Source organism: Peromyscus maniculatus, chromosome X (assembly GCF_049852395.1).
Source record: "Peromyscus maniculatus bairdii isolate BWxNUB_F1_BW_parent chromosome X, HU_Pman_BW_mat_3.1, whole genome shotgun sequence".
NCBI classification, from domain to species: domain Eukaryota; kingdom Metazoa; phylum Chordata; class Mammalia; order Rodentia; family Cricetidae; genus Peromyscus; species Peromyscus maniculatus.
The window spans coordinates 139,561,647-140,687,474 of record NC_134875.1 but is presented as its reverse complement, the minus strand read 5'-3'; the positions used below and the strand labels follow the sequence as shown (position 1 = coordinate 140,687,474).

General features: G+C 43.0%; 14 protein-coding genes, 4 long non-coding RNA genes, 2 other non-coding genes and 2 pseudogenes across 48 annotated transcripts; 16 read left to right on the top strand and 6 right to left on the bottom strand.

Annotated features, from left to right (window-relative positions):
• The first annotated feature begins 35,683 nt into the window (after window positions 1-35,683).
• On the top strand, window positions 35,684-68,457 carry Gnl3l (G protein nucleolar 3 like). Its single transcript, XM_076561802.1, has 16 exons — window positions 35,684-35,807; window positions 38,007-38,076; window positions 46,900-46,940; window positions 47,525-47,632; window positions 48,830-48,946; window positions 50,078-50,161; window positions 50,467-50,602; window positions 51,428-51,528; window positions 53,331-53,475; window positions 55,927-56,014; window positions 56,436-56,610; window positions 56,702-56,844; window positions 57,097-57,233; window positions 59,804-59,931; window positions 62,926-63,148; window positions 65,444-68,457. Exons 2-16 carry the CDS (start codon window positions 38,058-38,060, stop codon window positions 65,524-65,526), a joined length of 1,728 nt encoding a protein of 575 aa, XP_076417917.1. The 5' UTR covers window positions 35,684-35,807; window positions 38,007-38,057; the 3' UTR covers window positions 65,527-68,457.
• A 42,945-nt stretch (window positions 68,458-111,402) lies between these two features.
• On the top strand, window positions 111,403-158,154 carry LOC143270778 (uncharacterized). The gene is made up of 3 exons (XR_013048020.1): window positions 111,403-111,798; window positions 155,538-155,615; window positions 156,973-158,154. It is a non-coding gene; the product is annotated as an uncharacterized LOC143270778 (long non-coding RNA).
• A 25,128-nt stretch (window positions 158,155-183,282) lies between these two features.
• Window positions 183,283-218,251, bottom strand: Itih6 (inter-alpha-trypsin inhibitor heavy chain family member 6). The gene is given in 14 exon segments (XM_006995637.3): window positions 183,283-184,350; window positions 185,541-185,918; window positions 187,359-187,472; window positions 187,839-187,874; window positions 189,085-189,177; window positions 190,947-191,118; window positions 191,120-192,993; window positions 193,737-193,908; window positions 195,495-195,611; window positions 200,084-200,253; window positions 202,622-202,869; window positions 206,517-206,627; window positions 215,837-215,991; window positions 217,065-218,251. Coding segments are annotated over 14 exon segments (3,954 nt in total). The 5' UTR covers window positions 217,167-218,251; the 3' UTR covers window positions 183,283-184,138.
• A 2,991-nt stretch (window positions 218,252-221,242) lies between these two features.
• LOC121825638 (uncharacterized) lies at window positions 221,243-230,822 on the bottom strand. The gene is made up of 3 exons (XR_006067939.2): window positions 230,533-230,822; window positions 224,301-224,440; window positions 221,243-221,381 (listed from the first exon to the last, which is right to left on the bottom strand). It is a non-coding gene; the product is annotated as an uncharacterized LOC121825638 (long non-coding RNA).
• On the top strand, window positions 229,747-237,965 carry Maged2 (MAGE family member D2). The gene is made up of 13 exons (XM_006995636.4): window positions 229,747-229,811; window positions 231,314-231,379; window positions 231,751-232,242; window positions 232,851-233,159; window positions 233,279-233,342; window positions 233,576-233,655; window positions 234,129-234,223; window positions 234,864-234,943; window positions 235,027-235,069; window positions 235,397-235,459; window positions 236,698-236,812; window positions 237,217-237,682; window positions 237,829-237,965. The coding sequence occupies exons 2-12, from the start codon at window positions 231,335-231,337 to the stop codon at window positions 237,673-237,675; spliced, it is 1,845 nt and encodes a 614-aa protein (XP_006995698.1). The 5' UTR covers window positions 229,747-229,811; window positions 231,314-231,334; the 3' UTR covers window positions 237,676-237,682; window positions 237,829-237,965.
• On the top strand, window positions 236,399-236,525 carry LOC121825948 (small nucleolar RNA SNORA11). The gene has a single exon (XR_006068309.1). It is a non-coding gene; the product is annotated as a small nucleolar RNA SNORA11 (small nucleolar RNA).
• Window positions 237,966-239,251: 1,286 nt separating the features above from the next.
• On the bottom strand, window positions 239,252-440,801 carry Pfkfb1 (6-phosphofructo-2-kinase/fructose-2,6-biphosphatase 1). Of its 13 annotated transcripts, XM_076562062.1 has the most exons (19): window positions 440,129-440,229; window positions 439,142-439,273; window positions 410,537-410,662; window positions 405,342-405,435; window positions 404,292-404,358; window positions 403,047-403,121; window positions 402,566-402,622; window positions 399,908-400,029; window positions 396,081-396,288; window positions 392,787-392,933; window positions 390,524-390,628; window positions 384,690-384,819; window positions 381,451-381,513; window positions 380,233-380,297; window positions 353,214-353,307; window positions 309,472-309,580; window positions 306,782-306,962; window positions 270,850-270,931; window positions 239,253-239,406 (listed from the first exon to the last, which is right to left on the bottom strand). In XM_076562062.1, exons 2-17 carry the CDS (start codon window positions 439,167-439,169, stop codon window positions 306,938-306,940), a joined length of 1,515 nt encoding a protein of 504 aa, XP_076418177.1. In that variant the 5' UTR covers window positions 439,170-439,273; window positions 440,129-440,229; the 3' UTR covers window positions 239,253-239,406; window positions 270,850-270,931; window positions 306,782-306,937. The 13 variants fall into 13 exon arrangements, with proteins under 13 accessions (XP_042124702.2, XP_076418177.1, XP_076418175.1 ...); XM_042268768.2 differs by lacking the exon at window positions 439,142-439,273 and having other exon boundaries at window positions 239,252-239,406; XM_076562060.1 differs by lacking the exons at window positions 439,142-439,273; window positions 440,129-440,229 and adding an exon at window positions 434,512-435,600 and having other exon boundaries at window positions 239,254-239,406.
• Window positions 367,318-378,399, top strand: Tro (trophinin). 9 transcript variants are annotated; one of them, XM_006995642.4, is made up of 13 exons: window positions 367,318-367,575; window positions 368,943-369,012; window positions 369,309-370,463; window positions 371,111-371,215; window positions 371,314-371,377; window positions 371,571-371,650; window positions 372,101-372,192; window positions 372,834-372,913; window positions 372,992-373,034; window positions 373,438-373,500; window positions 373,972-374,086; window positions 374,909-378,024; window positions 378,184-378,399. In XM_006995642.4, the coding sequence occupies exons 2-12, from the start codon at window positions 368,968-368,970 to the stop codon at window positions 378,011-378,013; spliced, it is 4,947 nt and encodes a 1,648-aa protein (XP_006995704.1). In that variant the 5' UTR covers window positions 367,318-367,575; window positions 368,943-368,967; the 3' UTR covers window positions 378,014-378,024; window positions 378,184-378,399. The 9 variants fall into 9 exon arrangements, with proteins under 9 accessions (XP_006995704.1, XP_076418172.1, XP_015844539.1 ...); XM_076562057.1 differs by having other exon boundaries at window positions 367,344-367,367; window positions 371,090-371,215; XM_015989053.3 differs by having other exon boundaries at window positions 367,470-367,575; window positions 371,090-371,215.
• On the top strand, window positions 373,675-373,797 carry LOC121825950 (small nucleolar RNA SNORA11). Its single transcript, XR_006068311.1, has one exon. It is a non-coding gene; the product is annotated as a small nucleolar RNA SNORA11 (small nucleolar RNA).
• LOC102904322 (large ribosomal subunit protein eL8 pseudogene) lies at window positions 424,968-425,802 on the top strand (annotated as a pseudogene).
• Window positions 432,802-458,530, top strand: Apex2 (apurinic/apyrimidinic endodeoxyribonuclease 2). 4 transcript variants are annotated; one of them, XM_015989061.3, is made up of 6 exons: window positions 441,092-441,263; window positions 442,077-442,160; window positions 443,343-443,523; window positions 444,054-444,200; window positions 444,903-444,972; window positions 457,349-458,530. In XM_015989061.3, the coding sequence occupies exons 1-6, from the start codon at window positions 441,110-441,112 to the stop codon at window positions 458,264-458,266; spliced, it is 1,554 nt and encodes a 517-aa protein (XP_015844547.1). In that variant the 5' UTR covers window positions 441,092-441,109; the 3' UTR covers window positions 458,267-458,530. The 4 variants fall into 4 exon arrangements, with proteins under 4 accessions (XP_042124698.1, XP_042124699.1, XP_015844547.1 ...); XM_042268765.2 differs by lacking the exons at window positions 441,092-441,263; window positions 442,077-442,160 and adding an exon at window positions 432,927-433,089; XM_042268764.2 differs by lacking the exons at window positions 441,092-441,263; window positions 442,077-442,160; window positions 443,343-443,523 and adding an exon at window positions 432,802-433,089.
• Window positions 458,531-459,428: 898 nt separating this feature from the next.
• Alas2 (5'-aminolevulinate synthase 2) lies at window positions 459,429-478,183 on the bottom strand. Its single transcript, XM_006995631.3, has 10 exons — window positions 478,003-478,183; window positions 476,713-476,835; window positions 475,693-475,803; window positions 472,202-472,424; window positions 471,143-471,327; window positions 469,106-469,285; window positions 465,951-466,115; window positions 464,708-464,976; window positions 463,260-463,422; window positions 459,429-459,716 (listed from the first exon to the last, which is right to left on the bottom strand). The coding sequence occupies exons 1-10, from the start codon at window positions 478,181-478,183 to the stop codon at window positions 459,553-459,555; spliced, it is 1,764 nt and encodes a 587-aa protein (XP_006995693.1). The 3' UTR covers window positions 459,429-459,552.
• A 12-nt stretch (window positions 478,184-478,195) lies between these two features.
• Window positions 478,196-571,045, top strand: LOC107399813 (uncharacterized). Its single transcript, XR_013048070.1, has 8 exons — window positions 478,196-478,948; window positions 485,988-486,103; window positions 505,606-505,713; window positions 506,375-506,576; window positions 508,160-519,352; window positions 523,095-523,809; window positions 540,529-540,734; window positions 570,325-571,045. It is a non-coding gene; the product is annotated as an uncharacterized LOC107399813 (long non-coding RNA).
• A 15,230-nt stretch (window positions 571,046-586,275) lies between these two features.
• On the bottom strand, window positions 586,276-596,709 carry LOC102907407 (pyruvate dehydrogenase E1 component subunit alpha, somatic form, mitochondrial-like; annotated as a pseudogene).
• An 11,961-nt stretch (window positions 596,710-608,670) lies between these two features.
• LOC143266776 (protein VCF1-like) lies at window positions 608,671-1,072,397 on the top strand. Of its 2 annotated transcripts, XM_076562435.1 has the most exons (4): window positions 608,671-608,805; window positions 614,607-614,718; window positions 1,063,636-1,063,732; window positions 1,072,111-1,072,397. In XM_076562435.1, exons 1-4 carry the CDS (start codon window positions 608,754-608,756, stop codon window positions 1,072,342-1,072,344), a joined length of 495 nt encoding a protein of 164 aa, XP_076418550.1. In that variant the 5' UTR covers window positions 608,671-608,753; the 3' UTR covers window positions 1,072,345-1,072,397. The 2 variants fall into 2 exon arrangements, with proteins under 2 accessions (XP_076418550.1, XP_076418551.1); XM_076562436.1 differs by lacking the exons at window positions 608,671-608,805; window positions 614,607-614,718 and adding an exon at window positions 1,063,163-1,063,328.
• LOC102903077 (protein VCF1-like) lies at window positions 636,827-669,315 on the top strand. Of its 3 annotated transcripts, none has more exons than XM_015989069.3 (3): window positions 636,827-638,670; window positions 657,915-658,011; window positions 669,029-669,315. In XM_015989069.3, the coding sequence occupies exons 1-3, from the start codon at window positions 638,666-638,668 to the stop codon at window positions 669,260-669,262; spliced, it is 336 nt and encodes a 111-aa protein (XP_015844555.1). In that variant the 5' UTR covers window positions 636,827-638,665; the 3' UTR covers window positions 669,263-669,315. The 3 variants fall into 3 exon arrangements, with proteins under 3 accessions (XP_015844555.1, XP_076418549.1, XP_006995692.1); XM_076562434.1 differs by lacking the exon at window positions 636,827-638,670 and adding an exon at window positions 638,686-638,883; XM_006995630.4 differs by lacking the exon at window positions 636,827-638,670 and adding an exon at window positions 655,783-657,607.
• On the top strand, window positions 657,913-682,551 carry LOC143266722 (protein FAM156A/FAM156B-like). 2 transcript variants are annotated; one of them, XM_076562433.1, is made up of 2 exons: window positions 657,913-658,011; window positions 679,832-682,551. In XM_076562433.1, exon 2 carries the CDS (start codon window positions 679,955-679,957, stop codon window positions 680,567-680,569), a length of 615 nt encoding a protein of 204 aa, XP_076418548.1. In that variant the 5' UTR covers window positions 657,913-658,011; window positions 679,832-679,954; the 3' UTR covers window positions 680,570-682,551. The 2 variants fall into 2 exon arrangements, with proteins under 2 accessions (XP_076418548.1, XP_076418547.1); XM_076562432.1 differs by lacking the exon at window positions 657,913-658,011 and adding an exon at window positions 676,805-676,827.
• LOC143270804 (uncharacterized) lies at window positions 702,213-782,009 on the top strand. 2 transcript variants are annotated; one of them, XR_013048033.1, is made up of 3 exons: window positions 702,213-702,388; window positions 702,497-702,730; window positions 781,216-782,009. It is a non-coding gene; the product is annotated as an uncharacterized LOC143270804 (long non-coding RNA). The 2 variants fall into 2 exon arrangements; XR_013048034.1 differs by having other exon boundaries at window positions 702,214-702,388; window positions 702,497-702,725.
• LOC143270928 (uncharacterized) lies at window positions 823,168-823,940 on the top strand. Its single transcript, XM_076562286.1, has one exon. The coding sequence runs from the start codon at window positions 823,168-823,170 to the stop codon at window positions 823,828-823,830; it is 663 nt and encodes a 220-aa protein (XP_076418401.1). The 3' UTR covers window positions 823,831-823,940.
• On the top strand, window positions 860,767-863,128 carry LOC143270852 (uncharacterized). Its single transcript, XM_076562023.1, has 2 exons — window positions 860,767-860,872; window positions 862,345-863,128. Exons 1-2 carry the CDS (start codon window positions 860,844-860,846, stop codon window positions 863,015-863,017), a joined length of 702 nt encoding a protein of 233 aa, XP_076418138.1. The 5' UTR covers window positions 860,767-860,843; the 3' UTR covers window positions 863,018-863,128.
• LOC143270810 (protein FAM156A/FAM156B-like) lies at window positions 923,718-929,752 on the top strand. Its single transcript, XM_076561931.1, has 2 exons — window positions 923,718-923,806; window positions 928,959-929,752. Exon 2 carries the CDS (start codon window positions 928,960-928,962, stop codon window positions 929,377-929,379), a length of 420 nt encoding a protein of 139 aa, XP_076418046.1. The 5' UTR covers window positions 923,718-923,806; window position 928,959; the 3' UTR covers window positions 929,380-929,752.
• LOC143270898 (protein VCF1-like) lies at window positions 1,005,995-1,018,076 on the bottom strand. The gene is made up of 3 exons (XM_076562197.1): window positions 1,017,922-1,018,076; window positions 1,017,518-1,017,614; window positions 1,005,995-1,006,281 (listed from the first exon to the last, which is right to left on the bottom strand). The coding sequence occupies exons 1-3, from the start codon at window positions 1,017,933-1,017,935 to the stop codon at window positions 1,006,048-1,006,050; spliced, it is 345 nt and encodes a 114-aa protein (XP_076418312.1). The 5' UTR covers window positions 1,017,936-1,018,076; the 3' UTR covers window positions 1,005,995-1,006,047.
• Window positions 1,072,398-1,125,828: the final 53,431 nt, after the last annotated feature.

The following is a 1,125,828-nucleotide window of genomic DNA, read 5'->3' as shown; positions in this document are numbered from 1 at the left end:
TCTTGTTCCCTGGAATCTATTCTTAATTATTTTTCACCTCTGGACATCAAACTCAGGCTCTCATGCAAGCTAGGCAAAATGCACTCACTTGTAAAGCAAGTGGACCCTGGAATCTATTCTCTATACTATATGCAGAGAATTTATTGAAAGGGAAAGAGGGGAGAGAGACAGCCAGGCCTGGGGGAGGGAGCAGAGAAGGAACAGAGAGAGGAAACACAGGAAGAGAGTGCAGAGAGGAAACACAGAAAGACAGCAGTCTGTATTTTTTTTTTTAAGATTTATTTATTTGGGCTGGAGAGGTGGCTCAGGGGTTAAGAGCGCTGACTCTTCTTCCAGAGGATGTGAGTTCAATTCCCAGCACCCACATGGCAGTTCACACCTGTCTGTAACTCCAGTTTCAGGGGACCCTGACATGCATGGCAAAAACACAAATGCACATAAAAATAAAATAAAATATATTTTTTAAAAGATTTATTTATTCATGTATTTTATGTACATGACTGCTCTATTTGCATGTATGCCTGCAGGCCAGAAGAGGACACCAGATCTCATTACGGATGGTTGTGAGCCACCATGTGGTTGCTGGGAATTGAACTTAGGATCTCTGGAAGAGCAGCCATCTCTCCAGCCCTCACCCCCTTTTTGAGACAAGGTCTCACTATGTATCCCAGGCAAGCCTTGAACTTGTGATCCTTCTGCGGCCTGAATGCTGAGATTAAAGGCCTGTGCCACCACACCTGGCCAGTCTCTATCTTTTGAAATGAAATCACATCATTCACATGTTTGGAATCTTTCAAGTCCCCATGGGTTCAAAAGAACATTAAGTCTCCTGAACATGGGAGGTTCAGCGGAGCTCTTTGTGAGCTGGCTTTCCACCAGCCTTTCTAAACCCGGTGCTTGAGTCAAAGTTGAAACAATTCTAAGACTGTTGCTTAGCCTACTGAGCCTCGGGAGGTTTGGGGTTCTGTTTTGTTTTGTTTCTCCTTTTAACAATATTCTCTGCCGATTTCATACGTGCACATAGCCTCTGAAGGATCTGGGTTGCTAGGTTTTGCTGGTCTGGTTTGTGGAGACAGCCTCACCCTGCAGTCCAGGCTGACCTGGAGCTTGCATCAATCTTCTTGCTCCAGGCTCCTGAGTGTTAGATCATAGCTGAGCTTTTGCACGTTATGTTCCTTTCGCACGGAGCTCTCTTCACCTTTCCCTAATTCCACTTCATTTATCTGCGTTTCAGCTGACTCCATGAGTGTCTCCTGAGCATGTAGTCTGGGCTCCATGTGAGGCTCGAGCTATGCAGCAGTGCGAATCACAAACCAGACAGTGTTGGACAAACCCCACCCTCACAAAGAACAGTCCAGTACTGGAGATGATAGGACATAAATGAACACAAGATCACAACACATAAACACGGACAATTGCAAACTGCAAAAGCTATGAATGAACAGAACAGAGAGCTAGGAAAAGAATATGGGGATTGCTGGTGTTTAGCTTTAGGGGTGTGGTAAAGCTTGAAACTGAAGTTAAGACTAAAAGAATGGAAATCAGCCAATGAAGAAAGGAGGTGAAAATGTCCCAGGGGAAGGGTTCAGTAAGTAGAAAGACCCTTTGGAGAACTGGCATTCACCGATTCAACCAACCTCAAGTCAAAAAGACTTGGAAAAAGGCTCGGTGTGGTGGCACATGACTATAATCCTAGTCCTTGGGAGTCAGAGGCAAGCAGATCTCTGAGTTTAAGTCCAGCCTGGTCTACAGAGCAAGTTCCAGGACAGCCGGAGCTACATAGAGAAAACCTGTATCAAAAAAAAAGAAGAAGAAGAAGCACCACCAGGCAGTGGTGGCACACGCCTTTGATTCCAGCACCTGGGCGACAAAGCCAGGCAGATCTCTGTTCTAGGCCAGCCTGGGCTACAGAGTGAGTTCTAGGACAGGCTCCAAAACTACACAGAGAAATCCTGTCTCAAAAAGCCAAAGAGAGAGAGAAAGAGAGAGAGAGAGAGAGAGAGAGAGAGAGAGAGAGAGAGAGAGAGAGAGAGAGAGAGAGAGAGAGAGAGAGAAAGTTGTGTCGTCGATAAGTTCCAGGGGATTAGAGCTCCAGCCGCAATGATTGAGGAGGTTTGCAACGACCGGCTAGGAAGGAAAGTCTGCGTCAAGTGCAACACCGATGACACCTTCGGGGACTTGAAGAAACTGATAGCAGCCTAAACTGGCACCCGTTGGAATAAGATCGATCTTAAAAAGTGGTACACGATTTTTATTTTTTTTTTTTTTTTTGGTTTTTCGAGACAGGGTTTCTCTGCGTAGTTTTGCGCCTTTCCTGGAGCTCACTTGGTAGCCCAGGCTGGCCTCGAACTCACAGCGATCCACCTGGCTCTGCCTCCCGAGTGCTGGGATTAAAGGCGTGCGCCACCACCGCCCGGCATGGTACACGATTTTTAAGGACCACGTGTCTCTGGGAGATTATGAAATCCATGATGGGATGAACCTGGAGCTTTATTACCAATAGATGGAAATTCCTTCTTGTCTACCCTGCCTTCCTCTCCCACCCTCGTTTGACACTGGTCTAGATGCCCATTTTTAATGATTCACATGAATAAAAACTTCAGTGCTGGAAAAAAAAAGCATATAGGATGATATGTACAGTTTAGTTACAAATGCTATGACAGTTTTGCTTTTTGAGGATGGATCCATGCTATGTTCCACAGACTTTGCCATTTTAATATAAGGGATTTGAATATCTTCAGTTTGCTATCCATTGGGTGGACAACTTTAGTTAGGAGCCATGGGAAGGCTACAGTGTAGTGAGTCAAAGGAAGAATATTGGGACATGAGGTCAAAGTAGACAGAAGTGAATTATGTAGGGCTTTTTAGACCATGCTAAGGACAATGAATTCCATTCTAAAAACAATGCAAATGTATTAAGGTAGTAATTTTATTTTTAATTATTATTGTTTTTTTGAGACAGGGTTTCTTTGTGTAGTTTTGGAGCCTGTCCTGCATCTGTAGCCCAGGCTGGCCTCGAACTCACAGAGATCCACCTGCCTCTGCCTCCCAAGTGCTGGGATTAAAGGTGTGAGAGGCATCTGCAGCCGCCGCCGCCGCCGCTGCCGCCACCACCACCACCACCACCACCCAGCATTTTTAATTAATTTTAAAAACTATTTCTTAATTATTTTTATTTCATGTGCATTGGTGTTTTGCCTGCATGTATGTCTGATGAGAATGTCGGATTCCCTAGAAATGGAGTTACAGACAGTTGTGAGCTGCCATGTGCTTGCTGGGAACTGAACCTGGGTCCTATACAAGAGCAGCCAGTGCCCTTAACCACTGAGCCATCTCCTCAGCCCGTAATTAATTTTTAATAGTAGTACTATTATTATTGCTGTGGGGGGGGCGTACTCTCTAGTACATATATGGAGGTCAGAGGACAACTTGTAAGAGCTGGTCTCCTTCTACCTTCATGTGAGTTCTAGGGATCAAACTGAGTTCGTCCATCAGGCTTGTGTAAAGTGTGTACCTTTACCAACTGAGCCATCTCCCTGGCCCATGAAGTAGTCATTTCAGTTGTGGATCAAACTTGGGGAAACACGAAAGCCAATTTGAGAAATGAGTAGAGAATATAGTGGAGCTAGGCATGATGGCACAGGCCTGTAACCTCGACTTCTGGGGAAGCTGAGGTAGAAGGATCACACGTTCAAGGCCTGCCTGGGTTATGTTCAGTTCAAGGCCAGCTTGTACCATTTAGTGAAATCTTGTCTCAAAATAAAAAAAGTAAAAATAGACAGTAGTGGCTGCCTAGGATGTACAAGGCCCTGAGTTCAATCCTCAGTACTAAGAAACAAACAAAAGCCCAAAGAAAATATAGTATATCATAGTTTTTATTGAAAAAATAATTTTTACTATTTACCTTCATTTATTACCTTGTTTTGTTGACACAGGGTCTTACTCTGTAGCCCTGGCTGGCCTAGAATTCACTCTGTAGACCAGGCTGGAATTGAACTCAAATAGATCCACCTTGCCTCTGCCTCCCTTGTGCTAGGATTAAACCCATGTGCCACCATACTCAGCTGGTTTTATTATTATTATTATTATTATTATGTATTTGAAATAACAGAAGGAGGAACAGGTTTTCAAGGGGAGATCAATAATTTAGCTGTGGTAGAGGCAGGCGGATCTCTGAGTCAGAGGCCAGCCTCAAACTCGTCTACAGACTGAGTGAGTTCAGGGAGAGCTATAGTTGTTACACAGAGAAACTCTATCTCAAAAAAACTAAAAAAAGGAAAAAAAATATTTACAAAAAAACAAGTGTAAACCAGGAGCCTGGAGAGATGGCTCAGCAGTTATGAGTGCTTGCTGCTCTTTCAGGGGATCTGAGTTCAGTTCCCAGCTCCCCATTCAATTCTCTTGGACAGCTCACAGCTGCCTGTAATTCTGGTTCTAGAAGATCCAATACCTCCAGCCTCCATGAGCACCTTCACTCATGTGGCACACACACAGACACACATACTCACACAAATAAATATGAATCTTCTTAAAACGGGAACCAGGCATGGTGGTACACAACATTTCCCTGCTAGCCAGAGACAGGCAGATAGATCAGTGCAGCTGGAGCGTTCCATGCCAGCTTGGACAGCACAGCAAAGCCCTCTCTCAAAAATGGGAAGTGAACCTAGGGACCAAGAGTTTGAGAAATGTCCCCTACAGTATTCCTTGCACATACATACTGAGAGTACATAATAAGGTTCACAAAAGCCTATTTATTACAGCAAGAAACTGGAAAGGCAAGTACAAAATGAATACAGTGAGACACTTTTATATATTAGAACACAGAAAGGAAATAAAAAAAATAATGAAGTGTAGCTACATGTACCAACATTGGCAAGATTTGAAAATCTAATGCTGATTTTAAAAGTTACCGGAAATATATTTAAAGAAATACATGCAAATTAAACCATCCATGAATGCAGCAATATGTTCTAAAAGCATACAGAAGAGGAAGGGAAAGGGAAAATTCCAGGACAGTAGTTACCTTTCAAATAGGAGAGAGAGATGCAATCAGGGAAGGTTCCAAAGGGGGTTTTGTCATTAGTAAATAATCTGGTTTTGAAGCTTGGTGGGAAGGGTAATTGTTTTATTGTGTATTCAAATTGTACATATAATGGTATTCTAAACTTTATAAAGTATATCATGAAAAACAAATGTAGCTTCGGCTGGCCTGGAATTCACTTCACTATATACAACAGGCTGGCCTTGAAGTTATAGAGATCTGTCTGCTTTTGCCTTGAAAGTGCTGGGATTAAAGGTGTGAGCTACCACACCCAGTTTAATATGCATTATATTTTACAAACAGGACTGATGGACTACAGTGCTTGTTGTCGAGAAGTTTGACCCAGAATTCTCACTGGGGTCAAAGAAACAGAACCCCTTCCCTCCTGCTCACTGAAGTGGGGCTAGCTATGTAGACAACCCCCCTGAGAAACTATGCTGTAAAAGAAAACAGAGTCAAGAAACAGGGTGTCATATTAGGAGATAGGTAAATAATTATTTTTTTTCTGTTTGACAGGGTCTCAGTATGTAGATCAGGCTAGCCTTGATTTCATAATCCCCCAACCTCAACCTCCTGAATGTTCCAACATGCCCAACCCAAGAGTGATCTATCTATCTATCTATCTATCTATCTATCTATCTATCTATCTATCTATCTATCTATCTATCTATATTTGAGACAGGGTCTCACTATGTAACCTTGGCTATCCAGGAACTCAATGTAGACGAGGCTAGCCTCTAACTTACTTCTGCCTGCTCTGCCTGCTTCTGCCTCCTGAGTGTTAGGATTAAAAGCATGAGCCATCATGCACAGCAAGAGTGATTTTTTTTTTCTAAGACAGGAGATGCCAGGTTGTTTTGTGCTGGGAATGATCCAGTAGAAAGAAAGAGAAATGGAACTAGGGATGTAGCTCACTTGGGAGAGTATTTGCTTAGTGTGCACAATGCCCTGGGTTTGAACCCCAGCACTGCATAGACTGGGTGTGGTGGCACATGCCTGGAATCTGCACTAAGGAGGTAGAGACAGTTCACGCTTGTGCTCAGCTACATAGGGAGATTGAGGCCAGCCCAGACTACATGACACCCAGTGGGGGTGTGTGTGGGAGAAAAGGTAGAGGCTGGGATCTGAGGCACTGGGCTTGACATGGGTGGTGGTGGGGGAGGTGAGATTTGGGGCACTGGGCCTAAGAAAGGAGAACCCACCCTCTGTCTTTCTTGCCCTACTTGATAGTCCCTGAAAAGGATAAACATGTAAATTGATGGAGTTAGCAGGCGTCTGTAGATTCACTGCTAAGCTTGCCTGCTTTCTGAGTTGGAACTCAGCCTTGTTATCTCCCTTCGAGCAGACACTAAGATCCTAACTCTCCTTGTAGGACACTGCATTCTCTCTCCCTCTCTCCTTCTCTCCCTCGCTCCCTCCCTCCCTCCGGTTCTGTCTCTCTCTGTCTCTCTCCCCATCTCTGTCTCTCTGTCTCTGTCTCTCTGTCTCTGTCTCTGTCTCTGTCTCTGTCTCTGTCTCTCTCTCTCTCTCTCTCTCTCTCTCAACACCACAGCCATGCAGCGACTCTCAGACATCTACTGCTGAGCCTGGCCGCGTTCCTGGCTTCTAGCTTCAAAAGCATTACTTTGTCTCTTTATCTTTTTTTTCATCTCCCTCCTCCTGGGCAGCTGTAGATATAGCTTCAGCTTCAGGAAGAAAATCAAGATCTTTTCCTCTTCCACCTGTTGCAATGTTAAGACTTGTTCATCTTCTCCTGAGAGAATTCGGTGTTCAGGGGGCCAGCTTGCAAGCTCAGAGCAGACCCTTACCCACCAGCCAAGGGGTCCGATTTTATCCTGGACTCCTGGCTTCCCAGAATGGAATGCTGAAGCCTATGGAGCCTAGCTTCGGCCACATACCCATGGGGTTTCCAGCCCTGTCTCACAGGAGCTGGAGAATGGCTTGTGGAGAGGGGGCACTGGAGTGAAGGCCATACAAAATAATTCAAGACATGTTGGGAGGTAGCATGTGCTTAAAGGTGCAAGTTCAGATCATCTTCTTCAGCCCAAATTCCAAGAGCACTTTATCCCTCGGGCCAGCATACCCTCCTCTCAGATGGGACTGCTGGTCTCCTCTTTTCTCCCCAGCAAAAGAGCCCTGGAGGGCAACTCCATATCTGATTCTTCTTTGAGCCCCATGGAGCCCAGCCCAGACCAGATGGACAAGGGGACAAGAAAATACTTGTCACTGGAATCCAGAGAGGACCCCAGAGAATAAGTTTCAGATGTGAAGAGGATGAGATGAGTTTCTATGAATATTATCACTTTGGGCAAAAAGATTTAAAGCAAGCAATAAATGTGAGGAGATAGTTAAAAAAAAAAAAACCAAATAGGAGATGGTGGGAAGATGAAGGTCCTGTAGCTTTTTTTGGTGGTGGTGGTGGGGGGAGGGTTCGAGACAGGGTTTCTCTGTGTAGCTTTGCGCCTTTCCTGGAACTCACTCTGGAGACCAGGCTGGCCTCAAACTCACAGAGAGCCACCTGCCTCTGCCTCCTGAGTGCTGGGATTAAAGGCGTGCGCCACCACCATCTGGCAGCTTTTTTATTTTTATTTTTTGAGACAGTCTTTCTTTGTAGCGCTGGCTGTCCCGGAACTCCCTACGTAGACCAGGCTGGCCTCAAACTCACAGTGATCTTCGTGCCTCTGCCTTCGAAATGCTCGGGTTAAAGCTCTGTAAGAATTCTTAGGATCTGATTGATGGTTTCTATTTTGCCACCAAAGCATGAGATGATAAGGTCATTTTCTACAGAGACTAAAAATAGTATTCAGTCCTGAATACTGTAGTTGACAGAAAATTGTTTTTTAATTGATTTTTAAACTTTACCTTTCTGTGTATGGGGCGGCAGAGGGTGGGGGGTTGGGGGAGTGGATATATATGAGTGGAGGTCGGGGAACAAATTACAGAAGTCACTCAGATCCTCAGACTTGGTGGCTTGTGGGTTACCTGCTGAACTCCCTCACTGGACCCAGAAATTTGTATTTTTAATATTAGTAGTTTAAAAAGTTTCAGTTTCACCACCACTGGGCAGTAGTGCCTTTAATCCCAGCAGTCGGGAGGCAGAGGCAGGTGGATCTCTGAGTTGGAGGCCAGCCAGGGCTGTTACACATAGAAACCCTGTCGCAAAAAAAAAAAAAAAAAAAAAAAAAAAAAAAAAAAAAAACCCAAAACAAAACAAGTTTGTTTTACAATAGCAATCTGTACATTTTAGAACTGGTGTCAAATTTGATAGAACTTGTTTTGTTTCTTTTACATATGAAGTGTAAGATTTAGGGCATTTTAATCTATTTTTGAGACAGAGTCTTGCTTGCTATGTACCCATGGCTGGGCTTGAACTTGTGGAGATCCTTCTCTCTCAGCCTCCCAGGTGCTGGGATTACAGGTATAAGCTCACGTGACCAGCTGAGACTTCACTTTTCTTTTTTAAAAATTACTTTCTTATCTTTCATGTTTATGTGTATGTGGTTGTGTGAGCATATGTGCCTCACATGCACACAGGATCCTGTGGAGCAGAAAAGGGTATCAGATCCCTTGGAACAGGAGTTATGGACAATTGTGAGCCCCCATGTAGATGCTGGGAATTAAAACCAGGTCCTCTGGAAGAGCAGACAATGCTCTTAAGCCCTGAGCTACCTCTCCAGCCCTGAGATTTCACTTTTCTTGTAAGATAAGTTAGTACTCTAGATTTTTCACTGTTCATTAATCAAAGCCCTGAAGAGATCCATGGAAACAAGAGGTCACTAACTGTCATGTAAATCTGCCCCTCAACTATCCTACTTAAGGAAGCTTTCTTTGCTTTCTCTAGGCAACTTTATCTCACAGAGGGTTATTTCTGCAATTCATAGGACTTTCCCACTCTGATATAACCAAGTCTGTCCTTTCCAGTAGATGGTGGAGGCTCCAGAGGACCAAGACCACTTACTTGTTTTAGAGGCCCTGAAGTCTCCAACAAGCCTTCACTGAAACAGAATGCCCCGGCCAAACATGTAGGCCTTAGAAGCAGGCTGACTGGAACCTGGCTTTTTATACCTTGTGACCTTTTGCACTTATTCATCATTTGGAGTGTCAGTTTCTGCATCTGGAGATGATAATAATACCTTCTATACCAGTTATGAGGATTTCATGACTGTGGTGGTTTGGAAGAAAATTGCCCCATAGGCCCATAGGGAGTGGCCCTATTAAGAAGTGTGGCCTTGATGGAATAGGTGTGGCTCTGTTGGAGGAAGTATGTCACTGGGGGTGGGCTTTGAGGTTTCAGATGCTCAAGCCAGGCCCATTCTCTCTCTCTCTCTCTCTTCTAGTTACCTGTGGATCCAGATGTAGAACTCGCAGCTCCTCTCCAGCACCATGTCTGCCTGAGTGCCACTGTGCTTCCCGCCATGAGGATAATGAACTTATCCTCTGAACTGTATGTAAGCCGGCCCAAGTTAAATGTCTTCCTTCATAAGAGTTGCCATGGTGATGGTGTCTCTTCACAGCAATAGAAACCCTAACTAAGACAAGGACATAATAACAATCAATGCATGCACAGTCCCCAATCCTAATGTTGAGAGCTTTCCCCATGACTAGTATTCTGTTATATGGATGGAGGACACAGCCATGAATAACAGGCCCCTACTCTTAACCTCAGTGCCATGTCTGCAGCCCCTCCGCTCTTTTTCCAAGATTTTCCCCAGCTTGTTCTTTCTCGCTTACTTTCTCTAGCTATGTTTTGGGCCACTTGTCTGTGTCCTGTCCCTAACACGTGGTCTTCATCTAGGTCTGTCTCTCTGTCCTTATGCAGGGACTCATCTGCATTCCAGAATGCCTGTCTTGTTTCTCTTTCATTTTCCATTGGTTCCTTGACTTCTCTCACAGCCTGTCCCTACACTTTATTCTCATTTCTCTCCTCTCTGGTTATCTCCAACTCTTCTGCCTGATTGTGTCGCTGCATCCATCTATTTACTTCCTCCTGTCTTTCTCTAGTCTAACTTTTCTGTTCCAGTTTCCATACCTGTCTTCACCTCCGCCCTCCCCCATTCGGATTCTTCGTCCCTGTCAACGTGTTCATGTCATCAACATGACAGAGCAGTTAAATGCATGTTCCCTGTGCCAGACTGTTTGCATTCAGCCTTAGCACTGCCACTGCCTTGCTGTGGTCTCCTTATCTGTAAAAAAGGACTAATGCCGGGAGTGGGGGGTAGCTTTGGTGCCTGTCCCTCTGGAACTCGCTCTGTAGCCCAGGCTGGCCTCGAACTCACAGAGATCCACCTGGTTCTGCCCCCCCCCCCCAGTGCTGGGATTAAAGGCGTGCGCCACCACCGCTGGCCGCTCTCATTGCTCTTCTGACTGCACTCTCCGTGTTCATCCCTCTGAGTGTGTCTCTTCTTACTTTTAGTCTCATCTAAGCTAGGTCCTCTTTCACACAAGCTTAACTTGATCTCTCTGTGGATCCTTCTCCGCCTGTCTATTGTTTTGTGCTCCATTTCTGATTGTCTGCTCCAATCTTTCAAAGCCTATTTCTTGGTCTCTGTTTCCTATCTTTCTATCTGTCTCTTATCCCCGTCTTCCTATATGTATTTACTAGAAACAAAAATCAACACAGAAACCTGGCTCTGTGCATTTGTCCCATCTTCCTGTGTCTTCGTCTGACCACTCTGAACAGTTTACACTGGAATTAGTCTGCTAGATAAAGTGAAGCTATAAAAGGCTCCAGGAGGAAGAAGTAGGCCTGGCAAGAGGCAAGTGGCAGGGTGTGGAATTTCATGGTTCTGCCAAAACCTCCTGAAAGGCATGGCCTCTGAGGTCAAGGTTAGCATAAACCCCCTCAACTCAGCCTCTTGAAGAAAGACAAAGAATGCTGCATTTATTGAGAGGTCTGGGAAGGGGTAGTTTTCAGAGTGAAATTCCATCCGGAAGCTGGAATCTAGAGTATTTCCTGTTGTAATGTTTCTTCCAGACGTGGAGAGTCTAAACTTGCCACGTAGCACGTGCACTCCATATATATATATATATATATATATATATATATATATATATATATATGCAGTGAAACTCAGAGTTGCATTCGGAACCCACCATTATTAGCGAGCCACACCCCGGCAGAGGCATGACAATACTTAGAATCACTGATTTTCACAGATGCAGAAACTCAGAGGCATGGAAAAGCACACAGGATTAATCATTTGCTGGCAGAGATGCAAGAATACACAGGGACATTGAAAACCCATGGAATTGCCCCTTCCAGCTCAGAGACCTGTGCAAACTGATACAGAAGAATAGCTACACAGAGGCACCCCACTGACTTCCCTTTGAAAACTCTTTTAGTCTTATATTGTTGTCTACTCAGGAGGACAGCAGAACATCGTGTATAAACACACGCATTCACAGATGAGTATATGCAATCATGAAATCACAAATATTCAAAGTCATGGAATTACACATAGCCAATTTCTGGAAGTGCAAGGGAGCCAAACTCCCTCCAGCCCCCAAATGACAGGCAGACTGTCCCCCTGATGCCTCCACCCTGCTTTTGTGAAGGCACTGCCAGGCATTCCAGCCAGAAATCCTGACTTTTAGGAACTAGACAGAAATAATCTGAAATTTTGAATATGATAGAGAAACATAAAATAATAAAAATGTTATAAAGTATTATAAAAAAGAATTTGAGCAGATTAACAAAATTGAAATGTAATTCATGAGCTGGGGACATAACTCAGTTGGTAGAGTGCTTGCCCAGCATGTACAAAGCTTTGGGTTTGTGGTTCATGCCTATGGTTTTAGCCTTTGGGAGGTGGAGGCGGGAGAATCAGGAGTTCAAGGACATCCTTGACCACATAGGGAGTTCAAGGTCAGCCTAAGCTATGTGAGAGACTATCTCAAAAAAATCCAATCTAAAATGGTAGTCAGAGACCTCCCTTCTCCATCATCCCAGGCTCAGAAGGTTTTACAGGTGCTCTGCAGTAGACTTTCAAGAAACACTTTATTATCTTCTTGTTTAGGGGGCTAGCCACTGAGGGCCTCATATGCAGGGCCTCATGCACATTAGACTACTAGGCAATAATGTTCTCACTGTGTTACACTCTTGGCCAATTATTTTTATTTTTAATTAATTATTTTATGCTTGGGGGATGTATGGTGTATGTGTGTACTGTGTATATGTGAATGTGGGTGCATGTGGGCCGCTGAATTCATGTAGATAACACTTAGGAGCTAGAGGCAGGTAGAGCTCTGAATTTGAGGTCATTCTGGGCTAGATAGTGAGTTCTAGACTAGCCAGTGCTACATAATGAGACCTTGTCTCAAAACAAAATAAAACAAACAAAAAACCATCCTGAGCAAATGGTTCCAATGGAGTTTTGGTTCCAGTTGTGGAAATGGCCAAAAGCTCAATTTACAACTGGAGAAAAACAATTGCTAGCTGCGGATGAGAAGTGCAACAGGTGGAATCCCGCACTGGTTCCACTTTGTAACAATTAAAACAGCGCATCCAATTAAAGGTTGGGTTGGAGGCCATTTAGTAAGCGTCTTTCTGGGGGTGCTGTGCTGGCTAGTTTTATGTCAACTTGACAAAAGCTAGAGACAGCAGAGTCGAAGGAGCCTCAGTTGAAAAAATGCCTCCGTAAGATCATGCTGTAGCCAAGCCTGTAGGGCATTTTCTCAATTAGTGATTAATGGGGAGGGCCCAGCTCATTGTGAGTGGTGCCATCCCTGAGCTGGTGGTCTTGGTTTCGATAAGAGAGCAGGTTGAGTAAGCCACGAGGAGCAAGCCGCTAAGTAACACTCCTCCATGACCTCTGCACCAGCTCCTGCCTCCAGGTTCCTGCCCTGCGTGAGTTCCCACCCTCACTGCTTTTGATGGTGGACTGTGAGTGAAATAAACCCTTTCCTCCCCAGGTTGGTTTTGGTGTTTCATCACAGCAATGGTAACCCTAAGACAGGTGGCACAGAACTAAACTCTGCAAAGGTGGCATGCATAGTTATAGCAACTTCAATGGGGTGTCTGCAAGCCCTGTCACCAATGTCATGTAGACTGTGCCGAGACCAGTGTCATTTCAAGGCACCAAGCCCTCTCCAATAACTGAAGAACTGATACAGTTTTGGAAGGGACATCACACATTCCTGTCTGGTACATAGATGGTATAAGTAGGGGCACTACTAACAGGGCTGGATTGCTGTGGTGGTCTGAATGAGGAGTAGTCCAAATAGGCTCAATATTTACATACTTGCTCACCAGTTAGTGGTGGTGTTTGGGGAGGCTTTGGAACCTTTGGGAAGTGGAGCCCTGCTAGAGGAAGGAAGTACACATGTCACTGGGGGCAGCTTTGAGCGTTGGAGCCTCAGCCAACTCCCCACCCCCATCTCCTGTGTGTGGATGAAAATGTGATGGGCCTGCTCTGTAGCTGGAGTTTTTTTCTTAAGCCCTGTTTGGCCCACGGTCAGGACAAATCTCTCTCACCCGCCAGTCCCGCAGCCGCTCAGACCCAACCAAGTAAACACACAGAGACTTATATTGTTTACAAACTGTATGGCTGCAGCAGGCTTCTTGTTATTTATTCTTTTATCTTAAATTAACCCATTTTTATAAATCTATACCTTGTCACATGGCTCATGGCTTACCGGTATTTTACATGTTGTTACTCCAGGTGGCAGCTGGCAGTGTCTCTTTGTTTCAGCCTTTTACTTCCCAGATTTTTTTTTCTCTTTGTCCCACCTATACTTTTTGTCTGGCTACTGACCAATCAGTGATTTATTTATTAACCAATCAGAGCAACACATGTGACATACAGAACATCCCACGGCAATACAATATATCCTGATTATAGCCTTGACAGATGGAGGCCCCGATGGGACAAGCACATAAGTCAACCTGTCCTGTGCAGGTGGACATCCTAGGACCTATGCCTGCCAGTGAGGGATGGGAATATGGCCTCATTTGTGTGGCAGCTGCCTTTGAGTCAGCCACGTTCCTGTAAGGACCCTTGCTTGGTAAACCCACTGGTTCGCTAAGCTAGACTCAGATGTGGCTGTTTCTTTGGTTTCTTGTTGGTGCCCTGTCTGGTATACAATAGATACTGTTCATGACTCTCCAGGAAAAGTCACCGACAGCAACAATCCCGAAAATGGAAACCACAAATCAATACTAACCCCTAAGAAAATCTCAGTGAGTTCCAAAAAGCAACACTAAGAGAGACAATCTTCTTTGCTCACAACTGGATAAAACAAGCAATCAATACTAAATGTATCTTCCATTTGAATATGGAAAAAAACTCAGTTTTGGGGTCAAAGGAGAAACTCAACTAGAATGCTGAATTTCTAGACAATGACAGGGCAACACCACTGTGGTGATTTGAATGAGAAGTACCCTCCCATAGGTTCCAGTATTTGAATACTTGGTCCCCAGTTGGTGGCACAGTTTGGGGAGGTTTAGGAAGTATGGCTGTCTTTGCTGGAGGAAGTATGTCACCAGGGGTAGGATTTGAGAGCTTAAACCCTCCTCCTAAGCTCTACTTCAAGTGTGCCCCCTCTGCTTTAAACAGAGGATGTGAGTTCTCAGCTATACACACTTAAATTAAAAACCAGGGAAGTCAGGCCTGGTGACAGGCCTATACTCCCAGCACCTGGGAGGCTGAGGCATGAGGAAGATTCCAAGTTCAAGGCCAGTCTGGACAACTTAGTGAGACCTTGTTTCAAAACAAGGGATATATAGCTCAACAGTAATGTGTTTGCCCAGTACCAAATAAAAAGGAAAAATCACAGTGAACAAATATTAGACTCAAAAAGTTACAGAAGCTGGGCAGTGGTGGCTCACGCCTTTAATCCCAGCACTCAGGAGGCAGAGCCAGGCAGCTCTCTGTGAATTCGAGGCCAGCCTGGTCTACAGAGAAAGTTCCAGGACAGGCTCCAAAGCTACACAGAGTAGCTTAAAAAAAAGAAGAAGAAAAAAGTAGTTACAGGAAAAAATTATTAAAGGGAAACAAAGAATTAAGAAAGGTAAAAGTTTATTTAATTCTTTCTTTTTTTCGTGTTTTTTTTTTTTTTTGAGACAAGGTTTCTCTGTGTAGCTTTGTGCCTTTCCTGGAACTCGCTTTGGAGACCAGGCTGGCCTCGAACTCACAGAGATCCGACTGCCTCTGCCTCCCGAGTGCTGGGATTAGAGGCGTGCGCCACCACTGCCCGGCAATTCTTTCTTTTTTTCTAAGACAGGGTGTCTCTGTGTAACAGCTCTGGCCACCATCACCTGGCTTCTCTTTCTTTCTTTCTTTTTAAAGGCAGGCTCTCATACAGTATAGGGTGATTTCCAACTTGCTACATAGTCCAGGCTGGCCTTCAATTTCTGATTCTCTTGCCTCTATTTCCCAAGTGCTGGGATTCAGGACAGGTACCACCACACTGGACAACAAAGGTAAGAGGATAAATAAAGCTTTAGACAGCAATGGTACTAATAAACAAGTAAATCAATGAGCTGATTCTGTTTTTAAAAGCTATTAAATTTGAAAAGCTATTAAATAAAATAGCTCATATATTCAAGAAGAGGAAAAAGCACAAATCACAAAGTAAGAAATGAAAAGGTTTTTTTTTTGTTGTTGTTGTTGTTGTTTTTGAGACAGGGTTTCTCTGTGTAGCTTTTGGTGCCTGTCCTGGAACTCACTCTGTAGCCCAGGCTGGCCTCGAACACACAGAGATCCACCTGGCTCTGCCTCCTGAGTGCTGGGATCAAAGGTTTGCGCCACCACTGCCCAGCAAAATGAAAAGTTTGGATATGGCTACAGTAAGAAGATTTTTTTAAACATCATAAAGTTTTTTTTTTTTTTGAGAGTCTTCCTATGGTTGGCCTCAGTCTTGCTATGTTGTCCAAACTGGTTTGAACAAGCTGAGACTTTCCAGCCTCAGACTCCTGAGTTCTGAGATTACAGAAATGTAGCACTTTGCCCACCCATAAAGCCTTTACATAACTCTGTGCAAAAGGTTTTAAAGGCCAGGAAGAAATGAATAATGTCACAGGAAAATGTCACTTACCAAAACTGGCCCTAAAGAGACAAAATTTCCATATGGAACAATGTCCTTGGAAGACACAGAGATGTTGAAGGAGCTGCCTGCCCCCTGGCAGTACTAGTCTGAGATCTTTTCAAGCAGGGGGAAATGAACACCAAAAGCAGATAAACCCAATGCTAATTTGATTTTTCTAAGCCTAAAGAAGGAATGGTTTTTGTTCTATGTGGCTCTGGCGGGGGGTGGGGGGGATGGGGGGGATCAAGCCCTGGGCCTCATTCATGTTGGGAAAGTACTTTGCCACTATGCCGCAGTCCTAGCCCAAGGAACCATTTTAAATCTTTTGTTTGTTTCTGTTTTTTCAATAGGATCTTACTGTGTATCTCTGGCTGTCCTGGAACTCACTATGTAGGCCAGGCTGGCCTTGAACTCACAGAGATCCACCTGCCTCTGCCTCCTGAGTGCTGGGGTCAAAGGCCTGAGACACCACCATCTACAATGGTGTAGATCATTTTATGGAGTAAATATAACAAGATCTGACAAAGATCCCATGAGTAAAGGTAATCATGTAGACCTAGCCTCACTTATGATTACTGGTCCAGAATCCTAAATAATGGAATTCATGACTCTGTGGAGTTTATTCCAGGAATGTAAGAATCATTTCAATACTAAGAAATCTACTAATAGAATCTAACATATTATTTAATTCAAATAGAATATATATTTATTTATTTATTTATTTATTTATTTATTTATTTATTTATTTTATTATTTTTTTTTTTTTTTGGTTTTTCGAGACAGGGTTTCTCTGTGTAGCTTTGCACCTTTCCTGGAACTCACTTGGTTGCCCAGGCTGGCCTCGAACTCACAGAGATCTGCCTGCCTCTGCCTCCCGAGTGCTGGGATTAAAGGCCGCCGCCGCCGCCACCACCGCCGCCACCAGCCGGCCAAATAGAATAATTATATTATCACTTCGAGAGTATACAGAGTCATTTGAAAACAAAAACCAAAAAAGATGTAATCTCTCCACTTGGGAATCGGAGTGTGTGTGTGGGGAGTTTGAGGAAGGAGTGGGCTACATAATAAAACCTTGTCTCAAAAAAAAATCCAGTACAAAATTCAATAAAAGGAGTTGGAGAGGTGACGATGGTTAAGAGCTCTTGCTCCTCTCAAAGAGCTGGGTTCAGTTCCCAGCACCCACATGGCTCACAACCATCCTTAACTCCAGTTCCAAAGGATCTGATAACCTCTACTGGCCTCAGTGGGCACCCGGCATGCATATGGCACACATACATACATGCAGGTATAACACCCATCTGCATAAAACAAAAATAAATAAGTCTTTAAACAGTCAATAAAAGAGAAATATATGGTTTCTTCCTTTAAAAATTTTATTATTTAAAAAACTTGCAAATAAAACACCAAACAATCAGACCCAAAGTCTATACATCTCAGTGAATTTATATACAGTTAGAATAGGCATTTGGAGGGGGCTGGAGAGATAGAGGTTAAGAGCACTGGCTGCTCTTCCAAAGGACCCAGATTCAATTCCCAACACCCACATGGCAGCTCACAACCATCTGTATCTCCACCAGTTCCAGGGCTCCTGACACCCTAAAAGAGACATACATGCAGGCAAAACATAATGCACATAAAATAAAAAAGAATGACACAGAAACTATGAAAATATTATTAAAAAAGGATAGGCATTTGGAATAGAAGCTGTGGAGCTTCTCATTAAAATGTATACTTCCAGTATCAACTGTATTTTACACACTAATCTACTACTAAAACAACAAAAAAAATCACAACAGAATTAGAGCTAGAAAAACAGCCAGGCAGTGGTAGCACACACCTTTAATGCCAGCACTTGGGAGGCAGGGGCAGGTGGATCTCTGAGGTATAATAAGTTCGAGTCCAGCCTGGTCTACAGAGCTCCACGACAGCCAGGGCTACATAGTGAAACCCTGTTTAAAAAAAACAAAAACAAAAAACCCAAAAAACAAAGACTACAACAACAAACTAGAGAAACAGTTAGCTTTATAGTATCTTTCATAACACTGTCCGTTACCTGCATTCAGGTCTTCCTCATGCCCTAATTAGCTATTCTTGTTCTCTTTCATGTTATATTGCACCCACATGTACATTTGCTTACACACAGACACATAACACACTATTGGCTAAATTCCACATGAGAGAGAACATGTAGTTGTTTTTTTTTTTCTGAGTGTGTAACTTCACTTAAAATTATACATTTTAAGTCCATCCATTTTCCTGCAAATTTAAAAAAATTTCTGAGACAGAGTTTCTCTGTGTAGTCCTGGCTGTCCTGGAACTCTGTAGATCATAGTGGCCTCAAAAGCACAGAGATCCACCTGCCCCTGCTTTCTGAGTGCTGGAATTAAAGGCATGCACCACTGCTGTCCAGCTTTTCCTACAAATCTTTAAATTTCATTTTGTTTTAGACCTGAGCAGTCATTGTCCATCTTTTTTTTTAAATTTTATTTATTTTTATTTTATGTGCATTGGTGTTCTGACTGCATGGATGTCTGTGTGAAGGTGTCAGATCTTGGAGTTAGAGACAGTTATTAGCTGTCATGTGGGTGCTGGGAACTGAACCTGGGTCCTCTGGAAGGGCAGTCAGTGTTCTTAACCACTGAGCCATCTCTCCGGCCCCCATAGTCCATCTTATACATATACCAAGTTCTCATTATCCATTCATTTGTTGGTGGACAAGTAGGTTGATTTCAATTCTTTGCTAAGTGAATAAAGCAGCAATAATATGAAGGTGCAAATATCTCTATGATAGGGGTATGGAGGCCTCTGAGTATGTGTCTCCAGTGAAATAGCTGTGGGCTATGTTATAGTCTGTATTGGTTACTCTGATCTTGAATTTCAGGATTCAAGCAATCCTGTCTTAGCCACCAGATTAGCTGGGACTACATATATGTATCACCTCTCTCTCTCTCTCTCTCTCTCTCTATATATATATATATATATATATATATATATATATATATATATATATATATATATATACTTCCTTGATATAATGCATTCTTTCTCTATAGAGATAAATAGATTGTGCAAATCCTACACTTTATTTAATCAGGAAATACCAAACAACACTCATGTTAAAAATTACAAACAACATTCACCAGTGGTGCATGCCTTTAATGCCAGCACTCGGGAGGCAGAACCAGGTGGATCTCTGTGAGTTCGAGGCCAGCCTGGATGGACTACAGAGTGAGTTCTAGGACAGCCTGGACAGTTGCACAGAGAAACCCTGTCTTGAAAAAAATCACAAACAAGGTAAAGTGATCTACTTTCTCCACTATAATTTACCAATTTACCATTTGATTGAAGACAGCAATCATTGCAATTAAAAAAGAGACATCAGAAGCCAGGCATGGTGACTTACACCTGTAACCCCAGTACTTGGGGGTCTGGGACAGACCATGAGTTCAAAACTAACATGGACTACACAACTTCAGGTTAGTATGTATGGCAGATTGAGACCATGCCTCAAAAACATAAACAAGAATGTATGTGGTATGTGACTCAAACTTGTAATCCCAGAGCTGATGGGAGGCTGATGCAGGAAAATAGCCAGGAGTTTGAGGTGAGTCCTGGCTACATAGTGAGTTCCAAGATAGCCTGGGCTATAGAATAAGACTGTATCTCAAGAAACAAAAGTAGGGGCTGGAGAGACGGCTCAGTATTTAAGAACACTGGCTGATCTTCCATAGGACCCGGGTTCAATTCCCAGCACCCACATGGCAGCTCACAACTGTCTTTAACTCCAGTTCCAGGGGATCTGACACCCTCATGCCAATGCACATGAAATAAAATTTAATAAATGATAAAAAGGAAACAAAAGTAGGGGCTGAAGAGATGAGTCAGTGGTTAAAAGCATTTGTTGCTCCTACAGAGGACCTGGGTTTGATTCCCTGAACTGATGTCAGGTTCCTCACCACCATCTGTAATTCTAGCGCCAGGGAATTCATGCCTCTGGCATCTGCAGGACCTGCAACCATGTGCATGTAATCACATGCACTTGAGTGCACACACACACACACTAAAAAATAGTAAAAATAAATATTAAAAAGAACCAAAAATGAACAAGAAAAAAGAAAAATAAAAACTTAAAATTGGAATACAGGAAGTAAAGCTATCACTGTTTATAGATGATTAGATTATATGGGCAGAAAATATGACCAATCAATAGACTATTAAAATCAGAAAACTCACTAAGGTATTATGATAAAAAAATTTATGTCCGGGGGGTGGTGGTGGTGGTGGTGGTGGTGGTGGTGGTGGTGGTGGTGGTGGTGGTGGTACACGCCTTTAATCCCAGCACTCGGGAGGCAGAGGCAGGCGGATCTCTGTGAGTTCGAGGCCAGCCTGGACTACAGAGTGAGTTCCAGGAAAGACACATTAAACCAAAAAAAAAAAAGATTATGTATATCAGTTATGAGATATATAGAAGAGAAGGCTCCATTTATTATGACACTAGAAAGATAAAGTACCTAGAAACAACTTTAAAAAGAAATGCCCCAAACCTTTATGAGAAACATTGATTTAACACCTCAGAGAAACAAACAGAAAGGTGTCTTAGAGAGAAGACTCACAATTATACAAATGCCAAATGAATTTTTCTTTTCTTTTTGTTATTACAATTACATCATTTCTCTCCTTCAAACCCTCCTTTCAAGGAGTTGGGGGGGGGGTTGTGATCAAAACAGATAGTGTGAAAAAAACTTTCAGTTAAAAAAATGTAAAAAACTCATCTTTATCCTTGGATTAACTGTCTTCTCTCCCTTTTTTCTGTTGGGGTTGTTGGCTTTTCTTTTGTTTCTAGAACCTTGTTAAATACCTAGAAAGAAAATACTTGTCAGTGAAGACAGCTGTCAGTTTTGGTTTTGTTTTGGTTTTTGAGGCAGGGTTTTGTGCACTCAGGCTGGCCTGGAACTTGCTATGTAGCTAAGGATGACTTTGAACTCCTGATGCTCTTACCTCCACCTCCCAAATGCTGTGTTTACTGGTGCCCATATTTTTTGGTTGCCATTTTTTTTTTTTACTTTGCTAATGGCTGTTTGCAATCAAATTTCTTAAGATTTAAAAAAAGATTTTTTATGTATGTATATGAGTGCTCTGTCTAAATGTTTGTCTGCATACCATAACAGGGCATAAGTTTCCATTATAGATGGTTGTGAGCCACCATGTGGTTGCTGGGAGTTGAACTCAGGACCTCTGGAGAAGCAGCCAGTGTTATTAACTGCTGAGCCATCTCTCCAGCCCAAGATTTGTTTTTTAATTTTCCTTTATGAGTGTTATTTTATGTGTACTATGTGCATGCCTGGTGCACAGAGAGGTTAGAAGAAGACATAGGATCCCCTGTAACTGGTGTTATGAAAGGTTGTGAGCCACCATATGGGTGCTGGGAATTGAACCCTGGTCCTCTGCAAGAGCAACATATGCTCTAAACTATGAGCCATCTCTAGCCCCAGATTTATTTGTATTTTCAAGTGTGTGTGTGTGTGTGTGTGTGTGTGTGCGCGCGCGCGCGCGCGCGCACTTGCTTGAGCGCGTGCATGTGTGTGCTTGTGTGTGTGCCCATAAGTGAAGATGTCTTAGGAGGGCAAAGGTACCAGATCCTCCCTTGAGTTGGTATTACAGGCAGTTGTTGTGACCTCCCAAAATTTGGTCCTCTGCAAAAGCAACAGACATGCTTAACCACTGAGCAATCTCCAATCAGCTTTTTGTATCTATTGAGGTGATTTATTTTATTCTTCCTTATCTGTTTTTCTTTTCTACTGCTACTTATTTTATTCAGTTAGTTTAATAGGAATCTTACCATGTAGCCCAAAAGTAGTTTTGAGCTCCTTGGATCAAGGATCTTCCTGTGTCAGCCTCTTGAATATCTCACACTACAGCTGTGTGTCACAGTAGGTTTTCTTTTACAGGCTCTAGATTTATTTATTTATTTATTTATTTATTTATTTATTTATTTATTTATTTATTTATGTCAAATGCTGTTTATTGAAGGAGGGAAGACGTCTTAAATACAGGCTTACAGCACAATGGGAGAACCCCAGAGGGCAGAAGTTCACTACCAATGTTTTACAATCTTGCATCTAAGCTGTTAATGCCCATTATGCAAGATACACAGACAAGGAACTTCCCTTAAGCATTCGGGAGGGTGGAACCTGGCAGGAAATTAGCATAGGGAGGATATCAAGGTCAAGGTCCGCAAGCAAGGCAACAGTTACCCAAAATGGGGGCCAGGGCCCTACAGGTCCCCCTTTTACTAAAAAATTAGCTTCTGACTTGGGTTGTGTGGGACATCAGCAGGTCACCTTACCTGTCATGGAGACACCTGCCCAGGCCACACAGGTGCTCTGTCTTAGGTTGGTGAGTGCCCCCCAGGAATTACCCGTCTCTGAATACTCATTATCATACAGGCTCAATCGTGTGTGAGCTGCAGAGTTAACTGCTGCCAAAGATCTCAAAGTGGCACTGGGCTTGCAATCTGTGTGTTCAACACAGAAAAGACCAACAGAGGTCCTATCCCACCCATAGCCAGTAGGCTAAAGGCAACTGGGGCTCTAGATTTTGATTCATATATTTTATGATGTATTGTATATTTGTATTTTTAATTATGTGCATATGTGCACCTGAGTGCAGGTGTGCCATGTTTATTAATTTTTTTCTTTTTTTTTTCTGAGACAGGATTTCTCTGTGTAGTCCTGGCTGTCCTGGGACTTGCTCTGTAGACCAGGCTGGCCTTGAACTCACAGAGGTCCTCCTGCCTCTGCCTCATTAAAGGCGTGTGCCACCACCACCTGGCCCTTTGCCCACCTCTTGCCATTCCTTTCCTTTCTCCAGTAGCCACTTGTGGTGGTTTGAATGAGAATGTCCAACATGGGCTCATATATATTAACACTTGTTCCCCACTTAGAATTGTTAGGGATTGATTAGGAGTATGGTATTGTTGAAGGAGATGAGTCACGGGCAGTGGGATTTGAGGTTTTCAAAAGGCCACACCATTTCCCGTTAGCTCTTTATGTCTTATGCTTGTGGATCAGACATAAGCTCTCTAGGGTCATGCCTGCTTGCCTGCTGGCCTGCTCTCCACCATGATGGTCATGGACTCACTTTCTGAAACTGTAACCCCTAATAAATACTTTCTTTTATAAGTTGCTTTGGTCATGGTGTTTTGTCAAGCAATTGAAAAGTAACTAAGATACCCCCTCTTCTGCCTTCATGAATGACCCCCATTTTTTATCTACTTATGTATTCACAATGCTTGGTAATACCTTCCCACACTGACTGACTTTAGTCATGTGATTTGCCACACCAATGGAAGAGTAGTAGCAAACTTGATATAAAAAGAAATTTCAAAAAGCTGTTTGATATTTTCTTTTCTCTTTGGACATCAGCCAAAGCCATGAGAATATACCCAGGCTAGCCCACTAGGGAGTTGTAGAACTAAGTGTAGACATCCCAGTTTATGTTTTCTACAAGATCCAACCTCTAGCACACTCAATGGAGTGCAGACATGAGTTAGCCCAGTTGAGATGAACAAGAGCCTGACCCAAAACATAGAAACTTCTCACTGACACACAGATTCTAAGTTTGGGTACATAAACATTCATTTCAGTACAGGCTGGTCTTGAATTAGGAGATTCACCTGCTTCTGCCTCCCAAGTGCTAGGATTATTGGTGTGTCCCACCACTGCATGGCTCTTCCTTTCATTTTTTAAGGTTTACTTTTAATTATGTGTATTTGTATGGGTCTGTGTTTGGGGGTATGTGCACGTGAGTGCTGGGATCTGCAGAGGCTAGAGGCATTGGATACCCTGGGGTTAGAGTTACAGGCAGTTGTTGAGACAACTCATATGGGTGCTGGAAATTGAAGTCTGGTCTTCTGCAATAACTGTATGCACAGCCAAGGATAAACAAACTGTCTCAAAAAACAAACAAACAAAAACCAAAAAAGAAAACAGCAACAACAAAAAGGTGTATACCATCATGCCCAGCTCCATAGTGATTTCATATAAACCAGTGGCTGGACTAATTTTTTTTTCTGGAACTGAGGACCAAACCCAGGGCCTTGCACTTGCTAGGCAAGTGCTCTACCACTGAGCTAAATCCCCAACTCACGGACTAATTTATAAAGAGAAAAATGTTAAAGTCTAATAAAGAATAGAGTTAGGTAAAGGTGTATTGAACAGTCCATAGTCATTGTTCTTGGATGGAGTGAGTTGTTACAATGATGCCAACTATTTTTTTGGTGTGTGTGTGTGTGTGTATGTGTGTGTACCAGAGGTCAACATCAGGAGACTTCCTCTATTGCTCCCCACCTTATTTTCTGAGACAGGGTCTTCCACTGAATCTGGAGCTCCCAGATTCAGCTAGACTAGCTGGCCAGTGAGCTCCAGGGGGGCTACAGACACACCTAGTTTTGAAATGGGTGCTAGGGATCCAGATTCTGGTCTTTATACTTACACAGCAACCAACTGAGTCGTTTCTCCAGCCTTCAATCCTCTTCAAATAATTAATAAATTCAAGCCAGGCGGTGGTGGCGCACACCTTTAATCCCAGCACTCAGGAGGCAGAGCCAGGCAGATCTTTGTGAGTTCAAGACCAGCCTGGTCTACAGAGCAAGATCCAGAAAGGCACAAAGCTACACAGAGAAACACTGTCTTGAAAAAACAAACAACAACAAAAAATAATAATTCATAAATTCAGCAAAACTTCCCTAAAATCCCAATTGAATTTTTGAAATTTATGGGGTAACATATAACATAATTTTAAAAGAAGACTAAAGGGAAGGAACTGCTCTATCAGACACTAAGTTATATTACAAAACATTAAAATCAAAGTGACATTAATGTAGCAACATAGATCTCTATATGTGTGTCATGGTATATACATGTATACATAGACACACATATATATGTATATATATACACACATATGTAAGTATGTATATATGAATGATAAAAGTGGCATGGGAAGTTAATGATAAAAAAGAAGGAACTGTTTTGCATTTGATGGCAGGAAATCTGGTTCATTACATGAAAAGAAAGAAAACTGCATCCCTTGTAACTAGAGTTTTTCTGCCTTGCTCACAGTCAGGACAAATCTTTGTCACCCGCCAGTCCCACAGCCGCTCAGACCCAACCAAGTAAACACAGAGGCTTATATTGCTTACAAACTGTATGACCATGGCAGACTTCTTGCTAACTTTTCTTACAGCTTAAATTAATCCATTTCCATAAATCTATACCTTGCCACGTGGCCCATGGCTTACAAGCATCTTCACATGCTGCTTGTGCTGGCGGCGGCTGGCAGTGACTCCTTCCGCCTTCCTGTTCTTTCTTTTCTTCTCTGTTAGTCCCGCCTATACTTCCTGCCTAGCCACTGGCCAATCCGTGGTTGGTTTTTTTTTTTTTTTTTTTTTTTTTTTTTTGGTTTTTTCGAGACAGGGTTTCTTTGTGTAGCTTTGCGCCTTTTCTGGAACTCACTTGGTAGACCAGGCTGGCCTCGAACTCACAGAGATCCGCCTGCCTCTGCCTCCCGAGTGCTGGGATTAAAGGCGTGCACCACCACCACCACCACCACCACCACCACCACCACCACCACCACCACCCGGCTCCAATCAGTGTTTTATTTATTGACCAATCAGAGCAATTTGACATACAGACTATCCCATAGCAATCCCTACCTATTACTACTCATAAGAGTGGATTCTAGCTTAAGGGAAGTTCCTTGTCTGTGTATCCTGCATAATGGGCGTTAACAGCTTAGATGCAAGATTATAAAACATCGGTAGCGAACTTCTGCCCTCCAGGGTTCTCCCACTGTGCTGTAAGCCTGTATTTAAGACCTCTTCCCTCCTTCAATAAACAGCATTCGGCATTTAAAAAAAAAGGCCTGGAGAGGTGGCTCAGAGGTTATGAGCACAGACTCCTCTTCCAGAGGTCCTGAATTCAATTCCTAGCAACCACATGGTGACTCACAACCATCTGTAATGAGATCTGGCACCCTCTTCTGACCTGTTGTCATACAGGCTATATACAAAATAAACAAATCTTAAAAAAAAAAAAGTGGATTCTAACATACCAGGCGTGGAGGCACAGGCTTTTAATCCCACATTTGGGAGGCAGAGGCAGGCAGATCTCTGTGAGTTCCAGGCCCCTCCGGTCTACCTAATGAGTTTCAGGATAGACACAGAGAGCTACACAGTGAGACCTTGTCTCAAAACAAAAATGTGGAACCCACATAGATAGAAATATAAATTTAACCATCAAAACCATATTAACAGAAAAAAAGGGAGAATACCTTTGCAACCTACAAGGGAACTACTTTAAAAATAAAATTTCCAACCTAAATCTGCAAAGAAAATGCAGTGAAGGCTTTCTGCAGTTGCCAACAGCAGTTAGATGCAAAGGATATTCTCTATGTTCTCCTATGTTCTATCTTGCTGGAAATATTTAATCTTAATATAATCTCATAGAACAAGAAGATACATCTAGAACTTGGGACATTCTACAAAACATGTAGACTGGACTCTTCAAAACTATCAATATATTCAAAACAAGAAGTGGGCATGGTGACACACATCTGTAATTCCAATAGTTAGGGGTTGAGGCAGAAGAATCAGGAGTTCAAATTGGGGGTGGTGGTGGTGGTGGTGGTGGTGGTGGTGGTGGTGGTGCAGCACACCTTTAATCCCAGTACTTGGGAGGCAGAGGCAGGCAGATCTCTCTGTGTTTGAGGCCAGCACCGTCTACAGAGTAAGTTCCAGGACTGCCAGGGTTACACAGAGAAATTCTGTCTCAAAAAACAAAAACAAACAAACAACAAAAAACTCCTACAAAAATCTTACCAACCAACCAACCAACCCAGGTTAAATGTAATACATACATCTTGATGAGATACTGGGATCAAAAAATGAAGTAGTTTTAAAATATTATTTAAAAATATTTTGAGGATAATTGCGTAATTTGAGACCGTGACATGCATATATTTGTATACTGAAGAGCTATTCATGCTTTAGATATATACGTTAATCTGCATTAACTTTTTTTTTTTTTGGCCGCATTGGGAATGGAATCCAGGGCCTTGCTAGGCAAATATTCTGCCACTGAGCTACAGTCCCAGCCCTGGACCATATTTAACTGCATTATTTAAGTACTGGGGTTATCTGTAGTATGAGGGATTGAATTCTGAGCCTTACACATGCTAGTCAAGTGCTCTCTCATGGAGCTATATCATCAGCCTGCTTTTTGACTTTTTAAAAATTGAGACAGGGTCTCATTCAGTTGCCCAGGCTGGTCTTGAACTCACTCTGTATCTCACACTGCAGGACTAGGGGTGAGGTTAGCTCAGTGGTAAAATGCTTGTTTTTCTTTCTTTCTTTATTCTATGTGTTTTTCACATCATGTATCTCGATCCCATTCATTCCCGTCCTTTCAGATATACCCTCTGCCCCTGTAACCCCCTCCCCTAATAAAACAAAATTCAAAAAAAGGAAGAAAATAATATGAGAAAAATTTTAAAAAGGAAGGAATTAAAAATCTAGTCATGGAAGATGCAGTGAGCCCCAACAAGTCACACCATATACCCCTTTGTCCATATAGCTCTACTTGCAAGTGTTCATTGCAAAGAGTCTGGTCTGAGTCTCTGGTCTCCCCTACACGGTCGATGCTAGGTCCCCACTAGGACTCTTCCTGAACATCCCACTGCTGCCCTGTGTTGTGGAGATCCTGCAGCTTTGGGTCTGTGGGTCAGGTCCCTTCCCATGGTCCAGCAGATCATAGATGGGGTGGATGTTGGGGCAGGCCAAGTCACAACTCTGGGTCTGGGCCTAGACAGTTGTAGGGTTGGTCTGCCAGGTGGGAAATGGGGACAACTCTCCCATGCTCACAACTTCAGGGTTGGCTCGTCCATACCTGCGCTCACAGTTTTGGCTCTGTCGTGTTGTCCTGGTCAGGTGTGCAGGGCTTGCTCCCCTGAATGTTGCAGCTGGTGGGGGTCAGGGATAGCTCTCCTGTTCTTTTAGATAAATTTTTTAAAAATTTTCCTTAAAATTTTTTACGTGTATTGATGTTTTGCCTGCATATATGTCGGTGTGAAGGTGTCCGATCTTGGAGTTACAAACAGTTGTGAGCTGCCATGTGGGTGCTGGGAATTGAACTCAGGACCTCTGGAAGAGCAGTCAGTGCTCTTAACCGCTGAGCCATCTCTCCAGCCCAGCTCTCCTATTCTTATGACCACAGGGCAAGCTCTCCTATTTGCTCCAAGTGTTGATGGGGGGCAGGTAGAATGCTTGTAAACATGCATTAGTCTAAATTCAAACCTGGTACTAAAAAATAGTACAAGGGGCTGGAGATTTAGCTCACCAGTTAAGAGTACTGGTAACTTTTTAGAGGACTGGGTTTCAATTTCTAGCAGTCACAAGGTGGCTTACAACTGAATAACTCCAGTTCCAGGGGATCTGACCCCTTCTTCTGGCCTCTCTGGGCACACACATAGTGCACAGACATATATTAAGGCAAAACTCCTTTTTGAAAAAGAAAAAAGAAAAGCAGCCAGGTGAGGTGGTGCACGTATTTAATCTTAGCACACAGGAGGCAGAGGCAGGTGGATCTTTGTATGTTTGAGGCCAGCCTGGTCTACCCAGTGATTTGCAGGGTGGTTAGGGCTGCACAGAAAAACTCTGTCTCGAAAGAAAAAAAAAGAGAGAAAGAAAGGAAGGAAGGAAGAAAGGAAGGAAGGAAGGAAGGAAGGAGGAAGGAAGGAAGGAAGGAAGGAAGGAAGGAAGGAAGGAAGGAAGGAAGGAAGGAAGAAAAGAAAGAAAGGCGAAACACCTATACACATAAAATAAATAAAATTAAAAATACTGGTAATTAAAGTGGCTTATAGGTGTTGCAGCTGGGTAGAGCTGTTTAATTGCTTCCCTCCCTTGGCAGCTTGTATAGTATTTTCTAGAAGCATGGACGCTAGACCACAGGAAAGAGGCTTTCAGGTTAGACCCATCTCAAATCATCTGAGTGTGTCCTAAGTGTACAGTGCCTTCAGCAATAGGGGCTTACCCTCAAGCTCTGAGAGGCAACCAAGAGCTACATCAACAATCTATATTGTTTTCAGAGTCACTTGGACTACCCTGGCCAATCATTTGAAAGGAGGTTTCCAGTGCCTGGTACTGGGGTTTTGTTAGTCTATGGTTTTTGTGGGGAGCATTGTCAGCTTAGGTGGCTTACCTTCCTTTAGGATATAATAAATACCATCATATATACAGTATATAATTTTAGGTAAATATAAACTAATGACTCCCGGATGCTGTATCAAATAACCTTGGTGTTGTCCATGGTCCTTCCTCTCCTGCACTGACTGTCCTCTTCCCTTCCCAGCAGCAGCCCACTCCCCTTCTTCCTTTCCTCCCTTTGTCTCACCTGTCTCACCTGCTGGTCCCCTCCCAAGCCCCACCCCCGCCCCCACCTATGGTCTTTTATACCTTCTTGGTTTCCGTGCTTACTCCATACTCCATGTTGTATACATCTGAGGCTTTCGAGCTAGGAACCACAGGTGGGAGGAAAAACAGGGCATCTGTCCAGGCCTATGCCATTTCATGCAATGCAAGCTTTTCTACACCTGTCCATTTACCTGAACATTTCATGAGTTCATTCTTCTTTGCAGCTCAATAGCATTACACTGCATGTATGTATCACACTTACCAGCATGGCAAGACATGCATAAGCGGCACTCAAATGTTGTTGGCACTCAACAGGAGGAAAATCATGCCTGGTATTGGAAACATACCCAGCCTCCCAGGATAGTGAGGTCAAGGAATGTAGAAAAGAATCTACTACTGTTACCTTGCTAGACCACCATAATTCCTTACTATATCCTAAATTCTCTCTCTCTCTCTCTCTCTCTCTCTCTCTCTCTCTCTCTCTCTCTCTCTCTCTCATTTTTTTTTGAGACAGGGTTTCTCTGTGTAATTTTGGTTCCTGTCCTGGATCTCTATCTGCAGCCCAGGCTGGCTTTGAACTCACAGAGATCCGCCTGGCCCTGCCTTCTGAGTGCTGGGATTAAAGGTGTGCACCACCACTGCCCATCAAAGAAGCCTCTCTACAGAAAATGGAGACCATCACAGCAAACTACAACTGGACACAGTGCAGAGATCACTGGATTGTGGGGAACCCAGCCCCAATGGATACACAATTCCAGCATCCATGGTTCAAGGAACGTGACAGAAGGGGGGCAGAGAGTTTGTGAGAGCCAGAGGACCAAGAAGTCTGCTGTGAGACAGTCTCTCCTAGAAAGGGCTGCATAAACAATGGACATGTTAGCATGGAAGGGGGGAAATTTCTCAGGGTTCACTCCTAGACAAAGAACTACAGACAACTAATAACTGCTGGGAGATGACTTAGTCTCTCCCAGGGATGAGGCCTCTCACCGGCTGTCTACTGAAACCACATACACACAACCAATAAAAAATGGACTCAGCTGGCTAGATTTAGATATACAGACACACAAAAATGTTTGTAACAATAACTATCAAAGAAAAAGAGGCTCTCAACTTGAAAGTGGGGGACAGTTTTGAGGTAAGGTGGCTAAGAGGGGCTGGAGGGAGGAAGTGAGGGGGAAAGGTGGTATAATTCTATTTCAATAAAAACATTAAAGTAAGCTGGGCAGTGGTGGCACATGCCTTTGATCCTGGCACTTTGATCCCAGTGGAGGCAGAGGCAGGTGGATCTCTGTGAGTTTGAGGCCAGCCTGGTCTACAAAGTGACAGCCACGGTTGTTACATAGAGAAACCCTGTCCTGAAACTCCCCCTCCCAAAAATATTAAAATAAAATAATAAAATTAAATAGTACAAGTTGTAAAATGATATGTGAAACATGAGAACTTTTTTTTGAGACAAGGTCTCACTATATGTTGAGCCTTAATCTCATGGCAATCTTCATGACTCAATGTATAATTTAAAAAAATTTAGGGGTTGGGGATTTAGCTCAGTGGTAGAGCCCTTGCCTAGAAAGCACAAGGCCCTGAGTTCGATCCTCAGCTCTGGAAAAAGAAAAAGAAAAAAGAAAAAAGAAAAAAGAAAAAAGAAAAAAAATCTAGAAAACATTACATGATATATATATATATATATCTCACATATATAAGCAATATACACACATACATACATACACACACATATGGAGATCTACAAGCAATATCTTTAAAGGAGAACCACCAACCAGGCATAGGACCATCTAGCTACAATCCTGGCACTCAAAAGACTGAGGTAGGGGTGATCAAAGCAAGAGGCCAGCCTGGGCAACATAATGTGTGCTGGCTAGTTCATGTCAACTTGACATAAGCTGAAGTCAGGTATCTATGAGGAGGGAACCTCAGTTAAGAAAATGTCTCGGGCTGGAGAGATGGCTCAGTGGTTAAGGGCACTGACTGCTTTTCCAGAGGACCAGGCTTGGATTCCCAGCACCTGCACGGCAGCTCATACCCATACCTGTCTGTAACTCCAGTTCCAGAGGATCTGACACTCAAGGCAAAACACCAATGTATATAAAATAGAAATAATTAAAAAGAAATGAAAATGCCTCAAGTCAGGTGTGGTGGCATATGTCTTTAACCCCAGCACTTGAGGCCTGCCTGGTTTACAGAGAGAATTCCAGGACAGAAAGGACTACTAAACCCTGTCTCACAAAACCCAAACCCAAAACAAAACAAACAAAAAAAGGGAAAGAAAAGAAAAAAGAAAAAGCCTCCTGAGGTCAGGCTGGAGGCAAGCCTCTAGGGCATTTTCTCAATTAGTGACTGATGGGGAAGGGCCCAGCCCATGGTAGTGATACTATCCCTGGGCTGCTGGTCCTGGGTTCTATAAGAAAGCATGCTGAGCAAGCCATAGGAAGCAAGCCATAGGAAGCAGCTCCCCTCCAAGGCCTCTGCATCTGCTCCTGCCTCCAGGTTCCTGCCCTGTCTTAATTCTGTCCTGATTTTCCTCAGTCTTGTGATATAGAAGTATAAGCCAAATAAACCCTTTCCTCCCCTAACTTGCTTTTGGTCATGGTGTTTCAATCACAGCAATAGGAACCCTAACCAAGACATAGTGAGAGCCTGTTTCAAAAAAAGAAAAAAAAAAAAACAATCAGGTTGGGCAGTGGTGGTGCACGCCTTTAATCCCAGCACTTGGGAGGCAGAGGCAGGAGGATATCTGTGAGTTTGAGGCCAGCCTGGGCTACCAAGTGAGTTCCAGGACAGCCAGGGCTACACAGAGAAATCCTGTCTTGAAACAAACAAAAAATCAGGAGAGAACAAACAAATACAGGATGTTGATTACCTCTAGAAATACATAGGAGGCTTCATTTTTTGTCTAATATTTTATCTTCTAAACTGGATGGTAAATATGTGGGTGTTTGCTACACATTTTCAATGGTTTGTGGGCCTGAAATAAATAATTCATATTTTTATTTATAATTTTAAAGTCAAAGATATACAACAAAATATTAATAATAGTTAAATTTATATCAGCAGTGGCTTATTAGGGTTTTTTTTGGGGGGGAGGCTTTCAAGACAGAGTTTCTCTGTGTAGACTTGGCTGTCCTGGAACTCACTCTGTAGACCAGGCTGGCCTCGAACTCACATTGATTCACCTGCCTCTGAGTGCTGGGATTAAGGGCATGTGCCACCAGCTGCCTGGTTAGTTAGGCTTGGCTGTGATAAAACACCATGACCAAAACTAACGTGTTATCTGAAAGGGTTTATTTCAGTTTACACTTTCGGGTAACTGTCCATCACTGAGGGAAGTCAGAGCAGGAACTCAAATAGGGTAAGGAACCTGGAGGCAGCTGCTGAAGCAGAGACCATGGAGGAGCGAGTGCTGCTTACTGGCTTGCTCACCACGGTTTGCTTGCTCAGCCTGCTTTCTTATTATCCCCATCCCAGGAACTCTTGCACCACCTGTCCAGAGTGACACCTCCCACAATGGGCTGGGCTCTCCCACACCAATCACTAATTAAGAAATTTGCGCCCCCTCCACACACCTACAGGCCAATCTTGTGGAGGCATTTCCTCAACTGTGGTTCCCTCTTCTCAGATGACTCCAGCTTGTGTCAGGTTGACAAAAACCCCAACCCAACCAACCAATCAACCAAACTCCCAGAAAAAATAAAACTACCAGCCTAGACAAATAACTTTCTAATTCTGACCAGCATCAGAGTCATTGGGCTGGCTTATTAAAATATTAGTAATGGGGCCCCATGGCCAGAATTTTAATTAAGAAAATTAGGTTTGACTCATGAATTTGCATTTCCAACAAATTCCAGAATGGTCATGTCCTCTGGTAGTCCAAGCACCACATTTTGAGAACTACTAATGGAAAAAATAAGATTATTTTCGAATTTTATCCTCCTTACATTTCTGTGTTTTTCATGTACCCAAGAAGCATGCATTACATTACAGGTTTTGTTGTATCCTAAACTCACTTTCATCTAGACTCCGCACTTTCATGTTCTTTCTGGAGACAACCATTGAAGATCCACGACTGAACTGGAGATGGGAACTGGAGATGTAGTTCAGATGCTAGAGTGCTTGCCTAGCATGCTAGAGGCAATGGGTTGGATCCACTGCAGGGCACAAATTTAAATCGGGTGTGCTGGTACATATTTACAATCTGATTACTCCAGAAGTGCATGGAGAAGGAGTTCAAGGCCATCTTTGCTACACAGAAATTCTGAGGCCATACTGGACTACAAGATATTCTGTCTCAAAACCAAGAATTTCCTTTTTAAGACATTCTGGCTGTGCAAAGCAGGCTCTTCTTCAATTCCTGATCCTCCTGTCTTAGACTCTTGTAGTCCTGAGGATTCCAGGTATGCACTAACATACCTGACACTTATTTTTCTCTTTATCCTGACCCATTTTTCCCAATGCTATCTACTAAATTGTTCAATCCCCATTTATTTGCAGTGCAGGTCTTAATTTCACTTAACAAATTTGCTTGAAGCCTGTATTGTACTGAGTGTCCTTGAGAGTTCAAAGACAAATTGTCCCTGCTCTAAGGAGTCCTCTCTCCCGTGCTAATGAAGCCATGTTAAGTATAGTATAGGGACTGGAGAGATGGCTCAGGGGTTAGGCGTGCTTCTTGCTCTCTTGCTGAGGTCCTGGGTTTGATTGCAAGCATTCATATGGTGGCTCACAACCATCAGCAACTCCAGTTTCAAGGGATCCAACGCTTTCTTATCTCTTCAGGCATCAGGCACTTATGTGGTGTACATACACACATAAAGGCAAACACTTGCACACATAAAATAAAACGAATCTATTAAAAAACTTTAATAAAAAATTACTATAGTGTAGCCAGGCGGTGGTGGCACACGCCTTTAATCCCAGCACTCGGGAGGCAGAGGCAGGTGGATCTCTGTGAGTTCGAGGCCAGCCTGGGCTACCAAGTGAGTTCCAGGAAAAGCGCAAAGCTACACAAGAGAAACCCTGTCTTGAAAACCAAAAAAAAAAAAAAAAAAATTACTATAGTGTAGTATTGTGCTAAATCCCAGACAGGTAAAGGCAAGGACTGCTATGATTCTTACTCAACTGGGAGCCAGGGAAAGTGTCATAAAAACAATTGCATAGAAACTTCATATAAGTGTCAGGAGTTAGGCTTTAGAGAAATAGAACCTGCAAATGTTCTGACGACTTTGGGGGTTCGGAGGAATCTGGTCTAGGGTGAAAGATAGCAGTGAATCCTATACTGTAAGAGGAAGGCGGGCAAAAGGGTTATTTTCAGCAGGGATGGGTTGAAAGGGAAGAAACACTCCTTCAGGGTGTGTCTTACCTAGCCCAACCCCAGCCCTAAGGTTTAGGCTTGAGGAGGGAGAAAGGACTGGAATTAAATGACCAGGAAAGATGTAAATTAATAGTTACTTTTTTTTTTGAGGGACATCTCACTCCCCAGTCAAGTCAGGAGTCTCTTGAAATGCTTTTTAAAGGCATCCTTACCTACCCTCGCTTTACAGATACGTTTAGTTTCTGCAGACATAGGAATCATACATGAGGGAGAGGAGAGAGTAAACCGGTGGATGAAAATCCCAATAGTTTAGGTTCCTGCTCCGGGTGAGCTTTGCTATGTTTCAGGGTCCTATGAGACTGGAAGGCTGCTGAGAACAGCTAACTAACTCACTTCAGGTGGGAAATACTCGTCCAGACAGACACGTGATCCCGGCGGCCATTTTCTCGCACCCGGCCTGTCGCCATCGCCATCTTCCAGAAGGACAAACGATTGCCCCCTACCCTCTTCTATCGCCGCCAGTGATTTCTTTGACGTCTAAGACTGGAGATCATGTATCTTTTTTTTTTTTTTTTTTGGTTTTTCGAGACTATGTATCTTTAACCCTAGCCAGGAGGTCGCACAAAAGAGCTCGTTTTACAAATAGCTTTTGTGGCCACACGAGTTTATACACACACACACACCCCGCCCTCACCATCGCCCCGCTGCCGCCCCCCCTTTGCTATTTCTTTACCCGCGGGCAGCCAGGAGGCGGGGCCAGCGTGGGAGCCGGGGCGGGACTGCGCGGAAGCAGCAATTATCGCGAAACTCCGCCCCCGCGCAGTACGCAAAAGAGGCGGAGCCACTAGCTGGGCTGGGATCCGGAAGTCCGGGCGGAGCCTAGCTGCGCGGTCGTCGTCAGGCAGCGTTGTGCTTCCAGCAGCTCTCGGAGGTCCCTGCCGGAAGTGTAGGTAAGAGACTACTCTTCTTTTTTCCCCCTCGTTAGCGCTCACCTAGCCAGCAGTGCAGTAAGGATCGTTTTTTTTTAAAGGTGAAACCAGAGAGGTACGCCATCCAGGAATAGAGAGGTGAACCGCTGGCTCGCTTCTGAGGTAGAAGGGCCCAGAAGAGGGATACGGATAGCTCCACGTGTGGAGATGCGCTGAACTGCATTCTGGCGGCCCCAGAGGGAGCCTACAGAGATGCACTCGGGGCCATATGCGTGATACAAAATGTCGGTTGCCTTCTGCCTTTCAGGATATTTGGCGTCATTTCGCTTTCCTGCCATTACTCTCTTGTAGACAGACGCCCCCTTCCATGTAGGAGCAGACCTATTACGTTTATATCGCATTACCTAATTTGTAGACAGGTGTCAACCCATCAAAATGGTGGCGGTGACATCGGCCCTGACGTATCAGCAAATAATTTCCAATACAAAGCTGAACAGTAGAGACTTCTGGCTGATTAAGGCACGGATCTTCATCGAGGCATCTCCTTGTCCACCTCCATACTGGTATAGAGGAGCTCAGAAATACGTAATATCTAGAGGAAGAGAACTCCTGATATAGAGACCTGCCCTTCCCGTGTTTACCCTTCTCCTGTAGAGTAACTAATTGACACCGTCATTCTGAATATCAAAATGATTAGAGACACATGCCTATGGGCAGCTACACAGACTTATTCCCCCCCCTCCATGGAGATTCCTCACCGTGGAAAATCAGACGCCATACTTACCCCATAATGAATGGCTGTTTTACTGACTTTGTAAAGGCCCACCCCCAAACTGGCTCACAGTACATGGGAATAGACTTTAGTCCATTGAGAGGAAGTTATTATGTCTGTCAAGGAGATCTCAGGGTGAGTGACTCAGATTTATTCTCCCTCCTTTTGAGGTAGACACAGACTGCACCCTCCAAATGATTAATAATCACCAAATTGACCAAGAGAGAGGCATCTGTGCACTAGAGATGCAGATCGTCCCCCCCTCATTTAGCCTTGACAGCTAGTGATATCACTGATTACCCTACAATATAGCGCATTTGAACTCTCCTTTTTTTCCCCCAGAGCTAAGGACCGAACCCAGGGCCTTGTGTCTACCACTGAGCTAAATCCTCAACCCCTAACTCTCTCCTTATCTAAAGTATAGGAGCTTAGATTTCTTCTCACCTAGGGTAAAATGAGAGATGCATACTTCCCAAGGTAGGAGCAGATTCATTGAGTTTATAATTGCATGGCCTTATGCCTTCCTATTTCTTAGCCATATAGAGAACCGGAGGCCCTATTCCCTTCACTACTAATATGTACTGCTGACTTTAACCCACATGAAATGTACACACACCATTCCAGTCCACCACCTATGGAAGGATTCAGAATAGCCTCCATTAGGCAAAAGTGTGTGGACCCTCCTCATTCAAAGCTGCAGGATTTCCTTCATGCTACCTCTTCATAGAAATAAGCATAGTAGCCTTGCTCCTTATTGACAGATGAGTAAAGAGAACTAGGCTCTTCCTTTTCCAACATTAAGAAGTGCCTGGATCAGTGCTCTCTCATGTAGCAGAGACACACACAGCCACTGTGTTGATTTCTTAAGTCAGTGACCCAAGAATAGAGGGACAAATGACTAATCCTTTCTATTGTCAGGGTACAGACCCCAGCTACATATGCAGGTGAGATTTGCCCCTCCCCCCACAAGCCCCGAGATTTGGCATTGACTTCAACCTATGCAGACATAAGTAAGAATTCTAAGAACCTAATTCTCTAGGGTAGAATCCTGGGATTTGTTCCCTTCCACATCTCTAAGGGTAGGTGACTCACAGAAGCCCCCTTTGAAAAAGCACACTATCAGTCCACTTCATGAAATAACAAGTCATTTGCTCTTCTCCCCAGTGTGGAGGGGCTTAGCACTAGTCTTTTACCTATGATATGACATGACAAGTATTCATTCAATGTATTGGAGGAATGGACTCCATCCAGGAAGAGAGATTCTGATCTACTCTCTTGAAGTGATACAATACTCCTTTCCTTGCGTGTACTCAGCCATATCAGGCCCTAGGTCCAATTGGTCCTTCCTGATCATGTTCTGTGATGTGCTATTTTGCCTTTAAGAGGCTTAAAAGGGAGTAGTTGTGTGTCCTAGGTCTGTCTTAAAGTCGCTGCCTTTATTCCAACAGGAAGAAAGTGGCAGATTTGAACGTTTCTCTTGGCAAGCTTGTCTGATCATCATGATGAAGCTTAGACACAGTGAGTTTCCTCTACCACCCTCTCCCAGTCCTATACATTCAGTATTCATGTTATTTCACAACAACTTTGCTGTTTTTCTTTTTTATTTGTTTTGAGGTTGGCCTTGAATTTGCTGTGTATCTGAGGCTAGTCTTGAACTCTTGATCCTCCTGCCTGAACCTCCCAAGTGCTGGATTTGCAGGCATGCTCCACCACATGTGTTTTTTTGTTTGTTTGTTTTTTAGACTAGCCTCAAGTTCTTTAAGTAGTCCATTGTGGCCTTAAACTCCCCTTTTATCCTGCATCAGCCTCTCAAGTATTGAGGCTGTAGGAATGTGGTGCTAGGCTTAGCTCACAACTTCAAAATTACTCAGTATGTCCCTGCTCTCTCAGTCCGAGTCTTTTACATATGGTACCTTTGTAATTCTCATAACTTCTTGTAAGGTTGTTAGTTCTTCCTTTCTCCCCATTCTCATTTCATAGATGAGAAAATGGAGGCTCAGCAAGGGGAAGTGGCTGAATCTGAGGTAAACAGCAGTAAATAGTATATGATGCTGCATAATAGCCCCCAGCATATCTGTCTTTATAACTTACATCTTTCAGCTGATACCATAAGTTGTACTGGTTTTATGCTGGAGCCACATTGAGTTTCAATCTCACCTCTGTTTTTCTTTTTTTAATTAGCTCTGTAGCCTTGGCCAAGTCATTTAACTCCACTTTCCTTATTTACAACACAGAGGTCATTAATTATGATGTCTCCCTATTTGTATTGTTTTGGGGATTTTGTTTGTCTTGACATAGGGTCTTTCCAGGTAGCCTATGCTGGCTTTGTCATCTTTCTGCCTGACTCCATCCCTGAATTGCTGGCATTGCTGTCATGAGGCACCACACCTGTCAGGAGGAATTTCTTTTTCAGTCGGTGCTCATGTAGACCAACCTGGCCTTAAACTCACTATGTAGTTGAGGATGACTTTGAACTTTTTCTTTCTTTTTCTAGACAGGGTTTTTCTGTGTAACAGCCCTGGCTGTCCTGGAACTTGATTTGTAGACCAAGCTGGCCTCCAACTCGCAAAGATCCACCTGCCTCTGCCTTCTGAGTGCTGGGATGAAAGGAGTGCACCACCCGGCAACCTTGAATTTCTAATGTTCCTGTTTCCATTTCCTTAGTCCTAGGGCTACCGGTTTATGAAACCATGCTCAGAATAGGATTAAAAACTATTTATTCATTTGTGTGTGTGTGCGCGCGCGTGCGCGAGTGCGAATGCACGCTTGTATTGGCATGGCACATATGTGGAGGTCAGAGACAACTTGTGGGAGTCACTTCTCTCCCTCTGCCATGTGAGCCAACGGGATTGAATTTAGGTTGTCAGGCTTGCTGACAAGCAGCCTTTTACCCACTGAATCATTTTGCTGGTTCCAGGGTAGTTTTTTGAGATTGTGTCTCACAGTATTTCTCATAATGGTCTCAAATGCTGGGCACAAGGCATCCTCTCATCCTAGTCTCCTGAGTATCTGGAATTATGAAGAATTAATGACTTTAAAGAGATGAAATGGTTAGAACAGTGCCTGGTACTTTGTAAGCACTTTTATAAGTACAATCATTTCTCTGTTTCCATAGGAGACCATTTTTCAAGATCTTTGGCAGATTAAAAAAAAATCAGTGAATATTCAATTCCCTCTGTAAAACAGCATGGCATTTGCATCTAGTCTACACATATCTTCCCCTGTGTTTTAAAACTTTTCAAGGCTACTTGTAATGATCTAATAGAATGTAGATCATATGTAAATGGTTGTTAGACTTGTTTAGGAAATGATGACAAATAATATCCAGTACACATACAGTTCCTTAATCTAGTCTGTTTGTTCATATGCATGCCATGGTACATGTGTGAAGGTCAGAGGACATCTTTCAGGAGTGAGATCCTTCCATTATGTGGGCCCCAGGGATCGAATTCAATTCATGAAGCTTAGTGGCAAGTTCCTTTACCCACTGAGCCATCTTGCTGGCCTCTAGATGCAGTTATTGTTTCAGTTAATTGAGTCTGTGGATGTATCACCCATAGATATGCAGAGCCTTATAACTGTGTTATAAGTATTGGATTAAATATTTCAGACAGGTATAGTGGCATATACCTTTAATCCCAGCAGAGACAGACAGATCTCTGAGTTCTAGGCCAGCCTGGAACTTGAAAATCCTTGTCTCAATATATATGTATATATAAATATATATATATATATATTTCATTCCCCAGTCTTATTAGTCATGGCCATGCATCCTTATAATCCTAGCACTCAGGAGACATAAGTAGGAGAATTGTTGCAAGTTTAAGACCAGTCTTAACTGCATAGGGAATTCCAACCAGCGTAGATTATATAGCAAGACCTTGTTTCAAACCACTCTGCCAACATTCAGACTCTATTGATCCTTGGAATTTAGCATTGCCTGATTTCTGAATGTTAAATTTTTTCTTAACTAAAACAGACCATGTGGACGAATTGCTGGTCTTTCAGCCTTCAAAAAGACCCCCCCCCTTTTTTTATGAGACAGGTTTTCTCTGTGTAGCCCTGACTGCTGGGATTAAAGGCATGAGCCTTTAATAAATAATTTTTTATTTTCAGTGCTTTCATCGAGGTAGGGTTTCACTCTGTAGCCCAGGCAGCCCCAACTCACAATGTAAATAGCCTGGAACTTATAGCATCTCTCCTACCTCTGCCTCCCAAGGGCTGAGATTACAGGCATGAGCCACCATACTCTGCTGGGGGAGTCTTACCGAGTATTTAGCTACATTTTCTGTGGTGCTGTGTATTAAAACCCAGGACCTTGTGTGTACTAGGTAAATGATCTATACCTGAACTTTACCCCCATGCAATTTTAGTTGATCAGTTTTGAATGGTCACTTAAAGGAGGTTGTGCTTTATAATTTAAAAAGTTTACAGTGACCAAGCATAGTGATTCTTACTTCTAATCCCAGCATGCTGGAGACAGAAGCAGGATTTCTGCAAGTTTTAGGCCAATCTGAGTTGTATATTGAGATGCATCTCAAAAGAGAAAAAAAAATCTAGCCTGGAGAGATGGCTTATTAGATAAAGTGCCTTCCATGTAAGCATGAGGACTAGAGTTCGAATCCCCAGGACCCACATAAAAGCTGGGCAGGCATGGCAGCCTCTTGTTATCCCTGTACTCCAGAGGCAGAGATAGCAGTCCCCATGGGCAAGCCAGCTAGGTAAGGCTACCCAAATCAGTGAGCTCTGGGTTCAATTGAGAGACCCTGAGAGAGCAATTGAAGAAGACATGTTGTGAACTTTGGGCCTCAACAGCCACGTGTGCTTCCATACCTACATGTGCCCCACACATGCAAACACACACGTGCAGCACATGCATCACATCCACACCCACATGCAAGATAAAAAAGCAAACTGTTAGCTGGATGTAGAGATTAATATCTATAATCCCACCACTTGGGATGCTGAAACAGGAGGACTGCTGTGAGTCTGAGGCCAGCCTGGTATAACAGTGAGACCCTATCTCAAAAACTCAAACAAGTCCCAAACCCAAAAGCTTATAATTGCAAGTGTTGGTGGCAGAGGTTTATAAGCTGGAAGCAGCCTGCTTGCTGAGCAGTTGATTAATAAGCACTAGTAAAGGTGTCCCGGTGGCGCAACAGAGGGGAAAGGAGCTGGACAGGATGTGGCTGGATGAATAAGGACCGAGTAAAAGGTTTGTGTATCTGGGAGACTGGACACGTAAACCTGAAGATGGGAGAGTGGTGTCTGAGACTACTTTCAGAAGTCCAGGACACTAGGTGGTGTCCCCTTCAGTGTAGTCATAGGCATGGATGCTTGGGTGGCTGAGATGGAGTGGAGATCCTTAGAGGTGAGGATATCAAGGAAGTGGGAAACCCAGGTTATTGAAGGGCTACCCGGTGACCTCCAAGTGGATGGTGACTGAACTTGTTTGGAAAACAAAGCTGTGAGCCGTGCATTTCCGTAAATGAGGAAAGGGGACTCTTCAGTGACAGACACAGCAGAATGATGGGGACCCCAGAAGAGCAGCAGGGATTTTGTTGTATTTTTTTCCTTTCTAACAAGAGGGGACATATGGTTCCAGTCTGACAGTGGTGAGTCTGAGGTACATCTGTGCCTTCTGGTTTTAAGATTAATGTGCTAGAAAGAACATCCATCTTTTGAAAAATCTTCAAAGTAAAGCTTTCTGGTTGGGAGAGCCAAGACCGAGGGCAGGAGGTTGGCCAGTTGTTCCTGAGGAGAGGTTAACGGCATCTGAAGAGTGCTGACCTCCTATGTACAGGACTTCCAGAGGACATCAAGGTAGTTAGCTGCCAGGGAAGAGGAGGAAGGGGCCAGATGAAGTCAGTGCAACTGTGCATATACCAGGGAGATTTGGGTGTGGAGAGTATGGAAGAGAGAGGTAATTAAGGGGTGGATCTGTGCTGGACACTGATAGGAGAGTTGATGATTTTAGGCCTACATGTTAATTAGTAGATGCAGGCAATGGGCCTTAGGAATTAAAAAAAAATTTTTTTAGTTGTGTAGCTCCAGCTACTGGGGAGACTGAGGCAGGTGAATTGCTTGAGCCAGAGTTTGAAACCAGTCTGGATAAAATAGTATGACTCACCTCTCTAAAACAAAAAGAGTTCTTCAAATTGTATAGCTAGGTAGGTGTTGAGTCAGAATAAGAACTCTGACCTGCCAGCTACATAGTGGTAGATGTTTCCCCTTAGGAACTGTAGTAAAGCCAATGAATGACCAGAGGATCCCGAGTGTTGTAGTGCTGAGTAGTGACTGACTATCCCTTTCTCCCGTTTCTGTTCCCACTCTTCCTTCTCCTTTTTGAAGTAGAGGCTTTCCTTTAAGTGATGTCTTTTCCATGCTTATATCAATGCTAGGGTTCTGTCACCAAAGAAGTTAGGGAGATGGAAATTGTTGAGTAAAAATACTGAGACCTAGTTCATTCTAGCTATCACATTCCTTTTGTTGCAGCTAAGTGCTTTGGAAGTAAAGGAGACTTGAGTTCTATTTTGTTGTTTTCAGATAGGGAAATTGCCTGTATTCCCAGCACTTGGGAGGCTGAGGCAGGAAGATTGCTACAAGTTCAAGGCAAGCCTGGGCTACATTATGAGACTGTGTTGTCATCCCGCCCGCAAGGAAATTTGATACATTCACATTTGTTATGGCAACTATATTCTGGTCAAATTTCTACCATCTTATTATACATTTATTGTTTTCTTTTCCCACTTTTTGCTAAACTAATAGCATGATTAAACTTGTCTTTTTCTACTGTGTTGCCAACGTTAAATACTAGCTTTTTTGATCCTACCATCCAGAGTGAGACTTGTAGCACATTTCATGCATTTGCTTTTCCAGTGTCCATCTCTTGATTCTTGGAGTTTGTTGAAATTGATGTCTTAGATCTGAGCTAGTTCCTTGGGTTATTCTTCTTGGTTTTAAATTACAGTTCTCAGTCATATCACCAATTTTCTTAAATCTATTAATAAGTTCTAATCTATTTCCTGTCTAATCATATTTTGTTTTCTTTACTTTGCATCCTTTATTCTGATTTAATTTTGGTTTTTATCTCCTTCTACTCTCCCATTTTCCTCTTCTTTCTACCCCACTCTCACCTGGACCTTGAACATATTGAATACATTGTCTACCATATCCTGTAAGTTCTATTTTTGGCAGTAGTTTTGCCAGAAAGGAAATACTTTTACATAAGAGTGATCAGATAGAGGATTTTGGCTTGAGACACAATCAGTCCCTTTCCCCAGGTCTTATTGAACATCCTAATCTAATGCTCTAATGCTTTAACCTTGAAACTTTTTACATGCCCACATGATATCTCAAGTAAAAAATTCTGTACTGTGAAATTTTAGTGTGAAGTGAAATTGTAGTGTACTGTGAAAATTACATGCATAGAATTATTGAAAATTAACTTTAGCTTTTGTGTTTAAGGTATGTATGAAACATAAATTAATTTCATAGTTTAACTTGGCTCACTTCCCCCAAGAGTAGCCTAGACTGGTCTTGAACTCACTACATAGCCAAGGAGTTACATTGAATTTCTAGTTCTCCTGCCTCCACCTCCCAAGCACTGATATTACAGATGTGTACCACCATGCTGGTTTTTGGGGGTGTAGATAAAGAACCCAAGGCTTTGTACGAGTACTGTATCAACTGAGCCACATCCCCAGCTCTTCCCTCATGATAGCTCATTGTTTATAATGTAAACATTCCAAACTCAAAAAATCAAAAGCTGAGACACCTCTGATGAAAAGTGTTTTGGATGACAGGTACTCAACCCCTCAACTGGACTGGCTTCTCTGTCAACCATACTGACTTCTCTATTAAGTGTTCAGAGTCTGCTTTTCTTTTGTTTCTTGGGAACCTTTATTTGGATACTTGTTCTTTTTTTTTTTTTTTTTTTTTTTTGGTTTTTTGAGACAGGGTTTCTCTGTGTAGCTTTGCACCTTTCCTGGAACTCACTTGGTAGACCAGGCTGGCCTCGAACTTACAGAGATTCGCCTGGCTCTGTCTCCTGAGTGCTGGGACTAAAGGTGTGCGACACCACCGCCCGGCTTGGATACTTGTTCTTGTAAAACTTTTCTCTCTCCTTTTTTTTCTTTTGGGTTTTTTTTAAGTAAATTTTTTTTAAAAAATTATTTTATGTGCATTGGTGTGAGGGTGTCAGATCCCCTGGAACTGGAATTACAGACAGTTGTGAGCTGCCATGTGTGTGTGCTGGGAATTGAACCTGGGTCCTCTGGAAGAACAACCAGTGCTCTTAACCGCTGGGCCATCTCTCCAGCCCCCTCTTTTGTTTTTTTTGTTTTTTTTTTGAGACAGAGTTTCTCAGTGTAACCTTGACTGTCCTGGAACTTGCTATGTAGACCAGGCTGGCTTCAAACTCAGACATCTGCCTGCCTCTGCCTCCTGAGTACTTGGATTAAAGGCGTGGGCCACCACTATGCCCAGCCTAAAACTTTTCTCTTTATCCATGGAGTTCACAAATTTTATCAGGATATGCTAGGATGAAAGTTTTTTGTTGTTAATCTTTTTCTTTTTTGGCACTACTGGGGCTAGAACCCAGATCTTTGTATGCTGAGCATTTAATTGACTACTGAACTAAATCCCCAAACCCAGTGTCTTTGGTTTCTATTGCTGTGATAAAATGCCATTACCAAAAGCAACATGGGAAGGAAAAGGTTTATTTCAGCTTATATGTTCCATTCACGAAGTCATCATTGAAATAAATAAGTCAGGACAGGAACTCAAGCAGGCAGGAACCTCGAGGAAGGAGCTAAACTAAAGCAGAGGCCATGGAGGAGTGCTGCTTACTGACTTGTTCCACATGGCTTGCTCAGCCTGCTTTCTTGTAGAACCCAGGACCATGAGCGTAGGGGTGGCACCACCCACAATGGACTGGGCCTTCCTTATAGATCCCTAATTAAGAAAATGCCTTACAGCCAGATCTTGAGACATTTTCTCAGTTGTAGTTTCCTTTTCTCCAGCTTGTCTTAATTTGGCCAGAAAATCAACCAGGGCACCCATATTTTAATCTTGATGCCCCATGTACCTTTCCAATCTAAAACCTTAAGCCTATCTTCAAGGTAAAGAATTTTCATCAGTTATTTTTTAAAAAAAAATATTGGATATGCCTAGTGTTCCTTTTTTTATTTTTTTTTTGAGACAGGATTTCCAGGACAGCCTTGGCTGTCCTGGAACTCGCTCTGTAGACCAGGCTGGCCTTGAACTCACAGAGATCTGCCTGCCTTTGCCTCTTGAATGCTGGGATTAAAGCACTACTACCCAGCTGGATGTACCTCGTCTTATTGTAACTTGATATGCCATGTTTGGCTGACATCCCTGAGAGACCTGCCCTTTTCTTTCTTTCTTTTTTTCCTTTTTTTTGAGCTGAGGATCGAACCCAGGGCCTTGCGCTTGCTAGGCAAGTGCTCTACCATTGACCTAAATCCCCAACCCATGCCCTTTTCTTAAGGGAAACAGAAGAAGTCAATCTGGGGGAGGGGATGTTGGGGGGACTAGGAGGAGAGGAAGGAGGGGAAACTGCAATCAGGATATACTATATAAGAGAAGAATAAATAAAAGTTATTTGCTTCTTTATTTGTACCCTTTCTTTTTCAAGAATTCTCTTATTTGAAGATTAGTTTCTACATTTTCCAGTTTTGTCCTCATTTATACTTTTTCATTCCAAATAAGCTCCCTCCCTTGGTCTTCTAGATTATCAATTTGGTTGTTGCTGATGTCCTTAATGAAGAGTTTATTTTGACTCGTTATTCGAGGGGTTACATTTCATAATGACAGGGAAGTCATGGAGGGGAGGCAGCTGGTCACATTGCAGCCATGGTTGGGAAGTAGGGAGAGATGAATGCTGGGACTCAGAATGCTGGCTTCTGTTTTTTTTCCCCTTTGATTCAGGCTGGGATTCTAGTCCATGGGATGATACTACTACCCACATTTCAGCCTCTAAGAAACACCCCTAGAGACCTGCCGAGAGGTGTGTTTCACAGGTGTCCTAAGCAGGACTTTGGGAGTGGTGAGGAGAGGTAGCTACAAATACATGTTTGGGTCGCTCAATAGAATTCCATTAGTAATTTATGGAGTTTGCACGGAAATAATTCTCCAAGTGTTATACCTAGTTACTTCCTCTTGGCACTGACTTTACCATCTGTAGCTCGCTGGATCTGGACAGACATGGCTTCCAAGGCCTCTAAATTTCCTAGTTAGTCTGCCTTATGATTAAAGCTTAACAAACATTGGGTAAGTGGCTGATAGCTCTTATTTCTCTTCTCTCTCTTTTTTTTGCAGAAAACAAAAAACCAGGTAAAGGTTCCAAAGGCTGTAAGAAGGTAAGTGGGCCTTACCTTCAGGTGATGTATGTGTATTGTTGGAGGTCGGTTCAGTAGTTATTGGGTGACTCTGGATAAAGTACCTCATTGGGATGAACAGATCTGGCTTTTTCTGCCACTCAAGGCTGCAGCAGTCACCTGCATATATGAAGTTCCTTCCAAAAGCTATAGACTGCTTTGTGCTTGGGTTACTTGTTAGGGATTATTGCCATCCCTGTGTGTTTTGGTATCAAATTCAGGGCCTTGAACATACCAGGCAAGTGCTCTACCAATGAGCCACACACCCTCAGCCTCCAAATTTGTATTTTTGACAAGTTCTCAGGTCTTGTGCTGTGGGTCCCAAGACCTATTTGTCAGGAAAGGGTTCCCTTTGGCTTTGGGAAACCATCCTGGCTGCCCTTGTCCCCACCACTTACCTATCAGTCCCTGCCTGGCTAGTGGAGAACGGTCTTGTCCTAGCTAGACAAGCAAATTTCTGGGAAGAACCCCCATCCAGGCTATATTCCCCTGCTCCTCTGACTGTAAGGTGTTTTCCATAGATTCATGAACTATGCTTATTTTTTCTTTTCTTGTTTGGTAATCAGCCTGCAAGGCAGAATGGGAAGAAAGTAACATCCAGACCATCATCTGCTCCCCAGTTGGTTCATGGCAATGATCACGCCAGTCGGGAGGCTGAGTTAAAGAAGAAAAGGGTGAGCCTTTTGTCTTTGGGGAGCAATGCCTGGTCTGAATATGTGATCTGCATAAGTGTTGGGCCGAAGGGCAGAGCTTCTTGATGCTCTTTGTGTTGGGGGTTGGCGGAGTGAGGCAGGTTACATTGATACTGCTTTTAAGTTTTCCATTTGCTCACCTTGTTCCACCCTCCCAGTTCATTGCTGTCTGGCTTGTGTTTCCAGTGTTCCACTGAAACCCCTACTGCTGGCCTCCCCTCTACACCCCCCGTGTCCCATTTGAGACCATGCTTTCCTTAAAGCTCTCTCATCTGACTCTGTCATCTCCCGTTCTTGGGTGTCTCCTTCCTCTGTGACTAGCCCTTGCGGTCTCTTGCTGCCTTTTCCCTGTTTTCTTGGTTGGTTGAGGCACGATCTTGCTTTGCTGCCCAGGCTGGTCTTGGATGCTTGGGCTCATGAAATCCTTCCCCCTCAAACCCTGAGTAGTAGTATGTGCCAGTGTGGCAGCTCCCTTTCTGCTCGGTACATCCTATGACCTTGTCCTTCTCTGGACTCGATTGTTTTCCGTTCAGAATGCTTCTCTCTCTGCTTCTCAGGTACTCTTTTATTTTTCTTTCTTTTATTCTTTTCAACTCTTAGTAATTTTAATTACTATACTTTTTTTCTTATTTGTGGTGGAGGTGGTGGTGGGAGGGAGCAAGTGTGGGCCCCCTCCCCGCCCGCGCCCCCCCCCCCCCCCCCCCGGCCGTTATGGTGCATATGTAGAGGTCAGAGGACAATTTTTGGAGTCAGTTCTCTCCTTCCACCATAGATTCCAGGAATTGAACTCATGTTGTCAGGCTTGCATGGCAAGACTTTTTACCCCTGGAGCCACCTTGCCTAGTCCTTTTTTATATTTCTTGAGACTGGCTTGAATGATACAGGGTCTTGCTATATAGCTCTGGCTGGCCTGGTGGCCTAGAGTCCAGTATGTGGTCCTGGCTGGCCTAGACCTAATGGCAATTCTCCTGCCTTAGCCTCTCAAGTTGACAGTTGTGGGCCACTACACCCAGCTCTTCTTGTCATTTTTCTCCACCACTCTCCTTCCCCTAGTTTCTCTGTCTTTTTCTTCCCAAATATTCTGTTCTCCTCTCTGTCCTTTTCCTGTATCCCCATTCCTTCTCTCCTGTGGACGGCAGAGCTACTCAGTTCCAGTCACAGTGCGTGTTTATTTGTTAGGTTGAGGAGATGAGGGAGAAGCAGCAGGTTGCCCGGGAGCAAGAGAGACAAAGACACAGGACCATTGAGAGCTATTGCCAGGATGTCCTGAAACGTCAGGAGGAGTTTGAGCACAAGGTAAGAGAGCACCTCGCGCTGCTGGGTGGGATTGGAGTGGAGTGCTGCTCTGCTGTAGAGGAAGAAATGAAAATGGCTGTATAGTGAAACTTGTCTCAAGGGGGAAAAGAGAAAGAGAGAGAAGGAAAACAGTTGGGAGAGAGAGGAAGGAGAAGAGGGAGAAAAGGGGCTGTTTGCAGCATGCCTGGGAGCACACGTCGGTGGAGAATGCCTCTCCCAGGCTTGAGCCTAAACATGGAGTGGCAGTGGGGCTAGGGACCAGGAGAGGAATAGCTGGGGAGCGCTCTAGGAGGGAGCATATGAAGGAAGACTGAGACATAGAGGAGCAGATGCAGAGTGTATCCCTGTGGGTGTCCTTCTTCCCTTTCTGGCGTCTGGCGTCTCACAAGCACGGTATGCACTTGCAGCTCTGACAGCCTCGATGACTTCAGTAAAGGTTTTGTTTCCTGGTTCCATGTGCCTCATAGATTATTTTTTCATACCTTCCCCCTTTATCCTGCCTTTTCCACACTCTTGTGACCAAGCAGACATTTGGCTGGTGCTCAAATGCACATGCACACATAGGAATACACACAGATCCCATGGATCTGTCTACTTTTCTAGTTTCCCAGCACTTTTGGTTGTTGGCAGTCCTACTTTAAAAAAAATAAAACTTATTTAGTATTATAGTGTGTGTGTGTGTGAGAGAGAGAGGGAGGGGAGAGGGAGGGAGGGAGGGAGGGAGGGAGGGAAGGAGGGAGAGAGAGAGAGAGAGAGAGAGAGAGAGAGAGAGAGAGAGAGAGAGAGAGAGAGAGAGAGAGAGAGAGAGAAAATGCAATTGTATAGAGGTCACCAAACACCTCTCTGGAGTCAATTGTGTCTTTCTACCATGGTTCCAGGAATTGAACTCAGATCAGCAGACTTCCCAGTGAGCACTTTGAGTGGCTGAGCCTTTGTGGTGGCCCATTCAGTGCTACTTTTAAGTGGTCTGGGACTCACATGTATCCTCCAGTTTCCTGTGTTCTTCAAAAGCCTTGTTGGTTCTCGTGTATCTTCCCTTCTTCCTTCTCGTCCCTTCTTTCTTTTTCCTCCCTTTTTGCATCTACTTGCCCTTTTCCCCATAGATTATTATGCTTTTTCCCCCTCTTTTAGGAGGAAGTTTTGCAGGAATTAAATATGTTTCCTCAGTTGGATGATGAGGCTACACGGAAGGCCTATTACAAGGAGTTTCGTAAGGTAGGAGGATTCATTTTTTTCTTCTTTCTTTGTTTTCTTTTTAGATAGGTCTTATTCTGTAGCCTAGGCTTACCTAGAACTCACTATGTATTCCAAGCCTTGAACTCCTTGCAGGCCCTTTGTCTCATCATCACAAGTATTGGGAGTATAGACTTAAGCTACATAACAAGTATCCATTTCTTAAAGCCTTTTGGCGGGGACCTCAGTGCATTTTCATGTCTTCATTTCTGATTTTTTCTTACTGAAATGGAGACTACTACCTAGTCCATTCTCAGCCTTCTTCCTTTGTATTTTCTGTCCTGCAGGTAGTAGAGTACTCTGATGTGATTCTGGAAGTCTTGGATGCCAGAGACCCATTGGGCTGCCGCTGTTTCCAGATGGAGGAGACTGTCCTTCGAGCAGAAGGCAACAAGAAGCTGGTCTTGGTCTTGAATAAGATTGGTAGGTTTTGGAAAGACTGGGTAAGGCAGGGAAGGGTTAAGCTAAGGCTAGCTCAGATTAGGCACTGAGACAGCAACTCAGTGGCTTTCAGAATAGCCATTCAGAGGAAATCTTGTTCAGATTTCCAAAGGCAGAAATATTGTCTGGTATCCACACACACACATACAGAATGTAGCACGGATTGGGGGTAGAATCTGAGCCTGTTTGCCTCTCAGCCCTTTTCCTTGCAATGTTGAGCAGGTTCTGTGCCTGGTCATTCTTGGAGCCCTGTCCCCACAAACTGGAACTCAAAGATTGGGACAAGAGAGCACATGGCTTGGGACTCACTGAGGTGTTAGTCTTATCCTACTTTTGCTGTTTTCTTCGTGATAGCTGGTAGCTCATGTCACTCATGAGGACTTCTATTTCTCTAGTAGTAAACAGGACATGACCATCGCAGTCCCACAGCTTTGTTGTGAGAATTAATGAAGAGCTTGGTGTATCACCAGCACTTCACAAATCATAGCCATTCTTGACACTTAACCCAGCGTGGGGTGATTAGGAAAGGGAATGGGAATAAGATATTTGGGCACTTTGCAATGGAAGGGGGATGTCTGGGACAAACTGCTTCTTTACATATTTTCTTCAAGAGAGTAAGCCTTCTCAGGGACGGCCAACTTGTCCTGCAGGTCGAATTGTCCTTTGTAACTCCATCCCGGGGACTAGGCAGGGACAGTTAGGGCAAGAGGGGAGATCTGTTAGTAGGAGGTAGGCCTAGACATAGGTGTGTGGCTTGGAGGAAGCCATGGGAATAATGTTCTTACAAGTCCCACCTGTTTTTCCCAGACCTGGTTCCCAAGGAGATTGTGGAAAAATGGCTGGAGTACCTTCAGAATGAGTTGCCAACCGTGGCTTTCAAAGCCAGCACCCAGCATCAGATCAAATTGGTAAGCCTGGCCTCTTTCATTGTGGTCTGGGGCCAAGGTTGCAGCTGTTATGATTCGGACTGAAGTGATTCCTCTAGTGGGTGACTTGTTAATTTTTATTTTACTTTACTTCTTCCCGTATTACTGCTCTTCAGAAAGCATGCTTTTTTCTGGCTGTGAGGAAACAGTAGTGTATACTGTCTATAGGAGAGCTGGGAAATAGAGTTAACTACTTGTTAACTCTTCAAAAAACTATTCCCTTCCCTTCCTTCTTTAAAACAAGACATAGGAGGCTGGAGAGATGATGGCTCGGGGGTTAAGAGCACTCGTTTCCAGAGGACCCAGGTTCAGTACCCAGCACCTACATGGCAGCTCACAAGCATCTGTAACTCCAGTTCCAGGGGATTTGGCATCCTCTCCTGACCTCTCCAGATAATAGGCATGCATGTGGTGCACAGACATACATACAGGCAAAACACTCATACACATAAAGTAAATAAATCTTTTTTGTTTTGTTTTCTTTTCTTTTCAAGGCAGGGTTTCTCTGTGTAGCCCTGGCTGTTCTGGAACTCTCTCTGTAGACCAGGCTGGTCTCAAACTCAGAGATACTCCTGCCTCTGCCTCCTGAGTGCTGGGATTAAAGGCATGTGCCACCACCACAACTTTAGTAACTAAATAAATTTTAAATAAATCTTTTAAAAGGAACCCAAATACGGCAAAATACTTCCGATTGATATCAATATAGAATACTTACAAATACTGAAGTATTACAGTAATGTTGGTTGTTTTGGGGGAGGTAAAGTGGTTATTGGGGGACAAGGTTTTCAGTTTTGCACTCTGTTTTTTTACAATGCTAAGAATGGAACATAGAGCATCTTGCCTGTGTAGACAGACATTCTACCACCGAGCCCCTATTTTCCAGTTTTTTTTTATTATTATTTAAGCAGTGTTTGTTAATCTATTTGCATGTATCTCCTTGGCATGTAGACAAGTGTCGGTGTAAGCTAAGTACTGGGCTATGGTGTGGCTTGGTCATACATAGGCCTTATGCTTTTGATATTTTCTCAGACACTGACAAATGATCCTTTATAATAGCTATGCCAAGTAATCCTCTTCCCACTTGGGTAGATGGATGTGTGAAGAGGGCCTCTTTCCCTACACTCTTGCCAACATAGTATGTCTAACATAATTTTGTGGCTCCACCCCGCCCCCCCCCCATCAACAATAAAAGTAGGGAGGTTGGGATGGTCTTGTCCGGTGTGAGAGGTCAAGGAAAGATCAGCTTTGGGCCAGGCATGTCTGCACAGGTAGAGAGGCAGGCTTTCCTTTTGGGCGTATGAGACACAAAGGCCCCGGGAAGGGAAGCAGGCTTTTCCTCATAGTCTTGGGAATGAGAGAGCTAGAAATGAAACCTTTCTTGCCTCAAGCTAGGATGTCTTCATGTTTCTGCTATGGGAAGGCAAAAGTCATGTATGTGGAGGCAGGAGAAGGAACAGAGAAAATTGGAGAAATAAAGACAGAACAACTTAATCCCAGCACTTGGGGGGGGGGCAGAAGCAGATGGATCTCTCTGAGTCCGAGGCCAGCCTGATCTACAGAGCGAGTTCCAGGACAGCCAAGGCTACACAGAGAAACCCTGTCTCAAAAAACAAACAAACAAACAAACAAAAAAAGATACACCAACTAGAAGCAAGGAAGAGCTGGAATGTAGCTGCTGATTCGTGATTCCAGAGTGGTTCTGAATATTCCACTGCAGGTTGGCAATTTGAGCATAGAATCTGTCTCCCACCTGATGCCCATTTTGTAATATACCTCATTTTCAGACTCGGTGTAAAGTTCCAGTGGACCAGGCTTCTGAGTCACTGTTGAAAAGCAAAGCCTGTTTTGGAGCTGAAAACCTCATGAGGGTCCTGGGGAACTATTGCCGCCTGGGGGAAGTGCGTACCCACATTCGAGTGGGGGTTGTCGGTAAGGCTGCGCAAATTAGCATGGGGCACACTCCTTCCTTGGACAAGGAAGGAGGGACAGGGTTTGGAATTCTGTGTTGTTTCTTTGGGGAAGAGAAGAGGGGTTCAGGAGTGGCTTTGCAATTTGCAGTTTGGCTAGTGGGCGTGGGAAGGCATATTCAGATTCACCACCGTTAGAACCAAATAAGATCCGAAAACACTACAGTCTGTCAGAGCTATGGGAGGAAAGTGTGGTCCACCCACCTCTTACAGATGAGAACAGTGAGACCCACCAAAGGAAATAAGGTGGAGCAGAGGCTTAAGTGTGGTCTTTCTGAAACCCACAGTACTGTAGAAGGGGGTGAAAGGGGATTGGGGCAATTGAGAGGCAGGCAGAGATCATCAGGGAAGGAAAGAGTCTCAGCTCGAGATACTGAAGAGAACCAGACAGAAAATGTGTAGTTATACACCATACACTTGAAAAGACAGCACGCCAAAAGAACAGGGAGGCCAGATTACAAAGTGGATGGGCAATGAAAAAGACAAATTGAAGTGACAGTCATAAAGAGAGTGAAGGATATATCACCCCAGAGAAATGCCAGAGGGACATTAAAAACAATTATGTGGCCAGACCTGTAATGCTAGCTGCTTTGGAAGATGGAAAGTTTGAGTTCAAGGCCAGCTTTAAGTAACTTAGTGAGACCTTGATTCATAAAAAAGCAAAAGAAGCTGAGAGTGTTCCTCAGTTGTGGAAGGTTTCCCTAGTATGTGTGAGACCCTGGGTTCAGTCCCCCGGTGTTAAAAATAACAGGAAACAAAGTGTGTACAGAGACCTGTAGAAGGCATGGTAAAGAAGAACAGACATGGGGCTGGAGAGATGAACCAGGTTCCAGAGGACCTGGGTTCAATTCCCATCACCCACATGACAACCCACAATTGTCTGTAACTCCAGTTCTAGGGGATCTGACACCTTCACACAGATATATATATATATATATGCAGGCGAAACACCAATGCACATAAAATAAAAATAAATTATTTAAAAAAAAGAACAGACACTGGGGATATGTACTTGTGTAGATACGCATATCAAATAAACATTACAGGAATGACGCCAAGTTTGAAAGAAAGAGATAGTTATGACACAAAAGAATATACAACATAGGCCCCCACACACATACAGATCCTTAAGAACATGTAAATCCCTATGCATGGAGTCATGTACAGGCCTGGAAGGGATACATCTACAGGCACAGACAGACTCAGGCAAAATGTCCAGACCAAATTCTTCCACACTCACACTACTGTCTCTGTTTCCTCAGAGCAAATAAGCCACAGGGATACTACATGTGCCCAGATACACTGTAACCGTCCGATGCAACCTAGAATCATGGAGAAACAAACGGACATGTCTGTAATGAGACAGAAACGTTTGCATAGAGAGAATTAAAGACAGTTAGAACAACAAGGCCATAATGAAACACAGATGGGCACGTTTCTGTAGACGAACTCCAGAGAGAAGGAACATAGTAACCATGTGGTCAGACATGGAATTGGTGGGGTGGAGAGGATCAGAACAGATAGTGTCCAGAATGGGAAAGGGCCTTTTAGATGCCTAGAGCTGTGAGAGCAGTTCAGTGAGAGGTCCAATGAAAGGGAAAAGCAGCCGGGCGGCAGTGGCGCACGCCTTTAATCCCAGCACTCCGGAGGCAGAGCTAGGCAGATCGCTGAGTTCAAGGCCAGTCTGGTCTACAGAGTGAGTTCTAGGACAGGCACAAAGCTACACAGAGAAACCCTGTCTCGAAAAACCAAAAAAAGAAGAAAAAAAAAAAGGGAAAATCAATCATATTTGAAATGAAAATGACCAAGAGACACATAGAGGTATATAGACTTCCTGGTAAGTGCCCAGATCTTCCCAGGCACATATGTGAGAGAGTTGAACGTACTGGTATACTTTAGTGCACATAGAGGACAGTAAGAATGACATCCAGGGAGAGAGAAAGTCACAACGACAGCCCTAGCCTGAGAGTGGTGCACAGGTGTTCGACTACAAAGATTCCCCAGGCCTAGACAGCTGTGTAGAGAGGGGGCATCTGGAGAGTAGTCCCTTCTCCCCGGGGGAATTGCATGTCAGAACAGGTGGTCTGTTTCAACACTAGACTCCACCTTCCGTTGGGTCATGTCTATGAGGCCTTCCTTATATGGAGCACCTCTCCAGGCTGGTTGTGGTGGGAGGTAGACTGCACATCTAGAGAGAGGGCCCTGTGTGCCTAGAATGCCAGAAGAGGAGGAGAGAACTAGAAATACCCTGTAGAGGCTTGGCCAGGGTCTGGGGTGGGGAGACAGGAGGCCAGACTCTACTTTTGGCTTGTCCGTGACCTGGTTACTGCCTCTGCCAGGCCCTTTCTTAAGCAAGCTGGCCTGAATTCCTGTGAGCACTTCCTGCCCTGAGTATTCTGTTCCTACTTCGCAGGCCTTCCCAATGTGGGAAAGAGCAGTCTGATCAACAGCCTGAAGCGCAGCCGTGCGTGTAGTGTGGGAGCTGTTCCTGGTGTCACAAAGTAAGATCTGCCCATTTCCCTGCTTCACAAAACCTTGACATTACCATTCCATCACAGCTCATGTGCCTTCAGCCCCTGCCCATTTCCCAATTGTGGACCATCCTCTGCTTCATACCGCGGGTTTAGGAATCCTAATAGCCCTCATTTACCTAGCCCATCCCAGGTGTTGGCTGCTGGGTCTTTTATAACAACTGCAAATATTGAAGCAACTGAGACCCAGCGAGTCAGAAACTTGCCTGAGCTCCTAAGTCCCCAGTGAAAGAGATTGGCTCTATAGCACCTCAGATCCCCCTGGTCCTATATTTCTCCACTTCATCTGAATTATACCTTCCCTCTCTTCTTTACCTCTCTCCAACCTCTCCAGGCCCAACATTTGTGACTAGCTCTCGGGTACAGCTGGGCCTTGTTTTTCTCTCTCTAGATTCATGCAGGAGGTCTACTTAGACAAGTTCATCAGGCTGTTAGATGCTCCAGGCATTGTCCCAGGACCCAATTCAGAGGTGGGCACCATCCTGCGTAATTGCGTCCATGTGCAGAAGTTGGCAGACCCGGTGACCCCGGTGGAGACCATCCTTCAGCGCTGCAACCTGGAGGAGGTATGGAGCAGGGTCCTCAGTGGATGCCCTATCCCACTACTTCAGAGGCCCTTCACTTGTTCTCATGACTTTTCTCCTTCAATTTTGCTAGATTTCCAACTACTATGGTGTCTCTGGATTCCAGACTACTGAGCACTTTTTGACTGCAGTGGCCCACCGCTTGGGAAAGAAGAAGAAGGGAGGTGTATATAGTCAAGAGCAGGCTGCCAAAGCTGTCCTGGCTGACTGGGTGAGGTGAGGAAGGGGTAGAGGAAGAGGTGGCGTTCACTGATGCCAGTGGGACAGCCTGAATTCCTGGGTCCCAAGGTAGGGGACAGCTGAAGAGCTGGTCATGCCTTTCTTGGTACTCTGTGCCTAGTGGTTATGGAGCAGTTCAACACATTGTTCGGAAAGCCATTGCGTGGATTTCTCATCCTATGTCCTCTTTTGATAGGTTATTTGTTCTCAGCGACATCACCACTGACCTCCCCTTCTCTCCCAATATAGTGGGAAGATCAGCTTCTATACCCCACCACCACCTACTCACACTCTGCCCACCCATCTCAGTGCCGAGATTGTTAAGGAGATGACTGAGGTCTTTGATATCGAAGATACTGAGCAGGCCAATGAAGACACCATGGAATGTAAGTGTGGATGGGCGGGGGGACTAGTTTTGTTCTATTAGACCCCAGACCCCATGTCAGATTACACATGTGATCTCTCCTTCCCTGGGGCTACTTGGGGCTTGGTGTTAAATTTTATTCACTGTCTTGCAAGGTAGAAAATTCTAGTTTGGGCTATGAGGGTAGGGGTGGTGGTAAACATTTGGTAGATTGGCACCCCCTTTAGGTTCTTTGCAAGTGAGACTCCATTTCTTTCTTTCTTTTTTTTTTCTTGGTTTTTCGAGACAGGGTTTCTCTGCGTAGCTTTGTGCCTTTCCTGGATCTCACTCTGTAGACCAGGCTGGCCTCGAACTCACAGAGATCCACCTGGCTCTGCCTCCCGAGTGCTGGGATTAAAGGCGTGTGTTACCATGGGCCGCCTGAGACTCCATTTCTTTCTTTTAGGTTGAAATAGCCCTTTAAGCTGGGTGGTTGTGGCACACGCCTTTAATCCCAGCACTCTGGAGGCAGAGGCAGGCGGATCTTTGTGAGTTCAAGGCTAGTCTGGGCTACAGAGTGAGTTCCAGGAAAGGCGCAAAGCTACACAGAGAAACCGTGTCTCGAAAAACCAAAAAAAAAAAAAAAAGCCCTTTTTATGTGTGGAGGGACATGTTTTTGAGACAGGGTCTCACTATGTAGCCCTTGGCTGACTATAACTCATTATGTAGACCAGGCTGGCCATGAACTCAGTGATCTGACTACCTACCTGTACCTCCTGAGTGCTGGATTAAAGGCTCAAAAATTCCTTCTTAGGTGTGTATGTTTGCATGGGTCTGAAATTCCAGCCAAATCAAATGACCAAATGGTCCTTCTCCCTATTCTCCTCCTTCCTATTGCCTTAGGCTTAAAATAAAAAAAAGCGATGTTCAGGATTAAACCCAGGGCCTTGTGTAGGCCAGACAGGCACGCTACCACTGAGCTACACCTACAGGTACTCTAGGCTTTTTTAGACAGGATTTTATTATGTAGCCTTGATTGACCTGGTGCTCACTGTATAGCCTAGGCTGGCTTTGAACTTAGGTAATTCTGTCCCATCAGGTTCTTGAGTATTAGTATATGCCACCATATCTGGCTACCCTAGGATCTTCTCAGCATTCTTAGATTTTCTTATCACCATTGGCTAGTGAGATAGCTGAGTGGATAAAAGATATGAGCTGCCTGCAATTAAATAAATCTAAGTTTTGTTTCTCATTAGCTGTATGATACTAAACAAGTCTGTTCACTTCACCCTGTCTCAGTGATATCTTTTGTAAAGTAAGAACAGTAGCCTCACTCCATAAGGGTATTGTGTAGATTTACCTAATTTGTAAAAGAGGACCGGGGTATAGGTCAGTGGTACAGCTCATGCATAGCATTCACAAGGCCCTGGTTTGACTCTCAGCACCCCAAAAGGAGGAAAAGATATAGAGGAGTAGAACCTGGCATATAGTAAATCTATGCTCTGTAGATGCTGTCTGGGGTATATGGAGGTAGGACTTGCTACAACTGGTGAGTAGGCTTCTGCTCTTAGATACTATTTGTAGCCTTGGCCTGTGGTTCCTACTTCATTCTCTACTCTGCCCAGGGCTCTCTGGTCATACACTTGGGAACAGCTGAGAAAGCTCTGCTTGGCCCAGAGTCTTGTTTCTGTTTTTCTTGAAGGCCATTCATTTTCTTCTCTGGGTCCTCTAAAGTCCTGGATTACAAAAGAGGACAAGAAGACTTGCCTGATTTCTAGTTTATTCCATGTGTGGCTTCAGGCAAGTCAGCCTTCTTGTTGAATTTAATTTCTGATTCTGTCAAGTGGGCAGTTGAGAGGGATTTGAACTCATGTTCTAATGGTGATGCTCGACCCTGGCTGGATTTGTAAGGACAAGAGGAGTGTCCTCACTACAGGGAGTTGAGATGAGGGTGGAGAAGGGGAGAGGGGTAAAAAGCATTTGGAGGAGTTGGTCCTAGTGTTGGATCTGAAGAGTGAATAGGAATTAGGACATTGGGTGAAGTGGGTGGGATAGAGTTGATAGATGTAAATATGAGGGTAATGTGGCACAAAGCAATGGGCATGTCTGAGGGCAGGGGGCAGGAGGGAGGAGAAGAGAGGCCTGGTCCTAGGAAGGGAATCCTCATGGCTCTCTTCATCACATTTGAGCCAGAGTACATACAGTAGGTGTCCTCTGCTGGGTTTTACCTTAATCCTATGAATAAGAGTTGTGGAATTCCCTTTTCTCACATGAGCAAGCTGAAACCTCAAGGCTAACTCCCAGCAGGTGATTGTCCTATAATATTCGTTCTTTTGTTTTGTTTTTATTTTGAGACAGGGTCTCGACATACAGCCCAGGCTGGCCTTGAACTCATGATCCTCCTGTTTTACCCTCCCAAGTGCTGGGATTACAGGTATGCACCACCTGGATTAGTATTCCTGCTTTTCAATCTTTGTTGTGTATCCTCTCAGCAGAAACAGCCTCACTCACCCCCACTCCCCTCGTGTCCTTTTTGCCGATCAGCAAAGGCCTGATCAGCGGGCTGGCAGCAAAGGGGCAGCCAGGATCCTAACAATGGTGTTTGCGTTTAAGGCTTGGCCGTGGGAGAATCCGATGAGCTTTTGGGTGACATGGACCCACAAGAAATGGAGGTCAAGTGGCTCCATTCTCCGCTGGTGAAAATAGCAAATGCCATTGAAGATAAAACCACCGTATATAAGGTACCTCTCCACATCCTCATGACAGTTGTCTCCTGCTGGGTTCTGGGAAGCAGTCAGTTCCTTCCACATATAGCTCAGGGGGAATTGAGGTCTGAGTTGCTCACACACTTCCTATGGACTTGTGCATGCTTGACCTGGTGTGTTCTTTGCCAGACAATAACATGTCTAAGGAGTTCTTTCAAGCAGCTTTCGCAGCCCTGGTTCCAGTCCATAGAACAGGTGTCACCATCTTGGCCACCCAGTTATTCAGTTAGCAGATGATTCTCCCTTCCCTGACTAGTATCCGGGATCTCATATGCTGGTAGTCACCAAATCCCATAGCTATTCTTTGCCATATTTCTTGAGACATGGTCGAAATTTCTCATCTCTGTGATTCCTGTAATCCTAGAGTATGCTTCTAGTCTTCAACTTACCTGGATATATGCTTCATGATTTCTTTTGTTGCTGTTTGAGACAGGGTCTCATGTAGCCAAGGCTGGCTTTGAACACCCAATCCTCCTGCCTTCCACCTGCCCAGTGCTGAGATTACAGGCATGCACCATCATGCCTGGGTATTCTGTGGTTCCTAATAACCTAGTGTGACCCTGTCACTTTCCTTCCTAAACACTTCTCCATGGCTTGCTGTACAAGATCTTCATGGCATCGTATGACTGACTGTTTTCCCACCATCTTTTTTTTTCAGTCGCCCTGGCTCTGTCCTCCAGAGAGTTCATTTCAGACTCAGAGGAGGAGTGATTAGGGGCGGGTGATAGTAAGGAACAGCCTGGATCTAAGGGCCCTAAACTAGACTACTGGTTAGGTGCTAGGGAACCGTTAAGCTGCATCTTGAAGGCTGAGTTCTCTGGGCACCGGCATAAGAGCTGGGCAGGCCCTTTACCAGTGAGCCACAGCCAGTCCCAAGTGACTAGTTAAAATAGAGGATGCTTTTCCTATTGTTCCGGGCTCATCTCACTTAAAATTGGTTTAGAGATCGTGTCACATGATTACTTACTTCAAGAGCTGTCCTTTATTTTTCATGGTGATATAATATCTAGAAAGATTTATTAACAAAAATGTCTTGTTGCCATGCTAATGAGAATAGTCATTCAGGAAGAAACGGGCTCAGGTTGGCCAGCGAGGAAACTCACCTTTAGTCAATACATAGTAGAAGGTAAGGTCTGAACTTGTGCAGTGCCAGGAGTCACACTCTTCCCATCTTCACATACTTCTAGAAGTTTCCTATTGCCTAAAGAAAAAAAATCTGGGGCTGGAGAGATGGCTCAGAGGTTAAGAGCACCGACTGCCCTTCCAGAGGTCCTGAGTTCAATTTCCAGCACCCACATAGTGACTCACACCCATCTGTAATGAGATCTGGTGTCCTCTCCTGTATACATAATAAATAAACTTTTAAAAAAAATCTATAATGATACTGTTCACTGAGCCATAAGTCCCTGGACATAGTGCATTTCTTAGAAACTGACAGTAGTCCCCCATTTTTGTACTACAAATTCCAGACTCAATCCAGGGTCCTCAGCAGGCCGCCTTGTTACACAACTCCCAAGAAGTACTGTATGGGCGTACTGTGTAGTGAATGCTATCTCCATCACCAGCCTTAGTAGCTTGGCTCAAACCACCCCATCTTACTTTACTATAGGGCAGTGGGTGGTTATACTCACAAGCTATAGAGCCAGGCTATTAGGGTCTTAATTTACCCCGCTGCTTACTTGCTAGCTCTGTGACTTCAGGTGCATCCCCACCCCCACCCCCAGACAGGGTTTCTCTGTGTAGTTTTGGTTCCTGTCTTGGATCTCACTCTGTAGACCAGGCTGGCCTCTAACTCACAGAGATCTGCCTGGCTCTGCCTCCCAAGTGCTGAGATTAAAGGCGTGAGCCACCACTGCCCACCTGGCCTCAGGTGCATTCTTAACAGGAATTAAATTAGTAATACATATAAAAGGAGTTAATATAGTCACATAGTGCTGCTTAACAGCAAGGCTATGTTCTAAGAAGTACAGTGTTTTAGGATTTTTGAGACAGTCTTATGTAGCCTAGCTATCTTCAAAACTCAATGTCACTGAGATTGGCTTTGAACTTCTGTTCTCCCTGCCTCTACCTCCTGAGTGCTGAGACGATGAGTATGTTACCATGCCTACCTTGATAGGATCTTCATTGTGGAAATATCCTAGAGTGTACTTATATAAACTAAGATGTTTGTGGCAGGCCACCGTCACAATGTGGCCCATCGTTGCTTGACCCATGTTTATGTGAATACATATTTCCTTAGGTATGTGCATTTTTGTATGTTAGATTGGTACGTGATACATAGTAAATGCTTTGTTAATATTTCCTTTTACTACTCACATGTACCTGCCACACGGATACCCTTTACAGTAGCCCATAGGTAGACAACATGCTCTGAGTTAGGTTTAGCCTGCTTACTTACTGAAGGTAGAACTAAATCTGACTTACTTCTTTGTTCCCAGGATTGTCCCCCATAGCCGGGTATGAAGTGGGTGTTAAAAATACTAGCTGTATTGGAAAAGAATACTAGCTGAGTAAGGCCTTGGGTTATTTCAACAAAGGATCATAATATGAATTGTTACTAATGGAGTGACTCCTTTTGTTTTTGTTTTTTTGTTGTTTTTTTTTTTTTGTTTTGTTTTTTGACAATCTTACTCGGTAGCCCAAACTAACCTAGAACTAAACCATGTAGTCCAGACTGACCTTACGCTTATGGCAATCTTGCCTCAGCCTCTTGACTGCTAGATTACAGGTGTGAGCTATTACTGCTTCCTTTTCCTTTTCAAATTATTCTTATAAAAAGCCTTGCAAGCTATCCAGTGTTCACTGCTGTTTGACACATGAACAAATTGAGTCTCGTAGGCTAACTAAGCACCAGTTAGGATTGGTGGAGTCATCACTGGCTCCAGATTGCTTCTTACTCAAGCCTATCCTTAGTTTCTCTGCAGGAGTGTTTGGAGATCAAGACCCCATCATTATTCTTTTTCTCCCCAGATTGGAAACCTCACTGGGTATTGTACCAAACCAAACCGTCAACAGATGGGGTGGCCTAAACGCAATGTGGACCACCATTGCCCCCAAAACAATCGCATAGTGGAAGTCAGTTCAGTGGATCGCCGCCCAATGTTGCAGAGGATCCTGGAGACAGACCCACTTCAACAAGGCCAGGCTCTGGCATCTGCCTTGAAGAATAAGAAAAAAATGCAGAAGCGTTCAGGTAGGGGTACCTGGCCATTCCTATGCTCTGAAAATGCATGATTGGAGGCAGAGTTCGGGTCTTCTTGAATAAGCATCTTAGAAAGCCTGGAGGGATGGGGTTAGGAACTTCATGGACTGGCACCATGCTGGGCAGAATGTGTATTTTCATTTGTATTGTATCAGTAGGAAATGCATTTGGAATCCCAGAGGATACAAAGTCAAATCTCTTAAGGCTTCCCACCATAGGCAGCTGGTTAATTTCTTGCCCTTCTCCTTTTTTTCTTGAGACAGAGTTTTCACTGTGTAGCCCTGGCTGTCCTGGAACTCACTCTGTAGACCAGGCTGGCTTTGAACTCATAACGATCTGTCTGCCTCTGCCTCTCAAGTGTTGGAATCAAAGGTGTATGCCACCACTGCCCAGCTATTTTCTTGCCCTTCTTAAGACAGATGTATTCAGAAGTCTTACATTCTGTGTCTTCTTTTCCATACCAATGCTTGTCACTGAGCATACAATTTTTGCTTCATAATTTCTCCATTCTGTGTCTATGGAATATTTCCACATTAAGACACAAAAGAATTCCTTTTTGTATAAATGGTGGTCCTTTGTGCAGCTGACTCATTCAGGTTTTCAGAATATATATAGTTGGTCCTCCATATCTGTGGCTTCTGTCCTACAGAATCAGTCAAGTGAAAATAAATATTTGGAAGCAACTGCATCTCTAGGTGCTAGAAAGATGACTCTTTCCCTCTTAAGAGCACTTGTTCTTACAGAAGACCCAGGTTTGGTTCCCAGCACCCACATAATGACTCACAACTGTCTGTAACTCCAGTTTCAGGGTATCCAATGCCTCTTCTGACCTCTCCAGGAATTAGCATGCAGGTGGTGCACATACATAATCTCAGGCACACACACACACACACACACACACACACACACACACACACACACAGACACACACACACAGACACACACACACACGCACACACACACATATATATGCATAGAATAATTTTTTGATTTTTTTTTTCAAGACAGGGTCTCATTATGTAGCTCTGTCCTGGAACTCACTATGTAGACCAAGTTGGCCTTGAACTCAGAGATCTGCCTGCCTCTGCCTCTGCAAGTGCTAGGATTAAAGGCATGCGCCACTATGCCTGGCTAATAAAAATTTAAAGTTAAGATAGGTGCAGGCTATGTTTCTTGTCCCTATTTCTTGAACAACACAGCATAGCAGCCATTTCACAGTATTTGTATTGGATTGGATATAAGAAATCTTAATGTACAGGAGGATGTGTGTAGGTTATGTGAAGAAACTACATTGTTTTTAGTAAAGCTGTGGGTTTGTTATCCTCTGTGGATACTGAGGAGCGAGAAAACAGTTTTTTAGTGAATTAATAAAGGTAAGTATGTTTACTCTTCAGTATCTGTGGTTACAAAATACAAATGTAGCCACGTTGTGGTGGTGGTGGTGCATGTTTTTAATCTCAGCACTCGGGAGGCAGAGGCAAGCAGGTTTCTGTGAGTTCGAGGCCAGCCTGGTCTACAGAGCAAGTTCCAGGACAGCCAGGGCTCTTACACAAAGAAACCCGGGTTCAAAACAACAAAATACAAATGTTGGTAGGGTTGATTGACTCTGTGACATCTCCTCTTTTTAACTAGGCCATATTTTATAGCCATCTTCTGGCTCTACAGAGTCCTAGGAATCCAGGGATGGATTGCCCTTAAATTCCAAGTCTTGTTAGGGAGTAGAGAGGAGACAGAACAGACACTGACAGTGTCGAATCATCACCCTGACGGCACATATAGCAAGCACTTCAAGGGAGCTTAACCTAGCTTGGAGATAGGTGGAGTCAGCAGAGGCTTCCTGGAGAAGTCTCAGGGAATCCTGAGGAACATGTATGTCTGGTGGATGAGAGCTGTGAGTGGTAAGCAGTCAGGCTCAAAGCCAGTACTGCCGGGCGCTCCTTTGCTATGAATGCTCATTTGGGGGTGGGTCGGGTAATGGAGGAGTGTTAAGTTCACACAGTAGGAGGAAGTTACTATTTTGGTACTTAGACACAAAAATACTTAAAATCCTGTGAGTCTGAAACCCTGAGTTGAAGCTATGCTGGGGTGATCACTTCACAGTGAATGGGTCTACCTGTGAGGTTGAATGACAGTTTGAATGGCCCATCAGTTTTGCTGAATGATTAGATGGGCAACTGAGCCTGTGGGAAGGTTGGGATAGGCCAAGCTAGTGATAAGCTGGCTGTGGCAGGCCTTCTGTTGGCCAAGCCAGCCACCCAAAGATTGCCTGTTTTTCTCCATCTACAGATAAAATCGCCAATAAGTTGTCGGATTCCATGATGTCGATCCTCGACCTCTCTGGCAACAGCGACGACACTGCTGGAGACTGATGAGCTGATCTTCCCCTCACACTGCAAACACTGTTTCCTACGGGATGGGAGACTACAGGTGTCGTTCCATTCTCCCTGATGTACCTACATAGTAGAAGAACACCTCCCACACCATGTATCTTGTGCCACAGTGCCCTCCATTCTCCTCAGTTAAGAGTCTTAAAGGTCTGGAACTGCCAATCCCCAATACCCGCTATTTAATTCTTGCTGTCTTGGAAAATGACTTTTTGTTTGTTTTTGTGGTGCCAAGGATTGAACCTAATAGGTTGTCACACATGTTAGACAAACAATCTATTGCCAAGCTGTATTATTATTATCATTATCACCATCTCTTATTGTCATTGGAGAAAGAGCCTTGCTTTGGATCCCACTTTGCTTACTCAGCCTCCATTCTGAGTAGTGGATTACGTGCTTCTGTCACCACTCCCAGCTCCCACTGTGTTTTACAAGATAAAATATCAGCAGAGTCTTGGCATGGTAGTTACATACCTGAAATCCTGACACTTGGGAGACTGGAACTTGGAGAATTGCAAGTTACAGGACAGCCCGGACTATCTGGCAAGACCCTTTCTCAATAAAACAAACAACCCAAAACAAGTAAGAGTCCAGGCAGTGGTGGTCCGTGCCTTTAATCCCAGCACTCAGGAGGCAGAGGCAGGCGGATCTCGGAGTTCTGGGCCAGCCTGGTCCAGGACTACAGGGAGAGACTCTGTCTTGAAATACCAATAGTAAATAAATAAATGAAATTGTAATTATTAAAAAATACAAATAAGCAAAGTCCAAGTGTTAGCAGTGTAACCTGTACTCTCAGTTCCTGTGTCCTACCTTGTGGGTTAGGCTGATAAGGGTTGACCTCTTAGGGAAGGTCAATCTTCTAAAGGATGGACTGCTGAGAAACCTGGTGGCAGTGATGGTGGGGTTGTCCCCGGATGGGTGATCCTTTCTGTTTTTATCACCCCACAAGATCTCAGTGCCTAGGCATCCCTAAGGCTCTTGGCTACTCATTTTCCAAATTAATAGGTAGGTCCTCATTTGGGTAGCGTAGGCGTAGAGAAGCACAGTGGTGAGTCTTCTGTGTTTCTGCAAGTGTCTGGGGATAGGGAAAAGGGTTGAAGATTCTAGAAGGGGTATAGATACCCTATCATAGTGAGCTGGAAAGCCATTGGCTGCAGGATGTTCAGGGAATGCAGCCCTTATCCATGTTTTTCAGACAGAATTAGATACTGGCTGAGCATAAACTACCAGTCTCTGAGAATCAGTTAGCTCCTTTAACTTGCAGCTCATCCCTACCGGGAAGGGATAAGGCTCGGAAAGCTGACTGCATGTGCTCAAACCAACATTAAATGGCGGTATGCTAGGTTTAAAAGGAGTGTAATTATAATCCTATGCTAACCTTTTCTGCTGTATTATATTGCCTTCTCAACATAGGAACATTGGTCAGGCATCTACCTGTGGTGTTTCCTGTTGTCAAAACTTCTAAGTGTATTTTCTCTACTCTGCTTTTAAAAACTGGTAACATTTTATGAAAACTGCTTTCCAAGTCTCTTTAAATGGTGTTCAACTTAGTTTACTGATTTCATTGAAGTTTTGGTAGATAATAATATATTAGAAATAAAAGCATCTAGACCCTTGGGAACACAATCTATCCAAAATAAAATAGAACTAAAATTATTGTGACAGGATAAGAATTTTGGACTCTGACCAGGTGGGTGGCTCACACCAGTAATCCCAACACTGAGGATGCTGAGGCGGGAAGATGTCTGTGAATCTGAGTCCAGCCTGGACTGCAAAGTAAGAGACTGTCTCAAAGCAAACCAAAATAACAATATTCTAACTCTGTTGTATCTTAACGGGAGTGTGTGTGTGTGTGTGTGTGTGTGTGTGTGTGTGTGTGTGTGTGTGTGTGTGAATGTGTATGCGCGCGCGTGCGTGAGCAGAGGGTCTTCCCCATGTAACCCAGGGTGGCCTTGAACTCCAGAGCCTTCTGGTCAGCTTCCCAAGTGCTGGGTTTACAGGGGTTTGCCATCATGCCTGGTTGTGTCTTAACTCTTAAAGCAATTTCTTGGATCTTTATTCTCACTTTAAAAAATAATTTTTCTACAATAAATTTCATCCTTTATAATCTTAAGTTCTGTAAGTTTGGATACTTGTTAATAGGGGTGGTCTGCCACCATTATCAAGATACAGAATTTTTAGTCAGGCAGTGGTGGTACATGCCTCTGATCCCAGCACTTGGGAGGCAGAGGCAGGTGGATCTCTGAGTTCGAGGCCAGCCTGATCTACAAAGTGAGTTCCTGGACAGCCAGAACTGTTACATAGAGAAACCATGTCTTGGAAAACAAACAAACAAAAACCAACAATAACAGAAAAAAGTATACAGAATTGTTGTGGTGTTCCCCCCAAACTTACCATGTCTCCTTGTAATATAGCCTGCCCCCATCCACAGATACTGTTCCTTAGTATGGATGTCATAAGTCACACAGGGGCTTACTTTATGCCATTAAGCTTTTAGCTTTGTACTTTGAAACTTTACATTCGAGTAAAATACAGTTGCATCAGCACTGATAACTGGATAAAGAGTAACCGTGAACACAAGAGCAGAAAGATTCTGTTAGCCTCCCCAGCCATCTCATGCTGTGATAGTCAAATCCAGTTCTCTAGACCCAGCCCATGGCAATCACTGACATGTGCTTTCACTTTCTGCTTTGTCTCTTGAAAAGAGTTGTAAGTGGAATTTAACAGTATGTAACTTGTGCGTATAACTTGCTGTGAATTTTAGATTTGAGATCCGTATTACTGGGTGTATCAATAGTTCTGATTTCTATTTCATACTCCATTGTGTGGATGTACTGCTGCTTATTCAATCCCAAGTTGGAAGACATTCTTTACAGTTGAGGAGGAAGTTATGAATAAAGCTGCTATAAGAACTTGTGTGAGACTGTGTTCATTCATTTCTTTGGCATTACTACCTAGACTTGGATTGCTGGAATATATGGTAAGCATATGATTAACATTGTAAGAAACTGCTAAACTTGGTTCGTTTAATGTTCATTAAAAAAACTTTACTATTATTTTGCCTGCACATATGTCTGTGTACTATATGCATGGCTTGGTGTCCACAGAGGCCAGAAAAGGGTATCAGATCCCATGGAACTGAAATTATAGGCAGTTGTTTGTGAGCCACTGTGTGGGTGCTGGGAACTGAACTTGGGTCCTCTGCAAAAGCAGCAAGTACTCTTAACTGCTGAGCCATCTCTCGGCTCTGACGTACATATTAAGTTCACTTTGTAAATTCATTGGTTTTCATTCTCTCTCTCTCTCTCTCTCTCTCTCTCTCTCTCTCTCTCTCTCTCTCTCTCTCTCTCTCTCTCTCTCTCTCTCTCTTTGGTTTTTTTGAGACAGGGTTTCTCTGTGTAGTTTTAGAGCCTGTCCTGGATCTTTCCTGTGCTCTAGGACCTTTCCTGAAGGTCCTTGTCTATGCCTGTACTTTGTTTCCTCCATGTTTCTTTCTTTCTTTTTCTTTTTTTTCTTTCTTTCTTTCTTTTTTTTTTTTGGTTTTTCGAGACAGGGTTTCTCTGTGTAGCTTTGCGCCTTTCCTGGAACTCTGTAGCCCAGGCTGGCCTTGAACTCACAGAAATTTGCCTGGCTCTGCCTCCCGAGTGTGCCACCACTGCTCAGCTTAATTAATTTTTGTGCAGGGGAGAGATGATGGATCTTGTTTCGTTCTTCTGCAGGCTACCATCAGCACCATTTTGAAAAGGCTGGCTTTTCCCCAGTGTATATTTTGACAGCTTTGTCAAAGATTAGGTGCGTGGGTTTATTTCTGGATCCTCTTCTATTCTGCTTGTGTGTCTTTGATAAACTGTTTCCAACGTGACACTACCATTCACCTCCCATCAGGATGTGGAAGATTCAGTTCTGTGCTGGCGGTGGTGGGGCACACCTTTAATCCCAGCACCCAGAAGGCAGAGACAGGTGGATCTCTGTGAGTTTGAGGCCAGCCTGGTCTACAGAATGAGTTCCAGGACAGGCTCCAACGCTACAGAGAAACCCTGTCTCAAAAAAAAAAAAAATCCAACCCCCCCCCCCCCAAAAAAATAGATTCAGTTCTGTATCCTCTAGCACTTGGCTGCGCCACCCCACCCCACCCCGCAGCTAGGCAAAGGCTTTACCACTTAAACTGACTTCTCTAGTTCCTGCTAGAGAACCCTGTTGGTATCCTGCTAGGTTCAGTAGCATCTCATTGTGGTTTTGATTTGTATTTCCTAGTAACTAATGATTTGGTCCTATTTCCATCTATCTATTCATTTCCCATTCATCTATTCTCTTTGTCAGAGTGTTCAGATCTGTTGATCATTTATTTGCAAGGACGAGCATCAAACCGAGGGTGATCTTGCATGCTACACAAGTACTCTGCCATTAGCCATGCCCCAAATCTCCCTTGCACATCTTGTATTTGTTTTATTGTTTGGAAGGTTTTATGCTGAATACAAATTATCAGATACATGCTTTGTAAAGAAACTTCCAGTTTGTGTCTTATCTTGCCTTTTTTTTTTTAAATAAACAGTGTGTTTTTTAAAATAGAAACAAATATAATTAAGCTCAGAGGAAAACCCTATTGGCAGATTTAGTTTAAAAGTTGTAGTAAAATAGACATAAAATTACTGCCTTAATCATTTTAAGTGTACATTTCAGTGGCATTCTATGTTCACATTATTGTAAAATCACCAGTCAATTTTAGAATTCTTTTCATATCATATACCCAGAACTCTACACCTGTTATTACATAATGCTCCCGTGTTTCTTCCCTGCAACTGCAATTCTATTTTTTTGTGACTCTGAACTATAACCTCACATATGCAGAATCACGCAACATTTATGCTTATGTGACCTGCCTGTTTGACCTCACTTGGTATAATGTCTTCAAGGTTTATCCATGTGGTTTACAAATTTCTTTTTTAATTTTTTGGTTTTTGAGGCAATGTAGCCTTGGGTGGCCTGGAACTCACTAGGCTAGTCTAGCCTCAAACTCATAGTAATCTGCTTACCTTTGCCTCCTAAGAGCTCAGATTAAAGGCATGCATGTGCTACTGTATACAGCCTGTAATTTCTTTTGTAAGGTGCTGTGTATTTTTCAGCATTTGAAGTGTAATTGATAAAAGTTATCTGTTTAAGGTGCTTTTTTAAAATTTTGTTTACTTTTTTTGAGATAGTATCTCATGTAACCCAAGTGGCCTTGAACCTTAGAGATGGTATATCTTTTGGACATAATACCATCCAAGAGGGATTGAGTCATCTCACGAGAGCTCTATTTTTAATTTTGGGGCAACCATCATACTGTTCCTGTAAATAGTTGTACTAATTTATGTTCCCACTAATAGTGTATGAGGTCCTCTTGGGTTGGGCAGTGGTGGCACACGCTTTTAATCCCAACACTTGGGAGGTAGAGGCAGGGGGATCGTTGAGTTGACGCCAGCCTGGTCTACAGAGAAACCCTGTCTGTAAAAACAAAACAAAACAAAAATAAAATAAAACAAAGAGGTCCTCTCGGGCTGGAAAAAGGGTTCAGCCGTTAAGAGGTCCTACTCTTCCAAAGGGTCTGAGTTTCATTCTCAGAACTTCCACTGGGAAGCACATCCACTCCTGCTCCAGGGGATCTGATGCCCTCTTCTGGCCTCAGGCATCTGCAATCATGTGGACCCCCAACACAACACAATTTAAACAATAAGAATAAATCTTAGTTTGAAAAAGAGCTCTTCTTTCTCTGTATCCTCTCTAAAGCGTGTCTTTTTACTTTGTTTTCATTCTTGGTGTTGAGATAAGATCTTGTTATGTAGCCCAGGCTCATCTCAAATCCTTAAGAATCCTGCTGCCTCTGCTCTGATTACATGGCTACGGCACTATGCCTGACTTCTCTTGCCATGTTTATAGTATACATCCTGATGTGATGTGCCGATGGGATTTTGACTTGGTGTGTCTTCATTGTAAATATTAATATACTTGGCCAGTTTTTCTTCAATGAAAGTTAGTGAGCAGTGAGTATAGCCCTAGCATGGAGTTAGGCATGTTACATAAAGATGAAAAGCATCTTTCCTTCTCTCAAGAAGCTCTTGGTCTACAGTGAAAATACCAATATGGTTGTTGCTACAGCAGAGGTTTCTGCAGAGAGTCTTTGTCGCCTGGGATACGGAAGGCCTAATTTGGCAAGGAGAGGGTTCACGGAGGGGTGAGCTTTTCAGCTGAGACTTGAAGGGTGAGGGCAAGCCCTGCTAGGCAAATGGAGAGCAGATTCGAGTCAACAGCTCAGTTCTTGAGCAAGGAATAGCATTTTTCAAAGAAAAGGTCTTTTCTTCCTTGTTTGTTCTTAACAATTTTGTTCAAAATGGATCTAGATGTGGGGATTTATGCCAGTACCAGACTGTTTTTTAATTAGGCATGTAATAGAATTTGAAATTAAGAAGTCTGATGCTTCCAGCTTTATCTATTAAGGACTGTTTTGAATTTTAAGATTTTTTTTTCTAGAATTTTCATAGTGATTACATTGAACTTGTAGCTTACTTTGGGTAGTGTGGACATTTTAACAAGACTAATTTCCATGCTACCTGAACATGGGTGTCTTTCCATTTATTTGTATCTTTCATTTTTTTTCTTTCCCCGTGTCTTTCTTTCCCCTTTTCTCTTTCTTTACATTGATTTTATTATTATTATGACCAGTTAAATGTTTTTAAAAGATTTTTAAAATGTTAGGTGTATGAGTGTTTTGCCCGAATGAATGTATGTATACCGCCTGTGTGTATAGTGCCTAGTGCTCAGAGAGGTCAGAAGAGGGTGTTGGATCCCCTGGACCTGGAGTTATGAATGGCTGTAGACCATCATGTTTGTGCTGGGAACTGAACTCTGGTCCTCTGTGAGAGCAGCAAGTGGTCTTGATGGCTGAGCCATCTCCCCACCTCCATGCTGTTTTTCTTAAATTTATTTTATATTATTTTATGTGTATGATTGTTTTGCCTGCATGTTTGTTTGTGTACTACTTGTGTTCCTAGTGCCTGTGGAGACCAAAAGAGGGTGTCAGGTTCCCCTGGAACTGGAGTTACAGACAGTTGTGAGTCACTCTATGGGCGCTGGGAATCGAACCTGGGTTCTCTGGAAGGACAGCCAGTGCTCTTCAATGATATATATGTTTTTTTCAATTCAAATTTGTTTCTCTTTATTTCCAAGTTGCTATTACACTGTTTGATACTCAAAGGAAAAAATGTTCAGATGAAACACTTCCAGGCAGCCGTTTAAATCAAGCAGCAATAACAACGAGTCCTTGGAACCACCAAGGGGAGTTGACCCTTTGTTCCTCTGGCATGGAGAGTCCTAGTACATTTAAAATCGGTCTAACTTCCTGGAGAGCATAGGGGTAGATTTCCTTATTAGGTCCTGCTTTGTCCTTAACAGCTTCCAAGATATGAACCATGCTAGCAAAATCACTTAACGGTCTGCATACCTGTGAGCATTGTTAATGATTTTGGGCTCAGGAAGCAGATCATAGCCAACAAGGGTGTTCATCCCTTTACGCCGTTCCCGGGTATCTATGTCTGGCTTTCTGAAGCATGTCACTCACCGAGGATCAAACTCCTTAGCTGTCCCATGTGACCTGGAAGAACACCAGCAAGTGGACTGGTTTTGGTGGCAGCAGGGTGTGGGGGATGGGTGGGAGGTGAGGCAGGGTGCAGGGGGCCTCAGCTGGTTGTGTAGCAATGGGGGGCAGCATCGAGCATGAAGGCTACCAAGGTCCCGGGCCCTGAGGCTGAAGAGAAGCCCCTGTGAGCTCCTGGGCAGTCCAGAGCTCCCGGGATCTGGGCTCATGCACCCTTTACAATATTTTCATTAATTTTTGGAGAATTTCATGCAATGTATATTGAACATTTTCATCTCCCCTCCCCTAGCTTTTCCCATGACCACATTCTTCAGCCTCCTATCCCTTCCCACCCAAGTTTGAAATTTCTTCTTTTCTTTTCTCTCTCCCTATTGAGTCCAGTTTGTGTTGGGAACCTTCTGAGCAAGGCCTGCTCTGACAGGGCGTCAACCTACCAGAGGTCGCAGGTCACATAGTTAAACGAAACCGACTTTCCCAGAAGCAATCAAATGTCAATAGCTTCTCCGCTAGTTGTGGGATTTTGTGGCCTCCTCCGGGTCTCCATTCTGGGCTTTTATCTGGCTTAAGCTTGAGCAGGTCTTACACATGCTGTTACAATCACTATGAGGTCAAATGTGCAACTACCATGTTGTGTCTGGAAAACACTGTTCCCTTTGAAGTTATCCAGCACCTCTGGCTCTTAGAATCTTTCTGCTTCCTCTTCCTCCAAGATCCCTGAGGCTTGGGGGGAGGGGTATAGTGTGATATGTATGTCCTGCTTAAGGCTGATTACTCCAGTCCCAGTGTCTGCATATTGACCACTTGAGGGTCTCTGTTAATTGCCATCTACTGCAAGAAGGAACTTCTCTGATGCGGCTTGAGAGATGCTTTGATGTATGATGTGATGGTCTTTCTTGATTGTCAATTTGACTACATCTGTAATTAACCCAAGTCACCTGGGTACACCTGTGAGGGATTTTTTTCTTAAAACATTTGAAGACCCACTTTTAATCCAGATCTTTTGAAGTGGGAGGATACACCTTTAATCCAGATTTTTGTTGTTGTTGTTGTTGTTGTTTTTTCAGACAGTGTTTCTCTGTGTAACAGTCCTGGCTGTCTCGAAACTGTATAGACCAGGCTGATCTCAGACTCACAGAGCTCTACCTGTCTCTGCCTCCCCAGTGCTGGGATCACAGGTGTGTGCCAACTGCCACCCAGCTAACCCCGATCTTTGAGGTGGGAAGCTCCACCTTTAATGTGGAGCACACGTTGTGCTGGCCGCCAGTCTGGAAGACATGGAAGCAAGCTTGTTTTCTTTGTCTGTCTGCTCTCGCTCTCGCTCTTAAGTTCATCCATCCCTTCACTGGCATTAGAGCGTTCTTCATGATTCTAACATACACTGAAGAGCAGCTGAGACATCCAGCCTGTGAACGGAACAACTACTAAATTCTTAGACCTTCTGTAGGTAGACAGCCATTTTCTGCTAGCTGGCCACAGCCTAAGCCATTCTAATCACCTTTATATATACATATGTGTGTATCATTCTATAAGTTCTGTTCCCCTAGAGAATCCTGACTAATATATATATGTATAACCATAAGTCCTTCGGAGTAGCTTTTTTTTTTTTTTTTTTTTTGAGCTGAGGATCGAACCCAAGGCCTTGCGCTTGCTAGGCAAGCGCTCCACCACTGAGCTAAATCCCCAACCCCTCGGAGTAGCTTTAATACTATGCTCACTTAGCAGAATGATAGTATTGGGTTCTGGCCCCTTTAATAGTGTCGGGTATGGGCTCCGTCTCATGGAGCAGGCCTTCGATCCGATCAGAACGTTCCTCTGGCTGCTCTCAGGCTATCCACGCCACTATTGTGCCAGCGGGCCCGTCTTGTCAGGTCTGCCACGGTAGTTTGCAAGGTTCACAGCTAGGGGAGATGGATGTTGCTTTTTTCTTTCAATGGTATACATAGCACCTTTTGGCACCGTGAATGCTAGCCAGTTGGGAGGAAGCTCCCATGTGAGTACCAGCTTGATTCCTTCATGTCCTGTGACTCCACTATGTGATGCTCCAGCAACAGAGTCCTAACCAGGAAGTCCTAGAGTGTAGCCAAGAGTATTGGCTACAGTAGCCTGTAATGCTTAGGGGAGGTTGTCTGTGTTGACCCTATTGACTAACAACTCACAAAGGGATAACCCAATCCTAGTGTTGGGTTTCATTTGCTAGCACAAGGTATCTAGTTGGGGTGTTGTCCACCTCCACCATTGCAGGGTAACCCCATTAAACTTTTTGTATAAGTATATATTTTAGAAGGCATGCATAGTATTAGCTTCTATATGGCGTTTTCAAAAGATTCTTAGTATTAGTTATCTCACCCCATTTTTCCTCCTCTGCCCTGCCCTCACGCCTACCCCCATTTAACCATGCCTATTCCATTCCCCCTTTAATTCTTTATACCACCATGTTCTATCTATCTTCCCTTGCAAGCCCCCCTTGGCCATGTACTCTTACTGGTTTTCATACCTCTAGGGTATGAAATTCTAAATTGAGCACATATATCTGAAGATTCTGAGGTAAGATCCACAAATGAGAGAAAACGTCTAATGTTTATCTTTCTGGGTCTGGGGTTACCTCACTCAGAATGATTTTTTTTTTTCTGGTTCCATCCATTTACCTGAGAATTTCATAGTTCTTGACAGCTGAATGTAAATGGACCACATTTCCATTATTCATTCACCAGTTGATGGGCAAATAGGCTGTTGCCATTTCCTAGCTATTGTGAATAAAGCATTAGTAAACATAGAGGAGCAAGAATTCCTGTAGCGAGATACAGAGTCTTTTAAGGTGGGTATCTGCCTACCCTAAAAAATGTATGTTGCTGGACTAGGTAGGATATGTCTGTTTTCAGTTTTAGTGAGGAGGCTCCACGCTGATGTCCATGGTGGTGGATCAGGTTGCGCTCTCACCAGCAGTGAATACCCCCCCCACCACCACCCGCTTTCCCCACATCCATTGTCATTTGCTTCTTTGACCTTGGACTCTTTGACTGAGGTAAGACGAAATCTCAAAGTAGTTTTAATTGGCATTTCCCTGGTGGCTAAAGATGTTGAACATTAAAAACGATTCCTCAGCCATTTGTATCTCATTTTGTCAGAACTCTCCGTTTAGTTCCTTGCCCCTCCCCTTTTTTATTGATTTTTTTTTTTTTTGAGACAAGGTTTCCAGGACAGCCACACAGAGAAACTGAAGACCCAGCCCTAAGGACACCTGAATTTTTACAAAGAAGCCAGAAAAACACACTGGGGGGAAAAAGGCAGCATCTTCAATGAATGGCGCTGGTCAAACTGGGCGTCTGCATGCAGAAGAATGCAGATAGATCCGCATCTATCACCCTGCACAAAACTCAATTCGAAACGGATCAAGGACCTCAACAGAAATATAGCCTGCCTCCCTCCCAGTTCCCACAGATTGCTTTTTTTCCTGCCTAGGGAACATACTTTCTTACTTATTTTAGACCTTATAATTTTGTGTTGAAAACTGCAATTTAAAAAATATGCCGGGCGGTGGTGGCACACATCCTTAATCCCAGCACTGCACTTGGGAGGCAGAGACAAGCTGATCTTTGTGAGTTCGAGGCCAGCCTGGTCTACAGAGGGAGTTCCAGGAAAGGTGCAAAGCTATACAGAGAAACCCTATCTAAAAAAACCAAAAAAACAAAAACAAAAACATAATATGCTGGGCATGCTGGTGTGTGCATTTCATACACTTTTTTTTTTTTTTTTTTACAAAATATGTGACAGTTCTGATAATCTGATTTTTCTCTTTCTGGTGTATTTTCGTTGGATTTATTTATTTATTTATTTATTTATTTATTTATTTATTTATTTATTTATTTTGAGACAGGGTTTCTCTGTGTAACAGAACCCTTCGCTGTCCTGAACTCACTCTGTAGACCAGGCTGGCCTCAAACTCACAGAGATCCACCTGCCTCTGCCTCCTGAGTGCTGGGATTAAAGGTGTACGCCAGTGCCTGATTTATTGGATTTTGTTTGTTTACTACCTTTACTGAATTTTGTTTGTTTGTTTGTTTCCCAAGACAGGTTTTCTCTGTGTAACAGTCCTAGCTGTACTGAAACTCACTTTGTAGACTAGGCTAGCCTTGAACTCACAGAGAACTCACTGGCCTCTGCCTCCTGAGTGCTGGAACTATTTTTTTGGGGGGAGAGGGGGTCAAGAAAAGGTTTCTCTGTGTAACAGCTCTGGCTGTCCTGGAACTCGCTCTGTAGACCAGGCTGGCCTTGAACTCACAGAGATCCACCTGCCTCTGCCTCCCGAGTGCTGGGATTAAAGGTGTGTACCACCACCACCTGGCTTTTGAACTAATTTTGTAAACTCTTATTTGTCATGTGTGGCCGCTGAAGATTTTCATTGGTGAGCGTAATGGTCAGCCAATGGCTGCCCATAGGTTTCCTTAAATGCCTGTAACCAGTGACTGGCATTTCCAAGCGCGCCTGTCTTTTGTTGGGGGCACAGCTCTGCCTCAGGTCGTACTTCTTTGGTGTCAGCCATAGGGGAGGCTTTATGGTGCCTTCATTGTTTTCATCAGTGTGCACATCCCTATGTGTGAACACAGCCGGCCGTAGCCGGAAATATGTTGCAGTTTTTCAGCGATCCTATGGACCTCTCATTTATCAGCATTTCCCATACGTTTCGGAATCCGCTTACTTGCTTCCTTAAAACCTTCTTAGGAATTTCACCCTTCGGTAGAAATAACACTAAGCAAATGTAGTCGTTTTAGGTGGTTGCATTTTTCAGACCCAAGATCAAAGCCACCTTCTCCACCCTGCCACGGCCTCAGCTGTTTGTTTTGTATGTCGGTGCTTACAAAGCCTTCCTGTCCAGCAGTCTGCCTCCTCCAGCCTAATTTAGTCTGTGGAGATGGAGGATTGTGACAACTGGCGCCGAAAGCCTGGCTGAGCAGGCCACAAAGGACGGACGGACGGATGGACGAGTCCTCACGTCCTCGGGCTTGACGTAAAAGAATACTCATCATCTCCAGCCCTGGCCTTTTGTCTGGAATCTAGAGTCCTGCCTGTTTTCTACCCTTTCCCCACTCCGCAGGAAAGTGAGTGGCTTGTATCCATAGCAACCCAGTGACACAGAGCACCATGAGCCTAAGGCCTGGTAGGAAATTTACAGATGACATTTGTCCAAGGCAATGTCCAAATAAGCTGATAAGCCAGGTAGAATGGAACATTTCATCATCTACCGGGTGACAGTTGCTCCCCAAGCTACGAATTTCCTTTCCTTTTAGGGATGCAGTGGCCTCTAGGTGTGCCTCACTTGCCTGGTTTCTAGATGTCTTACAGAAGGTCTTAAGGGACCTTTACATTTTAAGCTTTCATCGATTTTATTACTAAGCAGCCCTGGCCTTGAATTTGTGGTCCCTCTGCCCCAACCTCTGAAGTAATGGGGTTATAGGCATGTGCTATCATGTCTGGCATCATTTTGCTTTGTTTGTTTGGTTTGGTTTTTTTGAGACAGGGTTTCTCTGTGTAACAGCTCTGGCTCTCCTGGAACTCACTCTGTAGACCAGGCTGGCCTCGAACTCACAGAGATCCACCTGTCTCTGCCTCCCCAGTGCTGGGATTAAAGGTGTGTGCCACTACACCTGGCACATTTTGTGGTTTAAAGCATACAAACCCTGTACATGTTTTGTTAGATTCATTTCTAAGTATTTAATTTCTTTGAGCTGAAGTAAAGATTATGATTTCATTTTAGTTTCCACTCTTTCATTGCTGGCATAAAGAAACATAGTTAATTTATGTATATGTTTTTCTTGAGTCTTGGTAAGGCCTGTTTTGTGAGCTGTTCCTTTAGCACTTGACAATAATGCATGTTCTACACTTGTTGGATGGAGTAGCCTATGTTTATTCTTTCTTGTTGATTGATAGACTACTGGGTTCTTCTATATCACTTATAGCATAGAGAGAGACTACACATGCTCTAATTATCTTATCAACTGTTCAAAGAAGGGCGTCGGACTATTCAACTCTGGCTGTGGAAATGGCTCAGCAGGTAAAGGGGCCTGACCTCAAGATGGATGACTGGAGAATGCATCATGGAAGGGGAGAGGCAGCTCAGGCAAGTTGTCCTCTATACACATGCCATGGTGTGTGTGTGTGTGTGTGTGTGTGTGTGTGTGTGTGTGTGTGTACGTAATAAATGTAAAAAAAAAAAGAATGCTCAATTCTCACTGCAGATTGTCTACTTCAATTTTGAATTCTGACAGTTTTCCCTTCATATCTTTTACGGTTCTGTTGTTTGCTGCACACATTTGTAGGATTGTTATATCTTTTTATGAATTGGTTTTTGGGAGATTTAAGAATGATAGACATTTTATTTTACGTGTCTGTGTGTGGGTGTGTGTGTGTGCACACACGCGCATGCGTACACGGTGAGGCCAGAGGTCAGTCAGTCACCTTGGTCATCGCTCAGGAATCACTCATCTTGTTTTTCCAGACGGGATCTCTCACTAGGACCTGGGGCTCACCAAATTAGATTAGGCTGGCCAGGAAGATCCAGCCATAGGATACATGTTTTTACTTTATTTGTGAAAGCCTTTAGATGTCTAGAAAGGTTGCAAAAACAGCAGTTCCCATGGACTGCATAGCCTGTCCTTGTGTAAGGTCCCTGGCATGAGGGAGAGCTAGGAAAATAAGGTGAGTAGCATCACAACAGTCCAGGCTCTCCTCAGCTTTCAGCAGTTGTCTCCATCAATGCCCCGTCCCCTCCAGAATCTGCCGTTACACTGATGAAGCCTTGAAGGGCCAACCAGGTCTCGATGTCCAGTTTTGTGCTGCCTTGGGTTCCTTATAATCTGATAAGGGCTATGGGTTTCAACGAAAGTCACAGAAGCATGGGCCTGCCTCTGTAGCCACTAAATTCGCCCTTAACATGCCACGTGTGGTCTACCTCCAAAGCTTTTTCTCTGCTGCCCCCAAGCCTGAGTCTGTCTTTTTTCTACTCACTTTTTTTTCAAGCCAGGGTTTCTCTGTGTAACAAGCCCTGGCTGTCCTGAAACTCACTCTGTAGACCAGGCTGGCCTCGAACTCACAGAGATCCGCCTGTCTCTGCCTCCCGAGTGCTGGGACTAAAGGCGTGCGACCACCCAGCAGCAAACAACTTTATATGGACAGTGGAAACACTGACGTTTATGATATATGAGAGTCTTCACTCTGAGCCAGAGTGTTTCAGGCCATGTTCACTGGTGTGCGGCACAAGGGCTTGTGCGGTGTGCAAAATGTGCATGCTTGTGTTAAGTGTAGCATGATCGAGCACGTCCAGAAACACCTTGGATTCATTACCCATTTGATTTTTAAAATTGATTTATTTTTTTGAGATTATAATATGATGACGTCATTTCCCCCTCCCCCCTCCAAACCCTGACGTATACCCCTCCTTGCTTTTTTCCAAATTCATGGCCTCTTTTTCAGGAATTGTCACACACACATATGTATATACACATTCCTAAATACATAACTACAACCCGCTCCGTCTGTGTAACGGTCCTTATGTGTCTGCTTTGGGGGCGACCGTTAAGTACTGCACCAGCAGCTGGCGTGCTCTTCCCTGGGGAAAACTGTCTCCCACTTTCCGTGCTCTTTCTTGCCTGTAGTTCTGTGCAGGGCTGAGGCCTCCGGGCCTTTCCCCTGCCCGTGTTAGCATGTCTGTTGCTGTGGTCCTTGTTCATCTCAAAGCCATAAGCCACAGGGTAAGAGAGCTTCTTAATGACGACTATATGGCTGGGTGTCTCTTTGGGAATAAGGCAGGACACCCAGAACACCCAGAGATCCTGCCTGCTAAGTGATAGGATTAAGGGCGTGGCTACTGCTGCCTGACTTCTTTGTTTACTTAAAATGGCTTCCCATTTCCTCTGATCTCCAGGCAATCTTTATTTAATTACCACATTTCAGTACAAATAAGATGTCCCCACAAGTTGGAGGGAGGAAAGGGGGTGGAAATGATGTAATGTCATACTCATGAAATCCCGAAAGGGCAGACGGCTTCTCTTTGGCTTATTATCTCATCTCTTGAGCTTCTTGTGGAGCAGATCATTTCTGACCAGCTCTGCTAGCACAGGGGACTCATATGAAGATGAAGTCATCTTCATGAAGTCATGAAGATTTGCTTCCTCTGTATTGAAAGTGTTACAGGTTTATTGCTTAGCTCCCTGATTTGAAGATCTGGTAAAGACCTGTGGCACACTTTTATTGAAACTAGACCGCACCACAGTGAAAGTTCTGCAAACTGTTTGAAAAAACTTCTGAAGATTGTTCATTTGCTTTTCCCTTGCTTTGTACATATTGCTCATTTCTTGTCATCAGTTGAGAAAAACTTGTCCTAAAGCATTGGGTCTAGAAATGTGGTGTGGGCAAGAAAAAAACATCATCAGGCATGGTACATACAGCCTTATAAACTCAGCACTCAAGACATGGGGACAGGTGGGTCAGGAGTTCACGGTCTTCGAGACAGGGTTTCTCTGTGTAGTTTTGGTGCCTGTCTTGGATCTTGCTCTGTAGACCAGGCTGGCCTCGAACTCACAGAGATCCACCTGCCTCTGCCTCCCCAGTGCTGGAATTAAAGGCGTGCGTCACCACCGCCCAGCTCAGGAGTTCAAGGTCCTATGCTACATAGTGAATTTGAGTTTCAGGCCAGCATGGGCTACGTGAGATTCTGTCTTAACTACCATCCCTTCAAAAACATTGTAGGGAAATTCTCTGTGAACTTCCATCTACATTACAGGTTTTACCACATGCACATTAGTTACACAGTCTGCCCTGGGGTAAGATGATTGGAATCTTGTAGGAAATTCTTGTCTGGTTTCTTTCCGAACAGTTTCTGTTGTGGGCGTACATATATATTTATGCTTTAAGCGGTGGGATTTTAATAAAGGAAACAAAATGAGGACTGGAGAGATGACTCAGTGGTTAAGATCACTTGTTGCTCTTGCAAAGGACCAGCTTTGATTCCCAGTAGCCTTGTGGCAGCCTGAAACCATCCATCCACTCCAGTTCCAGGGCATCTGAAGGCCTCTTCTGACTTTCAAGGGCATCAAGCATGCACACGGTACTACATGCAGGCAAAATACTCAGACATGTAAAATAAAAGGAAAAAGAAAACAAAACAGGATGAGGGTTGGGACTGTAGCTCAGTGTGTTTGATGGCCTGGATTCCCTCCAAGCACCACCACCACTAATGCGTACAAAAGCTGTGTTTTGAGATAGTATCTTCTGCCCACACCCCCAGTCAAGAAAATCTTTTATTAGGCATGAGGGAACAAATATGAAAAAAGAAAAGACCCTTGACAAAGTAGAGGGGAGCGAGCCCTGGGAAGCTAAAGCGAAGCATCTCCGTGGACATTTCTTTAAAGCCCTTGAAATGTCTTCTTCCCTGAATTTAGGGTTGGAAAGTTTGAAGAAAGACAGGGTGGCTGACTGGCCCACAACTGTTGTATAAACATGTCCTGATTTGCTCTTGACTTTGTTGAGACAGTCCATCAGCAGGGGTCCTACCAGCAGGAGGAAAGCCCACAAGCCTTTGCTTTAAGTGGTCAGGCTTTTTCGTCTCAGGTGAGGAGGGTGAGGAGTAAGCCTGCCATGTTGGAATTTCACCATCTTTATTCCGTTGCCATGACCCCTCTCCTGTCTGCCTACCAGGGAGGCAGTCTAACTCCTGGTCCCACCTTCCCCACTCTTAGAGGTCACCCTAACTGCTGTTCATGGCTTTGGGCACAGACTCCTAACTGCTTCTGAGCTGGTAAAGCAGACGGTGTAGAAGAGGTAGCAGTTCAGATGCCTCAGAAGAGGCCAATGGTAAAATTTACCAGAACAGAAGAAAGCTCTGTGATGCTGACATACATCCTTGGCATGTGATATGTGCATGAGACAGCATCTATAACATACAAAAAGTGAGACTGTTAGTGGCACTCTAATCCTAGAAAAAGAGTTGAGGAAGAGAACAAACAGGCAATGAAACCATCCAAAGAAGCCTTGGCAGTTTTTGTCATAGGCATTTGCAAGATTGGTGATTTTTTTTTGGTTACCACTCTGCACAAGATCTACAGCATGGAGTAGGCCATGGCTTTGGAACAAGACCTCAAGATGCTTTTTACTGGCTAGTGTAAATTCAGAGGTCAGCCGTCCGGTCTCTTTGATTACAACCTCATGGGAAACACTGATACAAAATTAATAAGGAAAATTCTTGACATTATTATTACCTTAACTCCTGATAAGTAAGGTGAAGTGAAATTGGGCAGCAGAGCCCTGTAAAAGGACAAGGTTGAGAAATGGTTTTCTCTTTCATTAAGATTGACAAAAGTTGCCGGGCGGTGGTGGCGCACGCCTTTAATCCCAGCACTCGGGAGGCAGAGGCAGGCGGATCTCTGAGTTCGAGGCCAGCCTGAGCTACCAAGTGAGTTCCAGGAAAGGCGCAAAGCTACACAGAGAAACCCTGTCTCGAAAAACCAAGAAAAAAAAAAAAAGATTGACAAAAGTTGTGGTTGAACTGGACAATCAGCTGTGTGTTACATCAGACTCCCACATAAGGAGGGAATGCCTGGAAACTGGCTAAGTTGTTTAAATAGCCTTTCATTCTCAGAAAGGTGCTCTGCCTGTATGCACATGTGATGTCCCCTCCTCTGCCTGTGTACACATGTGATGTCCTCTCCTCTGCCTGTGTACACATGTGATGTCCTCTCCTCTGTCTGTGTACACATGTGATGTACTCTCCTCTGCCTGTGTGTGTGGTGGTAATCTAATTATACTGAAATGTGATTTTGATTGTATGTTAATAAATAAAGTTGCCCGGGGGTCAGAGCTATTAGAGCCATAGCAAGAGTGTGGCGGTGGTGACACACGCCTTTAATCCCAGAAAGCCAGCCTTTAATCCCAGGGAGAGGTGGTAGAAAGCAAAAAGAAATATAGGGCGTGAGGACCAGGAACTAGAAGCATTTGGCTGGTTAAGCTTTCAGGCTTTGGAGCAACACAGTTCAGCTGAGAGCTATTGGGATGAGGACACAGAAGCTTCCAGTCTGAGGAAACAGGACCAGCTGAGGAACTGGTGAGGTGAGATAGCTGTGGCTTGTTCTGTCTCTTTAAATAGACTAACAGACAGGAAAAGGAGCCCTCATTCGGGAAGCTGGGACACCGCAGGCGGAAGGGTGAGATTTTGGCTCTAAGCTCTGACCTCTCGGCTTTCTCTTTTGCATTGTTTCTGTGTTTCTTATTTAATAAAACAGTTGGTTACATCTATATGTGTGCACAAGTGATGTCCTCTTCTTTGGCTGTGTGCACATGTGATGTCCCCTCCTCTACCTGTGTGCACATGTGATGTCCTCCCTTCTGCCTGTGTGCACATGTGATGTCCTCTCCTCTGCATGTGTGTTCATGTGATGTGTGCTCCTCTGCCTCTGAGGACATGTGATGTCCGCTCCTCTGCCTGTGTACACATGTGAGGTCCTCTCCTCTGCCTGTGTGCACATGTGATGTTCTCTCCTCTGCCTGTATACACATATGCATTACTCTCCTCTGCCTGTGTGCACATATGATGTCCTCTCTTCTGCCTGTGTGCACATGTTATGTCCTCTCCTCTGCATGTGTACACATGTGATGTTTTCTCCTCTACCTGTTCACACATGTGATGTCCTCCCCTCTGGTTGTGTGTTCATGTGATGTCCTCTTCTCTGCCTGTGTAAACATGTGATGTCCTCTCCTCTGCTTGTACACACATGTGATGTACGGTCCTCTGCCTGTGTACTGATGTGATGTCCTCTCCTCTGCCTGATGTCACATATGATGTCCTCTCCTCTGCCTGTGTGCTCATGTGATGTCCCCTTTTCTGCCTGTGTGCACATGTGATATCCTCTCCGCTCCCTGTATACACCTGTGATATCCTCTCCTCTTCCTGTATACACATGTGATGTCTTCTCCTCTGCCTGTGTGCACATGTGATGTCCTATCCTCTGCCTGTATGTTCATGTGATTTGTGCTCCTCTGCCTGTGAGCACATGTGATGTCCTCTCCTCTGCACGTGTGTACATGTGATGTCCTCTCCTCTCGCTGTGTGCACATGTGATGTCCTCTCATCTGCCTGTGTGCACATGTGATGCTGCTCCTCTGCCTGTGTGTTCATGTGATGTCCTATCTTCTGAATGTGTGCACATGTGATATCCTCTCCTCTGCCTGTGTGCACATGTGATGTCCTCTCCTCTACCTGTGTGCACATGGGATTTCCTCTCCTCTGCATGTATACACATGTGATGCCCCCTAATCTGCCTGTGTGCACAAGTGAGGTCCTCTCCTTTGCCTGTATACACAAGTGATGTCCTCTCCTCTGCCTGTGTGTTCATGTGATGTCCCTTCCTCTTCCTGTATACACATGCGATGTCATCTCTCTGCCTGTGTGTACATGAGATGTCCTCTCTTCTGCCCGTGTGTACATGTGATGTCTGCTCCTCTGTCTGTGTGCACATGTGATGTCCTCTCCTCTGCCTGTGTGCACATGAGATGTCCTCTCTTCTGCCCGTGTGTACATGTGATGTCTGCTCCTCTGTCTGTGTGTCCAGGTGATTTGGTCTCCTCTGCCTGTGTGTTCAAGTGATTTCTTCTCCTCTATATGTGTGCACATGTGATGTCCTTTCCTCTGCATTTATACACATGTGATGCCCCTCCTCCGCCTGTATACACATGAGATGTCCTACCCTCTGCCTGTGTGCATATGTGATGTCCTCTCCTCTGCCTGTGTGCACATGTGATGTCCTCTCCTCTGCCTGTGTGCACATGTGATGTCCTCTCCTCTGCCTGTGTGCTCATGTGATGTCCTCTTCTCTGCCTGTGTGCACATGTGATGTCCTCTCATCTGCCTGTGTGCACATGTGATGCTGTTCCTCTGTCTGTGTGTTCATGTGATGTCCTCTACTTTGCCGGTATACACATGTGATGTCCTCTCCTCTGCATTTATACACATGTGATGTCCTCCCCTCTGCCGGTTTGCACATGTGATGTCCTCTCCTCTGACTGTGTGCATATGTGATGTCCCCTCCTATGCCTGTGGGCACATGTGATGTCCTCCCCTCTTCCTGTGTGCACATGTGATGTCCTCTCCTCTGACTGTGTGCACATGTGATTTCCTCTCCTCTGCATGTATACACATGTGATGCCCTCTACTCTGCCTGTGTGCACATGTGATGTCCTCTCCTCTCCTCCTGTGTATATGTGATGCCCTCTCCTCTGCCTGTGTGCACATGTGATGTCCTCTTCTCTGCCTGTGTGCACATGTGATGTGCTCTCCTCTGCCTGTGTGTACATGTATGTCTTCTCCTCTGCCTGTGTGCACATGTGATGTCCTCTCCTCTGCCTGTGTGTTCATGTGATGTCCCTTCCTCTGCCTGTATACACATGTAATGTCTTCTCCTCTGCATGTGTTCACATGTGATGTACTCCCTTCCGCTTGTGTGTTCATGTGATGTCTGCTCGTCTGCCTGTGTGTACACATGATTTTGTCTCCTCTGCCTATGTGCACATGTGATGTCCTCTCCTCTGCCTGTGTGCACATGTGATGTCCTCTCATCTGCCTGTGTGTACATTGGATGCTGCTCCTCTGCCTCTGTGTTCATGTGATGTCCTCTTCTCTGCCTGTGTGCACATGTGATGTCCTCTCTTCTCCTCCTGTGTACATGTGATGTCCCTTCCTCTGCCTGTGTGCATATGCGATTTAATCTGCTCTGCCTGTATACACATGTGATGTCCCCTCTCTGCCTGTGTGCACATGTGATGTCCTCTCCTCTGCCTGTGTGCACATGTAATGTCCCTTCCTCTACCTGTGTGTACATGTGATGTCCTCTCCTCTGCCTGTGTGCACATGAGATGTCCCTTCCTCTACCTGTGTGTACATGTGATGTCCTCTCCTCTGCCTGTGTACACATGTGATGCTGCTCCTCTGCCTGTGTTTTCATGTGATGTCCTCTCATGACTGTGTGCACATGTGATGTCCTCTCATCTGCCTGTGTGTACATTTGATGCTGCTCCTCTGCCTGTGTGTACTTGTGATGTCCTTCCTCTGCCTGTGTGCACATGTGATGTCCTCTCCTCTCCTCCTGTGTACATGTGATGTCCCTTCCTCTGCCTGTGTGTATATGCGATTTAATCTGCTATGCCTGTATACCCATGTGATGTCCCCTCTCTGCCTGTGTGCACATGTGATGTCCTCTCCTCTGCCTGTGTGCACATGTGATGTCCTCTCCTCTGCCTGTGTGTTCATGTGATGTCCCTTCCTCTGCCTGTATACACATGTAATGTCTTCTCCTCTGCCTGTGTTCACATGTGATGTACTCTCTTCCACTTGTGTGTTCATGTGATGTCTGCTCGTCTGCCTGTGTGTACATGTGATTTTGTCTCCTCTGCATGTGTGTTCATGTGATTTCCTCTCCTCTGCCTGTGTGCACATGTGATGTCCTCTCATCTGCCTGTGTGTACATTTGATGCTGCTCCTCTGACTGTGTATTCATGTGATGTCCTCTCTTCTGACTGTATACACTAGTGATGGACTCGCATCCGCCTGTATACACATGTAATGTTCTTTCCCCTGCCTGTGTGCACATGTGATGTCCTCTCCTCTACCTGTGTGCACATGTGATGTCCTCTTTTCTGCCTGTGTGTACATTTGATGCTGCTCCTCTGCCTGTGTATTCATGTGAGGTCCTCTTCTCTGCCTGTGTGCACATGTGATGTTCTCACCTCTGTCTGTGTACACATTTGATCTCCTGTCCTCTCGCTGTTTACATGTGATGTCCCCTCCTCTGCCTGTGTGCACATATGACTTCCTCTCCTCTGCATGTATACACATGTGATGTCCCCTACTTTGCCTGTGTGCACATGTGAGGTCCTCTCCTTTGCCTGTATACACATGTGCTGTCCTCTCCTCTGCCTGTGTGTTCATGTGATGTCACTTTGTGTGCCCGTATACACATGTGATTTCTTCTCCTCTGCCTGTATGCACATGAGATGTCCTCTCCTTTGCCTCTGTGCACATGTGATGCTGCTCCTCTGCTGTGTGTTCATGTGATGTCCTCTCCTCTGCCTGTGTACACATGCGATGTCCTCTCCTCTGCCTGTATGCACATCAGATGTCCTCTCCTCTACCTCTGTGCACATGTGATGTCCTCCCTTCTGCCTGTGTGCACATGTGATGTCCTCTCCTCTCGCTGTGTGAACATGTGCTGTCCTCTCCTCTGCCTGTGTGTTCATGTGATGTCACTTTGTCTGCTCATATACACATGTGATTTCTTCTCCTCTGCCTGTATGCACATGAGATGTCCTCTCCTCTGCCTCTGTGCACATGTGATGCTGCTCCTCTGCTGTGTGTTCATGTGATGTCCTCTCCTCTGCTGTGTGTTCATGTGATGTCCTCTCCTCTGCCTGTATACACATGTGATGCCCTCTCTTTTGCTGGTATACACATGGGATGTCCTCTCCTCTGCTTGTGCACATGTGATGTCCTCTCCTTTGCATGTATACACATGTGATGTCCTCCCCTCTGCCCGTTTGCACATGTGATCTCTTCTCCCCTGCCTGTGTGCACATGTGATGCACCGTCCTATGCCTGTGTGCACATGTGATTTCCTCCCCTCTTCCTGTGTGCATATTTGATGTCCTCTCCTCTGCCTGTGTGCACATGTGATGGCCTCTCCTCTGCCTGTGTGCTCATGTGATGTCCTCTGCTCTACCTGTGTGTACATGTGATGTCCTCTCCTCTGTCTGTGTGCACATGTGATGTCCTCTGCACTGCCTGTGTGTACATGTTCTGTCCTCTCCTCTGTCTGTGTACACATGCGAAGTCCCCTCTGCATGTGTGTACATGTGACTTACTCTCCTCTACCTGTGTGCACATGTCATGTCCTCTCCTCTCCCTGTGTAAATGTGATGTCCCTTCCTTTGCCTGTGTGCACATGCGATTAAATCTGCTCTGCCTGTATACACATGTGATGTCCCCTCTTTGGCTGTGTGCACATGTGATGTCCTCTCCTCTGCCTGTGTGCACATGTGATGTGCTCTCCTCTTCCTGTGGGCACATTTGATGTCCCTTCTGCTTCATGTATGCACATGTGATGTCCCCTCCTCTGCCTGTTTGCACATGTGATGTCCTCTCCTCTGCCTGTGTGTATATTTCATGTCCTCTCCTCCCCCTTTGAGTACATGTGATGTCCTCTCCTCAGCCTGTATACACATGTGAATTCCTCTTCTCTGCCTGTGGGCACATGTGATGTCTTCTCTGCTTGTGTGCACATGTGATGTCCTCTTCTCTGCCTGTGTGTTCATGTGATATCCTGTCCTCTGCCTGTATACACATGTGATGTTCTGGCTTCTGCCTGTGTGCTCATGTGATGTCCTCTCTTCTGCCTGTGTGTACATATGATGTCCTCTCCTCTGCCTGTGTATATCTGTGATTTCCTCTCCTCCGCGTGTGTGTACATGTGATGTTCACTCCTCTGCCTATATGCACATGTGATGTCCTCTCCTCTCCCTGTATACACCTGTGATATCCTCTCCTCTTCCTGTATACACATGTTATGTCCCTTCCTCTGCCTGTGTGCACATGTGATGTCCTCTACTCTGCCTGTATACACAGGTGATGTCTCTCTTCTGCCTGTGTGTTCATGTGATATCCCTTCCTCGACCTTTATACACATGTGATGTCCAATCTTCTGCCTGTGTGCATATGTGATATCCATTCTTCTGCCTGTGTGTTAATGTGATGTCTGCTTCTCTTTTTCTGTGTACATGTGATTTCCTCTCCTCTTCCTGTGTGTTCATAAGATTTCCTCTCCTTTGCCTGTGTGCACATGTGATGTCCTCTCAATTGCCTGTGGGCACATGTGATGCTGCTCCTCTGCCTGTGTGTTCATGTGATGTCCTCTCTTCTGACTGTGTGCACATGTAATGTCCTCCCCTCTGCCTGTGTGCACATGTGATGTCCTCACCTTTGCCTTTGTACACATTTGATGTCCCCTCCTCTGCCTGTGTGCACATGTGATGTGCTCTCCTCTGTCTGTGTGTTCATGTGATGTCCCCTTCTCTGCCTGTGTGCACATGTGATTTCCTCTCCTCTGCATGTGTACACATGTGATGCTGCTCCTCTGCCTGTGTGTTCATATGATGTCCCCTCCTCTGCCTGTGTACAAATGTGATGTCCTCTCCTCGGCCTGTGTGCTCAGCTGATATCCTCTCCTCTGCCATTATACACATGTCATGTCCTCTCCTTTGCGGGTATACACATGTGATGTCCTCTTCTCTGCATGTGCACATATGATGTCCTCTCCTCTGCATGTATACATATGTGATGTACTCCCCTCTGCCGGTTTGCACATGTGATATCCTCTCCTCTGCCTGTGTGTACATGTGATGTCCCTTACTCTGCCTGTATACACATGTGCTGTCTTCTTCACTGCCTGTGTGCACATGTGATGTCCTCTCTTCTGCCTGTGTGTTCATCTGATATCTGCTCCTCTGCCTGTGTGTACAAGTAATTTCATCTCCTCTGCTTGTGTGTTCATGTGATGTCCTCTCCTCTGCCTTTGTAAACATTTGATGTCCACTCCTCTGCCTGTGTACTCATGTGATATCCTCTCCTCTGCCTGTATACACAAGTGATATCCTCTCCTCTGCAGGTATACACATGTGATGTCCTCTTCCCTGCCTGTGTGCACATGTGATGTCCTCTCCTCTGCCTGTGTGTGCTGTGGGATGTTCTGTATGTCCTGTGGGAGCCCGTTCTTGAGTTCCTCGTGGCTTTACCCAGCAGGTCTGCATAGAGGATGATTAGGACCATGGGCCTGAGTGCAGGTGTCTGAGATGGTCTGCACTTGGCTGTGCTGGGGGATGGTCTGTATGTCAAGTTGTTCTGATTGATCAATAAATAAAACCTGATCGGCTGTGGCTAGGCAGGAAGGATAGGCGGGACTAACAGAGAGGAGAAATAAAAGGACAGGAAGGCAGAAGGACTGACTGCAGCCGCCGCCATGACCAGCAGCATGTGAAGATGCTGGTAGGCCACCAGCCACATGGCAAGGTATAGATTTATGGAAATGGACTAATTTAAGCTATAAGCACAGTTAGCAAGAAGCCTGCCACAGCCATACAGTTTGTATGCAATATAAGTCTCTGTGTTTACTTGGTTGGGTCTGAGCGGCTGTGGGACTGGCGGGTGACAGAGATTTGTCCTGACTGTGGGCAAGGTGGAAAACTCTAGCAACATGTGTGCACATGTAATGTCCTCTCCTCTGCGTGTCTGTACATGTGATGTCCTCTCCTTTGCCTGTGTGCACATGTGATGTCCTCTCCTCTGCCTGTGTGCACATGTGATGTCCACTCCTCTACCTGTATGTACATGTGATGTCCTCTCCTCTCCCTGTGTGCACATGTGATGTCCACTCCTCTACCTGTGTGTACATGTGATGTCCTCTCCTCTGCCTGTGTGCACATGTGATGATGTTCCTCTGCCTGTGTTTTCATGTGATGTCCTCTCTTCTGACTGTGTGCACATGTGATTTCCTCCCCTCTGCCTGTGTGCACATGTGATGTCCTCACCTCTGTCTTTGTACGCATTTGATGTTCCCTCTTTGCCTGTGTGTACATGTGATATCCTCTCCTCTCCCCGTGTGCACATGTGATGTCCTCTCCTCTCCTCCTGTGTATATGTGATGTCCCCTACTCTGCCTGTGTGCACATGTGAGGTCCTCTCCTCTGCCTGTGTGTTCATATAATGTCCCTTCCTCTGCCTGTATACACATGTGATGTCTTCTCCTCTGCCTGTGTGCACATGAGATGTCTTCTCTTCTGCCTGTGTGTTCATGTGATGTCTGCTCCTCTGCCTGTGTGTCCAGTTGATTTCCTCTCCTCTGCCTGTGTGTTCATGTGATTTTCTCTCCTCTGCCTGTGTGCACATGTGATGTCCTCTCCTCTGCCTGTGTGTTCATGTGATGTGTGCTCCTCTGCGTGTGAGCACATGTGATGTCCTCTCTTCTGCCTGTTTGCACATGTGATGTCCTCTCCTCTGCCTGTATACACATGTTATGTCCTCTCCTCTGCCTGTTTTTTTTCATGTGATGTCCCTTCCTCTGCCTGTTATCACATGTGATGTCTTCTCCTCTGCCTGTGTGTTCATGTGGTGTCTGCTCCTTTGCCTGTGTGTACAGGTGATTTCGTCTTCACTGCCTGTGTGTTCATGTGATTTCCTCTCCTCTGCCTGTGTGCACATGTGATGTCCTCTCCTCTGCCTGTATGCACATTTGATGCTGCTCCTCTGCTTGTGTGTTCATGTGATGTCCTCTCCTCTGCCTGTGTGCACATTTGATGTCCACTCCTCTGCCTCTGTGCTCATGTGATATCCTCCTCTCTGCCTGTATACACAAGTGATGTCCTCTCCTCTGCCGGTATACACATGTGATGTCCTCTCCCCTGCCTGTGTGCACATGTGATGTCCTCTCCTATGCCTGTGAGTACATGTGATGTCCTCTTCTCTGTCTGTGTACACATGTGATGTCCTCTTCTCTGCCTGTGTGCACATGTGATGTCCTCTCCTCTGCTTTTGTACACATGTGATGTCATCTCCTCTGCCTGTGTGCTCATATGATGTCATCCAGGAGTGGACACTATTTACTGAACCTGAGTGAAATGCAGATTCCATTTGTGGAGGTTACAACCAGACATCAGCATCTAATTGTAATTCTAAAAGAAAATAAAAATATAATCCAGTAGGTCTTTTTGTTTGTTTGTTTGTTTGTTTTTTCAAGACAGGGTCTATCTGTGTAACCACCATGGCTGTCCTGGAACTCACTCTGTAGACCAGGCTGGCCTGGAACTATAGAGATCCTCCTGCCTCTGCCTCCCAAGTGCTGGCTCTCAGCTACCTCACCTGCCTTAAGATTTTCGTTCCAGCTTCCCCTCCAAATGCTTCCTTGTGTTAGGATGGGATGATGCTGTGTGTTGCTGGGTGTGGTGTTTCTCTCCTGTAACCCACTGGGGAGGTGGTGGCAGGAGGGTCATGAATTCCAGGCCAGCTTCAGCTGTATAGCAAGTTTGAGGTTAGCCTGGGTTATATGTGACCCAGTCCCCCCAACACAAAACAAAAGACCAAACCGAGTGACTCCCTGGCTTGTATTAATAACATGGTTGTGTTGTTTAATTTTATGACAACTGGTCACTTAGACATTTAGCAATGTCAGAAATAATCTTGAGATCCTCATGTGGTTTTCCAGCTTTCCAGAGGCCATCTCTGGTCCTTTATACATTTCAGACACTCTTCTGTGCATTGAGGACAAAATGGTCAACCAGATAGATACAGATTAGTAGAACACAATTGTCCCTTGTTATCCATGGGGAACAGATCCAGGGCTCTCCACCAATACCAAAATCTATAGAGATTGGATGGATGATATATTTATATAGACTTTACATGTCCTGCTGCACACTTTGCTATTATTTAGTTAGGGTACAAAACAATGGGTTTAGTTATGACATTGTCATATATGTATACAATCGTACTTTGCTCATATCTGCTCCCACTGCTCTGCTTTGTTCCCTCTTTCTGCCCCTCTACTCTTTCCCTTCTCTGTCCAAATAGTTCCCGTTTGGTTTTCATGTCATAGAAACCAAGATTTTCCATATAAAGCATGGCATACATTATTTTTATTGTATTTCCTTGTGCATGCTAGGCAAGTGCCTCTTTTGACTTTCTGTATTGAGACAGGGGCTCACTGAAGTTACCCAGGCTGAACTTGAACTCACTATAACCCAGGCCGGCTTTGAATTTGGGGTCCTTCTGCAGCAACTTCCTAAATTGCTGAGATTACAGGTCTGTGTTACCAGCCATGATGAATTTATTTTTGAGACAAGGTCTTGCCAAGGGTAGTCTCAAAGTCATACGCTCAAGGGATCTTCGTGCCTTGCCCTCCTAGGTTGCTGGGACCACAGACCTGTGCTATCCTTCCTGGCTCTTCTGTGTACTTTAAATCATTTTAAAGTTACTTATAACAGTTAGCCCAATGTAAATACCATAAAATAGCGCTTGTACTGTACTGTTTAGGGTGACAGATCTATACATGAACAGTATCAAAGCATTCCTTCAAATGTTTTCAGTCTGTGGTTGGTTGAACTTGTGGATGCAGAAACTGCAGATATAGAGGGCTGACTTGATAATACTGTGTAAGGCAGAAATAAAGCAAGGTAAGGGGATAGAATATGCTATGTGTACTATTTTAACTGGGGTATTTGAAGCCTGGAGTATGCTGAATGAATAGAAGATCACCAAATCTTCACCTCCAGATACTCTCACTAAATCTAGTCCATTTTGCCTATTTAAGGGCTTGCAAACTGTACCCCTTTTATTTATCCTCATATCCTAACCACCTTGGGGTTTCTTCTTCATCTGTGACTTAGATAGCCAGCCTGCTTTTCATAGTAGCTGATGTGGGGTGGTTCTAACATCCGAGACATGACCGAATCCCTCCCATGCTCAGAATTCTGCAATTCCCTGTTGCCTCTGATATAGATAGTAGGCTTCTATGGCTGGAATTTGAAGTCTGTTTTGATCGGTATCTGTGACCTCCTGACTCATTTCTCACATCTTGTCTACCTCTGCCTTAACCTCAGGGCCATTCAGCTACGTGCTGCTTTGCTTAAAAACGTTACAAAAGCAAGTATTATCATCTCTCACCACATTCTCAACTATTGCGTTGGCCAGAGCCCCATCCTTTTCCGGCTGAATTTCTGCAGGAAGCCTTAGGATCTTCTGTGTTTTCTACCACTCAATGTCTGCTCTTGATCACAGGGTTCCAACTCTGTTAAAACGGGAATCAAACCCTGTCTTCCTTCTCAAATACTTTTGTGACTCCCAACTCCTTCAATTAAAAAGTTGCAGCCCTCCCACAGACAACAAACTTCTGCGTGGTTTGGCCTCTACTGCCTCAGTGACCTTTCTCCCTGCTCACTATCCCTCTGGAAACAGGCCAAGTCCATTGCCACCTCCTCCTTTGCTGCCTCCACCTACAGGGCCCTTTCCCTATTAGGGTAGTTAATTCAGATTGCTATGCTCAAAGCGCTCTTCCTTGAGATGCTTTCCCCAAATGTGATCTGTAATAATACCATGTTGAAGGAATTGTAATAGATTATATGAATCTGGAGATCTCTTGGGATAAGGTTGGCATCTTAAGAATAGTAAGTTTGAGGCTGGAGAGATGGTTCAGTGGTTAAGAGCATGGGCTGCTCTTCCAGAGAACCAGGGTTCAATTTCCAGCATCCACATGGCAGCTCAGAACTGTCTATAAGTCCAACCAATTTCAGGTGATCCGACACCCTCACATAGACATACATATAGGTGAAACACAAACGCACATAAAATAAAAATCAAAAATAAATAAACTTGCCGGGCGGTGGTGGTGCATGCCTTTGATCCCAGCACTTGGGAGGCAGAGGCAGGCGGATCTCTGTGAGTTCAAGGCCAGCCTGATCTACAGAGTGAGTTCCACACAGCCAGGGCTGCATAGAGAAACCCTGTCTTGGAAAACCAAACCAAACAACAACAACAACAAGAAGAATAGTAAGTTTGCTGGGTGTGGTGTCACATGCCTTCAATTCCAGCGTTTGAGACGTTGGGGCAGAAGGGTTGCTCGGAGTTCATAGTGAATACCATAACAGCCATGGCTCCATAGCAAGACCTTGTCTCAAAACAAAGAAACCAACACCTGGAAGAGCAGTAAGTCTTCCTTAACATAGGATATTATTTCATTTCTTTCAGTAACGCTTTGTAGTTTCTACCATACGAGTCTTTCATATCCTTGGTTAAATTCGTTCCTGAGTATTTAGGTCTTTTTTACTTTATGAGTATTTTGCTTGCATGCACAAGTGTGCACTGTATGAATGCCTGGTGCCTACAATGGCCAGAAGAGGAACAGATGCCCTGGAACTGGAGTTACATACAGATGGTTGTGGGCTGCCATGTGGGTGCTGGAAATCAAACCTCAGTCCTCTGGAAGAGCAGCCAGTACTTGTTAACCGCTGAGCCATCTCTCCAGCCCCAACTATTTTATTCTTTAGATGCGGTTGTGAATGAAATTGTTTTCTTAAACTTCATGCATTATAGGCATGGAGAAACAGCACATGTGCATGCGTGTGTGTGTGTGTGTGTGTGTGTGTGTGTGTGTACTTGAACTTAGTCATTTTATTGAATTTGTTCACTCTAATAGGTTTCTTAAGAATTCTTTATAGAAAACAATGTCATTTATAAATAGAGATAATTCATTTCCTCCTTTCTGCCTTGGTTTCCCAAAGAGCCACAGGATAGGGCTCTTGAAGAGCTGACATTGATTTTCTCACAATTCATGAGGCTGAGATCCAAGATCATGGTGCCAGAAGAGATCATTCCATCTGAAGCAAGCTTCTGTCCTTCAGCATCTTCTTCCTACATCTTCTGTGGTCTTGCCTCTCTTGTGTATCTGGATTGTCTTACGATAAGGCTATCAGTCTGTTAGATGGAAGCAACTCAAGGGGTTAAATTTGCTTCATATTTTCTGAGATTTCAGTCCATCATGGGGGAGGTATGGTGGAGTTCATGTTGCCTAGCATGTACGGCCCCTGGCTCCATAGATGACGCCCAGGAGGGGGCTCTGCTGGAAGGAGCACGTCACTGGCTGCAGGCCTTGAAGCTGATATCGGCCTCTGGTCCAGTCTGCGGTTTGTGCTTTACTGTTCTGGATACCATTCCTTTCTTGGAGCGATGGACTGGGATTCCTGAAGTCATGAGGTAACACAAGCCCTTTCTCCCTTAAATGGCTTCTCTCAGGTCTTTTGTCATAGCAGCGAGAAAGACACCTAAATATAGAGGAATTGGTCCTGAGGTCCTTTGCTGTGATTGAGCCTGACCATGAGATTCACAGGCCTTTGACACGTTAATACGTGTCCTAATGCAGGAGGAATGCGCAAGAGTTTGGAGCTGGAGGCTAGAGAAGCCCTGGAGAGTATTAGCAGAGATGAACAGGCCATCTTGGTTGGGAGGACAAAAGACCAGAATGCTTAAACAAATGGTGATAGCAAACGTTGTGCTCCTGAGGGTTCCGATGGGAATGAGAACTCTATCAGGAACTGGACCCGAGGCCATTGGGCTTATGTTCTGGCAAAGAATTTGGCTACATTCTGCTTATGCTCTCAAAACTGGTGTGAAGTTGAATTAACTGCATGAATATGCCACACACACATACACGAGTGGAAACACTTACATACATAAAATAAAAAAAAAAACAATATCAAAACAGACAGTTTCAAAAAGTAATGGACGGGCCGGGTGGTGGTGGTGGTGGTGGTGGTGGTGGTGGTGGCGGCGGCGGCGGCGGCGGCGGCGGCGGCGGCGGCGGCAGCAGCAGCAGCGGCGCACGCCTTTAATCCCAGCACTCAGGAGGCAGAGGCAGGTGGAGCTCTGTGAGTTCGAGGCCAGCCTGGTCTCCAAAGTGAGTTCTAGGAAAGGCGCAAAGCTACACAGAGAAACCCTGTCTCAAAAAACCAAGCCAACCAAACAAAAAAGTCAAAAATAATGGACTGATATATTTGGGAGAGGGCATTTGACCACATTATACCGCTCAAGCGGGGCCATCGCGAGCTTGCTTGCTGAACACACTCAGCTTCACAGTGAGAAAAGGCGGGGTTGATTTTGGCTCACGCTTTCAGATGTTTCACTTCATTTTAGTCAAAAAGGCATGGGGCGCAGCAAGAAACAGAAGCACAGATCAGAACCAGAGCTGTATAGAACCTTCAAGCCTGTTCCCAGTGACCCACTTCTGGCAGGCTGCAACCCTGGCTCTAACCCCCCTAACCCTAACCCCTAACCTGGCCCCATGTCCTGAAGCCGCTCCGAAGAGACTACCAGCTGAGAACCACGTGTTCAAGCACGTGAGTCTGTGGGGAGCATTTCATATTAACATTCCATCCTTGTGTGGCTAAGGAGCACTTACAATTTGGTCAACGTCTTTAGCCATCAGGAAATGCAGACTAAAATTCCTTTGAGATTCCATCTCACATAGTCAGAACGGCCATTGTCAGAAATACAAATGACAGCGAATGCTGGCAGGGATGTGGGGGAAAAGGAAAGCCTTATCCATTGTTTGTGAGAGTCAAGGCTGGAGGAGCCACTTAGGATTGCCATATGACCAGCTAGACCACTCTTTTTTTTTTTTTTTTTTTTTGGTTTTTCGAGACAGGGTTTCTCTGCGTAGTTTTGCGCCTTTCCTGGAGCTCACTTGGTAGCCCAGGCTGGCCTCGAACTCACAGCGATCCGCCTGGCTCTGCCTCCCGAGTGCTGGGGTTAAAGGCGTGCGCCACCACCGCCCGGCCCTAGACCACTCTTGAACGACATATGCCCAAAGGACTCGACGTCCTGCTACAGAGGAACTCGCACATCCATGTTCACTGCTGTTTTATTCACGATACCTAGGAAATGGACTCAATCTTCATGTCCATCATCAACTCATGAATGAATAAGGAAAAATAAATGCAATGGAATTTTATTCATCTCTAAAGAAAACTAAGATTATTAAGTTTTTAGGGAAGTGGATGAAATAAAATAGTATATTGGATGAGGTAAGCCAGACTCAGACAGACAAATGCTACATGTTCTCTCATACGTTTAATACTAGTTTTGAATTGTTAGGGGTTTTTTTTGTATTTAACTCAAAGTACATATAGAAAAAAACATAGAAAGGGGCCTTTGGGAGGGGTGCATTAAGGTAAAATGAAAGAAGAGGGGGGATACTGGAGAAAGAACGCTTTAAACAGCAAAGGGGTGGAGGGATTCGGAAACAAGGAGGTGGGAGGCAGGGAGGGTTAATCAAAATGAACGGTTCAGGAAAAGCCATTGGAACCTGCTGTCTCTCAACTCAATTCAAAAACAGAGTCGGGCGGGATAGCAGAACACATGATCTCTGAAAGAAGATGGAAGACTACGGGGGGGGGTGGGTTTAAGATTTAAATGAGGATGGGCAAGAGAGGATGAGGGAGAGGAGAAAGCAGGGGTGATTTAACCAAAACTAAGGATGTATGAAAAGCATTATGGAGGGTCTGGAGAGGTGGTTAAGAGCACACTGGCTGTTCTTCCAAAGGACCCAGGTTTCATTCCCAGGACATCTGACGGCTAATAACCACCTGTAACTCAAGTTCTGGGGGATCAGACATCCTCTTCTGGTCTCTGTGAGCACATGGTGCATAGATAGGCATTCATACAAAATACCCATACACATGAAATAATAATTAAAAAATAAAAGAAGAAAAAGCCTTATGAAAATGCATCACTTTTCAAACTAATTTTAAAAAATTAAATATGATTAAAGGAGGTCGTGAAGGGGGCTGGAAGAATGGCTCAGCGGTTAAGAGCACTGACTACTCTTCCAGAGGACGCAGGTTCAATTCCCAGCACCCACATGGCAGCTCACAACTTTCTGTAGCTCCCATTCCAGGGGACCTGACACCCATGGCAAAAAACACCAATGCAGATAAAATAAAAATTAAAAAAAGAAGGCGGTGAGATTGTTCAGTGGGTAAAAGTGCCTGCTGTCAAGTCTGATGTATGGCCTGAGTTTGATGTCTCAACTCACACAGTGGAAGGGGAGAATGGTTGTCCTCTGACCTCTACTTATGCCACGGCATGTGCGTGCATGCACACGCGTGCATGCACACCCATGCGGGCGTACGCGCGCGCGCGCGCGCGCGTGCGCGCACACACACACACACACACACACACACACACACGCATGCATGCATAAATGTATACAAAACAAATCAAACATCATTTAAATTATTAAAAATAGCATTAAAATAGTTTGTACAGAGGTACTGTGCATGGATGGATGGTGATGCTCCCAAAACACATAGGCTATTAAATGAAAATCCCAGTGGCAGGCATTGTAGTGATGTCTTGTGTCCCCCAATATACTGTGTCCCCCAATAAAACTTGCCTGGAGATCAGAGGAAAAAGCCAGCCACTATATAGAAGTCAGGCAATGGTAGCACACGCCTTTAATCCTATCACTTGGCAGGCAGGGATCTGTCTGGATTTCTGTGAGTTCAAAGCCACCCTGGAAATAGAGCCAGGTGTGGTGGCACACACCTTAAATTACAACAGTAGTTAACTGCGGAGGTCTGGAGGTCTGTACAGACAGACAGGCAGTGACAGAGCTGAGCAGAGAGAGGAAGCGATATAGCTGGCCTGAGAGAGTAAATGAGAGAACAGACCAGAAAGGCACATAGGTGTGGGTAGACAGGAAGTAGCTCGCCTTTGGAAGCTGTGGAGTTGGTGAGGTGAGGCTAGCTGTGGCTTTTCCTATTCTTCTGATCTCTCTCAGGCTTTAACCCCAGTTTCTGGCTTCAAGTTTTTATTTAATAAGACCACTTAGAAATTCATCTACAAGGCATGTGATATCTCCCTATGAGTTCTTGTTCAGGGAGACCTCAGAGGCCACTCCCCAAACAACTTAGGCTATTGCCATTGCTCTTGGCTGCCTACCATAGCAAGATGGTAAAGACCCTATAGCTGAAGACACCACACACTTTTGTTTCAGGACAGAGAGAAGAACTCCATCTTGAACTGACCAGGTGGCTTCTTCCCTGTTGGCCAGCTTTTATAGTGCCAGAAGGTACTGTGCAGGCAGCCAGGGGAGAAAAACATCAATGTTCTTACCCAAGGCTGGACCCTGCATGCTACAATACCCATATTCCAGGCATGATGAATATCCAGTCCACTAGTGAGATTGTAACATGACTGTTTTACTGTTGTGTGAAAGCCTTATCTTGGGGTGACGCAACACACACACACACACACACACACACACACACACACACACACACACACACACACACAAGGGAGCCCACAACAGACCAAAATAACAATTGCACCAATGTCCAATTTGGTGAACCAATGTGCTTTTTTTAAAAAATCAGGGTTACTAACAGTAGTATGAGTGAGGGGCTACATACAAGGATCAGGGGTTAACTCAAAAGCAGCTGCATCACCAGAATGCCAACCCCAACATGGGTGAGTACTCCCCAAAACAGCAACTCTGGAGCTCTCTATGTAGTTACAGGCAGCTCCATGTTTTTTAAATGAATTATTTATTTTTATTTGACGTACGTTGATTGATGTTTTGCCTGCATGCATGTCTGTGTGGGGTGTCAGATCCTCCGGAACTATAGTTACAGACAGCTGTGAGTTGCCATGTGGGTGCTGGGAATTGAACCTGGGTCCTCTAGAAGAGCAGCCAGTGCTCTTAATCACCGAGCTATCTCTCCAGCCCCAAGCGACATGGTTTTTTTTTATTTATTCTCCTGCGTATGTGACCTTTTGTTTACCTCCCAAGGCTCCTTAGCCTCAACTTCCCCACTGTGCCACACGTTTCAGTTTGGAAAGAATGTTGAAGTTGGAGGAACAGGCCATACAGCAGGTTGCTGGGGGATAAGCCACCACTTTCGGGTGGGATTTGAGACCTGCTCTACAGGAGGGAATAAAGGCGTAGTACTGTAAACCTGGTCAAAAGCCCACGGCTGGGGAGAACGTAGGACCTACCATAGGCCCTAGGGTGGAGCCTATTGTTGTTACTTTGCTAAATGGCCATGATGTCAATTTGCCTTCGAAATGCTCATGTTTATTTCCATAGATTTGTGCTACTCTCAACCATGGTCAGAGGCGCTTGTTTTTGCAGTGGGCAGTGGTTAACTTAGAGACCCAGAACTGGTTAAAAGGCTGTTAATGCGGGACTGTGAGTGCTTAGCTCTGATTGGCTCTCTCTCTCTTTTGAGACAGATTCTCTGTGTAGTCCTGGCTGTCCTGAAGCTCTCTATGTAGCCCAGGCTGGCCTTGAACTCACAGAGATCCAGCTGCCTCTGCCTCCGAGTACTGTGATAAAAGGCGTGCGCCACCACTGCCTGGCTTCTTTCTTTGGTTGTTTTTATTATTATTAATTATTATTATTCATTATTTTACATCCCGACTGTAGCTTCTCTTCTTTCCTCTCCTCCCAGTTCTCCGCCCCCTGCCCCTAGCTTCTTTCTTTTTTAAAGAAATGTATTTATTTTATGTGTATGGGTGTTTTGCCTGTATGTATGACTGTGTATCATGTACAGGCCTGGGGCCCAAGGAGGCTAGAAGAGGGTGTTGGATTCTCTGGGATTGGAGATACAGAAGGTTATGGGCTGCCTGTGGGTGCTGGGCACTGAATCTGGGTCCTAGGGAAGAGCTGCCAGTGCTCTTAAATGCCGAGTCATCCCTCCAGCTCCTGGATACATGTTTCAACTTCCTCCCTGAGGCTCAGGGAACATTGTGGAAGGGGGGATGCAATGATGGTAAGAGCCAGAGGCTGGGAGGAGAGCCGTGAAATGCCGTCTTCTGAATGTGACAGGACCCTTGCACTCCTGAGCCCACAGAAGTGTGGTAACCTGCACATGACCTGCCCCACATCAGGCCAGTTAAAACCCCAGCCGGGATGAAATGCGGCCATGAAGCTGAGGAGCTGTTGGTGGTTAATGGCTGCTAGAAGATACCAAGTCATTTTTCTTTGGAAATGTGGCCACGGGTAAGTTGCCTTTGCTCCCTTGGATGGCCTTTCACCCATGCAGACAGGCAGCACTAATTGGACTCAGTGGGCTATTTATACAACAATGAAATAAAAAGGAAAAGAATAGGACTTGAGGGCTGGAGAGATGGCTCAGAGGTTAAGAACACTGGCTGCTCTTCCAGAGGTCCTGAGTTCAATTCCCAGTAACCACATGGTGGCTCACAACCACCTAATGAGATCTGGTGCCCTCTTCTGGAGTGCAGGCATACATGCAGGCAGAACACTGTATACATAATAAATAAATCTTAAAAAAAAAAGAATAGGACTTGAAGTAGGGTGGAGGATGTGTTTGGAGATCTTGGGGAAGTTGGAGGGGGAAGTAAAGGATGGATATGTATACATGTATTACATTCTCAAAGAATAAATTATTATTAAAATTATACCTCCCCCAGTAAACCTGAATATACAATAGGAATTACCATAGGTTACAAAGAGCTATGCAGTGCAGTGTGGTTAAAGGCAAGGTTGCATTGCAACAGGGCCCCAGACCTTAGCACAACTGACTCCATGATTGGAAGTTCCATCCAGGCTGTAAAACTCAGCATGTAGACAGCACCAGCTGCCAAACTAAAAAGACGTGCAGAGGTGATCCAGCATGGGGAACAGGTTCCCCAAAGCCAGCTAGGCACCAGGGACAGGTCCTGATCTCACTGCTAGCAGCCTTACAAACAGACCAAGCTACACAACTCTCACACACATGCACAGGGCCTAGGTTGGTCCCATGCAGGCTCCCTAACTGTTGGTCCAGAGTCCAGTTGTGGGTTTCTGTGTTAATCATCATCTACTGCTAATAGATGCTTAACGTTTCTTTCTTTTTGGAATGATTTAAAAGGTATTGCTATTATTATTATTATAATTATTATTATTATGTGTGTGTATACATGCTGTAGTGTGCATGTGAAGGTCAAAGGATGTTCAGATGTTGGCTCCCTCCTTCCGCCATGTGGCCCTTGAAGATTGCACTTAGGTCTGCAGTCTTAACAGTAGGAGGAGCCTTCAGCCTCTGAGCCAAGTCACCAGTTCTGGTATGGATTCTTATTGGAAAGTTTGGTAGAATTCAGCTGTAAAATCACCTTGTCCTGGGCTTTTTGAGGATGTGGGAGGTTTGTAATTACTAATTACGATTACAATCTGTGTTATTGATCTGTTCTTGCTATTTCTTCCCGATCCAACCTTAGGAAGTTGACTTTTTCTTCAGAGATTTATCAATGTTGTTTTTTTTTGGGTGGGGGGAGGGAGGGGTTTCAAGACAGGGTTTCTCTGTGGGAGCCTGTCCTGGATCTCACTCTGTAGACCAGGCTGGCCTTGAACTCACAGAGATCCGCCTGGCTCTGCCTCCCGAGTGCTGGGATTAAAGGCATGTGCCACTACTGCCCCTCTTAATATATTCTGGATATCAGCCCTCTGTCAGATGTGGGTGTGGTGAAGATCTTTTCCCACTCTGTAGGCTGTCCTTTTCTCTTATTTACTGTGTCCTTTGCCTTACAGAAGTTTCTCAGTTTCAAGAGGTCCCATTTATTAATTGTTTCTCTCAGTGTCTGTGCTACTGGTGTTATATTTAGGAAGTGATCTCCTATGCCAATGCGTTCAAGACTACTTCCTACTTTCTCTTTTATCAGGTTCAGAGTAACCGGATTTATGTTGAGGTCTTTGATCCACTTGGACTTAAGTTTTGTGCACGGTGACAGATATGGATCTATTTGCAGCCTTCTACATGTTGACATCCAGTTATGCCAGCACCATTTGTTGAAGATGTTTTCTTTTTTCCATTGTATAGTTTTGGCTTCTTTGTGAAAAATTATATGTTCATAGGTGTGCAGATTAATGTCAGAGTCTTCAGTTCGATTCCATTGGTCCACATGTTGGTTTTTATGCCAGTACCAAGCTGTTTTTATTACTGTAGCTCTATAGTAGAGCTTGAAGTCAGGGATTGTGATGCCTCCAGAGGTTGTTTTATTGTACAGGATTCTTTTGGCTATCCTGGGTTTTTTTGTTTTTCCATATGAAGTTGAGTGTTGTTCTTTCCAGGTCTGTGAAGAAATGTGTTGGGATTTTGATGGGAATTGCATTGAATCTGTAGATTGCTTTTGGTAAGATTGCCATTTTTACTATGTTAATCCTACCTATCCATGAGCATGGGACACTCCTCCACTGTTGGAGTACAACACTGTTGTTGTACAAGTGCAAACTTGTACAGCCACTTTGGAAATCAATATGGCACTTTCTTAGAAAATTGGGAATTAAACTCCCTCAAGACCCAGCTATACCACTTTTGGGCACATCCCCAAGGAATGCTCAATCATACCACAAGGACACATGCTCAACTATGTTCATAGCAGCATTATTTGTAATAGCCAGAACCTGGAAACAAACTAGATGCCCTTCAACTGAAGAATGGATAAATAAAGTGTGGTACATATACACAATGGAGTACTACTTAGCAGAGAAAAACAATGACATCATGAGGTTTGCAGGCAAATGGATGGAACTAGAAAATATCCTCAGTGAGGTAACCCAGACTCAGAAAGACAAACGTGGTATGTACTCACTCATAAGTGGATACTAGATGTAAAGCAAAGGATAACCAGACTGCAACTCACAATTCCAGTGAGGCTACCTAGTAAAGAGGACTCTAAGAAAGACACAAGGATCGCCCAGCAACAGAGAAATGGATGAGACCTATACGAGCAAACTGGGGGTGGGGTGGGGGTAATGGAGGGCAAGGGTCGGGGAAAAGAGAGCTTAGGGGAGCGGGAGGTCCTAGCTGGATCAGGAACAGAGTGGGAGAACAAGGAAAGGGACACCATGATAAATGAAGACCCCATGGGAATAGGAAGAGGCAAAGTGCTAGAGAGGTTCACAGAAATCCACAAAGATACCTCCACAATAGACTACTGGCAATGGTCAAGAGGGTGCCTGAGCTGACCTCCTCTGGTGATGGGATGGCCGAACACCCTAACTGTCATGATAGAACTCTCATCCAGTGACTGATGGAAGCAGATGCAGAAACCCACGGCCAAGCCCCAGGTGGAGCTCCAGGAGTCCAATCAGTGAGAGAGAAGAGGGATTATATGAGCAAGAGATATTGAGACCATGATTGCAAAAAGCACAGGGACAAATAGCCAAACTAGTGGAAACACATGAACTGTGAACCAATAGCTGAGGAGCCCCCAACTGGACCAGTCCCTCTGGATAAGTGAGGCAGTTGATTCGCTTGAACTGTTTAGGAGGCCCCTAGGCAGTGGAACCCGGAACTGTCCTTGGTGCATGAGCTGGTTTTTTGGAACATAAGGCCTATGCTGAGACACTTTGCTCAGCCTTGGTGTAGGGAGGAGGGGACTGGACCTGCCTCAACTGAATCTACCAGTCTGGGCTGACTCCCCAGGGGAGACCTTGCCTCAGAGGAGGTGGGAATGGGGGGTGGATTGGGGGGAAAGGCTGGGAGGTGGGAGGAGGGAGGACAGGGGAATCCGTGGCTAATATGTAAAATTAAATTAATTATAAAATAAAAATATTTTTAAAAAGGAATGTGTCTGGATAGTGACTTTTCCAAACTAATTTTGTGAACACTCTATTCCGTATGAGTACCCACTGAAGTCTCTGTTTCTTAGTTGGCATTTTAATAGAGATTTCCTATACATACATCCAAAACACACATCCACTCCCCCCAAAACCAAAAACCAAATTTACAAAAAATGTCAAAGGTAAAAGAGAAAATTTATCTTCTTAGTTTGCAAAAACTGTTGTATTTAGGAAACTTTTAGCCTAGGAATCAGTTCATGGCGATAGATTAGGGTCTGCTCAGGTTTTTTTCTGAGCACATTTTCGGAATTCTGCCATTAATGCTTTTTCTTTTAAATATTCTTTTTTGTTGTTTTTTTTTTTGAGATAGGGTTTTTCTGTTATGTAGCCCTGACTGTCCTGGAACTCACGCTGTAGACCAGGCTGGCCTCGAACTCACAGAGAATTGGGTGCTGGGATCAAGGAGTATGCCACCACTACCCAGCTTCTTTGGGATATTCCATTCTCCCAAAGAAACCCTCCTCAGCTTTCAGTGGTCTAGTTTACATTTTGGCTCAGTCTTTTACCCCAGAAAAACTATACACTAATTTTGGATAATCCAATTCTTTTTTTAAATAAAAATTTTATTCATTCTTTGAAATTTCATATATGTGTATAATGGTGATGGGCTTTTTACTGTTCTTCTTTTGCAGTACTTTATCTATCCCTCATCATTAGACTATTTCATCAATTCTGATAATTTTCTAAAAGCATACAATGTATTTTGATCACATTCACCCTCAACTCTTCCCCTTAACTCCTTCCAGATATACTCCTCCCCCCTCTCAACGTCATGTCCTTTTTTTTGAGTCTAATTTGTACTGTTCATACTTACAGATGTGGGCCGTCTACTGGAGCAGCTCACGGTTTTTTGTTTTTTGTTTTTTGTTTTGACATGACATTATACAGTCTTAGTTGTCCTGGAACTCACTCTGTAGACCAGGCTGGCCCCGAACTCACAGAGATCCACCTGCCTCTGCCTCCTGAGTGCTGGGGTCAAAGGCATGCACCACCACACCTGGCTTACACAATTTTAAAACACGTTCTTTGGCCTGTGGAGTCCTTGAGTTTGGAAGTGACGTGTTCTGTCATTCACTCAGTTTGCTTGAAATAGCCTTTTCTTCATGTTCTGCAAGTACCTACTTGCCTTCCCGGTCTCACTTCTGCCCAGAAGTCTGCCCAGCCTCTACTTTTGAGCTTCTACAACCTTCTTTTGTATTTATTTGTTTAGGTTAAGAATATGTTTGTGGTGTCTGGAGAGATGGCTCAGAGGTTAAGAGCACTGACTGCTGTTCTTCCAGAGGTCCTGAGTTCAATTCCCAGCATCCACATGGTGACTCAGCCATCCAAATGAGATCTGGTGCCCTCTTCTGGCATGCAGGCATGCATGCAGGCAGAATGTTGCATTCATAATAAATAAATAAATCTTAAAAAAAATATGTTTGTGTATCCAGAAATGGCCTAGGACTTGATATGTAGATGAGGCTGGCCTCAAATTTGCCGCAATTCTCCTGCCTGTCTCTCAAGTGCTGGGATTATAGGCATGTACTATCTGGCCTCGCTTGCCTGAATTTTTGTTTGCTTCACCAAATTGGGAGTAGTTCTGATTAAAAACAAAACAAAATAAAAAACTACATAAACCAGTCATGGTGGTGCATGGCTGTAATCCTATGCCTCAGGAGATGGAGGCAGGATGGAGGTAGGAGTCAGGAGGATCACGAGGTCAAGGCCAGCCTGGGCTACATAACAGCACCGACAAAATAACCAACAGAAACCCCAAATGAATGAAAGAATGAATCAATAAAACAAACGAGACAATTGAAGCCACAAATACTTACTGACAAGATCCTGGGTGCCACATCCTGTTATGGACTAGAGTATGGCTAGGTCTGACCCATACATACTCCTGAATGTTACTGAGAGAATGACCAGCAAAGCAAAGTGCTCTCCGCAATGCCTGACGCTCTGAGGTGTCCATTATCACTGAGTATCTTTTCATATCAATTTGTAAGTGTGTAGCATATTTTAAATTCATAAACCAACGTTGTTTACCCCCCAGTGATGTTTTCAGTTTCTTATTAATGAAAGTTAGCAAGGTTTATACTTGTTCGTAGATTTTTTTTTTTTTTTGACACAGCATCCACACTGGCCTCAAACCGGTGATCCTCCTGCCCAGATACCGCTTTTTCTTTTTTTTAACCACTTGATTTTTTTTTAAAAAACAAAAAACCTCTGAGCCGGGCGGTGGTGGCGCACACTTTTAATCCCAGCAATCGGGAGGCAGAGGCAGGCGGATCTTTGTGAGTTCAAGGCCAGCCTGGTCTACAGAGCAAGATCCAGGAAAGGCGCAAAGCTACACAGAGAAACCCTGTCTCAAAAACCAAACCAAACCAAACCAAACCCAAAACACCTCTGCATCAGAGGTTTTTATAGTGTAGTCCATGAACCAGGCCTTGGAACTGTTAGAAATGCAGTTTCTCAGGTCTCATTTTAATCTATGGACAAGAATCCCTGACAGTTCATGACTCCCAACAATCTTTGTTTTGACAAACCCTCTAGGCGATGCTGACGCGTTACCTTAGGTAGGCGTCTGGGGTTTGTATGCATCTATAGAAATGGGGCTACTGAGGGGAGAGCTACCGCACGAACCCTTTCCCTTCCCAGCATCCCTTTCACCACATGCTGCCCACTAGCTTCCAGATTGCATCAGCCTCGCCTTAGGCCCTCCCTGGAGTGCTAGCACTTGCCAGCTGCTTGGCCTGCTAGCTGCAAGGAAGGCGGGGCCTCATCTGGATGTCTGGAGGAGGGGGGCGGCGGGCTCAGCCAAGAGTGGGCGTTCTGTGCTGCAGAGCAGCGGGTACAATGGCCAAACGAGGAGTTTTGGGGATTGTAGCTTTTCATGTATGCCACTGTCTTTTAGAAGCCCGAGTTTGGAGGCATCACCTTCTTAGTACTAGGTTTTCTCCATTTTTTTTTCCAATCGCGGGAAAAATCAGAGGGGGACCCTTGGGGCCTGTGGCAGTGAAGCTCCATCATTGGTCGATGGCGAGGGCGCATGCGAACCAGTGACAAAGACGTCATTGCAGCTGGAGGAGGCTTTGGGGAGGGGAGGTGTGAGAGCGCAACCTGGTGGGGAGTTTGGGCCAAGGCTGCAGAATGCTGAGAGTTAGGGGAGCCAGAAGGACAGAAAGGGAGGAGTCTTGGACGCCAGGAAGAAGAGCTGGGGTTGGGCCCCGCGGAGATGAACTGGTTGTCCTGGCGGCCATAGAGCCACTCGAGGGTGGCCAGGCGAGTGGCCGCCAGGGGGTGACCGTGCCTGCAAAAGACTGCAAATGGGCTCCATGTCGCCTGCAACATATGTTTTGAAAGCGTTTATTTTTGTATCTATTACCTTTCCTCCCTTGACACACGAGAGAAAATGGATACTGGGTGACTCGCCTTTATCAGAACAGCACGGAGCGAAGAACTAACTGATAGAAAACTGACATATGATAAGACCCTTGACTGAAAGATGAGACATAAATCAACAGCTGGAGGATAATTCACAAGTGACACCGTTTGCATCTTTATCCTTTAACTTCATAGCGAAGAAATTTTAAATGTCCTCCAGCTAATCCTAAGCCCCCACACTTTTTACATTGTTGCAATCATAGTATACACATAACCCTGTATCCTTAGTTACAGCATAATAAATTTTCCCTGTTGCTATAGAATCCCCACAGCTTTCGTCCCTAGGTAATAGTTGTAGAATGTTCCATCAGACAGCTGTGCTTAACCCGTTTACTTTTGTTGGATGTCAAGACGACTTCCCAGCACTTGATCAGGAAAAAAAGACACTGCAAGGGAGAATCTTGTGTTTAGAATTTTTGCTTCTTGGGAATGTACACAGATATATGGGCATTGATTTTGAAGCAGAATCTCTGGGAAAATACCATGAACATTTTTTTAAGGCTTTTGTCAAGTCGCTTTCCCAAAAGGGATCACACGGGTTGACATCAGAGGTCAAATCAGGAATCGACTCTGGTGACGCTGGGTCTGGTCTGTCTCCAAGCTGAGTTTAATTTTCCTCCCCTGCAGCCGCGCTCAACTTTATTATTAGTCTTGACCTTTGGGGCAAGGCAAGCACACACCAAAGGTTCAGGGACAGCTTGAGCAACTGCGGCAGCTGACATGGTGAGCCACTGCAGCTCGTGTTTCAGGCTTGAGCAAGTGGCTAGGATGAATTTGCCCCGTTGAGAGGGAATCTGAGATGAGGAACAGGTTTGGGAGGGAGGAGATGAGATCAGTTTTAAATATGTTTAGTTCTAAGTGCCTTTGGGACATCTAAGGGGAGGTAGCTAGGAGACAGGCGTACATATGGATAAACAACAGCCTGCCCTTCTCTGAACTCCTGGGGCCCCCTGTCTGGATCTCTGTGGCTCATGTTGCCTTTTACCTTGCAGTGAGTGCCCCTTGAGTTCCTTCAGGCCTGCTTTGTGTGTGTGCGCGTGTGCGCGTGCGTGTGTACGTGTGTACATGTGTGTTTGTGTGTGTGTCTTTTCTTCTCAGGACTCAGCACAGTGTTTTCTATCTTGAAAGCTTTGGATGACTCCTGTCTTTAGGGCTCTGACCTGAGGAGGAAAGTTTAGAAAGATTGACAAAATTCTGGGAAGGCTTCCTGTAAGAGGCGGCATAATGTTACTGTTAATAATCATGACCATATGTTGCATAGTTACCACATACCAGTCACTCTGTTACCTACATACATCAGAGATGCTACTTCTTGCCTGCCATTCTTACATCTCTTTGTGTGTGGAGTCTGGAAGTTCTACTTACAGACAGCTCTTGCTAAATGGTCCAGCAAGGAGTAACTAGGTACTACATCTTCTACTTTAGGGCACAAGCACCTGATCCAAGTCCAGTCCCACCACCTGTGAGTGAATGGCCCAGCTTTAGTAGATGAGGTGGGCCAATCCGATCTGCTCTCCTTGGGAATGTGAAATAAGAGATGCAGAGTGATGTTGCCAGTTAGTTGTGGGGAGCTGAGCTGAGAGGTCCAGTACACCAAGATGCTGGTTGGGTTGGGAGTGCTATGGACTAGGTCAAGTGCCTGTTGAACAGCTAAATGTGGTTGGCTAAGCAAGGAGCATGGGGCAGTTGTGCAGAGAGAAGCAGACATGTAACATGGATGAGTCATTAACGACAAACCTCCAGAGCAGAGGTTCATGCAACGTCTAGACATTTCCCGAAGCTCCAGGCACAATGAGCTGTATTTGTACTTGACTTCCTACCCTTGGATTTCTGCTTCCTGATCTTGCTTCATTTGGTGTCTGTTTCTTGCATCCAAAAGAGGCCCAACCCAAGCAACCCTTTACATAGATTCCATTTAATTTGTGCTTCATCCCCTCCGAGGTGAGTGTTCTTTTCTTCGTTTTACAAATGAAGAAACTGAGGCTTAATGAGATTAACTTGACTAAGTGATTTACCCAGTCTAGCTGATTCTCTGAATTTATTTTTTAAGCATTAATGTAGCATTGTTATTTAAAATTGCTACCAGTATTTTATTTATTAAAAAAAAAAAACTGAAAGAAAATACAGGCTTAATCGCATCTGATCTTACCCAATCCGACTGTCAGTCAACAGCTACTCCATTCTCCCTTCCTCGTCTACTTAGGCTGCTTTTCCTCTCGATTTTCTGGTGGTTGGCTCCTTCATGTCACTTAAGTCTCAAATTGTTTGTCAACTCCTCAGAGAGGCCTTTGGTCACCCTCGCACCATGAAATCACCACCCAAGCTGTCTCCCCACTGCGCTCTGTCATATTGTTTTCTCCTCTCTTCCACATAGACCTTTCACTGCCTGAAATTTTCTTGTTCTTTTGTATAATTTGCTTATGGTCTAGCTCCCCTTCAAAAATAGCAACCGAAGCATCACCTATATCCTCAGGACCTAAAAGATCCTCCATAGAACAAATTAAATTGCTATTTTGTGAACGAATAGATATATAAACTAAAAAGAAAGTCCTAACCAACCCTTCTCTTCCAATGTCAATCCCCAGAGGCACTGTAAATAATTTCTTCCATATCTTCCAAGACATTTTCTATGACTCTACAATCATGCATATATCTCTATATAAAGATAACTATGATCATATACATTTTTAAACCCATGGAAATTCTGCAACTTGGTTTTTCTTTTTATACACAATACATAACAGTTTATTGGTAACATCTTTATGTACCAGAACCTTATTAAGATGATAACACCATATAGTATGGCGGTGTTTGCATATACCAGAAATTATGTAACCAGATTTTTCTTAGTGGGTGTTATTTTCTCTTGTTATTGTAAGAAGTAATGTTGCATAAATATTCTTGTCAAATACATATTTTCCAGAATGTTTCCCATACCCTATTTGTTGTCTCTTGACTTTGTCATATATGCGACGACCAACTTTATTTAAAGTTATAAATGGTCATGTTTGTTGGTCATTTCTTTTATGGAATTTGGGGTTCATTTTATGCTTTACAAAGATGTTACTAGTTTCAAATATTAATATTAAAAATGATTTATCCAACCTTTCTGGTAGTACTTTCATGGTTTCAGTTTTACAGTTAAGCCTTTGATCTATGTGGAATTTATTTTGGGATAGAGTTGGAAGAGGGGTACGGTTTCTTTGTCCTTCAAATGCTATGTCTCCTGTTTTGGTGTTGTCTATTGAGTAATTTCTTGGACCCAGAGAATAGAAACATTGTTCTTATCATTGAGTTTTTACATGTGCTGTGTTTATTTCTATCCCTTGTCTTCTACTCCATCACTGAGTGTCTATATCTGACAAGTGCCATTCTGTTTTTTATTAATTAATTAATTAATTTGGTTTTTTAAGACAGGGTTTCTCTGTGTAGCTTTGCGCCTTTCCTGGAACTCGCTCTGTAGCCCAGGCTGGCCTCGAACTCACAGAGATCCGCCTGCCTCTGCCTCCCGAGTGCTGGGATTAAAGGCGTGTGCCACCACTGCCCAGCCCGCTATCCTGTTTTAATCAATGTAACTTTATAATACATTTTCATATTTTGTAGGTTAACAGTCCTTTGATTCCAGTTTTTTTTTTGTGTATTTCCACATATTTTCATGTGAACTTTATCATTCCCAAATACCTGTTGAGATTATGATAGAGATTATATTGAGTTTGTCTGTCAATTTGGAGAAGATTGTCATCTGGAGAGTGATCCATTGAGTCTTCCCAGCCCAAAGGAAGGGCTGTTTTTCTAATTATTCAGGTGCTTTCTGTTTTTTCAGCCCCATTTTCAAGTTTTCTAGATCTTCTGACTAGTTCCTAGCTTTGGTTGTTGCTGTGTGGGAATTCTACCTCATTATAGTCTGTACTTGCTATGGAATAATGATTATTAGCACATTACTACACTCTGTTAGTGCTTCGAATATGTTTTCTACAGATGCTATCATGCTTTCAAATTATATGGCCATGCCATTCACAAATAAGATTGTTGTCTATTTAGACTTTTATGTCTCCTTCAATTCTTTGGTCTGTTGTATTATGTAGTGTTTTCAGAATAGTCTTAGTGGTGATGATGCAGATTTACCCCCTTTCCTGGCTTCATTAGAAATTCTCACATTTCCTTATTTACCATGATACTGGTGTTCAGTTAGAAATACATTCTTTCAAAATCAGGTTTTTGTTTGGGAATATGTACTTTGTACAAGGCTCTTTGATGTTTTGAGAAGCCACTTTTGAAATTACTGAATAGCATTTGTGCTCGAATCTGCTCATTAAAGGGAATTTTGATTTCTTTCAAGATGTAACACTTATGAGTAAAGCCTCTCTAAGTGTTTGTGTACAGACGACTTCTGCACAAATACACGTTTCATCTCATTGGAGTAAGCACCAGGGGTCTAATTATGGGATCAGAAGGTAAACACATGCTTAGTTTTGTAAGAAATAGCTAAAGGTCTTCTGAGGGGACTGGGCCACTTTGTGTTCCTCCTGGCTGAGAGTTCTGTTGTTCTGAATTCACACTGCCACTTGGTGCTTTTGGAACTTTGGATTTGGATAATTCTAACAGTGTAGTGGCAGTTCATTATTGCTTGAACTTTTGGTACTCTACCGAAATAAACAGACTAAGCTCGGCGGCAAACTAGCATGGCATGTTGTCTCTCAGATGTGACAGCGAATCTGAATCTAGAGACTGGGAGACAGGCAAGGGGGCAAAAGGAAGATGGCTAGCATGCACCGAAGGGGACAGAAATTTGCTACTTGAATATCTTCTTTGATAATGTGTTTTTCAGCCATTCTGTCAGTTACAATTTTATGTATTTAGTTCGTTTATGTGTTTGGAGGGTGTTCATGCATGTGCAGGTGCTCATAACGGCAAAGACGGGAAGAAGTCACTGGAAAGCCTCCACTAATCTCCATCTATTCCTTTTAAGCATGGTCTCCCTTTGAACCTGTGGCTCATGTTTTTTTCAGCAAGGTAGAAACTAGCAAAGCACTAGCCATTCTCCTGTCTCTGCCTTGCTAGAAGCTGGGGATGCAGGCATGCTTGGGACATCCAGGTTGTTATGTGAGTGTTGGAATCCAAACTCCAGTCCTCACGATTGTCCAGCAACTACTCAACCACTGAGCCATCTCTCAAGCTCCATTTGTTACATTTATTATTTGTGTGTGTGTGTGTGTGTGTGTGTGTGTGTGTGTGTGTGTGTGTGTGTGAATGTAGGTGGATGTATGTGTGTGGTCAAGCATGTGGAGGTCAGAGGACAATTTGCAGGTATCAGTTCTCTCCTTCCCCTGTGTGGATTTTGGAGATCAAACTCAGGTTGTCAGGCTTGGAGGCAAGTACCTTTATCCAATGAGCCATTTTGCCTGCCCAACATTTTGTCAGTTTTAAAAGATTCAGTCTTATTATTGGGGATTTGCCTTGGTGTAGAACACTTGCAAGTAATCACATTGTCCAAGAGAAAGAAAGTTTATTTTCTCATAATTTCGTTAAATGAGGTCTTTTTCTTGATTTTCAATAGCTGTTCTTTATCAAATTTTGTGAGTATTTTTTTTTCTCATCCTAGGACATCTCTTTCATTCCCTGGACAATGTCTTCCACAGAACAGAGCAGAGGGTTTTGCTGTTGTTGTTTGTTGTTTACTCGTTTCTGTTTTTTTTTTGAGACAGGGATCTGCCCATGTAGCCTGACTTAGATTGTAGTTTGTGATCCTCCCGCCTCAGTCTCCTGAGTGCTGGCATTACAGGCATGTGCCCTATTCCTGCGTTCCTGTGTACTTACACTCATATTTGTTATTTGAAGATTTTAAAAAAGATTTATTTATGTTTATGTGCATTAACGTTTTACCTGTGTGAGGGTGTGGGATCCTCTGGAACTGGAGTTACAGACAGTTGTGAGTTGTCATGTGGGTGCTGAGAATTGAACCTGGGTCCTCTGGAAGAGCAGCCCGTGCTCTTAACCATTGAGTCATCTCTCCAGCCCCCTATTTGAAGATTTTTTTTTTAAAAGAACACCATTTTTGATGCATCTATAGTTTAAAAACTTTGTATGGTGGCACAAGCTTCTAATGCCAACACATGGGAGGCAGAGGCAGGAAAATTGGCATAAATTCAATGCCAGCCTGTTCTGCATAGCCAGAACTGTATAGTGAGACCCTGTCTCAACCAAACCAAACCAAACCAAACCAAATCAAACAAGTTAAAAAGTTTTAGTTATATAGGGGCTGGAGGGATGGCTCAGTGGTTAAGAGTACTTGCTACTTTTAACAGAGGACCTGGATTTGGTTCTCGGCTCCAACACAGTGGCTCACAACCTTGCATAACTCCAGTTTCAGCAGATCCAATGCTTTCTTCTGTCTCTATACAGTGCACAGACACACGTGTAGGCAAATCACCATACACATACTAAATAAAAATTGAAAAATTCAATTACACATAACAGGATATAATGTGATGTTTTGCTGTTAAATCAGGGCAGTTAACATTTTCTTCCTTAACCATCATTTCATCTCTTTGTAGAAAGAGCATTCAAACTCCTTTCTTCTAGCTGTTTTGAAATATACAATTATTATTGAACAATAGACAATCAATTGTGCAATAGAGCACTAGAATTTGTTCTCTCTTTTATTTTATTATTATCATTATTGGTTTTTCTTTTTTTAAATATATTTTATTTTATTTTGTGTGCATTTGTGTTTTTGCCATGGGTGTCGGGGTCCCCTGAAACTGGAGTTTCAGACAGGTGTGGGCTGCCATGTGGGTGCTGGGAATTGAACTCAGGTCCTCTGGAGGAGAGTCAGCACTCTTAACCCCTGAGCCATCTCTTCAGCCCTTTTTAAAATATTTTTTTTATTTTATGTGCACTGGTGATTTACCTACATGCATGTCTGTGTGAGGGTGCCAGATCCCCTGGAACTGGAGCCACAGACAGTTGTGAGCTGCCATGAGGGTGCTGGAAATTGAACCCCAGTACTCTGGAAGAGCAACCGGTGCTCTTACCCTCTGAGCCATCTCCCCAGCCCCTATTTTTGGTTTTTTTGAGTCAGGGTTTCTCTATGTAGCTTTGCGCTAATTCCTGGATCTCACTCTGTAGATCAGGCTGGCCTCGAACTCACAGAGATCCGCCTGCCTCTGCCTCCCTAGTGCTGGGATTAAAGGCGTGCGCCACCATACATGGCTCCAGAATTCATTCTATCCAGCTGTGGCATCGTACCTGCTATTGCTCTTTTGCCAGCTACTTCAACCTGTTAACCACTGTTCTAGAAAACCAATCTTTAAAGTGGTCTCTGATGTGAATGTGGTATTTTCCCCCAGTGCCTGTTTGATTTCACTTAGCCTAATGTCCTCTTCTTATTCATGTGATTGCAAATGGTGGGATTTCATTATTTTTATGGGCAAATGGTACTCCACTATGTATATACAGCATATTTTTTATGCATTCATCTGTTTATGAAAATTTAGACTAATTGTATATTTTGGTTATTATGAACAGTGTGACAATAGACACAAGGCTGGTAGGATTGTTGTATTACACATTAATTGTATTTTTAATTTTTCATAAATTGCCACACTCATTTCCACATGACTATGCTAATTTATGTTCACACCAAAAATGTGAAAGCCTTCCTCTTTCACCATATCCTTTCTAGCAATTAATATTTTTTGTCTTTTTATTTTTATTAATTTTTCCATACAATATATATTTTGATCATATTCTCTCACCCCCCCCCCCAATTCCTTCCAGGTCTTCCCCATCTTCCTACCCAGCCAGCTTCATCAAGTTTCCCTCCTCTCTGTCTATCTAAAAAAAAAAAAAAGACTCTCTAAACAGCAGCAAAAAAACCCCAAAATGCAAACAAACAAAAAGCCAATAAGACAAAAAAAATACCCAAAATAAAAAGCACAGGAAAATCACAGAGTGGAAGAGGAAGGAGGCAGAAAGACCGTAAGGGTCAGAGGTGGTGGATGATTCCAAGGAAACTCTACAGACGTAAGTCTGGCACATAGATGAGCTCACAGAGACTGGGACAGCATGTGTGCACAAGACCTGCACAGGGTTAAACCAAACAAAATCCCAGCACTGGGAAGAAGTGGACATGAAGAAACTCTGATAACAGCCATTGCAGCTGAAATGGGATGGTATTGCACTATGGTTTTGATTTGTATTTCTCTGGTGGTTAGTATTGAGCATTTTCTTATATGCTTGGCCATTTGTATGTCTTCGTTTCAGAAATGTTTGATCATGCCCTTCACCTATTCTAGAACTAGATATCAATCCTTATATTAGTCATTTTTTGCATGTATAGTTTGAAAATATGTTTTCATATTTTATTGACTGTGTCTTTACTGTTGATGAAGGTTCTTTACTCTCCAGGAAATTTTTAGTTTGCAATACTCCACTTCATCTGTTTGTGCTGTTATCGACTGTACTTTTGGGGTTTCCTTTCAAAAACATCCTTGACCAGACCAATAACATATAGCATTTCCTCTGTGTCTTCTTGGAGTTGTTTGAAGGGTTTAGGACTTCCATTCTGAGTTGATTTTTAGGTATGGTGAGAGACAATGTCTAATTTTACTCCTTTGTCTGTGGATATTCAGTTCCCCATTTGAAAATATGCTTTCCTGATGGTGTGTCATTGACACACATTTATAAAAACTAGTTAGCTAGAAATGTGCAGGTTCACTTCTGGGCGATCTGTACTGTTCTATACTTCTACCTGACTGTTCCCAAAGCCATTGCCACACTAGTTTGCTAGTGTATGTGTATAGTTGTAAAGAAGTTTCTTTGATCCAGGTGTGGTGGCACACACCTTTAATCTCAGCACCCTGGAGGCAGAAGGCAGATGGATCTCTGAGTTCAAGTCCAGCCTGTTCTACAGAGTGAGTTCCAGGACAGCCAAGACTACACAGTGAAACCTTGTCTCAAAAAGTAAAAGTTAAAAAAAGGTTGTTGTGAAAAGAGCAACACACACACACACACACACACACACACACACACACACGCACGCACGCACGCACGCACGCACACACGCACACACAGACACAGACACAGACACAGACACAGACACAGACACAGACACAGACACAGACACAGACACAGACTGACTGTGGGTGTCGAAATACCTTATTCAAGATCTACTATTAAGTTTTAGTACCAAAATAGCACAATCTTGGCATGAAACAGAAACAAAGCAAAGTAACAGAATAAAGAACACAGGAAAAAATGAACTAGTTTACAACCAGGTGATTCTGGATGAACTTTGGTAAAAACAGATATTGCAGAAGGACATCCTCTTTCAGAAATGGGGCTGGGAAAGCTGAAAACCACCATGCATACAACAGGCACACTGAGTTTTAATTCTCTAGATAAACTAGCCTCTAGACATATTCTAGGCTTTAATATAAGACCTGAAATTCTGAAACTATTAGAAGAAAGCCTAAACAAAATACTTCAAGATATAGATACAGGCAATGTTTTTTCTAGATAGGACTATCTAGATATTTTTCTAGATAGTAGAAGCAAAACTCAATAAATGAGATTGCTTCAGGCCAAAACACTTCTGCACAGCAAAGGAACAAGAGAGGGAGCAGACAATCTGCAGAACAGAAGAGAATATCTATCTGGTATTTATTTATCTGTCAGGATTTATATCCTCAAAACACTGAACAAAAAAACAAGCAATTTAATGCAAAGATTGGCAAATAGTCTCAATAGTAACTTCTCAGATGAAGAAATATGAATGAGCAACTGACAAATATATGAAAAATTCCTTAATATCATTAGCTTTCATGGAAACACAAATCAAATGCACAAAGCGTTCTCCTTGTAACCACAGTTAGAATGGCTGTTATAAATAGTCCCATCACCACACAATGCGGGTGAGAGAACTGGGAACCCGTATCCTGCCTGCAGGCATGTAAATTAATACAGCCATTAAAGTAGGGCCATGAATATACCAGGGGCATGCTTTGACACTAGTACGTCACCCATTTAATTTATGCCCATTGGCATTTTGGGGGTCTTCTCCAGAGAACAACTGAGAGACAGACACAGAGAAGGCCCCAAATGCCAATGGGCATAAATTAAAAAGCTGCCGTAATTTAATCTCATTGTGAATGCCTTGCTCAAAAAAAGTCAGATGAATACCTGGCAACCATTTTCTGTTCTCTATTATATTTAATGGCTGAACAGTGTTCCGTTGTATGATTACATCATATTTTGTTTACCCACTTGTCAATTTATGGACACTTGAGTCCACAGTTTTGCCATTATAGATATTTATGTATTTGTCTTACTGCTTGTTCCTTTGTTATCTATGTAGGATTGGAATTTCTTGGTCACGCAGCTGTCTAAGTTTTTAGGCAACTGCCAACATATTTTCAAAGTGGCTGCACTGTTTTACAGTTGCCATTTCTGTACCTTCTGACCAGCATCAGTCACTGTCCATTCTTTGTATTATAGCCATCCTAGTGAAGGAGAATTACTCGCTCTGTGAGTTTTATTTCTTTTCTCTGGTGTTTTATGATGTCGAGTGGTTTTTCACGTGCCTGTAGGCCTTTTGCATATCTTCCTGTATATTCCTTAGTATGCTTTATATATTCTTTACATACATTTCTTTTTTTAAAGATTTATTTATTTATTTATTTATTTATTTATTTATTTATTTATTTATTTATTTATTTATTTATTTATTATGTATACAACATTCTGCCTCTAGGTATCCCTGCACACCAGAAGAGGGCACCAGATCTCATTACAGATGGTTGTGAGCCACCATGTGGGTGCCGGGAATTGAACCCAGGTCCTCTGGAAGAGCAGTCAGTGCTCTTAACCTCTGAGCCATCTCTCCAGCCCCTACATATATTTCTTATATATGATTTACAAATATTTTTCTCATTGGTGTACTGTCTTTTCAATTTCTTGTTAGTATTCTTTGAACCACACACTATTTATTTGAAATGAGTCTTGTTATGCTGTCCAGGCTAGTTCTAAATCTGTAAATCTTCTGCCTCACCCTCTTAAGTACCTGGGATTATAGGTTCATATCACCATGCCTTACTTGAATCAAAACCATGCATTTTTTGATATGATGTGCCAATCTGGAGAACCATCTCCTCCAGATCTAGAAAAATTATATATAATAATTATATATATAATTTTTCTAGATTTTAGATTGTCCTTTGCTCTAATTTCTTGGGGTCTCTTTTTCTGGATGTTTGTTAGTTAACTGATGTACTCTATGTACACAATTTTATTTCCTTCCATTTCCCTTATTATTTTCCATTTAAGAGTTTTATCCATTTGAGCTGGAGTCACCGCTCAGAGGTTAAGGGCACTTGCTACTTTGCAGAGGACACGTGTTCAGGTTCCAGTACCCACATAGGGACTCATGACCACCCATAACAGCAGTTCCAGGGAATTGGATGCCCTCTTTTTTCCTCTGTGGGCACCAGACACGCACATGATGCACAAGCATACATGCAGGGAACCCCCCCCCCCACACACACACATAAAGAATATAAGTAAATAAGCCTTAGAAAATAGTTTTTCTGGTTTCTGAAACATTTTCTTCTGTTTTGATAACACCACTTCTATTCTTCTCGGGTTTGTTTATTATTTGAGGATGTGACCGGATCTAGTTTTGGAGGCACAGTGTTTTCCCTCTATGTAGATACTTACTAAAGATTAGGAAAATTTTCTGCTGCCACTTTCTGAATTTATGCTGTCTCCCCCTGCCTTCATTTTGTCTGCATTTGTCTCTCATTTTAGGAGAACCTTAGCATGTCATTTCCGTAGGAAGACGTGTTGAAAAGTTGACTGAAAGTTCCATGTGGGTGACAAGGAATTGTCAGATATCTTTTTGACCCCTGGGCAATGTGCTGTTGGCATGATAGCTTTGGCAGCAAGAGAATACTCAGATCTTTGTAACTGGAAGTCTTTTGTTTGATGATTTTTGTTTGTTCGTTTGTTTTCAAGACAAGTTTTCTCTATGTAGCCCTGGCTGTTTTGGATCTCACTCTGTAGACCAGACTAGCCTCGAACTCACAGAGATCCTCCTGCCTCTGCCTCCTGAGTGCTGAGATTAAAGGTGCAAACCACCAGCACACATTTGTTTGATGTCTTTAATGTTACCAACTGAAAAATCTCTGGACTCTCTTATGTTGTTTCTCCTCTGTCTGATGTCTACCTGTCTAGGGTCTCCCAGCTTCACTTTGTTCAGAGACTAACCCCAGGACTGTTGTGGAATGGGGGAATAGTAGTTGTTAATTTGCCAGGTAGGTTTTGATCGTCCACTTGACAAGCTCTAGAATCACCCTAAGGGGCAAACCTCTGAGAGTGTCTGGGGAAAATTTCTAGATTGTGTTAACTGAGGGGAAAGACCCAACTTAAATGTGGGCAGCACCATCCCGAGGGCGGGGATCCCAGACTAAATAACCCAGTCTGGGTTAGCTTATGCGATTTTTAATACCCTCATATCTAAAATGCATATTTCTTAGAGGAACCTCTGGGCTTTGTGAAAACGAGTAGATTCTCTTTTATTTATTTCTCGATTTATTTTATTTTGTCTTATTTATTTAATTTCCTAATATTTATTTATTATCTAACTTGTAGGAACTGAATCACCATTCAGTGAGTAGATGTAGACTCCAGAAAGGAGATGTGGATCTGTTATCCCTTTAGCCTGCTTCATTTCTCACTTGCTTCTCACAACACTAGGGTAGTTATAATGTTTAAACATTGACATTTTCTTACACATTATGGTGCCTCACACTTACATAAAGAAATAGGCATCTTTCATGATAATGAGCTTGTGTTTTTCTCCACACCACCATAACTCATGGAAGGTAAGTTTAACACTGTGATGGTAGTCTTCTTCTTCTTCTTCTTCTTCTTCTTCTTCTTCTTCTTCTTCTTCTTCTTCTTCTTCTTCTTCTTCTTCTTCTTCTTCTCCTCCTCCTCCTCCTCCTCCTCCTCCTCCTCCTCCTCCTCCTCCTCCTCCTCCTCCTCCTCTTCTTCTTCTTCTTCTTCTTCTTCTTCTTCTATATTATACTCGATTTAGAACCCAGCTTCTGGAAAACAGATTTCATTTTATAGGGATGGTCATAAAGTAGAAATATATACATACAAATTTTAGTCTATGTTTAGAAAGTTGTTGCGTTGGAGTGATTATTTAGTTTTGTTTTTCTAGGGATAGTACTCTTGTTCACATCCTGTTTTGTTTCCTGCCCCTGCTAGTTGTAGCAATTTAGACAAAAGACAAGGAAGATAAACTGTCCTTTTAGGAAGGAGCTATTGTTTATGTCATCAAGAAGAATGACGACATTCTTGGTGTGTGAGGGAGTGATTGGGCTTGTATTCCTTATTTTTCTGTAATAAATCCGTCTAAAAATAAAAACTAAAAAGAAAAGAAACTAGATCTTCTGCAAAGGAAGATTAGAAGGATTGGACTATCCTCCATTTTCATCCCTTCCCCTTATTCCTTATCTTGTCTCTGGCATTTCTGTGATTTTGCTTTGCTTAATGGGCCCTATACCATCAACAGGTGCCAAAGATTTCTTCCACTTTGTCTTGAGGGTAGAACCTTTTGTAAAACACTGGGACACTTCCCACTTAACCTTACCTCTTCATTTTGACTTCCTTGGACCTGAGTTCCCAAGGGGATCTTGAAAGACCCACCCAACATTCAATAAGTTTCCAACTCTCAGACTACTTTTCAAGTGCGAATTATTTGATGTGGTACATCTTTCCTCATTTCTTGGGGCTAAAATCTAGGTGTGTGTTGGGCATGAGGAGGTGAGAGGACATGATGAGGAGGAAGTTTTCATTTAGTTTTACATGGCTGAGAGTTTTTCCCCCCATAATTAAATGTTTGATTTCCTCTAATCTGTTATGCACCAATCAATCTGATGGTTATGTTGTTTGACTTATTTAGAATACTAATGTTGTGGATTGCATTGATTACTTTGAGACTATTAAACCAGCTTTGTGTTCCCAGAATAATCTCTGCTTGTGAGATTACTATTGTTGTATATTACTGTATGTGATTAGCTACTGTTTGTCAGAGAAGTGTTTCTCACATGGGCATGAGGACTTGAGTTCAAATCACCAGCACCCACATAAAAAGCCAGGCACAGCATACCTGTTATCTCAGTGCTGAGGTGGAGAGACAGGGGGACTTGCCTACCAGCCAGCGTAGAGGCCAAAGAGAGGCCTGTGCTGGATGTCTTTCTGATTGCTCTCCACCGCAGTTTTTGGAAGAGGGTCTTTCACTGATTGGCTGGACTGGCTGGCCAGTGGGCTCCAGTGACTCTCCTGTCTCTGCCTCCCCAGCATGAGGATAACAGGCACACACCGCTAGCATGGGTGCTTCAGCTTGATTTCTCTATTCCCTGCTTCCAAAATAGACAGTGTCTCCAGTAATAGGGTCTTACCATCTGTAGCAGTCAGGGTTCTCTAGAATAACAAAACTTATAGAATGAATCTCTCTCTCTCTCACACACACACACACACACACACACACACACACATACACACACACCTCCTGGGCTCAAGTGGGCTTTTGAATATATTTAAAGGACTAAAGCAGTGGTCCTCAAACTGTGGGTCACAACCACTTTGGATGTCATCCTGCACATCAGATATTTACATTACAATTCATCACTGTAGTAAAATTATAGTTATGAAGTAGCAACGAAAATAATTTCATAGTTGGGGGTCACCACAACATGAGGAACTGGATTAAAGGGTCACAGCATTAGGAAGGTTGAGCACCACTGGACTAAAGTAAGACATATTTTTTAAAGCAAAGGAAAAAAGTTTGACAAAAATATCTTGTCAGGTGGTGTGGCTCAGAGCTTCCGGTTTTCTTGAGACATGGTCTCACAGTGTGGCTTGGCTGGCTTGGAGCTCACTCTGACTTCCTGAGTAGCTGGGATGTAAGTGCCCATCGTTCCCCTTGCCTTCTTTACAGCTGGAAGCCTTGCTTTGGAAGGTTATCCATGTAAAATACAGCTTGCGGGGAGCAATCCTCAATCAGAAGCTGTGCTTCAGCAATGTGTCTATTAAGACTCCCATCATTTACCGTTGATTTGTGTACAGCTTTGGGAATATGTTAAAAGTTCTAAGTTTGCAAGTCTTCCCTGGATTTCACTTTCTTCCTGTGCAAGGTCCTCCTTAGGTAATTTAACCAGTACACACATTCACAAAAATATTTTCATAAATAGAATGAGCTGTTCTATTTGAATTCATTTGTTGTGACCTTGACTATACAACTTTGTAGTGTTTTAAGCGGTTATTTTATGAGTTACAAAATGCATGCTTCCCTTAAACTTGACTGGTGTACAAGTCTGTTTTTCCTGCTCTGTGCTATACATATTACATATTGTGATGGTTAATCTTGGTTGTCAACTTTAATAGATGTGAAATTAAATCTGAGATTAATTCCTCTTTTTTTTTGGAGTGTCTGGGAGGATGTTTCCTGGAAGGATTAAGGAAGGTTAGAAACACCCTCCCCAGGGTAGGCTGCCCTTCCTGCAGTGGCACACATGGAAAGAGGGATGAGGAAGATGTGCCTGCTTCTATCTCCCTGCCTCTACCTCCTGATGCTCATCCCATCTACCCTGTTGCTGCTGCCATCTTTGGCTACAATGGGAACTCAGTTTATTTGGCCTTCCTCTGTACACTGAAGGAAGATCAGCAGCTCTTTTGGAATCTTCTGGTCCTTCTACAGCACCAGATTGGAACTGCTAAGGCATCCAGCCCCATGGATTGAACAGCTGCTAGGTCCTCAGTCTCTCCAGCATGCAGATAGCCATCAGTAGACCCATTCATTGAGGTTTTTATTTTGGTTATAATATTTTTCATTCTAAAGTTACTATTTTCCAAGAAGAAATCAAGCTATAATTCCCCTCTGTTCTCAACTCGAGGCATGGTTGCATGCAGTTGGGAGGCTAAGAAAGGAGGATAATGAATTTGAACTCAGTCTGGGTTACACAGTGTGTCGAGTAAAGAGGAAGTCCAGAGAATGGGAATCTTTGCCAGCTCTACATCTGACAGAGGATTAATAGAGTATATAAAGAACTCAAAAAAACAAAACAAAACAAAACCACAGAGTCAAATAAACCCATTCAAAATATCAGCTACACATCTGAATAAAGAGGTCTCAAAAGAAGACAAAATGGCCAAGAAATTATCTAAAAATATTCCATGTCCCTAGCAATTAGGGAAATCCAAATAAAGACAACTTTGAGATTTCACCTCACCCCAGTCAGTATGGCAAAGATCAACAGCACAGCTGCTCTTCATTGCCTGCTTAGAGGTTGAATGGAAGTCCCTGTTGCTGAAGACGCCACACACTTCAGCAAAGACCCTGAAGAATCTGAGCTGGGTCTGACCTGAAATCGTCCTACCTGTGGACCAGCTTTTGTGGCACCAGAAGGTCCTATATGAGCTTTGGAGGGAAGGGAACAACCAGTAGTCCAACCCAGCTAGGATACCTACAAACAAAAACAATGACCAACGTGGCACAATCCACATCAGGGTGTACGAGTGGTACTCATATCTCAGCGGTGACAATCGCCTTTCTAATTGGCCTTAAGGCCAGTTCAACAGGAGGGAAATCATGCCTGCTATGGGGAACTTGGCTAACTACTTGAGGCTAGTGAGATCCTGAATCTTAGAGCAGAACCTACTGCTGTCACTTTACTAACCCAGCAACAGTTCCTAACTACATCCCAAAAATTCATCTGCACATGCATAGATACGTGTAGCTCCTACCCCCTTGTCTTAGTCATTGTTCTAGTGCTGTGGAGAGACACCATGACCATGACAACTCTTATAAAGAAAAACATTTAATTGGAACTGGCTTATAGTTTCAGAGGTATAATTCATTATTGTCATGGTGGGAAGTGTGGTGGCACACAGGCAGACACGGTGTTAGAGAGGTAGCTGAGAGTTCTACATCCTGATGGGCAGGCAGCAAGAAAAGAGAGACATTGGGCCTAGCTTGAGGATTTGAAATTCCAAAGCCTACCACCCCTAGAGACTCACTTCCTCCAACAAAGCCACACCTACTTCAACAAGACCACGCCTCCTAGTCCCTATCAAGTAGTGCCACTCCCTAATGACCACACATTTAAATATATGAGCCTATGGGGGCCATTCTTATTCAATCAAGGAAACTTCTCTTTGCAGCAGAGAGAAATTATTCAGAAAACCACAACTGGTTAAAATGAAGAGAACAAGTGATTGTGGGGTACCCAGACACAATTGATACATCTAGAACACAACTCCTGCATCCATGGCTTAGGGATCATGGCAGAAGAAGGGGCAGGAAGAGTGTAAGAGCTGGAGGACCAGGGAATCTGCTGTGAGATTGTGTCTCTAAGAAATTACAGGAAAGCTTTACCCATGATACCTCAACAATGTGACTTCTTAAGCAAGACCTGAACAAAATACCACTAATAGACATGCTAACATGGAAGGGGAAATCTCATGGGACCCCATCCATAGACAAGGACCTACAGGCAACCAAGAACTGCTGACGGTGGGAGAGATGGTCTTCCCCAAGGATGAGCCCACGGATTGGTTACCCAACACCGAGTGATCAGCCCTGATATTCTATACACACAAGTAACAGGGAGCAGACTGTGCAGGTTGGATTCATATATTTAGATCTTTATCCGCATCTGCAAACAAGATGATTAAAGAAAGAGAGCGGGCAAGGAGGGATATGAGAGGGACTGGAGGGAGGAAAGGGAGGAGGAAAATGATGAAATATTTTAATTTTAAAAATTAAAAATGAATTTAAAATTGCAACTTGGTTTTCTTTAACATCTTCTATGTATTTGTTAAGACATTTAATCTTATCATTTGCTGCACACTTAAAGAATATTTCAAAGTATGGGAACTTTTCTCCTAAGACATTTGCAATTAAGTTGTCAACATGATATTCTATAATTTTGAATACTTTTATTTTGTAGCATAGTTTCATTTACATGAGAGCCTAAAACAGAAAAATCAACTCTCAGGCTAAAAATGAGATTAGCAATAATCTGTCTGGAGGTAGAGCTCAGTGATGGAGCATTTGTCTAGCATTCACAAGGCCCTGGGTTCCATTCCCAGAACTAAAAAATAGGGAAGAGCTAGTCATTGTCTTGGAAGGACAATGAAATGAATGCTACTCTGTGATACTCAAAGTGTTCTATATCTTATTTGTTTTAATTTTTAATAAATAAATAAAAATTTTGTATGTTTATGGTATATTGACATATTTTGAAATATGCACACATCATAGAATGACTAAATAGAACTATCATTTATTTATTATTTATTAGTTGTGTTGAGAACATAGAACACTATTCTCAACAATTTTAAGTATATATTTAGTAATTATAGTATTTATGTAAAATAAATGTCTTGAAATTATTCCTACTAAAATCATATGACATCTCTCCAATTCTGCATAAATACTTTAATATAGATTTTCTTCAATTAGGATAGTCTTCTATACAACACAAATGCAATCACTGAAGAAAATAAATTATTGTGTTATCACTATGTAATTCTCACTCATTAAGTTTCACACACTGCCACGATAATATTCTTCACATAGAGAGGATTTAGTTAAAATTATGTATTACACAATTAGTTTTTTATTTATCTTGTGTTTAACAGTTGGGAATAATTCCATTGTCTTTCTTTGACTTTTATAGTCTCAACACTTTTGAACATATAGGCTAATTGTTTTGTAAAGTATGCCTTAGTTTTGGTTTGCTCATCATCAAGGTCAAGTTGTGAATTCTTGGCAGGGATATTATAGGCATGCTGTACTTTTGTGATTGCACTTATCAGCTGGTATACTGTTAAATACTTCCTAATACTGCTGATGTTACTTGGATCATATACATGGAATATACCAGGATTTTCTATGGTAATTTTTGCAATCATTAAGAGTTTGGGGGCACAGCCCGGTGGTGGCACATGCCTTTAATCCCAGCACTCAGGTAGGTGGAGGCAAGTGGATCTCTGTGAATTCGAGGCCAGCCTGGTCTACAGAGCGAGATCCAGGACAGCCAGAACTAGGCAGAGAAACTCTGTCTCAAAAAAACAAAAACAAAAGCAGTGAGTTTGGGGGTTGGTGAGATGGCTCAGTGAGGAAAGGCATTTGCCTCAAAGCCTAACCCCTTGAGTTTGATCCCCAGGCCCCATATGCTAGAAGGAGAGGACCACCTTGCACAATGTCCCCTGATTTCAACACTTGTGCCACGGCACGTGCACACCCACTACCCTCCCCCAACACAAAATAAATAAATACATGGAAGCATTTTCTTGGAGGATATTTGAAGCTATGGTTTCATAAAAAACTTGTGTTTATTTATATTGATTTGTGGTTTATTGTTTTGTTAAATGTGATATAATTGGATTCTATCACCATATATTTTGATGCTTTGATTTTCCAGACCTGGTAAACGGGAGACCCTTCAAATTAGTTCCTGTGGTCCTTTCACATGCTTCCATTATTTTCTGAGTACTTCCTGCAACTCCCATTTTGTCTAGCATAAAATAGTATTTGTAAGCACTAGTACTCCAGGTATGGTGGCACTTTCTTGTTAGCCCAGCAGTTGGGAGATGGAGGCAGGAAGATCAGGAGTTCAAGGCTAGTCATGACCACATAACAAATTCCAGGCCAGCCTGGACTAAATGAGACCCTGTCTCAAAAACAAAGCAAAATACAAAACTCTACAAATACTAGTACCAGTACTAGGTACATGTTGTGGGGTGCCATTGCTTCAAGCTCTATAAGGAGAATCCACGTGCATCTTCATCTCTGTTTCTGTCATTTTCTCTGCTGGGTTACACCAGTAACTCCAATTCTGAGTCAATCTTCTATTGCAATACATACACAGTGAATCCCTCCCTTGATTATGAGAAACTTGCTTCTTCTAGAACAATTATGCTGCTTACTGAAATGTAATTTGGTTATAAATAACTACACATCTTTCAAGTATACCATTTGTGGTTTTAACATTTGTATATATTCATAAAAATCCATCATCACAATCAAGATCATGAAAATATCCTTCACTTCCAAAAGCATCTTTCTAGAGTAAGATCTAATCAGATTTCTGGGCATCCTTTGTTCCCATCAAAGTTGGTATGCACAACTGACTGTCAAAACTTATTAGTTATAAATGTCTTCAATTTCTGGTTTAACAATACCAACATCTTTCCCATATCCGAGTCTGTTTCTTAAATTTCCTGTCTCTTCAATGTGCGTTTCTCTTTTTGTTTCAGTGTGCCTTGTAAAACTGGGTATAACTTCTGTAAACAGTCCTTCAGGGTTGTGGTGGTCAAGTGGGGAGCGGGGAGGACACACGTAGTCAATTCCTATGATTAGATTTCAGTCTTTTTGTGAGCCTGTCTTTAAACTTTGAAGTTTGACATTTCCTTCCTCACAAAGGGAACAGGAGTTGGGCATTTTCCTTCCTTCAGGTTGCTGGACCCTTGTGAAACATCAATAGCTTGGGCTCTGGTAAAAAAACAGTTTGACTTTCTGGAAATCCCTGTTAAGAACAGAATGCTCTGGCACATTCCAAAATGTCTTCTCTTCTGTTCTCCTTGCCAGAAACACAGGGGGATTTACCCCTGATGATCACTGTGAGAATCATCCTTCGCTCCTACAGGTAAAACACAAGTATGGAACCTCTGCTGCATAATTCTGTTTACGTCGGCAAATTTGTACTTGAAATTCTTATTGTCCCACTGACAGACAAATCATATTATTTTATAGAAGAATGACATATTCTATGGAAAATTCATATTCCAAATAACTAACCTAGAAACTAGAGGAAAGTCAAGCTGGTGTGCAGGGTCAAAAGCACACTTTTACCAAGTACAGTTAGCATACAGAAAAACTACACATCTGTTAGAAAAAGTCTATGGATGAGTGAGTAAAATAATATAATAATATTGCACTGACACTCTGAGGAACAGAAAATACAGTTCCTTCAAGACAACTTAGGAGCTCACTCATAGGAGGATACTTGATGTGGAACAAGGATGACTGGACTGCTACTCACATCACCAAGGAGGCTACCTGGAAAACAGGACCCCAAGAAAGACACAGGGATCGCCCAATGACGGAGAAATGGCTGAGATCTACATGAACAGCCAGGACATGAGTGGGGGTAATGAAGGGCGAGGGTCGAGGGAAAGAGAGCCTGTAGGAGAGGGAGATCCCAGCTGGATCAAGAACAGAGAGGGAGAACAAGGAATAGGAGACCGTGGTAAATGAAGACCACATGAGAAAAGGAAGAAGCAAAGTGCTAGAGAGGTCCCCAGAAATCCACAAAGATACCTCCACAATAGACTGCTGGCAATGGTCGAGAGACAGCCCGAACTGACCTACTCTGGTGATGGGATGGCCAAACACCCTAATTGTCATGCTAGAAACCCCATCCAACGACTGAGGGATCTGGATGCAGAGATTCACGGCTAGGCCCCGGGTGGAGCTCCAGGAGTCTAATTAGTGAGAAAGAGGAGGGTTTATATGAGCGAGAATTGTTGAAACCAAGGTTGGATAAAGCACAGGGACAAATAGCCAAACGAATGGAAACACATGAACTATGAACCAGTGGCTGAGGGGCCCCCAACTGGATCAGGCCCTCTGAATGGGTGAGACAGTTGATTGGCTTGATCTGTTTGGGAGGCATCTAGGCAGTGGGACTGGGTCCTGTGCTCATTGCATGAGTTGGCTGTTTGAAACCTGGGACTTATGCAGGGTCGCTAGGCTCGGCTTGGGAGGAGGGGACTGGACCTGCCTGGACTGAGTCTACCAGGTTGATCACAGTCCTCGGGGGAGGCTTTGCCCTAGAGGAGGTGTGAATTGGGGGTAGTTTGGGGGAAAGGGGAGGGGGCGGGAGGGGGGAGAACAAGGGAATCCGTGGCTGATATGTAGAACTGAATGGTATTGTAAAATAAAATATAATTTAAAAAAAAAAAGGCAACTTAGGAGATGGCAGGCATGAAGAATCCCTGTTGAGTAACCGGAAGTTGAATCCATGTGTACTTGTATCTTCTTCCTTATGTCTAGAATATTATTATACAGCTAGCCATCTTCAGTCTATCATGTCAATGACATAACCACATGTAGATATTTCATGCTGCTTCCCATCTCAAGCTAAACGTAACAAGGCCTGAGCTAGGCAAAACAATAAGAACATCCCCACCCCGAGAAACCACTAGCAACAATGACAGGAGCTTTAGACATCTTTCTTGGTCTTTTTCAGACAGGGTCTCATGTAGTCCAGGTTGGCCTCCAACTTCCTATGTAGCTCTGCTTGGCCTGGAACTCCTGACATTGTTACCTTCACCTCTCCAGTCATCTTCATTCAAAACTTGACTGAACCCAACACTCTTCTCATTTCCTTGAGAAACAAGCTATGAAAAAATGAGGGCAGCTGTTACAATTATTTAATTTAAGGCAAAACAATTTCATTTTATGTAAATATGTTAAAAAAGATACCATGAACAAAATATTGTCAAATAAGCTCAAACAAAATTAATTTTCAGAATTGTTTCCTAAAAAGATACCTTTTAAGCACTTTTTTGACAATTGTGAATCATAGATGATCATGAGAATTCGGTCATCCTGGTTATTGGAAATTTTTGGGTCAGCTTTGTCTCTGAAGCTGGATTTTGCTCAGATTATAGCTTTTAAACAAGGAAATAGTGGATCTCTCATGATGAAATAAAAACTCAAATAATTTAGGGCCATGCATGAAACTTACTTTAAATATTCAAAAATTACATATAGTGTAACCTTAGGACAGAAGCTATCTTATCCTGGTTTAATATTGAATTGTTTCTTGTGTGGGTTGCTTTTTTGAGAGAAGATGTAGTTGAGGATGACTTTGAAATCCTAACGCCCCTGCCTCTGCCTCCCAAGTGGGGGGATTGTAGCTCTGCACCACCACACCCAACACTGCTGTTTGGGAAGCTCACCAGCCTTCTCATACTGAAGGGGAAGAACCGTTCACGGAGATGCCCACGCAGGAAACTGCCAACACCATGATCAATTACTGCCAACACCATGATCAATTACTGCCAACACCATGATCAATTACTGCCAACACCATGATCAATTACTGCCAACACGATGATCAATTACACATCGGTGGTGTGCTGCAGCCGACTCCGTCTAGTTCTCCAACCACAAGGTGCTCAGGAACAACAGCGCCCCAAACAATGTGCATGCCCAGGTGGCCCTGCAGGCGGTGAACTTGGTACACTTGGGAAACTTGGCCTTCATGACCTCTACTAGGCCATGGACACCAAGATGGTGATGGCTGACCAGAGCCTCATACTCAGAATCATCATGGGAAAGTCTCTGCTACCCAGTGACCCTGGGTGGTCCTGTGTTGTATAAGAAAGCAGGCTGAGAAAGCCATGAAAGCAGGCCAGTAAGCAGCGTTTCTCCATAGCCTTCGCTTCAGTTTCTGTCTCCGTGTTCCTGCCCTGACTGCCCTTTGTGATGGAGATGGAGATGTGTAAGCCTTTTCCCTCGGCATTGCTTTTGGTCATGCTGTTTTATCACAACATCAGAATCGCAACTAAGACACCATCTGCAACATTAAGTCCAAGAGTCATGACTACACTCTCCAAGGCCTGCCTTGGGGAGCGGGGGGGGGGGGGGGGCGGGGGGGGAACGACGGGGGACGACGACGACGACAGACAGACAGACAACGCTTCTGGACCAGGCCATGGCTACAGCCTTGTCCTTTTTTACGCTAAGGTCTGCTGATTGCCTCCCCTTCAACCTCCACCAGGTATGCCGTTGGCAGTAGTCGTAGTGTGGAGTAGGCTGCATTGCGATTTCAAGTCTGCCTGATGCCAGGGATTCAATCCTGCTGGTCCTGAACACTGAGAGTCACACACCCCTTTATTTGCTTCCGTATCTATGGTTACGTGAAGCAGGTGAAGATCTTGTTCAACAAGGCAGAGAATATACTGGTGCAGAGGGAAGACGGCAGCCAGGCCCAGCTGGCCATGAGCCATCTTGAAGAAGCACAAGCTGAATGGGAAGCCAGTGTACATTGCAACATCCGAGCGCCAAAGTATGTTGCTGCCTCATGAAGGCCGGGAAGACTGGGCTTCATCAAGGATTCTGATGCTCACCACTGCACTGCTTGAAGAAGCTGGCCTCCAAATACTAAAAGCACTTCTCTCTGCTCTCTTCTGTACCTCTCCAACATCCCTCCCTGAGTGTCAGAAGGAAGTCCTCAAGAACCTCTTCTCAAGCAACAGGGACATGACCAAGGGCTTAAAAATCTTCCAGTGATTGCAGTCCCTGATCCTTGCTCTCTGCCTCATCCACTACATCCAGAACTCTCTGACCCATCACCTCCACCAGAAGGACCACTAGATGGCTCTGATCCAGATGAGTTTGTTGGAGGAGGCCGTGAAAGCAGAAACCAAGCTGTACACCCACAACCTGGGCAAGAACCCCTGCCCACGAGTACCCTTCAAGTCCACCATCTGGTTGCTGGTGGGTATACAACAGCTTCTGTCATTCCAAGTCACTTTAAAAAGCATCTGAATTTTCAGATGATGACATTGTACACAAGGGATTCCCAAATTCCACCAGAAAACTTCTAGAAACCACCAACGATTTTAGCAAATTGGCAGGGTATGATATCAACTTACAAAAACCAATATTAAGCTTTCTATAGATCAAAAACAAATCCACCGAGAATAAAATCATGGACACACCCCCATTTACAACAGCATCAAAGAAATAAAATATCTTGGAATAAACCTAGCCAAGGATGTGAAAGATTTTTATAATAAGATTTAAAGTGTCTGAAGAATGAGATTGAGAAAGACACTAGGAAGTGGAAAGAGACACTGTGTTTATGGATTGGTAGAATTAATAGTGTAAAAAACGACAATCCTACCAAAAGCAATTTACAGATTCAGTGAAATTTCTATCAAAATCCCCACAACATTCTTCACAGAAATAGAAAAAAAAATTCTAAAATTCATATGGAACCAGGAAACACTCTGGATAACCAAAGCAATCCTGAACAAAAAGAACGACTGCTCTTCCAGAAGTCAAGATATGTTAGAGATGTATAGTAACAAAAACAATATGGTACTGCCATCAAGACAGACGTGTTTGCTAATGGAACCAAATAGAAGAGCCAAACATGAGTACTGATAACTACAGCCATCTGATATTTGATAAAGAGGAAAAAAACCACCCTGGAGAAAGGACAGCATCTTCAACAAGTGGTGCTTGAAAGAAAATGGTCCGACCACATGAAGATGAATGGAATTAGACTCTTATCTATCACCCTGCACAAAAATTAGATCCAAGTGTACCAAGAACTTCAATTTGAAACCTGACACATCGAAATTGTTAGAAGTAAACATATGTAGTGCTCTACAAAGGACTTTCTGAACAGGACTGCATTTGCTTGGGGATCAAGGTCAGCAGCTGACCACAGGGACCTTATAAAACTAAAAAGCTTCTGTTCAGCTAAGGAAACAATAAAGTGAACAGGAAGGCCACAGAATGGGAGAGAATCTCTGTCAGATACACATCTGACGGAGGATCAATACCTAGAATACAGGAGGAACTTAAAGAACAAAGAGTTAAGGAAACAAACAACCCAATTAAAAAGTGGGCTGGGGATGAAGATAGGGAGTTTCAACAGAAGAAGAAAACATAGCTAAATACCTCAAAACATGTGCATTGTCCTTAGCAACTAGGGAAATACAAATTAAAACAACTTGGACATTTCATCTCACCCCGGTCAGAATGGGTAAGGTTAACCAAAGCGTCCACAACAAATGCTGGTGAGGGTGTGTAGAATCCCCAAAAAGCTAAAACCAAGTCTACCAAACAACCCAGCTATACCACCCCTTAGGCATCTGCCCAAGGGGCATCCTACTCCACAGATCCTTGCTCAGCCATGGTCACTGTTTCTCTATAGCTAACAAATGGAAACAAACTCAATATCCTTTAACTGACGAATAGTGAAGATGTGGTCCAAAAAGGTCCAAGAATCCGGTAGTTGCTCAGTCCACAAGGCTGGATGTCTCAGCTGGTCTTCAGCATATCCTAGAATCCTGAAGAAGTGGGCTCTAGTGCCGGTGATGAAATGGACTTGCCAGTGAGAGTGAGAACAAACAGGCAAAGAGAGCAAGCTTCCTTCTCCCATGTCTTTCATATAGGCTGCCAGCAGAAGGTGTGGCCCAGATTAAAGGTGGATCTTCCCATCTCAAAAGATCTAGATTAGAACTCAGCCTTCTCACTTCAAATGATTTAATTAAGACAAAAATCCTGCCTGGCAGTGGTGGCACACACTTTTAATCCCAGTACTCGGGAGGCAGAGGCAGGCAGATTTCTGAGTTCAAGGCCAGCCTGGTCTACAGAGCTAGTTCCAGGACAGCCAAAGATACACAGAAACCCTGTCTCAAAAAACCAGACCAAACCAACAAATAACAAACAGAAAAAACTCCTCACAGATATTCCCAGTCATTTGGGTTTTAATTAATTCCAGATGCAGTCAAATTGACAAGAATAGACATCACACCATAGGTGGAGTGGGTAGGTGGGGTGCGTGCTTGTGACCCCAACACTGTGGAAGTGTAGATAGGTGGATCCCTGGCTTACTGGCCAGCTAGTCTAGTGGTGAGCCCAAGGTTCCAGGGAAAGAGCTTTTCTGAGGAAAAGAAGGTGGGCAGCTCCTGAAGAATGACACCCAAGGTTGACCTCTGGCCCCTACATGCACCCTCACATCCACATCCACATGCGTACTCATTCTCTCTCACAAAACTGTGTCCACTACATGTGGGTACATGTAAACACACAGACAAACAAGGAAAAGAATTCTACATCCAGACATTGTTGGTCTATGCTGTCACATCTCTAAGGGACTCATCTCCACGCCAGTAAATCTTTTAAATTGGATTATTACTGACAACACATTTCATATTCAGACAAAAGCCATAAAAGCACCACTATTTTTAGTGTAAAAGTTCAAATCTTCACTCACTTTGGTAAATCCATACCAGAATATGGACCAGTACTCTTCAGGTTAAGGTTGACCCAACCAGCTTCCATTTGTATTAAGACCTCCTACTCTGGGCCCCTCCTAATATTCCATAAAACCTTCAGTTTTTCCCACATTATAGCCTTTAAACTCTTAAAACTCTCAAGCAACCCCTAGACTATAAAAAGACTGGAAGACCACAGTCAGGGACAGCTACCTTTACAAACACAACAATTTAACCCATTTGAGTTGTGAACAATGTAAAAACATATTGTCCCACAACTCCAAGTCTGACGGGTTTTTATGATAGTACCTTCTTTTTCCAACCAGACAGTACAGCCTACTAATGGCAAGAAATAGTGTAGAAGAGAAGCTAACTCATGCTTGGGACCAGATGTCACCAGAGGGTTTTTCCTCCCTCTTTCTACCCAGACTCTTAAATCTAACATAGCACCTCCAATGTCCCTCCACTGGAGCTACAGCCATGGGAGAACTTGATTTCTTATTCCAAAGCCTTTCCCATCACCCTCTGCCCACGCAGGGTACTGCTAATCTCTTCTTGGCTTGATTTACCCCCTTGAGTCTACTTTCTCTGTGGAACTGAGGTATTTTGTGTCTCTCTACCACTTGTCAGGGACTCTGAACACTGCTTTATCTCATACCTGCCTTACCTAACTGCCCCTTCACAAACCCTTGAAGGAAAACCAATGCCTGATGGTCTCTGGAAGCAAATGAGCTAGGTCTCAGTACTCTTCTCAGAGGCGCTGTCAGGCTTGGGTCTCAGCACTCAGTCCAAACAAAACTTTCCCTGTCTACAAGCCAACACGTAAGAAAGCTCACTTTGTCAGCACAAGTAATACAAAGACAGCTGAACACAAAGTCTGCTAGGGATGGTACTTCAAAACCAACTGGCCCTAGATTTGCCAACAGCCAACAAAGGTAGGGTCAGGGTAGTGCTACAAGGAGATGTTTTTATGTCAGGGAAACTGGGCAGGAACTGCGGAGCTTTGATACCATCATTTAAAAGGCCAATAATCTAGAAAACTACAAAAATTGGGGTTCATCCTGGTTCAAGTGGAAGACAAATATTTGGTCTTGGTTTTCTTGGTTAACTCCCTTCCTGGGCCTTATTCCTGTCTTGTTCCTTATCCTGCCTTTTATCCTTTTGGCTTTCATAAGGAAAAATTCAAAGTCTTTCAGGGGTCTATAACATTGAGGGTTAAACACCAGCACCACAGTCCAGTATTAACTCTTCTCTCCAAAATTTCCCCTATGTGCATGGGGAGGAGAGCCCTACATCCCTGGTCATCAGAAAGCAGCCAGAGAAGGTTAATCTTCGGCCTCACACCCCAATTAAGGTGAATTTCCAAATCCAAGAGCAGGATTGAAAGGACCAAACAATATCTTTGTTAACTAAAAATGCTTCCCCTTGCCTTGACCCTGTCTTTGAGTCTTGGCTAAGTGGAAAAGTACTGGGTCCCAAAGAACATTTGCAAGTGAAGTTGTTTGCATGAAAGGGTCTACTGCATTGATCCACCACAGCTCCCAGGGCCACTAAGACGAATGAAAAGGCAATGGAGAGGTGGGAAAGCGAAGTGGGTTTATTTATTTATTTTTTAATTAATATTTCTTCTTTGTATTTTATTTTTACTATTTCTTTTTAAGTTTTCCTTTGTGCGGGGACACTACAAGGGTGAAGGGCAGATACAGATGGACTGGGACGTGATTGGGATTGAGATGCATGATATGAAATTCCTAAAGAATCACTACAAATTATATTAAAATAAAAAAGTGCTGTGTCCATCCTGTGACATGTGTCTGCTGAGCCAGCTAAGGGACAAATAAGGGAAAGTCCTCTGTCTTGTGCACCATTCCTGGGGTAGCTTTGTAACTACTCTGTAGATAACTCCTTGGAGGCAGCCCCATAATTACCTTACGAGTTCTTGCAATCAGCCTCATAGCTGCCCTATAGGTAAGTTCTTATAAGTAGCCCCCAACTACCCCATGGCTCACCCCATGGAAGCAGCCCTGTAACCGTCCTGTGGGCAACTTCTAGAAAGCAGTTCCTCGCTTCGCCCCACCCTCTATGGCCTACAGTCCTGGTAAGATGTCTGCCTGCCTTACTGTTCGGTCTCAGCCTATGGAGAGTGAGTAAATTTCTTGGCTTGTGTGATCATGGTATAAACCTTCCCTCCCTCAAACTCCAGGCTCAGTTTCCACCTACTAATGTGCATACAATAAAAATGAGATGGGAATATTCCCCAAAGACCTCTGTATCACTTAGCAGTACAGTCTCATTTCTTGTGTACACAGATGCCTTTGTTTGTTTGTTTGTTTGTTTGTTTGTTTGCTTATTGTTTTAGTTTTTTCCAAGGTTCTCTGTGTAACTACCCTGACTATCCTGGAACTCGCTCTGTAGACCAGGCTGGCCTTAAACCTCACAGAGATTCGCCTGCCTCTGCCTCCTGAGTGCTGGGATCCAAGGCATGCGCCACCACTGTCTAGCGACAACAGTTCTTTTAACAATGGCTGCCAGCTGAAGTTGTCACTGCTTTGGCAGATGGAGTGGGAGCCTAGAGTGGTTGCAAAGATGACCATTCCTGTGAGAACAAACGTTCAAGCTTCCCAGTCAAATGTACTTTGTCAAAATCAACAGGGAGTCCAGAAGCTGAGACAATAATGCCTGCCACCCACTGATTACATTTCTCTGCAGTGTGGAATAGATAAAAGGGTGTTTTAAAAAAGCTAGTCGTTGTCAACCCCGAGGTAGAAGACATTGAGGAAGAAGTCATGGTGGAGGACCACAAGGAGTGGTCCAAGAAATGCAGAGAGGAGCTGAGTGAGTGTGTGTGGGAGTCTCGTGACAGCGAGCCCAAACCAGAGATCCAAGGGTGCCAGTGCAGCCTTTATTATTATGACCCTGGCTGCAAGTACAACTGGGGGAGAGTTGCCCCTGCGCCTGCGCCGCCGAGCCTGGAAAGTCCGCCCAGGCCAAAGCTGTCCTTAACAGGGCGTAGTTGTCGCGTCAGCCTGCTGTATTGGGAGATGAAAAATATGTCCGCGGGACCCTACTTCTTCCTTAATCCTCGGCAAGTCTTGAAAGAGCAGGAGAGCCCCGGGCTCTCTGAAACTTTGGAAGACTTGGAGGAGCTCAACACCTCTTCTGAGGATCTCTGAGAGTGTGTCATGGTTTGGCCGGGGATCACAGCCTTATTAATACCTCGGCCTCTACTTCAGCCATTTTTGCGAGTCTTTTCATTGTGGATGTTTTGTCTCTGCCCTGGGACTTTTACCTCACAGTTGCCATGCTTCCAAATGTTGTGATTTGGAGGCTTTGGGTTTTTTAACACTTTGTTTGTTTTACTTTTTTTTTTCTCCCCGTATTAAGAAAGTGGTTCTTTTTATTAAATGTTATTCAGCTTGCTTGTTGGTAGGGGTGTTGGGCTTTGTCTCTGTATTAGATTGATAATAAAGCTTCATGGAAATTAAAAAAAAAAAAAAAAAAAAAAAAGCTAGTCGTGGTGACATATGCCTGCAATACATGTATGTGTATATGTATATGTACACATGCTGCTGTAATGAATGGGAAAATGGCTGATTCATGAATGAGGAAGGCCTAAGTATGTAGTCTCCAATTGGAGATTCAGAGTTAGGCTGTGATTAAAATGGTCTCACCCTCAACTCTATGACTTGCTTACAGGAGGGAATCCTGTCTGAATCATCTGTGCCCCTTATATTTCCCAAATGCTGCCTAAAACTAAACTGACGTTAGTGAGTGTATATGAAGGAATGGCGAGCCATCTTAGACCTTCATCTGAAAACCAAGGACTTGACTTGGTGATACTTCGCAACTTTGACATCCTATATCTCTATGGCAACCCAGACATACTGATTTCTGAAAAATTTTCCAATACAACATCTTCCTTAAGCTGCGCAGGGTGGCACATGTCTGTAATCCAGCACATGGGAAACTGAGGCAGGAGTCACCACAAATTCAATACCTGTTGGACTACATAGAGAAGCACATCTCAGAAAACAAATCTTTTTCCTTGAAACTTGATCCCTGAGCAAGCCCACACTAACTCAAATCTCACCCTGAAGTTCTGCGTGCATGTAGCAAGCAGGCCACCACATACTCATCTCAAGAGCCCTTTGCTTCTGTTCTGCTCATTTTGGGGACTGTTCAAGTACACCCAGAGACACACACTTTCTGTTCTGGCCTGGCCCATTACAAGTCCACTACTCTACCCAGTACATATGAGGATATCTCTCAATCTGATTCTGCTTCGTCCAACCAGGCCTTGACAACTCAGCTTGCTACTCTGCACCTATCTGATCAGGAACTCCAGTCCACAGCCTAGGCTTTCCTTTGTTCATTTCAAACTTGTGGTCATCCTTACTTTGGCTCAAGTCCCTCACTGCTCCACAGGCAGAATAGAAACAAATCTAGTTATCTTGGTCCACACTAGGATCCTTGAAAGCCAGCCAGGCTTGGACAAGGACCTTCCTCTAATGCACACAGTTACACAGTAACAGTCGGAGGTCAGAGATGGCATCCTGCGGTCAGTGAGGCAGTTACATATTTGGTATTGCCTCTACCACTGATCACTACAATGCCTTTACCAGCGTTTCTCATAACAGATGGACCTCTCTTCTCTAGTTCCATATCTACGTACCCAATAGCCTTCTGCATCTCTCTCTCTCTGAGTGCCCCCGCGTGCATTTTTAATTTGATAGAAGATGTCATCCTCATTCAAAACCCGCTTCTCTTGTCTTTTGTTCCTTATCCCTCCCTGCTCTGCATGGAGCCAGTGACTTTCTCAACCCTCCTCAAACTTGCGATTTCTTCTAGTCTTGCTCACCCCGGAGTTTTCCCATCATTTCATTCAAGCATGGCTCCACAAAGGTGTTTCTTTTCAATTAAAGCAAACTCTTGAATTCCTTAAAGTCAAGCCTGCTACATTCATGCTCTGTGTTCATTGTGACCCTAAATCGCTTTCATAATTCCAAGAGGGTAAAGAAAGGAATTTCTCAGAGCTACATTTATCCCAAAGTTCTTCGAGTGTGTGCTCTCTGTTTTGACTACTAGATTGGGACACATTCTCATTATGAATGGGATTGTTGAATTTATTGAATAAAAATACAAATGATCCTGTTAAATTTGGCTTCTTATTGCTTATGCATGTCTGTATTAATATAAAAGAAAAATGCTTGCATGGGATGCACTTACATGAAAAATTATTTGTTGATTATCTAAGTTAATTACATACATCTAAAGTGCATAATTCTTTAACTATTTTTCTGCAATGGCTTGTTTTATTTATTTGTTTATTTTTTTAAATTACACTCATGATATTAATCACATTTGTGGTATTCATAGATTACATTCGCAGTATTCATTCAATTAATTTAATTTTAAATGTCGAGTGTCATTTCTTGAAGGGGGTAGGAGGTCTTAATTACAGGCTTACAGCACAATGGGAGGACCCCGGAGGGCAGAAGTTCGCTACTGATGTTTTACAATCTTGCATCTAAGCTGTTAACGGCAATGGTTTGTTTTTAATAGTTTTAGTTTTGAAGAATGTGCTTGTAAAATGCCTTGCAGTTATAGCCCGTGTTCCATTCACCTTGTGAAATAACCGCTACCTTGGTCATATCTAATTAATTTTGTCATTTTATTCAATTGACATTTCTAAGTGAGAAAACATGCTAGATTTTAGTAGCATCATGAATTATTATACTGGACACGAATTTCCATAAAGGTAACAGCTCTGACAATTCTTCATAAAATTTCCTTTAGTAAAGTGCACAGTAATATCCTTGGTTTTCCATTTCTCAGGATTGCATCATTTCTCCCCTCCCTCCCTCCCTCCCTCCCTCCCTCCCTCCCTCCCTCCCTCCCTCCCTCCCTCCCTCCCTCCCTTCCTTCCTTCCTTCTTTCCGTCTTTCCTTCTCCCCCTCCTTCTCTTTGAGACAGGCTTTCATGTAGCCCATTGGCTTGGAACTTGCTGTGTAGCCAAGGATGACTTTGACTTTCTTACTCTCCTGTCTCCAGCCCTGGGATTACAGGCAAGTGCATCACTCTAGGTTTAGGCAGTGTTGAGGATCAACTGCAGGGCTTTATGTGCTGGTCAAGTGCTCTATGAACTGAGCTGTATTTCCAGCCCCTGTTTGCTTGAGACAGAATTTCATGTAGCCCAGGCTTGCTTTAAATTCCCAATTCTCCTGCTTTCATCTGCTGAACTTGGTTGGAGATGATAGGCACATACCACCATGCCTGACTTTTACATTGCATTATTTATTTATTTATTTATTTATTTATTTATTTATTTATTTATTTATTTATTTATTTATTTATTTTCTATCTATCTATCTATCTATCTATCTATCTATCTATCTATCTATCTATCTATCTAGTTTTTCAAGACAGGGTTTCTCTGTGTAGTTTTGGTGCCTGTCCTAGATCTCGCTCTGTAGATCAGGCTGGCCTCAAACTCAGAGATCTGCCTGCCAAATGCTGGGATTAAAGGTGTGTGCCACTACTGCCCAGTTTACATTGCATTTCTTGATCAATGTTGTTTATTTTTTATATGTTGCCCATTCGTGAAACAGCAGCATGATCTGTTATGGTTCATAACTGTGGCAAAATTATGCCTTTCCTCATCACTGCACATGATGATGCCACTTGCTCAGGAATATTTAGTAATATCCATGTGGAAGTATCAAATTCTTCAAGACATGAAATCTCCCTTAAAAGATAGTCATGTCAAGTGCCAAAACACTTACCCACTTCAAGTCACATTTTTTCCTGTTTGTAAGAAATGTTTCTTCCAAGAATAGCTTTGACACATAAATGAATAAATTTTTCATTGTTTTTTAAAAATGTGATCAAGCTCTTCTGGCAAGAATTACTTAAATGACATGTCTTCTTCCATTTGCAATTCTATTGTTAAAGAGATATTGACAAGAACATGACATAAGTAGGCAATGCTTAATGGATTTTTAAAAATAGTCCGGAATTTTGGAGTCCTCAGTTTCAGAATTGAAGTATTAAGCTGTTTCAGATAAACTAAGGATTTTCTCAACTCCATTTGTTAAAAAAAAAGCCAGCCGATTTTTGAATGTATGAGAAATGAATAATACCAGATGCCAACAAAAATTTTAAAATCCTTTAATTGCTCAATTTAACTTGCATAGATGCCAAAGGAAGAGAACAATTGTGTGACAATTATTTCAACGTTAACAGAAGGAACGTCGGATGCTATCTGAGGGTTATTATGAAGAATACAGACAGGCCCTCTGCCTGAGATGCCTGTGTGCTTTGCTCTGCCTTTGGTTATTGTCTGCATCTTCAAACAAGCATCCACAAAGTTTGTAGTTACACGATTTATGCTAAAAGGAGAGCATTTCCCTCATTAATCCTAGCTGAACAAGAAGGTCTCTGCAACAATTGGTTCTTGTTCTTGAAGTCTGAGCTGGAAGAGATTTCCCTTATAGGCTTTTATCCCAAGAAAAGGCTTGCACAAGTGAAGGTAAAACTTTGTCTGCGTCATGGGAGTGCTTCAGGGGTTTGCTGTTAAGGACCTGTGATGTTTAGAGGTCTGGCAGTCTTTACAGTATCAAATGGAGCGGTTACATTGTAGACCAGTGGTTCTCAACAAGAATTACATATCAGATGTCCTGCATATCAGATATTTATGTTATGGTTCATAACTGTGGCAAAATTATAGTTATGAAGTAACAATGAAAACCAATTTTGTGGTTGAGGTCACCACAACAGGAGGAACTGTACTGAAGGGTTTCAAGTGTTAGGAAAGTTGAGAAGCACTGTTGTAGATGACTGAGGTAGATTTCATTCTGCCACTTGGGAAACTGCTTTCAATTTGGGAATCAGAAAAGAATTCTGCTAGTGATATTTTCAAATTGTCATTTGAGACTGAAGGCTGATGTGACAAACAGGGTCAAAGGCCACTATAGTGCCTGCTGTGATAAGTTGTTTTCATTGGAATGTATATCAATCAAATATTTGGTATTTTATCATTTTCTTTGGTTCTAGTTTGGGAAATTGTATCTCCCACTGAGCTGTTAGACATTTGTTTATGTCTATTCCACTATCATTTTGATATTAAATGAACAATTGCCCATTGTACTAAGATCCTTAAAAGAATGTTTCCATATGTAAGAAATGTGGACTGTTGAGAACATTTATCATGACATTTAAACTTGTGTTTTGACATTTTAAGATTCAAATATATGAAAATAAAAAACAACAACCATCACATAAAATGAAAAGCAAACTGCTAAGACAGTAGACTCCGTCTTCTCCTTACCAACACAATGGGGTTCCATAGGTGAGAGTTAGCCCCTCTTCACCATTCGTGATGTGCACATATTTCTTCATTGAATTTTTCATTGTGAAGCCTATATAGGACATGCATAGACAGCAAGAGCCATATTAGGAAGTAAATTAGTATATCTATTCCCTAACACAATTAATCTCTCTGTGTGTGTGTGTGTGTGTGTGTGTGTGTGTGTGTGTGTGTGTGTGTAGACTGCAGGAGACCTCTCATTTATCATGAAAAAAAAATCCTAACTCTTACTTAACTGTAGATAAAGACTCTTGAAAGGGCTGTGAACTGGTCAATTGATCTTGATACCTCATACAAACAAGTTGAACATGCTGTTTGTCCGCAAGGAAAGCTGTTCTTATAATGCACAGCCTTCTAGAACACAGGAGCTCTAGGAAGATTTGAGAAGGGACTGATAGACACTGATGAGTGAGAGCACTGAGGGACTGACGTTGTTGTTGTTGTTTGTGTTTGTTGAGACAAGGTCTCACTCTGTAGCTCTGGTTGTCCTGGAACTCACTCTGTAGACCGGAGTGGCTTCAAACTCAGAGATCCGCCTGCCTCTGCCTCTCTAGTGCTGGGGTTAAAGGTGTGCACCACTGCATTTGGGTTGAGGACTGACTCTTAACATGTTCTGGTACTGGCCAAAAGGCAAATTAGAGTGGCCCTACAATCGCTGACCCTGAAAACAGGGAACTGGATTATTGGCTGAAATGTTTTCAACCAACCACCCTTTTCTGTTTGGTCACAGGGTTTTTAGCTACCACTGACCATCAGTCTTACCACCCAGGAATACTTCTCTTAATAGTGGCAAGAAATGCAGGAGAGAACATTCTGGAAGATCAAGTGTACTTTTGATGTCAGTTTATTGGCCATCTGGGAATTACACTAAGTGTATTGAGAACATAGCCACACACACACACACACACACACACACACACACACACACACACACACACACACGATATAAAATGTCTGATGGTGTTTACAAGATGTGGCAGTTGTTTTGAAATGTTTATGTATATGTATATATATATATATATCCATATAGTTCACGGGAATATGGGATTCATTTTAAGGAAATCAATTTCTGTGTTTTCGAACTTCTGTGTTTATTATTTCCTAAACCTGTTCTCCTTCATCACCACACATTTTACAACCTGTTTTCTTTTTATAAAATAAAAGCAAACCTTATAGCAATCCCAAATTTGATAAGCGTTCACTACCCTGTTGTGTCAAAACCTTCCAGCTGGACAGTTGACAGTGAGGAAATGCAGAGACTGGGGTCAATGTTGAGAAAGTGAGGGATTGTATCCCTAGGAAAGAAACCCTTTTGTGAGACACATCCTTTCCAAATCTTTGCTTTTGACAAAATGGAAGAAAGGAGCCCAGTGTATTTGGCAGCCGCTAAGTCATGAGAAATTCTGATGATGGACAAGCACGTGAATTTTAGGATGATAACAAAATGCTCTTCACTCTCATAGACTTATTTATTTCCCAGTGCTGAAATCTATGAATGAAAACAAAATCAGCGCTGCTAATTGCTGTCTTACTATAGTAGAAGATCACAGTGCTCCATGGATTCATTAACTGTTCTTTCAAAACAGCTGTTTATCTCATTAAGGATTATATTTCCAATAACAGTTTTATACTACATTCTGTAAATTATTAATCTATGTTGTTTTGATCAATTTCACACAATAATTATCACAGGAATTATTTACTCTTGAAGAAAACCTTGCTACTTGGAGCCTTTTAGTATATATATTTCTGTTGCAGAGACTATGATAGGGAGGCAAGAAATGATATCACACATAAAGAAATCCACGAAGATAAAATTCTTTGGGGAAAGTGTAATGTAAATCAAGTTCAAGAAGAAATTGTATAAAATGTCTGATGGTGTTTACAAGATGTGGCAGTTGTTTTGAAATGTTTACCATGGGCTGCAACTAATTAAACGTCAAGAAAAATTTGAGATGTCAGTTAAAACACACACAAGATTACACACAGTTTTCCAAAATCCTTTTAGATGATATGTAAGTGAAAAGTTCCAGAACATCATGTCTGCTTGGGGCTTATGGGTCTCTTAAATGTCAGAGTCAGGCGCATAGTAAGCTCTCCTCAGGAGACTGGATTTCTTAACTCTTGGAGACTGTCCCACGCCTCTTCAAACAGAAAACTGCCTCCATGGCCCCCATTAAATGTAAGCTTCCCACAACACATTTTGAATAGATTGCTGGCTCTACTTTCCTTCTGAAATAACAAGTTTACGATTTCCTGGCTCTTGTCAGCACAGCAGCAGTGGACACGCCCAGCAAGTATCAGTGGGTCGGGACTTCAAGCCTTTCGCATGTGTCAAGGGGTGCTACGGCTTGGTCATACTTAGTTTCTGCAGTTTGAGAATTCTCCACACTGGTTCCCACAGTGGCTCCACCAGTTTGCCATCCCACCAACAGCTGAGCGAAGCTTCCCTTTTCCTGATATCCCCTCCAGCATTTTCTTAACCTTAGCCACCGGCTGGGGTAAATTTACACTTCTCTAATTGCTAAGGATGTTAAACACTTTTTAAAGATATTTCTTAACCATTTTTTATTTCTTCTTTTGAGAACCCTTTGCTCAGATCTGTAGCCCATTCTTTTAAAACATTTCACTTTAATGAAGTTGACATAGCCATATATGATGAGTAGATGCTGAACTGGACCGTAAAGCGCTGAATAAAAAAGAACAGTGAGTTGTCTAGTGCCGGGTAAAGGTTTAGCCTCATGAACAACTAAGTTGCAATAAGCAAGCACTCCAACTGCAAAGTACCTGGTTTGTGGGAGGATTGGGTCCCACGTTTCAATTTCCAGGCCTTCTGCTTAGAGTGTTGGGATTAGAGGGCTCCCTGAAGACAGAGGTCTGGCTTACTTCTTCCCACACCAGCACAGTGCTCATGGGGCACCGAGGTCAGCAGCGCTGAGTGTGTAGAGAGGAGCAGGGTCCCAGGGCTGCCCTTTCCCAGCTGTGCCAGCAAAGACTGGGAAGCCTCAGCCTCACAGCTGGTGATGGGGTGATGGGCTACGAGGAGCTGATGGTGCAGAGGACCGTGCAGGGTTCTCGATGCTGTGCTTAGGTGTGGGTGGAGTCCATGGTGAGGATTCCAGCCATTGTACATGTACTGCAGTACCTAGGCCTGGCTTCTACGAGTGCCTCCAGCGGGAATTCCCCAAATCAAAGGAAGGTCCTCTGATTCCGCTCAATGCAAGCAACCTCCTTGTAGTCGGCGGGTCTCAGTTTGTCCACGTGTGATTCAGAACGGGACTGAATCAGCTCTGGTGCAGCAGACCCATGCAGGTTCCCTGACTGCTGCTTCTGTCTCTGTGAGCCCCTTCGGGACCTGCTTAGTTGATTGTGGGGGCCATGTTCTCCTGGTGTCCTCCTGGAGCCCATTTTTAAAGTTGATCACTTTAAAAGTCTTTGTTGTTTGAGTTCTTTGTGTGTTCTGGATATTAATCCCCTACCAGATGCACAGCTGGCAGAGATTCTCTCCCATGTGGTGGGCTTACTCTTCACCCAGGTGATTGCTCCCTTTGCTGTATTGAAGCTTTTAGTTTTACGAGTTCCCATTTGGCAATTGCTGGCCTTAATTCCCAAGTACATGGTGTCCTAGTTGGAAAATCCTTTCCTGCACCTATATCTTATAGGATATTGCCTAGACATTTTTTTATATATAGCATTTTCAGCATTTCGGGCTTTAAATTGAGGTCTCCCTCCATCTGGACCTGATTTTTGTGCATGGTTACAGATATGGGTCTAATTTAATCCTTTTACATGTGGACACTCATTTTCCCCAGCACCATTGGTTGAAGATGCAGTCTTTCCTCCAGTGTGTAATTTTGGAATCTTTGTCAAATATCAGATGGCTACAATTTTGTCCACTCACGTTTGAGTTTTTTCCCCATTGATCTACATGTGTATTTTCGTGTCCGCACCACATTGTTTTTAGTATTACAGTTATATAATGCAGCTTGAAATCTGGTATGATGATCCTTCCAGAACTGTTTTCTTATTCTCCCCCCCCCCCCCTTAGGATTGCTTCGGCTATCCAGAGTCTTTTGTGCTTCAGTTTGAATTTTAGGATTCTTTTCTATTTACGTAAAGAGTGTCATGGGATTTTGATAGGCATTACATGGAATCTGTAAATTGCTTTTGGTAGGGTAGCCATTTTCACAATGTTAATTGAACATGGGATGGTGTTCCATTTTCTATTTGCCTTTCTCAATCTCTTTCTTTAGCGATTTAAAGGTTTCCTTGTAGATGTCTTTGACCATGTTGGTTATATTTATTCCTATGTTTTTGATGGTATTGTGATTGGGAGTGCTTTCATGATCTCTTTCTCAGCATGCTTGGTGAGTGACTTTTGGAAATTGATTTTATGTCCTTCCACTTGGCCAAAAGAGTTGGACATTTCTGAGGTTTTATGATGGAATTTTTTGGATCTCTTATGTTTAATACCCCATCATCTGCAAACAGGGATAATTTGACTTCTTTTCCTATTTGTATCCCTTTAAAATCCTTCTCTTGTATAATGGTACTGTCTAGTTCTTCAAACATTATATTGAAAGGAAGTGGGGTCAGTAGGCAGCCCTGCCTTGTTCCTGTGTTTAATGGAATTGCTTCAAGTTATATGTGTTGGCTCATATATAGCCTTTATCATGTGGAGACATGTTCCCTCAGTCTTACCGTCTCTAGGATTTTTTTTATCAAGAAGTCATGTTAGATTTTATTAAATCCTTTTCTAAATTTATTGAGATGATTATGTAATTTTCATCTTTAAGTCTATATGATTTATTGGCTTACATAGGTTGACTCATGCCTGCATCACTGTGATAAAGCCAATTTCTTAATGGATCATATTTTTTATTGTGCCTGTATTTGAAATGACTTATTGATACAACTCAAGAATTCAGAAAAACAAGAACAAACCTAATCCAAATTTGGCAGACAGGATGAAATAATAAAAGTTAGAGCAGAAATTAGTGAAATATAAACTAAGAACCAATGGATCTAATAGCTGCTTCTTTGTAAAGATAAATAAGAGTGACTTCCTTTAGCATAGTTAGCCAAAAAATTGAGGAGAAGAGACCCAAATTAATTACATTAATTGACAGAATCAGAGATGAATAGGGAAACATTACAACAGATGCTAGAAATTCAGAATATTCCAAGAGAATACTTGAAAAACCTATACTCTATTAAATTAGAAAATCTTAAAGAAATGGACGAATTTCTAGATCCATCTAAACCTCCAAAGTCACAAGAAGAGATCAACAACTTAAATAGACCTGTGGTAAATAAGGAGATTGAAACAGCAACAACAGCCTTTAGGTTAAAACAAAACTAGGCCCAGATAGATTTACAGAAGGATTATATTAGAATTTCAAAGAAGAACTACAACCAATACTTCATAAATTATTTAAAAAAAATAAGAAACAGAAGGAACATTTCCAAACTCCTTCAATAAAGTAAGTATAAATCTAATACCAAAGCCAAGTAAAGACATGAGTAACAAAAATTACTGGCCAATATCCCTAATTATAATAGATAAAAAAATTGTCAATAGATATAGTTTCTTAAGCTAGCCAATTTAGGCCATTTGTGGCTATGAGGAAATCAAGAGCATCTGAGAGAACTGAGCCAGTAGGGACAGGGACAGGGACAGGAACAGGGACAGGGACAGGGACAGGTAGTCTGTCAGTGTGTGAATTTGAGCCTCCACATTTCTAATTCAGGGTCTCTAAGGGCCTCCCGTTCATGTAGGCTGTGTAGGTAATTTGGGAAACAATAGCAAGAAGACTGAGCCGAGTGGGACTGGGCTATGTGGACAAGTTGGAAGTGTGCGAGGTACTTGAAACCCTCCTGCCTTTGCTTCCATTTAATTTGAGGATCTCTCTCCTAAACTCAGCAGATGCTGTCTGAGAGCCACATGGAAAACACGGGGGCTGCAGCCCAAGAGCGGAACTGTCGAGCGATGAAGAAAGCAGCTGAGATCATGGCCCACTTCCTCCCTGGGGTCGGAGCTCTAGAGATGCTTATTGTAGCTAGAGGCCTCCGCTTCAGTGCAAAACTCCAAGAAGGGAACACTTGTAGCCAGAGATAGGAGAAGATCGTCAACACCGCCTCCATGTCCTTCTTTGGGTCTGGTAGCCTATCTAAGCCAAATGAAAGGAAATAGAATGCCAGTTTTCAAGAGAAGTGGTGCACAGGGAAAAATTTATTTGACAGGACTATGTACAGAAAATCCAAGGTTTATTTTTTTCTGAGACTTTATAAGCTTGGTGCATTTTAAATATGTTTTAGCTGGAGACTTCTGGATAAGAATGGTTGATCAAAAGCCCCATTGATTTGACTTGGTGAAAGAAAACAAGTTAGAATAACACACACTATTATTTATTCCTGCACAAGATAATAGGTGCAAATACATTTATCAAGTCAGGTGATGTCTTCATGGAGAAGTGCATAGGAGCAGACATGAGATAGTGCCCATGTACCAAGCAGTAGGTTGAGACAGATGGAAACTCCAGGGGAAGTGATGCCCAGCACACATTGCCATTGAAGAAACAATTCACTGATGGCCAAGGATTGAACACACTGATGATTATCCTTCAGAACTGAAGATGTTGAAGCAACAGTTCAGCCTCAGCATGTAGGGTTCCCCCTGAAGTCAATGGCAAGAGCAAGACAATGGCTTGCATCCTCTCCTCTGCAGTCTTAGTTGAGTTTCTATTGCTGTGACAAAACACCACGACCAAAAAGCAAGTTGGGGATGAAAGGGTTTATTCAGTTTACACTTCCACATTGCTGTTCATCACTGAAGGAAGTCAACACAGGAACTCAAACAGGGCAGGACCCTGGAGGCAGGAACTGATGCAGAGGCCATGGAGAGGTGCTGCTTACTGACTTGCTTGCTCTGACTTGCTCAGTCTGCTTTCTTATAGAAGCCAGGACCAACAGCCCAGGGATGGCACCACCCACCATGTTCTAGGCCCTTCCCCATCAATCACTAATTAAGAAAATGCCTTATAGCTGGACTGCATGGAGGCATTTCCTCAACCGAGGCTCCTTCCTCTCTGATGATTCTAGCTTGTGTCAAGTTGATGCACAAAACCAGCCAGTACATCCTCCAACACTTCTATGGCAGTCAGAGGGGAGTGTTGCTGCAGAATCTGGGAGAAACCAACAGTCCAATACATCTCCATGGATAGAGAACCTGGGGTTCAGTCTTGGTGCGGACCTGGGGCTGAAGTGTGACATGCAGTCTCCCAGCAAAAACTCTTGCTGAGGTCAGCAGGAGCCTCAGTAAGGTTCTCCTTCCTTCCTAATACCAGTGCTGCTGCCAACCTATGGAGAACATCAATGACGGAATGAAGAACTCCGTTACTTAGCTCTGCACAGTTGTACTAGACACCAGATCTAAAGAGCAATGTGTGTAAACATCATCGCAGCAACACACTCTCCGAAACCGGTTTTCTAGGTTTGAACTGGGATTGCAAATTCCACCCTCCTCATCTGCACACTCTGCTTTATCAGCTGTCACAGATGTAGATGGCTGTGCTGTTCAAATCCACTGTTCTTTTAGTAAACTTGGTCTTTTGGATATTGTTGAATTTTTTTGTTATTTTCTTACTTAAAATTTTTAATCTTCACTTTCGTATAAGTATCTCATAATAATCTTGTTTTAGTCCGTATATTGTTCAGCTGGTTTGGATTGGTCTGTACCCATTCGGATGTGTACTTGCTACTGTTCTTCCTACATGGAGCCCATATGCTTTCCTCTCATTTGTGCTCCATTAACTCTCTCCATCTTCCCTGTGTTCTCTTTTCACTTGTTGATTTAATACTCCGTAGCTTTAATAATCTTTAAACCCTGTAGACCCTAATCATAGCCCAACCTCTCCCCTCCCAGCTATTTATTGGCTTAGTTTTTTGTCAGTCAATTTAACGCTAACCCCTGTCTTACTCAACCTACTTGAAATACGTACGAAAACCCTTCCACTACTTAGCACTATTTGAAAACCACTTTCAACTGAAAAAAAAAAGGCAGATGGTCAAAAAATTCTAGTCAGTGAAATGATCTAAAGGCCAAAATATAAGAAACACAAAAAAGTCAAGGCAGTATGGCTACCCCTAAAAATACCAATTTCACAGTAATGGATACTAATGGGAATGAATTAGACAAGGAATTCAAAAGAATGATCATAAGAATATTTGATAAAGTCAAATAGGATACAATTAAACTTCTAAATGAATTAAAATAGAGTATTAACACATAGTCAAGTAAATAAATACAGGAGATGAAACAGGAATTCAACTAAAATATCAAATTGACATTTTAAAAATGAAAAACTTAGTACTTCAAGTAAAAAACTCTGTAGAAAACCTCACTTATGGAATGGATAAAGTAGAAGATATCATATTATCAAGGTCAGAGAAGGTTGAACACTCAAACATCAACAAAGATAAATGATAAGAAAATATGAACACAATAGAAGAGCTCTATGGGGCACCATTAAAAAACGGAAATATAAGAATCATAGGAATAAAAGAAGGCGAAGAACTTCAGGCTAAAGGCTTAAACAGTATATTAAGCTAAACAATAGCTGAAAAAATTCCTAAATTTAGAGGAAGAGATGACAATCCAGATTGAGGAGGAATTTAGAACATCAAACACACAAGACCAGAAAAGAACCTCCCCATATCATAATGTGACTAAAACACCGAGCATAGAGAACAAAGGAAAACACTGACGGTTACAAGAAAGAAGCACCAAGTCGCATATAAAGACTAGACTCTTAGGGTTTCTATTGCTGCGGCCAAACACCATGACCAAAAAGCAAGTTGGGGAGGAAAGGGTTCTTGGCTCACACTTCAGCATTGCTGTTCATTACTGAAGAAAGTCAGGACAGGAACTCAAACAGAGCAGGATCCTGGAGGCAGGAACTAATGCAGAGGCCACAGAGGGGTGTGGCCTCTGCTTATTGGCTTGCTTCCCCTGGCTTGCACAGCCTGCTTTCTTATAAAACCCAGGACCAACAGCCCAGGGATGGCACCACCCACAATGGGCTGGGCCCTCCCCCCATGGATCACTAATTGAGAAAATGATATAATTTTATATCTGGATTGATGTTCCACATTTGCTACAAATGTGGAACATCCATTATAGCTGGATGTCATGGAGGCATTTCCTCAACTGAGGCTCCTTCCTCTCTGATGACTCTAGCTTGTGTCAAATTGACACACAAAACCAGCCAGGACACTGGAGGTAGGGCTTGAGGTTTCCAAAGCCCATGCCAAGGCCAGAGTCTCTCTCTTTGCCTAAGGATCGGGGTGTAGCTCAGTACTGCTCCAGTGCCTGTCTGCACGCCTCTGTGCTCCCTGCCTTGACAGTCAGGGACTAACCTTCTGAAACCATAAGCAAGCCCCAGTTAATGCTTTCTTTTCATAAGAGTTGCTGTGATCAAGATGTCTCTTCCTAGCAAAAGAACACTGACTAAGACACGGTTCCAGAAGGCTAATAGTCCATCGTGGCGGGGAAGCAGCAGCCAGCAAGGAGGACTGCAGGAGCAGGAAGCTGAGCTCACATCTTGAAGGGCAAGCAGAAGCAGAGAGAGGAAACTGAAGAGGAAGGGGATTTTTGTTGTCAGGGTCGGCCCAAGCTACCTACTTCACCCAGCAAGGCCACACTTTCTAAACCTCCCCCAAAGCACTGCCAACCCCCCCCCCCCCCAAGCACCGCCAACTTGGGTCCAGGTATTCAAATACAGGAGCCTAAGGGAGACATTCTCATTCAAATGCCAATTTGAGGGTCATTGTGGAGCTGACTTTGTTAGGTAGCATACAAGTTTCTCCCAGCCCCTCCATGCTGTCATTTGTAATGTTTGAGAGAATCATTGGGATTAAAGTTCTGGTTACGAATGATTTAACTTGAAAGCCTCGTGTTCTTTGCAAACTCAAATCTGCCAGCTTGGTACCAAGACCAGGAATCGCATTCCTATTGGAAGCCATACTTACATTTTCTCACAAAGTGCTTTTGAATTAATGAAGTACTAGCACAATTGCATAATTATCAGCTGAACGTGTTGTTGCCGCGGTTCTTATCCTACAGAAATGCAAACTGAGGAGCACAGGCATTGCTCTTTTTGAGGGGAGCACAATTTGGTTGTCACCTAAATGATTGTTAGTTGTAACTCTTTTTTAGGAGCTGAAGCTACTTCACGGTCTGCAATCCCCAGTGATTTCACAGTTTAAAATAAGCAGAAACCTGACATAACTCGAAGTAAGTTGCCTATAGGCTTTTTTTTTTATCTTTAGCATAAAGAATTTTGGAAAGTTTTAAATGTCGCTTCCATTTCTGTATGGCATAGGGGATACCTAGATTTTCACCATGATGTAAAGCCCACAGTGTGGTTCCAATATAATGGCGCACAATGGGATATCAAGGCACACATAGTCTGCCCCTGAGAAATCTGGAGGAGTTATGACTTCAGGTGGTTTTGCTGTTGTTGTTGAATTAGATTAAGTCATAACTTGGCCCTTTGCCCTGCAGATCCCCTTTGTGCATACATTCAGCATTAAAAAAAATCACCAAACCTTTCTGTATTAATTAGTGAGCAGATGACAGAAAGGGGGAGAAAAAGCAGCAGTGGCAGCATTTCAGGCTTGATCCCGCAGTCCCAGGAGAACCTCCCATACACCTAAGCATTCCCATTCCCAGTGGTCCCATTCCCAGTGGCCGTGTATCCTAATGATGTTCTGTATAAGATCGATCAATTGGCCCAAGTAGGAGAGAATACGTAAGATAAGGGAGTTAGATGCTACAAATGTGGAACATCAAAGACACAGAAGTACAAATTCAAGATGGAAACTTAGAGTTAAAGCAATCAAAGGTCCAGAGATAACAATGTTCAAACTTGTCCTTGATAATAGTATATACACTGCTCTACCAAGAATACAGCAATTGTATGATAGTAGCTTCCAACACCATAGAGCTTTGGAGACGATCCGAGATCTAGTCTCTATAATGATGGTGACATGCAGTTTGAGTTATGTGAAACTAGATAGAATGTTAGTCTAAAAATACACATGTTTATTTTCGATTTTATTATTTGATTCATGTTCATTTTACAAAGTAATGGCCTCTGCTATGTCATCTTCATACATGTGTGTATCACACATTGAATGGCCAACCTTCATTCTATGCTATCGTTGAAGCCCCTGCCACCTCCTGAATCCCCCCTGTCCCTACTAGTCTCTCCTCTTGTTTCAGGTCATTTTTGACCTGGGGCTGGAGTTACAGATAACTGTGAACCATCCTATAGGTGCTGGGAATTGAACATGGGTTCTCTGAAGGAGCAGCAAATGCTCAACCACCGAACTAGCTCCTCCTCCTCCAGCCATTTATTCACTTATTTTTATTTATTCTTCGTGTCTTTCACATCATGCCCCCCTGTCCCACTCATGTTCACATCATGTCCCTCTCTCCCCACCCCAAAATAAAACAAAATAAAATTTAAGAGGAAAAGGGGGAAAAAAAGAAAGAAAAAAGGAAGAGGGGAAAACCTGGTCATGGAAGCTGCGGTGTGGCACAGTGAGTCACACAGTAAACCCCTTTATCCATATATTTTTACATGCAGGTGTTTATCAAAAAGAATCATTGGTCTGGTTCGAGGCCCCTGGTCTCTGCTGGACCATCGATGCTGGGCCCTCACTAAGATTCTTCTTGAACATCCCATTCCTGCCCTGTGTCTCGGAGATTCTGCAGCCCTGGCTGGGTCCACAGGACTGTTCCTCCAGCCCCACCATGCTCCAGCACGTCACAGATGGGATAGATGTTTCCTCCAATAATTTTTAAGAACAAATATAAGTTGCTTGTTCAATGAAAAGCATGTAAACATATGTGGGAGATAAAGATGTTTGACTAGGGGCATGTGGTATGCCACTGTGGGAGAAGCACAGAATTTCCAATATACAGCTTTTAGACACTATAAGACAATTACCAAAAGAAAGTAGTGTTGAACAGGCCTGTGACTAGAGGAATAGGAATGAGAGAGGAGTACAATCAAAACATTTGTGCGTTGCCTTCTGAATGAGCATGAAACACGAGTGTGAATATGAATTATTAGTGATGCAAGAGTGATCTGGGAAGGAGCATCCTCTGGAGTCTCTTTCATGTAGCCATTATTAAGTGTCCTGACTGATGCTAGCCCACAAAGGGCCAGTAGGAAGCAAAAGGGCACATTATGAGCCCCGCCAGGAGTACAGCTCAAAGCCACATGAATCAAGTGTTTGTGGGAGCAGGTGCCAGCCTAGGAATGGAATGAAGAGTGACCAACCAACTGGCTAGAGAAAATGAAAAATTCCTGGGAAATACAGTGGGAGAAGAAATGCTGAATTTTTGAGGAGATGAAACATCAAAGATTAGCAGAATGTCTTCTTTTCTTCTCATTCATGTTTTTGTCTTGTTCAATTAAATGTTCACAAAACAGGGAATAGCACTGCACCCACTTCTGCCCTCAGACTCATCAAGTTTACTTCTTTTTGGTTTTTCAAGACAGGGTTTCTCTGTGCAGCCCTGGCGGTCCTGGAACTCACTCTGTAGACCAGGCTGGCCTTGAACTCACAGAGCTCTGCCTGTTTCTGCCTCCTGAGTGCTGGGATTAAAGGTGTGCCACCACTGCCAGAATGTTCCTAATTCTTTTCTTTCACACGTGTGAAATTCAGTACCCTGAACTTGTTTTTTTCTTATAAGTTTTATATTTTCATTGCACATTAATATATCCATAAGTAATACTGTGTATTATTCTCCAATTAAATACAAATAGTATCATGTAATTTTATCATTCTATAACTCAAGATTATACTTTCATCTGTAATAGTGTCTGTCCTTTTCATTCATTACTACCACTGAACAGATAATAAATACTTTATTAATAGTCATCGCTCTGGTTTCTTATTTTTCCCAGTGAGCATTCCTTTGCATTTCTCCCTATACACGCAAGAGCAAGAATTTCTTTCAGAAATATACTTCAGAGTGTAATTACAAGAAGGAACATTTTTATAAGCATGGTTGACATAAGAATGTGTCACTAATTTATTTAAAAGCCATTTATTGAGCACCTGATAGGCACTTGAAATATGATGGTTAATGAGAGTCCTGATGTTAGTGCTTTCTACTGCTAATGTGCATATGACTCACCTAGGAGTCTTGTTGAAATGCAGATTTTAGTTCATCATAGCTGAGTGGGACATGAGATTCTACATTTTTTTCAGTCTCCCAAGTAATTTTAATGCTGCTGGTATAGAGACCACGCTTTGAAAAGCCAGATATCTGAGGATGCCTCCATGCATAATGTACCAAGGAGTATGGGTAGTATGTGCAGTACATGCAACAGCATTGTCTGAGGACTGTGTGGCCTCTGAGTAAGTATGAATGTGTGACATTTAGGTGATCAGAGCTGACAGCTGGATAAGGGAGACATGAAACTTGATGACTAAATCTGAATGAATGTGTGTGACATTTCAATAAGTGTGGGTAGCATGTAAGAGTGTGTGTGTGTGTGTGTGTGTGTGTGTGTGTGTGTGTGTGTGTGTGAGAGAGAGAGAGAGAGAGAGAGAGAGAGAGAGAGAGAGAGAGAGAGAGAGAGAGAGAGAGATTGAGTGAGTGAGCTGAAGGAATGTGCATGATACCTGAGGGAATGTATGACAGTGGACTAACTGAAGATTCTGTGAATATTATAAGTATGTTATTGTAGTGAGCTGTAATGTAGATAGGTCCAGTAAATTATGCATCTCCTATACGAATTCTCATTTATAGCTGAGAATCCCCTCCAATATTTAGCATATGGATGTAGTATGTGACTTTATCTAATCTTTAAGTGACCCTAGACATAAATAGCCGACCATTTCTTAGGCTGAAGTTGATTCCATGTCTTGGCTGGAGAAGATGACAAATATTCAGCTGCCTTTTGGGGGTGTTTTCAGGTGGCAGTTCAAGCAGGCTCCAAGTAGATCAGTTCTCCAGCCCCGACCCACCCTTCCCAGTTCTGGTGAAGCAGAGGTGCATCACAGCCGCCTTTCTGTGCAGCCGATCGCCATAGAGTTCCATTGCTCACTTTCTCCAGTCTCCGCTCAATGCAGATGAGCAGCGTCAGATGCTAGAATGGTAGCAGATGGTGTTGTAAGATGATTAGGGGCCTAGGTAAGGTATTGACCAGGGGGAATAAGCAGCCTGAGTCAGCTGCTTCAGGTTCATAGATGCCATCAGGATAAAGAATAGAAATTCCAGTGAGTTTTGGAGGTAGCCAGGAGGGAAGGACTCATTACTATCGTCCTTAATCTAGTACGTCAGGACTGGAAAAGACACTGGAATTCATCTGAAATCAACTCTTCATTCCAAGAAACATCACTTCCCACTCTCTGTCAAAATGCTTGTCAAGGAAGAATCCATCTTTGTACAGCTCTGTGTTTGGAAAACTCATTCTAATTTAGTGGGTTGACAACCAAACCCCCAACCTAAAATAAAACTTTCTCTTACCGTCCTTTTTCCTGGTGTCTAAAATACCACCATTGGTGAGAGGCATTTCTCTGGTTAAGAGACGAATCTCTCACAGACACAGCACTCGTCAGCCTCCTAGTGAGCCGAGTTTCTCAAATGATTCTTTTCCAGGAGGTCAAGTTCTGGAAAGAAGGTAAAGGTACCTATTGAACTTCAGATTGGTAGGTTTCCTCCGTCTGGAGAGTGTCTTCTCGAGTGTTCTATCATTCTAGGGCACAAAGCCCCAGATGAATCCAAACTGAATTGAGAGCTCCTTCCCATAGACCTTCCGCGGTGATTCCTGCTCTCCAAGCCTTAGCTTCCTCCCTCCTGTCCTCTATAGCACCACCTGATTTCCTGAAACCCCACTCTGACACCATAGCCTGCCTCTTCTCAGAACTGTTCAGCAGTGATTCGTCGCTAACAGTGCAAGCCTGGCAATCAGGAAAGAGTTAGCAAAGAGAGAATGTAGATCTATGGACACAAATTCACGGTCGATATCCCCAGCGACACTCTATTGGAGAAAGTTTGAGATTTCCTTTCCCAGCAGGTATCAATTGCAAATACCTTCTTGATTAGGGGTGGCAGTTTTTTGAGGGGGCCTATTGCTTCCAACACTTAGGATGGTACCTGACCCATATAAAGCAATCAATACTTATTTTTGCATGACATTCATATGCGTTGCTTCTAGAATGCTTGAAGTTATTTTATTTCATCCTTGAACTCCAAGGGTCACTTGCAATCACTTACTCTTCCAGGTAGCCTATGAACAGTCTTCGATCTGTTCCTTAGTTACAACTGGTGAGGGTCTATTGTGCTGTTTTAGAAGCCATTGTTTATCCTTAAAAATCTTTGGATTCATTTCTTCCTCAACACCCATTACCCTCGCCCTAGATCAGGCTTCATCACATTGCAGCATTCTCTCTCTCTCTCTCTCTCTCTCTCTCTCTCTCTCTCTCTCTCTCTCCCTCCCTCCCTCCCTCCCTCCCTCCCTCCCTCCCTCCTTTCTTTTCTTTTGTTTGTTTTCTGAGACAGGGTTTCTCTGTGTGACAGCCTGGCTGTCCTGGAACTCCCGCTGCAGACCCGTTGGCCCTGACGATGCTGACGGAGCACTGACTCTCGTAACGTCAAACTTGTCCTTCTCCAATATGCTTCCAGCTTAGAGCTATGCTTTAGTCTTTCTCTCTTGCCGAGAACATTCTTACTCCAGATATGCCTTTTTTGTTGAAAACATTTTTTCATACAATACATCCTTCTGATCATGATTTCCTTTCCCTCATCTCTTCCTGGTACTCCCTACTTCCCCGCCCATTCAGCTGAATGCCTTTTATCTCTCTCTCTTTAGAACACAGACAAATAAAAAATAATAGAATAAAATAAAAATAACAAAGAAAATATAGACACAGACACAGACAGACAGGCACACACACACACACACACACACACACACACACACACAGCACAGCACAGCATACCCATGTATGCATACATACACACATACACAAAAACCCAAAACCCATAAAAAACAAAATCAAAAACCACAATATATAAGCAAAAGACCAGTAATGTAAAAAAAATGCCCAATCAAAGCAATATGAGACCAAAAAGTAATCTATGAAAATACCATTTCATTTGTTTTGTGTTGACCACCTACTGCTGGGTGTGGGGCCTGCCCTTAAGTGTGATTTATATACCCAGTGAGACTCCATTGGAGAAAACTCAATTTTTCCTTTGTAAGCAGGTATCATCAAATGGAGGTAGCTTCTTGGGTAGAGATGAGAGTTCGTGTCCACTTCCTCCTCTCAATGCTGGGACTTGTCTGGCTTGAAACTGTGCAGGCCCTCCCTTACGTGCTGTCTCAGACTCTATGAGTTCACACATGCGTCAATCCTGGTGTGTCTGGACGACACGGGTTATCTGGTGTCATCCATCCCCTCTGGCTCTTACAGCCTTTCCACCTCATCACCGGCATAGCTCCCTGAGCCCTGAGGGGCAGGATTTGATGGAGACATCTGATTTAGTCTCTCATTCTCGGCACATTGTCCAGCTGCGGACCTCTGTATTGGTTCTCATCTACTGCAGGCAGAAGCTTCTCTGATGATGGCTGCGTGGGACATGGATCTATGTGTATGGAAGAACGTCATTAAGAGTCATTTTATTGCTATGTTCCTTTAGCACAGTCCTCAACCTTCCTAATGCTGTGACCCTTTAATACAGTTCCTCATGCTGTGGTGATCCCAACCATAAACTTATTTTTGTTGCTACTTCAGAACTATAGTTTTTCTACTGTTATGAATCATAATGTAAGTATCTGTGTTTTCTGATGGTCTTAGGTGACCCCTGTAAAAGGGTCATTTGAATCTCAAGGGGTCACGACCCACAAGTTGAGAACATCTGCTTTAGCAGAACAAAGTATTTGGTTTTCCTCTAGGCCCATACCTATCCAGTCTCAGGTTTATGGCCACCCAAGTATCTAATACTTTCTTAAATATTTTTTTTGAGATAAGGTTTCATATAATCCAGGCTGTTCTTAAGCCCTGCTCATCCTGCTCCCACCTCCCAAGTTCTGGGCTTACTGACATGTGCCGCCACGCCTGGTTTATGGATTCACACATGTTAGACGATAACTATACCCAACTGGCCTACACTTTCAGTTCTTGTTTTGCTGCTTTAGAAATTTGTATCTTTAGTGGCTGAAGAGATTGTTCAGTGGTTAAAGGTACTTACGGCTCTCATAGAGGACCTGAGTCCAGTTCCCAGGACACAACTGCCTGTAACTCTGGCTCCAGGTGGATCCCATGGATCTGGGCCTCTTTAGGCACCTACATTCATGTGTACATACCTGTCCCACAAGAACACATAATTAAAAATCATAAAAATCAATATGAAAAAGTGATGTTTATGTTGTATATTTTGTCTCTGTCTCTCTGTCTCTCTCTGTCCCTGTCTCTCTCTCTCTTTCTCTTTTTCTGGTTTCTCTGTGTAGCCTGGCTCTCCTGGAACTCACTTTGTAGACCAGGCTGGCCTCGAACTCACAAAGCTCCTCCTGTCTCTGTCTCCCAAGTGCTGGGATCAAAGGCGTGCACCACCATGCCCTGCTTCATTGTCTCTTTAAAGCCTGCTTTTAAGAAAAGATGGCTTCCTGGCAGCTTGGCTTGTTTCTGCACACCTGTTGGTGAGTCAACGTCTTCCTTTTACTGCTAATAGACCCGTGTATGTGTTCAGAAGTGAATTCAAGTTTAGATTGTTCTAAAGACTGCTGCAGGTTTTCTTTTGTTCTAGGTACTGCACACAACCTAAGGACTGGACAAGAAGCTTCTGCCCTCTCAAGCTCCACCCAGAACTATGCTTGTCACAATTACGGCTGTAACCTCGGAATAGGAGAGTCTGACCTAGAACGTCTCATTCACTTGGCCAGTGTTAAACGGCTACTTCCAGTGACAGTGCAGTGGTCCTGGGCTGTCCCCACCGCTGCACATCCGCTGAGTTCCCTTGACAGGGGCAGAGGACCTGCTCGTGCTCATGACTTCATTTGTCTGCATGGTGAGCCATCACCCTAAGGTCAGCATGCCATCGATTTCTTCTGTTCCAACTCCAGTTCACTGGTTTTTTTTAAATGAAACATTTCCAAAATAGTTGATGACTTTAGGCTTTGAAAAACCTCATTAAAAAAAAAACACCCAGCTTTATAGTGACTGTTGGTGGGAAGATTTGGTGATCTTTTCATTCAGTTGTACCTGGAAACTTCTCAAGAATATTGTCACACTTTACATAAGATCAAGAATCTAATTATTCATACCAAAAAACAAGATTTGCATTCAACTCACGTGGGGTAGATAGAGGGGTTTATGGAGTTTGTACTGGGGAGGTTAATACCCTTCTAGCCGGGCAGTGGTGGCGCACGCCTTTAATCCCAGCACTCCGGAGGCAGAGCCAGGTGGATCTTTGTGAGTTCGAGGCCAGCCTGGTCTATAGAGCAAGTTCCAGGAAAGGCACAAAGCTACACAGAGAAACCCTGTCTCAAAAAAACCAAAAAAAAAAAAAAAAGTAAAAAATAAAAAAATACCCTTCTAAAGCTGCTTTAATCACCTCCACTGCTTGGCACATACGTATATTTCGGCTTCAATCTTTTCAACTTTCTTTTTATTTATTCTTTGTGTCTTTTACATCATGTCTCCACATCATGTCTCTTGGTCTCACCCATCTCCACTCCCCTCAAATAAAACAAAATGCAATTAAGAGAAGAAAGGGGGAAAGGAAGAAAGGGAGACTCTCGTCACGGAAGCTGCAATGTGATATAGTGAGTCATACAGTAAACTCCTTTATCCATAGACTTTTACAGGCAGGCATTCATCCCAAAGAATCCTTTGCCAGGTTGGAGGCCCCGGTCTCTGCTACACCATTGACACCGGGCCCTCACTGGAACTCTTCCTGGACATCCCGCTGCTGCCCGGTGTCATGGAGATCTTGCAGCTCTGCATCCTCAGGACCGACCCCAACTCCCGTGCTCCAGGAGACCACAGATGGGGTGGATGTTGGGGTGGGACAACACATAACGCCGGTTCTGGGCCTGGGTGGTTGCAGGGTTGGTCAGCCAACCTCTGCTTTGAAATTTTAGTTGTGTTTATATGGGTCAGGTTGAAGTGTTCTCTAGTTTCCAAATTTGTCCAGCAGCAGCTTGGCACAGAAGTTTTTGTATGTGTGTGTATGTGTGTGTAGTGGGTTGTTTTGTTTTGTTGAGACAGGGCCTTTCTACAAATCCCTGGTGTCTTAGAACTCACTGTGTAGACCAGGCTGGCCTCCAACTCACAGAGATCTGCCCATTTCTGGGATTAAAGGCATGCGCCACTACACCTGGCACAGAGAAGTTTCTGTTGCGTGTAACGACTCTAACAACTACAGAAGATTGGTCCATTGACTTTCCTCTCAGTGTGAATTGCCCCTGACGTGAATAGACAAAATGAAAAGCAGTCTTGGAGAAGGACTTACCAATAATGGATCCTAGTTCTTTCTCCACCATTAACTTTCTTTGAGATATCAAGGAAAGATTTCCCCCTTTCTGGGACTAACAACTGTATCTGAATTGTTAGAGTCAATAGTAAAAGGTCTTCCTAGCTCTGGTTTTCTGCAAAGAACAATAATATCAAATGTATGTATATACTAAACCTTAATGTAGGTACCACAAATACATGTATTTCACCATACTGTAAACTTGCAAAATAGGATAGATTTTCTACATTCTACAGAGGAGAGAGTAAAACTCAAAGGAAGGAAAAGACTGACCTGAGGTTCCACAGAAAAGAAGAAAATGGGGGTCTGGAGAGATTGCTCAAAGGACCCAGGTTTGATCCTCAGCACCCACACGGCGCCTCACAACTGCCTGTAACCTCAATTCCAGGAAATATGATGCCTTCTTCTGGCTTCTGTGGGCAGCAGGCAAAACAGGTGATTCATAGACACACATGCAGGCAAAACGCCTGTACACACAAAATAAACTGAAAAGAATAAAAATGAAAATTTAAATAAGAATAAAAGGACGTGTGTGTCCACCCGCTCAAGTCAGTGATAGTGGAAGAGGCCATGGCTGGTGCGATGCTGCTTTATATCAATAGCCCTTAAAAACCATGAGTTTGTTTGCTGTTGGTCCCAGAGTAGCTCCTGGTATCTAGTCCTGGGACCCTGACAACACTAGTTTAACCAGGCTCTAGGTGTCCCAAGAGTTTTACGGCTCCAACAAGACTATATTCTCAAAGAGCCAATGACCAGGTATGGACCATGTTAGGAAGAAACGAGTTGAGGATAATATTCTACTTTGCTTTGTGTTGCTGTGATAAAATACTCTGACTAAAAGCAAGTTAGTGAGGAATGGGTTTATTTGGTTTATGTTTCTGGCTCACAATCCATCACTGATGAAAGTCAAGACAGAAACTCAAGCAGGAACCTGGGTGCAAAAATCGGGAGGAACACTGCTTGCCAGTTCACTAACTGACTGGCTCACCTCCCTTTCTTAAATATTCCAAGACTATCTGCCTAGAGATGGTGCTGACCATAGTGGGATGAGCCCATCCGCATCCATCAGTGATTAAGATAGCCACCCTCAGACATGCCCACAAGACCATCGAATGTAGATAATTCTTCAATTAAGGCTCTCCTCTCGGATGACTGTAGGATACATGTCAAGTTGACAATTAATGCTAACAAGGATATCAAACCTGTTTCACAAGATGAAACCCAAGATGGATCCATACTTGGGGCCAAGAGACTGTGGTTAGACAGGTCATAGACCCGAGGGGAGAGCTATCATTTTGATTTTTCTGCTAAACAGACATAGTATTAAATCAATTCCTAATGACTTATTGTTACACCTATAGATTAATACATTCTCAATCCTTATCAGAAAAGTTTCTTCTGGCAGCAGATGGTGAGTAACACAGAGACCCACAACTAGTAAATGCAGAGAATAAGAGACTGGAATGTTCAGCCCCAAATGGGACATCTATAGCCCAGCCTCTCCTCCCAAGGCTCAAGGATCGTTGTGAAAGATGGGATAGAAAGATGGTAAGAGCCGGAGGTAGAGCTTGGCTGCAAGTGAACAGTCTTTTCCAGACACGGCGGGGCAGAAGCACACACAAACTCACAGCCATTGTGGCAGCATGGCTTAACAGGCTAAAGCCAGAAGCCCTGAATGGGAATCATTCTCCACCTCTGGCCAAGGAGCTGTTGGCATCTGGTAGCTGGAAGAAGAGGGAGAGACCATTTTCCTTAGGTCGGTAGGTCCACCATGCTCCAGCATTTGGTCACATATCCAAGAGTATGTGGGCAGCACAAATTGGACATGATTCTTTTTGTTTGTTCATTTAAAAAAGTGACGACACGCCTGGCGGTGGTGGCGCAGGTCTTTAATCCCAGCACTCATGAGGCAGAGGCAGGCGGATCTCTGTGAATTCGAGGCCAGCCTGGTCTACAGAGCGAGATCTAGGACAGGCTCCAAAGTTATACAGAGAAATCCTGTCTCGAAAAACAAAACAAAACAAAACAAAACAAAACAAAACAAAACAAAACAAAACATCCCAAAAAACAAAACAAACAAACAAACAAACAAAAAAAGCGAGGACACAAAGTTGAGGGGATAGGGAACAGGGATGGAGCTAGGAGGAGTTAGGGGAGGGGTGGATATGATCAAAATACATTGTATGAGATTAGCTTGGGGGAACTTTCCAGACAAGGGGATGTATGGTGATATTTTATTTGTGCTGAAATGCAATTTTATTTGTATGTTAATAAAGTTGCCTGGAGATCAGAAGTCACAGCCAGCCATAAGCAGGAATCAGGCGGTGGTAGCACACACCCTTAATCTGATCACATGGCAGGCAGAGTCTTTGTGGTCAAGGACACATTCAAAGCAAGATGACCTGAACTTTTAATCCCAGTACGAACCATGGAGACCTGGAGGTCTGTATAGACAGGCAGCGATGAGGAAGTCATGTGGGGGTTTAGAGCCAATGAGAAGGCAGAACAGAAAGACAATAAAAAGACAGGACACAGGAAGAAGGTCTCTCTCTCAGGGGAAGGACGAGTGAGTGGTAAGATAAGGTGGTATTAGCTCTTGGCTACTGCTCTGATCTCTGGGCTTTTAACTCTTTATTTGGCTCTGTGTTTCTTATTTAATGAGGTAGGTTCAGAATTTGGTCTACAGGGGTGGGGGGATTTAAGAACCTGAGAACCAGGACCAGGACATCTGCAGCAATACAGTCTCTTCTAACAGCAACAAAAGAGGACACAAGTGGGGAAGAGGTTGGATCTGAGAGGAGGTGGGGGGAGGATAGAGAGCTCCGTGCAAGGCAGAAGGGAGAGAGGGCAGGAAGAAGCTGGGTCCATGGTGACACTAAGCAGGTAGACTGGCTCAGCGTTCATTGAGGCTCCCTACACTTTTGGGTTCCTTTCCAGTCATAGAACCAGTGAATTCCCTTATTAACACAGTCTGAATAGGATTTTCTGCCGTTTGTGTTTGCAACTATAATAATTCTATCAAAGAGAGCTATAAAATCTCAGAAGATTTGGGGGAAGAGGTGAGAAGCCCCCAGATACTGTAATGTGCTCCCTTCATTAAGGTCTACATCTCCTGTGCTCCTGTGTCTCAGGAAATGGCTTCATCATTGCCCACGCGCCTAAGCTACCAATAACCACGGCAATCCCATTGGACTCTTTTCTTCCCGACCGCCAATCAAATCTCCCACCATGGTAGCTCCAGCTTACTACCTCTGCAGTTCTTCCTCATCTCTCAAGCCTATAGCCTCTGCCCTGCTGTAAATACCATGGCCACAAGAGCATCCGTACTTGACTCCATCTTCTCTTCCATATGCTCATCCCCTTCCACCCTTGCTTTCTCTGTTCCTGTCACAATGAACCATTATCTATAAAGAAATTGGCAGCTTTGTCTATTCTCTTGCAGACAAAAAACTCCATAAGCACATGGAGGTACACAGTGCTTTACTTCCAAATTCGCGGTATGTAGCTCACACCCACTACTATTAGTAAAGTGAATGACTGACGAAAAGAATGGGTCTTTCATCCTATTCTCTAGACAACCTCTGTATTGAATGTTCCTCCTTGCCATGTTCCCTGACTAATTCTTCTTTACCACTTTAGACTAGACTTTGATCTTGTCACTTCTGGAAAGGCTGCCCTTCTGGTTATACTGTATCACCATTATCTGTTTCAGTGTCCATATCCTCAAGTATGGTCAGCATTACTGGGACAAGGGCCCCACGTTACATCACTGTTTTATTCCTAAGGCCCAGCACAGAGTCAGGCACAGAGAAAGCCTGTGATGAATGTTTGCTGAATGAATGAATGCAAGGTATGCATGAGAGGCAAAGATGGAGTCTTTGTGTTGTTTATTGTCATCTGCTGACACCTCAGAAGGACCTACTCTTTTCTGCCCTCCCCACTCCTTTCTGTCATCTGGTTTCAAAGAGGCTGCTGTGATTGTTTGGCCTTAGGAGAAAGCTCACACTTCCCAGCCACGTTCTCTTCTCCCAGCACTCACTTTCCCCTGCTGTGACATTAGTCACATCTTCACACACAGAGCTGGCACACCCCATTGTTTCTCTGGAGCCATCATGAGGCCCCTTCCTCCCTAATTCGCTCGTTTCTTCTTCAGGTTCTTCAGTGTGTAGAATCAGGAAGAGCTCACTCTGTTCCACTGTCTTCACACCTTCCTACTTGCATGTCCCGTTGTTTGTGTTTGTCTCAGTGACTCGAGTGTTACAATGTTTGGGTGTATCCCAGTGACTGTGTATCTAAGGATCATATGTTTCAGTCTCTGAGAGTCTTGCTGTCTTTACATCCCAGTGGCTTTGTATTTATTTCAGTGTCCCAGTACTCCAGTGATTATATGCCCTGTTGGCCTCTATATCCAAGTGTCTGGGAATCTTCCAGTCCGTGTTTGCACATCCTGGCATCTGTCATTTCTGGCACTGGTATTCACCTTTGTGTGTAGGTACCATCCTCTCTATATTCCAGTGTCTGTACCTGCCTTAGTAATATACTGGGCAGTATCTTAATGGTGTAGATAATGGTGTCTTTTATTTTCCTGTCTCAAATTGTGGTTATGCATCTCAATGTCTGTTTTCTAGAGTTTGTATGTCACATGGTTTGCATACATTCCAATATTTATTTGCCTCAATCTGTGTGTTCTGGTGTTGTGTGTTGCAGGTGTCTCTATGTGTCTATTCACTACAAATGTTTGAATTTGTGTCTCAGTCAATGTGTCCCATTGTCTATACAGCCCAATGCCTGTTTCTCAGTGTCCTTATGTCATTGCATGTTCTATCTGTTCCAGAGCTGTGTGTTTCCCAGTGTCTCTGTGTTTTGAGGTCTTTATGGATGCAAGTGTGTGTTTACATGTGTGTGTGTTTCAGTGTTAGGGCTTGGTGACAGTACAATCCATTGCTTATTTACCTTAGTGTCTGTGTGTCCTAGCATATCTATGTTCAATAGTCTATTGATGCATGTGTGAATGTGATAGTGTATTTATGACCCACGGTGTGTGTGTGTGTGTGTGTGTGTGTGTGTGTGTGTGTGTGTGTGTGTGTGTTAATGAATGCATATCCCTGTGCCTACATTTCTCGGTGTATTTATGCCCAGATGTCTGTCTTCCTCAGATTCTATTGGCTCAGAACCACACTGAGTATTTTTTATTGACCATTCATGCCTGGGTCAAACACAAGATTTGTGTTTTCCTGGATTTCTTTGTGTCAGATATCTGCGGTTTTCTTTATCAGCATGATCCTGTGTTGACATGTACCTCCATCCGTCTATCCTGAGAACCTACTGGCTATGTGTCTCAGGACCTAATATGCCTCAGATATGTATCTCTCAATATTGATTTGACTCTGTATCTTTATCATTGTCTATTCCCAGTGCTTCTGTCACAGTGTCTTCAAATGTGTCATGCTGATAATGTTCACTGTCTGTGTGACCTAATATCTCTTTCCCTCTTGGCTTTTCAAGACATAGTTTCTCTGTGTAGTCCTGGCTGTCATGGAACTCACTATGTAGATCAGTCGGCTTCAAACTCAGAGATCCACTTGCCTCTGCCTCCCAAGTGCTGGGATTAGACCTAGTATCTTTATATACTAGTGTCTCTATATATCAGTGTCTATGTACCCCAGTGTCTATGTTTAAGATTGTCTTTCTTATGTCTCAGAGTCTGTGGATCTTTGAATCTGTGTATGTTTCCATGGTTTTCAGTGTCAGTGTGTTCCACTGTCTGTTTTGGCAGAATGTTGCACTGTGTCTCTAGTTGAGTAGTTTCCTGTCCCCTTGCCTACATCTCTGTGTCTCTACATGTATCTGTGTGGTACGCATATATGAATCAGTGTTCAATTTTTAAGCCACTGTCTGCACGTCTCAGTGTGTGGAACCCCAGATATGTGTATCTTCCTGTCTCTGTGTCCAAGTGTCTGTTTCTCAGATTCTGCCTATCCCTTTCCTATTTACTCTAGTTTCTATATACCCAGTGTTTGTGTGTCTCAGAATTAGCTTTTGGTGTTCCAGCGTGCCTTGGTTTATTTGTGCTTGTTTCTGCATGTCCTGATTTCTACAGCTTCCTATGTTTGTGTGTTTCAGTGACTATATATTCCAGTGTCTGTGTTATGTTTCAGTTTCTGAGCACTCTCATTGTGTGTTCCTGTATCTGAGTGCCAGAATGTCTGTATTTCATTATTTATATCTTAGTACCTGTGTGTCCCAGCATTTGTTGGTCATGTGAGTACTGGGTTCCAAGTACTCACACAAATAAGCCTATGTGGGCCCTTCTCTTTCAAACCACCGTTTTGCTCTTATTAAGAACCTGAATTCTATTCCTAGCATGTATGTCAGGTGGCTCACAACCGTCTGTAACTCTAGCTCCAGGGGATCTGACATCCTATTCTGCCCTCCAAGGGCACCTGCACTCACATTCACTGACACACACAGAGACACATAATTAAAAATAGAATAAGTATTTTAAAAAGATGCTGGGAGGGTTGAAAGTTGTGTTCCATGAATTTTATTTCATTTTAAGAAATAATTAATGAAATGCCCTCCATAGGTTGCATAATTAATACAGAAAATAGCTTGATATTTATAACTCGTACAGGTGGCATGTATTTTTCTTTTTATTTATTTTTCTTTTATTCTATTTTTATTATTCAAAATAATTTTAAATGTAAATATATTTTGATCATATTATTGCCCTCCCCCAAGTCCTTCCAGATCTTCTCCCCTAGCTACCCACCCAACTTTAAGTTCTTTCTTAGAAAACATAAAGAAGCCCAACACAACAACAAAAATCTCCCCCAAACCAAGAAAACAAAATAAAATCACACCCCCTCAAAACCCACACAAAATGAAACACCAAACTGTAACCAAATAAAAACACACACACACAAAGCTGTGGAGTTCATTACATGTTGGTTAAGTATTCCTGAGCATGAGGCCTGCCCTGAAGTGGTTGACATACCCCTTGACACTGGATTGGAGAAAACTGAGTTTGCCTCTCCCAGCAACCTACTACCTTTACTGTAGTAGCTAGGTTGGCAGTGATTCATTGATTCATTGGTTCATTCACTTAAAAAAATAACAAAATAAATACAGTAAGATAAAAACCATCACATCAAAGTTGGACAAGGCAAACCAGCAGAAGGAAAAAAAAAACCCAAGAGAAGGCAAAAGAACCAGAGACCCACGAGTTCACACATTCAGGAGTCCCATAAAAACACTAAACTGGAAGTCATGATATATACATAGAGGACCTGATATATACATGCAGACCCATGTACATGCTGCTTCAGTCTCTGAGTTCATATGAGCTTTGCTCAGTTGATTTAGAGGGCCTTGTTCTCCTGGTGTCCTCCATCCCCTCTGGCTCTTACACTTTTTCTGCTCCCCTTTCCACAGGGTTTCCTGAGCTCTGAGGGGAGGGTTTTGATGGGGACATCCCATTTAGGGCTGAGTGTTCGAATATCTCTCACTCTCTGCATAATGCCTCTGTAATTGTTCCCATGTGCTGTAGAGGAAGCTTCTCTGATGATAGTTGAATAAGGCACTATCTATTCTCTGGTTCTTGGTCACCCAAGCAGTGTTGGGTATGGGTTCCATTTCATGGAGTGGGCCTTCAGTCCAATAGCCCTGTTGGATACGCAGTTGGGAAAAAAAATTTCCTATTCTATAGGCTGACACTTTTTCTGAATGATGGTGTCCTTTGCCAGGCAGAATCTTCTTGGTTCATGAGGTCCCATGTATTAATTGTTGATCTTAGTACCTGTGCTAATGGTGTTCTGCTCAGAATGTCTTCTCCTGGGCCAATGAGTTCAAGACTATTACCCACTTTCTCTTCTATCAGGATCAGTGTATGTGGTTTTATGTTGAGATCTTTGATCCACTTGGACTTGAGTTTTGTGCAGGGTGATATGCATGGATCTATCTGGATTCTTCTACACATAGCCAACTATTTTGACCAGCACCATTTGTTGAAGAGACTGTCTTTTATCCAAGTGTATTTCTGGCCTATTTATCAAAACTCAGGTGTCTGGATCTTCAATTCAATTCCATTGATTGACATATCTGCTTTTGTGCCAATACCATGATGTTTTTATTAGTATAGCTTTGTAGTACAACTTGAAATCAGGGATGGTGAGAACTCCAGCAGTTCTTTTATTATTCAGGATTGTTTAAGCTATCCTGGGTCCTTTGTGTTTACATATGAAGCCAAAAACTGTCCTTTCAAGATATGTGAAGAATTGTATTGAATTTTGATGGGGATTTCATTGAGCCTGTAGATTGTTTTTGGTAGAATGGCCATCTTTACAGTATTAATCCAACTGATTCAAGTGAATGGGAGATCTTTTCATCTTCTAATATCTTCTTCAATGTCTTAAAGTTTTTTTTATTTTTTTTTACCATATAAGTCTTTCATTTGCTTAGTTAGGTTATCCCAATATATTTTATGTTATTTAAGGTTGTTGTGAAAGGTGTTGTTTCCCTGATTTCTTTCTCAGCCCATTTGTCATTTGCATAAAGGAGGCCTACTGACTTTTGTGAGTTAATTTTGTATCCAGCTATTTTGCTGAAAGTGTTTAACAGCTGTATGAGTTCCCTGACAGGATTCTTAGGGTCACTTATGTATACTGTCATTTCATCTGCAAGTAAGAATACTTTGACTTCTTCCTTTCCAGTTTGTACCCCCTTGATCTCCTTCAGGTGTCTTATTGCTCTAGCTAAGACTTTGAGTACTATATTGAATAGATATGGAGAGAGTGGAAAGCCTTGTCTTGCTCCTAATTTTAGTGGAATTGCTTTGAGTTTCTCTTCCTTTAAGTTGATGTTGGCTATGGGCTTGCTGTAAAGTGCCTTTATTATGTTTAGGTAAGTACTTTGTATTACTACTTTCCCCAGGACTTTTATCATGAAGGGGTATTGGATTTTGTCAATGGACTTTTCTGCATCTAATGAGATGATCATGTGGATATTGTCTTTCAGTTTGTTTATATGGTGGATTACATTGATCAGTTTACATATGGTGAATCATCCCTGAATCTCTGGGATGAAGCCGATTTGATCATGGTGGACAATCTTTTTATGTGTTCTTGCATTCTGTTTGCAAGTATTTTATTGAATATTTTTGCATTTGTATTCATAAGGGAAATTGTTCTGTAATTGTCTTTCTTTGTTGGGTCTTTATGTGGTTTAGGTGTCAGGGTAATTGTGGCCTTATAAAATGAACTGGGCAATGTCCCTTCTGTTGCTATTTTGTGGAAGAATTTGAGGAGTATCAATGTTAACTCTTCGTTGAAATTCTGGTAGAATTTTGCACTAAAACTACCTAGCCTTGTGCTTTTTTTGGTTGGGAGACATTTAATGACCCTGTCTATTTCACTGGTGGTTATAGGTCTATTTGAATTTCTTATCTGATCTTCATTTAGCTTTGGTAAGTGGTACCTATTGAGAAAATTATCCAATTCTTTTCAATTTTACTCTTTGGTGGAGTACAGGTTTTTTGTCGTTGTTGTTGTTTGTTTGTTTGTTTTTGGTTTTTTTTGTTTGTTTTTTGAGACAGGGTTTCTCTGTGCAGCTTTGCCCCTTTCCTGGATCTCACTCTGTAGACCAGGCTGGCCTTGAACTCACAAAGATCCGCCTGCCTCTGCCTCCCAAGTGCTGGGATTAAAGGCATGTACCACCACCACCCGGGAGTACAGGTTTTTAATCTATGTCCTTATGATTCTCTAGATTTCCTCATTGTCTGTTGTTCTGTCCACCTTTGATTTCTGATTTTGTTAATTGGGATATCCTCTCTCTGCCCTTTAGTTAATTTGGATAAGGTTTTATCTATGTTGATTTTCTCAAAGAACCAACTCTTCATTTTCATTGATTCTTTGTATTGTTCTCTTTGTTTCTATGTTATTGATTTCAGCCCTCAGTTTGTCTATTTCTTGCCATCTACTCCTCTTGGGTGTGCATACTTTTTTCATTCTAGAGCTTTCAGGCATTGCTAGTATGAGATCTCTCCATTTTTTTTTATGTAGGCACATATTGCTATGAACTTGCCTCCTAGCACTGCTTTCATTGCATCTCATAAGTTTGGGTATGATGTGTATTCGTTTTCATAAAATTTTAGGAAGTATCTCTTATGTCTTGACCCATTTTTCATTCAGTAGTGAGTTGTTCAGTTTCCATGAGTTTGTAATGTTTCTGTTGTCGTTGATATCCAGCTTTAATCCATGGTGGTTAGATACGATGCAGGGTGTTTGTCTTAGTTGGGTTTCTATTGCTGTGAAGAGACACCATGGTAACCGTTCTAAAAGAAAACATTTAATTGAGGTGGCCCACTTACAGTTTCAGAGGTTCACTCCATTATCATCATGATAATGGTGGTGTGCAGGTAGACATGGTGCCAGAGCTGAGAGTATTATGTCTTTCAGGCAACAGGAAATGGTCTCTGACACTGGGCAGTATCTTGAACATATATGAGACCTTAATGCCTGCCCCCATAGTGGAACACTTCCTCAGTAAGACCACACCTATTCCTCAAGGCCACACCTCCTAATAGTGCCACCCCCTTTGGGGGCCATTTTCTTTCAAACAACCACAGTGTTATTTCAATTTTCTTGTATCTGTTGAGACTTGCTTTGTGTCCATATATGTGGTCAATTTTGGAGAAAGTTCTATGAGGTGCTGAGAAGAAGGTAAATTCTTTTGTGTTTTGGTGAAATGTTCTGTAAAAATGTGTTAGGTCAATTTGGTTTATAATGTCAGTTAGCTCCAGCAGTTCTCTGTTTAGTTTTTGTCTGGATGACCTGTTCTGGCGAGAGTGGGGTACTGAAGTCTCCCACTATCAATGTGTGAGGGTCAATGTGTGATTTAACATGTAGTAGTGTTTCTTTTACAAACTTAGGGGCATTTGTTTTGGGGGCATAGATGTTAAAAATTGAAATGTCCTCTGACTTAGGCCAGCTCCCCACGATGAAATCCATACCTCACACTGCTTGGGTCACCAAGAGCCAGAGACTAGATAGCCCAGAGACCTAGGGTAAAACCCAATACTACCAGACTTAAAGAAAGAAAGTAGTGATAAAAAGACTCCTAATGATGTTCTGCTACACTCACATACCAGTGCCTTACTCAGCCATCATCATGCAGCAGATGGGAAAAGATACAGAGCTCCAGACATATCTGTCTCTGTCTCTGTCTCTGTCTCTGTCTCTGTCTCTCTCTCTCACATGCACACACACACACACACACACACACACACACACACACACACACACACGGAGGGGGGGCAGGGGGAGAAAGAGACCTTGGAACACACAGTTGTAAATGGGATGTCTCCATCAAATCTCTCCCCTCAGAGCTCAGAGGTCCTCAGAGAAGAGGAGGCAGAAAGAGTGTAAGAGCCAGATTGGATGGAGGACACCAGGAGAACAAGGCCCTCTAAATTAACATGAGTAAAACTCATTTGAACTCACAGAGACTGAAGCAGCACACACAGGTCTGCACCAGGTCCTCTGTGTCTATATTTATGGCCTTCAGTTTAGTGTTTTTATGGGACTCCTGAGTGTGTGAACTCATGGGTCTCTGATCCTTGTGCCTTCTCTTGGGCTCTTTTCCTTCTGTTTGTTTGTCTTGTTGAATTTTAATGTGATGGTTTTTGTTTTATCTTATATTTTATTTTGTTATGTTTTGTTATCTCTTAGAAGCCTGCTTTTTTCTAATGAGAGACAGAAAGGAGTGGATCCAGATGGGAGAAGAGGTGGGGAGGAACTGGGAGGAGTAGAGACAGGAGAAACTGCAATCAGGATATATTGTATGAGAAAAGAATCTTTTCTTTTTTTATGATAATTTATGTTAAATTAGAACAAGTGAAGGCATGAGCTAAAAGTGGCTCATCTACTTTATCTTCTATAAGGTACATTTCTCCTTAATAAGCATCAAGAATCCCCCAACACATTTCAATAAAGATGAAAAACAAAAAAGAATTGTAATGTCATCTAGGATTTTTTTTTTTTTTGTTTGGTTTTTCGAGACAGGGTTTCTCTGCGTAGCTTTGCGCCTTTCCTGGAGCTCACTTGGTAGCCCAGGCTGGCCTCGAACTCACAGAGATCCGCCTAGCTCTGCCTCCCGAGTGCTGGGATTAAAGGCGTGCGCCACCACCGCCCGGCTGGATTTTTCTTTTGATGAGTATGTAGTATCCTTCTCTATCTCTTCTGATTAGTTTTGGTTTGAAGTTTATTTTATCAGTATCAAAATGGCTACACCAGCCTGTTTCTTAGGTCAACTTGCTTGGAATATTTTCCCATCCTTTTACCCTGTAGTGATGTCTACCCTTGATGTTAAGATATGTTTCTTGGTTCCAGCAGAAGGATGGATCCTGTTTGCAAATACATTCTGGTACTCTGAGTCTTTTTACTGGGGAATTGAGACCATTGACATTGAGAGATACCAATGACTAATGGTTGTTGATTCCTGTTATTTTGTTGTTGGTAGTGGTGGTATTAGCGGTGGTGGTGGTGGTGGTGGTGGTGGTGGTGGTGTGTGTGTGTGTGTGTGTGTGTGTGTGTGTGTGTGAGAGAGAGAGAGAGAGAGAGAGAGAGAGAGAGAGAGAGAGAGAGAGAGAGAGAGAGAGAGATGTGCTTCTCTTCTTTTGACTTTTCTGATCTTGGATTATTTATTTCCTGTATTTTCTTAGGTATAGTAAACTCCTTGAGGTTGGAGTTTTCCTAACACCTTCTGTAGGGCTGGATTTGTAGATGGATATTGCTTAAATTTGGTGTCATCACAGAATGTCTATTTTCTCTATCTATAGTGTTTGAAGGTTTGCTAGGTGTAGTAGTCTGGGCTGGCATCTGTGGCTTCTTAGAGTCTGTAGCACATCTGTCCTGGCCCTTCTGCATTGAGAAGTTGGGTGTAATTCTAATAGCTCTGCCTCTATATGCTACTTGGTCTTTTCCCCTTGCAGCTTTTAACATTCTTTCTTTGTTCTGTATATTTAGTGCTTTGATTGTTATGGCCTGGGGGGGGGGGAGACTTTCTTTTTCTGCTCCAATCTATTTGGTATTCTGTATGCTTCTTGTACCTTAATAGGCATCTCCCCCTTTAGGTTAGGGAGATTTTCTTCTATGATTTTGTTGAAAACATTTTCTGTGCCTTTAACCTGGGTTTCTTCTCCTTCCACTATTCCTATTATTCTTAGGTTTGGTCTTTTCATAGCATCCTGGATTTCCTGGGTGTTTTGTGTCAGAATTTTTTTAGATTTAACATTTTCTTTGATGGAGATACCCATTTCTTCTATTGTTTCTTCAATGTGTGAGATTCTGTCTTCCATCTCTTGTATTCTGTTGGTGAAGCTTGCCTCTATGGTTCCTGTTTGAATATCTAAAATTTTTATTTTCAGAATTCCCTCAGTTTGGGTTTCCATTATTGATTCTACTTCTACTTTGGTCCTAAATGTTTTTATTCATTTCTTGTCACTGTTTTTGTGTTTTCATAGATTTCTTTTTTTCAAGACAGAGTTTCTCTGTGTAGCTTTGGAGCCTGTCCTGAATCTCACTCTGAAAACCAGGCTGGCCTCAAAATCACAGAGATCCACCTGCCTCTGCCTCCTGGGTGCTGGGACTAAAGGCGTGCGCCATCGCCACCCAGCTCATAGATTTCTTTAAGGGATTTGTTCATTCCTTCTTTAAGAACTCTATCATATACATAAAGGCTGTTTTAAGGTCTTTTACTTGTGCTCCAACTATGTTGGAATTCTCTGCTGTGGTAGGGCTACTGGGCTGTAATGAAGACATATTATCCTGGCTGTTGTTGATTGTGTTTTTACACTGGGTCTAGGCATCTGGGATTAGGAAGATTTTAATTCTAGGTGCTGATATCTGGTCTTGTCTTTGTTTGGTGGGTATTTTATTCTGTGGTTTCTGTTGCCCTCTCTAGTTCTTAGGAAGAGTGCGGTCACTCTGTGTTGCCTGGTAGGAAAATCTTCTGGTGTCCTGATAGGTGTTGACACTGGATGTTCCAGATAAAATGTGTTTCTGGGTAGGGACCTACTCACAACTCCAGGGAGGCTACCTAGAAAACAGGACCCTAAGAAAGACACAGGGATCCCCCAACGACAGAGAAATGGATGAGATCTACATGAGCAAACTGGACGTGAGGAGGGGTAATGAAGGGCAAGGATTGAGGGAAAGAGAGCTTAGGGGAGCGGGAGATCCCAGCTGGATCAAGAACAGAGAGGGAGAACAAGGAAAAAGAGACCATGGTAAATGAAGACCACATGAGAAAAGGAAGAAACCAAGTGCTAGAGTCCCACAGAAATCCACAAAGATACCCCCACAATAGACTACTGGCAATGGTCCAGAGAAAGCCCGAACTGACCTACTCTGGTGATAGGACGGCCAAACACCCTGTATGCTAGAAACCCCATTCAATGACTGATGGAAGCGGATGCAGGGATCCACGGCCAGGCCCCTGGTGGAGCTCCGGGAGTCCAATCGGTGAGAAAGAGGAGGGATTGTATGATTGAGAATTGTTGACACTATTATTGGAAAAAGCACAGGGACAAATAGCCAAACTAGTGGAAAAACATGAACTATGAACCAATAGCTGAGGAGCCAACAACTGGATCAGGCCCTCTGGATAAGTGAGACAGTTGATTAGCTTGAACTGTTTAGGAGGTCCCCAGTCAGTGGAACCCGGACCTGTCCTTAGTGCTTGAGCTGGCTGTTTGGAACCTGGGGCCTATGCAGGGACACTTTGCTCAGCCTGGGAGGAGGGGACTGGACCTGCCTTGACTGAATCTACCAGGTTGAGCTGAATCCCCAGGGGTGTCCCTGCCCTGGAGGAGATGGGAATGGGGGGGTGGCTTGGGGAGAAGGGGGGCGGGAGGAGGGAGGACAGGGAAATCCATAGCTGATATGTAAAATTAAATTAAATTATAAAAAAACTTAGGAATGGGCGTGGGCTGAGGTGGTGTAGGGGCTTCGGAGGAATGAGGAAAGGAGGGGGTTCCACCCGGATTTGTTTAGTTAGTCCCCTGGGAATGAGGGCGCAGAGTGTGAAGAGGCTACAGCAGGAGGTCTGCTACAGAGCTGGGGATGAGACTGGGGGATTGCATTTGGAGAAATAGAAGGAGAAGTGAAGATCTTCAGTCAGCCTACCTGCTTCCATGGTCAGAGTGGCCTGTGGTGTTGGAGTTGGGGGCTGGTATCAAGCAATGAGTGGAGGTAAGGAAGGTTGGAGGGGGAAGATCTGTGTGATCCCCTGGAGATGGGTACAGGAGGGGGGAGGCTGCCGCAGGTGGTCTGCTGCAGATCTGGGGATGAGACTGGGGTACTGGACTTGGAGGAGCAGAGGGAGAGGTGAAGATGTACAGTTAGCTTACGTATTTTCCTGACCAGAGTGCATCTCTTAGTTTTCTGACATTTCTACAGCTGTGTCTCTGTGTTCTAGTGTCATCGTCGCAGTGTCTGTAAAGACCAGTTCTATGTAACTCTGTGTCTGTGTGTGCATGCCTCATCATTGACTCTATTCTTTGCGCCAGCTTTCCTGTGTCTCACTGCCAGTTTACCTTGGCATATGTGTATCCCAGGGTTTACTTTTTCCAATGTATCCTTGTGTCTCAGAGGTATCTTAAAGCCTCCTGTCTCTACACCGCCGCATTTCTTTGTTCTAGTGTTAGTACTTTGTTTCGGCTCCGAGATTAGTTTCCCATATGTTTCATTTTTTTGTGCCAGCTCTTTGTGTTGTAGTATCTCAGGTACTGTGTGTTCCTTTGTGTACATATACCAGTGTCTCTGTGTACCAGCATTTGGTACTATCTATTGCCTCTGTAGTTCTGTGTATCTGACACCTGTCATAGAGCTTATGTGTGTTAAATATTTATTCATGCCAGTGTGTCTGTGTGTTTTAGTGGCTATGTATGTTTTCCTTTGTCTGTATGAATCATAATATTTGTATGACAAGCACTTGAATTTTGTCTACATAATTCAGTTTCCTAAGATTTATGTATACCAAGGTTTCTGTGTCCTGGTGTCTGTGGTTTCTATGGTATGCTGTGATCTATAATCTGTATGTCCTTGGTTGTCAGTAAGTCTATGAGTGTCTGTTTCGAACTCTTAATACTTCTCCATGCCATAAATTCTATCAGTCTCTGTGTACCAACAATGGCCTCTCTCTGGGTATCACTATGACACTATATTCTTTACTTCTGCCCTTGTCTCCACATGCTCTGGCTGTATGTTTCAATGCTTCTGTATCCTTACCCTTGAATGTACCTGAGATTTAGCATGTCCCAAGCTTCTTTGCTAGTGTCTGTGTCTTCCTGTCTCTGTGTGCCCACAAAGCTCATGTCTCACTGCCTGCTTCTCTAGTGAGTTGCTATTGTTGCAGTGCACGTGTGTGTGTGTGTGTGTGTGTGTCCCCTTTTCTGTGTAGCACTTAGTTTTTGTGTATTCCCGATTATCCACCAGTGATTCTTTACATGTTTCCCAATTTCTGTATATTCATAATTCTTCATATGTCTTTGAATCTTTGTGCATCCCTGAGTCTGTATATGCAGAACCTTTACATGGCTTGAGTGTGTTTTCATGCTACCTACTGGCTACACAAGGTGACTGGGTACCCAGCAGCCTCTGTATTCCACTCTCAATTTGTTCCTATCTCTGTGTGGCCCTGACTCTTTGCATATACTGGACACTCTGTGATCCAGCACGTGTTCCTGTCTTCTTGTGTCTGTGTGTCCCTGAGTTCCTTTATTCCGGTGTCCACATGCTCATGGTCTGCATATGCTGCCTTCCATGTGCCCGATAACAAAGAGTCCCCAAGTCTGTACATCTCCAGAACTTCCTCTCTCATGTCTAAACCTCTGTGCTCTGCTAGTTCTGTTCTCCATCTCTCTCCCCCACACTTTGTCAATGTCTCTGTGTGACTACTTATAGTACTGAACCTGTGCTCTCCTAGTCCTCGAGTCTTTGTCGTGGGTCCCACGTGAGAGTAGTCCTGTTTCTGTGAATTTATTTGTCTCAGTATTTCTCTGCATCTCTTTCTTTTTGTCTCATTGTCCTTGGTTCCACGTCTTTGCCTCCCTATTTTGTCTAGGGTCTGGAGCCATGCTTTTGAATCATAACCTACTACCTTTATGTGCTTAGGTTGAAGTCACTGTTCTTATCCCTTCATTTGTAGCCTTGGTTTGCCACCTGATATATGTCTCTGCTATAGGTGTCCTCAGGTTTATCCTGATTCAATGTCATCGCATCCCTACCCTTCTCATCATCCTCTGCCTCCTGACCTATATTCTGTGTCTAGTTTTCTTTCTTTCTATCTCCACCTTTCCAGGCATATCTATCTATTTCTGTTTCCAAATCGGCCCTACGTTCACGTGACTAGATTTGTGGGTTCACATTCCCGTCTACTACTTCTCTGTCTCTGAGTCTGCTGTCTGTGCATCACAGTGCCCCATGGTCCCTGTGCTGGTAGCTGCCTCCCCTTCTGTCTGTGCTGTCTGGCCTGATGGCTATCTCTTTCCCGTAGTTTTCATTGTTCAGGGGTTTTCTCCCTTTGTTTCTAGATCTTGGAGTATGCGGATCTCTGATGTTGACTCATTCTTCTTCCGCAGGTGCTGATATCACTGGATCTTTGCCATTGCATCTGGGACTCCGCAATGTCTGTTTCCACATCTTGCGTGTGTGTCTCTGGGTTATCATTTCATCCCTACCTATGTCTGCAAATCAGATTGTCAGTATATTTCCGTGTTTCTACTTTTTCCATCCTTGGCTGGTTTTTGGACTGTGATCCTGCCAGTGTCTTCCTGGTTATCTTTGTATCTTTGTGTTTCTGTGATCTTAATATCTTTGCTCCAGTCTGGATCTCTGTGCCGGTTCGTTTGTAATTTGTCATGTCTCGTTCTTCACATTTGCCACTGTGCCAAAGTCATCTCTTCTTTTTGTCTCTTTGCATTTCTGTGAAGGGACAGTAACTTAAAGTCACAGGAACATTGAACCCCAGCAAGAAAACATATGTTTCTGTCTCTGATACAGTCACTCTGGCACTCTGGCCTCTTTATCTCTTTGTGTCCGTATATTCATGTTTTTCTTTTTATTGCTGCTGCTGTTGTTGCTTGAGACAGGTCCTTGTCACGGAGCTCAGGTTGGCCTCAAACTCACTATGTAGCTCAGATTGGCCTTGAAATTAAAGCCACCTTCCTGCCCCAGCCTGCCAAATGCTGAGATTACAGGCATGTGGCCCCACGCCCAGCTGTCCATGTTTCATTGTTCTGCGTCCCTGTACTTTCGGTGACCATGTCTCCTCTGTCACTGTACTTCCATATTCGTGTCTTTGTGGCTGGTGACCTATGTCTTTGGTTGCATGCTTACTGCGATTCAATGGCTATTCTTGTACATTCATTTATTCTACACATATTTATTAAGCACCTGCCATGTGCCATGAACTGTGGCTACAGAGGATCCAGAACAGATTCTTGCTCTCAGAGAGCTTACAGGCTTAGCCAGGATCCAGATGAGGAAACAGATGATTACTAGACAGTATGAAAACTGCTATGAGATCAGGCAGGACATAAAGCAGGTGCCACGCTCACCTCATGGAAGGCCCAGGGAATGCCTTCTAGGAGAGGGGGTAACTAAGACTTGAAAGATGAATTGAGTTTACCTAGATGGGGGAAGAGTGTCCCACACAGAAGGTGGAATACACATAGAAGTGCAGTGGTGGGGACCATCATAGCTTACTAGGGAAATCCCAAGAGCTAGGAGTACATCGTAGGCATAAGGGAACGCCGTGAGCAGGACTCATGACTCAGTGAGACTTTGGCTTTAGGAAAGGCAGTCTGTGGGCTATGAAAAGAGAAAATGAAGTTGGGAAGGTGAGGTGGAGGTAGGGTGGGGGATTCTGAGAGGAACAGATGGGGGTATGGAGGGGTTGATGAGGTCAAAGTCCATTGTACACATGTGCGGAATTCTCAAGGAATGAAAAAAAAGGAAAGTCACTTCCAGGGCTAATGTGAATTTGGAGGGGGCAGAGAGTATAAAGAAGAACCACGAGGTGAGCATACTAAAGCTTTTAGGCCTGAAGTTCTGCTTAGCTCTATATTTGTCCCTTAGCACATGTATAGGCGGCCTTTATGTGCACTTCCATGTACCCAGGCCTGTGTCCTGGTTGACTCCATGCCCTAGCCTCTGGATCTACAAATTTAGACCCCCTGGCTCTAGGTCCAGGAGCCATCACAGAACATAGGCAAGGTAGGGCCGACCCAGCAGCCGTTCCACATGAGAGCGTTTCACCAGCCAGCAGGAAGTCCAGCGGGGATGAAGCCTTGGTGACACTTTCAGCAGCTTCTTGCCTAGTACCGCTGGCACATCTGGGCCCTGGTGCTTCTGTATGTAGGACCCAGTAGGTCCTGTTACCAGCCGGATATCTGTGTGCTGAAACTGTCCTGAGGGAGAGAAGATGGAGCAGCAGTTAGAGCTCCGAGGAGGCCTGAAAGCAAGGAATCTAGGAGGAACGTGGCAGGGTGGAGCATCTGGCCTGCAGGAGGGGAGAGGCTGGACACCATGGAAACCATGGAAGAGCCCGATGGGACAGGGCTGTGGTGTGGACGTGGACAGTCAAGATAGCAGAGATAAAGAGAGCAGCTGGGCTTGGAGAAGACAGGAAGATACAGGGGAAGAAGAGGTTCAAGGAACCTCAGGGAGGTGAAGATATCTGTCTGACTGATGGTCGCTGGCCTCAGGTGCTGCCAGGGTCTTCAGACTTCTTATAGTCTGGCTCCCTACAGCCCGCTTTCACAGAAGGCTCAAGATGCAGATGGTGCTTTATAATACTAAGAGCTTGCTGTGTCTTTCTCTGTTTAGAACCTTTCATGGCTTCCCCCTCCCATGGTGCCTTTGAGATAAAGTAAAATTCCTCAACTTGACGCTCAGCTTGATCATGCCGGCAGGCAGGCGCTAGCTCCTCCCAGTCTCCATTCCTTTCCCCCACGCTGCTCCTGCTTAGCTTGCTTAGCCGCGCGGCTGCAATGCCCTCCCTCTTCAGGGAGGTCTTTCTTGAGCTCCGAGACCCCGTGGGATATTGTAGCTTCCTGTGCAGCTCACTGGACACTCGCCACTCCTGGTGATCACTATTCTATGGCTGACTCTTTCCTTTTCCCGTGTCAGGAGCATCCCAAAGGCAGAGTTTGGTTTTCATTTCTCTTCAGAGTTGAGAGCACTGAATGTGAGGGGCCCACTAGACCTTCATCCTAAAAAAGGTTTCTGGGCTGGAGAAAAGGCTCAGAGGTTAAGGGCACTTGCTGTCCTTGCAGAAGTCCTGAGTTTGGTTGCCAGCACCCACATAGGCTCACAAACTTCTTCAGCTCAGGGAATCTGAGAAGGCCCTCTTTTGGCCTCTGAGGTTACCCAGCATACACACGGTGCACACACACACATATGTGCAGGCAAAACATTTATATACATAAAAATAAAAAGAAAGAAGGAAAGAAAGAAAGAAAGAAAGAAAGAAAGAAAGAAAGAAAGAAAGAAAGAAAGAAAGAAAGAAAGAAAGAAAGAAAGAAAGAAAGAAAGAAAGAAAAGAGGTTTCCGTTAGGACTGGTACACCATAGTTCCTTTCAACCTCAGCAGCACTTACCCATCAGGCCACGGGCTGAGGGGCTGAGGCCTGAGCCATTGGCCACATAGAACCCCAAATGGGGTAGTTGTAGTGTGCTGGGGTGTCTGTAGTGGTGACGAAGGATGAGGAAGTTGAGGTGGGGCCCAAGTTGGAGGGTGAGATGGTCTGCAGAAGCGACATGGAGCTCCAGTTGGGGCTTCTTCACCAGGGCAGGTTGGTCCCAGCGTAAGTTCAAGGTACCCTCACCTTGCACAGATATGGAACTGCGGCTTATTGTAATAGTGTAGGCCCGGGGTTTATCTGAAGTGATTGTGATGATCTGGAAGTATGTACGGGTCTGGTCCTCATGGCCTGGCCTTGGTGGTGCTCCAAGCAACTTCCCACTCACATGCAACCCTGTAAGGGGGAGATGCAACATAGAGCACACAGGCTTCCATCCCAGCATGCACATGGTGACCCACTGCACAGGCAGGTGTGAGGTCTTAGGTCCCAGGGTTTAGATGATATAATTCAGATTTGTGGCTAGAATGCTCTCTCTCACGTGGAAATGCTTCCACCATGGTCCATCCTGAGCTGTGTGTAAGGGGAGCATGTACACAATGCTTATCCTAATGTGACTATTTACATGTATATGTGAATATTTGCCCATTGCTGTATAAATCTGTGTGTTTGGTTATATTCTGATGAAGATCTCTGGGAATATCAGTGCATCCACATGTTTGAAGAAGATGGCATGTTACAATGTGTATTTTTGGTTGCATGATTATATGTGCCTCTGGATATGTTGATGGTCTATGTCTTGGCTGGTTGTAAGATATGTTGGCATGTATGAAGTGTCAGAACGCATGCACCTAGATGCATGCCAGTGTGTATCAGGTGACTATTTCTGTGCACTAGTGTATTTCATGTGTCTGATGTGGCAGGGAGTATGTGCTACTTCTATGCATTTGATTCCTGGAAATCGGGATGAATCTGGAAGCAACAGGGCTTCTATGTCTGAATGTGTTGATGTGTGTGGGTTACTGTGTGGTACATATTTGCATATTTTTGGGTGGGTATGTGGAATGTCAAAATAATTTACCATATACCCTGGTATGTATCTCTGACTATCTTAGTGTTTTTACAAATGTGCTTGTTTTCATTTTTTTGTACTTTTACATGTTATTTATTTCATTTTTGATTTATTTATTTTTGAGACAGCCTCTCACTATGTAGCCCTGGCTGTCCTGGTACTCACTATATAGACCGGGCTGACCTCGAACTCACAGAGAATCCTTCTGCCTCTGCCTCCTGACAACTGGGATTTAAGGCATGTACCACTATGCCTAGCTTTAGATTTATCTATGTATTTTTTATGTGTGTGAATATTTTGCCAGCATGTATGTATGCATACCATGTGCATGTCTGGTGCCTATGGAGGTCAGAAGAGGGTGTGAGATCCCCTGGAACTGGAGTTACAGATGTTTGTGAGTCATATGTTTGCTTTCCTATGTATTCTTGTATATTACAAGGTACTATACATAATTATTATTTTATGTTATAAAATACAAATATATAGAGCATATAATATTTATATTATACATATATGCATTATACACATATTATATCATCTGTGCATATATGTGTGTATGTATATATGTACATACTCTGGGCCTCCAGAATTGTAAGCCAACACAAATTCTCTTTATAAAATAGTGCCCCAGTATATAAAATATACCATTATTTTATATACTCTACTATAAGGTATATATAGTAAAGTGCTAAATGTCTAGGGTTGTTAACATGAGAACACCCAGCTGTGGTCTTGTGTGGGAATGGAGTCCTTGGGGTTCTCACCTGCCTTAGGGTCCTCTATAAGCTGCAATAGGTCCCCTGGGCGCCCATCCAGTGTGAAGCAGATCTTCTCTCCTGAGTGAGGAATGTGGATCACAAAGTGGGGGTCCCCATCCACTGTAAGGCAGGATATGGAACTCTGAAGTTATGAGTCTTGAAGGAATGGGAGAAAGGAGAGTGAAGGAGAAGAGGAGAATGGAAGAGTGTCTGTTTTCAAGAAAGAGGAAGAGGGGAGAAGAAGAGGGAGAGGGAAAAAGAAAGAGAGGGAGAGGAAGGGAAGAAGGGAAGAAGGGAGGGAGGGAGAGGGAGAGGGAGAGGGAGAGGGAGAGGGAGAGGGAGAGGGAGAGGGAGAGGGAGAGGGAGAGGGAGAGGGAGAGGGAGAGAGAGAGAGAGAGAGAGAGAGAGAGAGAGAGAGAGAGAGAGAGAGAGAGAGCCCAGTGTCAGTCCAGTGTACAGAGTGGTGGGGGGTTGGGAGTGGATTACCAGAGGACGAGAAGGTGAAGATGCCTGGTAATGTGCCTGCAAAGGACAGAGGACATACATCAATAAAGAATTGATTTAACATCCCCAACAACCCTGGGACCCTCTGGCTTCTGAGTCCTAGGTAAGGGCCAAATTCCTGGGCTCTGTATTCAAACTTTTTCTGGAATTTATTTCTCCAATCTTTTCTTTATGCTTTATGCTATACTAGTCAAATTGACTTATTTGTTATTGTTTGTTTTTTTAAGTCAGGGTCTCACTGTATAGCCCAGGCTGGACTTGAACTCTTAATCCTCCTTCCCTCAGCCTCTGGAGTGCCGGGATCACACATGACCATCACACTTGACCCTGAACTGACTGTTGTTATGAGTGCCTTGCCTTTTTTGTTGTTGTTATTGCTGCTGCTGCTTCCTGTTTTTCTTGCCATTTGGAATGTTTTCCGTTCCTTTTCTTACTCAAAGTCAATTTCTGGTTATCCTTCAAGGTCAGACCAATTGATGGATTAATGGATTATTAGAGAGTGATTGTTCTAAAAGCTACCTCTTTGGGCTAGCTTGCTCTGGCTTGCTGAGTGATGACTTGCACTGCTTTGAGATTCTTTGAGTTCCTATCATCAAGGAGACTTTCAAGAGATGCAGCCAACTCTACTTTGGACCTCGAAGAATCTCTTCTTTGTGAATTACCCATTCTGTAGCATTCCATTACAGCAGGAGGAGAACACGGTGATGGGAATGGAGGTTGTCTTATTTTTAGTTGAAAAACATTTTCATATAATATACTTTAATTATGTTTCCCTTTCCCCAATTCCTCCCAGATCCTCCTCACCTCCTTACATACCCAACTTTATATTCTCTCTCTTTCAAAACAAACAAACAAAAAACAAAAACAAAAAAGAAACAGAAAAACACAAAAATGAAAATAAAAAACAAGCAAAGGACCAATAAGATAAAAAACTGTTCAAAGAAAGCAGTATGAGACAAAAGGTCTACAAAAACACCATTGAATTCATTCTGTGTTGGCTAACATGGGCATAGGACCTGCCCTGGTGTGTGGCTGAACCACTCAGTAAGAATCCATTGGAGAAAACTAATTCTACAGTGAGTGTTCTTCTAAACTGCTCAATTCATGGTAATTTGTTACATGATGATGGAAAATGAATATCTTGCCCCTCCTCTAGGCTCCCACACTGTCAACATTGAATAGAGACGAGGGCTTAGAGGGGTCTTGGCCAGAGGAGCTCCTTGTTTACCTTTTGCTAGCTCCACGGAACTTTCCTTGGAGTCCATATCATGTTCAGTTCCTCCCAGGATCCTCTCAGAATTGCCATCCCAGTGTGGACTTCCTGCCAAACACAAAGGAATAAAAGGAATCCTCCCCACGCCTGGGTCAAAGAGAAGACAGGGTCTCACTGTGCAGTCCAGACTTGCCTCCAACTACTGATCCTAATGCTGCAGTTTCCCAAGTACCAGGATTCTATGTGACCTCCATATCTGGTCCTTTCTTCCTTCTGACTGGGAGAGTCCTCACCGGCTACCCAAACTAACCCGTGTCTATATTCGTCACAGCCCCTTTCAAGCTCAGATACATTCAAATTTCTTACTCATAACACCTATATATTCATCTGTTCATTCACTCTTTTATTCTTCCAGGCACTGCTTAGGTAGGCATCAGGATATGATGGTGAGAAAGACATGTGTGGCTTCTTACCTGGTGAAATATCATAGTCAAGATTATCAATGGTGGTGGATGTTATACAAAAAAAAAATTGGACTGATCAAGGAAGTAAAGGCCTAAAGTGGCCTGTGGAGGAGGAAGGTGGGTAAGAAAGCTGATCTGAGATCCAAGGCACCGGCTGGAGTTTTAGGACTAGAGGAAAGGGTGAATCAAGGAGAAGCAGTAAGAAAGACATACTTGAGTTGTGGTTGGGGAGGGTCCAGTGGGAGGGGCAGGGATAAAACCAGGGGTCTAGAGTTCAGAGGACAAGTGGGAGCGTGGGAGAAGGTGAAGTCAGTGTGGTGTGGGCATGCAGAGCACTCCATGCAGGCCTTGCAGGCCACAAAGGAGACTTTGAACTGTACTCCAGGTGTGAGGGGAAATCCTTGAGGAGCATTATGTAAGAAAGGGACATGAATTGATTTGTTTCTTTGAAAAATTTCTTGGCCTACAAGAGGGCAAGAGGAGACTGGTATGGAGACAAGAAGAGCCATTTGAGATGAGATGGTAGAGTTTGTCTGATCTGTGATAGTGGCAGTTGGGATCGTGGGAAGTCAGTGGATTTGGGAGATAGATTGGAGGCAATATCACCAGGATGTAGAGGTAGGTGGGATATTGAGGGAAGTGAGGGACATGGTACGTTAAAGATGTGGTCCAAATTTGTGTTCCTGTGAATTATTGCTACCCCCTAACCCTTTCTAACCCTCTGTTATAAAGTAACTCAAGAAATTTTTCTTTAAAAAAAGCTGAATAGTGGCATGGTGAGACACATTTCTTTCAGGAGCAGAAAGTATGGGTTCTAGTCCCCGACTAGCTGTGTGACATTAAACAAGTTGTTTCACCTCTCTGTGCTTCAGTTTCCCTGTGTATAAAATGCATTATCAATAGTTTCTCATGGGGAATTAAATGGTAGATTAAAAACATGATATGCAGAGAAGTACCTGTACATAGGGAGAGCTAGAAATTATAATTTAATAGTCTTTGGGAAATGTAATGGTAATTACCACTATTTTCCATAAAATTTATATCCCTTTTATTAAGTGGGACTGTTCACAGAGTACAGAACAACCAAGCAGACCTGCCTTACCTAGTGATGTTCCAATTTAGACTACCACATTCCTCCCCTGCTTGGGAGTCAGCAACCATTCTTTTTCAACAAGACAAATGTCAACTCTAGTTTAGCCAGTTTGCTTCTGTTTAACCTTTCCAGTCTTATCTGCCAAGGCCTCTGATTCTGTGCCTATGTACCAAGGTCTAGAAATGTTAACTAGTCCAAAGTCCCAAAGCAACCAAGGAAGCTTCTGGAGCATTACTAGAAATCATGCATACCTCCTACACTCAGCTCTCTCCATTCCCACCTCCCCGGCTCTGCCTTGGTCTCTTGCCAGCAGCACTTACCATCTCTGTCAGGAGTGAGAAACGTATAGAAGACTGGTGGGTTCAAGGACTCCACGAACTTGGACTCTACCACTGACTCTGGCAGCAGCTGGAACTTCTCTGGGAGAAGATGAAGACTGATAGCCTCAGGGGGAGTGCTGGAAGGCAGCAAGATTGGGAGGTTTTGGGGAGATGCCCCCTGGCATAGGACCAGAGCTGCTGGTTAGGGCCATTATTAGAATCCCTGGCAGAGATGGTCCCAGAACTTGCCTGGTGCTCTTGGGTCCTAGTGGCGGCTCTTGCTGATGCCAGAGTCTTGCAGTGGGCAGCAGAGAGATCGGAGTAGGGTTAAAGGAAGAAGGGAGAGGCTCGCCAGGACTAGATGTGGGCACAGTACTGCTGGGACTTGTGGAACTCGAGAGTGTGTTCGAAAATGTGCCGAGACTCTGAGGAACTAGTGGCCTGGGCCTGGCAGGTAGTGGGATTTGGGCGTTATAGGGAGTTGGGGTTCTGGACTTGGAAAGTGGTAAGCTAGTAGAAGTTTGGTGAGATGAGACACTAGATTTAGGAGATGAAGGAATTTTAGGAGACTTGGGCAAGACAATCCCTGATCTAGAGTGTGGTAAATTTGGGGGAGTCTTGGGAACAAGACCCTTGGAGCTGAGGTGCAATGGGTGTTTGGATATCTGAAATGTGGAGATAGATTTGGGCCGTGGCAGGCTTTGGAGTGTCTGTGATATGGATTCCCCAGGTTGAGGGTATGATGGGGTATCTGGTGTAGGTTGGGCATCTGATGAAGCAGGAAGTTTGGAAGGAGTAAATGGATTAAAATGTTTCATAGTGCTACCTTTGGGCTGGGCAGGGGTGACAGGATTCAGAGGTAGGACATGTGTCCTAGAATTAACAAGTGATATCACACCAGGATTCTGGTGTGATGAAGTGTTGGGCTGCAGAGGCAATGGGACATTAGAACTTGAAGGCACAGGGGCAAGAGGTTTCATCTTCAAAGTTGGCAGTGCCAAGGTACTGGAATCTTGTGCTGGAATTTGGGACTTTGGTTGTACTGAAGTTGGTAGGCTATTAGAACACTGACCCAGTGCCCCCTGCTCCTTGGAACTGGGCACTTTCTTTTTAGGGGCAGTAATAGTTGAGGTTGGTTTCATGGGCCTGGATTTAGAAGAGGCCTCAAGGACTGAGGCTGGTTGAGCTGTGCCTGCTCCTAGGCCAAGGCTTTTGCTGGATGAGGGTGTGCTTGTCTCAGCTGTAGTGGATGGCTGGCTCATGGATTTCTCATTGGTCTTCTCGAGGTGCACCACGACCAGTGAGGTCAGAGGTGTGACAAAGTTGTATTGAAGGGATAGGTTGAGGGCTTTGGCAGCCAGCAGACGGCGAGTGGTAGTGTCCCGGGCTTGGAAGCGTGCCTCCAGCAGCTCCCCAATCGTGACATAAGCCCACAGGCGGCGGATAAAATGTGCCACACTGAGGGCAGGTTTCCCTGGGCAACCAAAGGCTTTCTGGCTGCTGTTGGTGGCTTCTTCACTACGGCGGGCCACAAGAAGCTGACCACTGTGGCCACGGGCTGCTAGGTGGATGCCCAGTTCCTGCTCACCTGGTTGCAACTTGCCAGCTACCACCAACTCTGAGCCACAAAAATAGTTAGGGAAATGGGCCCTAGGGGAGGCCCCAACCAAGCCCCCCAAATAGTCCAAGTGTACATCTGCCAGCAGAGGCTTGGAAATCTCGTCATAGAAGCCCTCTAGTTGCAGAGCAGCATCACTGTCCTCATATATGCGTCTTGCTTCTCCCTGGTTCTCCAGGGACAAACGGCGCAGCAGTGAGAAGTCAGCATCATCCCCAAAGGCCAAGCTGAAAAGAGATACCCTGTGGCCCAATGCCTGACGGATGTTGGAAAGGATCACACTGGGAGTTGTCACGCCGGCTGTGGGCTCCCCATCTGTCAGGAACATGATAAGAGGAATCTGCCCCACACCACGGCCCTTTCCAGGCTCCTGGTTGCTATGGTTCAGCACTGAAGCAGCTGCCAGCAGAGCTGCGTTGATGTCGGTCCCTAATTGGGGAGCAGACTGTGAGATCATTTTCTCAGGCCATTTCTTACCCCCACTGCAGACACACCATGCTCCCAGGCTCATCCTCCCCACTTTATCTTTTCTCACGATGTTCCCACTGCCTGTCCCTCCTAACTCCTTCACGCTCACCCTGGCTCACGTGACCTGATAGTGGCGCCCATATGTCCTTGCCTTTTATCACTCCTGGTCTCAAACCATTCTCTGATTATTTCCCAGGGTGTGTGTGGGGTGGGGGCCAGGATTGTTTCCTTCTCTAGTCAGATGAGAGCCACCCAAAGAGAGCACCACCACCTTCTTACCACAGGGGAGAAGATGGCTTAGGTGACAGAGGCAGAAATCTGGGGAAATGGAGTAAGTATTTGAGATGCAGGATTTAACAAAAGTCAGAACTGGGGCAAATGCTTGGAAAGAAAATCTACAATATTGAGTTTAAAAGTCTTAGCAACATTGTGTTTGCTTTAAGGAAGATGAAACTGAGGTCCAAAGAGAAATATGCTAAGATCCAGGGGAAATCAACCATGTTCTTTCTATCAGGAGACGGAGATGGGGGGAACCAAGAAGAGGATGAAAAGGTATGGTTATATATGCAAAATGTGAAAGTGATGTTTCTGGCAGTGTGATAAATGAGAGGCATGGGTAAATGAAGAGAAGGGCTCAGAAATGGCCTGTCACCACAGCCTATCACCACAGCCTGTCCATTTGGGTAGGCAGGTGTAACACTTACAACCATCTGCTTCCATGCGACTCAGGTAGTTTTTAGCACTGTGGATATTCTGGACAGTGGCTTGGATGGAGCCTTCAGCTTTCCAGATGTTAACTTTGTCAGAAAAGGAAATGATATTGAAGTAGTCACTAGCTTGCATGTCACTGAGGATCGTGTCCATGGCCTTTTTAGTCTGTGGGATACGGGTGAAAGAGACGAGAGAAAATTTGTGCTCCATGAATTTGAAAGGCTCTTTTCACAAGACACTTAGCTCTGAGTGCTTTATGGTTTTAACTGTATTTGACCCTTTCTTTCTGTGAGTTGAGGATGTCAGGTCAAAATGTTTGTCAGGCTTTATGGTAGGTTTAGAAGTTCACTGTCTAATAGAGAAAAAATTCAGTTCTTAATTTACAAGAGTCACATTTCAAGTGTTCAATGACCACATGTGGCCAGTGGCTACTTGTACTAGATAGTACAGAATTTGAGATTATCATCAAGAAAGTTCCAATGGAACCATATATGGTGGTGCATGGCTGTAAACACCACTCAAGAGGCTGAAGTTGAAGGATTGCAAGTTCTAAGACAGCCTGTGATACATAGACTATCTCAAAAAAACAAAACAAAATGAATAAACACAAGAAAAGTCTACTGGACAGCTTCACTTTCAAGTTTTCAGCTCTGTCCTTCCCAGAGCTCTACAGTCTGCATGGTCAATGGTTTCTGAGCCCGTGATTCTGGGAAGAATGATGTCAATCCTTTCAAGTTGGAGGACCTCATGATTACAGAGCTGGCTAGCTGGCTGCTGGAATTTGGTATGCTTTGCTTCCGCTCAGATCTGCTTCTGATCCTCAGTCCCCTCTGTTTCCTCCAGGATTACTGTCTCGTCAGACCCTGGATAACCCAGATTCCATTTCAACTGCATAACTTTGCCCTTGTGCCCTTCAGATAGCACACCATTTCTCCTTTATTTGTTCATATCTTCAATGGGCTTTTACTTGCCGCTTCTCTGGAAAGCACTTTCCTGAGTTGTCTGCTTTCAACCTTCTCACCCAGATAGTCTTTACCCCAGACTGCTCACTAACACCCTTCCATGGAATATTTTCACTCTCCAGTCACATATCCAGTACTCTGATAACAAGTCACAGAATGCTTCTTCCTCTCTCTTTTCCCCATGACAATATTTAACATGGAGCTAGGCATGTAGGAGGTTCCATAGAAAGTAGATTCTAGTATTAGGTACCATTTATAGGACAGCTCCTATGTTCCAGACATTGTTGAATATCTTGGCTGTATCAGTTCCTATAAGCTTTACAGAAGCATAGTGAAGAAGACTAATATGATCCCCATTTCTAGGTAATGGCACTGAGACTTACAAAGATAGACACAGTCATTGGCTCAGAGTCACAAAATTAGTAGTTGATGGATCAGAGACACAAAACAAACATTGAGAGGTGTTAAGGGATGGCAATAGAGCTCAGTCAGTATTGCACTTCTTAGAATGCAGGAAGCCCTGTATTCGATCTCAGCACCACATAAACTGGGCATGGTTGTGCATACCTATAATTCCAGCACTTAGAATTTAGAGGGAAGAGGATCAAATTTCAAGGTCACCCTCAGCTACATGTTGAGATTGAGGGCAGCCAGGGCCATTACAAGAAACAGTGATTCAGAAAAGGAGCAGCAAGTGTTAAAAAAAAAAAGAGTAAAAACAATCATGTTACACTATCAAAAGGGGAGACAGTTATGGATTTCAGAGGCCCCAGGAAAAGGCCTTGTTACCTGCTGCAACTTGGTTCCAAACATGGAGCCGCTCACATCTATAACAAATACCACATTCTTCTCCACTGGCGGGAGGCCTCTGGGGGCAAAGTAGTGAATAAAATAGCCACCATAGATCTGGACAAAGAGAAGGGGAGCCAAGAAGAACAACGCTGAGAGCCAATCCGAATCGGGCCCCTCACACTCCCTGCATCACAGCCTGCTCTCCCCTGCCCAGGCCAGCTCCCTCTCCCAGGCTGGCTGTTGGCTCAGCCTTGCTCTGCACACCAGAACTGAACCTCTGCGCCTGAGCCCTTCATCGCAGGCCTTGCCAGGAGCAGCAGAGGGGAGAGGAGAGGCTTGGGGCCCAGGCCTACAAGGGTCAGCATCTCTGTACTGTGTGAGTTCCTGTCCCTGGGACAGGCGGACTTGCACAGGCTTGGGGGTCCCCGGGGACGTTTGTCTGGGCTCCAGGAACGGAAAGTATTGTTTTAACCTCCCTCAACAGAGTGAGCCCGGGGCCCAGCTCACTGCTGCCAAGGGCTGGGAGCTTGCAGGGCCTCCTTCTCCTCCTAAACACTCCTTTCTGCTGTTGCTGGGCAGAGCAGGGAGGGGAGGAGGAAGCAGAGGCCAACAGAGCTGTCTGTGCAGAGGGGATTGGTTAGCACCAGGTACAGATGCCTTGGGCTGTCCTGATGTGATTGGCTGCCGGCCCCTGCCCCCACACTCCATCTTTCCCTCTGCAGAGCCTGAGGGCTGGGTCTGTGCAGGGATGGGAAGGAGATGGGCCTGGAGGCCCTCAGGACCAGTGTCCTCTCCAGCCCAGGGAGGCCTAGGCTGCCTAGGGGTCTAGGCTGTCCTGGAGCCTGCAGTTCGAGGCCTGAGGCCTGAGGGCTGCCCAGGGCAAGCAGTATTTGCTCCTGCCTGCCCTCAATCACACTGGGAGCCCCCTTTTTCCAGAGGAGAGGGAATGGGAAGAGGAAATGCTTTCCCCCTGCATCCCTGCCTCTGAATTAATTCACACAGAATGGGGGGCCTATTCCACACAATCCTGGCTCCTTGTCCCACGTCCCCAAGGCTTCTATCACTCACCCACCCTGTCACTGTCAAGCCATGGGCAGAATCCTTGGGGGGCTCCAATGTACCTGGTATACCTGCGGGGGGGGGGGAGGGGGAGAGAATGTGCCCACCAATCCTGGACTGCATTCTAACCAGATTTCTAGTGGCTAGCTTGTAGCCTGGGTGCCAGAAACTGCCCAGCAAGCTCCCACAGCCCTTTTAGTCAGTCACCACATAGTCTCAGTCCCTGAGCCCACTGAAGGGCACCAAGTCATATGCACTGGCACAACCCACCTTGACTGGGGAGGGGTTCATATGCCTCCCGCTGAGGGCCATGCCTTCTTGCCATGGACCCTGTATGAGATCAACCACCTTATTTCTGTGTCAGCAGCTCTCCCAGGAAGCCCCATACTAGGTCTTCCTTACAGCGTGGGCAAGCATGTGCTTTCCACTCACTGACACATCCCCCTGCTCCCAGTTGCCCTGGGACTTCTAACCAGCTTCTTTCCCCCTGGGAGCATCCCAGCTAAAGACATGGGCAGCTGCGAGAGTCCCTACCAGTGTTCATTCCCGTTGAACCCACAGCACGTGCTGCTCCCAGACTCACGGCCTCCAACACTAAAGGCATCTAGGACAAGCTTGGTTCCTAAGCCAGCAGAAGTCTTTGGTCTCTGAGCAGACCCCACCTCCCTGGTGCCTTTCCCTCTTACAAGAGGGATTCTGAGACCCTGAGCTCTCCTCCTGCCATCACAGGCCACCTCTTCAGAGCACTTTCTCTGTCCCTTTGCCCCCACACCCATCCTCCCACCCCAGCCAAGACAGCACGTGCAAAGTTTTCCAGGTCATTGTCTGCACTGGGAAAGCTTAAGAGAGTTAGGCAAGCTGGTGGGGCTGAGTGGCTCTGAGCAGGCCCTTCGATTTGGGTCCCGGTACCCCGAGCCATTTGGACAGTGTAGACAGCTCAATGTAAGATTCCCTGTCTTACTGCAGTCCTTCCAGCCCTGCCTCGTGGCAATAGCCATCACTGTCCTGAGTCTCTCTATGCGTCCCCGCCATAATTCTGCATATTCTATCATGCCCCACCCCGCCCCTGTGCCGGGTCCTTCACTCCAGGCCAGATCTATTCACTTTGCCATAGGAAGGTAGTTGTTACCATCTCTCACGAAGACTGTCCTAATGCCTCCATGCCTGGCATCACACACACACACACACACACACACACACACACACACACACACACTCACTGCTTATCTCAGCACCTATGGTGTATTTGATCTCTGATGCCAACATGGATTTGTCTGCTTCACAACCAGGAGTTAGCCAAGGGAGAGATTGGGAGGTTAGTCCAATCCCTCCTGAGTTTCTAGCACCAAGGAGTTGGGCCCTAGGCTGGACTAGTTCTGCTGGAGGATGTGTCAAGATAGGGATGAAGGAGCAGTCTTGTCAACAACACTGTATGGGGTGGGATAGAGGAGAGCAAGTGTGGGTGGATTGTGGAGGAGATGTAGATGGGTGAGAAGTGGAGGGGATGTGGATGGTGAGATGTGGAGGGGATATAGACAGGTGAGATGTGGAGGGGATGTAGATGGTGAGATGTGGAGGGGATGTAGATGGTGAGATGTGGAGGGGATGTAGACAGGTGAGATGTAGAGGGGATGTAGATGGTGAGATGTGGAGGGGATGTACACAGGTGAGATGTAGAGGGGATGTAGATGGTGAGATGTGGAGGGGATGTACACAGGTGAGATGTGGAGGGGATGTGGATGGTGAGATGTGGAGGGGATGTAGATGGTGAGATGTGGAGGGGATGTAGATGGTGAGATGTGGAGGGATGTAGATGGGTGAGATGTGGAGGGGATGTAGATGATGAGATTTGAAGGGGATGTAGATGGGTGAGATGTGGAGGGGATGTAGAGAGGTGAGACATGGAGGGGATGTAGATGGGTGAGATGTGGAGGGGATGTAGAGAGGTGAGACATGGAGGGGATGTAGATAGCTGGTATGTGGAGGGCATGTAGATGGGTGAGATGTGGATGGTGAGGTGTGGAGGGGATGTAGATGGTGAGATGTGGAGGGAATGTAGATGATGAGATGTGGAGGGGATGTAGATGATGAGATGTGGAGGGGATGTAGATAGCTGGTATATGGAGAGCATGTAGATGGGTGAGATGTGGATGGTGAGGTGTGGAGGGGATGTGGATGGTGAGATGTGGAGTAGATGTAGATAGCTGGTATGTGGAGGTCATGTAGATGGGTGAGATGTGGATGGTGAGGTGTGGAGAGGATGTGGATGGTGAGATGTGGAGTAGATGTAGATAGCTGGTATGTGGAGGGCATGTAGATGGGTGAGATGTGGATGGTGAGGTGTGGAGGGGATGTGGATGGTGAGATGTGAAGGGGATGTAGATGGTGAGATGTGGAGGGGATGTAGATGATGAGATGTGGAGGGGATGTAGATGGTGAGATGTGGAGGGATGTAGATGGATGAGATGTGGAGGGGATGTAGATGGTGAGAAGTGGAGGGGATGTAGATGATGAGATTTGGAGGAGATGTAGATGGTGAGATGTGGAGGGGATGTAGATGATGAGATTTGGAGGGGATGTAGATGGGTGAGATGTGGAGGGGATGTAGAGAGGTGAGACATGGAGGGGATGTAGATGGGTGAGATGTGGATGGTGAGGTGTGGAGGGGATGTAGATGGGTGAGATGTGGAGGGGATGTAGAGAGGTGAGACATGGAGGGGATATAGATGGCGAGAAGTGGAGGAGATGTAGATAGCTGGTATGTGGAGGGCATGCAGATAGGAAGGAGTTTACCAAGGAATCGGGGTGGAGAGGCAGATGCTCAGCAGTGGAGGAGAGGGAGGAAGACACACCAGTTCAGCAGTGAGCCTGAACAAGTCTTTGCTCCTGTACTCTTTGGGCCTGGCTCAGGTGGGGGTGGAGAAAGGTGCTTGGTGGCCTTAGGCCTTTTCAGCAGGGTGGCTTGTGTGCTGGGCAGGAGCAGGGAGGCAGGAAAAGCCTTTTGGGGACTGACTTCCCAGTCTTTGGCCAACCTCACCAGCAAGCCCAAGGGGTCTTGGGTCAGGGCTGCCCTCCTCAGCTGGAGCACAGGAGCTCCCCCTGTCTCTCCAGGGGTGTTCAGGCTCAGAGTTGACACATCCCTGTGCAGGAAAGGGCCTCATGATGGGGAACAAGTGTTCAGAAGCCAACCCCAGCGAGAAAGCCAAGGACAACAGGATACTCTGAGAGCTACAGAAGCATGAAAACCTAACACTCAGCAATGCCTTGCTTTGCAAAAGGGCTGCTTCAGAGCAGGCTAGGGACTGGCACGACTCGGTGGGTCCATTCAGGCCCTGCTTCAAGTCCTCCAGTTTGTGTCTGTGAGGTGCAGACATGATTCCCAAGGAGTGAAGCCACTTACCTTGTCCCTGATGGCTAGCTCTCACATGTCCCTAGGAACACTCAGAGGGACAGCTCCTATAGCCTAGAGAGTGACCCTGGCCCGAGTGATGGTGTGCCCGAGACCTGCATCTCTGGGGTCCGGGTACCTGCACGTCTCCAATGATGTCCTCCATGGCCACGTCATAGTGGACCGTGAAGTCGGCCATGATGCCTGATCTGGAGAAGGCAGACTGGTCTTGCAGTGTTGGGGAGAAGGTGATGCGGACACAGGTCTCTCCCCTCTGTATCCTGGTGGATGGGGGCGCGTCCCCCTCACCTGTATGGGTGTTGAGGTGGGAGGGAGGCTCAGTGGAGAGAAAAGCCATGGATGGAGACAGTGAGGGGGCCATGTGTGGGGAGAGGGAGAAGTGCATTCCCTGCACTCCCAGCTGCTCCACCAGCCTAGCATGCCCTTCCAGCTGCCCCACCAGCCTAGCATGCCCTTCCAGCTGCCCCATGGCCACTCTGTCGGGAGCCCTGTGGCAGCTCCCGCTCTGCCCCACTCATCACACCCTGTGCCAGACCCCGTCCTCCCTCAGCTCCCCGCACTGGAGGAGAGGGTCTGTCCTTCACTCATGACCCCACCCTGCCTCACTTCCCACCCAACCCATGGCCTGTCTCTGGGGACTCGCATGTCCCCAGCTCCCCCAGGAGCCTCAGTGTCCTCCTGCAGAGGGGCAGTGTAGTGGGTGGTGAGGACAGAGACAGACACAGTGGCAGGGCTGGGCTCCTCTCCTGTCCTTCCTGCTGTGGGACAGGCCAGGCTAGCAGGGATCTCCTCTGGGACACAACCGCCTGGCTCTTCTTCTCCCTCTTCCCCCTGTCACCCAGAATCATGAGAGTGAATGAGCCCTTCAGAGTCTCGTGAAATCACTCACGACTTTTGCTTCTGGACATTTGCTGAACCGGCTGCAAGATCAACTCCTCTGGAATTTTAGTCCAAGACAAGTGTCCATTTAGAAATGTCTCGGGGTCTCCTTTTCTCCAGAAAATGGAGACCTGGGAATTCTGCTCCCCCCTCCTTCCTGCTACAGCTGTCAGGAAGCTTAGGGGCAAACCAAGCCCCCATGCTCTGAGGCGCCTGCTCACATACATTCCCTGGGCTTCCTTCCTTCCAGGGCTCTTTGTTTTGTTTTATCCCCACAGGACTCCTTCTATCCTCTGTTTTAACCTTTAAGGAGAAGGGGGAGGGAGCTGCCATTTTTAGCTTGGGGCTTAAGCATGCAGGGCTGCTAGATTCAGCTGCCCTGTGGGCTCAGGTCCCTGATAGTGCCCTGTGTGCCTGGGCCCTTGTTCCCTTTCTGTGAGCTCTGGTCTCCATAGAAACAGCACAGTGGAGGGGGGGCAGTAGCTCCTAGGTCAGAGGAGGTTGTTTTGGGGGTCAACTGTGAGCTTATGGGAAAAGGCATTTGGGAGCACACCTGGACCCCCATGAGTGTCAAATGAAGGGAAATGATTGCATCACCACCAGTATTCATTATGATGCTCTATGTCCCGTGGAGGGAGAATGGTCCCGTTTTGTTTTGTTTTTTTTTTTTTTTTTTAATGGGTCTTAGGGTGTAGCTCTGTGAGAGAATGACCACTGACATGAACCAGGCCCTAGGATCCATTCTCAGCTCTGGGAAATCAAACCTCTCCTTGTGGTCTTGTGTCATAGTTTTTCTCTCTTTCATCTGACAGATCAACAAAGGGAAGCCTTGCACATTTGGCCCATCTTATGGCAAAGTCAATCCTGGCTGGAACCCAGCTTGCACCACATGCATCATGCTGTCTTTCTGGCTGGGCAGGTTCCCATCAGCCGTAGTCTCTAGTGCTGACAATCTCTGCCAGGGTAGCCACTAGAGCTATGTAATTTCCCTGTTTCTGTCTACTCAATTCTCAGGGAAGTGTTTAAATTGGTTTAGTGGTCCCCGAGTTTGGATGGATATCCCGTTCACTTGAGACTGGTTTAACATGGAAATTTGTGGTCCTAACTCAAGCCTACGGTACCAGGCTCCAGTATGGCAAGGTCCTGGATTCTGTGTTTCCTTCAGATTATATCATGATCGCACTGCAGCCAGTTCTCATATCACACTCCTCCGGATGGGCTTGAGTGCAAGTCAAGATCGTTTGTTGCCCTGCATCTGGCATCACCTCTGCTACCTTTCTGCTTTCCTTCTTCTCTTTGTGGTCATTTGGAAAAGCAGGACTCATCCCCCATGATTCCCACAGCCTTCAACACTGTTAATACAGTACTTCATGATCCACTATACTTTTGCCTGTCAAACGTTAGTTCTTTTTTTTTTTTTTGAGATAGGGTCTCACTGTTTAGACCTGTAAGTCACTATGTAGTCTAAGCTAGCCTTGAAATCACAGAGGTACCTGATTTTGCCTTTTTGTGCCTGGGTTATAGACATGTGCCACCAAGCATGGTTCATTAATTACTTTTAGTAATTGAATCTATACTTTCAGAAGCTTCTATTTCATGCCAAGTTCATATTGACTTCAAGAATTGGGCAGGTAGTGGAGTGCAAATATCTTGAACTCTAAGCAAGTCCCCCTCTCTCTGCTTTGGGAAGGAAATTGGTATAGGTACATTTCTGAAGGATCGGTTTCCATTCAAAGAATGGCATTGTCTTTAGTATCTCATAGCACTGCCCACATACTTGTTTGGTTGTTGGTGCACACTCGGCTGGTCCTCAGTGGAGGTATGTGCACATAGGCAATGCCTGTCCTTTCAGACACCGTGATTTCTACATTCAGCTTCCTCACCAACTGTCCAGGCCTCAGGCTTACCACCAACTGGTACCGGCCCTGATGTCGTTGTAGAAGTTCTTCATACGCGAGGGCAAAAGTTACCTCTGTGCCTGCTGCCAGCCTAGTGGAGATTCGAAATTTTTCTGACTCCCGGTCCCTGGACAAGAAGTAGAAATGGATGGAAAGGGTATTGGATTTCCTGTGGCATAGGGGAATCATTAGATGGCATGCTTCTGCTAAGCCTCATCCTTAACCAACTGGACCTGATCAGGCTTCTGTCTCAATCAAGTCCCTGGGCTGCAGTCAATCATCCAGTCATCTACTCACCAACCTCCTTTCCTTCTTCCTCCTCTTCCTCCTGAACATTCTACCCGGAAAGTGATCTCAAAGGTAGCTTTCTCCCTTACAGAAACATGGTTGATAAAAATCTGAATCCAGAACAGAACAATTAGGGGCTAATGCTTTGTTTAACAAAAAAAAAAAAGGTTTCAATTTACACAAACAATGCTTCTCTCCCTTTAATAATCTCCAAACCTGCCTGATCCTTGTGTTAAACAGAGCTTCTTTATATGGCAACAACTCAGTTTTCAGTAGTAAAATCTAAAGCATTCCTGTAAGATGAAACTCTCCTAGAAGTTGAGAGGAATCCATAAAAAATACAATATTTACACCAGACGAATGGGACTCATTTAAGAAGTAAGTCAATCTAGGCAAGCCTCACTTGTTAACCCAGGCCAGAAAGACAAATACTGCATTTTATTTCTCACATGTGGATCCTAACTTCAAACTTTTAGACATCTATGTTTAACTTGAAGTGTCTGTCCAAGTCAGGAAGCCAGAAAGGGCCCGTGAATGTAGGAGAGGAGTCAAGGCCTTAACGGGATGAGTAGGGCATATGTCCTTTTTTTTTTTTTTTTTTTTTTTTTTTTTGGTTTTTTCGAGACAGGGTTTCTCTGTGTAGCTTTGCGCCTTTCCTGGAACTCACTTGGTAGCCCAGGCTGGCCTCGAACTCACAAAGATCCGCCTGCCTCTGCCTCCCAAGTGCTGGGATTAAAGGCGTGCGCCACCACCGCCCGGCCAGGGCATATGTCCTTTAAAGGAAGGAGGGATATTTGAATCTAAAGGTTTTTTTTCTTTTTGTGTAGATGGGATAGAATTAGGTTCCACAGGAGGGATGATTGTTGGTCTTGTTTCTGAAGAAAGGACACCATTTGAATGATTATGGGAGAATGCTAAGGGGACCCTCAGAACAGGGCTTTACGGTGCCAAAGCTCCAGGGGGAGCTGAGGACGCCTGGGTTCCATTTAGCCACAGTCAATATGATGATGTTGGAAGGAAGCAAAGCTAATGGGGAAATGGAACCCAGAGAGCCTTAGGTACCGGAAAAAGTGAAGAACCCGCTCTTCTCATGACTGTGCTGCTCTTGAGCTGCCTGGGTGACGCAATTACAGCTGTGTTCATATCTGAGGGAAGAACATTTGGGAGGTGGGGGACAAAGGGGGTGTGGCCCGATTAAGAGAACTGCTGAAGTAAGGTTTGTCCATGGCCAGGACCCATACAGGGAAGCAGAGATGGACAGGAATCGTAGTATATGTGCTGGGAGTCTGAAGTTGTAAATACTGATGGGAGTTGCGTATGGGGAGATGAGGATATGAGATATGGGTTAACCAAAATTAAGAAGGTATGAAAAAGCCTGTGTATGCAAACCTACTACTTTGTCAGATAATTTAAAATAGCATTTCAAAAAGTAGTTTTAATGGAGGTACCCTCCATAGGTGGAAATGCTATTCCCAGAAGCCAAGGGTTATTAAACTAAAATCCTAATGTGAGGTGTGGGATACCTCCTTATGAATTATTTTTCAAAGAGTCCCCGGAAGCTCCCAAATAATATAGGCCATTAACATTTTTCTAGCTTTCCCACTATAGAAAGATGGTTAAACCTTATTGTTGAAGATACCACACACTTTGGTTGCAAGGAATAGATAAATCAGTCTTGAACTGACCAGGAAACTTCTTTCCTGCTAGCTAGCTTCCCTAGTGCTGGACAGTTTTATGTAGGCTGCTTGGGGAGAAGATTTATTAGTGGTCTTTTCCAGAGCTGTATCTACCATACTACAGTATCAGATTACCAGGCAAGATAGGTAATAGCAGAGTGACTGTCACAGGGATAGCCAGCTACTCTCTGATTGGATTTGAGGCATTCTTCACAAGAAGAATTTCATGCCTGGTACTGAAAACCTAGTCAAAAGTCTATGGCTAAGGAAGTCCCAGGCCCAAAGAAAGAACCTACTATTGTTGTTTTACTAAATGGTCATATTGTTAAAATGCTCTCCACCTTGATTAGAAAAGCTTCTTTTTACACTCAACAGTGATTAGTTAAGAGACTCATAACTGATCAAAATGCTGAGAATAAGTGACCCAGCCCTAAATAAGATGTCCATATGATCCCCTCTGATGTCCAGGTAACATCATGGGATAGGGAGCAGAAAGAATGCAAAAGCTGAAGAATTTGAAGAAATACTATGAAACAATCTCTTCTGTATATGACATGGATTTTGTATTCATGGACTCACAGCAGCTGTAATTACCTGCATAAGACCTGCACAAGATCAAGCCAATCAAAATTCCGGCAGGAATGGGAGAAGAGCCCATGAAATCCTGCTCTTTACTAAAGAATTAGTTGGTGGCTTCTGTGGAGGAGGGAAAGTCATCTTTATTTGGAAGATGTGGTCACTGGTAGGTTGCCCATGCTCCAGTGAATGGCCCATACCCATTTGTAAATGTGCAGCACTGATTGGACTTAGAGCATTATAAAGAACAAAAGAAGAGGATATGAAGTTGGAAGAGGGATGCATTGAGGGGGTATGTGGTGATATTTTATTTGTGCTCGAATAAATAAAGCTTGCCTGGAGATCAGAGGAAAACTCCAGCCATTATAAGTAAACACAAAAGTCACACAATGTTAACACATGCCTTTAATCCTATCACTTGGAAGGCAGGGATCTGTCTGGAGCTATGTGAGTTCAAGGCCATACTGGAAACAGAGCCAGGTGTGGTGGCACACACCTTAAATTCTAATACTAGTTAACCATGGAGGTCTGGAGGTCTGTACAAACAGACAGAAAGTGACAGAGCTGGGCAGGAAGAAGAAGTGATGTAGCTGAATGAAGAGAGCAAATCAGATGGCAGAACAGCAAGGCATATAGGCATGGATAGACAGGAAGTATCTTGCACTTTTGGAAGCTGCAGAGTTGGTGAGGTAAGGTTGGCTGGTAGCTTGTCCTATTCCTTTGATCCTTTGATCTCTCTCAGGCTTTAACCCCAATTTCTGGCTCCGAGGTTTTTTTTTTTTTTTTTTTATAAGACCATTTAGAAATTCACTATAGGGGTATATGAGGACTTGGATGGAGGATGATAGTTGGATATGATCAAAATACATTGTATACATATATGAAAGTTTCAAAGAATAAATAAATAAAATATCACATTAAAAATAAAAACAAGGAAAGAAGAGAAAAACTCACTTGCACATAATTTTCCCCCAAAGTACCACTTATTAAATAAGCTACATTTTACTAGCAGAAGAAAGCTGGAATTAGGGAAGAAGTAAACTCCCACTTATTAAACATCTACTGTTATAGACATTGATATTTACTGACTCACATAATCTTAATGTAATTCTGTGAAGTAGAAATTATTGTCTGCATTTTACTGAAGTAGAGGATGAGATCCAGAGAGAAGGAATATCATTCCTGGTCACACCACTAAGATAGTTAGTCACATTTCAGACCAATGGAGCCTTACCTGATGCCTACATGAGCAGCTGTCTTTCCTTGCTGATAGGCTTTGTCATAGATTTTCTTTGCCTGGTGTTTTTCCTTGATTTCTGCAACATAGACTTTATTGTCGATGGTCCTGATGGGGCAGAAAACAAGAAGAGGTAGCAGAGACAGAAAAGAAAAAAGGTGGTCCAAAACATAGATACAAATAAGAGGGAGAAGAAGGGGGATAGGAAAAAGAAAGAAAAAAATCTGTCATTAAGATTGAGTGGGAAGAATTAATGACAGCAAGAGAGGAAGAGGAAAATATTCTCTTGAAATTTATTTGTCAACTGGGGAAAGAGAGACCACATAACATATGGTAGACCTGTTGGAGTTTTGTGTTTCTCAAAGTGTTGAATACTTGCCTTTTAAGACACAATATTTTTAGTTGTAACATTTTTATTTTAATTGCTGAATATTTGCTAGAACATTTATTTTTAAATAAACACACCAAGCTAAGCATGGTGGTACAGTCCTATAATCCCAGTACTCAGGAATCTGAGGCAGGAGAATCACAAATTCAAGGCCATTATGGGCTATATAGTGAGTTCCAGGACAAGCTAGGCAATTTAATGAGATTCCATCTCAAGTTTCACACACACACACACACACACACACACACACACACACACACACACAATTTACTTCAGTAACTCACAGGCACTGTTGCTTGGGATATGAATAACAACCTAAAATGTGTCTTTTTAAAGAAAACACATTAGGTAAATAATATCGTGATTGGTATAAGTGGTAAAAATTGTCAGTGATGCAGGCCCTAAAGGACCTGAGCTGGATCTGACATGAATGGTCCCTCCCTCACAACTGGTGTTCATAGTACCCCATAATGCACCCTACAAACTTCCAAAGTAGGGAAGCAACCAACAGTCCTACCCAGCTTTGATGCCTGTGAGCCACAGCAACAAGCAGCATGGCACAATAACCCTAAGGGTGCAGTAGTGGCACACATACCTTGGTGGTAACCAACAGCTCTCTAATTGGAGTTAAGATATTCTCAACTAGAGAGAAATGCCTGATACTGGAAACTTAGCCACCTATCCAGGCTAATGAAGTCATGGTTCTTGGAGGAGAACCTACAATGGCCACTTTACTAAACGAGCATAATCCCTAAGTACAGTCTAAATATTTATTCTTATACTCACATATAAGTGTAGTTCTAACCCCTAATCAAGGAAACTTCTCTTTGTAACAAACAGAGATTATTACAGAAAACCACAACCAATCAAAATGCAGAGTTGTGCAGCCCATTCCCAGCTGGTCCATCTACAACACAATGCCTGCACCTAAAGTTCAGGGATCATTGCAGAAGAGGAGATGGAAAGATTATAAGAGCCAGAGGACCAGGAAGTTTGCTGTGAGATTGTGTCTCCTAGAATGTCAGAGAAACTACACCCATGAAGTCTCAACAATATGGCTGTCTTAGCATGACCTGAACAAAGAAGACACCAATAGGTACTTTAACATGGGAGGACAGGTCATGAGGCCTCAACCCTACTACAGGAAACTAAGGAATACTGAAAGTGGAAGAAACAGAAAGGGTTTATTTAAGCTTGCAATTCTTAGGTCACTCTCCATCAATGAGTGAAGTCGGGGCAGGAATTCAAGAAGGGCAGAAAACTGGCGGTAATAGCTGATGCAGAAGCCATGGAGGGGTGCTGCTTATTGGTTTGGTCCTCATGGATTGCTCAGCCTGTTTTCTTATAGAATACAGGACCACCAGCCCAGAGATGTTACCACCTACAATGCCCTGGGCCATACCCACCATCAATCACTAATTAAAAAAATGCCCTTACAGGCTTGCCTTTAGGCCAATCTGATGGGGGCACTTTCTCAGTTCAACTACCTCTTCCCAGATGACTGTAGCTTGTATCAGGTTGACAAAAAACTAATCAGCACAAGTGATCCCTTGTCAACATGACACACAAATACATCCCTATGAAACTGTAACATTTCTATCTTGTTTATCCCCAAGATCTCATGTTAATATCACAGTGTAAAACAGAACAACTTTAAAAGTCTCACACTCTTTAAAAAATCCAAACACTTTAAAAAAGTTCAGCCTCTTTAAGATAGCCAAAGTCTCTCTAAAAATTCAAAGTCCCTAACTATGAGCTCTTGTAAAATAGGGGAAAAAAAGTTACATACTTCTTATCCCAAGAGGAAAGAATCAGGGCACAGCTACAATCAAAGCAAAACCAAACTCCAACAGTGTAAGAAGTCCAGTGTTGGGAATTTACTAACAATCTCCTGGGCTTCAGAGTGCTTGGGCAGTTCCACTTCTTCAGCTCTGCCATCTACAACACACACAGCTGGTCTCCTAGGCTCAGGCCAGCTCCACACCACACTTACCACTGTCTTTAGTTGTCATCCCATAGTTCTGGCACCTGCATGCTGGATCTGCACTGCCACTGAGGCTGCACCTTCACCAGTGGCCTCTCCTGGCCTCTCACAGTGCCAAGCCTCAGCTGCTCTCCATGACCCTTTCACAAGTTCAAAAACAACACTATATAGGAGACTCTTGCACATTTCCAAGTTCAGCTACCAGCTTGAGATGCAACCTTGGTGTTCCTGGACCACAGCTTCTGTATGCTAACCTCCAGGAATCACTTTCCACAAGATTTCACCTTAATGATGCTGGTCTCTTATTAATCACAGCTGATTCTTCAGCCCCAGCTAATCAGCATCGATTGTTCCAGAAAAGCAAAAATTCCACTTTAGTGATACTGGTCTCTTGTTAATCAGTTGATTTTTCAGCCCCAGCTGACCAGAAACCAAGGATTCTCAATTCAAAATGTCATAAGAACAGTCTGATCAAGTCTTTGCTTCCCTAGGAAACTTGACCGTCCAGGTCTCTATCATCTACATTGCTCTCAGCATTCTTATCTTTCACGCTCCCACAGAACAGCTCATCTAATCACTCAACAGCGTTTCTAGTCCAGAGTTTCAAAATCATCCACAGTCCTCCCCAAAGCATCAAGGCCAGGTCTGTCACAGCAATACCCCATGGACCCAGTACCAATTTCCGTCCCAGATTGCCTTTTGATTTTGTGATAAACACTATAACCAAATGCAGTTTGTGGAGGAAAGGGTTTATTTTCTTTCAGCTTGTGTCTTATCATCATCATGAAGGGAAGTCAGGACAGGGACTTAAACAGGGCAGGATCCTAGAGGCAGGAGCTGCTGCAGAGGCCATGGAGGGGCGCTGCTTACTGGCTTGCTCCCCATGGCTTGCTCAGCCTGCTTCCTTATACAATTCAGGACCACCAGCCCAGGGGTGGGACCATCCACAGAGGGATGGGTCCTTCCATATCAATCACGAATCAAGAAAAGAACCCAAATACTTCCTTATAGGCCGATCTGATGGAGGCATTTTCTCAGTTGAGGTTTCATCTTCCCAGATGAGTCTAGCTTATGTCAAGTTGACAAAAAACTACTAATCACACTTACTAACTGGTCTCCCTTTTAAACTCTTGCTCTTTATAGATTGATCTCATAGCAGTAGAAACATCTCTTGATCATTGGTTTATTTGAGATAGGGTCTTACTACATACTACAGGCTGGCCTGAACTCACTGTGTAGACCAGGCTGGCCTAGAGCAACAGAAATCTACCTGCATCTGCATCCAGAGAGCTGAGATTAAAGGCATTCGCCATGATGCCTGGCATATATTGTTAATCTTAAATCAAGCCACTTTATTTCTACTGCTTAAATTCTCTGTAGCTTCTATCTCAACTGAGAATAAAAATGAAACTCTTCACTAGGCACTATGCAGTCTACACATTATGGCTATTACCTCTTCAATCCCATGACTATTTCTGCCACTCACCCTGCTCTGGTCATGGTGCTACTTTTTTCCCCTCCCTCCCTCCCCTCCCTCCCCTCTTTCCTTCTTTCTTTCTTTCTTTCTTTCTTTCTTTCTTTCTTTCTTTCTTTCTTTCTTTCCTTCCTTCCTTCCTTCCTTCCTTCCTTCCTTCCTTCCTTCCTTCCTTCCTTCCTTCCTTTCTTTCTTTCTTTCTTTCTTTCTTTCTTTCCTTCTTCCCTCTCATTCCTTCTCCTTCTCTTCCTCTCTCCATCTTTCCTCTTCTCCTCCCCCTCCCCTCTCTCTTTTGGCAAAGCTGGGAGTGGAACTTAGGTTCGTGCACATGCTGGGTAAATTCTATGTGACTAAACGATATCATTAACTTTTTGAGACAATGTTTCACTCTGTAGCTTAAGCTAGCCTTGAACTCAACCATGTAGCCTTTTTTCTCCTTCACTTTTCTTGGTTTTTGTTTTGTTTGAACAGGGCTTACTCTGCAACTCAAAAGCCTTGAACTTGATATTCTTGCCTCTGTCTCTCAATAATTTTAAAAATTAAAATTATTTTTAACTTAAAAGTATATAAGGTGGTGGCTGGGAGATAGCTTAACCAATAAAATGCTTACCTTGTAAGTACAAGACCCGAGTTTAATCCCTAAAACCGATGCTAAAAAAAGACAGGGCATGTATAGTGGGGACATTTTTGGACTATCAGCATTGGGGAGATAGAGAGAAGTGGATTCTTGGGGTTCACTGGCCAGCCAGCCTAGCTTACTGGCGGGTTCCAAGCCAGTGAGAGAGCTTATCTCACAAAACAGGTAGATGGTGCCTGAGAGACACCTAAAATTAACCTCTGGACTCCATAACATATGCAAATTGCATATATATACATACACATGCATGTTAAAAACCCTCATAAAAGTTGTATGTACTAACGAGTATTTAATGTTTGATACCTGTATGATACATGTATGCCTTGTGTAATGTTTAAATCAGAATAACCACGTATATCCTCAAACATTTATCACCTGTGGTCAAACTTTCCAAATCCTTCTTTTACCCTTTGAAGTACGGTGCACAATTGTCACCTGTGCTGACAACAGTGCCTTGGAGCTTGTTGTCCCTGTCTCATCGTGATCAGATTTCCCCACCTCTCCTGACCCCTTCCTCCTACCAGCCTTGAGAACTCATCATTGCACCCTCAAATTCTATGAGCTTAACCATCTAGATTCCACATGTGAGGATATCATGGGTCACTTGCCTTTCAAGGCCTGACATCCTTCACTTAGCATAATGACCATTCCATCCACTTGGCAAGGTTTGAGAGTTTGAAAAGAATTACATGTATCATTTTATTTTATGTGCATGGATGTTTTGCCTGCATATATGACCGTACACTATGTACATGATTGGTACCTGCAGAGACAAGGGAGGATGTTGAATCCCCTGGAACTAGAGTTACAGGTTGTTGTGATCTGTCTTGTGGGTGCTGGCAATTGGACCCAGGACTTCTGGAAGTGCAGACAGCGGTCTTAGGTGCCAAGTCATCTTTCTAACCAAAATTTGAGGGGGGGGTGTTTTGCTGTTGTTTTTGAAATAGAGTTTTGTTCTGCCTTAGGCTGGTCTTGGACTCCCAATCCTGTTGCCTCAGTATCCCAAATGCTGGTATTATAGGCATGAGCAACTACACCCAACTCAAAACCAGATTAAAAACAAATAAACAAACAAAAGACAAACCCAAACCAACCAAAAAAACAACTGTTTGGAAACAGGGTTTTTGTATGTGGTCTAAGCTGCTTTGAGCTCCCAATAGTCTAGCCACAACCTTTTCTATGCTGGGATTAGAGGCATGGACTACCATGTCTAGCCCATTTTTGTTATCACAAGTAACAGGACTTTGCCGGGTGGTAGTGGCTCACACCTTTAATCCCAGCACTCAGGAAGCAGAGCCAGGAGGATCTCTGTGAGTTAAGGCCAGCCTGGTCTACAGAGCAAGATCCAGGACAGGCATCAAAACTACACAAAGAAACCCTGTCTCAGAAAAAAAAAACCCAAACCAAAGCAACAACAACAAAAAATAAAAAAATAAAAAACCAAGTAACAGGACTTCATTCCCTTTTTAGTATGGTGCATTTAGGTATCTAATTAATCAATTAGACCCTTGGGTTGTCTGTATTTTTAGCTGTTGTGTATAGTGTTCCTTGACCTTTTTTTCCCCTGAACTTGTCCAGCACTCCTGTCCCAGAGTGCTTTGTAGTTATTTTTCTATTTGCCTAGACCATTCCTCTTCCAGATCATTGTAAGTCTTCACACTTCTGTCTTCAGGTCTCTGCTTAATGTCACCTGGTCTTTGATCACTCTAAGCTGATACCTCTACCCAGTCTCTGTCTCCTTTGCTCTATTTGCTACTCTCTTTTTTGTAGTCTTTCTCATAGACAAACTGATGCATATTAGTTTAAGTTTTCCATGTCATATCTTCTCTAGGCGACTATGAGCTCCTTGAGGGCAAAGGCATGTCTGCCAGGTTTGCTGCTAATGCCTGGCATGCAGTACTCACTCCATCATCTCATGAGTGTCCCAGGATGACAGTAAGAAAAGCCAGTGTGCATTTCATGGAATAGTGGATCAAAGAGAAGGGAGCTATAGAAAGAAGGCTAGAGAATCCAGGACTTTGAACTCAAGACTCCATGAGCTCATGTTGCAGCAAGGAATGTGAAGTGTTGGATAAATCTCAAACTGGGAAGAAATGGATGGGGTCAAAGCTACCTTTGAGCTGTGAGAATTTGGTGTCCTAGAGGACATGAATATACCTCCGTGGGAGGTAAGAACAGCTGTCTCCATTTCACAAACGGAGTAACTAGGGCACAGATAGTAGCAGCTTCCAGGAATGCGAAGGGAAGATATGCAGCTGGCAGAGGAGACTACTTAGACAAGGAGTGTTTCAAGGCAGCTGAAACAGGATTGCTGAGGCTGGGCTAGTGTGGGGGTGGACAGAGCTGGCTGGGCCTCAAGGTCTCCTGGGGGCTGGGGTGGTAGGGTGGGGCGACTCTGGCAGTAGCACACTGGGGCCTCTGTGTGTGAGCTGCCTCCAGCCAGCATACTTTCCACAGAGTCTGCCCAGGAACATTTCTCCGGCCTGCTTTGCTAAAATTTTAAAAAATCCTTTCGGTGTTTTTTCCCCCCTATTGAAATGAACCCCCATTCTGCCTACTGCTTGGTCTTTACATCAACGGACTGCCAACCTCTCAGGTTGGCCCCCCACTTCATAGCATGCCTGGGGTTGGTTGGTTTGTCTGGGGGACTGATTTTATTCTCATATTTGGTTCATTTGGTCCTCTACTTGCAATGATCTTGCTTGCTTCAAGTCTTACCCACTTAGAAATCCTGTTCCAGGGAAGTTCCCTCTCATTATCTCAGTTCTTCTTCCCTATACAGACTTCTCACCAAGCACCTCTTCCAAGCTAGCCATTCTCCAACGTGCAGCCTGGAGGTTCTCGATGGCAGGACATGGGCTTAGGGCTGTAAGATTGTTTATAGCACAAGAGCCTTCTCTGCAGTCATGGGGTGGGAGTGACCAAGCAAGGACAGAAAGTCTGTTTGGCTAGGACTCCCTAATCCACTAACTCAGAGAATGTCTCCACTCCAAGACAGAAGTCCCCTTTCTGTGGGAGCCCGTTCTGGGGTTCCTCGTGGCTTTACCCAGCAGGTCTGAATAGAGGATGATCAGGACCACGGGCCTGAGTGCAGGTGTCTGAAATGGTCTGCACTTGGCTTTGCTGGGGGAGGAGGTCTTTTGCTCCACCCCTTGGTGTCTCTATAAAAACCCTGGGCCAGAGACAGTCGGGGCCCATTGGAATAGGTTCCAGGCCCTCTCGAGGCTATCCTTTATTTTCTATCTGTTTATCTCCACAAGATTCTCCGCTATAAATCCTTCTATCTAATATTTCCTGCTGCTCGCACTCAAGAAAACTCTGGGAAGCTGTGGGGGTGGTGGGTAAACGCCACACACCTTTCCTTTTGTCCTTTTAAAGCAGGGTCTCATGTAGCTGAGGATGATCATCATGAACTTCTGAGCTTCCTGCTTCCACCTCCCCAGTGCTTGTATGACAGGCGTGTGCCACCATGGCAGTTTTATCTGGTGATGGGAACTGGATCCAAGGTTTTGGGCATACTAGGAAAACATCTGACCTAGCTACATCTCCAACTCCAGAAGCCTTTTCATAACTCTCACTGTGATATATGTGGGCTAATGCAACCCCACTAAGCTTTCCTTTCATCGACTCCCCTCATTCTTCATCTCATCCATGGCCTACCATCTAACAAACAAAACAGAAAAGGGGCAATCACCATTCAGATTCCCCCCATGAGCAGGTTCTTCCTCTCTCCAGTGGTCTCTCCAATACCACCGTCATGTTCTCCTTCCATGCTCTAGCACAGGGCACTTCCCAGCCTCCCAGCTTCTTAGCTGGCTCTCCCAGCTCAGCCCTGCCTCGCTATTGTCACTGCTCGCTTACCACATTGCCATGTCTCTTTGCTAAGGGGCCCCACTATCTCTACAATGGGGTGTACAGGTCCCTGGGGATGCTGGGGACAAAGAAAAGGGAATGGAAGATGATTAGTGCTCTATTTATAGAGATTCCCATTATTCTTTGATGGCTTAGATGTATACTCCTCATAATACATATTTGTCCTTTAGTATATTTAATATGTGTGTGCTCCATGAACTTGCGTTCACACTAGAAGCCCCTAAGAGCCTAGTCTTTTCCTACCTCTCAGTTCTCGTTTCTGATCACACTTCTACACTCTGCCTATCGTCCAGACTTCAGTGACATAGAAGTACATGCACTCTCTCCTCATGAGGGAACACTTGTGTCTTAATTCCTTGGCCTTGAGTTTCCAGGCTTGCTTCCATAGTGCTTGGCTAGTGAGCATCTCATAATTTAAGGTCTGCTCTAAGTGTCATTATCTAAGGGTTTCTTCCACTGACGGGAATTCAGAATTGATCACTGTCTCCTGCTGGGCCTCGGGGTTTCCACCATTTTGCATTCAGATTTCTTTTTCCTCCTCCATTATTTATTTCAATTACCTGATTCCTTTTTTGTGTTCCCCACTAGACAGTAGACTGAGAGCAGCTAACCAGAACCATGTAAGTCATGCCTTCGGTATCAGGAAAAGGAGTTTTTTTTTGAAAAAGCTAACTTTTTCAAGTATTTATCATACACCAGACACTGATGTTAGCATAGATTTTCACATGTTAATCCTTGCAAGTGCTTTCTAATTTTATCTGCATTTTACAGGTGTGTAAAATAAGACTCAAAAGTTAGGTAGCATGTCCTGAGTCCCACAGCTGGCAGAGGCAGGATTCAAAATCAAGGAGTCTGATTTTCCAATCTGTCCTCTTAACTGCTCTGCACTTGTGAAAGAGCAAACAGACTGAATGAATGCATGCACAAATGAATGAAGCCATGAGTTTGGAAGCAGACTTACATCGTGAAATTGGAGATAAAGGCGACTCGAGGTAGATCCAGGTCAAAGGTGGCTTCATGGGCCTCATCATGGGGATTGCAGAGGATAGAGGTGACCAAAGTGTGTGCATAACGAGACACCACAGTGGAATGTACGGAATAGCTCGTCATCAATAACTGGAAGAGAATACAAGTGAGGTGACTTAGAGAGAGTCCTTTATTGGCCAAGATGGGCTGGTACGTGGGAGCTCAAGGTTCCTGAACTGGAGGAGGAGAAACTGAGGCACCTCGAGAAAGTGACCTCTGTTATACCTGGATGTGCCTGAGAGTGCAGCAAGTGAATCTCAAAGTAAAGCTTCCCAGATGACTCCAAATCAAAGCGCTTCTGGACAAGCACGTCTCTGATTTTACTGAACTCAGATCTCACTAAACATGGGTTCTAATTTAGCAACCCTGGGGCAGGGAGAGGGTGATTAATGTCTTCCTTGCTCCCAAATTCCCTGAAGCTGCCACCGCTGCTGCTGGTGATCCACAGATTTCACTTTAGAATGAACATAACATTTTAGCAAAAGCTTTCGAATGGAACAGAAAAGATGGAGTCACCGGGCCCTACATTATTACAAGGCAGTGGGATAAATATTTAGGTTTTTATGATTGCAGCTATAAAGATTGAGCTTGATAAGTACAGTAAAATACTGCAATCATGATAAGTGTTCAGCACTCATGATCCTATTTAATCCTCACAGTCTGAGGAGTTAAGTTCTAGTATTTTCCACATCTGACAGATACGTTGACTGAGGCTCAGACACTGAGGTCACGCAGTAGTGAGATAACTATCTTCTTCCCTGTCTTCCCTGAAGTTATGACCCCTCCCTCCACCCACACATCACGTACATCTCGTCTGTTCTTAGTGTGGGGAAGTGGGACAAAGAGGCAATCTGGAATCAGTTGGGTGTAGGTTCAAGCTCTGGCTCTGCTGCTTCCTGTCTTAACCTCTGAGCCTGTGTTTCCCCTCTCTCTAATGGGAATAACAAGAGAGTGTGGCTTACAGGGGCGCTGGGAGGACTAACTGAAACCATAACCAAGGCTACTGGCACACCACCTGACTGGCACTTAGCAATCAGCAACTCTTTTCTCTGGCCCTAGCTTCTCGGCCCTGCAGAAGCAGACCAAGAAACCTCTGTTCCTCCCGCCCCAAGGCGCTATTTCTCTCAGCTTCCAGAGCATTGTCTTCTCATGCTAGAACTGACCTTGCTGTTGGACGAGGCAGAGCCATGGGGTCCCTGGTGTGTTAGGTCTAGGAGGATGGTCAGGAAAACTCTGACACAGCTGAGGCACCTCCATGCAGACATGGTGCCACTTCTGGCCCGGGCCTGCTGTTCTCATCCACAATGTCTGGCCCTGGTCTCCAAGGCCTCCCTCTTTTAAACTTCCAGGTATCCCTTCTCTTGAGAGGGAGGGACCATGCTAAAGGGTGGGGAAGTCTCTGAATGTGGCATTGAGGCCTACACAAACCAGGATTGTCCAAGAGCTGAGGCTGGCATCGTGCCTGGAGAAGGGCCAGTTCTGTGCCTCCTTTTCCCCTTCATCCAGCTGTAAGATGAATGGAAACTAAACATACCAGAGTGCTGGGTCTGTCTGTTTGCTATGTTGGCTCAGGGTGGGGTTTTTCTTTCCTATAAACATCCACTGGCGCTCAATAACTGGAGCCAGAGAAAGGTCACTGAGCACTGATCATCTTAAAAAGGTAGCAGCCTTTAAAGAGGCTTGGAGAGGCAAGTCCCCAGCATCGGTCTTTTCCGTTGCTCACTTTAGTCTTGACACAGGAGGAGGGACTCTAGCAGTGTAGAGATTCCACAGACCTGAGGTTTCTAGTCTCAAGAATACCCAGAGGTTAAGATGGGCTGCAGTTGAGATGAGAAAGAGCATAATTCAGTCATTTAAAGTATAGGCTCAGGACCGAGAACATCTGGATTGGAACTGCAGTTCACTGCTCACTGGCTGCATGATATTCAGTGAGGACACTTACCACTCTGCTGCCTCAGTTCCCTCATCTGTGAAATGGGGATAACAATAGCATTTAGTTATCAACATTGGGCCTGTACTTTTGGAATGCTTGACCTCTGGTAGGTATTCAGTAAATGCATACTGGGATGAGGTATATGTTCATATCAGCATTGTTTGTAATAGCCAAAACCTGGAAACAACCTAGATGCCTTTCAACTGAAGAATGGATAAAGAAAATGTGGCACATATACACAATGGAATACTACTCAGCAGAGAAAAACAATGACATCATGAGGTTTGCAGGCAAATGGATGGATCTAGAAAAAATCATCCTGAGTGAGGTAACCCAGACTCAGAAAGACAAATATGGTATGTACTCACTCATAGGAGGATACTAGATGTGGAACAAGGATGACTGGACTGCTACTCACATCACCAGTGAGGCTACCTGGAAAACAGGACCCCAAGAAAGACACGAGGATCACCCAATGATGGAGAAATGGCTGAGATCTACATGAACAGCCTGGACATGAGTGGGAGCAATGAAGGGCGAGGGTCGAGGGAAAGAGAGTGGGAGATCTCAGCTGGATCAAGAACAGAGAGGGAGAACAAGGAATAGGAGACCATGGTAAATGAAGACCACACGAGAAAAGGAAGAAACAAAGTGCTAAAGAGGCAAAAATCAAAGTATGGCGACCAGGCATAGTACTACACATTTATAATCCCAGCATCTGGGAGACTGGTGCAGGAGAACTATGAATTTGATGCCAGCCTGTGCTGCATGGTGAGTTCCATGCCAGGTTGGAGTACACAGTGAAATCCTGCCTCGAAAACACCAACAAAAGAGCATGGGGAGCCCCCATCACACTGGAGACATGAAAGGGGCAGAAAGATGAACAGTTGGGATGCTCTGAGCCTAGTGTCTGAAGGTCCTGTGGAAGATGGATTGAGGAATGTGCCCGCACAGGGGCCATTAGCACGAATCAGAACCTTTATCGCACTTATATGAACACAGATTGCATTCACAAGACTTCCAGCATCTAGCAACAAGGGAAAAACTCTCGGAGGACTTTTGATAAATTGGCACAAAGATGGCAAAGGATTTGCCCTAGGCATTAAGCACTACACAACAAAGTCTCATTCTAGCCTTTGGGGGTTCCGAATCTTACTAGTTGCCACCTGCCCTAAGGACACTCAAAGCTTCCCATTGCTGTCTCTTCAGTGGAGGTGCAGACACTAGGGATGTCAGAAGGCTTGCCGACGCTTATGAAGTGCTGGGCTGAGTCTTCAGTACTGTGTAAATGGGATGGGGTGCAGCTTGTCTGTAATCTCAGCACTCAGGAGGTAGAGGCTGGAGGATCAGAAGCTCAAGGTCATCCTCAGCCACATAGGGAGTTTAAGGACAGTCTAGAATATGTGAGCCCATGTCTTTAAAAAATGAAGAGTGAAAAAAAAGAATTTCCTCATAGGGGACAGTCCTAGCTTGAGAAAAGCTTTGTTTATATACCGACAGAGAAAACTCCATCAGGTGCCCACTCTCTCTCGTAAAGACAAACAGATAACCAGGGGTTCCCAGGCAAAGAAAGCCTGTACCATGAAAGCAAGAAGCCAAAACAAATGGAACAAATGAACCCAGAGCAGGTTGGGAATTTGAGTAACAAAAGAGAACTTCAGGAGAAAAATTATACATGTCAATCACTCAAACAAACATGCATGCGTGAAACAAGAATTAGATGCTACCAAACAAGAACAATCGGAGAACAGAAAGACACCTCAGAAATGGAAAAGAAGTTGCTGGAAATAAAAGGGTCAACAGAAAGATTGGAAAATAACATAGAGGAAATCTCTTGGAATGTAAGGTGAAACAACAAAACAAACAGGAAATATGAAAAAATGTCAAAGATACAGATCAACACAGCAGACCCATTTAGAGAAACGAGTTACAGACTCAAAGAAAAATAATGAAATATTTTGTGTGTTTTTTGGTTTTGTTTTGGTATATTTGTCATATTGATTTTTCCTTTTTTAGAATTAGTTTTAAAAAGAAATGTTTCCCCTAGGTTTTATAAGGGAGGGAGGGAGGGAGGGAGAGAAACAGAGAGAGAGAGAGAGAGAGAGAGAGAGAGAGAGAGAGAGAGAGAGAGAGAGAGAGAACATGAAATTGGGTGGGTAGCAGAGTGGGGAGGATCTGGGAGGAGCTTGGGGAAGGGAAAGAATGTGATCAAAATATATTATATGGAAAAAAGTTTTTTAAATTATTATTTTTATATCCTGACCGCTGTTTCCCCTCCCTTCTCTCCTCCCAGTCCCTCCCCCTCCTTTCTGCCCCCACCCCATCCACTCCTCCTCTGTTTCTGTTCAGGAAAGGGCCGGCCTCCCATGGATATTAACCAAACATGGCATATCAAGTTGCAGTAAGACTAGGCATCTTCCCTCATATTATGGCTGGACAAGGCAACCCAGTAGGAGGAAAAGGGATGGAAAAAATTTTAAACAAAAGTTTTTAAAAAATGAATCAGGAACTGGGCATGATGGTGCATACCTGTCATCCCAGCACTGGCAAGGCTGGGGCAGGAGGATTGCTGCAACTCAGAGACCAGTCTGGTCTACATAGTGAGTGTCAACCTAGCCAGAGCTACATAGTGAGAAACTGTATCCATAAACCAAAATAAAAATGTATTAGAAGTTAATTTCCTACAGCTAAAGAAAGATCTCTAGAGTAGGTGCCAGAAGAGTGAACCCAGAAGCCTGTGACTCCATCTCAGTCACTGCAACAGATTGCACACCAGTTCTCTTCCACGTTATCATCCTTCCTTCTGTCCTCCATCAGCATGTTTCCAGGTCCCTTTAAAACCCAATCCACCTTCTTTCTTCTCTCTGTTAAAATGGTGGAAACCACCAAGGCTCACTTACAGAGCCTTATGTGAGACGAGCTAGTGTGGCAAGCCCTCAATACTATTCTCATCACACAGCCCATTACTTCTCTCTCTTCTTCTTCCACTACTCTAGCAACCCTAGAGTTCTTCATGTTCTTCCCAAATGCCAAGGATGGGAAAAGACGCCATGGGTAGGTTTTTGCACCATCCTTTCTGCTTGGAAAATCTATTACCAGATGTCCACTTAGCTCTCTCACCTCATGCAAGCATTTGTTCACATCCTGCCATTTCATTGAGTTACTTCTTGAGCAACCTATTTAAAACTGAAATAACCTCCTTTCTTCGCTGCTATTCTCTCTCTTTTACCCTGTTGGTTTTTTTTTTTTTTTGGTTTTTTTTTTTTTTTTTTTTTTTAAGTTCCTCTCTGTCCCCTTGCACCTTGTCTCTATGTGACAGAGCTTCACTATGTAACTCAGACTGGTCTCAAACTCCAGATCTCCCTTCCCTAGGCTTCTGAACGCTGGGATTAAGGAGTGCACCACTTTATTAAGTTGTTACAGATCTCATTTCTTGAGCCGATTGTTTCTTCTCCTCCCCTTACTAGAATCAGCTCCATGAGGAACAGGCATTGCTATCCGTCTTCTCCACTGTTATGTCTTCAGCTCCCAGAACAGCATCCAGAACCTAGCAGACACTCAATAAGTATTTGTTCAATGAGTTGACATAATAAAGGCATATCATTTATGGAAGAATAAAACCTGTTACAAAGTCTACATATATGCAAGAAAGCAGTGGTTCAAATATAAAACAAAATAAAATATGGTTATAATCAACTAATGGAGTATAAGACAGGCCTTAATGCTAGAAAAAAATCTCCTTTAAGAGGCCCAAGGCTTATGACATTGGACTTGCAAAGGAGGAAGTGTATTCTTGGCTCACTACTTAACTGGATTTTGGAAAAAATATTTACATAGTCAAGACAATGTAAATACTGTTTATTGGTTTTTATGTTTAAGAGCTACCCTGGAAAGACAAAGAGAGGAAGATCTCGTTAATACTGCAGAACAGAACATAAATGTCAATAATATGTATAACGTCAAAGGAAAGATCACAGAGATAATGTAGGACATTGACAGGCAACGTGCAGCTAATATCTTTGTTTTTCAAAGCAGGCAGCTAGGAATAATGCTGGCTTTGTAAAGTGGTAGTTGTAGGTTCTCCTCCAAGATCCACGACTTCACTAGCCCTGGTAGTTGGCGAGGTTTCCAGTACCAGGCATGCTTTCCCCAGAGAGAGGTTGGTTACTGCCAACCGTATCCAGCTCCCATTGCACCCTCATGGCTGTAGTGCCATGCCAGCTGTTGTTGTGTCCATGGCCATCATGGCTGTGCAGTAAGTAGTACTGGTGGCCCCCCTCCCTTTGAAACTGCCATTGCACCTTCTGGTACTTATACTTGCAGATAAGCATAGGTCTCACCCCTCCTCAAGGAAGCCTTGCAACAGAGAGAAAGACCATTACAGAAAATCACAACCAATCCAACTGCAGAGATGTGCAGTCCCAACTGACACACCTACAAGACATCTCCTCCACTTAAGGCTCAAGGCTCATTGCAGACGAGGGAACAGAAAGACTGTAGGAACCAGAGAAACAGGAAGTTCCCTGTGAGACTTTGTCTCCTAGAAATGTCAGAGAAGTTAGACCCATAAAGTCTCTCAACAACAGGGCTGCCTAAACATGATCTGAACAAGGAAGATCCCAATAGACATACTTCCATAGAAGGTGGAAAGGTCAAAGAAGTCCAGGCAATTAAGGAATGCTGAGAGTGGGAGAAAGAGTCCTGACCAAGGAAGAGCACACTGATTATTCCATACCAATGGTCATCTCTGAAAACACAGAAATACGACTCAGCAGCTTATATTTATATATTTAGGGATATATATGTAACACACATATACATTTATAGAAAATTGTAACCCCAATTTTTAAAAAGAGGCAATGCATTTGACAGGAAAGTGAGGGAGGGGTACATGGGAGGGATTGGAGGGAGGAAAGCGGGGAAGGATGTAGTAATAATCTCAAAAAAATAAAAAAAATTAAAATAAAAAGCAAGCAGTTGAAATCCTTGTAAAAGAATTGGCAAAATATTAAATAGAGGCCTACATTTTTTTCAGGCTACAAATTAAGCAATAACAAAAAAGCATTGATGCTAGCCTTTGCAGGGGAGCAGAGAGAAAAGCAGGACACTCTGGCCATGAAGAGCATCTTCACTGCCATCTTAGGGAGTTATTTAATGGGATATTGTCTCAATTTTATGAACTAAGAAGTAGCATTATCAAGAGCTTTAGAGACCCAATGGTGGATGGGAAAAGTGGCTTTGAGAACAAAGTTACTTTGTTTCTAGGAAAACAGATCCAACTGGAGATGATCATTTTATTAGTCAAATTAAGCTTGTCTCAGAAAGACATACATGTTTTCTCTTCTTTGTGGTTCTTGGACTGTATATAGATACATACAATCATGTCGATGAAAGCAGAAGTCAAAGTGCCTGGGAGAGCGAAGAGGGCTAAGGGGAAGAGGGATGAGAAAAGGGGGAAGCCGGGTGGTGGCCGCACACGCCTTTAATTCCAGCACTCGGGAGGCAGAGGCAGGCGGATCTCTGTGAGTTCGAGGCCAGCCTGGTCTACAGAGTGAGTTCCAGGAAAGGCGCAAAGCTACACAGAGAAACCCTGTCTTGAAAAACCAGAAAAGAAAAAGAAAAGGGGGAGGGTGAAATATGGGCAGCAATGCAATATCTACTTGCATGAAAACTGAAAAAACATTTCAAAAGGTGGCTTCAGAAGTGTAGAATGGAGATGTGGAGGGTTGAGGCACAGAACCATTTTTTTTATTTCTTTTTTTTTTCTTTTTTTTCTCTGTGTAGCTTTGCACCTTTCCTGGAACTCACTCTGTAGCCCAGGCTGGCCTCAAACTCACAGAGATCCGCCTGCCTCTGCCTCCCGAGTGCTGGGATTAAAGGTGTGTGCCACCACTGCTGGGCACATTTTTATAATATTCTTTTGTTTGAGTTGTTATCTCGTACACTTCAGAATTTAATAAAAAATATTTAAAACATTATGCTGACCTCACAAACAAAATAAAATGCTTTCTCCCATGAATCAGGGTCGGTCTCACACTGTAGGTCTTGGCTGGCCTGGAACTCACTATGTAAACCAGGCTGGCCTGGAACGTGTGGCAATCATCCTGCTTCTGCCTCCCAAGCATGGTCATTACTGGTTTCCACCAGCAAACCTGGCTCGAAATGTCTATGTCTTGACACTTTCTAAATGGGAATATCCGGTTAGACTTGCCTCCACAGATGAAAATCATACTGCAATCTCCTTCACATACTTAGGAAGGGTGCTGGTGTTTTATTTTGTTTTCTATTGCTATAGCAAAGTGCCTGAGGCTGCATGTTCAAAGTCCAAGATTAGTTGGTCCCATCTCCTGCAGCCTTGCCTGAATTTCAACAAGACTAATAGCATCATGGTGGAAGCACAAACAAGGAGAGGTCCAATGGTGAGGTGTGAGTCTTTTACTAACAATTCACAACTATAGAAACTTACCTGAGTCCCAAGAGAATGACATCAATCTCTCTCAACAGTGATTGGCCCAGGGACCTTGTCACTCTTCCCTGGCCCCATCTCTGAAAGATTCCACCAATTCAAATCAGTCCACCGAGTCTTCAGCTTTCAGCACATGAACCCTTAGGAGAGAAACAACATCCAAACCAAACCATAGTACTTGGAAAGCTTATGGGTCTTAACACCTCACAGGCAATGTAGTATTGTGGTTAAAACGCTGGTATTGGACATCCATTGAGCTAGGCTCAAATCCCTTTTTGCTGTATACCCATTAGACGAAAGCTTGCCTCTGGTAAGTTATCTTTCTTATCCCCTAGTGTCTTCCATCCCATGAGGCTGGTACTCCCACTATAGAAATGTAAGCCTTTCTGCTTTCGCAAAGTTTACTGGGGAGTAGAGGAAACAGCTCCCTGTAGCCAGAAGAGGACTTGAAAATGAGTTGTTCAAATCTAAGCCTTTTATGAGCAAGAGCCACCTTTGTGATGGTGCTTGGTAGACAGTTGGTCCCCATTTTCTTCTCAGTGGCCCAATCCTTTCTCACAGGTTTGTTTTTAGGAGGCTTCTTTGTACAAAGAACGTGGTACAAGTGGTATTAGTCCAGAAGTATGTATCAGGATTTTATATATATATGGGGAACCTGCCTTTTCTTTAACAAAAGGTAGTCTCTCTCTCTCCCCGCCCCTCTCTCTCTGTCTCCCCTTTTGAACAGATAGCCCTCAGAGTCTGGAGTAACACAGAGTGAGTTAAATTGCCTTACAACAGGGTTCTACCAGTAGATCAAATGAGAAAACAGCCGGTGTGGTGCCACCTTTAATCCCAGCACTCCAGTAGATACAGGCAGAGGTGTCTGTGAGTTCAAGACCAGCCTGGTCTACTGAGTGAGTTCCAGGAAAGCCAGAGCTACATAGTGAAACCTTATCAGGAGGTGGGGAAGAGAGAGAAGGAGAAAGAGAGACGTTGAAGTGGAAAGGAGGAGGCTGCCAATAAGGGTAGAAGATGCCCACCAAGAATGAGGCACAGGTGTTTGAAACCAGGAACTTATGCAGGGACACTTGGCTTAGTCTGGGAGGAAGGGACTGGACCTCCCTGGACTGAGTCTACCAAGTTGATCACAGTCCTCGGGGGAGGACTTGTCCTGGAGGAGGTGGGAATGGAGGGTGGGCTGGGGGTAAGGGGAGGGCGTGGGAGGGGGGAGAATAGGGGAACCCATGGCTGATATGTAGAACTGAATGGTATTGTAAAATAAAAAATATATATCACAAAAAAAAAAAGAATGAGGCACAGGGCTTTTCCCGGTACTGAGAAAGGCTGTGGGGTTTGAAGAATGAGAAAGTCCGATCGACAATTCATAATCTGCTGTGCTGGGCAGCTCAGGTGTCAAAAGGAATGACAAGTAGCCCTGGAAGGAATTTTTGCCACTCTTTTCCAGCTTTGTCTCTGACTTTTTCAAAATCCTCAACATTGGTTCTCTGTAGTCCAGGGGAAGAGAAGTTTGCTAGGCAGGATTGGGGGTAGGCTCTCTTGCACTCTGTCTTTCAGTTTCAGGGGTCTGGAATCTCAGTGTTCCTACGTAAGACAGTTTCATCCAGCTCTTCTATGCTAAGCAATATTTAGCCAGGCCTCTCTATTTCCTTAATTGCAATGTCTAACAGAAACTCAGCTTTTCATGTTTCCCCCAAGTTGGTATGTGGGACCTATGTAATCTCTTTTCTTTTAAAACACTTTTATTACACATTGTATGTGTGTGTGTGTGTGTGTGTGTGTGTGTGTGTGTGTGTGTGTGCGCGCGCCATGGTGTATATGTAGAAGTCAGAAGACAACTCTCTGGAGTCCATTCTCTCCACCACGTGGGACCCTGGGACCAAACTCAGGTCATCATGTTCTAGGGCAAGCACATGCACCTGCTGACCATAATCTCAGGTATTTTTCTGATGGTTTATGGTTATCGGAAACAGGCCTTGGGCATAATGACTGAGGCTCTTCAGATTTTGTAGATTAATGCTGATGATCAAAAGATTCTACAGTACATAAGAAGAAAATGGAAGGAAATTTCTCTAGTCAAAGGGCAAAGACTCTGAGCTAATTGTTTTTTTCTTTTCACATAAGGTTGCCGCCCCTTCTCTGGTCTCCAGGTCCTAAGATAAGGATATTTATGACATTGTGTTAGGAAGGCAGTAAAAGTGCGGAAGGGCATTATCTTTCTGATGAACTTGGACTGAGATTTAGCTTACTTCACTGAATTTGATAATATTCAAGGTTCTAATTTTGTTCCTCCAGAGACCACGAGTGAAACAATGTGGGACTCTAAATGTTGGAAACTGTGAGAGAGGGTAGACAGAGAACAAGGGAAGCAGTTGCATGAGAAGCGGTTTCCAGGCAAGAGGAAGTGCCAGCTGATAGTGAAATGCTCTGTTTAACCGGAATATAGGCAACTACATCTACTTTTCAAAAGAAAAACAACAACAACAACAACAACAACAACAACAACAACAAACCAGCAGAAAAAAGGCTGGCAAATAGGGCTAGATGGTAAACTCAGGTGTTTCTTGAAAATCTACTCACTGTCACGAATACGACGGATGACATTCAGAACCACAAGGGAACTGTTGCATGGCAGAGACTCCGAAATAACAATGGCTAAACAAGACATACACTTATTCATCTCATTAAAAGAAAGCCTGAGGTGGGCAGCCCATTCCACCAAGTTGTCAGGAATAAGGTTCTTTTCATTTACTGTGATGGTGTCCTAAAGGATAACTGTAGTCTTCTCCGCCTTATCCAGGGCAGAGCTTATGTATCCTAAAAATGAGATGTTCTATGACTAGAGAAAACGAAGAGAGTGGATATCAGGTTAAGTAATTAGCAATGGACTCTGCAAATGTCTGCACTGAAGATATTCCTTCCAAGCTCACCAGAGATTTACCTGCAAACATGCCCAAACTTTTTTCTGTGCTTTGCTTTTTTAGACTTCAGCAATATTTAACATCATAAATGCATTTATTCCTTCCCCTCCTTTTCTCTCTTCTTCTCCCTGCCTGCTGTCCTCCCCTATGTATCCCAGGTTAGTTAATCCTGCTGTCTTTGGCCCCTAAATGCTGGAATTGTCACTGTATGCCCAGCCATTAAAAAAAATCAGCACTATGTGTATTTTTTTAAACCAGTGACAAGAGATCAACGCCAGGGCTCATACATGCTCGACATGTGCTCTCACACTTAAACTGGTTCCCCAGCCCAACCTCTCTATCTTGTAGAACCGGTTCTCAACCTTCCTAATGCTGCGACCCTTTAATACAGTCCTCATGTTGGGACTCTCCCAACCACAAACTTATTTTCACTGCTACTTCATAACTAATTTTGCTACTGTTATGAATCGTAATGTAAATGTCTGATATGCAGGATACTGATATGCAATCCCTGTGAAAGGATCGTTCAACCCTCTCGACCCACAGGTTGAGAACTACGTCTTAAAAATTCTTTTCAAATCCTGTCTTGTCTTTGGTCACTCCTTGCACCTTCTTGTCTTTTATTTCATCCATACTATCCATACATGTTTCTGGTCTCTAGGGCTCATTTCTAGGTCCAGTATCTTCCAACCTGATGAATTCCTTCCTCCTGGGTGTACTTTCCTGTGAATTAAAGACTCATTTATATAATGACAGTTTCTAGATTGACAGCCTTTACTTTGGCCTTTTTCTTAAGTTTCCAACGTGCTTATTCAATTGCCAATGCAGCATTTCCACTTGGATGTACCACAGGTGCCTCAAAATCAACATTCATTTCCTCTTAAATCCATTCTTCCGTGTCTCAGTGAAAGAGTCACCATCCACACACTCTATCAAATAAAGATTCAAGATTCGAGTATGTTCCTCCTTCCAATCCATCCCTACAAAATCCAATTACTCAAGTCCTGATGTGCACCCCCCCCAGCCATCTCCTTACTATCTCTCCTGCTAACAACTCTAGGACAAACCACAAGCACTGCTCACTTGGACGGCCACCAAGGTCATAGCTATGCTCTCTATTTCCAAGAAGACACTTAATCTCCACACAACACCCAAGACCTTCTCACTAAAACACACACCTACAACATCCATGCTGTCTTCAGCTGTAGGCTCTTTAACAGACCTTCAGTACACTCAGGTTTGGGTACTTTATTATCTTGATATCGAAGATTTGTCATAACTTGGAAGGGAGAGGAATTTGGGGTGCCCAAATTGGAAGAAAAGTGAGAGACTAGTCTAATGTGATCAGCAGAGACAGCTAGGAGGTAAGAAAGTGGTAGTGTGACATTACAAACTTTGGGGAAGTAACCGTTCGCAGAAGGTGAAACAGGAGTGCGTAAACCTGCCTTGATGATGTGTGAAATGTATGTGAGTCAAATGTCTGTGGAGCATAGAGCATAGGGATTCGTCATACTTCCTTTGTTGAGTAAAGGGAAAGGTGACCTCATGAAGCAGACTAGCGACCATTTGTGAATAAGAAAGATCTTGACTTTTATAACTGTCATGTATTACATTATAGTTTCTAATAAACTTTTCTGGGTCTGCATTCATATGCTCTATTGCTAATAATGGTTTTGTCTACTTCTCTTTGTTTTTATATTTTATCTTGTTCTCTTGAAGAGACCTGATTCTTTATGTGAATTTATTAGGTAACAGAAGTGCCCTCTCAAATTAGTGAGAAACCTTAATGAGGGCGAGTATGTAAATGCCATAATAAAACTCATTACTTTGTACAATTAACTTATGCTGAAAATGGAAGTCTTTTTTCAAACGATATGAGTCAGCAAAAACATTATAAAGTAACGAAAGAGTCCAATATAGACACCAGGATGTTCCTTGTAGCATTGTTTGTAATAGTGCGGGAAAGGGGGAAACAATCCAAAAGTACATGCAAGCTGAACCAAGCAAATAAATTATAGGACATTGATACATGAAAACATTATGCACTACTAAGAAAAATACACACTAAGGAAGAGAAGTTTGAATATATAACTGAAAAAAGCAGTTATAAGAACAGTACGTATAGTATGTAGCCTGTGTGGAGAGAAAGCACAAATAATCAGACTATGAATAGAAAAAAATGTCCTAATCATGACTATTTCTGGGGAATGAGATTAAAGGTAGCCTTTCATTATCTGTTACATATTTCTGCATTTTTCTGATTTTCATACAACACACTACCTTTGTAGTATGAGAAAATAACGATATAAAATAAATAAATTCAATGAATGAATCGTTTTCGTGGGGCAGTTTGGCTTGGAAGGGCTTCAGACCGAGCCTGGTACAGTGGCATAAACATGGGCTTTGGCGTCAGACAGCATTGAGCAGGGCCCCATTGCCCCACCCCCGAGGAAGGGGGGCGGGGGTAGGGGGCTGCGGAAAGGGGCTGGGCTGGGCTGGGCTGGGCTGTCTGCAGCACTAGTCCAGGAGGCTGAGACTTCAAGAGGGACTGAGAGCAGGCACACGCATCCCAGACTCGCTAGAGGACAAGGTGAGAGGACAAGACTGGGCTTTCCTGGTGACCAGACACTGGTTCTAACCCCCTGAAATCTACAGCTGGGCAGGTGGACAATTCTTATTTCACTACTGTAGCTGGAGAAGAGGTGCTGCATTTAATGTGGTGTGGGAAAGAGAACGACCAAGAAAGTAGTAGGCTGTATATGGACTGGACAGCAGAGACTGGTGGAAGTGGAGGCGAGAAAAGGGGGGAACTGTGCATGTTGGGAGGAGAACGAGGAATACGGGGGAATGTGAAGGGGAAGACGAGATCCAGAGAGGAGAATAGGGGTTTGCAGAGAAGGGTTAAGGAACATTGGGGTGTGTGTGTGTGCATAGGTAATACAGAAGAGGATGTAAGGAATGGGAAGAGATTTTGTAGAGTAAATAGGAAATGCGATGGGAAATAGGGAGTCCGGAGTCAGGCAGAGGGAATAAGGAGGTGGGGGGGAGGATAAGGAGTGATGGGGGGGGGGGAAGGGCAGACGGGCTGGGACGGAGGCCCCCTAGGGAGGCGGAAAGGGGCGGGACCACTTCCGGCCTTTAGTGGGGAGGGCAGTATCTGAGTTTCGGAGGGGCTTGGAGAGAGTGGACACACTCGGGAATTGTAGGAGGACGAGGTGAGCCATGGGCCCCAGCTTTGGATGAGAGCCTGCTAGGGGTCAGCCCCACCCTCTGGGATCTGGAGAAAACCTGCCTCAAGAGCCAAATCTTACCGAATCCATCCAGTTAGGAAGGGAGGGGACTGGACCCCGTTTAGCTGGGCCCAAGATGGAATCACTAGTTCAGTCCTGAGTTGAGGAGGGGGTGTTACAGGGAAGGAGCCAAACCCAATTTGGGTTTTACCGTTTGGAGGGGGGCGTGTTAGGATAAAGGGCGGGACCTGGAGGCTCTGTGAAATTGATAGGGTGGATGTGAGTAGGGGAGGGGCTAGGACCACCAGACACTGCGACAGTTTGGAAGGAAGGCTAGTTGAGGAGGGGGCGGGGCCGAACAGCATTGCGGACCTAGAAAGGGGCGTGTGTAGGGGCTGGGTGCTGGACTGAGACCGTGGCCACTGCGCATGCGCTTTATGTATAGCGAGAAAGGGGCGTGTTGAGAAGGGCTAGCACGGAGACAGGGCCAGCTGCTGAATGCGCATGTGCACGGTGAACTTCAAAGAACGGGTTTGTACTGGGAAAGCAGGCGGGGTTGAAAGGGCGCTGCAGCAGACGCGCATGCGCATTCCAGGCCTGCGGCTGGGGGGGGGGGTGCGCTGGGAAAAGGGGGCGGGGTCCTCAGAGCTGCCGCGCTGGCACATCTTCCTGGAGGAGGGGAGGGTGCGGCTGCAGAGAACTGAGACCTTGAGACAGAATTTCTGTATCTGAGAACCTACTGGTTGGGGCTCGGGGAGGGGCTGGGCATTGGGGCCCTAGAGAAGGTGAGGATCAGCTTCTAGGCAGAACGAGGGATACGACGTTCAGCAGGCTCTCCACTTGACCCAGGCCTTCTCTTCAGACTCAGCTTTGAACTTGAGACATGTCTGAATCAAGCGAGAGTGGTGCAGGTCCAACTAGCTTTCAGGTAAGACCGATTTTTGGCCCCTCTTTCTTTATGCTTTGCCTTTGCAGCCCATTCTGCTATTCGAAATCCTTGGAGCTTCTCCTGCCATCCCTGTCATTGCCCACCCACTTCTTTGCCAGGGTGCATCCCCTCTCCCCAGTGGATGGGAGGCCAGGAGGCCAGGAGGAAGGGAGAGAGGGTGGGCGGGCCCTTGTTCTGTCATTACTTTTTGCTAAAGGGAATGGGAGGCGTTTTTAGGATGAGATGGTCAGAGCACACTGCAGGTAGGAGTCTTTACAGGTTAGAGAAGTGTTGCCTCGGAATTTGGGGGGATCATTTGCATAGTTGAGGGTGGGGAGAAGGTCAGTGAAGTTCCCTGTTTCCCCTTGCAGGGCAAAGCTTCAGAAAAGGACAGCGGTTCCACGATGCAGGACCTGTTGACCGTGACCCAGAACTTGGAGGTCTCAGAGAAACCAAAGGCTGAAAAGGCACCAGAGGTCTCAGAGGCTGCAGAGGTCCCCAAAGCCTCTGGAAAGCCGAAGGCTCCAGAGGTCTCAAAGGCTCCAGAGGCTCCTGAGGCAGCTGACACCAAGGCCTCACCTACCACACAGCCGACTGACACCCAGGTTCTAGCAGCTGAAACCAAGAGCCCAGCAGCTGACACCAAAACGCAGAAGGCTGACCTGCAGGCTGTGACAGTGCCTGCAACCCAGACCAAAAAGGTCAGCTCTGTTACTGATCCGAAGGTCAATACAAAGGCCCCTGAGACTGAGGCTGCTGCCTCTCAGGCTGGAGCAGATGAACCAGAGCCTGAGGGTGCAGCTGCCCAGGTCCAGGAGAATCAGGATACTCGGCCCAAGGTCAAAGCCAAGAATACCCAAAAGGTAAGGCCTCTGCCTTAACTGCCCTTGCTTCTCCACAGTCATCGTGTCATTTGGTTCATTTGTTCTGCAAGCATTAAAAGGATTCCTGTCCTCATGAAAGACACAGGGAACACTAAGAGGAATGTATTATAGTGCTTGTATCCACAGAGCTCAGAGGCTGGTGGGGAGCTGAGACAGGAATACACATAGCTGCAATCTGACTGTGATCAGTTTATATTTACACAGTAGCTGTCCACTTTAGGCCTCGAGTTGGCCATATGCACATGTGTAGTCTCATATCTGAACGTACCTCCTATGGTTTCCTTCTCTAGAGAAAGAAACTCATGTCCAGAGACAGGACTAGTCCAGGGTGGTATAAGCAGAGTCAGTGGTGGACACAGGGAGAAGAAAAGCTTCGAGCTTCATTTTTGAGTTGTTCCTGATCCACTCAAGGAGGAAATTCCCAACTGGTACTCATTGATAAGCCCATGACTCAGGACGGCTAGTGTCCAGTGAGGCAGACTATTACTACAAGGGCAGGCTTAGGGGATACATCCCAGAAGAGACTGAGTTAGGAGAAAGAACTACCTGTTTCACCTGCTGGTGTTGACCCTCCTCTGTTGATGCAGGTGAAACATCTGGATGGGGAAGAGGATGGCAACAGTGATCAGAGTCAGGCTTCGGAAACCACAGGTGGTCGGAGGGTCTCAAAGGCCCTAATGGCCTCCATGGCCCGCAGAGCTTCAAGGGGACCCATAGCCTTTTGGGCTCGCAGGGCATCAAGGACTCGGTTGGCTGCTTGGGCTCGGAGAGCTTTGCTTTCTCTGAGGTCACCTAGAGCTCGGAGAGGCAAGGCCCGAAGAAGAGCTGCCAAGCTGCAGTCATCCCAAGAACCTGAGGCACCCCCACCTAGAGATGTGGCCCTTTTACAAGGAAGGGTATGAACTCCATCCTCTGCAGCCCACCTTTCCCACTGCCTTGTCCGACTTCTTCTCTGTTGTGCTTTGAAGTTTTCTGCAGACTTTTTTAGTCTTTTCACCATTTCCTTCTCCCCTAGGCAAATGACTTGGTGAAGTACCTGTTGGCTAAAGATCAGACAAAGATTCCCATCAGGCGCTCAGGTACAGTCCTACAAACACTTTCCCTCTCTTGAGCTTTGCCTTCTCTCCAGTGTTCCGGGGACATCTGTCCCTGTCTCTTCTCCCAGAGTTCTCCCAGTACTGGCATCTTTATTGATAAGCCCCTAACCTGACTATACCACCCATGGCATGGACAAGAATGGGTCTGTAGGTCGGGCGTGAGGGTCACCTGGTATCTCTACAGCACAGATGTTTACAACACTCTCCTTTTGCAGATATGCTGAAGGACATCATAAAAGAATATACTGATGTATACCCTGAAATCATAGAACGAGCCGGCTATTCCTTGGAGAAGGTGACGGGGCAGCCCTGGGGGATGGGTGCACTGGGGAAACCTTAAACAGAAGAAAGGTATATGATCACCCTCCTGGGGGGAAGCACAGAGACCTAATACATTCTCATTACTGTGCTGATGAGCACACAGTGGCCTAGGGAGGGGCAGCCACTGATCACTCAGCAAGTCAGCGGTGGAAACACAGCCAGTACTAAAGCTATGTAGCTCAGTCCTAGCTTGTGTCTGTTGCTGGATACACCGTCTCATGTATTGCAGATGCACACCTCTCTGTCTCCCTAAATTTCCACTGATCACAAAGATGCTATAGATGACCACCCTATGTTTGTTACATGTATAATATGCACTTAACGATGTGCTTTATATACAATATTATATTAGTTTCTCTCACACAAAAAATCTTTAGCTGCTATAAGGAGCCACGGGATGCCTTGGAAGCTGCGTTTTATAAATTTATAAGCTATTCTCATCCACAGGTATTTGGAATCCAACTGAAGGAAATCGACAAGAGTGACCACTTGTATATTCTTCTCAGTACCCTAGAGCCCACTGATGCAGGCATACTGGGAACGTAAGCTGGGAAAGTGCTAGGGTGGGAAGGGGCTTCTGCTTCCTCTGAGCAGCTCAGGAAAGATGGTCTAAATGCCCATGTCCCAGCTCCCACACATGACTGGATCCCTGTGAGCATCAGTGGTACTAGATTATGACAGAAGGGCTTCAGAGCCTGGACTGGGGCATTCCTGCCTTCACGTTTGCTTTCTCACAGGCTCCCAGGAAATCAGCCTCTTGTTACTTGTCTCTTCTACTGGGTGCCTGGCCTGGCTGTGGAAGGGTGGCTCTCAGAGGGACTTCTGGTGTGGATCACGATGCTTGAGGGCAGGGGTGTCACTGGGGTTCCATCTAGAACTTCTCGGGGCCAGGGGCTTTAGGAGAGGAAGAAAGACTCCCAATAACTGAGCGCCTGTGTGGCTGACAGGGATTCGTCCATGTCCTGCTAACCCTGGGTAGGGATAGTATGTGGCTTCCCATTTTACTGGAGACCTTGACTCAAGAGTGAAAGCACCTTGCCTTGGGTCATAGATAGCTGGGACCACAGAGTAGGCTGAATTCTCTGTATCTGAGGAATCTAGGAGAGGCTGGCCTAATGAACTGTGTTGGATAGATGATGACTTATGATCATAAACTTTCTCTTTGTCTTGTTATCCTCTTAGGACCAAGGACTCACCTAAGCTGGGCCTCCTCATGGTGCTTCTTAGCATCATTTTCATGAATGGAAATCGGTCCAGTGAGGGTGAGTGGCTGGGCATGCAGTTGAATAGGTGGCTGTTGTCTGAATTCCAGATGCTCATTTTCTCTCCTTGCCTCCTCTTACAGCTGTCATCTGGGAGGTGCTGCGCAAGTTGGGGCTGCGTCCTGGGTATGATTGGGCTCTCTCAGCGCTTGCTGTCCGTGTTGTCTTTTGGCAAGAGAGGACGGTCCCAGGATTGCATCAACCTGGTGGTCTGGTGGAGCGTGGGGTGGGGGTGGGGAATACTAAGCTGGGTAGTGGGTCGAGGGGTCTGACCTGTGTGGATGGGGAAATGTCTCTCATCTCTGCTCACCTTCTCACTGTCTCTTGAGCTTCCATAGAGCTTTCTCTGTACTGTACATCTGTTTTCTCTTGTGAAAATGCCTCTACCAGCATCTGGGGGGTGTGACAGATTTGATTATATTTATTTGTTTATTCAGCTTTCTATGTTCTCAGGATACATCACTCACTCTTTGGGGATGTGAAGAAGCTCATTACTGATGAGTTTGTGAAGCAGAAGTAAGTGCCTATGTCTGTTATTGGTGTGTTCCATGCATTTTGTTTCTTTTGATAATGGATACGTTCTGTGCAAGTCTCTGCATGTGTGGTCTGAATGTGTGCATGTGCGTATGCTATTGGCAGGTTATTTCTGAGAGCAGTCACAGATTTCTGTTTCATATGTGGCTTCAGAATAGCTCTGTGAGGGAGATGGAAACAGTCTTAATGAATTAATGCCATTTGCTCAGAATAAAAGTTGTGTTTAGAACATGGCTTTTTTACTCTGCTAAGTAGTGCTTTGTAAAAATTAATTTTCATTAAAATGGCATCAAGTGGTACCCTTAGGCAACCCAGAACAGTGCTGGATACTCTAGACTTGTGCATTTGATTTCATTTACATAATTGTGTACCATTCACGGGTAAGGGATATGATCCCTAAGAGGGAATGGTTGAGCCTGGCCCACAGGTGATTAAAAAAAGGCTCATTTGGGTTTGGAGTCCTAACCTGTTAACTTTGTAACTAGGAGTCTACCTTGTATCATTAGGTGTCAGAGAAGAATATGCATGCTTTCACATAGAGAAACAGGTGTGTTTAGGAGCATGAGCACACACACACACACACACACACACACACACACACACACACACACAAAGACAGAGGGGGGAGTCTATAAAGAAAGGAATAGCCAATCAAGAACAGCTCGCTCTCTCTCTCTCTCTCTCTCTCTCTCTCTCTCTCTCTCTCTCTCTCTCTCTCTCTCTCTTTCTCTCTCTCTCTCTCTCCTTCCTCATGTACACCAGACTGGCCTCAAATTTACGCAGCTAAGGATGACTGTTAATTCCTGCTTCACCCTCCCGAGAGCTGGAATTAAAGGCATGTGCCACCATGCCTGGCTAGTTTTTTTTTTTTTTAATGTGGATCTTTCCAGAGCTTGGCCAGTCCTTCCAAATCCTTGCAGTGTGGTGTCCTCAGAGCAGGGACCCTGAAGAATGGCTTCTCTGTTTACAACACACCCAACAAGAATCTGGGGCCATTGTAACAAGGAGTACAACACTTTGTTCTCCTGTGAGCAAGTGCCCTACATGTTTCTCTCCAGTTCTTCCATGTGGTTTCTGGGCATAACCAATACCATAAGGTTCAATATTGGGGAAGGACTGAAGTATTTAGTTGAGAATGTGTGCATCTACAGCCTATGTAGTCCATTCATGAGTGGTTCACATTTGACCCTAGAAATAGACTTTGAATCTCTCTTTCATAGGTACTTGGACTACGCCAGAGTACCCAATAGCAATCCTCCTGAGTATGAGTTCTTCTGGGGCCTGCGCTCTTACTATGAAACCAGCAAGATGAAGGTTCTCAAGTTTGCTTGTAAGGTAATTGGAGAGCCATTTGTACTTGGAATATGAAGTTTATGGGGTGCCCTGGGATGGGGCATTCTATGTTCAGAGTGTCCAGATATTCATATGTGGACATTTTAAAGCTTCTGAGATATCAAACACTGTGACAAGCACTGTATCTAGATCATTTAATCCTTACAGCTTGTATGGCTTTGTTGTATTGCACATAGGAAAACAGCCTCAGAGTAGTTGGCGGGTAATGTAGCCAAATCATAGAGCCAGTTAAGTGTCGATGAAGGGATGGACTGGTCAGTGCAGGATTACTTAGAGTACTAACTGCATTGTTATATGACATACAGTGTATAGTATGCTGCCTTGCAAACAGTGGATTTTAAATTCTCTGATTGTGAACTTTCTGAAGGTTATTATTTCCATTTCAGGTGCAAAAGAAGGATCCCAAGGAATGGGCAGCTCAGTACCGAGAGGCGATGGAAGCAGATTTGAAGGCTGCAGCTGAGGCTGCTGCTGAAGCCAAGGCGAGGGCTGAGATTAGAGCTCAGATGGGCATTGGCCTCGGCTCTGAGAATGCCGCTGGGCCCTGCAACTGGGACGAAGCTGATATTGGGCCCTGGGCAAAGGCCCGGATCCAGGCAGGAGCTGAAACTAAAGCCAAGGCCCAAGAAAGTGGTGGTGCCAGTGCCAGTGCCAGTGCCGGTGCCAGTACCGGTGCCAGTGTTGGTACTGGTGCCAGTGCTGGTGCCAGTGCTGGTGCCAGTGGTGGCTTCAGTACCAGCTCCAACCTGACTGCCACTCTCACATTTGGGCTCTTCGCTGGCCTTAGTGGAGCTGGGGCCAGTACCAGCGGCAGCTCTGGTGCCTGTGGTTTCTCCTACAAGTGAGATGCAGGTATCTGTCTTGGGGGCCCATGGGGGTGGGATGGGGAGCTGAGGCCTGGGTTGGAGATAAGCATGAAGCACGTGGAAACTCTTCTGTGACTTTACTGTGTCCTGTTTGCTAGATCCTGACTGATTTTCCTTTACTTGTGTTTACAGATATTGCTAATAATCGCAGCATCTTCCTCTCAAGCCAGGGTGCGCTCCCAGAAATCTACTCAACGCAGCACTCTAGGCAGCCACTATCTTATCAATTGAAGTCGACACTCTATATTAAATCTATTTGCCATTTCTGAGTTTATTGCCTTTTTGGGGGTAGGTTGTCACATCCTAAAAACAATTGGCAAAGTTTCCATCTCAGTGGTTGGATTCCTGAGAATGAGAATGAGCACATCTCTCTGGAATAGGTCAGGCATTTCTCTCCTCTAGAGTAGGGAGGCTTTCTGTGGGGTAGAAACATGGGGATTGTAGTCTCAGAAGACACTGTTTCAAAAAGAGGCCTGACTCTCCTTTTGAGAAATGGGAGTGGTTAGACCCAAACGAAAGAACGTTTTCTCGGGGAAGAAGAGTGTAATATATTACAGTGGAGAGGGAAAAATTGACCACAGATCCATGCATTCCAGTCCCTGAGGAGATGAAAGGCCTGGACTGCTGCAAAGCCTGGGAGAATGCACTGTGCAGACAGGACTTAGGAGACATCAAGCAGTGGAAGATCCTGATAGTGCATAGAGCTCATGATTAGGGCAGGGAAGGGCTGGAGCCATAACAGTATGAATGGCAATCTGGGTACAGCAACCAAGAAAATGAGTATTGGTTTACTCCCAGGATTGGGTTTTTGACATTTGGGTTTAGAATAAAAACACAGGACCAAGGGGAGTGAGCATGAATCTAGATCTTAGCTACTGTGTTCTGGTGCCTGACTTAAAACAGTGCTTACAAAGACTGACAGAAGAGACTAGACAATGGAACAGATGTGGAGAAAGATTCATAGATGAGGTAGATTAAGGACTGGTGTGTGGGGTCTGTGGCTAGGAGTCTTAAGCCCAAGAATGGGGCACCAAGCTAAATTAATATCCTTGGTGGATGCTGTATGTCTGATGGTGTTCCAGGTGTCTGGGGGAAGGGTAGAGAGAAAAGTTAAGTTTTAGTCACACAGTAGGGTAGTTGTATGTAAGGAGATGATGGCTTGGAAGCCAGAATGTTAGTTGATCTATCCATATGGGTGTCAAAGCACCTGTATAGACAGAAGCAAGAATGGGGATGGAGGGGCCCACTATGAGCCAGGGAACCCAGAGTCCTCTCCTGGGATTAAAGGCGTTCCTGCCGTTGCTCACTAAGGGACATAGCACAAAGGCTACCAGACATTGCCTTGAGTGTATGTGGGAAGTTTTGCTCTTTTCTTTGTGGGAAGACTTACCATCTCTAATTCCTGTGATAATAGGTTCCCCGTCACTGAGAAAGTCTTGTGGGTAATGAGGCCCTTGTAATGGCCACCTCTTCCACTCGATATGCAATTAAAGCAACATTTATTGCTTAGGAAAAATGATTGGGGGGAAAAACAACCACAAAGCAGCCAGACAGGCTGTTACCTCTTACCTATGGCCAACAATTCAGATCTACATGCACTCCCACGGAGGTCTTCACTAGAAGCAGGTCTTTCTATTGGGGTGCAAGCCATGGTCTCCTCAGGAGGCTGGATGGTACCTATGCTATCCAGTCAGAGTCAGCTTTGGCATCCTAGGAAGGAGTCAGTGGATACTGTGTCAAAGGTTACCTCATTGCCAGGTGACGCATATGTAAAAAATGGGGACTAGGAGATAATGGAGGGTCCTGAAGAACTTGAGGACTGTAGGTCTAATAAAACTGGAGTTTCAAGTGCTTGGCAGAGGTAAGAGCGAATCGGTCATAAAGACCTCCACCCTTGCTGTGTGTCCTCCACAGGCCACTGGGTTTATAGAGTTCCCCACTTCTCAGGAAACCAAGTGTCAGGCCTTGAAGGCAGGTGGGGCAGGGAGAAAAAAATCATCCCTGGCAAGTGGGGTTACAGCATGGCAGAGGGCGTGGCCGAGAAGATCACAGAAGACCTTGTTTCTGCCACCTCTTCAGCCTAGGTGCCATTATTGTAACAAATGGACACTGCAGTTTCTAGGCCTTCCTTTAGGATGTCATTAGCTAAATCCAAATAATTCTGCATTATAGCATGTATCTTCTCCTTGGCTAGGAGTAGGAAGAGCCCTTTGAACAATCTCACCTTCCAAAAAGCCTATAGATATTTTTTTGTCTAAATTGTTCCCTTCCCTTGACATTTGTTTTCCCTAAGTGGACTATAATAATGCGACATAGTTATGATTCATGTATAAAGAAAAGCATGGCCTGCAGTCCCAGCTACTTAGGAGGCTGGGGTAGGAGGATTGTAAGTTCAAGGGCTGTCTGGTTTACAGAGTGAGTTCACGGCCAGCCTGGGCAAATTACTGAGAACCTGTGTCAAGAAGTAAAAAGAGAGAAGAGAACGTAGTTCAGTGGTGGAGTGCTTGCCTACCATCTACAAGGCCCTTGCTTCAATCCCCAGCATCACTTAAAAAAATCCAACACAAGGTTAATAATGACTAGATAACGTGTTTTAAGCTAAAAGTTAAATGTGAAAGGCAACACATATAGAAATTACACATAGCAACTATTGTTGCCCTGGGGCAATTTGTACACTAGTTCATTGAACAAGCACTGAGTTGTGTGAAGAAAGCTGTTGGTAAGTTAATAGGGCATAAATATTCCCACACAGCCTGTTCTGGGAGAGCTGTTCGCTTACTACTCAAAATATCTACAGGCAAAGCAATTAGAACTGGGCCTGGTACATGATGTGTGCCTTTGTAGTATTTTATTCCAATATCGCTATCACAATCAGTTCTACCTATTTTCTGGCCCTCTAGCATGACTCAATTAACATTGATTAGGGCTTCTGACCAGGTTGCTGCCATCTCTTGGTTTTGTGATAGTTTTTGAGACCGAGTCTCAAGTAGCCCAGGCTGGTCTCAAACACCCCTATGTAGCTTAGACTGCCCTTAACTTCCTGACACTTTTGCCTCTGACACCCTTCAAAGTGCTGGGATGACAGGGTGCTTTCCAGATGGAGATGAAGCAGATGCATGACCCCCAGAGGGACTGTTCCTTCGTGCTTCCTAGCAGGGTCACATCTGAGCAGGGCTGTAACAGCTCAACCTCCAGCTAGGTCCTCCTTATCATGTATCATGTTCCCAGCTTCTTTTCTCCCAGAAGCTGGTTATCAGGAGTTCTGAATTAGGCCCTAGGGGTGAGCTACGCAATGCAATGCACGGGTACGTGTTACAGGGAGCATGAGCCTAGTGTAATTCACAAGCGCGTTTGGGGCCTACTCCAGTCCAATCTCATATGCACCACTACTCTGTGGCAGTGGTCACTGCCTGCCGAATTTATGTTTGATGGATTAGAGAAGAAAATCAGTATGTGCTGTCTATAGTACACGGTCACTTGGGGGCTCCCGCATTAGGCATTTGAAGCATAGTAGGATCCAGTGATTTAAACTGGTTAGGTAATTTTCAAGTTAAATTCAAACAGAAGAACCATTATATGATGAAGAAAGCATGAACTGTGGGATCCCAGAGAAGGAGGGGATCTGCTCTCCTGTGTCCAGGGTATTATTAAGCAAAGGTGGCATGTGCTAGGTACATCTATACAAGTACACAGAGACAGATTTGTGTGATACACGGCTGGTGCTGCTTAACTGCGAACTATACAGATGAAGATGATAGGCCTTTGAAATTCGAGGCAGTGGAGATGGCTCTGGGGAAGTGTGAGATCTGCAGTTAGGAGCCTTAGCAGCCTCATAAAGAGCCTAATGGGGATGAGAACCCATCTCTAATCACAATGCTTCAAGAAGTAGACACAGAAGATCCTCTGGGCAAGCTGGCTATCGAGTTGAATTGGTAAACGTTGGGTTCAGCAAGAGACCCTGGATCAGTAAATAAAGTGGAGAGCAACTGACAAATACACCTGCCATCAACCTCTAGCCCCCACACATGTGAACAGACATGTATGCACATTCCACACACACAAAAGAAACCAGGAGGAGTGTGAAGACTTAGATCTGGTGTATACACACACGCACCCATTTGTATGTTACAGGAGGCACTCATATGAACACGACCAGCCATCAAATGGAAGTCTGAGTTGCACAGGCAGGGCAGGGTCAGCTCCAGTGAGGAGACCTGGCCGGGAGAGGAAGGAAGTGCCATGGTGTAGGCTGATGCATGAAGTGGTTTCTTTCTCTGCTTTAGAGAGTGCGGGAGCTGAGAATCAAGTCGGAGGACACCGCCAGTGTGGAAGATAAAGAAGGATAGCATAGAAGGGACTTCAGAGGGCAGTCCCAGTCTGGGACATCCCCCGCCTATCCAGTGGAAGTGCCGAGGTCAAGCAAGAAGGCTTGCTTTTCAGCCCTGCATCTGTTGCCAGGTACTGGTCACGTGACCCGGGGCTGCTTTCTGCTCCTCCCTGGCTCAGCCTCCTCATCCACAAACTATGATAGTTATGCCCAGTTCACATTGCCATTGTCAGTCAAGTGGGGTCGCACATGTGAATGCTGATGGTACTGTGGCTGTGCATAGGTGTCTGAAAAAAAAAAAATAAGGGCGATGAATGCCTTTCCTGAAAGTCATTTCCAACCTGTGCAACATGGACAGAGTTTTTTCAAGCAATGTGTAAGCTAACAAGCCCAGGCAAAGGAACAGATGCTGAGAAATGAATGCCTTTATGAAACTAGTGTCTAAAATTTACAAGTTACTAAACTGGGTGAGGGGATAGGGAGACTCACGACATAAGAGAATCAGAAACAGACCAGAAAAGGAAGAGATGTCCAGAGGCCAGTGACCCCTGAGATAAGGAACAAATAGGGAGGACTTCCTGGAGAACTGTATCTTGGAGCAGAAGCTTGGCCTTAGAAGGAAATGGAGTGAGTAAGAGGCAGTAGGGTGGGGACCACAGACTTCTAAAATAGGGTAGGGGAGAACATCAACACTGAGTCATAAAGAAGAGGGATTCAGGCTGAGACCCTCAGGTCACCTATCTATGTTTTTTTTTTTTTCTTTTGGTTTTCCGAGACAGGGTTTCTCTGTGTAGCTTTGCGTCTTTCCTGGAACTCACTTGGTAGCCCAGGCTGGCCTCGAACTCACAGAGATCCGCCTGGCTCTGCCTCCCGAGTGCTGGGACTAAAGGCGTGCGCCACCACTGCCCGGCCTTCACCTATCTATGTACTTTATAGTTACCAGCTGACAGAAGGACCAAAAGGGACAGCAAGGTGAACATGAGCAAAGGACAGAGTGGTGACGATGATGAGGGGAGGCATCAAGTATGGGAAGGGTGGTAACTGTGATGGAGCTCAAGAAGCAGTCAGATTTGGCCAGCTCTGGAGCACCATGCAACTGGTCTTGCAGAAGCAATAGGTATGTGGGAGCTGGCAATGGGTATCTCAACACTGGAGCTGGCATTGTAAAGACCAATGACCTCGAACTGCTTTTACCACATCATGGGGGCACCTGACTTAATAATTTCCATGTTTAATCATGTCCTAGTAACTTGATTTTCAGGCAAGCTGGGAGATCACTAAACCAATTTAAACACTTCCCTGTGAGTTGAGAAGACAGAAACAGGGAAATTACATAGCTCTAGTGGCTACCCTGGCAGAGATTGTCAGCACTAGAGACTACGGCTGATGGGAACCTGCCCAGCCAGAAAGGCAGCATGATGCATGTGGTGCAAGCTGGGTTCCAGCCAGGATTGACTTTGCCATAAGATGGGGCCAAATGAGCAAGGCTTCCCTTTGTTGATCTGTCAGATGAAAAAGAGAAAAACTATGACACAAGACCACAAGGAGAGGTTTGATTTCCCAGAGCTGAGAATGGATTCTAGGGCCTGGTTCATGTCAGTGGTCATTCTCTCACAGAGCTACACCCTAAGACCCATAAAAAAAAAAGGGACCATTCTCCCTCCACGGGACATAGAGCATCATAATGAATACTGGTGGTGATGCAATCATTTCCCTTCATTTGACACTCATGGGGGTCCAGGTGTGCTCCCAAATGCCTTTTCCCATAAGCTCACAGTTGACCCCCAAAACAACCTCCTCTGACCTAGGAGCTACTCCCCCCCCCCCCCCGCCCCGTGCTGTTTCTATGGAGACCAGAGCTCACAGAAAGGGAACAAGGGCCCAGGCACACAGGGCACTATCAGGGACCTGAGCCCACAGGGCAGCTGAATCTAGCAGCCCTGCATGCTTAAGCCCCAAGCTAAAAATGGCAGCTCCCTCCCCCTTCTCCTTAAAGGTTAAAACAGAGGATAGAAGGAGTCCTGTGGGGATAAAACAAAACAAAGAGCCCTGGAAGGAAGGAAGCCCAGGGAATGTATGTGAGCAGGCGCCTTAGAGCATGGGGGCTTGGTTTGCCCCTAAGCTTCCTGACAGCTGTAGCAGGAAGGAGGGGGGAGCAGAATTCCCAGGTCTCCATTTTCTGGAGAAAAGGAGGCCCCGAGACATTTCTAAATGGACACTTGTCTTGGACTAAAATTCCAGAGGAGTTGATCTTGCAGCCGGTTCAGCAAATGTCCAGAAGCAAAAGTCGTGAGTGATTTCAGGAGACTCTGAAGGGCTCATTCACTGGCATGATTCTGGGTGACAGGGGGAAGAGGGAGAAGAAGAGCCAGGCGGTTGTGTCCCAGAGGAGATCCCTGCTAGGCTGGCCTGTCCCACAGCAGGAAGGACAGGAGAGGAGCCCAGCCCTGCCACTGTGTCTGTCTCTGTCCTCACCACCCACTACACTGCCCCTCTGCAGGAGGACACTGAGGCTCCTGGGGGAGCTGGGGACATGCGAGTCCCCAGAGACAGGCCATGGGTTGGGTGGGAAGTGAGGCAGGGTGGGGTCATGAGTGAAGGACAGACCCTCTCCTCCAGTGCGGGGAGCTGAGGGAGGACGGGGTCTGGCACAGGGTGTGATGAGTGGGGCAGAGCGGGAGCTGCCACAGGGCTCCTGACAGAGTGGCCATGGGGCAGCTGGAAGGGCATGCTAGGCTGGTGGGGCAGCTGGAAGGGCATGCTAGGCTGGTGGAGCAGCTGGGAGTGCAGGGAATGCACTTCTCACTCTCCCCACACATGGCCCCCTCACTGTCTCCATCCATGGCTTTTCTCTCCACTGAGCCTCCCTCCCACCCAAACACCCATACAGGTGAGAGGGACGCGCCCCCATCCACCAGGATACAGAGGGGAGAGACCTGTGTCCGCATCACCTTCTCCCCAACACTGCAAGACCAGTCTGCCTTCTCCAGATCAGGCATCATGGCCGACTTCACGGTCCACTATGACGTGGCCATGGAGGACATCATTGGAGACGTGCAGGTACCCGGACCCCAGAGATGCAGGTCTTGGGCACACCATCACTCGGGCCAGGGTCACACTCTAGGCTATAGGAGCTGTCCCTCTGAGTGTTCCTAGGGACATGTGAGAGCTAGCCATCAGGGACAAGGTAAGTGGCTTCACTCCTTGGGAATCATGTCTGCACCTCACAGACACAAACTGGAGGACTTGAAGCAGGGCCTGAATGGACCCACCTAGTCGTGCCAGTCCCTAGCCTGCTCTGAAGCAGCCCTTTTGCAAAGCAAGGCATTGCTGAGTGTTAGGTTTTCATGCTTCTGTAGCTCTCAGAGTATCCTGTTGTCCTTGGCTTTCTTGCTGGGGTTGGCTTCTGAACACTTGTTCCCCATCATGAGGCCCTTTCCTGCACAGGAATGTGTCAACTCTGAGCCTGAACACCCCTGGAGAGACGGGGGGAGCTCCTGTGCTCCAGCTGAGTAGGGCAGCCCTGACCCAAGACCCCTTGGGCTTGCTGGTGAGGTTGGCCAAAGACTGGGAAGTCAGTCCCCAAAAGGCTTTTCCTGCCTCCCTGCTCCTGCCCAGCACACAAGCCACCCTGCTGAAAGGCCTCAGGCCACCTTTCTCCACCCCCACCTGAGCCAGGCCCAAAGAGCACAGGAGCAAAGATTTGCTCAGGCTCACTGCTGAACTGGTGTGTCTTCCTCCCTCTCCTCCACTGCTGAGCATCTGCCTCTCCACCCCGATTCCTTGGTAAACTCCTTCCTATCTGCATGCCCTCCACATACCAGCTATCTACATCTCCTCCACTTCTCGCCATCTACATCCCCTCCATGTCTCACCTCTCTACATCCCCTCCACACCTCACCCATCTACATCCCCTCCAAATCTCATCATCTACATCCCCTCCACATCTCACTCATCTACATCCCTCCACATCTCATCATCTACATCCCCTCCACATCTCACCATCTACATCCCCTCCACATCTCACCATCTACATCCCCTCCACATCTCATCATCTACATCCTCTCCACATCTCACCATCTATATCCCCTCCACATCTCACCTGTCTACATCCCCTCCACATCTCACCATCTACATCCCCTCCACATCTCACCATCCACATCCCCTCCACTTCTCACCCATCTACATCTCCTCCACAATCCACCCACACTTGCTCTCCTCTATCCCACCCCATACAGTGTTGTTGACAAGACTGCTCCTTCATCCCTATCTTGACACATCCTCCAGCAGAACTAGTCCAGCCTAGGGCCCAACTCCTTGGTGCTAGAAACTCAGGAGGGATTGGACTAACCTCCCAATCTCTCCCTTGGCTAACTCCTGGTTGTGAAGCAGACAAATCCATGTTGGCATCAGAGATCAAATACACCATAGGTGCTGAGATAAGCAGTGAGTGTGTGTGTGTGTGTGTGTGTGTGTGTGTGTGTGTGTGTGTGTGTGTGTGATGCCAGGCATGGAGGCATTAGGACAGTCTTCGTGAGAGATGGTAACAACTACCTTCCTATGGCAAAGTGAATAGATCTGGCCTGGAGTGAATGAAGGACCCGGCACAGGGGTGGGGTGGGGCATGACAGAATATGCAGAATTATGGCAGGGACGCATAGAGAGACTCAGGACAGTGATGGCTATTGCCACGAGGCAGGGCTGGAAGGACTGCAGTAAGACAGGGAATCTTACATTGAGCTGTCTACACTGTCCAAATGGCTCGGGGTACCGGGACCCAAATCGAAGGGCCTGCTCAGAGCCACTCAGCCCCACCAGCTTGCTTCACTCTCTTAAGCTTTCCCAGTGCAGACAATGACCTGGAAAACTTTGCACGTGCTGTCTTGGCTGGGGTGGGAGGATGGGTGTGGGGGCAAAGGGACAGAGAAAGTGCTCTGAAGAGGTGGCCTGTGATGGCAGGAGGACAGCTCAGGGTGTCAGAATCCCTCTTGTAAGAGGGAAAGGCACCGGGGAGGTGGGGTCTGCTCAGAGACCAAAGACTTCTGCTGGCTTAGGAACCAAGCTTGTCCTAGATGCCTTTAGTGTTGGAGGCCGTGAGTCTGGGAGCAGCACGTGCTGTGGGTTCAACAGGAATGAACACTGGTAGGGGACTCTCGCAGCTGCCCATGTCTTTAGTTGGGATGCTCCCAGGGGGAAAGAAGCTGGGTAGAAGTCCCAGGGCAACTGGGAGCAGGGGGATGTGTCTGTGAGTGGAAAGCACATGCTTGCCCACGCTGTAAGGAAGACCTAGTATGGGGCTTCCTGGGACAGTTGCTGACACAGAAATAAGGTGGTTGATCTCATACAGGGTCCATGGCAAGAAGGCATGGCCCTCAGCGGGAGGCATATGAACCCCTCCCCAGTCAAGGTGGGTTGTGCAAGTGCATATGACTTGGTGCCCTTCAGTGGGCTCAGGGACTGAGACTATGTGGTGACTGACTAAAAGGGCTGTGGGAGCTTGCTGGGCAGTTTCTGGCACCCAGGCTACAAGCTAGCCACTAGAAATCTGGTTAGAATGCAGCTCAGGATTTGTGGGCACATCCCCCCCCCCCGCAGGTATACCAGGTACATAGGAGCCCCCAAGGATTCTGCCCATGGCTTGACAGTGACAGGGTGGGTGAGTGATAGAAGCCTTGGGGAAGTGGGACAAGGAGCCGGGATTGTGTGGAATAGGCCCCCCATTCTGTGTGAATTCATTCAGAGGCAGAGATGCAGGGGGAAAGCATTTCCTCTTCCCATTCCCTCTCCTCTGGAAAAAGGGGGCTCCCAGGGTGATTGAGGGCAGGCAGGAGCAAATACTGCTTGCCCTGGGCAGCCCTCAGGCCTCAGGCCTCGAACTGCAGGCTCCAGGACAGCCTAGACCCCTAGGCAGCCTAGGCCTCCCTGGGCTGGAGAGGACACTGGTCCTGAGGGCCTCCAGACCCATCTCCTTCCCATCCCTGCACAGACCCAGCCCTCAGGCTCTGCAGAGGGAAAGATGGAGTGTGGGGGCAGGGGCCGGCAGCCAATCACATCAGGACAGCCCAAGGCATCTGTACCTGGTGCTAACCAATCCCCTCTGCACAGACAGCTCTGTTGGCCTCTGCTTCCTCCTCCCCTCCCTGCTCTGCCCAGCAACAGCAGAAAGGAGTGTTTAGGAGGAGAAGGAGGCCCTGCAAGCTCCCAGCCCTTGGCAGCAATGAGCTGGGCCCCCGGCTCACTCTGTTGAGGGAGGTTAAAACAATACTTTCCGTTCCTGGAGCCCAGACAAACGTCCCCGGGGACCCCCAAGCCTGTGCAAGTCCGCCTGTCCCAGGGACAGGAACTCACACAGTACAGAGATGCTGACCCTTGTAGGCCTGGGCCCCAAGCCTCTCCTCTCCCCTCTGCTGCTCCTGGCAAGGCCTGTGATGAAGGGCTCAGGCGCAGAGGTTCAGTTCTGGTGTGCAGAGCAAGGCTGAGCCAACAGACAGCCTGGGAGAGGGAGCTGGCCTGGGCAGGGGAGAGCAGGCTGTGATGCAGGGAGTGTGAGGGGCCTGATTCGGATTGGCTCTCAGCGTTGTTCTTCTTGGCTCCCCTTCTCTTTGTCCAGATCTATGGTGGCTATTTTATTCACTACTTTGCCCCCAGAGGCCTCCCGCCAGTGGAGAAGAATGTGGTATTATAGATGTGAGCGGCTCCATGTTTGGAACCAAGTTGCAGCAGGTAACAAGGCCTTTTCCTGGGGCCTCTGAAATCCATAACTGTCTCCCTTTTTGATAGTGTAAGATGATTGTTTTTACTCTTTTTTTTTTTATAACACTTGCTGCTCCTTTTCTGAATCACTGTTTCTTGTAATAGCTCTGGCTGCCCTCAATCTCAACATGTAGCTGAGGGTGACCTTGAAATTTGATCCTCTTCCCTCTAAATTCTAAGTGCTGGAATTATAGGTATGCACAACCATGCCCAGTTTATGTGGTGCTGAGATCGAATACAGGGCTATTTTATTCACTCCTTTGCCGTTAGAGACCTGCAGCTGGTGCAGAAGGATGTGTTTGTTTTTATAGATGTGAGCAGCTCCATATTTGGACTAAGTTAATGCAGATGATGAGGGTCCTGTTCGTGTTTCTTAGTTCATGCATTAGAGGGTCCAGAAAAAGGCTTGGCTAGGACAATGTGACCCTGAACCAGACACCCTCTTTCTCCACCATCCTGGGGTTTATGTGTCCCCTCTTAGGCCCTGATACTTTCCATGATAGGAACCCTATAGTTCTTTAGCCACAGAACCCTAGAACACTGGCCCAGCGATCTCTAGGCCTGACACTGGTCAGTGCCGCCTCCATCTTGCTCCATGCCCTTAGTTCACAGATCCCGCAACCTTCAATGTCCTGCCATCACCGGGGTTTCTTCCAATGCAACGTTAACTATGAAGCCTGTGATTCTTCCCGAGGGCGTGGGTTTTAGTGTCTTTGATTTTTTAATCTCCAGATCTAATGGTTTGCTATGCTACCATTATTGTGCTAAAAGCTGTCGAGTTTCAGGGCCATATGTTTTTATATTTGCTACCATACCTGCCACCCTTGAATTAGTACATTAGACCACAGATCAAAGAAAACTGCACTAATACCTCCTTTTTGTAGTGTTCAGGAAGTGGTATTTCAGACCATTATGCTTATATCCCTAGAGAGAAATTTTTAGTGTCCTGAGACATAGATCCTTGGTACCTTAAAACTTTTGGGTACAGAGTCTGGGAGGTATAAGGAATATTTTTTTTTAGCAGACTCAACCAAGCTGTGGGAAGGAAGAATCAAAGTACAGGAAGGTATATGCCCAGTTCCAGCCTCCTTTTCCTACTTGGACAGTTCAGGGGTCTGAAGCACTGGTGAAGGTCTTATCTCAGAGTCACTAGCTGCCTGAAAAGCTGAGTCCTAACCACAGAATTACTTCCTGTCCCCACAAGCTGGTATAGCACACCAGCTGGGCTCCTGTGATTAGCTTACAGAACTGTCATTCTTGGGTCTTTTTCACGAAACAGTCCTGGGGTGAGAAAGATGGAACAGTTCAGAGTCCACGATGACCTTGCAGAGGGTAGGAGTTCTGTTCCCAGCATCCATGTAGGGCGGCTCCTAACTGTCCATTCTCCCGGCTCTCTTTTCTGCTGCTGAACCCACATAAACATGCCCATACATGTGCACACACAAGTACACATAAATATAAAAAATGTTTAAAAGGCATCAGTCATTAGAAAGGGCAAAATCAAAGGTAGATACAAACCAATTGACATTGAAATAGGTTTTAGCTTCTGACTTGTACAACTACCGCAACATATAACCCCTATAATTTAACCCCTAGCCAAAGATAGACGCGGCTTCACATTAAAAGTCTGTTTTCCCCACTTTCTTTGACCTGATACACTAGGTCTACTTTCAATGGAAAATTATGAAGGTGTACTGAAAGGCATAAGAAAAAACCCTGCAATATAAAGAGATAAATGTAGCAATATCAGCATTCTCCAAAAAGTGAAAGAGCTTGGGATTTTCAGAGCAAGAATTTATTTATTTTTTTAAAAGATTTATTTATTTATTTATTTATTTATTTATTTATTTATTTATTTATTTATTTATTTATTTATTTATTTATTTATTTATTTTACATAGTGTTCTGTCTGCATGTGTCCTTGCAGGCCAGAAGAGGGCGCCAGATCTCATTACAGATGGTTGTGAGCCACCATGTGGTTGCTGGGAATTGAACTCAGAACTTCTGGAAGAGCAGTCAGTGCTCTTAACCTCTGAGCCATCTCTCCAGCCCCAATAATTTATTTTTTATCTGCTATATTTTTTATGACAGGAACCAAAAACATTTCTGACAATCTTCCTCATGAAAGTATTATTATCAGTTTGTAACCTTTGTCTATTCTATCATAGCTGAAAAAATTTATTTTATTTAGGGTGTTATGCCATTTATTGTTTATAAGTCAATTACTCAGTATATTCAGACATATAATTTTACCAGCTCACTTAAATATTACTAACATTATCATAGCTAACATAAATGTATAATTAAAATATAATTCCATCACTTTCCCCCTTTCCTTTCCTCCCTGCAGCTCCTCCCAAGTCCCCTCCTTCCAAATCCTTCCAAGTCCCCTGCCTCACTCTCAGTTTGATAGCCTCTTTTTCTTTGATTATTATCATTATATGTATGTTTGTAACAATTCATACAAACATACATGTATAAGTATTCACAGATATATAAACACAACCCTCTGACTCTGTTCTCTTTGTTGTTGTTGTTTGTATGTATATGTTTCAGGCTGACCACTCTGTATCGGATAACTAATTAGGGGGCCCATCCATTGGAGAGACTAATGCTGCCTCTCAGTAGTCTTTAGTTGCCTGTAGTTCTTTGTCTAGGGGTGGAACCCAGTGAGATTTCCCTGCTCAGTGGTAGCATGTCTATTGATATGACTATTGGTCCAGTCTTGTTTGTGCAACCATTTACAGGAGAGGCTGTTTCACAGCAGACTTCCTGGTGTTCTACCTCTTCCAATCTTTTTACCCCCTCTTCTACAATATTCTAGGTCATATATGCAGGAGCTAGGGTTTAGATGTATCTACTGGGCCTGGGGTCCCCACATTCCATTGATCTGTGCCTTGTGTCCAGTTGTGGTTTCCTGTGATGGTCTCCATTTTCTGTAAAGGGAGGCTTCTTTGAAGAGGGGTGGCAGATATACTTATCAGTGGGTACACAAGTTGGAATGTAGCAAGAATTATCTTCTTGCTTTAATTTGAAAGGTTATATGTATTTAGGAATTTATTCATTTCTTCTTGATTTTCTAAGTTTTAAAATACAAGTTTTTTTTAACATGCTTCCTAATGGCTGTCTGTATTTCTTCAGATATATAATAACATCCTCTTTTTATGTATAATTTGATGGGAGAATAATTATATTAATTTGAGCCCTTCTTGTCTTTTTTTGATTAGGTAGGTTGACAAGAAGTCTTTCGGTTCTGCTTATTTTTTCAAAGAATCAATCATTTGTTTGACTTATTCTATGTATTTTTCTTCAAGTCTCCATTTTCATCAATTTCTGCCCTGATCTTTATTATTTCTTCACACCTACTGCTTTGAGATTTAGGATGCACTTGTTTTTCAAGGACCTTCAAGTTCATCATTAGGTTATTTATTTGGCATCTTTCTCAATATTTTTTGTCTTTGTGAGACAAGGCTCTCTATTATGCAACTATGGATGTCCTGGAACTGGCTTAGTAGTAGACAGGCTGGCCTTGAACTCACAGAGATCAGCCTGCCTCTACCTGCTCAGTACCAGAATTAAAGGCATGTGCCACCATGCCCAGTATCTCATTTCTTAATGTAAAGACTCATACTATAAAAAAACCTCTTAGAACTGGCTTGGCAGTATCCCTTTGGTTCTTGTAAGCCATGCTTTCATTTTTATTAGCTTCCAGGAATTTTTAAGTTTCCGCTGTGGTTTCATGTTCAGTCTCCATGTGTTTGTGTTGTTTTTATAGTTTAGTTGGTGTCATATTGCATATCATTTCATATGGTACAAGAGATTCTTTCAATTCATTTGTATTTGGTGGGACTTCATTGTGGACTATAATGTGGTTTATTTTTAGAGAAGTTTCAATGCTCTTCTGAGAATATATGTTCTGGATCTGTTAGATACAATGTTTTGTACATGTCTGTTAAGTCCATTTGGTCTGTGAGGTAGTTTAAGTAATAGTTTTGTTTTTTATTTACTGACTTTAATTTGAATGACCTATTTAGAGATGAGAATCAGCTATTTAAAGCATCCAATATTATTATATTAGAGCCAATCAAGATTGTATATCCATTGGTTCTATGAAACCAGGAGGTCCTCTTGCTTAGCTAGTTGCCAGGTATTTTATCATAGCAACAAAAAATATAACTTCTATAGAGGCTTAGAGAAACTATCAAAAATAGAGGGCATTGGAGTTAGATATTTCAAGAATTTAAGGAAAAATACCATCAAATTAACATTCTTTATACTTCAAGATTATCCTTACAATACCAAGGAATAATAATGTCCTTATTATATGAATAAAATAATTAAAATGATTAAGAAATACATTATTCTCTAAGAAATAGTATGTGTTCATCAGATAAAAGGAGAGTGATATAACTTAGATACTTGGCTGTAAATAGTAGAAAAATGTTTAAAAATTAACTGTTGACTTCCTAGTAAGATGGCAGACTAATGCCTGCCTCCGAATGAGCTGATAAAGGAGACAGAATTAAAAAACAAAACAAAACAAAAACAAACAAACAAAAAAACAGGCACAGGAAGAGCTTTGAAAACTTGACCAAAAGGGCTGGCAAGATGACCCAGCAAGGACAGGTTCTTGACACACAAGCCTAATGACCTGAGTTCCTTCCCCAGAATCCATGTAAAGGTGGAAAGAGTGAGCCAGCTTCACAAAGTAGTCCTCTGACCTTCACTACATCATGCATACAGCCACCCTGATATTGTATTTCGTGCAACACACACACACATACACACACACACACACACACACACACACACACACACACACACACACAGAGAGAGAGAGAGAGAGAGAGAGAGAGAGAGAGAGAGAGAGAGAGATACTTTAAATTTAAAAATGAAAGAAATCAACACAGAAAGTGAAAGAATAATTTAAAAGAGCAGAAAAAATAAGAAATACCTCCAGAAGTGTTCACCACCCTTAGAAATTAGTGAAATGCAAATTTAAACTTTGAGATTTCATCTTACCCCAGTAAGAATGCTAAGATCAACAAAACAGCCTAGGTCATGATGCAAAACCCTCATTCACTGTTGGCAAGAATAAAAATTGGTGCAGCCACTCTAGAAATCAGTATGGAGAATCCTCAAAAAAATAAATAACCCAAGCTGGGCAGTGGTGGCACATGCACCCAGGAGGCAGAGTATAAAAGAGGCAGGCAGATCTCTGAGTTCAAGGCCAGCAGGGTCTACAGAGTGTGAGTTTCAGGACAGCCTTCGCTGTTACACAGAGAAACCTTGTCTAAAAAAGCCCAAAAAAAGCTCCTCCCCCCCCCCCCCCGAAAAAAAAAACAACCTACATTTGACCCAGCTATACCACTCCTTGGCATATGTCCAAAGGATTCAACCTCCTACTCTACAGATACTTGCCCAGACTTGTTCATTGCCACTCTATTCACAGTAGCCAGGAAATGGAAACAATCTAAATGTCCTTCTATAGTTGAACGGATAATGAAAAGATGGTACATGTACAATATGGAATACTATTCAGCTCTAAAGAAAAATGAAATCATGAAATTTAAGGTAAATGGATGGAACTAGAAACTAGTTCCATGGAACTAGTGAGGTAACCCAGACCCAGAAAGACAAACACCCCATGTTCTCTCTCATCTGCAATTCCTAGCTTCAAATTCTCAGATGTGAGTTTACAACATAGAGTAACCACAAAAACCAGGAAATTATAAAGGAACTGTCAGTGGGTGTTGAGAGGAACGGTAGCAGGATACAGGTAATATGAAGAAGGGGTAGGGGGCTCCAACTTGGAAGGGAAGAGGGCCAAATAACACTAAATTTGATTGATAAAGTCTCAAGGAATCTTATTATTTTATGTTTACCTAAAATCATACACAATGCATATATATATATATATATATATATATATATATATATATATATATATATATATATAAAGAAGTTATGCTACTAGAGCTGACAGTGCTCCCCACAAGAACCATACCTCCTTTAGAATGGTTTGTCAGGATACAAGTGACTCACAAACAATATGGCCTTTGGCCATATCTCAGAGGTAGACTCTAAGTCCCTATTGCTGAAAATGCCACACACTTAGGACACAGAACTCAGATGATTCAAGCTGGATCTAATGTGAAAGCCCCCTTCCTGCTTCTAATGTAAAAACATCTTTCTGATGTCTGGCTTCCATGGTATTAGAAAGTACTATGCAAGCTGCCAAGGGAGGGAATCAATTAATAGTCCTACCCAGCTGTGACACCTATGAACCACAACAATGATTACATAGAAGATATCAAAAAAGGTGCATAGTGGTTCTCACTATGGTAGTGGTAACAAAAAAACTGCCAATTTGGACTTAAGGCCCACTCAATCAGAGGGAAACCATGCCTGGTACTAGAACCTAGCCAACTTCCCAGGGCTGGTGAGTTCATGGATCTTAGAAGAGAATCTACTACTACCACTTTGCTAGACCAACATAATTCCTAATTACATTCTAAATCTTAACCTATACCCACAGATAAGTGTAGCTATCACACTCTTCAAAGAAGCTTCTCTTTATAGCAAATGAAGACTATTGCAGGAAATCATAGCTGGACACAAGGCAGATTGCAAACTACACATACCTATATATGCACATACCAAAACAGAGATCAACTGATCATGGGGAAACCAGCCCCAGTGGATATATCTGAAGCTCAACTCCTGTATCTATGGTTCAGGGAACATCATGGAAGAAGGGATAAAAACAACAACAACAACAACAACAACAACAACAACAAACCTGAAAGAGCCAGAATACAAGGATATATGCTGTGAATCAGTTTTTCCTAGAAATGGCTATATAAACAAGACCTAAAAAATGGTGGTATCGATAGTCCTGCTAATGCAGAAGGGGGAAAATCTCATTGGGTTCCATGTCTAGACAAAGAACTACAGGTAACTAATGACTGTTGAGAGAGGGGGAATTTACTTTTCTGGGATGAGTGCCTTTATTAGTTATGCAATAAAAATGATTAGCACTGCCGGGCGGTGGTGGCGCACGCCTTTAATCCCAGCACTCGGGAGGCAGAGCCAGGCGGATCTCTGTGAGTTCAAGGCCAGCCTGGGCTACCAAGTGAGTTCCAGGAAAGGCGCAAAGCTACACAGAGAAACCCTGTCTCGAAAAAGCAAAAAAAAAAAAAAAAAAAATGATTAGCACTAAAACCACATACTCACAAACAACAAAAACTGACTCAGCAGGTTGTATTTAAATGTTTGTGCATATACAATATAACAATAATTATCAAAGGAAAATTTGAGGAGGAGGATGGATGGATTAGAGGGAGCAGATATGGGAGAGGCTGGATGGAGGAAAGTGAAAGGTCGAAGTGATGTGACCACATTTTAATAAACATGTACTAAAATGTATATAAAACATCATGAATAAATCAATATACTTAGGCAGGCCATAATTTCTGAATAAAGATCTTGGCTTTCAAGAAAATTAAAAAAGAAAAGAAACAAAAGGGATGTAAATGGGAAAGGAAGAATTCATTTTATTTCTATTTGCAGACAACATGATTATACACAAACACTTCATGTACTCCACCAGAAAACTCATTGATCTCATAAACATTTTTTTATCAAAATAGCAGCATATATAATCAACATTTTCTATATACTAATAACCAACATGATGAGAAAGAAGCTGGGGGAAAAGCCCATCACACTAGTTTCAAAAAATAAAATAGCTAAGAACAAACCTAAAGAAATGATGGACTTCTAAAATGAAAATTTTCAGACACCGAATAAAGAAATAGAAGAAAACACTAGATGAAAAAACCTGTGCTCATGAAATTGTAGAATTAATATTGTGAAAATGGCTATATTACCAAAAATGATCTACAGATTCAATGCAAACTCCATCACAAGGTAGATTTTTATTATTTCTTGCCATCTACTTCATTTGGGCTGGGTTTGTTCTTGTTTTTCTAAATTTTTGAGTTTTATGCTTGTTCTTTGACCCATTCATTATTCAATAATGTGTTGTTTAATCTTCATGAGTTTGTGTAATTACTAGAGATTCATTTGCTGTTGCCTTTAAGCTTTATTGCACTATCAAACAGGATATATGGCGTTATTCCAACTGTCTGAGTTTGTTAAGATTTTCTTTGTGTCTCAGTATGTGGTCTATTTTAGAGAAGCTTATTTGGTGTATGTGTAGAATATTGTGTAGGTAACTGTTAGTTCCACTTGATGCCATTTAATTCTGATATTTCTGTTCATTTTCTGTCCATATAATCCCTCTATTAAAGAAAGAGGAGTATTGAAATTACCCACTCTTATTGAGTTGGAAGTAATCTGTGTCTTTGAGTTCAGTAGTGAAATTTTTATAAAATTGGTTGCATCAGAGTTTGGTGCATGTATATTTAGGATTGTAATGCTTTCTGGGTTAATTGTTCCTTTATTAAAATGAGGCAGCCTTTTAAAAAAATCTCTTCTGATTACTTTTATTTGAAGTCTATTTTGTCTGACGTCAGGATAATGACACCTTGGTTTGCTTCCTGTTTTCATTTGCTTGGGATAGTTTTTTTTTTTTTTAACCATCCTTTTTTTTTCAATTTAAGGTTGTGCCTATCTTTGAAGGTAAGGTGAGTTTCTTGTAGACAACAGAAGTAAGGATTTTGTTTCTTAATCCATTCAACTAACCTCTGTCTTTCAATTCAGGAATTGAGGCCATTAATATTTAAAGTTATTATTGAAAGGTGTATTGATTGTAGTCATTTTGTTGTTTTTACTGTTTGTGTTCTTAGTCCTATTTTGTGCTTCAATGGTTACAGCTTCATTTGCTTCTAGAATCTTCTTGGCTATCCTTATTCCTCTTTTAGTCCAATGTATTGACTCCAGCATTCTCTGTAGGGCTGAATTGGTGAAGATGAATTCTTTTATAGCTTCTTTATATCATAGTAAGGTTTTCATTTTTTTCAACTATGGCAGATGGTGTTCTGGGTACAGTAGTACTGGTTGGCATTCATGGTCTTTCAGAACTTGATACATATTGCTTCAGGCTCTTCAGACTTTTAAATTTCCCATTGAAAAATCAGCTATTATTCCCATGGATGGAGAATATATATATTGGTTTTTCTCTCACAGCTTTCAATATGCTTTCCTTGTTCTGTATAACTAGTTTGTGTTTTAACTATGGTGTGGATTATACACATTAGTGATTAACTCTGAGTTACCAAAATGTATTGGTGTCAGATTAAGTGAAGAAATAAAAGCACTTCTTGGAATCCTTAAGAACAAGACTAGATTTGAATTCTTTGCTTCGTACTCTCTGTGTCTTCCATCTGCTGTCTGCCTATGAGTCTGAATCTGTGCCTGACTGAAGAAGGCTGTCTTGTGAATTGTGTCTGTGTCTTCTGTATATGTGTATCTGTCCCTAACAAGGGGTTTCATTCTGTATTTATTGAACAGCACAGAAATTATCACATAGGGGAAGGAATGGGATACTTTACAGAAATCTTTAACAGTTTTACAAGGGATTAAGTCACTGGCTCCAACTAATCCCAACTGATCCAGATAACAAACACCATTGTTTATCAACAAATAGCCACAAATGGTGGCTTTCAAACTTTAGGGTAGATTTTAGGAAGTTGTTTTCAACTTCTTATTTGCTGCTTTCAGCAAGTGATACACATGCATTACTCTGGGTTAGGGGCAATGAAAGTAAGTACATAACTTAAGATTGCAGCTAGGTATTGCCTTAGGTTGTAAAAGTTGATTACATTGGAAATCCAAGGTAAATAAGGTTGGTTCTTACATTGCTCTCTTAAAGGCAGGTTAAATAAACAGTTTGAGTACACAGTAGGATAGCAGTCTTAAGTCTTGAGTGACCTCAAGGTGAATTATTAACTTCGAATGTGAGGCCCAGCAAAAGTTCTAGTCTTTTAGAATGTAAGAGATACTTTTTATCATAATACATTACCACAAATTGTAATATGGGGAGTTTCTTTTTCTGTTCCTGTCTGTGTAGTGTTCTGGATGCTTCTTGTATCTATATGGGTGTCTTTCCTTAATTTGTGGAAGCTTTCTTCTATGATCCAGTTGAAGAGCTGGTCTATACCATTAACCTTAGATTCTTCTTTTTATTCTACATGTACAATTTGAAGATTGGGTCTTTTCATGGTATCACATAGTTTCTGCATGCTTATGTGCTTAACTTCTTTTTTTATGACTGTTCTTTGAGTGGATCAGTTCCTCTACTTTATCTTCAAGTCTTGATATTCTAGCTTCTACTTGATCCATTCTACTGGTATGGCTTTCCCTAGAGTTTTCTAATTTGATTAATATTTTTTGGGAGGGTTCCACCTTCATTTCAGCTTAAATTCTCTTCGATATTTTTAACTCTTCATTGAAGTCAGTTTTTAAATCCTGAATATTTGTCATTTCCTTCAGCCATATATAAATACATATATTTGTGGTTTCTTGGCCCTCACTCAAACATCTATTTCTACTCTCTCTATACTCACTGAGCTGATTGGTCATATCCTCTTTAAGTTCCTTGCATTATTTGATCAAGTTTATGATTATTTAAAGTCTGTGACCTGGAGTCCATCTAGGTACTTCTCATTGGAGACTATTTATATAGAAGTAGTGGGTTGGCAGAAGGAGCATATTGCCTTGTTTTTTCATGTTGGTGTTTTCGCAGTATGAGCTGGGCATATAGACTTCTTTCCTTGGGTGCGTGTCTTGTGTGAGAGTCTAGCCTGCCTCAGGCGGGGCCATTGCAGGAGCTGTGTGATCAGAGCTAGACTTGACAGTGTGGGGGTGGTCAGGGCAAGCTTAGCTCTGGGTTATTCTCAGGATCTGTCTCTGCCTTCACAGCTTTTCTTGCAAAGGAAAGTTTCTCTTACTAAGAATCAAAACACAAATTGTCTAGGTATAAACAAGGTAGATAGAAGCTAGCTTGGCACTATTTCAATGTAGCTAAACTATAATTGTAAGTACCTCCTAGGACTCAAGACCTCCTCAGTCATGGGATGTTAGCCAGCCTTTCCATACCACGCAGGCATTCCCTCTTGTGAATTTCACCTCAGAACCACTCAGAGAGTGCTTGACTGCCCCTTGACAGCCATAGCACTATTGCACCAGTGGGTACACCTTGCCTGGCAGACCTGTATTATGGTCCACAAGGTTCTCACCTGGATAAGACCACTGATGCATTGTCGCTCCTGGCAGACCACATAGCCTGTGTTGTTTTGGGAGTCACTGGGGCTCCTGACTTAGAACTCAGAAGGAGGTATCCTGAAGCTGGCACTGAAGATTATTTCTCGTAGACAGGGAAGAAATGGATTCTGTGATCTGACCCAATCAGCTAGTCAGTGTGTTTTGATAGGGTAATTGAGAACATTGATATTTAGACTTATTATAGAAAGGTGTGTCATACTGTTCTTGTCATATTGTTGATTGTCTAATGTTATTTTCTTGGTCCTCATTTGTTTAACAACTTTCTTAGAATATTTCTGGCCCACCTACATTGAGTAGGTTTGTGGATATGTGTTACCTCAGCTTGGCTAGTTTTGGATCAGCTAGGTAATGCTTTAAGTTTAGTCATGAAAATACTCAGTACTGATTTATGAGTGGGGTTACTGTATTGGTTCCTGTTTACCTAGTGGGTGTACAATCTCTGACTTCATGAGCGTCTCATTCTGTGTCAGATGTCCAGGGTCAGTAAAGTGTGGTTTCTGACCTGAGGAGAAGGCAGGAGTTCCAGTGGGGTATTTTGCTTATAGTCATGGAGGTTGAAGTGCCATGGGCCATCAAGGGTATAGTTCTGATCTGGGGAGCAGACAAGTGCTTTGCATGTCCTAGGTGTCACTGAAGGTGTGTGGTCTCTGACCTAGGGGGTGGGTAGCACTCTATAGGACCCTGTGCTTGGTCTAAAATGGGAGTTGGAATGCTGGGCATTGGTGGGGTTGTGGTCTCTGACCTGGAGAATATGATCTTTTTGATGTGTTATTAAATTTGATTTGTTGGTATTTTATTGAGATTTTTGTTGAGTTTATGTTCATCAATTAAATTTGCCTATAATTTTGTTGTTATATCTTTACCCTATCTCTCCAGCCCTGGTTCTATTCTTATACATATTTTGTAGTGTTTGATAGTATTTTATAATGTTAAAAATGGGAAAAGATCTAATATTGATTCTGTGTGTTTTTAACTATCTACAATAGAGCCAGTGAGATTTTTCATTGGGTAAAAGACACTTATAAGTCAGGCCTCAAGATTCAAGTTTGATCCCCAGAAACCACATGATGGAAGGAAAGAACCGATTCCAAAGAACTGTCCTCTTATCTCCACATGTGTGCTGTAGATCATGCATGTGTGCACATATGTACACACATATACACATACATATAAATGAATGCAATTAAACATTTTTAATTAAAAATCTATAATAACTCCCAATTATTATATGGCATGATACTTTAGCTAATATAATTTTTTTCTTCTTCAGGGTGTGGTAAACATGAAACCAAGAATCAGTGCCTTTTTGTTTTTTATTGCTAAGGAAATTGTCAAAAGCGACTGATAAGGTTTTTTACAGTATAGCTTAGGAACATATTTTTCCTCTAGTTTTTGCTCTCAAACAAAATCTTCAGTTACCAATCATGTGATAGTTACTTTGGTCTCTTCAGAGAATTTATCCTGTTGTGCAGGAACTATTTAATTCTAATCAGAGAATCTATATGTATAGGTGGCTTATGACTATTATAATGAATTACACTTATATCCTATGCAATCTATGCTACACTGGGATACTATTTCTTATGTGGGCATATAAACATGTACTTGTCTATGAACCCTAATTTACCCTCCATATTCAGGGGAGGGTAGAATCTTTTAGATATCTAAACTCATTGTCTTTCTAGTAGATTATATAGCCTTCAAAAGGCTGTTTAAAAGTGTCCAGAGCAAAGCTAGCATTTATTCTTTAGGGGAACTTTTAGGATTCATGACTGATTCTCTTTCTTGTATACTCTCCAAACTGCAATTCCCACACTGGCTAATGTAACTAGAAGAGGGGGCTCAAACTTCTAAGAGTACTGTAAGATATAAATAATACTATGTCTGCTCTTGAAGCTCAACAAACTAACATAGTTATATTGTCATTTAGCTCTTTAGTCCCAGCATAAGCAGCCAGGAAGGAATTTGGTCTGTATCAAATACTTTTTATAACATGTGTATAAAATTTCCTAGTAAAGTAGGATAATCTGTGAGTAGGTGAAATGAAAAAAAAAATGGGATCTCTAAATTACAGATGGATACTGTGACAATTTTCATTGCCTATGTTTTGTAATTTAGATACATGATTTAGAAACCAATTACAAAGGCTAATACTTTTGTTTCCCATGGCTCTCTTACCAATAGCAGTCTACAGATTTGATACAACCCTTACAAAATTCCAGTGACATATTTTCAGAACAAGAAAAAAAAACACTTAAAATTCATATATAAACTCAAAAGATCCAAAATACTCAAAGTAATCCTAAGCAGAAAGAACAATGCTGGAGGTATCACAATATCTAAGTTCAAATTAAACTACAGATCCATAGAGACAAAGACATTATAGTACTGGCACATGAATTCATACTCAAGTTAAATAGAAATAGAAGACCTAGAAATAAATGTACACACCTACAGCTTTCTAATTTTTTATAAAGATGGTGTTAGGGTTACTATTGCTGTGATAAAACACCATGACCAAGGAAACTTGGGGAAGAAAGTGTTAACTCAGCTTATGCTTCCACATCAAAGTTCATAATCACAGTCAAGACAGAGACCCAGACAGGGCAGGATCCTGGAGATAGGAGCCAATGCAGAGGCCATGGAGGGGTGCTGCTTACTGCCTTATTTATCATGGCTTGCTCAGCCTGCTTTCTTATAGAACCCAGGATCATCAGCTCAGGGATGGCACCACCCACAATGGGCTGGGCCTTCCCAAATCAATCACCAATTAAATAAATATCCTATTGGTTTGCTGACATCTCTACCTTAAGGAGGCATTTTCTCAATTGAGGCTCCTTCCTCTCTGATGTCTCTAGATTGTGCCAAAATGACATAAAACTATCTAGTACAGGTGTCAAAAATGCATACTAGACAAAGACAGTCTCAACAAATGTTGTTGACAAAACTGGCTATTTACACGCCAAACAATGAAATTGCATCCCTATATCTCAACTAAAACTGGATCAGAGACTTCAATATAAAAGCCCAAACAGTAAAACTGTTTAGACTAAAACAGTGAAACACTTCGAGATATATGCATGGCATTCTCTGGGAACCCAGAGGCCACTCCAGCCAGGGAAGCAGGTAGGGTAACTACAGATCTTCACCTCTCCTTCTGCTCCTCCAAATATAATCCCTCAGGTTTATCCCCAGCCATTATCCCCTCTATTACCACACCTACCTAACCCCCAGTTGGCTCATGTAGATCTCATCTATTTTTTCTTCGTTGGGCATCCCTTCTATGGTACTCCTTGCTAGCTAGCCTCCCCAGAGCTGTGGGTTGCAGTCTAGTTATCCTTTGTTTTACATCTAGTATTCACTTATGAGTGAGTACATACCATGTTTGTCCTTCTGAGTCTGGGTTACCTCACTCAGGATGATATTTTCTAGTTCCATCCATTTGCCTGCAAATTTCATGATATCATTATTTTTTACTGCTGAGTAGTACTCCATTGTGCCACATTTTCTTTATCCATTCTTTGGTTGAGGGGCATCTAGGTTGTTTCCAGGTTCTGGCTATGATGAATAATGCTCCTATGAACATAATTGAGCATGTGTCCTTGTGGTATGATTGAGCATTCCTTGGGGATATGCCCAAGAGTGGTATAGCTGGGTCTTAAGGTAAATCGATTACCAATTTTCTGAGAAAGCGCCATACTGATTTCCAAAGTGGCTGTACAAGTTTGTACTCCCACCAACAGTGGAGGAGTGTTCCCCTTGCTCCACATCCTCTCCAACATAAACTGTCATCAGTGTTTCTGATCTTAGCCCTTCTGACAGGTGTAAGATGGTATCTTAGTGTCGTTTTGATTTGCATTTCCCTGATGACTAAGGATGTTGAACAATTCCTTAAATGTCTTTTGGCCATTTGAAATTCTTCTGTTGAGAATTCTCTGTTTAGCTCTGTAGCCCATTTTTTAATTGAATTGTTTGGTATTTTTATGCCTAGTTTCTTGAATTCTTTATATATTTTGAAGATCAACCCTCTGTCAGATGTGGGGTTGGTGAAGATCTTTTCCCATTCTGTAGGCTGTCGTTTTGTTTTATTGACTGTGTCTTTTGCCCTACAAAAGCTTCTCAGTTTTAGGAGGTCCCATTTATTAATTGTTGCTCTCAGTGTCTGTACTGCTTGTGTTACATTTAGGAAGTGGTCTCCTGTGCCAATGCTTTCAAGAGTGCTTCCTACTTTCTCTTCTGTCAAGTTCAGTATAACTAGATTTATGTTGAGGTGTTTGATCCACTTGGACTTGAGTTTCATGCATGGCAACAGTTATGGATCTATTTGCAATCTTCTACATGTTGACATCCAGTTATGCCAGCACCATTTGTTGAGGATGCTTTCTGGAAAAACTCCAATCTTAAGAAGATAACCACATCCAAGAAAACACAAGGAATAAATAACTCCAGACCAGCAACTCAAAAGAGGGCACACACACACCACCACCACTACCACCAACACCACCATCACCAAAATAACAGAAATCAATAAAGAGTGTTTATTGATATTATTCATCCCAATTTCCCAATAAAAAAGACACAGAATAACAGAATGGATGGGAAAACAGGATCCATAATTCTGTTGCATCCAAAAAACACACTTTAACCTCAAGGATAGACATCACCTCAGGGTAAAGGATTGGAAAAAGATTCCAAACAGATTGGATTCCAGGTCCATTCCAAGCAACAGGACCTGGGGTACAAGCTAGTGTAGCCATTAAACCAAACCAAAACTAATCAGAAGAGATAGGGAAGGACTAATTCTTATCAAAGGAAAAATCCACCAACATGAAATTGCAATTCTTAACATCTATGCCCAAACACAAGGGCAGCCAAGTTCATAAAAGAAAGACTGCTACAGCTTAAATCACATATTGACCCTCACACAATGGGAGTCTATTGCTGTTGCCAATAGAGAGGTCATGCAGACAAAAACTAAACAGAGAAATGCTGGAGCTAACTGAGTTATAAACCAAATGGACCTAACTGATATTTACAGAACATTTCACCAAAACACAAAAGAATACACCTTCTTCCCACCTCATAGAACTTTCTCCAAAATTGACCACTCACTCTGTCACAAAGCAAGTCTCAATAGATACAAGAAAATTGAAATAACTCCCTGCATCCTATCTGACCACCACAAATTAAAGCTGGATATCAACAACAACAGAAACAACAGAAAGCTTACAAACTCATGGAAATGGAACAACTCTACTGAATGAAAAATGGGTCAAGACAGAAATTAAGAAAGAAATGAAAGTCTTTCTAGAATTGAATGGAATGTATAGACAACATACCCAAAATTATGGGACACAATGAAAGCTGTTCTAAGAGGCAAGTTCATAACATTAAGTGCTAACATAAAATACTTGGAGAGATTTCATACTAGCAATTTAACAGCACACCTGAAAGCTCTGGAACAAAAAGAAGAAACCATACCCAAGAGGAGTAGATGGCAAGAAATAATGAAATTAGGGACTGAAAATCAATAAAACACAAACAAACAAACAAAAACCAAAGAATTAATAAAACAAAGAGTTGGTTCTTTGAGAAAATAAATAAGATGGATAAACTCTTATCCACATTAACTAAATGGTGGAGAGAGATTATCCAAATTAACAAAATTAGAAATAAAAAGGGGGAACATAACAAAATACAGCAAAAAAATCCAGAGAATTATAAGGACATACTTTAGAAACCTGTACTCCACCAAATTAGAAAATATGGATGATTTTCTCAATGCATACTACTTGCCAAAGTTAAACCAAGAACTGTAACACAAAGCTTTAAAGGTCTGACTAAATAAGTAAAAAAAATAAAAAACATGGAGCCAAATATAGATGAGGGAAATAGGGAAAGCCACCAGCCAACCTTACCTCACCAACTCTGTAGATTCCAAATGTGAGTTACTTCCTGTCTACCCAGGCTTTACATGCCTTGCTTTTCTGCCCTCTCATTAGCTCTCTTAGCCCAGCTACCTCACTTCCTCTTCCTACACAGCTCTGTCACTTTCTGTCTGTCTGTACAAACCTCCAGGTCTCTATGGTTGGTACTGGGATTAAAGGTGTCATCATGCTTGGCTCTGTTCCCTACTGTGGCCTTGAACACACAGAGACCTGCCTGCTAAGGGATTAAGGGCGTGTGATGCCTGACTTTTGTGTTTACTGTAGTGGCTGGCTTTTATTTTATTAATGCACAAATAAAATATCACCACATTTCAGCACAAATAAAATATCACCACAAAGAACAGATAAGCAAATTAAACAGACTCATAACTCCAGGTGAAAAACCCAGAGAAGTGGCAATGAAAAGTCTCCCAACAGAAATAGAAAACCCAGTGTAAGATGCATTCAGCACATTGTTCTACCAAACATTCAAAGAAGAATTAATGCCAACACTCCTGAAATTATTCCACAAAATTGAAACAGAAGGGACATTGCCTAATTCTTTTTAAGAGGCCACAATTACCTTGACACCTAAACCACATTAAGATCCAGCAAAGGCCCAGTGGCAGTGGTGCATGCCTTTAATCCCAGCACTCGGGAGGCAGAGCCAGGTGGATCTCTGTGAGTTTGAGGCCAGCCTGGGCTACCAAGTGAGATCCAGGACAGGAACCAAAACTATACAGAGAAACCATGTCTCAAAACAAAACAAAACCAAATAAAAAAAATCCAACAAAGAAAGAAATTACAGACCAGTTTTCTTTATGAACATAGATGTAAAAATTCTCAATAAAATAAATTCAAAGTGAATTCAAGAATGCATCAAAAAATCATACTTCATGGTCAAGTAGGTTTCAAGCCAGAGATGCAGGGGTGGTTCAAAATATGTAAATTGATAAATATATTCAATAATAATTAATCTGTCAATTTAAATTAAATAAAAAGACCTGGAGAGATTAGGGATACAAGAGACTGTAGCTACAGTTTTCCTGCCTTGTCCACAGTCAGGACAAATCTTTGTCACCCACCAGTCCCACAGCCGCTCAGACCCAACCAAGTAAACACAGACTTGGTTACATATGTATGTATGTATGTAACTGTATGGCCGTGGCAGGCTTCTTGCTAACTGTTCTTATAGCTCGAATTAATCCATTTCCACAAATCTATACCCTGCCACGAGGCTCGTGGCTTACCGGCATCTTTTCATGCTGGTTGTCTGGGTGGCGGCTGGCAGTGACTCCTTCTGCCTTCCTGTTCTTTTATTTCTCCTCTCTGTTAGTCCCGCCTATACTTCCTGCCTAGCCACGGGCCAATCAGTGTTTTATTTATTGACCAATCAGAGCAACTTGACATACAGACCATCCCCCAGCAGAGCCAAGTACAGACCATCTCAGACACCTGCACTCAGGCCCGTGGTCCTAATCATCCTCTATGCAGACCTGCTGGGTAAAGCCACGAGGAACCCAAGAACGGGCTCCCACACAACATACAGAACATCCCATAGACTTGATGTCTTAGCTAGAGTAAAAAGACAACTAAAGGAGATAAAGAGGATACAAATCGGAAAGGAAGAAGTCAAAGTATCTTGACTTGCACATGATATGATAGTATACATAAGTAACACTAAAAATACCACTGGGAACACCTATGGGTGATAAACACTTTCAGTAATGTAGCTGGATACAAAATTAACTCACAAAAATCAGTAGCTCCTCTATATACAAATGAAAATCAGATTGAGAAAGAAATCATGGAAACAACACATTTTACAATAGCCTCAAATAATACAAAATATCTTGGGGTAACTCTAACCAAGCAAGTAAAAGAATTGTGTGATAAAAATTTCAAGTTGAAATATATGAACTTGTGTAGGAGTAAGTTCAGGTAATAGAGAGGAAGTGGAAGGCAGAAATAGGGGGAGCTAGATAAGATCATATTTTATTGTATACGTGTATGGGATTATGAAAAATGTTAAAGTGAAATATAAAATATAAAAATAAGTAAAATAAAATCATGGATCCGAATAAAATTAAGACTAGGGTAAAGAAAAATTACATTAAAATTCATTATGACTTTAAAAAAAAAAGACCCGAGATTCAGATGTGCTGGGTCTCTTGGTTCCTTGTGATCCTGCATGCTGGATGGTAGATCGATCAGAGTTCTTCAAAGAACACCGCTGGACTGAATGCCACCTCTTCCAGATCCTGTAACCAACCCCTTTACTGTAAGTTACCCCCAAATAAACCTCCTTTTTAACTATGAAAAATAAACTTCAAGTCATTGAAGAAAGAAATTGAAGAAGAGATCAGAAGATGGAAAGATCTCCCATGCTCATGTATCAAAGGATTAACATAGTAAAAATGACCATCCTACCAAAAGCAATCTATAGACTCAATGCAATCCCTATAAAAATTCCAACAGAATTCTTCACAAATTTTGAAAGGACAAATTTTAGCTGCACATGGAAATGGAAAAAAAAACCCTGGGATAGCTAAAACAAACCTTAATAATAAAAGAATTGCTGAAGGTATCACCATCTCTGATTTCAAGTGGCACCATAGAGCTATTGTAATTAAAACAGCATGGTATTGGTACAAAATAGACAGGTTTATAAACTGAATCAAATTGAAGATACAGACATAAATCCACTCACCAATGGACATCTGAGTTTTTTTTTTTTTTATAAAGGAGCAAGAAATAGATAATGGAGAAAAGACAGTATATTCAATAACTTGTGTTAGTCAAACTGAATGGCTACATTTAGAAAAATCCAAATAGACCCATAGGTATCACCTTCACACAACTCAATTCCTATTGGATCAAAATCCTCAACATAAAACCTGATAGAAGAGAAAGTGGGGAATATCTTTGAACTCATTGGCACTGGAAACGTCTTCTGAACAGAACACTGTTGTTACTGGCACTAATCAACAATTAATAAACAGGACTTCATGATACTGAAAAGCTTCTGTATGGTAAAGGACACTGTCATTCAGACAAAGCAAAATGCAGCAAGTGTGTCACTTTGGAGAGGGCAGGGGACTGAGAGAGGAGGACAAAACAAACAAAATCCAAAGCATGTATGAAACTGCCATAATGAAACTGATTACTCTGTATACTAATCCATAAAGAGAATAAAAATTTTATTTATGATAATTACCTATTCTGCAGTTGGTTGACTTATCCTGTCCAAAGACTTAAATGCTACATGTGTCCACTGTGATATCAGAATAGCCAGCAAATGATCCTATAGCAGGAGCAGGAAAGACCGACCTTGAATCAACTCCAGGAGACATTCAAGGGGATAGCCTTCTGATCTTAATTAGCCAAATCTTGGAAATGGCAAAATCTTGATACCCTTTATCCTATGGTCTGACTTTGTCCTTCAATGAAAGTGGCAGCAAGCCAGAAGGAAGAGAGCAGCTACTGACATCCAGAAACTGTTCTAGCTCTAAGGCCACATTATTCTTTTACTAGACATAAATAATTCTGCTAAATTTTGAATCTACTTTGATATTATAAGAAAACAAGACATAGCTTATAAGTAACAGAAATGTGCTTTTCACAGTTCTGGTGGCTGGAAATACTCATTGGAATGTACTGGAATATTTGGTATCTAGTAATGGCAGGCTTACTGGTTTGTATGGGGCCATCTTTTTGGTGTATCCTTACACTGTAAAAAGGGCAAGCAGAATTTCCTGGTGTATTATTCATAAGGGAACAAATTTCATTCATAAAGGCCCTATGCTATGAACTAACTACCTTCCAAAGACTTCACCTAAATTGGCATGTTGGGAATTAGGATTCTAACATACAAATTTTAGGGGCCACAGATACTAAGTCCAAGACAGAGATATTGTTATAAGTTCATGTGTTTCCAGATAGATTCATAGTTACAAACATAAATGCATACATATACCAGGGAAGTAAGTGAAAGGTAGAAGCATAAAATAAAATAAAAATCTATGAATCTATTCTGATAAATTAAACAAGTGAGTAAATAAATACAGGCTGCTGGGCGGTGGTGGCGCACGCTTTTAATCCCAGCACTCGGGAGGCAGAGGCAGGTGGATCTCTGTGAGTTCGAGGCCAGCCTGGGCTACAAAGTGAGTTCCAGGACAGGCACCAAAACTACACAGAGAAACCCTGTCTCGAAAAACAAAACAAAACAACAACAAAAATAAATAAATACAGTCTAAGGGAAAACTTTTTGCTTTAGTAAACTGTTGACTAATAAACATAGACTAATAATGAAATTCTAAAATTACTGTTTGGAAGCTACCATGACCTTAAATGTGGATCATCAATGGATACTAAAATGATTAGACAAAAAGTTGATGAGCAACAAGATTTTATATACTCAAACAGCTTCACAAAAGATACTTAAAATGTTGAGAATTGCAGCTCAGAAGGGAGGAAGCAGGCAGACATATTAACCAAGCAGTGAAATGACACTGAAATGGGACAAAAGTGTTCCTTTTGAAAAAGCAACAAGGACACAGCATTTCTTATGTGATACTCCAGAGGAACATGAATCTACTTGCAAGTAAGCAAATAAGTGAAAATTGTTTGTGTCCCCCCACAAAGGAAGCCTAATGTGGCTGTATGGAACCTCAAAAGAAGTAAATAAGGCTAAATGGTATCATAAGAGGGTCCTGATTTAATAAGATCACAGGCCTAACAAAATGAGATACTAGAGAACTCTCTCTCTCTCTCTCTCTCTCTCTCTCTCTCTCTCTCTCCTTGTCTGTCTTAGTCACTGCTGTATCGCTGTGAAGAAACACCATGACCCAGGCAACTCTTATAAAAAAAAAACAACATTTAATTGGGGTGACTTACAGTTTCAGATGTTTAGTCCATTATCATCCTGACAGGAGGCAGGCAGGCGCTGGAGCAATAGCTGAGAGTTCTACATCAGGATCTGCAGGCAGCAAGAAAGAAAGAGCCATTAGGCCTGGTTTGGTCTTTTTGAAAAACTCAAAGGCCACCTCCAGTGACACCCTTCCCCCAACAAGACCACACCTCCTAATCCTTTCAAATACTGCCACTCCTTGGTGACTAAGTATTCAAATCTATGAGCCTGTGGGGGCCATTCCCATTCAAACCACTATACTATTTGTCTTTCTCTTTTTAAAACGCACGCACGCACGCACGCACGCACGCACGCACGCACGCACGCATGCACACTATGGCACATGTGTGGAGAATGTTTTGAGGTAATTCCACTGGAGAATACGAGGACACTCTTAAAGCCTGGAAAGTCTGTATTGCTGCATGGGCAACTTGCCGAAATCAGGCAGCCCTGAGCTTGACTATCTTTTATGCACAAAACTCACATCATGGTTGACACAATTTGGTTAGCAAGAAAAGTTAGCAAGAAGCAAAACTACAGAAGCTGTAAAGCAATGTAAAGTTAGTACATTTAGGGACTTTCCTGGATCCTGGAACTATGGACTAGGTCTTGTAGCATGAACCTTAAAAGTTCTTATTAATAAAATCAAACCTGTGAGCCAGGTATTGGGGTGAAGCTGGAAGATCAGAGATACAGAACAAGCCACAGCTACCTCACCTTGCCGGATCCTCAGCTGGTCTTGTTTCCTCAGACTGGAAGGCCTCTGAGTCCTCATCCAGAATGAATCTCAGCTGAACTGCTGCTCAAAAGCCTGAATGCTTAACCAGGCCAAATGCTTATCCAGGCCAAATGCTTCTAGTTTCTGGTCCTCACACCTTATATACCTTTCTGCTTTCTACCATCACTCCCTGGGATTAAAGGCTCGCTTTCTGGGATTAAAGGCGTGAGTCACCATGCTTGGCTGTATCCATGAACACATAGATTTCTGCCTCTGGAATGCTAGGATTAAAGGCGTGTGCTATCATTGCCTATCTTAAGTATCTAGTAGCTTTTCTGTTCTCTGACCCCAGATAAGTTTATTAAGGTATACAATATTTTGGGGGAACACAGTACCACCACAAGGTCTTTGATAGATTAGGTCTTTGCTCTTGTTTCGGCAGGTGTTAGAGCCTTATGTGCTGGATTCTAAGATCGGAATGGTGCCTCCAACATGGCATCAAATGTGCTAAGGCCTCAGGGCCTGTTACAAGAATGCAAACTGTGGAAATCAGTTCTCTCCTTCTATCATGTGGTTCCTGGAATCAAACTCATGTCATCAAACTGGGTGCCAGACATTACCCACTGTGCCATCTCACCAGCTCAAGACACATGGTTTCTTTTTTTCTTTAAACATTTTATAAAATGTTTTATTGACAAATAATTCACATAGTATACAATTTGCCTGTTTGTACAATTTGATAGACTTTAGTCCAGCATCCTCATAGGCCCATGACACCATCACCACTTTCTATTTTAGAACATCGCTGTCTTCAATTTCATACACACATATAATGTATGGTGATTACATTCCACCTTATTTTTTAAATGAACATAATATTTACAAATGTAACCATTTTTAAGTTCACAATTCAGTGGCAAGAATTCAATTTAAGATATTAATTGCACTCATGATATTCATTAATTACACTCATGATATTAATTGCATTTGTGGTATTCATTGATTACCTTCATAGTATTCATTCAATAACTATATTTATGATATGATTTATTACATTCATGATATTATGTCCTGATACTACTGTCCATTTGTGGGGCTTTTCCATCACAAAAAACAGAAACTCTGTACTTAGGAAATCATTGCTCTACATTCCTTTCTTTTCCATCTTGAGATAACATCTAATCTTTCTGTCTCTATGAATTTGTATATGCTATATATTTCATGTAATGCAATTCTATAGTATTTGTTCTTTTTAATATAAAAACATTTTATGTATAACTGTAGGAGAAATAATACACAGACAACTTGAACATAAAAACAGGTTATAATTCAAAAGTCCAGGGTTATTTGAAACTGGAAAATATTTTCTCTGTAGAAAATAGTAAAAATGATAACATTTCACAATAAGCCCTTTTAAGCCAAATAATAGCTGAATTATACATATAAATATTGATTAGATTCTGGGATATAGAAGAAACCTATCTTCATCTGTTCAGAGAGCTATGTTTTACTTAAGTTGTGTGAGATTCCTATTCATCTTCCCCTTCACTGTTTGATGTACAGCAGATGTACAGCAGATATTTTTCTATAGGCTAATCCATAGTCTAAAAAGATTTTAGCCTCCCCCCTGAAAATACAGCCAGCACATTCTTTCATCAGCTTGATATGGTACAAATTCCTATCCTAATAGTGAAATAAGTTAGAGGTCTGATCTCCAAAGTATATAAAGAACTCAAGAAACTAGACATCAGAATACCAAACAATCCAATTAAAAAATGGGCTACATTTCTCATGTGGTGTTCATTTACCATGGTCTCCTATTCCTTGTTCTCCCTCTCTGTTCTTGATCCAGCTGGGATCTCCCGCTCTCTTTCCCTCAACCCTCACTGTTCATTGCTCCCACTCATGTCCAGGCTGTTCATGTAGATCTCATCCATTTCTCCGTCATTGGGTGAACCCCATGTCTTTCTTGGAGTCCTGTTTTCCAGGTAGCCTCACTGGTGATGTAAGTAGCAGTCCAGTCATCCTTGTTCCACATCTAGTATCCTCCTATGAGTGAGTACATACCATATTTGTCTTTCTGAGTCTGGGTTACCTCACTCAGGATGATTTTTTTCTAGATCCATCCATTTGCCTGCAAACCTCATGATGTCATTGTTTTTCTCTGCTGAGTAGTATTCCATTGTGTATATGTGCCACAATTTATTTATCCATTCTTCAGTTGAAGGGCATCTAGGTTGTTTCCAGGTTTTGGCTATTACAAACAATGCTGATATAAACATAGCTGAGCAAGTGCTCGTGTGGTATGATTGAGCATTTCTTGGGTATATGCCCAAGAGTGGTATAGCTGGATCTTGGGGGAGATTGATTCCCAATTTTCTAAGAAAGCGCCATATTGATTTCCAAAGTGGTTGTACAAGCTTGCATTCCCACCAGCAGTGGAGGAGAGTTCCCCGAGTTCCACATCCTCTCCAGCATAAAGTGTCCTCAGTGTTTTTGATCTTAGCCATTCTGACAGGCGTAAGTGGTATCTCAGAGTTGTTTTGATTTGCATTTCCCTGATGACTAGGAATGTTGAGCAATTCCTTAAATGTCTTTCAGCCATTTGAGTTTCCTCTGTTGAGAATTCTCTGTTTAGTTCTATGGCCCATTTCTTAATTGGACTGTTGGTCATTTTGATGTCTAATTTCTTGAGTTTCTTATATAGTCTGGATATCAGTCCTCTGTCAGATGTGGGGTTGGTGAAGATCTTTTCCCATTCTGTAGGCTGTCGCTTTGCCTTGTTGACTATCCTTTGCTCTACAAAAGCTTCTCAGTTTCAAGAGGTCCCGTTGATTGATTGTTTCTTTCAGTGCCTGTGCTACTGGTGTTATATTTAGGAAGTGATCTCCTATGCCAATGCGTTCAAGACTACTTCCTACTTTCTCTTCTAGCAGGTTCAGAGTAGCTGGATTTATGTTGAGGTCCTTGATCCACTTGGACTTAAGTTTTGTGCACAGTGACAGATATGGATCTATTTGCAGCCTTCTACATGTTGATATCCAGTTATGCCAGCACCATTTGTTGAAGATGCTTTCTTTTTTCCATTGTACACTTTTGGCTTCTTTGTCAAAAATTATATGTTCATAGGTGTGTGGGTTAATGTCAGGGTCTTCAATTCGATTCCATTGGTCCACATGTCGGTTTTTATGCCAATACCAAGCTGTTTTTATTACTGTAGCTCTATAGTAGAGCTTGAAGTCAGGGATTGTGATGCCTCCAGAGGTTGTTTTATTGTACAGGATTCTTTTGGCTATCCTGGGTTTTTTGTTTTTCCATATGAAGTTGAGTATTATTCTTTCCAGGTCTGTGAAGAATTGTGTTGGTATGAAACAAAGTGCTAAAGAGGCCCACAGAAATCCACAAAGATACCCCCACAAAAGACTGCTGGCAATGGCCGAGAGACAGCCGGGACTGACCTACTCTGGTGATGGGATGGCCAAACACCCTAATAGTTGTGCCAGAAACCCCATCCAAGGACTGAGGAATCTGGATGCAGACATCCACGGCTAGGCCCCGGGTGGAGCGCTGTGAGTCTAATTAGTAAGAAAGAGGAGGGTTTATATGAGCGAGAATTGTTGAAACCAAGGTTGGATAAAGCACAGGGACAAATAACCAAATGAACTATGAACCAAAGGCTGAGGGGCCCCCAGCTGGATCAGGCCCTCTGAATAGGTGAGACAGTTGATTGGCTTGATCTGTTTGGGAGGCATCTAGGCAGTGGTACCAAGTCTGGGCTCATTGCATGAGTTAGCTGTTTGAAACCTGGGACTTATACAGGAACGCTTGGCTCAATCTGGGAGGAGGGGACTGGACCTGCCTGGACTGAGTCTATCATGTCAATGTCAGTCCTCGGGGGTGGCCTTGATCTGGAGGTGGTGGGAATGGGGGGGTGTGCTGGGGGGAAGGGGAGGGGGGCAGGAAGGGGTAGAACAAGGGAATCTGTGGCTGTTATGTAGAACTGAATAGTATTGTAAAATAAAAAAAATGGGCTACAGATTTAAATGGAATTCTCAACAGAAGAATCTCAAATGGCTGAAAGACATTTAAGGAAATGCTCAAATCCTTAGTCATAACAGAAATGCAAATCAAAATAACTCTGAGATACCACCTTACACCTGTCAGAATGGCTATGATCAAAAACACTAATGACAGTTTATGTTGGAGAGGATGTGGAGCAAGGGGAACACTCCTCCACTGTTGGTGGGAGTGCAAACTTGTACAACCACTGTGGAAATCAATATGGTGCTTTCTCAGACAACTGGGAATCGGTCTACCTCAGGACCCAGCCATATCACTATTGGGAATATCCCCAAGGAATGCTCAATCATACCACAATGACACATGCTCATCTATGTTCACAGCAGCATTATTCATAATAGTCAGAACCTGGAAACAACCTAGATGCCCCTCAACCAAAGAATGGATTAAGAAAATGTGGCACATATACACAATGGACTACTACTCAGCAGAGAAAAACAATGATATCATGAAATTTGCAGGCAAATGGATGAAACTAGAAAATATATTCTAGAAAATACAAACATGGTATGTACTCATTTATAAGTGGATACTAGATGTAAAGTAAAGGACAATCAGACTGCAACCCACAGATCCAGGGATGCTATCTAGCAGGGAGGACCCTAGGATGACTGTGACTTATAATAAGTTTTGGTTTTGCCCAATCACTGGACATATGGTTTCTATTCACACTTAGATCTCAGATCTGTTTGGAATTTATCCTTGTGCCAGCTAATTTTCCACTTGACAAAAACTAGAGTCACCTGAGAAGAGGGAATCTCAATTGAGGGATTGCCTCCATCAGATTTTCCTGTGGGCATAACTGAACAGCTATCTCTCACTGGGTGTTGTTTTAATCTTCACCTTAATCTACTGCTTTCTGTTCCTGCAAGCACTGGCTCAGCCACCGCTGGTAAAGGTAGCTTTAACTAAATCTTGATCATTCTATTTATAAATAAAACTAGAGATTCAAAGGCTGGGGTGAAAATCTGCCTTCTCAGAGAGGTTGAGTAGCACCTAGCTAACCTTCTCTCCTTGCTGGCATCTCCCCAAGAGAGCATCCTTTCATTCCACCAAACAAAAAAGAAAGCCTCGCCACTCCAAATCCCTCCCTTCCAGTATGTCTCTCTATCTCTTCCAGATGCCCTCTGATGCTCTATGATTACTTTCTGTTAACTAGTTGCCAACTCAGCCTCCTGACCCAATGTTAATTTTATTTAATTAATGCAAATGCAAACTCAAGGTTCACAGTATGATCCAATATCCCTCAACAACTGGGGGCTGGGGAAGTGATGACCTAAGGTAGTCATCAGTCCACAAGGGGTGCCTCAGTAGCACCAATATTTCGCCAGGAACCTCGGAAGTTCCTGGAAAGCTGCTGGTCCCTATTACACGATGAAATCTTGGAATCTATGATTCTGCTGTCATTGAAGGAATCAGCAGTGGCAGCAGTCAGACATCAACTCAGAGGCAAGACAGAAGGCCAAACCAGTAAAAGGTGAGCATAAACTTCCTTCTGAGTAACCCTTTTATCTGGCTTCCTACCAGAAGGTGCTTCTCTTAATCCAAATGGGCCTTCCCACATAATCAGGACAATTCTTCAGGTGTGGCTCCCTACTCAGGTGATACTAAATTGTGTCAAGCTGACACTAAAACCAACCATAATACTAGGTCAATCCTTCTGCACGGTGTGGAAAATGGATCAAGCTTTGTTCACACACACACACACACACACACACACACACACACACACACACATTAAGTCTGAACATCATTTACTGAAAAAGTTTTGCAGGAGTAGCTTGAAATGGTTTGTGTGTACACTAAATTTCTGTATGTGCTTGCATATTTCTCTGAACTTGCTATTGTTTATCTTTTGCTTTTCGTCTCCTCATGTGCCAGTAGCACAAGGTTTTATTTTCTTAAGTAGTATATGACTTCAATTGTAAGGGCTTTATAGTATTTTTAAATGTTTTGTAGGATTTGTAGTTCTCATTATCTATCTATCTATCTATCTATCTATCTATCTATCTATCTATCTATCTATCTATCTATCTATCTATCTAATCTATCTATATCTCTCTCCCCCATCCTTCTCTTTTTTGACTAAAAGAATCTACTGAATGCATATCAATTTTCACCAATTGCTAAGTAGAAAATTTGAAAATTTAACCACATTAAGTCAGGTATGCTCGTTTTAATTTGAGGGGAGGTTGATTTACATCTTTTTAAATTTTTTTAAACTTTATTCTCAACAGGTAATGGGACCAATGATTTCTTCATTATCACAAAGCACCTGTAAATTCTGAGGAGCTAGCTCAAAATGAAAACTGGAAGGTGCCTTCTTTAAAATTATTGGTAATGTCAAGACCTCCAACAATAAAGATTTAAACCACTGTGAGGCATTTATAATTCTGGAGCCCTGTGTAAATGTGTGGCGCATACACCTGGGGAACTGCCCTGGTTATCTGTGGTATAAAGAAATCACTCCTTTTCTTTTTCTTCAGACTAACGGAATTACATCTTTATAGTGTTTGGTCATCCTATACAGAAAAAGAGAGTCATGTTTGATGAGTTCATTTCATTAATGTTCAGGATCCTGTAGAATAAACAACAGAATTTCATTTTTTTATACTTTTGGAGTCTAAGAAGCCCAAGCTTAAAGTTCTGATGACTTTTGTACCTGATGGGGGCTCAGTTTCTGGTTTTCAGATGGTGCCTTTTCATTGTGACGTCTTGTGATGGAAGGGTGAAGGAAACTTTGTTGAAGGGCAGAATCCCAAACACCCACTACTGTGCTCATGGATTAAAGACCTCTCCACAGGCCCCAGCTCCTAAGAATGAAACCTCAAGGGGAAATATTTCTTTTTTTTCTGGTTGAAAAAGATTTTTTTCGTAGACTATATTTTGATCAAGGTTTCCCCTCCCCCAACCCCTCCCCCAGGTCTTTCCCACATCTCCATCGACCCAACTTCACACTTCTCTCTCTTCAGAAAACAAAGGCAAGCAAAAAAACCCCACAAATTAAAAGCACTCAAAGAGAAAGCACAAGAAACACATATACTGATACACACACACACACACACACAGAGAGAGAGAGAGAGAGAGAGAGAAAGAGAGAGAGAGAGAGAGAGAGAGAGAGAGAGAGAGAGAGAGAGAGAGAGAGTTAGTTCAGAAAAATACAAACTGGAAACCATTATATGCAAGCAAATGACCAGTAAAATAAAAATGCCCAAAGTAACATGAGGCAAAAAGGCTACAAAAATACCTTAGGGTTTGTTTTGTGTTGGCCATCTACTGATAGATATGGGGCCTACCTTAAGTGTGATTTATATGTCTACTGGAGAAAACTAATTTTTCCTTTGCAAGTCAATTGGAGAAAGCTTCCTATAGTAGAGTTAGGAGCCTGTGTCCATGTCACCCTGTTAGTGCTGGGACTTGAGGGGAACTGTTTCAATAGATGAATTTTGGAAGGACATAGACACTCAGACCACAACATCAGTGTTTTGAATGTTCTATTGTGTACATTGAACAAGAAATGTAAGATTTGGGTTCTATCATGAGAAATCAATATTTATAATACACAATGTGAACAGGGCACTAAAATGCTTAAACTACTTCAGGTAATAAAGATTTACCACATTTAAAACTCTCATAATATTTATACCATGGGGTTGAGGATTTAGCTCAGTGGTAGAGCACTTGCCTAGCAAGCACAAGGCCCTGGGTTTGGTCCTCAGCTCCGGAAAAAATTTAAAAAAATGTACACCAGCTTAATAATGGAACAATAAGGAGCTCCATTATCCATTTATTTGGAAGACAATAAGAATGCTTCATAGAAGTTATGTTGACACAATCAGAAAGCCATTTAAGATTCAAGGCTATCTGTATGTTGGCCCCATGGATCATGGCATATTGGAAAGAGACAGCACAGAATTGGGTGCAAATTCTGCCTTTGATATTAATTTTCTGATTCTCAGACAGAGCTGGTGTGAACTGCATTTCTGTCTACAAAGGAAGAGAGATCAGCAAAGATCACTGGGAAACTGAGCAACAATATCTGCAAAGCATTTTACTGTAGCAAAAGAAAGACAATAGTACACAATCCCAGCATATACTTAGCATGTGCGTTCTATGAACTAGGTCCTGTGCAAATGCTTTACTCATTAAAACCCTGTAATTGCTTTCTTGTATGAATATGTCTAGTTTCCCCAGAAATAAAATTCTGAATCCTTTGTGTAGTATATGTATTGAATATAATTTGCCTGATCTCTTTATCTGTTTCAGATAATAAATATTTCTCCACTCAAAAGAAGGAAAATAGACCAGTTGACAAGTGGGTGAGTCCCTTGCCTGCCAGCTGGACTGCCCTCACCCGCTGGATTCCATTTCCCTAAGACTTACTCTGCTACCCAATCCCTCCCACCTCATCATCCGCCCTGCGACCATCCCTTCCCCACAACTCTGGCAAACTCCAAAGGCCCAGGTATAGTTCATACCAGTTGGAAGAACAGGTGAGTGACCTGCCTCCCAGACGAGCTGCCCTACTCCCTAGACACTGATGCCCAGGGCACATCCGTGGCTCTCCCCTTCCCCCACAGCCTTGGCAGCTTTACTGGAGACCAGGCTGTTCCTAGAGATCCCAGGGAAGACACCCCCCACTACGCTCTAACACTCCTTAAAGCCTGCCCCAAACCCCAAGACTGTACCGTCTCCCCTGAACTCCATATTCCTGCCTACAACTTTAGAAGAAGATAGGCTTTACTGGACGCGAGGTCAGGCCTGATCTAGGGATCCAAGGCAAGACTGCCCACCATCTGTCGAAACTCCTTAAAGCCTGCTCAACATCTCCCAATAGTACAACATCTCCTGAGCTCCATACCCCAGCCCACAGCCCCAGCAGCTTTACCAGAGGCCAGGCTGGTCCTAGGGACTCAGATAAGAAACTACCCACTAACACTCATAAAACCCACCCAACAACCCAAGACTGCACCCCTACCCCTGGGCTCCATATTCTGGTCTACAACTTCAGAAGACTTCAGCTTTATCAGAGGTCAGGCTGGATCTAGGGACTTAAGGCCCCCAAAACCCCAGCAGATACACCCTAGTGGACCTGAAGACTTGCCAATCACCAGAACCCTTGGCCACTTAGGCCAGAAGACCAGAGAAGAAATAGAAACCAAGGAACACAATACCTATCCAACAAAGACAAAAGCATGAATCACCCTATGATCATTCTAAATCTAGATGCCTAAATGTCAGTGTAAGAACACAGTCAATAACCGAAAGGGTAATATGGCACCACCAGAACCCAGCTGTCCTATGGCAGCAAGACCTGAACATTCTATCACATCTGAAGCACAAGAAAATGACCTTTAGAATAATTTTATGAAGAAGATAGAGGTCCTTAAAGATGAAATGAAAAAAAAAATCCCTTAAAGAAGTTGAGGAAAAGACAAAAAATTGGAAGAAATCAATAAATCCCTCAAAGAAAATCAAGAAAAAAACCCAAACAGTTGAAGGCGATGGTTCAAGACCTGAAAATGGAAATAGAAGCAATAAAGAAAACACAAACCAAGGGAATTCTGGAAATGGAAAATCTGGGTAGGCGAACAGGAATTATAGATGCAAGATCACCAACAGAATGCAAGAGATAGAAGAGAGAATCTCAGGCACTAAAGATACAATAGAGGAAATAGATTCATCAGTTAAAGATAATGTTAAATCTAAAAAAAATCCTAATACAAAACATCCTGGAAATCTGGGACACTATGAAAAGACCAAACCTAAGAAAAATAGGAATAGAAGAAGGAGATGAATCCCAGCTCAAAGACCCAGAAAATACATTCAACAAAATCATAGAAGAAAATGTTCCCAACCTAAAGAAGGGCATGCTTATAAAGGTACAAGAAGCTTACAGAACACCAAATAGACTGGATCAGAAAAACATCCCCTTACCATATAATAGCCAAAACACTAAACATACATAATAAAGAAAGAATATTAAAAGCTGCAAAGGAAAAATGCCAAGTAACATATAGAGGCAAACATATCAGAATAATACTCAACTACACAATGGAGACTCTAAAAGCTAGAAGAGCCTGGACAGACATCTTGCAAACTTTAAGAGACCATGGATGCCAGCCCAGACTACGATATCCAGCAAAGCTTCCTTTTTTTAAAAAAATTTTTCTTTATTAAGAAATTTTCTACTCACTCCACATACCACCCACAGATCCCATCTCCTCCCTCCTCCAACCCCCAGCCCTTTCTCCCAAGCCACTCCACATCCCCATATCCTCCAAATCAAGGTCTCCCATGGGGAGTCAGCAGAGCCTGGCACACTGAGCCTAGGCAGGTCCAAGCCCCTTCCCACTGCACCAAGGCTGTGCAAGGTGTCACACCACAGGCACCAGATACCCAGAAGCCTGCCCATGCACCAGGGATGGATCCCGATCCCCCTACCTGGGTGCCCCCCAAACAGTTCGAGCCAAACAACCATCTTCCGTATCCAGAGGGCCTAGTCCAGTCCCATGGGGGCTCCACAGCCACCACTCCACAGTTCATGGGCCAGTTATCTCCCCAGCAAAACTTTCAATCACTGTAGATGGAGAAAACAAGATATTCCATGACAAAACCAGATTTAAACAATACCTATCCACAAAGTCAGCCCTACAGAAGGTACTAGTAGGAAAACTCCAACACAAGGTAGTTAGCTACACCCATGAAATTACAGGAAATAATTTCACACTATCAAAACTCAAAGGGAAACACACACACACACAAACACACACACACACACACACACACACACACACACACACAATCACCAACCAAAAATAATAGGAATTAAAAAATCACTGGTCATTAATATCTCTCAGTATCAATGGACTCAATTTGCTAATAAAAAGACACAGGGTAAGAGAATGGATACAAAAACAGGATCCATCCTTCTGCTGCATACAAGAAACACTCCTCAACTTCAAAGACAGACACTACCTCAGAGTAAAAGCTTGGGAAAAGACATTCCAATCAAATGGACTTAAGAAGCAAGCTAGTGCAGCTATCCTAATATCTAACAATATAGACTTCAAACTAAAAAGACTTTAATCAAAAAGATAGAGAAGAACATTTCATATTCATGAAAGGAAAAATACACCAAGATGAAATCCCAATTCTGAACATCTATGCCCCAAATATAAGGGCACCCACATTTGTAAAAGAAACAGTACTAAAGCTTAATTACACATTAAATCCCACACATTAATAGTGGGAAACTTCAACACTCCACTCTCATCATGTAATTTCGGACCGAAATTACAGAGAAATAATGGAACTAACAGATGTCATGACTCAAACGGACTTAATAGACATCTACAGAATATTTCACCAAACACAAAAGAATATACTTTCTTCTCAGCTCCTCATTGAACCTTCTCCAAAATTGACCACAGACTTGGTCACAAAGCAAGTCTCAACAGATACAAAAAATCTGGAATAACCCCCTGTATCTTATCAGATCCCCATGGAGTAACGGAGTTCAACAGCAACACAAACTACAGAAGTCCTGCAAACTCATGGAAACTGAACAATTCCCTACTGAATTACAACTGGCTAAAGGAAGAAATAAAGAAATAAATTAAAAACTTCCTAGAATTCAATGAAAAAGAATGCACAACATACTCAAACTTATGGGACACAATGAAAGCAGTGCTAAGAGGAAAGTTCATAGAACTTAGTGTCTGCATAAAGAATTTGGAGAAGCTGGGCGGTGGTGGCACACGCCTTTAATCTCAGCACTTGGGAGGCAGAGGCAGGTGGATCTCTGAGTTCGAGGCCAGCGTGAACTACAGAGTGAGTTCCAGGACAGGTTCCAAAGCTACACAGAGAAACCCTGTCTTAAAAAGCCAAAACAAGAAAGAATTTGTAGAAATCTTATATTATCGACTTAAGAGCACACCTGAAAGCTCTAGAAGAAAAATAAAGCAAACTCACCCAAGAAGAATAGATGCCAGGAAATAATCAAATTGAGGGCCGAAATCAGTAAAATAGAATCAAAGAAAACAATACAAAGAATCAATAAAACAAAACTGATTCTTTGGGAAAATCAACAAGATAGACAAACTTTTATCCAAACTAAATAAAAAGCAGAGAGAAGAATATCCAAATTAACAAAATCAGAAACAGAAAGGGGGCCATAACAACAGACACTGAAGAAAACCAGAGAATCATTAGGTCATACTTCAAAACCCTGTACTCCACAAATTGGAAAATAAAAAAGAAATGGGCAAATTTCTTGATAGATACTACACACAAAAATTAAATCAAGATCATATAAACAATTTAACAGACCAGCCAATAACTCCTTAGAAAATAGAAGCAGCCATTAAAAGTCTCCCAAACAAAAAAAGCCCAGGGCCAGATGGTTTCAGTGCAGAATTCTACCACACATTCAAAGAGGAGCTAATACCAATACTCCTCAAATTGTTCCACACAATGGAAAAAGAAGGAACATTACCAAATTCTTTTTATGAGGCCACAGTCACCTTGATACCCAAACCACACAAAGAGTCAACAAAGAAAGATAATTATAGACCAATTTCCCTCATGAATATTAAAGCAAAAATACTCAATAAAATACTGGCTAACCTGAATCCAAGAACACATGCAAAAGATCATCCATCCACTATGATCAAGTAGGCTTCATCCCAAAGATACAGGGGTGATTCAATATGTGAAAATCTGTCAAAGTGATCCACCGCACAAACAAACTGAAAGAAAAAAACCCACATGATCATCTCATTAGATGCTGAAAAAGCCTGTGACAAAATCCAACACACCTTCATGATAAAGGTCTTGGAGAGATCAGGAATACAAGGAACATACCTAAATATAATAAAAGCAATATTAAGCAAGCTGACAGCCAACATCAAACTAAATGGAGAGAAACTCAAAGTAATTCCTCTAAAATCAGGAGCAAGACAAGGCTTTCCACTCTCTCCATATCATTTCAATATAGTACTCGAATTTCTGTCTAGAGCAGTAAGAAAACAAAAGGAGATCAAGGGCATACGAATTGGAAAGAAGTCAAAAGTATCACTATTTGCAGATGATATGATAGTATACATAAGCAAGCCCAAAATTTTGCCAGGGACCTCCTACAGGTGATAGACACTTTTAGTGAAGTGGCAGGATACAAGATTAACTAAAAAAATCACTAACCATCTTATATTCAAATGATAAATGGACTGAGAAAGAAACAACACTCTTCACAGTTGACACAATAATATAATATACCTTGGAGTAGCTCTAACCAAGCAAGTGAAAGGCCTGTATGACAAGAACTTCAAGTCTTTGTAGCAAGAAATTGGAGAAGATCTCAGAAGATGGAAATATAGCCCATGCTCATTGATTGGTAGGATTAACCTAGTAAAAATGGCCATTTTACCAAAAGCAATTTATAGATTCAATGCAATCCCCATAAAAATTCCAACACAATTCTTTACAGACTTTGAATGAACATTACTCAACTTTATATGGAAAAACAAAAAGCTCAGGATAGGTAAAACAATCCTGTACAATAAAAGAACTTCTATAAGTATCACCATCCCTGATTTCAAGTTCTACTACAGAGCTATAGTAATAAAAACAGCATGGTATTAGCATAAAAACAGACAGGTGGATCAATAGATTGAGTTGAAGACCCAGACATAAATCCACACAACTGTGGACACCTGATTTTTGACAAAAGAAGACAAAATTATACAATGGAGACAACAAAGGATCTTCAACAAATGGTGCTGGTATAACTGGATGTTGGCATGTAGAAGAATGCAAATAGATCCATATCTACCACCAAGTGTATCAAAGGTGCCAACATAAATCCAGTTATACTTAACCTGATAGAAGAGGAAGTGGGAAATAGCCTTGAACACATTGGCACAGGAGAACACCAGTAGCTCAGACATAAGATTGATAATTAATAAATGGAACCTCATGAAACTGAGAAGCTTCTATAAGGCAAAGAACACTGTCAATCAGATAAAATGGGATCCCATAGAATGGGAAAATATAGTCACCAACTCCACATCTGACAGCGGGCTAATTTCAAAAATATATAAAGAACTCCAGAAACTAGACATCGACAAACCAAATAATCCAATTAAAAAATGGAGTAAAGATTTAAACACAGAATTCTCAACAGAAGAATTTCAAATGACTGAGAAACAAATAAATTTTCAATATCTTAGTTATCAAGGAAATGGAAACCTAAATGACTCGGAGAATCTATCTTATACCTGTCAGAATGGCTGAGATAAAAAACACATGCTGGAGAAGATGTGGAACAAGGGAAACATTCTTCCATTGCTGGTGGAAGTGCAAACTTGTACAGTCACATTGGAAATCAGTATGGTGGTTTCTCAGAAAATTGATAATCTATCCACCTCAAGACCCAGCTATACCACTCTTGGGCATATACCAAAAGATGCTCAATCATACCACAAGGACACATGCTCAACTATGTTCATAGCAGCATTATTTGTAATAGCCAGAACCTGAAAATAACCTAGATGCCCCTCAACCGAAGAATGGATAAAGAAAATGTGGTACATATACACAATGGAGTATTACTCAACTATTTAAAAATAATGACATCATGAAATATGCAGGCAAATAGATGGAACTACAGAAAATCATCCTGAGTGAGGTAACCCAGACTCAGAAAGACAAACATGGTATGTACTCACTCATAAGTGAATATTAGCTGTAAAGTAAAGGATAACCAAGCTACAATCCACAGACCTAGAGAGGCTAGATAACAAGGAGAGTCCAATGGTGGAATCATGCATCTCCCTGGGAAGGGGAAATAGAAGAGATCTCATGGGTGGACTGGGGGGTGGGGTGGGGATGGGAACATGAGGGATTGGGTTTGGGGGGTGGATGGATGAGGAGAGTACTGAAAGAGATGACTTGAAACGGGGTCATTTCAGGGTCAGGTAGAAACTCCCAGCAATCTACAAGGATGATCCCAGCTAAGACTCAGCAATAGTGGATGCATAGTCTGAACTGGCCATCTCCTATGACCAGGCAAGACTTCCAGTGGAGGGATTGGGACACCAACACAGACACACAACCTTTGACCTAGAGTCTGTCCTGCCTATAGACTGTGTGGGGGTAAAGGTGGTGCAGAGGTTATGGGAGTGGCCAATCAATGACTAGTCCAACCTGAAACCCATGCCATGAGAGTGAGCCCACCACTCACACTGCCTGGAGTGCCAGAACCCACAGGCTGGATGGTCCAGAGACACAGGATAGAATCAAACACAACTAGAGAAAAAAAGTCAATGTAGTGATGCCTAACAATATTCTGCTATATTCACAGATTGGAGACTACCCCAATTGTCATTAGAGAGGCTTCATCCAGCACCTGATGGAAACAGATGTAGAAAACCATAGCCAAACATTAGGCTGAGCTTGGGGAATCCTGCTGAAGAGAGGGAGGAAGGATTGTAGGAGGCAGAGGGCTCAAGGACATCACAAGAAAACCCACAGCATCAACTCACCTGGGCTCATAGGAACTCAGAGTCTGAACTGTACACCAGGGAGCCTACATGGGACTGAGTCAGGTCCTCTATTTATATGTGACAGTTGTGTAGCTTGGTCTGCTTGTGGGACTCGTAACTGTGGGAGCAGGCCTGTACCTATTGCTTTGGCTGGCTTTTGGTAACCTATTCCTCATCCTGGGTTGTTTTTCCCAGCCTTAATAAAAAGGGAGGTGCTTAGTCTTACTGCAACTTGATATGCCATGCTTTGTTGATACCCATGGGAGCCCTGCCCCTTTCTGAACAGAAACAGAGGAGTGAATTGGGGGGTGGGTGGAAGAGGGGAAGTGGAGGGGCAGATGGGAGGAGATGAGGGAGGGGAGACTGTCGTCAGGATGTAAAATAAATTTAATAAGAAAAAAACCACAAAACAGGAAAGTAGCTAGTTCCCATATTGTGTTGCATGGAAGAAGACTGATGCTTAAATAGTGGGAATAATTTGCTGAAAGTCACAAAGCTGCAGTATCTTGGGTCTTCTAGGCCACCAAGTCCAAATTAACTGTATTTCTTATTTTTCAAAACAGCCATATAGAGACAAACTTGGCATAAGACAACTTTGATACATATTGGCCCTGGATTTGAACCTCAACACATTTGAACCTCAACACAAAAGAAAAGCTGGAGGTAGACTGAGCAGAGTTCTCCAGAGAACACGGCTGGACTGCATTTCACCTTTCCCAGACCCTGTAACCTATCCCTTCACTTGTAAGTACCCCACAAAATAAACCTCCCTTTTAAATAAAAAAAAGAAAGAGAAAAAGAAAAAGAAAAGTAAAACTTTACAGAAAGATGTGTATTGAAGCATTATCAGGACACATATAGACCTAAGAAGCCATTATCATAGTCCAGGTAATGAAAATATTCATTAGCTCTAGAGCTTTCCTCTAGCTCTTCTGTAATTTTTCTTTTTATTCTTTATCTATGACATTAATTTCATGGCTCAGGTAGCCACTGATGTTTCTTCTAACTAAATGTTTGTTTTCATTTCCTAGAACTTTATAAAAAAAAAAGGGACATATCATTTCACTGAAGGATGCTTTCTTGAGTTGTCTGGATTTTGTAAATCCAGCTAAATTATTCTGAAAGTGTTCCATGTCGAAGCATGGCTGACAGCTCATTCTTTTATATTGGTGAGCACTGTCTCACTTTGTGGGTATTTGGCTTTCTATTTATGTACTGATAAAAGATATTTGTGTGTAAACCAGGTCTTAGTTATCACAAACAAATGTGCCGGCAGTGGCCAGAAGAGGGTGATGGATCTCCTGGAGCTGGAGTTACATGTGGTTGTGAACCACCGAAGCGATACTAGAGATTGAACTCCAGTCCTCTGCAAGAGCAGCAAGTGCTAGTTAACCGTGGAAACCATCTTTCCAGCCCCTCAAATAATTTTTAAGTAAGGGGAGAATTACTCCTTTTTCTGCCTTGAAATAACTGTTGTACATATTCCCACTAGGTGAATAATACACTAAGTAAGCATATTTCATTACAAGTAGTACTTATTATTAGTCTGACAATAAATACTAGTAAACAATCTATATGAATATTTCATTATCACTCAAACTTTGACTTCTTGTTATAAACCAGACATCAGAATATATCTTAGATAAATTTGATCACAAATAATATTTGTATTCATCCACCTTCTGCATTGCTGATGTTCCACAGCACAGTACTTTATGAAGAGTTAGAAGGAATGGAGAGCTAGAAGGGAGTTGTTAAAAGGTTCCAAACATTAAGAAATAACGAGAAAATCCAGGCCTGCTAACTTGTGTTGTGGTGGTATTGTGTTCCCCAAAATATTGTGTACTCTAATAAATTTATCTGGGGTCAGAGAATAGACAGCCACTAGATACAAAGGCTAGAAAATGGTGGCACTCACACCTTTAATCCTAGCGTTCCAGAGATAGAAATCCCTCTGGATCTCTGTGAGTTCAAGGCCACATTGGAAATAGCCAAGCATGGTGACACACGCCTTTAATCCCAGAAAGCCAGCCTTTAATCCCAGAGAGTGGTGGTAGAAAGCAGAAAGATATATAAGGCGTGAGGACCAGAAACTAGAAGCATTTTGGCTGGTTAAGCTTCAGGCTTTCCAGCAGCATTTCAGCTGAAAGCCATTGGGATGAGGACACAGAAGCTTCCATTCTGAGGAAACATGACCAGCTGAGAAGTTGACCAGGTGAAGTTAGCTGTGGCTTGTTCTGTCTCTCTGATCTACCAACATGGACCCCAATAACTTGCCTCGGGTTTGATTTTATTAATAAGAACTTTTAAGATTCATGCTACATTGTGTCTATAATATCAAGACTTGGGGAATGAAGGAAGGAGGATTACTGTAAGTCTGAGTTTCAGGCCACTTTGTGATGCAAAGTAGGACTGTTTCAAAAACACTAAAAAACAAACAAAAAGTAAATGCTATTGTTTTGATTTGATTAGTATATGCCATGTGCACACTTTGAATTATCACCATACAAATGAGTATAGTGATTACATAACTTCAAGGAGGCTACCTAGAAAACAGGACCCTAAGAAAGACACAGGGATCGCCCAATGACAGAGAAATGTATGAGATCTACATGAGCAAACTGGACGTGAGTGGGGGTAATGAAGGTCAAGGGTCGAGGGAAAAAGAGCTTAGGGGAGCGGGAGATCCCAGCTTGATCAAGAACAGAGAGGGAGAACAAGGAAAAAGAGACCATGATAAATGAAGACCCCATGGGAATAGGAAGAAGCAACGTGCTAGAGAGGTCCCCAGAAATCCACAAAGATACCTCCACAATAGACTACTGGCAATGGTCGAGAGAAAGCTCAAACTGACCTACTCTGGTGATAGGATGGCCAAACACCCTAACTGTCATGCTAGAAATCTCATCCAATGACTGATGGAAGCAGATGCAGAGATCTACGGCCAGGCCCCAGGTGGAGCTCCAGGAATCCAATCCTCAAGAAAGAGGAGGGATTGTATGAGCAAGAATTGTTGAGACCATGATTGGAAAAAGCACAGGGACAAATAGCCAAACTAGTGGAAACACATGAACTATGAACCAATAGCTGAGGAGCCCCCAACTGGATCAGGCCCTCTGGATAAGTGAGACAGTTGATTGGCTTGAACTGTTTGGGGAGGCACCCAGGCAGTGGGACCTGGACCTGTCCTTGGTGCATGAGCTGGCTGTTTAGAGCCTAGGGCCTATGTGGAGACACTTTGCTCAGCCTGGGAGGAGGGGACTGGAACTGCCTGGACTAAGTCTACCAGGCTGAGCTGAATCCCCAGGGGAGTCCTTGCCCTGGAGGAGATGGGAATGGAGGGTGGGGTGGGGGGAGGGCGGGAGGAGGAAGGACAGGGGAATCCGTGACTGATACGTAAAATTAAATCAAATTATAAAATTAAAAAACAAAACAAAACAAACAAGCAAACAAACAATAAATAAATAAATCTAAATGCAGAGTTGTGGAGTCACGCATCTACTGCTCAGGGATCACTGTGAAAGAGGGATCAGAAAGATTTTAAGGGCAAGAGGATAAGGTACTTCACTGTGAGACTGTGTCTCCTAGAAATGTCAGAAGCTACACCCATAAAGTCTCCCCAACATGACAGCCTAGACATCAGCTGAACACAACAATAGATGTGTGTGTGACAATAATAAATGAAAAATGAGGCCATGAATTTGAGAGAGAGCAAGGAGGGGGAGGGGTATATGGGAGGATATGAAAGGAGCAAAGGGGGAAATAATGTAATTAGTTTTATGCTAACTTGACACAAGCTAAAGTCATCTGAGAGGAGAGAACCTCAATTGAGAAAATGCCTCCATAAGATCAGGCTGTAGGCAAGACTGTAGGGCATTTTCTTAATTAGTGATTCATAGGGGAGGGCTCAGCCCATTGTGGGTGGTGCCATCCCTGGGCTGGTGGTCCTGGGTTCTATAAGAAAGCAGGCTGAGCAAGTCATGGAGAGCCAACCAGTAAGCAGCACTCCTCTGTGGCCTCTGCATCAGTCCCTGCCTCTAGGTTCCTGCTTTGAGTTCCTGCCTTGACTTCCCTGGATGATGGAGTACAAGTTGTGAGATGATACCCCCCCCCCACCATGGTCATGGTGTTCTACCATAGAAAAATATATACAACTAAGCCAGGCAGTGGTGGCCCACACCTTTAATCCCAGCACTTGGGAGGCAGAGGCAGACAGATCTCTGTGAGTTCAAGGCCAGCCTGGTCTACAACAGAGCAAGTACCAGGGCAGGCTCCAAAGCTACAGAGAAACCTTGTCTTGAAAAACCAAAAAGAAAAAAGAAAGAAATACAACTAAGACAGTTTTCTTCTGAAGTTATATAATTTTAGGTCTTATATGTAGGTCTATGATCTACTTTGAGGTAGTATTTATACAATACATGGTGTGAAATAGATATCAATACTCTTTTATTTGTATTCATTTGTTCCATTACCTTTTAAGGGCTTTTGTTTATTTGTTTGTGTGTTTTGTGGCTCTGGGGATTTAATATAGGACCAATGCTAGGCAAGCTCTACCAATAAGCTATATCCCAAGCTCTGTACCATTATTAAAAAAAATTTATTGTATCATAGTGAATAAACATAACATGAGATCTACTGCCACAACAAAATTTCAAGTGTAATGTTGGTGACCTTAGGTCTAGAATTTAATTATCTTTGATTAACAAACTTTGTACTCATTGGTTACCAGTTCCTTTTTTTACTCTCCATCATCCAGCAACCACTATTCTACTCTTTGTTTCTATAAATTTGTTTCAGATATCACCTATACATGAAAATATGAGGTATCTGCCTTTTTGTAACTGCTATTCTTTCCTGCTATTTATTTTTTAATTTATCTAATTTTTATTAGTTCTTTGAGAATTTCATATAATGTATTTTGATCATATTCACCCCTCTCCCAACTTATCCCAGATTCATCCTCCCTTCTTAACACACCCAATTGTGTCCTTATTTGGAAATCCCATGAAGTCCAATTTGTGCTGTCTTTATTCTCTGTTGCTAGAGTTTTCCTGCCTTGCCCACAGTCAGGACAAATCTTTGTCACCCGCCAGTCCCACAGCCGCTCAGACCCAACCAAGTAAACACAGAGACTTATATTGCTTACAAACTGTATGGCCGTGGCAGGCTTCTTGCTAACTGTGCTTATAGCTTAAATTAGTCCATTTCCATAAATCTATACCTTGCCACGTGGCTGGTGGCCCACCGGCATCTTCACATGCTGCTGGTCATGGCGGCATCTGGCTGCAGCCAGTCCTTCTGCCTTCCTGTCCTTTTATTTCTCCTCTCTGTTAGTCCCGCCTATCCTTCCTGCCTAGCCACAGCCGATCAGGTTTTATTTATTGATCAATCAGAACAACTTGACATACAGACCATCCCCCAGCACAGCCAAGTGCAGACCATCTCAGACACCTGCACTCAGGCCCATGGTCCTAATCATCCTCTATGCGGACCTGCTGGGTAACGCCACAAAGAACCCAAGAAGGGCTCCCACAGGACATACAGAATATCCCACAGCACTTCCCCTTTTCTTTTTTTTAAAAAGGAAGGTTTTAACTTTTACACATCTTTAAAGCCAGCTTGGTATATTTGGGAATTTGGGCGTAGCTTCTCTTACTACTTCCTGCTGGAGGGGGGCGCAGTATCTTATGGGGATACGAAGAAAATTTTAGGTTCATGGAGTAGTCCGTGAGACTGTATCGTCTGAGCCAGTTGCCTTGAAACGATTCTGGATGTTGGATCATCTGGGCCATGGTGTCATCGGAGACCTTCAGGGGGTCTTGGCTGGTCAAATCTGATGTATCTTAATCTGGAACAAATCCATAGCCTCTGGCTTTCTGTAGAGACAAAAACAGAGCCTCTTTTCCAAAGCAACATATCCTTACATCTAAATTTTGAAGTCAAGGTACCTTTAAAATATACATTTTGGCATAACTCAACAGCCTTTGCAATCAAATGTTTTTCTTCAGCTACAAATATCAAAGAGAACATAATCCAGATTCTCTGTGTGATAGCCATCTTTATGTGGCTTATTTTTTATATTACTTTTACTTTCTCTTTAAAGACTTTATTTTTTTTTTTTTTTTTTTTTTTGGGGTCCATGCTGGTAGATCAGAGAGACAGAACAAGCCACAGCTATCTCACCTCACCAGTTCCTCAGCTGGTCTTGTCTCTTCAGACTGGAAGCTTCTGTGTCCTCATCCCAATGGCTCTCAGCTGAATTACTGCTCAAAAGCCTGAATGCTTAACCAGCCAAATGCTGAACCAGCCAAATACTTCTAGTTTCTGGTCCTCACGCCTTATATATCTTTCTGCATTCTACCACCACTCTCTGGGATTAAAGGCTGGCTTTCTGGGATTAAAGGCGTGTGTCACCATGCTTGGCTTTTTCCAATGTGGCCTTGAACTCACAGAGATCCAGAGGGATTTCTATCTCTGGAATGCTAGGATTAAAGGCGTGTGCTATCACCGCCTAACTAGTGGCTTGTCTGTTCTCTGACCCCAGGTAAGTTTATTAAGGTACACAATATTTTGGGGAACACAATACCACCACATCTCCTCTCTTTTTGTCTAAAATTAAAAAAGCTTGTAACTAATACAAGAAAAACTATCCAATAAGCATATACAATATATACAGCCAAAAATTACATTAATGATGTCTAGTCCATTAACATTTGACAGATTCAGATAAAAACTCCATTATATATATTAACAATGTCCAGTCCAGTAACATCTGATAAACTCAGACTAAAAATATTTTCATTACTTATCTTTTTTTTTTTTTTTTTTGGTTTTTTTATTATTATTATTATTATTATTTTACAACACCATTCAGTTCAACATAATAGCCACAGAATCCCCTGTTCTCCCCCTCTCGCCCACCCCTCCCCTCAGCCCACCCCCCATTCCCACCTCCTCCAGATCAAGGTCTCCCCCGAGGACCGGGGTTGACCTGGTAGACTCAGTCCAGGCAGGTCCATTCCCCCCTCCCAGACCGAGCCAAGTGTCCCTGCATAAGTCCCAGGATTCAAACAGCCAACTCATGCAACGAGCCCAGGACCTGGCACCAATGCACAGCTGCCTCCCAAACAGATCAAGCCAACTGACTGTCTCACCCGTTCAGGTGGCCTGATCCAGTTGGGGGCCCCTCAGCCTTTGGTTCATAGATCCTGTGCTTCCATTCATTTGGTTATTTGTCCCGGTGCTTTATCCAACCTTGGCTTCAACAATTCTCGCTCATATAAATCCTCTTCTTACTCACTAATTAGACTCCCAGTGCTCCACCAGGGGCCCAGCCGTGGAGGTCTGCCTTCAGATTCCTCAGTCCTTGGATGGGGTTTATGGCACCACTATTTGGGTGTCTGGCCATCCCATCACCAGAGTAGGTCAGTTCCTGCCGTCTCGCGACCATTGCCAGCAGTCTTTTGAGGGGGTATCTTTGTGGATCTCCGTGGGCCTCCCTAGCTCTCTGCTTCCTCCCCTTCTCACCTTCTCATGTGGTCTTCATTTACCATGGTCTCCTATTCCTTGTTCTCCCTCTCTTTTCTTGATCCAGCTAGGATCTCCCACTCTTTCCCTCGACTGTCGCCCTTCATTGTTCCCACTCATGACCAGGCTATTCATGTAGATCTTGTCCATTTCTCCGTGTCTTTTTTTGGGGTCCCGTTTTCCAGGTAGCCTCACTGGTGATGTGAGTAGCAGTCTAGTCATCCTTGTTCCACATCTAGCATCTTCCTATGAGTGAGTACATACCATATTTGTCTTTCTGAGTCTGGGTTACCTCACTCAGGATGATTTTTTCTAGATCCATCCATTTGCCTGCAAACCGTGTGATGTTGTTGTTTTTCTCTGCTGAGTAGTATTCCATTGTGTATATGTGCCACAATTTATTTATCCATTCTTCAGTTGAAGGGCATCTAGGTTGTTTCCAGGTTTTGGCTATTACAAACAATGCTGATATGAACATAGCTGAGCAAGTGCTCTTGTGGTATGATTGAGCATTTCTTGGGTATATGCCCAGGAGTGGTATAGCTGGATCTTGGGGGAGATTGATTCCCAATTTTCTAAGAAAGCGCCATATTGATTTCCAAAGTGGTTGTACAAGCTTGCATTCCCACCAGCAGTGGAGGAGAGTTCCCCTAGTTCCACATCCTCTCCAGCATAAAGTGTCTTCAGTGTTTTTGATCTTAGCCACTCTGACAGGCGTAAGGTGGTATCTCAGAGTTGTCTTGATTTGCATTTCCCTGATGATTAGGGAAGTTGAGCAATTCCTTAAATGTCTTTCAGCCATTTGGGATTCCTCTGTTGAGAATTCTCTGTTTAGTTCTAAAGCCCATTTCTCAATTGGACTGTTGGTCCTTTTGATGTCTAATTTCTTGAGTTTCTTGAGTTTCTTATATAGTCTGGATATCAGTCCTCTGTCAGATGTGGGGTTGGTCAGGGTGGTATGGTCTACGGCCATACCACCCTGAACGCGCCCGATCTCGTCTGATCTCGGAAGCTAAGCAGGGTCGGGCCTGGTTAGTACTTGGATGGAAGACTTTATTTTTTTAAACTTTCTATTTCTTTATATAACTGTCTATGTTCCTTTTCCTTTCTCTTCCAAGCCTATGTACATTTTTACACACATTGTAAAGCATTTAAAGTCTTGTTCCATCTGAATCTGTCTTATTGCAAACTTATTGCTTTAAACTGTAGCCTTCTAAGCCTGAAACGGCTCTGTGGCTGCTGGCTCCGCCCCCTTCAATTTCCCAACTTGGCGGTGGTACGTTTTCCACCAGCTCTGGGAGCCATCAAGTCTCAGAAATAGTGGGTCTACACTTTTATCCAAGCAGCGTGTAGCCCAGAAACCTCTTTTTTTTTTTGTTTTGTACTAGCAAAGGCTAAATCCACCACGCAGCTTAATGTTCCATTTGCAGAGGCCTCATTCCCGCCATACTGCAAGTCAAGCGCACACGCCAGGAACCCGCCAGTAACTCAAACCGGCAGCTGCTGCTCATTTGAGAGAGACAATTAAGAAGCTGTTTTTAGTTCCGTTTTAGAATCTTTTTTTCTCAGGTTTTAGGTACAAACTCTTGCCCCATGTTGGGCGACAATTCTCTTAGATGTGTGGCCTTCACTGAAGGGTGACTGACCCATCAAGCCTCATCTTTTTAAGAAAACTGACTCTTGCTCTCTCAGTAGCTGTCAATTGCCAACATCTCCTTGGAAAAGGGTGGGACTTAATTCCTGCCTCCCCTTTCCACCCTGGGATTTTGTCTGGTTTGAGTTTACTCAGGTCTTGTGTATGCTGTCACAACCACTGTGAGTTAATATGTGTAACTAATATACTGTGTTGAAAAACACTGTTTCCTTATATCCATTCACCCACTGTGTCTCTTAAAAATCTTTCTACTGCCCCTTCTTCATTGATTCATGAGTCAGGGGAGGAAGGTGTGGTATAGATGTCTTATTTAGGGCTGAACATTATACAGTCATGGAAAGAGTTGTAAGCAGAAGTTTCTGTCCTGCCAGCAACTCCCAAATACCCAGCAGCCACTTCCAAATTACCACACAGAGGCTTTATATTAATTATTAATGCTTGACCAGTAGCTCAGGCTTATTACTAACTATCTCTTACACTTAAATTAACCATAATTCTTATCTATATTTAGCCATGTGGTTTGGTACCTTTTCTCAGTACAACATCTCATCTTGCTTCCTCTGCATCTGACTAATGATTCTGCCCCTCCTCTCCTCAGCATTCTTTGGTTGCTTTGCCTATACTTTCTGCCTGGCTACTAGCCAATAAGTGCTTTATTAAATCAATTTGAGTAACAAATCTTTACAGTGTACAAGAAGGTTATTCCACAGCAGAGAGTGGACAAACTTGTCTTGTTCCTGATTTTAGTGGTGATGCTTTGAGTTGTGTCTGAATATATGTTCGATTTTGGAGAAAGTTCCATGAGTTGCTGAGAAAAAGGTATATTCCTTTGTGTTTGGGTTAAATGTTCTATACATATGTGTTAGGTCCATTTGGTTTATAACACCTGTTAGGCCCAGTATTTCTCTGTTTAGTTTTTGTCTGCATGATACTGATGTCTCCCACTATCAATGTGTAAAGGTCAATACATGCTTTAAGCTGTAGTAGTGTTTCTTTTATGAACTTGTGTTTTGGGCATCAATGTTAAGAACATCGCAATGTCCATTTGGTGGATTTTTGTCTTTGATGCATATGTAGTGTTTTACCCTATCTCTTTTGATTAGTTTTGGTTTGAAGTCTGTTTTGTTAGATATTAAAATGGTTACACCAGCTTGCTTATTAGGTCTACCAGCTTGGAATATCTTTTACAACCCTTTTCCCTGAGGTAATATCTATCCTTGATATTGAAGTGTGCATGTTTCTTGCATGCAACAGAAGGATGGTTCCTGTTTTTGCGTCCATTCTATTACTCTGTGTCTTTGTATTGGGCAATTGAGATAATGGATATTGAGAGATATCAATGACCAATGATTGTTGATTCCTGGTATTTTGTTGTTAGTAGTGGTGTTGGTGGTTGTGGTTGTGGTTGTGGTGGTGGTGGTGGTGGTGTGTGTGTGTGTATATGTGTGTGTGTACACACATGTGCTCATGGGCATTTCATTTCTTTCAATTTTGCTGGTGTTCAATTATTTATTTAATGTGTTTTCATGGGTGTAGTTTGTTGGTTGTTTTTACTCTTTATTCTTTTGCCTCTTACTCTTTGGGGGCCCACCACCCAGCTCCTAAATAAATACATAGAGACTTATTATTGCTTATAAATGCCTGGCCTTAGCTTGGCTTGTTTCTAGCCAGCCTTTCTTAACTTAAATTATCCCATCTATCTTTTGTCTCTGGGCTTTTATCTTTCTCTATTTCTGTATTTTCTTTACTTCTTACTCCATGGCTTGCTGTGTAGTTGGGTGGCTGGACCCTCATAACCTCCTCTCCTCCTTTTCTTATTCCTTGAACTTTTTCTCCCAGATTTCTCCTCCTATTTATTCTCTCTGCCTGCCAACCCTGCCTATCCTTTGTTTAGCTCTTTTTTAAAAAAAGGCTATTATATTTTTGCTTTTTTTTAAATTAAGAGAATTTCTATTCATTTTATATACTAACCACAGATTCCCCTGTCCTCCCTCCTCCCATCCCCCAGCCTTCCCCCACCAACCCACCCCCCATTCTCACCTCCTCCAAGGCAAGGTCTCCCATGAGGAGTCAGCAGAGCCTGGTACATTCAGTTGAGGCAGGTCCAAGCCCCTCCTCCCTGCACCAAGGCTGTGCAAAGTGTCTCACTCACTAGGCTCCAAAATGCTGGCTCATGCACTAGAGCAGGTCTCGGTTCCACTGCCTGGGGGCCCCCTATACAGTTCAAGCTAAACAACTGTCTTGCTTATCCAGAGGGCCTAGTCCAGTACCATGGGGGCTCCTCAGTTACTGGTCCACAGTTCATGCGTTTCCACTAGTTTGACTAGTTGTCTCTGTACTTTTCCCATCATGATCTCGATGTCCCTTGCTCATAGAATCCCTCCTCTTTTTCATTAATTGGACTCCTGGAGCTCCGCCTGGGATGTGGCTATGGATCTCTGCATCTGCTTCCATCAGTCACTGGATGAAGGTTCTATGATGACAGGGTATTCAGCCATCCAATCACCACAGTAGGCCAGCTCAGGCACTCTCTCGACTATTGCCAGTAGTCTATGGTGGAATCATCCTTGTAGATTCCTGGGAACCTCCCTAGCACTCTGCTACTCCCTATTCCCATGGTATCTTCATTTATCATGGTATCGCTATTCTTGCTATCCCACTCTGTTCCCATTCTAGCTAGAACCTCCCACTCTCCTAAGCTCTCATCCCCTGTCCCTTGCCCTCCACTACCTCCCCTCACCCCCAGTTTGCTCATGTAGATCTCATCCATTTATCAATCACTAGGCAATCCATGCATCCTTCCTAGGGTCCTCCTTACTATCTAGCCTCCCTGGAGCTGTGGGTTGCAGTCTGGTTATCTTTTGCTTTATATCTAGTATCCACTTATGATTAGACCAATCAGATGTTTTAGAAAGGCAAAGTAACACAGCTTCACAGAGTTAAACAAATGCAACATAAGAGTGCAGCACATCTTTGCATCATTAAACAAATGTTCCACAGCATAAACAAATGTAACACATCTTAAAATAATATTCTACAACAGTAGTTAGCCTCCTTAGGTTGGAGTTTTCCTTTTAGTATCTTCTAGAGGGCTAGATTTGTAGAGATATATTGTTTAAATTTGACTTTATTGTGGAATGTCTTGTTTTCTCTATGGTGATTAAAGTTTTGCTGGGTATAGTAGTCTGGGTGGGCATCTGTGGTCTATTAGAGTCAGCAGCACATCTGTCTAGGTCCTTCTGGCTTTTAGAGTCTTCATTGAGAAATCAGGTATAATTCTAATAGGTCTGCCTTTATATGTTATTTGGCCTTTTTCCCTTTAAGCTTTTAATATTCTTTCTTTGTTCTGTATGTTTAGTGTTTTGATTATTATGTGGCAAGGGGCTTTCTTTCTGGTCCAATATTTCTGGGCTTCTGTATGTTTTTTTGTACCTTTACAGGCATCTCCTTCTTTAGATTATGAAATATTTCTTCTGTGATTTTGTTGAAAGCATTTTCTGGTCCTTTGACCTGGTTTTTTTCTCTTCCCTCTATTCCTATTATTCTTAGGTTTGGTGTTTTCATAGTGTCCCAGATTTCCTGGATGTTTTGTGTCAGGAGTTTTTTTTTTTTTAAATTTAACATTTCTTTGATTGACTTATCTATTTCTTCTATAGTATCTTTAGTGCCTGAGATTCTTCTATCTCTTGTATTCTGTTGGTGAAGCTTATATCTGTTGTTCTTGTTGGAATTTCTAAATGTTTCATTTCCAGAATTCCCTCAGTTTGTTTTCTTTATTGTTTCTATTTCCAATTTCAGGCCTCAAACAGATTTATTTATTTATTTATTTATTTATTTATTTATTTATTTATTTATTTATTTATTTATTTATGTATATATTTAGTTGTTTATTTATTTAATTAATTACTTATTTATTGCCTTACATTGTTTGTATTTTCCTGGGTTTCTTTTGGGATTTATTGATTTCCTCTTTAAAGGCTTCTCTTATATTCATAAAGGTTTTTTAAGGCCTTATTCTTGTGCATCAGTTATGTTTGAATAGTCAGGGCCTGTTGTGGAAGGACAGCTGGCTCTAGTGGAGACATATTGTCCTGGTTGTTATTGATTATGTTTTTGTGCTGGCATATAGGCATTTGGATTTGGGAAGACTGCAATTCTAGATGCTGACGTCTGGTTTTGTCTTTATTGAGTGGGTATTTTTTCTTCTTTGTTTCTGTGTCCTCTCTGGATTTTCAGAGTGTGATGGCTCTGTGTATTACCTAATTTCCTGGCCTGTTCAGATGGTGTGTTCCCAGGGAATGCCTGCTGGTGTTGGAGGCTGGGATACTGGATGAGTTGGGGGAAGGAATGTTGGAGGATAAGGTCTTTATGATCAGTTGGGGATGGGTCAGAGAGGAAAGGAAGACAACAGCAGGTTTCATGCTACAGAGTTGAGGCTGATACTCGGGGGACTGGATCTCAGCAGTAGTTAGAAGATGTGTGGGTCTGCCTTCAGGATTCTAGCTGCCCTAAGTGGCACTTGGTTATCAGGAGGCACCTGCTGGAATTGAAGTCTGGAAGACAGCAACAAGTGGGGGTGGGGGAGAGGGAGATTAGGAGGGGATGGTTTGTGGCAACTACATAAGATATGGGCAGTGGTGAGGGAAAGCTACAGCTCGTGTTCTGTTGCAGTGCTAGGCATGAGCAATTGTACTATATTTTCATCATCCATTCACCAGTTGATGGACATCTACACTATTTCTATTTCCTAGCCATTGTGAATAGAGCAGAAATGAACATGAATGGACAGGTACCTCTATAGTAGGACAGAGAGTCCTTTGGGTATATACCCAAGACTGGTGGATCATGTGATAGAGCTCTTTCTTTTTCTTTCTTTCTTTCTTTCTTTCTTTCTTTCTTTCTTTCTTTCTTTCTTTCTTTCTTTCTTTCTTTCTTTCTTTCTTTCTTTCTCTCTCTCTCTCTCTCTCTCTCTCTCTCTCTCTCTCTCTCTCTCTCTCTCTCTCTTTCTTTCTTTCTTTCTTTCTTCTTTTTTTGGTTTTTCCAGATGGGGTTTCTCTGTGTAGTTTTGGAGCCTGTCCTGGAACTCGCTTTGTAGACCAGGCTGAACTCACAGAGATCTGCCTGCCTCTGCCTCCCGAGTGCTGGGATTGAAGGCGTGTGCCACCACTGTCTGGCCTATTTCTAGCTTATAGTGGAACTGTCACACTGATTTCCACAGTGGTTGTACCAGTTTGCACTCCCTCTAGCAGCAGCAAATAAGTTTCTTTCCCCACATCCATGCCAACATTGGCCATCATTTTTTTGGACTTAGCCATTGTGATTTATGTTAGATGAAATCTCAAAGTAGTTTTAATTTGCAGTTTCTTGATAGCTGGGGGAATTGAATATTCTTATATATTTCTTGGCTGTTTTTTTAAATTAACTTTATGACCACCACACACTATGTCTTGGCACACACACAATAACTGAATTAATAAATGCGATTTTTAGAAAAATGGTATAACTTTTTTATTTCATCTTTTGAGAACTCTGTTAGTTTCATGCCCTAGCTGTTTTTCAGTTCTTTGTATATTCTAGGTACTAACTCTTTATTGGATGTGTATCTGGTAAATATTTTTCCCATTCTGTAGACTGTTTCTTCACTCAAATGATAGTATTCTTTGCAATGTAGAAGCTTTTCAGCTTTTTCAGAGCCCATTTATTAATTATTGGTCTTTTTTTTTTTGTCGGAGCTGAGGACTGAACCCAGGGCCTTGTGCTTGCTAGGCAAGCACTCTACCACTGAGCTAAATCCCCAACCCCCTAATTATTGGTCTTAATGCCTGTGTTCTTGGTGTCCTGTTCAGAAAGTCCTTTCCTGTGCCAATGAGTCTTTTGTGTTTCTATATAAAATTTAATATTTTTTTCAATTTCATTGGACTTTTGATGAGGATTTCATTGAATCTGTAGACTGCTTTAATATGGCCATTTTCACAATATAATTCTGATAATCCATGATCATGGGAGGTCTTCTGTCTTTTGGTATCTTCCTCTATTTCTTCTTCAGAGTTGTAAAGTTTTCATTTCAAAAGTCTTTGACTTCCTTGACTTATTGGAAGACTTTTCAGGGGGAGCTATTGTGAATGAAATTGTTTCCCTTTCTTTCACAGTATGCTTATCTTTTGTGTTTAAGAAGGCTACTGATTAATGTGTTCATTTTGTATCCTACTAATTCTCTAAATGTATTTACTGGTGTAGGAGATTTCTGGACTCTTTAAGGTCTTTCTTGTACAGAATCAAATATGCAAATGAGAATACTTTGACTTTTCCCTTTCATATTTGTATCCCCTTTATCTCTTTCTCTTGTTTTATTGCTCTAAGTTTTCAAAGGGAAATAGTGGATGGAAATAATGGATGGAAACCCTTGTGTTGTTCCTGCTTTTAATGGAAATACTTTTTGAGTTTTTCTCCATTTAATGAGATGTTGGCTGTAGTCTTGCTGTAGATTGCCTTCATTATGTGGAGATATATCCCCTGTGTTCCTAGATTCTATAGGAATTTTATCACTAAGGGAAGCTAGACTTTTGTCACAGACCTTTTCTGTTCTAATGAGCTGACCATATGGTTTCTGTCTGTGACTCTATTCATGTGGTGGATTACCCTTGTGGATTTATATATGTTGAATCACCCCTGCATCTCTGGGATGAAGCTGACTTGATCATTGTGGTAGTTTGAATGAGAATGTCCCCCATAGGCTCATATGTTTGAATGACTGGCTCCCAGTTAATGGAACTGTTTGGGAAGGATTAGGAAGTGTGGCCCCATTAGAGTATGAGTGGCCTTGTTAGAGGAAGTGTGTCAATAGGGGTGGGCTTTGAGGATTCAAAAGCCCAGGCCAGCCCCAGTCTTTCTCTCATACTTGAGTTTGAGAATCAGGATGTAAGTTCTTGACCACTGTTCCAGTGCCATGTCTGTCTACGGCCATGCTCCCCTCCATGATGGCGATGGATTAACTCTTTGAAACTGCAAGCAAGGCCCCAATTAAATGCTTTCTTTTATAAGTTGCTTTGCTGTCTCTTCACAGCAAGAGAACAGTGACTAAGACAATAATGATGAATTATTTTTTCATGTGTTCTTGAATTGTGTTTGCAAGTATTTTATTAAGAACTTTTTCATTCATGTTTATCAGAGATATTGACCAATAATTTTCTTTTTTTTGTTGGGTCTTTGTCTTGTTTTTATATCAGGGTGATACTAGCTTCATAAAAATAATTTAGAAATGTCATATTTTTTCTATTTTGTGAAATAATTTGAGGAGTATTTGTGTTAGTTCTCTGAAGGTCTGGTAGAATTCTGTGCTGGATCTATCTGGCCCTGTGCCCTTTTTTTGGTTAGAAGATTTTAAATTGCTGCTTCTATTTCATTGGATGACACAGGCCTATTCAAATTATTTATTTCATCTTGATTTAGCTTTGATTGTCCATATAAGTCTAGAGGTTTATACATTTCTTTTATTTTTCCAAGTTTGGTTTGGTGGAGTATGGATTTTAAAGTATGTCCTTATGATTCTTTGAATTTCTTCAGTGTCTGTTGTAATATCTAACTTTTTGTCTTTAATGTTATAAATTTGGATCAATTTCCTCTTTCTTATGGCTAATTTGGTTAAATATTTGAGAAGCTTGTTAATCTTTTCAAAGAAGAAACTCTATTCCATTGAGTTTTTCTTATATTTTTTCATTTCTATTTCATTAATTTCAACCTTTATTTTGATTATTTGCTCCTATCTACTTTGGGGAGTGTTGTTTTCTCTTATTTTTCCAAGGCCTCAGGTGTGTCATTGATTTATCTATTTGAGATCCTTAAATCATTTTGAAGCAGGCACTCAGTCATATGAGAAAGTTTACAGCAGTGTTTTTATTGTGATTTTGGTATGTTGTATTTTCATTTTCTTTCGATTCTTAATAAAATTCTTGATTTTATTATTGATCCAATTATTATCCAGTAGTGTGTTGTTTAGTTTGCATGAGTTTATATACTTTCTATAGATTCTGTTGCTGTTGAAATTAAGCTTTATTCAATTGTGGTCAGTTAGAATGCAGGATGTGATTATAATTTTCCTATATTTGTTGCTTTTTGTTCTAATATGTGGTCTATTTTGGAGAAAGATCCATGGGCTAATTAGAAGCATGTGCATTCTTCAATACTTGGGTGAAATGTTCTGTAGATAACTGTTATGTACATGTGATTTGTGAGGATTTTTATTCTAGGGTGTCATTGTATATTGCTGGATGACCTATCTATTGTTGAGAGAGAGTTAACTGAAATCATTGTGCTGGGATCAATCTTGGATTGACTTCCTTATTTCATTCATCTTTTTGTCTTCTTTGTTTGACTATAGTTATGTTGAATTCATTTACATTAGAGGTCGTTACTATGGGATTTGCATTTTTGGAAGGTGATGTATCTGTTTTTTGTGTTTACTTCTGTATTGGAATTTGTGCATTTCAAGTTACTTTGTTGCTTGAATTTTTTCCCTGTCTGTTAAAGTCTCCTTTCCTCTTTCAGCAGAGGTGTTTACAATGTTCATAATGAGATTAATTCATAGTCTGGATGAAATTTTGACTTCCTCTGTCTAGTACTTGGAGATGTATCCTGATTTTCTGTTTCTCTGCTACAGCCTGATGTCATCAGCAATTTGGTCAAGAAGCCCTGGAACAAGTTTCTCCTGGCATTGTGGACTGGTTTTGGGTCTCAAAGATGGACAAGGCAACTGGAGAATCCCAGTTGGGCAACTAGCAGGGCTGTAGGACTCTGGGTCATGTGTGATGGCTGGAGGGTCCACAGTGGAGCTTAGGCTGGGATGAGGTGAGCCTTGGAGGAAGAACCTAGAGGAGGTGTGCTGTGGAATAATACTGTTGTATACTGGAAAGATTTGTCACTTAAATTGGTTTAATAAAACACTCATGGGCCAGGCAGGAAGTATAGGTAGAGCGACCAAACTAAGAATGCTGGGAAGAGGAAGGGCAGAGTCAGTAATCATTAGTCAGATGCAGAGGAAGCAAGATGAGAATGTTGTACTTAGAAAAGTTACCAAGCCACATGGCTAAACATAGATAAGAATTACACGTTAATTTAAGTGTAAGAGCTAGTTAGTAGTAAGCTTAAGCCATCAGCCAAGCATTTATAATTAATATAAACCTCTGAGTGATTATTTGGAAGTGGCTATGGGACAGGGCAGGACAGAGAATCTCTGGTTACAGAGGTATGCATCCCTGAATAGTAGTCAAGGGAATTGGCAACCTGAATGGAGGGTGGCAGTGCAGGAGAGTGCTGGGTAGTTTACCTGGGTCTACAACATGTGTGGTGGCTACAGGATCCCTGATAGAAAATGGGACTGGTATAAGGAGAGTCCCAGAAGGAGGGAGACTTGCTGAGATGATGTATGTGTTTCTGGCAAGCAGCAATGTACTTGGATAACCCAAATGAAGGGTGGTATAGAAGGGGAGTTGTAACACAAATTTCTAAAATGGTCTTTTAATAAAGAACCTGTTGCCTGATATGGGGGTAATTGCTGAAAGATCAGAGAGACAAAAGAACAAGCCACTGCCACCTCTTACCTCTAGGACTCCTCAGCCTGAAAAAAAAATTAGTTCCTGTCTCCTTATGCTTTATATACCTTTCCTCTTCCAGCCATCACTTCCTTCCTAGTGCTGGGATTAATGGTGTGTGTGCTTCCCAAATACTGGGATTAAAGGCATGTGATTCCCAAGTAGTGGGATTAAAGGTGTGTGCCACCACTGCCTGGCTTCTGTGTTTAATCTAGTGGCTTATTCTTTAGGCAGATTTTATTGGGGCACACAATATATCACCACATTTCCCCCTTTTGTCTAAAATAATAAAAGAAGATTATAACTAATATAAGTAAAACTATTAAATAAGTATATACAATATATACAGTCAAGAATTACATTAACAATGTCCAGTTGACAGATTTGACAGATTCATAGAAAATACTCCATTATTTATCCTATTTTGGTGATTCCAAAATGTACCTAATTCATTTTCTATCCTAATGTATATTACTAACCCCAAACTATTTTTGATGTCTTTCAAACTTATACACTTTACACTTTCTTTAGTGAGATTCTTTTCTGAATTTGTTAACAAGGAAAATTATAACTATAACTATCTAATCTGAAACTCCCTCAAAGACCTGAGTAGGAAATAATATTTACTGAAAAGGCAGGAAGTGCAAACAAGCAACTTCCAAAAAATGTGAGAAATGAAATAAACAGCTGGCTTCTTAGACAGTCACCCAAGGTTCCTCTGCAATGTTGGGGCATCTGTTTTCAGCCTATGTGCTTAGCATATTTGACAGACTCATCTGTGAAGCAGGATTTTCTAAAGGGACTCCTTACCTTGTCTTGGCAAAGTTCGACGGTTCTTTCTTTTGTGTCCTGCTTCTCCATTTAGACAGCATACTGTCAGCAGTCGAGGCAAGTGCACTTTCTCGCCCAGTGGCTAACTTTTGCCACAAAGAAAGTAAACTCTATAAGGAGTTTCTTTGATGCCCATCATCTTCTCTGAAGTAGATTGGTGCTGCCAGAAGCAGATATGTATCATTATAAAAAATAACCTATGTTATTAAAACATTTTAAATGCCATATTCTGTAGATCTCTGAAGTGTTTGAAGATGACTGTTTATATAAAATATATATGTTTAAACTTGAAATATGCCTAACCTGACAAGTTCCATTGTAATAGGTGACTAACAACTAACCTGCATTTCTTTATAATCCTAAATATTTGGTAATAATATTTTTCAAGAACTAGCAATTTACATTACATTGTTAAATGAGTTATATAGGTACAATACCTTGAACAAGATTTGAAACATATGTACAGTATGTTCTAATAAATTTAATCTCAAATTTGTATCAACATACAAAATTTGTATACAATATACAAAAATATTTAAAACTAGTAGTTGCTTTTTAAAATTAGATTCAATAATCTACCTTTTAAAATTACCATATCTATATCCTTTTTTTCTTTTCAGAGCAGATTCAATAATCTACCCTTTTATCCTATTATTTATATATAGTATATTTCTATATCATATCCCCCTTTCTCTTTCTTCTTTTAGAAAGAGATTGACTATGCCCAATAACAATTTTTAACCAACCCTTAAACAAAGACAAACATCCATAATCCATTTTTTGGTAATGTGAGTATAGCTTTCTAGGCTACTTCCTGCTGATTGGGGGTACTGGTAGTTTTATGGGGACACAAAGAAAATTTATGATTATGGTCAAGTCCTGATTTGAGTAGTCTGTGAGGCTGTATCATCTCATATAGCCATCACGATATTGTCCTGAGCAGTTTGTAGTCCAAAGGTGATCTTTGTGTGGTGTTTGTCGGCTTTGTGGCTCTATCATAGTCCATGTGGAGACATCCTTGTGGGATTGCATCATCTTTTTGGAAACTTCAAAGTCACTGTTAGTCATGGTCATGGTTCACTGCAGAAAATCTTTTTTGTGGGAAATTTTTTTTCAGGATGATTTGTCCTTTTTCTTCAGATGTCTCATTTGTACAGTGTTCTTCATATTCCTGAGACTTTATTCTCCTGAAAGTCAAAAACAAAACCCTTCCCTAACCCTAACTTTGGGGAGGTTTCCAAATCTAATCTTTATCATATTTGGAGTTATGGTTTCTCCTGATTTTTTTGTTTTCTCTTCTATTTTGTTCTATCATCTAGAGCAGTATGGTCCATAGGCATTAGGTTTTTAATTGCTCTGAGAAGTAGTTTCTTCCATGATTACAGAAGGACTAAACAGAATTTGACATGGGGGCTGGCAAGAGACCCCTCAGGGAATTTTCTGACAGCAAAGGAAAGGGATTACCTTGTCTGTCCCTTGTTGATCTACATTCATTAGTCCAATGTCTGCCTTTGCCATAACTTCTGCGTAATTCAGAAGGGAGGAGTGTTCTGTTGGGATTATTCCTTGAAAAAATATTGTTTCTAGGAATGCCCTGTATACAATACCTTCTTAGGTGACCTTGTTTACTGCAATTGAAACATCTGACATTACTATTTTGCTTCAAACCTTTGGAAATCAGCTCTCCTATCCAAGCATCATCATGGTCATGAGATTCAATATTAATTGTATCCCAGCTGCATTCCTCCAAGGGTGCTAATCTTGCCTTTAATGGCCTAATTACCCTTTTGCATTCTACATTAGCCTTTTAAAAAGGCAGAGATTCAATTATTATCTGTCTAGCTTCTGAATTTGGTATCATTCTATTTACTGCTGAAGTCAGTATTTGTAAGAAATCAGCGAAGGTTTCTTTTGGACCCTATTACAAGTTGACCAGGAGTTTAAGATCTGCTTCACAAAAGATGAGTGGATGCCATATGAGATTACTGCTTCTTTGAATTTCCTCAAATATAACATTTGCACAGGAGTACACTATCAGCTCACACACAGCCTTGAGGATATCTATCATTTGGTAGTTCCCGGATAAGTTAAGGTTGGCTGTTTGAAAACCTTAGGCTGTTTCTCTGTAACTTTATAATGCAATGTTGAGATTGAGTCTCCCTTAGATTCTTCTGTCTGGTTCTGAATATCTCTATGATCTGTTTTCACAGGTTTTCCTAAAACTTTTATCTTGGCACTAATATTAACCAATTTTTTAAATAATAAAAACAGACATGATCAAAAATAACATTTATAATTGACATTACATAAATCCCATCAACATTAATTATCCTCTCATTTAACTGTTCCATTTTCAGACTGTCAATCATATTATCAAACAGAGACCAATTTCCATCCATTGTAGAAATGTTTCCCATTTTTTCTTTTTTTTAAATTTTATTTTCTAATTTTTCATTGGTGTTTTGCCATGGGTGCTGGGTCTCAGGAACTGGAGTTACAGACAGTTGTGAGCTGCCATGTGGGTGCTGGGAATTGAACCTGGGTCCTCTGGAAGAGCAGTCAGTGCTCTTAACCACTAAGCCATCTCTCCAGCCCCCCCCATTTTTTAATATGAGAAAAAATCCCTCTTTTAAATAATTTCTTCCTTTAAGATATCCCAATTGACTTACAAAATCTGCTGACTGACAATTCTGATGATGATGTGGCAGCAGCCCAAGAAGGGGGCCCACAGAAAGCCAAAACTCATCAGGAGAGGAAAGAAGTAAAATATCCAGCGGTCTGCACAGGGCAACATATGAAAGTGGTTAACTCCTGTGGGTTTGGGAGCCCCAAAGCCTATGGAGTTTGCTGCAGAGAAGCTGCAACAAACACTTAGCCAGCAGGTTAGGGAGTCCGGCTCAGGCTGGGTGGAGATTCGGGACATGTGTAGCTCCAGCATGAGCAACAGGCAAGCAGCTTCTTCATGAATTTGTGCCCCATGTTGGGCCCAGATGTAACAAGAATTTCTAAAATGGTCTTTTAATAAAAAAAAAAAAAAACCTGTTGCCTGATATGGGGGTAATCGCTAAAAGTTCAGAGACAGAAGAACAAGCCACTGCTACCTCTTACCTCTAGGACTCCTCAGCCTGAAAAGCTTCAGTTCCTGTCTCCTCACGCCTTATATACCTTTCTCTGCCCAGCCATCACTTCCTTCCTAGTGCTGGGATTAACGGTGTGTGTGTTTCCCAAACACTGGAATTAAAGGTGTGAGATTTCAAGTGCTGGGATTAAAGGCATGTGATTCCCAAGTACTGGGATTAAAGGTGTGTGCCACCACTGTCTGGTTTCTATGTTTAATCTAGTGGCTTGTTCTGTCCTCTGATTTTCAGGCAAATTTTATTAAGGTACACAATATATCACCACACAGAGTGCTGGGGATCAGGATATAAACTCTCAGCTACTGCCCCCTGGGTCTCTACCACATGTGGTGCCCACCCTGACTTATTTAACACAATATTCTCAACATTTTATCTATATTGTTACATATCTTACTATAGTTATTAATACCTTTCTCATTGCTGTGAAAAAATACTTGACCAAACCAACTTAGAGGATGAAGGGGTTCTTTTGGCTTACAGGCCATCAGGGCTATGAAAGCAGCTCTACAAGTGGCAGCAGGTGTGTGAGGAGGCTGAGCACACTTTGTATGCAGTGAGGAAACAGAGAGACGGATTCCACACCATTTAGTATCCACACAAAAGGTGCAACTGGGGTTCCAGTTTTTGAAGGTCTGCAGCAATGCTGCTTGCCTTTCGGTTTCTGGTTAATGGCTATCCTGACCAAGGTGAGGCAGTATTTCATTGTGGTTTTGATTTGCATTTCTCTGTGGTGATTTTGAGCATCTCTTCCCATATCTGCTGGTCATTTCTGAAGAAATGTCCCCTCGAATTCTTAGAGCAGTAAGAATTAACGTATTACTTTGTTTTGCTACTGAATTATAGGAGGTGCTTATGTGTTAAATGTATCATGTCAGTTCCGGTTCAGTTATCACTGAGTGATACTTCTTTTCATTATCTATCATATACAATATTATTTTTGGATTACCAGTTATTTGGGTGCTGATACCTTTTATTCCTGTGTATATAATTTATCTTTATTCTGGGAGAAAGTTAATAAGGAAATGCTTAATTATTTGAACTGTAGAACATACCTCATTTGTTGCTCATTTTTGAGGATACTTGTCTTTTGCTGCCTGATAACTGAGATCTTCAAACCTGTTGTTCCATTAATTTTGACCTTTGGGGTCTTCATTCAGGTGGTAGAACAGATCAAATTATTGCTTTTTCATGTTTTCCAGAAGCAATACCATGAACAAGTATTCTTAAACCCTGAGTTATAAATGGAAACTCCTATTAAAATCTAAAAGCTAAGGATAGAAACTATCCTATAGGAATAAAACAACAAAGACTTCTGGAAGGAAGGAAGCCCAGGGAATGTATGTGAGCAGGCAATTCAGAGCATGAGGGCTCGGTTTGCCCCTAAGCTTCCTGACAGCTGTAGCAGGAAGGAGGGGGAGCAGAATTCCCAGGTCTCCATTTTCTGGAGAAAAGGAGGCCCTGAGACATTTCTAAATGGACACTTGTCTTGGACTAAAATTCCAGAGGAGTTGATCTTGCAGCCGGTTCAGCAAATGTCCAGAAGCAAAAGTCGTGAGTGATTTCATGAGACTCTGAAGGGCTCATTCACATGCTTGATTCTGAGTGACAGGGGGAAGAGGGAGAAGAAGAGCCAGGCAGTTGTGTCCCAGAGGAGATCCCTGCTAGCCTGGCCTGTCCCACAGCAGGAAGGACAGGAGAGGAGCCCAGCCCTGCCACTGTGTCTGTCTCTGTCCTCACCACCCACTACACTGCCCCTCTGCGGGACACTGAGGCTCCTGGGGGAGCTGGGGACATGCGAGTCCCCAGAGACAGGCCATGGGTTGGGTGGGAAGTGAGGCAGGGTGAGGTCATGAGTGAAGGACAGACCCTCTCCTCCAGTGCGGGGAGCTGAGGGAGGACGGGGTCTGGCACAGGGTGTGATGAGTGGGGCAGGGCGGGAGCTGCCACAGGGCTCCTGACAGAGTGGCCATGGGGCAGCTGGAAGGGCATGCTAGGTGGTGGAGCCCCTGGGAGTGCGGGGGACTGCACTTCTCACTCTCCTCACACATGGCCCCGTCACTGTCTCCATCCATGGTTTTTCTCTCCACTGAGCCTCCCTCCCACCTCAACACCCATACAGGTGAGGGGGACGCGCCCCCATCCACCAGGATACAGAGGGGAGAGACCTGTGTCCGCATCACCTTCTCCCCAACACTGCAAGACCAGTCTGCCTTCTCCAGATCAGGCATCATGGTCCACTATGTGGGAGGCAACAAGCAGTGCTGTGGGATGTCTTTCTGTATGCTGTGAATATGTGTGGCTCCCACTGGATAATAAAAAAGCTATTTTGGCCTATGGCAAGAAAGCTTACAGCCAGTCAGTAAATCCAAGCAGAGATATAGAGAGAAGAAGACAGAGTCGGGAGAGAAACTAGCTGCTGCCCAAGGACAACAACATGCCAGCAGACCAATAATGCAATGGCCACATCGCAACATATAGATTAATAGGAATGGGCTAATTTAAGATGAAAGAGCTAGCTAGCCAAAAGCTGAGGCCATAGGACATACAGTTTATAATTAATATAAACCTCTGAGTAATTATTTTATGTGACTGTGGGACTGCAGGGCCAGGTGGGACCAAGAAATTTCTGGTTACATCTGGCATTCCAATGTGGGGCAAGAATTTCCACCTAAAACCTGAGAGGGCTTTACAAAGGGGTTCTAAAATGGAGCCAAGAGCATCTTTCTAGCTGTGTCTCTCATGTGAGCCATGATATAGAGATGCCTCAGCATGTGGGCTTGAGCTACAGCATGGCAGATTCCCACCACAGTACACAGAGGCATCTCAAAGCAACAAAGCAAGCTATGTGGTGGATTCAGCTTTTCCTAATACAGACAAAGAAAGGTTTCTGGGCTACATGCTGCCTAATGGAGACATAGACCCACTGCTTCCCAGAGTTGGTGGTGAGCATGGCTCCCAGAGCTGGCAGTCAACATACCTCCATCATGTTGGTAAGCTGAATGGGGTGGAGCCAGCAGCCAAAGCTACAGATTTGATCCTAGCCATGCAGCTTAACAATTTAAAATCTCTCCTGGCCAGAAAAGGATTATAGATACACAATAAGACAGATTCAGATGGAATAAAGATTTCATAACTGGATGTCAATATGTAAAAGATTACAAATAGATCCATATCTGTCATCATGCACAAAACTCAAGTCCAAGTGGGTCAAAGACCTCACCATAAATCCAGGGACACTAAACTTAATAGAAGAGCAAATAGAAAGTACTCTGGAACGCATCGGCACACCAGCAGCACAGACACTGAGCACAATTGATAAATGGGACCTCTTGAAACCGAGAAGCAAAAGACACAGTCAGTAAGACAAAAAGACAGCCAACAGAATGGGAAAAGATCTTCACCAACCCCACATCTGACAGAGGATTGATCTCCAAAGTATATAAAGAACTCAAGAAACTAGACATCAAAATACTGAGCAGTCCAATTAAAAAATGGGCTAAAGATCTAAACAGAGAATTCAAAAAACAAGAATCACAAATGGCTGAAAGACATTGAAAGAAATGCTCAACATCCTTAGGTGGATCTCTGTGAGTTCGAGGCCAGCCTGGTCTACAGAGCTAGTCCGGGACAGGCTCCAGAGCTACAGAGAAACCCTGTCTCGAAAAACCCAAAAAAGTCAATCAAGAAATCAAAAAAATGAAATAAAATAAAACTCCAGGAGCAACATTTTTCTCTCTGTCTATTTTTAATTTCTTCTCCTGTTAACTTCATTTTACATTTAGTTTAATTTCAAAATGTATTTATGTGTCTCTGGCTGTGCATCTCTGTGTGCATGGATGCTGGGGGTGGGGTGGTGATCATAGTTCTAAACTTTTCAGGTACTGCTCTTTTCTTGGCTATTGACCTCACCAACATGGAAGCATTCACAATGATGGCAGCCATCTTGGCCAGGGACCTCACCATGATGGAAGCTACCATGTGACATGCTAGGCAAGGTACTTTTTGTTCTCTTTGTTTCCTAGCCTCTAGAGGGCCAGAACTGAAAACAGAAGGTCACTCAGCCCCTCTCTCTGCCTCCTGAATGCTGGGATGAAAGGCATTCACCACCACCTCCCTGCAGGAAAGAAATGCATATTTACAGACCAGGGAAAGCAACAACAACAACAACAACAACAACAACAACAACACACACACACACACACACAAAACCAAACGAAGCAGATCCAGAGACCCTAAGGAGCTGAAAAGATGGAGATCAGCCTCACTCCCAACCACCAGCAGTTTTCCAGCTACTAAAAGAGTCTTGCAAACCGTGGCTAAATATGATTCTCTGCTCATTTCATGTGCCCTCCGTGTCCTGTCTTTTTCTTTCATGATGACAGAACTCAACTTAGGAACTTATTATACATGCAGACAGACAGACAGACAAATACACACAGAGGGACACACAGACACACACACACACACACACACACACACACACACACACACACACACTCACACGGAGAGAGACAGAGACATCCAGAAGAATCAGGGTGACACAGCTAGACCCTGTCTCTCAAAAAAACAGCAACAACCACCAAAAAGTTAAAATTCAATAAATATACATAAACACAAATATGTCACTTGGGATCAAACAAACAACAGACAGTAGTGCTGGGGAACTGATTTATGAGGGGAAGGGTAAGCCCCGGGCTCCAGGCTACTTCATGCCATTCAGGCCTCTTTTTTTTTTTTAAACTCAGAGATCCAGCAAGTTGCTGGGGAGGTGGCTTGAGAGGGTTAGGGTTAGGGTTAGGGTTAGGCTGCTTTCCCAGAGGTCTTTCTTGAGTCAATTCCCAGCAACCACACAGTGTCTCACAACCAACTATACTTTTTTAAAAATACACAATGAGTCCAACATTCCTTACACAAGAGACTCAGCACCCATCTATATAAAATGCCCCCACCCCCATTCCCCACCAGAGAAGTCCCCTTTGTTCTTTGAGAAAGCAGCGTTTTTGTGCTTGTCTCCCTGTTTGTGGTATGTAATAACAGCAGCAGCAGTTTACATTGTGAACAGTTTACATTGTGTGTAAAACTCTGAACAGTTTACATTGTGTGTAAAATGGTATATAGGCTTGAAAGAGACATGAGAACGGATATAGATAGTCATAAAAGAGTTGGCTTGCATTGTCTTTGGGATTTTTAACTTGAGAGGGACATGTGATTGTAAAGGCTGTGAGCTAAACCAATAGAGATATTTTAAAGTTATCTTGACTTCAAAATTTGGGTATATAGTGGCTGTGGAGCCCCCATGGGACTGGACTAGGCCCTCTGGATACGGAAGATGGTTGTTTGGCTTGAACTGTTTGGGGGGCACCCAGGCAGGGGGATCGGGATCTGTCCCTGGTGCATGAGCAGGCTTCTGGGAATCCGGTGCCTGTGGTGTGACACCTTGCACAGCCTTGGTGCAGTGGGAAGGGGCTTGGACCTGCCTAGGCTCAGTGTGCTGGGCTCTGCTGAGTCCCCATGGGAGTCCTCGATTTGGGGGATGTGGGGATGCGCAGTGGTTTGGGAGGGAGGGCTGGGGGTGGGAGGAGGGAGGACGGGGGATCTATGGATGGTGTGTGGAGTGAGTAGAAAATTTCTTAATAAACAAAAGTGAAAAAAAGAACTAGCTGCAACACAGATGAAAAACCTCATCCTAGCATGATGGCTTTCTGTGACGACAGATAAATTTCGCCTTCAGTTAACCTTCTACCTCCTATATACATGGGTCCCTTCCATGAAGAACATTTCAATAAAGGCACAAATTAAGTCATTTCATAAGCACTGAAGAACACACTTAATGGGATACACACAGGAGAAAGATATTCTTGATTATGATAGTACAGAGCCTTCATCCAGTAACTGATGGAAGCAGATGAAGAGATCCATAGCCAAGCACCAGGCTGAACTAAGGGAGTTCAGTTGAAGAGAGGGAAGAGGGATTATATGAGCAAGGGGAGTCAAGATCATGATGGGAGAAACCTACAGAGACAACTGAACGAAGCTCGTGGGAACTCACAAACTATAAACCCACAGCAACAGCTATGGAGCATGCATGGGACTGGACTAGGCCCTCTGCATACACAAGACAATTGTGTAGCTTGGTTTGTTTAAGTGGCCCCTGGCAGTAGGATCAGTATTAACCCTGGTGCATGAGCTGGCTTTTTGGAGCCCATTCCCTATGGTGGGATGCCTTGCTCAGTCTTGAGGGAGGCATCTGCAGGAGGGAGGGGCTTATTCCTGCCTCAACTGAATGTACTAGGCTTTGCTGACTCCCCATGGGAGGCCTTATCCTCTCCAAGGAGGGGATGGGGGTGGGCCAAGGGGGGGCAGAAAGGCTGTGGGGGGAGCAGGAGAAGGGATGAGAGGGGGATCTGTGGTTTGTATGTAAAATGAATAAAAAAATTCTTAAATAAAAAAAGAAAAGACAAAAAAATTTGCGTCTAAGGATATGTTGCTTTAGAAAGGAGGCTCTGCTTTTATTTCCACAGGAAACAAGTGGATGTGGATTTTTTCCAGGTTATGATGGATCGGATTTGATCAAGCAAGCCCTCCTGAACTTTGACAGATGGTATTTATCAATAAAAGTTATAGCTGGTCTTCCCAGGCCTTGACCATTATCTTGAATTTTCTCAGGATCACCATAAGATTAAAAGTGTCCCCAATCAGCATTAAGTAGCCTTGAACACTAAACCCAAATTCCCCAAAATGGATTATGGATATTTGTCTTTTGTAGCCAGAAGTTATTCTGTGTTCTGCCCGGTCCACAGCCGCTCAGACCCAAGGAAACACAGAGGCTTATATTAATTAAAACTGCTTAGCCATTAGCTTAGGCTTACTACTGATTAGCTCTTACACTTAAACTCAGCCCATTTCTGTTAATCTGTATGTTGCCACATGTTCCATGGTTTTACCTATGTGCCATTATATGCTGCTCCCTGGATGGCAGGCTGGCATCTCCTGACTTAGCCTTCCTCTTCCCAGAATTCTCCTTGTCTGCTTATCCTCCCTATACTTCCTGCCTGGCTACTGGCCAATCAGCATTTTATTTATCAACCAATCAGAGCAACACATATTCACAGCATACAGAACATCCCACAGCAGTCTTTGTTTAGGGTGTTGGTTACAAATTCTTATTGGTCATAGTCAATCTCTTTCTAAAAGAAGGGGGATATGATATAGAAATGAAGGATATAGATATGACAGGATAAAAGGGTAGATTATTAAATCTACTTTTAAGAAGCAATAACTCATTTGAAATATTTTACATTGCTATAGATTTTAGTTTATTGATACAAATGTAAGGTTAATTGTTATACTGTATGTATATTTCTACTCTTGTTTAAGGTATTTTGTTTATGTAATTCATTTAAAATTGTAAAATATAATTAAGAAATACAAATTAATAGTCATCTATGATAATCAAAATTACAGTCATGTTAAGTTTTTTAGGTATACAGAGGTATAGTTCAATTAGGTAGGTAATCTTCAAACACTTCAAAGACCTACAGAATATGGCATTTAAAATGTTTTAAGAACTTATACTTTTCTGGACAGTGAGACTCCTGGCAGTACCAATTACTCCAAAGAGGATGATGGGCATTGAAGAAACTCATTATGGAGTTTGCTTCCTTTGTGGCAAGGGTTGGCCACTGGGCAAAAAAGTGCCCTTGCCTTGACTGCTTGACAGGATGCTATATAAACTGGACATGCAGGACCCACAGGAAGGTGACCACTAAACTTTGCAAGGCAAGATGGTCCTTCAGGTTCCTGCTTCGCAGAACAAACTGCCAGACATTCTACAGGACACAGAGAAGTGACTGATGAATTTTTTCAGAATGGGCAGAACAGTTCTTAACATTTCGTGCTTCACTGAAAGCTATACCAAGAGTCTAGGCTTGTAGGCTGAAGATAGATGCCCCAATGTTACAGAGAAAATTTGGATGACTGTCCAGGCAGCCAGATATCTCTGACATTTCTAGAATTATGGAAGTTGTTTGCACTGCACTTCCTGTTTACTCAGGTAATATATTCTTCTGGGGTCTTTGATGGAGTTGAAGACTAGATAGTTATAATTATAGTTTTCCTTAGTTATGATAAAAGGTAAATTAGATACGAAACATTAGACTCACAAAAATAGGATAAATGATAGAATATTTTCTTTAATTTTGCCAAATATAAATAGACTAGATATTGTAACTATAATTCTTGCTTGATAACTGTTTTGTCATATATAATTTTACTATGTTAAAATTAAAACCTTCCTTTTTGATTAGAAAAGAGGAAGTACAGTGGGATGTCTTTTTGTATGCTGTGAATATGTATTTCTTCCATTGGATAATAAATAAAGCTGTTTTGGCCTATGGCAAGAAAGCTTACATTCAGTCAGGAAATCCAAGCAGAGATACAGAGAGAAGAAGGACAGAGTTGGGAGAGATGTCAGCCACCCAAGGAGCAACAAGATGCCAGCAGACCAGTAATGCCATGGCCACATGGCAACATATAGATTAGTAGGAATGGGTTAATTTAAGATGAAAGAGCTAGCTAGCCAAAAGCTGAAGCCATAGGCCATACATTTTGTAATTAATATAAGTCTATGAGTGATTATTTTATAAGTGGCTGTGGGATCTCAGGGCTGGGCCAGACCGAGATATTTCCAGCTACAGTCAGGATTCAACTTCTCACCATCTCATATATTATTCCTCTTGCTGTTTCTATTTCTGCCTTTATAAAAATCTATACATAAAAACAAAAAATCTGTACTTATTATTAACAGGATATCATCTAATGTTTCAATAGGTACACACTCTATAATACTTAATATATCTTAAAAATTTATCACTTCTTCATGATAAAACATTTCAAAATTCTTTCTTTCCTCTTATAGAAATGTCTTGTATATTATCTCTGTTCACCCACCTGTTGCATGATTTTTAAATGGTCTTTTAAATTAAAAAAAAAACGGCAACTAGTTATTGGGGTATATGCTGAAAGATCAGAAAGACAAAGGAACAGGCCACTGCCACATCTCACCTCACCTACTCCACAAATCCTCTGACTGAATGTCTCTATGTCCTCAGCCCAAAAGGGCTTCTGCCAAAAATGTTTCTCAGCTGGAAAGGGCTTTAGTTCCTGTCTCCTCACACCTTATATACCTCTCTCTGCCCAGCCATCTTACTTCCTTCTTAGTGCTGGGATTAAAGGCATGTGATTCCCAAGTACTGAGATTAAAGGTGTGTGCCACCACTGCCTGGCCCCTATGTTTACTCTAGTGGCTTGTTTTGTCCTCTGATCTTCAGGCAAATTTTATTAGGATTCACAATATATCACCCACCATGTTTCTTGCTCTAGTCTACCTATATGTTAAGATTCCCTTCCCTCCACACCCCCTTTCCTTGTCTTTTGTGTCTACTGGGTCCTCCCTTCACAATCGCTCTAACCACCACTACATGCAGCTGAAACTGACTGGCTCCCATCTAGTAAGATTGGGAAGGGAGAAGCCTATATTTATATCATCTACCATTTACCATTTCAAGGCTCATGACTTTCACCAAATGAGACATCTTGGAAAACTTTAAGGTCCATCATTGGAGATATGTAGTTGAAGAGATCTGGAGAAATAGTGAGAGAATGGGCTCCGGAATTGATGTTTGTTCTCTGTTCTCTAGCTACATAAGTATAGCCAAGTCCCATAAAGGTCTCTAGATTCACGGGTGATTGGAATATTTAACATGAAAAGAAAACATATATTTGGTTGTGAGCCTAGCCTTTAACGGCTGAGCCATCTCTCCAGCCCAAATATATAGTGGTGGCACACGCCTTTAATCCCAGCACTTGAGAGGCAGAGACAGGCTGATCTCTGTGAGTTCAAGGCCAGCCTGGACTACAGAGTGAGATCCAGGACAGGCTCCAAAACTACACAGAGAAACCCTGTCTTGAAAAACCAAAGGAAAAAAAAGAAAACATATAAAGCCACATTTGTACTAAACAAAGTGTAAGCTTCATATTACTGAATGGTATGAAGAATGTTGCCAATGATGACATCACGTTCCATTTTTTTTCTGGCGGAATTATAGTAACATAAGGGCCAAATTCCTACCACCACAAGCATTAGAACAGAAAGTAGAAACATGCATTTATTGTAGACATTTACATTCTGTTATATCAAAACAGAGCACATCTAGCAGGAGAAATAGAATTGAATTAACCTTTATGTATCAAGTATAAATATATAAGTACATCTTTCTAATAAAGGACATTGGTTTTTCTTTACATATCCATAAAAACATGTTCGTGAACAATCCTTGAGCTTTCGAAATCTTCCTGGCCTCTGCTTTCTAATTTGGAAACCTCAAGATTAGTTGGACTTAACTTCATGCCCTTGATGAGCTAACCGGTTGTCTTTGAGAAGGCAGATATGGAAAACCAAGTGACAGCAATATTTGATCTGGATGACACTAAGACACCAATGTTAACTTAATAGAATACAAGGGAGAAATTGTACCCACGCTGAAGGTGTGGAACCATAGATGGGGAAACAAAAGGGGTCTCACTTTCATTCGATGGACGTAATTCTTCAAGGATGGTTCTAGTCAGAAAGGTTAATATATGAGAAACGTACCACTTATAGAGGACCATGAAACAACATGGCAAGTAGAAAGAAGCCTTCCACCCCTCAAAACCCAACAGAGTATACTGCCACCAGGTGGCTGGAAGAGTCTTTTTCTTTCTCTCAGGCACATGTGATTATTCAACCTAGAAATGTTTGAGCTTCACCCCTGGCACTGCCTGGAGTGCCAGGATCCAGAGGCTGGATGACCCAGAGACCTAGGATACAACCAAGCATGACTGGAGAAAAAAAAGTCATTGTACTGATGCCTAATGATATTCTGCCATACTCATTGATTGTGCCTAGCTAATTGTCACCAGAGAGGCTTCGTCTAGCAACTGATGGAAATAGATGCAGACCCACAGCCAAACATTAGACTGAACTTGGGGCATCCTGCTGAAGAGAGGAAGGAAGGATTGTAGGATCCAGAGTGGTCAAGAATATCACAAGAAAACCCACAGAATCAACTACCCTGGGCTCATAGGAGCTCGCCATGACTGAACCAACAACTAGGGATCCTGCATGGGACTGACCTAGGCACTCTACATACACGTGACAGTTGTGTAGCTTGGTCTTCTTATGAGACTCCTAACAGTGGGAGCAGGGGCTGTCCCTAATGCTTTGGTTGGCTTTTGGAAACCTATTCCTCATACTGAGTTGCCTTGCTCAACCTTAATACATGGGGAGGTGCCTAGTCCTACGATAACTTGATATGCCATATTTTGTTGATATCCATGGAAGGCCTGCCCCTTTCTGACGAGAAACAGAGGAGAAGTGGATGGAGCGGGGCGGGGGGGGGGGCATAAGGGAAGTGGGAAGGAGGGAATGGGAGGAGAGGAGGGAACAGAAACTATGGTTGGGATGTAAAATAAATATTATTTAAAAAGTAAAAAGAAAGAAATATTTGGGCTTTTCCATTTATAACCATTTCTAAACTTACTTCTATCAACACTATTTCTAAACTTACCTATATTAACAGTACAAAATCATATCCATCATGTTTAAGGTATAAGATGTACTTCCTTTTCTTTCTAATGCTGATCCTTTCTTTTACTATCACAATGGATGGCAGACACTTAATTGTATCTACTTGTTGACCCTCGGCTGTTCATATTTAAAATCTGGAGTGGAAGTGTGGAGTTGAGGATCTAATAATCCATGTTCTTTATCTGCCAATGCTGGCATCATTGAGATATTTTCTTATGTGGCTTTTGGTCATTTGTTTGTGCTAGTCTCTCATGTATCTTCTTTTTCTGATCATAGACTTCAGTTTCCTTTCCTAGGAAATATACCATTGTTTGTGTGCTGCTCTCAACTACAGGAAATATGAATAGGTTTTTTTTTCCTGAAATCCTACACAGACAATTCTTTACTCTTGTAAAATATGTTGCAACCGGATTTTGGAAACTTGCCAGATACTTGTGCTATATACTTGGGGGTGGGGTGGGAAAGGACTGTATTTTATTCTCTTTTCTGACTTTCAGACCAATATATAAGCTTGACATCTCAGCCCAGATTTTACCAAGCTTATCGTTTCTCTCTTCAGAATCCATAGTGACACATAAGCATTCTCTCTCTCCCTCTCCCTCTCCCTCTCCCTCCCTCCCTCCCTCCCTCCCTCCCTCCCTCCCTCCCTCTCTCTCTCTCTCTCTCTCTCTCTCTCTCTCTGTACAGTTTTGTTATGAATTAACAAGGATTAAATTATTTTAAATAGTCTACCTCTCTCTACTTTCTATCATTTTTCTAAATCTAAATGTTTCTTGGCTTCTTGGCTAAAATATGGCTTAAATCTATATCCCCCTTCTTACACTAAAAAAAATGTAATCCAATGTTAAAGGAAAAGTGACTGACTGTAGGGGAGAGGATGCCTCACTGCTGGATCAAGGCTTTCCAGAATCAGAATTCAATAATTGACTTTGCTATTTTCTTACTTCATCTTTAACATACTGGCTGAGATACAGCAAAGGCAGAATACATTCTAAATAGGGATATATCTAATAGAGCTATGTATCAGAATGGGACAAAAAGAAATCAAAAGAGAGGTATGGATGTGGAGAATATAAGGAGTTGTTAAGCAAAGAATTACTACTAAATTCCAGGGCATGCATGTGAGGCCTCAGGAAAGTCTGAGACAATGGATAGGCATTGGAGTCATTCCAGGGAGGTGAGTGGTTCCAGGCAAAAGAATTGAGGGACAGCTAGCTGAAGAACTAGTATAAGATTGGGCTGTTTGGGGGGTATTTGTAAGGCCTATGGAGAATACTGCTAACATTATTGAAGACAGAGTACAGTAATATATGTTTATCTTCAGAACAATGAGCCAGTTCAGATTCAAGCTGTTTATTATTTATATGGGCAATAAATGGAAGCATAATAAAACATGCCAATTCCTCACAGTTCTTGTCTCCTACATTAAGAAGAATGATATCACCACAAAAGAGGTCAGATTATGACAACACAAAGTGTGGTATACCCCAGGACTGAGGGGCCAGTTTTATACTTGAGCTACACAGTTTTCTTCATTACAGTTCTGAAGAAGGCAATGCCAGACACTCCACACCTTATCAGAACCAGGAGAAAAGCAATTATTTCATGCACAGCCTCTCAGAGAGTCAGGAAAGCACGTGGGAAATGGCTTTGTTTTATGCACCTCATAGGCCTCCGATCAGTTCATATTTGGGAAAGATGGCTATTCAACCAAGACTCAGATTCAATAAAGTTAGACAGATATGTGGCATATTGGTTTGAGGCCAGTCTGAGCTTCATAGGGAGCCCCAGTTTCAAACACCTACAATCTAAGCCTTTGCTTATATGAAAGGATGTCAGAGTGCCATGGCAGAGACTCTTCCCTACTGTCCTTCCATCTGTTTTCCTCTGAAAAAGAAAAAAGCAAGATCTAGCTCTGAAGTCACAGAGTACCCAAGAGCAGGGAATAACATGGAGTACTTTCCCAAGGAAGTCCTAGGACTTCCGGCCTCAGACTTAACACTCCAGGGTAGTCTCAGCCATCAGTTAGCCGCGGATCCCCTGGCCTGAGTAGGTAGTGGACCTCAGAGGCAGCAGGGATGGTAGTGCTGCTGGCCCTTTCCCTCTCCCTTCCCTCCACTAACCTAGCCCTCTGGCACTGCAGAGGGAGAGATGGAGGGAGACCAGAGACCAGCAGCCAATCATATCAGGACAGCCCAAGGCATCCACACTTTATACAACCAATCCCTCCAGCACAGACAACTCACTTGGCCTTGGCTGTCTCCCCAACCCCTGCTCTGTCCTGGAACTGCAGGAAGTGGGAAAAGGGATCTCTGCAGACTCCTAGCCCCTGCTAAAGACTCGAGTTGTACTCAAGACATATTTTTCTTTTAGTCAAATCTTGCTGTGTAGCCCGGCCTGTCCTCAAACTCACAATCTTTGGCCTTAGTCTCCTGAGTAGAATTACAGGTATATGCCACTATGTATGGCTTCCAGGCTCATTCCTTGGCAGAAAGAACATATTTGCTAGTAGTTCCTAGAGCCCAAGATCATTGTGATTACATATTCATGGGGACAGTCGTGCATTCTTAACTCTGATAGCTTGTAGGAAGGACTGAAGACTAGTGGGAAGAGTGACGCATAAAAGAACCTCTATTCAAGGCCCACTAGCCTCCACGTAGCTGGAGAGACAGGAGTGTAAAACTGGAGAGGAACACATTTTCCATGTAGAGCCCTTGCCTTGCCTCAAAGAGTGACGATACTTCTCCACTACTGTGGTGACCTGTACACTTAATCTCATTTCACCATTATAGCTCCAACTTGGGTTTGTAATAGAGAACATGTGCTATCAAAGGATAAGACAACCGGGAGGTGGTGCCACACACCTTTAATCCCAGCACTCGAGAGGCAGAGGCAGGTGGATCTCTGAGTTTGAGGCCAGCCTGGTGGTCTACAGAGTGAGTCCCAGGACAGTCAGGGTTGTTACATAAAGAAACCCAGTCTCAGAAAGGCTTAGAAATATGTCAAAATGTGTTCATCATCCATCAAAATTAGGAAAATGCAAATTAAAACTACCTTGAACAGGGAGGGCCTGGGAGGAGAGGAGAGGGAAAACTGTGGTCAGGACATAGTATATGAAAGAATTAAATAAATAAAAATTTCACCAGGTGGTGGTGGTGGTGGTGGTGGTGGTGGTGGCGGCGGCGGCGGCGGCGGCGGCGGCGGCGGCGGCGGCGGCGGCGCACGCCTTTAATCCCAGCACTCATGAGGCAGAGGCAGGCAGATCTCTGAGGTTGAGGCCAGCCTGGGCTACAGAGAGAGTTCCAGGACAGTCAGGGCTACACAGAGAAACCCTCTCTCAAACAAACAAACAATAAAAACAAACAATAAAAACAAAGAAAAAAGGACAAGACAGCCACACAGGGCCTTATGCAATGGGTTTTTTAGTTGGCACCACCAGGCTAGAAGGGATAATAAAATCTCTTGTGCCCCTGAGATGGCCCCTAGAAAGTACTTAGTTTGGGAGAAACACACTTCCAGAATGGGAGCCTGGATACAGGACTAGGAAAAAGTACCTTGGGATAAAGAAGAAAATGATACCAATTAAAGGTTCTGTGGACTTGCCTACTGTACAAGAGGGTCCCAAAGATATATTGATAATTTTTCCATGAGAAAAAGAAAAGGCATGTCTTATTGTCAGGCCAGGAAAGGGCTAAAAAATGGAAAGCAGAATCCCTGGCGAGCTTTTGTATTTACTATGGACAAATGGGGAACTAAGAGGAACCAGAACCTCTCACTGAGGTCTGTGATAGTAACACTGTGATAGTATTTACTGATTTCAATGCAGTCTTGACCTAGATCCTCCCCCTTCAAGAAAAAGAAAAATCAGGACACTCTAGTCAGGAATTGTTAGGGATTTTATAACTACATCATCAAAATTTCTCATCTTTGGGGCTAGAGGCTCAGAAGTTAAGAAAACTTGTTCTTGCAGAGGACCCGGGTTCAATTCCCAGCAGCCACATACTTCTCAAAACTGACAATTAACTACAGTTCCAGGAGACTTGATCCCCTGACCTCCAGGAGCACCAGACACCCACGTGGTGGTTCACAGACATACATTTGAGCAAAACACTCATACACATAAAATAAATAAATCCAACAACAACACCTCAGTTCTTTTGGAAATTGAGAAACAAACTACTCTGGTGTTGAGCTAAACCCATGGGCATGCTGGGAAAATGACTTTAACTAGATTTGGAACTGACTCAGAATGTACAATGGAATGATGTAATTTTTGAGTAGGTCCTCTGGGGCCAATGCATGTTCAAGTGCTCCTAAATGAACTAATGCTGCTAAATGAATTGCAGGAAGAGATGTGTTAAGTATGTATAATACTTCTCTTGCTTCTTGGGGATATTCCAAATGGGGAGCATTCACAATTATAATAGCGCTAGACGGATAAGTACACCATTGAGAGCCTACCTAGCTTCCCCAGCCCAGTCACACAGTATCAGTAAAACAGGTTAGGATAGCCAAAAAATGTAAGGTAATAGGGAGACACATCTCAGTCCATGGGCAAGAGCTAGCAGAGGCAGCAATTTCCAATCCCAATTCTGTTGTCTCCCTCAAAGAATAATGACTCAACCACAAAATTGAGAGTCACAATGAAGGAAAGGTTATTCTTTGGACAGAGAATAAGGAGAAACTTGGAGGATTGGCTCACAGGTCAACTTCTAATCTGAACAAAGAACAAAAGTCCTTTTAAGAGCAGGGGGTTAGAGGGAAACACCCAGGAATCTACAAGGATGACCCCAGCTAAGACTCCTAGCAATAGTGGATACATAGGCTGAACTGGCCACCTCCTATGACCAGGAAAGACTTCCAGTGGAGGGATTAGGATACCAACCCAGATATATAACCTTTGACCTACAGTCTATCCTGACTATGGGATGTGCTGGGGTAAAGGTGGAGCAGAAATCATGGGAATGGCCAACCAATGACTGGTCCAGCCTGAGACCCATGCTATGTGAGTGAGCCCACTTCTGACACTGCCTGAAGTGCCAGAACCCACAGGCTGGATGGATAGAACCAAATATGATTGGAAAAAAATGTCAATGTGATGATGCCTAACAATATTCTGCTATACTCATAGATTGATGCCTAGCCCAGTTATCATCAGAGAGGCTTCATCCAGCACCTAATGGAAACAGATGCAGACCCACAGCCAAACATTAGGCCGAGCTTGGGGAATCCTGCTGAGGAGAGGGAGGAAGGATTGTAGGAGGCAGAGGGATCAAGGACATCACAAGAAAACCCACAGAAACAACTAACCTGGGCTCATAGGAACTCAGAGTCTGAACTGTACACCAAGGAGCCTACATGGGACTGAGTCAGGTCCTCTATTTATATGTGACAGTTGTGTAGTTTGGTCTACTTGTGGGACTCCCAACAGTGGGAGCAAGAGCTGTCCCTAATGCTTTGGCTGGCTCTTAGAACCCTATTCCTTATACTGGGTCGCCTTGCCCAACCTTAATTTAAGGAGAGGTGCTTAGTCTTACTGCAACTCGATATGCCATGTTTTCTTGATATCCATGGGAGGCCTGTGCTTTTCTGAATAGAAATAGAGGAGGAGTGGATGTGGGCGGAGATGGAGAGAGGGGATGGGAGGAGAGGAGGAATCAGTTGAGATGTAAAATAAATAAATTTTATAAAAAGTTATAAAAATACAGCAAGGGGTCGGTAATAAGGGAGAGGGTTATACATGACTTCTTCATGGAAGGTGTGAATAGAAGGTCAATTTGGCATTTTCATGTCTCAAGTCCATTTTGTCTGGCTCAATTCAGCATCTGGCTTTGCAGCAGTAGCAGCAGCAGCAGCAGACACAGCTCCAAATGCCTGTTTGGCTGGCTAGGTAGTATCTTGTCAGAAACAGAACACTGGTTAGTAAAAGGGATTGTCCCTCAGGGTTTGAGAGGGTGTTTTTCTAGTGACAGCAGAGCAAACATACTTAATAAAATGCTTCTGCAGACTGCATAGACTATCTTCCAAGTTGCATCCATCATCCTCAAGGGGCCATTTAAGCTCCCAGTGTCAGTGACTAAAATGGTGACAATACCTTGTGGCCAGTAGGCTATAGTGCTTCCTGGAGTACTGGACACAGAACCTGTCATATATGACCACATTATATACATCTCATTTAGCAGACCACTACTAGTTGTCATTAGAAGATATAAGACTATAGAATCTAACAAAGTAATAACCAGTATTGTGACCCTTAGATAGTACTACCATAACATAAGTCATAAATGAGAACACCAACAAAGTGGTGGCTGCCCAGCAAGTGATTGTTATTAAGCAGAAGTGACATATCGAGAAAGAAAGGTGGGTGTCTTAGGGTTTCTATTACTGTAAAGAGACACCATGACTATGGCAACTCTTATAAAGGAAAACATTTGAGGTGGCAGCTTACATTACAGTTCAGAAGGTCAGTCCATTATCGTCATGATGGGGAGCATGGCAGTGTGCAGGTAGAGATGATGCTGGCTACGTCATGATCAGAAGGCAACAGGAAGTGGACTCAGTATGTGAAATAGAGACCTCTGTTCAGCTGTGTAATTTCCATGGTTTTTATCCTAGACAGTGAGCCGGGTTGCACCTTCACTGATTCATGGGCAGAAGTGCAGAGGCTGACAGTGTAGTGCTTGGTAGTAAGAAGCATAAATGATGAAGCATCTTCCTGCATGGATGCACACATTACTGCAGAAAATTACACAAGACCCACAACCTCTGGTTAGGACCTGCATGAACATCCAGTACAAAGGACTCTTTAAGGATGAGCATCAAGGGCAATAACATGATAATCAAATCAGCACTACACAGGAGAGGACATCTGGACATGGCATACACAAGATATGGTAATTGATCTGAAATTCAGAACTGGGCCCCCAAACCAAGATGTAGTGATTCCAGAACACAAAGCCCGAAAGTCTGGCAAATACATCTAGACTAATAGCACATAGCCAGGTGAGAAAGGGAGAGTGAGGACACATATTCAAAGGTACAAGACCTAGCCAGTTATGGAAAACGGGGTAGCTATTCACAGCCTACTCTTTGGTTTTGTGGTGCTGGAGTTGGAACCCAGGACCTCATATATGCTAAGCAAATGCTTAGCCACACGGAGCCACACCCCCAGCCTCCCTGCCTCTTGAAGATACTACTAGCTTCTACACTGACTAGTACAGATAACTTTTAATGGTACATTGCTGCCATCTCCATCTGCTTAGCAAATGTATATGATAGTATATGATGAGTCTTGGATTATGTTACACATTTGAATTGTTCTAAACATAAGGTCAGACACTGGCACTGCCTTTATAGCAAAAGCTGTTCAATAGAAAGAAGGACCACAGATATGTTTTCATCTTTTAATACTGTGTATCATCCTAAGTAGAACTTAAAGACAGGGTAGACTATGGTGGTATTCTATTTGTACTGAAATGTGATTTTAATTGTATGTTAATAAATAAAGTTGCCCGGGGGTCAGAGCTATTAGAGCCATAGAAAGAGCGTGGCAGTGGTGGTGCATGCCTTTAATCCCATAGATCTCTCTGTGTTCAGGGATACAGCCAGCATTGGAGACCTTGGAGACCTTTAAGACCTAGAGGGCTGTACTTACAGTCAGTGACGAGGCAGTCATGTGTTTGGGTTTACAACCAATGAGAAGGCAGAACAGAAAGATAATTTAAAGATATACACACAGGAAGTAGGTCTCTTTCGGGAAGCTAGGAGCACCACAGGAGGAAGGGTAAGATTTTAGCTCTGAGCTCTGACCTCTCGGCTTTCTCTTTTACATTGGTTCTGTGTTTCTTTTTTTTTTTTTTTTTTTTTTTGGTTTTTCGAGACAGGGTTTCTCTGTGTAGCTTTGCGCCTTTCCTGGGACTCACTTGGTAGCCCAGGCTGGCCTCGAACTCACAGAGATCCGCCTGGCTCTGCCTCCCGAGTGCTGGGATTAAAGGCGTGCGCCACCACCGCCCGGCGGTTCTGTGTTTCTTATTTAATAAGACGGTTGGTTACATCTACAGTAGACACTTTTTAAAAATTGTGTATATAGTATGTGTGCACCTGAGTTCAGTGCACCCTGAGACCAGAAGAGGATATTGGCTTCCCTGCAGCTGGAGTTAAAGGCAGTTGTGAGCTACCTGACATGGATGCTGGGAACTGAACTCTGGTCCTTTATAAGAGCAACAAAAGTCTTAACCACTGACCCATCTCTCCAGCTCCTAGGTAAACTCTTAAAGGAGAAAATCAAACCTTGAGGATGACCATGACATATCCATCAGTGGAACATACTCTCAATAGAAACAGTTTGGTTTGTGACCCAATAGGGGACATGCATTTAAATTGAATGTTAAATTATGAAATTAGGCAGAGTGAAAAGGTCCAGACTATTTTCAAGAGAATGAATTCTTCCTCTAGTTTTCCCTGCCATATCTACCCATGTGGAAAATGGCCACTGAAATTTGCAAACATCAGACACAAGTTATGAACAAGTAGGTGATACTTCTAATTTTTTTAAAATATTTTTATCAACACACATTAATAGGGGTTCTATGTAATATTTGACACATTCATATAATGTACACTTATCAAATCTTGTGTTTATCAACTATCTGCCTACCTTCCTAACCTCTACTGAGGACCATTCTACAGTAGAATACTTGTCTTCTTGTTTCTGATTTGTTTAATAAAACTTAGAGTTTTCCAGTTCCATTTGGCTGCAAATATCAGAATTTCATTCTCTTATGGCTAATATATCTATGTCTATATGATCACATTTTTCATTACGCATTCATCCAAACACCTAGATTAATGCCATTTTCTTAGCTATTGTGAATAGTGCTGGAATAAACATATAGGTAGCACTTATAGCATCATTTGATGAATACTTACTAGTTCTTATACAAAAACAATGCAGATAAAACCTTATATATTTATTACAGTGTATTATTCTTATATAAATGGGAAAAATAAGCTTAACATTTCTAAACCAAAATGGCTACTTACTTTTATACAATACCAACTCCATACAAGAAACTGGGATATTTTCCTAAAGTCGATAGTATAGATAAATTTTCTTCCTAAATCAAACTATATGCATATATGCCATTTGTATGTATATAAATATATTTTAATGTTTTTATTTATTCTTTGATAATTTCACATAATATATTTGGATCATATTCTGTTCTCTCCCCAGCTCCTCTCAGATCCTGCACTGCAGGGTTCTCTAGAGGAACAGAATTACTGAGGCATACAGGGATAACATCAGAGAATCAGTAGATGCAAGACATGGGAAGATTACAAAAAGCAATGAAGTGACTGCTATGGGGACTAATCATATTGATCATGTGAGTGTAGAAAGAGAAAAGCATCTTTGAATAACATTAAGAGAACATTTCAGTGGGCGGTGGTGGCGCATGCCTTTAATCCCAGCACTCAGGAGGCAGAGACAGGCGGATCTCTGTGAGTTCGAGGTCAGCCTGGGCTACCAAGTGAGTCCCAGGAAAGGCACAAAGCTACACAGAGAAACCCTGTCTCAAAAAAACCAGAGAGAGAGAGAGAGAGAGAGAGAGAGAGAGAGAGAGAGAGAGAGAGAGAGAGAGAGAACATTTCTTTAGCTTGGGGTGATGGAGGGTCCATTTATGAGTTCATAGATGTTTGCACCATTAGGAAATGTGACCTAGTTAGAGGAATATGTCACTAGATACATCCTTGGCTCTTTTTTCTCTCCATCTCTGGTCATCCATAAGGACTACAAGCACTCACTATCATGACTTGCCTTGCATCAAGTCTAAAAGAAATGGAGCCATCTGATAATGGACTAAAACTACTGAAAACATGAGCCGAAATAAATGTCTCCTCCTTTGAGTTGTTTTTCTACAATGTTTTGTCACAGTGATAAAAACTAAGGGCAGAGAATAAGTGTCAATGGAGTGCTCAGCCACAAATGGGACATCTATATTACCCCCTTCCAAGGCTCAGGACCATCACAGAAAGGAGACAGAAAGATTTTAAGAGCCAGAGGCAAGGGAGGACTGGAGTGAAATAGTGTGTTTGTTGTGCTCATGAACTCACAGCAGCTGAGGTGATCTGCATGAGACCTGTACAAGATCAAGCCAATCAAGATTCTAGCATAGGGAGGGGAGGGAGCATCCCCTCATAACTGAAGGGCTATTGATGGTTAATGGCCTCTGGGGGAGGTAGAGTCTATTTTCTTTAAGGGTGTGACCCCTAGTAGGTTGACCAAACTCCAGATGATGGCCTTACACCCATGAATAGGTATACAAATTGGACTTCATTTTTTTTAAAAAGAAGAATGTAAGAAATCACAGGTAGATCTGGGAGGAGTTGCAAGGAAGAGAAAGAAGTAAATATGATAAAAAATATTGTGTGAAATTCTCAAAGAATTAATAAAATATTACATCACACACTCCTTTAATCCCAGCACTCAAGAGGCAAAGGCAGATGGATCTCTGTGAGGTCAAGACTAACTTGGTCTCCATTTAGAGAGCTTTAGGCCAGCTAGGGCAATATAGTGATACTCTGTTTCAAAATACAAATAAACAACTATCTCATTAATACAGTTAGTTACCCACAGGTTAGCATTAAAAAAAAAAACAACTCAATACTAACTTTCAATAAGGATTAACCTCTAGCTAAAACAACAGAACAACTATATATAAAACAACTGAATTTCTGAACATTGATATATTATCTTTAGCCTTATGCTGTTGTCAGATACTTTTGTTTACATAACATTATTTTAAAGTCTTTAGAATAACAACAGAAATTATATTGCTAAAGAGGGCTTTGATCAAGATGGGGAGTATGCAATTTTCAATTCTTGCTGTGCCTAGGTGACATACATAACAATCCTGGTTCTGATTTATTTACCAAGTAGACCTGAGTGTCCTAAGGAGGGATCTAAGGGATCTAATCTAGTTACCCTATGCAATATATATATATATATATATATATATATATATATATATATATATATATATATATGTAAAACCTAGGGCCTAGTGTATGCTACACTGTATTTTGAATTATTAACAATTTGCACCGAGTGTAGGTAAAGAAATATAGTACTAGCTCAGGCTATACTACAGTTATTGATCAATCTACTGCCCCTTGTAGTATACTCAATAAACGATTATTCCTTAAAAAATAAGGAAGAAAAAGATAGTACATATTTTTGGGGGATTATGATTGATACAGTAAATTGTTTTTTTTAATGAATCTAAATGTTTACCGTGGTTAAAAACACAAGCCTGTGTTGCTCATTAAAAATATAGTGGTGCACTCTTTCCTAGGGAGGACTATTTCTTCCATTCTCAACATTCCTTAGTTGCTTATAGTTTATTGTCTAGGCTCCAAGAGCTTTCCCCCATCCATACTAGCATGTCTATTGGTGTCTGGCCTTGTTCTGGTTGGGGAGACTTGCATTGGTTATGCAATACCAAATGGTCATCCCTGAAAGTATTTACATACAAGTAACATCATATAGACTTAACAGGATGTGTGTGTGTGTGTGTGTGTGTGTGTGTGTGTGTGTGTGTGTGTGTGTGTGTGTGTAAAACAACAATGAAAGAAAAAGAAGCCATGAATTTGAAGGAGAGTAAGGGAGTTGGTACATAGAAGGGGTTGGAAGAAGGAAAGGGAAGGGGGAAAATGATGTAATTATATTAAAATTTCAAAAATATATTTAAATTTAGGGAAAGAACACATAGTGCTATTTTTTAATGTATCCAAATGGTTAAAAACAGAGGCCTGTGGGAATGGAGAAATGAATGGCTCAGCAATTCAAAAATACATACCATTTTTGCAAAGGACCTGAGTTTGGTTTCCTGCACTCATGTCAGACAGCTTACAAACACCTGTAACTCCAAGTGCAAGGGATCTGATGCCCTCTTGTGGCCTACAAAGGCACTATATTCATATACGTGTGCGTGCACATGCATACACACACATTCAAATAAAATCTTTGAAAAATGTGACTAGGACTCACTTAAAAGCTGGACCTTCTGTTTGCTGAATTCAGGCTAATCAAATTTAACTTCATCTTTTTTTTTTTTTTTTTTGATACAGGATTTCTCTGTGTAACAGTCCTTGCTGTCCTGGAACTCAATCTGTAGACTAGCCTGACCTCAAACTCACAGAGATCTGCCTGTTTCTGCCTTCCGAGTGTTGGGATTAAAGGTGTGCACCACCATGCCCAGCTTAACTTAATCTTTAAGTTGTAGGAAAAATATCTTTTATAAGATTGGATTTCACGTTGGGGATTTAACTCAGTGGTAGAGCGCTTGCCTAGCAAGCGCAAGGCCCTGGGTTCGATCCTCAGCTAAAAAAAAAAAAGATTGGATTTCAAAGTGATTATCTATGTGAAAAGTGAAGTTACTTTACCAGAAGCAAATCTGTATCAATGTTTAGTGCAGTATTATAATTTTTCATGATACAAAATTGTCAGCTGTGGTGGGTGGTTCATGCCTTTAATCCAGCACTCAGGAGGTAGAGACAGGTGGATCTCTGTGAGTTCAAGGCCCCCCTGATCTACATGGTGATTTCCAGGACTATACAGTGAAGATTTTGTCTCAAAACAAAACAAACAACCCAAAGCACAAACTTGAATTGATTATGTTGGCAAAGGTTAGTTTGGAGGACCATGCTAAGATGTTTAAGAGTGAATAAATTTATCTTACTATTTGGGTGAACAATATTCCAGTTCCTGATTTTTTTCCTGATAGATGTCTAGACCGAATAGGATGAAGACTGGTAATCATACCTATAAGCTACATTTCTAGCTGGAGTTGTTGTTTGTTAATATTATTTCCATGTCTATAATTTTTAGATGTGATTTTTTTCCTTTTTTTAATTGAAAAATTTTCATGCAACATATTCTGACCATAGTTTCCCCTCCTCCAACTCTTTCCAGATCCACCCCCAACTCCCTATCCACCCAACTCCATGCCTCTTCTTTCTGGATGTCTATAATTTTTAATGGAGCAACTCCTGCATTATGGTATTCAATTTTTAAAACACATAACATCTCTAAATATTTTTACTTCAAGAATGTAAATATTTATCTTATTGGGATGGGCATAATAAAACGCCTGAGGCTGAATGTTTTTCTTACCATAACTTATTTAATTTCGAGTATTTTGTATAAGTACAAGAAAAGGCTTTTACCTATAGCTTAGTCTTGGTTGAACGTCTCTCAGAATGCAAGATGATGGAAGGTCTATAGAAGACTTTCATAAGGCCATATCACATGCCACACAGCCAGGCTTTATAAACTGCTCAGCTGAACTCTCAAGTTGGTTCTCAACACTGGTGTGTCTCATAATTTGTGATATAATGATCTGCCCCCTTTGTTTTGATATTCTTTTTAGTATACAGGACTAGGTGCATACTGAGCTGGTACCTTTGGGTCTTCTTCCTACCATTGTCTGTGTGTTTAATCATAAATCTAAAAGTAGCTATTTCAATCTATTGGTCAAATAAATCAGGCCTTTGCTTAGGCTCTTGTCTTCTGTTTTCTTTATCATTTTTCTGACAGCACTGAAGGATTAGGGGCAGCTGGTTCTTTATCACATTCCATTCTAGCACTGTTTTCTGTGGGTGGCTCTTATATGTTCTGGCCCTGGACTGCTAGGAATGTATGTTTATGTTTTAGTAAAATGTAGCACACTTGCAACCTTTTAGTGCCTCCAGAACAACTGATCTAGACACGCCTCACCTCAGTGAGAAAATCAGGTAACAGGAAAACCCATTCATCTCACAAGGACCCTGTGAGGCAATATTCAGTGACTGAAAAATATTTGGTAGTAAAATGGTAAGAAATATCTGTATACTTTACACAGTAGCAATTCTATGCCTAATTCCAATATAATAGATTTTTTTTTTTTTTTTGGTTTTTCGAGACAGGGTTTCTCTGTGTAGCTTTGTGCCTTTTCCTGGAACTCACTTGGTAGCCCAGGCTGACCTCGAACTCACAGAGATCCGCCTGTCTCTGCCTCCCGGGTGCTGGGATTAAAGGCGTGCGCCACCACCGCCCGGCTAATAATAGGATTTTTATGCATCCCATCATAACAAGAATATTACAGCAGTATTATTTTGGAATAGCAGAAAGAAATGCAAATAGCAGAAAGAATGTAAAAAATGTAGTGTTTTCACATAATACGAATTTCAATTCTTTTTTTTTCTTTTTAAGAAATATTTATTCATTTTACATACTAACCACAGAGCTCCCTCTCATCCCTCCTCCCGCTCCCCTCCCCAGGCTTCCTCCACCCACCCATCCCTCATCCCCTCCTCAGAAAGGGTAAGGCTTCCCATGGGTATCAGCAAGACCTGGTATGTTCAGTTGAGGCAGGACCAAGCTCCTCCCCCTGTATCAAGGCTGGAATTTCAATTCTTACTGCCAATTCTGAAGTTTGAATCCCTATGAGTATTAATTTTCTATGGAATATGTAAGATTGTAATAATATGTATATAAACATATTTTAAAAACAAAGAACACACATGTGAGGGCAGATTACCCTGAGCTTGAAATTTTGTAATTTTTTGAAAGACTTTGTATTTTGGGATGAGTTCAGATTTACAGGAAAGTTGCAAAGACAGTACAGATAATTCCTGTATACCCTTCACTAAATTGTGACTAATATTATTACTTTGTATCACCAGGATGCATTTGTGAAAGCTAAGAAACCAACACAGGTATATATTTTATGGTGGTTTGAAAGAAAATGGCCCTCAAAGGGAGTGGCACTATTAGGAGGTGTGGCCTTGTTGGAGTAGGTGTGGTCTTCTTGGAGGAAGTGTGTCACTGTGGGGGTGGGCTTTGAAGTCTCATACATGTTCAAGCCACACCCAGTGTCTCAGACCACTTCCTGTTGCCTGTAAGTCAAGATGTAAGAACTCTCAGCTTCTTCTCTAGCACTATGTCTGCCTGCATGCTGCCTTGCTTCCCACCACGATGATAATGGACTAAACCTCTGAAACTGTAAGCAAGCAACCACAATTAAATATTTTCCTTTATAAGAGCTGCTGTGGTCCTGGTGTCTCTTCACAGCAATAGAAACCCTAACTAAAAATATCCCTAATTAAATTCTAGCCTTTTGTTTTTGCCAATTAGTGTGTTTTTCATGTTTTAGAACCCAAACCAGGATATCATATTGTATTTATTAGCTATGTCTCCCAGTTTCCTTATGTCTGTAACTGTCTTTCCTTGTTCCTCATGATACTGACAATTATGAAGAGTACTAGACTTAAGAGTTATGAAGAGTTTGTTGACTGCCCTTTGATTTGGGTTTATCTGATTTCTTTCTTAGTTAATTAGACTATGGTTAAGAGATTTCATATTGGAAGTGCATGGTAGCTATATTAGTGGTGTTAGCCTTGTTCACTTGTGGTAGTATTTGTTAAGTTTATGTATTGTAAAGTTATTATTTTCCTTTTTTGGTGTATTCTTTTTAGAGTGAGCTCACTAAATGCAACCCAATTTTAAATGTGGGGGTGAGATTAGCACCACTTCCTGTAAGAGGGGACATCTGCATATTTTACTTTAAATTCTTCACCAAGAAGGGCTTCTACATTTAGTCATTCAGTTATTTACTTTCTATTGGTAAGGACATGTGGATGTTTGAAACTTTGTATATGCGTTTTTTATAATCTAATACTGCATCATTTACTTTCTCACTAAGAGATCTTGTGGATAGGCTGTAGTGTTCTTCTGATGTAACCCTTTTTGTGTTATAGTTTGGGTGGTGGAGGAAAGCATTTTAAACAGCTTTATTGAGATTTAAGCCCCATTTCACATTTTTTCCCTCTTCCCACCTATTTTTCCCTCCTTACCTTTGACAAAAATAATTATTTATTTACATTTTGCCTATTCAGGCTCATTGTTTATATATATATATATATTTTTTTTTCCTGTTCTGAACTTTTTTTCTTTTTTATATAACTGTCATTGTATATTCTTGGACCAACATCTCTTTCCCAACTACATAACCCTTTAGAAACCATCATTGTATACTATCCTATAAGAACAGCTAATTTAGTTTCCACATGAGTGACATTATGTGGTACTTATTTTTTTATGCCTGGCTAATTTCATTTAATGTAATATCTTCCATTTTCACCTATGTTGTTTCACATGACAGAATTTTATTTCATGTTGATATATGTATGTATTTATGCATGTGTATGCATATATGTATACACATATTTCCTTATCTATTCATCTGTTGCTAAATACCAAAATTAATTCTCTGCCTTGGCTATTGTGAATCGCATGGTAATGAACATGGGAGTATGAGTATCTCTTCAACATGCTGATTTCATTTTCTTTGGCTATATAAACCTTAGTTTATATAGCCAAATGGGTTATAAAGTAGCTCTATTTTTAATTATGCAAGAAATCTCCATATTTGTTGTTCTTGATACTATGCTGATTTATAATCCTATTAACTGGCTATGAGAGTTCCTTTACTCCACACATCATTGCCAGCATTTTTTTAAAAAGTACTGTTGTAGTAAGTACAGGATTAAAACTTACTCTGGTTTAATTTCCCTGATGATTAGTGATATTCAGCATTTTATTATATACCTGTTGGCCATTTGTGTGTTTTCCTTTCAGAAATGTCTATTCAGATCTTTTAGCCAATATAATACAGCTGTTTGATTTCTTACTATTGAGTGGTTGGAGTTCATTATATATTGTGGAAATTAACCCCTAATCATATGTATAGTTGGCAAATTCTGTCTTCCATTTCTAAGGTTGTATCTTTACTCTGTTAATTGCTTCCTTCGCTGAACAGAACCTTTTCTGTTTCAAGTAATTCCATTTGTCTATTTGTCTTTTTGTCTACTCTTTGGAGGCAATATTCCCCCCTCCAAAATCATTACTCAGACCAATAGCACAGACCATTCTATCATATTTTCTTCTAGTAATTTCAGCATTTAATCCATTTTGAGTTGTTTTCTCTATATGATAGTAGATGTGTCTAATTTTATTATTCTGTGTGTAGATATCTAGCTTTACAATATTATTTATTAATGAGATTATTTTTCCTCATCGTGTGTTCCTGTTATCAAGGTCAAACATCAGTTTTCTAAATGTTGTTTATGTATGGCATGAAAGTAGAAGGGAGAAAGAAGTGGTCTAAAAGGATGGGGAACAAGAGAGTTATAGGGGTAAGAAAGACAAATATCACATTTGTTTTTTGCTGAGTCTGAGTCTATACTATCTATGACATGGAAGCAGAGGAGAGGTTGTTTCATGAAGGAAGGGACCTAACAGGAGATGGGGGAACAGGCAAGGAAAATGAGGGTGAATATGAGCAAATGACATATGTGTGTGGAAATATCAGAATGAAACCCACTATTTTGCATAAGCAGAAGTTAAATAAAAAGCATTTGGCTATAGAGGTGTGGGTTTATTTCTAAGCTTTTTATATTGTTTAAAATTTGTTCTATGTTTTATACCAGTACCATGCTGTCTTGCTCTATGTTACTTTGTAGTATATTTTGAAATCAGGTAAGAGTAATGTCTACAATTTTGTTAAACAGTGTTTGACTATTTAGGGCATTTTGTGGTTTAAAACAATTTTGGTTTTCTTTTTTCTATTTTTTATGGAAAACACATTTGGCATTTTAATTGGGGTTATATTGAATATGTACATTACTTTGGTTAGTATGGACAGTTTAGTAATCTTGGCTCTTCCAAATGTTGAGCAACAAACAATCTGTTTATTTTCTGCAATTTCTTTCATTCATGTTTGAGAGTTTTCAGTTCTTACATATAGTATGATATATAGTTTCTGATATTACATCTCTTCAGTCAGCTTTATCCTTAATTATTTTATTTTTATAGTTATTGTGAATGGGATTTTCAAACTTTTTCATTAATTCGTGTTGATCTTGAAGCCTGCAGCCATCTCTATTTATCTATTAGATCTAGCCATTTCAACAGATTCTTAGGGTTTTTTTCTATAAGATCATGTTGTCTACAATCATGAACAATTTAAAATTTTCATTTCTAATTTGAAAGTCTTTTATTTTTCTCTCTTGCTTAATTACTCCGGCTAGTACATCCAGTAGTACGGTGTTAAATAAAGTCGCAAAAATGAGCATGGCTGTGTTATTCCTCATAGGAAAGACAAAACATCTCCCCATTCAGTTTTCCCCCACTGGTATAATATTGACAGTGGGTTTTGTTATACATGGCCTTTATTTTGTTGAGGTGTATTTCTTGTGTCATGTTTTGAATATGGTTTGTTCCCCTAAACGTGTGTGCTTAGGATGTTTGGTTCCAAGGTAATAGTATTGAGAAGTCTTCAGGGGTGTGGTCTAGTGGAAAGTTCTCATCACTTTTGGAGTAACTTAATATAGTTACTTTCCATGAGAGCATGTTCCTGTAAAGTGAGATTATTCCTTATGTATGTTCTATTTTTTCTTATCTTCAGTTCCCTACCCGCTTCCACACTATGTTGTAACACAGTCATTATACTCATCAAGATGATAGCACCACACTACTTAGGCTCTCCAGCCATCATAATCATAAACCAAATAAATCTCTTTACTTTACAAGTTACTCAGATTAGGGTACTTGGTTGAAACAATGCAAAGCTGACTAAAATGAAAAATTGGTATTGAGAGGTGGAATGATGTTATGAAACTTGAAATTATAAAGACAGATTTGGAAGTGGATAATGATCAGAGACTGGAAGAATTTAAAGGAAGAGGCTTCAAAAGACATCTATTGCTTTACATGGGGAATTATAACAATTATGATGAGAACTCAGAAAATGAAATACCTAGAATTTCTTAGAGATTGGCTAAGTCACTGTTATCAAAGTGATGAACGGAATTCAGACAGTAAGTGAAAATGAGGACTATCTTGTCGGAAATTGGAGGTAAAGCCATTCTTAGCACATCTTTGTAAAGAACACAGTGCATGTACTAGTCCATGTCCTGGAAGACTGAATTTTAAAATGATGAAAGTTCTGAACATCAAAGCACTCAGGCTGTTACTTAGTTACCTTTACCCAGAAAAAAAAAGAAGAGAAAGAATACAAGGAGAAACTTTTAATAAAAGAGTAGCAGAACATTTGAATTTGAAAAATTCACAGCCTCTCTAGAGAAATAACAAAAGGTACCTAGTGGTGTGGTTTGGTGACTAAATGCAAAAAAAATCATTAATAAAAGGGAGACAGGTGAAAAGGAAAGGACTTAGGTCATGGGGACCATCCACATGTATGGACCTTCTTTCATGTAGCCAGTTTCTTCTCTGCTTCAGTAGTATTTGTGGTGCAGTTTGGGGACCATTGTTACAATGAAGGTTTCATGCTACTTGGGCCCTCCAACCATCAAGAATCATGAGCCAAAAACAGTCTTTCCTCTTTAAGTTATCTAGCCTCTTGTGTAATAGAATCACAAAACAAAGTCACATTATATATGTGATTTGCTAGGAACATACACACAACAATGAAGGGGTAGAGAATTTTGTAAACTGCCTTTTCCACATCTATTGAAGAGATAGAAAACATTTTAATCCTTCATTTTGTTGATATGCTGTCGAATCATCCTTGTATGCCCAACATGCATCCTACTGAATTGTGCTGAATAATCTTTTTACATCTGGTTGAATTTGATTTACTAGTAGTTTGTCAAGGCATTTTGTAAATATGTTGATCGGACTGTGTCCTAGTAGTTTCCATTTTTGTTACTGCTGTGTCCTTAACTGGTTGAACTTATAAACATAATGCTGTCACTTTCAAGTGACTTTGGAATTATTTTTACCTCTTCAGTTCTTTGAAATAGTTTGAGAATAATTTGTATTAACTTCCTAAATATTAGGTAGAACTCAGCAGTGAAACCCTGAGGTCACAGACATTTCTTTAATGAATGACTTTTTATTACTGACTTAATATCTTTCATTACTAATCTGTTCAGATTCTCTGTCTCTCTCTGTCTCTCTCTGTCTCTCTCTCTCTGTCTCTCTCTCTGTCTCTCTCTGTCTCTCTCTCTCTCTCTCTCTCTCTCTCTCTCTCTCTCTCTCTCTCTCTCTCTCTCTCTCTCTCTCCAGGGTAGTTTTGGTGTGTAGTTTTTTTGGTGCCTGTCCTGGATCTCACTCTGTAGACCAGGCTGGCCTCGAACTCACAGAGATCTGCCTGGCTCTGCCTCCCGAGTGCTGGGATTAAAGGCGTGTGCCACTGCCGCCCGGCAGATTTTCTCTTTCTTAATAATAAAATCTTAGTAGGTGTGTCCAGAAATGTCTTCGATGTTATCCAACTTGTTGGCATATAATTGTTTGCTTTAGTGTCCTATGTTCCTTTCTCTTTCTGTGGTTACAGTTGTAATGTCTCATTTTCCACCTCTGATTTGATTTGGCCCTGAGTCTACCTAAAGATTTGTCAGTTTTGTTTAATTTTTCAAAACCCATAGTGGTAGTTTGTAATCGGCCCCCATAATCACACAGAGAGTGGCACTATTAGGAGGTATGGCTTTATTGGAGTGGGTATGACCTTGTTAGAGAAAGTGTGTCATTGTGGGGGTGGACTTTGAAGTTTTCTATGCTCGGGATACCACCCAGTGTCTCAGTTGACTTCCTGTTGCCTGCAAAATGTGGCACTCTCTCTCCAGCACATGTGCCTGAACACTGCCATGCTCCCCACCATAGTGATAATGGACTAAACCTCTGAAACTGTAAGTCAGACCCAATTAAATGTTTTCTTTATAAGAGTTGCCGTGGTCATGGTGTCTCTTCACAGCAATGAAAATCCTAACTAAGACACCCACTCTTTAACAGCTCACTTGAGTTCATGATGAGACTGTGAGACAGCAGCTTGGATCAGAGCACCTCACTGTGGGTTTTTCCTCTTAAGTAAAGCAGCTTTGTGCAGTCCAGACAATTCTATAAATTATGCTCAAGACCTATGAGGACATCAGAGGTGTACCTTGGCAGAGACCATAGGTGTCCACAGCAATAAAGAAGACTTCAGCGAGTCTCCTTTTTACCTTTTCCCTCTCAGAGAGAAGCCATTTGCACCCATGTTTCACCTGTGAAGACAGGGAAAAAGGCAGGCTGTTTTGATCCCGGATTCACATTGATGTGCTTTGTGGAGTTCCTGCTGCTGCAGTCTCCTTTCACTTTCACTAGTGTAGTCAACCTGTAGTTGTTTATTCATTGTTTCTTAATCATTTTTGTGTATGAGCAATGAGTGTTAGGCATATTTAGTTAGCCATCTTGTTAGTGATATTTTTTTGGGGGGGGGGGAGTGTTGAGACAGGGTTTCTCTGTAGCTTTGGTGCCTGTCCTGGATCTCGCTCTATAGACCAGGCTGGCCTTGAACTCACAGAGATCCACCTGCCTCTGCCTCCTGAGTGCTGGGATTAAAGGCGTGTGCCACTACCACCCGGCTTGTGAATGATATTTCCTTGGTGTATTTTTGTTATTTTGTTCTCATTATTTTATTCTTCTTTTTAAAAGGCGTACAAAGCAGGGTCAGCCAGTTAAAAGTGCCTGCTGCCAACTCTGACCACTTGAGTTTGAGCCTACATGGTGGAAGGATAGAACCAGCTTTCACAAATGGATCTCCAACCTACCTGCATGCTGTGGCACTTTCACACACACACACACACACACACACACACACACACACACACACACACACACACACACTTAACAATTTTTAGAATTAATTTACAAAGTAACAGTTTCCTATGACATTTCTATACATATTCAGCTTCGTTGATTCCCCTACTGGTTTCCTCCCATTTTGCTGTCCCCTTCCTTTCACACATGTATCCATCTGGCCTCAGTAATCCTCCCTGCAGTTTCATATTTTATGTGCTCTATGATCCTTCCCATCACCTTCCCTAACAGTTCATTTTTCCAGCCACATGGTGCCCTTCCTAGATTCCTAGTCTTTACTTATATTTACTGCCACCTAGATACATATATTTAATAATTAGAAGTTAGAATCCACACATGAGAGACAACATGGATTAGCATTATTTGTCTTTCTGAGCCTCACATAATAAAATGTTTTCCAGTTCCATCAATTTTCTTGAAAATTTCATTTTTCTTTATAAATGAATAAAATTCCATTGTGTTTATGTGCCACATTTTCACTCTTGTTCATGTGTTGATGGATACCTAAACTTAATTCCCTTTCATTGTAACTGGGAAAATAGTAGCAACAACTATGGGTGTGTGAGTATCTCTGTGCTAAGATGTAGAGTTCTCTGGGTAGAGAAAGTGTTAACAGAATGTACAGCAGCCTACAGAATGGTAGAAAATCTTTGCCACATTTCCCTCAGACAAGGGGTTAATATCTAGAATACATAAAGAACTTTAAAAAATAAACATGCACACACAAACCAGTGCCAACTAATAAAAAGGGGCCAATGTACTGAACAGTTGTCAAAAGAAAAACACAAATGGCTATAGATATTTTTTTAAGTATTCAACATCTTTAGCCATTAAAGAAATGAAAATTAAAACTACTTTGAGATTTCATCTCACCCTGGTCAGAATGACTATAGTCAGGAATCAAATGACAACAAATGCTGGAGGATGTGAGAAAAGGGGAAGCTTTATACATTGCTTTTGGGAGAATAAGCCATTGTAGCCACTACAGAAATTAGGGTGAAAGCATCTTAAAAATTAAAAACTATTGTCTTCCCAATCCATAGCCCCCTCCCTCACCACATCTAACATCTCCACCCAGCCAGATCCTGTATATCCTTCTCAAGGGTCTAGCCTGTTGACTCTGCCTGACCCTCCCAACCCACCAGATCTAGTCCAGGTCCCACAGCCAGCAACCTAGCCAAGGTAGGTCACCCCTGCCTTCACCATAGCCAATATTTAGGCTTTGGCCAGGATCTACCCTACCTACTCCCCCAACCCATGGGCCCCTTTTATGCCACATACAACCTATCAACCCAAATCCATCACCACCAGCACGGTCCCCTCTGTCCACCAGACTTCATTCCACATAAGCCATTTCCAACTCAGAGGTCCAAAATGCCCACACATCTTCTCTTCTGCAATAACCTGCTCTGTCCATATCAGACACAGAACTAAAATAAGACCTCCACATGCCTAGACTGCATCACAAAAATACGAACCATATGAAAGGTCAAGCCAGTATTTCCTCTCTAAAGCATACCAATTCCTTAGAAATTTTTGTCAATGAGAACTACTTAGACTAACACTAGGACATGGCATTTAAAAGAAAACCATAAACTTCATCAAGTAATTCAATGAGTTTAAAGAAGATGTAAAGAAACATCATAATAAAATCAAAGAGAAAGAGCTGCTCTCTCAAGTTCCTATTCTGCCATCCTGCCCCACCCCCACCCCCAGTTTACACAGGAGATCTTTTCTATCTCCTCTTCCCAGGAAAATTCACGCATCCCTCTTTGGGCCCTCTTTGTTATCTAGTCTCTCTGAAGCTGTGGATTGTAGGTTGGTTATCCTGTACTTTATTCCTAATATCCACTTATGAGTGAGTATATACCATGACTGTCTTTGTGTGTATGTGTTACCTCACTCAGAATGATTTTTTTCTAGATCCATCCATTTGGCTGCAAATTTCATGAGGTCATTGTTTTTTACAGCTGAGTAGTACTCCATTGTGTAAATGTACCACATTTTCCTTATCCACTCTTCAGTTGAGGGGCATCTAGGTTGTTTCCAGGTTCTGGCTATTATGAATAAAATGGCTATGAACATAGTTGAGCAAGTGTCCATGTGATATGATTGAGCACCTTTGGGATTATGCCCAAGACTGGTATTGCTGGGTCGTCAGGTAGATTGATTCCCATTTTTCTGAGAAACCACCATATTGATTTCCAATGTAGCTGTACAAGTTTGCACTCCCACTAGCAGTGGAAGAGTGTTCCCCTTACCATACATTCTCTTCAACATAGGCTGTCATTGGTATTTCTGATCTTAGCCATTCTGACAGGTGTAAGATGGTATCTCCGAGTCAGTTTGATTTACATTTCCTGATGACTAAGAATGTTCAACAATTGCTTAAATGTCTTTTGCCATTTGAAATTCTTCTGTTGAGAATTATCTGTTTAGATCTGTATGCCATTTTTAATTGGATTACTTGGTATTTTGATGTCTAGTTTCTTGAGTTCTTTATATATTTTGGAAATCAGTCCTCTGTCAGATGGGGGGGTTGGTGAAGATCTTTTTTTCCATTCTGTAGGCTACCATTTTGTCTTGCTAACAGTATCCTTTGCCTTATAGAAGTCTTTCAGTTTCAAGAGGTCCCATTTACTGATCGACAATCCCAGTGTCTGTGCTATTGGTGTTATATTCAGGAAGTAGTCTCCTGTGCCAATGTGTTCAAGGCTACTTCTCATTTTCTCTTCTGAATCAGGTTCAGTGTAACTGGATTTATGTTGAGGTCTTTGATCCACTTGGGCTTCAGTTTTGTGCATGGATATATATATATGGGTCTATTTGCATTCTTCTACATGTCAACATCTAGTGATGCCAGCAAATTTGTTGAAGACACTTTATTTTTCCCATTGTATATTTTGGCTTCTTTGTAAAAAATCAGGTGTTCATAGGTATGTGGATTTATGTAAAGGTATTCACTTTGATTCCATTAATCCACATGTCTGTTTTTATTACTATGGCTCTATAGTAGAGCTTGATGTCTGGGATGGTGATACCTCCATAAGTTCCTTTATTGTACAGGATTGTTTTAGTTATCCTGGTTTTTCTCCATGTAAAATGGAGACTTTCTTTTGAGGTTTTTGTAGAACTGTGTTGGGATTTTGATGGGGATTGCATTGAATCTGTAGCTTGCTATTGGTAAGATTGCCATTTTTACTATGTTAATCCTACCTATCCATGAGCATGGGAGATCTTTCCATTTTCTGATATCTTTTTCAATTTCTTTCTTCAGAGACTTAAAGTTCTTGTCATATAGGTCTTTCACCTGCTTAGTTAGAGCTACCCCAAGGTATTTTATATTATTTGTGGCTACTGTAAAGGGTGATGTTTCTCTGATTTCCTTCTCAGCCTGTTTATCATTTATATACAGGAGGGCTATTGCTTTTTTTAAGTTAGTCGTGTATCCTGCCACATTACTGAAGGTGTTTATCAGCTGTAGGAGTGCCCTGGTGGAATTTTTGGGGTCACTTATGTATACTATCATATCATCTGCAAATAGTGAAAGTTTGACTTCTTCCTTTCCAATTTGTATACCCTTGGTCTCCTTTTGTTGTCTTATTGCTCTAGCTAGAACTTTGAGTAGTATATTGAATAAATATGAGGAGAGTGGACAGCCTTATCTTATTCCTGATTTTAGTAGAATAACTTTGAATTTCTCTCTATTTAATTTGATGTTGGCTGTTGCCTTGCTGTAAATTGCCTTTATTATGTTTAGGTATGTTCCTTGTATTCCTGATCTCTTTAAGTCCTTTATCATGACGGGGTGTTGGACTTTGTCACCGGCTTTTTCAGCATCTAATGAGACAATCATGTGTTTTTTTTCTTTCAGTTAGTTTATATGGTGGATTACATCGACAGATTTTCATATGTTGAACCATCATTGCATCTCTAGGATGAAGCCTACTTGGTCATGGTGGATAATTTTTTTTGATGTGTTCTTGGATTAGGTTTGCCAATATTTTATTGAGTATTTTTGCAATAGTGTTCATGAGAGAGATTGGTCTGTAATTCTCATTCTTTGTTGAGTCTTTGTGTGGTTTGGGTATGAGGGTAACAGTAGCCTCATAGAAGGAGTTTGGTAATGTCCCTTCTGTTTCTATTGTGTGGAACAATTTGAAGAGCATTAGTATTATCTCTTCTTTGAAAATCTGGTAGAATTCTGTGCTGAAACCATCTGGTCCTGGGCTTTTTTTGGTTGGGAGACTTTTAATGAATGTTTCTATTTCCTTAGGGGTTATTGGTCAATTGAAATAGTTTATCTGGTCTTGATTTAACTTTGGTATGTGGTACTTATCCAGAAAAGTGTCCATTTCCCTTAGATTTTCCAATTTTCTGGAGTAGAGGTTTTTGAAGTATGACCTGATGATTCTCTGGATTTCCTCATTGTCTGTTGTTATGTCTCCCTTTTCATTTCTGATTTTGTTACTTTGGATGCTCTCTCTCTGCCTTTTGGTTAGTTTGGATAAGGGCTTCTCTATCTTGTTAATTTTCATTGAATTCCAGGAAAACTTTAATTTCTTTATTTTTCTTACTTGACCCATTGGTGATTCAGTTGAGCATTATTCAGTTTCCATGAGATTGTAGGGTCTCTGTAATTTTTGTTGTTGAAATCTAACTTTAAGCCATGGTGGTCTGATAAAATATAAGAGATTATTCCAGGTTTATTTATTTATTTATTTATTTATTTATTTATTTATTTATTTATTTATTTATTTATTTATTTATTTATTTATTTATTTTTGTATCTGTTGAGGTTTGCTTTGTGATTGAGTATGTGGTCGATTTTAGAGACGGTCCATGGGGTGCTGAGAAGGTATATTCTTTTGTGTTAGAATGGAATATTCTGTGGGTATCTATTAAGTTCATTTGAGTCATAACTTCTCTTAGGTCTCTTATTTCTCTGTTAAGTTCCAGTCTGGCAGACCAGTCCAGTGGTGACAGTTGGGTGTTGAAGTCTCCCACTACTAGTGTGTGGGGTTTGATGTGTGATTTAAGCTTTAGTAATGTTTCTTTTACAAATGTGGGTGCCCTTGTATTTGGGGCATAGATGTTCAAAACTGAGACTTTATCTTGGTGGATTTTCCACGTGATGAATATGTAATGTCCTTCCCGACCTCTTTTAATTGATTTCAGTTTGAAGTCTATTTTGTTAGATATTAGGATAGCTACACCAGCTTGCTTCTTAAATCCATTTGATTGGAAAGTCTTTTCCCAGCCTTTTATTCTGAGGTAGCGTCTTTCTTTGAAGTTGAGGTGTGTTTCTTGTATGCAGCAGAAGGATGGATTCTGTTTCGTATCCATTCTGTTAGCCTGCGCTTTTTTATAGGCGAATTGAGTCCATTGATATTAATGGATATTAATGACCAGTGATTGTTAATTCCTGTTATTTTTTGTTGGTAGTGTTGTGTGTTTCTCTTCTTTGGTATTTGTTGGTGTAGGACTATCTATTGCCTGTGTTTTCATGGGTGTATCTAACTTCCTTAGGTTGGATTTTTTTCCTTCTACTGCTTTCTGTAGGGCTGGATTTGTGGATAGGTATTGTTTAAATCTGGTTTTATCATGGAATATTTTGTTTACTTCATCTATAGTGATTGAGAGTTTTGCTGGATATAATAGCCCAGGTTGGCATCCATGGTCTCTTAGTGTCTGCATAACATCTGTCCAGGACCTTCTCGCTTTCAGAGTCTCCACTGAGAAGTCAGGTGTTATTCTGATGGGTCTGCCTTTATATGTTACTTGGCCTTTTTCCTTTGCAGCTCTTAATATTCTTTCTTTATTCTGCTTAGTGGTTTGATTGTTATGTGGTGATGGGACTTTATTTTGGAGTCCAGTCTATTTAGTGTTCTGTAAGCTTTTTGTATCTTTATAGGCATTTCTTTCATTATGTTAGGAAAGTTTTCTTCTATGATTTTGTTGAGTATATTCTCTGTGCCTTTGAGCTGGTATTCTTCTTCTTCTATCCCTATTATTCTTACGTTTGGTCTTTTCATTTTTCCCAGATCTCCTGGACATTTTGTGTTATGACTTTGTCAGCTTTAATGTTTTCTTTGACTAATGAATCCATTTCCTCTATCATATCTTCAGTGCCAGAGATTGTCTCTTCCATCTCTTGCATTCTATTGGTTATGCTTGCATCTGTTCATTTACTCATAGTTTCCATTTCCAGCATTCCCTGTTTCTGTCTTCTTTATTGCCTCTATTTCAGTTTTCAAGTCTTGAACTGTTTCCTTCACCTGTTTGATTGCTTTTTCTTGGTTTTCTTTAAGGGATTTATTGATTTCTTCCAAATTTTTTATGTCTTTTTCTCGAATTCTTTAAGGGAATTTTTCATTTCCTCTTTTAAGTCTGCTATCATCTTATTAACATCATTTTTTAACGATTTATTTATTTGTTTATTTATTCATTTATTATGTAAACATTGTTCTGCCTGTTCACCAAAAGAGGGAGCCAGATCTCAGTACAGATATTTGTGAGCTGCCATGTGGTTGCTGGGAATTGAACTCAGGACCTCTGGAAGAACAGCCAGTGCTCTTAACCTCTGAGCCATCTCTCCAGTCCCTTAATGTCATTTTTAAGGTCGATTTCTTCTGCTTCTTCAGTGTTGGGATTTTCAGGTCTTGCTGATGTAGAACCACTAGGTTCTGGTGGTACCATATTGCTCTTTATGTTGTTAAATGTATTTTTGCACTGGCATCTGCCCATCTCTTCCTCCAATGGGTGCAAATGGTGTCTGTGTCTGAGGGAGCCTCTTTAGGTCCAATCGGCACTCTAGTTCCAACTAGAGTTCTTGGTCCAGTTGGAGCTCTTGGTCCACTCAGAGCTGGCAGAGTCTGTGTCTCAGGGAGCAGCTGTGATCTTGGAGGATGGGTAGGTTTGGAGGGTGGGGTTGGGCTTGTGGTTACAGGGTCTGGTGGATGATGGTAGTAGTCCGGCCTGCCTGGAGAAGTCCTGCCTGCTGGCCTGCAACTGAGACTGCAGTGGGTGGGGTGTGAGGGCACAGGTTGTGCCCCTGGGCCTAAAGACTAGAGGCTGGGGATATCAGCTAGAAGAACAAAGACTCACCTCTTATTCCACTTGGAGCTGGCAGAGTCTGTTCAAATTCTTTATGTAGGTATTTAGTGCTATGAACTTTCCTTTTAGCAATGCTTCCATAGTGTTCCATAAGTTTGGGTATGTTATGCATTAATTTTCATTGAAATCTAGGAAGTCTTTAATTCCTTTCTTTATTTTTTTTCCTTGTCCTACTGGTAATTCAGTTGAGACTTGTTCAGTTTCCATGAGTTTGTAGGTTTTCTGTAGTTTGTGTTGTTGAATTCTAACTTTAAGCCATGGTGATCTGATAAGATACAGGGGGTTATTCCAATTTTTTTTTTGTATCTGTTGAGATTTGCTTTTTGAACTGAGTATGTGGTCAATTTTAGAGAAGGTTCCATGAGGTGCTGCGAAGGTATATTCTTTTGTGTTTGGATAAAATGTTATATAGATGTCTGTTGAGTCCATTTGAGTCACAACATCTGTTAGTTCCCTTATTTATTTGTTAAGTTTCTGTCTGGCAGACCTGTCCATTGGTGAGAGTGGGGTATTGAAGTCTCTATTAATGTGTGGGGTTTTATGTGTGATTTAAGCTTTAGTAATGTTTCTTTTACAAATGTGGGTGCTCTTGTATTTGGGGCACAGATGTTCAGAATTGAGACTTCATCTTGATGGATTTTTTTTTTCCTTTGATGAATGTGAAATGTTCTTCTCCATCTTTTTGATTAATTTTAGTTTGAAGTCTATTTTGTTAGATATTAGGATAGCTATACCAGCTTGTTTCTTAAGTCCATTTGATTGGAAAATCTTTTCCCAAACCTTTACTCTGAGGTAATGCCTGTCTTTGAAGTTGAGGTGTGTTTCTTGTGTGCAGCAGAAGGATGGACCCTGTGTCTTTTTTTTTTTTAAAGATTTTATTATGTATACAGTGTTCTGCCTGCATGCCAGAAGAGGGCACCAGATCTCATTACAGATGGTTGGGAGCCACCATGTGGTTGCTGGGAATTGAACTCAGGACCTCTAGAAGAACAGCCAGTGCTCTTATCTACTGAGCCATCTCTCCAGCCTGACCCTGTGTCTTTTTATAGGTGAATTGAGTCCATTGATATTAAGGGATATTAATGACCAGTGATTGATAATTCCTGTTATTTTTTTATTTTATTGTTGTTGTTGGTAGTGTGTGTTTCCCTTCTTTGGGTTTTGCTGGTGTGAAATTATCTATTGCCTGTGTTTTCATGGGTGCAGCTAACTTCCTTGGGTAGGAGTTTTCTTTCTAGCACTTATTGTAGGGCTGGATTTGTGGATAGATATTGTTTAAATGTGGTTTTGTCATGGAATATCTGTTTTCTTGGTGTATGGTGATTGAAAGTTTTGCTGGGTATAGTAGTCTGGGCTGGTATCTGTGGTCTCTTAGTGTCTGCAAAACATCTGTCTAGGACCTTCTGACCGTCAGAGTCTCCATTGAAAAATCCGGTGTAGGCCTGGCAGTGGTGGCGCATGCCTTTAATCCCAGCACTCGGGAGGCAGAGGCAGGCAGATCTTTGTGAGTTCAAGGCCAGCCTGGGTTACAGAGCAAGATCCAGGAAAGGCACAAAGCTACACAGAGAAACCCTGTCTCTAAAACCCAAAAACCAAAACCAAACAAACAAAAAAAGTCAAAAAAAAATCAGGTGTAATTCTGATAGTTCTGCCTTTATATATTATTTGGCCTTTTTCCTTTGCAGCTCTTAATATTATTTCTTTATTGTTTGTGTTTGATGTTTTGATTATTATGTGGCTAGGGGACTTTTTTCTGGTCCAGTCTATTTGATGTTCTTTAAGCTTCTTGTACCTTCATTAGCATATCTTTCTTTAGGTTGGGAAAGTTTTTCTTCTATGATTTTGTTTAATATATTTCCTGTGCCTTTGAGCTGGAATTCTCCTTTTTCTATCCCTATTATTCTTAGATTTGGTCTTTTCATAGTGTTCCAGATTTCTTTGATGTTTTATGTTATGAATTTTTTGAATTTAACATTATCTTTTTACCGATGAATCTATTTCCTCTATCATATCTTCAATGCCTGATATTCTCTCTTCTGTCTCTTGTAATTTATTGGAGATGCTTGCATCTGTAGCTCCTGTTCACTTACCCAGATTTTCCATTTCTAGAATTCCCTAGGTTTCTGTTTTCTTTATTGCCTCTATTTCAATTTTGAAGTCATGAACTATTACTTTCACCTGTTTTTTCTTTGCTTTCTTTAAATGATTCATTGATTTCTTCCAATTTTTTTGTTTATCTTTTCCTCAATTTCTTTAAAGAAATTTTTCATTTCCTCTGTAAGGGCCTCTATCATCTTCATAAAGTTATTTTTAAGGTCATTTTCTTCTGCTTCATCTGCGTTGGGATGTTCAGGTCTTGCTGTTGTAGGATTACTGGGTTCTGGTGGTGTCATATTGACTTTTATGTTGTTGAATGTATTCTTATATTGGCATTTACTCATCTGTTCTTCCAACTAGTGTAGATGGTGCTTGTGCCTATAGGGGCTGCTGTTCTTCCAATTGGTGTGGGTGGCACTTGTGCTTATAGGGTCTGCTGATGTTGCTGGAGAGGGCTGTCCATGGGGAGGATGCTGGGGTAGGTGTGGTTGGGTGGTGGAATGGGTCTTGTGGGAACAGAGTCCAGTAGGTGGCAGTGGTGGTGGTGCAGCCTCCCTGCAGGTCTCTCACCTGCTGGCCTGCTGCTGGGGTCTGCACCAGAGCAGTGGAGTTCCACCTGAGTTGGGGTCAGGGCCCAGCTGCCTTGCTGGGGCTGAGATGGGAGGGGGGTCATGGGATGTACCCTGGGGTTTAGGGTCTAGAGATCAGGGCAGTTTATCTTGGAGACCAGTCACTTACCTGTTCTTCCAACTGGTATAGGTGGTGCTTGTCTAAACTTTTTAAAGAAACAGAATGCATACTCCAAAACTCCTTCGATGAAGCCAGGATCACTCTAATGCCAAAACCAGATAAAGAAATCTGTAAGTCAATATCCCTATTAAGCATAGAGTTAAAAAGGCTCAATAAAATACTTGCAAACAGAATACAGACATACACCAAAAAGATTATACACCATGACCAAGTTGGTTTTATCTCTGAAACGCAGGAATGGTTTGCTAACATATGCAAATGAAAAAATGCAATAAACCACACGATTATTTCAATAGATGCAAAAATGCCTTTGTCAAAATCCAACATGATAAAAATCCTAGGGAATGTTGGACTAGTGGGAATATACCTTAACATAAAAAAGGCTATATATGTGAAACAAACAGCCAAAATAATCCTAAATGTGGAAAAAATGAAGGAATTCCTTTGACATCAGGAAGGAAACAGGACTGTCTGTTAGCACCACTTCTTTTCAATACTGTGATCAAAGCAGGAGCTGGAGCAATAAGGCAAGAGAAAGAAATTACAGGGATATAAATAGGGAAAAAATAAATAAAATTATCCCTATATGCAGATGGCATTATACTTTATAAATGTCAAAAATTCAACCAGGAAACTTTTAGGAATGTTAAAAAAAATTCAGCAAAGTGGTAGGATACACAATCAACCTGCACAAATCAATATCTTTTCTATATACCAAAAACAAATATACTGAGAAGGAGACCATAAGCACTCACATTCACAACAGCCTTAAGGAAAATAAAATATATTAAGAATGTATCTAACAAAGGAAGTGATGGCCCTCTAGAATAAAAACTTTAACCCTCTGAAGAAAGATATAAAGACATTAGAGAGTCGAAAGACAGCACATGTTCATGAACTGATAGAATTAGTATTATGAAAATGACCATTTTACCAAAAGCCATTTATAGATCCAATGGAATCACAACCAAAATCTCTATTTCATTCTTCACAGACACATATTTAAAAAAAAACAACTATCCTAGAATTCATATGGAACCACCAAAACAAAGCAAAAACAAAACAAAACAAAACAAAACAAAAAGCTTAGGTAGCCAAACAGTTCTGAGCAAAAAGAACAATGGTGGAAAGGTTACCATTCCAGATCTTAATATTTATTATAGAGCCATGGTAATAAAAACAATACATTACTGGCATAAAAACAAAAACATAGACCAATGGAACAAAATTGAAGATCCAGTCAGGTATGGTGACACATGACTTTAGTACCAGCACAGGAGGCAGAGCAGGAGAATCTCTGTGAGTTTGAGGTCAACTTGGCCATGTAGTGAGAATTTGTCTCCAAGAATAAGAATAAGGAGGAGGAGGAGGAGAAAAATAAGCAAAAACAGTGTTTGCAGATAACAAGACTCTGTAAATGGAGATTACCCCCAATTTCATATGGTTAATTTCAGCAACATTTCAGGATATGTAAGATAGACATGTAAGATAACCTTGTATTTTTTTAAATTGAAGATCTAAACATGAGTATTCAGCCACTTAATATTTGAAAGATGCCAAAAACATAAGCTGAAGAAAAGTATCAAAACTGGATGTCCACATGCAGAATGAAATTAAACCCCTTATATGTAACCTTGCACAAAAATTAACTCCAAATGGATCAAAGACTTAAATGTGAAACCCAAAACACTGAACTGCTAGAAGAAAACATAGGCTGCACCCTACATAATATAGGTGTAAGAAAGGACTTCCTAAACAGGACTCCATTTGTCCCAAAATTAAGGCCAACAATAGACAGTGGGACTTCATAAAACTAAAAAGATTCTGTATAGAAACAACCAATTGGGTGAAGAGGAATCCCACATAATGAAAGAAAATCTTGTCCTCTATGTATCTGTCAGAATATTAGTATCTAGACTATATAAAGAACTCAAAAAAAAAAGAAGAAGAAAACCCCTAACAACCCATTTGAAGAATGGGCCTGAACAGAGAGTTCTCAAAAGAAGAAAAACAATGGCTAAGAAATATCTCAAAAAAATGTTCATTGTAGCAATTAGGAACATGCAAATCAAAACAACTTTGAGATTTCATCTTAGCCCAATAAGAATGGCAAAGATCAATGGAACAACTGACAACAAATACTGGAGGGGGTTGAGGAAAATGTAATCCTCATTAACTGTTTGTGTGATTGCCAACGGGTACAGCCACTCTGGAAATCAGTGTGGAGACTTCTCAAAGAGCTAAAAATAAATCTACCACATAACCCAGCCATACCCTTCCTTGGCATATGTCTGAAGGACTTGATATCCTATTCCACAGATACTTGCTTAGCCATGTTCATTGTTGCCCTGTTCACAACAGCTAGGAAATGAAAACAACCTAAACGTCCTTTGACTGATGACTGGATAAAGAAAATGTGGTACATATATACTATGGGATACTACTTGAATTGCTGTAAGGAAAAATGAAATCATGAATTTTGTAGGTAAAAGGATGGAACTAGAAAATATCATATTGAGTGAGAAAACACAGACCCTGAAAGACAAACGTCACATGTTCTCTTCTATTTGAGGTCCCCTAACTATGAATTGTCAGATGTGAGTACATAGCCTGGGGTAACTGCAGAAACTAGGAAAGTGAAAAGGGACCATTGCCAGGATATGGAGGGCTGGAGATCAATAGAGAAGGGAATAGATGGGTACAAGATGGGTACATGAGAATGGAAATGGGGGCTCTAATTAAGGAGGATGTAGGAAGATAAATATAGAAGAAGGAGACAAGGGTAACACACCAGTAAGGATGTCTGAAAAACTCATAAGGAATAATACTACTAAAAAGAACTAAAATACACATTTGTCACTATATAAATATAGCTATATAGTTTAAATGCAATTTTTCCATCTGGGTAGACAATGCTCCTTTCAAACAACACTAACAAAACTGCAACACCAGGCATGAGAAGTCCTCTTTTGGGTTGTTGGTCAGACTTGTCCAAGAGATTCCCCAAGCATACAGGCTATTGCTATTGCCCTTAGGTGCTCCCAGAGGTAGAAGGTAAGTCCCTATTGCTGAAGACACCAGGCACTTCAGATGCAGGGTCCAGAGGCTCCTGAGCTAGAATTGGCTTGAAATCCTCCTCCTTGAAGACTAGCTTTCATGGTACCAGAAGGCACCATGCAAGTTCCCAAAGGAGGGAAGCAACCAACAGTAATAACCAGCTATAATGCTGATGAACCACAACAGAAACCAGCATATACCATAACTCTAAGGTGCAGTCATGGCACACATACCTTGGTGGTAGCCAACAGCTCTTTAATTGAACTTAAGACCCTCTCAACAAGAGGGAAACCATGGCTGGTACTAGAAACCTAGCCAACTACATAGAAAGGTTATAAGATCAGGGAGTTTGCTGTGATTTTTTTGTCTCTTAGTAATGTCAGAAGCCACACTGATAAAGTCTCACCAATTGGCTGCCTAAACATGAGCTGAACTGTGGAGGCCCACAGAGGCTTCCTAGAAAGACCTTATTCAAGGTCAGAGAATCTGAGCTTGCCTTACCCAGCAGGGCTGCATAAAAATAGGATGATTGACCACGGGCATGGTTACCAGGTATTTTGAAGGGTCTGCACTTGACTATATGTTGTGCTTTGATATTGAAAGGGGGAGGTCTTTTGCCTCTCCCCTTGGCATTGTATAAAAAGCCCTTTGGAATAAACCTTGAGGCGACTGGGTATTGACCCAGGGCCCTCCCCAAGTTTCCCTGTGTCTCTGTCTTTCTTATTGTCTCTTTCTACCTTTCTATCATTTCCTCATTCCTCTCTCCTCCCCCCCAAGAATCCTTCGACAGGTAGGAGCTGGACTCTGGCAGACTCCCACACTGAACGAGGACAGAAATGGCAAAGTGGACAGTGGAAAGCCCATAAGATCTCAACCTACACAAAGAACTACAGGCAAATAAGGAACATTGAAAGTGGGAAAACTGTCCTCCCCAGTTAAAAGCACAGGGATTAGTTATCCAATACTAACGGTCAACTCTGAAAACATACATACAAGTAACATTATGCAGACTGAGCAGCATATATTTAGGAATGTGTGTGTGTGTGTGTGTGTGTGTGTGTGTGTGTGTGTGTATACACATATATATGCATGTAGCAACAATAAATGAATAAAGAGGCCATGCATTTGAAAGAGAGCAAAGGAGGGTGGGAGGGGGGAAAGGGAAGGTGAAAATGATATAATTATAAAGTGAAAAAATAAAAGCAATATTTTTTTTGGTTTTTTCAAGACAGGGTTTCTCTGTGTAGTTTTGGTGCCTGTCCTGGATCTCGGTCTGTAGCCCAGGCTGGCCTCGAACTCACAGAGATCCACCTGGCTCTGCCTCCTGAGTGCTGGGATTAAAGGCATGCGCCACCACCACCCGGCTAAAAGCAATATTTTTAATATAAAACAAGAACTACCATATATCCAAGCTATACCACTCCCTTTATTTTTTGAGCAGTTCCTTACTTTCTAGTACTCTAAGTTGCCTCAGGGTCATACTACGTTTTTCTCAGATGATCCCTGGAATTAGTGATTTCTCCACAATTTTGGCTCTTTTATTGGAGATTATTATTTAAGAACCAAGATCTAGATATCAGGGTTGTTTAATATTATGAACTTATCTTGAGAGAAAGATCAAGAAAATGCATTTTATGAATTAACTTGTATATATACACATATCATTGTTTTTATTCATACATCTTTGTATGAAGTAAGGTAAGCATGATTTCTTCTGGAAGTTCCTAATTCCAATTCAAGAATACATTTACATCTGTCTTTCTTGATTATCTGTAATTTCCCTTTCTGATGGCTTTCAGAAAGTTTGACCATCATCCACCACTCATTTCTTCATTTGTTCCATCCTAGCATGTTTGGATCGGGGCTTCTGTTAACTGTTAATCCATGTTGTGATAATAAAGAAATGTATACTCTCTGTTCTCCCAGACCCAATACCACAGTCTCATCCCTAGCAGTGTAGCCTTCCCTTACCACTGCCCATATCTCCTGTGGATCCCACAAACCATTTCCTCCTAACTCCTTCCCCCTACTACTGCTTTGTCCCAGACCCCAACTCCAGCAGGAACCCCTGCTAAACCCAAGGGCACCTCTTCCCAGGGCAACAAGTAGGCTGAAGTCAGACCCAGACCTCTCTTACTGCTTGCTCCCGAGATCCAATTTCCCCAGTCTCATCCCCAGCTCTGTAGCTGGAAACCTGCTGTGGTCTCCCTTTCCTTTCTGACCTCATCCCCAAGGGATCACAAAGACATCCTCCTCCTCCTCTAACCTTCCTGCCCCAAACTCACTGCAGTACCCCAGCCTCCAACACCAGCAGGCTTTCCCTGTGGACACACCAGCTGAACAGGCCAGAAAAACAGGTAACACACTGCAACCACACCCTTGGAAAATCCAGAGAGGAAACAGAAACAAAGGAACAAAACACTCACCCAACAAAGACCAATATAGAAATCAGCACCTAGACCTTTAATCATCCCAAGCCCAGATGCTAGTGTAAAAACACAATCAACAAAAGCCAGGGTAATATGTCTCCACTAGAGCCCAGATACCCTACAATAGTAGGACTTGAATATAAGAACATAGCTGAAGCACAAGAAAAAGACCTTAAAACCAGCTATATGAAGATGATAGACGTACTTAAATAGGAAATTAATAAGTCCCTTAAAGAAATCCAGGAAAACACAAACAATTGGAGGAAATGAATGAATCTCTTAAAGAAAGCCAAGAAAACACAAGCAAACAGTTGAAGAAGATAAATAAAACTGTGCAAGACTGAAAATTGAAATAGAAGTAACAAAGAAAACCCAAACTAAGATAAAACTGGAAATAAAAAATTTAGGAGCTCAAACAGGAATGACATCTTCACCAACAAAATACAAGAGATGGAAGAGAGAATCTCAGGTGCTGATGACACATTAGAAGAAATGAATACATTGATTAAAAAATGTTAAATCTAAAAAACTCCTGACACAAAACACCAAGGAAATCTGGGACACTATTACAAGACCAAACTTTAGAATAATAGATATAGAAGAGGGAGAAGAAACTCAGATCAAAGTCCCAGAAAATGTTATCAACAAAACCATGGAAGAAAAATTTCCTAACCCAAAGAAGGAGATGCCTGTAAGGTACAAGAAGCATTCAGGACACCAAATAGGTTGAAAGTAGAAAAGAAAGTCCCCTCACCACATAATAATCAAACACTAAAAGTATAGAACAAAGAAAGCATATTAAAAATTGCAAGGGAAAGAGACCCAGTAACATATGAAAGTAAACCTATTAGAATTATACCTGACTTCCCAATGGAGACTCTAAAAGCCAAAAGGGCCTGAACAGATGTGCTGCAGACTCTAAGAGACCTCAGATGCCAGGTCAAACTATTATACCCAACAAAATTTTAATAACCACAGATGGAGAAAAAGAGATTACATGATAAACTCAAATTTAAACAACATCTGTCTACAAATCAAGCCCTACAGAAGGTGATAAAAGGAAAATTCCAACCTAAGGAGGTTAACTATATACATTAAAACACAGGAAATAAATAATCTCACACCAGAAAAATTAAAAGAAGGGAAGCACATACCCACCACCACCACCACCACCACCACCACCACCACCACCACCACCACCACCAATACTGCCACTACCAACAACAAAATAACAGGAATCAACAATCATTGGTCATTGATATCTCTCAATATCAATGGTCCCAATTCCCCAATAAAAAGACACAGACTAACAGAATGAATGCAAAACAGGATCTATTCTGATGCATGCAAGAAACACACCTAAACATCAAAGACAGACATTACCTCAGGCTCAGTAGTTGGAAAAAGATAGCCCAAGCAAATGGACCTAAGAAGCAAGATGGTGTAGCCACTTTAATATCTGACCAAATAGACATCAAACCAAAACTAATCAGAAGAGATAGGGAAGCACACTACATACATATCAAACAAAAAAATCCACCAGGAGGACATTGCATTTTTTAAACCTATACCCAAACATCATGGCACCAAAGTTTGTGAAAGAAACACTACCACAGCGTAAATCACATATTGACTCTCACACCCTGACAGTGATGGACTTGAATACCTCACTCTCACCAACAGACAAGTCATCTAGACAAAACCAGAGAAATACTGTATCTAACAAATGTTATAAAACAATGGACTTAACATATATTTACAGGACATATTACCCAAACACAAAAGAATATACCCTCTTCTCGGCACCACATGGAACTTTATCCAAAATTGATCACATACTCAGACACAAAACTAGTCTCAACAGATACAAGAAAATTGAAATAACTCCCTGCATTCTGTCTGACCACCACAGACAAAAGATGGATATCAACAACAGAAACAACAGAAAGCTGACAAACTCATAGAAACCAAGCAACTCTCTACTGAATGAAAAATGGGTCAAGACAAAATAAAGAAAAAATAAGACTGTCAAGAATTCAAAGAAAATGAATACACAACATACCCAATCTTATGGGACACAATGGAAAACAGTGTTAAGAGGAAAGGTCATAGCACTAGTCACTAGTTACTTAACAGCACACCTGAAAGCTCTAGAACAAAAAGAAAAAAAATCACACCCAAGAGTAGACGGCAAGAAATGACCAAACTCAAGGCTGAAATCAATAAAATAGAAACAAAGAACAATACAAAGAATCAATGAAACAAAGAGTTGGTTCTTTGAGAAATCAACAAGATAAATAAACCCTTATCCAAACTACCTAGAAGGCAGAGAGAATAGCCAATTTAACAAAACCAGAAATGAAAAAGAATGCATGACAACAGATACTGAGGAAATCCAGAGAATCATCAGGTCATACTTCAGAAACCTGTACTCCTACAAATTGGAAAATCTAAAAAAAAAAAAAAGGATAATTTTCTGGATACATACCACTTAGTAAATTTAAAGAAACTTATAACCCCTAGTAAAATAGAAACAGTCATTAAAAGTCTCCCAACCAGTCTGGAGAGATGGCTCAGAGGTTAAGAGCACTGGCTGCTCTTCCAGAGGTCCTGAGTTCAATTCCCAGCAACCACATGTTGGCTTACAACCATCTGTAATGAGATCTGGTGCCCTCTTCTAACCTGCAGGGATACATGCAGACAGAACACTGTATACATAATAAATAAATAAATAAATAAATAAATAAATAAATAAATAAATCTTTTAAAAAAGTCTCCTAACCAAAAAAGTCCAGGGCCAGATGGTTTTATGGCAAAATTCTACCAGACTTTTAAAGATGACTTAAGGCCAATACTCCTCAAATTATTCCACAAAATAGAAACAGAAGGAAGATTGCTCAATTTATTTTATGAGGCCACATTCACACTGATATCCAAACCACATAATGACTCAACAAAGAAAATTACAGCCCAATTTCCCTTATGATTACAGACGCAAAAATACTCAATGTAATACTTGCAAACAGAATCCAAGAACTCATTCAAGAGATCATCTACCATGATCAAGTAGACTTCATCCCAGAGATGCAGGGATGGTACACTATATGAAAATCAGTCAATGTAATCCACCATATAAACAAACTGAAAGAAAACCTCATTAGATGCTGAAAAAATGTTAATGACAACATCCAACACTCCTTCATGATAAAAGTTCTGGAGAGAATAGGGATACAAGGGACATACCTCAACCTAATAAAGGCTACTTACAGCAAACCTATCACCAATATCAAATTAAATGAAGAGAAACTCCAAGTATTTACACTAAAATCAGAGACAAAAGGTTATCCACTCACTTCATATCTATTCAATATAGTACTTAAAATTTTATCTAGAGCAACAAGACCACTGAAGGAGATCAAGGGGATACAAATTGGAAAGTAAGAAATCAAAGTATTGTATTTTACAGATAATATGATAATATACATAAGTGAACCTAAAAATTCCACCAGGGAACTCCTACAGCTGATCGGCACTTTCAGCAAAAAGGCTAGGTACAAGATTAACTCAAAATATCAGTAGCCCTCCTATATACAAATAGAAACAGACTGAGAAAGAAATCAGGGAAACAGCACCTTTCATAAAAGTCCCCTATAATATAAAGTATCCTGGGGTAACTCTAACCAAGCAAGTGAAGGACTTTTATGATTAAAAACTTCAAGTCTTTGAAGAAAGAAACTGAAGAAGATATCAGAAGATGGAAAGATCTCCCATGCTCATGGATCGGTAGGATTAGCATAGTAAAAATGACCATCCCACCAAAAGCAATCTACAGATCCAATGCAGTCCCCATCATAGTTCTAACACAATTTTTTAAAGACCTTGAAAGGACTATTCTCAGCTTCATATGGAAAATCAAAAAAACAATCCTGAATAATAAAAAAAATTCCAGAAGTATCACCATCCATGATTTCAAGGTGTACTACAGAGATATAGTAATAAAAACAGCATGATATTGGTATAAAAACAGACATGTTGTCAATGTAATTGAATTGAAGACCCAGGCATAAATCAACATATATATGTTTTTGATAAACAGTCCAGAAATACACATTGGAAAAAAACATAGCATCTTCAACAAATGGTGCTGGTCAAACTGGATGTCTGAATGTAGAAGAATGCAAATAGATCCATATTTAACAGCCTGCACAAAACTCAAGTCCAACTGGGTCAAGAGAACTCAACATAAAACCAGATACCTGATAGAAGAGAAAGTGGGGAATAGTCTTGCACTCTTTGGCACAGGAGAAGACTTTCTGAACAGAACACTGTTAGCACAGACACTAAGATCAACAACAAATGAATGGGACCTCATGAAACTGAGAAGCTTCTGTATGGCAAAGGTAAATGTCATTTGGATAAAACAGCAGCCTACAGAATGGGAAAAGTTTTTTTTTTACCCACTCCACTTCCAATAGAGGACTAATATCCAAAATACATAAAGAAGTCAAGAAACTAGATATAAAAATACTATAAATAATCCAATTTAAACATGGGGAATAGATAACCCCAAGTAAAAAATGGGGTATAGATCCAAACAGAGAATTTTAATAGAGGAATCTCAAATGGGTGAGAAGCACTTAAAGTAATGTTCAACATCCTTAGCCATCAGGGAAATGTAAATAAAAAAGGCTGAGATTTCATCTGTAAGAATGGCTAAGATCAACATAACGTGATATAGCTCATGCTGGTGAGGATGTGAAATAAGGGAATACTCCTCCATTGCTGGTGGGAGTGAAAACTTGTACAGCCACTATGGAAATTAATACAGTGGTTCCTCAGAAAGTTGGGAATTGATCTACCTCAAGACACAGCTATACTACCCCTGGGTATATACTCCAAAGACATTCCATCCTACCACAAGTATACTTGCTCAACTATGTTCAGTCTGGCTTTATTCATAATAGCCAGAAACTGAAAACAACTTAGATGTCACTCAATAGAAGAATGAATGAAAAAGTGGTACATTTACATAATGAAGTATCACTCAATTGTTAAAACAATGACATCATGAAATTTGCAGGCAAATGGATGGGACTAGAAAAAATAATCCAAAATGAGGTAACCCAGACCCAGAAAGACAAATATTGTATGTACTCACTTATAAGTGGATATTAGCTGTTAAGTAAATGATAACCAAGCTACAATTCATAGACCCAGAGAGGTTAGGTAACAAGGAGGGGTTTAGGGTTGATGTAGAGATCTCCCTGGGAGGGATAAATAGATTTCATGGGCAAACTCTAGGCAGATGGGGATAGGAGAGATAGGTGGGGTGTATGGCATCAAAGGAGTGTGGGGAGTGCCAGCTGGAATTGAGGGGGTCATTTGGGGTGGTATGGAAACCTAGTGCAGTGGAAACTTCCTGGAATCTATGAAGATGATTCTAATAAAAACTCCTAGTAATGGGGGATAGAGAGTCTCAACTAGCCATCCGTTGTCACCAGGAGAGGCTTCCAGTGGCAGGACTAGGTTGCAGTCAATTGAGTTGTTGGCCAAATGGGGTCCCATGGAAATTCCCAAACAACCCAGGCTGTTGCTAAGACAGAAGATTGCTCTCTGCAAACTAACAGCAGGGCCTCATTGCTGAGGACAACAACCACACAGCTCACTGTGAAACCCTCACCCTATGTTCTAGTCTCCTTGGTGTGGGAAGGTATTCTGCAGGCTACCACAAATAGAAATATAGACAGCAACTGAGACACAAAAGCTCTGACCTACAATATGTCCTGCCTGGAAAACAGAGTAGGGCAATGGTAGCACAGATCATGTGGGAGTAACCACCCAATGTCTGATTAGATCTAAGGTCTCCTTCATGAGAAGGAACTCACACCCAGCACTGCTTTGGTAACCAAGAACCAGAGACTAGATAGCCCAGAGACCTATGGTAAAACCAAATACTACTGGTCAAAAAATTAATGAAATGATTTCTAATGATATTCTGCTATACTCATAGATCAGTGCCTTATCCAGTCATCATAAGAGAGGCTTCCTCTGGCAGCAGATGGGAACAGATGTAGAGACCCACAGCCAGACATTATTCAGAGTCTAAGTTCGATGTTTCCATCATATCCCTCCCCCTAGAGCTCAGGGAATCCCACGGAAGAGAAGGTTGAAGATTGTAAGAGCCACAGGAGATGGAGGACACCAGCAGACTAAGTCCTCTGAATCAATTAAGAAAGGTGAATATGAGCTCACAGAGACTGAGGCAGCAAGCCTAGGGCCTACACAGGTCTGCACCAGATCCTCTCTGTATATATTATAGCTATTAGCTTATTATATTTATGGGACTCTTGAATGAGTGAAGGAATGGGTCTCTGATTCTTGTATGTATAATTGGGAGTCTCTTCCTTTTGTTAGCTTGCTGTGTCCAGCTTCAATGTGATATTTTTTTTGTTTTATCTTGTTATATTTTATTCGTTATGTTTGGTTATCTCTTAGGAGCCCATTCTTTTGTAATGAAAGACACAAATGGAGTGGATCCGGAGGGCAGGGAAAGTCAGGAGGAACTGGGTAGAGGGAGGGGAAACTATAATCAGGATATATTGTGTGAGAAAAAAAATCTATTTTCAATAAAAGAACAATAAGGGAAAAAGTAAAGAAATGTCCTACCTAGAGGACAGTATTTAGAGGGTTTCCTTCGCCCTCATTTTATAGTTTCCAGTCAATCAGTTGTCCAATATAGTAAGGTAAATTGTTCCTTTTTTTTTTTTTTTTTTTTTTTTTTTGGTTTTTCGAGACAGGGTTTCTCTGTGTAGCTTTGCGCCTTTCCTGGAGCTCACTTGGTAGCCCAGGCTGGCCTCGAACTCACAGAGATCCGCCTGGCTCTGCCTCCCGAGTGCTGGGATTAAAGGCGTGCGCCACCAACGCCCGGCAATTGTTCCTTTTTTCACCTTTTGCAACATTACTTAGGTTCTTTCAATCTTCAGTTCCTTTTTCCTTTTTCATCATAAAAATGTGTAATTTCAGGATACTTTTGTAATAAAGTTAGATTTACTAGTCACAGATTTTATTTCACCAAGGGATCACTGTATGCTGTGGCTAATTTTGTTGTATATATTAAAGTTCACATTTTGTGATGTTCAGTTCTATGTGTTTTGACAAATACTCTCTTCTTAGATTTGTTAAGACTTCATTTGTGGCCCTACTTAGGATTTGCACTGGAGAATGCTGCATGTATATTTGAGAAGAATGTGTGTTCTGCAGCTGTTGGTTGGAATGTTCTGTAGATGTCTGTTAAGTTCATTTAGCCTAAAGTGAAATTCAAATCCTTCTCTTCTTTACTGATTTTCCATCCAGATAATCCCTACATCGTTGGAAGATGGGTATTGAAGTTCTTTACTATTCTTCTACTGCACTCCATCCCTCCATTCATTATTAACATTGTTTCACATATCCAGGTAATTCAATGTGAATTCATATATATTTGTAATTTTTATGTGATCCTTGTGAAATGTCTCTTATTATATAGTCTTTTGTTGTTGTTTTGGTTTTTTGTTGTTTTTTTTTTTGTTTTGTTTTGATAGAGGATCTCACTATGTAGCCCTGGCTAGGCTCTGAACTCGCAGAGTTCTGCCTGTCTCTGCCTCTGAGTACTGGGATTAAAAGCATGGACCACCATCCCCAAGCTGTAATGTCATTCTTTTTATAATGTGTCATTTTAGTTTTTGACTTCATATCTTTTTTATCTGACATAATCATCTCTACTCACTTTAACATAATTGAATGAAAAAGTGAATGCCACAAAATGTTTCTTGTACTGGGAATAGTGCACTATATCACAAGAGACAGCCTAAGTCCTTGCTCAGTGCATCAGTAAAAGAAGAACATGAAAAAAAAAGACATTCATGTATATCTGTATGTGTATACAATACAGATGTACATGTGTATATATGCATTACATGTATACAATTTTTATATATAGTTTCACTGTAGAAGGCTATACTTGAAATCAAGATCCTTCCACATCTTCCTCCCAAGTAGTTCTGGAATTACATCAGTGCTTTGTTAAATGCCCACTCCAATATTTTTCAAATAATTTGCTTTTTAAAAAGGCATCAATGCAATTATTTTGAAATAAATTGAAACATCCACGGATTTTATTACATTTTTATTTGTAATAAATAATGTGTTTGTGTGCAAACAGAACTGCGAGGACAACTTGTGGGAGTAAGGTTCTCTCCCTCTACCATGTGGGTTCAGGGAATAGAATTCATGTCCTCAGGCTTAGTGGCAAGTGCTTTTACCCGCCGAATCATCTGACTGGCCCTAATTGATTTTTCTTACATCTACTTTAAAAAATATATATGAAATATATATTTAATTTATATATTATATAATATATATGAATTATTTGGGAGCATCCTGTTAATGTTTAGAGGCTCTAAATATCTTAATCTGGTCGTTTTTGAAAGTCAGCAATGAATGTGACATAATCCTCTGTTCTCACCGTGTATTATGCTATGTAATTAGTGTTGTCGGGGCAGGCGTGGGAGCTCTGAAGTCATTCTCTTCAGGAGAAACAGAAAAATCAAATAGAGCAGGGACACAGAATGGGGAACAGAGAAATGAAATGGAGAATAGGTGTGATGCTGAACAAGAGGTAGTAAACAGAAAAGAGGAGCTGCACTGAGGAGATCGGGAAGTCCTTAAGCAGGGAGGGGGTGGGGCGGGCCGGTAGGGACGGAGACCCCCCTCTGGAGGCGGAAAGAGGCAGGACCACTTCCGGCCAGGCGAGGGGGGGGGTAACAAGCTCAGACCTGAGCAGAGGCTTGGAGAGAGCAGACGTCCTCTGGACTCACGAGGGCGAGGTGAGCTGAGGTGGCTAGCTTTGGTAAAGACCCTGTGGGGCCTTCAAGGCTGCGGCTTCGGGGTGACTGGCTTCACACAACATTAAGGTTTGAAGAAAACCTGCCGGGGTTTGGGATCTAGCGGTTTCGATGTGGTGGGTGTAGAGGTGCCTGGACCCAATTCTCTGGGGGAAAGGCGGAGGCGGGATCTCTGGGCTACGGGAAGGTCTGGACTCAGTTTGGGGATGGAAAGAAGGGATGCAGACCTGTTTGGGGTTGTGGAAAGGAAACGTTGAGAAGTCGTTCTGGCTGTAGCAAAAAGGGAGGAGTACCAAGTTCAAGAGGGAGGTAAGGGACGGATTAAGGACCCGGATTAAGCTGAAGAAAGACCCCCTTTGGGCTACGGAGGATGGATCGGATCGGGACCAAGAAAGGAGCGACAGAAGCCTTTTTAAACGGCCAAAGGACCAGGCTTGGAATGGAGAAAGGGCGGGCTAGGATCCGGTTGGCACTGGTTTGAAAGGGGGAATGACCTGGTAGGGTTAGGGAGCTGGGAATCCACCAAGGGTATCCCTGTTGAATTTGGGGGTGGGGTATCCATGTTGCAGAAAGGGCGGGGCTGGGCCCTTGCGGACGTGGACCAAGGTGGGGGGGCAGTGTCAGCAGAGGCGACTGCGGCGCGGGGGGAGGGGGCTTGCGGAGGGGTGGGAGGTGCGGAGGACTGCGGAACCACAGCGAGGGTGAGTGGCTGACAGGCAGCGCGGACGCAAAGGAATGGGGGGGCTGCTGGGGGAGGGAGGAAGAGGGGGAGGCGCGAAGTGACCCTGCGAAGCCTGAGCCACTTCTGAAGGGAAAGGGTGGACTAGAAATGGTGTAGTTAGGAGGCGGCGGGTGGGACCGAGATGTTCTTTAGCTCAGAGGGGGAGGGTGGGCATAAGTGGAAACGAGATGGTGAGAGATGGTCCTGTCCACCAAAGCGCATGCGTACTGAGGGCCCTTAGGACCAAGCTCATTTGGGAAACCTGTGAGCATGCGGCATGCGTGTTGTGTGTGTGTGTGTGTGTGTGTGTGTGTGTGTGTGTGTGTGTGTGTGTGTGTGTGTGTGTGTGTGTGTGTGTGTGTGTGTGTGTGTGTGTGTGTTCTGTGCGCATGCGCACTGTCAGGTTGCGGTGTGGTTGAGGGTATTTAGGTGTAGGTCGTAGAACTGATTTGCCATCTTGGAAGTGCTGGAACTCAGAAACCAGATACCCTGAGCTTCTAGATAGGCAAACCCAGAAGGGTTTGATGCCCAAAATTAGGTAAATTCTTTCACCATTCAGATTTAGCGAGACTTCTGATGAATCTCCCTGCTTCCTTATTTTCCTCTAACTCAGCCCTATTTCTTTCAGGCTCAGCTACTAGCCTCTCAGGAAGATGGATAGAAGAAATGACTATGGTTATCGGATGCCCACATTCCAGGTGAGACCTCTCTGTATTCTTACCAGACCATCTGCCCTGCCCCAAATTCACTTACCACTCTGGAGTCCACTACCACTGTGTAGTTCCACAATTCCCTACCTAACCTCCCTACCTAACCTGGCTCAATCTTCCTTTGCATGGGGCTGGGAAGAGGGAAATTTGCCCGATTATCTCCTGCTTCCTCCTTGTTTTCCCACCCCCTTTCAATCAAACTGCCCAGGAGGAGAGTCCACTGTAAAGAGGGGTGGTTGTAGGGAGGCCAGATGGCCCATAGGATCATAATCCTAAGTATGTAGGGCCCTCTGCCTCCCTCTGGGAGCCTAGGGCTTCCTTTCTCTCCAGATGTACAGACTGAGACCACAGAGAAGGACAATGTCCTGATGATGCATACCATGTTGTCGGCATCCAAGGACCCCCCTGTTGCCAGCCGGCCTAAGAAAAACAAGACCAAGAAGACTTCTATTAAAGCTATTACTAAGACCACACCCACTCCCCCTCCAGTCCCATCTGCCAATGACATTGCTAGCAACAAGCCTAAAGTAACTCTGCAGGCTTTAAACCTACCAATGTTCTCCCAGATCAGCCAGGCTTCAACTACTACTGAGGCAGCCAATATCCAGGCTTCAGTTACTGCTCAGACCAAGAAAGCCAAGACAAAGAGAGTTACACCTAAGGTATCCCTAACTGGCACTGAGGATGTCACTACACAGCTCAAGTCACCCTTACATGCCCTAAACCTACCAGGTACCTCACCTGCTATCCAGTCACCAATTGCCAATGAGTCAGCTAATTCCCTGGCCTTGATAGCTGTCAGCAAACCCAAGAAAGCTTCTAAGGCTAAGAAGGCTGCCAATAAGACCATACCTAGTGCCACTGAGATCTCACTGGCTTCGACTGCTACACACACAGCTACAACCCAAGGCCAAACTGCTAAGGAGACAGCTAGTATCCAGGCCACAGCAGCTACTATCCGAACCAAGAAAACTTGCAAAGCTAAAAGAACAACTGCTAAGACCACTAATACTGACACTGAATATGTAGAGTCCTCAAATGCTGTTGAGGGATCTGGCAGACAGATTGAGGCCTCAACTGTAGTTCTAAGGCCCAAAAAGCCCAAGGGGAAGAAGGTTGCCAATAAAGGCCCAACTTCTGCTTCTGAGTTCTCTGAGGCTCCACCTGCCATTCAAATGGTCACAAACCATGCCCTATCAGTCACTGTACGGATCAGGAGAGGGTCCAGGGCTCGAAAGGCTGCCACTAAGACTCGGGCAACTGAAAGCCATGCTCAAATCACTGAACAAGGAGCTCAGGCCAAGATGGCTACCTCTCAGGCCAGCATTAGTGCCCTTGAGACTCAGGTTGCTGCTGCTGTCCAGGCCTTGGCAGATGACTATCTGGCTCAGTTGAGTTTAGAGCCCACAACCAGAACCCGGGGCAAAAGGAATCGCAAGGTGAGATCTCTGACATTATCCTTAACTTTTTGCTGCTTTCTCATTCCTATACTGGGTTGTTCATTTGTCTTATTTTTCCTGAGTCATTTAACTTCAAGAGTGACCCTGTGTTCATATAGGGTATAGGATAATGCTGAGAAGAATGTGATACAGTTGTGTCCACTAGTAGTTCATAGATTGGTAGGGAAATACATTTGTGTATTTGGTCAAGACCTATGTGTAACTCACTTTGTATTTACATCATATTTAACCATGTGTCATACTTTGTGTCATATACATTTACCCAGGTTATATGTGGATTTTTTGAAAAGAACTCTTACTAACTGGGGACTGTAAGTCCCAGTTTTACAGAGAAGAAAACAAAGTCCTGGAATGAAGTGATCCATCTAAGGCCTATAGATAGCGGAGTATGGTGGTGGCCAAATAAAAGGGAAAACCCCCAGGCCATGTCCTTGTTTGGCTGTGCCCTTGAGGTTGAAATACAATGTTACCTAGAAGCCAGTGAAAGAAAAGAGTGGGAGTCAGGGTAGCCAGTGTTAGGGCCACACCCCTCTGTAGGAGGCTTGCTAGACTCCAGGGGGATTTTTCTGGAAGAAACAGCAATCTTTTTCATTTGGTAACTCCAGAAATTTTGTCCATTGATAAAGTCTAAGCATCTCAATGGAGAAGAAAGAACTGGGAATAATTTCAGGCGGATCCCATGGGGCCGGAGGCCTCCACCACCCCGAGATGTGGCCATTTTGCAGGAAAGGGTAAGAATCCAATTTGCTCATGTCCTGCTTTTCTTTCTCTTCATTCTTCCAAGTGGTTTGCCACTGTATCGATACCTCCCCAACTGTTCCTTTTTTAGGCAAATAAGTTGGTGAAATACCTGTTGGTTAAGGACCAGACAAAGATCCCCATCAAGCGCTCAGGTAGCCTTCCTGAGCTCTCTTCACTTCTCTTTCCCCATGGCCTGTGGCTGTTTACTCATCACCTCCTCTCATACCGCCCCAGCAGCCACACTCATATTTCACCATAGCTACCCTGACCACATCGGGCTTGTAAAAGACCACAGTCATCTGGCCTCTGTACAGTTTAGCATCTTCTGTCTCCCCTTTCTTGCAGACATGCTGAAGGATGTCATCCAAGAATATGATGAGTATTTCCCAGAGATCATTGAACGAGCAAGCTATGCTCTGGAGAAGGTGACGGGGCAGCCCTGGGGGATGGGTGCACTGGGGAAACCTTAAACAGAAGAAAGGTATATGATCACCCTCCTGGGAGGAAGCACAGAGACCTAATACATTCTCATTACTGTGCTGATGAGCACACAGTGGCCTAGGGAGGGGCAGCCACTGATCACTCAGCAAGTCAGCGGTGGAAACACAGCCAGTACTAAAGCTATGTAGCTCAGTCCTAGCTTGTGTCTGTTGCTGGATACACCGTCTCATGTATTGCAGATGCTCAATATCACAAAGATGCTGTGGATGACTATCTTATGTTTGTTATATGTTTAATATGTGCTTGGTACTGAACTATGTGCTTTACAGTCATTTTCTATTTCATACAAAACTCTTTTCTGCAGAATGCCCAACATGCTAATTGATACCTAAGATATATTTTGCAATCTCACAGGCTATTCTTTTACTTGGCAGATGTTTCGAGTCAATCTGAAGGAAATTGATAAGCAAAGTAGCTTGTATATTCTTATCAGCACTCAGGAGTCCTCTGCAGGCATACTGGGAACGTAAGCTGGGAAAGTGCTAGGGTGGGAAGGGGCTTCTGCTTCCTCTGAGCAGCTCAGGAAAGATGGTCTAAATGCCCATGTCCCAGCTCCCACACATGACTGGATCCCTGTGAGCATCAGTGGTACTAGATTATGACAGAAGGGCTTCAGAGCCTGGACTGGGGCATTCCTGCCTTCACGTTTGCTTTCTCACAGGCTCCCAGGAAATCAGCCTCTTGTTACTTTTGTCTCTTCTACTGGGTGCCTGGCCTGGCTGTGGAAGGGTGGCTCTCAGAGGGACTTCTGGTGTGGATCACGATGCTTGAGGGAGGGGTGTCACTGGGGTTCCATCTAGAACTTCTTGGGGCCAGGGGCTTTAGGAGAGGAAGAAAGACTCCCAATAACTGAGTGCCTGTGTGGTTGACAGGGATTCGTCCATGTCCTGCTAACCCTGGGTAGGGATATTATGTGGCTTCCCATTTTACTGGAGACCTTGACTCAAGAGTGAAAGCACCTTGCCTTGGGCCATAGATAGCTGGGACCACAGAATAGGCTGAATTCTCTGTATCTGAGGAATCTAGGAGAGGCTGGCCTAATGAACTGTGTTGGATAGATGATGACTTATGATCATAAACTTTCTCTTTGTCCTGTTATCCTCTTAGGACCAAGGACACACCTAAGCTCGGCCTCCTCATGGTGATTCTGAGTGTCATTTTCATGAATGGCAACAAGGCCAGTGAGGGTGAGTGGCATGCAGTTGAATAGGTGGCTGTTGTCTGAATTCCAGATGCTCATTTTCTCTCCTTGCCTCCTCTTACAGCTGTCATCTGGGAGGTGCTGCGCAAGTTGGGGCTGCGTCCTGGGTATGATTGGGCTCTCTCAGCGCTTGCTGTCCGTGTTGTCTTTTGGCAAGAGAGGATGGTCCCAGGATTGCATCAACCTGGTGGTCTGGGGAGCGTGGGGTGGGGGTGGGGATTGAGGGGTTTCTTACCCGGATGAATGACGAAATTGTTCTGAACTCTGCTTCTTTTCTCCTTTATGTCTTCTGTCTGTTCTGAGATGAGGTGTAAGGTGGACCTTCAGGCATCCCTGACAAAGTGCCATCTGGCCTCCACCGTTTTCTTCTAGTGGCCATATGCTCACTACTATCTTCACTTCGTTGAGACTGCCTCATTGGCTATAGAATCTGTTCCATGTTGGGAAATACCTCTACCTTCATCTGGGAAGTTCTGATCTGTATTCACTGATTATGTTTTCCTTTGCTAGGGTAAGACATTCACTTTTTGGAGAAGTGAGGAAACTCATCACAGATGAATTCGTGAAGCAGAAGTAAGTAGTGTTCAAGGTTTTGTGTACCTCTGAAGTGCTCTGGGTGTGGCAATTTGGTTCAAAAAATACTTAATGCCTTTCTCACACTCTTTATAGACAGATGGGCATCCTGTGGCCTAGACTCAAGTCCTATAAAAAATTCTTGTGGCCAAGCCCCATTAGGACCCTTGCAATGGTGTGTACTCATAGCAGGGGCCCAAAATGGCCCATTTATTAACAGCATACCCAAAAGCAATCTGGGGTTAGTCTTCATAGCAGACAAAACACATGTCTTTTGTGGTATCATGTCCTGTATATGAATCACCATGGCTTTACATGGAACCATGTTTCCATGGGAATGAGTCTGGGGAGGGGGGGGCTTGAAAATTTTTCTCCAGATTGTTGGTTTAGAGGAAATTGCTTCATCTGAGGCCTAGTGGTTAAACAATAGTTTTGCTTGTTTAGAAGCAAGTTTCATTTCCTTTCTCCAAGGTATCTGGAATACAAAAGGGTCCCCAACAGCAGACCACCTGAATATGAATTCTTCTGGGGCCTGCGGTCTTACCATGAGACTAGCAAGATGAAAGTCCTAAAATTTGCATGCAAGGTAATGAACTGCCTGAGCTTGGCACATTAAGGGAATGGGATTCTCCAGGCTGAGGTGGGCTGTGTGCAGTGAGACAGGTATGGGGCAACATATGCTTTGTATATAAATATATAAATCTACATTAATGTTCCAGATATATACTGCAAGATATACATCTTTCATTGTCTAGTTAATTTTTACATTGCATCATCAGTCAGTTCAGGCTGCCATTAGAAAATATTATTAATAACTGGATGGCTTTAGATACAGAAATTGATACACTCCCAAAATGTATCAGAGATAAAAAAAACCTGAAAATAAAAACCCTATATCAACATCTAGTACAGTCAGTTTCTGGTGTAGGCTTTTTCTGACTTACAGATGCTAACTTTTTCTGCAACTTCACATAGCATAGAGCAAGTCTGAATTCATTTTCATGCCTTTTCTTATAAGGGCATTAATCCTATTTGATCAAGGCCTCACTCATTTCACTTAAGTTATACCCATAAAAGACCCTGTCTGCAAATACAGTCATGATTAGGGGGCGGGTGTTCAACATAAGAATTCTGGGAAAATACAGTGTATAACATACTTAGTCTCTTATCGTTTCCCGCATTACAAATGGGGACATTTAGGCTCAGTGATATAAAGTAACTTGTCCAAGGACATAACTTGGGTGCCTGAGTTATCAGAGCTCAAGTTTGATATCAAGCCTTACTCATTAGAATTCTAGAAAGATTTTTTTTAAAATTTACCCTTTTAGTTTTGTGTGGATCCCATAAATGGGTGCTTCACATATAACTATAAAGGCTATTTTTCTTATAATTATAATTTCCATTTTAGGTACAGAAGAAAGATCCTAAAGACTGGGCTGCTCAGTACCGGGAGGCAGTAGAGATGGACGTTCAGGCTGCAGCTGTGGCTGTGGCTGAGGCTGAGGCCAGGGCTGAGGCAAGAGCCCAAATGGGGATTGGAGAGGAAGCTGTGGCTGGGCCCTGGAATTGGGATGACATGGATATTGACTGCTTAACAAGGGAAGAGTTGGGTGATGATGCTCAGGCTTGGAGCAGATTTTCCTTTGAAATTGACTCCAGAGCCCAAGAAAATGCAGATCCCACCAATAATGTCAACTTCAATCAAGGAGCTAGTACCAGAAATAGCTTCAGTGATGGTGCTAGTATTAGCTTTGGTGGTATAACCAACCCCAGTGGTGGCTTTGGTGGCATGCCCAGCCCCAGTGGTGGCTTTGGTGGCATGCCCAGCCCCAGTGGTGGCTTTGGTGGCAGAAATGGCATTACCTTTGGTAGTGTACCCAACACCTCTGCCAACTTCAGCAGTGCAGCCAGCATCAGCTTTGGTGATACATCCAACACTAGCACTAGTTTCAGTGGTGGAGCCAGCATTAGCTTCAGTGGTACACCCAGTACTAGTGCCACTTTTTGCAACACAGCCAGCATCAGCTTCGGTGGTGCACCCAACACTAGCACTAGTTTCAGCAGCGGAGCCAGCATCAGCTTTGGTGGTGCACCCAACACCAGCACCAGTTTCAACAGCACAGCCAGCATCAGCTTTGGTGGCGCATCCAGCATTGGCAGTAGTTTCAGTGGTGGATCCAGCATTAGCTTTGGTGGTTCTCCTACCACGAGTACCAGTTTCAGTGGTGGAGCCAGTATTAGTTTTGGTGGTGCACCTTGTACCAGTGCCAGTTTCAATGGTGGAGCCAGCTGTGGCTTTGGAGGCACACTTAGCAGTACCACAGCTAGCTTTAGTGGTGCGCTCAGCACCAGCACCAGCTTTGGCAGCGCACCTACCACAAGCACTGTCTTCAGTGGTGCAATTAGCACCACCACTGGTTTTGGAGGCACACTTAGCACCAGTGTCTGCTTTGGTAGCTCTCCCTGCTCTGGTGCCGGCTTTGGAGGCACACTCAGTACCAGTATCTGCTTTGGTGGTTCTCCTAGCACCAATACTGGTTTTGGTGGTACACTCAGCACCAGTGTTTCCTTTGGTGCTTCTTCTAGCACCAGCTCTGACTTTGGTGGCACACTAAGCACTAGTGTCAGTTTTGGTGGCTCTTCTGGCACCAGTGCTGGCTTTGGCGGTACACTCAACAGCAGTACCGGCTTTGGTGGTGCCATCAGCACCAATGCTGGCTTCAGCAATGCACTCAACAGCAGTGCCAGCTTTGGTGGTGCCATAAATACTGGCTTCGGCAATGCACTCAACAGCAGTGCCAGCTTTGGCGGTGCCATCAACACCAGCACCGGCTTCGGCAATGCACTCAACAGCAGTGCCAGCTTTGGTGGTGCCATTAGCACCAGTTCTGGCTTTGGCAGTGCACTCAGCACCAGTGCCAGCTTTGGTAGTGTACTCAATGGCAGTGCTGGCTTCGGCAGTGCCATCAGCACCAGTGCCAGCTTTGGTGGTGCGCTCAGTAATAGTGCTGGTTTTGGCGGTGCCATCAGCACCAGTGCCAGCTTCGGTGGTGCGCTCAATGGCAGTGCTGGCTTTGGCGGTGCCATCAGCACCAGTGCCAGCTTTGATGGTGCACTCAGTGGCAGTGCCGGCTTTGGCGGTGCCATCAGCACCAGTGCCAGCTTTAGTGGTACACTCAATGGCAGTGCTGGCTTCGGCGGTGCCATCAGCACCAGTGCTAGCTTTGATGGTGCGCTCAGTGGCAGTGCCGGCTTTGGCGGTGCCATCAGCACCAGTGCCAGCTTTGGCGGTGCCATCAGCACCAACCCCGACTTTGGTGGTGCATTCAGTACCAGCGTTGGCTTTGGTGGGGCACTTAGTACCACTGACTTTGGTAGTACGCATAGCAACAGTATTAGCTTTGGCAGTGCTCCCACTACCAGCGGCAGCTTTGGTGGTTCTCACAGCACTAATCTCTGTTTTGGTGGAGCACCCAGCACCAGTCTCTGTTTTGGCAGTGCATCTAACACCAACCTATGCTTTGGAGGCTCTTCCAGCACCAACTCCTGCTTTAGTGGTGCTACCAGTGCCAATTACAGTGAGGGGCACAGCACCAGTGCCATTTTCAGTTTTGGGAATGGGCTAAGTACCAGTGCTGGCTTTGGAAATGGATTGGGCACCAGTACTGGCTTTGGCAGCAGCCTAGGTACCAGCACCGGCTTTGGTGGAAGCTTAGGCCCCAGTGCTAGCTTCAATGGTGGCCTGGGCACCAGCACTGGCTTTGGTGGTGGACTAGGCACCAGCACTGATTTTGGTGGTGGACTAAATTCTAATGCTGACTTCAGTGCGGGACTGGGTACCAGTGCTGGCTTCGATGGTGGACTAAACACTAGCACTGATTTTGGTGGTGGACTGGGCACTGGCGCTGGCTTTGGTGATGGACTTGGCAGCAGCACTGGCTTTGGCGGTGGACTGGTCACTAATGGCTTTGCTGGTGACCTGAGTACCAATAATGGTTTTGGCGGCACACTTGGCACTGGTGCAGGCTTTAGTGTAAGCCTCAGCACTGGCGATGGCTTTGGCAGTGGGCCTAATGCCAGCTTCGACAGAGGACTGAATACCATCATTGGCTTTGGCAGTGATTCCAACACCAGCAGTGGCTTTACTGGTGAGCCCAGCGCCGGCTCCAGCTTCAGTAATGGACCCAGTTCTATTGTTGGCTTTAGTGGTGGACCAAGCACTGGTGCTGGCTTCTGCAGTGGACCAAGCACTGGTGGCTTTGGTGGTGGACCAAGTACAGGAGCTGGCTTCGGCGGACCAAGCACTGGAGGTGGCTTCGGAGGACCAAGCACTGCACCTGGCTTCGGTGGGGGACTGAGTACCAGTACTGGCTTTGGTGGTGGACTGAGCAGCAGTGCCGGCTTTGGTGGTGGGCTGAACAGCAGTGCTGGATTCGGCGGTGGACCAAGCACCGGTACTGGCTTCGGTGGTGGAGCCACTAACCTGGGTGCCTGTGGCTTCTCTTACGGCTAATGAAGTTTCAGGTAACTGCAATATTCCCATAGCCAGGACCCACGGGGAAGCCAGGATAGTTGGGAGCTACTAGACAGGAGGACCAAGGGAGAAGATGAAGACAAGAAGGGAAATGGGAGGAAATGGGCTTGGCGCTAACATGTCTCTGGGTATTCTGCTCTGTTTTTCAGGTTTGTTACCCATGTTTACAGATACCGCTAACGCAGCAGTACTTCCCATGGAGCCAATGTGCAGCTTTGGAATCTCTGTCCACACAGCAGCCTAAGCAGCTACTACCCATTAGCTGAGTGAAACACTATGAAAAATCTGCTGTTCCTGCTTTGTGTTTGCTTCCTGTGTTGTTGTCATATTTTGGTATCAGAGTTACATTAAATTTGCCAAAGGAATCTGAGTTTATTCCATCTTTTGATATGGCTAGATGTGATGTTCAGGGTTTGTAGAACAACTAGAGTTCAAGTTAGCTTTTTGGGGACTCTGGGGCTCCAGCTAAAAGGCAGGTATTTCTCAGGGTCAGAGAGCTCTGGGAAAGAATGGCAGGCCAATGGATAATAGCTTGAGCAAAGATATAGAAGGGGAAAGCCCAAGGTAGAATGCAAACAGAAAGAGCTATGGATAGTAAATTCACACTAACTTGGTGTAATTGTATAAGAATAGAGGGTAAGATGGGAAGGAATTAGGAGTTGACGTGGGAGCAAGAAGACATTCTCTTGGGATAGGAAAGAAAAATAAAAATGGACTGTAGGGACAAAGCCAAATGAGAGGCAGGGGATTGATATGTAAGAGTCAGGAATTGACTGAAGTAGTATTAGACAGTGGAAAGGGACAGGGTGCCAGAAAATACAGGGTGACCCCGACTTAGAACAGGATTCAAGGGTGGCTGTGATGAAAGGACCAGGGAACAAAGGCGGCAGCAGCCAGGTTATGAGTCTGTTTATCACACGGACACTAGAACCTGGCCCATAATGATTAGTGTATGGCTAGTGGCTGAAGAAGTAGGTCCAAGTTGGTTAGGGATTACAAGAATATTGAGAGACTAAAGAACTAGGAGACAAAGGAGAGCTCAAAGGAACATACTGATGAACCAGGGCAGATATTGTTCATTTAGGAAATACTACATGAATGCCTATGGTGTGGAGGCATACTGCTAAAGTCTTAAGGATGATAACATTTTACAGACTTGAATAAACCGGAAGCTTCCAGCTAGTAAGTTAGCCCAGAGAGAGGATCCCACAAATGAAAACAGATAACCACTGAAGTTGAGGGGGTCATATGCCTGGGAGGGAGAGAGGGTGTTAATGGCATCATTACCATAGGCAATGAAATTACTCAGGATAGTAGCAAGAGTTGGAGGAGACTGAAGCTCTTTGCCCAAGTGCTAGATTCTTCTCTGAGTATAATGATGAATACATCTTGTCCCTGAGTACCTTGACTGCCAAGGAACAAAACCAACAGGAACTCACAAGGACCTATCTTTTTCATCTTTGAGAAGTGCTACCCCAGGACTCTTTGATCTCAGACGTCCTCACCCATTCTTCACCAACAGTACCAGAGTTGGGTTAGAATCAAGCTCTTGAGAACAATGGGAGAAGCCATATAGCCTCTTCCTGTCCTATAGGCGGGAAGACATGTCTTTATTCATTAGAAAATAGTTATTTAAGAAGAACTTTGTCCACGACTAAGTAGGCTCCTTAGGAATTGAGACTTGTTTGGGAGCTGCTACGGACTTCTTCACTGGAGGTAGGGCACTCTCAGGACAAAGCCAGAGTCTGCTTAGGGAGAACAAGGGCAGCAGTTCCTACAGGAGGAAAGCAACGAGGACAGAGGCAATCTGACCACTTGGAAAGGATTCAGTAATGGGCAGGGACAGTGTCCAGGGCTTCCTCAGGTTCACGGGTGATGTCCACATTCTAAGGAGAGAGCCCAGGGTTAGTAGGAGGTATAGGGTCCCAGTTCCTGCCAGGCATCCCTCTTTCAGCAGGGGATGGGTCCTGGTACTCTCCTTAGGCATGCCTGGGGAATCATGCCTGAGGCCTGTTTAGCAGGGATTGTCACAGCCCTGGGTCTCTATAGGCCTAGACTATGGTTCTTGCCATTTCTGAGTGCTGATTGATTTGAAACATCTGGGATGTCTGGGGCTGCAGACAGCCTTTCCCTGTGTGAGGGTATTTTCAGAATGTACCTTGTTAACAGTCAGCTTGGGTACAGAGCACTCCACCTACCTCAGGCTTGTCCCGGTGTGTGTTCACAGCTTCCACATTCAGGTAGATGGACTCCACTCTGCAGCCTCAGAAAAGAATAACTCATGTGTCCATCAACACTCAGGATAAGCACAGGTCTTCCCTAAGGTGTTATTTTCCCCTTTCCCGTCATCACTGCCCATACCCCAGGCCCATACTCTCTAGATCAGCAGTTCTCAATCTATGGGTCACGACCTTTTGGGGGGTTGCATATCAGGATCCTGAATATCAGGTATTGACATTACGATTCATAACAGTAGCAAAATTAGTTATGAAGTAGTGACAATAATTTTATGGTTGGAGGTCACCACAACATGAGGAACTGTATTAAAGGGTCACAGCATTAGGAAGGTTGAGAACCACTGCCCTAGATTATATCTCCCCTGAAGACAGGGGAGTTCAGAGGAGCTGTAGGATGTGTGGGAAAGATTTCGGGGCCAAAGCCCAGTTCTTTGTGTGTCTGTTTGCTTGGCTTCAATTGCTCATTTGTATATGGGGAAAGAAATGAGAGGAGATGATCTTTGTGATCTCCCCCAACTTCTGCGACCTATAAGCCAGTGGTCTTAATCCATGTATGACTGACAGAGTCCTGTGAGTCCTCCAAGCCATGCTAAGTGGAAGAGCCCTAGGCTGTGTACTGGGTACTCAAACCCAGGCAAGGTTTATTCAGAAGACAATTATAGCAATACTAAAGTTGTGATTCCTGGGAAGTTCTCGGGAACCCGAAGAAGAAGGTGCGTGGGGCTGACACAGGAGCTCCACTGTTCAGTGGTAACCCCTTCAGCACCATTCCTGTAGACTACCCTATCACAGGTCTCAGTTGGTCCTTTTATCCTGTTCACATCCTGGATTACATTTGATTTCCTTTCCTTGCTTATGAACCTTTCATAAGTAACTAATGCCCCCATTCTTCCATATGGCCTCAACCTATAATTTTCCTGAGGTATCTGTTGGGGACACAGATAGAACAATGTTCTGTACTCAGTACCCAAGCAGAGACAGAAAGGGCCAGGCTCTGGATCTGGATGCTAGTCTCCTCCTTCCCTCTTACCCTACTGTCACCAGCTGCACCTTTACCAGGACATCCTGCCAGCCACATAGGGAACCTCACCCAGGAACCTTCTAGAGCAAATGGTAGGCACTGGAGGCATAGTCCTGGCTTCTATGTGCCCTTCCTTAGATGAGAGTGAGGGTACTTACCATAAGCCACAGGTGTGAGTTTGAGCACTGTGTGCAGAGGACACTTGAGATAGGGCAGCTCATCTGGAAAGGAGGAAGAAACAGCCTTGAGAGGCGCAGTACTGGGCAGAGGACCACATCCAGGCTGCTGGGTGCTCCTTCTTCTACCTCTGCTTCCTACTTGAGTCCCAGTACAGACTTACAGCTGGTATTCTATAGGGTGGGTAGTCACAAGAGCAAGCTAAGCAGGGCGAAAGAGAGCAACCTAGCTGCCTGGAAACAGGAGAAAGACAGCCTTGGGAAAGGTGGACAGAGTGTGAGTCCCATGGTACGGCTAGATACCCACCTAGGGGCCTCAGTTCTTTACTCAGAATCAGCAGGAGATGAAAGCAAGCCTCCCTCCTGCCCTAGGTCACCTTTCCACAGCCTCTTTACACCCTCTACCCCCACCAGAGTCCACAAATCTGACACCTTTCTAAGTACTACTTCTGTGGCAGAGGCACATGTACTATTTGACTACTCCTATACTTTCCTCCAGCTCAGGCAGCAACCCCCCACTTCCCATCTGTCTCCCTGTTTTTGTCTCTCCCTCTTTCTCTGTGCGATTCCTACAACTTGTTTATAGACAATAACTGTGATTCACTGGTTTCCTGTTATTGACGATTACGCAGAAAGTGACTCTGAACATTTATGTACAATTTCCTTTCAAGACCAGTGTTTCTACTTTTCAGACAGACAGAAAGGAAGGGTGATCTGGCTCATTCCATAGATAAGGAAATGGGCTTCAAGGGGAAATGTACCATGGCTAGGAAGGGTACTCTGAAGACAAGATGCCTACTCTGCCCTTGCAGTTTCTAACTACCACCATGGAGAGCCTCACAGAGTACTGGGGATGTCCACTTTTTGGGGCACTTTGTCTTGATATCCACCTCACCACTCTCCAGACTGCATTACATATCCTTACTTCCCTTGTTTAGCTGGAGTACCATCTCTGGAAATGACTTCTTGTCCCTTAGGTTAAGTATAGGCTTTAAAGCATGCCACCATCCTCTCAATCTCCTGATATATCAAAAGAGGGCATTTTCCTGGAAATTGACTCTCTTCCTCCTCACTGTCAATCATTATAATTAAGCTCTGGGCCAGCGACATTTTTTGTGTGTATGAACACACTGTACCCTCATTGATGCTCTGAGTCCTGTCCACTGTTACTTTCCATATGAACAAACAGCTTTGGAGAACAGAAGTAACTTATCTACAGTCTCTGACCCAGCTCTACCACTGCCTCCTCTCTCTGGCTCTCAGTGTCCCCATTTTACAGAACAAGATTAGATTAGGTACAATCTGAAGATGCCCTGGCCCTGCAGTCTGCTGGTATGCATTCTAACTCATATAATTTCTCTGCGCATTCTTTATCTCTCTCCTGACTAAGGGTAAAACTATCTGCCTAGCTCTGTGTAACCTTGCTCCCAGGAGAAGTTGTGAACAGCTAGAATGGCCTCTGTGTGAAAGATGGTAAGAAATGGAGACATTGGGAAGTAACTGCAAGGCCCCTGTGTATATTTGAGAGGGCAGGGCCTCTGATAAGCATCTGGAATTAACTCCTATACCATGAACTTGGGCAAGTCATTTCACTGCTCCAAGCCTTGGTTTTCTCATCTGAGCAATGGGAACAGTGCTCACAATATCAAAGAAATGCTCTGAAAAGCAGAGATGTAAACATATCAGAATTCTAAGACTAAAAGGACCTCCATCACATAGTCCATCACCTATTTCAAGTAAGGACATTTTTAAGGGAGGATGTTGAAGACTAGGTAGAAAATAGGACTTATCCAATGCCAAGTTCTCAAGTTCCTTGGATTCCAATCTTGAATTATTCCATAGTTTACATATTCCTTACTTTGAAATTAGCATAACAGAATTGACTCAAGAATTTGGGACACTGTAGGCATTAAAAAATAGCATTTATGAGGGGCCCCTAGTTGGATCAGGCCCTCTGAATAGGTGAGACAGTTGATTGGCTTGATCAGTTTGGGAGGCAACTAGGCAGTGGGACCAAGTCCTGTGCTCGTTGCATGAGTTGGCTGATTGAAACCTGGAGCTTATGCAGGGACACTTGGCTCAGTCTGGGAGGAAGGGACTGGACCTGCCTGGACTGAGTCTACCAGGTTGATTGCAGTCCTGGGGGGGGGAGGATTTGCCCTGGGGGGGTAGGCTGGGGGTAAGGGGAGGGTGTGGGAGGGGGGAGAATAGGGGAACCCATGGCTGATATGTAGAACTCAATGGTATTGTAAAATAAAATAAAATAAAGTAAAATAAAATAAAATAAATAGCATTTAGCATTGCTCCCAAATATTTTCAAAATATTTTGGAAATGCCAACATTTCAGCATCCACATTAGAAATGGATTGTCATATGAAGGTGGTGCCAAACCACCTGAGAATTAGATGTAATATATATATATATATTATACATATATATGGCAGGATTTGAAGTCTGTGTATACATATGTATGGCAGCATATGTAGTCTCTCTCTCTCTCTCTCTTTCTCTCTCTCTCTCTCCACACACACACACACACACACACATGGCTGTATATGAAGTCTGTATGGTAATATATGAAGTCTTAGTGTGTGTGTGTACATATATTATATATATTAAGTATATACACACACATATGGCAGTATATGAAGCCTGTGTATATATGTATGACAGCATAGCATAAGTAGTCTGTGTATATATATATATGTATAGCAATATATAAAGTTTGTGTATACATACTTTCATAAATACAGGGTCTAGATAGTTTTTAAAAATAAATTACCACTTGAAAAAATTAAATTATAGACATTGCTATCTTGGAAAAATTATTCCTGAGTGTGCTTCAGAGACATACTGGCTCAGCATGTGAAGCTGTGGCAGACTGTTTCTGCTGGCTTTCAGTATGCAGATTCTACAGATTAGCTAAGAGTATACTAATAATGGCAATATAGCCCATAAATGCATCATCTGTTATTGGCTTTTAACATGTTTATTTCAATTTTACCATTAATTCTTTCCATTTTATAGTTGAGAAAACAGGCTGTTTCAACAAGGATAATAATACTTACTGAAGGTAGCACAGACACGTGTAACAAGCCTGAACCTAGATATCCTTGTTTTAAATATTGTGCTTTTAACCACTAAGATATAAACTAATTGCTGACATCAGCATCTCAAATCATATCCAGCTCTTCACCCAGGAACGGGGGGTGGAGTGTTACCTGAACTTTTATCCAGGAAGTATGCCAGGAGACACCGCATGACAGCCTGGTGACAGATCACTAGTACATTTTCTTGTCGTTCTAGCTCCATTATAACTGGCTCAAGACGCTGAACCAGATCCTCATAGGACTAAACAAAAAAGAAATACTTGGTGAGAAGTGGGAGTGGGGGTGAAGCATATTTACCCAGAGAAAAAAACTTGGTTTGGGAGCCAGTTGAATTGTTGACCCAACAGTATGACTAAGGCAAATCACTTGTTTCCTAGGGTTTTAGTTTCTTGTCTGTTAAATGAACCAATCAATAAGTGTGGGCTAAAAGACAACACTATACCCCTCACTATGAAATGTGTACTTAACTGTACAACTGGCATTTCAAAAAAATAAGGAAAATTCTGACCTGTAGTATTCCAAAATGAAAACAAAATAAGTGGGTGTAGACGCCACAGCTCAACTGGGATATTTGGCAATCTCATTAAGAAGAAGCTGGGATTTCAAAAACCTTATAGAAATAGCAGTTAAGCTAGGAGTTGGGACTCAACACAAATCTGAGACTCTCCGAGGACAAATCCTTATATTGCTGCAAGCCGCAGGAAAATGTAATGGAATTCGGCTATTATCACAAAAGCTACTACTAAAGTCAAGCCATGGCTTAAGAAGTCTTGGTGATATTTTAGCTTTTGTATAGATATTGTCCGATTCCCACAATGATGTTCTTGTATGCTATGTGTGGTTCCAAGAACTCCTAACAGTGCATTTATCTAAAATACCTATCAAACATCCAAGGCCAAACGATTTCCTGAACTAAGGTAACACCCTTGTGGAAAGTGCCTGTCTCCTAGGTCAGGCAATAAATAGCTTTATTTCTTGTGCAATTTAAGGTGAGACCCTCCTTTCTTATATAGCCTTACTAACATTATAGACTCCTGACTTCTTACCTAACAACTTCCAGGGATGTAGACTGAGCACATAAATTCCCCTCTTGATATACTAACCGATCATTAGTTCTCAGTTGACCTCTTCCTTTACCACTCCCTTATGGGGTGGTAAAAGAAAGCCTGGTGGTTATTGCCTGAGGAAAACTCTTATCTGCCTTTATGACCCTGTAAGAATTCAAGCCTGGTGACCTTGCTCTGCCAGAGGATTGCTATTGCTTGAGTTTATAGCTGAATAGCTTAGAGAACTTGAGGATGGAGAACAGAGAGGTATAAGGACACTTAGAGGAGGATTTGACATATAGAACTTGAGGATGAGATGAAGAAGACAAAAAGAACGGAAGAACTAGATAGGTAAGAACTGGAGAGGAACTAGATTGAAGGGCTAGAAGAGAGTACTAGAGGAACAAGATGGAAGATGAAGGAGAGCCAGATGGGGAAGAACAAGATGAAGAAGATCAAGATGAGAAAGAAGGAGATGAGAGAAGAGCTAAAATGGGAAAGAACTAGACGGATGAGAACCTACAAGGGACAGAACTAAGATGAGAGAATTATGATAGAACATAGAGGGGACAGCACATAAATGTAGAGAGAAATCAGGCAAGAAAGGAGCTAGGCACGAGAGCAGACTAGAAGCTGTGTAGAGAGCGAACTGACACAGAAGAATAAAGGGTATGGACTAAGGAGTTTTGTGTACATAGATTCGTTTCTTTTCATCAAGGATTAAATTATCAGCTGGTTGTAGATTCTTCCCGGACCCCCATAGTTCTCAATATTATAGCCTCAGTAAAAGTTTAAATAGAAAAAGTCCATCCACAGGAAAAAGGGAAATAGTAAGAAAATGTATCTGCCTCTCTGATTCTGATGGGAAAACATGAAAAGCTTCCTATAACAATTTATTTTAAAAGGCTGCTGGCATAAAGAACATGTAGGAAGTTTTGTAACCTCAGTACCAGAAAAGAAGAAAGAAAGAAAGAAAGAAAGAAAGAAAGAAAGAAAGAAAGAAAGAAAGAAAGAAAGAAAGAAAGAAAGAAAGAAAGAAAGAAAGAAAGGAAAAGGGAGGAATGGAGGGATGTTGAGGAAAGGGGAGGAGAGTGAAAAGGAAAAGGGGGACTAAGGAAATGGAGGAGAGAAGTGGAGGGGAGAGTGGGAAGGAGAGAAGAAAAGGGGAGAAAGAAGAGGAGAGGAAAGGAGAGGAGGGGAGAGAGATGAAGGGAAGTGAGGGGAGGAGGTGGGGAGGGTAAATCAAGTAAGTATCTAGACATAGAAGAGTGAAGCTTAAAGGTAACAAAGATATAAAGCTTTTTTCATTTAGCCAATGAGCAAAGAAACAATAGTGAAACTGAACAATTTCTTAGCCATACTGGAAACAATAAAACAATGAGAGAAATATCTTTAAAGTGCTGAGGAAATGATAATCAACTGGGAGTTTCATATGTAACCAATTAACATTGAGGATTGAGGATCCACTCCCAAGATAGTTTTAGATAATAGGAAGGGTGAAAGTACTAATGACAGAATTTCAATAGAGAAACTTCCATAACAAGATGGAAAAATGGAACTTGAGATAGAAGCAAAAATGATCAAAGGATCAGTAAATATTTAGTTAAATGACTTATAAAGTAATAATAACAGTTACAATGACAGCAGGGATTAAGAGATTGAGGCTACATGAAAATATAAGACACATAAGTAAGGAGAGGAAGTTACTGAAGTTTGAAAGATCCTATACTACTTAGGGGGATAGCAGAGACATTGGTTTTTAGATCATTAGTCATGTATATTCAAATACTTAATGCTCCTATTCTAGTTTCACCTTTGTGTCTCCCTAACACTATGTTCTATTTCCTCTTCCTTGGGGAGGGGTATGAGAGAGTAGGGTAAAGGAGGGAATATGGGGAGGGACAACTAACTATAAAGGCCTTTTGAAAAGTTTTGAAAAAACCTTCTACTGTGGAAGCTTCCTAAAATATACACATACATGAAAGGAATTTAAATGGAGTTGCCGTATAATAAGATAGACAATGTCTCAATTAGACATCTTATGTTACCAAGTAAAAACTCCAGTCCCAGGAATGGGTTACATCTTGTTGAATCATTGGCCAAAGGGGTCCCACAGAAGGCCACAAAACAATGCAGGCTATTGGTTTTTCTCTACAATCTGATAGTAAGGCCCTATTTCTGAAGACAAAACTTACTTATGTCATCAAACACAGAGAAGTTGAATTGGTGCCCAACTAAGCTTTACCCCTACTGACTAGCATTCATGGTGCTGGAAGGTACTCTGCCCACTACCAGAGGAGAAAGGTAACTGTCAATATTATTCAGCTACAAAACCTGTGCCTTATAACAGTGACCTACCCGCAAGATATACTAGTGCAATGGTGGCACAAACAAGGGAATAGCAAACCAGTTTTTAATTGGATTTAAGCCTAATTCTATGAAATGAAACCTATACCTGACACTGCTAAAGTGTCCAAGAACCTGACACTAGATAGGTCATTGGCCTATGGGGAAAAAAATCTAACACTATTATTCTGCTAAAGGGGCATAACTATAAATGACTCCTAATGACATATTGCTATACTCATAGATCAGTACCTCACTCAACTCTCATCAGAGACGCTTCCTCTTGTAGTAGATGGAAATAAACACAGAGACCCACAACTGAACAATGTGTGGGGGTGAGAGACTTTGGAACACTCAATCCTCAATGGGATGTCTTCATCTAACCCCTCCCTTCAAGACTCAGGGATCTTATGTTGAAGAGGAGGCAGAGAGATTGTTAAGAGTCAGGGGTGATGGATGACTTCCAGAAAACAGTGTCTCCCAGATACAACAGGACTGATGCACATATCAATCTATGGTAGCATGCACAAGACCTACATGGATTCAAGTCACTCAGGGTCTCAGCACTGAGAGGAGGAAGTGGAAACAGAGTCCCACCTCCTAACCAAGAAGCTATTTGCAACTGATACCCATGGGCAAAATCGAAAATCAATTTTCTCCAATGTATTGTCATTGGTATATCAAGCACACTTCGGAGCAGACCCTATGCTCAAGAGTATTTGGCCAATGCAAAATTAACTCCATGTTTTATTTGTTTTGTTTTTGTGAGCTTTTTGTTTTGTTTTGGCATTTTCTGTCTCACTGGTTTTTTGTTTGATTTTCATTTTTGTGTTTTTTTTTTTCTGAAAGAGACAGAGAGGAGAGAGATAGAATGAACAACATAAAGTTGGGCAAGAGGGAAGGTAGGGAGGATCTGGGAGGAGTTGGGGGAACATAATCAAAATATATTATATGAAAAAATTAATTAAAAAAGAAATATAAGGCTGGGCGGTGGTGGTGCACGCCTTTAATCCCAGCACTTGGGAGGCAGAGCCAGGCGGATCTCTGTGAGTTCGAGGTCAGCCTGGGCTACCAAGTGAGTCCCAGGAAAGGCGCAAAGCTACACAGAGAAACCCTGTCTCGAAAAAAACCAAAAAAAAAAAAAAAAAAAAAAAAAAGAAAGAAATATAACAAGTTAAATGTTCAAGTTGATTGTATAGCAATACACAACAGATTATTCGGAGTGACTTTAAAGTACAATATTTTGACCTCATACCCTTAGTGGGATATCTTCAAAAACAGAAAGAACCATGATGGATTTTTTTTAAAGTTAGCGTAACCTCCATAAGAATCTGGAAACAGATTATAACACATACTGATGAAAAACTCAATCCTAAGGAAAGCAAGAGAAAAATAAAGTAAGCATAGAAAGTTCAAGATAATAGAAACAAATGTTAAAAAGTCAGTAATACCAAGGAAAATATTCAAAAGACATATTTCAGTTTGGATTAAAAACAAAATTCAACTATAAACTGCTTATAAGAGACATAAATAAAAATACTCAGAGAAGTTGAAAGTGAATAAATAAAGATAAGCTCAGAAAATGGTTAGAAGATACCATGTAGAGCTAGATTTGTGTTAGGTAAATAGCATTAATAAAAATATGTAATTCAGTGAGAAGACAACACTGCTTTTAATTTGTATGCCTCTAATAACACAGCCTAAAATATATATAAAGGAAATGAGAACAAATTAACATTAACTTAATAAAGTCCCTTCTGAGAATGAAGATGAAAATACTAAAGTGATTTGTGACTGAACATAACAACTACTGTTTCATCTTCCCAGATGTCCATATTTTCAGATAACTGTTCATAGGGTTTTGGATCAGAGATGGAGTATGACTAATAATAAATTAAAATGCAGAACTGGCTAAGTAGAGGCTGTACTGAAAGCAATAAGCATTCATCTCATATAGAGACAGGAAAATTATGGTCTGGCTCACATGGTAGCCAAGAAGTTGATTAAACTAATAGCTTTTGTTCCTTGCCAACTGCTGAGAGAGCCTGGAACTTTAGGCAAGTTGGCAATAAAATATTACAGAATTAGAGTATATTGAGCTACTTCAAGTTGTCCAATGAGGACATGACAAATACAAGGCATTGGATAAAGTGTATTCTTCTACAAGTATATAATACCTATAAGCTTTAAAAAAAAAGGAGTAGCAGGTCATAGCAACTATCACTGAGCCTGACGACCTGAGTTTGATCCTCAGAATCACATGGTAGAAGGAGAGAATTGAGTCCCATGGGTTCTCTGACCTTCACAAGTATGCAGGGCATGGCATGCATGCACGCACACACTGAATGAATGAATGAATGAATGAATGAATATTTTTAAAAGAGAGCTAGGTTGCCTAACCGCTAAGGATCAGATGATCATGTACGTTGACAAGTGGCAGCTACTGAAAAACATGCTTTGCCTTGCTTTTCTAAAGCTATTTACAAAACTCTGGCAATTGGAATGAAGATACGGGGAAGAATCCTAGGAGTGAGACCACCCCTTCAACTTTACCTCTCCCTTTGGATAGCGGTAACGATATTTATCTTGGTCCCGTAGTGCAAATTCTTCAGGGTAGTGTTCTTGGATTTCTTCATAGGTCATCTCCTCACAGACACCCTATTAAAAAGTATTTGTGAACAATATAATCACCAAGGGAAATCCACATAGCTTTTCACACAGTTCATAGACCAATGATTATAGAATAATATAACACCTGGGTTTCTGTGAGTGTAGCTCTTGAGTTGTACCTGTTGCCTGTGAGGTATGTTGGCATGTGTGTGTGAAGACAAATGGAAGGGTGTGTTCAGACTAAGTATATGGTATTTTCCTATGACTGCCTCAACAGTTCTATATGTGTACATTATATATAGGTATATATACAATAGGGACTTGCTACTGTGTTTGTAAGCATGTGCAGCATGCTTATTCTGTGTGCTGTTGTGTAATATTGTGATCGCATTCTGATGATAAAGTTTGCTTTGAGTCAGAGGGCGGAGCTAGCCACTAGCTGACCAAATTAACCAGGGAGGTCTTCGACTGAGGACAGAGAGGAGACAGGAAGTAGTAAGGTGGGGCTGAGAGAGGATCTCAGGCCTTTTGGATGGAGGAACTGAGGAGAGAGGAGGTGACTGGTGGCTTCTCTGCTTCTCTGATCACTCAAGTTCTTACCCCGATATCTGACTCCTGATTTTTTTATTGATAATTAGATAAACACATCAGTGTGCTTGAGATATGTTCAAAGCCTTGTGTTTGTGTATATATTGTATATCTATTTTTTGTAGTGCACTTGTATTCTCTGTGTGTATGTACAGAGTGTCTAAGTATATGAGAATATGCCCATGTGGGTGATTCTGTGGCATGTGTCTTCATGTGTATTGTTGGCATATATCCATGAATATGTGCATTCTGCATTATATTTCTGCTATATATTTATATCTGTGTGACTATGTCTGACGTCTATGAATTTGGGTACTATGCCTGAAGCTATGTATTAGTGCTGTGTACATGTCAATGGCTTGCTCATCTGTATCCATATGAAATGCATATATGTATATGATGTGCCTCTATTTATTTCTAGATGTGTGTGCATATATGGTGCAGACATGATTGGCAGAAGAGGGTTGCTGTGACTGTGAAGTATATGTGTATACCTGTAAGCATACTTGTGGCAGATGTCTGAAACTCTGTATGCAAGTACACGATACAGTGCAACTCTCCCATTGGATAGCCTTCCTTAACCTTCCTGTCCTGCCCTCTATTTTAATATCTCTGGGAAAAATCTATCCACAGATACTTCAAAAGGCAAAAACTAGGAAATTTTTAATGGTTTCAGAGTGGGTCTAGGAAGATAAATTCTGCGAGTTTCCAAGTCTACTGAGAAATCCCCATAGGCAAGGCTGCTGGTGCTGGTGGTAAAAAGTGATATTGTTTCTGACATTTCCTTCAAAGTGTGTGAGTTTTAATTAAACTCTGTTTGTTTGGTACCTGGGGTCACCAGACTCGGCTGTTGTCGTTTTGGACTATCTACCAGGCTTCCTTCAGGGACAGGGAATAGAACACTTACAAATTACAAACAGCTCTGCAGTGTCAGGCTTTCTGAATGGACATTACTCACAGGAAATAAAGTGCACAAAGATCCTTTTAGACTGTTTTAAGCTTCTATTCTGAGGCTTATTGTGAGGCTTTTGCCTATGGACATGACCACTGCCTTCTTATTTTGATTTTAGGCAACATGTTTAACCTCTCTGACTTTCATTTTCCTTATCTGCAAAATGTAGAAAATAACAACTACCTTATCTAAGTTGTCTATTTGGTTCTCTTGCCATGATAAATAATGACCAAAAGCATTTGGGGTAGGATGACAGTCCATCATCAAGGGAAGTCAGGGCAAGAACTCAAGCAGGAACAGAGGCAAGAACCATGGAGAAAACATGATTACTTGCTTGCTGCCTTTAGGCTCACATTAATATGCCTTTCTTATACAGCCCAGATCTACCTGCATAGGGATGATACTGCCCATGTGAGCTGGCCCCCCTACATAAATTAAAAATCATGAAAATGCCCCACAGACGTCCCCACAGGCCAATCCCATGCTGAACTTCACAAGATCTCCAAGACACAAAATGCTCTCTTATACATGGCTGGTTGACAAAACACAAAACAAGGTTTGATGAACTAATTAGCTCCCTGGAATAGAGGTAACCCATGAGATAATCTTAGAATTAATTACCACCTCCATACATACATGCCAGGACATTAACCCTTTCCATCTTACCGCATCAATCTCATTCAGGGCTTTCCACTGTTCATAGGGGACACCTAGGGCCTCAGCAGTCTGAATGGTCCTCTTCATATGGCTAGTCCACACCTTCAGGGAGCTGATGCCTTGAGACTGAATGAAGTTGGCCAGGGCATAGGCATACTAGGGGTACAAAGGAAAGAAAGGAAAAAAGAAGTGAGAAGGGAAAGACCATGGGAGCCATAAGAACAAGTTTAAATCTCTCGTGAATGGTGAAGTACTGAAGGACAAGCAAGAAAACGAGGATTAAATTTATATAAAGATAAGCCTGGGATTATAGCTCAGAGGTAGAACATTTGCCTAACAGATATTGAGGTGCTGGGTTCTATTCTTAGCACCACAAAAAAAAATTACACAAAGACATACTCTTGAGAAGATGTGATACAGAGAGGCTGATCAAAGGATACAAAGTTATGGTTAGAGAGTGATCAATGGGTACAAAGTTATAGTTAAGAGAAGAAGTTCTAATATTCCAATGCACAGTAAGGTGGCTATTGCTAAAAATTGGTGTTGTATATATCCAAACCCTTAGAAGATTTTGAACATTCTCATCACATACAATATTAAACACATAAGATGATGGGCCAATATACAATTACCTTGGAAATAGTAAATTGTATCTAACAAATATGTGCAGTCATAAAGGGTCAAAAATAAAAGCCCTATCTTTTCCTGAACCACTAAGGATAAAAGAAAGTGAAAAAGAGTATCTAAGCTTAGGGTAGGGGACACTGATGCTTGTTCATTGAGTCCCCTAATAGGTGAATCATTCATTCAAAGAGGCCCACCTCTAACATGTGGAGGCTAAGAACAAATGGAACACCCTGTGGTCTGAATCCTTTCTCTTTCCATTTCTGATGACATCCAGCACTTCTAGGTATCTTTACTACATGTCTGAGGTTAATCAAATCACATCACGGAGTTCTGGTTATGCTCCATCTCCAGTGGTCCTCTTCCACACAAAGAGTAACCTTGGGGCTACACTTGGGCCTGAAAGTTAATATTCCTGTGACCATAGCCTGTCCTCAGTTGGAGACTGGAGGAAACTATCAGCTAGTTGCACTGAAGCAGATTTCAGGCCATTACAATGGGGTTCTAAGGTTATAAGTGCCCACAATACAGTCTGGAAGTATGGATTGAAGGATCTGAAAGACAGTGCTCTGATGCTGTGAATTCCTATTGCTTGAATGGGGATCCTGGTACCCAGCTAAAAGGCATTTACACATGCATTGAGTATTCATAGCCCTGTTTTGGATGCTGGAGTGTTAATCCCTCCAGATCCAGCCACTTAGGGAGAGAAACAATGGCAGTGCAGAAGGGAACCACAAAGGGCCATGGGAGCCCTGTGTACAAGGTGCTAATCAAACATGGCATGTCCTAGGTAAATCTGCACAAATGGTCATAGGCACAAATTTGTATGATAGATGCAAGTCAGCAGTCAGTGTTTATGGGTAGAAGAAGCCCTTGCCTGAGAGAGTAAGAGAAAGGCAAATCCCTAATAGCTCCCTTACAGAGTGCCCATCTCTGACCTCATATCATACCTATATACTGTAAACATCATGCACTTATCCAGCCTTGTCTCTGAGCTGTGTGGAAAGCAAACTATTTCCTGGTACACAGTAGGTACTAGTTAAGTGAAAGTTATAGAGATTAGGGTGGCTGGCCTTTAAAACCAGGCCTGGTGCAGGTGGGCTGAAGAATGTAAAGGTTTAGGTCTGACGTGTGCATACACACACACACACACACACACACACACACACATTTGTGTGTGCAGGAGGTACTCATGTGGACATGGCCACTTTTCCAATGAGCTGTGCAAGTAAGAAATGGACTAACTATAGCAAAGAAGTCCTGGAGATGAAAAAATACCTCAAGTGATATCAACCTCTGTTCTGGAGAGCATGAGAAATAAGAGTCAGGTCAGAGGCAACTTCCAGAGGGAAGTTTCCAGTCCACAGGGATCAGAAAGGTTCTCTGAGGACAGGGCTTCAGGGACAGTCCCAGTTTAGGACATCTCCCACCTATTCAAGTGGGGGTGCTGAAGCAAGGCAGGAAGGCCTTGTTTTCAGTCCTGCCTATGTTATCTTGTACTGACCACGTGACCTGAGGCTGCTTTCTGTCTCTGTTGCTCAGCTTCCTCATCCATAAACAATGACAGTTACGCTCAGTTCACACTGCTGATGGTATTCAAAAAATACATGTGGAAGTTGATGATACTGTGGCTGTATATAGGTGTCTAATAAAAAACAGTAAGGGGCTGTAGAGTTGGCTCAGCAGTTAAGAGCACTGGCTGTTATTGCTCCCAGCACCCATATGATGGCTCACAACAATCTATAACTCCAGGGGATCTGATGCCCTCTTCTGGCCTTTTTGGACACCAGGCATGCACAGGGAATTCAGACACACATGCAGGCAAAACATATATACACATAAAATAAAAGTAAATAAAACTTAAAAAAAAAGACACTAAGAACCACTAATGCCTCTCCTGTACTTCATTTCCTCCCTATGCTATCCCTAAGTGGTTTTCCCCAGCAACATGTGTGATAACAAGCCTGGGTAAAGGACCAGAAGCTGAGAAGTAAATCCCTTTATAAAACCAGTACCCATAATAGAAAGGTTTCTATATCAGGCTGGGAACAGGGAGAGTAATGACCAGAGAGAGTCAGTAATAGACCACAATTAGGAGAGATGTTCCCAAAGGCCAGTGACCCATGAGATAAGGAACAAATAGGGAGGACTTCCTGGAGAACTGTATCTTGGAGCAGAAGCTGGGCCTTAGAAGGAAATGGAGTGAGTAAGAGGCAGTAGGGTGGGGACCACAGACTTCTAAAATAGGGTAGGGGAGAACATCAACACTGAGTCATAAAGAAGAGGGATTCAGGCTGAGACCCTCAGGTCACCTATCTATGTACTTTACAGTTACCAGCTGACAGAAGGACCAAAAGGGACAGCAAGGTGAGCATGAGCAAAGGACAGAGTGGTGAGGATGATGAGGGGAGGCATCAAGTATGGGAAGGGTGGTCTCTGTGATAGAGCTTGAGAAGCAGCTAGATTTGAGCAGCCTTGGAGGACCATGCTACTGATTTTGCAGAAGCAGTAGGCATATGGGAACCATTCAATGTCTGTGACAGGATTCAGTGACTAATGGTAGAAGAAAAGGATCGATCATAATTTGCTCCTTTCCCACCAAAGGATACTTCTCTTCAAAACCCAGGCATTGGCCACCCCACCTAGTCTACCCACCTGAGTCTTTGGAGCCCTCCTTACCTGTTTGCCCCGAGCGGAGAGGCCAGAGTCACCTCCAATGCGGCCTCTGAGGTTGAGTTCACTCTCACCATGCCGGCATAGGTAGATGGATCGAGGTGTGACATGGATGTTCATGAGGTAGTAGGCTGTGCGGCTCTGAACATGGTCCTGCACTCGATTTACCATGTAGCGTGTGCCCACATCGAAGATCTTGATGTAGGACAGATGACTGGGCCAGACCCAAGCAGAAACAAACATCTTAGGTGCTGATGGTAGGGAGAGCTGATCTCAAGAGAAATTCCCACTCACACATCCTGCTTTCAATCTTCCTCTGGAGTTCAGCTTCTACTTAACAAGATGTTTTATCTAGTCTTGTTCTAGGTATATGTCCTAGAGATTTTGTTCCTGACAACCCCAAGGACCTCATCACTGTGGGCTACCATCTCCTTTCTTCAGCTTGAGCCAACTTGCTGTTTTACCTTTCCTAATCACAATGCAATTGGCTGAGGTTCTTCTCTATAGTCTACACCTGCAATTCACAAGTACTTTCATCTGAATTTAGGCACTGTGCTTTGGGTAGAAGTTATCTGCCCTTTGGGAACACTTAGAGCAGTCAGAAACATACACTTGAAAACACGTGGATAATAGTCAACATTCTTGTCACAAACAGCACAGTATGTCAAGTATTGGTGTGAAGGGATACAGAAATGGTGCAGAACATCATTAGCAAACTTGTGGTCACGGCCCCAAGTTCCTGGTGGTCCCCTTAGTTATGTGTTCAGCTCTAGTAACTATATACTGAGTAATAATCAAACACAACAACCTATCTGGGAGTCAGGGTGAAGATCCAACAGATTGGAAGACTTAGAGCCATGAAGTAAGACTTCTACAGCTTCTGTACAGCCATAAATTTGACTGTAAGAATCTGAGAGAGCTCCATGGGAAGAGAGAGGTGTGGAAAATGGAGTCATAGGGTGACACAAACAACCCCGGGCCCATAAGGCTGCTGATGGTTTTGGTTTCAGAGAGCTGCTTCCTTGATCCTCTAGAGAAGTCATTTACATCTACAGTCTCATCCTTCACAGCTCTGGGATCCATATGCAGTGGCTCCCACAGAACACTTGCATTTGTTGAATATTTTCTGTGTATCTTGCAGAGACTGGGAGATTTTAAGATGTATGAATCCTCACAGCCACCATTCAGAGAAGAGATCATCATGTAGAAAACTAAAGCACACAGAGAAGCAATTTGCCACAGAATGTGTCCCACTTCAGTGATCTCTTTAGGATCCTCAGAGCCTAAAAGCAGAAGATCTCTGATGTAATCATGTTGCCTGGCTATTGTCTGTTCCTAATACTAGACTCTATGTATTTCGAAGGGAATTCTCAAATTCCATAGCTTTGTCTGTCTGACATCCTAAGTGATTTTACATGCTATCTACTATTGGTCTCACCACTCTCAGCATCACACTTTACCCATGACTTTTTAATTCTTGTACTGCTGTTGTACTTGGAATACTCTCAGTACTCCTCTCCTCTTTTCATACTAAGAGCTAATTAGGCCAGCTGTCTCAAAATACTTTTCGTTTTGCTTGAAATGATGTACCCTGCTGATTTCCAAAGTTGAGCTCCTATGCATACATCTTTCAAAAGCTAGGACATTTACTCTCTCCAAGAAATCTTGGAGTTTAGAGCTATATAAAGTTATTTATAATTGCTCCATAACAAATTATTATAAAAGTTCATGTCCATCTCCTAACATGTGCAATTTAATATAAAATACATAAACTATACTAATGAGGAGGCCTTGGTTTTATTTTTGCCTACTTTTTGTTGCTGCTTTTAAATACTAATTGTCAAATGGTTGTAGAATAGTTTTCTTTTTATTTTTGCAAGATCCAACATTGCTGATGCCCGGAACACATGGTTAGCTTGCCTACTGAATAATCCAGTTCTTCCAGGCATTCTTCCTTCAAGGTGGGCCAAGTTCCCTGTTCTGAGTTCTTTCAATCATCTGGCTTACTGTTCCCACACCTGGGGTCAACTGTATATACACCACCTTCTCCACATTACTGGGCATTAAAGCAAAACAGGGACAGCCTTGCTTCTTTGTCTTCCTTAGGCACTGCTAAAGCCGGTCATGATGCATGAGCTATAAATGTCTATTAATTACATAAATTAATAACTAATTTTATTAACAATAATTAAACAAAACTGGCCTTCTACATCTATCTTCTTCAGGCTCAATGGGCTTATCAAAAGAATAACAGAAACAGACAAAACCCAACAGTGCCCCTCTAGGTGTCTAGACTTAGGTATATGGGTTACCTTAATGTCATTCTTTCCCTTCAGCCCCCTCTCTGCTTATGATGTTAGCCTACACAGTGCCTTTGTGGAATCTGAAAAAGCCCCTTTTCTCAAAGCATAAACAACCAAGTTCCATTACATGTCTTCCTGAGAGAAACAAGTGTGTCTTTGATTCTGGGAGCATGAACAGTGAGTAATCTGTAAAATTACACATGAAGGCCATGCCCCTTACACTGAATTTTTAAGTCCCGTTTGATATTTCTTGTAATAGAAGGATGTGGAGGGGTGAAAGCAGGCTGAAATTTGGGAAATACAGGCTTCATTCAGTATAGACTGTATTGCTGACAGTATAGACTATACAGCCTCAGGCAAGTGTTTGACCTGATCAATCCCTAGTTGTCAGTTTCCCAAACTACAAAGTGATAATACCCATTTTTCTTACATTTTCATTGGATAAGACTGAAAGGATGCTTTTAAACTTCTTAGAGTAATAATGACCATTTACAGCCTTTTTACACTTCATACTTGGGTCTCAAAGAGTATGGGTAGCCAGAGTCTCTTTTCTTTTTTTTTTTCTTCTGGTTTTTTGAGACAGGGTTTCTCTGTGTAGCTTTGTGCCTTTCCTGGAACTCACTTGGTAGCCCAGGCTGGCCTCGAACTCACAGAAATCCGCCTGGCTCTGCCTCCCGAGTGCTGGGATTAAAGGAGTGCGCCACCACCACCCGGCCAGAGTCTCTTTTCATAAGAACCCATTTTGAAAGAGTTTCTTTGAACATTTTATATCTAAACTCACATCTGCTTTAAACTGCGAACCAATACTTCCCTATCTGTAGCTGGTATTATGAAAGCAAATTTTCTTATTTTATTGCTTTATAGACTTTTCATATGTTGAGTCTCTGTAAAAGCTACCTAAGGACAGAATCTGTCTCATTTGGCTCTATTTACACCTTCAACATGCAAAGTTTCCAAAGACTTGCTGATTTAAGAGATATATGATAGTTATGAGAGGAGAAACAATAGGAGACAGACTATGTGATTAGACTTCTAGCCTCACCTATGACTTATGGTAACAGCTTGGGAAGTAGCTTCAGCTCCCTAAGACTCAGTTTCCTCTTTTTGGAAATTTATGATCTCAGCTCTTTACCACAGCCTCTTTTAAGGAGGTACTATGGGAATGTGATGGAAGAAAAAAGCAAATCTGTTTAGATACTGAGGTGACAGTCATGTGACTAGTATTTCTGCAATAACAACACAATATCCACAGAAGGGAGGCATTTGTTCTGGGAGCAAGTCTCGATCTGTGCCTATTACATAGGAAGGCACAACTTTAGACACCTCATGAATACATCCCACATCAAGGAATCACTGCTTCATGGAAAATTGGACTACAGGGGGTCATAAAGACATATCAAGTCCCACTTCTGATATTATGGATAGAAAAATTAAGGTCCCCAAAAGGTGGACATTTCCTTAGGTCCCATAAGACATCAAAACTGGGCTAAGGCTCTAGTCCTTGACTTTGGGGTGTTGTTGGGTTCTTACCTGTCCAATTCCTCATCCAAGGGTTGGTAGTTGATCTCATAGCACTCGATTCTCTTAAGAAAGTCTTCCAAAACCTTTTCTTGATCACAGTCAATATAATCAGGACTGCCTAGTTTCACTTGCTGTGAGAAGGTGGGAAGAAGATAAATGTGGAGAAACAGAGACCCTAACATTGTACTTGGAAAGGGCTCTTACATACAACTGACTACCACACCCCATTATAAAGGCATGGAAACTTAGAGTTTGACAAAATTAGGCAACCAAAGAGAAGCTGGGCTATATTTTACCATGTATTTACTCCCAGAGCACACACTGCTTAAAAACATCTGTAAGAGAACAGGAAACTGTGATGCAGAAGAGTTGCTTGCTTGCTATCTTGACTGGCTATCATAAAGGCTGTCCTGTATTTAGTCACTGCTGAGAAAATAGGCATATGTTGTCATTGGCTTTCTCAAAGACTGGCACTTCCTAATCCTCCAGTATCCATCTTCTCCTCCTTTATTCCCCACCCCTCCACTGAATCACTTGAGCCTCCATGGAATCTCACTCACTAGCAGAAACTAAGCCTCTCTAATCTCTTTTCTAAATAGCCAATCTCTTTGGCCTATGCTCACTAGAGCTTTGTGACTGATTGCTGGTAGTCAGAAAGGCATTCCTTTTTAAATTTGACATCATTATTTTATTATAATTATTGTGTGCATGTATATGTGTATGATGTGGCATTGGGGGACAAATGCATGCCATGGTGAGTGTGAGGACAACTTTGTGGAGTTGGTTCTCTCCTTTCACCTTTATGTGAGTTCTGGGGATTGAATTCAGGTCATCCAGCTTGTGTGCTGAGCATTTTGACCCATTGAGCCATCTCACTATTCCCAGAAGGATATTTATTTATTTATTTATTTATTTATTTATTTATTTATTTATTTATTTATTTATTTATTTATTTTTCCCAAAAGGATATTTATAACATGCACATTTGACAATGGGACTCTCCTATTTCTTCACCATTTCCAAGTGTCTTTTAGGACAAAGTATAAACTATTTTAGCAAGTGGATTGTGACAGATCCAATTGCCTTTTCACTACCATCCCTTACTGCTCTCCTATTTGGACACACATTTTGCTTTATCAGATTTAGTTCCCTGGATGTATCATATTTAGTATATGTTATTCCTCATTTCAATTCTTTACCTGTAAAAACTCCTGTGCACACATCAGGATATTGCTGTTATCTCTACTAGGAGGCTTTCCATTGCATCCCCTGACATGCAGGATTGGCCCTTACCACTGTGTTCCTACAACCCCTTTCTCCTTACCTCATCTCTAATCTCAAGGGCTCTATCTATATATCTGTCAGTGTCCCTAACTAGACTGTGAGTTCAAGAGAAGGGTTTTCACTGTTTCTATATTTTTAATGCCCACAATGGCTATCCAGGTGTACAGTTTCTCCCGAATCAATACATGGATGGATAATTGTGTGGATGAAGAGGATAAAGATTTGAACATACTATATATCCCAAGAGATAAAAATAGGACAAATGTGTAGCAGTTACAGGGAGATAAATTTCACTTTGATTGGGCTACATTTTTTAAGGACAATGACTATTGCAACTATAGGTGTGAACAGAAATGTAGACAAATACTCAGCTGAAAATTTAAGTACTTGATGAAAGGTTGAAAGAGATGGCCTTTAAGGTCTCTTATGCTCCTGAGCACCAATAATTTGAAGGGGCAGGGAACAACAAAAGTTTGTTAGTGATCTAATTCTAGACCATGCAGTTAAGAGGTTAAAAGTAGCAATGATTCTGATGTGCAATGTGGGGCACAATACAGAATATGGGTCTGTGAAAAAGACAGCCAAGCTGGGGTGCAGTCTTACTTCCATTTTTTTTTTGAGTTGTACCAGTTTTTGCCAACTCAAATTTGCCAAAACAAACATGTAGGTTTGTTGTGAAAAAAAAAAAAAAAAAACAAAACTGAGAGAGTCAAGCTTAGTGCTTGATGCATTCTAAGGGCTCTATAGATGCTGGCTTCATCTAACTTTACAGGAACACTGTGGGCAAGGATGGTCAGGGGAGTGCTTCTTATGCAAAGTGGAAGGAGCATCTCGGAGAGGAATGCTTTCTTTAAGTTTATCGTGGTCTAGGTATGAGACAAGCCTAAGACAGAATCAGGAGGATTGAGGGTTAGGGAGATGACTTAATGGGTAGTTTGCCACACAGGATGAATACCTAAGTTTGGATCACCAAAACCCACTGGATGAAGTGGTATGCATCTGTATTCCCAGTGCTTCTATTGTGAAATGAGAAGTGGAGACAGGAGGATGCCTTAAAAGCTTAAGGGCCAGCTAGCTTGGAAAATGCAACAGAGAACAAGAAGAGACCCTATCTCAAATAAGGTAGAAGGTGAAGACTGACACCTGAAATTATTTTCTGACCTCCACATATACACCACAGCATGTGCATTCCACATTTCACACATTTCACACACACACACACACACACACACACACACACACACACACGCGCGCGCGCGCACACACACGCTTGTATAATGTATGCGTGCATATATAGAGATACATACATGTGGATTTAAATGTAAATTAAATTAAAACTTTTTAAAAAAAGACTAAGGAAGAAAGGTAATTGGTGTTCCTTACCTTGATGTTTTCTGCAATGATGTCAGGGTCATTACAAATAGACTCAATAAAGAAGACCTAGAAGAGAAAAAGAGAGCTTTTTGGTGAGCCAAATAAGCATACCCATTCTTGATATCCCTGAGTCATCCCTAAGGACATTTCTAAAAAGAATGCTTTCACACAATGGTGCTTACAGGATTCTGACTCCTATGAGGCAGCCTGGCTCTAACTGAATCGCCACAGATTTCTGCTGGGTTTTGGTTCTTACACGTTTCTCATGACTCCTTCATCATTGCCACCTCACTATCCCCAGTATCAGCCTGTCAGTAACCAGCCACCACTGCCTAACCTGGATATCCCCCTGTTCTGTACTGCTCTGTTGTTTCTGAATTTACCAGGAAACTTGGATGTTGAGCCCACGGGTCCAGACTGGCTGCTCTAAGAGCCCTAATTCGTACTTCCCTGGGATTGGCTCTAGGTAAGCAGGGCTATGTCACTCTACCTTGTAACCATGCTCTTTAGCAAACTGCAGAATCAATGAGCGTCGCTCTCTGGTAGTGTTGGTGGCATCAAAAACCTAGAGACATGTAATAAGATTGGTTTACTCTCAATCTAGTGCTGATAGAATACCATTCTTCATTCACCTTTGTTCCAAGTGGAGGGCTTCCAGAAGGGGGCAGAACTTAAAGAGAGTCTTAAAGAAAAAGAAGGGGTTGGAATTGGCTTGTGTCGCTTTCAAAAGCATTCATTGAGCCCTTACTGTCGGCTCAGAAATGTCCTCCACCCTACACATGTAATAAGGCACGAGAAAAGTTTGGGGATTTTTCTTAGGATCATGTTACAGGTGAAGTAACAGGCCTAGAAGAAGGACTTGCTCTGATAACAGCCATGAATTAGCGATAGAGCAATTATACAGCTGCTTCTCCAGTTGAGACCCGTCCTTCCTAAAAAGCCTTAGAAAAGCTCAGGAACAGGAAAATTTCCCTATCCTTAGCATCCACATATTTGAGGACCTCTAACCCAAGGATTTAAGTAAGACATTAAGTTGCTGAGATGTTTGGGCAAATCTCTCTGTAAAAAAAGAAAAGAAAAAACAACAACAACAACAACAACAAAAGACATACTTCACAGCTTATGTTCTACACTGTATGGAAGTCCATGGAGTTGTATAGACTTTGGGTCTTGTTATTTTGGTATGGTATGTTTGTAATTGTTTGCAAGGATTTTTAATAAGAAAGTTTATAAAATTTTGATAGAAGAAAAGACAGTAATGTTTGTACTGCAGTCTAAAATTTTTTTTTTTTTTTGGTTTTTCGAGACAGGGTTTCTCTGTGTAGCTTTGCGCCTTTCCTGGGACTCACTTGGTAGCCCAGGCTGGCCTCGAACTCACAGAGATCCGCCTGCCTCTGCCTCCCAAGTGCTGGGATTAAAGGCGTGCGCCACCACCGCCCGGCCTAAAATTTTTATACTGCTAAATCTTGAGGACAAATCAATGAAGCATGGGGCTTAAGAGTATGGATTCTACAAATACTGCACCAACCTGGGAAACAACTGAATCTTTCTATGGTAATTCTTTTGGAATCTAAAATAGAGCATAATAATGACAACTCTCTCATGGAGCAATGTGAATTAAATTATTAATATAAACAAAATACTTGGAATAATGTATGGCATAAATAAATGCTTAGTACATATTATCTATTTTCCATAATGACAGCTTGAGGGGGAAAAATGGAAGATTATTTACCGCAACATGACCCTCCTCACGGCTGAGATATTTATGGACGTCCTTTAGGGCAGCCAGAGCACACTGCCTGAAAAACAGAGAAAGAAGCAGACAATCCCTATTCTCAGGATGAGTTCCCCTCACCACTGTTCTCTTATGGACCATCTCTCATATGTTTTACACTAAATTATTCATCTGTTAAACATCTACATAGCCCCTTTTGTTCTAGGCATCATGTTAAGTACAGAGGGGTCACAGTTGAAACTGACTCTGTGTGTACAGCTTAAGATGATGTATAAGACGACATGCACAAGAAAAGTTGAACAATCAAAGCATCCTAGTTTTAGGGCTCTAACTGTGTGCTACTGGAGCTCAAATTGAATTGGTTGATGAACACAGGTAGGCCTAGGGATGTGGTATTTGAGTTAATGAATTTCCAGCATAGGCAACATTGTAAACACAGGTATGATAGGCATAACATAATATACTTAGGCTTTCAGCAAAAAATCTCTTTACTGGTTATTGGTTACTGGGTCTATAGTGCGGACTCAGTTGAGAGCCAGGTTGCACCTAGGAGTATTTACATCCATATAGGTAAAAGAGACTTTAAAGTTGAAATGATGACACTGAAGAGACTGAAGAGGGCTGAGCTACTGAAACATTCAATCTCAGATGCTAGGGTAAGAATTTCTATGTTCTCTTACCAGAAACAGAAGACTGTAAATGCTTCTTGATAGAGAATGGCTATTACTAGAGCAGACTTCAAGTAGGCTGGCAGAAAGACTGGACACAAGGGTGTTCAACTCATGGCATAGGATAATTATGAGATGTGGCCCAACACAAATTGTAAACTTACCTAAAACACTGAAACTGCATTTTTTCCTATTTTTCATAACTTGACTGAGTAATTCTCAAGCATGAACATTGTAGATGACCACACTATGCTGCAATATCAAAAGCTTGGACACCCATGGAAGAGCAGGTTACTCTATCCTACTCCCCTAGAAGGATATGAAGAAAGGTCCCCCTCAGGTGAAGGGCAGCACAGGTCCTTAAATGTTGGGCACTTACTTCCTGATAAGCTGGGCCTCCATGTTGTCTGGGAGAAAGAATTCATAGTTCCTGTAGCTCACTGCCTCTCGTCGATACTGGCCTAAATTAAACACTGAAAACAGGAAACCCTAGTGAAGAGGTTGGGAAGATTGGAGTGGCCAAAAATATGTTCTTGCTGGAAGGAACCTCAGAGGTAGATGGCAGAATTTATAGGAAATTGTACATATAAAAGGAAAATATACATATAAAACTTCAAATTATGGGTACCAACTCATTTTCTCCCTCATATTAGTCCTGCAAAGTAGGGTTAAACATTTCATCTTTACAAATGAGGAAAGTAAAGCTCAGAGGTACAAACCAGCTTTCAAGTTAATAACTGGCAATCTGGAATTGAAACTCAAGTCTGTTTGATTATAAGCTATGTTACTTTATTATAAATTCCAATGTTTAAATGTCCTATTCAATAGGGAAGATAAAGAAGTGAGATACAGAGAATAAAATCAGTTATCCAAGGTCAAACCAAGAGTGAATTGATAACATATACAGACTGGGTCTCCTGACTCCCAGTTACCAAGGTTATTTTACCATTTTATATCATAAGGGATAATCTAAATGTAAATCTCTAAAAAGCACTTTCCCACTTGTGATGGGGAAAAAAACAGAGAAGGAATGGAGAAAGAGGATAAACAGCTAAAGAAATCACATTTCATTAATTCATGCATCCAAGAAATAAATTTAGGATACTGTGGTGGTTTGAATAAAAGTGGCTCCAATAAGCTCATATATTTGATTGATTAGTCATCAGGGAGTGGCACTATTTGAGAAGGATTAGGAGGTATGGCCTTGTTGTAGGAGGTGTGACCATACTGGAGGGAGTATGTCACTGGGGATGGGCTTTGAGGTTTCAGAAGCCCATGCCAAGCCCATAGTCACTTTCTCTTCTACCTGCTTGTCGATCCAGATGTAGAACTCTCAGCTACTATTCCAGGCCATGTCTGCCTGCATGCTGCCATGCTTCCCACCATGATGATAATGGACTAAACCTCTGAACCTGTACGCCAGCCACAATTAAAAGTTTTCCTTTATAAGAGTGCCTTGGTCATAGTGTCTCTTCACAGGAATAGAACAGTGACAAAGAAAGGGAGCCTAGTATTGCTATGATGGGCCAAATCATGTTGTTATTTGGAGGATTATGAAAGATTCTGTGTCTTTGAACTAGAAAAGTGGTTAGATGCTTTAAGCAAGGCTTAATGGGCCAGCCTAGCAGAAGTATAGAAGGCAGTGCTGAGGGTGATTTGAATTGTTGAGACCCAGCTCAAGTTTCAGAGGGGAAGATATTTAGCAAGTGACATAGAGACCATTCTTGTGATATTTTGGCAAAGAAATGTGGTGGGTTTTTGCCCTTGTCCTAAAAATCTGCCTGTGGAGGCATACAGAGGTTTCCTAGTGAGATCTGAGCTTGCTTTACCGAGCAGGGCTGCATTAGAGGATGGATTGACCTCGTGCATGTTTACAGGTGACTGGAAGGATCTGCACTTGGTCATGCTAGGGGGAGGTCTTTTGCTCCACCCCTTGGCATTCCTATAAAAAGCCCTTTAGAAGAGACAGAAGGGGCCAGTGAATATTGCCCTAGGCCCTCCTGAGGCTATCCTGTGTTTCTATCGGTTTCTCTCTCCTCTATCTTTCTATCTAAATATTTCTCCCTCTTCCCTCCTCAAGAGTACCCTGGGGAAAAGCAGGAGTGGGCCTCCCACAGAGAAATGGGTAGGTCTCTCACATCTGCCTCAGGCTAAACTGAAGAATTTTAGATTAATGGACCCAGCAGAGGAGATTTCAAGGCAGGCTAGTATTGACTGTGTCATGTAGTTATTACTAATTAGTCTTATGTAAATCTATAATGAAAAGGAACAAACTGAGCAAGGAAAATCACAAAATGTATAGTTTGAGGAGAAAGGGGGCACCAGGAAGTGTAATGGAGCTAAGTTTTGTGCTCAAAGAGATAAAAAGTTTAAAGAAAAGCCTGATGCTAGATGAAATAAAGGGAGTGGTGACCTCAGGGAAAGGCACCAGCAAGTTAAGCTTCCAAATTGTGAAAAGGAATTAAGAAAAGCTTAAGCAGTGGAGAAAATGATCAAAAATAGAAAGAAAATGAAAATGTATTTGAATGAGGGACCATGTTCCAGCTCCAATAAGCATAAAAACTTGGCAGCTTTGGCCACGTGGTTCTGGCTATAGAGTCCAGGATACAAGAAAAGGGATCTAGAATTTATTTCCCTTTGTGGCTAAGGAAAGTAGCTCAGGGTAGGCCTGTAGCAGGAGAGCCCCGGCATGGAAGCCCAGAGAGGCCGTTGTGTAAAGCTGTAAAGGTGAAGCAAGGATTGTACTGCGAACCCCAAGATGTTGGTGATGTCACAGTTGTAGGATACCTGCTAACGAGAACTGCAGAGCAGGTATGGAACCAGCCCAAGGGAGAGAGAGAGGGAGGTGTTACAGTTGACAGGAATTGGAGATGTGAAGAACACTTTGACATTAGACATGTTGATGTAGAATCTGGAGTTTGCCCTGCTACGTTTTGGTCTTGCTTTGGTCCAGTACTTCCTCACTATGCTCTCTTTTGAAATGACAATACATAGTCTATGCCACAGTACACTGGAATTACATGATCTGCTTTTTTATTCTGATTTTACAGGAGGTTAAAGTTAAGAGATTACCATGAGTCACAGAAGTCTTTGAATTTTGAACTTTTAAACAGTGTTGAGACTGTGATAGATATGGGGACTTTTGAATTTGGACTGAATGCACTTTTGCATTATGATATGTCTACAAGGCTATGGGGACCAGGGAATGGAATATGGTGGTATGAATAAGAATAACCCCCATAAGCTCATATATTTGAAAGCTTAGTCATCAGGGATTAGGAGGTATGGAATTTGTTGGAGTAGGTATGGCCTTGTTGGAAGAAGTGTGTTACTGGGGTGGGCTTTGAGATTTCAAAATTTAAGCCAGGCTCAGTCTCTCTATCTCTGTACCTGTGGATCAAAATGTAGAATTCTCAGCTACTTCTCCAGTGCCATGTCTGCCTGCATGCTGCCATGCTCCTTGCCATGATGATAATGGACCAAACCTCTGAAACTGTAAGCCAGCCCCAATTAAATGTTTTGTCTTATAATAGTTGTCGTGGGCATTGTGTCTCTTCACAGCAATAGAACAGTGACCAAGACAGACACCTACTCTGTAAAGAGTGGTATGACTTTTGGGACAGACGGACGGAGGGATAGGGACACACACACACACACACACACACACACACACACACACACACACACAAACACACACACACACACCTAGATTTTTGTGTTTGGGCTCTCAAGCAGCTTATAAACTAAAAAGTTAGACAGTAACCAAATCAGGCAACAGTGGAGCTCCTACAGAATCCTTTAAGTGCCCCAACAGAGACAATACTGAACTATGCAGAAGAGTGAGGGGAAGGAAAAGGTTACATTTGGGGTTAGCTTAGAGTATTGAAGAGAAAGCACTATTTGAACAAGGCCTTTTGGGGTAGGTATCTTTTACTGGTGGGTAAGAGGGTGATGGTAGAGAGCAAGGACATTATAGGTAGATTACAAGTAGTTAGACACTCCTCCAAAAAAGGTATAACATTTGCAGAAAGCAAAGTATGTTTGGGGGAAAGGGGTCAACCACTGTGGCTGGGGCCTGAAAATCTGAAATAGGTGAAGTGTGGATGGTCTTGAACAGAAGTAAAAGGACTTGGTTTCAAAACTGCAGACCAAGGAGAACTTTGGAGATCACAAGTGTTATCAGTCTTGTACTTTGGAATATGACTCTGAAGACCTATGTGAGCAGTTAAGTTGAAGAAACAGAATAAAAGGGGGATCAGGACAGAGGCACATCTGCCACTATGTCATGTGCTTCTTCATTCAGTAGAAGCTCCTCAGGCTTGCAATTCTGTAGACAATGGCTCTTTCCTACCTTCCTTGCCTCATCAAAGTTTCCCCTCCTCCCACAGGACCCATGTTAGATATATTCTTACCCATGAAGGTTTTGATGCCTGTCAGTCAGCAATTCCCTCTGTGAGCACCCTCAGCATGCATCTGAGAAGCCCTAGTCCAGCCTAGGACTTGTTATGTATACCATTCAGGGTTAGAATTCTTCAAGGACAGGACTTGAGTCTCACCCATTTTTATTTCTTTCCTAATGCTTGGCATGGGTTTTGGCACATGGAAAACTTTAGTGAATTAATTAGAGAAAGTGGATGAAAGGCAAGGAAGGATAAATGGGGGGTGGGGTGGGGAAGAGAAGATTTGGTGCCAGGTATAACTTGGTAGTAGAGTATATGCTTATTATAAACAAAGCTCTGAGTTCAATCCCTAGCACACAAAAAAGAGGAGAAACAGAGAGAAGGCTTGATGGGAATGAGGGAAGGGTGACTGGATAGATGGAGTAGACACAATGATGGGACAAACGAGAGAAAGGATAAGAGGAAAATCATGATTGAAAGGAGAGTACAGGATCCCTCTCTTCCCTTCAATAGAGTCATGCATTAGACCTAGCAGAGAATGTCAGATTTGAAATCAATTGTATCTTGATCCTGTCACTTATAACTGTGTCCCTTTAGAAAGGGTATTTCACCTCTTTGGCCTTATTTTTTTAACTATGAAATAGTGAAAAACTATAATGATAAAAAGTGTTATAGGGGACTGGAGAGATGGCTCAATGGTTAAGAGAACTGACTGCTCTTCTCAGAAGATCTGGGTTCATTCCCAGCACCCACATGGCAGCTCACAACTATTTTTAACTCCAGTTCCAGGGGACCCGACATCCATGGCAAAACACCAATTCACATAAAACAATAGTAATATTGATGGGATAATGTAGTTGTGATAAAAAAAAATACTTGCAGTACTCAGAGGATTGCTTTGAGTTTGCGAGCCTTCTGAAGAGCAGATTTAGTCTTAATACTAGTTTTTCTATGCCTAAATCCCAGCATAGTATTAGGCACAAAACATAGTTTCATGAAATGATATAATTTATAAGACTGTTGTGACAGTGGTAATAGCAGTGGTAGAAGTTCTAATCCTGGAAACAAGGGTGTGCAGCATTTTCTGTACTGAAAGGTATGGCCTTCTACCTTCTTCAGTTTTCAGTTAGTGGCCTGTGTTGGGGATGTATAGCAAATGATTTCTGAGACATACCTTTAGTTGGTGTTCCTATCCAGTTGAGATAGCGTGTGAGCTTCGTAGAGATGTAGGTCTTGCCTCGAGCTGGTAAACCCACCATGATCACCATTGTGGGAGAATTGGTGAACTGTGGTATGGATGCTGTAAGACAAACAGATCCTCAAAAGCTTATCCCTACACTTAGAGGCTCATCTGCTATTAGCTTAGAGATGTAGAGTTGGAAACCACACTACTTTCATCATTATGAGAAAAAAAGGGGGTGTTTAAATGGGCATCGCAACTTTTCTTAGAATCATCAGAAAATTGAGGTTGCAGTGCAGATAGTCAACTTAAACTTGTAAAAAAAAGGCATCTGCAGAGGGCAATAGAACTCTGGCATTTCTTAGTTGATACAGACACTGCTGAACAACATACAAACTCATAAGAAGATCCAGATAAAATGACTAACGAATTGCTAGGGCATTGCTAATGTGACATTCATAAGGACTGCAGACAAACAGCTTTAAATATTTTTTTCAATTTTCCTCTAGGTGCTGGCAGAGAAGAGTGAGAAAAATCCTGAGAAAAGTATTGTATAGTTCTGGCTTGGGGAAGACAACAGAACAATAACCATTGCTCACATTCTGCCCAAAATATTTGCTCCATATTCCTGTGGGGAAAGCCTTACTATTCTAAGGGAAAGGCAAGAGAAACTGTAGCTTGAGAGCACTGGTGGTAACTTACTGAACCTGAAAGCCAATCCTGATCAATCTACCCCTTCTCTCCTGGAACTTGGGCCAGACCAATTTACCTTCTCTTACCTGGGAGGGAAAATATTTCAATCTGCAGAAGGAGGCGAAACAAAAGTTAAGGGCACCGATGAAACTCTCTGAAGTGGGAAGAAATACAGAAAATATACCTGCCAAGCAGGGTGCTAGGCCTACTCATTACATTGGGAGTGCAAAAACACTTGTGATGGTCACACCTTCCATACTCAAGGGAAGCCTGCCTAGGACTGAGACTTAATAACAGAACATCTTAGTTCCCCATTCTTCACTACCAAACTAAATAGCTTCAGGAAAAGTAGTAGTGAAGGGGGCTGGAGAGATGGTTCAGCAGTTGAGAGCGTTTGCTGCTCTTGCAGAAGCCCCAGGTTTAGTTCCTAGCAACCATGTGTCAGCCAAAACCCACCTGTAATTCCAGTTCCAGGGACTCTATTGCCCTCTGCTGCCCTCTGCTGCCCTCCACAAGCACATACACATGCAGCAAAGCACGCATACATGACACAGCCATATCTGAATGGAATGGCAGAAGTCATAAAGCCAGCACAGCTGACAAAGATCCAGCAAAGCTGAGTCACATGATGGCCGTCATGCCACCTATGGTTTCATCCCCACCTGTTGCATACTTGAGGGACTTTTAATACTTGTACAATTTGGGGATGTTGGATTGATGGAAAACTTCTTATGAATCATTTATGCCTTCTCCCAGGAATGCTGCTTCTAAGCTTCCCCAGGACAGCCCTGAACATACTATTCCCCCCACTTTTAAAAAGATATCCTTATCTACTCGAAGGTCTTCCTTACGCCTTGGAGATAATGACATCTAAAGAAGCCAGAGGTCTCTTCATGAAGCTATGAGACATTCTTGAAACATCTGTCCGTGTACTTACACAGGAACAAGATATCAAAACAAAGTAAACTCAAAAAGTCAACAAGATTTGGTGGGCTAAAGAAGTTGGCCACAGTTCAGATTACAAGCCTCTTCCCACTATACAACTCAGACACTTATGTGGCATATACCTCTGCCCTACACAGAGACATATTGAGCAAAGTATGAAGTGGGAAGATGATGAAAGAATGAGATGTCAAAACCTCCCTCTCTTAGGACAGTTAGCACATGCAGAGCCACTGTGGTGGAATATGACCAAGGAACAACAGAATGCCAGGATTAGACATATAGACAAATTCTATAAAGATATAAAATATAAACATTGTATTACGTAAGAATTTGAATGATAACTGCAGCAGCTTTAGCCTGAGGATTTTTCCTGGGCACTCTGACCATTAAGAGTTAATAATATACCGGGTGGTGATGGCGCACGCCTTTAATCACAGCACTTGGGAGACAGAGCCAGGTGGATCTCTGTGAGTTTGAGGCCAGCCAGAGTGAGATCCAGGACAGGCACCAAAACAACAAAGAAAAACCCTGTCTCGAAAAACAAAAACAAAAACAAACAAAAAAGGAGTCAATAATACACTGCTTGGGGCATGGCAATATGCCTGGCTGTTTTGAAGATTTTGTTTTGGTCTAGCATCCTGGAAACAACCAAAGCTACCAGCCGGAGAACAGGCTGTCATATGCCTCTACATTCTTAAAAATTGGGTTATAGGGTTAATACATAAACTCTGTTTATTAGTGATGTCAAAACTTGAGGAAAAATGTTTGGAAATGATAACTGTTCTGTCATAGTTTATTAATGATGACTAAAAGATGAGCAAAAGGAAGTGAAACACATGTCTAAAACAAAAAATGATATGATCTATGTTTTGGAACATCATGAATGTATCCCTGCTTACTAAATCCTGTATAAATAAAGAAGCACCCTGGCTGCTAGTCAGTCAGGCTGCAAGATTCTTCTGATCACCATGGCCTGGCTCACCACCTTCCCTCACCAACTCCTTACATCCTCCCTGGGACCTGTCCTGCAGGGGATGGTTCCTGTCAGAGTAGGACAAGCCATACCGAGATGTGCCTCCTCTCTGTCCATGTCTCCTAAAGTGAAACTAAGAAGTGTCCTGCATCTGATTCCTCCCATTGCCGGCCACTCTTGCATCTACCCATCTTCAGACCCTGCAGTCATCTGGAGCTGGACTCTGGCACATACACATAAAATGTTTAAAGAAATCTAAAAAAAAAAAAAACCCAAAAAAACAGAAAAAAACCAACAAAACAAAAAAAAAAAACAAGATGAAACAGTAGTGAAAATATCTTTATGAGATAAAAGAGGTGGACTGTCTCTAGGGGGCAACACAAAAGGACAAGAATCAAGACCAAATAAAAAGTCTGAAGAGAGAGAAAGCATCAGAAACAGTTATGACACTGATGCTGGAATCATCAGACTGAGGATTTAAACTGGCTATGACATCATGTTAAATGCTTTATTTGAAAGGTAATCACACAAGATGAGAGAGCTATCTACCACTACTTTACTATACCAGCATAATCTCTAACAACAATCTAAACATTTGTCCTTATATTCACAGGTAAGTACAGTCCTCTCCCTTCATCAAGGGAGCTTATCTCTGCAACATACAAAGACCACTACAGAAAAACACAACCAACCAAAATGTAGAGTTGTGGACCCCAGTTCCAATGAATACAGCTACAAAGTAACTCTCACTCAAGGCTTGGGAAACATTGAGGAAAAGGGGGCAGAAAGAATGTAAGAGCCAGAGGATCAGGATGTCTGCAGTGAGACTGTGCCTCCTAGTAATGTCAGGAGCTATACTCATTGTATGTCTCCATTACAACCCAGTAAACCAATCACAGCAGAGAATTCCAACATAGTTGGAGCACAAGTAAAAGACCTTAAAACAGGCTTTATGCATATGATAGAGTTCTTAAAGAAGGAATGAACAAATCCCTTGAAACCCGAAAGTAGAAATAGAATCAATAAGAAAAATCCAAGCTGGAGGAAATCTGCAAAAGAAAACTTCAGGTATTCAAACAGGAACCATAAAGGCAAAATTTACCAAAGAGTGAAAGAAAGAATCTGAGGCACTGGAGCCACAATCAAAGAAATGGATACCTCAGTCAAAGAAAAGATTAAATATAAAAAACTCGGCACAAAACACCCAGGAAATCTAGAATACCATGAAAAGACCACATCTATGTATAATAGGAATAGAAGAAGGAGAAACAGCCCAATTCAAAGGCACAGAAAATACTTTTAACAAAATCATAGAAGAAAGTTCCCCTAACTTAAAGAAGGAGTTTCCTACCAAAGTACAAAAAGCATACAGAACACCAAATAGACTGGACCAGAAAAGAATGTTCCCTCAGAATAAAATAATCAGAACACTAAACATACAGAACAAAGAAAGAATATTAAAAGCTGAAAGGGAAAAGACCAAGTAACATATAAAGGCAGAGCTATTAGAATCACTCCCGACTTCTCAATGGAGACCTTAAAGCCAAAGGAGCCTGGACAGATGTGATGCAGACTCTGAGACCACTGATGCCAGCTGAGAATACTGTACCCAATAAAACTTTCAATCACCATAGATGTAGAAAATAAGGCAGTCCTGAAAAAAAACAAATTTAAGCAATATCTATCTACAAATCCTACAGAAAGGGGGCTAGAAGGTAAACTCCAATCTAAGAGGGTAACTACATCCAAGAAAACAGAGGGAATAAATAATTCCAGACCAGCAAATCAAAAGAGGGGAAACATGCAGGCAAGCGCGTGTACACATATACACCCCCCCCACCACCACTAAATAACAGAAATCAAAAATCACTGGTCATTGATCTCTCTCAGCACCAATGGTCTCAATTCCCTAATAAAATGACATGGACTACCAGGATGGATGTGAAAAACAGGTCCATCCTTCTGATGCATCAAGGAAACACATGTTAACATCAAGGACAGACATCACTTCAGGGTAAAGGGTTGGAAAAATACATTTCAAGCAACTGGACCTAATACACAGGCTGGTGGAGCCATTTTCATATCTGGCAAAATAGACTTCAAACAAAAACTAATCAGAAGAGATAGGAAAGCACACTACATATTCATCAAAGGAAAAATCCACCTAGAGGACATTGCAATCCTTAACATCTATGCACCAAACACAAGGGCACCCAAATTTGTAAAAGAAACACTTCTAAAGCTTAAATCATATATTGACCCTCACACACTAAGGGGGAGAATTCAATACACCACTCATACCAATAGACAGGTCATCCAGACAAAACATAAAGCATAGAAATGCTAGAGCTAACTGACACCATAAACAAAATGGATGTAACAGATCTATACAGAACATTTCACCCAAACACAAAAGAATATAACTTCTACTCAGTACCTCATGGAACTTTCTCCAAAACTGCCACATACTCGGACACAAAGCAAGTCTCAACATATACAAAAGAACTGAAATAACACCCTGATTCCTATCTGACTACCACGGATTAAAGCTGGATGTTAAAAACAACAGAAAGCTTACAAACTCATGGAAACTGAATAACTCTCTACTGAATGAAAATGGGTCAAGAAATAAAGAAAAGAAACAAGACTTTCTAGAATCCAATGAAAATGAATACACAAAATATCCAAACTTATGGGACACAATGAAAGCAGTGCTAAGAGGAAAGTTCACAGCACTAAGTGGTGACATAAAAAAAAAAAAATCAGAGAGATCTCCAACTAGCCACTTAACAGCATACATGAAATCTCCAGAACAAAAAGAATCCAACACACACAGGAGTAGTAGACAGCAGGAAATGATCAAACTCGGGGCTGAAATCAATAAAATAGAAACAAAGAGAACAATACAAAGAATCAATGAAACAAAGAGTTGATTCTTTGATAAATCAACAAGATAAACAAACCCTTATCCAAACTAACTAAAAGGCCGAGAGAGAATATCCAAATTAACAAAATTAGAAATGAAAATGGGGACGTAACAGGAGACACTGAGGAAATCCAGAAAATCATAAGGACATACTTTAAAACCTCTACTCCAACAAAATTGGAAACTCTAAAAGAAATGGATACTTTTCTCAATACATACCACCTACCAAAGTTAAATCAAGACAAAATAAACAATTTAAACATTTATAACTCATAGTAAAATAGAAGCAGTCACATGTCTGCCAACCAGGAAAAAAAGATCTCAGGGCCAGGTTTTAGCACATAATTCTACCAGACTTTTATAGGAGAGTGTCTTAGTTAGGGTTTCTATTGCTGCAACAAAACACCAAGACCAAAAGGCAAGTTGGGGAGGAAATGGTTTATTTGGCTTACACATTGCTGTTCATCACTGAAGGAAGTCAGAAAAGGAATTCAAACAGGGCAGGGTCCCGGAGGCAGAAGCTTATGCAGAGGCCATGAAGGGGAGCTGCTTACTGGCTTGCTCAGCCCACCTTCTTATAGAACCCAGGACCAGCAGCCCAGAGATGGCACCACCACCATGGGCTGGATCCTCCCCCACTGATCACTAATTAAGAAAATGCCTTACAGCTGGATCTCATGGAGGCATTTCCTCAGTAGAGGCTCCTCCCTCTCTGATGACTCTAGCTTGTGTCAAGTTGACACAAAAAAAACCCAGCCAGTACAAAGAGTTAATACTCCTCAAATTGTTAAAAAAAAACAAAACAAAACCCGGAAGGGACATTCCTCAATTCATTTACAAGGCCACAGTTACCCTGACATCTAAACCACATAAACACCCAAGAACACATCACAGAGATCATCCACCATGATCAAGTAGGCTTCACCTCAGAGATGCAGGGATGGTTCAACATATTTAAATCTATAACTGTAATCCACCATATAAAAAACTGAAAGGTGAAAACCACATGATCTGAGATACCATCTTACATCTGTCAGAATGGCTAAGATCAGAAACACTGAAGACAGCTTATGTTGGAGAGGATGTGGCATAATTCCACTGTTGGTGCGAGTGCAAACTTGTACAGCTATTTTGGAAATCAGTATGGCGGTTTCTCAGAAAATTGGGAATCAATCTACCTCAAGACCCAGCAATACCACTCATGGGCATATACCCAAGGAATGCTCAATCATACCACAAGGACACATGCTCAACTATGTTCATAGTAGCATTATTTGTCATAGCTAGAACCTGGAAACAACCTAGATGCCCCTCAACTGAAGAATGGATTAAGAATATGTGGTATATACACACAATGGAGTACTACTCAGCAGAGGAAAACAATGACATCATGAAATTTGAAGGCAAATGGATGGAACTAGAAAATATCATCCTGAGTGAAGTGTGGGAGCCCATTCTCAGGTTCCTCATGGCTTTACCCAGCAGGTCCGAATAGAGGATGATTAGGACCACGGGCCTGAGTGCAGGTGTCTGAGATGGTCTGCACTTGGCTGTGCTGGGGCAGAAGGTCTTTTGCTCCACCCCTTGGCGTCTCTATAAAAATCCTGGGCCAGAGACAGTCCGGGCCCGTTGGAATAGGTTCCAGGCCCTCTCGAGGCTATCCTTTATTTTCTATCTGTTTATCTCCACAAGATTCTCCGCTGTAAATCCTTCTATCTAATATTTCCTGCTGATCGCACTCAAGAAAACTCTGGGAAGCTGTGGGGGTGGCGGGTAAACGCCCCACAGTGAAGTAACCCAGACTCAGAAGGACAAACATGATATGTACCCACTCATAAGTGGATACTAGAAGTAAAGCAAAGGATAACCAGACAACAACACACAACTCCAAAGAAGCTAGCTAACAATGAAGATCCAAAGAGGGACTCATGGATCACCCTGGGAAGGGGAAATAGATAAGATCTCCATGAGTGAACTGGGGGTGAAGGGGTGGGCAATGAAGGGTAGAGGATGGGGGATGAGAACATAAGGGAGTGGGATGGTCAAGCTGGAACAGAGATGGAGTAGGAAAGCAATGAGATATCATGGGCATAGAGAGAAACCTGGTGCTAGCTAAGCTACCAGGAATCCCCAAGGATGACCCCAGCTTGGACTACTAGAAATAGTGGAGAGGGTATCTGAACTAAACTGGCTTGTCCCAGAGATCAGATTGGTAAATACCCTAACTTTCATCACAGAACTTTTCTCCAATGACTGATGGAGGCAGATGCAGAGATCCACAGCCAAACACCAGGCTGAGCTCCAGGAGTCCAGTAGGAGACAGAGAAGTTATTCTATGAGCAAGTGCATCAGGATCATAATGGGGAAACCTGCAGAGACAACCAAAGCAAACTGGTGGGAACTCATGAAAGTTGGATCAGTGGCTGTGGAGCCTGCATGGGACTGGACTAGGCCCTCTGCATGGCAAGACAATTGTATAGCTTGATATGCTTCGGGGGGCCCTCAGCATTAGAATCAGAATCCATCTCTGGTACATGAGAGGGCTTTTTGGAGCCCATTATCTATGATGGGACACCTCATGCAGACTTGAGGCAAGGGGAAGGGCTTGCACTTGCCTCTACTGGATGTGCCTCCCCATGGGAGGCCTTGCCTTCTTGTTGGGGGGAGTGGGGAGTGAGTTGGGGGGAGGCTGGGAGATGGGAGGAGGGAAGAGGGGGATCTTTGATTGGTGTGTAAAATGAATGAAAAAATTTTCTTAATAAAAATTTAAGTAGTTAAATATAATAAGGAAAAGTAGGAAAATAGAAAAACAAAAACAAACATGTGAATAGGAAATGTAATACATGTATACTTAATATGTACATATGGAAGAATGGGCAGAAGAAATATTTGAAGACATAATGAAGAAAAGTGAATATATACTATGAACAGGAAATAGCAAGAACAAATACAATGAACAGACAATGCTTCATAAGATGCGAGGATTTTGTAAAGAAAGTTATGTATATTTTGAAATAGGTTCTTACTAGGTACCCCAGGCTGGCCTGAAACTTATGAAACTCTTGCCCTAGACTTCTGGGTGTTGGCTTTGCATGCAGGCAACCCAATATCCATCAAGATGGTAAGTTTTAATCCAAGTATATGAATAATGAGTTTCAATATAAATTGCCTACCTACATCAAAGAGAGAGATTCCAATATCAGATAAAGAAATAATAACCAAATATGTGCTTTCTACAAAACACATACAGCCCCGTCTTATTTGGAATCTTTTATCTATCAGTAACTAAAATATAAAACCCTAAAAGAATGCCTGAACCTCTGCAAGAATATTGAAAAGTAAACATAGGCATAGAAAGTAAATTAGGAAAAAATACCAGAGTTTGAAGGAATAATTAAACATGTCTAATGGCACATATCTGTAATACCAGCACTTGATAACTAAGGAAGGAAGATCATGATCTTGAGACTTGCCTGTCTCAAGACTTCACTTGGGCTACACAGTGAAACCCTGTCTCAAACAAGGGTTAGTGAGAGGGCTGAGCAAAGAGACACTTGTCATCAAGTTCAATTCTGACCTGAATTCAAACCCCAAAGCCACATGGTGAATGAAAAGAACTCTCACTAGATGTTGTCTTACTTCCCCTTCCAGACCATGGTATACATCTCACCCCTAAATAAACAAATGAAAAAACAAACAAACAAACGAACAAACAAGCAGGGACATCTAGAGAGTTACACAATTAACACTATTTTTATAGCCTTCACTATCCTGAGCCTGAATTCAATATCACATGAAACACAGAAATGGGCACTGTTTAATGGACAGAGTAAGTCATAGAATAAAGCTTGTAGTTTGGGCTTGTGCAAAGAATCCCATAACTTTGTATAAATAAATACATATTAACATACTTTTAAAAAAAAGAAACAGAAGTGAGAAATAATGTTCAGAGACAATGGGAGAAATCCTTTGAGGTTATTTTCTTTTTTCTTTTTTATGTTTTGAGATAGGGTTTCTCTGTGTAGCTTTGCGCCTTTCCTAGAACTCACTCTGTAGCCCAGGCTGGCCTCGAACTCGAAGAGATCCATTTGCCTCTGCCTCCTGAGTGCTGGGATTAAAGTTGTGCACCACCACTGCCCGGCGAGGTTATTTTGTGTGTGTGTTGGGGGGTAGTGGGGGGTTAGCTACTAGAGATTGAAGCAAGTGCTCCATCACTGAGCTACATCCCAGCCTCCTTTGGGTTTTTATTTACTCTATTGTTGTAGAATATTATTTTAAGGGGTGTTACTTTTGTTTATTTTGCATTTGTTTAACTCTGTGAAGCTGTGTTACTTTGCCTATCTAAAACATCTGACTAGTATAATAAAGAGCTGAACAGCCAATAGCAAGGCAGGAGAGAGATAGGCAGGGCTGGCAGGCAGAGAATATAAATAGAAGGAGAAATCTGGGAGGAGAGAGAAAAAGATGGAAGAGTGAAGGGAGCAGCCAGAGAAGGAGGAGGACTCCAGGCCAGCCACCCAGTTACATAAACAGCAAGCCACAGAGTAAGAATAAGGTAAGAGAAAGATAAAAATCCAGAGGCACAAGGTAGTTGGGATAATTTAAGTTAAGAAAAGCTGGCTACAAACTAAGGCAAGTTAAGGTTGGGCATTTATAATTAAGCATAAGCCTCTGTGTGTGCTTTATTTGGGAGCTTGGTGGCAGGCCCCCTAAAAGAGCAGAAATAAACAACAAGACTCTACAATTTAGTTCTATAGTGAGGGAAGCAACCTCAAAGGCATCTCAGAAGCAGAAGTGGCCCAGAATGGGAGCTTATAGGAATCAAAATGCTATGGGTTGAGAATCTTTCTGGAGTTTGAGACAGTGTCAGCAGGACACAAGCAGATTTCGTTGCTGTGGGATGTCTTTCTGTATGCTGTGAATATGTGTTGCTATGATTGGTTAATAAAGAAGCTGCTCTGGCCTATGGTGAGTCAGGATATAGCCAGGCAAGAAATCCAAGAGAGAGACAGGAAGAAGAAAGGCAGAGGCAGAGGAAATGCCATCCCGCTGTCCAGGGAACAGCATGTAATGGCACACAGTAAAGCCATGAAACATGTGACAACATACAGATTAATAGAAATGGGCTGAGTATAGTTATAAGAGCTAGCTAGCAAGAAGCTTGAGCCATAGGCCATGGCCATACAGTTCATTATTAATATAAGCCTGTGTATGTTTACTTGGGTCTGAGCGGCTGCGGGACTGGGCAGGACACAGGAAAACTTCTAACTACACTTCATAGGCGTTTTTTCCCTCTTTCCTTTCCTTCTACATTGCTTCTAGAAGGAGTACAACCATTACAGTGAGTAGTTTCTGAACAGAGGACAGAAAATGGTAGCCTAAGAAACTGGAAAGCATTGAAAAGAAACAAAAGAAGAAAGAGTTTATTTAAGACTTGCTAGTGTTTTGGTGCTAATTAGGATACCAATTCAGAAGCTCAACTAACTACCTTTTAAGACTTCTATCCAAGACCCAGACAGACCACTGGAGGGGTACACAGAAGACAGGTCTAAATAGTATTTCTGAAAAAGCTCTGAAAATATTATATATAGAAAACTAAGAGAAAAACATTAATATTTCCCAAAAGAGTTAAATAAGATTTGGAATATCTAAACAACTTTTAAGAGATCCACTACACAAAACCCTATGAGAAACAAATTCACCAATGACAGTAGTATCTATGCATTGATACTTTCTGTTATTAGTCTTATAGAATCAATCAATCCATTAACAATAGTTGTTTATTTCTAGCTCCATCCCATTTGGTAAGGTTGTTCTATATACTTGTAATACAGTTCAGATTTGTATGTCACAAACTATATTCAATGCTAGATTATCCAAATACCTTACATGATTTGTTTAAAAAAAACAAAACACAAATTCAGCCCTCTGAGTTTTTACAAGTATATAAAGTCAAATATTCACTTCCATAACACCATACAGAACAATTCCATTCCTATAATTTTCCCTTACATAGCTGATTATAATTAGAACTAATGACATCCCACCCTCAAGCCCAGATAACTATGATCTATATTCTATTCCGATAACCTTGCTTTTCCCAGGATTTCAAATAGATTGAATTATATTCTATGTCAACCTTTGATTCAGGCTTTTTTTTCTTAGCACAATAGATTTTAGTTTGTAAGGCATTTGAGATATATTCTAATTGTTGTATGACTCAACAGTTCTCTTCATTCCTGAGTGGTATTTTAGTTTGTTAATCCAGCATCAATTGAAGGCATCTTGGTTATTTCTAGTTTTTTCATGAATTTTTAATAAAGCTATATATTCTAATATATATTTGGTATAAACATTTTTTCAATTTTCTTTATGAGAAATGAAGTGAATTGTTATACCTAGGAGTAAAAGTGCTAGATCCTATGTCAAATGTATAGTAAATAAAAGTACTAATTGAACTGTTTTCTGATTTCTAAAATGCTGTTGGGAGGCAAGGTCTACTGGGAGATCCCTCGGTCAAACAGAGCACATGCAGTAGTTTGTATGGTAGTTCTCATGTGAACTCTTGTGCTTTGTAAATAGATTATGACCCTTGTCTCAATCTTGCTGGTTCTCTCTTGCTCTCTACTTGGTTCACTTTATTAAAAGCCAGTTGTCCCATTGGGAACTCAGGGACAACAAATGAAGGCCCTAGATGCCAAAAGCTAGTAAGAATTCTTCAATAATGATTTTGACAAACTTTAGCACAAGAGTAAGAAGGCCCTATAGGAACCTTTGGAACTCTTTGGAGTCGCCACACTTTTATTAAATATTTTTACAGGAATCTCACATGCTTTTTACAGAGCAGTTAAAAGGGCACTGGACAGAAGAACATGTGGCACTGGACAGAAGAACATAAGCATAGCGACTGTGAGTCTCTCTAGCTCTTTTATCTAACAGAGGTCTGAGATCGAAAAGGAAGGACTTTGTAACGTTAGCATTTTTGAACAGTTAGAGGAAGGTAAATTTGTCCCATAACAATCCTGTTCCAGCCTTCATGTCTCATCTAAGGAAAAAATTAAAGTCTATCATCAGTGGGAAAGAGAGTTTTAAGAAAATAGGTTGCAAATGCTTTGGACAGAGAAGGGAGAGGAATACTCATGATGGCCAGAGCTGCAAGAAACAGGCCCACTGCGCTAATCAATTATATAATTTTAACTTATAGGACAAGAGAACAGTCATCTGTCCCCATACCCTAGCAATATGCCAATAAACATTCAGTGCTGTGATTACAACTGGGAAAGCTACAAGAGAGAGAAGAGACTCTCTCTGAAATGTGACCAAAAGGGAAGCCCAAAGTAAGTGACTGAACAATTTTCCAATCTTTGGCAATTATAATTCTAACTAATTTCACAAAAAGCAAGAAAAAGATAATCTTGAAGGAGGTCATAAAGAGAGTAAGGAGAGGCCCTTAATCAATAAAAGAACAATGATGGAGGCTTCAGAGACTTATCAGAAAACAGTGAAAGGGAATTAAAAAAATAAACTGTCAACCTAGAATTCAATATTTAGCAATATGTTCTTAAAAATAAATTCAGTATTAACAGGTCTGTCCTATAATCAACACTGAGGGTGCTTTAGACAATGCTGAAGGCTCTTTAGCTCATTAGATAGAGCTCAGAAATCTGGATCTATATAAAAAAGGAAAAGAGTTGGAAAAGAATTTAATAAAGGGATTTTTCACAGTTTTAATGAAGGAAAAGAGAATTCTATGTTTTAAAATTTGGGCTATTCTAATAGGCATATAGTAATATATCACTATTCTTATGATTTGTATTTTCCTGAAGACTAATCCCTTTGAACAGAGGTCTTTTTTACGCGCGCGTGTGTGTGTGTGTGTGTGTGTGTGTGTGTGTGTGTGTGTGTATGAGTATGCCTATGCCTGTGCATATGGAAGTTAGAGTACAATGTATTGGGTGATTATAGCATATAGATAAATGGAATGATTAATGATTAATGGCAAAATCCCAAGGGTAAAGTCAGAGGAATTAGGAATCCTTGGGCAAAAGGTATCTATGCTATGCATGAAGTGATATTTGAAGATAAACTTGTTATTTGAATATAAACTTAAATATTTAAATGTACACTGTAAATCCTAGGGCAAATGCTACAACTTGAATATGCTGCTTCCAAAACTGACACATTGAAATTGTGTGGCCAGTGGGATGGAATAAAAAGAAATGAAAATATTTCTGAAATACCAAAGCCAGACAAAGATATTCGAAGAAAATTACAGATCAATATGTGACCTCGACAAAATACTAGCAAATTGGACCCAGAGAAGCATTAAAAAATATTACATACTGTGACCAAATTTGATTTTTTATAGTAATGCAAAGTTGGTATAATTTCTGAAAATTGGTAAAAGTAATACTGCATAACAAAAATTGAAAATGAAAAGCCACACAATCATGCCACGTGACAAAGAACAGAAGGAAAAAGCTTCAGTTTCATAAAGGATATTGTGTTGATCAGACTTCCTGTTCCTGTAGCAAATACCTGAGGAAAACGACTAAGATAGGAGAGACTGACTTTGGCTCACGGGTTCAGTCCATCATGGCAGAGAGCATAGGGAAGAGCAAAGCAGCTCACACTATAATATGAAGCAGAGAGAGGTCTGAACTAGGGAGCTTCTCCTCTACCTTTTATTCTACCTGGGTCCTTAGCCTATGGGATGGTGTCATCCCCATTCAGGGAAGAACTCTAATTGGTTAATCCTCCCTGCATGTGCTCTCACATCCAGACCCAATGTTGTACTTTATTAATCTCCCAGGTGTTTTTCAATCCAATCCAGTCGCCAATCAAGGTAATCATCACAGGCTTCTATAAAAAGATTCACAATAGCTTTTCTCTCTCCTCCAGCCGAGCAAGATGCCCAAGGTAAAGAAGGCCAAGGGGAAGAAGGTGGCCCCGGCCCCCGCCGTCGTGAAGAAACAGGAGGCCAAAAAGTTGGTGAACCCTTTGTTTGAGAAAAGGCCTAAGAACTTCGGCATTGGGCAGGACATCCAGCCCAAAAGAGATCTCACACGCTTCGTCAAATGGCCCCGCTACATTAGGCTGCAGCGGCAAAGAGCCATCCTCTATAAGCGGCTCAAGGTACCTCCTGCCATTAACCAGTTCACACAGGGCCCTGGACCGGCAAAGAGCTACCCAGCTGCTTAAGCTTGCTCACAAGTGCAGGCCAGAGACAAAGCAGGAGAAGAAGCAAAGGCTGCTGGCCCGTGCTGAGAAGAAAGCTGCTGGCAAAGGGGACATCCCAACTAAGAGACCACCTGTCCTTTGAGTGGGGGTCAATACACCACCTTGGTGGAGAACGAGAAGGCTCAGCTGGTGGTGATTGCCCACGATGTAGACCCCATTGAGCTGGTGGTCTTCCTGCCTGCCCTGTGCCGAAAGATGGGGGTCCCCTACTGCATCATCAAGGGAAAGGCCTGGCTGGGGCGGCTGGTCCACAGGAAGACATGCACCACTGTTGCCTTCACACAGGTTAACTCGGAAGACAAGGGTGCTCTGGCTAAGCTGGTGGAACCTATTAGGACCAATTACAATGACAGATATGATGAGATCTGCTGCCACTGGGGAGGCAATGTCCTGGGTCCTAAATCTGTGGCTCGGATTGCCAAGCTGGAAAAGGCAAAGGCCAAAGAACTCGCCTCTAAATTGGGTTAAATGTACACTGCTAAGTTTTCTGTACATAAATATAATTACAAACTTCAAAAAAAATCACAATAATATCACACTTAATGGTGAATGATTGAATATTTAGTTACCTAAGATTAGGGCAGAGTGTTTGTTTTAACCTCATCTGTTTCTCTCTTTCAAAAAGTAAGATAAATTTATTTTCTCACAGTTCTGGAGGCTAGACATATGAAGAGGATACATTTTTTCCCTCTTCTAGAATGTGGTGGCTGCTGACATAGTTGGACTTGAGCCTGCATTACCCCAGTCTCTGTGTCAGTGGCCACACGTTTCTGTCTTAACATCCAACTAGAGGTTCTAGACAACATAATTACCCAAGAAAAATAAATTTTAGTAATCCAGATTGAAAGGAAGAAATAAAACTATCTCTGTTGCAGATAACATAATCTTATATACAAAAAAGCTAAAGGAATACAATAAACTATGGAACATGATTACTTCAGCAATGTCACAGGAAACAAGATCAGTACATAAAAATCAGTTACACTTCAATAAAGTAGAAATGAGGTAAAAAAAATTTTTAGGTAAATGGGTGGAACTAGAAAAGATCATCTGGTTGCATGAGGCAACCCAGACTCAGAAATAGAAAAATCACATGCTCTTATCCATGGTCCCTAACTCCAAATCTTCATATACGATCACATAACCTAGAGCAAATGCAGAAATCAGAAACATAATAATGGGCCATTGCTGGTGTTTGGGAGCAATAGAGAGGGGAACAGCAGAGTACAATTGATCTGACTGTGAAAAGTGAGAAAAATGGGGGGGGGCTTTCCTTAGGGACTAAGAGGGAGATAAATACAAAAGAAGGTAGGAAGAGGATAAACTAACAGTAAGGATGTTGGAAGAGTCATAAGGAATCATACTATTAACTACCTAAAAATACTAGAATATACATAAGTTGGTATATAAACATACATATATAGTTTAAATGAAAATTTCCCATTTTGACTGGCAATGCTCCTGCCAAGACCCAAAGACCATCTATCAAAACCCCAACACCAGGCATGAGAAACCCTCTTTTAAGTTATTCATCAAGACTGTCCAAGGGACTCCCAAAACATTATAGGGTATTGTTAATACCGTTGGTTGCCCTCATAAGTGGGCATACACACTTCTGTTGAAGATGCCATGCACTTCAGAAAAAGTACCCAGAAGCTTCTGGGCTGGAACTTATCCAAACGCCTCTTCACTGAGGACTAGCTTTTATGGTATCAGAAGAAGGGAAGCAACCAACAATCTTACCCACCTATGATGCCTATGAACCACAACAATGGCCAGCATGGCACAATAACCCTAAGGGTGCAGTAGTGATACTCATACCTTGGTGGTAACCAACAGCTCTCTAATTGGACCTACGTCCCAAACAATGAGAGGGAAATCATGCCTGGTACTGGAAACTTAGCCAACTACACAGAGCTAGTGAAGTCATGGATCTTAGAGGAGAACCTATAAAGTGTCACTTTACTAAACCAGTACAATCCCTAAGTACATAATAAATATCTGTCCTTACACCAATAGATAAGTGTAGTTCTCATCCCTCATCAGGGAAACTTACCTTTGCAATAGAGACCATTACAAAAAACCACAACCAAATAAAAAAGAGCTGTGGCGCCCAGTCTACACCTACAATAAAAAATCCCACAGCTAAGGCTCAGAGATTGTTGAGAAAGAGGGGTGGGAAAAAGATTGTAAAAGTATGAGGAATAGAGTTTTCTCTGAGATTGTGTCTCTTAGGGATGACAGAAGGTATACCATAAAGTCTTACCAACACAACAGGATTAGCTGTGAACTAACCTCTTGTATACTGTAAAGATGTCACTCAAACTGGTTTAATAAAATGCTGATTGGCCAGTAGCCAGGCGGGAAGTATAGGCGGGGTGACTAAACTAAGAATGCTGAGAAGAGGAAGGGCAGAGTCAGGAGTCACCAGCCAGACACAGAGGAAACAAGATAAGAATGCCATACTGAGAAAAGGTACCAAGCCACGTGGCTAAACATAGATAAGAATTACGGGTTAATTTAAGGTAAGAGCCAGTTAGTAAGAAGCTTGAGCATTTATAATTAATATAAGCCTCTGTGTGGTGATTTGGGAAGTGGCTGCTGGGTATTTGGGAGTTGCTGCTGGGACAGAAACTTCCGCCTATATAACAGCCTAAACATGAGCTGAATATGGACAACAGCAGATATGCTAACATGGATGAGGGGAAGCCCACAAGACCTCAACCCCACACAAAGGACTACAGGCAAATAAAGAAAGCTGAGAGTGGTAAAAAACAGTCTTCCCCAGGAAAGATCACATCAATTGACTGTCCAGTAGCAAAAGTTCAGCCCTGAAAACATATACAGAAGTAACAATATACAGAGTGAGCAGATTGTATTAATGTATTTAGGAATATATATGTATATACATACATATATGCATATATATCAATTAATGAAAAAGGAGACCATGAATTTGAAAGAGAGCAAGGAGGGGTACATGGGAGGGTTTGAAGGGAGGAAAGGGAAGGAGGAAATGATGTAATTATAATCTAAAAAATAAAATAAATATTTTTAAATGTAGCAATAAGAAAAAAATTGAAATTAAGAAAATCAATTCCATTTATTCTGCCATAAAAATTAAATCTATAAACATGAAAGTGTACTTTGAAAATTACAAAGAAGTTCAAAACAACCCAAGTAAATGAAACAGCTCAAAAGCCAAGATTCAATATTGTTAAGATGGCAATACTCCCAGGCTGATCTACAGATCAAAGGCAGCCCCTTTGCAGAAATAGACCAATGCATCCCCAAAATACATATGAAAATGCAAAATATGTATAAAGTAGCCAAAATGATTTTGAAGAACAAAATTGAAGGACTCATGTTTCAAAGTTTCAAAATTTATTATATGTAAATTTTACTATGTGCTAAAAGTATAGTAATGAAGACTGTGTAATTAATGGGGGCTCAGCATAATTAAAAGCCCAGAAATAAATCCTTTCTTTAATTTATGGTCAACTGAATTTCATTAATGGTCTCAAAATAATTCAGTGTGGAAAGAAATCTTTTCAGTAAATGCAGTTGGGATGACCAGGCATTCACATGTAAAGACAAAATGAAGTTATGTTACTGTTTCATTCCATATGACAAAATTATTCAAAATAGACTAAAGATCTAAATATAGGAACCAAAACTACAAAATTCTTAAAGTAAAACCTAGGTATAAATCTTTATAGCATTCAATTAGTTTCTTAGAAATGATACTTAAACTACTAGCAAGAAAAGAAAGTAAGTATGTTGGACTTATCAAAATTAAAACAATTGTATTTTTGAGACACAGTATTATAACCAAGACTGACCTGAAAGATGCTATGTAGCCAAAGCTAGCCTCAAACTTGTGATCTTTCTGCTTCTATACTGTTCAAAATTAAAAATGTTTGTACTTACAAAGACACTGTAAAAGCTAGGCATGGTGGTACATACCTGTCAACCTAGCACTAGGAAGGTAGAGACAGAAGGATCAGAAATTCAAGGCCAGTCTAAACTACCTGACACCTTATCTCATTAAAGAGAGAGTGAGGAAGGAAGGATACTATAAAAGAAGTGAAGAAGCCAGGCAGTGGTGGTGCATGTCTTTAATCCCAGGACTCGGGAGGCAGAAGCAGGTAGATCCTGTGAGTTCGAGGCCAGCCTGGTCTACATAGTGAATTCCAAGACAGTCAAAGCTACTTAATAGAGACACTCTGTCTCAAACAAAATAAAACAAATTTTAAAAAGGAAAATATACCTGGCATATATTAAACTTAGAACAACTGAGTGTAGGTATATTAATATCAAAGGAAAATAAGATTGTAGGGCAATATGACAACAATAATCAACTATTTGATATTACCAAAGATATAGTAGTTTAAAAAAAAAGAAATAAAGAGGAAAGAAAAGGATATGGCTGCTCCTAGGTATGGTGGAGAAGAAAGTTTATTATAGATATGTGGGAAAGCATAGTCAGAGGCAGGAATATCTGGAGGAATCTAGAGTGGACATGACCAGACCAAGCTGGGCTATGCGGGAGAAGAGGAAGATAAGGGAAAAGGGAGAGAGGGGAACCAGGTTCAGCAGCCAGGAGGCCAAACGTACAAAAGGGTAGGTAACCAAAATGTCTAGATCATATAGAGAAAAGCCTCTGGGGGAAGGGTAGCCCATCCCCGGGGCTGGAGAGTTCAGGGCAGAGGGCAGGGTATGCTAACCATACCCTGTAACAAGTCTGGACTGAGGGATGCTAGGAGAACCTGGCTGTCAGGTCCAGCTTTGATATGTTAAAGGCACCTCAGCCATTTGTCCAAGGTTGGAAACTTAACCAGCAGTCTAAATATATTTGTAACTATCAAAATTATTTGTAACAAGCTGGCAAATTTGGCAAATTATTAGGATACTTTAACAAATTTTCTACAATGATAGGCAGCCCAAACTCCAGTAGAATAGTGGGACATTTCAACCATATTAACAAGCAAGATTTTAATTAAGAGAAACACAACACAAAGGTAAAATATACAGTCTTCTCAAGTGCTCAAAGAACCGTCACCAAATGCTCCATAAAGTATATCTCAAGGACCTGGGATCATCCAAAGTTTTCTGGCAGGAATGGAATTTGAGTGGATATGACCTATCTAAACAGAAGCTGTCTCAAGGGCTGGCACTAAGTAGAAGAGGTGTCCTGCTGTTCTAGCAGTCCTGAAATAGAGACTAAGGCAATGAGGGCAACTGGTAAGTGATAGACTAAGCAAATCTATGGTAGTGTCTGGTTATCAAATGGTCTAGAAAGATTTATGTATACATAGAACACAAGCCCTGTTTAGTAGGCCAAGTATAGATCAGAAAAGAAAAAAGCCTGAAAATAAATGAGACGAACATCTAACTCAGTTTAAAAAATATTCAAAGAGAGTAAGATATGAATTGCTACTAGAAAGCTGATTAAGCAAAAGATAAAGATACAGAAGGAGCAAACAAAAAAATGAAGCTTAAAAAACAAAACCCAAAGCTGATTTTTTATTTTAAAAGAACCATACAGCTTATAAACTGTTCACAAGATTTGTCAAGGGAAAAAAACACAAAGGTACAAGTAAACAATGTTGTTAGAGAATACAGTGTGTGAAAAAAAGGTTTTTAAATACCGAAATAATAAATGAATCTTAGAAAAAAAGAACATATAAAAAGAAAACACCTTTTAAAAGATGCACACATACAAACTTTCAATAAACTTGAAAACATGTGAAAGGAAAAATTCCCAGAAAACTGTAACTTAGCAAGTCTCACACAAGGACAGCAGCAAGCAAAACAAACACCATAACTTTCACAGAAACTGGAGCCGTTGAAAGGTTTAAAAGACACACGAGGACTAGACTGTTTGATCTGGAAGTTCTGCCAAATATTTGAGGAACAGATAGTTCGGGGACAAACTCTGTCAGAGATGGAATGAAAGAAAATAGTTCTCACCTCATTGCATGATGTTAGTATAACCTTGACACCAAAACCAGAAAACGACAACATGAAAACAGAATCTCTCCTGAAGAAAATACTAAAGTACTGAACAAAATTTTACTGAACTAAATTTAGAAGTACTTTTATGTCCTAGGACTGCAAGATTAGCTCATAATAAGAAAAAACATGTAGCACAAAAAAGTTAAAATTAAAATAATCATGCTGTATTTCAATAGATACAGAAATACAACTCATAAATTTCAACACCAACTCACTTTTAAAGAACTATGTCGTTAGGAATAAAAAAGAACGTCCTTACCTTCTTAATAGGTATCTGCCAAAAAAACAACATTTAATTACTCGATGGTCAAACTTTCAAAAACAGTCCCTTTAAAAACAGGATCAACCTATAAATGCACATTATTAACATACTTTTTAACATTGCACTGTGTTGTATGTGTGTTTGTATGTTTTGGAGGTAGGGAGGGTCTTAGCAAATTATTAATATAAAAAAGATATTTAAGAATCATAAGGATAAGGATTGCTTGGGGAAAAAATGAAAGCTGTAATTTGTACAAAAATTGCCAAAACTAGTAAGAAAACTTAGTAGGTTTGTCAGTTATAAATTCACCATATAAAACTAATTGTGTGTGTGTGTATATATATATATATATATATATATATATATATATATATATAAAACTATTATATATATATATCATCAAACTACTATAAAACACAACTTTCTACAAAGGTACTCTTTATAGTAACAATAAAAATAAACAAGAAAAAATCCTTAAAATGATGTGCAAACCCTTCCTAGAATAAATTATAAAATGTCACTCCAAATAACATGGAAAAAGTCAAAATTTGTCAAGAGATATAGCATGTTCAAGGATAATTAAATATTACAAGATGATTATTCTCCCCATATTGATTTACAGATTGAGTGTGATTCCAAACAAATCTTTAAAATATTGCCTCTCTGTGTGTATAACTTGAAAAGATGATTCCAAAGTTTATGAGAAGAGCAGTTGGCCAAGAATAGCCAAGATACTCCCTAAGAAGGGCAAGATACAAGAATTTACTAAGATAAATGACCATTTCACTATTGTTTAAAGCTAAAATTTCAAAATTATCTAATGGGCATCAATAGTAAAATAGGTTAACTACAAGATAGTCAGTCACAAAATATAATCGCACACAAAAAGGAAAAATAAGCAAGCTAGGAAGACACAACAATAATATGTGTGGCTCATCTACATATAATGTTGGTAAGAAAGTGCAGCTATCTAAGGACTCTATACATGGCTATACATTTAATAGTCAGGACAAAATTATTGATTCTATCTTCTAGAGAGGATGCTATAAGCAAAAGGTGAGTCAGACCTTTCTGGGGACAATAGCCTGCCTACCTAGCCTGGGAGGAAAGGCGGACATTGCTGAAGGCCCTGGCCACAAAATTCAGTTAATCATTAAGGAGTGTCTTGTGAAAACGGCAATGATAAAAGTAAAAGTAAAAAGCTAAGTGATCACTTAGAGAGCATCTGTCCTGGGCCAGGCTCAGGATTTAACACAGGGTATGATATTGAATAAGAGCAGGCAACCATGTTTTTGTTTAATAACATTTACTGAGTGCATACTATGTGCTGGACATTCTTCTAAGCACGTTACCCACTTCAGCTTATCTAACCTTTGCAACAGCACTGTTAGCAACATCAGTCTACAGGTGAGAGAACAGAAGCAAAAAGAGGCTTGTCTACATTTACAAACACAGGAGGTGGGACTCAATGCTACACAGCCTTGCATCTGGTAAGTGTTACTCTTATGAAAAATTAAGGAATGTGGAGCTCATAATTAAAATAAACACATATTTTTCTGTTTTGTGCGGGGTTTGTTCTCACATTGTTTTGGAGATGGAGTTTTTGAGATATAGTTCTGGCTGGTTAAGAACTTACAATGTAGCTAAGACTAGCTCTCAAATTTACAGCAATCCTCCTGAATCTGCCTCCTGAGTATTGGTCAGATTTCTTAGGAATATAAGGGTTTTCACTCTGGAAGAGTTTTGTATGCAGAATGGCTTCACTGTTTTTCAGCTAAACCCAACAGGATCAAGAGTGGCTGGATGGGTAAGGATGGAATGAGGTTCTATCTCATATAGACTCCTACATTGCCAGATGAGTAATTGGGATTGCTGATGGAGAGACCAATGGAGATCATGACACTGGGTTTTATTCTCCAGTCTGCTTCTTGTATACATATCCTACATCCTATGCACTAATCTAATATTGTACATCTTCCTGGAACTGCTATGATGAAGTATTGCCCCTAGTATGCCTTAGGCCTACCCTCCTCTAACATTAAGAGTCTGGAAGCTTCCTCAGTGGCTGCTTGAGCTGTCCGAGTCCTGCAGTTCACAGATGTCTTATCTCTAACCCCCTTCTGCTCTCTCAAGCTGGGCTGCAAACACCTTGTTGCATGATTATCCTTGGTTATCTATGAGAAATGGCATACTCGGTTTCAAAGCTTATTTCCAAGCTTTGCTTACTTTCCCTTAGTCCCTGTTCCTTAAAATTTCAAAGTGAATAATACACCAGCAGACTTGACATTGCAATACTGTCTTTCCCCTCAACTCCTGAAAACAGCAAGACTGTCTAGACATGTCAAGGCCAGAGAGGCACTACAGGAGCCCAGTGTTCGGTCTTTCCTAGTGCAGGCAGGTACAGACTTATTTCGAAAAGGACAGTGAAAGAGGAAGGGCAATGCTGGCCAGTGACATGGTAGTGCTGTGGACTCAGCACCTCTCCTCTGAGACACCATGCCAGGAACCGTCACCTTAGTTCACCCTGGCATGGATTAAACAAAATTCATTTCCAGATCCTTCATAAAAGACGCCAAAATAAAATATTCTGAATAGTACTATACTAGAATGCTCGTATTCTAAACAAGAAGCGTTCTAAACAAGCTCCCGATTCAAGGGGGAAAGCCCTTAGTCAGGGGTCCCTGTAGTTTCGGTGCTCTTTATCTAATCCTCATTCTTTGTCTTCTTCTCTACCTGCCTTTCTCTCTTACCTCCTTACCCTTTCTCATATGAGCCTCTTGTTATGCTCTAGCTATTTTATTCCATTGCTCATCTATTCCAACTTCTATGTGGGGGCAGGAGTGGACAGGGAGCAGCGTTTGTTCTTCTAACCCCACCTACCCCCACCACCCACAAATGTAAACCCCACTTACAGCCCCTTCGCCGTTGCAGCCCGCTGCTACTGCTGCTGTGTGGAATCCAGATCTTCTGCAACCTGGTTTGAGTGAGTTCTCCCATCTCTTGAGCCATCTTAGTCGTTGCAGCTAATGATAGCACTGCCCACAAGGTATTGGACCTCTCTTCCTAGGTTCCTAGTTGTCCTTTCTGTTGTGGCCACAGCAGCAGGTGGCAGGGCTGGGCCAGGGGGATGCACTGGGTTTCTAAGCCTCTCACAGACTATCTCCAGCTCCCTCTTTTCCTTCTGCTCCTGTATGTGCAAGTGGGGACGTGGGTGCTGAAAGCCAGAGGCTAGGCAGAAGTCAGCAGAGGCCTCTGGACTCTAAGGGCTATGTACATAGAAGATAAGTTGGAGCCCAGCAAGGAAGGCAGCCAGCAAGACAGCCCAGGTCTGACCAGCTACTTCCCGCCAATGAAGACAGGACTAGTAGAGTATGCAAATGAAAAACCAAAGATCATGTGCTTACATCCTGTGTGGTGTGGCATGGCAAAGGTGATGGAGATAGGTCTCAGCTTTGAAATAAAAAAGCAGGCGTAATTAAAATGTGAAGCTCCAACTCAGAAACAGACTCAGGGCCCACAAAACAAACACACAAACATAATGTCCCTAATTCAAAATGCAATGTTTGGAGCTAACAATTTAAGACCTAAACTGGAAGCAGACTTTCACTACCTCACTGCTCACCCTACTTAACAAGACATTGCAAAACTGTCCTTCCCTGGAGTCTGCTGCCTCCCTCTCCACAGGCCCTCTCCCTCTTAAAATGAGCTGTCCAGGGCACTCCAAAGAGATTGGCACTATCTGATCATCTTTATACTCTCCAGCCAAGGTTAAATAAATCAGAGTAAATCTGACACCTTGGGAATAGGAGTGAGTGCAGCCATTGCTAGGCAGAGAGCCGATAAATAAGCACCGTTCACATGGCTGCCAATGCTATGAGATGATCCAGCAATAAAGGCAACACAATCTAATCCAAACCCCAGCTAAAGCTCTTCATGCCAAGATGTTGGGATGGGGGCTTAGGAGAGTGGAAACTGCACTGAGGACAGTATGTATGAGGGACAAGAGGCAATGGCCTCTAGCTAACTAGCACACATCCACAGGCCAGGGCCACCTCATCCGCATGTCTCCCTTTCACTTGTCCCCACTCTTCTTGCCATTCCCCTGGTTATTTTGAGACTTTTATCTGTAGAATTCATGCAGCTGCACAGCTTGCCTGGAAGATGTCCAAGTGCCCTTTTACTTCATTCTTTGTAACCTTCCCACCCCCAACAAACCTCCAGTGATTGGGTATTAGGACGCTCAACTTTCTTCCACTGAGCTGGACTACGACAGGGCAATCTCTCAGGAAAAGAAATCTCTAGGTCCTGCCCTCAAATGCTCCCAGCTCCACTCTGCCATTTAAGAAGCTTCCTAAAATATCTTCTCAGAACCTTAGTCTATACAAGGGTTAGAGTCACTCCAGTTGCTGTGTATACATCATATAAGACTTTCAATACCAAAGCCTACTATGTCAATGCACCTACTGTGGCAATGGATCACAACAGTTAAGAACAATGGAATCGGAAGCCACACTGCCTGGATGGAATCTCACTTTGCCCATTGCTGGATCTGAGAAACTGGGCAGAAGGCTAACTTTCCAATGACTCAGTTGTTTCTGTTTTGTTTTGCTCTTTCATTTGGTATATAGGGAAGGAAAGTAGTGTCTATTCCTTCAGCGTTAGTGAAGATCCAATGTATTGATATACATAAAGAAACCCAGGGAATGCTGAATATATATATATATATATATATATATATATATATATATATATATATATATATATATATATAAAATCGAACATTGATGTTTCCTTTGTGCAGTAAATGAGTTGTCTTTTTTTTTTTTCAAGTAATCTATAAGCTCTATCATGATATTATGATGCCGAATTAACACTTACACTGTAAGGAGTTCCTGAGAATCAATTAGAGAGGTAAACTTACTTTTGGTTTCTGTTAACTAAGTCTGGCATAGAAAGTCAAATACTACATGTGGTCACTTACTGCAGAACCTAGAAGATGTTGGTAAGAAGCTGAGTATAGACTAGTGGGGAAGGGAGAGGGGAAGAGAGAACAACAGGTATGGGATTCAGGTAAATAGGAGGAATAACTTGGGATGTTCTAGAGCACAGCAGGATAACTACGGTTGACAACAGATAATTAGATACTTCAAAGTAGCTGGCAGAGAGGAGAAATGATAAATATTTGAGGTGATACATATGCCAATTAATCACTGTACATTATATGCATGTAATAACATGTCATACAGTACCACACAAGTATGTACAATTATGTGTCAATTTAAAGTTAAAAAATACTAGGTCTTTCAGATTAGCAGAGAACCCCTAGAGTCTCAGAAATAGACTTTGCAAGACATAAGTTTCTTAACCTTAACAAGTCACATGAGTAGTGAAAGTCTGTCTGAAGCATCTTACCACGTCTCTGTGGTTTCCAATTCCCACAAAGTACTATTTCATTTATCTCACTTGTTCCTTGCAAACATCCACAGTAAGAACACAGGGAAATGAGGCTGAGGAGGGGATGGCTTGTCCAAGGTAATCTAGCCAATAACATGAACGTATCTTTTGTGTTTACAAATCTGTCCTTATGACACTGCCAAGTATCAAGAAGATAATTTTAGTAGCAGGAAATCTGAGCTAGGTGGCTAGAGGGCCTCTGACAAGGTCTGAAGGGGTAAAACTCAGGTCTGGGTTTGATAACCTAATTTAAATCTGCCTATGAAACTTTTTACCACTGTTATCAATTCTGAGCCCAGAAACAGAAAAAAAAAATCAAATCTTATAGAAATGCCTCAGACTAGCATTCAAACTTCTTCTAAATCAGTCTCAATCTACCTATTCAGTCTCCTATCCCCAGCCCCCCATGTTTAACTGCACTGCCTGATTCACAGGGCCCCAAACCGCAGCATTTTCCTGTCTTTGGGCTTTTGCTCATTCTGGAGCATCCTCTATTCTTACTGAGCTCTGTCTTGCTCATTAAGACCCGTTTTAGGGTTTACCATCTCTGAAAGTCAGCCTTGTAGCCTTGAGAGAGGCTTTGCCTTTGGTTCTCATGTTGCCCACATGCCTCCATGCGAGCAAGGGTTTCTCTTTACCTAACTAGAATGTGGGATCCTTGAAGGTGGGGCCTGTGATCTACTGACTCTTCATCTCAGGCTCTGGTATGGAGGACACTTGTTCAGTGACCATGTTCACAGTCTATATCTCTCTGCTGCAGATGAGATAAACATGCAATAAGAAATCCCAGTTCACTGTGGTAGTTATTATAACAGCTTTCAGGGAAATGGATGGGGGAGCTGATTTGTCTGAGGTAAAGAGTGGCATCTAAGAAAGTTTTAAAATTTTGGGATAGAATAGAATAAATAAAATTATGAAATTCCCTGAGAAGGTTTAATGTATTGGTTATAGACACGGGGTTCACTCAGCATCAGATTCATATTCAAGGCTAAAGGTTGAAGCATAAATTTTAAACTGGGACTATTTCTAGGGAAGAAAACTATGAATTTTGTCTTTTGAAGACCTGTAGAGCTTGCTCCTACCTCCAAGTACTGAGTGTGGAGAGGAATCACATTTAAAGCATCAAAGTAGTACATATGGGCAATAAAATCATAAATGGGATCTTATTGGTAAGCCTTGAAATGCGTGGTTGTGAATGCATTTGTGACAGGCTAGAAGGCTGACAGATGGTTGATCATATGCTTACTGGCTAGATTCATGGATGAGCACATATCAGGACTTCTCTGACAGCAGCCACCCTGGCCTATTGTTCCACTATTTTCAGGCTCATGTCTGGTCTGCAAAGCTCACTGTATTCTAGTCATAGGAGTGGCTCTTCATTAACCATAGTCAGTCAGGAAGGAGTGCATGTGGGTGGTACTACCTGTGGATGCCACATAAAAGCCAAGAGTACTAATCTCAGACACAGCAGAAAAGTCCTGAAGTGTCTCCAGAGAGCTCTGGATTCTGCCTCCCCCACCCGCACCCTTGCTTGATCATCAGGTTAGACCTCTGTGGGAAGTAGGCTAGGGTCTTTAATTTATATTTTACTAAGGTGTCTATTGACACCCAGAGAAACTAAAGAACTTGTCAAAATTTCATAGCAGATCAACCCTACTTTATACACTAGAGGAGAGGTCAGAGATCTGGTCTCTATTGTATACTGAATTAAAAATATACTACGTAGCTGGAAGGTAGGCTGGGAGGATCACACAATCACAGCCAGTCTGGGATACACAAAAAGTTTCAGGCCAGCATGGGAAACATAGTTAGACCCTGTTTCCAAAATTAAAGAAAATAAAATGAAAATTGGAATTTCAAAGATAGCAGGGGATTGTCCTTTAGGCCAGTATCCTACAAAGTCAAGTACAACTGGATTTTAAAATACTGACAGATAGATTAGATATACATATCATCTTTTCCCAATTCTCCCACACCCTTTAATATAGCTCAATCAAACTCCTATGCAAAGAAAACTTTCCCAAGAGCCTGAAGCAAGGATTTTGACCTGTGAAAAACCTGTCTACTTTTCCTTTTTTTCTCACCTACCTGTTCTCTTAGAGGCTTTTTCTTCCATCGCTAATTATCCGATGGCTCTCCTGCATTTACAGACCCCCAAAGCAGGTCCAGTGGGTGGCATCAAATAGGAAACCCGGAGACATCCGTTGGTTCCTGGGAAGGCTGAGGAAGCGCCCTTGTTAAGGGGTGTGTGCAGTGTTGAAATGTTAGCTGCTGTATCTGCCAAAGAAGTTCCTGAGCCACCCAGAGCCTTTTCTCTTCAGTCCAACCATGTGTTCACCTTGCCCCAAAGGTCAGTACTAATATTAACAAGTCACTGGAGAATGAGGAAATTAAAACCAGCTATTGAGGTGAGCAAGACCTGGATTTCCTTGGAGCTGAGCTCCATATCTGACTTCAGTGCAGGATGGGCAAAATCTCTTGTTTAAAAGAAATCTGGCAACATGAAGAAAAATGTTCATTTCCCTTGTCCTAGTTAACCCACTCCTGGGATTCAATCCTTAGCCAGCAACTCCCAAAGCATGGAAAAGCTCAAGGCACAGACTTTTCTTAATTACAGAGCTATTTTCTGCTGGCACTAACTAGCAACCTTTAAGTCCCCTGGGAGTGGGGGAGCAGCCCACTGTGGCTCTTTCTGTAGCCATAGAGAATGCTGGCTCTAAGGCTGTGAAATTCTGAGGGTGTCTGTGCTTGCGTGCAAATAACTTTGCAGCCATTTCCAGTGAAAAACCTTAGGGTGGAAAGTTATACTTTCCCCTGGAAATTGGCCTATGCCTGTTAATTCTGTTTCTGTGCACTCATCTGCTAAATACTTACTCCCTTATCGTATATGCTAGGCAGAGATGGCCACTGAGGCTGTTGGCAGTCTAGTGACAACAGAAATCAATGGGAGTTGTGCGTTGTGGTAAATGCTATGACAGACTGGATCATAAAGTACAGCGGTGCCCACAGGAAAATACCTTAAATGCAGAGGTGCGTGGACAGAAAATATTAACTCACAATAAATCAATCGTTTACCTGATTAAGAAGGGTTTAAATCTTGGCTCTACCACTTCTGTGAGACTGAGACGAATTTACTCAACTTCTACTTAGCTTCAGCGCCTTTTCCTGGTTTTTCCTAAGAATGAAATGACACAATGTAGACCGGAACACCACAGCTGCATCGGGAGACAATAATACTATTCTGAAGTAAATTCTCCAGGCCTCAATTTTGCTCATCTGAGAAATGGAGCCAAATGCCAAGTTATGTTTTCTGTCTCATCTTTTACATGCTATGAGAGCCAAGACAAATATGGCTATACAGGGAGGATTTGAGGCAGTCTCCTGCCTCCAGACTCAATCTTAACTGCTCTATCTTTCGACTGAGAAAGTTCCCTTTGCCATTGCCCAAAGGATTCCGGGGACAGAGGCCCCTCAACCACCGCCAGAGGCCGCTCACTTAAACTGGAGTTCGGTCTCCATGTGGGGGAGGGGAGGGCAGGGCTTGGGCAGTTTCTTTCCCCAGCGGTCCAACCCTTGGCAAAGTGACAAAATCCCATTTGTAAGTAACCTGACGCATCACGGGGACTTTTGTGTCGACAAAAGGAGTCAGAATCGGGCGTCCAGGCCAGCGTGCGGCCAGAAGAAAAGGAGCCCAACCAGGGACGCGCTTCTCACCAGTCACTCTTCCCAGGTTATGGACTGGGTCTCGTTATGTAGCCCAGGCTGGACATGAATTCATGACTGCCCCTGCCTCAGTTGCCTGAGTACTGGGGTTGCAAGCGTGTACCACCACGCCCGATTTTCCTACAGCTTCTCCACCTCAGTTCCGTCTCCCGCCTGTGAGAACTGAACTCGAAGCCCCGCCCTGCGTGCGTCCCGCACGTCCGAGGGGGCGGAGGAACCAGATGAGAGGACGCCTGCGCAAACGCGTGAGGAAGGCGGGGAGCTAGCTCACTTCCGGGCGGCGCTGAATTTCCGCGCCTAAGCTTGCTTCCTGAAACCGGCCCGCTTACCAAAATGTTGCGCGTGGTAAGCTGGAACATCAATGGGATCCGGAGTCCCCTGCAGGGGCTGACATGCCAGGAACCCAGCAGCGGTCCCACGGCCTTGCGACGCATTTTGGACAAGTTGAATGCCGATATTGTCTGTCTCCAGGAGACCAAAGTGACCAGTAAGCGTTTGAGAATCCAACATCTCTACCGTGTTTTCCTTCTGCTAACTTTCGTTCCCTGCTCCACCTCCTTTCACTTTTCCGTTTACCCGTACTTAGAATCCTGCCCCTTATACCCACCTGAAAGTACTGATCCCTTTACTCTTAAACACCCCCACCCCAGCTAGAGCCCCCAATTCCCACTCCTGGCCTGCTTTCCCAGTTGAAACCCGCAGTTATAGATTCCCGCCCATTCTACCGCCCCAACTCGGTGCCTTGAACTTGCTCCTAGGCCAGATTCCTCAGTTCTCCATCTCTGCTCCCACTTCAGTCCTTTAGTTCCCACCTAATCTTTGTCCTCAACCCAGACTCCCAATTTCTCTTTTCCATATCCCCAATTCCTCTTTATTCTTCCACCTCAGAGCCCCAGATTCCTGTTTCGTGTCTTACCCCAAACTTGGAACTCCTAATTTCTTCTCCTATCATCCCCAACTCATATTCCTAATTCCCTCTCCTGCCTCCTACCCTCACTTCAGATCCCCGGTCCACTGCCGCCATCCTCCCACCAGTCCTCTCATCACCTGGACCACAAGACTCAGCTCTGATTCGCTCTCCTCAGCTTTCCCTGCTTCCCCTTTTAATTTGAATATCAGTTCCCGTTCTGACCTTTCCATCTTTCTAGCTCCTGTCACCATAAATACTTCTCTCTCCCCTCCCCCTGCTAGTTATGGCTCTGATGTATGCCAGTAATTAGCCTATAACTGTAATTCCAGTCTGTCATGGGTCCACAGTACTAGTTTTACCTCTAACTTTCTATTACATTTTTTCCCCCAGGAGATGCACTGACAGAGCCCCTGGCTGTTGTTGAGGGCTATAACTCCTATTTCAGCTTCAGCCGCAGCCGTAGTGGCTATTCTGGTAAATGGGGTCTTCTGGGGTATTTAAGTTAGTACTGGTGATGGAGGCAAGTAGCAGAAAAGTGTTTTGGTACTTAATGAGAAGGTAATATAGTCCAACTTTTCATCTCCGAAGCTAAAGCTGCATAATCTGAGGTTATATAAAACCTAATATTTATGTACCAAATTATCCGTTTGGCCCTCAGAAGTACAGTAATGTCATGGTTAATTGTGTGAGCTTTGGGGCTGAAGTGCTAGGGTTCAAGACAAGGCTCACTTCCTAGCTATGTGTTCTCTGGCAAGTTACTTGACCTTTGTATCTCAGGTTTGTCACCGCTAAAATGAGGATAATGCTTACTTTCTAGGTTCTTACAAGACTTTAGATATTCATGCATGTGATAATACTAATAGCCAATATTTTATCAGCATTTGTCATGTATCTGTGGAACATACATTATTAATGTTGTTATTATTATTATTGTTCTTTTTAGATGAAACTGAGGCCTCAGGGTATGGGTTTACTTGTTTTAGGAATTTAGCAGAGTTGCTGTATCTGGGGTAGACATTAGAATGAATAGTTATTTTCTAGAAGTACTTTGACCTTGAAGAATCATTGTGCAATACAGTAAAGAATCTTTGTGGAAATCAGTGATTGTTTTCCATGATTTGTAGACTTGTTTTTCTGAAGGGGTGTTGCAGCTTTGCAGGATTTTGGTCACAAGATGTCTCTGGCACACCTGAGGCTCTTGGAGTGTTGTGTATTGCAAATGATACACAATAAAGGAAAGTCAGGAGGGCATGTGATGCTTTCCTTTAGTGAGACATGTAGATTAGATTATGGACCTTGGTATGAGGAAATGCTTTACCCCCAAAACAACTTTGTGTAACACTCAGTAAATATGCCTTTGTATGGCTGTTCAAGGTTCAGTCCATCAGAGAGGCTGGACCTTCCTCCTGCCATATAGACCTTAAAAGTTCATCTTGGAGTACCTTCTTTCTGCAACTGACCCACGCTACACAGAACACCCCGACATTTCGCACCCAAGTTGCTTTATGGTCCATGAATTAGGAGGATTGTTCAAAACAGTTACATTTAACAAAGATAACCAAAACTATTCCTTGTATGGGGATATTTGGAGTGGAACAGGCTGTCCAGTAGTGTTTGGGCTGCCAATCCCATTCAGGATACTTTGTCTGTCCCCAGGTGTGGCTACCTTTTGTAAGGATAGTGCTACCCCAGTAGCCGCTGAAGAAGGCCTGAGTGGTGTCTTTGCCACCCTAAATGGGGATGTTGGTTGCTATGGAAACACGGATGAGTTCACCCAAGAAGAACTCCGGGTTCTGGATAGTGAGGGCCGGGCCCTCCTTACACAGCATAAGATCCGGTAATAGCCCATATCCTCCTCCTACAGACCATCTCTAGTTCTAGTTTTAGTGTCCAGAATATAAGGCCCTTCTTATGGGTATTCAATTGCTATAGAAAAGTTCCCAAACTTGCCTTCCTGGCCTCTAGTACTGGCTGGGCTAAGTGATGCTGGCAAATCATGAATCCTTCTGAGCATTGTGTTCCCCTTTCTACTGTGGGAGACTAGCCTGGGAGTACAGCTCTCTAATTACCACAGGCTACTCAAAAGCAGCTTAGCCAGCACAGAACTCATGGCCCCAATTTGCTTTCTTTCTGGGTAACTTATCTTCATGAATAGCAGCATTATCACCCAGTTTCCCTGGGTCCTATGCTCTCCTTGCCTCACCTAGAGTCCATTCCTAAGACCTGCTTGTGCCTGCTCATTGGTGTCTCCCAAACCCTTTTTCTTCCATCCCGTGAACAACCATTAACTGGAAGCTGCATGGTGTGAATATGGAAGGGGAGTCTTGAAACTGACCTCTTTTGGGGGGGGTGCTCTTTTCTCCCCAGCACATTGGAAGGGAAGGAGAAGACCTTGACCCTGATCAACGTGTACTGTCCACATGTGGATCCTGGGAAGCCTGAGCGATTGACTTTCAAGATGCGTTTCTATCGCCTGCTGCAGATCCGAGCAGAAGCACTCTTGGCAGCTGGCAGGTATTGTTAAGTCTAGGCAGCCAGGCTGGTTGAGCTCATCTTGGTGACTAACCTTATGTCGTGCTCCATAAAAGAACATAGAATTTTGTCTTTGAGTTCCTTGACAGTCTAGTTTCGAACATTGTCGTCCTGACCTGAACAAGCCTTGCTGGCTTAAGAGGTATGAGGACAGAGTAAAGTGACATGAACACAGGCTTTGTACTCTGAGCACGTTTCAGGCTCTTCGCTTACCATAAGCCTCAAGGGCAGCTCTGCTCCATGTTCTCTTTTGTCAAATGCCTGTGTGAATCCCTACCCCATAGAAGAGTTTTGAGGACAAAATGAGGCGAGGGTGGTAAAGTGCCTAGTTCCAAGGACAGACAGGAAAAAAGTGGGAGTAACCATGGAGCGCTTCCTCTCGGGAGGGCTGTCCGAGGTCAGCTTTGAAGGATGAGAATGATGGATTAGATAGAGGTCATGGAAGCATTCATAACATACGGAGCAGTGTCAACTTTGCCACTCAGATTTTGGTTCCTACTGTATGAGAAGCATCCAGAATGTGTCAAAATGGGAGAATGGAAGAGGCAAACTGCTATGAGTAATTGGTAGCAAGGGCTCTAGCTGGGAGGTTGCCCCTCTGAGCTCTCGGTCTGGGGAAGATAAAGTATATGGGACTCCTCATTCTGGAATGTCCAGCTGACAGTCCCACATTGTGTTTTTCAGTCATGTGATAATCCTGGGAGACCTAAATACAGCCCATCGACCCATTGACCACTGTGATGCAGGCAGTCTGGTAAGGCTCCCTCTAAACCCTACACCCCACTCTGGTTCTGGTTACCCAGCCGGCCAGTACTGGAAGGTTGGCACTGGAGGTCACTTCCTTTATGGAAAAATAGTGCTTGGTTTGAATATATTTTTTTTCATTTTGAAATTACATGTAATAATTGTACGTATTTATGGAGTATGATGTAATATTTTGACATGTATAATGGTCAAATGGGGTAAATTACCTTATCTGTCACTTCAAACATTTGTCTTTCTGTGTGGGCAAACATTCAAAATACTACCTGGTTTGAAATATAAAATAATTTCTTGCTAGTTATTACTATATTATAGAACACTAGGCCTTTATCTTCCTGTCACACTGTTCACATTAAGCAACCACTCTATCCCTTTCTTCCTCCCTCTCCTGGACTCTGGTAACAACTGTTCTACTCTGCTCCATGACATCAGCCTTTCAGACTTCCATACATGAGTGAGATCACATGACATCTATCTTTCTGGGCTTGCCTTGTTTTCATGTCTTCCAGTTCCATTCATTTTGCTGCGAATGCCTTATATATAGTCTTCTTTCTGGCTAAGTCGTATTATATTCTGTATGTGTGTTATATTTTCCTTATTTGTTCATTAATGAATGTGTAGGTTGCCTGTGTATCTTGGTTGTTGTAAATGCTACTGTAGTGAACATGGTAGGTTATCTGGATCACGTGGTTGTTTCATTTTAAACGTTTTCAGGAACTTTCATACTAGTTTACATTCGTACCATCAGTGTATGAGAGTTCTCCTTTCCCTGTATCCTTGCCAGCATTTATTTCTTGTCTTTGATAATAGCCATTCTAACAAGACTGAGAGGGAGATGCTATCTATTACACTGGATTTGGTTCACATTTCTCTGACAGTTATGTTCAACATTTTGTCATATATATATTCGCCACTTCCATATCTTTTTGAAAATAATTTATTCAGATTATTTGCCAGTTTTTCTTTTTGGTTGGTTGGTTGTTTCTTTTCTTTTCTTTTTTTTTTTTTTGAGACAGGGTTTCTCTGTATAGCCCTGGCTAGTCTGAAACTCACTCTAGAGACTAGGCTGGCCTCAAACTTAGAGATCCACCTGCCTGTGCCTCCCAGAATCCCTTAGGTGTAGACCCGTGGTAATGGTTTGTTTGAAAAGTCGTACAGGAGACTTTATTATACGCACAAGCTTGAGAAGCACTACCTTAGAATGTATATGAAACTTCTCATCTTGACCATCCTCACAGAAAGGACTGCTGTGCTAGAAAAGCAAGCTGCCTGTTTTTCCTCTGCTCTCATACTCTGATAACCAACAGAAGACTCCTGTGAGCTAAAAGATGTGGGGATTTCTCTTTACCTCCATGCAAGCAAGCTGCTCTTCATATGTGTGTATCAGCTAGTTGTCCTTTAATGCTGTTCAGTTATGACTTGTCTGCCCCAAACATGGTCAGATTCCACATGTTGAGGACTACTCTCCAAGACTGTCACTTCAGACCCAGTCACAGTTGGAGCTTCTGAGCTAGAAATTGAGGTTCACACGACCTCATCCATGGGTTAAGTTAATTTGCTAGAGCAAAGCAAGTATTCAGGCAGCCACTATAACTTATGTCCAATGATTAGCCATAAAGAATATTGGAAATGATGTAAATAGACAGATGAAGAAGTACATGCGGAGGAAGGTCTGGAAGGGTCATCAGCGCCAAGCTTCCATTGCTGTGGAGGTGGGTGGGCCATTCTGCCAACACATGGATGAGCCATCCTTTGCTGCCTTGTGCCTCCAAGGCATGTTGAGCTGTCCAGAAGGTCTCCGAACCTTGCTTTGGGGTTTCATGGAGACTTCACTGCATGAGCATAAATGCCGCAAGTGGGATAGGGAAACCATGAAGGCCTGTGGCAGGTTTTCATCCTTCCTCAGTGGTTCAGACGCGGATCCTCTGGAAGGAAGCGCTTTTATTTTATTAAATAGATTTGTTTATGCAATATATTCTGATCATGATTTCCCCTCCTTCATCTCCCAGATAACCTCCCCTCTTCCCCACCCATTCAAATCCACACCTTCCTTCTTTCTCTCTCTCTTCAGAAAACAAAAAAATAGAATAGAACAAAACAAAACAAAGAGCTGTAGAAGCTCACGCGCGTGTACACACACACACACACACACACACACACACAGAAAGAGAGAAAGAGAGAGAGAGGAACCATAAAAACACAAAATTGGAAACCATAATATGTAAGCAAAGGACCAGTAAGGTAAAAAAAAAAAAAAAAGGCTTAGACAAAGAGCTACAAAAGTACCATGGTGTTTATTTTGTATTGGCTACCCGCTGCTTGGCATATGGTTAACATATCCATTGGAGAAAACTAATTTTCCCTTTGTGAGCAATTGTCTGTTGTAAGTAGCTTTGTGTTAGGGTTGGGAGATCATGTCCATTTCCCACTTTCAGTGTTGGACACCATCAGGCTCAGACCTGTGTTGGCCCTGTGCAAGGTGCTTCAGTGTCCAGGAATTCGTGCGTGTGTCTGGATGGCATTGTTTTCTTGCTGTCTTCCATCCCCTCTGGCTCTTATAGTCTTTCCTCTCCCTCCTCCACATTATCTCCCTGAGCCCCAGGGGAAGAGTTTGATGAAGACACCCCCTTTAGGATTGAGTGTTCCAAGGTCTGTCACTCTCTATACATTGTCCAGATGTGGGTCTCTATATTTGCTTCCATTTTCTGCAGGTGGAAGCTCCTCTGATGATGGCTGAGCAAGGCACTGATGGGTATAACAGAATATAGGAGTCATTATATTGCTACATTCCTTTAGCCAACAATGGTATTTGGTTTTCCCTAAGTCCCTGACCATCTAGTCGCAGGTTCTTGGCCACCAAGGTAGTGTCAGGCATGGGTTCCATCTCATAGAGTGTAACTGAAATCCAGTCAGAGTGGTTGCTCCCTCCCAGGACTTTGGTGCCACTTGAGCACACGTCTATCATGCATTCAGGTTACCACTGTTTACCAAAGGGTTTATAGCTGAGTTGATGATTATCTTTGTCCTTTGGTATTGTGTGGAGTACTGGCTCTGGTTAGGCACCAGCTTGACTTTTTTTTGTGTTCAATAAGATATGTTTGTGTTATCTTTGGCAATAGGGCTTTACCATCAATTTGTAGAGAGCAATCAATAGCCTTGGAAATAGCATGAATTGTTTGAGGGTTTCCATGGGGCTCCTTTGGCCAACAATTCAATTATATGTAACTTATTCCTGGTACTGGAGGTTTCAGTTGGTAGCAAGAGATGTCTAGTTGGAGCTTTGTTTCCCCCATTATTTGGTGATTTCATTTATATTTCTTTCAGTTGTGTGTATATATATTAATAAGCTTCTACTTTAGTAGGTTTAATATGGCCCCTTGGATGGCCTTTAGTTTTAGCTGTCACCGTATTCTTTCTTATCCTCCTCTTCCCTCCCTGTCTCTATTTAATCCTCTCATTTCAGGTCCCACCCACCCCCACCTCCCACCCATCACTGCATAGCCGTAATTGTATTCTATTTCCCCTTCCTCAGGAAATCCTCCCATCCCTCCTAGTCCCTTACTCTATATCTATCATGGACATTGAAAGCTTTAAAACTAACATACACATATAAGTGAATACCTGCTGTATTTGTCTTTTTAGGTCTGGGTTACTTTGCTCCAAATGACCTTTTTTCTAGCTTCATGCATTTAACTGCGAATTTTATGATTTCATTTTTTAAATATCTGAGTAATATTCCATTGTGTGAATGTATCACATTTTCATTATCCATTCATCTGTTGATGGACATTAGGCTGTTTCCAATTTCTGACTGTTATGAATTGAGCAAAATTGAGCATGGATAAGCAGTGTCTCTGTAGTAGGGTGTAGAGTACTTTGGGTATATTCCCAAGAGTGATGTAGCTGGATCTTTTTTTTTTTTAATTTTTATTTAACTTTATTTTATGTGCATTAGTGTAAAGTATCAGATCCCTTGGAACTGGAGTTACAGACAGGGATAAACTGCCATGTGGGTGCTGGGAATTGAACCCGGGTCCTCTAGAAGAACAGCCAGTGCTTTTAACCGCTGAGCCATCTCTCCAGCCCCTGTAGCTGGATCTTGATGTAGATCTATTCCCAATTTCCCGAGGAACTGCCACACTAATTTCCATAGTGACTGGACAAGTTTGCAAACCTACCAGCCATGGATGAGTCTTCCCCTTTTTCATACCTCTCCAGCATGAGCTGTCATTTGTTTTATTCATTTAGGCCATCCTGACTAGTGTAAGATGGAATCTCAAAATGGTTTGGATTTGCGTTTCCTTAATGACTAAGGATGTTGAACATTTCTTTAAGTGTTTCTCGGCCATTTGTATTTCATCTTTTTGAGAACTCTCTGTTTAAGTCTGTACCCCATTTTTTAAATGGGTTATTTTCTTGACGTCCACTTTTTTTTTAGTTCTTTATATATTTAAGCTATTTGCCCCTTGTTGATTATGTATTTGGTAAAGGTCTTTTCCCGTTTTATAGGCTACCACTTTGTCAGAATGATGGTATCCATACAGAAGCTTTCAGTTTGATGAGTTCCTATTTATTAATTGTTCTTAGTTCCTGTGCTGTTGGTGTTCTGTTTAGAAAGTCTTCTCCTGTGCCATTGAGTTCAGAGCTGTTCCCCACTTTATCTTCTATGACAGTGATGGTTTCTGGCCTTATATTAAGGTCTTTGATTCATTTGGAGTTGAGTTTTATGCAGGTTGATAAGTATGGATCTATTTGTATCTTCTACATGCAGCCATCCAGTTTGATCAGCATTTGTTGAAGATGTTCTTTTTTTCTGGTGTGCATTTCTGGCTTCTTTATCAAAGATCAGATGTCCATTGGTGTGTGGATTTATGTCAGGGTCTTAAATTCTATTCCATTGATCAACATGCCTGTTTTAATGCCGATGCCATGCTGATTTTATTACAATAGTACAATTTGAGATCAGGAGTGGGCGAGTCCTTCAGTAGTTTTTTTTTTTTTTTTTTTTTTTTTTTGTTATTCAGGATTGTTTTAGCTATCCTGGGTGTTTTGTATTTCCATATGAAGCTGAATATTGTAGTTATAATTTCTACAAAAAATTTATTTGGAATTTTGATGAAAGTGCATTGAATCTGTAGATTGCTTTTGGTAACATAGCCATTTTTACTATATTAATCCTATTGATCCATGAGCATGGGAAATCTAATAATCTTCAGTTTCTTCAGTGACTGGAAGTTTTTATCACACAATACTTTCACTTGCTTGTTTAGAGTTACCCCAAGATACTTTACATTATTTGAGGCTATTATGAAAGGTATTGTTTCCCTGGTTTCTTTCTCAGTCCATTTGACATTTGGATATAGGAGGGCTACTGATTTTTGTCTGTTGATTTTATATCCTGACACTTTTCTGAAAGTATTTATCAGCTGTAGAATTTTTCTGGTGGAATTTTTAGGGTTACTTATGTATACTATCGTATCATCTGCAAATAAAGATACTTTGACTTCTTCCTTTCTTATTTACATGCCCTTGATCTCCTTCAGTTGTCTTATTGTTCTAGCTAAGACTTTAGGTACTATATTGAATAGGTATGGAGAGAGTAGACAGGCTTGTCTTGTTCCTGATTCATTAGAATTGCTTTGAGTTTCATTCTGTTGAGGTTGGTGTTGGCTATGGACTTGCTGTAAACTGTCTTTATTGTGTTTAGGTATGTCTCTTGTATTCCTGATCTCTCCAATACTTTTATTATGAAGGGGTATTGAATTTTGTTAGTGACCTTTTCTGCATCTAATGAGATGATTATGTGGTTTTTGTCTTTCAGCCTGTTTATGTGGTGGATTACATTTATTGACTTACATATATTGAATCATCCCTTCATCTCTGGGCTGAAGTTCACTTGATCGTGGTGGATAATCTTTTCGATTATCTTGGATTCACTTTGAAAATATTTTATTGAGAATTTTTGCATCTGTGTTCATAAGCGAAAATGGCCTGTGTAATTTTCTTTCTTTGTTGGATCTTTGTGTGGTTTAGGTGTCAGAATAACTGTGACTCTCAAAAAGAATTAGGCATTGTTCCTTCTGTTTCAATATTGTAGAATAATATAAGAAGTATTTACACTAATTCTTTGAATATCTGGTAGAATTCTATGCTGAATCCATCTTGCCCTGGGCTTGCCTTGGTTTGGGAACTTTGAATTGCTGCTTCTATAGGTTTCACCAGAGGTTATGTGTATGTTTAAATTGCTTATCTAGTTTAGATTTAACTTTGGTAAGTGGTATATATCAAGAAATTTATCTGTTTCTTTTATGTTTTCCAGTTTGGTCCAGTATAGATTTATGTCCTTATGATTCTCTAGATATCCTCAGTATCTGTTGTTATATCCCCATTTTCATCTATAATTTTATTTATTTAGATTTTCTTGCTCATCTTTTGGTTAACTTGGGTAATGGTTTCTCAGTCTTACTGATTTTCTCAAAGAACCCACTCTTTGTTTTATTTGTTCTTTGTTTTCTTTGTTTCTATTGATTCCGTCCTTGGTTTGGTTATTTCTTGCCATCTATTCCCTTTATGTGTGCTTTCTTTATTCTTGAGCTTTCAGGTACGCTGCTAAGTTATTAGTATGAGATCTCTCCAGTTTTTGTTTGTTTGTTTGATGTAGGCAGTTAGTGCTATGAACTTGCCTCTTAGAAACACATTCATTGTGTCCCATAAGTTTGGGCATATTATGTATTCATTTTCATCCAATTTTAGAATTTTTAAATTTTTTTAAAAAATTTTCTCTCTTGACCCATTTTTTTATTCAATAGAGAGATGTTCAGTTTCCATAAGTTTGTAAGCTTCCTGCTGTTTCTATTTATTGGTATCCAGCTTTACTTCATGGTAGTCTGATAAGATGCAGGATATTATTTCAATTTTCATGTTTCTGTTGATACTTGCTTTGTGTCTGAAAATGTGGTCAGCTTTGGAGAAAGTCCCATGAGATGCTGAGAAGGTATATTCTTTTGTGTTTGGATGAAATGTTCTGTAAATGTCTGTTAGGTCCATTTGATTGTGATGTTATTTAGCGCCAGCATTATTTTTCTGTTTAGTTATTGTGTGGATGACGTGTCTGCTGGTAAGAGTATGGTATTGAAGTTTCCCACTATCACTGTGCGAGGATCAGTACATGATTTAAGCTGTAGTTGCATTTCTTTTATGAACTTGGGCACCTTTGTGTTTGATGCATAAATGTTTAGAATTGCATTACCCTCTCAGTGCATTTTTCCTTTGAGTATGTAGCTCCCTTCACTATCACTTCTGATTAGTTTTGATTTGAGGTCTGTTTTGTCAGCCAATCAAATAGCTCTACCTGTTTGCTTCTTCGGTCCATTTGCTTAGACTCTTTTCCAACCCTTTCCCTGAGGCGATGTCTATCCTTGATGGTAAAGTATGTTTCTTGGATACAGCAAAAAGATGGATTGAGTTTTCAAATCCAATCAGTTAGTCTGTTTTTTTTTTTTTTATTGTAGAATTGAGACCAATAATGTTGAGAGTTACCGATGAGCAATTAGTTACCAGTGGTTATTGATTCCTGTTATTTTGTTGCTATGGTGTGGGTCCCCCCCCTTTGATTTACTGGTCAGGGATTATGTATTCCTTATGTTTTCGTGGGTGTAGTTAGCCTCTTAAGATTTCAAGATTTCCTTTTAACAGTGTCTGTTGTGTTAGTTTGTTGATACATACTTTTTAAATTTGGTTTTATTATAGAATGTCTTTATCTGTTGTGAGTGAAAGTTTTGCTGAGTATAGTAGTTTGGGCTGACATCTGTGATCTCTCAGAGTTTGTAGAACATCTGTCCAGGTTCTTCTGGTTTTAGAGTCTCCCTTGAGAAGTCAGGTGTAATTTTAATGGGTCTGCCTTTATATATTACTTGGTCTTTTTCCCTTGCAACTTATTTTTTTTTTCTTTTCGAGAGGTTTTCTCTGTTGTTTTGGTCCCCGTCCTGGATCTCACTATGTAGACCAGGCTGGCCTCGAACTCACAGAGATCTGCCTGGCTCTGCTTCCCGAGTGCTGGGATTAAGCATGTGCTACCGCTAGCCACAAATTTCTTTATTTTATTTACCCTGAAACTAGATCTCTGTAACTTTGATCCTGGGATTAAAGGCATGCACCACCACTGCCCGGCTCTCTTGCAACTTTTAATAGTCTTTCTTTGTTCTATATGTTTAGTGTTTTGATTATTACGTGTTGAGGGGACTTTCTTTCTTTCTTTCTTTTTTTTTTTTTTGATTTTTTTGATTTTTTGAGACAAGGTTTCTCTATGTAGCTTTGCGCCTTTCCTGGAACTCACTCTGTAGCCCAGGCTGGCCTCGAACTCACAGAGATCCGCCTGCCTCTGCCTCCTGAGTGCTGGGATTAAAGGCATGTGCCACCACTGCCCGGCGAGGGGACTTTCTTTTCTGGTCTAGTCTATTTGGTATTCTATATGCTTCTTGGACTTTGGGCATCTCTTTCTTTAGGATGGGGAAAATTTTTTCTATGATTTTGTTGATAATCTTTTCTGTGCCCCTGATCTGGGTTTCTTCAAACCCTTCTCTAGTCCTGTTATTCTTAGATTTGGTTTTTTCATAGTGTCCCATATTTCCTGGATATTTTGTGTCAGGAGTTTTGTTTGTTTGTTTGTTTTTTGTTTTTCGAGACAAAGTTTCTCTGTGTAGCTTTGCGCCTTTCCTGGAACTCACTCTGTGGCCCAGGCTGGCCTCGAACTCAGAGAGATCCGCCTGCCTCTGCCTCTTGAGTGCTGGGATTAAAGTCGTGCGCCACTACTGCCCCTGTCAGGAGTTTTTTAGATTTACCTTTTTTTTTTTTCCCAGAGCTGAGGACCGAACCCAGGGGCCTTGCGCTTGCTAGGCAAGCGCTCTACCACTGAGCTAAATCCCCAACCCCTGGAATTAACTCTTTTTTTGACTGAGGTATCCATTACAATGGAAATTATATCTTCAGTGCCTGAGATTCTCTCTTCCATCTCTTGTATTCTGTTGGTGAGGTTTGTTTCTGTGTTTCCTGTTGGAGTTCCTAAGTTTTTCATTTCCAGTTTTATCTCAGTTTGGCTTTCTTTAGTGATTCTAGTTCTACTTTCAGGTCTATATTCATTATTTGATTTCATTGTTTGTTTGTGTTTTCACAGACTTTAGTAGGGGATTGATTTATACCTTTTTTAAGGTCCTTGGACATATTCATAATAGCTATTTTGAAGTCTTTGTTTGGTTTGTGCTTCAGTTATATTACATTTCTCAGGGTCTACTGTAGTAGGGTTGCTGGATTCTGGTGGAGCCACACTGTCCTGGCTGTTATTGATTGTGTGGTTATGTTGGTGTCTAGGCACCTAGGATTAGGAAGATTGTAATTCTGTGTGCTGCTATCTGGTCTTGTCTTTGTTGGGTGGGTGTTCCATTCCTTGGTTTCCGTTGCCATTTCTGGATCTTCGGAAAGTGTGGTGGCTGTGCATTGCCTGATAGAGTTTCCTCAGGCACTCTGCCACAGTGGGTGGCAGAGAGGTGTAGTGGTGGGCTAGGAGAAAAGACAGAGAGCCTTCAGGAAAGAGCCAGGGGATGCTAGCCACACTCCACAAGTAGAGTTCACAGGGAGTTAGGAGGTGTGGTGCGAAGAGGCGATCTATCAAGTAGGTTGCAGTACAGCAAAGAATTATCTAGAAAGACAGGCATGAGTGGGCTCGCTTGACTCTGGGTCTGAACCAAGAGTTGGAGTCTCCAGTGGATGGAGTTGAAGTAAGAGGAGGAGCACTGTCAGCAGGTTGTTCCAGACTAATGCTGAGAATGAAGCGCTCGCAGTGGAGGACAGGAACTACAGAGTGGGTCACCTAATTGAGTCCCTCCCAAGTGTGGCCACTGCAGTTTCCAGTAGAAGGTGCGTTTAGGTATTGGGGGCTGACACATAGGAAGGGGTGATGAAAGGGTCCACAGGAAGGAGACAAACTGGGTCTGCAGCAAGGTTTGGTGGAGTCCCCAGGGACCTGAGGCAGAGTGGGAGGATAGACCCCTGCAGGTGGTCTGCTACAGGGCTGAGGATGGGAATTGCAGTGGAGGACAGGATGGAGGGAAGATGGCCTACCTGCTTCCCAGGCCAGTGCGGACTCTGGGTTACCAAGTAGAGAGTGTTTGGAGGTATGTATCAGCAGTTGATACAAAGGAGCGGTAATGGGTTTGAAGGGGTGGGGAGCTGAGAGGGTCCACAGGAAGTAGTAAAGCTAGGATGGCCTTGAGGTTTGCTGGAGTCTACAGGGAATGAAAGTAGGGTGGGAGGACCATCCCCTGCAAGCACTCTGCCACAGGGCTGGGGATGAGGCTGAGGATTGCAGTGTAGGACAGGAAGGAGAATGAAGATGGCCTACCTGCTTCCTGGGCCAGCATGGCCACTGGGTTCCCAGGTGGAGAGTCTGGAGTGAGGGTCTTGTGCCCTGAGATAATACAAAGGTCAGTTTCATTGGCTACCTAAAATGTGGGGAAGGGTTAGTTTATGTGGTCTGCCTTCCTGGGAAGAAAAGTTGTAGTTTCTAGGATTTTCTGTGAGGAGGAATTATGATCTAGAAAGCATGGATGAAAACAAAAACTGTATATCAACATCAAAGGCATGGTCAGTGTTGACACAGTACTACTCATCCCTGGAGGTGCTTCAGAAGGGGGGCAGGGCAGGGCTCCTTGATTGGTGTTTAGGAGAGCCCCAGAAGTGTAGGTGTGGCTCCTAGCAGAACTTGGCTACTCTGAAGTGGTGGCAGTGTGTGGAAGATGATAAACTCCATGACATGCAAGCTTCTCACCAGAGCTCTTCTAATCTTCTTGTCCTTCTCTACCCTTCCCCAGAGCCAGCCAGGCAGCAGTGTTTGTTCTAGCTCCGCATTATCTCATGTTTGCATCTTATGGCCTCTTTGGCACCATGCTAGTCAGAGTAGCCATCACCTTTTACTTGATTGACAGTGGCAGTCTTACCCTACTGGAATCTTCAGTGTGGTGTCCCTTCGGGTCATTTAGCTATTTTGCACAAACCCATAACAAAAGCTGTTATTTGGTTTGGAGTGTCCTCTCCTGAAGTTAGTACCACATGGGCTTCACATCTTGTTCCCAAATCATTTCCCCAAAGTAAGCATCCTTTGTTCCCAAGACTGTATCTACTTGGCCCCAGCATCAGTTCTGTCACAGAACAGGTGTTGTGTGAATATGTTGTTGCACTAAATCAATGGGTGTGCAAGTAGGTGAACTGGATAAAGACATGGGTGGATGGATCAGGGATCGGAGACAAAGGCCACACAGACTTGTATGCTCGAATTCTCCAACCTCCTAAGGAAGGAGGGATGTCACTGAGGACATTGACACACCTGAGATAAACCAATCAGCATGGAGTGGGGATCTTAAAGGAAAAGTAGCATTCTTCCAACTCCTGATTTTGGCTTACTACTCTGTAGAGGCAACCACTTTTCTTGTTTATTTATTGCAATGGGGTCTTACAATATACCCAAGGTAGCAATCATCTTGCCTCAGCCTCCCAAGTACTGGAATTCCAGGTGTAACTACCATGCTTAGTTTTTTTTTTTGAATCTTTTGTAAAGCATTTCTGGGAATTACTTTGATTAAGCAAACAACAGGCCTTTAGATTTGGCATTTATGTCAAGGTAAGCATAATGTGGGATAGAGAGAGACAAATAGGAACTTCTTTAAAGATTTATTTTTATTTTAAATTATATGCTTGTGTGAGGGGATCTGCACATGAGTGCAGGTGTCCACAGAGGCCATGGGGCACTGGATTCCCCTGAGTTACAGTGGTTTTGAGATGTCTGTATGGGTGCTGGAACCAAACTCAAATCCTCTGCAAGAGTAGTACACATTTTAACCACTGAGCCTTCTCTCCAACCCCAGGCTTTGGTTTCTAACACTATTTATTTCAAAGCTCATGCTTGTCAGAGCTGGAGAGATGGTTCAGCTGTGATGAGTGCTTTAGTCCTCTTGCAGTGGACCTGGCTTAGATTCCCAGCACCCACATGGCAGCTAAGAACCATCTTTAACACCAGTTTCTGAGAACCTGACGACTTCTGACCTCCGTGGGTACTGCATGCACATGATACACAGATACACAGGGAGGCAAAACACCCTTTCACAAAAATAAATAAAGGAAGGAAGGAAGGGAAGGGAAGAAAAGAAAAGAATAGAACATCAAAACCTAATTCTGCATGGCCTGGGTTATATGGCCTTGAACAGGAATCTTCTTTAGAACAACCAAATTTTCTTACTTGTAAAATGAAGCAGTTAGTCTCAATTTCTTCCTGTTCTAAGGATCTAGTTTTGGCTTTTCATTCCCTTTCCCTTCCCCAGGAGTGCTTTGAAGAGGACCCAGGGCGTAAGTGGATGGATGACTTGCTCAGTAACCCGGGGATGGAGGCTGGATCCCACACAGGGCTCTTCATGGATAGCTACCGCTACTTCCATCCAAAACAGGAAAGGGCCTTCACCTGCTGGTCAGTGGTCAGTGGTGCACGCCCTCTCAACTATGGCACTCGAATTGACTATGTACTGGGGGATAGGACCTTGGTCGTGGACACCTTCCAGTCATCCTTCCTACTCCCCGAAGTGATGGGCTCTGACCATTGCCCTGTGGGAGCTGTCTTGAATGTATCCTGTGTGCCGGCAAAACAGTGCCCAGCTCTGTGTACCCGCTTCCTCCCTGAGTTTGCAGGCACCCAGCTCAAGATTCTTCGCTTCCTAGTTCCTCTTGAACAAGAACCTGTACGAGTTCAGCCAGTACTGCAGCCCAGCCATCAAATCCAGGTACAGAAACACCCAAGTAAAGCTCGCATGCATTCCACCAGGCCTCGGAAAAGTCAAGGTGGCTCCAGAAGAAACCAGAAAAACCTGATGAGTTACTTCCAGCCTTCCTCTAACCTTCCCCAACCAGCTCCTGTTGTGGAACTACCTAGCGTGCCTCTGGTGGGCACTCTTACCATCCCAGAGACTCCAGAAGAGGTCACAGTGGCCACAGTGGTGGAAGAGAAGGCCAAGGTTTCAGAGGCCAAAGATGAGAAAGAACTACGGACCTCCTTCTGGAAGTCTATGCTGAGTGGGCCCTCACCCATGCCCCTCTGTGGAGGCCATAAGGAGCCATGTGTGATGCGTACTGTGAAAAAGGCAGGACCCAACTTGGGCCGCCATTTCTACATGTGTGCTAGGCCCCGAGGTCCTCCCAGCGACCCCTCTTCCCGCTGTAACTTTTTCCTCTGGAGCAGGCCCAGCTGAAACAACTGAGTCCTAGGGATGTCTGGCATGGTTACCTCATGCACGGGGTCTGATGCCAGGTCCTTGCCTCTGAATTTGCCTTCTCCCCTGAGGCTTCCTTTCTTTCTCTGCTTTCTCTTCTCTCATTTCCCTCCCTTTCTTCCCTTCTTCTCACATCTCTGTTCCTTCCTCTTTGTGTGCATAGGAGCCAGGAACTAGTTTAAATCCCTTCTGCCCTTGCTGAACACTGTATTCGTTCATAAATAAAGTCCAGCCTTTGTTTCAGTGTGCTGTATTGAGTAGATATTTTGATGCCCTCTAGAAAGTTGAGTCAGGCTTTCTCAGTACTAGGCTTTCTAGCCTCCCATAGCCTAGTGTCATACTGCCAAGGCAGCATGTTGGAGGGAGGAGCTGTGTGCCTCATGAAGGAGTCTGCTGAGCTCCAGGGATTATCCGAGACTCTGAGACTGGATCAGTGAGGAAGGTGGGTGTGGTGTGGGTGTGTATATTTAAACACACTTCCCAAGTTGTGGGTTCTTCAGATGTAACAAGTGGCTCATCAGAGAGAGAGAGAAGTGGTGTTTTAGCCCTCCGAGTCACAGGGCCTGAGGTACCTTAAGTCTCGGAAGATGACCACCTCAGCCAGTAGAGTTATAGATAGTTCCCTGTTGGAAACCTTGTGTGAAGACATTGTGTACTATAGCCAAGCCTCTTCCTTTACCTTGAGAAAGGCTTGTAAATCCTGTAACGTGCTTTTGGAAGAAAAGAGGATAGTGGATCAAGAAAGAAATTTGTTCCTCGTTCTGGAAGATTTCTTGGTGTGGGAAAGCCATCATTTCTAAAGGACAGTCCATCTTTAGTTGAGACCTCCTCGGTGTTCTGATACCAGAGGCTACCTGCGGCTAACTTTCCAGGTGGACCAGTGAAGGGGAGAGCCCTGTATTGTTGTTGAAACCATTGAGAAAGCCACTTCAAGTCTGCTAAGGGCCTTAGCTCTTTGTACAACTTCCAGTGCTGTTTAGGAGCATTTCTCTCCTCTTCCTAAATGTGGCTTTTTCTGTCAGTAAAATAGAGTGGTCAGACCACCAAGTAATCTGTGGTTTCCTTGTGGGGCTGGGACTTGTCTGAATGAGTCAGTATAGTACAGTTCCCTGTTTTTTGTCCACCAAAGGGCTACGAATGCTTCAGGTTGCTCTTTATTTTCAAAATCAAACCAGCTAGAAGCACACAACAAAGCAGAGACTAGAAGAAGCCCAGCCCTAAATGGAGTGCAGGTGGTATGGGCATCCAAGGCAGCTAGCTGCTTCTTAGGCATAGGTGGTAACATATTGGGGCCCCATGTTCCCAAAGTAGGATCGCTCCCACTCACTCATAAGCTCAAAGTGTACAGGGCGATGACAGAAATTGCATGCAGCCACAGACACATCCTGGAGGGGCAGCCCCACCTCAGTCCAGGCTAGCAGCAGCTTCTCTGCAAGGGGATAAAAGAAGAGGGAAAGAATTAGTTAAACGTGGTCTGCCAAAACCCTTGTTGCTACAAAATGCACCAAGATCTTGACTCCCACAATCCTTTGAGGGAACTTGGGTCCAGAAGTGAATTTGTTTGTTTGTTTCAGTGTGACTCATGAATGCCACCATTTGTCTGTTGATGCTGAGATGTATAAAAGACAGGAAGTCGTGCCTATGACAGAATTTAAAACCATGCTGTACTAGCCTGTACCACTCCCTACATAAAGGACACGTATAAGCTCAACAGTGAATCTCTTTGCTTAGAAAATCCTAACCTGATTAAGATGGCACTAAAAGTAATCATACTGTGATATCGATGTTGTGAGGCAGGGTAGGGGCCGCATTCCTGGGGTGTGTAGGGACCCAGAGGAGGGACTGTGACCCAACTGTAGGAAGTACTTAAGGTGTGTGACTGGTCTCTGTTTTAAACCCCCTTTTTTCCCCATCCCTTGCTGGTACGATCTAGTCTTAGGTCCTTAAACACCGTCTGTGTGCTGATGGTTCTGAAATTTTTATTTCCAGCTTTCCTAGAACTCTGTGTCAGTTTCCAGACTTGTATATCCAATAGCATTTCTGCATTTCTGCTTGGCTGCCTAATAGCTATATCTAACAACATGGACACACCTGAACTATTCATATCTCTGCCCTCCATATGACTGTTCTGCTCACTTTTTGGCTCACTTACCTATACTATCCATCCACACCCATCTTCTTGTTCCCCCAATACAGGAGGACTATTTCTGTCTTTGGGTATTTGCCTTGGACTGTTCTCTGGGATGTCCATTGGATATTTACCCAGCTAACCTCTTTGTCTCCATCAAATCTTTGCTCTAGTGTCACCTCAATGTTTTCTGCCCTTGCCATTTCAAATCTATGGCGCTTCTCTGAGCCAGTGCCTGCCTGCAGGACATATTGTCACCCTTTTCTGCTTTTTGTTTTCCCTAAACACTTTGAACTAGAGTGCTGGTTGATTCATTGATTTTTTTTTTTTTAATTAAACATCCCTTTCGACTCGAGTTAAGCTCTGGAAGGGTAGAATTTTGTGTTTTGTCTATTAGTAGGTCCCTAGCACAATGTCTAGCCCATAGTAAGTACACAATAGATATCTGTTGACAGGATAAATTAAGACTAGAAGATGCAGAGAAAGAAGCCACTGCTTCTTGACTAAGTCAAGAGAGCAAAGCCCAGTAGGGGAACTTGAATTTATTGGACGTAGCTAGAGAAGTAAAATGCACATAGCAGGAGAAGAGAGGACAGGACGGCACAAACAGCACCATGTACAAAGCCCTGACTGTCATACTGAGGAGCTTCAACCGTGGTCTGTAGTCTAGGGGTCTCTACAAATGTGGGGCTACACATCCTCAGCAGTATAAATGGTTTAGCAGGTCCCTCCAACCTGTATTTATTTGTATATTATGGACATTTGTTGTTGTCATCTTGCATATTAAATGGTGATATATTTTCTCAGCCTGTGGGTCATCTCGAGTCCCTTACTTTAGATAGAGGTCACTGTTCCAGAGGATAGATTCTAAGAGCTTAGGAAATGTTAACAACAGGCAATGAAGAGGTTTAGGAAGTGGAGCAATATTTTGGGGTTTTAGAAAAACCCCAAAGAGACACAAGGAAATGGGGGGGGGAGTATATTGATATATTTTTAAGAAATAGCAACAGAGAAAGGAAACTAGGCTTGAAAGAAGTTAAAGAGAAGATGTGCAGGATTTCAGGATGAGTTGGCTATGAGATTGAGTAGTGGAAGACGTGTCTAGTGTGTCTTTCCTGCAAAAGTGAGCACTCAGAGACCGAAGCACTGAGAGCTCTCTGACTAAATCCCAGAGCTAGAGAAGAGACTGAAGCATCCATTCATAGAAGCCTAGTAGCAGCCAGGTGGTGGTGGTGGTGCCCACCTTTAATCCCAGCACTCGGGAGGCAGAGGCAGGTGGATCTCTGTGAGTTCGAGGCCAGCCTGGGCTACAGAGTGAGTTCCAGGACAGGCTCCAAAACTACACAGAAGACACCCTGTCTCGAAAAATTAAAAAAAAAAAAAAGAAGCCTAGTAGCTATGACCACAGAGGTAAGTCAGGACCCTAGTGTCTATGTGACCACGAACCAGTAACTTTTCATACTTCAACTTGTACATAGTACAAAATAAAAACTATAAAAGTATCTCTAGCCTGTGTATTAAGTGGGTTAATACATTTAAAACAGTGCTTGGCATAGGTTAATAATGGATATTAGGCAGCTTTATTTGATGTTTTTAAGTGAATGAATGAATTAATAATACCTAACTATCTTCTTCAGATTATCCTGCCTATGTGCTAGACAGAATGACTTGTCAGTACATGCCCTCTGCTTTCCTATCTACTTAGTGCTCCTGGAATTCTTTTATTCTAGAATCTTAGCACTGTGTTCACATGTAGTTCAATGTGGACCACAATGACTTGCTCAACTATAAATCCTTTGTAGTTTTGCTTGTATTCCATAGCCCCCCAGCTCATATCAGACTAGTCTGTATCTGTCTCTTCTGCCATTGATTGCCTGCATATATTTCACAGAGCAACTTGTATGTGCTAGGTTCTATGTTAAAAAATACACCCTGCCAGCATGCATACAAGTAACATTATATGGAATCAACAGGTTGTATTTAAGAATATATATGTATATGTATATACATATATGTATGCAGTAACAATTGATGAAAAAGGAGGCCATGAATTTGAAGGACAGTGAGGAAGGGTAAATGGGAGGGTGTGTAGGGGGGAAATGGAAGGGAGAAATGTCGTAATTAAATTGCAGTCTCAAAAATACACCCCAAAGAAATACAGTAAACATTGGGTGAATATACCAAAATGTCATCTTTCAGGATAAAACCCAAAGTACTCAGCTCAGCTCTACCAGCCTCTAAACCTAGTCCTTGTTTATGTTGTCTTTGTAGCTCATACATCAACACCCTCTCATCCTACTATCCTTCATTCCAGCAATTCCTTTTTTCATTGGTGCTTTTGAGACCTGGCCTTCTTAGTCCATACACTGGCCTCAAACTAGCTGTGGTCAAGAATGACCTCGAACTCTTGATCTTTCTACTTCCAGCTCCACAGTGCTGGAGTTTGGGGCATGTTCAGGCAAGCTCAGCTCATGAGGCGCCTCCTCACCTTCCTCCTTGCCTTTCTTTGTGTTCCTTCCTCCTCTAGGAATACTCCTTATCAACCCTCTTGGTTCAAAATTACTCACTAGTAAGGTTCGGCTCAGAGGTCCTGTCCCCTAGGAAGTCTATCTTGAATCCTGGCGGTTAGGTTAGTGCCCTCCTCTTTGCTTCCACAATTTCCCCAGGTACTCTGTTTCTTAATCTTTGATGTCACCTGATATCATTGTTTGTGTCCACTATTATTTGTGTCTCTATGATCTCCCCAACCAAACTAGAACCCAGTGAATCTATGGACTGTTTCCCACTCGTGACCCTGGTATAGAGCCTGGTAGGAAAATGTAGACACCCATGCTGCCTACTTACCCACAAAGTTTTCCATCATCTGAGGGCTGTGGTGGGGGGAGGGTGCCAAGCGCAGCAGCTCCTCACCCCGAGGCACAGTTGGGTAGTTGATGGCCTGCACATAGATGCTGTGCTTGGAGAGCAGGAGATCACAGATCTTGCTGTTGAGTGCTGCATCACCTACCTGGGCTCAAAAGAAAGGCCTTTCAGTACCACTCACCCTGGGCCACCATTGCACACTAGCTCCATTAAGGAGGTGGAGGGAACCAGATCAAGGAACACCACTGAATTTGGGGACAGATTGTTTTTTCATAAAGGGCTTAGGCAGTGACAGCTCCAGAATCTCTATCACAGGGAGACCAGAGCCAGCAATGAGATTTGAAGGAGGGGTAGACCTGGTGTCTTTGTCTTGATACTCTTTGTACAACAAGCATGTTGGTTAAATTGGGGTGGTTGGAAAGCCAGGGTACCTCTGGGCTGCTGTCACTAGGTTAATTTAAAAATTAGACAGTTAAACAGAGTGACTCCAGTTGGTCCTCTGTATCTCTGTGTTCTTCATTCAAGTATTCACCCAGCCTCAGATTAAAAAGAAAAAATTCAAATATCTAATTTATGGATTCTCCTTGTTGATACTTCCCGGACAATACAGTTTAGTGGCTAAGTAGTGTTTGTTTGAATTTGGTATTATTGGTGATCTAGAGAAGATTAAATGTATCTTGGAGGACTGAGTAGACTATATGGAAATGTAACACTGTTTTATACAAACTGATGAGAACATTTGTGGATTATGATATGGGCCGTGGACAAGGCTGGAACCAATCCTTCATGGATACTAAGAGGTTACTATTCTTTCCTTCTCATCCACAAAATTGTCACAAGAAGTGTCCTTCTTACACCCTGACTTAACATGGAAGGACATAAATAGATGTCCTTTAAGAAAGGAGCAGTGGTTGATTTTAGAAGTAGGAAACATTTAAACACAGCTAGGGATCCAAAGTACCAGCTATTTCTGTGGCTGTTTTTTTTTTTTAACCTCAATTGTTAGTAACAAGTATGTTTTACAGTATAATCAGGGGTGAGTATATATAAACCTGAACAAATTGGCAATCTTTACTGTGTGTTGTATGCTCCAACATTTTCTATTCTGTATGTCCCTATTTTTAGTGCTAAGTATAACCCACTAAACTGATTTTATGATCCACTAACAGTTTTTATAAGCAACTTAAAAAACACTAAATTAATATTGTGAGGATCAGAGCAGTTTAGTAATAGTGGGGCAATGATTGATGCAAAAAAGACAGGTTATAATCTATAATGGCTAAGTTTTCAAAACGGAGCAAAGTGTATTTGTCGGGGAGGGTCATAAGAAAGCAAAGTGTTGATTGAAGGGGTAGGAAGCAGTCTATTGGAAATAGGAAGGCTCCAGGAAAGGGAGGTGAGGAAGGCAGGGGGCATGATGGGTTTCTTACCCTGATGGGGATGATGTGGCTGGGGCAGGGGATGACGGGAAAGCCCCTGTCCATTAGTAGCTGGCGCATATGCTTGACATTGCGCTGGTGTGCCCGCCTCAGGGCTTGCCCCTCCTCTCCCTTGAGTAGACGCACAGATTCTAGAGCCCCAGAGAGCACCATTGGAGGCAGTGAAGTGGTGAAGATGAAGCCTGCCGCATAGGAGCGCACCATGTCCACCAAGTCCCGAGTGCTGGCGATATAGCCACCGACGCAGCCGAAGGCCTTGCCTACAAACAAGCAATACACGTTAGGCATAGACCGGATGATGAGACCCCAGAGAGGCAGGGTAAGGCCCCAGGTAACACAGGCAGGTACATCATAAGCTGGGGCTCTCAACTCCCTTCCCAGTCCACTGTGCATCTCTCCTGTGCGTGTCAGAGTTGATAGTTCTGTGGTCTGAGATAGGACTGCCACATACAGCCATATGTGGTGATGAGATAGGCAGGAGCAGGGTGGGGACCTTTAGTTGGTTAGGGCCTGGAGACTAACTAGGATGAGACTTAGGGCTGGTGTTGGGAGGGAAACAGTTTTCTTCTTATTCTAGCTGAGTCCAGCTGTTTGGTCCATTTCAGGAACCTTTTAGAAAAACTTTTCCAGAATTTCTCAGTGACTGTACAATGCAATGGGAAAGAGATGATTTGGTAGGATAAAAGCCTGGGGTAATAAATTCTTTCCATACAACCCCTGTAGCTGTAAACAGGAAGAAGTAGGTCTGCTGGAGGCCACTTCTCTAGATTGCATCTAAGGGAGGCCCATATTTGCTCACTGCTGGCTAGTTTTATGTCAACTTGACGCAAGCAAGAGTCATCTGAGAGGAGGGGCCCTCAATTGAGAAAATGCCTCCATAAGACTGGGCTGCAGGCAAGTCTGTAGGGCAGTTTCTTAATCAGTGATTGATGTGGGAGGACCCAGCCCATTTTGGGTAATGCTACCCTGGGCTAGTGGTCCCGGGTGAGAAAGCAGGCTAAGGAAGCCATGAGGAGCAAGCCAGTAAGCAGCACCCCTCCATGGCTTCTGCATGAGCTCCTGCCTCTAGGTTTTCACCTGGTTTGAGTTCCTGCTCTGGCTTCCCTCTTCCTGCCTTGGCCTGCCTCAGTGGACTGATTCGGGATATGTAAGCCCAGTAAACCCTTTCCTCCCCAACTTGCTTTTGGTCATGGTGTTTCATCACAGCAACAGTAACCCTGACTAAGACACTCACCAAGAGTTCCAGAGATGATGTCAAGCTTGTGCATAATTCCATCACGCTCCCCAATCCCTGCACCCCGGGTTCCATACAGTCCTACAGCATGGACTTCATCCACGAAGGTCAGGGCCCCATACTGGTGGGCCACATCACACAGTTCCTCCAGAGGACAGATGGCACCTGAGAAAGGCCCAGGGAAAGGAGTGGGAAATCATAACCCTTTCCCAGCTCCATTTCCTATATGGAATTAATTGTCTTCTCATTTAAGCCTACTTTAACTACGGAAAAGGTGTTGTAGACAAGGAGGAAGGTGTCTGCCCTCATTTGGGAGTATTCCAAGCATCAACCATTTGAACCCCACTCACACCCCAGTTCTTCGTGATTGTGTTCACCCCCACCCTGTGTATTTCCCCATTCTGTCATTATTTTTACTTCATTTTGAAAATTTTGTTTCTATCATTTGTAGCCTCTCTGCTGCCCGCATCACTTCCGGGATTATACATTTCTATCTAGAGGTAGCAGTCACCTATATTATACCTGTGTTTAACTTGAAAAACACCATGTTCTGCTCGAATTTACCACAGCCTTCCCTTCAGAGCCGCTCGCCCCCTTGGCCAGCTACAGTTGATAACCTATCAACATTAGTATTCGTCACTGGCCCTCTTTCTGTCTGTTTGGATTTCTGTCACTGTCTTCTTTTGTGTCCATGCTTGTTTCTGTGTCTCTGTCTCTCCCTCTGCTCTATCTCCTTACTTTCTCATCTTTTCCTCACTGTGTTCCTTTCTTCTGCATGCTTTCTCTGTACCCTTGTGTTTCATTCCAAGTTCCTTTATCGTTCTGCTTCATTGAGTTTTTTGGGTCTCTGTGAGGGTGGTTTTTCTCCAAGGAACCTCTTCCTCAGGTTCTGTCACAATGTATCAAATTAAAAGCTACGTCATACTCTTCCATTTTCCATACCTATTTAGTATTTTTCATGCTATTTTAGATGTCATCTGAATAGACTTTGTGGCCATTTTAAGACCATACAACTTCTGCTATCCCTCTGCTCCCTGGAAATTGCTGAGGTAAAGAAAATTGGAATATAGAAGAAACTTTTTCAGATGGAAACAGGGGCCCTGGACCAGAATAAAACCTATAATGGGGGAAAAGGTAGCAAACGATAAGGACAACCAACAACAGGAGATGGAACTTGAGACAAGACAGTTGTGATGATTCTGGTATCATTTCAGAAGCAGAAATCCACCTCTAGACTTGACAGGTTAGGCACTTTCCACCAGGAAAATAAGGAGCGGTTCATTTGCAAGCAGAACTAGTGTGAGTGCAGCCATAACTTCCACTAGGAAAACTAATAGTTGTTCCATGTTAAAAATATGCAGGTGTGCTGGTTTCCCTTTCCTTATGATTGTAGAAGTGTGCTGATGGGCACGACAGTGAGTACCTTATGTGTGTGAATTCATGTAGTGTTCAGGGATATTCTAACATTAATACCAGCATTTTGCAAATCACCTAACTGCAACATAAGGCAGCTTTAAAAACTCGCACTAGGAGCTATAAAGTAGCTGAGCAGGCGACAGTGCCTACAGCACAGCCTGGTGACATTGCCAGAACCTGATAGATTTCCACAGCCAAGATGAAAGGAGTGAACCAACTTCACAGAGTAGTGCTGTGTCATGGGTGCCCACATACAAATCATACATTATAATAGATACGTCTTTTTTAAAACTTGCCCAAGCTAATAGTTATGCTAGTATTTGAACATGGACAGTTTGTGATTGCATGGTATTTATGGTGCTTGTGGTTATATAAATCAGGGAATACCAAGGATCCTCTTGGAAAAGTATCACCTTGACGCAAAATGAGGACCTCTTCCCTTAAGTAAATCCAGAAACAAATAGCTAAACACATGACTTCTGATGCACAGAACCATTAATAGACAGCTCTGGGCATCATTTCAGTTGTATAAGAAAGGAGGGGAGAATAAAGTCATTCATTTCTGTCAAAGTGTAATAAATGGAATGACTTTCATCACCTATAATTCTACAACCAGACATTTTACCCTGGAGAAAACTGGGGCTCAGAGAGTTTAAAAATTCCCCAAGTTCACACAGATAATATATATCAAAGGTGGGAGTTAAATCCAAATCTGTCTGGCTTGAAAACCTGTTTTGACTCCAGTGTTTCCTAGTGGACCATGGAATCCTAGGCAGGAGTTTGTAAACTTTGCCACTGTAGAGAGCAGACACTGCCATGACTAACTTGCATGTCCCTCCTTATGGAAAGAGTGTCATGCAGGGAAATAGAGTTATTTATGTAGCCTACTAAGAAAAGAATCATTTTGCCATCAACTTGATAAGGCACTAAAACAAACTTGGATGCTCTTTGTGGACTTCAGTTTCTTTGTGTATAAGAATGTAATAGCTTGTACAATCCTTCCTCCCAAAAGAAAACCCACAGAATCAACTAACCTGGCCTCATAGGAGCTCACAGAGACTGAACCAACATCCAGGGAGCCTGCATAGGACTGAATTAGGCATTCTGCATGTATGTGACAAGTTATGTAGCTTGCTCTACTTGTAGGACTCCTAAGAGTGGGAGAAGGGGCTGTCTGTAATGCTTTGACTGGCTTTTGGGAACCTATTTCTCATACTGGGTTGCCTTGCCCAGCCTTAATACAAGGGGAGGTGCTTAGTCTTACTGCAACTTGATATGCCATGTCTTGTTGATAACCATGGAAGGCCTGCCTCTTTCTGATCAGAAATGGAGGAGGAGTAGATTGGCGGAGGCAGAGGGAAAGTAAAAGGAGGGAATGAGAGGAGAGGGGGGTGGGAAACTGTGGTTGGGATGTAAAATAAATAAATAAATTTAATTAATAAAAAAAGAATGTAATAACTGCCTCTCCTTTGGCATTTGCTACATGTATGACCTATGACTCCACTTGTTCATGTCTGTTTCTTCATGTAATAATAATAATAATAATAATAATAATAATAATAATAATAATAGAACCTACTTCATAGACTCATCATGAGGATTTAGTGAATTAATACATGTAAACTAATGAATAATTGCATAGCATACTAAACATTATATAAATGTTAGTTGTTATTATCTTCATGGTTTTGTGAGATATCAATACTGGTCAACATGCACTCAAACACATACATACGTACCATCCATGGAGTGAACAGTCTCAAAGGCCACAATTTTGGGTGTCTTGGGATTAGATTTCTCAAGAAGTTTCTTCAGGTGGTCTGGGTCATTGTGCCTGAAGACAAACTTGGCTACACCACTATTGCGAATACCTTGGATCATGGAAGCATGATTGCCTGCATCAGAGTAGATCTCGCACCCTGAGGAAACAGAGGTGTAATTGTAAGCTTCTGTCTCAGTACTCCCACTTTACACTCCGGGTGTGGCCTGGCTGGAGAAGAAAGACTAACCCCTTTCCCCTCCGAAGACCTGCTCTTCTTCCTCCTCCTGTGTTAACCTTTGTGACACACCTCTTCCTCCCTTGTCTGTCACAACTCCCCTGCCCAGGCACTCTTATACTCCTCCTTCCAAGGACGCCTAGCCATGACCTCTGACTATCTTTAGGGGAAAGAAAATTAAATTTCCCAGGCTTCTTAAGTTTCTCAGTGACAGGGTTTAGGGTCATTCTCCTCGACACTTGGAAAGTCAAAGCTTGGAAAAGGATTCACAGAGAAAGCTTATAGACTTGGACTGACGTTGCTAGGTTCTCCCTGGACTCCTTGACACTCCATCTTTTCCAGGTAGCACCCATGTGTTTATATTACAGGGAAGGATGCTTATCAGGTTTCACTGGTAGACTCATTCACAGCAAAAAGAGCAGAGAATGACCAATGACAAGCTCAGCACCACAAAAGGGTTTTCTTCAGGACAGGAGTGCAGAGATTCTCATGAGGCTACACTGGGAGGGTAGGAAGGTCTGGAATGTGGGGAAGGGTTTTATCTGTACCATAGAACCTTCAAATTTCACAGACACCAAGGATCTGTGGTCTTTAATAAAATAAGGAACAACTCCTATTTGAGAAAAATGAATCATAGTTTCTTCCAGGACTTGGCTTGCCTAGCTAGAAGTTACTTGAGAGCAAAGCCCAAACATTTTTATCTTTATATCCCTTGTTCCCAGTATAAGGTACATATAATGCTGAGGAAACATTTTTAATGAGTGAATGCATAAACAAATGAATAATTTATAAATGGGTGAAAGAGTAAGAGAGGGATGTCAAAAGATGAGATTTAAAAGATATATGTGTAATAGAATTCAGTTTTTGAGTTAGAGTCTCATTCTGTAACCCAGACTAGCCTGTAATCCACTATGTAGTCCTTTGGACTCAGCCTTCCAAGTACCATGATTACAGATGTAGATCCATGCCCTTCTTAAGATTTGGGTTAGTTAGAAGCCATCATGTAGAGTTTACATTTCATCCTAGGGGCAAGAGGGATCCATTAAAGAATTTTAAACAGGGAAAGGACAGAGATAGATTTATATAATGAAACATTGTTCTGAAGGTGACTTGGCAAAATTGTCCCAGAGACTTGAAAAGCTCCGAGTAGAGGTTAAGGAATGTGGCAATTTAGTGGCCTCTCTCTGAGCACTTAGATGAGCCCAGGATTGACATAGATGTGGAGCATTGGGTCCATCTGAGATTCAGACTGATGGAAGGCATATGACGGGATGACATTAACTGGAGAGTTGAAAAATGGGAAGAAGGGCTCTAGTGCATAGTTGAAGGGATGCCTTTAGCAAAAGGGAGTATTTCACGGTAAAGGGAAACAGTGAAGAAATGTCGATGAGCAGATAGATTCAGAGGTTGCATGTCAATAAGTAAGGAAAAGCTATCCAGTGGTTTCTGTAGTATTTGTGTAAGACCTGGGTTTTTTGTTAAGAGAGAAGGATGCAGGTAAAGGTTTCGGAGAAAAGTATTTTTAGATCTCATGGAGACAAAAGACTGTGTATTAGAAATGAGGAAATTATGGTGTTACCATTCTGTGAGGTTAGGCGCTGTTCCCTTGGTGCTGGCCCTCAGCCTAGTGTGGTAAGAGTGAAAGCAGAGGAATGTACTCATCCACTGTTTAGAATATGCATGGCAAGCAAAAGGGAAGAGCAGAGGGAGCAAGTGAACTCAATAGAGGGGCCGCAAGTGAGGCTGGAGGCTCTATTGCAGGAAACCAGCCTTGCTCACCTGGCAGAAGCTTGGCCAGTGTGAAGAGAGTAGAATCGTTGGCCACAAAACAGGAGGAGAAGAGCAGGGCTGAGTCCTTCTGGTGCAGTTCAGCCAGCTCCTGTTCAAGTTCGACATGAAACTTGCTGGTACCTGAGATATTGCGAGTACCACCAGCTCCAGCTCCATGATTCTGCAGGGTCTCCCTGGCCCCAAGAAGACAGAAGACAAGGAAGAACAAAAACAAAAACAAAACCTTGTTAGGCACTGAGCGAATATGAAACCCCTCCTTAATGTGATCAGTGCTAACTTAAGTCGTCCTGTGTAAATGGTGTCCTGGGTAATGGGTTCTTAACCTTCTTAATGCTGAGACCTCTTAATACCCAACCAGAAAATTATTTTCATTCCTTCATAACTGTAATTTTGCTGCTGTTATAAATTGCAATATAAATATCTGATATGGAGGATGGTTATAGGTGAAACCTGTAAAAGGGTCGTTCAAGCCCCAAAGGAGTCATGACCCACAGGTTGAGAAGCACAGAAGTAGGGGAAAAAATGAGAAAGGTAGAGATGGAAGTAGAAACTAGATATAGCCTGGTGGGGATGGTGCATGCCTTTAACCCCAGCACTCGGGAGGCAGAGGCAGGCGGATCTCTGTGAGTTCGAGGCCAACCTGATCTACAGAACAAGATCCAGGACAGCCAGGGCTGTTACACAGAGAAACCCTGGCCAACCCCTCTCCCCCCAAAAATCAAACTAGATATAGCTTGAGTAGTTTGGAAAAGCTAAAGGACGTCCTGACTCTCTTGCCCCCCGCCCCCCTCCCACACCATTCTATACTTTGGTTTCTGGCCCATGGAATCAGGGGGCCTTCCTTGATTTCCATTATCATCGTGCACAGCAAACACAGTAGTTGAGAAACTGTGATGTGTTGACTGATTTAGTTTGCATCTGAGGACTAGATATATTGGGGAGACCTTGTACAGAAGAGATGGTGGTCGGGCTAAGGAGTCCACTGCTAGCGTGGCTCTCGATCTTTAGATGTGCCCCACAGCTCATAGTGCACACTCTACTACTCACTGTATGGCCTGCAAGACACGAGGGTGCCTGCTTATGCCCAAATAGTCATTACTACACCAGACTGAAACATCCTTGGAGGCCATAGATGCCTCGGAGAAGTGTTGGGCAAAGGGGTAGGCATCAGCCCAGCGATTCACAGTCTTGAACACACGGTAGGTGTGGTCCTTTTTCTTCTCCATGATCTTGTCTCTGAAAAATTGATCATAACCAAAGGCCTGGCTTTCTGCAGGAATAGAAATAGAGATAATAATTCAATTCAAATCTCTTCCTGACTAGTCTTTATTTTACTCATGTTGTTGATTTTGAGTTTTCTAATTCTCTTCCCATGTATTATCATTTATTTGCTCAACAAATACCTTACTGGTTCTCATTAATTCTCCTTTTTCTTTTATTGTTTAATATGATATACGTATATGCCTGTGTATATGCAAACCTTCAGGTGTGTTCATGCCATGGTGCATGTGTGGAATTCAGAACAGTTGTAGACGTCAGTCCCCCTTTCCACTCTGTTTGAGACAGGGTTTCCGGTTCACAATGGCATGCAGCAGCCTAGCTGGTCCTTCAGCTTCTAAGGATTTTCCTGTCTCTGCCTTCCATCTCTCCCCAGGACCGTGCAGAGATTATTATGGGTTGTGGGTACTCAAATGCAGGTTGTTGTGCTTGCACAGCAGGCATTTTACCCATGGAGCTATCACCCAGCCCTGGTTCCCACTATTTCATTCAACCATCCCTTTGCTTACTCACTCATTGACTCAATAAGTCATTCACAGATTTAGTCATGCTTTCCACTCTTAGCTTAGCCTCATCTTTCTTTCCAGAGTTAGTGTGGAAGATGCCTTCCAGGAGTGACTATTTCAGTCTCAGAGAAGGAAATATTGCTAGATCTAGTTTTTACTCATGTCTCCTCACCTGATAGCTATGTGACTCTAAGCCAGCAAAGGATCTTCTCTACTGAAAAAATTAAACACAAAAAACCCCCACAAATCTTCCAGTTGGCAAATGGCCTGGTAAACTGAATAGACAATTCTCAAAAGAAAAATTCAAATGGATACTAAATGCTTCCCATCCTTAGCCACAGGAAGATGCAGATTTACCCTACTTTTCAATTCCATCTCACTTCAATCAGAATGGCTATTGTCAGGAAAACAAATGACAACAAATTTTGGCAAGTGTGCAGTCAAAGAGGAACTCTTATACACTAAGGGTGGGCATATAAGCTGGTACAGCAACTATGGAAATCAGTGTGGAAGTTTCTTTGAAAAGTAACAGAGGTTAGAGAGATGACTCAGCAGCTCATGCTGCTCTTGTAGAGGACCCTACATCAAGTGTTCAGCAACCACATCAAAAGTGGCTCACAACTTCCTGTAACTCCAGCTCCAGGGGATCCCACATATCTGGCTTCCAAGGGCACTATCACACAGGTGCATGAACATGCAAATGCATGCATGGTTTAAAAATGATAAAAATAAAACTTCAAAAGAATCAATTAAAAATAGGACTACTATATGACTTATCACTCCTGAGCATAAACCCAAATGACTCTAAGTCAGCATACCACAAACATCCTTGCACATCCATGTTATAGCTACACTGTGCACAATCACTAGCAAATAGAACCAGCCATCAACAAATGAATGGATAATGAAGATGTGGTACATATAAAACTATATAATTTTGTGCAGCTATAAAAAATGAAATTATGATATTTGCTGGAAAATCGATAGAGCTGAAAATCATTATGTTAAACAATATAAGCCAGACAGAATGAAAAATGTTCCATATGTTCTCTCATATATATGTGGGCCCTAAATTTAAAATTGTACATATAGTGTATGTGTTTGTATATGTGTATTTGTACGTCAAAAGCTGGAAAGGAGACCATAGGTGGAGGAACAGATCTTAAAGGAAGTAGGAAGTAGAGAAGGCAATAGAATACATGTAATAGGAAAGCAAAAAGAGAGGGCCAACTAGTAAAAAGGGGAACCTGGTAAGGGAGGAACAAAGGAGAATGAAATATAATAACACATATGTATGATGATGCCATGCGAAACCCATTACTTGGTATGCCAGCCAAAAGAACTCAATTTTAAAAAATCTTTTTGAAAGAATCCTTTTTTGTTTTAATATCTTCATATGTAGAATGGAGCTTAGAATTCTTTTCTTGCTTAGTTGTGAGAATCCTATGACAACACTATTTTGTATATGGTAATAATTGTATCAAAAGTATAATAATACTGGTTGTAATTAAAAATAGCTAGTATTATATTATCATATTATTATATTATTATTATATTATCATAGCCAGCATGAATGGATGCCTAAAACATGTAAAACTTACTTCCAGGAGCCTTAAAGATGTTATTTCGTTGATTTCTCATATCAACACTATATGGAAAGTTCTAATAGTCTGTCTATTTTCCATTTGAAGAAACTCAGGTATGAAAAGATCAGCTAAATTGACCAAGGTTATATAGCAATTAAATGCCCAGCAAGTAAGTGATGCATTGGTTTAAATAATGAAAAAGGTAAAACCATGAATTGTCTTTGGGTATATTCATATGGATGTAAAATTAGCATGCAGTCTAATTGGAAGAATACAAAAGCAATAGAAACAACCTGAATTATAGGTTCTTGATGAAATGAATAATGATACAGCCACATTACAAAACACACTTCAGCCACTAATAATTGTTATGCAGCTCTGTGTTGATGGCCATGAAGTAATAAGTGATATGAAGTCACATAGTTAAGTGAACAGAGCAGCACAATACACTCTGGAGGTAATAAGGCCATATTTCTGAAAAATCACGATTGTGATTAAGAGAGTGCATGGGAAATTCTCTCTCTCTTTCTCTCTGTCTCTGTCATTCTTTCTATCTGTCTCTCTGTCTCTCTTTCTGTGTCTGTGTTTGTGTACGCGTGTGTGCGTGCGTGCGTGCGTGCGTGCGTGTGTGTGTGTGTGTGTGTGTGTGTGTGTGTGTGTGTGTGTGTATGTATGTGTAGCCATAGGAAGGTGTGCCTGGGAGAAAATACAACAAAAGGTAATGGGAGATGGTAATTTACTCTTTATTTTCCTATATCACTTAAAGATAATTCCTTATTCCTATATTAGAAAAATGAATCAAATTCCATTATGAAAAAATGGATATTGGAGATGGAAAGGGAATCTGTGAAGGGTGAGAAACTTTGAGGGAAATATGGAAAAGAAATAATGGAGGTAAGCCCAATTTTTAATGAGACCTCATACTAAACTAGAAATACTACATTACTATAAGTGTAATTTTATTTTTCCTTATAAACAATTGAGGTAAATGTTGAATGAAGTGACTTAGTTATGAAAGCCATGGATCCAGCAACAGCAGCACTGAAGCTTAATTTTAAAGTCTCTTTGGTTTAAAATCTTCCCATTTCCTATCCTGTCCTGTGCCATACACCCTTTCAGTGGCTACTTCCTTTTCCCAAGCCCTTTATTTCCATCTTGGCAAACTCACCAGTCATGTTGTTCTGAATCAGGTGTGTAATCGCCCCTTCAATCTGCTCTGGATCCTGGAAACTAGGCAATGGTTGGCTTGGGATGGTTGAATCCAAGGAGCTCAGCAGGTCTGAGAGGGAATATGGAATTCATTGGCATGAAGAGAGAAAAAAGATAGTATTTGTTGTCCTCTTTAGGTTCAGTGTGATGTATAGAAATTCAAGTTTAGGAAGTATTGATGCCTCCTGGAGAATGTTTCTACAGAGTAAGCTTTCACTCATCTCTACAAGTAGCAACGCCTAGAATGTCCAGAACCTTCTATAAGGTGACTCACACTTGCCACTGAGAGTTCCCTTTGCATAAGGTAACCAGGAAAGGCCCCCTGGGCCCTGCACTTGAAAGATTGGTGCATTTTGGTCTTCTGAACATCATTCAGTTTTCATCTTGAACTTTGTTGTTCTTAGTGATAACTCGAAGTGGCCTGTGAAAGATGTCAATAGGACGGCCGTCCCTTAAGTGTGATTGTCTTTGATGCTCTCTCTGGCCAGGTTGTCCTTGAACTCTATACCCTTACAAAGAATAACTTATTGGCAACCAAAGTTTATTTGAATTTGTTTTAATAAAATTGATAATTCAAAATACTTTTCAGGGAATAAAAGCTAATTACTGGTCTACGTTGTGTGAAAGCTAAAGGATGTATCTATTCTCTAGCCCTTTCCTTCATAGGACTCTCATAATATGGTCCTTCTAAATTTGGGATTCCAGCCTTTTGGATTCCATTTAGCTGCCTGGGAGAGAGGAGGGCCCATTTTAGACTGACAGCTAAAAGTTATGGGAGTTTACATGTGTATGTGTTGAGGTAGATGCACTTCAGTGCCTGGTCTAATCAACTGCCTGTTACAGCTCCCATGCCAAAGGCTCAGAGTGCCCATCCTAGAATGTCTACTAGCTTCCCTTGGATTTGCTTAGCTCAGGAGTATGATAAAGTGGGATCAGTATTTGGGAACAGAGGTTGGATAGGGTGGAGGTTGACTCCAACCTGTCTTGAAAGTCTTGACATCCTCTTGGACTTCTGGAGCTGCCTTCTGCACGATCTTGCTCTTCCCATCTTGGAGTTCTGACATCATGAAAGGACAATGGCTCTTGGCCCAAGATGGAGAGTCTAACAAAGGTAAGAGAGTAATTGGAGGTTCATTCTTAGCTATACATTGTACTTAGCAATGATTCCTGGGACTTACTGAATCCCAGAGTTCTATTACAGGCAAGGTTATTAGAGACAAGGAGTTAAATAAATCTGGTCTTATTGCTGGCAAAATTCCTAAGCAGGGAGAAGTAGCACACACTAACAGCACCTTGGGAACTGTGGAATGGGAGAAAAGGCAGGACAAATGAAATCCAGACCATATAAAGGATGAGACCAAGAGTTGGTACTGGATAGGCTGGGGGTCTAGGCAGGCTTTGCAGAAGCAATGATGCCCAAATTCAGTTTTAAATGAGAGGTATGAGAGGAGATAATAGTATAGGAGAAGGTCATATGTCAAATGCAAACTCAAGGAATCATAGGCCAAGAAAATTGATTTGAGCAATTTTAATCTCTTTCAGCATGGATGAAGTATAGTGTGTGAAGAACATGGAAATAAGATTCTAGCAGTGGTTCTCAACCTGTGGGTCACAACCCTTTGTGGGCATATCAGATATCCTGTATATAGGGTATTTACATTATAATTCATTGGCACTTTTGTGTGACTCCTAACAGTGGGAACAGGGGCTCTCTGACTCTTACTGGCTTTTGGGACCTACTCCTCATCCTGGGTCACCTTGTCTTAGTCTTACTGCAACTTGATATGTCATGCTTTATTTATATCCATGCGAGACCTGCCCTTTCCTAAACAGAAACAGGGAGGAGGAGGAGATTGAGGGTGGGAACAGAGGGGTGTGGGGGGGAGGGACATGGAGGAGAAGAGGGAGGGGAAACTGCAGCTGGGATTTAAAATAAATTTATTAATAAAAATTCATAACAGTAATAAAATTATAGTTATGAAGTAGCAACAAAGATAATTTTATGATTGGGGTTATCACGACATGTTATAGTTGGGGGTTACCATGACATCAGGAGCTGTATTAAAGGGTCACAGCATTAGGAAGGTTGCGAACCCCTGCTCTAGAAAGACCCTGGCAGAAGACACAGCCTGGGTATCTTTTTTTAGGTCTATTCATTCTGTCTTGACATTTTTCACACTAACTCTCCAAGCTCTTAAGGAATGATATCAGACCTGGACCCTTGTCTTTATGACCCATACATTCGCTTTCGCCAATAACCTCTTCTTACCTCCTCCAGCCTTGGTTGCCTTAAGGTGGATTTGAGAGCAGGTTGGTCCATGGGTGGCCAGGATGGGGCAGCGTCCAATACCAAATAGAAACTGGTAAGTCTTAGCCGCTTTGCCTAGGACGCCTGTGGGGCCCCGAGAGAGCACTGGGCAGGACCGTAGCAACACAGCTGCTGCCACCATCTTGAGCCCAAAGTCCTGTAGAAATTGTGGAAGAGATGAGATTTCGTCATGAGGGCCTGGCCAAAAGCCAGGTAACTAACTCATGCCTGTGGTTAATTCTTTGCTTTAGTTTCCCACTCAAAGTTTGCTGCCTTCCTCAGAGGCCTTCTTGTTATCCTTCTCAGAAAGGACCCCTGCTGTTAAAATGGGAGGGAGAAATGAGAAACACCCTAGATAAAGGGGCAAGGGAGAGACTTCTAAACAGAGGCCAGAAAGCCTGGATTCTGACTCACTCTGCCACCAGCTGCTCAGGGATCCTGAGCATCATTGACATGCCTCTGGGAATGGCAGAATGACATCTGACAATCAACCTTTGATCCACACTTGAAGCCACTGTCTTCCTAAGAATATTATCCTCAGCAAGGTGTGGTGGCACACACCTTTAATCCCAGAACTCGGGAGGCAGAGGCAGGCCCATCTCTGTGACTTCAAGACCAGCATGATCTACAGATTGGGTTCCAGGACAGCCAGGGCGACACAGAAAAACCCTTTCAAAACATAAAACAAACAAGCAAACAAAAGACTATTATCCTGAACCAAATCAAACTTTGGCCTGCTAATGCAAACAGATCCCATTCACCAGAGCTCCTGAGGATGGATATTCCTGCTGTGTCCTGAGAATATTCTACCAGCGAGGGAGAAGGAGCTTGAAGCCAGCTGTCAACTTAAGGAGATCCAGGAAACAGGAAAGTGCAGGCATGCACCCAACGGGTTGTGTACCACCAGGTTGGTATTTTTATATATTTGAATTTTCTCCAGACTTTTGGTTAAACACAGATAAAGGTAGAGGTGAAAATAAGACCCAAGAAGGTTGAAAGACATAATCTGTATAGGTCAATGAAGAAGACAGAGGCCAAGATAAAGAAAGATAGGGGGAAGTGAATAGAAAAAGACAAAGCAAGTGACATGTAACTGTCAGGGAGCATTGTCTGAATTTTGGAGTAAGTTAATGAACAGGTATGATCTTCAGTAGAGAGAGAAGGGAAGTAGGGACGAATCAAGACAACTTCAGAAAGATAGACGAAGAAAGAAAGGTGGTGGAGGAGGAAGGCCAGAAACTGAGCAAGAGAAAGCCTTCAAAGCTTGAAGGAAGGACACAGGGTAGAGATAAAAACAATGGAGATGAAGACTGATACTGAAAGACAAGACAAGAGGATGATGGGCAATTCAGGAAACAGGGAGCAATAAGAAGACAAGAGAAAGAGAAGCAGGGAATGTACCCGTAGGGACAAACAGGGACACAAAGGGGCGGTCACGTAGCAGGAGAGGGGAACCGAGCAAGGGCAGAGTGGGACACCAAGATAAAGGCGGAGGGTTAGACAATACAGACTTAGGGGAAGGAAGGGGACCATGGCCCTACTGGGGATGGGGGGAGAAAGTGAATGAAAAAGAGAAGTGGGCTTGTTAAAAACTCCAAAGATCAAGAGACAGCGGTAGAGGCAGAAGAGACGCCTCAGTGCTTAAGAGGGAGTACTCTTCTTCCAGGTTTGACCCTCAACACTCATGTGTGGCTCACAACTGCCTGTCACTCCAGCTCCAGGAAGTCTGATGCCTCTGGCTTCCACAGGCCTGGCATTCACATATACACACCTCTGCACAGATGCACACGTGCACACATCGAAAATAATAAATCTATATTTAAAAAGGAAACAGGTAGGTATAGGGGAGGAAGAAGCCTATAAGGAGGTAAGATTGAGAGATCCCAAAATGAAAGACAGAGAACAAGAGTGAGAAATAGATTGAAAGAAAAAGGCCAGTTGGAGAGCCAGGATCAAAGGGTGGACAAGATGAAGACCAGAACAATAGGAGACATAGGAGGGAAAGTGGGCAGCCTGAGGCCCAGCTCTGCCAAGAAAGCTACTGAGTACAACCCAGCAGCCCCTGCAGTGTATAGAGCCTTACTATGTGAGGGACAAGGGAGTACGAGGAACTCATGGCCTAGCCTGTCGGTAACTTCCTTCATCTCCCAAATCTCACAGAGCAAGCACCCACCTCTAGCAACCCAGTCATCTTATTCCACCTTGGAACATCCTCCCTGTCTCCCAGACTTGTCACGGCAGCCTGAGTTAGTCTGTGGGCCTGGGCATATGGGCCCGGGAGTGGTAAAAAGCAGGAAGCTGCTTGGAAGGATTAAATGAAAAAACAAAAACTAAACTAAGTACATGTGAACCCTTGAGCATAAAAAGTTTGATTTTCTTATTTAAATTCTGGCTTCCTAGCTTCTTTGTTCAATGTTTTGGGGAAAGGCACTCCTCCTTTCTAGGTCTTGGCTTTGATGAGTTGTCAAATGTGAGGTAATTATGCCTACATCATATGGTAGACCATTGATTGGATCCAGTGCCTACCTCATATCTGGAAATAAGAGTCTCCCTTCTGCCTGCCTGCCAGTGCAGGCTAAAGCACCCAAGCCTGAGCCTGCAGGGCATAGATAAAGCCCCCAGAGTTTATCGCCTCTGGGGTCTGGCCACTCCCTAAGATGAGCCCAGGGCGTGGGAGAGGAGAAGAAACCCTTCCTGGAATCACGTCTGAGCATCTGGCCAAGGCTGGCTCTGGCAATCTGTAGTGAGTAAAGATGGATGGCCTAGGTCCTTGCAAGTTCCTACAAATGTCTCCGACATCTATACTGACAACAGCAATTGCAACAATGTTGAAGTATGTAATAAGAAGGAAAGCCCTTGAGATTAGAGGCCAAGTACAGTCCTGCCCTGAAATGGTGGTGGATTGAGGCCTGCTTCCCATGTAAAAAAAACTGAAAAGGTCAAGAATACTTATCATCTCTATGGAGCTATTGGCCATAATGTACTGAGGGTCCTGGGGAAAATACAGAGTCCTTCTTGACGTGGATTGAATTCTTGATTTATTTTAAAGCTTCAATTACAACTTCTCTTGTCCCATCCTGATCTTCCTGAACATCATTATGACTTATAACTTTGTAGTGCAGTTACTTTGGACTCTGTGTCCACTGCAGAATACTACTTAATATGAAATGGGAATGACTGAAATTAAATGGAGAAAGCATTTTAAACCATTGAGAGTATTAGGAACATAGACTCTTAGCTGGGCATCTTGACACACACAGGAAGCTGAGACAGGAGGATCCTGAATCCCATGCCAGCCTGGGCTGCATAGTTCCAAGCCAGTAAGGACTTCATAGCAGATCTTTTCTCAATAGCAAAACATATACTGTGGAGCCAAGGAGTCACATCATGAATATATCAGTCACATCATGCATATATAAGGCCAAGAATGGAAAGTTGGAGATGAGATTTCTCACTCTTAATACAATTTACTGTGTGTAAACTTGGGCTCCCGCTTCGACCTCCCCGACACCTTCTGAACCTTAGTTTCTCCACAGACATTGGATTAGATAGGAAATTTCATAATTTCCCTTCTGGCTCTGATATTCAAATATTAACAGAGCTCTCACTGTTACAAATGCCCTACATACATTGACTTATTCAGTCCTCAGGACAGTGCTGTGAAACTGAGGCCCCCAAAGGGCTAATGACTCATCCAGGTCCCAGAACTGGTCAATGAAAGAAGCAGACTTTCAACCTAGGCAGTCTTCCTCAAGAGAACCCTAGCTTAGCCACTGTGGATCTGCGATCCAGACATTACATATTTTCTTAGCTGAAGGCTCGACTCTAGACACCAAGCCACGCTGCTACACCAGTACGGCTCCTTTACTGTGCATTTACCTTTTATGACAAATGCTTTCCTCAAATGTTCTAAAGTAGAATTTGAGGTACTATTGAACATTTATTATTCATTCCATCATTTAATGATTTCTACAACCCACTGCATAGAAAAAATTGCCAAGTATTCTTAAAACAAAATCAAAGAGATTATGATGAATTTTCAGGCCAAGTGGCATCGTTATTCAAAGGTTTTCCCTGCATGTCTCCAATTCTACAATTTTATGTCAGCACTCCATTTACAGCCCCATAGGCCAGAAAGACCAGCTACAACTCTGTCCCTGTGGAAAGGCAGAAGCCACTCATGAGCTTTTCTTTCCTGTCTCCCATTACTTGTGGCCTGCTTTTAAGATCATTTCATCTGAAGGAAAGTCCGCTACTTCTTCCAGGAGCTGGAAGCATCAGGCTTTGCCTCCCCTCTTTCCTACCACTGGAGAGTCAGAAGAGAATAGAAACCGAATTTAGATCATAAAGCAAAGCCAAGAGATTGGTGGAAATTGTGGGCAGCCCCTTTGGTGAATGATAGCCGACTTGCCTGGGGTCTCACAGTGAAGTAAGACTGAGGCAATCCAGGTCTCTTGCCTTTCTACACACTGACAGCGTTCCTCTTCCACCTTCTTCCCTTTATTTCTGCTGATTAGTCAGCCTCTCAGTTTCTCCCATCCTGCCTTACCATTCTTAACCACCGCCACCAAACCCTCCATTTTTCCTTCCCTAGGTCTGACCCCCCCCCCCAAGGCTCTGAAACCTTGAGCTCTGCTCTAGGGAAAGCAGACAGAAAAGGGTCAAGTGGGGGGGGGGTAGGTGGAGAATTTTGGAAGAAATGTTAAGATGCCTTCTAGAGAGACAGGAGAGGAAGAGAAAGAAAAGACAGAAACAGAAGGAGACTAATCGGGAGAGTTGAGGAAGGAGACAGAAAGGAGTGGGTACAGAGAAAAGTCCATTGACGAGAAAGTAGAAAGCATGAATGTCAAGGAGTAAGTGAAGTGAGATGAATGATACTGAAGACTAACAGAAGAGAGAGGGGAAGGAAGAAAGCCCAAACCAGAAGAGAGAGTTTGAGTGAAACTCCAGAGTCAGGTCTAGTCAACCAAAGTCACCATGCGCAGTGTGGGTGGGAGCCCTGCAAGCCCTGCACGCAGCTCTTACCTGTTGCCCTGCACTGAGGACGAAGCAAAGACGGTGAGTGCTGTGGGCTAGGACGCCCGCCCGGTTTACCCCAGCCTCTGCCTCGGCCCCGCCCACCCCGCCTTCTGCCTTGGCCCTAAGGTGTCTGGTCTCTGCTAAAGATAAAAAACCAAGTAGTCTCCTTTCACTTTCTCACTCCCGGTATCCTTTCCCCTTTCCATTTTCTTCCTCTTCTCCCTCATACAGAGCCATACAGAGCCAGGGCACCTTCAGCAGAATCACACCTCTGAACCTTCCCTTCCCTCAGCCATAGAGTGCGGCAGTAAAGGCCAGAAAGGCTAGTAAGTGGAGAGGGTCCTGAAGTCAGACCTGAAATACATTGGCCCTTAACAGTTCTAGCTGCCAGCCTCCGTGGGAAGCCATGTCAATTCAAAAGATGTTGCATCACTTCAATATATGTATGAACATTTGGCACAGTGCCTAGTCACTAATAACAGCCAGTGTTGATTTAGTGCCATTACTCTGTACCCCACGCTGTTAATTGCTTTACATCGATTACGTAGCCACATAAGAACCTTAAGACAGAGGCACTGTTATCTCTATGTTACAGATAAGAAACTAAGGCTTGGGAGGGGGAAGAAAACCTACTGATAATTACCCAACCAGCAAGTACATAGCCCAGCTACCAACTCAGAATGTACAGTTAAAATTTTGGACTTCTCTGTTTCCTAGTACCTCTTCCTTATCCCTTTTAATTTTTTCTCTCATTTCTTATTCTCCATTCCTTTCTCAAGCCTAGAGCAATGGGACTATGTTATAACTAGGTAATTTCATCTCTGTAGCAAGTTGTTATCATTAATAGTATATACATAAATAAGACGATGTTCAACATATTATGTGCCATTTCCTTTTTCCACATGGCCATACGCCAATAAACAATGGAGGTCTTTCCATATAACTCCACTGTTTAGTGGAGTTGTCATACTAAGGCATCCAAAGGTGTGGTAATTCATTTAAACATTCCCTCATTGATGGAAATGTAGAACAGTCCTAGGGATTCCCCCTCTGCTTTAGGAATAACATTGCAATACATAACTTGGAACATTGATGAAACTGTTCTACCTGGGCCTGTGAAACGGCGCAGCAAGTAAAAGTGCTTGCAACGCAAGCCTGCTCACCTGAGTCCAGTTCCGGGAAACCATGTCAAGTTGGAGGAGAGAACCAACTCCACAAAGTCTCCTATGACCTCCACATGTTCTGTGTTGCCCCTCTCCTACACACATATAAAATAAATAGAATTTTAAATAATTTCTGCTACAAAAGCATAAAGAGATTTCAATGTTGATATGACAGTTTGCCCTATACATACGGTATATTTCCCCACCAAGTGGTCATCAGGGAAGGAGAGGGATGTATACGCGCGTGCGCGCGCACACACACACACATACACACACACACACACACACACACACACACACACACACACACACACACATGGGACAGGGAGAAAATTTACCAGTTCTATTATCAGATGCATAAATCATTGTTAAAACTATACATACTAGAAGTACCTATTATCTCTGTGTTACTTTAATTGTTTTTCTTTGATTATTAATGAGATTGGACATCTTTTCACACATTTCTTGTTCATTTGCCTGTTCCCCATCTGAACCACTCAATTTACTTTTTACCCATTTTGGGGATGACTTGGCAGTATAAATTATGTGTGCTGGAGTCAGACTCACCCACATTATAGATTATTAGCTAAAGCAGTCCTGTATGTAGTAAGTATATTGTCTTAATTAGGGTTTCTGTTGCTGTGATAAAACCCAAAGGCAACTTGGGAAGGAAAGGATTTATTTCATCTTACACTTCCACATCACAGTCCATCACTGAGGGAAGTCAGGAAAGGAACCCAAGACAGAAACTGATGCAGAGGTCATGGAGGAGCACTGATTACTGGCTTATTCCTCGTGGCTTGCTCAGCCTGCTTTCTTACGGCACCCAGAACCACCAGCTCAGGAGTGGCACTGCCCACATTGAGCTCCACCCTCCATCAATCATCAGTCAGAAAATATACCACAGGTTTTCCCACAGGCCAGTCTGGTAGCATTTTCTCAGTTGAGGTTCCCTCTTTCAGAATGACTCTAGCTTATGTCAAATTGTCATAAAACTAGCCAGTACATCTATTAAACCTTTTTTCGGTGCTATTTGTTACCCAGTCTGGATTCATTCATTCATTCATTCATTCATTCATTCATTCATTCAGTAAATGTTTATTGATTGCCAACTAGTGTAACATTGTGGAGTTGGTGTGCTAAGTGCTGAAAATCATGTTGCATAGAATTGGAAAATGTGGGTATGTTGTGGTCTAGTTAACCATCTTTTAACAATTGAAGATGGTTCCCAATTCTTCTACAAAGTATCTAAAATAGAGATACAGTGGGCAGGTTAAGTGGGTAAAGGTGCTAGCCACCAAGCCTGACGTCCTGAGTTCAATCCTTGAGAACCCTATGGTAGAAAGAGAAAAACAACTCCTGCAAATTCTCCTCCCTCCTCCTCCCATGTGCTGGGTCACACATACTCTTTCCCCACACAAAATCAATCAGTCAGTCAATGTACTAAGCAGAACTATAGTAACTCCAAACTCCAGTGCTTTATCTAGCCAACCATTTGCTGCATTGGCTATTGAGTTCAGATTATCACCCTTGAGAAACCCTCCCTAACCCCACACAGGATATGGTCCCTCTTTTGTAATATCTCCCCTTCCAGAATTTTATCACATTGTGTACTAGTTAAATTACTTTATGTCTTTCCCCCCATCAGACCCTAAGAAACTAGAGAGGGATCTAAAATTATTAACTAAAGTGTCTCATAGAAGAGTTTGTTGTATTCAGTTGCATTTTTTTCTAATCTTCTCACCCTATTCTGCCCCTGCTCAGGAAAGGACTGGGAGAATAAAACCCACCCAGACTGGCATACCTCCAGTAGAGAAGAGGAAGAATGTTAAGTGACCTCGCGGGAGAACTGGAGCTTCCCAGGTTATTGGGAAGGATGCGTAAGTTGAAACTAAGGTGTTGTGTGGCAGGCTGAGAAAGAATACTTTCTGTTGTAATTTATATACCTAATGAAATATCTTACAAGCCCAGTATGGTAGTGCATGCCTCTAATCCCAGAACTCAGGAGACACAGGCAGGAAGACCTCTCTGAGTTCAAAGCCAGCCTGGTCTACATAGCAAGTTTCCGGATATCTAGTCCTATGTAGTAATACCATGTCTCATATAAAGATATTGGGGGCCTAGAGCAATGGTTCTGTGGGTCAGGTCACTTAATGCTCTGGAAGAGGACCCAGATTAAATTCCCAGCACCCACAGGGTAGCTCAAGACCTCCTTTGTACTTTTCCTGCTTCATGCGAGTGCTTGCTTGAGAATGGGTGGCTTCCTCCCTCCCCTCGTTTCCCCTCTCACTCCCTCTCCTCCTTTTTGTCCTCCTTCTCTGGTGGTTATGTGATTCTCATCTCCCTCAGAGACCAGGCTATTTGGGAAACAGACCCCATTCTAGTCCCAGATCTCTGTGTGCCAGGTGCTCAGGGAATGCTTCTCTAACTCCTTTCCACAATTCCTGCTCTACTTGAATTAACTTGTTCTGTGTTTTGGTTGATGTCCCACCAGCCTGGGAATTCCTCCAGATTCAGAGTCAGGGTGCCATTCCCGGCTGCATTTCTGGTACCAGCATGACAAACAGTAGCTCTTCAGATGATGTGTAGTTGAATAGACTTTAGTGATCTGGCTCTTGCAACTCTTCATAGTGCAGTTAGCTGTGCAGCAGTGACTATCATAGTACTCAAAGCATCGTCTGCATTTTATGTTATTTTACTATGAAATTTCCATAGTTCATGAACCATAAAGTAAACTCATGATAGAGAAAAGGAGGCTTCAAGAGGTGGGTTGTAGAACAAGACAAGAGAACACGTGAGATAGTAAAGTGGAAGGTGAATATTGAGAGGAAAAGGATACAGTGGGGAAACAGAGGGTCAGAGAGATGGGCAGGAGTGGAGAATCAATCAAAACAAAGTCTTGTGTTAATGAATAAGCTAATTTAAAAAACTTTAACTCTTGTTAAATACACAATTCAATGATTATTTGTATATTTACACAGTTGCACGATCACTGCCTCCAATGCACAACTGTTACTGTTGGTTTTTAGAAATGGTGTTATTTGTTTAAGGTATATGAACAGTTCAGAAATGAAATTCGTTCTTTAGCAATTTCATACATATATGCCATGCATTCTGACTGCTCTCAGCCCCTGCACTCTTATCTCCCTCCCTCCCCCGTCCACCCCTGCTTCACAACTAATCTCCTTCCCACATTCATGTCTTTGTTTTGTGTCCCTCTGGATATTAACTTCTTCAAGAATCTTATACACGTTATCTGCTATTTCTTTTAAGAACTGCAGCAGTTAATGATAGTCACTATAGTATATGACAAATCAGAGTTGAGAAAGATACATGGAGCTTTGTTGAGCACTCTGGTGGGTCAGACTCACCATTATCTTTCTCTTGTGTTGGCTGGAATGCCTACCCAGATTCTAGAGTGAATGTCAGCAAGTAGTCGCTATCCTCATGATTCCTTATGATCTTGTTTCAGATGTGCTATAGTTTCTGATTCTTGTGAAGTTAGTCTGTGGTTTCTAGGTGAATTTAAATAATATACTTGTAAGATTTGATAGAACAAGCCATTTGGTAGTGGCAGTTAGGTCACTTTTTAACAGCTTTCCCCGTGAGTCCCTTGATTGTTTATGTATTTACCTCTTTACTTATAAGTTTTGGCAATTGATGTTCTTAAAGTGCTATGGAGTAATATTGGGAGTTCATTTTTGATATTTGGTTAGGTATATATGGCATTTCAGAGTACAGCACTCCCACTCAAAGTATTGTAAATATTGTTTCATGAGTATATAAACTTGATATTGCAGCTAAAGTGTTCTATGACATGCTAAGAATGAATAATTTCTTCTGTAAGTAATTTATATACCTAATAAAAATATCAGCCAGGCTTGGTGGCCCATACCTTTAATGCCAGCACTCAGGAGGCAGAGGCAGGCAGAGCTCTAAGTTTGAGGCCAGCCTGGTCTACAAAACAGCATCTAGGACAGCTAGGCTGTTACACAGAGAAACCTTGTCTAGAAGAAAATAACAAAACTGAAAACAATTTACCTAGTCCATTGTAGTGACACATGCCTTTAATCCCAGAACATGTGAGGCAGAGGCAGGAAGATGTCTCTGTGTCCAAGGCCAGCCTGGTCTACATAGCAAGTTTCGGGATGTCTGGCGTTACGTTGTGAGATCATGTCTCATAAAAATATGGGGGGCTAAAGAGATGGTTCAGTGGTTAAGGGCACTTGTTGCTCTTATACAGGACCCAGATTCAGTCCCCACGTGATAGCTCAAGACAGTCTGTATCTACAGTTCCAGAGGATCCAATGCCACCTTCTGACCTCCACAGGCATTGCACACATGTGATAGGCAGACATACTTGCAGGCAAAACACCTATACACATAAAATAAAAATAAATCTAAAACTCATTTTTAAAAACTGTTACTATCAAGCCAGAGATAGCTCAGTGGGCAAAGACATTAGCTGTGCAAGCTGAATGATTGGAGTTTGATTCCATATGTGTGTGTGTGTGTGTGTGTGTGTGTGTGTGTGTGTGTGTGTGTGTGTGTATCTGCTTTGCCAGCACCATGATATTTTTTTTTAAAGATTTATTTATTATGTATACAGAAGAAGGCGCCAGATCTCATTACAGATGGTTGTGAGCCACCACGTGGTTGCTGGGAATTGAACTCAGGACCTCTAGAAGAACAGTCGGTCCTCTTAACCTCTGAGCCATCTCTCCAGCCCGCACCGTGATATTTTTATCACAATAGATCTATAATATAACTTGAAGGCTGGTATGGTAATCCCTCAAGTACAGCCATCTGATATTTGATAAAGATGCCAAAAATATACACTGGAGGAAAGAGTGCATCTCAACAAATGGTATGGCAAAAGGTTTAATTCCAGCACTCGGGAGGCAGAGGCAGGCGGATCTCTGTGAGTTTGAGACCTGCCTGATGTACAGAGTGTAGTGCCCTTCCTGTGGAAATCCTTCCCTCTCCTACTCACTAACTATACCCAACCTTTCTGGATATGCAGATTGAGCATGCCCATCAAAGCCTTAAAAGCTAATACTCAGATATAATACGAGAATAAATATAATTTTAAAATATCTTAACATTATGGGAAGTCAGAAGTATGTCTGTCCAATATAGATGTTAAGTATGGTTTTTAACTTTTCATAAGTAAGGGTATGTTTTCTTTCTTTTTGAGGTTTATATTTTCATTATTTAGAATAGTTTTTAAAATTAGATGTTTTTAGCATATTTCCCTCCCACAAGTCCTTCCAGATCCTCTTCCTGTCCCTACCCACCAAACTTTAAGTTCTTTCTCAAAAAACAAACAAAACAATACAACAACAAAACTAAAAAAACAAAATAAAACAACACCCAAAACCAAAAAACAAACAAAAAAGATAACACCAAACTGTAACCAAATAAAAGCACACACAGAACACAAACTGTGAAGTCCATTACATGTTGGTCTACTACTCCTGAACAAAAGGCCTGCTCCGGGTATACACAGTGCCACTCCACTGGGGTAAATGGTTCTCCTCCTCTCTCAGCAGGTAAAAGTGATAGTTGAGTTGTTAACCTTTGCCCTAGTGGTTAGCTTTTTATTCATTCATTCTCAAAAATATAACAAAGTAAGTATAAGATAAAACAAAAGCTATCACATTGAAGTTGGACAAAAAGAACCAACAGAAGGAAAAGGTTCCATCTCCTAGAGTGCCCCGTAAGTCAAATCAGTTCTTAGTTGGTTTCTCCCACAAGCTTTGTGCCTCCATTGCACTAGCACATCTGCAGGCAGGACACCATTGTAGACAGAGGGTTTGTGGCTGGCTTGGAGCTTACGTTTCTCTTTTGAGATCATGCAGAGTACACTCCTGTACCACAGATGCTGGAATGTTGTGGGGAAGGCTCCATGTAAGCAGCAGCTTGACTTCTCCGTGTTCAGTGAGTTGTGTGGGTGTTGTCTTCAGCAACGGGGCCTTGCTGTCAGGATGTGGAGAGCAACCTATAGTCCTGGCAACAGCCTGGGTTGTTTGGGGATTCTCATGGGTCCCCTTTAGCCAATAACTCAATTAGATGTAACTCAGTCTCAGTACTGGAAGCTTTGTTCTGTGACAACAGATGTCCAGTTGAGACTCTTGTCTCTCCCATTATTTGGTGATTCCATTTCATTATAAGTAAATATTTTAGGAAGTTTCTACCATATTAGATTTCAATACTATCCCTCAAATGCCCTTTAATTTTAGCTGTCTCTCCTGTATTCTCTCCTCCCACCTCTTCTTCCCTCCCAAGCCCCACTTGATCCTCCCATTCAAGCACCCCCTGATTGATCCATAACCATCTATTCTGTTCCCTTTCCTAATGAGATCTGTATGTTCCTTCTAGTCCCTTATTCTATACCTACTGTCTGTGGTTCTATGGATTATAGCTTGGTTATCATTGACTTAACAGTTAACATCCACATACAAGCTATCACATACCATATTTGCCCTTCTGAACCTGGTATACCACACTCAGAATAATTTATTCTAGTTTTATCCATTTCTCTGCAAATTTAATTGTCTTTTTTTTTTTTTTTTGGTTTCTCGAGACAGGGTTTCTCTGTGTAGCTTTGCACCTTTCCTGGAACTCACTTGGTAGCCTAGGCTGGCCTCAAACTCACAGAGATCCGCCTGCCTCTGCCTCCTGAGTGCTGGGATTAAAGGCGTGCACCACCACTGCCCAGCTTATATCATTTTTTAACAGCTAAATAATATGGCATTGTATACATGTAACAAATTTTATTTATTTGTTCTTCTCTTGAGGGACAACTAGGGTGTTTCCAATCTGGCTATTATGAATAGAGTAGCAAAGAACATGGTTGAACAAGTATCTCTGTGGTAGGAAGAAGCATCCTCTAGGTATATGCCCAAGAGTGGTATAGCTGGATTTTCCTAAGCAATTGTCATACTGATTTCTATAGTGACTTTGCAAGTTTAGACTCCCACCAACAAAATTTGAGTGTTCCTCTTACTCCACATCCTCAGCAGCATGAGCTATTATGAATTTTGTTGGTCTTACCCATTCTGATAAGTTTAAAATGAAATCTCAAAGTGGTTTGGATTTGTATTTCCCTGATGGCTAAGAACGAGCATTTTGTTGAATGTTTATTAGCCATTTGAGTTTCCTCTATTTAGAATTCTCTGTTTAGGGGTTGGGGATTTAGCTCGGTGGTAGAGCGCTTGCTTAGCAAGCTCAAGGCCCTGGGTTTGGTCTTCAGCTCTGAAAAAAAAAAAGAATTCTCTGTTTAGATCTGTACCTATATTTTAAATAGGTTATTTGTTTTCATAATATGTAGTTTCTTGAGTTCTTTATCTATTTTCGAATTTAACCCTCTGTCAGATGTATTCTTGGTAAAAATATTTTCCTGTAGGCTGCCATTTTGTCTGAATGACAGTGTCCATTGCCGTAGAGAAGCTTCTCAGTTTCATGAGGTCCCATTTTTTTAAAAGATTTATTTATTTGTTATGTATACAATGTTCTGCCTGCATGTATGCCTGCAGTCCAGAAGAGGGTACCAGATCTCATTACAGATGGTTGTGAGTCACTAAGTAGTTGCTGGGAATTGAACTCAGGACCTCTGAAAGTGCAGCCAGTGCTCTTAACCTCTGAGCCATCTCTCCAGCCCAGAGGTCCCATTTATTAATTGTTGATCTTAGTGCCTGTGTTAATGATGTTCTGTTCAGAAAGTCTTTTCCTGTGCCAGTGTGTTCAAGGCCATTGCCTACTTTCTATGTGGTTCACTGTATCTGGTTTTATGCTCTAGTCTCTGATACATTTGGAGTTGAGTTTTGTGCAGGATTATAAGTATGAAACTATTTGGATTCTTCTACATGCAGCCACCAAGTTTGACAAGATTCATTTATTGAAGATGCTGTCTTTTTTACTGGCTTCTATATCAAAATTCAGGTGTCATAGGTATGTGGATTTATGTCTGTGTCTTCTATTTGATTGATCAACATGTCTGTTTTTGTGCTGATACAATGCTGTTTTTATTACTATAGCTTTGTAGTACAACTTAAATTGGGGCAGGTAACACCTCCTGCAGATGTTTTATTATTTAGGATTCTTTTAATTGTCCTGTTTTTTTGTTTGTTTCTGTATGAAGATGAAAACTTCTTTTCAAGGTCTGTGAAGAATTGTGTTGGAATTTGGGTGGATATTGCATTGAATCTGTAGATTGCTTTTGGTAAGCTAGCCATTTTTACTATGTTAATTCTACTGATCCATGAGCTTGGGAGATCTTTCCATCTTTTGATATCTTCTCCAATTTCTTACTTCAAAGACTTGAAGGTTATCATACAAATCTTTCACTTGCTTGGTTAGAGCAAGATACTTTATAGTATTTCGGGATATTGTAAAAGTTATTTATTTCCCTAATTTCTTTCTCAATCCATTTGTCATTTGAATATAGGAGGGCTACTGATTTTTGTGGGTTAATTTTGTGTCCAGCTACTTTGCTGAAAGTGTTTATTAGCTGTAGACATTTCCTGTTGGAATTGTTCAGGTCACTTATGTATACTATCATGTCATCTGCATACAAAGACTCTTTGACTTCTTTCTTCCCAATTTGTATCTCCTTGATGTCCTTCAGTCATCTTACTGCGCTATCTAAGACTTCAAGCAGCACACTGAATCAGTATGGGAAATGTGGACAACCTTGTCTTAGTCCTGATTTTATTGGGATTGTGCTGAGTTTGGTTCCATTTAAGTTGATGTTATCTATGGGCTTGCTTTAAGCTGCTTCCTCAGTTAGGGTTTCATTGCCATGAAGAGACACCATGGCCACAGTAACTCTTAGAAAGGAAAACATTTCATTGGGGCTGGCCTACAGTTTCAGAGGTTTAGTCCATTATCATCATGGTGGGAAGCATGGCAGCATGCAGGCAGACATGGTGCTGGAGAGGTAGCAGAGAGTTCTACATCTGGACCCACAGACAGCAAGAAGAGACAGGGACACGGGGCCTGGCTTGGACATTTGAAGCCTCAAACCCCATCCCCAGTGTCACATGTCCTCCAACAAGGCCATACCTCCTATTAGTGCCACTTTCTAAGGGCATATGGGGCCATTTTCATTGAAACAATCATAGCTGCCTTTATTTTTGTCCTTTTTACTGAATATAGATTCTTTTCTCAAACAATATATCCTGGTTACAGTTTTCCCCTCCTTCTATTCCTCCCAGTTCCTCCCCACCTCCCCTGCCATCTGGATCCACTCCCTTTCTGTCTCTCATTAGAGAAGAACAGGCTGCTAAGAGATAAAAAACCAAACATGACAAAAGAAAATATAACAAGATAAAACAAAAACCATCACATTGAGGCTGGAAAAGGCAACCCAACACAAGGAAAAAAGCAGGGCCTGAGAATCAGAGACATACTCCTTCACACACTCAGGAGTCCCATGAAAGTACTGAACTGAAAGCTTTAATGTACATGGAGGACCTGGTGCAGACCCGTGCAGGCCCTGTGCTTGCTGCTTCAGTCTCTGTGAGTTCATATGAGCTTTGCTCAGTTGATTCAGAGGGCCATGTTCTTCTGGTGTCCTCCATCCCCTCTGGCTCTTACATCACACTCTTTCTGCCTCCTCTTCTCTGGGGTTCCCTGAACCCTGTGTAATGTCTGGCTGTGGGTCTCTGTATTTGTTCCCATCTGCTGCAGGAAGAAGCTTCTCTGATGATGGCTGGATAACGCACTGATCTATGAGTATAGCAGAATATCATAGGAGTCATTTTATTGATACCCTTTTTTTAGACCAGAAGTGTTTGGTTTTATCCTAACACTTTTATCCCAATACTGGGCTGTCTAGTCTCAGGTTTCTGGTCACCCGCGCAGTGTCAGGTCTGGGTTCTGTCTGGTGGAGTGAGCCTTAAGTCACAGCAGACATTGGTTGGCTACTCTCGCATGGTCTCTACCACCATTGCCCTGGCATATTTGTGGGCAGGACAGGTTGTAGGTCAAAGGGTTTGTGGCTGGGCTGGTGTTTACATTTCTCATTTGGGAGCCTGCAAACTACCTTCCTCCACTAAAGACACTCGACTGTAGTGGTGAAGGCGTCCTGTAGTCACGAGCTCCAATTCTCCATGTTCAGTGAGTTGTGTGGGTGTTGTCTTCAGCAGTGGGGCCCCACTGTGAGATTACAGAGAGCAACCCAATTGTCTCGGCAACAGCCTAGATTGTATAGGGATTTCCATGGGACCCCTTTGGATGACAACTCAATTGGACATAACCCAGTCCTGGTACTGGAAGCTTCCATTGTGATAAGAGATGGCCAGTTGGGACTCTGTCTCCTCCATTATTAGGAGACCTCATATATTCTAGGAACTTTCCACTGGACTCGATTTCCTTAAAAATCCCTCAAATTCCCTGCAATTCTCTCCCCACATTCCCTCTGTCAACCCTATCTCCCCACTTCCTCCCCACCTGATCCCGCCATTTCGATCCCTCCAGCCCCTAGTTCTCCTGTAAAATCGATTTCTCTCTCCCAGGAAGATCCATAAGATCCTAGTCCCTTCCCCTATACCTAACCTCTCTTGGTCTCTGAATTTTAGGTGGGTTATCACTTATTTAATGGATAATATCCACATATGAGTGAATACATACCTTATTAATCTTTCTGGGTTCAGGTTACCTCACTCAGGATGATTTTCTTTTCTAGTTCCATCCATTTACCTACAAATTTCATGATTTTATTTTTTAAACAGCTGGGTAATACCTCATTGTGTAAATGTACCAGTTTCCTTGTCCATTCTTTAGTTGAGGAACATCTAGGTTGTTTCCAGTTCCTGGCAATATTATGAATAGACCACCAATGAACATGCTTGAGTAAGTGTCTTTGTGGTAGGTGGAAGGTGTATGCCCAAATGTGTTATAGCTGGATCTTGAGGTAGATCGATTCCCAACTGTCTGAGGAACCACCTATTGATTTCCATGGGGGCTGTACAAGTTTGCAACCCCCACAAGCAATAGATGAATGTTTCCTCACTCCCCACCATCACCAGCATGAGCTGTCTTATAAAACTTACATTTTTTTTAACTTAGCCATTCTGACAGGTATAAGAGGGAATCTCAAAGTGCTTTTGATTTTAATTTCCTTGATGGCTAAGGATGACGAACATTTGTTTAAGTGTTTCTCAGCCATTTGAGTGTCCTCTATTGAGAATTCTATTTAGATCTGTTCCCCACTCTTCATTGGATTATTTGTTTTTTTGCTATCTAGTTTTTTTGAGTTCTTTATATATTTTGGATATTAGTCTTCTATTAGATGTGTAATTGGTAAAAATATTTTCCCATTCTGTAGACTGGGGCTTTTTCCAAATAACAGCATCCTTTGCCTTCCAGAAGCTTTTCAGTTTCATGAGGTCCCATTTATTAATTCTTACTCTTTTTTAAATATTTTTATTTTATAATTAATTTAACTTTACATATCAGCCACAGATTCCCCTGTCCTCCCACCCCCCAGCCTTCCCTCCCAATCCACCCCCCATTCCCACCTCCTCCAAGGCAAGGTCTCCCCTGGGGAGTCAGCCCAGCCTGGTAGACTCAGTTGAGGCAGGTCCAGTCCCCTCCTCCCTGCACCAAGGCTGAGCAAAGTGTCTCAGCATAGGCCCTAGGTTCCAAAAAGCCAGCTCATGCACCAAGGGCAGGTCCCAGTTCCACTGTCTAGGGGCCTCCTAAACAGTTCAAGCTAATTAACTGTCTCACTTAGCCATAGGGACTGGTCTACTTCCATGGGGGCTCCTCAGCTTTTGGTTCACAGTTCATGTGTTTCCACTAGTTTGGCTGTTTGTCCCTGTCCTTTTTCCTATCATGGTCTCAATATCTCTTGCTCATATAATCCCTCCTCTCTCTTGCCGAGTGGCTGTGCTATCAGTGTCCTGTTTAGGAAGTCTCCTGTGCTATTGAGTTCAGAGATATTTCCCACTTTCTCTTCTATCAGGTTCAGTGTATCTGGTTTTATGTTGAGATCTTTGATCCATTTGTACTTGACTTTGTGCAGTGTGTAAATATGGATCTATTTATATTCTTAAACATGCAGACATCCAGTTTGACCAGCACCACTTGTCGAAGATGTTGTCTTTTTTGGATTGTTTATCAAAATCAGGTGTCCATAATGAGCGTAGATCTGTGTCCAAGACTTCAGTTTGATTCCATTGATCAATATGTCTGTTTTTGTGCCAATATCACAATGTTTTTATTACTATATGTCTGTAGTACAATTGAAATTGGGAATGGTGAGACATCAACAGTTCTTTTGTTCAGGATTGTTTTAATTATCATGGGTTTTTGTGTGTGTGTGTATGTGTGTTTCCATATGAAGCTGAAATTTTCTTTTCAAGATCTGTGATGAGTTGTGTCGGAATTTGGGTGGGTATTGCATTGAATCTGTAGATTGTTTTTGGTAGCCTGTCCATTTTTACTATATCAATCCTACCGATCCATGAGCATGGAAAATCTTTTCATCTTCTGATATTGTCTTCAATTTCTTTCTTCAAAGGCTTTAAGTTTTTATCGTACAAGTCTTTCACTCGCTTGGCTACCCCAAGATATTTTATATTATTTGAGGCCATTGTGAAAGGTGGTTTTCTCTGATTTCTTCCTCAGTCCATTTGCCATTTGAATATAGGAGGGCTACTGATTTTTGTAAGTTAATTTTTACCCAGCCACTGTGCTAAAAGTATTTATCAGCTGTAGGAGTTTCCTGGTTGGATTCTAGGGTCAATTATGTATGCTATCATACCATCTGCAAATAAAGATACTTCAACTTCTTTCTTCCCAATTTGTATCCCCTTGATGTTATTGCTTTAGCTAAGACTAAATAGTATATTGAATAGATTTGGAGAGTGTGGACAGCCTTGTGTTGTTCCTGATTTCAGTGGATTTGCATTGAATTTCTCTCCATTTAATCTGATGTTGGCTCTGACTTTGCTGTATGCTGCCTTTACTGTGTTTAGGTATGTCAGTCATTTCTCTTATCTCTTTTATCATGAAAGGCTGTTGGATTTTGTTCATGACCTTTTCTGCATCTAATGAGATGATCATGTAGATTTTGTCTTTCAGTTTATTTTTATGGTACATTACATTTTCAATTTACGTATGTTGAACGAGCCCAGCATCTCTGGAATGAACCCTGCATGATGATGGATGATCTTTTTTTATATGTTCTTGCATATGGTTTGCAAATATTTTATTGAGTATTTTTGCATGTGTGGTCATGAAGTAAATTGTTCTGTAATTCTCTTTCTTTGGTGGGCCTTTATATGTTTTGGTACCAGAGTCCCTGTGGCCTAGCAAAATGAATTGGGCAGTATTCCCTCTGTTTCTATTTTGTGGAATAATTTGAAAGCCTGGTATGGAGATTTTAATGACTGCTATTTCACAGGGGGCTATAGGTCTATTTCAATTATTTATTTGATCTTGATTTAACTTTAGTAAGTGGTATGTACCAAGAAAATTATCTGAGAGTGTGGCTAGGTGGCTCGGAGCAAGCAAGACTCTCCTTACCAGTGGATTGTGGAGGGTGCACGGCCAGTCTCTTGTCTTCTGTCCGACATGGCATCTTCTGATACTCAGGTGAAAGAACTGGAGAAGCGTGCTTCAGGCCAGGCTTTTGAGCTGATTCTCAGCCCTCAGTCAAAGAATCTGTCCCCGATTTCCCCCTTTCCCTCCCAAAGAAGAAGGATCTTTCCCTGGAGGAAATTCAGAAGAAATTAGAAGCTGCAGAGGAAAGATGCAAGTCTCGTGAAGCAGAAGTCCTAAAGCAGCTGGCTGAGAAGCTGGAGCATGAGAAAGAAGTGCTTCAGAAAGCCATTCAGGAGAACAACAGCTTCAGGAAAGTGGCAGAGGAGACGCTGACCCACAAAATGGAAGCTAACAAAGAGAACCGGGAGGCGTAGATGGCTGCCAAGCTGGAGCCTTTGCGAGAGAAGGACAAGCACGTAGAATCCAAAGACCATGTGGATGAGACCGAGGCCAACTAACTTGTTCCGAGAACTGACTTTCTCTCCACCCCTTCCTAAATATCCAAAGACTGTACTGGCCAGTGTCATTTTACTTTTTCCCTCCTGACAAATACTCTAGAAGCTGATGTAGGACCGTATAGGTAGATCCAGACCGTGAGATGTTTTAGGGGCTCAAGGGGAGAAACTGGAAGCGTTTTACTCTTTTTAAAGTGTTGGTCTTTCTAATGTAGCTATTTTTCTTGTTACATCTTTTCCACTTAGCACCCTGGTGTGCTGGGTTAATGGCTAGTACTGTATTGACTCTGGAAGACATTTGTGAAGAATGTAGTGGCTTCTTCCAACCTGTTAGATGCTGAATATCTGTTCACTTTGTGATCCCAATTATGTCCCAATCTTATCAGATGCTACTGAACTTGAATGGTTAATAAACTACACAGTGCTGTTGGTAAAAAATAAAATAAAATAAAATTATCCATTTCTTTTAGATTTTCCAATTTGGTGGAATACAGGTTTTTAAATATGTCCTTATGATTCTGTGGTTTTCCTGGGTGTCTGTTGTTATGTCCCCCTTTTCATTTCTAATTTTGTTAAGGTGGATATTCTCTTTCCACCTTTTAGTTAATGTGGATAAAGATTTGTCAATCTTTCTGATTTTCTCAAAGAATAAACTCTTTGTTTCATTCTTTGTATGGTTTTTTGGCTCTTTGTTTTTATTTTACTGATTTCAGCTCTCAGTATGATCATGTCTTGCCATCTACTCCTCTTGTGTATGATTTCTTATTTTGTTCCAGAGCTTTTAGGTGTGCTGTTAAGTCACTAGTATGAGATCTCTCCATTTTTAATGTGGGCATTCAGTGTTATGAACTTGCCTCTTAGCACTGCCTTCATTGTGTCCTTTAAGTTTGGTATGCTGTGTATTCATTTTCATTCAATTCTAGAAAGTCCTTCATTTCTTTTGTGATGTCTGTCTTAACCCAGTTATCAGTAAGTAGTAAATTGTTCAGTTTTCATGAGTTTGTATTGTTTCTGTTGTTGATATCCAGCTTTCATCCATGGTGGTCTGATAGGATGCAGGGAGTTATTTTCTTGTATCTCTTGAGACTTGTTTTGTCTCCCGAGTATGTGGTCAATTTGGAGATAGTTCCATGAGGTGCTAAGAAGAAGGTATATTCTTTTGTGTTTGAATGAAATGTTCTGTACATATCTGTTACGTCCATTTGGTTTATAGTGGCTGTTATTTCTAGCATATCTCTGTTTAGTTTTTGTCTGGATGGCTTGTCTATTAGTGAGAGTTGAGTATTGAAGTCTCCCACTCTGACTGTGTGAGGGTCAATGTGTGCTCTAGGCTGTAGTAGCGTTTCTTTTACAAACATGGGTGTTTGGGACATAGATGATAAGAATTGCAGTGTCCTTTTGGTGGATTTTTCCTTTGATGACTATGTAGTATCCTTCCCTAACTCTTCTGACTAGTTTTGGTTTGAAGCTTATTTTGTTAAATATTAAAATGGCTACACCAGCTTGCTTCTTAGGTCCATTTGCTTTGAATAACTTTTCCCAGCCCTTTTCCCTGAGGTAATGTATATCCATGAAGTTTAGGTGTGTTTCTTGGATGCAGTAGAAGGATATATCCTGGTTTTGCATCCATTCTGGTAGTCTGTGTCTTTTTATTGGGGAATTGAGACCACTGATGCTGAGAGATCAACGACCAATGGTTTTTGATTCCTGTTATTTTGTTGTTGTTGTTTGTGTGTGTGTGTATGTGTGTGTTTCTCTTCTTTTGACTTTTCTGGTTTGGAATTATTTATTTCATGTGTTTTCTTGGATGTAGTTAACCTTTTTAGGTTGGAGTTTTCCTTCTAGCACCTTCTGTAGGGCTTGATTTGTGGATAAGTATTGATTAAATTTGGTTTTTATTATGGAATATTTTATTTTCTACATCTATGGAGATTGAAGATTTCCTTGGGATAGTAGACTGGGCTGGCATCTGTGGTCACTTTGAGTCTGTAGCACACCTGTCCAGGCCTTTCTAGCTTTTAGAGTCTCCATTGAGAAGTCAGGCATAATCCTTATTGGTCCGCATTTATATGTGGCTTGGTCTTTTTTCCATGCAGATTTTAATATTATTCCTTTGTTCTGTATGTTTAGTGTTTGATTATTATGTGCTGATGGAACTTCCTTTTCTGATCCAGTCTATTTTGTTTTCTGTATGCTTCTTGTACTTTGATGTGCATATCCTCCTTTAGGTTAAGGAAATTTTCTTCTATGATTTTGTTGAAAACATTTTCTGTGACTTTGACCTGGATTTCTTCTCCTTCCTCTATTCCTATTTCTCTTAGATATTGTCTTTTTAGTGTGTTTCAGATTTCCTTGATGTTTTGTGCTAGGAGTTTTTTGGATTTAGCGTTTTTCTTTGACCAATGTATTCATTTCTTCTAATGTGTCTTCAACATCTGAGATTCTCTCTTCCATCTCTTGTATTCTGTTGATAAAGTGCAGTGATATGTAAGCCTTTATGTAAAGCCTTTACATAAAAGTGTCACAGAAAAGTGACACATAAAAATGATATGTAAAAGTGACACATAAAAGTGATATGTAAAGCCTTTAAGTCTGGCTTTAATTGAAATGTATAGTAAAGCCTTTATGTCTGGCTTTAAGTGAAATATATAAAGCCTTTGTGTCTGGCTTTGAGAGAAATATTTCAGCAAAGCCTTTGTTATGTTTGGGTTAATCAGTAGAGGCTGAGAAATTGTTTTGAGACTGTTCAGATCTTGAAGAAATGTCTCTGGAAAATCTGCACTTGGTGCTACTGCTATGTGAGAGCTTGCAGATACATTGACCTTGGTCCTAAGATACTCCTGGCAAGCCTGGAGTTCTTACATTTGATTATGGCTTGCCATGATCAAAAGGGACTGAGATTTGTTTGGGTTGTCTGCTCTCATGGGCAGCAGGAACAAGATGGCTTTGGTGGTTGGATCCTTTCCCAGCCCCAGTTAACCTTGTATATGTTTGCTTAAAGGAACTGGAGTGAGCTAGCTGGGTGTCAGTCTTTTCCAAGAAGGCTGTGTCCCTCTGCTCCTTCGGAAGATGAAGACTTGACATCTTGGTGAGCTCCTAAAGTTTTCATTTCCAGTTTGATCTCAGTTTGGGTTTTCTTTATTGATTCTATTTCCACTTTCAAGTCTTACACAGTTTCCTTCCTTTCCTCCCACTGTGTTTCCCTGGGTTTCTTTAAGCAATTTATTATTGTTCTCTTTAAGGACCTCTATCATATTCATAAAGGCTGTTTGAAGGTCTTCCTTCTGTGCTTCAGCTATGTGGAATATTTGGGGCCTGCTGCAATAGGCGTGCTGGGTGGGCTCTGTTGGAGACATGTTGTCCTAGATGTTATTGATTGTATTTTTATGCTGGCGTCTAGGCATCTGGGCTTTTGAAGATTGTAATTCTAGGTGCTAAATTGTCTTTGTTGAATTTTCTTGTTTTTGTCGGATGAGTGTTTCATTCCTTGGTTTCTGTTTCCTCTCTGGTTCTTGGAGAAGTGTGGTGGCTGTGTATTGCCTGTAAGAAAATATTCTGGGGTCCTGATAGATATCGACACTGGGGGTTCCAGGTAAAGTGAGTTTCTGGATATTGTACTCAGAGACTTAGCGATGGGGATGGATTTGGGTTGGTGGAGGAACTTCACAAGAAGCAGGGTGTTCCACTAGGATCGTCTTAGTTTGTCCCCTGGGAATGAGAACAGAGTGTGAGGAGTGGCTACAGCAGCAGTCTGCTAGGGAGCTGGGCATGAGACTGGGGAACTGGCCTTGGAGGAGTGGAGGGAGAAGTGAGGATCTGCAGTTAGTGGACTTGCTTCCCTGGTTGGAGTGGTCTGTATGTTCCCAGGGAGTGCCTGCTGGAGTTTGGGGCTGAGACAGAGCAGTGTTTGGTGGAAGGAAGGTTGAAGACGATCTGTGTGATCTGTGTTGATGGGGGCAGGGGGAAAGGAGCCTGCAGCAGTTCTTCTACAGAGCTGGGGATGAGACTGGGGGATTAGACTTGGGGGAGCAGAGGAAGAGGTGAAGACCTGCAGTCAGCCCACCTGTTTTCCTGCCCAGTGTGGCCTGTGACTTCCCAGAGAGTGCCTGCTGGAGGTGGGGGTGTTGACAAAGCAAAAGAAGGGGGGATCTAAGGGGGGTCCACTGGAGATGGGGACAGAGTGAGAAGGGAGGTTGCAGCAGGTGCTCTGCTGCAGAGCTGGGGATGAGACTGGGGCATTGGATTTGGAGGAGCTGAGGGAGGGGTGGAGATCTGACCTTAGCCTACCTGCTTTCTTGGCCAGTGTTGTCTGTGGCTTTACAGGGAGTGCCTGCTGGATTTGGAGGCTGGGGCAACGCAGTGAGTTGGAGGAGTGAGGTTTGAAGATCTGTGGAACCCACTAGAGATGAGATAGGGTCAGGCTGCCACAGGTTGGTTGGTTTGTTTGTTTTCTGCAGAGGTGAGGATGAGAATGGGGGTTGAACTTGCAGAAATGGAGGGAGAGGTGAAGATCTGCAGTCAGCCTACCTGCTTCCCTAGCAGGAGCATGTTTTCTTTCTCCATTCCATATTGAACAAGCAGGGGAAAACATATGGATACATGAAAATGTTGAAAAGCACTTGCTGCTCTCCAGGAAACACAGCAGAGGACAGATGACATTTCAAATGGGGTTTAAAGCATGAATGTACCAGACAGCGAAGGGGGAAGTGGGCAATCCAGGTAGAGTGTGTTACATCAATACAATCAAAGAGGGATGGTCCAGGAGCCTTGAGTTCCCTAGATGTTGAAAAGGAAAGAAGGTCTGTGATTACCTGCTAATTCACTTTCTGGTGGGTGATCTGGGTCCTTAGTCACTGTCAGATGAACATTTGCCAAGAACTTGGCATCTGCAGTCCAACTTGCCCACGTGAGGCATACAAGGCTGAATCATTGCAAAACTTAAATTGTCCTTGCTATAGTTTAGGCTTCATCATCTATACCCTCCCTACTAGCTGTGGGTACCTTTCTGTCTCAGAAATCTGAACGTAAAAATCTACTGTAGATGCCTTCTCTAGTGGTCAGAAAACAACCTTTGTGAACTTTTTGGAGTTTCTTATATCTTACCTGTTGTCCTGAATCCACCTATACTTCTTTTTCTACTATTTTTATACTTCTATTTCTATTGTTTTTTATAGTTTCTTCCTACTTAGAACTGCTTATTCCAATCTTTTTTAAAAGTCATTGTCATTTTGGTCGGTTAAATGTCACTTTAATACTCAATTCAGATATCATTTTGTTTTGGGGTGGGTTTTTTTGCCCTTCTAGTGTTTCTTATTTATATTAGTTCTTTCAGGATTTCACAAATACATTTTGATAATATTCACTGCCCTCTGCCAACATCTCCCAGATTACCCCCTCATACCCACCCAACTTTGTGTATTCTCTTTAAAAATATCAAGTCTCATTTTTGCTACTCATGTATTCTCAGATATGTGGCCTTACAGTGAAACCTGCTTAACCTACCCAAGGCCATACCCTTACCATGCTTTGTTCAAGCCCATGGGAGGCCTGCCCCTTTCTGAATGGAGACAGGAGGAGTGGATGGGGAGGGGTAGATGAGAGGTAGTGGGGAAGAGGAGGTAGGGGAAGGGAACAGAGGGAGAGGAGAGAGAGAGGAAAGTGGTCTGTATGTAAAATAAATGAAAAAAATGTTAATGAAATTAAAGAAAAGAAAACTGACTCTCCCTCTGATTATCCATTGCCAGTAGCTTCTCAGCTGGGGGTGGGTGTTCGTGCCCACCTCCCCTCTCCATGCTGGGATTTTATGTCTTGAGCTCGTGCAGGCTCTGTGCATACTCTCACAGCTGCTATGAGTTCATATGGGAACTCAGTTACATATGTGAGTTCAATTACCCTGCTATGTCTCAAAAACACTCCTCCCTTGCGGTCATGCATCACGTCTGGGCCTTACAGTCTTTGTCCCACCAAAGCCATATCTGCTGTCTTAAAAGACTTGGAGCCTTTCAAGAACTGGACTCCTGTGTTATTTGTCCTTTTTTGTATTCTTAGCCATCTAAAACATACTAAGCTTTCAATGCATGTCTGTTAAAATAATGTATATAAAAAAGAAAATAAAATATTTATGACAATGGTTATCTATCTGATACTTATCTCTTATCAGGGTTCACAGAATTTTTTGAATGGGACACTGCTTTAAGCATCCCAGACTTAGAATTCTGTCTTCAGTCCCTAATACATGTTCATACCCCTATTCTCTAAGTTCTTAAAAGTCTCTAGTCTATCTCTGTTTTTCTATATCTATATATTCCATATAGACAGAACTGACGTTTTTACAATTTTTTTTTATTTTTTGAAATTATAATTACATCATTTCTCCCTTCCCTTCCTCCAGTCCCTCCCATGAACCCCTTGATCTTTCTTTACATCTTGGCCTCTTTTTAGTTGTTCATACACACACACACACACACACACATTCATATATTCCCAAATATATAAATACAACTTGATCAGCCCGTATAATTTTACTTGGATATGTGTTTTCAGGGATGACCATTTGGTGTTGGATAATCAGTTGGTATAATCTTCCCTGGAAAAGACTCTTTCTCAGCATTCCTTATTTGCCTGTAGTTCTTTATGTAGGCCTGGGGACTCATGGTATTTTTCAAACCATTCCATTTTGGAATGTCTATTGTCCTGATTCAGCTCATGTTTAGGCAGTCATGTCTCCTATCTCAATAAATGGTCCAGTCATCCAAGCCTGGGTAAGAAGCTTCCTGACTCTATTTTACCAACATTCACATTTATTCTTGTCCAAAATGCCACGGAAATGTCTATGATAATCTCTGTGCCCTTGAAATTAAGGGCTTAGTTGAGAAGAAAAGCAGATGCATGAAAATTACATATGCATGTATGATAATTGCTAAGAAGTAGAGCATAGGATACAGTCAGCACAAGGAAAAAGGAGCATCTAGCAAAGGCCACATCCAGCAAAATTGGGAATGATTTACGGAGTGCTAGATTCTACACTAGCTCTACTCAGCAAATGGTGGAAACTTACCACTCACTACGAAGGAATGCACACCCCTTTCTAAAGCCTGATCTAGTCATAGCTTATTTATTGTGCTTACATTATACACACTATTATTATTTTCAAAGAGAACATTCTGATGATAACAAAAAGTAGAAATTTCAGGTGAAGAAACCAGTGAAGAGTTTGTACCCTCCCACCCCAAAAAAAATACATGAGGCTTGAATTAGTAGAAACCAATACTCGTACTATCTCTTCAGTGACTTACTTCAGGGATGTTCTGGTCATTCATAAGCTTGTCCTTCTGATTAAGGCTCACCACAGTTCACAGTTTTTTCTGTTACAGATTGCTGATGCTTAATCAAGGCCTGAGACCTTTCAGCGCACAGATCCTGCTCAGGAAGGCTTCTTCACACCTACGAAGTTTCTGAGGTTTATGAAGTCTGACCCTTAGGTAAGAGCCCCACCTCCCAGATACTGTGTTCCTAAGATAGGACTCCACTGTTGGTTCTTTTACGTTTGGCAAGAATAAATGCTCTTGCTCACTTAAAGAACTTTTCATGGTTATGAATGTTTGGTAGAGAATGAGAACTGAGTCCCAGTAGTTTCTACCACTTGCTGGGTAAAGCTAGTGTAGAATTCAATACTCGGTAAGTCATTCCTAATTGTGCTGACCTCAGCCTTGGTTAGATGTTCTTTTTCCTTGTGCTGTAGATGTATATCATTGGTTTCATGAAGGAAAAACCTGGACTGGGGCTGGAGTTCAGTTGGGAGAGGTCTCACCTAGCATGGAAAGCCCTGAGCTAAGTCCTCGGTATTGAGTAAATGAGGTGGGGTGGTACATGTCTGTGATCCCAGCACTTGGGAGGCAGAGGCTGAAAGATCAGAAGTTCAAGGTCATTTTCAGTTATATACCAAGTCCGGAGCCAGCCTGGGCTACAGGAGATTTTTGTCTCAAATGATCATAAAATAAATTAGAACGAACTGCAGGATTGTAATAGAGAATGAAGGCATACAAATTCAGGAAAGACACCACATCCATCCTTATTTTATAATTATATTATAATTTAGATCTTTAGCTATATGGATACTGAACTTCTTAATTTTATTTTGAGCCAAGAGTATCTCTAGAAAGTTGTGCCAGGAAAGGAGGCAACTGACAATCATCTTAAAATGTCAGACTCTGATATGAATCCAGTGCCTCTGGGCTCCAGGCTGCCTCTCGGTCCCTCTTTGGCAGCAATACCTGTCCTTCCCAAGGACAGACAGACGGCAAGGACATCCAGAAGGAAGCAGCTGGCAACTGATCAACAGCAGGTGAGAGAGACTTATTTTTTTGCTTTTAAAAGCCAAACAGTCCCAGGCAACACACACACATACTGGCAAGGAAAGCTGTGGGGTGGGGGTGGGGGGAGCAGAGGAGGGAAACCCAGGGAACCCTGCATGCCCTGCATGAGCACAGCTCTGTATTGACATATGAGTCCCTAACTGTGTAATCATCAGCACCGTAATGTGCTAGGCCTATTCTGGGATACACACCCCAGCTGCTGGAAAGGCTAACACACCTGCTACTCACTGGGCATGCTGTTCCCTTTCGATCCTTATGGATGAGGAGTTCTTGAATTCATCCACCGGTGCCCTATCATCTAAGACACTGGAGCCCCCAGTAGGGATGACTTAGGCATCAGTGATTACTGTTGCTGCCACTGTATTTTTTTCTCCTCCAAGGAATCTCATGTCAATTAAGAGCTTTTATATCCTTTGTAGAAGGCAGTGGGGTTGGGAACAAGACATGTCAGCTTCATTTATAAAATAGTTTTAAGAAATATAAACTACAATAATATGCAGCTTGTGCTTTTCTTTTAGTATTTCCGGTTAGGACACAAACTGGATTGTGATTTAGGAGTTTTACAGGATTTCATTATTGTTGTTTGATTTTTTGTTTATTTGTTTTTCTTGATGGATTTTGGTTGCTATTGTTCTGAGAGAGAGTCTCCTGAGGCCCAAGCTGACCTATGTCAATATGACCAACTCAAGGATAGTCTTGAACTCGTGATCCTCCTGTCTCTGCTTCTGCTGGGATTACAGGTGTGCACCACCACACCTTGCAGTGCATTTTTTTTTTTTACAATTTTCATTAACTTAATGGAGTCCAAACATAACTATCTCACATAATCCTACATTGACAGGTTGGATTTTACTGCAGAGCGAAATGTGATCCTCCATGTACTAGTTACTTTTTTGCTGCTGTGATAAAATACTGTGACCAAAAGCAATTCAAGGGACAAATAGTTCATTTGGCCTTACAGTTCCAAAGGGCTAGAGCTCTTTCTTGATGGTGGGGAAAGCATGGCATGTCACGAGGCATTCCAGCAGGAGCAGGAAGCTGGATGACCACATTTGAAAAATCACAAATAAAATCCAAATCAATCTTCTGTTTTTCTACAACTGCCTTTTGACATTCTCTTGTCTGGAAGTCATCTTCAATGTGTGAAAATTCATTTGCCTCCACCATCCCTAATAATATTGAGTTTGTCACCAAGTCATGTCTCCTGTAGCCCAACCTTCCCCTCCATCAAGGGGCTCCTTTTTCTTTGACCTGAAGTGTTTCTTGGTGGAGAATGACCTGAGCCTCCTGCTTCCACTTCCTAGGTGCTGAGATCACAGGCATGCCCAACGTGTCCGATTTCAGGTGATGCTGGGAATTAAACCTAGGGCTTCATGTATGCTAGGGAAACACTCTATTGACTGAGCTATATATCCTCAGTCCAAACTTGGGAGTGTGTTTTGTTAGAACTCAGACCTGACCCCACCCAACCCCTGTAGCCTCTCTCCCTTCCCAGCTGCTTTGAAAAGCTGACCTTCCACATCTAGTTCCTGAAGCCTTTCCCCCTTCTCAGCTGTCACAAAGATCCAAGTCCCCAACAAGACCCAAGTCCCCAACCCCACCTACTGCCAGAATGAGAAGCAGCCTGATTTTGGTAACACAGAGCAAGTCACATATTAGGTAAGCCTGCTTTCTCCTGATGTGGGACCTGAAGATGACAGGTGTGTGTGTGTGTGTGTGTGTGTGTGTGTGTGTGTGTGTGTTTTAACAATATGCCAAAGATAAGAGAAATCAGTTCTACAAATGTCTTTTAGGAGAATGATTATTAGTGAAGAAAAGATATCTTGCCAGCCATGGTGGCACACCTTTTAATCACAGCACTCAGGAGACAGAGGCAGGTGGATCTCTATGAGTAGGAGGCCAGCCTGGTCTAACCTAGCAAGTCTCAGGCCAGCCAGGGTGACATAGTGAGACCCTGTCTAAAAACAAAGACTGAGAAAGAGAGATGTCCTATATAACCTGTACCTATACCAATGGGGCAGGGATAGTGAGGCAATATGCGTTTATTTCTAATTAATCTGGCTGGGGATGTTCTATTAAAATGTGGCCTTTCTTGTTCTAATAAAAATTACCTTTGTTTTTTATATAAATTATTCCATAAAACCTAAAGGCATTCTTAACATTGTCACCATTTCTTGTTAACTACAAAAGCCTCTTTCATTTAATAATGTAAAAATGTTTGAATAAATATTATCAGTGTATTCAGTGAACATAAGACATGATTTATATCAATCATAAAATCTGTATGGGAATAGACCTGTGCAGTCCCACACCTAGTATGTTATATGTACTCATTAAATCATATCCATAAGGACGAGGGGGTCAAACAAGTTTGCATGAAAATCTGGAAGAAGCCAGAATGACTGTTGAGCATCTAGCATGGGAACAGTGTACCCTGGGTAGGATATGGCATTCTGGGTTGTCTGGTGCCACTCCTCATTTTGTCTGCGTTAATTGTGATAGCTGAGAGTGGTACAAAACAAGTTTTGCTCATAGATACATGACTACAACTAAAGCGGGCACTTAGAAGAAGCTGCTTTTGCTAAAAAGGCAATGGCGCACCTCACTTGGGCCCACAAGGTAATAAAAGCCAGATGGGAAGCCAGCCCTCTGCTTTCATTTGGGGTCCGTCTCCTTTACTTTGTGTTAGATTCCTGCTGCATGCTGCAGACATGATAAGACTCAAAGATGGTCTTCTGTCTAACCCATCTCATCAAAAATAAGTCCTGGTCATAAACCTGTAGCACCCTAGATGCCAAGAACAAGGAGGACCTGGCAGGAAGGACCACACTCCCACACGAGGGCAATTGTCTATGACAGGAGGCTGCACCCCGGAGCAGGACTTGATTATCTCAGAAGAATCGGATCAATCCCCTCCAGATATGGATAGGATAATGTCTTAGATCACCTGGCTGAACCAGAGCTAATATAATGATTAACTGGGCCACACTTTGACCAGGGCTGTTTAATTATACAGACCTCTTGTTCCTTGCCTCAGACCTTCCTCTCTTTAAACCTAAAGCTCTTGTCAGTCTCCTGAAGCAGACTTGAGAGTCACTGAACCCCTTTATTTGTTTGTCCCCACTGCAGCCACATTGAATAAAACTCCACTCTGCTTTTCACCATTTCTCATCCCTTTAATTGGCATATTGAGATGATTGCCTGAGCCTCCCTTGTCAGAAATGCAGGAAACTGGGGCTTTTACATTAAAACACTGGTTACGAAATCTGCCTGGTAGCATTTCAATTGATCCTTCAACCATACCTCTGGGGGGCAGGGCTGTCACCAGTTTGTGTAAATTCACCTCAATAATCTTTACTCTACAGAAGTCAGTGCTTCATTAACTCTACTTGAACTGGCTGTAGTATGGTTTGATTAATGAGTTTCATCAAATATTTTATGAGCTCATTTTAGATTTGCATGAGATGCATGGATTTGCCCTTTGTTTAAAAGCTATCTTTTAGGGCTGGGAATACAGTTCAGGCAGCAGAGTGCTTGCCTAGGATGCAGAAAGCTGTAGGTTCAATCCCAAACACCATGCAATGAATGTGATGTAGAACCCTTGTAATCCCAGCATGTTAGAGGTGGAGGCAGGAGGATCAGGGGTTCAAGGTCATTCTCAACTCCAAAGTGAGTTCAAAACCAGCCTAGGGCAGGGGAACAGACAAGAGAAGAAAAGATACTTTAAATTTTACTCAGGAAGCTGTGACTATTCAAGAGATCCATAGACTGATGATACCAAAAGTGGAATTCACCTAGATCTTTCTGGTGACTCACCAAATCACCAAATCCCACAGTCTTTCTAGAAAGGAAGAGTGGGCTATGCAGTTAAAGCAAGTATTCAAATGTTCTTGAAGATGTCAGTGTAAACAAATAAACTGCTGCTGTGTTCATAGAGCAGTCTCTTGGGAGTGGGGTAAGGCTTCACATGTGGGCTGACTGTCTCAGAGCAACACACACAGTCAGGTTACAGAGAGAGAGAGAGAGAGAGAGAGAGAGAGAGAGAGAGAGAGAGAGAGAGAGAGAGAGAGAGAGAGAGAGAGAGAATATGAATGAGAATCTACACTGCAAACCTGTGAATGAGATCCTGCAGCATATGTTAGTATCGAGCCTCCTGCTTTCTGTGAAATTCTATCTCAGTTCGAATTTTAAGGTGGAAAAAAATCTTAATGCTCTGAAAATGTTCCAAGTTTATTTAGTGAAAGGCCAAGGATGAAAAGGAGAAAGAATAAAGATGCTATTTAAAACCAGTGCAGAGGCATGTTGCAAAGAATTCTCTAAGCCAAGAGGCATGTGAAGGCCATAGGAATTGCCAACAAACAATAAAATACTAGGCAGTTCTAAAGGCTCGTTTTAGTTATTCATTTATTCAAGTTTTCTCAAAGCCATCCATAAATTCCAAGTCCTTCTCCCCCCACCGCTCCAGAACAGGGATCATAGGTGTATGCTACCATGCCTGGTATGCTGTGCCAGTAAAGGAACTCGGGGCCCCATGCATGATAGGCAAGCACTCTTCCAACTGAGGTCCAGTTCCAGCCCTAGAGGCTAATTTTTAAAGAGCATGTATTTATCATGGGATCATAGCACCCAAAATCCCAGCAAGGGTAACCTAGTTGTATGCTGACTGTGGTGTGAGCACCTTCATTATTGTATTGGTGTCTTTTATGACTGATTTTATGTATGAGACTAATTCATGTTCTATAAAGAAGTGGTCTCTTTGCCAATCTTCAGATACATTGTTAACTGATTTGATCATAATGCTCCCTTTTGGAAATCAAGAACACGGTGGAGAGAGTCATGGTAATGTCCAGCCTGGGCCAGGCATGCAATAGAGAAACAGAAGATGCAAGTACCAAGTCAGAGCCCTGTGGGGATGTGAGACTTAGAGACAGCTCCATTGTGGTGGACGCATCAGAGATCAAGCACACACTGATAAGAAATTTAGAGCTGTTTTTCCAGGGACCGTTCTGCTTGCCTGCCTGCTTGCTTGCCTGCTTGCTTGCCTGCTTGCCTCCCTGTCCACCTGCTTGCTTGACTGCTTGCTTGCCTGCCCGCCTGCCTGTCCACCTGCTTGCTTGACTGCTTGCCTGCCTGCCCGCCTGCCTGTCCACCTGCTTGCTTGACTGCTTGCCCGCCTACCTGCCTGCCTGTCCACCTGCTTGCTTGACTGCTTGCTTGACTGCCCGCCTGCCTGTCCACCTGCTTGCTTGACTGCTTGCCCGCCTACCTGCCTGCCTGTCCACCTGCTTGCTTGACTGCTTGCTAACCTGTGTCAGAACTGACTCCATAACTTAGCAGAGATGAGCATGAAAGGCAAAATCATGTAGTCCATACTTCAGAGATGCTGGAATCAGAAATCTATCCGTGCAAAATGGGACTCCATTGTTCACTGTGCATTTTAGACATTTCCTAAAATGATTGGATTTGCCGGGCGGTGGTGGCGCACGCCTTTAATCCCAGCACTCGGGAGGCAGAGCCAGGCGGATCGCTGTGAGTTCGAGGCCAGCCTGGGCTACCAAGTGAGCTCCAGGAAAGGCGCAAAGCTACACAGAGAAACCCTGTCTCGAAAAAAAAAAAAAAATGATTGGATTTAACCTTAAATAAAATCAACCTAATAAGGTACATTGGGGCTGCAGAGATGGCTCAGTTGGTAGGAGTGCTTACTATGCAAGTATGAGGACCTGAGTTCAAAGCCTTATCACCTATATAAAATCGGGGCACGGCCACACATGTCTGTAATCCCAGCATTGGGTAGGTAAAGACAGGTAGATCCTGGTAACATGCCGGCTAGCTAGCCTTGCCAAATTGATGAACTTCAGATTCAGTGAGAGATCCTGTCTCAAAGCAACAAGGCAGACAGCAGTAGAGAATGATACCCAATGTCTTCCTCGTGCACACACAGGTACACAAATCTGCACACCATTCCTAAAGAAGAATTTGCCGTTTGTATAACCAACTTGTGGTCCTATAGTGTAGGACACAATGATAAAGAATAATAGCACAAAACTATCTAACACTGCAGCAAGATCCCAGGATAACATTAGAAAGCATTTATTTATTTTTATGTGTGTACTGGCTGGTTTTCTGCATTTCTATCAGTTGTGCTTGTCAGTAATGATCTCCAGATATGTTACATATATGCATGCAATAACAATTAATGGAAAAAAGGTCATAAATTTGAAAGAGAAAGGAGAGGTATGGGGGGGTTGGAGGGAGGAAAGAGAAGAGAGAAATGATGTAATTATCAAAGCCTTTCAGGAGGTATCCTGGCTTTGGTCCACTGGTGACATCTCTCTTCCACTCTCCTTGGTGTTGCAGTGCTTATTCCACAAAGAATCATGCAACATATGTACGCATGTATAGGTGCATATGCATTTGCATACCCCTGTTTGCTCATAAATGTGGAGGCCTGAAGTTCACATTAGCTGTCTTCCTCCACTGCTCTTACTCTCTCTTTACTGAGGCAGAACCTGAGGATTTAAAGTACAGTTCACCAAGTTAGCTAGTCTGGCTTGCCCTGGGCATCCCATCTCTGCCTCTCAAGTGCTGGTAATGCCAGCAGGACTGCTCAGCTGTTACTTGAAACTTTGGGATCCATACTCCCATCTCAAGCTTATGGGCAAAGCACTTTATCCAGTGAACCATCTCCCCAGCCCTGAAAGCTTAACTTGCCCCCTCTCTTTCTTTTCTTGTCTTCGTTTTTTGAGACAAGTTCTCCTTATATAATTGTCTTTGTTGGTTCATTTTTTGTTTTTACATTCTAATCCAAGTTTCCCTTCCCTCCCCTCTTCTTAGTTCTTCCCCACCTACTCCCCTCTCCCCACTCCCACCCCCATCCCCATCCCATCTACTCCTCCTCCTCTGTTTCTCTTCAAGTACAGGCTGGCCTCCCATGGATATCAGCCAGCCATGGTGTATCAAGTTGAAGTGAGACTAGGCACCTCCTCTTCTCTGAAGGCTGGATGAGGCAATCCAGGAGGAGGAATGGGTCCCCAAAGCAGGCAGCACAGTAACAGACAGTCCTGCTCTCACTGTTAGGAGTGTCGCATGAAGACCAAGCTCTACAACTGTCACATATATGCAGAGGGCCTAGGTCAGTCCCATGCAGGCTCCATGGTTGTCAGTTCAGTCTCTGTGAGCCTTTTTGAACCCAGGTTAGTTGATTCTCTGGGTTTTCTTGTGATACCCTTGGTATCACTGGGTCATACAATCCTTCCTCCCCGTTTTCCACAGGTTTCGCTGAGCTCTGCCTAATGTTTGGCTGTGGGTTTCTGCTTCTGTTTCCATCAATTGCTGGGTGAAGGCTCTCTGATGACAGATGGTATAGGCATCAGTCTATGAGTACAGCAGAATAACACAAATCATTTCATTTCTCCGGGCATCCCACCTCTGGGTCCTGGTCATCAGGGATGGGCTCCCTCTCAGGGTCTCCAGATGGACCAGTCATTGGTTGGTCACTCCCACAATCTCTGCACCATCTGTACTCCAGCATCTCTTGTAGGCAGGACAAATTGTAGGTCAAAAAAGTTTGTGGTTGGGTTAGTGTCCCAATCCCTCCACTGGAAGTCTTGACTGGTTACAGGAAATGGTTGGTTCAGGCTCCATATTCCCTTTGCTAGGAGTCTTATCTAGGGTCACCCTTATAGATTCCTGGGAGTTTCCATTGCTCTAGGTTTCTAGCTCATCGCAGAGATGCCCCCAGATTTCAGTTGTCTCTTCTAGTACTCTCTCCCTCCATCCTCCCCCACATCTGATCCCTCCTGTTCCCATCCCCATCCCACCTTACAGGCCCCTCACCCCTTCCAATGTCAGTGTTCATTCTATTTCCCCTTCATAGTGAACTTTATGCGTGCGCGCGCGCACACACACACACGCACACACACACACACACACACACACACACACACACACACACGCCGCTTGAGCCCTCTTTGTTACTTAGCTTCTCTAGGTGTGTGGGTTGTAGCATGGTTATCCTTTACTTTATTTTATTTTACTTTACTTTACTCATATTCACTTATGAGTAAGTACATACCATGTTTGTCTTTCTGGGTCTGGGTTACCTCACTCAGGATTATCTTTCCTAGTCCCACCCATTTTCCTGCAAATTTCCTGATATCATTTTTAATATTTATTTATTATGTATATAGAGTTCTGCCTGCTTGTATGTCTGCACACCAGAAGAGGGCACCAGATCTCATTACGGATGGTTGTGAGCTACCATGTGGTTGCTGGGAATTGAACTGAGGACCTCTGGAAGAGCAGTCAGTGCTCTTAACCTCTCAGCCATCTCTCCAGCCCCTGGTATCATTGTTTTTCACAGCTGAGTAATACTCCACTGTGTAAACATACAACATGTTATTTATCTATTCTTCAGTTGAGGGACATCTAGGTTGTTTCCAGATTCTGGCTATTATGAATAATTCTGCTGTGAACATAGTTGAGCAAGCATCTTTGTGGTATGATTAAGCATCCTTTGGGTATATGCCCAGGAGTGGTATAGCTGGGTCTTGAGGTAGATCTATTTCCAACTTTCTGAGAAATTGCCATGTTGATTTCCAAATTGGCTGTACAAGTTTACACTCCCACAAGCAGTGGAGAAGTGTGCACCTTGTTTAACATCTTCTCCATCATGAGCTATTATTGTGACTTCTTTTATAGCTTTATTAAAAAAACCCTAGGGAGTTAAATATTAAAACCTGAGAGATCCATGGAAGATGGAGAAATGATCACCTTCTCTCTTCTCCACCTTCCCTGCCCAAAAAGGCCCTCACATCTTCACTAGCTCCTCCTTCTTTGTGTCCCTCTAGCTTCTTTCAGTCAGCCAGAAAAATCTGTGGTCCATTCCAGCCAGCTTAGTGTGGACTCCACCCTTTAAACCAAGGTCTGACTCCATTGGCAGTCTCAGAGCAGCAGCACAAACAAATCTCCTGCAACATTTACCTCTTTTTGTCCAAATAAAAAGGAAAGGCTTTAACTCTAACATAGTAAAACACTATACAATAAGAACAATTACCAAGTGGGAATTATATTCACAATATCCAGTCCATTTGTATTTGGCAAATTCGAAGAAAATACTCTATTATCTATCCTATATTATAATATCTATCTTGGTGAGTCCCAAGTTTTGTACCTGATTTACTTTCTATCATAACTATGTAAAACTGCAACTATAACTATCTAATGTTCAACCCCATCAGAGACCTGACAAGGATATGATATTACCTGAGTAAACAGGAAGTGCTTAGCAAGCAACTTCCAAAACTATGAAACGACAGACACATCTGGCTGCCTGGATAGTCACCCCAGGTTCCTCTGCAACATTGGGGCATTCATCTTCAGCCTATGGGACTAGAATATTTGACAGACTTTTCTGTGAAGCAGGGATTTTGAAGGACTATCCTAGCTTGTCTTGGCAAAGTTCAGTAGTTGCCTTCTTTTATGTCCTGCTTGTCCAATTTGGACAGCACATTGTCAGCAAAGTCAAGGGCAGTTTCTGTGCCCAGTGACTAACTTTGCCACAAATGAAAACAAACTACATATGGAGGTTCTTGGATGCCCATCATCCACATTTGAAGTAAGTCGGTGCTACCAGTAGCAGACGTGTCTCACTATCGTGAAAAGTCTTATGTTATTTAAACCTTTTAAATGCCATGTTCTGTAGGTTTGTGAAGTGTTTGAATACCCTCTATCTATTTAAAATATGTCTCTGTTTGACCTTGAAAGCATACCTAATGTGACTGTAAGTTTGATTGTTACAGATGACTAATTGTATTTCTCAATAATCCTAAATAGCTTTCAAGGAATAGAACTTTATATTTGTAAATGGGCTTCATAAGTACAATACCTTAAAAAAAGAAATAAAAATATATTATACAACAACAAATATAACTTTAAATTTGTACAATATACAATAATTCATACCAGTGTGGTTGGGTTTTGAGACTAGTAGCTGTTTTTTTAGTTTGAAAGTAGATTCAACAATCTACCCTTTTATCCCCCTTTTTTCAGAATGAGATCCCTGAATCTATTTTCCTTTGCTTAGTTTCCTCCCTGACCATGACCAATAACAACATGTAACCAACGTCCCTAAACAATAACAAATATCCATTGAACAACCGAAAACCATATGCCCCATCTCTTGGGAATGTGGGTATCGTGTTCTTAAAATCACTTCCTGCTGTCTGGGGACACGATCATTAGGGGACCCTGAAATAGTTGAGATAAAGATCAAGTCCTCAGAAAGTTAGCTTTCACTTGTGTTTTTTATCCTAGCCATTCTGACAAGTGTAAGATAAAATCTCATTTTATTTGCATTTTCCTGATGGCTAAGTGTGGTGATATATTGTGTGCCCCAATAAACTTGCCTGAGGATCAGAGGGACAGAGCCAGCCACTGGATTAGACATAGAGGTCAGGCAGTGGTGGCACATACCTTTAATCCCAGCACTTGAGATCTCATGCCTTTGCTTGGGAAGCACACACACCTTTAATCCCAGGAAGTAATATGGGAGGGCAGAGAAAGGTAGATAAGGTGTGAGGAAACAGGAACTTGTTGTTTTGAGGCTGAGGATTTTGTAGCTAGTGGCTGGCTGTTCTGCTTCTCTGATCCTTTAGCTTTCACCCTGATATCTGGCTCTGTTTTTTTTTTTTTTTAATTAAAAATCCATCTAGATTCAAACAACAGCTTAACATTTTAAACATTTATTTAAATTCTTCTTGGCCATTTGAGATTCTTCTATTGAGAATTCTGTTTAGATCTGTACCCCATTTTTTTAAGTGTTTTATTTGATTTTTTTGATGTCTAGTTTCTTGAGTTCATTATATATTTTGGATATTAGCCCTCTTTCAGATATGCATTTGGTGAAGATCTTTTCCCATTCTGTGGGCTTCCGATTAATGGTTTCTTTTGCCTCACAGAAACTTTTCATTTTCATGAGATCCCATTTATTATGATCTTAGTGCCTGTGTGATTGGTGTTCTATTCAGGAAGTAGTCTCCTGTGCCAATGCATTCAAGGCTATCCCCTCTCTCTCTTCTATCAGATTCAGTATATCTGGATTTATGTGGAGGTCTTTGATCCACTTGAACTTGAGTTTTGTGCAATGTGATAGATATGGATCTATTTACATTCTTCTACATGTCAACGTCTAGTTAGACCAGCACAGTGGTTATTTATTGAAGATGCTTTCTTTTTTCCATTCTATAATTTTGGTTTGGTGTCAAAAATCAAATGTCCAAAGGTGTGGTAGTTTGTTTGAATGTAATTGGCCCCCCCATAAGCTCATAGGGAGTGGCACTTTTAGGAGGTGTGGCCTTTTTGGAGTAGTTGTGGCCCTGTTGGAGGAAGTATGTCACTGTGGGAGCAGGCTTTGAGGTCTCTTGCTTAAGCTTTGTTCAGTGTCACAATTGATGTCCTGTTGCCTTCTGATAGAGATATAGCCAGCATCATGTCTGCTTGCATGCTGCCATGATCTCTGCCATGATGATAATGGTCTGAACCTCTGAAACGCTAAGCCACCCCAACTAAATGTTTTCCTTACAAGAGTTGTTGTGGTCAGTGTCTTTTCACAGCAATAGAAACCCTAACTAAAATAGAAGTTGGTACCAGGGGATGGGGCATTGCTGTAATAGGCCTGAGCATGTTTTTGTTTAAGGGAATATGGACATTGAGACTGTGGATTAGAAAAGCAGCGGAATGCTTTAAGCACTGCTTAATGGGCCATACTCATAGGAGCATGGAAGACAGTGGTGCTAAGAGTTATTTGAACAGTTGAGGGCTGGCTCAAGAGGTTTCAGAGGAGAAGAATTTTATTATGTGGCCTAGAGATTGTTCTTATGATGTTTTGGTGAAGAATATGGCTGCTCTTTGCCCTTGTCTGAAAAGTCTGTCTGAGACTAAAGTGAAGAGTTTTGGATTAATTCTTCTGGTAGAGGAATTAACTAATCACTCTGTCCTGTGGTTATTAGTGGTAACTCTAATGAAGATTTATAATGAAAATGAGCAAGCTGAGCAAATAAAAATACAAAATGTACAGATTGAGAAAAGGAGCACCAGGAAGTAGAATGCAGCTAAATCCTGTGTTCAAGGAGATAAACAGATTAAGAAATGGAATAAAGGGAGTGATGTCCTCAGAGCAACATCCCACCTAGCTAAATTTCCAATTTGTGAAAAGTAACTAAAGAAAAGCTTAGAGCCAGGTGTGGTGGTACACACCTTAATCCCAGCACTTGGAAGGAAAAGGATGGTAGATCTCTGAATTTGAGGCCACCTTGGTCTACAGAGCAAGTTTCAGGACAGCCAAGCTTAGGCAGTGAAGGACAGAAAGCTGATGAAGATGTAATTGAACAAGGGGGCCATGTTCCAGTGCCAGCAAGCAGCAGAACTTGGCAGCTTTGGCCACGTGGTTGTGGCTTTAAAGTTAAGGATAGAAGAAATAGGTCATGGAATTTGCCTTTATTATGATTAGGTAGGTCCCTTGTATCCCTGATCTCTCCAAGACTTTTATCAGGTAGGGGTGTTGGATTTTTGTCAAAGGCTTTTTCAGCATCTAATGAGATGATCATGTGAATTTTTTTCTTTCAGTTTGTTTATATGATGGATTACATTGACAGGTTTTCATACGTTGAACTATCCCCTCATCTCCGGGCTGAAGCTTACTTGATCATGGTTGATGATCTTTTTCATGTGTTCTTGGATTCAGTATGTGAGTATTTTATTGAGTATTTTTGCATCTATGTTCATGAGGGAAATTGGTCTGCAATTACCTTTCTGTGTTATCTTTGTGTGGTTTGGGTATCAGGGTGATTGCCTCATAAAATGAATTTGGAAATGTTCCTTCTCTTTCTATTTTGTGGAATAATTTAAAGGCCCTGGGCTTTTTTTTTTGTTTTTGTTTTGGTTGGGAGACTTTCAATGACTGCTTCTATTATTTCCTTGGGAGTTATGTATCTATTTAAATTGTTTATCTAATCTTGATTTAATTTTGGTAAGTGGTGTCTATTGAGAAAAATTTCCATTTCTTTTAGATTTTCCAATTTTCTGGAGGACAGGTTTTTGAAGTAGGACCTAATGATTCTCTGGATTTCCTCAGTGTCTGTTGTTATGTTCCCCTTTTTGTTTCTGTTTTTGTTAATTTGGATGCTCTCTCTGAATTTTAGTTAGTTTGGATAAGGATTTATCTATCTTGTTGATTTCCTCAAAGAACCAACCATTTGTTTCATTGATTCTTTGTGTTATTGTCTTTGTTCCTTTTTATTGATTTCAGCCCTCAATTTGATTATTTCCTTGTGTCAGTTTCTCCTGGGTGAGTTTGCTTCTTCTTGTTCTAGAGCTCTCAGTTGTGCTGTTAAGTCACTAGTGTGAGATTTCTCCAACTTCTTTATGTAGGCACTTCGTGCTTTCAATTTTCCTCAGCACCACTTATTTTGTCCCATAAGTTTGGGTATGTTAGGCCTGATTTTCATTGAATTTTAGGAAGTCTTTAATTTCTTTCTTATGTCTTCCTTGGCCCAGTGCTGGAGAGTTCTTCAGTTTCCATGAGTTTGCAGGCTTTCTGTTGTTTTATTGTTGAAATCCAACCTTAATCCATATTGGTCTGATATTCTGCAGGAGGCTATTTCAATTTTCTTGTATCTGTTGAGACTTGGCTTTGTGACTGAGTATGTGGTCAATTTTGGAGAATGTTCCATAAGGTGATGAGAAGAAGGTATATTCTTTTGTGTTTGGGTGAAATGTTCTGTAGATATCTGTTAAGTCCATTTGAGTCATAACATCTGTTAGTTCCATTATTTCTCTGTTTAGTTTCTGTCTGGATGACCTGTCCAATGGTGAGAATGGGGTGTTGAAGTCTCCTGCTATTAACGTGTGGGTTTGGTGTGTGATTTAAGCTTAAAAGCTTAATAATGTTTCTTTTACAAATGTGGGTGCCCTTGCATTTGGGGCATAGATGTTCAGAATTGAGATGTCATCCTGGTGGATTTTTTTCCTTTAATGAGTATGAAATGTTCTTCTCCCTCTTTTTTAATTAATTTTGGTTTGAAGTCTATTTTTTTTAGATATTAGAATAGCTACACCAGCTTGCTTGTTAGGTCCATATTTTTGCGACCCTTTACTCTGAGGTCATGTCTATCTTTGATGTTGAAGTTTGTTTCTTGTATGTGGCAAAAGAGCAGATCCTGTTTTCATATCCGTTTTGTTAGCCTGTGTCTTTTTATTGTTAAAAGATATTAATGACCACTGATTGTTAATTCCTGTTAATATGTTGGTGATGAGCGTGCGTGCGTGCGTGCGTGCGTGCGTGCGTGCGTATGTTTCCCTTCTTTGGATTTTGCTGGGTGAGATTATCCATGTTTTTATGGGTGTAGTTAACTTGCTTGAGTTGTAGTTTTCCTTCTAGTACCTTCTGTAGGGCAGGATTTGTGGATAGATATTTTCTAAATTTGACTTTCTATGTGGAATATTGTTTAACTATGTAAAGATGTGTTGCATTTGTTTAATTATGTAAAAATGTGTTGCTCTTTTACCTTGCCTGCCTAAGGCACCTGATAGGTATAATAAAAAGCTGAATGGCCAACAGTGAGGGAGGAGATATAGGTGTGACTTCTGGGAGGGGACAGTAAGGAAGAGGGGGAATTTAGGCTTGAGGGAAGAAGAAAAAGAATGAGAGCCCAGGAAGATGCCTGGGGCCAGCCAGCCAGACAAGGCAAAAGCAGGAAAGTAGGACATACAGAATTAAATAAAGGTAAAAAGCCCCAAGGCAAAATGTAGATGAATATAAACAGGTTAAATTAATTAATTTAAAAGAGCTAGTGGGATAAACCTAAGCTAGACCAAGAATTTTTTTTCCTTAAAAACTTTTTTTAAAATTTATTTATTTTTTAATGTTTTTTTTCAGTTTACATACCAACCCCAGTTCACTCTCCCTCCCCTTCTCCTGCCCCCCCACCTCCCCCATCCCAACCCCCATCCATTCCTCAGAGAGGGTGAGTCCTCCCTTGGGGCTCAACAAAGTCTGGCATACTAAGTTGAGGCAGGATCAATCCTTTCCCCACTGTATCAAGGTTGAGCAAGGTATCCCACCCTAGGGAATATGTTCCAAAAAGCCATTTCATGCACCTGGGATAAGTCTTGGTCCCGCTTCCAGGGACTTCCCAAACCGATCTAGCCACATAACTGTCAAGCACATTCAGAGGGCCTAGTTCGGTCCCATGCATGTTCCCCAGCTGACAGGCCAGAGTCCATGAACTCCCACCAGCTTGGGTCAGCTGTCTCTGTGGTTTTCCCCATCATGATCTTGTCCTCACTTGCTTCTGTGATCCCTCATCCCTCTCTCTTCAACTGTAGTCTAGGAGCTCAGACCAGTGCTTGGTTGTGGATCACTGCATATGTTTCCATCAGTTACTGGATGTAGCTTTTATGATGACAATTAAGGTAGTCACTAATCTGATCATAGGGGAGGGTAAATTCAGTTACCATCTCCATTATTGCCTGGCATCTTAGCTGTGTCATCCTTGTGGATTCCTGGGATTTCCCTAGTACCAGGTTTCTTCCTAACCCCCAAATGGCTCCCTCTACCAAGATCTCTTTCATTGCTCTCCCTCTCTGTCCCTCCCTCCATTTGTAGGCCAAGTATTTATAATTAATAATAAGTCTCTGTGTCTTTATTTGGGAGCTGGTTGGCAGCCCAAAGAAAATTCCAACTACAAATGGCGCCAAACATGGGGCACGAATTTCCACATAGGGCCTGAGAAAGATGATTTTAGAAAAGGATATGGCTCTTTAAGAGGCACTACTGTGCAGCAGAGCACTTGAGAAACAGAAAGCTAAGTAAAAATGCCTGCCATAGTGCAGGCACCAACTTCCTAGTGCCCGGGCAGTTAAATACAGCTCTTAGTTAAACACAGCTCCAGGCCAGAGCTGCAGGCTTAAGGCTTGGTTCTCAGGGACCTGAGGAGGGGGTGGAGTCAACCACCAAAGCTGCAAAGTAGAGGGGCCTAGCTACCACTTAGCAGTTTAAGGTTTGGCTCATGTGGTCAGAGAACTCTACAGGTGCACAGTAAAACAGGTCCAGACTGAAAAAAACCTTTAAACACGTTACAGTATGTGTAGGTGCTTAAGGAAAGGAAAGAAAATGGGTTTAGACAATCATAGGAAAAATTAGCTTAAAAATAATTAAGTAAAGTCTTTAAAGAAAGAGTAAAGTAATATAAAAAGAATAAGCCATGTAATGATGAGAAATCCATGGGGAGTCTGGATTCTATATGGTGTTTTGTTGAGTTTGAATTTTTTGAATGCTTCTGAATGAACGGCAGCTGCTGAGAAACATAGGATTGTAAAAGGAACTGCTGAATTAAGCCAGCCTAGATACTTTAGGGATGTATTAACTTTAAAATGGAATTCAGAAGATGTATTGCATTGGTTGAGAGCTTATGCTTTTGTTTCCACAGGAAATGACAGGCTGTGAATTACTTCAAAATTAATAGAGACCAGATTTGGTTGGGGAAGACACCCTGAAAATCTTGGCTACAGACATAATGAAATAAACCTAGAAAAACTACAAGACAGGTGATGTATATGCTGATCCCTTGACATGGGAACAGCTGTGAGAACAGATGAGACATGATCAATATTGTTGGCTACAGAGTCCCCATGCCTTTTATCACATGCCATCCTTTCATATGGCATGGATAGTGGTTTGGTTATACAGTTTAAACAAACTTATAAAGTTGACGGATGTCTTTTACCTACTCAAACATAAAACAAAAAATTACCTTTGGCAGGCTTATTTATAACATGCAGTCCATACTTGTGTTAATACAGATATGTATGTTACCTTTGAAAGTTTATGTGTTTTCAGAGCAAGGGAACCAGACACCAATGAAAATGGTTGGCCCAGGTGATGCAGCCTTTCAGAGTGCCTTTGCTGCAGTTTCCTCAGAGTTCTGCATTCAGAAATGGTTCAGCCTCATGGATTATTCTAGCCAGGACTTTACATAAGCCTTACAATTTCCCATTACAAAGAGACTGGACAACAAACGTTACAGCTAGTTTTCATAGGACTTGACCATTATCTCAATTTTCTCAGGGTCTATTGTGGATGCCATCAACCCCAGACAACAGGAAGCAGTCTAGAGAACACAATGCCCACATTCCCAAGATGGGGTAGGTCATTTTTTGGTCATTTGGTGGGTTATGGATGTTTGTCATCATTTAATGGGTATATAGGAATATAGGATAAAAAGACAACTATTCATCTCAAACCTTTTATATTGGTATGGATTTTTGTATATTGATACAAACTTAAGGTTATTTTTATTATGCATTATATGTTTCTTCTCTTGTTTAAGATAGTGTACCTATGCAGCTCTTTTTAAAATGTAATATAAAGACCTAGTCCTTGAAAGCTATTATTACAAACTGTTTAAGATAATTAAGAAATGCAGGTTGGTAGTCATCTATAACAATCATACTTATAATCAATCATGTTAGGCATGTTTTTAAGGTTAAACAAGTATAGTTTAGATAGACAGGAGATCATCAAACACCTCATAGCTCTACAGAATATGGCTTTTAAGATGTTCAATACCTAAGGCTTTTCATGAAGGTAAGACACATCTGCTCCTGGCAGCACTACTTCATAAAAGGATGATGATGGGAATCCATAAACCTCCATATTGAGTTTGCTTTCATTGTGGCAAAGTTAGCCATTAGGGTAAGAAACTGCCCTGTCTCAACTGCTGACAGTATACTGGACAAACTAGACAAACAGAACACAAAAGAAAAAGACTGCCGAACTTTGCTAAGACAAGGTGATACAGTCCTTCAAAATTGCTATTACACAGAAAAATCTGTCAGATATTCTAGGCCTGTAGGCCGAAGATGGATGCTCTAACATTGCAGAGGAACCTTGGGTCCAGGCAGCCAGATGTCTTTGTCATTTATATAGTTTAGGAAGTTTCTTGCTCTGCATTTACTGTTTACTCAGGTAATATTATATCCTTCTTGGGTCTCTGATGGAGTTGAAAAATGGGATAGTTGTAGTTTTCCTTGTTACCAAATTTAGGGAAGAAACTTACATAAGAGATGTAACGTGTATAAGGTTGAAAAACATAAAAGCTTAAATTGTTTATCTAAAAAATGTTTTGCGGTCTAAAAGATAATTTGGGGTTGGTAGTACGGGTTAGGATAGAAAGTAAATTAGGCATAACACTTTGGACTCACCAAGATAGGATAGATAATGGAATATTTTCTCTGAATTTGTCAAATGTAATGGACTGGATATTGTAAATGTAATTCTTACTTAATAATTGTTCTTGTGTATATCATCTTACTATGTTAAAGCTAAACTTTTTTTATTTAAACAAAAGGGGGAAATGTTGTGGAATATTGTTTAACTATGCAAAGATGAATTGCATTTGTTTAATTATGTAAAGATGTGTTTCTATTTTACCTTGCCTTCCTAAAGGCACCTGATTGGTCTAATAAAAAGCTGAATAGCCAACAGCAAGGGAGGAGGAGGAGGAGGTATAGGTAGGACTTCTGGGCCAGGACAGTAAGTAGGAGGAAGAATCTAGGTTTGGGGGTGGGTGGGAGAAAAAAAGACGCGAGGGAAGCACCAGGGGCCAGACAGAGAGACAAGGAGGAAGCAGGAAAGTAGAACATACAGAATTAAATACAGGTAAAAAGCTCCAAAGCAAAACATAGATGAATAGAAACAGGTTAAATTAAGTTAAAAGAGCTAGTGGGATAAGCCTAAGCTAGGCTGAGTATTTATAATTAGTGATGAGTCTCTGTGTCCTTATTTGGGCGCTGATTGATTGTGCAAAGAAAATTCCAAACTACAGACTTTGTCATGAAATATGTTATTTTCTCCATTTATGGTGTTTGAAGATTTTGCTGGGTACAGTAGTCTAGGATAGCATCTGTGGTCTCTTAGTATCTGCAAAACGTCTATCCAGGGCCTTTCTGGCTTTTAGCATCTCCATTGAGAAGTCAGGTGTAATTCTAATAACTCTACCTTTATATGTTACTTAGCCTTTTTTCTTGCAGCTTTTAATATTCTTTATTCTGTATGTTTAGTGTTTGGTTATTAAGTGACTCAGGACTTTCTTTTCTGATCCAGTCTATTTGGTGTTCTGTGAGCTTCTTGTACCTTTATAGGCATCTCTTTCTTTAGGCTAGGAAAATTTTCTTCTGTGATTTTGTTGAGTATATTTCTGGGGTTTTGTGCTGAGATTCTTCTCCTTCTTCTATACCTATCATTCTTAGTTTTTGGTCTTTTCATGGTGTTCCAGATTTCCTGGATGTTTTGTGTTAAGAGTTTTTTTGGATTAACATTTTCTTTAACTGATGAATCTATTTCATCAATTGTATCTTCAATGCCTGAGATTCTCTCTTCTATTTCTTTCTCTTCACTTACCCAGATTTTCCATTTCCTAAATTTGCTCACTTTGTGTTTTCTTTATTGCTTCTATTTCTATTTTCATGTCGTGAATGGATCCATGTCTATTTCTATTTTCATATCCTTCACCTGTTTTTTTTTCCTGGCTTTCTTTAAAGGATTTGTGGGGTGGGCTGGGGGGAAGGGGAGGGGGCAGGAAGGGAGAGAATAAGGGAATCTGTGGCTGTTATGTAGTACTGAATAGTATTGTAAAATAAATACACAAAAAAAGGATTTGTGATTTCCTCTACTTTTTGTTTGTTTTTTCCTCGATTTCTTTAAGGGAGTTTTTCATTTCCTCTTTAAGGACTTCTATCATCTTCATAAAGTTGTTTTTAAGCTCATTTTCTTGTGCTTCAGCTGTGTTGGAATGTTCAGGTCTTGCTATTGTAGGATAGCTTGCTATTGGTGGTGACATATTGCCCTGGCTGTTGTTGATTGTATTTTTACACTGTTGTTTAGGTATCTGGGTTTGAGATGCTTTGAGTCCTTGATTTCTGAGTTTGTCTTTGTTGGATAAGTGTTCTGTTCCTTGATTTCTGTTTCCTCTTTGGTTTTCTCTTCTTCGTTGCCCAGATTTCTAGTGGCTGGCATAACCTCTGGTCTAGTTGGGAATTTCTATCTAAGTTGGGATTTGGCCTTCTAGTGGTTAATTTGGCCTTTGGTCTCTATACTTCAGATTGGTATGGCCTGCATCCTTTTTCTGACTGATATGACCTACACCTGAGCAGCTGGAGCCTGATCAAGCTGGTGTTTCTTGTGCCTGTCCTGACTGGTGTGGCTTGCACCTGAGTGGTGGAAGTCCATGGGTTGGGGCTAGAGACCAGCAGAGGGACCAGCGATGAGCTGGGATAGAGTGGGCTGTGGGAAAGGTCTTGGGATACAGAATTTAGGGAATGGTGCAGTTTTTTCAGGTCACTCACTGATTCTGTTCTGACTGGTGTGGCCTGCCCCTGAGTGGCAAAAGTCCACTGGGTTGGGGGCAGGGCCCAGCAGTGGGACCAGTGACAAGCTGGGATTACCTTAGGTCCCTAGATCAGGCCTGGCAGCTGAAGGTTTGGGCAGGGATATGGACCCCAGGGGATGGGATGCAGTCTGGGGTTGTTATTCAGGCTTAAAAATAAGCGTTAGCAGGTGGTGGGTGGTGTCTTATCTTGGGTCACTAGATCCAGCCTGGCCTCTGGTAAAACATAAGTCTTCTGCCAAAGTTGTTTGCCAGAATATGGAGCCGAGGGGAATGGAGTGCAGTCTGGGGTTGTTGGGCGGGCTTATGTGGTGTTAGCAGGCTGCAGGCCAAGTCTTACCTGGAGTCTCTAGGGCCCACCTGGCCTCTGGTAAAGCACCAGGAGGTGTGGGCCTTCTTATATAGTCTTGCCTGGCCTGAAACTTGCTATGTAAACCAGGCTGGCTTTGAAGTCGTAGAGAGCCACCTGCCTCTTCCTCTGCCTCCCAAGTGCGGGGATTAAAGGTGTTTGCCACTACACCCAGCCTAACGTGTCTATTTTAATGAGAATTAGAAATTATAAAAATAAAACAGTTATTTAAGTCTTTATCATCCAACAAAAGTTACTGAACACTTAATAAGGTTAAGGCTCTGAGGGCAACACTGTGTACAGAGACCCTGATATTCTGATTGGATAAATAACATTAAATACTGTTTCACCATGTAGGAACTAAAGGCAGTTAAATAGAAACTCCCAAAGTACATAGAACATCACAGTACTCACATTAGATTTAGAGTTTTGAAAAAAATCGCAAACCAATCTTATAGAATTTTACGTAGGTATTGTTACTTCTCATTATTATGATAAAGCACACATAATTAAAAATTTTGCCATATTAGCCACTTTGAGACATACATTGCAACTGTTGCAACCATCCATTCCATTTCCCAACTTTTTCATTTTTCCAAACTGAAAACTATACCCCTAAAATGATAATCCCCCAGTCTTCCTTCTACTTTCTGATGATTACAGCAGACACCTCCCTCATGCATATGGAATCAGATAGTATTTCCCCTCAACATAATGCTTTCCAGGCTCATCCACTTAGCATGCTCAGAATTACTTACGTGATTGTCCCCTTTTACCTATACAATTTTTAAAATTTAACACTTTGATCTCTTGTTTAGTCTTTATTTTTCAGAGAAGATGGCAGTCCTCTTGTCTGAGCCTCCTACGTGCTACTATTACAATAACATGATGATTCTAAGTATATATTCCATTGTGGAAAAATTAAATCTAGTTCATCACAGGCTATCTGTGGTATGTATGTGTAATGTTTTCCTTAACTGCATATCCTTCAATGGCTCCCTGGGCCAGCTTAAAATAATTTACAGAGGAATTTACTAGGTATTATTAAGTACTCCAACAGCTGTCTGACTCCAGAAAATTACTGTTTTCATTTTTCTAGGATGAAGTCCTCTTTTCCAGGGCCTGAAGGGATGGCTCAGTGGTTAAGAACACTTGTTCTTTCAGGGGATCCAGGTTCAATTCCCAGCACCCATATGGTGACTCATAGCCATCTGTAACTCTAGTTCCAAATGATCCAGTGTCCTCTTCTAACCTGCAAAGGCAAATGGCACACACATGTACATACATACATACATGTAGAAAAAACACTCATACAATGAAATCTATAATAACAATCCTATTTTCCTGAATGTGGTACTAGGTGACATACTAGAGAACCCTATTAAAACCAATTTTTCTCTTCAAAAGGGACCCGCAGAGCTGAGTGCTGGGATTAAAGCATGATCTGATATGTCCAACTTACTTTTAATCTTTAAAATCTTTCATAGATGGCTAGAGAAATGGTTCAGCAATTAAGAATGCTTATTGTTCTTGCCGGGGACCAGAGTTCAGTTTCAAACACTCGTTGTTGGGTGCCTCACAACTGCCTATATTCCAGCTCCAGGGAACCCAACCCTCTTTTGGTCTTAGCACATACACACACACACACACACAGAGAGAGAGAGAGAGAGAGAGAGAGAGAGAGAGAGAGAGAGAGAGAGAGAGAGAGAGAGAGAAACAGAGAGAGAGAGAGAGAGAGAGAGAGAGAGAGAAACAGAGAGAGAGGGAGGGAGGGAGGGAGAGAGAGAGAGAGGGAGGGAGGGAGAGAGAGAGAAACAGAGAGAGAGAAAGAGACGGAGATGGAGAGATAGAGGGAGAGACAGAGAGGCCAGACGTTGACATCTTTCTCAGTGTCTTTCCTGCATTATTTTTGTGGGCTCTTACCTGTCTGGCTGGTTGCTTAGCCAGCCCGTCCCAGGGATCTAGCCATCTCCACCTCCCGAGCACCGGATGACAAGCAGGAACCAGCATGCCTGCCATTGACACAGGTGCTAGAACTCCCAAATCAGGTCAGCATGCTCACGCAGCAAGTGCTGCACCAACTGAGCCGTCTCCACAGCCCCCACATGGCAGATTTTTAAGGTTCACCCATGTTGTCGAATGTATCATCATTTTACTTCTTTTTTAGACTCAGCATTATCTTTATCTGTCTGTCTGCCTGCCTGCCTGCCTATGTCACATTTTCTTTCTCCATTCATTTCCTGGTGGACATTTGGATTATTTCTACTTCACATATCAAGACCCTGCTTATGTCCAGTAATGAACTTTATGAATCATACTATAATTCTACATTTAATCTTTTGAGAAAAGCCAAAGTATTTTCTACAATGGTTACAGTATTTTATATTCACACCAGATTTAGAATGGATCTTCCCCACTCAGATTATCCACTCAACAAATATTCCTCACAGGTGTGCTCAGCTGCTTGGGTTTTTAGTTGATTCCAGTTGTGGTCAAGTGGACAACCAAGATTAGCCATCACAGTAATTTTCTGTGTACAAGTTTTTGCACATTCTTTTTGTTTTTGCTCTTTCACATTTATTTACTTAGTACATTGCAGCCTCAAGTAACTACCTGACAACCTTTCATTCAGCCTTTACCATTTCATGTAGGAGAAGACAGTTCTCGTATTTTTTTTAAAAAAATATGGAAATGTCTTTGTTTGTTTGTTTGTTTGTTTGTTTGTTTGTTTTGCTTTCAAAAGTACTGTCTGTTTTCCTGGATATAAAACTGTCTCTTTGCCGGGTGGTGGTGGTACATACCTTGAATCCCAGCACTCAGAAGGCAGAGGGAGGCGGATCTCTGAGTTCCAGGCCAGCCTGGTCTACAGAGTGAGTTCCAGGACAGCCAGGGCTATTACACAAAGAAACCCTGTCTCAGAAAAACCAACCAACAAACAAAACAAACAAAAACTGTCTCTTCTTAGACTTTTTTTTTCAGCACTTCAAATGTCACCTCTTGTCTTTTTGCCTCTAAGATTTCTTTGAGATCAGTGATGGTTTCGTCTGTCTATGGGGTCTTTCTTCTCTCTGGTTGATATCAGTATTGTTTCTTTTGTTTGTCTTTCTAGGGCTCTGTGGTCTCCAGTAAGACTCTCTTATCCCTGGGTGATGGGTCACCTTCACATTTGTGGTCTTCTTTCCCTTTTGTGAGCAGTGCCCACCACTTTTGCACCTCTTCTGACTTATGTGAGATAAAGATGGGCGAGCATGTTCCTTGAGTATCTAAGGTTAGGATGTATACGTAGAATGATTTGTTGAACTAAGGTCTGTTCTGCTACTGTTCCTTTGATGAGAAATACTAGAAATAACCAGGCTGCCATTGCCCAATATTATGACTGCTGGCACTTCTGGAGAGAAATGGGCAAGACTGAGTTGAAAGTATCCAAACCTTTCTTTCTGTTGGAAGACTTCTTTTTCTTCATTAGGCTTATAGAAAACAGAACATATAAATCTATACACAGAGTGGCTTTCTTGAATCATTATCCATGTGGGTGGACTTTTCAGTGATGCAGCTGCCTCTGAGACATCCCTTCAATGGTTAGTGTGGTAGTTTGAATGTGATTGGCCCCCATAAACTCATAGGGAGTGGCATTATTAGGAGGTGTGGCTGTTGTTGTTGTTGGTGGTGGTGGTGTGTATGTGTGTGTGTGTGTTTCTTTTTAGGGGGGCCCATCACCCAGCTCCTACATAAATCACACATGGAGTCTTACTATTACTTATGAATGCCCGGCCTTAGCTTAGCTTGTTTCTTGCCAGCTTTTATTAACTTAAATTATCCCTTCTATCTTTTGCCTCTGGGATTTTCCTTTTCTCTTACTTCTGTAAATCTTACCCTTACTTGTGGCTTGCAGTGTAGCCGGGTGGCTGGCCCCTGGAGTCCTCTTCCTTCTCTGGATACTTCTTCCTCTCCTCAGATTTCCCCTTCTATATATTCTCTCTGCTTGCCAGCCCTGCCTGTCTCTCTCTCCTGCCTTGCTATTGGCCGTTCAGTTCTTTATTAGACCATCAGGTGTTTTAGACAGGCACAGTAACACAGCTTCACACAGTTAAACAAATGCAACATAAACAAAAGTAACACACCTTAAAATAATATTCTACAACATGTGGCCTTGTTGGAGTAGGTGTGGCCTTGTTGAAGGAAGTGTGTCTCTGTGTGGGGTGGGCTTTAAGGTCTCCTTTATTCAAGCTGTTCTCAGTGTGGTGCTCAGTTTACTTCCTGTTGCCTTTAGATCAAGATACAGGACTCTCTGCTCCTTCTCCAGCACTATGCCTGCCTGCATGCCACCATGTACCACCATGATGATAACAGACTCTGAACTATATGTCAGTCCCAATGAAATGTTTTCCTTATAAGAGTTGTCACAGTCATGATATGTCTTCACATCAATAGAAACCTAACTAAGACAGTATCCCAATAAAAAGTCATTGGTTCACCAAATTGGACTTTGGTATAAGCATTACTTTGTCTGTCATGGGCTCCCTTTCTGAGGTGAGTAAACCTGTGTGTGTTTCATCTTCCCAGGACAAGTCTCTCACAAAACATGTAGCATCAATCTTATGTATCATAGTTTATTATAGACTGAATTCTTGGGTTTCATGCCAAGAAATTCATATACTGAAGCCCTGACTGGGAATGTAGCTGTAATTAGCAGACAAGGCTTCTACAGTTATGCTATAATTTGAATGTTTCTGCCTTCTACCAAATTTCTGTTGAAACTTGCTATTCAATGCAACAGTGTTATGAGGTGAAGCCTTTAGAAGATGATCAGACCATGAAGGCTCCACCTTCATTAATGGTAAAAAAAAAAAAAGTCTTGAGGAGTGGAAATATGATTCTGCAGATAAAAACACATGGTGCTCTTGCAGAGAACCTCAGTTCAGTTTCTAGCACCCACAGCCATCTGTAACTCCAGTTCCAGGGATCAGATGCCTCTAGCCTCTGTGGGCACTTACATTCACATGTGCATACCCACACACAAATTCACACACAACACATGCACATAGTTAAGATAAAAATAATGCTGAGTGCCGGGCGTGGTGGTGCACGCCTTTAATCCCAGCACTCGGGAGGCAAAGGCAGGCCGATCTTTGTAAATTTGAGGCCAGCCTGGGCTACAGAGCGAGTTCCAGGAAAGGCGCAAAGCTACACAGAGAAACCCTGTCTCAAAAAACCAAAAAAAAAAAAAAAAAAAAAGCTGAGTCATTTCCCCCCCCCTCCCCCGGCTGCCATTGTCCTGCAGCTGCCTAAGTAGGGGGCAGCTACTAGCATGCCCACTGTTCTTGCCTCTATGGGGCTTTTATACCTAGGGAAACATTCCCCTCCCCTCTGGGCCTCCTTTGACTCTGAGCTGTGAATATTTTTAACCCTGTAAATAGGACCAGCTTGTTGAACACAGAGACTGTTTTATCAGCGATCAGTCCCTTCCTTGTTCGATGACTCCACAGCCCATTCCCACTCAGGTTCCAACGACCAAATAAAAGGTTTTGTTTTGTAAAAATTAATTAATTAATTAATAAGGAAGATAATAAAATCTTTAAAAATAAAAGAAGTTAAAAGGCTTGCAATGCTGTATTTGTCCCTTTAATCCCCTCTACCTTGTGATGTTCCCCTCTAGAAGATGAGGCACTAAGACACTATCTTAAAAGTCGTCAGCAGCCCTCATCACACAGCAAACCTGATGGAACCTTTATATCGCCTTTACCGCCTCTAGAACTGTGAGAAATCACTCACTTCTGTTTATCTCTGTTGTTTACAAATGACTCAGTCTCTGTTACAGAAAGAAAGCCGTGCTCTGTCATATCAAATAGCTGAAAATGTGGCTTCAGCTTTAGAACTGGGAAAGCTAAGGGCTGGAGTAGCTTGTAGGAGCAGCTTAAAGATCTGTATTTTGGTGAACAGACTAGAGAGGTTGATTCTGGAAAGGGCTCAAAAGTTGAGAACTAAAGAAATCACCTCGAATTTCTCAAGGCTTTTTTGTGTGATGATGATTAGTATATTGGTAGAAATATGAAGAGCAAAAGGCCATTTTGATGAGGTTTTAGTTGGAAATGAATATTTTATTATTGTAAACAAGAAGAATAATCATCCTAACTGCAAAGTGAATAAGAACTTTGCTGAATTATGTCTGTGGTCTAATGTTTTATGGAAGACAGACTTAATTATGATGAACATAGAAATGAATGCTATGAACATTAGCACATAGATTCTTTTTTCAATTTAATTTAATTTTATTTTACAATATAATTTAATTCTACATATCAGCCACAGATGCCCTTGTTCTCCCCCTCCCATTTTTTCTTTTTTTTTAAGTATTTTTATTAAGAAATTTTCTATTCATTTTACATACCAACCACAGATCCCCCCTCCCTCCTCTCACCCCCCAGCCTTCCCCGCCCCCCCCCCACATCCCAACCCCCATTCCCACCTCCTCCAAGGCAAGACCTTCTATGGGGAGTCAGTAGAGCCTGGTACACTCAGTGGAGGCAGGTCCAAGCCCCTCCCCCTGCACCAAGGCTGCCTAAGTTGTCCCACCATAGACAGTAGACTCCAAAAAGCCCATTCATGTCCTAGGGATGGATCCTGATCCCACTGCCAGGGGGCCCCTTAAGCAGATCAAGCTACATAAATGTCTCACTTATACAGAGGGCCTACTCCAGTCCCATTGAGGCTCCACAGCTATTGGTCCATAGTTCATGGGTTCCCACTAGTTTGGTTAGGTTGTCTTTGTAGGTTTCCCCATCATGATCTTGATGCCCCTTGCTCATAGCATCCCTCTCCTCTCTCTCTTCGACTGGACTCCTGGAGCTCAGCCTGGTGTTTGTCTGTGGATCTCTGCATCTGCTTCCATCAGTTACTGGATGAAGACTCTATGATTGCAGTTAGGGTACTCACTGATCTGATTAGCAGGGTAAGCTAGTTCAGGCACCCTCTCCGCTATAGCTAGTACTCTAAGGTGGGGTCATCCTTGTAGATTTCTTGGAACTTCCCTAGCACCCAGTTTCTCCTTATCCCTATGGTGTCTCCCTCTATTGTGGTATCTCTTTCATTGCTCTTCCATTCTGTCCCTGTTCCAGCTTGACCATCCTGTCCCCTTATGTTCTCATCCCCCATCCCCTACCCTCCATTACCCACTCCTCATCCCCAGTTTACTCATGGAGATCTCATCTATTTCCCCTTCCCAGGGTGATCCATGCGTCGCTCCTTGGGTCCTTCTTGTTACCTAACTTCTCTGGAACTGTGGGTTGTAGTCTGATTATCCTTTGCTTTACATCCAGTATACACTTATGAGTGAGTACATACCATGCTTGTCCTTCAGTCTCCACCCTTGGGAGACAGAGTGAGGTGGATCTCTATGAGTTTGAGGCCAACCTGGTCCACATATCCACTCCCATGACTATCAGAGCTGCATTGTGAGACACTTCCCATTATTCTAATGAAGAGGCAGCATACAGAATGGGAAAACATTTGCCAAATATATGACTGACAGAGAATTAGTGTCTAGAATATACAAAGGACTCAAAAAATTAAACAAGAAAAACAACCCTTGAACAAGGGGCTTGCAGATCAGAGGCATTTTTGTTTCATGAATCTCTTAGGCATAGTAATTAAAACTTAAACTGTAACTTTGCTCTCACATTTCCCCCATGAGTTGTATCCTGAGTCAAATCCTTGACTCTGCGATGGGTACCTGTTTATCCTGGGATCTAATAACCATCAGCTTAATGGTACCCAGAAAGGAATTATCATTTAGTTAAAGCATCAATGATGCAAGAGCCAACAGTAATTAGCAGAAAGGCATAAGCCCTGTGATGCATGATGAGAGATAACATGCCACATGTTTTCACTCCTCTAAACAAGTTTGTTTGACCAAGCTGTACCAGATGTGCCTGATCATACATGGGCAGGAAATATGTCAGGATGTGCCCCTGCCCCTGATTGGATGTAGGCAGGAAGTACATACATCAGGATATATGCTTGCCCCTGATTAGACCTACTAGGAAATATGGTGAATTATGGGTTTTGCCTTGTTATGTCGCTGCAAAATGTGACTTGGGGCCATTTTCTAGTAAATCAGAGATGGACCAGGCTGGAGAGTCCATCAATCTGGCCAGTATTTAATTAAACCTTACTTCAAATTTTACTTACCAAAAAAAAAAAAAAAAGAAGAAGAAGAAAAGAAAGACAGAAAAACAACCCGATTTCAAAATGGGGCATGAAACGAAACAGAGTTCTCAAAAGATGAAATACAAGTGGGTGAACATTTTTAAATGTTTAATATCCTTAGCCATTAGGGAAATGTACTTAAAACTGTTTTGAGATTTCATCTTACTCCAATCAGAATTGTTAATTTTTTAATTACAATAAGTGTTGGTATGGATATGGGAAAGGGGGAAATACTTATTCATTGCTGATTGGAATGCAGGCTTGTGCAGCCACTATGGAAATCAGTGTAGGGGCTCCCCTAACAGCTATAAATAGATCAGCCACATGATCCAGCTACACCGCTCATGGTCACATACCCAAAGGACTCTATTCTACCACAGAGATACTTACTCATCCATGTTCATTGCTGCTCTAGTCACAACCGTCAGGATATGGAAACAGCCTAGGTGTCCATCACTTGATAAATAGATAATGAAAATGGGGTACATTTGCATAATGAACTTTTAGTCAGCTGTTTAAAAAAATTATGAAAATTTCAGGTAAATGGATGGAGCTAGAAACCATCATTCTGAGTTAAGTAACCCAGACCCAGAAAAACAAACATTGCATTTTCTGTCATTTGTAGATGTTAGCATTGAATCATTAAATATTTGTGCCTCAATTGAAATACCCATAAAGATAAAAATTAGTAAGGGGACATGGGTTGGGGGGGTGGTTTTCAAGGAAGATGGGCTATAGCTCAATAATGTAAGAGGCTAAATGAGAATAAATAGGAAGGATTAAAGTGGGGTGGAGTGGGAAGGCAGGGTAGAGGAAGAAATATAAGTAGAGAGAAATAATGTAAAGAGCCTTGGAAAAGGTCATATGGAAAACCACTGCTATCTATCTATCTATTTATCTATGTATCTATCTATCTACCTATCTACCTACCTACCATACATACATACATACATACATACATACGTACATACGTACATCTATCTATCTATTGTTAAAACAGAGTTATAACAGGGTAACAACACCCTTACTAGACACTACAAGCTTACAAAAATGCCAGTGCCAGGTAACAGTTACCTCTTTTAGAGTTGCTGTCCAGTGAGGTCCCATAGACTCCCAAACATGTCAGAATATTGCCAAGTCCCTATTGCTAAAGACACTATAGACTTGAATCATAGAACATGGAGAAATCAATTTGCTAGTGTTCACTTGGAAGCTTAAACTATACTAGCTAGCTGTCATAGTGCTGGAAGATGCTATGTTCCCTACTGGAGGAGAAAAATAATCACTAAGCTTATATGACTGTGAACCCTGCAAGCTATAATAATCCCTGACCTAGCAAGACATACTCACCAGTTCAATAGTGGCATGAACATCGTAGTAATAATCAACCACGTTCTGATGGGATCTAAGGTCTGCTCCACAAGTTAAAGCCCATACCTGGCCCTGTTATGTGAACCAGGGCAATTGCCAGCATGGAAGGATATGTATGAAGGTGCATTAAGTGGCACTCACATGTCGGTGGCAACAGGTCATAGGCCCAGGGGAGAACCTACTAGTGTTATCCTGCTAAGTGGAAATAGTAGTAAACTGATTCCTAATGACTTATTGGTATGTCCATAGGTTAATCTATATCTCAACCCTCTTCAGAGAAGTGTACTTGTAGTAGATGGCAATTAACAGGGACCCACAACCGGTCCTGGTACAGAAAATAAGAGACTGCAGAATGTTCAGCACTAAATGGAACATGTGTGCCACCACCCCTCCTCCCAAGGCTCAGGGATCCTTGCAGAGGAAAGATCAGAAATACTGTAAGAGCTGTAATACTGTAATACTGTAAGAGGTGGTGAATAACTCCGAGGAGATTGTGATTTGTGGACACAGTAAGACAGCTGTGCAAAAGAACTGGCAAAGGTTGTGGCAGCATGCTGTGCGAGCTCAATTCAGCCCTGCTAGCTGCGAAGCTATTGGCAATTGGTAGCAGTTGCAAGAGGGAGAGACAGTTTGCTTCACAGGTGTGGCCTCTGATAGGTCAACCAGGCTCCCATGGAAGGTGACACACCCAAGAATATATGGGCAGCACAAATGGGACTTGATGGGTGTGGTGGTTTGAAAGAAAATGGCCCCCAAAAGGAGTGGCACTATTAGGAGGCGTGACTTTGTTGGAGTAGGTGTGGTCTTGTATGAGAAAGTGTTTCACTGTGGGCGTTGAGGTCTCCTTTGCTCAAGCTTTGCTCAGTATGGTAGACAGTTCACTTCCTGTTGCCCACAGATCAAGATGTAGAACTCTCAACTCCTTCTCTAGTACCATGTCTGCCTGCATTCCATCCTGTTTCCACCATGATGATAACGGACTAAACCTCTGAACTGTAAGCCAGCCAATTGACTATTTTCCTTTATAAAAGCTGTCCTGATGTCTCTTCACAGTAATTGAAACCCTAACTAAGACAATGGGTTTTAAAACAGGAGGACAGCTGGGCGGTGGTGGCGCACGCCTTTAATCCCAGCACTCGGGAGGCAGAGCCAGGTGGATCTCTGTGAGTTCGAGTGAGTCCCAGGAAAGGCACAAAGCTACACATAGAAACCCTGTCTCGAAAAACAAAAAAAACAACAAAAAAAACAAAACAAAACAGGAGGACATAAAGTTGGATAGGTAGGGAAAGGAGTGGATCTGGGAGAGTAGGAGTTAATATGATCAAAACACATGTTACAAACATCTCAAGGAACTTATAAAAAGAAGAAATAAAATTTAAAAGGAAAGACTTGTTTGCTGTACAATTTTTATACATTTATTCATGTGTGTACATGCACACACGTGCATGCACATGTATGTTATGACACGTGTGTGGAGGTCCAAGAGGACCTTTTGGAAGTTGGTTCTCTCCTTCCACCACATGGATGCCAGGAACAGGATGCAGGTCTCAGGCTTGAGGTCGTGTTCCTTCGCCCATTGACCCATCTCACTGGCCCTTGCTGTATTGCTACACAGTTTTTAAAATGCAGTTTATTTATTTTTCCTTTTTCTTATTTAAAAATAAAATTCCTGAAGATGTAAATTAAGCGGAGTATAGACTTGGATGCTTCACTTAATTCTGGGGTGTTTTTTTTTTTTATTGACACTGATTCAAATTAATACATAGAGAAAAGTGACTCCTGCAATTTGTCCTACACACACACACACACACACACACACACACACACACACACACACACAACCAGCTGCCATGCACACATGAAGTAAATGTAAATGTAGTATTAAAAAGCTTTTCATGTTTATCCCAGGATAATTTAAGGAAAGTTAGTTGTTAGTATCTGTGAGAACGGATGGAGGTTGTTGATATGGCGTACACTCTGGGGTCTCAGCACCAGAATAGGAATATGGACATTGGAGCCTCTGAAAAGCAAAGCAGGAATAGGTTTGGATGAGTAGAGGTGCCTGGCTCATTTGGAATTTGGGGTGGGGAGGAAATTGGGGACACGTTGTCAAGCTTTACCCCCACACAAGCTTTCTCCTCTCCCCTGCCTCTTCCCTGAGGCCTTATGGATGGTGGGACCTGGAGAACTTGGGGAACAGAATACGTAAGAGAGAGGTGACAAAAGATGTGGGAATTCTGAAATCCGGGTCCCTCCAGGAATGAGACGGGAGAGACAGGTTTTCTTTACAGGTGTGCTCTCAGGCTACACAGGAGAAAAGGAGCCTTTTTGCAGTAGTAATTTAGACCAATAAAGAGAGGGCCCGAGGGTTTCCTGTGGCAGCTGAGGATTAGATCCCAGAAATGTAGAGCCATGACAACAACATACTTGCTAGCACTGAGGCATATCCTGATAAGTTAGATTTGTTGTGTGTGTTTTGCTGAGACAAAAGCTTGCTGTGTATCCCAAGTAGACCTCAAGTCATAATCCTCCTTCTATCTTGCAAGTGCTGGGATGAAAGTTATGTACCATCACACCAAGGTTTTAATTTGAGGGGGTGGGCAGTGAGTAGGTGTGGCAGGGTCTCATTGTGTAGTCCAGGCTCGTCTTGACCTTGTAATCCCCATGCTTCCATCTCTCCAGTGCTGGGATTACAGTGGTGTACCACTGTACCCAGCTAGAAAGTTGGGTTTCTATGAAAGCCTCAGTGGATATCATAAACACCGCAGAGAGGACAGTTGTGGGCAGGGTGGTGATGAGCCTAGAGGAGTGGAAGGGTAGGGCAGGAGAGGGGAGGAGAGGGGAGAGGGGAGAGAGAGAGAGAGAGAACAAGGTTGTCTCAAATCATAAGATTCTATAATTATGTAAAAATTATACAGAAGAGTATATGTAAGTGTGTGCGTGTATGTGTATTAAAGAAAGTTAAGCCACTTTGCTTTCCACAAGAAGCATGGACTAATAAATACCCCAGTACCAAGTATGAGAAACCTCCTTTCAAATAGTTGGCCAGGGTAGGCCAACTGACTCCCAAAATAATACAAATTATAGATGTAGCGCTTGATTGCCTCTAAGGGATTAGAGGGTGCACCCCTGTTGCCGAAGACACCACACACTTAGGACACAAGACTCAGATGACTTGAGCTGGATGTGACCTGAGAGCCTCTTTCCTGCATCTAGCTGTCGCTGTTCCAGAATTACTATGCAAGCTGCCAAGGTAGGGAATCAATTAAACAAACCTACCCAGCTGCCCCACCTATGAACCAGGGCAATTACAGCATGGAAGGATATGCATGAAGGTGTAGTAAGTGGCACTCACATGTCAGTGGCAACCAATAGCCGTCTAATTGGACTTAAGGTCCACTGAGCAGTAGAGAAACCATGTCTGGTACTGGAAACCTACCCTGCTTCTCCAAGCTAATGAGGTCATGAACCTTAGAAAAGAATCCACTACCACCACTTAGCTAGACCAGCATAATTCCTTCTACATTGTAAATCTTACCCTTCTATCCACAGCCAAGTGCAGCCACCACCCCTCATCAAAGAAGCCTCTCTACAGCAAATGGAGACCATCACGGCAAACCACAACTGGACACAGTGCAGAGGTCAATAGACCATGGGGAGCCCAGCCCCACAGATACCCCTCTTCACAGCTCCTGCATCTATGGCTCAGGGAACATCAAGGAAGAGGGGCTGTAAAGATGTTAAGAGCCAGGATACTAGTAAGTCTGCTGTCAACCTCTCCTAGAAATGACCACATAACCAGAACAATGGCGTTTTCAGTGGACATGTTAACATGGAAGGGGGAAATTTCGCAGACAATCTTATTCGGATTTATTAGACACGGTGCATGTGTGTGTACCCTTCAGAGTTCAATGAGGATGTAGTAGTGGGAGTCCCCAAAGCATGGCTTTTAGAAAGCCACCACCCAGAGATCCCATGAGTAGTAGCTGCCTCTGTCTCTTCTATGGCTCATGTCTCTTCTCTCCTTCACTTATTTCATTAAGACAGAAAGGGAAGAGGCAGGAGAGGAAAAAAATGATGGAGGATCATGCTTGTGACTGATCACGAGAATAATATATTCCAGAAATAAAGAGAGGCGAGGTGGAGCACAAAGAAAGACATCTGTTTTGCTGAGGATTTGACTAGCTAGGACCAAACTGATGCAGAAATGAAGGCAAAGATACATACAGGTGGATGTCATCTCACTGGACCTCACCAACAGCCTTTGCTGATTTTTTTTGGTGGTGGGGGTGGGGTGATGAGAAAGGCAGAGAAATAGACTGCAGTAAGAAGTTGGGGGGGGCGTAGAAGAGATGACATTTTCTAGCCTGCTCGCTATAGTCCTGTATTTTTCCTTTTCTCTCTTATGACCAGAAGTCTAGACAGCAAGCAGAGGTCGGTTACCAAGGAAACTGAAGCTGAGTGTGTTTGATTGGTTAACTTTGAGATAAAGACAAAATTGCTATTCAGAATGCAAGCTCTGTGGAGGATGGGCATTAAGCATCTAGACATCTATTAATCCTTACAATTATTTTTTCACGAGTGAGCGCACACAAAAACAGACAGTCACAAATACATAAATGATAAAACCAGATTTTCCTTCGTTAGTTGGGACTCTTCAGAAAGGTCTTGAATTCTACTCCTGGTGCCTTCTGTTCTTTCTTCTGGCCCCACACTATTACTTCTCATTGTGTCCCACGCCTGAGTCTGATGAAATCCTAATAAGACTGTCTCATCATGGAGTCAGCTAGAGGGGAGGGAGCTAAGGGAAGAAGAATTATTTCTTTTAGCTTTAAAAACAACAAAGATATGAATTCCGGCACCAAAACATTTCCCAAAAAAATCTTCTTAAAATGAGGAAATATAACCAAATTATTGATCTTTCATATGTCTAATTAATAGGTGAGCTAGCAGAGTTCTATGCAAACATAATTGAAATGCTTACTTTGCCATTCCTTATACACTGCTGCCCCTAGTGGAACAAATAGTTACTGCAGCCTTGGACTGCTGAAGGCCATTAAAGCTGTTTTTTTTTTTTTTTCTTCCCCACTTGAATGTTCTATACTGAGCTTTAGACTTGTATCTGTGTTTTTCGACGTGGTTGAATATCTCTGTTTATAGTTTTTATTATGAAAGACCAAAAAGAGGCATTCATCCAGGGTCTTACAATTCTTCTGATGGGAAAATAATATATGACAACTACTTTCTGATATGAACAGATGTAAACATTGTTTCTGTATGAGAAACAATGTTCCATTTTGTCAAGCCATCCTTTGTATACTCTGAAATGACGTCAGAAAATTCATGCTGATGTCAAATGTGTTCTAATATTGTGATTCCCTGGGAATTTGGAAGTTAATGTGAAGCCTTCTTTAAAGTTTTAGGCAAACAGGGTCTGTTCATATCTGACTACAGTGTCTTCTGAGACTGGGGGACTTTCCCTTGTAAACCAAAAGCTTAGCTTTGAGTAGGCGTGCGTGCGTGCGTGCGTGCGTGCGTGCGTGCATGCGTGCATGCAGGTGTGTGTGTGCGTGTGTGAAGAGCATAAACTTATAGTGATGAGAATGTGTTTTGTTCCACTAGCTTTGCTAGAACTCGCATTATTTTATGTGACTATTATAATCAGGAAATGAGTTGGGTATCTTAACTAAGTTGGCTCTTACAAAGAAAATTGCTTGCTTTTCTGAGGCTGACTTCTTGTGAATGGCAAGGTGAACAGAATTGTTACTGATGCTAAGACCTCTCGGATACTTCTAGTTTGGGGGAAATTATGGTAGGGAAATTAATTTTCATGGGTCAAGGTCAATTACTATGCAGTAATTTCCCTACCAATTGTCTAATTTAGACATTTATCTTCCTCAATTTGCAGATGAGTTACCACCTGAAAATAGGAACCCAACCCAGGTCTTCCCATCTCTGAAGTGTGTGCTTTGAAACCACACCTTACTGTGTCTGCCAGTCCAGTTCCTCCACTTGCCTCTTGTAATAAGACCTGGAGTGTTAATCTTAAAACATTATATCGATACCTTTTACAAGATTTACCTAAAACACTAGGGAGGCCTTCACATGTCTCAGTCCTTTATCAAAAAGAGCATTCTATAGTGATGGTTAACAATAGGAATATGTTTTGAAAAGTGTGCTGTTTGGTGATTTCATCACTATGGAAACACCGGAGTGGACTATGACATCACCAGATGTTGTACTCTTATGGAACTACCATCACATATGTGGTCTGTTGTTGAAAGAGAGGTCCTTATGCACGGCATGAAACACATATGTAAATTAACGGACCTGGACCCAGCAGTAGCAGGCTCACTTCTTCATTCAACCCTTTCATCACTGGGGGTGGTTATTGAATGCGTATAGGATTCCTAAGTTAATCCGGATGAAAATCTAGGATACTGGTGTAGTCAGTATATTCCTGCTAAGGATGCTGTAATGAAATAGCACACAACAGATGTATGTTAGACTTTTCATCACTGAGAAGTACCAGACAGAAACAGTTCAAAGAGGGATTTAGTTTGGCTCATGATAAGACACAGACACAGGGACATTCCCCTTATAGCATACTTCTGGATGGATATATATATATATATACATATATATATATATATATATATATATATATATATATATATATGTGTGTGTGTGTATGTATGTATGTGTGTGTGTGTGTATATATATATTGAACTTAAGGCCTCACATGTTAGGCAAGTGTTGAACCTGGAGCTATGTCCTCAGACCATTTTGTTGTTGTTTTTGAGACAGTGTCTCACTAAATTATCCATGCTGGCCTTGAACTTGTGATCTTTCTGCCTTAGCCTCTGAGTATTTAGGATGACAGGCCTGGAATATGGAGTCCAGCTACTTCAGAACTTTTGAGGAAGCCCCACACTGTTTTCCATAATGGCTTTGCTAATTGACATTCCCAGAACCACTGTGCAAGAGTTCACTTTTTCTAATCCTCCTCAACACTTGTTCTGTCTTTTTGACCATGGCCTTTCTAACAAATATGAATCTCTATGTCACAGTGGCTTGAATTTGCATTTCCCCCTCATGATTAATGATGGTAAGCACATTTTCATACACGTTGACAATGTAGAGGTCATCGTTTTACTTTTCTCATCACTGTCAGCAAATCCCTGAGAAGATGAAGAGGCATCTATCTGCTTTGGTTCACGGTTTGAGGATGTAGTGCGTTACTCAGTGGAAGACATGACCGCCAGAGTGGTAGTGTGGCTGTAGTAATAAGGGTGCCAGACTGTGTGCCTGCAGCCCAGTGCACCAAGAAGGAAGGGGGACAGGAGACAGACAGACAGACAGACAGAGACAAAGAGAGAGATGCATAGGGCTGGGCTTATAACCCTCAAGACCCGATCCCCAATGAACCGCTTCCTCCAGCAAGGCTCTGCCTTCTAAAGGTTCCACAACCCAAGTATGAGCACCAGCTGCAGATTCAGTGTGCAAACACATGAGTCTGTGGGCTGTATTTCACATTCAGCCTTAACAGTCTTCTCCGGAAAAATATTCATTCAAATCTGTTGCTTCCTTTTTTTTTTTTTCTGCACTGGGGATTGAACCTAGGCTTCACCCACATGCTAAGTAGGTGAGCTATCACTGAGCTATTAATGTGCCCTCGGGCCCCTCTGCTCACTTTTAATCAGGTTCTTTTATCACTATTGAGTTGTCTAAACCCCTTACATATTTAGGATATTGATGCTGTATGCGGTATATGGTATATGACAGATGTTCTCTAAGAACATTTCTGATGGACTCTGAGGCAGTGATCAGGTACTGAATGTTCTAACCTAGTCAATAAATAACTGCTTGGGTTTATAGTATGATGGTATTATTAGGAGATGGGCATATTTGGAGGAAGTAGGGTTTTGAGGGATACCCTTCTTCACTGCCCCTGCCCTGCCCCTGCCACCCACCCCTACTCCTGGCTGCTATGAAATGAGCAGCTTTGCTCTGCCCCATGTTCTCTGGTAGTGTAGACTGTTTTCGCACTGCGTTGATTGTTCATCATTTAGAAACTCTTTGGTTTGGTACCATTTTGTTTGTATAGTTTTGCTTCTGTTGCCAGTGACTTGGGGGGCACATCAAAAAAATCTGCCAAACCCAATGTCCAAAGGCTTTTCTATAGGTTTTCTTCTATTACTTCTGTGTCTTAAGTATGAGTCTTTATAATCGATTTGAATTGGGTTTTGTATATGGGGTAGGAAGATTCATTCTGCATGCTTTCCCAATTTATGGTAGAGACTCTCCCTTTCTAATCCGTTCTTGGCATCTAGGATGTGCAGATTTATTTCTGTGATTTTTTTTAATAATGCTGCATTAGTCTGTCTGTATGTTTGTACCATGCTGACACCTTTGGAGGGGGATATTTGGGATTGAACCCAGTACCTTGTGCAGCACTCTCCCATTAAGCTAGATCCTCAGCCCACTTTGTATTTTATTTTATTTTTTTTACTGTGTGTGCATGTGTGGTAGCTGCCATTTTGCTTTCCACACACAGAATTTTAAACTGGTGCTGGCCTGTATTCTGTACAGGAGGTGCCACTTTGCTATGCAATAAAGGCAGAGCTACCAAAAAGTATCATAGGTTCCTGGGGCTCAGCTATGTCCCAATGTGAATTATTATAAACAAAAAGAAAAGAAGCTGTATTTTCTTTTAGGTAAGGCTTGCTTGATAATCCTATATAAATGTGGATTAAAGTAGGACATGGATGTCAGAATGAGTCTTAAAAGGAAATACATGATCTTTTTAAAATGATATTTCTCCTATTTACTGTCTGGTTCCTCTGCTTTTCCTGTGTCACTCTCTCTGACCTTCAATGTGCCCTTGTGGTTATGTGTACAGAAAGAAACACTTGTATGTACACAACAAAACCCTTCAAATGAACACAGAAGAGTCTCAATCTATGATTGTAGGAGGATGAAAATGGACCTACCATCCATTTTGTATTATACTTGACATTTTCTCCCTCATGGCCTTGATAGATTCTGCTTTGGTTTCCCTGGCAACATTCATTATCTTTTTGTTTCAGCCTCTTAGCACTGAACAACAAAGAGGAAGGTAGGCTATTACCTGCTCCTGGTTGCCAAGCACAATGTCCCTGCCTGGGCTGAATCACTCACTAGAGATGGGAAGCAGAGCTGTTACTAAGACAACAGATCACGGATCCATCTCCTCTGTGAGGCCCCTTTTCTTCCTCTTCTCTCATATCAAGTAAGAAAGGGAGAACTCTGGGATAAAAATACTGGCAGTGAACAATGGAATGATGCTTTTCTACATTTCAGTAATAGAGGGATTACTTTAGAATAACATTTAAAAAGAAAAAAACCTTTAAAATGAAAATTTCTTTATAAAACATACGATAATTGATGTATACTTGCATGATAACAAATATAATATAAAATCAGACTGTCAAAAATAATGACAATATAAATGGAGAGAGTGCTTTGATCTATCATAATCTCCAATAGGGCATCATGGAAAAGTGATGTCTGAGCCCCATCCTCCGAGATACCTTTTAAGTGCATATGGGATGTGGCCATGCAGTAAGGAACACCAGTTTAAAATTCTGTGTGTGGAAAGCAAAGTGGCAGCTACCAGCTAGAAGAAAAACCAGCCTTTAAGAATGTTGTGGGGTATCCACCAGAGAAGACTGATTGGACATGGGTTTAAGTCAATAGAAAGTCTTTTATCCGGTCTGTGACTACACTGAGTTTCAGGATCCCAGTGTACCCCAAACCTTTTTCAGGAGGAGCTTTTAAGCACAAAAACTGTGTTCTAGGTTGACATACTTCAGTTAACAAGAACAGTTAGTCAGAAGCAGAACTACAGAAGCTAAAAAGCAAGGTTAGTACATTTAGAGACTTTCCCAGAACTATGGACTTTGATGGATTAGGTCTTTGTTTTAGTTTGGCAGATGATGCTGTGTTTTAAAGCCTGAAGAGCACTTCCATCATGGAGTCAGTTTTGCTAAACTATGGGGGTGTTATAAAGAAGATGAATTATATCTGACTGATATTAAGTATCAGGTTAGGTAGGGCATAGTGGTGCACACCTTTAAATCCCAGCACTCACAAGGCAGAGAGGCAGGTGAATATCTGAGTTCAAGGCCAGCCTGGTCTATGTGGTGAGTTCCATGTCACCCAGGGCTGGATAGTGAGATTCTCTCTCAAATAAATAAATAAATAAATATCAGATTAGGCACACTTGAGAACAATTTCCAGTCTGACCCCCACCCCCCCACACACACATATATTGAACTTGATGTCCTCTAAGTCCCTAAAACCCAAGATCTAGAAAATACAAATTCATTAGGAATGAAATGTGACACTTTCTTTTCTTATGTAGGCCTCTTGTACTGGGTAATTTCAAGGTTTGTCACACATTGAATAGATAGGTGTGTTCAATCTAAAACACCAATTAGCCTGGAAATTAAAACTCCAAATTATATTACATGATTAAGATGAATTACTGTTTATGCTAATGCTTATTAATTCTCTTTTTTGTTTTGAGATGGAGATCTGGCTATGTAGCCCAAGTGGCCTGTATTAGTCAGGGTTCTCTAGAATAACAGAACATATATATATATCACATACATATATTCATTGTGTATGTGATTTCTTATAGTGGTTTACAATCTATAGTCTAATTATTCTAATAATGGCTGTCTCCTGGTAGAAAGTCCAAGAATGAATGTCTTAGCTGGTCTTTGTTGGGGGTATCCATCAGAGAAGACTGTATAGTCTCCTTTCTCTCATGAGAAGTGCGTTTAAACCTCTCTTATTTGTAGGACCATTCTGTAATTAAATCTAAATATTAATTTAGAAATGGTAACTGTTAATATTTCTATGTATGATCAACCTGTCTGCTTAGTTTGGAAAGTATCAGAAGAGGCACATTTAGTCAAACCATTAGTATATGCCACCAAGTAGTCTCAGGGGCTCGGTAATATTGCTGTTGTCCAGATGAATTAACCCATAAGTCAGAACAGCGGGCATCAGAATAAGGGCAAGTGCCTAAGTTAAAGGTTTTGGATATTATACAAGTTTCATCCCCTTGTAAGTCCTCTCACATTAATTTGGGCTGCCCCAGTCATGATGAGTTTTGTCAGTCAATGGGCTGACAGTCTGCTTAGGTCCTATCCTATGTAGTACGGGAGGGCCAAGTATATAAGCATAATCAGCAATACATGCTGCTTCCTGGCTGTGAGTGATTAACTCTACCCCTAGGGACCTTTCCTGTGGCATGGAGTCTGATTTCCCAGGTTTTTCCTGTTTCCCAAAGGCCAGAATGTTTTCTAAGGAATTTTTCTGGTAGCCTCAGTTATACAATCCCAATTTTTGCAGTGGAAACTCCCTTGTTTCTGGCCTGCTAGCGGCCCAGCTGCAGGGCGTGCATAGAACTGTAAACTCTTTATTCCTATCTCAAAAGATAAACTCCCACATTGTTCATCTAACCAGATACTTAAAGTAGGCATCAGTGAACAAAGGTCAAGATGGAATACATGTTGCTGGTCTGTAGTCACACTAGCTTATACCTTCCCTGTACCAGTTTTCCTCAGTTTCCAGTCCAGGCCTGAGGGCAGTGGGGGTTGGACCATGACCCTGTATTCATATCTGTAGTATAGAACACAAGACTCAGGAGGAGGTGGAGGGGCAGGGGGTGGAAGAACCCAGGCCCAGTGAAACCTTAATTTCAATGGGACTGTAGTCCAGAGACAGTCAGTCCATTGACAGTAGTGTTTGTGGCTTCTGCTCTCTTGACCTGGGTGTGTGGATCCATGGTGTGGTGCCCGCTACCATCACTGCCTTAGGAGTGGAGAGGATCACCTGGTAGGGTCCTTTCCAGGTTAGTTTCTGTGCCCCTTTGTCTACCCACTTGACCCAGATGGTATCACTGGACTTGAGCAGTGGGAAACTGGTGATGAACTCTCTGGTGGGTAAATCTCTCCCTATATGGGGTTCAGTGGGCCAAAGCAAAGTAAATGAAGGAGGCCTATCCATCCTTTGTTGGACTTTAATGAGAGTTTTGTTAGACTTTCTTTTAACGCCCTGTTTATTCTTTTTACCTGGCCAGAACTCTGAAGTCTATGTGCATAGTTAAGTTTTCAATCTATGTATAAAGCTATACTCATTAATTGAGAGGCTTTGACTATGAAAGCTGGGCCATTATTGGACCCATTGCTAGGGGGAGGCCAAATCAGGGACCAGTTCCTGGAGGAGATTTTAAGCTACTATTTAAGCAGTTTCAGTTCAAAAAAGGTATCTATAAAAACTGGCAAATACTTTCATCCTCTCCCAGAAGACCAGATCTTGGTTGAAGTCAGTTTTCCCAGAGTTCACCAGGGTGTTGGTCTCTCGTTTGTACCCCTTCCTGGGTAAGGTCTCTGTTTTAGATTCACTTGAGCACAAACCTGGCATCTGGCTGAGACATCCCACAATAGCCTCTCCGATCTAGGTATAACATACCTTGGTCTGATCAACTCAGAAAGTTTTGTGGACTCCAGATGAGTAGCCTAGTGAAGGTCAGTTACCAGAGTCCTGCCACTTGTTTCTGGGAGAATGGTCTTTCTCTCTGGTGTCCTCCATCATCCTGTGGGTTTGAGCTGTCTGTTTTTTCTTTAACATAGAGTCTCGGGCAGCACTGAGTCAGGGGTATGTCATCAAAAAATCAGTAGTTTACTGGACAACCAGGTCAGTGGCAGGCATGGAGGACAGCAATTTGGGGAAAGCCAAATAGCCTCTAGGAGGGCCAGGATCTTCTAGTGTTCTTTTTCCCAGCAGTGAGAAACCTTCTTGCTCTATAGATCATATGGCCATGCATGGTAGTAAAAGCATAGTGATGGTCCATGCATATGGTGGTGGACTTTCCTTTTCCCCAACTGAAAGCCTGGGTCAGATCAATCAGTTCTCTTTGCACTGTGGTACCTGGCTTGGGCCCAAATCAATTCAGTTAAAGTAGCTGCCGCAGCTTCCACGTATCTGGTTTCATCTTTCACCTCATGATAGTTAGTGATGAGCACCTGCAGGTTGTCATCAGGCAAGAGGGCAACAGGATTGATGGTGGTGGATTTCTCAAACCAGACTCGAGGATGGTCCAGGAGTAGGGCCTGGTCCTGAGTCACACAGTCATTAGACAGACAGACAGCATTGGTGCTCGTCAGAGGAGGGCCTCAGTTGCATGGGGTGTTGCGTGTATAGGATCTTGACTCAGAGATAGCTTGTTTTTGTTTGCTTGCTTGCTTTTTCATCAGACTAGCAGTAGCTGCCACATCTCTTAGGCAGGTGGGCCATCTGGTGGCTACAGGGTCCAATTGTTTGGACAGGTATATCACAGGGCATTTCCATGACTCCAAAGTTTGGGTTAAAATTCCTTTTGTAATGTCTTTTGTTTCATGGGCAAACCAATGCAAAAGTTTTGATTCATCTGGAAATTCTAGGACTGGTGCAGAAGTCAGAGCTTCTTTTAAAGCCTCAAATGCCTTTGTTTAGTCTCAGTCCAGATCAGGAGCTTAGTGTCTCCCTCTGTGCTGGCAAATAGAAGCCTTGCTATTTCCACAAACTCTGGTACCCAGAGGCAGCAATATCCAGCTGCACCTAGGATCTCTGGAACCTGTCTCTTAGTCTTTGGAGTTGGGATCTGAGGATGGCAACAACCCTACTCTGAGACAGGCTCCTTTGGTCTCCCTTCAGCTGGTAGCCACGATAGGTAGCCGTCTACAAAGTTGGGCTTTCTTAGCTGACATTCTGTAATCCAAGGTCTGTAACTCTTACAGCAGTCCCTCCATGGCCCTTTTATAATCTGTTTTTCCAGGAAACCTCTGACAGAAGGGCAGGAAGTCTGTATTTTGTGTCTTTAAATCCTGGGACAACCTGGTCTAGGTATGTTGTCTACTGTGACCTCCCACTGGGTCTGTCCATTTAAAAGCAAAGATGGGTTGACTCACCTCTGCCAATGGGAGGCTGAAGAATGCATCTTTCAGGTCCAAGACAGTGTACACCTGTTTCTCTGGAAGAATCAGACTCATGAGAATCAGAGGTCCCAGGTTTCTTCACAGATGGGAGAGCTGTATTCCAAGGTGACTGACAGGGCACCAGGATGCCTATCTCTTCAAGCCAGGCAATATGGACTGCAATTTCCCTTTTGTATCCAGGGCCATTGGGTATTGTTTAATCTGGCTGGGATAGCTTAACTGGTTAGTTGAACAATTATAAGAACTTGGTATTGGGCCAGTCCCGGAGTTGGTTTTTGCCCATACCCCAGCAATCTTTATTGTTAATCTGAGAGACAGTCCAACTGTATTTTTTGATTTGAGGTAGAACTTTCAACTAGGTGATACCTGTAGCGAGTCTTTCTCTTTCCCACCAGCCATCTCCCAAATCACTACATCGAGACTTATTATTAAATATAAAAGCTCAGCTGAACTGGGAGGTGGTGGCGCAAGCTTTTAATCCCAGCACTCAGGAGGCAGAGCCAGGTGGAGCTCTCTGAGTTCAAGGCCAGCCTGGTCTACAGAGCAAGATCCAGGACAGGCACAAAAAAATTACACATAGAAACCCTATCTCAAAAAAAAAAAAAAAAGGAAAGCTCAGCTGATTAAGCTTGTTTCTAACTAGTGCTTAAAACTTAAATTAACCCATTTTTATTAATTTACTTTCTGCCCCATGGCTTTATTACCTCATCTCTGTAGTACCCGTCCTGCTTTCTGTGCATCTCCTGGTGTCTTCTGTTCTTCTTCTCAGCCTCCTCTCTGCCCCAAAAGTCCTGCCTAGCTATTGGCCTCTCAGCTTTTTATTAAACCAATTCAAGTGACACATCTTGACAGTGTACAAAAAGAATATGCCACAACACATATTCGTCTGACAGAAGGAATTTTTGTCACCAAAATTTTGCTGGGTATCTGTAAGTCCGACTGCATCTCTTCATCAGAATGTGAAGTGGTTTCAGTTAGGCAAAATGCCTTGTCCCAGTCAGTTCTCTGTTGTTAAACACCCTTTACGTTACCTCAAGCAACTGGGACCTACATACACATTTAAAATTTTAAACGTTATAACTTTTAATATCTGGGGCCCAACTGGGTGACAAAGGAAATCTTTTTAGCAGCTGTCTTTAATCCTTCTTAAAAGGGCCTAGCAAAAGTTGTCTCCTTGGTCTGTATTGGACAGAAGACAGATCTGTTCTATACAGGCTGCATTGTCTGGCAGTGATTGCCCTGCCTGACCTGGTGATAGTTTCTCTTTTTTCTTTTTTCAGAGAATGATGGGTTTTGAATTTTTCAATTATTCAAATTACTGGTTGAAATGGAGATATAAAACATGAAAGAGGAAGGAGTGAAACTTTCTTTTTTCCTTTGGGCTCAGCCCAGGGGAACTGTTACCCCCTACCTTGGGGCTTCTTAGGAGGGTATGTGTATCTTAGGAATCTATTCCCCCCCCCCGTGTGCATTCTGCTTAGATGTCAGGGTACCCTCAGAATGACAGGCCTGACCCTTCTTCACTTCCATCTGGGGACCAGGACCAACCCTGACTATGAGCAAGAGTCAAGTGATGAAACTAGTGAGCACTCTGCAAATGGAGCAAGCAGAGCCTTTTTCCCTTTCTGGGCAACTTGGCAGAGCCAAAAGGATTTGAGTCCCCAACAGGAGGGAGCACAGGTCTTATGCTGGTTGAAGGGAGGAGTTTCTCACACTAGAGAAAGCCACTGGATACAGGGAAACAGAACTGACAGAAACACATAGAAAGATATGTATTTGGGTAGCTGTTCCATTTTTGACCTTGAAGCACTGCCCCTAGTGAGGCAGAAAGTAACTCCCACACCTGCCTATGACCTGCCCCTGAGGTGGGGCTAAAATGGGACCCCTTAAGACCTGAGATGCATATGGGCCCACTCTCTTGGCTCCTTGTGATCCTGGATGCTGGATTATAGATTAAGTTAGAGTTCTCCAGAGAACCACACTGGACTGCACCTCACCTCTCCCGGATCCTGTAACTGGCCCCTTTACTAGTTGTAAGTTATCCTGAAATAAACCTCTTTAATTACCAGATAAACTACGTGGAATTGCCTCGTTAATTGCCACTTTATCTGGTGCCTGATGTGGGTGGGAGGTGACAGACCAAGTGACTTTCTAATTTATTTTGGGGTGGAGGTGTCAGGCTCCTCTGTGGGAGCCCATTCTTGAGTTCCTCGTGGCTTTATCCAGCAGGTCCGAATAGAGGATGATCAGGACCACGGGCCTGAGTGCAGGTGTCTGAGATGGTCTGCACTTGGCTGTGCTGGGGGAGGAGGTCTTTTGCTCCACCCCTTGGTGTCTTTATAAAAACCCTGGGCCAGAGACAGTCGGGGCCCATTGGAATAGGTTCCAGGCCCGCTCGAGGTTATTCTTTATTTCTATCTGTTTATCTCCGCAACATTCTCCGCAATAAATCCTTCTATCTAATATTTCCTGCTGATTGCACTCAAGAAAACTCTGGGGAACTGTGGGGGTGGTGGGTAAACGCCCCACACTCCTCCAAAGCATTAGACACCAATTGATCAAATGGAATCTTAGGGATGTGGAACTCAGGTTGTGTACCCCCTAGGAGTCCCTAGACCACCACACTCTTCCCTGCTCCAAGGGGCTCTGAGACTCCTTCCCCAGTGTCTCAAGGTTTGGTCTCTGGAGATCTCAGTGGAACCTCCAGGAATGTTGTGGGGTATCCTCCAGAGAAGACTGCTTGGACATGGGTTTAAGCTAACAGAAAGTCTTTATTAGTTGGCCAGTGACTAAACTTCGTGTTTGGGATCCCAGTGTAGCACTGAGCCTTTCTCAGGGTGAGCTTTTAAGCACAAAAACTATGTTCTGAGTTGACATAATTTAGATAACAAGAACAGTTTAGCCAGAACTAAAATTACAGAAGCTAAAAAGCAAGGTTAGTACATTTAGAGATTTTCCCAGAACTGTGGATTTTGATGGATTAGGCCTTTGTTTTAGTTTTGACATCTAGTGCTGTCCATGTACTTAGTTTTACAGCTTGAATGGCACTTCCATCATGGAGTCAGTTTTGCTAAGGTCTGGGGGCTTACTAAGGTCTGGGGCCAGTAAAGTTACCAGTAAGCCACGAGCTGTGTTTTAAGGTATAGATTTATAGAAATGGGTTAATTTAAGATATAAGAATTAGATAGCAAGAAGCCTGCCATGGCCATACAGTTTATAAGTAATATAAGTCTCTGTGTGTTTACTTGGGCCTGAGCAGCTTCAGGAGCCAGGTGGACACAGGAAAACTCCAACTACAAATGGTGCCAGAACATGGGGCAAGAGATTCCACCTAAAACCTGAGAAAACTTAATTTTTAAAAAAAGATTCTAAAATGGAGCTAAAAACAGCTTCCTAGTTGTCTCTCTCAAGTTAGCCACAGCCTGCAGGCTTGAGCTACTCTGTGACGGGTTCGTGGCATGTGAGCTTGACCTACAGCATGGCGGGAATGAGGCATCTGCAATCCACGCATTACACTGCATGGTGGATTTAGCCTTTTGCTAGTATAGACAAAAAAAAAGAGGTTTCTGGGCTACACACTGCTTTGATAGAAGCATAGACCTACTGCTTCTGAGAGTTGATGGTACACATGGCTTCAGATCCAGAACTGATGGTAAATGTACCACTGCCATGTTGGGAAACTGAGGTGAGCAGAAAATGCTGCAGTTTAAAGCAATAGATTCACAATAAGACAGATTCAGATGGGATAAACCTCTAAACCATTTACAATGTGTGAAAAATGTACTTGGGCTTGGAAGAGAGAAAAAAGTAATATGTGCAGTTATATAAAGAAATAGTTTTGCCGGGCGTTGGTGGCGCACGCCTTTAATCCCAGCACTCGGGAGGCAGAGCCAGGTGGATCTCTGTGAGTTCGAGGCCAACCTGGGCTACCAAGTGAGCTCCAGGAAAGGCGCAAAGCTACACAGAGAAACCCTGTCTCGAAAAACCAAAAAAAAAAAAAAAAAAAAAAAAAAAAAAAAAAAAAAAAAGAAATAGTTTTAAAAAATAAAGTCTTTAAAGAGAAAGTAAAAGTAATATAAAAAATAAGCCACATAAAGATGGATATCACACAGAGAATATAGATTGTGTTGTCTTTGGTATTTTTAACTGCAGAGAGACATTTGATTGTAAAGGCTGCTCAGTTAAACCAATATGTATATTTTAAAGGTACCTTGACTTCAAAATTTGGATCTAAGGATACGTTGCTTTGGAAAAGAGGCTCTGCTTTTGTTTCCACAGAAAGCAAGAGGCTATGGATTTGTTCCAGATTAAGATACATCAGGTCTGACCAGCCAAGACCCTCTGAAAGGTCTCCGATGACACCATGGCACAGGTGATCCATCATCCAGAACGGTTTCAAGGCAACTGGCTCAGACAATACAGTCTCACAGACTACCCCATAATCCTAAAATTTTCTTTATGTCCCCATAAGAATACAGCACCCTCATCCAGCAGGAAGTAGTATGAGAAGCTATGCCCAAATTCCCAAATATACCAAGCTGGCTTTGGAGATGGAATTGGCTCACTCCTTCTCTAAACCCAAGCATATTGCTAAAATAAAAGGTTGAGAGATTCTCCTGTCCCATATCAGAAGAGCCCTCTGGTGTGGGACAGAGAAAAACCAATATTTTTATTTAAAACAGGTTGATTATAAATAGAATCTCTTTCTAAAGAAGAAAAGGGGATAATATAGATATGATAGGATGAAAGGGTAGATTAATGAGCCTACTTTTATAGAACAACTTGTTTAGAAATGTTTTGTGGAGCTGGAGAGATGGCTCAGAGGTTAAGAGCACTGACAGCTCTTCCAGAGGTCCTGAGTTCAATTCCCAGCAACCACGTGGTGGCTCACAATCACCTGTAATGAGATCTGGTGCCCTCTTCTGGTGCATAGACATGCATGCAAGCAGAACACTGCATACATAATAAATCTTAAAAAAATAGAAATGTTTTGCATTGCTATGGATTTTAGTTTATTGATACAAGTATAAACTTAATTTTGTTGTACTGTGTATATATACATATACATACACACACACACACACACACACACACACACATATATATATATATATATATATATATATATATATATATATATATATATATATCAGGAATCTTAGAAGGTCTAATTAATAAAATCAAACCTGAGGCTAGGTATTGGGGTGAATGCTAGAAGATCAGAGAAGTAGAACAAGCCACAGCCACCTCACCTCGCCAGTTCCTCAGCTGATCCTGTTTCCTCATACTGGAAGCCTCTGAGTCCTCATATCTGAATGGATCTCAGCTGAACTGCTGCTAGAAGCCTAAAAGCTTAACCAACCAAATGCTTCTAGTTTCTGGTCTTCACACCTTATATATCTTTCCCTTCTATCATCACTCCCTGGGATTAAAGGCTCGCTTTCTGGGATTAAAGGTGTGAGTCACCATGCCTGGCTGTATCCTTGAACAGATGGATTTCTGCCTCTTGGAATGCTAGGATTAAAGGTGTGTGCTACCACTTCCTATCCTCTATGTTTAATATTGTGGCTATTCTGTCTCTGACCCCAGAGAAGTTTATTAGGGTACACAATATTTTGGGGAACACAGTACCTACACACACACACACACACACACACACACACACACACACACACACACACACACTGGTTTGAAGTATTATGTTTATGTAGCTCATTTAGATTGTAATGGATAATTAAAAACACAGATTAATAATTAGTCTTCTATGATAGTCAAACTTATAGTCATGTTAGGTTTTCTAGGTATACATAGATATAATTCAATTAGGTAGGTAGTTTTCAAACACTTCAAAGACCTACAGAATATGGCATTTAAAGTGTTTTAAAAATTTAGACTTTTGCCGGGCGTTGGTGGCGCACGCCTTTAATCCCAGCACTCGGGAGGCAGAGCCAGGCGGATCTCTGTGAGTTCGAGGCCAGCCTGGGCTACCAAGTGAGCTCCAGGAAAGGCGCAAAGCTGCTGTGGGATGTTAATGTATGTCCTGTGGGAGCCCTTCTTGGGTTCCTTGTGGCGTTACCCAGCAGGTTTGCATAGAGGATAATTAGGACCATGGGCCTGAGTGCAGGTGTCTGAGATGGTCTGCACTTGGCTGTACTGGGGGATGGTCTGTATGTCAAGTTGCTCTGATTGGTCAATAAATAAAACCTGATTGGTCGTGGCTAGGCAGGAAGTATAGGCGGGACTAACAGAGAGGAGAAATAAAAGAACAGGAAGGCAGAAGGAGACGCTGCCAGCCACTGCCAGGACAAGCAGCATGTGAAGATGCTGGTAAGCCACGAGCCGCGTGGCAAGGTATAGATTTGTAGAAATGCATTACTTTAAGATATAGGAACAGTTAACAGGAGACCTGCCACGGCCATACAGTTTGTAAGCAATATAAGTCTCTGTGTTTGCTTGGTTGGGTCTGAGCGGCTGTGGGACTGGCGGGTGACAGAGATTTGTCCTGACTGTGGGCAAGGCAGGAAAACTCTAGCTACACAAAGCTACGCAGAGAAACCCTGTCTCGAAAAACAAAAAACAAAACAAAACAAAACAAAAAATTTAGACTTTCTGGACAGTGAGACATGTCTGTTCCTGGCAGCACCAATTTACTTCAGAGAGGACGATGGGCATTGAAGACAGTCTATATGGAGTTTATCTTCTTCTTGGCAAAAATAGCCATTTGGGCAAGAAACTGTTCTTGCCTGGACTGCTTTCCAAAATGATGTATCAGCTGGACATGCAGGACCCATAGGAAGGTAACCACTGAACTTTGCTTGGTGAAATGGTCCTTCAGGTTCCTGCTTCACAGAGGAAACTGCCAGACATTCTACAAGACACAGAGAGAAGTGACTGAGAGACTCTAGGCCTGTGGGCTGAAGACAGATGCCCCAACTTTACAGAGGAACTTTGGATGACTGTCCAGGCTGCCAGCTGTCTCTGTCTACTCTCGCAAGACTCCCAAAAGTTGCTTGTGTCCTTCTCCTATTTCTCAGGTAATATTATATCCTTCTGAGGTCTTTGATGTAGTTGAAGACTAGATAGTTATAATTTCCTTAGTTATGATAAAAGATAAGTTAGATATAAAACCTTAGACTCACAAATATAGGACAGAAAGGATATCTTCTTTAATTTTTCCAAATACAGATAGACTAGATATTATAACTATAATTCTTGCTTGATAATTGTTTTGTTATATGTAATTTTACTATGTTAAAGTTAAAACCTTCCTTTTTGAAAAAAAGAAATGGGGAAGTGCTGGGGATGTCTTTCTGTATGCTGTGAATGTGTTGCTCTAATTGATAAATATAATGCTGATTGGCCAGTAGCCAGGCAGGAAGTATAGTATAAGCAGGATAAGCAGAGAGGAGAATTCTGGGAAGTGGAAGGCTGAGTCAGGATATGCTGCCAGTCACAGCCACCATGAGATATAAGATGTAAAGATACCGGTAAGCCATGAGGCACATGGCAAGGTATAGATTTATAGAAATGGGTTAATTTAAGATATAAGAACTAGATAGCAAGAAGCCTGTCACGGCCATACAGTTTATAAGTGCTATAAGTCTCTGTGTGTTACGTGGGTCTGAGTGGCTGCAGGAGCTGGGTAGACACAGGAAAACTCCAGCTCCAGGGACCCTGTTACATTCTTCTGTATATGTCAGAATCCCAAAGAAGTAGGCTCTAATACAAGTGGAGAATTGAACTTGCCAGTGAGAGTGAGGGCAAGCAGGCAAAGAACAAAAGCTTATTTCTTCTATGTCCTTTATGTAGGCTACCACGTGAAGGTGTGGCCCAGATTGAACATGGGTCTTCCAACCTCAAATGATGCAATCAAGAAAAACTCTTTACCCTTATACCCAGCAGCTTAGGCTTTAGTTTATTCCAAATATAGTCAAGTTGACAACCAAGAATAGCCATCACAAATTCATCCCTTGTCAGCTTGGCACACAATTGTATCTACTTATGTTATGCTTATTTTCTAAGTGAAAATAATAACCAGGTTATAATTATGCCTGATTTGATATAACTGTCCCATGTACAACTGCAAACACATTTTATATTTTAGAATGTCCCTTGAGGGACATTCTTTTAGTATCTCAAAGCTTAAATATGAATATGAACCACTGATATTCTCTTCATTGATGTTATATAAGGAAAAGAAAACACAAATAACTTCACATATATATTCTCAACAAAATATGACAGAAACACTTGCGTCAGTTATAATCCTTGTTTTTGCAACTGGTCATGTGGCCTTAGATGATATTTATAACTACTTTCCTCTACTGCCCATTCTGTATTTCCTCCACCCTTGGCAAGTACCTCAGCAGCTCTTGGTCTTTTCCTGGAGTGACCCATACCTTCATTCCTGAAGGGTCTGTGTCCTTTGTCATCCTGCCTGGATTAGGGTGTTTTAGTTTCCTGTTGACTTTAATCACAGGGCATGGTAGCACCAAGAGACTCCCTAAAAGATCTGCTTACTCCAAGCATAATCCTTCTTACCTCCATTGTGAAGAGGTAGTCCTTTCTTAGCAGGTTGGCTTAAGGGCATCAGAAGCCCGAAGAGGAAGTCTGAGCATCCAGTTCAATGAAATGTTTGTTGTGGCTCCTGGTAAGAGTGCGCCCCCCTCTGGAACCAAAACTTCTAGGCCAGCAGAAGTTAAGGTCCTGGGAACAGGGAGCAAAAGTATTCCTTCCTAGTGGGTCACTATGGGTGACAGTGAGTGGAACTACTCCCTTTTCCACCCCTTGGTTCCTAGATCCTGGCTATGGGAGAAAACGTGTCATGTATTGGATGCTGATTCAAAGCATATACTGCCATATGGAGAACCCTGCCCCAGCCCTCCAGGCTGCTGCTACTTAATTGGCACTGTAACTGTCTTCAAAGGGTCATTCCATCTTTCTGTCAGGCCAGCTGCTTCAGGACTACATAGTGAACTCCAGGTCAGCCAGGGCTACATAGTGAGATCCTATCTCAAATAAATAAATACATAAATATATGTCATGTTAGACACATTTGGGATTTGGGAAACGTCTCAGGTTGATAGTCCCGTCCCGTCCCCGTCCCCCCCCCCCCCCCGTCCCCACTTAATTATATTGAACTTAATGTCTGCAAACTCCCTAAAACCTAAAGTCTGGAAAGTAAAAATTCTTAACTTTTGGAATGAAAGTGACATTCTCCTTTTTTATGTAGACTCCTAGTACCTGCGTAGCTGTCAGGTTTTGGTAAACATTGAATACACAGTTGCATTTGACCTAAAACATCAATTACCCTGTAAGTTGAAGACTAAAGATGGATTATGTGGTAAAGATGAATTAGTGTTTATGCTAATTCTTACTAATTCTCTTCTGTTTTGTTTTGTTTTGTTTTGTTTTGTTTTGTTTTGTTTTGTGATGGAGGTCTGACCTGAGTTTCTTGAGTGACTGAGATTCTAGGTATGTGCCATCACACCTGGCTTAATTCTTCTTACTAATCTTAAGTGATGTTGTGGAATGTTAATTAAAGATGTGTTACATTGGTTTATGCTGTGGAACATTAGTTTAACAATGCAAAGATGTGTTGCATTCTTTTATGTTGTATTTGTTTAACTCTGTGAAGCTGTTACTGTGCCTAAAATACCTGATGGTCTAATAAAGATCTGAATGGCCATTAGTAAGGCAGGCGAAGGGATAGGTGGGCTGGCAGGCAGAGAGAATAAATAGGAGGAGAAATCTGGGAGAAAAAGATCAAGGAACGAGAAAAGGAGAAGAGGATGTGAGGGACCAGCCACCCAGCTGTACAGCCAGCCATGGAGTAAGAGGGAAAGGTATACAGAAGTAGAGAAAAGTAAAAGCCCAGAGACAAAAGATAGACAGGATAATTTAAGGTAAGAAAAGCTGGCTAGAAATAAGCTAAGGCCAGGCATTCCTAAGGAAGAATAAGACTCCATGTGATTTATTTGGGATCTAGGTGGCAGGCCCCCAAAGAGTAAAAAGAGAGAGGGAAAAAAAACAATAACTACACATAACTGATAGGATTAGTAGAGTGAAAACTACCATCCAAACAAAAGCAATCTACAGATTCAATGGAATCTTTATCAAAATTCCCACAAAATTCTTCACAGAAATCTAAACTCACTGGGTAGACCAGGCTAGCCTTGAACTCACAAGGCCCAGCTGCCTTTCAAGTGCTGATGTTGAATGTGTGGACCAACATGTTCAATATGCCCAGCCCACTGTATGTCTTTAGACTTAGTATGATTGCCTTCCTAGCGGTGGTCCGCCTGTCCTCGTCCCTTGGCCAGATGATTGACATGCTCAGCTGGAATGTAAGTCTACCCAAGCCAGAGATTCTGTTCTCTTGACCAGAACTTTTCCTTTAATGGGCTTTTATTGCTGCTCTAATATTCCTTTTCAAAAGAGATAACCCCAACATCATTTAGGAAGTAGATCAGGGACCAGAGCCACCAAATATTAACTTGTGTTTTTTACTATTTAAAACAATTAAAGTTTAAATTTATTTTGATGGCTGGGTGGTGGTGGTACACATCTTTATTTTTTATAAATATTTTTATTTTATAATTAATTTAATTTTATATATCAGCCACGGATTCCCCTGTCCTCCCTCCTCCCACCCCCAGCCTTCCCCCCCCAAACCACCCCCATTCCCACCTCCTCCAAAGCAAGGTCTCCCCTGGGGAGTCAGCCCAGCCTGGTAGATTCAGTTGAGGCAGGTCCAGTCCCCTCCTCCCTACACCAAGGCTGAGCAAAGTGTCTCAGCATAGGCCCTAGGTTCCAAAAAGCCAGCTTACGCACCAAGAACAGGTCCCGGTTCCACTGTTTGGGGGCCTCCTAAACAGTTAACGCTAATCAACTGTCTCACTTATCCAGAGGGCCTGGTCCAGTTCCATGGGAGCTCCTCAGCTATTGGTTCATAGTTAATGGGTTTCCACTAGTTTGGCTATTTGTCCCTGTGCTTTTTCCAATCATGGTCTCAATATCTCTTGCTCATATAATCCCTCCTCTCTCTCACTGATTGGACTCCTGGAGCTCCACCTGGGGCTTGGCCGTGGATCTCTGCATCCGCTTCCATCAGTCACTGGATGAGAGTTCTATCATGACAGTTAGGGTGTTCGGCCATTCCATCACCAGAGGAGGTCAGCTCAGGCATCCTCTTGACCATTGCCAGTAGTCTATTGTGGAGGTATCTTTGTGGATTTCTGGGGACCTCTCTAGCACTTTCCCTCTTCCTATTCCCATGGTGTCTTCATTTATCATGGTATCTCTTTCCTTGTTCTCCCACTCTGTTCCTGATCCAGCTGGGACCTCCCGCTCCCCTAAGCTCTCTTCCCCCGACCCTTGCCCTCCATTACCCCCACCCCACCCCCAGTTTGCTTATGTAGATCTCATACATTTCTCTGTTGTTGGGTGATCCTTGTGTCTTTCTTAGGGTCCTATTTACTAGGTAGCCTCCCAGCATTTGGGAGGCAGAGGCAGGCAGATCTCTGTGAGTTAGTTTGAGGCCAGCCTGGGCTACATAGTGAGTTTCAGGACAGCTAGGGCTGTTACACAGAGAAACCCTGGCTTGAAAACCCCCCAAAAAAGTATTTTGATCATATTCTTACCCTCCCCCAAGTCCATCCAGATCCTCTCTGCCTCCCTAACCACCCAATTTTAAGTTATTTCTTAGAAAACAAACAAAACCCCAAAACCAAGAAAACAAAATAAAACAACAGTCAAAAAGAAAAAAAGCAGACACTTAACTGTAACCAAATATAAGTATACACACACACACACACACACATACACACACAATGTGGAGTCCATTATATGTTAATCAACTTCTCCTGAACATGAGGCATGCCCTGAAGTGGTTGCTATACCCAGGTCACTCCATTTGGGAAAATTAATTTTTCCTCTCCCAGAAGATATAAATGACTGTTTGGTTGTTAACTTTAACCCAGGAGCTAGATTTTTATTCATTTTTTTAAAATATGATAGCCGGGCGGTGGTGGCACATGCCTTTAATCCCAGCACTCAGGAGGCAGAGGCAGGCAGATCTCTGTGAGTTCGAGGCCAGCCTGGTCTACAGAGCGAGATCCAGGAAAGACGCAAAGCTACACAGAGAAACCCTGTCTCGAAAAACCATATATATATATATATATATATATATATATGTATATATATATATATATACATATATATATATATACATATATATATATATATATATATGATAAAGCAAAAGCTCTCACATTGAAGTTGGACAAAAGAAACCAACAGAAGGATCAGAGCCCATGAAAAGGCACAAGGATCAGAGACCCAGTCGTTCACACACTCAACAGTCCCATGAAAACACTAACCTGGAAGCCATGATATACACTCAGAGGACCTGGTGCAGACCATGCAGGCCCTGTGCATGCTGCTTCAGTCTATGTGAGTTCCTATGAGCTTTACTTGTGTTGATTTAGAGGGCTTTGTTTTCTTACTGTCCTCCATGCCCTCTGGCTTTTTCCACTTCCTCTTCCTTGGGGTTCCCTGAAATCTGAGGGAAGGGATATGATGGAGACATTCCCATTTAGGGCTGAGTGTTCCAAGGCCTCTCAGTCTATGCATAACATCTGGCTGTGGGTCTCTGTATTTGTTCCTGTCTGCTGCAGGAGGAAGCTTCTCTGATGATGGCTGAACAAGGCACTGACCTATGAGTATAGCAGAATGTCATTAGGAGTCCTTTTATTGTTTTATTGTTTTTAAGAACAGTGGTGTTTGGTTTGACCCTAGGTCCCTGGGCTATGTAGTCTCATGTTCTTGGTTACCCAAGCAGTGTAGGATATGGGTTCCATCTCATGTATTGGACCTTAAGTCAAATGGGACATTGGTTGGTTTCTCCCACAAGCTTTGTGCCTCCATTGCACTAGCACATCTTGCAGGCAGTACACCATTGTAGACAGAGGGTTTGTGGCTGGCTTGGAGCTTACGTTTCTCTTTTGAGAGCCTGCAGAGTACATCCCTGTACCACAGATGCTGGAACGTAGTGGTGAAGGCTCCATGTAAGCACCAGCTTGACTTCTCCGTGTTCAGTGAGTTGTGTGGGTGTTGTCTTCAGCAGTGGGGCCTTGCTGTCAGTTTATCAATTGTCTTGGCAACAGCCTGAATTGTTTGGGGGATCCCCATGGGGCCCCTTTGGCCAACAACTCAATTAGATGTAACCCAATCCCTGTACTGACAAGGGATGTCCATTATTTAGCAATTTCATTTAGATCACCTTTGTATAGGTATATACAGGTATATATTTTAATAAGTTTCTTCTGTATTACATTTCCATACTACCCTTTCAAGATGTTCCATGATTATAACTCTCTCTCTCTGTATTTCCCCCCACTCCTCCTTTCCCCTTTTTCACTTGATCCTCCCATTCCAGATCCTCTTTCATAGCAAGGTCTATCTGTTCCTTCTAATCCCTTACTCTATACTTAAGCTCTGTGGCTCTATGGATTGTAGCTTATTTACCATTGACTTCACAGCTAATATCCACATATAAGTGAGTGTAGCATGAATCTTAAAAGTTCTTATTAATAAGATCAAACCTGAGCCAGTTATTGGGGTGAATGCTGGAAGATCAGAGAAGCAGAACAAACCACAGCTACCTCACCTCACCAGTTCCTCAGCTGATCCTGTTTCCTCAGACTGGAAGCCTCTGAGTCCTCATATCCCAATGGCTCTCAGCTGAATTGCTGCTCGAAAGCCTGAAGCTTAACCAGTCAAAAGCCTCTAGTTCTTGGTCCTCACTCTTTATATACCTTTCTGATTTCTGCCATCACTTTCTGGGATTAAAGGCATGAGTCACCATGCCTGGCTGTTTCCAATGTGACCTTGAACTCACAGAGATCCCAGATGGATTTCTGCCAATACCACTACAAGTGAGTGCATACCACATTCATCTTTCTGGGTCTGGGTTACCTTGCTCAGGATGATACTTTTTTCTAGTTCCATCCATTTTCCTGCAAATTTCATGAAGTCATTTTTTAAGGACTGAGTAATACTCAGTTGTGGAAATGTACCACACCACATTTTCATTACCCATTCTTCTATTGATGGACATCTAGGTTTCCAATTTTTGGCTGTTATTTGGAGAGCTGCAAGGATCATGATTGAACAAGTTTCTCTGGGGAAGGATGAAACGTCCTTTGGATATTTGCCCAAGAGTGGTATAGCTACTCTTGAGGTAGATTGATTCCTATCTTACCGAGGAACTACCACACTGATTTCCTTAGTGGCTGTACAAGTTTGCACTCCCACCAGGAATGAATGAATGCTCCCCTTACTCCACATCCTTGTCAGCATGAACAGTCACATGTTGTGTTGATCTTAGCCATTCTGACACATGAAATCTCAGAGTATTTTTGATTTGCATTTCCCTGCTGAGGATGTTGAACATTTCTTAAGTGCTTCTTAGCATTTTGAGATTCCTCTATTAAAATTCTGTTTAGATCTATACCCCATTTTTAACTTGGGTTATTTGTTTTCATGATACCTGGTTTCTCGAATTCTTTATATATTATTGGATGTGACATTGGTGAAAATCTTTTCCCATTCTATAGGATGCTGCTTTGGCCATACAGAAGCTTCTCAGTTTCATGAGGTCCCATGACTAATCATTAATCTTAGTGCCTGGGCTAATGGTGGTCCGTTCAGAAAGTCTTTTCCTGTGTGAATGAGTTCGAGGCTATCCCCCACTTTCTGTTCTGTCAGGTTCACCATAAGTGGTTTTATGTTGAGTTCTTTGCAAACTCTTAGACTTGAGTTTTGTGCAGGGTGGTGAGTATTGATCTATTTGGATTCTTTTACATTCAGACATACAGGTTGACTATCACCATTTGTTGAAGATGCTGTGTTTTTTTGAGAGTGTATTTCTGGATTGATTATAAAAAATCAGGTATACATATACGTGTGTGTGTGTGTGTGTGTGTGTGTGTGTGTGTGTGTGTGTGTGTATTTATGCCTGGGTCTTCAATTCGAATTCATGTCGGTCTTTGTGCCAATAGCATGCTGTTTTTATTACTATACCTCTGTAGTACAACTTGAAATCAGAGATGGTGAAACCTCCAGCAGTTCTTTTGCTTGTTTGTTTGTTTGTTTGTTTGTTTTTCGAGACAAAGTTTCTCTGTAGTCTTGGCTGTCCTGGAACTCTGTAGCCCAGGCTTGCCTCAATCTCACAGAGATCTGCCTGGCTCTGCCTCCTGAGTTCTGGGATTAAAGGCGTGCACCACCACCCGGCTTCCAGCAGTTCTTTTATTGTTCAGGATTATTTTAGCTATACCGGGTTTTTGTGTTTCCATATGAAGCTGAAAATTTTCTTTCAAGATCTGTGAATAATTGTGTTGTAACTTTGATGTGAATTTTCCTGAATCTATAGATTGTTTTTGGTAGGATGGCCATTTTTACTATTAATTCTACCACTCCATGAGCATTGGAGATCTTTCCATATTATGATACCTTCAATTTCTTCAATGACTTGAAGTTTTTAATCATAGAAGTGTTTCACTTGCTAGGTTAGAGATACCCCAAGATATTTTATATTATCTGAGGCTATTGTGAAAGGTGGTCTTTCCCTGTTAGCATTCTCAGTCTGTTTGTCATTTGTATATTTCAGAGGGTTAATCATTTTTTAATTAATTTTGTATCCAGCTACTTTGCTGAAAGTGGTTATCAACCGTGTTTCCTGATGGAATTTTTAGGGTCACTTATGTATACTATCATATCATCTGCAAATAAAGGTACTTTGACTTCTTCCTTTCCAGTTTGTACCCTCTTGATCTCCTTCAGTTGTCTTGTTGCTCTAGCTAAGACTTTAGGTACTCTATTGATTAGATATGGAGAGAGTGGACAGCCTGTCTTGTTCCTGATTTTAGTGGAATTGCTTTGAGTTTCTTACCGTTTAATTTGATGTGGGCAGTAGGCTTGCTGTAAATTGCCTTTATTATGTTGAGGATTCCCTGTATCTCTAATCTCTCCATGACTTTTATCATGAAGGGGTGTTTGATTTTGTCAAAGGCCTTTTCTGAATCTAATGAGATGATCATGTGATTTTTGTTTTTCACTTTGTTTATATGCTGGATTACATTTATCAATTTACATATGTTGAACCATGCCTGCATCTCTGGGATGCAGCCTACATGATGATGGTGTATGATCTTCTTGATGTGTTCTTGGATTCTGTTTCCAAGTATTTTTTTAGTATTTTTGTGTCTATGGCCATAAGTGAAATAGTTCTGTAAATTTGTTTTTTGGGGTCTTTATGTGGTTTGGGTATCTGAGTAACCATGGCCTTATAAAATTAATGAATTACCATCATGGTGAAACATGGCTGTGTGCAGGTAGACATGATGCTGGAGAAGTAGCTGAGAGTCCTACATCTTGCAGGCAACAGGAGGTAGTGGTCTATATATTACATGAGTGAAGTTGAGCAAAGGAGACCTCGAAGCCCGCCCCCACAGTGACACATTTTCTCCAACAAGGCCACACCTCCTAATAGTGCCACTCCCTTTTGTAGTTGGACTTTCTTTTTACCACCAGTCCCCAAATAATGACACTGAGACTTATTATTATTTATGAAAGCTGGGCCTTAGCTTAGGCTTGTTTCCAACCAGCTGTCATACCTTAAGTTAATCCATTTCTATTAATCTATGTTCTCGTTATCTCATCTGCATTCTCTACATCCAACTCCCTCCATGTCTGGCTGGTGAAATCCACGCACCTCAGATTATTCCCCAAGTTGCTGTCCCGCCTATTCTCTCCTGCCTACCTATTGGCCATTTGGCTCTTTATTAAACCAATCAGAAGGTACCTTGGCAAAGACACATCTTCACAATGTACAAAAGGATTATCCCACAACACGCTTTGGGAGCCATTTTCTTTCAAAATATGGGATGCAGGGTGTTATTTTGATTTTCTTATATCTCTTGAGACTTGCTTTGGGTTGGAATATGTGGTCAATTTGGAGATAGTTCCATGAGGTCTGAAGAAGAAGCTATATTCTTTTGTGTTTAGGTAAAATGTCCTGTAAATATCTGTTAGGTCCATTTGGTTTATAAGTCTGTTAGCTTCAGCATTTCTCTGTTTATTTTTTTGTCTGCATATCCTCTCTGTTGATGAGAGTCAGGTTTTGAAGTCTCCCACTCTCACTGTGTGAGGGTCAATGTGTGCTCTAGGCTGTAGTAGTATTTCTTTTACAAACTTGGGTGCCCTTGTTTGTCTCATAGATGGTAAGAATTGCATTGTCCTTTTGGTGTATTTTTCCTTTGATGAGTATGTAGTGTCCTTCCCTAACTCTTCTGATTAGTTTTTGTTTGAAGCCTATTTTGTTAGATATTAAAATGGCTACACCAGCTTGCTTGTTAGGTCTTTTTGCTTGGAATATTGTTTCCTCAGTCTTTACCCTGAGGTCATGTCTATCTTTGATGTTAAGGTGTGTTTCTTGGATACAGCAGAAGGATGGTTCCTGATTTCAGATCCATTCTGGCAGTCTGACTTTTTATTGGGGAATTGAGACCACTGATTCTGACATATCAATGACCAATGATATTTTATTTCTCTTCTTTGTTGTTGTTGTTGTTGTTGTTGGTGGTGGTGGTGGTGGTGGTGTGTTTGTGTGTGTACTTCTTTTCTTTTGATATTGCTGGTCTGGGATTATTTATTTCCTGTTTTCTTAGATGTAGTTAACCCCTTTAGGTTGGAGTTTTCCTTCTAGCACCTTCTGTAGGGCTGAATTTTTAGGCAGAAGTTGCTTCAGTTTGGTTTTATCATGGAGTGTTATTTTCTCTATGTATGGTGGTTGAAGGTTTCTCTGGATATAGTAGTCTGGGCTGGCATCTGTGGTCTCCTAGAGTCTGCAGCACATCCATCCAGGTCCTTCTGGCTTTTAGAGTCTCCTTTGGGAAGTCAGGTGTGATTCTAGTAGGTCTACCAAATATGTTACTTGGTCTTTTTCTCTTGTGGTTTTTAATAATCTTTCTTTTATTGTGTACATTTAGTGTTTTGAGTATTACGTGTTGCGGGCACTTTCTTTTCTGGTCCAGTGCATTTGGTGTTCTCTAAGTTTCTTGAACTTTGAGAGGCATCTCCTTCTTTAGGTTAGGGAAGTTTTCTTCCATGATTTTGTTGGAAATATTTTCTGTGCCTTTGACCTGGCTTTCTTTTCTTTTCTCTTTTCCTATTATTTTTAGATTTATTTTCATAGTGTCCCAGATTTCCTGTGTATCTTGTTTCAGGAATTTTTTACATTCAGCACTTTCTTTGACTCATGTATCCATTTCTTCTATTGTATCTTCAATGCCTGAGATTCTCTCTTCTATCTCTTGTATTGTATTGGTGAGTCTTGCCTATGTAGTTCCTGTTTGAATCCCTAAATTTTTAGTTTCAAATTTTCCCTCAGGTTTAATTTCTTGCTAGGTAAGTAGGCTTGCTGGGCTCTAGTGGAGACAGATACATTGTCCTGGCTGTTACTGATTGTGTTTTTACACTCGTGTCCTGGCATCTGTGTTTGGGAAGATTGTAATTCTAGGTGTTGATATCTGGTCTTGTCTTTGTTGGGTGGATGTTTTGTTTCTTGGTTTCTGTTTCCTCTCTGGTTTTTAGGAGTATGTGGTGTCTCTGTGTTGCCTGCTAGGAAAATCTTCCGGGGTCCTGATAGGTGTGGGCACCGAGGGTTCCATGTAAAACGTGTTCCTGGGTATTGGTACCTAAGACTTAGGAATGGGGTTGGGCTGCGGTCGGTGAGAGGGTTCACAGGAGTTAGGGAAAGCAGGGTGTTCCACCAGGATCTGCTTAAGTAGTCCCCTGGGAATGAGGGCAGAGAGTGAGGAGAGGCCACAGCAGGTGGTTTGCTACAGAGCTGGGGATGGGACTGGGGGATTGGCCTTGGAGGAGAGAAGATCTGCAGTCAGCCTTCCTGCTTCCCTGGTCAGAGTGGCCTGTGGGTTCCCAGGGAGTGCCTGCCGGAGTTGGGGGCTGGGATCAAGCGATGAGTGGGGGGAGGGCAGTTATAAGGGGAAAATCTGTGTGACCCACCAGAGATGAGGGTGTGGGGGGAGGAGGGTGCAGCAGGTGTTCTGCCAGAGAGCTGGGAATGAGACTGGGGGATTTGATTTGGAGGATCAGAAGAAGATGTGAAGGTTTGCAGTCAGCCGACCTGCTTCCCAGGATGGAGTTAAGTTGTGCTTTTAAATAGTATATTCATGTCACCACCTATGTATTTGTATATAGTTTACAAATAAGATGTTACTGCATCTTTACTTTGCAGGGAAGATACCATGATGAAGAAAGCGGAGAGATTTTCCGTCACACTCTGCTGACCCTGCACTTTCTCTAAATAGAGGAAACTCCACTCACTACACATTCTGTGGTAATGGAGACTTGCATTGACACTCTTCCTGCAAAAGGGAAATGTTACCACATAGTGAGGGATGTGTTGAAAAGATTGGTTTCCCCTCCTTTTGAGTTGTGAGTCAGGGGAGTCCAAGCAACACCCTTCCCCAAATCATATAAAATATTGCCGTTTGTCTTGGTAGCATCTCGGGATCTGAAGAAAATGCAAACTTCAGATCCAGGACTTAGAGGAGCTGAGCTTGATGCCCTGAAAGCCTCTTCCCCAGGGCTGGCTCTCACAAGAACTGCCATGGGAGAAAGTCCTCCCCACATGTAAAGCCTACAAAGTACCATGGCCAGCATGGCAAGATGTGCCCAAAGATGCACTAGTGGCACTTATATCTTGGGGGTAACAGAATGCCACCTAATTGGACTTAAGGCCAGCTCAATAGAAGGGATTTCATGCCTGGTTCTACAGACTTAGCCAACTGCCCTGGGCTGATGAACCTCGAGGAACTACTACTGCCCCTTTCTTAAACTAGTTTAATATTTAACTGCATTCGAAATATTTATCTATATACACACAGACAAATGTAGACCTCACTCCTCATCAAAGACACTTCTTTTTACAGCATATAAAAACTATTACAAAGATCTGTAATGCTGTGGAATGCTCTTGTATACTGTAAAGAGTTATCACTGGAATGGGTTTAATAAAATGCTGAGGGAGCCCGCTAGCGCCGATTGGACTAAGAGGTGAGTCTTTGTTTTTATAGCTAAATACCCCAGCCTCAAGGCTTATGCCCCCACACCACCACCCATTGCTGTCTCAGGCCAGTAGGCAGGTCTCCTGCAGACAGACGGATTACAGCCATCCCCCACTAGATCCTGTAACCCTCAAGCCCCACCTCCTTCAACCCCCCCCCCCCCCCCGAGACTGCAACTGCTCCCTGAGACAGAGCCTCCCAGCGCCAACTGGACTAAGAGCTGCTCCCTGAGACATAGAGTCCATCAGCACTGATTGGACCAAGAGCCCTAATTAGACCAAGAGTATCGATTGGACCAAGAGAGGCTCCCTCAGACACAGACACCACTTGTACCAAGTGAAGGAAGAGATGGGTAGACGCCAGTGCAAAAATACGGTCAACAACATAAAAACCAATATGGCTCCACCAGAACCTAGTGGTTCTACGTCAGCAAGACCTGAACATCCCAATGCAGAAGAAACAGAAGAAATTGACCTTAAAAATGACTTTAAGAAGATGGTGGAATAAACTATGAACCAAAGGCTGAGGGGCTCCCAGCTGGATCAGGCCCTCTGAATAGGTGAGACAGTTGATTGGCTTCATCTGTTTGGGAGGCATCTAGGCAGTGGGACCAAGTCCTGTGCTCATTGCATGAGTTGGCTGTTTAAAACCTGGAGCTTATGCAGGACCACTTGGCTCAGTCTGGGAGGAAGGGACTGGACCTGCCTGGACTGAGTCTACCAGGTTGATGGCAGTCCTCGGGGGAGGATTTGCCCTGGAGGAGGTGGGAATGGGGGGTAGGCTGGGGGTAAGGGGAGGGTGTGGGAGGGGAGAGAATAGGGGAACCTGTGGCTGATATGTAGAACTGAATGGTATTGTAAAATAAAATAAAATAAAATAAAAGATGGTGGAGGCCTTTAAAGAGGAAATGAAAATTCCCTTAAATCAAAGAAAAGACAATAAAAAAAATGGAAGAAATCAATAAAGAAGTTGAGGAAAAGACAAACAAAAATTGGAAGGAATCAATAAACCCCTTAAAGAAAGCCAAGAAAAAGCAATTAAACAGGTGAAGGAAACAGTTGAAGATTTAAAAACTGAGATAGAGGCAATAAAGAAGACACAAACTGAGGTAATGCTGGAAATGGAAAATCTGAGTAAATGAAGAGGAACTACAGATGCAAGCATAACCAACAGAATACAAGAGATGGAAGAGAGAATCTCTGGCATTGAAGATATGATAGAGGAAATAGATTCATCAGTCAAAGAAAACACTAAAGCCAAAAAAGGTCATAGCACAAAACATCCAGGAAATTTGGGACACCATGAAAAGACCAAACCTAAAAATAGTAGGGATAGAAGAAGGAGAGGAATACCAACTCAAAGGCACAGAAAATATATTCAACAAAATCACAGAAGAAAACTTTCCCAACCTAAAGAAGGAAATGCCTATGAAGATACAAGAAGCTTACAGAACACCAGATAGACTGGATGCAAAAAATAAAGTCCCCTCGCCACATAATAATCAAACCACTAAACATACAGAATAAAGTAAAGTATTAAGACCTGCAAAGGAAAAAGGCCAGGTAACATAAAGGCAGACCCATCAGAATAATACCTGACTTCTCAGTGGAGACTCTGAAAGCGAGAAGGTCCTGGACAGACATTATGCAGACACTAAGAGACCATGGATGCCAACCCAGACTATTATATCCAGCAAAATTCTCAGTCACCATAGATGAAGTAAACAAAATATTCCATGATAAAACCAGATTTAAACAATACCTATCCACAAATCCAGCCCTACAGAAAGCTCTATAAGGAAAAAATTCCAACCTAAGGAACTTAGATGTACCCATGAAAACACAGGCAATAGATAGTCCCACTCCAACAAATACCAAAGAAGAGAAACATACAACACTACCAACAACAAAAAATAGGAATTAATAATCACTGGTCATTAATATCCATTAATATCAATGGTCTCAATTTGCCTACAAAAAGACACAGGCTGACAGAATGGATACAAAAACAGGATCCATTCTTCTGCTGCATACAAGAAACACACCTCAACTTTAATGACAGACGCTACCTCAGAATAAAAGGCTGGGAAAAGACTTTTCAATCAAATGGATTTAAGAAGCAAGCTGGTGTAGCTATCCTAATACTTAATAAAATAGACTTCAAACTAAAATCAATCAAAAGAGATCGGGAAGGACATTAGATACTTATCACATGGAAACCCCACCAATATGAAGTCTCAATTCTGAAGATTTGTGCCCCAAATACATTTGTGCCCACATTTGTAAAAGAAACATTACTAAAGCTTAAATCACACATCAAACCCCACACATTAATAGTGGGAGACTTCAAAACCCCTCTCTCACCAATGGACAGATCTGCCAGTCAGAAGCTTAACAGAGAAATAAGGGATCTAACAGACATTATGACTCAAATAGACTTAATAGATATCTATAGAACATTTCACCAAAACACAAAAGAATACACCGTCTTCTCAGCACCCCATGGAACCTTCTCTAAAATTGACAACATGCTAGGTCAGAAAGCAAATCTCAACAAATAGTAAAAAACTTGAAATAACCACAAGGTACTGGACTAGGACCTCTGGATAGGTGAGACAGTTGTTTCGCTTGAACTGTTTAGGGGGGCCCCCAGGCAGGCAGTGGGATCAGGACCCAACCCTGGTGCATGAACTGACTTTTTGGAGCCCAGTGCCTATGCTGAGACACTTTGCGCAGTCTTGGTGCAGGGAGGAGGGGCTTGGACCTGCCTCAACTGAATGTACCAGGCTGGGCTGACTCCCCAGGGGAGACCTTGCCTTGGAGGAGGTGGAAATGGGGGGTGGGTAGGGCGGGAAGCCTGGGGAATGGGAGCAGGGAGGATGGGGGAATCTGTGGTTGGTATGTAAAATGAATAGAAAATTTAATAATAATATAGAAAAAAGAAAAAAAATTAAAAAAAGTCTCCCAGCCAAAGAAAGCCGAGGGCCAGGAATTTTGATGCAAAATTCTAGTAGAATTTTAAAGAAGAGCTAATAACAATACTTCTCAAATTATTCCTCAAAATAGAAACAGAAGGAACATTCTTAAATTATTCCACAAAATAGAAACAGAAGGAGCATTGCCTTTTTTTTTTTTTTTTTGGTTTTTCGAGACAGGGTTTCTCTGTGTAGTTTTGGTGCCTGTCCTAGAACTCGCTCTAGTAGACCAGGCTGGCCTCCAACTCACAGAGATCTGCCTGGTCTGCCTCCTGAGTGTTGGGATTAAAGGCGTGTGCCACCTCCACCAGGCTTGCCAAATTCATTTTATGAGGCCATAGTCACCCTGATACCAAACCACACAGATTCAACAAAGAAAGATAATTACAGACCAATTTCCCTCATGAACATTGCTGTGAAAATACTCAATAAAAGACTCACAAACTGAATCCAAGAACACATCAAAAAAATCATCCACCATGATCAAGAAGGCTTCACCCTAGAGATACAGGGATGGTTCTACATATGAAAATCTGATAGAGCAACTAAAGGAGATCAAAGGTATACAAATAGGAACAGGAAAAGACAAAAGTATCACTATTTGCAGATAATATGATAGTATACACAAGCAACCCAAAGAATTCTATCAAGGAATTCCTACAGCCAATAAGCCCCTTCAGTGAAGTGACTGGATACAAGATGAACTCAAAACAATCAATAGCCCTACTGTATACAAACAATAAATGAAATGGGCTGAGAAAGAAATCAGGAAAACAACACCCTTCACAATAGCCACAGATAATATAACTTAGGGTAGCTCTAACAAAGCAAATGAAAGACTTGTATGACAACTCCAAGTCTTTGAAGAAGATATCAGAAAATGGAAAGATCTCTCATGCTCACCTATGGATAGGATTAACATGGGATAAAAACAGCCACCCTACCAAAAGCAATCTACAGATTAAAATAATCCTCATCAAAATTCCAGTTCTTTACAGACCTTGAACAATATTTAACTTCATATGAAAAAATAAAAAACCCAGCTAACACAATCCTGTACAATAAAAGAACTTCCAGAAGTATCACCATCCCTGATGTCAAGATGTACTACAGAGATGATGTAATAAAAACTGTTTGGTATTGGCATAAAAGCAGGCAGATTAACCAATAGAATTGAATCAAAGACCCTCAGGTAAATCCAGACACCTATCAACATTTGATTTTTTATAAAGAAGCCAGAAATATACAATGGAAAAAAGAATGCATCTTCAACAAATGGTGGTAGTCTAAGTTGATGTCAGCATACAGAAGAATTCAAATAGATCCTTATCCATCACCATGCACAAAATTCAAGTCCAAGTGGATCAAAGATCTCAACATAAAGCACTGAACCCAATAGAAGAGAAAGTGGGGAAAAGCCTTGAATGTATTGAACAGGAGACAACTTCCTGAACAGAACACCAGTAGCATAGGCACTTAGATAAATAAATGGAACCCCACATCTAACAGAGCGCTAACTAACATCTGAAATACATAAGGAACTTAAGAAACTAGACATCAACAAACTAAATTATTCAATTAAAAAATGAGGTACAGATCTGAACAACAAATTAGCAACAAAGGAAACATAAATGGCTGAAAAACACTTAAAGAAATGTGCAACATCCTTAACCATCAGGGAAATGTATACCAAAATGGCGCTGAGATACCATCTTACACGTGTCAGAATGGCTAAGATCAAAAATGTAAATGACAGCTTATGCTGGCAAGGATGTGGAACAAGAGGAACACCACTCCATTGCTAGTGGGAGTGCAAACATGTTCATCCACTTTGGAAATCAATATCAATATAGTGGTTTCTCAGAACATTGGGAATCAGTCTACCTCAAGACCCAGTTACACCCTCTTGAGCATATACCCAAAGGATGCTACATCATACCACAGGGACACATGCCCAACCATGTTCATAGCAGCACTATTTGTAATAGCCAGAATCTGGAAACAACCTAGATGCCCCTCAACTGAAGAATGGATAAAGAAAATGTGGTACGTTTACACAATGGAGTATTACTTAGCTATTATAAAAAATCATGAAATTTGCAGGCAAATGAATCAAACTTGAAAAAAATCATCCTGAGTGAGGTAACCCAGACCCAATAAGACGAACATGATATGTACTCACTTATAAGTGGATATTAGCTGTTAAGTAAAGGATAATCATGCTACAACCCACAGACCCAGAGAAGCTAAGTAACAAGGAGGGCTCAAGGGGGGATGCATGGATCTCCCTGGGAAGAAAATCTATAGTAGATATTGCTGATGAACAGGGGGCAGGTGGGGTTGGGAACAGGAGATATCAACTGGAGGTGGGGGAGTAAATGCTGGGAAAAACTAATGAAAATGGATGGCATTTTGGGGGTGAGGTGGAAACCCAGTCCAACAAAAACTCCATGGAATCCATGCGAGTAACCTTAGCAAAGACTCCTTGTAGTGGGGGGCACAGAGCCTGAACCAGCAATCTTCTGTAACCAGGCAAGGCCTCAAACAAAGGGAATGGGACACCAACCCAGCCACAAAGCCTTTGACCTGCAGTCTGTCCTGCCTGCAGAGTGTTCTGTGATCAGAGCCTAGCAGAATCATCATCAAAGAGATGATAGGGACTTCATCCAACAACTGATGGGAGCAGATGCAGAGTCCCACAAGCAAACTTTAGGCAATTGGCTGGGACTCATGGGGTTGGACCTAGGTCCTCTGCATATAAGCTATGGCTGAGTAGCTTGGTATTCTTGTGGGACTCCTAACTGTGTGGGGGGGTGCGGGGGTTGTCTCTGACTCTTTTGCCTACTTATGGGACTCTTTTCCTTCTACTGGGTTGCCCCATCTAGCCTTGATGTAACAGTGTGTCCCTGGTCTTATCGTAGCATACTATACCGTGTTTGGTTATGTCCCCAAGTGTACGAGCCAGAGGAGCAGGAAGTCAGCTGTGAGATAGTGCCTTCTATGTATGACTGGGAAGTTGCACCCATGAACTCTCAATAATATGATCACCCAAACAAGACCCAAACAAAGACAACAACACCTACATGCCAATGTGAAAGGGGAAAATCTCACGAGGCCCCAAATTTAATGGAGAGCTACAAGCAATTTGCTGACTGCTGAGAGAAGAATCAGTCTTTCCCAGGGATGAGCTCCCCACCCCAGTTCCTTATCCACTCACTATCAAATGATCATTCTTAAAAATGCACATTTGAGCAGCACTAAGTGAACTCACTGATTGTATTTATGTATGTGTGTGGTTATATGTATATATGTATTATGTGTGTATATAACAATAATAAAGGAAATAAAATAAATAAAAGTAAAAAAAAATTATATCCCTCTGGTCACTGGTATCTCCTCCCTAAACTTTTAGATATTTCTTACTTGCCTCTTCCACTGCCCTCCCCTATCCCCATCCTCCTCCTTCTCTCATGATGTGTGTGTGTGTGTGTGTGTGTGTGTGTGTGTTCCATTATCCACTCCTTCCCTCTCCCCCACCCCTTACACCTGTTCCTCCACTTTCATAGACCCCCTTTATACTTTTGCGTCATATACACATGTATGTATGTGTGTACATACGTATGTATATGTATGTATATTTAAATCTAGTTTCCACGTAGGAGAGGAAATGTGATATTTGTTTTTCTGTGTCTGACTTAATTTGCTTAACATTTATTATCTCCAGTCTGATCCATTTTCCTGAAAATGTCATGATTTCACTTTTCTTCACAGCTGAGTGAAATTCCATTTGGTGTGTGTATGTGTGTACCACATTTCCATTGTCTGCTCAGGTTGGGGAACAGCTAGGCTGATTCCATTTTCTCAGCTCCTGTGAATAGCGCCGTGGGAGACAGGGCTAGGCTAGTGTCTCTGTTGCATCCTGACTTGGTGGCTCAGCCCCCATGGGTGTGTAAGTGTCTCTTTGTTCGCTGCCTTTGATCCCTTTAGAGTATACAGCCTTCTGTGGTGTATCTGGATCATGTTGTAGTTGTCGGGTTCTGAGGAACATCCACACTAATCCCCACTGGTATCTATGGGGATAAGACTAATTTACATTCTCACAATCAATGCATAAGGCTGTCTGTTCCCGACAGCCTTGCTGGCATTGGTTTTTCTAGTCATTCTGGTGGGACAGCCATAATTTACATTTTCCTCTAGCAGCTTTGAATGTTGTCCCTTCGTGTTTTCGACATGTTGACCATAGTAAGCCATGGAGAGGCTCTTCTCTGGCCATGTCCCTGTTTGGGTACCTAACTCTTTCTATACATTTCATTGAGCATTGAGCGTACTTTAGTCTTTATCTCTGCTGCTTCTATCTCTTGGGTTCTTAGGCTTCTTCTGTTGATCATATTTTGATGTTTTTAGATGACGTGGTCTGCTTATTCATAGATTGATTTTTATTGTACAGTTCTTGAGAGTGAACCTAGTGCCCCATACAGACATACTAGGCAAGCAATTTACTACTGAGCTACATCCTCATTTCTTTGTTTGGGGGTTTTTGTTTGGTTTGCGACCAAGTCACACTCTGTAGTCTAAACTGGCCTGTAACTGTAATAATCCTACCACAGCCTCCAGAGTGCTGGGATTACAGGTATGAGTAACCTACCTGACATTTTTTTCTACTTCTGTCTCTGGAAAACTTTCTTGATCAGTGTTGCATTCCCCTGTATATTATTTGATTCACTGACTTTTTTTTTTCATTGCCAACATTTCCATTCACTTATCATTTTTCAAATTTCAATTTCCTTGCTGAATTTCTGCTTCATGTTGCTGGCTTTTTTTGTCCATATTACTGACGTTCTCATTCATTTAGTAGGTTTTCTTGTCGGTGTTGATGGCTTCCCTCCTTGAGAGACTTGTCCTCAGCCCTGGTGGGATTCCAGGAGTGCACCATGAAGCCCTCACGACGCCTTCTGTGAACACTCGTGGGTTAAATGACACTCACTGCAATAACATTAGCCACAAACCCATATCCATAAACCATAAGCCCATAAGTTCAGGACAAATTTGAAAAAAAATAGTACTTACAGAGAAATGGAAATAAATGTAGCTGGGGTGCTTAGGTGGGCCCATAAGAAAAATTGCCAATATGAAAAGCAAAGAAGTTTGTATGGAGGCAAATGAGCAGAATGTGGTTTATTTTACCCTCAGTTTGAGGCTGGGCCCCACAGAACAGTGGCAAAGAGGAGAAAAAGAAAAAAGCGCTCTATGGAGTTTTTTTCAAACACAAAGGGCGGGGGAAGAGGACGCAGTAGTCGCTGCCTTGTGCAACACTGCCACCTAATGGCCAGAGAAACTGAAAAACGCTTACACCCTAATAAAACTGCTTCTGTGGCTTTTACAGATAAAGCCCAGAGGAAAAGCTCCAACAGCCAAGCAGGATGAAAGTTTGGAGCCTCGAAAAGGATATCTAGCTCGGAAAGAAAGCGAGAATCGCGCCGCACTCCCACTATCCATTAGTAATGTTTAGTTGTAATTTTCCCACGGGCTTTTTAAATCTATAAAGTGGCCACACAAAATACAACTCTTCCCTCAAAGCAAATAAAAGAGTTTGTTCTTAAGCAAAATGTAAGCAACTGTTTTATGGGTATGTGGTATTCAGGGCATCCTGACTCCAACGTGGAAACACTTCATGAAGTTTCTATAGTTATGAAACAAAAGAAAACCACAAAGCATTTTAAAAATAAGTAGGTGGATTGCAACCGCTTTGGTTTAAGTAAGTGAAACTTTCGGGAAGATGGGGGTCCTGTCCTATTCAGATAAGTCTGGCGACTGTCCACTACTGGACTTCACAGAAAGGCGTGGTACCTGTGCTGCCCAGGGCGTGACCGCGGGTGGGGAGACCTTTCAGAGAAAGAGCACAAGACCCCTGAGAAGGAAAGATGAGGTGGCAGCCTTCTCAGCCCCGTGGGCACGGAGTTGGGCTGTTAGGGTCAGTGGACATGGTGGGGGAGGGGGCTTCGAGGAACACAGTGATCCTGAGCCTGCAGAAGATTGGGTGCACGGATCGAAAGTGGGGCGACGCGGGCATTAGGTCAGCATGTCACCTGCCCTACCCCCTAGGCTACAAGTAAAAACTCATAGAGAGGACAACGGCACAAGCAAAAGGCAGGAAAATGCCCACGATCTCACTGCGGACCTATGCGCCCACCCGCCGCCTGCCAAGCCAAGGACTTGCTAGCCTTGTCTGTCCTTTGTGTCCCGGCTTCTGGCTGCTATTGTTATAACTCCGAGGTCGGGACTAAGGAAGGCAGCCTGGCCCGGGCTTGTTCCCCGGGCGCACTTAGTGCCTACGAGGCTGTGTTCTGTGGTCACTCTTATTTCTCCTGTTTGGCTACCTGAGTCCTAGCCTTTCTGGCGGTGACTGGAAGAACGGAACAAAATGTCGACTTCCTTTGTGTGCCGGTAAATTTAGGTTTCTCTGACCAGTAGATGGCAGTGTAGCTCCGGATTAGTGCCGTGTTCTCGGTGCTCCCCCGCCCTTCCTGCTTGAAAAAAATTGGCTGGAATTTTTTTTTTTTTTTTTTTCTTCTTTCCTCTTCCCTGCCTGGGTAAGGCCTGCTAGACTTAGACAATTGTTTTCTCTTTGTGAACTGTCTCCGGCCTAAAACCCAAGGCCTATGCTTTTGAATGTTTTTTTTTCCACTAGTTGGGTGGTCTGGGCACCCCACCTCCTCGGGTTTAGGCTTCTCTGAAAGGCCTTTGCCAATCTTCCCACAGCTTGTCCTTTGTTCTAGGGTCAGTTATTAAGAAATAATTTCAATGTAGGCTTCACTTAATCTCTTCACGTTTCTACAGAAGCATATTGATGAAAATTCTTACAGTCTCATTACCGCATGGTTGGCATTAATTATATCTTATTATAATTGTTTCCCTTTTTTTCACTTATACAATACATGGAAAATACATGGACGTCAGTATTTGCCCCATTGCTTTATCATATTTTTGAAATCATTACACCGAATACCATTGATATGAGTAATTGCTATGTGTAACTTTAAATTTTTCACATATTATATTTTATGTGGTTCCTTGTCTTAGTAATCATTTTGAAAGAGTGGACATTTTTTTCTTCTAATATGACAAAATTGTTTAATAATTGATATGAAAAACAGAAATAAACCTTAACTTCCTATCTCAATGACAGGTATCTTAAAGTGTTGCTTTGCTTTCTCGCTCATCTGTAAAAAAATTATTTCTACCACACCAACAGAACAGTGCCTAACAATTCTCTCTCCCAATTTCTGTCTCTCTCGCCTTAAGAAGCATCGGTCTGGCAGAGATGGCCCATTTGGTAAAAACTCTTTGTGGGAGCATGAGGACCTGAGCTCAGATTTCCAGCACACTCTCATGTAAAAGACCGGCACTGTAGCATGTGGATAAACTGAGGCCATGACTTTCCACCAAGGTCTGGTTGAAGGGAAGGCTTTCAGTGTGTATATGAGGAAGAAGACAGCCAGAGAAGATTCCAGAGCACCGAGAGAAAGTCCCAGACTAAATATGGCCAGCAGAATGGACAGGGCGATGAGGGGTTGGGGGAGCAGAGAGGAGGACCCAAAGAGGAGACAAAAAAGACCAAGAGAGAGGGGGCCAAGAGAATGGCGGCTGAAATGGCGGGTTATATAGGAAGTGGCGCGGGGAAGCCCTTGAGCTGGAGAAGTTTAGGTAGGAGTCAAGATGAGAAGAGCCGAGAAGAGCCATGCTCCACAGTGATACTGAGAGTCTGGAGAGCAGCAGGCTCTTTGCTACACTACTAGACACCACAGGCAGCCATTTCTGAGTTTCTTTTGGACCTGACAGCATGGATCTGAAGCCCTAGTCCTGGGTGAGTGGAGACAAACACCCCTGGGGGTTTCTGGCCAGTGACTTCCAGGTTCAGTTAGAGACCCTGGGGACTCACCAATCGAAGTAGCCGGTGGTGAGTGCAGAATCCCGCGGCCAGGCAAATGGACAGTGGGCTGTCGTGGATGGAGCAGACCCCCCCACCCCCTCCCAACCCCACCCCCCCAACTCCACCCACCCCCACCCCTGGTATAGTGCGGGGAGGGCCTGCTGTGCAGGGCACCAATGATGGTTTTTCGCAGTGCTTTTACCCTGGGAGGAAAAGTCACTGAACATGACAAACCCACTAACAAGAGTTTAATAAGGAAAGGAGAAGGGACAGATGTGTTCAGGCCTGCTGAAAGGACACGTGAGAAAGGGCAGGGCAGGGTGGACATGGGATTTGACTTTTAAGGTCCACCTGCACATGACCACACAGGCCCACACGGCTACTCCACACAAGCCCATAGATCACATGGTCAGGCTGCACGCGATTTACATGACCACTCAGCCCATGGGTTACATAGGATGTATGACCCAGAAATGACTAAGTGTCGGCCCAGGGCATCCATGATCATGGGGGCGAGGCTGGAATCCCGATCATCCTGGACTCTTTGTTTTTATAAAAGATGGAGGATGAGCGGGTATGGGGCATCGTTTCTCCTGAAAACTGCTTCCAGCTGACTTGGTAGGCGTTGATTGGCTCTTGGGGGGGATAAGGAAGGGAGGCTTCTAAGGTACACAGGTGTCCTGGGATGGTGGGCTATTGTCTGCTGCCCTGGAGTTGCCCATCTTTTCTGTCTTGGAACTAACTCTTTGGCTGCTCCCGTCTGACAGGATACTGGTGTGCCAGAGAAAAGCTTAGGAAAAAAATCATTATTATTATTTTTATTTTTTCCTCTGGAGGGTTCCCAGGGTGATAGAAGGGGCCCCAGGACTGGGAAAGGTTGGATTTGGCAGTTATCTTGAAGTAGCTCTCACCTGTCCAGACGGAGTTAAGCTGGTTTCTGAAGCTTGGGAAAAACTTTGAACATATTAAGGAGCAGCCATGAGAAAATTAGTCTTGGGCTGGTGACCATTGTAGTGTTTTAGAATTCTGCTTAATTTTTACCTGAGACGAGCTTTATTAGAGACAGATTATTTTAAGGCACCTGTTTCCTTCCATAGTTTAGCATCCGGGAGACACAGGTGATCAATTGCTGAGAGCATTCAACAGTGATAGATTGTTATATTAAAATCTGTTCCTGCAGAGCCCACTTACTTTTGGGTCTGGGGGTGTAAATACCTTTTGATTGTTACGGTTTTGTTTTGTTTTTTTTTCCTAACTGCCTGGATATATCAGATGGTCCTTGGCCTCCAGCTCTGTGGTGGTCCTATAACAATTAGCTGAGTAATTTATTAGGAAAGGAAGAGCTTATGGGGTGAGACCTCGTTCCTCTGGAATTGGTGACAAGGCAGTGGATCCCTGTGTCCTCTAGAACTTGAGAGAGCAGGGCCCTGTCGGTGTCACTGTGTATGAAGAGAGATTTTTCTGGGATGGAGGTGAGATAAAAGGTTTCAGGTGAGACAGGTGGACCCGGTGAGGAAAGCCCTCGATCTTAGCAACTGTGGGGATTACAAGAATTACCTTGAAGGGTCCTTGCCATTTAGGGGAAAGGGATGAGGGGTGCTGGCCTGGAAGGGAAAGAAAAACCTGATCCCCAATGTGGATTGGGGCTGGGCAAGGACTGTCACATGGCTGAGGTAAGGAATGGTCTGCAAAGTTCCACAGGATAGACCTTAGGTGACACAGCAGGGGGGTTAACAGGCTGTCTGGAATGGGTGGAGGATTGGATAGAAGGCCTGGTGTTAGAGCTGGTCTCACAGCATTAGTTCAAATGGAGAAATTGAAAGAGGCTTTTTAGGAAGAGCCCTGAGCCTGAAAAGAGCTAGAGGCAATAATCTTACCCAATTGAGGGGAAGTTCCTGTGACATCTTAGTAAGAATAGATTTTAAAGACCAGTTGGTCTGCTCTGCCTTTCCTCAGGACAGAGGACGGTATGGGATATGAGAGTGCTAAGGGATGTTAAGAGCCTTAGCTAGTGTCTGGGAAACTGGGAGGTGAACTCTGGACAGTTGTCAGACTGAAGAGAGGCAGGAATCCCAAACCGAGGAATAATTTCTTGGAGAAGGAGATCTGCAACTGTCTGGGCCTGCTTATTAGAAACCAGGTATGTCTCCACCCAATTTGAAAATGAGTCCACCATCACGAGGAGATATTTAATTCTCCTGACGGTGGGCATGTGGCTAAAACCGAGCTGCCAGTCAGTCCCTGGGAGGAAACCTCCAGCCTGGTCAATGGGAAAAGACTGCCTTGGGGTTTGTTTTTTTGGCAGATCTCAGAGAGGCAGTAATAGTTCTCAAGAACTCTAAGTCCTCAGAGGTGGGCTGCAGGTGAGCTTTTACAAATCGAGACAGAGGCAGACTATTAGGATGAAAGAGCTGGTTTAGATAGGAAAGTATTTGCCTAGTGTCAGGAGTTCCCTGTGAGGGTGTAAGCTGTACTGTATGGATTCCCTGTGGTGGGTGTGGTGAGACTTGGCCCTGGAAGGCCGCTGTCCTGGCTGCCTGGTCAGCCAGATTGTTTCCCTTAGGGATGATGGAGCTATCGGTCTGATGAGACCAGCAGTGGAAAATTCCTATAGTCTTGGGGAGGTGGGAAGCCTTTAGCATGGCCATTATTTGGCCTGAGTTAAATATGGATCCTCCTTTTGCTGTGAGGAGGCCATGCTCTCTCCAAATAGCAGCATGGGACAGGAGGATATGAAAAGCATATTTGGAGTCTGTGTAAACATTTAGAGATTATCCCTGTGCCAATTAGAAGGCACGGGTGAGGGCTATCAGTTCAGCCTGTTGGTTAGTGGTGTGTGTGGGTAATGCCTGTGCCTCTATTACCTCAGTATCTGACACTATGGCATGGCCTGCTTTACGGGTCCCCTCATGGTAAAAGGAGCTGCCATCTGTGTACGAGGTATAAGTAGCCTGAGGCAATGTGCCCCCCCTGCATGTGTGGAGGCTGTGGTAATAGTTCCTCCAAGGTTTCAGTGCAGGAATGAGAAGGGGAATAGTCAGCATTAGGTTGAGGGAAGAGGCTTGAAATATTAAGGGGTGGACAGGTCTGGAAAGTAAGTGTGGCATCCTCTAGAAATGCCACCTGGAGAGAAAGAACCCAGGAGGGAGGTAAAGTTTGTAAGCTTTTATAAATTAAGAGATGGGACAGGTTATGATGAAAGAAGACAGTAATAGGTGACCCAAAGCTTAGCTTCTTTGATTCCCGAATAAGGAACTCAGCAGCTGCTAAGGCATGAATACAACAGGGTGCCCATCCCTCAGTGGTGAGGTCTAGTTCCTTTGACAGATATGCCACAGGTGCAAAGAAAGGTCCCAGCTGATGCCCTAGGTTTCCAAGGGCAAATGCCTCCTTCTCTGCTACATAGAGGGAGAAGGGATGGGTGATGTCTGGGAGGTGAAGTGCTGGGGCCTGGAGGAGAGCCTGTTGGAGTTTCTGGAAAGGTTTAGTAACAGAGTGAAGAAGAGGATTGTGTGGGGAACCCTGGGCTGCCTGGTATAAGAGGCGAACAAGGAGAGAAAAAGATGGAACCCAAGACTGTAGGAAGTCAGTATTCCTAGGAAAGACAGGATCTCCTGTTTAGTAGAAGGGACTGCAAGAGACTGGATTAGATGCTTTCTATCTACAGTAATAGCCTTGTGGGTTGGAGTAATGGTTAGACCCAAACAGGTGACCTGGGGAGTGGACAGCTCAATTTTAGAAGGTGATACCCTGTAAATCAGGGCTGGATAAGAAATTTAGGAGAGCAGAGGTGCTAGTTTGGCTAACTTGTAAGGACATGCTGCAGAGTAGAATGTCATCTACATACTGTATTAATTTAGAGCCAGGGAGAAACAGAGAGAGCAGGTCAGAGGCCAGAGCCTGACCAAATAGGTGTGGACTGTCCCTGAATCCTTGTGGCAAAACAGTCCAGGTCAGCTGTGTGGACAGATGAGTGTCAGGGTCAGTCCAGGTGAAAGCAAAGATATTTTGAGACTGAGGACTGAGAGGAATAGAAAAGAAGGCATCCTTGAGATCTAGAACTGAGAAGTGAGAGGTTCCTGAGGGGATAGTGGACAGGAGAGTATAAGGGTTAGGCACTACAGGATGGAGAGGGACCACTGCAGAGTTAATGAGCCGGAGGTCTTGAACCAGGCGGTGGGTTCCATTAGACTTCTTATCTGCAAGTATGGAGTGTTAAAAGGTGAAGAGGTTGGGCAGGGCAAGTTTTTCCTGAGGAGGTCAGAAGTGATAGGCTTAAGTCCTCTCAGGCTCTGGAGTGAGAGAGGGTACCGAGCTTCGGTGATATATCTGGTAGGGTGCTGTAGCTGGATAGTAATAGGCTGATGGTGCCTAGTGATAGAAGGGTTCTGGGTGTCCCAGACTTTTGGGTCCACCTGAGAGGCTGGCAAGGGAAAGGAACTGTTAGAGTTCTTAGGGTGGGTGGCTAGGAGAAGAAGGAGAGGAGCTGGTGGTGTGTCTGGGGTGAGGTGAATGTGGGCAGTGAAAGAAATGGACGCTCCTACCTTAGCTAGAAACTCCCTTTCCATTAGAGGCATAGGGCAGCTTGGCACCACTAAGAATGTGTGTGTGAGAGGGATGCCCCTGAAAATACCATTAAGTGGTGGGGTCTGGTGAAGTAGGTAAGGCTGTCCCCCAACCCTGACAATAGGGGGAAGAGAAGAAGTAGGGCTCCAGTAGTCTCTCAGGACAGAATAGGTAGGAGATGGGTCACACAGATATTATTATCACTACCCTGGGTTCCTTGTGTGAGATGGGAGTGGCCGGGGCATGACCCGGGCAGCATCCATCATCATTGAAAGCCAAGCCTAGAATGTCAGCTGGAGGGTGGTCCTGATCTGGCGTCCTATGCTGCTAGCCTATTCGGACAATCAGCTGACCAGTGGTCCTTTTGGCACCATTTTGGACAAGGCCCTATGGGTGCCCCCTGTGGGGTGGTGGTGCAAGCCTGGGCCCAATGGCTGTCTTTCCCACACTTGAAACAGGGACCTGGTGGCTTTCCAGGAACTGGTCAGAGAGCATGTCCTAGCATCTGGCAGTTTCTTTTTTGGGCTTTTTTTTTTCATCTCTTCCATGGTTCACCTTAAATGCCACCATTAACACTTCTGCCTGTGGGGTCAGAGGTCCTTTCTTCAAGCGTTTAAGTTTTGCCCCTATATCGGGGAAGCTCTGTGAGACAAAGTGGGTCATAAGGAGCTGCCTGCCCTCTGGGCTTTCAGGATCTAGGCTACTATATTGAAGGAGAGCCTTAGTGAGCTGTTCTAAGAAATGAGATGGATTTTTATCCTTATCTTGAATAATCATTTTCAGTTTTTCATAGTTTGCTGGTTTTAGGGCTGCCTTATGGAGGCCTGCCAGGAAGCAGGTAATAAAGCTATCCCTGGCTAGAGACCCACCTTGAGTGTTATAATCCCAGTGTGGGTCCTGATCAGGAACCACCTCAGCCCCTGGAGGGTGTGCGGGGTTAGTTTGGTGAACCTCATCTGCATGCATCCTAGCCTGCTCCCAAACCCGCCTGTGTTCCTCAGGAAGTAGATTATTAGCAAGTATCATATATATGTCATGAAAGGTGAGACTATAAGATTGGGTAATATATTGAAATTGTTTAATAAAGGAAGCAGAATTAGAGGTATAAGAACCCAGTTTCTTTTCTATGTGAGAGAGCTCTGCAAGAGAGAATGGGACATGGACCTTAACCAGTCCATCCACTCCAGGCACCTCTTGCAAAAGGAGAATTCTTGGCGGGTTTGAATTGCTGGGGTCAGACCCTTTAGCTGTCTGAGAGCGGGTAGTAGGAGGTGTGAAGGTTGGAGTCAGAGCTGGGCCTTTGGAAATGCCCTTTGTTGAAGAGGAGGAGGAAGCCAGAGGAAGAGTCGAAGGGACAGGCGCCCTGGGAGCAGGAGTGAGAGCGAGAGGTCAGATAGGCAGAGGTTCATTTGCAGGATCTAGAGTTAGAGGATCCGGAGTCGGAGATTCGTCCTGTTCAGGCATAGCTAAGAGCATATGGGCAGGAGAGAAGGAATCCAGAAGAGAAGGTTTAGAAATTAAATAGAAAAAAAAAGCTATAATATAGGGTAACTCCTTCCATTTGCCTGTTCGCTGGCAGAAGTTAGACAATTCCCGTAAAATATCGGGCTCTAAGGAGCCGCTCAGCGGCCATTTTTTGTTGTTTTCTAAGGCATATTTGGGCCACCTCTTAGTACAGAGATGGCCAAGCTTAGGAATCTTTAAATAAGGCATTAAGCTGAGAGGTTTTAGAGATTCCAGAAGGTATCCTAGGGGAGAGGTGGGACTGATAGGATTGGAAGCCTTATTTCCCATGTCTGCAGCAGACAGGCAGGGAAAAAAATGTGATCGAAAGCCAAGGCCCCAGGTGTCCCTAAGGCCAAGGACAGATCCATACCAGGCACAGGACACCAGGCATCTCGTTAGACATAAGGCGGGGGCTTAAGGCGTGTGAAGGCAAGGACTCCTGGGGAGTCCAACATCATTTACTGCTTCTTCAAGCTAGAAAAATGTGTTGGCCTTACACAGCCTGAGGACGCACCTGAGGACGGGGGTCTGACTGTAAGAATTATATCTCAAACTGCAGACATGGGAGATGACTAGAAATTTTAGCCTGCGATAGGGACCAGCCGTAGCCAGTGAAGACCGTGGCCAGGGTACCCCGAGTCTGAGGGACACCAGAGGGGTGCTGGACACTCGACAGTCCTTCCCATGGGTCTAAGAGACTGTTTACACGGCTGAAAAGTGGGGCACTCACCAACCGAAGTAGCCAGTGGTGAGTGCCGGATCCGGGGGCCAGGCAAATGTACAGTGTCGTGGATGGAGCAGACGCTCCCGCCCCTCCGATATAGGTTCCTGAGCGCAAAGTGCCAGGAGGGCCTGCTGTGCACAGTACCAATAATGGTTTTTAGTGGTGCTCTTAGCCTGCGAGGAACATGACAAACCCACTAACAAGAGCTTTATTAAGGAAAGGAGAAAGGGATAGATGTGATCAGGCTTGCTGAAGGACATGTGTGGGAGAAGAGGGCAGGGGGACGGACATGGGGCCTGCCTTTTTAAGGGTCAGCTTGTACCTGTGCACACAGGCCCACGTGGCTACTCCTCACATGCGCATAGATCATGTGGTCACGCTGCATGATTATGTGACCACGCAGCACATGGGGGCATGGGTTACACAGGACATAAGACCTGGAAATGACTAGGTGGGAATGACTAAGTGTCCCGCCTGAGCATGCGCAACCAGGGGGGCGTGGTTGGGATTTCTATCAGAGATAGCCTCGTGTAAAGTGCTTTATCTCCAGTATTAGCTATTATATGGATAGTATACATGTGTGGGGATGGTGAGGGTGGTATGTGTGGTCATGTGTATAACTGTGTGTGTGTGCATGTGAAGGTTAGAAGAGAACACTGGGTGTCCTGCTCTATCCCCTCTACCTTATTCCCTTGAAAGAGAGTCTCTCACTGGACCAGCAGCCAGGTGGGCAGTGGAAAAGGCCAGCAATTCTCCTCCCTCCCTCTGCGCTCGCCCTTAGAGCTGCAGTTACCGGTGTTCGTTGTGGATGCTGGGGATTTTATCTCAGTTCCTTGTACTTGCACAGAAAGCTCTCTTGCCCTCTGAATGTCAAGGTTTGCAAGCCTGTTTTGTTTTAGAGCGAATGTTGATGCAATTTATTCTTTAAAAACAGTCACAGCAGACGGGGAAGACGAGATAACTCAGTGGTTAAGAGCACTGGCTGCTCTTCCAGAGGACCCAGGTTCAGTTCCCAGCACACATGTGGTGGCTCATAGCCATCTGTAACATCAGTCCCAGGGGACCCAGTGTCTTCTTCTGGACTCCATGGGCACCACTATGCACATGGTACACAGACATATATGCAGACAAAGCCCTCAACAGAAAATTAAAAATAAAATAAACTTAACAAATAGTCACAACAGATATGCCCTCTCTTCCAGTTTCTGTCTTCCTTCTAGAAAGGCGTCACTCCACCTCTAGTGAGATCAGTCAAGAAACTGTGATAAACTGCTCAAGGACAACTCCTCTTCAAAACGAAAAGAACATTCCGTACCTATGTATTTAAAAATCAAAACCACAGCCGGGCAGCGGTGGTGCACACCTTTATTCCCAGCACTTGGGAGGCAGAGCCAGGCGGATCTCTGTGAGTTTGAGGCCAGCCTGGGCTACAGAGCAAGATCCAGGACAGGCACCAAAACTACACAGAGAAACCCTGTCTCAAAAAACCAACCAACCAACCAACCAATCAATGAATCAATCAATCAATAATTGATAATTCCTGACTAAGATTCTGAATGCCATTCTGGGTCCGTTGGAGTCAATAAAGTAACCTCTACCCCTGGAAAACTGTGGAGTTTTCTGTAAGGTATTGCTCATCTCTTTCCCACACCATGTCTTCTGTGCCGTTCAATAACTACAGAGCAAAGCCCTTTGTTCCAGAGAGATAAAGAACAGGACAGACATCCGATACACACCACAGACAGACAACAGACAGACAGAAGACGCAGAAAGAGAAGTGGAGAATTCAGTTTTGGACTTACTCTTGGTTTAAACTACTTCATGAGGAAGACTCTGGATTCTTCTTTTTTTTAATCTAACATAATTTCTTTATTGATTCTTTGGGAATTTCACACCATGAACAGGCAGTTAAAAAGTGCTTTTCTCACCAACTACTTGGGAAAAAAATATCTGAGGGCTTCCCATTACTTCCAAGGCTTTCTAACTTTCCAGGATTCTAATATACCTTACTTTATGTTCATGCACTTGTACTAATTTAGCACATTTACACTTTCCTCTGTTACTCTCACTCCATTTTGGCCTTAGCCTTCTCATCCGAAACATATGAGACCCCACAGATTCTGATTTAGTAAGCCACCCAGACAAGACCATTCTTTCAGTCTTCGGTTATGAGATGGGTGGGACAGCAGCTGTGAGAACAGACCTCTTCTTCAGAAGAGATGGAGGGACCAAGAGTTGCTGGCGGTGGGACGGCAGACATGGCATGGCAGAGGCAAGGAAGGATGGTGTTGCCCTTGAAGGAAGAGATGAGATGTGGGTGGGGGTAGTGGGGATGCTAGGCTGGAAGAAAGGGGAATGAAAAGGACCATTCTGCTCCCAGCTGCTTCCCAGATGCCATTTGGGACACATGAATATCTGTGGTGGTATTGTGTTCCCCAAAATATTATGCACACTAATAAACTTATCTGGGGTCAGAGACAGAAAAGCCACTATATACAGAGGCTAGAAAATGGTGGCACTCACACCTTTAATCTTAGCATTCCAGAGGTAGAAATCCCTCTGGATCTCTGTGAGTTCAAGGCCATATTGGAAACAGCCAGGCATGGTGACACACTCCTTTAATCCCAAGAAGTGAGCCTTTAATTCCAGGAAGTGATGTCAGAAAGCAGAAAGGTATATAAGGCGTGAAAACCAGGAACTAGAAGCTTTTAGCTGGTTAAGGTTTCAGGCTTTGGAGCAGCAATTCAGCTGAGATTCATTCTGGATGAGGACTCAGAGGCCTCCAGTCTGAGGAAACAGGATCAGCTGAGGAACTGACAGGGTGAGGTGGCTGTGGCTTGTTCTGTTTCTCTGATCTTCCAGTGTTCACCCCAATAACTGGCCTCAGGTTTGATATTATTAATAAGATCTTTTTATTAATAAGATCTTATTATTAATAAGAACTTTTAAGATGCCTACTACAAATATCTTTGTCTTCATCAACGTCTGTTGCACACGACACAATCCATGGCCGATACCATCAGACTGTAGGCAGGTGGGAGCCCTTCCTGGTCAGGCTCTTTTTCTTTTATGTACATTGGTATTTTGCCTGCAGGTACATCTGTGTGAGGGCATCGGTTCTCCTGGAACTGGAACAGTTGTTATTTCTCATGTGGGTACTGAGAATTGAACCTAGGTCCTCTGGAAGAGCAGCCAGTGCTCTTAACCACTGAGCCATCTCTCCAGCTCCCTCTTTGGAAACATGTGAATGGTTGATAGTCAGTAATCACCTATACTAATAGTTTGTTCAAATGGCTTATGATATAAAAACAGCAGGTATTTCCCTTGTCCAAATGGCCACAGAGATTTCTTGAGCTAAGGAGAAAAATCTTGTTTTATTACCCAAAGAAGACCAACCTAAAGCAGAGCATGAAAGAAATATGATACACCCAAAGGAAAGCTAAGAAAATAGAAGGAAAATTGTCTCCTTCATTAGCTATTGTGCTGGGTTTTTGTTTGCTTTTTTTTTTTTTTTTTTTTTTTTTTGTCAACTTAACACATGGAATTTTCTGGGAAGAGGGAATCTTAACTAAGAAAACCTGTACCAGATTGGACTATGAGAAAACCCAGCCCGTGGTATAAAAAGCAAACTGAGCAAGCCACAGGAACAAGCCATGGGAGCAAGCCACGGGAACAAGCCACAGGAACAAGCCACGAGAGCAGCATCCCTCCGTATTCTCTGCTTCAGTTGCTGCCACCAGGTTTCTGCCTTGAGTTCTTGCCTTGACTTTCATCAATAATGTACTGTAGATTGCAAGCTGAAACAACCCCCTTCCTCTCTGAATTTCTTTTGGTCATGGAGTTTGATCACGGCAATAGAAAGGCAAACTAAGACAGCTATGAGATGATATACCCCAGAAGTCCCTCCCTCCAGTCAGTTGCTTGCATACCCTCACTGCTAAGGCAGGATGCTTTCTGAATTTAAACCTCCTCCCTCCTGCTCCTGCCGTCTGCCTTCTCCAGAAACTGGTCCAAAGCCTGCTTGCTCCGCAGACACCCACCCCAAGCCGTCGCTAAACCTCCCTGCTCCCGGAATTTCTAAATTAGAAAGTGTAAGTTCCTTTTTTTCCCCTTCTTTCTATCTCTCAATTCTGGAGATCTCCAGCTTGGCTGGCTGCTGATTTCTCTGTCAGCCTCCAATGACATTATCCTGGATTTTCCTTCTGGGTTTGTTCCTAATTTGTTTAAGACAGGGTCTCACGTGGCCCGGGTTGTTCTCCAGCTTGCTTTACAGCCAAGGCCTGCCTGACTTGAACTGGGGATCTTCCTGCCACTGTCTTCTCAGTGCTTGCATTCCAGGCATGTGCCACCACACTTTTTGTTGTTGTTCTTTTTCTTTTCTTTTCTTTTTTTTTTTTTCCGAGATAGGGTTTCTCAGTGTAACAACTCTGGTTGTCCTGGAACTCTCTCGGAAGACCACGCTGTCCTCGAATTCACAGAGATCTGCATCCTTTGCCTCCTAAGTGCTGGGATTAAAGGTGTGTGGTTTTTAAATTCTTTTAGCTGAGGCCAAGAACCTGCAGAAGGCATCCTGGGTCCCCCAGTAGCAGCAGTGGCTTCATTAACCGGTCTTTCTACTATTCCCATAGGAAAAAGGAAGTCAGTTTTGCTTGAATACCTGGGTGAGTTTTACTTGCTTTGTCTGTCCTTTGACAAACCAACTTCATTGTCCTGTGAAGAGGGCTCCCTTGATTCTGTCCAGAGGGCCTGGAGACTTCCATGGCAAGGTGAGAACTCTTTGCAGACTTTCACTGTATTGTTTATCATGTACTCTAGAAAGCCAACTCATTTTGTAGCTGTTTTGTTTGGGGTGGTTCTGTTTAGTTTTGTTCTGTTCAGTTAAGAAAGAGTCTCGGGCTGGAGAGATGGCTCAGAGGTTAAGAACACTGACTGCCCTTCCAGAGGTCCTGAGTTCAATTCCCAGCAACCACATGACAGCTCACAATCATCTGTAATGAGATCTGGTGCCCTCTTCTGGCCTGTAGTTATACATGCTGTATACATAATAAATAAACAAACAAGTAAATAAGTCTTAAAAAAAAAGTCTCGCCAGTAGCTTGATCTGCTTAAGGGGCCCCTGGCAGTGGGATCAGGATCCATCCCTAGTACATGAGCAGGCTTTTTGGAACCCACTACCTATGGTGGGACACCTTGCACAGTTTTGAGGCAGGGGGAGGGGCTTGGACCTGCCTCTACTGAATGTACCAGGCTCTGCTGACTCCCCATGGGAGGCCTTACCTTCTTGTAGGAGGGAATGGGAGGTGGATGGGTGGGTGAAGGCTGGAGGGGTGGGAGGAAGGAAGAGGGGGATCTGTGATTGGTATGTAAAATGAATAATAAAATGTAGCATAAATGTTAAAAGGTCTTATTAATAAAAACAAACCTGGAGTCAGGTATTGGGGTAAATGCTGAAAGATCAGAGAAACAGAGCAAGCCACAGTCAACCTCACCTCACCAACTCCTCAGCTGATCCTGTTTCCTCAAACTGGAAGCCTCTGTGTCCTCATCTGAATGGATCTCAGCTGAACTGCTGCTCAAAAGCCTAAAAGCTTAACAGACCTAGTTCCTTGTCCTCACGCCTTATATACCTTTCTGCTTCCTGCCATCACTTCCTGGGATTAAAGGCAGGTGGCACCATACCTGGCTGTTTCCAGTGTGGCTTTGAACCTCACAGAGATCCAGACGGATCTCTGCCTTTGGAATGCTAGGATTAAAGGGGTGTATATGTGTGTGTGTGTGCGCGCGCAGGCCATCATTTTCTGGCCTCTATATCTAGTGGCTGTTCTGTTCTCTGCCCCCAGATAAGTTTATTAGGGTGAACAATATTTTGGGGAACACAATATCACTACAATAAAATTCCTTAATAAAAAAAAAGTCTCACTTTGTAGAGACTGGTCTGGAGCCTACAATTTCTGGGCTCAGCTTTGTGAATGCTAGGTTTATAGGCTTGGACCTTGCCTGGCAATTCATTTGTATTGTAGACTGTTTGCAATATACAGGAAAGTTAAATAAAAAGAGTCAGATGTAGCCAGTCTTTCTTTTTGGACTTTCTTTGGGGACTGCCAGCCCCCAAATAATGACAAGGAGACTTCTTATTATGAAAACTTGGACTTTAGCTTAGGATTGTTCCCAACTAGCTCTTATAACTTAATTAACCTGTTTCTATTAATCTAGGTTCTGCCAGGTGGCCCTTTACTTCTCCTCCATCCTATATATCAAACTCCCTCCGTGTCCCATCTAACCTCTCCTGCCTAGCTATTGGCCATTCAGCTCTTTATTAAACCAGTCAGGTGCCTTAGGCAGGCAAGGTAAAATAGTAACACATCTTTACATAATTTCTCAAATATCCCACAACAGTCATAACTCAAGCATTCATACACATCCATTTAAAAGTAATGTGACTACCATTTTTCATATTTGAGATAGTATATTGTCTGATATTGAATTCCGAAATTGTGTTGTGTAACATTAGGTATTTGATATATTTTTTGGAAATTTAAATTTTGCCAATTGTCCATAATATAAATTGTGGTGGTTTGAATACGAATGGACCCTATAGGCTCATATATTTGAATGCTTAGTCATGGGGGGTGGCACTACTTGAGAAGGATCAGGAGGTGTGGCCTTGTAGGTGGCAGTTTCGCTGAGGTGGGTTTGAGGTGTCAAAAGCCCATGCCAGTGGTTGGTACCACGCACTTCAAAGGGAGCATCACTGCTGTAGATGTGATAGCCTAGTTCCTCCAAGGGTGGCTCTGGATCAGCTGTAGCAAACTGGGCAGCATTCTCAATTTCTTTCCTCACTTCCACATCAATCTTTAATTCTGCAACACTCACAATATTGCTGTTCATCATCCTATCCTTAAGAAGCGTAATAGAGTCGCTCTTACTTCTTCCTGGATTTCTTCTCGAGTGCGGTAACTGACTCCAGGGTTGCTCATACTATGTCCATGGTAACAATAAGTCTGTAGTTCCATCAGAATGGGCCCCTACCAAGACCTACAATAGGCAGCTGCAAACTTTGTTGCCTCTCAGACATACAAGATATCCATTCCATCTACCCTCAGTCCAGGAATAAAATCTCCTCTTTCGTAGTAATCTGTGCTGGCCGCTGCTCTCTCATCAGATGTCCCCATGCCATAGCAGTTATTTTCACAGATGAAAATACAAGGTAATTTCCACAATGCTGCCATATTGTAAGCTTCACATATTTGACCCTGATTAGCAGCACCAACACCATATAAAGTCAAACAGACCTCATCTTTTCCATTATACTTGAAGGCCAGAGCAATCCCTGCTCCTAGGGGCACCTGAGCTCCAACGATGCCATTGACCCCATAGAAGTTCTTGGCGTACATGTGCATCGATCCGCCTTTCCCTTTAGCACAACCTCCTCTTTTTCCTGTTAGCTCTGAAAGAATTGCTCAGACAGTCAGGCCCCGAGTGAAGGTGAAGTCATGCGCTCGATTGGCTGTGATGAGATGGTCAGTGAGGTTTATGCCAGCCTCGAGGCCCACACAGTGGCTTCCTGACCATCACACAAGAGAAAGAAACCACAAATAATCTTCTGTTTATACAGCTGATCTGCCTTTAGCTCCATTCGCCGCACAGTCTGCATCATCCTGTAGTACTTGAGCCTATCCTCTCTGGTGAGCACTGTGGTGACTGGAGGGCTCTCTTCTAGCCGATGAAGGTCACATTTCTTAATGTCAAATATAGCATCATTTGCAAAATTAGGGGAAGCTACTAGCACTCTGCTTGCTGGCTTCTGAGCAGCACCTGCCAACACGCGGGACACGGGCGAGCATCTTCCTCATGGAGTGCAGCAAACCCACGCAGTGGCCACCAGTTAATGGGAGACTTTAAAATGGATGGTCGCTCATCATCCACTGTAAGAACTCTGTGATTTCAACTTTAAGAACATGAAATACCCAGACAAAAAGTCTTGAAAACATGTAAATTGAGGAAGAATAAGTTGCATGCAGTTTATACGTTGTTGTACGCAGTGTATCCATGTGAATAAGAGTGTATTGGATTTGTATAGGATTTGAAATGGGTAATGCAGAGTTTATAACTTCCCCTCATCATATCCTACACCAGTTACTACATGGAACAACTCTGCCATTTTCTGTGGTGTGAGGCATGCTGGGATTAATGCGATTCACAGGTAGAGTGGCAGCCACTCTGTATTGTAGAGGCTAACATCTGTTGGCAAAGGCTCTACATAATCATGTATTTAAAAAAAAAGCTACTTCAAAGGTAAAACAATTTAATTTTCTCTATTTAGACATTTAACAAACATGAACTTGTAATCCCATTGCAAGGCACACTTTTTATTCCTTTTGCATTTAAGTATTATGCTTTACCTTTCTAGCAGTTGCTATAAGGTATGCTAACTTTTAAAATGACATATAATCCTAAGAATTTAATAAATTAGATCATGGTTGATGTTACATACAATCCTGTTTATAAACAAGGATGGTCTAAATTTTTACATGCTTGGATTAAATGAACAAGGGTCCTTCTGTGTAAAGGCAGGATTTGTGTGTACACGAACAGATGAGGGGAAGTTATAAACTCTGCATTACCCATTTCAAATCCTATACAAATCCAATACACTTTGACCATAAGTAGGCAGGATATTTGCTTATTTGTTCAGCTGGGTTCAGTGTGAGGACTCCTGCGTTTGTCTTCTGTGCTGGGAGACTGCATGCCAGAGCCTACAGAGGACACCACCGCTGCAAAGCAGGAGTTTCCAGAAGAAAAGCAAACTTAGAAACAGCAACCTCCCAAGCAGGAGAAGCAAGCATTTGATCTACAGGATTACATTTGCCAGCTACTCTTTCCAATATAATCTCTAACTTATTCAAGTGTGTTGTCTTTGTCTGGACCTGGTGCCATAGGAGTGTTGGTGGCTCTGTGTAGGGTGTGGGCATTTTAAACAAGAGTGAAAAGAGGATTTCATTAAGATCGGAGGAAGCTACCAGCATTTTGTTTTTGTACTTCATTTAAAAATATTCACTAAGACCTATTATTCAAACCATTTGGAAGCTCTTACCGTAGTCTGAGGCACCTTAGGTCTTCCTTAGTAATGTTGTTGAGAATATCAGAAAGTGTATTGTCCTCTTCAACAATCTGCAACAATGATTCAGTGTATGAGATAAGCAGCTTCTCAACAGTATCATAGGAATACTTGGATTTAGAAATTTACCTTTTCTATTGTACTGGCATCCACTCCTTGTAGTTGCAACCAGTCTATAAATTCTCTGTCTGTCCCCAGTTCATCCAGGGGTGCCGGATTCTCCGTACCACCTAGAATGATTCCAGTTTTGTTTTATTGTATAGTAATGTATAACCATAAACTGCTTCAAAAGTAACAAAGCAGATGTAATGACATATCCAAATAGAACATAAATGTGATGTAAAAAGGAAATGAATTAAACTGTTTTGATTTAAAAAAAAAAAAGCCCATGCCAGGCCCAGTGTCTCTAGTTCTCTCTGCCTGTGGATCAGGCTGCAGGTCCTGCTGCAGCCCCATGTGTGCGGCCATGCTTCCCACTATGATAATAACGGACTAAACCTCTGACACTGGAAGCCGGCGCCGATGAAGTGCTTTCTTTAGAAGAGTTGCATTTGGCCATTGCGTTTCTTCACAGCAGTAGAACGGTGACTAGGACATAGACATCTATCTTCTGCATCACGTCTAAGTATAAAAAACCAATGCTACAACTCTTTTTTTCCTTTCCTTCTTATTAGAAAGAGTCTCTCTAAGTACTCCTGGCTATCCTGGAGCCTGCTGTGCACACCAGGCTGGCCTTTGCCTCTTGAGTGCTGGTATTAAAGGTGTGGGCCACCATGCCTGGTACTCTATAACGCTCTTAGCAAACCATTCCCATACTCTGGATGACCTGCCTTATGTGGAGAGCTTAGGTTACAGAGCCTTGAGCTGCTCTCGCCTCCAAACTGGGCCACACTCCCTGTAGCCTTTCTCTGAGAGTGGATGTGGTGGAATCATTTCCTTCCTCCAGACAGTTGCAAACTAAACAGAAAAACGAGGCCTCTGTGGAGTCTTACCTAGTGCCCATTTCCCCAATAATTCCCAGGCTCAAAGTGACCTTGAACTAAAGCCCTAATTCTTATCAGGTGCTTTGCTTGTCTTCATATCTTATGGCGTGTATGTTAAGTCACATGGCATGGGATATCCTTTCCCCAACCCTAAACCAACAGGAGGAAGACATTCCCTTTGTTCTTTGGAACTGAAGGCTTTTCCTTCAGTATCTCATCAAGGTTGCCCATGGCCTGATGCTTTTAACTCTCCAAATAAAACTCTTTTAAAGGGTGGTAAATCATCTTGGTTTTCTTTCTTTCAAACCTAAAACATACTTTTCTTTCTTTCTCTCTTTCTCTCTCTCTCTCTCTCTCTCTCTCTCTCTCTCTCTCCTTCCTTCCTTCCTTCCTTCCTTCCTTCCTTCCTTCCTTCCTTCCTTCCTTCCTTCCTTCCTTCCTTTCTTTCTTTCTTTCTTTCTTTCTTTCTTTCTTTCTTGACAGGGTTTATCTGTGTAACATCCCTGGTTGTCCTGGAACTTGCTTTGTAAACCAGGCTGGCCTTGCTCTCACAGAGATCCCCCTGCCTCTGCCTCACAAGTGCTGGGATTAAAGAGTACACCAACTACTTCTTCCTGGCTTTTGTTGTTGTTGTTGTTTTTTTTTTTTTTTTTTTTTTCCAGACAGGGTTTCTCTGTGTTGTTTTGGTGACTGTCCTGGACCTCACTCTGTAGACCAGGCTGGCCTCAAACTCACAGAGATCCTCCTGGCTCTGCCTCTGGAGTGCTGGGATTAAAGGCGTGCGCCACCAAGCCTGGCCTGGCTTTTTTTTTTTTTTTTCAATGTTATCTTTTCAATGTTTCATGGTAGCAAAGTACCTTCAACAGTGTTAGGTCAGACCCTAACAAGAGGATCTAGAAGGCTGCTGTACTGCAGAAGTGAGCTGAGAAGACAGGCCACAGTGGACAAGCATCAGATTTCTCACAGCGACAGACTCGTCTAACGCGTGTAGTTTGCATGTGCCTGCCTGACTTTTCAGCCAAGGCAATTTTTTAAAAACGGTTATATTTATTTTTATTTTTTCCTGCATGTATGTCTATGTGAGGGTTCCAAATCTCCTGGAACTGGAGTTACAGACAGCTGTGAGTTGTCATGTGGGTGCTGGGAATTGAACCCTGGGTCCTCTGGAAGAGCAGCCCATGCTCTTAACCACTGAGCCCTCTCTACAACCCCCTAGAACATTTTTATTATTATTTGTCTAAAAGAACTGTAGACACAAAATTCCAAGTTCTTTGATAACATTTTCCATTGTCCGTATCATTGTAACATGTACCCATCTATGAATTTGTAAATGTTGCTAAACTGAGAAGGAATTGTTGGGTTTTTTGATATAACATCATTTAAATTGTTTTTTAGGTTTACTATCATTTAATACCTTTAATACCCACTTTTATATTCTCTCTGTGTACAATGAATCCATAAGGTTCATATATTATTAGTTTTAAAAAATGTATTCTGTGGGAGTGCAATTGCAATTACATGTGAGGCTATGGGTTTGGCCATTGGCACCATCAAAAATAAGTAAATAAATGAACAAACATCAGTAAAGAAAAACATCTCTCAAAGGACAATTCTAACCACCATAAACTCCCAATGTTTCCCATCATAGATTTTGGAAGCTCGGACTAACCAGTGCATGGGAACTCCAATGCTGCTTCAGTTGTACAGTTATCTGACCTCACCATCCCTGAGGGTTCAGTGGGAGTGAGAGCATGAAAGGCCATCTCAAAAGTGCAAGTCTTGTTTTGCCTTTGGCACTGTGGTGCCTTGTCTGGGATAGGTCTGAACCACCTGTCAACTCTAAGATTTCACAAAAGGACTCAGCAGACTGATCCCCCTTTTGGAAACCACTGAGAGGTGGAAAGGTGAATTCTCCTCCTGCCCATGTGTTCCTGTGTTTCTTTCACTTCAGAAGCTGGTTAGTTCTGATGCTTAGACGCACATGCTCAGTCTTAGCCACGTGATTCTTTTATTAAGAAAATTTGTTCATTTTACACATCAATCAAAGATCCCGCCATGTAATTTTTTTTAATAGAAAAGAACACAAACTCTGGAATCCAGATTTTAGCGTGAGTTAGGAGTTCCCTCCAGCTTCTAATGCTGTAACAAAGCAATATAATCTAAGATGCCAGTAGGAATTACATATAGACAAAAGCCCAAGATGCTATTTGGTAAAGTTAGGTCTTCAAAATCCATTCACTTGAAGGTGAATACAAGGACTCAAAGATTTCCAGAGGTCAGTTTTCAGTGAGTCTTTATGGAGTCCATATGCTCCTATATGGGTTACACTATGTAATAAGGTGGTAGCAATAAATTAGCTTTATATTTTATTCACTTATTTATTTATTTTTAGTTTTGAGACAAGGTCTCACTATGTAGTTCTGGCTGGCTTGAAACTTGCTGTGTAGACCAAACTGCCCTCAAATTCACAGAAATCCACCTGCCCCTGCTTCCTGGGTACTATGGTTAAAAGCATGTGCCATCATACTCAACTAATAAATTAGTTTTAAAAAGAAAATTTGTTGACAAATAATGTCTTAAGGTTTGCTTTAGTAGCTTACAACGTTGCAGACCTAACTATGTTTACATATGTTACTTTTGGGTGTATGATACACCTAAGGAAGACCAAGTTTACTCATTTTCTAACTTCCTTTTCCTCCCATTCTACTTTCCTGTCTGGGACACCAAGTAGAGGAAAGTCAAGAGAGCACGTAGACCAGTGGATTTCGTACAGTTGACATAAAATCCACAGCTCTCATCCTAAAGGAAACAGGAGCTAGTTTCTTCTGGAGCCATTCTGAGTGACCTTGGCCCAGGAGCACAGATTTAGGTTACCCCAATTCAATTTTCCAAAGTGGAAGCAGTTTCACAGAGTTTTTTTTTTTTTAATAGTTTTACAAAACAAAGAAAGTCATAAATCAAGGCAAGTTTAAAATGTGTTGATAGGTATACCGGAGAGGTGTGTGCAACAAGATAGACCTGTTCTATAGGCCTAAGATACTATTTCATGACATTCTTAGCTCTGGGATTGGCAGAAGGCAGTGCTCTGCTAAGTTAATAGCTTCTCAGAGGTTTTTATTTATTATCGTTAGATACTAGTTCTAAATTAATAGTTTCTAAGAGATTTTTATTTATTATTACAGAATGTTAGTGCCAAGTTAATAGCTTTCAAGAGGTTTTTATTTATTATCACAAGATGTTATTTCAGATACAGAGTGGGGCAAGGAAGCCTAAAACTACCCCATGATAAAGCAATTAGCCTCTGAACCGGCAAAATTCTAATCTCTCCATAATACTCAAATTCCAATTGCTCCACCAGTCTCTGCAGAGATAAACACAAGCAGACACAGCTTCTTTTCATGAATTTTCACCACAATACTCTTTGTTTAAATAAAAGAAACTTCAGAGAAAAAAAGTGTAGTGCAAGGAAGAGTTACTGGGCCCGACACAGATCTCGGCTGCCTGGATGCTACTCCATCTGGCTTCTAGTCATTACTGTTAAGGAAACAGCCTGTCCAGAGAACAAAGGGACTTACTCCAGGAAAATAACAAAGGCAGGAATAGTTATGACTGGAAGAAAAGTTCTTCTAAGTCCTGACCTCAAGGTTGGCCTCTCCATTATAAAACCCTATGAGAAGTAAAAACTAATAAACTGCACATCCAAACAAAAGTCCCGATGCTAAAGCAACTGTCAGTAAGAATTCATTCCCATTGCCAAACTTGGTCTGTAATCCCAGCATTCTGGAGGTGGAGGGATGAGGATCACGAGTTCAAATCTGGCCTTGGTGAAATAGCAAGTTCGGGACCAGGTGGGATTACAGGAGACCCTGGCTCAAACACACACACAAAAACAAATAAAAACGAAAGAAAAAGAAAAAAAATTCAGATCATTTGTGTACAATACTGTTCAAAATATACTTTCTTTTGGTAAAGGATGTGATTTTTTTTTCCAGTGTTTTTAGGGTACAGGTAAAATCATCCCAAAAGATTATGAGCAGAGTGGTGAGGGCTGCGAGGAAGACAGTTATTCAAGGCAAGGCTGAGTGGGAGAAGCATGTCCTAGAGACCAGGATCTCGGCTTGAACATGGGGCGACCCTGGCTGTCTCCAGCGCTGTGCTTTATCCTAAAGTAAAAGATTCAAAGAAACATCCGGGCAACTCTTAGGGAGACTGGCAACGACCTCATTGCCATCACTGCGCAAGCTCTGAATCAGCCAATCCTAGACCACGCCTGGCAGCTTCCTTCCGGTGAGGGAGGGACTTCTGCTGATGTTTCGCTAGGGCGAGGATGGGCGTACAGGCTTTCGTCGCGGAGACGGTTCGCCGCTCTCTCTTAGGTAAGTAGGAGAGACTTCGGTGGTCTTCCCCATTCCGCTTACCTTCCCCAGCCTTCATTTCTACAGCTGTTGACTGGAAAACAGCGGAAAATTTTCAGTCCTGTGTGGGTGAGTCGCACTTTCCGAGGCCGCTAGATGGCAGTGTAAACGCGCTATTGTAACCCTTCCTGCTCCACCCCGCCCTTTGTGCTTAAAAAAAAAAAAGGTTTTCTAAATCATGCTTCCTCTGCCAGGTCCTTTTTTTTTTTTTTTTTTTTTTTTTTTTTTTTGCTTGTCAGTGGAGGAATCTTTGCTGTTCAAATTGGCGCCTTTTTTTTTCTTTTCCTGTTGGCAGCCTAGACACCCAAGCTACTTGTATTTTGGCTTTTCCAAAAGTCGTTCTCTTTAACTTGTCATTATTTAAGGATCTTTGTAAGCATCCTTGTTCTTTCATTTAACCATTTGTATTGAGTATTAATGATAACAGTTCTTACCCACTATCACCCAGTACTCACTATTTATAGTTTATGATAGCTGGTTCAGGTTTTTTTTTCTCTTTTAATCCATATGGGTATATATTTTAAACACGCAGAGATGAGTATTCGCGTTATTGCTTTTAACAACTTTTAAAAAAATCACATTGAACCCCTCTGACATGTATAATTACTATGTGTTATTTAATGATTTGAAAAAGACACGAGGGACTAGAGAGACAGCTCAGCAGTTAAAAGCTAGTACTGCTCTTACAGAAGACCCTTTCCAGCACCTACCTTGGCTCTAGGGGATCAGACACCTCTGGTCTCACTGAGCATCTGGACCCACATTCACAGACAGACACGTATAATTAAAAAGTGATAAAAATGAATCATTTTAAGACTTGAACATTTTTTCCAAATGTGACAAAATCATCTAATAACCAATTTCCCACTTATGTCAGTGGCATGCATCATAAAGTAGTGTACCTAAGGGTTGTACTATAGTTGCTTTGCTTTCTGCTTGCTCACCATTATAGTTCAGCTCACCATCATCAGAACAGTGGCTAGCTGTGTATTCTCAACATTGGTATCTCTTGAACAGATGACCAAGTAAGTGCCTGAGTTCTTCAGGGTACCATTTTCTTTTTCTTTTTTTCTTTTTGTTTTGTTGAGACAGGGTTTCTCTGTGTAGCTTTGCGCCTTTCCTGGAACTCACTCTGTATGTAGCCCAGGCTGGCCTCGAACTCACAGAGATCCGCCTGGCTCTGCCTCCAGATGCTGGGATTAAAGGCGTGCGCCACCACCGCCCGGCCAGGGTTCCATTTTCTATACATACAACATGACTGAGTAGGAGCAGGCCTGGTGGTTCAGGCCTGGTGGTACAGGCCTGTAATATAGCTACTGGGAAGCCTGAAGTAGGAAGGGTTGCATTTCAAAGTCTGCCTGTGCTACAGAATGAGTTGAAGGTCAGCTAGGACTATTTAGTGAGACCCTGTCCTGAAATTAAAAAAAAAATCAGGAGAGCTGGAGATACTGCTCCATAGTAGGCCGCTTGCCTAGCATGTCAGTTATCATCCTTGTATTTAATGCAGCAAAGCATTTTACAAAGCAGGCAAGTGATTAGACAGTGATGGACCAGGTATGTTGGCAAATATTGGTACTCGTTACTCATCTGGATACCCTTGGTTACCATGTCTATATCTGTGTACCACAGTTGCCATAAACTAAGAGTGGTGGCGGAGCCTGCTTCGGGGGGTTGGCCTGCATAGGCCAGCAGGGTTTTAGCCTGTGCTCTAGTAGTCATGGATACTGTTTTGATTTTGACTTTTTCCTTTGAGCAGGGTTTTTATTTTTATTTTTTTATTTTTTTTATTTATTATTTTTTTTAGCAGGTTCTTTAGCCCAGAGTAGCATTGAAATGGCTAGTCTAGCTGAGGATGACCTTAGTTCCTGATCCTCCTGTCTCCACATTCTCAAGTGCGATGATTAGGGGTGTAGTGTCAGGGGAAAGCATATCAGTATATTTCTTAAAGATAATTCCTCCAGAAAGTGAAAAGAATATTTTTGTACTGACATACTATTTCAACATCTCCCAATTATCCACAGTTTGCATTTTTGGAAATAGATTTATTAGTTCATTCACTCTTTGAAGAAAGTTTCAATACTCATTCTATGAGGATTCTTGTTTACCATGCCTTTACTATGATTTATATATATTAAATTATTATAAATATTATAAACTAACATTTAAATAGTAGCTATTATCTTGTATAACTATGTTAAATATTAATTTATTAGATATTTATTAAATTGTTTTGACTTTAAAATATTGGATATTTATGCTTATATGTGGCTAATAAAATTTAGTTTAGTAGCATTTAATTATTAAATATAAATATATATTAATAATAATTGTTATTGTTGTGGTACTGTGCATTGAACCTAGGACCTCATACATGCTAGGCAAATGCTCTACCACTAAGCTATAGCCCAAACCCTAATTTTTAAAGTAGTTATTTTATTGATTTTAATAGTTGTAGGTATAGAAATTAGCTACCATTTGTCATCTGCATTGCAATTCTCTCTTTTTTTTTTAATGTGAACTATGTTAATTTAAACAAGCTTTTCCCCCACGTGGTAAGGTTGATTTAAAAAAAATATAGGATGATGCCAGGCGTTGGTGGCGCACGCCTTTAATCCCAGCACTCGGGAGGCAGAGCCAGGCACATCTCTGTGAGTTCGAGGCCAGCCTGGGCTACCAAGTGAGCTCCAGGAAAGGCGCAAAGCTACACAGAGAAACCCTGTCTCGAAAAACCAAATATATATATATATATATATATATATATATATATATATATATATATGATGTTTCACAAATTTGGATGTTTTCTTATGCATAGGGACCATCCATGCGTTTCTGGATTATTCCAGTTTTAAGATAGGTGCTGCTGAAGCAAACACTGAACTGTAAATCCTTGACTTTTTTAAACTTTGCAGTTATGTTTGTCATTTTCAGCTGTATAATTTTTTTTCTGTAACCAAATTTATTGATTTTTGCCCCTATGCTGGGATAAATTCAGTGTTCAGACTTTATAAGCAGAGCGCCACTGATCACTTAGCATTCATTCATGCCTTGTTTTCAGGGATTTAGTCTTTGGTAGAAAGCTGAAAACATCCCCTCTGATTTACCTCTCTTGTCACTTTTTTTGTCTTTTTTCTTCTTTTGAGTTTCAACTTACCCTGCCTAATCTCCCCCCTAAAAAGAAAACCCACAGTAATTATATAGGAATGCCCACCCATAAGTACTTGTTGAATTTTGAGAGGATGTCCCAATTAGATGTTCTTAAATAATCTCCTTTTGTCTTTCCCTTCTCCAAAGTGTCAGACCTGTCCAATTCTGGTTCAGTAACTCGCCCAAGCATGCACATTGTTTTTTGCTCCCTACCAGCAGAGGTGGCCACTGTGGAATAGGCCTCTTCCTCAGAATAGATGGAAGGGCCGCAGTAGCTGTTGGAGAGGCCTGTGGGGGATGATTGGGGGATGCTTTTGCTATTAAGGGAGAGCTGAGAGGATATGCAGATGAGAGTAGTGACTTCATTAATCTGTGTTGTTCTCCCATTCCCCAGGGCTTCAGGGCTCCACCTGCTTTCTCTGTCCTTTGACAATGCGACTTCATTGCTTCTTCAAAAGAGAACCCTGACTAAAAGCAACTTAGGGAAGAAGGGACTTACTTGGTTAACAATTTTAGGTTACAGTTCATTATTGTAGGGAAGTCCAGGGAGGAAGTTAAAGCATCCACAGTCAAATACAGGGAGAACAAACATGGATCCTTACTTGCTTGCTCTGGCTAGGGAATGGTGCTGCTCACAGCGGGCTGGGTCTTCCTATGTCAATTAACAGTCAAGACAATTTCCTATAGGTGTGCTCACCCAACCTGATCTAGATAATCCCTCATTGAGAGTCTCTTCCCAGGTGATTGACTGTAGACTGTGGTAAGTTGACAGTTAAAACTAACCATCACAGTGCTAGAAACTGAGTTTAAAGTTTTAATTTCCTTGTTTGTTACTAATATATAAAAGCTGTTGAGTATAACAAGTACTATGTAACTTGTTAAATCCGCTTAAGTTCTAGTATTTTTTCTTAGATTTTAAAAAATTATTTGGTTTTATTTTATGTGCATGGGTGTTTTCCTTGCATGTCTGTCTGTCTGTCTGTCTGAGGGTATCGGATCCTCTGGAAGTAGAGATACAGACAGTTGTGAGCTGCTGTGTGGTGCTAGGAATTGAACCCAGGTCCTCTTCAAGAGCAGCCAGTGCTCTTAACTACTGAGCTATCTCTCCAGCCCTTTTCTTAGATTTTTGTATGTCAATAATCATGACATTTTAAATAGAGACTCATTTACTTCTTTACGAAGATTACATATCCAGGTATTTTAAAATGAGTACACTGAACATGCAAAGCCTGGGTTCATCTCAGAAAAACAAACCCTACAGCATAAGTAAATACATAGCAGTAAAGAAGAGGGTTCTTTCTCTAGGATCATTCTGGAAACCATAGCTGTCTAACTTACCTGTTGGTATTTGGAACTTAGTGTTACTGGTGTTAGGGTCACAGCCTGGACCCTGACAGCCATAACAAGCTATGCTTTGTCACCTATCCTTAGTAGGCTAATGAAAGAGACAAGTAAATAGTGAAAAGCAGAGCAAAGATATTTAGTCTATGTGGGCACACTGGGAAGAGGGACAGCTTTGTTGACGCTCTTCCTCCCAAGTCCATCTTCTGGGTGCTGGCATGAGATGTAGGTTTATAAAGAGGGCAAGAGGTATGTGTTAACTGCAGTCCTGGTTAAGAGGTGGTCTCACTCATCTTTGGCATATCATTAGCTTAGATTCCATCTCTCTTCCAGGGCAGTCTGTTGTCAGAACCATGTGAAATCCATCCCTGGAAGACAAGTTCCTCCTCTGGCTGGCATCAGGCCTTTCAGCCTTTACTTTGTTTGAGCATAAGATTCTTGAGTAAAGTCCAGTTTCTCTGGGGCTGACCGCACTCACGTGGACTTCTCCTTGCTCCAGAGCAGTGGTTCTCAACCCCTGGGTTTGAGTGACCCTTTCACAGGGGTTGCCTATCTGATATCCTGCATATCAGACAGATACTTACATTAGGATTCATAGCAGTAGCAAAATTGCAGTTATGAAGTAGCAATGAAAATAAGTTTATGGTTAGGAAGGTTGGGAACCAGTGCTCTAGAGGAATTTCAGTCCTGCTTTAGCTGTGGAGTTAGCGGTCTCCCCATCATCATTGGTGTGCTTCAGCTGAATAAACTAAGTATAAATCAATGATTATTTTTCTCATTCATATTGTGGTACCTTGGCTTGGACAGGTTGAACAACCCCTCAAAACTAAGATTTCAGACAAGCGCAGAGAACACAAGGTCTGGAGCACCACTGTGAAAAGGAAAGTTCAGCTATGTGGTCTGGTGTTCCTGTATCCTGCAGTTTGAAGGCTTTGATTCCTCCAAGTAAGTACTCAGTCTTAGCCATGTGATTTTATAATATCTAAGACCATCATTTCTAGAATCATGATTTCATGGGGAATACAGAGTTCCTTTGTATCTTCAAAATGGAAACCAAGGGTTGTTAGTTTTTAAAATGAGTAACAGGTTTTATTATGGCATTTTATACTACTTTGTGTTGATCCTTGGCCCACTCCCCTTCACCATTGCCTTTCTCTTCCTGCTGGTCTCTGTCTTCACCCCAGCTAGCAGCCTTTCTGCTTTCAAAATGGGTCTGTAACAAAACAACACGACTTCCTATGCCAGTGCTAGTTAAGTATAGGGAAGGTAGGATGTGCTATTTGGTAAAGTTTTGTCATGAAAATCTGACGAATTTGAAATAAAAACTCAAGTTTCTATAGGTTTTCCGTGTCGCTGATAGACCATGCCAGGCAGGAAGAAAGAATGAAAGGGCCCTCTGCAGCCAATGAGACACTGGGTTATCAATGTCAGCTTCCTTGGAGACAAATGGATCTTCAGTTCCTGGTCTGAAGTACCAGGTCTCCCCCTGCAGGCTGCTCACTCCAGTTTTTCTCTTTTTTAAAACCGAGGCTAAACTGGCTTAGAGACAGACAGACAGACAGACAGACAGACAGATGAGATGGGAAGGAAATTCTCTGGGGTCTAAGACCTGCCTTTCAGAAAACCATGTCTGCCTATGATAATGTCTGCCTATGATAGTGCTTAAAATGGAAGCTTGTTTTGGTACAGTATGTGATTTTTTTTTCCTGTTATGCAGGGAATAGAGGCAAATAATTCAGAAAGAGTATGGTTTTCTTATCTCTGTCCAGGAGCTCAGGTACATCCAGAGCACCTGTCCATTATTGTCTGTGACAGAAAGGCAAAAGCTTTCTTGCCACCTAGGACATGATAAAGGATGGGCATAGTAAGGAGAAGCCAGAAGGCTTTTGAGGAGGAGAGTCCAGTGGCCGCCTGTTCTGTGTCCTTGGCTCTGTGGTGGATAGTTAGTGTGAGGATTAAGAGAAAGTCGGTGAGTGCTCCTCCAGAGGAATGAGTTCCAAGGCTGGCTGGAGTGGGTGTAGTATCCGAAGGACAGGTATTTGTTGGTGGGTAGGGCAGCTGTTCTGGAGATGAGCAGTCCCATCCATTAGCCTAGAGGCAGCTATGACGTTGGGAAGGTATGTCTTGGTGGGCCCCAGGAGGGAGAGTTGTGGAGACCTCACTGGCTATCTCCGCAGAGACTCAGAGCCTGCTGGAGACCTCACTGGCTGTTTCTGCACAGGCTCAGATCCTGCTCATTCTTGGGTAGGGACAGCTGAGTTCTTCTGGGGAGGGGAATCAAGAACTTCTGTTTCTTTGGTTCTGAGGGCCGCAGCAGAGAAGGCTTTTGTGCTGGAGGTCATTTTCTGGGTCCACCTGGCAAAATAAGGGCCTTTTTGGAAAGGTTTCGGTCATCCTGCCGTTTTCTTGCCATGTCATTTTCAGTGATTCCAGCTGGCAGCCAGGTTAAGGAAAGCATTTCTTAGGCGTGCGAATTGGGTGTTTTGACCAGTAGGTGCCAGTATTACTCTAAGATGTGAGCCTGCTCATAGTTTCCCCCACCTTTCGTGCTTGAAAAAAAATGGATTTGGAATTTTTGTCTGCTGGGATTATGGGATTGATTTGCTGAGTTCTGGAGGTTCCCTCCCAACAGTTCAGGGTCTGTGAATTTGGAATGCTTTGGTTTTTAAGTTGCAATTTCTCCTGTGGTGGCATTCTAGGCACCCAGGCAGGCTTCTTAGTGTTTCTTCTCCTCTGAAAGGTCTGGTCAGTTTCTCTTACTGACCCTGGGGCTTATGGACTTTTTTGGGTACGTTTTTGCAATAAAGACTAAATTCAATTTTTGGTCTAAAAATTTCTGTAAAGTGTAATGAAAACAGTTCTTACCACAATCTTATCACCCTGTGGTCATCATTACTTATATTTTATGATAATTACCTTGTGGGTTTTATCTTCCATAAAGGTACATTTTAAACATACTGTGATCCATATCTGCCTTGGTGTGTTTAACATCTTTTTACATACATCTATGTCAACTCAAAAAAACCACAGCTTTCCATCTTAAAGGAAATAAGAGATAGTTTATTTTGGAGCCATTTGAATGACAATGGCCCAGGAACGAACCCAGATTTAGGTTACTCCAAATTCCATGTTCCCACCTGGAAGCAGTTTCATGGAGTTTTATAGTTTTAGAGAATTAAGAAAGTCGTGAATCAAGGCAAGTTTAAAATACATTGGAGGATACATCAAAGAGACAGGTACGCTGAGATGAGGGAAGTTTTCCTATAGGCCCAAGATGCTAGCTGACAGGCTTTTGGGTAGCTGGAAGCTAGTGCTCTGCTAAGTTGATAGATTCCAAAGGCTTCTATGAGTCACAAGGTATTCTAACATAGAGGTGGGCAAGGAATGGCTATTTTTCCTTAGGGCTAGAACTAGCCAAAGATAAGGTAAGTAGCCTCTGTACCTGCACCATCCCAACCTCTCCACAGTTCTCTAGCAATGAGTCTCTGCAGACACAGCTTCTTTGCAGTTTTCTTTCATACACACACATGCAGGGTCATCACAATAAACTTCATATACTTGTTTTAAGCTAGGGGCTCAGTAAAGAAACCACCACGTTGGCTGCTCCATGGTTAGTGGGGAAGGTTTGGTTATAGGGAAGAGTGACTAGCCAAAGGCATCTGGGGGAAATGTGCCATGGCTACCTCCCCTGGACAGAGATGAGCAGACTGGCAATTGCCAGGGCTGTGAGAGCAGAGGAGATAGCAAACTGGTGGGAGAGGCCTGCCAGTTCTAAGGGGTTATGTTGTTTGGGAGAACGGCAGGTTAGCTGAGACAGCCCGCGAACCAGCTTGTGGCTCTGGTCTGTTGGAGGCTTGTTTGACTTCATGGAGAACTAGATGTCCTTTTCAGAGGTTGGGGAGCTGTAGGAACAGATAAGAAAGCAGTGGTTTTTCCTGGCAAGCAGAAACTCACTTTACAAGGTTTCTGAAGATGCTGAGCCCAGACTGCCATTATTGGGGGTTGGGACCTGACACATGTATTACCCAATCTCATATTTAATATAAATCACCTTAACCAAATAATTGTTTGAAAAGGTATGAACATTTTTCTACATGAAACATTGCTCCTGCTGGGCGTGGTGGCGCATGCCTTTAATCCCAGCACTCAGGAGGCAGAGGCAGGGGATCTCTGAGTTTGAGGCCAGCCTGGTTTACAGAGTGAGTTCCAGGACAACCAAGGCTGTTGTTACACAGAGAAACCCTTTCTCAGAAAACCAAAAGAAAAGACAACCCCAAAACAAAACATGATTCCTATTCTATTTGCTTTCTTTTTGCTCACCATTGTTTTCCCAGCACACCAAAAAAAGTGCCCAGAACTGTGCCCTCACAAAATAGGTATATTTTGTTCAATGTGTATAGAGTGACGATTTCTTCAGAGTAACTTTTAGAAGACTACATTGTAAAGATTGATTTTTAATTGTATGTGTGCATGTATGTGTGAGTGCATGTGTATGTGCACATGAGTGCAAGTGTCCACAGAGCTAAGAGGCATTTGATCCCCTGGGGCTAGAGTAACAGGCTGTTGTGTGCCACCAAACATAGGTGCTAGGAACTGAACTCAGGTCCTCTGAAAGAACATTACTTGCTCTTAACTGCTAAGTCATCATGCCAACTTTTTTTTTTTTGGTAATTTTGTTTATAAATATAAAATATTTCATAGTACTCTAGTATTTGAACACTTACCTAATGTGACTTTTCTTTCTACTTAACACCTTATTCTAATCTTTTGTGGCTAGAGAGATGACTCGGTGTTTAATAGCACTTGTTGCTTGCTTTTGAAGAGTATCCAGGTTCAAGTTCTAGTACCTGCATGGTGGCTCACAACCATCTATAACTCTAATCTCAGGGGATTCTCCCTTGCCTTCTTCTGACCTCCATGGGCACCAGACACACACATGGTACATAGAAATAGATTCAGGCAAAATGTTCACATACAAATACACCTTTAAAAATGTAAAAGTACAATTCTTCACCTGTGTATTTAGCCACAGGAAAGCATTTTGCAAAGCCATAGACAGTGTCGAGTGGAAGAGATCAGGGGCATTGATGAACATGCCTCTTTTCCTTGCTGTGTCCTGAGACTCTTGATGCTTGGCTCCATATCTGTATGGCATCTTTCCCACAAAGAGAATTCATCAGTAGATGGCAGAAGGACCTGCTTCAGGAAGTGATGGCCTACATAGTAGCCTAATGGGCTCTTAGTGTATGTCTTGCTAATGTTACATGGCATGCTATTGTTATTTCTCATATTTGTTAAAATGTGGAATAGACACTTCTTAGAAAATTGAAACTGTGATAAAATTACCTTAATAAAAAAGATAGCCAGGCAGTGGTGGCACACACCTTTAATCCCAGCACTCAGGGGGCAAAGGCAGGTAGATCTCTATGGGTTCAAGGCCAGCCTGGTCTACAGGGCTGTTACACAGAGAAACTCTGTCTCAAAAAAAAAAAACCAGAGAGAGAGAGAGACTCAGAGACTCAGAGAGAGAGAGAGAGACTCAGACTCTTATGCAGCTCAAGCTAGCTGTAGCTGAGAATGATCTGATCTTCCTGTCTCCACTTCTTAAGTGCTGGGATAACAGCTCTGAACCTCCATACTCAGTTCATATGTGGTTTGGAATCAAGCCTAGAGCTTTGTGTATGCCAGGTAAGCATCCTACCAACTGTGCTTGATGATCCTCAGCCCCAAATACACTCTTTAAATGTCACAGCTCATGTATGTTATATATATATATTGAGCTTTTTGCTTTCTAATACAAAAAGAAGTGTCATCTGTAGGGAAATCCATGAAAGAAATGTGAATCAGGAAAGCACATTTATACATTTCTTAAAGATGTCCTTTCTATAAAATGAATTTTTATGTATTGATTTTTACTATATTGAATTGTTTGTAATATATTTCTTGAAGTAGACTTATTGTATTAAAAACCTAGACTCTTTATACTTTGGGTGTATACTGAAGGAAAGGTAATACCCAGTATATACCCTCACTATCATTTATGAATTTTAAAGTATCACGGTATTACATAATTAATAGCTGCAAGTATAGAAATGAATCCCAGATGTCACAAATGTTGTGACTACTTTCCTTGAGATTTGCTCTTTAATTGTGCTTCTGGTTTGAGGATGAATATAAAATTTCATTTTCCTGTAGCTAAGTCCATGACAGTTTCTGTTGACCATGAAACCCAGTCCATGGAGAATGTTAAGTGAGCATTCTATCATTGAGACATACCCACAACACTGTCCCTTTTTTGCAAGGCTTCATACTGAAAATGTCATCCTGATCTGACCTTTTCTGTCACTTTCCCCCTATTTTTCCTTTCTGTTTCCCACTGTAGTGATAAAGTCTCCCTGAACTACCGAGAAAGACTCCAAACAAAATTCACACTTGTGATTTCTCTAACTCCTAGCTGTTAGCATTCAGGCATCTGTGCTGGCCTGCCCTCAGGGTCCTGACAGGATAGACCTCAGCTGCAGCCACGACAACTGCATTCGCTACATTTCCTTACAAAAGGCGGGCCTTGCCCACCTCCAGTCCTTTTTTCTTTCCCTTCCTTGTCCCCAGGGACCGAACCCTGCCCACTTCTCTCCCCCTTCTCTCTCCCCTCCATTCAGTAAATCTCCTCTGTGGGCCCTGGTGTATGGTGTGACTCCTTCCTGTGCCGTTTTTTAAAATACAACGTTGGTTCCCTGACCAGGAAGGCTCTCCCAGCAGTCTGAAACATGCTGGGACCCTGGAACCTGGTCTGCCTGCAACAGCCCTACTTCCCCACCTAACGGATTGCTGGGACTCTCCATCTAACACCGACGATTGGTAAGCCACCCCTTCTCCACCTCTGGCCATTTCCCACGAATGAGGCGTCATTTCTCTAGCACAGTCCTCACCTTCTGGCTTTTCTTGAAGTCCTGGTACCAGGCAACTGTATCTCACTCGGGCTCCTAGTCCATCGGCCCCTGCTTTTTTGAATGAGGGTCCCCTGAGCAGCTTGTGCCTTCTTGTGGGTCCTCGATGAATCTCATAGAGATTCCAGCCCTTGGACCTTTTCTACCTCACTCATGGAAAATGTGCCTACCACCATAAGGGCTTAACTTATCCGCCTTTGTAGTCGGACTGGGTAAATGACCGCTTACCAGTACTCCATATCCTGCCTGGTATTTTACAGGGCCTTTGCAACTTCTGCCAGCGACCCGATAGATGGAGGGGGTACCCTGCTTTCAAGCTTTCTCTTATTAAGTCCCTACTCCAATGCAGCTTTTCACTCTTTCACTCTTTTGCGCTCCCCCTCCCTTACACCTGCAACACATCTGCTTTCTGATCCATCCTCTTCCACCTGCAACACATCTGCTTTCTGATCCATTCTCTTCCACCTGCAACACATCTGCTTTCTGATTTGTCCTCTTCCACCTGCAACAAATCTGCTTTCTCATTCACCAACAGCTTTGCCTCCCATTCAGTACCACCAGTTGGGTCTCTGGTGGGGCCACCCGCCTCTGACCGGAATATTCCCCTAGATGTGTGGCTTCATTTCCTGAGCACAGTCCTCCCCTCGCCTTCTGGCTTTTCTCGAAGTCCTGGCACCAGGCGACTGTGTGTCTCTTGGGCTCTTAGCCCTCGGCTCCTGTTCTTGCGTGACAGCATACTGAACAGCTTGTGCCCACTTAATCTGACCCTCCCAGGATCCCTGCAACGCCAGAACATTCAGGCTTTTGGACTTTCTTTCTGCCTCATCCTTGGGAACTGTCATACACCTCCTCCCTCCATTGGGATGTCTTTTGGAGACCCACTGACCATTCTTTGGACCAGGCAGTTGGGGAACTGAGAAAGAATTCTCCACTTTCTTCCCCCCCCTTTTTTTTTTGCTCCAAGACCTGCTAGTGTCTGTCTGCTCTCCCGCCCTAAATGTTCTGTTTGCTGCAACATGTGAATCAGATGGAGAAACCAGCTTCGTCTTGCTCAGCACACACTGGTTCTCCCTTTCTATTTACTCAACTCCTGTTTAATTCTGTGTGGATGTGCATGTAACTATTAACAGCAACCACGTGGCTCTCCTCCATCTTGGCTGTGACCTCATCATGATTTCTTGTGAGCTCCAGGGAGTTGACTTGGATCCATCTGAACAGCATCTTTCCAGGTCCAAGTGGTGCTGGACGGTTCCACAGAGCCTGGACAGTAAAGTGAAACAGCCAGCTTCCCCAGGACATGGTCAGCATCCCAGCTCTCTCAGGTCCCCCAGAGATGATCGACGTCCCCCAGGCCAGCAGGAAGCAGTCTTGAGCATATGGTGACCTCATCCCCACCGCACCTGCTACCCCTTTCTAACTCCTCCCCTTTTTATAATAAACAAAAGGAGGAATGTTAGCATTTAGGCATCTGTGCTGGCCTGCCCTTAGGGTCCTGACAGGATAGACCTCAGCGGCAGCCACTAAGAACACCCCTGTGCGCATTCGCTACATTTCCTTACAAAAGGCAGGCCTTGCCCACCTCTTGTCTTTTTTCTCTTTCTTTTCCTTGTCTCCAAGGATCAGTCCTTGCCCCCTTTTCTGCCCCTTCTCTCCCCGCTTCCCCTCAATAAACCTCCCACGTGGGCCCTGTTGTATGGTGTGACTCCTTCCAGCTGTTTTTAGAATATAACATTGGTGTGAACAGCAGTTGAACATGGGTCAGTTGATCCTGAGAGATGGGGGCTCCAGTCTCTTGTAACTGCTTCCAGCTGACTTGGTGGGTGTTGGTTAATTTCTTGGGGGGTGGGAGAGGGGCTTTTCTTGAGGTAGTCGGACATTCTGAGGTAGCTGATGGTCTTCCTGCTGTTTTGAGCCCTGTGGAATCATCTAGTGCTGCTTGGATCTGACAGCTTGGACCCCACAAGCTGAAGTGGATCTGACCTTTCTGGGTGGGTTCAAGCCAACTCCCTGGAGCTCAGAAGAATTTTTAAGTTCGTGAAGGAGACAGATTTTAGACATAAGAAGCAACTGAAGAGAATTTCAAATCCTGAGCTGGTAGCTATGATACTATGGTGTTTAGTACTCTGCTATCAGAATTTTATTGGTTAGTGCTAAAGTTATGGAGTCATATAGTGAAAGAAGGAGAGGGAGAGGTACATGCTACCTCTGGTGAGAGAGAGAGGGAGAGGGAGGGGGGAAAGGGAGTGGGTAGAGCCTGCTTTTTTATAGGTCACTGTGCACATGTATATGTGGGCTCACGTAGCTACTTATGCATGTGCATAGATCATGTGATTACGCTCCTGATAACTTTTAAGCCTCCTGAAGGCCTCTCCACCTTGCAACAAACCGAATCAGACCAAATTGGAAAGCCCAGGTTTAATGGGTGAAGTGTTCCCAGGTGATTCCCCAGCCCCACAGAGAGAAGAAGGGGACGAGACTGGAAGAACCTCAGTATGTTTTTTGGGATGCCACTTATGTATCCCCTGTGGGAGCTCCTGAGCCTCTCTGGGGGAGGAGCTGTGTTTGGTGGGCTTTGAAAGGGTGGGATTGGGGAGGATCTGTGTTTGGTGGGCTCTGAAGGGGTGGGTTTGGGGAGGATCTGTGTTTGGTGGGCTCTGAAGGGGTGGGTTTGGGGAGGATCTGTGTTTGGTGGGCTCTGAAGGGGTGGGTTTGGGGAGGATCTGTGTTTGGTGGGCTCTGAAGGGGTGGGTTTGGGGAGGATCTGTGTTTGGTGGGCTCTGAAGGGGTGGGTTTGGGGAGGATCTGTGTTTGGTGGGCTCTGAAGGGGTGGGTTTGGGGAGGATCTGTGTTTGGTGGGCTCTGAAGGGGTGGGTTTGGGGAGGATCTGTGTTTGGTGGGCTCTGAAGGGGTGGGTTTGGGGAGGATCTGTGTTTGGTGGGCTCTGAAGGGGTGGGTTTGGGGAGGATCTGTGTTTGGTGGGCTCTGAAGGGGTGGGTTTGGGGAGGAGCTGTGTTTGGTGGGCTCTGAAGGGGTGGGTTTGGGGAGGATCTGTGTTTGGTGGGCTCTGAAGGGGTGGGTTTGGGGAGGATCTGTGTTTGGTGGGCTCTGAAGGGGTGGGTTTGGGGAGGATCTGTGTTTGGTGGGCTCTGAAGGGGTGGGTTTGGGGAGGATCTGTGTTTGGTGGGCTCTGAAGGGGTGGGTTTGGGGAGGATCTGTGTTTGGTGGGCTCTGAAGGGGTGGGTTTGGGGAGGATCTGTGTTTGGTGGGCTCTGAAGGGGTGGGTTTGGGGAGGAGCTGTGTTTGGTGGGCTCTGAAGGGGTGGGTTTGAGGAGGATCTGTGTGAGGTGGAGCTCCCACCCAAACATTCCAGACACTTTGGGTATAGGGACACCGGTTCAAGTGTGACTACTTCCTGCAGGCATGGGGCAACGTGGGGAAGAGGAGTCGGGAATTGGTGAGCTCACATTCAGCAGGAGGTGTGAGTGGAGGAGCATCTGGTTAATTGTCATCCTGGGGACCTCAGGCATCTGCTTCTGAGTTCAATGAAGAGTTTGATGAGTCCATTGGCCTCAACCTCCTGGCTGGTGTCCTCGAAGCTGGTGCAGAGGCTGACATATCTGGAGGGCCTCCTGTGAATGGACCTGTGAAATACTCAGGAGAGTGTGGGGGCCAAGGTGAGTATGGCCCCCAAAAGGCTGAGAACATTGCAACCAAGCAGAGGTGCAGGGCAAGCAGGTATGACCGACTAAAAAAAAGAGTGTGAGAAGAATCGCCCTGCAAGAATGCAGGGAAGTGTCAGGGTCTTAAGTGGGAAGGAAGGGGTCCCGTCCACCCCCATGACAGAAATTGGTGAGGGAACTGTAGGACCTAAGTGAGATGTCAAAACAGAATAGGTAGCTCCCATGTCCAAAAGAAAGTCAATGGACTTACCCGTTACCTGCAGCGTCGCCCTAGACTAAGAGAGGGCAATGGGAGTCAGCAGGTCTAGGCTGTGTCAGTTCTCCACCAGGCTTAGGAGTTCCCAGTTGCCAGAGTTGGTGAGACCTCCATGGCATGGCATAGAGGATGAGCCTGCACAGGGGCATTCTGATTTCCAGTGCCCAGCCTGTTGGCAGACAGGGCATGACCTTCTGGGTGGCTGGGGGTCAGGGTAATACCATGACCAGTGGCCCTGCTTTCCACATTTGAAGCAAGGTTTTGGAGGAGTTGACTTGGGCTGAGCTCTGGTGGGATGGAGCCTTGTGGCCAACTTCCCTTGGACCCCTTGTTGGGGCCCCTGGCGGCCTCTGAGCAGCTGCTAAGGCTTGGCCTTGGAGTGTATTCTGTTGCAGCCTTGTCTGTTGGGTTGACTTGGCTGTCGTTCTCGAGCATTAAAAACTTTAGGAGCCATTTTCACCAATTCCTATAGGGGAGTTTGGGGATCCTCCTCAGCCTTTACATTTTTTTTTTCTTTTTTCTCTTTTTGTAATTTCTGGTGCTGACTGAGAAATGAAATGGGTGGGAAGGTAGGAGTCCGTGAGACCAAGTATGAGAAGAAACTGGGGAAGATTTGGGGGTGTTAGGCCAGTGTGTAGGTTGAGGCATTGGGAGACAGGGGGAAGTAGTGGGAGGGGTGGGGAGGACAGGAAGGAGGATGAGGGAGGAATTTGGTCTTAGATTCTTGGCCCCAGAGGAGGGGGTTGGGTAGGTAGAGTTTGGGGGAAGTGGAGGAGGGGTCAGTGTCTCCAGCAGTGAATAGGTCAGTGCTGTAAGACACTGTAGGGAGGGCGGGAACACAGAACCCAAAAACCATGGACATAGGGCAGTTCTGTAGCCCCAATTTGAATAAATTTTGTAAGACCCAACAGGGTCTTTGGGGATCAGGCTTTGAATGGCAAGTGCCCTTTCTCAAGTCTATGCCTGGGACCTGAAGCCTAACACAATGCATCCACTGTGGTAAGTCTTGGGTCAAAAAAACTCGGGTGTGTGTGAAATTCCCTTCAACAGAACATCTTCTGGAGAAGGGGTCCCATGAAACAGAGGCAGCCCTTTGCTCTGGAACTGGTCGGGTGAGGTGAAGGCAGCCCTCCAAACTGGAACAGGTCGGGTGGAGTGGAGGCAGCCCTCCACAGCACCAGAACGGTCCGGGTAGAGCGGAGGCATCCATCTGTACCTGAAAGGGTCAGGTGGAGCCGAGGCAGCCCTCCGCACCGGAAAGGGTTGGGTGGAGTGGAGGCAGCCCTCTGCACTGGAAAGGGTTGGGGGCCTGGCGTGGCCACATCTCTGGCAAGACACCCCGAAAAAAAAAAAAAGAGGCCCTGAGCCTCCTAGACAAGGACTTGAAAGGGGCAACTTACCCAACCAAGAGCCAATCTAAGTCTGGCAGAAAGCAGATGTGGGGGAGAGGTCTGTTTTCCCACCAAGTGGCCCTGGGCCAATGGGGAAAAATCAACCTCCCCCTCCGTGGAACCTCCAAATGATAAGTTTTAGGCCTGTGGAAGGAAGGCCTCTCCACCTTTGCAAAAAACCAAATCAGACCGAGTTGGAAAGCCCAGGTTTAATGGGTGAAGCATTCCCTGGTGATTCACTGGCCCTGCAGAAAGGAGAAAGGGACAAGACTGGAAGAACCAGGAGTCCACTTATATATCCCCAGTGGGTGTCGTCCTTAGCCTCAATGGGGGAGGAGCTGTGTTTGGCAGGCTCTGAAGGGGTGGGGTTGGGGAGGAGCTGTGTGGTGGAGATCCCACCCAAACAGCTCTGTGCAGATTACATGATCACATTGTGCACAGATTATATGAGTGACTAAGCATTTTGTCTGACTGCTGACAGCGCATACGCAGACATGTGACTCCAGAAGTGCCTAGGAATAATACTAGCTATTTTTCTTTTCTTTCTTTTTCTTGTTTTTTTTTTTTTTTTTAAAACAGCTTTGCTCAGTTCTGGCTGTCAAGGAACTTGCTTTGTAGACCAGGCTGGCCTCGAATTCAGAGATCCACCTGCCAAAGCCTCCAAGAGCTGGGACTAAAGGTGTGTGCCACCATTGCCCGGCTCCCAGTTGTTTTTTCTTTCTTTCTTTTTTTTTTCAAGACAGGATTTCTCAGTGTAATAGCCCTGGCTGTCTTGGAACTCACTGTGTAGACCAGGCTGGCCTCGAACTCTCAGAGATCCTCCTGACTCTGCCTCCTGAGTGCTGGGATTACAGGTATGCCCCACTGTAGCTGGAGTTTTCCTGTGTCCACCTGGCTCCTGCAGCCACTCAGGCCCAAGTAAATACACAGAGACTTTATATTACTTATAAACTGTATGACTGTGGCAGGCTTCTTGTTATCTAGTTCTTATATCTTAAATTAACCCATTTCTACTATTCTATAAGTTACCACATGGCCCGTGGCTTACTGGTACTTTTACATCTTGCTTCCTCTGTGTCTGGCTGGTGACTCCTGACTCAGCCTTCTTGTTCTCAGATTTCTCTTCTCTCTTTGTGCTGCCTGTATTTCCTGCCTGGCTACTGGCCAATCAGTACTTTATTTATTAACCAATCAGAGCAACACATTCACAGCATACAAAGCAATATCCACAGCACTTCCCCTTCTCTCTTTTTTTTCAAAAAGGAGAGTTTTAACTTTAACATAGTAAAATTACATATAACAAAACAAGAATTATAACTACAATACCTAGTCTTTATAATATCTAGTCTATTTGTATTTGGCAAAATTAAAGAAGATATCCTTTTTATCCTATATTTGTGAGTCTAAAGTTTCATATCTAACTTATCTCTTATCATAACTAAGGTAATTATAACTATCTAGTCTTCAACTACATCAAAGACCTCAGAAGGATATAATATTACCTGAGAAGTGGGAGAAGGACACAAGCAACTTTCAGGAGTCTTGTGAGAGTAGACAGAGACAGCTGGCAGCCTGGACAGTTATCCAAAGTTCCTCTGTAAAGTTGGGGCATCTGTGTTCAGCCCACAGGCCTAGAGTCTCTCAGTCACTTCTTTCTGTGTCCTGTAGAATGTCTGGCAGTTTCCTCTGCAAAGCAGGAACCTGAAGGACCAGTTTGCAAAGCAAAGTTTAGTGGTCACCTTCCTATAGGTCCTGCATGTCCAGTTGATCAGGCAGTCCAGTCAAGGACAGTTTCTTTCCCAAATGAATATTTTTGCCAAGAAGAGGATAAACTCTATATAGAGTATCTTCAGTGCCCATCTTCCTTTTTGAAGTAAATTGGTGCTTCCAGGAGCAGACATGTCTCACTGTCCAGAAAGTCTAAATTTTTAAAACATTTTAAATGCCGTATTCTGTAGGTCTTTGAAGTATTTGAAGATTACCCACTTAATTGAATTATATCTATGTATACTTAGAAAAATTAACATGACTATAAGTTTGACTGCCATAGAAGACTAATTATTAATCTGTATTTTTTTTTTTTTTTTTTTGGTTTTTCGAGACAGGGTTTCTCTGTGTAGCTTTGCGCCTTTCCTGGGACTCACTTGGTAGCCCAGGCTGGCCTTGAACTCACAGAGATCCACCTGGCTCTGCCTCCCGAGTGCTGGGATTAAAGGCGTGCGCCACCACTGCCCGGCTAATCTGTATTTTTAATTATCCATACACTCTAAATGAGTTACACATAAACATAATACCTCCAATGAGAGTAGAAATATATATATATAGTATAACAAAATTAAGTTTATATTTGTATCAATAAACAAAAATCCATAGCAATGTAAAACATTTCTAAACAAGTTCTTTAAAAGTAGGCTCATTAATCTACCCTTTCATCCTATTATATCTATACTATCCCCTTTTCTTCTTTAGAAAGAGATTGTATTTATAATCAAACTGCTTTAAATAAAAATAGTGTTTTTTCTCGTCCCACACCAGAGGGCTCTTCTGATATGGGACAGGAGAATCTCTCAACCTTTTATTTTAGCAATATGCTTGGGTTTAGAGAAGGAGTGAGCCAATTCCATCTCCAAAGCCAGCTTGGTATATTTGGGAATTTGAGCATACCTTCTCATACTACTTCCTGCTGGATGAGGGTGCTGTATTCTTATGGGGACATAAAGAAAATTTTAGGATTATGGAGTAGTCCATGAGGCTGTATTGTCTGGGCCAGTTGCCTTTAAACCGTTCTGGATGTTGGATCATCTGTGCCATGGTGTCATCGGAGACCTTTCAGGGGGTCTTGGCTGGTCCAACCTGATGTATCTTAATCTTGAACAAATCCACAGCCTCTTGCTTTCTGTGGAAACAAAAGCAGAGCCTCCTTTCCAAAACAACGTATCCTTAGATCCACATTTTGAAGTCAAGGTACCTTTAAAATATACATATTGGTTTAACTGAACAGCCTTTACAATCAAATGTCTTTCTGCAGTTCAAAATGCCAAAGACAACACAATCCATATTCTCTGTGTGATATCCATCTTTATGTGGCTTATTTTTATATTACTTTTACTTTCTCTTTAAAGACTTTATTTTTTAAAACTTATCTATTTCTTTATATAACTGAATATATTACATTTTTTCTCTCTTCCAAGCCTACATACATAAAAACACATTGTAAATGGTTTAGAGGTTTATCCCATCTTAATCTGTCTTTTTTTTTAAAAGATTTATTTATTTATTATGTATACAGTATTCTGTCTGCACATATCCCTGCAGGCCAGAAGAGGGAGCTAGATCTCATTTCAGATGGTTGTGAGCCACCATGTGGGTGCTGGGAATTGAACTCAGGACCTTTGGAAGAACAGCCAGTGTTCTTAACCTCTGAGCCATCTCTCCAGCCCCTTAATCTGTCTTATTGTGATCTATTGCTTTAAACTGTAGCATTTTCTGCCCACCTCAGCTTCCCAACATGGCAGTGGTATGTTTACCACCAGCTCTGGGTCTGGGAGCCATGTGTACCATCAACTCTCAGAAACAGTGGGTCTATGCTTCTGTCAAAGCTGCATGTAGCTCAGAAACCTTTTTTTTTTTTTTTTTTGAGGGGGGAGGGGTCCTGTACTAGCAAAGGCTAAATCCACCAAGCAATGTAATGTGCAGTTTGCAGATGCCTCATTCCCACCATACTGCAGGTGAAGTGTGCACGCCAGGAACCTGCCATATAGTAGTTCAAGCATGCAGGCTGTGGCTAACCTGAGAGAGACAACTAGAAAGCCGTTTTTAGCTCTGTTTTAGAATCTTTTTCTTTTAGGCTTTCTCAGGTTTTAGGTGGAAACTCTTGCCCCATGTTCTGGCGCCATTTGTGGCTGGAGTTTTCCTGTGTCCACATGGCTCCTGCAGCCGCTCAGGCCCAAGTAAATACACAGACTTTATATTATTTATAAACTGTATGGCCGTGGCAGGCTTTTTGCTATCTAGTTCTTATATCTTAAATTAACCCAAATGTATAAGTTGCTACATGGCTTGTGGCTTACTGGTACTTTTACATCTTGCTTCCTCTGTGTCTGGCTGGTGACTCCTGACTCAGCCTTCTTATTCCCAGATTTCTCCTCTTTCTTTGTGCTACCTATATTTCCTGCCTGGCTACTGGCCAATCAGTACTTTATTTACCAATTAGAGCAACATATTCACAGCATACAAAGTAATATCCACAGCACCCCTCCACTGCACAGACCAACTGTTTTTCTAAACTCGCTACCTGTGAAGGTGAATACTTCTGGGACTCTTACAAAATGCGTATTATGCCGGGTGGCAGTAGCGCACGCCTTTAGTCCCAGCACTCCGGAGGCAGAGCCAGGCGGATCTCTGAATTCGATCCCAGCCTGGTCTACAATGTGAGATCCAGGACAGGCTCCAAAGCTACACAGAGAAACCCTGTCTCGAAAAAAAAAATGTATGTATGTATTATTTACGTGTGTATGTTTGTGCCTGAATGTATGTGTACTTGTGCATGCAGTTCCTCTAGGAGCTAGAAGAGGATATTGAATCTCCTAGAACTGCAATTATGAACAGTTGTAGGGCACTTGCTGTGGGTGTTAGGTACTGAAACTGGGTCCTCTGGAAGACTAGCAAGTGCTTTTAACCACTGAGCCATCTCTATCGCCTTGGGCCCTTAATATCTATTTTCCTTATAATCATTGAATTTGTGCTAATGAAGCCCAATTAGACCCTGTCCAATAATTTCAATAGAAATGTTGGACCCCACGTATTCTGATTTAGTAAGCTTCTTGAACATGTACATTGTTTTAAATTCCACCCAGAGGAAGGCAGAGTGACAGCTGTGGAAATTGGCCTCTTTATTGGAATATTGTTGCTGGGGGTGGGATGCTGAGAGCAAGGAGGAGATTCTGCTGCTGAGAGAGAGAGAGAGAGAGAGAGAGAGAGAGAGAGAGAGAGAGAGAGAGAGAGAGAGAGAGAGAGAGAGAGAGAGAGAGAGCTGACCTTTACTTTCAGGACAGACTCCTGTATTAATGTTCCTTCAAGGTGTTTTTTCATTTACTTTCTGCTAGAATTTTATGGTATAAGCTGAGCCTGCCCAGAGAAAAGCATTCCTGCTCATCACTTTAATCTCCTTAGACATGTGCTCTCTGACCTTAAGCTGAACATTCTTAGGAATGGGTCCACCCCTTATGAATATGTATAGATCCCTGAATAAAATGCCCATGCTTCTTTGTTCCAGGAGAGCTTTGCTTTGAAAATAGCCCTTGTGCTCTCCTTGCATGTTGCAGATAATAAGTCTTTCTTCACTCTTATGTTTTGGTTTTGCTTATTTTAGCCATTGTGAATCCTTTTGTATTCGTTAACAACGGGATCCTTGGCTTCACTCACCACAGTTGTCCTATCATTTCCACATTAAAGGGGTTATCGGTTTTGCAGAGAAGACCAGCATAAATTATACCTCTTTTATATGTCCACTGACATATCATGAAGAGGCCTAACTGCTCCTTTAAGTCTGTCCAGTGGGTTGTAGTTTACAAAGTCTGGTGAAGCCATGTACTCATACTCTCACACCATCATTAATCCCTTACTCTAAAATGGCATTTTATATTGTTTGGTATATTATTTTGAGAGGTCTGGCTATGCAGCCCAGTTGGCCTGGAAGTCTGATTATCCTGATAGTCTTTTTTGACCTATAATTTTGAGCTTGTGTCATCATGTCAGCCTAACAGTTAATTTCTATTGTAGTCATTTTGGAATACACAGACAAGATAGAAGGGAAAAAAATAACTGTGGCTCAGCTACTCACATACATCCCTTTTAACAGGTCCCCACTTCCAACACATTTTGTATGTCACATTTATTTTTCTGTATTTGAGATAATATATTGCCCCATGCTGAATTCTGAAGTTGTTTAGTTTATTATTAGACAATTAGTATATTTTGTTTAAACCCAGAATCTCAATAATTCAGCATAAGTATCTGCCATAAAATGCTTAAAATTTCCTCCATTTTCTCTGAAATAGAAAATATATGCTACTGATGCAGGAGAAATTTGAAGTAGTAAAATTGATACTATAAAGGATTTATTTTATTAATTAAACTTATTTATTTATTTTACATCTCAACCATAGTTTCTGTTTCCTCCTCTCCTCTTATTCCCTCCTACCACCTCCCCTCTGCTCCCTCCATCCACTCCTCCATTTCTTTTCAGGAAAGGGCGTGCCTTCCATGAATATCAACAAAGCATGCCATATCAAGTTGACATAAGACTAGACACCTCCTGTTGTATTAAGGCTGGGCAAGGTGACCCAGTATGAGGAATAGGTTCCCAAAAGCCAGAAAATGAGTCAGAGGGACAGCCCCTGCTCCCACTGTTTGGATTCCCACAAGTAGACCAAGCTAGACAACTGTCACATATATGTAGAAGGCCTACGTCAGTCCCATGCAGGCTCCCTGGTTGTTGGTTCAGACTCTCTGAGCTCCTATGAGCCCAGGTTAGATGATTCTGTGGGTTTTCTTGTGATGTCCTTGAGCCCTCTGGCTGGTACAGTTCTTCCACCCTCTCTTCAGCAGGATTCCCCAAGCTCAGCCTAATGTTTGACTGTAGCATGTAGTCTTATTAATAAACTCAGAGCCAATTATGGGGATGAAAGCTGAAAGATCAGAGAAGCAGAACAAGCCAGCCACAATCTCTACCTCGAGGAAATCCTCAGTCTCTAGACAGTGAGTTCCTGTTTCCTCATACTTTATATACCTTTTTATGCCCTGCCATCTTACTTCCTGGGGTTAAAGGCGTGTGTGCTATTACTGTCTGGCCTCTATGTCTAATCTAGTGGCTGGCTCTGTCCTCTGATCCCCAGATAAATTTTATTGGGGTGCACAATATATCATCACATTTCCCCCTTTTTCTCTAAAATAATAAAAGGTTATAACTATGTAAGAAAAACTATATACAATAAGTACAATAAGGATATGCAATATATATAGTCAAGAATTACATTAACAATGTCCAGTCCATTAACATTTAACAGATTCAGACAGAAAACTCCTTTATTTAGCCTATTTTGGTGATTCCAAAATTTTGCACCTAATACACTTTCTATCCTAACTTGTTTTGCCAACTGAAAACTATCTTTTGATGTCTTTCAAATTTATACACTTATGCACCTTAGTGAGTTTCTTTTCTGAATATGTTAACAAAGAAAACTATAACTATCTAATTTTCAACTCCCTCAGAACCTGAGAAGGGAATAATATTTACTGAATAAGCAGGAAGTGACTTCCAAAATGTGTGAGAAATGACAGAAACATCTGACTGCCTGGACAATCACCCAAGATTTCTCTACAACATTGGGACATCCATCTTCAGCCTACAGGCCTAGCATATCTGACAGACTCATCTGTGAAGCAGGATTTTTTAAAGGGTCTCCTTACCTTGTCTTGGCAAGGATCAGCATTCCTTTGTTTTGTGTCCTGCTTGTCCATTTTGGACAGCATACCGTCAGCAGTCGACATACATTTTCTTGCTCAGTGGCTAATTTGCAACAAAAAAAGTAAACTCATTAAGGAGTTTCTTCAATGCACAACATCTTCTCTGAAGTAGATTGGTGCTGCCAGCAGCAGACATGTCTCATAGTAATAAAAAATAGAATCTATTTTACTAAAACATCTTAAATGCCATATTCTATAGATCTCTGAAGTGTTTCAGGATGACCTGTCTATCTAAAATGTATTTCTGTTTAACCTTGAAAACATACCTAATATGACTACAAGTTTGATTGTAATGACTATTAACTTTCATTTCTTTATATCCCAATTAGTTGGTAATAATAACTTTTGCAGGGCAGTGGTGGCGCACGCCTTTAATCCCGGCACTTGGGAGGCAGAGGCAGGTGGATCTCTGTGAGTTCGAGGCCAGCCTGGGCTACCAAGTGAGTTCCAGGAAAAGGCGCAAAGCTACACAGAGAAACCCTGTCTTGAAAAACAAAAAAACAAACAAACAAAAAATAACTTTCAAGGACTAGCAATTTGCATTACATTGTTAAATGAACTGTATATGTACAATACCTTGAACAAGATCAGAAATATATGTACAGTATTTTCTAACAAAATCAATCTCAAATTTGTATCAATATACATAATTTGTATATAATATATAAAAATCTAGTCCAATGTAAAATATTTAAAACTAGTAGTTGCTTTTTAAAAGTTGATTCATTAATTTATCTTTTTATCTTATCATATCCATATTCTCTTTTTTCAGAGTAGATTCAATAATCTACCTTTTATCCATCATTTCTATACTTTTTTTTCAGAGTAGATTAAATAATCTACCTTTTATCTTATCATATATATCCTTTTTTTCTTTTCAGCATAGATTCAATAATCTATCCTTTATCCTGTCATTTCTATATCTTACATTTCTATATCATATCCCCCTTTCTTTTAGAGATTGACTATGACCAATAACAATTTATAACCAACAATCTAAACAAACACAAACATCAATAATCCTTTTTTTTGGGAATGTGGGCATAGTGGTCTAGGCTACTTCCTTCTGATTGGGGCACTGGCAAATGTAGTCGTCAGTTTTCTCAGGTCCTGCCCCGCCCCACGGTCCCTCAGCTACTTATATAAATAATCATTCAGCCCCATGTTGGGCACCAAATGTAACATGAATCTTATTAATAAAAAAAGTTCAGAGCCAAATATTGGGGTGAAAGCTGAAAGATCAGAGAAGCAGAATAAGCCAGCCACAAGCTCTTACCTCTAGGAAATCCTCAGTCTCAAGACAGTGAGTTCCTCTTTCCTCACACTTTATATACCTTTTTATGCCCTGCCATCTTACTTCCTGGGATTAAAGGTGTGTGTGCTTCCTAAGCAAAGGCATGAGATCTCAAGTGTTGGGATTAAAGGTGTGTGCCACCAAACCTGGCTCTGTTTCCAGTGTGCCCTTGAACTCACAGAGATCCAGATCTGTCTCCCGAGTGATAGGATTAAGGGTGTGTGCTATCGCTGTCTTGTCTTTATGTCTAATCTAGTGGCTGGCTCTGTCCTCTCATCACCAGATAAGTTTTATTGGGGTGCATAGTATATCACCACATTTGACTGTGGGTCTTCATCTGTTTCCATCAGTTGCTTGGTGAAGAGTATCTGATGACAACTGGGTTAGACACAAGTCTATGAGTTTTTTTTTTTTTTTTGCCAATTATGTTTGGTTTTATCATAGGTCTCTGGGCTATATGCTTCTGGGTCCTTGTGCTCGAAACAGTGTCAGAGGTTGGCTCCCCCTTGTGGCATGGTTCTCAGGCTGGACCACTCACTGTTTGGCCATTCCCACAATCTCTGTGTCTTCCTTACCTCAGTACATCCATGGGCAGGACAGACTGTAAGTTGAAGGTTTTGTGGCTGGGTGTTGGTGTCCCAATCCCTCCATTGGAAGTTTTGCATGGTCACAGGAGATGGCCAGTTCAGGCTATGTATCTGCTATTGCTAGGAGTCTTAGCTGTGGTCATCCTTGTAGGTCATCCTTGTAGATTCCTGGGAGTTTCCCTTGCACCAGGTTTCTATCTGACCGTGAAATGCACCTCTTTTCCAGTCATCTCTTTCAGTACTCTCCCCCTCCAACCCACCCAATCTGATTCCCTATGTTCCCACCCCAGTCTACCCAGGAGATCTCTTCTATTTTCCCTTCCCAGGGAGATACTAGAGTCACCCTTTGGGTCCTCCTTGTTACTTAGCCTCTCTGGGTCTGTGGATTGTAGCCTGGTTATCCTTTGCTTTAGAGCTAATATCCACTTATGTGTGAGTACATACCATGTTTGTATTTCTAGGTCTGGGTTACCTCACTCAGGATGATTTTTTTCTAGTTTTATTTGCCTGCAAATTTCATTATATTGTTTTTAATAGCTGAGTAGTACTCCATTGTGTAAATGTACCATGTTTTCTTTATCCATTCTTCAGTTGAAGGACATCTAGGTTGTTCCCAGGTTCTGGATATTATGAATAAAACTGCTGTGAACATAGTTGAGCAAGTGTCCTTGTGGTATGATTGAGCATTCCTTGGGTATATGTCCAAGATTGGTTGTAGCTAGAGTTTTCCTGCTTTGCCCACAGTCAGGACAAATCTTTGTCACCCGCCAGTCCCACAGCCGCTCAGACCCAACCAAGTAAACACAGAGACTTATATTGCTTACAAACTGTATGGCCGTGGCAGGCTTCTTGCTAACTGTTCTTTTATCTTAAATTAACCATTCCCATAAATCTATACCTTGCCACGTGGCTGGTGGCTTACCGGCGTCTTCACATGCTGCTGGTCATGGCGGCGGCTGCAGTGACTCTCCGCCTCAGCCTTCTGCTTCCCACAATTCTCCTCTCTCCTTGTCCCACCTACTTCCTGCCTGGCCACTGGCCAATCAGTGTTTTATTTATTGACCAATCAGAGCAATTTGACATACAGACTGTCCCACAGCACTTCCCCTTTCTTTTTTTTAAAAGGAAGGTTTTAACTTTTACACATCTCCAAAGTCAGCTTGGTATATTTGGGAATTTGGGCGTAGCTTCTCTTACTACTTCCTGCTGGAGGGGGGCGCTGTATCTTATGGGGACACAAAGAAAATTTTAGGATCATGGAGTAGTCCGTGAGACAGTATCGTCTGAGCCAGTTGCCTTGAAACGATTCTGGATGTTGGATCATCTGGGCCATGGTGTCATTGGAGACCTTTCAGGTGGTCTTGGCTGGTCAAACCTGATGTATCTTAATCTGGAACAAATCCATAGCCTCTGGCTTTCTGTGGAAACAAAAGCAGAGCCTCCTTTCCAAAGCAACATATCCTTACATCCAAATTTTGAAGTTAAGGTACCTTTAAAACACACATTTTGGCATAACTCAACAGCTTTTGCAATCATATGTTTCTCTTCAGTTACGAATATCAAAGAGAACATAATCCAGATTCTCTGTGTGGTAGCCATCTTTATGTGGCTTATGTTTTATATTACCTTGAGCCTATTACTTTAAACTGCAGCCTTCTAAGCCTGAAACGGCGCTGTGGCTGCTGGCTCCACCCACTTCAGCTTCCCAACATGGCGGTGGTACGTTTTCCGCCAGCTCTGGGAGCCATCGTGGGTCTGTGCTTTTATCCAAGCAGCGTGTAGCCCAGAAACCTCTTTTTGTTTTGTACTAGTAAAGGCTAAATCCACCACGCAGCTTAATGTGCCACTTGCAGAGGCCTCATTCCCGCCATACTGCAGACCGAGCTCACACGCTAGGAACCCGCCAGTAGCTCAAACTGGCAGGCTGCCGCTCATTTGAGAGAGACAATTAGGAAACTGTTTTTAGCTCCATTTTAGAATCTTTTCTCAGGTTTTAGGTGGAAACTCTTGCCAACACGTTGGGCGCCATTTGTAGCTAGAGTTTTCCTGCTTTGCCCACAGTCAGGACAAATCTTTGTCACCCGCCAGTCCCACAGCCGCTCAGACCCAACCAAGTAAACACAGAGACTTATATTGCTTACAAACTGTATGGCCGTGGCAGGCTTCTTGCTAACTGTTCTTTTATCTTAAATTAACCATTCCCATAAATCTATACCTTGCCACGTGGCTGGTGGCTTACCGGCGTCTTCACATGCTGCTGGTCATGGCGGCGGCTGCAGTGACTCTCCGCCTCAGCCTTCTGCTTCCCACAATTCTCCTCTCTCCTTGTCCCACCTACTTCCTGCCTGGCCACTGGCCAATCAGTGTTTTATTTATTGACCAATCAGAGCAATTTGACATACAGACTGTCCCACAGCAATTGGTATAGCTGTGTCTTGAGGTAGTTTTATTCCCAAATTTCTGAGAAACAGCCATACTGATTTACAAAGTTGATGTACAAGTTTGCACTCCCACCAACAATGGAGGAGTGTTCCCCTTGCTTTACATCCTCTCCAACATAAGCTGTCTTAAGTGTTTTTGATCATAGCCATTTTGACACGTGTAAGATGGTATCTCAGAGTTGTTTTGATTTGCATTTCCCTGATGGATAAAGGATGTTTAGCAATTCCTTAAATGTCTTTCAGTCATTTGAGATTCTTCTGTTGAGAATTTTCTGTTTAGATCTGTATTCCATTTTAATTGGATTATTTATTTATTTATTTATTGGTTTTGGAGACAGGGTCTGTAGCTAGAGTTTTCCGCCTTGCCCACAGTCAGGACAAATCTTTGTCACCCGCCAGTCCCACAGCCGCTCAGACCCAACCAAATAAACACAGACACTTATATTGCTTGCAAACTGCATGGCCGTGGCAGGCTTCCTGCTAACTGTCCTTATCTTGCTAACTGTGCTTTTATCTTAAATTGATCCATTTCCATACATCTATACCTTGCCATGTGGCTGGTGGCTTACTGGCGTCTTCACATGCTGCTAGTCATGGCGGCGGCTGCAGCCTCTCTGGTCATTGCGGCGGCTGCAGCGTCTCCTTCTGCCTTTCTGTCCTTTTATCCTGCCTAGCCACGGCCGATCAGGTTTTATTTATTAACCAATCAGAGCAACTTGACATACAGACCATCCCCCAGCACAGCCAAGTGCAGACCATCTCAAACACCTGCACTCAGGCCCATGGTCCTAATCATCCTCTATGCGGACCTGCTGGGTAACGCCACAAAGAACCTGAGAATGGGCTCCCACAGGACATACAGAACATCCCACAGCAAGGGTCTTTCTGTGTAGCTCTGGCTGTCCTGGAACTCACTCTGTAGACCAGGCTGGCCTCTAACTCAGAGATGTGCCTGCTTCTGCCTCCTGAGTGCTGGGATTAAAGGCATGCACCACCACCGCCTATTTGATTATTTGGTTTTTTGATGTCTAGTTTCTTGAGTCCTTTATATTTTTTGGAGATTAGCCCTCTGTCAGATGTGGGGTTGGTCAAGATCTTTTCCCATTCTGTAGGCTGCTGTTTTTCCTTTGCGTTAACAGAAACTTTTCAGTTTCATGAGGTCATATTTATTAATTGTTGATCTTACTTTCTGTGCTACTGGTGTTTTATTCGGGAAGTTTTCTCCTGTGCTGATGCAATCAAGGCTATTTCCCACTTTCTCTTCTATCAGGTTCAGTGTATCTGGTTTTATGTTGAGGTCTTTGATTGACTTGGACTTCAGTTTTGTGCATGGTAATAGATATGAATCTATTTGCATTCTTCTACATGACGACATTTTGCAAGCACCATTTGTTGATGATGCTTTATTTCCATTGTATAATTTTGGCTTCCTTGTCAAAAATATAAAGGATTTTTAAATAAGCTTGCTTAGAAACCATTCAACTATACAAAGTAGAATTTAGCTAAAGGATTGCTACTTCCAAGAAGGCTGGAAGATAAGACTGGATGGTGGTGGCACACGCCTTTAATCCCAGCCTTGGGTGGCAGAGGCAGATGAATCTCTGAGTTTGAGGGTAGCCTGGACTACATAGTGCATTTCAGGACAGCCAAAGCTTCACAGGGAAACCCCATCTCTACCCTCTCCCCTAAAAAAAGAAAGACAGGAAGAGAAGTAGTGCACTAACAAGACTTGTTAGAAACTGAGAAAGCCAAGTCTGTGCCACAATTGAAGTTTAAGGTTGTTGGGAAAGTTTCTGCTGATGTTTACTCAGCAAGATTATCCTCCAATTAGGCTCCATCCTGTAACAAAAGGAAATAACCCTGACTTACAACCAGCCATTATCAAAGAACATGCCTCTAAGGGGCAATGCTAGGGGGCAGTGCAGGGTCACAGGCACCATTAAGTCCTGGTCTGCCATTAACTCCCCTTCCTCTTCTCAGTAAAAGCATAATTCTGCCAGGTGGGCAAAATGAACCCAGGTAACAACTAAGTGAAAAGAACAACACAGGTGTACTTAAAAAATTCTGGCGATTTCTCTGCTATATAACTCTCCCATCTGCCCAAGTGGCCAGACATGAGTCTGCTGCCTGTTTAAATTGCTCAAAGTGTAACCTGGGGCTGAGATCTAAAAGAGATTTAAGGATGACCGAATGTGTGGAATTTGTAAGCCTGAAGTGTACTTAAGCTAGTGAAATCTTCTGTTTTTGGCCATCTCCTCTTTGAGCATTAGCCAGAGCTAGACAAGTGCTAGAAAGAGCTTTTTTCTTCATTAATCTCTTAATTATGTAGTATGCATAATTAAAATGTTCAGTGTGCAGAGCAATTTCTCACTGGGAAGGCGTATTATTTCTATTACAACAAATATTGTTAATAAATCCTTGTCGACATTTGAGAGGATAATTCTCCTGTTGATTTCTACAAGTTGACATGTTTCTGGAATTGCTGGGTTTCAGCAGCCTGGTCCTGGCAGTCCTCACAAGATAGGCTCTGCCATCCATTCATCATCAATAAGCCAGTTAGAGAGATGGTTAATAGTGAAGAGCAGAAAAAGGAGATTTCAGTGTGTCCACACTGGGAAGAGGAACCAATGAAAAGGGCCAGCTACCTCCATTTTGGGTCCTGACATCTGGGTTAGGAGTCAGCAGGGGTTGACACTTAGGTATGACTAAGCAGTCCTGGTCAGGATGTGATCTATCCAGCAACTGATATTTCACTGTCAGCCCTGCAGGGTCAGCCATATAGTTGTCAGCAGTCTGTGAAATCTCTTTCCAGGAGACAAGCTCCCCTCTGACTGGCACCTGGGCCCAGCCTTTTCCTTCCCAGAATGGGACTCTTGGGATAAATTCCTATTTCTTAGGGTCCATTGTCTCTCAATAATTTGATAGCCCAAGGCAGGGGCACAAATGTCTCTCTTTAGAATATCTTGGCTCCTGCTGAGACTGTTAGAGATACATTTTGCAAAATTCCTTTGAGAACATTTATCAAGTGTCTTCATTACTACTTCATTACTTGAGATTATTGCTGACCTTTTAAATGTTACTAAATTCAGACATTGCTATATTGTTTTTGTTTTAAAATAAATTCTCTTAAATTGCATCAAAGGTCTACATTTTCAGTTAAGACCTATACATTTGTTTCTCATACTTTTTGTATAAAAATGAGCTTAAAAGATTTCATATAAGATACTGTTCATTTAAAATGAGTACCTTGGGGCTGGAGAGATGTTCTTCCAGAGGTCCTAAATTCAATTCCCAGCAACCACACAGTAGCTCACGAACATCTATAATAGGATCTGATGCCCTCTTCTGGCAGCATGCAGGTATACATGCAGAGAACTCATACATAAAATATAAATAAATAAAAATTAAAAAAAAATAATTAAAAAAAGTTAAATGAGTACTTTGTGATCAGGACTATACATTCAGTATTAGAGCATTTGCTTAACACTTGCAAGCTTTGAGTTCAATCCCCAGTTCAGCAAAAAGTAAAAACAAAAGAGTAATAACAAAAAAGAAAGAGAACTTCGTAAGTACATGTTTAAAAGGGGGTGGAAAACAGCTCACAGAAACCACAAGTTTTGGAACCTGAGGTGGAACATAGTCACCAACCACAAACTCTGTTCCCTGTCCTAGATAAACTACCATCTGCCTCAGCTTTGAAGTTGTCTAGCCTCCTTGTTACCTTCATGCATATCAGTTGAATAGGCATTATATTTGAATCACAGCTGGGCACGGTGCTGCAGATTTGTAATCCCAGCATTTAGGAGGTAGAGTCAGGACGATCAGGAGTTCAAGATCGCCTCATTTATATAGCTAGTTGGAGGTCAGCATGGTCTACTTAAGACCCTGATTCACAAAAATTACTAAATTTAAGTCATGTGTTTATTTTTTACCTTATGATACCTTGCCTTGGATGTATTTGAACAATCTCTCCACACTAAGATTACAGACAAGGATAGAGCACATAGGCTTTCCTCTGGGAAATAGCAAGTCCTGTTCTTGACTGTGTTATCTGCTATTTCCTTGTGTAAGTGTCCAGGCAGGAATGAAGATGTCCTAAAGAGATACTTAAATATTTTCTCCTTTGGCTATCTGTTCAACAGTGGACCTCAAGGAATTGGAAATTTCCCCAGGATTTTCACTTTGGGGAACTAAAATCCTGAATCCTGTGCCAGGACAGGGAGAAGCTGCTCTTAAAGAGATTGCACATAGTTCTGATACCTTGGCATACCTTGTAAGAGACTGGAGTCTAAAATATGATGGCTAGGACTACACCTTGAGTAAGACAGCTTAGTTCTGCATACTTTATTCTGCCCTCTATTTAAAACTAAAAGTCATCAGATGCAGAGATCCATGGCCAGGCCGAGCTCCAGGAGTCCAATCGATGAGAGAGAGGAGAAATTTGCCACCGCCCGGCTGAGAGGAGGGAGGGATTCTGTGAGCACGGGACATTGAGATCATGATGGGAAAATGTACAGAGATGACCAGCCAAACTATTGGAAACACATGAACTGTGGACCAATAGCTGAGGAGCCCCCATGGTACTGGACTAGGCCCTCTGGATAGGCAAGACAGTTGTTTAGCTTGATTTGTTTAGGGGGCCCCCAGGCAGTGGGATCTGGACCCATCCCTGGTGCATGAGCCTAGTGCCTATGGTGGGACACCTTGTGCATCCTTGGTGCAGGGAGGAGGGCCTTGGACCTGCCTCAACTGAATGCTGACTCCCCATGGGAGACCTTGCCTTGGAGGAGGTGGGGGGGGGAGGTTGGGGGACTGGAGGAGGGAGAGGAGGGGAATCTGGTTGGTGATGTAAAATGAATAGAAAAATCTCTTAATTAAAAAAACAAACAAAACTAAGCTGGGCGGGCGGTGGTGGCGCATGCCTTTAATTCCAGCACTCAAGAGCCAGAGCCAGGTGGATCTCTGAGTTCAAGGCCAGCCTGGGCTACAGAGTGAGTTTCAGGAAAGGCTCAAAGCTACACAGAGAAACCCTGTCTCGAAAAACCAAAAACAAAACAAAAAAAAAAACAAAAACAAAAACAAAAAACAATAACAAAAAAAACAAAACCCAAAAAACTAAAAGTCACTTCTGTATAGTGGAAAATGGTCTTTGGGACAGATCACTGGAGTTCTATGCTCCTGTGCCCACTGTGGCTGCAGTAAACAAATCTTTCCACTTTTTACCATTACTTTGTTTAATTGGCTTATTGAGGATAGGTGGTCTGCCAGGGCCTAGGCTCTGGCTGTAGTAACACTTGCAACCTGAAGTTTGTAGGCTTTGATTCTTAAGTGTATACTCAAATCGTACATGATTTTCTAACAGACCACAAGCTCTGGAGTCACGACTTTAGAAGTAAAGGGTTCCTCATGCACCTTCAAATCAGAAAAGATGCTGTAACAGAACAACATAACCTACATTGTCACAGGAACTACGTACTGGCAAAAAAGCTTACTATTTGAAAAAGTTCATTAAAAAAAAAAAACCTCACCTGAAATAGAAGGACTCAAATAGCTATGGAGTTTAGTAGTTGCTATTGTTGTCCATGCACCTCATACTCTTTAGGTAGGACACAGTAGGGCACTAAAAAAAAATATCTTAAGAATGAAAATTTCTCTTAATTCAGAAGCTTGTCATTGATGTAGCCCTAAGCTTAGAGGTTACTTTTGGGTGTCTGGGTACTCTTCAGGATGACAAGGTTTACTCATTCTTGTCATTTCTTATTTCTCTTATTTTTCTGTCTGTATGGGATATTGAGTAGAAAGGAAATTTAGAGATCCCGTAGACCAATGGATTTTAAATTTTAAGAGATAGAAACTCCCAGGAGAGGGGAAAGTGCTGTGCATGGCGGAGCTACAGCAGAAGCAGGCCCTTTCTTCCCAGCTCCTTGCCTGAATACAGAATTCTCTGGCTTCTTATCCTTACAGTTGAGGAAACAGCATCCCCAGAAAATAAGGCAGTATACTTCAGGGAAATAGCGGAACTCAGATGAAAGGGAGTTCTTTTAGTCTCTGGCCCACCCGGAGACCCTGTGAAACGTTAAAGAACTGCCTGTCTGTCTTTATGGCAAACCTACTGTCATTAAAACGATGGTGTACAGTTCCATTAAAAAAAAAATCAAACCTGTTTTTATGAAATAAGATTTTTTTTCAGTTATGTTTAGATAGAGCTAAAATAACTCAGAAGGCTTTTTGCGATTTTTCTTGTCATTGCCTGGGAGCTCAGTAACAGCTAGGGCATCTATGCATTATTGGACCAATAGGCACACTGTTCCTTGATGCTCATGTGTGACCTAAGAGGCCCCAAAGGATGAGAGGCCCCAGTAGCGGGTTGCTTGGCTTGCTGCTGTGAGCAGTTAGATTCAGATTAGGTGAGGGCCTGGAGGACAGTGAGTGCGTCAGAAGTGGGTTCGAGGCTGGGGTGAGTGGGAGGAGCGTGTCCTTGTACACGTCTTGAGCGTGAGGCGCAGGGGGCTGTCGGGAACAGGTTCTGGACATCACCAACCACGTCTCTTAGGCAACAGGCAGCTACAGCGTTGGAAGGAAAGTGCAGGAGCCTCCCAGCCAGACTAGCAGCAACCTCGCCAGCATATGCTTGCAGACTCTGAACCAGCCAATCCTACACTAAGAAGAGCTCATCTTTCCAATGTGGTAGGGACTTCCTGTTGCTGTTGCCATGGTTCCGCGGGCGGGACTTAAGAGAAGCTTCCTTTGTTTGAATGGTTCTCTAGTCCCCTTGCTCAGGTTTGAATGCGTTGTGTGTTGTTCATCCCACCTGTCTTTCCTAGCCTTCATCTTATGGGCTGTGGGCAGAAAAGCAGCGGAAAAGATGGATGATCCTCCGAAGATGGACGATCCTCCGATGTGGGTGCCTGTCTGTTTCTTTAAAGTCTTAGATGGCAGTGTTGCGCCATACAGCCCCTTCTCCTCTGCCCTATGTGTTTGAAAAAATACTGTGAGTCTTTTTAAACTAAAAAGGCTTTTTTTCCTTTCCTTTTCCCCTTTTCTTCCCTTTCTCCTCCCCTCCCCTTCCTTTTCCTCTAGTAAGATTTGTGCCTGCCTGGAACTGGCAATTGAGTTAATAAATTCTAGACTTACTTTGTTAATATTCACAGCCTTAGAACAAAACCCTTTATTTTTCAAGTTGACTTTACTATTGTAGGGCAGCCTAGACACTACAGCTACTTGTATTTTGGCTTCCCTGAAAGGCCTTATTATTCTACCCCCTGCTTGTCCTGGGGTTTGTGTTCTTTCAATGTAGAATTTGTTTCACTTCCGTCTGGAAAATTTCTGTAAAGTGTGAATGAAAACAAGTTTTTTCCTGCAGTCCCATCGCCTCATGGTCACCATTAATTGTATTTTATGGTAATTGCCTTAGTGACTTTATAATCCATACGGGTCTTTTAAACATACTAGGATGCATATTTGTGCCTTTGCTTTAGCATCTTAAAAACCCTTTTATAGAATCAGACCAAATTCTATTGATATATGTAATTGCTATATGTCACATTAAAAATCTCATATATTTAGCTTGAGTTATTTGTCACTTGAACATTTTCTTCAGTGTGACAAAAGTATTTAAAAACTAATATGAAAAATACAAACAACCCATAACCCCATCTTATTATCAAATATTTTAAAAGTATTGTTGCTAAGGACAAGATTTGTACTAGTTTGCTTCCTTTTTGCTCACCATTTATATTTAAGCACATAAAAAAGTGGCTAACAGTGTGTTCTGAATAGATAGGTTGTGTGTAAGAATTAGTGTTTGATTTCTGCGGGGTAATTTTGTTTGTAAATATGGTGTGACATTTTGTAATACCCTGTAGTGTTTAGTTTCCTACATGCTTTTTCTTTCCATTTAAACAATGTGAGTAATAAGTATATTATTAGAACGTAAAACCACCTTTGTTACCAGGTTTACATTCCTTTCCAGAGTATCTTGTTTTTTTCTTGTATTTAGCACAAAAAGGTGTTCTACAAGAGTGTATAATTTAGAATGTAATCCCACGTCTGTGTGTCACAGTTGCCATGAATATAAAAGGTGGTGACTGCAGTATCTGCTTCAGTGTTGATAGCCTGCATACATAGCTCAACAGGTTCTTTACTTGGGTCCTCACTGCTAGATGTCACATTATTGCTGTCTGTCCTGGTGGCCATGACATATGTAGCAGGGAGAGAGTTTAAACTAGCTTTTTATTTTTTTTTATTTGAGTCTGGGTGTGATGAAATCTTTTTAAATGTAACCTCTTGAGATTCCCATTTCTACCTTCTAGTAGGAAAAACATTATGTAATTTTGAGTGAACTGAGTCAAGGAGAAAAATATTAATACATTACTCAACGATATTGCTTCTTTAATTTACAAAGAATATTTTCATACATTCTTACTGTATTTCTACAAGTAGATTCATTGACTTTACAAGTCCAAACTTTTTTATTAATGAAATTTGTTTTTGACGATATTATATATAAGTCCAAACTTTTATTCTATGGGTACATGCATGAAAGTTAATTCCCATTCTATGTGAACTTTGGGTTTTTGTGCGCTCATAATCATTTATAAATTTTGAAAAATAGTATTGATTTTATGTTGCAAATGTAGAAATTAACCCCACTGTAACATATGTATTATAAACGTTTTCCTTTTTAATGATGTTTGTGGTCTTTAGCTATATAATGATTAGTACTCCCCCACCCCACCTCTCTGTCTGGGGTGGAACTTAGAACTTGGAGACTTGATGGACACACTACCACTGAACTACTGCTCTGCCTTCCTCCCAGCGCTGAATCCCATTGTCTACCGCTTTATTCTTTCGTACGGAGCTGAAAGTCCCATCTGCCCCTACCTCCCCTGCCACTTATTTTTAGCCTAATCTGTTTAGTTTTTCACTGTCCTGATGAAGTCCCCATCACAATGCTTTGAAAACCTCAAATAAATACAAATTCCAAGTGACTACATGTTTAAGGTTTTCCCTAACAACTTGCTAAAATTACTACCCTCTAGGACTCCAATATATGTCTATTCTGTATATCCCTGAACTTGTAGTCATTTAGCACAATTACATGCTTTTTAAACTCTCACTAGAAGTACTAGATCCCACAGCTTCTGAGTCATTAAAGCTGCCCATGCAGGTACCTAAATTTAACCTTCACTGACGAGGGCAGAGCTGGTAGTTGTGGAAGCAGTTTTCTCCCTCCTTCAGTGTGGCTGAAAGGGCGAAGAATTGCTGCTAGTGAGAGTAGGCAATGATGGTGTTACCAAAGCAAGAGACGAGTGTGGCTGGGAGTGGTAGCTTCACTAACCATGACTCTCCTACCATTTCCACCTTAGAAGGAATGTCAGCGATGAGAGAAGACCTACAGGAACTCCACTTGCTTTCTCTGTCCTCTGGCAGTCTTACTTTATTGTTTCCATGGAGAAGGCTGACTACTCCTTTGATCCTGTCCAGTGGGTGTGGGAGTTTACAAACCTGCTGAAGAAATTGTTTCACACATTCACTGTTAGTCTATCATGAATTCCATATGATGACATGGCAGTCTCTTTTGTTTGCTTGTTTTGTTGGTTATTTTTGAGATAGATACGGTATGCCTATGCAGTCCAATGTATTTCTGTTCTTCTGCCTCAGTCTTCCATGTTCTGGGATAACAAGTGTGTCGCAAGCCTGACTTTCAGATTCATTTCTATTGTAGTCGCCTTAGAATATATGGGAGAGAATAAATGAAAAAGTGTGATCTTTTCTTAATGTGTTTTAAATATTACATTCATTTTTTCGTAGTTGTGGTAATATATTGTTCAATATTAGATTATGAAGTAGTTTTTTTCCTACTAGGTAATAAGAATATTTTCTTAAAATTCAAATTTCCCAATAGTCTATCATATATATCTTCTACAATATGGTTAGAATTAGTTCCTTCATTATTTCTGAAAATGAAAAAATAATGCTACAATAAACATTGTTAGTACGTCATTGCCCTCATTTAAACAATGTGCCTACTGTGGTTTCTGCCAAGTGGATACATACTGCAAAACTCCTCTGACCAAGAAAACGTGCCAGTATCTGCACCATTGCCTTTTGAGATTACTGCTAACCTTCAGAATGTTACTATGCTGAGATTTGAGTTTGCTGTCTTAGTTTTTAAAAATATCTTTTATATTATTTGTGATTCAGTGCTCTTTCATACATTTTTATATACTCTGTGAAAATGACTTTAAGATTTCATATGTGATATTGGTTTTAAAAGGAACATATTGTGGCATGGGAGTATGTCTCAGCAGTACTGAGCTTTCATAGCAAGTGGGCAAGTAAATCCAATTACACAAAAAAAGAACCAAAACAACAAACAAACAAACAAACAAACAATAAATAAACATTAAACCAATCCAAACATTTCTCGAGGAACATTCTGTCAGCCATGCACCCCAAACATTTCCATATGCAGATTTACAATCTGAGAAAGATCATAGTCACAGACGGCCTACCCTGCATAAACTGTCATCGTGGTTCAGTTCTAGAGTTGGTCCATCTTAGGATTCTCCCCGGTGTCTACCAGTTAAAGAAACAGGGTAACGTGTATCACTTTCCTCCCATTTCACATCCCAGTATCTTGAGCTACCTGCCATACTGAGATTGCAGAGGACAGAACATATCTTCCTTTGTGGGAACCACTGGTCATGTTATAAGACAGGACCCAATCCTAACCATATGTTGTGGTGTCTTGTTGCAGCAGAAGCTTTTGGGCTTTGATTCTCAGAAGCTTATAGCCACATAAGACCACAAACTCTGGAGGCACAAATTTTAAGGGGTGGGGTGGGGGACACAAAATTTCCTTACATCTTCAAAATGGCAGACAGTTCTGCAACAAAGTGTTAAAACCTGTGATACTAGATAATTAAATTGAGGAAAAAGTACCTTGTGCTATTTGGAAAAGATATGATGCACACAATCACATGAAGAAGGAGGACCCAACTCTGTAGAGAGGTGTTCAATGGTGGATGTGGATAGGGCACAAGAAGGTAGCAAAGATACACTACCTTGGAAAAAAGTTTTTTTTTTTTTTTTTTTTTTTTTTATATCATTTGATTAGTTTATCCCTGGCTAACAGCTTACCAGTGTTGCAGACCTAAGCATAGGGTTACTTCTGGGTGCCTGGTATTAAGGATGGTTAAGTTTACTCAATTTCTTACTTCCCTTTGTCACATCCTTTGACACCAGGAGGAAAGCTTAGAGAGATTGAAACCAGTAGATTTCAAACTGTTTAAGTGTAAGAAACTTTGTTAGGGAGGGGTGTAGATGAAGAGGTTCTTCTCTTACACTCTCCTGCCTGGTTGCTGCTACCCTCAGCTTCTGGTTCTTTTTTTTCTTAAAGTTGAAGAAACAGCCTGCCCAGAGAACAAATTGTTTTCCTTGTCAGGTTACTTTTTTTCCCCCAGTAAAGCAGGAGAGGCTGATGGATCTTAGACTGGAAGGGGTGATCTCTTGAGCCCTGGCCAAGGCCTGTCTTACCCTGCTCACAGTACTGTTTAACTCCCTCTCCCCTTTTGAGTAAATATGTGTCCCCCCCCCCGACCTTTGACTTCTCTGAGGATTGAGTTAAAATAATTAAGACGGGAGCAGAGAGGTGCAAGCAGGATAAGATAGAACATCACAGAAGGGCATAGTCTTCTTTGCTGCCCAGGGCATGACCATGAGTAGGAGACTTTGGAGGGGAAGAGAAGGGTCCCCAAGAGGAAAGAAAGGCTCTTTGCTGCCCAGGGCATGACCATGAGTAGGAGACTTTGGAGGGGAAGAGAAGGGTCCCCAAGAGGAGAGAAAGGCTCCATTGGCTGCCTGCTATGTGTCATGGGGCCAGGAGGTAGGGAGTTAGGATTAGAGGGGATGAGTGCTGCAAGGAAGACAGTGAGGGCAGCCACTTGAGAAGCAGGATCAAAGGCTGGGAGGAGTGGGAGGAGTGTGTCCAGGGACTGGCATCCATCCCACGTGGTGCTGCGTGGTGCGCAGGGCAAGAGGGCCTCCTTATCAGCGGTCCCATTCTACATCAGCGATTGCATTCCTTGGTCAGCAGAGAACTACAGCACTGGAGGGAAGTGCAGGCCTGCCTCAGGACAGAGCCGCCAAGGCCTCTTGGGAGGACACTTGTGCTCAGGCTGCAGTTCACCACCACTACTACAAGGAGCAGCATCTTTGCAATGTGGTAGGGATTTCCTCTTGCTGTTGCTGTGGTCCAAGAGCAGAACTAAGGGAGGCTTCCTTGGTTGGTGTAGACCGATTAGCTACTTGGGCAGGTGTGAGGTGTAAGTTTCCTGTATCATCTGTCTGGTCAGTCATCTCAGTAGGTTGGCTTTTTTTTTCATCTTCATTTAATGGGCTGGGGGGCAGAAAATTCCCAGAAAAGATGAACATTTCTCTGATACTGGTGCTTTACGGCTCTCTGACCCTTAGATGGCAGTATTTCTCAGTGCAGTGGGCCTCTCTGCACCATCCTCCCTCCCTTCTTGTGTCGAAAAAAAAAATCCCCTGCTGTGGAGCACTTTTTCTAATGTAGAGGCTTAAAAAAAAAGTCTTGGAGCAGGAGATTAAGTTACCAGCTTCCTCTGAGGTTCCCTCCCAACTCCCTACCTCTTGGACAAAGCTCTTTTCTTTTCTCCTTGGCCTTGCTTTAGTGGGGCAGCCTAGGAACTCATTTTTTCCCCCTTCTGGCCTTGGAGTTTATGCACCTTTGCGAATATTTTCTTCCAGTATAGATTGTATTTCACTGCATTCTGGACATTTTCTGGGAGTATTAATGAAAACAATTTTTACTCACAGTCCTATCACCCAGGAATCACCATTAATTCCACTTGGTGATCCTTGCTTCAGAGGTTTTCCATACAGGTGCATTTAAAGCATACTGAGATCCATATTTGCACATTACAAAAACCAGTGTGGAATTATTGCTGTGAGTCTCATTACCTGTACAGTTACTGTGCGTTACCTTCAAAGCCCACATATCTAGCAACCTATGATAGCTTTATCCTTGTAATGAGCTACAGCTATGACACAGTTCTTTCAGAACTCACATGGAAAACAAAAGGAGCCCTTGAATTCCTATGTAAATGTTAAACAACAAAGGACTTGTCCCTGGGATAGGAGCTTTACTGGTTATACCCATCCCCCACTCCCTCCCCACCAGGACACTAACAGAACAGCTCTAGTAGCCTGCCCTCCACACCAGCATCTGTTGAACTCAGGAGCATCTCTTCAGGTTAATTGATTTTGTTTATGCACGTGTCATTTCATAAAACTCTGTAATGTCTACAGTTCCTTTTTTGTTCTTTTTTTGGGGGAGATGTTTGAAGACAGAGTTTCTGTGTGTACCAGCCCTGGCTGTCCTGGAACTCACTTTGTAGACCAGGCTGGCCTGGAACTCACAGAGATCCACCTGCCTGTGTCTCCCTAGTGCTAGGATTAAAGGAGTGTGCCACCACTGCCTGGCATATTTGCAGTTTGTTAAATGATCTTTCCTTCCACTTTCTTGTGGGGATGTGTTTGTTATTACAATTGACCAAAATAGTCTTTGCTGTTTGACATTCTCACTTGGTATGTCTTTTACTCGTTTTTTGGATTACAGGACAGAAAAGCTCAAAGCCACTGTGTTGGCTAGAGACTTGATAGACGAGGGCCATTGGTAAACCTTTATGCTTGCCTTCAAGTTTCCTGATGTATTGATAACTGACTCCACGCGTGTATTGTGCTGTCTTTGGAAGCATACATTAAAAGTAGTAAATAATTACCTGTTTCAGGGAGATGATGCTTTGCATAATAGTCAAGAGATGTTTATAGCTTGTCTCCTGGCAAGGGCAGATTCACTATTATTCTTGTTATCTACTGTATTTGCTACAGTATGTAGTAATGACCCTTTATTTTTTATGAGACATGTCTTGCTATGTATATGTAGCCTTGACTAATCTGATACTTGCTATACAGCCCAGGCTAACCTTGAACTCCTGGGAATCCTCAGTCTCCCCAAGTGCTGAGATTACATGCACCTGTGATATCAGCAGATATTGGGGTTTTGTGGACATCTATTGAGATTTCTGGGTTCTTATGACTCAGAACAAGGAGCTAGACAAAGAAATGTAGATAACAGCAGAAATAGACACAATTTATCAGAAAGGAATGCACTTCCAAGGGAGGAAGTGGGGAGTTGGGAGGAAGGTTAGAAGCATGGAGGACTGGCACATTTATAGGTCATTTGCATAGTGCAGGCTTTTTTGCTCATACTGTTTTTTAACATGTAGGCCTTGGTAGTATGTATAGGGCATACTGTTCTAGTCTTCCTCTCTGCCAGCTCTTTTATTCTGGATGAGAGAGAGCAATGGCTTCACTAATCACAGTTGTTCTACCATTTCCACACTTAAAGAGGGCATCCATTTTTGCATGGTGAAATTGTTTTAAATCTGCTTCCTTTCTTTGATGTATGGCAAGCTGACTTCATTGTTTAGATGGAGAGGGCTGGCTGCTCCCTGCTTAATCTGCCAAGGAGATTCATGCATTCACTCTTACTTTAAAAATGAAATTCATTTATATAAATTCTTGTTTAATGGACTGGAGAGATGGCTTACTGGTTAAGAGCACTGGTTGCTCTTCCAAAGGACCCAGGTTTGATTCCTGGCTCCCCACAGGATAGCTCACTACTGTCTGTAACTCCAGTTCTGAGATATCCAGTGCCATCTTCTGGCCTCCATTGGAACCAGGAATGCATACAGTGAATAAACTATATGCTGGGAAAGCATCCATATGCATAAAATAAATTTTTAAAAAAATTAAAAGTGTGTGTGTGTGTGTGTGTGTGTGTGTGTGTGAGAGAGAGAGAGAGAGAGAGAGAGAGAGAGAGAGAGAGAGAGAGAGAGAGAGAGAGAGAGAGTTGTGATATACGCATATGGAATTCAGAGGACAGCTTTTGGGAATTGGTTCTCTCCTTCCATCATGTGGATCCTGGAAATTGAATTCAGGTCCACAGGCTTGGAGGCAGACAGCTTTAACTGCTGAGGCATCTTGCTGGCCTGACAATTCATTTCCATTATGCTTTTGGAACACACAGAAAATAATAAGGCAAATAATCATTACTGAAAATCGCATAAACGTCTTATTTCAATGTGTTTTGTATATCACATTAATTTTTCCACATTTTCAAACACTAAATATACTCTCTCAAAGTATGTTATCCAATACTGAATTGTAAAGTTTTCATATTAAATAATACATTTTTGGAAATTTAAATTCAGTATTCTAGCATTTTGAAATTCCTATATTTTTTTCTGAATTAGAAAAATTGCACAAATACCATTAATATGTCATTTCTCTAATTTCAGACAATATACCTTTTGTGGATTGCTAAAGTAGAGATGAAAATAATATCTTTTAAATTATTTTGAGATTTGGTATCTTTTCATGCCTTTAATATCCATGCATGTGGGTTTTTTGTTTTATTTTTTACTTTTTTTTTCCAGTTCTGGGGAGTGAACCAAAGATTGATGCATTTAGGCAAGCACCTGGACACTGAGCCCAGGCCCTCTTTTAAAAATATTTGTATATTTGATGTAAGTGATGATTGTCTTGCAGATATCTTCTCAGTGTCTGAGAAATGTAACACTTATTAATTTCACAGTGAGTACCTGACAGACACAGTGCATTTAAAACATTCAGAACATCTCCTGCAAAGTTATGTATTTTTGGGAGCCTTGTGTGAAAATTGCTTTGTATCAAGCACGTCCTATCACTTGTATTTGTGCCACTCCACTACATAAGGAATTTGCCCAGGTTTCCGACATTGTTACAGATGACAGATTTATCTTGCACTTATGTGGTTTTGATCCATTGTGTATTCATTCTCTATTGGTAAACTAATGATTTTTGTGTATCTCTTCTAATCAAGATTTCTCACCAAGGTGTTATTTTATGTTTACTAATTGAGTTGACATGACCAAAGATGCTCCCAGGTGTTTAACATTGATGAGTTTTGTTTATTATGTGCTGCCATCCTGGGATAATGGAACCTTCTCATATTCTGTCTCTCTTCTGTGAACTTATATATTTTCACAGGGAACGAGAACAGCTGAAGGCTTTCCCATTTTGTATATTTTCACAGTTTCTGTATAATGTGAATCCTTACATTGAGAAGAAGCGAAGACATGTCCATGTTCTTTACATTCACCCTATTTCTTTTTCTGTTCCTAATACTAGTTTGTTTCTTTTCTGAGATGTGATGTGAACATTTGGGGATGAATGAACATCAAGGATGTCTCCATCTCCACACACCTGCTTTTCATATGATTTGACTCTACAAGGATTTTCTTGTTCACAGTGGGATCTAGAATCCAGCTGAATTTTTTGCCACATGGATTATCTTTATTATGTTCAAAATCTCTCTGTGACTTGATGTCTTAAGATTTCTCCTGGAATTTCTGTAGTCATCTTCAAAGTTCTGGTCTTTCTGTTGTTACCATGTTCCTGAAGGTTTCCTGCATCACATATCCATGGAGCTTATATGGGGGAAAATCCTGCAAAACACATTCCTCTAAGAGGAAGTTCACAGCTACATCTTCACAGGGCACACACTTCATATCTGCTTCCCAACTCTCCTGCTCCCATCACAACAGCTTCTGGGGTCAGTTGTCACAAAGTGACAGAAATTGGGTCACCTGAATCCTCTCTTAGCAATCAAGATAATGCCCTTTCAGACTACTTTTTTCTTTTCAGATACTGTCTTCTTTTGTTTCTTGCTGCCCAGGGTCTCACTAGGCTGGCCAGGCTGAACTTGAATTCTGTAGCCCAGGCAGGCCTTGACCTTGAGATCTACTGCCTCTTACTTGCTCTCTACCTTATTTATTTATTTGTTTGTTTGTTTGTTTATTATTTTGAGATAGGGTCTCTCAATGAACCTGGATCTGAACACCTGGCTAAACTGGCTGGCCAGTAAGTTCCAGGAATCTACCTGTCTCCCCTATTATCCTCTCTGGGTTACAAAGTATGCTTACTGGGTGCTAAGGATACAAACCCAGGTCCTTATGCTTGGTAGGGCAAGCAACTGAACCATTTAGCTAGACCCTAGTCAAGGAATGATTGGTGAACGGCATGAGAAGAGTTGGTGTTGGTGCTCTTGGAAGGCTACTGTAAGCCAAGGAGCGAGAACATAGACATTGTCTAAGATTGGAGCATTTGCAGATTAAAGAGGACAGAAGGAGTATCGGAAATAGTTTTGAGGGGTTCATAGCTACAGGTCTTGTATATGGTAAGAAACAGTGTGGCCAGTAGAGTGGAGCCTCCAGGAAGTTGAAGGCTGTAGATATGATGTGGAACCGTTAGGGAGTTAGAAGGTCAGGAGATGGTACTACTGGTGATGAGAGAGGAGAATGAAAGAACAGGACACCATGGAAAGGCATAGTCTGCCCATGGCTGCCCATGGCATGGCCACAGGCAGGGAGGCTTAGCAAGAGAAAATGAGAATGTCCCCAGGGAGAGGACCCACTGGTGGCCTTCGGAGTGTTGTGGACACCAAGGTGGGCAGTTAAGGTTGAGGGCTGCAAAGAAGACAGTGCAGTCACCGGAGTGGGCAGAGTATGTCCAGGGAATTGGCCCTTGTCGCAGTTCCGGCACAGCAGGAATAATGGGGCAGTGTGTTTCTTCTGTCAGTGCGCTCTAAACTCTTAGCCTGCAGTTCACAACAGCTTTAGAAGGAATATTTAGGCAAACCCCAGGCTGGAGACTAGAGGTGACCTCTGGGTTCCTAGACAGCCCTAGAACCTGCCAGTCTTAGGGTAGACTTCCTCTCCTGTCTCTCCCACTTCATTCATGCTTCCTGTGGCTCATATACTCCCTGTTGCTGTTGCCATGGTTCCGAAGGCAGGACTAACGTTTCTGTGATGGCGTATTTGCTGGTACCAGTTCATTCATTATCTTCCCTTTCATAGTACTTGGTTTCCTCAGCCAAGTCTCTTGCGTTTTCCACAGAAAAGTAGCTGCAAAGATAGATTTTCCTCTGATTTAGAGATGGCAGTGACAGTGCCTTGCCACAGCTACTCCGCCTTTTACCCTGCGCTTCACCTTGGAAAAAGCCACGCCTTTTGCTGGAGAAGCCCTTCCTATTGTGGTGGGGCTGCTGCCTTCTGGACAAAAAGTCATCATTTAGTGATACAACCCTTTAGAGTTTCAGACATTCGGTTCTCCCTTGGAATTGCAAAGATCCCTTAGCAACTTGGCATTTCTGCTTCTCTGAAAGATCTTTCTGATTTCTTGGACCCATTGATGTCCTGGGATTCACAGGCCTTTCTCAACATACTCATCCTTTATAGTAACTATTCTTTCTCATTGTAGAAAATTCAGAAGGCTGATATACAATACAGAAAGCTAATCTTCTGCATAGTCCCCTTGCTGAAAGATTAAGCTTTCATAATGAACTGTGATAATTTTCCTAGATATTTTCATTCATGAAGTATATTTAAACTGAGGGCATGGGTTTTTTGTTTGTTTGTTTGTTTTTGAGACAGGGTTTCTCTATGTAGTTTTTGGTTCTTATCCTGGATCTCACTCTGTAGACCAGGTTAGACTCAAACTCACAGAGACCTTCCGGGCTCTGCCTCCTGGGTGCTGGGATTAAAGGTGTATGCCACCACTGCCCAGCTCATGTTTTATTACAACTTAAACATACTGCTTTTTAGAGCTCAGTTTTAGATTTTTGAAAAATACCTTTTTTTTTTTTTTACATTATACACATTTTTTGTTTAAGAACTAAAATGTAAAGTAGTAAAAGCTTCAGTTAAATAGGAGATCAGAATATCTGAACTCATGGTTCAAGGACAGTCATTAGCACGCAGTGTTGTGAGGATAGGAGCTGAGATTTATGCTTAATCAGAACGCAGCACCTGGAGGAATGTCTTTACTGTAGTCTGTGTTCAGTGAGTGGTGCGAAATAAAACATATGCATTTTTCATTGTGTATATATGTGCCACTGTACTCATAGCATTGTGTTGTAAAGAGTTTTCTACATAATTTTTTCTATTTAGTATTTTGTTTGGGATTTTGATGGGGATTGCATTGAATCTGTAGATTGCTTTTGGTAAGATTGCCATTTTTACTATGTTAATCCTACCTATCCATGAGCATGGGAGATCCTTCCATTTTCTGATATCTTCTTCAATTTCTTTCTTTAGAGATTTAAAGTTCTTATCAAAAAGGTCTTTCACTTGTTTAGTTAGTGTTATCCCAAGGTATTTTATATTATTTGTGGCTATTGTAAAGGGTGATGTTTCTCTGACTTCTTTCTCAGCCCTTTTATCATTTGTGTATAGGAGGGCTACTGATTTTTTTGAGTTGATCTTGTATCCTGCCACTTTACTGAAGGAGTTTATCAGCTGTAGAAGTTCCCTGGTAGAGTTTTTGGGGTCACTTATGTATACTATCATATCATCTGCAAATAGTGAAAGTTTGACTTCTTCCTTGCCAATTTGTATCCCTTTGATCTCCTTTTGTTGTCTTATTGCTCTAGCTAGAACTTCTAGTACTATATTGAATAAATATGGGGAGAGTGGACAGCCTTGTCTTGTTCCTGAATTTAGTGGTATCGCTTTGAGTTTCTCTCCATTTAATTTGATGTTTGCTGTTGGCTTGCTATAAATTGCTTTTATTATGTTTAGAAATGTTCCTTGTATTCCTATTCTTTCTAAGACCTTTATCATGAAGGGGTGTTGGATTTTGTCAAAGGCTTTTTCAGCATCTAGGGAGATGATCATGTGGTTTTTTTCTTTCAGTTTGTTTATATGGTGTATTACATTGACTGATTTCCGTATGTTGAACCATCCTTGCATCCCTGGGATGAATCCTACTTGGTCGTGATGGATGATTGTTTTGATGTATTCTTGGATTCGGTTTGCCAATATTTTGTTGAGTATTTTTGCATCAATGTTCATGAGGGAGATTGGTCTGTAGTTCTCTTTCTTTGTTGCATCTTTGTGTGGTTTGGGTATCAGGGTAATTGTAGCCTCATAAAAAGAGTTTGGTAGTGTTCCTTCTGTTTCTATTGTGTGGAACACTTTGAAGAGGATTGGTATTAGTTCTTCTTTGAAAGTCAGGTAGAATTCTGCACTGAAACCATCTGGTCCTGGGCTTTTTTTAGTTGGGAGACTTTTGATGACTGTTTCTATTTCTTTAGGGGTTATTGGTCTATTTAAATGATTTATCTGGTCTTGATTTAATTTTGGTATTTGGTATTTATCCAGAAAATTGTCCATTTCTTCCTGGTTTTCCATTTTTGTGGAGTACAGGTTTTTGAAGTATGATCTGATGATTCTCTGGATTTCCTCATTGTCTGTTGTTATGTCTCCCTTTTCATTTCTGATTTTGTGAATTTGGGTGTTCTCTCTTTGCCTTTTGGTTAATTTGGCTAGTGGTTTGTCTATCTTGTTGATTTTTTCAAAGAACCAACTCTTTGTTTCATTGATTTTTTGTATTGTTCTCTTGTTTTCTATTTCGTTGATTTCAGCCCTCAATTTGATTATTTCCTGGCGTCTATTTCTCCTGGGTGAGTTTGTTTCTTTTTGTTCTAGAGCTTTCAGTTGTGCTGTTAATTCATTGGTATGGGATTGCTCCATCTTCTTTATGTGTGCATTTAGAGCTATGAATTTTCCTCTTAGCACTGCTTTCATAGTGTCCCATAAGTTTGGGTATGTTGTACTTTCATTTTCATTGAATTCTAGGAACTCTTTAATTTCTGTCTTTATTTCTTCCTTGACCCATTGATGTTTCAGGTGGGTATTATTCAGTTTCCATGAGTTTGTGGGTTTTCTATAATTTTTGTTGTTATTGAGTTCTAACTTTAAGGCTTGGTGGTCTGATAAAATACAGGAGGTTATTCCAATTTTTTTGTATCTGTTGAGATTTGTTTTGTGTCCAAGCATGTGGTCAATTTTTGAGAAGGTTCCATGGGGTGCTGAGAAGAAGGTATATTCTTTTGTGTTAGGATGGAATATTCTGTATATATCTATTAGGTCCATTTGAGTCATAACATCTGTTAGGTCCTTTATTTCTTTGTTAAGTTTCAGTCTGGTAGATCTATCTTTTGGTGAGAGTGGTGTGTTAAAATCTCCCACTACTAATGTGTGGGGTTTGATGTGCGTTTTAAACTTTAGTAGTGTTTCTTTTATGAATGTGGGTGCTTTTGTATTTGGAGCATAAATGTTTAGAATCGAGACTTCATCTTGGTGGATTTTTCCTGTGATGAATATGTAATGTCCATCCTGGTCTCTTTTGATTGATTTTAGTTTGAAGTCTATTTTATTAGATATTAGGATAGCTACACCAGCTTGTTTCTTAGGTCCATTTGCTTGGAAAACCTTTTCCCAGCCCTTTACTCGGAGGTAGTGTCTGTCTTTGGAGTTAAGGTGTGTTTCTTGTATGCAGCATATGGATGGGTCCTGTTTTCTAATCCATTCTGTTAGTCTGTGTCTTTTTATAGGTGAGTTGAGACCATTGATATTGATGGATATTAATGACCAGTGATTGTTAATTCCTGTTATTTTTTTGGTTGTGTTGTGTTGTCCTTCTGTGGTGTATGTTGGTGTAGGATTATCTATTGCTTGATTTTTCATGGATGTGTTTAGCTTCTTTGGGTTGAATTTTCCCTTCTAGTGCTTTCTGTAGGGCTGGGTTTGTGGACAGGTATTGATTAAATCTGGTTTTATCCTGGAATATTTTGTTTACTCCGCCTATGGTGATTAAGAGTTTTGCTGGGTATAATAGTCTGGGTTGGCATCCATGGTCTCTTAGTGTCTGCATGAGGTTTGTCCATGATCTTCTATCTTTCATAGTCTCTATTGAGTAGTCTGGTGTTATTCTGATGGGTTTGCCTTTATATGTTACTTGGTCCTTTTCCTTTGCAGCTCTTAATATTTTTTCTTTATTCTGTGTGTTTAGTGTTTTGATTATTATGTGGCGAGGGGACTTTTTTTTTGGATCCAGCCTATTCGGTGTTCTGTAAGCTTCTTGTATCTTCATAGGTATTTCTTTCTTTAGGTTAGGAAAGTTTTCTTCTATGATTTTGTTGAATATATTTTCTGTGCCTTTGAGTTGGTATTCTTCTCCTTCTTCTATCCCTATTATTCTTAGGTTTGGTCTTTTCATGGTGTCCCAAATTTCCTGGACGTTTTGTGTTAGGACTTTTTTGTCTTTATTGTTTTCTTTGACTGACGAATCTATTTTCTCTATCGTGTCTTCAGTGTCAGAGATTCTCTGTTCCATCTCTTGCAATCGGCTGGTTATGCTTGTTTCTGTAGTTCCTGTTCGTTTTGTCAGGATTTCTATTTCCAGCATTCCCTCAGCATGTGTTTTCTTTATTGTCTCAAATTCATTTTTCAGATCTTGGAATGTTTCTTTCATCTGTTTAATTGCTTTTTCTTGGCTTTCTTTGATTTCTTCCCATTTTTTGTTCGTTTTTTCTTCCATTTCTTTAAGGGAGTTTTTTATTTCCTCTTTAATGGAGTTTTTCATTTCCTCTTTAAGGGAAGTTTTTATTTCCTCTTTAAGGGAGTTCTTTATTTCCTCTTTAAGGAAAGTTTTTATTTCCTCTTTAAGGTAGTTTTTCAATTCCTCTTTAAGGAAAGTTTTTATTTCCTCATTGAGGGAATGTTTTATTTCTTCTTTAAGGGCCTCTATCATCTTCTTAATGTCATTTTTAGGGTTGATTTCTTCTGTTTCTTCTGTCATGGTATGTTTAGGTCTTGCAGGTGTAGAATCACTAGGTTCTGATGTTGCCATATAGGTCTTTATGTTGTTGCCTGTATTTTTGCACTGGCGCCTACTCATCTCTTCCTCTGTGAGGTGCAGGTGGTGTCTGTGTCTGAGAGTGCCTCTCTTGTTCTAATTTTTAGTCTTGGTTTAGTAGGGGTTCTTGGTTAAATTGGTGCTTTTGGGCTATTTCTTCAGGGGCAGCTGATTTCGATCGGTGAATTATATACTTATGATTCTGGTGATCTGGTTTGGTGTCTGGGTAGCGCCTTCTTCTGTGTTCTCAGGTCACTTTTTGTTCATTTGTCAACTCCTCAGCTGATCTTGTTTCTTCAGACTTTAAACTGTAGGCATCTGAATCCTCTCCCAGATGGGTTTCAGCTGAGCAGGGTAGTCTCACCAACACCTCCAAGTTGTTGGGTTTCACAGGATCAGCAGCTGGGCCCTGGGTTGTCCTCAGACGGAGTGTTCAGATTCGTTCTGGTTCTGACCCACGGAGATAGCTTCTTCCCCAGATGTTGGGGTTAGGGGCGTCCCTGTTCCAAGCTGTGTCTGCTTGTCTCCGTCCCTGGGCCTGTTTACCTCTGCGGTCCGCCGCCGGGCCTGTATGTCCCTGTCAGCTGCCGCTGGGTCTGTCTGCCTCTGGGGGCCGCCACCGGGCCTGAATGTCCCTGTCGGCCGCTGCACGTCTACCTCAGCGGGCTGCCGCTGGGCCCGTCTTCCTCCACAGGCCGCCGCCACAGGCCTACCTGCGTCTGCTTGTCTTCGCCGCCGGGCCTGTCTACCTCTGTGGACCACCGCTGGGCCTGAATGTCTCTGCCTGCTGCCGCCGGGCCTGAATATCTCTGTCGGCTGCCGCCGCTGGGCCCGTCTACCTCAGCGGGCTGCTGCTGGGCCCGTCTACCCCCGCGGGCCGCCGCCACAGGCCTACCTTCGTCTGCTTGTCTCTGCCGCCGGGCCTGTCTACCTCTGTGGGCCGCTGCTGGGCCTGAATGTCTCTGCCGGCTGCCTCCGGGCCTGAATAAGTATTTTGTTTTGAAAATCAATTTTATTAGCTTGAGCCTGGTTAGTTCACTCAAGGGAAACCATTTAGCTAGCTGGTAACAAACAGAGCCCTGATCTTTCTAAGTTCAAAGTGCTTTCCTTTATTCTGTGAGGTTTAACTAGATGCTATATATCACAGAATTTCTTTGGGTAATGGGATGGACTTATTGTTGCTCCATGAGTTGATTTGATTAGATCTCACTATATTTCCTGTATTTCAAGGACACTGTTCTGTATCATAGGCAAGTCATAGCAACTAAGATTTTGGAAATTATCTCAAGGTTAACTGAGAAAGAGTTAAAAATCTGTAATTAGCTTAAATTGTTACATTGGATTTTTATTTGCATCATTATGAAGTAGGGGGGCTCAGAAAAATATAGAATTTAGAAATACAAATTTAGGGGACAAACTGCCAATGTACTCTTGTAATTAAGAACACAATTATTTCACAGGAAACAATGTGTTTGAAGGAAAGCTAGTCTTATTGAAATATTTCTTATTCTCTAAGACCAGCTACTGGTTTTGATGTTGCTTTGGCATGCCTGACATACCTGGAAAAAAAATCATGTATTTGCTACTGAGAATTTTCTTCTTAAATACCACTCTATACAAATAATATAACTTTAGCTACACTATCAAATTCTTTGCCATAAAAACAAAACAACCCCCCCCCAAAAAACCAAAAAATGTTTGAATAGCTATCCAATTATGCACTAATTTTTTCCCTTCCTGTAGAAGAGGGGATGGGGTGATTACTCAAGAAAATTTGTCTCCAGTTACTTTTGTCCTTCTTCCTTATTTTATTATCTAGTCACTTCATTTCTCTAGAATGTTTCCCCAATTTTGAGAGGATAGCACTTGACAAAGGAAAGTAGATCCAAGGAGGGATGTCCTTAAACATCCATGTTCTCAGTAGTCCCCATTTCTCTATTACACACTGCTTATGGAAACAGAAAAGAGGGGGAAGGTGTTTGAAAAAGAGTCTGATAGCATTTCAAGTCTCAGAGATGAATGGAAGACTGAAGACGAAAGAAATAATGGACATCGTTAGAATTAACAGTACTAAGGAGTGCCAAACTGTTCAGACTGGTTTCTAATTAAGTGGTTAAAAAGAATATCTGTCTAATCAGCTCTAGGATTTCTGTGGGAATTTTAAGACCAGGCAAGGCTTCTAGCACTCTTGAAGCAGAAGCAGGAAAATTGCAGCAAGTTAAAGAACAGCTAAGCCATGATAGTGGGTTTCATGACAGAATGGGCTATACAGTGAGACCCTGAACAATAAAAGAAAACAGAACGATATGAATTATAATGGAAAACACCACAACAAAATTGGTGATTAAATGGTGTGGAATATACTTTTCCCCCCCCCTGAAACAGTGTCTTACCATATATTTTATATAAAGCTCAGGCTGGCTTGAAACATACTTGTAGTCCAAGTAGCAATGGAACTAGAGATCTTTATGCCCCAGCCTCCCTGGGGCTTGGAGTACAGGCATACATCACTATATATAGTTTCATTAAAACACTTCTAGACACAGTTTCAGGGAAGTAATCAGCCACAGTGTCATGATGGCAGTGAAGTAGCTACAGTGACATAATAGTTGTCGCCATAGCAACAGGAATAATCTGACAGTACATAGGAAGTGTCTGTTCCTAGCCACTGGCTGAACAGACATAAGAGCAAATAGGCTCTAGAAGCCGCACCTGTCTTGAGATCTGCCCTATGGCAGAGCTGAGAACCATATAATCTGGAACGGTTATTTCAGTGGACAATGGGCCTGGTCAGGTAGAGTTTCAACATTTGATTATAACATCTTTATGTTTTTGGTTCCAAGCAGTGGTTCACATTAAGATTCTGATTGGGGAACTTGAACTTGGGCTTTGGGTATACGTAGAATTCCTGTTTGACATGTTCCCTCCACTGCCTAGTGCCATCTGCCTGCAGAATCTGAATCCATCAGAGCAGCTCTGACTGCTGGATCCCCAGACAAGGCTGTGGATTTGGGTATTAGTACGGGGCTGAAAGTTAAGCACCCGAGAGATCAGTTGCTGAATGATGACAGATGTTCCTCTCCCTTTAAAACCCTTTTCAGGAAAAGGAGAAGAGATGACAAGGAGGAAGACACCCACCTTCCCCGTCATTCGAAGAGGAATAAGAAGGACCAGGCCCAGGACCCGCGTGCTATAGAGGTAGGAACTATGGCCACCCAGCTTCTCCACTTGACTCCTTGCCCGCTCTGTGGTCTTCATTTCCATCTCCATGAGACTAGAGAACCCTCCCAGATGTCCTCGGGAAGTCTTCTCCTTGGCTGCAATGGCTTTGAGGCAGAGGAGGATTTTCAGTATTGACAGAATCGTGATTTCACTGTGCATCACAACAGAGACAGGGCTGTCAGAGAGGCTTTCCTAGGCACAACCAGGAGGAATGGGGTTCCAGAAATTCCTCCACCTTGCAAATGAGGAGGGAGACTCGAACCCCTTCTGCAGTTAGGATAGAAATAAACTGCAAGAACAGAGAGGCATGCTACTAGCTACACTGCTTTCTTGCTTTCTCCCTGAAAAACCTAAGAGCCAAGTGGGGGTTGTGTGAAGGGATTTGGGAAAGCTTTAGTGATGCTTGTGCTGAAGAGCTGGCATTTCAACCTCAACAGACTTCACTTTAACAACCAGTAAGTGGTAATGCAGCATGGTTTGAATGGAAGCATAACTTAGTGAGGAGGGAGCATTGTAAAGGGTTGCTGGACAAGTCTCATCAGGTAATGAGTAAGTATGGCTCAATTTTTCCTTTCCCGAACAAGAGATAAAAGGCCTATCAACAGGTGCCTTCCTCTGGGACACAAACACAGGTAGGTTTTGGATAAAATGTACCCAGACTTACCCTAGTCAAGCAAGGAGTGTTCTTGACCCACTGAGTTTTCTGTTGCATACAGTCACCTAAATATGAATACTGGCCTTTGTTTCCAGGTTAGCATCCTTAGACCTCCATGTGTAAATCTGCTCCCTGGAACAAAGGTATGAGACATGGTAGTGCAGACATAAGACAGAAAGCTTTGGTACATGTCTGTCTTCCTGATAAAGAACAATGGCTTCACAGTGTTTTCCTGATGGCTGAGTAAAAGAAGAAATGGACAGTGTGGATCATTAGTACAGATGCCAGACCTTCACTCTGCTATTGATCACATGGGAACTGATGCTTAAGTTCCAAGGAAAAGAGCAGTTAAGACAAATGGGAAAAATGCATTAAGGGCCTCTCACCTATTCTGGTTAGACTTCTGAGCATCCTTGATTTTCCCCAACTGTTGGGACTACAGCTCTTAGTGATACCACTGTTTTATGCAGGGTGAGTTAGGTGTCTGCTGGAATGTTTGGTAGCCTCTTACATTTCTTTCTGGTGTTAGCAGTTTGTGGTCCATGCTGGTTAGTTTAACTACCAGCCTCACAGGACATGGAACCACCTGAGAGGAGCATCTCTTTTTAATACTCTTCTGTATTCTTTGAAAGGTCATGCATGGATATGATATTTCTTGATCATCTTCACCTACAATCTCTCCCTGCAGCTCTACCCTGGACTCCCCCAACCAATATTGGTCTAAATGTCAGAGCCTCCTTTTCACTGTGTGTGCATGTACCTGTTTAACCCACTCTGTCCAGCTAGTGCTTCTGAAGTGTACAGAGCCTTGGGGTGATCCACTGAGTCCAAGGTAACTGACCAGGGGCCATCTACCAAGAGAGAAGTGACTCTTACTTTTCCAGCAGCCATCAGTGGCCAATAGCTCCTTAGCTGGAGGTACAGCCACAACAGCACCTCCCAGGGGATTAACCTGGCTTCATCATGTTCAGATCTTGTGCAGATAACCACAGCTACCATGGGTTCCCATGTGCAAGAGCCATACCATAACCAAGGGACAGTGTTTCACAGCACTCCTTCCTGTAATCTGGCCCTTACATTCCTTCTGCCTCCTCATCTGCAATATTCCCTGAGCCCAATGGCAGGGGCAGGTGGCTGTAGATGTCCTATCTGTGGCTCAGCACTCACAGCTGCTTAGTGTCAGCACTTTGAACAGTTATGTGTTTCCACATTGACCACTACTCATTGCAACAAGAAGCTTCTGAAACCAGTGTTGAGAGCAGTGCAGACCTATGCATGCAAACATAAATATTCAGAAGGCAGTTTAACAACATAGCCATTTAGCAGATCAACAGTAAGTCCACCCCCAGCACTTTGGAGGAACTGTGGGCTCACTAATAATAGGTTTTGACTATGTTTACAGTGCCAGGCATACACTCACTCATGTGGAGCAGGCCTCAGATCCAATCAGGAGAAGAATTGGTTAGCCCCAGGCACAGAATTGCAACTATTCCACCAGTAGATGCATCATGCCTGGCGGGCCAGTATTATACCATACAGGGTCCAGCAATGGGTAAGATCACTTATGTCTTTTCCCTCATGACAGCCAGCATATATACCTTCTCGGGACTATGGACGCTGGCCAGCTGGGAGAGTTTCTTGGTGAATTCAAGACTGATTTCCCTGTGACCTGTAACAGAAGTGTATAGTGTTTTGGCTACAGGGTCCTACCATCTTGTTCTGTTGGGCAACCAGGAGCAATGGCAATAGCCTTCATTATTTGGTCACCTCTGAGGCTGGCCAGACAATAGGGAGGTAATTTATGTGCCATGCGGAGATTTTACTTAATGACCTTCGGCTTTTGGGAATACCATTGTTCATCCACATGCAGTATCCTTGTTCAGAATAGCATGCATGGGGGCTGGAGAGATGGCTCAGTCATTAGTATTGTCTGCTCTTCCAGGAGACCTGGGATCATTCCCAGATCTACATGGCACATCTGTCTGTAACTCAAGTTCCAGGAGATCTGACACCTTCACAGACATACATGCAGGCAAAACACCAATACACATAGGATAAACGAATCATTAAAAAATAGTATGTATGAGCTCATTTACCATCTAGTGTATCTCCATAAAGCTTGTTCATACATCCTTAGTTTTCCTTAGCATGTCCACATCCTGCCTTCTAATCTCCACTCCTTTCCCCTATTCTCACTTAAACTTTAACCCCTCCTATTCCCCTCACATTCTTTCATATCACATGCCTTCCACAACCTCCTCTTGTTACATATATTTTACCTGGGGTCTAAGGCCATGGGTTCTCATGTAGCTTCTCTCTGCACACTTCATTTTGGTTAGCCCTTACCCCAACCCCTGCTTTTCCCATTCCCATCACTCCAGAAACTACAAGAGCCCTTCAAACTCTAGGATTTCTGCTCTCTCCATTCATTTTGCAAGTATTCTGCTATTTCCCGTCTCTGCAAGCAGACGTCCCCCAATGCAATGGCCTGTTTCTAGTTTCTTGGGTTCAAAATGGACACCACGATAAGCACACAAAACAAAATATTCGAAGCCTGGACCCACATAGGAGTGAAAAGATGTGGTATTTTTCCTTTTGGGGATTGGGTGACCTTACTCAGTCTAATTTTTTCCAAGGTTGTTCGTTGACTTTCATATAGTCCTCCTGAGGAATTATTTCAATCAGTTTGGGGTGCGTGTGTGGGGTATGTCTTGATTGTTGGTGAATGTAGAGTCAACCCATTGTAGGTGGTGCCACTCCCTGGGCAAGGCACCCAGAATGTATAGGAGAAAAGGAAAGCCAGGTATAAGCAAACAATCAAGCAAGCAAGGATCCCTGTGCTTTCTCTCTCTGCTCTTGACTGGAGGTGAGATGCTGCTCTTAAATTCCTGCTTTGACTTCCCTGAAGTAAGGGATGAAAGCCTGGATCTGTAAGTCAAAGAAAAACTTTCCACCCTGAGTTGCTGTGGGTCAGGGTGTTTTATCACAGCAACAGAAATGAACTGAGTAGGGGCCATTTACATCGCTCTTGATTTCTTTGTATGATCTGGAAGACAGAACATTAGAGGGTTCTGAGTCTCTAATTGAGCCAAAGAGATGTCATTAGTTGTGTTGTCAAAGCCTAAGCAAAGTGGGTATCCCTGAAATGACCTTCTTGCAAGATACATTCATTGAATGGGTGTGCATGGGGTGGGAGAGCCTGGCCATTGATGGCCCAAAAGCTTGTAGACACTTTAAGAACCCTTGTCCATGGAGCATGCCCAAGTATGGCAAGAACTCTCATGTGCAAGTTCACGTTAGAAGCTGAGTTGTGGATTGAAGATAATCATGTCCACGTGTTTTCTGCAGGTGAGGCTTTCCTAGTCATCTCTTGTTTGCTTTGTTGCAATCCATTCCCTTCTTTCACACAGATGAGGTGAAATAGCTTGTATCAGAGGTTGAATTTTTCATTTGAAATACAGCTTAGAACTCAAGGTCTGGCCCAATTTTACCTTCTGATCTTCAGAGAGCCTGGATTAGACTACCTGCCCACAGAACTTCGGACATGAACGTCCTTCATTCCCTTACTCATTAACAGAGTAGCAGTGATTCTACAGTCTTCTGACTCAAGAGAGTGTGCATCCTTCTGGAGGGATCAGAGAAGGTCGGCCGCCAGTGCAAATGTGAGGAGCCTCGGGAGTTCTAGTCTAAAGACTTCAGTGGGCATGGTTGGGCTTGTCAGTTTCAGTTGTAAAAAACAGCATCTAATTCCGGAGGTGCAGTAGGTTTAAGGGTGAATTTTGTTACACTATTGGGGTTCAGAAACAAATGTCTCTCAGGTATACAGGAATGGAATTGCACAGAGAGCTGGGGTTGAAGGTAGAAAGATCTTGGATTCACTTGCTTTTCACTTAGGAAGCATTTTCCAGTTCTATATCATGAATACACGTGGATTTCCATTCAGTGTTTGTGATGCTGTTCCATGATCACATTGTTCCTATGGCTTCCGTTTCCATTTTCCCGTCATTTGTATCATTAGCCAATTGAAGGTCTCTTTCCACCTCCTGCAGAGCCTGGAGACCTGACATCCTCCTTCCAGGTGCTGTCTTCCTTCTCTCCTGTGATTCTAAGCTGCTGTCTGCATCCCTGCCACCATTTCTCTGGCAGTTCCTTTTCTACAGCTGCTCACTGCACCCTACTTTCTGCAGCTGCCCCTTCCTTGGCCATTGATTACACTGGAGAACTCAACCTGGGGAGCATGCTAAACTCAATCCCGGGAATGTATGTTTACCCAGCCAGGAGTCCTCTGCAGTGGCTGGGATGTTCTTGTGTGTATGTACAGAGCTCTCAGCGACTCTTTCCTCCTCCACTCTCTGGGTACCAGTGCATGTTCCATGTGTTTCTGCCAACATCATCAAGATGAGCACAACCTGTTTGGGGATACTTAGAAAAACTGTGTGGGTGGCCTCCGTGTTCTTTGTCCTCTTTCCCATCCGTCCATTAGAATATCTGTCTGTTCAGCTCAATGGAGTTCTCAGCATGAAAGCCCAGGCCTCCACATGTTCTTGCCATGACGGCTCTTGTGCTTTCTATGGCTGGAGAAATTCTGTAGGGGTCACACACCCTCATCTTATCATCATGTGTCTGCCTCTCAAAATCTTCCTCACACACCTGAGCTCTTGTTCTGCCTGTTAATATTCGCCTGTCCTACACTGGCTGGCGCAGGCGCCTTTTATCCTTTCCTTCAGTCATTTATAGAATTCTTTCAGATCATAATATAATTATGTCATCTCCCCCTCCCTTTGTCCCCTGAGACCCTTTCATACACCCCTCCTTCTTGCTCACTGTCAAATTTTTGGCCTCTCTTTCTTTAATGTGATTACACACACACACACACACACACACACACACACACACACACACACACACACACACACACGCAGTGACTGAAAAATAAAGTCACTATAATCTTACTAAAGTCAGTATAACCTTACTTTTATGCATGTCTTCTGGACTGAGCATTTCGTATTGGATAAGCAGATGGTGTGCTCTTTTCTCTCACTGTCCCCTTAGATGCCTATAGGTTTTATTTTTGTTTCCTTTTGTTTTGTTTTTGAAGCATTGAGTGACTCAGGCCTTCCTTGTCCACTCTGGCACATCTGTTACAGTTGTTCTTCTGTTCATGCTTAGGCCCTCTTGGTGGTGAGACTTTATGGGTGCAGTTCTGTCATTCCTAGAAGACAGGCTCACTGTAAACTCCATGATTCTCTGTTCTAACAATCTTTCTTCCCTTCTTCCACTATTTTCCTCGTGTCCATTGTGAGGTGGCTCCACAATTCTGCATTTTCATTAGTTGTGCTTTTTCTTTCATGGTTCTGTCTGTTGCAAAAGGAAGTTTCCATCATGATGCATGGAGACCACACTTCTCTGTGGGTATAAGATAAATGTAGTTAGGGAATACGCTGTCTTGGTAAAGTGGCAGTTACTGTTTCTCCAGATTCCATTACTACTTCTACCCTTGGGTAGTTGGCTAGGTTTCCTGTTCCAGGTATGATTTCCCTCCTACTGATCAGGGCTGAAGGCTGATTAAGGGTCTGCAGGTTACCACTGATGTTTGTGCCACAGTTGCACCCTTAGGGTTATCTGACCGTGTTGGTTGTTGTGGTTCACAGGCTTCATAGCTGGGTAGGACTGCTGGATGCATCCCTCTTTTGCAAGCTTGTACTCAACAATGTAGTCAGCCATGATAGCTAGTCCACAGGGAGGAGGCTTTCGGGTCAGTTCCAGCTTAGAGGCCTCTGGGGACAGGATGAGATTCCTGCTCCATTAGTAAATACACAAGCATGTGTTTGGGTAGATTGGGCATCCCAAGGGCATGTGTCTACCCAGGCATTCTCTCACAAGTGCAGCCCAAGTGAGTATGGCTCTGAGCCTACTGAGAAAAAAGCACCACAGGTGATTCTCTGTCCTGTCCTCAAATAGAGCTCTACCTGTTCTCTGCTGGCCACACAGCTTCTTTGGCTCTGAGGCAAACATGCAGACTTTATTAAGGCCTTGAACAAAGTATAACATTGCCCATGCACATGCACCTGGGCCACATCATCATTGTTTAGCACACCTGGAATCTTTAAATGGTGAGGTGTTCTTCCCCAGATTCCTATTAAATATGATTTTATTTTATAGAGTCTGTGGACCTGCAAGTGTGTGCCCAAAACAAGTCCTATGTATGTGGAGAGTGCAGATAAACAACAGTGGACTTTGTGTGGCTGGAGAGATGGCTGAGCAGTTGGGAACAGTAGCCTATCTTTCAGAGGACATGGACATCCATCCATACTGAGGGGTTTCCTTCCACGTGTAACTCCAGTTGGAGGGCATGCATCCCCCTGTTCTGACCTGCACAAGCACCTAAGTACTCATGGTGCACATAGCATATACTCAAGAACACATGAATCAATCAATCGTTTTTTTGTTTTCAAGACAGGGTTTTTGTGTAGGCCTGGCTGTCCTGAAACTCATTCTGTAGATAGGTCTTGCTTTAAACTCACAGAAATCCAACTTCCTCATGCTCCAGGTGCTGGAATTAAAGGCATGTGCCACTACAACCCAGCCAATAAATCTTTTTTCCTAAAGGATTGGGTTTTGTACTTGAATGGGTGTTCTGAAGAGACATTTCTGGGACCAGTCAGTACATGCTATGAAGCATTCATAGTCAATAAAATTTTGGACAGTCTTGAAGCACTTCAGGTCTTTTATGTTCTGGGAAAAGAAGTCCCCTCTGAAACTGAGGTGTAGGAAGGTGAAAATATTTCTGCTATGAAGAGCAGTTTGGGCTGTCAATAGGGCAAGCCGAACAAGCAGTAAACCAATTCACAGTTGGTCCTGCATCATAACTATTTCTTAATTCAAAGATTCCTGCTCAAGGTCATTCTCACAGCACGAGTGTTACATTGTCCAGGCCCTGTAAGTGGGAGGACTCCTGATTAGATGACTAGCCACTGTGGATGGAGAAAGCACTGCTGGGGAGTGGGAGGTTAGTCTGTCTTCACCACAGAGGAGCACACTGAGCACTCTTCCCAAGGTCTCTTCTCCAGCACTACACTTCATTTCTCTAATGTCTTGTTGGAAGTCAGGAGGAACTGAGTCTCACTTAGATTTTCATTGGCAGTGTGGTAGCATTCTGTGATTCAGTTACTTACAAAGTGAATCTTTGTCTATAAACCTCTTGCTATAGATGAGATGGAAAGTAAAGATATCCCAAACATAGAAATTATGTTTTCCTGTCTCAAGCTGTATAAGTGTGTGGTAGTTTGAATAATAATGGCTCCAATAGCTCATATATATAAATGCTTGATCCTCAGTAGCTAAATCCATTTGGGAAGGATTAGGAGGTGTGGCCTTGTTGGAGGAGGTGTGTCACTATGAGGGTGGGCTTCTTGAGGTTTCAAACCCCCATTCCATGCCATTCACAGTTTGCACTTGCTGTCTGTCTGTCTGTCTGTCTCTTTCTCTTTTTTTTTTTTTTGCCTCGTTGTTGTTTGTCCAATTATAAGCTCCCATGCCTGCCTTCCTGCTGCCATGCAGCCTCCATGGTGGTCACAGACTCTAACTACCCTCTGAAACAGTAGGTCTCCAAGAGCGCTTCTGTAAGCCACCTTAGTCATGGTGTCTTCACAACAATAGAAAGTAACTAAGACAACATTAGTGTGTTTCCGACTAAATTTTAGTGTTGAGTTTTATTACCAACCCATTAATGCTTTGAAACGACTTGAGAATTAGACATCCCATAAGAAATCATGAACATCTTCTATATCACCAAAAACACAACTGTACCCTCCTTGTTACCAGAAATGGGCCGGAAGACTCTATTTAACTACTAGAAATAATATCATTTAGATGAATTAGATTTTTTTCAGACTTCTTTCTGTTGTTCATTCTTTTTACTTGTCTTCCTGCCTCTCTACCTGTCTGGCTTGCTATTTTGGCAGATTCTCAATACACAGCTAGGACTGGCCTGGAACTCACTTTGTAATCCAGACTGACCTCCAGATCCTCCTACCTCTGCCTCCCAAGTGGTGGTACATCAGGTATGTGCTAATATGCCCTGCCAGTTACTTCCCTTATAAAAACTGTTCAGTGATTTCTGGTTGTTAATATTTGGAACACTGATGTTGTAAAACCCATCAATGACCATTATTTTAATAATGATGCCTGTATACAACTGAGGTAAAAATTTTATGTCAACTAGAAATGAGAGGTTGGTCATCTATTGTTTTCTTCTCAATGGCTCTGAAGAATTCCATTCAGGGCTGTGAATTTTTCTTTATGTTCTCCTAGGCAGGATCTCAGGTGGATAAAGTTCACCTCAACATGACTATTTTGCTGAAGATGATCATAACCTTGACATTCTGATCCTCCAAAGTCCACCTGGTTCTACACCAGTGCTTCTCAGCACCTGGTGTGTTAAACTGGGCTTCAACCCAGTATTTCCTGTGTGCTAGGTGATCTCTCTACCCATGTCACCGTATCCTCAGCCCCTTAATGTACTATAACCCCTCTACATATGATACTATAAAATTCATGTCACAAGAGTGTAAACCAAATATGCTCCTGTTTCTGATGGTTCCCCTACTTGCCATATTGTTCAGAATATAGTGCAGCAGAGAAAAAGTAAGAAAAAGGAAGAAAGAAAGAAAGAAAAGAAAAGAAAAGAAAGAGAAGAAGGAACCCACACCAAATAACCAAGATAGGAAATTACCTAAGGGAAACCAGAGTGTGTACTGCGTGATTTTAATCAATGTGATAGGTTACATGGCTTTTGAGTGTTTATAAGCAAACCATACAGTAGAATTGCTACATCTAGATTTTTACACTGGAGGCCTTTAAGCGGTATAGTTTGTCTGGGTTCCTCTGAGACCTCTTTCACAAGCATAGCCCTTAAATCCATGGAAAGCTATTTGACAGTCACACGCAGAATCACTTGCCTTCTGTGTCTCTTACAGTCTTTGAATGCATGAATCTCATTGCACATATACTGCCATTGGCTACCTGTGGGTGATGTAGTGAGATGAGGAGATCCACATGACCTGAGAATGACGACACATGTTGATGTCTGTCATTCTTACAGCTACAATCATGAAAAATAGCCTTATAAGACATAGAATACCACTGAGCGGTAGTGGATCACACCTTTAATCCCAGCACGCAGGCGGATCTCTGTAAGTTTGAAGCCAGCCTGGTCTACAAAGCGAGTTCCAGGATAGGCTCCAAAGGTACACAAACAAAACAAAACACCAAAACAAACAAACAAACAAACAAACAAACAAACAAACCCACATACAATACCAATATTGTTCACCATTTCTATTCAGATAAGGGTCATTGTGATCACCTCCTCCCCCTTTGAAGTTCTTAAGATTAAAGGCAAGCAGTCCATGAGTGTGTGCATAAGTGTGTGTTCCTGTACTCAAGGTGTTGTTACCCAAGGTCCCATGCATGTGAGGACAGTGCTGTACCACTGAGTTACATTCCTAATCTACAGAATTTCAAAATAAGTCTTTTTTTTTTTGTTGGGGGGATCTCACAAGATATCATCAATATGACAAAGTGAAGTTATTTCTGTGAAAGACAACATTAAGAGCAAACACACAGTATAGAAAGCACACTGAACCACAAACAGGAAACCAAGGGGTGTTAGTCATTAGATGACTAACAATGCTGAGTGTTGGCATACAGCTGTCATTTAAAACTATCAAGGCATTTGGAGATATGAGTGGAGCCTTGAATTGCTATAGGAAGAACAGTTATGTCCACTCTTGAGGACAGGTACGGAAAGATCCTGTTATTTGTGTGTGTACCTGTGCAGCATGTGTATATATATATATATATGTAAATGGAGCTTTTCCCATCATTTCTTTGCCACATTGGAACATGGACCTGCATTCCATCTTAGTTGTTTCATCAAATCCCTATCACAGTCTGCAGCATTGATTGCTGCTTTCTCCTGGAGGTTGGGAGCACACTTCCCTGGTGCAGGTAATTGGAATGCACGGTACAAACAGGGCCAGAGGATATGTGGACGCATTTGGAGTGAGAAAGCCTGTGTTTGAACCCTCTCCCTGACATTCCCAGAGACTGGCCTTTGGGCCTGTGGGACATCTCTTTCCTGTTCTGTCAAATGGGTACCATTAACCACCAGCTTGAGCTATAGTGCTGCTGTGAGAAAGGAATGAGCTACCCAAGTGATTGCACTTTATAGACTGTGAAGCCTTTTGTAGAGTGTGATGCCAGTATTCTTCAAGCTGACCAGGAAATATTGACAGTATCATAATAGCCATCCTCCTTCTGTCTTTCTCCTTCCAGTCGTCAAGCAGTGATAATGAAAGGATCCACAGCAGCATCAATAACCCCAACAGAGAAAGTGTACCAGAGAGCAGCTTAAACCAGAACATTGCCGAACTTAACTCCAATATCCCTGAGTTCTCCCACGAGGACTATGCATTGTTCCAAGGTCATGGTCCTTACTCCCACATTAACCAGATCTTGAAGGAGGCTCACTTCTACAGCCTACAGCAGAGAGGACAATCTCCGACATGATCACCTAGGCGTCCTCCTCCCTTGTTTATAAAAAACAATGGCATTCACATAAAGCAGTCTTGGCTTTTGTCTGTATTTTCAGTAAGAGGTCAATGGGCATTTGTAATCTTTTGCTGTTTGCTCCACCACTGCGATTTCAAAAGGTCCTTCATGACAGTTTGATATGTTTTCTGTCAAGTCTGGTGTCCAGTTCATGTTAAAATAGCAACATGAGGACTTTTCCTGATACTGAACGACTTATATATCCAATTCGGGTTGGGTTCCGAGTCACTCATCTAGGGTCTCTGTGTTAAATGTTGTTTTAAAATGTGACTCCTTCTGAAAAGCTAAGTGGCCCAAAAATGAATGTGTGGTTTTCATTAAAACTTGAAAGAAGAAACAGCAACAAGAGACAAGCCAACACCAACCGGTGATGAGCATTGTGTAGGAGGGAGAATGTGACTGGTTCTCATTCTGAAATGAATGACAGGGCCGCTCCTCAGAAGGGAGATGTTCTACAGAAATCAATCTCTACTTACAATGGTGCCAATGTCAGCCCATGCAGTTGTAAATGTGAAGCCTGTGTCTAGTAACTGCACTCTTTGTATTCCAAGGGAGAAGCCTTCTTCCTTTAATGCTCCTGTGTGTGCCCTTCATACCTTGTGCAAAGGACTTGTAATTCTGTCCGAAAAGTGCATAGCAATGCCGTGGCTTAAGTGCAAAATCTACTTGTGAACTGCTTATGTATTGTTCCTTACAGTTCCATCTATTATGTCTAATGTTGATAAAGTCTAAGCTACTGGACATGATATCTGACTCAGAAGTCTTGTAAAGCTGGGTGGGATGAGTGTCCGTTGTATAACAAGTCTTTCATGCGGAAGAGGGCATGTCACATCATCAAAATCCATACAGTTGTTTGGGGCAGGGTGGGCTAGTGGAACAGTGCCTGTTTACCCTGTGGCCGACCCCAGTAATGGTATAAATATCAGCACAATTCCTGTGGCTTGTGATGAGTGAACTGAGGCACCATTAGAAGAAACAGGCAATGCCACTTAGTGATGGATCTATCCCTGAGTTCAGTCATATCTAGCTACCAATCCAACCTGTGCATGGACTCACTTCTTTAATGCTTACACTTTTTCAGTGGTCAGGTAGATGATCAAGGAATCAGAAGGTCTCATACAACCTGCCCTATATCTGTGAGGGCTACAACTTGTTTTAACATTTAATGGGAATAGCCTTACTCTGTTTGCTAAGCAAGCTCTCTATAAAGGGAACTACATGCCATGCAAAGGACATTTTTGTTTCTCATGACATTTTTTTATTCATTTCACATACCAATCACAGATTCCCCCTCTTCCCCCTCCCTCCCCTCCAACATTCCCCCTAACCCACCCCCATTCCTTCCTCTGAAAAGGTAAGGCCTCCCCTATGGGGAGTCAGCAGAGCCTGGTACAGTCAGTTGAGGAAGGTCCAAGCCCTCCCCTCTGCATCAAGGCTCAGCAAGGTGTCCCACCATAGGCAATGGGCTCCAAAAAGCCACCCTATGCACCAGGGATGGATCCTGATCCCACTGCCAGGGGTTCCCTAACAGAGACCAAACAAAGGACATTTTTTTTTTTTGGTTTTTCGAGACAGGGTTTCTCTATGTAGCTTTGCGCCTTTCCTGGAACTCACTCAGTAGCCCAGGCTGGCCTCGAACTCACAGAGATCCGCCTGCCTCTGCCTCCCAAGTGCTGGAATTAAAGGCGTGCGCCACCACCGCCCGGCCAACAAAGGACATTTTTTAATGGCTCCTGTTTCCAAAGTTGGAGAAGCAGGTCTTCAGGAGAAGACCCTAGTGTTTTTGGCAGGCAGCAGTTAACAGATACTTGGTTAACATTTCCTCTGTAAGAGTAACGCAAACAATCCAATAATAAAGAGGAGAAGGAATCTGAAATCTGAAACTGCATACGTGCAGCACAGTTCCAGAACACCTAAGGAGAATACCGCAGGGTGAAGTCTACAGCAGGCTGCTCTCCATCAGTAGGCAGCTCTAACAGACATGCAGCTGAGATCTCTTGGGGGATAAAGGTGCTTTTAACCTAGCCTGACACCCTGAGTGCAATGTCTCACAGCCACGTGATGTGGAGAGAATGGACTCCAGAAAGTGGTCCTCTGCCCTCTTGAAAGCAAGTTTTCTCTGTCTATCCCTCCCTCCCTCTGTCTTCCTCTCTCCCTCTCTCCCTTTCTTCTCTCTTCCTCTTCTCCTCATATTTCACCAGGGTTAGCCTGGAACTCTCCATGTCAACCAGGCTGTCATGGAACAGAGGTGGACAGCCTGCCTCTGCTTCCAGTGTGCTAGGATTCACTGTTTGTGCCATCATGTCTGATCTTTCTAAAACATTTATTTGTGTTTGTTTTTAAAGTCAGGCTCTGACCATGTGACCAAGCTGGGACTGGAATGACTGTGTACCTCCAGCTGGACTCAAAGTCCTGGAAATCTGCCTGCTTCATCTCTTGTCCTGTGACAACACCTTACTGTCTTTTGCAAGTTATTTAACTGGTTATTACCAGCCTATGTCCCAACAGATCCCAAGTCCTTATTGGAATGGTGTAACCTCATCCTCCACAACGGTCCCTCATGTAAAGTACAATTATTTTGTAAGTAACCAGCAGGCAAGAGAAGGGATCCTTTTCCACTGAAGAATCAAGTAGCTGGAACAAGGAAAGAAGGCTTTGCCAAGTGTGGTATGAGGCTTGTTTTTAGGGAGTAAGGACCTAACTGGCCTCTAGGCACAACCTAGTATGGGCTACACCCCAGTGAGTTCCTCCCAACACCCCTTGAGACAGAAGTAGGGTGAGGTTTAGAAGTCAGAGGCAGGGAAGGAAACTTGACACAAGTTGTCCATCCATGGAATCAGATTCTGAAGAATGTGGCAGGAGTCCATGAGCAGCTTAAGACATAAAACTGCAGAGAAAGAACACAAGAGTTGAAAACCAGGTCTTTTCAACTTATTACAAGCTCCCTCTCCTCTAATGTAGGTGGGCTGTTGTAGGCAAGGCCGGGTGATTCTAGACACTTCATCAGGAGATGCCCACTCATGGCATTGTGCAACTAGACAGTATTTAAGCCTAGTGATGCCATCCATGATGTGTACAGTGGACCAGAGACTGAGAACAGTCTCGCTCTTCCTTTCTTCTGCTCTCTGCTTCTCTGTCTGCCCCACCTGCCTCTCTCTCACACACACTGTCTCCCTCCATCTCTGATCTTCACTCTCTCTCTAGCTCTCCCTCCCTCCCTCTCTCCCTGACTTTACTCCCTCCATCTCCAAATCAAGAACTTTGACCTGAAACCCACATCCTCTGGTGGTTCTTCATACACAACTACTATTAGATGCATGGAGGAATTCAATGTCTTTAGTCGGGGTGGGCTTGTCTATTCATGGCCACAGACAAGAGGGTATCTTGACTCAAGTTATGCAAGAAGGAATTTGAGGGACAAACTTTATGGTGGCCTTGTTTGTACCCATTGAATGATGCCTGGACAAGTCCTAATGGGCAGAGGAGTTTCTCATGTATTCCTTCCTGGATGTCTTATCACCAGCATTATTGTGAAGTTCCTCGGTTGGGCCACTGGCAGATGGCACTGGCTTCACTTTGTGATTTTTCACATGGGAGACATGACAGTCACCTGCATATTACAGTCTTCATTCTATCCTTTCTACCTACTCTCACATGGTCCCTGCTGCAGATTAACGTGATCATTAGATCATTTCCTCTGCAGAATCCTTTTCTGTCTACTTGACCACAACACAGAACAGACTGAAACAAAGGTCACTTTGAGCTCTCCATCAAACCCTAACTTACAGGATTTTCTGAACTCTTGTGCCATTCTCTATATTATCACCATTTTCCCATATCCTGTAAGATCTGTGTAATAACATCATTTGTATTCCCACCAATTGAGGCAGATTTCAGAGCTGACTCTAATTAACAACTGTTGTCCTGTAATGCTTGGGAGCAGTTGTGTGTAATTTTGGCTAGGTTGTTTTCTAAAAAGAAGTAATGGTTAAAATTATGAACCAAGACAAGAGCGGGGGCCAGGGGAGATCCAGAATTCTTCACAAGGTGAACCCCTCAGTCTGTCTTTCCGTGTGTGTGTGTGTGTGTGTGTGTGTGTGTGTGTGTGTGTGTTTCTTTAAAGTAAGAGAGTTTGATAGGGACCATGTGCATAAGCATGGCACACCTTCTTGACCTTTGTGAGAGGTCCAGTACGGTTACAATTCTGATTGGCTGGCCTTTGCCACACTTTCGGCCACTGTATTTTGATATGCTGAGATTTCCTGTTGAGCAATCAAATTTAGTTGTCAATTGTCAAAACACCATAGCACATACGGGATAAATGTAGCTAAAAAGGACGAGCCGATAATTGACGGCCCTCTGGAGAGAAACAGTACTGGTCATTTTTTCTCTTGGAAGAGGAAAGTTGTCCAAGGACTTGCCTTCAAATAGAAATGAAAACACAAGCCTGCTGGTGGATGCCTGTAATCCCAGATAGCTGGGAGGCTGTGGCAGGAGGATGACAGGCTCTAAGGCAGAGCGACAGACTGAGTTCAAGCATAGCCTGTGTAGAGCAAGTGAGACTTTGTGTCAAAAGAAAATTTCAAGAGAAGGCTATAAATATAGCCCAGTGGTATCTTATGCCTACTATATATCAGGCCCTAGGTTCAATACCATGTACAGACAAAGCAAGCACACACAAATAAATAAAACCCAGTAAAGTGTCCATAAGTTTTATGGAATTATTTCCTATGTAGGCATCTCTCAGGAGTCAATGTAAGTATGAGATCAGATGGATCTTCTTTCCTGCTAGTGGAAAGTTACAAAGAGATGATGTAGCACACAGGACAACATGCTGGTAAGTTACTCAACAAATAGGACTGGATGGATGCAATCATAACCTCCATTGCCACTCTCTTTTACAATGCTTGATCTGGTGGTATCCATGTGACCCAGCACTGGACATTAACTTCCTACTGCTCATCTTAAGCATAGACTGGAGTCTCCTTTATGTTCTGATGGCCTTCATTGTTGACGTTGACTTGACACAAGCTTGGTGATTTCTCAACTCTCTGAGTGGCCTCGGATGCATATACTTAAAAGCTAACAGTCTCGTATAGACTGGCAGCATCTAGTCATGAACAGGACTGTGTTTACTTTGATACTGTTGTGGTTATGTGGTGGTCCTTGGGTATGCTCTATAGCATACTGAGGTTAGGCCCATGTTCGTTATGTGATATGCTTCCCTAATGCCTTAGACTGATTGCATGGCATTTTTATGCAGAGTCCATGCCTCTAGGTGTGTCAAAGACAGAGACTGAATCTCCACAGTGAGGAACTATTGAGTCTGTGGGCCTCATCAAAGGAAAGATGAATCAGAAAGGCAATAGTCCAGTTGAACCTACAATTTAAACTCTAATTTCCAAAGCAGTTGACCCACAAGGTCTGAAGCTGAAACACTACCTGGGGAGCCACTATTGGCAAATGGACCATGCCACATTCCACTGATGCAGGCAATAATAGGAGCCATGTGGTGTAGGTTCTCAATCTGGATGGAGAGTGACATGCTTGATCTGTTTGCTAGGATCTGGTCATCTGGAGGGGACTGGCTGTTGCTGAGAACCTACAAGGGTAAAACTCGGGAGCACATTGTGTGGAACTACTGGAGATCAACTTTAGGAATCTTTTATCAAAGTTTAAAGAAGAATGCTCAAGTCAAGTGTAGTGAGGGCAGGATTTCCCCCATCAATCAGAATGCCCCCATTCCCACTGAGAAACGTGTAATTGAGGCAGAGAACTAAGAATCCAGTAGTGAGCAATGGGGATTTATTTCCATACACTGGGAGAGCCATGTTCTCCATTTTCAGCTTAAGAACCTAGATGCCTTGGTAAGTGGTAGAGATAGGCAGATTGGTGTCAGCAAGTCTCTCAGGCAGGATCTTGGGAGGCAGAGGCAAAAGCATCAGGACTTGGAGGCATGCCTTGGTTGGCTGCCTAATGAGATCCAGGCCAAGTGGCAAACATTGCACACACGTAGCTTTCATGTGAGAGTGGGTTTATAAGCGTGGAAGACACAGACACATCCACACATATTCATTAAGCACAGTGGCCAATTCCTATAATCCCAGAGGGGGCAGAGCAGGAAGATGGCCAGGAATTTGAGATCATTCTGTGCCACATAGTGAGTTTCTGGCCAAACTACACTACAAGTGAGATCTGAAATAAAAAATTAAAAATAAAGAATACATTCATAAAAGCGTTTAAAATGAATGCATAAACCTGTGTGTTCTGAAAACGGAACTTTAGTAAGTTAATAAGGACATATTCGGCTTTCAGAATGGAGCAGCTACAGTGGGTAGTGGAGCCGTTGTCCTAGTCTCCTTGCTTTCATGTAAAGGACACCCGCATACACCCCAGGGCCACCGATATCCTGTTACCTGACTTGATGATTGTCTGCCAGCACAGAGCTTCCAGGACAGGGTAGCTACTGTTGTAGGTGGGAGCACCAGGGTGACTTGTGGTGATACTTCATTTGTATGTTAATAAATAAAGTTTGCCTGGAGATCAAAGGGAATAGCAATGCATTTTAAGGTAAACACAAAAGTCAGGCAGTGGTAGAACATGCCTTTAATTCGAACACATGGCAGGAAGGGTCTCTGTGTGTTGAAGGAGACACTGGGAAACAGCCAAGCATGGTGCCACATATCTTTAATCCCAGTGCTAACCATAGAGACTCGGAAGTCTGTATAGACATGCAGTAACAGGAAGTGAGGTAGCTGTGCTAAGAGCCAATGAGAGGGCAGAACAGCAAGGCAATAAAAGCCTGGGTAGACAGGAAGTAGCTCTCTTGGGAAGCTAAGGTGGCATGGTGAGGTTAAGGTTTGCTGGTGGCTCTCAGTATTTCCCTAATATCTAAGGCTTTCACCCCTATTTTTGGCTCTGTGTTTCTTATTTAATAGGACCATTTAGAAATTCGTCTAGAGAGACTCAGTCATCAGGACGTGTTTCCTGAAAGAAGGGGGACAGCAGGACTGACATGAGACTATGCTGCCACTTTGCTGTCCTTAAACGATGGTGTGGCTATGTCACCCACTGTATTTCATTTCCTTTTGCCTTCTGCTTCTTAGTTTAGCCACACCACCAAACCTGACATTTGCATTGTGGCATTTTCAAGGCCTAGTTTTTGGTGATCTCATCTCACTAGTGCTGTCCACTAGCCCTGAGTGATATGTCTATGCCAAGGGGCTTCAAATGCATCTGCCTGGCTGGCCTGGAACTTCTCTTCTGCCACATCATTAATATCCCCTCCCAGCAGGTAGAGACCTTGCTGGTTTCAAGCTTGCCAGTCTAGAGCATGTCCCACTTGCCAGTTTCAAACATGATCTTACTGTCCAATAGGTATGGAGCTCTCAGGCTTGCTCTTCCTTTTCATCCAACCTCAACACCAGGACCCCAACAAGTCCTCTCTTCAGTCCTCCACCTGGAATTTGTCCAGTAAGCTGCAGCTTCACTAGTGTCCCATCAGCCTGTCTCAGCTGGACTTGGTAAGATTCCCACCCTGGCTGTTGGCATCACTTTTAACCCCATCAAGACATTTTGAGGTCCCATTGAATTCTTAAACGAGTAGTTTAAGGGCTTTATTCTCTTGTTCGAATCTGTAGAATTCTCTGTATGATTGGGCGTATCTATAGAAATACTTCTTCGAACACAGTTAATGAATGGTGCTAAGTACCGGTGGCAGTGCAGGGATACAGTGAGGGACTGGCATGCTCTCAGCAGACACAGCAACCTAGCCACTGCTTTAAAGGTCATGTGCCCACACCCTTGCCCTTGCCCCACAACGTTTGCTTCATGAATCCGTGTTAGCCGCTACATCTTTAGATTCATCTTGTGACACCTTGCTTCCCACTTCAAAACCCTCAACCACACTGTCCTTGTACCCAGAATCTGTTCCAAACCCCCACCAGCCCTTCACACTATCCCAGAGGATTCCTAGTCCTCCCATAACTGGCAATGCAAATGTTATTACCTGCTCAGGTATCCTGGGGTTGCTTTGTTTGGTTTGTTTTTTGTGCCACCTGGTCCTGAGATAGATAGGAGTTTTGTTCATGCATCAAGACCAAAGCCAAATAATATTTATTTTTTGAGTGTAATATCTGCCACCCCCAAATACTCTGCCTCCCGGATAAAAGGATCCATATGAGTTCACAGCTCAGCTCCTAGAGCACCTGTAAGTTCCCCATGAATATCACTTACTGAGCAGTAGACAGAATGTGAGTGTCCTCACCAGAAACCTGGTCTCCAGTATAGACTAGAGCTAGTCACACTGCAGGGATGGAGGTGTCAGCAGCCTTCGGCAAAGATGAGCCTTCACATGGGTGCCCACAAAAAACATGGCCCCACTCCTCCAGTTTCTTGTGGGATAGCTAAATGAGAACAGTGTGCACTCTGCATCCCTCATTCCCGCCCAGCCAAGCCTGCCTCTTCCTCTGTTGGAGGTGGAAACATGAGAGCCCCTGACAACACATGGTGTGTCAGGTTGAGCTGTGGAATGGCTGTCTTTCTGACGGATGGGCCCTCATAGGCCTGGTAAGGAGGGCTCCTCTGCGGTAGGGACATAATGCATGTGCAGAGATCCATGCCTTGGTGAAGGGAAAGTTCGTGTTTGAGGAGTAACTTGGTTTCCTGTGAAACCATTGTGTCCAGGGAAGAACCAGGAACGGACATGTTGGGTGAGAAAGGTACGCATAGCGTTCTGAATATCTTGAGAGGAGGACCTTGATCATCAAGAGGGAGGACATAGTCCAGAAACCCGCTGTGCTGAAGATGGGCTGTCACCATTAAGCCAACCATGTTGGCAGTGATGATGGCTGCCGTTCGCAGTTGGATGAGCAGAGGGAAGTGGAGTGGAAAGGACAATGACCTTGGAGCTGTGCCAGGGACCTTCTCCAGTGACTGCGTAGAAGAGCAAAAATCAAGTCCAGAGGAGGTGAAAATGCAGTGGTCTGTTTTCTGATGACTTCCATGAACAATGTGGGACTAGTTTTTCTCTACTAGTCTCTACTAGTCTCTCCCTCACTTTCGTTCCTTCTCCCGCACCCCTCCCTTCTTGACATCCCTGGTGTCTTTGAATTTCCTGAAGCTCGTGCTCAGGAGGCTGCAAGATTGAATGGCAGCTGACTAGCAGTGCTGCCCGGTGACATTATTCAGTATCTCCTTCCTGGGAGCAGTTTCGTCCCTTCCATGCAGGAGCAAGCTTAACTTGATCTCTCTCTCTCTCTCTCTCTCTCTCTCTCTCTCTCTCTCTCTCTCTCTCTCTCTCTCTCTCTCTCTCTCTCACACACACACACACACACACAGTTGAAAAAATACTCAGAATGTCTTTCTCCAGTTATCTCTCATGCCTTAGCATGGGGAGCCTTCCTGAAGGCTGCCTTCCTCAGCTTCCACAGTTCTCTGTCTTTCCTGAAGTGTGCAGAACACGCAGTCACTTGGGACAGAGCATGGCCACCTCTGCCTTGCTGCTATCTGCAGGCAGAGGTGTGACTCCCATGTCCGAATCTATGAGCCACGAAGCAAACTTTGCCCTCTTTCACTGATGGCACCTTTTCCCAGGTCGTTCAATGCCCCTTTGGTTTTACTTCCTGCCTTTCACGGTCCTTGCTTTTCCCCTGGGTGAGCAGATTCTTCTGTGTAACGCAACAGTTTGCAGCTCTCAGACATGGTTCGGGGAAGCAGTTTGCATGCCCAAGTGAAAGGACAAAAACCCTGGCCTTGCAGAGTGCAAGAATGGAGTTTGGCTATGGTCATCACAGGTCAGCTGATGCGTAGGTGTAGGAATACAGGAGGTAAAGGCAAGACCATATTCATGCAGTTGAGCAGTAGCTGGCTCTGAGCGCTACATAAGGACATCTGTGGCTGAAACTTAATGCTAGGCAACGTTTACTTTTAGGCTTTTGTCTAAGGTCACATGTTGCTACACAGGAAAGAGCCACCTCAGAGTCAATGAAAGGCCCTTGCCAAGATTCTGTCATTCTCATCACAAGGAGGGAAATTTGGCTATGATCTCAGTACATGCCATGGAAGTCTTCACAGAGGCCACTGAGCAGGTTCTAGGAGAGCATGGCAAGCCAATGATGTGTGGGGTGAAAATCAGAGAATGGTGAGGTACTAGGTCTCAAAACCTTGTAAGCTCATAAAAAAATCAGCCCTATGGATTCATGTAGACACATCTGGGAAGAATGGCGATCGTTGTCCATTCATTGAGGTTGAGTTGCCTTTGAGAAAGGGGCGGGGAGTGAGGCAAGAATCCATGTGGTTCACCATATGATCCCTTCCTCATGAGCTGTCAGGCATGAGAAAGTACCAGCTGCCATCCCGGAATGCTGTTGATGTACCATGACCTGTGCTAAGCTCTCTGGACATGTGTCATCTTGTGTAACCCTCGGAAGAAGCCTGGGAGGTGGCCCTATGTTGAAGATGAGGGACAGACAAAGTGAGGTGAATAATCATGGGCTTTCTTTCTTCTCTTCTCACCTCTTGTTACAGTCTGGATTTTCCCGGCTGCACCCATTCCTCCTGGCTATCGCCTAGTTATTCCACAAGTCTCCACCTTCACTTTTCCTCCTGGAACCAGGGCTCAGGGTGGCCTCTGCCTCAGACTAGAGCCCCATGGATCCGCTGCAGAAATGGGATCCAATGTCGATTTCCATGCCCTCCCGCATGGCCACTGTGACAAGCTCCCAAGAGGCCTCAGCAGGCTCTCAGCCTTCCTCCTCAGAAAAGCTAAGCCTGGGCCTCAGTGGCCTGAGCCTCTGCCGCAGGCCTGCCTCAGTTGCCTCTGCTCCTTTGTCAGAGGGACTGCTCCAGCAACAGACCCGAGAGAAGGCGGCCCTGTGGCAGCAATACTGGGAAAAGCAGGGCTTTCCTCAGAGGAAGAAAGTCTTCCTGAGACACTCGAGACGCTGGCACCGCGATCACATGGCACCTTACCTGCTCGAAAGGGATCTCAGAGGCTCTCCCTCAGGTGACAGAGCTCAGAATCAGCTCCGGTGCCAGGGCCACGTGCCGAACATTGCTGGGATGAGCGGAGACAGGAACAAGGCTCCCAACCCCCCGTCCTGGGAAACGCTGGTACAGGGCCTCAGTGGCCTCACCCTCAGCCTAGGAGCCAACAGAGCGAGCCCCCTGCCTGAAGCGCCTGGGGAGCAGCAGGACCCAGAGCAGATGCTCCAGCTGGAGAGGCAGCAGGAAAGCATGAGGATGTTCCAGAGGATGCTCAAGTAGAGGATGGAAGAAGGCTGCCGAGCTGGCTCCCAGAGGACAGAGGTGAAAACGGATTCAGACAGTGCGGCACAGCCAGCTCAGGGGCCCAGACCCTGTGAGATCAAGGCAGTCAGTTGCCTTTGGATGAGCCCCAACACTGTGCTATGATGGGAGTTGTCCTAGGAAAGGCTTCAACTTCCCTGCTTATGTCTTTAAGCATGCCTTTGTGGGTATGGTGGTGTGTGTTAGCCGATACAAAAGAAAACTGGGGACCAGGGATCCCTGAACTGCCATGTTGTGATTCACACACAGAGAGTTTTCACTCATTTTTCTGGGAACTCAGTGCCCCCCATCTTCCTTTTAAAAAGAACCAACATCGTCTCTGTGTGTATATGTATATATGTATATGTATATATGATGTATATATAAGACATATATATGTCTTCTATATGCCTTCTTGATCTCAGTTTATTGAGTGCCCCAGAAAAGGGCTTACAGATAGGATGGGATGCATGTTCTGGATAGCAGGGGCAGATCAACTTGCAGCTTCTAGAAGTTGAAGCAAGGGAATGAAGCTTAAAGCAGCTAGCTACCGAACGCACTGTATTGGGTGAAATACCCAGGGTTTGAACCTACATGGAACAGGGAAGAGTCCCTCCTTAGCCATACCCATTTCTGGATCTCTGCAGGAATTCCCTGTTGTTCACTCAATTATTGCCATAGCAGAGGCTGACTTGGAATTTCATAACTGCATCACAATCAACCCCCTGCCTCTTCATCTGCTCAATGAAATCATTTAAAGACATGCAGCCAGGTCAAGAGAGACGTAGTCTCATGTAGACGAGGAGACAAAGAGATGCTAAGGTCAAGTGTGCATGCTGGGGTCAGCATGGACAGTCTGGGGAATGGGCAAGGACTGTACTGAAGGAAGGATTGGGTGGCATCATTATAGTGCCGGACATTGGTGTACATAGCATTATCACCAGAAATTGGTGATAAGTGGCGAATGTCATAAGGACTGTCTTCACGAGTCCCATGTTTTCCAGTAATGACAGTATAAATAACCGTGGCCTGGGTATACACGTATTATAGAGAGGAAGCTGGGAAGGTCAGTTTGCCCTTAAGTTTTCTCTTATAGGTCAAGGGCCAGCATTGGAAAGTATTCCATGGGTTTGTTAGTGGTAGTGTTGGGGATCTGTGTGTGCTCTGTATCTCTTAGCTGCTAAAAGACCCTGATGATTCAAGAAAGCAGATGGGAGGGCAGAATGCACCCCTCGAAGAATTGACAAGAGGCCCAGCCTGTGACCTGCCTATAGGCCACACAGGTGGGGTGGGCTGGCACCTTATTCAAGTGAGGGGGTTGGCCATTGCTCCGGGTGGCTGCTTAGCAACCGCTGTGCAGTGCTCAGTGTATAACTTCTCAGTGCTAGAGGGAGCTGTTGGAAGCTCGGAAACACATCCCTGCCAGCCATTACGGGTGCCTCGATAGCTCTGAGTGTGACGGCATCCTGTCAGGATAAACCTTGTCTACTGGGCTACAAGGGGAGCCTGTGAGACATGTTCCTCACTGTGCTCTCTGTAGCCCTGACTTCTCACGTGCCCCCTGACCTGCAGTCACTGGACAGGGCACCTGGACCTCTGTCTCATCAGTGGTGTCAGGGCCTACAAGTGGGTTTTACCTCCCCCAACATTGGAATGATTTGCTCTTTTCAAGGCTGTAGTGTCCTGTGCTTGCACCAGACGCCGTGAAATGCCCTGTTCCAAATGTGAAAACATGTTCTCTTCTGTGACCAACTGCCTCCTGTTGTTAATGTGGACTGGAATGTCATCATGTCGTTTTGTCAGGGATTTGGGGAGGTGAGGAAATTGTGTAGTGGTCTCCACCCTAATCCAGGAGTCAACTTGTTTGTTCAACACATTTTGAGTTTTGTAACACATGGTCTAAGCCACACTACTGATATGTGATGAGTTAAATTTCCAGTACAATTAAGTTTTCTGTGTTACTTTACGACATCCCTTCCTTGATTCGGCAATGCTTACTTTTGTCCTTTTCAACAGTGGATCTCTTGTAGTAGGTGGTTTCTTCCTGTCACATCTTCCCCTACCAGATTCTTCACCTGCCTGATGGTCTTCCTGATGGTATCTTCATGCAGTATGACCACGTGGCCCTCGTCAGAATACACATTGTAAAGTTTCAGAGAGAGATGACAGAGTAGGAGGAGGTCACTGAACCATGTGGCCTAAGGTCCATGTCCCTGGATAGTCAAGTGAGCCACCTCAACCAACAACAGGATCCGCTGTGACTCTGTTGGCATGGTGGATGCAGGAACTTTGGGCAGGACGATCCAGGCTCAGCTGCCAGCTCCACTGCCCCCCACCCCCCCGGAAAACTCCATGTCTTCTATAGATGACAACACTGAGGGATTGGCCAAGAACTCCGCCCCAGGCATCTTAGTGGTCACTGGAGCCCTCACGCACGCTCCCTGCATCCCCTATGGGGTGGTCTTCTCTTTGGACGAGGTAGTCACCTTCCTTTGTCCTCGGTTGTTTGAGACCCATTGACGCTCTCCCTTGACCATGACTACTGACCCATCATCTTAACTCCTTTCATTTCATTTCTTCGTCCTGCTCCAGGGGTTGAGCTGTACAATTACACATGTGTGCTGTATGATTGAGTGCCTGCAGGAGTGTGCAAGTGTGGGCCCTCATGCCTGTGTGGCTGGCGGTCTGAGGTTGACTCTGCGTGTGTTGCTCTATTCCTCTCCATCATGTGTTCTGAGACAGATCTTCAAGATCCTGGAAGTCCCCAGTGAGGCTTGATCAGGTAGACAGTGAGTCCCAGGGATCCTCTTCTATCTGCCTAGCAGCCCTAGGATTAGGGGTGTTCCTGCCAGGCCTGGGTTTTGACTGAGTGCTTGGGGATCCAACCTCAGGGCCTCTTGCATATGAGCGAGACACTTTACCATCCACCTGGCTCCCCAGCCCTGAGCTGTACACTTTGAATCAATTGCAATCTACCTTCAAGCAACACCAGCTCTTTCCTGACTCGAAAAGCCCCCAGGCACAGTGGGCTCCCACTTCCTGCCTCACAGTCTTCGGTGGGGTGTTTCTTGGATGAGAAGACCAGGATGTGTTCCTCACACTCACACGACAGCAGGCAGCATCTTCCCGAGCACTTTCCAGTGCCTTAGGTGTGTTTCTGCAGCTCTCAAAACCTCAAGCACGTTTCAAAAGCTGGTGCTACAAGAGAGACTCTAATTATGCCTTGATTGGAGTTGTCATGGTGATGCCATTGGAATACCTTTCATCGTGCAACATGATTTACCTCTATGACTGTGTTGTGCCAACCCCTCCCAGCCCTTTTGAAATGGACAGACATTCCCCCAGTGCCCCATTCTGATTTTCTCTCATGAAAGGTTGGAGATACGTGTTCCTTAAATGTCGTGACTCAGTGTGAGGCCCTGTGAGGACTCTGGACAGGAGGCTGTGGCAGAGGTGTGGGTTGGTAATTTCATCCCGACACCTCTGTGCCAGAGGAAATCAATAACCTGGGAGAAAAAGATTTTTCTGAAAGGATGGAGTGCGGGTGGTTGCCTAGGTTACCAGGAGAGAGAGCCAGAGCTCATGGAGACTGCCACGTGACCAGCCTCATTCTGCAGGACCCAGACCTGAAGCAAGAGTGTGGGAGAGCATGCTCAGTATTTCAGAGCCTTCTCAACATTAGGAGTTTCCTGAAGGTGCTCTGAGCCTGTTTGTGAGAAGCAAAGTCAGAGAGGACAAGAACAGGGTCTCGGGCACTAGCTGTACAGGGCCCATTGGATTAGCAGTGAGAGCGTCCAGATGGGGCAGTTCCCTTCCTCCTGCTGGCAACCCGGAGCGGGTCTGGGAACACCTGTGCAGCCCTGGTCCCAGGGCCACAGATGCTCTGCTCTCTGTGCCGACCGCCCTGTTGGGCTGCATGGGCGGGTGCTTTCACAAAGGGGCCGCAATGGAACAAGCTCAGAATCCATGGTCTGATGGGTGCACAAAGGAATTCTCAAGATTACAGAAAGAACCTCTCCCTCACCTTCCCCCCTCCATCTCTCCCTCTCTCTCAGTCGCTCCGTTAGGACACAGAACAGAGGAAAGTGTCATATGTTCCACACCATATATTCACCCACAGGGTGTAATTCTGAGGTAAATGAGCTTGACTATATGTACACATGTATACTGCGTGACCCCACTGTGTGTGGGACCAAAAATGGTCATATCGTTTTCATAATGATGAAATAAGTTGTTTGTTATGGTGAGGTGCATGTTGATGAAGTTTGCAGAGCTGTATGCCAAGTAAAATCGCTAACACATGTGCCCTGACTGAGACTTGACTTCAAAAGCGTGAACAACAGACTCCAAGCAGAATCCCACCATGGAGTTTGAGGCTAACAATTCCCATTCATGTTTGTCCCCAAAATCAAGGGGAAAAAAGAAAATATAAGGAATGAGCTGCCATTGCTCTATCGCACTGACTCAGGTGGAAGTCAAGACTGGGATGGACAGACACTGTGCAGGTGCCTCTCAAGGAAAGGGTCGAACACATGATGAATGCCCCTAAGGTGCAATGTTTCATCCTGCCTGTCTAGTACCATGGGCCAAATCCCACCGCGTTCATATGTCTGATCTACTCAAACTTACAGAAACGCACTGCATGTGGGTACCACCGGAGTTTACATGAGACCCAGTGTGAATATCCAGCTCTGCGAGAAAAGAAGTTGGAACAAGATTAGAGGACATGAAAGTTAGTGGGATGATATAGGAGAAGCAGGCATTCTGCCTTCAGTCTCCATTATGTTTTGTTTTTGTTTTGAGCAACACTGTGTAGCTGTAGCTGTCCCAGAACTCTATAAATATCCCAGTGAGGAAGAAAATTCACAGAGATCTCTCTGCCTCTGGGTGTTGCATGCTGGGGTTAAAGGTGAGACCTACCACGCCCAGCTCAGTCTCCATTCCTAATGACTTCCTTGTCCTTCGAATGAAAACAGTCATGAGTATGTCCATTCAATGGGTGCTATGCCTACTGTGGTAGTCTGAATGCCACCTCACAAGGGGTGGCATTATTGGAGGTGTGGCCTTGTTGAAGGAAGTGTGTCACTGGCAGGTGGGCTTTGAGGTCTCAGAAGCTCAAGCCAGGCCTAGTGGCTCACTCACTATCTCTTCCTGCTGTCTGTGAATCCAGATGTAGAACTCTCTGCTACCTCTCCAGAACCATGTCTACCTGCATGCCGCCATGCTTCCCACCATGATGATAATGGACTAAACCTCTGAACTGTAAGCCTGCCAGAGGTAACGGTTTTCCTTTGTAAGGGTGGCCATGGTCATGGTGTCTCTTCACATCAAGAAAACCCTAACTAAGCCACCTACAGACTCTCACCTCTACGTGAGACTGTCCCCATTTATAGTGAGGTCTCGTGGTAAGCCCTGTGCCACAGAGCACATGCAACACAGGACGAGACATGGAGAACTGAGTGCTGTGCAGGTGGGGGTGGTGAGGTGTTGGTAATGACCTCAGAAAGGGCATCCTCATGGGTTTATAGATTTGCTTGCTTTCTTGATGGTGGCCCTCAACATTTCTGTTCATTGCTCTATACTGAGCCTGGTCTGAGGTTTGGCCTCCAGATATGTTGATGCTGGGGGCTGGATGCTGAAATTGCTGAACAGACTTCAGACTTCAATGGATGTCCTTGCTTTGTGGTGTTTGGGTACATAAGACAGATGAAACTGTGGGAGGGGGAAGCCTCTCCTTCCTGAAGTCAGTGGATAGTCTATAGGGCTTCAGGGCAATGTGAGCAGTAGGAACTGAAAACACGGATACCAGGAGAAAGGACAGAGAAAGAAACTCTGCTTTGAGTCCTTCAAAACACCTACCCTGCTGCCCTTCTAGCAAGACAGTGAATCCCCACCCATACACCTTCAGTAATATTAATGACATTCTGAGCTCCTATACTCACCGTCCAAATGGGACTGCTGCTTGCCTGATTGGCATCTTTTCCTAGCAGCTACTAAGGGGAGTCCTGTGGGAAGAGGGAGGGACACACTCATCTAATAGGCAGGCTTGTTCCCTTCGGTCCACACAATGTAGAGCTGAATTCCAAATAGTCTGGAGAACAAAGAAAGACAGCTTTAGAGAGAGGACCCCAACAGCTGTGGTCCGGTCCAGGTCTCTTGCATGTGAGGGCCATGGAATGCGTTGTCTCTTTCAGCTGGGACCATTGAGGGGTCCAGGGAGGAAGGTCATGTTTTAGGGGAAAGTGCACGTGCATAGGAAGAAGGGGCTCACCAGCAGCAGTTCACGGGTTCTGTCTGCATCACCATTTTGTTCTCCATTCCCTCCGTGCTTGGCTGAGGACAGGCATTGGGGAGAGCAAGCAACAGTGTCCAAACTGACTTTCTCATGTTCCTAGGCACCTGGACACCAGAAGACGGTGTCTTTCCTGGGTGTCGTGAGCCCAAGTGCTTTCCAGAATATAATTTCCAATTTTTCTGATTATATTCTTACATTTCAAAAGTGTGTGTGTGTGTATGTGTGTGTGTGTGTGTGTGTGTGTGTGTGTGTGTGTGTTCACAGATGTGCACGCCATAGCACACATCTGTGAATATTAAAGAACAACACGGGGAGTCTGTTCTCTCCTTCCACCACATGGGGTCAAGGAACTCTACTCAGGTCAGAAGGCTTGCTTACACATTGGTTTATCATCTTGCTCTTCCCTGGTCTCAGATCTTCATGTCTTCTGTGTCCTAGAATTCCTCTGCTTGGTAAACATCACAGGAAACCTTTACACTGTGGACTTAAGAAATATACTGTGGCATGCTTTTAATCCTAGCACTTGGGAGGCAGAGGCAGATGGATATCTGCGAGTTCAAGGCCAGCCTGGTCTACAGAGTGTGTTCCAGGACAGGCTCCAAAGCTACACAGAGAAACTCTGTCTTGAATCCCCCCACCCCCCACTCCTCACCCCCAAAAGAAATATACTGTGACTGGAAATGTGCTGGCATTATTACCCGCTGGATGAAGAGACTCACGGCTACTGAAACTCCACTTCCGGTAATGGATGAGTACACCACACACCTCATTCAAATGTTTATTTCGGTCACAGTTTGGGGGCTGAGTGCCCAATCAGTAAAGCCTCAGCTCCTTGTAGGGTACATAGGACAGGGTGACAGGACACTCAGTTGAGACAGGAAATGAGAGAGAATCTGAGGGGCCATGACCTCTATCACATACCTTTAAAATTACCGTTACTAGTTCTTTGTGGTTTTCGTACACTTTGTTTTCATCATCCCCAGTCCCTTGCCCCCAAATCTTCCCAGATCCACCCAACTTTCCATGTTCACCTAAATCTGAAGACTTCTTTTTGTTGAAGATCACTACGTGCTACAAGAATTTTCTTGGATGTGTGCATATCCAAGAGCAGCTGCAGGAATGAACTCACAGCAGTCCAGACATTAAGAACCAACCCTGTGCGGGTTCACACGAGATCTGTGAAACGCCATTTTGAAAAGTCTGGGGGTTAGCTCTGACACTAATGGTGCTTGCAGCACAAACATGAGTGCCTGAGTTCAGTGGGAAAAACCAGGCATGGCTGCTTGCCCTCAGAATCCTAGATCTGGTGAGGCACAGACTGGTGGGTAGATTGGTTTGGATCACTGCCCAGCAAGGCCAGGCTAATCATGAGCTTCAATCCACCAGAAAGATTGTCTCCACGAACAAGGAAGCCAATGCCTGAATCATGTGTGGGTGTCATGACCAAAACACACTTCCCCTTGGGTACATATCCCCCCACAAACATGTATCTGTTCACATACGACATCCACAGAAACAACACAGACATACGTCAAAGATCTTCTGGAGGCAAACTGGCCTTCACTTCACTTCTTCCTCCACTGCCCCACCTCTAAGCATCCCACCAACTCCTCTCCTGCTCCTTAGAGGACAAAGCTTCTTTTCTGTGAGCCTTAGGGGACACGCTCAACCTCAGCCACCACTTCTGTGTGGTGTAGGATGTTCATGGAGAGCATGGCAAAGAGATGGAGACAGAAAGGCAGAAAAAAAGGCAAAGCCTGCCACTCTCCAACCACGAGACTCTCCTTTGAAGTGACCCAATGGCTTGTGGCATCCTATTTAAACAATTTAGAGGCTCATTCCTAATGACTCCTGGAACCACTCTCCAAATGGTCAGTCTCAGGAGGGAGCACTGATCTTTTCAGATCCAATAATCCAGATCACAGTCACTGTACCTCAAGACAGAGCTCTGGAGTTCCTTTTGGCTCTTTGTACAAAGAAGGACTTCCCATTGGCAGTGGACAGGTCCTGGCCATGCTGACACTTTGGTGGGACCTGAAGCCAATGACAAAGGAGGATAATCCACTAGAGTCCCCCAGGGTAAGGAGCTGCTCTTCTTCTTACCGGAAGCTGCTCCCACGTTAGAGTATGGTGTGGGGACGGTGACAGCTCATCCAGGACAAAGGGACATGTGCCTTCAGAACTCCCTCTCCCATTCTTGCCTCACTCCTTTTCACAGGCTAGCCAGCCTTTTCTTCAGAAGGGGGGGGGCAGCAGAATTCATGGCTAGGATGCTCGGTTCCCCTGCCACTTTCTCTTCCCAGCCAGGCTTCGTGATCCAAGAGACTCATAGCCAACTACCACGTTTTTCCCTTTGCCTCCGCCATCGGGTGCCCGTTCCCTCTTATCTAATCTGTGGCTGAGAGGGTCCTCTTCCTGAGAATCCCCAGAAAGTTGTAGACCTTCAGGAGTCTGTGTGGTAAGACTGATTCTCACCCCTACCAAACAGGGAGATCCTGTATTGTCCTGATGGCCCCTCAGCTAGAGGATATTGTAGTTCTGGTAGGAAACAGTTGGTTCTTGAAACCTCTGCCTACCCTGCCCAGGTTATAGTCTCCAATTCTGGTCTCAATTTGATGCCCCCAGTCTGAGGAAAGAAAAGAGAAGTACTTTCCTTTTGGCCAAAGTTTGTCTGTTATACCTGCTCCCAGCCCAAGAACACTGACCTTCGAGTAACACACTGATCTCTAATTGTGTCTCAATTCCACTTCCTCTGTGGTAATTTATGATGTGAACATGAGATTTCCCATATTCACACTCCATAGCCTAGGAGAAAGACTCACAAGAATGAGAGACCCCATATATACCGTACCAGGTTCCTCACACAGTCACCCCTCTGTCTGTGTCGTCCCCAGAGGACATCCTTCATGACCCATTCCTTGTGAACTCATGACTCCCTGTTCAACATGAAATTATTCTGGCATACCTCGCCCTTGCCCAACAATTCTCTTGCCCAGCAGCCTCTGGATTCCCTCCTCTGTCTTGCCTCCCTGCCCCTCCCCCACAGAGCTCACATACTACTCCCCCTTCCTACACTAGTCAACACCTTCCCTCACAAACTTGCTCAGAAGCATGGGGAACTCAGGGAAGACTTAAATCCCCCATGAACACACCTTCTCCTTTGCCCGGTGGCTAAAGGGGTTCTTGGCACCCTCTAGGTACAGGATGCTGTGACTGACCTGTTACCAAGAGCATCCATGCTAGGATCTCTCCACATTCTCCAATGAATCCCCAGAGCTCACTGTGGCGTTTAAGCAAATATAACAAGCCTTGTACACCATCCTGAGTATTTGTTGCACACACGATGAAGGGTCCCTTGCCTTGCCTTCAGAATGTACCTGGGCTGCTGTGAGTCACACTACAACTGGGCAGGCTCCAGTGCTGTGCTTGATAGAAAGTCCCATGGGTGATATCTGGCCACTGAGGGGAGCAGAATGGAGAAAGGACCCCCTGACAGTATCTGACTATGTATCCATTAGATGGATTCCACCAGCTTGCACATTTATAGTCCAAAGCCTTTCAAACTCAATGGAGCCTCATTTCCCAGTCATGATTTCTTCGGATCTTCCTTGTGTTCCATTAACAAAGCTTGTCCCACTTTCTGTCAGGCCGATACTGAGGAAGTGCAGTGTGCCTGTAGTAATGGTAAAGAAATCAAAAGGATGCCCAAGAAGTTCTGTGAACATAATAAAATGCAGATGGTCTGACAATGGACAGCAGCATGTGCTGTTCTTGCACTGGACTGGGAATTGGTTCCAGAAAACCTTGTGGGGCACCCCACAAATGCAAAGAAGCCTATCCCTCCAGGGAATCCCATGCCCTATTATGGCCTCCACAGGCACTGTACTTAAATGCAGATCTAGTCCCTTACACACACATACACACACACACACACATACACACACACACACACACATACACACACACACACAGACCTACACACACACAAATTGAAATAAGAGGTTTTTAAGAAACTGGTATTCTCTTGATTCAGTTAGTGTCCAATATACTCCAAACATCAATATCTTTATTCACAGTTTTTTTCTTTTATGGAAAATAAATTTGTTTCTCATATAATATATCCTGATTATGGTTTCCTCTTCCTCTACTCTTCCCAATTCCTCCTGACCTTCCCTCTCCTCTGGATCCACTCTCTTTCTACACCTCATTAGAAAAGAACAGGCTTCTAAGAGATAACAACCAAACAACAAAATAAATAAAATACGATGAAGTCAAAACTATCATATCAAATTGGGCATGGTGTTCCTACAGGAGGGGAAGAGTCCCACCAGCAGGCACAAGAGTCAGAGACCCTCCATGTCCTCCTAGTCAGGAGTCCCATATCAATACTAGGCCAGTAGGTGTAATACCTATGCGGAGGACCTGGTGTAGACCCAGGTAGACCCTGTGCTTGCTGTTTCATCTCTGTGAGCTCCTATGTGCCTTGCTTAGTTGATTCAAAGGGCCTTGTTCTGCTGGTGTCCTCCAGCACCTCTGGCTCTTACAATCTTTAGCCTCCTGGGATTTGCTGAGCTTTGTTGGTAGAGATTTGATAGAGACCTCCAATGTGGACTCTCTCCTCATAACATGTTGTTGTGGATGTCTGCACCTGTTCTCATCTGCTGCTGGAAGAAACCTCTCTGATGATGACTGAGTCAGGCACTGATCTATGTGCATAGCAGATCATTAGAAAATATTTTATGGATATTTTTAGACCAGCAGTGTTTGGTTTTACCCTAGGTCTGTGGGCTCTCTAGTCTCTGGTTGTTGGTTATCCAAATAATGTCATGTGTGAATTCCTTCTTGAGTAGTTGGTCTTAAGTCAAATCAGACATTGGTTGGCTACTCTGACATTTTCTGTACCACCACTGCTCCAGCACATTTTGCAAGCAGGACAGATTATAGGTCAGTAGTTTTGTGGCTGTGTTGGCATCCACATTTGTCTTTAGTTGGCCTGCAGAGTACCTTCCCACACCAAAGAGACCAGAACACAGGGGTGAATGTTTCTTGTAGGCAGTTCACCTTCTCCATATTCGATGAGTTTTGTGTCCTCAGCAATGGGTTCCAACTGTCAGTTTTCAGAGTGCAACTCTTTGTCTTAAACACAGCCTGGGTTGAGGATTTCCATGGGCTCCCCTTGGCCCCAAACTCAATTGAATGCAACCCAGTCCCTCCAGTGAAAGTCTTGGCTGGCTTCAAGAGATGGTCAGTTGTGACTCAGTGTCCATCCTCCATTACTAGGAGTTTTCATTAGGATCATCTCCATAGATTTTAGGAAGTTTTCAATGCACTAGGTTTCTATACCACTCCCCAAGTGTCCCCCAAATCCAGCCTTCCCTCCCACACTCTCTCCCTCCAACACACCCCCCACTTAATTCCTCACCTCCTTACTGTTCCCCCCTGCCCCCAGCCCTATCTTAAAATCTATATTTCCTCCTTCCAAAAGATCCATGCATCCCCACCTAGACCTCACCTCTCTACCTAACCTCTCTGGGTCTAAGGATTGAAGCTTGGTTATCATTTACTTTTGTTTCTTTTGTTTTTTTTCGAGACAGGATCTTACTGTGTAGCTCTGACTGTCCTAGAACTTACGCTGTAGACCAGGCTGGCCTGGAATGCATAGAGATTTGCCTCCCACGAGCAGGGATTCAAGGCTTGTACCACCACTTCCCGGTGGTTATCACTTACTTAAAGGCTAACTCACAGTTATAAGTGAGTGCATAAGTATTTGTCTTTCTGTGTCTGTGTTACCTCACTCAGAATGATTTTTTTTCTATTTCCATCCACTGCCAGCAAATTTCATGTCATTTCTAAAAGTTGCATTCTGTTCCAATGTGTAATTGTACCATGTTTTCATTATCTATTCTTCTTTTGACAGACTTCTATGTTGTTTCCCGTTTCTGGCTATTATGAATAGAGCAGCAATGAACATGGTTGAACAAGTGTCCCTGAAGTAGGATGAAGAATCCTTTGCACATATGCCCAAGAGTGTTATAGCTGGAACTTGAGGTTGATTGATTCCTAATTATTTGAGGACCTGATGTACTAATTCCCATAGTGGTCATAAGTCCTGATCCCACTGCTAGGATCCCCACAAACAGACCAAGCTACATAACTGTCACCCACATGCAAAGGGTTTAGGTTGATCCCCTGCATGCTCCCTAGCTGTTGATCCAGAGTCTGTGAGATCCCAGGAGCTCAGGTGAGCTGTGTCTGTGGGTTCCCACCATACTTCATGACCTTGACCCCCCTGGTTTGTACAACCCCTCCTCCCTTTCTTCAACAGAGTGCTTGGCTGTGGATCTCTGCGTCAACCTCCCTCAGTTACTGGATGAATGCTCTCTCATAACAATCCGATTACAGTAGAAGGCCAGTTCAGGCACCCTCTCCACCTTTGCTAGGAGTCTTAGCTTGGTCATCCTTGTGGATTCCTGGGAGTTTCCCTGGCACCAGGTTTCTCCCTAACTCCAAAATTCTCCCCTATTAAATTATCTGTTTCATTTCTCTCTCTCTCTCTCTCTCTCTCTCTCTCTCTCTCTCTCTCTCTCTCTCTCTCTCTCTCTCTCTCTCTCTCTCTCCATCATGCTCCCAACCAGCACAACCCTATTTCTCCTGTTCCTATCCTCCCATCCCCAGCCCCTGCCCCCAATTTACCCAGAAGATCTCTTCTATTTCTGATTCCCAGGGAAATTCATGCATCCCTCTTAGGACCCTTTTTGTTACCTAGCTTCTCTGGAGCTATGGACTGTAGCCTGGTTATCCTTTACTTTATAGCTAATGTCCACTGATGAGTGAGTACATAGCATGTTTGCCCTTTTGAGTCTGGGTTACCTCACTCAGGATGACATTTTCTAATTCCATCCATTTGCCTGCAAATTTCATGATGTCACTGTTTTTCTCTTCTGACCATTACTCCATTGTGTATATGTACCACATTTTCTTAATCCATTCTTCAGTTGAAGGGCATCTAGGTTGTTGCTGGAGGGCTTCTCTCCAGTGATATCCACAGCACTAGGTTGTTTCCAGGTTCTGGCTATTACAAATAATAATGCTATGTCCATAGTTGAGCGTGTGTCCTTCTGGTATAATTGGGCATTCCTTGGGTATATGTCCAAGAGTGGTATTGCTGGGTCCTGAGGTAGATGATTCCCAATTTTCTGAGAAACAGCCATACTGATTTCTAAAGTGACTGTATAAAGTTTGCACTTCCACCAACAGTGAAGGAGTGTTCCACTTTCTCCACATTCTCTCCAACATAAGCTGTCTTCAGTGTTTTTGATCTTAGCCATTCTAACAGGTGTAAGATTGTATTTCATATTTGTTTTGATCTGCATTTCCCTGATGACTAAGGATGTTGAACAATTCTTTAAGTGTAACCCTGCCATTTGAGATTCTTCTGTTGAGAATTCTCTGTTGAGATCTGTACCCCATTTCTTAATTGGATTGTTTGGTGTTTTGGTGACTAGTTCATTGAGTTCTTTATATATTTTGGAGATCGGCACTCTGTCAGTTGTGGGGTTGGTGCATATCTTTTCCATTCTGTAGGCTGTTGTTTCGTCTTATTGTCAGTGACCTTTGCCTTACAGAAACTTTTCAATCCAGGAGGTCCCATTTATTAATTATTGCTCTCAGTGTCTGTGTTACTGGCATTCTATTCAGAACAAAAGTGGTCTCCTGTGCCAATGCATTCAAGGCTTCCCACTTTCTCTTCTATCAGGTTCAGTGTAACTGGATGTGTATTGAGGTCTCTGATCCACTGGGACTTGACTTTTGCCCTTGGCGATAGGTATGGATCTATTTGCATTCTTCTATATGCTGACATCCAGTTATGCGATCACCATTTATTGGAGATGCTTTCTTTTTTCCATTGCATAATTTTGGCTTCTTTGTCAACAATCAGGTGTTCATAGGTGTGTGGAGTTAGGTCAGTGTTTTTGATTTGATTCCATTGATCCACCTGTTTTTTTTTTTTTTTTTTGTGTGTGTGTATGTGTGTGTGTGTTTGCCAACACCATACTGTTTTTATTACTATGGCTGTATAGCAGAGCTTGAATTCAGGGATTGTGATACTTCCAGAATTTCCTTTATTATTCAAGATTGTTTTGGCGATCCTGGGTTATTTGTTTTTCTATAGGAAGTTGAGCATTGTTCTTTTGAGGTCTGTGCAGAATTGTTTTGGAATTTTGATGGGGATGACATTGAATCTGTAGATAGCTTTTGATAAGGTTGCCATTTTTTACTATGTTAATCCTACCTATCTATGAGCATTGGAGATCTTACCATTTTCTGCTATCTTCTCCAATATCGTTCTTCAAAGACTTAAGTTCTTGTAATACAGGTCTTTCACATGTTTAGTTAGAGTTTCCCTAGGATATTTAATATTTGTGGCTATTCTAAAGTGTGATGTTTTTCTAATTTCTTTCTTGGCCAGTTTATCATTTATATATAGGAGGACTACTGATTTTTTTGAGTTAATCTTGTACCCAGTCACGATACTGATGGTGTTTATCAGCTGTAGGAGTTCCCTGGTAGAACTTTTGGGGTCACTTATGTATACTATCATATTATCTGCAAACAGCAAAAGTTTGACTTCTTCCTAACCAATTTGTATCCCCTTGATCTCCTTTTGTTGTCTTATTGCTCTAGATAGCACTTCGATTACTGTACTAAATAGAGAAGAAGAGAGTGGACAGCCTTGTCTTGTTCCTGGTTTTAGTGGAGTCGCTTTGAGTTTCTCTCCATTTAGTTTATGTTGGCTGTCTGCTTGCTGTATATTGTTTTTATTATGTATAGGTATGTTCCTTGAATCCCTGATCTCTCTAAGACCTTTATGACCAAAGGGTATTGGATTTTGTCAAAGGCTTTTTTCAGCGTCTAATGGGATGATCATGTGATTTTTGTTCTTTCTATTTATTTATATGGTAGATTACATTGACAGATTTTCATAAGGTGAACCATTCCTGCATCTTTGGGATGAAGCCTACTTGATCATACTGGATGTTTTTTTATGTGTTCTTGGATTTGGTTTGCCAGTATTTTATTGAGTATTTTTACATCAATATTCATGAGGGAGATTGGTCTGTAATTCTTTTTTTGATGCATCTATGTGTGGGTTGGGAATCAGAGTCACTGTAGCCTCATAAAAAGAGTTTGTTAATGTCCCTTCTGTTTCTATTGTGTGGAACAATTTGAAGAGTATTGGAATTAGCTCTTCTTTGAAATTCTAGTAGAATTCTGTGCTGAAACCATCTGGTCCTGGGCTTGTTTTTTGCTGCTTCTATTTCCTTAGGGGATATAGGTCTCTTTAAATTGTTTATATGGTCTTGATTTAATTTTGGTGTGTGGTACCTATCAAGATAACTGTCCATTACTTTTAGATTTTCTAATTTTATGGAGTATAGGCTTTTGAAGTATGACCTAGTGTGTCTCTGGATTTCTTGTTATTATGTCTCCCTTTTCATTTCTGATTTTGTTAATTGGGATAGTCTCTCTCTCTGCCTTTTGCATAATTTGGATAAGGGTTTGTCTATCATGTTGATTTTTCAAAGAACCAACTCTTTGTTTCATTGATTCTTTGTATTGTGCTGTTTGCTTCTGTTTTCCTGGCATGAGTTTATATTTCCCGTATTTTCATGGATGTGGTCAGCCTCCTTGCGTGTGGGATGTTTCCTTCTAGCACCTCCTGTAGTGCTATATTTGTAGATAGATGTTGTTTAAATTTAACTTTATCGCGGAATATCTTCCTGTCTTTATGCATGGTGATTGAAAGTTTTGCTGGGTATAGTAGTCTGACCTGGCATCTGTGGTCTCTTAAGAGTCTGTAGCACATCTGCCTAGGCCCTTCTGGCTGTCAGAGTCTCTATTGAGAAGTCGGGTGTAATTCTAACAAGTCTGCCTTTATATGCTACTTGGTCATTTTCCCTTGAGGCTTTTATTATTCTTCCTTTGTTCTGTACAATTATTGTATTGATTATTATGTAGTGGGTTCATTTTCTTTCTCACTATAACCTATTTGGTATTCTGTATGCTTCTTGTGCCATAATAGGCATCTCCCTATTTCCACGTTAGGAAAATTTTTCTATGACTTTGTTAAAACAATTTCTGGGCCTCTGAGCTGGGTTTCTTCTCCTTCCTAACTACCACAAATTCTCAACCTGTGAGTCACAACACCTTTGGGGAGGGTCAAAAGATCCTTTCACAGGGGTCACATATCAGATGTCCTGCACATCAGATATTTACACTATGATACCTAATAGTAGCCAAATCACACAAATGAAATAGCAACGACATAATTTCATGGTTGGGGTTCACCACAACATGAGAGACTGTATTAAGGTGCCACAGTTTTAGGAAGTTTGAGAGCCACTGCTCTATACCTATTATTCTTAGGTTTAGTCTTTGCCTAGTGTACCAGACTTTCTGCATGTCTTATGTCAGAAGTTTGTTTACAGACAATGTTTTCTTTGGCCAATGTATCCATTTCTTCTATAATATCTTACATGCCTGAGATTCAGTCTTCCATCTCTTGTCTTCTGATGGTAAAGCTAGTTTGTCTCTGTAGTTCCTATTGGATTTCCTGAACTTTTCATTTGTAGAATTACCTCAGTTTGGGTTTTCTTTCCTGATTCTTTCCCCAGTTTCAGGTCTTGCACAGTTTTATTCATTTCCTTCCACTATTTGTGTTTTCCTGGATTTCTTTAAGGTATTTCTTTATTTTCTCTTTAAGGACCTCGGTCATCTTCACACAAGCTGTCTTAAGGTCTTTTTCTTGTGATTCAGTTATGTTGGAATATTCAGGGCCTGTATGGAAGGACAGCAGGGCTCCAGTGGTGACATGTTGTCTGGGTGCTATTGGTTGTGTTTATACACTGGCATCTAGGCATCTGCGTTTGGGAAGTTTGCAATTCCAGATGCTGATATCTGGTGTTGTCTTCATTGGGTGGGTGTTTTGTTCCTTGGTGTCTGTTTCCTCTCTGATTTTCAGAGTGTGTTATGGCCATGTGTTGCCTGTTCTCCTGGCCTGCTCAATCGATGTGTTTACAGGGAAAGCCTGCTGGTGTTGGAGGCTGGGATACTGGATGAGCTGGGGGAAGGACGGTTGGAGGAGGAAGTCTTTGTGATCCATTGGGGATGGGGTCAGAGAGGAAAGGAAGACAACAGCAGGTTTCCCCCCACAGAGCTGGGGATGAGACTGGGGGATTTTATCTCAGGAGCAGTAGGAGAGGTATGGGTCTGCCTTCAGCCTACTTGTTGACCTGGAAGGAGTTGCCCTTGGGTTAGCAGGGGTGCCTGCTGGAGTTGGTTTCTGGACCAAAGCAACAAGTGTGGGGGGTGATGTAGGAAGGGGAAGGAAGCTCTGTGGGAAAGCCAGTAGATGGAGGCAGGGGGCAGGGAAGGCAGTCATGGGTACTCTGATGCAGAGCTGGGGAAGAGACTGGGGATTGCATCTGGATGAACATAGAGAGAGGAGAAATCTGCAGGCAGCTTTCCTGCTACCTTGTTTTCTGACAGCCATGGCCCATGGTTTAGCAGAGGCTGCCTGCTGGGGGTGGGAGCCTGGATACAGCCATGTGTGGGGGGAGGAAGACTAGGCAGGGAGGGTCTGTGGGATCCATGGGAGTTCTAGGGGGAGAGGGGGAGGCTCCAGGTGGTGTCCTGTAGCAGCACCAGGGACCAGACTGGGAGGTTGAATCTGGGGGAACAGAGACAGGAGAAGGCCCTCAGGCAGCCTAGCTGGTTTTCTCCTATGTCACAGTTTTTGAGTCAAAAGGAATGTAAATGTCCTCTTGCCTGCCTGGGAAACAACATTCTTCCAAGCACTCCAAACACACTTCCAGCCTTCCTAGTCTAGACAGCTTTGGGTTGGGGCAGGGGCAGGCGGTGTCTAATCGAGAGTTTGAGAGAACCATTTTCGTATTGGCCTGTGCTTCCTGTATGTGGTGATCCACCTGTCAGGACGCATTGAGAGCCCGAGACCTAATTTTCCTCCTCACCCTCTCTCTGCAATGAGAGGCATGGAGATATAACATCCCTGCTGTCATCAGAGTTCAGAGAAATCCCTCCAGCCTCAGCTACTTCAAAATTTAGGCTACCTCCCCAGCCCGGGACCTCTTAAGAGATGAGAGTTGATCCAGCGTGAGATGGGCACATGGATTGGTGGCCGCAAGGTCATTCTGCTGATCCTGACATATGCTTTCAGCTTAAGGAGAGAAAGAACTTGGGAAAACAGTCAAGGAATGTCCATAACAAAGATATCCAGAGCAAAGGTCAAGGTGAGCTTGTCTTGCCCAGGTCCGGTTCTGTAAGAGTACCTGCAGAAATCGTTATACAGCACCCCACCAGGACGTGGATCTGGCTCCTGCAGGATGTGTAGCCTCGCCATCATGGATAACTGGTCTCAAGGGAGTGTAATCGTCCCTCTGCTGAGGGGCTCTGCTCTTCCTAGAATCCAGGGTGACTACAGGTTTAGGAGGATGACTCCACTTGGGCCTTCAGTCTGGATGGGAGTGAGGACAGGGTTACGTACAAATGGCTCTTTAGACGGTCCTTGAGTGACTGTTGCAGGTATGCAGGGTGAGGCAGGGGTCTGACAAAGGAAAGGAGACCCACAGGAAAGGGATGCCAGACTTTTGTCCTTCACCGTAGTTAGTTACCTTGTGGGCCCAAGTGAGGATCTGATGCTTTCTTTCTTCATTCAGAATCCAAAGCAGCTTCTCAGGGCCTGTTATACCCCCAGGCCCTGAGACAGACAGCGGCCTCCAAGGAGGAGAAGGATGTGACACAGGCATGGAGTTCTGGATTACCTGTGACCAGGGAAAAGGGCATCACTGTAAGTACAGCATCTGTGCCTGTCCCTACTTTTGATTCTCTATAGCTCCGCACTTTTAGGCGTCGTGTGCTAAGTGGTTTAAAATGACAGACCGTGAGTGAAGCTGCCACAGAAGGCTTTCCATGTCCATCACTGGAAATGAGATTTTCGCTGTCATGAGTGGGTCGTGCATTCAGAGGACACAAGTGTAATGGCTGAGGCCTCCTCATGTCTCTGAATGGCACTCCAGAAGCTGTCAGGCAGATGGTTCTCTCCTTCCTGGAAACGCATGTCGAACAGGCCCCCAGCCACTCCGGCAGAATGAGAATTCTCAGATGGGCAGCTCCATTTGCCTGAAGATACCATCTGGACTGGGGGCCGATTCAAACCATGACGGCCGAAGATGATGTGGTGTCCGTGCACAGAGTTTTTCTCCGGTCATTTAAATCACATCTGGTGGTGCTGTTCTTCCCTCTCCACCCATTCCCTTGCCACCTTGTTCATGCAGAGCAATGGGAAGTGGAAAGCGTGATGTGGCTGACGTGGAGCCGATTCTTCACTGCACATTTCACTCTGAGAGCAAGGGATGCATTCCCAGAAACCAGCAGGCTCTGCTGATACTAAGACCGAGTCCTATCTTACGTCCAGTGAAGGGAAGGGAGACTCCCCAGCAGTCTGCTCCGTCAAGATTTCACATCCTTCTTCCCCTTTGTCCTTCACCCAGTCTTGACCACCTTTGTGTAAGGTGCGAAATTAGATTTAGTTTTCCTGTCTGCACGTAATGCCGCTGCTTCTCAGCACCTGATTTCCAACTGCGATAAAGCATATTTAACCTCCTACACACTGCTGCAGTCTGGGGATTCCAGGTTACTGTGCACATGCATCTGCTAGGCTCTTGGAGAATGCATTCACACACACACACACACACACACACACACACACACACACACACACAGCCATTCACATGTGCACAGGCACACCACACATGCTAACATACTCACCATGCATGCTTACATACAGTCCAAGTAACAATGACGTGACGACCTGAGAAGAGATCTCTGTGTAGTAGGCACCCTCTGTGTCGCTGCATCACTCCTTGCATGGTTATGAGTGAGGCAGGGGAAGAGGACAATGAGTGGATGAGAGAGGAATTGGCAGGTCGTCTAGACAGTCTGGATGTCTCAGGGACAGTGGGGGCAGTGGAGGACTGTGAGGGAGTGGGCCAGTCCGGTAGATGGTGGAGGCTTTCAAAGATTGCCGAGACTAGAGGAGACAGAGGTTCACAAATGTTTGGCCATAGTGAGTTCAAGTCGGTGCACAGAGAGTCCAGGATCCCTGGGACTATCAGGTAAGAGTGGACTGGGAGGACACTAGAAACTGAGGACCATCTCCAAGATGGAGGTGCAGCTGTGGAGCTGGGAGTCATCAGTAGATGGCGACACAGCACAGCAGTTAGGACCCAACATGCCTAGGTTTACATGGGGGCTCCAGGACCCGTTAAATCTTTCACTGGGTACAGCATGTCAAAGCCCTCTGTGCCTCCCCCATTTCACAGTCTCAACGAGAGGGATGGGAACAAAAAGGTGACGGTAACAATGAAATTCTGCCGCCTTCATTTAGTGAACGATAATGTTGCCTTTGTAGATGACGATCGGCTCTACAGAGATGCTGTTTTGTCGAGGAAGGGGCTAAGCAGAAGGGCAGAGGGGACCAGTGAGGCCTGTGGAGCAGGTGAGCATAGGCTGGGTACAATGGTGTTCATGTGTGCACTGCTTTGAAGAAACCCATTATTTCTGTTCTTACAAACCCTTTATGGGGCTGGGACTGCATTTCATTTGCCAGAGGTGCCTATGATGCAGGAAGCCTTTGGTTTGATCAAAGCCTCACATAAAATGGGTGTGGTGGCACAGGCCTCCAATCCTGGCACTTGGGATATGGAGGCTGGAGGATCAGAAACTCAAGATCATCCTGGTTAGAAAGGGAATTTGAGGCCGGGCGTTGGTGGTGCATGCCTTTAATCACAGCACTTGGGAGGCAGAGCCAGGCGGATCTCTGTGAGTTCGAGGCCAACCTGGGCTACCAAATTACCAAGTGAGCTCCAGGAAAGGCACAAAGCTACACAGAGAAACCCTGTCTCGAAAAACCAAAAAATAAAAATAAAATAAAATAAAATAAATTAAAAAAAAGGGGGAATTTGAGGCCAGACTCAGCTACATGAGCCCCTGACCTCCAAACCCTGAAAAATATCCAATTTCAACTCATTTCAATAAATACATAAGTGTTCACATTGAATCCCTCCTTTCCTTGGACTCTAACAGAAAGGCAATCCCAGCCTGTCACAGTGGTTTTCCCTCCTTTGCAATGGGCGGGCCTAACCATGGACACTTCCCCCTTCACCACCACCCTGAGGACAGTGTTTGGGACCAGTTTTCCCTCCCTCCACTGTTAGGTCACTCTCAGCACCTTGGAAACTCTTCTTTGGTCACAATGAGTCCCAGCAAGGCCACAGCGCCTCTGGCAGGTCTCCTCCAGGGCTGCCACACTGTCCACATGGGCTGGGGGTGGTGTGGGGGGCTGATGGTCTCAGGGCCCTCAATCAGGGAGTGGAACTTGATTTCACATGAAAAGAAAAAAGAAATCTAGCTGGCTCCGAAAGGTAAGAAGCTGATCACCAATTCGACCTAGTCCTGTCTCCTTTCCCCAACTTACCCTCTCCCTTCAGGGACAGAGCCAATCTTCCTGAGAAAGAATCTTGTTTCCCCAGAGAGGCTCTGGACACAGCCAGGCTCCAGTTCCGAAGAGACCTCGGCAAGGAGGGCCCAGCTTCTCCGCACTGTCTTGTAGGCCTTCAGCTCTGGAACTTCAGCTCTGTATCCCGTAAGGCCACTCTCCAGTGTACAACATCCAGTAGCAGGAAGAACTGAAGGGGAGTTTGACATCCAGGCAGTGTGGACTCGGTCCAGAGACAGAGGAAGGTGATCTGCTACGATCAGGTGAGGTGAGATTGGGTGTTGCCACCAGACTGGGCACATATATATGATCTTTGTTTATTAACCCCAATGGGCTTCCCAAGTAAGGGATTGTAACCTGTTTCTAGATCATGGCTATGATCTAATGATCTAAAACCCTGTTCAGAATATTTTTGGTCCCTTTCTGGTTGGAGAAACTGGACCTCCATAGGTTGTATGTCAATCGGGAGCCAATTAGACCTGAATGACTGACAGAAGAGACTCCATTTTCAGGCTTTGGGCCACATGACTTACAACAACCCCAAACCCCATTTTTTCCCAGAATTTACAGGGCATGATAGCCCATCCCAGGTAACAGGACGCAGAAGCAGGCACTTCTGAGTGAGTTCTTGGATGGTGTGCTCTATAGAGTGAGTTTCAGGCCAGCCACAGTTACATAGTGAGACTCTCACTCAATAAAATAAAATAAAATAAACGTGAACAACAACAACAAAAATACATGCCCACTGAAGATGACCAGGTCTGCCACAAATATATACCAAAGAAACCACTTAGTATGTAGAGGAAGGTGTGTATAAAACGATGTTTGTTGAGCACTCCATAACTGTCAGGGTTGGAAATGTCTTAGATGTCTGATGTTAGGGCTAATTAAAGTATGATGTATCCCATATCTGGCATTTTGGCTGATATGAAGTCTTCTGTGGCGTAGTACTAAGTGAATATTGAATGCTAAGGAGGGTCACCACAGTAGCGGTGAGGTAAATGACTCAAGAGCTTGTGTGCATAGTCAGGAGAAGGGAATGCCCTCATGACCCTCCCGGAAGTTGTGCCAGCACCTCTCTTGTGCTCCTGTTGGACCTTGGAAGCAACAGGTGACAGGACCTGGGCATAGAGAGAGAGGGCTTTGTCTCGGGAGCAGGCTGCTGGAGGAGGCCGAAGGGGAGCACAGGAGGGAGCTGAGGCAGCCTCTCCAGCAGCACCTGACTGTGCTCAGCTGCTGGGCAGCAAGGGTGCAGGGGTCTTGTCGCCCACGTGTCGAAGGAGCTAAATTCCCACAGCAGCTGAAGTGAGCCTGGACCCGACAGCTCCTTCAGGACCTCCTGTACTGAGAGCAGCACTAGGGACATCTGGCTTGGGGCCTGTTAACCCCCAAGGCAGGGCATATGGCCAACCCTACATGGCCTTGTGAAGCTTGGATTCGATCGCATAAGAAATTTCAGTACCCTGAAGCCACAGCTTTGGTGGCTGATTGGCAGAGCATTGTCGGAAAACCAATTGGCTTGGGTAAGGCATATTACCCTGGATGTAAGCAATCAGAGAGCCCTTGTCCTGGAATGCTTAAGGTGTTGGCAGAGGATTTATGAAGCAAGCGTTTGCATTCCTGCACTGGCTATTGTTTAACCAAGCTTGTACAGAATATCTAGTGAGTGCCACACCGTAGATAACCAGACTCCTGCATGGTGGTGACCACTGGAACTGCAATGTGACTAGAAATCTGAGTGACCTGAGTGAAGTGTCCAAACAATCAGGTGTTCCCAGCTTTCCTTGGCTTCATTGCCCAGTCATTAGTAATGAAGACAATAAGATGGGAAAGTTACAAGGGTTGGCCAGCAACACATACACACACACACACACACACACACACACACACACACACACACACACACACACACAGAGTTTTTCTTTTTTTTCTTTAGTCTTTTCTTGCTCTTCTCTCATACAATAAATCCTGACCACAGCAGAGCAGTCCCCCTTCCATCCACTGCTCCCTGGACCCTCCCACACCTGCCCTCTGCCCCAGATCCTCTCTTCCTGTTTCCCTTCAGAAAACAGCAGGCTCCAGGAGATATCAACAGAACACAGCCTAACAATTTACAATAAGACTAGGCACAAACCCGCTCATCAGGGCTGGACAAGGAAAAACAGTAGGAGCACAAGGGTCTAACGAGTCAGAGATATGCCCACTTACACTGATAGGATTTCCATAAGAATCCCGAGCTGACAACCACAACATACACGTAGAGGACCTAGGACAGAACCATGCAGGCTCTCTGAACGTTTCTTCAGTCTCGGTGAGCTCCCAAGAGCCCTGCTCAATAGATTCTGTGGGTCCTGTTCTCCTAGTTTTCTTGACAGCACCCTGGCTCCCACAGATCTTCCCACCTCCCACCCTGCTCTTCTGAGGAAGTTTTCTGAGCACCCAGGCGAGGAAACCGATGCAGATCTCCAATTTGGGCTCCTTCTGTGTATACTTGTTTGGCTGTGTGTCTCTGCATCCAGATGAGAAGTATTTTAAACCAAGTCCAGCAGCTGCCGTGCACAAGTGGGAAAATTAGGAGACATCATTATCTGGTGCATGGCCACTTCGGGCATTCTATGAACTCCTACCATAGCATGTTGTGTGCAGACTTGCAGGAGCTGTGGGTGTCCAGTTGGTGGTTGCATGTGGACAGGATTTTTAAAGGACTGGTATTGATACTCAGCAGAGAATTCTGGTTCAGTCCATGCCAGATGTGGGGCAAGGTCACACGCATGGCATCCTTTAGGTGGTTGGAGGGCTCCTAAATTAGATACTGAGAAGGACTGAAGAGTGTAGAAGAGTGTGACAGGGAGCAAAGATGCCTGTGAGTGAGAATGAAAAGAGATGAAGAGTTGCGGGTGGGGCGATTGCTTACAGTCTCCCAGGGTAAATGAAGGCTATGCATTTAAACAGACATAGTTTTAAGATGCTCTCCTGCCATCGCACGCACACCCACCCACCCACCCACCGACCCACCACACACACACACACACACACACACACACACACACACACACACACACCTCTTGTGAGAGTTACCGAACGCTCTGGGCATGGGCTGTTGTTAAGTAGCACATTGGAGGGCAGAAGAAAACAACACAGCATGTCTTACAAATGTTGGAGTATGACACAGACACAAGCACACAGAAGCTGAGGTGGGACACAGACACAAGCTCACAGATGGTTGTGTGTGACACAGACACAAGCTCATAGATGCTGGAATGTTATACAGACACAAGCTCACAGATGCTACAGTGTGACACAGACACACACTCACAAATCGTGATGTGGGACACAGACAAAAGTTTACAAATATTGGAGTGTGACACAGAACAAGCTCACAGATGCTGGAGTGTGACACTGAGACAAGCTCACAAATGGTGATTCTGGGCAGAGACACAAGCTCATGGATACTTCTGTGAGACACACACAAAAGCTCACTAATGCTGGAGTGGGACACAGACACAAGCTCAAAAATTGTGGAGTGTGACACAGACACAAGCTCACAAATGGTGGTGTGGGACACAGACACAAACTCACAAATGTTGGTGTAGGACACAGACACAAGCTCACAAATTGTGGTGTGGTACACAGACACAAGCTCGCAGACAGTGGAGTGTGACACAGACACAAGTCCACAATTGATGGTGTGTGACACAGATACAAGCTCACAGATAGTGGACAGTGACAAAGACACAAGCTCACAAATGCTGGAGTGTGACACAGACACAAGTTCACAAAAGCTGTAGTGTGACACAGACACAAGCACACAGATGCTGAGGTGGGACACAGACACAATCTCACAAATGGTGGAGTGGGACACAGACACAAGTTCACAAATGATGGTGTGGGACAAAAAAACACGCACACAGATGCTGGAGTTTGACACAGACAAGTTCAAAAATCGTGGAGTGGGACACAGACACAAGCTCACAAATTGTGGAGTGTAACACAGACAAGCTCACAAATGCTGGAGTGGGACACAGACACAAGCTCATAAATGGTGGAGTGGGACACAGACACAAGCTCACAAATGATGGTGTGTGATACAGACACAAGCTCACAGATGCTGGAGTGTGACACAGACACAAGCTCACAAAAGGTGGAGTGTGACAAAGACACAAGCTCACAAATGGTGGAGTAGGCACAGTCACATGCTCACAATGCTGGAGTGTGACAGACACAAGCTCACAAATGGTTGTGTGTGACACAGACACAAGCTCATAGATGATGGAATGTTATACAGACACAAGCTCACAGATGCTACAGTGTGACACAGACACACACTCACAAATCGTGATGTGGGACACAGACACAAGTTTACAAATATTGGAGTGTGACACAGAACAAGCTCACAGATGCTGGAGTGTGACACTGAGACAAGCTCACAAATGGTGATTCTGGGCACAGACACAAGCTCATGGATGCTTCTGTGAGACACACACAAAAGCTCACTAATGCTGGAGTGGGACACAGACACAACCTCACAAATGTTGTAATGTGAAACAGACACAAACTCACAGATGGTGGAGTATGACACAGACACAAGCTCACAAATGATTTGGGACACAGACAAAAGGTCACAAATGGTGGTGTGGGTCACAGACACAAGCTCACAAATGCTGGAGATGGACAAAGACACAAGTTCACAAATGATGCTGTGTTACACAGACACAAGCTCACATTTGGTGGTGTGTGACACAGACACAAGCTCACAAATGGAGGTGTGTGACACAGACACAAGCTCACAAATGATGGTGTGGGACACAGATACAAACTCACAAATGCTGGAATGGGACACAGACACAAGCTAACAGATGGTGGAGTGGGACACAGACACAAGCTCACAAATGATGGAGTGTGACACAGACACAAGCTCTCAAATTGTGGAGTGTGACAAATTCACTAGCTCACAAATGCTAGATTATGACACAGACACAAGCTCACAAATGGTGGAGTGTGAAACAGACACAGGCTCAGAAATGGTGGTGTGGGACACAGACACAAGCTCACAAATGGTGGAGTGAGACACAGACACAATCTCAGAGATGCTGCTGTGTGACACACACAGAAGCTCAAAAAGCTGCAGTGAGACACAGACACAAGCTCACAGATGCTGGAGTGTGACACAGACACATGCTCACATATGGTGGTGTGAGACACAGACACAAGCTCACAGATGTTGTTGTGGGACACGGACTCAAGCTGACCAATAAAGGAATGTGACACAGACACAAGCTCTCCAATGGTGGAGTGTGACACAGACACAAGCCAACTCATGTTGGTGTGTGACACAGACACAAGTTCACAGATGGTGGAGTGTTACACAGGAGCAAACTCAAAAATGGTGTGTGACACAGACACAAGATCACAATTGGTGGAGTGTGACACAAACACAAGCTTACAAATGATGGACTGGGACACAGACACAAGCTAGCATATGCTGAAGTGGGACACAGACCCAAGCTCACAAATGCTGGAGTGGGACACAGACGCAAACTCACAAATTGTGGTGTGTGACACGGACACAAGCTCATGAAACTTGGTGTGTGACACAGACACAACCTCACAAATGGTGGTGTTGGACACAGTCACAAAATCACAGATGTTGGAGTGTGACACCGACACAAGCTAAGAGACGGTGGTGTGGGACACAGACACAAGCTCACAAATGATGGAATGTAACACAGACACAAGCTCTCAATTTGTGGATTGTGACAAAGACACTAGCTCCCAAATGCTGGATTATGACACAGACACATGCTCACAAATGGTGGAGTGTGACACAGACACAAGCTAACAAAAGATGGTGTGTGACACAGAAAAGCTCACAAATGGCGTTGTGTGACACAGACACAAACTCCCAAATGCTGGTGTGTGACAAAGAGACAAGCTCAAAGATGCTGGAGTGGGATACAGACACAAGATCACAAATGCTGTTGTGTGACACAGACCTAGGCTCACAGATGCTGGAGTATGACACAGTCACAAGCTCACAAATGGTGTAGTGGGACACAGACATAATCTCACAAATGGTGGAGGGGGACACAAACACAAGCTCACAAATGATGGAGTGGGACAGAGACCCAAGCTCACAGTTGCTGGAGTGCGATACAGACACAAGCTCACAAATAGTGGTGTGTGACACACACACATGATCACAAAACGTGGTGTGTGACAGAGACATAACCTCAAAAATGATGGTTTGGGACACAGACACAAGCTCACAGGTGCTGGAGTTGGACACAGACACAAGCTCACTAATGGTGAAGTGGAACACATACACAAGCTCACAAATGATGGAATGTGACACAGACACAAGCTCTCAAATTGTGGAGTGTGACAAAGACACTAGCTCACAAATGCTGGATTATGACACAGACACAAGCTCACAAATGGTGGAGTGTGACACAGACACAAGCTCAGAAATTATTTGGGACACAGACACAAGCTCACAAATGGAGGTGTGTGACACAGTCCCAAAATCACAAATGCTTGAGTCGGACACATACACAAGCTCACAGATGCTGGAGTGTGATATAGACACAAGCTTACAGATGCTGGAGTGTGACACAGACACAAGCTCACAAACTTGGTGTGTCTCACAGACACAAGCTCACAGATGCTTTAGTGTGATACAGTCATAAGTTCAGAAATACTGGAGTGTGACACAGACAGACACTCACAAATGGTTTTGTGTGACACAGACACAAGCTCACAGATGCTGGAGTATGAAACAGACACAAGCTCACAAATGTTGTTTGACAGAAAAAGCTCCCAAATGGTGTAGTGGGACACAGACACAATCTCACAAATGGTGGAGTGTGACACAAATACAAGCTCACAAATGATGGAGTGGGATATAGACACAAGCTAACCGATGCTGTATTGTGACACAGATAAAAGCTCAAAAGTGTGGAGTGTGACACAGACACAAGCTCACAAACGCTGTAGTGGGACACAGACACAAATTCACAAATTGTGGAGTGTGACACAAACACAAGCTCATAAAACGTGGTGTGTGACACAGACACAAGCTCACAAATGATGGTTGCTGATACAGACACAAGCTCAGAGATGTTGGAGCTGGACACAGACACAAGCTCACAAATGGTGGATTCTGACACAGACACAAGCTCTCAAATTGTGGAGTGTGACAAAGACACTAGCTCACAAATGCTGGATTATGACACAAACAAAGCTCACAAATGTGGAGTGTGACCCAGACATAAGCTCACAAATTATTTGGGACACAGACACAAGCTCACAGATACTGCAGTGTGACACAGACACAACCTCACAAATGGTCGTGTGTGACACAGACACAAGCTCACTAATGCTGAAATGGGGCACAGAAACAATTTCACAAATGGTAGTAGGTGACACAGACACAATCTCACAAATGGTGGTGTGTGACACATTTACAAGCTCACAAAAGGTTTGGGACACAGACACAAGCTCACAGATGCTGGTGTGTGACACAGACACAAGCTCACAAACGCTGTAGTGGGACACAGACACAAACTCACAAATGGTGGAGTGAGACACAGACACAACCTCACAAATGGTGGTGTGTAATACAGACACAAACTCACAAATGGTGTGTTCCACAGACACAAGCTCACAGATGCTGGAGTGTGACACAGACACGAGCTCACAAATGATGGAGTGTGACACACACAAGTTCACAAATGGTTGTGTGTGGCACAGACACAAGCTCACAAACCCTGTAGTGGGACACAGACACAAGCTCACAGACCCTGGAGTGGTAAACAGACCCAAGCTCACAAATGGAGGTGTGAGACACAGACAAAAGCTCACAGATGGTGGTGTGTTACACAGACACAAACTCACAAATGGTGGAGTGAGACACAGACACAACCTCACAAATGGTGGTGTGTGACAAAGACACAAGCTCAAAGATGCTGGATTGGGACACAGACACAAGATCACAAATGCTGTTGTGTGACACAGACCTAGGCTCACAAATGCTGGAGTATGACACAGTCACAAGCTCACAAATGGTGGAGTGTGACACAAACACAAACTCACAAATGATGGAGTGGGACAGAGACACAAGATCACAGTTGCTGGATTGCGATACAGACACAAGCTCACAAATAGTGGTGTGTGACACACACACATGATCACAAAACGTGTTGTGAGAGACATAAGCTCAAAAATGATGGTTTGGGACACAGACACAAGCTCACAGGTGCTGGAGTTGGACACAGACACAAGCTCACAGATGCTGGAGTGTGACACAGAAACAACTCACAAATGGTTGTGTGTGACACAGACACAAGCTCATAGATGCTGGAATGTTATACAGACACAAGCTCCCAGATGCTACAGTGTGACATTGACACACACTCACAAATCCTGATGTGGGACACAGACACAAGGTTACAAAAATTGGAGTGTGACACATAACAATCTCACAGATGCTGGAGTGTGACACAGACACATGTTCACAAATGGTGGAGTGCGACACACCCCCAAGCTCACAAATGGTGGTGTCTAACACAGACACAAGTTCACAGATGCTGGTGTGATACACAGACACAAGCTCACAAATGGTGTTGTGGGACCCAGAAACAAGGTCACAAATGGTGGAATGTGACACAGACACAAGCTCACAAATGATGGAGTGGGACACAGACATAAGCTCATAGATGCTGGAGTGGGACACAGACATAAGCTCACAAATGGGGGTGTGTGAACAGGAACAAACTCACAACACGTGGTGTGTGACACAGACACAAGCTCACAGATCCTACAGTGTGACACAGAACCACACTCACAAATTGTGATGTGGGACATAGACACAAGGTTACAAATATTGGAGTGTGACACAGAACAAGCTCACAGATGCTGGAGTGTGACACAGACACAAGCTCATAGATGCTGCTGTGAGAAACACACAAAAGCTCACTAATGCTGGAGTGGGACACAGACACAAGCTCAAAAATTGTGGAGTGTGACACAGACACAAGCTCACAAATGGTGGTGTGGGACACAGACACAAACTCACAAATGTTGGTGTAGGACACAGACACAAGCTCACAAATTGTGGTGTGGTACACAGACACAAGCTCGCAGACAGTGGAGTGTGACACAGACACAAGTCCACAATTGATGGTGTGTGACACAGATACAAGCTCACAGATAGTGGACAGTGACAAAGACACAAGCTCACAAATGCTGGAGTGTGACACAGACACAAGTTCACAAAAGCTGTAGTGTGACACAGACACAAGCACACAGATGCTGAGGTGGGACACAGACACAATCTCACAAATGGTGGAGTGGGACACAGACACAAGTTCACAAATGATGGTGTGGGACAAAAAAACACGCACACAGATGCTGGAGTTTGACACAGACAAGTTCAAAAATCATGGAGTGGGACACAGACACAAGCTCACAAATTGTGGAGTGTAACACAGACAAGCTCACAAATGCTGGAGTGGGACACAGACACAAGCTCATAAATGGTGGAGTGGGACACAGACACAAGCTCACAAATGATGGTGTTTGATACAGACACAAGCTCACAAATGATGGTGTGTGATACAGACACAAGCTCACAGATGCTGGAGTGTGACACAGACACAAGCTCACAAAAGGTGGAGTGTGACAAAGACACAAGCTCACAAATGGTGGAGTAGGCACAGTCACATGCTCACAATGCTGGAGTGTGACAGACACAAGCTCACAAATTGTTGTGTGTGACACAGACACAAGCTCATAGATGATGGAATGTTATACAGACACAAGCTCTCCAATGGTGGAGTGTGACACAGACACAAGCCAACTCATGCTGGTGTGTGACACAGACACAAGTTCACAGATCGTGGAGTGTTACACAGGAGCAAACTCAAAAATGGTGTGTGACACAGACACAAGATCACAATTGGTGGAGTGTGACACAAACACAAGCTTACAAATGATGGACTGGGACACAGACACATGCTCACAAATGGTGGAGTGTGACACAGACACAAGCTCACAAATGTTGGAGTGTGACACAGACACAAGCTAACAAAAGATGGTGTGTGACACAGAAAAGCTCACAAATGGCGTTGTGTGACACAGACACAAACTCCCAAATGCTGGTGTGTGACAAAGAGACAAGCTCAAAGATGCTGGAGTGGGATACAGACACAAGATCACAAATGCTGTTGTGTGACACAGACCTAGGCTCACAGATGCTGGAGTATGACACAGTCACAAGCTCACAAATGGTGTAGTGGGACACAGACATAATCTCACAAATGGTGGAGGGGGACACAAACACAAGCTCACAAATGATGGAGTGGGACAGAGACCCAAGCTCACAGTTGCTGGAGTGCGATACAGACACAAGCTCACAAATAGTGGTGTGTGACACACACACATGATCACAAAACGTGGTGTGTGACAGAGACATAACCTCAAAAATGATGGTTTGGGACACAGACACAAGCTCACAGGTGCTGGAGTTGGACACAGACACAAGCTCACTAATGGTGAAGTGGAACACATACACAAGCTCACAAATGATGGAATGTGACACAGACACAAGCTCTCAAATTGTGGAGTGTGACAAAGACACTAGCTCACAAATGCTGGATTATGACACAGACACAAGCTCACAAATGGTGGAGTGTGACACAGACACAAGCTCAGAAATTATTTGGGACACAGACACAAGCTCACAAATGGAGGTGTGTGACACAGTCCCAAAATCACAAATGCTTGAGTCGGACACATACACAAGCTCACAGATGCTGGAGTGTGATATAGACACAAGCTTACAGATGCTGGAGTGTGACACAGACACAAGCTCACAAACTTGGTGTGTCTCACAGACACAAGCTCACAGATGCTTTAGTGTGATACAGTCATAAGTTCAGAAATACTGGAGTGTGACACAGACAGACACTCACAAATGGTTTTGTGTGACACAGACACAAGCTCACAGATGCTGGAGTATGAAACAGACACAAGCTCACAAATGTTGTTTGACAGAAAAAGCTCCCAAATGGTGTAGTGGGACACAGACACAATCTCACAAATGGTGGAGTGTGACACAAATACAAGCTCACAAATGATGGAGTGGGATATAGACACAAGCTAACCGATGCTGTATTGTGACACAGACAAAAGCTCACAGATGCTGGTGTGATACACAGACACAAGCTCACAAATGGTGTTGTGGGACCCAGAAACAAGGTCACAAATGGTGGAATGTGACACAGACACAAGCTCATAAAACGTGGTGTGTGACACAGACACAAGCTCACAAATGATGGTTGCTGATACAGACACAAGCTCAGAGATGTTGGAGCTGGACACAGACACAAGCTCACAAATATTGGAGTGTGACACAGACACAAGCTTACAGATGCTGGAGTGTGACACAGACACAAGCTCACAAATGCTGGATTATGACACAAACAAAGCTCACAAATGTGGAGTGTGACCCAGACATAAGCTCACAAATTATTTGGGACACAGACACAAGCTCACAGATACTGCAGTGTGACACAGACACAACCTCACAAATGGTCGTGTGTGACACAGACACAAGCTCACTAATGCTGAAATGGGGCACAGACACAAGTTCACAAATGGTAGTAGGTGACACAGACACAATCTCACAAATGGTGGTGTGTGACACATTCACAAACTCACAAAAGGTTTGGGACACAGACACAAGCTCACAGATGCTGGTGTGTGACACAGACACAAGCTCACAGATGCTGGAATGGGACAGAGACACAAGCTCACTGAAGCTGGTGTGTGACAGAGACACAAGCACACAAATGCTGGAGTGGGACACAGACACAAGCTCACAGATACTGCAGTGTGATACAGATACCAGCTCAGAGATGCTACAGTGTGACACAGACACAAGCTCCAAAATGTGACAGTGGGACACAGACACAAGCTCACCAATGCTGGAGTGTGACACAACATAAGCTCACAAATGGTTGTATGTGACACAGACACAAGCTCAGAAATGGTGGTGTGTGATACAGACACAAGCTCACAGATGCTACAGTGTGACACAGACAAAAGGTCAAAAATGGTGGAGTGGGACACAGATACAAGCTCACAAATGCTGGTGTATGACACAGACACAAGCTCACAGATGCTGGAGTTGGACACAGACACAAGCTCACAGATGCTTGAGTGTGACACAGAAACAACTCACAAATGGTTGTGTGTGACACAGACACAAGCTCATAGATGCTGGAATGTTATACAGACACAAGCTCCCAGATGCTACAGTGTGACATTGACACACACTCACAAATCCTGATGTGGGACACAGACACAAGGTTACAAAAATTGGAGTGTGACACAGAACAAGCTCACAGATGCTGGAGTGTGACACAGACACATGTTCACAAATGGTGGAGTGCGACACACCCCCAAGCTCACAAATGGTGGTGTCTAACACAGACACAAGTTCACAGATGCTGGTGTGATACACAGACACAAGCTCACAAATGGTGTTGTGGGACCCAGAAACAAGGTCACAAATGGTGGAATGTGACACAGACACAAGCTCACAAATGATGGAGTGGGACACAGACATAAGCTCATAGATGCTGGAGTGGGACACAGACATAAGCTCACAAATGGGGGTGTGTGAACAGGAACAAACTCACAACACGTGGTGTGTGACACAGACACAAGCTCACAGATCCTACAGTGTGACACAGAACCACACTCACAAATTGTGATGTGGGACATAGACACAAGGTTACAAATATTGGAGTGTGACACAGAACAAGCTCACAGATGCTGGAGTGTGACACAGACACAAGCTCATAGATGCTGCTGTGAGAAACACACAAAAGCTCACTAATGCTGGAGTGGGACACAGACACAAGCTCAAAAATTGTGGAGTGTGACACAGACACAAGCTCACAAATGGTGGTGTGGGACACAGACACAAACTCACAAATGTTGGTGTAGGACACAGACACAAGCTCACAAATTGTGGTGTGGTACACAGACACAAGCTCGCAGACAGTGGAGTGTGACACAGACACAAGTCCACAATTGATGGTGTGTGACACAGATACAAGCTCACAGATAGTGGACAGTGACAAAGACACAAGCTCACAAATGCTGGAGTGTGACACAGACACAAGTTCACAAAAGCTGTAGTGTGACACAGACACAAGCACACAGATGCTGAGGTGGGACACAGACACAATCTCACAAATGGTGGAGTGGGACACAGACACAAGTTCACAAATGATGGTGTGGGACAAAAAAACACGCACACAGATGCTGGAGTTTGACACAGACAAGTTCAAAAATCGTGGAGTGGGACACAGACACAAGCTCACAAATTGTGGAGTGTAACACAGACAAGCTCACAAATGCTGGAGTGGGACACAGACACAAGCTCATAAATGGTGGAGTGGGACACAGACACAAGCTCACAAATGATGGTGCGTGATACAGACACAAGCTCACAGATGCTGGAGTGTGACACAGACACAAGCTCACAAAAGGTGGAGTGTGACAAAGACACAAGCTCACAAATGGTGGAGTAGGCACAGTCACATGCTCACAATGCTGGAGTGTGACAGACACAAGCTCACAAATGGTTGTGTGTGACACAGACACAAGCTCATAGATGATGGAATGTTATACAGACACAAGCTCACAGATGCTACAGTGTGACACAGACACACACTCACAAATCGTGATGTGGGACACAGACACAAGTTTACAAATATTGGAGTGTGACACAGAACAAGCTCACAGATGCTGGAGTGTGACACTGAGACAAGCTCACAAATGGTGATTCTGGGCATAGACACAAGCTCATGGATGCTTCTGTGAGACACACACAAAAGCTCACTAATGCTGGAGTGGGACACAGACACAACCTCACAAATGTTGTAATGTGAAACAGACACAAACTCACAGATGGTGGAGTATGACACAGACACAAGCTCACAAATGATTTGGGACACACACAAAAGGTCACAAATGGTGGTGTGGGTCACAGACACAAGCTCACAAATGCTGGAGATGGACAAAGACACAAGTTCACAAATGATGCTGTGTTACACAGACACAAGCTCACATTTGGTGGTGTGTGACACAGACACAAGCTCACAAATGGAGGTGTGTGACACAGACCCAAGCTCACAAATGATGGTGTGGGACACAGACACAAACTCACAAATGCTGGAATGGGACACAGACACAAGCTAACAGATGGTGGAGTGGGACACAGACACAAGCTCACAAATGATGGAGTGTGACACAGACACAAGCTCTCAAATTGTGGAGTATGACAAATTCACTAGCTCACAAATGCTAGATTATGACACAGACACAAGCTCAGAAATGGTGGTGTGGGACACAGACACAAGCTCACAAATGGTGGAGTGAGACACAGACACAATCTCAGAGATGCTGCTGTGTGACACACACAGAAGCTCATAAAGCTGCAGTGAGACACAGACACAAGCTCACAGATGCTGGAGTGTGACACAGACACATGCTCACATATGGTGGTGTGAGACACAGACACAAGCTCACAGATGTTATTGTGGGACACAGACTCAAGCTGACCAATAAAGGAATGTGACACAGACACAAGCTCTCCAATGGTGGAGTGTGACACAGACACAAGCCAACTCATGCTGGTGTGTGACACAGACACAAGTTCACAGATCGTGGAGTGTTACACAGGAGCAAACTCACAAATCGTGTGTGACACAGACACAAGATCACAATTGGTGGAGTGTGACACAAACACAAGCTTACAAATGATGGACTGGGACACAGACACAAGCTAACAAAAGATGGTGTGTGACACAGAAAAGCTCACAAATGGCGTTGTGTGACACAGACACAAACTCCCAAATGCTGGTGTGTGACAAAGAGACAAGGTCAAAGATGCTGGAGTGGGATACAGACACAAGATCACAAATGCTGTTGTGTGACACAGACTTAGGCTCACAGATGCTGGAGTATGACACAGTCACAAGCTCACAAATGGTGTAGTGGGACACAGACATAATCTCACAAATGGTGGAGGGGGACACAAACACAAGCTCACAAATAATGGAGTGGGACAGAGACCCAAGCTCACAGTTGCTGGAGTGCGATACAGACACAAGCTCACAAATAGTGGTGTGTGACACACACACATGATCACAAAACGTGGTGTGTGACAGAGACATAACCACAAAAATAATGGTTTGGGACACAGACACAAGCTCACAGGTGCTGGAGTTGGACACAGACACAAGCTCACTAATGGTGAAGTGGAACACATACACAAGCTCACATTTGGTGGTGTGTGACACAGACACAAGCTCTCAAATGTTTGTGTGTGACACAGACACAAGCTCACAATTGGTGGTGTGTGACACAGACACAATCTCAGAAATGGTGGTTCGGGACAGAGACACAAACTCACTGACGCTGGTTTGTGACACAGACACAAGCTCACAAACGCTGTAGTGGGACACAGACACAAGCTCACAGATCCTGGAGTGGAAAACTGACCCAAACTCACAAATGGAGGTGTGAGACACAGACACAAGCTCACAAATGTTGGTGTGTGACACAGACACAAGCTCACAAACGCTGTAGTGGGACACAGACACAAACTCACAAATGGTGGAGTGAGACACAGACAGAACCTCACAAATGGTGGTGTGTAATACAGACACAAATATTGGAGAAATTATTTTGGCCACTCCACGTAGTTAAAAGGATATTTATTAAATGGCGTAACTCACAAATTAAGTATTGGGTAGGTCGCAGGGTCTGGGGAAGGTGTAATGCAGTCTAGCGGTGTTCTCCGGAGCTCTGCACAGTCAATCTGCACCGGTCAGCGTTCCGGCACCGAGAGCGCGCCCAGAGCGAGCGCTGGCCCATCCAGCTCTCCGGTCCCCAGGCGCCTCCCCTCGCCCCGCCTCGTAGGCGTGACAGTTGCCAGAGTCTCAATGGGGGTTGGAACTTCCAGAACCAAGCTGGGATGGCTACCCACTACATCTCCCCCTTTTTGTCTAAATAAGAAGGTTCTAAACTAATACAAGACTATATACAAAGGAATGGTTATCAAATATTGTCCAGAAATAATGAGAGATAATGACCTTGATAAGATGTAACTACAACCAATGCAGACAATATCAAGCAAGAAACACATACTAAAATCCAGAGAAGTATAGAGCATAGGTAAACAGCATGTTATAAAGATCATTCAAAGGTGTCCTATCCTAAAGAACCTGAACCTAATACTTAATATGTTCTATCTAAGATATTATATATACTAAGTTGTAACTATAACTGCTAGTCTTCAATCCCATCAAAGACCTGAGAAGGAACATAATGGTCCCTGAGAAATGGTAGATGGATGCAAGCAACTTTCGGGAATCTTGCAAGAGTAGACCAAGACAGCTGGCAGCCTGGACAGTCACCTAATGTTTCCCAGCATTGTTGGTGCATTCAAATTGGCTACAGGCCTAGAGTATCTGACAGACCATTTTCAGAAGCAGGATTTCTGAAAGACCATCTTACCCTGTCTTGGCAGAGTACAGTGGTCGCTTTCCTTGTGTCCCGCTTGTCCAGAAAGGAGAGCATTGCATTTGTACTGTCAGCCATCAAGGCAAGGGCAGTTCTTTGCCCAGTAGGCCATTTTGTGCCAAAAGACAAACTTCCAAATGGAAATGTCTTAGAAGCCCAACATTCTCTCGGGATCAATTGGTGCAGCCAGGAGCAATTGTGTCTCACGTCAACAGAATTCTAAGTTATTTAAATGCCATATTCTCCAGGTCTATGAAGTGTTTGAAGATTACCTGCCCATCTGACCTATGTATCTGTAAATCTGGATAACCTAACTAACGTAACTATAGAGATGACAGGCATAGGCGACTATAAATCTATAAATATTATCTATCGAAATAACCTAAGGACTAAGGCTTCACATAAATAAGGTAAACAGTCTATAAGCAAATGTATGGTGAAGAACGATGACTTCAAAATTGTGACAATACACAAGATATTTATAACAGAGGTAGGAATATATAGTGCGATATGCAATATGACAACAATATTAAATACATATCAATATACCGAATATCCTAAACAGAAGTAGAGCATATATAAAGTATGACAGATATAAATTTACATTTGTATCAATATAAAAATGTTTCAAATAAGAGTAGAAATATATGTACATTATAACAAATATAGTTCTGTATTTGTATCAATATACAAATTATCTTAAACAGGAGTATAAAAATAGTTTACATTTGTATCAACATATAAGAATCTATAAGAGTACAAATTACAGTGCAAATTATCTAAGGTTGCTAATTTATTAAGTTTGTTTACTAGTGTATACAATGATTTACCATCATATCTTATACCTATCTGTTCCATTTCTTCTCCCCCCACTCCTTTTTTTTTTTTTTTTTTTTTTACAATCCTGAGTTAATATTTTCTTCCACCCCCAACCCTATAACCGTCATCCATAACCCTGAGAATTATGAAACCTAAGGGAGAAGGGGCGTCGTTTTCTTAGGATTGCTTCCTGCTGTTTAGGGGGTGATGTTATCTCTGTTGGGTACTGTGAGAAAGCTCAGATAGTTAAATCTCAGTTAGACTAACTGTAGGTTCTGCAGCAAGTTTTAGAGTAATAGGTAAGATTGTCTGAAATTCTGGCAAGAAGTGTAGTATGATGATGATTACCATGGCATCATTCTGGATTGGGTAGAGTTGTTGTTGTTGGGGCCCCATCTTCCTTCTGGTGACTTCTGAGATTGCTATTGGAAAAACTTATTTGTTATCAAAAATGGGAGGTTTGGATTTAAGGAGGACATAGCATGTAAGAAAGGATTCTGAGAAATCAAGAGTAAGCATGGAGAGAATTAGAATTTAGAAGACAATGGTCCCTTTTTATTGGTTTCCTTCTGTCTCATACCAGAGGGCTCTTCTGATATGGGACTGAAGAATCTCTTAAACTTTTCTTTTAGCAATATGCTTGGGTTTAGAGAAGGAGTGAGCCAATTCCATCTCCAAAGCCAGCTTGGCTATAATTGAATTGGAACCACAACTTTTCTAGATTGATAGAGAGAAAGATGTTAGACAGTGAGATTTTACCATGTGTAGATTGGTACCAATAGATTCTTCCTTTCTGCTGTAAACATCCGGATATCCAAGGCCTTATGAGTTTTGGAAGATGGGTATTTCCATTATCCTGGAAAGACAAAAACAGAACCCTACCCGACCCTTTGATTGTTAAATTTTTCTTACAACTTGTAGAGATGTCACATTGGTGGATGATCTTTTACTTCTCTTCATCAAGGGGTTTTTCCTGTTCGAATCGAATTTTTATTAATTTTGTTGGTATCCATAGCTTTTCTTCTCCTGCAGAAACAAAGGCAAAACCCCTTCCCCAACGTAGAACATATCCAGGTTTCCATTCTGAGGTCAGCACATCCTTAAAATAAACTGGTTGGTTTAGCTCAGGAGTTTTGTCTGTTGTCCAATGTCTCTCCGCAGCTGTTGTTCCTTTCTCATTAGCATTGAGAAAATTCAAGGTTAATAAAGCACTATGCAGTCTATTTCTAGGAGTCATTGTTACCTGTTGCTGTTTATTTAGCATATCCTTTAAAGTTCGATTGGATCTCTCTATGACTGCTTGGCCTGTGGGATTGTGTGGTATACCTGTAACATGCTTTATATTATAATAAGCAAAGAACTGTCTCATTTTATTGGAGACATATGCTGGGGCATTGTCTGTCTTAATTTGTACAGGTATTCCCATGATGGCCATAACTTCTAATAGGTGTGTAATCACAGAATCAGCCTTTTCAGAACTCATAGGAGTTGCCCATTGAAATCCTGAATAGGTGTCAATGGTATGATGTACATACTTTAATCTTCCAAATTCTGCAAAATGAAACACATCCATCTGCCAAATTTCATTTCTTTGTATACCTTTTGGATTACTCCCTGCAGGTAATGGAGTTTGGTTATAGATGGAACAAGTAGGACATTTTTTCACAATATCCCTAGCCTGTTGCCAAGTGATGGAGAAATCCTTCTTCAAACCTTTGCTATTTATATGGTGTTTCTTATGATATTCTGAAGCTTCTAGCACATTACCTATTAGTAACTGATCAATCTCATCATTACCTTGTGCTAAAGGTCCTGGCAGACCTGTATGGGATCTGATATGTGTTATATATATAGGATGTTCCCTTTTTCTGATGATTTCCTGCAATTGTATGAATAATGAAGTTAATTCTGTATTATCAGGAATAAATTCAGCAGTTTCAATATGTAAAACAACTCTCTCTGCATATTGAGAGTCAGTGACTATATTGAGGGGTTCTGTGAAGTCCATCAGTACCATAAGAATGGCATACAGTTCTGCCTTTTGTACAGAGCTATATGGACTTTGCACCACTTTACTTAAGTCTCCTGATTTATATCCTGCTTTCCCTGATTTATTTGCATCAGTATAGAATGTGAGGACTCCAGAAATTGGCTTTTGTCGTACAATGTGAGGAAGGACCCATTCAGTCTTCTTTATGAATTCTATTCTCTTGCTTTTGGGATAGTGGTTGTTAATCTCTCCCAAAAAGTTACTGCAGGCTCTCTGCCAGTATTCATTATCTTTCCATAGTGATGAAATTTCCTCATTAGTTAATGGTACTACAATTTCTGCTGGGTCCATTCCTGTCAACTGGCGAAGTCTTAATTTACCCTTTTGAATCAAATCAGAGATCTTTTCTATATAAGTCTTTAATTTCTTATTTGGTTTACGTGGTAGGAATATCCATTCCAATATAATATCTTCCCTCTGCATCAAAATACCTGTTGGGGAATGTCTGGAGGGGAATATGACAAGAATGCATTTAAGTTCTGGATCCACACGATCCACATGTGCTTCTCGAATTGTCTTTTCTACTAGAGCCAATTCCTTCTCAGCTTCGGCTGATAATTCTCTTGGACTATTTAATTCTTTGTCCCCTTCTAGAGTATTAGCCAAATTTTGTAGTCCATCTTTGGGTATTCCCATGATACCCAGTAAGTTGGAAATGCTTCCTAATAACTTTTGAAAATCATTAAGAGTCTTCAATCTATCTCTTCTTAGTTGTACCTTTTGGGGTCTAATTTTTTGTAGCTCTATCTTATATCCTAAGTAATTAATAGAATCTCCTCTTTGTATTTTTTCAGGAGCAATTTGCAGTCCCCAGCGAGGCAAAACTTTTTTTACTTCTTCAAACATGCTTTCCAATGTATCTAACTTTGGATCAGCTAATAGGATATCATCCATATAGTGATAAATTATGGATTGTGGAAACTTTACACGAATTATCTCTAATGGTTTCTGCACAAAGTATTGACACAAAGTAGGGCTGTTTAACATTCCCTGTGGGAGGACCTTCCATTGATATCTCTTGACTGGCTGAGAATTATTATAATTAGGTACTGTGAAGGCAAATTTTTCTCTATCATTTTCCTGTAAGGGTATGGTAAAGAAACAGTCTTTTAAGTCAATGACTATTATAGGCCATTCTTTTGGTAGCATAGAGGGCAAGGGCATCCCAGTCTGTAGGGAGCCCATTGGCTGAATTACTTTATTAATAGCTCTCAGATCTGTCAGCATTCTCCAATTACCAGATTTTTTTTTAATAACAAATACAGGAGAATTCCAAGGACTAGTAGATTCTTCAATGTGTTGAGCATTTAACTGCTCTTGAACCAGCTGTTCTAAAGCTTGTAGCTTCTCTTTTGTCAAAGGCCATTGTCCAACCCAGACAGGTTTATTAGTTAGCCATTTTAAAGGTAAGGCAGTTGGTACTTCTGAGAGTTCAACAACAGTCGTGCTCTGTTTGTGAACAGCCTGAATGGTTGGTGACTGATTTTTATAGCATGTTATGATATTATTCCTAGAAACATGCATTGGTCTGTATTCCTTTTCTGAAAGTGTAGGAATTTTAATCTGGGTATTCCACTGTTGTAACAGATCTCGGCCCCAAAGATTTACTGCTACATTTGCTACATAAGGCTTCAGCCTTCCTCTCTGTCCTTCTGGCCCTATGCATTCAACCCATCTCGAACTCTGTTTTATCTGAGATAGGGTGCCAATCCCTAACAGTTGGACATCTACCTCTTGAAGAGGCCAATTCGGATGCCATGATTGTGGTGTAATTATAGTCACATCTGCACCTGTGTCTACCAGGCCCTCCAGAACCAGGCCATTAATTCGAATTCTAAGCTTTGGTCTTTGTTCATTTATGGAAGTCTGCCAAAATATTTGTTTTATAGTGTTCTTTGTAAACTGTGATCCAGCTATCAAAGCTGTTTTATCATCCATTGCAGTATCGGTTTTTACATTAGGCATTGGTTTATTCAGTTGTCCTGGAGAGGAATTTCTTCCACAGTGGCAGGGAATGTTCGTACTACGTTTGGTTTGGGGGCCTGCAAGAGGCCCCCTGAGGCGTTTCCCGCCAGTAAAGGGTTGCCTTGTATATCTATTTTTGATCTGCACTCACTGGTCCAATGCCGGCCTTTGCCACATCTTCTACATAATCCAGGAGGTGGTTGGGGTCTCCTGTTTAGGCTATTCCTAGAAGGAGTATTGCTTCTAGGAGTACCCCATGTACAGTTTTTACTTATATGACCTGGTGTACCACACTTAAAACATTTGGTAACACGGGGCCTTCTTTCACCTCTGGGATTTGTCTCTCCTATCCAAGCCTCATTACTGTAGTTAAGAGACTGAACACCATTAGTATATTGAATCCATTCTTCCAAAGGAGCTGATCTGATCTTTAATGGTGTAAGTATTCTTCTGCATTCTGCATTAGCATTGTCAAACGCCAAGGACTCAGTTAATACTTTTCTTAATTCTTTGTCTGACACAGCTCTTGTTATAGCTCTGTTCAGTCTTTGTAAAAAATCAGTGAAGGGTTCATGCGGTCCCTGAAATATCTTTGTGTATACCTCAGTTGGTTTTCCAGGTTCTGGAATTTTTTCCCAAGCATTTAGAGCTGCTGTACGGCATAGGGATATTGTATGCTCATCATAAGTGGCTTGTACATTCCTGTCAGCGAAACATCCCTCACCAAGTATTTGATCTTGGGAGATCACAAAACCTCTGATTTTACCTTGTTGTTCTAAATTTTTTGCCTCTTCTCTCAACCAGCTCTTCCACTGTAACTGCTGACTATATTCTAGAACAGCTGAAATTAACTGATGCCAGTCATCTGGAATGATTCTATGTGAGGTAGACCACGAATTTAACATCTGTTTTACATATGTGGATTGTATCCCATACGTAACTACTGCTTCCTTTATATTTTTAAAGTCCCTTGTTGAAATTGGTTGTAATGTATATGTCATATATGGCTCGGGGTGTGTGTCATCTGCTGGCTTCTCATGGACGATAACAGGATAAGCCATTGTATGAGAGCCATTTGGAGATGTTACAACCTCTATGGTCTTGACCTTCTGCTTATTAGTTCCCTTGTCATGTTTACTGAGAGTTTCTTCTAGGACTTGCAAACGAGCACCTAGGGTCTGTTCTAGGGAGTGAACCTCCTCTCTTGCAAGGGACTCCATATTTCTCATGGAATCATAGAAGTTTTTATGTTCCTCAGAAACACATGATTCCATGGACCTTATCCTATCAATTAACGATAATCTTTCTTCCTTATATACCGTCTGAGTAGCCACAACTTCACTCTGGAGAGTTAGTGTTCTATCCATTAAATATTCATATTTATTATCAATAAAATCAATTTTGGGTACAAGCCCGTTTTGTAAATCCTGATTAGCAGATTCTAGAGAAAGAATCTTTTTCTCTAAGCCTTCATTGCTATCTTTGAAATCAGATTCCAGAGAGAGAATCTTTTTCTCTAAGCCTTCATTGCTATCTTTGAAAGCAGATTCTAGAGAGAGAATCTTTTTCTCTAAGCCTTCATTGCTGTCTTTGAAAGCAGATTCCAGAGAGAGAATCTTTTTCTGTAAGCCTTCATTGCTATCTTTTAAAGCCTGTATCAGTCCCAATAATGACTCATCTTTGTTCTTAAACCAGTGTTTGAACACTGTGTGAATTATTATGATGAATGCCAAAATGGTATAGCCCAGATATGCCTTAGGAATGTCGTATATTTCCAGGAAGATGTCATTCATCATACAGGCAAAAAGGTTTTTAAACTCTTGTGAGGTAATGTTATCGGCCATATTACACGAATTACTCAAAATTTGTTAGTCAATTTTAAGGTGTAAAATTATCAAGTACCTTTACTTGAAACAATATGCTTACCTTTCGTGTAGTAGCACTTTTCAGCCAGCAGGTGGCGTTGGTACAGCTCCGAAACAGGGCCTGCTGGCGATCTTGGCTGGAGTCGGAGGGAGATGGCGGAAATCGGAGCTAGCACTCTCCTGCCTCTTTCGCTGGTCTGGGGCTAGGCTAGGGAATTGAGATCGGACTAGCTGCTCCCTTTTTCGGGAATGGAACCGTGTAGGTGTTCCCTGGTTATATGGAATTTTGCAGGCGGGTTTAGGTACCCGCCAGCTAGGGAGGAGACGGCGGGAGCCGCCCAAGCCTTTGGAGTTTGCCCCACGTGAGCGCCAGATATTGGAGAAATTATTTTGGCCACTCCACGTAGTTAAAAGGATATTTATTAAATGGCGTAACTCACAAATTAAGTATTGGGTAGGTCGCAGGGTCTGGGGAAGGTGTAATGCAGTCTAGCGGTGTTCTCTGGAGCTCTGCACAGTCAATCTGCACCGGTCAGCGTTCTGGCACCGAGAGCGCGCCCAGAGCGAGCACTGCCCATCCAGCACTCCGGTCCCCAGGCGCCTCCCCTCGCCCTGCCTCGTAGGCCTGACAGTTGCCAGAGTCTCAATGGGGGTTGGAACTTCCAGAACCAAGCTGGGATGGCTACCCACTACACACAAACTCACAAATGGTGTGTTCCACAGACACAAGCTCACAGATGCTGGAGTGTGACACAGACACGAGCTCACAAATGATGGAGTGTGACACACACAAGTTCACAAATGGTTGTGTGTGGCACAGACACAAGCTCACAAACCCTGTAGTGGGACACAGACACAAGCTCACAGACCCTGGAGTGGTAAACAGACCCAAGCTCACAAATGGAGGTGTGAGACACAGACAAAAGCTCACAGATGGTGGTGTGTTACACAGACACAAACTCACAAATGGTGGAGTGAGACACAGACACAACCTCACAAATGGTGGTGTGTGACAAAGACACAAGCTCAAAGATGCTGGATTGGGACACAGACACAAGATCACAAATGCTGTTGTGTGACACAGACCTAGGCTCACAAATGCTGGAGTATGACACAGTCACAAGCTCACAAATGGTGGAGTGTGACACAAACACAAACTCACAAATGATGGAGTGGGACAGAGACACAAGATCACAGTTGCTGGATTGCGATACAGACACAAGCTCACAAATAGTGGTGTGTGACACACACACATGATCACAAAACGTGTTGTGAGAGACATAAGCTCAAAAATGATGGTTTGGGACACAGACACAAGCTCACAGGTGCTGGAGTTGGACACAGACACAAGCTCACAGATGCTGGAGTGTGACACAGAAACAACTCACAAATGGTTGTGTGTGACACAGACACAAGCTCATAGATGCTGGAATGTTATACAGACACAAGCTCCCAGATGCTACAGTGTGACATTGACACACACTCACAAATCCTGATGTGGGACACAGACACAAGGTTACAAATATTGGAGTGTGACACAGAACAAGCTCACAGATGCTGGAGTGTGACACAGACACATGTTCACAAATGGTGGAGTGCGACACACCCCCAAGCTCACAAATGGTGGTGTCTAACACAGACACAAGTTCACAGATGCTGGTGTGATACACAGACACAAGCTCACAAATGGTGTTGTGGGACCCAGAAACAAGGTCACAAATGGTGGAATGTGACACAGACACAAGCTCACAAATGATGGAGTGGGACACAGACATAAGCTCATAAATGCTGGAGTGGGACACAGACATAAGCTCACAAATGGGGGTGTGTGAACAGGAACAAACTCACAACACGTGGTGTGTGACACAGACACAAGCTCACAGATCCTACAGTGTGACACAGAACCACACTCACAAATTGTGATGTGGGACATAGACACAAGGTTACAAATATTGGAGTGTGACACAGAACAAGCTCACAGATGCTGGAGTGTGACACAGACACAAGCTCATAGATGCTGCTGTGAGAAACACACAAAAGCTCACTAATGCTGGAGTGGGACACAGACACAAGCTCAAAAATTGTGGAGTGTGACACAGACACAAGCTCACAAATGGTGGTGTGGGACACAGACACAAACTCACAAATGTTGGTGTAGGACACAGACACAAGCTCACAAATTGTGGTGTGGTACACAGACACAAGCTCGCAGACAGTGGAGTGTGACACAGACACAAGTCCACAATTGATGGTGTGTGACACAGATACAAGCTCACAGATAGTGGACAGTGACAAAGACACAAGCTCACAAATGCTGGAGTGTGACACAGACACAAGTTCACAAAAGCTGTAGTGTGACACAGACACAAGCACACAGATGCTGAGGTGGGACACAGACACAATCTCACAAATGGTGGAGTGGGACACAGACACAAGTTCACAAATGATGGTGTGGGACAAAAAAACACGCACACAGATGCTGGAGTTTGACACAGACAAGTTCAAAAATCGTGGAGTGGGACACAGACACAAGCTCACAAATTGTGGAGTGTAACACAGACAAGCTCACAAATGCTGGAGTGGGACACAGACACAAGCTCATAAATGGTGGAGTGGGACACAGACACAAGCTCACAAATGATGGTGCGTGATACAGACACAAGCTCACAGATGCTGGAGTGTGACACAGACACAAGCTCACAAAAGGTGGAGTGTGACAAAGACACAAGCTCACAAATGGTGGAGTAGGCACAGTCACATGCTCACAATGCTGGAGTGTGACAGACACAAGCTCACAAATGGTTGTGTGTGACACAGACACAAGCTCATAGATGATGGAATGTTATACAGACACAAGCTCACAGATGCTACAGTGTGACACAGACACACACTCACAAATCGTGATGTGGGACACAGACACAAGTTTACAAATATTGGAGTGTGACACAGAACAAGCTCACAGATGCTGGAGTGTGACACTGAGACAAGCTCACAAATGGTGATTCTGGGCACAGACACAAGCTCATGGATGCTTCTGTGAGACACACACAAAAGCTCACTAATGCTGGAGTGGGACACAGACACAACCTCACAAATGTTGTAATGTGAAACAGACACAAACTCACAGATGGTGGAGTATGACACAGACACAAGCTCACAAATGATTTGGGACACACACAAAAGGTCACAAATGGTGGTGTGGGTCACAGACACAAGCTCACAAATGCTGGAGATGGACAAAGACACAAGTTCACAAATGATGCTGTGTTACACAGACACAAGCTCACATTTGGTGGTGTGTGACACAGACACAAGCTCACAAATGGAGGTGTGTGACACAGACCCAAGCTCACAAATGATGGTGTGGGACACAGATACAAACTCACAAATGCTGGAATGGGACACAGACACAAGCTAACAGATGGTGGAGTGGGACACAGACACAAGCTCACAAATGATGGAGTGTGACACAGACACAAGCTCTCAAATTGTGGAGTGTGACAAATTCACTAGCTCACAAATGCTAGATTATGACACAGACAAAAGCTCACAAATGGTGGAGTGTGAAACAGACACAGGCTCAGAAATGGTGGTGTGGGACACAGACACAAGCTCACAAATGGTGGAGTGAGACACAGACACAATCTCAGAGATGCTGCTGTGTGACACACACAGAAGCTCAAAAAGCTGCAGTGAGACACAGACACAAGCTCACAGATGCTGGAGTGTGACACAGACACATGCTCACATATGGTGGTGTGAGACACAGACCCAAGCTCACAGATGTTGTTGTGGGACACAGACTCAAGCTGACCAATAAAGGAATGTGACACAGACACAAGCTCTCCAATGGTGGAGTGTGACACAGACACAAGCCAACTCATGCTGGTGTGTGACACAGACACAAGTTCACAGATCGTGGAGTGTTACACAGGAGCAAACTCACAAATGGTGTGTGACACAGACACAAGATCACAATTGGTGGAGTGTGACACAAACACAAGCTTACAAATGATGGACTGGGACACAGACACAAGCTAGCATATGCTGAAGTGGGACACAGACCCAAGCTCACAAATGCTGGAGTGGGACACAGACGCAAACTCACAAATTGTGTTGTGTGACACGGACACAAGCTCATGAAACTTGGTGTGTGACACAGACACAACCTCACAAATGGTGGTGTTGGACACAGTCACAAAATCACAGATGTTGGAGTGTGACACCGACACAAGCTAAGAGACGGTGGTGTGGGACACAGACACAAGCTCACAAATGATGGAATGTAACACAGACACAAGCTCTCAATTTGTGGATTGTGACAAAGACACTAGCTCCCAAATGCTGGATTATGACACAGACACATGCTCACAAATGGTGGAGTGTGACACAGACACAAGCTCACAAATGTTGGAGTGTGACACAGACACAAGCTAACAAAAGATGGTGTGTGACACAGAAAAGCTCACAAATGGCGTTGTGTGACACAGACACAAACTCCCAAATGCTGGTGTGTGACAAAGAGACAAGCTCAAAGATGCTGGAGTGGGATACAGACACAAGATCACAAATGCTGTTGTGTGACACAGACCTAGGCTCACAGATGCTGGAGTATGACACAGTCACAAGCTCACAAATGGTGTAGTGGGACACAGACATAATCTCACAAATGGTGGAGGGGGACACAAACACAAGCTCACAAATGATGGAGTGGGACAGAGACACAAGCTCACAGTTGCTGGAGTGCGATACAGACACAAGCTCACAAATAGTGGTGTGTGACACACACACATGATCACAAAACGTGGTGTGTGACAGAGACATAACCTCAAAAATGATGGTTTGGGACACAGACACAAGCTCACAGGTGCTGGAGTTGGACACAGACACAAGCTCACTAATGGTGAAGTGGAACACATACACAAGCTCACATTTGGTGGTGTGTGACACAGACACAAGCTCTCAAATGTTTGTGTGTGACACAGACACAAGCTCACAATTGGTGGTGTGTGACACAGACACAATCTCAGAAATGGTGGTTCGGGACAGAGACACAAACTCACTGACGCTGGTTTGTGACACAGACACAAGCTCACAAACGCTGTAGTGGGACACAGACACAAGCTCACAGATCCTGGAGTGGAAAACTGACCCAAGCTCACAAATGGAGGTGTGAGACACAGACACAAGCTCACAAATGTTGGTGTGTGACACAGACACAAGCTCACAAACGCTGTAGTGGGACACAGACACAAACTCACAAATGGTGGAGTGAGACACAGACACAACCTCACAAATGGTGGTGTGTAATACAGACACAAACTCACAAATGGTGTGTTCCACAGACACAAGCTCACAGATGCTGGAGTGTGACACAGACACGAGCTCACAAATGATGGAGTGTGACACACACAAGTTCACAAATGGTTGTGTGTGGCACAGACACAAGCTCACAAACCCTGTAGTGGGACACAGACACAAGCTCACAGACCCTGGAGTGGTAAACAGACCCAAGCTCACAAATGGAGGTGTGAGACACAGACAAAAGCTCACAGATGGTGGTGTGTTACACAGACACAAACTCACAAATGGTGGAGTGAGACACAGACACAACCTCACAAATGGTGGTGTGTGACAAAGACACAAGCTCAAAGATGCTGGATTGGGACACAGACACAAGATCACAAATGCTGTTGTGTGACACAGACCTAGGCTCACAAATGCTGGAGTATGACACAGTCACAAGCTCACAAATGGTGGAGTGTGACACAAACACAAACTCACAAATGATGGAGTGGGACAGAGACACAAGATCACAGTTGCTGGATTGCGATACAGACACAAGCTCACAAATAGTGGTGTGTGACACACACACATGATCACAAAACGTGTTGTGAGAGACATAAGCTCAAAAATGATGGTTTGGGACACAGACACAAGCTCACAGGTGCTGGAGTTGGACACAGACACAAGCTCACAGATGCTGGAGTGTGACACAGAAACAACTCACAAATGGTTGTGTGTGACACAGACACAAGCTCATAGATGCTGGAATGTTATACAGACACAAGCTCCCAGATGCTACAGTGTGACATTGACACACACTCACAAGTCCTGATGTGGGACACAGACACAAGGTTACAAATATTGGAGTGTGACACAGAACAAGCTCACAGATGCTGGAGTGTGACACAGACACATGTTCACAAATGGTGGAGTGCGACACACCCCCAAGCTCACAAATGGTGGTGTCTAACACAGACACAAGTTCACAGATGCTGGTGTGATACACAGACACAAGCTCACAAATGGTGTTGTGGGACCCAGAAACAAGGTCACAAATGGTGGAATGTGACACAGACACAAGCTCACAAATGATGGAGTGGGACACAGACATAAGCTCATAAATGCTGGAGTGGGACACAGACATAAGCTCACAAATGGGGGTGTGTGAACAGGAACAAACTCACAACACGTGGTGTGTGACACAGACACAAGCTCACAGATCCTACAGTGTGACACAGAACCACACTCACAAATTGTGATGTGGGACATAGACACAAGGTTACAAATATTGGAGTGTGACACAGAACAAGCTCACAGATGCTGGAGTGTGACACAGACACAAGCTCATAGATGCTGCTGTGAGAAACACACAAAAGCTCACTAATGCTGGAGTGGGACACAGACACAAGCTCAAAAATTGTGGAGTGTGACACAGACACAAGCTCACAAATGGTGGTGTGGGACACAGACACAAACTCACAAATGTTGGTGTAGGACACAGACACAAGCTCACAAATTGTGGTGTGGTACACAGACACAAGCTCGCAGACAGTGGAGTGTGACACAGACACAAGTCCACAATTGATGGTGTGTGACACAGATACAAGCTCACAGATAGTGGACAGTGACAAAGACACAAGCTCACAAATGCTGGAGTGTGACACAGACACAAGTTCACAAAAGCTGTAGTGTGACACAGACACAAGCACACAGATGCTGAGGTGGGACACAGACACAATCTCACAAATGGTGGAGTGGGACACAGACACAAGTTCACAAATGATGGTGTGGGACAAAAAAACACGCACACAGATGCTGGAGTTTGACACAGACAAGTTCAAAAATCGTGGAGTGGGACACAGACACAAGCTCACAAATTGTGGAGTGTAACACAGACAAGCTCACAAATGCTGGAGTGGGACACAGACACAAGCTCATAAATGGTGGAGTGGGACACAGACACAAGCTCACAAATTGTGGAGTGTAACACAGACAAGCTCACAAATGCTGGAGTGGGACACAGACACAAGCTCATAAATGGTGGAGTGGGACACAGACACAAGCTCACAAATGATGGTGCGTGATACAGACACAAGCTCACAGATGCTGGAGTGTGACACAGACACAAGCTCACAAAAGGTGGAGTGTGACAAAGACACAAGCTCACAAATGGTGGAGTAGGCACAGTCACATGCTCACAATGCTGGAGTGTGACAGACACAAGCTCACAAATGGTTGTGTGTGACACAGACACAAGCTCATAGATGATGGAATGTTATACAGACACAAGCTCACAGATGCTACAGTGTGACACAGACACACACTCACAAATCGTGATGTGGGACACAGACACAAGTTTACAAATATTGGAGTGTGACACAGAACAAGCTCACAGATGCTGGAGTGTGACACTGAGACAAGCTCACAAATGGTGATTCTGGGCACAGACACAAGCTCATGGATGCTTCTGTGAGACACACACAAAAGCTCACTAATGCTGGAGTGGGACACAGACACAACCTCACAAATGTTGTAATGTGAAACAGACACAAACTCACAGATGGTGGAGTATGACACAGACACAAGCTCACAAATGATTTGGGACACACACAAAAGGTCACAAATGGTGGTGTGGGTCACAGACACAAGCTCACAAATGCTGGAGATGGACAAAGACACAAGTTCACAAATGATGCTGTGTTACACAGACACAAGCTCACATTTGGTGGTGTGTGACACAGACACAAGCTCACAAATGGAGGTGTGTGACACAGACCCAAGCTCACAAATGATGGTGTGGGACACAGATACAAACTCACAAATGCTGGAATGGGACACAGACACAAGCTAACAGATGGTGGAGTGGGACACAGACACAAGCTCACAAATGATGGAGTGTGACACAGACACAAGCTCTCAAATTGTGGAGTGTGACAAATTCACTAGCTCACAAATGCTAGATTATGACACAGACAAAAGCTCACAAATGGTGGAGTGTGAAACAGACACAGGCTCAGAAATGGTGGTGTGGGACACAGACACAAGCTCACAAATGGTGGAGTGAGACACAGACACAATCTCAGAGATGCTGCTGTGTGACACACACAGAAGCTCAAAAAGCTGCAGTGAGACACAGACACAAGCTCACAGATGCTGGAGTGTGACACAGACACATGCTCACATATGGTGGTGTGAGACACAGACCCAAGCTCACAGATGTTGTTGTGGGACACAGACTCAAGCTGACCAATAAAGGAATGTGACACAGACACAAGCTCTCCAATGGTGGAGTGTGACACAGACACAAGCCAACTCATGCTGGTGTGTGACACAGACACAAGTTCACAGATCGTGGAGTGTTACACAGGAGCAAACTCACAAATGGTGTGTGACACAGACACAAGATCACAATTGGTGGAGTGTGACACAAACACAAGCTTACAAATGATGGACTGGGACACAGACACAAGCTAGCATATGCTGAAGTGGGACACAGACCCAAGCTCACAAATGCTGGAGTGGGACACAGACGCAAACTCACAAATTGTGTTGTGTGACACGGACACAAGCTCATGAAACTTGGTGTGTGACACAGACACAACCTCACAAATGGTGGTGTTGGACACAGTCACAAAATCACAGATGTTGGAGTGTGACACCGACACAAGCTAAGAGACGGTGGTGTGGGACACAGACACAAGCTCACAAATGATGGAATGTAACACAGACACAAGCTCTCAATTTGTGGATTGTGACAAAGACACTAGCTCCCAAATGCTGGATTATGACACAGACACATGCTCACAAATGGTGGAGTGTGACACAGACACAAGCTCACAAATGTTGGAGTGTGACACAGACACAAGCTAACAAAAGATGGTGTGTGACACAGAAAAGCTCACAAATGGCGTTGTGTGACACAGACACAAACTCCCAAATGCTGGTGTGTGACAAAGAGACAAGCTCAAAGATGCTGGAGTGGGATACAGACACAAGATCACAAATGCTGTTGTGTGACACAGACCTAGGCTCACAGATGCTGGAGTATGACACAGTCACAAGCTCACAAATGGTGTAGTGGGACACAGACATAATCTCACAAATGGTGGAGGGGGACACAAACACAAGCTCACAAATGATGGAGTGGGACAGAGACACAAGCTCACAGTTGCTGGAGTGCGATACAGACACAAGCTCACAAATAGTGGTGTGTGACACACACACATGATCACAAAACGTGGTGTGTGACAGAGACATAACCTCAAAAATGATGGTTTGGGACACAGACACAAGCTCACAGGTGCTGGAGTTGGACACAGACACAAGCTCACTAATGGTGAAGTGGAACACATACACAAGCTCACATTTGGTGGTGTGTGACACAGACACAAGCTCTCAAATGTTTGTGTGTGACACAGACACAAGCTCACAATTGGTGGTGTGTGACACAGACACAATCTCAGAAATGGTGGTTCGGGACAGAGACACAAACTCACTGACGCTGGTTTGTGACACAGACACAAGCTCACAAACGCTGTAGTGGGACACAGACACAAGCTCACAGATCCTGGAGTGGAAAACTGACCCAAGCTCACAAATGGAGGTGTGAGACACAGACACAAGCTCACAAATGTTGGTGTGTGACACAGACACAAGCTCACAAACGCTGTAGTGGGACACAGACACAAACTCACAAATGGTGGAGTGAGACACAGACACAACCTCACAAATGGTGGTGTGTAATACAGACACAAACTCACAAATGGTGTGTTCCACAGACACAAGCTCACAGATGCTGGAGTGTGACACAGACACGAGCTCACAAATGATGGAGTGTGACACACACAAGTTCACAAATGGTTGTGTGTGGCACAGACACAAGCTCACAAACCCTGTAGTGGGACACAGACACAAGCTCACAGACCCTGGAGTGGTAAACAGACCCAAGCTCACAAATGGAGGTGTGAGACACAGACAAAAGCTCACAGATGGTGGTGTGTTACACAGACACAAACTCACAAATGGTGGAGTGAGACACAGACACAACCTCACAAATGGTGGTGTGTGACAAAGACACAAGCTCAAAGATGCTGGATTGGGACACACACACAAGATCACAAATGCTGTTGTGTGACACAGACCTAGGCTCACAAATGCTGGAGTATGACACAGTCACAAGCTCACAAATGGTGGAGTGTGACACAAACACAAACTCACAAATGATGGAGTGGGACAGAGACACAAGATCACAGTTGCTGGATTGCGATACAGACACAAGCTCACAAATAGTGGTGTGTGACACACACACATGATCACAAAACGTGTTGTGAGAGACATAAGCTCAAAAATGATGGTTTGGGACACAGACACAAGCTCACAGGTGCTGGAGTTGGACACAGACACAAGCTCACAGATGCTGGAGTGTGACACAGAAACAACTCACAAATGGTTGTGTGTGACACAGACACAAGCTCATAGATGCTGGAATGTTATACAGACACAAGCTCCCAGATGCTACAGTGTGACATTGACACACACTCACAAATCCTGATGTGGGACACAGACACAAGGTTACAAAAATTGGAGTGTGACACAGAACAAGCTCACAGATGCTGGAGTGTGACACAGACACATGTTCACAAATGGTGGAGTGCGACACACCCCCAAGCTCACAAATGGTGGTGTCTAACACAGACACAAGTTCACAGATGCTGGTGTGATACACAGACACAAGCTCACAAATGGTGTTGTGGGACCCAGAAACAAGGTCACAAATGGTGGAATGTGACACAGACACAAGCTCACAAATGATGGAGTGGGACACAGACATAAGCTCATAGATGCTGGAGTGGGACACAGACATAAGCTCACAAATGGGGGTGTGTGAACAGGAACAAACTCACAACACGTGGTGTGTGACACAGACACAAGCTCACAGATCCTACAGTGTGACACAGAACCACACTCACAAATTGTGATGTGGGACATAGACACAAGGTTACAAATATTGGAGTGTGACACAGAACAAGCTCACAGATGCTGGAGTGTGACACAGACACAAGCTCATAGATGCTGCTGTGAGAAACACACAAAAGCTCACTAATGCTGGAGTGGGACACAGACACAAGCTCAAAAATTGTGGAGTGTGACACAGACACAAGCTCACAAATGGTGGTGTGGGACACAGACACAAACTCACAAATGTTGGTGTAGGACACAGACACAAGCTCACAAATTGTGGTGTGGTACACAGACACAAGCTCACAAATGTTGGTGTAGGACACAGACACAAGCTCACAAATTGTGGTGTGGTACACAGACACAAGCTCGCAGACAGTGGAGTGTGACACAGACACAAGTCCACAATTGATGGTGTGTGACACAGATACAAGCTCACAGATAGTGGATAGTGACAAAGACACAAGCTCACAAATGCTGGAGTGTGACACAGACACAAGTTCACAAAAGCTGTAGTGTGACACAGACACAAGCACACAGATGCTGAGGTGGGACACAGACACAATCTCACAAATGGTGGAGTGGGACACAGACACAAGTTCACAAATGATGGTGTGGGACAAAAAAACACGCACACAGATGCTGGAGTTTGACACAGACAAGTTCAAAAATCGTGGAGTGGGACACAGACACAAGCTCACAAATTGTGGAGTGTAACACAGACAAGCTCACAAATGCTGGAGTGGGACACAGACACAAGCTCATAAATGGTGGAGTGGGACACAGACACAAGCTCACAAATGATGGTGTGTGATACAGACACAAGCTCACAGATGCTGGAGTGTGACACAGACACAAGCTCACAAAAGGTGGAGTGTGACAAAGACACAAGCTCACAAATGGTGGAGTAGGCACAGTCACATGCTCACAATGCTGGAGTGTGACAGACACAAGCTCACAAATGGTTGTGTGTGACACAGACACAAGCTCATAGATGATGGAATGTTATACAGACACAAGCTCACAGATGCTACAGTGTGACACAGACACACACTCACAAATCGTGATGTGGGACACAGACACAAGTTTACAAATATTGGAGTGTGACACAGAACAAGCTCACAGATGCTGGAGTGTGACACTGAGACAAGCTCACAAATGGTGATTCTGGGCACAGACACAAGCTCATGGATGCTTCTGTGAGACACACACAAAAGCTCACTAATGCTGGAGTGGGACACAGACACAACCTCACAAATGTTGTAATGTGAAACAGACACAAACTCACAGATGGTGGAGTATGACACAGACACAAGCTCACAAATGATTTGGGACACAGACAAAAGGTCACAAATGGTGGTGTGGGTCACAGACACAAGCTCACAAATGCTGGAGATGGACAAAGACACAAGTTCACAAATGATGCTGTGTTACACAGACACAAGCTCACATTTGGTGGTGTGTGACACAGACACAAGCTCACAAATGGAGGTGTGTGACACAGACCCAAGCTCACAAATGATGGTGTGGGACACAGATACAAACTCACAAATGCTGGAATGGGACACAGACACAAGCTAACAGATGGTGGAGTGGGACACAGACACAAGCTCACAAATGATGGAGTGTGACACAGACACAAGCTCTCAAATTGTGGAGTGTGACAAATTCACTAGCTCACAAATGCTAGATTATGACACAGACACAAGCTCACAAATGGTGGAGTGTGAAACAGACACAGGCTCAGAAATGGTGGTGTGGGACACAGACACAAGCTCACAAATGGTGGAGTGAGACACAGACACAAGCTAACAAAAGATGGTGTGTGACACAGAAAAGCTCACAAATGGCGTTGTGTGACACAGACACAAACTCCCAAATGCTGGTGTGTGACAAAGAGACAAGCTCAAAGATGCTGGAGTGGGATACAGACACAAGATCACAAATGCTGTTGTGTGACACAGACCTAGGCTCACAGATGCTGGAGTATGACACAGTCACAAGCTCACAAATGGTGTAGTGGGACACAGACATAATCTCACAAATGGTGGAGGGGGACACAAACACAAGTTCACAAATGATGGAGTGGGACAGAGACACAAGCTCACAGTTGCTGGAGTGCGATACAGACACAAGCTCACAAACAGTGGTGTGTGACACACACACATGATCACAAAACGTGGTGTGTGACAGAGACATAACCTCAAAAATGATGGTTTGGGACACAGACACAAGCTCACAGGTGCTGGAGTTGGACACAGACACAAGCTCACTAATGGTGAAGTGGAACACATACACAAGCTCACAAATGGTGGAATGTGACACAGACAGAAGCTCTCAAATTGTGGAGTGTGACAAAGACACTAGGTCACAAATGCTGGATTATGACACAGACACAAGCTCACAAATGGTGGAGTGTGACACAGACACAAGCTCAGAAATTATTTGGGACACAGACACAAGCTCACATATGGAGGTGTGTGACACAGTCCCAAAATCACAAATGCTTGAGTCGGACACATACACAAGCTCACAGATGCTGGAGTGTGATATAGACACAAGCTTACAGATGCTGGAGTGTGACACAGACACAAGCTCACAAACTTGGTGTGTCTCACAGACACAAGCTCACAGATGCTTTAGTGTGATACAGTCATAAGTTCAGAAATACTGGAGTGTGACACAGACAGACACTCACAAATGGTTTTGTGTGACACAGACACAAGCTCAGAAATGATGGAGTGTGAAACAGATACAAGCTCACAAATGTTGTTTGACAGAAAAAGCTCCCAAATGGTGTAGTGGGACACAGACACAAGCTCACCAATGCTGGAGTGTGACACAACATAAGCTCACAAATGGTTGTATGTGACACAGACACAAGCTCAGAAATGGTGGTGTGTGATACAGAAACAAGCTCACAGATGCTACAGTGTGACACAGACAAAAGGTCAAAAATGGTGGAGTGGGACACAGATACAAGCTCACAAATACTGGTGTATGACACCAACACAAGCTCTAAATGCTGGAGTGTGACAGAGACACAAGCTAACCAATGCTAGAGTGGCACACAGACACAAGTTAACAACTTGTGGTGTGTGACACAGACACAGCTCACAAATGTTTGTGTGTGACACAGACACAAGCTCACAATTGGTGGTGTGTGACACAGACACAATCTCAGAAATGGTGGTTCGGGACAGAGACACAAACTCACTGACGCTGGTTTGTGGCACAGACACAAGCTCACAAACGCTGTAGTGGGACACAGACACAAGCTCACAGATCCTGGAGTGGAAAACTGACCCAAACTCACATGTGGAGGTGTGAGACACAGACACAAGCTCACAAATGTTGGTGTGTGACACAGACACAATCTCACAAACGCTGTAGTGGGACACAGACACAAACTCACAAATGGTGGAGTGAGACACAGACACAACCTCACAAATGGTGGTGTGTAATACAGACACAAACTCACAAATGGTGTGTTCCACAGACACGAGCTCACAAATGATGGAGTGTGACACACACAAGTTCACAAATGGTTGTGTGTGGCACAGACACAAGCTCACAAACCCTGTAGTGGGACACAGACACAAGCTCACAGACCCTGGAGTGGTAAACAGACCCAAGCTCACAAATGGAGGTGTGAGACATAGACAAAAGCTCACAGATGGTGGTGTGTTACACAGACACAAACTCACAAATGGTGGAGTGAGACACAGACACAACCTCACAAATGGTGGTGTGTAATACAGACACAAACTCACAAATGGTGTGTTATACAGACACAAGCTCATAAATGCTGGAGTGGGACACAAACACAACCTCACAAATGGTGGTGTGTAATACTGACATAACACACAAATGGTGTGTTACATAGACACAAGCTCACAGATGGTAGTAGGTGACACAGACACAAGCTCACAAATGCTAGATTATGACACTGACACAAGCTCACCAATGCTGGAGTGTGACAGAGACACAAGCTCACCAATGCTGGAGTGGCACACAGACACAAGCTAACAAGTTGTGGTGTGTGACACAGACACAAGCTCACAAATGTTGGTGTGTGACACTGAAACAAGCTCAGAGATGCTGGAGTTTGACACAGACACAAGCTAACAAATGGTGGTGTGGGACACAGACACAAGCTCACAAATGCTAGAGTATGACACAGACACAAGCTCACCAATGCTGGTGTGTGTCACAGACACAAGCTCAGAAATGGTGGTGTGTGACACAGACACAACCTCACAGATGCTGCAGTGTGATACAGACACATGCTCACAGATGCTACAGTGTGACACAGACAGAAGTTTAAAAGTCGTGGTTTGGGTCACAGACACAAGCTCAAAAATGCTGGAGCGTGACAGAGACACAAGCTCACCAATGCTGGAGTGTGACACAACATAAGCTCATAAATGGTGGAGTGTGACACAGACACTAGCTGAGAATTGTGGTGTATGACACAGACACAAGATCACAAATGATGTTTTGGTACACAGGCAGATGTTCAGAGATGCTGGAGTGTGACACAGACACAAGCATACTCATGCGGGAGTGGCACACAGACATAAGATCACAGATCCTGGAGTGGGACACAGACACTAGCTCACAAATGATGGAATGTGACACAGACACAAGCTCTCAAATTATGGAGTGTGACACAGACACAAGCTCACAAATGGTGGAGTGTGAAACAGACACAGGCTCAGAAATGGTGGTGTGGGACACAGACACAAGCTCACAAATGGTGGAGTGAGACACAGACACAATCTCAGAGATGCTGCTGTGTGACACACACAGAAGCTCAAAAAGCTGCAGTGAGACACAGACACAAGCTCACAAATGGTGGTGTGGGACACAGACACAAACTCACAAATGTTGGTGTAGGACACAGACACAAGCTCACAAATTGTGGTGTGGTACACAGACACAAGCTCGCAGACAGTGGAGTGTGACACAGACACAAGTCCACAATTGATGGTGTGTGACACAGATACAAGCTCACAGATAGTGGACAGTGACAAAGACACAAGCTCACAAATGCTGGAGTGTGACACAGACACAAGTTCACAAAAGCTGTAGTGTGACACAGACACAAGCACACAGATGCTGAGGTGGGACACAGACACAATCTCACAAATGGTGGAGTGGGACACAGACACAAGTTCACAAATGATGGTGTGGGACAAAAAAACACGCACACAGATGCTGGAGTTTGACACAGACAAGTTCAAAAATCGTGGAGTGGGACACAGACACAAGCTCACAAATTGTGGAGTGTAACACAGACAAGCTCACAAATGCTGGAGTGGGACACAGACACAAGCTCATAAATGGTGGAGTGGGACACAGACACAAGCTCACAAATGATGGTGCGTGATACAGACACAAGCTCACAGATGCTGGAGTGTGACACAGACACAAGCTCACAAAAGGTGGAGTGTGACAAAGACACAAGCTCACAAATGGTGGAGTAGGCACAGTCACATGCTCACAATGCTGGAGTGTGACAGACACAAGCTCACAAATGGTTGTGTGTGACACAGACACAAGCTCATAGATGATGGAATGTTATACAGACACAAGCTCACAGATGCTACAGTGTGACACAGACACACACTCACAAATCGTGATGTGGGACACAGACACAAGTTTACAAATATTGGAGTGTGACACAGAACAAGCTCACAGATGCTGGAGTGTGACACTGAGACAAGCTCACAAATGGTGATTCTGGGCACAGACACAAGCTCATGGATGCTTCTGTGAGACACACACAAAAGCTCACTAATGCTGGAGTGGGACACAGACACAACCTCACAAATGTTGTAATGTGAAACAGACACAAACTCACAGATGGTGGAGTATGACACAGACACAAGCTCACAAATGATTTGGGACACACACAAAAGGTCACAAATGGTGGTGTGGGTCACAGACACAAGCTCACAAATGCTGGAGATGGACAAAGACACAAGTTCACAAATGATGCTGTGTTACACAGACACAAGCTCACATTTGGTGGTGTGTGACACAGACACAAGCTCACAAATGGAGGTGTGTGACACAGACCCAAGCTCACAAATGATGGTGTGGGACACAGATACAAACTCACAAATGCTGGAATGGGACACAGACACAAGCTAACAGATGGTGGAGTGGGACACAGACACAAGCTCACAAATGATGGAGTGTGACACAGACACAAGCTCTCAAATTGTGGAGTGTGACAAATTCACTAGCTCACAAATGCTAGATTATGACACAGACAAAAGCTCACAAATGGTGGAGTGTGAAACAGACACAGGCTCAGAAATGGTGGTGTGGGACACAGACACAAGCTCACAAATGGTGGAGTGAGACACAGACACAATCTCAGAGATGCTGCTGTGTGACACACACAGAAGCTCAAAAAGCTGCAGTGAGACACAGACACAAGCTCACAAATGGTGGTGTGGGACACAGACACAAACTCACAAATGTTGGTGTAGGACACAGACACAAGCTCACAAATTGTGGTGTGGTACACAGACACAAGCTCGCAGACAGTGGAGTGTGACACAGACACAAGTCCACAATTGATGGTGTGTGACACAGATACAAGCTCACAGATAGTGGATAGTGACAAAGACACAAGCTCACAAATGCTGGAGTGTGACACAGACACAAGTTCACAAAAGCTGTAGTGTGACACAGACACAAGCACACAGATGCTGAGGTGGGACACAGACACAATCTCACAAATGGTGGAGTGGGACACAGACACAAGTTCACAAATGATGGTGTGGGACAAAAAAACACGCACACAGATGCTGGAGTTTGACACAGACAAGTTCAAAAATCGTGGAGTGGGACACAGACACAAGCTCACAAATTGTGGAGTGTAACACAGACAAGCTCACAAATGCTGGAGTGGGACACAGACACAAGCTCATAAATGGTGGAGTGGGACACAGACACAAGCTCACAAATGATGGTGTGTGATACAGACACAAGCTCACAGATGCTGGAGTGTGACACAGACACAAGCTCACAAAAGGTGGAGTGTGACAAAGACACAAGCTCACAAATGGTGGAGTAGGCACAGTCACATGCTCACAATGCTGGAGTGTGACAGACACAAGCTCACAAATGGTTGTGTGTGACACAGACACAAGCTCATAGATGATGGAATGTTATACAGACACAAGCTCACAGATGCTACAGTGTGACACAGACACACACTCACAAATCGTGATGTGGGACACAGACACAAGTTTACAAATATTGGAGTGTGACACAGAACAAGCTCACAGATGCTGGAGTGTGACACTGAGACAAGCTCACAAATGGTGATTCTGGGCACAGACACAAGCTCATGGATGCTTCTGTGAGACACACACAAAAGCTCACTAATGCTGGAGTGGGACACAGACACAACCTCACAAATGTTGTAATGTGAAACAGACACAAACTCACAGATGGTGGAGTATGACACAGACACAAGCTCACAAATGATTTGGGACACACACAAAAGGTCACAAATGGTGGTGTGGGTCACAGACACAAGCTCACAAATGCTGGAGATGGACAAAGACACAAGTTCACAAATGATGCTGTGTTACACAGACACAAGCTCACATTTGGTGGTGTGTGACACAGACACAAGCTCACAAATGGAGGTGTGTGACACAGACCCAAGCTCACAAATGATGGTGTGGGACACAGACACAAACTCACAAATGCTGGAATGGGACACAGACACAAGCTAACAGATGGTGGAGTGGGACACAGACACAAGCTCACAAATGATGGAGTGTGACACAGACACAAGCTCTCAAATTGTGGAGTGTGACAAATTCACTAGCTCACAAATGCTAGATTATGACACAGACACAAGCTCACAAATGGTGGAGTGTGAAACAGACACAGGCTCAGAAATGGTGGTGTGGGACACAGACACAAGCTCACAAATGGTGGAGTGAGACACAGACACAATCTCAGAGATGCTGCTGTGTGACACACACAGAAGCTCAAAAAGCTGCAGTGAGACACAGACACAAGCTCACAGATGCTGGAGTGTGACACAGACACATGCTCACATATGGTGGTGTGAGACACAGACACAAGCTCACAGATGTTGTTGTGGGACACGGACTCAAGCTGACCAATAAAGGAATGTGACACAGACACAAGCTCTACAATGGTGGAGTGTGTACAGACACAAGCTCTCAAATTATTTGGGACATACAACAAGCTCACAAATGGACGTGTGTGACACAGACCGAATATCACAAATGCTCGAGTGGGTAATATACACAAGCTCACAGATGCTGGAGTATGATATAGACACAAGCTTACATTTGCTGGAGTGTGACACAGAAACAAGTTCACAAATGGTGGCGTGGGACAGAGACATAAGCTCACAAATGGTGGTGTTTCACAGAGACAGAAGCTCACAGATGCTTTTGTGTGATACAGACACAAGTTCTGAAATGCTGGAGTGTGACACAGACAGACTCTCACAAATAGTAGTGTGTGACACAGACACAAGCTCAAAATTTGGAGTGTGACACAGACACAAGCTCACAAGTGCTGGTGTGTGAGCCGGACACAAGCTCACAATTGGTGGAGTGAGACACCGACACAAGCTCAGAGATGCTGGAGTGTGACACAGACACTAGCTCAGAAATGGTGGTGTGGGACACAGACACAAGCTCACAAATATTGTAATATGACACAGACATAAACTCAGAGATGCTGCAGTGTGATACAGACAGAAGTTCAAAAGTCGTGGTTTTGGTCACAGACACAAGCTCAAAAATGGTGGTGTGTGACACAGACACAAGCTCACAAATGGTTCAGTGTAACAGAGACACAAGCTCACCAATGCTGGAGTGTGACACAACATTAGCTCATAAATGGTGGAGTGTGACGCAGACACAAGCTATGAAATGTTGGAGTGTGACACAGACAGACGCTCACAAATAGTTGTGTGTGACACAGACACAAGCTCAAAATTTGGAGTGTGACACAGACACAAGCTCACAGATGCACGTGTGTGACACAGACACAAGCTCACAGTTCCTTGAGTGGGAAACAACACAAGCTCACAAATGGTGGAGTGGGACAGAGACAAAAGCTCACAAATGCTGGAGTGTGAAACAGACACAAGCTCACAGATGCTGGAGTGTGAAACAGACACAAGCTCACAGATGCTGGAGTTAGACACAGACACAAGCTCACAGCTGCTGGTGTGTGACACAGAAACACTCTCACAAATGGTGGAGTGAGACACAAAAACAATCTCAGAGATGCTGCTCTGTGACACACACAGAAGCTCACAAATGCTGGAGAGGGACACAGACACAAGCTCACAGATGCCGGAGTGTGACACATACACATGCTCACAGATGGTGGTGTGAGACACAGATACAACCTCACAGATGGTGGTGTGGGACACAGACACAAGCTCACAAATGTTGGTGTGTGACACAGACACAAGCTCACTAATGTTGGAGTGGGACACAGACACAAGCTCAAAAATGGTAGTAGGTGACACAGACACAAGTTCACGAATGGTGGTGTGTGACACAGTCACAAGCTCACAATTGCGGGAGCAGCACACAGACACAAGCTCACAGATCCTGAGGTGGGATACAGAACCAAGTTCACAAATGTTGGATTGTGACATAGACGCAACTCACAGATGGTGGTGTGGGACACAGACACAAGCTCACAGATGCTGGTGTGTGACACAGACACAAGATCACAGATGCTGGATAGGGACACAGACACAAGCTCACAGTTGGTGGTGTGGGACATAGACACAAGCTCACAGATGGAGTAATGTGACACAGACAGAAGCTGACAAATGGTGGAGTGTGACATAGACACAAGCTCACAAATGCTGGATTATGACACAGACACAAGCTCACAAATGGTTGAGTGGGACACAGACACAAGCTGATATATGGTTGTGTTTAACACAGACACAAGTTCACAGATGATGGTGTGTGACACAGACACAAGCTCACATATGGTGGTGTGGGACTCAGACTCAAGCTCACAGATGCTGTTGTGTGAGACAGACATAAGCTCACAAAAGGTAGTGTGTCACAGACACAAGCTCACAAATCGTGGAGTGTGACACAGACACAATCTCACAAATGGTGATATGGGACACAGACACAAGCTCATGATGGCGGAGTGTGACACAGATAGAAGCTCAAAAATGATGGAGTGTGACACAGACATAGGGTCCCAGAGGCTGCAGTGTGACACAGAAAAAAGCTCACAGATGGCGGAGTGTGACACAGACACAAGCTCTAAATGGTGGAGTGCGACAAAGACACTAGCTCTCAAATGCTGGATTATGACACAGACACAAGCTCACTAATGCTGAAGTGGGGCACAGACACAAGATCACAAATGGTAGTAGGTGACACAGACACAAGCTCACGAATGTTGGTATGTGACACATTCACAAGCTCACAAATGGTTTGGGACATAGACACAAGATCACAAATGCTGGAGAGTGACACAGACACAAGCTCACAGACACTGCAGTGTGATACACATACAAGCTCAGAGATGCTACAGTGTGACACAGACACACGCTCACAGAAACTGCAGTGGGACACAGACACAAGCTCACCAATGGTGGTGTTTGACACAACATAAGCTCACAAATGGTGGAGTGTGTCAGAGACACAAGCAGACAATGGTTGTATGTGACACAGACACAAGCTCAGAAATGGTGGTGTGTGATACAGACACAAGCTCACAGATGCTACAGTGTGACACAGACAGAAGCTCAAAAATCGTGGAGTGGGACACAGACACAAGCTCAAAAATGATGGTGTGTGACACCAACACAAACTCTAAATGCTGGAGTGTGACAGAGACACAAGCTAACCAATGCTAGAGTGGCACACAGACACAAGCTAACAACTTGTGGTGTGTGACACAGACACAAGCTAACAACTTGTGGTGTGTGACACAGACACAAGCTCACAAATGTTGGTGTGTGACACAGACACAAGCTCACAATTGGTGTTGTGTGACACAGACTCAATCTCACAAAAGGTGGTATGGGACAGAGACACAAGCTCACTGACGCTGGTTTGTGACACAGACACAAGCTTACAAACGCTGTAGTGGGACACAGACACAAGCTCACAGATCCTGGAGTGGAAAACTGACCCAAGCTCACAAATGGAGGTGTGAGACACAGACACAAGCTCACAATTGGTGGTGTGTTACACAGACACAAACTCACAAATGGTGGAGTAAGACACAGACACAACCTCACAAATGGTGGTATGTAATACAAACACAAACTCACAAAGGTGTTTTACACAGACACAAGCTCACAAATGCTGGAGTGGGACACAAACATAACCTCACAAATGGTGGTGTGTAATACAGACACAAACTCACAAATGGTGTATTACACAGACACAAGCTCACTAATGCTGTATAGGAACACAGACACAAGCTCACAAATGGTGGTGTGTGACACAGACACAAGCTCACAATGGTTTGGGACACAGACACAAGCTCACAAATGCTGGAGTATGACACAGACACAAGCTCACCAATGTTGGTGTGTGACACACCATAACCTCACAAATGGAGTGTGACACAGACACAACCAGACAATGGTGGTATATTACACAGACACAAGCTCAGAAATGGTGGTGTGTGACAAAAAAACAAGATCACCGATGCTGCATTGTGATACAGACACAAGCTCACAGATTCTACAGTGTGACACAGACAGAAGTTCAAAAATCGTGGAGTGGGACACAGACACAAGCTCACAATTGATGGTGTGTGACACATACACAAGCTCACAAATGCTGGAGTGTGACAGAGACACAAGATCACCAATGCTGGAGTGGCACACAGACACAAGCTAACAAGTTGTGGTATTGACACAGACACAAGCTCACAAACGTTGGTGTGTGATCCGGACACATGCTCACAATTGGTGGTGTGCAACACCGACACAAGCTCAGAGATGCCTGAGTTTGACACAGACACAAGCTCACAAATGGTAGTGTGAGACACAGACACAAGCTCAGAAATGGATGTGTGTGACACAGACACAAGCTCACAGCTGCTGGTGTGTGACACAGACACCAGAACACAAATGGTGGAGTGAGAAACAGACACAATCTCACATTCTGTAGTGGGACACAGATACAAGCTCACAAATGTTGGTGTGTAACACAGACACAAGCACACAAATACTGTAGTGTGACACAGACACAACCTCACAGATATGCAGTGTGATACAGACACATGCACACAGATGCTACAGTGTGACACAGACAGAAGTTCAAAAATCGTGGTTTGGGTCACAGGCACAAGCACAAAAATGGTGGTGTGTGACACAGACACAAGCTCACAAATGCTGGAGTGTGACAGAGACACAAGCTCACCAATGCTGGAGTGTGACACAACATAAGCTCATAAATGGTGGAGTGTGAAACAGACACTAGCTGACAATTGTGGTGTGTGACACAGACACAAGCTCACAAATGATGTTGTGGAATACAGGCAGAAGCTAAGAGATGCCTGAGTGGGACAGAGACAGAAGCACACAAATGGTGGAATGTGAGAGACACAAGCTCACAAATGCTGGAGTGTGACACAGACACAAGCTCACAGATGGTGGTGTGGGACACAGACACAAGCTCACAGATGCTGGTGTGTGACACACAAGCTCACAGATGCTGGAATGGGAAGGAGACACAAGCTCACTGAAGCTGGTCTGTGACACAGACACAAGCGAACATATGCTGGAGTGGGACACAGACACAAGCTAACATATGCTGGAGTGTGATACACACAAGTTCAGAAATGCTGGAGTGTGACACAGACAGACGATCACAAATGGTTGTGTGTGTCACAGACACAAGCTCACTAATTCTGGAGTGGGACACAGACCCAAGCTCACAAATGGTGGAGTGTGACACAGACAAGAGCTCACAAATGGTGGAGTGTGAAACAGACAAGAGCTCACAGATGGTGGAGTGTGACACAGACAAGAGCTCACAGAGGGTGGTTTGTGACACAGACACAAGCTCACAAATGCTGGAGTGGAACACAGACACAACCTCACAGATCCTGGAATGAGAGTCAGACCCAAGCTCACAAACGGTGGAGTGTGACACAGACACAAGCTCACAAATGATGGAATGTGACACAGACACAAGCTCTCATTGTGGAGTGTGACAAAGACACTAGCTCACAAATGCTGGATTATGACACAGACACAAGCTCACAAATGGTGGAGTGTGACACAGACATAAGCTCACAAATTATTTGGGAAACACAGACACAAGCTCACAAATGGGCGTGTATGACACAGACGAAAAATCACAAATGTTCGAGTGGGACACATACACAAGCTCACAGATGCTGGAGTGTGATATAGACACAAGCTCACAAATGGTGGTGTTTGACAGAGACAGAAGCTCACAAAACTTGGTGTGTGTCACAGATACAAGCTCACAGATGCTTTAGTGTGGTACAGACACAAGCTCAGAAATGCTGGAGTGTGACACAGACAGACACTCACAAATGGTTGTGTGTGATACAGACACAAGCTCACAGATGGTGGTTTGAGACACAGATCCAAGCTCACTGATGTTGGTGTGGGACACAGACTCAAGCTGACCAATTATGGAATGTGACACAGACACATGCTCACAAATGATGGTGTGTGACACAGACACAAGTTCATGGATGCTGGAGTGTGACACAGACACAAGCTCACAAATGCCAGAGTGTGACACAGACACAAGCTCACAAATGCTGGAGTTTGATACAGACACTAGCTGACAAATTCTGGAGTGGGAACAGACTCAAACTCACCAATGGTGGTGTGTAACACGGACACAAGCTCACAAATGCTGGAGTGGGACACAGACACAAGCTCACAGATCCTTGGGTGGGACACAGACACAAGCTCACAAATGGTGGAGTGTGGAACAGTCACAAGCTCACAGATGCTGTAGTGAGACACACACAATCTCAGAGATGGTGCTGTTTGACACACACACAGGCTCACAAATGCTGGAGTGGGACACAGACCCAAGCTCACAGATGTTGGTGTGTGACACAGACTCAAGCTGACCAATAATGGAATGTGACACAGACACCAGCTCACAAATGATGGTTTGTAACACAGACACAAGCTCATGGATGCTGGAGTGTGATACAGACACAAGCTCACAAATGCTGGAGTGTGACACAGACACAAGCTCACAGATACTGCAGTGTGATAAAGATACAAGTTCAGAGATGCTACAGTGTGACACAGACAGAAGCTCAAAAATCGTGGAGTGGGACACAGACAAGCTCACAAATGATGGTTGTGTGACACAGACACAAGCTCACCAATGCTGGAGTGTGACAGAGACACAAGCTCACCAATGCTGGAGTGGCACACAGACACAAGCTAACAACTTGTGGTGTGTGACACAAACACAAGATCACAAAATTTGGTGTGTGACACAGATACAAGCTCACAATTGGTAGTGTGTGACACAAACTCAAACTCACAAATGGTGCAGTGAGACAAAGACACAACCTCACAAATGGTGGTGTGGGACACAGACACAAACTCACAAATGGTGTGTTACAGAGACACAAGCTCACAAATGCTGGAGTGGGACACAGACACAACCTCACAAATGGTGGTGTGTCATACAGACACAAGCTCACTAATGCTGGAGTGTGACACAGACACAAGCTCACAGATGGTGGTGTGGGACACAGACACAAGCTCACAGATGCTGGTGTGTGACACACAAGCTCACAGATGCTGGAATGGGAAGGAGACACAAGCTCACTGAAGCTGGTGTGTGACACGTACACAAGCTAACATATGCTGGAGTGGGACACAGACAAAAGCTCACTAATTCTGGAGTGGGACACAGACCCATGCTCACAAATTGTGGAGTGTGACACAGACAAGAGCTCACAGATGGTGGTGTGGGACACAGACACAAGCTTACAATTGCTGGAGTAGAACACAGACACAACCTCACAGATCCTGGAGTGAGACACAGACCCAAGCTCACAAACGGTGGAGTGTGACACAGACACAAGCTCACAAATGATGGAATGTGACACAGACACAAGCTCTCAAATTGTGGAGTGTGACAAAGACACTAGCTCACAAATGCTGGATTATGACACAGACACAAGCTCACAAATGGTGGAGTGTGACACAGACATAAGCTCACAAATTATTTGGGAAACACAGACACAAGTTCACAAATGGACGTGTATGACACAGACCAAAAGTCACAAATGCTCGAGTGGGACACATACACAAGCTCACAGATGCTGGAGTGTGATATAGACACAAGCTCACAAATGGTGGTGTTTGACAGAGACAGAAGCTCACAAAACTTGGTGTGTGTCACAGATACAAGCTCACAGATGCTTTAGTGTGTGGTACAGACACAAGCTCAGAAATGCTGGAGTGTGACACAGTCAGACACTCACAAATGGTTGTGTGTGACACAGACACAAGCTCACAGATGGTGGTTTGAGACACAGTCCCAAGCTCACAGATGTTGGTGTGGGACACAGACACAAGCTCACAAATGCTGGAGTGGGACAGACACAAGATCACAGATCCTGGAGTGGGACACAGACACAAGCTCACAAATGGTCGAATGTGACATAGACACAAGCTAACAGATGTTGGTGTGGGACACAGACACAAGCTCACAGATGCTGGAGTGTGATATAGACACAAGCTTACAGATGTTGGAGTGTGACACAGATACAAGTTCACAAATGGTGGCGTGGGACAGATACAGAAGCACACAAATGGTGGAATGTGACACAGACACAAGCTAACATATGCTGGAATGTGACACAGACAAGAGCTCACAGATCCTCGAGAGGGACATAGACACAAGCTCACAAATGGTGGAGTGTGACACAGACAAGAGCTCACAAATGGTGGAGTGTGACACAGACATAAGCTCACAAATTCTTTGGGAAACACAGACACAAGCTCACATATGGAGGTGTGTGACACAGTCCCAAAATCACAAATGCTCGAGTGGGACACATACACAAGCTCACAGATGCTGGAGTGTGATATAGACACAAGCTTACAGATGTTGGAGTGTGACACAGATACAAGTTCACAAATGGTGGCGTGGGACTGAGACCCAAGCTCACAAATGGTGGTGTTTGACACAGACACAAGCTCACAAAACTTGGTTTGTGTCACAGACATAAGTTCACAGATGCTTTAGTGTGATACAATCACAAGCTCAGAAATGCTGCAGTGTGACACAGACAGACACTCACAAATGGTTATGTGTGACACAGACACAAGCTCAGAAATGGATGTGTGTGACACAGACACAAGCTCACAGCTGCTGGTGTGTGACACAGACACAAGAACACAAATGTTGGAGTGAGAAACAGACACAATCTCACATTCTGTAGTGGGACACAGATACAAGCTCCCAAATGTTGGAGTGTAACACAGACACAAGCACACAAATACTCTAGTGTGACACAGACACAACCTCACAGATGCTGCAGTGTGATACAGACACATGCTCACAGATGCTACAGTGTGACGCAGACAGAAGTTCAAATATTGTAGTTTGGGTCACAGACACAGCTCAAAAATGGTGGTGTGTGACACAGACACAAGCTCACTAATGATGGAGTGTGACAGAGACACAAGCTCACCAATGCTGGAGTGTGACACAACATAAGCTAATAAATGATGAAGTGTGAAACAGACACTAGCTGACAATTGTGGTGTGTGACACAGACACAAGCTCACAAATGATGTTGTGGAACACAGGCAGAAGCTAAGAGATGCCTGAGTGGGACACAGACAGAAGCACACAAATGGTGGAATGTGACACAGACACAAGCTCACAAATGCTGGAGATGGACACAGACACAAGCTCATAGATCCTTGAGTGGGACACAGACCCCAGCTCACAAATGCTAGAGTGTGCCACATACACAAGCTCACAGATGGTGGAGTGTGACACAGACACAAGCTCACAGATGGTGGAGTGGGACACAGACACAAGCTCACAAATGCTGGAGTGGGACGCAGACACACGCTCACAGATGCTGGAATGGGACAGAGACACAAGCTCACTGAAGCTGGTGTGTGACACAGACACAAGCTCACAAATGGTGGAGTGTGACACAGACATAAGCTCACAAATTATTTGAAAAACACAGACACAAGCTCACAAATGGACGTGTGTGACAGAGACCAAAAATCACCAATGCTCGAGTGGGACACATACACAAGCTCACAGATGCTGGAGTGTGACATAGACATAAGCTCACAAATGGTGGTGTTTGACACAGACAGGAGCTCACAAAACGGTGTGTGTCACAAACACAAGCTCACCGATGCTTTAGTGTGGTACAGACACAAGCTCCGAAATGCTGGAGTGTGACCCACACAGACACTCACAAATGGTTGTGTGTAACACAGACACAAGCTCACAGATGGTGGTTTGGGACACAGACCCAAGCTCACAGATGTTGGTGTGGGACACAGACTCAAGCTGAGAAATAATGGAATGTGACACAGATACAAGCTCACAAATGCTGGAGTGTGACACAGACACTAGCTCAGAAATGCTGGAGTGGGAACAGGCTCAAACTCACAAATGGTGGTGTGTAACACAGACACAAGGTCACAAATGCTGGAGATGAACACAGACACAAGCTCATAGATCCTTGAGTGGGACACAGACCCCAGCTCACAAATGCTAGAGTGTGACACATACACAAGCTCACAGATGGTGGAGTGTGACACAGACACAAGCTCACAGATGTTGGAGTGTGACACAGACACAAGCTCACAAATGGTGGCGTGGGACAGAGACACAAGCTCACAAATGGTGGTGTTTGACACAGACACATGCTCACAAAACTTGGTGTGTATCACAGACAGAAGCTCACAGATGCTTTTGTGTGATACAGTCACAAGCTCAGAAATGCTGGAGTGTGACACAGACAGACACTCACAAATGGTTGTGTGTGACACAGACACAAGCTCACAAATGTTGGAGTGTGACACAGACACAATCTCACAGATGCAGGTGTTTGACACAGACACAAGCTCACAGATCCTTGAGTGGGACACAGACAAAAGTTCACAGATACTGCAGTTGGACCCAGACACAAGCTCACAAATGGTGGTGTGTGACACAGACACAAGCTCACAAATAGTTTGGGACACAGAAACAAGCTCACAAAATCTGGAGTGTGACACAGACACAAGCTCACAGATACTGCAGTGTGATAAAGATACAAGTTCATAGATGCTACAGTGTGACACAGACAGAAGTTCAAAAATCATGGAGTGGGACACAGACAAGCTCACAAATGATGGTGTGTGACACAGACACAAGCTCACCAATGCTGGAGTGTGACAGAGACACAAGCTAACCAATGCTGGAGTGGCACACAGACATAAGCTAACAACTTGTAGTGTGTGACAGAGACACAAGATCACAAAAGTTGGTGTGTGACACAGATTCAAGCTCACAATTGGTAGAGTGTGAAACAGACTCAAACTCACAAATGGTGCAGTGAGACGCAGATAAAACCTTACAAATGGTGGTGTGGGACACAGACACAACCTCACAAATGGTGGTGTGTCACACAGACACAAACTCACTAATGCTGGAGTGGGACACAGACACAAGCTCACAAATGATGAAGTGTGATACAGACGCACACTCACAAATTGTGGTGTGTGACACAGTCACAAGCTCACAAATGGTGTAGTGTGACACAAACACAACCTTACACATGGTGGTGTCTGACACAGACACAAGTTCAGAGATGCTGGTGTGTGACACAGAAACAAGCTCACAAATGATTTGGGAAGCAGACAACAGGTCACTAATGGTGGTGTGGGTCATAGACACAAGCTCACAAATGCTGGAGTGGGAAAGAGACACAAGCTAACAAATGGTGGGGTGTGACACAGACACAAGCTCACAGATGCTGGATTGTGACACAGATACATGTTCAAAAATGGTGCAATGGTTCACAGACACTAGCTCACAAATGCTTGAGTGGGACACAGACAAAAGTTCACAAATGATGGTGTGTCTCACAGACACAAGCCTACAGCTGCTTTAGTGTGACACAGACACAAGCTCAGAAATGCTTGAGTGTGACACAGACACAAGCTCACAACTGCTCGTGTGTGACACAGACACAAGAACACAAATGGTGCATTGAGAAACAGACACAATTTCACATTCTGTAGTGGGACGCAGATACAAGCTCACAAATGTTGGTGTGTAACAGACACAAGCACACAAATGGTGGTGTGTGACACAGACACAACCTCACAGATGGTGTAGTGTAACACAGACACAAGCTTACAAATGATGGTGTTTGACACAGACACAATCTGAAAAATGCTGGGGTGTAAAATAGACACAAGCTCACAAATGGTGGTGTGGGACACAGGCACAAGCTCACAAATGGTGGTATGGGACAGAGCCACAATATCAGAGATGCTCTGTGTGACACACACACAAGCTCACAAATGGTGGCATGGGACAGGGACACAAGCTCACAAATTGTGGTGTTTGATACAGACAGAAGCTCACAAAAGTGGTGTGGTTCACAACACAAGTTCACAGATGCTTTAGTGTGATACAGACACAAGCTCAGTAATGCTGGAGTGTGACACAGACAGACGCTCACAAATGGTTGTGTGTGACACAGACACAAGCCCACAAATGTTGGAGTGTGAAACAGACACAAGCTCAGTAATGCTGGAGTGTGACACAGACACAAGCTCACAAATGGTGGAGTGGGAAACAGACACAAGCTCACAAATGGTGGAGTGTGAAACAGACACAAGCTCACAGAGGGTGTAGAGTGACACAGACACAAGCTAACAAATGGTGGTGTGTGACACAGACACAAGCTGACCTATGGTTGTGTTTAACACAGACACATGTTTACAGATGCTGGTGTCTGACAGACAAAAGCTCACATATGGTGGTGTGGGAATCAGACACAATCTCACAAATGTTGGTATGGGACACAGACACAAGCTCACAGATGAGGGAGTGTGACACACACAAGAGCAAAAATGGTGAATACTGACACAGACAAGGCTCCCAAATGGTGTGTGACACAGACACAAGGCCACAAATGGTGGTGTGTAACACAGACACAAGCTCACAGATGCTGTTGTGTGAGACAAATATAAGCTCACAAAAGGTAGTGTGTCACAGACACAAGCTAACAATTCGTGGAGTGTGACACAGACACAAGCTCACAAATGGTGATATGGGACACAGACACAAGCTCACAGATGGCAGAGTGTGACACAGACACAAGCTCTTAAAAGATGGAGTGTGACAAAGACACTAGCTCACAAATGGTGGATTATGACACAGATATAAGCTCACAAATGGTGGTGTGTGACACAGACATAAGCTCACAAATGCTGGAGTGGGAACAGACTCAAACTCACAAATGTTGGTGTGTAAAAAAGACACAAGCACACAAATACTGTAGTGTTACACAGACACAACCTCACAGATATGCAGTGTGATACAGACACATGCTCACAGATGCTACAGTGTGACACAGACAGAAGTTCAAAAATCGTGGTTTGGGTCACAGACACAAGCTCAAAAATGGTGGTGTGTGACACAGACACAAGCTGACAAATGGTTGAATGTGACATAGACACAAGCTCACAAATGCTGTATTATGACACAGACACAAGCTCACAAATGGTGGAGTGTGACACAGACACAAGCTCACAAATTATTTAGGACACAGACCCAAGCTCACAAATCGTGGATTGGGACACAAACACAAGCTGACCTATGGTTGTGTTCAATACAGACACAAGTTTACAGATGCTGGAGTGTAACACAGACACAAGCTCACAGATACTGTAGTGATACACAGACACAACCTCACAGATATGCATTGTGATACAGACACATGCACACAGATGCTACAGTGTGACACAGACAGAAGTTCAAAAATCGTGGTTTGGGTCACAGACACAAGCTCAAAAATGGTGGTGTGTGACACAGACACAAGCTTACAAATGATGGAGTGTGACAGAGTCACAAGCTCACCAATGCTGGAGTGTGACGCAACATAAGCTCATAAATGGTGGAGTGTGAAACAGACACTAGCTGAAAATTGTGCTGTGTGACACAGACACAAGCTCACAAATGATGTTGTGGAACACAGGCAGAAGCTAAGAGATGCCTGAGTGGGACAGAGACAGAAGCACACAAATGGTGGAATGTGAGAGACACAAGCTCACAGATCCTGGAGTGGGACACAGACCCCAGCTCACAAACGCTAGAGTGTGACACAGACACAAGCTCAGAGATGGTGGTGTGGGACACAAACACAAGATCACAGATGCTGGTGTGTGAAACAGACACAAGCTCACAGATGCTGGAATGGGACAGAGACACAAGCTAACATATGCTGGAGTGGGACACAGACACAAGCTCACAGATTCTGGAGTGGGACACAGACACAAGCTCACAAATCGTAGAGTGTGACACAGACAAGCGCTCACAGATGGTGGAGTGTGACACAGACACAAGCTCACAGATGGTGGTGTGGGACACAGACACAAGCTCACAAATGCTAGAGTGGAAAACAGACACCACCTCACAGATACTGGAGTGTGACACAGACACAAGCTCACAAAAGATGGAATGTCACACAGACACAAGCTCTCAAATTGTGGAGTGTGACAAAGACACTAGCTCACAAATGCTGGATTATAACACAGACAAAAGCTCACAAATGGTGGAGTGTGACACAGACATAAGCTCACAAATTATTTGGGAAATACAGACACAAGCTCACAAACGGACGGGTGTGACACAGACCAAAAATCACAAATGCTCGAGTGGGACACATACACAAGCTCACAGATGCTGGAGTGTGATATAGATATAAGCTCACAAATGGTGGTGTTTGACACAGACAGAAGCTCACAAAACTTGGTGTTTGTCACAGATACAAGCTCACAGATGCTTTAGTGTGGTACAGACACAAGCTCAGAAATGCTGGAGTGTGACACAGACAGACGCTCACAAATGGTTGTGTGTGACACAGACACAAGCTCACAGATGGTGGTTTGAGACACAGACAAAGTTCACAGATGTTGGTGTGGGACACAGACACAAGCTGACAAATGATGGTGTGTGACACAGACACAAGCTCATGGATGCTGGAGTGTGACACAGACACAAGCTCACAAATGGTGGGGTGTGACACAGACACAAGCTCACAAATGGTTTGGGACACAGACACAAGCTCACAAATGCTGGAGTGTGACACAGACACAAGCTCACAGATACTGCAGTGTGATAAAGATACAATTCATAGATGCTACAGTGTGACACAGACAGAAGCTCAAAAATCATGGAGTGGGACACAGATAAGCTCACAAATGATGGTGTGTGACACAGACACAAGCTCACCAATGCTGGAGTGTGACAGAGACACAAGCTCACCAATGCTGGAGTGGCACACAGATAAAAGCTAACAACTTGTGGTGTGTGACACAGACACAAGATCACAAAAGTTAGTTTGTGACACAGATACAAGCTCACAATTGGTAGTGTGTTACACAGACACAATCTCACAAATGGTGTTGTGGGACACAGACACAAGTCACTGATGCTGGTTTGTGACACAGACACAAGCTCATAAATGCTGGAGTGGGACACAGACACAAGCTCACAGATCCTGGTGTGGGACACAGACCCAAGCTCACTAATGGAGGTGTGAGACACAGACACAAGCTCAAAGATTGTGGTGTTGGACACAGACTCAAACTCACAAATGCTGCAGTGAGACACAGATACAACCTAACAAATAGTGGTGTGGGACACAGACACAAACTCACAAATGGTGTGTTTCAGAGACACATGCTCTCAAATGCTGGAGTGGGACCCAGACACAACCTCACAAATGGTGGTGTGTCACACAGACACAAGCTCACTAATGCTGGATTGGGACACAAACGCAAACACACAAATTGTGGTGTGTGACACAGTCACAAGCTCACAAATGGTGTATTGTGACACACACACACAAGCTTACAAATGGTGGTGTCTGACACAGACACAAGTTCAGAGATGCTGGTGTGTGACACAGAAATAAGCTCAAAAATGATTTGGGAAACAGGCAACAGGTCACAAATGGTGGTGTGGGTCATAGACACAAGCTTACAAATGCTGGAGTGGGAAAGAGACACAAGGTAACAAATGGTGGGGTGTGACACAGACACAAGCTACAGATGCTGGATTGTGACACAGATACAAGTTCAAAAATGGTGCAATGGGTCCCAGACACTAGCTCACAAATGCTTGAGTGGGACACAGACAAAAGTTCACAAATGATGGTGTGTCTCACAGACACAAGCTCACAAATGCTTTAGTGTGACACAGACACAAGCTCAGAAATGCTGGAGTGAGAAACAGACACAAGCTAACAGATGCAGGTGTGTGACACAGACACAAGCTCACAGATGCTGGTGTGTGACACAGAAACAAGAACAGAAATGGTGGAGTGAGAAACAGACACAATCTCACATTCTGTAGTGGGACACAGATACGAGCTCACAAATGTTGGAGTGTAACACAGACACAAGCTCACAAATGGTTTGGGACACAGAAACAAGCTCACAAATGCTGGACGGTGACACAGACACAAACTCACAGATCCTGGAGTTGGACACAGACCCCAGCTCACAAATGCTAGAATGTAACACAGACACAAGCTCACAGATTGTGGTGTGGGACACAGACACAAGCTCTCAGATGGTGGTTTGGGACACAGACACAAGCTCACTGAAGCTGGTGTGTGACACAGACACAAGCTAACATATTCTGTTGTGTGACACAGTTAAGAGCTCACAGATCCTGGAGTGGGACACAGACACTAGCTCACAAATGGTGGAGTGTGACACAGACAAGAGCTCACAAATGGTGGAGTGTGAAACAGACCTAAGCTCACAAATTATTTGGGAAACACAGACACAAGCTCACAAATGGAGGTGTGTGACACAGACCAAAAATCACAAATGCTCGAGTGGGACACATACACAAGCTCACAGATGCTGGAGGGTGATATAGACACAAGCTCACAAATGGTGGTGTTTGACACAGACAGGAGCTCACAAAACTTAGTGTGTGTCACAGATACAAGCTCACAGTTGCTTTAGTGTGATACAGTCACAAGCTCAGAAATGCTGGAGTGTGACACAGACAGACGCTCACAAATGGTTGTGTGTGACACAGACACAAGCTCACAGATGGTGGTTTGAGACACAGACCCAAGCTCACAGATGTTGGTGTGAGACACAGACCCAAGCTCACAGATGTTGGTGTGGGACACAGACTCAAGGTGACCAATAATAGAATGTGACAGAGACACAAGCTCACAAATGATGGTGTGTGACACAGACACAAGTTCATGGATGCTGGAGTGTGACACAGACACAAGCTCACAAATGCCTTAGTGTGACACAGACTCAAGCTCACAGATACTGCAGTGGGACACAGACACAAGCTCACCAATGGTGGTGATTGACACAACATAAGCTCACAAATGGTGGAGTGTGTCACAGACACAAACAGACAATTGTTGTATGTGACACAGACACATGGTCAGAAATGGTGGTGTGTGATACAGACACAAGCTTACAGATGCTACAGTGTGACACAGACAGAAGCTCAAAAATCGTGGAGTGGGACACAGACAAGCTCACAAATGATGGTGTGTGACACAGACACAAGCTCACCAATGCTGGAGTGTGACAGAGACACAAGCACACCAATGCTAGAGTGGCACACAGACAGAAGCTCACAACTTGTGGTGTGTGACACAGACACAAGTTCACAAATGTTGGTGTGTGACACAGACACAAGCTCACAATTGGTGTTGTGTGACACAGACACAATCTCACAAAAGGTGGTGTGGGACAGAGACACAGGCTCACTGAAGCTCTTTTGTGACACAGACACTAGCTAACATAAGCTGGAGTGGGACACAGACAAAAGCTCACTAATTCTGGAGTGGGACACAGACCCAAGCTCACAAATGGTGGTGTGTGACACAGACACAAGCTCACAATGGTTTGGGACACAGACACAAGCTCACAAATGCTGGAGTATGACACAGACACAAGCTCACCAATGTTGGTGTGTGACACACCATAAGCTCACAAATGGATTGTGACACAGACACAACCAGAAAATGGTGGTATGTTACACAGACACAAGCTCAGAAATGGTGGTGTGTGACACAGAAACAAGATCACCGATGCTGCATTGTGATACAGACACAAGCTCACAGATTCTACAGTGTGACACAGACAGAAGTTCAAAAATCGTGGAGTGGGACACAGACAGAAGCTCACAATTGATAGTGTGTGACACATACACAAGCTCACAAATGCTGGAGTGTGACAGAGACACAAGATCACCAATGCTGGAGTGGCACACAGACACAAGCTAACAACTTGTGGTAATGACACGGACACAAGCTCACAAACGTTGGTATGTGATCCGGATACATGCTCACAATTGGTGGTGTGCAACACCGACACAAGCTCAGAGATGCGTGAGTTTGACACAGACACAAGCTCACAAATGGTAGTGTGAGACACAGACACAAGCTCAGAAATGGATGTGTGTGACACAGACACAAGCTCACAGCTGCTGGTGTGTGACACAGACACAAGAACACAAATGGTGGAGTGAGAAACAGACACAATAACACATTCTGTAGTGGGACACAGATACAAGCTCACAAATGTTGGTGTGTAACACAGACACAAGCACACAAATACTGTAGTGTGACACAGAGACAACCTCACAGATATGCAGTGTGATACAGACACATGCACACAGATGCTACAGTGTGACACAGACAGAAGTTCAAAAATCATGGTTTAGGTCACAGACACAAGCTCACAAACATTGGTGTGTGATCCGGACACATGCTCACAAATGCTGGAGTGTGACAGAGACACAAGCTCACCAATGCTGGAGTGTGACACAACATAAGCTCATGAATGCTGGAGTGTGAAACAGACACTAGCAGACAATTGCGGTGTGTGACACAGACACATGCTCACAAATGATGTTGTGGAACACAGTCAGAATCTCAGAGATGCCTGAGTGGGACAGAGACACAAGCACACACATGGTGGAATGTGACACAGACACAAGCTCACAGATCCTGGAGTGAGACACAGACGCCAGCTCACAAATGCTAGAGTGTGACACAGACACAAGCTCACAGATGGTGGTGTGGGACAAGGACAAAAGCTCAAAGATGCTGGTGTGTGACACACAAGCTCACACATGCTGGAATGGGAAGGAGACACAAGCTCACTGAAGCTGGTATGTGACACAGACACAAGCTAACATATGCTGGAGTGGGACACAGACACAAACTCACTGATTCTGGAGTGGGACACAGACCCAAGCTCACTGAAGCTGGTGTGGGACACAGACACAAGCTCACAGATGCTGGAATGGGAAGGAGACACAAGGTCACTGAAGCTGGTGTGTGACACAGACACAAGCTAACATATGCTGGAGAGGAACACAGACACAAGCTCACTAATTCTGGAGTGGGACACAGACCCAAGCTAACAAATGGTAGAGTGTGTCACAGAAAAGAGCTCACAGATGGTGGTGTGGGACACAGACACAAGCTCACAAATGCTGGAGTGGACCACAGACACAACCTCACAGATCCTGGAGTGGGACAAAGACCCAAGCTCACAAACGGTGGAGTGTGACACAGACACAAGCTCACAAATGATGGAATGTGACACAGATACAAGCTCTCAAATTGTGGAGTGTGACAAAGACACTAGCTCACAAATGCTGGATTATGACACAGACACAAGCTCACAAGTGGTGGAGTGTGACACAGACATAAGCTCACAAATTATTTGGGAAACACAGACACAAGCTCACAAATGGACGTGTATGACACAGACGAAAAATCACAAATGCTCAAGTGGGACACATACACAAGCTCACAGATGCTGGGGTTTGATATAGACACAAGCTCACAAATGTTGGTGTTTGACATAGACACAAGCTCACAAAACTTGGTGTGTGTCACAGACATAAGCTCACAGATGCTTTAGTGTGATACAGACACAAGCTCAGAAATGCTGGAGTGTGACACAGACAGACACTCACAAATGGATGTGTGTGACACAGACACAAGCTCAGAAATCGATGTGTGTGACACAGACACAAGCTCACAGCTGCTGGTGTGTGACACAGACACAAGAACACAAATGGTGGAGTGAGAAACAGACACAATCTCACATTTTGTAGTGGGACACAGATACAAGCTCACAAATGTTGGTGTGTAACACAGACACAAGCACACACATACTGTAGTGTGACAGACACAACCTCACAGATATGCCGTGTGATACAGACACATGCTCATAGATGCTACAGTGTGACACAGACAGAAGTTCAAAAATCGTGGTTTGGGTCACAGACACAGCTCAAAAATCGTGGTGTGTCACACAGACACAAGCTCACAAATGCTGTAGTGTGACAGAGATACAAGCTCACCAATGCTGGAGTGTGACACAACATAAGCTCATAAATGGTGGAGTGTGAAACAGACACTAGCTGACAATTGTGGTGTGTGACACAGACACAAGCTCACAAATGATGTTGTGGAACACAGGCAGAAGCTCAGAGATGCCTGAGTGGGACAGAGACAGAAGCACACAAATGGTCGATTGTGACACAGACACAAGCTCAAAAATGCCTGAGATGGACACAGACACAAGCTCACAGATCCTGGAGTGTGACACAGACACAAGCTCACAAATGGTGGAGTGTGACACAGACATAAGCTCACAAATTATTTGAAAAACACAGACACAAGCTCACAAATGGACGTGTGTGACAGAGAGCAAAAATCACAAATGCTCGAGTGTGACACATACACAAGCTCACAGATGCTGGAGTGTGATATAGACATAAGCTCACAGATGTTGGTGTGGGACACAGACTCCAAGCTGACCAATAATGGAATGTGACACAGACACAAGGTCACAAATGTTGGAGTGTGACACAGACACTAGCTCAGAAATGCTGGAGTGGGAACAGACTCAAACTCACAAATGGTGGTGTGTAACACATACACAAGCTCTCAAATGCTGGAGAGGGACAGACACAAGATTACAGATCCTGGAGTGGGACACAGACACAAGCTCACAAATGGTGGAGTGTGACACAGACACAAGCTAACAGATGGTGGTGTGTGACACAGACACAAGCTCACAGATGCTGGAGTGTGATATAGACACAAGCTTAGAGATGTTGGAGTGTGACACAGATACAAGTTCACAAATGATGGCGTGGGACAGAGACACAAGCTCACAAATGGTGGTGTTTGACATAGACACAAGCTCACAAAACTTGGTGTGTGTCACAGACCGAAGCTCACAGATGCTTTTGTGTGGTACAGACACAAGCTCAGAAATGCGGAGTGTGACACACACAGACATTCACAAATGGTTGTGTGTGACACAGACACAAGCACACAAATGTTGGAGTGTGACACAGACAGAGGCTTACAGATGCACGTGTGTGACACAGACACAAGCTCACAGATCCTTGAGTGGGAAACAGACACATGCTCACAAATGGTGGAGTGTGGAACAATCACAAGCTCACAGATGCTGTAGTGAGACTCAGACACAATCTCAGAGATGCTGCTGTTTGACACACACACAGGCTCACAAATGCTGGAGTAGGACACAGACCCAAGCTTACAGATGTTGTGTGTGACACAGATCAAGCTCACATATTTTGGTGTGGGACACAGACACAAGCTCACCAATGCTGGAGTGGCACACAGACACAAGCTAACAACTTGTGGTGTGTGACACAAACACAAGATCACCAAAGGTGGTGTGTGACACAGATACAAGCTCACAATTGGTAGTGTGTGATACAGACACAAACTCACAAATGGTGCAGTGAGACACAGATAAAACCTTAAAAATGGTGGTGTGGGACACAGACAAAAACTCACAAATGATTTGTTACAGACACAAAAGCTCACAAATGCTGGAGTGGGACACAGACACAACCTCACAAATGGTGGTGTGTCACACAGACAGAAACTCACTAATGCTGGAGTGGGACACAGACACAAGCTCACAAATGGTGGATTGTGACACAGACACAAGCTCACAAATGCTGTAGTGTGACAGAGATACAAGCTCACCAATGCTGGAGTGTGACACAATATAAGCTCATAAATGGTGGAGTGTGAAACAGACACTAGCTGACAATTGTGGTGTGTGACACAGACACAAGCTCACAAATGATTTTGTGGAACACAGGCAGAAGCTAAGAGATGCCTGTGTGAGACAGAGACAGAAGCACACAAATAGTGGAATGTGACACAGACACAAGCTCACAAATGCTGGAGATGGACACAGACACAAGCTCACAGATCCTTGAGTGGGACACAGACCCCAGCTCACTAATGCTAGAGTGTGACACAGACACAAGCTCAAAGATGGTGGAGTGTGACACAGACACAAGCTCATAAATTGTGGAGTGGGACACAGACACAAGCTCACAGATGCTGGTGTGTGACGCAGACACAAGCTCACAGATGGTGGAATGGGACAGAGACACAAGCTCACAGAACCTGGAGTGGGAAACAGACACAACCTCACAAATGCTAGAGTGTGACACAGACACAAGCTCACAGATGGTGGAGTGGAACACAGACACAACCTCAAAGATCCTGGATTGGGACACAGACCCAAGCACACAAACGGTGGAGTGTGACACAGACACAAGCTCAAAAACCGTGGAGTGGGACACAGACAAGCTCACAAATGATGGTGTGTGACACAGACACAAGCTCACCAATGCTGGAGTGTTACAGAGACACAAGCTCACCAATGCTGGAGTGGCACACAGACATAAGCTAACATCTTGTGGTGTGTGACACAGACACAAGATCACAAAAGTTGGTGTGTGACACAGATTCAAGCTCACAATTGGTAGTGTGTGACACAGACTCAAACTCACAAATGGTGCAGTGAGACACAGATAAAACCTTACAAATGGTGGTGTGGGACACAGACAAAAACTCACAAATGATTTGTTACAGACACACAAGCTCACAAATGCCGGAGTGGGACACAGACACAACCTCACAAATGGTGGTGTGTCACACAGACACAAACTCACTAATGCTGGAGTGGGACACAGACACAAGCTCACAAATGGTGGAGTGTGACACAGAGGCACACTCACAAATTGTGGTGTGTGACACAGTCACAAGCTCACAAATGGTGTAGTGTGACACACACACACAAGCTTAAAAATGGTGGTGTCTGACACAGAAACAAGTTCAGAGATGCTGGTGTGTGACACAGACACAAGCTCACAAATGATTTAGGAAACAGACAACAGGTCACTAATGGTGGTGTGGGTCATAGATACAAGCTTCCAAATGCTGGTGTGGGAAAGAGACACAACCTCACAAATGGTGATGTTTCACACAGACACACAAGCTCACAAATGCCGGAGTGGGACACAGACACAACCTCACAAATGGTGGTGTGTCACACAGAACCAAACTCACTAATGCTGGAGTGGGACACAGACACAAGCTCACAAATGGTGTAGTGTGACACACACACACAAGATTACAAATGGTGGTGTCTGACACAGACACAAGTTCAGAGATGCTGGTGTGTGACACAGAAACAAGCTCACAAATGATTTAGGAAACAGACAAGAGGTCACTAGTGGTGGTGTGGGTCATAGACACAAGCTCACAAATGCTGGAGTGGGAAAGAGACACAAGCTCACAAATGGTGGGGTGTGACACAGACACAAGCTCACAGATGCTGGATTGTGACACAGATACAATTTCAAAAATGGTGCAATGGGTCCCAGACACTAGCTCACAAATGCTTGAGTGGGACACAGACAAAAGTTCACAAATGATGGTGTGTCTCACAGACACAATTTTACAGATGCTTCCGTGTGACACAGACACAAGCTCAGAAATGCTTGAGTGTGACACAGACACAAGCTCACAACTGCTCGTGTGTGACACAGACACAAGAACACAAATGGTGCATTGAGAAACAGACACAATTTCACATTCTGTAGTGGGACACAGATATAAGCTCACAAATGTTTGTGTGTAACACAGGACAAAAGCACACAAATGGTGGTGTGTGACACAGACACAACCTCACAGATGGTGGAGTGTAACACAGACACAAGCTTACAAATGATGGTGTTTGACACAGACACAATCTGAAAAATGCTGGAGTGTAAAATAGACACAAGCTCACAAATGATGGTGTGGGACACAGGCACAAGCTCACAAATGGTGGTATGGGACAGAGCCACAATATCAGAGATGCTCTGTGTGACACACACACAAGCTCACAAATGGTGGCATGGGACAGGGACACAAGCTCACAAATGGTGGTGTTTGATACAGACAGAAGCTCACAAAAGTGGTGTGGTTCAGACACAAGTTCACAGATGCTTTAGTGTGATACAGACACAAGCTCAGAAATGCTGGAGTGTGACACAGACAGACGCTCACAAATGGTTGTGTGTGACACAGACACAAGCCCACAAATGTTGGAGTGTGAAACAGATACAAGTTCACAGATGCAGGTGTGTGACACAGACACAAGCTCACAGATCCTTGAAAGGGAAACAGACACAAGCTCACAAATGGTGGAGTGTGAAACAGACACAAGCTCACAGATGGTGTAGTGTGACAAATATACAAGCTCACAAATGCTGGAGTGTGAAATAGACACAGGCTCAGAAATGGTGTGGGACAGAGACAGAAGCACACAAATGGTGGAATGTGACGCAGACACAAGCTCACAAATGCTGGAGTATGACACAGACACAAGCTCACCAATGTTGGTGTGTGACACACCATAAGCTCACAAATGGAGTGTGACACAGACACAACCAGAAAATGGTGGTATGTTACACAGATATAAGCTCAGAAATGGTGGTATGTGACACAGAAACAAGATCACCGATGCTGCATTGTGATACAGACACAAGCTCACAGATTCTACAGTGTGACACAGACAGAAGTTCAAAAATCATGGAGTGGGACACAGACACAAGCTCACAATTGATGGTGTGTGACACATACACAAGCTCACAAATGCTGGAGTGTGACAGAGACACAAGATCACCAATGCTGGAATGGCACACAGACACAAGCTAACAAGTTGTGGTAATGACACAGACACAAGCTCACAAACGTTGGTGTGTGATCCGGACATATGCTCACAATTGGTGGTGTGCAACACCGACACAAGATCAGAGATGCCTGAGTTTGACACAGACACAAGCTCACAAATGGTGGTGTGGGACACAGACACAAGCTCAGAAATGGATGTGTGTGACACAGACGCAAGCTCACAGCTGCTGGTGTGTGACACAGACACAAGAACACAAATGGTGGAGTGAGAAACAGACACAATCTCACATTCTGTAGTGGGACACAGATACAAGCTCAAAAATGTTGGTGTGTAACAAAGACACAAGCACACAAATACTGTAGTGTGACACAGACACAACTTCACAGATATGCAGTGTGATACAGACACATGCACACAGATGCTACAGTGTGACACAGACAGAAGTTCAAAAATCGTGGAGTGGGACACAGACACAAGCTCACAAACATTGGTGTGTGATCCGGACACATGCTCACAAATGCTGGAGTGTGACAGAGACACAAGCTCACCAATGCTGGAGTGTGACACAACATAAGCTCATAAATGCTGGAGTGTGAAACAGACACTAGCTGACAATTTTGGTGTGTGACACAGACACAAGCTCACAAATGATGTTGTGGAACACAGGCAGAAGCTCAGAGATGCCTGAGTGGGACAGAGATAGAAGCACACAAATGGTGTAATGTGACACAGACACAAGCTCACAGATCCTGGAGTGGGACACAGACCCCATCTCACAAATGCTAGAGTGTGACACAGACACAAGCTCACAGATGGTGGTGTGGGACACAGACACAAGCTCACAGATGCTGGTGTGTGACACACAAGCTCACACATGCTGGAATGGGAAGGAGACACAAGCTCACTGAAGCTGGTGTGTGACACAGACACAAGCTAACATATGCTTGAGTGGGACACAGACACAAACTCACAGATTCTGGAGTGGGACACAGACCCAAGCTCACTGAAGCTGGTGTGTGACACAGACACAAGCTAACATATGCTGGTGTGGGACACAGACACAAGCTCACTAATTCTGGAGTGGGACACAGACCCCAGCTCACAAATGCTAGAGTGTGACACAGACAAGAGCTCACAGATGGTGGTGTGGGACACAGACACAAGCTCACAAATGCTGGAGTGGAACACAGACACAACCTCACAGATCCTGGAGTGGGACACAGACCCAAGCTCACAAACGGTGGAGTGTGACACAGACACAAGCTCACAAATGATGGAATGTGACACAGACATAAGCTCACAAATTATTTGAAAAACACAGACACAAGCTCACAAATGGATGTGTGTGACAGAGAACAAAAATCACAAATGCTCGAGTGGTACACATACACAAGCTCACAGATGCTGGAGTGTGATATAGACATAAGCTCACAGATGTTGGTGTGGGACACAGACTCCAAGCTGACCAATAATGGAATGTGACACAGACACAAGCTCACAAATGTTGGAGTGTGACACAGACACTAGCTCAGAAATGCTGGAGTGGGAACAGACTCAAACTCACAAATGGTGGTGTGTAACACAGACACAAGCTCTCAAATGCTGGAGAAGGACACATTCACAAGATCACAGATCCTGGAATGGGACACAGACACAAGCTCACAAATGGTGGAGTGTGACACAGACACAAGCTAACAGATGGTGCTGTGGGACACAGACACAAACTCACAGATGCTGGAGTGTGATATAGACACAAGCTTAGAGATGTTGGAGTGTGACACAGATACAAGTTCACAAATGCTGGCGTGGGACAGTAACACAAGCTCACAAATGGTGGTGTTTGACATAGACACATGCTCACAAAACTTGGTGTGTGTCACAGACAGAAGCTCACAGATGCTTTTGTGTGATACAGACACAAGCTCAGAAATGCGGAGTGTGACAGACACAGACATTCACAAATTGTTGTGTTTGACACAGACACAAACACACAAATGTTGGAGTGTAACACAGACAGAAGCTCACAAATGTTGGAGTGTGACACAGACAGAAGCTCACAAATGTTGGAGTGTGACACAGACATAAGCTCACAGATGCACGTGTGTGACACAGACACAAGCTCACAGATCCTTGAGTGGGAAACAGACACATGCTCACAAATGGTGGAGTGTGGAACAGTCACAAGCTCACAGATGCTGTAGTGAGACACAGACACAATCTCAGAGATGCTGCTGTTTGACACACACACAGGCTCACAAATGCTGGAGTGGGACACAGACCCAAGCTTACAGATGTTGTGTGTGACACAGACACAAGCTCACAGATGGTGGAGTGTGACACAGACACAAGCTCTCAAATGGTGGAGTGTGACACAGACACAAGCTCACAAATGATGGTTGGTGACACAGACAGAAGCTCATGGATGCTGGAGTGTGACACAGACACAAGCTCACAAATGCTGGAGTGTGAAACAGACACAAGATCACAGATACTGCAGTGGGACACAGACACAAGCTGACAAATGGAGGTGTGTGACACAGACACAAGGTCACAAATAGTTTGGGATACAGACACAAGCTCACAAATGCTGGAGTGTGACACAGACACAAGCTCACATATACTGCAGTGTGATAAAGATACAAGTTCAGAGATGCTACAGTGTGACACAGACAGAAGCTCAAAAATCGTGGAGTGGGACACAGACAAGCTCACAAATGATGGTTGTGTGACACAGACACAAGCTCACCAATGCTGGAGTGTGACAGAGACACAAGCTCACCAATGCTGGAGTGGCACACAGACACAAGCTAACAACTTGTGGTGTGTGACACAAACACAAGATCACAAAAGTTGGTGTGTGACACAGATACAAGCTCACAATTGGTAGTGTGTGACACAGACTCAAACTCACAAATGGTGCAGTGAGACACAGATAAAACCTTACAAATGGTGGTGTTGGACACCGACACAAACTCACAAATGATTTGTTACAGACAGATAAGCTCACAAATGCTGGAGTGGGACACAGACACATTCTCACAAATGGTGGTGTGTCACACAGACACAAACTCACTAATGCTGAAGTGGGACACAGACACAAGCTCACAAATGGTGGAGTGTGACACAGACACAAGCTCACAAATGCTGGAGCGTGACAGAGACACAAGCTCACCAATGCTGGAGTGTGACACAACATAAGCTCATAAATGGTGGAGTGTGAAACAGACACTAGCTGACAATTGTGGTGTGTGACACAGACACAAGCTCACAAATGATTTTGTGGAACACAGGCAGAAGCTAAGAGATGCCTGAGTGGGACAGAGACAGAAGCACACAAATGGTGGAATGTGACACAGACAAAAGCTTACAGATCCTGGAGTGGGATACAGACCCCAGCTCACAAATGCTAGAGTGTGACACAGACACAAGCTCACAGATTGTGGAGTGTGACACAGACACAAGCTCACAGATGATGGAGTGCGACACACACAAGCTCACAGATGCTGGTGTCTGACGCAGACACAAGCTCACAGATGGTGGAATGGGACAGAGACACAAGCTCACAGAACCTGGAGTGGGAAACAGACACAACCTCACAAATGCTAGAGTGTGACACAGACACAAGCTCACAGATGGTGGAGTGGAACACAGACACAACCTCAAAGATCCTGGATTGGGACACAGAACCAAGCACACAAACGGTGGAGTGTGACACAGACACAAGCTCACAAATGATGGAATGTGACACAGACACAAGCTCTCAAATTGTGGAGTGTGACAAAGACACTAGCTCACAAATGCTGGATTATGACACAGACACAAGCTCACAAATGGTGGAGTGTGACACAGACATAAGCTCACAAATTATTTGAAAAACACAGACACAAGCTCACAAATGGACGTGTGTGACAGAGAACAAAAATCACAAATGCTCGAGTGGGACACATACACAAGCTCACAGATGCTGGAGTGTGACATAGACATAAGCTCACAAATGGTGGTGTTTGACACAGACAAGAGCTCACAAAACTTAGTGTGTGTCACAGACACAAGCTCACAGTTGCTTTAGTGTGGTACAGACACAAGCTCAGAAATGCTGGAGTGTGACACAGACAGACGCTCACAAATGGTTGTGTGTGACACAGACACAAGCTCACAGATGGTGGTTTGAGACACAGACCCAATCTCACAGATGTTGGTGTGGGACACAGACTCAAGCTGATCAATTATGGAATGTGACACAGACACAAGCTCTCAAATGGTGGAGTGTGACACAGACAGAAACTCACAAATGATGATTTGAGACACAGACAGAAGCTCATGGATACTGGAGTGTGACACAGACACAAGCTCACAAATGCTGGAGTGTGACACAGACACAAGCTCACAGATACTGCAGTGGGACACAGACACAAGCTCACAAATGGTGGTATGTGACACAGACACAAGCTCACAAATAGTTTGGGACACAGACACAAGCTCACAAAATCTGGAGTGTGACACAGACACAAGCTTACAGATACTGCAGTGTGATAAAGATACAAATTCAGAGATGCTACAGTGTGACCCAGACAGAAGCTCAAAAATCGTGGAGTGGGACACAGACAAGCTCACAAATGATGGTGTGTGACACAGACACAAGCTCACCAATGCTGCAGTGTGACAGAGACACAAGCTCACCAATGCTGGAGTGGCACACAGACATAAGCTAACAACTTGTGGTGTGTGACACAGACACAAGATCACAAAAGTTGGTGTGTGACACAGATTCATGCTCACAATTGTTAGTGTGTGACACAGACTCAAATTCACAAATGGTGCAGTGAGACACAGATAAAACCTTACAAATGGTGGTGTGGGACACAGACACAAACTCACAAATGATTTGTTACAGACACACAAGCTCACAAAAGCCGGAGTGGGACACAGACACAACCTCACAAATGGTGGTGTGTCACACAGACACAAATTCACTAATGCTGGAGTGGGACACAGACACAAGCTCACAAATGGTGGAGTGTGACACAGACGCTCACTCACAAATTGTGGTGTGTGACATAGTCACAAGCTCACAAATGGTGTAGTGTGACACACACACACAAGCTTAACAATGGTGGTGTCTGACGCAGACACAAGTTCAGAGATGCTGGTGTGTGACACAGAAACAAGCTCACAAATGATTTCGGAAACAGACAACAGGTCACAAATGTTGGTGTGGGTCATAGACACAAGCTCACAAATGCTGGAGTGGGAAAGAGACACAAGCTCACAAATGGTGGGGTGTGACACAGACACAAGCTCACAGATGCTGGATTGTGACACAGATACAAGTTCAAAAATGGTGCAATGGGTCCCAGACACTAGCTCACAAATGCTTGAGTGGGACACAGACAAAAGTTCACAAATGATGGTGTGTCTCACAGACACAAGCTCACAGGTGGTCTAGCTGGGACACAGACACAAGCAATGTGAACCCCGAGCTGGCAGCCCTCAGGAGGAAATGGTCTTCAGGCCCATGACTTGAGATATGTCGGTGAGCACCTTCACTTGCGTTTTCCACCCCCTGTCCGGTTGGCTGGGCCGTTTCTCTGGTGGCTCAGCCTCCTCCCTTGATAGAGTTTTGGGGAGCTGATTCTGAGGCTCCTCTTTCCTTCAGTATTTTCCCTGTTTCCAGGCAGCCTTCTCAGTTCTCCTGAGTCATTCCAGAAGGCCCCGCATGTCATGAGGTCAAGGTTTTCATCCGTGAACTCAAATGTTTTGTCAGCCCATTCTGCCAGAATATCTGTCAGGATGAAGGCAGAACCAGAGACAGCGCTGTCTCTGTCCCTGGGGCATGTGCCTTGATCACAGAGGCAGAGAACTAACATACGGGAAAGAATTAAGAGACCGTTTGTGAGTTTTTCTCTGGTCACACTGCCCTGAGTAAGGGAAGGCATATGGGGGCCTCAGAACAGTTCCCACCCTGACCCGAGTTATTCCTCACACAAAGGTGCATTAGGAGAGCCACTCATTGGAGGGGATTGCTCTTGCTATCTATCATTTCCCACACCGTCTGCCTTCATGACTGCCTCCATTCATAAATAATACAAGTCCTTCTTTAAGCTCATGTCTCCAGTATCAGCATTCTCGGAACCTCTTATGGACCATAGTTTTGTGCATTGGATGTGCGTGCTCTTTATACTTCATTCTATGAGACAAATTTCCCTAGAATATATCCATCGCGCGCTGTAGATGTAGCTCTGTGGTTAGTATGCTTGCCTCTCACACAAGGCACACAAGCATGGCATAAAGCCCTGCCTGGGGGCGCACACCTGTAATCCCAGGATTGAGCAGGTGGAGGTTGAGGATGAGGAGGTCAAGATCATCCACATTAGTCCTTCACTAGGTAGTCAGCTCGAGTCCAGCAGTGGAAGTGAGACACCTGCTCTAGAAAGCAAGCAAACGAAGCCCAGTGCCTGTGGCTTCAGTGAGAACGAGAAGGAAGAGTACTGCTGATACCCTCTGTGGGTGGTGCAGGGATGGTGGATCGCGGTTGGTCCCCAGCTGCTTACAACTCAGATATCTTCCCCAGTTCTCCTCCCTGCATGCCTTCCCACACTCCCACTGCTGGCCTTGGGGTACCAGTGAGTGTCTTTGGGTGTGGCTCCATCTTCTTTCTGTGCCTTCAGCTGGAACGGCTTGTTTCCATTTTACATCAGGCGTCTGAACACACTGAGTTCCCCAGAGCCACTGTTTGTGGGATACGGGTAGGTGTTCCAAGTCCTTTTTCGATGCTGTTCATTGATGTGATGGTGTTTGTTTTACCGTGTTGTATTTAATTTGTTATATTTCCATATTGTCTCTTTGCAGCCTGTTCTTTTCTAATGAAAGACAGAAAAGGAGAGGGGAGGTTGGAAGGAACTGGGAGGAGTAGAGTGAGGGGAAGAAGCCGTAATCAGGATTGATTTTGTGAGAAAACAATCTATTTTCAAACAAAGGAAAAAAGTTTAAAAAGGGACAGATTCTACCCATTTTTGTTTTGTTTTTTGAGACAGGGTTTCTCTATGTACCTTGGCTGTCCTGGAACTTGCTCTGTAGACCAGGCTGGCCTTGAACTCACGGAGTTCAGCCTGCCTCTGCCTCTCAAGTGCTGAGATTAAAGGCCTGTGCCACCACTTCCCCACTCAGGAACAGATTCTACTCTTAAGCCCTATTTGTGATGTTCTTTTTCAAGTCATTCAAGTCTATTAACTTTCCCCCTCTGATCCTTCACTGTGACACATACATTTCCCCCCATGGATGTAGATGTTTCCATCTGAAACGTGGGATGGTAAGTTCACGGGCTCCAGAGCTAGTCCTACCATGGTTCCAGTCAGTGCCATCCTTGTGACTGGCTCTGTTCCCTCAGGCTTGCCTCTGTTTCTGGCTAAACTATCATTTCCTTTATGTGCAGAGGCTATAATATTATAGTGTGGATATGTGTCTGGACGTAGCAGTCTTGGTCATTGCTCTCCATTGTTCTCAGTAGTCAGGAAAGACGCAGTTGCAGTTTCACGGGTATTGGCTCTGGTGCTGATGTGTACAACTGAACACTGGGCAACTGGGAATTTGAAGCACCTGGAAGGTGAGCCTGAGGCTTGTCCAGGTGCTCTGGATGAAGAGACAAGGGAACTCAGCTTCCACTTTCTATGGCAAGGCTTCTCTCCAAGTCCTTTCCAAGAGTGTGATATGGATGGTGACTACTTACAGTGTACCTCTCTGGAGAGTGAGAGACGTTTGGTCAATGGAGAATAACTTCCAGGACCCTCGTATGCACAAACTGTGTGGCCTGTGGTGACCCATTAATGCCCACTCTCCCTCTGGGGTCCGTCAGACTGTACTGTTCCTTTCCTGATCCTCTGCTTGCTCTCCAGCTTCACCCAACAGGGAGGGAGGGCAATAATAACAAAGGCTGTAATTTACGGAGGCTTTCTCCATGCCAGGCACTTCTCTTTCTCCAGGTACATTTACTGAGGGCCTTCTACGTGGCAGGAAGTAGCCCAAGAGCTGGACATGTGGCAGGAAGTGGCCTTGGAGCTGGACATGATCCAGGGCACTGTTGAAAATGTCAGCCCTTGTGGAGTTTATGTGGTACTGTGGTCTACAGAAATCAACATTGAACTTACTGAATCAACATGCCATGCTGTGTAGTGCAGTAGGAAGCAGACTTTTGCTGTTAGGAAAGCAGAGCAGGAATGGGGGATGGGAGGGTGGTTGGGGTGAGTGTTGCCAGTGGTGATTGTTGGGCATGCACTTAAAAATATTTATTTTTAGATTAAAATTGCATCATTTCCTGTCTCCTTGTTTCCCTTCTAAACCTCTCATATACTCCTCCTTTGTTCTCTTACAAATTCATTGTCTCTTTTTCCTGAATCATTGTTGTATTCATATATGTATACATATTCCTAAATGCATAAAGACAACCTGCTCAGTCTGTAATACGTTACGTTTATGTATATATTTTCAAGGCTGACCATATGGTATTAGACAACCTGTTGGTGAGGACCTTCTCTGGGAAGGCCATGACTCCCTGTTCTCAGCATTCCTTAGTTGCCTGTAGTTCTTTAAGACTTCAGGATCCCCACCTGCCGCCCCCAGCCCCGACCCCGTTCATGTCAGCGTGTCTTTTGGGGTTGTCTGTGTTCAGCTCACGTTTATGTAGTCATGCCGGTGGAGTTTTATGTGTGTGTAGCTGTTGACATTCCCAGGAGGCACAGCCTAGTCTCACAGCAATCTCCCTGGTCTTCTGGCTCTTACAATCTTTCTGCATCCTCTTCCACAATGATCCCTGAGCCGTAACTGCAGGAGTTTTGTTGTAGATGAACCTGTGGGGACCTGGCTTCACAACTGTGCATTTTTATTGGTTGTGGTTTTCTGTATTGACTTCTGTCTCTCCCAAAGTGAGGTTTCCTTAGTGAGGGCTGAGGACCACACTTGTCTGTGGGTATGAGGGAAAATACTTAGAATGTAGTTGGAGGTTATGCTGCTTTAGTAAAATGGCGGTTGTAGAATCTCCTTCAAGATTCATGACCGCACCAGACTGGGGATACTTGGCTGGCGTTCTGGGAGCAGGCAAGCTTTCTCTTTTTTTGAGTGAGTCCTAAGTCTAATTTGAAAGCTGTTGCTTACAGACAAGGTACGTGTGTCAGTATTACCCCCTTTGGGTTAGCATGCCAGGGCAAATCCTTTTGTAGCTGTGGTTTTGCTTTCTTTTGTTTTTGAGATAGGGTATGGTGTCTACATTGCCCTGACTGTCCTGGTTCTCAGCCTCCAGAGTGCTGAGATTTAAGTTGTGCACCACCACGCCCAGCTCTGGCCCAGCTTGCACTTTTAAATGAAGTGTTCAGGGCCAGCCTTACCGACAAGGTCCTACCTGAGCAGATAGATCAAGACAGGGAAGGATCGGGGTGTAAAGGTGTCTGGAGGAATAGTAAGAACAGGAGGAATGAGTACAGGAGAGCCAGGAGAGTTTCAGAGTCTGTGGCAAGGCACGCAAACACTGTGCTAGGCAGGGGAAGACATCAACTTGTTGGGAAGGCAGCTACCTATAGAAGCAGAGATGGTAAATACTGTTGGATGTAGGGAAAGACTTGGGGTGGATTCTGGAAAGCTGGTCACTCTGTGAGTGGACACCTAATGCTTGGCTGGACGGGGGCAGGGGCACCGGATGTGTGGGAAAAGTCTCCTAAGGACCCACACAGCAGCATGTGCTAGGTACTGGGACTCAAAGGAGATAAAGCTTGTTGTTCTGATCTGTTTTCTTCAGGAGTCAAACATCACTTGCTACATTTGGTAACTTGAAAGCACACTTGGAGGGCACAGTGCCCAGCCACCCATCCAAAGCAGCTTTGTCTTTTTCAGTGTATATTAGTGTATATTAACCATACAAAGGGAGGCTTTAGTTATGATAGTTCTGTATACGCCGTAGTAGAATCTGGCTGTCTTCACCCCTGTCACTACTCTGTTATCCCTTCTCCTCCCCTTTCCCCAATCCCCTCCTACTGCCCCAGTGTTCCTTCATTTAATTTTATGTTCCTTTTTATTGGCTTTTAGCTTACTTTTGATTTTTATGGCTTTCACATGAGAGGAAACGTAATATTTGTCTTTCCAAATCTGGTTTATTTCACACAAGATCCATTGTCTTTCCTCAAACACTGTATTTCCGTCCTTTTTGCAGCCAAGTGAAACTGCCTTTGTACGGGTACCACATTTCCCGTATCAATTCATCCACTGACTGGCACCTAGGATGAATCCATTATGTGGCTTCCGTTAGTAGTATGGATACTCAGCTATCACTGTCTTAAGGCACTGTTGATACCTTTGCATTATAGCCATGAGCGAGATGGGTAGACTATGTGGATGTTCTACTTGAAATGTTTTGAGACACCTCCATAACTATCTCAAAATGGTCAGACTGATTTACATATCCTGGTTCAAAGCCTTCCTAACTCATTCAACCAAGTCCTGCATGTGGCCTGTGCTTTCATTTTTTCCCTCTATGCATATGTGTGTCGGGGGGGGGGAGGTTGCATAAGCATGTTTGACCTCAAATCTTCATAGGCTAGTCCAGTTATTTCTTAGGTTTCAAAGGGAAACTGCTGTCATTCCCAATAAACTCCTTTAGTGCATAATCTCTGTGCTATCACTCTTAGGAACTATACCCGTTAGGTTGTCGTACCCTTTAATGCGGGAGGCAAATGAGTTCAGAGAGGTAAAGATCTTGCCAGGAACCAAATTTTCCCCTGCTAAAACAGTCAGCTTTTCTCCCATGCATCAACCCTTTCATGCCTGGATCCCAAACCTGCCACCCACTAATGCACCCATAGCTAGGAATTACAATTATCTAAAGTCTTATCCATTGAAATCACCCCACTCTGCCCACACTCAGACCCCCACACCCGACCTCCAGCCCCAGGTTCTGTCCCAAGAATCATTGTAGCTACTAGCTGCAAGGACAGGGTTGCGGCATGTGAAAGGTGGCCTGTGTCTTTGTTGCTGCTGTTAGCCCGGCATTCTGTGCTACTAAAAGATTGGAAGACATGGCCTATCACAGACCAACCTCAATCTGTGTCCAGTGGCTTTCTCCTTGGGTTCCTTTTGCTGTTCTCTGGTATTGTATTTGTCTCAGCAAGGGGTGCGAATAAACCAAGTATGGCCTGAGCTGCAGGTTACATAGAGCACATACTGTGCCCAGGAGTCCCGCCGCACATTTATCCCTCTCTGGTTAATGTGGCTGTGGCTGATGGACAGAAGGGTCCTTTGAAGTTGGATTAGGGGAGGTCTCATTGATTGGTCCTGTTCTCCTGCCCAAACAAATGGGACTGCAACTGTATCACTGTTCTTAAGGCCTATGTACTAGTGTTAGGACCTACTGTATTTGTAGAGCCTCAAACCTCAAAGACGTCCTCTGAGAGGGGACTGCCTCAAATCACATTTATGTGGAGGGAATAAGAGCTTTAAGGAGAAGTTAAAGAAGAGGCTATTTGTGAAGCATCGCTTCTAAAGACATCAGCATCTTCCACTAAGAAGTAGTGATCTGTGAGCTCCCCTTGAAGGAATTCTGTCCTGGGGTTCCTGGTGGCACACATAATCAAGAACAAGGAAAACTGGCCTAAAACCAGTATTTCAAATGTAAAGAACACACCGTTTGCTCGTTGACATGTGGGTACCCATAAACAAAACAAACCGAAAAGGGCTGCACAAACCAGGTAGAAGCTAAGATTTCCTTTGCTGAAACCATCAGGGTCTCCTCCTGAGATGTGTGTGTATCTGCGCATGTTGGTAGGTGCTCCAGGCATGTGGACAGCATGAGCTGTTTTCTATAGACCCTTGTGTTTCTAATATGTGCTTTCTTTCTTGGAAAGGATGGAAGAAGATCAGCATTCGGAGAGTTCAAAATCACCCCAAAAGAAAACAAAACTAGCTGAAATCAAGAAAAAGAAACGTGTTAGGTTTCTCTTACCTCACCAAACTGAGAGAAAAAGAAGACCCTCCTCCCCTGAAGAGGTAGATCAGGAGATCTTCAAATGTGAATGCTGCTACTGTCAGAAGGATATGGGGAACATGTCTGGGGTCTCCATGGGAATGGGGACCACGACAGAAGCAGCCTCTCATTCACCCTCCTGTGAAAACCTGATACTAGACCTCAGTAACTTGTCACTCAACCCTGATGCCACCCAGCCCCCTCTTGCACAAGAAATACAAAAGAGAGAAAAGAACAAAACGCATTGGCAGCAGAAAAGCAAAAAGATGTTTCAAATGCTTCTCCACGAATGGACAGAATAACTCTGGCATTGTTATCCTCATGTGAAGAAGATCAGAAGCCACAGGATCATGAATGTCAACATCACCAAACCCTGGGGTGAAATCTTTTTGGGAGCATGGTCAAAAGGAGTAAAAATATCCAGCCTGATGACAATAATACCTTCAGATGGCAAGTTTCAAACCTCCTCCAGAAATGTAACAGTCGTTTTCTTAGTGGTTTTGGCATCCCCTCTGGGGCATTCTGGGAACAGATGCTCCTTGGCTAGGGCAACCAGATAGCGATGGTTCTGTACTCCCCATGCTGTTGTTCCCATGGGGGCGATCTACCATTTTCCCTTCCCCGGGTCTCGGCTTCTCCTCCTTTACTTTGTTGCCAATAAAGTTAAAACATCGATGTAGAGTTTCTGGCTTGCTCTTTTCAAAACTGCTTCCATTCCATTTTATTGACTGGAGCAAAGAAGGAGCACTAGGTGTGGTGTGTGTGTGTGTGTGTGTGTTTGTGTTTATGTGAAATTTGTGTTTCAAAACCATTATAGATAGAGAAGAATCAGAACATATAGAGCATTCTTCATCTAATTGGCCCCCCTAATATATGACACAACTATAACATATCAAAAGCAGGGCATTCACACTGGTGCACTGGGTATACAGACCTCTCTGTCACCGTATCGCATGTGAAAATTCATGCAATTACCACTGCAATCCAGTTTCTTCTCTGCTCCTTCAGAAACATCTTACTCATGCTAGTTCTTATGCTGATGCCCAGCAGCATGGTTCAACTAGGACAGACACTGCATTGCTCACTATTTCCACAATCACTTCAAGAACATCATATAAAAATGTTGGGGCTGGCCTTTTCCACTCACCGCCATGCCCTTCATTCTACACACTTGATTGCTTATATCAAAACTCTATTCTTTGGGAATGTAGCTTTGGGCAAGCTGCTTGGCCAGCATATGTGGGGCTCTAGCTTTGAATCCCCAGCTCCACACAACAACAACAACAACAAGAAAAAACAAAGATGGACTCTCTCCTGTTACTCCTTTTCATTGCTATGTGCCATACCATGGTCTGGGTGTGCTGTCAGTTCTTGTTTTCACTCATTTGTTGGGCACTTTGGTTTCCAGATTTTGGCTAGCTGCTACAAAGGAAGCTGCCATAAACAATGCAATGAAAAGTTGTGTGTGTACAGAAGTTTTCAATAGGACGAAGACCCAAAAGAACAATCTCTGGGCGACATGGCAAGATTTTCTTTTGTTTGATTTAAACTACCATCAAAACCACTTGTAAAATAACTCAGGGGGCCACTTCTATAATGGAACACTTCACACAGCCTTGGGGCTGGGGGAGGGGCTTGGCCTGCCTCTACTAACTGTACTTCACAGTGGTAGGCCTTACCTTCTTGTAGGAGGGAATGGGGGATGGGTTGGGACGGGGAGGCTGGGAGGGTGGGAAGAGGGAAGAGGGGGATCTTTGGTATGCAAAATGAATTAAAAAATTAATTCAATTAAAAAAATACCCTCAGGGGGCCTGAGTCGGGCAGTAGTGGCACATGCCTTTAACCCTACCACTTGGGAGGCAGAGACAGGTGGATCTCTGTGGTGGTATTTGCTCTGCCCATGACCTTGGGCCATAGGGCCCAAAGGAGGTGGTGCTTCTTGTTGTAGGTAACCTTTTAACAGGAAAGGGAGAAGGGTCACAAGCCCCTTGTCCCTGTTGCCTGCTGCCTAGTCTGATCGAACTGCCAGGTGGATTAGCTTCTGGTCAGATCAGAGGACAACTTCAGCTGTCTACTCTGATTTCTATTCATGAGTGTATTTCCTCAGTTTACCCCAATAAAATTACTGCACACTCCTTAACCAGAATCCCGTGGATTTATCGCATTAGATCTCTGAGTGTGAGGCCAGCCTGGTCTACAGAGTGAGTTCCAAGACAGTTAGGGCTATTAAAAAGAGATACCCTCTCTCCAGAAAAAGAAAAAGAAAGAAGGAAAGAAAGAAAGGAATGAAGGGAGGGAGGGAGGGAGGGAGGGAGGGAGAGAGAGAGAGAGAGAGAGAGAGAGAGAGAAAGAGAAAGAGAGAGAAAGAGGAAGAGGAAGAGAAAGAGAAAGAGAAAGAGAAAGAGAAAGAGAAAGAGAGAAAAAGAAAAGAGAAACACAGGGAAGAAAAACATTCGGGGGCCTGGCTTCTATATTAACTCTGGGACATAGGACATGGACTGTGGAAACAACAACACCTGCTACATATATCCAATATGCAAATATTTTACTGGCCAGTTAAAAACACTGGCCCTTTCCCTTCAATAACTGTTGGAGGATAAACAAGGGCAGTATATGGTGTATACTAGAATTTTAGTCAGAAGATTAGGAGTGCAAAAAAAAGAAAAACGTTCAAGCTAGAGATATAGATCAATTTTGGAGAATTTACCTGGCATGCAGAGGACCGTGAGTTCAGTCTCTATCAAGACAAAGAAACAAATGAAACAATCCTAAAACTTCATGAAGTAATATACAATCAAAAGTAAAATGATTAGAAGTTATATATGTATTTAATACATTAGAAAACACACATTTCACTGGGGTAATGCACACCCCTAATCTGGTTCCACACACTTACACTGCTATTGCAAATTGCACCTCCCCTTTTAGTGGTCTCTGCTGAGTGAAAATCACAGAGAGGGAGACAATGTAAAATGCATCCTAACAAGGAAGAAACATTATTGACTGATACACTATTTCTTTGTATTTGTTTTTATTTGTGGTACACACACACATGCATGTGTTGGCATGTGTAGGTGTGCATGTGATTTCTTTTTTTTTTTTTTAGGTGTAGGGACTGGTGAGATTTTCACCATCCACATTGGTATGCAAACTGATACTGACACTGTGTAGGCCTTGTTTAGGTGACCATAGCTTCCCCATCAATATAGAGGACACCTTTTCATCTCAGATGTCCTGGTCCTCTGGCTCTTACAATCTTTCTGCCCCATCTTTCAAAATATTCCCTAAGCGCTTGGTATTGGGGTTGTGCTGTAGATATATTCCTTGGAGATGAGCCCCCCAAGTCAGTTATTCTCAACAATTTTACCCGGTTCTGCATTAGTACTAGTCTCCCTGGGCTGCAAAACAAGCTCATCTGTGCATATAAGGATAAGTATTCAGAGTGCAGCTGGAAAGTGTCCTGCTCTGGGAAGTGGCAGTAGTGGGCTCCCTCTAGTGCCCAGGACCTCACTGTATTCTGTTTGTTTGTTTGTTTTTTGTCATGACTTGTTTTGTTTTGTTTGTCATTGTGTATTGCTGCATTAGGTTTTAGGATTCGTTAGCTTGTTTTCCTCTTTGTGCTGATTTAAAACTTCTCCATTACAATATATTTTTATCATGTTTTTACATTACTCCAACTCCTCCCAGATTCATTTGTCCTGGCCAACTGTTCCATAGCATGGAGTCTGTCCTGGAGTGTGGTTGATACACCCAGTGACAATTCATTGTAGAAAACTGGTTTTCCCTTTGCCAGCAGATGTCAATTGCAAATAGCCACATGGTTATGGTGAGACCCTGTGTCCACTTCCCTTTCTCAGTGCTGAGACTCAGGCTGGCTTGAACCTGTACAGGTCCTGTGCCTGTTGCCACAGTCTCGGTGAATTCACATGTGTATTGGTCCCGTTCTGACACTTTTTCCTTTGAGTCACCTTTGCTCCTGGCCCTTACAATCTTTTCTCCTCCTCTTCTCCATACATCCCTGAGCCTTGAGAAGAAGCTTTTGATAAAGACATCACATTTTGCACTAAGTGCTCCAAAGTCTCTCACTCTCTGCACATTGTTCATTCATGGTTCTTAATGTTAATTCTCATATGCTGCAACAAAAAGCTTCTCCAATGTGTGTTGAGTAGGTACTGATCTATGGGTTAGCAGTATCTCATTAGGAATCAGTTTATACCTATAGCTATGGTCCTTTACAAGATCAATAGTAGTAGCTTTTCCTGTAGACCCATGATCTAAGTAGTCTCAGAATCCTGGACACTTTAACAGAGCCAGGTTTGGGTTCCACTTCATGGAGTAGGTCTTAAATCAATCAAAATTGGTTCATCACTCATAACATTTATGCCACTATCATACCAGTATATCTTACAGACTGGTTGCTGTTGTAAGTCAATTTTGCCTGCTGGGTGATGTTGATAATTACCTCTCTCCTTTGGTAGGCTTTAAAGTACTTTCTAGCATGAAAGAGTATGGTCAGTAGAGGTGAATATTCTAGTTGGGTACAGTTCGATTTCAATTTCAGAGATCGTATCTGTTAAGCAATGGCTTTGATTTCAATCTCCAGAAAGAACAAACAAAAACCAAAAATAAAAACAGGACTCAGGTTCCCTCTAGTATCTCCTGTCAGCCCTTTTAACCTTTCCTCATCCCATAGAAACAGAGATGTTTCAACATACAAAAATCTGTCAATATAATCTACCATATAAACAAACTAAAAGAAAAAAGCCCACATGATCATCTCATTAGATGCTGAAAAAGCCTTTGACAAAATCCAACACACTTTCATGATAAAAAGGCTTGGAGAGATCCAGGATACAAGGGCATATTTAAACATAATAAAGGCAATATACACCAAGCCAATATCCAATATCCAATTAAAACTTTTGTTAGGATGTTAATGGTCATAGAGAGTACTAACTAATTATAGAAACAAAGGCTTCATCTAGCTGCATGTACATGTTTTCTTGTTTGAGTCTCTATCAGTTTTATGCAGGGAATTATGACCATGCCTAATAGCAAATTTGAAGTCTCCAAATAGATCATGGGGCCCCACAATGACAATTCCACATGGGCCAATGATAATACCACTAAGCTGATTAACACCACCCGGAGATCGTCTTTGTACTACAAACTGCTCAGGACAATTTTGAGATGGCTAGCTGAGATGATTCAGCCTCTCAAACTACTCGAACAAATACTTGAGATAAGCCTTGCACTTTTGCATTATACAGAGACTGGACAACAAATGATAAAGCTATCTCTCCCAGAACTTGACAATTAACTCAAAATTTTTCTTTTAAGGATCCCCTAAAGATGCCTTCACCCCCAGACAGCAAGAAGTAATTTTCAAAGCACGACATCCACATTCCCAAGAGTTGGGGTTGGTGGTTTTTGGTCATTCTATGGGTTTTGGATAATTGTCATTGTTTAGGATGGTTGGTTACAAGTTATTATTGTTAATGGTCAGGAAAAAGACTAAACAAAGGAGATTAGATTTATGGTTCTTTTTTGAAAAAAAAAAAGAGGCTATATATACTAGGTAGATTATTGAATCTACTTTAAAAAAGATATAGAAATGATAGAAAAAGGATATTGTTTAAAGATTAAAGGATAGAATAAAGATTATTGAATCTACTCTGAAAAGAAAAAAGAGAGGCTATGGATATGATAAAAAAAAGACTATTGAATCTACTTTCAGAAGACAACTACTAATTTTAAATGTTTTACATTGGATTGGATTTTTGTATATTGTACAGAAATTATGTATATTGCTACAGATTTGAGATTGATTTATATAGATATGAAAGATAAAGAGGTAGATTATTGAATCTAATTTTAAAAGGTAACTACTACTTTTAAATATTTTACATTGGATTGGATTTTTTTATATTGTATAAAAATTTTGTACATTGATACAAATTTGATATTAATTTTGTTAGAATATATTGTACATAAATTTCTAATCTTGTTCAAGATATTTTCCCTATACAGTTCATTTAAAAATGTAATGCAAATTGCTAGTCCTTGAAAGTTATTATTACCAACTATTTAGAATATAAGAAATGTAAGTTAGTAGTTAATCATTACAATTGAACTTGTATCATATTAGGTATGTTTTCAAAGTAAAGCAGAGATATATTTTAGATAGAAAGGCCATCTTCAAAAACTTCAGAAATCTGCAGAATATGGCATTTAAGATGTTTTAATAACAGATTTTTTTCTTTTTTTTTGTGACAATGAGACATGTCTGCTCCTTGCAGCACCAATCTACTTCAGAGAAAATAATGGGCATTGAAGAAAATCCACATAGAGTTTACTTTCAATGTGGCAAATTTAGCCACTGGGCAAGAAAGTGCCCTTGCATCGACTGTTGACAGTATGCTGTCCAAAATGGACAAGCAGGTCACAAAACAAAGGACTGCTGATTCCTGCCAGGATATTGTAGGAAGGCTCTTTAAAAATACTGCTTCACAAATGAGTCTGTCAGTTATGCTAAGCCTGTAGGCTGAAGATGATGCCCCAGCGTTTCAGAGAAACATCACATAAATGTCCAGGCAGCCCGCTGTTTCTGTCATTTCTCAAAATTTTTGGAAGTCATTTGTTTGCACTTCCTCCTTATTCAGTTAATATAATTTCCTTCTTGGGTTTCTGAGGGAGCTGAAGATTAGATAGTTATATTTTCCTTTCTTAAGAAATTCAGAAAAGAATCTCACTAAAGAGGTATGAAGTGTAGAAGTTTGAAAGACATCAAAGGATAGTTTTGGTTATGCAAATTAGGACAGAAGGTAAATTAGATACAATCCTTTGGATTCACAAAAATAGGATAGATAATGGAATATTTTCTCTGAATTTCTCAAGTGCAAATAGACTAGACATTGTTGATATATTTATTTCTTGTATATTTCTGTATAGTAATTGTACTTATTGTATATAATTTTTCTTATACTAATTATAAATTTAAAATTTTTTCATTTTATATAATAAAGGGGAAATTTGGTGATATATTGTGTCCCCCAAAATATTGTGCACCCTAATAAATGTTGTGATATTTTGTTTGTGTTCTGACAAATAAAGCTTGCCTGAAGATCAGAGGGTGGAGCTAGCCACTAGTTAACCATAGAGGTCTTGTGTAGTGGGTAGCCGTTCCAGCTTTGACCTGGATGTTCTACCCCCATTGAGGCTTCCGGTAACTGTCATGCCTATGAGTCAGGGCAGAGAAAGTAGCCCTTAAGACCCAAGATCCAGATGTGCTGGCTCTCTTGGTTCCTGGATCTTGGAAGCTGAAGTTCTCCAGAGAACACTGCCAGACTGCGCTATACCTTTCCCAGACCCTGTAACCTATACCTTTACTTGTAAGTTACCCCACAAAATAAACCTCCCTTCTAACTATGTGGAGTTGCCTTAATACTTCCAACAATAGTCTGGACGTCTGTATAGACAGGAAACAGGAAGTGATATGGCTGGGCAGAGAGAGGAAGTAATAAAGAGACAGGAATTCAGACCTTTTTGTTCTGAGGAGTTGGAGAGGTAAGTGGTGACTATGGCTACTCCTTTGCTTCTCTGATCTTTCAGCTTTTACTCTGATATCTGACTCCAGGTTTTTATTATTAATACTAATTAGGATTGTGCTTCAGGGGCCTTGCTGTCAGTATATGGAGAGCAAACTATAGCCTTAGCAACAGCCCAGATTGTTTGCAGACCCCCCTGGGACTCTTTTGGCAAACAACTCAAGTAGATGTAACCAAATCCCAGTAGTGGGAGCTTCATTTGGTGACAAGAGATGGCCAGTAGAGACTCTGTTTCCCCCATTATTTTGAGATTTTATTTAGATTTCCTTCATACATGTACATATTTTAGGAAACTTCTACTGTATTAGGTTTCCATACTTCCCCTCAACTGGCCCTTAATTTAGCTGTCTCTCACTTTATTCCTCCCTCATCTCGATTTCCTTCTCTTCCTCCTCATTTGATCCTCCTGATCCAGTCCCCCACCATCCATTCATAAATATCTATTCCATTTCCCTTTTCTAATGAAATATATCTGTATCCCCAGTCCCTTAATCTATACCTAACCCCTGTGGTTCTATGGATTGTAACTTGGTTATCATTTATTTAAAGGGAAGTATCTACATATAAGCAAATACATACCATATTTGTCTTTCTGAGTCTACCTCCCTTAGGATGATTCATTCATAGTTCCATCCTTTGCCTACAGATTTCATGACGTCATTTTTATGGCAGATAAATGTTCCATTGTACAATAGAACCATATTTTCTTTATCCATTCCTCTGTTGAGGAACATCTAGGTTGTTTCCCATTGCTGGCTATTATGAATAGAGCAAGCAGTGAATATGTTGAGCAAGTGTTTCTGTGGTAGAATGAAACATCCTTTGGATATACGCCCAAGAGTAGTATAGCTGGATTTTGAGATTGATCTATTCCCATCTTCCTGAGGGACCACCACACTGATTTGCACAATGGCTGTACAAGTTTGCAGTTAGCTAGAATTGAGGGACATTTGAGGGGTGGTATGGAAACCTAGTCCAGTGGAAACTTCCTAAAATATATGAAGGTGATCCTAATGAAGACTCCAAATAATGAGGGAGACAGTGTCCCAGGGGGCTATGACTTGTCACCAAACGAAACTTCAAGTACCAGGACTGTAGTTGGCCAAAGGGGTTCCATGAGAATTGCCAAAGAACCCAGGCTGCTGCCAAGACAATGGGTTGCTCTCCAGGAACTTGCAGCAAGGCCCCATTGCTGAAGACAACACTCACACAACTCATTGAACATGGAAAGGTCAAGTTGGTGCCTACATAGAACCTTCACCACAAAGTTCTGGTGTCTTTGGTGCAGGAAGGGACCCTGCAGGCTACCAAAAATAAACATAAACCCAGCCACCTAACCTTTGATCTACAATCTGTCATGCCAGCAAAACATGCTAAGGCAATGGTGGTAAGAAGCTTGTGGGATTAACCACAAGACTGATTTGACTTAAGGCACACTCCATGAGATGGGACCCATAACCAACACTTCTTGGGTGACCAGAACCCGAGGCTAGATAACCCAAAATCCTAGGGTAAAACCAAATACTACTGTTCTAAAAAGAAAAACAAAAACAAAAAAAAACTAGTAACAATAAAACGACTCTTAATAATATTCTGCTATGCTCATAGATCAGTGCCTTATTCAGTCATCATCAGAGAAGCTTCCTTCTGCTGCAGATGGGAGCGAATACAGAGACCCTCAGCCAGACACAACACACACACACACACACACACACACACACACACACACACACACACACACACACAGAGAGAGAGAGAGAGAGAGAGAGAGAGAGAGAGAGAGAGAGAGACAGAGACAGAGACAGAGACAGAGACAGAGACAGACCTTAGAATACACAGGTCTAAATGGGACATCTACATCAAATCCCTCCCTGCAGAGCTCAGGGATCCCCGCAGAAGAAGAGGTGGAAAGATGTAAGAGCCAGAGGAGAATGAGGACATCAGGCAAACAGGCCCTCTAAATCAACATGATCAAAGCTCATATGAACTCACAGAGACTGAAGCAGCATGCATGGGGCGTACACCACTCTGCATCATGTCCTCTGCATTATAGCCTCTGGTTTTCAGTGTTTTTATGGGACTCTTGAGTGTGTGAATGAGTTGGTCTCTGATTCTTGTGCCTTCTCTTGTGGCTCTTTTCCATTGGTTGGGTTGCCTTGTCCAACTTCAATGGGATTGTTTTTGTTTTATCTTGTTATATTTTGTTTTGTTGTTTGGTTGTTATTATCTTAGAAGCCTATTATTTTCTAATGAGACAGAAAGGGAGTGTATTTGGAGGAGAGGGGAGGTGGGGAGGAATTGGGAGGAGTAAAGCAGGGAAACTGCAATTAGAATATATTATGAAAAGAATCTATCTTTAATAAAATGGGCAGGGAAGAGGAAGGAGGAGGGATAGAGCTTGGAGAAGTGAGGAACAAGAATGGGAGTGAATATTATCAAAATAAAGTGTATGAAATTCTCAAAGAATTACTACAAATGTATTATTTAATAAAAAAGAAACAATTTCACATTCCAACTAGTGATGGCAGAGGGTTCTTCTTTCTCCACATCTTGCCAACATGATCTCTCACTTGTTTTATTGATCTTAACAATTCTGACAGGTCTAAGATGGAATCTCAACGTAGTTTTGATTTGGGTTTCCTTAATGGCTAACGATATTGAACATTTCTTTAAGAGTTTGTCAGCCATTTGAGTTTTCTCTTTTGAGACTTTTCTGTTCAGATGTGTACCCCATTTTTAAATTAGGTCATTTGTTTTCTTGACATCTACTTTTTAAAATGTATTTTGGATAGCGGCCATCTATTGGATGTGTAGCTGGGCAAAATATTTTCCCATTCTTTAGGATGCCACTTTGTCTGAATGACAGTGTCCTTTGCTGTGCAGAAGCTTCTTAGTTTCATGAGTTCCCATTTATTAGCTGTTGATCATAGTGCCTGTGCTGTGTTTTGTTCAGAAACTATTTTCCTGTTTAAAGCTCATATGAACACACAGAGACTAAAAAGCCTACACGAGTCTATACAGGTCTGCACCAGGTCCTCTGATATATATTATGGCTTACACTTTAGTGTTTTTATGGGACTCCTGAGTGTAGCTAGAGTTTTCCTGCCTTGCCCACAGTTAGGACAAATCTCTGTCACCCGCCAGTCCCACAGCCGCTCAGACCCAACCAAGTAAACACAGAGACTTATATTGCATACAAACTGTATGGCCGTGGCAGGCTTCTTGCTAACTGTTCTTATAGCTTAAATTAATCCATTTCCATACATCTATACCCTGCCACGTGGCTGGTGGCTTACCGGCGTCTTCACATGCTGCTGGTCATGGCGGCGGCTGCAGTGACTCTCTGCCTCAGCCTTCCGCTTCCCAGAATTCTCCTCTCTCCTTGTCCCACCTACTTCCTGCCTGGCCACTGGCCAACCAGTGTTTTATTTATTGACCAATCAGAGCAATTTGACATACAGACCGTCCCACAGCACTTCCCCTTTCTTTTTTTTAAAAGGAAGGTTTTAACTTTTACGCATCTCCAAAGTCAGCTTGGTATATTTGGGAATTTGGGCGTAGCTTCTCTTACTACTTCCTGCTGGAGGGGGGCGCTGTATCTTATGGGGGCACAAAGAAAATTTTAGGATCATGGAGTAGTCCGCGAGACCGTATTGTCTGAGCCAGTTGCCTTGAAACGATTCTGGATGTTGGATCATCTGGGCCATGGTGTCATCAGAGACCTTTCAGGTGGTCTTGGCTGGTCAAACCTGATGTATCTTAATCTGGAACAAATCCATAGCCTCTGGCTTTCTGTGGAAACAAAAGCAGAGCCTCCTTTCCAAAGCCACATATCCTTACATCCAAATTTTGAAGTTAAGGTACCTTTAAAATACACATTTTGGCATAACTCAACAGCTTTTGCAATCAAATGTTTCTCTTCAGTTACGAATATCAAAGAGAACATAATCCAGATTCTCTGTGTGGCAGCCATCTTTATGCGGCTTATGTTTTATATTACCTTGAGCCTGTTGCTTTAAACTGCAGCCTTTTTAGCACTGTGGCTGCTGGCTCCGCCCACTTCAGCTTCCCATCATGGCGGTGGTACGTTTTCCACCAGCTCTGGGAGCCATCAACTCTCAGAAATAGTGGGTCTATGCTTCTTATCAAAGCAGCGTGTAGCCCAGAAACCTCTTTTTGTTTTGTACTAGCAAAAGCTAAATCCACCATGCAGCTTAATGTGCCACTTGCAGAGGCCTCGTTCCCGCCATACTGCAGATCGAGCGCACACTAGGAACCCGCCAGTAACTCAAACCGGCAGCTGCTGCTCATTTGAGAGAGACAATTAGGAAGCTGTTTTTAGCTCCGTTTTAGAATCTTTTCTCAGGTTTTAGGTGGAAACTCTTGCCCTCTCGTTGGGCGCCATTTGTAGCTAGAGTTTTCCTGCCTTGCCCACAGTTAGGACAAATCTCTGTCACCCGCCAGTCCCACAGCCGCTCAGACCCAACCAAGTAAACACAGAGACTTATATTGCATACAAACTGTATGGCCGTGGCAGGCTTCTTGCTAACTGTTCTTATAGCTTAAATTAATCCATTTCCATACATCTATACCCTGCCACGTGGCTGGTGGCTTACCGGCGTCTTCACATGCTGCTGGTCATGGCGGCGGCTGCAGTGACTCTCTGCCTCAGCCTTCCGCTTCCCAGAATTCTCCTCTCTCCTTGTCCCACCTACTTCCTGCCTGGCCACTGGCCAACCAGTGTTTTATTTATTGACCAATCAGAGCAATTTGACATACAGACCGTCCCACAGCACCTGAGTGTGTGAACTCGTGGGTCTCTGATTCTTGTGCCTTCTCTTGGGCTCTTTTCCTTCTGTTTGTTTGTCTTGTCTCTTCCCCCTTCCTCTCCCCATATACTCCTCCTCCATTTCTCTTAAGAAAAGGGCAGGCCTCCCATGGATATCAGCCAGCAATGGCATATCAAGTTGCATGTCAACTAGGTATCTCCCCTACTATTAAGGCTGAACAGAGCAACCCAGTAGGAGGAAAGGGTCCCAAAATCAGACATGAGAGTCAGAGACAGCACTCGTTCCTGCTGATAGGAGTCCCACAAGAAGACCAAGCTATACAGCTGTAACAAAAATGCAAAGTACCTATGTCAATCCCATGCAGGCTCCCTGGTTGTTGATTCAGTCTCTGTGAATCCTTGTGAACCCAGGTTAGTTGATTCTGCGGATGTTCTTGGGATATCCTTGACCCTCAGGCTCCTACAATCCTTCCTCTCTGTCATCACCAGGATTCTTGGAGCTCTACTTAATGTTTGGCTGTGGATCTCTGCATCTGTTTCCCTTAGTTGCTGGGTGTAGCCTCTCTGACACTTGGGCTAGGCACCAATCAATGAGTATAGCAGAATATGATTAGGAATCATTTCATTGACTTATTTTGGGAAACTAATGGCCATGGCTGATGGGAAGTGAGCCACCCAGGGTCTTAAGGCACTGGGCAGTGAGAGACAGCCACGGAGGGTCCCCAAAGCTCCACATGGAAGGAAGACAGCTAACCTGCCTGATGTTTAACTGTTCAGACAGGGGCTGGGACCTCCATATATGGTGGTGTTTTATTTGTACTGAAATGTGATTTTCCTTGTATGTTAATAAATAAATTTGCCAGGGGGGTCTGAGCTATTAGAGCCATAGAAAGAGCGTGGCAGTGGTGGCACACGCCTTTAATCCCAGCACTTGGTAGGCAGATCTAGGTAAGTCTCCATGTGTTCAGGGATACAGCCAGCATTGGAGACACACGCCTTTAAGACCTGGAGGGCTGTACATACAGGCAGTGATGAGGCAGTCACGTGTTTGGGTTTACAACCAATGAGAAGGCAGAACAGAAAGACTATATCAAGACAAACACACAGGAAGTAGGTCTCTTTTGGAGAGGTAGGGCCACCACAGGAGGAAGGGTAAGGTTTTAGCTCTGAGCTCTGACCTCTTGGCTTTCTTCTTTACATTGGTTCTGTGTTCCTTATTTAAAAAGACGGTTGGTTACATCTACAGCCATATCTCTGGCTGTTGGGATGACAGCCACCCAGTATCCTCAAGGGTCCCGCTTACATGAAGACAGCCACGCCCACTTAATGCTTACTTGCTCAGAAGGGTGCTAGAAATCCTGGACCCCCAGGTCCCTGCCTGGCAGGAAGACAGCCACCCAGAGTTCTCAAGACTCTGCCTGGCAGGAAGACAGGCAGTCCTGCATGATGTTTGAATGCTCAAATGGGGGCCAGCTGACTGGGATCCCCATGCCCCTGCTGATGGGATGACAGCCATTCATGGTCCTCAAGGCTCAGGCTGGTGGGTAAACAACCAGCCCTGCATAATGTTTAAATGCTCAGATGGGGGGCCAGCCGACCAGGATCCCTATGCCTTTGTAGGCCAGATGACAGCTACCTAGGGTCCTCAAGGCTCCACCTGATGGGAAGATAGCCAACCCTGCCTGATGGTTAACTGCTCAGAAGGGTCCTAGCCAGCTGGGATACACAAGGCCCTGGCTGGTGGGAAGAGAGCCACCCAGAGACCTTAGGACCCTGGGTGGTGGGAGGGCAGACACCCAGGGTCCTCAAAGACCTGGCCGGTAGGATAACATCAACCTCTACCAGACGCTAAACTGCTCAGACAAGGCCCAGCTGGCTGGCATCCCCTAGGCCCTCACTGATGGGATGACAGACACTTAGGGTCCTCAAGGCCCTGGCTGGTGGGATGACAGCCACCCAGGGTTTTCAAGGCCCCAGCTGGTGGGATGACAGCCACCAGGGGTCCCCAATGTTCCAGTTGGCTTGAAGACAGCCAACCCTGCCAGAAATTTAACTATAGAGATAGGAGAAAGCCGGCCAGGAACCCCAAGGCCCCTGCTGGTGGGAAGATAACCACCTAGGTTCCTCAAGGCCCTGGCTGGTGGGATGACAGCTACCTGGGATCCTCGAAGGCCCAGCTTGCTTGAAGAGAGTCACGCCCACCTGATGCCTTAGTGCTCAGAAGGGTGCTAACCAGCCTGGACCCACAGGTCCCTGCCTGGCGGGAAGACAGGTACCCAGGGTCCTCAAGGCTCGGCCTGGTGGGAAGACAGCCAGCCTTGCATGATGTTTAAATGGTCAGAATGGGGCCCGCTGACTGGGATCACCATGGCGCTGCTGGAGGGATGACAGACACCCATGGTCCTCAAGGTCCTGGCTGGTGGCATGAGAGTCACCTGGAGTCCTCCAGGCTCCCGGTGGCAAGACATAGCCACCCCAACCTGATCCTTAAATACTCATATGGGGACAAGCCAGCTGGGTCCACCAAGGTCCTGACTGGTGGGAAGAGAGCCACCCGGCATCCTCAAGGCCTTGGCTGGTGGGATGAGAGTCCCCCAAGGTCCCCGAGGTCCTTGCTGGCAGGAAGACAGCTGTCCATGACTGATGCTTAACTGCTCACACCGGAGACAGCAATCAGGAACCCCGAAGACTTGGATGAAAGGAAGAAAGCCACCCCTGACTGGTGCTTAACTACTCAGAAGGGGGCAAGCCGGCTGGGACTACTGTGGGAGCCCGATCTCGGGTTCCTCGTGGCTTTACCCAGCAGGTCCTCATAGAGGATGATTAGGACCACGGGCCTGAGTGCAGGTGTCTGAGATGGTCTGCACTTGGCTGTGCTGGGAGAGGATGTCTTTTGCTCCACCCCTTGGCATCTCTATAAAAATCCTGGGCCAGAGACAGTCGGGGCCGTTGGAATAGGTTCCAGGCCCTCTCGAGGCTATCCTTTATGTTCTATCTGTTTATCTCCACCATATAAATTCTTGTATCTAATATTTCCTGCTGCTCACACTCAAGAAAACTCTGGGGAGCTGTGGGGTTGGTGGGTAAGCACCCCACAGATTGGCGCCATGGGACTAAAGAAAAAGACTAAAGGGGGGGCAAAAAATGGGGGGGGGGCTAAAGACAAATGAACAGGGACTAAAGACAAAGTAATAGGGACTAAAGATAAAAGAAAATAGTAGTTTTATTACAGAGTTTTTTGCGAAACTGTGGGTCAGCCCTGCCAGTGTTATGGAAAATATATATATTATTGAGGGGCAGGGGTTTTATCCTTGAGAGAAAAGGAAAGCTGACTGGAAGGGTGTCCAACACTGCAGCACAAAATTCTCTTCTGTCAAATTTTTCTATCTTCTATCCCTTTCTCAATTTCGATCTGTGAAAAATAAGTATAAGGTATAGGGTAGTAATATAATGTAGGAAACCTTAGAAGTGTAAGATCGTGTAGAAAAAAATAAGTAAGGCAACTAGACAGAAAAACTCTTCAACTTTCTAACTTTGGGGCTATGAATGCAAACTGGGGGAAAAAATCTTTCTTTTGGCTTTATGGGTATTAAAAAAGCTCTTCTCTGAGCTTTTTATAAATCTTATGCAGACACTAAGAGACCACAGATGCCAACCCAGACTATTATACCCAGCAAAACTCTCAGTCACCATAGGCGGAGTAAACAAAATATTCCAGGATAAAACCAGATTTAATCAATACCTGTCCGCAAACCCAGCCCTACAGAAAGCACTAGAAGGGAAAATTCAACCCAAAGAAGCTAAACACATCCATGAAAAATCAAGCAATAGATAATCCTACACCAACATACACCAAAGAAGGACAACACAACACACCCACAAAAATAACAGGAATTAACAATCACTGGTCATTAATATCCATCAATATAAATGGTCTCAACTCACCTATAAAAAGACACAGGCTAACAGAATGGATAAGAAAACAGGACCCATCCATCTGCTGCATACAAGAAACACACCTTAACTTCAAAGACAGACACTACCTCCGAGTAAAGGGCTAGGAAAAGGCTTTCCAAGCAAATGGACCTAAGAATAAAGCTGGTGTAGCTATCCTAATATCTAATAAAATAGACTTCAAACTGAAACCAATCAAAAGAGATCAGGATGGCCATTACATATTTATCATGGGGAAAAACCACCAAGATGTAGTCTCGATTCTAAACATTTATGCTCCAAATACAAAAGCACCCACATTCATAAAAGAAACACTACTAAAGTTTAAAACGCACATCAAACCCCACACATTAGTAGTGGGAAATTTTAACACACCACTCTCACCAAAAGACAGATCTACCAGACTGAAACTTAACAAAGAAATAAAGGACCTAACAGATGTTATGACTCAAAAGGACTTAATAGATATCTACAGAACATTACATCCTAACACAAAAGAATATACCTTCTTCTCAGCACCCCATGGAACCTTCTCAAAAATTGACCACATGCTTGCACACAAAACAAATCTCAACAGATACAAAAAAAATGGAATAACCTCCTGTATTTTATCAGATCACCATGCCTTAACGTTAGACCTCAACAACAAAAAAAATTATACAAAACCACAAACTCATGGAAACTGAATAATGCCCACCTGAAACGTCAATGGGTCAAGGAAGAAATAAAGAATGAAATTAAAGAGTTCCTAGAATTCAATGAAAATGAAAGTACAACATACCCAAACTTATGGGACACTATGAAAGCAGTGCTAAGAGGAAAATTCATAGCTCTAAATGCACACATAAAGAAGATGGAGCAATCCCATACCATTGAATTAACAGCACAACTGAAAGCTCTAGAACAAAAAGAAACAAACTCACCCAGGAGAAATAGAGGCCAGGAAATAATCAAAGTGAGGGCTGAAATCAACGAAACAGAAAACAAGAGAACAATACAAAAAAATCAATGAAACAAAGAGTTGGTTCTTTGAAAAAATCAACAAGATAGACAAACCCCTAGCCAAATTAACCAAGAGGCAAAGAGAGAGTACCCAAATTAACAAAATCAGAAATGAAAAGGGAGACATAACAACAGACAATGAGGAAGTCCATAGAATCATCAGATCATATTTCAAAAACCTGTACTCCACAAAAATGGAAAACCAGGAAGAAATGGACAATTTTTCTGGATAAATACCACATACCAAAATTAAATCAAGACCAGATAAACCATTTAAATAGACCAATAACCCCTAAAGAAATAGAGACAGTCATCAAAAGTCTCCCAACAAAAAAAAGCCCAGGACCAGATAGTTTCAGTGCAGAATTCTACCAGACTTTCAAAGAAGAACTAATAACAATACTCTTCAAAGTGTTCCACACAATAGTGTAGCTAGAGTTTTCCTGCCTTGCCCAGTCAGGACAAACCTTTGTCACCAGCCAGTACCACAGCCACTCAGACCCAACCAAGTAAACACAGAGACTTATATTGCATACAAACTGTATGGCCATGGCAGGCTTCTTGCTAACTGTTCTTATAGCTTAAATTAATCCATTTCCATAAATCTACACCTTGCCATGTGGCTGGTGGCTTACCGGTGTCTTCACATGCTGCTGGTCATGGCGGCAGCTGGCAGTGTCTCTCTGCCTTAGCCTTCCGCTTCCCAGAATCCTCCTCTCTCCTTGTCCCACCTACTTCCTGCCTGGCCACTGGCCAATCAGTGTTTTATTTATTGACCAATCACAGCAATTTGACATACAGACCATCCCACAGCACTTCCCCTTTTCTTTTTTTAAAAAGGAAGGTTTTAACTTTTACACATCTCCAAAGCCAGCTTGGTGTATTTGGGAATTTGGGCGTAGCTTCTCTTACTACTTCCTGCTGGAGGGGGGTGCTGTATCTTATGGGGACACAAAGAAAATTTAAGGATCATGGAGTAGTCTGTGAGGCTGTATCGTCTGAGCCAGTTGCCTTGAAATGATTCTGGATGTTGGATCATCTGCACCATGGTGTCATCGGAGAACTTTCAGGGGGTCTTGGCTGGTCAAACCTGACATATCTTAATCTAGAACAAATCCATAGCCCAATAGAAACAGAAGGAACACTACCAAACTCTTTTTATGAGGCTACAATTACCCTGATACGCAAACCACACAAAGATGCAGCCAAGAAAGAGAACTACAGACCAATCTCCCTCATGAACATTGATGCAAAAATACTCAACAAAATATTGGCAAACTGAATCCAAGAATACGTCAAAACAATTATCCATCACGACCAAGTAGGATTCATCCCAGGGATGCAAGGATGGTTCAACATACAAATTCAGTCAATGTAATACACCATATAAACAAACTGAAAGAAAAAAACCACATGATCATCTCCTTAGATGCTGAAAAAGCCTTTGACAAAATCCAACACCCCTTCATGATAAAGGTCTTAGAAAGATCAGGAATACAAGGAACATTTCTAAACATAATAAAAGCAATTTATAGCAAGCCAACAGCAAACATCAAATTAAATGGAGAGAAACTCAAAGCGATACCACTAAATTCAGGAACAAGACAAAGCTGTCCACTCTCCCCATATTTATTCAATATAGTACTAGAAGTTCTAGCTAGAGCAATAAGACAACAAAAGGAGATCAAATGGATACAAATTGGCAAGGAAGAAGTCAAACTTTTACTATTTGCAGATGATATGATAATATACATAAGTGACCCCAAAAATTCTACCAGGGAACTCCTACAGCTGATAAACTCCTTCAGTAAAGTGGCAGGATACAAGATCAACTGAAAAAAATCAGTAGCCCTCCTATACACAAATGATAAAAGGGCTGAGAAAGAAGTCAGAGAAACATCACCCTTTACAATAGCCACAAATAATATAAAATACCTTGGGATAACACTAACTAAACAAGTGAAGGACCTTTTTGATAAGAACTTTAAATCTCTAAAGAAAGAAATTGAAGAAGATATCAGAAAATGGAACGATCTCCCATGCTCATGGATAGGTAGGATTAACATAGTAAAAATGGCAATCTTACCAAAAGCAATCTACAGATTCAATGCAATCCCCATCAAAATCCCAACACAATTTTTCACAGACTTGGAAAGAAAAATACTCAACTTCATATGGAAAAACAAAAGACCCAGGATAGCCAAAAAAATCCCATACAATAAAGCAACCTTTGGAGGCATCACATCCCTGACCTCAAACTCTACTATAGAGCTATAGTAATAAAAACAGCTTGGTACTGGTATAAAAACCGACATACGGACCAATGGAATCAAATTGAAGACCCTGACATTAATCCATGCACATATGAACACCTGGTTTTTGACAAAGGAGCCAAAACTATACAATGGAAAAAAGAAAGTATCTTCAACAAATGGTACTGGCATAACTGGATGTCAATATGTAAAAGATTACAAATAGATCCATATCTGTCACCATGCACAAAACTCAAGTCCAAGTGGATCAAAGACCCGAACATAAATCCAGTTACACTAAACTTAATAGAAAAGAAAGTAGGAAGCACTCTTGAACGCATTGGCACTGGAGACCATTTCCTAAATAAAACAGCAACAGCACAGACCCTGAGCACAACAATTAATAAATGGGACCTCTCGAAATTGAGAAGCTTTTGCAGGGCAAAAGACACAGTCAATAAGACAAAAAGACAGCCAACAGAATGGGAAAAGATCTTCACCAACCCCACATCTGACAGAGGATTGATCTCCACAGTAGATAAAGAACTCAAGAAACTAGACATCAAAATACTGAACAGTCCAATGAAAAAATGGGCTAAAGAGCTAAACAGAGAATTCACAAAACAAGAATCACAAATGGCTGAAAGACATTTAAAGAAATGCTCAACATCCTTAATCATCAGAGAAATGCAAATCAAAAGGACTCTGAGATACCACCTTACACCTGTCAGAATGGCTACGATCAAAAACACCAATGACAGTCAATGTTGGAGAGGATGTGGAGCAAGGGAACACTCCTTCACTGTTGGTGGGAATGTAAACTTGTACAACCACTGTGGAAATCAGTATAGCCGTTTCTCAGAAAATTAGGAATCGAACTACCTCAAGACCCAGCCATACCACTCTTGGGCATATACCCAAGGAATGCTGATTCATACCATAAAGATACATGCTCAGGTATGTTCATAGCAGCACTATTTGTAATAGCCAGAACCTAGAAACAACCTAGATGCCCATCAATGGAAGAATGGATGAAAAAAACGTGGTACATAAACACAATGGAGTACTACTCAGCAGAGGAAATCAATGAAATCATGAAATATTCAGGCAAATCGATGGAACGAGAAAAAAATCATCCTGAGTGAGGTAACCCAAACCCAGAAAGACAGTCATAGGTGGATTCTAGATATAAAATAAAGAACAATCAGACCACAACCCATAGAACCATGGAGGCTATATATATAGCATGGAGGTCCCTAGGACGACTGTGGCTATAATAAATTTCGGTTTTACTCAATTATTGAAAAAAAATAGCCAAATGAATGGAACCACATGAACTATGAACCAAAGGCTGAGGGGCCCCCAGCTGGATAAGGCCCTCTGAATAGGTGAGACATTTGATTGCCTTGATCAGTTTGGGAGGCAACTAGGCAGTGGGACCAAGTCCTGTGCTCATTGCATGAGTTGGCTGTTTGAAACCTGGAGTTTATGCAGGGACACTTGGCTCAGTCTGGGAGGAAGGGACTGGACCTGCCTGGACTGAGTCTACCAGGTTGATCACAGTCCTTGGGGGAGGACTGGTCCTGGAGGAGGTGGGAATGGGGGGTAGGCCGGGGGTAACGGGAGGGAGTGTGAGGAGGGAGAATAGGGGAACCCGTGGCTGATATATAGAACTGAATGGTATTGTAAAACAAACAAACAAACAAACAAATAAATAAATAAATAAATAATAACTTCTCTTCATATTTGAAAGTGAAAGCCTGATACCAGAATTTATTTCTTGTTTGAACTTTTTGAACTTAAAATGAAATAAAATTACAAAAAGATTTTGGTTATGGATTTATCATATTTGGAAGGCTAGTACTAGAATTTATCATTTGAATTTTAAGACTTAAGAAATGAAATAAACAATAGAGATTTCATTGCAATGGGACAATTTTGAGTAATGACCTAGGAATGGTTTTCTGGAATTGGGTTAAAAATGGAACTGTTTAAATGAATAAATTTATTTCTGCCTAGAATCAAGATGCAGTTTTGTGTATGCAAATATGCTTTATTAACTGGTGATTCATGAATTGTTTTGTGGAAATGTTCATGTAAAAATGGAATTACTTTTGGAACTGGTTTTGTGTTACAAATGGAACTGTTTAAACAGAAAAGTTTGGGTTTTCTTACTAGGCTTGAGATTTTGCTTAAAATTATAAAGAAAAGGGAGAGTTAATATTCCTTAGTCTATTTAATTTAAATTGTTGTCTGAGTGGATTAATGTCATGTTTTGTTAGTAAGAAATGCAAATGGAGTATACTAAGAGACTACTTTTAAAGTGTGTAAAGAGTTTTATTAAGAAACTGCTTTTGGATGTCTTTCTAAAAGTTTTCAAAGTGTTAATGGTTAGATTGAAAATATTGTTTTTCAATATTCGTTTGTAGGAATTGTATAAGTTTGGGTTCCTTTAACTAGGTTTGAGATTTTGTTTAAAAAATTATAAAGAAAAGGAGGAGTTATGAGATTGAATTATGTTCGCAGAAACCTATTGATATTAATGCACCCTGGTTTTGTGGAGTTAAGGAAATGTTTAAGTTTGATGTGAATACATCAAAGGTTTTCCTATGTTCTGTTAACAAGAAAATTCAAATGATTGAGTTAAAGTTGTAAGATGGAGAAAATTGTTAACTATATATAGCACCATATATGCTAATTCAAATGGTTCTGTTAAGAGTTTGCTTTGAGTTGTAAGATTGAGAGAATTGTGACTGTGTATAGCAATATTTATGTTAACCTGTTAATGATAATGAGGAAGCTAAGGGATTCTTTAAGTTTGTAGTCGCCTTAAGAGTTTTTGGTTTAGAAAGGGCTTGAGGCAGCTAAGACTGCTGTGGTCACCTCGGACCTAATTCAAAAGAGAAATGCCATCTATATCATCCTCTACTCCCATACTGGGAGGTGTAACAGCTATGGAGATTGCTGTAAGCCATTAATGGTTATTTTTTTTTATATATTAAGAAGGGGGGTCCTGTGGGAGCCCGTTCTCAGGTTCCTCGTGGCTTTACCCAGCAGGTCCTCATAGAGGATGATTAGGACCACGGGCCTGAGTGCAGGTGTCTGAGATGGTTTGCACTTGGCTGTGCTGGGGGAGGAAGTCTTTTGCTCCATCCCTTGATGTCTCTATAAAAACCCTGGGGCAGAGACAGTCGGAGCCCATTGGAATAGGTTCCAGGCCCTCTTGAGGCTATCCTTTATTTTCTATCTGTTTATCTCCACCATATAAATCATTGTATCTAATATTTCCTGCTGCTCACACTCAAGAAAACTCTGGGGACCTGTGGGGTTGGTGGGTAAATGCCCCACAGACTACCAAGGCCACAGATGGTGGGAACAGAGCCACCCAGGGTCCTAAAGGCCATGCTTGGTAGGAAGACTTCCACCCAGGGTTCTCAAGGTCCTGGCTGGTGGGATGAAGCCCAACCAGGGTCCTCAAGGTTCCACCTGATGGGAAGACAGCCAGCCCTGCCTGGTGCTTTATTGCTCAGACAGGTGCTAGTCTGCTAGGATGCCCAAGGCAGGAAGACAGCCACCCCAGCCTGATGCTTAACTGCCCAGACAGGCCAGCCTGACAAGACTCCCAGGGTTCCAGCTGGCAGGAAGACAGCCACCTGAGGTCCTGAAGGCTCCCTGCTTGGGAGAGAGCCACCTCTGCCTGTTGCTTGACTGCTGTAGGGGAGCTAGCCGAGGGGCCCCGTAGGCACCGGCTACCAGGAAGACAGCACCCCCCACCTGATGCTTAACTGCTAAGAAGGGTTCTAGTGGTTGTGGGACCCCAAGGCCCTGGCTGTTGAGAAGTGAGCCACCCGGGGTCATTAAGGCCCTGGGTGGTGAGATAACAGTCACCCAGGGTCCTCGAGGACCTGGTCGGTAGGATGACTGCCACCTCCACCTGATGCTTAACTGCTCAGACAAGAGCCAGCTGGCTGGGAACACCAAGGCCTCCACTGTTGGGATGACAGACACTTAGGGTTCTCATGGCCCAGGCTGTTGGGATGACAGCAACCCAGGGTCTTGAAGACCTCAGCTGCTGGAGTGACTGCCACTTGGAGTCCTCAGGGCTGTAGCTGGTGGGAAGACAGGCACCCCCACCTGATGCTTAACCCCTAGACAGTGCTCAGACAGATGCTAGCTGGCCTGAACCCCAAAGAACCTGGATGGTGGGATTCTAGCCAGCCATGCATCATGAGTAACTGCTGCATTGCCGGCTAGCCTCTGGGACCCCCGAGGCTCTGGCAGGCAGGAAGAGGCCACCCATAGTCCTCATGTCATTGGGTGGCAAGAAGACAGCCTCCCCTGCCTGCTGAGTAACTGCTCAGAGAGGGGTCAGCTCACTGTGGCCACCAAGGCGCCGGACCTGGCCCGGAGGATGACAGCTGCCTCCACCTGATGCTTAACTACTCAGACATGGGCGAGTTGACTGGGAACCCCAAGGTCCCCTTGATGGGATGACAGCCACTTAGGGTCCTCATGGCCTGGACTGTTGGGTTGAGAGCCACCCAGGTTTGTCAGTGCCACAGCTGGTGGAGTGGCTGCTATGGTGATATTTTATTTGTACTGAAATGTGATTTTATTTGTATGTTAATAAATAAAGTTGTCTGGGGGTCAGAGCTAATAGCAAGCCATTGCAGAAGCTGGGTGGTGGTTGTGCATTCCTTTAATCCCAGCTCTTGGGAGGTAGAGCTATGCAGATCTCTGTGTGTTCAAGGATACAGCCAACATGGAGACACATGCCTTTAATCTCAATACCAACCATAGAGGATCTGGAGGTCTGTACAGACAGGCAGTGATGAGGTGGTTATGTGGTTGGGTTTACAACCAATGAGAAGGCAGAACAGAAAGTCTATATAAAGACAAACACACAGGAAGTAGATCTCTTGGCTGAAGAGGCTAGCTGCAGAGTGAAGGGTAAGGCTCTTAGCTCTGACCTCTCGGGCTTTCAACTTTGCATTGGCTCTGTGTTTCTTATTTAATAAGACGGTTACTTCTATATTTGGCACCCAACGTGGCAAGAATCCACTAAAAACTGCTTGGCTTGGCTTGGTGGCAGGTCCAGTTTCCTCCCTGGGCGGCCCGTCTCCCTAGCTGGGACCCAGATCAGCTTAGGTCTCAGGCCGGACTGAACCCAAGTGGTTACCCGCAGCTGGAGCTACTTGCTTAAAGCCAGTGCTACAAACAACTCAGGACCCCTGCCTGTAAAGCCAATGCACGTGGTCGGAGCTTAAGGAAGCGGGAGCCCAGGCTTGACTCGACTTAAGCGGGAACACGTGGCTGGATTTATGCTTTTAGCCAGAACTTGTTGGTACGCTTCCTCTCTCTCTCTCTCTCTCTCTCTCTCTCTCTCTCTCTCTCTCTCTCTCTCTCTCTTTCTCTCTCTCTTTCTCTCTCTCTCTGGATTCACACCTCAGACACTAGGTGCTGTTTTGAAATTCCTTCAGATTTCTACTGTTCTACACAGACCTGGTAAGTCAATTAAGATATCGGATATTTTAAAGGAAACTATTTAAAAGAGAATTTTTTTCAACATAAAAAAATGGGTTTTATGTGTACACTGGAAGAAAACTGGGCTTTGTTTGAAATTTTAGGCAGTCTGACAATGGAACAAATATATGAGAAGATTAATGTTGATCGAATTATGCACTTTATTAATTTTCTTATCCTCATTTTACTATTTAAAAAGATAGTCAATTTAAGTGCCAGGATAAAAGTTTTAGAAAAAAACTGTTAAACCTGTTAAAATGAATTATAGAGAAATTCAAATTCAGACAGAAGAAAATGACAGTGAAGTTGTTTCAAGATTGGGTCATAAGGTTACAGAAAGAAAGCCTGTTTTCACACAATCACCCTTAATTTATCCGGTAACCATACAGCAGTTACCTGATCAAGTGAATATACATAATATTTGGACTTCAATTGAAATGTTAGATTTACGAAGGTTTAAGGAGGCAATAGCATCTTATAGCATGCATTCTCCATATGTAAAGCAAATGTTAAACACCCGGTCAACTTATAATAGGATTATAGCACAGTACTGGCGGGAGCTGGCACAGGCTGTTCTGGAACCCGGACAAAGGCTCCAGTGGCAAAAGTGGTTCAAAGATGAGGCTAAAAACATAGAAAATCAGTGGAGGGATAAAGGAATACAAGTCTTCCAGGAGCAGCTTATTGGAGAAGGCCAATGTGCTGCAGTACAAACACAATGTTTATATGATATCCAAACCTTAATTCTATGTCAAATGGCAGCCTTGAATGCATGGGACAGAGTTGAGGAACCAGGAAAGAAAACTGAGTCATTTACAAAGGTTATACAAGGCCCAAAAGAATCTTTCACAGATTTTTCACAAAGACCAGCTTCAGCGGTAAAGACAATGGTCCCAGATTCATAAGTTAGTCAGATAATAATTGAATCTTTGGCCTTTGAGAATGCAAATGCAGCATGCAAAAGAATAATCAGGCCATTAAAGGCAAGATCTGAACCCTTGGAAGATTGGATTAAAGACAAGGTTAATGCTGAGGCTCATGACCATGATGATATGTGAGTAGGAGAAACAATTTCAAAAGGTTTGAGGAGTGTTAGATGTTTTGGATGTGGAAAGCAAGGACATTTGAAAAGGGACTGTAAACAGGTCATTCCTAGAAGCAATGTTTCTTCCAAGAACAATGGCAAGAGAATGCCCCTTCCTTCTGGAGTATGCAGAAAGTGTAGTAAGGAAAAACACTGGACCAACGAATGTAGATCAACAAAGGACAGACAAGCCGGGCGGTGGTGGCGCACGCCTTTAATCCCAGCACTCGGGAGGCAGAGGCAGGCGGATCTCTGTGAGTTCGAGGCCAGCCTGGGCTACCAAGTGAGTTTCAGGAAAGGCGCAAAGCTACACAGAGAAACCCTGTCTCGAAAAACCAAAAAAAAAAAAAAAAAAAAAAAAAAAAAAAAAAAAAAAAAAAAAAAAAAAAAAAAAAACAAAGGACAGACAAGGTAATCCTTTGCCTCAGTTTTCGGGAAACTCCCGGAGGGGCCTCACGCAGGCCCCCATAGCAAAACCAGTTCAAACCTTTCCTGCAGCTGTAGAGGAAATCCCTGCTCTGAGCGATTAAATAACCAAATGACTCTTGGAATAAATCATGCTGGTCAGGATGATGAAACAGAGAGAATAGAAAATTCAGGAGAAAACATAAAGAAAATTTTTTGGCAAACTTCTATTAATGAACAAAGACCAAAATTAACGATAAAAATAAATGGTGTTTTGTTGTCTGGTCTGGTAGACACAGGTGCGGATGTTACCATAATTGCACCAGAATTTTGGCATCCAGCTTGGCCTCTTCAGGAGGTAAATGTTCAAATGTTAGGAATTGGGACATTATCTCAGGCGAAACAGAGTGCAAAATGGCTGGAATGTATAGGTCCAGAAGGACAGAGAGGAAAATTAAAACCATATGTGGCTAACATAGCTTTAAACCTGTGGGGTCGAGACTTGTTGCAACAATGGAATACTCAGATTAAAATCCCTCCAATCTCAGAAACAAATCATAAACTAGCACATGTTTCTGAGAGAAATATTAGAAGGCATTATTTTGAGTGGTCACCAGCCATCCATATTATACAAGAACAGGGCACAACAACTGATAATCTTCCAAACATACCAACAGCTCTACTTTAAAATGGTTAACAGACAAGCCTGTATGGGTTCAGCAATGGCCTTTAACAACAGAGAAACTCCAGGCTTTAGAAGAGCTGGTAGAAGAACAGTTAAATGCTCAGCATATTAAACAGTCAACCAGCCCTTGGAATTCTCCTGTATTTGTTATTAAAAAGAAATCTGGTAAATGGAGAATGGTAACAGACCTTAGAGCAATTAACAAAGTAATTCAGCCAATGGGCTCTCTACAATCTGGAATTCCTTTGCCTACTCGGTTACCAAAAGGATGGCCTCTCATAGTTATTGATTTAAAAGACTGTTTCTTTTCAATACCCTTACAAGAAAAAGACAAAGAAAGATTTGCTTTCACAGTGCCTACTTATAATAATTCTCAACTGGTTAAAAGATTTCAATGGAGGGTCCTCCCACAGGGAATGTTAAATAGCCCAACTCTGTGCCAATATTTTGTACAACAGCCATTGGAAGTGATACGTAAAAAATTTCCTAAATCTATAATTTATCATTATATGGATGATATTTTACTAGCTGACTCAAATGGAGATACTTTAGAAAGAATGTTTGAAGAAGTAAAGAAAATTTTGCCTTGCTGAGGATTACAAATTGCTCCTGAAAAGATACAAAGAGGAGCTTCTATTAATTATTTAGGCTATAAAATAGAGCTACAAAAAATTAGACCCCAAAGGGTGCAAATTAGGAGAGATAGACTACAGACTCTTAATGACTTTCAAAGATTATTTGGAGATATTTCTCATCTACGAACTATTGTTGGGGTAAAAAATGATGAACTGACTAATTTGTTCAAAACCTTAGAAGGTGACAAGGACTTAAATAGTCCAAGAGAATTATCACCTGAAGCTGAGAAAGAATTAGCCTTGGTAGAAAAGAAATTGCATGAAGGACACGTGAATCGTATTGATCCAAAGCTGGATTGCATTTTGGTTATTTTACCTTCTAGTCATTCTCCTAATGGAATATTAATGCAGAGGGAAGATATTATATTGGAATGGATATTTTTACCAAATAAACCAAATAAAAAATTAAAAACTTATGGGGAAATAAGTCTCTGACTTGATTTGGAAGGAAAATTGAGACTTCGTCAATTAGCAGGAATAGACCAAGCAGAAATTGTCATACCTTTAACTAAGGAGGACATTGAAAAATTATGGACAGAAAGTGAACCTTAGCAAAGAGCTTGCAGTAATTTTTTGGGAGAAATTAACAGCAAATATCCCAAAAGCAACAGAATTGATTTTATAAAGAGAGCTGATTGGATCTTGCCTCGAATTGTAAGGCAAAAACCCATATCTGGAGTTCGTACATTTTATACAGATGCCAATAAACAAGGAAAGGCAGGTTACAAATCAGAAAATTTAAGTAAAGTGGTTCAAAGTCCTTATAATTCAGTGCAAAAATCAGAATTTTATGCTATTCTGTTGGTATTAATGGATTTTTCAGATCCTCTCAACATAGTAACTGACTCTCAGTATGCTGAAAGAGTGGTGTTACATATTGAGAGTGCAGAATTTATCCCTGATGCTTCAGAATTAACATCACTATTTATTCAATTACAAGATACAATCAGGAAAAGGAGTCATCCTTTATATATAACTCACATCCGATCTCATACTGGTCTGCCAGGCCCTTTAGCACAAGGCAATGATGAGATTGATAAATTATTGATAGGAAATGTGCTGGAGGCCTCAGAATTTCATAAAAAACATCACATTAATAGTAAAGGTTTAAAAAAGGATTTTTCCATAACCTGGCAACAAGCCAAAGAAAAAGTAAAGAAATGTCCTACTTGTTCCTTCTATAATCATACGCCCTTACCAGCAGGATGTAACCCAAAGGGTACTCAGAGGAATGAAATCTGGCAGATGGATGTGTTTTACTTTGCAGAATTTGGAAAATTGAAATATGTACACCACACTATTGATACTTATTCAGGATTTCAATGGGCAACTGCTTTGAGTTCTGAAAAAGCTGATTCTGTAATCACTCATTTGCTAGAAGTTATGGCCATCATAGGTATACCTGCACAAATCAAAACTGACAATGCTCCATCATATGTCTCTGTTAAAATGAAACAGTTTTTTGCTTATTACAAAATAAAGCATATTACAGGTATACCACATAATCCTACAGGTCAAGCAGTTATAGAAAGATCAAACAGAACTCTAAAGGATATGCTAAATAAACAGAAAGGAGTAACAAAAACCCCCAGAAATAGACTGCATAATGCTCTTCTAACTTTGAATTTTCTGAATGCCAATGAGAAAGGAACAACAGCTGCAGAGAGACATTGGGTAATAGAAAAAACTACAGAATTAAATCAGCCTATATACTTTAAGGATGTGCTGACCTCAGAATGGAAACCAGGGTATGTATTACATTGGGGACGAGGTTTTGCTTTTGTTTCTACAGGAGAAGATAAGCTGTGGGTACCATCGAAATTGATAAAGGTTCGATTTGAACAAGAGAAACCTCTTAATTAGAGGAGATGATAGTTCATCAACCAGCATGAACATCCAATTTAAACTAACTTGTACCAGTAACACATGCCTTTTCATTTAATCAGATAATAACTTGCCAAAAAGGAACATCCCCAAAATTAGTCTTGGGGAAAGGTTTTTGTTTTTGTCTTTTAGGAGAATGAAGGTTAAGGAATCTGAAAAACACAAGACAAATGAGACAACTGAAGAAAAGGGACAAATCATCTATCCCAGGAAACAGAGTGAAACGGCGTATGGGTATATATTATGTAAAAAATTTTATGTCTTCCTAAATGTTTGTTTCTGCTTTTCTCTAAAGATTTAACACTATTGGTCTTCTAATAGTCCCAGTTCAATTAAAATTTAAAGCTGACTTTTTAGTTGGAGAATGGCTCTCTCCTTCTTTAAACTCAAGCATGTTGTTAAAAGGAAAATACAAACTCCCTGTATCATGCCAGAATAAAGGAGCCATTTTCTGCTATGGGACAGGACAAAAGCCAAATTAATTAAGGGACTATTCTATTACTAATCTCAACTCTTTGATTCTATTCTGATTGTTTAAACTTTTCTTAAAGTATAAATTTTATATCAAAATTTACAAGATTAATATATATATATATATACATTTTAAACTTTGTTAAGATATGAATGGTCATATAGAGTACTAACTAATTCTAGAAAAAAGGCTTCAATTAGCTGCATATATATGTCTTTGTGTTCGAGTCTCTTATCAGTTTTCTGCAGGAAATCATGGCCAGGCCTAACATCAACTGAAGTCTCCAGGAAGAAGATGGGGCCCCACAACAACAACAATTCCACGTGGACAATAATAATATCATTAAGGTGACCAACATCATCTACAGATCAGCTTTGAACTACAAAGTACTCAGAGCAATTTTGAGATGACTATCTGAGATGATCCAGTCTCAAAGACTACTTGAATAAGGACTTGAGATAAACCCTGAACTTTGGCATTATACACAGACTGGATAATAATGAAGGATATAGTTACCTTTCCTAGAATTTGACAATTAACCTAAAATTTTTCTTTCAGGATAAAGATAACTTCGCCCATACCCAGCAGGAAGCAATTTTAAGAATGACACCCACATTCCCAAAGAGGTGGTGTGGGGCAGGTGTTTTTTTTGGTCTTTTTTAATGGTTTTTGGGTCTGGGATAATTTTCAATATTTAGGGGGGTTGGTTACAAGTTGTTGTCAAGGGTTAGGAAAAAGGCTAAGCAAAGGAGATTAGATTTAAGGTTCTTGTTTTAAAAAAAAAGAAGAAAGAAAGAAAAGAAAAAAAAGACAATTACTAGTTTTAAATACTTTACATTATTACCAACTATTAGGATATAAAGAAATGAAAGTTAGTAATTAGACATTACAATAGAAATTGTAGTCATATTAGATATGTTTTGAAAATTGAGCAGATATATTTTAGACAGGTCATCTTCAAACTCTTCAGAGATCTACCAAATATGGCATTTAAAATGTTTTAATAACTTAGAAATTTTTCTTTTTTGAGACATGTCAGCTCCTGGCAGTACCAATCTACTTCAGAGAAAATATGGGCATTGAAGAAACTGCATATGGAGTTAATTTTCATTGTGGCAAAAGTTAGCCACTGGACAACCAAGTATCCTCGAATCAACAGGACAAAATGGACAGACAGAACATGAAACAAAGGACTACCGATTCCTGCCAAAACAAGTGTGGTTATGGCTTTATCAAAAGGCATCTTCTGAGGCCAGGACAATATGGCACCATGCCTGAAGTGGCCTTCACAATCTGGAAAAGGTACAGTGCCTGTTTCTTCGAAGACAGCTGAACAGGCAGTGGGCCGATGGCTTCTGTTGTGCAATGGAACAGCAACTGAAAGCTCACGCCTCTCAATAGTAGACTGGCATTTAATAGAGGGATGTGGAGAAGAAGGGGATGCTGAGATGAAGCCATATATACACAGCCAAGAAGAATGGACAGCTGAATTCAAAAACCGTCAACAATTTCCAGAATTTAAAATCCTGAATCATGACATGACACTAGTGGAATTCAGGTGTTTCTGGTACATGAACTGCTCTCACCCAATGTGAGGTTGAACTGTTGACCTTGTGTACAACCTACTTCACAAATGAGTCTGTCAGATACCATAAGCCTATAGGTTGAAGATGATGCCCCAACACTGCGGAGAAACCTCAGGTGACTATCCAGGCAGCTGGCTGTTTCTGTCAACTCACAAAATTTTTGGAAGTTGCTTTTGTGCACTTCCTGTTTTTATTTTTGTTAGCTAATATTATTTCCTTCTTGGGTCTCTGAGGGAGTTGAAGATTAGTTAGTTACAGTTGAAGATTAATTAGGATAGAAAGTGAATTAGATACATTTTGGACTTACTAAAATAGGATAGATAAGGGAATTATTTTCTCTGATTTGTCAAATACAAATGGACTAGACATCGTTTAGGTATTTGTTACTTGTATATATTGTATATAGTTATTGTATTTTTGTATATAGTTTTTCTTTTGTTAGTTATAACCTTTTGCCTTTTTACTTTTTATTAAAATAGAAAAGGGGAAATATGGTGATATTTTATTTGTACTGAAATGTGATTTTAATTTTATGTTAATAAATAAAGTTGCCCTGGAGTCAGAGCTATTAGAGCCATAGCAAGAGCATGATGGTTAGAAGAGCTAGGTAGATTTCTGTGTGTTCAGGGATACAGCCAGTATTGGAGACATATGCCTTTAAGACCTGGAGGGGGGTACTTACAGGCAGTGATGAGGCAGTCATGTGGTTGGGTTTACAACCAATGAGAAGGCAGAACAGAAAGGCTATTTAAACACAGACAAACAGGAAGTAGCTCTCTCTCGGGGAAGCTAGGAGCACTGCAGGAGGTAAGATTTTATCTCTGAGCTCTGACCTCTTGGCTTTCTCTTTTACATTGGCTCTGTGTTTCTTATTTTAATAAGACGATTGGTTACATCTACAGGCCTCCCTAGCTCTCTGCTTCCTCCCCTTCTCATGTGGTCTTCATTTACCATGGTCTCCTATTCCTTGTTCTCCCTCTGTTTTCTTGATCCAGCTAGGATCTCCCACTCTCTTTCCCGCGACCGTCGCCCATCATTGCTCCCTCTCATGACCAGGCTGTTCATGTAGATCTCATCCATTTCTCCGTGTCTTTTTTGGGGTCCCATTTTCCAGGTAGCCTCACTGGTGATGTGAGTAGCAGTCCAGTCATCCTTGTTCCACATCTAGCATCTTCCTATGAGTGAGTACATACCATATTTGTCTTTCAGAGTCTGGGTTACCTCACTCAGGATGATTTTTTCTAGATCCATCCATTTGCCTGCAAACCGCATGATGTCATTGTTTTTCTCTGCTGAGTAGTATTCCATTGTGTATATGTGCCACAATTTATTTATCCATTTTTCAGTTGAAGGGCATCTAGGTTGTTTCCAGGTTTTGGCTATTACAAACAATGCTGATATGAACATAGCTGAGCAAGTGCTCTTGTGGTATGATTGAGCATTTCTTGGGTATATGCCCAGGAGTGATATAGCTGGATCTTGGGGGAGATTGATTCCCAATTTTCTAAGAAAGCGCCACATTGATTTCCAAAGTGGTTGTACAAGCTTGCATTCCCACCAGCAGTGGAGGAGAGTTCCCCTAGTTCCACATCCTCTCCAGCATAAAGTGTCTTCAGTGTTTTTGATCTTAGCCACTCTGACATGCATAAGGTGCTATCTCAGAGTTGTTTTGATTTGCATTTCCCTGATGATTAGGGATGTTGAGCAATTCCTTAAATGTCTTTCAGCCATTTGAGTTTCCTCTGTTGAGAATTCTCTGTTTAGTTCTAAAGCCCATTTCTCAATTGGACTGTTGGTCGTTTTGATGTCTCAGTTCTTGAGTTCCTTATATATTCTGGATATCAGTCCTCTGTCACATGTGGGGTTGGTGAAGAATTTTTCCCATTCTGTAGGCTGTTGCTGTGCCTTGTTGACCGTATCCTTTGCTCTACAAAAGCTTCTCAGTTTCAAGAGGTCCCATTGATTGGTTTTTTGTCTCAGTGTCTGCGCTACTGGTGTTATATTTAGGAAGTGATCTCCTATGCCAATGCCTTCAAGACTACTTCCTACTTTCTCTTCTAGCAGGTTCAGAGTAGCTGGATTTATGTTGAGGTCTTTGATCCACTTGGACTTATGTTTTGTGCACGGTGACAGATATGGATCTATTTGCAGCCTTCTACACATTGACATTCAGTTATGCCAGCACCATTTGTTGAAGATGGTTTCTTTTTTCCATTGTACACTTTTGGCTTCTTTGTCAAAAATTATATGTCCATAGGTGTGTGGGTTAATGTCAGGGTCTTCAATTCGATTCCATTGGTCCACATGTCGGTTTTTATGCCAATACCAAGCTGTTTTTATTACTGTAGCTCTATAGTAGAGCTTGAAGTCAGGGAGTGTGATGCCTCCAGAAGTTGTTTTATTGTACAGGTTCCTTTTGGCTATCCTGGTTTTTTTGTTTTTCCATATGAAGTTGAGTATTATTCTTTCCAGGTCTGTGAAGAATTGTGTTGGTATTTTGATGGGGATTGCATTGAATCTGTAAATTGCTTTTGGTAAGATTGCCATTTTTACTATGTTAACCCTGCCTATCCATGAGCATGGGAGATCTTTCCATTTTCTGACATCTTCTTCAATTTCTTTTTTCAGGGACTTAACGTTCTTGTCATATAGGTCCTTCACTTGCTTGGTTAGTGTTAACCCAAGGTATTTTATGTCATTTGTGGCTATTGTAAAGGGTGATGTATCTCTAATTGCCTTCTCAGCTTCTTTGTCCATTGTATATAGGAGGGCTACTGATTTTTTTGAGTTGATCTTGTATCCTGCTATGTTGCTGAAGGTGTTTATAAGCTTTATCAATTCCTGGGTGGAATCTTTGGGGTCACTCAAGTATACTACCATGTCATCTGCAAATAGGGAGAGCTTTACTTCTTCCTTTCCAATTTGTATCCCCTTAATCTCCTTATGTTGTCTTATTGCTCTGGCTAGAACTTCAAGTACTGTATTGAATAAGTATGGGGAGAGTGGACAGCCTTGCCTCATTCCTGACTTTAGTGGAATTGCTTTGAGTTTCTCTCCATTTAATTTGATGTTGGCTGTTGGCTTGCTGTAAATTGCCTTTATTATGTTTAGGTATGTTCCCTGTATTCCTGATCGCTCCAAGACTTTTATCATGGAGGGGTGTTGGATTTTGTCAAATGCCTTTTCGCATCTAGTGAGATGATCATGTGGTTTTTTTCTTTGAGTTTGTTTATATGGTGTATTACATTGATGGACTTTCGTATGTTGAACCACCCTTGCATCCCTGGGATGAAGCCTACTTGATCATGGTGGATAATTGTTCTGATGTGTTCTTGGAGTCTGTTTGCCAGTATTTTATTGAGTATTTTTGCATCAATGTTCATGAGGGAGATCGGTCTGTAGTTCTCTTTCTTTGTTGCATCCTTGTTTGGTTTAGGAATCAGGGTAATTGTAGCCTCATAGAAGGAGTTTGGTAATGTTCCTTCTGTTTCTAGTATGTGGAACAATTTAGAGAGTATTGGTATTAACTCTTCTTTGAAGATCTGGTAGAATTCTGCGCTGAAACCATCTGGTCCTGGGCTTTTTTTGGTTGGGAGACTTTTAATGACTGTTTCTATTTCCTTAGGGGTTATTGGACTATTTAAATAGTTTATCTGGTCTTGATTTAACTTAGGTATGTGGTACCTATCCAGAAAAATGTCCATTTCTTTTAGGTTTTCCAGTTTTGTGGAGTAGAGGTTTTTGAAATATGACCTTATAATTCTCTGGATTTCCTCAATGTCTGTTGTTATGTCCCCCTTTTCATTTCTGATTTCGTTGATTTGGATTCTCTCTCTGTGTCTTTTGGTTAGTTTGGATAAGGGCTTGTCTATCTTGTTGATTTTCTCAAAGAACCAACTCTTTGTTTCATTAATTTTTTCTATTATTCTCTTAGTTTCTAATTTATTATTTTCCCCTCTCACTTTGATAATTTCCTGGCATCTATTATTCTTGGGAGACTTTGCTTCTTCTTGTTCTAGAGCTTTCAGGTGTGCTGTTAAGTCACTAGTGTGGGATTTCCCCAACTTCTTTATGTGGGCATTTAGTGCTATGAATTTCCCTGTTAACACTGCTTTCATACTGTCCCATAAGTTTGGGTATGTGGTGTCTTCATTTTCATTGATCTCTAGGAAGTCTTTAATTTCTTTCTTATTTCTTCCTTAACCCATTGGTGATTCAGTTGAGCATTATTCAGTTTCCATGAGATTGTAGGTTTTCTGTAGTTTTTGTTGTTGTTGAAATCTAACTTTAAACCATGGTGGTCTGAAAGAACACAGGAGGTTATTCTAATTGTTTTGTATCTGTTGAGATTTGCTTTGTGGCCAAGTATGTGGTCGATTTTAGAGAAAGATCCATGGGGTGCTGAGAAGAAGGTATATTCTTTCTTGTTAGGATGGAATGTTCTGTAGATATCTATTAGGTCCAATTGGGTCATGACATCAGTTAAGTCCTTTATTTCTCTGTTAAATTTCAATGTGGGAGATCTGTCCAGTGGTGAAAGTGGGGTGTTGAGATCTCCCACTATTAATGTGTGGGGTTTTATATGTGGTTTAAGCTTTAGTAATGTTTCTTTTACTTATGTGGGTGCCCTTGTGTTTGGGGCATAAATGTTCAGAATTGAAACTTCATCTTGGTGGATCTTTCCTGTGATGAGTATGTAATGTCCTTCTTGATCTCTTTTGATTGATTTTAGTTTGAAGTCTATTTTTTTGGATATCAGGATGGCTACCCCTGCTTGTTTCTTAAGACCATTTGATTGGAAAGTCTTTTCCCAGCCTTTTATTCTTAGGTAGTGCCTGACTTTGAATTTTAGATTTGTTTCTTGTATGCAGCAGAAAGATGGGTCCTGCTTTCGTATCCATTCTGTAAGTCTATGTCTTTTTATAGGTGAATTAAGTCCGTTGATATTAAGGGATATTAATGACCAGTGATTCATCATTCCTGTTATTTTTGGTGGTAGTGTGTGTGTACTTCTCTTCTTTGTGGTTTACTGTTGTGACTTTATCTATTGCCTGTGTTTTCGAGTGTGTATCTGACTACCCTCAGTTGGAATTTTCTTTCTAGTGCTTTCTGTAGGGCTGGGTTTGTGGATAGGTATTGTTTAAATCTGGCTTTGTCTTCGAATGTCTTGTTCCTTCCGTCTATGATGATTGAAAGTTTTGCTGGGTATATTAGTCTGGGCTGACATCCATGGTCTCTTAATGTCTGCATTACATCTGTCCAGGTCCTTCTGGATTTCAAAGTCTCCATTGAGAAATCGGGTGTTATTCTGATGGGTTTACCTTTATAGGTCACTTGGCCTTTTTCCTTGCCTGCTCTTAATATTCTTTCTTTATTCTGTACATTTAGTTCTTTAATTATTATGTGTCGAGGGGACTTTTTTTGGGGGTCTAATCTGTTTGGTGTTCTATAGGCTTCTTGTATCTTCATAGGCATTTCCTTCTTTACGTTGGGAAAGTTTTCTTCTATAATTTTGTTGAATATATTTTCTGTGCCTTTGAGTTGGTATTCTTCACCTTCTTCTATCCCTATAATTCGTAGGTTTGGTCTTTTCATGGTGTCCCAAATTTCTTGGACATTTTTGTTCATGACTTTGTTGGCTTTAGTGTTTCCTTCGACTGATGAAACTATTTCTTCTACTGTAACTTCAATGCCAGAAATCCTCACTTCCATCTCTTGCATTCTGTTGGTTATACTTGCATCTGAAGTTCCCGATCTTTTACTCAGGTTTTCTATTTCCAGCATTCCCTCTGTTTGTGTCTTCTTTATTTTTTCAATTTCCCTTTTCAGGTCTTGGACTGTTTCCTTTGTTTGTTTCATTGCTTTTTCATGATTTTCTTTCAGTACTTTATTGTTTTCTTCCAGTACTTTATTGTTTTCTTGCAGGACTTTATTGTTTTCTTCCAGGACTTTATTGTTTTCTTGCAGGGCTCTATTGTTTTCTTCTAATTTGTTTGCCCTTTCCTCTAGTTGTTTGCAGCGTTCTTCCAATTTTCTTGTCTTTTCCTCTACACAAGCCTCTACTTTCTTCATGATGTTACTCATAAGGCTACTTTCTTCTGCTTCTTCCAATTTTTGATGTTCAGGTCTAGATGTTGGAGGCGGGCTAGGTTCTGGTAATGCTATATTGCTCTTCATTTTGTTGTTTGTACTTCTGCCCTGATATCTGCCCATCTCCTTGTGGTTCCTTCTTGGTCTTATCAGTGTACTTGTTTCAGAAAGAGCTGACAGATTCAGGAAGTCTCTCTCTCTTGTCCAAAAGGGAGTTCTCTTGTCCAAATGGGAACTCCGGGGCAGGATGGAAGCTCTTATCTGGACCGGAAGTCTCTGGTCCAGAAGGGAAGTCGGGAGCAGGATGGGAGCTGGGGGCCAGTCTCTAAGTCTCAGGAGGAGGCTGGGGGTCTCAGGCAGATGGGCGTGGGGGTCGGGTGTGGAGATTACAGGGGCTGCTGGGGGGCTTGGAGAAGGGGATCCCTCCCCGTGGGGCTACAAGGGGACCTGCCCGGTGGCCAGAACCTGGGGCCAAGTTGGGCAGGTCTTCCCGGAGTGGCTGGTGCCCAGGGATGGGGTCCGGGTTGGGCCTGGATACTCACCTCTGGTCCAGAGGGGAAGTCGGGGGCAGGATGGGAGCTGGGGACCGGTCTCTAAGTCTCAGGAAGTGGCTGGGGTCTCGGGCAGGTAGGCGTGGGGGCAGGGCGCGGAGATTTCATGGGCTCTGGTCTAGAAGGGAAGTCGGGGGCAGGATGGGAGTTGGGGGCCGGTCTCCAAGTCTCAGGAAGTGGCTGGGGTCTCGGGCAGATGGGCGTGGGGGCAGGGCACGGAGATTACAGGGGCTTCAGGGGAGCTTGGAAAAGGGGATCCCTCCCAGTGGGGCTAGAAGGGGACCTGCCCGGTGGCCAGAACCTGGGGCCAAGTTGGGCAGGTCTTCCCGGAGTGGCTGGTGTCCAGGTGTCTGGTCATGGTGTTTTTATCACAGCAGTAGAAACCCTAACTAGTATCATCAAAGTAACAGTTTGAAGTAAAACACAGAAAGATAAAAGGAGGATATTTTTCTATTCAAAACAAAATACCTCATGGTTTTATATACATATAATCTGTTATTACTGACAATATATACTTTGTGTCTTTATCTAAGATGTTTCTACAAGGTAAGGTGGTCTCAAAGTCTCCAATGAAGACAGTTTGCCTAAAGTGAAACTTCTATCTTCCACCACACAGACACTGGAGGGCAAGGAATGGGGGATGAGGATGTAGATAGAGTTTTCCTGTCTGGCCCACAGTCAGGACAAATCTTTGTCACCTGCCAGTCCCACAGCCGCTCAGACCCAACCAAATAAACACAGAGACTTATATTGCTTACAAATTGTAAGACTGTGGCAGGCTTCTTGCTAACTGTTCTTATAGCTTAAATTAACCCATTTCCATAAGTCTATACCTTGCCACATGGCTGTGGCTTACCAGTGTCTTCACATTCTGCTTGTCCTGGCTGCAGCTGGCAGTGACTTCTTCTGCCTTCCTGTTCTTTCTTTTCTCCTCTCTGTTAGTCCCACCTAAACTTCCTGCCTAGGCACTGGTCAATCAGTATTTTAATTATTGACCAATCAGAACAACACATTTGCCATACAGACCATCCCATAGCATGAGGGCTTAGTTTTTTTTCAAATAACTATCTCTACTATGTCCATCAGGCATTGTAGTATTTATTTGATGCATGATTTCAAAAAGGAAAATCCTCTTTTAAAGACTATTCACATACAAAGGGAAGTTAAGCACACTGGTCCTTTATGGCCAAATATGGCTAGGAAGTTGTGTTATTTGCTCATAATCCACCATTCAGCCTTAGTAGCCATGGAAACAAGAATTTTTAAAGTGAGTAAATTCTCTGTCAACTGGCAGTCACTCACATTTAGTCTTACTAGAAGAGAAAAAGAGGCAAGTATTTTACATTCCCAGGTGGTTTTAATAATCACATTCAATTTCACGGAACAGAGAATGCCAGAAAGGGCCATTGACATGTGGGTAAGTGTCTAGAAGCCCCATGTGGGACGGCAGGTAATCATTGAGCTGCCCTGTGGGTTTTAGTTGTGTAGGTCCCTGATGTTGAGTTTATGAATTAACCTCTCTCTGTTGTGTCCTTACTTACAAAATGGGGGAAATGATTAGATGGGTGTCCTTAGTAAGATGTATGCATATTCCTGAAGTGTTTAAATGAGATTCTTCTTAAGCCAAGGACAGGAATGAATGGAAAGGATTGTGGGATCAACCGGTTAGAGAGACATTTCTCTGAGCTGAAATGTCTGCCTAATACAATTTCTTTTTTCTGAAGGTTTTTCCACTCTTTCTCTGACTGCATATATGGGCATTTACTGTTACTGGGAAGAACGACTGTGATCCTGCCACCTTCTAAATGAATCTTCTTGTCCATAATACACAAAGGTATAAAAACTTTATGTTATATATGGGAGCTTTCAAATATGGTCTTTATGAATCACATGCATCTACTCCACGTGTTTCAAACACGCGAAGAAACAGATACTGCCAAGCTAGCTCATTTTTTTTTCTGGAACACCAGCAATCTTCATTGTGTTCTCAGTACTGCTTCAAAGCACACTGTTCTTGGAGTCCATTGCCTCCAGCCTACCTTGGAAAGGAAGATGATGTGGGCAGGGTGTTACCCAAGCCACCATGAATTGTGAACTCATCTTGCTGATGAAACTTCCCTAATTGAACAGCTACTGCCTTCACTCAGTCAGGAAACACATTCTACAGAGACTTTAGAGCAGGGGGTAGCTGTTTAGGGAAGGTTTTCTGGCAAGGAGATCCAGTGTGTAGGCCCCTTCAACCTTCTGCATGCGCAGTTAGCAGTGATGTTATCACAGGCCTAGTGAGTAAATGACTCACCTCCTTCCTTCATCCTAAGACTGGAATTGAGAAAAGATGCAAAGAAGTTTGTTTCAAGTTACAATATAGAGTGTAAATTTTCTGTGAAAGAAGATATTTGCTAACAAAAATATGTCAGGATTCTTTTTTTTTACTGAAATGAAGCTAATTATCTAAAGATGAAATTTTAAGTAAGAGATATGCTAAAATTAGAAAAATCCACTTTTATGGATTTCTAAGATTTTATGTGTTAATTATCCATTTCCCCTATTCCTCTGACTCACTCTCTGGACAATTTTACATATAGATTTTGGTTTACAGATACTAAAGAAGAATTCAGGGTTTGTGTGTATTAGATAATCACTTCACCAGTGAACTCTATCCCCAGCTATATTACAGATAGATGTTGATGGGCATATGCTTTCTGGTTTCAATTATAAAATTTGTATAGCTTTCTTTAGAGAAGTGTACATTTCTGTAAAATTCACAAAGAGGAATGGCATTGTACACTATCATTTATGAGGTCTATCACGTATAGATCTCTTTTTATACACATATATTTATACACAAATTTATGTCAAGTGTGTTATTTTTGAATAAATGATTTTACTATGTGAATTATTTTCATTTTCTTTCACAGATGATTTCAGTTTGTAACAATCATGAAATGTTATAGTACTATATTTTCGAAATGACTATTAATTTGAGCATTACTCTGCTTTTTCCTCTCTTCATGGTATTAAAATATTTACAAATTGCAATTACGGGTAAAATAAGCATGACATTACATATGATATTGCAAACTCTCTTCTCATTGTCAGTTCTAAGCATTGAAATTCCTAGTCAACAAATATTATTATCTACTCTGTGAAGAATAATAATCTGTACAAAGACCACTGAAACATCTCTATGTGACAATAGGGACAAGGTATGAGAGCTCAGTGCTCTCTAAGCCATGACTCCTTCTGTTTTCCTGACTGCCCTTGTATTCTCACTGACTCTATTCTTCTTTGATGCCTTCTTCAGATTTGCCAACATGAAGGAGTACATCTTCAATTTCAGTGGCCTGATTTGCAGTACATCAGCTTTGGTATTGGAAATCATCCTTGCAAACAGCCAATGCTGGCGCCTGTGGGAGTTTAACAACAAGGTTGTGCAATTTGTGTCATTTGGACTCTGGGAAGCTTATTACACTCAGGACTTTAACATCTCTGGGTCTATGACCAGGATGTTGGTTCACACCCCTATCAATGAAACCTGGAACAAGTCATCTGAATTTCAGTATTTACAAGTCCTGATAGCGTGGGCCATTTTGATGAAAATCCTAGTCCTGATTTTCACTTCAGTGGCCATTAAGATCAGCTGCATGGAAGACCAATTCATTGATATCCAGCTGTTTTGCTACAAGATGTCTGCCATAATTTTAGCTGTGAGCAGCCTTTTCACACTTATCACTGTGACCTTGAACCACCTCGTAGACATCTATGGGCAAACCACTCTTGACTTTTCAGCCGACTTTCCCGTTAAAAAGGAGGACATTATAAAGAAACACTGCACAAACGTGTTCCCAATGGGTGTCCTGACTGCCACGATGTCACTCTTTGGCGTGATTTTGTTTCTCTGTGAGATGATCTCCTTGACAGTACAGAGTCAGGTGAAGGGCCAGTGTGCTTCCAACCTGGCTGAGCAAAAGGTCTGAAGTGAGGGCTCTGGCATTTTAACATCTGCCAGGAGAATCCTTGAAGAAATTGCCCTTTATACACAGTACTGTGTAATCACCAATTCATTCTATATAAAATATCAACTTGATTTCTGGGAGTGTGTCTAAGTTTTATTCCTTCCTTGCTGTCAAACACATTCCATTCTTTAACTGTTTTCACATACTAAACTTCAGGTCATGATCCCATTCGACTGTGCCAACAAGCAATAGCAAGAAAGAGTACAGTACAACGGCATGTTTCCTAAGTAAACCTAGTGAATCCCATGAGCAATAAGGTTTGCAAGTAAACAGATACCTCAACACACAAAAAGAAACCACACTCTTGTGTGGAGACACTTAAGTATTCAAATCTCTGAAAGGTAGAGCAGGAAGTTTTAGCCTTGGCACTGCTGGGAGTGTGGGATGCTCTCTTGGAGAAAGAAGGCAATGCTGTTCACTGAGTATGCTAGTGCCATCTGTCATCTGTCTCTATTAGAAGGCAGTAGCCATCTCCTATTTCCCCAGTTGTGAATAAATGCTCCAAATACCCAGGCATTTCCAGTGTGCTCTGATGGTCCATGTGGTGGGTAGCATAGGACCATGCTAATCTATCAGCCATCCTTCAGGACCTTAAAAAAATCCTGATTTTCTTCCTGGGAACATTAGTCCCTATTCTTTAATCAGGTCAGCTTTCTGAGTGTGTGTTAGACTGTGTGAATACTTTCTCTCAATGGATGTATATCAATGGTTCTCAACCTGTGGTTTATGGTCCCTTTTCTGGGTTGAATGACCCTTTCACATGGATTGCCTAAGATCATTGGAAAACACAGATATTTACATTATGATTAATAAAAATAGAAAATTGCAGTTATGAAGTAGTAATGAAAACAATTTCATGGTTGGGGGGTCACTAAAACATGGGAAAGGGTTTTAGAGGGCCACAGCATTAGGATGTTTGAGAACAACTGATCTAGATCTTCCATCTCCTTCACCACCACCCACCATATCACATACCTGATTCATTTCTCTGACAAAATACATAACATGAGCAATAAAGGAAGGGAAGTTTATACTGGCTCTTAATTTGAGGAAATACACATAATGACTGAGAGATCATGGGGGCAAGTGTCCCAAGTTGCTTGCTACATTGCAATAGTAGTTAGGGAGCAGGGAGAGTCGTTAGAGCACTGCAGATGCTCACCTAGCTCTCTCCTGGTTATGCAGCCAGGAGCCTCAGTCTAAGGAATGATGCTCCTCTATTTCAGATGGCTCTTCCCAGCCCAATTAACCTCATCTTAACCTATTTGAGACATTTCCTTAGGCTTCTGTATTTCTTGATTTCAGACCCTGTTCACTCAACATTCAATATTAACCATTCCTAATCCTCTTCTTGACAATTTATGGTCCAAATATGTCATTTTTATTACATTAATTTTTTGTGGGTGTGTGGTTGTACCAGAACATTTGTGCCATGGCTTGTGGTGATGTTATAGGGGACTTGGTAAGCAGTAGCCTTCTAGGAGTATATGAATTTCATTAATTCGAGTGGACAAATTATGTATGTGCTGGAAATTCAACCCACACAGGACAGAGAGTAGAGTGACAGGTGAAGATGGTAGAGTTACATCTATAGATATGTGACAAGGAATTTTAAACTGGAAGCCAATGGGTTGAAAATAACAGAGATATGCGTGTTCCTGACAGAAAGTAACTATTATAAACTCAATATACCCAGACTCAACTGAGCACAGAAGCAAGATCAGATGTCAGGAAATGTTTTGATTATGAGCAATGTGTGGCTGATGACAGGATATAGAATCATAGAACAAAAAGACTTCTAAACATGTATGTGAGAATATTTAGGCTAGGATAAGTGAGGTGGATGATTTATGATAAATATGGGTGGCATCATTCCATGAGCAGTGGACTCAGACTGCATTAAAAAAGAAGACCAGAGTCATTCATAGCTCTCTGTTCCCTGGTGATAGGCACAGAGTGACCAGAAGCCTCATACTTCCTACACCATACACTCTTTGCTGTTATAGTACCCTCAAACTGTGAGAAAATAATATTCAAATATCCACTCTTTCCTGTCTTTCATCATGTCAGATATTTGTCACAACCATGAGACTGGAAAGTAAAGTAGAAAATTGGTCCTTGGAATAGAATTGTTCCAGTTAATATTATTAACCTAACCATGAACTTATTAAACTTTTGGAATCAGTACTTGAGTAATGTGGAAATATTTGGACCTATGCCTTAGAAATACACTCAAATGTTCTAAAAACAGATTTTAATTGGCCATTCCATGGGGAGTGTGCAACTCTAGAAGGATGTGGAGAGTTGGGAGCTGCTTATGAGTATTCAAAGAGGATCAAGGAATGTAAGGTGAAAGGGGCCAGGGGTCATTCATGTTCTATGCTGGCACAGAGCTGGCTGCATTGTACCTGTGTCCTAAAAACCTGAATATGGTTGAACTTAAATTTGTAGAATAATTTGTCTTGTGCAGGACATTACAAAGCAGGATCGCCTTCAGGTTGTGGCACAGGAAATGATCAGGACTCTTACACAGGTTTATAATACAAAACAAATCAGCAATTGGGACTAAAACCACAGTCATTTGAAAACAGAGAGCCCTAATTGAAACCCTGTTTGAAAAGTCCTTTGCAGCTGTGATTCACCGACCTGGGGATGTACCTCCCTGTGGTCAGCACACAGAGGCTGCAGTAGAGAAAAGCAACAAGGAACTCCTTACCCTCACTTATGGTTACTCTAAGGCCTGCAGAGGGGTTTGGGGTGTTTCTTGCCTGTATTCCTCCTCTCATAAGTACAAAGCTCAAAACTATCACAATGTGGCTTTTTATGATTTTTCTTAAATCACATGATCACTTCGGGTTGTAATTGTTTTCATAGATTCACACTATGATAGATGGTACCTCACCAGCACAACACAGTTATCAACTGGCTGTTCCAGATCCTATATATACACAGACAAATGTATCCTAATGCAGCCTTCTTGACTGGCATGAAGAGTCTGCTTTCCAACCAAGGGCTCCCTTCTTTCTGGTCAATACCTGGAAACATCATGTCTTCTCAGCAAGAATTAGCCAGAACTCCATTTGCACACAGTCTGGTGCCATCCAATGTTAATCTGTGAGAAAGGGCAATGTAGAGAAGTTGAGGGAAATTGTTTATTCTAAAAAATTATGCCTGTCTCCTTTAAAAAAGAATGCTCATTTCTTACACCAACTAGGAGATTGGGACTGGTAAAATTTGCTAACAGGCACGAAGCAGAGGCAAGAGAAACTGTTCAAGGAACACTTGCTTAGGACCAATAATGAAGGAGAGGGACTCTAGAGGGGGCATTGCCAATCAAAATGATCTGACCTCAGCTTCAGAGCAGATTCCCAGCTAGAGTGCACCTCCCATTGCCTTGTGCACTAGTTCACAACCTGTGGTTTGAGACCCCTTTGACAACCCTCTAGCTCCAAAAATATTGACAATACAATTCTTTAAATTAACAATATTACAGTGATGAAGTAGCCCTGAAAACATTTTATGGTTAGGGGTCACTATAATAGGAGGAACTCTATTAGAGGGGTGCAGCATTAGAAAGGTTGAGAACCACTAGTCTAGAGGATACTGTTTGACAGTTTTAATAAAGTTTGTGCAGTTTTGCTTCTTTTTCGTTCCCTATGCCCAGAGACTATCTGTTTCTCTGTCAATTTGCAACTGTTAGGGACTCTCACAATTGTTCACTCTTGTGGGGAGTTCTTTTTGTGTCTTTCTCAGATCCATACCTTTTACTTTCTATCAGAATCCTTCACATCTCTGTCAGTGTCACTTTTGGCAGGCAGCTACTGCATTCCTTTCCTCCCTCAGGTCTGGAATCGCCCTGCTCTGTCTAGTACCCTTCTCTACTCAATTGTTATTTCCCTTTCCTGTCTTTCTGAGTTTTCTTTCCAGGACCTAAGTTTTTAACCCCAATGAACTTGGATGATACCTTCAAGCTTTGACCCCTCACTCTAGACCCATATAACACACCTAAAAGTTGACTCTTGACCTCCATATGTCTGCAGTTGCACATGGTCTCATGTTAGAAAATAACACATAAACACTCCAAACACTTGCACACAAGTAAATGAATGTAATAATGTAATACTATGAAGTGAAATTGGCAAGAAGTGGGCTTAAGATGCTTAATACTGAATGATGAAAAGACAAGAGCTAGAGTCAAGAAGAGGATAAGAGCTTCTGGTTAATGTCAAAGATTTTCTAGATTCAGTGTGAGAATATCAGCCCTAAATGTAGATGGCATCATTCTATGGACTATGAACCCAGACTGCATATAAAGCAGAAAGCTGAGCACCAGCAGTCATTGCTCACTGCTTCCTAACTGCTGATATACTACTTACTACAAGCAACTTCGTGCTCTTATCCTCATGACTTCTTGGGCATGATGGCATGTTCCCTCACACTGACAGCCAAAATAAACCTGTCCTTCCTGAGTTACTTATGTCAGGACTTTTGTCCCAGAGATGAGTCAAGTATCTAACCTGGTGGATCTTGGTTATGAGGGTGGAAGAGCAAGATACACTGAGAGAAAAATATCCATGTGAAATAATACACACAGAAGCTGACCATGTGGAAGAATTGGAACTGAAGTTCCCAGGAAGCAAGTCAGGGCTCTAATAAAGATCCTCCAATGGACACTGATAGACTAGAACTTCATGATTTTGGACACTTGATATGGAAAGACCAGATTCTCTCTAAGTATCAAAAGGCTCTAGAAAACATCCAAAATCTTTGTTCAAAATCTTTATAAAATATTCAGTGTCTCATAACTATTGGTTTCTATAAAATTAAAAAAATTAAAGCAAGTTGAATACTTTCTTTTCCCAAATGTCCTATTGGCATATCATCTATAAAATTGTATAAGTCTTCCTAAATGTTTGTTTCTGCTCTTCTCTAAAGACATTTAACATTATTGGTCTTCTTGTAGTCCCAGTTCAATTAAAATTTAAAGCTGACTTTGGAGATGGAGAATGGCTCTCTCCTTCTTTAAACTCAAGCATGTTGTTAAAAGGAAAATGCAAACTCCCTGTATCATGCCAGAAGAAAAGAGCCATCTTCTGCTATGGGACAGGAGAAAAGCTAAATTAACTAAGGGACTATTGTATTACTAATCTCAAATCATTGATTCTACTCTGATTCTTTAAACTTTTCTTAAGGTATGAATTTTATATCAAAATTTACAAGATTAATATATATATATATATATATATATATATATATATATATATATATATACAGATATACATACATTTTAAACTTTGTTAGAATACGAATGGTCATATAGAATACTAACTAATTCTAGAAAAAAGGCTTCAATTAGCTGCATATATCTGCGTATATATGTCTTTGTGTTCGAGTCTCTTATCAGTTTTCTACAGGAAATCACGGCCAGGCCTAACATCAACTGAAGTCTCCAGGAAGAATATGGGGCCCCACAACAACAACAATTCCACATGGACAATAATAATATCACAAAGCTGACAAACATCATCTACAGATCAGCTTTGAACTACAAAGTGCTCAGAGCAATTTTGAGAGGGCTTGCTGAGATGATCCAGTCTCAAAGACTACTTGAATAAGGACTTGAGATAAACAGTGAACTTTGGCATTATACACAGACTGGATAGTGAAGGATATAGTTACCTTTCCTAGAATTTGACAATTAACCTAAAATTTTTCTTTTCAGGATAAAGATACCTTTGCCCATACCCAGCAGGAAGCAATTTTAAGAATACGACGCCCACATTCCCAAAGAGGTGGTGTGGGGCAAGTGGTTTTTTTGGTCTTTTAATGGGTTTTGGGTCTGGGATAATTTTTATTGTTTAGGGGGTTGGTTACAAGTTGTTGTCAAGGGTTAGGAAAAGGGCTAAGCAAAGGAGATTAGATTTCTTGTTTTTTTTTTTAAAGAAAAAGACAATTACTAGTTTTAAATACTTTACATTGGATTGTTTTATATTATATACAAATTATATATATTGAAATTGATATTGTTAGAAAATGCTATATGTATATTTCTAATTGTACTTATACCATTCATTTAACAATGTAATGCAATTTTCTGATCCTTGAATGTTATTATTACCAACTTTTAGGAGATAAAGAAATGAAAGTTAGTAGTTAGACATTATAATGGAACTTGTAGTCATATTAGGTATGTTTTCAAGATTGAGCAGATATATTTTAGATAGACAGGTCATCTTCAAACCCTTCAGAGATCTACAGAATATGACATTTAAAATGTTTTAATAACTTTGAAATTTTTTCTTTTTGTTATGACAATGAGACATGTCGACTCCTGGCAGTACCATTCTACTTCAGAGAGAATATGGGCATTGAAGAAACTTTCATTGTGGCAAAAGTTAGCCACTGGACAACAAAGTATACTCGAATCAACTGCTGACAAACAGGACAGACAGGACATGAAACAAAGGACTACCGATTCTTGCCAAAACAAGTGTGGTTATGGCTTTATCAAAAGGCATCTTCTGAGGCCAGGACAATATGGCACCATCCCTGAAGTGGCCTTCGCAATCTGAAAAAGATACAGGGCCCTTTTCTTCAAAGACAGCTGAAGATGCAGTGGGCTGATGGCTTCTGATGTGCAGTGGAACGACAGCTGAAACAGTTATTCTTGAAGAGTAACTAAACTCACACCTCTTAATAGTAGACTGGCATTTAATAGAAGGATATGGAGAAGAACAGGATGCTGAGATGAAGCCACACACACACACACACACACACACACACACACACATACACACACATACACACACAAACACACACACACACACACACACACACACACACACACACACACACACACACATAGCCAAGAAGAATGGACAGTTGAATTTAAAAAAAATTAACAATTTCCAGAATTTAAAATCCTGACTCATAACAGGACACTAGTGGAATTCAGGTGTTTCTGGTACATGGACTGCTCTCACCCAATGTGAGGTCGAACTATTGACCTTGTGTACATCCTACTTCACAAATGAGTCTGTCAGATATGCTAAAGATAGGCTGAAGATGATGCCCCAACACTGCGGAGAAACGTCAGATGACTGTCCAGGCTGTTTCTATCAACTCACATTTTTTTTTGGAAGTCCCTTGCATGTACTTCCTGTTTATATTTTTTATTAGGTAATGTTATTTCCTTCTTGGGTCTCTGAGGGAGTTGAAGATTAGTTAGTTATAGTTGAAGATTAGTTAGTTATAGTTGAAGATTAATTAGGATAGAAAGTGAATTAGATACATTTTGGACTTACCAAAATAGGATAGATAATGGAATTATTTTCTCTGGATTTGTCAAATACAAATGGACTAGACATTGTTTAGGTATTTATTACTTGTATATATTGTATATAGTTATTGTACTTTTGTATATAGTTTTTCTTATGTTAGTTATAAGCTTTTTCCTTTTTTCTTTTTATTAAAATATAAAAGGGGAAATATGGTGATATTTTATTTGTACTGAAATGTGATTTTATTTGTATATTAATAAATAAAGTTGTCTGGGGGTCAGAGCTAATAGCAAGCCATTGCAGAAGCTGGGCAGTGGTTGTGCATGCCTTTAATCCCAGCTCTTGGGAGGCAGAGCTAGGTAGATCTCTGTGTGTTCAAGGATACAGCCAACATGGAGACACATGCCTTTAATCTCAATACCAACCATAGAAGACCTGGAGGTCTGTACAGACAGGCAGTACAGATGAGGCGGTCGTGTGGTTGGGGTTACAACCAATGAGAAGGCAGAACAGAAAGTCTATATAAAGACAAACACACAGGAAGTAGGTCTCTCTTGGCTGAAGAGGCTAGCTGCAGAGTGAAGGGTAAGGCTCTTAGCTCTGACCTCTCGGGCTTTCATATTTGCATTGGCTCTGTGTTTCTTTTTTTTTTTTTGTTTTGTTTTTCGAGACAGGGCTTCTCTGTGTAGCTTTGCGCCTTTCCTGGGACTCACTTGGTAGTCCAGGCTGGCCTCGAACTCACAGAGATCCGCCTGGCTCTGCCTCCCGAGTGCTGGGATTAAAGGCGTGTGCCACCACTGCCCAGCAGCTCTGTGTTTCTTATTTAATAAGAAGGTTACTTCTACAGACTGCCACTCCGTGTCCTCAGGGCTCTGACTGGAGGGAAGACAGACACTCCCCACCTGATGCTTAACCCCTAGCCACTGCTTAGGCAGATGCTAGCCAGCCTGAACCCCAAAGAACTCGGCTGGTGGGATTCCAGCCATGCATGCATGATGAGTAACAGCTGCATTGCAGGCTGGCCTTTCAGAGGCCCGAGGCTCTGTAAGGCAGGAGGAGGCCACCCGTGGTCCTCAAATCTTGGTGGCAAGAAGACAGCCTCCCCTGCCTGATGGTTAATTGCTCAGACATGGGCAAGCAGACCGTGACCCACAAGGCCCTGGCTGGTGGAATGAATGCCACCTGGGATCCTCAAGGCTAGGGCTACCCTGCCTGATGCTTACCTGCTCAGACAGGTGCCAGAACCCCATATTTCTGGGTGGCCAGAAGACAGCCACCCAGGTTCCTCAAGGACCTGTCTGGCAACATGTCAGCCATGCAGGGTCTTCAAGTCCCTGGCTGGAGTATGAGAATATTCAGGGATCCTCAAGGCTCCGCCTGGCAGGAAAACAGCTACCCTGCCTGATGCTTAACTGCTCAGACAGGTGCCAGAAACCCCATGTCTCCGGGTGGTGGGAAGACAGCCTATTCGGGTTCCTCAAGGCCCTGTCTGGGGAGATGACAGCCACCGGGGTCTTCAAGGCCCTGGCTGGAGAATAAAAGTATCCCGGGGCCCTAAAGTCTCTGGCTGGTGGGAAAACAGCTACCCTGCACTATGCTTAACTCTTCAAAAGGGTCGCAGACGCCCCTATCTCCGGGTGGCAGGGAAAGAGACAAGCGGGGTACTCATGGCTATTGCCAGTGGGAAGACAGCCAAACCTGCCTGATGAATAAATGCTCAGACAGTTGCTAGGTGGCAGGAACTTGCAAGGCCCAGTCTTGCTGAAAAATGGCCACCCCAACCTGAGGTTTAACCTCTCAGACTCGGCCACCCTCCGGGACTCCCAAGGCCCCATCAGGCTGGAAGGCAGCCACCCGGGGTCCTCAAGGCCCTCTCTGGCAGCATGTCAGCAACTTGGGGTCTTCAAGGCCCTGGCTGGAGGATGAGAATATCCAGGGGTTCACAAGGCTCCAGGTAGCCTTGAAACAGCCACCCTTGCCTGATGCTTAACTGTTCAGAGGTGTGCTACCGGGCCAGGTCTTGCAAAGCCCAGGCTGGCTGGAAGACAGCCGCCTGCACCTGTGGCTTAAACTCTCAAGTTTGGCCACCCTACGGGACCTACAAGGCCTCATCAGGCATAAAGAGAGACACCCAAGTTCCTCAAGACTCCGGCTAGCGGGAAGACAGCCACCTCTGCCTGATGCTTAACTGCTCAGAAGGGTTCTAACTGTTGGGAACCCCAAAGCCCTGACTGGTGGGAAGAGAGCCACCCAGGGTCCTCAAGGACCGGGCCGGTAGGATGACAGCCACCTCCCCCTGTTGCTTAACTGCTCAGACAAGGGCAGGCTGGCTACGAACCCCAAGGCCCCCGCTTATGGGATGAGAGCAACTTAGGGTCCTCAAGGCCCTGGCTGTTGGGATGTCAGCCACCCGGTATCCTCAAGGGTCCCGCTTACATGAAGACAGCCACGCCCACCTCATGCTTACATACTTAGAAGGGTGCTAGGAGGCCTGGACCCCCAGGTCCCTGCCTGGCAGGAAGACAGCCACCCAGGGTCCTCAAGACTCTGACTGGTGGGAAGAAAGGCAACCGTGGATGATGTTTAAATGCTGAGACGGAGGCCAGGTGACTTTGATCCCTAGGACCGTCCTGATGGGTAGACAGCCACCCAGGGTCCTCGAGGCTTTGGCTGGTGGGAAGACAGGCAGCACTGCATGATGTTCAAATGCTCAGATGTGGGCCAGCCTACCAGGATCCCTATGCCTTTGCTGGCCGGATGACAGCTACCCAGGGTTCTCAAGGCTCCACCTGATGGGAAGACAGCCAACCCTGCCTGATGCTTAACTGAATTGTGCTAGCCCACAAGGAACCACAAGGACCTGGCTGGTGGTAAGAGAGCCAGCCTGGTTCCTTAGGGCCCTGGGTGGTGAGGTGACATCCACCCAGGTTCCTCGAGGACCTGGTGGGTAGGATGACTGCCACCTTCACCTGATGCTTAACTGCTCAGATAAGGGCAGGCTGGCTGGCATCCCCAAGGCCCTCACTGACAGGATGACAGACACTTAGGATCCTCAAAGCTCTGGCTGGTGGGATGACAGCCACCCAGTGTCTTCAAGGCCCCAGCTGGTGGGTTAAAAGCCACTAGGTGTCCTTAAGTCTCCAGCTCTCAGGAAGATAGCCAACCCAGCCTTAACCTTAACTATTCAGATGTGGGCAAGCTGGCCAGGAAAACCAAGATTCCTGCAGGTGGGGCTGAAAGCCACCTAGGGTCCTGAATCCCCTGGCTGGTGGGATGACAGCCACCTGGGATCCTCGAGGGTCAAGCTTGCCTGAAGGCAGACACACCCACCTGATGCCTAAGTGCTCAGAAGATGCTAGCCGGCTTGCACCCACAGGTCCATACCAGGCAGGAAGACAGCCTCCCAGGGTCCTCAAGGCTCTGGCTGGTTGGAAGACAGACAGCCATTCATGATGTTTAGATGCTCAGAATTGGGCCAGATGACCGGGATCTCCATGACCCTGCTAGCGGCATGACATCCACCCAGGGTTCTCAAGGTCCTAGCTGGTGGCATGAGAGTCACCTAGAATCCATAAGGCTCCCAATGGCAGACCACAGCCAGCCCAACCTGATCCTTAACTACTCAGAAGGGGCCAAGCCTGCTGGGACCACCAAGGTCCCAGCTGGTGGGAACAGAGTCCCCCAGTGTCCTCAAGGCCCTGCTTGGTGGGAAGAGAGCCCCCCCCAGAGTTCCCAAGGTTCCTGCTTGGTGGGAAGACAGCCACCTGAGGTCCCCAAGGCTCTGGAAGGCATGAAGACAGCTACCCTGCCTGATGCTTCACTGTTCAGATAGGGGCTGGGATCCCCATATCTGACTGATGGGAAGACAGTCAATTGGAGTCTTCAAGGACCTAACTGGTAGGATGTCGCTCAACCAGGGTGCTCAAGGCTCCAACTGATGGGAAGACAGCCAGCCCTGCCTGTTTCTTAACTGATGAGCGAGCTGGGACACAGAAAGCCCAGGCAGGCTGGAAGACAGCCACCCCAGCCTGACCCTTAACTGCTCAGACAAGCCAGCCAGCTGACACCACCAGGGTTCCAGCTGTCAGGAAGACAGCCACCCCAGCCTGACTTTTAACTGCTCAGACAGGCCAGCCAGCTGAGACCACCAGTGTTCCAGCTGTCAGGAAGACAGCCTCCGGAGGTCCTCAAGGCTCCCTGCTTGTGGGGAGAGAGCCACCTCTGCCTGATGCTTGACTGCTCTAAGGAGAGCTAGGTGACTGCCCCCCTAGGCACTGGCTAACAGGAAGACAGCTACTGTACCTGATGCTTAACTGTGCAGTAGTTAAGCATCATCTCTGACTGTTGGGGGAAAAGCCACCCGGGATCCTCAAGGCCATGTCTGGGGCGGGGGATGTCAGCTACTCGGGGTCTTCAAGGCTCTGGCTGGTAGGATGAGAGTCTCCCTGGGTGCTCAAGGCTACTGCTGGTGGGAACACAAATACCATGCCTGATGCTTCACTGTCAGACAGAGACTGGGAACCCATATCTCAGGGTGGTGTGAAGACAGCCAACTGGGTCCTTGAGGCCCTGGGTGGTGGGAAGACAGCCATGTCTCCCCCAACCCAGCCGCTCAGACAGAGGCTAGCTTGTTTGAACCCCTAAGTCTCAGCCATCCATGCATGATGCTTATCTACTCAGTCCCTGGCTAGCCTTTGTGGCCCCTGAAGCTATGGCTGTCAGGAAGTGGACAACCCGTGGTCCTCAAGGCTCTTGGTGGCAAGAAGACAGCCTCCCCTGCCTGATGGTTAACTGCTCAGACATGGGCCAGCTGACCACGACCCCCAAGGCCCTGGCTGGTAAGATGACAGCCACCCGAGGTCCTCAAGGCTCCCGGTTTGTGAGATTACAGCCACTACTGCCTCATGCTTCACTGTTCAGATGGGTGCTAGCTGGCCTGAACATTCAAGGCCCAGGCTGGCTGAAAGACAGCCACCCCGTCCTGAGGCTTAACCTCTCAGACTGGGCAAGCCTGCGGGGCCCCCAAGGATCCATCATCAGGAAGGCAGGTAATGGGGGTCCTCAAGGCTCCAGCTAATTGGAAGAGAGCCATCCTGCCTGATGCTTAACTGCTTAGACAGGTGTTAGACTTTCACGAAACCTAAGGCCCTGTTTGGTGGGAAGAGAGCCACCGGGGTCCTTAAGGACCTGGGTGGTGAGATGACAGCTACCAAGGGTCCTCTAGGACCTGATGGGTAGGAAGACAGCCACCTCCTCCTCAAGATTAACTGCTCAGACAGGAGTCAGCTGGCTGGCATCGCCAAGGCTTTCAATGATGGGATGAGAGCCACCCAGGATCTTCAGGGCCACAGCGGGTGGAATGACAACCACCAGGGGTCCTCAAGGCTCCAGCTGGCTTTAAGACAACCCCACCCACCTGATGCCTAATGTGCTCAGAAGGGTGCTAGCTGGCCTGGACTCACAGGTCCCTCCTGCTGGGAAGACAGCCACCAGGGGTCCTCAAGTCTCTGGGTGGTGTGAAGACACCCATCCCTGAATGATGTTTCAATGCTCAGACTGGGGCCAGTTGATTGGGATTCCCATCGCCCTGCTGGCTGGATGACAGCAACTTAGGGTCCTCAAGGCCCTGGCTAGTGGGGTGGCAGCCACCCAGTGTCTTCAAGGACCCAACGTGTGGGATGACAGTCACCGGGGTTCCTCAAGGCTCCGGCTGGCTGGAAGACAGCCAACCCTTTTGGAATCTTAACTATTCAGAAGCAGGCAAGCTGGCCAGGAATCCCAAGGCCCCCCGCTGTTGGGAAGAGAGCCACCTAGGGTCCTCAAAGCCCTGCCTTGTTGGATGACCGCATCCCATGATCCTCGAGGGTCCAGCTTGTCTGAAGACAGCCATGCCCACCTGATGCCTCTGTGCTCAGAAGGGTGCTAGCTGGCCTGGTCAAACAGGTCCCTACCTGTCCCTAAGACAGCCACCCAGGGTCCTCAAGGCTCTGGCTGGTGGGAAGACAGCCAGCCCTGCATGATGTTTAAATGCTGAGACTGATGCCAGCTGACATGGATCTCCATGGCCCTGCTGGTACAATGACAGCCACCTGGGGTCTTCAAGGCCCTGGCTGGTGGGATGACGCCCAACCAGGTTCCTCAAGGCTGCACCTGATGGGAAGAGAACCAGCCCTGCCTGATGCTTAACAGCTCATACAGGTGCTATCCTCCAGGGACTCCCAAGGCCCAGGCAGGAAAACAGCCACCACAGCCTAATCCTTAACTGCTCAGACAGGCCAGCCCGCCTAGACTCCTAGGGTTGCAGCTGGCAGGAAGATAGCCACCAAGAGTCTTCCAGGCTCTGGCTGATGGGAATACAGCCAAGCCAGTGCTCCTCCCCTCCTTCAGACAGAGGCTAGCTTTCCTGAACTCTGATGACCCCTGCTGGTGGAATTCCAGCCATCCATGCATCATGAGTAACTGCTCAGTCACTGGCTAGCCTTTGGGATTCCCAAGGCTCTGACTGGCAGGAAGAGGCCACCCGTGGTTCTCAAGGATCTTGGTGGCAAGATGACATCCTCCCTTGCAGCATGGGTAACTGTTCAGACAGGGGCCAGCTGACCACGCCCCCCAAGGTCCTGGCTGGCAGGATGACAGCCACCCAAGGTCCTCGCAGATCCAGCTTGTAAGAAAGCGGCCACTACTGCCTGGTGCTTAACTGCTCAGAGGGGTGCTACTGGGTCAGGTCTTGCAAAGCCCAGGCTCCCTGGAAGACAGCCGCCTGCAACTGTGTCTTAAACTCTCAAATTCGGCCACCCTCCGGGACCCCCAAGGCCCCATCAGGCAGGAAGAGAGACACCCGGGGTCCTCAAGGCCTTGTCTGGCATGCATGTCAGCCAATCGGGGTCTTCAAGGCCCTGGCTGGAGGATGAGAATATCCAGGGGTCTACAAAGCTCCGGGTAACCTTGAGACAGCCAGCCCTGCCTGATGCTTAACTGCTCAGAAGGACGATAGCCAGTCGGGAACCACAAGGCCCTGGCTGGTGGGAAGAGAGCCACCCAGGGTCCTTAGGGTACTGGGTAGTGATATGACTGACACCTAGGTTCCTCAAGGACCTGGCCAGTAGGATGACAGCCACCTTCACCTGACGCTTAACTGCTCAGACAAGGGCCAGCTGGCTGAGAACACCAAGGCCCCCAGCGATGGGATGCGAGCCACTTAGGATCCTCAAGGCCCTGGCTGTTGGGATGTCAGCCACCCAGTATCCTCAAGGGTCCAGCTTGCCTGAACACAGTCATTCCCACCTAATGCTTATTTGCTCAGAAGGGTGCTAGAATGCCTGGACCCCCAGGAACCTGCCTGGCCAGAAGACAGCCACCCTGGCTCTTCAAAGCTCTGGCGGGTTGGGAGACAGTCAGCTCTGCATGATGTTTAAATGCTGAGACTGGGGCCGGCCGACATGGATCCCCATGGCCCTGCTGGTGGCACGACAGCCACCCAGGGTCCTCAAGGTCCTGGCTAGTGGCATGAGAGTCACCTGGAGTCCTCAAGGCTCCTGCTGGCAGGACATAGCCGCACCCACCTGATCCTTAACTACTCAGATGGCAACACATCCGCTGCGTCCCCCAAGGTCCCAACAATTGAGAAGAGAGCCATCCTGTGTTCTCAAGGCCATATTTGATGGGATGAGAGCTCCTCCGGGTCTGCAAAGCTATGGCTGGCAGGAAGACAGCTATTCATGAACAATGCTTAACTCTGCACACCAGGGATAGAAGGCAGAAACTCTGAAGACCCAGCTGGAAGGACGAAAGCCACCCCTCCCTGATGTTTAACTATTTTGAAGAGGGGCAAGCCTGCTGGGACCACCAAAGTCCCAGCTGGAAGGAACAGAGCCATCCAGGGTCCTCAAGTCCCTGTGTGGTGGTAATCTAATTGTACTGAAATATTATTTTGATTGTATGTTAATAAATAAAGTTGTCTGGGGGTCAGAGCTATTAGAGCCATAGCAAGAGTGTGGTGGTGGTGGTGGTGGTGGTGGCACACGCCTTTAATCCCATAAGATCTCTGTGTGTTCTGGGATACAGTCAGCATTGGAGACATATGCCTTTAAGACCTAGGGGGCTGTACATTCAGACAGTGACGAGGCAGTCATGTGTTTGGGTTTACAACCAATGAGAAGGCAGAACAACATACTATAAAAAAACCAACCGAGAGAAAGTATGTCTCTTTTCGCGAAGCTGGGACAGCAGGAGGAAGGGTGAGATTTTAGCTCTGAGCTCTGACTTCTCGGCTCTCTCTTTTACATTGTTTCTGTGTTTCTTATTTAATAAGACGGTTGGTTACATCTACATCTGGCGCCCAACGTGACAAGAATCCATTAAAAACTGCTTGGCTTGGCGGCAGGTCAGCTTTTCCGCAAGGGCGGCAGGCAGCGATGGGCTTCTTAGTCCAAGCAGCGGCTTCTTAGCCTGGGTCTAGTTCTGCTTGTCCTCAGGCTGGACTATCGGTGAGGTGCTTGCTTAAATCCTGCTTGCTTAAAGCCGGTGCTACAAACAACTCAGACCTGCCCTGCCGAACAGGGCCCTGCCTGTAAAGCCAACGCACGTGGTCGGAGCTTAAGGAAGTCAGACCCAAGCCTTGACTCGGCACAAGAGGGAACACGTGGCTGCATTTAAATTTTAGCCAGCTACGATTTCTACGATTTCTTGTTCTCTCTCTCTCTCTCTCTCTCTCTCTCTCTCTCTCTCTCTCTCTCTCTCTCTCTTTCTCTCTTTCTCTTTGGATTTACACCTGGGACACTAGGTGGCTGCTTTGAAAATCCCCTCGGATTTCTACTGTTCTACGCAGATTTGGTAAGTCATAACATATCAGATATTTTAAAGGAAACTATCTAAAAGAGAAATTTTTTTCCACATTAAAAAACAAATGGGTTTTATGTGTACATTGGAAGAAAATTGGTTTTTGTTCGAAATTTTAGGCAGTCTGGCAATGGAACAACTATATAATATTAGTATTGGTGGAATTATGCACCTTATCTCTATAATAATCCACATTTTAATATTTAAAAAGATAGTCAATTTAAGTGCCAGGATAACAGCTTTAGAATAACTTGTTAAACCTGTAAAAATTCAGACAGAAGAAATTAACAGTGAAGTTGTTTCATGTCGGGATCATAAGGTTGCAGAAAGAAAGCCTGTTTTCACACAGTCACCCTTAATTTATCCTGTAACCGTACAGCAGATGCCTGATCAAATGGCTACACAAAATACTTGGGCTCCAATTGAAATGTTGGATTTAAAAAGGTTTAAGGAGGCAATAGTATCTTATGGCATGCATTCCCCATATGTAAAGCAAATGTTAAACACTTGGTCAACATATAATAGGATAGTACCACAGGACTGGCGGGACCTTGCACAAGGTGTTCTGGAACCCAGCCAGAGACTTCAATTTCTGACTTGGTTTAAGGAGGAGGCTAAAAACATAGAAAAACAATGGAGGGATAAAGGAATACAAGTTTGCCAGGATCAGCTTATGGGCGAAGGCCAATATGCTTCAGCACAAACACAATGTTTATATGATGTCCAAACCCTAATTTTATGTCGAACGGCAGCCTTGAATGTATGGGACAGAGTTGAGGAACCAGGAAAAAAATCTGAGTCATTTAGAAAAGTGATGCAAGGCCCAAAAGAGTCTTTTACAGATTTTTTACAAAGACTGGCTTCAGCAGTAAAGAGAATGGTCTCGGATTCAGAAGCTAGTAAGGCAATAATTGAATCGTTGGCCTTTGAGAATGCGAATGCAGCATGCAAAAGAATAATCAGGCCATTAAGGGCAAGATCTGCACCTATGGAAGATTGGATTAGAGAAACAATTAATGTTGAAGCTGATGAGCATGATGATACATGGGTAGGAGAAGTAATTTCAAAAGGTTTGAGGAGTGTTAGATGTTTTGGATGTGGAAAGCAAGGACATTTGAAAAGGGACTGTAGACAGGTCATTCCCAGAAACAATGTTTCTTCAAGGAACAATGGCAACAGAATGTCCCTTCCTTCTGGAGTATGCATAAGGTGTGGTAAGGGAAAACACTGGACCAACGAATGTAGATCAACAAAGGACAGACAGGGTAATCCTTTGCCTCAGTCTTCGGGAAACTCCCAGAGGGGCCTCAGGCAGGCCCCCAGTGCAAATCCAGTTCAAACCTTTCCTGCAGCCATAGAGGAAATGCCTGCTCTGGAGAGCGATTAAATAACCAAATGCCTATTGGAATAAATCATGCTGGTCAGGATGATGAAACAGAGAGAATAGAAAATTCAAGAGAAAACATAAAGAAAATTTTTTGGCAAACTTCTATTAATGAACAAAGACCAAAATTAATGATAAAAATAAATGGTGTTTTGTTGTCTGGTCTGGTAGACACAGGTGCGGACGTTACCATAATTGCACCAGAATTTTGGCATCCAACTTGGCCTCTTCAGGAGGTAAACGTTCAACTGTTAGGAATTGGGACATTATCTCAGGTGAAACAGAGTGCAAGATGGCTGGAATGTATAGGTCCAGAAGGACAGAGAGGAAAATTAAAACCATATGTGGCTAACATAACTATGAACCTGTGGGGTCGAGACTTGTTGCAACAATGGAATACTCAGATTAACATCCCTCCAATCTCAGAAACAAATCATAAACTAGCACATGTTACTGAGAGAAATATTAGAAGATATTGTTCTAATGAGTGGTCACCAGCCATCCATATTATACAAGAACAGGGCACAATAACTGATGATCTTCCAAAGACACCAAAAGCTCTACCTTTAAAATGGTTAACAGACAAGCCTGTATGGGTCCAGCAATGGCCTTTAACAACAGAGAAACTCCAGGCTTTAGAAGAGCTGGTAGAAGAACAGTTAAATGCTCAGCATATTGAAGAATCAACCAGCCCTTGGAATTCTCCTGTATTTGTTATTAAAAAGAAATCTGGTAAATGGAGAATGGTAACAGACCTTAGAGCAGTTAACAAAGTAATTCAGCCAATGGGCTCTCTACAATCTGGGATGCCTTTGCCTACTCTGTTACCAAAAGGATGGCCTCTCATAGTTATTGATTTAAAAGACTGTTTCTTTTCAATACCCTTACAAGAAAAAGACAAAGAAAGATTTGCTTTTACAGTGCCTACTTATAATAATTCTCAACCGGTTAAAAGATTTCAATGGAGGGTCCTCCCTCAGGGAATGTTGAATAGCCCAACTCTGTGCCAATATTTTGTACAACAGCCATTGGAAGTGATACGTAAAAAATTTCCTAAATCTATAATTTATCATTATATGGACGATATTTTACTAGCTGACTCAAATGCAGATACTTTAGAAATAATATTTGAAGAAGTAAAGAAAATTTTGCCTTGCTGGGGATTACAAATTGCTCCTGAAAAGATACAAAGAGGAGATTCTATTAATTATTTAGGATATAAAATAGAGCTACAAAAAATTAGACCCCAAAAGGTGCAAATTCGGAGAGATAGACTACAGACTCTTAATGACTTTTAAAGATTATTTGGAGATATTTCTCATCTACGAACTATTGTTGGGGTAAAAAATGATGAACTGACTAATTTGTTCAAAACCTTAGAAGGTGACAAGGACTTAAATAGTCCAAGAGAATTATCACCTGAAGCTGAGAAAGAATTAGCCTTGGTAGAAAAGAAATTGCATGAAGGACACGTGAATCGTATTGATCCAAAGCTGGATTGCATTTTGGTTATTTTACCTTCTAGGCATTCTCCTACTGGAATATTAATGCAGAGGGAAGATATTATATTGGAATGGATATTTTTACCAAATAAACCAAATAAAAAATTAAAAACTTATGTGGAAAAAATCTCTGACTTGATTTACAAAGGAAAACTGAGACTTCGTCAATTAGCAGGCATAGACCCAGCAGAAATTGTCGTACCATTAACTAAGGAGGACATTGAAAAATTATGGACAGAAAGTGAACCTTGGCAAAGAGCTTGCAGTAATTTTTTGGGAGAAATTAACAGCAAATATCCCAAAAGCAATAGAATTGATCTTATAAAGAGAGCTGATTGGATCTTGCCTCGAATTGTATGGCAAAAACCCATATCTGGAGTTCGTACATTTTATACAGATGCCAACAAAGAAGGAAAGGCAGGTTACAAATCAGAAAATTTAAGTAAAGTGGTTCAAAGTCCGTATAATTCAGTTCAAAAATCAGAATTGTATGCTATTCTGTTGGTATTAATGGATTTTTCAGATCCTCTCAACATAGTAACTGACTCTCAGTATGCTGAAAGAGTGGTGTTACATATTGAGACTGCAGAATTTATCCCTGATGCTTCAGAATTAACTTCACTATTTATTCAATTACAAGATACAATCAGGAAAAGGAATCATCCTTTATATATAACTCACATTCGATCCCATACTGGTCTGCCAGGCCCTCTAGCACAAGGCAATGATGAGATTGATAAATTATTGATAGGAAATGTGCTGGAGGCCTCAGAATTTCATAAAAAACATCACGTCAATAGTAAAGGTTTAAAAAAGATTTTTCCATAACCTGGCAACAAGCCAAAGAAAAAGTAAAGAAATGTCCTACTTGTTCCTTCTACAATCAAACGCCATTACCAGCAGGATGTAACCCAAAGGGTACTCAGAGAAATGAAATCTGGCAGATGGACGTGTTTCACTTTGCAGAATTTGGAAAATTGAAATATGTACACCACACTATCGATACTTATTCAGGATTTCAATGGGCAACTGCTTTGAGTTCTGAAAAAGCTGATTCTGTAATCACTCATTTGCTAGAAGTTATGGCCATCATGGTATACCTGCACAAATCAAAACTGACAATGCTCCATCATATGTCTCTGTTAAAATGAAACAGTTTTTTGCTTATTACAATATAAAGCATATTACAGGCATACCACATAATCCTACAGGTCAAGCAGTTATAGAAAGATCAAACAGAACTCTAAAGGATATGCTAAATAAACCGAAATGGGTAACAAAACCCCCAGAAATAGACTGCATAATGCTCTTCTAACTTTGAATTTTCTGAATGCCAATGAGAAAGGAACAACAGCTGCAGAGTGACATTGGATAATGGAAAAAACTACAGAATTAAATCAGCCTATATACTTTAAGGATGTGCTGACCTCAGAATGGAAACCAGGGTATGTATTACATTGGGGACGAGGTTTTGCTTTTGTTTCTACAGGAGAAGATAAGCTGTGGGTACCGTCAAAATTGATAAAGGTTTGATTTGAACAAGAGAGACCTCTTAATTGAGGAGGTGATAGTTCATTAACCAGCATGAACATCCAATTTAAACTAACTTGTATCAATAACACATGCCTTTTCATTTAATCAGATAATAACTTGTCAAAAGGAAACATCCCCAAAATTAGTCTTGGGGAAAGGTTTTTGTTTTTGTCTTTTAGGAGAATGAAGGTTAAGGAATCTGAAGAACACTGGACAAATGAGACAACTGAAGAAAAGTGACAAATCATCTATCCCAAGAAACAGAATGAAACGGTGTATGGGTATATATTATCTAAAAAATTTTATGTCTTCCTAAATGTTTGTTTCTGCTTTTCTCTAAAGATTTAACACTATTGGTTTTCTAATAGTCCCAGTTCAATTAAAATTTAAAGCTGACTTTGGAGTTGGAGAATGGCTCTCTCCTTCTTTAAACTCAAGCATGTTGTTAAAAGGAAAATGCAAACTCCCTGTATCATGCCAGAAAAAGAGCCATCTTCTGCTATGGTACAGGACAAAAACAAAATTAATTAAGGGACTATTCTATTACTAATCTCAACTCTTTGATTCTATTCTGATTCTTTCAACTTTTCTCAAAGTATAAATTTTATATCAAAATTTACAAGATTAATATATATATATACATTTTAAACTTTGTTAAGATATGAATGGTCACATAGAGTACTAACTAATTCTAGAAAAAAGGCTAGCTGCATATATATGTTTTTGTGTTCGAGTCTCTTATCAGTTTTCTGCAGGAAATCATGGCCAGGCCTAACATCAACTGAAGTCTCCAGGAAGAATATGGGGCCCCACAACAACAACAATTCCACGTGGACAATAATAATATCATTAAGCTGACAAACATAATCCACAGATCAGCTTTGAACTACAAGGTGCTCAGAGCAATTTTGAGATGACTAGCTGAGATGATCCAGTCTCAAAGACTACTTGAATAAGGACTTGAGATAAACCCTGAACTTTGGCATTATACACAGACTGGATAATGAAGGATATAGTTACCTCTCCTAGAATTTGACAATTAACCTAAAATTTTTCTTTCAGGATAAAGAAAACTTCGCCCATACCCAGCAGGAAGCAATTTTAAGAATACGACGCCCACATTCCCAAAGAGGTGGTGTGGGGCGGGTGGTTTTTTGGTCTTTTTAATGGGTTTTTGGTCTGGGATAATTTTCAGTGTTTAGGGGGGGTTGGTTATAAGTTATTGTCAAGGGTTAGGAAAAAGGCTAAGCAAAGGAGATTAGATTTAAGGTTCTTGTTTAAAAAAAAGAAAATGAAAAAGAAAGAAAGAAAAGAAAAAGACAATTACTAATTTTAAATACTTTACATTGGATTGGATTGTTTTATATTGTATACAAATTTGAAATTGATATTTTTAGAAAATGCTATATGTATATTTCTAATTGTATTTATACAATTCATTTAACAATGTAATGCAAATTTCTGATCCTTGAATGTTATTATTATCAACTATTAGGATATAAAGAAATGAAAGTTAGTAGTTAGACATTACAATAGAACTTGTAGTCATATTAGATATGTTTTGAAAATTGAGCAGATATATTTTAGACAGGTCATCTTCAAACCCTTCAGAGATCTACCAAATATGGCATTTAAAATGTTTTAATAACTTAGAAATTTTTCTTTTTTGAGACATGTCGGCTCCTGGCAGTACCAATCTACTTCAGAGAAAATATGGGCATTGAAGAAACTGCATATGGAGTTAATTTTCATTGTGGCAAAAGTTAGCCACTGGACAACAAAGTATCCTCAAATCAACAGGACAAAATGGACAGACAGAACACGAAACAAAGGACTACCGATTCCTGCCAAAACAAGTGTGGTTATGGCTTTATCAAAAGGCATCTGCTGAGGCCAGGACAATATGGCACCATGCCTGAAGTGGCCTTCACAATCTGGAAAAGGTACAGTGCCCGTTTCTTCGAAGACAGCTGAACAGGCAGTGGGCCTGTATTGGAGACATATGCCTTTAAGACCTGGAGGGTGGTACTTACAGGCAGGGATGAGGCAGTCATGTGGTTGGGTTTACAACCAATGAGAACGCAGAACAGAAAGACTATTTAAACACAGACAAACAGGAAGTAGCTCTCTCTCTGGGAAGCTAGGAGCACTGCAGGTGGTAAGATTTTACCTCTGAGCTCTGACCTCTTGGCTTTCTCTTTTACATTGGCTCTGTGTTTCTTATTTTAATAAGACGATTGGTTACATCTACAGGCCTCCCTAGCTCTCTGCTTCCTCCCCTTCTCATGTGGTCTTCATTTACCATGGTCTCCTATTCCTTGTTCTCCCTCTGTTTTCTTGATCCAGCTAGGATCTCCCACTCTCTTTCCCGCGACCGTCGCCCATCATTGCTCCCTCTCATGACCAGGCTGTTCATGTAGATCTCATCCATTTCTACATGTCTTTTTTGGGGTCCCGTTTTCCAGGTAGCCTCACTGGTGATGTGAGTAGCAGTCCAGTCATCCTTGTTCCACATCTAGCATCTTCCTATGAGTGAGTACATACCATATTTGTCTTTCAGTGTCTGGGTTACCTCACTCAGGATGATTTTTTCTAGATCCATCCATTTGCCTGCAAACCGCATGATGTCATTGTTTTTCTCTGCCGAGTAGTATTCCATTGTGTATATGTGCCACAATTTATTTATCCGTTCTTCAGTTGAAGGGCATCTAGGTTATTTCCAGGTTTTGGCTATTACAAACAATGCTGATATGAACATAGCTGAGCAAGTGCTCTTGTGGTATGATTGAGCATTTCTTGAGTATATGCCCAGGAGTGATATAGCTGGATCTTGGGGGAGACTGAATTCCAATTTTCTAAGAAAGCACCATATTGATTTCCAAAGTGGTTGTACAAGCTTGCATTCCCACCAGCAGTGGAGGAGAGTTCCCCTAGTTCCACATCCTCTCCAGCATAAAGTGTCTTCAGTGTTTTTGATCTTAGCCACTCTGACATGCATAAGGTGCTATCTCAGAGTTGTTTTGATTTGCATTTCCCTGATGATTAGGGATGTTGAGCAATTCCTTAAATGTCTTTCAGCCATTTGAGTTTCCTCTGTTGAGAATTCTCTGTTTAGTTCTAAAGCCCATTTCTCAATTGGACTGTTGGTCGTTTTGATGTCTCAGTTCTTGAGTTCCTTATATATTCTGGATATCAGTCCTCTGTCACATGTGGAGTTGGTGAAGAATTTTTCCCATTCTGTAGGCTGTTGCTTTGCCTTGTTGACCGTATCCTTTGCTCTACAAAAGCTTCTCAGTTTCAAGAGGTCCCATTGATTGGTTTTTTGTCTCAGTGTCTGCGCTACTGGTGTTATATTTAGGAAGTGATCTCCTATGCCAATGCGTTCAAGACTACTTCCTACTTTCTCTTCTAGCAGGCTCAGAGTAGCTGGATTTATGTTGAGGTCTTTGATCCACTTGGACTTAAGTTTTGTGCACGGTGACAGATATGGATCTATTTGCAGCCTTCTACACATTGACATTCAGTTATGCCAGCACCATTTGTTGAAGATGGTTTCTTTTTTCCATTGTACACTTTTGGCTTCTTTGTCAAAAATTATATGTCCATAGGTGTGTGGGTTAATGTCAGGGTCTTCAATTCGATTCCATTGGTCCACATGTCGGTTTTTATGCCATTACCAAGCTGTTTTTATTACTGTAGCTCTATAGTAGAGCTTGAAGTCAGGGATTGTGATGCCTCCAGAAGTTGTTTTATTGTACAGGTTCCTTTTGGCTATCCTGTTTTTTTTTGTTTTTCCATATGAAGTTGAGTATTATTCTTTCCAGGTCTGTGAAGAATTGTGTTGGTATTTTGATGGGGATTGCATTGAATCTGTAAATTGCTTTTGGTAAGATTGCCATTTTTACTATGTTAACCCTGCCTATCCATGAGCATGGGAGATCTTTCCATTTTCTGACATCTTCTTCAATTTCTTTTTTCAGGGACTTAACGTTCTTGTCATATAGGTCCTTCACTTGCTTGGTTAGTGTTACCACAAGGCATTTTATGTCATTTGTGGCTATTGTAAAGGGTGATGTATCTCTAATTGCCTTCTCAGCTTCTTTGTCCATTGTATATAGGAGGGCTACTGATTTTTTTGAGTTGATCTTGTATCCTGCTATGTTGCTGAAGGTGTTTATAAGCTTTATCAATTCCTGGGTGGAATCTTTGGTGTCACTCAAGTATACTATCATGTCATCTGCAAATAGGGAGAACTTGACTTCTTCCTTTCCAATTTGTATCCCCTTAATCTCCTTATGTTGTCTTATTGCTCTGGCTAGAACTTCAAGTACTGTATTGAATAAGTATGGGGAGAGTGGACAGCCTTGCCTCATTCCTGATTTTAGTGGAATTGCTTTGAGTTTCTCTCCATTTAATTTGATGTTGGCTGTTGGCTTGCTGTAAATTGCCTTTATTATGTTTAGGTATGTTCCCTGTATTCCTGATCACTCCAAGGTTTTTTATCATGGAGGGGTGTTGGATTTTGTCAAATGCCTTTACGCATCTAGTGAGATGATCATGTGGTTTTTTTCTTTGAGTTTGTTTATATGGTGTATTACATTGATGGACTTTCGTATGTTGAACCACCCTTGCATCCCTGGGATGAAGTCTACTTGATCATGGTGGATAATTGTTCTGATGTGTTCTTGGAGTCTGTTTGCCAGTATTTTATTGAGTATTTTTGCATCAATGTTCATGAGGGAGATCTGTCTGTAGTTCTCTTTCTTTGTTGCATCCTTGTTTGGTTTGGGAATCAGGGTAATTTTAGCCTCATAGAAGGAGTTTGGTAATGTTCCTTCTGTTTCTATTATGTGGAACAATTTAGAGAGTATTGGAATTAACTCTTCTTTGAAGATCTGGTAGAATTCTGCGCTGAAACCATCTGGTCCTGGGCTTTTTTTGGTTGGGAGACTTTTAATGACTGTTTCTATTTCCTTAGGGGTTATTGGACTATTTAAATAGTTTATCTGGCCTTGATCTAACTTAGGTATGTGGTACCTATCCAGAAAAATGTCCATTTCTTTTAGGTTTTCCAGTTTTGTGGAGTAGAGGTTTTTGAAATATGACCTTATAATTATAATTATATAATTCTCTGGATTTCCTCAATGTCTGTTGTTATGTCCCCCTTTTCATTTCTGATTTAGTTGATTTGGATTCTCTCTCTCTGTCTTTTGGTTAGTTTGAATAAGGGCTTGTCTATCTTGTTGATTTTCTCAAAGAACCAACTCTTTGTTTCATTAATTTTTTGTATTATTCTCTTAGTTTCTAATTTATTAATTTCCCCTCTCACTTTGATAATTTCCTGGCATCTATTCTTCCTGGGAGACTTTGCTTCTTCTTGTTCTAGAGCTTTCAGGTGTGCTGTTAAGTCACTAGTGTGGGATTTCTCCAACTTCTTTATGTGGGCATTTAGTGGTATGAATTTCCCTCTTAACACTGCTTTCATACTGTCCCATAAGTTTGGGTATGTGGTGTCTTCATTTTCATTGATCTCTAGGAAGTCTTTAATTTCTTTCTTATTTCTTCCTTAACCCATTGGTGATTCAGTTGAGCATTATTCAGTTTCCATGAGATTGTAGGTTTTCTGTAGTTTTTGTTGTTGTTGAAATCTAACTTTAAACCATGGTGGTCTGAAAGAACACAGGAGGTTATTCTAATTGTTTTGTATCTGTTGAGATTTGCTTTGTGGCCAAGTATGTGGTCGATTTTAGAGAAAGTTCCATGGGGTGCTGAGAAGAAGGTATATTCTTTCTTGTTAGGATGGAATGTTCTGTAGATATCTATTAGGTCCAACTGGGTCATGACATCAGTTAAGTCCTTTATTTCTCTGTTAAATTTCAATGTGGGAGATCTGTCCAGTGGTGAAAGTGGGGTGTTGAGATCTCCCACTATTAATGTGTGGGGTTTTATATGTGGTTTAAGCTTTAGTAATGTTTCTTTTACATATGTGGGTGCCCTTGTGTTTGGGGCATAAATGTTCAGAATTGAAACTTCATCTTGGTGGATCTTTCCTGTGATGAGTATGTAATGTCCTTCTTGATCTCTTTTGATTGATTTTAGTTTGAAGTCTATTTTGTTGGATAACAGGATGGCTACCCCTGCTTGTTTCTTAAGACCATTTGATTGGAAAGTCTTTTCCCAGCCTTTTATTCTTAGGTAGTGCCTGACTTTGAATTTTAGATTTGTTTCTTGTATGCAGCAGAAAGATGGGTCCTGCTTTCGTATCCATTCTGTAAGTCTATGTCTTTTTATAGGTGAATTAAGTCCGTTGATATTAAGGGATATTAATGACCAGTGATTCATCATTCCTGTTATTTTTGGTGGTAGTGTGTGTGTACTTCTCTTCTTTGGGGTTTACTGTTGTGACTTTATCTATTGCCTGTGTTTTCGAGTGTGTATCTGACTTCCCTCGGTTGGAATTTTCTTTCTGGTGCTTTCTGTAGGGCTGGGTTTGTGGATAGGTATTGTTTAAATCTGGCTTTGTCTTCGAATGTCTTGTTCCTTCCGTCTATGATGATTGAAAGTTTTGCTGGGTATATTAGTCTGGGCTGACATCCATGGTCTCTTAATGTCTGCACTACATCTGTCCAGGTCCTTCTGGCTTTCAAAGTCTCCATTGAGAAATAGGGTGTTATTCTGATGGGTTTACCTTTATAGGTCACTTGGCCTTTTTCCTTGGCTGCTCTTAATATTCTTTCTTTATTCTGTACATTTAGTTCTTTAATTATTATGTGTCGAGGGGACTTTTTTGGGGGGTCTAATCTGTTTGGTGTTCTATAGGCTTCTTGTATCTTCATAGGCATTTCCTTCTTTACGTTGGGAAAGTTTTCTTCTATAATTTTGTTGAATATATTTTCTGTGCCTTTGAGTTGGTATTCTTCACCTTCTTCTATCCCTATAATTCGTAGGTTTGGTCTTTTCATGGTGTCCCAAATTTCTTGGACATTTGGTTCATGACTTTGTTGGCTTTAGTGTTTCCTTCGACTGATGAAACTATTTCTTCTACTGTATCTTCAATGCTAGAAATGCTCTCTTCCATCTCTTGCATTCTGTTGGTTATACTTGCATCTGAAGTTCCCGATCTTTTACTCAGGTTTTCTATTTCCAGCATTCCCTCTGTTTGTGTCTTCTTTATTTTTTCAATTTCCCTTTTCAGGTCTTGGACTGTTTTTCTTTGTTTGTTTCATTGCTTTTTCATGATTTTCTTTCAGTACTTTATTGTTTTCTTCCAGTACTTTATTGTTTTCTTGCAGGACTTTATTGTTTTCTTCCAGGACTTTATTGTTTTCTTGCAGGGCTCTATTGTTTTCTTCTAATTTGTTTGCCCTTTCCTCTAGTTGTTTGCAGCGTTCTTCCAATTTTCTTGTCTTTTCCTCTACACAAGCCTCTACTTTCTTCATGATGTTACTCATAAGGCTACTTTCTTCTGCTTCTTCCAATTTTTGATGTTCAGGTCTAGATGTTGGAGGCGGGCTAGGTTCTGGTGATGCTGTATTGCTCTTCATTTTGTTGTATGTACTTCTGCCCTGACGTCTGCCCATCTCCTTGTGGTTCCTTCTTGGTCTTATCAGTGTACTTGTTTCAGAAAGAGCTGACAGATTCAGGAAGTCTCTCTCTCTTGTCCAAAAGGGAGTTCTCTTGTCCAAATGGGAACTCCGGGGCAGGATGGAAGCTCTTATCTGGACCGGAAGTCTCTGGTCCAGAAGGGAAGTCAGGAGCAGGATGGGAGCTGGGGGCCAGTCTCTAAGTCTCAGGAGGAGGCTGGGGGTCTCGGGCAGATGGGCGTGGGGGTCGGGCGTGGAGATTACAGGGGCTGCTGGGGGGCTTGGAGAAGGGGATCCCTCCCCGTGGGGCTACAAGGGGACCTGCCCGGTGGCCAGAACCTGGGGCCAAGTTGGGGAGGTCTTCCCGGAGTGCCTGGTGCCCAGGGATGGAGTCCGGGTTGGGCCCGGATACTCACCTCTGGTCCATAAGGGAAGTCGGGGGCAGTATGGGAGCTGGGGACCGGTCTCTAAGTCTCAGGAAGTGGCTGGGGTCTCGAGCAGATGGGCGTGGGGGCAGGGCGCGGAGATTGCAGGGGCTGCCGGGGGGCTTGGAAAAGGGGATCCCTACCAGTGGGGCTAGAAGGGCACCTGCCCAGTGGCCAGAACCTGGTGCCAAGTTGGGCAGGTCTTCCCAGAGTGGCTGGTGCCCAGGGATGGGGTCCGGGTTGGGCCAGGATACTCACCTCTGGTCCAGAGGGGAAGTCGGGGGCAGGATGGGAGCTGGGGACCGGTCTCTAAGTCTCAGGAAGTGGCTGGGGTCTCGGGCAGGTAGGCGTGGTGGCAGGGCACGGAGATTGCAGGGGCTCTGGTCTAGAAGGGAAGTCGGGGGCAGGATGGTGTTGGAGACCGACTCTGGACAGCTGTGTCTTGAACCTTGTGTTACCTGCCACGATTTATCAAGCCTCGTGTAAATAAGAGGCTTTTAGTCTAACCTAGGAATGTAGGATTAAATAAACCTCTTTAAATCAGCTAGCTGCAGGGGCCTGGGACCAAAGCGACCTCCTGCTGACCCTCCTTAGGAATTTTCTTTGTCCTCTCCTCACTCCTGCTCCCCCTCCCTACCTGAAGCCCTGTTTATAAGCTCTAACACCAGTCAATAAAGTGAGACCTTGACGCAACTCAGACTGACTTTGTCTTTCTTTATGCGCTTGGTCTCCTTTCCCTCTCACCCCCCATTGATTCACAGGTGGTCCCTCCTCGAGACCCTCGAATAACCTGGCCTGCTGGACGGGTCAAGTGGCGCCCGAACGTGGGGCTCGAGGCACGGCGGCTCACTACTGGACGGCAAAGAGAAAACGTGGTCTGGCCAGACTCACTAGGGTAGAGGTGCCCCAACAGCATCACTCGTGCGCCGTGGGCAGCCTTGAGGTAAGTGCCGTTCATCAATCAATGGGTAAAGCACTCTCTAAAGAGGCTCTCTTCATTAAGGAAATGAAGAAATCAGGGAGAGGGGAATAAGAGTCAAAAACAAAGAAAGAAAAAAAGATTTAACTAAGTTTTTCTGTTTCGTGGAAGAAAAATGTCCCTGGCTGGTTATTAATGGCCCGGGCATCCACCCTTTGACGTGGAATAAAGTTGGAAAGGATATCAGTAACTTACTTAAGGACTGAGAGAACGTCCTCGATGCATTCGTTAGTTTCTATGGAGTAATCAGAGATGTTTTAAAGGATTCAGAAAAAAATAGTAGGGTGTCACATCTTCTGGCACTTGCTGAGGACCTATTAAATGATGTGTCTGTCCCAGAAGACGGTAAGAGTGAGGTTGTCACAAATCACATTGAACAAAAGACCAAAAGACCCCACCGGGACCCTCAAGGGTCCAGAGATTTATTGACATCTACCGGTAAGAGCGCTCTCTGTCTTGTCTCTGTCTCTGTCTTGTGTCCTTAAGTTTTGTGCCAGTCGACTGATTTGTACTTTGCAGGCTCTCACTGGGACAGACGTGTCCGGACAGTGATCCTGGGAGGGAAAGAGAGACGTCTCATTCCCTGATTTGGGCAAGGGACCCCCTAGTCCCGAGCCATTTGGGGCCACCTCAGAGGTGACCATTTGATTTTAGGAGTCTCCTCCAGGGAGTGCTCAGGAGAGGAGCATCTTTGGGTACCTTTCTCCATGGTGGGAGGAAGTGCCACTTTGTATTTTGTTCCGGGAAATTGTTAGAGACATTTTGTGGGGTTTTTTGTGTGTTTTATTGTGGTCATTGTTACTTGACATTCTGTTTCTCTTCCAAGAAATAAGGTACATGTCTGACTGACAGGGATATGAAAGCCCCCTGATGTCTGATCAAGGACAGAGATCCTCGAGTCTCGATTGTTTTTGGTGTGATTGAGCCTGGAGGGTCACTCTCCACAGAGCACATCAGGCTGTCATTGTTCTTGGAGCTTTGTTGGTTGTCTCGTTGGGGCAAAGTTTTTCTTTCGTGTGCCCTTGGTCTTATGTGTAGTGTGTTAACTGTTCTCATTGTTGACTTGACTGTGACGGACGCTATGGGACAGTACCCTTCTTCTCCACTAGACCTTTGCCTAGCCCACTGGAGGGATGTGCGAGCCACAATGGAGGGACTTGCTTGCTGTGAGTGAGGCCATCATCATCTCAGTGCTGATGTGCCAGTACTTGGATTGTCTGTGTAAATGTCATCTGTTTCTGCTACTCATCTCCCTTATTTTCCTGGGGGGAGGAGAGAGAGGCACAGCGAGGGCCACCTCCCTCCCTCCCTAGCTCTCTTGCTATCAGGACTGCAGGCAGCTGGCTGCTCTCACGAGGGTGGGGGTTTGTGCTCTCAGTACAGGCGGGCTAAGATTCTCATGTCTTGCTCTGGACAGGGCAATGGCTGCCTGCAACTGACAAAACTGTGTGAACACTGAACAGAGAATCTGACTTTAGTCAGAGGGGTTAACAAAACTTTTTTTCAGGAACACTGGCAGCCAAGGAGATACTTTATGACCACTGCTCCCCCTCCCTTCCTTTACTGTGATAACTTCAAAGTCTCTTCTGCCAGCTAGGAATTTCTCTTGTTAACCCTTCTCTGTCCTGATTGTGAAACCTCAGTAACCTCCCCCCCCCACAACTTCATCCCCTACAGACAAAGAGAAGCTAAAACCAGGATTCTTAAATGCAGATAAGAACTTAGACGCCTTTTTCCAGGTGGCTTTATCAACTACAGAAACTTAAGAAAACACAGAGTTAGGATATATGACCATCTGACAGAGACTAAGTGGTCATAAAACATCCCAAACATCCCAAACTCCCCAAACCCCGGGGACAGCTCATAAAACTCCTAAACACAGTTGCTAAACAAACGAGAAATTAAGATAACATTAAAAACTACTGATATGAACCTAAAAGAGGGATGTGGGCGGTGGGAGATGAATTATGTGGTCTGTGCTAGCCTTACAAAGAAAGACATGTGCTCCTTCCAACCTCCCTGCTGTGTGTGAGAAGTTTGGAACTAGCCCCCCTGCCGAGGCTTGTAAACTTCATTTGTATAAACCTTGCTTTTGCATTCTGTACCTGAGGTCTCCAGTGGCTTCTTTGGGGACGCGATCTGGGCATAACACTGATATTGCTTAATAAAGAAATGTTAAATTACCAGTTCAAGATACTGGGGAAATTATGCTTTTGTTTTCACAGGAAAAATAAAAATTTACATGGGTTTTGGTCATTTGAGTTGAATGTGTTACAAATACTTGCCATCATTTAAGAAAATTGGTTTCAAATTATTGTTGTTTAAAATAAAAGTTTAAATAAATGATTTTTTGACTTGAGGAAGCAATTTAAGATGTAAAAATTTAAAGGCTTAAACATGTCATGAGGGTTTAAAAAATATAATGAAACTTTAAGGTCTAACTTTAAAGTTTAAGTAAACATGTTTCAGATTTCTTTCTCTTGCTATTCTGCTGTTACATGGAGACTCCAAAGGGTCATCGTTTTAAAAATGTCTGTCTACTCTGCAGGTATGAATGAAAATGTGGCCACATGTATGTTTGGTTTTGAATGTCTGAGTTTGCATGCATGTCCTTTGTGTTTAGGAATACAAGTTAATACTAGTCATCTGGCTATCCAGATACTAGTTTAAAGCATAAACGGTTCTATTTAAAATAAAACAAACTGAGAGGTATATTTGACTAATATATCTATAGGAGAACAAATTAGCCTGGTCATTATTACCAAACTTAGAGATATTTTCAAGATTAGGCCTAGATTTATTTGGCTCAGATACATTTAATAGATAATTGTCCTCAAACCTGTCAATGATCTGATGAATATGACATTTAAATTATTTGATTAAAAACTTACTATCAGAAACAGAGACTCCTAGCTCCCCAGCTCCTAGCAATGACTCCCAAGGTCTCCAAAGAAGATATGGAATGACAAAAAGATGCCACCTGAATTGCGAAAGACACTGACCACAGGGCAAGATGCCCCAATGCAACACCTGCCTCCAGGACCCAGCCCAGACTGTGGACAAGTAGTAGGACACTGTCAGTCTTCCGTGTCCCTATTCCACAGAAAAGGTACTCTGCCTTATGGGCTTGATGGTGGTAAAAGATTGATGTTGTTCTGACTGGTACCTCCAACACTATAGAAACCTGGGTAAGGGGTTGATCACTGTAATTTATAGGATTGGAAGCTTCTTGGTCTGCACTCAGATATAGTTTATCCTTCTCAGATCTCTGACACTGCTGATGACTAGGCTAGCTCTAATTTTGTCAGCATGGCAGCATCAGACAACCAGATCTTTCTGCAAGGCCATAGCTAGCTTGTAAGTGCACTTTTAAGAAAATGTTCTAAGATGTAAAAATTTAAATAAATCATAAAGGTTCGGATATGAGTCTAAAATAAGATATGTTTCAGATTACTCTCCTGTTCTATGGTTCAGAGCTTAACATTTAGGAGTCCTGATGAGCTGGTAGAGCAATGACCACTTACTGTTCAGTCACAAGTTCAACATTTTGGATTTGTTTTAGATGTCATATAGATATGTCTAATGTAAGCCTAAAAGTGCTTTTCACCAGGCTTAAAATCTCTGTCCAACTTACACCTGGCTTTCTGGACAGAAGTAAAATGCCCAAATCTGTAGTTCTTGTTGGGACTCAAAGGTATAAGTCTACTTCTGCTGTTTTACAGATACCCTTTATCTGCTTTGTCTACAATATGGATTTCAGTACAGATTGGTAATACTAATGTATCTAAAACTTTTATGTCATTCTGCAAAAAGGCCTCAAAGGATCAAAAGAGTCATAAAAACATAGACCCACTTCACAGAGGTCGAAAGGACCCCAGATAAGTATTCCTAAAGATGGTATTTTTCCTTTCTCCTGGTCTTGGGATTACTGCTTTTCCCATTACTATGGGTATAAACCTAAGGGTTCCAAATAAATTCATAAATTTCAACCTCTGTTCCTAGTTTAAATCTGTCTCAACAGATTTCTACTTGGCTGGCAGACACCTCCAAGTTTCAGTTGCTGACTCCACCACTCCAGACGACTGTGGACTCTGGACGTGCTAAAGGCTAACGTAGACCAGCCCAGCTAACATGATTCTTCTCTGTCACTATGGTGTCAGGCAGCTACATGATACTGACAAATGCCCCCTGCCCAGTCTTTGACCAGCTTTTCAGCCTTTTGGGGGAGGGGCCCTGATAACGACGCCCCAATGCCAGCTTGAAGCAGTTCCAGAAGAGAATACATCGTCCCATTTTCCTTGATAAGAAGAGCCTGAGATGCTGGGTCAAAAAAACTCCCTGGCATAGAGACAAGATGGCTAATTATACATGAACTATGCATGGCCATTACAGGCCATGAGTTACTAAAATAGGCCATGAGTTACCAAATGTAATGCCATAATTTTAAGATTAAAATTTGCCCAAAAGAAAATGGGGGAATGAAAGACTCTAGCCCTTCAGGCTTACACCCCCAAGCCTCAGGAATAGAGAAAACTTCAAGCACCAGGAAATGAGAAACTAAAAATCTAGTTCCAAGAGCAACCTGACTTAGCCATTGTTCAATCTCCCCTGCAACCATATAACAATGTAAAGAGATTTCTGCTAAGAGATGTGCTCAACTGTGACTGGGATAGTTGCAGGTGTTCCAGGAAGGACCACTGTGACCTTTGTGTAAACTCCACTCCCGCCTTGATACCCCTCTCTTGAGGTTTCAGGAAAAATGTACCTGTTGATGCAAATTACCCGTCTGTGATCACTCTGTACCCAGACCATGATCTTGTGAAACGAAATTGTATGGGAATTGTAATCTTGTGGGTTTTTCCTTTATTAGCCTTTATGGGGCTTCAGTAAGATGCGGCTCTTGCTCTTAGGAGCAGGGTTTGCCCTTCTATATAGAAGCTTTAAAGAATCCCCTTGGCTTTCTACCCTGATCCCCACCCTCCTGGCCCCCCTGATTATTTTCCTTCTCCTTCTCATTACCTTTGGTCCCTGGGCCTTTCAGCAGTTGACTCGGTTTATCAAAAATCAGATTGATTCGGCCTTACCACGACAGGTCTCGATTCATTATCACAGAGTAGATTCCTAGGAGGCCAGCCAGGAGCCCCATCAAGGACTCAGATTCAGTGTCCTAAAGCCCTAACATCCCCACGGTCTTGCTAGAGAGTACTCAATGACGGGAATAGTACAGGGCCCACGCAGGAGACAACAGCGTACAGAGGTCGTTGATACCGGCTCAACATGGCACCTGCCATGCGTGGGAGTCCCCCTGTATAGCCTAAGACAGAGGCTCTCTCGGACCTCCGCCACCCTGATCACATGGACTTGGTCCATTTTTGAGAAAAGAGGGGGAACTGTTGGAGACCGACTCTGGACAGCTGTGTCTTGAACCTTGTGTTACCTGCCACGATTTATCAAGCCTCGTGTAAATAAGAGGCTTTTAGTCTAACCTAGGAATGTAGGATTAAATAAACCTCTTTAAATCAGCTAGCTGCAGGGGCCTGGGACCAAAGCGACCTCCTGCTGACCCTCCTTAGGAATTTTCTTTGTCCTCTCCTCACTCCTGCTCCCCCTCCCTACCTGAAGCCCTGTTTATAAGCTCTAACACCAGTCAATAAAGTGAGACCTTGACACAACTCAGACTGACTTTGTCTTTCTTTATGCGCTTGGTCTCCTTTCCCTCTCACCCCCCATTGATTCACAGGTGGTCCCTCCTCGAGACCCTCAAATAACCTGGCCTGCTGGACAGGTCAGGATGGGAGCTGGGGGCGGGTCTCTAAGTCTCAGGAAGTGGCTGGGGTCTCAGGCAGATGGGCGTGGGGGCAGGGCACGGAGATTGCAGGGGCTGCAGGGGAGCTTGGAAAAGGGGATCCCTCCCAGTGGGGCTAGAAGGGGACCTTCCCGGTGGCCAGAACCTGGGGCCAAGTTGGGCAGGTCTTCCCGGAGTGGTTGGTGCCCAAGTATCTGGTCATGGTGTTTTTATCACAGCAGTAGAAACCCTAACTAGTATCATCAAAGTAACAGTTTGAAGTAAAACACAGAAAGATAAAAGGAGGATATTTTTCTATTCAAAACAAAATACCTCATGGTTTTATATACATATAATCTGTTATTACTGGCAATATATACTTTGTGTCTCTATCTAAGATGTTTCTACAAGGTAAGGTGGTCTCAAAGTCTCCAATGAAGACAGTTTGCCTAAAGTGAAACTTCTATCTTCCACCACACAGACACTGGAGGGCAAGGAATGGGGGATGAGGATGTAGATAGAGTTTTCCTGTCTGGCCCAGTCAGGACAAATCTTTGTCACCTGCCAGTCCCACAGCCGCTCAGACCCAACCAAATAAACACAGAGACTTATATTGCTTACAAACTGTAAGGCTGTGGCAGGCTTCTTGCTAACTTTTTATAGCTTAAATTAACCCATTTCCATAAGTCTATACCTTGCCACGTGGCTGTGGCTTACCAGTGTCTTCACATTCTGCTTGTCCTGGCTGCAGCTGGCAGTGACTCCTTCTGCCTTCCTGTTCTTTCTTTTCTCCTCTCTGTTAGTCCCTCCTAAACTTCCTGCCTAGGCACTGGTCAATCAGTATTTTAATTATTGACCAATCAGAGCAACACATTTGCCATACAGACCATCCCATAGCACGAGGGCTTAGTTTTTTTCAAATAACTATCTCTACTATGTCCATCAAGCATTGTAGAATTTATTTGATGCATGATTTCAAAAAGGAAAATCCTCTTTTAAAGACTATTCACATACAAAGGGAAGTTAAGCACACTGGTCCTTTATGGCCAAATATGGCTAGGAAGTTGTGTTCTTTGCTCATAATCCACCATTCAGCCTTAGTAGCCATGGAAACAAGAATTTTTAAAGTGAGTAAATTCTCTGTCAACTGGCAGTCACTCACATTTAGTCTTACTAGAAGAGAAAAAGAGGCAAGTATTTTACTTTCCCAGGTGGTTTTAATAATCACATTCAATTTCACGGAACAGAGAATGCCAGAAAGGGCCATTGACATGTGGGTAAGTGTCTAGAAGTCCCATGTGGGACGGCAGGTAATCATTGAGCTGCCCTGTGGGTTTTAGTTGTGTAGGTCCCTGATGTTGAGTTTATGAATTAACCTCTCTCTGTTGTGTCCTTACTTACAAAATGGGGGAAATGATTAGATGGGTGTCCTTAGTAAGATGTATGCATATTCCTGAAGTGTTTAAATGAGATTCTTCTTAAGCCAAGGACAGGAATGAATGGAAAGGATTGTGGGATCAACCGGTTAGAGAGACATTTCTCTGAGCTGAAATGTCTGCCTAATAGAATTTCTTTTTTCTGAAGGTTTTTCCACTCTTTCTCTGACTGCATATATGGGCATTTACTGTCACTGGGAAGAACGACTGTGATCCTGCCACCTTCTAAATGAATCTTCTTATCCATAATACACAAAGGTATAAAAACTTTATATTATATATGGGAGCTTTCAAATATGGTCTTTATGAATCACATGCATCTACTCCACGTGTTTCAAACACGCGAAGAAACAGATACTGCCAAGCTAGCTCATTTTTTTTTTCTGGAACACCAGCAATCTCCATTGTGTTCTCAGTACTGCTTCAAAGCACACTGTTCTTGTAGTCCATTGCCTCGGGCCTGCCTTGGAAAGGAAGATGATGTGGGCAGGGTGTTACTCAAGCCACCATGAATTGTGAACCCATCTTGCTGATGAAACTTCCCTAGTAGAACAGCTACTGCCTTCACTCAGTCAGGAAACACATTCTACAGAGACTTTAGAACAGGGGGTAGCTGTTAGGGAAAGTTTCCTGGCAAGGAGATCCAGTGTGTATGCCCCTTCAACCTTCTGCATGCACAGTTAGCAGTGATGTTATCACAGGCCTAGTGAGTAAATGACTCACCTCCTTCCTTCATCCTAAGACTGGAATTGAGAAAAGATGCAAAGAAGTTTGGTTAAAGTTACAATATAGAGTGTAAATTTTCTATGAAAGAAGATATTTGCTAACAAAAATAAGTCAGGATTCTTTTTTTTTTCACTGAAATGAAGCTAATTATCTAATGATGAAATTTTAAGTAAGAGATATGCTAAAATTAGAAAAATCCACTTTTATGGATTTCTAAGATTTTATGTGTTAATTATCCATTTCCCCTATTCCTCTGACTCACTCTCTGGACAATTTTACATATAGATTTTGGTTTACAGATACTAAAGAAGAATTCAGGGTTTGTGTGTATTGGATAATCACTTTACCACTGAACTCTATCCCCAGCTATATTACAGATAGATGTTGATGGGCATACGCTTTCTGGTTTCAATTATAAAATTTGTATAGCTTTCTTTAGAGAAGTGTACATTTCTGTAAAATTCACAAAGAGGAATGGCATTGTACACTATCATTTATGAGGTCTATCACGTATAGATCTCTTTTTATACACATATATTTATACACAAATTTATGTCAAGTGTGTTATTTTTGAATAAATGATTTTACTATGTGAATTATTTTCATTTTCTTTCACAGATGATTTCAGTTTGTAACAATCATGAAATGTTATAGTACTATATTTTCGAAATGACTATTAATTTGAGCATTACTCTGCTTTTTCCTCTCTTCATGGTATTAAAATATTTACAAATTGCAATTACGGGTAAAATAAGCATGACATTACATATGATATTGCAAACTCTCTTCTCATTGTCAGTTCTAAGCATTGAAATTCCTAGTCAACAAATATTATTATCTACTCTGTGAAGAATAATAATCTGTACAAAGACCACTGAAACATCTCTATGTGACAATAGGGACAAGGTATGAGAGCTCAGTGCTCTCTAAGCCATGACTCCTTCTGTTTTCCTGACTGCCCTTGTATTCTCACTGACTCTATTCTTCTTTGATGCCTTCTTCAGATTTGCCAACATGAAGGAGTACATCTTCAAGTTCAGTGGCCTGATTTGCAGTACATCAGCTTTGGTATTGGAAATCATCCTTGCAAACAGCCAATGCTGGCGCTTGTGGGAGTTTAACAACAAGCTTGTGCAATTTGTGTCATTTGGACTCTGGGAAGCTTATTACACTCAGGACTTTAACATCTCTGGGTCTATGACCAGGATGTTGGTTCACACCCCTATCAATGAAACCTGGAACAAGTCATCTGAATTTCAGTATTTACAAGTCCTGATAGCGTGGGCCATTTTGATGAAAATCCTAGTCCTGATTTTTACTTCAGTGGCCATTAAGATCAGCTGTATGGAAGGCCCATTCATTGAGATGGAGCTGTTTTGCTACAAGATGTCTGCCATAATTTTGGCTGCGAGCAGCCTCTTTACACTTATCACTGTGACCTTGAACCACCTCGTAGACATCTATGGGCAAACCACTCTTGACTTTTCAGCCAACTTTCCTGTTAAAAAGGAGGAGATTATAAAGAAACACTGCACAAACGTGTTCCCAATGGGTGTCCTGACAGCCACGATGTCACTCTTTGGCGTGATTTTGTTTCTCTGTGAGATGATCGCTTTGAAAGTACAGAGTCAGGTGAAGGGCCAGTGTGCTTCCAACCTGGCTGAGCAAAAGGTCTGAAGTGAGGGCTCTGGCATTTTAACATCTGCCAGGAGAATCCTTGAAGAAATTGCCCATTTGTACACAGTACTGTGTAATCACCAATTCATTCTATATAAAATATCAACTTGATTTCTGGGAGTGTGTCTAAGTTTTATTCCTTCCTTACTGTCAAACTCATTCCATTTGTTAAATGTTTTCACATTCTAAACTGCAGGTTGTGATCCCATTCGACAGTGCGAACAAGCAATAGCAAGAAAGAGTACAGTATAAAGGCATGTGTCCTCAGTAAACCTAGTAAATCCCATGAGAATACGGTTTGCAAGTAAACAGACACCTCAACACAAAAAAAGAAACCACATTCTTGTGTGGAGACACTTAAGTATTCATATCTCTGAAAGGTAGAGCAGGAAGTTTTAGCCTTGGCACTGCTGGGAGTGTGGGATGCTCTCTTGGAGAAAGAAGACAATGCTGTTCACTGAGTATGCTAGTGCCATCTGTCATCTGTCTCTCTTAGAAGGCAGTAGCCATCTCCTATTTCCCCAGTTGTGAATAAATGCTCCAAATACCCAGGCATTTCCAGTGTGCTCTGATGGTCCATGTGGTGGGTAGCATAGGACCATGCTAATCTATCAGCCATCCTTCAGGACCTTAAAAAATCCTGATTTTCTTTCTGGGAACATTAGTCCCTATTCTTTAATCAGGTCAGCTTTCTGAGTGTGTGTTAGACGGTGAATACTTTCTCTCAATGGATCTATATCAATGGTTCTCAAACTGTGGTTTGTGGTCCCTTTTCTGGGTTGAATGACCCTTTCACAGGGATTGCCTAAGATCATTGGAAAACACAGATATTTACATTATGATTAATAAAAATAGAAAATTGCAGTTATGAAGTAGTAATGAAAACAATTTCATGGTTGGGGGGTCACTAAAACACGGGAAAGGGTTTTAGAGGGCCACAGCATTAGGATGTTTGGGAACAACTGATCTAGATCTTCCATCTCCTTCACCACCACCCACCATATCACATACCTGATTCATTTCTCTGACAAAATACATAACATGAGCAATAAAGGAAGAAAAGTTTATACTGGCTCTTAATTTGAGGAAATACACATCATGAATGTGAGATCATGGGGGCAAGAGTCCCAAGTTGCTTGCTACATTGCATTGGTAGTTAGGGAGCAGGGAGAGTCGTTAGAGCACTGCAGATGCTCACCCAGATCTCTCCTGGTTATGCAGCCGGGAACCTCAGTCCAAGGAATGATGCTACTCTATTTCAGATGGTTCTTCCCAGCCCAATTAACCTCATCTTAACCTCTTTGAGACATTATCAATGGGCTTCTGTATTTCTTGATTTCAGATCCTGTTCACTCAACATTCAATATTAACCATTCCTAATCCTCTTCTTGACAATTGATGGCCCAAATATATCATTTTTATTACATTAATTTTTTGTGGGTGTGTGGTTGTACCAGAACATTTGTGCCATGGCTTGTGGTGATGTTATAGGGGACTTGGTAAGCAGTAGCCTTCTAGGAGTATATGAATTTCATTAATTCGAGTGGACAAATTATGTATGTGCTGGAAATTCAACCCACACAGACCAGAGAGTAGAGTGACAGGTGAAGATGGTAGAGTTGCATCTATAGATATGTGACAAGGAATTTTAAACTGGAAGCCAATGGGTTGAAAATAACAGAGATATGCATGTTCCTGATAGAAAGTAACTATTATAAACTCAATATACCCAGACTCAACTGAGCACAGAAGCAAGATCAGATGTCAGGAAATGTTTTGATTATGAGCAATGTGTGGCTGATGACAGGATATAGAATCATAGAACAAAAAGACTTCTAAACATGTATGTGAGAATACTTAGGCTAGGATAAGTGAGGTGGATGATTTATGATAAATATGGGTGGCATCATTCCATGAGCAGTGGACTCAGACTGCATTAAAAAAGAAGACCAGAATCATTCATAGCTCTCTGTTCCCTGGTGATAGGCACAGAGTGACCAGAAGCCTCATACTTCCTACACCATACACTCTTTGCTGTTATAGTACCCTCAAACTGTGAGAAAATAATATTCAAATATCCACTCTTTCCTGTCTTTCATCATGTCAGATATTTGTCACAACCATGAGACTGGAAAGTAAAGTAGAAAATTGGTCGTTGGAATAGAATTGTTCAAGTTAATATTATTAACCTAACCATGAACTTATTAAACTTTTGGAATCAGTACTTGAGTAATGTGGAAATATTTGGACCTATGCCTTAGAAATGCACTCAAATTTTCTAAAAACAGATTTTAATTGGCCATTCCATGGGGAGTGTGCAATTCTAGAAGGATGTGGAGAGTTGGGAGCTGCTTATGAGTATTCAAAGAGGATCAAGGAATGTAAGGTGAAAGGGGCCAGGGGTCATTCATGTTCTATGCTGGCACAGAGCTGGCTGCATTGTACCTGTGTCCTAAAAACCTGAATATGGTTGAACTTAAATTTGTAGAATAATTTGTCTTGTGCAGGACATTAAAAGCAGGATCGCCTTCAGGTTGTGGCACAGGAAATGATCAGGACTCTTACACAGGTTTATAATACAAAACAAATCAGCAATTGGGACTAAAACCACAGTCATTTGAAAACAGAGAGCCCTAATTGAAACCCTGTTTGAAAAGTCCTTTGCAGCTGGGATTCACCGACCTGGGGATGTACCTCCCTGTGGTCAGCACACAGAGGCTGCAGTAGAGAAAAGCAACAAGGAACTCATTACCCTCACTTATGGTTACTCTAAGGCCTGCAGAGGGGTTTGGGGTGTTTCTTGCCTGTATTCCTCCTCTCATAAGTACAAAGCTCAAAATTATCACAATGTGGCTTTTTATGATTTTTCTTAAATCACATGATCACTTCGGGTTGTAATTGTTTTCATAGATTCACACTATGATAGATGGTACCTCACCAGCACAACACAGTTATCAACTGGCTGTTCCAGATCCTATATTTACACAGACAAGTGTGTCCTAATGCAGCCTTCTTGACTGGCATGAAGAATCTGCTTTCCAACCAAGGGCTCCCTTCTTTCTGGTCAATACCTGGAAACATCATGTCTTCTCAGCTAGAATTAGCCAGAACTCCATTTGCACACAGTCTGGTGCCATCCAATGTTAATCTGTGAGAAAGGGAAATGTAGAGAAGTTGAGGGAAATTGTTTATTCTAAAAAAATTATGCCTGTCTCCTTTAAAAAAGAATGCTCATTTCTTACACCAACTAGGAGATTGGGACTGATAAAATTTGCTAACAGGCAGGAAGCAGAGGCAACAGAAACTGTTCAAGGAACACTTGCTTAGGACCAATCATGAAGGAGAGGGACTCTGGAGGGGGCATTGCCAATCAAAATGATCTGACCTCAGCTTCAGAGCAGATTCCCAGCTAGAGTGCACCTCCCATTGCCTTGTGCACTAGTTCACAACCTGTGGTTTGAGACCCCTTTGACAACCCTCTAGCTCCAAAAATATTGACAATACAATTCTTTAAATTAACAATATTACAGTGATGAAGTAGCCCTGAAAACATTTTATGGTTAGGGGTCACTACAACAGGAGGAACTCCATTAGAGGGGTGCAGCATTAGAAAGGTTGAGAACCACTAGTCTAGAGGATACTGTTTGACAGTTTTAATAAAGTTTGTGCAGTTTTGCTTCTTTTTCGTTCCCTATGCCCAGAGACTATCTGTTTCTCTGTCAATTTGCAACTGTTAGGGACTCTCACAATTGTTCACTCCTGTGGGGAGTTGTTTTCGTGTCTTTCTCAGATCCATACCTTTTACTTTCTATCAGAATCCTTCACATCTCTGTCAGTGTCACTTTTGGCAGGCAGCTACTGCATGCCTTTCCTACCTCAGGTCTGGAATCGCCCTGCTCTGTCTAGTACCCTTCTCTACTCAATTGTTATTTCCCTTTCCTGTCTTTCTGAGTTTTCTTTCCAGGACCTAAGTTCTTAACCCCAATGAACCTGGATGATACCTTCAAGCTTTGACCCCTCACTCAAGACCCATATAACACACCTAAAAGTTGACTCTTGACCTCCATATGTCTGCAGTTGCACATGGTCCCATGTTAGAAAATAACACATAAACACTCCAAACACTTACACACAAGTAAATGAATGTAATAATGTAATACTATGAAGTGAAATTGGCAAGAAGTGGGCTTAAGATGCTTAATACTGAATGATGAAAAGACAAGAGCTAGAGTCAAGAAGAGGATAAGAGCTTCTGGTTAATGTCAAAGATTTTCTAGATTCGGTGTGAGAATATCAGCCCTAAATGTAGATGGCATCATTCTATGGACTATGAACCCAGACTGCATATAAAGAAGAAAGCTGAGCACCAGCAGTCATTGCTCGCTGCTTCCTAACTGCTGATATACTACTTACTACAAGCAACTTCGTGTTCTTATGCTCATGACTTCTTGGGCATGATGGCATGTTCCCTCACACTGACAGCCAAAATAAACCTGTCCTTCCTGAGTTACTTATGTCAGGACTTTTGTCCCAGAGATGAGTCAAGTATCTAACCTGGTGGATCTTGGTTATGAGGGTGGAAGAGCAAGATACACTGAGAGAAAAATATCCATGTGAAATAATACACACAGAAGCTGACCATGTGGAAGAATTGGAACTGAAGTTCCCAGGAAGCAAGTCAGGGCTCTAATAAAGATCCTCCAATGGACACTGATAGACTAGAACTTCATGATTTTGGACACTTGATATGGAAAGAACAGATTCTCTCTAAGTATCAAAAGGCTCTAGAAAACATCCACAATCTTTGTTCAAAATCTTTATAAAATATTCAGTGTCTCATAACTATTGGTTTCTGTAAAATTAAAAAATTAAAGCAAGTTGAATACTTTCTTTTCCCAAATGTCCTATTGGCATATCATCTATAAAATTGTATAAGTCTTCCTAAATGTTTGTTTCTGCTCTTCTCTAAAGACATTTAACACTATTGGTCTTCTTGTAGTCCCAGTTCAATTAAAATTTAAAGCTGACTTTGGAGATGGAGAATGGCTCTCTCCTTCTTTAAACTCAAGCATGTTGTTAAAAGGAAAATGCAAACTCCCTGTATCATGCCAGAAGAAAAGAGCCATCTTCTGCTATGGGACAGGAGAAAAGCTAAATTAACTAAGGGACTATTGTATTACTAATCTCAACTCTTTGATTCTACTCTGATTCTTTAAACTTTTCTTAAGGTATGAATTTTATATCAAAATTTACAAGATTAATATATATATATATGCACAGATATACATACATTTTAAACTTTGTTAGGATATGAATGGTCATATAGAATACTAACTAATTCTAGAAAAAAGGCTTCAATTAGCTGCATATATCTGCGTATATATGTCTTTGTGTTCGAGTCTCTTATCAGTTTTCTACAGGAAATCACGGCCAGGCCTAACATCAACTGAAGTCTCCAGGAAGAATATGGGGCCCCACAACAACAACAATTCCACATGGACAATAATAATATCACAAAGCTGACAAACATCATCTACAGATCAGCTTTGAACTACAAAGTGCTCAGAGCAATTTTGAGAGGGCTAGCTGAGATGATCCAGTCTCAAAGACTACTTGAATAAGGACTTGAGATAAACAGTGAACTTTGGCATTATACACAGACTGGATAGTGAAGGATATAGTTACCTTTCCTAGAATTTGACAATTAACCTAAAATTTTTCTTTTCAGGATAAAGATACCTTTGCCCATACCCAGCAGGAAGCAATTTTAAGAATACGACGCCCACATTCCCAAAGAGGTGGTGTGGGGCGAGTGGTTTTTTTGGTCTTTTTAATGGGTTTTGGGTCTGGGATAATTTTTATTGTTTAGGGGGTTGGTTACAAGTTGTTGTCAAGGGTTAGGAAAAGGGCTAAGCAAAGGAGATTAGATTTCTTGTTTTTTTTTTTTTAAAGAAAAAGACAATTACTAGTTTTAAATACTTTACATTGGATTGTTTTATATTATGTACAAATTATATATATTGAAATTGATATTGTTAGAAAATGCTATATGTATATTTCTAATTGTACTTATACCATTCATTTAACAATGTAATGCAATTTTCTGATCCTTGAATGTTATTATTACCAACTATTAGGAGATAAAGAAATGAAAGTTAGTAGTTAGACATTATAATGGAACTTGTAGTCATATTAGGTATGTTTTCAAGATTGAGCAGATATATTTTAGATAGACAGGTCATCTTCAAACCCTTCAGAGATCTACAGAATATGACATTTAAAATATTTTAATAACTTTGAAATTTTTTCTTTTTGTTATGACAATGAGACATGTCGACTCCTGGCAGTACCATTCTACTTCAGAGAGTATATGGGCATTGAAGAAACTTTCATTGTGGCAAAAGTTAGCCACTGGACAACAAAGTATACTCAAATCAACTGCTGACAAACAGGACAGACAGGACATGAAACAAAGGACTACCGATTCTTGCCAAAACAAGTGTGGTTATGGCTTTATCAAAAGGCATCTTCTGAGGCCAGGACAATATGGCACCATCCCTGAAGTGGCCTTCGCAATCTGAAGAAGGTACGGGGCCCTTTTCTTCGAAGACAGCTGAAGATGCAGTGAACTGATGGCTTCTGATGTGCAGTGGAATGACAGCTGAAACAGTTATTCTTGAAGAGTAACTAAACTCACACCTCTTAATAGTAGACTGGCATTTAATAGAAGGATATGGAGAAGAACAGGATGCTGAGATGAAGCCACACACACACACACACACACACACACATACACACACAAACACACACACACACACACACACACACACACACACACACACACACACATAGCCAAGAAGAATGGACAGTTGAATTTAAAAAAAATTAACAATTTCCAGAATTTAAAATCCTGACTCATAACAGGACACTAGTGGAATTCAGGTGTTTCTGGTACATGGACTGCTCTCACCCAATGTGAGGTCGAACTATTGACCTTGTGTACATCCTACTTCACAAATGAGTCTGTCAGATATGCTAAAGATAGGCTGAAGATGATGCCCCAACACTGCGGAGAAAAGTCAGATGACTGTCCAGGCTGTTTCTATCAACTCACATTTTTTTTTTGGAAGTCGCTTGCATGTACTTCCTGTTTATATTTTTTATTAGGTAATATTATTTCCTTCTTGGGTCTCTGAGGGAGTTGAAGATTAGTTAGTTATAGTTGAAGATTAGTTAGTTATAGTTGAAGATTAATTAGGATAGAAAGTGAATTAGATACATTTTGGACTTACCAAAATAGGATAGATAATGGAATTATTTTCTCTGGATTTGTCAAATACAAATGGACTAGACATTGTTTAGGTATTTATTACTTGTATATATTGTATATAGTTATTGTACTTTTGTATATAGTTTTTCTTATGTTAGTTATAAGCTTTTTCCTTTTTTCTTTTTATTAAAATATAAAAGGGGAAATATGGTGATATTTTATTTGTACTGAAATGTGATTTTATTTGTATGTTAATAAATAAAGTTGTCTGGGGGTCAGAGCTAATAGCAAGCCATTGCAGAAGCTGGGCGGTGGTTGTGCATTCCTTTAATCCCAGCTCTTGGGAGGCAGAGCTAGGCAGATCTCTGTGTGTTCAAGGATACAGCCAACATGGAGACACACGCCTTTAATCTCAATACCAACCATAGAAGACCTGGAGGTCTGTACAGACAGGCAGTACAGATGAGGCGGTCGTGTGGTTGGGTTTACAACCAATGAGAAGGCAGAACAGAAAGTCTATATAAAGACAAACACACAGGAAGTAGGTCTCTCTTGGCTGAAGAGGCTAGCTGCAGATTGAAGGGTATGGCTCTTAGCTCTGACCACTCGGGCTTTCATCTTTGCATTGGCTCTGTGTTTCTTTTTCTTTTCTTTCTTTCTTTCTTTCTTTCTTTCTTTCTTTCTTTCTTTCTTTCTTTCTTTCTTTCTTTCTTTCTTTCTTTCTTTTTTTTTTGTTTTTCGAGACAGGGCTTCTCTGTGTAGCTTTGCGCCTTTCCTGGGACTCACTTGGTAGTCCAGGCTGGCCTCAAACTCACAGAGATCCGCCTGGCTCTGCCTCCCGAGTGCTGGGATTAAAGGCGTGTGCCACCACCACCTGGCGGCTCTGTGTTTCTTATTTAATAAGAAGGTTACTTCTACAGACCGCCACTCGGTGTCCTCAGGGCTCTGACTGGAGGGAAGACAGACACTCCCCACCTGATGCTTAACCCCTAGCCACTGCTTAGGCAGATACTAGCCAGCCTGAACCCCAAAGAACTCGGCTGGTGGGATTCCAGCCATGCATGCATGATGAGTAACTGCTGCATTGCCGGCTAGCCTTTGGAACACCAGAGCCTCTGGCAGGCAGGAAGAGGCCACCTGCAGTCCTCATGTCATTGGGTGGCAAGAAGACAGCCTCCCCTGCCTGATGGTTAATTGCTCAGACTTGGGCAAGCAGACCGTGCCCCAAAGGCCCTGACTGGTGGAATGAATGCCACCTGGGATCCTCAAGGCTAGGGCTACCCTGCCTGATGCTTACCTGCTCAGACAGGTGCCAGAACCCCATATTTCTGGGTGGCCAGAAGACAGCCACCCAGGTTCCTCAAGGACCTGTCTGGCAAAATGTCAGCCATGCAGAGTCTTCAAGGCCCTGGCTGGAGTATGAGAATATTCAGGGATCCTCAAGGCTCCGCCTGGCAGGAAAACAGCTACCCTGCCTGATGCTTAACTGCTCAGACAGGTGCCAGAAACCCCATGTCTCCGGGTGGTGGGAAGACAGCCTATTCGGGTTCCTCAAGGCCCTGTCTGGGGAGATGTCAGCCACCGGGGTCTTCAAGGCCCTGGCTGGAGAATGAAAGTATCCTGGGGCCCTCAAGGCTCTGGCTGGTGGGAAAAGAGCTGCCCTGCACTATGCTTAACTCTTCAGAGAGGGTCGCAGACACCCATATCTCCGGGTGGCAGGGAAAGAGACAAGCGGGGTCCTCATGGCTATTGCCAGTGGGAAGACAGCCATACCTGCCTGATGAATAAAAGCTCAGACAGTTGCTAGGTGGCAGGAACTTGCAAGGCCCAGTCTTGCTGAAAGACGGCCACCCCAACCTGAGGTTTAACCTCTCAGACTCGGCCACCCTCCGGGACTCCCAAGGCCCCATCAGGCTGGAAGGAAGTCACCCGGGGTCCTCAAGGCCCTCTCTGGCAGCATGTCAGCAACTTGGGGTCTTCAAGGCCCTGGCTGGAGGATGAGAATATCCAGGGGTTCACAAGGCTCCGGGTAGCCTTGAAACAGCCACCCTTGCCTGATGCTTAACTGTTCAGAGGGGTGCTACCGGGCCAGGTCTTGCAAAGCCCAGGCTGGCTGGAAGACAGCCGCCTGCACCTGTGGCTTAAACTCTCAAGTTTGGCCACCCTACGGGACCTACAAGGCCCCATCAGGCATAAAGAGAGACACCCAAGGTCCTCAAGACTCCGGCTCATGGGAAGACAGCCACCTCTGCCTGATGCTTAACTGCTCAGAAGGGTTCTAACTGTTGGGAACCCCAAAGCCCTGACTGGTGGGAAGAGAGCCACCCGGGGTCCTCAAGGACCTGGCCGGTAGGATGATAGCCACCTCCCCCTGATGCTTAACTGGTCAGACAAGGGCAGGCTGGCTACGAACCCCAAGGCCCCCGCTTATGGGATGAGAGCAACTTAGGGTCCTCAAGGCCCTGGCTGTTGGGATGTCAGCCACCCGGTATCCTCAAGGGTCCCGCTTACATGAAGACAGCTATGTCCACCTAATACTTACTTGCTCAGAAGGGTTCTAGAAGGCCTGGACCCCCAGGTCCCTGCCTGGCAGGAAGACAGCCACCCAGAGTTCTCAAGACTCTGCCTGGTGGGAAGACAGGCAGTCCTGCATGATGTTCAAATGCTCAGAAGTGGGCCAGCCGACCAGGATCCCTATGCCTTTGCTGGCCGGATGACAGCTACCCAGGGTTCTCAAGGCTCCACCTGATGGGAAGACAGCCAACCCTGCCTGATGCTTAACTGAATTGTGTTAGCCCACAAGGAACCACAAGGACCTGGCTGGTGGGAAGAGAGCCAGCCTGGTTCCTTAGGGCCCTGGGTGGTGAGGTGACATCTACCTAGGGTCCTCGAGGACCTGGCCGGTAGGATGACTGCCACCTCCACCTGATGCTTAACTGCTCAGATAAGGGCAGGCTGGCTGGCATCCCCAAGGCCCTTGCTGATGGGATGACAGACACTTAGGGTCCTCAAAGCTCTGGCTGGTGGGATGACAGTCACCCAGTGTCTTCAAGGCCCCAGCTGGTGGGTTAAAAGCCACTAGGTGTCCTTAAGTCTCCAGCTCTCAGGAAGATAGCCAACCCAGCCTTAACCTTAACTATTCAGATGTGGGCAAGCTGGCCAGGAAAACCAAGATTCCTGCAGGTGGTGCTGAAAGCCACCTAGGGTCCTGAATCCCCTGGCTGGTGGGATGACAGCCACCTGAGATCCTCGAGGGTCAAGCTTGTCTGAAGGCAGCCACACCCACCTGATGCCTAAGTGCTCCGAAGGTGCTAGCCGGCTTGCACCCACAGGTCCATACCAGGCAGGAAGACAGCCTCCCAGGGTCCTCAAGGCTCTGGCTGGTTGGAAGACAGACAGCCATTCATGATGTTTAAATGCTCAGAATTGGGCCAGATGACCGGGATCTCCATGACCCTGCTAGCGGCATGACATCCACCCAGGGTTCTCAAGGTCCTAGCTGGTGGCATGAGAGTCACCTAGAATCCATAAGGCTCCTGATGGCAGACCACAGCCAGCCCAACCTGGTCCTTAACTACTCAGAAGGGGCCAAGCCTGCTGGGACCACCAAGGTCCCAGCTGGTGGGAACAGAGTCCCCCAGTGTCCTCAAGGCCCTGCTTGGTGGGAAGAGAGCCCCCCCAGAGTTCCCAAGGTTTCTGCTTGGTGGGAAGACAGCCACCTGAGGTCCCCAAGGCTCTGGAAGGCATGAAGACAGCTACCCTGCCTGATGCTTCACTGTTCAGACAGGGGCTGGGATCCCCATATCTGACTGATGGGAAGACAGTCAATTGGAGTCTTCAAGGACCTAACTGGTAGGATGTCGCCCAACCAGGGTGCTCAAGGCTCCAACTGATGGGAAGACAGCCAGCCCTGCCTGTTTCTTAACTGATGAGCGAGCTGGGTACTAGCTAAGAAAGCCCAGGCAGGCAGGAAGACAGCCACCTCAGCCTGACTTTTAACTGCTCAGACAAGCCAGCCAGCTGAGACCACCAGGGTTCCAGCTGTCAGGAAGATAGCCTCCGGAGGTCCTCAAGGCTCTCTGCTTGTGGGGAGAGAGCCACCTCTGCCTGATGCTTGACTGCTCTAAGGAGAGCTAGGTGACTGCCCCCCTAGGCACTGGCTAACAGGAAGACAGCTACTGTACCTGATGCTTAACTGTGCGGTAGTTAAGCATCATCTCTGACTGTTGAGGGAAAAGCCACCCGGGATCCTCAAGCCCATGTCTGGGGCGGGGGATGTCAGCTACTCGGGGTCTTCAAGGCTCTGGCTGGTAGGATGAGAGTCTCCCTGGGTGCTCAAGGCTACTGCTGGTGGGAACACAAATACCATGCCTGATGCTTCACTGTCAGACAGAGACTGGGAACCCATATCTCAGGGTGGTGTGAAGACAGCCAACTGGGGTCCTTGAGGCCCTGGGTGGTGGGAAGACAGACATGTCTCCCCCAACCCAGCCGCTCAGACAGAGGCTAGCTTGTTTGAACCCCTAAGTCTCAGGCTGGTAAAATTCCAGCCATCCATGCATGATGCTTATCTAGTCAGTCACTGGCTAGCCTTTGGGGCCCCTGAAGCTATGGCTGTCAGGAAGTGGACAACCCGTCGTTCTCAAGGCTCTTGGTGGCAAGAAGACAGCCTCCCCTGCCTGATGGTTAACTGCTCAGACATGGGCCAGCTGACCACGACCCCCAAGGCCCTGGCTGGTAAGATGACAGCCAGTCGTTGTCCTCAAGGCTCCGTGTTTGTGAGAAGACAGCCACTACTGCCTGATGCTTCACTGTTCAGATGGGTGCTAGCTGGCCGGAACCTTCAAGGCCCAGGCTGGCTGAAAGACAGCCACCCTGACCTGAGGCTTAACCTCTCAGACTGGGCAAGCCTGCGGGGCCCCCAAGGATCCATCATCAGGAAGGCAGGTAATGGGGGTCCTCAAGGCTCCAGCTAATTGGAAGAGAGCCATCCTGCCTGATGCTTAACTGCTTAGACAGGTGTTAGACTTTCACGAAACCTAAGGCCCTGTTTGGCGGGAAGAGAGCCTTGGGATGTCACCTGGGGTCCTTAAGGACCTGGGTGGTGAGATGACAGCCACCAAGGGTCCTCTAGGACCTGGTCGGTAGGAAGACAGCCACCTCCTCCTCAAGATTAACTGCTCAGACAGGAGTCAGCTGGCTGGCATCGCCAAGGCTTTCAATGATGGGATGAGAGCCACCCAGTGTCTTCAGGGCCACAGCGGGTGGAATGACAGCCACCAGGGGTCCTCTAGGCTCCAGCTGGCTTTAAGACAACCCCACCCACCTGATGCCTATGTGCTCAGAAGGGTGCCAGCTGGCCTGGACTCACAGGTCCCTCCTGCTGGGAAGACAGCCACCAGGGGTCCTCAAGGCTCTGGCTGGTATGAAGGCACCCAGCCCTGAATGATGTTTCAATGCTCAGACTGGGGCCAGTTGATTGGGATCCCCATTGCCCTGCTGGCTGGATGACAGCAACGTAGGTTCCTCAAGGCCCTGGCTAGTGGGGTGGCAGCCACCCAGTGTCTTCAAGGACCCAACGTGTGGGATGACAGTCACCGGGGTTCCTCAAGGCTCCGGCTGGCTGGAAGACAGCCAACCCTTTCGGAATCTTAACTATTCAGAAGCAGGCAAATTGCTGTTGGGAAGAGAGACACCTAGGGTCCTCAAAGCCCTGCCTTGTTGGATGACAGCATCCCATGATCCTCGAGGGTCCAGCTTGCCTGAAGATAGCCATGGCCACCTAATGCCTCTGTGCTCAGAAGGGTGCTAGCTGGCCTGGTCAAACAGGTCCCTACCTGTCCCTAAGACAGCCACCCAGGGTCCTCAAGGCTCTGGCTGGTGGGAAGACAGCCAGCCCTGCATGATGTTTAAATGCTGAGACTGATGCCAGCTGACATGGATCTCCATGGCCCTGCTGGTACAATGACAGCCACCCGGGGTCCTCAAGGCCCTGGCTGGTGGGATGACGCCCAACCAGGTTCCTCAAGGCTGCACCTGATGGGAAGAGAACCAGCCCTGCCTGATGCTTAACAGCTCATACAGATGCTATCCTCCAGGGACTTCCAAGGCCCAGGCAGGCAGGAAAACAGCCACCACAGCCTAATCCTTAACTGCTCAGACAGGCCAGCCCGCCTAGACTCCTAGGGTTGCAGCTGGCAGGAAGATAGCCACCAAGAGTCTTCCAGGCTCTGGCTGATGGGAAGACAGCCAAGCCAGAGCTCCTCCCCACCCTCAGAGGCTAGCTTTCCTGAACTCTGATGACCCCTGCTGGTGGAATTCCAGCCATCCATGCATCATGAGTAACTGCTCAGTCACTGGCTAGCCTTTGGGATTCCCAAGGCTCTGACTGGCAGGAAGAGGCCACCCGTGGTTCTCAAGGACCTTGGTGGCAAGAAGACATCCTCCCTTGCAGGATGGGTAACTGTTCAGACAGGGGCCAGCTGACCACGACCCCCAAGGTCCTGGCTGGCAGGATGACAGCCACCCAAGGTCCTCGCAGATCCAGCTTGTAAGAAAGCAGCCACTACTGCCTGGTGCTTAACTGCTCAGAGGGGTGCTACTGGGTCAGGTCTTGCAAAGCCCAGGCTGCCTGGAAGACAGTCGCCTGCAACTGTGTCTTAAACTCTCAAATTCGGCCACCCTCCGGGACCCCCAAGGCCCCATCAGGCAGGAAGAGAGACACCCGGGGTCCTCAAGGCCCTGTCTGGCATGCATGTCAGCCAATCGGGGTCTTCAAGGCCCTGGCTGGAGGATGAGAATATCCAGGGGTCCACAAAGCTCCGGGTAACCTTGAGACAGCCAGCCCTGCCTGATGCTTAACTACTCAGAAGGACGATAGCCAGTCGGGAACCACAAGGCCCTGGCTGGTGGGAAGAGAGCCACCCAGGGTCCTTAGGGTACTGGGTAGTGATATGACTGACACCTAGGTTCCTCAAGGACCTGGCCAGTAGGATGACAGCCACCTTCACCTGACACTTAACTGCTCAGACAAGGGCCAGCTGGCTGTGAACACCAAGGCCCCCAGCGATGGGATGTGAGCCACTTAGGATCCTCAAGGCCCTGGCTGTTGGGATGTCAGCCACCCAGTATCCTCAAGGGTCCAGCTTGCCTGAACACAGTCATTCCCACCTAATGCTTATTTGCTCAGAAGGGTGCTAGAATGCCTGGACCCCCAGGTACCTGCCTGGCCAGAAGGCAGCCACCCAGGCTCTTCAAGGCTCTGGCGGGTTGGGAGACAGTCAGCTCTGCATGATGTTTAAATGCTGAGACTGGGGCCGGCCGACATGGATCCCCATGGCCCTGCTGGCGGCACGACAGCCACCCAGGGTCCTCAAGGTCCTGGCTAGTGGCATGAGAGTCACCTGGAGTCCTCAAGGCTCCTGCTGGCAGGACATAGCCGCACCCACCTGATCCTTAACTATTCAGATGGCAACACATCCGCTGCGTCCCCCAAGGTCCCAACAATTGAGAAGAGAGCCATCCTGTGTTCTCAAGGCCATATTTGATGGGATGAGAGCTCCTCCGGGTCTGCAAGGCTATGGCTGGCAGGAAGACAGCTATTCATGAACAATGCTTAACTCTGCACACCAGGGATAGAAGGCAGAAACTCTGAAGACCCAGCTGGAAGGACGAAAGCCACCCCTCCCTGATGCTTAACTATTTTTGAAGAGGGGCAAGCCGGCTGGGACCACCAAAGTCCCAGCTGGAGGGAACAGAGCCATCCAGGGTCCTCAAGGCCCTGCTTGGTAGAAGGAGAGCCACCCAGGGTCCCCAAGGCTCAGGATGGCATGAAGACAGCTACCCTGCCTGATGCTTCACTGTTCAGACAGGGGCAGGGACAGCTGGTGGGAAGACATCCACCCGGGGTCCCTAAGGCTCCAGCTGGCATGAAGACAGCTACCATGCCTGGTTCTTCACTGTTCAGAGAGTCGACAGGACCCCCATATCTCTGGCTGTCAGGAAGACAGACACCTGTCTCAAGGCACTGGCTGATGGGATGACACCCAACCAGGGTCCTCAAGGCTCCATCTGATGGGAAGAGAGTCATCCCTGCCTCATGCTTAACTACTCAGATGGGTGCTAGCTGGCAGGGACTCCCAAGACCCAGGCAGGCAGGAAGAAAGCCACCCTAGGCTGACCCTTAACTGCTCAGACAGGCCAGCCAGCCGAGATCCCAGGGTACTAGCTGTCAGGAAGACAGCCTCCTGAGGTCCTCGAGGCTCCCACCTTGTGGGGAGAGAGCCATTTCTGCCTGATGCTTGACTGCTCAAGGGGAACCAGCTGAATGCCCCCACTAGGCACAGGTTAGCAGGAAGACAGCTACCCTACCTGATGCTTAACTGTGTAGACAGGAGCTAGGACCCCCATATCTCCAGCTGTTGGGAAGCAAGCCTCTCCCTGGGTCCTCAAGGCCCTGTCTGGCGGGATGTCTGCCACTTGGGGTTCTCAAGGCCCTGGCTGGTAGGATGAGAGTCTCCCGGGGACATCAAGGCTCCTATTTGCTGGAAGACAAATACCGTGCCTGATGCTATAATGGTCAGACAGTTGTCTGGAACCCCATATCTCTAGGAGGCAGGAAGACAGCCAACCGGGTTGCTCGAGGCTCTGGGTGGTGGGAAGACAGAAAATGCCCCTCTCTTCCCCCACAACCATGCTCAGATAGAGGCTACCTGGCTGGAACCCTGAAGACCCGGCTGGTGGAATTCCAGCCATCCATGCATGATGCTTCACTGCTCAGTCACTGGCTAGCCTTTGGGACCCACAAGGCTCTGGCTGGCAGGAAGTGGGCCACCCGTGGTCCTCAAGGTTCTTGGTGGCAAGAAGACAGCCTCCCCTGCCTGATGGTTAACTGCTCAGACATGGGCCAGCTGACCATGACCTCCCGGGCCCTGGCTGGTCAGATGACAGCCACCACAGCCTGATGCTTAATTGCTCCGATGGGTGTTATAACAAATACAGGAGAATTCCAAGGACTGGTTGATTCCTCAATATGTTGAGCGTTTAGCTGCTCCTGCACCAGCTGTTCTAGGGTCTGCAATTTTCTGCCCTGAAAGGCCATTAATCCACCCAGGGAGGTTTGTCAGCCAACCATTTTAAAGGTAGGGCTGTTGGTACCTTTGAAAGATCAACAGCTGTTGTGCCCTGATTTTGTACAACCTCTGTGGTTGGTGACTGTTCTTTATAATACCTTTTAATATTTTTCCCAGAAACATACATTAGTTTATAGTTTGTTTCTGAAATTGGAGGAACGTTAATCTGGGTATTCCATTGCTGTAACAAATCATGTCCACATAAACTCACTGCTACATTAGCCACATATGGTTTTAAGTTTGCTCTCTGTCCTCCTGTCCCTATACATTCGACCCATCTCATGCTTTGTTTCACCTCAGATAAAGTTCTAATCCCTAGAAGTTGAATGTTTACCACCTGAAAAGGCCAATTTGGATGCTAAGATTGAGGTGTAATTATTGTTGCATCTGCCCCTGAGTCTACAAGACCTTCAATTACAATGTCATTTATTTGTACTTTTAGAATTGGTTTATGACCATTTATAGAAGTCTGCCAAAGTATTTGCTTTATGGTTTCTCCTGAAATTTTTGTTTTATCTTCTAAAGGTGTTCTATCATTCATTCAGAGAGGTTTTTTTGTTTTGTTTTGTTTTGTTTTTGTTTTTCGAGACAGGATTTCTCTGTGTAGCTTTGTGCCTTTCCTGGGACTCACTTGGTAGTCCAGGCTGGCCTCGAACTCACAGAGATCCACCTGGCTCTGCCTCCCGAGTGCTGGGATTAAAGGCGTGTGCTACCACCGCCTGGCAAGGTATGTTTTTATTTGTTTGTTTGTTTTTTGTTATATGCATTAGGTCTTTTAATTGCTGTGGGAAGTAGTTTCCCCCACAGTTACAGGGAATGACAGGGGGCCTCTCAAAGGCATTTCCCAACAGCAAAGGATTGCCCAGTCTGTACCTTGTTGATCTACATTCATTGATCCAGTGTCGGCCTTTGCCACACCTTCTGCATACCCCAGAAGGGAGTGGCCTTCTCTTTGGATTATTTCTAGAAAAAAAATGCTTTTTCTAGGAATGCCTTATCTACAGTACCTTTTTAGGTGACCTTATTTGCCACAATTAACACACCTGATGTCAGCCGGGCGGTGGTGGCACCTGATGTTTTGATTTTTCTTCAAGGCTCTGGAAATCACCTATCCTATCTAAGCATCATTAATGATTATGAGATTCAATATTGACTGTATCTCAGATCCATTACTCTATGTGTGCTGATCTTGCCTTTAGATGCCTAGTTACTCTTTTGCATTGAGAATTAGCATTTTCAAAAGTTAAAGATTCCATTATTATTTGTCTAGCTTCTGAATTTGGTATCATTCTGTTTATAGTTGAAGTCAATCTTTTAAAAAAAATCAGTGAAGGTTTCTTTTGGGCCCTGAATAACATTAGTAAATGACTCAGTTCTCTTTCTGACTTTTTCATTTGACTGCCAAGCAGTCAAATCTGCTGCATGGCAGAGAGCCAGAGTGTGGTATCTTATAGAGACTGTCATTGTACATTAGCATAATCGCTTTCTCCAAGAAGTTGGTGTTGGGAGATTTCAATACTTCTAGCCACACTTTTTTGTTCAATGGTCATAGCCTCATCTTTCCACTAGGCCCTCTACTGTAACTGAGGACCAGCCTCCAATACAGTTGTAGTCAAATCGCTCCAGTTTTGTGGGACAATTCTGTTACTAGTTAACCATGAATATATCATCTGCTTCACAAAAGGTGAATGCAGGACATATGAGACTATTGCTTCCTTAAATCTCCTCAAATCTTACATTTCCACAGGAATCCAGTCAGCTCCTACACAGCCTTGGGGATATCTGTCATTTCCCAGTTGTTCCTGTAAGGTGACTGTTTAAATTAAGGTTCATTGTTTGAAAATCTAGGGCTATTCCTCCATAATTGTATAATGTAATGCTAAATTTGGTTCTCCTTTACATTTCTCTTTTCTTGTTCTGAATATCTCCATGATCTCTTTTAGTAAGGTTTTCTAAGGCCATTTCTTGGCACTCATATCAACCAACTTTTTTGGGGATAAAACAAGAATAATCAAACCAATAAAGTTTATAATAGACATTACATACATCTCATCTAAGTTAACTATCCCCTCATTTAATTGTTCCATTTTTAAACCATCCATTGTGTAATCATACAGAGATCTAACACCCTCCATTATAATAGTTTCCTTTCTTTCTTTTTCTCTTTCTCTTTCTCTCTCTCTCTCTCTCTCTCTCTCTCTCTCTCTCTCTCTCTCTTTCTTTCCTTCCTTGCATCCTTCCTGCCTTTCTCTCTCTCTCTTTCTTTACTTATTTATTTCTTTTTGTTTCATTATTAAGAAATTTCTACTCACTTTACATACCAACCACAGATCCCCCCTCTTCCTGCCCCTCAGCCGTTCTCCCTTGACACATCCCCCATTCACATCTCCCCCAAGTCAAGGTCTCCTGTGAGAAGTCAGCAGAGCCTAATACACTCAGCTGAGGCAGGTCCAAGCCCCTCCCCCCTTGACCTAGGCTGCACAAGATGTCACACCCTAGGCACTGGGCTCCAAAAAGTGTGCCCATTCCCCAGGGACAGATCCCAATCCCCCTGCCTGTGGCCTCCCCAAAAGTTCAAGCTAAACAAGTGTCTCGCTTATCCATAGGGCCTAGTCCAGTCCTATGGGGGCTCCTCAGCTACTGGTTTACAGTTCATGGCTTTCTACTTGTGTGGTTGGTCGTCTCTGCATGTTCTCCCATCAAGATCTTGAGGTCCTCTGCCCACAGAATCCCTCCTCTCTCTCATTGATTGGATTCCCGGAGCTAGGCCTTGTGCAGGGCTGTGGATCTCCGCATCTGCTTCCATCAGTAACTGGATGAAGGCTCTATGAAACAGTTAGGGTATACTAATCTGATCACTGGAGTACAATAGTCCAGGTACCGTCTCGTAGATTGCCATGGGTACATGGTGGGGTCATCCTTGTGGATTCCTGGGAAATTCCCCAGCCCCCTGCCTCTTCCTATTCCCATGATGTCTGCATTTACCATGGTATCTCTTCCTTGCTCTGCAACTCTGTCCCTGTTCCAGCTCCAACCTCCCATTTCCTTATGTTCTCATCCCCCACACTTTGTCCTCCATTAATCCTCTCCAACTCCCAGTTTGCTCATGTAGATCTCATCTATGTCTCCTTCACTGGGCTATCTATCTGTCCCTCTTTAGGGTCCTCCTTCTTAGCTAGCTTCTCTGGAGCTGTGGGTTGTAGTCTGGAGATCTTTTGCCTTACATGTAGTATCCATTTATGAGTGAGTATATACCATGTTTGTCTTTCTGAGTCTGGGTTACCTCACTCAGGATAACATTTTCTAGTTCTATCCATTTGCCTGCAGATTTCATGATGCCATTGTTTTTTTTGTTTGTTTTTCTTTTTGTTTTTTTTACTGCAGAGTGGTACTCCATTGTGTATATGTGCCAATTTTCTTTATCCATTCATAGGTTGAGGGGGCAATTGGTTGTTTCCAGGTTCTGGCTGTTACCAGGAATGCTGCTATGAATGTAGTTGAGCATGTGTCTTTGTGATAAGATTGAGTATTCCTTGGGTATATGCCCAAGAGTGGTATAGCTGGGTCCTGAGGTAAACTGATTCCCTATTTTCAGCTTGCTGTAAATTGCCTTTATTCAGTTTAAGTATGTTCCCTGTATTCTTGATCTCTCTAGAACCTTTATCATGAAGGAGTGTTGGGTTTTTTCAAAGGCTTTTTCAGCATCTGATGAGATGATCATGTGTTTATTTTTTCTTTCAGTTTGTTTATATGGTGTATTATTACATTGACAGATTTTCATATATTGAACCATCCTTGCATCCCTGGGATGAAGCTTACTTGGTCATGGTAGATACCTGTTTTGATGAGTTCTTGGATTTGGTTTGCCAGTATTTTATTGAGTGATTTTGTGTCAACATTCATGAGGGAGATTTGTGTGTAATTCTCTTTCTTTGTTGCATCTTTTTGTAGTTTGGGTATCAGGGTTTACTGTAGCCGGGTTAAAAAAAAAGTTTGGTAATGTTCCTTCAGTTTCTGTTGTGTAGAACAATTTGAAGAGTATTGGAATCAGCTCTTCTTTCAAAATCTGGTGCAATTCTGTGCTGAAACCTTCTGGTCCTGGGCTTTTTTTTTTTTTTTTTGGTTGGGAGACTTTTAATGACTGTTTCTATTTCCTTAGGGGTTATTGGTCTATTTAAATAGTTTATCTGGTCTTGATTTAACTTTTGTATGTGGTACCTATCCAGAAATTGTCCATTTCTTTCAGATTTTCCAATTTTGTGGAGTACAGTTTTTGAAGTATGTCCTGATGATTCGCTGGATATCCTTGTTGTCTGTTGTTATGTCTCCCTTTTCATTTCTGATTTTGTTAATTTGGATTCTCTCTCTCTCTCTCTCTCTCTCTCTCTCTCTCTCTCTCTCTCTGTCTCTCTCTCTCTCTCTCTCTCTCTCTCTCTCTCTCTCTCTCTCTCTCTCCCCTTTTGTTAAATTTGGATAAGGGCTTATCTATTTTGTTGATTTTCTCAAAGAACCAACTCTTTGTTTCATTGATTCTTTGTATTGTTCTCTGTTTCTATTTCATGATTTCAGCTCTCAATTTGATTATTTCCTGGCATCAATTCCTCCTGGGTGTGTTTGATTCTTTTTATTCTAGAGTTTTCAGGTGTGTTGTTAAGTCACTAGTGTGAGATTTTTCCATGTTCTATATGTGGGCACTTAGTGTTATGAATTTTTCCTCTTAGCACTGCTGTGATAGTGTCCCATAAGTTTGGGTATGTTATACCTTCATTTTCATTGAATTCTCTGAAATATTTAATTCTTTCTTATTTCTTCTTTGGTCCATTGGTGATTCATTTGGGCATTATTCAGTTTCCATGAGATTGTGGGGTTTCTGTAATTTTTGTTGTTGTTGAAATCTAACATTAAGTCATGGTGGTCCAATAAAATACAGGAGGTTATTACAATTTTTTTTATCTGTTGAGATTTCCTTTGTGACCTAGCATGTGGTCAGTTTTAGAGAAGGTTCCATGCGGTGCTGAGAAGAAAGTATGTTCTTTTGTCTTAGGGTAGAATGTTCTGTAGCTACCTATTAAGTCCATTTGTGTCATAACTTATATTAGTTCACTTATTTCTCTGTTAAGTTTCAGTCTGGGAGACCTATCCAGTATCGAGAGTGAGATGTTGAAATCTCCCACTAGTAGTGTGTGGGGTTTGATGTGTGATTTAAGCTTTAGCAATGTTTCTTTTGCAAATGTGGGTGCCCTTTTATTTGGGGCATAAATTTTCAGAAATAAAACTTCATCTTGATGGATTTTCCCTGTGATAAATATGTAATGTCCTTCCCAATCTCTTTCAATTGATTTTAATTTGAAGTCTATATTGTTAGATATGAGGATGGCTATACCAGCTTGCTTCTTAAATCCATTTGTTCAGAAAGTGTTTTCCCAGCCTTTTACTCTGAGATAGTGTCTGTCTTTGAAGTTAAGGTGTGTTTCTTGTATTTGGCAGAAGGATGGATCTTGTTTTCATATCTATTCTGTCAGCCTGTGTCTTTTTATAGTCAAATTGAGACGATTGATGTTAATGGATATTAATGACCAGTAATTGTTAATTCCCGTTATTTTTTGGTGCTAGTGTTGTATGTTTCTCTTCTTTGGTATTTGTTGGCATGGAATTATCTATTGCCTGTGTTTTCATGGATGTATCTGCCTTCCTTAGGTTGGATTTTCTTTCTAATGCTTTCTGTAGGGCTGATTGGTGGATATGTAGTTAACATCTGGTTTTATCATGGAATATTTTGTTTACTCCATCTATGGTGATTGAGAGTTTTGCTGGATATAATAGTCTGGGTTGGAGTCCATGGTCTCTTATTGTCTGCAAAACATCTGTCCAGGACCTTCTGGCATTCAGAGTCTCCATTGAGAAGTCAGGTGTTATTCTGATGGGTCTGCCTTTATATGTTACTTGGCCTTTTTCCTTTGCAGCTCTTAATAGTTTTTCTTTATTCTATGTGTTTAGTTGTTTGATTGTTATGTGGCGAGGTGACTTTACTGTTTGGATCCAGTCTATTTGGTGTTCTATAGGCTTCTTGTATCTTCATAGGCATTTCCTCCTTTAGGTTGAGAAACTTTTCTTCTATGATTATGTTGAATATATTTTCTTTACCTTTGAGTTGGCATTCTCCTTCTTCTATCCCTATTATTCTTAAGTTTGTTTTTTTCATGGTGTCCCAAATTTCCTGGATGTTTTGTGTTATGAGGTCTTTAACTTTAGTGCTTTCTTTGATGAAAGTATTTCCTCTATCATATCTTCAATGCCAGAGATTCTCTTTTCCATCTCTTGAATTATGATGGTTATACTTGCATCTGTAGTTCCTGTTTGATTACTCAGATTTTCCATTTCCAGCATTCCCCCTGATTGTGTTTTCCTTATTGCCTCTATTTCAGTTTTCAAATCTTGGACTATTTCCTTCAGCTTTTTAAATGCTTTTTTTCTTGGCTTTCTTTAAGGGATTTATTGATTTCTTCAATTTTTTGTTTGTCTTTTCCTCAATTTCTTTATTGATTTCTTCCATTTTTGTTTGTCTTTTCTTACATTTCTTTAAGGAAATTTTTCATTTCCTCTTTAAAGGCCTCTATCATCTTCTTAAAGTCATTTTTAAGATCAACTTCTTCTGTTTCTTCTGCATTGGGATGGTCACGTCTTGCTGATGTGGAACCACTAGGTTCTGATGGTGCCATATTGGTCTTTATGTTGTTGACTGTATTTTTGCACTGGCATCTTCCCTTTTCTTTCTCCAGCTGGTGCAAGCAGTATCTGTGTCTGAGGGAGCCTCTCTTGGTCTGATCAATACTCTTGGTCCAATGGGAGCTCTCAGTCTATTCATAGCTCATGGGGCTCTTAGTACAATAGGTGCTGATGTATGCTTTGTCTCAGGGGGCAGCTCTTAGTTCAATTGGCACTGGCAGGCTCTGTATCAGGGGACAGTTGCAGTCTCAGAGAGTGTGTGGGGTTTTGATGAGGTGCTTCTTGTTTGTTATAGGGTCTGGCAGGGGATGGTGATGGATCAACCTATCTGCAGGAGGCCTGCCTACCTGCCTGAAACTGGGACTGCAATGGGTGGTTATGTGTGGGTGTAGGGTTATGCCCCTTAGCCCAAAGCCAGAGGCTGGAGTGTTCAGCTGTAAGGACAAAGATTGAACTCTTAGTCCAGTCAGCACTGGTCTCCCATGTTTTAAAGTGAGAAAAACCTATGTTCTTTATTTTTTAAATAATTCTTCCTTGAAGAATTCCCAGGTGTCTCACCAAATATACTGATGACAGTGAAAATGATTGTGAGGTGTGAGGCTGATTGCTGCTGCATAGAACATTAGAAAACCGAGCAGGTGTCAAGGCAGCTACCTAGTGTGGCAGCAGCCTGAGGAGGGCATCCAGAGAGCGCCCATATCCACCAGAAGAGAAGAAGCCAAAGAGTCAGCCATCTGCATGGGGAACTTGTGAAAAGCAGCCAACTCTGGCATTGGCGTTTGGAGCCCAAGTGCTTGTGGAAGATTGCTATAGATAGGCTACAACAGAAAAATCCCAAACTCCCTAAGAGGCTTGGGGGGAAAAGAAAGGAAAACATAGGTTGGGAGGGGATGACTCTGATGGGAGCCCCTGCGTGCAGTTACAGTGTGCTACAAAGCCACATGTAAGCAGCTTTTTCATGAATTCATTCCCTAAAAGTGGGACACAAAATGAAGCGTGAATCTGATTAGTCTTAACAATAAAAACCCAGAGTCAGATATTAGGATGAAATCTGAAAGAACAGAGAATGGAAAAAGGAGAATAATGCCCTCAAATTATTCTTTTAGGAATTCAATGGGGCACTCAGATTGGTGTCTACCCCAGTTGTCATCATAAAACATACATCCAGTGACTGATAGAAGGAGATGCAGAGACCTATAGCCAAGCACTGGGCCAAATTCCTAGAGATCAGTTGAAAAGAGACAAGAAGGATTATAAGATTAATGGATCATGGTGGGAAAAACCACAGAGACATCTGACCAAGCTAATGGGAGCTCATGGACTCTGGACTGACCGCTGGGGAGCCTGCAGGGAAACAACTAGGCCCTCTGAATGTGGGTGAAAGTTGCATGGCTTGATGTGTTTCTGGTTTCCCTGGCAATGGGACCAGGACTTATCCCAGGTACATGAACTGGCTTTTTAGAGCCCATTCTCTATGGTGCGATGCCTTACTCTGCCTTGATGCAAGGAGGAGGGGCTAGGTCTGGATCCAACTTGGTATGCCAGCCTGTGTTGATTACCGAAGGTAGGGATTACCCTCTATGAGCAGTGGATAGGGGTGAGATGGGAGTACTTGGGGGGGTGAGTGTGGGAAAAGAGGAGAGGGTGGACATGGGTTGGCATGTATAAGGAACATTTTTTTAATAAAAAAATAAAAAAGAATACAATGGGACTTCAATATCTCAGGATGAGGTTAGAAGTGATGCCATCATCCAGGGTGCGAATCTTACTAAGTCCAGCTGAGACAGGCTGATGGGACACTAGTGAAGCTGCAGCTTACTGGACAAATTCTGGGTGGAGGACTGAAGAGAGGACTTGTTGGGGTCCTGGTGTTGAGGTTGGATGAAAGGGAAGAGCAAGCCTGAGAGCTCCATACCTATTGGGACAGTAAGGTCATGTTTGAAATCAGCAAGTTGGAGATGCTCTCTACCTGTTGGGAGGGGATATTAATGATGTGGCAGAAGAGAAATTCCAGGCCAGCCAGGCATATGCATTGGAAGCTCCTTGGCATAGACATATCACTCAGGGCTAGTGGACAGCAGCAGTGAGATGAGATCACCAAAACCTAGGCCTTGAAAATGCCACAATGCAAATGTCAGGTTTGGTGGTTTGGCTAAACTAAGAAGCAGAAGGCAAAAGGAAATGAAATACAGTGGGTGACATAGCCACACCATTGTTTAAGGACAGCAAAGTGGCAGCATAGTCTCATGTCAGTCCTGCTGTCCCCCTTATTTCAGGAAACACGTCCTAATGACTGAGTCACCCTGGTGCTCTCACCTACAACAGTAGCTACACTGTCCTGGAAGCTCAGTGCTGGCAGACAATCATCAAGTCAAGAAACAGGATTTCGGTGGCCCTGGTGTGTATGCCGGTGCCCTTTACATGAAAACAATGAGACTAGGACAACGGCTCCACCACCCACTGTAGCTGCTCCATTCAGAAAGCCGAATATGTCCTTGTTAACTTACTAAAGTTCCGTGTTCAGTACACACAGATTTATGCATTCATTTTAAACGATTTTATGAATGTATGCTTTATTTTTAATTTTTTTATTTCAGGTCTCACTTGTAGTGTAGTTTGGCCAGAAACTCACTATGTGGCACAGAATGATCTCAAATTTCTGGCCATCTTCCTGCTCTGCCCCCTCTGGGATTATAGGAATTGGCCACTATGCTTACTGAATATGTGTGGATGTGTCTGTGTCTTCCACGCTTATAAACCCACTCTCACATGCAAGCTACATGTGTGCAATGTTTGCCACTTGGCCTGGATCTCATTAGGCAACCAACCAAGGCTTGCCTCCAAGTCCTGATGCTTTTGCCTCTGCCACCCAAGATCCTGCCTGAGAGACTTGCTGACACCAATCTGCCTATCTCTACCACTTACCAAGGCATCTAGGTTCTTAAGCTGAAAATGGAGAACATGGCTCTCTCAGTGTAGGGAAATAAATCCCCATTGCTCACTACTGGATTCTTAGTTCTCTGCCTCAATTACATGTTTCTCAGTGGGAATGGGGGCATTCTAATTGATGGGGGAAATCTGCCCTCATTACACTTGACTTGAGCATTCTTCTTTAAACTTTGATAAAAGATTCCTAAAGTTGATCTCCAGTAGTTCCACACAATGTGCTCCTGGATTTTACCCTTGTAGGTTCTCAGCAACAGCCAGTCCCCTCCAGATGACCAGATCCTAGCAAACAGATCAAGCATGTCACTCTCCATCCAGATTGAGAACCTACACCACATGGCTCCTATTATTGCCTGCATCAGTGGAATGTGACAATGTCCATTTGCCAATAGTGGCTCCCCAGGTAGTGTTTCAGCTTCAGACCTTATGGGGTCAACTGCCTTTGGACATTAGAGTTTAAATTGTAGGTTCAACTGGACTATTGCCTTTCTGATTCATCTTTCCTTTGATGAGGCCTACAGACTCAAGTAGGTCCTCACTGTGGAGATTCAGTCTCTGTCTTTGACACACCTAGAGGCATGGACTCTGCATAAAAATGCCATGTAATCAGTCTAAGGCATTAGGGAAGCATATCACATAATGAATATGGGCCTAAACTCAGTATGCTATAGAGCATACCCAAGGACTACCACATAACCACAACAGTATCAAAGTAAACACAGTCCTGTTCATGACTGGATGCTGCCAGTCAATAGGAGACTGTTAGCATTTCCGTAAATGCACCCAGGGCACTCAGACAGCTCAGAAATCACAAAGCATGGGTCAAGTCAACGTCAACAATGAAGGCCCTCAGAACATAAAGGAGACTCCAGTCTATGCTTAAGATGAGCAGTAGGAAGTTAATGTCCAGTGCTGTGTCACATGGATACCACCAGATCAAGCATTGTAAAAGAGAGTGGCAATGGAGGTTATGATTGCATCCGTCCAGTCCTATTTGTTGAGTAACTTACCAGCATGTTGTCCTGTGTGCTACATCATCTCTTTGTAACTTTCCACTAGCAGGAAAGAAGATCCATCTGATCTCATACTTACATTGATTCCTGAGAGATGACTACATAGGAAATAATTCCATAAAACTTATGGACACTTTACTGGGTTTTTATTTATTTGTGTGTGTTTACTTTTGTCTGTACATGGTATTGAACCTAGAGCCTGATATATAGTAGGCATAAGCTACCACTGGGCTTTACTTACAGCCTTCTCTTTTGAAATTTTCTTTTGACACAAAGTCTCACTTGCTCTACACAGGCTATGCTTGAACTCAGTCTGTCGCTCTGCCTTAGAGCCTGTCATCCTCCTGCCTCAGCCTCCCAGCTATCTGGGATTACAGGCATCCACCAGCAGGCTTGTGTTTTCATTTCTATTTGAAGGCAAGTCCTTGGACAACTTTCCGCTGCCAGGAGAAGAAATGACCAGTACAGTTTCTCTCCAGAGAGCCGTCAATTATCGGCTCTTCCTTTTTAGCTACATTTACCCTATATGTGCTATAGTGTTTTGAAAATTGACAACTAAATTTAATTGCTCAACAGGAAATCTCAGCATATAAAAATACAGTGGCCAAAAGTGTGGCAAAGGCCAGTCAATCAGGATTGTAACAGTATTGGACCTCTCACAGAAGTCAAGAAGGTATGCCATTTTTATGCACATGGTCCCTATCAAATTCTCTTACTTTAAAGAAACACACACACACACACACACATACACACACACACACACACACACACAGAGAGAGAGAGAGAGAGAGAGAGAGAGAGAGAGAGAGAGAGAGAGAGAGAGAGAGAGACTGAGAGGTCCACCTTGTGAAGAATTCTGCGTCTCCCCCCTCTTGTCTTGGTTCATACCTTTAACCATTTCTTTTTTTCGGAATTCACCCTGACCACAATCACCCACATCTGATACTAAGCATTACAGGATGAGATAACAGTTGGTAATTGGAGTCAGCTCAGAAATCTGCCTCAATTGGTTGCAGATACCTATGACCTCCTTACACAGATCTTACAGGATATGGGAAAATGGTGATAATATAGAGAATGGCACAAGAGTTCAGAAAATCCTGTAAGTTAGGGTTTGGTAGAGAGCTCAAGGTGACCTTTGTTTCAGTCTGTTCTGTGTTGTGGTCAAGTAGACAGAAGAAGATTCCCCAGAGGAAATGATCTAATGATCATGTTAATCTGCACCAGGGACCATGTGAGAGTAGGTAGAAAGGATTGTGATACCATGCAGGTGACGGTCATGTCTCCCTAGTGAAAAATCACAAAGTGAAACCAGTGCCATCTGCCAGTGGCCCAACCGAGGAACCTCACAAAAATGCTGGTGATAAGACATCATGGAAGGAATACATGAGAAACTCCTCTGCTCATTAGGACTTGTCCAGGCATCATTCAATGGGTACAAACAAGGCCACCATAAAGTTTGTCCCTCAAATTCCTTCTTGCATAACTTGAGTCAAGATACCCTCTTGTCTGTGGCCATGAATAGACAAGCCCACCCCGACTAAAGACATTGAATTCCTCCATGCATCTAATAGTAGTTGTGTATGAAGAACCACCAGAGGATGTGGGTTTCAGGTCAAAGTTCTTGATTTGGAGATGGAGGGAGTAAAGTCAGGGAGAGAAGGAGGGAGGGAGAGCTAGAGAGAGAGTGAAGGTCAGAGATGGAGGGAGACAGTGTGTGTGAGAGAGAGGCAGGTGGGGCAGACAGAGAAGCAGAGAGCAGAAGAGAGGAAGAGAGAGACTGTTCTCAGTCTCTGGTCCACTGTATGCATCATGGATGGCATCACTAGGCTTAAATACTGTCTAGTTGCACAATGCCACGAGTGGGCATCTCCTGCTGAAGTGTCTAGAATCACCCGGCCTTGCCTACAACAGCCCACCTACATTAGAGGAGAAGGAGTTTGTAATAAGTTGAAAAGACCTGGTTTCAACTCTGGTGTTCTTTCTCTGCAGTTTTATGTCTTAAGCTGCTCATGGACTCCTGCCACATTCTTCAGGATCTGATTCCATGGGTGGACAACTTGGGTCAAGTTTCCATCCCTGCCTCTGACTTCTAAAGCTCACCCTACTTCTGTCTCAAGGGGTGTTGGGAGGAACTCATTGGGGTGTAGCCCATACTAGGTTGTTCCTAGAGGCCAGTTAGATCCTTACTCCCTAAAAACAAGCCTCGTATAACCCTTGGCAAAACCTTCTTTCCTTGTTCCAGCTACTTGATTCTTCACTGGAAAAGGATCCCTTCTCTTGCCTGCTGGTTACTTACAAAATAATTGTACTTCACATGAGGGACCGTTGTGGAGGATGAGGTTACACCATTCCAATAAGGACTTGGGATCTGTTAGGACATAGGCTCGTGATAAGCAGTTAAATAACTTGCAAAAGACAGTAAGGTGTTGACACAGGACAAGAGATGAAGCAGTCAGATTTCCAGGACTTTGAGTCCAGCTGGAGGTACATAGTCATTCCAGTTCCAGCTTGGTCACATGGTCAGAGCCCGACTATAAAAACAAACACAAATAAATGTTTTAGAAAGATTAGACATGACGGCACAAGCAGTGAATCCTAGCACACTGGAAGAAGAGGCAGGCTGAGCTCCTTGTGTTCCTCTGGCCCACCCTGCCCCAAACAACTGTATGGATTTTGATGATGTGAGATGCCCTCTTCCCCGTGAAAGTCTTGTTATAGAACAGACAGTCATCCCACTCAGCTTTACAAGACCTCTTGAGTCAGATATCATGTCCAGTAGCTTAAACTTTATCAACATTAGACATAATAGATGGAACTGTAAGGAACAATACCTAAGCGGTTCACAAGTAGAATTTGTACTTAAGCCACAGCATTGCTATGCACTTCTCTGACAGAATTACAAGTGCTTTGCACAAGGTAGGAAGGGCACACACAGGAGCATTAAAGAAGAAGGTTTCTCCCTTGGAATACAAAGAGTGCAGTTACTAGACACAGGCTTCACATTTACAACTGCATGGGCTGACATTGGCATCATTATAAGTAGAGATTGATTTCTCTAGAACATCTCCCTTCTGAGGAGCAGCCCTGTCATTCATTTCAGAATGAGAACCAGTCACATTCTCCCTCCTACACAATGCTCATCACCGGTTGGTGTTGGCTTGTCTCTTGTTGCTGTTTCTTCTTTCAAGTTTTAATGAAAACCACACATTCATTTTTGGGCCACTTAGCTTTTCAGAAGGAGTCACATTTTAAAATGACATTTAATATAGACCCTAGATGAATGACTTGGAACCCAACCTGAATTGGACATATAAGTCATTCAGTATCAGGAGAAGTTCTCATGTTGCTATTTTAACATGAACTACACACCAGGCTTGACAGAAAACATATCAAACTGTCATGAAGGACCAAAACAGCAAAAGATTACAAATGCCCATTGACCTCTTACTGAAAATACAGAAAAGCCAAGACTGCTTTATGTGAATGCCATTGCTTTTTATAAACAAGGGAGGAGGATGCCTAGGTGATCATGTCAGAGATTGTCCTCTCTGCTGTAGTTTGAAGAAATGAGCTTCCTTCAAGATCTGGTTAATGTGGGAGTAAGGACCTTGTTCTTGGCCCAATACATAGTCCTCATCGGAGAACTCGGGGACTTCGGAGTTAAGTTCAGCATGGTCCGGGTTTAAGCTGCTCTCTGGTACACTTTCTCTCTTGGTGTTATTGATGCTGCTGTGGATCTTTTCATTATCACTGCTTGACGACTGGAAGGAGAAAGACAGAAGGAGGATGGCTATTATGATTCTGTCAATATTTCCTGGTCAGCTTGAAGACTACTGTCATCACGCTCTACAAAAGGCTTCACAGTCTATAAAGTGCAATCACTTGGGTAGCTCATTCCTTTCTCACAGCAGCACTATAGCTCAAGCTGGTGGTTAATGGTACCCATTTGACAGAACAGGAAAGAGATGTCCCACAGGCCCAAAGGCCAGTCTCTGGGAATGTCAGGGAGAGGGTTCAAACACAGGCTTTCTCACTCCAAATGTGTCCACATATCCTCTGGCCCTGTTTGTACCGTGCATTCCAATTACCTGCACCAGGGAAGTGTGCTCCCAACCTCCAGGAGAAAGCAGCAATCAACGCTGCAGACTGTGATAGGGATTTGATGAAACAACTAAGATGGAATGCAGGTCCACGTTCCAATGTGGCAAAGAAATAATGGGGAAAACTCCATTTATATATATATATATATATACAGGTACACACACAAATAACAGGATCTTTCCATACCTGTCCCCAAGAGTGGACATAACTGTTCTTTCTATAGCAATTCAAGGCTCCACTCATATCTCCAAATGCCTTTGATAGTTTTAAATGACAGCTGTATGCCAACACTCAGCATTTCTAATGACTAACACCCCTTGGTCTCCTTTTTGTGGTTCAGTGTGCTTTCTATACTGTGGGTTTGCTCTTAATATTGTCTTTCACAGAAATAACTTCACTCTGTCATAATAGTGAGACTATTTGTGATTCTCCCCCCAAAATGTGTCTTATTTTGTAATTATTTAGACTCGGGATGCGACACAGTGTTAAAGTGCTTTCCTCACATGCATGGGACCTTGGGTTACAATACCTTAGGTATAGGAACACTCATGGACTTCTTGCTTTAATCTTAAGACTTTGAAAGGGGGAGGAGGTGATCACAATGACCCTTACCTAAATAGAAATGGTGGACAATATTGGTATTGAATGTCTTATTAGGCCATTTTTCATGATTGTAGCTGTAAGAATGACAGACATCAACATGTGTCGTCATTCTCAGGTCATGTGCATCTCCTCATCTCACCACATCACCCACAGGTAGCCAATGGCAGTATATGTGCAATGAGATTCATGCATTCAAAGACTGTGAGAGACACAGAAGGCAAGTGATTCTGCGTGTGACTGTTAAATAGCTTTGCATGGATTTAAGGGCTATGCTTGTGAAAGAGGTCTCAGAGGAACCCAGACAAACTATACCGCTTAAAGGCCTCCAGTGTAAAAATCTAGATGTAGCAATTTTACTGTATGTTTTGCTTATAAACACTCAAAAGCCATGTAACCTATCACATTGATTAAAATCACCCAGTACACACTCTGATTTCCTCTTTCTTTCTTTCTTTCTTTCTTTCTTTCTTTCTTTCTTTCTTTCTTTCTTTCTTTCTTTCTTTCTTTCTTTCTTTCTCTCTCTCTCTTTCTTTCTTTCTCTTTCTTTTGTTCTTTCTTTCTATTTCTTTCTCCTTTCTCTCTTTCTCTCTTTCTTTCTTTCTTTCTTTCTTTCTTTCTTTCTTTCTTTCTTTCTTTCTTTCTTTCTTTCTTTCTCTCTTAATTCGTTCTTTGTCTGCTGGACCATATTCTGAACAATATGGAAAGTAGGGGAACCATCAGAAATGGGAGCATATTTGGTTTACACTCTTGTGACATGAATTTTATAGTATCATATGAAGAGGGGTTATAGTACATTAAGGGGCTCAGGATATGGTGGCATGGGTAGAGAGCTCACCTAGCACACAGGAAATACTGGGATGAAGCCCAGTTTAACACACCAGGTGCTGAGAAGCACTGGTGTAGAACCAGGTGGACTTTGGAGGATCAGAATGTCAAGGTTATGATCATCTTTAGCAAAATAGTCATGTTGAGGTGAACTTTATCCACCTGAGACTCTGCCTATGAGAACTTAAAGAAAAACTCACAGCCCTGAATGGAATTCTTCAGAGCTATTTTGAAGAAAACAAAAGATGACCAGCCTCTCATTTCTAGTTGACATATAATTTTTACCTCAGTTGTATACAGGCATAATTATTACAATAATGGTCATTGATGGGTTTTACAACTTCAGTGTCTCAAATATTAACAACTAGAAATCACTAAACACTTTTTAAAAGGGAGGAAACTGACAGGTTATATTAGCATATACCTGTTACACCAGCACTTGGGAAGCTGAGGTAGGAGGATCTTGACGCCAGTCTGGATTATATAGTGAGTTCCAGGCAAACCCTAGATGTGTACAAAAACCTGCCAAAACAGAGAGCCAGACAGGTAGTCAGGCAGGTAGAGAAAGAAGACCGAAATAAATCTAATTAATAAATGATACTACTTCTATTAATTAAATAGAGTATTACGGCCCATTTCTGGTAACAAGGAGGGTACAACTGTGTTTTTGCCAGTATAGAATGATGTTCCTAGTTTCCTTTTTTTTTCTGGTTTTTAGAGACAGGGTTTCTCTGTGTAGTTTTGGTGCCTGTCCTGGATCTCACTCTGTAGCCCAGGGTGGACTCGAACACACAGAGCTCCACCTGCCTCTGCCTCCCAAGTGCTGGGATTAAAGGCATGCACAACCACCGCCCGGCTGTTCCTGATTTCTTATGGGATGTCTATTTTTCAATTTTTTGAAAACTTAGAAGGGTAACTAATAAATGCCAACACTAATAATTGGTTGGAAACACACTAATGTCTTAGTTACTTTCTATTGTTGTGAAGACACCATGACTAAGGTGGCTTACAGAAGCGCTCTTGGAGACCTACTGTTTCAGAGGGTAGTTAGAGTCTGTGACCACCATGGAGGCTGCATGGCAGCAGGAAGGCAGGCATGGGAGCTTATAACTGGACACACAACCACGAGGCAAAAAAAAAAAGAGAAAGAGACAGACAGACAGACAGACAGCAAGTGCAAACTGTGAATGGCATGGAATGGGGGTTTGAAACCTCAAACCCACCCTCATAGTGACACACCTCCTCCAACAAGGCCACACCTCCTAATCCTTCCCAAACGGATTTAGCTACTGAGGATCAAGCATTTATATATATGAGCTATTGGAACCTTTCTGACTCAAACTAGCACACACTTATACAGCTTGAGACAGGAAAACATTATTTCTATGTTTGGGATATCTTTACTTTCCATCTCATCTATAGCAAGAGGTTTATAGACAAAGATTCACTTTGTAAGTAACTGAATCACAGAATGCTACCACACTGCCAATGAAAATCTAAGTGAGACTCAGTTCCTCCTGACTTCCAACAAGAGATTAGAGAAATGAAGTGTAGTGCTGGAGAAGAGACCTTGGGAAGAGTGCTCAGTGTGCTCCTCTGTGGTGAAGACAGACTAACCCCCCACTCCCCAGCAGTGCTTTCTCCATCCACAGGGGCTATTCATCTAATCAAGAGTCCTCCCAGTTAGAAAGCCTGGACAATGTAACAGTCCTGCTGTGAGAATGACCTTGAGCAGGAATCTTTGAATTAAGAAATAGTTATGATGCAGGACCAACTGTGAATTGGTTTACTGCTTGTTCGGCTTGCCCCTTTGACAGCCCAAACTGCTCTTCATAGCAGAAATATTTTCACCTTCCTACACCTCAGTTTCAGAGGGGACTTCTTTTCCCAGAACATAAAAGACCTAAAATGCTTCAAGACTGTCCAAAATTTTATTGACACATGAATGCTTCATAGCATGTACTGACTGGTCCCAGAAATGTCTCTTCAGAATGCCCATTCAAGTAGGAACCCCAATCCTTTAGGAAAAAAAGAAGATTTATTGGCTGGGTTGTAGTGGCACATGCCTTTAATTCCAGCACCTGGAGCATGAGGAAGTTGGATTTCTGTGAGTTCAAGGCAAGATTGGACTACAGACTGAGTTTCAGGACAGCCAGGCCTACAGAAAAACCCTGGCTTAAAAACAAACAAACAAACAACAACGATTGATTGATTTATGTGTTCTTGAGTATATGCTATGTGCACCATGAGTACTTAGGTGCTTGTGCAGGTCAGAACAGGGGGATGCATGCCCTCCAACTGGAGTTACACGTGGAAGGAAACCCCTCAGTATGGATGGATGTCCATGTCCTCTGAAAGATAGGCTACTGTTCCCAACTGCTCAGCCATGTCTTCAGCCACACAAAGCCCACTCTTGTTTATCTGCACTCTCCACATAGTTTAGCAATTGTTTGGGGCACACCCTTTCAGGTCCACACACTCTGTAAAATAAAAGTGTATTTAATAAGAATCTGGGGAAGAACACCTCAACATTTAAAGATTCCAGGTGTGCTAAACAATGATGATGTGGCCCAAGTGCATGTGCATGGGCAAGGTTATACTTTGTTCAAGGCCTTAATAAAGTCTGCATGTTTGCCTCAGAGCCAAAGAAGCTGTGTGGCCAGCGGAGAACAGGTAGAGCTCTATTTGAGGACAGGACAGAGAATCACCTGTGGTGCTTTTTTCTCAGTAGGCTCAGAGCCATACTCACTTGGGCTGCACTTGTGAGAGAATGCCTGGGTAGACACATGCCCTTGGGATGCCCAATCTACCCAAACACATGCTTGTGTATTTACTAATGGAGCAGGAATCTCACCCTTTTCTGATAGGCCCCTGAGCTGGAACTGACCCGAAAGCCTCCTCCCTGAGGACTAGCTATCATGGCTGACTACATTGTTGAGTACAAGCTTGCAAAAGAGGGATGCATCCAGCAGTCCTACCCAGCTATGAAGCCTGTGAACCACAACAACCAACACGGTCAGATAACCCTAAGGGTGCGATAGTGGCACAAACATCAGTGGTAACCTGCAGATCCTTAATCAGCCTTCAGCCCTGATCAGTAGGATGTAAATCATAACTGGAACAGGAAACCTAGCCAACTACCCAAGGGTAGAAGTAGTAATGGAATCTGGAGAACCAGTAACTGCCACTTTACCAAGACAGCGTATTCCCTAACTACATTTCAAATATTTACCTTATACCCACAGAGAAGTGTGGTCTCCATGCATCATCATGGAAACTTCCTTTTGCAACAGACAGAACCATTAAAGAAAAGCACAATCAAAGAAAATGCAGAATTGTGGAGCCACCTCACAACGGACACGAGGAAAACAGTGGAAGAGGGGAAGAAAGATTGTTAGAACCAGAGAATCATGGAGTTTACAGTGAGACTGTCTTCTAGGAATGACAGAACTGCACCCATAAAGTCTCACCACAAAGAGGGCCTATGAATGAACAGAAGAACAACTATAACAGACATGCCAAAGTGGACAGGGAAGGCCTGAGTCACTCAATGCTACAAAAACAAAACAAAAGGAAACAAAAATAAAACCTATGGGCATCTAAGGGGACAGTGAGAGAAAAGAGCAGGATGTCTGCTTATCCAATACCAAATGCCCAGTCCAGAGACATGCATAAAAGTAAGGTTATACTGACTTTAGTAAGATTATAGTGACTTTATTTTTCAGTCCGTGTGTGTGTGTGTGTGTGTGTGTGTGTGTGTGTGTGTGTAAGTATAATCACATTAAAGAAAGAGAGGGCAAAAATTTGACAGTGAGCAAGAAGGAGGGGTGTATGAAAGGGTTTCAGGGGACAAAGGGAAGCAGAGATGACATAATTATATTATGATCTGAAAGAAACAAATAAATGAGTGAAGGACAGGATGAAAGGTACCTGTACCAGCCAGTGTAGGACAGGCAGAATATTAACAGGCAGAACAAGAGCTCAGGAGTATGAGGAAGATTTTGAGAGGCAGACACATGATGATAAGATGAGGGTATGTGGCCCCTACAGAATTTCTCCAGCCATAGAAAGCACAAGAGCCGTCATGGCAAGAACATGTGGAGGCTTGGGGTTTCATGCTGAGAACTCCATTGAGCTGAAAGAGAAATATTCTAATGGACAGAAGGGAAAGAGGACAAAGAACACGGAGGCCAGCCACACAGTTTTGCTAAGTATCCCCAAACAGGCTGTGCTCATCTTGATGATGTTGGCAGAAACACATGGAACATGCACTGGTACCCAGAGAGTGGAGGAGGAAAGAGTCACTGAGAGCTCTGTACATACACACAAGAACATCCCAGCCACTGCAGAGGACTCCTGGCAATTTTTTAAGGTGCTCTCCTGCCATCGCATGCACACCCACCCACCCACCAACCCACCACACACACACACATACACACACACACACACACACACACACACACACACACCAGTCTTGTGAGAGTTACCGAACGCTCTGGGCATGGGCTGTGTTAAGTAGCACATTGGAGGGCAGAGAGAAAACAACAGAGCATATCTTACAAATGCTGGAATGTGACACAGACACAAGCACACAAATGTTGGAGTGTGACACAGACACAAGCTCACAAATGTTGGAGGGTGACACAGACACAAGGTCACAAATGGTCGTGTGTGACACAGACACAAGCACACAGATGCTGAGGAGGGACAGAGACACAATCTCACAAATGATGGTATGGGACAAAGACACACACACACAGAAGCTGGAGTTTGACACAGACACAAGCTCACAAATGCTGGAGTGTGACACAGACACAAGCTCACAAATGTTGGAGTGTGACACAGACACAAGGTCACAAATGGTAGTGTGTGACACAGACACAAGCTCACAGATAGTGGACAGTGACACAGACAAAGGTTCAAAATGATGGTGTGGGAAACAGACACAAGCTCACGGATGCTGGTGTGTGGCACAGACACAAGCTCACAAATGATGGTGTGGGACACAGACACAAGCTCACAAATGGTGGAGTGTGACACAGACACAAGCTCACAAATGGTGGTGTCTGACACAGACACAAGTTCACAGATGCTGGTGTGTGACACAGACACAAGCTCACAAATGGTGGTGTGGGACACAGACACAAGCTCACAAATGGTGGTGTGGGACACACACACAAGCTCAAAAATGGTGGTGTCTGACACAGACACAAGTTCACAGATGCTGGTGTGTGACACAGACAAAAGCTCACAAATGGTGGTGTGAGACACAGACACAAGCTCACAAATGGTGGTGTGTGACACAGACACAAGCTCATAGATGCTGGTGTCGTACACAGACACAAGCTCACAGTGGAGTGTGACACAGACACAAGCTCACAATTGATGGTGTGTGACACAGACACAAGCTCACAGATGGTGGGATGGGACACACAGACACAAGCTCACAAATGGTGGAGTGTGACAGAGACAAAGGCTCACAGATGCTAAAGCGTGACACAGACAGAGGCTTACAAATGGTAATGTGTGACAGAGACACAAGCTCACAAATGGTGATGTGAGACACACACAAGCTTACAGATGCTGGTGTGTGGCAGAGACACAGGCTCACAAGTGGTGGTGTAGGACACACAGAAGCTCACAAATGGTGGAGTGTGACACAGACACAAGCTCAAAAATGGTGGAGTGTGACACAGACACAAGTTCACAAATGCTGGAATGGGACACAGGCACAAACTCACAAATGGTGGAGTGTGACAGACACAAGCATACAGATGCTGGAGTGTGACACAGATACATGCTCACGGATGGTGGAGTGTGACACAGACACAAGATCAAAAATGCTGTTGTGTGACACCGACACAAGCTCACAATGGTGGTATGTGACACAGACACACGCTTACAGATGCTGGAGTGTGACACAGACACAAGCTCACAAATGGTGGTCTGGGACACAGACAAGCTCACAAATGGTGGAGTGTGACACAGACACAAGCTCACAAATGCAGGAGTGGGTCACAGACACAAGCTCACAGATGCTGGATTGTGACACAGACACAAGCTCACAAATGGTGGAGTGTAACACAGACACAAGCTCACAAATGGTGATGTGAGACAGAGACACAAGGTTACAGGTGCTGGTGTGTGGCACAGACACAAGCTCCCAATTGGTGGTGTGGGACACACACAAGCTCACAAATGGTGGAGTGTGACACATACACATGGTCACAAATGCTGGAGTGTGACACACACGCAAGCTCACAAATGGTGGTTGGTGACACAGAAACAAGCTTACAAATGCTGGAGTGTGACACAGACACAAGCTTACAGATGCAGGTGGAATGTGACACAGACACAAGTTCACAGATGCTGGAGTGGGACACAGACACAAGCTCACAAATTGTGGTGTGACACAGACAGAAGCTCACAAATGATGGTGTGGGACACAGTCACAAGCTCACAGAAGCAACAGTGTGACACAGACACAAGATCACAGATGGTGGTGTGGAAAACAGACACAAGCTCACAAATCGTGGTGTGGGACACAGACACAAGCACACAAATGGTGGAGTGTGACACACACACACAAGATCACAAATGGTTTTGTCTGACACAGACACAAGTTCACAGATGCTGGTGTGTGACACAGACACAAGCTCTCAAATGGTGGTGTTGGACACAGACACAATCTCACAAATGTTGGTGTGTGACACAGACACAAGATCACAAATGGTGGTGTGGGACACAAACACTAGCTCACAGATGCTGGTGTGTGACACAGACACAAACTCACAAATGCGGTGTTACAGAGACACAAGCTCACAAATGCTGGAGTGAGACACAGACACAACCTCACAAATATTGGTGTGTGACACAGACACAAGCTCACTAATGGTGGATTGGAACACAGACACAAGCTTACAAATTCTGGAGTGTGACACAGACACAAGCTAACAGTTTCTGTTGTGGAACACAGACACAAGCTGACATATGGTGGTGTGACTCAGACAGAAGCTCACCAATGATATTGTGGGACACAGACACAAACTCACAAAAAATGGTGTGTGACACAGACACAACCTCACAAATAGTGGTGTGTGACACAGACACAAGATCACAAAACGTGGTGTGTGACAGAGACATAAGCTAAAAAATGATGGGTTGGCACGCAGACACAAGCTCAGAGATGCTGGAGTGTGACATAGACACGAGCTCAAAAATGATGGAGTGTGACACAGACAGGAGCTCACAAATGGTTGTGTGTGACACAGACACAAGGTCACAGATGCTGGAATGTTATACAGACACAAGCTCAAAGATGCTACAGTGTGACACAGACACACACTCACAAATCGTGATTTGGGACACAGACACAAGGTAACAAATATTGGAGTGTGACACAGAACATGCTCACAGATGCTGGAGTGTGACACAGACACATGTTCACACATGGTGGAATGCGACACACACCAAAACCCACAAATGGTGGTGTCTAACACAGACACAAGTTCAAAGATGGTCGTGTGGGACCCAGAAACAAGGTCACAAATGGTGGAATGTGACAAAGACACAAGCTCACAAATGGTGTAGTGGGACACAGACATAATCTCACAAGTGGTGGAGTATGACACAAGCACAAGCTCACAGATTCTGGAGTGGGACACAGAAACAAGCTCACAGATGCTGTAGTGTGACACAGACACAAAATCACAAATGGTGGTGTGTGAACAGGAATAACTCACAACACGTGGTGTGTGACACAGACACAAGCTCACAAAAGGTGGTGTGTGACACAGACACAAGCTCACAAATGCTGGAATGTGACACCAACACAAGCTCAGAAATGGTGGTGTGGGACACAGACACAAGCTCACAGATGAAGGAGTGTGACATAGTCACAAGCTCACAAATGGTGTAGTGTGACACACACACAAGCTTACAAATGGTGGTGTCTGACAAAGACACAAGTTCAGAGATGCTGGTGTGTGACACAGACACAAGCTCACAAATGGTGGAGTGTGACAGAAACACAAGCTCACAAATGCTGGAATGTGACACCAACACAAGCTCATAAATGTTGCAGTGGGACACAGACACAAGCTCACAAATGCTGGTGTGTGACAAAGACACAAGCACATGGTTGCTGTTGTGGGACACAGACACAAGCTCACAAATTGTGGTGTGACACAGACAAAAGCTCACAAATTGTAGTGTTTCTCACAGACACAAGCTCACCCATGCTGGTGTGTGACACAGACCCAAGCTCACAAATGATGGTGTGCGACACAGACATAAACTCACAATTGCTGCAATGAGACACAGACACAAGCTAACAGATGGTGGAGTGTGACACAGAAACAATCTGACAATTGTGGTGTGTGACACAGACACCAGCCAAAAAATGGTGGTGTGTGACACAGACTCAAGCTCACAAATGCTGGTGTGGGACAAGACACAACTCACAGATGCTGTAGTGTGATGCAGACACAAACTCACAGATGATGTAGTTTGAAACAGACAGAAGGTCACAGATGGTGGATTGTGACACAGACGCATGCTCACAAATGCTTGAATGTGACACAGACACAAGCTCACAAATAATGGTGTGTGACACAGACACAAGCTCACAGATACTGCAGTCGGATACAGACACAAGCTCACCGATGCTGGAGTGTGACACAGACACAAGCTAAAGGATGGTGGTGTGGGACGCAGACACAAGCTCACAAATGTTGGAGTGTGACACAGACACAAGGTCACAAATGGTCGTGTGTGACACAGACACAAGCACACAGATGCTGAGGAGGGACAGAGACACAATCTCACAAATGATGGTATGGGACAAAGACACACACACACAGAAGCTGGAGTTTGACACAGACACAAGCTCACAAATGCTGGAGTGTGACACAGACACAAGCTCACAAATGTTGGAGTGTGACACAGACACAAGGTCACAAATGGTAGTGTGTGACACAGACACAAGCTCACAGATAGTGGACAGTGACACAGACAAAGGTTCAAAATGATGGTGTGGGAAACAGACACAAGCTCACGGATGCTGGTGTGTGGCACAGACACAAGCTCACAAATGATGGTGTGGGACACAGACACAAGCTCACAAATGGTGGTGTGTGACACAGACACAAGCTCACAAATGGTGGTGTCTGACACAGACACAAGCTCACAGATGCTGGTGTGTGACACAGACACAAGCTCACAAATGGTGGTGTGGGACACAGACACAAGCTCACAGATGGTGGGATGGGACACACAGACACAAGCTCACAAATGGTGGAGTGTGACAGAGACAAAGGCTCACAGATGCTAAAGCGTGACACAGACAGAGGCTTACAAATGGTAATGTGTGACAGAGACACAAGCTCACAAATGGTGATGTGAGACACACACAAGCTTACAGATGCTGGTGTGTGGCAGAGACACAGGCTCACAAGTGGTGGTGTAGGACACACAGAAGCTCACAAATGGTGGAGTGTGACACAGACACAAGCTCAAAAATGGTGGAGTGCGACACAGACACAAGTTCACAAATGCTGGAATGGGACACAGGCACAAACTCACAAATGGTGGAGTGTGACAGACACAAGCATACAGATGCTGGAGTGTGACACAGATACATGCTCACGGATGGTGGAGTGTGACACAGACACAAGATCAAAAATGCTGTTGTGTGACACCGACACAAGCTCACAATGGTGGTATGTGACACAGACACACGCTTACAGATGCTGGAGTGTGACACAGACACAAGCTCACAAATGGTGGTCTGGGACACAGACAAGCTCACAAATGGTGGAGTGTGACACAGACACAAGCTCACAAATGCAGGAGTGGGTCACAGACACAAGCTCACAGATGCTGGATTGTGACACAGACACAAGCTCACAAATGGTGGAGTGTAACACAGACACAAGCTCACAAATGGTGATGTGAGACAGAGACACAAGGTTACAGGTGCTGGTGTGTGGCACAGACACAAGCTCCCAATTGGTGGTGTGGGACACACACAAGCTCACAAATGGTGGAGTGTGACACATACACATGGTCACAAATGCTGGAGTGTGACACACACGCAAGCTCACAAATGGTGGTTGGTGACACAGAAACAAGCTTACAAATGCTGGAGTGTGACACAGACACAAGCTTACAGATGCAGGTGGAATGTGACACAGACACAAGTTCACAGATGCTGGAGTGGGACACAGACACAAGCTCACAAATTGTGGTGTGACACAGACAGAAGCTCACAAATGATGGTGTGGGACACAGTCACAAGCTCACAGAAGCAACAGTGTGACACAGACACAAGATCACAGATGGTGGTGTGGAAAACAGACACAAGCTCACAAATCGTGGTGTGGGACACAGACACAAGCACACAAATGGTGGAGTGTGACACACACACACAAGATCACAAATGGTTTTGTCTGACACAGACACAAGTTCACAGATGCTGGTGTGTGACACAGACACAAGCTCTCAAATGGTGGTGTTGGACACAGACACAATCTCACAAATGTTGGTGTGTGACACAGACACAAGATCACAAATGGTGGTGTGGGACACAAACACTAGCTCACAGATGCTGGTGTGTGACACAGACACAAACTCACAAATGCGGTGTTACAGAGACACAAGCTCACAAATGCTGGAGTGAGACACAGACACAACCTCACAAATATTGGTGTGTGACACAGACACAAGCTCACTAATGGTGGATTGGAACACAGACACAAGCTTACAAATTCTGGAGTGTGACACAGACACAAGCTAACAGTTTCTGTTGTGGAACACAGACACAAGCTGACATATGGTGGTGTGACTCAGACAGAAGCTCACCAATGATATTGTGGGACACAGACACAAACTCACAAAAAATGGTGTGTGACACAGACACAACCTCACAAATAGTGGTGTGTGACACAGACACAAGATCACAAAACGTGGTGTGTGACAGAGACATAAGCTAAAAAATGATGGGTTGGCACGCAGACACAAGCTCAGAGATGCTGGAGTGTGACATAGACACGAGCTCAAAAATGATGGAGTGTGACACAGACAGGAGCTCACAAATGGTTGTGTGTGACACAGACACAAGGTCACAGATGCTGGAATGTTATACAGACACAAGCTCAAAGATGCTACAGTGTGACACAGACACACACTCACAAATCGTGATTTGGGACACAGACACAAGGTAACAAATATTGGAGTGTGACACAGAACATGCTCACAGATGCTGGAGTGTGACACAGACACATGTTCACACATGGTGGAATGCGACACACACCAAAACCCACAAATGGTGGTGTCTAACACAGACACAAGTTCAAAGATGGTCGTGTGGGACCCAGAAACAAGGTCACAAATGGTGGAATGTGACAAAGACACAAGCTCACAAATGGTGTAGTGGGACACAGACATAATCTCACAAGTGGTGGAGTATGACACAAGCACAAGCTCACAGATTCTGGAGTGGGACACAGAAACAAGCTCACAGATGCTGTAGTGTGACACAGACACAAAATCACAAATGGTGGTGTGTGAACAGGAATAACTCACAACACGTGGTGTGTGACACAGACACAAGCTCACAAAAGGTGGTGTGTGACACAGACACAAGCTCACAAATGCTGGAATGTGACACCAACACAAGCTCAGAAATGGTGGTGTGGGACACAGACACAAGCTCACAGATGAAGGAGTGTGACATAGTCACAAGCTCACAAATGGTGTAGTGTGACACACACACAAGCTTACAAATGGTGGTGTCTGACAAAGACACAAGTTCAGAGATGCTGGTGTGTGACACAGACACAAGCTCACAAATGGTGGAGTGTGACAGAAACACAAGCTCACAAATGCTGGAATGTGACACCAACACAAGCTCATAAATGTTGCAGTGGGACACAGACACAAGCTCACAAATGCTGGTGTGTGACAAAGACACAAGCACATGGTTGCTGTTGTGGGACACAGACACAAGCTCACAAATTGTGGTGTGACACAGACAAAAGCTCACAAATTGTAGTGTTTCTCACAGACACAAGCTCACCCATGCTGGTGTGTGACACAGACCCAAGCTCACAAATGATGGTGTGCGACACAGACATAAACTCACAATTGCTGCAATGAGACACAGACACAAGCTAACAGATGGTGGAGTGTGACACAGAAACAATCTGACAATTGTGGTGTGTGACACAGACACCAGCCAAAAAATGGTGGTGTGTGACACAGACTCAAGCTCACAAATGCTGGTGTGGGACAAGACACAACTCACAGATGCTGTAGTGTGATGCAGACACAAACTCACAGATGATGTAGTTTGAAACAGACAGAAGGTCACAGATGGTGGATTGTGACACAGACGCATGCTCACAAATGCTTGAATGTGACACAGACACAAGCTCACAAATAATGGTGTGTGACACAGACACAAGCTCACAGATACTGCAGTCGGATACAGACACAAGCTCACCGATGCTGGAGTGTGACACAGACACAAGCTAAAGGATGGTGGTGTGGGACGCAGACACAAGCTCACAAATGGTGGAGTGTGACACAGACACAAGCTAAAAGATGGTGGTGTGGGACACAGACACAAGCTCACAAATGGTGGAGTGTGACACAGACACAATCTCTCAAATGGTGGAGTGTGTCAAAGACACTAGCTCACAAATACTGGTTTATGACACAGACACAAGCTCACAAATGGTGGAGTGTGACACAGACACAAGCTCACAAATTATTTGGCACACAGACACAAGCTCAGAAATGGAGGTTTGTGACACAGACCCCAAATCACAAATGCTCGAGTGGGTCACATTCACAAGCTCACTGCTGCTGGTGTGTGACACAGACACAAGCTCACAAATGGTGGAGTGTGACACAGACACAAGCTCACAAATGGTGGAGTGTGACACAGACACAAGCTCACAGATGCTGGAGTGTGACATAGACACATGCTCACAGATGGTGGTGTGAGACACAGACACAAGCTCACAGATGTTGGTGTGGGGCACAGACTCAAGCTGAGAAATAATGGAATGTGACACAGACACAAGCTCTCAAATGGTGGATTGTGACACAGACACAAGCTCACTCATGCTGGTGTGTGACACAGACACAAGTTCAGAGATCGTGGAGTGTTACACGGGAGCAAACTCACAAATATTGAGTGACACAGACACAAGATCACAAATGTTGGAGTGTGACACAGACACAAGCTCACAGATGCTACAGTGGGACACAGACCCAAGCTCACATTGGTGTTGTGTGTCACAGACACAATCTCAGAAATGGTGGTGTTGGACACAGACACAAGTTCACTGAGGATGGTTTGTGACACAGACACAAGTTCACAAACGTTGGAGTGGGAGACAGACACAAGCTCACTGATCCTGTAGTGGAAAACAGACCCAAACTCACAAATGGAGGTGTGAGACATACACAAAAGCTCACAGATGGTGGTGTGTTACACAGACTCAAACTCACAAATGTTGGAGTGAGACACAGACACAACCTCACAAATGGTGGTGTGGGACACAGACACAAACTCACAAATGGTGTGTTACAGAGACACAAGCTCACAAATGCTGGAGTGAGACACAGACACAAGCTCACAGATCCTGGAGTGGGACACACCCCAAGTTCACAAATGGTGGAGTGTGACACAGACACAAGCTCACAAATGGTGGTGTGGGACACAGACACAAGCTCACAGATGCTGGTGTGTGACACAGAGAGAAGCTCACAAATGCTGGAATGGGAAAGAGACACAAGCTCACAGATGCTGGAGTGGGACACAGACACAAGCTAACAAATCCTGGTGTGTGACACAGACACAAGTTCAGAAATGGTGGTGTGTGACACAGTCACAATCTCACAATTGGTGGTGTGAGACACAGACAGAAATTCACATCTGCTGGTGTGTGGCACAGACACAAGCTCCCAGGCGTTGGAGTGGGACATAAACACAAGCTCAATGATGGTGGTGTGTGACACAGATACAAGATCACAGATGTCGTTGTGTGAAACAGACAAATGGTCACAGATGATGATGTGTGACACAGACACAAGCTCACAAATGGTGGAGTGTGACACAGACACAAGCTCACAAATGGTGGAGTGTGACACAGACACAAGCTCACAGATGCTGGAGTGTGACATAGACACATGCTCACAGATGGTGGTGTGAGACACAGACACAAGCTCACAGATGTTGGTGTGGGGCACAGACTCAAGCTGAGAAATAATGGAATGTGACACAGACACAAGCTCTCAAATGGTGGATTGTGACACAGACACAAGCTCACTCATGCTGGTGTGTGACACAGACACAAGTTCAGAGATCGTGGAGTGTTACACGGGAGCAAACTCACAAATATTGAGTGACACAGACACAAGATCACAAATGTTGGAGTGTGACACAGACACAAGCTCACAGATGCTACAGTGGGACACAGACCCAAGCTCACATTGGTGTTGTGTGTCACAGACACAATCTCAGAAATGGTGGTGTTGGACACAGACACAAGTTCACTGAGGATGGTTTGTGACACAGACACAAGTTCACAAACGTTGGAGTGGGAGACAGACACAAGCTCACTGATCCTGTAGTGGAAAACAGACCCAAACTCACAAATGGAGGTGTGAGACATACACAAAAGCTCACAGATGGTGGTGTGTTACACAGACTCAAACTCACAAATGTTGGAGTGAGACACAGACACAACCTCACAAATGGTGGTGTGGGACACAGACACAAACTCACAAATGGTGTGTTACAGAGACACAAGCTCACAAATGCTGGAGTGAGACACAGACACAAGCTCACAGATCCTGGAGTGGGACACACCCCAAGTTCACAAATGGTGGAGTGTGACACAGACACAAGCTCACAAATGGTGGTGTGGGACACAGACACAAGCTCACAGATGCTGGTGTGTGACACAGAGAGAAGCTCACAAATGCTGGAATGGGAAAGAGACACAAGCTCACAGATGCTGGAGTGGGACACAGACACAAGCTAACAAATCCTGGTGTGTGACACAGACACAAGTTCAGAAATGGTGGTGTGTGACACAGTCACAATCTCACAATTGGTGGTGTGAGACACAGACAGAAATTCACATCTGCTGGTGTGTGGCACAGACACAAGCTCCCAGGCTTTGGAGTGGGACATAAACACAAGCTCAATGATGGTGGTGTGTGACACAGATACAAGATCACAGATGTCGTTGTGTGAAACAGACAAATGGTCACAGATGATGATGTGTGACAAAGACAGAAGCTCAGAAATGCTGGAGTTTGACACAGACACAAGCTCACAGATGCTGGAGTGTGACACAGACAGAAGCTCACAGATGGTGGAGTGTGACACAGACACAAGCTCACAGATGCTGGAGTGTGACACAGACAGAAGCTCACAGATGGTGGAGTGTTACAAAGACACAAGCTCACAAATGATGGTGTGTGACAGAGACACAAGCCCACAAATATTGGCGTGTTTTAAAGACACAAGCTCACAAATGGTGGAGTGTGACACAGACACATGCTCACAAATTCTTGAGTGGGATACAGACACAAGATCACAAATGGTGTCGTGTGTCACAGACACAAGCTCACAAATGATGGTGTGGGACACAGACACAAGATCACAGATGCTGCTGTGGGACACAAAAACAGCTCAGAAATGCTGGAGTGTGACACAGACACAAGCACACATATGGTGGTGTGTGACACCGTCAAGATCACAGATGGTGGTGTGTGACACAGACACAAGCTCAGGGATGCTGGATTGGGACACAGACAAAACCACACATATGGTGGAGTGTGACTCAGACACAAGCTCACAGATGTTGTGTGACACAGACAAAAGGTCACAGTTGATGGAGTGTGACACAGACACAAGCTAAAAGATGGTGGTGTGTGACACAGACACAAGCTCACAAATGGTGGAGTGTGACACAGACACAATCTCTCAAATGGTGGAGTGTGTCAAAGACACTAGCTCACAAATACTGGTTTATGACACAGACACAAGCTCACAAATGGTGGAGTGTGACACAGACACAAGCTCACAAATTATTTGGCACACAGACACAAGCTCAGAAATGGAGGTTTATGACACAGACCCCAAATCACAAATGCTCGAGTGGGTCACATTCACAAGCTCACAGATCCTTATGTGGGAAACAGACACAAGCTCACAGATGTTGGAGTGTGACATAGACACAAGCTCCCAAATGCTGGAGTGTGAAACAGACACAGGCTCAGATGGTAGTGTGGGACACAGACACAAGCTCACTGCTGCTGGTGTGTGACACAGACACAAGCTCACAAATGGTGGAGTGGGACACAGACACAAGCTCACAGATGCTGGAGTGTGACATAGACACATGCTCACAGATGGTGGTGTGAGACACAGACACAAGCTCACAGATGTTGGTGTGGGGCACAGACTCAAGCTGAGAAATACTGGAATGTGACACAGACACAAGCTCTCAAATGGTGGATTGTGACACAGACACAAGCTCACTCATGCTGGTGTGTGACACAGACACAAGTTCAGAGATCGTGGAGTGTTACACAGGAGCAAACTCACAAATGTTGAGTGACACAGACACAAGATCACAAATGTTGGAGTGTGACACAGACACAAGCTCACAGATGCTGCAGTGGGACACAGACCCAAGCTCACATTGGTGGTGTGTGTCACAGACACAATCTCAGAAATGGTGGTGTTGGACACAGATACAAGTTCACTGAGGATGGTTTGTGACACAGACACAAGCTCACAAACGCTGGAGTGGGAGACAGACACAAACTCACTGATCCTGTAGTGGAAAACAGACCCAAACTCACAAATGGAGGTGTGAAACATAGACAAAAGCTCACAGATGGTGGTGTGTTACACAGACTCAAACTCACAAATGTTGGAGTGAGACACAGACACAACCTCACAAATGGTGTGTTACAGAGACACAAGCTCACAAATGCTGGAGTGAGACACAGACACAAGCTCACAGATCCTGGAGTGGGACACAGACCCAAGTTCACAAATGGTGGAGTGTGACACAGACACCAGCTCACAAATGCTGGAGTGTGACACAGACAGAAGCTCACAAATTATCTGGGACACAGACACAAGCTAACAAATGGATGTGTGTGACATAGACCCAAAATCACAAATGCACAAGTGGGTCACATACACAAGCTCACTGATGCTGGAGTGTGATATAGACACAAGCACACAGATGCTGGAGTGTGACACAGATACAAGTTCACAAATGGTGGCGTGGGACAGAGACACAAGCTCACAAATGGTGGTGTTTGACACAGACACAAGCTCACAAATGGTGGTGTGGGACACAGACACAAGCTCACAGATGCTTTAGTGTGATACAGTCACAAGCTCAGAAATGCTGGAATGTAACACAGACAGACACTCACAAATGGTTGTGTGTGACACAGACATCAGCTCACAAATGTTGGAGTGTGAAACAGACACAAGCTCACAGATGCCGGTGTGACAAAGACACAAGCTCACAAATCCTTGAGTGGGAAACAGATACAAGCTCACAAGTGGTGAAGTGTGAAACAGACACAAGCTCACAGATGCTGTAGTGTGAAACAGACACAGGCTCAGAAATGGTCATGTGGGACACAGACTCAAGCTCACAGCTGCTGGTGTGTGACACAGACACAAGCTCACAGATGCTGGTGTGTGACACAGACACAAGCTCACAGATGCTGCATTGTGATACAGACATAAGCTCACAGATGCTACAGTGTGACACAGACAGAAGCTCAAAAATCGTGGAGTGGGACAGAGACAAAGCTCAGAAATGATGGTGTGTGACACAGACACAAGCTCATAGATGCTGGAGTGGGACAGAGACACAAGGTAACCAATGCTACAGTGGCACACAGACAAGAGCTAACAACTTGTGGTGTGTGACACAGACACAAGCTCACCAATGCTGGAGTGTGACACTGACACAAGCTCACAGGTGCTGTAGCGGAACACAGACACAAGCTCACAAATGGAGGTGTGAGACAAAGACACAAGCTCACAGATGGTGGTATGGGACACAGACTCAACTCTCAAATGGTGTAGTGAGACACAGATACAACCTTACAAATGGTGGTGTGGGACACAGACACAAACTCACAAATTGTGTGTTACAGAGACACAAGCTCACAAATGCTGGAGTGGGACACAGACACAACCTCACAAATGGTGGTGTGTGACACAGACAAAAGGTTACTAATGCTGTAGTGGGACACAGACACAAGATCACAAATGGTGGAGTGTGACCCAGACACAAGCTAACAGATTGTGAGTGTGACACAGACACAGCTCACTAATGATTTGGGAAGCAGACAAAAGGTCACAAATGGTGGTGTGGGTCATAGACACAAGCTCACAAATGCTGGAGTGGGACAGAGACAAAAGATCACAAATGATGGTGTGTCTCACAGAAACAAGCTCACAGATGCTTTGGTGTGACACAGACACAAGCTCACAAATGTTGGAGTGTGACACAGACACAAGCTCACAGAGGCTCTAGTGTGACACAGACACAAGCTCAGAAATGCTGGAGTGTGTCACAGACACAAGTTCACTTATGGTGGAGTGTGACACAGACACAAGCTCACAAATGCTTGAGTGTGAAACAGACACTAGCTCAGAAATGGTCGTGTAGGACACAGACACAAGCTCACAGCTGCTGGTGTGTGACACAGACACAAGAACACAAATGGTGGAGTGAGAAACAGATACAATCTCACATTCTGTAGTTGGACACAGATACAAGCTCACAAATGTTGGTGTGTAACACAGACATAAGTTTACAAATGATGGTGTGTGACACAGACACAAGCTGTAAAATGCTGGAGTGTAAAACAGACACAAGCTCACAAATGGTCATGTGGGACACAGCCACAATATCAGAGATGCTCTGTGTGACACACACACAAGCTCACAAATGGTGGCATGGGACAGGGACACAAGCTCACAACTCATGGTGTTTGATATAGACAGAAGCTCACAAAACTTGGTGTGTGTCACAGACACAAGCTCACAGATGCATTAGTGTGATACAGACACAAGGTCAGAAATGCTGGAGTGTGACACAGACAGACGCTCACAAAAGGTTGTGTGTGACACAGACACAAACCCACAAATGTTGGAGTGTGACACAGATACAAGCTCACAGTTGCAGGTGTGTGACATAGACAGAAGCTCACAAATGCTGGAGTGTGAAAGAGACACAAGCTCACAAACGGTGTTTGACAGACACAAGCTCAAAAAGGTGGTGTGTGACATAGACACAAGCTCAGAAATGTTGGTGTAGGACACAAACACAAGCTCACAGATGATGTAGTGTGAAACAGACAGAAGCTCACAAATGTGGGAGCGACACACAGACACAAGCTCACAGATCCTGGAGTGGGACACAGAACCAAGTTCACAAATGGTGGATTGTGACACAGACACAATTCACAGATGGTGGTGTGGGACACAGTCACAAGCTCACAGATGCTGGAGTTTGACACAGACACAAGCTCATAAATGGCGGAGTGTGACACAGACACAAGCTCACAAATTATTTAGGAAAAAGACCCAAGCTCACAAATGGTGGATTGTGACACAGACAGAAGCTGACATATGGTTGTGTCTAACACAGACAAAAGTTCACAGATGCTGGTGTGTGACACAGACACAAGCTCACATATGGTGGTGTGGGACTGAGACACAATCTCACAAATGTTGGTGTGTGATACAGACACAAGCTCACAAATGGTGGTGTTGCACACAGACACAAGCTCACAGATGAGGGAGTGTGACACACACAAGCTCAAAAATGGTTAATACTGACACAGACAATAGCTCACAAATGGTGTGTGACACAAACACAAGGCCACAAATGGTAGTGTATAACACAGACAAAGCTCACGGATGCTGTTGTGTGAGACAGACACATGCTCAGAAATGATAGTGTGACACAGACACAAGCTCACAAATGGTGGAGTGTGACACAGACACAAGCTCTCAAATGGTGAAGTGTGACAAAGACACTAGCTCACAAATGCTGGATTATGACACAGATACAAGTTCACAAATGGTGGAGTGTGACACAGACATAAGCTTACAAATTATTTGGGAAACACAGACACAAGCTCACAAATGGAAGTGTGTGACACAGACCCCAAATCACAAATGCTTGAGTGGGCACATACACAACCTCACAGATGGTGGAGTGGGACACAGATACAAGTTCACAAATGGTGGTGTGTGACACAGACACAAGCTCAAAAAACTTGGTGTTTCACGAACACAAGCTCACAGATGCTTTAGTGTGATACAGACTCAAGCTCAGAAATGCTGGAGTGTGACACAGACACGAGCTCACAGATACAGGTGTTTGACACAGACACAAGCTCACAGATCCTTGAGTGGGAAACAGACACAACTCACAAATGGTGGAGTGGGAAACAGACACAAGCTCACAGATGCTGCAGTGGGACACAGACCCAAGCTCACAAATGGTGGAGTGGGAAACAGACACAAGCTCACAAATGGTGGAGTGTGACACAGACACAGTTGACAAATGGTGGTGTGTGACTCAGACACAAGCTCACAAATATGGTGTGGGACACAGAAACAAGCTCAGAGATGCTGGAGTCAGACACAGACATAAGCTCACTAATGCTGGAGTGTGACACAGACAAAAGCTCACAATTGGTGGTGTGTGACACAGACACAAGTTCACAGATAGTGGAGTGTGACACAGAAACAAGCTCAGAAATGCTGGAGTGTGACACTGACACAAGCTAACAAATTGTGCAGTATGACACAGACACATGGTCACAAATAATTGAGTGGGATACAGACACAAGCTCAAAAATGGTAGTGAGGGACACAGACACAAGCTCACAAATAGTGGTGTGGGACACAGACACGAGCTCACAAATGATGGAGTGTGACACAGACACAAGCTCACAGATGCAGGTGTGTGACACAGACACAAGCTCACAGATCCTTGAGTGGGAAACAGACACAAGCTCACAAATGGTAGAGTGTGACACGGACACAAGTTCACATATGGTGGAGTGTGACACAGACTCAAGCTCACAAATGCTGGAGTGTGAAACAGACACAGGCTCAGAAATGGTCATGTGGGACACAGACACAAGCTCACAGCTGCTGGTGTGTGACACAGACACAAGCTCACAGATGCTGTAGTGTGACACAGACACAAGCTCAGAGATCCTGGAGTGGGACACAGACCCAAGCTCACAAATGGTGGAGTGTGACACAGACACAAGCTCACTCATGCTGGTGTGTTACATAGACACAAGTTCACAGATCGTGGAGTGTTACACAGGAGAAAACTCACAAATGGTTTGTGACACAGACACAAGATCACAGATGTTGTGTGACACGAACACAAGCTCACAGATGATGTAGTAGGTAACAGACAGAAGCTCACAGATGGTGGAGTGTGACACAGACGTATGCTCACAAATGCTTGGATATGACACAGACACCAGCTCACAAATAGTAGTGTGTGACACAGACAAATGCTCACAAAAGTTGGAGTGGAACACCGACACAAGCTCACAGATGTTGGTGTGTGACACAGACACAATCTCACAAATGGTAGTGTGGGACACAGACACAAGCTCACAGATGCTGGTGTATGACACAGACACAATCTCTCAAATGGTGGAGAGTGACACAGACACAAGATCACAAATTATTTGGGACACAGACACAAGCTCAAAATGGAGGTGTGTGACACAGACCCAAAAGTACAAATGCTCAAGTGGGTCACAGACAAAAGCTTATAGATGCTGGAGTGTGACACAGACAGACGTTCACAAATGGTGGTGTGTGACACAGACACAAGCTCACAAATGTTGGAGTGTGACACAGACACAAGCTCACAGATGCAGGTGTGTGACACAAACACAAGCTCACATATCCTTGAGTGGGAAACAGACACAAGCTCACAATTGGTGGAGTGTGACACAGACACAAGTTCACATATGGTGGTACGAGAAACAGACACAATGTCACATTCTGTAGTGGGACAGAGACACAACCTCACAAATGGTGGAGTGGGACACAGACACAAGCTTACAAATGATGGTTTGTGAAACAGACACAAGCTCACAAATGGTGGAGTGTGAAACAGACACAAGCTCACAAAAGGTGGTGTGTGACACAGACACAAGTTCACAAATGATGGTGTACTACACAGACACAAGTTCACAAATGTTGTTTTGTGATACAGACACAAGCTCAAAAATGGTGGAGTGGAACACCGACACAAGCTCACAGATATTGGTGTGTAACACAGACACAAGCTCATAATTGGTGGTGTGTGACACAGACACAATCTAAAAAATGGTGGTGTGGGACACAGACACAAACTCACAGATGCTGGTGTGTGACACAGACACAGGCCCACAAATGCTGGAGTGGGACACAGACATAAGCTCACAGATCCTGGAGTGAACAGAGATCCAAGCTCACAAATGGTACAGTGTGCAACAGACACAAGCTCACAGATGGTGGTGTGTGACACAGATACAAGCTCACAGATGCTGGTGTGGGACACAGACACAAGCTCACAGATCCTTGAATGGGACACAGACACAAGCTCACAGACGGTGGAGTGTGACACAGACACAAGCTCACAAATGGTGGAGTGTGACACAGACACAGGCTCACAAATGGTGGAATGTGACACAGATACAAGTTCACAAATGGTGGTGTGGGACAGAGACACAAGCTCACAAATGATGGTTTTTGATATAGACACAAGCTTACAAATGCTGGAGTGTGATACAGACACAAGCCAGAAATGCTAGATTGTAACACAGACAGACGCTCACAAATGGTGGTGTGTGACACAGACACAAACTCACAAATGTTGGAGTGTGACACAGACTCAAGCTCCCAGATGCAGTTGTGTGACACAGACACAAGCTCACTTATCCTTGAGTGGGAGACAGACACAAGCTCACAAATGGAGGAGTGTGACAAGACACAGGCTCACATAAGGTAGAGAGTAACACAGACACAAGCTCACAAATGGTGGCATGAGACACAGACACAATCTCACAAGCTGTAGTGGGACAGACATAATCTCACAGAAGATGGTGTGTGACACAGACACAAGCTTACCTATGATGGTGTGTGATACAGACACAAACTCACAAATGGTGGTGTGGGACACAGATAAAATCTCAGAGTTGCTGTTTTGTGACATACACACAAGCTCACAAATGCTGGAGAGGGACACAGACACAAGCTCTCAAATGGTAGTGGGTGACACAGACTCAAGCTCACAAATGGTGGTGTGTGACACAGATACAAGCTCACAGATGCTGGATTGTGATATAGACACAGATCATAAATGCTGGAGTGTGACACAGATATGAGTTCACAAATGGTGGGTGGGTAACAGACACAAGCTCACAAATGTTGAAGTTGGACACAGACAAAAGCTCACAAATGATGGTGTGTGAAAGAGACACAAGCTCACAAATGGTGGTGTATGACACAAACACAAACTCACAAATGATGGTGTGTGACACAGACTCAAGCTGTCAATGGTGGTGTGTAACACAGACACAAGCTCACAAAGGTGTTGTGTGACAGAGAAATAAGCTCACAGATTCTGGAGTGGGACACAAACACAATCTAAATAATGGTGGTATGTGACACAGACACAAGCTCACAGACATGTGTGACTCAGACTCAAGCTCACAAATGAAGGTGTGGGACACAGACACAAGCTCACAAATGAAGGAGTGTGAAACAGACACAAGCTCACAAATGGTGGTGTGGGACACAGACAAAAGCTCACAAATACTGGAGTTGGACACAGACATAAGCTCACAAATGGTGGTGTGTGAAAGAGACACAAGCTCACAAATGGTGGTGTATGACACAAACACAAACTCACAAATGATGGTGTGTGACACAGACTCAAGCTGTCAATGGTGGTGTGTAACAAAGACACATGCTCACAAAGGTGTTGTGTGACAGAGAAATAAGCTCACAGATGCTGGAGTGGGACACAAACACAATCTAAATAATGGTGGTATGTGACACAGACACAAGCTCACAGACATGTGTGACTCAGACACAAGCTCAAAAATGGTGTTGTATGACACAGACTCAAGCTCACAAATGAAGGTGTGGGACACAGACACAAGCTCACAAATGAAGGAGTGTGAAACAGACACAAGCTCACAAATGGTGGTGTGGGACACAGACAAAAGCTCACAAATACTGGAGTTGGACACAGACATAAGCTCACAAATGGTGGTTCTGGACACAGACACAACCTCACAAATGCTGGTGTGCGACACACACAGAAGCTCACTAATGCAGTAGTGGAAATCAGACACAAGCTCACAAATGGTAGTAGGTGACACAGACACAAGCTCACAAATGGTAGTAGGTGACACAGACACAAGGTCACAAATGGTGGAGTGTGACACAGACACAAGCTCACACATGGTGGATTTTGAGACAGACCCAAGCTCACAAATGATTTGGGACACAGACAAAAGGTCACAAATGGTGGTGTGGGTCACAGACACAAGCTCACAATTGCTGGAGTGGGACACAGACACAAGTTCACAAATGATAGTGTGTTACACAGACACAAGCTCATAAATGATGTTGTGTAACACAGACACAAGCACACAGATGCTGGTGTGTGACACAGACACAAGCTCACAAATGCTGGAGTGGAACACAGACACAAGCTCACAGATGGTGGTGTGGGACACAGACACAAAATCACAATGGTATGTGACACAGACAGAAGCTGACAGATGCTGCTGTGCGACACACACAGAAGCTCACTAATGCAGGCGGGGGACACAGACACAACCTCACAAATGGTGGTATGTGACACAGACAAAAGCTGACAAATGATGGAGTGGGACACAGACACAAGCTCACAAATGGTGGTGTGTTACACAGACACAAGCTCACAAATGCTGCTCTATGACACACACACAAGCTTAGAAATGCTGGAATGGGACACAGACACAAGCTCACAAATGGTGGAGTGTGACACAGACACAAGGTTACAAATGATGGAGTGAGACACAGACCCTAGCTCACATGCTGTAGTGGGACACAGACACAAGCTCACAAATGGTGGACTGTGATACAGACACTAGTTCACAAATGATTGAGTGGGATACAGATACAAGCTCACAAATGGTGGTGTGGGACACAGACACAAGCTCACAAATGGTGGTGTGTGACAGAGAACCATGCTCACAAATGTTGGTGTGTGACACCGACACAAGCACAAAGATGCTGTGTGGGACACAGACACAAGCTCACAAATGATAGAGTGTGACACAAACACATGCTCACAAATACTTAAGTGGGATACAGAAACAAGCTCACAATTGGTGGTGAGGGATACAGACACAAGCTCACAAGTATTGATGTGGGACACAGACACAAGCACACAGATGCTCATATGTGACATTGACACAAGCTCACAAATTCTAGAGTTTGACACAGATACAACCTAACAAATGGTCTTGTGTGACAGAGACAGAAGCTCACAGATGCTGGAGTGGGACAAAGACACAAGCTCACAAATGGTGGTGTGAGACACAGACACAAGCTCACAAATGCTGGTGTGTGACACAGACACAACTCACAGGTGGTGGAATGTGACACAGACAAAAGTTCACAAATGCTAGAGTGGGTCACAGACACATGTTCTCAAATGGTGGTGTGTCACACAGACAAAAGTTCACAAATTCTAGAGTGCGACACAGACACAAGCTCACAAATGGTGGTGTGGGACACGGACACAAGCTCACAAATGTTGTGTGACACAGACACAAGCTCACAAATGCTGCTGTATGACACACACACAAGCTTACAAACGCTGGAGTGGGACACAGACACAAGGTCCCAAATAGTAGTGGGCGACACAGACACAAGCTAACAAATCGTGGTTTGTGACACAGACACAAATTCACAAATGGTGTGTGACACAGACACCAGATCACAAATGGTGGAGAGGGACACACACAAGTTCACAGATACCGGAATGTCACACAGATACAAGCTCACTAATGTTGGAGTGTGACAGAGACACAAGCTCACAGATGGTTGTGTGTTACTCAGACAAAAGATCACAAATGGTATGCGTGTGACACATACACAAGCTCACAGAAGCTGGAGTGTGACACAGATACAAGCTCACAGATGGTGGTGTGTGACACAGACACAAGATCACAAATAGCGGAGTGTGATACAGACACAAGGTCACAAATACTGCAGTGGGACACAGACACAAGCTCACAAATGGTGGTGTGTGACACAGACACAAGCTCACAGATGCTGGATTGGGACACAGACACAAGCTGACAAATGGTGGAGTGTGACACAGACACAAGATCACAAATAGTGGAGTGTGACACAGACACAAGGTCACAAATATTGCAGTGGGACACAGACAAGACCACACATATGGTGGAGTTTGACACAGACACAATCTCACAGATTTTGTTGTGTGACACAGACAAAAGGTCACAGATAATGATGTGTGACACAGACACAAGTTCACAGGTGGTCTAGCTGGGACACAGACAGAAGCTCACAAATGGTGGTGTGTGACACACACACAAGCTCACAAATGCTTGAGTGTGACACAGACACAAGCTCACAGGTGGTCTAGCTGGGACACAGACAGAAGCTCACTAATGGTGGTGTGTGACACACACACAAGCTCACAAATGCTCGAGTGTGACACAGACACAAGCTCAAAGGTGGTCTAGCTGGTATACAGACACAAGCAATGTGAACCCTGAGCTGGCAGCCCTCAGGAGGAAATGGTCTTCAGGCCCATGAGTTGAGATATGTCGGTGAGCACCTTCACTTGCGTTTTCCACCCCCTGTCCGGTTGGCTGGGCCGTTTCTCTGGTTGCTCAGCGTCCTCCCAGGATAGACTTTTGGGGAGCTGAGCCTGAGGCTCCTCTTTCCTTCAGTGTTTTCTCCGCTGCCTGGCAGCCTTCTCAGTTCTCCTGAGTCATTCCAGAAGGCCCCGCATGTCATGAGGTCAAGGTTTTCATCTGTGAACTCAAATGCTTTGTCAACCCATTCTCCCAGAATATCTGTCAGGATGAAGGCAGAACCAGAGACGGCGCTGTCTCTGTCCCTGGGGCGTGTGCCTTGATCACAGAGGCAGAGAACTAGCAGACGGGAAAGAATTAAGAGACCGTTTGTGAGTCTTTCTCTGGTCACACTGCCCTGAGTAAGGGAAGGCATATGGAGGGCTCAGAACAGTTCCCTCCCTGACCCGTGTTCTTCCTCACACAAAGGTGCATTATGAGAGCCACTCATCGGAGGGGATTGCCCTTGCTATCTATCATTTCCCACACCATCTGCCTTCATGACTGCCTCCATTTATAAATAATACAAGTCCTTCTTTAAGCTCATGTCTCCAGTACTAGTGTTCTCGGAACCTCTTATGGACCATAGTTTTGTGCATTGGACGTGCGTGCTCTTTATACTTCATTCTACGAGACAAATTTCCCTAGAATATATCCATTGTGCGCTGTAGATGTAGCTCTGTGGTTAGTATGCTTGCCTCTCACACAGGGCACACAAGCATGGCATAAAGCCCTGCCTGGGGGCGCACACCTGTAATCCCAGGATTGAGCAGGTGGAGGTTGAGGATGAGGAGGTCAAGATCATCCACATTATTCCTTCACTAGGTGGTCAGCTTGAGTCCAGCAGTGGAAGTGAGACGCCTGCTCTAGAAAGCAAGCAAACAAAGCCCAGTGCCTGTGGCTTCAGTGAGAACGAGAAGGAAGAGTACTGCTGATACCCTCTGTGGGTGGTGCAGGGATGGTGGATCCCGGTTGGTCCCCAGCTGCTTACAACTCAGATATCTTCCCCAGTTCTCCTCCCTGCATGCCTTCCCACACTCCCACTGCTGGCCTTGGGGTACCAGCGAGTGACTTTGGGTGTGGCTCCATCTTCTTTCTGTGCCTTCAGCTGGAACGGCTTGTTTCCATTTTACATCAGGCATCTGAACACACTGAGTTGTCCAGAGCCATTGTTTGTGGGATACGGGTAGGTGTTCCAAGTCCTTTTTCGATGCTGTTCATTGATGTGATGGTGTTTGTTTTACCGTGTTGTATTTAATTTGTTATATTTCCATATTGTCTATTTGCAGCCTGTTCTTTTCTAATGAAAGACAGAAAAGGAGAGGGGAGGTTGGAAGGAACTGGGAGGAGTAGAGTGAGGGGAAGAAGCCGTAATCAGGATTGATTTTGTGAGAAAACAATCTATTTTCAAACAAAGGAAAATAGTTTAAAAAGGGACAGATTCTACCCTTTTTTGTTTTGTTTTTTTGAGACAGGGTTTCTCTATGTACCTTGGCTGTCCTGGAACTTGCTCTGTAGACCAGGCTGGCCTTGATCTCACAGAGTTCAGCCTGCCTCTGCCTCTCGAGTGCTGAGATTAAAGGCCTGTGCCACCACTTCCCCACTCAGGAACACATTCTACTCTTAAGCCCCATTTGTGATGTTATTTTTCAAGTCATTCAAGTCTATTAACTTTCCCCCTCTGATCCTTCACTGTGACACATACATTTCCCACCATGGATGTAGATGTTTCCATCTGAAACGTGGGATGGTAAGTTCACGGGCTCCAGAGCTAGTCCTACCATGGTTCCAGTCAGTGCCATCCTTGTGACTGGCTCTGTTCCCTCAGGCTTGCCTCTGTTTCCAGCTAAACTATCATTTCCTTTATGTGCAGAGGCTATAATATTATAGTGTGGATATGTGTCTGGACGTAGCAGTCTTGGTCATTGCTCTCCATTGTTCTCAGTAGTCAGGAAAGACGCAGTTGCAGTTTCACGGGTATTGGCTCTGGTGCTGATGTGTACAACTGAACACTGGGCAACTGGGAATTTGAAGCACCTAGAAGGTGAGCCTGAGTCTTGTCCAGGTGCTTTGGATGAAGAGACAAGGGAACTCAGCTTCCACTTTCTATGGCAAGGCTTCTCTCCAAGTCCTTTCCAAGAGTGTGATATGGATGGTGACTACTTACAGTGTACCTCTCTGGAGAGTGAGAGACGCTTGGTCAATGGAGAATAACTTCCAGGACTCTCGTATGCACAAACTGTGTGGCCTGTGGTGACCCATTAATGCCCACTCTCCCTCTGGGGTCCTTCAGACTGTACTGTTCCTTTCCTGATTCTCTGCTTGCTTTCTAGCTTCATCCAACAGGGCAGGAGGGCAATAATAACAAAGGCTGTAATTTACGGAGGCTTTCTCCATGCCAGGCACTTCTCTTTCTCCAGGTACATTTACTGAGGGCCTTCTACGTGGCAGGAAGTAGCCCAAGAGCTGGACATGTGGCAGGAAGTGGCCTTGGAGCTGGACATGATCCAGGGCACTGTTGAAAATGTCAGCCCTTGTGGAGTTTATGTGGTACTGTGGTCTACAGAAATCAACATTGAACTTACTGAATCAACATGCCATGCTGTGTAGTGCAGTAGGAAGCAGACTTTTGCTGTTAGGAAAGCAGAGCAAGAATGGGGTATGGGAGGGTGGTTGGGGTGAGTGTTGCCAGTGGTGATTGTTGGGCATGCACTTAAAAATATTTATTTTTAGATTAAAATTGCATCATTCCTGTCTCCTTGTTTCCCTTCTAAACCTCTCATATACTCCTCCTTTGTTCTCTTTCAAATTCATTGTCTCTTTTTCCTGAATCATTGTTGTATTCATATATGTATACATATTCCTAAATGCATAAAGACAACTTGCTCAGTCTGTAATACGTTACGTTTAGGTATATATTTTCAAGGCTGAGCATATGGTATTAGACAACCCGTTTTTGAGGACCTTCTCTGGGAAGGCCACGACTCCCTGGTCTCTGCATTCCTTAGTTGCCTGTAGTTCTTTAAGACTTCAGGATCCCCACCTGATGCCCCCAGCCCCGACCCCGTCCATGTCAACATGTCTTTTGGGGTTGTCTGTGTTCAGCTCACGTTTATGTGGTCATGCCGGTGGAGTTTTATGTGTGTGTAGCTTCTGACATTCCCAGGAGGCACAGCCTAGTCTCACAGCAATCTCCCTGTTCTTCTGGCTCTTACAATCTTTCTGGGCCCTCTTCCACAATGATCCCTGAGCCGTAACTGCAGGAGTTTTGTTGTAGATGAACCTGTGGGGACCTGGCTTCACAACTGTGCATTTTGATTGGTTGTGGTTTTCTGTATTGGCCTCTGTCTCTCCCAAAGTGAGGTTTCCTTAGTGAGGGCTGAGGACCACACTTGTCTGTGGGTATGAGGGAAAATACTTAGAATGTAGTTGGAGGTTATGCTGCTTTAGTAAAATGGCGGTTGTGGAATCTCCTTCAAGATTCATGACCGCACCAGAATGGGGATACTTGGCTGGCGTTCCGGGAGCAGTCATGATTTCTCTTTTTTGAGTGAGTCCTAAGTCTAATTTGAAAGCTGTTGCTTACAGACAAGGTACGTGTGTCAGTATTACCCCCTTTGGGTTAGCATGCCAGGGCAAATCCTTTCGTAGCTGTGGTTTTGCTTTCTTTTGTTTTTGAGGTAGGGTATGCTGTCGACATTGCCCTGACTGTCCTGGTTCTCAGCCTCCAGAGTGCTGAGATTTAAGTTGTGCACCACCACGCCCAGCTCTGGCCCAGCTTGCACTTTTAAATGAAGTGTTCAGGGCCAGCCTTACTGACAAGGTCCTACCTGAGCAGATAGATCAAGACAGGGAAGGATCGGGGTGTAAAGGTGTCTGGAGGAATAGTAAGAACAGGAGGAATGAGTACAGGAGAGCCAGGCGAGTTTCAGAGTCTGTGGCAAGGCACGCAAACACTGTGCTAGGCAGGGGAAGACATCAACTTGGTGGGAAGGCAGCTACCTATAGAAGTGGAGATGGTAAATACTGTTGGATGTAGGGAAAGACTTAGGGTGGAATCTGGAAAGCTGGTCACTCTGTGAGTGGACACCTAATGCTTGGCTGGACTGGGGTTGGGGCACCGGATGTGTGGGAAAAGTCTCCCAAGGACCCACACAACAGCATGTGCTAGGTACAGGGACTCAAAGGAGATAGAGCTTGTTGTTCTGATCTGTTTTATTCAGGAGTCAAACATCACTTGCTACATTTGGTAACTTGAAAGCACACTTGGAGGGCACAGTGCCCAGCCACCCATCCAAAGCAGCTTTGTCTTTTTCAGTTTATATTAGTGTATATTAACCATACAAAGGGAGGCTTTAGTTATGATAGTTCTGTATACGCCGTAGTAGAATCTGGCTGTCTTCACCCCTGTTACTACTCTGTTATCCCTTCTCCTCCCCTTTCCCCAATCCCCTCCTACTGCCCCAGTGTTCCTTCATTTAATTTTATGTTCCTTTTTATTGGCTTTTAGCTTATTTTTGATTTTTATGGCTTTCACATGAGAGGAAACATAATATTTATCTTTCCAAATCTGGTTTATTTCACACAAGATCCATTGTCTTTCCTCAACCACTGTATTTCCGTCCTTTTTGCAGCCAAGTGAAACTGCCTTTGTATGGGTACCACATTTCCCATATCAATTCATCCACTGACTGGCACCTAGGCTGAATCCATTATGTGGCTTCCGTTAGTAGTATGGATACTCAGCTATCACTGTCTTAAGGCACTGTTGATACCTTTGCATTATAGCCATGAGCGAGATGGGTAGACTATGTGGATGTTCTACTTGAAATGTTTTGAGACACCTCCATAACTATCTCAAAATGGTCAGACTGGTTTACATATCCTGGTTCAAAGCCTTCCTAACTCATTCAACCAAGTCCTGCATGTGGCCTTTGCTTTCATTTTTTCCCTCTATGCATATGTGTGTCGGGGGGGAGGTTCCATAAGCATGTTTGACCTCAAATCTTCATATGCTAGTCCAGTTATTTCCTAGGTTTCAAAGGGAAACTGCTGTCATTCCCAATAAACTCCCTTAGTGCATAACCTCTGTGCTATCACTCTTAGGAACTATACCCGGTAGGTTGTCGTACCCTTTAATGCGGGAGGCAAAGGAGTTCAGAGAGGTAAAGATCTTGCCAGGAACCAAATTTTCCCCTGCTAAAACAGTCAGCTTTTCTCCCATGCATCAACACTTTCATGCCTGGATCCCAAACCTGCCCCCCACAAATGCACCCATGGCTAGGAATTACAATTATCAAAAGTCTTATTCATTGAAATCACCCCACTCTACCCACACTCAGACCCCCACACCCAACCTCCAGCCCCAGGTTCTGTCCCAAGAATCATTGTAGCTACTAGCTGCAAGGACAGGGTTGCGGCATGTGAAAGGTGGCCTGTGCCTTTGTTGCTGCTGTTAGCCCGGCATTCTGTGCTCTCCAGGATCTGACCCGTGCTACTAAAAGATTGGAAGACATGGCCCATCACAGACCAACCTCAATCTGTGTTCAGTGGCTTTCTCCTTGGGTTCATTTTGCTGTTCTCTGGTATTGTATTTGTCTCAGCAAGGGGTGCGAATAAACCAAGTATGGCCTGAGCTGCAGGTTACATAGAGCACATACTGTGCCCAGGAGTCCCGCCGCACATTTATCCCTCTCTGGTTAATGTGGCTGTGGCTGATGGACAGAAGGGTCCTTTGAAGTTGGATTAGGGGAGGTCTCTTTGATTGGTCCTGTTCTCCTGCCCAAGCAAATGGGACTGCAACTGTATCACTGTTCTTAAGGCCTAAGTACTAGTGTTAGAACCTACTGTGTTTGTAGAGCCTCAAACCTCAAAGACGTCCTCTGAGTGGGGACTGCCTCAAATCACATTTATGTGGAGGGAATAAGAGCTTTAAGGAGAAGTCAAAGAAGAGGCTATTTGTGAAGCATCGCTTCTAAAGACGTCAGCATCTTCCACTAAGAAGTAGTGATCTGTGAGCTCCCCTTGAAGGAATTCTGTCCTGGGGTTCCTGGTGGCACACATAATCAAGTACAAGGAAAACTGGGCTAAACCAGTATTTCAAATCCAAAGAACACACCGTTTGCTCGTTGACATGTGGGTACCCATAAACAAAACAAACCGAAAAGGGCTGCACAAACCAGATAGAAGCTAAGATTTCCTTTGCTGAAACCATCAGGGTCTCCTCCTGAGATGTGTGTGTATCTGCGCATGTTGGTAGGTGCTCCAGGCATGTGGACAGCATGAGCTGTTTTCTATAGACCCTTGTGTTTCTAATATTTGCTTTCTTTCTTGGAAAGGATGGAAGAAGATCAGCATTCGGAGAGTTCAAAATCACCCCAAAAGAAAACAAAGCTAGCTGAAATCAAGAAAAAGAAACGTGTTAGGTTTCTCTTACCTCACCAAACTGAGAGAAAAAGAAGACCCTCCTCCCCTCACGATGCAGATGAGGAGATGTTCACATGTGAATGCTGCTACTGTCAGAAGGATGTGGGGAACATGTCTGGGGTCTCCATGGGAATGGGGACCACGACAGAAGCAGCCTCTCATTCACCCTCCTGTGAAAACCTGATACTAGACCTCAGTAACTTGTCACTCAACCCTGATGCCACCCAGCCCCCTCTTGCGCAAGAAATACAAAAGAGAGAAAAGAACAAAACACATTGGCAGCAGAAAAGCAAAAAGATGTGTCAAATGCTTCTCCACGAATGGACAGAATAACTCTGGCATTGTTATCCTCATGTGAAGAAGATCAGAAGCCACGGGATCATGAATGTCAACATCACCAAACCCTGGGGTGAAATCTTTTTGGGAGCATGGTCAAAAGGAGTAAAAATATCCAGCCTGATGACAATAATACCTTCAGATGGCGAGTTTCAAACCTCTTCCAGAAATGTAGAAGTCGTTTTCTTAGTGGTTTTGGCATCCCCTCTGGGGCATTCTGGGAACAGATGCTCCTTGGCTAGGGCAACCAGATAGTGATGGTTCTGTACTCCCCATGCTGTTGTTCCCATGGGGGCGATCTACCATTTTCCCCTCCCCGGGTCTCGGCTTCTCCTCCTTTACTTTGTTGCCAATAAAGTTAAAACATCGATGTAGAGTTTCTGGCTTGCTCTTTTCAAAACTGCTTCCATTCCATTTTATTGACTTGAGCAAAGAAGGAGCACTAGGTGTGGTGTGTGTGTGTGTGTGTGTGTGTGTGTGTGTGTGTGTGTGTGTTTGTGTTTATGTGAAATTTGTGTTTCAAAACCATTATAGATAGAGAAGAATCAGAACATATAGAGCATTCTTCATCTAATTGGCCCCCCTAATATATGACATAACTATAACATATCAAAAGCAGGGCACTCACACTGGTGCACTGGGTATACAGACCTCTCTGTCACTGTATCGCTATGTGAAAATTCATGCAATTACCACTGCAATCCAGTTTCTTCTCTGTTCCTTCAGAAACATCTTACTCATGCTAGTTCTTATGCTGATGCCCAGCAGCATGCTTCAACTAGGACAGACACTGCATTGCTCACTATTTCCACAATCATTTCAAGAACATCATATAAAAATGTTGGGGCTGGCCTTTTCTACTCACCGCCATGCCCTTTATTCTACACACTTGATTGCTTATACCAAAACTCTGTTCTTTGGGAATGTAGCTTTGGGCAAGCTGCTTGGCCAGCATGTGTGGGGCTCTAGCTTTGAATCCCCAGCTCCACACAACAACAACAACAAGAAAAAACAAAGATGGACTCTCTCCTGCTACTCCTTTTCATTGCTGTGTGCCATACCATGGTCTGGGTGTGCTGTCAGTTCTTGTTTTCACGCATCTGTTGGGCACTTTGGTTTCCAGATTTTGGCTAGCTGCTACAAAGGAAGCTGCCATAAACAATGCAATGAAAAGTTGTGTGTGTACAGAAGTTTTCAATAGGACGAAGACCCAAAAGAACAATCTCTGGGCGACATGGCAAGATTTTCTTTTGTTTGATTTAAACTACCATCAAAACCACTTGTAAAATAACTCAGGGGGCCACTTCTATGATGGGACACTTCACACAACCTTGGGGCTGGGGGAGGGGCTTGGCCTGCCTCTACTAACTGTACTTCACAGTGGTAGGCCTTACCTTCTTGTAGGAGGGAATGGGGGATGGGTTGGGACGGGGAGGCTGGGAGGGTGGGAGGAGGGAAGAGGGGGTTCTTTGGTATGTAAAATGAATTAAAAAATTAATTCAATTAAAAAAATACCCTCAGGGGGCCTGAGTCGGACAGTAGTGGCACATGCCTTTAACCCTACCACTTGGGAGGCAGAGACAGGTGGATCTCTGTGTTGGTATTTGCTCTGCCCATGACCTTGGGCCATAGGGCCCAAAGGAGGTGGTGCTTCTTGTTGTAGGCAACCTTTTAACAGGAAAGGGAGAAGGGTCACAAGCCCCTTGTCCCTGTTGCCTGCTGCCTGGTCTGATCGAACTGCCAGGTGGATTCGCTCCTGGTCAGACCAGAGGACAACTTCAGCTGTCTACTCTGATCTCTATTCATGAGTGTATTTCCTCAGTTTACCCCAATAAAATTACTGCACACTCCTTAACCAGAATCCCGTGGATTTATCGCATTAGATCTCTGAGTGTGAGGCCAGCCTGGTCTACAGAGTGAGTTCCAAGACAGTTAGGGCTATTAAAAATAGATACCCTCTCTCCAGAAAAAGAAAAAGAAAGAAGGAAAGAAAGAAAGGAAAGAAGAGAGGGAGGGAGGGAGGGAGGGAAGGAGGGAGAGAGAGAGAGAGAGAGAGAGAGAGAGAGAGAGAGAGAGAGAAAGAAAGAAAGAAAGAAAGAAAGAAAGAAAGAAAGAAAGAAAGAAAGAAAGAAAGAGAAAGAGAGAAAAAGAAAAGAGAAACACAGGGAAGAAAAACATTCGGGGGCCTGGCTTCTATATTAACTCTGGGACATAGGATATGGACTGTGGAAACAACAACACCTGCTACATATATCCAATATGCAAATATTTTCCTGGCCAGTTAAAAACACTGGCCCTTTCCCTTCAATAACTGTTGGAGGATAAACAAGGGCAGTATATGTTGTATACTAGAATTTTAGTCAGAAGATTAGGAGTGCAAAAAAAAAAAAAAGAAAAATGTTCTAGCTAGAGATATAGATCAATTTTGGGGAATTTACCTGGCATGCAGAGACCTTGAGTTCAGTCTCTATCAAGACAAAGAAACAAATGAAGCAATCCTAAATCTTCATGAAGTAATATACAGTCAAAAGTAAAATGATTAGAAGTTATATATGTATTTAATACATTAGAAAACACAAATTTCACTGGGGTAATGCACACCCCTAATCTGGTTCCACACACTTACACTGCTATTGCAAATTGCACCTCCCCTTTTAGTGGTCTCTGCTGAGTGAAAATCACAGAGAGGGAGACAATGTAAAATGCATCCTAACAAGGAAGAAACATTATTGACTGATACACTATCTCTTTGTATTTGTTTTTATTTGTGGTACACACACACATGCATGTGTTGGCATGTGTAGGTGTGCATGTGATTTCTTTTTTTTTTTTTTAGGTGTAGGGCCTGGTGAGATTTTCACCATCCACGTTGGTATGCAAACTGATACTGGCACTGTGTAGGCCTTGTTTAGGTGACCATAGCTTCCCCATCAATATAGAGGACACCTTATCATCTCAGATGTCCTGGTCCTCTGGCTCTTACAATCGTTCTGCCCCATCTTTCAAAATATTCCCTAAGCGCTTGGTATTGGGGTTGTGCTGTAGATATATTCCTTGGAGATGAGCCCCCCCACAGTCAGTTATTCTCAACAATTTTCCCTGGTTTTGCATTTCTGTACTAGTCTCCCTCGGCTGCAAACCAAGCTCATCTGTGCATATAAGGATAAGTATTCAGAGTGCAGCTGGAAAGTGTCCTGCTCTGGGAAGTGGCAGTAGTGGGCTCCCTCTAGTGCCCAGGACCTCACTGTATTCTGTTTGTTTGTTTGTTTTTTGTCATGACTTGTTTTGTTTTGTTTGTCATTGTGTATTGCTGCATTAGGTTTTAGGATTCGTTTGCTTGTTTTCCTCTTTGTGCTGATTTAAAACTTTTCCATTACAATATATTTTTATCATGTTTTTACATTACTCCAACTCCTCCCAGATTCATTTGTCCTGGCCAACTGTTCCATAGCATGGAGTCTGTCCTGGACTGTGGTTGATACACCCAGTGACAATTCATTGTAGAAAACTCGTTTTCCCTTTGCCAGCAGATGTCAATTGCAAATAGCCACATGGTTATGGTGAGACCCTGTGTCCACTTCCCTTTCTCAGTCTGAGACCCAGGCTGGCTTGAACCTGTACAGGTCCTGTGCCTGTTGCCACAGTCTCGGTGAATTCACATGTGTATTGGTCCCGTTCTGACACTTTTTCCTTTGAGTCACCTTTGCTCCTGGCCCTTACAATCTTTTCTCCTCCTCTTCTACATACATCCCTGAGCCTTGAGAAGAAGCTTTTGATAAAGACATCACATTTTGCACTAAGTGCTCCAAAGTCTCTCACTCTCTGCACATTGTTCATTCATGGTTCTTAATGTTAATTCTCATATGCTGCAACAAAAACTTCTCCAATGTGTGTTGAGTAGGTACTGATCTATGGGTTAGCAGTATCTCATTAGGAATCAGTTTATACCAATAGCTATGGTCCTTTACAAGATCAATAGTAGTAGCTTTTTCTGTAGACCCATGATCTAAGTAGTCTCAGAATCCTGGACACTTTAACAGAGCCAGGTTTGGGTTCCACTTCATGGAGTAGGTCTTAAATCAATCAAAATTGGTTCATCACTCATAACATTTATGCCACTATCATACCAGTATATCTTACAGACTGGTTGCTGTTGTAAGTCAATTTTGCCTGCTGGGTGATGTTGATAATTACCTCTCTCCTTTGGTAGGCTTTAAAGTACTTTCTAGCATGAAAGAGTATGGTCAGTAGAGGTGAATATTCTAGTTGGGTACAGTTCGATTTCAATTTCAGAGATCGTATCTGTTAAGCAATGGCTTTGATTTCAATCTCCAGAAAGAACAAACAAAAACCAAAAATAAAAACAGGACTCAGGTTCCCTCTAGTATCTCCTGTCAGCCCTTTTAACCTTTCCTCATCCCATAGAAACAGAGATGTTTCAACATACAAAAATCTGTCAATATAATCCACCATATAAACAAACTAAAAGAAAAAAGCCCACATGATCATCTCATTAGATGCTGAAAAAGCCTTTGACAAAATCCAACACACTTTCATGATAAAAAGGCTTGGAGAGATCCAGGATACAAGGGCATATTTAAACATAATAAAGGCAATATACACCAAGCCAATATCCAATATCCAATTAAAACTTTTGTTAGGATGTTAATGGTCATAGAGAGTACTAACTAATTATAGAAACAAAGGCTTCATCTAGCTGCATGTACATGTTTTCTTGTTTGAGTCTCTATCAGTTTTATGCAGGGAATCATGACCATGCCTAATAGCAAATTTGAAGTCTCCAAATAGATCATGGGGCCCCAAAATGACAATTCCACATGGGCCAATGATAATACCACTAAGCTGATTAACACCACCCGGAGATCGTCTTTGTACTACAAACTGCTCAGGACAATTTTGAGATGGCTAGCTGAGATGATTCAGCCTCTCAAACTACTCGAACAAATACTTGAGATAAGCCTTGCACTTTTGCATTATACAGAGACTGGACAACAAATGATAAAGCTATCTCTCCCAGAACTTGACAATTAACTCAAAATTTTTCTTTTCAGGATCCCCTAAAGATGCCTTCACCCCCAGACAGCAAGAAGTAATTTTCAAAGCACGACACCCACATTCCCAAGAGTTGGGGTTGGTGGTTTTTGGTCATTCTATGGGTTTTGGATAATTGTCATTGTTTAGGATGGTTGGTTACAAGTTATTATTGTTAATGGTCAGGAAAAAGACTAAACAAAGGAGATTAGATTTATGGTTCTTTTTTGAAAAAAAAAAGAGGCTATATATACTAGGTAGATTATTGAATCTACTTTAAAAAAGATATAGAATTGATAGAAAAAGGATATTGATTAAAGATTAAAGGATAGAATAAAGATTATTGAATCTACTCTGAAAAGAAAAAAGAGAGGATATGGATATGATAAAATAAAAAGACTATTGAATCTACTTTCAGAAGACAACTACTAATTTTAAATGTTTTACATTGGATTGGATTTTTGTATATTGTACAGAAATTATGTATATTGCTACAGATTTGAGATTGATTTATATAGATATGAAAGATAAAGAGGTAGATTATTGAATCTACTTTTAAAAGGTAACTACTACTTTTAAATATTTTACATTGGATTGGATTTTTGTATATTGTATAAAAATTTTGTACATTGATACAAATTTGATATTAATTTTGTTAGAATATATTGTACATAAATTTCTAATCTTGTTCAAGATATTTTCCCTATACTGTTCATTTAAAAATGTAATGCAAATTGCTAGTCCTTGAAAGTTATTATTACCAACTATTTAGGATATAAGAAATGTAAGTTAGTAGTTAATCATTACAATTGAACTTGTATCATATTAGGTATGTTTTCAAAGTAAAGCAGAGATATATTTTAGATAGAAAGGCCATCTTCAAAAACTTCAGAAATCTGCAGAATATGGCATTTAAGATGTTTTAATAACAGATTTTTTTCTTTTTTTTGTGACAATGAGACATGTCTGCTCCTTGCAGCACCAATCTACTTCAGAGAAAATAATGGGCATTGAAGAAAATCCACATAGAGTTTACTTTCAATGTGGCAAATTTAGCCACTGGGCAAGAAAGTGCCCTTGCATCGACTGTTGACAGTATGCTGTCCAAAATGGACAAGCAGGTCATAAAACAAAGGACTGCTGATTCCTGCCAGGATATGGTAGGAAGGCTCTTTAAAAATACTGCTTCACAAATGAGTCTGTCAGTTATGCTAAGCCTGTAGGCTGAAGATGATGCCCCAGCGTTTCAGAGAAACATCACATAAGTGTCCAGGAAGTCCGCTGTTTCTGTCATTTCTCAAAATTTTTGGAAGTCATTTGTTTGCACTTCCTCCTTATTCAGTTAATATAATTTCCTTCTTGGGTCTCTGAGGGAGCTGGAGATTAGATAGTTATAGTTTCCTTTCTTAAGAAATTCAGAAAAGAATCTCACTAAAGAGGTGTGAAGTGTAGAAGTTTGAAAGACATCAAAGGATAGTTTTGGATATGCAAATTAGGACAGAAGGTAAATTAGATACAATCCTTTGGATTCACAAAAATAGGATAGATAATGGAATATTTTCTCTGAATTTCTCAAGTGCAAATGGACTAGACATTGTTGATATATTTATTTCTTGTATATTTCTGTATAGTAATTGTACTTATTGTATATAATTTTTCTTATACTAATTATAAATTTGAATTTTTTTTATTTTAGATAATAAAGGGGAAATTCGGTGATATATTGTGTCCCCCAAAATATTGTGCACCCTAATAAATGTTGTGATATTTTGTTTGTGTTCTGACAAATAAAGCTTGCCTGAAGATCAGAGGGTGGAGCTAGTCACTAGTTACCCATAGAGGTCTCGTGTAGTGGGTAGCCATTCCAGCTTTGACCTGGATGTTCTACCCCCATTGAGGCTTCTGGTAACTGTCATGCCTATGAGGCAGGGCAGAGAAAGTAGCCCTTAAGACCCAAGATCCAGATGTGCTGGCTCTCTTGGTTCCTGGATCTTGGAAGCTGAAGTTCTCCAGAGAACACCGCCAGACTGTTCTATACCTTTCCCAGACCCTGTAACCTATACCTTTACTTGTAAGTTACCCCACAAAATAAACCTCCCTTCTAACTATGTGGAGTTGCCTTAATACTTCCACCAATATTCTGGACGTCTGTATAGACAGGAAACAGGAAGTGATATGGCTGGGCAGAGAGAGGAAGTAATAAGAGACAGGAATTCAGACCTTTTTGTTCTGAGGAGTTGGAGAGGTAAGTGGTGACTATGGCTACTCCTTTGCTTCTCTGATCTTTCAGCTTTTACTCTGATATCTGACTCCAGGTTTTTATTAATACTAATTAGGATTGTGCTTCAGGGGCCTTGCTGTCAGTTTGTGGAGAGCAAACTATAGTCATGGCAACAGCCCAGATTGTTTGCAGATCCCCCTGGGACTCTTTTGGCAAACAACTCAAGTAGATGAAACCAAATCCCAGTAGTGGGAGCTTCATTTGGTGACAAGAGATGGCCAGAAGGGACTCTGTTTCCCCCATTATTTTGAGATTTTATTTAGATTTTCTTCATACATGTACATATTTTAGGAAACGTCTACTGTATTAGGTTTTCATACTTCCCCTCAACTGGCCCTTAATTTAGCTGTCTCTCATTTTATTCCTCCCTCATCTCGATTTCCTTCTCTTCCTCCTCATTTGATCCTCCTGATCCAGTCCCCCACCATCCATTCATAAATATCTATTCCATTTCCCTTTTCTAATGAAATATATCTGTATCCCCAGTCCCTTAATCTATACCTAACCCCTGTGGTTCTATGGATTGTAACTTGGTTATCATTTATTTAAAGGGAAGTATCTACATATAAGCAAATACATACCATATTTGTCTTTCTGAGTCTACCTCCCTTAGGATGATTCATTCATAGTTCCATCCTTTGCCTACAGATTTCATGACGTCATTTTTTATGGCAGATAAATGTGCCATTGTACAATAGAACCATATTTTCTTTATCCATTCTTCTGTTGAGGAACATCTAGGTTGTTTCCCATTGCTGGCTATTATGAATAGAGCAAGCAGTGAATATGTTGAGCAAGTGTTTCTGTGGTAGAATGAAACATCCTTTGGATATATGCCCAAGAGTAGTATAGCTGGATTTTGAGATTGATCTATTCCCATCTTCCTGAGGGACCACCACACTGATTTGCACAATGGCTGTACAAGTTTGCAGTTAGCTAGAATTGAGGGACATTTGAGGAGTGGTATGGAAACCTAGTCCAGTGGAAACTTCCTAAAATATATGAAGGTGATCCTAATGAAGACTCCAAATAATGAGGGAGACAGTGTCCCAGGGGGCTATGACTTGTCACCAACTGTAGTTGGCCAAAGGGGTTCCCTGAGAATTGCCAAAGAACCCAGGCTGCTGCCAAGACAATGGGTTGCTCTCCAGGAACTTGCAGCAAGGCCCCATTGCCGAAGACAACACTCACACAACTCATTGAACATGGAAAGGTCAAGTTGGTGCCTACATAGAACCTTCACCACAAAGTTCTGGTGTCTTTGGTGCAGGAAGGGACCCTGCAGGCTACCAAAAATAAACATAAACCCAGCCACCTAACCTTTGATCTACAATCTGTCATGCCAGCAAAACATGCTAGGGCAATGGTGGTAAGAAGCTTGTGGGATTAACCACAAGACTGATTTGACTTAAGGCACACTCCATGAGATGGGACCCATAACCAACACTTCTTGGGTGACCAGAACCCGAGGCTAGATAACCCAAAAACCTAGGGTAAAACCAAATACTACTGTTCTAAAAAGAAAAACAAAAACAAAAAAACTAGTAACAATAAAACGACTCTTAATAATATTCTGCTATGCTCATAGATCAGTGCCTTATTCAGTCATCATCAGAGAAGCTTCCTTCTGCTGCAGATGGGAGCGAATACAGAGACCCTCAGCCAGACACACAACACACACACACACACACACACACACACACACACACACACACACACAGAGAGAGAGAGAGAGAGAGAGAGACAGAGACAGAGACAGAGACAGAGACAGACCTTAGAATACACAGGTCTAAATGGGACATCTACATCAAATCCCTCCCTGCAGAGCTCAGGGATCCCCGCAGAAGAAGAGGTGGAAAGATGTAAGAGCCAGAGGAGAATGAGGACATCAGGCAAACAGGCCCTCTAAATCAACATGATCAAAGCTCATATGAACTCACAGAGACTGAAGCAGCATGCATGGGGCGTACACCACTCTGCATCATGTCCTCTGCATTATAGCCTCTGGTTTTCAGTGTTTTTATGGGACTCTTGAGTGTGTGAATGAGTTGGTCTCTGATTCTTGTGCCTTCTCTTGTGGCTCTTTTCCATTGGTTGGGTTGCCTTGTCCAACTTCAATGGGATTGTTTTTGTTTTATCTTGTTATATTTTGTTTTGTTGTTTGGTTGTTATTATCTTAGAAGCCTATTATTTTCTAATGAGACAGAAAGGGAGTGTATTTGGAGGAGAGGGGAGGTGGGGAGGAATTGGGAGGAGTAAAGCAGGGAAACTACAATTAGAATATATTATGAAAAGAATCTATCTTTAATAAAATGGGCAGGGAAGAGGAAGGAGGAGGGATGGAGCTTGGAGAAGTGAGGAACAAGAATGGGAGTGAATATTATCAAAATAAAGTGTATGAAATTCTCAAAGAATTACTACAAATGTATTATTTAATAAAAAAGAAACAATTTCACATTCCAACTAGTGATGGCAGAGGGTTCTTCTTTCTCCACATCTTGCCAACATGATCTCTCACTTGTTTTATTGATCTTAACAATTCTGACAGGTCTAAGATGGAATCTCAACGTAGTTTTGATTTGGGTTTCCTTAATGGCTAACGATATTGAACATTTCTTTAAGAGTTTGTCAGCCATTTGAGTTTTCTCTTTTGAGACTTTTCTGTTTAGATCTGTACCCCATTTTTAAATTAGGTCATTTGTTTTCTTGACATCTACTTTTTAAAATGTATTTTGGATAGCGGATATCTATTGGATGTGTAGCTGGGCAAAATATTTTCCCATTCTTTAGGATGCCACTTTGTCTGAATGACAGTGTCCTTTGCTGTGCAGAAGCTTCTTAGTTTCATGAGTTCCCATTTATTAGTCTTTGATCATAGTGTCTGTGCTGTGTTTTGTTCAGAAACTATTTTCCTGTTTAAAGCTCATATGAACACACAGAGACTAAAAAGCCTACATGAGTCTACACAGGTCTGCACCAGTTCCTCTGCATATATATTATGGCTTACACTTTAGTGTTTTTATGGGACTCCTGAGTGTGTGAACTCGTGGGTCTCTGATTCTTGTGCCTTCTCTTGGGCTCTTTTCCTTCTGTTTGTTTGTCTTGTCTCTTCTCCCTTCCTCTCCCCATATACTCCTCCTCCATTTCTCTTAAGAAAAGGGCGGGCCTCCCATGGATATCAGCCAGCAATGGCATATCAAGTTGCATGTCAACTAGGTACCTCCCCTCCTATTAAGGCTGAACAGAGCAACCCAGTAGGAGGAAAGGGTCCCAAAATCAGACATGAGAGTCAGAGACAGCACTCGTTCCTGCTGATAGGAGTCCCACAAGAAGACCAAGCTATACAGCTGTAACAAAAATGCAAAGTACCTATGTCAATCCCATGCAGGCTCCCTGGTTGTTGATTCAGTCTCTGTGAATCCTTGTGAACCCAGGTTAGTTGATTCTGCGGATGTTCTTGGGATATCCTTGACCCTCAGGCTCCTACAATCCTTCCTCTCTGTCATCACCAGGATTCCTGGAGCTCTACTTAATGTTTGGCTGTGGATCTCTGCATCTGTTTCCCTTAGTTGCTGGGTATAGCCTCTCTGACACGTGGGCTAGGCACCAATCAATGAGTATAGCAGAATATGATTAGGAATCATTTCATTGACTTATTTTGGGAACCTAATTTCCATGGCTGATGGGAAGTGAGCCACCCAGGGTCTTAAGGCACTGGGCAGTGAGAGACAGCCACGGAGGGTCCCCAAAGCTCCACATGGAAGGAAGACAGCTAACCTGTCTGATGTTTAACTGTTCAGACAGGGGCTGGGACCTGCATATGTGGTGGTATTTTATTTGTACTGAAATGTGATTTTCCTTGTATGTTAATAAATAAAGTTGCCAGGGAGGTCTGAGCTATTAGAGCCATAGAAAGAGTGTGGCAGTGGTGGCACACGCCTTTAATCCCAGCACTTGGTAGGCAGAGCTAGGTAAGTCTCCATGTGTTCAGGGATACAGCCAGCATTGGAGACACACGCCTTTAAGACCTGGAGGTCTGTACATACAGGCAGTGATGAGGCAGTCACGTGTTTGGGTTTACAACCAATGAGAAGGCAGAACAGAAAGACTATATCAAGACAAACACACAGGAAGTAGGTCTCTTTGGGAGAGGTAGGACCACCACAGGAGGAAGGGTAAGGTTTTAGCTCTGAGCTCTGACCTCTTGGCTTTCTTCTTTACATTGGTTCTGTGTTCCTTATTTAAAAAGACGTTTGGTTACATCTACAGCCATATCTCTGGCTGGTGGGATGACAGCCACCCAGTATCCTCAAGGGTCCCGCTTACATGAAGACAGCCACGCCCACTTAATGCTTACTTGCTCAGAAGGGTGCTAGAATTCCTGGACCCCCAGGTCCCTGCCTGGCAAGAAGACAGCCACCCAGATTTCTCAAGACTCTGCCTGGCAGGAAGACAGGCAGTCCTGCATGATGTTTGAATGCTCAAATGGGGGCCAGCTGACTGGGATCCCCATGCCCCTGCTGATGGGATGACAGCCATTCATGGTCCTCAAGGCTCAGGCTGGTGGGTAAACAACCAGCCCTGCATAATGTTTAAATGCTCAGATGGGGGGCCAGCCGACCAGGATCCCTATGCCTTTGTAGGCCAGATGACAGCTACCTAGGGTCCTCAAGGCTCCACCTGATGGGAAGATAGCCAACCCTGCCTGATGGTTAACTGCTCAGAAGGGTGCTAGCCAGCCGGGATACACAAGGCCCTGGCTGGTGGGAAGAGAGCCACCCAGAGACATTAGGACCATGGGTGGTGGGATGGCAGACACCCAGGGTCCTCAAAGACCTGGCCGGCAGGATAACAGCCACTTCTACCAGACGCTAAACTGCTCAGACAAGGCCCAGCTGGCTGGCATCCCCTCGGCCCTCACTGATGGGATGACAGACACTTAGGGTCCTCAAGGCCCTGGCTGGTGGGATGACAGCCACCCAGGGTTTTCAAGGCCCCAGCTGGTGGGATGACAGCCACCAGGGGTCCCCAATGTTCCAGTTGGCTTGAAGACAGCCAACCCTGCCAGAAATTTAACTATAGAGATAGGAGAAAGCCGGCCAGGAACCCCAAGGCCCCTGCTGGTGGGAAGATAACCACCTAGGTTCCTCAAGGCCCTGGCTGGTGGGATGACAGCTACCTGGGATCCTCGAAGGCCCAGCTTGCTTGAAGAGAGTCACGCCCACCTGATGCCTTTGTGCTCAGAAGGGTGCTAACCAGCCTGGACCCACAGGTTCCTGCCTGGCGGGAAGACAGGTACCCAGGGTCCTCAAGGCTCGGCCTGGTGGGAAGACAGCCAGCCTTGCATGATGTTTAAATGGTCAGAATGGGGCCCGCCGACTGGGATCACCATGGCGCTGCTGGAGGGATGACAGACACCCATGGTCCTCAAGGTCCTGGCTGGTGGCATGAGAGTCACCTGGAGTCCTCCAGGCTCCCGGTGGCAAGACATAGCCACCCCAACCTGATCCTTAAATACTCATATGGGGACAAGCCAGCTGGGTCCACCAAGGTCCTGACTGGTGGGAAGAGAGCCACCTGGCATCCTCAAGGCCTTGGCTGGTGGGATGAGAGTCCCCCAGGGTCCGCGAGGTCCTGGCTGGCAGGAAGACAGCTATCCATGACTGATGCTTAACTGCTTACACCGGAGACAGCAAGCAGGAACCCCGAAGACTTGAATGGAAGGAAGAAAGCCACCCCTGACTGGTGCTTAACTACTCAGAAGGGGGCAAGCCGGCTGGGACTACTGTGGGAGCCCGTTCTCGGGTTCCTTGTGGCTTTACCCAGCAGGTTCTCATAGAGGATGATTAGGACCACGGGCCTGAGTGCAGGTGTCTGAGATGGTCTGTACTTGGCTGTGCTGGGGGAGGAGGTCTTTTGCTCCACCCCTTGGCATCTCTATAAAAACCCTGGGCCAGAGACAGTCGGGGCCGTTGGAATAGGTTCCAGGCCCTCTCGAGGCTATCCTTTATTTCCTATCTGTTTATCTCCACCATATAAATCCTTGTATCTAATATTTCCTGCTGCTCACACTCAAGAAAACTCTGGGGAGCTGTGGGGTTGGTGGGTAAACACCCCACAGAATGGCACCATGGGACTAAAGAAAAAGACTAAAGGGGGGACAAAAAATGGGGGGGGGGCTAAAGACAAATGAACAGAGACTAAAGACAAATTAATAGGGACTAAAGATAAAAGAAAATAGTAGTTTTATTACAGAGTTTCTTGCAAAACTGTGGGTCAGCCCTGCCAGTGTTATGGAAAATATATATATTATTGAGGGGCAGGGGTTTTATCCTTGAGAGAAAAGGAAAGCTGACTGGAAGGGTGTCCAACACTGCAGCACAAAATTCTCTTCTGTCAAATTTTTCTATCTTCTATCCCTTCCTCAATTTAGATCTGTGAAAAATAAGTATAAGGTATAGGGTAGTAATATAATGTAGGAAACCTTAGAAGTGTAAGATCGTGTAGAAAATAATAAGTAAGGCAACTAGACAGAAAAACTCTTCAACTTTCTAACTTTGGGGCTATGAATGCAAACTGCTGGAAAAATCTTTCTTTGGGGTTTATGGGTATTAAAAAAGCTCTTCTCTGAGCTTTTTATAAATCTTATGCAGACACTAAGAGACCACAGATGCCAACCCAGACTATTATACCCAGCAAAACTCTCAGTCACCATAGGCGGAGTAAACAAAATATTCCAGGATAAAACCAGATTTAATCAATACCTGTCCGCAAACCCAGCCCTACAGAAAGCACTAGAAGGGAAAATTCAACCCAAAGAAGCTAAACACATCCATGAAAAATCAAGCAATAGATAATCCTACACCAACATACACCAAAGAAGGACAACACAACACACCCACAAAAATAACAGGAATTAACAATCACTGGTCATTAATATCCATCAATATAAATGGTCTCAACTCACCTATAAAAAGACACAGGCTAACAGAATGGATAAGAAAACAGGACCCATCCATCTGCTGCATACAAGAAACACACCTTAACTTCAAAGACAGACACTACCTCCGAGTAAAGGGCTAGGAAAAGGCTTTCCAAGCAAATGGACCTAAGAAACAAGCTGGTGTAGCTATCCTAATATCTAATAAAATAGACTTCAAACTGAAATCAATCAAAAGAGATCAGGATGGACATTACATATTTATCATGGGGAAAAACCACCAAGATGTAGTCTCGATTCTAAACATTTATGCTCCAAATACAAAAGCACCCACATTCATAAAAGAATCACTACTAAAGTTTAAAACGCACATCAAACCCCACACATTAGTAGTGGGAAATTTTAACACACCACTCTCACCAAAAGACAGATCTACCAGACTGAAACTTAACAAAGAAATAAAGGACCTAACAGATGTTATGACTCAAAAGGACTTAATAGATATCTACAGAACATTCCATCCTAACACAAAAGAATATACCTTCTTCTCAGCACCCCATGGAACCTTCTCAAAAATTGACCACATGCTTGCACACAAAACAAATCTCAACAGATACAAAAAAAATTGGAATAACCTCCTGTATTTAATCAGATCACCATGCCTTAACATTAGACCTCAACAACAACAAAAATTATAGAAAACCCACAAACTCATGGAAACTGAATAATGCCCACCTGAAACGTCAATGGGTCAAGGAAGAAATAAAGAATGAAATTAAAGAGTTCCTAGAATTCAATGAAAATGAAAGTACAACATACCCAAACTTATGGGACACTATGAAAGCAGTGCTAAGAGGAAAATTCATAGCTCTAAATGCACACATAAAGAAGATGGAGCAATCCCATACCATTGAATTAACAGCACAACTGAAAGCTCTAGAATAAAAAGAAACAAACTCACCCAGGAGAAATAGAGGCCAGGAAATAATCAAATTGAGGGCTGAAATCAACGAAATAGAAAACAAGAGAACAATACAAAAAATCAATGAAACAAAGAGTTGGTTCTTTGAAAAAATCAACAAGATAGACAAACCCCTAGCCAAATTAACCAAAAGGCAAAGAGAGAGCACCCAAATTCACAAAATCAGAAATGAAAAGGGAGACATAACAACAGACAATGAGGAAGTCCATAGAATCATCAGATCATATTTCAAAAACCTGTATTCCACAAAAATGGAAAACCAGGAAGAAATGGACAATTTTTCTGGATAAATACCACATACCAAAATTAAATCAAGACCAGATAAACCATTTAAATAGACCAATAACCCCTAAAGAAATAGAAACAGTCATCAAAAGTCTCCCAACAAAAAAAAGCCCAGGACCAGATAGTTTCAGTGCAGAATTCTACCAGACTTTCAAAGAAGAACTAATACCAATACTCTTCAAAGTGTTCCACACAATAGTGTAGCTAGAGTTTTCCTGCCTTGCCCACAGTCAGGACAAATCTTTGTCACCAGCCAGTACCACAGCCACTCAGACCCAACCAAGTAAACACAGAGACTTATATTGCATACAAACTGTATGGCCATGGCAGGCTTCTTGCTAACTGTTCTTATAGCTTAAATTAATCATTTCCATAAATCTATACCTTGCCATGTGGCTGGTGGCTTACCGGTGTCTTCACATGCTGCTGGTCATGGTGGCAGCTGGCAGTGTCTCTCTGCCTTAGCCTTCCGCTTCCCAGAATCCTCCTCTCTCCTTGTCCCACCTACTTACTGCCTGGCCACTGGCCAATCAGTGTTTTATTTATTGACCAACCACAGCAATTTGACATACAGACCATCCCACAGCACTTCCCCTTTTCTTTTTTTTTTAAAAGGAAGGTTTTAACTTTTACACATCTCCAAAGCCAGCTTGGTGTATTTGGGAATTTTGGCGTAGCTTCTCTTACTACTTCCTGCTGGAGGGGGGTGCTGTATCTTATGGGGACACAAAGAAAATTTAAGGATCATGGAGTAGTCCGTGAGGCTGTATCGTCTGAGCCAGTTGCCTTGAAATGATTCTGGATGTTGGATCATCTGGACCATGGTGTCATCGGAGAACTTTCAGGGGGTCTTGGCTGGTCAAACCTGACATATCTTAATCTAGAACAAATCCATAGCCCAATAGAAACAGAAGGAACACTATCAAACTCTTTTTATGAGGCTACAATTACCCTGATACCCAAACCACACAAAGATGCAACCAAGAAAGAGAACTACAGACCAATCTCCCTCATGAACATTGATGCAAAAATACTCAACAAAATATTGGCAAACCGAATCCAAGAATACATCAAAACAATTATCCATCACGACCAAGTAGGATTCATCCCAGGGATGCAAGGATGGTTCAACATACAAAAATCAGTCAATGTAATACACCATATAAACAAACTGAGAGAAAAAAACCGCATGATCATCTCCTTAGATGCTGAAAAAGCCTTTGACAAAATCCAACACCCCTTCATGATAAAGGTCTTAGAAAGATCAGGAATACAAGGAACATTTCTAAACATAATAAAAGCAATTTATAGCAAGCCAACAGCAAACATCAAATTAAATGGAGAGAAACTCAAATTATGTTCGCAGAAATCTATTGATATTAATGCACCCTGGTTTTGTGGAGTTAAGGAAATGTTTAAGTTTGATGTGAATACATCAAAGGTTTTCCTATGTTCTGTTAACAAGAAAATTCAAATGATTGAGTTAAAGTTGTAAGATGGAGAAAATTGTTAACTATATATAGCACCATATATGCTAATTCAAATGGTTCTGTTAAGAGTTTGCTTTGAGTTGTAAGATTGAGAGAATTGTGACTGTGTATAGCAATATTTATGTTAACCTGTTAATGATAATGACGAAGCTAAGGGATTCTTTAAGTTTGTAGTTGCCTTAAGAGTTTTTGGTTTAGAAAGGGCTTGAGACAGATAAGACTGCTGTGGTCACCTTGGACCTAATTCAAAAGAGAAATGCCATCTATATCATCCTCTACTCCCATACTGGGAGGTGTAACAGCTATGGAGATTGCTATAAGCCATTAACAGTTATTTTTTTATATATTAAGAAGGGGGGACCTGTGGGAGGCCGTTCTCAGGTTCCTCGTGGCTTTACTCAGCAGGTCCTCATAGAGGATGATTAGGACCACGGGCCTGAGTGCAGGTGTCTGAGATGGTTTGCACTTGGCTGTGCTGGGGGAGGAAGTCTTTTGCTCCATCCCTTGATGTTTCTATTAAAACCCCGGGGCAGAGTCAGTCGGAGCCCGTTGGAAAAGGTTCCAGGCCCTCTTGAGGCTATCCTTTATTTTCTATCTGTTTATCTCCACCATATAAATCCTTGTATCTAATATTTCCTGCTGCTCACACTCAAGAAAACTCTGGGGAGCTGTGGGGTTGGTGTGTAAATGCCCCACAGACTACCAAGGCCAAGCTGGTGGGAACAGAGCCACCCGGGTTCCTAAAGGCCATGCTTGGTGGGAAGACTTCCACCCAGGGTTCTCACGGCCCTGGCTGGTGGGATGAAGCCCAACCAGGGTCCTCAAGGTTCCACCTGATGGGAAGACAGCCAGCCCTGCCTGGTGCTTTATTGCTCAGACAGGTGCTCGTCTGCCAGGATGCCCAAGGCAGGAAGACAGCCACCCCAGCCTGACACTTAACTGACCAGACAGGCCAGCCTGACAAGACTCCCAGGGTTCCAGCTGGCAGGAAGACTGCCACCTGAGGTCCTCAAGGCTCCCTACTTGGGAGAGAGCCACCTCTGCCTGATGCTTGACTGCTGTAGGGGAGCTAGCCGAGGGGCCCCGTAGGCACCGGCTACCAGGAAGACAGCGCCCCCCACCTGATGCTTAACTTCTCAGAAGGGTTCTAGTGGTTCTGGGACCCCAAGGCCCTGGCTGGTGAGAAGTGAGCCACCCGGGGTCATTAAGGCCCTGGGTGGTGAGATGATAGTCACCCAGGGTCCTCGAGGACCTGGTCGGTAGGATGACTGCCACCTCCACCTGATGCTTAACTGCTCAGACAAGGGCCAGCTGGCTGGGAACACCAAGGCCTCCACTGTTGGGATGACAGACACTTAGGGTCCTCATGGCCCAGGCTGTTGGGATGACAGCAACCCAGGGTCTTGAAGTCCTCAGCTGCTGGAGTGACTGCCACTTGGAGTCCTCAGGGCTGTAGCTGGTGGGAAGACAGGCACCCCCCACCTGATGCTTAACCCCTAGACAGTGCTCAGACAGATGCTAGCTGGCCTGAACCCCAAAGAACCTGGATGATGGGATTCTAGGCATCCATGTGTCATGTGTAACTCCTGCATTGCCGGCTAGCCTTTGGGACCCCCGAGGCTCTGGCAGGCAGGAAGAGGCCACCCATAGTCCTCATGTCATTGGGTGGCAAGAAGACAGCCTCCCCTGCCTGATGAGTAACTGCTCAGACAGGGGTCAGCTCACTGTGGCCACCAAGGCGCCGGACCTGCCCGGGATGATGACAGCTGCCTCCACCTGATGCTTAACTACTCAGACAAGGGCGAGTTGACTGGGAAACCTAAGGTCCCCTTGATGAGATGACAGCCAATTAGGGTCCTCATGGCCTGGACTGTTGGGATGAGAGCCACCCAGGTTTGTCAGTGCCACAGCTGGTGGAGTGGCTGCTACGGTTATATTTTATTTGTACTGAAATGTGATTTTATTTGTATGTTAATAAATAAAGTTGTCTGGGGGTCAGAGCTAATAGCAAACCATTGCAGAAGCTGGGCGGTGATTGTGCATGCCTTTAATACCAGTTCTTGGGAGGCAGAGCTAGGCAGATCTCTGTGTGTTCAAGGATACAGCCAACATGGAGACACATGCCTTTAATCTCAATACCAACCATAGAAGACCTGGAGGTCTGTACAGACAGGCAGTGATGAGGTGGTCATGTGGTTGGGTTTACAACCAATGAGAAGGCAGAACAGAAAGTCTATATAAAGACAAACACACAGGAAGTAGGTCTCTTGGCTGAAGAGGCTAGCTGCAGAGTGAAGGGTAAGGCTCTTAGCTCTGACCTCTCAGGCTTTCATCTTTGCATTGGCTCTGTGTTTCTTATTTAATAAGACGGTTACTTCTATATTTGGCACCCAACGTGGCAAGAATCCAGTAAAAACTGCTTGGCTTGGCTTGGTGGCAGGTCCGGTTTCCCACCTGGGCAGCCTGTCTCCCTAGCTGGGACCCAGGTCAGCTTAGGTCTCAGGCCGGACTGACTCCAAGTGGTTACCTGCAGCTGGAGCTACTTGCTTAAAGCCAGTGCTACAAACAACTCAGGCCTGCCCTTCCAAACAGGACCCCTGCCTGTAAAGCCAATGCACGTGGTCGGAGCTTAAGGAAGCCGGAGCCCAGGCTTGATTCGACTTAAGCGGGAACAGGTGGCTGGACTTATGCTTTTAGCCAGAACTTGTGGCTACGCTTCCTCTCTCTCTCTCTCTCTCTCTCTCTCTCTCTCTCTCTCTCTCTCTCTCTCTCTCTCTGGACTCACACCTCGGACACTAGGTGCTGTTTTGAAATTCCTTCAGATTTCTACTGTTCTACACAGACCTCGTAAGTCAATTAAGATATCGGATATTTTAAAGGAAACTATTTAAAAGAGAATTTTTTTCAACATAAAAAAATAGGTTTTATGTGTACACTGGAAGAAAACTGGGCTTTGTTTGAAATTTTAGGCAGTCTGACAATGGAACAAATATATGAGAAGATTAATGTTGATCGAATTATGCACTTTATTAATTTTCTTATCCTCATTTTACTATTTAAAAAGATAGTCAATTTAAGTGCCAGGATAAAAGTTTTAGAAAAAAACTGTTAAACCTGTTAAAATGAATTATAGAGAAATTCAAATTCAGACAGAAGAAAATGACAGTGAAGTTGTTTCAATATTGGATCATAAGGTTACTGAAAGAAAGCCTGTTTTCACACAATCACCCTTAATTTATCCGGTAACCATACAGCAGTTACCTGATCAAGTGAATATACATAATATTTGGACTTCAATTGAAATGTTAGATTTACAAAGGTTTAAGGAGGCAATAGCATCTTATAGCATGCATTCTCCATATGTAAAGCAAATGTTAAACACCCGGTCAACTTATAATAGGATTATAGCACAGGACTGGCGGGAGCTGGCACAGGCTGTTCTGGAACCCGGACAAAGGCTCCAGTGGCAAATGTGGTTCAAAGACGAGGCTAAAAACATAGAAAATCAGTGGAGGGATAAAGGAATACAAGTCTTCCAGGAGCAGCTTATTGAGAAGGCCAATGTGCTGCAGTACAAACACAATGTTTATATGATATCCAAACCTTAATTCTATGTCAAATGGCAGCCTTGAATGCATGGGACAGAGTTGAGGAACCAGGAAAGAAAACTGAGTCATTTACAAAGGTTATACAAGGCCCAAAAGAATCTTTCACAGACTTTTTACAAAGACCAGCTTCAGCGGTAAAGAGAATGGTCCCAGATTCATAAGTTAGTCAGATAATAATTGAATCTTTGGCCTTTGAGAATGCGAATGCAGCATGCAAAAGAATAATCAGGCCGTTAAAGGCAAGATCTGAACCCTTGGAAGATTGGATTAAAGACAAAGTTAATGCTGAGGCTCATGACCATGATGATATGTGGGTAGGAGAAGCAATTTCAAAAGGTTTGAGGAGTGTTAGATGTTTTGGATGTGGAAAGCAAGGACATTTGAAAAGTGATTTTAAACAGGTCATTCCTAGAAGCAATGTTTCTTCAAGGAACAATGGCAAGAGAATGCCCCTTCCTTCTGGAGTATGCAGAAGGTGTGGTAAGGAAAAACACTGGACCAACGAATGTAGATCAACAAAGGACAGACAGGGTAATCCTTTGCCTCAGTTTTTGGGAAACTCCCGGAGGGGCCTCATGCAGGCCCCCATAGCAAAACCAGTTCAAACCTTTCCTGCAGCTGTAGAGGAAATCCCTGCTCTGAGCGATTAAATAACCAAATGACTCTTGGAATAAATCATGCTGGTCAGGATGATGAAACAGAGAGAATAGAAAATTCAGGAGAAAACATAAAGAAAAATTTTTTGCAAACTTCTATTAATGAACAAAGACCAAAATTAACGATAAAAATAAATGGTGTTTTGTTGTCTGGTCTGGTAGACACAGGTGCGGATGTTACCATAATTGCACCAGAATTTTGGCATCCAGCTTGGCCTCTTCAGGAGGTAAACGTTCAACTCTTAGGAATTGGGACATTATCTCAGGTGAAACAGAGTGCAAGATGGCTGGAATGTATAGGTCCAGAAGGACAGAGAGGAAAATTAAAACCATATGTGGCTAACATAGCTTTGAACCTGTGGGGTCGAGATTTCTTGCAACAATGGAATACTCAGATTAACATCCCTCCAATCTCTGAAACAAATCATAAACGATCACATGTTTCTGAGAGAAATATTAGGAGGCATTATTTTGAGTGGTCACCAGCCATCCATATTATACAAGAACAGGGCACAACAACTGATAATCTTCCAAACATACCAACAGCTCTACCTTTAAAATGGTTAACAGACAAGCCTGTATGGGTTCAGCAATGGCCTTTAACAACAGAGAAACTCCAGGCTTTAGAAGAGCTGGTAGAAGAACAGTTAAATGCTCAGCATATTGAACAGTCAACCAGCCCTTGGAATTCTCCTGTATTTGTTATTAAAAAGAAATCTGGTAAATGAAGAATGGTAACAGACCTTAGAGCAATTAACAAAGTAATTCAGCCAATGGGCTCTCTACAATCTGGAATTCCTTTGCCTACTCGGTTACCAAAAGGATGGCCTCTCATAGTTATTGATTTAAAAGACTGTTTCTTTTCAATACCCTTACAAGAAAAAGACAAAGAAAGATTTGCTTTCACAGTGCCTACTTATAATAATTCTCAACCGGTTAAAAGATTTCAATGGAGGGTCTTTTAGAGTCTGGGTTACCTCACACAGGATGATTTTTTCTGGATCCATCCATTTGCCTGCAAACCGCATGATGTCATTGTTTTTCTCTGCTGAGTAGTATTCCATTGTGTATATGTGCCACAATTTATTTATCCATTCTTCAGTTGAAGGGCATCTAGGTTGTTTCCAGGTTTTGGCTATTACAAACAATGCTGATATGAACATAGCTGAGCAAGTGCTCTTGTGGTATGATTGAGCATTTCTTGGGTATATGCCCAGGAGTGATATAGCTGGATCTTGGGGGATATTGATTCCCAATTTTCTAAGAAAGCGCCATATTGATTTCCAAAGTGGTTGTACAAGCTTGCATTCCCACCAGCAGTGGAGGAGAGTTGCCCTAGTTCCACATCCTCTCCATCATAAAGTGTCTTCAGTGTTTTTGATCTTAGTCACTCTGACATGCATAAGGTGCTATCTCAGAGTTGTTTTGATTTGCATTTCCCTGATGATTAGGGATGTGGAGCAATTCCTTAAATGTCTTTCAGCCATTTGAGTTTCCTCTGTTGAGAATTCTCTGTTTAATTCTAAAGCCCATTTCTCAATTGGACTGTTGGTCGTTTTGATGTCTAATTTCTTGAGTTCCTTATATATTCTGGATATCAGTCCTCTGTCACATGTGGGGTTGGTGAAGAATTTTTCCCATTCTCTAGGCTGTTGCTTTGCCTTGTTGACCGTATCCTTTGCTCTACAAAAGCTTCTCAGTTTCAAGAGTTCCCATTGATTGTTTTTTTGTCTCAGTGTCTGCGCTACTGGTGTTATATTTAGGAAGTGATCTCCTATGCCAATGCGTTCAAGACTACTTCCTACTTTCTCTTCTAGCAGGTTCAGAGTAGCTGGATTTATGTTGAGGTCTTTGATCCACTTGGACTTAAGTTTTGTGCACGGTGACAGATATGGATCTATTTGCAGCCTTCTACACATTGACATTCAGTTATGCCAGCACCATTTGTTGAAGATGCTTTCTTTTTTCCATTGTACACTTTTGGCTTCTTTGTCAAAAATTATATGTCCATAGGTGTGTGGGTTAATGTCAGGGTCTTCAATTCGATTCCATTGGTCCACATGTCGGTTTTTATGCCAATACCAAGCTGTTTTTATTACTGTAGCTCTATAGTAGAGCTTGAAGTCAGGGATTGTGATGCCTCCAGAAGTTGTTTTATTGTACAGGTTCCTTTTGGCTATCCTGTTTTTTTTGTTTTTCCATATGAAGTTGAGTATTATTCTTTCCAGGTTTGTGAAGAATTGTGTTGGTATTTTGATGGGGATTGCATTGAATCTGTAAATTGCTTTTGGTAAGATTGCCATTTTTACTATGTTAACCCTGCCTATCCATGAGCATGGGAGATCTTTCCATTTTCTGACATCTTCTTCAATTTCTTTTTTCAGGGACTTAAAGTTCTTGTCATATAGGTCCTTCACTTGCTTGGTTAGTGTTACCCCAAGGTATTTTATGTCATTTTTGGCTATTGTAAAGGGTGATGTATCTCTAATTGCCTTCTCAGCTTCTTTGTCCATTGTATATAGGAGGGCTACTGATTTTTTTGAGTTGATCTTGTATCCTGCTATGTTGCTGAAGGTGTTTATAAGCTTTATCAATTCCTGGGTGGAATCTTTGGGGTCACTCAAGTATACTATCATGTCATCTGCAAATAGGGAGAACTTGACTTCTTCCTTTCCAATTTGTATCCCCTTAATCTCCTTATGTTGTCTTATTGCTCTGGCTAGAACTTCAAGTACTCTATTGAATAAGTATGGGGAGAGTGGACAGCCTTGCCTCATTCCTGATTTTAGTGGAATTGCTTTGAGTTTCTCTCCATTTAATTTGATGTTGGCTGTTGGCTTGCTGTAAATTGCCTTTATTATGTTTAGGTATGTTCCCTGTATTCCTGATCGCTCCAAGACTTTTATCATGAAGGGGTGTTGGATTTTGTCAAATGCCTTTTTGCATCTAGTGAGATGATCATGTGGTTTTTTTCTTTGAGTTTGTTTATATGGTGTATTACATTGATGGACTTTCATATGTTGAACCACCCTTACATCCCTGGGATGAAGCCTACTTGATCATGGTGGATAATTGTTCTGATGTGTCCTTGGAGTCTGTTTGCCAGTATTTTATTGAGTATTTTTGCATCAATGTTCATGAGGGAGATCGGTCTGTAGTTCTCTTTCTTTGTTGCATCCTTGTTTGGTTTAGGAATCAGGATAATTTTAGCCTCATAGAAGGAGTTTGGTAATGTTCCTTCTGTTTCTATTATGTGGAACAATTTAGAGAGTATTGGTATTAACTCTTCTTTGAAGATCTGGTAGAATTCTGCGCTGAAACCATCTGGTCCTGGGCTTTTTTTGGTTGGGAGACTTTTAATGACTGTTTCTATTTCCTTAGCGGTTATTGGACTATTTAAATAGTTTATCTGGTCTTGATTTAACTTAGGTATGTGGTACCTATCCAGAAAAATGTCCATTTCATTTAGGTTTTCCAGTTTTGTGGAGTAGAGGTTTTTGAAATATGACCTTATAATTCTCTGGATTTCCTCAATGTCTGTTGTTATGTCCCCCTTTTCATTTCTGATTTCGTTGATTTGGATTCTCTCTCTCTGTCTTTTGGTTAGTTTGGATAAGGGCTTGTCTATCTTGTTGATTTTCTCAAAGAACCAACTCTTTGTTTCATTAATTTTTTGTATTATTCTCTTAGTTTCTAATTTATTAATTTCCCCTCTCACTTTGATAATTTCCTGGCATCTATTCTTCCTGGGAGACTTTGCTTCTTCTTGTTCTAGAGCTTTCAGGTGTGCTGTTAAGTCACTAGTGTGGGATTTCTCCAACTTCTTTATGTGGGCATTTAGTGCTATGAATTTCCCTCTTAACACTGCTTTCATAGTGTCCCATAAGCTTGGGTATGTGGTGTCTTCATTTTCATTGATCTCTAGGAAGTCTTTAATTTCTTTCTTATTTCTTCCTTAACCCATTGGTGATTCAGTTGAACATTATTCAGTTTCCATGAGATTGTAGGTTTTCTGTAGTTTTTGTTGTTGTTGAAATCTAACTTTAACCATGGTGGTCTGATAGAACACAGGAGGTTATTCTAATTGTTTTGTATCTGTTGAGATTTGCTTTGTGGCCAAGTATGTGGTCGATTTTAGGGAAAGTTCCATGGGGTGCTGAGAAGAAGGTATATTCTTTCTTGTTAGGATGGAATGTTCTGTAGATATCTATTAGGTCCAATTGGGTCATGACATCAGTTAAGTCCTTTATTTTTCTGTTAAATTTCAATGTGGGAGATCTGTCCAGTGGTGAAAGTGGGGTGTTGAGATCTCCCACTATTAATGTGTGGGGTTTTATATGTGGTTTAAGCTTTAGTAATGTTTCTTTTACATATGTGGGTGCCCTTGTGTTTGGGGGCATAAATGTTCAGAATTGAAACTTCATCTTGGTGGATCTTTCCTGTGATGAGTATGTAATGTCCTTCTTGATCTCTTTTGATTGATTTTAGTTTGAAGTCTATTTTGTTGGATATCAGGATGGCTAACCCTGCTTGTTTCTTAAGACCATTTGATTGGAAAGTCTTTTCCCAGCCTTTTATTCTTAGGTAGTGCCTGACTTTGAATTTTAGATTTGTTTCTTGTATGCAGCAGAAAGATGGGTCCTGCTTTCGTATCCATTCTGTAAGTCTATGTCTTTTTATAGGTGAATTAAGTCCGTTGATATTAAGGGATATTAATGACCAGTGATTCATCATTCCTGTTATTTTTGGTGGTAGTGTGTGTGTACTTCTCTTCTTTGGGGTTTACTGTTGTGACTTTATCTATTGCCTGTGTTTTCGAGTGTGTATCTGACTTCCCTCGGTTGGAATTTTCTTTCTAGTGCTTTCTGTAGGGCTGGGTTTGTGGATAGGTATTGTTTAAATCTGGCTTTGTCTTCGAATGTCTTGTTCCTTCCGTCTATGATGATTGAAAGTTTTGCTGGGTATATTAGTCTGGGCTGACATCCATGGTCTCTTAATGTCTGCATTACATCTGTCCAGGTCCTTCTGGATTTCAAAGTCTCCATTGAGAAATTGGGTGTTATTCTGATGGGTTTACCTTTATAGGCCACTTGGCCTTTTTCCTTGGCTGCTCTTAATATTCTTTCTTTATTCTGTACATTTAGTTCTTTAATTATTATGTGTCGAGGGGACTTTTTTGGGGGGGTCTAATCTGTTTGGTGTTCTATAGGCTTCTTGTATCTTCATAGGCATTTCCTTCTTTACGTTGGGAAAGTTTTCTTCTATAATTTTGTTGAATATATTTTCTGTGCCTTTGATTTGGTCTCTAAGTCTCAGGAAGTGGCTGGGGTCTCGGGCAGATGGGCGTGGGGGCAGGGTACGGAGATTACAGGGGCTGCAGGGGAGCTTGGAAAAGGGGATCCCTCCCAGTGGGGCTACAAGGGGACCTGCCCGGTGGCCAGAACCTGGGGCCAAGGTGGGCCAAGTTGGGCAGGTCTTCCCGGAGTGGCTGGTGTCCAGGTATCTGGTCATGGTGATTTTATCACAGCAGTAGAAACCCTAACTAGTATCATCAAAGTAACAGTTTGAAGTAAAACACAGAAAGATAAAAGGAGGATATTTTTCTATTCAAAACAAAATACCTCATGGTTTTATATACATATAATCTGTTATTACTGACAATATATACTTTGTGTCTCTATCTAAGATGTTTCTACAAGGTAAGGTGGTCTCAAAGTCTCCAATGAAGACAGTTTGCCTAAAGTGAAACTTCTATCTTCCACCACACAGACACTGGAAGGGAAGGAATGGGGGATGAGGATGTAGATAGAGTTTTCCTGTCTGGCCCACAGTCAGGTCAAATCTTTGTCACCTGCCAGTCCCACAGCTGCTCAGACCCAACCAAATAAACACAAAGTCTTATATTGCTTACAAACTGTAAGGCTGTGGCAGGCTTCTTGCTAACTGTTCTTATATCTTAAATTATCCCATTTCCATAAGTCTATACCTTGCCACGTGGCTGTGGCTTACCAGTGTCTTCACATTCTGCTTGTCCTGGCTGCGGCTGGCAGTGACTCCTTCTGCCTTCCTGTTCTTTCTTTTCTCCTCTCTGTTAGTCCCTCCTAAACTTCCTGCCTAGGCACTGGTCAATCAGTATTTTAATTATTGACCAATCAGAGCAACACATTTGCCATACAGACCGTCCCATAGCATGAAGGCTTAGTTTTTTTCAAATAACTATCTCTACTATGTCCATCAGGCATTGTAGTATTTATTTGATTCATGATTTCAAAAAGCAAAATCCTCTTTTAAAGACTATTCACATACAAAGGGAAGTTAAGCATACTGGTCCTTTATGGCCAAATATGGCTAGGAAGTTGTGTTCTTTGCTCATAATCCACCATTCAGCCTTAGTAGCCATGGAAACAAGAATTTTTAAAGTGAGTAAATTCTCTGTCAACTGGCAGTCACTCACATTTAGTATTACTAGAAGAGAAAAAGAGACAAGTATTTTACAATCCCAGGTGGTTTTAATAATCACATTCAATTTCACGGAACAGAGAATGCCAGAAAGGGCCATTGACATGTGGGTAAGTGTGTGTAAATGCTGTTGAATGTCGTAAGTGTCTAGAAGCCCCATGTGGGACTGCAGGTAGTCATTGAGCTGCCCTGTGGGTTTTAGTTGTGTAGGTCCCTGATGTTGAGTTTACGAATTAACCTCTCTCTGTTGTGTCCTTACTTACAAAATGGGGGAAATGATTAGATGGGTGTCCTTAGTAAGATGTATGCATATTCCTGAAGTGTTTAAATGAGATTCTTCTTAAGCCAAGGACAGGAATGAATGGAAAGGATTGTGGGATCAACCGGTTAGAGAGACATTTCTCTGAGCTAAAATGTCTGCCTAATAGAATTTCTTTTTCTGAAGGTTTTTCCACTCTTTCTCTGACTCCATATATGGGCAATTACTGTCACTGGGAAGAACGACTGTGATCCTGCCACCTTCTAAATGAATCTTCTTGTCCATAATACACAAAGGTATAAAAACTTTATGTTATATATGGGAGCTTTCAAATATGGTCTTTATGAATCACGCACATCTACTCCACGTGTTTCAAACACCCAAAGAAACAGATACTGCCAAGCTAGCTCATTTTTTTTTTCTGGAACACCAGCAATCTTCATTGTGTTCTCAGTACTGCTTCAAAGCACACTGTTCTTGGAGTCCATTGCCTCCAGCCTGCCTTGGAAAGGAAGATGATGTGGGCAGGGTGTTACTCAAGCCACCATGAATTGTGAACTCAACTTGCTGATGAAACTTCCCTAATTGAACAGCTACTGCCTTCACTCAGTCAGGAAACACATTCTACAGAGACTTTAGAGCAGGGGGTAGCTGTTAGGGAAAGTTTCCTGGCAAGGAGATCCAGTGTGTAGGCCCCTTCAACCTTCTGCATGCGCAGTTAGCAGTGATGTTATCACAGGCCTAGTGAGTAAATGACTCACCTCCTTCCTTCATCCTAAGACTGGAATTGAGAAAAGATGCAAAGAAGTTTGTTTCAAGTTACAATATAGAGTGTAAATTTTCTGTGAAAGAAGATATTTGCTAACAAAAATATGTCAGGATTCTTTTTTTTTTACTGAAATGAAGCTAATTATCTAAAGATGAAATTTTAAGTAAGAGATATGCTAAAATTAGAAAAATCCACTTTTATGGATTTCTAAGATTTTATGTGTTAATTATCCATTTCCCCTATTCCTCTGACTCACTCTCTGGACAATTTTACATATAGATTTTGGTTTACAGATACTAAAGAAGAATTCAGGGTTTGTGTGTATTAGATAATCACTTCACCCCTGAACTCTATCCCCAGCTATATTACAGATAGATGTTGATGGGCATACGCTTTCTGGTTTCAATCATAAAATTTGTATAACTTTCTTTAGAGAAGTGTACATTTCTGTAAAATTCACAAAGAGGAATGGCATTGTACACTATCATTTATGAGGTCTATCATGTATAGATCTCTTTTTATACACATATATGTATACACAAATTTATGTCAAGTGTGTTATTTTTGCATAAATGATTTTACTATGTGAATTATTTTCATTTTCTTTCACAGATGATTTCAGTTTGTAACAATCATGAAATGTTATAGTACTATATTTTCGAAATGACTGTTAATTTGAGCATTCCTCTGCTTTTTCCTCTCTTCATGGCATTAAAATATTTACAAATTGCAATTACGGGTAAAATAAGCATGACATTACATATGATATTGCAAACTCTCTTCTCATTGTCAGTTCTAAGCATTGAAATTCCTAGTAAACGAATATTATTATCTACTCTGTGAAGAATAATAATCTGTACAAAGACCACTGAAACATCTCTGTGTGACAATAGGGACAAGGTATGAGAGCTCAGTGCTCTCTAAGCCATGACTCCTTCTGTTTTCCTGACTGCCCTTGTATTCTCACTGACTCTATTCTTCTTTGATGCCTTCTTCAGATTTGCCAACATGAAGAAGTACATCTTCAAGTTCAGTGGCCTGATTTGCAGTACATCAGCTTTGGTATTGGAAATCATCCTTGCAAACAGCCAATGCTGGCGCCTGTGGGAGTTTAACAACAAGGTTGTGCATTTTGGACTCTGGGAAGCTTATTACACTCAGGACTTTAACATCTCTGGGTCTATGACCAGGATGTTGGTTCACACCCCTATCAATGAAACCTGGAACAAGTCATCTGAATTTCAGTATTTACAAGTCCTGATAGCGTGGGCCATTTTGATGAAAATCCTAGTCCTGATTTTTACTTCAGTGGCCATTAAGATCAGCTGTATAGAAGGCCCATTCATTGAGATGGAGCTGTTTTGCTACAAGATGTCTGCCATAATTTTGGCTGCGAGCAGCCTTTTCACACTTATCACTGTGACCTTGAACCACCTCGTAGACATCTATGGGCAAACCACTCTTGACTTTTCAGCCAACTTTCCCGTTAAGAAGGAGGACATTATAAAGAAACACTGCACAAACGTGTTCCCAATGGGTGTCCTGACTGCCACGATGTCACTCTTTGGCGTGATTCTGTTTCTCTGTGAGATGATCGCTTTGAAAGTACAGAGTCAGGTGAAGGGCCAGTGTGCTTCCAACCTGGCTGAGCAAAAGGTCTGAAGTGAGGGCTCTGGCATTTTAACATCTGCCAGGAGAATCCTTGAAGAAATTGCCCATTTGTACACAGTACTGTGTAATCACCAATTCATTCTATATAAAATATCAACTTGACTTCTGGGAGTGTGTCTAAGTTTTATTCCTTCCTTGCTGTCAAACACATTCCATTTGTTAAATGTTTTCACATTCTAAACTGCAGGTTGTGATCCCATTCCACAGTGCCAACAAGCAATAGCAAGAAAGAATACAGTATAAAGGCATGTTTCCTCAGTAAACCTAGTAAATCCCATGAGAAATACGGTTTGCAAGTAAACAGACACCTCAACACACAAAAAGAAACCACATTCTTGTGTGGAGACACTTAAGTATTCAAATCTCTGAAAGGTAGAGCAGGAAGTTTTAGCCTTGGCACTGCTGGGAGTGTGGGATCCTGCTCTCTTGGAGAAAGAAGGCAATGCTGTTCACTGAGTATGCTAGTGCCATCTGTCATCTGTCTCTATTAGAAGGCAGTAGCCATCTCCTATTTCGCCAGTTGTGAATAAATGCTCCAAATGCCCAGGCATTTCCAGTGTGCTCTGATGGTCCATGTGGTGGGAAGCATAGGACCATGCTAATCTATCAGCCATCCTTCAGGACCTTAAAAATTCCTGATTTTCTTTCTGGGAACATTAGTCCCTATTCTTTAATCAGGTCAGCTTTCTGAGTGTGTGTTAGACGGTGAATACTTTCTCTCAATGGATCTATATCAATGGTTCTCAACCTGTGGTTTGTGGTCCCTTTTCTGGGTTGAATGACCCTTTCACAGGGATTGCCTAAGATCATTGGAAAACACAGATATTTACATTATGATTAATAAAAATAGAAAATTGCAGTTATGAAGTAGTAATGAAAATAATTTTATGGTTGGGGGTCACTAAAACACGGAAAAGGGTATTAGAGTGTCACAGCATTAGGAAGTTTGAGAACAACTGATCTAGATCTTCCATCTCCTTCACCACCACCCACCATATCACATACCTGATTCATTTCTCTGACAAAATACATAACTTGAGCAATAAAGGAAGAAAAGTTTATACTGGCTCTTAATTTGAGGAAATACGCATCATGAATGAGAGATCATGGGGGCAAGAGTCCCAAGTTGCTTGCTACATTGCATTAGTAGTTAGGGAGAAGGGAGAGTAGTTAGAGCACTGCAGATGCTCACCTAGCTCCCTCCTGGTTAAGCAGCCAGGAACCTCAGTCCAAGAAATGATGCTACTCTATTTCAGATGGTTCTTCCCTGCCCAATTAACCTCATCTTAACCTCTTTGAGACATTACCATAGGCTTCTGTATTTCTTGATTTCAGATCCTGTTCACTCAACATTCAATATTAACCATTCCTAATCCTCTTCTTGACAATTGATGGCCCAAATATATCATTTTTATTACATTAATTTTTTTGTGGGTGTGTGGTTGTACCAGAACATTTGTGCCATGGCTTGTGGTGATGTTATGGGGGACTTGGTAAGCAGTAGCCTTCTAGGAGTATATGAATTTCATTAATTCGAGTGGACAAATTATGTATGTGCTGGAAATTTAACCCACACAGGACAGAGAGTAGAGTGACAGGTGAAGATGGTAGAGTTACATCTATAGATATGTGACAAGGAATTTTAAACTGGAAGCCAATGGGTTGAAAATAACAGAGATATGCGTGTTCCTGACAGAAAGTAACTATTATAAACTCAATATACCCAGACTCAACTGAGCACAGAAGCAAGATCAGATGTCAGGAAATGTTTTGGTTATGAGCAATGTGTGGCTGATGACAGGATATAGAATCATAGAACAAAAAGACTTCTAAACATGTATGTGAGAATATTTAGGCTAGGATAAGTGAGGTGGATGATTTATGATAAATATGGGTGGCATAATTCCATGAGCAGTGGACTCAGACTGCATTAAAAAAGAAGACCAGAATCATTAATAGCTCTCTGTTCCCTGGTGATAGGCACAGAGACCAGAAGCCTCATACTTCCTACACCATACACTCTTTGCTGTTATAGTACCCTCAAACTGTGAGAAAACAATATTCAAATATCCACTCTTTCCTGTCTTTCATCATGTCAGATATTTGTCACAACCATGAGACTGGAAAGTAAAGTAGAAAATTGGTCCTTGGAATAGAATTGTTCAGTTAATATTATTAACCTAACCATGAACTTATTAAACTTTTGGAATCAGTACTTGAGTAATGTGGAAATATTTGGACCTATGCCTTAGAAATGCACTCAAATGTTCTAAAAACAGATTTTAATTGGCCATTCCATGGGGAGTGTGCAATTCTAGAAGGATGTGGAGAGTTGGGAGCTGCTTATGAGTATTCAAAGAGGATCAAGGAATGTAAGGTGAAAGGGGCCAGGGGTCATTCATGTTCTATGCTGGCACAGAGCTGGCTGCATTGTACCTGTGTCCTAAAAACCTGAATATGGTTGAACTTAAATTTGTAGAATAATTTGTCTTGTGCAGGACATTACAAAGCAGGATCGCCTTCAGGTTGTGGCACAGGAAATGATCAGGACTCTTACACAGGTTTATAATACAAAACAAATCAGCATTTGGGACTAAAACCACAGTCATTTGAAAACAGAGAGCCCTAATTGAAACCCTGTTTGAAAAGTCCTTTGCAGCTGGGATTCACCGACCTGGGGATGTACCTCCCTGTGGTCAGCACACAGAGGCTGCAGTAGAGAAAAGCAACAAGGAACTCATTACCCTCACTTATGGTTACTCTAAGGCCTGCAGAGGGGTTTGGGGTGTTTCTTGCCTGTATTCCTCCTCTCATAAGTACAAAGCTCAAAACTATCACAATGTGGCTTTTTATGATTTTTCTTAAATCACATGATCACTTCGGGTTGTAATTGTTTTCATAGATTCACACTATGATAGATGGTACCTCACCAGCACAACACAGTTATCAACTGGCTGTTCCAGATCCTATATTTACACAGACAAGTGTGTCCTAATGCAGCCTTCTTGACTGGCATGAAGAGTCTGCTTTCTATCCAAGGGCTCCCATCTTTCTGATCAATACCTGGAAACATCATGTCTTCTCAGCAAGAATTAGCCAGAACTCCATTTGCACACAGTCTGGTGCCATCCAATGTTAATCTCTGAGAAAGGGCAATGTAGAGAAGTTGAGGGAAATTGTTTATTCTAAAAAATTATGCTTGTCTCCTTTAAAAAAGAATGCTCATTTCTTATACCAACTAGGAGATTGGGACTGATAAAATTTGCTAACAGGCAGGAAGCAGAGGCAACAGAAACTGTTCAAGGAACACTAGCTTAGGACCAATCATGAAGGAGAGGGACTCTGGAGGTGGCATTGCCTATCAAAATGATCTGACCTCAGCTTCAGAGCAGATTCCCAGCTAGAGTGCACCTCCCATTGCCTTGTGCACTAGTTCACAACCTGTGGTTTGAGACCCCTTTGACAACCCATTATCTCCAAAAATATTGACAATACAATTCTTTAAATTAACAATATTACAGTGATGAAGTAGCCATAAAAATGGTTAGGGGTAACTACAACAGGAGGAACTCTATTAGAGGGGTGCAGCATTGGAAAGGTTGAGAAACACTAGTCTAGAGGATACTGTTTGAGTGTTTTAAAAAAGTTTGTGGGGTTTTGCTTCTGTTTCTTTCCCTGTGCCCAGAGACTATCTGTTTCACTGTCAATTTGAAACTGTTAGGGACTCTCACAATTTTTCACTCCTGTGGGGAGTTGTTTTTGTGTCTTTCTCAGATCCATACCTTTTACTTTCTATCAGAATCCTTCACATCTCTGTCAGTGTCACTTTTGGCAGGCAGGTACTGCATGCCTTTCCTACCTCAGGTCTGGAATCGTCCTGCTCTGTCTAGTACCCTTCTCTACTCAATTGTTATTTCCCTTTCCTGTCTTTCTGAGTTTTCTTTCCAGGACCTAATTTCTTAACCCCAATGAAAGTGGATGATACCTTCAAGCTTTGAGCCCTCACTCAAGACCCATATAACACACCTAAAAGTTGACTCTTGACCTCCATATGTCTGCAGTTGCACATGGTCCCATGTTAGAAAATAACACATAAACACTCCAAACACTTACACACAAGTAAATGAATGTAATAATGTAATATTATGAAGTGAAATTGGCAAGAAGTGGGCTTAAGACGCTTAATACTGAATGATGAAAAGACAAGAGCAAGAGTCAAGAAGAGGATAAGAGCTTCTGGTTAATGTCAAAGATTTTCTAGATTCGATGTGAGAAGATCAGCCCTAAATGTAGATGGCATCATTCTATGGACTATGAACCCAGAATGCATATAAAGAAGAAAGCTGAGCACCAGCAACAGTCATTGCTCCCTGCTTCCTAACTGCTGATATACTACTTACTACAAGCAACTTAGTGTTCTTATGCTCATGACTTCTTGGGCATGATGGCATGTTTCCTCACACTGACAGCCAAAATAAACCTGTCCTTCCTGAGTTACTTATGTCAGGACTTTTGTCCCAGAAATGAGTCAAGTATCTAACCTGGTGGATCTTGGTTATGAGGGTGGAAGAGCAAGATACACTGAGAGAAAAATATCCATGTGAAATAATACACACAGAAGCTGACCATGTGGAAGAATTGGAACTGAAGTTCCCAGGAAGCAAGTCAGGGCTCTAATAAAGATCCTCCAATGGACACTGATAGACTAGAACTTCATGATTTTGGACACTTGATATGGGAAGACCAGATTGTCTCTAAGTATCAAAAGGCTCTAGAAAACACCCAAAATCTTTGTTCAAAATCTTTATAAAATATTCAGTGTCTCATAACTATTGGTTTCTGTAAAATTAAAAAAATTAAAGCAAGTTGAATACTTTCTTTTCCCAAATGTCCTATTGGTATATCATCTATAAAATTGTATAAGTCTTCCTAAATGTTTGTTTCTGCTCTTCTCTAAAGACATTTAACACTATTGGTCTTCTTGTAGTCCCAGTTCAATTGAAATTTAAAGCTGACTTTGGAGATGAAGAATGGCTCTCTCCTTCTTTAAACTCAAACATGTTGTTAAAAGGAAAATGCAAACTCCCTGTATCATGCCAGAAGAAAAGAGCCATCTTCTGCTATGGGACAGGAGAAAAGCTAAATTAACTAAGGGACTATTGTATTACTAATCTCAACTCTTTGATTCTACTCTGATTCTTTAAACTTTTCTTAAGGTATGAATTTTATATCAAAATTTACAAGATTAATATATATATATATATACACAGATATACATACATTTTAAACTTTGTTAGGATATGAATGGTCATATAGAATACTAACTAATTCTAGAAAAAAGGCTTCAATTAGCTGCATATATCTGCGTATATATGTCTTTGTGTTCGAGTCTCTTATCAGTTTTCTACAGGAAATCACGGCCAGGCCTAACATCAACTGAAGTCTCCAGGAAGAAAATGGGGCCCCACAACAACAACAATTCCACGTGGACAATAATAATATCAAAAAGCTGACAAAGATCATCAACAGATCAGCTTTGAACTACAAAGTGCTCAGAGCAATTTTGAGATGACTAGCTGAGATGATCCAGTCTCAAAGACTACTTGAATAAGGACTTGAGATAAACCCTGAACTTTGGCATTATACACAGACTGGATAGTGAAGGATATAGTTACCTTTCCTAGAATTTGACAATTAACCTAAAATTTTTCTTTTCAGGGTAAAGATACCTTTGCCCATACCCAGCAGGAAGCAATTTTAAGAATACGATGCCCACATTCCCAAAGAGGTGATGTGGGACGAGTGGTTTTTTTTGGTCTGTTAGTGGGTTTTGGGTCTGGGATAATTTTCATTGTTTAGGGGGTTGGTTACAAGTTGTTGTCAAGGGTTAGGAAAAAGACTAAGCAAAGGAGATTAGATTTCTTGTTTTTTTTTTTTTTAAAGAAAAAGACAATTACTAGTTTTAAATACTTTACATTGGATTGTTTTATATTATGTACAAATTATATATATTGAAATTGATATTGTTAGAAAATGCTATATGTATATTTCTAATTGTACTTATACCATTCATTTAACAATGTAATGCAATTTTCTGATCCTTGAATGTTATTATTACCAACTATTAGGAGATAAAGAAATGAAAGTTAGTAGTTAGACATTATAATGGAACTTGTAGTCATATTAGGTATGTTTTCAAGATTGAGCAGATATATTTTAGATAGACAGGTCATCTTCAAACCCTTCAGAGATCTACAGAATATGACATTTAAAATGTTTTAATAACTTTGAAATTTTTTCTTTTTGTTATGACTATGAGACATGTCGACTCCTGGCACTACCAATGTACTTCAGAGAGAATATGGGCATTGAAGAAACTTTAATGTGGCAAAAGTTAGCCACTGGACAACAAAGTATACTCGAATCAACTGCTGACAAACAGGACAGACAGGACATGAAACAAAGGACTACCGATTCTTGCCAAAACAAGTGTGGTAATGGCTTTATCAAAAGGCATCTTCTGAGGCCAGGACAATATGGTACCATCCCTGAAGTGGCCTTCGCAATCTGAAAAAGGTACAGGGCCCTTTTCTTCGAAGACAGCTGAAGATGCAGTGGGCTGATGGCTTCTGATGTGCAGTGGAACGACAGCTGAAACAGTTATTCTTGAGTAACTAAACTCACACCTCTCAATAGTAGACTGGCATTTAATAGAAGGATATGGAGAAGCACAGGATGCTGAGATGAAGCCACACACACACACACACACACACACACACACACACACACAGACAGACACACACACACACACATACACACACACACACACAGACAGACACACACACACACACATACACACACACACACACACACACACACACACACACACACACACACACACACATAGCCAAGAAGAATGGACAGTTGAATTTAAAAAAAATTAACAATTTCCAGAATTTAAAATCCTGACTCATAACAGGACACTAGTGGAATTCAGGTGTTTCTGGTACATGGACTGCTCTCACCCAATGTGAGGTCGAACTATTGACCTTGTGTACATCCTACTTCACAAATGAGTCTGTCAGATATGCTAAAGATAGGCTGAAGATGATGCCCCAACACTGCGGAGAAACGTCAGATGACTGTCCAGGCTGTTTCTATCAACTCGCATTTTTTTTTGGAAGTCGCTTGCATGTACTTCCTGTTTATATTTTTTTATTAGGTAATGTTATTTCCTTCTTGGGTCTCTGAGGGAGTTGAAGATTAGTTAGTTATAGTTGAAGATTAGTTAGTTATAGTTGAAGATAAATTAGGATAGATAGTGAATTAGATACATTTTGGACTTACTAAAATAGGATAGATAAGGGAATTATTTTCTCTGATTTGTCAAATACAAATGGACTAGACATCGTTTAGGTATTTATTACTTGTATATATTGTATATAGTTATTGTACTTTTGTATATAGTTTTTCTTATGTTAGTTATAAGCTTTTTCCCTTTTTCTTTTTATTAAAATATAAAAGGGGAAATATGGTGATATTTTATTTGTACTGAAATGTGATTTTATTTGTATGTTAATAAATAAAGTTGTCTGGGGGTCAGAGCTAGTAGCAAGCCATTGCAGAAGCTGGGCGGTGGTTGTGCATGCCTTTAATCCCAGCTCTTGGGAGGCAGAGCTAGGCAGATCTCTGTGTGTTCAAGGATACAGCCAACATGGAGACACATGACTTTAACCTCAATACCAACCATAGAAGACCTGGAGGTCTGTACAGACAGGCAGTGACGAGGTGGTCATGTGGTTGGGTTTACAACCAATGAGAAGGCAGAACAGAAAGTCTATATAAAGACAAACACACAGGAAGTAGGTCTCTTGGCTGAAGAGGCTAGCTGCAGAGTGAAGGGTAAGGCTCTTAGCTCTGACCTCAGGCTTTCATCTTTGCATTGGCTCTGTGTTTCTTTTTCTTTCTTTCTTTCTTTCTTTCTTTCTTTCTTTTCTTTTCTTTTCTTTTTTTTTTTTTTTTTTTTTTTTGGTTTTTCGAGACAGGGCTTCTCTGTGTAGCTTTGCGCCTTTCCTGGGACTCACTTGGTAGTCCAGGCTGGCCTCGAACTCACAGAGATCCACCTGGCTCTGCCTCCCGAGTGCTGGGATTAAAAGCGTGTGCCACCACCGCCCGGAGGCTCTGTGTTTCTTATTTAATAAGAAGGTTACTTCTACAGACTGCCACTCAGTGTCCTCAGGGCTCTGACTGGAGGGAAGACAGACACTCCCCACCTGATGCTTAACCCCTAGCCACTGCTTAGGCAGATGCTAGCCAGCCTGAACCCCAAAGAACTCGGCTGGTGGGATTCCAGCCATGCATGCATGATGAGTAACAGCTGCATTGCAGGCTAGCCTTTGGAACACCAGAGGCTCTGGCAGGCAGGAAGAGGACACCTGCAGTCCTCATGTCATTGGGTGGCAAGAAGACAGCCTCCCCTGCCTGATGGTTAATTGCTCAGACATGGGCAAGCAGACCGTGACCCACAAGGCCCTGGCTGGTGGAATGAATGCCACCTGGGATCCTCAAGGATAGGGCTACCCTGCCTGATGCTTACCTGCTCAGACAGGTGCCAGAACCCCATATTTCTGGGTGGCCAGAAGACAGCCACCCAGGTTTCTCAAGGACCTGTCTGGCAACATGTCAGCCATGCAGAGTCTTCAAGGCCCTGGCTGGAGTATGAGAATATTCAGGGATCCTCAAGGCTCCGCCTGGCAGGAAAACAGCTACCCTGCCTGATGCTTAACTGCTCAGACAGGTGCCAGAAACCCCATGTCTCCGGGTGGTGGGAAGACAGCCTATTCGGGTTCCTCAAGGCCCTGTCTGGGGAGATGTCAGCCACCGGGGTCTTCAAGGCCCTGGCTGGAGAATGAAAGTATCCCGGGGCCCTCAAGGCTCTGGCTGGTGGGAAAACAGCTACCCTGCACTATGCTTAACTCTTCAGAGAGGGTCGCAGACGCCCATATCTCCGGGTGGCAGGGAAAGAGACAAGTGGGGTCCTCATGGCTATTGCCAGTGGGAAGACAGCCACACCTGCCTGATGAATAAAAGCTCAGACAGTTGCTAGGTGGCAGAAACTTGCAAGGCCCAGTCTTGCTCAAAGACGGCCACCCCAACCTGAGGTTTAACCTCTCAGACTCGGCCACCCTCCGGGACTCCCAAGGCCCCATCAGGCTGGAAGGCAGCCACCCGGGGTCCTCAAGGCCCTCTCTGGCAGCATGTCAGCAACTTGGGGTCTTCAAGGCCCTGGCTGGAGGATGAGAATATCCAGGGGTTCACAAGGCTCCGGGTAGCCTTGAAACAGCCACCCTTGCCTGATGCTTAACTGTTCAGAGGGGTGCTACCGGGCCAGGTCTTGCAAAGCCCAGGCTGGCTGGAAGACAGCCGCCTGCACCTGTGGCTTAAACTCTCAAGTTTGGCCACCCTACGGGACCTACAAGGCCCCATCAGGCATAAAGAGAGACACCCAAGGTCCTCAAGACCCCGGCTAGCGGGAAGACAGCCACCTCTGCCTGATGCTTAACTGCTCAGCAGGATTCTAACTGTTGGGAACCCCAAAGCCCTGACTGGTGGGAAGAGAGCCACCCAGGGTCCTCAAGGACCTGGCCGGTAGGATGACAGCCACCTCCCCCTGATGCTTAACTGCTCAGACAAGGGCAGGCTGGCTACGAACCCCAAGGCCCCCGCTTATGGGATGAGAGCAACTTAGGGTCCTCAAGGCCCTGGCTGTTGGGATGTCAGCCACTTGGTATCCTCAAGGGTCCCGCTTACATGAAGACAGCCACGCCCACCTAATGCTTACTTGCTCAGAAGGGTGCTAGCCGTTGTGGACCCCCAGGTACCTGCCTGGCAGGAAGACAGCCACCCAGGGTCCTCAAGACTCTGACTGGTGGGAAGAAAGGCAACCGTGGATGATGTTTAAATGCTGAGACGGAGGCTAGGTGACTTTGATCCCTAGGACCGTCCTGATGGGTAGACAGCCACCCAGGGTCCTCGAGGCTTTGGCTGGTGGGAAGACAGCCAGCACTGCATGATGTTCAAATGCTCAGATGTGGGCCAGCCGACCAGGATCCCTATGCCTTTGCTGGCCGGGTGACAGCTACCCAGGGTTCTCAAGGATCCACCTGATGGGAAGACAGCCAACCCTGCCTGATGCTTAACTGAATTGTGCTAGCCCACAAGGAACCACAAGGACCTGGCTGGTCGGAAGAGAGCCAGCCTGGTTCCTTAGGGCCCTGGGTGGTGAGGTGACATCCACCTAGGGTCCTCGAGGACCTGGCCGGTAGGATGACTGCCACCTCCACCTGATGCTTAACTGCTCAGAGAAGGCCAGGCTGGCTGGCATCCCCAAGGCCCTCACTGACAGGATGACAGACACTTAGGGTCCTCAAAGCTCTGGCTGGTGGGATGACAGCCACCCAGTGTCTTCAAGGCCCCAGCTGGTGGGTTAAAAGCCACTAGGTGTCCTTAAGTCTCCAGCTCTCAGGAAGATAGCCAACCCAGCCTTAACCTTAACTATTCAGATGTGGGCAAGCTGGCCAGGAAAACCAAGATTCCTGCAGGTGGGGCTGAAAGCCACCTAGGGTCCTGAATCCCCTGGCTGGTGGGATGACAGCCACCTGGGATCCTCGAGGGTCAAGCTTGTCTGAAGGCAGCCACACCCACCTGATGCCTAAGTGCTCCGAAGGTGCTAGCCGGCTTGCACCCACAGGTCCATACCAGGCAGGAAGACAGCCTCCCAGGGTCCTCAAGGCTCTGGCTGGTTGGAAGACAGACAGCCATTCATGATGTTTAAATGCTCAGAATTGGGCCAGATGACAGGGATCCCCATGACCCTGCTAGTGGCATGACATCCACCCAGGGTTCTCAAGGTCCTAGCTGGTGGCATGAGAGTCACTTAGAATCCATAAGGCTCCCGATGGCAGACCACAGCCAACCCAACCTGATCCTTAACTACTCAGAAGGGGCCAAGCCTGCTGGGACCACCAAGGTCCCAGCTGGTGGGAACAGAGTCCCCCAGTGTCCTCAAGGCCCTGCTTGGTGGGAAGAGAGCCCCCCAGAGTTCCCAAGGTTCCTGCTTGGTGGGAAGACAGCCACCTGAGGTCCCCAAGGCTCCGGAAGGCATGAAGACAGCTATCCTGCCTGATGCTTCACTGTTCAGACAGGGGCTGGGATCCCCATATCTGACTGATGGGAAGACAGTCAATTGGAGTCTTCAAGGACCTAACTGGTAGGATGTCACCCAACCAGGGTGCTCAAGGCTCCAACTGATGGGAAGACAGCCAGCCCTGCCTGTTTCTTAACTGATGAGCGAGCTGGGTGCTAGCTAGCTGGGACACAGAAAGCCCAGGCAGGCAGGAAGACAGCCACCCCAGCCTGACCCTTAACTGCTCAGACAAGCCAGCCAGCTGAGACCACCAGGGTTCCAGCTGTCAGGAAGACAGCCTCCGGAGGTCCTCAATGCTCCCTGCTTGTGGGGAGAGAGAGCCACCTCTGCCTGATGCTTGACTGCTCTAAGGAGAGCTAGGTGACTGCCCCCCTAGGCACTGGCTAACAGGGAGACAGCTACTGTACCTGATGCTTAACTGTGCGGTAGTTAAGCATCATCTCTGACTGTTGGGGGAAAAGCCACCCGGGATCCTCAAGGCCATGTCTGGGGTGGGGGATGTCAGCTACTCGGGGTCTTCAAGGCCCTAGCTGTTAGGATGAGAATCTCCCTGGGTGCTCAAGGCTACTGCTGGTGGGAACACAAATACCATGCCTGATGCTTCACTGTCAGACAGAGACTGGGAACCCATATCTCAGGGTGGTGTGAAGACAGCCAACTGGGGTCCTTGAGACCCTGGGTGGTGGGAAGACAGCCATGTCTCCCCCAACCCAGCCGCTCAGACAGAGGCTAGCTTGTTTGAACCCCTAAGACTCAGGCTGGTGAAATTCCAGCCATCCATGCATGATGCTTATCTACTCAGTCCCTGGTTAGCCTTTGGGACCCCTGAAGCTATGGCTGGCAGGAAGTGGACAACCGGTGGTCCTCAAGGCTCTTGGTGGCAAGAAGACAGCCTCCCCTGCCTGATGGTTAACTGCTCAGACATGGGCCAGCTGACCATGACCCCTAAGGCCCTGGCTGGTAAGATGACAGCCACCTGAGGTCCTCAAGGCTCCCGGTTTGTGAGAAGACAGCCACCACTGCCTGATGCTTCACTGTTCAGATGGGTGCTAGCTGGCCGGAACATTCAAGGCCCAGGCTGGCTGAAAGACAGCCACCCCGTCCTGAGGCTTAACCTCTCAGACTGGGCAAGCCTGTGGGGCCCCCAACGACCCATCATCAGGACGGCAGGAAATGGGGGTCCTCAAGGCTCCAGCTAATTGGAAGAGAGCCATCCTGCCTGATGCTTAACTGCTTAGACAGGTGTTAGACTTTCACGAAACCTAAGGCCCTGTTTGGCGGGAAGAGAGCCACCTGGGGTCCTTAAGGACCTGGGTGGTGAGATGACAGCCACGAAGTGTCCTCTAGGACCTGGTCGGTAGGAAGATAGCCAACTCCTCCTCAAGATTAACTGCTCAGACAGGAGTCAGCTGGCTGGCATCACCAAGGCTTTCAATGATGGGATGAGAGCCACCTAGGGTCTTCAGGGCCCCAGGGGTAGAATGACAGCCACCAGGGGTCCTCAAGGCTCTGGCTGGTATGAAGACACCCAGCCCTGAATGATGTTTCAATGCTCAGACTGGGGCCAGTTGATTGGGATCCCCATTGCCCTGCTGGCTGGATGACAGCAACTTAGGGTCCTCAAGGCCCTGGCTAGTGGGGTGGCAGCCACCCAGTGTCTTCAAGGACCCAACGTGTGGGATGACAGTCACCGGGGTTCCTCAAGGCTCCGGCTGGCTGGAAGACAGCCAACCCTTTCGGAATCTTAACTATTCAGAAGCAGGCAAGCTGGCCAGGAACCCCAAGGCCCCAGCTGTTGGGAAGAGAGACACCTAGGGTCCTCAAAGCCCTGCCTTGTTGGATGACAGCATCCCATGATCCTCGAGGGTCCAGCTTGCCTGAAGATAGCCATGGCCACCTGATGCCTCTGTGCTCAGAAGGGTGCTAGCTGGCCTGGACCAACAGGTCCCTACCTGTCCCTAAGACAGCTACCCAGGGTCCTCAATGCTCTGGCTGGTGGGAAGACAGCCAGCCCTGCATGATGTTTAAATGCTGAGACTGATGCCAGCTGACATGGATCTCCATGGCCCTGCTGGTACAATGACAGCCACCCGGGGTCCTCAAGGCCCTGGCTGGTGGGATGACGCCCAACCAGGGTCCTTAAGGCTGCACCTGATGGGAAGAGAACCAGCCCTGCCTGATGCTTAACAGCTCATACAGATGCTATCCTCCAGGGACTCCCAAGGCCCAGGCAGGAAAACAGCCACCACAGCCTAATCCTTAACTGCTCAGACAGGCCAGCCCGCCTAGACTCCTAGGGTTGCAACTGTCAGGAAGACAGCCACCAAGAGTCTTCCAGGCTCTGGCTGATGGGAAGACAGCCAAGCCAGAGCTCCTCCCCACCCTCAGAGGCTAGCTTTCCTGAACTCTGATGACCCCTGCTGGTGGAATTCCAGCCATCCATGCATCATGAGTAACTGCTCAGTCACTGGCTAGCCTTTGGGATTCCCAAGGCTCTGACTGGCAGGAAGAGGCCACCCGTGGTTCTCAAGGATCTTGGTGCCAAGAAGACATCCTCCCTTGCAGCATGGGTAACTGTTCAGACAGGGGCCAGCTGACCATGACCCCCAAGGTCCTGGATGGCAGGATGGACAGCCACCCAAGGTCCTCGCGGACCCAGCTTGTAAGAAAACAGCCACTACTGCCTGGTGCTTAACTGCTCAGAGGGGTGCTACCGGGTCAGGTCTTGCAAAGCACAGGCTGCCTCGAATACAGCCGCCTGCAACTGTGTCTTAAACTCTCAAATTCGGCCACCCTCCGGGACCCCCAAGGCCCCATCAGACAAGAAGAGAGACACCCGGGGTCCTCAAGGCCCTGTCTGGCATGTATGTCAGCCAATCGGGGTCTTCAAGGGCCTGGGTGGAGGATGAGAATATCCAGGGGTCCACAAAGCTCCGGGTAACCTTGAGACAGCCAGCCCTGCCTGATGCTTAACTGCTCAGAAGGATGATAGCCAGCCGGGAACCACAAGGCCCTGGCTGGTGGGAAGAGAGCCACCCAGGGTCCTTAAGGCACTGGCCAGTAGGATGACAGCCACCTCCCCCTGATTCTTAACTGCTCAGACAAGGGCCAGCTGGCTGAGAACACCAAGGCCCCCAGCGATGGGATGCGAGCCACTTAGGATCCTCAAGGCCCTGGCTGTTGGGATGTCAGCCACCCAGTATCCTCAAGGGTCCAGCTTGCCTGAGGACAGTCATTCCCACCTAATGCTTATTTGCTCAGAAGGGTGCTAGAATGCCTGGACCCCCAGGTACCTGCCTGGCCAGAAGACAGCCACCCAGGCTCTTTAAGGCTCTGGCTGGTTGGAAGACAGTCAGCCCTGCATGATGTTTAAATGCTGTGACTGGGGCCTGCCGACATGGATCCCCATGGCCCTGCTGGTGGCATGACAGCCGCCCAGGGTCTTCAAGGTCCTGGCTAGTGGCATGAGAGTCACCTGGAGTCCTCCTGGCTCCTGCTGGCAGGACATAGCCGCACCCACCTGATCCTTAACTATTCAGATGGCAACACATCCGCTGTGTCCCCCAAGGTCCCAACAATTGAGAAGAGAGCCATCCTGTGTTCTCAAGGCCATATTTGATGGGATGAGAGCTCCTCCGGGTCTGCAAGGCTATGGCTGGCAGGAAGACAGCTATTCATGAACAATGCTTAACTCTGCACACCAGGGATAGAAGGCAGAAACTCTGAAGACACAGCTGGAAGGACGAAAGCCACCCCTCCCTGATGCTTAACTATTTTGAAGAGGGGCAAGCCAGCTGGGACCACCAAAGCCCCAGCTGGAGGGAACAGAGCCATCCAGGGTCCTTAAGGCCCTGCTTGGTGGAAGGAGAGCCACCCAGGGTCCCCAAGGCTCAGGCTGGCATGAAGACAGCTACCCTGCCTGATGCTTCACTGTTCAGACAGGGGCTGGGAAAGCTGGTGGGAAGACATCCACCCGGGGTCCCCAAGGCTCCAGCTGGCATGAAGAAAGCTACCTTGCCTTGTTCTTCACTGTTCAGAGAGTCGACAGGACCCCCATATCTCTGGCTGTCAGGAAGACAGCCACCTGGGGTCTCAAGGCACTGGCTGGTGGGATGATGCCCAACCAGGGTCCTGAAGACTCCACCTGATGGGAAGAGAGTCATCCCCGCCTCATGCTTTACTGCTCAGAAGGGCGCTAGCCAGCAGGGACTCCCAAAGCCCAGGCAGGCAGGAAGACAGCCACCCCAGGCTGACCCTTAACTGCTCAGACAGGCCAGCCTGCCAAGATCCCAGGGTTCTAGCTGTCAGGAAGACAGCCACCCGAGGTCCTCAAGGCTCCCAGCTTGTGGGGAGAGAGCCATTTCTGCCTGATACTTGACTGCTCAAGGGGAACCAGCTGAATGCCCCCACTAGGCACAGGTTAGCAGGAAGACAGCTACCCTACCTGATGCTTAACTGTGTAGACAGGAGCTAGGACCCCCATATCTCCAGCTATTGGGAAGAAATCCTCTCCCTGGGTCCTCAAGGCCCTGTCTGGCGGGATGTCAGCCACTCGGGGTCCTCAAGGCCCTGGCTGGTAGGATGAGAGTCTCCCGGGGACATCAAGGCTCCTATTTGCTGGAAGATAAATACCGTGCCTGATGCTATAATGTTCAGACAGTTGCCTGGAATCCCATAACTCTAGGAGGCAGGAAGACAGCCAACCGGGTTGCTCGAGGCTCTGGGTGGTGGGAAGATAGCAATGCCCCTCTCTTCCCCCACAACCATGCTCAGACAGAGGCTACCTGGCTGGAACCCTGAAGACCCGGCTGGTGGAATTCCAGCCATCCATGCATGATGCTTCACTGCTCAGTCACTGGCTAGCCTTTGGGACCCCTGAGGCTCTGGAAGGCAGGAAGAGGTCACCCGTGGTCCTCAAGGCTCTTGGTGGCAAGAAGACAGCCTCCCCTGCCTGATGGTTAACTGCTCAGACATGGGCCAGCTGACCATGACCTCCAGGGCCCTGGCTGGTGAGATGACAGCCACCACAGCCTGATGCTTAATTCCTCAGACGGGTGCTAGCTGGCCGGAACATTCAAGGCCCAGGCTGGCTGAAAGACAGCCACCCCAACCTGAGGCTTAACATCTCAGAGTCTGCCAGCCAGTAGACCCCAAGGCCCCATCAGCAGGAAGACTGCCAACCGGGGTCCTCAAGGCTCTGGCTAGTTGGAAGAGATCCATCCTGCCTGATACATAACTGCTCAGATGGGTACTAGACGTTCTCCAACCCCAATGCCCTGACTGGTGGGAAGAGAGCCACTAGGGGTCCTCGAGGACCTGGCCGGTAGGGTGACAGCCACCTCCCCCTGATGCTTAACTGCTCAGACAAGGGCAGGCTGGCTATGAACCCCAAGGCCCCAGTTTATGGGATGAGAGCCACTTAGGGTCCTCAAGGCCCTGGCTGGTGGGATATCAGCCACCTGGTATCCTCAAGGGTCCAGTTTGCCTGAAGACAGCCACGCCCACCTAATGCTTACTTGCTCAGAAGGGTGCTAGGAGGCCTGGATTCAGAGGTCCCTGCCTGGCAGGAAGACAGCCACCCAGAGTCCTCTAGACTCTGGCTGGTGGTAAGTCAGGCAGCCCTGCATGATGTTTAAATGCTCATATGGAGGCCAGCTAACCTGCATCCCCATACTCCTGCTGATGGGATGACAGTCACCCAAGTTCCTCAGGGCTATGGCTGGTGGGTAGACAGCCCTGCATGATGTTTAAATGCTGAGACAGGGAGGAGCTGACCGGGAATCCTATGACCCTGCTGATGGGTAGACAGACAGACAGGGTCCTCAAGGCACCACTTGATGGGAAGTGAGCCAGCCCTGCCTGATGCTTAACTGCTCAGACGGGTGCTACCTGGCTGGGACTTCCAAGGCCCGGGCAGGCAGGAAGACAGCCGCTCCAGCCTGAGGCTTAACTTCTCAGACAGGCCAGCCTGCAGAGACCCCCAGGGTTCCAGCTGTCACAAATATAGCCACCTGAGGTCCTCAAGGTTCCAGGCTTGTAGGAAGATAGCCAAAACTGCCTAATGATTGATTGCTCAAAGGGGAGCTAACTGACGGCCCGCCTATGCTTTGGCTGGCAGGAAGAGAGCCACCCTGGGTCATCAAGACTCCGGCTGCCCGGTAGACAGCCACCCCTGCCTAATGCTTAACTACTTAGATGGGGCAAGCTGTCTGGGACATCCACGGCCTCAGCTCATAGGAGAAGAGCCACCTGGGGTTTTCAGGGCCCTTGCTGGCTGGATTAGATCCACCCAGAATCCTCAAGGCTCCAGATGGCTGGCAGGCAGCCACCCCGGTATGATGCTTAACTGCTCAGCATGGGTGGCCATCAGGGCCCCCCAGTTCCCAGGATTGTGGTAAGAAAGCCACCCATATCTGATACTTAATTGTTCAGACGGATAGCCAGCCAGCCGGGATTCCCAAGTCCCAGTCTTGTGGGAAGACAGCCACCTCAGCAGGATGCCCGATGCACCTGTTGCCATCAGAGGAAATGTGGACACCTGAGATCGAGGGCCATATTGGTGTCTCAGGGCTATACTGCTGCTGGGGCAGTGGTGACATCCAGACCCAACCACTATCGAGGACCATGTTGGGGTCCATAGTTCTTCCATGGCTGGGGTCTGTGCAGAAGTCCGGCTCTTGCAGTGCCACCAAAGGTCACAGAGGTGCAAGGTTAGGGCTGCAACCATTTCCACCTGTGCAGACAGGTCCTCTTCCTAGAGCCAGGATGTTTACTGGCCCCAAGCTGCATCCAAAGGCCATGTCTAGGTCAGTGGTCCAGCTACAGCAGGGGTCTGTGTGGATATCAGTGGTCTGTGTCACCTCAGTAGGACTTAGGAACCATGTGAGATTAAATCAGAGGTCCTTGCTGAGCTGGCCACACATGTCACTGGCCCTGGGAAAGCTGGCCTTCCCTCTTGCTGGGCATTATAGCAAGAGAGTTGGTCCCTACCACTCACCGTAGGCCAAGGTGAACTGACCCTGAGGACATGCATGTAGGGGAGCTGCTCCACCCCCTCCAGCCCACAGCTGGGTCTTTGTTTGACCCACCCTAACATCTACCCCATCTAGGACCTGCTGGAGCAGGTGAAGAGACTAGTCCTGTGGAATGATAACCACAAGATCTCCAAGACTCATGGAAACCACAGGATACCCCAGAGGAGATTTGGTGAGAAACCAGTGATGATGGTGTCCCAGAACCCAGAAGCCTTGAACCAGATCAGTGACTCATTGGAATAAACATTTGCCAGTAAAACTAATGGGTCAAAGAGATCTACTATATGGCACACGTGCCACCAGGATGAATGAAGAGGTGTTGGAGGAGCAGGAAAGAAGGAGAATTAAAGAGAATTTTCTCTTGTGGTTTGGTTTGATTTGGTTTTGGAGTTTTTTGTTTTGTTTTGTTTGCTTTGCTTTGCTTTTGTTTGTTTGCTTGTGTGCTTTGATTTGTTTCCTTATGTGAGGGGGCATGGCAGGGATGAGGGGAAGATATGGGCGATGAGGAGGTGAACAGATTTCGGGTGCATGATGTGAAACTCCCAAAGAGTCAATAAAGAAATTAAATTAATAAATAAGATGTGATGTGTAGCTGAAATTTTCCCATGTCCCACTTGGCCCATGGTCGGCATAAATCTCTCTCACCCAGCAGTCCTCCAACTGCTTGGACCCAAGTAAACACACAGAGGCTTATATTAATTAAAACTGCTCAGCGATTAGCTCAGACTAACTAATGACTAGCTCTTATACTTAACCCATAATTCTTATTTATGTTTAGCCACGTGGCTTGGTACCTTTTCTCATTTCTACCTTCATGTCTTGTTTCTCATGTGTCTGGCTGGTGATTCCTGACTCAGCCTTTCTGTTCCCAGAATTTCCCTCTCTGCTTTTCCCACCTATACTATACTATTGGCGACTGGCCAATCAGTGTTTTATTTATCAACCAAATCAGAGCAACACATATTCATAGCATACAGAAAGAAATCCCCAGCAGTGATGACATTGGAATGGAAACCAGGATATGCGTTATGTTGGTGAAAAGGTTTTGCTTTTGTTTTCACAGGAAAAGAAAAGCTATGGATACCATCAAAATTGATAAAGATTAGACATGAACAGGACAGACCTCTTGGTTAGAAGAGGAGGTAGCTCATCAACCAGCATGACCATTCAATCTAAACTAACTTGTAAGAATAACAAATGCTTTACATTTGATCAGACATAACATGTCTAAAGGGAAACTCCCCATTTTAGGATTGGGGAATGGTTTCCTTTTTGTCTCATCAGGAAAATGAAGGCATCCAGCTAAAGTAACTGAGGACCACTGGACAAATGAGATATCTGTAGAAAAAGGACAAATCATCAAGACAGTGTATCCAAGAAATAGAGTAAATTGGTGTGTTCATCTATCACATTTCCAACAGGATAAAATTTCATAAATCTTCCTAAGTGTTTGTTTCTGTTGTTCTCTACAGACAGATAAACTGTCTTTTTATAGTCCCAGTTCGATTAAAAATTAAAGCTGCCTTTTAAGTTGGACTGTGGCTCTCTCCTTCTCTAAACCCAACCCTGTTGTTAAAAGAAAATTCAAAGTCTCTGTTTCATATCAGAAGAGCCACCTGGCATGGGACAGAAGACAACCAAAATCAAGGGACTATGATTGTTCCAAATCTCTTACCCCTAAAATTTATTTTGACTCTTTAAAACTTTTATGGAAAGGTATAGTGAAGAAAAAGTCTTTTAAATCATTAACTATAATAGACCACCCTTTAGGTAATGGAGAAGTCAGGGGAATTTCAGGCTATAAGGAGCTTATTGGCTGAATCATCTTTTTAACAGTTCTTAGATCTACCATTCTCCATTTTCCAGATTTATTTATAATAACAAATACAGGAGAATTCCAAGGACTGGTTGATTCCTCAATATGTTGAGCTTTTAGCTGCTCCTGTACCAGCTGTTCTAGGGCCTGCAATTTTCTGCCCTGAAAGGCCATTGTTCCACCCAGAGAGGTTTGTCAGCCAACCATTTTAAAGGTAGGGCTGTTGGTACCTTTGAAAGATCAACAGCTGTTGTGCCCTGATTTTGTACAAGCTGTGTGGTTGGTGACTATTCTTTATAATACCATTTAATATTTTTCCCAGAAACATACATTAGTTTATAGTTTGTTTCTGAAATTGGAGGAATGTTAATCTGGGTATTCCATTGCTGTAACAACTCATGTCCACATAAACTCACTGCTACATTAGCCACATATGGCTTTAAGTTTGTTCTCTGTCCTCCTGGCCCTATACATTCAACCCATCTCATGCTTTGTTTCACCTCAGATAAAGTTCTAATCCCTAGAAGTTGAACGTTTGCTTCCTGAAGAGGCCAATTTGGATGCTAAGAATGAGGTGTAATTATTGTTGCATCTGCCCCTGAGTCTACAAGACCTTCAATTACAATGTCATTTATTTGTACTTTTAGAATTGGTCTATGACCATTTATAGAAGTCTGCCAAAATATTTGCTTTATGGTTTCTCCTGAAATTTTTGTTTTATCTTCTAAAGTTGTTCTATCATTCATCCAGAGAGGTTTTTTGTTTTGTTTTGTTTTGTTTTGTTTTGTTTTGTTTTTGTTTTTCGAGACAGGGTTTCTCTGTGTAGCTTTGCGCCTTTCCTGGAACTCACTTGGTAGTCCAGGCTGGCCTCGAACTCACAGAGATCCACCTGGCTCTGCATCCCGAGTGCTGGGATTAAAGGCATGTGCCACCACCGCCTGGCAAGGTGTGTTTTTATTTGTTTGTTTGTTTGTTTTTTGTTATATGCATTAGGTCTTTTAATTGCTGTGGGAAGTAGTTTCCCCCACAGTTACAGGGAATGATAAGGGGGCCTCTCAAAGGCATTTCCCAACAGCAAAGGATTGCCCAGTCTGTCCCTTGTTGATCTACATTCATTGATCCTGTGTCGGCCTTTGCCACACCTGCATACCCTAGAAGGGAGTGGCCTTCTCTTTGGATTATTTCTAGAAAAAAAAAGCTTTTTCTAGGAATGCCCTGTCTATAGTACCTTTTTAGGTGACCTTATTTGCCACAATTAAAACACCTGATGTTTTGATTTTTCTTCAAGGCTCTGGAAATCACCTATCCTATCTAAGCATCGTTAATGATTATGAGATTCAGTATTGACTGTATCTCAGATCCATTACTCTATGTGTGCTGATCTTGCCTTTAGATGCCTAATTACTCTTTTGCATTGAGAATTAGCATTTTCAAAAGTTAAAGATTCCATTATTATTTGTCTAGCTTCTGAATTTGGTATCATTCTGTTTATAACTGAAGTCAATCTTTTTAAAAAAAATGAGTGAAGGTTTCTTTTGGGCCCTGAATAACATTAGTAAATGACTCAGTTCTCTTTCTGACTTTTTCATTTGTGTCCCAAGCAGTCAAATCTGTTGCATGGCAGAGAGCCAGAGTGTGGTATCTTAAAGAGACTGTCATTGTACATTAGCATAATCACTCTCTCCAAGAAGTTGGTGTTGGGAGATTTCAATACTTCTAGCCACACTTTTTTGTTCAATGGTCCTAGCCTCATCTTTCCACTAGGCCCTCTACTGTAACTGAGGACCAGCCTCCAATACAGTTGTAGCCAAGTCTCTCCAGTTTTGTGGGACAATTCTGTTACTAGTTGACCATGAATATATCATCTGCTTCACAAAAGGTGAATGCATGACATATGAGACTATTGCTTCCTTAAATCTCCTCAAATCTTACATTTCCACAGGAATCCAGTCAGCTCCTACACAGCCTTGGGGATATCTGTCATTTCCCAGTTGTTCCTGTAAGGTGACTGGTTAAATTAAGGTTCATTGTTTGAAAATCTAGGGCTATTCCTCCATAATTTTATAATGTAATGCTAAATTTGGTTCTTTTTTACATTTCTCTTTTCTTGTTCTGAATATCTCCATGATCTCTTTTAGTAAGGTTTTCTAAGGCCATTTCTTGGCACTCATATCAACCAACTTTTTGAGGGATAAAACAAGAATAATCAAACCAATAAAGTTTATAATAGACATTACATACATCCCATCTAAGTTAATTATCCCCTCATTTAATTGTTCCATTTTTAAACCATCCATTGTATAATCATACAGAGCTCTAACACCCTCCATTATAATAGTTTCACTCTTTCTTTCTTTCTTTCTTTCTTTCTTTCTTTCTTTCTTTCTTTCTTTCTTTCTTTCTTTCTTTCTTTCTTCCTTCCTTCCTTCCTTCCTTCCTTCCTTTCTTTCTTTCTTTCTTCCTTCCTTCCTTCCTTTCTTTCTTTACTTCCTTTCTTCCTTTCTTTCTCTCTTTCTTTACTTATTTATTTCTTTTTGTTTCATTATTAAGAAATTTCTACTCACTTTACATACCAACCACAGATTCCCCCTCTTCCTGCCCCTCAGCCGTTCTCCCTTGACACATCCCCCATTCACATCTCCCCCAAGTCAAGGTCTCCTGTGAGAAGTCAGCAGAGCCTAATACACTCAGCTGAGGCAGGTCCAAGCCCCTCCCCCTTGACCTAGGCTGCACAAGATGTCACACCCTAGGCACTGGGCTCCAAAAAGCCTGCCCATTCCCCAGGGACAGATCCCAATCCCCCTGCCTGGGGCCTCCCCAAAAGTTCAAGCTAAACAAGTGTCTTGCTTATCCATAGGGCCTAGTCGAGTCCTATGGGGGCTCCTCAGCTACTGGTTTACAGTTCATGGCTTTCTACTTGTGTGGTTGGTCGTCTCTGCAGGTTCTTCCATCAAGATCTTGAGGTCCTCTGCCCACAGAATCCCTCCTCTCTCTCATTGATTGGATTCCCGGAGCTAGGCCTTGTGCAGGGCTGTGGATCTCTGCATCTGCTTGCATCAGTAACTGGATGAAGGCTCTATGAAACAATTAGGGTATACACTAATCTGGTCACTGGAGTAGAATAGTCCAGGTACCCTCTTGTACATTGCCATGGGTACAAGGTGGGGTCATCCTTGTGGATTCCTGGGAAATTCCCCAGCCCCCTGCCTCTTCCTATTCCCATGATGTCTTCATTTACATGGTATCTCTTCCTTGCTCTGCAACTCTGTCCCTGTTCCAACTCCAACCTCCCATTTCCTTATGTTCTCATCCCCCACTCTTTGCCCTCCATTAACCCTCCCCCACTCCCAGTTTGCTCATGTAGATCTCATCTATGTCTCCTTCACTGGGCTATCTATGTGTCCCTCTTAGGGTCCTCCTTCTTAGCTAGCTTCTCTGGAGCTGTGGGTTTTAGTTTGGTTATCTTTTGCCTTACATGTAGCATCCACTTATGAGTGAGTATATACCATGTTCGTCTTTCTGAGTCTGGGTTACCTCACTCAGGATAACATGTTCTAGTTCCATCCATTTGCCTGCAGATTTCATGATGCCATTGTTTTTTAATGCAGAGTGGTACTCCATTGTGTATATGTGCCAATTTTCTTTATCCATTCATAGGTTGAGGAGGCATCTAGGTTGTTTCCAGGTTCTGGCTGTTACCAGGAATGCTGCTATGAAAGTAGTTGAGCATGTGTCTTTGTGATAAGATTGAGCATTCCTTGGATATATGACCAAGAGTGGTATAGCTGGGTCCTGAGGTAAATTGATTCCCTATTTTCAGCTTGCTGTAAATTGCCTTTATTCAGTTTAAGTATGTTCCCTGTATTCTTGATCTCTCTAGAACCTTTATCATGAAGGAGTGTTGGGTTTTTTCAAAGGCTTTTTCAGCATCTGATGAGATGATCATGTGTTTATTTTTTCTTTCAGTTTGTTTATATGGTGTATTATTACATTGACAGATTTTCATATATTGAACCATCCTTGCATCCCTGGGATGAAGCTTACTTGGTCAAGGTAGATAACTGTTTTGATGAGTTCTTGGATTTAGTTTGCCAGTATTTTATTGAGTGATTTTGTGTCAATATTCATGAGGGAGATTGGTGTGTAATTCTTTCTTTGTTGCATCTTTTTGTAGTTTGGGTATCAGGGTTTACTGTAGCCGGGTTAAAAAAAAGTTTGGTAATGTTTTTTCAGTTTCTATTGTGTAGAACAACTTGAAGAGTATTGGAATCAGCTCTTCTTTCAAATCTGGTGGAATTCTGTGCTGAAACCTTCTTGTCCTGGGCTTTTTTTTTGGGGGGGGGGAGACTTTTAATGACTGTTTCTATTTCCTTAGGGATTATTGGTCTATTTAAATAGTTTATCTGGTCTTGATTTAACTTTGGTATGCGGTACCTATCCAGAAATTGTCCATTTCTTTCAGATTTTCCAATTTTGTGGAGTACAGGTTTTTGAAGTATGACCTGATGATTCTCTGGATTTCCTTGTTGTCTGTTGTTATGTCTCCCTTTTCATTTCTGATTTTGTTAATTTGGATGCTCTCTCTCTCTCTCTCTCTCTCTCTCTCTCTCTCTCTCTCTCTCTCCTTTTGTTAAATTTGGATAAGGGCTTATCTATTTTGTTGATTTTCTCAAAGAACCAACTCCTTGTTTCATTGATTCTTTGTATTGTTCTGTGTTTCTATTTCACGATTTCAGCTCTCAATTTGATTATTTCCTGGCGTCAATTCCTTCTGGGTGTGTTTGATTCTTTTTGTTCTAGAGCTTTCAGCTGTGCTGTTAAGTCACTAGTGTGAGATTTTTCCATGTTCTTTTTTTTTTCATTCGTATGATTGGATGTCGAATGCCGTTTATTGAAAGAGGGAAGAAACCTTAAATACATACAGGCTTACAGCACAAATGGAGGAACCCCCGGAGGGCAGAAGTTCGCTACCAATGGTCTACATTCCAGACCCAATGTTCTACATTCTTGCATCTAATTTGTTAACGCCCAATATGCAGGATACACAAACAAGGAACTTCCCTTAAGCATTCAGAAGGGTGGATACCGGCAGGGAATCTGAATAGGGAGGACATCTGATCGAGGTCAGCAAGCAAGGCCGCAGCCACTCCCAGTCGGGGGCCAGGGCTCATGGCGCCCACAGGTCCCCCCTTTTTATTAAATGAGCTTCTGACTTAGGTTGCGTGGGACCAGCAGACCACCTTACCCGTCATAGAGACACCTGCCCAGGCCACACAAGTGCTCTGTCTTAGGTTGATGGCAGCCCCCCAAGCATTACCCGTCTCTGAATACTCATTATCATACAGACTCAACCATGTGAGCTGTAGAGTGACTGCTGCCAAAGATCTCAAAGTGGCACTGGGCTTGCAATCTGTGCGACACAGAAAAGACTAACAGAAGTCCTAACCCACCCATAGCCAGGAGGCTAAAGGCAATTGAACCATTCCCTTCTTAAACGAGCCTTACTGCAAATTGGAGTCCTTGTAAGGTGGTATCCCATAAGCAAATGGAACTTGAGTTTTAAATAATTTTTTACAACTTACAAAGCCAATTATAATGTATAAAAGTGGAATTAAATTTATCATGCCCAATAAGAAGAAAGATTAACTAACTGTGGTAGCTACTTTTGCTGCCAGGGTCTCCATTGTGCTAGCTGTAGTAACCAATTATGAAATAGCAATCCCAGAAACAATAGCAGCAGTGGCCACCACTGCTATAACAGCAACAACGGCAACAGCGATGTCAGAGTCTCTTCTGGAGCGTGTGAGCATCATCTGTGTCTAGCTGCCACGGTCCACTGGCATGGACACGGCTCCAGGAACACGAACCACCAAGGCCCATTTTTTTTATCCCAGCACTACTTAGGCTGGCAGGTCTGCAAGAGAACAACTGAGAAACATAAAGAAAACAGAAAACAAAAACAGCAAACAAGGAGCAGAACTAATGGCCTCAATAATGGCTACATTCGGGCTCACAAATTTTGAGGTATCTTCAAAAAGGCTAGATGAATTTCAGGAGGCAAATAAATGTTGCACAGAGCCATTCCTGAAAAGTAGGTACTACACCAGCTTGAGGGGGGTTGCAAAATGCGAAAAAGGCTTAGCTGGCATGCTGCTGTTAGCAAATGAAGTTCATTGACCTTCAGAGTTATCCTTAATCTCCAAGGTGTGGTACATTCTCAATGTTTTTTGAAAAAAGTTACCATACATTACCTTCTGAGGAATCCAACCACATGGCTACAGTTCCTAGGCTTACAATAATGTTTGCCAAGGCTGGCCGTATTGGGCTCTCAATCCCCATTGGCATCAGAAGGGGAGAGTTTCTTACGAAGGCCCAATAGGTCTCTGCCATGTTGGGATTCAGCAGCAGCCACAGGGCGCACACAGCGTTCAGGAACCCAAAGAGGAACTTCATTGTCCTGTGGAAAGACACAAACAGATCCCCCGGCCCACACCAACACCGGATCGGGTCCCCTCCAAGTGCCAGTAGAAAGATCTTTCCATCGCACCAGAGGATGATTTGCAACAGGAGCCCTCCAGTGCTTATCTGCAGCAGATACTCCAGCAGAATCCACCGATAAAAAATTTAAAATATATAAAACAAGGGAAAGAATAGAATGTGGAGAGGAGAGATGAGCCCCTAACTCCCCCCTTTTTACTTTAGTAATATAAGTTTTTAAGGTACTATGGCAGCGTTCTACTATAGCCTGTCTTTGAGGGTGCAAAGGAATGGTGAAGAAACAATCCCTCAAGTCAACCACAACTAAGTGCCAATGCTTAGGAATTGCCACAGGGGCAGGCAAGCCAGGCTGTGTTGTTCCCATGAGAAGCATGGTTTTATTTACAGCTCTAAGATCTTGTAATAGCCTCCATTTTTTTGATTTTTTTTAAATAACAAATATAGGTGAGTTCCAAGGTGAAGTGGAAGGAATGATATGTCCAGCATCTAACTGCTCCTTAACCAATGCATATGCAGCCTCTAATTTTTCCTTAGTAAGGGGCCACTGCTCCACCCATACAGGGTCATCACTTTTCCAAGTGATTTTTATCGGTTGTATAATCGAAGGCTGTTGTGCAGTGACCTCTATGGAAAAGACCCTAATCCTCTAGTATCGCCAGGACCCGTAATGACACAGTTTTTGTCTGCCGCAGGTTGTGGGCCTCCTTGAAACATTTTCCCTAAGCCTCTGTCCGGGCAATAGCCCTGACTCTTTAGTATCTGTTGTACAGACTGTGTAGTAAGCACTGTTCTCATACCATTTAACACATCCCTTCCCCACAAGTTCACTGGAATGTCAGGTAGCACAAATGGTTGAAAAGTTCCTGTATGACCTTCCTCATCCTTTCAATTTAAAAGTAGCCTGCTCTGTAATGGCGTCTGAGCTGTGCTGATACCTTGTAGGTTAGAGGTAGAAATTTTAAGGGGCCAATTGGGATCTCAGGATTCTTGTGAAATTATAGATATATCCAGCACCAGAATCCAATAATCTTCCAATCTCAATCCCATATAATTTTGTTTTTAATTTAGGCTGTTTATCATCGATAACTGTTTGTCAAAACACCTTTTCCCCTGTAATTCCAAAGCCTCCAGTTCTATATATCAGCACCATTTTGAATTTAAAATATGAAAGCAATAATAATTGAGTAATTTTATCACCAGCTTTTGTTTTCATGGTCCTTTTACATATGCCAATTATAAAAGCATTAAATACAATCTCTATAGGATTTGAAGAGGTAAACTTTAGGTAATACTCTTTAGTATTTTATAAAATTTTAAAAAGAAGATTCTTTTTTATAGATCCCAGATAACACATTAGCACAAATAGCCAATTATTAACAATGTGGACCAAACAATTTACCTGTATTTTATTTACTGGAAAATTAATTTTGTAACTTCTTTATCAGGAAGAAATTATCATTTATGGGTTTATCTTAGCAACATTATTTAATAAGCTAACAACCCAAATCATTTTAGGTGTTATATTTTTATAGAATTAAACCAAGAATTTCTAGAAAGCAACTTAAATTGTAGAGCCAAATTTTCAGTAATGATCAACAGACAAGACCATACCTAATATATAGTTCAAAATTGTGAATCCTGTTTCTTTAGTTTATCTACCATGAAAATCCAAACATTTATCAAGACAATCAAAAGAACAGAACATCCTTTATTCAAACAGCATTGACTTAGCATTTAATGTCCTGACTGGAACCATTTTTCACCAGAAGTTAGGCCCGTTTAAACTTTTAGTGCCAGTCCCTTCCCGGCCTCAGCTCGCTAAAGTGAGAGCTGAGGCTGCAGCTTAGCTTTGCTCTGCCCACTGCTTGGGCTCTATTGCCAGCACCTGCCTGGGCCGCACTCCATCACGGCTCTGCCTCCCACCGGCGTGTACCTGTCTGCCCGCTGCTTCCGGCTATCTCGTGAACACCTTTGTCCGCCACAGCCGCTGGGTGCACCCCGCACACACAAACTCACATTTAAACTTCCTACTCCCATGGAGGGACTACCTAATAACGAGTTATTCCCACTATAAGGGAAAAACAGAAAAACATTTTTCACAAAAGGATCCTAAATATTGAATTATTCCCACTCTGAGGGAAAAAATAAAAAACATTTGAACCAAAATTAAGCAAACAGACAGCCAAACTTTAAGCTCTGGGCTCGCTTGCTGTTCAGCCAGCAGCAGTGAGGCCTACCTGCCGATTCTTTGTAATTCAGATGCTGCCGCTCTGCACTGGCAGGAAGAAAGAACTCAAGAGTTTTCAGCTATTCTGAAAACTCTACAACTGGAAAAAGTTTTTACATCCTCCATTACCACTGGGAAGAGGCTTCTCTCTTTCCTTCATCCTTCCTCTACAGGGCCCCAATCTTTAGGCCTAGTTTCAAAAATTTTTTCCCTTTTTACCGGGAAAATTATTTTTTCTTGATTAAAATTTTTTCACCCTTTTCTAACAGGAAATTTCCTTTCCTCCCTCTTCTGTATTGGGAAGATTTCCTTTTTCATTTAAAATCTTTAGCTGTCTTGCCCTTACTTAACTTTGGTGCCTTCCTGCTTCAACAGTCCAATTAACTGACTGTGAGCTAGCTGTACCCATTTCAATTCACTCTTACCTTTAAAATGCCAGCCAGCCTTCCAAGAGTGTACGTCAGCTGGTCCTTCTTTCTCAGATCTCGGTAGGAACCTCCATTTGTAGCGGTAACACCAGCATTACCGATACCCGTTTACCCTGTACAAGCGAAGGGCTGCGGATTAAAAATAGAGACAAGAGACAGCGGGTCATTCGTATGATTGGATGTCGAATGCCCCCATATTCTTTATGTGGGCACTTAGTGTTATGAATTTTTCCTCTTAGCACTGCTATGATAGTGTCCCATATGTTTGGGTATGTTATACCTTCATTTTCATTGAATTCTAGGAAATATTTAAATTCTTTCTTATATCTTCTTTGATCCATTGGTGATTCATTTGGGCATTATTCAGTTTCCATGAGATTGTAGGCTTTCTGTAATTTTTGTTGTTGTTGTTGTTATTGTTGAAATCTAACATTAAGTCATGGTGGTCCAATAAAATACAGGAGGTTATTCCAAATTTTTTGTGTCTGTTGAGATTTCCTTTGTGACCTAGCATGTGGTCAATTTTAGAGAAGGTTCCATGGAGTGCTGAGAAGAAAGTATATTCTTTTGTGTTAGGGTAGAATGTTCTGTAGCTACCTATTAAGTCCATTTGTGTCATAACTTATATTAGTTCCCTTATTTCTCTGTTAAGTTTCAGTCTGGCAGACCTATTCAGTGTCGAGAGTGAGATGCTGAAATCTCCCACTAGTAGTGTGTGGGGTTTGATGTGTGATTTAAGTTTTAGTAATGTTTCTTTTGCAAATGTGGGTGCCCTTTTATTTGGGGCATAAATTTTCAGGAATAAAACTTCATCTTGATGGATTTTCCCTGTGATAAATATATAATGTCCTTCCCAATCTCTTTCAATTGATTTTAGTTTGAAGGCTATATTGTTAGATATGAGGATGACTATACCAGGTTGCTTCTTAAATCCATTTGAGCCAGGTGGTGGCAGCACACGCCTTTAATCCCAGCACTTGGGAGGCAGAGGCAGGCAGATCTCTGTGAGTCTGAGGCCAGACTGGTCAACAAAGTGAGTTCCAGGAAGGGTGCAAAGCTACACAGAGAAACACTGTCTCAAAAAACCAAAAAAAAAAAAAAATCCGTTTGTTCGGAAAGTGTTTTCCCAGCCTTTTACTCTGAGATAGTGTCTGTCTTTGAAGTTAAGGTGTGTTTCTTGTATTCGGCAGAAGAATGGATCCTGTTTTCATATCCATTCTGTCAGCCTGTGTCTTTTTATAGTCAAATTGAGACGATTGATGTTAATGAATATTAATGACCAGTAATTGTTAATTCCTGTTATTTTTTTGGTGCTAGTGTTGTATGTTTCTCTTCTTTGGTATTTGTTGGTGTGGAATTATCTATTGCCTGTGTTTTCATGGATGTATCTGCCTTCCTTAGGTTGGATTTTCCTTCTAGTGCTTTCTGTAGGGCTGATTGGTGGATAGGTAGTTAACATCTGGTTTTATCATGGAATATTTTGTTTACTCCATCTATGGTGATTGAGTTTTGCTGAATATAATAGTCTGGGTTGGAGTCCATGGTCTCTTACTGTCTGCATAACGTCTGTCCAGGACCTTCTGGCATTCAGTCTCCATTGAGAAGTCAAGTGTTATTCTGATGGGTCTGCCTTTATATGTTACTTGGCCTTTTTCCTTTGCAGCTCTTAATAGTTTTTCTTTATTCTGTGTGTTTAGTTGTTTGATTGTTATGTGGCGAGGGGACTTTATTGTTTGGATCCAGTCTATTTGGTGTTCTGTAAGCTTCTTGTATCTTCATAGGCATTTCCTCCTTTAGGTTGAGAAAATTTTCTTCTATGATTATGTCAAATATATTTTCTTTACCTTTGAGTTAGTATTCTCCTTCTTCTATCCCTATTATTCTTAGGTTTGGTTTTTTCATGGTGTCCCAAATTTCCTGAACGTTTTGTGTTATGAGGTCTTTAGCTTTAGTGCTTTCTTTGATGAAAGTATTTCCTCTATCATATCTTCAATGCCAGAGATTCTCTTTTCCATCTCTTGAATTATGATGGTTATACTTGCATCTGTAGTTCCTGTTTGATTACTCAGATTTTCCATTTCCAGCATTCCCCCTGATTGTGTTTTCTTTATTGCCTCTATTTCAGTTTTCAAATCTTGGACTATTTCTTTCACCTTTTTAAATGCTTTTTTCTTGGCTTTCTGTAAGGGATTTATTGATTTCTTCAATTTTTGTTTGTCTTTTCCTCAATTTCTTTATTGATTTCTTCCATTTTTTGTTTGTCTTTTCTTCCATTTCTTTAAGGAAATTTTTCATTTCCTCTTTAAAGGCCTACATCATCTTCTTAAAGTCATTTTTTAAGATCAACTTCTCCTGTTTCTTCTGCATTGGGATGTTCAGGTCTTGCTGATGTGGAACCACTAGGTTCTGATGGTGCCATATTGGTCTTTATGTTGTTGACTGTTTTTTTGCAATGGCATCTACCCATCTCTTTCTCAACTTGATACAAGAGGTATCTGTGTCTGAGGGAGCCTCTCTTGGTCTGATCAATACTCTTGGTCCAATGGGAGCTCTCAGTCTATTCGTAGCTCATGGGGCTCTTAGTACAATAGGTGCTGATGTATGCTTTGTCTCAGGGGGCAGCTCTTAGTTCAATTGGTACTGGCAGGCTCTGTATCAGGGGACAGTAGCAGTCTCAGAGAGTGTGTGGGGTTTTGATGAGGTGCTTCTTGTTTGTTATAGGGTCTGGCAGGGGATGGTGGTGGATCAACCTATCTGCAGGAGGCCTGCCTACCTGCCTGAAACTGGGACTGCAATGGGTGGTTATGTGTGGGTGTAGGGTTATGCCCCTTGGCCCAAAGCCAGAGGCTGGGGTGCTCAGCTGTAAGGACAAAGACTCAGCTCTTAGTCCAGTCAGCACTGGTCTCCCATGTTTTAAAGTGAGAAAAATCTGTGTTCTCTATTTTTTAAATAATTCTTCCTTGAAGAATTCCCAGGGGTCTCACCAAATCTACTGATGACAGTGAAAATGATTGTGAGGTGTGAGGCTGATTGCTGCTGCATAGAACATTAGAAAACCGAGCAGGTGTCAAGGCAGCTACCTAGTGTGGCAGCAGCCTGAGGAGGGCATCCAGAGAGCGCCCATATCCACCAGAAGAGAAGAAGCCAAAGAGTCAGCCATTTGCATGGGGAACTTGTGAAAAGCAGCCAACTCTGGCATTGGCGTTTGGAGCCCAAGTGCTTGTGGAAGATTGCTATAGACAGGCTACAACAGAAAAATCCCAAACTCCCTAAGAGGCTTGGGGGGAAAAGAAAGGAAAACATAGGTTGGGAGGGGATGACTCTGATGGGAGCCCCTGCGTGCAGTTCCAGTGTGCTACAAAGCCACATGTAAGCAGCTTTTTCATGAATTCTTTCCCTAAAAGTGGGACACAAAATGAAGCATGAATCTGATTAGTCTTAACAATAAAAACCCAGAGTCAGATATTAGGATGAAAGCTGAAAGATCAGAGAATGGAAAAGGAGAATAATACCCTCAAATTATATTTTTAGGAATTCAGTGGGTGTAGATGTAACCAACCGTCTTATTAAATAAGAAACACAGAAACAATGTAAAAGAGAAAGCCGAGAGGTCAGAGCTCAGAGCTAAAATCTCACCCTTCCTCCTGCTGTCCCTGCTTCGCGAAAAGAGACCTACCTCCTGTCGGTTCGTATTTTTAAAGTATGTTGTTCTGCCTTCTCATTGGTTGTAAACCCAAACACATGACTGCCTCGTCACTGTCTGAATGTACAGCCCCCTAGGTCTTAAAGGCATATGTCTCCAATGCTGGCTGTATCCCTGAACACACAGAGATCTTATGGGATTAAAGGCGTGTGCCACCACCGCCACACTCTTGCTATGGCTCTAATAGCTCTGACCCCCAGACAACTTTATTTATTAACATACAATCAAATTAATATTTCAGTACAAATCAAAATAATATTTCAATACAATTAGATTACCACCACAAGTGGGGGCACTCAGATTGGTGTCTACCCCAGTTGTCATCATAAAACATATATCCAGTGACTGATAGAAGCAGATACAGAGACCTATAACCAAGCACTGGGCCAAGATATTAGAGATCAGTTTAAGAGAGTGAAGAAGGATTATAAGATTAATGGATCATGGTGGGATAAATCACAGAGACATCTGACCAAGCTAATGGAAGCTCATGGACTCTGGACTGACCGCTGGGGAGCCTGCAGGGAAACAACTAGGCCCTCTGAATGTGGGTGAAAGTTTCATGGCTTGATGTGTTTCTTGTTCACCTGGCAATGGGACCAGGACTTATCCTGGGTACACGAACTGGCTTTTTAGAGCCCATTCTCTATGGTGCGATGCCTTACTCAGCCTTCATGCAAGGAGGAGGGGCTAGGTCTGGATCCAACTTGGTATGCCAGCCTGTGTTGACTAGGCAAGGTAGGGATTGCCCTCTATGAGCAGTGGATAGGGGTGGGATGGGAGTACTTGGGGGGGTGAGTGTGGGAAAAGAGGAGAGGGTGGACATGGGTTGGCATGTATAAGGAACATTTTTTAATAAAAAAATAAAAAAGAATTCAATGGGACTTCAATATCTCAGGATGAGGTTAGAAGTGATGCCATCATCCAGGGTGCGAATCTTACTAAGTCCAGCTGAGACAGGCTGATGGGACACTAGTGAAGCTGCAGCTTACTGGACAAATTCTAGGTGGAGGACGGAAGAGAGGACTTGTTGGGGTCCTGGTGTTGAGGTTGGATGAAAGGAAAGAGCAAGCCTGAGAGCTCTATACCTATTGGACAGTAAGGTCATGTTTGAAATCAGCAAGTTGGAGATGCTCTCTACCTGTTGGGAGGGGATATTAATGATGTGGCAGAAGAGAAGTTCCAGGCCAGCCAGGCCTATGCATTTGAAGCCTCTTGGCATAGACATATCACTCAAGGCTAGTGGACAGCAGCAGTGAGATGAGATCACCAAAAACTAGGCCTTGAAAATGCCATAATGCAAATGTCAGGTTTGGTGGTTTGGCTAAACTAAGAAGCATAAGGCAAAAGGAAATGAAATACAGTGGGTGACATAGCCACACCATCGTTTAAGGACAGCAAAGTGGCAGCATAGTCTCATGTCAGTCCTGCTGTCCCCCTTCTTTCAGGAAACACGTCCTGATGACTGAGTCACCCTGGTGCTCTCACCTACAACAGTAGCTACACTGTCCTGGAAGCTCTGTGCTGGCAGACAATCATCAAGTCAGGTAACAGGATTTCGGTGGCCCTGGGGTGTATGCCGGTGTCCTTTACATGAAAGCAATGAGACTAGGACAACGGCTCCACCACCCACTGTAGCTGCTCCATTCCGAAAGCCGAATATGTCCTTATTAACTTATTAAAGTTCCGTGTTCAGAACACACAGATTTATGCATTCATTTTAAACGCTTTTATGAATGTATTCTTTATTTTTAATTTTTTATTTCAGGTCTCACTTGTAGTGTAGTTTGGCCAGAAACTCACTATGTGGCACAGAATGATCTCAAATTTCTGGCCATCTTCCTGTTCTGCCCCCTCTGGGATTATAGGAATTGGCCACTATGCTTACTGAATATGTGTGGACGTGTCTGTGTCTTCCATGTTTATAAACCCACTCTCACATGCAAGCTATGTGTGTTCAGTGTTTGCCACTTGGCCTGGATCTCATTAGGCAGCCAACCAAGGCTTGCCTCCAAGTCCTGATGCCTCTGCCTCCCAAGATCCTGTCTGAGAGACTTGTTGACACTAATCTGCCTATCTCTACCACTTACCAAGGCATCTAGGTTCTTAATCTGAAAATGGAGAACATGGCTCTCCCAGTGTGTGGGGCGTTTACCCACCACCCCCACAGCTTCCCAGAGTTTTCTTGAGTGCGAGCAGCAGGAAATATTAGATAGAAGGATTTATAGCGGAGAATGTTGCGGAGATAAACAGATAGAAAATAAAGGATAGCCTCGAGAGGGCCTGGAACCTATTCCAACGGGCCCCGACTGTCTCTGGTCCAGGGTTTTTATAGAGACGCCAAGGGGTGGAGCAAAAGACCTCCTCCCCCAGCACAGCCAAGTGCAGACCATCTCAGACACCTGCACTCAGGCCCGTGGTCCTGATCATCCTCTATTCGGACCTGCTGGGTAAAGCCACGAGGAACCCCGGAACGGGCTCCCACAGGTCCCCCCTTCTTAATATATAAAAAAATAACTATTAATGGCTTACAGCAATCTCCATAGCTGTTACACCTCCCAGTATGGGAGTCGAGGATGATATAGATGGCATTTCTCTTTTGAATTAGGTCCAAGGTGACCACAGCAGTCTTAGCTGCCTCAAGCCCTTTCTAAACCAAAACTCTTAAGGCAACTACAAACTTAAAGAATCCCTTAGCTTCATCATTACCATTAACAGGTTAACATAAATATTGCTATACATAGTCACAATTCTCTCAATCTTACAACTCAAAGCAAACTCTTAACAGAACCATTAGAATTAGCATATATGGTGCTATATATAGTTAACAATTTTCTCCGTCTTACAACTTTAACTCACTCATTTGAATTTTCTTGTTAACAGAACATAGGAAAAACTTCGATGTATTCACATCAAACTTAAACATTTTCTTAACTCCACAAAACCAGGGTGCATTAATATCAATAGGTTTCTGCGAACATAATTCAATCTCATAACTCCTCCTTTTCTTTATAATTTTTTAAACAAAGTCTCAAACCTAGTTAGAGGAACCCAAACTTATCTGTTTGAACAGTTCCATTTGTAACACAAAACCAGTTCCATAAGTAATTCTATTTTTACATAAACAGTTCCACAAAACAATTCATAAATCTCCAGTTAATAAAGCATATACGCATACACAAAACTGCATCTTGATTCTAAGTAGAAATACATTTCTTCATTTAAACAGTTCCATTTTTAACCCAATTCCAGAAAACTGTTCCTAGGTCATTACTATAAGTAAGCTCAAAATTGTCCCATTGCAATGAAATCTCTATTGTTCATTTCATTTAAGTACCAAAATTCAAATGATAAATATTGGTACTAGTCTTCCAAATTTGAAGAAATCCATAACCATAATGTTTTTGTAATTTTATCTCATTTTAAGTTCAAAAAGTTCAAACAAGAAATAAATTCTGGTATCAGGCTTTCACTTCCAAATATGAAGAGACGTTTTTCAACCAAAACTTTTTGCAGTTAACAATTTTAGTTCAAACAAGCGTCTCTGCAACTTTTGTTCTCACAGACAGACCTTTTTAGTTATAGTAATATTTTAAACCGCACCGTTTTTGCTGTTAGCTCAGGTTTTTCTGTGCTGCGTTGATATTCCACGAATCTCAGCTGCGGATGCCTTGTGCTGGTTCTGGCGTCCGCCATTCTTAGCTTCTTAGCGGCTTCTGGAGCTTTTGAAACCCTTCAGACTGCCTACTTTGCAGTCTACTAGGACACTATCTCCTGTGTCTCAGGTGTTTTCACCATATACATTAATAGACTCACATTTAACATTTATACTTTACAAACCCACATAACATGTGCTTAAGCATAAACTCACTCAACATTTACACATTTTTACAAACTCACATATTAACATCTACTTATTTATACTTTAAGGAAACTATAGAACTACTTTAGCAAATATATTTCTTATTAATGCTTATATACTTATCTAATTTTTAAGCTTACATTTACAACATCTTACAAGCTTATTACTACATGTCTTAAGACTACCTTAGATACTTCTTACAAGCTTATATTCTTAAAGGAACTCTATAGATCTATTTTACAAACTTATATAGGCTACATTAGCATATATCTAACTTAGCAAACACCTAAAGATTTCTTAACACAGATCTAACAAGACAGAATAATTTCTACAACTCATATCTTATTTTCGTCTTTCTACTTCTTACTCTTAATTATTATCACCATCTATCAGAAAGATTCTCTTAACTAGACAGGAAGTATGTACATCATTTCTAAAGTTTAGAGTTTATAGTTAGCTTTGTTATAAAGCACTGGGATTTAGTGAGTGTTATTATAGAGTTGTGATACTTGTTGTTAGGGGATTGTAACATTCTCGGGATGAAGCCACACTCTAAAGTTGCCAGTTCTCTCAGCCGTTCCAGACCGGCAGAGATGCACTGTCAGCGGTAGATAGTTTTTAACTAGAGGCTGTCCCTTCACCCAAATTCATAATAGTTCCCCTAAATGCCTCAATTCAGACAAACGTCTCTATCACAGCAGTATTTTTGGTTCGTTCTACCGAAAAACTTCACACTGAGGGTGAAATTACCACATTTAGCTTCTGTAAAGCTCTTCACCAATACTGCACAGCTATTAGGTGATATAAGGTATTTTTCTAAAGGAGCTAGTAAAGCCAAAAGCGGCACAGCTCAGAACTCTTATTTCCTCACTGTTTGCATTAACCAGTGACAAAACCTCAGAAATACTAATCGAGCCACTTTCATTTTGGTTCCTTTATAGGAACATCATTGGATCTGACCTTTCTTAGTTCCACGCTCCTTTCCAGATGCTCCGGTAACCACTGAGCTTCATTCTCCTCTTGTGAAAAAAACACATACATGTCCTCAACCCCCTATTAAAACAGGATCCGGACCCTTCCAAATCCCAAGCAGGGATTCTTTCCATTTCACTTGAGTTTCAGGATTTAGTATTTTCACTTCGTTAGCTTTAACTCCTGATGTTATTAGCAGCGGTGATATTTAGCATTGATTTCTTATAAGGAACTTTCAGGTGAAGCAACTCTTTTGTAAGACAGTTAGATTTTCTGAAGTTTGTTTCCCATCTATAAAGCAGTCATTTCTTTTTTTGAATGCCTGTTTCCTTGTCTCCTTATTAGATTTGCAAAGGAATTACTCATTGCAGGCAGTTTGTTCAAAAGGCAAAGAACTTTTAATTTCAACATAAGTTTCTTCATGTCTAAGACAACATTCAGTGTATAAACTGCTTTCCCTTGTTTTAAGGATTTTAAAGTGGCTTGTTTGCTCTTAAAGGTAGCTTTTTGTCATCCAACTACCGTAAAAATTTGCACAGCTATTAGGGTAAATAAGGCATTTTACCAACGGAGCCCCAAACCGTGAATATCCTAGTTCCGTATCCTTTCAATTTTTCATCGGAACTGACACTTAAACCCTTAGACGATTTTCCTCCTTATTTTTAAAAGCTGTATTTTAATTTTAGAGCTGACAAAAGTGTTTCAGGGCAATGTCGCCATCTTTAGTGGAAAAACTACCTTTCCCAGAATGCATTTCCCTTATATCAGTCCATAATAATTCAGTCCCATATCAGTCCCTTATATCATTTCCCATAGTTCTTTTTGGGTCTGAGAGTCAACTGGTTCTCTTTTACCAGACTTGCTTACAAATTCTTGCCCGGGAGGTTTGAACAAAGTTTTTTGCTTTTGCAACGGGAGATTTGAACAAGCATTTTACATTTTCAGCTATGGCACATTGGGAGGTTTCTATTCTCTCAGCTGGCTTCAACAGGTGTCTCTCCTTTATCAGACACTGGCCCCCGGATCAGAACCACACCTGCCTCCTTAGCGCGCATTGAGGCTGGCATTTCTGATAGCAACTTTCCTCGGGGCTTGTGTTTGTCTTAGCCAGTCAGTGAAAAACAAGATCATTTACAACAGCTTTTTCATAGCTCCTTCAGAGATTTTTTCCCACTGATTTATCTCATTTTGCTTGCTCCTTCCCCAGATGCAGAGCTTCAGCTATTTGCGGCTCTGTTTCTCTGCTAGCTGTCTTTGGAGGTAGGGGCTCCCCCCCCCCAAATCTGTTTCCAATTCTAGCAGCTTTTTCAGGTCATACATTTTCTGGGGAGGATTATGTCCCTTCTCTGTTTCTTCAGAGTCTTTCTCCCAGACAGTTCCCAGTTTGGTCTCAGTTTATCCCCTCTACCCCAGAAACAGTTTCGAACACTACAGTGGCGGCTTTCCCTGCTACTGAAGGTAGGAGCTTTTTGTCCGTTTGTTTTCGGGGTCTGTGTTGTTTGCGTACAGACTGAAAATCTAACAAGGGAGGTTTTTGCCATTTCTAAACTCCCATTAGGACAGGTGCTTTGTATCATCAGGCCTTCACCTGGCCCAGTCCCCCAATGGGTTGTGTTTGCTTGTCTGGGTGCTCAGGACAGAGCTTATGCCAAAGGCAGTCACCCCTTAGGGCTACACTCCCTCATTTCATCGGGAGTCAGTTGAAACAAAGCTTTTCTCAAAGAGATGCTTTCTCTGACAGAAAAGAAAGCTTTACTCCTGGATAGTTCTGTTCTGCCCTGGCTGGGCTCTTTCCCCAGACAGCGTTCTGACTCAGCAGCACGACTGCTTCAGACACAGTTCAGCTTTACTGTTTTCCCAGAAAGGTCCTTTTTCTAATAGGAAAGCTTTTCAGATTTCTTTTTGCAGTCGTGGACCTATCAACCCGGGACTTGTAGGAAAGTGGACAACTGTGCCGTTCCCACCGGCTTTAGCTTTGTTCATTAGCAATCTTCCCCTGGGTGCTGCACCTTCCTGCCTCAGCTCTGTGCTCCAGGAAGTTTACAACTGCAGGAACCCTAGTATCCCCGAAATGCACTCCAACTCAGAGATGCTGGCCAGTCACCTCTGGGTTTTTGGTCAGAAGCAAGGATTCAAAGCTAACAGTTTGCATTGCTTCAGGGGATCTTTGCATTAGGAAGATTAGGAGCACCTTTCCATTCTGAAATGCTCACTCAAGACCTTTGCTGCCTTAGCTCAGCTGTAACTGTGAAGCTTGACTATTTTGCTTTTCTCAGGTAAAGTTTGCTGGCTTTTGGGCTCTCTGTAGCTCTTCACCCACACTCTCCCCAAGCGTTTCCCTCAGGGTACTCTGACCCACTGTCTTTTACTAGCTTGAAGAGACAGAGCTTAGAAGGGGTTTTTAGAAACTTGTCCTTGCCTCCTGCATTGCAGGGATGATTTTTAAAGCTTGAAAGAACTTAGAGGTTTTGCTGTCTTAAGAGGTTTGCTGTTTTCCCTTAGAGCTAATCACAGGTGGTCCCCATACTAATATCTTCAGGTGATTCTACTCTCCTCTTTCTGAGAGAGGTTAGAGGCTTTAGTTTTTAAGTTTCTTAAGAAAGATTAAGGCTTTTTAGAGAGATTTCCCCCCAAATTTTCCAAGAAAAGCTTTAGAGTTTAAGAGAAAGATTTTTCCCCCCCAGGAGAAAGACCAACTTTTCCCAAAACTTCCCAACTTTAAACTTTGACTTCTTACACCCCCATTTTTGCCTCAGGGAGAAATTACTTTCTCCTGCGGCTTGGACTTGGCATTTCAGCTGTCCCCAGGTCAAAAGCTTCCATAGGAAACTTTTCCTTCCCCATAAGCTCCAAGAAGAGCTTTTTTACTACCCGAAAAGCCCAAAGAACGATTTTTTCCCCAGTTTGCTTTCAAAGCCCCCAAAGATAGAAAATTGAGTTTTTCTGTCTAGTTGCCTTACTTATTTTTCCTACACAATCTTATACTTCTAAGTTTTTCCTAAACTATATTACTACCCTATATCTTATACTTATCACAGATAGAAATTGAGAAAGGGATAGAAGATAGAAAATTTTGACAGAAGAGAATTTCGCTGCAGCATCGGACATCCTTCCAGTCCGCTTTCCTTTTCTCTCGAGGATAAAACCCCCGCCTCACCAAAAATATATATATATAAAAATATATATATTCCATAACACCGGCATGCCTTTCCACTGGCAGGGCTAACTCAGCACTTTCACCAAAAACTCTGTAATAAAACTATTATTTTCCTTTATCTTTAGTCCCTATTACTTTGTCTTAAGTCCCTGTTCATTTGTCTTTAGTCCCCCCCTTTTTTTTGTTCCCTTTTTTTTCCGTCCCTTTTTTTTTCTTTAGTCCCTTTTTTTTAGTCCCTTTTTAGTCCCTGTTCATTTGTCTTTAGTCCCCCCTTTTTTTGTCCCTTTTTTCTTTAGTCCCTTTTTTCCCCTTTCTTTAGTCCCTTTTTTCCCCTTTCTTTAGTCCCTTTTTTCCCCTTTCTTTAGTCCTTTTTTTTCTTTAGTCCCTTTTTTCTTTAGTCCCTTTTTTCTTTAGTCCCTGTTCACGGCGCCATTCTGTGGGGCGTTTACCCACCACCCCCACAGCTTCCCAGAGTTTTCTTGAGTGCGAGCAGCAGGAAATATTAGATAGAAGGATTTATAGCGGAGAATGTTGCGGAGATAAACAGATAGAAAATAAAGGATAGCCTCGAGAGGGCCTGGAACCTATTCCAACGGGCCCCGACTGTCTCTGGTCCAGGGTTTTTATAGAGACGCCAAGGGGTGGAGCAAAAGACCTCCTCCCCCAGCACAGCCAAGTGCAGACCATCTCAGACACCTGCACTCAGGCCCGTGGTCCTGATCATCCTCTATTCGGACCTGCTGGGTAAAGCCACGAGGAACCCCGGAACGGGCTCCCACACCAGTGTAGGGAAATAAATCCCCATTGCTCACTACTGGATTCTTAGTTCTCTGCCTAAATTACACGTTTCTCAGTGGGAATGGGGGCATTCTGATTGATGGGGGAAATCCTGCCCTTGCTACACTTGACTTGAGCATTCTTCTTTAAACTTTGATAAAAGATTCCTAAAGTTGATCTCCAGTAGTTCCGCACAATGTGCTCCTGAGTTTTACCCTTGTAGTTTCTCAGCACGAGCCTGTCCCCTCCAGATGACCAGATCCTAGCAAACAGATCAAGCATGTCACTCTCCATCAAGATTGAGAACCTACACCACATGGCTCCTGTTATTGCCTTCATCATTGGGATGTGGCATGGTCCATTTGCCAATAGTGGCTCCCTAGGTAGTGTTTCAGCTTCAGACCTTACGGGGTCAACTGCTTTGGAAATTAAAGTTTAAATTGTAGGTTCAACTGGACTATTGCCTTTCTGATTCATCTTTCCTTTGATGAGGCCTACAGACTCAAGTAGGTCCTCACTGTGGAGATTCAATCTCTGTCTTTGACACACCTAGAGGCATGGACTCTGCATAAAAATGCCATGTAATCAGTTTAAGGCATTAGGGAAGCATATCACATAATGAACATGGGCCTAAACTCAGTATGCTATAGAGCATACCCAAGGACTACCACATAACCACAACAGTATCAAAGTAAACACAGTCCTGTTCATGACTGGATGCTGCCAGTCAATACGAGACTGTTAGCATTTCAGTATATGCACCCGAGGCCACTCAGAGATTTGAGAAATCACAAAGCATGCGTCAAGTCAATGTCAACAATGAAGGCCCTCAGAACATAAAGGAGACTCAAGTCTATGCTTAAGATGAGCAGTAGGAAGTTAATGTCCAGTGCTGGGTCACATGGATACCACCAGATTAAGCATTGTAAAAGAGAGTGGCAATGGAGGTTATGATGGCATCCGTCCAGTCCTATTTGTTGAGTAACTTACCAGCATGTTGTCCTGTGTGCTACATCATCTCTTTGTAACTTTCCACTAGCAGGAAAGAAGATCCGTCTGATCTCATACTTACATTGACTCCTGAGATATGACTACATAGGAAATAATTCCATAAATCTTATGGACACTTTACTGGGTTTTTATTTATTTGTGTGTGCTTGCTTTGTCTGTACATGGTATTGAACTTAGTGCCTGATATACAGTAGGCATAAGATACCACTGGACTATAATTACAGCCTTCTTTTTTGAAGTTTTCTTTTGCCACAAAGTCTCACATCCTCTACACAGGCTATGTTGAACTCAGTCTGTAGCTCTGCCTTAGAGCCTGTCATCCTCCTGCCTCAGCCTCCCAGCTATCTGGGATTACAGGCATCCACCAGCAGGCTTGTATTATCATTTCTATTTGAAGGCAAGTACTTGGACAACTTTCCTCTTCCAGGAGAAGCAATGACCAGTACTCCAGAGGGCCGTCAATTATCAGCTCTTCCTTTTTCGCTACATTTACCCTCTATGTGCTATGGTATTTTGAAAATTGACAACTAAATTTAATTGCTCAACAGGAAATCTCAGCATATAAAAATACAGCAGCCAAAAGTGTGGCAAAGGCCAGTCAATCAGGATTGTACCAGTATTGGACCTCTCACAAAGGTCAAGAAGGTATGCCATGTTTATGCACGTGGTCCCTATCAAATTCTCTTACTTTAAAGAAAGAGAGAGAGAGAGAGAGAGAGAGAGAGAGAGAGAGAGAGAGAGAGAGAGAAACTGAAAGAGAGACTGAGAGGTCCACCTTGTGAAGAATTCTGCGTCATCATCGCCGTGTGCCCCGCACCCCCCCCCCCCCCGTCTTGTCTTGGTTCATACCTTTAAACATTTCTTTTTTTCTGAATTCCTCCTGACCACAATCATCCACATCTGATGCTAAGCATTACAGGATGAGATAACAGTTGCTAATTAGAGTCAGCTCTGAAATCTGCCTCAATTGGTGGGGATAGAAATGATCTTATTACACAGATCTTACATGATAGGGGAAAATGGTGATAATACAGAGAATGGCACAAGAGCTCAGAAAATCCTGTAAGTTAGGGTTTGATGGAGAGCTCAAAGTGACCTTTGTTTCAGTCTGTTCTGTGTTGTGGTCAAGTAGACAGAAAAGGATTCCCCAGAGGAAATGATCTAATGATCATGTTAATCTGCAGCAGGGACCATGTGAGAGTAGGTAGAAAGGATAGAATGAAGACTGTAATATCATGCATGTGGCTGTCATGTCTCCCAAGTGAAAAATCACAAAGTGAAACCAGTGCCATCTGCCAGTGGCCCAACCGAGGAACTTCACAATAATGCTGGTGATAAGACATCCAGGAAGGAATACATGAGAAACTCCTCTGCCCATTAGGACTTGTCCAAGCGTCATTCAATGGGTACAAACAAGGCCACCATAAAGTTTGTCCCTCAAATTTCTTCTTGCATAACTTGAGTCAAGATACCCTCTTGTCTGTGGCCATGAATAGACAAGCCCACCCCGACTAAAGATGTTCAATTCCTCCATGGATCTAGTAGTAGTTTTGTATGAAGAACCACCAGAGGATGTGGATTTCAGGTCAAAGTTCTTGATTTGGAGATGGAGGGAGTAAAGTCAAGGAGAGAAGGAAGAAGGGAGAGCTAGAGAGAGAGTGAAGGTCAGAGATGGAGGGAGACAGTGTGTGTGAGAGAGAGGCAGGTGGGGCAGACAGAGAAGCAGAGAGCAGAAGAAAGGAAGAGAGAGACTGTTCTCAGTCTCTGGTCCAATGTACGCATCATGGATGGCATCACTAGGCTTAAATACTGTCTAGTTGCACAATGCAATGAGTGGGCATCTCCTGCTGAAGTGTCTAGAATCACCCGGCCTTGCCTACAACAGCCCACCTACATTAGAGGAGAGAGAGTTTGTAATAAGTTGAAAAGACCTGGTTTTCAACTCTTGTGTTCTTTCTCTGCAGTTGTGTGCCTTAAGTTGCTCATGGACTCCTGCCACATTCTTCAGGATCTGATGGACCGGTGGGTGACTTGTGTCAAGTTTCCCTCCCTGCCTCTGACTTCTAAAGCTCACCCTACTTCTGTCTCAAGGGGTGTTGGGAGGAACTCACTGGAGTACAGCCCATACTAGGTTGTTCTTAGAGGCCAGTTAGGTCCTTACTCCCTAAAAACAAGCCTCGTATCACCCTTGGCAAAGCCTTCTTTCCTTGTTCCAGCTACTTGATTCTTCAGTGGAAAAGGATCCCTTCTCTTGCCTGCTGGTTACTTACAAAATAATTGTACTTTACATGAGGGACCGTGTGGAGGATGAGGTTACACCATTCCAATAAGGACTTGGGATCTGTTAGGTCATAGGCTCGTGATAAACAGTTAAATAACTTGCAAAAGACAGTAAGGTGTTGACACAGGACAAGAGATGAAGCAGTCAGATTTCCAGGAGATTGAGTCCAGCTGGAGGTAAATAGTCATTCCAGTTCCAGCTTGGTAACATGGTCAGAGCCCGACTTTAAAAACAAACACAAATAATCGTTTTAGAAAGATCAGACATGATGGCACAAGCAGTGAATCCTAGCACACTGGATGCAGAGGCAGGCTGAGCTCCTTGTGTTCCACTGGTCCACCCTGCCCCGAAGAACTGTATGGATTTTGATTTTGTGAGATGCCCTCTTCCACATGAAAGACTTGTTATAGAACGGACAGTCATCCCACCCAGCTTTACAAGATCTCTTGAGTCAGAAATCATTCAGTAGCTTAGACTTTATCAACATTAGACATAATAGATGGAACTCTAAGGAACAATACCTAAGCAGTTCACAAGTGGATTTTGCACTTAAGCCATGGCATTGCTATGCACTTCTCTGACAGAATTACAAGTGCTTTGCACAAGGTATGAAGGGCACACACAGGAGCATTAAAGGAAGAAGGCTTCTCCCTTGGAATACAAAGTGTGAAGTTACTAGACACAGGCTTCACATTTACAACTGCATGGGCTGACATTGTCACCATTGTAAGTAGGGATTGATTTCTGTAGAACATCTCCCTTCTGAGGAGCGGCCCTGTCATTCATTTCAGAATGAGAACCAGTCACATTCTCCCTCCTACACAATGCTCATCACCGGTTGGTGTTGTCTTGTCTCTTGATGCTGTTCCTTCTTTCAAGATTTAATGAAAACCAGCCACTCATTTTTGGGCCACTTAGCTTTTCAGAAGGAGTCACATTTTAAAACTACATTTAACATAGACCCTAGATGAGTGACTTGGAACCCAATCTGAATTGGACATATAAGTCATTCAGTATCAAGAGAAGTCCTCATGTTGCTATTTTAACATGAACTACACACCAGACTTGACAGAAAACATATCAAACTGTCATGAAGGACCTTTTGAAATCGCAGTGGTGGAGCAAACAGCAAAAGATTACAAATGCCCATTGACCTCTTACTGAAAATACAGAAAAAGCCAAGACTGCTTTATGTGAATGCCATTGCTTTTTATAAACAAGGGAGGAGGATGCCTAGGTGATCATGCCAGAGATTGTCCTCTCTGCTGCAGTTTGAAGAAATGAGCTTCCTTCAAGATCTGGTTTATGAAGGAGTAAGGACCTTGGTCTTGGCCCAATGCATAGTCCACATCGGAGAACTCGGGGACTTCGGAGTTAAGTTCAGCATGGTCCGGGTTTAAGCTGCTCTCTGGTACACTTTCTCTCTTGGTGTTATTGATGCTGCTGTGGATCTTTTCATTATCACTGCTTGATGACTGGAAGGAGAAAAACAGAAGGAGGATGGCTATTATGATTGTCATTATTTCCTCTTCAGCTTGAAGAATACTGGCATCACACTCTACAAAAGGCTTCACAGTCTATAAAGTGCAATCACTTGGGTAGCTCATTCCTTTCTCACAGCAGCACTATAGCTTAAGCTGGTGGTTAATGGTACCCATTTGACAGAACAGGAAAGAGATGTCCCACAGGCCCAAAGGCCAGTCTCTGGGAATGTTAGGGAGAGGGTTCAAACACAGGATTTCACACTCCAAATGTGTCCACATATCCTCTGGCCCTGTTTGTACCGTGCATTCCAATTACCTGCACCAGGGAAGTGTGCTCCCAACCTCCAGGAGAAAGCAGCAATCAATGCTGCAGACTGTGATAGGGATTTGATGAAACAACTAAGATGGAATGCAGGTCCACGTTCCAATGTGGCAAAGAAATAATGGGGAAAGCTCCATTTACATTTATATATATATATATACACATATACATACATATATATATGTGTATATATATATATATATATATATATATATATATATATATATATATATATATATACAGGTACACACACAAATAACAGGATCTTTCCGTACCTGTCCCCAAGAGTGGACATAACTGTTCTTCCTATAGCAACTCAAGGCTCCACTCATATCTCCAAATGCCTTGATAGTTTAAATGACAGCTGTATGCCAACACTCAGCATTTCTAATGACTAACACCCCTTGGTCTCCTATTTGTGGTTCAGTGTGCTTTCTTTTCTGTGTGTTTGCCTTTAATATTGTTTTTCCTGTATATAACTTCACCCAGTAATATTGGTGATACTATGTGTGATTTCCACCGCCCACAAAGTATCTTATTTTGTAATTCTGTAGACTAGGCATGCAACTCAGTGGTAATGTGCTTTCCTCACATGCATGGGACCTTGGGTTACAATACCTTGGGTACAGGAACACACACTTGTGCAGACACTCATAGACTTCTTGCCTTTAATCTTAAGAACTTCAAAGGGGGAGAAGGTGATCACAATGACCCTTATCTTAATAGAAATGGTGAGCAATATTGGTATTGAATGTCTTATAAGGTCATTTTTCATCTTAGTACCTCTAAGAATGAGAGAAATCAGAAATGTTGTCATTCTCAGGTCATCTGGACCTCCTCATCTCACTACATCACCCACAGGTAGCCAATGGCAGTATATGTACAATGAGATTCATGCATTCAAAGACTGTGAGAGACACAGAAGGCAAGTGATTCTGCGTGTGACTGTTAAATAGCTTTCCATGAATTTAAGGGCTATGCTTGTGAAAGAGGTCTCAGAGGAACCCAGACAAACTATACCGCTTAAAGGCCTCCAGTGAAAAAAAATCTAGACGTCGCAATTTTACTGTATATTTTGCTTATTAATACTCAAAAGCGAGGTAACCTATCACATTGAATAAAATCGCCCAGTACACACTCTGGTTTCCCTTAGGTAGATTTACTTTCTTGGTTGTTTGGTGTGGGTTCTTTCTTTCATTTTTCTTCTTTCTTTTTTTTCTGCTGGGCTATATTCTGAACGATATGGCAAGTAGGGGAATCATCAGAAATGGGAGCATATTTGGTTTACACTCTTGTGTCATGAAGATTATGGTATCATATGAAGAGGGATATAGTACGTCAAGAGGCTCAGGATATGGTGACATGGGTAGAGAGCTCACCTAGCACACAGGAAATACTGGGTTGAAGCCCAGTTTAACACACCAGGTGCTGAGAAGCACTGGTGTAGAACCAGGTGGACTTTGGAGGATCAGAATGTCAAGGTTATGATCATCTTTAGCAAAATAGTCATGTTGAGGTGAACTTTATCCACCTGAGACTCTGCCTATGAGAACTTAAAGAAAAACTCACAGCCCTGAATGGTATTTTTCAGAGACATTGTGAAGAAAACAAAAGATGACCCGCCTCTCATTTCTCGTTGACATAAAAATTTTCTCACTTATGTAGAGGCATCATAATTACAATAATGTTCATTGATAGTTTTTACAACTTCAGCATCTCAAATATTAACAACCAGAAATCACTGAACAGTTTTTATAAGGGAAGTAACTGGCAGGGCATATTAGCACATACCTGATGTACCACCACTTGGGAGGCAGAGGTAGGAGGATCTGGAGGTCAGTCTGGATTACATAGTGAGTTCCAGGTCAGTCCTAGCTGTGTATTGAGAATCTGCCAAAACAGAGAGCCAGACAAGTAGAGAGGCAGGTAGAAAAAAAAAGAATAAACAACAGAAAGAAGGCCTAAGTAAATCTAATTAATCTAAACAATACTACATCTGTTAATTAAATAGAGTCTTCTGGCACATTTCGGGTAACAGGGAGGGTACAGATGTGGTTTTGATGATATAGAATGATATTCCTGATTTCTTATGGTATGTCATTTGAAATTTGAAGGGTAGTTAATAAATATCAACACTAATAATTGGTCGGAAACACAAAACTAATATTGTCTTTGTTACTTTCTATTGTTGTGAAGACACCATGACAAGGTGGCTTACAGAAGCACTATTGGAGACCTCCTGTTTCAGAGGGTAGTTAGAGTCTCTGACCACCATGAAGGCTGCATGGCAGCAGGAAGGCAGGCATGGGCTGGAACAGGTGTTGAGAACTTATAACTGGACACACAAACATGAAGCACAGAGGGGGAGCACACTGTGAATGGCATGGAATGGGGGTTTGAAACCTCAAAGCCCACCCTCATAGTGACACACCTCCTCCAACAAGGCCACACCTCCTAATCCTTCCCAAACGGATTTAGCTCCTGAGGATCAAGCATTTATATATATGAGCTATTGGAACCTTTCTGACTCAAACTAGCATACACTTATACAGCTTGAGACAGGAAACCATTATTTCTATGTTTGGGATAGCTTTACTTTCCATCTCATCTATAGCAAGAGGTTTAATGACAAAGATTCACTTTGTAAGTAACTGAATCACAGAATGCTACCACACTGCCAATGAAAATCTAAGTGAGACTCAGTTCCTCCTGACTTCCAACAAGACATTAGAGAAATGAAGTGTAGTGCTGGAGAAGAGACCTTGGGAAGAGTGCTCAGTGTGCTCCATTGTGGCGAGGACAGACTAACCCCCCACTCCCCAGCAGTGCTTTCTCCATCCACAGGGGCTATTCATCTAATCAAGAGTCCTCCCAGTTAGAAAGCCTGGACAATGTAACAGTCCTGCTGTGAGAATGACCTTGAGCAGGAATCTTTGAATTAAGAAATAGTTATGATGCAGGACCAACTGTGAATTGGTTTACTGCTTGTTCGGCTTGCCCTATTGACAGCCCAAACTGCTCTTCATAGCAGAAATATTTTCACCTTCCTACACCTCAGTTTCAGAGGGGAGTTCTTTTCCCAGAACATAAAAGACCTGAAATGCTTCAAGACTGTCCAAAATTTTAGTGACACATGAATGTTTCTTAGCATGTACTGACTGGTCCCAGAAACGCCTCTTCAGAATGCCCATTCAAGTAGGAAACCCAATCCTTTAGGAAAAATAGATTTATTGGCTGGGTTGTATTGACACATGCCTTTAATTCCAGCACCTGGAGCGTGAGGAAGTTGGATTTCTGTGAGTTCAAGGCAAGATTGGACTACAGACTGAGTTTCAGGACAGCCAGGCCTACAGAAAAACCCTGGCTTAAAAACAAACAAACAAACAAACAAACAAAACCGATTGATTGATTTATGTGTTCTTGAGTATATGCTATGTGCACCGTGAGTACTTAGGTGCTTGTGCAGGTCAGAACAGGGGGATGCATGCCCTCCAACTGGAGTTACACGTGGAAGGAAACCCCTCAGTATGGATGGATGCCCATGTCCTCTGAAAGAGAGGCTACTGTTCCCAACTGCTCAGCCATGTCTTCAGCCACACAAAGCCCACTCTTGTTTATCTGCGCTCTCCATATAGTTTAGCAATTGTTTTGGGCACACCCTTTCAGGTCCACACACTCTGTAAAATAAAAGCATATTTAATAAGAATCTGGGGAAGAACACCTCACCATTTAAAGATTCCAGGTGTGCTAAACAATGATGATGTGGCCCAGGTGCATGTGCATGGGCAAGGTTATACTTTGTTCAAGGCCTTAATAAAGTCTGCATGTTTGCCTCAGAGCCAAAGAAGCTGTGTGGCCAGCAGAGAACAGGTAGAGCTCTATTTGAGGACAGGACAGAGAATCACCTGTGGTGCTTTTTTCTCAGTAGGCTCAGAGCCATACTCACTTGGGCTGCACTTGTGAGAGAATGCCTGGGTAGGCACATGCCCTTGGGATGCCCAATCTACCCAAACACATGCTTGTGTATTTACTAATGGAGCAGGAATCTCACCCTTTTCTGATAGGCCCCTGAGCTGGAACTGACCCGAAAGCCTCCTCCCTGAGGACTAGCTATCATGGCTGACTACCTTTGTTGAGTACAAGCTTGCAAAAGAGGGATGCATCCAGCAGTCCTACCCAGCTATGAAGCCTGTGAACCACAACAACCAACACGGTCAGATAACCCTAAGGGTGCGATAGTGGCACAAACATCAGTGGTAACCTGCAGACCCTTAATCAGCCTTCAGCCCTGATCAGTAGGAGGGAAATCATACCTGGAACAGGAAACCTAGCCAACTACCCAAGGGTAGAAGTAGTAATGGAATCTGGAGAACCAGTAACTGCCACTTTACCAAGACAACGTATTCCCTAACTACATTCCAAATATTTACCTTATACCCACAGAGAAGTGTGGTCTCCATGCATCATGATGGAAACTTCCTTTTGCAACAGACAGAACCATTAAAGAAAAGCACAATCAATGAAAATGCAGAATTGTGGAGCCACCTCAAAACGGACACGAGGAACATAGTGGAAGAGGGGAAGAAAATTGTTGGAACTGGAGAATCATGGAATTTATAGTAAGAATGTTTTCTAGGAATGACAGAACTGCACCCATAAAGTCTCACCACCAAGAGGGCCTAAGAATGAACAGAAGAACAACCGTAACAGACATGCCAAAGTGGACAGGGAAGGCCTGAGTCACTCAATGCTACAAAACAAAACAAAAGAAAACAAAAATAAATCCTATAGGCATCTAAGGGGACAGTGAGAGAAAAGAGCAGGATGTCTGCTTATCCAATACCAAATGCTCAGTCCAGAGACATGCATAAAAGTAAGGTTATACTGACTTTAGTAAGATTATAGTGACTTTATTTTTCAGTCCCTGCGTGTGTGTGTGTGTGTGTGTGTGTGTGTGTGTGTGTGTGTGTGTGTGTGTAAATATAATCGCATTAAAGAAAGAGAGGGCAAAAATTTGACAGTGAGCAAGAAGGAGGGGTGTATGAAAGGGTTTCAGGGGACAAAGGGAAGGGGAGATGACACAATTATATTATGATCTGAAAGAATCAAATAAATGACTGAAGGTAAGGATGAAAGGTACCTGTACCAGCCAGTGTAGGACAGGCAGAATATTAACAGGCAGAACAAGAGCTCAGGAGTGTGAGGAAGATTTTGAGAGGCAGACACATGATGATAAGATGAGGGTATGTGGCCCCTACAGAATTTCTCCAGCCATAGAAAGCACAAGAGCCATCATGGCAAGAACATGTGGAGGCTTGGGGTTTCATGCTGAGAACTCCATTGAGCTGAACAGAGAGATATTCTAATGGACAGAAGGGAAAGAGGACAAAGAAAACGGAGGCCACCCACAGAGTTTTGCTAAGTATCCCCAAACAGGCTGTGCTCATCTTGATGATGTTGGCAGAAACACATGGAACATGCACTGGTACCCAGAGAGTGGAGGAGGAAAGAGTCACTGAGAGCTCTGTACATACACACAAGAACATCCCAGCCACTGCAGAGGACTCCTGGCTGGGTAAACATACATTCCCGGGATTGAGTTTAGCAGGCTCCCCAGGTTGAGTTCTCCAGTGTAATCAATGGCCAAGGAAGGGGCAGCTGCAGAAAGTAGGGTGCAGTGAGCAGCTGTAGAAAAGGAACTGCCAGAGAGATGGTGGCAGGGATGCAGACAGCAGCTTAGAATCACAGGAGAGAAGGAAGACAGCACCTGGAAGGAGGATGTCAGGTCTCCAGGATACACAGGAGGTGGAAAGAGACCTTCAATTGGCTAATGATAGAAATGACAGGAAAATGGAAACGGAAGCCATAGGAACAATGTGATCATGGAACAGCATCACAAACACTGAATGGAAATCCACATGTATTCATGATATAGAACTGGATAATGCTTCCTAAGTGAAAAGCAAGTGAATCCAGTATTTTTCTATCTTCAACACAGCTTTCTGTGCAATTCCATTCCTGTATACCTGCGAGACATTTGTTTCTGAACCCCAATAGTGTAACAAAATTCACCCTTAAACCTACTGCACCTCCGGAATTAGATGCTCTTTCTTACAACTGAAACTGACAAGCCCAACCATGCCCACTGAAGTCTTTAGACTAGAACTCCCGAGGCTCCTCACATTTGCACTGGCGGCTGACCTTCTCTGATCCCTCCAGAAGGATGCACACTCTCTTGAGTCAGAAGACTGTAGAATCACTACTACTTTGTTAATGAGCAAGGGAACGAAGGACGTTCATGTCCAAAGTTCTGTGGGCAGGTAGTCTAATCCAGGCTCTCTGAAGATCAGATGGTAAAATTGGGCCAGACCTTGAGTTCTAAGCTGCATTTCAACTGAAAACTTCAACCTCTGATACAATTATGTCACCTCATCTGTGTGAAAGAAGGGAATGGATTGCAACAAAGCAAACAAAAGATGACTAGGAAAGCCTCACCTGCAGAAAACACGTGGACATGATTATCTTCAATCCACAACTCAGCTTCTAACGTGAACTTGCACATGAGAGTTCTTGCCATACTTGGGCATGCTCCATGGACAAGGGTTCTTAAAGTGTCTACAAGCTATTAGGACATCAATAGCCAGGCTCTCCCACCCCATGCACACCCATTCAATGAATGTATCTTGCAAGAAGGTCATTTCAGGGGTACCCACTTTGCTTAGGCTTTGACAACACAACTAATGACATCTCTTTGGCTCAATTAGAGACTCAGAGCCCTCTAATGTTCTGTCTTCCAGATCATACAAAGAAATCCAGAGCGATGTAAATGGCCCCCTACTCAGTTCATTTCTGTTGCTGTGATAAAACACCCTGACACAAAGTAACTCAGGGTGGAAAGTTTTTCTTTGACTTACATATCCAGGCTTTCATCCCTTACTTCAGAGAAGTCAAAGCAGGAATTTAAGAGCAGCATCTCACATCCAGTCAAGAGCAGAGAGAGAAAGCACAGGGATCCTTGCTTGCTTGATTGTTTGCTTATACCTGGCTTTCCTTTTCTCCTATACATTCTGGGTGACTTGCCCAGGGAGTGGCACCACCTACAATGGGTTGACTCTACATTCACCAACAATCAAGACATACCCCACACACGCACCCCAAACTGATTGAAATAATTCCTCATAAGGACTATTTGAATGTCAATGAACTGAACAGGAAAATTATACTGAGTAAGGTCATGAAATCCCCAAAAGGACAAACACCACAGCTTTTCACTCCTATGTGCATCCTACCTTTGATTATTTTCTATTGTGTGTGATAAGCCTTTTGCACCCTGAAGGCCTCTGTGCTGTCACAGCAAACCAAATCAGACCGAATTGGAAAAGCCCAGGCTGAATGGGTAAAATGTTCCCAGTTGATTCCCGGCCCCTCAGAGAGGAGATGGGGCTGAGAGACTGGAAGAACCACCTGTCTGTTTTCCTGGATGCAGCTTATATACCTGTGGCAGTGGTCTTGAGCATCTCTGGTGGAGAAGCTGTGTATGGCAGACTTTAAAGGGGCTGGTTTGGGGAAAGAGATGAGGGATGGGAGTTGAGTTGGATCTTCCACCAGAACATTCCAGACTCTTTGGGTACAGGGATGCCAGGATGCCAGGGTTTGAGGTAGATATCCCACCCAAACAATGTGCTTATCCTGGAATCCATTTTGAACCCAAGAAACTAGAAACAGGCCATTGGGTTGGGGGACGTCTGCTTGCAGAGACAGGAAATAGCAGAATACTTGCAAAATGAATGGAGAGAGCAGAAATCCTGGGGTCTAAAGGGCTCTACCAGTTTCTGGAGTGATGGGAATGGGAAAAGGAGGGGTTGGGGTAAGGGCTAACCAAAATGAAGTGTGCAGAGAGAAGCTACATGAGAACCCATGGCCTTAGACCCCCGGTAAAATATGTGTAACAAGAGGAGGTTGTAGAGGGCATGTGATATGAAAGAATGTGAGGGGAATAGGAGGGGTTAAAGTTTAAGTGAGAATAGGGGAAAGGAGTGGAGATTAGAAGGCAGGATGTGGACATGCTAAGGAAAAATAAGGATGTATGAACAGGCTTTATGGAGATACACTAGATGGTAAATGAGGTCATACATGCTATTTTTCAATGATTAGTCGATCCTATGCTTATTGGTGTTTTGCCTGCATGTATGTCTGTGAAGGTGTCAGATCTCCTGGAACTTGAGTAACAGTCAGATGTGCCATGTGGTTCTGAGAATTTGATGCCAGGTCTCCTGGAAAAGCAGACAATACTAATGACTGAGCCATCTCTCCAGCCCCCATACATGTTATTCTGAACAAGGATACTGCATGTGGATGAACAATGGTATTCCCAAAAGCCATAGGTCATTAAGTAAAATCTCCACATGGCACATAAATTACCTCCCTATTGTCTGGCCAGCCTCAGAGGTGACCAAATAATGAAGGCTATTGCCATTACTCTTGGTTGTCCAACAGAACAAGATGGTAGGACCCTGTAGCCGAGACACTATACACTTCTGTTACAGATCACAGGGAAATCAGTCTTGAGTTCACCAAGAAACTCTCCCAGCTGGCCAATGTCCATAGTCCCGAGAAGGTATATATGTTGGCTGTCATGAGGGAAAAGACATAAGTGATCTTACCCATTGCTGGACCCTGTATGGTATAATACTGGCCCGCCAGGCATGATGCGTCCACTGGTGGAATAGTTGCAGTTCTGTGCCTGGGGCTAACCAATTCTTCTCCTGATTGGATCTGAGGCCTGCTCCACATGAATGAGTGTATGCCTGGCACTGTAAACATAGTCAAAACCTATTATTAGTGAGCCCACAGTTCCTCCAAAGTGCTGGGGGTGGACTTACTGTTGATCTGCTAAATGGCTATGTTGTTAAACTGCCTTCTGAATATTTATGTTTGCATGCATAGGTCTGCACTGCTCTCAACACTGGTTTCAGAAGCTTCTTGTTGCAATGAGTAGTGGTCAATGTGGAAACACATAACTGTTCAAAGTGCTGACACTAAGCAGCTATGCGTGCTGAGCCACAGATAGGACATCTACAGCCACCTGCCCCTGCCATTGGGCTCAGGGAATATTGCAGATGAGGAGGCAGAAGGAATGTAAGGGCCAGATTACAGGAAGGAGTGCTGTGAAACACTGTCCCCTGGTTATGCTATGGCTCTTGCACATGGGAACCCATGGTAGCTGTGATTATCTGCACAAGATCTGAACACGATGAAGCCAGGTTAATCCCCTGGGAGGTGCTGTTGTGGCTGTACCTCCAGCCTAGGAGCTATTGGACACTGATGGCTGCTGGAGAAGGAAGAGTCACTTCTCTCTGGGTAGATGGCCCCTGGTCAGTTACCTTGGACTCAGTGGATGACCCCAAGGCTCTGTGTACTTCAGAAACACTAGCGGGACAAAGTGGCTTAAACAGGTGCATAGATACACAGTGAAAAGAATGCTCTAATGTTTAGACCAATATTGGTTGGGGGAGACCAGGGTAGAGCTGCAGGCAGAGATTGTAGGTGAAGATGATCAAGAAATATCATATCCATGCATGACCTTTCAAAAAATACAGAAGAGTATTAAAAAGAGATCCTCCTCTCAGGTGGTTCCATGTCCTGTGAGGCTGGCAGTTAAATTAACCAGCATGGACCACAAACTGCTAACACCAGTAAGATATGTAAGAGGCTACCAAACATTCCAGCAGACACCTAACTCACCCTGCATAAAACAGTGGTGTCACGAAGAGCTGTAGTCCCAACAGTTGGGGAAAATCAACAATGCACAGAAGTCTAACAGGAATAGGTGAGAGGCCCTTAATGTATTTTTCCATTTTTGTCTTAACTGCTGTTTTCCTTGGAACTTGAGCATTAGTTCTCATGTGATCAATAGCAGAGTGAAGGTCTGGCATCTGTACTAGTGACCCACAGCTACCCCACACTGTCCATTTCTTCTTTTACTCAGCCATCAGGAAAACACTGTGAAGGCATTGTTCTTTATCATGGAGACAGACATGTACCAAAGCTTTCTGTCTTATGTCTGCACTACCATGTTTCATGTCTTTGTTCCAGGGAGCAGATTTACACATGGAGGTCTAAGAATGCTAACCTTGGAAACAAAGGCCAGTATTCATATTTAGGTGACTGTATGCAACAGAAAACTCAGTGGGTCAAGAACACTCCTTGCTTGACTAGGGTATGTCTGGGTATATTTTATCCAAAACCTACCTGTTTGTGTCCCAGAGGAAGGCACCTGTTGATAAGCCTTTTATCTCTTGTTCGGGAAAGGAAAAATTGAGCCATACTTACTCATTACCTGATGAGACTTGTCCAGCAACCCTTTACAATGCTCCCTCCTCACTAAGTTATGCTTCCATTCAAACCATGCTGCATTACCACTTACTGGTTGTTAAAGTGAAGTCTGTTGAGGTTGAAATGCCAGCTCTTCAGCACAAACATCACTAAAGCTTTCCCAAACCCCTTCACACAACCCCCACTTGGCTCTTAGGTTTTTCAGGGAGAAAACAAGAAAGCAGTGTAGCTAGTAGCATGCCTCTCTGTTCTTGCAGTTTATTTCTATCCTAACTGCAGAAGGGGTTGGAGTCTCCCTCCTCATTTGCAAGGTGGAGGAATTTCTGGAACCCCATTCCTCCTGGTTGTGCCTAGGAAAGCTTCTCTGACAGCCCTGTCTCTGTTCTGACACACAGTAAAATCACGATTCTGTCAATACTGAAAATCCTGCTCTACCTCAAAGCCATTGCAGCCAAGGAGAAGACTTTCTGAGGACATCTGGGAGGGTTCTCTAGCCTCATGGAGATGGAAATGAACACCACAGAGCGGGCAATGAGTCAAGTGGAGAAGCTGGGTGGCCATAGTTCCTACCTCTATAGCACACGGGTCCTGGGCCTGGTCCTTCTTATTCCTCTTCGAATGACGGGGAAGGTGGGTGTCTTCCTCCTTGTCATTTCTTCTCCTTTTCCTGAAAAGGGTTTTAAAGGGAGAGGAACATCTGTCATCATTCAGCAACTGATCTTTCGGGTGCTTAACTTTCAGCCCCGTGCTGATACCCAAATACGCAGCCTAGTCTGGGGATCCAGCAGTCAGAGCTGCTCTGATGGATTCAGATTCTGCAGGCAGATGGCACTAGGCAGTGGAGGGAACATGTCCAACAGGAATTCTACGTATACCCAAAGCCCAAGTTCAAGTTCCCCAATCAGAATCTTAATGTGAACCACTGCTTGGAACCAAAAACATAAAGATGTTATGGTCAAATGTTGAAACTCTACCTGACCAGGCCCATTGTCCACTGAAATAACCGTTCCAGATTATATGGTTCTCAGCTCTGCCATAGGGCAGATCTCAAGACAGGTGCGGCTTCTAGCGCCTATTTGCTCTTATGTCTGTTCAGCCAGTGGCTAGGAACAGACACTTCCTATGTACTGTCAGATTATTCCTGTTGCTATGGTGACAACTATTATGTCACTGTAGCTACTTCACGGCCATCACCACACTGTGGCTGATTGCTTCCCTGAAACTGTGTCTAGAAGTGTTTAAATATTTCATTCCCTTACATCTTCCTCCCATGCCCTCATTCCACATAGAATTAGTTTGTCGTATTTGACAGTATTGTTCTTGAATATTCCTCATAAGTTATTATAGGGACATTCTTACATCAGTTATTTAATTAAAGATAACTCCTATATGTTTGTTTTGTCATATATGTGTCTGAGTTCACTCATTTTCCCTAGTTTATAATCTTGCTTTAGTGTTTGAGAGAACACTTCAAGGACAGGTATCCCATTTAGTTTAAAGACCTTTCAATTAAACACTTAAAAAAAATTAACCTAATGCTAAGTGGTGGTGGCACATGCCTTTGATCCCAGGACTTGGGAGGCAGAGCCACGTGGATCTCTGTGAGTTCGAAGCCAACCTGCTATACAAAGTGAGATTCAGGACAGGCCCCAAAATTACCCAGAGAAACCCTGTCTCCAAAAAATAGAAAGAAAATAGTTTACTAGAATATAAATTAGAAGTTATACCTAGACAAAGAAGTGTTTACACACATTTCGGGAAGAATCTATTGCCGGTTACACTTGCAAATTTTTCCTAACTTATCTCTCCATTGAATGAAATTAAAGGGGACAATTAACTAAATGGTAAAAACACCCATGCTTGTTGCACTTGTAATTTAATGTAAAAATTCTTTAACAAAAAATACTTCATATGGTGAAAAATTATAAAATATTGCATGTCTAAATCAAATGATATCATCATGATATAGATGCTATATGAATAAAATTATTCAGGAGATGTGTATATACTTTTAATTTGTAAAAAAAAAAATATAGCCTGTGAGTGTCTTTCCTGAGGTATTTGTACAAAGCAGACTCATTTTATACAGTTTTAGTTGCATGTGGAAAATGAAAGACTTGTGCAATCTGTTGAATTCTTCAGTCATCAGCTTTCATGTGCAGGGATCATGTCCAAATCATAAGAATATGTTCATAAATTAATGCATTCAATATAGTTAAAAAATTTAAAGCTACGTTTAAACGTTTATATCTCTGTGTGTGTCTGTATGCAGACACATGTTATGGTCTATGTGTGGTAGTTGGGAGACAACTTGTTGTAGCTGGTCCTTTCCTAATGTCCCATGCAATCTGGTTTGAAATAGACCATCAGGCTTGGTCTCAAGGGCCTTTAACCACTTTTATCATTCAATAATTTCATTCATGCACATGATTTTCTCTGATCAGATCTACCATAAAATTTGTCTTCTGTGCCCCCTGGCACCTTTCTGTCCCAGCTTCATGTACTTTGTAACATCCTCCTGAGACCATGGAATGGTGCCTGTATGTGCACGGCTTTAAGAGCTTCTACTGGAGCAGGGGTCTCCTCTCAGGAACCAAATCCCTAACAAAACTGGATTCCTCCCCAATAATCGTCTACTGCTGATAGCTCCTTAGCCATGGGTGTAAACTCAGGAACTGCATCCTAATCAACGCTGAGATTTTTCCCGGATTGATCTTGTGAATATGTTGTGCACATGGTCACATCTGTCTTTGAATTCATGTGGGCCACAGTTCTGTCATGTTGAGCAAATAAATGAATTTTCCCTGAAAGTGTCCACCTTTGACTTTTACAATCTTTCTTTCCCTTCTTCTCTGACGGTCCTTGAGACTTGGAAGGGACAGATTCATGGTTTAGATGTCCCATTTGGGGAGAGCATCCCAAGTCTCTTATTCTTTCAAGTTGACCATTGAAGGATTTGTTGTTAATTGCTATCTACTGCAAAAAGAGTCTTTCATATGACCGTTGAGAGATGAAGTAATGGATGTAAAGAAAAGTTAGAGGGAAGTTTAATATTATTTCCATTAAGCAAAGTAACAGAACTAAATTCTATTTCCAGTGAAACAATTTAAGAGAATTTTGGCTGCCAGTACTTTGGTTGGAGGATTATTCCTCAAGGATTTCATCCACAGTGTCTGTAGGACAATAGAGTCATTATAATCCCTGATTTTCAGAGCAGCAGAGAGGACCAGACTAGGGAGCAATCCACATCCCAAGTTGTACATTTCTTCCTTAGATGGTCGGTTCTTTGAGGCTAACAACTGGGCTCTAGGGTCTACAGTGTTGGGACCCTTGGGCCCTAAGAGGGGCTATTGTCAGAGGTCCAACTCCAAGACTCTCAAGACCTCTGGCCCTCTCAGACTCCTGGAACCCTTCCAGGGAGGTGGATCCCACCCTTTTCCATCTCTGGCTCCTCACAGCCTTCTGTCTTTCTTCAGCATCAGTGCTTTGGCTCCTCTGTCCTTCTGTTGTCCCTTGTTGCATCCTCTCCTTCTGCTCCCCATCCTTTCTGCCCCAGCCTGTCTGTCCCAAGAACTCTTCCACTGCCCCCTTGCTGCCACTGGTGCTACCACAAGGGCTGCTGCCTCTGCAGGGACAGCAGAGGCTGCTTCTAGGCGTCTGCTGTCTCAGCTGCCCTCTCCTGTTCAAGCTACCAGCTTAGCCCAGGGGGTCATGAAAAACAAAACCCCAGACACCAAATTGGCAGAAAAGACCACAAGGGACGTTTTTATAACTGATCTAACATTATAGCAGCAGAGGGCAAGCTGACTCAGAAAGTGAATCATGCTGCCAGCTCATACAGCAAGAATGGGGGTGTGGCAAAAGTCTTTGCATCAGTAACTTCACAACCCTTCATGCTGATGGAGTGTTGTGAACTGCACCTATGGCAGCCATCCCTCCGGGCCACCAGAGCATCCCACTGCTGCCCTCTGTCCTGGGTGAAATGGCTGCAGAGCCTTCTGAGGTGTATACCCAGGGCTGTATATTTGCTTTTGATGCCAAAATGCAAACCCATACAAAACCTCTTCAAGCTGTTTGAGAACACCCTGGCAGGTAGAGCACCTTCTGGAGCTGGAGATGGTATGCACATGTCTTGGCACTGCAGTGTGCTCAAGGCCTCTGTGCACTGCTCCAAGCCACCAGGATACAACCAGGGCATTTGGGAGACTTCCAAATCGAGCCGCTTAAGGCTGACAGGCACAAGCAGACAGACAGCCTGTGACAAAGTGCAGTGTGAGAGTCTGAGTCACACACAGAGAACATTCAAAGGAGATTTACAGTAGAGTCAAGGGAAGCTCCAGATAGCACTAACAATTCCAGCATTTAACAGCACTGAAAATTATTTAACAATGATGAATGGGGCCTAATATCCCGGGCTGGAGTGAGAGGCAGGTCTCTCTGATCTGTCGCAGAAGGACAAGCATTACTTGGCATTTTAACCATAATTGATTAAAAGTAATTGGTGTGGGATGGTAGAAGTAAAGGACAGACGTTTTAACAGAAGACAGTAAGTGGGGTAGAGTAGGTCTAAAAGCAACCTAAGATGTAAAAGGACATCTAAAGAGCAGTGGGAAATGCAGCAACCACTGTGTCTCCAATTTTCTGTGCTTTGTCCAGGTAGATCACAGATAATGCAAGGAAAGAGGTACTGTAGAAATCAGGCAGGGGTGTTTTTGTTCTATGGCAGTGAGCAAGACTTTAGACCACATGACAGAAATCCCAGGAGACAGGGTGGCAAGGAAGGCTTAGTGCACACATAAAATATTCACGCTGAAGCCAGATGTGGTGGTATATGTATTTAAACCCAGCAGTCAGGTGGGAGAGGCATGTGGATCTCTGAGTTTGAGGCTATCATGATCTACAGAGTGAGTTCCAGGATATCCAGGGCTAGGCAGAGAAACCCTGTCTCAAGATAATAAATATCAGAAAGAAAACAAGCTAACATCCCCTCAAACAATTAAACTGAATTCCTTAAGGTCACCCACTTTAACAGTGAGTCTTCTGAGATTCAGATGGCTTTTGGGTGGTTCTTTCAGTAAGATTATTGGCCACAGAATAAAGCCCTCAAGGTCATCCTGGGTCTGCTCTCGGGCTGAAGTGGAAATAGTAACAGGGAAGGATTGTAAAAATTTGCCAGGAGTTCCTTCGGAGGCATTCACCAAATCCTAGAAGTTCCTAAAAGGTCCCTGAGTACAGTGTCCCTAGTGTTCATTGCAAGGGAGGAGGATGTGGAAAGGCCAGACATGGGGCAGCCATGCAGTGAGGAAAAGTGCTATTACTAGGGATCTGGTGGGGTAGGGTACCTACTGTGTTCCTAAGGGTCTCTCTGCATCTCGGCTTCTTACCTCTGCTTTGGACAATCCAGAAACTGCAACAGAGCTCACCAGAAAATACGGAATTGGGGGTATGGGACCCAACAGACCACTCTTGAAGGCAAATGAATCTAGTTAATGATGGTGGCACAAATAGGCCCAACTAGAGCTTCAAACCCTCTGGAGACATTTTCCTAAGTGACTGCTTGATGTGGAATCTACCTTCCAAATCAAACCTTATCATTGAACGCAGACATATTTTCTTTTGGAAGGCTAGACATGAACTCTCACAAATGATGGGTTTTCAGACAAGACTGGATGGTCAGTCATGAGGCTTTTACCATATCCTTAAAGGGCACTTTTACTGTGCCCATCCCAACAGGAACTAAACATGTCTGCCTGGGCTTTGACTGGGAAGTTTGCCTAGTAGTAAATTCTCTCTGAAACCTTTTGAGTGTATCCTCACCGTTTATAGACCAAGTTAGCATTTTACACAAATTCGTGCAAAGAAAGCTGTTCTGTCAGGCACATCTTTCTACCTGCAACTTTGTACTCTCGGTGTGGAGTATGAATGTTGAGGAGAGGACTAACGTCACGGTCAAGGCCAAAGAGATCATCAAATACTTGTGTGCCAGCTTGTACCAAGACCAAGTGCCTTGCTGTTCACAGTGCTGTGTTTTTAAATGCTCAGCTGTTATATGCACACCTATAAAGACTCCCTGCACTACTGATTGTCAGTGGAGTCTAATGAGGAAACACTGATCCTGGAGGGTTCCATTTTGGCATTACCAAAATGTGTGTGTTCATCTGCTTCCCAGACATATGTCCTTGCATTAGTTAACAAGTTTGCATGGCTCCTTCTGAGCACAGATGAAAACGGTTTCCAAATTTTTCATGGACAAATGTTTGTAGTAAACTCTCTCTGAAAAGAGCCACAGTAGTAAGAACAAATGTACACGATGGCATTGCACATGGCTTTCTAGAAATATATGATTAGATATAGCCTCTTGTTATTTGTGTGTATGAAATATATAGGTGTGTGATGTATATATCACACTTTTATGGCACACATATACATCATATATTATTACATGTATCAGTTTTATAAAACCTTTGATTTGCCTCTACATTCCTAGGCCCAGCAGTCCAAGGAGGATCCACACAGAACAGAGAAACAATTGACTGGTGAGAAGGATGTTACACCTTAAAGGGACCAGTATCAGTAGAGGACCTGCTACAAGCCACAAAAATATACAAAGTAGAATTTCAGCTGATTATGACAAAACTAATACCTGGACAAATCCAAGGGCCTTCCAGAGGTCAAACTGAGGCTCAAGGAGTCTTGGTGATATTTGGCTTTTGATTATTAGCCATTTCCTGCTATGAGTTTCTTGTGTGCTTTTGTAGCTTTTCCATCATTTATGGGGCACCATTTCCCTACTACTGAAGGAATATTTAGATGACCATCTGCGCTAACAGCTATGCACAGCCAGAACCCCAGTTCAACCTCCATGTAATTATCATCATTGGGAGCATCCGGCCAGGTCCATCCCCAGAGGGAGGGAAGAATCTTATCAGAGATACATCTGTACTATCTAAGGACCGACTTAAGTCTCCAGACTACCTGTTTGAGAATGCCTGGCAGATGTGCGACTTAAGCTTAAAATCCTCCTTTGTCAAATCTTATCTCTAGCTCCAGATCTCTCTTTACCTATCACCAGAGGCATCTAGCTGTACATAAGTTGCCTAATGACAGAGCACAATTTCCCCCATCCTGAAGAAAAACTGCAGATAGCTTGGATAGATAAGAGACACAGGAAAAAAGAAGGCAGTTTTATTTTCTCCTATTGACCTAGCAATTTATATATTCTTAACGTTTTCTACCAATCACATTTAAGATTATAGTTGAGCACATAAGATGCCTCTTCTTAAATATTTCCCGAATTTAGCCTTTAGTTAATTCTTTTCCCCATTGGTCACTTCTCATTTGGGTTGCAAATGGTAATTAACAATTATTGCCCTTCTCTGTGATTCTTATCAACCCTCTGTTTGCCCTGGAAGTCTGGCTTTGCACTGCCAAGGGATTACTGCATATATATATATATATATATATATATATATATATATATATATAGAGAGAGAGAGAGAGAGAGAGAGAGAGAGAGAGAGAGAGAGAGACTTCCAGGACACCGGAAGGAGGAAGAGGAAGAATAAATGACTGCAATAAAGCTCTGTGTGCTGAGATTCTATTTCCTGAAAATAGTCCTCACCTTTCGAAGTTCTCTGTCCTGAACCCCTGGGATGTATAATGTTAAGGCTGGACCCTCTAATATTATACATGAAGGACCACCGAGACCAAGTTCTCAGCACAAAGGACATTTATTTGGCCCAGGAGGACAAAGGACAGGAAGTAAGAGACAAGGACAGGAGATAATGGATGAGGGAGAAGGGGAAGGAACAAGAGTGAGGAGTTAGGTGTATTTGTCCCAGAAAGACAAAGAACTGCCTCTGCGTAGAGAGGAGACAGACATGGTTCATAGGAAAATGGCAGTTTATAAAGGCACAAGGGGAAACCCCATGTTAGGATGAGGTGCTTAAATTTAATTAATCATGTTGAGCCAAGTGGGCTTTTGATAGCTGGACTTCAATACTTTGATAGCTAGACCTCAATACTTTGATTGCTGGAACTTGGTAGTCAGCCTCAGGAGGAGGAAATGTCCAAATAAGGGAATGGACGTTGGTGCCTATCCTTAGGAAAGTAATCCTGTGGTTCTTAGCAAGGCAGAGGCAATGGGGGAGGAGGGCAAGGCCTCCCAGAGCCATATTGCCATGGTTGGGCTAGCTAGAGTCCCTTCAACCTGTTCAGAGAAAGTTGAGGCACCCTGTGCCATTCAGGATGAGGTCAGCTGGAAGGAGATGGCCTACACAGAATTCTTTTGCTCTGGCTATTCAGTATCCTTTAATCTGCAGGATTCCTCCATTGCCCTTTGTTTTTTATGACACAGAAGAGTTTTGTTAGAGTAGCTGGTTTCAAGAACACTCACGAATCTCAGCTTGTTTACTACATTTTACGGCTTTTTTTTTCTTTCTGAATCAGTCTTTCCTGACTTGCACTGTTATAAAGGCCAAAGATAGTTCAGTTTGGAGCTCACAGTGCAGCTAGGGATATTGCATTTCCCTGCATTGATGTGTTAATGCATGAGCAATGTGGACAGTTATTGTTCTCACAAGGCAAGGGTAACAACAAGTACCATCATACACAGACACAAAACAGTCAACTCACTTTCCTTGTGGGCCCCCTGGGAAAGGAAGTAGAGGGTGTTGGTGTTATGTCTCCATTTTCCTTTATTACTTATTGTCTTCTTGGGGTTCACATTCATCACCCTACCCTGCCTACAGGCTTTTAGTGAATAAGCTCTGGAGAGTTAAAGATGATTGGGGCCTCATTCATGTACCATGTTTCAGGACATCCAATTATAATGGTTTTGTGTGTAGGGGCCTGGCCTGGGAGCTGATCATCAGGAAGCAGTTGGTTAGAAGACTGATGATGCTGAGCCCCAGGGTGATGCTCTTGTCATATTTTAGAAGATGACTGTAAAGTGATGCTTCCAAACCTAGGGTCCCTTCTAAAGCCAGAGACAGATATGGGCATCATCGACATTGCAAAGCATGGCATGTCCACTGTGGGAAATATTACTTCTTTGGATACTTCAAAAGTAACTCACTGCTGGTTTGACATCAGATTTTGCTTGCAGTTAAAGGATTCTCTGATATCTAGTGCAGACCCCTACTGCTTGCCATCAACTGTTCTGGACAGAAACAAATTTGGTGAACTCATGCTAACTCATGAAGAAGGAAAATGTTTTCTTTGGTGTACATAGTTGTCCTTGAACCAAAGACTGATCATGTCGGCACATTTTTAGGAAGATCTGTGTTAATAAATCCATAATACATTTTTAAGAAACACTAATGTGCATTTTCACAGCAATATTAGGACCATACAATTTCTTATAGCAGTTGGAGTCTCTTGGGCAAATAAGGGGGCATGGATGATGAGCACACAGGACTTTGGGAGACAATGAGGATGAAGTGCTTTCCTGAGGAAAATATCACCAGAGGCTAAAACAGCCAAACTAAAATATTTTCCTCTTTATTTTTCAGCACTAGAAACAAAGCAAAGACAGCAGTATTCTATTTGTTCCATATAGACAACTCCAAGCATGGCAGTGTTTTCTCTTTTCGGTATTTAGGATATCATTGCAAGTTTGAACACGCATGTGACAGTGGGTCATAATTTCATTGTTTCTGGTCGGTTCGAGTTTGGTTTTTCCTAAAATGTATACACAGTTCTGGCTGGTGAACTGACAGTTTCTCCTACATCACTTCAGCTGGTTGGTTCTGAAGTTCAAGAGTCTACCATGTTTTTCTTTCCCCACCAGAAAGTGTTTTATTCCGCCATGCTGTACCTCAAAGTCCACTGCAGCGAAATCATATGCAGGACTGAAGTGGCCTGTAGGGTTTGGTGCGGCGCTTTTTATAAAATCCCAGGAATCGGCGTCGTTTATGCACTATTCAAGGCTTTCCAAAGGAAATTCTGTTGAGGAAGTCTGGAACTGCTCTGTTCATGTTGTAGGTTCATGTAGTTCATGTTGTAGGAAGCCAAAGGTGTTGGTGAGGACAACATGCAGTCACCCTTATGCTGTCTTCCTGTTTGAAATCTGCCCCTGAATCGCTCACGATAAAGTCATACAATTTGCTGCAAAGAATTCTTGTTCATGGATCAATTGATTCCTAGCAGTTAATGCTACTCAACACTGTGTCACTTGTAATTTTGTGCTTTCTTTGGCGTGGTGTGTAGACCAAACCTTGGGAGGTATTAACTTTTTTCTTTGCTTGCTATTGTACTTATTATATTCAAACTCTTATTTCTAGTTACGTTTTTAATCAACATAAACCAACAAAGAATTTTCCTCAGCATCTTCTTGGCTTTACATGACTGGAAACCACTGACAGCTTGAAATTTATGTATTTAGAACCAACTCTCCCCATTGGAATTGACTTCATAAAAATGTCTGGCTCAAACAAAAAGTCTGAAAAGAGAAGAGGAGGTGGAGAAGAGGAGGGGCCGCTGTCCGGAACTGGAGAGATGGCTCAGTGGTTAAGAGCTCTTGCTCTTAACTTACTGCAGACACCAGAGTTTCCACCCCCCACCCCCCACCCCCACCCCCACCCCCCCACCAGCACCCAGAGCCTATGTCAAGAGACACATAACTGCTTTTAACCACCACCCCAGGGTATCTATGCTCTCCTCTCTTCTGAATTTGGTCACTTGAACTCACATGTACACACACAAAAAAAAAAAATATAGGAAACTATTTAAAGTGATATCAAAGTGTAGCATATCTATTTTCTCCACATAAGCACCAGGTTTGTAGGCTACAGAATTGCTAGAAATTGTGGGTTAGTATATAGATTAAAAGGGAAAGGACCTAGGAATATATGCTGAGGTTCAAATATTGGCTCTCCAATTTGTTTGTTATGCAACATCTTCGAATTTACTTCTGAGACTCCATTTCCTTGCATATAGCACAGAGATATATTACCCATCTCACGAGTTTGTTTTGTGATGATAAAGAGAATGTATTGAAAGTGTTCAGGAGTGTCTGACACTTTTGAATGGCAGTGTAATTTCTATTCTAACTATGGTACCACATAAAAGGAAATATTCATCCTAGAAGTAATTAGTTTCATACTACCATTTGGCAAAGAGTTACAGTTAGAGAGCACAGATTTTTGACCTATTTTAGATAATTGTGATAAATTTTAGGCAGACAGAACTGCAAACTTGTATGCAGTAGGATTCGACAAGTGTCTCTACGTTCATAAGACTGCTTGCAATGTCATGTTTCACTACCCACATGTCTATGTAGCCCCCAGAAGAGTTTCACAGGAATCAGAAAGCATGCTGGAAAAGTTCAGATAACATGCTTGGTCATATGATCTTTCTGTACTTAAACTGTGTAAGATTCCTACTATTGATTTCATTCAGAAAGCAATTGGCAAGGATTCTATTCCCTTTCTAATATCTACATTGGAAACCACTTCTTGCTTTGGGGGAACACAATTGTCAGAAGAAAAATTTCTGTCAACAAAAATTTATAGTCTCAAGTAGGTAATGAAAACTTCCTCCATGTTTCACAGACTCCATCCATAAGGTATTTTATTTTATTTATTTATTTTATTTATTTATTTATTTATTTATTTATTTATTTATTTATTTATTTATTTATTGGTTTTTCGAGACAGGGTTTCTCTGTGTAGCTGCACGCCTTTCCTGGAACTCGCTTTGGAAACCAGGCTAGCCTCGAACTCACAGAGATCCGCCTGCCTCTGCAGTCCGAGTGCTGGGATTAAAGGTGTGCGCCACCACCGCCTGGCCATAAGGTATTTCATAATTCATGTGGGGAGCAGAATGAGAGTTTGTCTTTGCCTGTCAACTTTGAAAAGTGACATCTGACTGGTATCTGCATAGGGTCCCCCTTAGAGCTAAGTGGCATTTCCAAAAGGAACCAGCACATACATGGCTGTGGTATAAAACACATTCAAAAGGGGTTCCTTCTCCATTGAGTCTGCAGCTTTCCTTTTTAGAGAAAAGCCTTTCTCCCCTTATATATAGAATAGTACAGTCCGTAGGAAAGGAGTTTTCACAGGATGTAGAGGGAAATGCATTTGATGTGTCTGCATGCCCGTTCTGACTTACAGGTATATGACCTTTCGCCAGTGCCCAACTCTTCATTGTTGCTGATTCATTCCTAGATTCACTTCGTGGAAGTAGTCTGCATTTGTGACTCATGTTTTATCTTCTATTTCAATGACTGTAGCACATCTTGTGTTTCTTCAAACATAAACCTTGTTTTGCCATCGTCTTCTAGCTCCACACAGAAAGTCCGCGTGTGGGGCGTTTACCCACCACGCCCACAGTTCCCCATAGTTTTCTTGAGTGCAATCAGCAGGAAATATTAGATAGAAGGATTTATAGCGGAGAATCTTGCGGAGATAAACAGATAGAAAATAAAGGATAGCCTCGAGAGAGCCTGGAACCTATTCCAACGGGCCCCGACTGTCTCTAGCCCAGGATTTTTATAGAGACGCCAAGGGGTGGAGCAAAAGACCTCCTCCCCCAGCACAGCCAAGTGCAGACCATCTCAGACACCTGCACTCAGGCCCGTGGTCCTGATCATCCTCTATTCGGACCTGCTGGAATAAGCCACGAGGAACCTGAAAAAGGGCTCCCACAGGTCCCCCCTTCTTTATATATAAAGAAATGACTATTAATGGCTTACAGCAATCTCCATAGCTGTTACACATCCAAGTATGGGAGTAGAGGATGATATAGATGGCATTTCTCTTTTGAATTAGGTCCAAGGTGACTACAGCAGTCTTAGCTGCCTCAAGCCCTTTCTAAACCAAAACTCTTAAGGCGACTACAAACTTAAAGAATCTCTTAGCTTCATCATTACCATTAACAGGTTAACATAAATATTGCTATACATAGTCACAATTCTCCCAATCTTACAACACAAAGCAAACTCTTAACAGAACCATTTGAATTAGCATATATGGTGCTATATATAGTTAACAATTTTCTCCATCTTACAACTTTAATTCAGTCATTTGAATTTTCTTGTTAACAGAACATAGGAAAAACTTCAACATATTCACATCAAACTTAAACATTTCCTTAGCTCCACAAAACCAGGGTGCATTAATATCAATAGGTTTCTGCAAACATAATTCAATCTCATAACTCCTCCTTTTCTTTATAATTTTTTAAACAAAAACTCAAACCTAGTTAGAGGAACCCAAACTTATACAATTCCTACAAACCCATATTGAAAAGCAATATTTTCAATCTAAACATTAACACTTTTTAGCAAAACATCCAAAAGCAGTTTCTTAATAAAACTCTTTACACACTTTAAAAGTAGTCTCTTAGTATACTCCATTTGCATTTCTTACTAACAAAACATGACATTAATCCACTCAAACAACAATTTAAATTAAATAGACTAAGGAATATTAACTCTCCCTTTTCTTTATAATTTTAAGCAAAATCTCAAGCCTAGTTAGAAAACCCGAACTTTTCTGTTTAAATATTTCCATTTGTAACACAAAACCAGTTCCATAAGTAATTCCATTTTTACATAAACAGTTCCACAAAACTGTTCCTAAATCACCAGTTAATAAAGCATATTTGCATACACAAAATTGCATCTTGATTCTAAGTAGAAATACATTTCTTCATTTAAACAGTTCCATTTTTTTTTTTTTTTTTGGTTTTTCGAGACAGGGTTTCTCTGTGTAGCTTTGCGCCTTTCCTGGAACTCACTTGGTAGCCCAGGCTGGCCTCGAACTCACAGAGATCCACCTGGCTCTGCCTCCCGAGTGCTGGGATTAAAGGCGTGCGCCACCACCTCCCAGCGCAAATATATTTCTTATTAATTCTTATATACTTATATTCATTCCATCTTATTTCTTATTTAAACTTACATTTGCAACTAGCATCTTACAAGCTTATTACTACATGTCTGAAGACTACCTTAGATACTTCTTGCAAGCTTATATTCTTAAAGGAACTCTATAAATCTATTTTACAAACTTATATAGGGCTACCATTAGCATGTATCTAACTTAGAAAACACCTAAAGATTTCTTAACACAGATCTAACAAGACAGAATAATTTCTACAAACTCACATATCTTATTTTCGTCTTTCTACTTCTTACTCTTATCACCATCTCTATTAGAAAGATTCTCTTAACTAGACAGGAAGTACGTACATCATTTCTAAAGTTTAGAGTTTATAGTCAGCTTTGTTATAAAGCACTGGGATTTAGTGAGTGTTGTCATTATAGAGTTGTGATACTTGTTGCTAGGGGATTGTAACATTCTTGGGACAAAGCCACACCCCAAAGTTGCCAAGTTCTCTCAGCCTTTCCGAACCGGCAGAGATGCACTGTCAGCGGTAAACGGTTTTTAACTAGAAGCTGTCCCTTCACCCAAATTCATAATAGCTCCCCTAAGAACTTCAATTCAAACAAACATTTCTAGTACAGCAGTATTTTTGGTTCGTTCTACCAAAAAACTTCACTTCACTCTGAGGACGAAATCACCATATTTAGCTGCTGTAAAGCTCTTCGCCAAATACTGCACAGCTATTAGGTGATATAAAGTATTTTTCCAAAGGAGCTAGTGAAGGCAAAAGCGGCACAGCTCTGAACTCCATTTCCTCACTGTTTGCATTCACCAGTGACAAAACCTCAGAAATACTAATCGAGCCACTTTCATTCTGGTTCCTTTATAGGAAATGTCATTGGAGCTGACTTTTTACCAAGCTTTTTACCAGACGCTCCTGTAACCACTGAGCTTCATTCTCCTCTTGTGAAAAAACACAAATATGTCCTCGACCCCATATTAACACATGATCGGGACCCTTCCATAATCCCAAGTAGCAATCTTTCCATTTCACTTGAGTTTCAGGATTTAGTATTTTCACTTCATTAGCTTTAACTCCTGATGTTATAGCAGCTGTAATATTTAGAAATTTTTTTATAAGGAACTTTCAGGTGAAGCAACTCTTTTGTAAAACAGCTAGATTTTCTGGAGTTTGTTTCTTATCTATAAAGCAGTCATTTCTTTTCTGAATGCCGGTTTTCTTGTCTCCTAATTAGATTTGCAAAGGAATTACTCATTGCAGGCAGTTTGTTCAAAAGGCAAAGAACTTTTTTAATTTCAACATAAGTTTCTTCATATCTAAGACAACATTCAGTGTGTAAACTGCTTTCTCTTGTTTTAAGGATTTTAAAGTGGCTTGTTTGATCTTATAGGTAGCTTTTTGACAACATTCAGTGTATAAACTGCTTTCCCTTGTTTTAAGGATTTTAAAGTGACTTGTTTGATCTTATAGGTAGCTTTTTGTCATCCAACTACCATAAAAACTTTGCACAGCTATTAAGGTAAATAAGGCATTTTACCAACGGAGCCCCAAACCGCGAAGCACCTAGTTCCATATCCTTTCAATTTTTCATTGGAACTGACACTTAAACTCTTAGACGATTTTCCTCCTTATACTTTTAAAAGCTATATTTTAATTTTAAAGCTGACAAAAGTGTTTCAGGGCAATGTCGACATCTTTAGCGGAAAAACTACTTTTCCCAGAATGCATTTCCCTTATATCAGTCCATAATAATATCAGTCCCTTATATCATTTCCCATATTTCTTTTCAGGTCTGAGAGTCAACTGGTTCTCTTTTACTAGACTTGCCTGGGAGGTTTGAACAAAGTCTCTAGCCTTTGCAATGGGAGATTTGAACAAGCATTTTACATTTTCAGCTATGGGATATTAGGAGATTCCTATTCTCTCCTCAGCTGGCTTCAACAGGTGTCTCTCCTTCATTTGACAGTGATCCCTGGATCAGAACCACACCTGCCTCGTTAGCGCGCATTGAGGCTGGCATTTCTGATAGCAACTTTCCTCAGGGCTTGTGTTTGTTTTAGCCAGTCAGTGAAAACCAAGATCATGTACAACAGCTTTTCCATAGTTCCTTCAGAGAGATTTTCTCCCACTGATCTTATTCATTTTGCTTGTTCCTCCCCCTGAATCTGCCTCAAATTCTAGCAGCTTTTTCCAGGTCATATATTTTCTGGGGAGGAATCTGCCCCCTCTCCCTCTGTTCTTCAGAGTCTTTCTCCCTGACAGTATCCAGTTTGGTCTCAGTTTATCCCCTCTACCCCAGAAACAGTTTTTGACACTACAGTGGTGGCTTTCCCTGCTACTGCAGGTAGGGCTTTAGTCCGTTTGTTTTCGGGGTCTGTGTGGTTTGCATACAGACTGAAAATCTAACAAGGGAGGTTTTTGCCATTTCTAAACTCCCATTAGGACAGGTGTTTTGCCTCATCAGGCCTTCACCTGACCCAGTCCCCCAGTGGGTTGTGTTTGCTTGTCTGGGTGCCCAAGGACAGAGCTTATGCCAGAGGCAATCACCCCTCAGGGCTACACTCCCTCATCTCAGGGAGTCAGTTGAAACAAAGCTTTTCTCAAAGAGATACTTTCTCTGACAGAAAAGAAAGCTTTACCCCTGGATAGTTCTGTTCTGCCCTGGCTGGGCTTTTCCCCCCAGACAGCGTTCTGACTCAGCAGCACAACTGCTTCAGACACAGTTCAGCTTTATTGTTTTCCCAGAAAGGTCCTTTCTCTAATAGGAAAGCTTTTCTCAGATTTCTTTTTGCAGTTGTGGACCTATCAACCCAGGACTTGTAGGAAAGCAGACAACTGTGCTTTTCCCACCGGCTTTAGCTTTGTTTGTTCATTAGCAATCTTCCCTGGGTCCTGTACCTTCCTGCCTCAGCTCTGTGCTCCAGGAAGTTTACCAGTGCACAAACCCTAGTATCCATGAAATGCACTCCAACTCAGAGATGCTGGCCAGTCACCCCTGGGTTTTTGGTCAGAAGCGAGGATACAATGCTAACAGTTTGCATTGCTTCAGGGGATCTTTGCATTAGGACGATTAGGAGCACCTTTTCATTCTGAAAAGCTCACTCAAAACCCTTGATGCCTCAGCTCGGCTGCAACTGAAAAGCTTGGCTTTTTTGCTTTTCTCAGGTAAAGTTTCCTGCCCTTTTGGGCTCTCTGTAGCTCTTCACCCACACTCTCCCAAGCATTTCCCTCAGGGTACTCTGACCCACTGTCTTTTACTAGCTTGAAGAGACAGAGCTTAGAAGAGGTTTTTATGAACTTGTCCTTGCCTCTTGCATTGCAGGGAGGATTGTTAAAGCTTGAAAGAGAACTTAGAGAGGTTTTGCTGTCTTAAGAGGTTTGTTGTTTTCCCTTAGAGCTAATCACAGGTGGTCTCCATACTAATATCTTCAGGTGATTCTAATTTTTGTCCTACTGAGACAGAAAGTTAAAGGCTTATTTTTTAAGTTTAAGAGAGCTTTTGAGAAAGATTAAGGCTTTTTAGAGAGATTTCCCCCCCAAGTTTTCCAAGAAAAGCTTTATAGTTTAAGAGAAAGATTCCCCCCCCCCCCCCCGGAGAAAGACCAACTTTTCCCAAAACTTCCCAACTTTAAACTTTGACTTCTTACACCCCCATTTTTGCCTCAGGGAGAAATCACTTTCTCCTGCTGCTTGGACTTAGCATTTCAGCTGTCCCCAGGTCAAAAGCTTCCATAGGAAATGTTTTCTTTCCCATAAGCTCAAAGAAGAGCTTTTTTACTACCTGTAAAGCCCAAAGAAAGATTTTTTTCCCCAGTTGGCATTTATAGCTACCAAAGTGAGAAAATTGAAGAGTTTTTCTGTCTAGTTGACTTACTTATTTTTTCCTACACAATCTTACACTTCTAAGTTTTTCCTAAACTATATTACTACCCTATACCTTATACTTATTTTTTACAGATAGAAATTGAGAAAGGGAGCCAGGCGGTGGTGGCGCACGCCTTTAATCCCAGCACTCGGGAGGCAGAGGCAGGCGGATCTCTGTGAGTTCGAGGCCAGCCTGGGCTACCAAATGAGTTCCAGGAAAGGCGCAAAGCTACACAGAGAAACCCTGTCTTGAAAAACCAAAAAAAAAAGAAAAAAGAAAAAAAAAGAAATTGAGAAAGGGATAGAAGATAGAAAATTTTGACAGAAGAGAATTTCGCTGCAGCATCGGACATCCTTCCATCTGCTTTCCTTTTCTCTCAAGGATAAAGCCCCTGCCTCCCAGAAAAAATATATTTTTTCCATAAAATCGGCATGCCTATCCACTGGCAGGGCTGACAGCACTTTCACCAAAAACTCTGTAATAAATCTATTATTTTCATTTATCTTTAGTCCCTATTACTTTGTCTTTAGTCCCTGTTCATTTGTCTTTAGTCCCCCCTTTTTTTGTTCCCCCTTTTTTTCTTTAGTCCATTTTTTTTTCTTTAGTCCCTGTTCACGGCGCCATTCTGTGGGGTGTTTACCCACCACCCGCACAGTTCCCCCAGAGTTTTCTTGAGTGCGATCAGCAGGAAATATTAGATAGAAGGATTTATAGCAGAGAATCTTGTGGAGATAAACAGATAGAAAATAAAGGATAGCCTCGGGAGGGCCTGGAACCTATTCCAACGGCCCCGACTGTCTCTGGCCCAGGGTTTTTATAGAGACGCCAAGGGATGGAGCAAAAGACCTCCTCCCCCAGCACAGCCAAGTGCAGACCATCTCAGACACCTGCACTCAGGCCTGTGGTCCTAATCATCCTCTATGCAGACCTGCTGGGTAAAGCCACGAGGAACCCCAGAACAGGCTCCCACATCCGTGTCACCATTTTCTCCCTCCCATCTTTTGGTATAGTCTAAATAAAATTCTTCAAAATTAAGTTTATCAAAAGGCATATTATGAGCCACTTTGATCAGAGAATACAAATGGAATTCAACTGGAGTCTCTATGAAATCCGCAGTCTTCAAACAGAATGTGTCATTCTGCCATTCTTTAGTTTTGATACTGTGTTTTCAAGTAGACACTGCTTGAAGAAACTTCCAGAAGTGATCACTAGTCCAACCTCAAACAGGCACAAGCATCTCTATCGCCTGTATTGATAGCTATATCAGGATCACTGACAATGTCTTTTTGAAAGTAAAAATGATTCCAGTGTTTTGGTCCACAGATTTGTAAAACATTCTTTCTATGCTGTATTTACTGATCAGACTGTGGGTAATAAATTTGCCATTCCTAAGATCTAATTTCAACTCTGATATCTTGGATAAACAATTTCATTTATCCAAGGCACATGTAATCTTACCCCAGCCCTGGAAAGGAGAGCCTGCTGCAAGCAGAGAACAGGGTTGATGGCAGCGCCCTCCACGTCCTGGCCAGATGCCCATTGGCAGCAGCCACAGAGAATGTGTAGCGAGGATGTTAGTATCCTTTTGTGACAGCTTCTCTCTATGTATCACTAGACTGAAATAGGACAGACTGTAGTGTGCTATGTGGCCCAAACTGACCTTGAACTTCTCCTTCTCCTGCCAAATACCCCAAGTGCTGGAGATTACAGGCCTGTACCACTTCTCGTGGAGAGGTTTCATTATTCCTACAGTTTACTGTTACACTCCCAAATGTTTTACTAGCTAGTAATTTACATTGCAACTCTATGATGGTCTTAGGATTGTCATTATCGGTGATATGAATATGATGTGCCATAGTTTACATGGAGTCGTGTCAGAAGGGCTAAAATAATGTTGCCCAACTCTACAGCTAACAAAATACACAGTGCCAGCAATGGAAAAGATCCCTTGTAGATGTAACCAATCGTATTATTAAAATAAGAAACACAGAGCCAATGTAAAAGAGAAAGCCGAGAGGTCAGAGCTCAGAGATAAAATCTTACCTCCTGCAGTGCTCCTAGCTTCCCCGAGAGAGAGCTACTTCCTGTTTGTCCGTGTTTAAATATTCTTTCTGTTCTGCCTTCTCATTGGTTGTAAACCCAACCACATGACTGCCTCATCACTGCCTGTAAGTACCGCCCTCCAGGTCTTAAAGGCGTATGTCTCGAATACTGGCTGTATCCCTGAACACACAGAAATCTACCTAGCTCTTCTAACCACCACGCTCTTGCTATGGCTCTAATAGCTCTGACCCCAGGGCAACTTTATTTATTAACATAAAATTAAAATCACATTTCAGTACAAATAAAATATCACCATATTTCCCCTTTTCTATTTTAATAAAAAGAAAAAAGGCAAAAGATTATAACTAACAAAAGAAAAACTATATACAAAAGTACAATAACTATATACAATATATACAAGTAACAAATACCTAAACGATGTCTAGTCCATTTGTATTTGACAAATCAGAGAAAATAATTCCCTTATCTATCCTATTTTAGTAAGTCCAAAATGTATCTAATTCACTGTCTATCCTAATTAATCTTCAACTATAACTAACTAATCTTCAACTCCCTCAGAGACCCAAGAAGGAAATAATATTAGCTAACAAAAATAAAAACAGGAAGTGCACAAAAGCAACTTCCAAAAATTTTGTGAGTTGACAGAAACAGCCAGCTGCCTGGACAGTCACCTGAGGTTTCTCTGCAGTGTTGGGGCATCATCTTCAGCCTATAGGCTTATCGTATCTGACAGACTCATTTGTGAAGTAGGTTGTACACAAGGTCAACAGTTCAACCTCACATTGGGTGAGAGCAGTCCATGTACCAGAAACACCTGAATTCCACTAGTGTCATGTTGTGATTCAGGATTTTAAATTTTGGAAATTGTTGACAGTTTTTGAATTCAGCTGTCCATTCTTCTTGGCTGTGTATATATGGCTTCATCTCAGAATCCCCTATTCTCCACATCCCTCTATTAAATGCCAGTCTACTATTGAGAGGCGTGAGCTTTCAGTTGCTGTTCCATTGCACAACAGAATCCAACGGCCCTCTGCCTGTTAAGCTGCCTTCGAAGAAAAGGGCACCGTACCTTTTCCGGATTGTGAAGGCCACTTCAGGGATGGGGCCATATTGTCCTGGCCTCAGAAGATGCCTTCTGATAAAGCCATAACCACACTTGTTTTGGCAGGAATCGGTAGTCCTTTGTTTCGTGTTCTGTCTGTCCATTTTGTCCTGTTGATTCGAGGATACTTTGTTGTCCAGTGGCTAACTTTTGCCACAATGAAAATTAACTCCATATGCAGTTTCTTCAATGCCCATATTTTCTCTGAAGTAGATTGGTACTGCCAGGAGCCGACATGTCTCAAAAAAGAAAAATTTCTAACTTATTAAAACATTTTAAATGCCATATTCGGTAGATCTCTGAAGGGTTTGAAGATGACCTGTCTAAAATATATCTGCTCAATTTTTAAAACATATCTAACATGACTACAATTTCTATTGTAATGTCTAACTACTTTCATTTCTTTATATCCTAATAGTTAGTAATGATGTAAAGTATTTAAAACTAGTAATTGTCTTTTTCTTTTCTTTTCTTTCTTTCTTTTTTTTTTTAAGCAAGAACCTTAAATCTAATCTCCTTTGCTTAGCCTTTTTCCTAACCCTTGACAACAACTTGTAACCTACCCTCCTAAATAATGAAAATTATCCCAGACCCAAAACCCATTAAAAAGACCAAAAAAAAAAAAAACCACCCACCCCACACCACCTCTTTGGGAATGTGGGCGTCATTCTTAAAATTGCTTCCTGCTGGGTATGGGCGAAGTTATCTTTATCCTGAAAGAAAAATTTTAGGTTAATTGTCAAATTCTAGGAAAGGTAACTATATCCTTCATTATTATCCAGTCTGTGTATAATGCCAAAGTTCAGGGTTTATCTCAAGTCCTTATTCAAGTAGTCTTTGAGACTGGATCATCTCAGCTAGTCATCTCAAAATTGCTCTGAGCACCTTGTAGTTCAAAGCTGATCTGTAGATGATGTTTGTCAGCTTAGTGATATTATTATTGTCCACGTGGAATTGTTGTTGTTGTGGGGCCCCATCTTCTTCCTGGAGACTTCAGTTGATGTTAGGCCTGGTCGTGATTTCCTGCAGAAAACTGATAAGAGACTCGAACACAAAGACATATATATGCAGCTAATTGAAGCCTTTTTCCTAGAATTAGTTAGTACTCTATATGACCATTCCTATCTTAACAAAGTTTAAAATGTATATATATATATATATATATATATATATATATATATATATATATATATATTAATCTTGTAAATTTTGATATAATATTTATACTTTAAGAAAAGTTTAAAGAATCAGAATAGAATCAAAGAGTTGAGATTAGTAATAGAATAGTCCCTTAATTAATTTGGCTTTTGTCCTGTCTCATAGCAGAAAATGGCTCTTTTATTCTGGCATGATACAGGGAGTTTGTATTTTCCTTTTAACAACATGCTTGAGTTTAAAGAAGGAGAGAGCCATTCTCCAACTCCAAAGTCAGCTTTAAATTTTAATTGAACTGGGACTATTAGAAGACCAATAGTGTTAAATCTTTAGAGAAAAGCAGAAACAAACATTTAAGAAGTCATAAAATTTTTTAGATAATATATACCCATACGCCGTTTCACTCTGTTTCCTGGGATAGATGATTTGTCCCTTTTCTTCAGTTGTCTCATTTGTCTTGTGTTCTTCAGATTCCTTAACCATCATTCTCCTAAAAGACAAAAACAAAAACCTTTCCCCAAGACTAATTTTGGGGATGTTCCTTTTTGGCAAGTTATTATCTGATTAAATGAAAAGACATGTGTTACTGGTACAAGTTAGTTTAAATTGGATGTTCATGCTGGTTGATGAACTATCATCTCCTCTAATTAAGAGGTTTCTCTTGTTCAAATCGAACCTTTATCAATTTTGATGGTACCCACAGCTTATCTTCTCCTGTAGAAACAAAAGCAAAACCGCGTCCCCAACGTAATACATACCCTGGTTTCCATTCTGAGGTCAGCACATCCTTAAAGTATATAGGCTGATTTAATTCTGTAGTTTTTTCTATTATCCAATATCTCTCTGCAGCTGTTGTTCCTTTCTCATTGGCATTCAGAAAATTCAAAGTTAATAGAGCATTATGCAGTCTATTTCTGGGGGTTTTTGTTACTCCTTTCTGTTTATTTAGCATATCCTTTATAGTTCTGTTTGATCTTTCTATAACTGCTTGACCTGTAGGATTATGTGGTATACCTGTAATATGCTTTATTTTGTAATAAGCAAAAAACTGTTTCATTTTAACAGAGACATATGATGGAGCATTGTCAGTTTTGATTTGTGCAGGTATACCCATGATGGCCATAACTTCTATCAAATGAGTGATTACAGAATCAGCTTTTTCAGAACTCAGAGCGGGTGCCCACTGAAATCCTGAATAAGTATCAATGGTGTGGTGTACATATTTCAGTTTTCCAAATTCTGCAAAGTGAAACACGTCCATCTGCCAGATTTCATTCCTCTGAGTACCCTTTGGGTTACATCCTGCTGGTAAGGGCGTTTGATTATAGAAGGAACAAGTAGGACATTTCTTTACTATTTCTTTGGCTTGTTGCCAGGTTATGGAAAAATCCTTTTTTAAACCTTTACTATTGACATGATGTTTTTATGAAATTCTGAGGCCTCCAGCACATTTCCTATCAATAATTTATCAATCTCATCATTGCCTTGTGCTAAAGGGCCTGGCAGACCAGTATGAGATCGGATGTGAGTTATATATAAAGGATGACTCCTTTTCCTGATTGTATCTTGTAATTGAATAAATAGTGAAGTTAATTCTGAAGCATCAGGGATAAATTCTGCAGTCTCAATATGTAATACCACTCTTTCAGCATACTGAGAGTCAGTTAATATGATGAGAGGTTCTGAAAAATCCATTAATACCAACAGAATAGCATACAATTCTGATTTTTGCACTGAATTATAAGGACTTTGAACCACTTTACTTAAATTTTCTGATTTGTAACCTGCCTTTCCTTGTTTGTTGGCATCTGTAAAAAATGTACGAACTCCAGATATGGGTTTTTGCCATACAATTCGAGGCAAGATCCAATCAGCTCTCTTTATAAAATCACTTCTGTTGCTTTTGGGATATTTGCTGTTAATTTCTCCCAAAAAATTACTACAAGCTCTTTGCCAAGGTTCACTTTCTGTCCATAATTTTTCAATGTCCTCCTTAGTTAAAGGTACGACAATTTCTGCTGGGTCTATTCCTGCTAATTGACAAAGTCTCAATTTTCCTTTCCAAATCAAGTCAGATATTTTTTCCCCATAAGTTTTTAATTTTTTATTTGGTTTTTTGGTAAGAATATCCATTCCAATATAATATCTTCCCTCTGCATTAATATTCCAGTAGGAGAATGCCTAGAAGGTAAAATAACTAAAATGCAATCCAGCTTTGGATCAATACGATCCACATGCTGTCGATGTAACCAATCGTCTTATTAAAATAAGAAACACAGAGCCAATGTAAAAGAGAAAGCCGAGAGGTCAGCGCTCAGAGATAAAATCTTACCTCCTGCAGTGCTCCTAACTTCCCCGAGAGAGAGCTACTTCCTGTTTGTCTGTGTTTAGTCTTTCTGTTCTGCCTTCTCATTGGTTGTAAACCCAACCACATGACTGCCTCGTCACTGCCTGTAAGTACCGCCCTCCAGGTCTTAAAGGCATATGTCTTCAATACTGGCTGTATCCCTGAACACAAAGAAATCTACCTAGCTCTTCTAACCACCACGCTCTTGCTATGGCTCTAATAGCTCTGACCCCAGGGCAACTTTATTTATTAACATAAAATTAAAATCACATTTCAATACAAATAAAATATCACCATATTTCCCCTTTTCTAATTTAATAAAAAGAAAAAGGCAAAAGGTTATAACTAACAAAAGAAAAACTATATACAAAAGTAAAATAACTATATACAATATATAAAAATAACAAATACCTAAACGATGTCTAGTCCATTTGTATTTGACAAATCAGAGAAAATAATTCCCTTATCTATCCTATTTTAGTAAGTCCAAAATGTATCTAATTCACTGTCTATCCTAATTAATCTTCAACTATAACTAACTAATCTTCAACTCCCTCAGAGACCCAAGAAGGAAATAATATTAGCTAACAAAAATAAAAACAGGAAGTGCACAAAAGCAACTTCCAAAAATTTTGTGAGTTGACAGAAACAGCCAGCTGCCTGGACAGTCACCTGAGGTTTCTCTGCAGTGTTAGGGCATCATCTTCAGCCTATAGGCTTATCGTATCTGACAGACTCATTTGTGAAGTAGGTTGTACACAAGGTCAACAGTTCAACCTCACATTGGGTGAGAGCAGTCCATGTACCAGAAACACCTGAATTCCACTAGTGTCATGTTGTGATTCAGGATTTTAAATTTTGGAAATTGTTGACAGTTTTTGAATTCAGCTGTCCATTCTTCTTGGCTGTGTATATATGGCTTCATCTCAGCATCCCCTATTCTCCACATCCCTCTATTAAATGCCAGTCTACTATTGAGAGGTGTGAGCTTTCAGTTGCTGTTCCATTGCACAACAGAATCCAACGGCCCTCTGCCTGTTAAGCTGCCTTCGAAGAAAAGGGCACCGTACCTATTCCGGATTGTGAAGACCACTTTAGGGATGGTGCCATATTGTCCTGGCCTCAGAAGATGCCTTCTGATAAAGCCATAACCACACTTGTTTTGGCAGGAATCGGTAGTCCTTTGTTTCGTGTTCTGTCTGTCCATTTTGTCCTGTTGATTTGAGGATACTTTGTTGTCCAGTGGCTAACTTTTGCCACAATGAAAATTACCTCCATATGCAGTTTCTTCAATGCCCATATTTTCTCTGAAGTAGATTGATACTGCCAGGAGCTGACATGTCTCAAAAAAGAAAAATTTCTAAGTTATTAAAACATTTTAAATGCCACATTCGGTAGATCTCTGAAGGGTTTGAAGATGACCTTTCTAAAATATCTGCTCAATTTTTAAAACATATCTAATATGACTACAATTTCTATTGTAATGTCTAACTACTTTCATTTCTTTATATCCTAATAGTTGGTAATAATGTAAAGTATTTAAAACTAGTAATTATCTTTTTCTTTTCTTTTCTTTTCTTTCTTTCTTTCTTTCTTTCTTTCTTTCTTTCTTTCTTTCTTTCTTTCTTTCTTTCTTTCTTTCTTTCTTTCCTTCTTTCTTTCTTTTAAACAGGAACCTTAAATCTAATCTCCTTTGCTTAGCCTTTTTCCTAACCCTTGACAAAAACCTGTAACCAACCCCCCTAAATAATGAAAATTATCCCAGACCCAAAACCCATTAAAAGAACCAAAAAACCACCCGCCCCACACCACTTCTTTGGCAATGTGGGTGTCATATTCTTAAAATTGCTTCCTGCTGGGTATGGGTGAAGTTATCTTTATCCTGAAAGAAAAATTTTAGGTTAATTGTCAAATTCTAGGAAAGGTAACTATATCCTTCATTATTATCCAGTCTGTGTATAATGCCAAAGTTCAGGGTTTATCTCAAGTCCTTATTCAAGTAGCCTTTGAGACTGGATCATCTCAGCTAGTCATCTCAAAATTGCTCTGAGCACCTTGTAGTTCAAAGCTGATCTGTAGATGATGTTTGTCAGCTTAGTGATATTATTATTGTCCACGTGGAATTGTTGTTGTTGTGGGGCCCCATCTTCTTCCTGGAGACTTCAGTTGATGTTAGGCCTGGTCGTGATTTCCTGCAGAAAACTGATAAGAGACTCGAACACAAAGACATATATATGCAGCTAATTGAAGCCTTTTTTCTAGAATTAGTTAGTACTCTATATGACCATTCCTATCTTAACAAAGTTTAAAATGTATATATATATTAATCTTGTAAATTTTGATATAAAATTTATACTTTAAGAAAAGTTTAAAGAATCAGAATAGAATCAAAGAGTTGAGATTAGTAATAGAATAGTCCCTTAATTAATTTGGCTTTTGTCCTGTCCCATAGCAGAAAATGGCTCTTTTATTCTGGCATGATACATGGAGTTTGCATTTTCCTTTTAACATCATGTGCCCTTCATGTACTTTCTTTTCTACCAAGGCCAATTCTTTCTCAGCTTCAGGTGATAATTCTCTTGGACTATTTAAGTCCTTGTCACCTTCTAAGGTTTTGAACAAATTAGTCAGTTCATCATTTTTTACCCCAACAATAGTTCGTAGATGAGAAATATCTCCAAATAATCTTTGAAAGTCATTACGAGTCTGTAGTCTATCTCTCCTAATTTGCACCTTTTGGGGTCTAATTTTTTTGTAGCTCTATTTTATAGCCTAAATAATTAATAGAATCTCCTCTTTGTATCTTTTCAGGAGGAATTTGTAATCCCCAGCAAGGCAAAATTTTCTTTACTTCTTCAAACATTCTTTCTAAAGTATCTGCATTTGAGTCAGCTAGTAAAATATCATCCATATAATGATAAATTATAGATTTAGGAAATTTTTTACGTATCACTTCCAATGGCTGTTTTACAAAATATTGGCACAGAGTTGGGCTATTTAACATTCCCTGTTGGAGGACCCTCCATTGAAATCTTTTAACCGGTTGAGAATTATTATAAGTAGGCACTGTGAAAGCAAATCTTTCTTTGTCTTTTTCTTGTAAGGGTATTGAAAAGAAACAGTCTTTTAAATCAATAACTATGAGAGGCCATCCTTTTGGTAACCGAGTAGGCAAAGGAATTCCAGATTGTAGATAGCCCATTGGCTGAATTACTTTGTTAATTGCTCTAAGGTCTGTTACCATTTTCCATTTACCAGATTTCTTTTTAATAACAAATACAGGAGAATTCCAAGGGCTGGTTGACTCTTCAATATGCTGAGCATTTAACTGTTCTTCTACCAGCTCTTCTAAAGCCTGGAGTTTCTCTGTTGTTAAAGGCCATTGCTGAACCCATACAGGCTTGTCTGTTAACCATTTTAAAGGTAGAGCTGTTGGTATGTTTGGAAGATTATCAGTTGTTGTGCCCTGTTCTTGTATAATATGGATGGCTGGTGACCACTCAAAATAATGCCTTCTAATATTTCTCTCAGAAACATGTGCTAGTTTATGAATTGTTTCTGAGATTGGAAGGATTTTAATCTGAGTATTCCATTGTTGCAACAAGTCTCGACCCCACAGGTTCATACCTATGTTAGCCACATATGGTTTCAATTTTCCTCTGTCCTTCTGGACCTATACATTCCAGCCATCTTGCACTCTGTTTCACCTGAGATAATGTCCCAATTCCTAACAGTTGAACGTTTACCTCCTGAAGAGGCCAAGCTGGATACCAAAATTCTGGTGCAATTATGGTAACGTCCGCACCTGTGTCTACCAGACCAGACAACAAAACACCATTTATTTTTATCGTTAATTTTGGTCTCTGTTCATTAATAGAAGTTTGCCAAAAATTTTTCTTTATGTTTTCTCCTGAATTTTCTATTCTCTCTGTTTCATCATCCTGACCAGCATGATTTATTCCAATAGTCATTTGGTTATTTAATCGCTCAGAGCAGGGATTTCCTCTACAGCTGCAGGAAAGGTTTGAACTGGTTTTGCTATGGGGGCCTGCATGAGGCCCCTCCAGGAGTTTCCAGAAAACTGAGGCAAAGGATTACCCTGTCTGTCCTTTGTTGATCTATATTCGTTTTTCCAGTGTTTTCCCTTATCACACCTTCTGCATACTCCAGAAGGAAGGGGCATTCTGTTGCCATTGTTCCTTGAAGAAACATTGCTTCTAAGAATGACCTGTTTACAGTCCCTTTTAAAATGTCCTTGCTTTCCACACCCAAAACATCTAACACTCCTCAAACCCTTTGAAATTACTTCTCCTACCCACGTATCATCATGCTCATCAACCTCAACATTAATTGTTTCTCTAATCCAATCTTCCAAAGGTGCAGATCTTGCCTTTAACGGCCTGATTATTCTTTTGCATGCTGCATTCGCATTCTCAAATGCCAAAGCTTCAATTATTGCCTTACTAGCTTCTGATTCTGTGACCATACTGTGTACTGCTGAAGCCAGTCTTTCTAAAAAATCTGTGAAAGATTCTTTTGGGCCTTGCATAACCTTTGTGAATGACTCGGGTTTTTTTCCTGGTTCCTCAACTCTGTCCCATGCATTCAAGTCTGCCATTCGACATAAAATTAGGGTTTGAACATCATATAAACATTGTGTTTGTACTGAAGCATATTGGCCTTCTCCAATAAGCTGATCCTGACAAACTTGTATTCCTTTATCCCTCCATTGTTTTTCTACGTTTCTAGCTTCCTCCTTAAACCACGTTATAAACTGAAGTCTCTGGCTGGGTTCCAGAACAGCTTGTGCAATGTCCCACCAGTCCTGTGGTACAATCCTATTATATGTTGACCAAGAGTTTAACATTTGCTTTACATATGGGGAATGCATGCCATAAGATACTATTGCCTCATTAAACCTTTTTAAATCCAACATTTCAATTGGAGCCTGTGGGGCGTTTACCCACCACCCCCACAGCTTCCCAGAGTTTTCTTGAGTGCGAGCAGCAGGAAATATTAGATAGAAGGATTTATAGCGGAGAATCTTGCGGAGATAAACAGATAGAAAATAAAGGATAGCCTCGAGAGGGCCTGGAACCTATTCCAACGGGCCCGGACTGTCTCTGGTCCAGGGTTTTTATAGAGACGCCAAGGGGTGGAGCAAAAGACCTCCTCCCCCAGCACAGCCAAGTGCAGACCATCTCAGACACCTGCACTCAGGCCCGTGGTCCTGATCATCCTCTATTCGGACCTGCTGGGTAAAGCCACGAGGAACCCCAGAACGGGCTCCCACAGGTCCCCCCTTCTTAATATATAAAAAAATAACTATTAATGGCTTACAGCAATCTCCATAGCTGTTACACCTCCCAGTATGGGAGTAGAGGATGATATAGATGGCATTTCTCTTTTGCATTAGGTCCAAGGTTACCACAGCAGTCTTAGCTGCCTCAAGCCCTTTCTAAATCAAAAACTCTTAAGGCAACTACAAACTTAAAGAATCCCTTAGCTTCATCATTACCATTAACAGGTTAACATAAATATTGCTATACATAGTCACAATTCTCTCAATCTTACAACTCAAAACAAACTCTAAACAGAACCATTAGAATTAGCATATATGGTGCTATATATAGTTAACAATTTTCTCCGTCTTACAACTTTAACTCAGTCATTTGAATTTTCTTGTTAACAGAACATAGGAAAAACTTCGATGTATTCACATCAAACTTAAACATTTCCTCAACTCCACAAAACCAGGGTGCATTAATATCAATAGGTTTCTGCGAACATAATTCAATCTCATAGCTCCTCCTTTTCTTTATAATTTTTTAAGCAAACTCTCAAGCCTAGTTAGAAAACCCAAACTTTTCTGTTTAAACAGTTCCATTTGTAACACAAAACCAGTTCCATAAGTAATTCCATTTTACATAAACAGTTCCACAAAACAATTCATAAATCTCCAATTAATAAAGCATATATGCATACACAAAATTGCATCTTGATTCTAAGTAGAAATACATTTCTTCATTTAAACAGTTCCATTTTTAACCCAATTCCAGAAAACTGTTCCTAGGTTTTACTAGAAGTAAGCTCAAAATTGTCCCATTGCAATGAAATCTCTATTGTTCGTTTCATTTAAGTACCAAAATTCAAATGATAAATTCTGGTACTAGCCTTCCAAATATGAAAAATCCATAACCAAAGTCTTTTTGTAATTTTATCTCATTTTAAGTTCAAAAATTTCAAACAAGAAATAAATTCTGGTATCAGGCTTTCACTTCCAAATATGAAGAGACGTTTTACAACCAAGACTTTTTGCAGTTAACAATTTTAGTTCAAACAAGCGTCTCTGCAACTCTTGTTCTCACAGACAGACCTTTTTAGTTATAGTAATATTTTAAACCGCACCATTTTTGCTGTTAGCTCAGGTTTTTCTGTGATGCGTTGATATTTCACGGATCTCAGCTGCGGATGCCTTGTGCTGGTTCTGGCGTTCGCCATTCTTAGCTTCTTAGCGGCTTCTGGAGCTTTTGAAACCATTCAGACTGCCTACTTTGCAGTCTATTAGGACACTATCTCCTATGTCTCAGGTGTTTTCACCATTTACATTAATAGACTCACACTTAACATTTACATACACTTTTTCACAAACTCACATATAACATATTAACATCTACTTATTTATACTTTAAGGAAACTATAGAACTACTTTAGCAAATATATTTCTTATTAATTCTTATATTCATACCATCTTATTTCTTATTTAAACTTACATTTACAACTAGCATCTTACAAGTTTATTACTACATGTCTTAAGACTACCTTAGATACTTCTTACAAGCTTATATTCTTAAAGGAACTCTATTGATCTATTTTACAAACTTATATAGGCTACCATTAGCATATATCTAACTTAGCAAACACCTAAAGATTTCTTAACACAGATATAACAAGACAGAATTTCTACAAACTCACATATCTTATTTTCATTTATCTACTTCTTACTCTTAATTATTATCACCATCTCTATCAGAAAGATTCTCTTAACTAGACAGGAAATACGTACATCATTTCTAAAGTTTACAGTTTATAGTTAGCTTTGTTATAAAGCACTGGGATTTAGTGAGTGTTGTCATTATAGAGTTGTGATACTTGTTGCTAGGGGATTGTAACATTCTCGGGAAGAAGCCACACTCCAAAGTTGTCAGTTCTCTCAGCCTTTCCGGACCGGCAGAGATGCACTGTCAGCGGTAGACAGTTTTTAACTAGAGGCTGTCCCTTCACCCAAATTCATAATAGCTCCCTTAAGATTTTCAATTCAAATAAATGTTTCTATCACAGCAGTACTTTTGGTTTGTTCTACTGAAAAACTTTACGCTGAGGGTGAAATGATCATATTTAGCTGCTGTAAAGCTCTTCGCCATATACTGCATAGCTATTAGGCGATATTTTAAGGATTTTAAAGTGACTTGTTTGCTCTTATAGGTAGCTTTTTTGTCATCCAACTACCGTAAAAACTTTGCACAGCTATTAGGGTAAATAAGGCATTTTACCAACGGCGCCCCAAACCACGAAGCACCTAGTTCCGAATCCTTTCAATTTTACATTGAAACTGACACTTAAACCCTTAGACAACTTTTCCCCTTTTTCTTTTAAAAGCTGTATTTTAATTTTAGAGCTGACAAAAGTGTTTCAGGGCAATGTCGCCATCTTTAACAGAAAAACTACCTTTCCCAGAATGCATTTCCCTTATATCAGTCCATAATAATATCAGTCCCTTATATCATTTCCCATAGTTTTTTATCGTGTTTGAGAGTCAACTGGTTCTCTTTTACCAGACTTGCTTACAAATTCTTGCCCGGGAGGTTTGAACAAGGGTTTTGCTTTTGGAACAGGAGATTTGAACAAGCATTTTACATTTTCAGCTATGGCACATTGGGAGGTTTCTATTCTCCTCAGCTGGCTTCAACAGGTGTCTCTCCTTCATCAGACACTGGCTCCCGAATCAGAACCGCACCTGCCTCATTAGCCGGCATTGAGGCTGGCATTTCTGATAGTAACTTTCCTCGGGGCTTGTGTTTGCCTTAGCCAGTCAGTGAAAAACAAGATCATTTGCAACAGAGCTTTCCCATAGCTCCTTCAGAGATTTTCTCCCACTGATCTTATTCTCATTTTGCTTGTTCCTTCCCCCCCCCACCCCCAGATGCAGAGCTTCAGCTATCTGTCTGCAGCTCTGTTCTTCTGCTAGCTGCCTTTGGAGGTAGGGGCTTTTTATTCTCCCCCTGAATCTGCCTCCAATTCTAGCAGCTTTTTCAGGCCATACATTTTCTGGGGAGGTGTTTGTCCCTTCTCTGTTTCTTCAGAGTCTTTCTCCCAGACAGTTCCCGGTTTGGTCTCAGTTTATCCCCTCTACCCCAGAAACAGTTTTCGACACTACAGTGGCAGTGTTCCCTGCTACTGAAGGTAGGGGCTTTTTGTCCGTTTCTGTTTTCGGGGTCTGTGTGGTTTGCGTACAGACTAAAAAATTTAACAAGGGAGGTTTTTGCCATTTCTAAACTCCCATTAGGATACGTGCTTTGCCTCATCAGGCCTTCACCTGGCCCAGTCCCCCAGTGGGTCGGGTTTGCTTGTCTGGGTGCTCAAGGACAGAGCTTATGCCAGAGGCAATCACCCCTCAGGGCTACACTCCCTCGTCTCATCGGGAGTCAGTTGAAACAAAGCTTTTCTCAAAGAGGTGCTTTCTCTGACAGAAAAGAAAGCTTTACTCCTGGACAGTTCTGTTCTGCCCTGGCTGGGCTCTTTCCCCGACAGCGTTCTGACTCGGCAGCGTGACTGCTTCCGACACAGTTCAGCTTTACTGTTTTCCCAGAAAGGTCCTTTCTCTGATAGGAAAGCTTTTTCTCAGGTTTCTTTTTGTAGTTGTGGACCTTTCAACCCGGGACTTGTAGGAAAGTGGACAACTGTGCTGTTCCCACCGGCTTAGCTTTGTTCATTAGCAGTTTTCCCCGGGTCCTGCACCTTCTTCCTGCCTCAGCTCTGTGCTCCAGGAAGTTTACAACTGCAGGAATCCTAGTATCCCCAAAATGCACTCCAACTCAGAGATGCTGGCCAGTCACCTCTGGGTTTTTGGTCAGAAGCAAGGATTCAATGCTAACAGTTTGCATTGCTTCAGGGGATCTTTGCATTAGGAGGATTAGGAGCACCTTTTCATTCTGAAATGCTCACTCAAAACCTTTGCTGCCTCAGCTCAGCTGTAACTGTGAAGCTTGACTATTTTTCTTTTCTCAGGTAAAGTTTCTGGCCCTTTTGGGCTCTCTGTAGCTGTTCACCCACACTCTCCCAAGCGTTTCCCTCAGGGTACTCTGACCCACTGTCTTTTACTAGCTTGAAGAGACAGAGCTTAGAAGAGGTTTTTAGGAACTTGTTCCAGCCTCCTGCATTGCAGGGAGGATTGTTAAAGCTTGAAAACTTAGAGAGGTTTTGCTGTCTTACATTTGTTGTTTTCCCTTAGAGCTAATCACAGGTGGTCCCCATACTAATATCTTCAGTTGATTCTAATTTTTGTCATCTCCCAGAAGGACAAATTTAGTTTTTAAGTTTCTTGAGAGAAAGATTAAGGCTTTTTAGAGAGATTTTTTTCCCCCAAATTTTCCAAGAAAAGCTTTAGAGTTTAAGAGAAAGATTTTTTTTTCCCCAGGAGAGAGACCAACTTTTCCCAAAACTTCCCAACTTTAAACTTTGACTTCTTACACCCCCATTTTTGCCTCAGGGAGAAATTACTTTCTCCTGCCGCTTGGATTTGGCATTCCAGCTGTCCCCAGGTCAAAAGCTTCCAAAGGAAACTTTTTCTTCCCTGTAAGCTCAAAGAGGAGCTTTTTTACTACCCGTCAAGCCCCAAGAAAGATTTTTTCCCCAGTTTGCTTTCATTGCCCCCAAAGTTAGAAAATTGAAGAGTTTTTCTGTCTAGTTGCCTTACTTATTTTTTCCTACACAATCTTACATTTCTAAGTTTTTCCTAAACTATATTACTACCCTATGCCTTATACTTATCACAGATAGAAATTGAGAAAGGGATAGAAGATAGAAAATTTTGACAGAAGAGAATTTCGCTGCAGCATCGGACATCCTTCCAGTCCGCTTTCCTTTTCTCTCGAGGATAAAACCCCTGCCTCACCAAAAAATATATATATATAAATATATATATATTCCATAACACCGGCATGCCTTTCCACTGGCAGGGCTGACTCAGCACTTTCACCAAAAACTCTGTAATAAAACTATTTTCCTTTATCTTTAGTCCCTATTACTTTGTCTTAAGTCCCTGTTCATTTGTCTTTAGTCCCCCCTTTTTTTGTCCCTTTTTTTCTTTAGTCCCTTTTTTCCCCTTTCTTTAGTCCCTTTTTTTCTTTAGTCCCTTTTTTTCTTTAGCCCCTTTTTTTTCTTTAGTCCCTTTTTTTCTTTAGTCCCTGTTCACGGCGCCATTCTGTGGGGCGTTTACCCACCACCCCCACAGCTTCCCAGAGTTTTCTTGAGTGCGAGCAGCAGGAAATATTAGATAGAAGGATTTATAGCGGAGAATCTTGCGGAGATAAACAGATAGAAAATAAAGGATAGCCTCGAGAGGGCCTGGAACCTATTCCAACGGGCCCGGACTGTCTCTGGTCCAGGGTTTTTATAGAGACGCCAAGGGGTGGAGCAAAAGACCTCCTCCCCCAGCACAGCCAAGTGCAGACCATCTCAGACACCTGCACTCAGGCCCGTGGTCCTGATCATCCTCTATTCGGACCTGCTGGGTAAAGCCACGAGGAACCCCAGAACGGGCTCCCACAGGAGCCCAAATATTTTGTGTATCCATTTGATCAGACATCTGCTGTACTGTTACAGGATAAATTAAGGTGACTGTGTGAAAATAGGCTTTCTTTCTGTAACCTTATGATCCAAACTTGAACCAACTTCACTGTTAATTTCTTCTGTCTGAATTTTTACAGGTTTAACAAGTTTTTCTAAAGCTGTTATCCTGGCACTTAAATCGACTATCTTTTTAAATAGTAAAATGAGAATAAGCATGGTTATAAACTGCATAATTCCCATAATACTAATCTTTTCATATAGTTGTTCCATTGTCAGACTGCCTAAAATTTCAAACAAAACCCAATTTTCTTCCAATGTACACAGGAAACCCATTTTTTTAAATGTGGAAAAAATTTGTCTTTTAAATAGTTTCCTTTATGACTTACCAAATCTGCGTAGAACAGTAGAAATCCAAGAGAATTTCAAAACAGCCACCTAGTGTCCTAGGTGTGAATCCAGAGAGAGAGAGACAGAGAGAGACAGAGAGAGACAGAGAGAGAGACAGAGAGAAAGCAAAAGCGAAAGTGAAAGTGAAAGCGAAGGGGTAGCCGCTAAAGCTTAAAGCCAGCCACTTGTTCCCTCTTGAGCCGAGTCAAGGCTTGGCTTTACAGGCAGGGGCCCTGTTTAGCAGGGCAGGCCTGAGTTGTTTGTAGCACTGGCTTTAAGCAAGCAGCTCACAATCCGGCCTGAGGCCAAGCAGACCTGGGCAGGGGCTAGGGAGCCGGCTGCTCAGGCTAGGGAGCCGGCCCCAAGCAGTTTTTATTGGATTCTTGTCACGTTGGGCGCCAGATGTAGATGTAACCAATCGTCTTATTAAAATAAGAAACACAGAGCCAATGTAAAAGAGAAAGCCAAGAGGTCAGAGCTCAGAGATAAAAATCTTACCTCCTGCAGTGCTCCTAACTTCCCCGAGAGAGAGCTACTTCCTGTTTGTCTGTGTTTAATTAGTCTTTCTGTTCTGCCTTCTCATTGGTTGTAAACCCAACCACATGACTGCCTCATCACTGCCTGTAAGTACCACCCTCCAGGTCTTAAAGGCATATGTCTCCAATACTGGCTGTATCCCTGAACACACAGAAATCTACCTAGCTCTTCTAACCACCACACTCTTGCTATGGCTCTAATAGCTCTGACCCCAGGGCAACTTTATTTATTAACATAAAATTAAAATCACATTTCAGTACAAATAAAATATCACCATAGATAGTGTCTATCTCAGAGTTTGGAGACTGTTCCACTCTGTCTCCATTTACTGCCCTTTCACCTAGAGAGGTTTTGAAGTCAGGATCAGGGCACACATACACTTGAGGATCAGTTTGTAGCTACAATAAGTAGCAGGGTTCTTCCATAGAGGCTATATATATATAGCATGGAGGTCCGTAGGACGACTGTGGCATATAATAAATTTCAGTTTTACTCAATTATTGAAAAAAAATAGCCAAATGAATGGAAACACATGAACTATGAACCAAAGACTGAGGGGCTCCCAGCTGGATCAGGCCCTCTGAATAGGTGAGACAGTTGATTGGCTTGATCAGTTTGGGAGGCATTTAGGCAGTGGGACCAAGTCCTGTGCTCATTCCATGAGTTGGCTGTTTGAAACCAGGAACTTATGCAGGGACACTTGGCTCAGTCTGGGAGGAAGGGACTGGACCTCCCTGGACTGAGTCTACCAAGTCGATCACAGTCCTCGGGGGAGGACTTGTCCTGGAGGAGATGGGAATGGAGGGTGGGCTGGGGGTAAGGGGAGGGCGTGGGAGGGGGGAGAATAGGGGAACCCATGGCTGATATGTAGAACTGAATGGTATTGTAAAATAAAAAATATATATCACAAAAAAAAAAAAAAAAAAAAAAGAAAACCCAAGCCAAACAAAAAAAAAAAAAAAAATAAATAAATAAATAAAAAACTCATTAAAAAAAAGAATACAAAAAAAAAAAAAAAAAAAAAAATAAGTAGCAGGGTTCTGATATTAAAGGCCCAGAGTCAGTCAGGTATATCTGGTCTTGTTGGGGATTTGTGATTTCGTACTTAATTCAGGGCCCTGTAACATACATTTCTGCTACTGTATCGGTCTACAATGCAATTGTCCTTTTCCAGATTCTTCCTCAGGCCTTACAATCCACAAAAGATTTCCTTGGCTCAAATTAGTAGTTTGATGAACAACTGGCCATATTTTGACAAAGTTCATTGTGTGTGAATACTTACACACACACACACACACACACACACACACACACACTTGCACACATCTCAGAATGGTAACAAAGGTGTTAAAGAGGCCACTGCCATACTTAAGGCAAGGACCTGCTGGTGGTTAAGTAATCCAGTTGAAGAGATGCTGAAGGTACACAGACCCTAGTCCTAGCCCAATATGCAAAGGCTTTGGAGCTCTCAAGAAGACACAGGACAAGGTCAAGATGGGTGGATGGATACTTTCAAGCATTGGGGACCATACCCAGCCAAGCCCTGAGGAGAGTTAAGAGTTCTCTACTTGTAGATCCTTTGAGTCACACTGCTCACACACTGGGTGGTCTGACAGAGATGTTAATAAGGCTATTGTCATCTCATAGTGTTAGGTGTCCTCTCTATTACAGGGTATAGATGGGGGCATGGCACCATTATTTGATCCAATGTCTTCAATAAGCTCTCTGGCCTGTTTTGCTACATGTGTTCATACAGCCATGTGCCCATTTGTTTCTAATTGGCTTGAGTAAGTTTACAGGTGGTACCTTCTTATTTGAATGAATACATCATCAGTCTACATCTCACGCTTGATGCTGGACAGATGCTGGTATCCATAAGCTCAAAGGAGATGCAGAGTCATCCAACCTCTGCATTGCCACTCAAATTGGTGTCAACTGCTGTTTGTAAGATGGACTCTCCAAGGGCAAGACACAGTGTGAGAGCCAATATTTCAGATATCTTAAAGTGAGGCAATAACATCAAAGGCAACAGTCAGATTTCACACTGGGTATCCTGGGAAAGAAAGCAAACGCAATGCTCACAGATACCTGGCAATTGTGGGTCTCCCTCAGATAGCCTTGGGCAGGTTCAGCCTACTCAGACTAGCTCTAAGAGAAGACCTGTTTAACAACTGCCTGTGCTGGCACGTGCTGTCTTTATTTTCCTGTTGACTATGAGATGGGGATGAACTGTCATGTCAGGAACTGGCTGGATACAGGATAGCATATAGTAAAAAACAATTCCCATACTCTCTACCTCCAGATATCTCTGCCCCATCATCATCTTGCCATTTTTGGGGCATAGATTTAGGGCTCTGATTTGAACAAGCTCAAGACTCAATAAATGGAATCATGCATGCATCAAAAGAAGCCATTTTTTCTTTCTAAAGTTAGTCTTATTCATTTATTTTCTTCTACTAAAGAAGACTACTAGGACAATGGTAAAGTAGAATCAGGGGTCAATGGATAATGGGATCCAGGATCAATGATCTGGGCTTAGTGAATAACTAGGGTCAGAGTCCAGAAGTAACTATAGATAGAGTGTGGTTTAGGTCTCAGAACTGGATTTATTTCAAAGATCTTATGAAGAGGGTGAAATGACTGTGACCAACTGTTGACTTAGTGTGTAACCAGATTCAAAGATCTATGGTGCTAATAGATTCAGTTCAAATCTCAAATCTGGCAAATATATATTGCCAGGGTTCTAGCAGAAGGTCAACCATCAAATTAGATGAGATAGGGTGCATTTCTGGGTGGTATGACTATAAATTATGACAAGTATTCAATGGGCAACCACGTTTTAGCATGCACATGTATTTGGATTACAGATATTTCTTCTGGGCCTAACCTGACCTTAGACCATCACTGAGAAGAGCTTGTTGTGGTGACCTGCAGAATAATCTTAATCCCATAGTCACAGCAATGGAATAAGCAGAACAATAGTGATAGTTAGGCTTATAGTATTAATGACAGGGCAGTTAACATTCCCTCATAGTAGGTGAGTGGGAGGCAAAATCATAGTACCATCACCAGAGATTCCAGCAACTACTCCCTCCTGATTCCCAGCTGCAGGTGACCTGGGCTGAGTGGTGCTAAAGGATGTTGGAAGGAGGTAGAATGTTAACTAAAGGCAAGACACCATCAATGCAACAATCCTAAGATCACGGATTATTCATGCAGGGTTGGGACATGTTGGTGATACAGCAGCTTTGGATCTCTCATGCTCCTAGAAGCAACCCCTACTCATGGCCCTATAAGTAAGTCCAATAAACACTCATTTGACAAGCTTGGCTGGAACGGAATCCTTCCTATGGTCCTTCAATGCCCTCTCTATCTAGGGGAGTAGAAATCTATTCACATGTCCTCAACAGAAGAATGTCACCAGGGAGGGGCCTATTTACCCACCCATGCCCCACAGATGGAAGGGGCACAGGGTGGGAGATGACTGAGCATTCATTGTGGACCTACTGTTTGTCAGAGACAGGGACAGATGCTGTCACAACGACTAGAAGGCATTTGCCCTCAAGGAGAGGACTATGGCTCCCTTTTCTCCTAGGAAGGAAATGGAGCAACAAGTATAGCTTGGGCTGTCACAGGGAGCCAAAAGCATGGCCAGTGACTCTGTTTGCTGCCTCCACACCACTCTGCTGCGGGAGCTGGCAAGCAGTTTGCAAAACTCAAGGGCTTGGGACTGAGAATGGGTTTCTTGTGGGAGGCCCCTCAAGGTCATGTTCCCACTGTTAGCCTTCTCACCCTGGGGCTCAGTTACAGCCTGCCCCCAACTGGACTGTCCTATTTAATTTCATCTTCATTGGGGAATATTTTTGATTTAAATCATTTGAGAGCAACATCCTTAAAGCAATGTAAAGAAAGGAGACACCATTTGGGTTCTTCACACAATGTTCTACAGGTAACATTTCCCCTTGCTTTGGTTTCTAGTTGATGAGCTAAAACACCTTAACAAAAGCAACCTATGGGAGAAAAGATTTATTTTGCTCACAATCCCAGGTTACAGCCTTTCTTTTAGGGGATGCAAAAGGTGCCAAGAACTTGAAGTAGTGGTCACATGACATCCACTGTCATGAACAGAGAACCACGGATTAATGCATATGGGTGCTCATCTTGCTCATGTGTCTCCTATTCATTTAGTCCAGCCCATGCAAAGATGCTGTTACATTTAGGGAGGGTCTTCCCAACTCATTTAAGCCAAATGAGGAAATCCCTCACAGGCATGTCCACAGGCTAACCTACTAATTCTTCCTTGATCTCCCTCCCCAGATGATTTCTATACTTGACAAGTTGACAGTCACAACTGTCACACCAGTTCCAATTACTCCTGGCCCCTCCTGCTACATGTGCTCCAACTACTCATGGGAATACTCTATTTTTAATCTTACCTTTTGTTAGATTTGCTTTTAAAGTGTGTGTGTGTGTGTGTGTGTGTGTGTGTGTGTGTGTGTGTGTGTGTGTGTCTGTAATTTCAGGTGCTGATGGTATCCAGAGAAGGGCATGGACCTCATGGAGTGGGAGCTACAGGCAGCTGTGAGTTGCTGGGCATGCATGCTGGGAAGTGAAATCAGGTCCTCTGCAAGAACAGCAAGATTTCTTGACAAGGGAGCTTCAGGCCTCCACCCTGCCTCCACTTCCTCCTCCTACTCCTCTTCCTTCCTTTTTTGCCCAACTTTTTGAGCCAGACATTTTTTATATCAATTGGTTTTTGTGAGAACAGGTAATTTTCAAGCTGACAGTTGTAGCTAAAGTTTTTCTGGTCTTGTCTGGCCCATGATCAGGACAATCTCTCCTACTTTCATCCTGCGAGTAAACACACTGAGACTTATATTACTTATAAACTCTATGGCTGTGGCAGGCTTCTTGCTATCTGTTTTTATATGTTAAATTAACCCATTTCTATTCATCTATAAGTTGCCACGTGGCTTGTGACTTACTGGAATCTTACATCATGCTTTTCCTCATGGCGGCTGGTAGTGTCTCCTTGACTCTGCTTTTGTGTTCCCCCAATTCTCCTCTCTGCTAGTCCCACCTATACTTCCTGCCTGGCTACTTGCCAATAACCGTTTTATTTTCCAATCAATCATAGCAACTCATTTATAGCATAGAGAACATCCCACAGCAGACAGTGGTTGCCTGTCTTGCCAAAACAGACAAGACTGAGTAGGGTTCATTGTTGAAAAACTGTTTCTTTTTTTAAAAAGTTTATTTATTTATTTATTTATTATGTACATAGTGTACCACCTACATGTCTGTCTGCATGACAGAAGAGGGCATTAGATCTCATTATAAATGGTTTTTAGCCACCATGTGGTTGCTTGGGATTGAATCTGGGTCTTCTGAATGGAGCAGCCAGTGCTCTTAACCTCTGAGCCATCTCTCCAGCCCCATGGATAATTGATTCTTTAGCTTGGCTGAAGGCTCTAAAATGGGAACAAAGAAACCTACCCATGCAATCTGGAATGTTAGCTGATGACAGGAGGAAATACGTCCTGCACTTTTCTCATTCTCTGTACAACTTAATGTGCCTTTAAGGCAATATTCCCATTGAAATGGGAAAAATGCAATTTCTTGACTGGTAAGCTACACATCCAACAAACGACAGTAACACCATTACAAAAGGTACATTTTCTCTACAATTACCAGAGATAGGAGAAAGATTTCCAATCTACCTGTTATTTTAAAAACGGTGATGGTAAACGAAGGAAGAGAGTAATAGGAATAATGATAAAAGGGGACAGAACAGGTATGTAAGCTTCTTTAAAGATATCATCACGGTATATGTTGGTCAATGCCTCCACATTTACATTGAAGCCACTGAAAGAAATAGTCCAAGGACCCACTAGCCGATGTGGGGCAAAGAAAGCTGAAGGTCAGTAAAGAATCTAAAGGCACCAACTGTCCTGGCACAGCTATGCCAAAGGGAGGTGAGAGCATCACCCAGAGCAATAGGGAACCTTTCAACAGTTCAGCAATGGACCAGCCATAATCAGCCTCTGGAGGGCGTGGTGATGGGCATCGGCAAGGAGCATAAGGAGGTTCTTTGCAGAACTGATGCTAGGCCAGTTCTCCTGATACAAAAAGCATAGAGAGGCTACTGTGAATCTCAGAAGACTCACTGTTAAAGTGGGTGATCTAAGGAACTCAGTTGGAATGTTTGGGGGGATGTTTATTTCCTTGTTTTCTTTCAGATAGTTTTTTTTTGTTTGTTTGTTTGTTTGCTATTTTGAGAAAGGATTTCTCTGCCTAGCCCTGGCTGTCCTGGAACTCACTCTGTAGATCATGCTGGCCTCAAACTCAGAGATCCACATGCCTCTGCCACCTGACTGCTGGGATTAAATGCATGCACCACCACATCTGGCTTCAGCGTGAATATTTTATGTGTGCACTAAGCCTTCCTTGCCACCCTGTCTCCTGGGATTTCTGTCATGTGGTCTAAAGTCTTGCTCACTGCCATAGAACAAAAACACCCCTGCCTGATTTCTACAGTACCTCTTTGCTTGCATTATCTGTGATCTGCCTGGACAAAGCACAGAAAATTGGAGACACAGTGGTTGCTGCGTTTCCCACTGCTCTTTAGATGTCCTTTTACATCTTAGGTTGCTTTTAGACCTATTCTACCCTACTTACTGTCTTCTGTTAAAACGTCTGTCCTTTACTGCTACCATCCCACACCAATTACTTTTAATCAATTATGGTTAAAATGCTAAGTAATGCTTGTCCTTCTACGACAGATCAGAGGGACCTGCCTCTCACTCCAGCCCGGGATATTAAGCCCCACTTATCACTGATAAATAATTTTCAATGCTGGAACTGTTAGTGCTATCTGGAGCTTCCCTTGACTCTACTGTAAATCTCCTTTGAATGTTCTCTGTGTGTGACTCAGACTCTCACACTGCACTTTGTCACAGGCTGTCTGTCTGCTTGTGCCTGTCAGCCTTAAGCGGCTCAGTTTGGAAGTCTCCCAAATGCCCTGGTTGTATCCTGTGCTTGGAGCAGTGCACAGATGCCTTGAGCACACTGCAGTGCCAAGACATGTGCATACCATCTCCAGCTCCAGAAGGTGCTCTACCTGCCAGGGTGTTCTCAAACAGCTTGAAGAGGTTTTGTATGGGTTTGCATTTTGGCATCAAAAGCAAATATACAGTCCTGGGTATACACCTCAGAAGGCTCTGCAGCCATTTCACCCAGGACAGAGGGCAGCACTTGCCCTCGTGGCCCAGTGGGATGGCTGCCATGGATGTAGTTCACAACACTCCATCAGCATGAAGGGTTGTGAAGTTACTGATGCAAAGACTGTTGCCACACCCCCATTCTTGCTGTATGAGCTGGCAGCATGATTCACTTTCTGAGTCAGCTTGCCCTCTGCTCCTGTAATGTTAGGTCCATGAGAAGAACTCCCTTGTGGTCTTTTCTGCCAATTTGGTGTCTGGGGTTTTGTTTTTCATGACCCCCTGGGCTAAGCTGGTAGCTTGAACAGGAGAGGGCAGCTGAGACAGCAGACTCCTAGAAGCAGCATCTGCTGTCCCTTCAGAGGCAGCAGCCCTTGTGGTAGCACCAGTGGCAGCAAGGGGGCAGTGGAAGAGTTCTTGGGACAGACAGGCTGGGGCAGAAAGGATGGGGAGCAGAAGGAGAGGATGAAACAAGGGACAACAGAAGGACAGAGGAGCCAAAGCACTGATGCTAAAGAAAGACAGAAGGCTGTGAGGAGCCAGAGATGGAAAAGGGTGGGATCCACCTCCCTGGAAGAGTTCCAGGAGTCTGGGAGGGCCAGAGGTCTTGAGAGTCTAGGTGTTGGACCTTTGACAATAACCCCTCTTAGGGCCCAAGGGTCCCAACACTATAGACCCTAGAGCCCAGTTGTTAGCCTCAAAGAACCGACCATCTAAGGAAGAAATATAAAACTTGGGATGTGGAGTGCTCCCTAGTCTGGTCCTCTCTGCTGCTCTGAAAATCAGGGATTATAATGACTCCATTGTCCTACAGACACTGTGGATGAAATCCTTGAGGAATAATCCTCCAACCAAAGTACTGGCAGCCAAAATTCTCTTAAATTGTTTCACTGGAAATAGAATTTAGTTCTGTTACTTTGCTTAATGGAAATAATATTAAACTTCCCTCTAACTTTTCTTTACATCCATTACTTCATCTCTCAACGGTCATATGAAAGCCTCTTTTTGCAGTAGATAGCAATTAACAACAAAAACTTCAATGGTCAACTTGAAAGAATAAGAGACTTGGGATGCTCTCCCCAAATGGGACATCTAAACCAAGAATCTGTCCCTTCCAAGTCTCAAGGACCGTCAGAGAAGAAGGGAAAGAAAGATTGTAAAAGTCAGAGGTGGACATTTTCAGGGGAAATTCATTTGCTCAACAGGACAGAACTGTGGCCCACATGAATTCAAAGGCAGATGTGACCATGTGTACAACACATTCACAAGATCAATCCGGGAAAAATCTCAGCATGGATTAGGACGCAGTTCCTGAGTTCACATCCCTAGCTGGGGAGCTATCAGCAGTAGACGATTGGGGAGGAATCCAGTTTTGTTAGGGATTTGGTTCCTGAGAGGAGACCTCTGCTCCAGTAGAAGCTCTTAAAGCCGTGCACATACAGGCACCATTCCATGGTCTCAGGAGGATGTTACAAAGTACATGAAGCTGGAACAGAAAGGTGCCAGGGGGCACAGAAGACAAATTTTATGGTAGATCTGATCAGAGAAAATCATGTGCATGAATGAAATTATTGAATGATAAAAGTGGTTAAAGGCCCTTGAGACCAAGCCTGATGGTCTATTTCAAACCAGATTGCATGGGACATTAGGAAAGGACCAGCTACAACAAGTTGTCTCCCAACTACCACACATAGACCATAACATGTGTCTGCATACAGACACACACAGAGATATAAACGTTTAAACGTAGCTTTAAATTTTTTAACTATATTGAATGCATTAATTTATGAACATATTCTTATGATTGTGGACATGATCCCTGCACATGAAAGCTTATGACTGAAGAATTCAAAAGATTGCACAAGTGTTTCATTTTCCTTATGCAGCTAAAAGTGTGTAAAATCAGTCTGCTTTGTACAAATACCTCAGGAAAGACACACACAGGCTATATTTTTTTTTTACAAAGTAAAAGTATATACAAATCTCCTTAATAATTTTATTCACATAGCATCTGTATCATGATGATATCATTTGATTTAGACATGCAATATCTCATTATTTTTCACCATATGAAATATTTTTTGTTAAAGAAATTTTTACATTAAATCACAAGTGCAACAAGTGTGGGTGTTTTACGATTTAGTTAATTGTCCACTTTAATTTTGTTCAATGGAAAGAGATGTTAGGAAAAATTTGCAAGTGTAATCGGCAATAGATTCTGCCAGTAATGTGGGTAAACACTTCTTTGTCTAGGAATAACTTCTGTATTTAAATTCTGGCTAACTTTTTTTTTTGTTGTTTTGTGTAGAGAGCGTTTCTCTGTGTAGTTTTGGTGCCTGTCCTGGATCTTGCTTTATAAATGAAGTTGGCCTCAAGCACACAGAGATCCACCTAACTCTACCTCCCAAGTCCTGGGATCAAAGGCATGTGCCACCACCACTTGGCTTCAGTTTAATTTTTTTATGTTTAATTGAAGAGTTTTTAATCTAAATGGGATACCTGTCCTTGACGTATTCTCATAGACACTAGAGCAAGATTAAAGACTAGGGAAAGTATGTGAACTCAGAAAAATATATGACAAATCAAACATATAGGAGTTATCTTTAATTAAATAACTGATGTAAGAATGCCCTTATAATAAATTATGGGAAATATTCAAGAATAATACTGTCAAATACCACAAACTAATTCTATGTGGAATGAGGGCATGGGAGGAAGATGTAAGGGAATGAAATATTTAAACACTTCTAGACACAGTTTCAGGGAAGTAATCAGCCACTGTGTCATGATGGCAGTGAAGTAGCTACAGTGACATAATAGTTGTCGCCATAGCAACAGGAATAATCTGACAGTACATAGGAAGTGTCTGTTCCTAGCCACTGGCTGAACAGACATAAGAGCAAATAGGCTCTAGAAGCCGCACCTGTCTTGAGAGCTGCCCTATGGCAGAGCTGAGAACCATATAATCTGGAACGGTTATTTCAGTGGACAATGGGCCTGGTCAGGTAGAGTTTCAACATTTGATTATAACGTCTTTATGCTTTTAGTCCTGAGCAGTGGTTCACATTAAGATTCTGATTGGGGAACTTGAACTTGGGCTTTGGGTGTACATAGAATTCCTGTTTGATATGTTTCCTCCACTGCCTAGTGCCATCTGCCTGCAGAATCTGAATCCATCAGAGCAGCTCTGACTGGTGCATACCCAGACAAGGCTGTGGATTTGGGTATCAGCACGGGGCTGAAAGTTAAGCACCCGAAAGATCAGTTGCTGAATGATGACAGATGTTCCTCTCCCTTTAAAACTCTTTTCAGGAAAAGGAGAAGAAATGACAAGGAGGAAGACACCCACCTTCCCCGTCATTCGAAGAGGAATAAGAAGGACCAGGCCCAGGACCCGCGTGCTATAGAGGTAGGAACTATGGCCACCTAGCTTCTACACTTGACTCATTGCCCGCTCTGTGGTGTTCATTTCCATCTCCATGAGACTAGAGAACCCTCCCAGATGTCCTCAGAAAGTCTTCTCCTTGGCTGCAATGGCTTTGAGGTAGAGCAGGATTTTCAGTATTGACATAATTGTGATTTCACTGTGCATCACAACAGAGACAGGGCTGTCAGAGAGGCTTTCCTAGGCACAACCAGGAGGAATGGGGTTCCAGAAATTCCTCCACCTTGCAAATGAGGAGGGAGACTCGAACCCCTTCTGCAGTTAGGATAGAAATAAACTGCAAGAACAGAGAGGCATGCTACTAGCTACACTGCTTTCTTGCTTTCTCCCTGAAAAACCTAAGAGCCAAGTGGGGGTTGTGTGAAGGGATTTGGGAAAGCTTTAGTGATGCTTGTGCTGAAGAGCTGGCATTTCAACCTCAACAGACTTCAATTTAACAACCAGTAAGTGGTAATGCAGCATGGTTTGGATGGAAGCATAACTTAGTGAGGAGGGAGCATTGTAAAGGGTTGCTGGACAAGTCTCATCAGGTAATGAGTAAGTATGGCTCAATTTTTCCTTTCCCGAACAAGAGATAAAAGGTCTATCAACAGGTACCTTCCTCTGGGACACAAACACAGGTAGGTTTTAGATAAAATATACCCAGACCTACCCTAGTCAAGCAAGGAGTGTTCTTGACCCACTGAGTTTTCTGTTGCATACAGTCACCTAAATATGAATACTGGCCTTTGTTTCCAAGGTTAGCATCCTTAGACCTCCATGTGTAAATCTTTTCCCTGGAACAAAGGTATGAAACATGGTAGTGCAGACATAAGACAGAAAGCTTTGGTACATGTCTGTCTTCCTGATAAAGAACAATGGCTTCACAGTGTTTTCCTGATGGCTGAGTAAAAGAAGAAATGGACAGTGTGCGGTAGCTGTGGGTCACTAGTACAGATCCCAGACCTTCACTCTGCTATTGATCACATGAGAACTGATGCTCAAGTTCCAAGGAAAAGAGCAGTAAGACAAATGGGAAAAATGCATTAAGGGCCTCTCACCTATTCCGGTTAGACTTCTGAGCATCCTTGATTTTCCCCAACTGTTGGGACTACAGCTCTTAGTGACACCACTGTTTTATGCAGGGTGAGTTAGGTGTCTGCTGGAATGTTTAGTAGCCTCTTACATTTCTTTCTGGTGTTAGCAGTTTGTGGGCCATGCTGGTTATTTTAAGTGCCAGCCGCACAGGACATGGAACCACCTGAGAGGAGATTATCTTTTTTTTTTTTTTTTTTTGGTTTTTCGAGACAAGGTTTCTCTGTGTAGCTTTGCGCCTTGCCTGGAGCTCACTTGATAGCCCAGGCTGGCCTCGAACTCACAGAGATTCGCCTGGCTCTGCCTCCTGAGTGCTGGGGTTAAAGGCATGTGCCACCAACGCCCGGCCGGAGATTATCTTTTTAATACTCTTCTGTAGTTTTTGAAATGAGATTTCTTAATCATCTTCACCTACAATCTCTGCCTGCAGCTCTACTCTGGATTCCCCAATCCAATTGCAGTCCAAATATTAGAACCTCCTTTCCACTGTGTATCCATGTACCTGTTACACTATTGGGGTTCAGAAACAAATGTCTCTCAGCCATACAGGAATGGAATTGCACAGAGAGCTGGGGTTGAAGGTAGAAAGATCTTGGATTCACTTGCTTTTCACTTAGGAAGCATTATCCAGTTCTATATCATGAATACACGGGGATTTCCATTTAGTGTTTGTGATGCTATTCCTCGATCACATTGTTCCTATGGCTTCTGTTTCCATTTTCTCGTCATTTGTATCATTAGCAAATTGAAGGTCTCTTTCTACCTCCTGCGGAGCCTGGAGACCTGACATCCTCCTCCCAGGTGCTGTCTTCCTTCTCTCCTGTGATTCTAAGCTGCTGTCTGCATCCCTGCCACCATTTCTCTGGCAGTTCCTTTTCTACAGCTGCTCACTGCACCCTACTTTCTGCAGCTGCACCTTCCTTGGCCATTGATTACACTGGAGAACTCAACCTGGGGAGCCTGCTAAACTCCATCCCGGGAATGTATGCTTACCCGGCTAGGAGTCCTCTGCAGTGGCTTGGATGTTCTTGTGTGTATGTACAGAGCTCTCAGTGACTCTTTCCTCCTCCACTCTCTGGGTACCAGTGCATGTTCCATGTGTTTCTGCCAACATCATCAAGATGAGCCCAGCCTGTTTGGGGATACTTAGCAAAACTCTGTGGGTGGCCTCCGTTTTCTTTGTCCTCTTTCCCTTCTGTCCATTAGAATATCTCTCTGTTCAGCTCAATGGAGTTCTCAGCATGAAACCCCAAGCCTCCACATGTTCTTGCCATGATGGCTCTTGTGCTTTCTATGGCTGGAGAAATTCTGTAGGGGCCACATACCCTCATCTTATCATCATGTGTCTGCCTCTCAAAATCTTCCTCACACTCCTGAGCTCTTGTTCTGCCTGTTAATATTCTGCCTTTCCTACACTGGCTGGTGCAGGTGACTTTCATCCTTTCCTTCTGTCATTAATTTTATTCTTTCAGATCATAATATAATTATATCTCCCCTCCCTTTGACCCCTGAGACCCATTCATATACCCCTCCTTCTTGCTCACTGTCAAATTTTTGGCCTCTCTTTCATTAATGTGATTACACACACACACACACACACACACACACACACACACACACACACTCACACTCACACACACACTCACACACACACACACACAAACACAAACACACACACACTCAGGGACTGAAAAATAAAGTAAATATAATCTTACTAAAGTCAGTATAACCTTACTTTTATGCATGTCTTCTGGACTGAACATTTGATATTGGATAAGCAGATGGTGTGCTCTTTTCTCTCACTGTCCCCTTAGATGCCCATAGGTTTTATTTTTGTTTCATTTTGTTTTGTTTTTATAGCATTGAGTGACTCAAGCCTTCCCTGTCCACTCTGGCACATCTGTTACAGTTGTTCTTCTGTTCATGCTTCGGACCTCTTGGTGGTGAGACTTTATGGGTGCAGTTCTGTCATTCCTAGAAGACAGTCTCACTGTAAACTCCATGATTCTCCGTTCTAACAATCTTTCTTCCCCTCTTCCACTATGTTCCTCGTGTCCGTTTTGAGGTGGCTCCACAATTCTGCATTTTCATTGATTGTGCTATTCTTTAATGGTTCTGTCTGTTGCAAAAGGAAGTTTCCATCATGATGCATGGAGACCACACTTCTCTGTGGGTATAAGGTAAATGTAGTTAGGGAATACGCTGTCTTGGTAAAGTGGCAGTTACTGTTTCTCCAGATTCCATTACTACTTCTACCCTCGGGTAGTTGGCTAGGTTTCCTGTTCCAGGTATGATTTCCCTCCTACTGATCAGGGCTGAAGGCTGATTAAGGGTCTGCAGGTTACCACTGATGTTTGTGCCACAGTTGCACCCTTAAGGTTATCTGACCGTGTTGGTTGTTGTGGTTCACAGGCTTCATAGCTGGGTAGGACTGCTGGATGCATCCCTCTTTTGCAAGCTTGTACTCAACAATGTAGTCAGCCATGATAGCTAGTCCTCAGGGAGGAGGCTTTCGGGTCAGTTCCAGCTCGGAGGCCTATCAGAAAAGGGTGAGATTCCTGCTCCATTAGTAAATACACAAACATGTGTTTGGGTAGATTGGGCATCCCAAGGGCATGTGTCTACCCAGGCATTCTGTCACAAGTGCAGTCCAAGTGAGTATGGCTCTGAGCGTACTGAGAAAAAAGCACCACAGGTGATTCTCTGTCCTGTCCTCAAATAGAGCTCTACCTGTTCTCTGCTGGCCATACAGCTTCTTTGGCTCTGAGGCAAACATGCAGACTTTATTAAGGCCTTGAACAAAGTATAACCTTGCCCATGCACATGCACCTGGGCCACATCATTGTTTAGCACACCTGGAATCTTTAAATGTTGAGGTGTTCTTCCCCAGATTCTTATTAAATACACTTTTATTTTACAGAGTGTGTGGACCTGAAAGGGTGTGCCCAAAACAATTGCTAAACTATGTTGAGAGTGCAAATAAACAAGAGTGGGCTTTGTGTGGCTGGAGAGATGGCTGAGCAGTTGGGAACAGTAGCCTCTCTTTCAGAGGACATGGATATCCATCCATACTGAGGGGTTTCCTTCCATGTGTAACTCCAGTTGGAGGGCATGCATCCCCCTGTTCTGACCTGCACAGGCACCTAAGTACTCATGGTGCACATAGCATATACTCAAGAACACATAAATCAATCAATCGTTGTTGTTTGTTTGTTTGTTTTCAAGACATGGTTTTTCTGTATAGGCCTTGCTGTCCTGAAACTCAGTCTGTAGTCCAATCTTGCCTTGAACTCACAGAAATCCAACTTCCTCACTCTCCAGGTGCTGGAATTAAAGGCATGTGCCACTACAACCCAGCCAATAAATCTTTTTTTCCTAAAGTATTGGGTTTCCTACTTGAATGGGCATTCTGAAGAGACGTTTCTGGGACCAGTCAGTACATGATATGAAGCATTCATATGTTAATAAAATTTTGGACAGTCTTGAAGCACTTCAGGTCTTTTATGTTCTGGGAAAAGAAGTCCCCTCTGAAACTGAGGTGTAGGAAGGTGAAAATATTTCTGCTATGAAGAGCAGTTTGGGCTGTCAACAGGGCAAGCCGAACAAGCAGTAAACCAATTCGCAGTTGGTCCTGCATCATAACTATTTCTTAATTCAAAGATTCCTGCTCAAGGTCATTCTCACAGCACGAGTGTTACATTGTCCAGGCTTTGTAACTGGGAGGACTCCTGATTAGATGAATAGCTCCTGTGGATGGAGAAAGCACTGCTGGCGAGTGGGAGGTTAGTCTGTCTTCACCACAGAGGAGCACACTGAGCACTCTTCCCAAGGTCTCTTCTCCAGCACTACACTTCATTTCTCTAATGTCTTGTTGGAAGTTAGGAGAAACTGAGTCTCACTTAGATTTTTATTGGCAGTGTGGTAGCATTCTGTGATTCAGTTACTTACAAAGTGAATCTTTGTCTATAAACCTCTTGCTATAGATGAGATGGAAAGTAAAGCTATCCCAAACATAGAAATAATGTTTTCCTGTCTCAAGCTGTATAAGTGTATGCTAGTTTGAGTCAGAAAGTTTCCAATAGCTCATATATATAAATGCTTGATCCTCAGTAGCTAAATCCGTTTGGGAAGGATTAGGAGGTGTGGCCTTGTTGGAGGAGGTGTGTCACTATGAGGGTGGGTTTGAGGTTTCAAACCCCCATTCCATGCCATTCACAGTTTGCACTTGCTGTCTGTCTGTCTGTCTGTCTCTTTCTCTTTTTTTTTTTGCCTCGTTGTTGTGTGTCCAGTTATAAGCTCCCATGCCTGCCTTCCTGCTGCCATGCAGCCTCCATGGTGGTCACAGACTCTAACTACCCTCTGAAACAGTAGGTCTCCAAGAGCGCTTCTGTAAGCCACCTTAGTCATGGTGTCTTCACAACAATAGAAAGTAACTAAGACATTAGTGTGTTTCCAACCAATTATTAGTGTTGGCATTTATTAGCTACCCTTCTAAGTTTTCAAAAAATTGAAAAATAGACATCCCATAAGAAATCAGGAACAGCCGGGCGGTGGTTGTGCATGCCTTTAATCTCAGCACTTGGGAGGCAGAGGCAGGTGGAGCTCTGTGTGTTCGAGTCCACCCTGGGCTACAGAGTGAGATCCAGGACAGGCACCAAAACTACACAGAGAAACCCTGTCTCGAAAAACCAAAAAAAAAAAAAAAGAAACTAGGAACTTCATTCTATACTGGCAAAAACACAGTTGTACCCTCCTTGTTACCAGAAATGGGCCGTGATACTCTATTTAATTAATATAAGTAGTATCATTTATTAATTAGATTTATTTCGGCCTTCTTTCTCTACCTGCCTGACTACTTGTCTGGCTCTCTGTTTTGGCAGGTTTTTGTACACATCTAGGGTTTGCCTGGACCTCACTATATAATCCAGACTGGCCTCAAGATCCTCCTACCTCAGCTTCCCAAGTGCTGGTGTAACAGGCATATGCTAATATAACCTGCAAGTTTCCTCCCTTGTAAAAAGTGTTTAGTGATTTCTAGTTGTTAATATTTGAGACACTGAAGTTGTAAAACCCATCAATGACCATTATTGTAATAATTATGCCTGTATACAACTGAGGTAAAAATTATATGTCAACTAGAAATGAGAGGCTGGTCATCTTTTGTTTTCTTCAAAATAGCTCTGAAGAATTCCTTTCAGGGCTGTGAGTTTTTCTTTAAGTTCTCATAGGCAGGGTCTCAGGTGGATAAATTTCACCTCAACATGACTATTTTGCTCAAGATGATCATAATCTTGACATTCTGATTCTCCAAACTCCACCGGTTCTACACCAGTGCTTCTCAGCACCTGGTGTGTTAAACTGGGCTTCAACCCAGTATTTCCTGTGTGCTCGGTGAGCTCTCTACCCATGTCACCATACCCTGAGCCCCTTAATGTACTATAACCCCTCTACATATGATACTATAAAATTCATGTCACAAGAGTGTAAACCAAATATGCTCCCATTTCTGATGGTTCCCCTACTTTCCATATTGTTCAGAATATAGTCCAGCAGAAAAATAAAGAATTAAGAAATAAAGAAATAAAGAAATAAAGAAATAAGAAAGAAAGAAAGAAAGAAAGAAAGAAAGAAAGAAAGAAAGAAAGAAAGAAAGAAAGAAAGAAAGGGAGGGAGGGAGGGAGGGAGGGAGGGAGGAAGAAAGGAATAAGAAAGAAATAGAAAGAAAGAACAAAAGAAAGAGAAAGAAAGAAAGAAAGAAAGAAAGAAAAGAAGAAAGAAAGAAAGAAAGAAAGAAAGAAAGAAAGAAAGAAAGAAAGAAAGAAAGAAAGAAAGAAAGAAAGAAAGAAAGAAAGAAAGAAAGAAAAGGGAAACCAGAGTGTGTACTGGGTGATTTTAATCAATGTGATAGGTTACATGGCTTTTGAGTGTTTATAAGCAAAACATACAGTAAAATTGCTACATCTAGATTTTTTTCACTGGAGGCCTTTAAGGGGTATAGTTTGTCTGGGTTCCTCTGAGACCTCTTTCACAAGCATAGCCCTTAAATCCATGGAGAGCTATTTACCAGTCACACGCAGAATCACTTGCCTTCTGTGTCTCTCACAGTCTTTGAATGCATGAATCTCATTGCACATATACTGCCATTGGCTACCTGTGGGTGATGTAGTGAGATGAGGATGTTGATGTCTGTCATTCTCAGAGCTACTAAGATGAAAAATGGCCTAATAAGACATTCAATACCAATATTGTCCACCATTTCTATTTAGGTAAGGGTCATTGTGATCACCTCCTCCCCCTTTCAAAGTCTTAAGATTAAAGCAAGAAGTCCATGAGTGTTCCTATACCTAAGGTATTGTAACCCAAGGTCCCATGCATGTGAGGAAAGCACTTTACCACTGTGTCGCATCCCGAGTCTACATAATTACAAAATAAGACACATTTTGGGGGGAGAATCACAAATAGTCTCACTATTATGACAGAGTGAAGTTATTTCTGTGAAAGACAATATTAAGAGCAAACACACAGTACAGAAAGCACACTGAACCACAAAAAGGAGACCAAGTGGTGTTAGTCATTAGAAATGCTGAGTGTTGGCATACAGCTGTCATTTAAAACTATCAAGGCATTTGGAGATATGAGTGGAGCCTTGAATTGCTATAGGAAGAACAGTTATGTCCACTCTTGGGGACAGGTATGGAAGGATCCTGTTATTTGTGTGTGTACCTGTATATATATATATATATATATATATATATATATATATATATATATATATATATATATATATATATATATATATATGGAGTTTTCCCCATTATTTCTTTGCCACATTGGAACGTGGACCTGCATTCCATCTTAGTTGTTTCATCAAATCCTATCACAGTCTGCAGCATTGATTGCTGCTTTCTCCTGGAGGTTGGGAGCACACTTCCCTGGTGCAGGTAATTGGAATGCATGGTACAAACAGGGCCAGAGGATATGTGGACGCATTTGGAGTGAGAAAGCCTGTGTTTGAACCCTCTCCCTGACATTCCCAGAGACTGGCCTTTGGGCCTGTGGGACATCTCTTTCCTGTTCTGTCAAATGGGTACCATTAACCACCAGCTTGAGCTATAGTGCTTCTGTGAGAAAGGAGTGAGCTCCCCAAGTGATTGCACTTTATAGACTGTGAAGCCTTTTGTAGAGCGTGATGACAGTAGTCTTCAAGCTGACCAGGAAATATTGACAGAATCATAATAGCCATCCTCCTTCTGTCTTTCTCCTTCCAGTCGTCAAGCAGTGATAATGAAAAGATCCACAGCAGCATCAATAACACCAAGAGAGAAAGTGTACCAGAGAGCAGCTTAAACCCGGACCATGCTGAACTTAACTCCGAAGTCCCCGAGTTCTCCGATGAGGACTATGTATTGGGCCAAGAACAAGGTCCTTACTCCCACATTAACCAGATCTTGAAGGAAGCTCATTTCTTCAAACTGCAGCAGAGAGGACAATCTCTGACATGATCACCTAGGCATCCTCCTCCCTTGTTTATAAAAAGCAATGGCATTCACATAAAGCAGTCTTGGCTTTTTCTGTATTTTCAGTAAGAGGTCAATGGGCATTTGTAATCTTTTGCTGTTTTGGTCCTTCATGACAGTTTGATATGTTTTCTGTCAAGCTTGGTGTGTAGTTCATGTTAAAATAGCAACATGAGAACTTCTCCTGATACTGAATGACTTATATGTCCAATTCAGGTTGGGTTCCAAGTCATTCATCTAGGGTCTATATTAAATGTCATTTTAAAATGTGACTCCTTCTGAAAAGCTAAGTGGCCCAAAAATGAATGTGTGGTTTTCATTAAAAGTTGAAAGAAGAAACAGCAACAAGAGACAAGCCAACACCAACCGGTGATGAGCATTGTGTAGGAGGGAGAATGTGACTGGTTCTCATTCTGACATGAATGACAGGGCCGCTCCTCAGAAGGGAGATGTTCTAGAGAAATCAATCTCTACTTATAATGATGCCAATGTCAGCCCATGCAGTTGTAAATGTGAAGCCTGTGTCTAGTAACTGCACTCTTTGTATTCCAAGGGAGAAGCCTTCTTCCTTTAATGCTCCTGTGTGTGCCCTTCCTACCTTGTGCAAAGCACTTGTAATTCTGTCAGAGAAGTGCATAGCAATGCTGTGGCTTAAGTACAAATTCTACTTGTGAACCGCTTAGGTATTGTTCCTTACAGTTCCATCTATTATGTCTAATGTTGATAAAGTTTAAGCTACTGGACATGATATCTGACTCAAGAGGTCTTGTAAAGCTGAGTGGGATGACTGTCTGTTCTATAACAAGACTTTCACGGGGAAGAGGGCATCTCACATCATCAAAATCCGTACAGTTGTTTGGGGCAGGGTGGGCCAGAGGAACACAAGGAGCTCAGCCTGCCTCTTCTTCCAGTGTGCTAGGATTCACTGCTTGTGCCGTCATGTCTAATCTTTCTTTTTTTTGTGATATATATTTTTTATTTTACAATACCATTCAGTTCTGCATATCAGCCATGGGTTCCCCTATTCTCCCCCCTCCCACGCCCTCCCCTTACCCCCAGCCCACCCTCCATTCCCACCTCCTCCAGGACAAGTCCTCCCCCGAGGACTGTGATCGACTTGGTAAACTCAGTCCAGGGAGGTCCAGTCCCTTCCTCTCAGACTGAGCCAAGTGTCCCTGCATAAGTTCCTGGTTTCAAACAGCCAACTCATGGAATGAGCACAGGACTTGGTCCCACTGCCTACATGCCTCCCAAACTGATCAAGCATGTCTAATCTTTCTAAAACTTTTATTTGTGTTTGTTTTTATAGTCGGGCTCTGACCATGTGACCAAGCTGGAACTGGAATGACTATGTACCTCCAGCTGGACTCAAAGTCCTGGAAATCTGACTGCTTCATCTCTTGTCCTGTGTCAACACCTTACTGTCTTTTGCAAGTTATTTAACTGCTCATCACGAGCCTATGTCCTAACAGATCCCAAGTCCTTATTAGAATGGTGTAACCTCATCCTCCACAACGGTCCCTCATGTGAAGTACAATTATTTTGTAAGTAGCCAGCAGGCAAGTGAAGGGATCCTTTTCCAGTGAAGAATCAAGTAGCTGGAACAAGGAAAGAAGGTTTTGCCAAGGGTTATACGAGGCTTGTTTTTAGGGAGTAAGGACCTAACTGGCCTCTAGGAACAACCTAGTATGGGCTGTACTCCAGTGAGTTCCTCCCAACACCCCTTGAGACAGAAGTAGGGTGAGCTTTAGAAGTCAGAGGCAGGGAGGGAAACATGACACCCACCTGTCCATCAGATCCTGAAGAAAGTGGCAGGAGTCCATGAGCAGCTTAAGGCACACAACTGCAGAGAAAGAACACCAGAGTTGAAAACCAGGTCTTTTCAACTTATTACAAACTCTCTCTCCTCTAATGTAGGTGGGCTGTTGTAGGCAAGGCCGGGTGATTCTAGACACTTCAGCAGGAGAAGTCCACTCATTGCATTGTGAAACTAGACAGTATTTAAGCCTAGTGATGCCATCCATGATGCGTACATTGGACCAGAGACTGAGAACAGTCTCTCTCTTCCTTTCTTCTACTCTCTGCTTCTCTGTCTGCCCCATCTGCCTCTCTCTCACACACACTGTCTCCCTCCATCTCTGACCTTCACTCTCTCTCTAGCTCTCCCTCCCTCCTTCTCTCCCTGACTTTACTCCCTCCATCTCCAAATCAAGAACTTTGACCTGAAACCCACATCCTCTGGTGGTTCTTCATACACAACTACTATTAGATGCATGGAGGAATTCAATGTCTTTAGTCGGGGTTGGCTTGTCTATTCATGGCCACAGACAAGAGGGTATCTTGACTCAAGTTATGCAAGAAGGAATTTGAGGAACAAACTTTATGGTGGCCATGTTTGTACCCATTGAATGATGCCTGGACAAGTCCTAATGGGCAGAGGAGTTTCTCATGTATTCTTCCATGATGTCTTATCACCAGCATTATTGTAAAGTTCCTCGGTTGGGCCACTGGCAGATGGCACTGGTTTCACTTTGTGATTTTTCACTTGGGAGACATGACCATCACCTGCATGGTATCACAATCCTTTCTACCTACTTTCACATGGTCCCTGCTGCAGATTAACATGATCATTAGATCATTTCCTCTGGGGAATCCTTTTCTGTCTACTTGACCACAACACAGAACGGACTGAAACAAAGGTTGCTTTGAGCTCTCCATCAAACACTAACTTACAGGATTTTCTGAACTCTTGTGCCATTCTCTATATTATCATCATTTTCCCATATCCTGTAAGATCTGTGTAAAGAGGTCATTTGTATCTGCACCAATTGAGGCAGATTTCTGAGCTGACTCCAATTACCAACTGTTATCTCATCCTGTAATGCTTAGTATCAGATGTGGGTGATTGTGATCAGGGTGAATTCTGAAAAAAAGAAATGGTTAAAGGTATGAACCATGACAAGAGGGGGGAGACGCAGAATTCTTCACAAGGTGGACCTCTCAGTCTCTCTCTCTCTCTCTCTCTCTCTCTCTCTCTCTCTCTCTCTCTCTCTCAGTCTCTCTCTCTCTCAGTCTCTCTCTCTCTCAGTCTCTCTCTCTCTCTCTCTCTCTCTCTCTCTCTCTCTCTCTCTCTCTGTGTGTGTGTGTGTGTGTGTGTGTGTGTGTTTCTTTAAAGTAAGAGAATTTGATAGGGACCACGTGCATAAACATGGCATACCTTCTTGACTTCTGTGAGAGGTCCAATACTGTTACAATCCTGATTGACTGGCCTTTCCACACTTTTGGCCACTGTATTTTTATATGCTGAGATTTCCTGTTGAGCAATTAAATTTAGTTGTCAATTTTCAAAACACCATAGCACATATAGGGTAAATGTAGCTAAAAAGGAAGAGCCGATAATTGACGGCTCTCTGGAGAGAAACAGTACTGGTCATTTCTTCTCCTGGCAGAGGAAAGTTGTCCAAGGAATTGCCTTCAAATAGAAATGAAAACACAAGCCTGCTGGTGGATGCCTGTAATCCCAGATAGCTGGGAGGCTGAGGCAGGAGGATGACAGGCTCTAAGGCAGAGCGACAGACTGAGTTCAAGCATAGCCTGTGTAGAGCAAGTGAGACTTTGTGTCAAAAGAAAGTTTCAAAAGAGAAGGCTGTAAGTAAAGCCCAGTGGTGGCTTATGCCTACTATATATCAGGCCCTAGGTTCAATACCATGTACAGACAAAAGTAAACACACACAAATAAATAAAAACCCAATAAAGTGTCCATAAGTTTTATGGAATTATTTCCTATGTAGTCATCTCTCAGGAATCAATGTAAGTATGAGATCAGATGGATCTTCTTTCCTGCTAGTGGAAAGTTACAAAGAGATGATGTAGCACACAGGACAACATGCTGGTAAGTTACTCAACAAATAGGACTGGACGGATGCAATCATAACCTCCATTGCCACTCTCTTTTACAATGCTTAATCTGGTGGTATCCATGTGACCCAGCACTGGACATTAACTTCCTACTGCTCATCTTAAGCATAGACTGGAGTCTCCTTTATGTTCTGAGGGCCTTCATTGTTGACGTTGACTTGACCCATGCTTTGTGATTTCTGAGCTGTCTCAGTGCCCTGGGTGCATTTACGGAAATGCTAACAGTCTCCTATTGACTGGCAGCATCCAGTCATGAACAGGACTGTGTTTACTTTGATACTGTTGTGGTTATGTGGTGGTCCTTGGGTATGCTCTATAGCATACTGAGGTTAGGCCCATATTCATTATGTGATATGCTTCCCTAATGCCTTAGAAGGACTACATGGCATTTTTATGCAGAGTCCATGCCTCTAGGTGTGTCAAAGACAGAGACTGAATCTCCACAGTGAGGACCTACTTGAGTCTGTAGGCCTCATCAAAGGAAAGATGAATCAGAAAGGCAATAGTCCAGTTGAACCTACAATTTAAACTCTAATGTCCAAAGCAGTTGACCCCATAAGGTCTGAAGCTGAAACACTACCTGGGGAGCCACTATTGGCAAATGGACATTGTCATATTCCACTGATGCAGGCAATAATAGGAGCCATGTGGTGTAGGTTCTCAATCTGGAGGGAGAGTGACATGCTTGATCTGTTTGCTAGGATCTGGTCATCTGGAGGGGACTGGCTGTTGCTGAGAACCTACAAGGGTAAAATCCAGGAGCACATTGTGTGGAACTACTGGAGATCAACTTTAGGAATCTTTTATCAAAGTGTAAAGAAGAATGCTCAAGTCAAGTGTAGTGAGGGCAGATATCCCCCATCAATTAGAATGCCCCCATTCCCACTGAGAAACGTGTAATTTAGGCAGAGAACTAAGAATCCAGTAGTGAGCAATGGGGATTTATTTCCCTACACTGAGAGAGCCATGTTCTCCATTTTCAGCTTAAGAACCTAGATGCCTTGGTAAGTGGTAGAGATAGGCAGATTGGTGTCAGAAAGTCTCTCAGGCAGGATCTTGGGAGGCAGAGGCAAAAGCATCAGGACTTGGAGGCAAGCCTTGGTTGGCTGCCTAATGAGATCCAGGCCAAGTGGCAAACATTGCACACATGTAGCTTTCATGTGAGAGTGAGTTTATAAGCGTGGAAGACACAGACACATCCACACATATTCAGTAAGCATAGTGGCCAATTCCTATAATCTCAGAGGGGACAGAGCAGAAAGATGGCCCGAAATTTGAGATCATTCTGTGCCACATAGTGAGTTTCTGGCCAAACTACACTACAAGTGAGACCTGAAATAAAAAATTAAAAATAAAGAATACATTCATAAAAGCGTTTAAAATGAATGCATAAATCTGTGTGTACTGAACACGGAACTTTAGTAAGTTAACAAGGACATATTCGGCTTTCTGAATGGAGCAGCTACAGTGGGTGGTGGAGCTGTTGTCCTAGTCTCATTGTTTTCATGTAAAGGACACCGGCATACACACCAGGGCCACCAAAATCCTGTTACCTGACTTGATGATTGTCTGCCAGCACAGAGCTTCCAGGACAGGGTAGCTACTGTTGTAGGTGAGAGCACCAGGGTGACTCAGTCATCAGGACGTGTTTCCTGAAAGAAGGGGGACAGCAGGACTGACATGAGACTATGGTGCCACTTTGCTGTCCTTAAACAATGGTGTGGCTATGTCACCCACTGTATTTCATTTCCTTTTGCCTTCTGCTTCTTAGTTTAGCCAAACCACCAAACCTGACATCTACATTGTGGCATTTTCAAGGCCTAGTTTTTGGTGATCTCATCTCACTGCTGCTGTCCACTAGCCCTGAGTAATATGTCTATGCCAAGAGGCTTCTGTAGCATATGCCTGGCTGGCCTGGAACTTCTCTTCTGCCACATCATTAATATCCCCTCCCAACAGGTAGAGAGCATCTCCCACTTGCTGATTTCAAACATGATCTTACTGTCCCAATAGGTATGGAGCTCTCAGGCTTGCTCTTCCCCTTCATCCAACCTCAACACCAGGACCCCAACAAGTCCTCTCTTCAGTCCTCCACCTGGAATTTGTCCAGTAAGCTGCAGCTTCACTAGTGTCCCATCAGCCTGTCTCAGCTGGACTTAGTAAGATTCACACCCTGGATGATGGCATCACTTCTAACCTCATCCTGAGATATTGAAGTCCCATTGAATTCTTTTTTATTTTTTTATTAAAAAAATGTTCCTTGTACATGCCAACCCATGTCCACCCTCTCCTCTTTTCCCACACTCACCCCCCCAAGTACTCCCATCCCACCCCTATCCACTGCTCATAGAGGGTAATCCCTACCTTGAGTAGTCAACACAGGCTGGCATATCAAGTTGGATCCAGACCTAGCCCCTCCTCCTTGCATCAAGGCAGAGTAAGGCATTGCACCATAGAGAATGGGCTCTAAAAAGCCAGTTCATGTACCTGGGATAAGTCCTGGTCCCATTGCCAGGGAAACCAGAAACACATCAAGCCATGCAACTTTCACCCACATTCAGAGGGCCTAGTTGTTTCCCTGCAGGCTCCCCAGCGGTCAGTCCAGAGTCCATGAGCTCCCATTAGCTTGGTCAGCTGTCTCTGCGGTTTTTCCCACCATGAACCATTAATCTTATAATCCTTCTTCTCTCTTTTCAACTGATCTCTAGGATCTTGGCCCAGTGCTTGGCTATAGGTCTCTGCATCTCCTTCTATCAGTCACTGGATGTATGTTTTATGATGACAACTGGGGTAGACACCAATCTGAGTGCCCCATTGAATTCCTAAAAGAATAATTTGAGGGCATTATTCTCCTTTTTCCATTCTCTGTTCTTTCAGATTTCATCCTAATATCTGACTCTGGGTTTTTATTGTTAAGACTAATCAGATTCACGCTTCATTTTGTGTCCCACTTTTAGGGAATGAATTCATGAAAAAGCTGCTTACATGTGGCTTTGTAGCACACTGTAACTGCACGCAGGGGCTCCCATCAGAGTCATCCCCTCCCAACCTATGTTTTCCTTTCTTTTTCCCCCAAGGCCCTGAGGGAGTTTGGGATTTTTCTGTTGTAGCCTATCTATAGCAATCTTCCACAAGCACTTGGGCTCCAAACGCCAATGCCAGAGTTGGCTGCTTTTCACAAGTTCCCCATGCAGATGGCTGACTCTTTGGCTTCTTCTCTTCTGGTGGATATTGGCTTTCTCTGGATGCCCTCCTAAGGCTGCTGCCACACTAGGTAGCTGCCTTGACACCTGCTCGGTTTTCTAATGTTCTATGCAGCAGCAATCAGCCTCATACCTCACAATCATTTTCACTGTCATCAGTAGATTTGGTGAGACAACTGGGAATTCTTCAAGGAAGAATTATTTAAAAAATAAAGAATATAGGTTTTTCTCACTTTAAAACATGGGAGACCAGTCTTGACTGGACTAAGAGTCGAGTCTTTGTCCTTACAGCTGAACACCCCAGACTCTGGCTTTGGGCCAAGGGGCACAACCCTGCACCCACACACCACCACCCATTGCAGTCCCAGTTTCAGGCAGGTAGGCAGGCCTCCTGCGATAGGTTGGTCCACCACCATCCCCTGCCAGACCCTATAACAAACAAGAAACACCTCATCAAAACCCCACACACTCTCTGAGACTGCAACTGTCCCCTGATACAGAGCCTGCCAGTGCCAATTGAACTAAGAACTGCCCCCTGAGGCATAGCATACATCAGCACCTATTCTACTAAGAGCCCCATGAGCTACGAATAGACTGAGAGCTCCCATGGGACCACGAGTATTGATCAGACCCAGAGAGGCTCCCTCAGACACAGATACTGCTTGCACCAAGTGGAGAAAGAAAAGGGAAGATGCCAGTGCAAAAAAACAGTCAACAACATAAAGACCAATATGGCTCCATCAGAACCAAGTGGTTCTACATCAGCAAGACCTGACCATCCCAATGCAGAAGAAACAGAAGAAGTTGCCCTTAAAAAATGACTTTAAGAAGATGATAGAGGCCTTTAAAGAAGAAATGAAAAATTTCCTTAAAGAAATGGAAGAAAAGACAAACAAAAAATGGAAGAAATCAATAAAGAAATTGAGGAAAAGACAAACAAAAAATTGAAGAAATCAATAAATCTCTTACAGAAATCCAAGAAAAAAGCATTTAAAAAGCTGAAGGAAATAGTCCAAGATTTGAAAACTGAAATAGAGGCAATAAAGAAAACACAATCAGGGGGAATGCTGGAAATGGAAAATCTGAGTAATCAAACAGGAACTACAGATGCAAGTATAACAATCATAATTCAAGAGATGGAAAAGAGAATCTCTGGAATTGAAGATATGATAGAGGAAATACTTTGATCAAAGAAAGCACTAAAGTTAAAGACCTCATAACAAAAAACGTCCAGGAAATTTGGGACACCATGAAAAAAACAAACTTAAGAATAATAGGGATAGAAGAAAGAGAATATCAACTCAAAGGTAAAGAAAATATATTCAACATAATCATAGAAGAAAAGTTTCTCAACCTAAAGGAGGAAATGCCTATGAAGATACAAGAAGCCTATAGAACACCAAATAGACTGGATCCAAACAGTAAAGTCTCCTCGCCACATAACAATCAAACAACTAAACACACAGAATAAAGAAAAACTATTAAGAGCTGCAAAGGAAAAAGGCCAAGTATCATATAAAGACAGACCCATCAGAATAACACCTGACTTCTCAGTGGAGATTCTGAAAGCCAGAAGGTTCTGGACAGATGTTATGCAGACAGTAAGAGACCATGGACTCCAACCCAGACTATTATATCCAGCAAAACTCTCAATCACCATAGATGGAGTAAACAAAATATTCCATGATAAAACCAGATTTTAACTACCTATCCACCAATCAGCTCTACAGAAAGCACTAGAAAGAAAATCCAACCTAAGGAAGGTAGATACATCCATGAAAACACAGGCAATAGATAATTCCATGCCAACAAATACCAAAGATGAGAAACATACAACACTAGCACCAAAAAATAAAGGGAATTAACAATTACTGGTCATTAATATCCATTAACATCAATCGTCTCAATTTGACTATAAAACGACACAGGCTGACAGAATAGATATGAAAACAGGTTCCATCCTTCTGCTGAATACAAGAAACACACCTTAACTTCAAAGACAAACACTATCTCAGAGTAAAAGGCTGGGAAAACACTTTCCGAACAAATGGATTTAAGAAGCAAGCTGGTATAGCCATCCTCATATCTAACAATATAGACTTCAAACTAAAATCAATTGAAAGAGATTGGGAAGGACATTACATATTTATCACAGGGATAATCCATCAAGATGAAGTTTTATTTCTGAAAATTTATGCCCCAAATAAAAGGGCACCCACATTTGCAAAAGAAACATTACTAAAGCTTAAATCACACATCAAACCCCACACACTACTAGTGGGAGATTTCAACATCTCACTCTCGATACTGGATAGGTGTGGTGGTAATCTAATTGTACTGAAATATTATTTTGATTGTATGTTAATAAATAAAGTTGTCCGGGGGTCAGAGCTATTAGAGCCATAGCAAGAGTGTGGCGGTGGTGGCACACGCCTTTAATCCCATAGATATCTGTGTGTTCAGGGATATAGCCAGCATTGGAGACATATGCCTTTAAGACCTAGGGGGCTGTACATTCAGACAGTGACGAGGCAGTCATGTGTTTGGGTTTACAACCAATGAGAAGGCAGAACAACATACTATAAAAAAAACGAACAGACAGGAAGTAGGGCTCTCTTTCGCGAAGCTGGGACAGCAGGAGGAAGGGTGAGATTTTAGCTCTGAGCTCTGACCTCTCGGCTTTCTCTTTTACATTGTTTCTGTGTTTCTTATTTAATAAGATGGTTGGTTACATCAATATCTGGCGCCCAACGTGACAAGAATCCATTAAAAACCGGTTGGCTTGACGGCAAGTCCGCTTTCCCACAAGGGCGGCAGGCGGCGGTAGGCGGCGGAGGAAGTGGCAGGAAGCGGCCGGCGTCTTAGTCCGAGCTGCCAGTGTCCTAGTCCGAGCCGCCGGCTTCCTAGTCCGAGCTGCCGGCTTCCTAGTCTGAGCTGCCGGCTTCCTAGTCCGGGTGGCAGCTTCTAGCCCGGGTCTAGGTCTGTGAGCAGCTTGCTTAAAGCCGGTGCTACAAACAACTCAGACCTGCCCTGCCGAACAGGGCCCTGCCTGTAAAGCCAACGCACGTGGTCGGAGCTTAAGGAAGCCAGACCCAAGCCTTGACTCGGCACAAGAGGGAACACGTGGCTGGATTTAAGCTTTAGCCGGCTACGCTTTCTTGTGCGTTCTCTCTTCTCTCTCTCTCTCTCTCTCTCTCTCTCTCTCTCTCTCTCTCTCTCTCTCTCTCTCTGGATTTACACCTGGGACACTAGGTGGCTGCTTTGAAAATCCCCTCGGATTTCTACTGTTCTATGCAGATTTGGTAAGTCATAACATATCAGATGTTTTAAAGGAAACTATCTAAAAGAGAATTTTTTCCACATTAAAAAACAAATGGGTTTTATGTGTCCATTGGAAGAAAATTGGTTTTTGTTTGAAATTTTAGGCAGTCTGATAATGGAAAAACTCTATAATATTAGTATTGGTGGAATTATGCACCTTATCACTATACTAATCCACATTTTAATATTTAAAAAGATAGTCAATTTAAGTGCCAGGATAACAGCTTTAGAAAAACTTGTTAAACCTGTAAAAATTCAGACAGAAGAAATTAACAGTGAAGTTGTTTCAAGTTGGGATCATAAGGTTGCAGAAAGAAAGCCTGTTTTCACACAGTCACCCTTAATTTATCCTGTAACCATACAGCAGATGTCTGATCAAATGGCTACACAAAATATTTGGGCTCCAATTGAAATGTTGGATTTAAAAAGGTTTAAGGAGGCAATAGTATCTTATGGCATGCATTCCCCATATGTAAAGCAAATGTTAAACTCTTGGTCAACATATAATAGGATTGTACCACAGGACTGGCGGGACCTCGCACAAGGTGTTCTGGAACCCAGCCAGAGACTTCAATTTCTGACTTGGTTTAAGGAGGAGGCTAAAAACATAGAAAAACAATGGAGGGATAAAGGAATACAAGTTTGCCAGGATCAGCTTATGGGCGAAGGCCAATGTGCTTCAGCACAAACACAATGTTTATATGATGTCCAAACCCTAATTTTATGTCGAACGGCAGCCTTGAATGCATGGGACAGAGTTGAGGAACCAGGAAAAAAATCTGAGTCATTTACAAAGGTGATGCAAGGCCCAAAAGAGTCTTTTACAGATTTTTTACAAATACTGGCTTCAGCAGTAAAGAGAATGGTCTCGGATTCAGAAGCTGGTAAGGCAATAATTGAATCTTTGGCCTTTGAGAATGCAAATGCAGCATGCAAAAGAATAATCAGGCCATTAAGGGCAAGATCTGCACCTATGGAAGATTGGATTAGAGAAACAATTAATGTTGAAGCTGATGAGCATGATGATACGTGGGTAGGAGAAGTAATTTCAAAAGGTTTGAGGAGTGTTAGATGTTTTGGATGTGGAAAGCAAGGACATTTGAAAAGGGACTGTAGACAGGTCATTCCCAGAAACAATGTTTCTTCAAGGAACAATGGCAGCAGAATGCCCCTGCCTTCTGGAGTATGCAGAAGGTGTGGTAAGGGAAAACACTGGACCAACGAATGTAGATCAACAAAGGACAGACAGGGTAATCCTTTGCCTCAGTCTTTGGGAAACTCCCAGAGGGGCCTCACGCAGGACCCCAGTGCAAATCCAGTTCAAACCTTTCCTGCAGCCATAGAGGAAATGCCTGCTCTGGAGAGCGATTAAATAACCAAATGCCTATTGGAATAAATCATGCTGGTCAGGATGATGAAACAGAGAGAATAGAAAATTCAGGAGAAAACATAAAGAAAAATTTTTGGCAAACTTCTATTAATGAACAAAGACGAAAATTAACGATAAAAATAAATGGTGTTTTGTTGTCTGGTCTGGTAGACACAGGTGCCGACATTACCATAATTGCACCAGAATTTTGGCATCCAGCTTGGCCTCTTCAGGAGGTAAATGTTCAACTGTTAGGAATTGGGACATTATCTCAGGTGAAACAGAGTGCAAGATGGCTCGAATGTATAGGTCCAGAAGGACAGAGAGGAAAATTAAAACCATATGTGGCTAACATAACTATGAACCTGTGGGGTCGAGACTTGTTGCAACAATGGAATACTCAGATTAACATCCCTCCAATCTCAGAAACAAATCATAAACTAGCACATGTTACTGAGAGAAATATTAGAAGATATTGTTCTAATGAGTGGTCACCAGCCATCCATATTATACAAGAACAGGGCACAATAACTGATGATCTTCCAAAGACACCAACAGCTCTACCTTTAAAATGGTTAACAGACAAGCCTGTATGGGTCCAACAATGGCCTTTAACAACAGAGAAACTCCAGGCTTTAGAAGAGCTGGTAGAAGAACAGTTAAATGCTCAGCATATTGAAGAATCAACCAGCCCTTGGAATTCTCCTGTATTTGTTATTAAAAAGAAATCTGGTAAATGGAGAATGGTAACAGACCTTAGAGCAATTAACAAAGTAATTCAGCCAATGGGCTCTCTACAATCTGGGATGCCTTTGCCTGCTCTGTTACCAAAAGGATGGCCCCTTATAGTTATTGATTTAAAAGACTGTTTCTTTTCAATACCCTTACAAGAAAAAGACAAAGAAAGATTTGCTTTTACAGTGCCTACTTATAATAATTCTCAACCGGTTAAAAGATTTCAATGGAGGGTCCTCCCTCAGGGAATGTTGAATAGCCCAACTCTGTGCCAATACTTTGTACAAAAGCCATTGGAAGTGATACGTAAAAAATTTCCTAAATCTATAATTTATCATTATATGGATGATATTTTACTAGCTGACTCAAATGGAGATACTTTAGAAAGAAGGTTTGAAGAAGTAAAGAAAATTTTGCCTTGCTGGGGATTACAAATTGCTCCTGAAAAGATACAAAGAGGAGATTCTATTAATTATTTAGGCTATAAAATAGAGCTACAAAAAATTAGACCCCAAAAGGTGCAAATTCAGAGAGAGACTACAGACTCTTAATGACTTTCAAAGATTATTTGGAGATATTTCTCATCTACGAACTATTGTTGGGGTAAAAAATGATGAACTGACTAAATTGTTCAGAACCTTAGAAGGTGACAAGGACTTAAATAGTCCAAGAGAATTATCACCTGAAGCTGAGAAAGAATTGGCCTTGGTAGAAAAGAAAGTGCATGAAGGACACGTGGATCGTATTGATCCAAAGCTGGATTGCATTTTGGTTATTTTACCTTCTAGGCGTTCTCCTACTGGAATATTAATGCAGAGGGAAGATATTATATTGGAATGGATATTTTTACCAAATAAACCAAATAAAAAATTAAAAACTTATGTGGAAAAAATATCTGACCTGATTTACAAAGGAAAATTGAGACTTCGTCAATTAGCAGGCATAGACCCAGCAGAAATTGTCATACCATTAACTAAGGAAGACATTGAAAAATTATGGACAGAAAGTGAACCTTGGCAAAGTGCTTGCAGTAATTTTTTGGGAGAAATTAACGGCAAATATCCCAAAAGCAATAGAATTGATCTTATAAAGAGAGCTCATTGGATCTTGCCTCGAATTGTACGGCAAAAACCCATTGTTTCTGTGTTTCTTATTTAATAAGACGGTTGGTTACATCAATAGACAGGTCTCCCAGACTGAAACTTAACAGAGAAAGAAGGGAACTAATATAAGTTATGACACAAATGGACTTAATAGGTAGCTACACAACATTCTACCCTAACACAAAAGAATATACTTTCTTCTCAGCACCCCATGGAACCTTCTCTAAAATTGACCACATGCTAGGTCACAAAGGAAATCTCAACAGATAAAAAAAATTGGAATAATCTCCTGTATTTTATTGGACCACCATGACTTAATGTTAGATTTCAACAACAACAACAACAAAAATTACAGAATCCCTACAATCTCATGGAAACTGAATCATGCCCAAATGAATCACCAATGGACCAAAGAAGAAATAAGAAAGAATTTAAATATTTCCTAGAATTCAATGAAAATGAAGGTATAACATACCCAAACATATGGGACACTATCATAGCAGTGCTAAGAGAAAAAATTCATAACACTAAGTGCCCACATAAAGAACATGGAAAAATATCACACTAGTGACTTAACAGCACAGCTGAAAGCTCTAGAACAAAAAGAATCAAACACACCCAGGAGGAATTGATGCCAGGAAATAATCAAATTGAGAGCTGAAATCATGAAATGGAAACACAGAACAATACAAAGAATCAATGAAACAAAGAGTTGGTTCTTTGAGAAAATCAACAAAATAGATAAGCCCTTATCCAAATTTAACAAAAGGGAGGGAGAGAGAGAGAGAGAGAGAGAGAGAGAGAGAGAGAGAGAGAGAGAGAGAGAGAGAGAATGAGAATGAATGAATCCAAATTAACAAAATCAGAAATGAAAAGGGAGACATAACAACAGACAACAAGGAAATACAGAGAATCATCAGGTCATACTTCAAAAACCTGTACTCCACAAAATTGGAAAATCTGAAAGAAATGGACAATTTCTGGATAGGTACCACATACCAAAGTTAAATCAAGACCAGATAAACTATTTAAATAGACCAATAACCCCTAAGGAAATAGAAACAGTCATTAAAAGTCTCCCCTCCCCCAAAAGAAAGCCCAGGACGAGAAAGTTTCGGCACAGAATTGCACCAGATTTTGAAAGAAGAGCTGATTCCAATATTCTTCAAATTGTTCTACACAACAGAAACTGAAGGAACATTACCAAACTTTTTTTTTAACCCAGTTACATTAAACCCTGATACCCAAACTACAAAAAGATGCAACAAAGAAAGAGAATTACACACAAATCTCCCTCATGAATGTTGACACAAAATCACTCAATAAAATATTGTCAAACGAAATCCAAGAACTCATCAAACAGTTATCTACCATGACCAAGTAAGCTTCATCCCAGGGATGCAAGGATGGTTCAATATATGAAAATCTGTCAATGTAAAAATTCACCATATAAAAAAACAGAAAGAGAAAATAAACACATGATCATCTCATCAGATGCTGAAAAAGCCTTTGAAAAAATCCAACACTCCTTCATGATAAAGGTCCTAGAAAGATCAGGAATAGAGGGAACATACTTAAACTGAATAAAGGCAATTTATAGCAAGCTGAAAATAGGGAATCAATTTACCTCAGGACCCAGCTATACCACTCTTGGTCATATATCCAAGGAATGCTCAATCTTATCACAAAGACACATGCTCAACTACTTTCATAGCAGCATTCCTGGTAACAGCCAGAACCTGGAAACAACCTAGATGCCCCCTCAACCTATGAATGGATAAAGAAAATTGGCACATATACACAATGGAGTACCACTCTGCATTAAAAAACAATGGCATCATGAAATCTGCAGGCAAATGGATGGAACTAGAAAATGTTATCCTGAGTGAGGTAACCCAGACTCAGAAAGACAAACATGGTATATACTCACTCATAAATGGATACTACATGTAAGGCAAAAGATCCCCAGACTACAACCCACAGCTCCAGAGAAGCTAGCTAAGAAGGAGGACCCGAAGAGGGACACATAGATAGCCCAGCGAAGGAGACATAGATGAGATCTATATGAGCAAACTGAAAGTGTGGGAGGGTTAATGGAGGGCAAAGAGTGGGGGATGAGAACATAAGGAAATGGGAGGTTGGAGCTGGAACAGGGACAGAGTTGCAGAGCAAGGAAGAGATACCATGGTAAATGCAGACATCATGGAAATAGGAAGAGGCAGGGGGCTGGGGAATTTCCCAGGAATCCACAAGGATGACCCCACCTTGTACCCATGGCAATGTACGAGAGGGTACCTGGACTATTCTACTACAGTGACCAGATTAGTGTACACCCTAACTGTTTCATAGAGCCTTCATCCAGTTACTGATGGAAGCAGATGCAGAGATCCACAGCCCTGCACAAGGCCTAGCTCCGGGAATCCAATCAATGAGAGAGAGGAGGGATTCTGTGGGCAGAGGACCTCAAGATCTTGATGGGAGAACATGCAGAGATGACTAACCACACAAGTAGAAAGCCATGAACTGTAAACCAGTAGCTGAGGAGCCCCCATAGGACTGGACTAGGCCCTATGGATAAGCGAGGCATTTGTTTAGCTTGAACTGTTTGGGGAGGCCCCAGCCAGGGGGATTGGGATCTGTCCCTGGGGAATGGGCACACTTTTTGGAGCCCAGTGCCTAGGGTGTGACATCTTATGCAGCCTAGGGCAAGGGGGGAGGGGCTTGGACCTGCCTCAGCTGAGTGTATTAGGCTCTGCTGACTTCTCACAGGAGACATTGACTTGGGGGAGATGTGAATGGGGGATGTGTCAAGGGAGAAAGGCTGAGGGGCAGGAAGAGGGGGGATCTGTGGTTGGTATGTAAAGTGAGTAGAAATTTCTTAATAATGAAACAAAAAGAAATAAATAAGTAAAGAAAGAGAGAGAGAGAAAGGCAGGAAGGATGGAAGGAAGGAAGGAAGAAAGAAAGAAAGAAAGAAAGAAAGAAAGAAAGGAAGGAAGGAAGGAAGGAAGGAAGGAAGGGAGAGAGAGAAAGAGAAAAAGAAAGAAGGGAAAATATTATAATGGAGGGTGTTAGAGCTCTGTATGATTATACAATGGATGGTTTAAAAATGGAACAATTAATTGAGGGGATAATTAACTTAGATGGGATGTATGTAATGTCTATTATAAACTTTATTGGTTTGATTATTCTTGTTTTATCCCTCAAAAAGTTGGTTGATATGAGTGCCAAGAAATGGCCTTAGAAAACCTTACTAAAAGAGATCATGGAGATATTCAGAACAAGAAAAGAGAAATGTAAAAAAGAACCAAATTTAGCATTACATTATAAAATTATGGAGGAATAGCCCTAGATTTTCAAACAATGAACCTTAATTTAAGCAGTCTCCTTACAGGACCAACTGGGAAATGACAGATATCCCCAAGGCTGTGTAGGATCTGACTGGATTACTGTGGAAATGTAAGATTTGAGGAGATTTAAGGAAGCAATAGTCTCATATGTCATACATTCACCTTTTGTGAAGCAGATGATATATTCATGGTCAACTAGTAACAGAATTGTCCCACAAAACTGGAGAGACTTGGTTACAACTGTATTGGAGGCTGGTCCTCAGTTACAGTAGAGGGCCTAGTGGAAAGATGAGACTAGGACCATTGAACAAAAAAGTGTGGCTAGAAGTATTGAAATCTCCCAACACCAACTTCTTGGAGAGAGCAATTATGCTAATGTACAACGACAGTCTCTATAAGATGACCACACTCTGGCTCTCTGCCATGCAGCAGATTTGACTGCTTGGGACACAAATGAAAAAGTCAGAAAGAGAACATAGTCATTTACTAATGTTATTCAGGGCCCAGAAGAAACCTTCACTGATTTTTTTTTAAAAGATTGACTTCAGTTATAAACAGAATGATACCAAATTCAGAAGCTAGACAAATAATAATGGAATCTTTATCTTTTGAAAATGCTAATTCTCAATGCAAAAGAGTAATTAGGCATCTAAAGGCAAGATCAGCACACATAGAGTAATGGATCTGAGATACAGTCAGTATTGAATCTCATAATCATTACGATGCTTAGATAGGATAGGTGATTTCCAGAGCCTTGAAGAAAAATCAAAACATCAGGTTTTTAATTGTGGCAAATAAGGTCACCTAAAAAGGTACTGTAGATAGGGCATTCCTAGAAAAAGCATTTTTTTCTAGAAATAATCCAAAGAGAAGGCCACTCCCTTCTGGGGTATGCAGAAGGTGTGGCAAAGGCTGACACTGGATCAATGAATGTAGATCAACAAGGGACAGACTGGGCAATCCTTTGCTGTTGGGAAATGCTTTGAGAAGCCCCTTGTCATTCCCTGTAACTGTGGGGTAAACAACTTCCCACAGCAATTAAAAGACCTAATGCATATAACAAAAAACAAACAAACAAACAAATAAAAACATACCTCTCTGAATGATAGAACAACTTTAGAAGACAAAACAAAAATTTCAAGAGAAACCATAAAGCAAATATTTTGGCAGACTTCTATAAATGGTCATAGACCAAAGCTAAAGGTACAAATAAATGACATTGTAATTGAAGGTCTTGTAGACTCAGGGGCAGATGCAACAATAGATACACCTCAATCTTAGCATCCAAATTGGCCTTTTCAGGAGGTAAACATTCAACTTCTAGGGATTAGAACTTTATCTGAGGTGAAACAAAGCATGAGATCAGTGAAATGTATAGGGCCAGGAGGACAGAGAGCAAACTTAAAGCCATATGTGGCTAATGTAGCAGTGAGTTTATGTGGACATGATTTGTTACAGCAATGGAATACCCAGATTAACGTTCCTCCAATTTCAGAAACAAACTATAAACTAATGTATGTTTCTGGGAAAAATATTAAAAGGTATTATAAAGAACAGTCACCAACCACACAGCTTGTACAAAATCAGGGCACAACAGCTGTTGATCTTTCAAAGGTACCAACAGCCCTACCTTTAAAATGGTTGGCTGACAAACCTCTCTGGGTGGAACAATGGCCTTTCAGGGCAGAAAATTGCAGGCCCTAGAAGAGCTGGTGCAGGAGCAGCTAAATGCTCAACATATTGAGGAATCAACCAGTCCTTGGAATTCTCCTGTATTTGTTATAACACCCATCGGAGCAATTAAGCATCAGGCTGTGGTGGCTGTCATCTCACCAGACAGGGCCCTGGAGGTCATGGTCAGTTGGCCCATGTCTGAGCAGTTAACCATCAGGCAGGGGAGGCTGTCTTCTTGCCACCAAGAGCCTTGAGGACCACGGGTGACCTCTTCCTGCCTGCCAGAGCCTTGCGGGTCCCAAAGGCTAGCCAGTGACTGAGCAGTGAAGCATCATGCATGGATGGCTGGAATTCCACCAGCCGGGTCTTCAGGGTTCCAGCCAGGTAGCTTCTGTCTGAGCATGGTTGTGGGGGAATAGAGGGGCATTGCTGACTTCCCACCACCCAGAGCTTCGAGCAACCCGGTTGGCTGTCTTCCTGCCTCCTAGAGATATGGGGTTCCAGGCAACTGTCTGAACATTATAGCATCAGGCACGGTATTTGTCTTCCAGCAAATAGGAGCCTTGATGTCCCCGGGAGACTCTCATCCTACCAGCCATGGCCTTCAGGACCCTGAGTGGCTGACATCCCGCCAGACAGGGCCTTAAGGACCCATGGAGAGGCTTTCTTCCCAACAGCCGGAGATATGGGGGTCCTAGCTCCTGTCTACACAGTTAAGCATCAGGTAGGGTAGCTGTCTTCCTGCTAACCTGTGCCTAGTGGGGACATTCAGCTGGTTCCCCTTGAGCAGTCAAGTATCAGGCAGAAATGGCTCTTTCCCCATAAGCTGGGAGCCTTGAGGATCTCAGGTGGCTGTCTTACTGACAGCTAGTACCCTGGGATCTTGGCAGGCCTGTCTTAGCACTTAAGGGTCAGGCTGGGGTGGCTGTCTTCCTGCCTGCCTGGGCCTTGGGAATCCCTGCTGGCTAGCGCCCTTCTGAGCAGTTAAGCATGAGGCAGGGATGACTCTCTTCCCATTGGGTGGAGCCTTGAGGACCCTGCTTGGGTGTCATCCCATCAGCCAGTGCCTTGAGACAGGTGGTTGTCTTCCTGACAGCCAGAGCTATGGGGGTCCTGTCAACTCTCTGAACAGTGAAGAACCAGGCATGGTAGCTTTCTTCATGCCAGCTGGAGCCTTAGGGACCCCGGGTGGATGTCTTCCCACCAGCTGTCCCTGCCCCTGTCTGAACAGTGAAGCATCAGGCAGGGTAGCTGTCTTCATGCCAGCCTGAGCCTTGGGGACCCTGGGTGGCTCTCCTTCCACCAAGCAGGGCCTTGAGGACCCTGGATGGCTCTGTTCCCTCCAGCTGGGGCTTTGGTGGTCCCAGCCTGCTTGCCCCTCTTCAAAATAGTTAAGCATCAGGGAGGGGTGGCTTTCGTCCTTCCAGCTGGGTCTTCAGAGTTTCTGCCTTCTATCCCTGGTGTGCAGAGTTAAGCATTGTTCATGAATAGCTGTCTTCCTGCCAGCCATAGCCTTGCAGACCCGGAGGAGCTCTCATCCCATCAAATATGGCCTTGAGAACACAGGATGGCTCTCTTCTCAATTGTTGGGACCTTGGGGGACGCAGAGGATGTGTTGCCATCTGAGTAGTTAAGGATCAGGTGGGTGCGGCTATGTCCTGCCAGCCATGGGGATCCATGTCGGCCGGCCCCAGTCTCAACATTTAAACATCATGCAGAGCTGACTGTCTCCCAACCCGCCAGAGCCTTGAAGGGCCTGGGTGGCTGTCTTCTGGCCAGGCAGGTTCCTGGGGGTCCAGGCATTCTAGTACCCTTCTGAGCAAATAAGCATTAGGTGGGAATGACTGTGTTCAGGCAAGCTGGACCCTTGAGGATACTGGGAAGCTGACATCCCAACAGCCAGGGCCTTGAGGATCCTAAGTGGCTCGCATCCCATCGCTGGGGGGCCTTGGTGTTCTCAGCCAGCTGGCCCTTGTCTGAGCAGTTAAGCGTCAGGTGAAGGTGGCTGTCATCCTACTGGCCAGGTCCTTGAGGAACCTAGGTGTCAGTCATATCACTACCCAGTGCCCTAAGGACCCTGGGTGGCTCTCTTCCCACCAGCCAGGGCCTTGTGGTTCCCGACTGGCTATCGTCCTTCTGAGCAGTTAAGCATCAGGCAGGGCTGGCTGTCTCAAGGTTACCCGGAGCTTTGTGGACCCCAGGATATTCTCATCCTCCAGCCAGGGCCTTGAAGACCCCGATTGGCTGACATGCATGCCAGACAGGGCCTTGAGGACCGCGGGTGTCTCTCTTCCTGCCTGATGGGGCCTTGGGGGTCCCGGAGGGTGGCCGAATTTGAGAGTTTAAGACACAGTTGCAGGCGACTGTCTTCCAGCCAGCCTGGGCTTTGCAAGACCTGACCCAGTAGCACCCCTCTGAGCAGTTAAGCACCAGGCAGTAGTGGCTGTTTTCTTACAAGCTGGGTCCACGAGGACCTTGGGTGGCTGTCATCCTGCCAGCCAGGACCTTGGGGGGCGTGGTCAGCTGGCCCCTGTCTGAACAGTTACCCATGCTGCAAGGGAGGATGTCATCTTGCCACCAAGATCCTTGAGAACCACGGGTGGCCTCTTCCTGCCAGTCAGAGCCTTGGGAATCCCAAAGGCTAGCCAGTGACTGAGCAGTTAAGCATCATGCATGGATGGCTGGAATTCCACCAGCAGGGGTCATCAGAGTTCAGGAAAGCTAGCCTCTGTCTGAGGGTGGGGAGGAGCTCTGGCTTGGCTGTCTTCCCATCAGCCAGAGCCTGGAAGACTCTTGGTGGCTATCTTCCTGACAGCTGCAACCCTAGGAGTCTAGGTGGGCTGGCCTGTCTGAGCAGTTAAGGATTAGGCTGTGGTGGCTGTTTTCCTGCCTGGGCCTTGGGAGTCCCTGGAGGATAGCGTCTGTATGAGCTGTTAAGCATCAGGCAGGGCTGGTTCTCTTCACATCTGGGGCAGCCTTGAGTAACCTGGTTGGGCGTCATCCCACCAGCCAGTGCCTTGAGGACCCCGGGTGGCTGTCATTGTACCAGCAGGGCCATGGAGATCCATGTCAGCTGGCATCAGTCTCAGCATTTAAACATCATGCAGGGCTGGCTGTCTTCCCAACAGTCAGAGCCTTGAGGACCCTGGGTGGCTGTCTTAGGGACAGGTAGGGACCTGTTTGACCAGGTCAGCTAGCTCCCTTCTGAGTACAGAGGCATCAGGTGGGCATGGCTGTCTTCAGGCAAGCTGGACCCTCGAGGATCATGGGATGCTGTCATCCAACAAGGCAGGGCTTTGAGGACCCTAGGTGGCTCTCTTCCCAAAAGCAGTTTGCCTGCTTCTGAATAGTTAAGATTCCGAAAGGGTTGGCTGTCTTCCAGCCATCCGGAGCCTTGAGGAACCCCGGTGACTGTCATCCCACACGTTGGGTCCTTGAAGACACTGGGTGGCTGCCACCCCACTAGCCAGGGCCTTGAGGACCCTAAGTTGCTGTCATCCAGCCAGCAGGGCAATGGGGATCCCAATCAACTGGTCCCAGTCTGAGCATTGAAACATCATTCAGGGATGGGTGTCTTCATACCAGCCAGAGCCTTGAGGACCCCTGGTGGCTGTCTTCCAAGCAGGAGGGACCTGTGAGTCCAGGCCAGCTGGCACCCTTCTGAGCACATAGGCATCAGGTGGGTGGGGTTGTCTTAAAGCCAGCTGGAGCCTTGAGGACTCCTGGTGGCTGACATTCCACCCGCTGTGGCCCTGAAGACACTGGGTGGTTCTCATCCCATCATTGAAAGCCTTGGCGATGCCAGCCAGCTGACTCCTGTCTGAGCAGTTAATCTTGAGGAGGAGGTGGCTGTCTTCTCACCGACCAGGTCCTAGAGGACCCTTGGTGGCTGTCATCTCACCACCCAGGTCCTTAAGGACCCCGGTGGTTCTCTTCCCGCCAAACAGGGCCTTAGGTTTCGTGAAAGTCTAACACCTGTCTAAGCAGTTAAGCATCAGGCAGGATGGCTCTCTTCCAATTAGCTGGAGCCTTGAGGACCCCCATTACTTGCCTTCCTGATGATGGATCCTTGGGGGCCCCGCAGACTTGCCCAGTCTGAGAGGTTAAGCCTCAGGATTGGGTGGCTGTCTTTCAGCCAGCCTGGGCCTTGAATGTTCCGGCCAGCTAGCACCCATCTGAACAGTGAAGCATCAGGCAGTAGTGGCTGTCTTCTCACAAACCGGGAGCCTTGAGGACCTTGGGTGGCTGTCATCTTCCCAGCCAGGGCCTTGGGTGTCATGGTCAGCTGGCCCATGTCTGAGCAGTTAATCATCAGGCAGGGGAGGCTGTCTTCTTGCCACCAAGAGCCTTGAGGACCAAGGGTTGTCCACTTCCTGACAGCCATAGCTTCAGGGGTCCCAAAGGCTAGCCAGGGACTGAGTAGATAAGCATCATGCATGGGTGGCTGGAATTTCACCAGCCTGAGACTTAGGGGTTCAAACAAGCTAGCCTCTGTCTGAGCGGCTGGGTTGGGGGAGACATGTCTGTCTTCCCACCACCCAGGGCCTCAAGGACCCCAGTTGGCTGTCTTCACACCACCCTGAGATATGGGTTCCCAGTCTCTGCCTGACAGTGAAGCATCAGGCATGGTATTTGTGTTCCCACCAGCAGTAGCCTTGAGCACCCAGGGAGATTCTCATCCTAACAGCTAGGGCCTTGAAGACCCCGAGTAGCTGACATCCCCCACCCCAGACATGGCCTTGAGGATCCCGGGTGGCTTTTCCCCCAACAGTCAGAGATGATGCTTAACTACCGCACAGTTAAGCATCAGGTACAGTAGCTGTCTTCCTGTTAGCCAGTGCCTAGGGGGGCAGTCACCTAGATCTCCTTAGAGCAGTCAAGATTCAGGCAGAGGTGGCTCTCTCCCCACAAGCTGGTAGCCATGAGGACCTTCGGAGGCTGTCTTCCTGACAGCTGGAACCCTGGTGGTCTCAGCTGGCTGGCCTGTCTGAGCAGTTAAGGGTCAGGCTGGGGTGGCTGTCTTCCTGCCTGCCTGGGCTTTCTGAGTCCCAGCTAGCTAGCACCCAGCTCGCTCATCAGTTAAGAAACAGGCAGGGCTGGCTGTCTTCCCATCAGTTGGAGCCTTGAGCACCCTGGCTGGGCGACATCCTACCAGTTAGGTCCTTGAAGACTCCAATTGACTGTCTTCCCATCAGTCAGATATGGGGATCCCAGCCCCTGTCTGAACAGTGAAGCATCAGGCAGGGTAGCTGTCTTCAGCCTTCCAGAGCCTTGGGGACCTCAGGTGGCTGTCTTCCCACCAAGCAGGAACCTTGGGAACTCTGGGGGGGGCTCTCTTCCCACCAAGCAGGGCCTTGAGGACACTGGGGGACTCTGTTCCCACCAGCTGGGACCTTGGTGGTCCCAGCAGGCTTGGCCTCTTCTGAGTAGTTAAGGATCAGGTTGGGCTGGCTGTGGTCTGCCATTGGGAGCCTATGGATTCTAGGTGACTCTCATGCCACCAGCTAGGACCTTGAGAACCCTGGGTGGATGTCATGCCACTAGCAGGGTCATGGAGATCCCGGTCATCTGGCCCAATTCTGAGCATTTAAACATCATGAATGGCTGTCTGTCTTCCAACCAGCCAGAGCCTTGAGGACCCTGGGAGGCTGTCTTCCTGCCTGGTATGGACCTGTGGGTGCAAGCCAGCTAGCACCTTCGGAGCACTTAGGCATCAGGTGGGTGTGGCTTTCTTCAGGCAAGCTTGACCCTCGAGGATCCCAGGTGGCTGTCATCCCACCAGCCAGGGGATTCAGGACCCTAGGTGGCTTTCAGCCCCACCTGCAGGAATCTTGGTTTTCCTGGCCAGCTTGCCCACATCTGAATAGTTAAGGTTAAGGCTGGGTTGGCTATCTTCCTGAGAGCTGGAGACTTAAGGACACCTAGTGGCTTTTAACCCACCAGCTGGGGCCTTGAAGACACTGGGTGGCTGTCATCCCACCAGCCAGAGCTTTGAGGACCCTAAGTGTCTGTCATCCTGTCAGTGAGGGCCTTGGGGATGTCAGCCAGCCTGCCCTTGTCTGAGCAGTTAAGCATCAGGTGGAGGTGGCAGTCATCCTACCGACCAGGTCCTCGAGGACCCTAGGTGGATGTCACCTCACCACCCAGGGCCCTAAGGAACCAGGCTGGCTCTCTTCCCACCAGCCAGGTCCTTGTGGTTCCTTGTGGGCTAGCACAATTCAGTTAAGCATCAGGCAGGGTTGGCTGTCTTCCCATCAGGTGGAGCCTTGAGAACCCTGGGTAGCTGTCATCCGTCCAGCAAAGGCATAGGGATCCTGGTCGGCTGGCCCACATCTGAGCATTTGAACATCATGCAGTGCTGCCTGTCTTCCCACCAGCCAAAGCCTCGAGGACCCTGGGTGGCTGTCTATCCATCAGGACGGTCCTAGGGATCAAAGTCACCTGGCCTCCGTCTCAGCATTTAAACATCATCCACGGTTGCCTTTCTTCCCACCAGTCAGAGTCTTGAGGACCCTGGGTGGCTGTCTTCCTGCCAGGCAGGGACCTGGGGGTCCAGGCCTCCTAGCACCCTTCTAAGCAAGTAAGCATTAGGTGGGCGTGGCTGTCTTCATGTAAGCGGGACCCTTGAGGATACTGGGTGGCTGTCATCCCAACAGCCAGGGCCTTGAGGACCCTAAGTTGCTCTCATCCCATAAGCGGGGGCCTTGGGGTTCGTAGCCAGCCTGCCCTTGTCTGACCAGTTAAGCATCAGGGGGAGGTGGCTGTCATCCTACTGGCCAGGTCCTTGAGGACCCTGGGTGGCTCTCTTCCCACCAGTCAGGGCTTTGGGGTTGCCAACAGTTAGAACCCTTCTGAGCAGTTAAGCATCAGGCAGAGGTGGCTGTCTTCCCGCTAGCCGGAGTCTTGAGGACCTTGGGTGTCTCTCTTTATGCCTGATGGGACCTTGTAGGTCCCGTAGGTTGGCCAAACTTGAGAGTTTAAGCCACAGGTACAGGTGGCTGTCTTCCAGCCAGCCTGGGCTTTGCAAGACCTGGCCTGGTAGCACACCTCTGAACAGTTAAGCATCAGGCAAGGGTGGTTGTTTCAAGGCTACCCGGAGCCTTGTGAACCCCTGGATATTCTCATCCTCCAGCCAGGGCCTTGAAGACCCCAAGTTGCTGACATACTGCCAGAGAGGGCCTTGAGGACCCCGGGTGGATGCCTTCCAGCCTGATGGGGCCTTGGGAGTCCCGGAGGGTGGCTGAGTCTGAGAGGTTAAACCTCAGGTTGGGATGGCCGTCTTTGAGCAAGACTGGGCCTTGCAAGTTCCTGCCACCTAGCAACTGTCTGAGCTTTTATTCATCAGGCAGGTGTGGCTGTCTTCCCACTGGCAATAGCCATGAGTACCCCGCTTGTCTCTTTCCCTGCCACCCGGAGATATGGGCGTCTGCAACCCTCTCTGAAGAGTTAAGCACAGTGCAGGGTAGCTCTTTTCCCACCAGCCAGAGCCTTGAGGGCCCCAGGCTATTTTCATTCTCCAGCCAGGGCCTTGAAGACCCCGGTGTCTGATATCTCCCCAGACAGGGCCTTGAGGAACCCGAATAGGCTGTCTTCCCACCACCCGGAGACATGGGGTTTCTGGCACCTGTCTGAGCAGTTAAGCATCAGGCAGGGTAGCTCTTTTCCTGCCAGGCGGAGCCTTGAGGATCCCTGAATATTCTCATACTCCAGCCAGGGCCTTGAAGACCCTGCATGGCTGACATGTTGCCAGACAGGTCCTTGAGGAACCTGGGTGGCTGTCTTCTGGCCACCCAGAAATATGGGGTTCTGGCACCTGTCTGAGCAGGTAAGCATCAGGCAGGGTAGCCCTAGCCTTGAGGATCCCAGGTGGCATTCATTCCACCAGCCAGGGCCTTGTGGGTCACGGTCGGCTTGCCCATGTCTGAGCAATTAACCATCAGGCAGGGGAGGCTGTCTTCTTGCCGCCCAATGACATAAGGACTGCAGGTGGCCTCTTCCTGCCTGCCAGAGCCTCTGGGGTCCCAAAGGCTAGCCTGCAATGCAGCTGTTACTCATCATGCATGCATGGTTGGAATCCCACCATCCAGGTTCTTTGGGGTTCAGGCCAGCTAGCATCTGTCTGAGAAGTGGCTAGGGGTTAAGCGTCAGGTGGGGAGTGTCTGTCTTCCCTACAGTCAGAGCCCTGAGGACACCGAGTGGCAGTCTGTAGAAGTAACCTTCTTATTAAATAAGAAACACAGAGCCGCTGGGCGGTGGTGGCACACGCCTTTAATCCCAGCACTCGGGAGGCAGAGCCAGGTGGATCTCTGTGAGTTCGAGGCCAGCCTGGACTACCAAGTGAGTCCCAGGAAAGGCGCAAAGCTACACAGAGAAGCCCTGTCTCGAAAAACCAAAACCAAAAACAAAAAAAAAAAAGAAAAAGAAAAAAAAAGAAACACAGAGCCAATGCAAAGATGAAAGCCCAAGTGGTCAGAGCTAAGAGCCTTACCCTTCACTCTGCAGCTAGCCTCTTCAGCCAAGAGAGCTACTTTCTGTGTGTTTGTCTTTATATAGACTTTCTGTTCTGCCTTCTCATTGGTTGTAAACCCAACCACACGACCGCCTCATCTGTACTGCCTGTCTGTACAGACCTCCAGGTCTTCTATAGTTGGTATTGAGATAAAAGGCGTGTGTCTCCATGTTGGCTGTATCCTTGAACACACAGAGATCTGCCTAGCTCTGCCTCCCAAGAGCTGGGATTAAAGGCATGCACAACCACCGCCCAGCTTCTGCAATGGCTTGCTATTAGCTCTGACCCCCAGACAACTTTATTTATTAACATACAAATAAAATCACATTTCAGTACAAATAAAATATCACCATATTTCCCCTTTTATATTTTAATAAAAAGAAAAAAGGAAAAAGCTTATAACTAACATAAGAAAAACTATATACAAAAGTGCAATAACTATATACAATATATACAAGTAATAAATACCTAAACAATGTCTAGTCCATTTGTATTTGACAAATCCAGAGAAAATAATTCCATTATCTATCCTATTTTGGTAAGTCCAAAATGTATCGAATTCACTTTCTATCCTAATTAATCTTCAACTATAACTAACTAATCTTCAACTATAACTAACTAATCTTCAACTCCCTCAGAGACCCAAGAAGGAAATAATATTACCTAATAAAAAATATAAACAGGAAGTACATGCAAGCGACTTCCAAAAAAAAAATGTGAGTTGATAGAAACAGCCTGGACAGTCATCTGACTTTTCTCCGCAGTGTTGGGGCATCATCTTCAGCCTATCTTTAGCATATCTGACAGACTCATTTGTGAAGTAGGATGTACACAAGGTCAATAGTTCGACCTCACATTGGGTGAGAGCAGTCCATGTACCAGAAACACCTGAATTCCACTAGTGTCCTGTTATGAGTCAGGATTTTAAATTTTGGAAATTGTTAATTTTTTTTAAATTCAACTGTCCATTCTTCTTGGCTATGTGTGTGTGTGTGTGTGTGTGTGTGTGTGTGTGTGTGTGTGTGTGTGTGTGTGTGGCTTCATCTCAGCATCCTGTTCTTCTCCATATCCTTCTATTAAATGCCAGTCTACTATTGAGAGGTGTGAGTTTAGTTACTCTTCAAGAATAACTGTTTCAGCTGTCGTTCCACTGCACATCAGAAGCCATCAGCCCACTGCATCTTCAGCTGTCTTCGAAGAAAAGGGCCCTGTACCTTTTTCAGATTGAGAAGGCCTCTTCAGGGATGGTGGCATATTGTCGTGGCCTCAGAAGATGCCTTTTCATAAAGCCATAACCACACTTGTTTTGGCAAGAATCGGTAGTCCTTTGTTTCATGTCCTGTCTGTCCTGTTTGTCAGCAGTTGATTTGAGTATACTTTGTTGTCCAGTGGCTAACTTTTGCCACAATGAAAGTTTCTTCAATGCCCATATTCTCTCTGAAGTAGATTGGTACTGCCAGGAGTCGACATGTCTCATAGTCATAACAAAAAGAAAAAATTTCAAAGTTATTAAAACATTTTAAATGTCACATTCTGTAGATCTCTGAAGGGTTTGAAGATGACCTATCTAAAATATATCTGCTCAATCTTGAAAACATACCTAATATGACTACAAGTTCCATTATAATGTCTAACTACTAACTTTCATTTCTTTATCTCCTAATAGTTGGTAATAATAACATTCAAGGATCAGAAAATTGCATTACATTGCTAAATGAATGGTATAAATACAATTAGAAATATACATATAGCATTTTATAACAATATCAATTTCAATATATATATAATTTGTACATAATATAAAACAATCCAATGTAAAGTATTTAAAACTAGTAATTGTCTTTTTCTTTAAAAAAAAAAACAAACAAGAAATCTAATCTCCTTTGCTTAGCCCTTTTCCTAACCCTTGACAACAACTTGTAACCAACCCCCTAAACAATGAAAATTATCCCAGACCCAAAACCCATTAAAAGACCAAAAAAACCACTCGCCCCACACCAACTCTTTGGGAATGTGGGCGTCGTATTCTTAAAATTGCTTCCTGCTGGGTATGGGCAAAGGTATCTTTATCCTGAAAAGAAAAATTTTAGGTTAATTGTCAAATTCTAGGAAAGGTAACTATATCCTTCACTATCCAGTCTGTGTATAATGCCAAAGTTCAGGGTTTATCTCAAGTCCTTATTCAAGTAGTCTTTGAGACTGGATCATCTCAGCTAGTCATCTCAAAATTGCTCTGAGCACCTTGTAGTTCAAAGCTGATCTGTAGATGATGTTTGTCAGCTTAGTTATATTATTATTGTCCATGTGGAATTGTTGTTGTTGTTGTTGTTGTGGGGCCCCATCTTCTTTCCGGAGACTTCAGTTGATGTTAGGCCTGGCCGTGATTTCCTGCAGAAAACTGATAAGAGACTCGAACACAAAGACATATATATGCAGCTAATTGAAGCCTTTTTTCTACAATTAGTTAGTACTCTATATGACCAGTCATATCTTAACAAAGTTTAAAATGTATATATATATATATATATATATATATATATATATCTTGTAAATTTTGATATAAAATTCATACCTTAAGAAAAGTTTAAAGAATCAGAGTAGAATCAAAGAGTTGAGATTAGTAATACAATAGTCCCTTAGTTAATTTAGCTTTTCTCCTGTCCCATAGCAGAAGATGGCTCTTTTCTTCTGGCATGATACAGGGAGTTTGCATTTTCCTTCTTTTTTTTTTTTTTTTTTTTTTTGGTTTTTCGAGACAGGGTTTCTCTGTGTAGCTTTGCGCCTTTCCTGGAGCTCACTTGGCAGCCCAGGCTGGCCTCAAACTCACAGAGATCCACCTGGCTCTGTCTCCCGAGTGCTGGGATTAAAGGCGTGCGCCACCACCACCCGGCGCATTTTCCTTTTAACAACATGCTTGAGTTTAAAGAAGGAGAGAGCCATTCTCCATCTCCAAAGTCAGCTTTAAATTTTAATTGAACTGGGACTACAAGAAGACCAATAGTGTTAAATGTCTTTAGAGAAGAGCAGAAACAAACATTTAGGAAGACTTATACAATTTTATAGATGATATACCAATAGGACATTTGGGAAAAGAAAGTATTCAACTTGCTTTAATTTTTTTTAATTTTACAGAAACCAATAGTTATGAGACACTGAATATTTTATAAAGATTTTGAACAAAGATTGTGGATGTTTTCTAGAGCCTTTTGATACTTAGAGAGAATCTGGTCTTTCCATATCAAGTGTCCAAAATCATGAAGTTCTAGTCTATCAGTGTCCATTGGAGGATCTTTATTAGAGCCCTGACTTGCTTCCTGGGAACTTCAGTTCCAATTCTTCCACATGGTCAGCTTCTGTGTGTATTATTTCACATGGATATTTTTCTCTCAGTGTATCTTGCTCTTCCACCCTCATAACCAATATCCACCAGGTTAGATACTTGACTCATCTCTGGGACAAAAGTCCTGACATAAGTAACTCAGGAAGGACAGGTTTATTTTGGCTGTCAGTGTGAGGAAACATGCCATCATGCCCAAGAAGTCATGAGGATAAGAGCACGAAGTTGCTTGTAGTAAGTAGTATATCAGCAGTTAGGAAGCAGTGAGCAATGACTGCTGGTGCTCAGCTTTCTGCTTTATATGCAGTCTGGGTTCATAGTCCATAGAATGATGCCATCTACATTTAGGGCTGATCTTCTCACACCGAATCTAGAAAATCTTTGACATTAACCAGAAGCTCTTATCCTCTTCTTGACTCTAGCTCTTGTATTTTCATCATTCAGTATTAACCGTCTTAAGCCCACTTCTTGCCAATTTCAATTCATAGTATTACATTATTACATTCATTTACTTGTGTGCAAGTGTTTGGAGTGTTTATGTGTTATTTTCTAACATGGGAACATGTGCAACTGCAGACACATGGAGGTCAAGAGTCAACTTTTAGGTGTGTTATATGGGTCTTGAGTGAGGGGTCAAAGCTTGAAGGTATCATCCACTTTCATTGGGGTTAAGAACTTAGGTCCTGGAAAGAAAACTCAGAAAGACAGGAAAGGGAAATAACAACTGAGTAGAGAAGGGTACTAGACAGAGCAGGGCGATTCCAGACCTGATGTAGGAAGGGCATGCAGTAGCTGCCTGCCAAAAGTGACACTGACAGAGATGTGAAGGATTCTGATAGAAAGTAAAAGGTATGGATCTGAGAAAGACACGAAAACAACTCCCCACAGGAGTGAACAATTGTGAGAGTCCCTAACAGTTGCAAATTGACATAGAAACAGATAGTCTCTGTTCATAGGGAAAGAAACAGAAGCAAAACTGCACAAACTTTATTAAAACTGTCAAACAGTATCCTCTAGACTAGTGGTTCTCAACCTTTCTAATGCTGCACCCCTCTAATAGAGTTCCTCCTGTTGTAGTTACCCCTAAACATTTTTTATGGCTACTTCATCACTGTAATATTGTTAATTTAAAGAATTATATTGTCAATATTTTTGGAGATAGAGGGTTGTCAAAGGGGTCTCAAACCACAGTTTGTGAACTAGTGCACAAGGCAATGGGAGGTGCACTCTAGCTGGGAATCTGCTCTGAAGCTGAGGTCAGATCATTTTGATAGGCAATGCCACCTCCAAAGTCCCTCTCCTTCATGATTGGTCCTAAGCAAGTGTTCCTTGAACAGTTTCTGTTGCCTCTGCTTCCTGCCTGTTAGCAAATTTTTATCAGTCCCAATCTCCTAGTTGGTGTAAGAAATGAGCATTCTTTTTTAAAGGAGATGGGCATAATTTTATAGAATAAGCAATTTCCCTCAACTTCCCTCCATTGGCCGTTCTCAGAGATTAACATTGCGTGGCCCCAGACTGTGTGCAAATGGAGTTCTGGCTAATTCTAGCTGAGAAGACATGATGTTTCCAGGTATTGATCAGAAAGAAGGGAGCCCTTGGTTGGAAAGCAGACTCTTCATGCCAGTCAAGAAGGCTGCATTAGGACACACTTGTCTGTGTAAATATAGGATCTGGAACAGCCAGTTGATAACTGTGTTGTGCTGGTGAGGTACCATCTATCATAGTGTGAATCTATGAAAACAATTACAACCCGAAGTGATCATGTGATTTAAGAAAAATCATAAAAAGCCACATTGTGATAGTTTTGAGCTTTGTACTTATGAGAGGAGGAATACAGGCAAGAAACACCGCAAACCCCTCTGCAGGCCTTAGAGTAACCATAAGTGAGGGTAATGAGTTCCTTGTTGCTTTTCTCTACTGCAGCCTCTGTGTGCTGACCACAGGGAGGTACATCCCCAGGTCGGTGAATCCCAGCTGCAAAGGACTTTTCAAACAGGGTTTCAATTAGGGCTCTCTGTTTTCAAATGACTGTGGTTTTAGTCCCAATTGCTGATTTGTTTTGTATTATAAACCTCTGTAAGAGTCCTGATCATTTCCTGTGCCACAACCTGAAGGCGATCCTGCTTTGTAATGTCCTGCACAAGACAAATTATTCTACAAATTTAAATTCAGCCATATTCAGGTTTTTAGGACACAGGTACAATGCAGCCAGCTCTGTGCCAGCATAGAACATGAATGACCCCTGGCCCCTTTCACCTTACATTCCTTGATCCTCTTTGAATACTCATAAGCAGCTCCCAACTCTCCACATCCTTCTAGAATTGCACACTCCCCATGGAATGGCCAATTAAAATCTGTTTTTAGAACATTTGAGTGCATTTCTAAGGCATAGGTCCAAATATTTCCACATTACTCAAGTACTGATTCCAAAAGTTTAATAAGTTCATGGTTAGGTTAATAATATTAACTTGAACAATTCTATTCCAAGGACCAATTTTCTACTTTACTTTCCAGTCTCATGGTTGTGACAAATATCTGACATGATGAAAGACAGGAAAGAGTGGATATTTTAATATTATTTTCTCACAGTGTGAGGGTACTATAACAGCAAAGAGTGTATGGTGTAGGAAGTATGAGGCTTCTGGTCACTCTGTGCCTATCACCAGGGAACAGAGAGCTATGAATGATTCTGGTCTTCTTTTTTAATGCAGTCTGAGTCCACTGCTCATGGAATGATGCCACCCATATTTATCATAAATCATCCACCTCACTTATCCTAGCCTAAATATTCTCACATACATGTTTAGAAGTCTTTTTGTTCTATGATTCTATATCCTGTCATCAGCCACACATTGCTCATAATCAAAACATTTCCTGACATCTGATCTTGCTTCTGTGCTCAGTTGAGTCTGGGTATATTGAGTTTATAATAGTTACTTTCTGTCAGGAACACGCATATCTCTGTTATTTTCAACCCATTGGCTTCCAGTTTAAAATTCCTTGTCACATATCTATAGATGTAACTCTACCATCTTCACCTGTCACTCTACTCTCTATCCTGTGTGGGTTAAATTTCCAGCACATACATGATTTGTCCACTCGAATTAATGAAATTCATATACTCCTAGAAGACTACTACTTACCAAGTCCCCTATAACATCACCACAAGCCATGGCACAAATGTTCTGGTACAACCACACACCCACAAAAAAATTAATGTAATAAAAATGATATATTTGGACCATGAATTGTCATGAAGAGGATTAGGAATGGTTAATATTGAATGTTGAGTGAACAGGATCTGAAATCAAGAAATACAGAAGCCTATGGTAATGTCTCAAAGAGGTTAAGATGAGGTTAATTGGGCTGGGAAGAACCATCTGAAATAGAGTAGCATCATACCTTGGACTGAGGCTCCTGGCTGCATAACAAGGAGGGAGCTAGGTGAGCATCTGCAGTGCTCTAACTACTCTCCCTGCTCCCTAACTACTAATGCAACGTAGCAAGCACCTTGGGACTCTTGCCCCCATGATCTTTCATTCATGATGTGTATTTCCTCAAATTAAGAGCCAGTATAAACTTTCCTTCCTTTACTTGCTCATGTTATGTATTTTGTCAGAGAATTGAATCAGGTATGTGATATGGTGGGTGGTGGTGATGGAGATGGAAGATCTAGGTCAGTTGTTCTCAAACATCCTAATGCTGTGGCCCTCTAATACTCTTTCCCGCGTTTTAGTGACCCCCAACCATGAAATTGTTTTCATTACTACTTCATAACTGCAATTTTCTATTTTTATTAATCATAATGTAAATATCTGTGTTTTCCAATGATCTTAGGCAATCCCTGTGAAAGGGTCATTCAAGCCAGAAAAGGGACCACAAACCACAGGTTGAGAACCATTGATATAGATCCATTGAGAGAAAGTATTCACACAGTCTAACACACACTCAGAAAGCTGACCTGATTAAAGAATAGGGACTAATGTTCCCAGAAAGAAAATCAGGATTTTTTAAGGTCCTGAAGGATGGCTGATAGATTAGCATGGTCCTATGCTACCCACCACATGGACCATCAGAGCACACTGGAAATGCCTGGGTATTTGGAGCATTTATTCACAACTGGGGAAATAGGAGATGGCTACTGCCTTCTAATAGAGACAGATGACAGATGGCACTAGCATACTCAGTGAACAGCATTGCCTTCTTTCTCCAAGAGAGCAGCATCCCCCACTCCCAGCAATGCCAAGGCTAAAACTTCCTGCTCTACCTTTCAGAGATATGAATACTTAAGTGTCTCCACACAAGAATGTGGTTTCTTTTTGTGTGTTGAGGTGTCTGCTTACTTGCAAACCGTATTTCTATGGGATTTACTAGGTTTACTTAGGACACATGCCTTTGTACTGTACTCTTTCTTGCTATTGTTTGTTGGCACTGTGGAATGGGATCACAACCTGCAGTTTAGAATGTGAAAACATTTAACCAATGGAATGAGTTTGACAGCAAGGAAGGAATAAAACTTAGACACACTCCCAGAAGTCAAGTTATTTTATATAGAATGAATTGGTAATTACACAGTACTGTGTACAAATGGGCAATTTCTTCAAGGATTCTCCTGGCAGATGCTAAAATGCCAGAGCCCTCACTTCAGACCTTTTGCTCAGCCAGGTTGGAAGCACACCGAGCCTTCACCTGACTCTGTACTTTCAAAGTGATCATCTCACAGAGAAACAAAATCACGCCAAAGAGTGACATCGTGGCAGTCAGGACACCCATTGGGAACACGTTTGTGCAGTGTTTCTTTTTAATGTCCTCCTTTTTAACGGGAAAGTCGGCTGAAAAGTCAAGAGTGGTTTGCCCATAGATGTCTACGAGGTGGTTCAAGGTCACAGTGATAAGTGTGAAAAGGCTGCTCGCAGCCAAAATTATGGCAGACATCTTGTAGCAAAACAGCTGGATATCAATGAATTGGTCTTCCATGCAGCTGATCTTAATGGCCATTGAAGTGAAAATCAGTACTAGGATTTTCATCAAAATGGCCCACGCTATCATGACTTGTAAATACTGAAATTCAGATGACTTGTTCCAGGTTTCATTGATAGGAGTGTGAACCAACATCCTGGTCATAGACCCAGAGTTGTTAAAGTCCTGAGTATAATAAGCTTCCCAGAGTCCAAATGACACAAATTGCACAACCTTGTTAAACTCCCACAGGCGCCAGCATTGGCTCTTTGCAAGGATGATTTCCAATACCAAAGCTGATGTACTGCAAATCAGGCCACTGAACTTGAAGATGTACTCCTTCATGTTGGCAAATCTGAAGAAGGCATCAAAGAAGAATAGAGTCAGTGAGAATACAAGGGCAGTCAGGAAAACAGAAGGAGTCATGGCTTAGAGAGCACTGAGCTCTCATACCTTGTCCCTATTGTCACATAGAGATGTTTCAGTGGTCTTTGTACAGATTATTATTCTTCACAGAGTAGATAATAATATTTATTGACTAGGAATTTCAATGCTTAGAACTGACAATGAGAAGAGATTTTGCAGTATCATATGTAATGTCATGCTTATTTTACCCGTAATTGCAATTTGTAAATATTTTAATACCATGAAGAGAGGAAAAAGCAGAGGAATGCTCAAATTAACAGTCATTTCGAAAATATAGTACTATAACATTTCATGATTGTTACAAACTGAAATCATCTGTGAAAGAAAATGAAAATAATTCACATAGTAAAATCATTTATGCAAAAATAACACACTTGACATAAATTTGTGTATACATATATGTGTATAAAAAGAGATCTATACGTGATAGATCTCATAAATGATAGTGTACAATGCCATTCCTCTTTGTGAATTTTACAGAAATGTACACTTTTCTAAAGAAAGCTATACAAATTTTATAATTGAAACCAGAAAGCGTATGCCCATCAACATCTATCTGTAATATAGCTGGGGATAGAGTTCAGTGGTGAAGTGATTATCCAATACACACAAACCCTGAATTCTTCTTTAGTATCTGTAAACCAAAATCTATATGTAAAATTGTCCAGAGAGTGAGTCAGAGGAATAGGGGAAATGGATAATTAACACATAAAATCTTAGAAATCCATAAAAGTGGATTTTTCTAATTTTAGCATATCTCTTACTTAAAATTTCATCATTAGATAATTAGCTTCATTTCAGTAAAAAAAAAGAATCCTGACATATTTTTGTTAGCAAATATCTTCTTTCACAGAAAATTTACACTCTATATTGTAACTTTAAACAAATTTCTTTGCATCTTTTCTCAATTCCAGTCTTAGGATGAAGGAAGGAGGTGAGTCATTTACTCACTAGGCCTGTGATAACATCACTGCTAACTGTGCATGCAGAAGGTTGAAGGGGCGTACACTCTGGATCTCCTTGCCAGGAAACTTTCCCTAACAGCTACCCCCTGCTCTAAAGTCTCTGTAGAATGTGCTTCCTGACTGAGTGAAGGCACTAGTTGTTCTACTATGGGAGTTTCATCAGCAAGATGAGTTCACAATTCATGGTGGCTTGGGTAACACCCTGTCCACATCATCTTCCTTTCCAAGGCAGGCTGGAGGCAATGGACTCCAAGAACAGTGTGCTTTGAAGCAGTACTGAGAACACAATGAAGATTGCTGGTGTTCCAGAAAAAAAAATGAGCTAGCTTGGCAGTATCTGTTTCTTTGGGTGTTTGAAACACGTGGAGTAGATGCGTGTGATTCATAAAGACCATATTTGAAAGCTCCCATATATAACATAAAGTTTTTATACCTTTATGTATTATGGACAAGAAGATTCATTTAGAAGGTGGCAGGATCACAGTCGTTCTTCCCAGTAACAGTAAATGCCCATATATGCAGTCAGAGAAAGAGTGGAAAAACCTTCAGAAAAATGAAATTCTATTAGGCAGACATTTCAGCTCAGAGAAATGTCTCTCTAACCGGTTGATCCCACAATCCTTTCCATTCATTCCTGTCCTTGGCTTAAGAAGAATCTCATTTAAACACTTCAGGAATATGCATACATCTTACTAAGGACACCCATCTAATCATTTCCCCCATTTTGTAAGTAAGGACACAACAGAGAGAGGTTAATTCATAAACTCAACATCAGGGACCTACACAATTAAATCTGCAGGGCAGTCAATGATTACCTGTCGTCCCACATGGGGCTTCTAGACACTTACCCACATGTCAATGGCCCTTTCTGGCATTCTCTGTTCCGTGAAATTGAATGTGATTATGAAAACCACCTGGGAATGTAAAATACTTGCCTCTTTTTCTCTTCTAGTAAGACTAAATGTGAGTGACTGCCAGTTGACAGAGAATTTACTCACTTTAAAAATTCTTGTTTCCATGGCTACTAAGGCTGAATGGTGGATTATGAGCAAAGAACACAACTTCCTAGCCATATTTGGCCATAAAGGACCAGTGTGCTTAACTTCCCTTTGTATGTGAATAGTCTTTAAAAGAGGATTTTCCTTTTTGAAATCATGCATCAAATAAATACTACAATGCCTGATGGACATAGTAGAGATAGTTATTTGAAAAAAACTAAGCCCTCATGCTATGGGATGGTCTGTATGGCAAATGTGTTGCTCTGATTGGTCAATAATTAAAATACTGATTGACCAGTGCCTAGGCAGGAAGTTTAGGTGGGACTAACAGAGAGGAGAAAAGAAACAACAGGAAGGCAGAAGGAGTCACTGCCAGCCGCAGCCAGGACAAGCAGAATGTGAAGACACTGGTAAGCCACAGCCACGTGGCAAGGTATAGACTTATGGAAATGGGATAATTTAAGATATAAGAACAGTTAGCAAGAAGCCTGCCACAGCCTTACAGTTTGTAAGCAATATAAGACTTTGTGTTTATTTGGTTGGGTCTGAGCGGCTGTGGGACTGGCAGGTGACAAAGATTTGACCTGACTGTGGGCCAGACAGGAAAACTCTATCTACATCCTCATCCCCCATTCCTTGCCCTCCAGTGTCTGTGTGGTGGAAGATAGAAGTTTCACTTTAGGCAAACTGTCTTCATTGGAGACTTTGAGACCACCTTACCTTGTAGAAACATCTTAGATAGAGACACAAAGTATATATTGTCAGTAATAACAGATTATATGTATATAAAACCATGAGGTATTTTGTTTTGAATAGAAAAATATCCTCCTTTTATCTTTCTGTGTTTTACTTCAAACTGTTACTTTGATGATACTAGTTAGGGTTTCTACTGCTGTGATAAAAACACCATGACCAGATACCTGGGCACCAGCCACTCCGGGAAGACCTGCCCAACTTGGCCCCAGGTTCTGGCCACTAGGCTGTAGTGGGTAGCCATTCCAGCTTGGTTCTCGAAGTTCCAACCCCCATTGAGACTCTGGCAACTGTCATGCCTACAAGGCGGGGCGAGGGAAGGCGCCTGGGGACCCGAGAGCTAGATGGGCCAGCACTCTCGCTGGGCGCTCTCTTGGTGCCGGGACGCTGACCGGTGCAGATTGACTGTGCAGAGCTCTGGAGAACACCGCTGGACTGCTACACCTTCCCCAGACCCTGCGACCTACCCATTACTTAATTTGTGAGTTACGCCATTAAATAAATATCCTTTTAACTACGTGGAGTGACCAAAATAATTTCTCCAATATCTGGCGCTCACGTGGGGCAAACTCCAAAGGCCTGGGCAGCTCCCGCCGGCTCCTCCCTAGCTGCCGGGTACCTAAACCCGCCTGCAAAGTTCCATATAACCAGGGAACACCTACACGGTTCCATTCCCGAAAAAGGGAGCAGCTAGTCTGATCTCAATTCCCTAGCTTAGCCCCAGACCAGCAAAAGAGGCAGGAGAGTGCTAGCTCCGATTTCTGCCATCTCCGCCATTTCCGCCATCTCCCACCGACTCCAGCCAAGATCGCCAGCAGGCCCTGTTTCGGAGCTGTACCAACGCCACCTGCTGGCTGAAAAGTGCTACTACATGCCCCCAATCCCACGAAAGGTAAGCATATTGTTTCAAGTAAAGGTACTTTATAATTTTACACCTTAAAATTGACTAACAAATTTTGAGTAATTCGTGTAATATGGCCGACAACATTACCTCACAAGAATTTAAAAACCTTTTTGCCTGTATGATGAATGACATCTTCCTGGAAATATACGACATTCCTAAGGCATATCTGGGCTATACCATTTTGGCATTCATCATAATAATTCACACAGTGTTCAAACACTGGTTTAAGAACAAAGATGAGTCATTATTGGGACTGATACAGGCTTTAAAAGATAGCAATGAAGGCTTACAGAAAAAGATTCTCTCTCTGGAATCTGCTTTGAAAGATAGCAATGAAGGCTTAGAGAAAAAGATTCTCTCTCTGGAATCTGCTTTCAAAGATAGCAATGAAGGCTTAGAGAAAAAGATTCTCTCTCTGGAATCTGCTTTCAAAGATAGCAATGAAGGCTTAGAGAAAAAGATTCTTTCTCTAGAATCTGCTAATCAGGATTTACAAAACAGGCTTGTACCCAAAATTGATTTTATTGATAATAAATATGAATATTTAATGGATAGAACACTAACTCTCCAGAGTGAAGTTGTGGCTACTCAGACAGTATATAAGGAAGAAAGATTATCGTTAATTGATAGGATAAGGTCCATGGAATCATGTGTTTCTGAGGAACATAAAAACTTCTATGATTCCATGAGAAATATGGAGTCCCTTGCAAGAGAGGAGGTTCACTCCCTAGAACAGACCCTAGGTGCTCGTTTGCAAGCCCTAGAAGAAACTCTCAGTAAACATGACAAGGGAACTAATAAGCAGAAGGTCAAGACCATAGAGGTTGTAACATCTCCAAATGGCTCTCATACAATGGCTTATCCTGTTATTGTCCATGAGAAGCCAGCAGATGACACACACCCCGAGCCATATATGACATTACAACCAATTTCAACAAGGGACTTTAAAAATATAAAGGAAGCAGTAGTTACGTATGGGATACAATCCACATATGTAAAACAGATGTTAAATTCGTGGTCTACCTCACATAGAATCATTCCAGATGACTGGCATCAGTTAATTTCAGCTGTTCTAGAATATAGTCAGCAGTTACAGTGGAAAAGCTGGTTGAGAGAAGAGGCAAAAAATTTAGAACAACAAGGTAAAATCAGAGGTTTTGTGATCTCCCAAGATCAAATACTTGGTGAGGGATGTTTCGCTGACAAGAATGTACAAGCCACTTATGATGAGCATACAATATCCCTATGCCGTACAGCAGCTCTAAATGCTTGGGAAAAAATTCCAGAACCTGGAAAACCAACTGAGGTATACACAAAGATATTTCAGGGACCGCATGAACCCTTCACTGATTTTTTACAAAGACTGAACAGAGCTATAACAAGAGCTGTGTCAGACAAAGAATTAAGAAAAGTATTAACTGAGTCCTTGGCGTTCGACAATGCTAATGCAGAATGCAGAAGAATACTTACACCATTAAAGATCAGATCAGCTCCTTTGGAAGAATGGATTCAATATACTAATGGTGTTCAGTCTCTTAACTACAGTAATGAGGCTTGGATAGGAGAGACAAATCTCAGAGGTGAAAGAAGGCCCCGTGTTACCAAATGTTTTAAGTGTGGTACACCAGGTCATATAAGTAAAAACTGTACATGGGGTACTCCTAGAAGCAATACTCCTTCTAGGAATAGCCTAAACAGGAGACCCCAACCACCTCCTGGATTATGTAGAAGATGTGGCAAAGGCCAACATTGGACCAGTGAGTGCAGATCAAAAATAGATATACAAGGCAATCCTTTACTGGCGGGAAACGCCTCAGGGGGCCTCTTGCAGGCCCCCAAACCAAACGTAGTACGAACATTCCCTGCCACTGTGGAAGAAATTCCTCTCCAGGACAACTGAATAAACCAATGCCTAATGTAAAAACCGATACTGCAATGGATGATAAAACAGCTTTGATAGCTGGATCACAGTTTACAAAGAACACTATAAAACAAATATTTTGGCAGACTTCCATAAATGAACAAAGACCAAAGCTTAGAATTCGAATTAATGGCCTGGTTCTGGAGGGCCTGGTAGACACAGGTGCAGATGTGACTATAATTACACCAAAATCATGGCATCCGAATTGGCCTCTTCAAGAGGTAGATGTCCAACTGTTAGGGATTGGCACCCTATCTCAGATAAAACAGAGTTCGAGATGGGTTGAATGCATAGGGCCAGAAGGACAGAGAGGAAGGCTGAAGCCTTATGTAGCAAATGTAGCAGTAAATCTTTGGGGCCGAGATCTGTTACAACAGTGGAATACCCAGATTAAAATTCCTACACTTTCAGAAAAGGAATACAGAACAATGCATGTTTCTAGGAATAATATCATAACATGCTATAAAAATCAGTCACCAACCATTCAGACTGTTCACAAACAGAGCACGACTGTTGTTGAACTCTCAGAAGTACCAACTGCCTTACCTTTAAAGTGGCTAACTAATAAACCTGTCTGGGTTAGACAATGGCCTTTGACAAAAGAGAAGCTACAAGCTTTAGAACAGCTGGTTCAAGAGCAGTTAAATGCTCAACACATTGAAGAATCTACCAGTCCTTGGAATTCTCCTGTATTTGTTATTTAAAAAAATCTGGTAATTGGAGAATGCTGACAGATCTGAGAGCTATTAATAAAGTAATTCAGCCAATGGGCTCCCTACAGACTGGGATGCCCTTGCCCTCTATGCTACCAAAAGAATGGCCTATAATAGTTATTGACTTAAAAGACTGTTTCTTTACCATACCCTTACAGGAAAATGATAGAGAAAAATTTGCCTTCACAGTACCTAATTATAATAATTCTCAGCCAGTCAAGAGATATCAATGGAAGGTCCTCCCACAGGGAATGTTAAACAGCCCTACTTTGTGTCAATACTTTGTGCAGAAACCATTAGAGATAATTCGTGTAAAGTTTCCACAATCCATAATTTATCACTATATGGATTATATCCTATTAGCTGATCCAAAGTTAGATACATTGGAAAGCATGTTTGAAGAAGTAAAAAAAGTTTTGCCTCACTGGGGACTGCAAATTGCTCCTGAAAAAATACAAAGAGGAGATTCTATTAATTACTTAGGATATAAGATAGAGCTACAAAAAATTAGACCCCAAAAGGTACAACTAAGAAGAGATAGATTGAAGACTCTTAATGATTTTCAAAAGTTATTAGGAAGCATTTCCAACTTACTGGATATCATGGGAATACCCAAAAATGGACTACAAAATTTGGCTAATACTCTAGAAGGGGACAAAGAATTAAATAGTCCAAGAGAATTATCAGCCGAAGCTGAGAAGGAATTGGCTTTAGTAGAAAAGACAATTCGAGAAGCACATGTGGATCGTGTGGATCCAGAACTTAAATGCATTCTTGTCATATTCCCCTCCAGACATTCCCCAACAGGTATTTTGATGCAGAGGGAAGATATTATATTGGAATGGATATTCCTACCACGTAAAACAAATAAGAAATTAAAGACTTATATAGAAAAGATCTCTGATTTGATTCAAAAGGGTAAATTAAGACTTCGCCAGTTGACAGGAATGGACCCAGCAGAAATTGTAGTACCATTAACTAATGAGGAAATTTCATCACTATGGAAAGACAATGAATACTGGCAGAGAGCCTGCAGTAACTTTTTGGGAGAGATTAACAACCACTATCCCAAAAGCAAGAGAATAGAATTCATAAAGAAGACTGAATGGGTCCTTCCTCACATTGTACGACAAAAGCCAATTTCTGGAGTCCTCACATTCTATACTGATGCAAATAAATCAGGGAAAGCAGGATATAAATCAGGAGACTTAAGTAAAGTGGTGCAAAGTCCATATAGCTCTGTACAAAAGGCAGAACTGTATGCCATTCTTATGGTACTAATGGACTTCACAGAACCCCTCAATATAGTCACTGACTCTCAATATGCAGAGAGAGTTGTTTTACATATTGAAACTGCTGAATTTATTCCTGATAATACAGAATTAACTTCATTATTCATACAATTGCAGGAAATCATCAGAAAAAGGGAACATCCTATATATATAACACATATCAGATCCCATACAGGTCTGCCAGGACCTTTAGCACAAGGTAATGATGAGATTGATCAGTTACTAATAGGTAATGTGCTAGAAGCTTCAGAATATCAAAAGAAACACCATATAAATAGCAAAGGTCTGAAGAAGGATTTCTCCATCACTTGGCAACAGGCTAAGGATATTGTGAAAAAATGTCCTACTTGTTCCATCTATAACCAAACTCCATTACCTGCAGGGAGTAATCCAAAAGGTATTCAAAGAAATGAAATTTGGCAGATGGATGTGTTTCATTTTGCAGAATTTGGAAGATTAAAGTATGTACATCATACCATTGACACCTATTCAGGATTTCAATGGGCAACTCCTATGAGTTCTGAAAAGGCTGATTCTGTGATTACACACCTATTAGAAGTTATGGCCACCATGGGAATACCTGTAAAAATTAAGACAGACAATGCCCCAGCATATGTCTCCAATAAAATGAGACAGTTCTTTGCTTATTACAATATAAAGCATGTTACAGGTATTCCACATAATCCCACAGGCCAAGCAGTCATAGAGAGATCCAATCGAACTTTAAAGGATATGCTAAATAAACAGCAACAGGTAACAATGACTCCTAGAAATAGACTGCATAGTGCTTTATTAACCTTGAATTTTCTCAATGCTAATGAGAAAGGAACAACAGTTGCGGAGAGACATTGGACGACAGACAAAACCCCTGAGCTAAACCAACCAGTTTATTTCAAGGATGTGCTGACCTCAGAATGGAAACCTGGATATGTTCTACGTTGGGGAAGGGGTTTTGCCTTTGTTTCTGCAGGAGAAGAAAAGCTATGGATACCAACAAAATTAATAAAAATCCGATTTGAACAGGAAAAACCCCTTGATGAAGAGAAGTAAAAGATCATCCACCAATGTGACATCTCTACAAGTTGTAAGAAAAATTTAACAATCAAAGGATGGGGTAGGGTTCTGTTTTTGTCTTTCCAGGATAATGGAAATACCCATCTTCCAAAAATCACGAGGCCTTGGATATCCGGATGTTTACAGCAGAAAGGAAGAATCTATTGGTACCAATCTACACATGGTAAAATCTCACTGTCTAACATCTTTCTCTCTATCAATCTAGAAAAGTTGTGGTTCCAATTCAATTATAGCCAAGCTGGCTTTGGAGATGGAATTGGCTCACTCCTTCTCTAAACCCAAGCATATTGCTAAAAGAAAAGTTTAAGAGATTCTTCAGTCCCATATCAGAAGAGCCCTCTGGTGTGAGACAGAAGGAAACCAATAAAAAGGGACCATTGTCTTCTAAATTCTAATTCTCTCCATGCTTACTCTTGATTTCTCAGAATCCTTTCTTACATGCTATGTCCTCTTTAAATCCAAACCTCCCATTTTTGATAACAAATAAGTTTTTCCAATAGCAATCTCAGAAGTCACCAGAAGGAAGATGGGGCCCCAACAAAAACAAGTCTACCCAATCCAGAATGATGCCATGGTAATCATCATCATACTACACTTCTTGCCAGAATTTCAGACAATCTTACCCATTACTCTAAAACTTGCTGCAGAACCTACAGTTAGTCTAACTGAGATTTAACTATCTGAGCTTTCTCACAGTACCCAACAGAGAGAACATCACCCCCTAAACGGCAGGAAGCAATTCTAAGAAAACGACGCCCCTTCTCCCTTAGGTTTCATAATTCTCAGGGTTATGGATGACGGTTATAGGGTTGGGGGTGGAAGAAAATATTAACTCAGGATTGTAAAAAAAAAAGGGGGGTGGGGTGGGGGGAGAAGAAATGGAACGGATAGGTATAAGATATGATGGCAAATCATTGTATATACTAGTAAACAAACTTAGTAAAATAGCAACCTTAGATAATTTGCACTGTAATTTGTACTGTTATAGAATCTTATATGTTGATACAAATGTAAACTATTTTTATACTCCTGTTTAAGATAATTTGTATATTGATACAAATACAGAACTATATTTGTTATAATGTACATATATTTCTACTCTTATTTGAAACATTTTTATATTGATACAAATGTAAATTTATATCTGTCATACTTTATATATGTTCTACTTCTGTTTAGGATATTCGGTATATTGATATATATTTAATATTATTGTCATATTGCATATTGCACTATATATTCCTACCTCTGTTATAAATATCTTGTGTATTGTCACAATTTTGAAGTCATCGTTCTTCACCATACATTTGCTTATAGACTGTTTACCTTATTTACGTGAAGCCTTAGTCCTTAGGTTATTTTGATAGATAAGATTTATAGATTTATAGTCGCCTATGCCTGTCATCTCTATAGTTACGTTAGTTAGGTTATCCAGATTTACAGATACATAGGTCAGATGGGCAGGTAATCTTCAAACACTTCATAGACCTGGAGAATATGGCATTTAAATAACTTAGAATTCTGTTGACGTGAGACACAATTGCTCCTGGCTGCACCAATTGATCCCGAGAGAATGTTGGGCTTCTAAGACATTTCCATTTGGAAGTTTGTCTTTTGGCACAAAATGGCCTACTGGGCAAAGAACTGCCCTTGCCTTGATGGCTGACAGTACAAATGCAATGCTCTCCTTTCTGGACAAGCAGGACACAAGGAAAGCGACCACTGTATTCTGCCAAGACAGGGTAAGATGGTCTTTCAGAAATCCTGCTTCTGAAAATGGTCTGTCAGATACTCTAGGCCTGTAGCCAATTTGAATGCACCAACAATGCTGAGAAACATTAGGTGACTGTCCAGGCTGCCAGCTGTCTTGGTCTACTCTTGCAAGATTCCCGAAAGTTGCTTGCATCCATCTACCATTTCTCAGGTACCATTATGTTCCTTCTCAGGTCTTTGATGGGATTGAAGACTAGCAGTTATAGTTACAACTTAGTATATATAATATCTTAGATAGAACTAATTAAGTATTAGATTCAGGTTCTTTAGGATAGGACACCTTTGAATGATCTTTATAACATGCTGTTTGCCTATGCTCTATACTTCTCTGGATTTTAGTATGTGTTTCTTGCTTGATATTGTCTGCATTGGTTGTAGTTACATCTTATCTAGGTCATTATCTCTCATTATTTCTGGACAATATTTGATAACCATTCCTTTGTATATAGTCTTGTATTAGTTTAGAACCTTCTTATTTAGACATAAAGGGGGAGATGTAGTGGGTAGCCATTCCAGCTTGGTTCTGGAAGTTCCAACCCCCATTGAGACTCTGGCAACTGTCACGCCTATGAGGTGGGGCGAGGGGAGGCGCCTGGGGACCCGAGAGCTAGATGGGCCAGCGCTCTCGCTGGGCGCTCTCTCGGTGCCAGGACGCTGACCGGTGCAGATTGACTGTGCAGAGCTCCGGAGAACACCGCTGGACTGCTACACCTTCCCCAGACCCTGCGACCTACCCATTACTTAATTTGTGAGTTACGCCATTAAATAAATATCCTTTTAACTACGTGAAGTGGCCAAAATAATTTCTCCAATACCGGGCAGGTCCCCTTGTAGCCCCACGGGGAGGGATCCCCTTCTCCAAGCCCCCCAGCAGCCCCTGTAATCTCCACGCCTGACCCCCACGCCCATCTGGCCGAGACCCCCAGACTCCTCCTGAGACTTAGAGACTGGCCCCCAGCTCCCATCCTGCTCCCGACTTCCCTTCTGGACCAGAGACTTCCGGTCCAGATAAGAGCTTCCATCCTGCCCCGGAGTTCCCATTTGTACAAGAGAACTCCCTTTTGGACAAGAGAGAGAGACTTCCTGAATCTGTCAGCTCTTTCTGAAACAAGTACACTGATAAGACCAAGAAGGAACCACAAGGAGATGGGCAGACGTCAGGGCAGAAGTACATACAACAAAATGAAGAGCAATACAGCATCACCAGAACCTAGCCTGCCTCCAACTTCTAGACCTGAACATCAAAAATTGGAAGAAGCAGAAGAAAGTAGCCTTATGAGTAACATCATGAAGAAAGTAGAGGCTTGTGTAGAGGAAAAGACAAGAAAATTGGAAGAACGCTGTAAACAACTAGAGGAAAGTGCAAACAAATTAGAAGAAAACAATAGAGCCCTGCAAGAAAACAATAAAGTCCTGGAAGAAAACAATAAAGTCCTGCAAGAAAACAATAAAGTACTGGAAGAAAAAAATAAAGCACTGAAAGAAAATCATGAAAAAGCAATGAAACAAACAAAGGAAACAGTCCAAGACCTGAAAATGGAAATTGAAAAAATAAAGAAGACACAAACAGAGGGAATGCTGGAAATAGAAAACCTGAGTAAAAGATCAGGAACTTCAGATGCAAGTATAACCAACAGAATGCAAGAGATGGAAGAGAGGATTTCTGGCATTGAAGATACAGTAGAAGAAATAGTTTCATCAGTCGAAGGAAACACTAAAGCCAACAAAGTCATGAACCAAAATGTCCAAGAAATTTGGGACACCATGAAAAGACCAAACCTACGAATTATAGGGATAGAAGAAGGTGAAGAATACCAACTCAAAGGCACAGAAAATATATTCAACAAAATTATAGAAGAAAACTTTCCCAACGTAAAGAAGGAAATGCCTATGAAGATACAAGAAGCCTATAGAACACCAAACAGATTAGACCCCCCAAAAAAGTCCCCTCGACACATAATAATTAAAGAACTAAATGTACAGAATAAAGAAAGAATATTAAGAGCAGCCAAGGAAAAAGGCCAAGTGACTTATAAAGGTAAACCCATCAGAATAACACTCTATTTCTCAATGGAGACTTTGAAAGCCAGAAGGACCTGGACAGATGTAATGCAGACATTAAGAGACCATGGATGTCAGCCCAGACTAATATACCCAGCAAAACATTCAATCATCATAGACGGAAGGAACAAGACATTCGAAGACAAAGCCAGATTTAAACAATACCTATCCACAAACCCAGCCCTACAGAAAGCACTAGAAAGAAAATTCCAACCGAGGGAAGTCAGATACACACTCGAAAACACAGGCAATAGATAAAGTCACAACAGTAAACCCCAAAGAAGAGAAGTACACACACACTACCACCAAAAATAACAGGAATGATGAATCACTGGTCATTGATATCCCTTAATATCAACGGACTTAATTCACCTATAAAAAGACATAGACTTACAGAATGGATACGAAAGCAGGACCCATCTTTCTGCTGCATACAAGAAACACATCTCAAATTCAAAGACAGGCACTACCTAAGAATAAAAGGCTGGGAAAAGACTTTCCAATCAAATGGTCTTAAGAAACAAGCAGGGGTAGCCATCCTGATATCCAACAAAATAGACTTCAAACTTCAATCAATCAAAAGAGATCAAGAAGGACATTACATACTCATCACAGGAAAGATCCACCAAGATGAAGTTTCAATTCTGAACATTTATGCCCCAAACACAAGGGCACCCACATATGTAAAAGAAACATTACTAAAGCTTAAACCACATATAAAACCCCACACATTAATAGTGGGAGATCTCAACACCCCACTTTCACCACTGGACAGATCTCCCACATTGAAATTTAACAGAGAAATAAAGGACTTAACTGATGTCATGACCCAATTGGACCTAATAGATATCTACAGAACATTCCATCCTAACAAGAAAGAATATACCTTCTTCTCAGCACCCCATGGAACTTTCTCTAAAATCAACCACATACTTGGCCACAAAGCAAATCTCAACAGATACAAAACAATTAGAATAACCTCCTGTGTTCTTTCAGACCACTATGGTTATGGTTTAAAGTTACATTTCAACAACAACAAAAACTACAGAAAACCTACAATCTCATGGAAACTGAATAATGCTCAACTGAATCACCAATGGGTTAAGGAAGAAATAAGAAAGAAATTAAAGACTTCCTAGAGATCAATGAAAATGAAGACACCACATACCCAAACTTATGGGACACTATGAAAGCAGTGTTAACAGGGAAATTCATAGCACTAAATGCCCACATAAAGAAGTTGGAGAAATCCCACACTAGTGACTTAACAGCACACCTGAAAGCTCTAGAACAAGAAGAAGCAAAGTCTCCCAGGAAGAATAGATGCCAGGAAATTATCAAAGTGAGAGGGGAAATTAATAAATTAGAAACTAAGAGAATAATACAAAAAATTAATGAAACAAAGAGTTGGTTCTTTGAGAAAATCAACAAGATAGGCAAGCCCTTATCCAAACTAACCAAAAGACAGAGAGAGAATCCAAATCAACGAAATCAGAAATGATGCCACAGTGAAAATTAACTCCATATGCAGTTTCTTCAATGCCCATATTTTCTCTGAAGTAGATTGGTACTGCCAGGAGCTGACATGTCTCAAAAAAGAAAAATTTCTAAGTTATTAAAACATTTTAAATGCCATATTTGGTAGATCTCTGAAGGGTTTGAAGATGACCTGTCTAAAATATATCTGTTCAATTTTTAAAACATATCTAATATGACTACAATTTCTATTGTAATGTCTAATTACTAACTTTCATTTGTTTATATCCTAATAGTTGGTAATAATGTAAAGTATTTAAAACTATTAATTGTCTTTTTCTTTTCTTTACTTTCTTTCTTCTTTTTTTTAAACAAGAACCTTAATTCTAATCTCCTTTGCTTAGCCTTTTTCCTAACCCTTGAAAACAACTTGTAACCAACCCCCCTAAATATTGAAAATTATCCCAGACCCAAAACCCATTAAAAAGACCAAAAAAACCACCCGCCCCACACCACCTCTTTGGGAATGTGGGCGTCATTCTTAAAATTGCTTCCTGCTGGGTATGGACGAACTTATCTTTATCCTGAAAGAAAAATTTTAGGTTAATTGTCAAATTCTAGGAAAGGTAACTATATCCTTCATTATTATCCAGTCTGTGTATAATGCCAAAGTTCAGGGTTTATCTCAAATCCTTATTCAAGTAGTCTTTGAGACTGGATCATCTCAGCTAGTCATCTCAAAATTGCTCTGAGCACCTTGTAGTTCAAAGCTGATCTGTAGATAATGTTTGTCAGCTTAATGATATTATTGTTGTCCACGTGGAATTGTTGTTGTTGTGGGGCCCTGTCTTCTTCCTGGAGACTTCAGTTGATGTTAGGCCTGGCCATGATTTCCTGCAGAAAACTGATAAGAGACTCGAACACAAAGACATATATATGCAGCTAATTGAAGCCTTTTTTCTAGAATTAGTTAGTACTCTATATGACCATTCATATCTTAACAAAGTTTGAAATGTATATATATATATATATATATATATATATATATTAATCTTGTAAATTTTGATATAAAATTTATACTTTAAGAAAAGTTTAAAGAATCAGAATAGAATCAAGGAGTTGAGATTAGTAATAGAATAGTCCCTTAATTAATTTGGCTTTTGTCCTGTCCCATAGCAGAAAATGGCTCTTTTATTCTGGCATGATACAGGGAGTTTGTATTTTCCTTTTAACAACATGCTTGAGTTTAAAGGGAGAGCCATTCTCCAACTCCAAAGTCAGCTTTAAATTTTAATTGAACTGGGACTATTAGAAGACCAATAGTGTTAAATCTTTAGAGAAAAGCAGAAACAAACATTTAAGAAGACATAAAATTTTTTACATAATATATACCCATACACCGTTTCACTCTGTTTCCTGAGATAGATGATTTGTCCCTTTTCTTCAGTTGTCTCATTTGTCTTGTGTTTTTCAGATTCCTTAACCTTCATTCTCCTAAAAGACAAAAACAAAAACCTTTCCCCAAGACTAATTTTGGGGATGTTCCTTTTTGGCAAGTTCTTATCTGATTAAATGAAAAGGCATGTGCTACTGGTACAAGTTAGTTTAAATTGGATGTTCATGCTGGTTGATGAACTATCATCTCCTCTAATTAAGAGATTTCTCTTGTTCAAATCAAACCTTTATCAATTTCGATGGTACCCACAGCTTATCTTCTCCTGTAGAAACAAAAGCAAAACCTCGTCCCCAATGTAATATATACCCTGGTTTCCATTCTGAGGTCAGCACATCCTTAAAGTATATAGGCTGATTTAATTCTGTAGTTTTTTCTATTATCCAATGTCTCTCTGCAGCTGTTGTTCCTTTCTCATTGGCATTCAGAAAATTCAAAGTTAATAGAGCATTATGAAGTCTATTTCTGGGGGTTTTGTTACTCCTTTCTGTTTATTTAGCATATCCTTTATAGTTCTGTTTGATCTTTCTATAACTGCTTGACCTGTAGGATTATGTGGTATACCTGTAATATGCTTTATTTTGTAATAAGCAAAAAACTGTTTCATTTTAACAGAGACATATGATGGAGCATTGTCAGTTTTGATTTGTGCAGGTATACCCATGATGGCCATAACTTCTAGCAAATAAGTGATTACAGAATCAGCTTTTTCAGAACTCAAAGCAGTTGTCCATTGAAATCCTGAATAAGTATCAATGGTGTGGTGTACATATTTCAATTTTCCAAATTCTGCAAAGTGAAACACGTCCATCTGCCAGATTTCATTCCTCTGAGTACCCTTTGGGTTACATCCTGCTGGTAAGGGCGTTTGATTATAGAAGGAACAAGTAGGACATTTCTTTACTTTTTCTTTGGCTTGTTGCCAGGTTATGGAAAAATCCTTTTTTAAACCTTTACTATTAACGTGATGTTTTTTATGAAATTCTGAGGCCTCTAGCACATTTCCTATCAATAATTTATCAATCTCATCATTGCCTTGTGCTAAAGGGCCTGGCAGACCAGTATGAGATCGGATGTGAGTTATATATAAAGGATGACTCCTTTTCCTGATTGTATCTTGTAATTGAATAAATATTGAAGTTAATTCTGAAGCATCAGGGATAAATTCTGCAGTCTCAATATGTAACACCACTCTTTCAGCATACTGAGAGTCAGTTACTATGTTGAGAGGTTCTGAAAAATCCATTAATACCAACAGAATAGCATACAATTCTGATTTTTGCACTGAATTATAAGGACTTTGAACCACTTTACTTAAATTTTCTGACTTGTAACCTGCCTTTCCTTGTTTATTGGCATCTGTATAAAATGTACGAACTCCAGATATGGGTTTTTGCCTTACAATTCGAGGCAAGATCCAATCAGCTCTCTTTATAAAATCAATTCTGTTGCTTTTGGGATATTTGCTGTTATTTTCTCCCGAAAAATTACTGCAAGCTCTTTGCCAAGGTTCACTTTCTGTCCATAATTTTTCAATGTCCTCCTTAGTTAAAGGTATGACAATTTCTGCTGGGTCTATTCCTGCTAATTGACGAAGTCTCAATTTTCCTTCCAAATCAAGTCAGAGATGTTTTCCCCATAAGTTTTTAATTTTTTATTTGGTTTATTTGGTAAAAATATCCATTCCAATATAATATCTTCCCTCTGCATTAATATTCCAGTAGGAGAATGCCTAGAAGGTAAAATAACCAAAATGCAATCCAGCTTTGGATCAATACAATCCCTGTGCCCTTCATGTACTTTCTTTTCTACCAAGGCTAATTCTTTCTCAGCTTCAGGTGATAATTCTCTTGGACTATTTAAGTCCTTGTCACCTTCTAAGGTTTTGAACAAATTAGTCAGTTCATCATTTTTTACCCCAACAATAGTTCGTAGATGAGAAATATCTCCAAATAATCTTTGAAAGTCATTAAGAGTCTGTAGTCTATCTCTCCTAATTTGCACCTTTTGGGGTCTAATTTTTTGTAGCTCTATTTTATAGCCTAAATAATTAATAGAATCTCCTCTTTGTATCTTTTCAGGAGCAATTTGTAATCCCCAGCAAGGCAAACTTTTCTTTACTTCTTCAAACATTCTTTCTAAAGTATCTCCATTTGAGTCAGCTAGTAAAATATCATCCATA

What these genes read in the sequence shown, in the direction of transcription:
- Gnl3l (XM_076561802.1), top strand. An exon ending in GCTGTTCCTGGTGTCACAAA is followed by an intron (nt 56,015 to 56,435) that starts GTAAGATCTGCC and finishes TTCTCTCTCTAG; the next exon opens with ATTCATGCAGGAGGTCTACT. An exon ending in GTCCTGGCTGACTGGGTGAG is followed by an intron (nt 56,845 to 57,096) that starts GTGAGGAAGGGG and finishes CTCCCAATATAG; the next exon opens with TGGGAAGATCAGCTTCTATA.
- Maged2 (XM_006995636.4), top strand. Translation starts at nt 231,335, where the DNA reads ATGTCTGAATCAAGCGAGAGTGGTGCAGGTCCAACTAGCTTTCAG. An exon ending in TGGAAATCGGTCCAGTGAGG is followed by an intron (nt 234,944 to 235,026) that starts GTGAGTGGCTGG and finishes CTCCTCTTACAG; the next exon opens with CTGTCATCTGGGAGGTGCTG. An exon ending in GATGAGTTTGTGAAGCAGAA is followed by an intron (nt 235,460 to 236,697) that starts GTAAGTGCCTAT and finishes TCTCTTTCATAG; the next exon opens with GTACTTGGACTACGCCAGAG.
- Tro (XM_076562057.1), top strand. Translation starts at nt 368,968, where the DNA reads ATGGATAGAAGAAATGACTATGGTTATCGGATGCCCACATTCCAG. An exon ending in GATCCCCATCAAGCGCTCAG is followed by an intron (nt 371,378 to 371,570) that starts GTAGCCTTCCTG and finishes CCTTTCTTGCAG; the next exon opens with ACATGCTGAAGGATGTCATC. An exon ending in CAAGCTATGCTCTGGAGAAG is followed by an intron (nt 371,651 to 372,100) that starts GTGACGGGGCAG and finishes TTTACTTGGCAG; the next exon opens with ATGTTTCGAGTCAATCTGAA.
- Pfkfb1 (XM_076562060.1), bottom strand. Translation starts at nt 434,608, where the DNA reads ATGGCTCAAGAGATGGGAGAACTCACTCAAACCAGGTTGCAGAAGATC. An exon ending in CCCTGAATGAGATTGATGCG is followed by an intron (nt 390,629 to 392,786) that starts GTAAGATGGAAA and finishes ACTTTTTAATAG; the next exon opens with GGTGTCTGTGAGGAGATGAC. An exon ending in TATACCAGTTGGAAGAACAG is followed by an intron (nt 309,581 to 353,213) that starts GTAAGTGACTGG and finishes TGCCCTGTGCAG; the next exon opens with ACCGCTGGATATTTTACTTC.
- Apex2 (XM_015989061.3), top strand. Translation starts at nt 441,110, where the DNA reads ATGTTGCGCGTGGTAAGCTGGAACATCAATGGGATCCGGAGTCCCCTG. An exon ending in CCAGGAGACCAAAGTGACCA is followed by an intron (nt 441,264 to 442,076) that starts GTAAGCGTTTGA and finishes TTTTTCCCCCAG; the next exon opens with GAGATGCACTGACAGAGCCC. An exon ending in GCACTCTTGGCAGCTGGCAG is followed by an intron (nt 444,201 to 444,902) that starts GTATTGTTAAGT and finishes TGTGTTTTTCAG; the next exon opens with TCATGTGATAATCCTGGGAG.
- Alas2 (XM_006995631.3), bottom strand. Translation starts at nt 478,183, where the DNA reads ATGGTGGCAGCAGCTGTGTTGCTACGGTCCTGCCCAGTGCTCTCTCGG. An exon ending in GGCAACCAAGGCTGGAGGAG is followed by an intron (nt 476,836 to 478,002) that starts GTAAGAAGAGGT and finishes TACCTTTGTTAG; the next exon opens with ACTCTCCATCTTGGGCCAAG. An exon ending in CATCATCTCTGGAACTCTTG is followed by an intron (nt 464,977 to 465,950) that starts GTGAGTGTCTTA and finishes GCTTGTTTGTAG; the next exon opens with GCAAGGCCTTCGGCTGCGTC.
- LOC143266776 (XM_076562435.1), top strand. Translation starts at nt 608,754, where the DNA reads ATGTGGTCTGGTGTTCCTGTATCCTGCAGTTTGAAGGCTTTGATTCCT. An exon ending in CCATCTAACACCGACGATTG is followed by an intron (nt 614,719 to 1,063,635) that starts GTAAGCCACCCC and finishes AACTCTTTTCAG; the next exon opens with GAAAAGGAGAAGAAATGACA. An exon ending in AGGACCCGCGTGCTATAGAG is followed by an intron (nt 1,063,733 to 1,072,110) that starts GTAGGAACTATG and finishes TTCTCCTTCCAG; the next exon opens with TCGTCAAGCAGTGATAATGA.
- LOC102903077 (XM_076562434.1), top strand. Translation starts at nt 638,696, where the DNA reads ATGGTTCCGCGGGCGGGACTTAAGAGAAGCTTCCTTTGTTTGAATGGT. An exon ending in AAGATGGACGATCCTCCGAT is followed by an intron (nt 638,884 to 657,914) that starts GTGGGTGCCTGT and finishes AACCCTTTTCAG; the next exon opens with GAAAAGGAGAAGAGATGACA. An exon ending in AGGACCCGCGTGCTATAGAG is followed by an intron (nt 658,012 to 669,028) that starts GTAGGAACTATG and finishes TTCTCCTTCCAG; the next exon opens with TCGTCAAGCAGTGATAATGA.
- LOC143266722 (XM_076562433.1), top strand. Translation starts at nt 679,955, where the DNA reads ATGGATCCGCTGCAGAAATGGGATCCAATGTCGATTTCCATGCCCTCC.
- LOC143270928 (XM_076562286.1), top strand. Translation starts at nt 823,168, where the DNA reads ATGAAGGAGTACATCTTCAATTTCAGTGGCCTGATTTGCAGTACATCA.
- LOC143270852 (XM_076562023.1), top strand. Translation starts at nt 860,844, where the DNA reads ATGAATCTTCTTATCCATAATACACAAAG. An exon ending in CTTATCCATAATACACAAAG is followed by an intron (nt 860,873 to 862,344) that starts GTATAAAAACTT and finishes TGCCTTCTTCAG; the next exon opens with ATTTGCCAACATGAAGGAGT.
- LOC143270810 (XM_076561931.1), top strand. Translation starts at nt 928,960, where the DNA reads ATGGAAGAAGATCAGCATTCGGAGAGTTCAAAATCACCCCAAAAGAAA.
- LOC143270898 (XM_076562197.1), bottom strand. An exon ending in AGGACCCGTGTGCTATAGAG is followed by an intron (nt 1,006,282 to 1,017,517) that starts GTAGGAACTATG and finishes TTCTCCTTCCAG; the next exon opens with TCATCAAGCAGTGATAATGA.